General features: G+C 40.1%; 1 protein-coding gene and 1 pseudogene across 5 annotated transcripts; one reads left to right on the forward strand and one right to left on the reverse strand.

Annotated features, from left to right (window-relative positions):
- Nucleotides 1–179642: 179642 nt before the first annotated feature.
- SORCS1 (sortilin related VPS10 domain containing receptor 1) lies at nucleotides 179643–683177 on the reverse strand. Of its 5 annotated transcripts, XM_059398526.1 has the most exons (28): nucleotides 682523–683177; nucleotides 496161–496228; nucleotides 408818–408917; nucleotides 359452–359610; nucleotides 343479–343552; nucleotides 316443–316507; nucleotides 300638–300756; nucleotides 298036–298125; nucleotides 291767–291946; nucleotides 283358–283504; nucleotides 273657–273759; nucleotides 273316–273392; nucleotides 271364–271455; nucleotides 269959–270066; nucleotides 267933–268050; nucleotides 265714–265844; nucleotides 262183–262296; nucleotides 249380–249551; nucleotides 228456–228642; nucleotides 220532–220665; nucleotides 218256–218379; nucleotides 212917–213029; nucleotides 210165–210296; nucleotides 200910–201009; nucleotides 185012–185117; nucleotides 184729–184889; nucleotides 184149–184151; nucleotides 179643–179872 (listed from the first exon to the last, which is right to left on the reverse strand). In XM_059398526.1, exons 1-28 carry the CDS (start codon nucleotides 683078–683080, stop codon nucleotides 179796–179798), a joined length of 3612 nt encoding a protein of 1203 aa, XP_059254509.1. In that variant the 5' UTR covers nucleotides 683081–683177; the 3' UTR covers nucleotides 179643–179795. The 5 variants fall into 5 exon arrangements, with proteins under 5 accessions (XP_059254509.1, XP_059254510.1, XP_059254508.1 ...); XM_059398527.1 differs by lacking the exon at nucleotides 184149–184151 and having other exon boundaries at nucleotides 179643–182925; XM_059398523.1 differs by lacking the exons at nucleotides 179643–179872; nucleotides 184149–184151 and adding an exon at nucleotides 183116–183197.
- Nucleotides 536528–536660, forward strand: LOC132016977 (U4 spliceosomal RNA; annotated as a pseudogene).
- Nucleotides 683178–929701: the final 246524 nt, after the last annotated feature.

The raw sequence follows: 929701 nt of genomic DNA on the forward strand, positions 1-929701 counted from the left end.
CAAACTGGGTGGTATAAAAAACATAATTTACTGTCTCACAATTCTGGAGGCTAGGAGTCCAAAACTCAAGATGTCAACAGGACCACGCTCCGTTTGAGGCTGCTAGGGAGGGATCTGACCCAGCCTCTCTCCGAGCCTCTGGTAGCTCCTTGAGTTGTAGCAATATAAATCCAATTTTTATATGATGGCTCATTGTGTTTGGTCCTGTGTTCAAGTTTCCCCTCTTCATAGGGGCACCACATTTACTGCATTAGGGGCCCACCCTTCTCCAGCCTGGCTTCACCTAAACTAATCCCGGCCACAGTTACGCTATTTCCGAATAAGGCCAAATTCTGAGGTAGGAGAGGTCAGGACTTGAATATATAAATTTTGGGGGGGGGGCATAATACAGCCCACAAAATCCCTGTACGGAAAATGAACTTCCGTTTTGTTGTTGTTGCTCTTATTTTTTCATTTCTCCCTTTGAGAAAATGACCTTAGGAGATGCAGTTCAAGTGGTGTGGATACCATTCACTGGCTCCATGTGCAACAATGACCCAAATCTGATTACTCAGAACACTTCATCTGTTGGGCCATTGACCATTAGCACAGGGATGGCAACTGACCCAGGAGAGGCCAGAGAGAGTAACCCCCCTCATACTCTGAAGCCATCAGGAAAAAAGAAATGGTCCATGACAACTCTCGAAGTCCAAAGCTGACAGTTCCCCTCTTTATACATAAAGAAGCTGCCTACATAAGAAATAACCTTGAGGAAAACAGGTCCAAGAGCTCAAGAAAAGCACAGCTCTAATGATAACATCTGAACTCTAGTGCAGTGAGCTGTATCTCTGACTTGCCAGACAGGGGAGCCAATAAAGTCCTCTTGGTTGGAACAAATTTGAGTTCTTGACACTCGCAAACAGCATAGTTGGGACACATACACCCAGGATGACAAACATAGTTGTCAATTTTAAGGCATTTGTTCTCAAACTTCAGTGAACATCAGTATTACCTGGAAGACTTGATTTTAAAAAAATAAATAAATAATTCCTGAATCCTGTCCTCAAACTTTCTGATTTCGTAGATTTAAGGAACACCTTGAGAATTTCATTTGTGACAAGTTCTTAGGTGATGCTAAAGCACCTGATGCTGGTGATTCGGGAGCCACACTTTGAGAACCACTGTTTTAGAGAGATCATTTAAGCAGCAGTTTGGGGGAAGGAATAATTTTAGCCAGAAGAACAGAGAATTATATTACTTTTATTGTTCTTCTCAGTTTTAAAATTACAACTGGTCCAGTGAAAATGTGATTTGGTATCTGGCATCACATAAGTGTTTCTTTTCTTTTCAGTGACGTCCAAAACCAAAGCAGGTCCCAGGCTCCAGGGCTTCATCTAATTTCCATGCAAATGACTGGATCTCTGGGTTGTTTTCTTGGTATCAGAAATCATTTGCACACCTCTTTCAGGGTAGGACTTCACTGCTACTAAACTGATGAAATTTTCCATGGCAGAACTCAAGCTGCAATAAATCCCTCGAGGCTAAAGGTATTTATTATTACCTAGCATCAACACCAACCGAAAAATGGAATCACATGCTGCCTGTTCATGTATGATGGATCAGTTCTGACACCAGGCACTCACCTATGACCTCTCTAATGTGAAATCATCCCTCCAGGGATATTCATTTCGATGACAACCTCTCTCGAACCTTAATAAGGTCAAAATGTTTGATCAGTGAATACATGTCTGGATTGAAAGCATACAGGCTGTCAGAGAAGACAGGAAGGAGAATGAGAATGTAATGACTGTCTCCAAATTCCCATAGCCTCACCCCTCAGTGGCACAGTCCAAAGGATCTAAGATCTAGGAGCGTAATACTGGCATAGGAATCTAGAGACCTACCTTTCAGAATGGTTTTAGCAATACTGGAATAAACGACCTTGGAACGTTACCTAACTTCTCTGACATAGCTGGAAAAGACAATAAATTAAAATACTTGAGTGCTACATTTTCTTTTACCCCTTTGTGTTTTGCCTATGTATAGTTTTGACTCCCACAGGAGAGGTCACATTCTGACTAGGTATCCTATTAGTTAAGAGGAAAGCAGGCTGAGGGAGTTCAGAGAAACCAAACCAGGTCTGGATTCAAACACAACTGGCTCTGAATCCTGGCTCTGCCACACAACTGTATAAACCCAGATGCATTTTCCAAATCACTCGGAGTTAGAAATTCCTCATCAGTAAAACTGAAGTAAAAATACTTACTTTGAGGGTTCTTATGAGGATTAAAGATAATATATGCAAAGCACCATGCATCAGTTTTCAATCAAGCATCGTATAAATCACTTGGCATCTTAAAGAATTTCTGGAAGTACAAGCTTCTGAATGTGGAACAGGTTTAAAAACAGAAAGTGAAAATAAAATCCAGCAGCATCAGGTACCAGCCCAACAGAATTAGGTGTCTTTGCTCTGGAAGAAGCATCTGAGGTGTGCCGGGTTTGATCCACATTGGCTTTTTAGCTTCTGCTTTTGCATTGCCCTAAATTATTCCTACTCTTCAGCCCTAGCTTTGCTTTGGCTTCATTTCTATTTTCCTGTTATGGCTGGCACCTGTCTCGATTCTCTCCAGCTTTGGAATTCTTTAAATGAAAATTTTGATGCAAGATCTTGGCTTACACCATGGTTGCTACATCCCTGGATTCTGCCTCAGCCTTAATTCTAGTATGTTTAGGGGTGCCTGGGTGGCTCAGTTAGTTAAGCAACTGCCTCTGGCTCAGGTCATAATCCTGGAGTCCTGGGATCGAGTCCCACATCGGGCTTCCTGCTCAGCAGGGAGTCTGCTTCTCCCTCTGACCCTCTCCCCTCTCATGCTCTCTCTCACTGTTTCTAAGCAAATAAATAAAATCTTAAAAAAAAAATTCTAGTATGTTTATACTGATACTGGTTTATGTACTGGTATTCTTAGTAAAAATCAACTAAAATGAAACACTGTGTTTGCAGCTTACTGAGTCCTCAGTACCACTATGAATGTAAAAGAGCAAAATTGCTGCTGTGACAGCAGCTACAGATAATGGAAACAACCGGAAAAATCAAAGCAAGACTAGATGTGAGCGTTAGAGGCAAAGGCACTGGTGCCACCACAGGACAGCACTGTGGGCAGATCTCCGTTTCTAGATTTAATGGTGAAAGACAGAGACATACATCTCCAGGGAAAAGATTATCTCCTATAATAAAGAACAAGAGACGGGTATTCCCACACCCTGGTAACCAAGACAAGGACAGGTTCTGCAAAATAACTCTAAAGCTGGTAAGACTTTGAACATCTGAAAGTAGCAGTCACTCTGGAATCACCAAACCTAATGTTGCATTTCCGATCGCTATAAATAAACTAGAATTATTCAGCAGGGCAGTCCAAATGTCTGAGCCACTCCTAAATTGGCCTGGAGGTAGGAAGATGATCTTAATGATGTATGACAAGACTTGCATTACAAAATCACTTCAATTACTGGACACGTTAAAAAGCCACTTCGCAGCTGTTAGAAAAATTTACAAATAGACTTTAAATATATCTAATGCAGAACAGGCTTTAACCTTCCTGTTCCAATTCTAATTTCACTCTAACCTGTGGAAACACGCTGGAGAACAGACGCAGTGATGAAGACAGGTGCTCCCAGGGACACTGGGATGAAATAGAGGGAGAGAAAGTCTTCCTCCCACTGAGAAAATATTTCCTTATCAGAGTCACATCAAGGACCAGAGAAAGAGGTCTCATTACTTATGTTGTTTCAAACTGCACCAAAATCCTAAGTCAATTTAAAATCATCACCATATGGGCAGTCTCTAACTTCTTAGAGACCCTCCAGAGAATTCTCACTGGAGTACTGAACTCAGTGGACCAATTAGCCTACGCAACCTTCAAAAGTGCAAGCTATATATTAAGACATGAGGCACATTTTTCCTTATCACTGTACCCTGTCAACTAGGAACCAGGTAACTGAGACATGTTACAGAACTGCACAAAACCTAATTTTCTGGATTGTAAACTGGAAATAAAGTCTTCTAATGTAAGTTTGTTTGAGATTTGACAAAATCACATTCTTCAAATGACTGATTTGGCACATTATAATACGAATAGTTTCTATTATTAAGGGACATCCTCAGCTTCAATCACATTGGGTTACTCTTCCCCAAAAGCACCAAGGGCTTCTCATTTGCTCCTCACCAAAAAGAGTGTCTTGACCCTTCTCCAAGTACACACTGCCTACCTAAGCTTTAAGATCTAATTCAAGTCTCCCATCTTCCACAAATCCTCTGCATTCCTAAACCGTATTGATCTCTCACTTTCCTAAACCATCAAATTCAATGATCCTTCTCATTTTGACGAAGAGGTAAAGCAGTTTCCCCCATTCAACAGTTTCACGTAACCAATCCTATCTTCCCAACCAGAAATGAAATTTGGGGTGATGTTTTCTGTGTTATGTTGTTTTTGTTTGTTTTCTGAGTAGAGCAGACACATAGTATTACTTTAGTTTCAGGTGTACAACTTATTAATTTGACCTGGTTTTTAAACCTCTGTGTTATTCCTTTCAATTCCCAATGCCATGAATTCTCAATTATATATCTAAATTTAATAAGTATTTTCTCACCACAAAGACCACCATAAATACAATTTAAAGGCCAATACAATTTATATTGTAGCATAAAAATGAGCAGGATATGAAATTCGTTTTCCTTGCCCGCAGTTTACAGGTTCCCACAAAAGAATAGGCACAACGGAATAACACAGCCTGGTCTCTCTCTGTCCACTCAGTCTGTTCAGCTAAACTCTCGCTATCTTTATGTAGAGATCCAGGCACCAGTCTATCCTGATGAAGCTGGGAAAAACAGAAAAGTGTGCTTTTCTCCCAGCAATCCTAGTAATAGTCTTATTCATTTTATTGACTCTGATTATCTGCCTATCATTAAACCAATTACTTCAGCCAGGGGCATATGATATATTTTCATTGGCCACACTGACTAAGAAATACACCCACTCCCAGAGCTGGCAACTGACTACACTCCACAGAAAACCTACAACCTAAAAGTGGGAAAACAGGGCAGCTCCCCCCAGGAAAACTGAAGCACTATTAGAAGACTGAACAGCATCTGGGTTATATAAACAACACAGGGCTCTGCTACAGAGGCACATTTACCAGTTGGTTGTTATCTAAATCTGTAGATACTGAAACCCGCTGAGTCTTCTACCTTGTACATTTTATTTTTAATTCCTGAAGAAAACATCCAGGAACTCTTTGTATAAAATTAAGAATAATTCTTTGGAACACCACAGTTCACTAAGTTTTCCCCATTATGTGACCTGTTAATTTCCCCAGATCATTCAGTGGTATGACCAGAATACCTAAAGTCCATCTCGCTGGGCTACAATTAGAGACAGACATGAGATCAAAGGACAAAGTACTAGTACTAGATTTCAATCTGCCCACAAAGAATATACCACAAGGCTCTGGAAGATCATGACCAGTTAAAAAAGAAAAAGTAAAGATAATCTTCCAGTATGAAATTATTTTTCTTTCCACTGAGATGTAAAAACAGGATGCTAAGAACCACAATCATTATGAATTCTCATCCCCACCCCATCTTCTCAAAAGCAGATTTCCATTTTGGTTAATTACATGCTGCCTCTGAAAATATTCAATTTAGGGTTCAGTTTTCTCACTTTATTTTCAGTCACACTTTTGTATTCTCTTATTTACTCTAATTCAAATCAAATTAGAAGTTGTTCTTATTTCTTCACAAAAACAAAATAAATCCATGCCCTACAAGATGTCAGCAATGTTATGGGAAAAGAGCAACAACTAATATTTATTGAGAACATACCATAAAGCAGATACCATTTCAGTCTCAAAAGATAAGGGCTCTGCAGGGAATGAAAATAGGACAACATGGTAGAAAGGGAGGGCATGTTCAAAGAAATCTTTTTGTTTTATTTTGTTTTCAAAATGCAACAGTCATGTTGAAATCTCAATGTCAAGAAAGGTAGATAAGCCCAAGTAAAGGGAAGGAGCATACCAGAAAACTAGTGCAAAGACCCTGAATATATTTTATGTCCTCCCAGTATTCATATGTTGAAACCGTAATCACCACTGTAATGGTTTTGGGAGGTGACCCATTGTGTTGCTATATGGGAGGTAATTAGATTATGGGGTCAGGCTCTCATGAACAGGTTTAGTATCCTTATCAGAGGCCAGAAAGCAAGCTTTCTTTCTGTCATGTGAGAAAATGGCAAGAATTTCAGCTATCTACAAACCAGGAAGTGGGCCCTCACCAGACACCATATCTGCCGTCATCTTGATTTTTATTTTTCTAGCCTCCGGTTCTCTGAGAAATCAATATTATTTAAGCTATCCAATCTCTGGAATTTTGTTACAGCAGCTGGAGTTGACTAAGACCCTGAAATGTGACCAAGGTTGATGTGTTGAAAATAGAAGCCATTTGAGTATGTGTGTGGGTGATTGTGTTACACCAGGATAAGACTAGCATGAAATGAGTTCTGAGACTGGTCAGAGGCCTGGTCATGGAAAATTCTGTAAATAAAAGTATAGCGTTTGATTAAAATTTGAAATTCTACCAGAGGGCTTTATTTTCAGCAAGAAGAGTCAAAATATCTGTAAGTTTTTTAGAAGACTTATCATAGAAGGTATACAGACAAAAAGGTTACTGTGGAAGAATGAAAAGCCAACTATTTTATTCAAGACAAGTAATCAGGATAGGATGATGATTTGGTACAGAGCTATAGCAATAGAGAGAGAGAAAAATGGATGAATACTTGATTCAGAATCAGAGGAAAAAAAAAAAACAAAACAAAACTTGGTATTGGATGTCCTAAGGTAAAAAGAGGGAAATGCAAGCCTAAAGATTACTGACCTAAACAACTGGGTGGCTGATTTTAATGTTTACTTGAATGGGAAAGAATACAGCATGAGTAGAGTAAAGATAGGCAACAACCAAGAATTCCAGCTCATAACTTTTAAATTTGAGATGTCTATTAAGTATCTAAGCAGTATGGTAAGTAGGTAGTTACACATAGTGGTGTGGCGCTGTGGGAATAGGTCATGCTGTGACTAGTGAATTTGAAGGTGCAGGGTGTTATTTATAAACAGGAGGCTGAGTTCATCTAGGAAAAATGAGTAGTTAAAAAAAAAAGTGTCTATCATTGAGCCACAGGGCAATGCAACATTCAAGTGTTGTGATCAAGGGGCACCTGCATGGCTCAGTGGGTTAAAACCTCTGCCTTCGGCTCACGTCATGATCCCAGGGTCCTGGGATTGAGCCCCAAATCGAGCCCCGCATCGGGCTCTCTGCTCAGCAGGGAGCCTGCTTCCCTCTCTCTCTGCCTGCCTCTCTGCCTACTTGTGATCTCTGTCTGTCAAATAAATAAATAAAATCTTAAAAAAAAAAGTGGTGATCAAAAGTTGTGAAGAGGAGCAGTTAGTAAAGTGGGTCAAGAACAAAAGGCCACCAAGAAAGGAAGCCAGGACAATGTTCTGTCACAGAAGGCAAAGGGAGAGGAATCACCAGCCATAGTTAATGTTTATGTAAGTTTCAGATAAAGACAGAGAAGTAAATTATTGGAGCAGCAACATAGATGTGACTGATAGCTTTGGGAGGAATGGTCTCAGTGGAATGGCAGGGATAAGAGAACAGTCATAGCGGGTTGATAAAAGAATGCAAGGTGATAAAGGGGAAAAACCTACCATATAGCACACTTAAGAATCTCACAAAGGAGAACTTTAAAAATATGGTACTGGTAAGAGGAAGTCTGGGAGAGTTCACAGAATGCAAGTTAAAAAAGGAAATGTTTGGAAATGCTTTTGTAATGATATGGGTAACTAAATAATGGAAAGGGGACAGCTGGTGCTCAGAGGTATGTGTATAAAGCAGGAGTGAGGCCCTTGAGCAAAAAGGAATAGATTCAGGGATCTAAAGGGAAGGGTTGGCATTGTCTAGGATCAAGAACAATACCAGTCACTGTAAGAGAAGAATGAACAGAAATGTCAGTCATCCCTAACTCTGATGGTGGAAAGATGAGGAAATGTCTATTGGTTTATAAGCTTGAAAAATTATGAGGGAAGTTATCAGCTGACCATAAAGAATTATTTAAGTGGAGACCCTTGAGGAGAGTCAATAAGGCTATATATAGTTGTTTGGTGAGTGGGAAAATATACATAGTTGACAAGTATAGTAGGATTGTTGGAGAGTACTATGTCTGCATTTAAGATACAAAATAAACAGAGTAAACAAAATCACTATGTTTGATTATTCTCCATCAATCCTTGCCATCTGCCTACAAGAAGGGAAAAAAATAATCTTTGGAAGTAAGTCCATTATTTTTGTAACAGAGATATTAGCTGTGAACAACCAAGGAATATTTACTCAATAAAGGACAAAAAGGTGTAAATATTGACCATCCAGAGCCAGAAGTAAGGGAACAATGAACATTCAGAGCAAAGAGAAAGGTAGGAAGAGGCATTCACAGAGTGAAGCCTTTCCCCAGAAAGTAACTAGCAACATGCAGGACTGAAGATTAGTTCATTAAAGGGACACGAAGCTCCTTGCACATCTACTAAAAGATGACAAGTGTACTGGCAGTGTGCACTTTTTGGGGGACTGCTTAGCCCACAAATTTCCATCTGTGGTATTTTTCCCTACCCTACCTAAGGGATGGGACCCTGCAACCTGTTTGCCCTAAGGACCTTCTCTCCACTGTCCTTGCCAATTCATGCAGAGGCAGTTATCTCATCCAAACTGGACAATCCACTTTGTCCTGGTTATTTGAATCAGGATTAATTGCTGCTTACCAGTCTTGGTTCGTCATTTGGGCTAAATCTGTAAACTCAGAACCCAAAGAAAGAAGGAGAAATGTTGAAAAAAAAAACAAAAAAAAAACAGTGATGAAATTGCGTCCAGAAGGGGAATCCACTCTTTCAATATGCTTTGATTCTTGGGAGCTTTATAGTTCCAAGCTTCAGCGCCCCCCCCCACCCCCACTTGATTTCGCTCCCTGAACTAGGGTTCCGGGAGGAAGTCCCATATCCTTATAATCAAGTCTGTTCTATGGTTAAGCATTTTGAATGGGTTTTTGTAATTTGTAACAAAGAGATTTCCAGGGCTAAAAGTGAACTTTCAGTACATAAGCAATAATATCAGTCTCCCCAAAATCATAAGATGTGATGAGGAAATAAAAGCTCAATGTGGACTCCCCGGTGCTTAGTTATAGGATGTGGAGAAGAACTTGGAGAACTTAGTTATAGAACTTGGAGAAGAATTCAGGTTCTATCAAAACAAGGACCCTTTCCTCAGCCATGCTCAGCTGAGAGATTTCACCTGCTACTTAATTAAGAAAAATAAAAATGTAGCATTCCTCTCTAGAACATCAAAGTTGCCTTAATCATGCTAATATAAAATATGTAGCACAGTATACTTATTCAACACTGTAGATTCATGCAGTCTCATTCTTTCTGTTGTTTTCCTGAAATCTCTTTTAGAAAATGTCAAAGATTAGTAACAGTGGAATGGGGCTACCTTACCTGGCTTTTTTATAGATATGATTCTTGTGGTCAGAGTGGGTGAAATAAGATAAGCAATGTATCTGAAAAAAAGTTTCTTTAACCCCACATATCATTTTAGGTGCATTACAAGTTGCACAGCGATTAAATATTGCAATGTATCCTGGCATCTTGAAAGAAACACTGGAGAAACAGGACCAAAGAAACTGTCATTTCTGCCAAAATCTGCTATTAACTGAAATTTGCTCTTTGATATTAGCATGATGCCTTGAAGAATACACAGGGATCCACACTATTTTCACTACCAGGTCTCCCTATGCCTAGTGCACCACCTTTCCAATAAAGAACAAAAGATAAGACAGACTCATGAACAAACTCCAAAAACATGTAACAGGAAAGCAGAATTTTTCTATCCCACTGCCAGTACTCCATTATTTTGTCATTGAACCATGGAGTGTGTAAGAACTTTGGTAATTCTGTTAGTTTTTCTCAGTTGTGGTTTATTTATCTCTAAGTAGAGTTAGTTAATCTCCAGTATTCACTTGTGCTTTTACAGTTTATAATATTATAATCAATGCAGAATATCAATTTCCTCAACTCAAAGTTGGCAATAAAAATATTTACTCAATATCTTTCTTAAAGGTTTGCTACTCTGTAAACCACCAGAGTGAATCTTCCAAGCAAGGATCGACATTCAACTGAAAGCAGAGAACTAAACCTATATTTCTATTTCAACTATTTTAATTCTTCGTATGAACTTGCAAAGATGGACTATTTAATCTTTCAGTCAATTTAAAAATCTATACAAGCAAATGAGTAATAAATGTGAAGGGCACCGTATTGATTCGATTCAATCTGACAAACATTTATTGAGTAATTATTACATGCTGATCTGTGCAATAGGTACAGACGGTTACGTGTTTCCAGATCTTGAGGTGTTCATAATCTTGAATGCAAAGAGTTTTATAAGGAAATTATATTAAGGAAATACAGTATGTAATTTGTATAATGCATTAACATATAGATACGTGTATTTACACATATTTCAGATAAAGAATGGTTACAAGTAGATGGGTAATGGGAAGAGGAGGTGGATATTCTAGCTACTTCAGTCAGATGAGAATTCTGAAGAGGTAATGAGGTGAGGGGGCAAACCATATGACAAAGTAGTGGAACAGTGTTCCAGACAATAGAACAGCATGCTGCTGAGATACAAACAAGTCGGTGTGCTCAGGAAACCATGAAATGGCCAGTGTGGCTGAAGCAACATGAGTGCGGAAGAGGGCAGGAATAGCAGTCTAGGAAGTAACCCAGGACCAGTAAGAGAGTTTTCAGTCACGGTTAAGAATTTTATTCTGAGTGTGATGAGAAACCACTGAATGGCTCCGAGCAGATTAGTAACATGGTGTATTTTTTTTTTTTTTTAATGTCGCCCTAGTTATTGCTTGGATAATTGATGGGAAGAGGGTCAGGGAAAAAAACTGGGAGGCCAGATTAGAGACCAACGTAGCCAGCCAGGTCAGAGGGAGTACCTGCTTGAATGAAGGTGCTAACAAGAGAAGCAGTCAGAGTAGGCATAGGTCTTGAAAATAAAGCTTGTGAAACTTGCTGACTGGAGATGGGTGTGAAGAATCCAGGATGGCATGCTGGTTTTTTATCAGAACAACTCACTGAAAATTTGAGCTAGGAATTTTACAGAAAGGGACACTATGTAAGAAAATTAGTGAGGTTATGTTTTCGAAGATGTTTCAGAAGTTCTGCTTAGGACATGCTACTATCAAGATGCCTATTAGACCTTCAGTAGAAGATGTCAAATAAGCCACTGGATGTTTGTGTATGGAGTTCAAGGGAGAGGTCAGAACAAGAAATTAAACTGGAGAGTCATCAGCAAATATATGACATTGAAAGTCATCAGACAGAATGAATCACCTTCGGAGTGAGCACAGAATGAAAATAAAGAATAATGAGTAACTAAGATTAAATGGCATGTATATAAAACAGAGACGGAAGGAGCTCAGTCAAAAATGACTTTAGGAGTTTTGTCATAGACAAAGTTATGATCTAGGACGTTTAATATTATAAATGATAGAAGATAGGCACGTATACACACCAAAGATTCCCTATAACCTCAACAGTACAAAATAGTTACTACTTTTTATATTGTCCTTTTCTATGTTTTTTTCACATACCTTTTGTGTTTTTGTACAACTATAGTAATACTTTATAGAACCTTGTATTACTCCGATATGTATGATAAACACGTGACCCATACTGAATGAAGGGCACAAGAGTAAAATTTCCACATGTTGGAAGAAACTACAGCATAGAGCTCAATAAATATTAGCTGGAGTTGTGAATAAGTAGGTGTACTCCATTTCCAGTCTCCAAATCACAAGTTCTATTTATGGATCACTAAAGGAAAAAATGTCAGATTGTCCCTGTACTCATTCAAATTCTTTAAGAATATTATTAAAATACTGTTTTCTCTTTCTTCAGGCAAATGTGCCACAAAGTCACAAAGGCATTCTTGCTGTGCAGTTTCCTACCAGGTTCCACATGACTCACTTTGTTTAAATAAAAACACAGCATTTTAATAGAACTTCCTCAATATTTTATTGCTTAACACTGAGCAGTCAAAAATCAGCTCCAGTATAAATTAGCCATGAAGGGTAAGAACGTATATCCTATAAAAGGAACCAATAAACTAGAAGAATTTGGGAAATGATTGCACTGACTCATTCATGTTAATGCTAGATGTCCTACATGACAAAAGTCTATTTCACCCACCAGCTAATTCCATTTCTTTATCTTATTCCTGTGGAAGGAGAGAACTATGTTTCACAGTGTTTTCCGTACTATAACCAGGATAGCCCAACCTACATTCCCTTTACTAATAGTGAAACAATCGTAGCTCCCATTTAACAAGGATCTCCTATGCACTCAGTTTATAACAGGCTTAATACAGCATCTCATTTAATCCACATGGCAACCTTATAATGTAGATTTATATGTAGTGTGTGTGTGTGTGTGTGTGTGTGTGTGTGTGTGTGTGTGTTGCATGCATAAGGTACTCCAAAGGTCACAGAAGTTACAGGTTGCAGAGCTGGTACTTGAACTAAGATGTTTCTGATGCTGAAGCAGCAATGTTTAGCACTATGTTACACACAAGGTCCCAGAGTTTTCCTGTCGTGGCCACTGGCAAAGGCAGTGAGAAGGTATAAGATGAATGAATTTTGGAATAAAATAGTCCTTAATTGAAATACCAGATACCAAATGTCTCTCAGCCTTTCATTGCTCATGTGAAAAAAATCAAATAATAATTTGTTCCTTCAGGACTATTATGAGGATTAAATGAGAAAATTTATGCCAAGTCACATAGTATTTATCTGGTATTACTAGATTCCAATCTCCTTAAAAACCTGTATTTGCTTATATTCTGAGCCCCTCACCCTGTATGTGTTAAAACAAATTTAAAAATAACCAAATATATGTATGTTGAGTAGCACGTAGTAGGCAACCTACCTAGTAGCTGGCCTCATTTGCCTTGGGAGTCAGCAAAGCAGTCGACAAATGTCTGTTTGCCTTCAATAAAAGAGAGAATTAAGAAAGGTAAGAGATTTCACTGCTCTGGGAAACTACAGCCTCATAATTCAGGTATTTTGCATTGTACCCCATCATTGGGTGCTTCCTAAGAAGGTCCCAAGTATGTGGGAGTAGTAGACATCAGCCCATGCGAGTCTGCAGCATTTTCAGGGAAGTAGATTAGCATACTTGGCATGTGGCCTTACTAACATTGCTTACGGTAAGTTGTTTTTACTAGGGAAAATTAAATGGGACTCTCCTGGGAGCACTATTTTAGACGAAAATATCCCCTGTGCCATGAGGATACTTAGTAAAATCTATGGTGTTGTCATTAACTGATGTCATTCTGTATTGATAACAGATAATTTTCTCAGGGAACCCAAAGCAGAAAGACTGTGTGTGTGTGTGTGTGTGTGTGTGTGTGTGTGTGTGTAAGAGAGAGAGAGAGAGAGAGAGAGAGAGAAACAGCTGATATAAACCAGAAAAATGAAAATCAAGTATGGCAACGACAACACTAAACTGCCTTCCCAATTTGGTAAAACCTCAGATCTGACCACAAAGCTGGGGAGTCAGAAGGACACAGGGTATAGTCAAATAAGCCATGAGCCGGGACAATAACAAACATAACAAAAGGAACTCACCATACTGAACATATTTTGGGAGAGATTCTATCGACAGAGGAGATGACACCAAAAGCCCAACAAGGAGCAGACAAGATAGAGTCCACTGTTTTCAATGAAGTCTCAGTCTTTTAGATCATGGGACTCAGACAGACCTGGGCTTACATCTAGCTCTTACATTTACTAGTTGAATGACCCTGGGCAAGCAGTTTCCAAGTTTCAGTTTCCTCATTGCAAAGGAGAACAGTAACAATGTCCAGTTTATGGGACTATTAGGCGATTTGCAATGACAATGAAAGCACAATACTGGGCATTTATTAAAAACCCAACAAATGGTGGTGGAAGTGGTGGCAGCAGTCCATGCTCAATAAATGTTGCTGTTATGCTCTAGGAACTGGATTAAATGCATTTAATTCTCCTAATAACCTTTTGAAGTAAATGCAGTCATTTCCCTCCTGTAACAGGTGAAAAGACTGAGGCACTGTAGCCTAAGTAACTGAACTGTGGATCTATAGCTCACATAGTGAGAACTGAAAGCAAGACCAGATGGCCCCAGTGTCTGGGGTCCTAACAGCTAGAGCATGGCAATGGCAGCAGTAGATCTACAGGAGAAGAGTAGTTTATAAAAAGGCATTAACGTCATCCTTCTATAATAACATATTCCATAATTCATTCATTTATTCCTAAAATATAAAATAACATGTTCTTCCCGTCAGACACTCGGTGATATTTAGAAAGCAGCGACTAGCTTTAGAGGAGCTTGAGGAAATCCATATTGCACACACGTCAGAATTTGAATCCAAGCCCCGTGGGTGCTGTGCAACATGGGGAATGTTGCGGCACCTCTCAGCATGGCTGATGGGCATCTGCCAAGACTAGAGCATATAAAACACTGGATCATGCAAAAATATTTACCCCCAAAAGATGTAGTAAAAGTTCAGGTTCCTCCAGCTTCCATAGTCCCTGACATGTTAATCTGAAGGAAGAGTTCCATGAGTTTTCACAGGCCAGCAGTGTGTCTCCTACACTTGACCTAGACAGCCTTACATAATGAAGTGTCGGGCCTGGGTTGCTTGCTGGATGTCATCACCAGCAAGAGGAAGAAGTAGCTTAGCTGCTTCAGCTTCAGTTTCCTCTTCAGTGAAACCTCACAAAACTGCTCTGAAGATTAAGGAGGATAATCACAATATGCACCCAGCATAACACAGAGCATGTGATAAATGTTAATCCCGCTGTCAGCTCTCTTTCCTGGAAACTAGTTGGGTAGACTTGTATTTATATCTGAAAGTTAAACCAAGCAATGGAAGTTTAGGGACACCTTAACATAATGCACACAGTTTCAAGTTCCTTCCTTCTGTCTTTCCTTCTTCCCATATTCTGCTCTTCATCATGCTGTCTATCCACTCCATACACTGTATATCCCTGGAATACCATGCCTTGTGCACAGCACTAAGGGTATAACAGGAAATAAATATATGATGAAGTGCCACACTTAGTGTTCCAGAGGGAGAGCGCTGTGTGCTGAAGTGATCAGGGACAGTCTCACACATAAAGTTTGCCCTTGAGGATGAAGGATCTGAATAAGGAGTAATAATCTAGGATAGAGGGAAAGGACAGAAAAAATATATAAAAAGCCTGAAATGTGTGAGATATTTGCTTGTCAGAAAAGGGGCATCATTTGATTAAATAAACAGTTCATAGATAACAACCACTAGAATTAATTTCCCCAACAGCCCTGTAGAAACTAACTTGTTTTTAACAATAACCTTGCTGTGAAACCCAAAGCATATACCAGATAAAGCTGAGGTATTCTAACGGAAGCTGGGGGAACCGAAGCAGAAATCTTTCCAGGAGCATGTTTTTTGCTCCAGGGCGTCTGAGAAGATTCCTTAGCACTTTTTAGAATAAAATGTAAAGTAAAGAAAAACAAAATCTCCTTTAAGAGAGTAATGAAAGTTTAAAAATTCATCTGGGAACAGCCTAAGGAGAATTCTGAATACAAGTCTGAATAAGCCTGGACACAACAGAAATTGAATGACAGATTTGAACAGGAAAAAAGTACAATCAAAGTCATGTTGAGGAAAAAATAACCTGACTCGGATGAAGAGTCTGACTTGAGGGACTAAAATACTGCCTGCAAGGTGATTAAATGGATACTTCTACCGTCTAGCTGTAATGTACCCTAAGATTCACGTAGAGAAATCAAGATGGTCAGAGCTGCAGTAAGGACCCAACCACAAATTTACATAAAGCTTTAAATGTCTTCTTCAAAAGAGAAGTTCAAAAAGTTCCATTTTTGAAGTGTGAACGTTTTTGTGCTCGAAATCGAATACATAAAATGGTTCTCCCACAATGATTTCCTCAGATCCACGACAGTGTGAACCTCCATCAGCAGTTTATATGTTACCCATAAATCCAGAATCCAAAATACAGGCAAAATGGCACTCAATAAATTAGCATTTGATTTTACTCAAAACACATCTCACTGAACGATCTTAATATTCTGTTGCTTTAGTTGGATAGGGTAATTGGTTCAAGGAGATCCCACGCCAAAGATGGTGAGTTCCCTCTAGAAGTTAGAAAAGGAAATGCAATAGATTCTCTTGTGGTCTCCAGAAGAAACATGCCCTTGTCATGTTAGCCTACTGAAAAACTTATTTTGTTCTGATCTTCAAAACCCTAAAAACTGCATGTTGTTTTAAGCCACTAGGTATATGGTAGTTTGTTGTAGCAGCAATAAGAGACTAATACAGAACAATCCCAATATCTAAAAGATCTCCAACTAGAGAGAAAATCTTGAGGTCCAAGAGAATCATTGACTTGTTCCAAGGCTTAATTCTTAAAATACCTCTTGTGCTGGCCATTTTTCTTAAAATTTCCAATGACTAGCTATGTCCTCAAGTCTTCAAACTATCCTGAAAACAGTATTCCAAGACACTAATCAGTGGCATGTTTCTGGAAAAGAAATAATCAGTCCTCTCTAGATTCCAATTTTCATTCAACTCAATTCAAAGCACCTACCTGATGGCTTTTTCTAGGGGGAAGGGGGACTTCAAACAAGAACTGTATAGCTTAATACGTTCATTCTACAATGTACACAGGAAACATAACTACTCTGTATAACCATTTTGCTAAACTTAAATCAACAATACAGTCAGGGCCTCTACTTCAAGGATCTCACAATCTCACACATTGCAGGTACTCTGTAAATATTGGCCCTACATTGTTAGTATATAGTCAGTACTTATAACAATAACATTAAGCCAAGTTTTTAAGATGCTGGAGACAGTAAATGTCAGTAAATATTGACCAGCACTGTTGGTAAATAAATATTTACCTAAAAAAGACATGGTGGGTCACTCAGTAATTCTATACAGTACTAAGCATCTTATACACATGCAAGGATGGCATATAAGTATATGAATATTTTGCTCCATGATTACACATAACTCATCTAATTACTGAAAATTTACTACAATATGGTCTGTGTCATGGTGATAGTAAATCCTACCATAACTGTTACTCTCTGCTTAAAGTCCTTTGAAAAAATTTATTTGTAGTAGTGGTATACTATAAATTATCTTTTCTGGTTCATGATGTTATACAGAAGTATGAATGTATCATCAATGCACTAATGCTCAAATGAATGAGCTGTAACAACTTGTCCTGTAGGTCAAATTGACATGAGGCATTTAGCAAATTCAAGAAAACTATTAAGCAAAAGGGAGACTCCTTACTTTACTCACCTCTGAATTTTTCCAATGTTCAGGTCTCCCCAGCAACAGTAACATGCACTCCACAGAAGCTGCCAAATGAAAACAGGAATACAAATAGAGTGGTACCCTGTCACTTAAGTAAATCACACCAGCCTTGAAGCCTGGGGAAGGTGGCAGGGCAAGCTGGACTTTCTTGAAGACAAGATTAAAGTGCAGTTCAGGGAAAAGTCACTGAAATGAATACTTCATATTCGAAGGCAACATATATTTACAGAAAATGAAATCTTGCTTAAAACATTTTTGAATCATGTCTAAGTGTTCCCTATAAACTAGAAAGATTTTGCTTGATTTACTTGGTTCAATTTCTAGGCTTTTTCCCCCTCTGTGCTAATGGCAAGCTATCAATCATCAAAGCTGTAATCAGATTTTGCAGAAGGCCACCGGCATCATTTTCAATCATTTAAACTTTGCCAGCCTGTCTCCCTTCTTTATGAATCACAGAGATTAATGTGAAAGGATTTTTAAATGCATTTTAGAAAAATTAGCAAATTATGATTGTTCTTTAACTCACAGCTCACCATTTCACCAGGCATTATGCATCGTCTTTACTGTGGCTCCTAACAGCTTTATGGCTGGGAGGAAGAAAAATAGCAAAGGCATTCTATACTTAACACTGGGATGGCTCTTTGGGCAGATAATGCATATATTCAAAATAGAAAGCTTTAGATAAATGTGCTTTTCTGGTTATATTTTTTCCTCCCAGTTATGTTCCTGAATAAATACCTCCCAAAGTAGACTATGGTTTAAATAGCAACTCTTCGTTTTTAATCACATACTTTTTTTTTTCTTTAGGCTTGTTCACCTTTTGAAATTCATAAACACTTTAGGTGCAAGATTTTTGTTTCAATTTAAACAAGAACATTTTTAGACTCCAACCTAAATATTTTCTTTTAAAAGCTTTTTTCCAATACATTGGAATCAGATTTATTAAGCTTTCCTCTTTATGTAAACATTGCATGCTTATTTAAAAATAGGAGATGAAAGAGGGAAGTATAGCAATGCATTTAAAATGACCTAAAATCCCATCAGCCTGAGGTAGTACCCATTAATTTTAAGGCAATAATTACACATATGTAGATTTATTGTAACATCTTTATTCTTCATCATTTCTTCTTTCTCTTGGTCTTTCATTTTCTTATATATTTTCCCTTTAGTCCTCATACTTCAATACCCTTATTCTCTGTTCTTCACCCTTAAAACCAAAGTTAGCAACTTGATGAATTTCTTCATACTTTTCCCCATATTCATATAAAACATACAGATTATTATGTAAAATATACACATACATATCCACATATACAGCAGGCAAAAAGTCAGCTGGGACACAGTTGAACACAACAATAAGACAAATCAACCGGATATAATTGATATCTATAGACTAATTCATCTAGCAACAGAAGAATACACATTCTTCTCAGGCTAATATTAAATATCCACCAAGATAAACTACATTCTGGGCCATAGAACATATCAGAACATACTTAAAAGAATAGAAATCATGCAATGTCTTCAAATAACAATGGAATTGAACAGGGAAGCATTAACAGAAAGAAGATTGGGAAATGCAAAAATATGCAGAGATTAAAAACACAATTTTAAATAATATAGGAGTCAAAGAAGAAATCTCAAGAGAAATTAGACCTTTTTAATTAAATGAAAATGAAAATGGAACTTATCAAAATTAGTGGGATGCAGCAAAAGCAGTGCACAGAGGGAAATTTATAGCATTAGAGGTATATTTTAAAAAGTAAGAAAGATCTAAAATTAAGCGTATACATTTTCACATTGGAAAACTTAAAAAAGCAAATTTAAACAAATTTAATCAATAATTAATAACTTTCCAAAACAGAAAACATCAGACCTTGATGAGTTCACTGGTGAATTCTACAAAACATTTAAGGAAGAAATTATAACAATCTTCTTAAAATCTCTTAAGGAGAATGGAAGCAAAGAGAATACTTCCCAACCTTCTAAGGACAGCAGTACTTTACCAAAATCAGAAAAAGAGACTACAAGAAAGCTACTTATCAATATTTCTCATGAACATAGATGCAAAAACTCTCAACAAAATATTAATATATCAAGTCCAGCAATGAATAAAATTAGTTACATATTATGATTAAGGGGCTTTAGTCAAGGAATGCAGACATGTTTCAACATTTGAAAATCAATTAATATAATTCATCATATATAGAGACTAAAAGAAAAATCACATAATCCTACCCAAAAATGTGGTAAGAGCATTTAACAAAATCCAACACCAATACATGATTAAGACAAAACAAAACAAAATAACCTCTAGGTAAATTAAGAATAGAAGGGAAAATCCTCAATTTGATAAAGAATATTTAAAAATCCTATAGCTAACATCAAACTTGATTATAAGAAATTTGCACTTTCCTGCTAAGATCAAATACAAGGTAAGGATGTCCCATCTCACCACTCATTTTCAATACTGTACTGGAGTACAAATACCTAATGCAATAGAAAAGAAGGGGGGAAAGTATACAGATTGAGAAAAAAAGACATAAAACTGAATTTATTTTAAGATGACATGTCCACCTTTATAGAAAATTTGAAAGAAGCAACAAAACTCCTGGTACCAATAAGCTATTATAGCAAAGTTATAGACTATACTTAATACATAGAAGGCAACTTCTTTCCTGTATACCAGTAGTTAACAAGTAGAAATTAATTTGAAGTTGAAAACATAACATTTACATTAATACCTGTATAAGGGACACTATAAAACTCTGATGAATGAAATCAAAGAACTAAATAAATGCAGGGATGATCTATGTCCATGGATAAGACTCTATATTGTCAAGACGTCAATTTTCCCCTACTTGATTTATAAATTCAATGAAATTCCAGTTAAAAAGAAAAAAAAGTAAAATAACACCAGGTTATTTTGTGGGTATCAACAAATGATTCTATCTTTGTTTGGAGAGGCAAAGAACCCAGAGTAGGCAACACAATATTGAAGGATAAGAATAAAATTGGAGGACTGATGCCACCTGAATTTGAGATTTAATAATAATATAATAATGCTGTAATCAAGACAGTATGATATTAAAGAAACACTACTAGATCAATGGAACAAAATAGATAACCCAACTATGGACTCACATAGATACAGTCAACTAATCTTTGACAAAGGAGCAAGGGCAATATGATGGAACAAAGATACTCTCTTCATCAAATGGTGCTGAACAACTGGGCATCTACTGCCAAGAACATGAATCTAGACACAGATCCTACATCCTTCACAAAAATTAACTCGAAATGGGTCACAGACCTAAATGTAAAATGCAAAATCATAAATCTCCTAGGAGATAACATGGGAGAAAACCTGTATGACCTAAGTATGGCAAAGACTATTGTAGGTGTAGCATCAGTGGCAAGATCTAAGAAAAAAAAATTGAGAAGTTCAATTTCATGAAAAGGATAAACTTCTGCTTTATGAAAGAGGAGAATACAAACCACAGAACGGGAGAAAGTATTTGCAAAAGACACATCTGATAAGGGACTGCTACACAAAATAGACAAAATACAAAGCACAGCAATAAGAAAACAAACCAGATTAAATAGGCCAAAGATCTTAGCAGGCCCCTCATCAAAGATATACAGATGACGAGGATATGAAAAGATGCTCCACATTATATATTATAAAGGAAATGCAAATTAAAGTAACAATGAGATACTACTACATACCTACTATAATGGCCCAAATCTAAAACACTGCTGGTGAGGATTTGGAGCAAAAGAAACTCTCTTCATTTGCTGAAGAGAATGGAAATTCCTGCAGAATGGAAATCTGTGACAACCACACTGAAAGACTATTTGGCAGCTTCTTAGAAAACCAGACCTACTCTTACCATGATACAGCAAGTGTGCTTCTTGGCATTTACCCAAAAGAGCTGATTACTTATATCCACACAAAAATCTGCTCTTGATATTTATAACAGGTTTATCTTCAATGGTCAAAACTTGGAAGCAACCACGATGTCCTTCAATAGGTGAATGGATAAATAAACTATGGTACGTATAGACAATGGAATATTATTCAGTCCTAAAAAGAAATGAACTATCACACCATGAGAAGACATAGGGGAACCTGACATGCACATTATTAAGTGTAAGAAGTCATCTGAAATGGCCTTTATGATTCCAACTATATGACATTCTGGAAAAGGCGAAACTATGGGAAGACTATGAAAATGGGTAGTTGCCAATGTTTGCAGGAGGGAGCAAAGATTAGGAATAGCATGGAGGAATTTTAGGGCAGTGAAATATTCTCTATGATACTACGATGACAGACACATGGCATTATATATTTGTCCAAAGTCACAGAATGTAGAACACTAAGACCGAACCGTAATGTAGACTATGGACTTTGGAGGATCATGATGTGTCAGTGCAGGTTCAACAGTTGTAACAATTGTGTAACTCTGATGGACAAGGTTGTTAACAGGGAAGATTACTCATTTGTGAGGGCAAATGTATACGGGTAATCTGTCTACCTAAAAGTGCTCTTAAATCATCTTTTTAAAAAGGTCCAAAGGATAATTATGAGTCTATGCACGAAAGAATTTAATTTGCTTCTGGATATGTAGTGAGGCCAGAGGCCCATTGTCTTAATTCAGTGTTTGCAATAACTCAAAGCTTTGTTTTATCCTTTTGAGGGGGCTTTCAATTTCCAGTTTACTTTTATTTGCAGGAAGTAGCACATCCAAGTTCAAAGCTTAGGTTGCCTATTAGTGTCCTTCTTCCTTGGTATGTCATGAATTCTCCTAGATACTGTAAAATTATTTAAACCTCTGCTTTGTTTCTCTAAAATGAGTTTCACTTTCAGAAATAGCAGGGATCACCAACATTTACAAATTATCTCAAGGGGAGAAACAGCACCAAACAGATGTCAACTTTTTTTTTTTTTTAATTCCTTTGTCTTCTGAACTGGCCCAGCAAATTAACAGTATCTTTGATACCTCTCTCATTCCTTCAAAGGCATTCCTATTTAATAATATATTTAGTTTAATACTTGTTCTTAGTGGGGAAAGCTTGCCTGAAACAAAGTAATAGTCTGGAAGCAGCATCCTTTTACAAATTTACTATCCTTGTCCTTATCCATTTTTTTCTTTTGGATCAGTTGCCTGCTAAAATAAATTATTATTTATTAATGTTGCATAATTTTTCATATTATTTAAATATGTATCAGTAAGTATACCTTTCACAAATAAAGAAAACTTTCCTTTCCCTTTAATTTTTTAACCAAAAATATTTAATGATTTCGTATCTGTTAAATACTACCCCAGGTGCTAGGAATACAGTGAATAAGACAGTGACAGTGTAATACATATATACATAGTAATATATAATATCTCTATTAAATACATATGTTTACATGTGTGTGTGTGTGTGTGTGTGTGTGTGTGTGTATTAAGTGGAAAATGCATAACCCTTGTTCATATTTTAGCCACCTAATTCCTGGCCTGTATGTGCCTTTTTATGACATAGCATCCCCTAGATTTACAGAGCTCTCTTCTGAAATACTATTTCTTGAGCATTGAGACTTAACTTGTCAGCAGAATTTCTGCAGAGAGCTAGATAAACCTTATGTATTTGAGGGTCTCTGATTTATTGTTTTTTTCAGTTTCAAGGGGTTTCTCAAAGAGCATTTTAAATTTGGTATTAGAATGAATTGTGCTCTTGGAAAAGTAACTTTTATACACAGATGAACCATCTGTCCTTGTTCTGAAGCAATATCGTATAAGCATAAAATAATCTTCATTGAATCCTCTTGGACCATATAACATTCGGGACAACTGAAAAGACTCTTTCCTGGAATTAGATATGGAACACTGCAGAATATTCCTGGCTCTCTTTGGTTGCAGGGGTACATTATGTGCGAGGGCCAACATTTTTATGGCTCAAGAAAGTCATGATCTGAATCATCTGGAGTTCAGAAACTTGTTTAAACATTTCAGAGAAGAAATAAATTGTAGGCAAAATGTGATATGAAGGTTAGTATGCAGGAGCTTATCTAAGACACTGAGAGTCTCCCATCTCATTTGTTTTAAGGATAAATCTATTACAAATAGAAATCCAATGCTTTTAACAGAGTAGATGCTGACAATCTAAAACTAAGTGGAACAAACCACCTCCAATAAATTCATCAGTCAGTGATCATTATTCTTTCATTTCATCATATTCCCAGAAATAAACTTGAATTTAATTCATAGAAATTCAGGAATCTGCTATTAACAGAATAAGAGCCACAGGAACCTGATCTTACAGGGTACATTATTCACTGCTATGAGTTATTTGATATTCAAACTTTGAACTTCGTCTCAAACCAGGGACTTGATGAAATTAAAAAGAAAAAAAATAGTGAGTTTGTTTATATATTTACTATTTTAATAAGTAAAATAGAGAGTTTTGGCAAATAATTTTTAAAGGCTGTGTTGATAAGATTTTTAATTGGGGAGTCTATCTTGAAGGCCAGGATTCATTTGGTTAAAATTCCAACATCATGCAGAATTCTTACCCTCTTTTCAATCTGGAAACACTCCCCAGAAACAAGAGAATTTTATGTAGGCTTTAGAAGCCATATGTGGTAAAAACCAGAAGAATTTTTCTACCATGGCCACTTCAAAAAATTGCCACATTCTCTTATAATTGTTAAGGATAAGAAAGTAACCCCAAATAGGTTGAGTCCTTCCTAGGCCTCAACACCCTCCCCTCCTCAAACTAAAGTTAGTTAATCCAAACAACACTATTATTTTAAAATAAGTTAATGAGAGAGCAAATATGTCAGGAATTTAATCAATCTTGTGATAAGGTAGCACAAATGTACCCTCAATGTCATTCAACCAACCCCACTGTTTTGTTCATAAAGAGCCTGAAGCTCCCAGACATTTGAAAAGTCACACAGTTAGTGGTCTAAGTAGAGGAACATACTTGGTTCTGTTATTCTTAGACTAGGACCCTTTCTACCCCAGCACACAAGGTTGCTAGCTTGAGCTAGCCCCGTTAAAAATTCCATGCTGAACCTTCTATTACACTTTCCCCATCCACAGACTTGAAATGGTATTGAGAAACAATGCTATTACAAGAGATTTCATAAGCAAATAAGATAAAAACAGATTAAGTGATTTTGCCTTAGTTTTATCTGCCATTTCTCCTAAAACTTGTTTTTGTTTTTGTTTTTTGTTTTTAATGTCACCACTGGATTCAAATATAGTTGTAAATAATTTTCAGAAATTACTTGTTTGGAGATCCTCTGGGTTACGTCAATGAATTGGGATTCTAAGGACTTAGGAGGAATATTCTTTAAATAGCCACATTACTCATGACATCAGTTATTTACATGACTAATTGCACAAACACATTTTAAAAGGAGCCAATGAGAATTTCCCAACATACCAAAGAATAAACAGTCTGTGTGATTTGGGGGAGAAGGGGCTGTAGGATGGGTTCATGTTATACCATGACATTTAAATGTCCACAGGCCTATGTAGCTTTCTTGAGGAAAATGGATTTCACCATTCCTACTCATTTTCATGCAATGTTTTAATTGCTGTAGAGGCAAAAAATTGTACAATGTAAGAAGTAATCAGCCATGCACTACTCTTCCGAGAATGAAACCTTTGGAAGATTTTTAATTATCATGAGATGGCATGAACACAGAATTCTTTTCTCTTTGACCATGTTCACCTAAATCTTACCAAAAACATCTGTGGTTAAAGTAGAATTTATAGTTTGTCCCTTCCTTTTTCTTTAATAGTTGACTACTGTCTACAGCCACAGTTTGGAAAAACACAAATGTGGCCCTCAAGTTAACAGGAAGAAATTTAATTTAAAAACCAAGGCTTTCAAAATAACTGCAGGTCATTCTTCATTCAAAAACAGACATATACTCACTACTCTACTGTGATTCTATTTTCAGTGTCTGATTTTTAAAATCACCAAATGGGTATTGGGTCTCTGCCATGCCCTAGACATTGTGTTTCTCATATTCTAGTGAGAAGAGACCAAAAAAAAAAAAAAAAGACAAATGTACCATGTCAAGTGCTGGCACATAAGAAAGATAAAACAGGAAAAGGAACATGGAAAATGAGGCATCACATGGGTGCTATTTTCTATATGGACATGGAGAGCAAAGTCTCTACTAAGGTGATATTTGAGTAGAGTTTGGAAGCCAATAGGGGAGTGAATCATGTGTACATCTGGAAAAAGAGCATTGTAGAAAAGGAAAAGACAAGTGCGAGGGCCCTAAAATAGGGGTGTCTTCAGCATGTTAGAGGTAAAACAAGGGAGTGGGAGAGGAATGACTGAGAGGGCAAGTGACAGGGGATGAGATGGGAGAGATGGCAGGGGTTTGGTCATATGGGATTTTGACTTTTGCTCTGAGATGAAAAACCATCCCACTGGTTTTGGAGGGTGTTGAGCATAAGGTTAAGGAATAGTGACTGATTTGTGGAGAATAAGTTAACAGGATAACAGTGGAAACCAGGAACCAAGTTAGGAGTCTACTGTAATGATCTATATGAGAAATATGGCAGATTGGACCAAGTAATAACTGATGAACTACGGTCTATTCTTTTTCACCAGGTCTTCTCTAACCTGATAGACTCTACCTACTCAAGCAGCCTTCCCTTTGCCAGAACTATAATCAAGAACTTCTGGAGTATGCAACATTCTCTTTCTCCTCTCTAGCCTCAGCCATCGCCACTACTGTGATGTGCATGATAAGCTTCGAGGCAGACTCTCAACTCTATTAAATATTTGAAGACCTGGGGAGGCTCACAAGTACAAACCCTTAAAAATTCATTCTGTTCTCACTATGGACACCCCTCCCCTCTTAGCTCAGTTTGGGTCTCATGTTATTGGGTTTCTCACAGACTGTAGGAGAAAGGATCCATGCCACTGGTTTTCCCCTTGACCCATACACAGAGGTAGACAAGGGTACATGTGTGAATATCTCTTCTTCCCTCCTTCCTTGAAACATCTTCTGGCATGAAAGGGTTAACTTTTCTTAATGACCTTTGTGCCATATTATTGCAGTTTTTAAGCAGCAAGAGTTAGTCTAAGTATAATAGGGATGCTTTTTCTCTAAGAGAAGAGAAATAGAAAGATCTGAGTCTGAGCTTTGTTCTTTACCAACTTGCTAAAGACAACTGATGGCTTTGCTGAAGAAGTCAAGTCCCTACTTTCTCATTATTTGCGGTGAAACACCTGATAGTTTGAACCTGTTGGCTAGCTTGGTTCACCTCCTTCTAAGAGATCTTTTGACCAAATACTGAGGTATTTACAGCCCAAGAATGTTACAGTATTGTCACCAACTGAAAATCAAGAGCGTCCAATTATCATTCAAGAATTTAGTGAGAACTAATACACATTTATACATCTCTTGCTCTCTCTCAAAATTACCATCTCTAAATACACTACAATTACTTAATACAATTTGTGGAAAAGCCATAATAAGCTTGTGGAATCTTAGATAAAAAGATTCATACAAAGATGCAGATATTTGCAGTCAGCAAAAAGGGTGGAGTAAGGATCAAATTCAAATCAAAACAACTCCATAAAAGCAATAAGAACACCATCAAAAACAGAATCAAAACTTTTTTTTAGAACTCTGGAAATTAACCAAAGGTTTGCAGCAATCTGGGGAATGCTTAGTAAAAAAACAGCTGACTCTTAGTAAGAACTCCAAGGTTTGTGGCAATTTAACTTACAATATTCCCAGGTCTCCCTCCCCAGATCTGCAGTATCCTTGAAAACTGATAGTCCATAATCACAGTAAAAAAACAACCTGGAAAAAGCAGAACAGACTTAGAGCTATTTCAAAACCCAGTTCCCAGGGATTTCTCATTATATGATCTGACTTTTGGCTTCCTGGAATATCACATTTACAAAAGTGACCTTATTTGACTTGCCTCAGCATACACAATACAAAAAACCTTTCGCCCCAAGGCACTTATTGAAAACCACATGTAACTGTTAAACATTATGGCTGCCTAAAGTTCTTTAACACAGCAAACAAGTGGCTATCCAGAAAGCTTAAGAGGAAAAGCTGGGCAATGAGATGTCCGTAAGTGGATTTGAAAAGTTCAAAAATATTTCTGGGAAACTAGGTAATGCACATGTATAGGACAGTGCATATACTCAGGAAAGACCTAAAAAGACCCTCAACTCTCACTTCTGGCTGATCTTGAGGCTCTGTGCAAACAGAAATCACAGATTAATACAGGATTGGAAACTGTCTGATTGAATGAAAACACCAAACAAAAACATGGGTGTCTCAACAAAGACGAAGAGACTTACAGGCTCTAGGAGTCAAAGGAAATATCTGTCCAATCACTGACTATTGAGCTAACTGAGAAAAGGCTCTAATGGCCACAGATGATAATGAATACAGATTCACATAATTAATTTTTAAAGAATCACTAAGCAAACAATAACTTGTCACATAATACTACTTAAAATGGCTAAATTTCAACAACAACAATAACAATAACAAGAACTGCAAGTCTTGCAAAGAAACAAAAAAGTAAGCCCCATAGAGAGAAAAATAAAGCAGTCAATAAAAACAAGCTGAGGAAGCCCAGACATTGGGTTTATAAGACAAAGACTTTAAATCAGGTATATTAAGCATCTTTAAAGTCCTGAAGAAAACCATGTCTGAAGAAATGAAAGGAGCTATAAAAAGGTTATCTAACAAAATAAGAAAATATCATAAAATATATAGAAGTCATTTAAAAAACAAATATAAATTGTGGAGTCAAAAATGGTAATAAATGAAAAAAAATCACTAGAGAGGCATAACAACAGATTTTAACAAGCAGAAGAAAGAATCAACAAGATAAAGACAAGTCAGTTGAGATCATCCAGTCTGAAAACCAAAAAGAATGAGATAATTGAACAGAGGCTTAGAGACCTGTGAGGCACCACCAAGTACTTATATATGCATATACATTCTGGAGGAATCCCAGAACACAAGAGAAAGAAAGGATCTGAAATAGAACTTAAATAATAGCTAAGATGTACCAAAGTTGATGAATAAAATTAATCTATGTTTCCAAGAAGCTCAACAAATTCCAAGTAGGATAACTCAAAGATCCCTATACCTAGACACGTCAAAATCAAACTGGTAAAGACAAAGAGACTTGAAAGCTGCAAAGGAGGCTCATCTCCCCAAGTACAAAGGCATGTCAAGGAAATTAATATCTGATATAGTATCAGAAATCATGGAAAGCAGAAGACAGTGAGGTAACATTCAAATTGCTAAAAAGACAAAATCTGTCAATGAAGAATTCTATATCAAACCTAATTTCCCTTTAAATATGAAAAAGAAAACAGTCTCAAATAAACAAGCCCTAAGGGAATTTGTCCATAGCAGATCTGCCATAAAGAGATGTCTAAAAGAATTCTTAAAACTGGTGAGAAACACTAGACACTAAAATAGATCCACATGAACAATTAAATAACACTATTAAAAATGATGATATAGGTAAATATAAAGGACAAATAATAAATATGTTTTTGATTATAACAATTTTTCTATGATTTAAAAAGACAACTGCATAAGAGTCACTTATAGTTTGTCTCCCTCCCAATCCCATCTTGTTTCATTTATTCTTCTCCTACCCCCTTAACCCCCCCATGTTGCATCTCCACTTCCTCATTTCAGGGAGATCATATGATAGTTGTCTTTCTCCGATTGACTGAGGGTTGCTGGGGGGGAGGGGGATGGGGAGAGGGGGGTGGGGTTATGGATTTGGGGGAAGGTATGTGCTATGGTGAGTGCTGTGAAGTGTGTAAACCTGGTGATTCACAGACCTGTACCCCTGGGGATAAAAATACATTATATGTTTATAAAAAATTAAAAATTAAAAAAAAAGACAACTGCATAAAGTACTAAAATTATACCTGGGTTGATGTATATATGAAGTATAAACATTCAATGTATAAGACAATAACAACACAAAGAAAGGGGGAATGGACTTATGAAAGAGTAAAAATTTGCCGTATTATTAATTATGAATCATAATCCTCACAGCAGCCACTCTAAAATGATTTTTAAATAATATAGTAAAGGAAATGAAAAGGGATTTAAAATAGGTCACTAGAACATATACATTTAATACAAAATAAGGTAGTAATACATATGTAAAATAATAGAAAATAAATAATCAGTGGCAGATGTAATCATATTAAATTTAAATGAATTAACTCCTACAATTATAATCGACTGGTAGAAAGAGTTTCAAATGATCCAACTACACACTGATTCAAAAACACAAAGATGGTGAAGGTAAAAAGATGAAAACATGTATGTACCAGGAAACATCAACAGAAGAAAACTTGGAATCAGTGTGCCAGAATTAGACAAATAGGGACAAAGAAAGGCATTTTATGGTAAATCTAGCAACCTGTTAAGATAATATGTAAGCCTCTAACAAAAGAGTCCCAAAATACATGAAACGGAAATGGACAGAATTATGAATTGAAGGGAGAAATAAACAATTCAGTAATGATAATTGCAGACTTTAGTACTACAATTCAATAATGTATTGAGTGACAAGACAGATGTTCAGCAAGGAAATACAAGATTTTAATAATATAAACCAACTAGACCAGAATAGTTGTTTATAAAACTGTCCACTCAAGGGCAACAGAATACACATGGTTCTCAAGTGTACAAGGAGCATTTTCCAAGATAAACTATATGTTCATCTATAAAACAAGTCTCAATATATTTAAAATAATTGAAATCATAAAAAATATGTCCTCTGAGCACAATAAAATGAAAAATAAATAACAAAAGGAAATTTAAGATACTTACAAAATGTAAAAATTAATACATTCATGAATAACCAAGAGATCAAAGAAGAAATCACAATTGCAGTAGTAAATACTTTAGGTGAAAACAAAAACACAAAATGCCAAAATTTTCTGGATACAGCAAAAGCAATATTCAAGGGAAGATCGTAATTATAAATGCACATTAAAAAATACCTCAAATCAATAGCTATTCCTCTACCTTAGAAAATCTACAAAAGAAGAGAAGACTAATTCCAAACCAAGCAGAATTAAGAATAAAGAAATATTAGAAACCAAGTAAGAAAGAAAAAAAATCAAAACAAAATGATTATTAGAAAATAAGTAAGAAAACAAAAATCAATAAAAAGATAAGTTTTTTTTTTTTTTTTAAATATCAGCAAAATTAACACACCTTCAGATAGACTGGCAAGAAAACAAGACTTAAATTACTAAAATCAGGAATAAGAAAATAATCACTGACCTTAGGGGAAAAGGGAGATTTTATCAAATTACTATGAACAATTGCATGTCAATAGTTAAATTAGATGAAATAAATTTCTAGAAAGAAACAAAATAATAAAACTCACTAAAAAATAAAAATCCTGGGTAGACATATAACAAGGAATTGAGGCAACAATTAGAAAAGAAAAAAAATTCTCACAAGTCTGGTATCAGAGGGGTTCATCAGTGAATTCTACCATACGCATAAAGAAGAATGGATCCAGGCACCTGGGTGGCTCAGTTGCTAAATGTCTGCCTTCAACTCAGGTCATGATCCAGAGTCCTGGGATCGAGCCCCACATCAGTCTCCCTGCTCAACGGGGAAGCCTGCTTCTCCCTCTCCTACTCCCCCTGCTTGTGTTTTCCCCTCTGGCTGTGTGTGTGTCTCTCTCTCTGTCAAATAATCAAATCTTTAAAAAAAAAAAAAAAAGAAGAAGAAGAATGGATCCTTCACAAACTGTTAAACATTAGACAAAGAGAAACCAAGCCATGCTGAGTTCAGTGTTACCCTGAAAACACCACCAGAACCAAGATTTAAAAGGAAAGCAAAAACAAAAAACTAAATACCAACATTTATCACCACAAAAATTCTCAGTAAAGTAAAAAACCAACATACACCATGACCATATGTAATTTATCTCAAGAATTCCAGACTGATTCACATGTGAATAGCAATTAATTAATTGAGAAAAACCTACATGATTAATAAAGGAGAAAACCTAATTAAAAAAAAAAAGATACAGAAAAGTCATTTGATAAAGTCCAGTACACTTTAATCAGAAAAACTTTCCACAAGTAGGAATAGAACATCCTTAACATGATAAAATTATCCATGAAAACCCAGAGTAACTTCATACTAAATGCTGACAGACTTAAAACTTTCCCTCTTGGGTCAAGAACAAGGCACAGATGTCCATTCTCATCACTTTTATTCAATATTATCTGAAGGTTAAATAATCAGGCAAGGAAAAAAACCCCAGCTATTTTGGAAAGAAAAAAGGAAAAATACTGTTATTTGCAAATGACATGAACTTACACATAGGAAATTCTAAGAAACCCATAAAAAAGGAAAATCTGTTAGAATAATGAACAAGTACAGCAAGTTAGAGGAAAAAAGATGGATACACAAAATTCAATTGTTTTTCTAAATATTAGAAGGGAAGAATCCAAAAATGAAATTTAAAAAAATTCCCTCTAAAATAGCATCAGCAATAAAATACATATGAGTAAATTTATCAATTTGTTCCTGTAAAATAAGAGTAGGTTAAGACTTATACACTGAAAATGATGAAACACTGTTGAAATAAAAGAATGAAGGCCTAGATAAATGGAAATATTTAATGTCATTAAGATGACAATATATCTCAAATTCATTATCAAAATTTCAATTGTCTTTAACTTTTTCTTTTTTTTTTTTTCATTTTTAATTGCTTTTTTGGAGAAACAAAGGGATCCTAAAACTCATTTTGAAGCACAAAGGACCCAAAATAGCCAGAACTATTAGAGGACTCACTCTACCAAATTTCGAAAGTTACTACAAAGCTACAGTAATCAAGATAATAGTAGTACTGACATAAGGATAGATCTATAGATTAATAGAGTAAAATTGAGAGCTGACAGACCAGTAGACAAGCAGGTATGTAGACACACACTCAGGATCTCACACAACCATTTATATATATGTTATTAATGTGTAGTGCTGTCAATTTTTAATATACAGCTAGTTAACCCTTGAAGAACATAGTGGTTGAGGAGCTAGAAGTGCAGACAGTTTAAAACCCACATATAACTTTTAATTTCCCCCAAACTTAGCTAATAGTCTTATCAATAACTTAAACTCTTGATTAATACATACTTTATGTTATAATGTTTTATATTCTATATTCTTACAATTAGGCTAGGGAAAAAAAAATTAAGAAAATGATGAGAAATTAATTTACAGGACTGTACTTATCAAAAAATGTAGATGTATATGTGGACCTGGGCAGTTAAACCTGCATTGTTCAAGGGTCTACTGTATCAGGCTTGGGTTATGACTGAAGAACAATGGCCACCTAGTAAAAGTATATCTAAATTTCAATAGAGTTCTTTTATGTAAAAAGAAAGCAGTCCTGCCAAAGAATGTAAGTGTTCCTATGCAATCAGTAAAAATCAACACAGATGTTGATCCAACTAGATTTATGAAATTATGTTTTTTTCTTAATATCATCTGATAGCTTTAAATATCCTATATTAACTTTTCTGTAGTTACATCCCAAATAACTGTAGAGAGTAAAGTTAGCAGTATCCTAGTAAATATATGAAAAATATATAAAAAAAGAAAAAATTAAATTACCTTTTTAAGAGTGGCAAAATAAATATGATTGGACAGAGAAAGCAATGGAGTAATCTTTCTGACAACTGGAAAATCCTTATCTCTATGCAATAATGCAGACCTTCTTCTTTACCAGTATGCCTAATTGACTTCTACTTTATATGGGCTACAACCTTCCTTCTAGCCACTGATTGGAAATATATTATATCATTGTCCTACTTTAAAGATCAAGACACCTGCCTTGAGCTATAACAACTGAACAGTGAATAACAAGGCAAATAAATTATCAAGCCCCAGAAGCCTGGCTTCTGTAATGAAGTCTTTTGTTACTTTGCAAAAGTAATCCTTGGGATATGCAGAATGGGAAATAGTACTTTCATTGATGAGAAATGAAGATTATTCTCTTTCCTATGATGAAAATTTATGAGAACAAATAGCAAAAAGGAATTGCATAATGCCAATGTGTTAACAGAAAAGTTTTTTCCACAAAGTATGATGTGTGGTAGGAATAATTTAATATTCATTTCCATAAAGCCCACTACTAACCCAGAAAATTAAGATGATGTTGCAGACTTAAATTACTATTTCTTAATTACATGATTCAGGTAAACAAATGCCAGCTAGGATTACTTATTAGTTTAAAACCCCTGGAGGTCTTCTATCACTGCATAATAAACTACCACAAATTTAGTGGCTTAAGATGAAACAATTTTTCATAGCTTCTGTAGGTCAAAATTTAGCTATGGCTTAGCTTAGTCCTCTCCTCTGGGTCTTAAAATTCTAAAGTCAACAATTCACTTGGGCTACATTCTCATCTGAAGGCTTGATTGGGAAATAATTAGTTCCAAACTCATTCAGTTTGTTGGCAAATTCCTTTCCTTAAGGTTGTGTGACTGAGAAGTCCAAACTTTTTTCTTACTGACTCGAAAACTTTCTCAACCCCTAGAGACCATGCATTGTTCCTAATGTCCCCTATAGTTCCTTACCACATAGACTTCTTCTCCAACATGGCTATTACCTCTTAAAACCCAGACAGTCTCAATCTGTTAAGATGGAGTCTCATAATAAAATTTAACATTCCATCATCTTTGCCATAGAACATAACTACATAGGGGAGTGAGATCCCACACCTTTGTCATACTTGTTAGGAAAAAGCCACAAGTCCTGTCTACACTCAAGGGGATCACACAAGCTTATATACATCAGAAGATAGTGATGGTTGAGTATGACTCTAGTCTGCCTACCACAATGGCTCTTTGGCTACTTCCAGACTCGAAGACTTAGTCCGAAGACCTAGCAGTTTAAAAATCTATCCACAAAATGATGCAGACATTTCTGGGACTCGTTTTATGCTTCAGTAACTAACAGGCATCACTTCCTTCAGGAATATCACTGCAATAACAACCAGTTAATTGGTGTCGACATGCTGGAACTCTAATTTTCTCATCAACACCCCCATTGGTTATACCCATGAACCTTGCATCAAAACTCCAGTGATAGGAATACAAATACAACTCCTAAATAGAGGCCAGTTTAAAAGATAGCAACACAAGCTGCAGCGCAATCTCCCATAGGAGGACGATGTGTGCATCGTATGCCTTTGTATTCTGGGCATAACTTGCTTTTGCTCCTAAAACTAGTAGGCTCAGCTCTTGGTGCCTTGAGGACCCAATTAATTGAAGACCAAAATAGAACATTCCTTCTCACTCTATTTTTTTCCCCAGCTGCAATTAGCCGAAACTGAAAAGACATGCACCTGTTGTATCCTAGGGATGAGTGGAACCATACCTGTCACCAGTATGTATCTGTAAGGAGGTAAAAGTCCAGAAATCCACCCAGGTGCTTGGCTTGCTTTAAAAATATTTATATATACTTTGTTCTCTTTCATTTTGAGAGACCAAATTATGCATCAGACTCGGGTCTCAAATTGACGATATAGGTTGATTCAAAAGCAAGCATTAGTGCTTCTGTGACCTAGCACTGAATCATTTCTAAAGCAAATCTCAATTCTGGCAAAAGTAGTAAATTCTTACGGAAAAAGGCATGAAGGTCTCAGGTGGGAAAAAAACAGTTGTGGACTGAGGGGACAGGACAGCCTTGGTTTCCAGGAAACAGGCAAAAATCCATCTGTCTTCCTTTGTAATTCTTGAAACTAACCTTCCATGCTGACCTATTTGAGAAAAGGAATTAGTCTGCACTGCCGTTTAAGTACAGGCCATTATCTTGTTAATATAAGGCATTAAAATTTTTTTTTTTTTTAGTTCTCTTGCTCATTAAAAAGATAAAGAGGATGGTAAAAAACTTTGTATAAACACCCCTTCTGCCTGTAAGCAACCTTCAGAGGTGAACTCATGTATTCAACATTTTCACCAAACACAAATTCTTACAAGCTTGTAGGGGTGGGAGAGGTGGAATAACTCCAGAGAAGAAGAAAGCGCTCCTGGTTTGGGTGAGGGGTGGAGTGGAATGAGAGAGTGGAAAGAAAAATAGAGCTTCTCTATGACCCTGCAATTGCAATTCTGGGTATTTACCCCAAAGATACAGATGGAGTGAAAAGAAGGGCCATCTGTACCCCAATGTTTATAGCAGCAATGGCCACAGTCACCAAACTGTGGAAAGAATCAAGATGCCTTCAATGGGTGAATGGATAAAGATGATGTGGTCCACATACACTATGGAGTATTAGGCCTCTATTAGAAAGGATGAATACCCAACTTTTGTAGCAACATGGACGGGACTGGATAAGATTATGCTGAGAAAAATAAGTCAAGCAGAGAGAGTCGATTATCATATGGTTTTGCTTATTTGTGGAGCATAAGGAATAACAGGAAGGACATGGGGAGATGGAGAGGAGGAGGGAGTTGGGGGAAATTGGAGGGGGAGATGAACCATGAGAGACTATGGACTCTGAGGAACTAAGGGTTTTGGAGGGGAGGCGGGGGTGGGAGGTTGGGTGAGCCTGGCGGTGGGTGTTGTGGAGGGCATGTATTGCATGGACCACTGGGTGTGGTGCATACACAATGAACTCTGGAACATTGAAAAGAAATCTAAAAAATAAAAATAAAAATTTTTAAAAAAGAGGTGGCATATCTAGGGTTAAATAAATTGGTACAAGTTTGGGGGGAAAAAAAGAAAAAGCATGGTAAATGGCTTAGAGGCACAATGATCTATTTCCAGTGGTTTTAATGAATTGATTTTTAAAAGATGTTGGTTCTGTAGCTCTCAGTCCTGGCTGCACGTTAGAACTACCTGGGGAACTCAAAAATGCTAATACCAGGGCCTACTCTAGACCAATTATACCAGCATCTCTAAAGATTAGGCCCTGGCAAGAGCTTGATTTGAAAGCATTCTAGGTGATTATAATGTGCAGCCATGGAGGAAAACCTCTGCTTCCAGCTAGAAAAGATCTATTTCATATGAACACACATGACTTCCTCAGTGATAATTCTCTTGGGTTTCACTGGCAAATTCTGGGGCACATCCAAAAATCGTCACCAAATTCTCCGAGGTTGTGCTCTCAATATTTTTTCCGAGCTTTCAAAATTATGATGCAACCCTCTTGGCTGATCTACGCTTCACAGGCCTCTAGAAACCACTGTTCTAGGCTGATGATCTTGCTTCTTTTTTCTTATTAACCAATAACCATTTGGGGTTCAGGATACTACACTGTCTTGGAAAAACTGTTGTTTGCTAGACTCACAAATGTTTATGTACCATCAACTTTGGGCTTATGTAGACAAAGATACATAATACTTGGTTCTTGTCCACATATCCTGTCCAGCCATCTGGAAAGTCTCCCATTCAGTGGTATGAGTTACTGCTTCAGGGGTTCAGAAAAAGGAAGAAGTCATGGGAGGTGGTGAAGGCAAATAAATCCCTCATAAGGAATACACATATGGAGTAGCTAAGATTAGAGTTACTAATGAAAATATGCAGAGAGCTGTTTATAGAACATAAACAGGGTTAAAAGATTAAAACAACTTTGAGCAATAGTAAACTATTTTATGCTGAGCCAGAGGGTTAGACGATACTGCAAGAGAGCCCAAGAGAGGACTGAATGCCAACATTGAGGGTTTAATCCTAGAGGCGACAGATCATGGTGTAAATTTACCAAGACATTTTCACGTTTATTAAGGTGGACAGTAACAACTCTAACCACAAACAGGCACATTTTGTAATTATTGATGGAGATATTAGCCAAATGTGAATTAAGGGTCTATAGACTTTGTGAGTAAACTGGACATTTATTCAGTGTCCAGATTTTGTCCATTTACTAGCCTTTTCTATCTGCTTTTTTTTTCTTAAAGATTTTATTTATTTATTTGACAGAGAGAGATTACAAGTAGACAGAGAGGCAGACAGAGAGAGAAAGAGAGAAAAAGAATTAAAGTCCTTAATATTCCCAGAATTGTAATGGCATAAATGTTTTATGCTTTGGATACTCTTCAATGAATAAACCTTACCTTCTGCCAACAGTCAGATAATAAAATATCTATATTCAAGTGAGTTATTAGAATACATTTGGGATTAATTATCTGACATCGTGATTATTTGCAGTTTGCCAAAAATTCAACTTTTGCCCTCATTATGGCCACATGCTAACACTCTGCAAAACATACAGGAGCAAAAAAAAAGGAAAAAGAAATAAATACCAACTAGTCATAATTGATCATAGCACATCTGTACAGCAGTCTCACCCTGTTTCCAAATTAAAACCAAGCTATGTTCACTACATTTAAGGACTTCTATAGATTTACCATGAATTTAAAAGCAGCTGTTACTATCTTTCAAAAATTGCGTAAAGCAGAATTTTAAGTGATTGCTTACCACAGTGAATATTTTCAGGAAAAAAAAAAATGGGGCACCTGGCTGGCTCAGTTGGTTAGGATTTTGGCTCTTCATTTTGGTTCATGTCATGATCTCAGGGTTGTGTGCTGTGCTGGAGATGAAGCTTGGTCAAGAGTCTCTCTATCTCTCTACTACTGCCCTTCCCACCAACTATCTCCCTCTCAAAAAAAAAAAAAAAAAAAAAAAAATCAGGGAACTATTTTTTAATTGCATTATAATTAACCTACAGTGTTATGTAGTTTCAGGTGTATAATACAGTGATTAAACAATTGTATACTAATCAATGTTCATCGTCGTAAGTGTACTCTTAATCCGATCACCTAGTTCACCCCTACATCTTTCTCCTTTCTGGTAACCATCACTTTGGTCTCTATATTTAAAAGTCCCTTGGGGTGCCTGGGTGGCTCAGTTATTGAGCATCTGCTTTTGGCTCAGGTCATGGTCCCAGGGTCCAGGGATCCAGCCCCATACTGGGTTTCCTGCTCTGCCGGGAGCCTGCTTCTCCTTCTCCCACTCCCCCTGCTTGTGTTCCCTCTCTCACTGTGTCCTCTGTCAAGTGAATAAATAAAATCTTTAAAAATAAATTAATAAATAAAAGTCTCTGTTGTCTCGTTTTTTTTTTTTTTTCCATTTGTTTTGTTTCTTAAATTCCACATGAGTGAAATCATATGTTATTTGTCTTTCTCTGGCTGAGTTATCTTACTTAGCATTATGCCCTCCAGATCTATCCATGTTGTTGCAAATAGCAAGATGTCATTCTTTTTTGTGGCTAATATTTATTCCACATACAGACACATACCACTTCCTTATCCGTTCATTTATCTATGCACATGTGGGCTTCTTCCATAATTGGGCTATCATAAATAATGCTGCAATGTACAGAGGGATGCATATATCCTTTCAAATTAGTGTTTTTGTGTTCTTGGATTATGAGCCAGTAGTGGAATTACTGGATAATGCAGTAATTCTGATTTTTTGGAGGAACCTCCATAATCTTTTCTACAATGGCTGCACCATATTGCATTCCCACCAACAGTATACAAGGGTTCCTTTTCAGAGAGAAATTTTATTTCATGTACAGATATATAAAGATGTTTAAGGCTAAGAAACTTAAAAGAAACCAAAAAGAATTGATGTTTTAAGAAATTTTTTTAAGAAATACTGTTTTAAGAAATACCTTCAAGCTCACTGATAAAACAAAAGCTTGTACTGCATCCACTTTCATGAACTTATTCAATGGATTATAAATCAGTTGGTAGACCAGTGCTTCAGAGGATTTTGAGACAAAAATGCTTTTGAGGAAATGGCTCAAAACTAGTCAAATCTGAAAAAAGTATTTTCCAGAGACTAACCTTCCGTTTGCCTTTAGAAATCATCCTAAATGTGAGCACCACATTTCTTTCTAGACATCTAAAACCATTTAGAACATAAACTTTCTCCAAGTTGGATAGAATTAAGAATAAAACTCAGAATATACTTGCACCACACTCACCATGATCCTTGACAGTGACTTGCCAAGCTTCCTACTAATTCTTGTTTCACTTCCATGCACATACATGCTTCTCAAGCTTAAAAAAAACCTGATTCTAAAACATTTAAAGTATAGGAGCATAGTGCAATGAACTAATACCTATTACCAACTTTCAACAATTTACACTTGACCAATTTGTTGTATGCAAAATCCCTACATTCTCCATTTTCCTTCCTATCTGAGTTAGCATGTCATTTCCTCTGTGAATACGTCAGCATGCAACTCTAAAAAAAAAAAAAAAATGTTTTACTAAATCATTAAAATATCATCCTACCTAAAAAATCCAAAATAATTGTACTCAAATATCCAGTCATTATTCAAATGTCCTTGTTTGTTTGTTTTTTGTATAGTTGGGTTATTTAGATCACAATCCAGGAGGTACTACATACTTAGTATAAATATCTAACTCTCTTTAATAGTTTAAATTTCTAGTAAAATTCATTTTCAAAGTTTTAGAATGTATACAAAATTGAAAAAATAGTACAGAAGTTCCTATATATGTCACACTCAGTTTACCCTATTATTAAAAATCCTATATTACTATGGTACATTTGTTATAATTATTGAACCAAAACTGCTTTAATATTATCTAGAGTCCATACTTCAATTTCCTTAGATTTTTTTTTCCCTAAGATCTTTTCTTGTTCCAGGATCCCATTCAAAATACATTGCTTAGGGACACCTGGGTGGCTCAGTTGGTTAAGCGGCTGCCTTCGGGTCAGGTCATGATCCCAGCATCCTGGGATCAAGTCCCACATCGGGCTCCTTGCTCAGCAGGGAGCCTGCTTCTCCCTCTGCCTCTGCCTGCCATTCTGTCTGCCTGTGCTCGCTCTCTCCCCCTCTCTCTCTCTGATAAATAAATAAAATCTTAAAAAAAAAAAAATACATTGCTTAGATACCTTGTCTTCTGTGGCCCCTCCTGGTTATGACAACTTTTCACTTTCCTTTGTTATTGATAACCTTGACAGTTTTGAGGAATACTAGCCATGTATTTTGTAGAATATTCCTCTACTGGGATTAAACTGGGTTATGCATTTTATTTTATTTTATTTTTTTAAAGATTTTATTTATTTGAGAGAGAGACAGTGAGAGAGAGCATGAGCGAGGAGAAGGTCAGAGGGAGAAGCAGACACCCCATGGAGCTGGGAGCCCGATGCGGGACTCGATCCCGGGACTCTGGGATCATGACCTGAGCCGAAGGCAGTCGTCCAACCAACTGAGCCACCCAGGCGTCCCAGGTTATGCATTTTAGAAAGAAGAGAGATACAGTGCCATTTTCATCACATATCAGAAGTACACACTGTCTACCTGGCTTAAGTTACTATTAACGTTGACCCTGATCACCTTGCTGAGGTAGTGTTTGTCAGGTCTCCATGTAAAATTACTCTCCCTTTCACCAGCCCCCCTTCTTCCACACTGCACTTTTTACAATCAAGTCCCTCCATGCAGCACGCACTTAAGGCATGAGCAATTATGCTCCACCTTCTTGAGCACAGAGTATCTACAGAACTATTTGATTTTTTTTTTGCACTGTACATTTTTCACAAATTTCCATTTATGTATTCATTCAACTTTTCAATTGTATCAGTATGGACTCACAAATATTTTATACTTGGAGTTATATTTGGCTTCACACTTATATTTATTTTGTTGCTCAAAGTGCTCTAGGTATGGACCTTAAGCAGACTTCTTAGTCCCTTCGACATAGTGTCAGCACAATATTTTGTTTTGAAGCACTTCCATACTTTCAGGCACTCCAGTCTCATCCTGTATGTTTCCCCACAGCAGTCTTAGAATCAGCCATTTCTCTAAGGGTCTTAGTTTCTTTTACTGGAGAATGGTATTAGACACCAAATTCTGGATTCTAGGGGTGCTCATCCTTGTTACTGGGTATCATTTCTTTTAGGCTTTCTTAGCTGATGAAGCAAAGAATCATTTGTGTAGTTATTAGTTAGTTCACATGCATGAATCTACCTATACAGATGGGTTTCTATATATAACCATCTGTATAGTAAGCTAAAACTAAGTTCATACTGATGTCTCCATCTCTAACTCATTACTGCAAGAATCATTCCAGCCACATCTTCTCATTTTCTCACCCATAAATTCCCACTTCAACAGTGAGAAACCTTGTTCACATCATCTGTCATGCATTTATTTAACTGCTCAATTCCATTGTATATGTCTTGTTGTACCAGATTTGTTAACCTATATCCTTCTAAGAAACTTTCTCAAATGGCATATAGTACTTGTGTACAGTTTCTTGTGCTTGTTTTTACAAACTTCATCTGCAAAATTAGTTATGTTAGCATTTTTTCCTAACCACTCAGGGAGTTATTTCATATTTTTGTAATATATATTGTTTTGGTACCTTCTGTATTCCATCATGAAATCCCCCTACGTCCTATAAGATTTTTTAACTTTGTATACAGTAAGGTTTATTCTTTGTTATAAAGCTCAATTCTGACAAATGCATATTGTCATACACCCACACATGGTATTATACAGAATAGAAGTGCCCTAAAAAGCCCTCTGTCACAGTTAACTCCACTCTTTCCTTCCAAATTCCTGACAATCACAAAAATTTTTTTAACTCTCTCCTGTTTTATTTTTTCTAGGAAATTAGCCAATTAGAAACATATGGTACATAACATTTCACTTTGTCTTCTTTCATTTAGAAATATCCATCTAACATCCATCCCAGTCATTTCATGACTTGATAGCTCATTCATTTTTACCACTGACTACTCCATCATAAGGATGTACTAGTTTGTTTCTGCATTCCTGTACTGAAGGACGCTTGATTGTTTTCAGGTTTTGGTGATTATGAATAAAGCTATTACAAGCACAAATAAGCTTGCATGCAATGTTAAGATTTCAGATCAAGTGTTTAAATACCTAGGAGCACAACCACTGCATTATGAAAGACTTTATTTAGCTTTGAAAGAAACTGACAAAATGTCTTCCGAAATGGCTCTAACATTTTGAATTCCACCAGCAATGAATGAGAGTTCTTGTTGCTTCACTTTCTTGCAAGCAATTGATATTTTCCTTTTCAATTCTCTTGTATCATGTTCTTCTTCCTTCTTTTCATGAAATTAATATGTTAAAGAAACTGGATTTTTCTTCTCTGCTATTTTATGGATGATTTGTATCTCCATATTTTTCTGTCCCCTATATTGCTTGGAACTGATTAAGAAATCTTTTTTTTTTTTTCAGTGATCCAAAATTCATCATTTATGCACCACACCCAGTGCTCCATGTAACTTCCATAATACCCACCTGGTGGTTGCCTCACCCAACCTCCCATTCCTCCCCTCCCTCCAAAACCCTCAGTTTGTTTCTCAGAGTCCATAGTCTCTCATGGTTTGTGTCTCCCTCAAATTTCCTCCAATCTTAAAGTACAATCAGATTCATATTTGATTTTTGGTTGTTAAAAACACTTCATATGTTGTTTAATATGCTATCGATTGTGACCCAACTGGTGATCTATAATTCTTGGTTTACTTTTTTGGGGACCTTAAGTCTGATCAATAAGCTTAGGTGTAGTCATTCAGATGCATCATTTATAATCATCCTTATCCGTTTATTTTGTAATTGTTTTGATCCATTATTAAGGATTGTCTCCCATTTTCAACCTGTTCTCCAATGGAAATTATTCTGACTCCAGTATTTTTACACCTGTTCTTAGTATTTGTTCAACTTCTCTTACAATTGCAAAGCAATAGCTTTGCTGACAAGTATTAATTTTAAAATACCAAATATTAGTTTTCAAACTATAGGATACTCATTAGATTCAGATATGACTCCCTGATGAGATCTTTTTTTCATGCCCCACTGTACCATGACAATTCAACACCTTCTACCAATAGTACCTGCTCTGTACTCTTTAAATAATTGTGTCATTTTATGTCCTTACTTTATCTCTTTTGGACCACATTTATGTGTGACAGAACTCTCTATAAACTGTTTCACATCATAAATCACCACCTGAAGCTCTTTCATCATTCCTCTCTTTTCTAAACTTCCTCTGATTTATTCATTTGACATCTTTCGATCAATATATTACCCCAAACCCAAAGCCATGTTGCAAAGGGACAATTAAAATTGACATCTGTCTCAAGGGATTGTCTTTAAGATTAAAGGAAATAATAATATAAAGTTCCCATCACATTTTTAACATATAATACTTAAAAAGTGCTTGCTTTTAAGTTCTCCAATTCTATGACTTCTCTCAAGAAAACTTCACTGGTACATATAAAAAATTCTATTTTTCCAGGAGGTTAATGCTATATTGCTTTTCATTACAGAAAATTTGAAAAAGTCAGATGTAGAATCACTCTTAATCTTAACTTGCAATAAAAAAAATTGTTTCAATTTTAACTTACCTCCTTCAATTTATTTCTGCTTATTGCTTACATAGCTGAGCACATGCTATATTTATAATTTTGTTTTGTGATTTTTCATTTAACATGTCTCAGAATTCTATGTTTTAACATACTTGGCGGATATCATGTTTAATACTATACTATATTTCACACAATAATTTTGACATAATGCTGTCTCAATTATAATTCTTCAGGCCTATGGTCTTATTTCACTAAATCTCCTGACTTTCATCAATATAATTCATATCCTTTCAAACTTAAAAACCTCTTTTGTCTCCCTTGGATCAAATATTCCCAAGGTAACCTCTCTTAAGAACCAATATAACCAGAATGGCTGGTGGCTCAGTTGGTTAAGTGTCTGACTTCAGCTCAGGTCATGATCCCAGGGCCCCAGAGACCCTCTACCATGTTGGGCTCCTTACTTAGCAGGAAGCCTGTTTCTCCCTCTGCCTGTCACTCCTCCTATTTCTGCTCACTCTCTCTGACAAATAAATAAAATACTTTTAAAAGTTTTTAAAAAAGAATCAAAGATAAGCTAAAACTAGGAAATATCTTTTAAAGATATATTCTAAGAAATGAAAAAAATTGAACAGAGAGCCTCTTAAACCAAATATAGCTTTGGAGCCAAATTAAAGACCAGGTCTGAATTCTTTGTTTTACTTTTAGCTACCTGATCACTTTACTTCCAAATTCTACCACATTCCTACTTCTCTTAAAAAATAAATAAATAAATAAATAAATAAATAAATAAATAAATAAAAGGAGAGGAGGAAATGGCCACTCTGTATAGGTCTCATTGGCATGCACTAATGTGTTAAATTTTTCATTCTTCTACACTGGTAAGAGTTTCTAGCCACAAAATTGTCTCTCTGAGGCCTCAAATGAGGTATTAAAATTTGGCTTCTCTCAAAAGTGGGAGAAAAATTTAGTTTCACTTTAAACCCAAATGAATCAGAATAGCCTACTCTTTTCCAAACTAGATACTTTGCTGTTGATATTTTACTGTTAGAGACCTTAAGTAGTTTTCCACCCACAGGCTCTACTCATTTTCCAGAAAATTTGAATTGATATAAATTTCACTAGAGACTATCACATATAATACAATAAAAACATATTACAATCACTTCCTTTCCATAGTCTATTAATTTGGTAATCCTATCAAAAAGCTATTAAATTCCATCTGTCACAATTTTTTTATAAACCAATTCTATTTATTGTTCATGATTTTGTTACCTTTGAGAGGTTTTTACACGTTCTTCTTTTTAATAGTTGTCCCATAATATTGAAGGATTTAAGTTACATTCACTGAACCATAATTACTATGATGATAGTTCTTTCTACCCTGGAAAATTGATACAATGTTGGCATTCAATTCTGTCATTTCCCAGTTCTCAGTAAATTTTCATAAATAACCATCAGCAGAGGTTCAGTAAGTTTTTCAACAAAATCCATTAACACCTTAGATGGTAGATCATTCAGACCTTGCATGCTTATGTTGCCCAAGTGTACCTTTACCTGTTTTTAATCAACAGCTATTTCTGAAAGTATTATGTTACACTGAAATCTTAGAATAAGAATAATGATTTTGTGTAAAGTAATTTCTTTGTGTGAAATAGGGTTCTCATATTTGTACTGTACAATGAGAGCGGCTGTATTCTAAGGAGATACATAAGTAGGCTTATAACAAATAGTTTAACGTTTGTGTTTGGAGAGAATCTCTCCCTTGGCCATGAGTGCTCCATCTTATACCTATCCCTCTTGGTTGTATGGAAGACATTTTGTTATGCCACCAAAACATCTTTAGTTTCTGAATATGAAAATAAATTACATTTATCTGAATATATAAAGGGCATTTTAGTAGGTTGGATGGCAACCCACAGGAGAGAAGCTCATGACCTTACCTCCAAAATCTGTAAAGTGATCTTGTTAAGAAAATATATGTTTGCAGCTATTAGTAAGGTAAGGATCTCAGGATAAGATTCTTATTTAAGAGTCCTTATAAGAGAAAGGAGGAGCGGTGGGAGGAAACTTGAGATAGGAATACAGAGAGGGCAAGATCATGTAAAGATTTAAAAAGACATTAGAGTTATGTTGCTATAAGTCAAGGAATGTCAAGAATTGCTGGCCACCAAAAGCTGGCAGAGAGACATGGAATGATACTTCCTCTGAGCCTCCAGAAAGAACCAATCCTGTTGATACTTTTGATCCTGAATTTCTAGCCTCCAGAACTTGGAGAAAGAACACTTCTGTTCTTTTTAAGCTAAACCATTTTGAGGTAAATTCTTACAACAGCCATAGGAAACTAGTACATACTCTTTGGGAAGAAATGATAAAAAGTGGTCAATAATACTTAAATACACAAATCTATTTTTTTAGTCAATTTGTAATCAAGTACAAGTGTAGAGTTATCTTTTAACTAGGATCTTTATAAAGCTGATATTGTGATAATAGTTTTAATTTCTAATTTTGTTTCAGAGTCCTACTCTTTTATCTACAATCCAATAGATTCAACATGAGGATATATTGGAAAGGTGCAGCTTTCCCCAGAACTGACTATTGGTGCTCAGAGTTCATTACTTTAGCCATAGAAAAACAGGATTAGTGAGGGATTAGAGAGTTCAGATATTTGTTGTTCTCGTTAGCTATTATCACAATTCTGATTCCTACTACATAGACTTGAAGAGGGGTTGACTGCAAATGAATACTTGCAAAACTTTAAAAGTGATTTGATGGAGAAAAAAAAATGAAGGCCTCAGTTGACTATAATTGCTCTATAAAGAAACTAAAATAGTCACAGGTTGTAAGTTGCACATGTTTTATTGCAAAGTAATAAAGTAACTAACCTAAAACTATTTTTCTATGTCTTCGGAACATGGGAGATATAACCCATGATCTGTCACAGTTCATTTGGAGCACCACAACAGGAAAAGTCATCTAACTGGCTTCCAAGCCAAGGCACTTCCTTTGAGCAAAGGTTTTCTCTTCTCACTTATGGGTGAGAATCTAGAAAATCATGTTGACTCTAGTGCAGAACATGAAATAAGCAAAAAATATTAACATATAGGGATAACAAAGGCACAAAGGAACTTCCATATAGAGAATGGAGTGGAAAGGGGAGATGGAAGATCTCAATGAGAACACAAGGAATCAATTTATTTATTATTACTATTATTTTTTTTAGGGAAGTGGGGGAGAGGGAATGGGAGAGAGAATTTAAGCAGACTACATGTCCAGCATGGAGACCAACTTGGGGCTCGATCTCAGGACCCTGAGATTATGACCTGAGCCAAAATCAAAAGTCGCACACAACCAACTGAGCCTCCCGGGCACCCATAAGGAATCTATTTTAAAGTGATCTGTGATGAAAACCTAATTGTTGTGGACAAGACATAAGACCACCATTCATCAATAGGTTAAATGAAGGGACGCCTGGGTGGCTCAGTTGGTTGGACGACTTCCCTTCGGCTCAGGTCATGATCCTGGAGTTCCGGGATCAAGTTCTGCATAGGGCTCCCAGCTCCACAGGGAGTCTGCTTCTCCGTCTGACCTTCTCCTCGCTCATGCTCTCTCTCACTGTCTCTCTCTCAAATAAATAAAATCTTTAAAAAAAATAGGTTAAATGAAAAGAAAAGAAGAAAATATCTACAGATCCTCAATAAAAAACTCCAAACACAAGTCCATAAAGTAGTGATCTCTACCACCAGGACATATCAAATATATTAAAAATGAAGATATAGAAATACAAAATATCATAAGGATATATGTGAAATAAGATTTAGGTAGGTAACAGAAAACCTAAAACAATAGTACTTTAAGCAAAATAAAAATCTGTATTTCAGATATAGATATAGATATAGATATATAGATATAGATATTTAAATATGATTGATCAATCCAGGCCTAGTAAGTTACTTTGTTCCACAAAGTTTTGAGACCCACATTTCCTTTGGTATTCTACTCCACTATCATAGTGGAGTGACCCACATTCTTATGACCCACGATGGAATTTGGGTGATAAAATGATCAGCAATATTATTATATTCCATGGAAATTTTGAGGAAAAATAGGCAATAATGTCTGACATCTGTCTCTTCAGGAAGTTCCTCATAATTGATGGAGGATATGCCTATTGGCCAGAACTTCATCATATAGTTGCATGGAGGCTAACTTACTGACTTTATTCTAAGCAACAAGGGCCCATTAAAAAGTTATAGTGTAGGGGCACCTGGATGGCTAAATCAGTGAAGCATCTATTTTTGGCTCAGATCATGATTCTGGGTTCCTGGGATTTAGCCCCATGTTGGGCCCCCTGCTCAGCAAGGATACTGCTTCTTTCTCTCCCTCTGTCCCTCCCCACTTCACTCATGTTCTCTCTCTTGCATGTGCTCGCTCTCTTTCAAATAAACAAATAAAATATTTTTCTAAAAAGTTACAGAAGGGCTGAATGAGCAGATAGTAGAGCTTGACACATATATAAAACCTGAAGTAAGAAAATATTGTTTCAACTATCACACATATACTAAAATTTGCTACACATTTATCAAAAAACTAATATTCTCCAAAATAAAAATAGCATTCTAAAAATTATATTCAATATAATTAACAATTAATATCAAATGACAGAAAAATAACTTCTCCAATTTAAAAGTAAAGAAAAATTATAACTGTAATAATGCAAACCTATCTCTGAGTGGTTAAAGCAGAGATCTATGAAAAAAAAATATAGCCTTTATTATTTACATTGTAAACAGTAACTGAGGAGAAGAAATGAAATAGTAATACTTAAAGAGAGAGCTTGACTGGCTATATTAATAGAAGACAAAGTAGATTTTAAAACAAAGGGAATTAAACAGTATAAGGAGAAACATTGCATAATGGTTAAAGAAAAAGGAAGAAAGAAAGAAAGAAAGAAAGAAAGAGAACAATCTGTTCTCCAAAAATAGGTTATAATGTCAAATGTGTATCCACATAATAACAGAGTTTCAAAATACATGAAGCAGAAATTGAAAGAACTAAAGAGAGAAATGGGAAAATCTATAATTACACTTGGAGACTTCAACATTTCTCTTCCCATAATCAAGAGCACTAAATTGAAAATTAGCAAAAATATAAAACTGAGCAGCATCAACTAATAAGATTTAATTGACACTTACAGAATATCCAACTAATAGCAAAATACACATTTTTTTTCCAGTTGCACATGAAACATCTACCAAAATAAACTACATTTTGGGCTATAAACTTTAACAAGTATGAAAAACCTGATGTCCTACAAAGTATGTTTTCTGAGTATATGAAACTAACCTAGAAATCAGTTATAAAAAGATAACACAATTCTGAAAATATTTTGGAAATTAAGCAACATATATCAAAATAATCTATGGGTCAATGTGAAAAGTTTCATGAGCTATAAGAAAGTATTTTTAACTAAATAAATATGGAAGCAAAGTAGGTCAAAATTTGTAGCATAATAATAAAGCAGTAAATAGGAAGAGTTTGATAGCAACAAAGCTTCTATTAGAAAATAAGGTGTGGTTTTCTGAGGCAAGATGGCAGAGAAGTAGTGGACTGAAATGACATCAAATCACAGTTCAGCTAGTTACCAAACCATTCCAAACACCTACAAACTCAATAGAAGATCGAAGAGAAGAGCAGCAATTCTAGGAACAGAAAATTGACCACTTTCTGAGAGGTCAGACATGCAGAGAAGTGAATCCAAAGCAATGAGTAGATAGACCACAGGGGGAGGGGCCAGCTCCCGGCAAGCTGTAGAGAAGGAGGGCACAAAATCACAACTTTTAGAAGTCTGCTTCACTGAGGGACATCGCTCCAGAGGCTAAGCAGGATTGGAGTCCTTGAAGGGACAGTGTGGCCTCAGGACCTGCGGGGTCACAGAAGGATTGGGGGTATCTAAGTGTGGCAGAGTACCCAGGTATTGGAGCAGGGAAGCTGGCTACAGAGATGGACCTGAAGAGTGAGCTTTTAGATCGGGTTACCTTAAACTGTGAAGCATGGCACAGTCGGACCACTGCTTTTTGAGCAGGGACCCCACAAGTGGCAGTTCCAGAGACTCACCTTCCATCTCTAGAGGCAAGAATCAGCTGGGTTTGGAAAATCCAAACCCAGCAGTGTGCCAGAGACAGGAACATTCAGTCACAGGCCAGGTGAACTGAGAGCAAGGCCGGAAACCCAGGAGATGGGAGGGATTGAGTGCTTTTCTCAGAGGGTGCAATGAGGAGTTTGGCCCCGAACTACGGCTCCTCCAGGTTGGAGTTTGGGATGCTGCCATTGTCATTCCTGTCCTCTAGAGCTCTATGGAAAGCATTCATGGAACAAAAACTCCCAAGAGCAAACTTGGGCAGATTTCTTAGCCCTGGCAAGGTGGTGCAAATATGCCTCATGAAAAAACATTTGAGAATCACTAAAACAGACCCCTCCCCAGAATATCAGCAAGAACATCCAGCCAAGACCAAACTCATCAATCAAGAACAGCAGAATTCCAGAGCTAGGGAAAAGCAATGCATAGAATACATGGCTTTCTCCCCATGATCCTTTAGTCTTGCAAAGTTAAATTAAAGTTTTTTAATTTTATTTTTTTCTTATTCTATTTTTTTAACTTTTCCTCTTTCCTCTTTTAACATTTTTTTAACGAGTTTACTTAACAATACCTTTCTTTAAAAAATCTTTTTAAACCTTCATTATTATAGCCCTATTTTATCCTGCATTGTATTTAACCTTGTTTTTTGTATACATAAGGGTTGGTTTTTTTCTAAAAAGTTTTGGGATACTAATTCTTCTAATAGATGAAAGTCTACCTAAATCTACCATGGGGCTTTGTTTCAGTCTCCAGCCTGAGCACATTCTCTCTACTTTTTTTTTCTTCTTTCTTTCTCCAACCAATTTATCTTATCAATTCCAACTTTTTTTTCCTGTTTCTCCAACCAATTTATCTTATCAATTCCATTTTTAGAATTTTATCAATTCCATTTTTAGAATTTTTTTTAAATTTTCATCTTTACAGTCATATACCATCCCTTCAGTGTGTTTATTTACCCTTATTTGTCTGTATGTGTGTGTGTGCGTGCATATATATATATATATATATATATATTCATTCTATCTTTAAAATGTTGGGAGAAACTTTCTCCTACAAGACCAAAATACACCAAAAATCAAGTGGGTGGCTCTGTTCTATTCACCAGTCCAATATAAATACATACATATACATATTTTTCTTCTTTTTCTTTTTGCTCCCTTTCTTCTACCCCTGATTTGGAGAATCTTCTGATTTGGTCAGTGAACATTTTTCCTGGGGTCTTTGCCACTCTTTTATTTGCCAGCATTTTATTCTCTCATTCATATATTCTTATCTAGATATAATGACAAGGCAGAAAAACTCACCACAAAAAAAAAAGAAAAAGAATAAGAGGCAGTACCGAAGACTAGGGACCTAATCAATACAGACATTGGTAATATGTCAGTTCAAGAGTTCAGAATGACGATTCTCAAGGAGCTTGCTGGGCTCAAAAAAGGCATGGAAGATAATAGAGAAACCCATTCTGGAGAGATAAAATCCTTTCTGAAGAAATAAAAGAACTAAGATCTAACCAAGCTGAAAATTTTTAAAAAGATATTAATGAGGTGCGATAAAGTATGGAGGCTCTTACTGCTGGGATAAATGAGGCAGAAGAGAGAATTTGTGATACAGAAGACCAAATGATGGGGAATAAAGAAGGAAAGCAAAAGAGAGAAAAACAACTACTGGACCACAAGGGGAGAATTATAGAGATATGTGATACCATAACATGAAACAATATTAGAATAATTGGGATTCCAGAAGAAGAAGAAAGAGAAAGGGGAGCAGAAGGTATACTGGAGCAAATTATAATAGAGAATTTCTATAACAAGGCAAAGGGAACAAGCATTAAAATCTAGGAGACACAAATAATCCCCCTCAAAATCAACAAAAATAGGTCCACACCTCATCGAATAGCTGAAACTTACAGTCTTAGCAACAAAGACAAAATCCTGAGTGTAGCTCAGGACCCAAAGTCCATAACATACAATGGTAAAAATATGAGATGGGCAGCAGACTTATCCACAGAGAGCTGGCAGGCCAGAAAGAACTGGCATGATATATTCAGAGCACTAAATGAGAAAAATATGTAGCCAAGAATACTGTATCCAGCTAGGCTAACATTCAAAATAGAAAGAGAGATAAAAAGCTTTCAGGACAAACAAAAACTAAAAGAATTTGCAAACACCAAACCAGCCCTACAGGAAATATTGAAAGGGGTCTTCTAAGCAAAGAGAGAGCCTAAAAGTAGAACAGAAAGGAACAGAGATAACATACAGTAACAGTCCCCTTATAGGCAATACAATGGAACTAAATTCATATCTTTCAATAGCTACCCTGAATGTAAATGGGCAAAAATTCTCCAATCAAAAGACACAGGGCATCGGCATAAACAACAACAAAAATTGATATGCTCTCTGCAAGAAACTCATTTTAGACCCAAAGACACCTCCAGATGTAAAGTAAGGGGTGGAAAATAATTTACCATGCTAATGGACATCAAAAGAAAGCTGGGGTGGCAATCCTTATAAAAGATCAATTATATTTTAAGCCAAGGACTATAATAAGAGATGAGGAAGGACATTAAATCAAACTCAAATGGTCTGTCCAACAAGAAGATCTAACAATTTTAAATATCTATGCCCCTAACATAGGATCACCCAACTATATAGACCAATTAATAACAAAATCAAAGAAACACATTGACAATAATACAATAATAGTAGGGGATTTAACACCCCCCCTCACTGAATGGACAGATCACCCAAGCAAAAGATCAACAAGGAAATAAAGACCTTAAATGACACACTAGACCACATAGGCATCATAGATATATTCAGAACATTTCATCCCAAAGCAAGAAAATACACATTCTTCTCAAGTACATATGGAACATTCTCCAGAAGATATCACATCCTGGGTCACAAATTAGATCTCAACTGGTACCAAAAGACTGGGATCATTCTTTGCATTTTGTCAGACCACAATGATCTGAAGCCAGAACTCTATCACAAGAGGAAAGTTGGAAAAAACTCAAATACATGGAGGCTAAAGAGCATCCTACTAAAGAATGAATGGATCAACCAAGAAATTAAAGAAGAATTGAAAAAATTCATGGAAACAACACAACTGTTCAAAATCTGTGGACGACATGGCAAAGGCTATCCTGAGAGGAAATTACATAGCCATACAAGCCTTTCTCAAGAAACAAGAAAGGTCTCAAGTACACAACCTAACCCCTACACCTAAAGGAGCTGGAGAAAGAACAGCAAAGAAGGCCTAAACCCTGCAGGAGAAGAGAAATAATGAAGATAAGAGCAGAAATCAATGAAACAGAAACCAAAAGAACAGTAGAACAAATCAACGAAACTAGGAGTTGGTTCTTTGAAAGAATTAATAAGATTGATAAACCCCTGGCCTGACTTATCAAAAAGAAAAGAGAAAGGACCCAAAGGAATAAAATCATGAATGACAGAGGACAGATCACAACCAACACCAAAGAAATACAAATAATCATAAGAACAGATTATGAGCAACTATACACCAGCAAATTTGAAAATCTGGGAGAAATGGATGCATTCCTAGAAACATATAAACTACCAAAACTGAGCCATGAAAAAATAGGAAACCTGAACAGACCCATTACCAGTGAGGAGATTGAAGCAGTCATCAAAAATCTCCCAACAAATAAGAGCCAAGGGCCAGATGGCTTCTTGGGGGAATACTATAAAACATTTAAAGAAGAATTAAAACCTATTCTCCTGAAATGCTTCCAAAAAATAGAAATGGAAGGAAAGCTTCCAAACTCCTTTTATGAGGAATTACCTTGATCCCCAAACCAGACAAAGACCCCATCAAAAAAGAGAATTACAGACCAATATCCTTGATGACTACAGATGCAAAAATTCCGACCAAAATATTAGCCAATAGGATCTAACAGTACATTAAAAGGATTATTTACCATGACCAGTGGGATTTATTCCTGGGCTGCAAGGTAGGTTCAACATCTACAAATCAATCAATGTGATACAATACATTAATAAAAGAAAGAACAAGAACCATATGATATTCTCAATAGATGCTGAAAAAGCATTTGTCAAAGTACAGCATCCTTTCTTAATCAAAACTCTGCAAAGTGTAGGGATAGAGGGTACATATCTCAATATCATCAAAGCCATCTATGAAAAACTCACAGCAAATATCATTCTCAATGGGGAAGAACTGAGAGCTTTTCTGCTAATATCAGGAACACGGCAGGGATGTCCAGTATCATCACCGCTATTCGACATAGTACTAGAAGTCCTAGCCTCAGGAATCAGACAACAAAAAGAAATAAAGGTCATCTGAATCAGCAAAGAAGTTGTCAAACTCTCACTCTCATCAGATAATATGATACTTTATGTGGAAAACCCAAAAGACTCCACTCCAAAACTGCTCAAATTTGTACAGGAATTCAGTGACATGTCAGGAAATAATATCAATGCACAGAAATCAGTTGCATTTCTATACACCAACAACAAGACAGAAGAAAGAGAAATTGAGGAGTTGATCCCATTTACAATTGCACCCAGAACCATAAGATACCTAGGAATAAACCTAACCAAAGAGGCAAAGAATCTGTACTCAGAAAATAGAAGCCATGTTTTCTACTTATTTTGTATTTGGATTAGTTCTTTTTTGCATGTTTAGTTTTATATATATTTGGATAATAACCCTTTATCAGGCATGTTATTTGCATATACCTTCTTCCATTCCAAAGGTTGCCTTTCAGTTTTGTTGATTATTTCCTTCACTGTGCAGTAGCTTTCTATTTTATGAACTCCTAGTAGTTTATTTTTGCTTTTGTTTCCTTGCCTCAGGGACATATATATTAAGAAGTTGCCCCAGCCAATGTCGAAGAGGTACAATCTGTGTCTCTATCATTATAATGCCTTCCTGTCTCATACTTAGGACTTTTGCCCATTTTGAATTTGATTTTTGTGTATGGTGCAACAAAGTTGTCCAGTTTCATTGTTTTGCATCTTTCTTTCCAGTTTTCCCAGCACCATTTGTTGAAGGGACTGTCTTTTTTCCATTGGATATTCTTTCCTGCTTTGTTGAAGGTTAGTTGACCATATAACTGGAGGGTTCATTTCAATTTTTTTTTTTTCTATTCTGTCTCACTGATCTATGTGTCTGTTTTTGTGCCAGTACCATACTGTCTTGATCACTAAAGTTTTGGAATATAACTTGAATTCCAAACTTGTGATGCCTCTGGTTTTGCTTTTCTTTTTCAAGTTTACTTTGGCTATTCAGGGTCTTTTGTAGTTACAAACATTTTTTTTTTTTGATTGTTTGCTCTAGCTCTGTGAAAAACGTTGGTAGTATTTTGATACAGATCACATTGAATATGTAGATTGTTTCAGGTAGTATAGACTTTTTAACAATATTTTTTCCTCCAATCCAATGTAACATTTTCCCACTTTATGTCATCTTCATTTTTTTCACAAATGTTTTATAGTTTTCAGAATGCAAAGCTTTTACCTCTTTGGTTAGGTTTATTCCTGAGTATCTTACTAGTTTTGGTGCAATTGTAAATGGGATTGGCTCCTTGATTTCTCCTTTTGCTGCTTTATTACTGGTGTATAGAAATGCAATAGATTTCTGTACATTGATTTTGTATCCTGCAACTTTACTGAATTCCTGTATCAGTTCTAGCAATTTTTTTGGTGGAGTCTTTTGGGTTTTCTATATAGAGTATCATGTCATCAGTAAATAGCGAAAGTTTTACTTGTTCCTTGTTGATTTGGATGCCTTTTATTTCTTTTTGTTGTCTGATTTCTGAGGCTATGACCTCCAACACTATGTTAAATAACACTGGTGACAACGGACATCCCTGACTTGCTTCTATCATAAAGGAAAAGCTCTTGGTTCTTCTCCACTGAGGATGATATTAGTTGTGGGTTTTTCCACATATGGCCTTGATGATGTTGAGGTATGTTCCCTCTATCCCTACTTCGTTGAGGGTTTTTATCAAGAAAGGGCACTGTACATTGTCAAATGCTTTTTCTGTATCTATTGGGAGGATATTGTGGTTCTTATCCTTTCTCTTATGAATGTGGTGTGTCACACTGATTGATTTCCAAATATCGAATCACCCCTGCATCCCAGGAATAAATCCCACTTGATCATGATGAAGGATTCTTTTAATATACTGTTGGATTTGATTTACTAGTATCCTGTTGAGAATTTTTGCATCCATGCTCATGAGGAATACTGCCTCATCATTCTCTTTTTTAGTGGAGTCTTTGTCTGGTTTTAGAATCAGTATAATGCTGGTCTCATAGAACGAATTTGGAAGTTCTTCGGTTTCTATTTTTTGTAATAGTTTAAGCAGGATAGGTATTAACTCTTCTTTAAATGTTTGGTAAAATTCCCCTGTGGAGCCATCTAGCCCTGGACTTCTGTTTATTAGGGGATTTTTGATTACTGATTCAATTTCTTTGCTGCTACTGGTCTGTCCAAGTTTTCTATTAAGAAATAGAGGATGGTAGTTTATATGTTTCTAGGAATTTATCCATTTCTTCCAGATTGTCCAATTTGTTGGCATATAATTCTTCATAATATTCTCTTATAATTGTATTTCTGTTTTGCTGATTTTTATTTCTCCCCTCTCATTTGTGATTTTATTTATGCAGGTCCTTTTTTTTTTTTCTTTTCTTTTCTTTTTGATAAGTCTGACTAGGGGTTTATCCATTTGAGTAATTTTTTTCAAAGAACCAGCTCCTGATTATATTCATCTTTTCTGGTTTTCTTGTTTGTTTCTTTATCATTTATTTCTGCTCTGACATCTATTATTCTACTTCTCCTGCTGGCTTTAGGATTCATTTGTTGTTCTTTTTCTAGCTCCTTTAGATTACTCCTATGGGTTAGGTTGTTTGAGATTTTCCTTGCTTCTTGAGGTAGGTCTGTATTGCTGTACAGTTCTCTCCTGTGACCACTTCTGCTACATCCCAAAGGTTTTGGACAGTTGTGCTTTCATTTTCATTTGCTTCCATGTATTCTTTTTTATCTCTTCATTAATTTCCTAGTTGACCCATTCATTCTTTAGTAGGTTATTTTTTTTTAAGATTTTTTTTTATTTTATTTATTTGACAGACAGAGATCACAAGTAGGCAGAGAGGCAGGCAGAGAGAGAGAGGAGGAAGCAGGCTCCCTGCTGAGCAGAGCCCGATGTGGGACTCAATCCCAGGACCCTGAGATCATGACCTAAGCCGAAGGCAGCGGCTTAACCCACTGAGCCACCCAGGCACCCCATTTAGTAGGTTATTTTTTAAACTCCATGTACTTATGATCTTTCCAAATTTTTATGGAAACTTAAAGTTTCCATAGCATGATACGGCCTTAATTGTTCTCTACTTGTTGAGCCCTGATTTGTGGCTCACCAGGAATCTATTCTGGAAAATATTCCATGTGTACTCGAATAGAAAGTATATTTTGCTTCTTTAGGATGAAATGTTCTCAATATATTCTCTTATAATATATTGTTAGTCCTCCTTGTTTAATGTGTCATTCAAAGCTTTTGTTTCCTTACTGATTTTTCGCTTAAATGATTTGTCCATTGTTGTAAGTGGGAAGTTAACATCTCCTACTATTATTGTATTCTTATCAATGAGTTCCTTTATGTTATTGTTTTATATATTTTGGTGCTCCCATTTTGGGGTATAAATATTTACAACTGCTAGGTCTTCTTGTTAGATAGACCCCTATATTATAATATAGTGCCCTTCTTTACCTCTTGATACAGTTTTTGGTTTAAAATTTAATTTGTCTGAGTATTGCTACTTTAACTTTCTTTTCATGTCCATTTGCATGATAAATATTTCATTATCCCCTAACCTTCAATCTACAGGTGTCACTGAGTCTAAAGTGAGTCTCTTCTAGGCAGCATATAGATGGGACTTTTTATTCATTCTGACACCCTATATCTTTTGATTAGAGTGATTAGGCCATTTATATTCATAATAATCACTGATAGTTATGTATTTAGTACCTTTTTTTTTTTTTTTTTTACTTGTTTTGTCACTGTTTCTGGAGATTTTCTCTGTTCCTGTTTAGTCCTTGTCACTTTTGGTCTTTCCTTCCTACTCATATAGTCCCTTTAATATTTTTGGCAGGGCTGGCTTAATGGTCACAAACTCTTATAGTTTTTGTTTGTCAGGGAAACTCTCTCTCTCCTTCTATTCGGAATGATAGCTTTGTGGGTATTCCTGGCTACAAATCTTTCCCATTCAGCACATTGACTGTATCAGGCTACGTTCTTCTGGCCTGCCAAGTTCCAGTGGAGAGATTTGCTTTTAGGCTTATGGGTCTTCCCTTGTAAGTTAGGGACATCTTTTGTTTTGATACTTTTAGGATATTTTCTTTACCACTATTATTGCTAATTTAACTACATTATGTCTTGGTGTTTTGATTTTGTTGATTTTGATGGGAGTTCTCTGTGCCTCCTGGATTTGTATCTCTGTTTCTATCCCCAGATAAGGAAGTTTTCAGGTCTTATTTCCTCAAATAAGCCTTCTTCCCCCCTTTTCTCTCTTCTTCTACAATACAAATGTTATTACATTTTAAGAACTCACTGAGGTCCCTAAGTCTACTCTTGTGATCCATCATTCTTTCTCTTTTGTTTAGTTTCATTAATGTCCACAATTCTATCTTCTATGTCACTTATTCATTCTTCTGCTTCTTCCATCCTTGTAGTCATTACATCTAGTCAGTTTCTAATCTCAGTTATATTTTTCCTTTACTGCTTATATTTTTCAGCTCTTTTAACTCTGCAGTAAGGGTCTTCCATGCTTTGATGTCTTGATGTCTTCCATGCTTGATGTCTTCCATGCTTTTCTCAAGGCTATTGAGTACCCTTATGATTGTTGCTTTAAAATCTGCATCAGACATATCGCTTCCGCCTGTTTTGATTAGATCTCTCGCATGACCTTTTTTTGTTCTTTCTTTGGAATGAATTATTTGTCACAGCATTTTGTCTAGGTCTCTTTCTTCTTTGGTGTGTTAGAAAATCCTATTTTGTTTTCTGTTCCTGGGAGTAATAGTTTTATGAGAAAGATATTATATAATGTCTGGTCTGTGCCACATGCACTCTGCAGCTGTGTTTTGGTGGCTCTGTCCCTCAGGCCAATCCTCTGCAGAGGTTTTCCTTGCTTGCAGTGGTCGGTGTTTGGACCTTGGCCACTATGTGGTGAGTTGTAACCATATGTGTTCTGGCCTGCTTATTAAATGACACCTGATGCAATTTCCACTAGAACTAATGCTTTGTAGAACTCTATGACCAGTAGACGTAGTGTGTCCAGGTGTTTGTGCTTGTCTTCTGGGGAAAGGCCCCAGCACATTGTACTTGGGCATACTTGCTCAAGAAAAGCAGTACCAGTAGAGCATAGAGGGGAAGGACTTGGTGTAAGCAGGTGAGGCAGTGAGGGTTGGCACTGTGCTGTTTACTTAAGTTGGCTTTTGCTGAGAGGTGAGGGAGAAAAATGATACCAGCCATCTCCTTTGTTCCTGTAGAGGGGAGTCCATGTTTCCTGCTCTCAGAGAACCCTCTCAGAAGAGTAAATAATTTCCCCTTGTGCATCCTAGGCATTTTTCAGATCACTGTTTTCACACTGTCTCTAGGTTGTTTGCCTGACTAGAACAGCACAGAGTGCTTTTGGCTCTATCTTACCCAGGCTGGCTGAGTTTTAAAACTCCAACCGACCTGGTACAGCAAAGACCTGTGCTGATCTTCTCGGGGAAGGTATCACTATGCTGGGAATGATGCAGGTTTGACCCAGAAGCACAGCCATACCAGTGCACAGGGTGTGGAATTTGGAGCAAAGTAGGCTAAAAAGCCAGTGTCTGGGTTAGCTGCCCTCAGCAGGTGCCTTCATGCCTATCAAAGCAATAATCTCAGATTTTATCTTAAAAAATAAGAAAAAAGTAGAGCAAAATGAATTCAAAGCAAGGAGAATAAAACAATAAAGTGTAGAAACTAATGAAATTGATAAATGAAATAGATTCTTGAAAAGACCAATAAAATTGGTAAATCTCAAATAAGACTAACCAAAGAAAAAAATACAAATTATTCATATTAGGATTAAAAGCAAACTACTACTAGAGAGCCTTAAAATACTAAAACCATAATGAAAGAATACTAAAATAACTTTGTACACTTGATTATTTAGATGAAGTTGTCCAATGCCTTAAAAGCCATAAACTGGGCCAAAACACTTAAGATACCCTAGATAACCTGAACTGTTCTATAATTGTTAAATATATTTAAATTATGGTTAAAATCCTTCTAAAATAGGAATCTTCAGGCCCAGACAGTTTCACTGGTGAAGTCTGCCAATTGTTAAATAAGAAATATCAGTTCTACATGAAACTCCCAACCAGTCTTAAACAAGAGAATACTACCTAGTCATAAAATGAGGCCAAAAATAATGATAGTAAAACCATTCAAAAGGATACAACAAAATAATGCTCTGGGAGAATATATCTCATGAAAAGATGCCAAAGTCCTCAACCTAGTATAAGTGAATCAAATTTAGCAACATATAAATATAATACATGAGAATCTAGTAGAGTTTATGCCAGAAAGCAAGACTGATTCAACACTGAAAAATCAATGTAACCTTATGGAATATTACTTAGTCATCAGAAAGGATGACTACTTACCGTTTACATCAACATGGAAGGAACTGGAGGGTATTATATTTAGTGTAATTAATCAGTCAGAAAAAGATAATTATCATATGGTTTCACTCATATGTGAAATATAAGAACCAGCACAGAGGATCACAGGGGGAAGGGAGGGAAAATGTAATGGAAAGATATCAGAGAGAGAGATAAACCATGAGAGACTCTTAACTATAGGAAACAAACTAAGGGCTGCTAGAGAGGAGGTAGGTAGCCATATGGGATAACTGGGTGATGAGCATTAAGAAGGGCACGTGATATGATAAGCACTGGGTGCTATATGCTACTGATGAATTACTGGACTCTACATTTGAAACTAATGATGTTGGCTAGTTGAATTTAAATTTTAAAAAATCAATGAACAGGGCGCCTGGGTGGCTCGGTGGGTTAAGCCTCTGCCTTTGGCTCAGATTATGATCCCAGGGTCCTGGGATCAAGCCCCACATTGGGCTCTCTGCTCTGCAGGGAGCCTGCTTCCCTCTTCCCCTCTGCCTGTCTCTCTGCCTAATTGTGATCCCTCTCTCTCTCTCTCTGTGTCAAATAAATAAGTAAAATCTTATAAAAAAATAAATGCATAAAAATTAAAAATCAATGAAATCTACCACATTAATAGTCTAAAAGGAGAACAATTATATAATCCCATTAGCCTGTGATTTAAAAAAAAGAAAAAAACTTTTGGCAATTCAACATCTGATAAAAATTTTCAACAAACTATAATTCCTTAAAAAAAAAAAAAAAGATCAAGAACATCTATGCAAAAAACAAGTCCTACAGCTAACATCATCCTTGGTTGTAAAAGACAACGTTTTTCTCCTATTATCAGTATCAAGGCAAGGTTGTACATTCTAACTAATCAACTTTCTATGAGAAGTTCCAACCTAACAATAGGTCAAGAGAAAGAAATAAAAGGAATACAGATAGGAAAAAAAAAAATAGGTATCCCTATTCACAGATGACATTGTCTACCTAGAAAATTTCAACAAATCTACCAAAAAGAAACTTCTAGAACTAATCTGAGTTTAGCAAGGTCACGAGATACAAGTTCAACACAATCATATCTCTATATACTATTAATATATGATTATATACTGATATAATTTCATTTAAAATAATTTCAAAATATTTTGTTATAAATGTAATAAAACATACAGGAATTATGTGCTAGAAACTAAAAAATGCTGATAAAAGAAATAAAAAATGATCAAAATAAATTAAAGGATATACTATGTTGGTAGATTTGAAGATTCAGTGAAGTTCAGAATCTGGCAGAAATCTACAAATAAGTCTAGATAACTGAAACTCAGTTTTTCATATTCTCCTTTCTACCCTCGGTCCAAATTTAAGTCCTGATGATACAAAAAAGGCAAGAGAAAAGGAAGAGTCAGCCTCAGTAAAATGTTCTGTAACTGCTTGTGATCATTGACAAATGTAAAATGGTTGTCCTTGGTTGCATAAGGTCAAGTTAAGAACTTTGGAAGCATTTGTGAAACAAGAAAATCAATAGTTTTGTGTATTTAATGTCTCTTCTTGCAAGCAGAGTCACAGAAGAAAAACAATGCCACTTTGTATACAGTGTTCTACAGGAGATAAATCCTTTCAAATGATCTAGTTGGAAGTATACATTATCTGAGAATTGGCAATTTAGCACAAGCGGATAAATCATTTCATTTAACCTAAAAACATGCAGAGAAGATGTGATAAAATGGCACCCAATGCACACTCTCTTGACGTGCATATTTTACTTCAATGACTGATGGCTTTTTTCACTCCTTTTCTGTAACATAAATTTAATGTACTATTTCAGATATGGGAAGCAATTTTTTTTTACTCACAATTCAACCACATCGAAAATATTAAACACTAACAAGTTTTGTCGGTGGTGATTTTCATCTGGTATCGTAAATGCATTTCCCCGTGGTTGTCCCACATCCAAGTGGAATGTCCCCACACATTCCCTCTAGGATTTACTTCAACATGCAAGTATAGACCAAAATATATTTGCAAATAAGAATAATTCACAAACCCTTATATAGTCTCCCTTTACAATAAAACTTACATTTATTATGCCCTTTACATTCCAATTCTTGTTATTTTAACTTAGGTCCTACATGCTCCTGTCTTATCCTAATACTAGTCCTTTAAGAGATGGTCCCAGTCTATTCTTTCCCAATTCCAATGCAACTTATAGATAAATGCTAGATTTTTAAAAATACTGTTCTATTAATAGTTTTCTTTCTTCAAATTAGTGGTTCTTTACTATTCTTTTAATCAATCAACACCAATGCATATATTCAAAACCCCCTATAACCTGGCCCAAGTCTATCCTGTACACATACATACTCTAAACTCAGACATACTGAACTGTTTTTCATTTCCTGAACATATTGGGTTCATTTTAATAAGTTTCTGCAATACATAAAGTTCTCTCCCTTCTAATTTAATCTGTATCAACTTAAATGTTTTCACTCATTAAGGCAAATTTCAAATGCACCTTCCCCCACGAAGACTTCTCTCATCCTTTCACAGATACGGCTGATCGTCCAGGTCTTATCACTTATGTAATATTTTCCATTTAAGTTCCGTGGTAACCACTGGCCAAACACTGAATAAAATCAAATCCTTGCCCATTTTCTATCCCTTAGTGATTACAAAGGTCATAGTCTTCTCTCTAGAACTAGGGCTGCTTAGTCTATATCTGGTCTATAGAAGTATTCAATAAAAACATGTGGAGGAATGGAATATGAAATCAGCCATGGTCTACCCAGATCTGTAATACCTATGATTTCCTTCCTAACATATAAAATACTTAAATCTAAAATCTTTCTTTTAACAAATTTTCTCTCACAAAAAACCCATTTTCAAGTTTATAGATCTCTCTGGTAGAGACCAAAGATTAATTTCCTGATATTTTATATTTATTAGATTCCTATTTTTGATAAAAATTGAGTCTCTTCATAGGAGAGCTCTTGAGAGGTATACAAAGGGGATCTGAATGGATATGGAGTGAAGGGCAGTCCCTGAACACAATGGTCTCCTGGCTTCAACACTCATGAGAGGCATGGTGCACAATAACAAACAGACATTACATAAAATGAGTGAGGAGAGTTAGAGAGGGATAGAATGTTAACCCATGAAGGAAAATAACAGCAGAAGCCTTCAATTCTAAGAATGATCCATAAAGGGAGTAAGCTAAAAATGGCAGTTATGCATTTGAAACAAATGGTCTTCCCCAGATAGTAGGAAATGGGAATTTAAAGAGAGCTAATGTTTACCAAGTTCCAAACATATGCTATACACTTATATCCATTATTTTATTTGGTCTCCATGGAATATGGGTATCATTATTCTCCTTGTATATGGACAAGTAGTGATGTCGAAAAACTTTTTAAAGCACATGCTGTTACAAATGATATAACAAGGATTTGCAATCGGTTCTGGCTGGTATTAATTCTATGCTCATTTCAGTACATCATGTTGATCTAGCAGAGGTTATTTTTCCAGGATAGTTTAAGACATGACCAAATTGTGGCACATTAAGATTAGGAGGGGGTAAATATGTAGATATTAATAGCTGATGATAGTACTTTGAGTCCAGATTCTGCATCAGCATTCTTTACATAGTAATAGGACAGGCCACTAAAAGTAAGTGTTGTTGGGGTGCCTGGATGGCTCCGTCAGTTGAGCATTCGGCTCCTGGTTTCGGTTCTGGTTGTAATCTCATCAGTTTGGTATGAAGCCCCACCTAGGGCTCCAGGCTGAACACGCATCTACTTGAAGACTTTCTCCCTCTACCCCTCTTCCCACTCACACACGTACACACTCCTCACTTTCTCTCTCTCTCTCAAGTAAATAAATGAATCTTTAAAAAACAATGACAACAAATAGAGTTCTTTGTGTGAGTTAAAGTTCTGGAACACTCCTAATGCCAGCGATTTTTCTAGCAACAATGAAAGGAGCACTGTGATCACAGAGATCCTCTTGCCTAGAAATTATGTCAACATTAACAACAACCCAGCTAACCTCATGAAAATTCAAACTCTTTTTTCTTAAATAACATTTTTAAAACATGGACATCTGGAGAAATCCATTACGGAGGCAATTTTTTGCTCTTACATACCCATTTCGCAACTAGTTCACTACAAAACTCATTATGAGAATTTACAATAGTCACTATTACTCAGCACACTGCAAGGACTGAGTGCTGGAGCAGACTTCTAAAATATACCATCTTTAATTAAGTCTGGTTACAACATTTGCTGCTCTCTCATGTCCAGATCAGCAGGGTTCATTTAACAGATCACTGTGACCACCAAAGTATTCCCTTCCTCCCCAGTTTGTCTTTTCACACAGCTTCTCCAAAATCAGCACAAGAGGGCCTTTCCAAACAGAGAATACTCTGTGGTCAAAGCTACATGCCATCCACTGGAAATTCTCATATGGTTTCCTTGAGTCCATTTGTAAGAAAAAGCTACATGCCATCCACTGGAAATTCTCATATGGTTTCCTTGAGTCCATTTGTAAGAAAAAGCTACATGCCATCTACTGGAAATTCTCATATGGTTTCCTTGAGTCCATTTGTAAGAAATCAAAGTAGAAGCAGCCCTGTGGTCACCGGTACAGGTACCTGAATTAGTTAAGACACCCTCCCCATATGGTTATTTGGCAATTACAGAATATATGGTAATTAAAAACTAGGCCTATTAATTGATTAATCAGTTTCCCCTTTATCTTTCTCTTCTTTGGGGTATAAATGAAATTTATCAAATTTGTCAATTCACTTTGTTTAAAACATTTCTCTGTTTTGCCTGTTTTCTTAGGAGATCTAAAATACAAAGTGTCAGGGCACCGGGGTAGCTCAGTCGGTTAGGTGTCTGCCTTTGGCTTAGATCATGATCCTGGACCCTAGGATCAAGCCCCGTGCATCAGGTTCCCTGCTGCTTCTCCCTCTGCCTTTCCCCCTGCTTGTGCTTTCACTTCCTGTCAAATAAATAAATTAAATCTTTAAAAGAAATGAAATATAAAAATAAAATACAAAGTGTCTTCCAGATCTAGCTTTGCTCTACTTTTTCTTGCTTATCTTCGCCATTCTGCCCACTGCTCACACTGTCCTTATTTTGTTGTTCATTCTCTGCAGCTATCACTCTCACTGTGTATCTTCATTCTTAGTCTCTCCACCCAGCATATCCTTCCTCATTGCTTCTCAAGTCTTAGTCTCAAGTCTCAAGTCTTAGTCTTCCCTGGTAGGTCTCAAATCAAATGACACCAGTGTGCCTAATGACGGCTCAGCCTTACTACCCTGTTTACTGCCTTTCAGAGACTGTATTACAATGTCTGTTAGGTTTTTAACCCAGATTATTGCATTTCTCACCATACTAACATTGTCTGTCTCTCACAATAGAGTTCTCTTTGATTATATCATCAAATATTTATTGAGCACCTCTTATGTGTCAGGCACTGTTCTAAGCACTGGACATGTGGAAAGAGACGCAAAGTCCTTGCTTGTAAGTTTATATCATGGGGAAAGAGCTGGTGGACAGTGAAATAAACAAAATGCAATCAATTCTCATTATTAAGTAGTAGTTACATTCTGTAAAGTTACCACGAGCAATGAATTAATGAATATTGAACCATTATTTCCTAAGCGAAAAGAGGTTAGGTACCTGCATGCCTCTGATCACAACATTTTAACCAAGCAATCAATATACAACCTTGCTCTACGTGTGTTTCTGTTAAGAAACACCTTATTTAATATATACTATTCATTCATTAACATTGAACTCAGCAACACTAACTCATGCCTAAACAGAACTTACCTAATACAGGTATTTCCCTTTACAGCACACTAGAGACACTTAAGCTGTTTTAAACTGTGAACTCACCACCAAGAGACAAAAATGAGAAAAATCCGGCAATAACTGACTACAAGGACAGCTGTATGCAGTTTGAGAGCTGAAGTAAGAAAGCAGAGCATCCACTGTCTGACCTCAGCTAGGGTATGTTAGCATCAGGCCCTCCAATTTTTCACCACTTTGTCCATGTCTGTGAATGGCCATGAAAATGCTGCAAGTATTGATTTGAGGATTACAGATCCATTTTATCAAGCAGGAGAATTCACAAATATATAATCTGTGAATAACAGAACATCAACTATAATTACAGATGATTGCAAGTTTGAGAAATACTAAGAAAAACATAAAGGCAAAGTAAGGAGAATGACTGTGTTAGTCCAGATGGCTTAGTCAGGGAGGGTCACTCAGAGGAAGTAAAATTTGAACAGTTAAATAAAATGAAAGACAAACTGTGCAGCTATTTGTGGGGAAGAACATACCAAACAAAGAGAACATCAAGTGCAAAATCTGGGGTCCATGTGCTCGGAGTTGGAGGTCGAAAGAAAAATATCAGATGCTATAACACGTTGGGGCAGAGGGGTGAAAGCAAGCCACGTCTGAGGTCATTATTGGGTTTCCGTTACCTAGAGTAAGATGGAAAATCACAAGAGGGTTTTGACCACAATTATATCAAATTCTGAATGTTTTTTAATTGTCCTTACTGACTGCTCTCTGCAAAACAGACTCTAAGGGTCAAGGGCAACATTGGAAGGTGAGATCAACTAGGAGTAACTACAATATTCCAGATAGGAAAACTTGATGGCCTCATGTAGCCTAAGAGTAGAGACAATATTTAGAAGCTATGGAACTGGAAATATATTTCAGAATTACCATTACCAGAATATATTCTAGACTGGATTTCGGGAGGTACAGTGAGACAGAATGAGGGAAAGGAGGAGGGAGGACTACCGAGGACTGGAAGATTTTAGCCAGATCAACCAGCTTGAAGTCAGCATTCTGTGGATGGAGAAGGGAAGAGGGAAAGTAGACTGAAAGAGACATGGGTAGTAAGAGGGAAAAAAGTCCTGTTTTTAACAGTTAAAGTACCAAATCATCAGCACCATGAAGATGTCCTCAAGGAGATACACATCTGAAGTTTAAGAAACAGGTCCACACAAAAGATAATTTGTGAGTCAACAGTTTATACTCGACAGTAGTGCCTTAAGACTGAGGCAATTGACTAGGGAATATCCACGTGGGAGTTGTGGAGTGGTCAGAGGACAAAGGAAGGCAAGTTTCAAGAGGGCAGGGATCTTATTTGCCTTATGACAGTTAAATCTCTCTTCATCTTCAGGGCACCTGGGTGGCTCAGTTGGTTAAACACCTGACTCTTGATTTTAGCTCAAGTCATGATCTCAGGGTTGCAAGATCAAGCCCCAACCCAGCTCTACACTGGGTGTAAAGCCTGCTTAAGATTCTCTCTCAGGAACCCCTGCTCCAAAAACAAACAATCATTTTCAGTGCCCACGCGAAAATATCCCCAGTAAATGATGCTGAATTGCTTGAAAATACATTAATATTTTGTACCAAAAACATGATGCACAATACATTTTTATTTTGCTTTTTCAGATATCTTGTAAATATGTTTTCCATGTGTCTATGGAGCAAAAGAGAACAATTCTGAAGTAGCTAAGGACTTTGGATTTGTTTTTTTTTTTTACCCTTAATTTCACTTTATTTCAATAGAATTCATATATTCTTAGGCCTTGCGTATTGTTCAGAAGAAACAGTTTCTATGAACCTAGGTTGATGATTAGAGTAAAAAAGAATTGTCTTCCAAAATGTCAATCAAACAGAGGAAGTTTATTCTCCTGTTTGACTTTCCACGCCCACTCTGAAATGAACAACTTTCTGAAATAACGATCGTAATTACTGTTGTTGTTACCCATGTTGCGAGCTGGTACTGAAGCAATTTTAAAATGTTAATTCTTACGTTGGCTCATCAGCGTTTCATCTTTTTTCAAAGGTTATCGTATCCTCCTAATTGAGCCGCTTTCTCAGGAGAATGAGCTCATGTGACTCATCATTAAAATACAGCCTGAGAGGCATCAAAAAGAAAAATAAAAGAGATGAGGCAGCACAGGGTCCTGTTATAGCCTCTTCCCCATCGATTATATGTATCAGAGATTTGAAATTTAATAATAGTGCTATCTTAAAATAAAATAAATAAATAAAAGTGCTATCTTAAAGATTTTGAAATCAAATTGTAATGATAAATCTTCATGATCTTATCTCTAAATCTTCTTGGGCAGCTGCACACTTGTCAGCGTAATCAGAACTTGTGTTTAGTAACTGCATTTCCAATTCAGACCTTATGATTGAATTACTTGCACTGGCTTACTCACTTTGAAGAAAAGTCGCTCATTCAGGGCCGGGGACTTAGTTTAAAGTTCTACCTAAACACGTAGCAATAGAAACATAAGATTTTGTTCGTTTGTTTTGTTTTGTTTTCCTTTAAATCGAGCGTGATTACTGAATTTGGTCCACTTACAAGCTCTTAGTGAACAGTATTTTATTCTTCTGTCCCTGAATCTCACGGCAAAGCACTCTCAAGATGTTTGTTGAATGAATGTACATTTAAACTAGCTGTAACATAATTTCACATTCACAGTTCTAATTTCTCCAAGGGAAGAGCTCAGTTGCCATCACCCACTAATCCCTAGTTAATCAACCAGTCTTGTAATCTCATCAGTTAATCTCCAGTTAGATTACAAGAACTAAGCTCAGCACTTGAGACAGGAGGGCATGATGACTACTTATTTCAACGAGTTCTTGAAATAGTGCCTTGACAAAAATCACTTTTCTTGATGTCAGAGGAAGATGAGTAAGATATCGCATGTGTCTTCCGAGGTATCAGTATTACTACTGTATTACTGTAATTCTTCATTCTTGAACAAATGTCACTGAGCAGTATGGATACGCTTTGATGGTCTATGTGCAAATGCTTTGTTATGGACATTATCATTTCACGGTGAAGGCACCTCTAAGCTGTGGCACTATCCTTAGTAAAGATTCCACAAAGACCCTTTACTGCTTAGACTGAATAGAGCATCAGGAGATCGAAAATATTAATATATCCTCTCAAATCAGCTAAGGATGAGTGTATTCCTCTGAGAAGGAAAGCCAGGTGGGAATGAGAGACTCCAGTAGGGCGTAAATGTGAAAGTAGACGCTTACACTCAACTGAGTTACAGGTGAAACGAAGGTGATAAATTTTTAGGTGCAGGAAATAAGCTGTGAGCTGTCTCAGAGAGAAATTTGCTAGGAGGGGAAGAAATCCAAAAACGGCCTTGTAAAGCTGTTCTAAATCTGAGCCCTGGATTGTACTTACAGGAACAGCTGGACCTTGTGCTGCGTAAACCTCACTAATTATAAGACTTTTATGCCTTTCCTATTGTTACTTAGTATTCAAAATAATTCTTTTGAAAATGCTAATCTCTCATGCATGCGCTAGTAGAAGGCTAAAAAGGGGGCTGGGCATAGTGATGGTAACAAAAGTCAATGGGAGGAAAACTCTGTGCTTACCTGGGCGGCTTGTTACTAATGCCTATTACTGACCCTCCCTCCAGACTTACTAAGTCTGAATGCATGAAGAAGAAAACACACAAATAATTTTTTTAAAAACATCCCAATGAGTTGCTAGATCATTATACGTTGATCCTTGAATAGGAAGTTCCTACTCAAAAGTATCACCTTCATCACCCGCTCTTTCTATCCAACTCATTACATATTCTCCTCTGCCAAATATCCTAGGTCCAACATTTTCTTTACATAGATCTTTTTTCCGAGTTTTTCCAATGGATCTTGATTTTGCCACATTTCTAGGAATATTAAGAATTCCAAACCACAAAAAAAGTACATTTGAACAATGCTTTACCTAGCCAACATCCACCTATCTTTTGAGACCCAATATAGATGTTGATTTCCCCCGAGACTTCCCCTATCTCCCATCCTCATCACAGTCTAAATTAGCTACCCCTCCTCTCTATTCCTAGAATATTCTATATTTACTACTGAGACATTGTGGTAGAATCATCTATTTACTTGTCTGTTTCCTAAACCAAGGATCCTCCATATCAGATTTTGTGTTATTGGACGTTCATAGTTTTACATCCAGCTTCTCAACCAGCATCTGGAACATAGTAAGTACTCAAAACGTGTTGTTGAAAATAAACATGCATGCATGAATGAAAGCATAAAACTATGATTCTGAAAGAAGCATTGGACCAAGCAAGCCTGAAGCTGCAATTTTAGGAACTAGAGCTTCAATTTCTAGTTAACACTTAAAGGCATAGAATTATCCAGGAAACAGATCAGATTAACAGAGTTTTAGGACCTTGAGAAAATAAAACCTAATAGTTATTTTGCCATAACATCTATTTCCCAAAGCAACTGAAGGAAACAACCAAACCCATTACTCTTTTTTCTCATGCCATGATTACTAATGTCTTGGGTCTTTTACCAACAATAACTGACATCCTTTTACAGTAAATGGGTTTCCTATTTGCCATGAAATGTGCAGACTAGAAAATACAATTAACCAACTAACAACTATAGATTAATAAAAGAAGAACCAAAGGCACTAGGGAGAGAAACTTCAAACTATTACTCTTTCACAAGCCCCCTTATGCTCTTAGAGTACGCTGCCTGGCGACGATGAAGAGAGATTTTCCCATCAAGGTGAAATAGATGTCCTGGCCACATACATATATACTGAGGCAGTACACTTAACTATCCACAGCACAGACATTTAAGAAAAGGTATTTTCCAGATTTGTTTTTTTGGTTTTTGTTTGTTTGTTTGTTTTTAACATGGCATGAGGTTAGATTGTACTATGAGAGCAAGTTTTCAATGGAGGGCAACTTTCTCAGCTCATTTCCAGTGGACAGCCTCAAAATCACCAGCTCAGACACTAATGAGCTGCAGTCTAGTTGCTTTCCTACAAATCACCAATTAAAGGTAGCCTTTCGTTGGTCTAGGTACAGTCGAAGAAAATAAAACAAGGTTCCCCAGCATCAGTCTGCTGAAATTAAGTGGGATATAGATTGACTCATGGTGGCTTCTATAATAAATCCATAAATACAGAATGTCTACAGTAGATCAAGAGGAGAAGAATGGCCTAAGTTAGTCATCTAATGAAGGATTACACCTTCAAGACTCTAATTTTTCTGCTCTAATTTAACTCTAGAAAAACCTGTAACTTTATAACTTTATCCAGTGTATAATTTAAACATTTTCAAACTAGGTATAATGATTCTGGTTTTGCTTGATGGTTGTTTAATGGCCAAAAAAAAAAAAAAAAAAAAAAAAGAGGGGAATCAGACCTTTTTTACGTTCTAGTTTGGAGGATCAAAATTAACTTGTACACTCTTAGCCCTAAAGCACACATTTCTCTTCTGTGATATTCCCCCCTTCAACTGAAAATTTTTACTTAAGTGCTTAAAAGGATTATAGCTCCCCATAGCAAGGCATAGGGCCAGGAAATCTCATTTTGGTAGAGAATTTCAGGAGCACCTGGAGACCCATTCTCTAAACTCTTTCTAACCTGGTAACATGAAAGTGCACGCCCTCACAAAACTACAGGTCATTAGTAGATTAGAAAACCACGGAGAGAAACCAACATTAACCAAGCACATAAAGCACAATATACAAAGTGTGGTTTATCGTCCCCCCAAATGGAGCCAGTTAAGTACACAAATAGCATTATTCATAATTCTAACCCCCATCCTTCCATAGTCATTCATTTTTCATCCATTCCAAAACTCTTGTTGAAAGCCAAAGGAAACTTCCTTTATTATAGTATAATCAGAGGCAGTGTTTTAGAGGGCTTTCTTTTTTTTTTTTTTAAGATTTTTATTTATTTATGACAGAGATCACAATAGGCGGAGAGGCAGGCAGAGAGAGAGGGGGAAGCAGGCTCCCCGCTGAGCAGAGAGCCCGATGCGGGGCTCAATCCCAGGACCCTGAGACCATGGCCTGAGCCGAAGGCAGAGGCTTTAACCCACTGAGCCACCCAGGTACTCATTTAGAGGGCTTTTTAACTACGAAGCAAAATATTAACATATATGATCTCATTTAATCTTCTCAAGTTATGGGACAGGAGCTATTCTCACCCTCATGCTTTCCTCTCTTCATTTTATTTTTGTTTTTAATTGAAGACTACCTAAATGATAAAACTTTAAATGAGACAAAGAAAACATAGTAAAATGTGATTCTTTTTACTTATGATCTCTGGTGTACCAAACAACTTCCAGAGAGTAATGATTATAAACAATTTCTTATTATTCCAGAAATATGCAAGAAAATATATCAATTTTCATGAAAATGGGCATACATTGTATACTAAATTTTACAGATTTTTTTTTTATACTTAACTGTTGATATTGTGCATCCTACTTTTTGGGCACATGAAGCTCTATCAGACTCTTAGATTAGATGTACCATAGATTAGATGTACCATCATAGATGGTATCATAGATTAGATGTACCATAATTTGATCATCTCATCTTGATAGATGCCCAGCACCATAAAAATGCAAGAATAAAAAACCAAGTGTTTTTGCATATTAGCTAATTTAATCCTCATAATAACTCCATGAGATAGATGCTATTAATTTCAATACAGAGATGAAGAAACAATCTTAAAAGATGAATAATTTACCCCAAGTCACTGAGTTAGTATATAAAATCTAGGTACTTATTCATGATGCCTGCCTATCCTTTCTTTTTATTTTCTGTCTCTCCCCTCTCTTTCTTGCTTTTTCCATCACCCCTCCCTACTCCTCTATCACACACACATACTCGCAGTTACTGTCTCTTCCTTCTCTTATGATGGTTGATTCGATGTGTAGACAGATCCCAGTTATGTTAAGTCCAGAGTGAAAGGGCTCCCAAACCTTAAGAGCCCCTCAAGAATAAATTGCACTGAGACAGTTTCATACCCTCCTAGATACTTTACCAAGTACCCCATTCACAGTGGAAGATATCATCACCTATAACTGGTCTCCCCACACACTCCTCATTCTCCTCCTCCTCCCCTCACTCACCGTCTTGTTGGAATGATATTTAGTTGTGGCCAATCCTATATAAAAAGTAGATATTTTTGATTCAGAAAGAAATAAAGGTCCACAATCATGAAAGCAGACCTCTTTCTTATCAGTACATGCTCAATCTCTACTTGGTCCACTATCAAATCATTAAGTTGTTTTGATTTTTGTGTTTTCTTGTTTCATCTGCTAGTCTGGTTCCTGAAGATGTCAGGTCTAGTCTGTTCATCTCTGAAGTCCTTGCTTTTCTCTGTGGTCTGTCATGTCAGCATCCAACCCTACCTGGGACTGGAGAATAACTCGTTCTAGTAGTTCCAGAATGGCCCTGCCTCATACCCATATCTAGAAGGTATTTGTGCATCACACACTGCCTTGTAACTCTGGTTTTTGCCTTGTAACTCTAGTTTTTCTGCTCTTGGCTCCTAGAACAATTCCCATTCACCAAATGACCAATATGGGATAAGGTAGAGTGACTACAAAGCTGGGGCTGTAACGAAACAATATTAGCGATAAGAAAAACTAATCATTGTTGAGAACTGACTATAAGCCAGGCAGCTTGTGTGTATGTATTAGTTTGCTAGGGTTGCTGTGGCTAAATACCACAAACTAGATGGCGAAACACTAGAAATGTATGGTCTCAGAGTTCTGGAGGCAGGAAGTCTAAGATCAGGTGTCAGCGTGGTTGATTCCTTTCAGCACTCTGAGGGGCAATTCATTCCAGGCCTCTCTTTCTTAGCACCTGTCGGCTTGCTGGCAATCTTTGGTGTTTCTTAGCTTGAAAGTACATGACCCCAATCTCTGCCTTCATGCTCAGAAGCTGTCTCCCTATGTCCCTGTCTCTGTGTCCAAACCACCACCCCCTTTGTATTAGGACACTAATCATATCAGATAAGTGTCTGCCATAATGAATTCATTTAAACTTCATTATCTTTGTCCAGACTATTTCTCAATCAGGTCATAATCTGAAGTCATACCTTCTTAGGGATTAAGCCCTCCATATATTTTTTGGGGGTACAGGTCTACTCATAACAGTACATTATCTAATTTTTACTACTCTTGAGAAGTAATAGTATTAACATTCACACTAAAACATAACAAAAAAAAGTATAGTGAGACTTTGAAAGATTAAATAATTTGCTAAGGGTCACAAAGAACATGGCAGGGCTCAGACTTAACCCAGGGCACATGAGTCTATGTCCAGAATCCCAGTCACCATGCTCTATTGTCTCCGTGTATAATAGGTCCTCTAATGTGTAGACTGAGCTGTTCTAATGTATATTCTCTAATGTAACATCACCTGTGCATGCTAGGATATCTTTACCCCCAAAGCATAAAACAGCTCAAGTATCACCCATTAATCTTATCTGTTTATTTCAGAGATGAGACTCTGAGTGATTATTGCCAAAGGGGGTTCACTGTCATCCACAAGAGAAGGAAGAATTAAGCCTTGTTCCCTAAAGTGCAAACTGATTTGATGGGAAAAAATTTCCACCACTTGATACTATTACATGTTAACTGTGTACCACCACTGACCTGAGTCTATCTAAAACAAATCCTTTTGTCAACCTTCTCTTTGTTATCCATGGCTTCAGGATCAGATGTCTGTACCTGATAAGGGGTCACTACTAAGTAAATTTTATAAAAACTAGACTCAACTTAAATTCCTATTAACTACAGCAGCTCTGAAAATCTAAGCTTATTTTCAAAAATGCAAAAATTACCATGAGTAATGAAATTTCTCTATAATGAAAAACTATAAGACATTGATAAAAGAAGATAGATAAATGGAAAGGTAACTGGTATTCATGGATTGGAAAAATAGCTAAAATACCCTGTTACCCAATGCAGTCTACTGTTTCAGTGCAATGTCTGTCCAAATTCCAGTGTCATTTTTCACAGTAATAGAAGTAATAATCTTATAATTCAGGGGTGCCGGGGTGGCTCAGTGGGTTAAGGCCTCTGCCTTCAGCTTGGGTCATGGTCATGGGGTCCTGGGATCGAGCCCCGCATTGGCTCTCTGCTTGGCAGGGGGCCTGCTTCCCCCTCTTTCTCTGCCTACTTATGATCTCTCTCTCTCTCTCTCTGTCAAATAAATAAATAAATAATCTTTTAAAAAAAAATCCTATAATTCATAGGGAACCACAAAACACCTTCAATAGTCAAAGAAATCTTGAACCAGAAGAATGAAACTAGAGGCACTACAATTACTGATTTCAAGTTATACTGCAAAGCTATCATAATCAAAACAGTATGGTTTAGCATAAAAACAGACACATAGACCAGTGGTACAGAATAGATAGCCCAGGAATGGACTCGCACATGTGCTATCAACTAGTCTTTGAGCAAAGCTGCAAAACACACACACACAAAAAAAAACAAAAAACAAAACAAAACAGTGCGGAAAGGATAATTTCTTCAATAAATGGTGTTGGAAAAGCTGGATATCTAATACACTAAAGAATGGAAATGGACCCACATTTTATACCACTTACAAAAATTAATTTGAAATGAATTAAAGACTTAAATTTCAGGCCCAAAACTATAAAATTCCTAGAAGTAAACATATGGAGAAAACTTTTTGACATTGATCTTGGCAACAATTTTTTTGAATAGACCCCAAAATCATATTCAACAAAAAAATAAGACTACATCATATTAAAAACCTTCTATACGACAAAGATAACAATCAACAAAATAATATAAAACAAAATATAGAATGAGAGAAAACATTTGCAAGCCAAATATCTGACAAGGGGTTAATATCCAGAATATATAAGAAAGTCATACAACTTAACAGCAAATAAAAACAAAAATAAATCACCTGAATCAAAGTTAAACAAGGGACCAGAATATATCAAATACACACACACACACACACACACACACATATCAGAATATATCAAATATATACACATCTTTGTATATCAAAGATGATATACAAATGGCAAACTGGTGCAAAAAATGTGCTCAGTATCATGAATCATCAAGCAGATACAAATGAAAACCACAATGAAATATCAGTTCACACTTCTTAGGATGGCTTTTATTTAAAAAAAAAAAAAAGGGAACAGATAAAAAAGTATTGATGAGGATGAAGAGAAGAAAAGGGAACCCTTGTACACTGTTGAATGGAAATGTAAACTGGGATAGCCATTACGGAAAACGGTATGGAAGTTTCTAAAAAATTAAAACTAGAACTGCCAGATGATCCAGCAATCCTACTTTGGGATAAATATCCAAAAGAATTGAAGTCATGGTCTTAAAGAGACATGTGCACACCCATTTTCATTGCAGAATTATTTATAATAGCCAAGATATGGACACAACCTAAAGACTGGTAAATGGATGAATGGATAAAAATGTGAGACATCAGTGTAGATAACAGAATAACTACTCAGCCAAAAAAAAGAGTAAGATCTTTCCATTGACAAGAACATGGAAGGAACTAGAAAGTATTAAGCTAAGTGAAGCAAGTCAAAGAGAGACAATCACCACGTAATTTCAGTTAGATGCAGAAACTAAAAAAATAAACAAATGAACAACAACAACAAAACCGACTCATAAATACAGAGAAAAACTGGTGTCTGCTAGAGAGGAGGTGAGTGGGGGATGGGCAAATTAGGTGAAGGAGATTATGAGATACAAACATCCAGTTATAATACAGTTACAGAGATGGGGCACCTGGTTGACTCAATTGATTAAGCATTGCTCTCTTGATTTTGGCTCAGCTCATGATCTTAGGGTTGTGAGAATGAGCATGATTGGGCTTCATCCTGGGCATGGAGGCTGCTTAAGATTCTCTCCCTCTCCTTTTGCCTCTCCCCTCCCCCCTCCATTCACATGATCAATCAATCAATCAATCAATCAAAGTCACAGAGATGAAAAGTACAGCATAAGGAACATAGTCAATAATATTGCAATAACATATGATTATAGATGGTGACTATACTTATGGTAAGAATCAAATTTATACAACTGTTGAATCACTATGTTGGACATGTGAAGTACAACATTATACATCAACTGTTTCAATAATAAAAATTTTAAAAGTTTTTAAGAGATGTGGTACAGACACACACACACATAGAGGAATATTATTCAGCCAAGAGAAAGAAGGTAATTCTACCTTTTACAACAACACAAATAAACTTAGAAGACATTATGCTAAGTGACCAAAGCCAGACCGGAAAAGACAAATACTGAATAATCTCACTTCTATGTGGAATCTAAAAAAAGAAAAAGAAAAAAGAAGACACTCCCAGAAACACATTAGAACAGCATTTATCAGAATCTGAGGAGTGAAGGAACTGGAAAGATGCTGGTCGAGGGTAGAAGCCTTTAGTTAGAACATGAACAAATTCTGGGGATCTCCTACACAGCATGCTGATAACAGTTGCTAATACCGTATTGTATACCTTTAATCTTCTAAGAGTAGCTTAAGCATCCTCATCACACACACAAAAAGCTGAGTGTGGACCCTGCTTAAAATTCTCTTTCCTCTCCCTCTGCCCCTTCCCTCCTACACATGCATACACGCATGTTCTCTCCCACTTTAAAATAAAAAAGAAGAAGAAGAAGAAGAAAAAGAAAGAAAGAAAGAAAGGAAGGAAGGAAGGAAGGAAGAAAGAAAGAAAAAAAAGAAATTTAGCCAAGGCAAATTATGGAACAAGGAAAAATGGGGCAAATGAAGGGAAAATTGATGCCAGCTAATAATTCACTGTGCATATACTTCAGATTCCTCCTTTAGGAGTTCTTCGGTGGGACAAAGTCATTTGCCATTTTAATAGGCATCGGGAGTGACTATTATAAATGCTGAACTCAGAATAATTGCTGCAGGCCTTAAAGTAGAGTCAATAACAACAAAAAAAAGTAATACAACTACAGTCCCCCCCCCTTTTTTTAACTCCTTTCAAGGCATAATGTTATAATTTAAAACAAGAACAGGTTCATTAGTTATTCTAGCTACACGATTTTCTCCTTGTCACACATCTCCACTTTCCTTTGTGCAAAGCCTAGTTAAGTCATTTTTCCTACTTCTAATTCAACACAAAGCCCTTCCTGAAAAATCTGAGCTTCATTACTTAATTACATGTCATGGGGGCTCTGATTGAGAAATTCATCCAAAGACATTTTATTAAGTTGTCTTGAAATAAAGTAGAGTTGGAACTAAAGACATGAGTTTGTGAAAAATCAGGTAAGGAATGCAGGCTAATACTTCCCATTTCTAAACAGTAGTATAAAAGTATCTTTCTTGGGGCACCTGGGTGGCTCAGTGGGCTAAAGCCTCTGCCTTCAGCTCTGGTCAGGGTCTTAGGGTCCTGGGATGGAGCCCCGCATCAGGCTCTCTGCTCAGCGGGAACCTGCTTCCTCTCCTTCTCTCTCTGCCTGCCTCTCTGCCTACTTGTGATCTCTGTCAGATAAATAAATAAAATCTTAAAAAAAAAGGTATCTTTCTTAAAGATGATCATAGTCAGAATTTTTTAATGTAAACTTATCACTGGCCTCAATAGAAAAGAGCCACAAACAAAGATGTGAGAACATTTGTTCAAATAATTCCATCTCAACAACAACAACAAAATCTGACCTTGTGTGAGCAAACTGTCCAAGCTTCCACCTCTCAAACACCCTACAAATTGTCCATCTTTAAAGGGTGTTAAAATAATCAAATCCATTCCCAGGATGAAAGATGTTGCCATAAAGTACAAGTGTTATGAAAAATCACAAGCCCCAGAGGGCTCCCCTGTCTCCTGTGGTTTACTGGTTTTATCATGTTAACAAACGACTCAGTATTTACTCCAGGTCAGCAATATTATCCGAAAGGAATTTCATATCCAGAGATTTAAGAGAATTAGGAACTCTAACAACCTCTGGCTCAACGTCCAAAGTAAAATGAATCATCTTTCAGGAACTGAAAATGACTATAGGAATAAATATAGCCCCAATGGAAGATTAAAGCCTATCAAAAGAACATGTTGGCTCCATACCCAAACACTTCACAGCTACTTCAAGAACTTTCACCCATCTATGCCACAGCAAGCGGGCCCTTCTGACTTTCCAAGAGGTGTGTTTAATCTCTTGATCGAGAATGCTCTAGAGCTCTCCAGAGTGGATTTGTGGACTCCTACTCACTTAAGATTGAAATGTCATCAAATTCATAAGATTTATACCTTGATGATTTGAACAGCTCTAAAGAACTGAATGCTACCTATTTAAAAAAAAAGGGGGAGGGTGGATAGGAGTTAGCCGAATATACAAGCAAAGGAACTTCTTAGTAATAAACTAAATTAAAAGAGCCATTTAAAGATACTGAGTAGTGTGTGTTCAGGAATTGCTCTTCATATATATCAACTTTGTTAACCCTCCTGACAAATCTAGGGAGGGGCATTATTCCATCCGACTTTGCTCTTATGTACGGAGGGTTTGAGCAAGATGCCCGAGATCCTACTAACAGCAGTAGCAGAACAGAAATTCAAGCCAGGCAGCCTGGCTTTCAAACCCACATACTTAATTAACTACTGTGTATATTGCCTTTTCCTACCTTTGATGGGTACCCCCAGGTCTCCATCTCCTTCATGGTAAAAGAATGCAAAGAGATTTTATAGAAATTGCAAACTATCTCATTGACAAAGGACCCTGAATAGGCTTGAGTTAGGAATAGATTTAAGCCCTCCCGTGCCAAACTCAATGTGAGCTATTTTGAGATTTGAAATCATTTTCACTCTTGAAGTTTTCCCTCGCCTCCTATCTTCAGAGCTGTATTTGTAGTTCTGAGTTTTGACAGAAACCCAATGAGCCAAAATTCTGTTGGAGCAGCTGTTCCTGAAGCATTTCTAGATTGACTGGAACTATGAGACACTGAATACACCCTATTTATTTGTAAGTATTGAAAATGGAGGCTGTTTGTTGTTTAAAATCATTGGTGACAGTTGATCGAAATTTACTAGTATGATATATATGGATGACAGATTTCTAGGCTTTTAAATTGGTTTTCTACAATTATAATTCACCCAGAGACTATCCCAAACACTAATAGTAGCTAGTGAACTTTTTAATATATAATACAAAAAAACAGTGAATATTTGTCATCATCATGTGAGTCAGAAAGTTCAAATATCTCTATATCCCAGATGTTCATCAATGGGTTTATTAAATTCTAATGTTCTCCTTTGACAATCTGGCATGGAGATTGAATTATGGAGTGAAAAGCTTTCTTCTGGCCATTGTATTAGTGGGTAAATGAAATCCCAAACTTGCCAATACTCCATGAAGTTTTCAAATTATAATCTTCAGTTATCTTAAGTTCACGTTGAATGTGTAGTTCATAATTATTTGAATGAAGTTAATTAACTTTTCCCCTATATAATTTTGGTGAATTGTTTGTTCACAATATTAAAATGCTATTAAATTCACGTGTAGCCTATTATTTCTCCCAAACATGTCTTTCTTCATATCAGAATTTCTCAGACAGAAATAAAGCCTTTAGCACTACAGTTTGGTTCCATAGATGTTCTGAGGAAGATTCCAGATTGAAAGGCAACTAGGCTTTTCTCTACAATATATTCAGATAGAATAAATCAGAATTTTATAACCTAGAGAAACTTGAAAATTGTTCTAGTTCAGAAGATTTCACATCATGTGCCATGGAATTCTGGTTGTTTGGTATAGTAGCCTCATGTGCAAAGTCAACTTGCCAAGGAATGCAAAACCAAAATATTCAAAGAACCTGAACCTTGAATGATGTCATGGAACCTGCCCTATCTACCACTGTATTTCTTGTCCATTTTGAGTGTTTTTTTCTGTGACCCATCAAAAGCTTCGTAACTGATACTGCCTTAAACCTCTATTGTCCAATACAGTAACCACAACTCCTGGATGTGAGTAAGATGTATTGGCCAAAGCTGAACACCCACTTGAACCTAAACCATAAGAGCTCCACTTTTCCCTAACATTCCATAGGACACATGCACGCACACACACACACAATCACATATTCAACTTCTTTACTCTTTGTTTCCAAAAGACAATAACTCAACTTTTAAGGGAAATAGATTATTATCCAAGTTCCAACCTCAATATTAAAAAAGTCAAATTGAAAGAAAGTTAAATTGAAACAATATAAAATTTTCTCCAAGCACTCTTCAAGCTGCTCTAAAGATTGGTTATTAATGCTCCCAGCTTGCATCCTGATGGCAATGCTGGATTGAGTTTTGTTGGTGCTTTCTTTTCCCTAGAAAAGGGAGTATGTGTAGTTTTTTTGGTGAAGTTCCCAACATAAATCAAATATGGTTTTTCTACTAACTCTAGGTCCAAGATTATACACTCTCTTGACAACTTAGTCAAGTCTTGAAAGTTCTTGAGGAGTGTAGTTCCATTGCAACTATACTTTAACCAGTAATTATATCAAACCATCTGATTCAGTTTGCCTCAAAATGGCACACTTTTTTTTTTCACATCCAAATGGTATTTATTCCTTAGAATCAAAGATGTTTCAAGGTTTGCAAATTAACTGATGTGATACAACACATTAACAAATGAAAGAAAACAACATATAATAATCATCTTAAGACAAAAGACATTGGCCAATATTTTTCTCAGTAAGCTTTTTTCTCCTTTCTCTCCTTTCCTTTTGGGACTCCTACTATGCATATATTGATCTATTTCATGAAGTCTCCTTAAGTCTCTTAAGGTTTCTTCACTCTTTTTCATTGGTTTTGTTTTTGCTTCTCTGATGCCACCAACTTTGGTTTTCAAAATGCCATGAATTTTTTTATTCTCTTCCTTTTGGCTTTCCACAGCCTCCCTCACCATCTCAGAGCCTTTCAACAGGTTTGTGGATTTCTAACAAAAGGAATTGGTCCATGTTGTTGAATCAGCAGGTTTGTGAGAGCAAGGAGGGTCCAGGGTTTCCTTTTCTGTCTCTTGCTGATTCAAATATAGTAACTTTGAGAAAAATAGAACTTTCCAAAACTGACCTAACAACATATGGAAAATTGGAATAAGCATATGTTTGTTAAATAAATTAAAACCATAATTTTAAATTTCTCCATAAAATAAACCCTTAGGCCCACATTGTTTCATTAGTATACTCTATGAAAAAGTTAAAGCAAAATAGTATCAATCTCACAAAATGGCACACTTTTTGAGACAATTTCTAAATTCCACTACTTGTTAAGGTGAAAGCGATTTTCAGGAGGATTAATAATACGTGTGTGCTAAATATTTTACTCCAATTAAGCATATGAGAAGCTCATCCTAAGATCTTGGGTTTGTGGTCAAAACCCAGTTCAATGAGTTTGTTGAAACCACACAGGTCTAGAAAGTTTTATCTTTCATTACTGTGAATTTTGCCTAATTTTTTTCTGCTCTTGCCCTTTCCTGAGATCTGTGCCCAGAGCCTTCTCTTTGAAACAATGACAGCATTCAAGATCCTGCTTGATTCAGCCCAGATATGGATTTTGAATAACACCACTAAGGGGTCCTACTGGTCTTTCATTTTCAACAAGTTTCTCTCTACACTTCCTTATTTACAAATTGGACCTCAAAATCTACATATACCAAGGAGAAGTGACAGGGCTTTTTTCCCCCTGTGTTTAGTTCTCTAAAAAGGCAGACTGTTCCCTGGATCAGTACTGAAATGATCCCATGATCTAGACTTTCAGATTTTCCTCCTATTCTATCTTACTGACTGCTTACATTCTATCCTACTGACTGTTTAAGCACACTCTCTCGTCTTCTTGGAGAAACTGGGAAGGCAGATGATCAGTTAATACATCTTATATGACCACACAAAATCCAACTCAAAATACCCTCAATATTAATATTATTATTACATTAAGAGTCATCAAATGGTTTCATAATTCTAGATATAAATTTCAGACATAAAAAATGCCAATGGAAGAAGGACAAGGTCTTGTGTCTATCATTACCAATGAAGCAAACTTTCCCAGAAGACTTTTCCTTGCTTTCCATGGGTCAGAATTCTACCACGAACTTATTTCCAAACACAGGGAGGAAAGGAGAAAATTCCTGGGACTGGCTTAGTGAGATTCAGGACCATGCTTAGAAGAGCAAAGTACCAAGAAAAGGCACTGTTTTATTAGAATTTATTGGAGGCAACTGGCCATATCTATATGCCTGTTGAGGTAAGGAAGGGTAAAGCTGGTTACTGTGCTTTTACTCAATAGCCCAGAATTCATGTCTAACTACAATATCAGCAAAAAACACACCCAAAAAACACTGAAAAACCCATACGATTTCTTTAATCTTTCAGAGTCACTAGGAGAAGATCAGTCCAGTCTAAATAAGGTAGAGCAGGGGTGCCTGGGTGCTTGGGCCTCTGCTTTTGGCTCAGGTCATGATCTCAGGGTCCTGGGATCAAGCCCCACACCAGGCTTTCTGCTCAGCAGGGAGCCTGCTTCCCCCTCCTCCTCTGCCTGCCTCTCTGCCTACTTATGATCTCTTGCTCTCTCTGTTAAATAGATAAATAAAATCTTTAAAATAAATAAATAAGGTAGAGCAATAAATTCATTTTACATATGGCATGGCTGTAGTCAGTATATTCTTAATGCTTCTATAAGTCAAATCAGAAAAAATGATGCCAAACACCCAGAACTGCTCTAAGAAAGAGGCAGCATACAGCAGTTTACCTGTGATCCGAGGGGCACTGTAAGTCTTCGCCAAGGCAAACACAGTTCCCCAAATCCTGGCCATCACAGACTTCACATTCCTGAAAATAATGCAAAAATGGTATCTTCAAACCTAAGTTGTATCAGATTGAGAACTGAATCTCAACCTTTATCTCCATTTCCATTTTAATGTGCCTGCTCCTGAATTTAATAAATTTGCAATGTAATCCTTAATGTAACAGTAAAGGGCAAGGGAAAAAATGTGGTTTTCATAAATATGGAAACATCTAAGGAATGCTTGCTGTATTGGGGTTTATTAGTTCTTCAGCAGTGTACATTTTTTTATAATTATGAAAAATTAAAGTATAAATATGACTATCATCTCATATAGATATCGACCACTATCACACCTACATATTGTGTAGGTACCTAATACTCCTGGTTTTATGGTTATGCCTAAGACTGTCAACAGGTAAGGAGTTCTGGGAAAATGAAGCAGTACAAAAATCCACTTTTCCTCTTAATATAATTTTCCTTGCATAGAAGATATAGCAAAGAACCTCACGGTCTGTTACATAACAGGAGCCCTCTCTTAGCCTTCACTCCCCACCAATTCATCTTCTGACGTATTAGAAACAAAATTTCTTCAAAGAATGTGTGAGTTAAGGGGTCAAGTGTGGGAGGTCTAGTTTTTTGTTTTGGTTTGGTTTTTGTTTATTATTTTTGTTGTTCTGAAATTCAAGAGTAGTGTTTTTTATTATCTAGGTGTCTCAGTGGGTCATAAGCTAACTGGCTCAAGTTGACAAATCCCACTGGAGTTCAAGCTTAAGTCAGTTTACTCACAGGGTTCAGTTCAAACTTAAATCCATTTACTCATAGGGTTCAAAGTCCTTTCCAAGGGGAAGAGTTTGAGCCAAACCAAAAGAATCCTCAATTTCTACTATTAATCATTCTCTAGGCACACTTCAGACTAGTTCATAACAGTACATTTTTTAATTTCAAATATCATTAACATCCTAAGTATTATTGATTTTTTTTACTGTTTGCTAAATCAGATTTTTTTTTTTTTTCTTTCCCAACAGATTCTTAGGGCAGAAAGCAACTCTGGGACACTTAGTCCATTTCTCAAGTCAAATGAACTTCATTTTATTCCTAAATCCTCCCTAGAAGTGAAAGTTTCAGCTAAATCTCTATAGGATTGAGTCTCCTATTAAACTTTATCAATGAGATACAACCAGAGTCCCTTTTCATTTTAGAAATAGACCACCAAAATCCATTATCAAATTCCAGATAAACACTGCCCAACTGTTGTAATTAAATCAACCAAATTAATTAGTTGCTTGGGTGTTCTCTAGATCTTGCCACACTATGCAAAGGTGATCCGTTAGGTTATTACTGAGCATTGTTGATGTATAGAGTGACTTCACCCAGTTTAAGGTCCTGGAGGTATTCATTTTCCAACGAGAGGTCAGGAGCTTCGATATGGTCACTTACCTTACTTATCCCTTACTGCTTAGTCTGTATTTCTACCCGCAGCAGCAGCAGCTGGGCAAACTTGAGCCGATTTGCTCATCTATAAAATCAGAGATTTATATCACAATCTTCCTCCACCTTGAAAATGTGATGATTAATTAAATGAACAATAACCATATCTGCCAAACTAACCAAAAATTTGTTTTTCAAATGGTCATGGAAATGATTCAGAATCACAAGGATAAAGGACGTTATCAAAAATGGCTTAAGGACAGTTTCCTTAGTTGACCTTCTATGAGCCCCAGAGACTAGGGTCACTTGTATGCAGGTACTGCAGGCAGAAAGAGCAGTAACTTCTACAGAGTTCTTTAGTTTTACCAGGTACTTCCATGCTTGTTGCATTAATGGACTCACACAATAAGCCTGAAGTCTATGGTTCTATGCTTCCCATTTTACAGGTAAGTAAACTGGACTCGGCTAAAAGAAATCATTTACTCAAGCCTTACAGCTTGTACCTTGAGAGTAGGGTTGAGGATCCTGCCATAGCAGCATGTTTAGATCATCAAAGGTTCTTCCTGAGCCTCCTTGTGATGCCCGAGACTGTACATACCTTTCCCTGGTCTGGGGTCCGGCATCTCTGGCGACTTTGCTCTCTCTTGTTTGCTAAGTTATTATGCAATTGAGACATACGGCATTTTACAATATCACATCCTCATCCAGTAATGCAGACAAGGTCTCCAATTCTCAATTTTTTTGTCTCTCAGTAGTTTTTATTTTTAGTTTTTTCCATGTAATTACAATACAGTTTTTATTTGACCTTTTAAAAGAGTATTAGATTTTTTTCCTACTGTATTTTGTAACTTATTACATGTGAAAAATAAATGTGTTTACTTGCAGTTGGTTATTTTAATGAAATGCCTGCTTGTTCTTACGAGTTTTAATTTTTTACATCTTGTCTTTTATTATCTTCTTTAACAGAATAAAACCAACTTGCTATAAAATAAACTCGTGCTCATTATCAATGACAAATGCTGCAAGCCAATACAAGCAAACTGAAATCCCACCATTCAGAAAAAGATATACCTTAAAAGTATTTTGGTATATCAAGATATAAATTTTTCCTTCCACTTCTTTTTTATGTGTGTTCATGGGATTTTTTTTTAAATTTCTTTCTGCAAAATTGAAATTCTTTAGCATATACAATTTTATCTCCCTACATTTACTTGATATTTTTGAAGTCATTTCCTCATGCCATTTAAATGTGTCTTCAATGACTGTACATTTCAACAAATGGATGTATTAAAACTTAATAGCAATAGTGAGTTGAACAGTGGTTTTTTAAAAAGATATATTTCTATCAGAAACCCTGAAACCCAAGAATATCACCTTATCTGGAAAAAAGGTCTTTCTGTAGATGTTACTAAGTTTAGGATATCACTCTGGATTACCCAGGGAGGCCCTAAATCCAGTCACAAGTGTCCTTACAAGGGCACATACAGAAAAAGAAGGAGGTAACAGGACCACGGAGGCAAAGATTGCGATGATGCAGACACAATTCAAGGATTTCCATCAGCCACCAGAAGACAGAAGACACAAAAACCAAATTGGCCCCCACAGTGTGGACTGATTTCAGACTTCTAGCCTCCAGACTGAAAGATTTCTGTTCTTCTAAGCCACCAAACTTGTGATAATTCGTTATAGTATCCATACACAAGTACAACAGCCAGCCTAATATGTTAAATATTTATAGTAGTTTCAATTTGGAACATTCTAAAGAACACTGTAGTTGTGTTCATCTGATTTTGTAATAGATATGTAATTACTAGGTGAAAGTGTATGAATAGGTTAAGATCATTTCCAGAGAAACTGTACTCATGACAAATTGCACTCCCAAAAGTCATAGAGGATGGTTCTCCTTTCATTGTAATCTTGCCTATAATATATATTGTAATTTTGCATATTTAATGCCAAATACTTTAATATTTTAACCTGAAATACTTAAATTATTGGCATAGTTGGATATGTTTTCATAAGCTTATCAGCTATATTTCTTCTCTAATTTATTGTTATTTAAAATTATCATTTTCTTTTGGGATGTTTATATGAGAACTCTAGGCATTAGTGTTCTAATATTTTGCCTTTTAAATGTTAGCAAATTTGATTTTACTGATACTGTCTTTCAATTTTATCACAATTTAATCATAATTTATGCAAAATCCCTTTTTATGTTTTTGAAGAGGTATTATTTTATTTTCCCCATTTGATAGACATGAATGCAGATATACCTTTCACACTTTTATGATCATATCTTGCTATCCAAGATGGCCTGATCCAAAAAATGAAACTAAACATATCCCACAAATAGGTCAATGGGCTGAAAATGATGCATTTGTGTGGCAAGGTTTGGTATGGCCTGAGAAAGGGGGAGGTTCATAGGTACCTGGAGCTGTATGGCATACTGATAAGCAGTGTGGTGTAGAAGCTATTTTTAGTTGGAGGAACTGAAAGCAACTCTGAGGCACTTAGTCCATTTCTGAGTCTCTGAGCCCTGTGAAAACAACTGCAGGTACCAGCTTAAAGACCAGTTTGCATGCAAACATGAGCATGAGAAGAGCTCTTCTCCCCTTTCTGCTTGGACCCAGCAGCTCAGACCATCAGAAGGCAGCTCTGGAGGCAGAGCTGTTGGTGTCTCCCATGACAACATAGAAAGAACGGCACTGCTGTGTCATGTTCCTGTGGGTTCTTGGTCATGAGGCATCGCTTAAGGGAGAGGGTCACAGACATGGAAAAAGAACAAAATCAGACACTCCGTCGTATGTAGGACCTCAGTCCTACAACTGCAACTAACCAATCAGCTTGTGAACACACATCCACTCATGTTTGAGCAAGATACTCTAGGAGCTGAAGGTCCTATGGGGACAGCAAGGGACAAGAGCCAGCCAAGTCTGAGTCAGTTTCACCTAAATCGAACGCCATTTAGCAAGTCTTAGGGAACTTCAACCAGTATGAACATCATTCCTCCATGAAGCCCTCCCAAATCCTAGTAAAGTGGAAAGAACAGGAGTTTCTCCTGTATTGCAAGTGTCTCCAACACTGACTGGAGACATGCTTATTGCACTGGTAAGATGTCTAAATCTCCCTACCAAAAATAAGAGGATAAATGATCCAAGTATGGGAAGCTGAGGTCCTGCCATAAATATTTACACAGGTAAATACATCAATTCATAGACTCTCTTGGGGGCAAGGTGGAGACAGACAATGCAAGATATTTCATTTGACCAATTCTACAATAAAAAAATGTTTAAATTAGATGTAAATAAGAATCCAAGTATTGGGGCGCCTGGGTGGCTCCGTCAGTTAAGCGTCTGTCTCTGGTCAGGTCATGATCCCGAGGTCCTGGGATGGAGCCCCGTGTTGGGCTCCCTGCTCAACAGGAAGTCTGCTTCTCCCTCTCCCTCTGCCTCTCCTCCCCAACCTGTTCTCTCTCTCTGATAAATAAAATCTTAAAAAAAAAAAAAAAAGATTCAGATATTTCCCCCTCTATAATCAATAGCTGTGTCTCTGTTTTACTTTTATTCTGGAACATATCTGATTTGTGGTGGGTGGGTGGGTGCTACTTCAGAACTTCATACAATTTTGGAGAGGGTTTTGTGCTTTTTCTTTTCTCCAATCATTTTTACTCAACATCAGAATTAATTGCCAGGCACTAACCTGTGACATGCTGAAAACTGGACACTCCACTTTGAAAGTGTTCTTTCCAGGGAAAAGATCACTGTCTCCCTTTTTCTGGCAAATCAAAGAATGCTTTTTAGGGAAACCTCTTTCCCATAAAAGGTAATGAAAGGGAAACTAAATTTTCTTTCCTCACCATTTCCTGAATTATTTAGGTATTTTAAAGCCAAGAAATTTTTGTTTATTAGGGACTTTCAGTGGGTACTAGTTCAGAGTTTTTGTTTTTTTGGTTTTGTTTTTTTGTTTTGTTTTGTTTTTGTTTTTGTTTTGCAAATGAAAGACACAGTTAAAAACGCTGCTACAAGTGTTTGCCACAATGTTGAGATCATCATGTGCTTGAGATCTTTTTCCCCATCTGTCAGAGGAAACTGGTTTCTGGTCAACTTCTCATGCTTGCCAAAGACAGAAATAAACTGATTTTTCTGCAGTTTACATCACTGATCATTTCCTTTTTAAAAATTCTCTCCACATCTTTGGCACTGGATCTTCTTTCTCTCTCTTCTAGGATTTTGGCTGCTCTTTCTTGGTTTCCATCACTGGACTCTGCTCTTATTTCTACTCACAAGATGCAAACATTTTTCAAAGTTTTGTTCTCAGCCTCTCTTCGTGGTTCCTGCCCATCTCCTCCCCATCTCACTAGTCTCAGGTGATCCCGTTAGCACTCGTCTCATTGTGGATAGCTGCATGGTCTTTAGCCCCCGTTATATCCTCCCCCTACCCCTCACCTGTTGGGAAACTTCTCTGAAACCACACAAACAAATCTTAACCTTCTTCACACACATCTCTTTCCCTGTTCCAGTTAGAGCACTACTTTCTTCCCAACCACCCATGCCTGGAATCCCAGAATCCCAGCCATTCCTGACCTTACCCTCTTCCCTTAATTTCTAGCTTAACTACTCAGGAGCCAAAATCTTGTACATTTAACCCCAATGGGCCTTCATATCTGTCCCTCTCACTATATTTACTACTAAAAACAAGATTATATCTTATTAAAACAACCAAGACAATTACAATAACCCATCAACTGGGACTTGTATTTCCTGTGCCCTCTCCCAAACAAAATGGACTGATGCTCTGCAGAACTTTATACATTATACAAAGGCCTACTAGGCAACAGAACTGCCTGTTGTATAATGTGTACAATTCTATACAAACGTATAGAATTCTCTATACTTCTCTGCACAAGAAACTTCCATTGCTCTCTTTACCTTTGTTGGGCTGGCAGGAAGGGCTACCAAGATGGCGAAAATTCCCGCCACAAGACCTGAACTCGGACAGGAGAACAAAGGACCAAGATGGCGAAAGTTCCCGCCACACCACCTGAGCTCGGACAGGAGAACAAAGGCCCAAGCAGGAACCTGAGACCCCCGCCCTGGGCTCCTGTGGACCAATGGGATCCCGATGAGCAGGAGGGATATCCAAATAAGGGAAACTTGCCAAAAGACCCCTGAGCTTTCCCCAAGACCCCTTAAAAGCCCCCTCCTCCCTGCCTTGGGCGCGACTTCCCCCACTCTGCTTTCCAGAGTTGCAGAACCTCGCCCGAGGGTGCCCACCTCCTCCCGGTGCAACTTTCTCGGCTCCCCTTCACCTGGGCCCTGAAACTTCACCAGAGAGAACCTTTAATAAACCTTGCCTTACACTCACTTTGCCTGGTGTTGTGTTTATCTCGCCGGAAAAACCTTACAACCTTCATCCTAGCATATAAAGCTTTCCAACAAGCCACTCTATATTTGTCCATCTGTCTCTCTATATGGTTTCTCTATACTCCTTTACCTATTGCCTTAATTTTATTCAAATAGGGTTAATTTTCTTACGTATCCCCTGTGGCAGGTAGAAATCTAAGTCAGTCTCCTACCTCCCATCCCATATTTCTATCCTCTGCTTATCCAATCAAACACTTGGTACAGCAGAAATACTCTGCAGATGGAATTACTAATCAGTAATTACAAATCAGCTAATTTGAATAGAGGCGATTATCTTTCATTATCCAGTTGGGTACAGTGTAATCACAGGAGCCCTTCAAAGCAGAATAGGAAAGCAAAAGAGTCAGTTGGAGAGAAAGGAAGGATGAAGAGAAAAGCTACCCTCTAACCCAATCGCCAACAGCAGGACAGGAGGGAGGCAGCCACTAAGCAAAGCGCATTCCCTGGACAAACAGTCAGCAAGGAAACCGGATCGCAGTCCTACAACTGCAAGGAATTGAATCTGGCCACACGGAGGGAGCCCGGATGCGGATGCATGCCCACAGCCTCCAGAGAAGGCTATAGCTCTGCCTTCCCTAACCACAGCCTTGTGAGATTCCAAGAAGAAAGCCTAGCTACCTGAGGCTGCACCCAGACTTCGACCTACATAACCAGATGAGAGATGAGTGTCGTTTTAAGCCACTAAATTTGAAAAAAAAAAAAAAATCATTATAACAGAGATAAAAATCAAATACATCACGCCATGTATACACTGCTTCCTCTCCGCAGTGGATTCCACCTTCTAAACTGAGATACTACTTCGCGCCCTGGTCTCAGCCTTTCCAGGGTAGTATTACTTCTAGAAATGCCTGGGGTCGCTCACCTCAGCCCAGGAGCCACCGTACCTCATTTCCCCCCTCACAGTCACTGCTGTGGCTGGACCAGCCCTTGTGCTTCTTACTGTGACTTCAAGACACACCTCGGCCAAAATCATCAAATATATGAGGAAAAAAAGAAAAAACAAATCTTATGACTCCCAAGTCTTGGAGGGAACGCTGCACACCCAGCGCCCCACAGCGGGGGTTGTAGGTGGAGAGAGCAAAGCGCATGCGCATACAGACCCCGCCTGAGGCTTGGCGGGGCGAGGCGTGGGTGGGTGGAGCCTGGGTGTCCTCTGGCTTTCTCAGGTGCACTCTTTACTGGTGAATGTAAAACATGAATGGGAAGGGAAAATAAGCGAATGAACCATCAGTTAGTAAGTCAACCAGAGATCTTTAAGACAAAGAAACTTCAGCAGAGGAAGCCTGGCTGTTTTTCTACGCCTCTAGCTGGCAAAGTGTTTACTGGGGATAGCTGTGTTGGGAGTAGATGCTTTCCCTGAGCAATCAAAACCTTGATGTCAGGCACTTGTGTTACAAAAAAAAAAAAAAAAAAGAAAGAAAGAAAGAAAGAAAAGAAAAGAAAAAGAAAAAAAGCATCTCCCAGGTTGCTTTCTCCTTGCTTCCCTTGTCTCCCCACAATCTGATCAAATGTTCTCCTCCCCTTCAAGAATACTGCCCGGGACGCCTGGGTGGCTCAGTGGGTTAAGCCTCTGCCTTCAGCTCAGGTCATGATCCCAGGGTGCTGGGATCGAGCCGCGCATCGGGCTCTCTGCCTGCCTCTGCCTATTTGTGATTTCTCTGTCCAATAAATAAGTAAAAATCTTAAAAAAAAAAAAATACTGCCATTCCTTTCATAAAGGCCTTGTAACCATGAGGCCTCTCACCTTCTCTGTGACACCATTTCCCCAGCCTACTTTATACTATTTTCAAGATACTTATCCTATTTACTGAAGGGGGCAGTCTTTTAACAGTATACTTATTTAAACAAACCATTATTTCTCCTCTAGATTCACAATTTATATGAAGGCAACTTGAATTTCTGTTTCCTATCAGCTTTTGCTGTGTAGCAAAACCTCTAATATCTTAGTGACTTATAACAAACATTTATTTGCCTACTCCTGACCAGGTTAAAAATAAATTAGCCAGCCTCAAAGGAACTCTGCTGGGGAATTGTGCTTTTGCATAATGGAGCCCAGCTCTTCAAGGATAGTCTAGTGTTGGGTGTAGATTGGCTCCATGTATGTTTCTTCTCGGGTCTGGGCAGAGGGGGAAGGATTTTAGCAGCTTGCTTCATGCAGCAGATCTAAAGACACAAGACTGAGTTCAAGGATGCCATGCTTCTGCTCCCAGATCATCCATTAGCAACTCATTTGCCAAAGGAAGTCACACGGCCACCACCAAAAGGAAAGGACCTATATATACCCAACCGCATACCAGGTATGAGCGTAGATTTTTTACCTTTGGGAAGGTGAAAAATTTGGACCTTCCATTTAATTTACCTAGGTAAATTCCTCATGGTGATACCCTTATTCTTCCCCTGTCCCATATAGACGAAATGTTTAGCACATAGCCTTCCATATGTTAAATGGTCGGGAAGGAACTGATTTAACCTCTCCCTGTAAGCACGATTTTTCCTCCATAGGTGTTCCCTTCCTGATCACTCAAAACATGCATTCCCCTTATCATCCCCTTGCATAGCTTGCCTATGTTCAATAAAGCACTCAGTTCATTTATGATTTTAAAAATTATTTCACTTCCCAAGAGAAGTGATGAATTCCGAAAAGGCAGCTCTGCTTCATTTGCTTATTCTAAGTCTCCCACACGGTGTCTAGCCAAGGGCTGAATAAAGTGGATTCCCAATATGTTTCTGATGACTGCCATTTCACACTAAAAATGATGGTTCTTCTTCTCTGGAAATTTTCAGAATGTGTTCCCTGCCTTACTATACAGAAAACATCAATGCTGTTCATCTCATTACAAACCTGAGTGTCAGCTTTAGCTGTATTTTATTTAAAGGTGAATAATGATGCATAAAGTCTTTCACAGAGCCTTGAGAAGCTGATGTGTGACATTTCCTGCCGATCTGAGCTTGTTCTGTCAGTGAAACTGACACTGTTGTTGAAATCCCCTCTGATAGAGAGCACACCTATACCGTTAGGGAATTAAAGAAATTCTTTCTTGTAACAAGTTATTGGGGATCATCTCATGCTACTATTTGTTTGGTTGTTGGACACTGGCATCAAGTTGTTGAGGGGACATGAGGGAGCAAGGAAAGAAGCGTGGGGGTTGGGAAGAGTGTGGGTACGGTATTTGATTACATTCTACAGGATGGAAGTGAGGGCAGGAAAAGCTCTTCAACACTCCTTTAATGCAGCAAGGTAATATCATCTCCTGGCTTCATTATTATTCATAGATATGCCTCTGACAGGTTAATAAACCATTGCAAAAGACTTTGGCATTGTAATCCACGCTATTAGGAAGAACCATGACATTAGAAGTTAAGCTGAACACGTTTCTTAAAGACCTCCAGCTATTTTATCCCACAGCAGGTGACTGATGCATGCTCTGGCTTCATCACCAGATCACCTGACACCAGAGGTATTGGCACAGTAATCACTTGCGTGAATGCAAATAAAAATGAATGGCTCTCCATAAACCAGAAGAACAGAATCACATGGGGGCAATTCTCTCAGCCATATATCAAGGTTGCATGTTCAAACTGGCTTAAGTAGATAAGCCTATAGTAAATGCAGACCTATAGAATGACAATGTTGTCATTCTATAGGTCTGCATTTACTATGCAACATTCTATAGGTCTGCATTTACTATGAAATCAAAGGGGGGGGGATTTAATGAGAGACCGCCTGCCCACCAACTTCAAAGCTTCAACAAGTCAGAAACTATAAGCACCTTTATGTGGGGGGAGATTCTAGAAATAATGCTATAAAATATACAGGAATTTATGCCACATATATTGCATTTTAGTCACAGGGTTACAGTGACTTTAGGCAAGACAATAAATCTCCCTGAGCCTCCACTGTCTTGTCTATAAAATGGAAAACATTCTTCTTACCTGCCTCTTCTACCTCTTAGTACTGTGAAGGTTGCATGATGTCACATTTTGAAATGGCCCTGTCAACTAGAAATAACCACATATAGAGATCAATGGTTCAAAGTCTGCAGTTACAGGAGAGGTAATTCAGATTCAGAGAAATGGACTTTTCCAAAGTAAATATTATTATCTGTGCATTCTAATAGAATAACAATAATAAAAATTGCAAGCACTTCATGGAAATTCAGTATGTGACAGATGTTCTTAAGCATTTTATCCTATATTAACATAAATAATCTTCTTAGAAACAAACTATGAAGTAGCTAACGTTATCCCCATTTTCCAGGTCGAGAGTCTCAGAGATTTTTAGTAACTTTTCTAAGATTATACAATTAGCAAAAGATGGGGTCAGCGTTTGAATCAAGAAGTTTAGGTTCAAAGTCTCTACTTGCAGAAGAAATGACAGTAATATTGTTTCTGCTGATGTACAAGATCTGCTTTAATCCATTTGGAAGAGTTTACTGAGTCTACTATGAATGTCAGAGCGCTGCTTGCCACTTTCTGAAAGTCCCATAAGTAAATGTGACAGCTAATCGTTCTTTCTCCTCTAGGTGGTCCTACGGAAATGTGGTAGTGATGAATTTGTTTTTTGTTTTTGTTTTTTTTAAATTACATTTATTTATTTTCAGCATAACAGTATTCATTATTTTTGCACCAAACCCAGTGCTCCATGCAAACTGTGCCCTCTATAATACCCACCACCTGGTACCCCAACCTCCCACTCCCTCACCACTTCATTCCCCTCAGATTGTTTTTCAGAGTCCATAGTCTCTCATGGTTCACCACCCCTTCCAATTTCCCCCAACTCCCTTCTCCTCTCCAACTCCCCATGTCCTCCATGATATTGTTATGCTCCACAAGTAAGTGAAACCATATGATAATTGACTCTCTCTGCTTGACTTATTTCACTCAGCATAATCTTTTCCAGTCCCATCCATGTTGCTACAAAAGTTGGATATTCATCCTTTCTGATGGAGGCATAATATTCCATAGTGTATATGGACCACATCTTCCTTATCCATTCATCTGTTGAAGGGCAGAAAGATTCCCTTCTTTTTTTTTATATATAAACATATATTTTTATCCCCAGGGGTACAGGTCTGTGAATCACCAGGTTTACACACTTCACAGCACTCACCAAAGCACATACCCTCCCCAATGTCCATAATCCCACCCCCTTATCACAAATCCCCTCCCCCAGCAACCCTCAGTTTGTTTTGTGAGATTAAGAGTCACTTATGGTTTGTCTCCCTCCCATCCCATCTTGTTTCATTTATTCTTCTCCTACCCACTTAAGCCCCCATGTTGCATCACCACTTCCTCATATCAGGGAGATCATATGATAGTTGTCTTTCTCTGCTTGACTTATTTCGCTAAGCATGATGCGCTCTAGTTCCATCCATGTTGTCCCAAATGGCAAGATTTCATTTCTTTTGATGGCTGCATAGTATTCCATTGTGTATATATACCACTTCTTCTTGATCCATTCTTCTGTTGATGGACATCTAGGTTCTTTCCATAGTTTGGCTATTGTGGACATTGCTGCTATAAACATTCGGGTGCACGTGCCCCTTTGGATCACTACGTTTGTATCTTTAGGGTAAATACCCAATAGTGCAATTGCTGGGTCATAGGGCAGTTCTATTTTCAACATTTTGAGGAACCTCCATGCTGTTTTCCAGAGTGGCTGCACCAGCTTGCATTCCCACCAACAGTGTAGGAGGGTTCTCCTTTCTCTGCATCCTCGCCAGCATCTGTCATTTCCTGACTTGTTGATTTTAGCCATTCTGACTGGTGTGAGGTGATATCGCATTGTGGTTTTGATTTGTATTTCCCTGATGCCGAGTGATATGGAGCACTTTTTCATGTGTCTGTTGGCCATCTGGATGTCTTCGTTGCAGAAATGTCTGTTCATGTCCTCTGCCCATTTCTTAATTGGATTATTTGTTCTTTGGGTGTTGAGTTTGCTAAGTTCTTTATAGATTCTGGACACTAGTCCTTTATCTGATATGTCGTTTGCAAATATCTTCTCCCATTCTGTCAGTTGTCTTTTGATTTTGTTAACTGTTTCCTTTGCTGTGCAAAAGCTTTTGATCTTGATGATATCCCAGTAGTTCATTTTTGCCCTTGCTTCCCTTGCCTTTGGCGTTGTTCCTAGGAAGATGTTGCTGCGGCTGAGGCCGAAGAGGTTGCTGCCTGTGTTCTCCTCAAGGATTTTGATGGATTCCTTTCGCACATTGAGGTCCTTGATCCATTTTGAGTCTATTTTTGTGTGTGGTGTAAGGAAATGGTCCAATTTCATTTTTCTGCATGTGGCTGTCCAATTTTCCCAGCACCATTTATTGAAGAGGCTGTCTTTTTTCCATTGGACATTTTTTCCAGCTTTGTCGAAGATGAGTTGACCATAGAGTTGAGGGTCTATTTCTGGGCTCTCTATTCTGTTCCATTGATCTATGGGTCTGTTTTTGTGCCAGTACCATGATGTCTTGATGATGACAGCTTTGTAATAGAGCTTTAAGTCCGGAATTGTGATGCCACCAACGTTGGCTTTCTTTTTCAGTATCCCTTCGGCTATTCGAGGTCTTTTCTGGTTCCATATAAATTTTAGAATTATTTGTTCCATTTCTTTGAAAAAGATGGATGGTAGTTTGATAGGAATTGCATTAAATGTGTAGATTGCTTTAGGTAGCATAGACATTTTCACAATATTTATTCTTCCAATCCAGGAGCATGGAACATTTTTCCATTTCTTTGTGTCTTCCTCAATTTCTTTCATGAGTACTTTATAGTTTTCTGAGTATAGATTCTGTGCCTCTTTGGTTAGGTTTATTCCTAGGTATCTTATGGTTTTGGGTGCAATTGTAAATGGGATTGACTCCTTAATTTCTCTTTCTTCTGTCTTGCTGTTGGTGTAGAGAAATGCAACTGATTTCTGTGCATTGATTTTATATCCTGACACTTTACTGAATTCCTGTATAAGTTCTAGCAGTTTGGGAGTGGAGTCTTTTGGGTTTTCCACATATAGTATCATATCATCTGCGAAGAGTGATAATTTGACTTCTTCTTTGCCGATTTGGATGCCTTTAATTTCCTTTTGTTGTCTGATTGCTGAGGCTAGGACCTCTAGTACTATGTTGAATAGCAGTGGTGATAATGGACATCCCTGCCGTGTTCCTGACCTTAGCGGAAAAGCTTTCAGTTTTTCTCCATTGAGAATGATATTTGCGGTGGGTTTTTTTTCATAGATGGCTTTGATGATATTGAGGTATGTGCCCTCTGTCCCTACACTTTGAAGAGTTTTGATCAGGAAGGGATGCTGTACTTTGTCAAATGCTTTTTCAGCATCTATTGAGAATATCATATGGTTCTTGTTATTTCTTTTATTGATGTGTTGTATCACATTGACTGATTTGCGGATGTTGAACCAACCTTGCAGCCCTGGAATAAATCCCACTTGGTCGTGGTGAATAATCCTTTTAACGTACTGTTGAATCCTATTGGCTAGTATTTTGTTGAGTATTTTTGCATCTGTGTTCGTCAAGGATATTAGTCTATAGCTCTCTTTTTTGATGGGATCCTTGTTGGTTTTGGGATCAAGGTAATGCTGGCCTCATAAAATGAGTTTGGAAGTTTTCCTTCCATTTCTATTTTTTGGAACAGTTTCAGGAGAATAGAAATTAGTTCTTCTTTAAATGTTTGGTAGAATTCCCCGGGAAGCCATCTGGCCCTGGGCTTTTGTTTGTTTGGAGATTTTTAATGACTGTTTCAATCTCCTTACTGGTTATGGGTCTGTTCAGGCTTTCTATTTCTTCCTGGTTCAGTTGTGGTAGTTTATATGTTTCTTCCAGATTGTCAAATTTGTTGGTGTAGAGTTGCTCATACTATGTTCTTATAATAGTTTGTATTTCTTTGGTGTTAGTTGTGATCTCTCCTCTTTCATTCATGATTTTATTTATTTGGGTCTTTTCTCTTTTCTTTTTGATAAGTCTGGCCAGGGGTTTATCAATTTTATTAATTCTTTCAAAGAACCAGCTCCTAGTTTCGTTGATTTGTTCTATTGTTTTTTTGGTTTCTATTTCATTGATTTCTGCTCTGATCTTTACGATTTCTCTCTCCTGCTGGGCTTAGGGTTTCTTTCTTGTTCTTTCTCCAGCTCCTTTAGGTGTAGGGTTAGGTTGTGTACCTGAGACCTTTCTTGTTTCTTGAGAAAGGCTTGTACCGCTATATATTTTCCTCTCAGGACTGCCTTTGTTGTGTCCCATAGATTTTGAACCGTTGTATTTTCATTATCATTTGTTTCCATGATTTTTTTCAATTCTTCTTTAATTTCCCAGTTGACCCATTCATTCTTTAGAAGGATGCTGTTTAGTCTCCATGTATTTGGGTTCTTTCCAAACTTCCTTTTGTGGTTGAGTTCTAGCTTTAGAGCATTGTGGTCTGAAAATATGCAGGGAATGATCCCAATCTTTTGATACTGGTTGAGTCCTGATTTAGGACCGAGGATGTGATCTATTCTGGAGAATGTTCCATGTGCACTAGAGAAGAATGTATATTCTGGGGCTTTGGGATGAAATGTTCTGAATATATCTGTGATGTCCATCTGGTCCAGTGTGTAGTTTAAGGCCTTTATTTCCTTGCTGATCTTTTGCTTGGATGAGCTGTCCATTTCAGTGAGGGGAGTGTTAAAGTCCCCTACTATTATTGTATTATTGTTGATGTGTTTCTTTGATTTTGTTATTAATTGGTTTATATAGTTGGCTGCTCCCACGTTGGGGGCATAGAGATTTAAAATTGTTAGATCTTCTTGTTGGACAGACCCTTTGCGTATGATATAGTGTCCTTCCTCATCTCTTATTATAGTCTTTGGCTTAAAATCTAATTGATCTGATATAAGGATTGCCACTCCTGCTTTCTTCTGATGTCCATTAGCATGGTAAATTCTTTTCCACCCCCTCACTTTAAATCTGGAGGTGTCTTCGGGCTTAAAATGAGTTTCTTGGAGGCAACATATTGATGGGTTTTGGTTTTTTATTCATTCTGATACCCTGTGTCTTTTGACAGGGGCATTTAGCCCATTCACATTCAGGGTAACTATTGAGAGATATGAATTTAGTGCCATTGTATTGCCTGTAAGGTGACTGTTACTGTATATGGTCTCTGTTCCTTTCTGATCTACCACTTGTAGGCTCTCCCTTTGCTTAGAGGACCCCTTTCAAGATTTCCTGTAGATCTGGTTTGGTGTTTGTAAATTCTTTCAGTTTTTGTTTGTCCTGGAAGCTTTTAATCTCTCCTTCTATTTTCAATGATAGCCTAGCTGGATATAGTATTCTTGGCTGCATGTTTTTCTCGTTTAGTGCTCTGAAAATATCATGCCAGCTCTTTCTGGCCTGCCAGGTCTCTGTGGATAAGTCAGCTGCCAATCGAATATTTTTACCATTGTATGTTACAGACTTCTTTTCCCGGGCTGCTTTCAAGATTTTCTCTTTGTCACTGAGACTTGTAAATTTTACTATTAGGTGACGGGATGTGGGCCTATTCTTATTGATTTTGAGGGGTGTTCTCTGAACCTCCTGAATTTTGATGCTCGTTCCCTTTGCCATATTGGGGAAATTCTCCCCAATAACTCTCTCCAGTATACCTTCTGCTCCCCTCTCTCTTTCTTCTTCTTCTGGAATCCCAATTATTCTAATGTTGTTTCGTCTTATGGTGTCACTTATCTCTCGAATTCTCCCCTCGTGGTCCAGTAGCTGTTTGTCCCTCTTTTGCTCAGCTTCTTTATTCTCTGTCATTTGGTCTTATATATCACTAATTCTTTCTTCTGCCTCATTTATCCTAGCAGTGAGAGCCTCCATTTTTTATTGTACCTCATTAATAGATTTTTTGATTTCAACTTGGTTAGATTTTAGTTCTTTTATTTCTCCAGAAAGGGCTTTTATATCTCTCGAGAGGGTTTCTCTAATATCTTCCATGCCTTTTTCGAGCCCGGCTAGAACCTTGAGAATTGTCATTCTGAACTCTAGATCTGACATATTACCAATGTCTGTATTGATTAGGTCCCTAGCCTTTGGTACTGCCTCTTGTTCTTTTTTTTGTGTTGAATTTTTCCGTCTTGTCATTTTGTCCAGATAAGAGTATATGAAGAAGCAAGTAAAATAGTAAAAGGGTGGCAGCAACCCCAGGAAAATATGCTTTAACCAAATTAGTAGAGATCCCAAATCGTTAGGGGGGAGAAAGGGGATAAAAAGAGGTTCAAAAAGGAAGAAAGAAAAAAAAAAAAAGAAAACGAAAAAAAAAGAAAAGAAAAGAATTAAAAAAAGAAAACAAATAAGAAAAATATAAAAAAGAAAAAATATATATATTCGATAAACTAGTTAAAAAACATTAAAAAAGAAAAAGGTAAAAGTTAAAAAAAATTTACCAGAAGGCGAGAAAAAAAAAACAAAAAATGAAAAAGAAAAAAATTAAATTAACTGCAAAACTAAAAAAAAAAAAAATCACAGAGAAAAAGCCATGAGTTCTGTGCTTTGCTTTCTCCTCCTCTGGAATTCTACTGCTCTCCTTGGTATTGAAACCGCACTCCTTGGTAGATGAACTTGGTCTCGGCTGGATTTCTTGTTGATCTTCTGGGGGAGGGGCCTGTAGTAGTGATTCTCAAGTGTCTTTGCCCCAGGCAGAATTGCACCGCCCTTACCTGGGGCCGGGGTGAGTAATCCGCTCGGGTTTGCTTTCAGGAGCTTTTGTTCCCTGAGCGCTTTCCGTAGAGTTCTGGAGGACGGGAATACAAATGGCGGCCTCCTGGTCTCTGGACCGGAGGAGCCGAGAGTCCAGGACCCCACTCCCCAGTGCGCCCTCAGAGAACAGCGCTCAGTCACTCCTGTCTGCCCGACCTCTGGCCGCGCTCCAAGCTCACCGAGCCTGTGACCGGTTCAAGGTAACACCGAGCTGCGAGCTTACTGTCGGCTCTCTCTCTGTGCCGGCTTTCCCGTTCCAATACCCGCAAGCTCTGCGACACTCGGACACCCCCGATCCTTCTGTGACCCTGCGGGACCTGAGGCCACGCTGACCCCACATGGGCTTCGCCCTGGGTAGCCTCTGGAGCGATGACCCTCAGCAGAACAGACTTTTAAAAGTCCTGATTTTGTGCGCGGTTGCTCCGCCGCTTGCCGGGAGCCAGCCCCTCCCCCCGGGGTCTAGCTTCCAGTCGCTTTGGATTCACTTTTCCGTGGGTCCTACCTTTCAGAAAGTGATTGTTTTTCTGTTTCCAGAATTGCTGTTCTTCTTCTCTTCGATCTGCCGATGGATTTTCAGGTGTTTGCAATCTTTAGATAAGCTATCTAGCTGATCTCTGGCTAGCTGAAGTAGTCTCAGCCTGCTACTTCTCCGCCATCTTGACTCCTCTGAATTTGTTTTGTTTTGTTGTTTTATTTTGATTTGTTTTGTTTTCCTCATGGCTCTCTTAATTTCCTGAGTATTATATATGAACAATAAACTAGCTGATTCATGAATCAGCTGAATGTGAGCTGATTCATATGACCTGCAAATCAGCCACAACGAACACTGTCTTCTCAAGCCATGAGCACCTTAGAAATGAAGGACATTTTAGTCAACATGAAAATAACTATAAGGCTCGGGTAAGTTACAGCTCCAGTAGCTTCCCCAGATTAAAAATGTGTGTGATTTCTATGCAAGTTTTAATGATAACCTACCCTGATAAAACAGCATTTAATCCTTTTTAAATACCATCTCTCCTTCTCCCTATCTGTCTCTCTCTTTCTCTTCTGCTCTCTCTCTCTCTCTCTCACATGCATACACCCACACGGAGGAAATTTCTCGAAGCAACTTGCTTTTTGACTAAAAGAATTTGGCTCAATCCTATAGACCAAACTTTAGCTTTGTTATTAAATATCTGAAATATAACGTAACTTTTGGTGGGGGGAAACCCCCATAATTTAGCCCATGCCTGGACACTGCCAAAATAAATGAGACAGAAATAGTTCTGCAAAGTTGCTTATAAAGCTAAAGATTGTCAAGAAGTCTTAGAAGACATCATAGCTCTTTTATATAAACACACGTATCAGATTGGTTATAAAGAGTCAGCTGCACATTAATGACTTCCCCTGCTACTGCATTCCGGGTTAGGTTCCTGAGATATGTTATATAAGTATATAGAGAGAATTGTGTTATATAACTATAACTGTTAATATTTCTGCTTGACAACAAATGAAAAAATATATATCAAAGTGACACCAAGTGGCTACTTTGCAGACTAGCCACAAGAATTTTTGGCATAGACCTGCATTTATATGGATATCCATATCTGTAATTTTCTCATGTATTTTGTTTTTGTGTAATTCTAAATGTGTTAAGCTTTCTAGGTAAGTATCATACCGATATAAACCACTGTTGTCTCCACCTACCCAACATTTCACTCCTGTTTTGGACCAGGTTCAGAGCTTTTATCTGAGGAATCACCTTTTGGTAACTTGAGTCAGGCAACAAAACTCTCTGTCCCTGGAATTTATCTCTTGAGAGGAATAATGTAAGGGTAAGAAATGGGTAGAGCTGATCACTCCCAACTCTGGAGATCTAAACCTACTTTCCATTGAGTCTGCTTATTTCTCTGTAGAGTTTGTTCTTTCTAAGACCTATTTATTCAGTTAGGTACTTCATGTCCTTGAGCTGTTCCAAACTTATTTTGATTTTCTCTGCAAGCTTTTGTCAAATTAAAAAAAAATTAAAAACTAAAAATCTGGACTTAGTAAAGAGAGACTGTTCAAGAGGATTATTGCAAGGAATGGGAGATAGCAAAGGGACTGTTTCAGTAAGGAGAATACTCAGACCATAAGGTATGCAATTCTTCTCAAAGGTTGAGCAAAATAGTTTTCTTTTATAGAGAGGTGTAAAACAAGAATCAGTCATAGAAAACTATGGGAAAAGGCTGGTTTGATGGATAGTAGAGTGGAGAATGTTTTACCCCAAGAGCAGCCTGTCTCCCAGGGTGGCTAAGGAGAAGCTGGTTGAAGACTCAAGCTGAGGATGGGACAAATTTCAGGAACCTGAGGAAGGAAAGAAACTTAACCAAATTTGATAAGTGAGCATTTTGTTCCAGTTGATCGGTGGGGACAAGCATTTCAACTCAACATTTAGGAGACAGGAAAAAGAATAGGAAATTGGAATGTCTGTATCTGTTCTTGTCATTAAGTAAATAAGAGGAGTATCCTTGAGTCTACTTAAGTCCTATGGGGATGGATCATTTTTTAAACTGTTTCCTAGAACATAAAAGGGTTGGAGGTTTCCCTAAAATTCACTCTTCTCCAGGATCTCAGGGTTCCCATGAAGTTCAATATTCTTAGTTTCTATTGCCTGCAACAAAAGAATACAAAATAAGGGTACCTGGGTGGCTCAGTGGGTTAAAGCCTCTGCCTTCGGCTCAGGTCATGATCCCAGGGTCCTGGGATCGAGCCCCACATCGGGCTCTCTGCTCCACAGGGAGCCTGCTTCCTCCTCTCTCTCTGCCTGCCTCTCTGCCTCCTTGTGATCTCTGTCTGTCAAATAAATAAAATCTTAAAAAAAAAAAAAGAATACAAAACAATGCACTACCTTAATTCCCAGATTATTTGATCTCAAGTTGCTATTAGTTTCTTATGTCATCTGATGCCTGGTGAAGGAAGGAAGGAAGGAAGGAAGGAAAGAATGAAGGATGGAAGAAAGAAGGAAGGAAGGGAGTTTCGAAGGAGAAGGAAGACAGGAAAGAAAAAAGGAAAGCAAGCATGCTAACTACAAGCTGGCGAGAATGACTCCACCCTTGGCTCATAAAAGGGTATACTGTTCACAATCTAAAAAATATTCAAAAACTTCAAAGGCAATCAGAGACTCAGATTACTACTCTTCAAGTTTTATCTAGCCTGAGAAATCTCCGGGGACATTCTGACCATCACTTTGGTGCTTCTCAGAAAGAGCTGCCAGTCTTCCTTGTATGTTCTTTCTGGCGTAAAAACTGCGCATGCATGATGTAGTGAAATTCCTCAAATGCCTCATCCTCCGGAATTTGAAAAGAAAGGACATGAAGTGTGAGATACATGGATAATAATAACTTTCCTCTTGAGTTCATTTCCTAGTCTCTGTTGCCAAGCCTGCCACAGAGGCTACTGTAAATTTTTCCGTATCATTCCAAATAAGATTGCATACTAAAATAATCCCTTAGAAAACCCGATGGGCCCATTGCATGGTGATCCATAATCACTCTAGAAAGAAAATAAAGAACAATTTAATATATCCCTTTTCTTGCAATAAAGCATATCACAGTACAGTATCTTCTTGAAAAAGGTAAGAATATCAAAATCTCATCCCCATGATTTTGACCATCATTATAGATGTCCTTATTATGGAAATTGATCAGCAAAGAGAAAAGTTGGTAGGAATATTCAAAGACCCATGCAACATCAATGTTTTTTAAAGGAAAGGAAGATAATCACACTTGGCTTGAAATACCAGGAATTCCTCATTAATACCTCAAAAGTTCATTATTAACTGTCACTTGTCTTCTAGGACATGACTCAATTATTCCTGGCTTGTAAGTGTTCATCACCTCTTTATGCCTATTTTTACCTCTTTATGCCTATTTTATGAAGTCCCATCATGAAAAACAATCTGCTTCTCTTAATAACACCTCCTTTATAGAGCACATCATTTCCATTTATCTGTTCTTGGACTGTGTGTTAAATCCAACTAAATCAATTGTAACAAGCCCCTTCTTTAATTGTGAAGAAGCAATTAGCACCCAGTGATGTCACCCAAATTCCAGTAATTGTGAAGCAAATGTCTTCCATCTTTTCTCACAGGTTTTAAAATTCTGACAACTTGACATTACTGATCCATTTGTAAATGGGATTTAATTTGTCTTTTTTTAAAAAGTCCCATTTTCCCTAAGAAGTGTGACTTACATAACAAAAGAAAATATCCTGACACCCAGAGAAATATCTATGAAATATCTTGGCTCTTATGGCACTCTGACCTCAGAGGCATTCTCTGCATCAAAAATGGGGGCCAATTCTAAGAGAATATGGCATTCAATTGGGCTTTCATTCATTCCTACACTGATCTGTTGTTGCCCAAGTGAAAAATATTCACCACTCTCTTTCTGGTTTTCTGGTTTCTTAATTCAGGTCTCATTACATTATGCTAATCCTCATCTTGCTAAATTTGTTGCCTCTTAGACCACATGCTGGAATAATCAAAACCCTTCAGTGTTCCGGTGTCATGGTCTTTTTATCGTCCCCTTTACTGAATCCCTATAATACCATTTAAGGCAGCAGATCGGTCACATGACTGGAAATCTGCCTTCTCATCCCATCCTCTCCTATAACAAATATCATGGGGACGACAGTGAGCTCTTTGAAAATGTGATGTCGTTGGTTACTTAAGAGAGACCCAGTTCACAGTGTTCCCATTATGTGGAAGAGGAGATAAATTTGGTTTCAGTTTGGAAATGGATTTCAAATTGTCTAGACCCCCACCTTTAGGGACAGGGCCCTGGATATAAAAGCATGTCCCCATATTTGCATCTACTTTCACTGGAAGCTTCCATTCTCTAAATCATAGAGATATAACCATGATTTTCTACTTGGAGGAGGAAAAGGCAGGCTTTCTTTTCTTTGAAAGGCAATAGAAAAAGTATTCTTTTAACGTGCAGACCTTTAGAAGGGAAGTAGAAAACATGCCTTACACCTTTGAAGATGATCTGGAATCAAACACTTAATGTCAAATAAGACTGGAAGATGGAGGGAAGGATAAAGGAGCACAAAGACAACTTCACTTGGCGCCCCCTACGCTAGCGCTCATAGTCAGAAGGGAAAAACAGAGAGAGAGAGACAGAAGGAGAGAGAAAACTTTAGACGAAGATCCTCTTGAAAAACCCGAGTTCGGAGGGATTCTTTGGGTGAAGAAATGAAAAGCAAGGACAGTTCGCTTGTGAACTGTCTCCTGAGAGACTATGTGATTTTTGGGTCTCTGAGCCTTAAATCCTCCCTCCATTCTACCTATATTTGTGCATGTATCTTCAAACTCTCTGGAGTTCCATTCACTCAATGGACTTTGGATTAAATAGTTTTTGGACAGAAGTGCTTTGAGAAGTGTTGTCATTCTAGCAGTAACTCTGCATTTAGTGTATATTAGTTGTTTCCTTTTCCTTCACATATAGGTTAGACCAGAAATACAGAGGCGACAGAACATGAGAGGCATAATGCACTCCTAGAGCATAAAGCATGAAGTGGAAAGTAGGCGACATAAAAGTCTGGGGTGATAAGTAGAAGGAGAAAGAGCTATAGAGACACAGGATGCTTCCAGAACCATTCTTAGTTTGCCTGGGGTCAGCCATCTGCTCTGGAATTAGAGAGAAGTTATACTCCCTTCCCTTTATAATCTCTGCCTTTGTGTGCTTTCTGTTTATTTGCTTTCTACCTTCTTTCTCTTTCACTTTCAACTCATGCCCTCCTCTCATATTTTTCTTTCACTGTCTTGATTCTTTCACTTAAAGGTTCAAAAACCAAGCCAGTATCATGTGCATTCCACGGCATTATATGTTAAATCAGTTTGGGGCTCTGGCTTGACCCCCCTACCACCAAAAACAAAAAACAAAAAACAAAACCCCCACACATCAGTCTGAAGAAAAAGTATTAAGAATTTGTAATAACCAAATTACAACCACATTTTGAATCAAAAACAGTGTGCAAATTGAATCTTGAATTCTGTACTCCAAGGCACAATTACATATCTTCTTATTATATCGATCCTGATGGAATGATTTTCCCAAACATAGCTAACCCTGGGTGGCGCTTCAGTTCCCATGACAAACATGTTGAAATTTATTCAAATATAAGAGATAAAACATACTTTTTTCCTTCCCAAAATCACCACAGTTTTGACTGTTTCTGTTGACTATAATCATCAGATATAATCATATTAGGACAACTGTATCATAAATTCTTCTCTGTGTTTATTTTATTGAATTTGTTTGGAATCCAAACAAAATAATTTCTATTCTTGATCACTTCATTAAAACCACAAAAGAACATGTTCAGGACTTTCAGGCTCTGCCCTGAGATTTTATGCTTTTACATTATAACCCCATAGGCTGGCCAGAGATGAAGGAAATAGACATTACCCTTACAGAGAAACTAATTCAGTGGAACAGAGTTTTTCCTCTGAACATAACATTTCTACATGCTGTTGGTTACTTCATTCATGTGTCGGTATTCTTGTCTTTACCACATGGTATCGGTTAAATCATAACTGATGACTACCTTTTAGCTTTTCAAGGTTTAAATTCCTATCATGTAAGACACAGTGTCAGACACAGAAGTATAAAAATCCAAAAACTCTAGAGCTACAGCAATATTGGGCACATGAGTGGTTCGATAGAGAGTTATAGGTGTGGGGCCCTCCCACAGAGCTACCATCAGGATTACAACGCATTAGGCCAAATCCTGACATTAAGCAGCTTTTTCTCTTCTCCTCCTTATTCAGGCTTTCCCATTGCCATTGCATTTTTATCTACAACCACAGAGAAGGACATAAAAATCCATTATTTCATTTGGGTCATTTTATAATTGGCTCTTCTGACTCCCATAATAAACTGGCATTAAATAAAACAGGAGACAGAAGATAGTATTACTCAGGAAGAGGTATGAGAGCACGAGAGAATGATAAAGCAATGTCTGCAGTGTATGCAATACGGTAAATTTTAATTGTGAACTAACAAAAAAAATCAAAATAATTTTACCACCATTTAAGTACAAAGTCAGCCCTCAAACAGGCAGCGGATGATCCAGCTTGGATTTATTTACAGATCTTAGTATCACTTTGTTGCTTCTTCTAGGTACTTCCTGATGCCCTCTCACCTATTCATTTCGGCATACAAGACGCATCCACCCAAAAGATTCTTTTGGAAGTGCTGCTTTAGAGAGCAGCATGAATTTACACAAATAAAGGAGCCATCGGAATACAGAATTTGCTCTTAGCCTTTTCAACGGAGGTCTATTTATCTCTAATTTCTGGCAACCTGACTACTAGACTTCCCTGCAGACTGACCCATAAACAAAGTTCAATTCCTCAAATGCCAAAAGAGCCTTTCCCCTTTAGAGTTCTCCCTCCGGACTGGTCTTCACACTTCATTCCTATTTCTGCAGGTCAGTTTAAATGCTCCTTCCTGGACTTACTCAGATCCTCTGGTCTTACTCAGATCCTATGGTCTCTCGATAAACTCTCAAAGCATCTTCTGTGTTCTCTGGTAACAATCAGACACATTATCATAAATTTGGTTCATGGAACAGCACAAGCGATTTGAAGATAAGATATTCTCAGGCTGACATCTAGAATTAGACAACTGCTTCAGAAGTTCTCTGAGTTCTGTAAGGTGTGGCAGCCTGCCAACTGGTGCCATCTTTGAATATTCTGTGGCCACTGTGAAGTTCCCTGTTCTGTGATGGGTTCTTTCCCACCTCTGACCCTTGATGTCAATGGATATACATGAGAAACAATGTTGCTGAAAAGTGGAATTGGGTTCTGGAGTGGACTGGGCACACTAAAGGAGCCCAACCCTGAAGGAGAGAAACAAAGAGAACCCCCCATGTGTATAGACACTGATGCTACAGTTTGAATCACAGGACCAGAAGGGGATAGTGATTCCAAATATGGTGTAAGACTGTCTTACCACCTCCTTAACCCAGACTCCACATCTATCAGTTGTAGCCCACTGGACAAATGTCTCATGATGATGTGATGCCTTCCTTCTGAGGACTAACTTTCATTCACAACTTACACTGTCTTGGGAGAAGACAGTAAATATATTATCAGAATTTGTCACAAAAGTTTTTTTTTTTTTTTCCTGCTATCACATTCAATATCATCCCTTACATACCCATTCAATTATCTGCTTATGTTTTCATTTTTCAGGGAATTTCCTGGCCACAAAATAATTGAGCCAATCAGCCTATTCTTGACTTGTGGTTTCTGGAAACATGGTAGGAGGCAAGTCCTAAATTCCTTTGGTTGTAGTTTCCATTTTAGTCTCTGTCTACATGGCTTCCTCTTGACTATTAAGGACTCATTCTTGGTCCTGATTATTTTCTTATTCCTTTCTTCTTAATTAGTATTGCAGGAATTTAAAAAATTCCTAGCCAGGGCTCCTAACCCCACCTTTATTTGTGAATTAATCTTATGGTATCACACAATATATTATTAGGACTCTTTTCTCCCAAATAATAACATATATTGATCCTCTACTATGGAAACAGATATCATTTTAAGCACTTTCTATCTATTCACTGATTGGATCTTCGTAGCAACCATAGAGAAAGCAATCTTTCTATCAATGAGGATACTGAGGTACAAATACAGCTAGTAAATGGGAGAACAAGATTCAAACACAAACCATCTAGTTTCAGAGCCTACAAATCCTAGCTTCCTCATTTTAATAAAATTTAAGTATTATCGATAAGGTTAAATATATTCCAGCTCTATCATAAGATACAGTAGGATAACATTTCAAACAGTTAGTATTCAAATATAAAGTTTGTGTTGAAATCACTTAATTATCAATTTAAACTTCTGAAATATAATTGGATTATAATAGATCTTACCCCTGGGGATAAAAATATATGTTTATAAAAAATAAAAAATTAATTAAAAAAAAAGAAAAAAAAATAATAGATCTTAATGGGAGGTCTTGGTTTCATTCTTTAGGGACTATAATTATAGTCAACAACAGAATGGAGCCTAAAATATCAAGAACACAGGCAAAGTTTTCTATTGATGACTGGTGTTGTAGAATGACTACTGTACTTAGTGTCAGTGATCTGGATTTAATTTTATCTCCAACACTTAACTACTTGAATGATCTCTAAAAATTTACTTTTCTAATACTCCATTTCCTCATGGTGCTGGATACTAATGTTTTGCTGATTGTCTACTACATGCCAGACTCCCTTTTGTTGCTGTACATGCATTACTGCATTAAACTGTCAGATCTGTTAGGTCTTTAATATAATCTCCATTATCTAGGTTGAGAACCTGAAGGTTGAAGACATTAAGTAACTTGGCCAGAGACAGTAGTTATTCAATAGCCCAGCTAGATATTTAATCCAGCTCTTGTTGACTTCAGGATACGTAGCTGGTATCATACCAGCTTGGAGAGATAATATATAAGGGATGCCTTGCATAATTTTGAGGTTTGAATACAGAAATGTACAGGAAATATAAGTAATATTATAACTGATACCTGGTAAGCATCCAATGTTTGCTAAAGAGGGATATCAAGTTGACTTTAGAAAAAGATCTCTAAGTTTTATATATTGGTTCTTTAAAAAAGAGACTTTGTATAGTAGTTAACTTAAAGTCATATTAGTCACATAAGAAGATAGCTTTCAGGGGAGTCTCAATGTCAGAACTATTAAAAGCCTATTTTACTTAAGAGGTTCAATACCCACAATGCAGTTTGCCCCAATTAAGCCTTCCTGTCCAGCTCTAGAGCACACTCTTGAGATCCACACATATCACCTTACCCTTTTCTACTTCAGTACATATAGGCTACAGTTTCAACTGCCAGTACATGACTATTTTTACTATTCATCTTTGCCTATGGTTCTAGAACCTTCTGGCCATGTGCACTGCTGAAGTGTCAGAGAATCAATGCTCCTCATGAGCAGCTCCCAAATCATGACTGATGGAAACTTATGCATAAATGGTCCAAGTCCTTCACCTCTTGGTTAGGATAAATAACTCTAGTCTGTTTCCAAAGTTCCCCAGTCAGATAAATCTCAAGTTGGTCATCATGGAAACTAGCTTAATAACATGTCCTTTATCCACCTCCTTCCCTTTCCCTAGTAAATTATCTGCTCTCTAATCTTCACTCAGGGTCAGCCTCTTTGAGACTACAAAATAAGACATATCTTTTTAGCCCCTCCCATTGATGGAGTTTGAGGATACCAGATAAAAAGCTCCCCTGTTTCTGCCAGAGTTCTGAGCCAATTAAAGTTGTTAAAGAAGCTCATTAAAAAAAAAAAAAAAAGGTCATTATAAGAAAATAAATATAGGTACCATAAATATTTTTAGTACTAATGAATCTGATCAGTATCTTGCAAACAAGTAGACACTTCTATATCTGGGCAAATGGCCCTCCTAACAAGGACCTTCAGAGCGAACTAGCTACATCCTCAATCTCAGGTAGCCCTGGACAGGGCTTCTCCTTCCTCTCCCTGGTCAGTCTGACCTTGATAGGAAATATGGCATGGAAAGCAGAAGAGAAAGCAAGCATGATATTCTAGGTATATCATCATGATAGAGGGAAAGAGAAAGGGGCTGGGGAAAAAGCATGCCAAGTTTTCTTCAACCTCACTAACTGCTAACCATCCACATGGAGGGAAACAGCAAGACAGGGGGAAACCATGTTCCTAAAGCATGTGATCCAAAAGCTTAGAGCCCTCAAGACAATACTTTAAACTTTGATGCCAACATTCCTTTTTTTAAAAAATGCTAGATTAAAATGTTTACTCTAATAACAGTCAAAGAATAGTTATATTTGAAGTACAACTTTTACATTTCCTGTATATATTTAACTGCATTCCGAAAATTATCAAGAATAAAGAGAGATTGGTCATACTATTACTTGATCTCTTGTCAGCCTTAGATTCTACAGATAGCAATTAAGTCAAGTTTCATGGTCTCAGTACAAATACTAAGCTGGTAATGTGTCTCAAAGTCTACCTATTTTAAAACCTGGGCAAACATTACATTATAGACTGCATTATAATAAAAATACCCATCTGTATCGTAAACGCTCACCCCCAATATGTAAAATTGTATTTATACAAGGTAACTGTTACCATTTAAAATCATATATATCTGCTATAGCAATTAAAAGTTCAAAATAGCTTAATGATTACTTGTGATTTTGTAATTATAAGCTTAATAAGTTTCAGGATATCTTAAGATGTTGGATTCATTGATACATTATAATGGAACAGAAGACTTTAACATTTGCTGAATTAAAAATTAAAAAAAAAAACACATTTAGTAGATATTCTCCAAAATGAAAATGACCAATGCCAAATAATTTTTATTTTACTTTACTGTAGAGAACTAATCATGGTCAACATCTTGTTAACCGGCACAGCATAATTCAGAGTTCTCAACCCCAGATGTTCTACTGGAAACCATACAGGCTGCCCTTACCTGTCCTCCACCTGGCCTTTGTCCACCAGTAAACTCTTACAGGTCCCTTTGACTTGAGTCTAGAGTCAGTTATCCACTGAACCCCAACATAGTCTCTTGAAAACCACCATCATCACTACATAGTATGCTCTATTATAATATAATAGAGCACCCTATATAATATTATGTATACTATAGCCTCTGTATAATATGCACCCTTATAATATGCATGTATATTTCTCTATTATATATAATATAGTACCCCATAGCATATTTTCAGGTCTCTGATGACAGTTACTGTATATAATTCATCACCTGCCTCAACCATCCTCATCAGAGGTGGGCAACTCATAGACTATAGTTGCATAGAAGAATCTTGCAAATACATTCATACAGTTAAGGCATCTAGTTTGAAACACATACTATTGAAATTGTCATGTATCTTTCCTAAATCAAATACCACAAAACTCTGGGAGTCTCAACTAAATATTTATCCAGGAAAATTTAAATGGATCCTTTGATTCTCCCATTTCTTTATTTAGGCAATCAAGGGCATACATTTAATATGTGTAGAGTATAAACTTATTCTATCTAAACATGTGATATTCTAAAGTATGTGGATTTCTTTTTAATCAAAATTGAAGAATATAGGGCACTTAACATACTTCTCAGATATGTATATCACAAATTCACATTGTGATCCTTTCTTTGCAACATTTAATGCATAGTTTAGGGAATTACCATCCAATTTTTAGGTCTACTATTTCTCCACCAAGTCATGATCTAATGTTTTAAGGTAATTACTATATTATTTAAAAACTATTCTTTGACCTCTGGAAAGCTCCACGCAAAAAGATTGTTACCTATTGAATTTTGTATAGGAATTAATACAATAGGGTGTCATTATTAATTTGAATAATGAAAAAGTCATTATTAATTTGAAATACCACTAATTCAGAATTTGACATAGCCATGACCAGAAATTGATTTGTAGTTTGTCTTTACAAACTTTATGTAATAACACACATAGACATATATACATAATCACATATACACATTCAATAGGACAATTAATAAATATAAAATTAGAGTAAATATGAGTAATACAAAACCAAATTATCTCCTTTGAATTTTTCTAAAATCTGTTTTCTTTCTAACTACACAAGAAAACATATCTGTGCTAGAAAACTAGGAAACGAAGAAATGTCACCCCTATTCACCTTCAGACAGATTGGAAGATTGGTATTTTAGTTGGCATCACTAACATATATATTTAGCTGAGCTCTTTTCAGCCATCTCTAACTTCATGATATATTTTTCCCTTTTATTTCTTGTGTTTCACACTTTTCCATATGCCACATATTAACAACCAAGCATTCAAATAATTGCTCTCGGGAACTGCAGACGAATAGGAGGTAAGTCATGGCATTTTAATACAGTTGACTAGACAGGACATAAAAGCACAGAAAGTCTTGTTAAAATAGCAAGAACGGATGTTCTTAACACATTTAATAAACAGGTCATGATGTATAAAGACCAGGGTTCCTAAGAAAAGACTTCATGGAAGAGATGACATGAGGTTTCCCTCATTGATTTAACAAATCAATAAAATTTTAGACAAGAAGCAGTAAAAATAAGAACTATTCATACAGTCTTCTCAAAGAAAGAAAAACCAGGACTTGGTGTGGGGACGGTGGGAAGGCAAGGAAGTCTAATAGTTCGAACAGATCAGAACCACCTATGAAATCATTTGCACTGCATTTATTGAGACACAACTATGGCGGCAGTGTTGGAGGTTACACAAGACAAAAAAGAAGTACTCTGTCTCTGCTTTCATGAATCTCACATTTTTTGGAAGAGAAAGTTGTCTATGGAAATAGTAATGTTCACGATAATTATACGTCAATATAAAAAAGGCCATGGTTAAAACACATTTGAGTGCTATAAAAATGCCAGTTGAGAAAGATGTTCTGCCCAAGGACTGATAGAAAAGCCACTGGTTGAAGTATTTCAAAGGCTGGTATATTTTTTACCTTGTTTGTGTGTGTCTGACATTCATTCATCCATATACCAATAACTATACTCATATACTAATAACTGAAATAAGTTGTTGGGTTTTTTTCCCAATAGGAAGTCATCCTTCTTCTACCTCTACTCCAAGTTTTGACAAATGATCCATGCCTCATTAGTTAGATGCACTCCGTGACACATAGCTTGGTCTTATGACCATTTAGATGCACTCCATGACATGTAGCTTGGTCTTGTGACCCACGCAAATGAAAGGCAGATGAATTGCTGATTATGCTCAGCTGATGAGACAAAAGCCTGGAGCTGCAACACCATCACAAAGTGGGAACCTGCTTACCAATATAGCCCAAGAGAAGGACAAATGGATATATGGAGACAAAAAGACTAAGTTCTAATGACATTACTCAAGGTCCTGAATGTGAAGAGAGCAAACTCCAAACTGGGCTTCTCAGTGACATGATTTTGAGAAGAGAGGGTGTGCAAGAAATGCCCTTTTGTTTATCCCCCTTTGAGTTGGTTGCATTCAATAAAGAGTAGAAAATGTTGAGTGTTATATGGAATTAATCATGAGCAGTTTCTTCTCAATGAGGAGTCAAATGAAAACAAAAACAACAACAACAAACAACAACAACATTAGCCCATGTGAACAAAGAAAAAAATTTTCTCAGTGAACTTGTAGTTTTAAGGTGCTTTCACCAGCTACAACTGGTATGTGGTACTGTATTCTTCTTTAAGACACACCTACCAAGCACAAGAAGCTCTCTATTCCTAATTCTGTGAGTCCTCATCACTAAACTGATACTGTTTGTGCTGATAAAAATCCTCTTAGAGACCTTCTTTTGTTTGTTTTGTTTCAGACACAGGATTTTTTTTTCCTCTGTGCAATTTCTCTTATTTTCATTGACGCACCAGTGGTGTGAGAGACAGATTGGTGTGATTCCGTTCATTGGCACCTCCTGAAATGAAAGCTGCCACATAATAATTACTGGTGAGAAGGTGCCTGGTTGTGGAGTCGCCAGTTCCCACAAAATAGAAATGAGTTGTACTTAATCTCCCTCTTCAGGAGGCTATCTGTCTCATCATAGAATCTGGAAGCTACTCTTTCTTTAAGGGAATAGGATAAAGACACAGTAAGGATTTGCATGTCTTCACTGAGTGTAGAACCAGAAATTGTTCCTGAACTGGAGAACTACTCAGCGCTAATAATACCAGGAAAAAAAATGAGTGAAATAATAAAAGCTATTTGTCACTATCAAATGCAGTGCTTTTCTTCAACCTGATTGTAAATCCCCACTGAGAAGTCTAGAAGGGCTTTTAGCCACCAATACAATCTGGTTAGTTCAGTGAAACAACTGGTTATTTTAAAATAACTAGATCAATGGCTACTGCTAATGGGATACAGGAGCAAGCCATGGCTGTGGTAGATTATGGGGACAATCATGAGGACGTTATTCACTGATGATTTTTCAAAAGGGCTAGAGAATGAAACCAAATTGAGTAGAACTGCAGAAAAAATGATGACACCAGCATCAGTTTCATGAACACAATTCAGCAATGTCCTCATTGTGGACAAGAGCTACCAAAATGCCCAGTAACAATATTTATTGTTGTTATGAATTTATTCCAACAAATTCTCACTAATGAGTTGTGTAGAAGTGGGTGTAGAGGAATTCATGAGTTCAACTGCTCATTTGTATGTTTTGCTTTTATCTTTTTTGTTTTTGTTGTTGTTTTGGAATGGGGGGGTTATTTTGGAGGGGGGCTGTTGTACACTTGCAGCTACAGAACAAGGGAGGATTTAGTTTTGCCACCCTAAATAAAAGGACACCATGAGGGGGACCATCTTATAGAAAATTTTATCACAATCTCTTGTCAGCATCCATCACCACTTCTAGACTACTCGTGGGTATAGGACACAGCTTAGCAAATAAAAATAAAAATAAAAATAAAAATAAAAATAAAAATAAAAATAAATGAAGCTTTCCCCAAACAAAAGAACATATTTTTCAATAAAGCAAAAAGGTAAAATGCAAAGTGTTGACCTTTGTAGATCTTTTGAGAGGGGGGCAAAGCCTGCACATTTCTTGAACTATTACAGTGATAACAGCAGGTATTTGTTTGGAAAAACAGGCAGGCAGAGAGAGAGAGAGGAGGAAGCAGGCTCCCCAATGAGCAGAGAGCCCAACGCAGGGCTTGATCCCAGGACCCTGAGACCATGACCTGAGCCAAAGGCAGAGGCATTAAACCACTGAGCCACCCAGGCGCCCCAATAAAAGAATCTTAAAAAATTATTTGACTTCTTCAAATTTTGGGCATCCATTCTCCTTGAGTAAATAAGTGTATTAAATTTATCAACTATGAAATGAGAAAACAAAATTAACCAGCTTACTGTAACACACAGAACTGCTCTAAGTATTAAGTAAGACTCTCCCCTTAATGGAGACAGGTTGAGAAAAACTCCTTACCCTAGGCATACAGTTAGAATACACTAGTGATTTGCAGGAGTGAATTAGGCTTTTTTTTTTTTTTTTTTTTTTTACAATCAAGTACATCCTTTATCATTTCCATGCCCTGATCAAATCTTGAGCCAACAGGAAAGGAAGAGGTAGTAGGGTATCTCCGCAGGGAAACTTACTCATGAGATTCCAGTTTATGGAATTACAGGATTCCCATTTGGTTTTGATTAATTTTCACATTTCCATCTGCCCACAAGACAGCTCTCTCTGAATACCTCCAACAGAACATGGTCAAATTAAATCGACCACAAATTGACTACAACTTCACGGAGAATCACCTCCTTGAGACTTCCCTAGTTTTGTTAATGACTCCACCATTTAGATAATATTGATTTATACTTTGTATTTCTTACCATTTAATCATCTTCTTCTTCCTAATGATGTGGAACTTATCAAGACTCTTAAATCTACGTTCTCCTTTATCCTTCTGATACCATCACAGTAGTTAAGATTCTCATAGCTTCTTAGCTAATCCTTACCCTTTGCCAGACAATGCTCAAAGAGCTTTACCATATGAACTCATCTAATCACTACAACTCTATGAAATGAGTAGAATAAAGGAACAACATCATAGTTCCCTCCTTCCACTGTTGGATTAATCTTTATAAATCACAACACAAAAAGATAGCATCACCTCTAAAAACTTAAATATTTACCTGTTGATTTATGTAATAAGTTCAACTATCTAACATGGAAATCCAAGCCCTGGACATTCTGATTCTAAGCTGCCTTATCACCTTCTATTCCCCTAGCTCAATGTCACACTAAGGGTTCTTTCCATAAATACATCTCCTGCTTCCCACCTTCCACATCTTTTCCCAACGCCCTTCCACTACTCCCAGATCTGCAAAAGGAAATCACAGTCAGCCTTCCGCCACCAGTTGTTTTCCTGAAGATCTTAATTAACCCACTTCTATGTGATTCTCCTTCCTCAATACCTAATACAGTGTTGCACATCTTTTAGCATTGATCACTTTTTCAGGTTCTGTCCTGAAATGTGGCAATTTATGATATTTTTTTCTCTATCATGGTGGAAATTCATTAAAGACAAGTCTGTACCATTTTTTATCTCCCCGCCCCAGAGAAGAATGAAATAAGTTGATGAATGTGATTAGAACAACATCTACTGCATGGTAAATGCACAATAAGGCAAAGTCTTATTAGCTAAAGAAACTACTCGATTTTCATGAGAATTTAACCAGCATCACAGTCCCTTTGTTACCATGTAAGACCCAAGGCCTGACCTTTACTGCCCACTCCCCAGCTCTCACCAAACTTCTTCTTTCCAGCTTATCTTCTTTCCAGCTTATCTCTTAACTCAAGCAAATGGAAAGCCAAACTGCCCCCTCGAGAAGTTGCAGTAATTCTGACAAGGCTCCAGGTGGGCTGGCCACACCAGTTTTAGCTTATTCCCTGACTCACACCTGTGCAGATGGACCATGGAGGGACCTAGAATGAAGATCATTGAACCGCCATTCACCTCTCTTGGGGAGTCACAGTTTCGGAAGCCAGTCCCTATGATCTCCTTATTTGCTTCAAATCAAGTTTTCTCTGTGCAACAACTCCACCTGGTGCAGTCTCTGATTCACCAAGGAGGGAACTCACATTAGTTCTGTTACACCTGGACTTACGTGTGGCTATTCCCATTACCAAAGTGAAGCTATACTTCATACAGGCCAAATGACATTTTACACAGCACCTAGCAGCAGTGCAGCAAGGTTTTGAACCAAGATATCTTTAACTTTAAAGCTGTCACCAGCTAGACCCCAATGTGGTGCCTAAATGGGATGTTTCTCCATCAGATGGGCGCCCAAATGTAAGGATTCAGTGAAAGCTGGTGGTGGGGAGTTGAAAAAATTCACCTGGGACAGAACAAAGGAGAGAGAAGTTTACTGAAGACATTGCAAGGGAGCCTCAGACGGGACAGCAGGAGAGGCTATCTGTAATGAGGTAGTGAACTGCGATCAAGAATCAAAGGCTTGGGTGGCTCAGTGGGTTAAGCCTCTGCATTCAGCTCAGGTCATGATCTCAGGGTTCTGGGATCAAATTCTGCATCGGGCTCTCTGCTTGGCAGGGAGCCTATTTCCTCCTCCTCTCTCTTCTCTCTCTCTCTGCCTGCCTCTCTGCCTACTTGTGATTTCTCTCTGTCAAATAAATACGTTAAAAAAAAAAAAAAAAAGAATTGAAGGCTTACCCAACTGAGCCATCCAGGTGCCCCCCGGAGGCTGTTGTCAAAGGGGGAAAATGAGGATGTATGGCGACCTATGAAATTCTCCCTAGTTGTAAATAGCCCATTAGTTCATGAATATTTTGAGGTGGGTCACCTGAAGGAACTTCTCTACATTCTATTACTAAGCCTGTTTGCCTGGAAGGGGGGTCCACACCCAAGACCTGACCTTTACTGCTCACCTGCTTATACTCATGAACTCTTGTCCCACATTTCCCTTAAGCTCTTCTTTCCAGCTTGTCTCTTAACTCAGGCAAAGAACCCTATGGGCATAACACCCCATAATGAAAATTGAAACTATCCCTCAATCAACAAGGATTCAAGTTGGCAGGAAGAGCTCTGGTGGCCCCGGGCCACTCAGACTGTAACCCCAGACTCACGCCCGCACAGACAGACCATGGAGAGTCTTCTAGAATGACCAATAGCAGCCTTTACTTCATTATAATTCTAGAATGAATTATACTTCATTATAATTCTACAATCTGCCCAAGGAGAAGCACAAACCTCATTTACATGACATAATAATGTCTGTGTAGGCATGTTCGCTCGAAGTGCATATGCCTGTGCATACGGTGACAAGGTTCCCCCCTTCCAATGATTCCTCTTAACCCTAATTAAAAGGAACTCATTCACCCTTGCTCTGGGAGTTCCAGCTTTGGAAGTCATTCCTGTATTCTCCTTATTTTAAGCTGCAGATAAAGTTTCCTTTGGGTGACAACTCCACGTGGTGTATCCGAGATACACATTGGTCCAGTTACAAAACTATACTCTCTTTTCTATACGTTGCTCTCAGTCAACACATCTTAGTGAGTGCTCATTTATCATGTTAATTATGGATTCTAAGTGGAGGGTTGCTAATCCAAATCCTTTATATCAGACCAAATAGAGCTTGTTAATGTTAAAAAGAGAAGTACAGGCCCAAAATGAGGCATTGAAACCAAGTCACCAAACCGGGGTTTAACACCTAGCCTAATCAAAATTTCAGGCTCGCCCAGGAGGGCAGTCTTAACTGGTTGGGAATCTCCTCTTCCACACCAGCGAGATAATCTACAAGGTAGGACCCCTTGCTCTTTTTCTCCAAGGGAGGAGACCTAGTCTCAAACAACCCTTCCTTTTCTTTTGTTAATTATTTCCTTGCCCCACCTTCTTTCCTACAAAAACCTCCCATTTTGTACAACTCCTTGGAGGTCCCCTCTACTCCATAGATGGGACGCTGCCTGATTCTTTAATAAAGCCAATCAGGTTTTTATAATTTAGTCAGCTGAATTTTAACACTGCCTTTAAACCAATCACAATGTGTGTGTGCATGGCAGGAGTCCACACACCAGCAATCTTCTGACAACACCTCGATGTCCTCCAAGTCAACTCCATTCTGACATCATTTCTGTCTCACCCTAAGACAGCATCAGATTCTAAGGGTTTGGGGCTCCAGTCCCACAGGAGGGTCCCTTCCATTCCCACTTTAAATGACAGTCACATTACCAGGTTCTTACCTGTGCTCTTGACCAACCAGCTATAGAGTTTAAGTTTCCAATGACCCTCTCCTTGGGTTTGATTAATATGCTAGAGGCGCTTGGAACTCAGAGATCTAACATGTTATTTACTGGAAAATGGTTTCTTATAAAAGGAAATAACTCAGAAACAGCCAGGTGGGAGAGAAGCCTAGGACAAGATGTGGGGGAAGGGCAGAGTTTGCATGCCTCTTCTGAACAAGGCACTCCCCAGCTCTCATTTTCATTAACCCAGAAGTTCTCCAAACTCTGTGCTTTTGGGATTTTTCTGGAGGCTTCATCACATAGACACAATCAATTAAATCTTGGGCCATTGGGGATCCATTCAACCTCCAGTCCCCCTTGCCTCCCCCAAGGTCTGGCATCCTTGGATGCATTCCAAAGTCACCTCATTTGCATAAAAAGGACCCATACACTCTCATCATCTAGAAAATGCCACAAGTTTCAGGTCGTGCCAGAAATGAGGACAAAGACTAAATATCTATTTCTTATTATAAATCACGATTTCACGGCCATATATGAAGTTTTGCAGGGAGGCGGCCATACCCCTTGTTTACATATGGTTTATGGCTGCTTTCATGACAGTTGCTCAGTTATTACAGAGTTGTTTAGTTGTGACAGGCCTAAAATATTTCCCATCTGGGCCTTTACAGAAAAAAAAAAAAAATTGCTGACCCTTGGTCTCTTGTCAGTGATTCTCAACACCGGTGCATAATAGAATCACCTACCATCGGGTCCTCCTACTTCTAGAGACTCATTACACGAGTCTGGAATGGGACTGTGGGCATTTATGGCTTTTAAAAACCTCTCAGATGATTCTAATGTGCAGTCAGGCTTAAGAATCGCTGGTTAGGAAATGCTTTTACAAGCTGATTATGATAACAATCAAAACCACTGGAGACAGAATTAGAAAATATGACCAAGTCACAATTCAGAATTTTGTAATATGCCTGGTTGCTAAAGATCCTGGTATGATTTACTCAGTGATTGCATGAAGCTCGCAATGTATAAGCACTAATTTTCTGGCTTTGATGATAAAACTACTGGAAAGCAGAGAGAGGAGCCCCATAATAAAGTCTGGGATGAGTCTAACACCTACTTGATTTCAGTAAACAAAACTCCATTTTATTCCAGAGGTTCAGACAAAGGCAGTTAATTAGAAGATCATTTCTGCCTTGATCAGAAGCCTCACTCTGTGAACAGTACAGAATGCCACTTACCTTAAACACAATTGAAACAAGAGGAACTCGACTCGTGCCCTTGTGTTGTCCATCATCCACCTAATCAGCTGTTAATTGTAGCTAGTTGTCATATGTATCTCATATGAATAATGATTCCTTATAAAGAATAGCCCCCCTACACACACACACACACACACACACACACTCACAAACACACACAACCTCCGGTCCGCATTTATGTAAAAAGGTTTCTAAATTATGCAGTCACAATTTTTTGGCTGCAAGTATGTGGTGCGTGTGTGTGTGTGTGTGTGTGTGAGAGAGAGAGAGAGAGAGAGAGAACCATCTCAACATGACTAAGATTATATTCTATAGCTTGTGTCCTTCTAATTTAATAGAAATGTGGTAGTCTTTGGAAATTAACAAAAAGAGATCCAAAGAGGAATCCATCTGTGAGGAGGATTTCTCTAGTGTGTTCATACGCACCCATCTCATAAAAGATACTTCCAGATGCTATTGCCCATAGAGTTTGAGAAGTTCCTAGAGATGTCAACTACTAGGAAGGATAGTCAGGGTATGACACAACCAGGGCCTAAAATGGACTACCCACGACCATTAGAATGAGTTAGGGTATCCAGAGAAAAATCATGCCAAAAGCTCCCACCGCAGCTCCTCTACTCACTGTGAAAGTTGTTTGCAGCTCTGCCCATCATGAAGCCTGTGCCCATCCGATCCTCCCAGAGAGTAGAATCCTATGTCCCTGAAAGAAAGGGGAGGCCACAGTGATAATGGAGATGATCATATTGATAGAAATCATTTCCTTCCCCATAACTCCTGCCAACCTATGTGCAAGGAACTTCTATTGCTCAGAGGTAATGGGGAGAAAAAAATCTACCCTTCTTCCCTCTCTCTCTGGTGGAAGGGGGATCATTTATTTGATTGCTGGGGCCGTTGAAGTACAGCAGCCATTGGTCCTTGCTTCTCTCTCAGGCAGGACTGGTATGGTAAAGGCTGACTGTGCAGCGTGAATCTCTGAATCTTGCCCTGTTTGTGCTTGATAAGGAGTGGGGCTGACCACCACCCTCTGCATATCCAGCTGGGTGAATGTGAGCTCTACGGATGTAGTTCCCTACCCCACCTGAATTTCAGGTTTGGAGAGGAGAGGGTACTGTTAGGAAACTTAAATTCATGTTCCTGCTATGTTTTTACACCAAAATAGGCAGAAATAAAGCTGGCCTGCTGATTCGGAATTTGGAGGTGAAATGCATGTGATTAACCAGCAGCTTCGAACCTGCAACAATACCGTTTGAGGTATTTTCTATTCTTCCCATAATTTTGGAGCATGGGTTTTTCCCAATAACCCTGTGAAGTCACTGAAAGAGATAATTTGTTTCAAATCAACTTTTGAAAGTGTTTGGCTATCCCTTCTCAATGCACTCATGGGTCTGCTGAAGAATCTCCAGTAATTTATTTCTCCCTCCGTCTACCCTTCCACCACACCATCCGCAAATGTGTTTTTTGGACAACCCACATTACCCTAAACGTTGGTTTTCCTTCTCCAATAAGGTCCACCAAAGAGATTGGTTATTATTCCTGAAAAGTTTCCTGTCCCTTAACTAAGCATAAGGAGTTACAAACGCTTTTAAGAATACACCTAGATGTTAAGAGAGGAAGAGAGTGGAATTGCCACGTTCATTCTCTAAATGAAAATTACTGACTTCCTACCATGGGCCAGGAACTGGAGATACAGAAGCAAAACACCTGCTGTCTCTACATTCAGAGATAGCATAGTCTGATGGCTAAAGCTTAGTGATACATTACCTTGACCAACCATTGGATCTTATACAAGCCCCATCTTGAGCTTCTGTTTTCCCATTCTATGCTGCCCCATGATGGTACCTGTGGTCCCTGAAAAGGATATGCTGAGAATAATACAGCTACAGAGAAGAAAAGGCATGAACAAAAGCCATTTGGGGAACCATTGACAGGAGTTCTATTTCTCATTCCTCTTCTTCTTTGTTTTATTCTAGAGATATGAAGGGGATTTTGTGAAATCTGTTCCTCTTCTTCCCCAAGGCACAGAACCAGGAAAACTACCCATCAGATCGAACAAAGCAGCTCCTTCATCCTCATCCCAATTCATGATAAAAACAGGAAGAAAAAATATATAACTTCAAGTAAGAATAGAGTACTAGAATTTAATAAACTTTTAAAAAGCAAAAATTATTTATCTTCAAGTGTCTTAGAGAAAAATTACCTAAAAAAATGGAAAGTAAATAATGACTATGAATGAGACTGAATGTAGTAAATAGCCAGAATTGTTTCCAATTACAACTGAACATTTTTTTTAGAGCTGGCCCTGAAACATCAAAGACTCTTAATGATGCAGCAATCAAATAAACACAACTTGCACAACACTCTGCATTATTATTATTTCAGTAATGAGGAACACTTTTCGGAGATTGGTTCTACATTAACATACTGCAAGGCAGATGGTCATCATAATTTTAAGAACATCATGAGTTAATCTTGGCCTTGGCTTCCTTCAAACATTACAAATCACACAACTTTATAATCTGCCAGTTTGAGTGCAAATTGTATCTTTTATGTTCTTTTTTTTTAATAAGCTCTAAAATTTTCTTCTTGAAAGAATTTATCAATCTCTCACGGATTGTGGAGAGAGCAGGGAATCTGGAAGACATTTTCAGTTTGGATAATTGCAATGAACACTGTAATCTTTACTAACTTAGTCATAAACATTGATCTGATTTTTGAAATGAACTAGAAGACAACCATCAAATTATATAGGCCCACAGTACATTGGCATGTTAGCAATATATTAGTGCAATTTTGTTCTTGGTGGTTGTTTCCTTTATATATGTTTCCTTTTATTACTTTTCTCATGACATTCTACTTACAATTTTTAAAAATCAAGCCTGATATCACCGATGTTCCCTAAGAGCACAAAAAAAAAAAAAAAAAAAAAAAAAAGTAGAAGAATCCATCTTGAAATCCTAACACTGCTCTTTCTCAGCTGAATGTCTTTGGAAAAGTGACTTCACTTCTCTGAAGATTTCTCACCTCTTAAAGTAAGAATGATGGGACCTACCTTAAAGGTTCGCATAAAGAATAAAGAAATTTTACAATATTCTCACTTCTCCAAACAACCCACATCAAACCAAACTTTGCAAGAATTCATATATTCAGCATTCTCCCAATTATTCTTCTCTGATAAGTAGGATAATTTTGCTGAAATGTATTTTCATTGTTGAAAAATGCTAGAAACTAAATTATTCATGGTTCTCCCACTGAGTTTAGGTTTTAGGCTCAAGATGGGCATTTTGGCACTGGCATGGTAATGGTTAACGGCCGCCAAGAAATGCTGCTGGCCTCTAAATATATTATCCTTTGCTCATGTGAATTATCTCCTCATGTTTGTTGAGAGAACAGTGCTTACCTGATATGCTGCAGTATCATAAAATCATTCTTCAATAATACATTCTGGGTGAAGGGGGGATATATCAGTTAGACAAGATTCTCAGGCCTAAGATTTAAGTAATCAAGTCAAGTAATCAATGGGTTTTATAGCTTATAATGGATAAATTCATCTTTCACTTAAATAACCTGAGTAGCTAAAAGCTTTTGGTAATTTTCTCATTATAAAATTCAGTTGTTTAAAGACAAACTGTTTTTCTAAAATTGACCAAGCATATTCTGTAAATCACAGCTCTGACAACTTGCTCTTACAACCCCATATAAATACCTTCCTTTCTGAAGTAGATTGTAGATTCATAGAATATTCATTTGTGTGCCTGGACACTCCATCAAACAAAAAAAAATTCTGCATGATTAAACAGAATATATTATTCTGCCTCTGTATTTGCATAATAAATCAGACCTACACTGTGGGTCACTGAGTGCTAGTTATAGCATCTAACAAGTTGTACCTTCAACCTAGCTCTCAATTTTCAAATTAAAATAATTTTAAAGGGATACAAAGTTTCCACAATTATTGAATTGCAAATGGGTATTCAAGAACATGTGAACTATTTTAATATGAACATTGCAGCTATGTGATGCTAAAGCAAATAATTCTATCCATTATACAGTTCAGGGTTTGACCTACTGTGTAATGGTTCATACACCTATTTTTGAGATTGAATACTGTATTAGGGTATCATAGATATAAAATTGTGTCACAGCCCAGACTCAAGTATCAACAATAGGATGTTTCTGCTTATATCACTGTGTGCTCTCTCTATTGCCTGTTTAGATAAAAAGGTATTAACTATACTATCTTCATTGGAGGTATATACAAAGAAAACTGAATTCAAGTCATAAGGCATTCAACCATTAAATGTTTAAATTCCTAAGATATTGAAATTGAAAGTACCAATGATCCAAAACTTATCTTCATTCTGTTCATAATTAACTCTTAAATGCATAATATATGAAAAAATATTATTTGGGGCCTCTGTGCTAATATGGTGACTGAAATCTATTTTACATGTGGATACTTGTAAACAATGAAAACTATATTGAGTGAAAAACACAAGAACTAATAAAAGGGCACCTGTGTATTAAAATGGGTGTTTCCAAGCTGGAAGCTAAATTATACTCTTTCAGGGTTTCAGATTTATCTGATCACGTCTGAAGATGGGTGAGGCAGGTCTTTCAGAACCCTATTTATATAAGAGTTACAGTAGCCTTCTGAGAAATATCTCAAGAGAAAAGATAGTTGAGTAGCACTAAGCGGGTCCAGGAACAATGAAATAATGCCAAACAGGAAGAGTGGTCTTGAATAGAGAAGAGTATTGATTACTTACAGATTTATAATCCAATCTTCACGAGTTTAAGTCAGTTGAGTAGATGGGTTCAAGTTTTTTTTTTTAAATCACTAAAAATAAAAGAACTTCTTACTGAACTTTGTGAAAATATTGAGGAAATGAAATAGTTCTACTTCGTTCTTGGGAAACAGAATACATCATAAGTAGGGAAATAAACTATCATCTCTCTTGGTTTTAGGAAGGTGAATATGGAATATGGACACTCATGTGAGCAAAGATACAGACGAGAGAAAGAAGGAAATAACATAGAATATCAAGGTTTTGGTGGCCTTAACAGAAGAAAATGGAACAGAGAAGAAACAAACAAACAAATAAAATAAAAGGTATATAGGATGTCCCCCAGAGACTTTGATGACTACATGTTCATAACCTTTCCACCTCTGATTTTATAATATATAAACAGTGTAGGAAAATGAATTAAAAAGGACATATATTAGAGCAAATATAATTCACTTGTGACCTTACCAAAATCAGGAAGAATTAGAGGCAAACAAATTTCACAAGAACTTCAAGATGAACACAACAAAAAATAACCACAACAGAATTCCATTACTGATCTTGGGATCTCACATTTACTCATAACTGGGATAATTTTATATGCTCAGATTAGCATACTGTAGTTACCCTAAATACAATATTCATTGCACTCATTGACTTATTCCTTGAATAAACCATTTTTCCCTAATTTCTGAAAAGTCAGCTATTCCTGCTATGTCTATATCTGCGAACATAGGCAACAGCATCCCTAGAAACATGAGTCGTGAAGCCAATACAGTAACTAGACGGCTGCAGATGTATTTGTTCTTCCCTTAGATGAGTGCTGATGACTCTTGGGTTACTTTTCTTTTTTGCTTGAATCTCTTTAATACATACTATAGCAGTCTACATCCTCCAGAAAAAGTCAACACAGTGATTAATACTGACCCTTGGGGTATAATTTCATGTCATTAGCAGAGCGAAACCAACAGCAATAGCAAAATGATGCATTTTTAAGCTTCTCTGCTCAGCCCCATTTCTGCGATTTTTTTAATATGCTATTACCAGTCAAGTTTTGTCATTTTCTCAGAAAACTGAATGTCTGGGATGATAGTGCCTTCCTTTATTGTTGCTTCAACAAACGTTCACATCTGCAATGCCGTCAGACAGGACCCTAAAAATTGCATCACAACATTATAACACAACTGAGTTTGGTGTTGTGGTACAAAAGACATCAATGCCAAGGCATTGTAAAAGGAAGAGCCATTTGTTTGAAAATTGTATAGAATTGCATAGAATTGTATAAAATTAGTTTGGGATTTGGAATAAACGTTCTGAGACAGTGTTTCAGCTCCATATCTTTAATCAATTTCTGAACATTTGAATCCCCACAAATTGCATATTCCCTGACACATAAAACATTTTCAAGAAATAAGTATTGAATAAACAAATGAATAAATCCTTGATTTTGAGAGTGCAGTAGAGTTGCAAATATCAGCTTCCATTAGACTAAATAGCCTCTGTAAATGGACCATAGATGGTGGAGTCAGATGACTGGCGATCATTATGTCATTGCTTGATTGCTGGCACCAATTACATGGGATCTGTCTGGTTGGTTTCCCTGTTCATTCTGTACCTACCTGTCTACCCAACTCCCGTGCTTGGTCATTGTCTCCTCTGACCAAAGCTCTTTATTCTCTATTGCAATATAAATATAAATTTCAACTTCTTATCCTGACTTTAATGGATTTCCATGATTTGTGGCCGATTGAACCCCATTTCCCAGCCCTCTCTTTCCTATGACTTTATGCTTTCTTTTTCTTAGTGCTCAGGCCTTACTGATCCATGGCTGTTCAACAACCATTCCTATCTCAGTGATTTACATCATCAAGCTCTCCATTGCTACAAACACTCTGCTCCCTTCTGTCCTTTCAAATGCTAATCAGTGTTCAAAATGTAGATAGAGGGCTTCTGTGAAGTCCTTTCAAACTCATTGATATTTCATTGATCTTTCAGTCATTCATTGCTCATTTACTATGTGCTGAGATACAAAGTTACCAGCTGCCAGGGCTGCAAATACTAGTATAATGCAGGTCCAAGTTTTTAAATTCTTATATTCTAGTGGGAAAGATGAACATGTAAATAAATAATTACATGTAGAGAGATAAGCACAAATCTGAATGTATACAGATGGCCATAGGAGCACATTTACAATCCATAAATCTCTTTCACATATTTGAGAACACATTATATATTTATTGCCTTGTTGTCATTTGATGTTGTATATGCATTCAGTTTGGTTTTCAGGGCATGCTGCTTGAGGACAAAACAACGTGGGATTGCATCACATTTGTGTGTTCTTCCCACTGCTTAATTTAGGGATTCTTACTAGTTGATTTTCCCTTTCTCCCTGTGGTTGCCTAGATTTATAGAAATAAGTTAATAAATGAAAACAATTATTTTTTACAGCATTCTTCAATATGTTCTCTTTTAAAAATCCTTTGATTTATACGAAGGGAATAAGTTGATATTCATACAAGGAGGATAAAAGTAGAAACTACAAGTACAGAAAGATACTCACAAATTATTAAAGTTTTTAAGATAGATCCATGGGAGGGGCGCCTGGGTGGCTCAGTTGGTTAAGCATCTGCCTTCAGCTCAGGTTATGATCCCAGAGTCCTGGGATCAAATCCTGTAGGATGTTCCCTGCTCAGCAGATAGTCTACCTCTTCCTCTCCCTCTGCCAGCTGCTCCCCCTGCTTGTGTACTCTCTCACTCTCTCTTTGTCAAATAAAGAAATAATTTTTTTAAATATAAATCAAAGGGATAGCATTTGACATAAACTTTTAAAGCTTTATAATCTTCCTTGTATCCTTTTTTATCCTCCTTGTATGAATATCTACTATATATATATTTATATGTAATTTATATATTATATAAATTATACTCTATCTGTTGGTAAATAACAGAAACCTGGGTAAAAACCATTTCAATATTAAAAGTTTATAAGAAATCTAGAGGCATGTATAGCATCTCAACAATGTTGTCAAAGAGTCACTCATTCATTTATCCCACTAGGGATTCAGCAGTGATCACAGTAATAGTTATTTTCTTGAACTTTTATTCTAGCTATATTTGGGTTTGGAAGTAAGAGACAGTGGAAATAGGCAGATAGATACACAGGTAGATAGATGATGGATAGATAGAAGAGAGATGATAGATAAGAGATAAATAGATGGAGATCAGTGTGTGTATAAATATACACATACACATAAGCACACACAAACATGTTAGAGCAGGTAGCGATAACAATTAAGAAAAATAAAGCAAGGTAAGATAGGTGATTTGGCGTTTCTAACTTTCCACCCTTCCATATTAGTTAGGAATATCTCCATTCCTGTTCACAGGATGCCTAGAGCAGTATCATTTGCTCCTATGACAGAAGAATTGTAAGCAGAAGAATTGTAAGAATAAATGGAGAGAAATCTTCTTTTCCTGAAGCTTTCTGTTTTCATGGGATGTAAAATATTTCCCAGAATTCACTCAGCCAACACCCCCCTACTTCTGGTCAGGCAGCAATAAGTCACATGTCTTCCCCTCCCCCAGTGACTGAGAATGGTTGGCTTACCATGACTGAGCTAAAAATGATTGATCCTCTGGAGTCACACAAGAAGTTCACCTTCCCCTAAGCACCTTACCCAGTTTGACTCAGGAACCAAATCAGTCTTCTGTTACTAGGGAAAGAAGGAGGAAGATGGCTTTAGAGGGAGTCAACCAACATTGTCAGTCACAAGGTTAACTTAGAACCTGACACTGGCTGCCCAGAGTCACAGGGCTATTAATTTGCAGAGCTCTGGCTGGAACCTGAGTCTTTTGACTTGGGTCTCAGGGCTTTTCACTACTGAGCAGGCTGTAACTCCCTGCTGTTTTGTTGTACAACTATGCACACACAGCTAGCACAGTCACAGAGTAAATGTACGCAGAAGGGATGGGTGACAAAATAGAACACACCAAATAGAAACAAGAGCATGTGTCTCCAGAATGTGTTTGGGTTTTTTTTTTAAACATTCCCATTTTTCAACTCCCTTCCTAAAATGTGTACACAGATCTGAATACAATGCTGAATTTCAGGGGTTTTCGTTTTTTTTTTTTTTTAATTATAAAACAAAGGTTTTATAATTAAAACACAATTTCAGTGGTCTCTCTTCTTTATGTTCTAAAAGTGAAGATGTATTCTTACTTTCCCCTGTGAAAAAATACATGTTCCTAATCCATAGACCTCTAAGGACCTTCATATTTATTCAAAATGCATCATTTCAGTCTCATTAGAAACAAAGTATTAAATAACTTACTTTTTCAAAGGGATATAGCGTTATAAGAGCTTGCATCCTGGAACAAGAACAGGTACTGATGTCTAGAGAAAACACACATCTCCACCATGGACATTTTTCTCCAGCTAATCTCATTCCAAACCGATTTCCCCTTGGCTTTGGTTTTGACTTTCTCTATGTATAAGAGATTTTCTAGGAGACTGGCTAGACCTTGGACTTCCTGTTTTACCTCTACCACTAACTTAGCAATTGGGCTTAACAAGCCATGTGATCATTTATAATCTCTATTTCTTTCCTTTAGAAACAAGTTGCATCTTCCTTATTGAATTTTGATAAAGATCACATGTGATTGTTACATGTGATAAAAAATACACAGTGCCTGGCACACAGCTATCATTTATTAAGGTATAACTATTGTTTTTAATAATACATTGTACTTTTTACATCTATAATTTTGTTTTATTCCTTAGTAATTTAGTTTTGCCTGTTAATTATGTCTTACTGGACCATCTTGAAGAGCTTAGAGGGCAAGAAAAACAACAAAATACTTCCTTATTATTTTTACTCTACAGATTTCTTGATGCACACTAATTAATGGCAAATATATATTAAGCTAAACTATCTATGAATGAATATAGTACTTGCTGTGGACCTCCCAATAAAGAAATAGTGAATAAGTAACACCAAAACTCAAAAACCTTATGAGTTGATGGCCCTAAAATCATAGATTTTGAATAGCTATGAATCTTGCAAATGGTATAGAAAGCCCTAAAAAAAGAATACTTTTTTCTATTAAACTAAAACAGGAATATAGCTAAAATAATAAGTATTTTCTAAATCTGCAAAGACTGAGGGTTTTTTGATATAAGAGTCAAAGCAGTGAGATAGTATAATCTGTCTTGAAATACTGGACAGAAAACCATCAGATTTAGCCAACTTACTTGAAATTAAGTCTGGTGTAGAAATAAGAGGAAGTACATTAACCTGATTAGGTCTTCTATCATTTTATGTTAGAAGAGTAAAAATTATTTTTATCAAAAGTATTCTTTGATGTTGATATCAGTTCAATTGCCTACTCAAAACAGAAATTCAGTGCAGAGGCCCTGAAGTTTGTATTTCCCATTCAATTATCTCCAAGGAAGATACATGAAGCATATATTTGCCTGAGTCTGAAACACCAGCCTAAGGGAAAGAAACTGAAGCCTATCTGATTGTGAACAATGGGCTTCATTTCATGCTTTGTTCTAGCAGGCAATGGACTTTATTCAATCACTGAAGAACAGTAGCTAATTTCCCTTCTAGTCCTCAGGGCACACTTGGTATTAAATGAAAACAGTAAACTGGCATATGGAAAGCATTCAATAAATGTTGGGTAACTTTTTATCTAAACTTTGGATCAGTCCTATTGAAGAAGGCTTTATTATTCTCATTTCATAGATAATGAAATGGAAGCTCAGATATATGATATACATTTGGCATCCAACAAACCTGGATTTGAATCATGGCTTTGCGGCATTCTAGTCCTGTGTCCTTGGGCAAAGTTTGTCTTCTTTCTACTATTCTATAATAAGTCTATTTTCCCTTCCAACAGACAGCTGACTTCCATGGAACTCCTATTTGGAGGACCTTCCATGTCTATCTGATCTTTTACCTTGGACCATACCAAGCAGGTATGGACCTGCACTGAGCTTTCTGTGGATTTACTCCCATCACATCAGGATGCATACCCTTGCTCTCACGTCATTAGTGCCAAAGGAATTTAGAGCTTATTGTTCAGCTTATACAGAGCTTAAACTCATGGACTAGGGAATTGTTCCAACTTTTCATAAATGATCTGTCTTTTTGATAAAATTTCATCTGATAATTCATAAAAAATGAGGAAAAGCCATCACTACTAAGCACCTTTGGTAGATCAGAGCCTAATATCACAGAAACTTTCCCCCAATCTTTTTAGATCATCAAGCTAAATAATGGATCTGAAGTTTCCTGATGTCTTTTCTGCCATGAAGTTTAAATTAGATGTGGTCTCCCCTGGACACATTCAAAAGAGTTCTAATGACAGTGTAAAAATATTGAAAGAAGCTAAACGAGATTCTTTTATTTAAATATACATAACTATCTATGTGCTAACTTCACTTGATGGAAATGAAAAGGAAAGAACTAACTTCAGTGTTAATATCATTCTCTCATTGCTTGACTTTAAATATAAATGTCAATAATTCTGAGGTTTTGCAAGATGGATATTTATAATTACTGCAGATTTCATTAGCTAAAAAGCCAGCATTAGAAGGTAAAAATTAGATTTTAATGAACAATTCTTTGGAAGGATGTCATGAATTGGTATCTGGAGGATATAAGCACAATTTAAAAATCAAGCAGATTAAACGAGTCCAGAAAGGACTGGCTAGAATAAAGATTAAAACAACTTCAAAGACAGGCTCCTCTTGAACCACTTTTCCCACCCCCCTGGGGAAAATGACACAGCAAGAAAAGAAATAAGAAAGAATAAGAAATGTAGGTTTTAAAAATGTAATTTGTGTTTTAAGGCTTTATATTTGATGGGGAAAATTTCAGTTGACAATTTTTACAGTTGTGATTTAACACAGCAAATTAAAGGCTTTGGCAGCAAATAAATAGATTCACAATGATTGGTGCTGAAATTCGATGGCCTTCCACAAGATATTGTCCAAAGTCTGCCTTGTCAGACTTCGTGATCCAGCAGCACCTCGGGTGAAGTTAATGATCAAAATAAATTTAGGGTATGGTTTTTTCAATCTAGCCTGGGAAGAGATCTTCTGCTGGGGATGATAGAAATAATAGCAAGTAATATTGTTATCACAGCCAAATGCACAGAGCAGTTTTCTATGTCATGCACTGTGCTGAATATTTTATATACACAAAGCGTGTTTACTTGAAGACATGATTTAACAAGAAGACCGAAGAGCCAAAAAGTAAGGAGAACCTTGCCTTATAGTCCTAGTTTATTTCTGTTGAGTATTGTGTATTGGGTCATAATAGTTTCACATCAGTTAGACTTGAAACTGTATTTATATTTTTAAAATAATAAAGTTTTTTTTAAAATATAACAAAAGGGAATAGAACCACCTCTATCTATGTAGTGGTAATCATAAGCACTAACACTTTATTCTAGAAGCTAACACTTGGTTAAAAGAATTTATGGAATCACTATGACCACCTAACAATATTGTGCTTGGCAATAGATTATAGTGATTGTGTGTTACTCTGGCAGAGGACTGAGAATTATAATTCAGTCTAGGTAGAGGGCCAGTAATTCTCACTCATGCTCATGGCCATTCATAATCCCCTTCCCTTTTGCTAAAATATGTCTTCCTTTCTATGGTCTCATTCTGAAATATCTCTATCTCCTGCGATTCTCATTTTATAAATGAAGCGAGGAAAGGAGATTGTTTATGGCTCTGTCTTTGATTGTTTACAATTCTGTTGTGAGCACTAATAGCAAATCATTTCAAAATCTGACCCTCCTTACTTGCTTGGGATAATTTGGCCCTTCTGGAAATTTCATGTTTGCTGTTGCTTTTGTGAAAGTGTGTGTGTGTGCGCGCGCACGTGCACGTGACAATTAGGGAATGAACTTATAATTACAAGAGAGAGAAAACAGAACACATTAGCATCTCAACTTAGCCCTCAAATATCTTTCCACCGTTTTCTGTTCCTCTACAAATCTATTTAGTTAGAGATAACTGGGCTATTCCTGGCTTTTGCTACCATGCAGACTCTTCTGCCACAAAACCCCTTGCTTGCACAGATACCTAGTACTTTTAATATCTGTCCATTGAAATGTAGCCTGTTTCGGGAGGATGTGGGTAAAAATGACACCATGTCTGTCAAAATAACCATCAACTGCTAGTCAAATTTTCCATTCTAATACCAAAAACCTTTAGAAACATCTCATGGAACCCCTCTCTACATTATGATACTTTGCTGGACATGCATTTCATCTTACTAACTTAAAGCACTTTGAAAATGGCACCCATAATTTATATGTCTTTATCCTCACCACTGCTTTTTATTCAGAGTTCTGCATTTTGGACATATTCAATCAATGTTACCGAATGAGGTATACCTCAAATAAAATTGAAGTCCCATCGAATTTTATCCTTCAAGACCCCATTAAAAATGGTCCCTATAAATAAGAGGAATTCCCTGTTTAATTCTATAAACTTGAGCTCAAATGCAAAAACTTTGCTGTCTGATTACCTACATCGAATCCCAGTTCCGTTACTGTCTGGACAAGTTACTTCTCTTTTCCTTGGCTTCTGCATCTGTGAAATGAACTTGATAATAATAAAACTGATTATTCATACCAATCTATAAGGTCATTGGAAGGCTTAAATATATAGATATATATAAAGACTGTAGACATATGCTCACCCGGAACGTGGTATATGCTATGTAAGTACTACCTGCATTGCTATCTATTTTAGAGATGAGAGATTTGGAACTGGCATCCACAGGCTGGATCTGTCCCTCAATCATGCTGTGTTTTGCATAACACTTGTTATACACAATAATTTTTAGTTTGTCGTCAATATTTAAAAGGGATATTTTACATTAAATCCAGATTTCTGGATTTTCTTGGGAAAAAAATGAAAGGCTTGGTCAACACTGAAACCTTTGTTTACTGCATGGAAAAAAAATCAGCTGGGAGCAAGTAGTGCCTACCCTGTGTAGATAGTACAGGTGTTCTCCAGTGTTCTAGGCAACACAGCTGTGTGCTGCCTCCCTGACCAGGATCCTGGATACCACGTGCCATTCATCACATCACACCTCTTCTGAGACACTTTCAAACTATCTAACTGGAACATGCAGGCACTGGATTTAAAAGATTCTAAAATTTAAAAAAAAATTATGAATACATAACTAATGATCACTTATAGCAAAATGACAAGGCCTGGATGTTAATGTTACTGTCATTAGCTGTATTTATTAATTATTAATTAATAAATACAATTAATAACAAGTAATTATTAATACTGCAATTATTACTGCAGTAACATTAACTGTCATTAATGTTACTGCAATAATAATGACCTTGACTGCCTTTACCAATATTGGTCCATGTTTACTGAGTATACATTATTTACCAGGTACTGTGATAGATGCTTTACATAAATTATGTCTGCTACTTATGAGAACTTGCAAGGTAGGTACTATTAACTTATGTATTTTATAATTGAGGGAATGGAAGAAAGCTCAGTAAAATACAACCACCTGCCCAAGGTCAATGATGGTGTAGAAAGAAAACACGGGACTTTTAGGCTCCAAACCCAATGATTTTCCACCATCTTCACCTATCTTCCTCTTGTCAGTCTTTTTGGCTTCTCTCACACAATAGTTATCCACATACCCAGGAAGATTGAAAGAGGATGTACAGCTTTACTGTACACATGAGGAATTAAAGCACGGACTGACACCTAAGGAAGAAAGTGACAGAAATGAGTCAGCATTGTCCTGGGACAAATGAAGAACTGCTTTCTCTATTAGAAATATTATGAAAATTAACTCAGAAAAAAACCTTGCCCTCATCTACAGCCAAGCCTCTTCCAGTGGAATCCTCTGAAGTGAGACAAAAACCTTTAAAGATATAATTTTCCAATTGCTGACGCTCAGCTCTATTTTAGAAAGTATAGAACTTTTGAGAGTGTAACAACCTCTTTCTAATGAGACAAAGAAACAATGCATTTCGATTAACATTACAAACTGGGAAGGGTATTTCAAGTAAAGGAAAACTCACTTACTATGTGAGTATAAATACTGAATTAGGTATCCATTATTCATTCTCATTAGGATACATAACAAACATTTTCATAATTTTAATAAAAATAATTTTCAGTCGCTTGTTAATTTGTGTTTACAGTTTTATTGAGCTCCTTGGAGCTCAAACTATTATTGTTTTGCTGGATCATTTGTAATATTCCTAGAAATTATACTTTATGATGTCTGTTGGAGAGAGAGGGTCCATTTTTTTCAAATCCTGACTACCTTTTCTGATTCTCCAAGAAGCGAAGTATTCAGTGCAATGCTACAATGCTTTAGTTTCAGAATCAATTACTTATGGGGCCCTGAAATTCTGTTTTTTCTACTTCTTTCTCTGGAGGGGAAAAAAAAAAGAGAGAAAGGAAGCTATAACTTGCCACAATAATTGTGTGGTAGCTCTGATATCCAGTTCTCAAATCATATTTATGCTGAATTAATTAATAATATTTTTCCAGAGACAATATTAAATGTAGATGAACTGAATAATGTTTAGGAGAAAGGAAACAAACAAAACACTAAAATATTACAAGGAAATCACTTACAGACCTGCAAGCTCCAGAATAATTAAATCCGGAGTGTTCATGAGCTCTTGAATGTTCATAGGCCCTCCTCCATGGCAGTCCCTAAATAAATTCACCCAAATTATTTACAAGTAAATGAGCTTTTGCTTCCGAAAATGGGAAAACGATATAATTCAAAATTCTTTCTACTTGTTCAAATTTCCACACTTTGCTAAGCTCCAAGCAGGCATAAAAGGAAGGAAAATCCGAGCAAGTAACATAGAGGAAGAATCCCTTGATCTCCATTTAAATGACAATGAGAATTGATGGCCATGAGCAAAACAAACAAGTGACCAAGTTCTGGGTTCTATTGGAATTCACCTGACTCCTGCTCTGATTTTGCCAACTCATTCTATAGTAATTGAAAATGTCACAAAAATAATGCCTCCCTTACTACAGCGTGAAATTAAGTAATTACTGTAAATAAGGAATAATCAAGTTCAACTTTTTTAACAATAAATTGTCACAATGCTGTTTTTAATCTATATGTAGAAAATAATTTATCATTTATATAGCACCTTCTCCCTTGAATATGTCAACACATCAATCTGGCTTTCTGTCTCCTACAAGTTCTCAATCATCTTTACATAAGCAAACAGTCACATTCTAAGGGAAGCAAACATCCTAATATATTCATGCTATTATTGTTCCTTGGAAAAGATCCAGAGCCTCAATAAGGCAGTGATTGGAAATGCACAAAGTATTTTAATATCCTAATTATTTTGATTTAACTTCCTCTAATAGTTTAAATTGATACTGAATTTATTTAGAACCCATTAGGGTGTTTTTTTTTTTTTCAACAGATCATAAACACAGACTGAACTTAATCTCAAGACAAAATTAATTATTCATGCTTCAAATTGCCGATACACTTTCCAAAAACCTGCCACCCTCTTCTGCATTCAGGCTTTTATTTTAATTCCTTTTCCATTTTAGGAAAGTAATTACTGGCAATGTATATGTCATTCTGAAGAGAAGTGAAGCTTTCTACTCACTGATCTGAACACAAAACAGGCACTCAGAGCCACAAGGAGAGAAGTTAGTAGATGTCATCAGTTCCAGTTCATAATTACAGCCTCCTATCGTCCCCCCTGGAGCGGAGCTACCATGGTGAAAAGGACAGAAGTTACAAGAACCGTCTCTCCTGCATTGATAACAGGAGAATCAATTATTAAATTATCCACACAGGAGATACAGGAGACTCAATGCTGGGTTTTAAATGAACACAGTACACTTCTTTACAAGTTAAAACTCACCTTTTGTTTTGTTTTGTTTTCTGAGTTCAAATGGTTGTTTTCAAGAGGAATGAGTGTTTGATCCAATGGAAACATTACATATTTAAATTTGTTTATAGACAACTACGGCAATAGAAGTCTTTTTGACCCCTGTTTTCTCAAACATGAGTCATTAGATAATTATAGCCACCATTAGCCAAAAATCTACCATGGCTATAAATGGTAAGCATTTCACATGCATCAATCCATTTCAACTGTCAAAAAATCTTATGAAACTAAATTCTATTAGTACCTCTGTTTTAGAAATGAGGAAAAAAATCTAAAAATTGGAAAGGTGAAGCAACTTGCTCAAGATTCTACAAGTAACAAATAACGGAGCCAGGTCTGTTTCCCTTTTAACCCTAATGTAAGTAACCACATCCCGTGGTCTCCCTGCTTCAGAGGCACAAGTACATTTATTTATTCATTCAACACGTAAAGGAGGACATCCTTATGTAGGACCCTGGTGTATGCCAGACTGTGAGAAATACTAAGATATTTAAGATATGGCCCCAGGGCTCAAGAAAGTCCTAATGTAAGAAGACAAGAATACTTCACAAATACACATTTTGATTGCAACGAATGAACGTGGTCATTTTGAAGAAAATTTATTTTTTCCTTAAAATGAGAGAGAGCCAATCATGGGAACGGAAGAAAGCAAAGAGCAAGGGCATGGACCATCCCGTTGGATCAGGCAGAATCTAGACCCGTGGTCCTGCTGAGTTCTGTCACTCACTGCAACATTACCTTGCCAAAACCTTTGACACCCTTGGCCCAGATTCCCCAACTGAATTGGGGAAGAGGAATTACTAGATCAAATTAAAAAACAAAAACAAAAAAACAACTAAAGAAACCCAAAACATGTTAAAAACCACTTAGAAATAGAAGAAGACATGATCCAATTGTGAGATGATATTATGTCTAGAGTGAGGGACAGAGTTCATTTCCTCACCCCCTTCTATTGTACAGGACAAGAATTGCTTTCAAAAAGCTGCAATGCTGATGTGCTTTGTGTTGTTTTCTTGGTGAAGGAAAGTTTTGTTGTTGTTGTTTTGGGGTTTTTTGGGTCTATTTTTTCTCTCCAGACTGATGTTCCTTAGGTGGAGAGGGTCTGATCAGTGATCTCACAACCTAACACAGAGAAAATGATGACGTAATATAATAGGGTGATTCAACAGGTCTGTGTTATTCTTGTTCTAATGAAGGTACCCAATGGAGAGAAACTCCACGTGTCATCTCTCCTGATCCAGGATATAATCTATTTCTGTGCTTCCCATTCACGGTATTCCAAACGACCACCCTATTAGGCCCTGCCGCAATACATGACCAGTGCACAAGGATATGATCCCAAAAGATGGGACTTTGGCATGAATTATAAGCTTCCTAAAGCATTGAGTTCTCTGTTCCTTCTTCCCTTCGGTGATTCCATCCTCATCTACTCAGATCATAAACAACCTCTGACTCACTTCATGCCTTCTGTGCTGCCTTCCTGGGCCAGAGTTTGACTGTTAACTTAAAATCCTGAAGTTGACTTTTGGCTCTCATACTTAAGTTTGGGCCAGTTACTTAAAGATTTATTTATTCATCTGAGAGACACAGAGAGAGAGACAGAGAGAGAGACAAAGAGAGAGACAGAGAAGGCAGGGGGAGGGAGAGATGAAGAGGGAAAAGGAGAGAAGCAGACTCCCCACTGACTGGAGCCTGGAGCAGGGTGAGATCCCATGACCCCAAGCTCACCACCTGAGCCGAAATCAAGAGTCAGATGCTCAACCGACTGAGCCACCCAGGCACGCCTGAGCTAGTTACTTAAAACTTACCCAGGTTTAGTACCTTTACCCCTAAAAGGGAAAATATATATCCACTGTAAGAATGTAAATAAGCTAATACGTGTAAATATATTTAGCACTATGCCTGACACATTAACTTGTCCTATTTTTGATAGTACCTCTTCTTGAATTGTTTTCCAGTGTGGCTTCCTAATTCAATTTTAAGGATAAAAATATATGAACTATTTATTTCTGCATTCTCCATAGCATCTAGTAGAGGGTTATCATGTAATATTTTTTGTAGGAAAAAATATAATATTTTTTCAATATATTATTGAAAAAATATAAATATTTTTCAAAATATTATTTACAATAATATTTTTTTGTATGAATAAATGAATAAATAGGTGGCTCACTTGGCTCCTGGAGTATTGCCTGTGGCCAAGCTTCCTCTGAATATTTTGCTTGTTGGTTCTTCTGCCCCCACAAGATTCTGAAACTTGGATTATCTCCCAGCCTGTGAACGGCTCCTTCCCTTTTCATATTTCACTGCACAAACTACTCAGCCAGTGTTCAGCTCTCAGTCCACTGCAGTCCATCAAGAGAGGACAAAATTCACACCAGCAGTGCTCAGGCAGTTAGACTCCAGGACCCACAGCAGAACAGGAGTCTGGACATTTGGTGGATTGACAAGAAAATACATTAGCATTTTAAGAGGAACTTTGTAGCAAGTGTGCAAAATAATGAGGTCACCAAACATTCAAGATATTCTTTTTTTTTTTTAAGATTTTATTTATTTATGTGACAGAGATCACAAGTAGGCAGAGAGGCAGGCAGAGAGAGGGGAAGGGAAGCAGGCTCCCTACCGAGCAGAGAGCCCGATGCGGGGCTCAATGCGGGGCTCAATGTGGGGCTCAATGTAGGGCTTGATCCCAGGACCCTGGGATCGTGACCTGAGCTGAAGGCAGAGGCTTTAACCCACTGAGCCACCCAGGCACCCTCAAGATATTTTTTCTAGAGGGAACAAAGCAGTCTTCTCTTGCATACAGATCCCACCCCTCCAGAGGCAAGGCAGGGAAATCATCCTTGGCTGAGAGCAAAGGCAGGAAAGACCAGAATTCCTGAATGGCTTTCTGTGAGCATGGGGAATTGATTCCTCTCTGCTACACAGCTTCCCTTGTGCAAAGGAGGGTAACCAGATGCCCTCTCAGATTCTTTCAAAATGGACAGTTGTATGAATATAAAATGTATAGCATATAATGCATGACATAATAAACCAGTCCAGCATGAAGATGGGGGTGGTTAAAAATAGGACAAGTAGGAGCACCTGGCTGGGTCAGTCAGTGGAGTGTGCAACTCTTGATCTCGGGGTTGTGAGTTCAAGCCCCAAGTTGGGTGTAGAGATTACTTAAAAATAAAGTCTTTTAAAACATAGGAAAAGTATTTTGAAGTCCACTTTAGAAAAATAAAAGGCCCATTTCGATGGATCAAGTTCATACAATTCAGTCAAGATTAGACATTATCAAAGAGTCAGTTGATTTGGAGTCAGAATGTAGGGGACAGAGAAAAAGATGGTAGGTCCCAAGTGACACAAATCAGAGCCCATTTCAAAATAGTGCACAAGTTAACTTATTTTTTTGACTTTTCAGAAAAGGTTAAAAAGTTAAAATTTCTTTTTAACTTAGAGAAACACTGTATATTATTGTTCTTACAGGTTCTTGGATGGAGCAGGTAATACAAACAGGCTGATTTTTTTTTTTTTTCTTTTTAATCATTGCTGTCCCAAGGAATGTGAATTCAAGTGTGGGGATTTGAATTTAAGCAGTTCCTATTGTTTAAAATCTGGGAGCTGAAAATTCTTCATGTGAAATGCGAATAGAAACAATCTCACAATTTTCTACAGTCGCCCCAGGCCCCTTGGATGCCTGTCATCCTCCTACTGCTCCAACACCCACACAGACCCCGGCTCCCTGTGTCTCCCAGAGGAGATGCTATAGGGGAGAGGGGAAGAGAAGGCAGCGAAGGAAGCTATTTGCCATTTGTAACTATTTCTCAACAACCTGCAAATGTTCCAAGTTGCTTGGCAGAATGCTGTACATAAAATTAAATTTGAAGTGCTAATTTGGCACAATTTTTTATTCATAACACCAATTCTCAACATTAATTTTGACATGTCCTTTTTTTTTTTTTTTTTTTTTTTTTTTTTTTTTAAGATTCCCAACTGGAACCGAAAAATCACTTGGCGGAAGAAGTATTTGGTGAGAAATGTGATGAAGTCTCTGTTTCCGGCTATCGGTGAACAGTGTTCCTGCCCGAGTAGGTGGGAGCTATTTCCTTATCAGGCTTAGGAGCCAGCTCTCAACCCAGCTGTCTACCAGTGACTCCAGAAAGCTGATAAATGACACTTATTTCTTACTCATCACCTAGTCGGTAAGCTCATAAATCAGGACAAACACGCTGAAACTCATTTGCTAGAGCCTCCACTAGATAAACTGGAGTTAAGTACCTCATACAAGAGGTCAGGGGGGGTCTGCTCAGAGATCTGGTGGGGTCTGCTCAGAGATCTGGGCTCCACACCTAGAGCCCTCTGGGTTCGGAAGAAAGTCATTTCTGTCATTTAACACTGGCCAGCTGGAATGTTTATCATTAGAAGTGTGTGTGTGTGCACAGTCGTGGCCCGGGAGGGGAGCGGTGTGTACTCGCAGCGTGGAAGGAGGAAGCATGGAGGGAGGAAGAGTGAGGCAGATGGTGGGTATGTAATATATTCTTACAAGTCAGGGAATGTAATGAATCACCCTAGCTTGTCATTTGTCATAATGTCATTTGTCATGACATCATGAAATGTCATAACGTCATTTCATTTCCCCCACCCACAAAAATCCAAGTCTCTCCACATCACCTTTATGGTTTTTGCCAGCTTTGTGTCTCCTATTTAATAATTAAAATTTTTACTTACATTTCTATTTTTTAATCTATATCTCCCTCAAGCCTTGTCTTTAAAAATTAAGAAATTTATGTTCTGCCTGTATACTCTATAATGTATACAAAAACAAAGAACTATTAAGAATTTTTTAAAAAGTGATCTGTGTGGCATCTGAAATCAGGTATTTCTCATTTGTAAATTGTTTACCACACTCTGGGAACCTGCTCTAGATGATTCACCGTCAGTGACATTAAAGGTCAGTGAAATATTACAAGAAAGCAAAGTTCTTGCTGAGTGTTTTTGCCTTCTAAGACTGAGCAACCACATGGAACCCTGCTGGAAATGTGTTGCAGAATGGAGACTTGCAAGGGGCATCTAGGAGCTTAAAATCCAGCTGGGAAACAACTTTAAGACATAAGACTCCTAGAGTACATTAGTTAATCAAAAAGAAAATGGTTTATGATTGGAAAGGCAATATACCCACCCAGCAACGTAACCAGTGAAAGATTTTAGGCTATTGAGAGAAATGAGCTCAATGGAAGTCCTTTTACTTTTGGGGGAAAGAAGTATAAAGTTATCAACAGTATTGCAAATAAGTCTCAAACCAAATTAGTTATAAATGGCTTTCTAAACCACACTATACTGAATTCATTTAATTAATTCACTTAAATTTTTCATGGTGGAACAGGCATGGCTTAGGGATGCAGACCTTGCTTGGAATTAAAGGTATAACAGAAAGAATGAGGCCCTGACCTTACACTTGAGCATCGTGTATTGGGTACTGTGACTCTCTTGGTCTTTAGGAACTCCTGAACTCTAGCCATTTACCTTACTGATCGTGCTTACTGAGCTTGGAGCGAGACCAAAGTGCTGTGTAGCCAAATCGCCTGATCATGCTTTCTTCAGAAGAAGCCTTGTGTAAATGGGAGTGTTAAGTGAGAGCAGAGGTCATCTCCATGACCCATGTAGATGGGTCAGTCCTACTCAGCTCTAATCCTGGGGAAAGTGAGTGTTCTTGTTCTAGGGCCAGAGAGGAAATAAAAATATTCCTGACAGTGCTAGGGGCTACTAGGCCATATGACAAATTTCCCTACAAAGACTGGAATGGTGTTTGGCTACATGAAACCAGAAAATCTCTGATCATAACTATATTTTAAAATGGATTTCATTTTGATTTTTAAAAATCAAGTTTACTGTTTTACAATTCAATGAAATATTCTACCATCCATGTTATAATGTAACTTGTATAATGGAATATAAATTATATTCAATAAAATGCACCCATTTAAATGTATAAACAGAAGGGTTTGAGCTATGTGCTTGTGAAACTAACAGCACAATCAAGATGAAAAACATGAATCGCACTAACTTTATCTCCTTATCAACAGCTCTGCGTGGTTTTATATTTTAAATTGTTTTATTGTAGAGCGTTTACAGTTAGAACTCCTTTTTGTCCAGTCTGAGAAATCTCTGCCTTTCAACTAGAATGTCTATATCATTTAAATTCATGATTTCCAAATATGAATAAGATTAAGTCTATAATCTTTTGTCTCCTATTTATCATGAATCTGTCCAGGCTTTCTTCTTCTTCTTCTTTTTTTTTTTTCTTCTCTTTTCCCTTGTGTTTTATCGGGTTGATTTATTCTATTCCATCCCCTCTGCCAGTTTACTTGGTGCTTCAGAGTTTGCGACATGAATCCAAAATGCAAAAATGTATAAGCCTTATAGGAATATTCCTTAATTAGTCTCCTCTTGTTCTTTGAGATAGTCTCATCATGCATTTTTCTACGTATATTATAAACCCTGTAATGCATTGCTGTTGTTGTTTTTAATGGTTAATTTTCTTTTACAGACACTTAAAAATGAGAGAAAATGATCTTTATATTTACCATTTGTGGTATCTTCATTTATTTATGTAAATGCAGGGATCCCTCTGGTGTTACCTCCTTCAACCTAAAGAACTTTTAAAATGTCCTTCGTGGTATGAATCTGCTGGCATGAAATTCCTTCAGCATTTGTTGTCTGAAAAAATTTTATTTCACCTTGATTTTTGGAGGAATTTTTTTTTCTAGGCTAGATATAGAATTTTAGGTTATCAGATTTTCCTCACAGACACGTGACAGCTTTGCACCACTATCTTCTCACATGCATTCTCTTTAAGACACCTTCAGTAGTTCTTAACCCTTGTTCTGTTTTTGCTGTGTCCATTCTCTCTATGGCATCCTGATCTTTGTTCTTAGTATTTCAAATGTCTTTTAATATGCTGGTGTTTTTATGTTATTTTTTTTCTTTGTCATTGTTTTTTATCCATTTGATTAGGATGTCCCTTGGTGTGGTTTTGTATAATCTCTGTGTTTACAGTTTGCATCAAATATTGAACAATTTGATCATTACGTTTTCAAATATTTTTCTCCCTTCCTCCTTGTTTCCTGAGACTCAAGTTATATGTATGTTGTACCAGTTGGTATTGCTTCCCAGGTCACCGAGGCAATGTTCTTCTTGCAATCTTTCTGTTTATCTCTCTGTTTCAGTTTGGATAAATTCTACTGTTCTTTGTTGAAGTTAGATCATATTTTGTTTTATTCTAATCTCAAATTAATTCTAATTTAATCTAAAATAATTCTAATCTCAAATTAATTCCATGCTGTGAATTTTTCAATTCATATATTTTATTTTTTATTTTTAGATGTACCATTCGTTCTTTTATATATCATTTCTTTTTCTCATGCTAATCTTCAAAAACTTTCATATATCCATAAAAACTGTTTTTGCATCCCACTGATCTAGTTCTATGATCTCTGTCATTTCTGGATTTTTTTACAAAATTCAGACTGAAGTTTTTTATAATAGCTTTAGGTTCACAGCAAAATTGAGAGGAAGGCATAGATTTTCCATATACCTCCTGCCCTGACATATGCATGACTTCTCCATTATCAATATCCTGCACCAGAGTGAAACATTTGTTACAATTGGTGAACCTACACTGACACCTTATTATTACCTAAAGTCCATAGTTTACATTATAGTTCACTCTTGGTATTGTGCATTCTATGGGTTTAGACAAATATGTGATGGCTGGCATGTAACTATCATTATAGAAACATACAGAAGATCTTCATTATCCTAAAAATCCCCTGTGCTCAATCTGTTCATCCTTCCCAACTCCCAACCTTTGGCAACTATTGATCATTTTATTGGCTTCATTGTTCACCTTTTCCAGAATGTCATTTAGTTACAATCATATAGTGTGTAGGCTTTTCAGATTGACTTCTTTCATTTAGTAATGTGCATTTAAGATTCCTCCATGTCTTTTTCTGGCTTTGACAGCTCATTTCTTTTTAGCACTGAAGAATATTTCATTGCCTGGATGTACCACGGTTTATTTATCCATTCACCAATTGAAAAACATTTTGGTTGCTCCCGGTTTTGACAATGATGCATAAAGCTGTTGTAAACATCTTGTGCTGGATTTTTGTGCAGATACAGATTTATTTATTTATTTATTTATTTATTTATTTATTCAGATATAGGTTTCCAACTCCTTTAGATAAATACAAGGAGTGTGATTGTTGAATCACGTGGTAAGAGTGTGTTTAGCTTTCTGAGAAACAACCAAAATGTCTTCCAAAGTGGTTGCCATTCTAATAAATGTGTAGTGAAATGTCATTGTTATTTGTAATTTGCATTTCCCTGATGACATATGATATGGAGCATCTTTTCGTATGCTTATTTGTCATCTGTCTTTGGTGAAGCATCTGTTTAGGTCTCGGGTCCATTTTGTAATTGGGTTTTTGCTTTCTTGAGTTTTAGGCACTTCTTATATATTTTGAGTGTCAGTCCTTTATAAGATGTGTCTTTTGCAAATATTTTCTCCCATTCTGTGGCTTGTGCTTTCATTCTCTTGACATTGTCTTTCACAGAGCACAGGTTTTTGATATTGATGAATTCCGCCTTATCAATTCCTTAATGGATCATGTTTATGACATTGAATCTAAAAATGCATTGCTGTACCCAACTAGGTTTTCTCTAAAGGTATCTTCTAGGAGTTTTATAGTTTCACGTTTTACATTTAGGCTAATGTCTGCTGTGTATTAATTTTTTGTGAAGAGTGTATGGTTTGTGTCTAGATTCATATTTTTGCATGCTTGTCTAATTGTTTTAGTACCATTTATTGAAAAGTCTATCTTGCTCCATTTTCTTGTGCTTGTTCATTTATCAAAAATCAGTTGAGTATATTTATAGTATGACTAGATTTATGATTATATTAGTTTTCTATTTTATCCTCTTGATCTATCTTTTTTACCAATATCACACTGTCTTGATTACTGTCCTTTATGTTAAGTCTTGAAGCCAATCTTCCTACTTTGTTTTATTCATCAATATTGTATTAGCTATTCTGGGTTTTTTGCCTTTCCATATAAACTTTAGAGTAACATTGTCAATAGCTACAAGAGAACTTGTTGAGATTTTTATTGTGATTGCTTTGAATCTATAGATCAAGTTAAGAAGAAAGTACATCTTGATAATATTAAACATGGAATATCTTTCCATTTATTTAGTTCTTCCTTGATGAATCCGTTTTTAATGACTGATCTTTCTTCTGGTTATGGAATGCCTTTACTTGCTTTTTGACTTGTCTGGTAGCTCGACTTTATGAATATTACATTGCTGAGTGTCTAGAATTAAAGAGCACTGGGGTTTTTTTCTGTGAGACAGATTACTTGTCGATCCATATGATCCCATCATCGTGTGATTTAAGATGTTTTTTAAAGGTAGGTCCAGGGCTAGAGTAGCATTCACTCCAGGATAGTTCTGCTTTCCTCCTACAATATGAAATTTTTGGAATTAACTCATTGATCTGGGACATCACAAAGGACTCTCCATTCTGGACTATTGAAGCCTGAACACCTCCTGACCCTCTGTGAGATTTGAGTCTGGTTCACCTTAATGCTCTGTGATCCCTATTTGTTCTCTGTGGTTTCACCTCTTAGAAGGATAACTTATTACTTAGCAATTTCTTAAGAGGATCCTTATGTAGATTTCTAGAGGCTTTTTTTTTTTTTTTTTTGCATTGTTCTTTTTCAGAGTTCTACATACACTTCCATAGGACTCAGCCTCCTCGAATTTTGATCTCTGTGTCCTCCATTCAGCAAGTTCTTCAGGCCCTATTCATTCATTCTTCCCTGCAGCATGGCTCAAAATTGTCTGTAGGCATTTATCCAGGGAAATTGTAGTTCATATTTCACTTACTTCCCTTCTCTCGGGCATTATATTCCAGCATTTCCTAGTGCCCAAGGTATGAATGAATTCAGTTAATAAATTTTGCCCAGTATTATATTTGCTTGTGGTGGGTTTTGATACTCCATTTTAGCCAGGAATGAAAGGAATTCTTTTATACCCCATATGTATTTTAAATTTTGATGGTGTATACTTCGGTTGAGTATGTTCACAAGATAGTTTGAATTTTCAACTTTCTGGATCTCATATAAAACATTAAATTTTGTATTTATGTCATACCAAGTAGCTAATACTTCATAGTCTTTCTCTTCCAAAACCATAGATAAATTCCATTGTTAGAAGAGAATAAAGGGAATATTTAAGTTAATCCTTGTGTGATACCTGGATAACGTTCTTAGGAATTGTTCTGTCTTATTAGGAGCTTTTATTTCAACATCTGTAATGGCGTAGAATTCCATTCCCCCAGAAAAATCACATCTAATGGTAAAACAGCTCTGCTACAAAATGCCTTCTTAAGTGAGACTAACTTCTTTCCTTTTGTACCTTCCACTATCTGATCTTTCTGCCAGACACTGGAATAATCCAAAATATACTTTTTTAAAATCATTCATAACCTGTTTGCTTCCTAATTGTATCTGAAGCAGTCTATTCAGAAGACACGCATGGCACATATTTGATGCATAAGAATAGCTCTCAGGTCCCTTAGGCATGCTGTAGTCCAAATTAAGCATTCCTGGTCCCTCAATTATTTCTCACACAAATAGGCAATAGGGACCTTATAAGAGACACTGGAGAGTAGAATAGTGCTTGCCAAAGGCTAGGAGGAGAGGGAAAAGAAGAAACAGTTTTTGTTCAGCGGGCACAAAGTTTTGCAAGATAAAAAATTCATAGAGAGTTATTACTTAACCATACTGTGCACTTAAAAAGGGTTAAGATGGTGGGGCGCCTAGGTGGCGCCCCACCATCTTAAGTGGGTTCAAGCCTCTGCCTTCGGCTCAGGTCATGATCCCAGGGTCCTGGGATCGAGCTCTGCATTGGGCTCTCTCTCAGCAGGGAGCCTGCTTCCTCCTCTCTCTGCCGACTTGTGATCTCTGTCTGTCAAATAAATAAATAAAATCTTTAAAAAATGGTTAAGATGATAAATATGTCATGTGTTTTTTACTAAAATAAAAAAATGACAGTGAATCCATGTAATAAAGGCAATTGAAGAAATAAGCAAAAATGGAGATCTCTTCCAAACCCCATGGTGATATTTTCATTCTATAGGCATTGCTGGTAGATCTTCTTATCAATGGACATATTTAAATTTTATTTCAGAGTTCTGGCTTGTTAGAGACAGGAAAGAAAATGGAGTTAGGACCATGGAATATGCTGCACACTAGATTCAGACTAAAGAAAGCCTCTATGTCATCCACAAAGTGAGTTCACCTTTGAGGCTATTACTGTGACAAGCCTGAAAGTAACTGAGTTGGGCCATATGATACTATACATGATGGTTCTATGGTCATAGGAGAAGATTCTGTTGCTCTACTCATGCAGCATCCATTTCTCCATCATCTAGTTAAAGCATCTGATTTTCATTTTGAAAACTCCCAATCTTAGTATATGAATAATGCTGACCTACTTCAATACTCAGCTAGACAAACAACCTAGGCCTTGCCAATCAGTGAATTTCTTCTTACTGGCCATAGAGATAGATTCAGGGATTGCACATAATCTAAACAAACATGGTAAGACTCAAATTTTCTGAATTGCTGAAAAAAAATACATTTCTTCATCTGCAGTTACTAAACTAAAAGAAGATAAGGTTCTAGAAGCCATTCAAGAGACATACAGTGAAGTAGAACCAAGAGATTGGTAGATTCCAGGTGGTACTTTTGGACTTGGCACAGCCAGGTCCAGGGGTTCAATATGCTCTTTTGTTCCTATATCAGTTTGAGATGGTATTCTGTTATTTACAACAAAAAGTGATCCGAAAATAGTACTACACCAAATTACATTATTCCACAGATCTTTCTCCTCATCTCATATGTCTGTAAATCATCCAACAGACTGGTTTTTAAACTCCCAGGGCCATGTTTGTTTTCTCTGTTGATATCTTCAAAGAATGGTAAAAGTCATTATTGATGGAAATGATACATTTTTCTCATTGCTTTAGTAATAAAATGTTATTCACTAGAGGGTAGAGTAAGTCAGATTCTTTTCTCTTGAGTGCAATGGACTATGGGACAGGTAGGAAATAGGCAAACAATTTAGGCAGAAGAGTACCTTCATCAGTGCCAGCTCCATGGTGCCAACAGATGAGGTATGAGCCTGTGTGTTGGAATAGGTCATTGAGAGGATGTGCCTGATGGTTGACAAACAAGCCAACACTGTGCTACTCTGCAACTTCACTTTGTTCATTTATGGGCACTGACTGATAATTTGTAGAAGTGGGGCTTAGCTGCTGGAACTCATTCTCTAACTCAACACTAAGGAATCAATCTTTGCCCTTTCCCAAACTGAGCCCAACAGGAGTACTGCCGTTTTTTCATTTGCCCTTAAACCTACACTTTGCTACTCCAGTGCTTATTTACAAAGCTAGGACTTGCATTTCCTTTCTCTATTGTTTCCTTTTCTGTTTTATTAGGGGGAAACCATAACAAAAACAATGGAGAAAGAATTTAGAGTTTTTTTCTAGGAGAGAGCATGATGTAGAGTAGTCTTCAAATTGAAGTTTAAAATGGTCCACTTTCTTACAAGAGACATACAAAAAACATTTCTTCCAAGTCATTGAGATTTCAGCTCATATCCCAACAGAAGAATCATTGATAGGAAGTAGAAAAAAAGGGGCACAGGAGTTATCTACTTCAAAATCAATAGCTAGGATTCTCTTGAACTCCTACATGATTTTTTTAAAATTTACATACATTGTTTATTAAAGCTCAATGGTTTTGAAAGATGCATAACTTATGTATTCACAATTGCAGTATTGGGCAGAATAGTTTCGTCTTCTTATTCAACTGTCCCTCTTCTTCCCTAGAATCCTTGCACCCAGTTTTTATGATTATGATTATGAATCAAGCTGCTAGAAACATTTGCATGCAGGGCTTTCAACTCATTTGGGTAAGTACCTAGAAGCCTGATTGTGGGACATATGGTAAGGCTATGTTGAGCTTTGTAAAAAATGGACAAACTGTCTTCCAAATGGCTGTACTCTTTTGCATTCCCACCAGCAATGAATGGGAGTTCCTGTTGCTTTGCATCTTTGCCAGTGTTTGGCATGGTCAGATGTTTTGGAATTTAGGAATTCTAATAGATATGAAGCTGCACTTTCCTAACGACATCTGATGTTAAATATCTTTTCATATGCTTATTTCCCATTTGTATATAGTCTTTGATGAGAGGTCTCTTCAGGTCTAGGGTCCCTGTTTTTGTGTTCCTGTTGTCTTTAGGTTTTCCTAAGAAGTCTCCCTTAGACAGAGTCTGTATTTGCAGTTCTCTTAGCTGCAATCCCCTATTATTATGCTGTAGCCTTATTGGTATGGTGGGGTAGGCGTGGGGAATGGGAATTATTCTACAATCTTTTGTGCCAGACTTTTAGTGGATCTGTGTTCCTGGGCTGTGACCTCCACAGTGTTGCTTACCATTTTCCCTCTTAGGTGAACAGGAAAGCTAGAGATGTCTGGAGTGGGGGAAAGCCACTAAATCCAGGTTATTTAAGGTTCTGATAAAGTACTTTTCTCCTGAGAGCCAGCCTTTGTTATGAAGGCTCCCGGTGTTTTCACAAGGATTACTTACTTCTTACTCCTGGCAAAGCCATGAGACTATCTTTCCTGGTTCTTAGCCATGAGAACCTGGTATATGTCCTAGAGGTCAAACTCACAAAATTTGGGGGTCCCCAAAACTCAGCACCCCAGGTCTCTCATTTTTAAGGGAATTCACACTCATCCTCAAAGGTTCATCTAAATTACCATTGAAATGCTCCTATGACATTATGGCTTTTGCAGATGCTGCTCCAATTAAGCATGTTTCAGCTATGACTCTTAGGGTTCATCTGTCTTATCAGGTTTGGGAGTGGCAGTTTGCCTGTGACTTCAGTTCTCTGATGAGTCCAAAAATGCCATATTGTTCCCCAATTTGTTCAGTTTTCTCTTGTTATAAGGATGGTAGTGACAACTTCCAACCTCTTTACAGGTCAGTGCTAAAACAAAAATGTCTCAATTTCATTTACTTCATTCTTAGAAAAGCCCTTTGATGTGGCTTTCCCTGTTCCTATTTCCCTCTGAGGGAAAAGAGTTTTGACTAGGGAAGCTGGTAGGCTCCTAATTAATTAAGAGCAATTCCCATACTCAGGTTTCAGGGTTCTAGCCCAATATTCTTTGCAACACACATTCATCTACCTCAATACCTCTTGCAAAACAGCCTAATCATTCATTTGTTCCTCCCACAAATATGGCATACCTAGTGTCCACCACTGTTCTTGATACTGTTCACAGCAGTGAACAAAACAGAGAAGGATCAGGAGGAAGCAAGATGGCAGAGAAGCAGGAAACTAAAGTAGCATTAGATCCCCTGAGTTCAGCTAGATAGTTATCAAACCATTCTGAACACCTACAAACGCAACAGGCGATAGAAGAGAAGAAGAGTAGCAATTCTAGGGAAAGAAAATCGACCACTTTTGAGAAGGTAGGATGTGTGTAGAAGTGAATCCAAAGTGACAAGAAGATAAACCATGGGGGGGGGGGGGGGAGCTCCCAGCAAGTGGTGGAGAAGTGGAGTGCATAATCAGAACTTTTAGAAGTTCTGAGGGACATTGCTCCAGAGGCTAAGTGTGGGTGGTGCCCTCGGGGGGACAGTGTGGTCTCGGGTCCTGCGGGGTCACTGAAAGACCGGGGGTGTTTGAGTGTGGCAGAGCCCCCAGGTATCAGAGCAGGGAAGCCAGCAGCAGGGACAGAGCCAAGGAGTGAGCTCTCAGCTCGGGGTTACCTTAAACCATGATCCAAGGCAGGACTGGCCAGAGTCTTTGAGCAGGGACCCCACAAGCAGCAGAGGTGGGGAGACTCACCTTCCTCCTCCAGGAGGAGCATTGGAGGAGAATGCTGCAGGCATCTACTGGGTTTAGAGACTCCAAATGGGGCTGTGCACCTGAGATAAAATGCTCAGTCACAGTCGGGGGAACACAGAGCATGGCTGGAGGCCAGGGAGATGGGAGGGATTGACTGCTTTGCTCTGATGGTGCACTGAGGAGTGGGACCCCAAGCTCTCAGCGCCTATGGGGCCAAGATTGGGAGGCCATCATTTTCATTCTCCGCCTCCAAAGCTATATGGAAAGCAATCAGGGAAAAAAAGCTCCTGAGAGTGAACCCCAGCAGGTTAGTTAGGCTGGCCTCTGGCAAGGATAGTGCAATTCCACCTCAGGCAAAGACATTTGATAATCACTACAACAGGCCCCTCTCCTAGATGATTAGCAAGAACATCCAGCCAACACCAAGGTCATCTATTAATAGAAACTGCAGAACACCAGAGCTAGGGGAAAGCAATGCATAGAACTCATGGCTTTTCCCCATGATCCTTTAGTCTTGCTTAGTTAAATTTTTTTAATTTTATTTTTTTCTTATTCTATTTTTTTAACTTTTTCTCTTTCCTCTTTTAATGTTTTTAAACTATTTTATCTTATCAATACCTTTTAAAAATATTTTAAAGTTTTCATTGTAATAGACATATCTTTTCCTTTCATTGTATTTAACCTTATTTTTGTATACATATAGGTGTTTTTTCTTTAAAATGTTGGGTTATGATTTCTTCTAATAGATCAAATAGCTCCAGCTATCATCACATCAGCTCCAGCATTATTACATACTCTCCTCTTTTTTTATTTTCTTTTTCCAACCAACTTATCAATTCATTTTTTAGAATATTTTTAAATTTTCATCTTTACAGTCATATTCCATCCCTTCTATGTGTCTACCCTTATTTTGTATTCCTATATATATATGTTTTTATTTCTTTAAAATTTTGGGAGATAGTTTCTTCTAAGAGACCAGAAGACACCCAAAATCAAGTGCGTGGCTCTGTTCTATTCACCAGTAACACATATATATATGTGTGTGTGTGTATATATATATATATACATTTATATATATATTTATAAAAAAGATAAATGTATATGAATTTATTAAAAAGATAATAAATTAATAAATATATTTATTATCTTTTTTTATCTTCTGATTTTTCCCTTTTTTACCCCCCCAGTTTCAGGTCTTTTCTAATTTGGTTAGCATATATTTTTCTGGGGTTTTTCCACCCTTTTAGTATTTTACTCTCTCATTCATATATTCTTATCTGGATAAAATGACAAGACGGAAAAACTCACCACAAAGAAAAACAAGAGGCTGTACTCATGGCTAGGGACCTAATCAATACAGACATTGGTAATGTGTGAGAACTAGAGTTCAGAACGATGATTATCAAGGAGCTAGCTGCAGTCAAAAAAGATATGCAAGATATTAGAGAATCCCTTTCTGGAGAAATGAAAGAACTAAAATCTAACCAAGTTGAAATTGAAAAAGCTATTAATGAGGTACAATAAAAAATGGAGACTCTTACTGCTAGGATAAATGAGGCAGAAGAAAGAATTAGTGATATAGAAGAAAAATGATGGGGAATAAAAAAGCTGAGCAAAAGAGAGACAAACTACTGGACCACAGGGGGAGAATTTGAGAGATAAGTGATACCATAAGATGAATAATTATTAGAATAATTAGGATTCCAGAAGAAGAAGAAAGAAAGAGGGGAGCAGAAGGTATATAGGAATAAATTATAATAGAGAATTTCCCTAATATGGCAAAGGAAGAACCATCAAAATCCAGAAGGCACAGAGAACCCCCCTCAAAATTGTCCACAACCCATCATCTAATAGTAAAACTTACAAGTCTTAGTGACAAAGAGAAAATTGTGAAAGTAGCTCAGTACAAGAGGTCTGTAACATACAGTGGTAGAAATATTAGGCTGACAGCGGACTTATCCACAGAGACCCGGAAGGCTAGAAAGGACAGGCATGATATATTCAGAGCACTAAATGAGAAAAATATGCAGCCAAGAATACTACATCGAGCTAAGCTGTCATTGAAAATAGAAGGAGAGTTAAAAAGCTTTCAGGACAAACAAAAACTAAAAGAATTTGCAAACACCAAATCAGCCCTACAGGAAATATTGAAAGGGGTCTTCTAAGCAAAGAGAAGGCCTAAAAGTAACAGACCAGAAAGGAACAGAGACACTATACAGTAACAGTCACCTTAGACAGGCAATACAATGGAACTAAATTTATATCTTTCAATAGTTACCCTGAATGTAAACAAGCTAAATGCCCCAACTAAAAGACACAGGGTATCAGAATGGATTAAAAAAAAAATCAATATGCTATCTTCAAGAAACTCATTTTAGACCCAAAGACACCTCCTGATATAAAGTAAGGGGTGAAAAATAATTTACCATGCTAATGGACATCAAAAGAAAGCTGAGGTCACAATCCTTATATCAGATCAATTAGATTTTAAGCCAAAGACTATAAGAAGAGATGAGGAAGGACATGATATCACACTCAAAGGGTCTGTCCAACAAGAAGATCTAACAATTTTAAGTATCTATGCTCCTAACATTGGAACAGTCAACTATATAAACCAATTAACAACAAAATTAAAGAAGCACATTGACAATAATACAATAATAGTAGGGGATTAACACCCCCCCCCACTGAAATGGACAGATCATCCAAGCAAAAGATCAAGGAAATAAAGGCCTTAAATGACAAACTAGACCACACAGACATCACAGATATATTCACAACATTCCATCCCAAAGTAACAGAATACACATTCTTCTCAAGTGCACATGGAACATTCTCCAGAAGAGATCACATCTTGGGTCACAAATCAGATCTCAACTGGTACCAAAAGACTGGGATCATTCTCTGCATATTGTCAGACCACAATGCTCTGAAGCCAGAAATCAATCATAAGATGAAAGTTGGAAAGAATTCAAATACACGGAGACTAAAGCGCATCCTACTAAAGAATGAATAGATCAAACAAGAAATTAAAGAAGAATTGAAAAAAATCATGGAAACAAATGAAAATGAAAACAGAACTGTTCAAAATCTATGGGACACAGCAAAGGCTGTCCTGAGAGGAAAGTATATAGCCATAAAAGCCTTTCTCAAGAAACAAGAAAGGTCTCAAGTACACAACCTAACCCTTCACCTAAAGGAGCTAGAGAAAGAACAGCAAAGAAAGCCTAAACCCTGCAGGAGAAGAGAAACAATGAAGATCAGAGCAGAAATCAATGGAACAGAAACCAAAAGAACAGTAGAACAAATCAACGAAACTAGGAGCTAGTTCTTTGAAAGAATTAATAAGATTGATAAACCCCTGGCCAGACTTATCAAAAAGAAAAGAGAAAGGACCCAAATGAATAAAATCATGAATGACAGAGGACAGATCACAACCAACACCAAAGAAATACAAATAATCATAAGAACTGATTATGAGCAACTATACACCAACAAATTTGACAATCTGGGAGAAATGGATGCATTCCTAGAGACATATAAACTACCAAAACTGAACCAGAAAGAAGTAGAAAACCTGAACAGACCCATTACCAGTAAGGAGATTGAAGCAGTCATCAAAAATCTCCCAAAAAACAAGAACCCAGGGCCAGAGGGCTTCTTGGGGGAATACTATAAAACATTTAAAGAAGAATTAAAACCTATTCTCCGGAAATGCTTCCAAAAAATAGAAATGGAAGGAAAACTTCCAAACTCCTTTTATGAGGAATTACCTTGATCCCAAAACCAGACAACCCCATCAAAAAAGAGAATTACAGACCAATATCCTTGATGACTACAGATGCAAAAATTCTCACCAAAATATTAGCCAATAGGATCCAACAGTGCATTAAAAGCGTTATTCACTATGACCAAGTGGGATTTATTGCTGGGCTGCAAGGTTGGTTCAACATCCACAAACCAATCAATGTGATACAATACATTAATAAAAGAAAGAACAAGAACCACATGATACTCCCAATAGATGCTGAAAAAGCATTTGATAAAGTATAGCATCCTTTTGTGATCAAAACTCTTCAAAGTGTAGGGATAAAGGGTACATATCTCAATATCATCAAATCCATTTATGAAAAACTCACAGCAAATATCATTCTCAATGGGCAAAAGCTGAGAGCTTTCTCCCCTAAGGTCAGGAACAAAGCAGGGATGACCACTATCACCACTGCTATTCAACATAGTACTAGAAGTCCTAACCTCAGCAATCGTACAACAAAAAGAAATAAAAGCCATCTGAAACAGCAAAGAAGAAGTCCAACTCTTGGTCTTGTCCATTCTTGGCAGATGATATAATACTTTATGTGAAAAGCCCAAAGGACTCCACTCCAAAACTGCCAGAACTCATATAGAAACTCAGTAACGTGTCAGGATATAAAATAAATACACAGAAATCAGTTGTATTTCTATACACCAACAACAAGACAGAAGAAAGAGAAATTAAGGAGTCAATCCCATTTACAACTGCACCCAAAACCATAGGATACCGAGGAATAAACCTAACCAAAGAGGCAAAGAATCTGTACTCAGAAAACTATAAAGTATTCATGAAAGAAATTAAGACACAAAGAAATGGAAAAATGTTCCATGCTTATGGAATGGAAGAATGAATATTGTGAAAATGTCTATGCTATCTAAATCAATCTATATATTTAATGCAGTCCCTGTCAAAATAATATCATTTTTTTCAAAGAAATGGAACAAACAATCCTAAAATTTATATGGAACCAGAAAAGCCCCTGAGTAGCCAATGTTGAAAAATAAAGTGAAAGTTGGTGGCATCACAATTCCAGACTTCAAGCTCTATTACAAAGCTGTCATCAAGACAGTATAGTATTGGCACAAAAACAGACACATGGATAAATGGAACAGAATAGAGCACCCAGAAATAGACCCTCAACTCTATGGTCAACTAATCTTCGACAAAGCAAGAAAGAATATCCAATGGAAAAAAGACCATCTCTTTAGCAAATGGTGTTGGGAAAACTGGACAGCTACATGCAGAAGAATGAAATTGGACCATTTTCTTACACCACACAAAACGACAGACTCAAAATGGATGAAAGACCTCAAAGTGCAACAGGAATCCATCAAAATCCTTGAGGAGAACAGAGGCAGCAACATCTTCAACCTCAGCTGCAGCAACTTCTTCCTATAAACATTGCCAAAGGCAAGGGAAGCTATGACAAAAATGAACTATTGGGACTTCATCAAGAGCCAAGATTTGCACAGCAAAGGAAACAGTAAAAACCAAAAGACAACAGAATGGGAGAAGATATTCACAGATAAAGGGCTAGTATCCAAAACCTATAATGAACTTATCAAACTCAAAACCCAAAGAACAAATAATCCAATCAATAAATGGGGAGAGGACAGGAACAGACATTTCTGCAAAGAAGACATTCAGATGGCCAACAGACACCTGAGAAAGTTCTCAACATCGATTGGCATCAGGGAAATATAAATCAAAACCACAATGAGATACCACCTCACATGTCAGAATGGCTAAAATTAATAAGTTGGGAAATGACAGATGTTGGCGAAAATGTGGAAAAAGTGGAACCCTCCTACACTGTTGGTGGGAATACAAGCTGGTGCAGCCATTCTGAAAAGCAGCAAGGTGGTTCCTCAAAAAGTTGAAAACAGAGCTACCCTCCACTGAGCAAGTGCACTACTGGGTATTTACCCTAAAAATACAAATATAGTGATCTGAAGGGGCACATACATCCGAATGTTTATAGCAGCAATGTCCACAATAGCCAAAGTATGGAAAGAACCTAGATGCCCATCAACAGATGAATGGATAAAGAAGAGGTCATATATATATATATACAATGGAATACTAGGCAGGCATCAAAAGAAATGAAATCTTGCCATTTGCAATGATGAGGATGGAACTAGAGAGTATTGTGCTGAGCAAAATAAGTCAATCAGAGAAAGATAATTATGACATGATTTCTCTGATGTGAGAAATTTGAGAGGCAGGGCTGGGGGGTGTGAGCTGTAGGGAAGGAAGAAAATGAAGCAAGATGGTATTGAGAGGGAGACAAAACATAAGAGACTCAATCTCACAAAACAAAGTGAGGGTTGCTGGGGGTTGGGGGTAGGGAGAGGGTGGTTGGGTTATGGACATTGGGGAGAGTATGTGATATGGTGAGTGCTGTGAAGTGTATAAGACTGATGATTCACAGATCTGTACCCCTGGGGCAAATAATACATTATATGTTAAAAAATATATATATTTTTTTAAAAAAGACAAGGATCTCTGCAATGGGGCTCACATTTTTTTAAAGGCTTTATTTATTTATTTGACAGAGAGAGAGAGAGATTACAAGTGGGCAGAGAGGCAGGCTGAGAGAAAGGGGGAAGCAGGCTCCCTGCTGAGCAAAAAGCCTGATGTGGGGCTCAATCCCAGGACCCTGAGATCATAACCTAAGCTGAAGGCAGAGGCTTAACCCATTGAGCCACCCAGGTGCCCCTGGCCTCACATTCTAATGAAAGAAATAGATGATGGAATTTATTCATTTTTGTTTTTATTGGTGTTGCTTAGAAAGTATTTCAGGAATGTTTATACATTATTTGGTATCTTTCCAATGGAAAACTGGGTTTTAGGTAGTGGATCCACTGGATATTATACGATTCTAAAGGAGTCTGAGCCATTAACTGACCTTCATTTTATAAAGGACAGACTATAAAGTACACCCCAGTGATCTACCCTCTGGTATTTATGCTTTTAGGTAACCCCCTCCTCTTGAGTGTGACTGGGATCTGTAACAAGATGGCAGAGTGTCACTTCCATGATTACTTTATGTTATATAAACCTTTGTCTGGCTAGCAGAATTGCTCTGAAAACTCTGCCTGAAAAGTGGCCATATTGTTGAAATTTACATTGAAAGGAACTGTAGTCAGTCTCTAGGAACTATAGGTGGCCTCTAGGAACTGAGGAAGGACAGATTCTAGCTGAAAGCCAGCAAGAAACCAGGGTCTTCAGTTCCACAACCTCAGGAAAAGAATTCTGCCAACAATCTGAATAAGCTTGAAAATGGCTTCTTCCCCAGCTGATATTCCATTTGATAAATTTCCCCTGGCCATCTCCTTGATTGCAGCCTGGTGAGACACTAAACAGTGTCTTTTAGTTTAAGCCATACATAGGTTCCTGACTCATTTCTATGTAAGTGCAATTAATGTAAGAAGCTGTCTTCACATCTTACTGGTTCACTCATTAATTGATGAGTTAAATAAAATATTTGATATTTGTTAATTTGGTGTATTACTCCAGACTCTTCAAAGAAACAGAGCCAATAGGATACACAGACACACATGCATGCACACTCCCACCCCCACCCCCACCCCCCACAGAACAAGAGACAGAAAGAGAGAGAGAAATTGTAAAAAACTGACTCATAGTTACAGAAGCTGGTGTATCTAAAATCGACAGTGCGGACCAGCAGGTTAGAACCCAGGAGACCTGGTGTTACAGTTCTAGTCTGAAGGCCAGCAACCTGGAGATCTAGAACTGATGGTTCAGTTCCAGTCTAAAAGAAGGGAACTTCTTTTGATTCTATTCAAACCTTCAACTGATTGGATGAGGCCCACCCACACCATGCAAGCAATCTGCTGATGTGAAGTTCACCAATTGAAATGATAATCTCTGCAGAAACACCTTCCAAGTTAACAGATTAAAATTTACCATCACAGATGTTTATATGAGATTCAAAGATTTTAAAACAAATTATCTTTTAACAAAAAGGGTAAGAAGTGCCAGCAGTAGTGAAGTGTTGAAATTTTAAGTGAGATTTAAGTGAGGCACTGAGATTTACATGAGGCAAGTCCTGTAGAAAATTAGGGGAAGAATATTGTAAGAATAGCTACTAGTGAGAGCAGAGGGCTAGAGTAGGAGTTTATTTCTCAAGGGACAGGGAATAGGTCAGTGTGGCTGGAGCAATAAGAACACAGAAAAGGGAAGCAGAATCTGAGGTCAGAGTGACAATGCAGAGTCAGATCACGGACCACTGAAAGGACATGAGATTTTTGATCTAAGTGAAATAGCAAGCCATTCCCTGGTAGGAGTAGAGAAATAATTTAGTTAATTTCATACTATGCTTTTGTTGATATTATTGCAATAAAAATAGTCCTAAATGGCAGAAAGGTAGGCAATATTTCAGAGATGTCTCAAATGTCATTTGAACTGAAATTCAAGGCATTTAAGTGAGTTATTAAAGGTCACAAAGCTAGCAAGTGACAGCCAGATTTGATTCTCTTTTCTTTCTCATAATACACTGATGCCCAGGTCATTCTGCACCTAATGGCCTGCAGGGCTTCTAGGTCATTATTTGGTGATTTGGGGTAATGATTATTAGATCCATTATTTAGAATTCTCAGGAAGAAGAATCAAATTAGTCCAAATTTGAAATGATCCAAATCCTCTTTTCTTTTTTTGTGAACTCAGGACTAGGATTTGTACGCAGTTATGGAAACCATTCCTAACTTCTACTAATGTTCTTTGCTTTAAAATGTCAGCTTGTTCATTTTCCCAGATTTCAATCTACTTAGTGATATAAAGAAACATATTTTTCCCCTTTCCTCTAGTCAGGAGGGTAAGAAATATTTCCCTAGATGATGCTATTACAATATTCAACAGCAGCTCCCTGGAGAGAAAGGATAATTCAAAATCTTAAATAAGATATTCAATTTGAGATTAGTTAAGTGGTTATTTGGCTAAAAGGGATTTGACAAACAAGAAGTAGTTCCATATCTTCAGGTAAAGGAAATATTCAGTTGGACTTAATTAGCAGTGGGATTTTTCTGGCACCTCTCCATTATGAACCTTCAAGCATTGAAAGGATAATTAAAATTTCTGCAAGTTAATAATCACAATAAAGTTTCATTTAAAAACCGAGGATTCTAAGCTCAAGTGCAAGACACTGGTGTGTGATTCCCAAGGGTATTTCCTCTGAGATCATACAGACTGCAGTCATGCATTTTATTAACATTTGTGGTCTTGATCAATTTGCTTTAAACTCGCACAGCTTTCAAGTCCTATAATTTTAGGCTTGGGAGAACATGCACCATGAATAAATGTTGGCACCGAGTCTCTTCAAATTCTCCATTAAGCACATTATCCTCTGACACAGAAGGAACGCTTTGAGTTTAGAAGAGCATCCTTGTCTTTGTACCATTGTTGTTGGGATTCCTTTGTGGAGTGGTGATGGCTCAGGACCAAGAATTTCATTGACCAAAATCACAGTGATGGTGAGAAATATGAGTTTTCTAGCAGAAAGAGGTAGTGGGTAGCTCATCTTTCACTATGGAATCTCATGTATTCTGAGTGTGGGAGAATATGCTTCTGCTCTCTTCTTGGTCCCTTTATCCCTCACTGGTTCTTATCCCTGGTTGGGGAGAAGGCTATAAACATGACATATCAATAATCTACTGCAAGATGACAAATACTAGACAGTCCTTCTTCCTTCTTCCCCTCCTCTTCCCCCTCCTCCTTCTTCTCCTTTACTTCAACCAAGAAGAATGCGAGTGTTCAAGGCAAAGATTCATCATGGAGATATGTGGCTGTTGTGAGGTGAAGTTAGCCCTAGGGGACAAGTGACCGAAAGGAAGGAGGGAGAGACACTAAGGGAAAGTGAGCTGCACATGGATATGTGACACTGTCCGCTGTGTCCACTGTGACACTTTCCTCTGTCTTCCCTCTGGATATTGGGAAGAGTACTGGAGGCTTTCTAAGGGTATGCCACACCTTTCCACGGTGGAGTGCATAAGTGTAAGTTACCATATCTATTTCCAAAAAGTTCAAAAGAATACTTCTTCATACCCATTCATCTTTTTAGTCCCCTCCAGAGATATACTGCAACCAGCTCATACAGACTCGTGAGAACCATCTGTCAAATTTTCAGGGATTTTGTGAGTCAACTGTTAAACTATTGATAGCTTGTAATTGACGAGGATGGAAGTATTGACACCATGAAATCTGGCAAATGCTACAAATCAGGGCCTGCCCCCACCCACCCAGAGGGCCAGATGAAACCTTTTTCAGCACAGCACAGAAGTCTTGCACTCACTACTCAACACCATACCATGTGTTTTGCCTCCCTTTCCATCCCACTTCCAACCCTCCCTTAGATATCACAGAGGACATAACTTCCAAGTACAGTGTCCCACACAGTCCTCAACTTCCTGACTTCTCAGAATTTGAGAGTGTAAGCTGATTCCACTTACCTTTCCTTCCACAATACTCTTATCTCTTGGGTCCCACGTATTCTGAACTCTCCTTGGACAGTTTCAACAGCTTGCTTTCTTCCCTCCTTCCCTTAAATGTAACTGTTTCTCGTGAGTCTGAATTTAGCCTTCTTCACTCTTTCTTTCTTGGTCAATTCATTTATTTCCTGGTTTATGTTACTGCTCAACGGAGACAATTGACATAGTCACCCCTATTTCCCAGACTCACTGATCAGTTCCATGTTAGTATTTCAATAGCCTGCTGGTAATTTGCACATGGAAGGCCCACTGATAACACAGACTCAGCCTTTCCAAAAGCAAACACATTATCTCCCATCTTTCCTCTGCTCATTCTTAGACTTTTTTATTTATCCAATAACATCATCATTAAAATAGTGCAGTCTACTACATCTGATAATCACACGTCATTTATAAATTTTAAAAAATATTTGATTATTTTTCATTCTACCTTCCTGCTTATGAAATTTACTGCATGTCTTCCTGAAATCTTCCTCCAAAATGTATCTCACATGTGTTGCCTCTAACATTTCTCTTACATACCGTGTTTGTTAGGATCTGGTTGTTTGGTCCCTTTCACCACTATACTAGCTTTCTGATTTGTTTTTCTGTCTCAGATACCTGTTGGGATGGGAGGCACCAGGTGTAAGGTAGAAAATCTCTAGAAAGTTCTGATGCCAAATTATCTACATTAGTTTTAATTTGCATCCTTAAATTCTTTGCCATCTCTCTCTTCAAGAAATGGAGCCTAGTTACTTTCCCCTTGAGTGTAGGCCGGATACAGTGACCCATTTCTAATGAATGGACTAGAGCAGAAGTGCTAGCGTGTGCTTCAGAGACTAGGTCATTAGAAGTTCCAGGCTTCCTTCTCACTTGCTTTCTCCTAGATCATCCCCACTAAGGGAAGTCAGCCCCTCTGTCACATGGACAAGACATTTGGTAAGCCTTGTAGAGATGTCCCTGTGATGGAATCTAAGGATTCCTGTGAGAGCCATGAGACTGACCTCTCTTAAGTCCTCACATGATTGTAGTCTGGCCAACAGCTTGACTGCCACCTCACAAGGAACCCAGAGTCAGAACTCCCTGGCTACCTCACTCCTGGATTCTTTAGGCCCTTTAGAATATATCATCAACCCATCCCTTAAGCTTTATATCCTAGAAAACTCATGATGGAAGTCCATGTTTCCTATTTGGAAGATTACCCATTCTCTGTATAATAGGCTCTGTATATCCTATACCATTCCTATTCCTACAGAGGGATGTAATAGCTTTGTTATGGTGATCACAGAGACTTTTAGCTACTGCTTTTTGGATATTCTGTCTAAATACCCATTGCCTTGGCTCCTGCTTGGTCATGACACTTTTTCCAACCTCCCAAATATGAGATTTGCTCTATTCCCAGTTTGACAGTAGGAATGACTAGCTTTTGCTTTCTTCAACAGCCGATTTCTAATTCTATGGCTCTTCTACTTAGGCTTATAATTAAATTCAATTTAGAAGCTTAGTTTTGTAGAAAGCAAAATACCGAACACACACTCCGTCTTTCTCGGAGGGTCTCCCGGCCACCTTCGCCCTGCCTGGAGGTTCAAGAAACAATAGAAAGAGAAGTGGTGAGTGTCCACCCTTCTGTATGCTTCTCACTAGAAATGGAGTAATCAGTTCCTGGAGTTGATGATAAAGACTGCACGTACCATCTGTCTAGAAACATTTCTCTCTACTCCCTTTCTTTCTCCCCTCCTTTTTCCTTGTTCTTGCTTTCAGTTTTTTAAATCCTTATTCTCTGTCTTTTCCTTCTCTCCTGCTTAAGTGGTATTCTTCATGCTTTCACCCTGTGGAAAATACGCTTGTGAAAAAAAGTTAGTATTTTTAAATTTAGTGAAAATAATACAACAGTAGTTCAGCCTTTGTGGGTCAGCAGCTTCCTTTGCAAGGATTTTTCACTTCTCCTGCCTCCTACCTTTGGGTTCACAAGGGAGTCATCTCCAGTCCTGATGTCCACTGCCCCTTGAGCCATCTCAATTTAGTCCTATGAATGCGTTAAGGCCTATTTTTACTCAGCTCTCTCCTGAGAAGAGAATTGTCAGGTGAGCCAGCCATCTACCCATACTCTTAAGGTGAGCAGTGACTTACTTGTCAGTACCTCTCACCTTCTGAAGTACTAGACTTGGCTAATTTTGTATTTTGAAGAGAAAAAAAAATGCTATATTTGCTTCTTCCAGACTGTTACATATTTGTGTGATATTTCTTACACAATGACCAACTTTCCTATATGAAGACAAAGAGACATGAGCAATTGGAAGATCTTCTAGAGGACGAAACTGAGGCTCAGAGAAATAAATGGCTTGACCAAGGAGACCAAGAAGAGAGGAGAGTCGAAGAGACAAATAACAGTTCACCTAAATGCCATACCAGTTCAGAGTCCAGGGCAGATGATGAGTAATTTATCTTAAGTGTCATTTTGGCCCTGGTGACCAATTGTTTGGTCAAAACCAGTGCCACCTGCACTGTGAAAGTTATTTTTTAGACCTAATTAACACTGAAATCAGTAGACTTTGAGTAAAGCAGATATTTCTCCATAATGTGGATGGGCCTCATCCAATCAGATGAAAGCACTAAGAGGAAAGACTACACTTCCCAGACAAGAAATAAATTCTGCCTCCAGATTGCCTTATGAGTCAAGACTATACTGTCGACTCACCAGAATCTCCAGCCTGCTGATATGTCTTGCACATAGCAGACCTGCCAGCCCCAACAATCACATGAGCCAATTTCAAATCTCTCTCTCCATGTACCTATCTCATTGGTTATGTTTCTCTGGAGAACTCTGATCAATATATGACAACACTGCATTGAAGCCATGGTCTCATCCATGACCTGAAATAACCAGATACAGGAACATTTAGAGCATTGTGTTGCTGCCAGTGCCACTTACCATTACTCGAGTTCCCGGCCAGCATTAATTGAGTTCTTACAACACACCAGATTGTACACTAAATATTTTCCATAGATTGTGTTTTTAAATCATACATGACTAATTTGAAATTGCTATATACCTTATCTTGTACACTTGGACTTAAAGAGAAAATAAAGGAAAAGAAAAGAGAGTAGAAGAAGAGTTGAAGAAATGAATGAATATACAAATGCTCATGCCACACAGTCAGGAAGAGGAAGATCGAGGACAGAGTTCTAGATTAACTCCACATCCACCCTGATACCAGCAGACTGAATTTAGGGCCAGGAATATCCATTAGTAACTTATGAAGTGAGTCTCTGATATTAAGGACTCCAAGCACACAGATAGAAATCCAGCTTAGTAATCTTACTTACCAGCATTACTAGGCAATTCCTAAGTAGCTGGCCCTGGTGAAAATGGGTTACATCTGAACTGAAAAAATAAGGATGAACAGTCTTTACCAAAAGACAATACACAAACCTACAGATTTTCTGGTTTCTTTAGAATAATCGAAGTATAGAAGATTCACACCCCACTTAGTTTACCTATGTGGCAACTTTGGGGCATTGGGAGTTTTACCTAAGTGAGGTATTCTTATTTTCATTTTAAAATAACTGAACCATGTCACTGTAAATGCTAAAATTTACTTTTAATAATTGTCCCTGGATTTTTCTAAAATGTACTATACTTGGCACCTCCTCTGTCCATAGAGAGGCCCTGAAAAATACAAATGCATCTTTCTGATGTAGATTACCAATATGACTATATACCTTTGTTCATCGAGACCTCTTCCAGAACTAAGTAATGATGTATTTAGGATTTTTCCTCTGAGCTAAAGGGCTCTGGATGTCTAGGATTTTATATTTTTGTCTACTTCTTATGTTTCAATTTCCTTATATTATCTGCTGGAACTGCTCACCACTGCTGTCAGTGGGTCCTTACTGCCTCTTGTATGCAATGTATCTAAATCTGAAATCAGTATCTTTGCCAAGATTCTCTTTTGCAAATAGCATCATTATTCTCCAAGCTCCAAATCTGGCATTACTGTTTAACTCCTCTTTATCTCTTATTTCTCATGTTTGGCATATTGCCAAAACCTACTGGATCAACTTTCTCCTATTAATACATATCATTCTGAGGCAAGCATAAATGTTCCCTCCCTTCCCCTCCTCTACCTGTGTAAAAGGGACCATTTGGAAAGCAAAGTCATGTGCATGAAGCGAGATCTGGCCAGAGACAGGATTTAAGATACAATCGGAGCTGACTTCCACCATCAGCAGCCCTGGGTGATGGGTACAAGCCAGAAGGGAGACTACAGAAAAGAGTTACCAGGAGTTCGGTTTCTTGCTGTGAGAGACGCCAAAGCAATCAGGAGAAGGAGAAAATTGGGACATGTCAAAGTGCTTTTGAAAATCGTTGTTAGGGTTATGAATCATTTCCCCAATAATGGTCCTTGAAAGATGCAAGCAAAGGTTAAAATTGCTTTTTCAAAAATTGCTAGTTGATAACGAGGCTGTAGCTTTGGAAGTTTATACACCTCAGAGACTATCTTGTGGTTCAGTAGTCAGGTTGATGAAGAAATGAATGAATATACAAATGCTCTATTTTTCATAGATTGGGGGCCATGTCACACCCTCAAAGCCTGGGTGTGAGGGCAGTCCTTTTTCTCACCTCTCCTGAACACTTTTCTCTTCATTCCAAGCTTCTTGGTTGTGTTCTGCATAAATGAGGGTGGCAGAAGGTATCACTGAGAAAAGAACCAAAACTAACTATGTGGAATCAGAAAGGGGGCTTAATCTCGGTGCCCAAGTCTTTGCTCTGTGGATAGCTTACTATGTACCTGTGAGAAAAGAGCCGGATCTCGATCAGATGAGGTGACTGGTTGATATTCCAACATGATACACGGCCCTTAATCAGTGCTCAAGAAATACTTAGAGAATGATTTTTTTTTTTTTTTTTTTTAATTTCCCTTCCAGTTCTACAATTCTGAGTCTATGATTCTAGCAAAGCAGTTTCGGCAGACTTGACTCTTAACAGAGATACCCTCTGAGCGCTGAAAAGTTTTGAACTCAGGCTGAGTTTTCTGCCTCTGCTTCCCATGAGTGGATGGACGGCAGTCTCATTTGTAAGGCCTCTGAAATGCTGCAAAGTGGGTCACTGCAATATGCTTCATAAACCGTTCTGGCGTTGCTTTTGTTTTGTTCCTAAAAACAGCCTACCACACATTCTTCCGAGAAGAGTGCGTCTGCATATACAGAGTAAACAAATGTGCTTGTTGACTAAAGAGCTTACCCTGAAAAAGAGTTGAAGGTGAGTTGGTTACATATTCACTGGCTTTATTTGTTGTCCCCTGAAACCACACAGTGGTAGACCCCGGATCAGTGCCGAAGGCAAAGGGAGACAAAGGCCATGGAGAACATGTGGGGAAAGGAAGTGCAGACAAAATCGATGTGAGTGTGGTAACAAATGGGCTCATGGACTTGGCTCTTTCTTCATGTCACTTTTTGGGAGACTGTCATAGAAGCTTAGACATGGCTAGAGAATTGATTCCCAAAGGGTTTGGAAAAAGTGGAATCCATTTTGCCCTAGAACCAAGGCTACCAGGATTGAAGAATATAGTAGAAGTGAGAAGGATCTCACTTCTTCAGCCTGGGAGAAATTGTGATGCTTTAAGCTGTGGGGCCAGAGTGGTTGGGATTGGCTCTTCATGCCTGTTTTCCCTATATTCCCACTAGTCTCTTGTCACCACCACGTGGCTCAGGCTTAGGTATCAGGTCTTTGCCTCAGCTTTTTGCTTAGACTCCAGCCCCTGGCTCTGTCCTGCTAACCGCCCACTTGAAATGGAACCCAGATGCCCTGCTTTGTTCCTGCCACCCCATCCTTCAGGGTCAGACCTCGCCGACTTCCCAACCCCAGGTGCCTAAGTGGTGTCTCATTCATAGTGGACTGACCCGGTGGCCTCCTGGATCATGGCCACCACCCTGCCTTCTTGAAGAATCACTGCCTGGAATCTTCAGATGTATGTTTCACCAATGGAACTGTGCCCAACACAACCTGAAATTCATGCTTCTCTGGGTACGGCTTTCCAGAAACTGCCATTCCACTGGGTCACGCCTGTCCTTTCCACCTTGCTCTCTTTGTCCTTCCCACTTACCTCTCATGAAGACTAGCAGGACATCCCCAACTAACCAGTTTTGTCTTATTGACAGCAATACTGTAGGCTCCCGTCAGTTAAAAAACAAAAACAAAACCACGTTTGGTCAAGTGTGCTTGTATTAAATAACCGAGCCACGAGGCTTCACTGTGAGTTATTACAAGAGACGTCGTACTCCATGGGGGAAAGTCTTGCCCTGTTGGGAAGCTGCAGACACACGAAGATCACAGAACGGACGCTAGTCGCCAGTGAGCTAAGCCGTGCCTGTGTCTATAGTGTATTCTGGGTGACGTGTGAGCTCCTGGGTTTCAGATTTCTTAGTGTTGGTATTTGGAAAACACTCCCTTTATATCCACTTGTTTGCTGAGGTTAGTAGCAAATATCACTTCTTTCCTCCGGGAGAGCTTAGAAGGCCTATCTTCCCCGTGCACCACATCGAGTAAGGTCAAAAGGAGTAAGTCTTCATTTGTGTAACTCAGTGGCAAGGGCTGAGATGAGATTGGATGTGTGCTTTTGAAAGAATGATAACTCTTTCCTCGTGTAAACGCTTTTCCACAACCACATTTGGAGCAGGGAACTGAGGAAACGTAGAATTTCTCGTTTTAAGCTTTCTCCTCTTTATGGCTTACCTGTAGAAGGACTGGAGGGGAGGACGAGTAGAATGGAAGAAGTGGGCATGTCCTGTAGGAGTCCTGGGTTGAAATTCTGACTTTACTAGTTCATGGGCCATCACTGTGACCTTGGACATGCAACCCGAAACTTTCCAGACACAGGTTTCTGCATTATTAAATGAACGTACTACCTTAAAGCATCTGTATGTTTTAAATCCTTTATCTCTTATAACACAGCAAATGTACCACACGCCCCCACCTTTTTCTCGTCTCCTTTTACATCTCATTGTCCCCTCATTACATTTTTTTTTTTTTAAAACACCACATCCACCTGCTCCATAGCCCAACACACTTGTATGTATTGCATGAAATTAAGAGGCTAAAAAGAAGAAATGTGCATATAACACATTTGGAAATATACCTAGAATTTGGGAATAATATACTAGGCAGACCAAGAATTGATTTGCTTGTCTGCCATGTTAAAAACAAACAAACCAGTAATGTCTCCCCCCGCCACCCCTTCTAGATTTTCTGGGAACATTTTCAGATTATTTCTTTGGGGGAAAATCTCATGTTAATTATTTTCCTTTTTCTTGTTGGTCTAGCAATCCATTACCTCCCCCCCGCCCCCCGTCCCAAATAAAATGCACATGTGAGAGATCCAATTACCAATTTATGGTCACCCTCCCTCCCTAGATGCCCGGAGATTTAATTCCATAAATCCACCATCTATCCAATCCCAACCAGGGGAAAAGCTGTGCAAAGCTAGAAGGAAGAACTGAATGTTTTCTGGGCATCCTTCCAGACAGCAGCTTGGCTAGGCATGTCCCTGAGGATGACTGTGTCTGCCTTGTTTTGAGCCATCTGAAATGCAGCACACTGTAGGGTTCAGAAAACAGTCCTCATTGTATCGCGGAGCTTTCTTTTCTTTTATCCAGTGCACGAGAGGCTTTGATTTAGAGCAGATCCAGGAGCATTTCTAAGCTGCCCAAGCCCCAGGCCTGTCTGGTTTTTGAGTCTCGACTCACTCTTTGGGTCAGCCCCGACCACCAATTACCCAGCCCCCTACTAACCACAGCGATGAGTCTAAAACATTGTTCATCTCGTAGGAAGCACCGCACAGAAGGAAAAGCAAATGTTTTGATGTCATACGGACTGCTACCCTGTGATCACGAGTCATTTTACTTTTCTGAGCCCTCTTTTCACCAAATTTGAAAGAAGAAAATCATTCCTACTTTAGGAACTTGTGTGGATTAAATGAGACAATGACTATACAGTGTATTGCATAATAACATACACATAAAACGCTAGCTGCTTTGTGATTGTCATTAATATATTTTCCATTCACAACTTCCTTTTTCTATACTTTCACCTCATTCACATTTTTTGTTTTTATGTAACACTGAACTCTTGGGTTAGGAATTAAAATTGTGATCGTTTTTGCTCTTTGGACTTCATATATATTCACACCAGTGCTTGGACCTAGATGTTACACTATGAATTAGGTTTGCTTATACCTCTGGTTGTCAGTGTTGCCTCTATACCCTAACCTTGGTCAGTGAGAACATCCTGCCAAGTTATTTAGTGAACACTTGGCTAGGCCAGTCCCTGTCATTTGCTACCTCCCTTTGCCTCACGTGACCCAGGCCATACCATCTGCTCGGTGTTACAACTTTGTTGGGTTTCATGTAATTCTCCTTCTTCACAATAACTAATACCCACTTTCGTAAGCCAACATTGGGTTTTTTCCAAGGTGCTTTATCGAACAACACTATTACAGAAATTAAGTCAGGGTATCTTCCAGAAGCTTCCACATTTTTTTTTCCCCTCTAGAAGTAACTCTTCTGTTCACACACAACCTTCCCAGTGCAGTTTGGATGCTGAGCACAAGTACCTAAGAGTAGGAACCATTCTTCAGAGAGCACTGGCTTGCTCTACTCAACACGCAATCTAAGAATAGCACATTTTTGCATGTGTATGGCCTGTAACTCATTACTGTGAATTCATTATTGTGAATGTCTATGTGTGGGGGGTTATTTCCACACATATGTGCATGTATCCAAATAATATGTAAACATGTATGTATATTTACATTATATTTATACCGTAAATATTTATTAATCATGTAAATGCACATGTATGTGTGTATATATGTTATACCTACATACACACATGATTGGTAAGTTCAATAGCTTAAAAATTTTAAACATTTGAAATTTCATGAATTAAACTGCAGGTACCAGAGTAGCAAAAACAGTGTTTTAATCTCAATAGGAATTTAAATTGAAAAATGAAATGAAATTTGTCTTTTTCATGTATAGAAACTATTTTTAACTTTTTAAAGGAATTTAAATGAACAATTTTGAACTTTTCTATCAACTTTACCTAGTATGTTAAACTTATTATTACTCATAATAATTACATAATAAAATAAGCAATTCTAGTATTTTAGATTAACTTCTCAGTCTATTTTTTTGGTAATTTTTCTTAAAATCACATTTTTCTAACCATACAAGTAATGTATAATCATTTTAGAAAAATTGGGAAAATAAGCAAAAAGAAGTGAGTTTTCAAAACCTGGAATTTTATGAGTTAGAGATAAGCAGTGTTGGGGTGTCTGGGTGGTGTGGTTGGTTAAGTGTCTGGATCTTGGTTTCATCTCAGGTCACAATCTCAGGATCGTGAGACTAACCCCCACGTTGGGCTCTGCGCTCAGCATGGGGTCTGCTTAAGATTCTCTCTCCTTCTCCCCCTTATGGCCCTCCCACTTGTGTTTGTACTCTCTCTCTCGTGTGTTCTCTCTCCCTCTCTCTAAATAAATACATATTTAAAAAAGAGAAATAAGCAATGTTCCTATATTTCAATCTCTCAGTCTGTTCCTATATATTTTCTGTGCAAATTGTTTTCATACTTTGTAAAGCTAAATTCTACAATTCTACATCCTTCTAACATTAAGGAAAATATTCTCATGCCACTAAGTATTCAATTATTCTTTAGAAGAAGTTTCAGTGGAAGCATTCTATTTTATTGCATGGAGATACACACACACACACACACACACACACACACACTCACACACACATATTTAACTCTAATTAATTCATAAATACTGCTCATTGCATCCTTTTTCTGCACCTGCAAGCTCTATGCATGCTTCCTTTGGCAGGGAGGTTTCATGATGATATCTGTTCGTGCTTACATTGAAATATCTTACTCAGGATCATCCATAAAGGGATTTTTATGATCTAGATAGTTTAAGCTTATTTTTAAATATTTCAACACTTTCCCTGTTTCACTCTTCATGGAACAGTTTATGTACGTCTTTGTCATACTATCCTTCTCAACAAAGAGTTTTGACCACAACTTACAACTTAACCTTATTTGGGCCAAATATGTATTTCTAAACATGAGTTGTTGAGGTTGATCGAAACTGAGTGATGCTCTGAGTTCTGGGCAAGCAGACAGGCTGCTGGTCCCCCAGCCCCAATGCTCAGGCGCGTGGCGGTGCTAATGAGGATAGGCGCTCTGTTCTTACCTTTTCCCTCTGAGGTCAAGTTAGACTCTTCCTCCTATTAGTATATCCAGATTATTTTTAAACTAACATCTGGATTACTGTTCTGCGGTAAAACTTTTTTGAAGGTGTACATTTATTCCAAAGGGATTGATACATTAGAGAATTCAAAGAGAATGCAAATTTTGTGTGTATGTGTGATTCTGCCAATAAAAATATTAAGTGAAGAGACAAAACTATACTCTACTGGATTTTGCTATGTACCCTGCACAACACACACACACACACACACACACCCTCCACCATCTACCAGCTACCTCCCTTTGCCTCACGTGACCCAGGCCATACCATCCGCTCGGTGTTACAACTTTGTTGGGTTTCATGTAATTCTCCTTCTTCACAATAACTCACTTCACAGTGACTTGTGTCACAACTCACTTCGCGATGCTCACATGCTATGAGTACTCTAATACCCACTTTCGTAAGCCAACATTGGGTTTTTTCCAAGGTGCTTTATCTGTGTATTTCTTAACCTTTTAACACCACAGAAGTGTGTTACCATTTTTATTAGGTTTTGCTATGGTCTGAACGTTAGTGTCTCCTCCCAAACTCTTCTGTCCAAAACCTCATGCCCAAAGTAACGGTATTTAGGAGTGGGGCTCTTGGGAGGTGATGACAGCTTTTACTGAAAATACACCAGAGAGCTCCCTTGCTCTTTCTACCCTGTTAGGACGCAGTGAGGAGATGCCACATATGAGAGGAAAACAGGTCCTCTGAATCTGGTGGCATCTTGATCTCAGACTTTCAAGCCTCCAGAATCATAAGAAATAAATTCCCGCTATTTTTAAGCCACCCAGTCTCTCCTACTGTGTTATAAGAGCAGAATGGACTAGGACGGGTTTGTATCTCTTTTTAACATGCCGCTGACTCATTACCCATGAAGGTGGCACATGAGAAAGTTACTGTGTGTTGTGTCCTGGTCCCATTTCTTTTCCTAAGCCTCGCATTTTTATTGTGCTTTTCTGCATCGTGAGGTGATTTTTCAGGAGCACATATGCCACATAATATATATAATTCTCTGGGGAAATTTCCCCGACGTGACCATTGTGAAAATTAATTTTTCTTTAAACTCAGAAGCATTTCTAACGGCTGTGCTGAGGTCCAAAATTGTTTGTTTTCTGCTTGATGATCTGAGACTGATGCGGAACAAGTTCGTTGCTTTTCAGCTTTCAGATCTCAGAGAAGCTGGGGACCAACCCCTCCTCTCCCATCCCAATCCCCCGTCACTATGCTTTCTGCTGTGTTTTATTTTTACTTATCAAAATTGTCTTATGTGTATGATGGCATTAGATCTGTTACCCTACATTTTATTATTTGTTCGCTGTTCCTATTAGAATATACGCTCATAAAGGCAGATAGCTTATCTGCCTTGCTCTCGATTGTATCATCACCATCTAAAGAAGTCTGTAACACATAAGATTAACACAGATTTGTATTTGGTCAACCAAAGATTCCTTTTCTGATGTTTAACATGAAAACTATAACACCTACTTATAGCATATGTCCATCTAGAATTATTTTGGGATTTTTCCCTACTATGAAAGCATCAGCAAAATACTATTAACTTCTAAGAAATAGGTGAACCGATAATAATTCCAAAGCAAAACTTAGGCCTTGGTTTTTCACACTATTTTCTAACCATTTTTTCCCCCTAAACTACAACTATTTCTCTGAAGTTAATATCTAAGAATAGGCCCCTGAAAACAGTGGCTTGAGGTAAGAGAGAGGAAGGGCAAGGATGTGTTGGTGCCTGAAAAACATCAGTTGAACATAAAATCAGGGGTGCTGGCTGGGTAAGGAGAGTCAGACGAGGGCAACTCAGAGATCTTTGCTTACCACGCAAAGCTGAAAAGCCAGGGCTGAGTTTCAGCAAACATTTATCTAGTGCCCCCTAATGGTAATGTCCAGTGCTAGAGGCTGAAGGAGTGAAATGAAAAATTTAAAAAAAAGATCCTTTCCTACAGGAGTGTAGAATTCTGTGAGCAAGATGTAAAAAGTGGCACAGGTGAACAGATTTCTGATTTAAATAGGTGTTGTTGAATGAAAAAATGCTCAACATCATTAGTCATCAGGGAAATTCAAATCAAAACTACATTGAGATACCACTTTATACCAGTTAGAATGGCAAAAACTGAGAAGACAAGAAACAACAAACGTTGGAGAGGTTGTGGAGAAAGGAGAACCTTCTTACACTGTTGGTGGGAACACAAGCTGGTAGAGCCACTTTGGAAAATAGTATGGAGGTTCCTCAAATAGTTCAAAACAGAGCTATTCTATGACCTGGCAATTGCACTACTGGGTATTTACTCCAAAGATACAAAAGTAGTGAAAAGAAGAACCACATGTACCCCAATGTTCATAGCAGCAATGTCCACAATAGCCAAACTGTGGAAGGAGCCAAGATGCCCTTCAACAGCCGAATGGATGAAGAACATGTGGTCCATACATACAATGGAATATTACTCAGCCGTCAGAAAGGATGAACACCCAACGTTTTCATCAACATAGGTGGAACTGGTGGAGATTAAGCTGAGTGAAATAAGTCAAGCAGAGAAAAAAAAATGTCATGTGGTTTCATTTATTTGTGAAACATAGGGAATAGCATGGAGGACATTAGGAGAAGGAAGGGAAAAATGAACTGGGGGAAATCGGAGGGGGAGACGACACACGAGAGATTATGGACTCCAGGAAACAAACTGAGAGTTTTAGAGGGGAGGCATGTGGAGGGAGGGGTTAGTCCAGTGATGGGTATTAAGGAGGGCACAGACTGCACAGAGCACTGTAACACTACGTAAACGATGAATCATGGAACACTACATCAAAAACTAATGATGTACTGCATGGTGACTAACATAACATCCTAATAATAATAACTAGGTGTTGTTGGAAGTGAAACAAGTGAAAGAATGCCACAGGGAAAGGAGCACCTACTATTTAAATATTTCCTTTGGACTGGGGGAGAATGTGGATTTCATGTGCACTAAACCTGCAAGGGTAGCTGTGCCAGTCCCCTGCCTGTGTTCTCTCCAGTCTACTCCCCACTGGCTTGTGGGTGGGCTTGGTCAGTGGGAGCTTCCTCTGCAGGTGGGAGGGTCACAGCAAGGAAACAGCAAGCTCCCTCTCTCCCTCTCCTTTGCTTGGGCAGCATGGCTGGCTACGGCCATGGCTCCTCTGTGGTTCCAGAAAGTGCCAGCCATGTCCTCCATGATTTCAGTGTCCAGCTGGTGGTGCTGGTCCCGGGCTGCAGGAATCCCTGGGTCCTTCCAGCCCAGCCCGGGGAAGGCAGAGGCTTCCTACTGATGCTTATCCTGGCGTTGTGTCACCTCCACCTACTTGGCATCTTGGCTCTTCAGTTACTCAAGCAAAAAATTCCCTGTGTAAAATCTCTGTTTGAAGTCTCCACGGATGATTTTTGTTGGACTGCCTGCACCCTTGGTGAGAGAAGAGAGAAACTACCGAGGGGGGAAGCACAGCAGAGGTTCTGGCCGGGCAAAGAACAACAAAGGGTCAGGTAGAAGATTAAGCCTGTGGGAAAGGAGAGGTTCAAGGCCACCTAAAAACAGGGATTCTCAGACATGCGGCGACTATGCTGTTGAGGCAACGCCATTCTGCGCCTCTTGGGTCTCTGGAAAGCTGAGGAAAGTTCTCTTTCTATATAAATACAAGGGCAAAATGTTGTCCAAGGAGAGATGTCACCTATGTAGGCAAGCCACAAGGCTGGAGGATTTGGGATCCAGTGCATTGAATTTAAATCAGCTGGATGGGGCTCTCGGGAATGACTCACCGACTCAGAATACCAAAGCTGGAAGTTGTCTTCTTCCTTCAGATTATATGCATGAGGACACTAAAGCTCTTGTACGGGAAAGTGCTTCATTCAAGGTCACACAGCTGGCATAGCTGGAAGGAGAGATCCACTCTCCTAATTTCAGGGTCAAAGCCTTTATTATGCTATCCCTAGTGTTTTTCCCATGGCCCGAGGTTTCAGCTCATTACATCACAGGCTGCTTTGCTCCTTCCATAACTAATATTCTAAACAAAGTTGAATGGGTTGGTCACATAGTAGTAATTTCTAATTTTGAACTAAACATAATAAGCATGTGACTCATTCCAAAGTAACCAGTTTGGAGGGTTTTTAAGTAGAATAAGGTAATTTAATAAAGCAACAGACATTATAGAGTCAAATAGAATGCAGGTTGAATTCAGGTTAATAGAATAGATTTTCCTTTGTGAGTTTAAAAAAAAAAGCACACAAACAAAAATAATCCTTTGAGACTGTGGTATTTGCTATATTCTCACACAACTAGCCTTTATAAAATCCTACAGTTGTATCACTTCTGCATGAAGACAGAACGCCACGGTTTGGTTTGAGATCAAATAAACTCCTTGAGGCCAAGACTTTAGAGACATTATCTGTTTAATAAATATGATTGTAAAAGCAATAAACAAGAGCAAGTATACATTACACTACATAGTATTTAACAAAAAAATACATCAAAAAAGTCATTTTAAAATTAGAAGTAGTTCCGATACTATAAGAAAACTTTCTTTTTTTTTTTTTTTCTTTAAATTGGCTTCCTATAAAAATAAGTTGGCAAATGAGGGATTTCAATGCTCAGTTGGAATCCTGGAAAACACAGAACAGTTGCCAAACTGCCCATCGCTCTCAAAGTTGCTGTTTGGAACTTGTGGGAAAAAAAAGCAAAGCAAACCTCTGCATTTTGGACCGTGAATCCAATTAGGAATAAGGCAAAGGAGAAAATGTTGGTTGGGTAGTTCAGGGAAGAGCGTGCACAGTTTGCCTTCTGGGATTTTTGGAAAATGTTGTAATATCAGATTTCTAGCTTGCCCTGAATCTTCCCTTCCACATGCATCCCTCCCCACTCACTCCTCTGGCCTGAAGCCCACCAAACTCCTCATTGTGTTTGCACCTGCTGTTCACGAGTCGGTAGGCACTTGGGTCCCTCCCATTTGTAGGCTCTCATCACTGCCTTCTCTTTGGGATTGAGCTGGAGTGGCCGAGTGTGGTGGTTCCCAAAGTTCTGTGGACATCACTGTCACCTGAAAAAGCTGGTAAAGATAGACTGCTGGGCCCCACCCCCTATAGCTTCCGATTCAGTAGGTCTGCAGTCAGGGGACCCCAGATTTTCATTTCTAGGAAGTCTGAGGGGATGCTGATACTGCTCAGTCCAGACACCACGCTTTGAGAACCACAGCCCTAGATTGTAAGAACAATGAGGTCCCCTTGCCTCACTCTTCTCCTACAAGTGGAAGGGAGCTTTGAGGAGAGGCACCTGAGGGTCCCGGAGATGCTGAACAGGAGAGCTGGCCATCTGTGATCACTTTCCAAAATGCCAGGCATCTCACGTCTACCTCCATTTTTAATTAGGACTCACACATCCACTTTTCCTTCTGTCTTCTCATGTATTCTTCCATGTATCCCTTCAACAAAGTCATTTTTTTAATACCTACTCTAGGCAAGGCACTGTGCGAGACTAAGAGGGTTATTCCCTTTTTCATAATTTTCCAATTAAAATTAATTGAACGGCAACTCTGAGGACTCCCTGTGCTGTTTTGAGTGAGCTTCTTTTGGTTTCCAAACATTTTGTCTTCCAGATTAAACTGGGAAGGCTCCAACTGAAGCAGATCGATGAGGATGTTTCCTATGGGATAGGAAGCCTGGCAGGTGGGGGATCAATTGAGTTCTACAAACAGATGGCCGCCTCAGGCATAATCCATTTCCCAGATTCATCCTGGGCATCTTCAACCACAAAAACTTCCAAATGATTCACTTCTGATTGCAGCTTCGCTACTCTTGCCCTGCCTAAGCTACGTGAAGGCAGGGATCGCCAGGATCTTTGGGACCCCCAGGATCACCAGGACCCTGTTATCGACTGTGACTGGCCTGGGAACTTGGCCACAGAGGAGGCTGCTCTCTCTGGGTGGTTTTCAAAACTGCTTTCTCCCGTATTTTAGAGTAGGCTTTGCCTAATTCTTAATCCTTCAAGGCCGCCTGCTCGACACACATTTGTTTCTTTCTTACTCTGGGTCTTCTTTCATTATTGACCTGGGCAAATGGGGATTGATTGTTCATGCTCTGAGTCAATCTGCCTTAGTTAGACATCTACCTCCTCCCCTTTCGGCTTGCTAATTTTTCCTTTGCCAATAATAGGATACTCAGAGATCAGAGAGCATAACTGGGAAATGTCTGGAATCATTCTACATCATCAAAATCTTATCCTAATGTAAGACAAGACCCCCGTATATTCTCGGACCTTTTGACATTTTTAAATATTCAATCCATTAACCTGCTTCTTCTTCTGGTTAAAATCAGTTTTATTTTACAAATATTTTTACTGTACTGTGAGAGAACAAAAACTGGGTAACAGCAACCATTACAGAAGGAAATTGCCCTGCCACATAGGAACGCATTCAAAACATTTCTCACAAGAATGTTCTGGAATCCACACACGAGATTTTTGCTAAGGTGTGAGAATACCACTACGCATCTGTATGCTTTTTCCAGTGTATGTGGCCAGGTTTGAATTGCTTTGGATACATCAACTCTTTGACACACTTTGCGTGTTTCCAGGTGGGAAAAGGCAAGGCTATTTGGAAGAGGCAGGTTCTACAGGAAACTAAGGATACATGGAGCCGAACCCTGCAGGGCAGGATGTATTGGGTCAGTGTGCAGAGGTGTAGGGAAGCTGGCATGCTGACAGATCTGAAACGTGTGTGTGGCGGGGACAAGGCCGGCAGAGGCTAGGCCAGTATTTAGGAAACACGGAGGTTAATGTCCAGAATCCAATAACATGTTTAGGAAGAAAAAGTAAGGGGAGTTGAAAGACAACTTGGAGACCGGAAGGAAGAGGTACAAAGACACCAACTGAGGATGACCTTATGGGAATAGCAAACAAATGGGGAGGCCAGACGCTGGGGAGCTGGGATGCTCTTTTCTACATAAGTTGGGGGGCAGGAACACGAAAGCTACAAGGGAAAGCCTTTGTGATGGGAAGGGGTGGACAGGAAACAGAGATCCACTTCTGACATGCTTGCCCCCGCAGCCAGCCGGCTTTCCCTACTCTGCCTGCATACGTGGAACTTGACCTCGCTCCTTCATCCCTGTGGCCGCTCAGAATGCAAAACACAAGCAGCCTGGTGGCCACTGCTGGCCCCCCGGAGCTACCAGAGATAACTTAGAAAAGAAACTGGCAATGAGGCAAGTGGGACAGAGAAACAGCTCAGGGTTTCACACTCCTGTGCATGTCGTTGTGTCTTATGAAAGGGGCTGGGGCGGCTAATCCCCCCATCAGCCTCTAGGGCTAAAATTGGTGTTAAATCTAGGGCCAAGAATATTTCCAAAAACACATGCAGATTTCCTTGGCCTCTATATGTTATGAATTTTCTACAAACACGACCGATCAGAAAAAAGAGAGAGAAGAGGAAAGGGGAGGGGAGTGTTTTTCCATTAAAATAGAGCACCTGTACACTGCCCCTCCAAGCATGTTCTCAAGGTATTGTCCACATGCACAGGCTTAAAGCTAAAAACCCTTGTTGTCTGTGTCTGAAGAATTAAAAAGTCCCGATGCAGTGAGTGTTTGTTTGTCTGTCTGTTTGGATTTTGATTGTTTTTATTTTATTTGTTTGTTTTTGTTTTTACTGGCGTCCTCCATTCAAACATTTACATAGGTAGGGATTTCTTTTGTGCTTTGATTCTCAGCAACTATGGAAATACTTCCTGGCAAAATAGGAAACAGAACAACAAAGGAAAGAAAAAAAACATAGAGTTAGTGGTCATGAAGGATGGTGTACTTGACAAGAGCGAGAAATTCTTTCCTGATCAGCAGGTCGCCTGTAGCCTTGGGGGGTTTTCCTTAAATTGCAAATTGTGCCCCAGCAGATCCCCGCTTTGGCGTTGGAGGTGGAGTGGCGTGTCTTGCTCTTTGCAATCGGAGAGATGAGTCACCAGGTTGAGTAGAAGGGGAGGGAGGGGAGGGTAAAGCTACTCTCCTAAGAGAAAACGTGTAACACTTACTCATTTAATGACACTGACAATGGAAAGGTGTCAGAGACTGTGCAACGAGCTATGGGATTCTCCTGGTGAAGGAGGCTTTGCTACTTTAATACAGTCAATAGCGCAGTGCTTCATACCCCGTGGAAATGGGATTGAAAACCAAATGACCCACAAAAATGCACTTAGAAGCTTTAGAAGTAAATAGACAGGGTGAACGCTTCTCTGGACTTGAAGACAGAAAAGGCTTTTTCTTTTGAACCTAAAGCAATTACACATTTATCACCCTGTCTCCCCAAATAAAAGCCAGCACATTGTGAACGCCGGACCCCAGATAGGGTTCCAGCTGGTATTATTATGTCTGAGACAAGCCAGGCCCTGCACTGAAATCTCACCCAGCACCATCACAGAACTCTCCCACCTCTGCTTAAAGAGAGGGCTGTTTCTCCATTTAGGTGCTCCTTTCCTGTTCCAAGTCACTGATGAGAAATCTCAGGGAGCACCCTTCTAGAAGGTTTGGTATTCTGACATTAGAGTGAAGCACAGACAGTTATGTAGGAATGTATCCGCCTTGTTCCACAATGCAGGATTCGAGGGGGCAACAGGACAGCTTCAAGCCCTGACACCACCAGACAGGATGTAACAGGGCCAGCCATGGGTCACAGTGGCGGCCCCAGGGGTCTGTCTAACTCCCTGGAAATTTTCCTCTGCCATAGACAGTAGGGTTTAGCGATCACGCCTGGGACTCTGGACCTAGCTGTTGGATTCCCAGCTTACTTTGCAGGCATAGAGAGAGAGCGAGAGCTCTATTGATATATGATAAGGTCCACTGTAAGACTCCTGCCAGGGACAGGTGAACAGGAGGAAGAAATGTGCCCGTCGGCCCTGTAACAGGTTAACTCCCCAGGGGTCTCTCTCAGGAAACCTCACTCCTGGGGTGTTTTGCAAACTTTCTGCCTCTTGGCCTCAACATTCTTAGGTTCCATGTTTCGGGGCTCGGGGGCAGTTTTTAGACTCCTGCTAATAAAAAAAAAATCCCAGGGTAATCAGCTTGTCCCTCCTCTATTCTGTCTCCTGATGTCGCTTCTCTATAAGCATTCTGAAACAATTTGCCCTCCAAAGAGTTGTCTTGAGGCCAGGTGGGTCTGGCCTACCCTGTCATTCCCTACCCTGCCCGGCCCTCCACATCACCAGATCTAGCCTCTGAGGCTTCCTTCTTGCACATTGTTAGAGTCAACACTCTGCTCTTTGACCATGAACATTCTGAAGCCCCGTATTTTAGAGCAAGAGATTTTGCAAGAGGAAGCATAACGTCACGAGAGAGGGAAGAAAAAAAAACACTACATAGGAGCAAGAAGGCTTTTTTCCCCCCCTCACTCCAGTTGAAGGAAGCAGGGAAGGAGGCATCTTAGCTGTTTCTCTCAGGAATGTTAGAGCAGGAGAGAGTGGTTAGGTCAAGCCAGAAAGGGGTGAGACAGTGAGCGGTCGGACTGCCCAGCCGAGCAGCGGCGGCTCCTGGGAGTCATTTACCTATGAGCTGGCATTCCACCTTCTCATCTAGCAGTTGGCCAGGCCTCCTTAGTTCAGTCTGAGGGATATGGGCCCTGCTTTCAGGGTGACTGACCCGACTGACCATCTCTCGTGCTTTCTCATTCTGCATCTGGGCATAAACATTAATCCCCGGGATCTTCCTAAAACATTAACAGACAGCATCATTGCTATGCACGGGGGACGTACATCATGGCAACACGTGCTTGCGAGCCTGTCGGGGAGAGGGGAGGGGGAGGGGCGACAAGGACAGAGGGCCTCATACCTTTTAAACTTGTAGATGACAAACACCGCCAGCCCCACGAACACCACCGACAGCAGCATCAGCATGGCGGATCCACTGTGGGTCGGAGTGAGGTCCACCAGCGGGGCTAGGGGAGAACACAAGGCATGGTCATGGGCAGGGCACGCCTGACGCCGTCAGGTGCTGATGCTCTTCACGCAGAGCCAAGGTGAGTCCCAGGAAACCCCGTGGGGCCTACGCACAGGTGCGTGTCACGTGGCTGACATGGGGGTGGGAGGGGGCATCTGAGTCTTGGCGCAGCCCCTGGAGTGCTCCAGCTGGCCTGTGCAGGAAGGGTGGGCGGTGGGGGCCCTGGGCCCAGACTGCCCCGATTCCAGGCCTGCATTACCGCAGCCCACCCTGTGAGTCTAGGCAAGCGATTTCACCTTAATAGGCTTACGTGGCGGGAGAGTAACGGGGCGTATCTCGTGGGGTGTGTGTGAGGACCGTGTGAACACACTGACAACCGTGCTGGACGCGTATTAAGTCTCCCCTAGGGGTCAGCCTTTCTTACAACGGCTGCTGCTCTTCTTTTGAAGCAATATTTAAAACACTATGATTATGACATTTTCCTCTACTCTGAGTGCAAGCTTCTCTCACGCGGAGCAATGCACATCCCCCCGAAGGAGCAACGGGAATATCGTGATGAATGATCTGCTGTCTCTCACTCCGGTCCCTGCGACTGTCACGTGAGACAAAGGACCGGAGGTTGCGAGCACGCTTATCTTTCCGGCACACAGGAAACCGATGGCTAAGGGAAGATTTCACAAGAGTTGTCACCGTGGTGCAGGTGGAGGGGTGCGCGACCTCATGTCGTCTCGACGGCTTCCGGAAGCCCTGACAGCAATCTGCGCCAGGAGCACCAGCCTCTCAGAAGCACCGACATCTCCTCTTTGCAGCCATAAAAGATCCTCCTCCCTGGGGCGCCTGGGTGGCTCAGTGGGTTAAAGCCTCTGCCTTCGGCTCAGGTCATGATCCCAGAGTCCTGGGATCGAGCCCCACATCGGACTCTCTGCTTGGCAGGGAGCCTGCTTCCACCTCTCTGCCTACCTCTGCCTACTTGTGATCTCTCTCTCTCTCTCTGTCAAATAAATAAATAAAATATTAAAAAAAAAAAAAAGATCCCTCCCTGCTAGACCACAGCTCTCGGGAGCATCTCTCCACCCCCAAATCCTCCTCAATCTTAGGGTCAAATCTGCCTTGCTTTAAGGACTTTGTATGCCATTAATTTGCACCCTCTCAAAAAATGGACATGTTGGGGCATCTGGGTAGCTCAGTGGGTTAAAGCCTCTGCCTTCGGCTCAGGTCACGATCCCGGGGTCCTGGGATTGAGCCCCGCATCGAGCTCTTTGCTCGGCGGGGAGCCTGCTTCCCTTCCTCTCTCTCTCTCCGCCTGCTTCTCTGCCCACTTGTTTTCTCTGTCAAATAAAATAAAATCTTAAAAAAGAAAAATGGACATGTTGCAAAAACAGCATCGCTCAAGCATGAAAGACAAGCCACACGTACACCTTAGGAGGCCTGGGCACTGAACTTTACCTTCCCCCACTTAAGAAAGTCTGATACTCAGGAAGGTTGGTGACTTTCAAGCACCATTTTCTGTGGCTTTTCTCTGTCAGGAGCCAAGAAGGCAACGTTCTGGTCACCTGGGTGTGAGAGTTCGAGAAGAGTGGCCTGTATGCTGACAGACCCCAACAGGACTCGAGGCCGCTTCTGCTCTGTCTAGTCAGGCTACGTTCTATTACGTTCTATGGTGAGACTATGTTCCAGACACTCCAGGAAACTGGAGTGCACGTTCCAGACGTCAAATAGTTTTGCTGGGGAACTGGTCAAACCCTGTTGCTCAGAAAACAGGTTTAGTTGTTTTAGTAGCATCAGCTTTTAGGAAGCAGGAATGTTAGGCAACCCCTGTGATCTCTCTCTCCTACGTCAAGCAGCGCTTATGCCGAGCGGGGCGGTGGGTGAGTCTGGGAGAGAGGAGACCACAGGGACATACCCAAGGCACACGTGCTTCCAGGTCGAAATGAGAAAACCAAAGTGTCTTCCATTTACTAAGGCAAACACAGTGGCATCAGCAAAGGAGTCCAGAAATACTTCAGAACCCACACTGCAACTGACAGGATGTCACTGGGGAGGGGGGCACCTTCCATTTTTCACAGGGATTTTCGCAGCTGACTTCCACAAATGGAAGGCAGGGCTGTGGCCTCCGCCGGACGAATGAGAACTGTGAGGCTCTCACTGGTTCATGTCCTTCCAGAGGACTCGCAACGAGGAAGCGGAAGAAGGAAGACTCGAACCCGAGTCCTACCACGAACACTCATGGAGCTAATTTCAGTGGAAAATACCGGAAATTTAAAAACGTATTTCTGAGAGTGGGGATTAGGGCTAAAACTATAGTGCGAGAAGTAAATTAAGTGATCCAAGTTAAAAAATGATCAAGTCTTAAAAGGAATAGTTAGAATCATAAAGCATGCACGCTCACACTGGGGTGACACGTGGGTGTACACACCTACGCTGTATGGGTACACACACATGGTGCAGGTGCATAGAGAAACATACCCAGCACCTGGCTTCAACAAACATCAACCCACAGACAATACTGTATTCTTTTTATCCACATCCAGTCCTCACAACCACAACCCTCTGTATTCTGAAGCCAATCTTAGCCATCCCGTAATTCCATCTGTAACTCTAAAAGATAAGGTCCTTCTCTCTCTGGACATTAGCACAATACTCTTATCACACGCAAGGAAATAAAAATCGGAAGACATTCTAATGCAAACTGTTAGCTTGGCAGGGAACAGATACAGGTTCAGGGAGGGGCCTCTCTGTTTAGGAGGGCTAGAGGCGGGTTAGCTTTAGTAGCTAAACTTGTAATTCCTAGCGGCACACTCCTTGGGGATAAGCGGAGATCAGGGCTATGGAGTAACCAGGAGGGATACTAGCCTGCTTGAAAGGGTTGACATTTGAAATAAGTGGAAAAGTAAAGAGAGGAAATTGCTTTGTCCAGGCTCTTGCTAAAAGAGAAAGCAAACACACACACACACACACACACACTCTCACACTATTCCCCTTTTCTTCCCTTCCTCATCCTTTTTCCCCACATCACAAGTTTCTATCTTCAATTCTAAATCATTCCTACTGAAAGCATCATTCGTATACAAGCAGCGTCAGCACTGGTAAGTAATTAGCACAGTATTTTGGAAAAATGAGCTTCTGTGTTCTGAGATCTAAAGCGCGGCTGTCTGCTCCCCCTTCTCTGCATCGCTTTGTCTCTGAGGGCTCAGGCAGCCGGCAGCAGGCGGGGCAGGGTCAGACAGGACATCACTGCCCTGTGGGTTCCACGGGGCTGCTTGCTGACCTGCCCCTAAATGTAAATGGGCCTATTACTGCTGCACACACCACAGCTGCATTATCTTGGTGTGCCCGAGGATTAGGTGTGTTTGGGTGTATTCTGCTGAGGAATGGAAAGGGGTGATAAATGGGCTTTAGCTTCTGGTGTGGAATTAGCATAAATTAATCTCTCTCCAGTTGCGGCCTAAACAAGGTAGAAGCCTGAAAGAAAATGCTGAGTGGTTGATTTGCCATTATGCACACAGAGCAAAGCAGGGATACGTCAGTACTGTAGGGGACCCCGCATTTCTTTCTTCTTCTTTTTTTAAGAGAGGGAGCAGGGGAGGGGTGGAGACAGAGACTCTAACGCAGTCCCCGTGCCCAGCCCAGAGCAGGATGTGGGGATGGACCCTTACAAGTCTGAGATCATGACCTGGAGCTGAAATCAAGGGTCGGACACTTCACTGACGAAGACACCCAGGTATCGCTACCTTCACATTTCTAAGTCTGGGTGCTGGCACACACTGTTTCTGAAATCCTGGCAGGACTCAGACATGCGCTGAATTATTGTGTTCTATTCATGAGGACCTAGGCTGATTATAAAAACAGCACTGGGTGTGGAGCCTGCTGGAGATTCTCTCTCCCCCTTTTCCCCTGTTCTTCCCCCGTCTCTAAAATAAATAAATACATCTAAGAAAAAAAAAAAAAAGAAAAAAGAAAATAAGAAAAAAGCTTGTAACAGTCCTGCAGGACAGAAACTCATTTAACTCACTATAGCATTTCCCAAAATCAAATGGCCACAGCCCCTTTGCAGACCAAGGTCCTGCACAACATGCTTGAGGAAATGCTTTTACCCTGAGTACCACATTCCCCTTTGCTGCAGCCTTGCCCCTTGGTTTGGTTTATTTCCAAGCCATGAAGTCAACAATACGGGGGCATCGGCTGGGGACACCAGGCTCTTTGTGTTCATTCTTATTCGAGCAAAGGGACTTTCTTGGAGACCTTCTACCTGCCCTAGGACTCTGAAACCCCGAACTACATTTCTAATTCAGTTCTACATTTCTAATCCAGAAGTTACTGTGGTCAAGGAACTTACAGAAGCAAGTTTGCAAATGTGAATTTCTTTTCGACTCTCCTGCCTCCCAAGCAGAACTATACTGGGCTTTAAAGATTTTATTTATTTATTTTTTTAAATTTATTTAACAGACAGAGATCACAAGTAGGCAGAGAGGCAGGCAGAGAGAGAGGAGGAAGCAGGTTCCCCACTGAGCAGAGAGCCCAATGTGGGGCTCGATCCCAGAACCCTGGGATCTCAACCTGAGTCAAAGGCAGAGGCTTTAACCCACTGAGCCAGCCACCCAGGCGCCCCTACCTACACTGGGCTTTAGTTACATGCCTTGAATATCACAAAATCCATGTGGTCTGCAATGTCTCCAGAAATTAAAATGATATGGGAATGGCACAAAGTTTATTTAGGAAACAGAAAGAGTGGGGTGCCTGGATGACTAAGCATCTGCCTTTGGCTCAGGTCATGATCTCCAGGGCCTGGGATCTAGTTGGGCTCCCTGCTAAGTGGAGAGTCTGCTGCTCTCCCTCTGGCCCTTCCCCTGCTGTTCTCTTTCTGTCTCAAATAAATAAATAACACCTTAAAAATAAAAAATAAAGAAAGAAAGGAAGAAAGGAAGAAAGAAAGAAAACAGAAAAAAACAAAGGGTTTTCACTTACAAAGCTCTCTTTCCTGGCCAACAGGCCTTTCTGTTGGTTCAAATCCAAACAGAATCATGAGAGTCTTGAGGACTGCCACTCCTGGCTAGGATAAAGCCGTGATCCTGCAGGCCTAAGGGCCGGACAGTGTGAGAATTCCAGGGAGGCACTAATGACTAGTGAAGCATTGTGGCTCGTTTGAAAGGGAAGATGAGTCTTCAAGAACATTGAGTCATGCAGTTTAGGTCACTTGGCCAAGTCATGACAACTCTGGGTACCTCAAAGACCAAACATATTACAGTAATTGACAGACAGGAGGAGAAAGATGCATTTTGGTTTTCTAGGGTTGAAAGTAAACAAGAAATCCTGCTTACCAATTTGGCAAGTGTTTCTCAAAGTAGAAGTTTACAGACTACCTGAATCAGAAGCGTCCTGGAGAATGTGTGAAAATGCAGTCTCCCAAGCTTCACTTGAGGAAAAAAAAATTACATCTCTGAGAATCATTCCCAGAAATCTGCACGTGTCCCATGCTACAAATGTCATGGTGACGTGTGCCAGTTTGAGAGCACTGCATGTTAGGACCCACCTACCACCCTTCCTAAAACATCCAGTACTTATCTTAGAGTGTGTCTGACCTTTATATTCTCTGGGTCACTAAAAACAAAAGAAGAACATACCCTTCGATTACTACTTGTAGCTTAATCTGGGTATGACTTCAGGAGAGCCTGCTAGACTACGTAAAAGCATTTCAAGTCTCCCCTAAGAGCGTGGTGGAGATTGGCTGCATTGCTGGATCAATTTTCTACCTTACTCTGTGCCCAAGCCTTTCACATTCTAAGTCTGAAGCTTTTCGCACCAAGAGGTGAAACCTGCTTCCTCATCCCTTGAATCGGGGCTAGGGCGACAATAGCATGTGGCCATGGGATGACACGGGAATGAGAGTGTGCCAATCATGAGTTTCAAGGCCTCTGCACTTTTGCTTTCTCTCTTGGAATCCTGTCATTGTTACGTATGAACACGTGCAGAATAGCCTGATCAAGCATGACAGACCACATGGAGAAGAATTTAATTATCCTAATCAAGGCTGTTCTAGAAGACACCAAACATCTTGGACACCAGAAGACTAAGACCAGTAGAACCCCCTACCCAAGGACCCACAGCTGATGGCAGACACACAATGAGCACAGATAAAACCAGGACCATCCAACTGATCCACAGACTCAACAGCAACTCACTGTTAAGCCAGTAAATTTCGGGGTGGTCTTTATTACACAGCAATAGCTTATGATACCTTCTCTATTCAAAATTCTTCTCTTTCAATTGGTTAAACACCTGATTAGCAATTCTTATGTTTGGGCTCTACATTACTCAGTTCTTGCTATGGACCTCTGCCCTTACTGGCAGAGAGGCAGGATATAAGTAAGATAATCCTAACTATTCTGTCCTAAACCAGAACACTTTATTAATGAAAAGGAATGCTATTAAAGTTTATGCACACACTATAGATATAATCCAGAACAATCCCCATCACTCTAGATATAAGACAATTAGTGTCTAAAAGGTAGCTTGTCCTAGATTCTGGTGTCTTTGTCTTTTACGTGTGTTCTCCTGCCTTCTATTTCCTGCCAATTTCTATGGACTATGTGCCTTGCCTTCCCCTTGGGGAACTGTATCTGGTGCATCCTAACTACTTATTACTTCTACCTATTTCCAATGTGATGCATGTTTGTACCCTTTCTCTGAATGGTTCATCTGATAACTCCCCCTTAACCATTTTCCACCCAAGAGTTTCTAGTAACACCTCAGCTGGTGTTTCTTACCAACTCAGGCCAGTTATCAGGTAGATATTGAACACTTTTTTTAATGGGTCCAGAAAAACCTTAGAAAAAAACGATGAAGAAAGAATTAAAGCTAAAGAGCAACCTCGGTGCTGGACCCTGGTATATTTATGGAAGTATCACATTCAGGTAACTGCACTGGCGAAAGGGGTATATTTAAATATCTTGGCATCTGTTCTTACTTGCCATAACACCATAATGGCTTAGTAGTTGTCAGAAGCCAGTGGATCCACATGATGTGAAAAGCCTAAACATTTGCAGAGGGAAAATACACAAACACACACACACACACACACACATTTATATATAAATATATTTATAATTATCTATAAATATATATATTTTAATCTGGGGCAAAAAAGTCGAAGGAAAAATACTACCAGGGCGACTATATTCACAAAGACTTATAAATAATAACTGTGTAGATAACAAGGCAACCAGAGACTAAAGGGACATGATGAATTTATTGGCTGTGGAAGAATTTCACTAGTACTAATTTCATCCCTAAATGGAAAATGCTACTGCAACAATTTATTTCACTTTACAGTTCAGAGCCCCACAACTCCACAATGTGGCATCTGCATGCAGAATGATGTGGCTTAGATGATACTATATTTTCTAAAGCTTCTCGACTAATGCTAATTTTGCCTTCAAGTGGAAAGGATCTTTCTCAACGTGAAACTGTCAGGCAGAATTCATGATGTATCCCGACCTGGGCTGAAATTCTGGTTCTTCCTCCCCTCCCACATTTACTCATAACATATCCAAGGGTAGCCACTGAAGCCCTTTAACTGAAGTCTCTAATATACAGAGACTGAATAGAGACTGAAGTCTCTAATATATCCGTGATAATATCTTTTTATTAAACCAAAAAAAGAAAGAAAGAAATTGAACCAGTCAGCAGCAACCACAGAGGGCAAAGATCACACAAGATAACAATTTTATTAAAAACCCACGCATACCCTTGACAAAGGACAGCTTTCCTAAACCCAACAGCTTAAATCAGGGGACTGTTAGACAGACAGGAGAGGTTGGGAGGTTACCGTGTATTAATTTTTTTTTTTTAATTCAAACTGGAATTTGAATCTCTTCCTTTGAGAAATATTAACCTTTCACATTTTTTATCATACATATCCAAGTCTCCAAAAAGCAGAGACCCCAATGGAAAGCCAAAGGCTGTAGAGCACCCTTATTCTCACACACATGTAAAACCACAGGGAGATGCAGATGGATCATTTTCTGCTCACACTAGCACATTAATAGCATCTAGATAATATAATTTGTTCAACTTTCATAAAACTCATGGCTATTCAATTACATCTGCCACTAAGATTCTAGTTCACACTTTAATCATTTTTCAACTGCCTCACGGCCACAGCTCTTGGCTGGCCTTTGCCATTCATCTAGATTATGGATAGAGGAGATCTCAGATTTGGAGATATGTTCCATTTTTTTTTTTTTTCTCCTTCCTCCCACTCTCGGCTACCCGTTCTGCCAATTAGGTTGGCTCCAGATATGCGGAAAAATTAGATTTTAATGTTTATTACTAATTTCCTCCTGCACTTAATATCACAGACTCTTTTTTTGTTAAATGCATGCCTTTCCTTTAGTGGATGCCCTGAGCTGTAAATAGGATTTATTGCTGGTGATAGCCATGTGTGCGTGCACCTCCCCTTGTTGTGCAGATGGAGTTGTGTCTGTGCAGTGTTCTGCTGGAGAGTCTGGTGAGCATGGGGGACAGGCCTGGCTGTACCTGTCTCATTGGGGGAACTTGTGAAAAATGCAGATTTCCGGATATGACTCCTTGGGATTCAGATTCAGGGTATGTGCAGGGAGACCTGAAAAATCTCTATTTTTGTGAAGCTGCTGAAATCACTGCGATGTAGAGTCAGGTCAAGAACAGCTGCTTTGGGGCGCCTGGGTGGCTCAGTGGGGTAAGCCTCTGCCTTCAGCTCAGGTCATGATCTCAGGATCCTGGGATCAAGCCCCGCATTGGGCTCTCTGCTCAGCAGGGAGCCTGCTTCTCCCTCTCTCTCTCTATCAGCCTCTCTGCCTCCTTGTGATCTCTCTCTGTCAAATAAATAAATAAAACTAAAAAAAAAAAAAAAAAAAAGAACAGCTGCTTTATCGCTTTATCACTGGGATGGTCTACACTAGTTTGTATGGAGTCTTTCCAACCATACCTGTTTTGAGGGAAGGATCAGTTCCAGCCCTTCTAGCTCTTCTAGCTCCTCTGTGGAGCAGCCCCTACCTACCAGCTAAATTTCAGTATATTTGTCCAATAAATCACTCCAGTGAAATGCAAATCATCCCCATAGTCCTGTTGTTTGTAATTTAGTATGAATCAATCTGGTTAGATGTTGTGTTCTAAATAAGATGTCAGTGTTACCCCTTGCTTGCTGGCTGAGTAATTTTCATTCTCGTGCAGAGGCTCATCTCTTCTACCTTGAAAGAGCTGACACATTTTTAAGTTGCTTTCCTCTACTTTCACTCTCAAATATAAACACCGAATTTACTCAGGACCATGGGTCCTCACAGCACCAAAGATACAGGGTGTGAAGTAGCTTGGGAGATTTGTACCAGAATCAGGGCTTTGATCTATCCATTGTCAGCAGATCCCTTCTACCCAGGAACCTGCTAAAAGGTGGCAAATCAAAGCTCTGAGTTGAATGTCTAGTCTGCTCCTGGGCTCCCCTGAGTTTCAACCTCTTATTTCCAGCCTCCAGATGGGGTTTTCCACTCCTACGCTTGATGACGTCAAACCCAACACGAACCACTAATCTGTGGCAACCGAAAAAAGGGGCTCCTACTTCTAGTCTCCATCGCTATCAGATAAATTACCATCTCTTCTTCCCTCTTGGGTTGAAAAGGTCTGATACTTCGTTAAAGAGAGAAAGAATTATTGACTGTTGCCCAAACTTATTATTTAAAAATCCCTTCCATCTGCCCCTTCTTTCCTTTTCCATACTCAACATTCTTGGTAATTTCAAGAATGCAGTAATGAGGGTTGTCTCACTAGTCTGTGTGGACGATGAGTAACCATTTATAATATGAATGGAGTATCAAATAATGGCAGATTTGACTTCCTGAATTTATCCCTCTCTCTTTCTTCTGCTCATACTTTCACCTTCAGGAGATACACCAATTAGGAGTATTTAAGGATAGATCTCTAGACACCCCAAACCATGTCAAACTGTGTATCACTTTGTTCAGAAATCACATGTCACTTTGCTTTGCCTCTGCTCAACATAGCCCCTCAAGGCCTCAACGTGCCATGGTTATTTTCTCTTTCCTTGGCAAATTCAGATTCAACATAAAGGCTCATCTTTCTTGAGCTTTCTGCATGGAATATTCTCCTTCTTCTTTATTTAGAATTAGTAAAGTTTCGTGCAAATCATTTTTGTGCCTCAGGTCGAGCCAGTGTGGAGTGAGTGAAGGCGTAATTGCAAAGTGAGGCACAGAAGCCTGTGAAGAAGAGATGATAAACTGGAAACAGACCTCACCCTTGAGTAAATTCCAAGTTACTAGGGGCAATGAGAAAACTATTGGCATTTCGAGGTTTCTTAACAGCTTAAGTTTGTTTTTCCATAAGTACCTGCAGAGATCAAATGCTCTGCATTAGATGTGAAGACGTCCTGCGATTCTTACTGGAAAAACTCTCCCTAGGGTGACATCATAGCTCTTAAAGTGTGGAAGAGTATAGATAAACAAAAATATTACAAATTAAAATATTGAAGGCCAGGGTAAAGGCATAGATGAGAGAGAGCTCCAGGGAGATGTCACAAAAGATGTGAAAAAGGTCTGGTTTGATAAGGTCAGGAGAGTACAATTGAAAGTGTACTCTCGCCAGTGACCAAAGCAAGGAGATGAAGGCTGAAACACAGACTTGCCACAGGGTCCTTCAGGAATAGCTCTCCTTCTCACTGCATCTCTAGGTTCTCTTATTCCGAGATACAGAACTCTAATTTTTCTTCAACCTGCTCATTTCCCACAATGTGCATACAAACAAGTATCCCACTTCCTGAAGGGATTCCTGATGTAAGAGAAACATGAGATGCATTTTCCTCAGATGCTTGTTGGGTACATGAAGGCAAGTCTCCCCTCACCAGTTGTTTGGTAAGAAGCAGCATGTCAGGGAGCAGGTTCGCAATTGAGCAAACTGAACCTAAAGGTTAACGGAGGGAATGGGATTTTGAATATATCTGACGACACACCTAATTACTTACAAAAGTCACAGTTACTGAGCACCGGAGACATGTGTGTTCTCTATGAGGTACAATGGTTACCATCATCATCCTCAGACAAATATAGGTTTTAAAAATCCATGTGGGCTTCGAGAAGAGATAGATGGTAAGAAGAGTAAAAGTAGTAAAAGTGTTTTTTTTCTAGTAAAGTCTCTAGAAAGACACCACGTAAATGCTGGCCCTGAGCTGACCCTTAAAATACAAAGAGACAAGAGATGGAGAGAGGTGGTGGATGGGGGAAGAGTATTTCGCTTGGGAACAGCATGAGGAAAGGTAAACTTCAGTCAGAACACCAGCATTTCTAGTCAAGGGCTGGCTTGATCGATTTGTACTACTGTTCCCCTCTCTCTGGGCTGTGTAACGTCATGATCTTTGTCTGCTAAACACGGATGCTTTCAGGTCCCCAAAGCCGAAAAGAGCTTATGCAGGTCCCAGCCCTCCCTCAACTTCTCCTTAAGGGCTTCTCATCCTCACCCTATTCATACGTAATTTCAAATCCCTTTTTTCCACAAAGAGAATTTCAGAGAAACATCGTTGTTGAGTGGGCAAGCTCTCAGGAGGAACTGAAGAGAAAGGGAGAAGCATGGAATCACGAAGAACAAAACAAGGACTGGTTCCAAGTTGAGATCCGTGTAGACACCAAAGCTAACGAATTCCCAGGTAGCACGTGGGCGAACAGCCTACATCCAGTCTCTCATGACGTCCAGACCGAGAAGTGCTTACCTAGTGCTCCCATAAAAGCAAACAGGGAACTGAATTTGACAAACAAAATAAGGCCAGTAAATTCCTGAAAGAAGACAGCTCTTTCTCCTTGGAGACAAAACAAATTATGCACTGCCTCTCTCACTAGCAACACACTCTGGCTCAAACATTTTTAAAAGAAGGCTGCCGAACATCTGCTGGGCAATTAATGGGATGCAGCAGCGGCTGTAATGGTCCCTGGGAAGGTATTCGCAATCCTGCTTATGAGACATGAAATGTTGCAAACAGTGGTCCTTTTCCTTTTTTTTTTTTTTTTTTTTTAATTTTTATGTCCTCCTGCCTGTAGGAAATATGAAAAGAAGGGAAAAGGAGTGAGGTAGAAGTTCAGCATCAAATATTCTTCCTCACTGTTTCCTCTTTTCCCCACGTATCTTCATCCTTCTCTTCCCAGCCAAACAGGAGTGTGCTGATTTTAACTTAATCAGAGAAAGTGTGGCAAGTGTCTCAATCCATTATCTCCGACCCAGTGTGCCATTTTTTCTAAGTGTGAGAGAATTTCCCCCAGTGTCTTGGTAGACCCAATCTACTACTCTGTTCAAATAGTTTACAACAATCAGATGGCCAAGGCTGACTTAGGGCACTCTCCTGATGGCTAGGGCCAACTTAGGGGCACTCCCAGGGAACCAGATCCCTCACATGCTTCCCTCTTCACCAGAGGCACCGAAGAGAGCCCATTTTCACATAAGCCTTGTCTTTTGTAGTGACAGGCTGAGAGCGACGCTGCACCTGTGGGTATGACCAACTCTACTGTTCTTGTGAAGAACATGGCAACACTCAACACAGCCCAAGTTTCCTCTTCCATTATTCCCTCAGCCCTTGATGTCCTCTCCCTTTACTCGTCAAACTGGAGCGGATTATTCACATATAAGTCCATCTGTACTCTATGAGCCAGTCATGATACTGATCAATATCATTGATCAGTATCAATATCATTGATCAGTATCATCATCAATAATACCAGCTGATCAAGGTTTGGAATTATCCTGCCATAAAGTCCTACTATCCAATCTGACAGAGAAGAACCCTGAACAACGCACAATGGTTGGAAGTCAAAAGACTTCTCCCTTTCTCCCAACTGCATAGTCACTGGGGTTTTGCCTCAAACTATTTTTTAATTTTAGTCTCTCGATAATCTTTCATCATACGGATCTCCATTGTGGGAAGTCTTCAAATATCAGTGTGTTTACATGAGTTCCCAGTTAACATACCTTCTTCGGGCCACCCTCTTCTTCCCGGAGATCTGAGTCCTGTTCCCCAAGTTCCCAGGGATGGAATGAACCGTGAACATTAATTGGAGAAGTTTTCCAGATCTTCCCAACCTTGCCATCTGGAACTTACAGTGGTGAAATTAACCGTTCATGGTTACCAGGAATGGACTTTCCTTCCCACGGGGAACTATGAATCCCACATTGATGGCTTTACTGGTCTTTCCTGTATCTGTTTCCCTGGCCAAGCCCTGGCTAAACAAGTTTTAGCTCATTACCACTTTTTTGATCCCTATTTTTTTTTTTTTTTTTTTAAGTCTGATCCCAGCTCTACCAGGCGCCACTTACAGGAACGCTTCCTTCAGTAACATTGAAAATAAGGTTCCAAATTCAGCAAGATATTCTGAACCATTTCCGGCGTGTGATGTGAAAAACAGTTAAATAAAAATCCGGCACATGAAATAACAGAAGATGAATATGGGGGTATGGGAGGAAGCCTAGGTAGGAAATGCAGGTGGCCTTCAGGGCTGGATGGGCAGGGTTAGTTCTCTATCTCATTTAACCTACGAGGGGCCCCTTTCCTGGTAAACGGTAAGGGAGTCTTTTCTAATAAATCAAGCTAACCCATAGCAAATATGTTGCCTAAAGATAGCGTTCACATAGAAGCTGTCTAGCTGTAAAGCAAATTTTGACTACAAAGGATGGGATAGTTGGCCACATCCCTGCAAATCCAGAATTCAGTATGGAACATCAGGCTCAGATGTTTTTAACCTCTGGAATGAAAGGGAACAAGTAGCTCCAGCTATTGGAGGAGAGGCTGATAAGGTTCAGTCTGCCACCTCAACAGGCTGGGCTGTCTAATTAAATTAATCAGTGGATCTATTTAAAACAATTTCAAGTTGTTACTTGCCACTCATTTGAAAAATCTGTCAGTGGCTTGGCTATCAGGATGACTATAGCTGATGCTTTTGAACTTTGTTTTCCAATACAACCCACCCTGTGTAATTGCCATGTGTCACCAATGTCCACCAAAGACTGAAGGTCAACCTTTTGGTAGGAAACAGCTAACCTAGATCATCAAATGCCCTGAGATAACTTGGCAGCTTTCTTTCATGCCTTAGGCTTAAAGGTTGCTCTCACAGGTCTTGCATAATTCTCTATGTTCTCACACTTCCTCCTTCTCTTCATGGCATGTTCACCAGCAGTACAACTCAGAAAGTAGCGTTTATTACTTTGTTCCCCAAGTAGCCTTCCCCAGTGACGGAAGCTTCGTGAAGGCACAGACCCTATCCTATGCCGAGAACATCGCTTGGCTCAGAGTGGGGAGGCACTCCAAATGCCTGTTCAATAGAGGACTTAGGATGGCAGCCTGGAGAATACAAGACCAGCCCTCCTCAATCCTCTCAGCGCTTAAGAGTCACCTTCCTCAAGGGACACTCTAAGTCGGTCCCCCCGCCATTCAAACACCCTGATGACTTCCCAGAGCCCACCAAACTAAGTACAAAGTACAGCCTGGCATACTTCCATGCTCCTCTGCCATCCTGTGGTCACAACAGTGACTTTTAAACATTTATTTTTGGTTTTAAGGCAGTGGGATTTTCTCTAAACAAAGTATTTCATGAAACCGTAATAAATTAAAGAGAGAGAGAGAGAGAGAGAGAAATGATCCAAACAGAAAAGAAACAGAAAAGAGGCCAGCAGCCAACCTACTTGGTCTTCCTCTACACCTAGGCACACCCCCAGAATCTCCAGTTTTCAAATTTCCTATACAATTTTGATTGTTAATAATAAAATTAAAAAAAAAATAGAAGGAAAACAATAGTTTACTATGTGCCAGGCACTACTCTAAGTGCACTGACTGAATTAACTTCACCCTTGCACAACCTCATAGACATAGGTGTTGGTGCCATTTTGAAGCCTTTGAGAAGTTGTCTCTTCTCAAGGTCTAGAGGGCAAGTGAGGGAACTAAGACTAAAACCAATGATCTGGCTTGCAGAATTGCAAAAATCTAAGTGCTGAACTGTATTGCCTCTCTATATAAGCATTTATTTATTGTACTTATTGAGATACTCCACCATTGCCCATTTCCTGCCCCCCACCACACCACCACGACTGTGACCACCAGACGACACCACACTCCATTCAGATTATGTTTTTTGAGGATAAAGACCATGTCCTGTTAGCCTCTGTATACCATGCAGCACCAGAACTATACTCTGAATAAGTACTCAATAAATACTGTTAATTTAGTATTAATGTAACACAATAGTATCTATTTCTATACACTTGGAATTATCTGAATTATCACTGAGATTTCTACGTAGCCGCGAAAAGATAGAAGATCAATGATCCTAAGATCATACATGACCCACTCAGGGTTTATCTTGGTTATGGTCCTGTGCAGTGCTTAAGTTCCAGTTATTCCTACTCACTATCCTAAAACTCAAATAAAGAAAATTCTTTATAACGTAAATAACTGAAATTAAGGTTTTGCCAAAAGATCGGGGAAAAAAGTTATTGTAAGTTTACCTTTATTTTCAAGATTCCTGTTGATAAGGAGCAAGTATTTAGGTGATTGCCTGACAGTTTTGGCCAGTGACTAAGTAGGAAAGTCTCCTTATGCTGCTGTCTTCTGGGTCCCCATGAGGGCAAAAACCTGAAGCAAGGGAACCTCCAAAGACGGGCGTCCATATTTCTCATTAGCAGTGCCATCCTTTCATCTGTGCTGAGAAAGCAGACTGGGATCCCCCTTTGTGAGAGCCACAGGCGAGAAGCAGGGACCTGGATGGAAACTGACCTGCTGTTAAGTGGGCTGCATGGACAAGGATTTGGACCCCGGGCTTCAGCTCAAAGTGCACCGAGTTCTGGTTGAGCTTGTGGATCAGCAGTTCTGATATCTGAAAGAAGAGGGTTACAGTGAGCGCCTCCAAACGTGCTAGTCCTTCCAATGAACAAATAGGCTGCGAAATATTTACTGCACTTACCGAGGCAGCCTAACCTGATACCGGTGAATTCTAGAAATGAGTCTTGTGTGAGTTTGAGATTTTATTCTGGAATATGCGCACACAGTGATTTTTAAAGCATGACCCGAGTTTACATCCTAATTGCTACAAAACAGGACACACTCTTAGTAAATGCAAACATTTCTGCTCTCAAAAAAACTATCCTGTGTTATCCTAGAAAATTCACCCCCAGTTTTTTTTAAAAGAGCATTTATTATACACGAAGACTTAAAAGAAGTAATTATGTACAATTTATCCATTCTGGGGAGGTCTGTATGCATTTATTTTACTTCTTGATGGTGGAATCCATCATCTCCTTTCCCTTCCCCTGACTGTACTGTGTGTTTTTTCACAGAATAGACACTTTATGAATACTTGCTGAACTGCAAATATAGATCCACTAAAATAATCAATTATACAGTTGGAAGGAACTGTAGGCACAACCTAAATGATGCATTGGCTGATCCTTGTTCCCTGCTTATGGACATCAGCTAACCTACTCCCCAGGCAGACACCCGTATGTACTGGGCAGACGTATGGGATTCTGGGCCTTGAAACAGTGAACCTCAACAAAGGGCAAAGAACCATATTTTGGTAGTAACAGCATAAAGGTAGGTTTGACAGAAAAGGTAAAACTCTGTTCTGTTCACTTGTTTGAAGTAGAGAATCCAGCCCTATTTTCTTATCCTTCTGAACAATTTCTGAAAAGCAATTGAAATTGAAATTGAAAACAATTTCAGGGAAAACCACACTCCTATTATTTTTATCTTAATTTATTTTTAATATTCTAATCAATTTAATATTTTACTTAATATGCTATTTAAGTCTAATTAGATGCTTTTTAACAATCTTTTTTTTTTCCTTCTATAAAAATGTGTCAAGTTTCACTCAGCCTACTGAGTAGCCAAAATGACACCTTCGATTGATCCTTTTATCAATTAAGCAGGGCCTGATGGCTTTGTTTTGAAGCAGAGTCCTTGGCAGACCCCCGTTGGATAATGGAACTGAGCTGCCCTGCAGATGAACTTTGCTTAACCACAGGAACTTGGGACGACTTTCGGTGACCCGCGGTCCAGCACCTGGGATCCTGTGCAAACTCAGCATCTCAAATGCTTTCACTTGGCAAACCATGCAAAAAAACAAGGTTGTGATACACTTATGGTGAAAACAACTTTCTCCTCTATAGTAGGCTCTATATTTCTCTTTTTCCTGGGCTCTGGGAATCTTCTGGAATGCTCCAGGTTTACAGGAATAGATTTCTAACACAGACTGTGCAGAACACTTTCCCTGTGTGATCTCTAAAGTGTTGCAATGTATAGACTTGTATTCTACCTTATAATTTACTTGGTAAGTAAATTTATGGGAATCTGGCAGGATTTTTGGTAGAGGTCATTCAGCAAGGTTTTTGCTAATGAAACAGACACACACCCAGGAATATGTTTGTGTGTGTGTGCATGTATGTGTGTGTGAAATGTACACATTTACATACATATGCATATATATGTGTATATATCTATATTTATATTTGCAGAGGAATATTTTAACTCAAATGGGAAAGACTTCTCAGAAGTAATTTATGAACTTCACTGCTTTGCAGAGTCCATCATGTGGGCAAGAGGGAAATATGTATTCGCAAGAGAAAGACTTCTCTCTTTAAACCAGTTGATGTGATATTTACTTCTTATTCCTGAGGATGCTTTTTCCTCAAGTGAGAGGTACAAATAACTAAACCAGAAGAAAGCCTTCATCAGAACAACATATTTCTAATTTATAATCTCTGGGAGAATTCTTTGTGAAAATAATTAACTTCCAGGATTTGTTTTGGTTTATAACATTGCTTCATTGGATTTATCGGTATCATGTACAAAACTAAGCAGGCTATGCCAACATAATCTAGTATGTTTCATGTATTTAACTTGCATGAAAGGACACGCAGTAAAGAACACGTATCTATGGGGAAGAAATCACGCACAGAAACAAAATTAAATGAAACGTACATTGCATACAAGAATAATCTCAATTAGGACCGTGTAATTCTCTACTCAAATAAATGAGTACAAAATTGTTGACAGACTTTTACAATTTTAAATGTTTTTCAAGCTATTTGAAGAATTGTTTATTTTGTATTTTCCATCAGATCACGAGTTGTTATATATTATACATAAAATATACCCAGGTATATACACCATATACATAATATATCTGCACTGAACACTTTTTATTGGCAAAGCTGCCTATGTCTCAGTATTTTTCTAACAGAGAATGTCTTAGGTGTTAGTGCTGGTGTCTCCATGGGAAGGACCATGGAGCTTACAGGACCCATTTAAGTTTACCCAATATTTAAGTTAATATTTGAAGAGCTGACACCAGACTTCAGTTTTGTTTGATTCCTAATGCTGGGGCATTTTGTTAAAAACATTTTCCTTGAACCAGCTGACAAAAGGAGAGAGCAAGAGAGATGTGGGAAGAGGGCTGGCTAAGCAGGTTTCAGAAATTAAAGAGAAAAAAAAAAAAAAAAAACACCACCACTGCAGCATTTCATTAATTATGCTGCCATCTCTTATTCGTCTTTGAGGAGCACTCATCACCCCAGTCCCAGGACAGCTGCCCAGTACGAGCTGCGCCAACAGGCACTTGCCAGCCCTCTCCACTGGACTGCCGTATTCTGCTCAGGAATCAATATAGTCTATACTGTTGGGAGAGACTTTGGCTGTGAAAGGGTGGCATAAACTGGAATCTGGAGAACAGGTGACTGTAGCTTACATGGGGAGAACAGAACCTTACATGATAGAGACTAAGAGGGAGAACGTGTGACTCCGGGGACACCAAACTTGTTGAAGCCGGTTCAATATATTTATTTTTCTTTCTCCGGCCAGGGAAAGTGTGTTGTTTAGCAAACTGCACGTACCCTTTGTGCTGTTAGCCCTCTCCTGCTGCTCTCCTACGTAGTCCATTTTCTATTCTCTTTCTAAACAATCACAACCAAAGAAACAACATATTAGCCTTGGTATCTGCCCACTGGTGGACTCTGCTTGGGACTCCAGGGCAGCCCACACTTCCCTTGAAGCACCAGTTAAAAAGACAGTGGGGATGCAATAAAAGCACTTGGAAAGTTACCATCGGCACGGAGTAGTGGGAGGGAGCTGCTACAGGGAAAACACCTAATGCTGGGGCATTCACAAAATATAAAATGTAAGTACGGACATCAGAACAGGCTAGGTTAGGCTGGGGTAACAGGGTTAAAGGCTCAGAGGGTTCCAACAATGAAGGTCTATTTCTGCGTCACACTTCACACCCACCACAGGAGGATGGTGGTGCCGTGTTCATTAAGATCCCACAGGGATACAGGCTGGAGGAGCTGTGCCCTCCAATGTTTCTGTCCACAGCACCACAGGAGGGAAAAGGAGCCCTCCAGGGTCTATAACCAGCATTTGAATACTTCCCCTTGCAAGGAAACAAATCACTTCCGCTCCCAACTCATTGGCCACAATTAGTCACATGGTTCTTCCCACAGAAGAGGCACACGGGTAACCGCCTACCATGTATCCAGCAGGAAATGAACTGGAAATAGTCCACAGCAGTGATGGCTGCCAACAAGGAGCAAATTTAATGCTGAATCAATGTTTAATGTAACCAATAGGAGAAAACACTCTCAGGTTATAAGAATGAAACACGTTAAATATTGAAACATGAAAACCGGTAAGTTTAAGAACAGAGCAATAGGTAAATTTACAAAACATACAAGCCAAACAAGTGGTACAAGGTGATACCATAGATGCAAAATGGTCTTTGGCAGACTTTCCAATGATAAAGTTGCACAAAGCCAGAATGCTAACATTTATCTCTGAAGCTGGCGCGAGGTATGCAAACCCTACTGAACGTAAATAGCATTCTGGTGCCATGTTCAGAGATAGTTGCCTGTAATGACCTTGGAGCTAACCCACCTCGTCACTCCTGATCCTATTATATTATTAAGGTCCTTTGAAACAGCAACTGAAGAATCTTCCTTTCGGATTCAACAAAGGAGGAACTTTTCCAATTCATACAACGTAATTTTTGGATAAAATCACGAGGTTGGCAAGGGAACCAAACACTCATTCTTCCTAACACTAGCTTACCCAATTCCTTTCATTGTTAGCAGCAGAGAACCATCTCGATTAAAGTGCCTGAGAAGTTTCCTGGGTGATATATACTGAAGAAACACCTGGGTTGTACATATCTCCTTCCCGGTATTCCCCATCACCAGCTCTAAATTTGTTTCCCTTGGCCATATTCCTTCCAGTCCAACTTTTACCTGATTACCTTCCATTTATAGTTTCCTATTTTAATGGTCTTCCTTGGGAACTCCAGGGTATTTCTATAATCGAACTCCCCATGTTAAAAAATCTGCACAGGGTAGATTATGTGGGTAATAGTCCGAGATGATCGATTACAGTTCATAATGAATCTTTAAATGCTACCATTTAAACGAATTCCTTAAAATGCAGCTGAGGCACCTTTCCTTTCTCTGGATTTTGGATTTTCCACTGATCAAAGGTATATGGTAACAGAAACAGCCAAGGAGGAAATTCAGTGTTGGTGGTTGACATTTTTTCCACAATCTTCTTGTTTCTTTTTAAATGTTTCATGCCCTTTAAGGATCCTGCAAGACGACATGTAGGCTCCCTATCTCTCCAGCGCAGTGTCACAAACAATCTCGATAGAACATGATGGTCTTCCCTCCCTCCGGGACAGCCAGATACAAATCTGTTCCCCTCTGCGGATTCAGAGAGGAGCGAGGGAGTGCAGGCGGGGGCGGGGGGGGGGGCGTTGCTCCATACCTGAGCTGCTGGGGCAGCAGGATGTGCTCTCCCTGATGAGGCCAGCTAAGGGCAAGCGAGCCTTTTCTCGCTCCCCAGGGATCTGTAGTAAAGACTGGTGGAACCCTCCAAGACAGGGGTCACTTGATTAACCCTGCCCACGTTAGCCGGATAACAGGGTCAAGTACTTCTCACTGTGAGGAATTTTCAATTTATTTCACAGACAAGATAGCTTGATCTGAGCCAGCATGGCTGCTCCCCTAGGAAGGCTAAGGGAGGAGAGCCAAGAGCCCTTTGCCGGGACCTTCCTCTTGCAGGTTTCCCTGGGCCCATCTGGCCGGGGTCCCACTTCTTCCCCCACTGGGGGTTTTGTGTAGTATGCTTACAAGAAAGGAGCCAGAGCATCAAGACAGGGATAAGGTCAGCCCCTCCCAAATTCCAGCTGGGATTTGGAGTACAGACCTTGGGGAGGGCCTGGGATGGGGGGCACGTTGGCAGGAAGGATCTCTTCCTCTGTTTAGTTGTGCCCTGCATTCCTTTAAAGTTTCTGTGGAATTTACTACAAAGGGAATCAGCTGCTTTTGTCAGCCTGGTGTTAATTCTCTCTCCCTGTTTTTTCTGTGGGGAATCCTGTCCTTCTCCACTCTCTGTCCACTTGATTCTGGAGAAGATTCCTGAATCCATGATCCAGGAAGCCCATCAAACATCTGAGTGGTTGGAGCCAGCACTTTGTCCCCCTGACCACAGGGACGAGGTAAGAGATGCTCACTTCTCCCAGGCCGGGCCAGCGAGAACTGTCCACGGGAGTTCTTTTGTTGCTCTTGGGAGAGAGAGGCACTGATTTGCAGATGTGGCGACAGGCCAGCTAAACAGAAGCAGGGGCCACCTGTGGCCATCTTTGCCTTCCTGCCCACTGGCTTCATTCTCAAGCAGACTCCCCATGGAGAAACAAAGAGAAGAGATGGAGAAAGGGGGAGCGAGGGGAGTATTTGGTGGCATTTTTGAGTGGCTCTGAATTCAGTGAAGGAACCCATGCTTGAACTGTATCCTTGGACCTCTCCATAAAATAAGCTCCTAGCTTCACTGCTTTTGTTTAAACTGGTTTGAACCGGCTCCCTCTCAACTGCATCAGAAGTTAAAAGAAGAAAAGAAAAAAAAAGACACAAAAACTCAAAACAAAACATTTCTCATTCACTTCCTGGTGCAACAGCCTTGGTCGTTTGGGACCCATGGAAGCAAAGCAGCTTCCAATCCACGTCTGTGGTGGCGGGGCGGGGGTGGTGCACAGAGTCGGGGGCCACAGGCTTGAGCTCCTTGCAGAAACCCAAGTAGCATCTCGTTCTCTTGAAGAGCTGTGTCACCTCGGGCAAGTCACTTCTCCGTGCTGGGGCCTGAATGCCCTCTCTTGGAAGGGACTGCATCAGAGAGAAAGGTCAAAGAACCCTCGGAGGTTGAAAACCACAGGTTTCCGATGGCAGTCCACTTCTCAGCATCTCAACACCTGGCTCAGTTTTATATGTAGATTTTGTTACCTCACATTTTAAAGCGGTAAGAATATCCGCTCCGACAAAGACACTCATTCTTCTACGCCTGGTGTGGCACTTGTTTGGTTAGAGTCCCAGGTAAGGCTCGTGCTCCTGCAACTTCCTTCAACAGACATATGATGCTAGCTAGCCTGGTAGCTCACTCTCCATGCTGCAAATGCACACGAAAACTCAGACGGGGCTCCCCCACTCCTGTGTGGTCCATCGTGTGCATTCCTCCCATTTCTTCCTGTCCTTGTTGTCTTCTCCATTTTGTATAACCTCATGCGGTCATGATCCTCTTACTCTCGCCAGCCTCTTGCTTCCAATATGTGCCCTTCACCGTACCAAATAGTCTCTTTCACAAGCTTAAACTCCCATATTGCATTTCCATATATCCTCTTCCTATTTTGAGATGGTTACAAATGTATCCAGAATGTATTTATCACTTACAGACCATTTACTAGGAGTCAAGTATGTTGCATGTCATGTCTTGAATGTTCTCTCAAACACCTTGTGAAATGGGCATTATAGATTGTGTCACTTTGGCTCATTTACATGATCCTACTAGTCCTAAATTACTTTGTCTATAAATAATAGATACAATGGATATCAGAGCTAAAACTAAAAGCTTGTTTTTTGTTTTTTAATTTCTCCACTTCTCTGGATTTTTTTTTTTTAAGATTTTATTTATTTGCGGGGCGTGGGGAGGGCGGGGGGCTGAGCCAGGGGAGGGGCAAAGGGACAGGGAGAAGCAGGTGCCCTGCTCCAAGATCATGATCTGAGCTGAAACCAGACCCTTAACTGAGTGAGCCCCCAGGTGTCCCACTCCCCTGTGCTCTCTCTAATAAAAAGACTGGTCTCCCTAAGCACTTAGCACTTAGCCAAGTGCTAAGTCACACAGCCTTCAGACCTCTGACTCAGTGACACCAGGCAGCCTGAGAGGGTCAGTCCACCATTCTCAGCGTGTCTTTGGAGGCGGGTGGTCAGATGAGAGAGAGAATGAAGGGGAACAGGAGCTCCAGAGAAGAGTCCAAACAAGATACATTCCTACACAAGCAAAAGAAACTTTACAGAAGATACCCCTCTTCTTCCTAGATTTCTCAAGAAAACATCTTTTAGAAAACAAAACAAAACAAAAACCAAACCAAAACAAAAAAACCACAAAAAAAAACAAAAAAAAACAAAAAAAAACAAAAAAACAATTGTAAGTGTGAGAAACAGAGATGCCCAGAGGATGAGATGCCTCGGAAATCAGCTGGCTCTAAGTCTGGACTCTCTTCCATACCTGAAAGGGTTATAACCCGAGTTTCATGGAAGCTCGACACGATTTCCAGGAGGAGGAACGACTGCATGTGCTCATACCTCAGGCCCTTAGGTACCCATCTACCTCCCCCGCAGGTGCGCAGCGGGGCGGGGATAAGAAGCAATCCATTTCGTTCTCCCACAAAGTTGCAGGTGCAGATAATAATTTGTGGAAAATAGCGGGAAGCCGAGTGCCAGGGCTGAGTGGGGTCAGATGCAAATCCGACCGGACGACCTGCCGCGGGCTCTTCCACAGCAGTTCGCGAGGAGATGGAGTTCACTAGGGCTCTCCAGGACAGCTTTGTCCTACGTTACTTGCGCATGGAGAAAATTACCGAGGTGAGCCTTCTGCCAAGTGAGAAAGTGCCGTTGAAAGGAGGGTGTGTGCTAGGAGGTGAGCCAGGCTGTAATTTGGGGTTGTTGTTAATAAGCCTGTCATAGGAGGTTCTCAAGCCATCTTCAAAGACGAGAGATCGTGCGACTAGATTATGGGCTTATTCTAAACAAATTGAAAAACTCCACATACTGGAGCGGAGAAAGCCGATATTTATTCAGAGTCTGAGAAGAGAATCCTATTTTTTAATCTTCCTGCCAGAAAGCTCTGAGAAACCAAATTCATGTAGTTTCTAGCAGGGTAACCAGACCAAGACTGATGATTTTAACTGAACAGATGATGAAGAAGGGGAAGGGAAGGAGAATGAGAAGAGGGAGAAGAGAACGTAGAAGAACAAGGTAATAATCAACCTCACTACACAGATTAAAGACTCCTTTGAAGTTCAAAGGCAGGGGGAAGAGATTGAAGGGGGCAGGACACACACACACACACACACACACACAGTCAGCTTCTCCAAAAGGCAGTGGACCTGAAGAAAAGACAGACCCCACACAGCCAGCAGAGGTGGTCTGGAACCAAGATTACCTCATTTATTATAAACACAGAGCAGGTCCTCTTAGCCTGGTGGAGGTACAGAGGGGTCAGGGGATGTATAAAAGTCATACCTTTTAAAAACAGTATCATGCATCACATGTTGTTTGACTCTAATGACACTTTTGTGATCCAAGTCAGAAAAGGAATAAATGGGTTTGATTTCCAAGTATTATTCAGCCACTTGCTTTCTTCCCCACTGACTATCTTGGCCCGTTTTTCCACCGATGTGTCAAACTCCCTGTCAGTGCTCTAATCTACAGCATGGAGACACCTTCTGAGGAGGTGAGCCACCACCTCCAATAACCACGCTTGCACAGGCCTGACTGTGAGGCTGTAGTGCCAATCAGTGGATTCTGGGAGCGAACAGAGGACCACAAACGGTCAGTGCCCTCATTCTCAAGCCTGATCCCCCAGAGCGCCGTGCTGGGGGGTCAGGTACCAGCGGGGGTGTGGCTCAGGCTCCTATGGACGCTGAATGTCACCTGCGGGACTCACCTGCTCCAGGTCCTCAGCCGACTGCTTGTTTTCTCCAGTCAGATCCTGATAGGGCAAGACAAAGAGCTCTGCCGCGGTGGGCAAGCCGGGGAGCACCGCCACCAGGATGTGCTGGGCTGGGATGCCTGTGGCCTGAGAGGGAAAGAGACAGAAGCTCACATAAGTTCCACAGAAGAGGCGGGGAGGATGCACAGAGTGGTCCACGGGTAGCAGGGGAGCAGGGTGGGGAAGGCAAGCAGGCAGGCAGGACGTGAGCCTCCTGCAAAGGAACATGGGCGTGGGGCAAGGCGGCTGGAGCCTGTGATGGTGGCACTCCCAGGTGGTGCATTCTGGTACCCGGGGGCTGAGAGAGCGCTCTCTCCCTGAGGGAAGTGGGTCCTGCTTCACTTTCTGCCAAACAGATGGCAGAGGCAAGGAAGGTCAACAGTGGCTCAAGGTCATCTAGGTAGCGCGTGGGGACGCAGAGCTTGCAGCTTGGCTCTGACGGTGCAGCCCTCCCTCAGCAGTGCTCTGCTGCCTCCCGTCGCCTGATACTTAGCCCACAGCAGCCCCCGTCACAGCTAACGTGCTGTTCTACGGCCCTCCCTGATTTAAACTCAGAGATTATGTCTGAATCGTCCTCATCAGGTCCAAGAATGCTGTTCGAATGGCGTCTGATTAAAGATCTCACTGTGAAATGTGAACGGAAAAACCCCATTTGATGAGGTAAAGGTAACTGCTTTTATTCCCTACTCTGTTACCCAGGGAAAAGGAAGGAAACAGCAAATAAACTGGCCCCGGGTTGGACTTCTGGGAGGGTTTATTCGCGTCTGCTGGACAGTTTGGTACCTCAGGGCTTAAGGAAGTAGCCAAGGGCACTGCTCATCTCAAACACAGGGTGGGAGGCTAGGAACCGGGGCCGGGTCCGTGGCCTCCTGAGATGCGGTGAACAAGGAGCCTTTGCTAGTGGAAGGGATCAACCCCTCCGCCCCAGCACACCCTGACCTGAGAGATGCTGAGCCAAATGGTCTATTCTGTATCAAGCTGATGATGCTACGCAGCAGCCTGGAAATACTGATGCGCAGTAATTTCTAGGCTTCTGGACAGCTGGTGGAAAGGTAGAAGCCCAGGGGATGTGATCCCTTGACTACAAATGCGAAGAGAGAGCAGCCTGCAAGACTGGTCACTGCTGAGCTAATGCCTGGTTGGCAAGTCCCCCGAGGGCATTGGGCAGCTCCATGGACCTCTAGAACGCTACAGGTGGAAGGAAAGGGGCTGTGGGCTCACGGAGGGGTGGACGTCATCTCTCTTGGACAGCAGAGGAGAGAAACCAGTAGTTACACCAGGGACCAACAGCTCCGAGGGCAAAGGGAGCGATTCGGGCGGCACCTGCGGGTTAGTCGATGCGCCCCCTGGTGGCCATGATGTTTGGCCACACGGAGGTCACGCATGCTGAGTCACGAGGACAAAGGCCAGGTGGCATTTAGGCGCAGCCTTTCTCCACCCCACTGTTCCACGCATCCCTGCTTCTCCATGTGAGAAAGCAAAGGACGGCCGCAGAACGGAGAGGTTAGGAAACCAGGAGGGCAGACTGACTCCAGAGTTTGACTCTTAACTGTGGCCGCGACCGGAACTCCCTGAAGTCTCCATGTTCAGTTTCCTCATCTGTAAAATGGGAATGATTACAGCAGCTACATCGTAAGCTACTTCTTTGTGATTAAATGTGCTAAAAAATGCAAAGCACGGAGCAGAGTTTGGGGACTACCATCAGTGTGACATTACTGTCAACAGAGACCGTGGCAGGATATGGAGAAGGCCAGTCCTTTGCCGACAGGCTGGAGGTGAGATCTGTTTTCGGAGCAGGCTTTACCTGAATGCCTTTATCCCACCAGCACTTTGTGTCACAAGGCATCCAGTGCTGCGTCCAGGGAACAATGTATGAAACACCCTGCGCTGATTTTCCTGTTAGGCTAAGAAGATGCCCTGGAGAGAGAGCTCACTTCTGATTTTCTGGGCTTGCACCATAAATCTGAGCCGCTCCACGAGCATTTATTCCACTCCTGGCCTCACTCATGAAAGTGTCTGCTTGCAGGGGGCGACGTGCTTACTCAGACAGGGATAAAACTCACCGCCTCGCCGTTCTTCCAGAAACCACGGGGGGCCGGGTTTCATAGCATGAGCCCAGACCCTGGACTCAGAACCTTCACTTCACGTTGCTGCCTTCATCACTTACCAGCTGTGAGGCCTAAACAAGTTATTTAACCTCTCTGAACCTCAGCGGCTTTGCCCACAGGAGGAGGACAATAAAGCTGTCCTCTTGGGGCTGTGGCGGGGGAGACATGCCTTTGAAAGAACAGGGGCAGAGAGAGAGGACTGACCGCCACGGCTGACCCTCACTAACGGTATTCTCGCCGTGGCCCTTCAGTATGGGACCCCGGGGCTGACTGTGCACTTGCTAGTGAGCTGAGCATGAACCCTGCCATAGGAAGAGGATGGTCACAAATTCCCATGTGTTTCTGCTCTAAGCAGAAGTTTCACAAGGCACAAGGACCGTGTGTTTGTCCCCGCTTTCATCCCCCCGCCAGGAGCACCTCGGCTGTGTCTGCCCATGCCGGGATCAGCGACGCAGACGGCAGTGCCCCTGCCCGACCTCCCAGGGGCTCTGCTCTGGCTCTTTCCTGGCAGTTCTTGGCCCATGGGCGCCCCCACAGTGCAGCGCGGGGAGGACAGAGAGGGAATGGGCCCCGGAAGAGGAGGAACCCTCTGCACTCACTTCCACCAGGGATTTTTTGATGACTCGGCTGATGTCCCTCCTCCACTCGGGGATATCCGGGTTGTAGTCATCCAGGTTCGGAGAGAAGGACAGGCGAAGGGATCGGAATTCCTCTGGGGATGCAACAGTCGGGTGATGACTCAGAGGCCACTAGTTTTCTCAAAAGCATGTTAGATATTTTATGCAAAGCCTTAACAAAGGGCCCTTTTCTTCCACAGTCACCAAACAGAGCCTTCTAGAAGGCAAATCTCCTAGTCCATTTGGAATCTGCTGTCTCCCCCAGCCCTCATTTACTAAGCCAGAGCCCCAGGTCTGGCCCATGCCTCACTCTGTGGCCTCTGCCGGCTGGTCCCGGTGCTACACTGAGCACTTGAGGTCACTAGAGCCCCGGAGTGCCTGGGTGCACCTCAGCCGTGTGACCCTGGGCCTCTGCGCTCTGTCCCTCCCACAGGACACACACCCTTTCTCTCGGCCACGCACGCAATGTTCAAGCTGTTGTTCGAGCACTTACCGATGGCATACTTGCCTCCACCACGGTTCAGTGTACTTTTTCACGGCCCTACTGTGTCTGGCACATACTCCCATTATTATTAGGATTGTATGATTATTATAACCATGATTCTACAGCTAAAATTATTCCTATAGTCATTCCGTTGCTATGTTGTGTTTGTATGGAAGTTTTACTTCACGGAATTTTAAACTCCTTAACTCCAAGAATTTGTTCATTGTCTCTGTATCCCTGAGTTCATCTCAGTGCTTCCAAGAGTAGAACAAGATTGCAAAAGTAAGGGTGTTGGGAGGAGAAGATGGGGAGGCTGAGGAGGGAGCACACTGCAGCCCGCAGAAGCATCCGTGACACTTGTGGGAGAGAGGGAAGAAGGCTTGGTGGCTGCCTTGCAGTGTGAGGAAGGTCCAACAGGACTGTCAGGGAGTCCTTGAGCCACGTCAGCAAAGGAGGAGTCCCCTGCATGCCAGGAATGAGTCTGCTTTAATATGTCTGTCACACTTGGTCAGTAACTGCGGTCAGCACCTGGGAGGCATGGCGTTGGCCCAAGGTAGTGATGGGTTTTGGAGCCCAGCAATGGGGAACTCAGCCCAGGACAAGTCAGGTCATGTCACCACCCTAAAACCTGCTAGTGCCTTTTAGGAAAAAAAAAAAAAAAAATCAACTTCTTAACCACGGCCTTCATCATCCCACCTAAGCCAGGGCAGACTTTTTCTGCTGCCTATCTCCATGTTCCTCTGTGCTCCAGGACCTCTCCGTGCTGCCGTGCTCCTTCTCACACGAGCACACTTCCACTCCCCCAGATACAGCATGGTTGGCTCCTTCTCATCATCCGTCAGTCTCTCCCAGGAGAAACTCTGCCACTAGCAACCTGAGTTACCCTCCCTTCTGCTACCTCAGACACCTTTCATCATATGACCCTATCTGTCATCTTTGTACTTCTTGCCACTTAAATTATTGTATTTTTACTGCCTGTCTCCCACACAGAGACATAAGGTCAGCAAGGACAAAAAGACCATGTTCCTCGTCCTGTGGGATGGTACCAAGCACATGGTAGGTTTTTGATTATTAGCTAGTCTTTTAATCAATTTGTTAAATAAATAATTACATAACACTGGAGGCTGTCTTGTAATTTATGCATTGACTTATTCAACAAACATTTCTTTCTTGTTTAAAGCATGTCCTCATGTTTCAGTAGGGGCTCCGTGACACGGGTAATGCTGATTATACATTCAGAAAACATAAAAGCCCACTTGCACATTTCCTAACAATGCTAAAGACTTATCAGACACAGGCTTTGAAGACTCTTAAATTATAAGGAGTGTATTACGGCAGTTAGCCTATTTCAAAGACGTATTTTTCGCAGCGTGACTGTTTTATGAGACACTGGTCACCTGTATGAACATCACCACTTCAGTTCTGATGAAGAATAATGAAATGCATCTTAATTAGTAGCATGTAAATGGGAGTCTCAAGGAATCAGTCACTGAATCCTAACTTTTCACTTTAAAGATGTAAATTGATGTCATTTTCACTCTCCCCAAACCTCTTACCAAACTGGAAACATCATGTGTAAGGGAAGCTGTTTATCTTAATAAAAAGACATCAATAGAAAAATAACGTGACTCTCTCTGTAATAACTTAACAAGCTCAGTAGCAGGACACCGGAGTGTTAGACTTAAGTTTACTCAACAAGCAGGGGATGCATGTGGGAGTACTAAACAAGGTGAATACCAGTAATAAAGACACACACACACACACACACACACACGGTTGCGCCTTTGAACAATGTATGGTTTAGGACGCCATGCCTCACCCTGGTAGTTGAAAATCCACAATTATTCCTAAAAGCTTTACTATTAATAGCAAACTGTTGACCAGGAGATTTACTGACAACATAGTTAATTAACACATATTTTCTATGTCATGTTTCATACACAGTACGCTCAACAATAAAGTAAACCAGAGAAAGGAAAAATTAAGAAAATAATAAGGAAGGTAAAATACATTTTTAGTACTGGACTGTACCTCCTACCCAAAAATCCATATAGGAGAGAACCCTTGCAGTTGAAACCTGTATCAAGGGCCACCTGTGTGTGTGTAGTGTGTGTGTGTGTGTGTGTGTGTGTGTGTGTTTACAGCTGCTGAGGCAGATGAATTCTACACATTTACATTTTTTTTTTTTTTTATTTAAAAGCAAACCTGTGCCCTGAAGCAAATTAAGGGAAACAATGCAGACTAGATGAACCAGATTTTCTTTCCTGCAGTCCTTTTGGTGGCTTGGGGTGGACAGTTTTTCCCCTGTTAATTTCCCAAATATAATCCTTCGTTCAGTCTGTCTGTAAGGCCCTTAATGTTCCCCTCAGCTTAAGTAAGTTTTAGACAACTTTCTTTTTTTTTCTTTTAAAGATTTTATTTATTTATTTGACAGAGAGAAATCACAAGCAGGCAGAGAGGCAGGCAGAGAGAGAGAGAGGAGGAAGCAGACTCCCTGCTGAGCAGAGAGCCCGATGCGGGACTCGATCCCAGGACCCTGAGATCATGACCTGAGCCGAAGGCAGCGGCTTAACCCACTGAGCCACCCAGGCGCCCCTAGACAACTTTCTTCCTGACTGCAGGCCTCTGACATCCCTTTGCTTCCAGCATTTACTTTACAAAACCTGAAATTATAAAACTCTTCTCTGTTCTTCTGAGATACACATCTTTTCCAAACCAGGAATGCCTTTCTCAGGAACCTGGAGTCATCTCTTTGAAATGTAACCATCATGAAAGATAGAAAAAGACCATGGAGATTCCCCAAAAATTAAAAATGGAACTACCATATCATCCAGAAACTCCACTTCTGCATATTTGTAAGAAGGAAACAAAAATACTAACTTCGAGGGAGATCTGCATCTCCACGTTCACTGCTACATTATTTACAATAGCCAAGATATGGAAATGACCTAAGTGTCCACAGACAGAAGAATGGATAAAGAAAGTACAGTATAGACATACAATGGAATATTACTCAGCCATAAAAAGAAAGAAAGCCTGCCATTGGTGAGAGGGCAATGGGTCACCGGTCAGTGCCTGCCAGTGACACCCATGACCTCCAGGAAGAAGAGAGAGAACAGAGAGCCCATGTGGAACAGCCACGAGAGCTGGTTAGTGGGGTAACTTCAGAGCATGGACCCTGCAGTCTAGACGGGCTGGGTTAGAGGCCCAGCTCCGACACAGACGAGCTGGGGCAGGTTACCTGCCCTGCTGAAGGAATGAATGAGAGGAGTAACACACTCACCCCTACGCCAGGGTTGTTATGAAGATTTAGTGCATGCCCAGAGTATAGAAAGGAGATGCAGAAGGAAAGAGAAGCAAAAGTTCTCCATTGTGGCCACCAAGCTCCTCACCGACAGGACCTTGTTAGGAAAACCACAGCCCTGGTTTGCTTTCACTTACTCTTTGGGCTTCTCAAGCCTCCTGCAGGAGGTTGGGGAGGGTGATGGGCAGGAGAGGGGAGGAAGGAGGACACATTATGAAGCTAATTCCTGGGCAGGCACGGAAGAGTGTCCTCAGACTTGGTCAAAGTTCCTTGTAAATTATTTTTTAAATTTGAAGGTCACGTTGGTCAGATGAGAAATGAAAAACAAAACCCGCATCAGAACCAATTAATTCTGGGACTGGGGCAATTGATATTATTGGACCACTAGCTAGTTTCTCTCTGACTCTCCCTCTGTCTCAGTCTTGGTCTTCTCCGCTCTCTCTGCACAGCACTTACCTGTCCTGTCTTCTTTTAAATTCCTGTCTTTTTTAAACTTTAATTTTCCATGATGCAGAGGTACCACTTTAATATTAAGAGCACACTTCCCATTTTCATCATCCACTAATAACACTCTGCATACCTGACCATCTTTCCGTGCAGATAAAAATTACCAAAATGAGATCAGTTTGCGGAAACTGTTTGTAACCCCCCATTTGCGGTCAGGGATCCTACTTTTCCACTTCAGTAAATTTTCATTCCATGCAGTACTGACTACATTCAACTTCCCAACTGATTAGAAGATTGTATTGATGTTTGTTCAAATTAATATTCAGTCCAGGACAATATGTGACATCTGCTTATTGTCGCCCTTCAAGCAGACTTCTTGTGGTTGCTGTTGTTTGTTTGTTTGTTTTGATAATACATATTTGAGGAAGAGATTCTCGGAATATTTAGATATTGGTAGATTGTTCTTAATCATCAAGACTCTTCAAGTTGAACTTTTAAAAAAGCCTCAATATTGGGGCGCCTGGGTGGCTCAGTGGGTTAAAGCCTCGGCCTTCGGCTCAGGTCATGATCCCAGGGTCCTGGGATCGAGCCCCACATTGGGCTCTCTGCTCCCCAGGGAGACTGTTTCCTCCCCTCTCTCTCTCTCTGCCTGCCTCTCTGCCTACTTGTGATTTCTCTCTGTCAAATAAATAAAATTAAAAAAAAAAAAAGCCTCAATATTAACTATTTCCTTTTCTAATGGGTTTTCATTATTCAAACACCACCAAGATACCAGATGGGATGAATTAGCTGTACATGTTATGAAACTCATCCTACCACACTTCAGGTGAGTGAGGGTAGAAAAGCCACTTTCAAAACACAAACCAGTAAACGCTCCTGGGGTCTTGGGGCCATAACTATGCTGGGGAACCACATCTTCCCCAGAGGATGAGAGCAGAGCTGACTCAGTTCTTTCTCCACCACTGCCCTCTGCAGTCTGGGTAGAGGCCTGGGGGCCTCTGATAGCCTGTAAGCACACTACCTCACTTGAGCCTGGGGAAGCCAAGCAAGGTGAGCCAGGAAAGGGGCAGGCACACAGGCACTCACCGTACACCGCGATGGTCTTCGTGTCCTGCAGGATGGCATTCCCAGCTGAGACCTGCACTGTGATGGTGTTCATCCCTTCAGAAGTAAACTTGAATGATATGCTCCCCTCCAAGGTGATCAGAGGCTGAAACCGGAGAGGGCACAGAGTGAGGGGACAGCTGCTCAGTCACCGATGAGACCAGCCACGAGCTCTGAGCCACCAACAAGCCACTTAAGTCAGCAGAGGCTCTTCCCGGTGAGCCCCCATGCAAATGGCTCCAGCCGCTTCCCCATCATCTCAAGTCCGGGCTGGAAAGGAGCTATGAGAGCCATGACCCCAAGGAGCTCTGCCCATTCCCTGTGACGATGACCCTCTCTTTCGGCGTCATCCTGGTTCAGGGCTGGGGTCATCGACAGGCCTTGCTTCATGGTGGAACAGATCTCTATCTGCAGCCTACCCATAACTGGCAGGTCTCTTAAAACAAAGAAATACTCAAATCAGACCCAAATAGACAGCTCATGCTAATCCAGATGTAGGGGGCAGTCACTGAAAATCTCCAAGCTTGCTGTCGGTCATCTCTAGGGGGTACGATTCGTAGAACATTACAATGGAACACAGCAACATGGACACCCAAACTGTCCTCGTTAGACTACAAGTGGCCTTGTATGACTTGACTCCTCTGAGAGGGCCTATCAGCAGTTTCTGGAAGTAGCTATTATGGAAACAAGTACTAATTGGACAGTGGTTTGAGGACTGAAAAAAAATTACAAGTTGGAGTCGTGCCTGTGATATCATCGGACGCTGGGGTCCTAGAGGAAGAGATGATTAGCCTATTGACTTCCCTCCACTCATTCCCTACAAACATTTCTTTCCTGTCTTAATTAATTTAAAAATCTAAATTCATGTAACCAGCTCCCCATATAGCAGAGGGAAGGCTAACGCCCAGCATAAGAAACCCACTCAACATAATCCATTGAGAATTTGGTTTTCTGTTGTCAGGTTAAAAAAACATTAAAGAAAAAGAGACACAGAAGAAAGTTGTTTAGTACCTTCCCCTTCCAACACTACGTTTTATGCAAATAACTTGGATTTCTCCTCTGCCACTGTGGGTCCTGGGCCCGACTTAGGCCACGTTTACATGGATAGTTTCAGAAGAAATTTTTAAAAAGCTGCATTTCAGTGAAGTTAACTTAGCAGGAGACGTGAGAGTTTCCTTCCCCTGCCAGGCAAGTAGGAGGTCTAGGAGGGGGGGAGGTTTCCTCCCTGGGCCTGGGCAAAATTATGACTCCTGTTAAAGCCAACATTCAACTCTGGGGTAGAAAAAGATTTATATCGGGATAGGATGCACTCTCTTTGAAGAGCTAAGTCACCCAGCGCAAGAGAGCGGCCTTCCTGGAAGATGAGGCTTTCTTGTTCTGAGCAGATCATGCCACTGCCCTTTGGGGAGGCCTCTGCCTGGACCACCTTGACTGACATTTGGAGGCAAACTGTAATCTTTAAGAATGGATAAAGTTCAAAAGGGAGCTTTCAGCCTGGTATCAGGGGAAGGAGAATTCACGTGGGCGTGGGAAGGCCTTGGATCCGGCCTCCCCGTGAAGCAGATGAACGAGGAAGGAGGAAATCCCTTCGTGTGTGTCCTCCTGATTTTTCCATCTGAAAAACGAAGGCCTTAAAGTCAATGAAGTTTAAGGTCTCTGCTCGTTTTGAAGTTGCTGTTGACTTTTGATCACAGGGTGTGTTCTGGGAAAACAGAAAGGGTAAAGCTGAGAGAAAGGAGTGGCCATGTCTGAATCAAGCGAAGAGGCCATCTGGGGGCCAGGTTCTGGTAAGTATTTTTGCTTTTGACTGTCTGGTATCTATTTTTTTTCCCCCTTTTGGGGGACCATTTTCCCCCTTCTCTTGGTCCATGTGGTTCCAAGGAGGCTGACTTCAACACGTCTCCTTCTACCCTGAGCACTGGGAAGGCCTGGTCAATAGTACTCCATTCCGGGACTTCTGTTAGAACTTCTATGAAAGTCCGTTTGTTTTCTCTTCTAAGCTGTGAGAGTACAAAGCTCAGGCTGCTGCTAAGCCCTTTGCAAGGGGAAGGCCAGCTGGAGAAGGTTAACACAGAGGAAGGCAGAGGTGAAGGGCAGGGGTGATGTGGTGAGAGAGAGACAGAGCGACAGAGGGAACACGCTGATGACATTACTGGGGCACGATGAGCCTGCTGTCCCCGGAGCCAGGACTACTCCCAGACTCTTGGGTTACACAAGCCCTTTCCTTTTTTACCTTCAGCCAGTCTGAGGGGACCTACCTCCGTGTTGTTTCCGTACCACCACACGTAAGTGAGAGTGCCCACTTGGCTGGGCCACAGCACTGCCGTGGCGTTGACCTCTTTGTTCTTTGTGGTGACAAAAGGAAGAGACAGGTGTACGTGTTCCAGGGGACCTGAGGCACGAGAGAAAAGACGAGGATAGAGAAGGAAGAGCCTTCTGGGCTTCCCCTTCCCTGCTCTGAAGAGAATACATACTCATTCTAGAAGCCTCCAAAACATCACAGTCCTACTTCCTGAGGAGAAGGGGTTTTCCCTACTTAGGAGAAAAGATATTATGGGGACCCATTGTGTCTCAGTAGTTTCCATTTACTGATATTTCTGCCAGGCCTAAAACCTGAGTTATTTATGTGTAAAACCTTAAAAGCTTACAAGTAATTTATGAATTCTTTAAATAAAGAGGCATAGGGCGCCTGGGTGGCTCAGTGGGTTAAGCCGCTGCCTTCCGCTCAGGTCATGATGCCAGGGTCCTGGGATCGAGTCCCGCATCGGACTCTCTGCTCAGCAGGGAGCCTGCTTCCCTCTCTCTCTCTCTGCCTGCCTCTCTGTCTACTTGTAATCTCTGTCTGTCAAATAAACAAATAAAATCTTTAAATAAATAAATAAATAAATAAATAAATAAATAAATAAAGAGGCATAAACGAGGATTTCCAGAAAGATGCGAAGTCCTCCCAAGAAGTCGCATCTGCGGAGGGAAACCAGGAGGACGGAACTCTCACAGACTCCATGTGCGTGGCCATGGGGGCTGGGGGTGGGGTTTATGCACACACCCCCACACCATTCTAAATGTGACTGTTCTTGACTCTTTGCTGGGATTTTCAAGATCTGTATATGTGTAAATCTGTGTGCTTGTGTGTGAGAGCGTGTGGAAGTATCTCTCTTCACGAGTATACGTAACGCGCCCCCCACCCCCCAGTTCAAACTGCTCAGTGTTGAGTTCAGCGTGTCGACGCCCAAATGTGCATAGGCAAGGAGATAGCTCTGTGGGTCTCAGGATGTGCTCAGCTGAAAAAGGGGATGATTCTAGCTATGGAGGTCCATGAGGGAGAAGCCTTGGCCAGACGCATGAACCCACAAAGCTGTGAGTCCCTTCTTCAGAACGAATCGGTAGGGCCCCTCCTCCAACCCCTGGTCTTCCCTTTGAGCCACTTCTCCTAGGGAAAATACAGTTTTCTCTGAGGTGAATGTGGGAAAAGTCTGTCACCCCATCATTATTCCATGAGGTGGAGAAGAAACTGGCACCTTTCCACCTGGTTTAATCACCGCCTCTTCTGTCGGGTCTTTAAATGGCTTTCCTAGGATACGGACTTTGGCCTTTTTTCCCTCCAGATACTGTTCTGCTGAGAGTTCCCATCCACATGCTGACCTTCCACTATAAAGCACATGCTCAGAACTCAAAAACCACCTACCCGACTGGAAACTCAATTAGGAGCCCAGTGATCCTAAGAAATTCATTATCTTCTCCCCCATCCTCTATTCTTCATGTCTTGATGAATGGAAAACAATGTTTATCCAGGGGACCAGCCCAGAAGCAGAAAGTCAACCTGGATTCCTTATTCCTTGTCACCCATTCTATGTTGAAAACCACTGACTTGGTTTCATAAAATGTCTCTCGGCGAGAGCTCCCCGCCCCGCCCCCACTCCTTCCCTGGCTCTTACAGCTGGACTGTCACGAGCCGTACTTATCTTCCTGTACCTATCTTCCTGCCTCCAACCTGCCCCAAGCTAATCCGCCCTCCCCCTCTGTGTGTTTACTGCCTGTCCTCTGCAGTAATAACAAGTTGCACCAGGTACCAGGGTCCTCAGCACCCAGAATAAAACATATACTCCTGGGTCAGGGTAGAGCAAGTGCAAAGGTCTTGAGGGGGAGGTGGTTCTCTGTGTTTGCAGAATAGAAAGAAAGCCTGAGCAGCTTAGATCCCTGATCTAAGACGGATTCAGGACACATGGTATATTGTTTTGTAGGCTCTGAGGTATGCATATGTGTACTTACATGAGTTCATTCTTACATGTATACATATTATATATTCATACTACAGATGGCAATGACTATGCATCTTCTCATACTACAAGCTGTGATGAGAATGATGTTTCTAGAAAGCCAAGTTGATCATGCTACCTGTTTGAAATTAAAATTCCCATTACCTAATAATGATAGTTAACACATATTGATGTAAAATCAAACTTTTGGAGGGTAAGAGACTTTCATATGTATCTTTGAATTTAAAGACTAGCACAGTTCCTGAGATGTAGCTGGTAATCGAATGTTTGTTGGGTAGGTGAACAATTTCTTGTTTCTGATTTTGCCTATGCTTCTCTCTCTTTAAAGAATTAGAAGCTTAGTGACCTGCATACAGAATAGAATTGATTTTCTGGTTTATAAAGCATATGATAAGAAGTAGTTGTTCATAAGTCAGAATGGTTCAATGTGCTTTAAAAAAAAAAAAAAAAAGGCAGCATCTACTGAGCGATGACCATGTGTCACATATTCTGCTAATGACTCTTTTCATTCTCATTTCCTCCTCACAATAACCTCACGAAATAGGCATTACTGTCATTTCCAACTAAAGATAAACAAATAGAGGACAATGACTTTCCCAAGGTCACACCGTGAGGAAACATCGATTCCAGGATGTGAGCCAAAGCAGTTTGATTTTAAAGCCCATGCTCTGGCCGGGTGACAAATGTTCCAAAAGATCGCTCCCATCTTCACAAAATAGCTACTAAGAGTCAGTATCTACCCATCACTGAAATATAGCCCCGGCACTGGCAAGTGCACTTTACACAGGCTCTCATTTCTTACATGGCTCTGCTGTTCCCTATCACTAGGTTTGCTCCAGCAGGTGCTGCCCTGTGCTGCCCCAAGGCCTCAGGGTAGACACCTCTCTCAAGGCACCTGCTAACCTTCGAGTCTCAGTGGCAGTGATCAGGCTCCTGGAATGTTCTTCCTGACTCCCCTTATCGGTGATCTCCCTGATCAGGTAGAATACAAGGACTAAATAAGCTCTCTTAAGCATGTCGGTTCCATCCTAAGGGGCTCATTTTCTGTATCTCTCTCACATATGAATTTTGAATATATTTTTTTTTAAGTCAGAACATCAGAGGAAGGATGGCATCAGTGGGTCCTATTAACAGCAGAAATGGAACCTTCTCCCTGAAATGTGGTCGTTAATTCATTCAATAGTTTCAGAGGGCTGCCACACATCAGGCATTATTCTAGGTGCTGGGGACACCTGCTACTTGGCGGAGTTCATGTCTCACTGGGGAAGGGGGCACTAAACACATAAAGCTGGGGGAGCCGAGAGAGGACTGCTTTTGTCTCTCAGAAGAAATGACATGTGAGCAGTGACCTGCATAAAGGGAAGGAGTGCCCCCCACCCTCCTCGTGATGCTCCAGGGTGAGGGCGGGCAAGTGCAAAGACCCTGAGAGGGACGTTGGTTTGCCAAGTCTGAGGAACAGCAAGAACAGGGAGCCCGAGTGGCTGCAGGGGAGAGATGGAGGGAAAGAGGGGGAGCCGATGAGATCTAAGAAGGATTCAGAACGCACAGCGCATCGGCTTGTAGGCGCTGAAATACGCATGCGTGTGTTCGCACGCGTTCATTCTGGCAGGTGTACACATCACACGTTCATTCACTTGTGCGCAGTTTGCCTTTCATATTCCCACCTTGTCCTCTTGTATTCATTTACTTCTCATGCGTTTAGCACACCTGCTGCCCCAAAGCCTATCTTTTAAGCATTTCTTCTGTGTACAGAGCGTGCAGTCCGCACTAAGCCCGCTGAGCTGCGGAAGGTACACTCCAGCCCCTGGGGGCCCCCAGCTGGCTGGCTGCACTAAATCCAGAGCTGAACAAGCCTGCAGATGGGGCTCCCGCAGACAGGTGCTTGTGATGCACAAAAGGGACGGCAGGTGGCGCTGCATCACTCCATATGAATCTTCCAGGCCAGGTGGGTGAGGGAACTGGGAAATAACTTGTGTTAATTGGGTCTCCCTCTTTCCCAGTTTAGCCCTAATGTGCTACAGAAAGCAGCTGATGTTTGTGAAGCTGAACATTGTGTGTGTGTGTGTGTGTGTGTGTGTGTCCACCAAATTAAATATTGTTTGTGCATTACATGGCTGTTTGTCTGAAATGTTAAAAATCTGCTAGAAGAAGTAAAAGTAGTTCAAAGGATGAGATCCTGAAACAGAGTTCCTGAAACTTCAAAGTGCATAAAGATTATGCTAATCTGTTCAAGGCAGATGATGACCCACACCTCTAGAAATTCCAAGAGAGCAGGTCTGGGATGAGGTCTAGGACACTATATTTTTATCGTGTAATTCTGGGGCACGTGACTCATAAAGCCACACTTTACAAAACTTGGGTTTGACATTTGCTGGACCAAATGATAATCACGTGAAAAGTTGCAAAGCTGTGTAGGTTTTTAAGAAAACCATCATTTTACCCTAAGATAGGAACAGAAAGACATCTCTGCAAATGGCACCTATGTACAGAAGTAGTTGGGAAGATTCGGGAAGAACTAGAAAATCTGTCTCTCTCTTTTTTTCTTTTTTAAACCTCCCATTCTGCAAATTTGCACAGTTTTCAGTGACTTTTTTCTGCAAGACTGGCTGAGATGGAGTAGTTTTCTGAGCAGAAATCTGCATGCCCTCTAAATTCTATCCTCTGCTCCACCAGCTGAAGGGAACACCGGCTGCACCGCATGTCTCGTTAGTTTGCAAACTCGAAGAGCACAGTAAATCCTATCCCCAAGGACTTTCCAACTGTCAGGCTACAACAGATTACCCAGCCTCTCAGTGAGAACGGCTGGCCCACTCCTGGCAACGTTAGAGCAGACACATCATCTCCATTTGTTTCTGATGACCTTCCAAACCCGCATTAAAAAAACAAAAACAAAACTCTCTGATTTGAGATCAAATCTCCTTTCCGACCTGGAGAGCAGAGGGAGAGGGAATGCCATCAAGTCAGGCAACGGGGGAGAAATCCAGGCAAAGAGGAGGGGTACTGGAGAGAGAAGCAGAGCCCGGGCTTGGAAACTGAGCTAAGAGTTGCTGCTGCGAACCCCCTATGTAGAAACACATGCGCTACTTTGGGATGGTGGAGAAGCAAGCTTTACTAGCTGACAGATCACAGCATATTCTGCTTGAAGGAACCTGAGAAACAAGATGAGGGCTCCCCATATGACAGGAGAGAAAACCTAGGCTCAGAGAAATGGAGTGAGTTGGCCAGGAGTTCAGGCCAGTATCTGCATGTAACCACTCCTAACCCAGTCCAATGTGTTTGTTCTACAAAACATACACCCCTCCCCCACCAGCTCCGGACCCAGAACCTGGGACCGTAGCACCAAAAACTGCCATGATCCCCTTCAGGTTTGAGATGTGGGGGAATGTTAATCAAGCATGGTCTTGTTTGGACGTCCTCTGAGCGTAAAATAGAGTCAAAGAGAAAGTCCTTCCATCTTTGCTTTCTCTGTCCCAAAGACATTCCTGCTACAGGGGAGGCATCAGGCGAGGCAGAGTCTTGCTTCGATAGAATTAGTACAAAACAGTTAATTCTTATGCCTAAAGTCAGGCTTGCAGAGGGGTTCCATTATAGGAGGTATGCTTGTCCAAACACTGAACCCAGGATGAGCCTAACAAAATTAGAACCAGAACATAAAAAATTCCCCTTACAAAGCATGTGCCACTAAGGGGAAAGTCAAACTGCTGAGCCACTCAACGAGGCTAATGAGGAGGGGGAGAAAAAAAAAAAAAAAAAAGAAAGTAAAAAGTGAAGCTTATTTCTTTTAGAAGTCCTGGCTTCAGCAACCTTTGATCTCTCTGCTGTTTTCCTTTCCAGGGTTGAGTAAACCCAGCAGAGGGTCAGGGTAGGGAGCTAGCCCTCAAGGGATACGATCATGTCTTGGGGTGAGGATGAACCCAAAGGGGCAGCCGGGAGGCCAAGGTGTGGGTGATCTATGGGAGGACCCGAGAAACGGAGACCGGGAAGCTGCGGCATTTCAAATCCGCATTCACATGTGGTTAGAGTGCGGTCGACGTTTCATACATACACAAGATATGGACTAAAATTATTGTGATTCTTCAGGAGAGCCGCTCTCAAACAAAAATCCTCCCCTTACTGAATAAGACAGGGAAAATGAGAGGCTGCTGGGTCGGTGGCCATTCCCAGCCAAGGTCCCGGCATCTGTGTTCTAAGTTAGTTTTGCTACCAATGACCAACGTTTGTGATGTATTTCTGAGAGATTTCCTGACCATTCCTTAGTAAGGAAGATTACTCCTTAGTAAGAGAGAACTCCAGAAAGTCCATGCAGGACAGCCTGGAGAGGGGGGGGGGAGACTGCCACTGAGTCAGGAGAAAGGAAGCCTATGAAATGTGCCTTGAACCTATGTAGTTGCTCCTGCTCCTTTGGGACAATCTGCAAGGGAGTGGAGGGGACAAGGTGCATCACTGACAGCATGGACAGTGACCTCGGGGATCAAAGGCTGGTGCTCCAGAGACGGAAAGACCTGAGTCTGACGCCTGGCTTTGCCAGATAGCAGGTCTGAAATTTCAAATACATTATTCAAGCTCTCTGGCCCCTGCTGTTCTTTATAAAGTAGGGTTTCTAATAGTGCCGACTTCCTCAGGTTGTCCTGAGAAGTGAGATCAGACATGCAAAGGGCTTGCTTAGCACAAGGCTCGGTGCATAGTAATTGCTTAATAAACTTAAGCTGAAAAGAGGCAGGAAGCGTGCGTGTGCTGACTGGGAATCTTGTAAAACTTCACTTAAACCCAGAGAAGAGAGGGAGCGTTTCTTCAAAGCACCTCTGTCGTGAGTGTGTGGGAGAGAAAGATCGAGAATCACGGATACTACAGGAATCCTCAGGAATGAACAATCACCGGGGGAATCCCTACGTAGTCTTGTCCTCCCACTGGACCACAGCAGCTTAAGAAAAAAGGATTCTAGTTGGTATGTTCTGTGATCAGTTCAGTGGGCAAGAGGCAGGTAGGAGGCATGGAATCCTGCCCAGTCTTAACGCTCTTGGTCTAGAATTTAGAATTAATTCGGACAAGGCCATTCGTAAAAGGAACTACTTCCATTTTAGAAGTCCAGCTCCTTATCCATTACATCACTCGGGCTCTACGTAGCTACTTTCGTTTTAAAGCAAAGCACTTCTGTAGCAACCTAAACACGTCGCAAGCCTGTCTGGGGACACCCACACACCTGCCACCGGAGGCATTCGTGGTGCACATTTGCCTGACACAGAACTTAGGAGCTGTTGTGACCTCATCAGACTTAGCACACCTCCACATTCCTCCATGGGACAGATGCTTCAACACTTCCAGGAACTACTTCTCAGCGCAGCTCTTTCCCTCGCCTGACACCGCCTTCCCTCTAAGACTGAACAGCACAGATAAGAGCCCAGGAAACACCTTTAGAAAGAAGCAAAAGTCTAAAAGCAAAAGTTACAGCAGGACATATCATGGGAGGAGGAGAACAATCAGATGGGTAGAAATTCCATCACTCACGCTAATTCTCAATGTACTGGATTAAGCCATATGTGGGAATTGTTTTTAAATGTTTCTGACTTAAAAAAAAATTTAAAAAAGGTGAAAAACATATGCAATCCAAGAGCTCGGCCCAGCCACCAGCCGCCAGTCGCCAGCCACAGGGGGTATGGGCTCAGAGGCGCCTAGAAAAGGCACAGTAAGTCCAATGAGAACAAGTTGCAGCAACACAAATGCTAGGATTATTCAAGCTCTGCTCCCTGATTTTCCTTCTACTTTCTCCCACTCGGCTCTCTTATCTTCCCTCCCCATCTCCTTAAAGGTAACTGGTGAGCTGCTTCTAGACCTGAAACACTGAGTTATACTTTCAAAGGACACGATATTTGAAATATGTCATAAACCAACAACAGCAATAACATACAAGTTACATGTAAGTACAGGACGGCGCTGTCAGAGCCCAGACTGTTGTCCACCTGCACCGTCACTCGGAAGATGCCCACGTTGTGATAGACGTGTTTGATCCCGTCTTCCATGGAGCTGAGGTTGACGTAAGACACCGCAATGCCATCACCGAAGTCCACTTGGATGAGTGTCCTCTGGACGTCACCCTGAAAAACAGCCCAGTGTCAGAGGAGGGGAGTCGGTCAGCTGGCCGCCTCTGTGCCAGGGGCTGGGGCTCGTCCCGCTCCCTGGCTCGGGGCTCGTGGCGGACTCTGGCTCCCTCCTGCAGCTGGGAGCATCTGTCTGCATTAGACAGAATCCCTGTGACATTGCCTGGCAGACCGGAGCTTACCAAGATGGATGTTCTCCAAATCGGAAGGGCATCCACCACCAAAAGTTTCAAGATTTGGAAAACTAAGTGTTTGACAATCAGCTCTAATTTAAGAGGCAATTTCTCTGAGGGATCTGTTTATACTCTTATCCCCAGGAGTAAAAGGTGTACACACACAGCTTTAAAGATTCAGCCTACCCTCATGGTTTTGGACCTGTTCCCAGGTTTTCAGGACCCTTGAGTCCCCCGTCTCATTCATGGTTCCCTAGTCATGTTAGAGGAAGGTTAAAAGACACCTTGTCTCACCTGAGCTCAGTGCTATTATTATTTAAGATAATGATGGTTAATTCTTTTACACTTCGGTATTTTGTGCTAGAAAAATGGTTGTCATTTTATTCTTCATAGAATCTTAGCTGGGAGAGAAAAACAGGCCACATTTGTCCACTTTACAGGTAGGGATGCTGACGTTAAGGAAGATTTAATTACCTGTTCAAGGTTAACACAGCTAGTTAGGGGCAGACCTAGGATTTGAACCCATCTCGTGGACCTGCATTTCATTCATTAGAGGGGGAGAAAGCACAGCTCCCCTCTGGGCTTGAGTCCAGGGCATCAATAACAAGTCACACGACTTCATCCAAGTCATTCAGCCTCCTTGGGTCTCAGTTACCTCATCTATGAAATGGGCACAATAATACCTTACTCTCTTCACTCAAAGGGTTGTTACAAGACATGTGAGTTGATGAATCCTCCGTAAAATTTTGGACCAAATCAACGACTGTCAGAACCACACAGCTGTGAAGGATGTGCAATCCCCATTTTATAGCTGGATCAGAATCATATAGATCTAAATTTCCCAGTGGGAGGCAAGGAGAGAGAGGATAAAGATCTGCTTGCTAAAATCCCAGACCTGTAAGAAAACACTTTGGGAATAATAGTAGAGATTCTTAAGGAACAAAGTGTCTTAAACCCAACTGACAAAAACCAGCTTTCGTCCCATGCAGCCTGTCCTTTGTCAAGTTTTCTTGTTTGTTTTGTTAGCTTTTCCCATTTTTAGGGGAAAAAAACTTAAAAAAAAAAAACCCAAAACCCAAAAAACAAACAAAACAACCAAAAAACAAAACAAAACAAAAAACCAACTTTACAAAAACCACATACACACTAAAACCCTTTGAACTAAAAAAAAAAAAAAAAAAAAAATTTCGATTAACTAAGGTTCATATGGTATCATATTTTTTGAAAAGGCCAAGTTTAAAATGCTGACATTTAAAAGATTAATTCACAGGGAAAGGAAAAGCAGTTCAAATCCTATGAATCTCTGTGACCTACTCTTCTGATCTATGCCCAGCCAAGCATAGTGCGGGGGGCACGCGGCAGGGCAGCACACGGCAGGGCAGCTAACTCTCACGGAAGACATGAGCAAGAACTCTCCCCTCCTGTGGGAAAAAGAAACTCCACTCGGAACTACAAGACAAATGATCCACAAGCCTAGACACAGCGCAATTACTTCAATTCCCTTCGCTAATAAATATAAATGTCAACCATTCTTGCTGACTTGTCCTTCATTGGCACCAATCAGACTGGTCAATTTCTCGGTGCGGTTTCTGGTCAGTTCTCAGGTTTTCGGGATTTTCAGCGGAGGGGCTGCCAGCCAGTCTTAGGTATGGGCACAGAGAAAGGAACCACCTTAAAATCCACTCACATCATCTGGGACAAGTGTCTGAGGAAAACATCCGGAATAGTTAGGGTTAACTGGGTTAACCATGAAAGAAAACAGCAATATAAATTCTGAGAAAGACTGGGAGTGAGGAGTGAAGGGGAAGGAAAAAGAGGGAGAGAGGGGGGGAGGGGAGGGAGGGAGGAACTGAGGGAGGAAAAGAGGCAGGACGGAGGGAAAATAGGGAGGAAGAAAGAGAGTGAGGAGAGAGGGAGGGAAGAGCACTGAGGGAGAGAGAGACTGACAGAAAAAAGAGAGATTTAGGGTTCTTCGTGGCGACAGAGTGGGCCTCAGGTAAGGCTCTCCATTGGCAAGAGCACAGAGGAGAGACAACATCTCAGCTGATTCTACCTCAGTCCCCACAAGTGACAGCAGCTACCCACACACCTGAGAAAAGTCTGACTCGGGCCGTCCTTGCTGGAGTCTCCCGGCCTTGCCCTTTCTGTCGTATTCACCGTTCTGCTTTTGTGGGCCTTTGGACATGGACCTCTTCCAACGACTGAAAACTCCTCTCAAGGTCTGTCTGGATGTCCACTGTCCGTCATGCCAGTCTTTTGGCCTGAAAGTGTTCCTCAGTATCCACTCATGACAGTGTTCCCCATGTACGGAACAGGTGGAAGAAGGGAGCCACAGTGTTGGGACGCCCGGGTCAGTAGGGCTGCCTTCACAGAGGAGTGATGCTTTTAGGATACTCCGTCCAGTATGAGGAAGATCTCTCTAACTCTCACTCTCACTCTCCCTGATGTGAGTGCAGGCCCCTGAGCTTGGTCCTCCATACCAAGGGCACCAAGGGGCCAAGGCAGCAGATTTCATCCCTGCTGCTGTGAAGCTTTGCCCACTCAAGTGGAACATACTAGATGCCATGCTTTTGCCTTCAGAGGCTCTCAGGTGCTTCATAAACCTAACACGGCTGTCAATGCATCTCTTTGGGGCTCATCAGTCATAGTCCTCTGACTTCCTTGGGCTGAAATTGCCATCCGAGACTGGAATGCCAAAACTCCCTTCAGAAAGTAAGAAACAGAGCAAAGGCAAGACAGCCTAGTCCTAGCTCACCACAATTAGGCACACTTGCCCTGCTTTAACTGGCTTTCCCGTCATTCATCCATTCAACCAACCACCCAACCAGCAGATATTTATTGAGTGTCTACCTTGTGACACGCGTGGCATGGGAAAAGGATGGTAAGTAAATCATAACAAACAAAGCAAAACAGATGTGGTCTGAGCATAGACTATTAAATGAGACAGATGAAATAATCACAGATAAATAAAAAGTTTTTACAGGGGATGATATGAAAGAAAGTACACATTGTTGTAAGTTGTACTGTAGGGAGAGGTAGCGAGCTAAAAATCTGATCTGTTTGAGAACTTCAGGGAAATCTTCCGAGAAGTTGTATCTGAGCCAAGATGACCTTAAGGAAAGAAATAACTTAACCAAACAAAGGATAGGAGTGAGCAAGATGGAGGTAAGGAGTCCAGGCAATGGTGACAGAGGGAATCAACTGTGCAAGGACACTGTGGCAGTTAGTGAGTAGTACAGTCATAAGAAGCCAAAGCTAAAGACACAGTAGGAACATGTTATAAAACTAGACTGAAGGGGAGAAAAATGACATTTTAGGAATTGTGGCTGAGTTTCTGATTTTTATTTTTTTCCTAAGAGTAGTGAGAAGTGGGCGCCTGGGTGGCTCAGTGGGTTAAAGCCTCTGCCTTCGGCTCAGGTCATGATCTCAGGGTCCTGGGATCGAGTCCCGCACTGGGCTCTCTGCTCTGTAGGAAGCCTGCTTCCTCCTTTCTCTCTCTCTCTCTGCCTGCCTCTCTGCCTACTTGTGATCTGTCTGTCAAATAAATAGATAAAATCATAAAAAAAAAAAAAAAAGAATAGTGAGAAGCTCCTAAAGTGTTTTAAGCGGAGGTTTAGCAGAAGATGGAATTTTGATGTTTTTAATTCAAAAAGATCACTCTGGTTACAATATGGAGGGTGAATTGGAAGGAGGCCCAACTATTCTGGGAAGTTAATTAGAGGGTAGCTCAGGGTAGGTGATGGTAGATTGAAATATGAGCTGCAACAGGAAATTACATGTACCTTCCTGTCAAAATTAACTCCCATAGTTTATTGGTTTTGAAACCAATGAATCTCAGATTTTGATATCAGCACCTCTTGTAGAAATTAAAAGAAAAAAAAATGCACTGATGCCCAGCTACTGCCCAAGAGTCCCCTCTTGACTCAAGCCCTTTGGGGAAGATGCTCGGTTGGTTTGCTGCGGTCTGGGAAGGTTCCGAGCGGATGCTGGGCTGCACCAAAGGTTAAGGCCCTTGGGATTGGATTGTTGAATATGAGCTTGTCTCATCATTTAGTCCACCTGAAGATGAGAACAGCCCACTACAAGCTAATGCCATTCTCATTCCACTATGGAATGGGGGCGATCATTTCCCAGGATGTTTTAGGATTCTCAGTGTGAAAGGTGCATCAGTAAAAGCCAGCAATAAAAGAACTTTTTTTTAGAGCGACCAATACACAACTACAAACAATCATTCTATAATGCACATCGTCAAGATTCGGTAACTTCTGCAGGAAAACCAGTTGCTGGATAACACACAAGTAGTTTATATAAAGTCCTAAGTGCTGAGATGCGTCCTTCCCGGTTGCGCCCTCAGTACCTAACCCAGTGCCTGCAGGCCTCTCTTGTCCCTTCTGTACCTTTTGAATACTGTGCCTTGTTCCTTGAAGTGCTTTCTTCTGTATTATCTCAGTTGGCTGTGAGGACTCCAAGGGAGACAGCAAGGGCAGAAGTGCTCTGATCGGTTCCCCCAGGAGAACTGGGCGCTGGCAGGTTAAGTAAGATGCCTGCCGTCCCCCCACGCATGAGACCAAAGCAAGGGTTTAAGATGATCTGGGGTTTAACTTTATCCATGCAGCGCACTCCTCGGTGAGCTTCTTTAATTGAAAGTTACTTGTGATGCCTTTCAGGGTTACAGGAAGGTGATGACAAAGGTGAGGGATCGCTTTCTTTCCTTGTTAGACTCCATCCCCGGCTTTGACTCTTTCTCCCTCTGACAACAGCTTTGCTGAGAAGTAGAAAGATGGATTGGCGGGAATGGCGTACTGCATTCCCACGCCTTCCCTCTGGTGAAGCGGTATTGTGTTCAAGCCGTAAAGAAGACAGAGAGTACGGGGAACAATAGGTATTCATAATTCAGTAGTCAGGAAAATGCACCATATAATTGAGAGTTGCTTCCATTTAGTAAATCACAAGTCATCAGTCCTGAATGGCCCCTGGGCTGGCAACTATCTAGCCTACCATATAACATTTTTTAGATCTACTGCTCTTTTGTCACCTGCTCTGATACAAATACAGAACTGAGAATATTAGCTCCAAAGATGTGCCCAAGAAAAGCCCAAAAGCCCCCTGAAATCCAAGGGCATTGCTGACTTTGGTAATAGAAAAACAAATATATCAAATGGCCACTGAGGAGCCAAGATTAACCTGAGGAATGGAAGGTGTATGAACCTATCAGTTCCTGCAACATGGCTTGAGAGAAAAGTGGGAAGACAAACGCTATAGTAACTCAACGCTGACAGCCTCATCCAAAAGTGAGACTCTGAGACACGCCTGAAGGCATTATGGACTCAATGCAGACAGAAACCGGGCTCATATGTCAGAGCCTGGCCCCTGCTAAGCTCAGACTTGCCTCAGGCTTCACTGGAACTCAGTCTTGAAAGTGATCTTAAAGTTCATGTACCAAAAACGACATTGTAGAGAACTGACTTTAGTTCGACCCTTTTTTTTTTTTTTGTCAAAAACAAAAACAAAAACAAAGACGCAGTGGATAACAGTATATGTACTGTATGTGTGAGTCTGTATGAGCATAAAGGTGTTGGCAAATAGAACCCAGTCTGATAACACTGATTCCCCTGGGGCAGGGGTGAAGTGAAGTGAGGGGCAGAGAGAGACGAGCCTTGGGGATTAAAGGAGGGGAGGAGCAAGTGAAGGGAAGTAGCGAGTTCGCCAGATTTAAAAGGGGGAGGGGTGGAGTAGGGTATAACACAAGCGACAACGCAAAACACAAATTCTATTTCTACCATTACTGTAAATTAATATTTAAATATTGATTAAGTATATGAGAAGTAACCAGAAGGTAACACAGATTGACAACAGATTGATGATGGAAGACGACCAACTTTGGTCTTAGATTTCTGTTCTTTTTAATGCTCTTCTGACCACTCAGTAAGATAAAAAAATGATAAAGCAGCATTGGATGACAGGAAATTAGATATTTCAGCCTTTTGAAAAAAGATCTTATGGGGCGCCTGGGTGGCTCAGTGGGTTAAAGCCTCTGCCTTCGGCTCCGGTCATGAGCCCAGGGTCCTGGGATGGAGCCCCTCATCGAGCTCTCTGCTCAGCAGGGAGCCTTCTTCCTCCTCTCCCTCTCTCTGCCTGCCTCTTTGCCTACTTGTGATCTCTGTCTGTCAAATAAATAAATAAAATTTAAAAATATATATTTTATATATATATATATATATTTTTTTTTTTTTTTTTTTTGACAGAGAGAGACACAGTGAGAGAGGGAACAGAAGCAGCAGGAGTGGGAGAGCGATAAACAGACTTCCTGTTGAGCAGGAAGCCCAATGTGGGGCTCCATCCCAGGACCCTGGGATCATGACCTGAGTCAAAAGCAGACATTTAATGACTGAGCCACCCAGGCGCCCCAGCCTTTTCTTTTTGAGGCTAAGAATATTTAGTAGAGTGGGGAGCACAAAGTAACAGTAATCTACCTGTGCTTTGCCTATTCTGGGTAGGTCTAGTTAGACTCAGGTTAGTCGAATCTCGACAAGAAAGAGGAAAAGATATGACTGTGGTACAATGAGTTTTCAAAGAAGAGATTTCGTCACCTGGTAGAAGTTCATGGGGAGAAATGCTAACCCACCTTGTGTTAATTCAATAAGAGTGAACAATGGTATATGACTTCTAATATAAAGTATGCAAGTAAGATTGGTCTAGAACATCTCCTGGTGGTCACTAAGAGAAAAGAGAACATTTCTTGAGAATTTCCTGTGGTAGAAATAATAACTACCCTCTATATAGTAGATCTCATTTAATCTTCATCCCTAAAAGACTGCTAAAATTTGCTTAGAGTCACAAGACTAGTTTGAACCAAACCCTTCTTAACTCCAAGGTCAGCACTCCCACTATTTTACTGTGCTCCTTCCTGGTAGGTGCTTGTGAAGAATGGATTCACTCACACATGAAACCAGAAAGCTATTGTAAGCTTTAGCTAAAACCCTTTAGAGGAATGCCAACATGGATCAAATTCTCCATTAAGTGGCGATATAAGAGGAGCCTGGTGTAATATGCCAGGCTTTATAAAAACACTATGGAAGCTGCAAAGCCTGTCTGGGGAGACCCTGCCAATGTGAATATTCAACCAATAATGAAAGGACTCTAAACAAAAATCAGCTGCTGTAACTGGGTCGAGCCTTCCCTTTTATAAGGATAAACTGAGTCCTTCCAGCACAGACAACACCAGTCTATGGCAAAAGGTAGTTGCAAATGCTCTATGTCCTGTTCCCAAGCAAGTCTTGGTTCTCTCTGGCATCCTTTTCGAGAGGTGCTACCATTGCTGAAAGCTGAGGTTGCCTCACTACATCAGCTGGGAAAGTATTTCATGAGTATTTGGTTCAGGTCATGCTTCATGGGTTTCTCTTCAGCTTCATGAGCTCTGGACATAATCCCAGGACAGGAAAATATTGGCATAATTGCAGATTACAGAGTCCGCTTCTCCCCTATTCAGAGATGGTTATCTAGAGCATAAGTACCTCTCTGAAGATGCTGACCCCCGAGCCTCTTGCAAGAAATGGCAGCGGTGGGCGTGGAGGAAGGGCATTCACACCGGTGAGGGCAGTGTGAGCATGGGGTTTTCCATTTCACCAGAGAACTCCGGTCTGACAAGGTCAGTAATGCCAGAAGACCAGATTATGGACCCACTAAACTGTTTGCCTGGATACATATTTCACCTTCTCTTGGAAGACATGCAGATGGGTGACCCCTTCCTTGAAGACTCCGCGCCTTGGGACTTGCCTCGCGAAATATCCAAATACTTGAGGATCTAATACTCAGACCAAGAATTTCCAATTGTAACATCACAAAATGGTTTAATCCTTCACTTGCAAATGAGCCACAGCACCATGTGTTTGAATGAACATCAAATTTCCACATTCCCTTTTTATGTCTTCTGTACTGGATGTCTGGCTTAGAATGGAACAGAATACCATAAGGCTGAAGAGACATTTGGCTTGTGTAAGCAGATAAATAACCATAAGCCAAGCCCTCTTTACTCCATCTAGACATTGTGGTAGAAAGGGGTCAGAACCTTGACCCATTATGTTTTGAAAACACTTTTTAGGGAATAAAGGACATTACTGTACTGTTACCACTACATAGTGGCCTTAGGAATTAGCTCAGCAGCCTTGGGTAGGAAAACAATGGCGCACCAAATAATAAAAATCATAAAGATGTTTTTGACCAACTTTAAAAATCACTCTAAAAGTAAAACATTCAGGTATGTAATACGAACAAAATTTGATTTTTTTTTTTAAGTGGGAAGATGCCTTTAGGAATAAGCCTAGGCGATGGGTTTTTCCTAGTAGTAAAATATGTAATAGAAATATGTTAGCTCAATTAGAAGAAAGAAAAAAAGAGAGAGAGAGAGAAAGTCATGGAAAATATCCAAAGAGAATGTAGGAAATACATAAAATGAGGAAAAAGAAAATCCAAATTGCTCATAATCCTACCACTCAGGGAGATCAACCTTAGGTTGGTAAATGCCACGCTAACCAATGAGAAGCACATGGGGGCACACACACACACACACACACAACACCCCCACTGGAATCATTATTCTGTTTTATGTTATGCTTTCAAAATCTCTAGCTAGCTTTTAAAACTTCCATATCTAGCATCGCTTGCTAGACTTAACCAAGTCATAAGATCTTATCTATGAAATGGATATATGATTTCTTGCCCTGGATGTTACTTCATCACTTTTCCAAATTACTAGGCTCTGAGAGATCTCAGGGACATTGCAGACCTCTACAGGGGCACTAGAGTGCAGGTGTCCTACAGACGTCAGGCAGTAACCCGGGAGTTACACGCCCTTTGAAATGCAATTCATATTTCAAGCTCAATTTTATTACTTACAAAGAGAGGCGGAATGATCATGATCCCAATCATCAAACCCAAGGGAGGCGACCAGCTACTTTTATAATTCTATTACTCTTGCTTTGGGCAGTATTGAAGATCCACTCACATTCCAGGCTCCCTTCAGGCAGCTAAAATAATCTCAGCTCTCAGGGGAAGAGGTAGAGCTTATTTGAGTGCTGTCCGCCATGGGGTGGAGACTTTTCCATTGCACATGGATCTGGGTCATGCTAAGGAGAGCTGATAAGGCTTGAGTCATGGAACAGGCAAAGTGCAAAGCCAGAAACCTGAGAAGTCACACACTTGCCAAACCTGTATGGTCGTGTGAAGTTCTTACATGCAGGGGTGGTGACCACCCAAGGAGATGAAATGGGGCACCACTGTTGAGGGGCCTAAAGCAGATAGGCTGCGAGACTCAAAATCCATTTGAAGACTATTGCCCACGTGAAGACGATGACCCCAGTCGTTGGGACGTGCCCTGAACTGAAACTCTTGATAATGAGCCAGGGTCCTCTCCTTGCTTATCAAGGCAGAACAAGGTTCTTGGCAAATTCCGGTTCCCTGAAACTCTAAAGAAGAGCGACACCCCAACATTTGTGGGCCAGAACTGAAGAAAAGTGGAGCCTTAGGAAGAGTGGCTAACTAAGCCAACCTGAACTTCAGATGCGAGGCCTCTGGCTAAAGACGACCTATATTGCCCGCCTCATTTCCCTCTTTTCCTTTGTAACTCGAAGCAGCAAGGGAGAAGAAATGAAGTGGCTCAATTACCTTGCTCGAGTCAAAGAGAATAAAGCTGAGTGGGAGTACGGAATAATACATGAGAAAGCCTCTTAAGTCTCCATGGCTCATTGAAATCAGCTCCTGTTCCTTTGTGTGGAAGGAGAAAACAGCCCAGGCTTCGGAGTCAGATCTGGGCTGGCTTGGAAAACGGATACCTGCCTGGACTTAATAGCGCCTGCGAACTCTTTGTGCCGTTTCTAAAAGCCCCAATCTTTCCCCAGATGAAAAAGTAGGTCAAATTCTTTTATGAATTCAACAAATGAGGGTCTCACTGCAAATTGTATCGAGAGTCATCTTCTCCACCATCCGACGGCTGGCAGCATCCTGCAATATTTATGAAGTGTTATTACATTGTGGTTACATTTATGCTGCCATAAGTCTTTCAATGTATGTGAAATTACAGATCATTGAAATCCATTTAATGAGGACACAGCCTTCACATTTTGGAGTTGGATCTCACCGAAGAAGTTATAATCATGAATTTTCCTTATTAACTTCCAGTCTTTGTATGTAAATTGAAGTATTAAGACAATGAGATACAGATCAAAGTTTTAATTTTAGTCCCTTGCCTCAGATTTAATTTAAAAGTCTTAAATTATGCAGCGAATTGCATCTCTTTATTCTTACAGCTGTTTAAAACAGATTTAATTATCTTCTGTAACATGCAGACACTACTTCTGCCTAGCAGTCCTCTCAAATGAATGTCTTCCAAATCGGTTTTGTTGAGTTCTTAAGACTGATTAGGCCCTTTGCCATCCATCCCGTGCCTTCAGGTTCTCACACAGGATTTCGCCAGGAAGCCGAGTTATCACACTGAAAGTCTATAGGCTCATTAGGTGCTCATTAGTGGTCCAGAGAACATTCATCTTAAGCAAGTCTCCAGAGAGGTATCATCTCTCATTGGATACCTGGATCTCAGTGCAAAATACTTTTGATTGGCCTCCTAAAATTCAGATGTATTTGAAATGTTTGGCTAGTTAGATTTACCTTTATGGAGACTTCCTCTCCCCTCATGATTGGTTTCTGGATCAACTGTTCTTTGCCCTCAAGGAAACGGTGATGCCTAATTGTAATGTGTGTGTCTGTGTGTGTAGGTGTGTTCTTGGGTCAACCACAATGAGGGAGTCTGGGATGGAAGAAATATTGTTTGCTTTGCCTTGTTGCTTCTGATGAGGGTTCCCTCATTTAGTACATTAGGAGAGAACCCTGAAAACAGCAAGGATGCAGCTTCTGACAATGGGGCTTTTCATCAGCTTCTATAGAATTATGTGGTTCTGTAGAACAAGGGTGGGCCAAGCTGTGGGAATTTGAAGGAGTTGTGTTATAGAGCTATTTCTGTCCCAGAGATATGGAGGGTGGCCTCACATCCTATTTGCAGGAAGGGATTCCATTTCTTGCATATGTCAAATCGGCAAAATTTTGACTCAGTTACATACTATTGTGCATGGAGTTACAAGCTAGCCTCAGTGTATCTAGCCTTTGATTATTTTCTGTCAATAAGAAGTTCTCTCCTTTGCTCTGATTTTAGCAAGGTTTTCACTGATAGTCTTAGGTTAGAATTAGGACATGCATTAGTACAGAATAAAGAAAGGGATTTAGATTTCAGATGAAGACTTCAGAATGTTTTGGATGTTATTCAAATTTCAAGAGCCTTTTCCTTTTAAGTTCAGGCTTTATCTCTACACTCCTTGGGGAAGCCTATCCAAATCCACACACATTTATTGAGTTTCTATCAACGTGTTGGGCACAGTGAGAAGAGAGGCTAGGGCTAAGACCAGGCATGGCATAGTTTGTACCTTAACAATATTTACAATGTAATGGGGGCTGCTAAAAATATTGTTACAATAAAGGCTGAATTCAACAAATGAGGGTCTCACTCATTTGTTTTTTTATTTTTGTTTTTAATGAATATAAAATATTTACTGTTTTCTTTTTCATGCAGTTAGATTTTTATTTAAAACTTGTTACAGTGGAGGCCCTCATTAACCTAAAACACATATTGCCACAAAACGAATATGTCTTGGATGAAAGGTACATAATATAAAATTGGAACTTAGTTAAATATATGTTGAGGAAGAAATAAACACGTATGTCTGACTACTCTCTGGGACAGTGGATTCCTCAGGTCACTCATACTTTTCATTGGAACACACAAGAGATGGAGCCTACACAGAGTGGTCTGTATGCACATACTTGGAGACAAAGAAAGGGGCTTGCCTCAACCAATCCAACCCAACCCAACCCAACCTCACAGAGAGAAGCAAATCTATGGGAGACAGTAGAACTCTGAGACACAGAGCCATGAGACACAGAGGCATAATCCTAGGTCCCCAAATGACAAAATATTACACCAACCTGGAGAATCTTGTGCCTACTTCTGCATTAATCACACTGAAGTGTAATTATCAGAATGTAGTGGGGACCTCTTGGTCTCTCCTGCACCTTCAAGACTTGTTGCTCAAAGAGCATCAGAAGCTTGGCATTAATGTACCTACTCTTCTGAAAAACTGGCCTTAGGTATGGTAGCAAGAGCCAGATGTTATATTCAAAGTAAAATTAAGAGCATCAAATTCAAATGAGAAGTGGACTCAAATTTTGAGGGGGATATTACAGAGCCAGTGACATATATCAGGGTACTTTTTTTTTTCTGGATTTGAGAGCTTAATTCATACCCAAGACTCTAGAGAAGTTTGGTATACAGGGGTGACCGTCCTAGAGGGCTGCATTCATAGCCCGTGTTTTTCAATATTCTTAAGAATGGATATAACAATACTAGATACAGCAAAGCCATTCAATAAAGATGTACTCTTACAAAGAGAAGGAAACCCACAGAGGATATGGAATCTCTCTTTGCTGAGATGGTTTTTAATGAACTGATCACAAGCCATGAATATTCTCAGAAAATCTGGGAGGAAAATCATGTTTTATATATTGACTAGTGTTTAAGAAGAGAGCAGCTGCCATAGGCCAGACTGGCTAAGGCACAGATAATTCTGCCTATTCTTTCTACTCCTTCATCTTTGTTGCTACCTGTCCCCTGTGAAGTAGTATTAGGGACCCTTAGAAACTACATGAGATTCTTTCCCAGGAAATGGTTCTTTCCACCAGAGAGAAGTCATAAAAAGGCAAGATACCACAGAGCTTGGGTTTGACTTCTGACTTGATACTTCGGTAGCTGTATGATCTTAGGTAAGTGACTCTGCCTTTCTGTGCTTTGGCTGTGCCATCTGTAGAATGCAGTGAGTATGATAACACCTACCCACATAGGCTTGCTGTGGGATCTAAATGAGACAATCCAAAAAAGCAGTCACAGACCTGACAACAGTTAATGTTCAGTGTTAGATACCCAAACTGTTGTCACTGAGTCAAATTCCAAGGCTCCCCAGCTTCTCAAAAGCACTCTGCTTTCCTTTATCTTGTATTGGTCATCACATGCATCACTCATGTCTATGTATATAATCCAGAGATTAACAGAGAAACCCGTTGTTTCTGTAAGGAGAGCTTGTGAATCAGCACAGAATCCCTCAGTTGAATGTGAGGTCCCCAGGGCATCTTGACGTGGGGACAGTCTTTTCAGCTTATACGCTGCCCTGGGAAACAAGAGCACCAAGGGGCCAGGTCTGACAGCTGAAGGTAGCAGATTTCCTCCCTGCTGTTGCAGCATTGCCCACTCAAGTGGAATGAACTATTTTTTTCTCTTCTTGCGCCCAGAAGGCATGAATTTACTCATCTTTGGACCAGATTCCCCAATCTGTTCTCACATCACTCAGCCAAATCTGAGATGTCTGATGATCTTGGTTACAGAGAAAGCAAAGTTGAATGGAGAGGAGCCTGGCTTCTGTCCCTGAAGAGTGAACAAAGGTCAGAGCTGACCAGGCCTGAGTTCTTGTTTCAGATCTTGCTCTACTGTTTCTTAGAAATGGAATAAAAATCTGAAATCTGGGGGCGCCTGGGTGGCTCAGTGGGTTGGGCTGCTGCCTTCGGCTCGGATCATGGTCTCAGGGGTCCTGGGATCGAGTCCCGCGTCGGGCTCTCTGCTCGGCGGGGAGCCTGCTTCCTCCTCTCTCTCTCTGCCTGCCTCTCTGCCTGCTTGTGGTCTCTCTCTGTCAAGTGGATAGATAAAATCTTTAAAAAAAAAAAATCTGAAATCTGAAGCCTACTCCAATACAAACATGTCTGCTTCAAAAGATCATGCTCTTCTAAGTTATCGGAACTTACATCACTGGGAAAGGGGACTTCATGTTCATTATGCAGGGGTACAAAGGGTATAGGATTGGCTCAGAAAATAAATCTTTCCCTAAATGTTCCCAAAGTTTTAGGGAAAGATTTATTTTCTGAGCCAATCCTTTACCCTGTGTCTTTTTTTCCCTTAAGACCTAAAGGCAAAATGTACAAATCAATGCTATTTGAATTTCCCAGATGATTTTTAAGTAAGCTTTTTGTTGAGCATAATAGACATAAAGAAAAGTATGTAAATCAGATATACTGCTTGATTTTTTACAAAATGAATGCATTCATTAATCAACAAAAAATTCAGTTTCCAGTGTTCCCTTATCCACCCTGCCATTTCTCTTCCAAAGGTAACTATTAATCTCACTTCTATCACCATAAACTAGTTTTGCTTACTTTTGCAGTTTAATTAAATAGAATCATACAATACATATTTTTTTTCAGTCTGATTTCTTTAGCATGATCGTAGATAGGACATTCATTCAAGTTTTTGTAGGTAGCAATCATTTGTTCTTTTTCATTATTCTATGGCATTCCGTTCTGTGTGGGTACTCTAATTTACTTCTTGATAAATGTTTATTTCCAGCTATGACCTCTTATGAGTAAGTGTACTATGTATATTATTTTATATACATTCTAGTGCATAACCGTATGCATTCTGGTGACTCTATACTTAGGAGTAAAAAGTCTGGGTCATAGGCTGTGCATGTTTTCCCAGAAGAATATAGTGGTTAGTAGTTAATGTCAAACAGATCTCCAAGATGACAATCTACACTCCAAACACCACCGTATGAATGACTGGTTGCTCCAACAACACCACTTGATATTATTTGTCCTTTCAAATATAAATCTTCTGATGGGTAGACAGTACTATTTTATTTTTTTAAAGATTTTATTTATTTGAGAGAGAAAGAGCACCAGTTGGGGTAGAAGCAGAGGAAGAGGGGGAAGCAGGCTCCTCGCTAAGCAGGGAGTCCGAAATGGGGCTCGATCCCAGGACCCTGGGATCATGATCTGAGCTGAGGGCAGATGTTTAACACACTGAGCCACCCATGCTCCTCAGTAATATCTTATTTTACTGTTAAGTTGCATTCCTTTGAGGAGCAGTGATGCTGAGAATTTTTTCATACACTTATTGGCTGTTTGGTTACCCTCTTTGAAAAGTCCGTTTAAGTCATTTGTGCATTTTCTATTGGGTGGCCAGAATTTTTCTTACTGATTTATAGAATTCATTTATATTTTTCTGAGTATGAGTGCTTTATTAAAATTATGTGTTGCAAATAACTTCTCACCCTCCAGGGCTTTCTAAATTTTATTTTTATTTTCTAAATAGTATATTTTGAAGAAAAGAAATTCCTAATTTTAAGATTGTCTAATCAAACTGTATTCTTCTATATACTTAGTGGGTTTCATTTTCTGTTTTAAAACAATCTCTGCCTAAACCAAGGTCATGAAGATACTCTTCTGCATTTTTCTTTCAACACTTTAGTTTCTTCTTTCAAAATCAGATTGACAATCCAGTCAGAATTATTTTTTTTGTGTTAAGAGAGATCAAGGTTCATATGTTCCCACGTGGATTTTGATGCCATTGCACCATTTACAGAAAATATTGTAATTTATCTACTGTAGTACAGTGTCTCATTTGTCATAAAGAGTATGTGTGTGTATACATGTACACACACAGACACAGACACACACACATACACACACACACACACACATCTATACATATGTGGGGGGGTGTGGTTTTCTTGGCTCACTACTCCTTTTCTTAATCAGCTTGTGTACGCAGGCTATATATATACCACCACACACTCTTAATTACTATAACTTTATAATAAATACTGATACCTGGTAACATAAGCTATCCAGTTTTGGGAATCATCTTTAAGATAATCTTTGCTGTTCTTGACCCCCTACTTTTTCATATGCTTTATGATCATGTCAATTTTAACCCATAAAAATATGCTAAAGATTTTATTGAAATTGCCTTGAATATAAAATAAATGTGGGAAAAATTGGTCTTTTTTCATAATACTGCATCTTCCAATCCACAGTCATGGTGTAGCTCTTCATACATTTGTATTTAAAAAAAATTTTTTTTCCAAATGTGTTGTAGTTTTCTGGGTAGAGATACTGAAAATAAGTTCTTGGGTTTGCCTGTAGGTATGCATTGTTTTTATGCTATTATAAAGAATATCATATATAACGAATATAATGTATTTTATATATATATATACATGTATGTATATGTGTGTGTATATTTATATATACACACACACACACATATATATGACCTTCTATTGGTTCTGAGGATTTATATCCCCAAATATGTAGGCTAACTTTGAATCTAAAATAATAAAAATATATTCTAGGGGCACCTGGGTGACTCAGTTGGTTAAGTGTCCATCTCTTGATTTCAGTTCAGGTCAGGATTTCAGGGTCATGAGATCGAGCCCCATGCTGGGCTCTGTGCTGGAAGTGGAGCCTGCTTAAGATTCTCTTTCCCTCTCCTTCTGCCCCCTCTCCCCAACCCACCTCCTGTTCCCATGTTTTCTCTCTTAAAAAAAAAAAAAAGTGTTTTAAATTATCAACACAGGTTTGAAAATCAAAACCAATGGAACAAAATAAAGTATTTAGAAGTAGACCCACACAAATATGTTCAATTGATGTATGGCAAAGACTCAAGTCAGTAGGAGAATTATCCTTCCATGGTGCTGGGTCAATTGAATGTGTAAATGGAAAAACATACATAAACTGGTTTTATTCCATATTATAGATTTAAATGTGAAAACTAAAGAAAAAACCTGTGGTGTGATTTCTTTACAATCTCAGGTTTGACACAGACTTCTTAAGCAAGCCAGAAAAATCACTAATTATTTATTTTATGTAATTAATGATAATATTTGGGTTTATATATAAACCATTTCAGTATCCGTTCTATTAGTCCTGAACGTAAGTAGGATCCTTTTTCTCCCTTTCCTGCCTTTTTCTTGGTATTAAAGAGACACATTTAATATTATTCCAAGTCCCCTGCCAAGAGTCTGATAGTTAAATATTCTCTATTCTGGACATGCTGGTATCTAATACAAATTAGTACCTCTACCTCACCACAGACATTTCATGGAACTTAAAACACTTTAACTCCATTTACTACATACTGAATTATTATTGTCATGTGTTTTAATTCTATATATATTTAAGCCCACAGCAGATTATCATTACTGATCTGCAAAGTTATTATTAATTTTAATTTACCCACATACATGCCCTCTCTCTGGCTCTTCCTTCTTTCTACTATTGTGCTCTCCTCTGGGTTCATTCTCCTTATGCCTGAAGAGTTACCTGTAGTGTTTCTTTTTATAGAAATCATCTTATATGACTCATCTTGGTTTCTGTTTGAGCAAAGTCTCTATTTTACCTCCACATTTGTCTTTTCCCCCAGCACTTCAAAGATGTCATTCTAGTTTGTTCTGCGTTGCTTTTAAATTTTTCTCGTTGTTTTTTGATTTCAATAGTTTGAATATGATACCTTAGTGCCTTGTTTTCCTGGTCTAGCTCCTGCTTGGGGTTTTGGATTCTTTCCAATCTACACGGAGACACTGATGCCTCCTTGTCAGTTTGGGGAAATTCTTAGACACTATCTTTCAAAACAGATTCTGGCTCCTTATCTTCCTTCTCCCCTCCGGGACGCCAGTCACATCTGTGTTATTCCTTTCCCTCTCTCCCACGTGTCTCTTATTACTCTTTTCTTTATCTTCAATCCCTCCTCTCTTATCTTAGAAAGGTTATACTTTCAACTGTCCTTTCTTCCAATTAACTGATCCTCTATCCTTCTGGATTCAGTCAGCTGTCAACCCATCTAACTTCTTAATACCAGTTATTTTTTAAAAGTTTATTTGGAGGGGGGGGGGGTAGAGAGAGAATCCTCAAGCAGGCTCCCTGCTGAGCATGGCACTAACTTGGGGCTCCCATGGTCCCACCACCCAGGGGATCATGACCTGAGGAGAAACCAAGACTCTGATGCTGAACCAACTGAGCCAACCAGATGCACCTTAATATCGGTTATTATATCTTTATTTCTACAACTTCCAATTGTTCCTGCCTCCTGCTGATGACTGCTAGAGGGTTGCAGGTTTGGTCTTGATCTGCATTCATGAATGTATCAATCATATCTCATGAAACTGTTCCTTTTTCTGATGATTTTTTTTCAACTTCGTCATCTTGTTTCTTGATATATATGTGTAATATTTTAAATGAAACACCCAATATTTTATACGAAAAAATATAGGTAAGCTTTCTGATTTATATTATTTTCCTCTAAAGAAGGTTCATTTTAGCTTTGGCAGACATTTAGAGTGGGCGAAAATCACTCTAATCCTTTCAGAGACTGAAATAATTCCAGATTGGGTTTCAACATTTAGAGAACCTGGTCTAGTTCTGGGGTGTCCTCACTCCTAGGATCAAGCTTTCCAGAAGTCTCCAGAACCTAGTGTTGTATTATTATTTCCTTCTGAATAGTCCCTGGCTCTCATTTTTATTTCCTGAAGATGTAATACTTCTAAAAACTCTACTTCGCTTTTGTCCATAGCCCTTAGATGTCATCAAAGAGCTCAGAGAGAAAAATGCACAGGATTCTGTGCTCCTTCTCCAGGCTTCCCTTCCCTCTGGGATCCGATTTGAAGTCAATTTTTATGTTCTAGCTTGTGAGCCCTCTGCCCATTGTTTGGCCAAGACTTTCTATCTGGCCTTCTACCTGGGAATCTGAAACGTGACCTCTTCTACAGTGTGACATATGAATTGGCAAAGTCTTTGAGGGCAAATACAACACGAGTTGTTGGACAGCTAAAATGAAGTTCCCATCTCTGAAGAATAGGATTTTGTTTGCCCAAATCTTCGTGACGATACTCTCATGCTCCTCTTCCTCCTTATCTCTCACTTTCTCTCTCACATTGTCACTCCTGCTCTAAATATATACAATACATTTGATTTGCTATAAGCTAATATGTCATGGCCTCAGGGGGAAACCTAAAGATTGTATTTCTGTGAAATGCAAGCAACTCTGGTTGGCCTACATTTGTCTGTATCTTTCTAGTTCCCACTGAAAAAGTTTGGGGAACCTTGTATTTAGGAGAACGAGTATGGCTGAAAGGTACCTATTAAGTAAGTAACAAAAAGGAGTCCTGGGTTTCAGAAGGATGGTTCTCCAAGTGGTTCCTGAAGCATCAGCACCATCTGAGCCAGAATTTCATACTCTTAGTTCACAATTGTTTTTCCCACAGCAATTAAAATAGCAATAATGTTGACCAATGCTGACAAAGTAATCCTAAGTGCTTCATCTTCTCCCTTTCAAGTCACACTCCAGAGCCTCTAAGGCTACTCTATCCCCTTGACTTTACTCTTGTTTTGTTCCGTTTGTTCGTGACGCACAATGCATAACCCACAGTCTTGTATATAAATGCATATTCTCGGGCCCCGTCCAACCTAGTGAATCAGAATCTTTGGAGATGGGGCCCGGAAAACAGTTTTTTGTTTTGTTTTGTTTTGTTTTGTTTTTAAATATTTTATTTATCTGACTGACAGCAAGAGATGGAACACAAGCAGGGGGAGTGGAGAGGGAGAAGCAGGCTTCCCGCTGAGCAGGGAGCCCGAGGCGGGGCTCGATCCCAGGACACTGGGATCATGACCTGAGCCGAAGGCAGAGGTTTAACCACGGAGTCACCCAGCGCCTCCCCGGAAAACTGTTTTAACATGTTCACCACGTAACTTTTATTCATGTTAAAGACTGAAAACCACTGAGCTATCAGAAGAACCTGGACGTCAACAATGTAGATCTTAATCCTGGCATCATTATTAACTTTTTAAAATCCCTCTGTGCTCACAAGGCCTAGCATGGTGCTGCCCAGATTTTAGCACTCAGAAAACACAGCTAAAGGCAGCACTGTCAGGCTTGATAATTGAGATCATTAATGTAATTGTTTATCTTTTAGAGAACATCTTCTTCAGTTATAAGATGATAAAAATGCCTGTACACATGTAAAAATATAAATGTACAAATTTCATCTTATCCACTAACTTAATATTGAGAAATCTCAGATAACCATAATTTGTCAGTTACCGAGGCTCATAATGATATCGCGGAGATGCTACAAAATCATAAACTGTCCATTGCCAGAATCGCCAAAGAAAGTACCCTCAGGTATATTTAGATTAGCCTTAGTGTTGTGTGTATGACCAGCATGCTGCCTTTGGAAAAGAAAAGTCAAGACATCAGGTTGAGAGAGGAAGACAGCACCAGTATGTTAGGCTGAACACGTGTGTGCACTAACTTATTTTTAGAATACCATTAACGTGTTCATTCCGAGACAACTTTTGGCTGGAAATGCCAACGAGGCACAGTTAAATCCAGAAAGAACTTCCAAGAAATGACATATTAAGTAAGAGCGAAGAACACCTTGCAGTAAAACGAGATTAACTGCGGGTTAAGAGCAACAGCAACAAACCAAGGAACCAAAAATAGAAAAAAATTAAATATGTCCACAGCATTCAAAATGGAAAAAAAATTAAACAAAACAAAAACACACATAAAGCAAATATGATTGCCTAGAAAAAATCAGTGGCTCTAGAAGGTGAAGTGGCTGCAGGTCTGGTCCTACCTCTTCCAGCTGTACCATGAGAGTAACATTGTGCCCTTGCTCCGCTGTCAGCTTTCCGTCCGCGGTCACGATGCGCAGCCCCCGCGGGGCCTTCCCGGGACACTTCTGAGGTTTGGCGGTGTACTGCTCTCGCACTCCGTCCGTACAGTTATTGGAAACCACTTTCCTATACCTACACGGAGAAAAGCTCAAGTTGTATCCAGGTCATTCCAATTCGGATCACTCCCAATTTTTTGAGCTGGACCCGCTACTGCGTAGCCTGGCAGGCGAGGGAGAACCACACTTCATGGTGCTCTGAGAACTAGAGCTAATTCATATAAAACACCCATTGGAAAGGACCCATCATCATAGTAACATACTGTACCTACTGTTGGCACTTGAAGAGATTCTTTCATTCAGTCACTCAATCATTTCGCTTCAGAGCTATGGGAAATGCACAAGAGTAGAAGGCGTGGTTCTGGGCCTCACTAAATTTATAATCTTTATTTTTTTTTAAAGATTTTATTTATTTATTTGACAGACAGAGATCACAAGTAGGCAGAGAGGCAGGCAGAGAGAGAGAGGAGGAAGCAGGCTCCCTGCTGAGAGAGAGCCAGATGCAGGGTTCGATCCAGGTCCCTGGGATCAAGACCTGAGCTGAAGGCAGAGGCTTTAGCCCACTGAGCCACCCAGGCACCCCTATAATCTTGAAGAGTTACATGTGGATAATCCAGGAAACATTTTAAAGGCTATAGAACTGAGGGTTAAAATGAATACTATATATTGCAAGGACATTTGCAATTCAGATAAAGACTGTTATGGATTATGTGATTCAACATTAGACCCCACAGAGGATGCTGCGGTAATAGTTTTGTACAGAAAGTTGGCTAAATTTGAGAGTTCGTCCTCAATATTTTATGAGGGACTATACTGGCTAAATATTGAAAACTCCTATTAAGGAGTCCAGTCTAGAGATTGTGTAAATCTTCCCTCCTCTTTTGCTTATTTCTTTTTATTTTAGCTTTAATAGGAAAAAAAAAAAAAGATTATTCTACAAATGTGTCCTATGCAATTTATAGATTCATAATAAATTAGAATCTGTGGTTTTAGAACAATTAACCTTTAAGACTTTGAGCTTCGATGTTATCTGTTCATCATCCTTTTTGTGTGGGGTCCGCAGTAACCTCTCTGTGACTCGGATGTCAGACTTCCCACGCCTACTTACCTAGAGTGAGTGGTGAAGCTCAAAGTGGAAGCAAAGTCTAAGGTCTTTCCACTCTTCTAGACCAGAGAAACTTTTAATATAAAGGGATAGATAGGAAATGTTCTAGTTTTCCCAGCTATATGGCCTTCGTCATAAGTACTCAACTCTTTGATTGTAGCATATAAGAGAACACAGATAACACACAAAAGAATCAATACATCTGGGTTTCAGTAAGACTATATACAGATACCAGCATTTGACCTGCAGGCTATACTTTCCCAACCCCTTCAAATCTGGCCAATGTCCTTTCCTCTGTCCCTGCGTCTTGGGATCGACTGCCTAAGACCATGGTTGAGAAAGTCAAATTAAATACTGTCTGGGGAAGTACTATGAAAGCTGTGGATCACTACAAGGTCAATTATTAATATTTAATTCACCTCGTAGGGTAATTGTATAAATTAAATGGACTAATGTACACAGAGTATTTAAAACTGCCCCGATGATTAGCAAGTGCTTAGGAAATTGCTGCCAGTTATTTTTATTTAATATTCTTTCTCCTACCTGTTCATAACCTTTATGGCTTCCAAATGTCCTTGGGATAAGTCATAAATCCCATAATCTTGTTCAAAAATACTCCCACAAGCAAACTGCCCTACATCTCTGAATTCTTTCTCACCAAAAAGCTCATCTGCCCTAGTCAAACCTCTCTTTCCAGCCTCTGGAAAAGTACTTATTTTCTTCTGCTCTTTCTGCTTCTAGGTCTTCCTACATGCTCTCTGAGCTGCCTAAAATTTCCACTTTGGGTCATAGCTTCTGTCCTCTGTCTTTTCCTGACTGTGATGGTAAAATAATAATAAGTGAAATAGTAAGAAGTGGATATGTAGAGAGTATTTACTGTGTCTGCCATTGCGCTGTTCTAAACTTGACTTTTGTCATTTATCTTCAAAATATTCCAAACAGTTCTGCTTAAGGAAGGTATTATTATCCTCAACATATAGATGAAGAAATTAAGATTCGTAAAAGTTAACCAGTTTTCCCAAGATCACCCAGTCAGGATCCCAGACAATTTGTCTCTAGAATATTCTCTCTTTACCACTACTCTATTGCCTCTTTAAATGGAAGGAGATTGTCCCTTCTCTAAACTCTTAAAGGCTCCTTATGATTTACTGATAGGAACCTTCTTTGATGGTATTATACCTTCTTTGATGGTATTCCTATGGGTGACTAAAGTTCCCCCAAGGACACCTCATCCCTGGAGACAGCAAAACTGATAATCAGGAGGCCCACACTGGGATGACTGTGCCATTTTAAATGTTGAAATATCAGCACAGCAGGTGGTTATTACCACTGCCCCCAAACCCTTCAAGCACCTCAGCTCATGAACCAGCTGCCACTAACCCTGCTTCTCCGCACAATCCAGCAACTAAGGGGTTAACACCCAGCCCTGCAGGCAGCCAGGAACTCTGCTCTTGTACTAGGATCCCTACTGGTTCCAGGGGTCATTATCAAGTCTGAGCATTTTAAATATCCTTCCATCTACTAGTTAAGTAAATCCATTTTAGGTGCTTAGGGGTGCATGCTGCTTAACAGAGAAAATAATGGCAGGCAGGAGAGAGAAGAAAAAAAGGTGCCGGCACTGGAGAGTGCTGACATCTGACATTCTGGCACCAGCAATGGTGGCAAGAAAATGACCAGCAGTGTCACACAGTAATTATGGCATCCCAGTGAGTTTGTGCATCAGAAACAGCGTGTTTCAGAGGCAAGGTGCCATGCAAACTAAAGGCATGTTATGATTTTTAATCGCTTAGCATCCAAGCACACCTGTGACTCTGTCTTGGCGAGCGAGTGGCTACAGGGGCAAGGACTCACCATCACCACTGACAGCTAGAGAACATTCCTTTTATTTGTCGCTCTTCTGACCAATCATTTCCCCAGGCTTTCCTGAATCGTGCAGCAACGGTTCTGTTTAAATCCTAAGCACGAATCCAACCCCCCTGGGATTCTGCCATAGAGAAGACTGTTGGTAATTTTTTTAAAACCCTCATTAAAAAGCATTCTGAAGCCATTTTATTTCCTGGATGAAAATGGCATCACATTAGCCCTACCAGACCTGTCCCTGAAATTTAGAAGAAAATTGTGCAGAAATACAGAGTGCATTTACTCAAGTAAGCACACACCTGCTTTTTGCATTACAGAATGGTTCTATTCCCATCCCAGCAGCTGTCCCTAGGTCTGAGTTACATAAATGAATAATGCATTTAATATGTTATTAAATGGGGCTGCTACCTCCATAATAACAAGGCAACTTATGATTATGTTGGACCTAAGCTCTGAATATTACAGGGATGCATTTAGTTGGGAAAGCATTCTTCAATCCGCCAAGAAGAAAAGTGCTTTGTAATGGCAAGGGAGTCTTTGTACAATTACTGAAAAGGAAACATTCTGCAAATGTGCCTTTGATATTACCGACCGCTCATCAGTAGATAGCGTCTTATGACTTCAACAGCCCCAACTTCAGCCATTCTCTTCCTTCCCATCTTGAAACCCCTCTGTCACCTTTTCACCCCCAACTTCTTTGATTTTTCTTCTGTGCTTCCTGCCAGTCAACACAGATGAAGGCTGTAGTTTTTCTTTGTGAGTGTAAAACTGGAAAAAAGCCATGAAGGTCTTCAGAGTCTGTGATTTTACTATTTAGTAGGTTTTTGTTTGTTTGTTTCTTTTGTGCTTTTGGGGTGGTGGTGGAATCTGGTGGAATGTGACTGTTCACTGTGGGTTAAGGTGACAGGCGTAGTAGATTACAACCCTGTCTTTCAGAGTCACTTGCTGGCACTTTTAAAATAGATGGCTGCCAATATCCTGCTCCTAGGGGTCTTAATTGAGAATTAGTTAAATTATGATTTAGTTGAGAATTCTCGGCGTTAGTGTGTCTTTGTTTTTGTTCTAAGTTTCCCCCTGGTGATTCTTATGTGCATCCAGAATCAAAGACCACTGCCCTGGTGGTTAAAACTAGTGTTGTAGAACCAAACTGCCTGAGTTTTAAATTCAGGCACTAACTGTACGAACCTGGGCAGTTACCCAAACTTCCTCTAATGCTTAGGTTCTCTGCTTGTCAAATAGGGACAGTTGCAGAATCCTGTCAATAACCTTCTTGGGAGGATTAAGTGAGATACTACATTGAAAATGGCTTAGCCTAAAGTCTGGTGCATTGTTAGAAACTTCGTAAATATTAACATTTCAGTATTTAGTCAAAAAGTTAGCATTTAAAGTATTAAACATGAACTTGCTATTATATATCAAGTTCCTAGAAAAACGTAAGTGGCACTCTGATTGCCAAGATTATCTTAAGATCAAATCGAACCATGTCAATTTCTTTTTTAGACTCCTTCACAGCTTCCTGTGGGATTATTCAAAGAGCGTCAAGTTGAAGTTTTCAGTATAGTCCGCAGTCTCTCTTCAGTGCGTTTTTCCAGCTTCAGCTCTTTCCCAACATGTGTCCTGAGCCCCAGCCACAGTCAAGCCTACACGCCTTCTTTTTTCCTGTGCTGTTCATTCTTTTCTGAATGTTCTTTCCTCCTGTCAAGCTTTTATTCATTCTTTATAAAAATCAGCTTAGAATTCATGTTTCTCTGTGAAGTTGTCTCTTGCCTTTTTAGAGTAGTTCCCCCACGTCCTCACCGCACTGGAGCTGAGGCTCTTGGTCTTCTTGAAGGGAGGCAGGTCTTCCTGTTACTGAGCTATGGTGTCCCTCGTGGGTGCTCACAGTGTGAAGAATTTAAATGGTCTATTTTCTTGGATCGTCCTGTGTGCCTTTCAAGGGAAGAATGCCATGCAACCCTCAGCAAAACAAAAAATGGAACAAACCTTGGGGGTAGAGAAGGGGACTAGCAGTGGGTACAGTGTATGGCCAAGACTTAAAAGCTCCCTAGACCTAATGTCCCCATGTTTCAACAACAGCAACAACAACAACAACAACAACAACAACAAAACCTGTGCAGTAGTGTGAACACCAACATTCAGAAAGAATGTGGTTCCGTAGCTGACTGTGCAGGTTGTCTGAGTTTTTCTGTTCAAAGGGAACGGCTCTCAGGACTTTTCCTTTAAAGTGAATAAGCAACCTTGGGATTAGGAGACCAGGAGGAGACTTAGCAGAAGGGTAGAAGCACAAGTCATTTGTTTTGATTAGTAAAGGAATGTGACTTTATTTTGAATGCCAATTTGACGAAACAGGACATATGGCCATGCTAAACTAAATGACTTAAAATCAAGAATCATGAGAGTGACTCACGGAATCTACAGTCTGAGTCAATGAGTTGTACAACTAATTTATATAAAGAATCCCCCCCCCCCCTTTTTTTGAGCACCTGCAGTCCTAGGAATCCCAAATTGGCCACGGACACATCAGAGCTTGAAGGAAGAGCAGAGATCATCCAATACAACGCCTCCATTTTTCACATAGGTAAAAGCAAAGAGTCTTCAGAGTTTGCCAGGGTAACATAAAAGATGATCAGCAGCTCTGGGCCTCTGGACTGTGTCTGGTGTCTCTTGCCACTGTGCCGTATGACCTGGTTGAGAATCCCTAACGCCAGTACCACCGGTGTGGGCAACCGAGCTCCGTGAGGAACCAGGTCTCCGCATAGCGATGTTTACCTTCTTCTTCAACTCCCGACCTCAGTGTCATCCCATGAAAACATGGAAAACCGCATCCAAGCAAGGTGCTCTCAAGAGTCAGCTTCGCAGCCATGGATATTTACTGAGTGTCTGCGGTGACACTGCATGGCTCTTTGCTAGAGAACCGCGACACAGGCCCCTGCCATGGTGAGTTTGTAAATTATGCAAGTGGTTTCCTTTCTGTGGACTGTAAACACATGCAGCACTTTGAGGACCGATTATTCTCCATGATGCACGCTGACAAATCTTGCCGAGCAGATCAGACCTAACATCAAAATCGCCTCCAGGCCCAGGAGCGGGGTCATCTGGGAGAAGACCACAGCCAGCCAGCCCTCAAAGCCCTTGGAAATACCAACTCCAGGGCAGTGGCAGGTTAGCCGGGGTCTAAGCGTTCTCACAGCCGATACAGAAAGGAGTATGTTTCTAAAAAGCATTTTTAAAACATTCCAAATGTATGTTGATAGTATGGACATTATTGTTTAGCTAGAATTTATGCATATGTATGTATTTTTCCCCCAGACCCGCTAAATGTTCTTACATAGATACTGAATTAATGTTAAAAACTAATGCTAAAATTAAAATTAATGCTAAAAATCTTTTTTAAGCTTCCTGAGTATCTCCATAGTATATTAAGAAACAAACCCTGAGGAGCAGTAAGAGCTGTCACCGTACATTCTTTTAGGAGGGATTAATGGCTTCTCAAAAGAAACTCCACAGACAGAAATTTCTATACACTTACTTTTTTTTTTTTAACACATCTAGAAATATCCCTAGCTTAATAGCAAGAAGAAATCTGTCCCCTGAGAAGATTATCTTGGTTTCTTATAATAAACCAGCCCAATGCTCACTTTATTTTATATTTACAGAATCTTTTACGGCTAGCCTGAAACAAGCAATGTCCTAGTTAATTTAGCAACTTAAATTTGCAGCATGTTCCCTGGATCCAAAACCGTATAAACAAGATTTAACCATATATAAGTACAACTAGAGATTGTGCTTTGTGTGTGTGCAAACGGAGATATTTATAGACACAGATGGAGAAATAAAGAGAAACACATTTAGGGTAATTTCAGCACTAAAATGCAAGAAAATACACGAATGAATACTGATTTCATTCTGCTCACCAATCAGGTAAATGTGTTATCTGCCTTGAGTGGTGGAGAGGGACACACACATGTTTTGATGCCTAGTAGTTTTTAATCATGTGTCTTATGAGTGTATGCAGGTGATTATTTGTTTTACAGATCAATGAAACCAGGGGCTTAGATAAAATATGTCCTAGATCTCAGTGCTGCCGTGACTACTAAGGGTCAAATAAATGTCAGGACTATAGGTACACAACAAAACAGTGTCTCCCTTCATTTTTTTTTCACTTCAGAGAACCCCTTAGATGATGACTATTGGTGATGGTAACCGCGTTTTGCAAAGTGACTACTCTCCCCTAGGTACTGGGCTGCATGCTTTATATACAGTGTTGCATTTAAGTCAAACCCCAAAAGCAGAGAGTAACATTTTATAGATTAAGAAGCAATGGCTCAAAGAAAGGAAGCACTTGCTAAGATACCAGTAAATGGCAGAAGTCATTTAAAACCCTTACTTGTTTCATTCTAAAATACATCTCTTTTTCACCAGACAAAACATCCGCATTATATTTCATTTCCTGCCCATATAACAGGCTGTGGCATCGGTATCAGCCTCCTGGCTTTCCATGGACCGGCATGGGGAAGGCGTGAGGGCAAAGGCTGAAAAGAGGCAGGAAGCTTACTACGGAGAACACAGCAGAAGTTTGCTCACATGTGGTTCGCTGGTATGAACCTCAGAAGTCAGACATCACCAGACCAAGGACTAAGGACAGGAAGTGCGGGCCTCCTACAGGAATTTTGCATTCATTTCAGCTCTTATTCCAACTCTCTTTTCTAAGACCTAGTCAAGAACTAAAACAGAAGTTGCACAACTGTTCACGTCTATACAGCAAAGTTGATAAAAATTTTGGCATCTCCCCAAAATAGTATTTCTATTAGGCATAATAATAACCGATGCTAGACTTTTTCCATTCTGGGGAAGTAAGCAAACCCGTGAACGCTGCTATAATATACAGGGTAAAAAGGTGACTCTGAAGGCACCTTTATAAAGTGAAGCATTACAAAAAATAAAAGGAAAGGAAGGTTTACTTGCAGGCTTTGAACTAAACTCTCAGAGGGTGCTGCTGGGAGATTTGCTTGTTAAACTTCACTGACCAGGGCGGTCATTCCCTAGTCCCTTTCAAAAGTTCAAGTTCTGATGCATGTCTGCACCCTGGGCTCTGCTGGAAGGGGTGTGGTGAAGCCAGGGAGTACAACTGAGGATGCTCTCATTCACAGGCTGACCTTGGTCTTGAGGTTCCTCTGTACTTCATTCTAGCCTGATGCCAATACAGGATCCGTACTAACAAAGCACGGGATGCCCACGGGTGGCTAAAGCTGACAGGGGAGAGACTGAGGGTACATGGTAGTTCCTTAGTCTATGGACTTCCAGGCACTGGCATCGGGTGACCCTTTCAGCCTGATCATCTCCTATTCCTTTCCCCTGGAGCGACCTTCCTTACTTTGGGAAATCCCGCTCAGCCTTTCCTTAGAGAATCTGTTGACATTTGTATTATAAAGGCAGATGGCAGTTAATGCAAATGAATCTGTCCTGTGTGGGACTCCTGGCAGTCTGTGAGCCGGAATCCAGTGTTTTAATCGTTTGGGGGAAATATTTGGTTTGCTTCGATCCTCAGGTCTAAGAAGTAAGTGGTTGGTTCGGTGGGATTTGCTTTATAAGTCAGTAGAAACACTTCTAATTGCCAAAAGAGGATCCAATTACCTTTGTGTGTTTTTATAACAATTATTATGGTACTAGGATGTTCATGGCGACATTGTTTATGGTGGCAGAAAACAGAAAATAACCCAAATGCCCATGACAGGGAATGACAAAGCAATACTAGGGGCTTTAATGCTCTCAAATGAAAAGAAATTAGATGGCAGATAGCCATCTGTCCTCTGTTTAGAAAGCTGTTGAAGACATATTTCTGAATGAAAAGCAACATAGAAAAATAACATATCTGGTAGGAAATGACATGTAAGAACAACCTCCCAAATTAGTTTTGTATATTTTTTCTTGGCATAATTTTTTGCTGACACATGCAAAGTGTCTGGAAGCAGGCCTATCGAAAGATCACAGTTGTGCAGGAAAAGGGGGCAGGAGAGAGGGTAATGATCTAAATTGTTTTTTAAACAGAAAACATCTGTATATATTTCTTTTGCAATTACATATTTTTAAGTGAAAAGCTCAATGTTCGATGGCAGCTCTAAAGCGGCTACAATATTTCATACAAAATCTGTGCTTATGAAATGCCGCTAAGTCCACACACAGCCAAGGGGCCTTCCGGGCCGGGGGGGGGGGGGGCTGGAGGAACACTGCATTTTTTTTTTTTTTCTCAATTTCATCTATACTTTACCTCTTGCCAACTTTTGAGTTAGCTACAGACCCAGTAAATAGGAATATGATGGGCTGAGGCCTTTTTTGAAGATACTTTCAGGGACCAGTACCAGCTAAGGGTCTTCTTGTTCTTACTGCAGAATGTACAGGGAGGCGATATGCCCACCAGTGAGGTGAGGATTCACACGCTTCTCCTGCGCTTTAGCCCACAGAGCCCCGTGCGAGTGATCACTCTCCACCCAGGAGCACCTTGGTTTTGAGATCAAGGCAATCATCCTTCCTGCTGATGGCTGGAATTTATCCAACCTTCTCTTTACACAAGCTCCTCGCTGACACAGATGCTTTTCTAGAAAGAGTCTGAATAGAATAGATGAAACCAGTAGGTAACTTAACAAAAACTTTTGGGGTCAGACGCTGTCCTCTAACACTCACTTATACGAACAACACTCCAGGAGTGGAGGGGAGCCCTAGGGAATAATGCCTGTGATTCCGTGATTAATAAACATCACTGCAGGACGCCTGGGTGGCTCAGTTGGTTAAGCAACTGCCTTTGGCTCAGGTTATGATCCTGGAGTCCCGGAATTGAGTCCCGCATTGGGCTCCCAGCTCCACGGGGAGTCTGCTTCTCCCTCTGACCTTCTCCCCTCTCAAGCACTCTCTCACTCTCTCTTTCTCTCAAATAAGTAAAATCTTTAAAAAAAAAAAATAAACTGCCTTGACAAACATTTATCTACCTGGACACTTATTGCTGAATCACATTTTTAATTGAAATTTTAATAGGGCATAGATGAAAAAAAAATCCCACTGGACAGGTTATTATGATTTATTCATTTCTGATGTTTTATTTTATAGGAGCCAGAGTTTACTTGAATTTCACATACTAAGTTTATCAAAGGAATGGGGAACCTTATTTAAGGATGGCCTAAAATGTGTGTGTGTGTGTGTGTGCGTGTGTGCGAGTGTGTGTGTGTGTATTCTCAATACTCTACTTTGCTCCAGTGACTTGAGTAGCACATGGAATAATTTAGACCCCTCTGTACTGGGACCTCCCTTCATCAATACCGAAGAGAAATGATATAACTTCCTTGACTGAGTTAGTGAAAAAAAAAAAAAAATCAATTCAGAAACTGGTGTTAGGGGTTCCCAGTGCCCCCCACAATGTCTAAACATGCTGGTGTGTGCAAGTCATAACACTCGGCCCTTTGGCACTCCCTCACGGTTAAAGGTACTAGTTTCAGCAGCTCCATTTTCCCACGGTGCTGCATTCTGAAGGCCTCACCCACCCACCGCTGTAAAAATGCCATTTGTAGTGCTCTCAGGTTTTAAGTTATGCTGCAAATAAATCACAACTTATCCCTATATTCTAAAGTTCTGGGAATCCCTAACCTCAGAGATAAGAACACTTGAGGGTACAAGTCTGTGTTGTTTCCCCTCCAGTTTTCCTGCAGCTAGCACGAGAAACAAGAAGAGAAATTCTCAAGCAGGACAGGCCTCCTGGTGAGGCATCGTCCCCCTCTGTCCCACCTTCTGTCTTTAGTTCCTCTCTTTTTCATGGTTTAAGACCAGGATTTTCAAATGTGCACACGTGACAGCGAAGAGCATAATGAATACCCCTGCTCCCCACTAATTCACTTTCAAAGATTTTCAATAGCTGTTTTTTAACGTTTTAAAACAAATGCCACACATCATGTATCTTTAAAAGGTCTTGGGGTGGCTGGGTGGCTCAGTCAGTTAAGTGTCTGCCTTTGGATCATGTCATGATCCCAGGGTCCTGGGATGGAGCCCAGAGTCCGCCTTCTGCTCGGCCGGGAGCCTGCTTCTCCCTCTGCCTGTTCTGCCTGTTGCTCTGCCTGCTTGTGCGCGCATGCTCTCTTTCTCTCTCTCTTTCTCTGATAAATAAATAAATAAGCTTTCTTTTTAGTCAGACCAAAATACCATTATCACACACAAATATATAACTATATTTAGTTAATACAATAAATATAATATAAATATTTAGGCTTAGATATAACATGATCTATCACCTGTGATAGTTTTATGGGTCAGTGTGACTCCGCCACGGGTGCTCAGGTATTTGGTCAAACATGATTCAGGGTGGTTCTGTGAGGCTTGTTTTTGATGACCTTAGCATGCAAACTAGTAGACTGCGTAAAGCCGACTGCTCTCCCAATGTCCAATATGTTGGAAGGCCTCAAGAGGAGAAAAAGGCTTACCCTTTCTTGAGCAAGAGGGAATTCTTTGGCCTGATTGTCTTCAAACTAGAAATTCACCTTTTTTTCTGCCTTCACACTTCTGCTGCAATGCTGGCTCCTCCTAGATTTGAGCCTTCTGGCCATTAGAACTATACCATCAGCTTTCCTGGTTCTGACTCGGACTAGAAACAAACCTTCAGCTCTCCTTGGTGTCCAGTTTCCCAAGTCACTTTGTAGATCTTGACACTTGGATTTGCCACTTCCATAATCTATGATCCAATTCCTTATAATGAAGACACATATCTATATATCTATTATCTCTATATATCTACATGGTCTCCTATTGGTTCTCTTTCTCTGGGGATCCCTGATGAATACATCATCTAATCACCAGACCATATTCCATTTCTCCAAATGGCTCCAAGGTGTCTTTTTACATTCTGCCTGAATTAGAATCCAAGTAAGTCCACATAATATTTTTAAAGTCCATAAACATCAACTCCACTTGTGGAAAAGTCACAGAATGTTTTCTCTTTTATGGTATTTCTTCTCTCTCTCTTTTTTTTTTTTTTTTAAGAATATTTATTTATTTGACAGAGAGAGGCCACAAGTAGGCAGAGGAAGGGAAGCAGATTCCCTGCTGAGCAGAGAGCCAGATTTGGGACTTGATCCCAGGACTCTGAGATCATGACCTGAGTGAGCCGAAGGCAGAGGATTTACCCACTGAGCCACCCAGGCGCCCTATGGTATTTCTTAAATAATATTGGATAAGTCCTACAATGCAAAACATTAAAACAAACTTTTAGAATCTGATTCCATCTTTATAAAGATCAGAATGTATGCCTTAAACATGTCAAGACTGGACATAGGAAGAAAAAGAAACACGTCTCAACTAATAGCAATATACTCTTGAAAAGTCAATGAGTTTCTTTGTTCGCTCTAGCTTCTGCATCTATAAAATAGGAAATGCACCTATGAGATATTTGCTTGGCCTTTTTCACAGAGATGCAATGAGGGGGAAAGGTAGCTTCACAGAAATAGCTCTGAAATAATGTATCAAAAAGTAAAGAAATTTATAGATTACCATCCTCCTCATCCTCCAAGGAACCTGTTTTCTTTATTTGCAACTGAGGTCTTCTTTTCAGATGAAAATTGCACTATTAATACATATCTGTGCTGCATTACTAACATAAATGAACACACTGTGCTGTAGTGAAAAAGCCCAGGTCTTCCATCAGACATAATTCTGCAAGTTTAACACTGGCTGAAATCAGACCTCTCCAGGTTGCTACCACACTCACCCAGTACTGTTGAGATAACTCTGTCCTAAGCTGCAGTCCTTGGACAGAGAAGACGGGTTGAACCAAAATGCTGGAAGACACTGACCATTGCTGTGTCGCTCATACCCATAGTCACTGTGGGGGAAAGAGCCAGGAGAGACTGTCAGTAGGTTGCAAAATCTCTAGAACAGTTTCATGGTAGCACACAGCCAACTTCTACTCTAGTCAATTAGTCAAATGACAAGATTCACTGAATCAATACCAATACCAAAAATGGAACAGTTTTTTCCCCCTGTGGAATATCAGTTAATTACCTATGACAATACCCCACATTTCCAGAAAAGCTGACTTGAAAGCAACAGAGAACACTGTGTAGAGACAGAGGCTCAGTGACCAATAATTCCAAGTAACTGTCTTTAAGCTCGGAGAGCAGATGATGTTCTTGTGAGGAGAATACACAATACTGACGGTGGTTGGGCCCCAAGAAAGCTGCAGTTATTAAACAGGCACTGGGGGTGCCTGGGTGGCTCAGAGGCTTAAGCCTCTGTCTGCCTTTGGTCTGGGTCGTCATCTCAGGGTCCTGGAATTGAGCCCCAGATCGGGCTCTCTGCTCAGCAGGGACCCTGCTTCCCCCTCTCTCTCTGCCTGCCTCTCTGCCTACTTGGGATCTCTCTCTCTCTGTGTCAAATAAATAAATAAAATCTTTAAAAAAAAAAAAAAAAGGAAAGAAAGCAGGCCATGGTGGAGGCTTACGCCTCAGTGTACACATCACTGATGCAAACACAGCCACACGTGGCACAATTCTCATCACTGGTGATGTCTTTGGGGTGCTCTTCCAAGACATCTGGATCTACCAAGCAGAGCTGAGCCAGGTCTCTCTGTGCACTCTCCATATGCTTCAGAGTCACGGCAGAAAAGGAAATGTCCTTCAGGGCTGTCATGAACACTCCCCCGAGGAAAAGGTTTTTTTGTTTGTTTGTTTGTTTGTTTTTCCCAGTCAGTTAGCATCATCCCAGTTAGCTTTAAATCTCTCCATATAGCTTGGAAAGAGTCAAAGACTTTTCTCTCCCTCTCCTCTCTTTCTTGCCTCCAGGGGCCTCCACATGGCCTGATAGTCTTGGCTTCTGGAGGATGAACTTGGGCACAGAGGATGACAACAAATTGCACCTCCACAGGCACAGACAAATCAGTAACCATTCGCATTAGTACGAATTGGCCCATCTGCGTAATGGAGGTGAGATGCTGGCTCACGAGGGGCGGGAAGCGAGAAACAGGCTAAGCAGCCAAGGGGCCTGTCACCAGGCAGCTGGCACTTAGAATTCTGCACGTATCAGCTGGATTTGGTGCTGGTTCAACACAGCATGGATAGGAAGACTTCAGAAATGCTGCCTACAGGACACCCGGTGTTCGTTTCTGGGAATTATTTTACAAATGCTGAAGAATGGCAGGCAAGGTCGTCTGGGGGACTGTCCAGGGGAGAGCCAAGCTGAGAGGGAACATTTAGGGACAACCACCTTTTCTTACGCTGCAGTCAAGTGGAATCACGGAAGCTCTAGCTACGAGGAGAGACTCAACAAGGTCATGGTGGGTCTTCCGAAATATTTTTAGAAATCAGGCAGTAAACAAAAATCCCATTTGACCAGAAAAACTTACAATGGCCTCATTTATGATTCATTACCCACTTCTCAGAATACATTTCAGATAGTGGTACGAGCAGCAGATTCCAATAACAGATGAAGGCAAGAACTGGGCCAAGACTGTAGGGGAGTGAGGAAGAAAGAACGGGAGAAGCCTAATTGCCTTCCTTCCCCTCTGGTCCTTCCACTCTAGACTAAACCTTAACACTGAGAACTGAAAAAGAAAAACAAGACATGACAATGACAACAATAAAAGACCAGCTTATTTTGGAACCTCGTAGAAAAGATGCCTCCTGAACAGTATTTTCAGGAACAATCAGGGAATTGGGATGTCTCATCTCGCTTTTTCTCTTTGCTTTCCTACCAGCATAAATTTGCTCTTTACAGAAGGATGACTACGTGCGAAGGCTGAAGTTAAATGACTAAGATAAAATGCTAACTTCCTTTACAAGCCCTCCTTGAATAGAGGGGATAAAAGGAGAAGCAGTCAGAAAGAGGGATGGTCTTTAAAATTCCATGGACATTTTCTCAGTGACTATATTTCAAGATGTCAGTCCTGAAAAGTAGGGCGGGGGTAGGATACTTCTATCATTGTTAGTAACGGTGTACTGGCTAACACAGACGTTACAGCTGGAGAGGCCCCCGCAGATTTCCTTGTGAACCTCAATGTAACTGAATTTCTGTTGGCCTCTGGCTGAGCCCAAGATTACAGCACTGGCTCTTGGCTTGCCTTGTTTACCAACAAGAGGGCAACAGCCTGCCTTGGGTTATCAGACTGAGGGCTGGTGGCCAATCCTGGCAGGCCTGCACCGGACCATTTATTCAGAGAATGTCTCTAGAGATTTACCACGAGAGAAGACTTACTTTTTCTGAGTCATATGGTGTGTACACAGCTATGTGGCATGTACCCAGCCCAGTCACTGATATTTTGATGATCAGATAAGTGATCTGTGATTGCTGTACAGGCAGAGATCTGATATGAAAGGAATGACTTTGGTTTCTTATGTGGGTCAAGTTTCAGTCACTTAACACTGACATCTATATTCAACAATTGCTGAATATATATGTTTATATATATAAATCTAAAGAAAAATAAAGAGAAGAAAAAAAAATGAGATGGATATGATGAAGGGAGTTACCACCTACTTATCCTCGATCATTTCGAGTCTCACCTGAAGGCCAGACCAGAACAGAGCAAGGGCAGCACTGACCCCACAGGCTAGCTTTCCGCTTACCAAATGCTTCGGAAAGAATGCTATGGTGCTCAAATGTCTCAGTCCTTTCCAGTTTATACTAGCTGAATCTTGGAAGAGGGAGAAGTCTTCTGCACCACCAGATCCACAGAACCACAGATCGCCAATGCCACTGAATCAACCCTTGCACTGAATTCTTGCGCTGAAGTCTTCCACACCTTGCACAAGCAATCATCAGCTAACTAACCACTGACTGAAAACTTCCCAGGACAGCAAATCTACTGCCTTATAAGGTCATTGTTCCCCCACTAGGAACCTAAACTCTAGGAGGTCTTTACCTTGTGCCCAAATACATTTGCTGTCTGAGAAGTCAACTTACTGTTTTCAGTTCTGTTGTCTGACACAACTCAGGGTGGATGTGGTATCTTTTTTTGTCCTGAGATCTATGAACTATGTGAAGCTAGTTACCAACCATCTTATTAATCCTCTTTCAGTCCAAAGAAACTTCTAGTTTTTCCCTATACATATGCCCATAGCTAGTGAACCATGTTGTCTTCAAGAGGTAATTTCATAAGAATATGAGGCTTGTGATAGCATGCATATATATATATATATATATATATATATATATTCACTACTATTATTTTAAATCTTGGCTTTCATTAAGACGCAAATGGGTTTGATACATGGAATGACCCCATGGAGTGACAGCACAAGCTTACCAGTCAAAATCAGCCTCTGTGCAGACACAGGGTTCAGATTCCATAGCTCCTGCATACTTCCCTTGCATACACTTACGCTCTGATTTTCGTTTCTTGTATATCCTTTTTGCTCCCATGATGCATGCTTCCCCCTGTAAGGAGACAAAGGATCCCAGGCAGTTGGGGACAAAGCTCGGACCCTCCCCGCTACACATCAAGACACTCGGGGAGAGGTACCCAAGCCTTAGTGTAATCTGGACACAGGTCGCCTGCTTTGTGCTAACAGCATTTTACTTTTTTTTTTTTTTTTTAACAGCATTTTACTTTTGATGTCTAGAACCCCAGTGTAGAATGCAACTGTAAAGACAATTCTAAGAAACTTGGAGGGTGTGTCAAAAAACATCGTTAACTCATCATGTATTTGGCAAACCTTTGCTTGGCAAGGTATGAGACTCCATGCTACAAGGGACACACAGACAACTCAGACTCAGCTTTTAACAAATAAAGGTACTGCCGACAAATCTATGGTAATTAAGTTCAATTCTTCTATAATAAAAGATTTATGCACCTGGTCATTTACGAGCATATGAAAGAAGAGTATTGCTAAGAAATATAAAGATCCATTTTGCCTCAATTTATTGTGCCTCTGCCCACATGACTTTATAGCACGGATTTTATGTCCATCTACCAGGCAAGTGAGAGAACTAAACTCAGTGTTTCTCTACAAAATAAATAAAAGCTTTGAATACCACAGTGCCTGTGGATCCCAAAGGGGAAAATAACAGCAATGTAAATGAGCAGTGATTTTATTGTTGAGTCTCCAAAAAAGAGTATAGGATTTTGGCGGATGCAGCCCGAGCTGTCAAACACAGCTATGCGTCTGAAGGACAGCAAAGAGTTTTGTCCTTTGAGCAAATTCCTCTTAATTGGCTCCATCTCATAGACACATCTAGATGTAAATATATTCCAGCTGACCCTTGAGCAATGTGGGAGTTACAGGTTCTAACCCTCTCACACAGTCAAAAATCCACGTATAATTTTGAATCCCCCGAAACTTAACTACTAATAGCTTACCACAGACTAGAAGCCTTCCTGATAATGTAAATAGCCAATGAACCACAGATTTTGTATGTTACATGTATGACATGCTGTATTCTTACAATAAAGTAAGCCAGAGAAAAGAAAATGGTATTAAGAAAATCATAAGGAGGGGGGGCGCCTGGGTGGCTCAGCGGGTTAAAACCTCTGCCTCCAGCTCAGGTCATGATCCCAGGGTTCTGGGATCGAGCCCCACATCGGTCTCTCTGCTCCACAGGGAGCCTGCTTCATCTTCTCTCTCTCTCTCTCTCTGCCTGCCTCTCTGCCTACTTGTGATCTCTATCTGTCAAATAAATAAATAAAATCTTTTAAAAAAAAAAAAGAGAATCATTAGGAGGATAAAAATATTTAGAGCCCTGGACTACATTTATTGAAAAAAAATGTGCATGTAAGTGGACCTGTGCAGTTCAAACCCATGTGGTTCAAGGATCCAGTTGTACTTAGTCTAAGTTTGGGGATACGATGTGTTACTGCTTGACTATAGTGATGGCGATGCAGGGGGACCTGCTGTCCCTCCTTGGAGGAACCTGCAGAATGACTTCCACATTGGAAATCAAAGGAGAGATGCTTTCAGCTACAAGCTGATCAGTTGAGGACCCAGAATGAAGGAACGCTTCCTACTAATGATTCTGCGTCTTTGTACTTTGAGTGCCTTGGAAGGAGGCAAGAAGCACCACCTAATCCCAGGGAATCACAGGGTGACAGGGAAGGATTTGACTGGCACCGCCTACCAAGGGTAATTTTATTATTTTATGTCTCCGTTTGCATTGCTCGATAAAACTGAAGACCCTCTCCTCACCCCTGCCCCTACCCTGCGCCCACACGACATGCTCAGATAAATTCTGTTTGGATCCGCATGCTGAGTTGGTATTTCATTTTGAGTTGTAAATCTAAGCCAAGCACATTTGAATTTTATCTCATTATATCCTAGTACAATAAAAAAAGAAATTATTTCACAACAAGCCATAAGTGTTGAGTTTGTTCACTGTTGTGGAACACAAAACATGTAAGAAATCAGTCGATGTAGCTTTAGATGAAGCCGGAGAGGTAAGCTGTGGCTGTGAGGACCCTGATTCCTACACCTGCACGACAGACACCCCATGCCCTCCACCAGGACTGCCCCTCAGCTCGGCCCTCCCTACCTGGCTGTGCAGCTGCCAGGGTTTGTAGTCTTCCTCGGCACACCGTCGGTCGAAAATGGACTTGTAGTCCACCTTGACCAGCTGCCATTCGGAGCGGTGGCTGAAGTGTCCAAACACGCTACAGGGTTCGTAATGAGAAAAATAATCACAGTCAGAGCAATGCCAGTCGCTAGCCTGTGCTGGGGGTTTACCGCGAGCTTAGCCCAACACTCAACACTTTACACTGAGCAGATCACTTAATCCCCAAAACACAGTGATGGGGACGGTGACTGTTACTGGAATCTGAATCACCCATGGGTAATCTGAGGCTCAGAGCGTTTAGCTAACGTGCAAAAAAGAAAGTCAAATCACTAAGAACCCATCCAGTCAGAGCCCAGAACTCGGGTGGAGTCTGACGAAAAACTCACTTCTGCCTATTTACCACAAGAATGGCTGATAAGAAAAAAAAACAGTTAAGGAAACGATCACAAGTGCTGACTTCGATGTGGTCCACCAGGATTACACACCTAGGTTCTCCTGCTAAGGTCCGTGGTTTCCACAGTTTTTGTGCTATTTCACTGTCCTGCCTGTCCCTAGGGAGAGTGGCCAGGAGGGCCTGGTAGTGAGAACTGCGTCCGGCACTCTGCATTCTCTCCTTACTCAGACAAACTCAGGTATCTAGTCACCAGTCAGAGCCAACTGTGGAGAAAAGCCACAAAGTAGCCTTTCCAGTCAGCTCTTTTTCATCTGCATTCTGCAAATATAAAAACCGGATAAGGGGGGTGCCTGGGTGGCTCAGTTGGTGAATAGTCGGCCTTTGGCTTAGGTCATGACACCAGGGTCCTGGGATCAAGTTCTGCATCAGAGTCCCTGATTCTCCCCCTGTCTCTCATGAATAAATAAATAAAATACTGAAAAAAAAAAGATAACTGAATAAAGGGCAAATTATGGAACAAACAGCTTATCTGGCTCTGTGTTTGGTGAGCAAAAGCACAGCTAAGAGGCATACTAAATTTTTGTTGCTTTTTTCTATCATTAAAAGAAGGAACAAAAAATTAGAAAAAATTAGAAATAGTTCCAACTATTCATTGTTTTTTAAATTTTCATTGATGACAGGGTTGACTACTTTAAAACTTCTGTTTTCCATGTCCAATTTTTAGGGGATGAAAAAAAAAAACCAACAAAAAACCCTTCACAGTTTCATATTACAAATTCAACGTTCGTGTTTTGAAACCCTTAAGCAGGCAAGTCATTAATCAAGTCTTTCACAAATTAATGATCATCGCTTTCCAGACAAGAATGAGTGCAAATACAATTTCACAAGAACAGATTGTTCTCACGGTTTTTCTAATATATCCTCACAAGTGGGTTCGGTAAAGAGCCAGGAAAAAAGAAAATCCTTTGTGGGGTTTTGATCAAGCTGTATTCTGTCTTAAAGTGAAATCATTCTTAAATGCCTGTGATTTCCTGTATATTCAGTTTATTATTAAAGTTTTAAATTTATAGTTTTATTTTCTTTTGAAACAATCACGTCTCATTTCCCCAGCCAGGCCCATTCAGTATAGGAAAAAATAAGTTGTGTCCTCTTGCCGCCAGCGCTCAGTGTGGGTGTCCTAATTATTAAAGAGCCAAGAAAATGGGCACCCACATTTTTCTTTCCCTTTTGCTGAGAAACAATGAAGTGAGATGTACTGACCTTGCTGGCAATTTCAAGTCTAACAGCAGTGAAGTGAGTAGGCTTTGCTAAAAACAATAAGTTTCCGGGGGGCACCTGGGTGGCTCAGTCCATTTGATGTCTGAATCTCAGTGTTGACTTAGGGCGAGATCTCATGGTTGTGAGATCGAGCCCCACACGGGGCTCTGTGCATGGCATGAGATCTGCTTCGATTCTCTGCCTCTTCCCACCACCACCCTCAGCCCCCCGCCCGGCTCATGCTCTCTTGCTCTCTCAAATAAATGAATGAATCAAATCTTTAAAAAGAAAACAAAACACAACATGTTCCTGGATTTATATTATAATTAGAAGACATCATACTTTTCCACTTACGTCATAATTAGAGTCTCCTCCCCAGGCTCACCCAGAACCCCATCCACAAAAAGTGGAATAGATGTGAAACTGTACTTGCTCCAAGATCTCCCTTCATCAAAACTCAACCTAATGAAAGAAAAAAATAATAGGCATCAGATCTCAAAAGGGAAAAAAAAAAAAAAAAAAAAAAAGTCCTTTCAGGGGAAAGATACTATCAGCCAGGAGAGAATACATTTTAAAAGTACCCGGGGCACTGTCAAAGTGAGCCTTTTATATGAATAAGTATTCTTAATTACATCAGAAGGTAGAAATACCGTTAGCCAAGCAATCTGGGACCCAGATGTGTTATAACAGCTATAAGGGGAGAGCTGTACGAAATGGGAATAATAATAAGTCTTTGATAGAATTTTTTTTTAATTTGGATATTTTAATAGGTCTTAGATCTCAATGTGACCCTCTCCCAAACCTCACTGCAATCTAGCAGCAGGCTTTACTGGTGATTCTGAGGAGCAATGGCCTTATGAGACCTACTTAGATGGACTTGAACCAGCTGCCTCTAAGTGAGCAAATCCTGAGCGGCTTCCCTCCTACTCTGTTACGAATCCGAACTGACTCATGGAGGAGGGGTACAGAAGGACTGGCTCCTGAGAGCAAGAGAGGTCTGCAGCCCTGCTGTTTGCATGGGATGGTTCCTCGGCTCTGCCATTCTCTGTGGATGTCTTCCCCCCTCCAAGCTAAGCCTCTGTTTCTCTTATTTCGGCAGCTTTCCCGTAGGTCTCCAAAGTAACTAAGACCAGAGGGAAAATCATGCTTTTGGTTTTGAACAAGCTTGCCAGTGGAGAGAGCCCCTTTCAAAAACACAGATTAAGGAACCTTCTAGAAAGCATTCTGGAAGGGAGGGCTTGCACATCCCTCTGTGTGAGACCTCCAGGAAGAGCTGTGGTTTGTCACCCCATCCCACCACCCCTGCCAAAGGAAGCCAAGGAAGGAGGAGCAGGGGAAAGAGACAGGGAGAGATGTGCCCCGAATTGCTGATCTCTGTGCAGACACACAAAATGAATACACATTAAGCTACTCTTAACTTCTGCCCATTGTACCCAACAGGCCACTGTACCCGTGAGTGCCCTGAAGCAATAAGGTAGGTACTAAGAGGGAGGGCACTGACATATGTGAAAACCACCATGCAACTAACTCCTCTCTCAGGGGCAGAATCAGTCTCAATCTTCCTCTCTCTCTCTCCTTTCTCCCTTTCCTCCTTCTTCTAGGAAACTGCAGGCAATCATCTTATTTTAATAGAGTAAAGCTATAAATTATGTTCTAGTAGACACTGATGTTTTTCTGCCAACACAGTCCCCATCCGACATCCGACCCGTCAGCTGGGCTTAGCGGGATGGAGCCATCCAGTCATGACCCATGCCTTTACCAGAGATGTCGAATCGGGAGCGACGTGTGCTTCATAGCCACCAAGACTCCACCTTGGTCCAGATATAAAACACTGTGCTCCTCTTCAAAGATCTGCAAGAGGGAAACACAGCCACATGGACACACGCCACATCCACACATGCCCAGAGTTCAGAGAAGGAGTCTTCGTCTGAGGAGATAAATCCCTCCCATGAGAGAACAGGGTTTCCCAAAATCTTTGGAGAGACAGCTATAGTCAGTGCTTCCCAAGGGGGACCACACGTACCACTGGAGTTATACTAAATGCTTTTAGGTGCGCCACAAAAGAAATCTGAAGAATTAAGAGTTATGTGTTCATATTTATAATCCCATCTCTTTGCGGTAAATTCTGTTGATTCCCACAGATGACGATGTCAGAATACTGGGTAACTATCTTATTGTACAACATCTTTAGAAGGAAGAAAGCTTAGGGATACCTTACTCCAACATTCTCATTTTGACAGGTTTAGAGAGATGGGATTTGTCTAAGGCCAGGCGTAGAGTAACTCACGGGGCTGCGACCTGCGGCGTTACTGTACCCTTTCCAGAATGTAATTACTTCAAAGTGTCCAAGTACTACAAAAGAAAGCTGTTCTTGTTCAATTCATAGATTCACTACCAAGCCTAATGTAGTTCTCATCAAAATGGAATCAACCTGGGGTACATGTGTCCTTTAGGTTTTTCACCAAATGTGCAGAAATCAACTTGAAGTCAAGTGGAGACGGGCTGCAAACAATTTCTGTGTCCTCTCCGTACAAGACGTGTGCTGTTTTCTCATAATTGCGTTGTTGGTATTGCCTTGTCTGTGGCTACACTACAGACATAATTATTTTCCCTCTTGTTTATCTCTTCTACCTAAAAGATATCCCAGGACTACAGATGTAGAGAGCTCTCTGCTTGGTTTGGGTGCTGGAAGCAACAAAATGGGATCCTGGCTCTTGAACTGTTCGCCAGAGGCAGCTTCATAGTCCAAGTTCCTACATGCCCCAAGATCAACAGCCCTGGGGTTTAAGCAACTTAAGCAAATATCCTTCCTGCCTCACTCTTCTCAAACCACGTGAATCACATGGAGGATCTACGAAGGGTCTGAGGCGAGGAAATGGTAATTGGACCATGGCATGGATATCTCTGTCTAAAATTTAAAGCAGAGTATTCTCATTTCTGTGTGATTACCTGTGCATTAGGTTTCAATTTATGGTGCTAGTTATTGTATGATAATTAAACGTCAGCAGGTTATTAAAATATATTTATTGAAGTGTAACAACCATGCATTAGACACATATCTTGTTATGATTGCTAAACCTCATTAAATGCTTGTTTTATAAGCTATGGGTATCTAATTTTCATTTAGAATATAGAGAGGAAGCATTTAAGCTAAACACGTTGGTTTAAAGTGATTCCATTTCTACGTTTCCCAACTTATGCATCCTGATGGTTATTACTCTGTCTTCTGCACATGAAATTTAAACATTTCAGACCACCACCTGGGTAATGGCTGTTTCTGTATCACTGCATTCCTCTCTAGTCTGACTCCAAGGCAAGGGGGATTTATGGTGGCAACTGAGTGTTGGGGATAGAATCCACCCTCCAGGCTCCGTGTTCCTATATAATAACCCCTTGGGGATCCTGGTTTTCTTTTGTGGAAAAAAAATTCAGTCAGCTCCAATTTGGTCTCATTGTAACTTACAAACTTTCTTACATAGAGGCTCTGAAAAAAGGGTCATTTATTGAATGACAAAAAAAAAATCACATTGCATAATTATTTGCTAAACTCAAAGACTTATTTAAGATTCTCATAAAACAAAAAAGGAAATAAACACATTGACAAGCTTTAGGATCTACATAGAGCCAAAGGAGTTCCCAGAATTTAACCAAGTTGAACAATGTTTATATGTCATTTAAAATGCAGCAACTCAACCCAGGATGTCTTCTTACCTGCCTCCAGGTGTTCCCTGCGTCTGACGAGACAAACATGCTGATGTCGCTGTCTGATAATTCAGAACCTATATTACCTAGAGAAAGCATGTCACCATCAGTGAAAGGAGCTGCTTGCAAAAGCTAACAATAGGCTCTACTGCCCACCTATGCTGCCTGAGACAGACTGAGACTGTCAACACTGTACGTGAGCAAGGGTTTCTTAGCACAGTTTCTCCAGGGTCTGTTGTTTGGGTGACTTCCAAAATATTTTCGCTTGCTTATTAAGTTCCCAGCACAGATATCTAGCTTCTAAAATAAATACAATTTGCAACAGCAAGCCCACCAGGCAAGCTTCTTACCTGAAGCCACTATGATGCTGGGCGCTGTGTCTCGGCTGGCAATGATCCCTGATGTGTAGGGATTCTCAGAGACTTTAAGGTGAAGGTGTAGTGAACAATAGGGCTGAGAAGAGGAGAAATGAGGGTCATAAAGACATGTAATCTAAACCATCACTTAAAGTCCAGATTCAAAGGATCCATGCATTCATCCACCCATCTAGCCGTTCATTCATGTACCCGTCTCCTATTCCACAGGTATCTGGTGTCCACTAAGTATAAGACAGGTGCCAAACTGGGGAAGGAGGGAGCATCTTCATGTTAGGTCTGATCTACTGCCTTGATTGCCATTTGGCCATTCAACAAATATCTTAGTGCTCTATCTGTAAGGCACTGGGCGTAGCTTATGAAAGACTTACATTGACTAACATTTGGTCTCTGCCATTATATGGTACTTAATTTAAGATTTTTCTATTGACTACCATCAAGAGAGACTAGCATAACAGCCATAAGATCAGTAAGGAAGAAACATGAAGTTCTAGAGGCTGACATGACTGTGTGTCCAACTTTGGATAAGGGAAGGCTTCGAGGAGAAAATGGCGCCTGAGCAAAGATGCGTAAGGTAGGGATTGCAGGTGAGATGTTCAGGAAGATAAAGAACATTTCAGGCCCGAGCAATACCAATAACAAAGAAAAGAAGTAGAAGAGTTTAGCCAGGTAAGACAGAGGAGGAAAAATGGGGTAGAAAAATCAGGTAAAAAGATTTGCTCAGGGGTGCCTGGGTGGCTCAGTGTGTTAAAGCCTCTGCCTTCGGCTCAGGTCATGATCCTAGGGTCCTGGGATCGAGCCCCACATCGGGCTCTCTGCTCAGCAGGGAGCCTGCTTCCTCCTCTCTCTCTGCCTGCCTCTCTGCCTACTTGTGATCTCTGTCTGTCAAATAAATAAATAAAATCTTTAAAAAAAAAAAAAAAGATTTTCTCAAGCTGGGGGGGATCTGAAGAAGTCAGCTGGTATCTCTTGGCCACCGCCCATTGGAGACATCAGTCTCGGTTGTCCAGAAGGTGCAGAAAGACATCTGAAACTCATCTAACGTCTACCAGGAAATCAACACAATATCCACGTAAGGGTGTGATCAGAATCTGTATTAGTCAATATAAAAGTCATGCCTGTAGACAAAATGCACTAGTAATAACAATTCAAATGAAAATTTGAGGGACTTTTTAATCTGTGTGTAAAAATCTCGATCAAATTCTCTGATTAAGATACCAACAGTTTTCAAATACAGGATAATAAATCTTACATGAATTTCATTTAAAACAGTTCTAGGACTGAGTTGTCAAAAACTACAAGTTTGTATCTGAACCTGCATTTCTTTTTATCTCTCAAAAAGATTATTTTCTAATCTTATCGACTTGAGTTTTTGGAATTACCAATGTATCTCTGTTATTACTTTCATTCTGCTCTGTAAGTCTCAGCCAGCAGATATTCAAAGAGCTACAGAGATACAATGATTAAATTTATATGGGATAAAGTCAATGAAAAACTAAAAATGAAGCAGAGGGATGAAAGCGGCCAAAATACTGGTGAAGTCAAACAGTGGATCCCCAACAGGGCCTTTCCTCCCTGCCAACACAGAGTAAACTCTCCAGGGACAATGATCGTTATAAGTGATGGGTTTTGCCTAAAAATGACATGGAAGGGTTTCCGAAAAAAGGCATTCTTACTTTACAATGTTTCATAAGAGTAAGGAAGACTGCCCCTCTAAAAAGAATCTTTTGGACCCAGAAGTTTGGTTTCCTCTTGCCCGAGAAGACTATGAGAACAGGTAAATAAGTCAAGCAGAGAGAGTCGGTTATCATACGGTTTCACTTATTTGTGGAGCATAACAAATAGCATGGAGGACATGGGGAGTTAGAGAGGAGAAGGGAGTTGGGGGAAATTGGAAGGGGAGGTGAACCATGAGAGACTATGGACTCTGAAAAACAATCTGAGGGTTTTGAAGGGGTGGGGGGTGGGAGGCTGGGGTACCAGGTGGTGGGTATTAGAGAGGGCACGGATTGCATGGAGCACTGGGTGTGGTGCAAAAACAAGGAATACAGCTATGCTGAAAATAAAAAATAAATTAAAAAAAAAAAAAAAAAAAAGAACAGGTAGTGTTGTCTGCTGGGCACGTTCCCGGACAGGGCTGTGCCGTGCTGATGTTAAGACAGAGTAAAGCAGAGACGGTAAACTGCACCTCCATGAAAGTTTTCCTGACAGCTGTAGCCTATCAGGATCTCCCCTTCTCGGATTGACAACAGTTTATTTGACCATGTGCAATCTCCTATTAGCTATGCGAGGTATGTACAGTTTTATCTTCCTAAGAGAGAAACACTACGAATAAAGAGAAAACGTCAAATAACACCCTTGGGAGTCTTCTGTGGAACCTGGCCTAGCATCTAAAAGAGACAGCCAATAGATGCTCGAAGAATCGAACAATGCCTTATACGAGGGACCACCTGAAAGGCCTTTGTTGAACATCTCACTCAGAACAAGGCCAGAAAGGGACGCCTGGGTGGCTCAGTTGGTTAAGCAGCTGCCTTCGGCTCAGGTCATGATCCCAGGGTCGTGGGATCGAGTCCCACATCGGGCTCCTTACTCCGCAGGGAGCCTGCTTCTCCCTCTGACTCTGCCTTCCACTCTGTCTGCCTGTGCTTGCTCTCACTCTCTCTCTCTCTTACAAAAAAATAAATAAAATCTTTAAAAAAAAAAAAAAAAAAAAAAAAGAACAAGGCCAGAAGTACTTTGGGCCGAGTGGAAACCACATTGTCAAATTAATGTTGAGCATCTCCATGGCATTCCAAAAAGTCCAGAACTCCTAGGGGATTAGCTGGGTCTCATGGGCTTCCTGGAGGGTCCCTTGTGTCGCCCAACAGAGTAGAACACCCACAGCTAAGGGAGCACCCAGTCTGCCATGCTGAGCCAGATACTTGTCACGTACTTCATCACCCAGCAGTCCAGAAGATTCCGAAACTCAGACGCCATCTGACCTGATCAAGGATTATTTGACATAGGGCATCTGCTGTTACAAAGGAAAGAGGGCGATTTCATTCGGCCATCTCGTCCTTGCTCTGTTGTTAGGGCTCTCAGAGGCTCGAGATAAATTAATTTGAGAAGAAAAGACACCAGTTCAGGCCGTAGCAACAACATTAGAAGTGCTCTTTTTGGTGCACTTTTTCTCCACTCTCACATTTGCAGTACTGGATTGCCCCCAGCTGGTATGAGGAGAATATTCGTGGCTTTTTTCCCCGCCTCCTTCCATTTTTTCCATTTTTTTCAAGGAAGTTACATAGTCTACATCAATGCTCAAAGAAAAACAACATTTAGTGATTCATTTTTACTTTTTTTTAAGTTGAACTTTTGTACCTGACCAGTTTGGGAGATCCGTCAGAGTCAAGTCATCAACAATTAATGGAGAGGTTTATTATAATGGCTATCAAGCCCCTGCCAAATCCTGCAGGACACAGGACAAGGTCTCTGATTGTTAGGCACATTTTGCCCAGGCAGGGGACACTTCGCTTACCTCTCTTTTCCTGCCTTCTCTCCAACCTTCTCACCCTCTTTTCTCCCTCTACCAACCATGTCATAAATATCTGAGCATCTTTCCAGAGTTCTCTCTAATTCAGTAGAGTCAAAGTACAGTTAGCCCCAAAGGCATCTCTCTACTCCTCTTATCTTTCCACATTAAGAAAATACGGAACTGTACACTGAGACCACCAGGACTTCGTGGCGGATTCCAGAGAATGAAGGGAGCCGCGCAGTACATGTTTGGATATGACCCTTTGTGTCTTTCCTCACACACAGTCATGGGGCTATCACCAGCAACTGGATCCCTTGTCTTTCATCTTTTCAAGATCAGATTTAGAGTTTGAGGATCTGAGGCCAATTAAGAGCTCTATCCCAAGAAAAAACGCTCAAAGGCAAATGCACACAGGGTTCTGTATTCAATTCCAGGGAGTTCACAGACTACTGAAACCCATTGTGGATCTCTAGCTCCCAATGTTTTTTTTGTTTTTTGGTTTTTTATTATTTTATTTTATTTTATTTTATTTTTCAGTGTTTCAAAATTCATTGTTTATGCACCCCACCCAGTGCTCCATACAATACATGCCCTCCTTAATACCCACCACCAGGCTCACCCCAGCCCCCACCACTCTCCCCTCCAAAACCCTCAGTTTGTTTCTCAGTCCACAGTCTCTGATGGTTTGTCTCCCCCTCCAATTTCCCCCAACTCACTTCTCCTTTCCATCTCCCAATGTGCTCCATGTTATTCTTTATGCTCTGCAAGTAAGTAAAACCATATAACTGACTCTCTCTGCTTGACTTATCTCACTCAGCATAATTTCCTCCAGTCCTGTCCATATCGATACAAAAGTTGGATATTCATTCTTTCTGATGGAGGCTTAGCACTCCATTGTGTGTGTGTGTGTGTACCATATCTTCTTTATCCATTCAGCTCTTGAAGGGCATATACAATGGAATACTATGCAGCCATCAAAAGAAATGAAATCTTGTCATTTGCGATGACGTGGATGGAACTAGAGGGTATTAGGCTTAGCGAAATAAGTCAACCAGAGAAAGACAACTATCATATGATCTCCCTGATATGAGGAAGCAGAGATGCAATGTGGGGGGTTTGAAAGGTAGGAAAAGAATAAATGAAAGAAGATGGAATCGGGAGGGAGACAAACCATAAAAGACTCAATCTTACAAAATAGGCTGAGGGTTGCTGGGGGGATGGGGGTCGGGAGAGGGTGGTGGGTTATGGACATTGGGGAGGGTATGTGCTATGGTGAGTGCTGTGAAATGTGTAAGCCTGGCGATTCACAGACCTGTACCCCGGGGATAAAAATACATTATATGTTTATTAAAAAATTTAAAAAATAATAAAAAAATAAATTAAAAATAGAGCTTCCCTATGAACCTGCAATTATACTACTGGGTATTTATCCTAAAGATACAGTTGTAGTGAGAAGAAGGACCATCTGTACCCCAATGTTCATAGCGGCAATGGCCATAGTTGCCAAACTGTGGAAAGAACCAAAGTCCCAATGTTTTGCCATATTATTTTATTTTTCATTTTAACGTGAAATCCTTTGGCCATTGCTAGTGTCCAACATCTGTCTGTTGGATTTAAATGATGCATTAACTAGCTACTGTCTTCTTGCACTGTGGATGGCCAATGGAGAATTACTAACTGATAGGAGACATGCCCTCCGCCCCCAACTTGAATAAAATCAACTTTAAAAAACTGTTAGATTATTTGAAAATCAATCAGCTTCTCATTCCACTTTCTCTTTTCCCCAACCTCTGTACTAACAGCCTTTAGGTCTTGTCTTCATGGTACTCATATCCCTAGGGCTCCTAATCTGGGTATTACACTGACAAGCCAAATCACACCTTTTATAAATAATAAGGCAGCCGCTGAAGTCCTAAATAGTATCCTCCAAATCCACTCCCTGCACACACACTCCCGCTCTCTATGATCCTGAGTTGGAACTAGAAATCCTTAGATTTTTAGTAAAGAGTCAATGGCAAAGAAGAGAGAGAGCTGTGGGCCAAGAGGCTGAGTCTGGGTGCACTTTTTTCTCGTGGGGCTCAGGCACTCTCCTGGAGATTCAGTTCCACTCCATTCCAATACCCCATGCAGAGTCACAGCCTTTGTGCAGGAGTGGGATGTGTGGTCAAGGATTTCCTGGGGAAGCTGGCTGGCTAGCTCCAGCAGAGAACTGTCTGCTGAATGCATAAAGAAGTCACAGCCTCTCTCCACAGAACACTATGCTTTCCCTGGGGACCCGAAGGATTTGTCACAGGCTCGGTTCACATCTCGCCTCTTGGGAGCCCAATCCTGAGGCTTTGGAGGCAGGTGGACCATGACCTGTAATACCCCATCTAACAGTACAATGCATTCTTCAGAGAAAAGAAATCCTAGCTGAGCCCTCTGGGCAATCAGTCTGAAAGTCCTAAAAATACAGCCTCAAATTACTCTGGATGTCTTATTTCTATAGAATGCATTTTACCAGGGACATTCCGTTTGGGGCTGTAATTCTGAACTTGTTCCACATTTGTAACAGCCCTGCTGGAAAATCGCCTTTCTAATCACTAGGCTGTGCTTTCGGTGACACTGTCACTTTCCAAGTACTCACAACCTAAAAGCACTTTTTTTTATCTCCTCTCTGCCACCCGCTCCCAAGCCTAAAGGAGGTTTTTAACGGTCCGGGTCTCCTGTAGCTCAAAGATTTTCATTCCTATTTTGTGCCTTTAGCAGATTTTTATAAGTGATTCTGGTCCCTGCCCCACCCGCCCTTTGTCATTTCCTTTTCTCAGCCTGTTTTCTAAAACTCGATTCAAACTAACATCAAACAGGGTTAATGAGGGAGGCAGGCCAAAAGACTCCTAGGTGCCACACATCCAGAGCCCATTAATTCATCCTCACTGGATCTTAATGAGCTTACTGATTTTGCTAACTGTAGGGTCAACCTGAGCCTCTGGGCTTCAGAGAGGGGTATTATGACAGATCCCTCCATGTGGCTGTCAGTGGCAAGGGAAAGCTTCCACTCAAGCCCAGACGTGAAACTCCAACACCACCTGCCAATGAAGCATCACTTTAGACGAATCACGCCCATCACAACAACACGTGCTGAACATCCGCCATGGGGTTGATCTGTGAGCAGATGCTCTGGAGTGGCCAGGACAGCCATGGTTTCTATACTCGTGCAGCTCCTGGTTTGGCAGGGGGAGGCAGAACAGACAACCCGACCAGCACACGTGCTGATTTCAGAACATGAGAAGGCTCATAGGTAAGCAAGAGTTGGGCCAAGTCCCAGCTTAGGGAAAGCTGAAGAAAGCCTCTGAGATTCAGGTAATCAGGCACGAAGCTGAAAGCCAAGAGAAAGCCACACTACAGAAATGGCATTTTAGGAGAAATAATGGTGAACACAGGGGTCTAAGACATAAAGGAGTGCAGTGAGCTAAAAGTATGGAAAGAAGTGCTGCCCTCTCCCAGCTTATGTAAGCAAGCGGAAGAGAGAACCCAGACGGCAGGAAGGAGAGCAGACAGGAGTTGGGCCCTATGAGACGTCACAGGCCGTGGTAAAGTACTAGAATCTTTTTCTCCCTGGGTTAGAAAGTCATCAGAAACTTCACGTAAAGGAGGGGCATCTGAATTTTTAAAGCTCAAGTTGATCTTATTAAATGAAATGTGAGAAAAGATCAATCTAATCTATAGTAAAGAAAAGCAGATTTGTGATTGTCTAGGGCCAGGGGAGTGGAAACTGAGTGCAAAAGGGCACAAAAGAATTTCTGAAGGTGATGAAATGTTCTATCTTGACTGAGGTACTGGTCCCATCGGTGTATCTACACTTGTCAAGATTCATCAAATTATATTCTTAAAATGGGTACTTTTTATGTATGGTTCACCTCAGTAAAACTGGATTACAAAAGAAAAGATCTCATTGGCTGCCGTGTGGAGAAGAGATTGCCAGGTAGAGAAGGGAGGGCCAGTTGGGAGCCCGTCACTGCAGAGCATGACAGAAATGATGGTGGCTAGGATTAGGACCGTCCCAGTGGGGATGGGTAAGCAAGCTGACACCGTGTTTATATTTTGGAGGCACTGCGTTAAGACCTCCTCAGTGCCTGGGTGGCTCAGCTGGTTAAATGTCTGCCTTCAGTCCACGTTACGATCTCAGGGTCCTGGGTCCTAAGGTGGGCTCTGTGCTCAGCGGGGAGTCAACTTCTCTATCTCCCTTTTTCTCTCTTCCTGCTCATGCTCTCTCTCTATCTCAAATAAATAAATACAATCTTTAAAAAAAAAAAAAATGCTTCCTAACACTGGGCTGGAGGCGGAGCAGGAAGCGCTGCTCTAAGTGCTTTGTGTCAGAGGCATTTGTCAGGACCCGTTTGCGATGCCGGAGGGAGGGATGACAGACAAAGCCTCTGTAGGTGCTACAGTTAGTTCTCTCTCATGGGCACTGAATCTCCAAAGTGCATGGTAGGATGTAGGACTGCACTGAGGCACTGGGCATCCCAAGCTTCTCTGGCTAAATACCATGATACCCCAACTTGAAAGCACAAAACGAGGAAGGTAGCTCTGTGTGTGTGTGTGTGTTTTTTTTTTTTAAATGCTACAAAACAGTGCCTTATACAGAGGAGGCATTCAATAACTGCCACATTTCCTTACTTTGTCACCAGCTTTGTGCACTTAGAATAACAACGGGCTTTTCTCCCCCGTGTAAGTTGCCAGTAATAAGGGTGGAAGCTGAGTGGGAGGCTGAATTTTAGACTGCTTCCCTGATGCACACGGACAACTGTGATATTCTTTGCAACTAATAAGGTCAAGCCGTGGCTGCCGGCATCTTCTCGAGTTAGGAGGGTGACCTGCCTACAGCGGTGTGAGATGAGCCCGCAAAGGGACTGTTCAGACTTTATGGGACACAGCAAGTTGAGCGTGGGTAACATCAGAGTCAGAATTGTATGAAGACTGTGAACACTGATGTGTGTGTGTGTGTGTGTGTGTGTGTGTTTGCATGTGTCTGTGTGTGTATACACAACCAAACCCTTCATACTAAAATGAAGAAGTCTCCGCTCTAGGTTTACATACTGATCTCTCCTTTATTATAAACTGTTTCACAGAAATGAGCACTTAAGTACACTTTTTTGTAATTAATCTCTCCCCACTCCTGCCTTCATTATTTACTCCTGTGTCCAGCACGGGGCACCACCAGAGCTACTATGAGGAGTGAGATGTGGCCCTACAATCTCTTATTTATCATTCTAGTCTCTTCCAAGGTGACTGTAAACTCCTTGAAGTCAAGACTCAACCCCGATCCCCGTCTTGGACATCTTCATATAATCATATCTATACATATATATATCAACCATGCTGATCTGTCTACTCAGTGTCCAAATGCAGACAACTAAAAGAAATTCATACTTCAGAGGAGGGATCAGTAAACCTTTTTTTTTAAGAGCCAGATAATAAACGCTGTAGGCTTTATATACCATACAGTCCCTGCCGTAAGTACTTTATTCTGCCATAGAGAGCAAAAGCAAGTCAGTCTGTAACTAAACAAGACTGAGTTCTAGTAAAGGTTTATGTAGAAAAACAAGTGGTGGGCCATATTGGCCTGACAGGCCATATAGTTTACCAACCCCAGCTTTACGGAATGAGACTCAGATGAACCAAATATTTACAAAGGGTACCAGTGAGGGTTTAAATCCGTAGTTCTTACCCTAGTTTGAGGTACAAACTCCCCTCAAAATATGACTAAATACCTTTGCTGGAAAACACATCTACAAAAATCTTTAGTTCATCAATTCTACAGCTGAATTGATGCATCATTGGCTATATAACAAGCCATTCATGGGAAAGGAAGGGTGTCTATCCTCACCTACATGGAAACTATCACTCTCCCTAAAACTGTAATTTGAGGTCCTCCACAGACCTTTGGTCACAACTCAGAATCCTTGATGTCAGCAAGGAACCCACTCATGCCCTCTTATGTCATGGGCCCACACAAAAGTCAGCACAGGGACTCTTTTCCACACACCCTGCCTTCCCGCCCAGCCCTGTCCCTTTTTGTTCACCGACTGAACAACGAGCCCTGCAACCATCTTCATCTGCTTGTATATCACCCACTTCCAGCCCTCCCCTGTGCAGAACATTCTTCTCCAATGTGAAAACTTACCAGTAAGCAGTGCACAGGGTCCCCCCTTAGATCCGTGTCCGGCGCCTGCAGCAAACGCCAGTCTCGGCCTTTGTTGTACGTGATGAAAGTCTTCACTTGGTTGTCAATCTTCTTGTTAGCCAAGAACATTCCCTTTATCCCTGCTACCTGGGAAAAATTGACATGGCTGAAAAGTACATCAATTTGAGATAGGATGTATTTATTTACTTTTAAAAAAAGAAGTGACGGTCAAATTCAGCTAGAAGCACGTGGAGAAAAGAGAGGGTGAGGATGAGGGAAAGGGAAGTAATGCTTAACTATAATGATTCCCTGAACTGTGGCACAGAAGAGCAATACATCTTTGCCCCTAATGGTATGGCGGTGGTAGTCTTATTTTGATGGAAGCTTCTTACTTCCTCTAAGGTAGGTTGGTGGTAGCTCGCAGTCTCCTGGAGTTACAATCTGATGCTTTCAGTTCTGCTGCTCGGTCTATGATACGTAAATATGGTGACTTTAATGTGATGTTAGGCGTAGTACCATAGCTTAAAGACTGGATCTCATTTAATCTTTGTAGCAATCCTTTTGGCTAAGTATAACTTATTCGTTTTCACACATGAGGAAACCCAGTCTCATCCAGGTAAAGTGATTTGTCCAAGGTCATGCTGCCGAAGGTCACACAGAGAGTAAGCAGCAGACCTGAAATTTTAACTCAGAACTGATAGCTTCACAGACCGTGCTCTTAACAGCTCTCCAAGTCACTGAGCTGTGTACAGACTGGGGCAATCGGCAAAGTTCAGTTTAAAGCTCAGGATCCAATTGCTATTGTTCCCCCCCCTTTTTTGTTCTCTAAAAAGATGGCTCTATTAAGCCGCTGAAATATACTGAACAACAGAGAACAGCTTTTGATAAAATAAAAATAAACACACACACACACACACCCAGAGCTTTTAAACCTAAAGCAGCAGTGGTTTCCCGAAGTTGTGAAGTCATCCCCACCTCCATTGCTATCATGCCTGCTCTCACTATAAATGGTCCTTCTTCATTACTTGGCTCCGACGATATGAATGCCTTCTCTCTTATACACTTGAGGAAAAATACTCAAATTGCAAAGTTGGTAAAGCCACGTGATCACGAATCCTGAGTTGCGCACCATATTTTTCAAGCACCTTCAAGTGTATTCAATGCATTCATACCCACTTTACCCTATTTGGAATTGTGACAACCCAGGAAGACTGAGGGCTGGGGACAGCAGGGTCTGAATATGTGCAGCAGCACAGGTCATCCCATGTGATGCTCACGGGAACCGTGAGATAGAATTACCAGCAGCCGCATTTTGAAGATAAGGAAAACAGAAACTTGGACTGAGTGGCTTTGTGGAGCTCAGATAGGGAGTAAGTGGACAAGCTAATAAGCATATGTGAACCCACTTATCTCAGGCGCTTTACAGGAGAATATGAAAATCTTTAAGCAGAAGAGGGAAAAAATAGCATGAATCCGTGCCATTCACCCAGGACTCTGCACAACGCTTTATACACTGAACCACTTCTATTCACTACAAACCTGTCTCACAGCTATAGCCCAGATTCTATGGACGAAGAAACCGATGCGTAGACCAAACTTCATTGCTGACGATAACAGAGAGCTGGAGTTCACACTCAAATCCATCTGATTTACAGTGTGCTTTTACAAACACAGCTCTGAATTTCTCAACACGAAGAGGCTGGGTTTCGAGCAACAGAATATGTACATGTTACCTTGGCTTCTGACACAGTCAAGCCTCATTCGTTTGTACCTGCCAATGCGGCATATGGGATAATTTAGAGTTGGGCCAACTTCGTATTCCTTTGGAACGACAAGTTTGTTAAGCAGATAAATACTACTTAGGAAAACAAGCCTCATTTTGGGCAATCGACAGCAAGCAGACAGTTTCTTATGCATTGTTGATCCGTGACAAATGTGGGAGGCATAAATTCCAGGAGCAGGGCAACTTCCCGATGCTGGTGTGTTAATTACCGACAGTTGTCAATTACTCACTCTCCCAGCTCCATAAGGACTGCCCACCAGGGAACCCCATAGTGGTTTTGCATATGTTCCAGAGGCTGTTACATATTTAAATATGACTAAATTGCCAGTTCTTTAAAAATGAAATTTCGTGAATCAGAATTTTCACAAGTCACGCCCCTTTCCTCTCTGTAGCGTCCTCCTCCATGAGAAACAATGCTGTCTTAACCGCTCGACACTCGAGGGCACAGTAAGTACAGAGAGAATGAAATGATTACCTATTCCTGTAGTTTCATTGCCCATTTTCCTTCCTGCCCTCGCCCTCTTTTGGCGAGAGTGTCAGAGCAGGGTTCTACGTGTTTAGGAACAGGTTCATTTGATTTGCAGAAGCGGTGACTTTATTGGCCCCCTACTGCTTGGCATTATCAAATGCCACTTGAGTGGAGAGCTGTGCTTTGTAATTCATCTTTGGCAGCCTGGCCTTCTGGTTTATCTTGAGGAATAAAAACCTGCCAAAGCAGAGGTAATCCGGGACAACAGGGGATGGAGCTGGAGTGGCTCTGCTTATTCTCTTCTTGTGGCCAACGCGCTTAATCTGTGAAAATCCCATTTGTCGTGTCTTTTTACTTTTCTTGCCTTCATCGGCCCTGCCGAGATGGTCACCCTGACGTTTCGGTTTCTGGTACCATTCACTGCTCGTTTTGCTCTAAGCCCGAGTAGTCCATCTTTGTGGGTGTCTTGGTGCCCCTCTAGGCATAGGGCACTTTCCTAAAGTGCTCTTTTGTGAGGTTTCAGCTTCTATTTCTTGGAACCTCTAGCCTCTTACTTTGGATGTCACTTTGGAAATTAAGGAAGCAGTGTCAGTGCCCAGAATACGGATTGTGTGTGTACTTGTGTGTATATGTATGTGCATATGTGTGTATAAGGTCTGGGGTTCCATTCAGGATAGGGAGGACAGGTTTATGTTGCCAGACAACTTCAGTGTTCATAGCATGTGTTTATTTGTGTGGCATGGGTGGCGCTGAGGGTTGGCGCAGGACGGGGAAAAGTACTACCCTCAATGAAGACATGCCTTCCCGTGAACACAGTTTCTGACGAGGACATTCCTGTGGGAATGACACATCACACATCACGGATTCTGTCTTCCTTTGGGGGAAAGACCTGCTACCTTACTTACCTTTCTGAATTCTGCTCAAAAATGCTGAGTGAGTTGAGAAGCTACTTATGTTTCTTTGTGGCTCATAGGGGGAGTGTGATACCGGAAGTCTCAAAGGATTAGTTATTATTTCTTATTCTCTGATCTCCTAGGGGCCAAAACGCCATTTTGATTAGGCTTTAAATAAGAACTGCTACAGCTCAAACCTCAGGCCATCACAAAGCCCATCTGCACACTTACTGTGCCGCCGGGTGATAGTGTCAGGGCGCTGCCTTCCTTCTCCTATCTCACTCCGCTGGTTCATACAGGCTATCTCCCACCTCCTTGGATAACACACTGATATGTCTCTACCTGCCCACTTCCTTGGTTTTTTGGATGGCACCTCTAGATGGTTCTCTTCTAGCCCAATCTTCCATTCATGGGCTCCACACAGAGGCTAACCTGAGAAGACCCATGAACAACAGTTACTGCTGGTTTCTGACTCTACTGCCCATTGGGAGATGACCCCTTCCGCCCTCTTGGTCTCAGACTTCAACTACAAATGCAAGGTGTCAAAATCTGAAGAGAATAAAAATTATGAATCAACAAGCGTGGCAAGAAAGAGAACGTATCTGTGACCATCATTGCTTTGCGCTTTGGACATAAGCTGTTTTTCTGCTCAAAAGAGAGGGTTGCAGCCAGGAGAAACATATACTCAGAGGGAGAAAGTCCAGGGGTGACTTTGTAATCAAGGAGCCCGCTCCCCACCAAAATGCCCAAGTTTCTTTTCTTCCCTACTGACTTAACCAGGCAGCACTTCTCTCCTAAGGAGAGAGTAGCCTTAAGTATAATTAGCACATTCTGCGTCCTTTAAGAAATAAGCCCGGGAAGGGAGAGCATTTTTCTTCTCTACCTCCTACGCTGGATTGTACGAGGCACCTTTCCCCAAGAAATCAAGGTCTAAGCGCATCAGCACAACTGTTGAGCTTTCTCTTTCAAAGAGGCGGCACTCGTCCGTGCAGAAGACACAGCATGTGCCAATGAACAAGCACGGCTCGTCGGTATGTCTTCCTCATGCTGCCCACTGTGCTCAGTCATGCACACATTCAGTGCGTCCCAAATTTGCCAGCCAGGTGGCTTCACTCCCAACACGACCCTTTCCACTTGGCTGGGGTGAACTGTCATTGTCCATTAAGCCAAAGCGCTCTTCATCATCATTAATTAATATTCCCTTCCCAGAGGAGGGAGGATATTTTCCAAAGCTGTCAGACCCCCCTCTCATCATCCACACCAGACGAAAACACCAGGAATCACGCGTCTCAGACACATTCATCCTGTCTCCTTTGCTCTGGCGGCCATCAGGCATGCTGTCTTCTGTGTCCTATCCCACGTGATGCCACTGGGGCATTTGTGCTATTCAGGGATGACAGAATTTTAGGACGCTTGTTTCTAGGCGTCTCTTACGGAAACACATCCACCGGACAAAACTGGACAAAACTGGGAGGCACAACGACAGCACTGCCTGAAGTTAGCTATAACTGCGGACTCAGGACCTGGGTCAGAGGAGGTGAAAAGGTCCAGAGCTATCATTTGTGGAGTCTGCTTCTGTTGGCTTTTTCCCAAGACTGTTTTCTTTTGCTTGTCTGCTTTCCTCTACTTCTAGGTAAAGTCTAATACTGCTTATCCTACCCTTCAATGACTTTCAGTCTAAGGGTTATGGCTGGGCCACCATCAAATACAAGTGCAAATCCTTCCAGAGACACAAATAGTTTGTTAAAAGTTCTGCATACTCTAGGACTCACATCCTAATTCTCCCACTTAGCTAGCTTCGTAATCTTGCAAAAATGATAGCATTTTCTGCCTCCATTTACCTATGTTTAAAGTGGAAGTAATGATAGTCGCAGCATCATAAAATTAATATATGGAATGAATTAAATAATTATGGAAGGTTCTTTACACAGTGCCTGGCATATACTGGCACCTGAAATATTATCTGTTGTTATTATGACCTTTCATTGACAAAATCACTATTCAGCATTTTTGCTCTGTGTCCAACTTTCCCGCCATGACTCTTCTGAGTGTGGTTCATGGTGGTCAACTGACACTGAAGGAGAATTCTGGTATTTTAATGATTAAACTATGCAAGATGGTCACCCAACATTCTGTCCCCAATATTTCCCTATGTCATCACATGCATACATGTATCTCTAGGGCAGAGAGAGCCACATTTATTATAAGTTTCCAATGTGTGTATGTGAACAAAATTATTGAATTTAAGAGAAATGTGCTTCCTTCTGCATTTCCCACACAGACTCATCAACAGTACATATCCTTGACACGCAGACTCAAACTGTTACACATTATCAGTTTGCCTTTGCTAAAATACCTTAAAGAACACACAAGAATGGCAGGTCATTGACATGGAGAAACATACAAGCAAAAAACTCACACCATCCTCCTCAGTCACCCCCAAATGTGAGCAGCCGTGCACTCCATATAGTCTATCTTTGTCACCCCTACTTCATATGTCGCTCATCTCTGCTCCTTATTAATTCATTTATGGATTTTCTTACTTTTCATTTATCTCTAAGCACTCATCGTTCATCGCAATTCTACTGGGAAATTCATGCTGGATGGTTTTCAGCTTCCTGCTAGCCAGAACAATCAGATTTAAGGAACATTTGCGCCAGGTTCCATGTCAGCCAATATTCTTTCTATCTAGGTAATCAGCAGATACGGCACCACCGTTCTGATCACATCAATTTCAATTCAAGTTGCTGCGAACTGTCAGGCTAATAAAACCAAAGACTCTTCCTCCCGGGCCCCAGGATGCAGAACACCTTTACATAATACAGTCACACCACTGCTCACAGTGATGATAATAAGAGTCAGCAGTTTCCCTACGGACAGGCAACCATGAGAGAGACACAAAAGGGAAACACAAGGATTAACCAAGAAATGATCTGCCAGGTCCAGAAGTCACCGTTTCCTCTTCTCGTTGCATACCTTTTAGCAATATCTGGATTCAGAAAACACTTCATGAAAATGGGTGTAAATAACTGAACACTCCAAACTCGTTCCTGTCCAAATCTGTCATCTTTTCCGTCATCAAGGGACCAATTAGAATGGTCTCTGTTTTGGCAGAAAACACAATTGATCCCAGAAAAAAAAAAAAAAAAAAAAGTCTTCCACAATGCTCGAAAAGAGGGAGAAGTTAAACAGAAATGAAAAAATGCAACCCAAAAATGAGAAAATGTTTTTGGGAGAACAAGGACAAAGTCAAGGCCAGGGAAGCAAACTGGGTGACTGATCTGAGGCAGCTGCTTTGACTTCTTATCAGACTCTTGAAGCTAGATATTTCCATGGCAAGTGCTGGAATCAGCCATGAAAATGCATGGCATTTCAACAAAACACACTTACAATTTAAATGTTTGCATGACATTTACAAATAAGGAAAGAAATGTGGCAATTTATACTTGTTTATAGGAAGATGACGGGTTGGTGTTAAGCAACATCCTATGGCCGTGCTAAGAGCAATATGGGAAGAAACAGGATCCGAAAGTGTTGGATATTTAAACAACGTGGGCAGATTTTAAGAGTGGTAAGAACAGAACATCGTATTGGGGCTTAATCTCATTGGAATATAATATTAGTTATGCTATCTATAATTTGTTGAGCATTGATAGATTTTTTGCACTGTTCATAGTATATACAGTAAGAAGATTAATTTAGTAATCCCCAGAAATTCTATCAAGTAGGTACCATGTATATAGCTCCATATTTTAAATAAGAAAACTGAGGCTTGGAAGTTCTTGGCTTTTCCTCTAGAATTCATACATGTGGTGTAGCTAGGATTTAAATCCAGGCAGCCTGGCTCCAAAATGTATACTTTAAATCACAATTTTATCCAACATGAATTTGAAACTAAATCACCAGAATATGTAAATATTTTCCAGAATACATGTTCCGTTGGAGGCTGAGATATATGATACTACTATATTTATCTGGAACATAAGCAGGAAAAGAGTGGAAAAACCTTGTGAATGTGTAAATAAGTCTGCAGTGCGTTTTTCCAAATATATACACACTATGTCTCATGCTGGTTTGGGCTCTGAATGGGGTATGTAAGTTCATTAATATGGCTCTATACATACAGAGAAATTTAGATACTAGAAGAAAATCCCGAAGAGCTCTTAAAGGAGAAAGGGGGTAGACAATATTAAAAGGAATTACAATGATAGGTTTTAATTTGTTAAATGAAATTGGTTTTTTTTCTTTGATATACTGGATATCATTCTCTTGCTTCTCATTATACAAACAAATCTCTTGACTCCATGAACTTGTACTCTATCAAAAGACAGCATCATTATGACTATATATATATTTGAATTGGGTTCAGAATTTCTTTTTTGTTGTTGTTGTTTCAGATAGGATACAGGTAAATGAGTACTTCCCAAATTCTGAATACATTTCGCAACAGCTCATTATAACCCATTATAAATCCTCATGGTGCAAAAGTAGACTGACAAGTGGCTAAAATCCATCCCCAAATAGCAGCATGCTTTCTACCTAGCCATGCTTTCAACATCATTCAAGTGTTGTTATTTGTTATGAAAGCTAAATGACTGAACGTATAGGATTTTCTTTTGTGCCCTAATCATTTTGAGAAACAAGGGGCCAGAGTTGTTTTAGGGAAATGAGGTAAACGCTTTTTTTTTTTTTTTTTTTTTTTTTTTTTTTGTCTCTGCCTCCCCCCTTCCCATTTAGGAGAGAAAGACTTATCTATCACTTTGTCTCACTCACAGGTCCTTGAGGAGATGGCAAATCGTGGAAGTTACCAGGTCAGAAAGATATTCAGGTCCAATGGCAGTACCTTCTAGTTCAACGCAAAGATACCCCCTCGTTAGTTCATCAGAGAGAAGAGGAGGATGCCCACTGCCCCTCTGCTCAAACTCCGACATCCTGTTTGCCCTTCAAGATTATTTTCAAATTTCATATTAGGATCATTCTTGTTCAAACCTTTCAACTGTTTGACTGCTTCCCCAGACACTCTCTCCAGGGCCCCTGAGACTTCATGGACTGTGGACTTCACCAAGACAGGATTCCTAGAGAGGCGTTGGGTGGAATGCAGATTAACCAGTCAAAATGTTCTACAAATCCTCCCCTCTCCCAAACGAAATGAGGCCATGTAAGGAACTAGGAATTAAAATGATGGAGGCCACAGCCAACCGTGGGCCCTCACCCACCGGCCAGGCACTGCCGTGGCTCAGGACTACACATGCCTTGTGACATACCTCATAGAGGTCGATCATGATGTTGCCCTCTGGACCCCTGCTGCTCTGAACGTTCTCCAAGGCCAATGTAAAATAGACCCCCCGGGTGTCTGAGATATAGAGATTGTAGGTGTCATTCTGGTTCCATTCTTGAACCGCTGCAAACACTTGATTCTCATCCGTGCTGATGACATGCATGTCCTGAAGAAAGACACAGAGAAGTAAGAAGGATGAAGACGCTTCTAGTGAACATGGCATGTGTCCAAAGAGAGCGAAATCCCATGAAGGATACCAGAATAGGCTCTTAGGCGCTGTCATGGAAGATAAAAATTTTCCCTTTGTATATTTGTGAAGTAATCATTAATTAGGCAAATGTTAACCATTTCCTTTGTCATCTGTGGGGTTAGGCAGGAAGGTCATGAGAAAATAGGGCAGAGAGATGCTTGGTAGCTTGCTTATAATTTAATCACCTCATTAGATAATTGAAGAAGACTTTCTCAAATATGCATATCTTTGGAGAATCAATCATCCTGATATACTTGCCAGGCACAAACATGGTATATGTTCAGAAGGCATATGTGGGCCAAATATGAGGGAAGGTTCGAAAGACAGAGAGAAAATAGACAAGCCCTGCTTCTCTGAGCATGGTCCATGGGCCGCCAGTATTGGCATCACCTGTGAGCTTGTCAGATACACAGAATCTCAGGCTTCACTTACTGAATCAAAAATCTGTATTTAAATAAAATCTGAGCGGTTCATATGCACATTAAAGTTTGACAAACACTCCCTAAGGCTCAGCAACTCCCAGAAGTCGCCGTGGAAAACAGTCACCTGAGAACCCCAAAGCACTCATCTTCATGTCAATGACTGTTCAAGGACTCAGCAATTTATCTAAACCCTTAACTCTGAAAAATTCAGCAGGAAACCTTAAGCGTGAGAGGAAAGAAGTAGCCTGTTTGCAGACTCTGGTAGTCCTGGAAGAAAAAAAACAAAGGCAAAGGTAATGTGGAGGCAGGGAGCAGATGTCCCTGGGGTGGGAATTCCAAATCTTTCTTCCCCATTCAGAACTCCAGAGAAGTGGATGTTCAGGGGAGGTTGGCACAGACCAGGGCTTGCTGTCTTCTGTGCATAAGCTCTTGGCAGCTGTCTACTGCCTTGAGTAAAGGCAGTAGCTTTCAAAAGTGGTGTAACTTTCAAAAACTAAAAATGAAAACAAAACAAAAAAACAGAATTACAAATAAGCATAAAGACTGAAGAACAGTATGGAAAGATTCTTGGCCTTGTGTTGCTTACTACTGAGATCTTCCCAGATGGATCTTCCTCCATCCTTGAAAAACTTCCAGAGAACTTCCAGTCTTCTCTGGTAAGAATTTCAGTGCTAGAGAGTTCTACCTAACTCCTAATCTAAATTTCTCCTTGGAATATATGCCCATGTTCTTTCAACCAAATGATTAGCAATTCAGCTTGGACCCTCTCTAAACATATAGGGATGAGTCTCTCCTTCCTTTACCATGACCACAGTGAACTCTGATGATCCCAGAAGGAAGAAGACTTTACCCACAGAGTTTCATCTTTCTCACCCCTACTTGGGTCTCACATGTCATATTCTAGAGTTTGGTAATGTTTTTATATAAAAAATACAGAGTGGGAGGCCAAAAATGAATCCCATTACTTCAATGTGGATCAATTCAACGTGGATCAATAATGCAAACTTAAGTTGGTATGCAAGTTGGCCATTGCTTATACCAGCCAAATGTCTATTTCCATTTCTTCTGATAACTGGGGTTGATGTTCTTTGAAAAACACCCTTATCACTCTCAGACAAATTTCCTCCCTGTACTTAGTCTTTGTTACTTTCTCTTACCCTTAGCACCAGAAAAGACCTTGTTGGCCTACCATTCAGAATACTCAATGTCCCCGACCACAGTGGTTAGATCAGTGATGGGTAGACAACACAAAGTCAATAAGACACAATTCTAGAATGACACTGGGATTATCAGAAATTAAAAAAAAAAAAAAAAAAAAAGAGTCTCGATCTGATGGAGGCATATCTTGGAGGGAAGGTAAGGGATGAACCCAGTCCTGAAGAAAATAGGCTCAAAAGGGAAGAGAGAGAGAGACCACATTGTGTGAAAGTCTCTGAGTCTTTGACTGGGGATAACTAAGAAGCCTTCCCTATCTGTAAACCTTTCAGTTAGAGAGGATCTACTCTAGCAGAGAGTAGAACAAAATGGTTAAAAGAATGGGCTTTGAAATAAAACTACTTGAGTTCAGATCCTCCCTCTGTAACTTAGCTGTGTAAACCAAACTCTGTGCCTGAGAATTTCTACCTACGGAACAGAGATTTTAGTATGCCCTCCCTGGAGTTGTGAGGATTACATCAGCTATTAAGTGCTAAGCACTTAGAACAGTGCCTGGCACACAGCATCTGTCCCACGTATGCTAGCTATTTTCAGTGACGCAAGTGCTTAAATCCCCTTTGCTGATGAAGCGAGGTTGATTTGGCCTTTCTGTTTGTTGCAAATGTTTGGGGGCTAACTAGTATACTTAATAAAAAGTGGTTCGTGCAAGTATTTTGCTTCTTTCTAATGGAGGGGATTAGCTATGGAAATTAGCCCAAGGGCTATTCAGCCACCGAGGGCCAAACATTCTATGGCTCCCCACTTCCTAGTTCTTTGCCCTCCCAAACCCTTATTTAGCCATTTGGAAGCCTTACATAACTACTCCCAATTCACACTCCCTCATTACCAGGATGCAGCATCCTCCCTGAATTCAAGTTAAAACACTTAAGCACAGATCTGACCCTCACATAATTACTTACCCACCTCTGTGCCTTGGGAGTGAATTTGTGCACTGGGGAACCTCTGAAGTCTGGGCCATCACAGACATCTGGGTAATAAATGCGAGGGGCTAGATACATCAACTATGTCATCCCAACTCATGCACATCTTTATTTTGTAGATTCACAACTAAAACACAGCGCTTCAAGGTCACCAAGAGTAACCTGATGTCGAGTAACATCAGATTCAAAGGGCCATCTCTAGATAGGGGCCAAGATCGGATCATTCTCTCTCCATATAACCCAATTACATCGAAGAGACTTTAAAAAAAAAAAAAAAAGTTGGTCTCAGATATCTTAATTGAAAGGTCTGACATATTTAAATGTCATCTTTCTTTTCTTGTCTACATTCTCCTCTATCAGGAGAATATGCTCTTTCTACATAAAATGGCACTTCATGTTCAATACTTTTACGGAGACACAAAATTTCAGAACAAGAAGTGACCTTTGGGATCTTCTGCTAGAGTGTTTCCCAAAATCTGTTCCATTGGACACCAGCATTGATGGACTCTAACAAACTATTTTTTTAAATGGATGCCTTTGTAAAGTGTTTTGATTAATGCTGAATTACATGTTGTTGTTGTTGTTTTACAGGACATCCTAGAGCTTTCAACACCAGTGACCTACCGCTACTCTCGAGGCGAGGGGCATAGAATGGAGTTTATTTTTTTCTTAAGCTTCTTTGGTCATAGAACCAAATTTTTGAGAGGCACCTCCGAGGACATTTTATTCCGAGTTAACATTTATCTTATTTTAAAAAAGTAACAGCGAAAGAACAAACAAAACACAGGGAAATAGAAATTGATAAGTCAGTCCGAAGCAGGTTAGCGGCAGATCTGGGCCTCCTGCTGCCAACCCCCACCCCACCCACGCCTCATGCCATCCCTCCCCCACCACACAGACAGCAGATCCATACTGATAATAACATTACCTTGCTTTTATAGAGTATCTGTCCTCTAACATGCTCAAAGCACTTTCATATGTATTGCCTCATTCATCTCCCTTGAGTAGCTCAGAATGAGCTCCAAGTAAGTTAAGGGAAACCGTCACCATGTCTCCCAGTCTGGGGGGGCCTCATGCTTTTAATAGCAGCAGCCACATTAAAGTCTCTCCATTCCCTTCTCCGTCACCATTACCATTATATTATTATTATTATTATTATTTTTAAACACAGCTCAGGGGAACCATGGTCTTTCAAGAGCGGATACAATGGCAGTGGATGATTACAGAAAATTTTAACATGAAAGTGCTGGTTTGTCTTGATTCCTTTGGTGAGCACGAGGCTTTGTTCCTTTCCAGCCAAGGCAGCCCTGGCTTTGATAGAAGGCCAGGAAATACAGGCGCCTTTCTCGCAGATCAGTGCACCCAAGCTGGGGCTATTCTTTGAAGGTGTAATGGGACTGTAACGAGGCGACTCATTGTCTTAAAGAATAAACACCTGCTTGGACCACATAATACGTTCATTTGCTGTGCTGGCTCCTATTTTTCCAGGGACAAGAGAAATTAATCATTGTGTTCTACCCTCGCACCTTAGCGGAGGCTAGGAATAGAGCGGGCTCATCTCAGGTAGCAAGGGGAGGGGACAGCAGATTCAGGTTCAAAAGATAACTTTTCCTTCCAGACTGGCTGGGTGTCCCTGGGGGCAAGGGTCGACTTGAACAAGCAACGCAGAGGATGTGTTTCCTAACACTCCAGCAATAGATCCAAAGATGGGTTTTGATTTTAAATGACCATGGGTCTCCTTGGGTCCATAGGACTTATTCTTTTGATGGTCCTCCAGTATATCAAAATTTGTAAAGGATCTGCTATTTTATAATAGTAAGCTATTAATTTATTTCAAGAGAAGAAAAGTATAATACAAAGGATGCCAGCTGGGAACTCAGGAGACCTGAGTGCTTGCCTCACTTCGGCAAAGAGCATTTGGTTTGGCCCGGACTTATTCCGCACACAGAGTATTTTCCCAGGAGAGAACGCAAGAGGAGTGACTCACATCTGCTGCTTCCTGATTTGGTCCCGATTCCCACATGCCTCCTGAGTGAGAGCATCTTCCTGCATTGACTTTAAATCTTATTTTTAAAGGCTTAAGTCTTGCAAGCTAAACTACTGCATTTGCTGGCCAATCAAAGACATAGCCATTTATTTCAGCCCTCGAAGGGGAAAAAAGAAAATAAAGCAGCTCTGTTGGACTTACTGGGGAGACATGATCATACCCCTTATGGGCCTTCCTAAAAGATAATCCAGGGTAATTTTAACAACACTCAGATTTAATTTTACATATGGACTTTACCCAATTCTCATCTAAGGCACAACTCCAAATTGTTGTGCTTGTCTTTTTGGAAAACACTTAAAGCTGAATCAAGAGCAGGGAGCACTTCAATGTATACAGTCGCAGGCATATAGTTCTGGACAATTACCACTGTCATTAATCTCTTAGCAGCTGGAAATAATAACTACTAACATGGACATTGTTCTTTGGAGTCAACAGTGCAATTTAATGTGTGTTATTATCCCGAGTGGGCTAGTGTCTCTATACTACTATGCTTAGGGGCAGAGGGACGGCCAAGAATTCTGCCTGGAAAGGCCAGAGCAACTGGCTACCGCGACCTGTGATGTCCTTGTGCTCTATCTGTCACATGAATTCCCGGCAGCTAGCTCTAGTTGGTTCAGGACAGCATACTACAAAGTTGTGGATAAAAACACAATGTCAAGAGTCATCAACACTCAATCAAAAAAAGTTCCCTATGTTCTTGGTCCAAAGGTTTCAAAGCTGAGCTGCAACTACATTTAAACCTACACTGTCCCTCTCCAACAGCCACACATACCTCCCCTGCTATAAGATCAAGGCACAATACATTAACTATTTGAGACCACAAATCCACACAGCTTTATGCTCCCGAGTTACTCTGTCCTCCACTAGGTGGCGCTCCATATTAACGCAGTTCAGAGTTTCTGGAAAGAGAGCCCAGGGATGTCAGCGGTTAAGAGGGTCTTTTCTTAAACTTTTGTCTGTCCTTATTTTCGAAGGAGTATGTCTTTGAGGAAGTCCAAAAAATTAGCTATGCTTCAGAACTCTAAAGACAACCAATGTGGTAAGTCCTTCTGAGAGACAATGTAAAGGTTGAGATGCACCGCCTCTCAATAATTAACAACAATAAAATGTTGTACTGGTATGACACAGATCCAAAGCCTACTTTCTGTCTTGCTAGAATATCCACACATACGGCTCAAAAATTTTTATTACTGAAAATCAAATGCAAATCAGTTGACAATCTATTCAGATGCTCCTACAGCAAGAATCAGAGAGAGAGAGAGAGAGAGAGAGAGTGGTTGAAAAACAGTCATGGGGGATGAGAAGAGAGAAATGAATATGAGCATCCTTGGGAAAGGGGTGCAGGCAAGAACATGGGAATGGGAGAAAATACTGAAATGAAGAGATCCATTCAGGTCGTACCTTGGGCAGAGCATATTTGGGCAGCTTCATCTGGGCAAATGCATTCCTTCGGTAGGACACATAGTAATGTGGCCGTCCTCCTGATGTCAGCTGGATCACAAACACAGAAGTAAGAGGAGCTATTATTACAGTTACAGCCGTGAATGGCAGGGGCTAGCCGCCGACCCAACAGTGTGAATGACTATTGCGGACAAGGGTAAAGAACGAGAGTTCCATTCAAAAACAACTCACACCGAGTATGTGAGTTGGTCTGAGGCCCAAGCTGAACCCACTGCATGAAAATATAATTCTTCAACCTGCACTGTAGCTCGGGAGCCAGGAAACAAGCCATTTTCAGTTTCTTTCTTCTCCTTCTCCCCTTCTCCTCCTTCTTAATGACACAAGCCTCCATGTATATTAGCTTCATGTCCATCAGGAGTCCCCAGCTGCCTAGCCCAAGACCACCGGGGAGGAGACAGGTCCCCATGTTGTACCGGAAGTGAACGGCCCGGGTCTGACAGTGCTGGAGTGGGCGCCTCTCTCCTCTGAGCCCTGAACGCTATCTGATGCCGTCCCACTGAGGCCTCTGAGTATGTCTCAGAGACAACAGTGCTGCTGACCCATTAGACAAAAGCTTGCCAGGGTCGTGGTCCAAAATCACTCTAGAGCTCTCTCTCCTAGAAGAGAACAGTGAGCCACCTCCTCCAAGTCTGTCCAGCACACACAGCCCAGTGAACCCTGTGGATGCCAGGGAGGTCAGGAAGGGGTGCGGTCTCTACTCCAGCATGAGCGCTGCTCTGCCCAGCATCAAGGGCTCCATGCCAGTCTCTCTCCTCTGCAGCCACTCTTGTTTCCCAGGTTTACTGAGATACTATTCACATATAACATATGTGAGTTTAAGAGGTATGTGACGACTTGATGCATGTGTATATGGCAGAATGATCACCACCTCTAGCCCCTCATTTAATCATGACATTCTGTGAGTGGCAATATCTTTAAAAATCTACTGTCTTGACAACCGTCATGTCTATAATACAGTGTTGTTAATTATAGTCACTATGCTGTATGTTAGATCCCCAGAAGTTATCCATTTAGCAGCTGGAAATGTGTCTCCTTTGACTCACATGTCCCCACTTCCCAATCCCTGGCAACCACCATTGCTCACTGTTTCTGTGAGCTGGTCTACATGCTCTTAATCCATATAAATATCTGGACTTGGGCTATCAGCTGGGGTGTGCATACTCAGACTTGGTCAACACATACTCTGGGCGAATGTCCACCAGACACATAAAATAGCGGCCAGAAGTTACCGCTTCCCCATCATGGGGTCAGATCACCTCATAGTCCTCATGATGGGTTACAGGACCATGTTCACAGTGGCACGGGTACAAAATATATGACACTCTAAACGCAGAAGGGAGTCCCATTTGTCAGTTATATATGGATTATAAACCACTATTAGAAAGCAGAAAAGGTTCCTGGGAGAAATGGTGATAGGGAAATGAATTATAGATCGAACCAACACATGTAACCATTTTAATGTCACTTGATAATTTGATATTGAAGTTACCAGAGTAATCATTACTCACTTCCCTAAGGAAAACTGCTATGTTTGTGTGTGTGCGTGCGTGTGTGTATGTGTGTGTAGTCATTTGTGAAACATTTTAAGAGTACATACATAGGCTGATGTTGGGTATTTTGAACATTTCCTTCCTCAAAACATGGGATTGGATATTCTGATTTATGATTTCATCTCCAAATACAACAGTGTTTAGAATGGGTCTCAATCATAGGGAAATTGTGTGTGTCTATATATATATATATATAGTATGTGTGTATAAATAAACTTAATATAAAAACATATATTTGATATATAAACTATGCAGATATAAACTATTTAGCAATCGTACCTTTCCACTCTTAGGATGGGAAGCAATACATGAAGTCTGTCCAAACTTAACTAGGAACTGAAGATTTATCGAAGCAAGCCTAGAATTTTCCTTAAATGCTGCAAAGAAGCAAAGCGTCCTTGCTCCCTGTCTCTTCTAACCACTCAACCACAAAAGGTTTGCCACGCTCTTCAGGGGTGAAAATCCTGGCTGAGCACATCTCATCTCATCTAATTCTTATCCTAATCACAGGGAGAGCATGACAATAATGGCTGATTACTCTGCACCTCACCTCTGCCTCCCACCACTTCCCGCTACCCCCCAGCTTTCTGTTCCCATCTGTTTCTCTATTTTTAAGGTGACTACTGGGGAACAGGCTGATTGGCTGACTATTCGGATAGGAAGAGACTGACATATCCGCTCAGGCCCATGAAGGCAGAAGAGGGGGGTGAACAGAATGTGCATCATTCGGAGACAACTTTCGTAAACTACCCAGCGCCCCCATGACTCCATATTGATAAGGTCCTCCAGACGTTACCCAAAGGAGCTAATTAATATTCCGTTAGCATAGAAGCTTTGACCCTTGGTAATGTTCCTTTTGTCAAAAAGATAATGATTTTTTTTTTCCCCATTTTCACTCTTAAGGGAGTGTACACAGGCAAAGGAGGCTGCATTAGGACCGAAGCAGGAAAGAGAAATGTCTGAGGCAATCAGCCGGAGTGGATCTTTCATACCTGAACAAACACGTAATCATCCTGGACAATCAAAGAGTCTGGGTCAATGTAGCCTGGGAAAGGTTTATTTCTGTTGGCCTCTGTGCAGTTCTGCATTCGGCAAGTCAGGTATTGTGAATCTGAAAAAAAAAAAACAAAAAACGGGGTGGAGGACGTACACTCACAGAGTCCTGGACTTGGAGTGGACATTTTCCATTTCCTTTGCTATCTGCAACTCTTTAAACAAACCTCACATTCTTCAATTGCATTATCCCTCCCATTGTTATTGTTAAAAGTAGTATCGCTATTATTTTACTCACTTTCTAGCAGCACCATCGTCACCATGCCCCAATGTCGCTAACAAATCTTGCCATCCTGGAATACTGAATTCTCATTAATTAATTTTCCCCTCTCTAAATGAAAGCATTTTTAAAAACTGGCATTAGTATTTGTGATTCTATAGTTTTGTTCGTTTGTTTGTTTCTCTTTGGATTTGTGGGCTCTTCCTCTGCACTTTGACCTTTGACCAACAGGCAGGGAAATATGGACATACAAGCAATCACCAGTCATCTCGTGCAAGAAGTGCACTGTTACAAACAGGAAGATTCCATATCAAGATAAAGGCTTTTCTTCTAATAATACTTAGAAGTGAAACAGAATAGGGGCGCCTGGGTGGCTCAGTGGGTTAAAGTCTCTGCTCAGGTCCGGATCTCGGGATCCTGGGATCAAGCCCCTCATGGGGCTCTCTGCTCAGCAGGGAGCCTGCTTCCCTTCTGCTCTCTCTGCCTACCTCTCTGCCTACTTGTGATCTCTGTCAAATAAATAAATAAAATCTTTTTAAAACATTAAAAAAAAAAAAGTGAAACAGAACAGAGAGGAGCTTCCTACATCCAAAGATCTGCCCTCATTTAGAGATAAGTAAACTAATCCCACGTGAGACTCAACAGCAGATGGTAAACCTATCAGTTATAATAACTCCTACATAGATCTGATACCTATTGCTTGGGAGTACTTTGTATCAGGGAGGATGTCTTGGTTTTTCGACTCTAACTATTCTGCCCTACTAATCAGATGTCACTTCCTTACTTAAAACTCCTTTTGCCTCATTGCATTTAAAATAAATTCGAACCCTCTAGGACCCATCACTCCAATTTCCCCACATGTTAATCTCTTCTCTCTGTGACTCTTCTCATCTGGCCTCCTCTATGTTCGGGAATGTGGCCAAACCTTCTACCATGTAAGAAACTTTTTAACTATACTCCCTCTGCCTGAACTGCTTTTCTCCAGGTGATTCACAAAGAAAGTTCTAGATTTCAGCCCACTCTTACTTCAGAGGGTCTTCCATGACTACTGTTGATCAACACCATTTTGTTAATTACCTTCATGGAATTTACCACAATATAAAATCACCTCTTCCTTATGTATTTCTGCTCCTCTCCATTAGAATATACTCTCCTTGAGGACTGCTTTTTCTGCTTGTTCACGAATGTGCCCCCAGGTTCTAATACTGTTCCAGGCATATACTGGGCAGTAAGTAAATACTCACTGAAATGTGCCTCATTTTAAAAAATTTTATGTGTGTGTGTGTGTGTGTGTGTGTGTGTGTGTTCCAGAATTCATTGTTTATGCACTACACCCAGTGCTCCATGCAATACATGCCCTCCTTAACACCCACCACCAGGCTCACCCAACCTCCCACCCTCTCCCCTCCAAAACCCTCAGTTTGTTTCTCAGAGTACACAATCTCTCATGGTTTGTCTTCCCCTCTGATTTTCCCCAACTCACTTCTCTCCACCTCCCAATGTCCTCCATGTTATTCCTTAATGCTCCACAAGTAAGTGAAACCATATGATAACTGACTTTCTCTGCTTGACTTATTTCACTCAGCATAATCTCTTACAGTCCGATCCATGTTGATACAAAAGTTGGGTATTCATCCTTTCTGATGGAGGCATAATACTCCATTGTCTATATGGACCACATCTTCTTTATCCATTCATCTGTTGAAGGGCGTCTTGGTTCTTTCCACAGTTTGGCGACTGTGGCCATTGCTGCTATGAACATTGGGGTACAGATGGCTCTTTTTTTCACTACATCTGTATCTTTGGGGTAAATGTCCAATAGTGAAAATGTGCCTCTTGATTGAAATATGTATATTTTGAATGAAAAATAAAGTTGTTTTGTTTTATTTATTTATTTTTGATGCTGAACAGATGACTTTGCTTTTAGGACATCAAGGATATATACAGAAATCCACTCTTCCCAATTAAAAAGAAATCAGGAGATGAAGACTTACATGAAATGGGGGTATGCAATAGTATTGGGTTGGATCAAGGATTCACTAATAACTTCCTTAAGGAAATTTCCAGGATAATCTTCACTTAACAGAACTTGGGTAAACCTGTACTCTAGAAGGAGGACCACTAGGGGGCGGCATGCACACTTGCTCCATCTGACCAATGACTGATGTAAATACTGATAAACCCTCCCGAACACTTTGGAGGAGAGATTTATCTACAATATTCCTTCATCCCACTGCCATCTGTGGGAATGGGACTGATTCTGAAGCACTTTAAACCATCGAGTCCCGGTGAAACCATTTCCAGAGATAACGAAAGAAGAGCCACTATTCCCTCTCTATCTCCTTTTGTGAACACTCTTAGAGTTTTATTTTGGGGCATAACTCAAATCTTCTCAAAGACAATTTCTGTGACTCAGTCCTTCCCCACCACTACAGCACACAAAATCTTTACCTCACAACTTGCACACTCCACAGACCCTTCTACAACTTTTAAAAAACTTCTGTTTTTCTAAATGTAGCTCGGGGTCACAGAAACAATGAACATTGGCAGCTAGCAGACCTGGGCTTGAGTTCCGGTCTGGTCATTTCCTGGCCGCGTAGTTCAAAAGCAATCATTTCATCCCCCTGAGTCTTGCCACCCAAATGGGGATGCCGACGTCGACTCTCTTACGGTTTGGCTTCTAGAATTAACTGAAATAATGTATATGCTACAAGTTTTTAAACTCAAATGGGTACAGAGCTCAGTTGTTATCAATAATGGTAATATTCCTATTTCCTCTTTTGCTACCTTTCACAGTGATAAAATCAGTTTGAGAGCACATAGGAGGTCCTTTAAAAGGGTAAACTGAATTTGTTTATTCAGTTAAGTTCTCTATCAGTTATGTTTTGTTGGTGACCTTCCAATACCCACTCTTCCCAGCCTCTTTAACGGAAAAGCCAATACTCCATCTATACGCTTGTCCTCGCTCCTGTGTGACTGATAAGTGCTCACAGGCAAGGATTAATCCTTTTGGGTCTATGCCCATTCAAGGTCTTCCTTTACTTCCCTTGCCACTGGATGGTTCCGGAAAGGGCATTAAAACCCTGTCGCAGGAAACGAGAAGAGAGGGAGGTCTTTCAGGGGCTGCAGGGCAGAGACCAGGAGCTGCAGCAGAAGTCCCTCTTCCGTCTCTCTAGAACGCTGTGTCCAGTGTGATGCTTGGCACTGCGCTAGCCTTCTTTTTACACAGAGGGGACTGTCTTACACTTAAGCGTACATAATGAGTATGCAAAAAATCAGTAACACTGAGTTACTGATTGTACTGAGCCCAGAGCAACTCTTTCTCTGTGCTATTATGTGAGATAATGAATAAAAACAATGATTAACCAAACTGAACCAAAGGTTCTTGATTAAGAGGTCTTGGTCTTCAAATTACAAATACAACTTCCAATCAGAATTGCTTGGACTGCCACCTAATGAGGACTTCTTGATAAACACACAGGGTTTGTTTTATTTATAACGGAGTCTAAGAGTTTCTTTCTTAAGAATTTAACCTCCTTTTCAAAGGTTCCTGAACAAGCACAAGATAGAAAATATAAAGATACACTTTTCATATTTATAACTCAACTATTCGGAACTTCTGAATCGAAGGGATTCAGGAAGGAAATAAAAGAACAGGGAAACTAACATTTGTTGAGCATTTATGTACCAGGGACTCTGAAGCATGTTTCACCTTTATTGCATGCATTTAATCTTCACAGTACTACAAGGTATAATAAGATATCAACTGATTTTTTAGATAAAGAGAATGGAGCTCAAAGAGATCATGATTTACAGAAACGGCATTATGGGATTCAAACTTGGTTGGCCCCAAGGCTTTTATTTCTACGACTCTACATTGTGTGAAAAATGCCTGTGAACTGGGAGCCACTATTTGTTACACATATTTTGGCTTTGAGCTAAATATCAATGCATATACCTAGATACAAAAGAAAGACCAGTAAATCTGTATTTTTGTGGGATAATTCAACAATATGGTCAACATCCTTGAAAATGAGATCTTTCAACCTCATGTTCATTTCTGAGACTTCTACCCAAGGAAATAATTAATGATCTATGAGAAGAATGACCTATTTCAATATTCATCAGTGTTATTTATAATAAAGAAAGAGAGGAGAAGGGCCGAAAATGGGGGAATAATTTTTGAAAACTTCAGAACATACACAGTTTGTGATTAAAACCGGGCTTCCAAAGAGTATATGAGTATTTGTAGAAGTGCTTAATACATGTCATACAATAAAAAATGGGTTACCAATTAATAATATTGCATCAATGTTAATTTCTTAGTTTGGAAAACAGACCTTGGTTGTTCAAGATTTCAACATTGAGAGAAGCTAGGTAAAGCTACACTGTCTTGGTAACTTTTCTGTTTACCTAAAAGTATTCTAAAATAAAAGTTTTTTAAAAAGTAGGTTACCGGTATGTGTATCAACCAGATTCTGTACAAGTTGTATATATAGATATCTACATATGTATGTTTGCACTGGAAAAATGAATAAAAGAAAGATAGGAGATGTCAAGAGTGGTATACAGGCACTGATGTGAGAGAGGGAGACAGCGCTGTGTGCAAATCCCCGGTCTGCATCTCCCAGCCAGGGGGTGGAGGGGGCGTGGTCCACGGTGGGCTTGAGATCTGTCTCTGGAAAATTAAAGAACCATCTCTAATTCCTCTGCTTTTCCATCTTCCTCCACTCACCATGTCATGTACTGAGGTGGGGGGGGGCTACAAGCAATACATGCTGTGAGGCTGTTCTCCAACTAAGAAATACAGAGGGTTCCGCTGGGTGACCCAAGGAAAGCCCCAAGAAGGGGTCTTAAAAGCATTTCTTGCTTAGAGTGGCTCAAAGTGAAATCTGCAAGCTGAAGGGGAAATCAACAATTTTGAACCGCCAGCCCCTGGTAGAGTGCTCCTGGTTTGTTCTCTTTCTCCTTCTAATGGAAACAGAAAGAAATTGGCTGCACTTCATAATGAGGGACCAATCACTCTTACTCCCCTTGGGGCTTGCTGTAATAGCATTAAGTATGATGAACTCTTTCCATATTCAATTCTAGTGAGTGTATGATGTGATTCCATAGGAAGTATCCTGTAATTTGGCATTAATTAACGTCAATTAATGCATGCAACTGCTAGACTTTAGAATTAATTTCATTACTTTTCCCACACAGATGTTTTCCTTGCCATAGGTAATTAGGGCCCTGTGCTGCTCTTCCCAGGCATCCTTACTCTGAGCAACAGCTGCTGCTTGGTGTAACGCAGTTTCCACCCCCTGCAAAATCTGTGATGTAGAGAAAGGCCTCCTTTCAAGGGCTGGGCTTTGAGCAGAGGGACAGGGCTTTAAATGCAGGTTCAAGGCCTTTCTAGCTCCGTAAACCGAAGCAGTCACGGCACCTCTCTAAACGCTGATCTGCAAAATGGGAACGGGTGCGAGGCATCTTGCCAGCAGCGGTGATGAGAGAAGAGCTCAGGCGTGAAAGGCAGTGAGTCTGGTGCTGGGCTAGTCTGTGCTCCAGGAACAGGAGTAGTGGCTGCTCCTGAAGTGCTCTCTCTTTAGTCACCAGTGCTGCCCACCATGTCTCACAGGAACCGACTGTAAAGCACTCCATACACTTCTCCCTGACACAGTATCTTTCTTCATATTCAATGTGTAGTGTGGGTTAAAGACTTTTTTTTTAAGTAATTTTTTTAAGACACCAGGAAAAATATTCTCTGGCCATAATTAATAGATAATGGTGTGAGGCAGTGGCCAGTGGGGGAACTGGAAAATAACTCGGGCTATGAGGAGGACATGGGAGGTGTGTGGGAGCCCAGCACACAGGCCAGCCAGCCTGCGGCCATATTGCTTTGCAAGTGAGCCCTCCTGTTGAGGGTGACCTTCCAGAACCTAGGTCTATCTCCTCCAAGCTGGCTGAGTCAGAGAAGGTCACTTACCAAGCTATGCTTCAGACTGTTCCTCTAGGTAACGAGCAGTTATTAGAACATTAGAATTAAAAAAGGATGTTAAGAATCAGACTATCAGGGTGCCTGGGTGGCTCAGTGGGCTAAAGCCTCTGCCTTCAGCTCAGGTCTTATTCCCAGGGTCCTGGGATCAAGTCCCACATCAGGCTCTCTGTAGAGGGAGCCTGCTTGCTCCTCTTTCTCTCTCTGCCTGTCTCTCTGCCTACTTGTGATCTCTCTCTGTCAAATAAATAATAAAATCTTAAAAAAAAAGAATCAGACTATAATTTTAACATCCGGCAAGTCTTTACCCATTGAAACCTGTCTCCTTCCCACCCTGTGCCAAGAAACAAACCTCTGGTTCGAACTGCCCTTTCCTTGTCTGCGACCCTGGCCAAAGACTTTCTGGGCTTTCTTCCGTGGGGTTCTTCCTGAGGCCGGGACTGAGCTCTCCTTTCCCAGCATCTCTCCAGTGAGAGCAGCAACGGCATCAACCTCCAGAACAACCGAAGCGCGCCCGGCCCCTCGGCTAGGAACCATGCCAAGGGATCACATGCTTTTTCTCTTTCCAGATTTACCCAAAAAAAAAAAAAAAAAAAAAAAAAAATCCCAGAAAGTGGTACTTTTTACAGATGAAGAACTCCAAGCTTAGGGATGAGATTTGCATAAGCTCAAATGCTAGTAAATGAAATGCATCACAGGTCTCTAGGACTCTCCCCCTGATTCTGGCACTCAACAAATATTTACTTAGCAAGAAATCCTTTCATATATCTTAATATGATAAAAATTTCATTTTGAGCAAAACCATAACTCTCTAGGCAGTCAGGAACACTCCGAAACTCTCCATCCCCTACTAATTTTCAACATTAAAACAGGGCAGTTTTTAAAGCCCATATATCTGCATATATAGCTTCCTTTTGTTCTTTACGTTGTTCTATTATTTTAAAACCTTCACATTAAATGTCCCCAACCCACACACATGCACGCATGTGTCGACATGCTTGTGCTCATGCACATTTCATTACCCTCAGGGTTCCAGAACCCTCTGTGGCATGTACCAGTAAGAAACTGACACATGCAAAGTGGAGACTCCAGCCGTGGCCCCTTGAAAACACATTTCTGAGAAAATTATAAACTTAGATCAAATGTTCTCCCTCGACATAGAGATGGTGGTACTGCTTTCTTCTATGAAATCTCTCGATTTTGGTCCAGGATAACTTTCTAAATGTTGTCTTTTATGACTAGCCTTCTGACATTTAGGAGGCCATGCTTACTACAGGAAAAGTTCTGAGATCATAAATTTTTCACCAAGCACAAGACTAGAAATTAGGGACATGAAAGAGGCGAGAAGGACATAATAATTTAATACAAATACAGAAACACCACTTGCCAACTGCAATGAAGCATGGTGAGTGTATCTCAGAAAGGAGTGCTGTGAGCCCACAGGTGAGGGACACACTAATTCATACCTTTCCACAGATGGTCTACCCCATGCCACAGGTTCTCCTGTGATGGCCTCTATTTTACTTTGCTTCACACAGAACTGTGGACCTGTTATGCCTCCCTGGCCTACTGTACTTGGGAGATAGAGACCACTTTACTATTCACTCTAAGGCCCAGAGGTAACAATGACCTGTGTGGGGGTGAGGGCGGGGACACCTGTGGAAGGCTTCCTGGAGGAGCTGAGAAAAGTCTGGAAGGTGGCTTGGAACAGTGGTAGGGTGAGTTTGATAAGGAGGACTCCAGGAAGAAGGAACACAGAGGCATGAGGGGGAGGGTACAAGATGTGTTTGGGAAATGCTCCCTGTCCGTTCTGAGGAAGCCACACTGGAAATCCAGCTTAACTTGAGAAAAGACATGAAGTTATATAGAAGGTCACACCAAGGCATGAAAAACCGAGAAGCACATTTGTTTGAGAAACTTCCCAAACTGAGTCAAAAAAGACAGGGGGAGAGGCAGGGTGCAGGAGGGAGCCTTAGGTTGGGGAGTGGGGTTGGGGGTTGGGAAGAAATGGTAGGAAAGCCAGAAGGAACAAAAGCAGGAATAAAAATGGGAAGGAGAGAGAGAGAGGAAGAGGAGAGATGAAAGCAGTTTGGTGCATGGGGGAGAAAACACAGAATTTTTTACAGGGCTTTTTGGGGGAGGGGTGTGCAACCTACTTGGATGTGTTCACATCTATGTGATTAATTTCAGGACAAAGAGTCAGTTCAAGGGATTGCCTCTGAGGCACCTGGGTATGCTCAACCCAGTATTTCTTCATTTAATAACTTTCTTTTTTAATCACCCCCAATACTATATATCATACTTGGAACATGGTCAGTGTTCAACCAAGACCAATAAGGTACGTTTCTGCCTTTCCTGGTGAAATAAACAAAGATGACACGCTGGCCTGTGTCTCCATATTCCTGGCCTTCCTGATATGCCCTGACCCTTGCGGAGCATGGCCATAGTCTGTATCATTTGCATATACTGTTCCATCCTTCTGGAATGCTGTTCCAGCAGGCTGTCTCCCTTACTTCCATACTACTTGGCTCAAACATCAAATACCACCTGATCAGCGATTCCTTCCTTGACAGCCCCTCCCCCTCAATCCCTGCTCCCCTTGCTCTGCTTTCCTGTACTTCCTGAACTTAACACCACTTGGCATTAAACATGGGTTTATACCCAGTATAAGGTCTTCTCTATCTACTAGGGAAACTTGATGAGAGCAGGGCCTTTGCAACTTTCCCTCCTATCACTACATCCAGGCCCAACAGTCTCTGCTGAATGAATGCATAATAATAGGGCTTCAGATTCTAGCCCTGAGGCAGTGGCCAAAACATTTAATCACTATAAGCCTTGTTTTCCTCAAGGTTAAAATGAGAAAAATAACAATAGAGCCTACTTACAAGAATGGGGATGAGTAATGCAACTGAGAAGTATCTAGGGCAGTAGTGGCGGAGCCAAATGATAGGGATATGATGCATGGATGCATGGTATTAGCATCACTGTTGCCTGAGAACGTACTTGACCAAGGAAGGAAATGTATGAGTAAGTGCCAAGACCTTTATGACACTGTTTTGTTTTTTTTTTTTTTTAAAGCAGGGGTGAGAAGCATTAGGAATTTTCCAGACACTTTGCCATCCATGTTTGCCATCCATGCTGCTGTGTCCTGGAGGACTCTAAAAACCCAACAGAGATGCACTCCTCTGCTGTCGAGTGAAAAAGGCCAGGGGAGAACAGGCTTCTTCTGTGCACTCTGTCCTCTCTTCTAAGCAGCACAGACCTTCTCCCGGCCGGCTGGGCCCCCAGCATGCAGGGGAAGTAACACAGAAGCGTACAAAGAACGCACTCTGAAAGCCGCCCAGCGGGGCCCATGACTACATGTTCCTGCCAGATTTTCACTGCTGTGTGGGGAGGCCTGTGTTACCGTGTTTCATGCTTTTCTGGTTGGTTTTCAGGCTGTCTTTAAGGCTACTCTATCAGAGAGGCCACACTGAAATCACGAGAAGTCAAAATCAAGAGGTTTTTGCAACATGAACAATGGGGGTCAGAAGGACACAGCCAAGAGAACAAGCCAGTGCAGGGCGCCTCTGTGCTCTCGTCCTGATGCCTGCTGTGGGGGCAGGCGGAGAGGGGAAAGGCCCTTCCCCATGCTGGGGAGGAGTAGGGAGCCATCGGAATCTGCAGCAGCCCCAATTCTAGAAAATTTTAGCCTCTTCCCAGGTCCCACCTCAGAAACTGTTCCTAAATAAACGGACTGAAAAGAAGGTAAATCAAGGATACAAAACGTGGGGTCGAAAAATGCCAGTTGGTGAGCCAGGGTTGGGACCCTGGCTGGCGTGGGAGTGGCCAGTTTGACATTTTTTTTTTTTTTTTAAATATATATATTCATATACAAAAGCCAAAGTGTTCATCTTCTCTGGAACATTAAAGAGATTTGACATCTTTTAAAGGCGCACTAATGAGGAAATACAAATAACCAAGAAAAATCAGTAAAAATTCTTACCCTCATTCACGATTAAATAAATGCAAATAAAAGCAATAAGGATCTAGCTCGTGGCTCATCAGATGGGTTATGTTTAAGAAATCTTTGATAATGTCTCAGGCTATTGAGGGCTTGCAAATCCAGGCATCCCAGCACCAACACAGTGAGAGCGTGCAACAATGAAGCCATCTCAGAGGACAATGCAACAAGGTCTACTAAAATTTTCCAAGTATTCACTCTCAGACCTGGAACTGGCCATCTGTAGTTTCTCTTTCCAGCATTGCTTGCTGCCTGCACAAGTTGAATGCTGACTAACCAAATCAGTAATGTGTGTGTCTGTGTGTGTGTGTGTGTGTGTGTGTGTGTGTGTGTACAGATGTATTAGCACTGTGTGAAAGAGCCAAACCTCTACAGTTCTACTAATGAGAGAAAAGCTAACGAGAGCATAGCTGACTGCACAAAGTGTGGTTTTTTGTAGTCATTGGTCACAAAGTGGCTGCATTTACATGTGCTGATATGGGAAAATTTTAACTTGCTATTGTATGCCCCAGTAGTGCATGTGGCATGGTGGTTTTAGAACACAAACGTATGTGAGTGTGTATGTCTGTGTACTCACATGCATATTCACCTGTGTAAGCCCACACAATTTCTGGAAAAAATGTTGAAGAAACATTAAAAAAACAAAAACGTGCTGCACCTGGGGAATAGGAAGGAAGGTCAGGAAGAGGATTTTACTTTTCGCTTGATGCACCGGAGAACAACTTCTCCTTTTTATTGTCATTGCTGCTACTCTTGTTGTCATAAAGGTAATCTATCTCTATACAGAGAACTGAAAGCACCCCATAGGTCACAGACTGAGGCCTATTGGGAACCGAGGTCTCCATCACAGCCCCTCAGCATTGCAGCCACCGTCCCCCAACCAGATATTGCTGGCCAGCTGCTCATTATGGAAGTCGGCTGCAGCCCTGGAAAATGGGAATAGAATGGGATGTCCATTTCTGACCCAAGACCAGAATCCGTGGGATGGTGGTTCTATAAAGTTGTGAGTCTCCTTTGGTTTTTATTTCAGCTTGTAAAATGCTAGTCTGTGGTTCATTTCAGCAAGAGTTTTTGGACATTCATTTTCACAGTTGGTTTAAGGGCCAAGGTTGTTTCTCCCCAGTGAAAGAGATGAGTCCTTGTGCAAGTTGTTACAAGGTTACTTACTCATGCAAACAGACAATGAGCCCAGTAATTGTCCCCTGCCCCTTGTCCATGCTAGCACAGATCACCACCAGTACCAAAATAGTCATGCCGCTGACTATGGCTTTCATTTCAGAAGTGAAAGGGAGGAGTGATAAAGGTCAAACTCAGGACTGCAGTTTCTTGCATTTCTTGCAAGATGGTATGTACAGATGTGCACAGAGAACTCTGCATCCCTGTGTAATTTCCAGGTAAAGAATTCTGATCATAGTTACATTCTTTTCCTCCAAAATCCCGTATACCTAACACGCAGCGCACAATTCCAGGGAGTTAGTGAGGTTCTTAAACTTGTCTGTTAGCCCCTCAGGACTCTGGAGACCCTATGGCTAAAGCCCTTCTTTGAGAAGACTTGCTTATACAGGTAAGGTTATTTATTAAGTCAACAAATGGGTCAGTCTCTGACCTTTGTTTGTATAAAGAACCAAAGTAAAATGAGATAAGGTTTTTCACAAAGCTTTCAACCCAGCGGTTTGGTCAACATTTTCCAACTACGTTCATTACATATGTATACAGCAATGCACCTATATTAGGTGAATCAATAGAAGATAGGCGTCCTTTTTACAGCTTTAATGCACTGGGTGGCAGTTTTAATGTACTGACTCCATAGGATGCCTGAGAGCAGGTACATTCATACACACACACACCCGATATTTAAACAGTAAAATCTTTGTCTCTGGAGTGAGGACCTGTCAGGGTGTCCTCAGTTAAATGCAGGGACCAATAACAAATGCCACAGCCAGTAAACATGTTCAAAATTTTCCAATAATAATTCCCGTGATTGATTGTAATTGAGGCTGCTCTCCCCAGCCTTCCTCCCAAGGCAGAGAGGTAATGCAAGGAAGAATAACTTCCTTGTCACAGTGTAAACTACAAGACATCCAGATTCCAGAGCACAGTGGCAGAAATGTCTATGGCAGTCACAGACTGTCACGAAGCAAAAAAAAAAAAAAAAAAAAAAGCCCTCGGTACGGGGAGTTCAGGTGAAACAGAAATCGATTATAAAATGTAATCTAGGGAAATGTGAAATGAGGCTAAAACCGAACTTTGAATTAACAAGCCCAGATAAGCCTTTGTAAACTGCCCGATGGGGATAAGCCAAATAAGCTAGTGAGGGATTTTTCCTGTGTCAAAACAACTTCCTGGTTACCAAGTACTTTGAGAAAGAGGAAGAGGAAGGAAGAAAGAGGGAGAGGCTGGATATGATACTGAAAAAAAAAAATCTCTTTCTCTTTTTTATTTTTTTTTTTTTTTTAATACCTAGGCAGGTCAGGCATTATGCCTAGATCCTTTATTTCAATTGGTAGGTAATTTTTTTTTTCTGTTTTGTTTTGACAGGGATAACTTTTCAAATTAAATCCCTTTATTGAATTTTCACTCTTGGGTAGTTTCTGAAGATGCTGCCTTCGCAAAAAAAGTAAAATAAAATAAATAAAATTAGAACTGATCTATTTCATGCCATGTGAAAGCTGAGCCCGAGATGACAGTTTGGCATTATCAACCTTCATGGCTGCAGGGAGCAGAGGAATAACGTTGGGTGAAAGGGAACGTGCACATCAGGGAAAATGACAGCCTTATTGTTTTCAGGATGTGGGGTTGTGTGCACTCGATGCCACAAGCCAGAAGCGGTATTATCCCCAAAAGCTTGAAAATGAAAGCAATCTGGGATGTTACCAATTCCATCCAGGGCTTCCTGAACAAGACGGTGCAGTCATGGGAGACAAACCCTAAAGCTCTTTCATTAGTTTTTCGTTATGGGACTTTGTGACTCTAAACGTGTTCTGCTGACCAGCAGCACGGGCTTCACCTGGGAACTTATTAGGAATGCAGACTCTTGGGCCCCTATTGAATCAGAACCCACGTTTTAACGAGATCCTTTTTTGGGCCATGATATGTCCAGATTTGAGATGCAATGCCCTAAAATTTTCTGACAGCTTAGTAAGTGACTTGGTCACCCTGACAACTGGCCAGCTATGTATTCACTCACTCAGCAAATATTTACTAAGCTCCATCTACATGCTGACACTGTGGCATGTGCTGGAGACGTGATATTGACCACAGATACACACGGCCCCTCCTCTCCTAGAATTTAGAGGCCAGTTCATTGTAATTAATCACCATGGATGGTTCAGACGTAAGCATCCATTTCTATTTCTTAACTTCTTATTTTGAAATAATTTTAGACTCGCATAAAATTTGCAAAAGCTAGTATAGAGAGTTGCTCTGAAGCCTCTCTTGGCTTCCCCCAAAGATAACATCCAGTAAAAGCACAGAATGAAAGCAAACAATATATAAAATTGGCTTAGATTGGGAGTTCAAGAAAGACTCTCCTAAGGGAGGGATGCTTTCTCTGGTTCTGATATTATTGTATTTTCTTTCTTTCTTTTTTTTTTTTTTTTGAAGATTTTATGTGAGCTCAACATTATTTCAAAATAAAAACTTAAAAAAAAAATAGAAATGGCTGTTTATATCTGAACCATCCGTGGTGATTAATTACCATGAGCTGGTCAGGGAAGGTGGAAGAGATGATACTCCATGTGGAAGAACCAGTAAGTATCAGAGCCTCATGGTGACACACAGGGCTCCACATGTTCTAGGAACCGAGAGCAAACCCACAGGCCTGCAGGCAAGGAGTGAGAAGACAGAGTGAGATGAGCTAAGGGTCAAGGTGAGAACTCTGCCCAGATGGCAGGAATCATTCTGCCTAAGGAAAAGGCTGCTCTGGCTCTTCTGTAGCAAAAACTGGGCCTTGGAATCCAAGATAACATAATCAGGTCTGAGGCTGGAGCGGTGGCCACCAGAGAGAGCCCACTGAAGAGGTAAGGGGAAGAGTTCTGAACGGCTGCGTTCAATCTGTGCCAGGCACAGTGCTGGGCATATTACATATGGTAGTCCAGCCTGAGCTTCCAACGGAGGAAGGTGATGGTCAGCTTGGACCCTGATCAGTACCCCCCCGACGGATTTTGCTAAAGAATATATTCATTCCCCAGACGGGAAGGAGAACCTCTGGAAATGAAAAATCTCATGCCATGTGCACAGTAAGGAAGTGGTTTCTGGGGAGTCTGGAGAGCAGGGGTGACCTCCTTTGTCTGTCCCCAAGCAGGTAAGGTACAGGGATCTTCTGCTTTTGCATTCACCTGAGCTGAGGGCAAGTAGATAGGGACAAGGGAGAGCGAGGATGAAGTTTTCGAAGGCGAGGGATATTTGTCAAACGGGAAATGTCTCAAAAATTGGATGGTCACCCTTTGGCTCAGTGCTGGGCAACCTCATTGCTCTGGGGTACCTGCGGAGAGTCCGTTCTGTTCTCTCCTCTACACCTGAGACCTCTTTCTCCTCCCCATGCCCCCCGTCCTTCCTCATCTCACTCTTTTTCTTCTATGCTTTTCCCCCTGTCTCTTTCTTCGAACGCTTTCACCTGCAGTGCTCTCTCTTAGGCCTGGCAGTACTCCTCTGTTCCTTAGCCGTCCTAGAGGTCCTCTGGACCAAAGAAGGAGACTTACGGAGCTGCTGTGTAAATATATTACTTAAACTTTCTATGCCTTAGTGTCTTCTTCTGTAAAATCAGAAAAACAACCTACAAGTTGTGCTGGGGATTAATTGTGACAAAATATATAAAGTGATTAGCATCATTCCTGGTAGAGGGTAAGTGCTCAGCGAATGTTAGCTAGTCCAGGAAGCACTATGATTAACTTATGTCCTTTACAGTTGTAGAACAAGGCATGAAAAGTCTAAGTAGCTTTTTCAAATTACTAATTTCTCACAATTAGTGAGTGAACTTTTGAGTCCTTCAGATATAGGGTTGGTCCCGGGACTGCAATTTTTTCAGTATCGTGTCCCCAAATCCACCCTGTCCACACAAAGTGCAGTCCCTCCTGGCAGCCGGCCTCACTGGGCAGCTAAGAACCACGGAAGCACCAGCACACCCACTCAACCGACGTTTCCCTCTGCCTCTTTATGACAAGAGACGCCCAGGACAGTTCTCTCGTCCCTGTCCTTTCCAAAGGCTTTGTGACTTTCCAGACAAAGCAGTGAGATGTTACCTGGACCACATCTGACAAAATAAGGAAACCAGAAAAACAAATGAAAACAAAACAGCAGCAATAACATAATTATAACTAACAACCAAGAAAACACTTCAGAAATAAGAAATTGGGCCATTTCTCCATTGCCTGGAAAGGGAAACACCTTGGCTGGATGAGAGGTGCTGGGAATTGTTAAGGCAATTCTGCATCACCAAGGACGTGGATTATTATTGCTGTGTTTTCCCTAGACACAGATTCGGCTCACGGCAGACTGATAAAACTAGCTTTACTATGAACGTCATGGAGAAGATGAATTACTTACGACCATCTACAGTCCTGGCCTCGAGATGCACAAGATCTGGTTCCTTATTTGATCCCATCACAGACCTAAAAAAAAAAAAAAAAAAAAAAAAAAGGAGAAAAAAGAAAAGGAAGACCAACATTAATGACTTCACATGTACCTCAGAGAAACTCAGCGGAGCACAGGGACTACTAACGTTCATAGGATTTAACCACCAGAATCCTTGGAATACATCTGCTGTATTTATGTACATAACCTGACAGTAAAATTTCCACTTCAAATAAAAGCTATAATGAACTTTCATTTGATGAAGGCCAGGCTTAACTCTGACAAGGACACTGTGTGTTATTAGCTCCGACCTGCAAATAAGTCCTACACATGACACACGTGTCCTCCTGTGACAATCTCAGTGACAGTATATTAGACTTTCAAGACTTATCAGGCAAATTCCAGGCAGGCTGCTTTCGCTGGGCGACTTGAACAGTGACTTCCATAGCAAACTGACCTAATTAATTTTTTCATTTGAAATTAGCAGAACTATGTCCCACTATCCTACTATGTACTAAGAACAAATCATGTGACCCTCCCTCCTCCCCCAGTGCAGGGCACAGAGGGCCTGTCCTCTGTATGGCTGCACCCGTGGGAGAGGAAAATGCAGATGTGCCTCACTTCACGTATATGTTTGAAACCATATGTGTAAGTAAAATAAAATCAAAAGCAAAAGAAAAGTCTATTTAAAATGCCTTGGAGGTACCTATTATTTAGTGTAATCTTGAAGTGAGCCTTATTAAGTACAAAATAATTATTCTGTTACCTGAGCTATAATAGATAGTCAAATGTTGAATGAAAGAAGTAAGGAAATGAACGGAGGGAGGGAGTGTATAATGGTCTGTGAGCTCTTTGAAATAAGTAAATTAATCATTGTCCTAAGGGCATTCCCAAGAACTCTTCTTATTTGAACTCCTTTTCTCAGCTCAAAGAGTCTGAAGCATAGCTAGCTTAGTCTCTCTTCATCTTAAGAAGTCTCCTAAAGGCCCTATTATCACTGTCAGTAACTTTTCTCTGATTGATACATGGCCTGAAATTCAGAGTCTATGCTTGAAACACTAAACCCCACTTTCTTCTCTCAGGCAGGAGAAATGTCCTAACAAGGGTTTGGTAATTTTCCCCCAAAGAGACAGGGGACACACACTGGGACACTCCGCAACCTTGGACTCTGAATGAGGGCAGTCGGTGACATTCTTTTTTTTTTTTTAAGATTTATTTATTTATTTATTTGTTAGAGAGAGAGAGCGAGCGAGCACAGGGAGACAGAATGGCAGGCAGAGGCAGAGGGAGAAGCAGGCTCCCCGCTGAGCAAGGAGCCCGATGTGGGACTCGATCCCAGGGTGCTGGGATCATGACCTGAGCCTAAGGCAGCCGCCTAACCAACTGAGCCACCCATGCGTCCCAGTCGGTGACATTCTGAGCATGAGTTCAGTTGCTGGTCCAGGGAGGGTGGCTCTACATTTCCCACACTGAAGCCCTGACTGGATCCGTAGGTGACCTCTTCTGACGAGGCCACAGTCAGGAGATTAAGAAAGAAAACAAGCTCCCTAAAAGCCTTCAAACTAGAAATCTCAGCAGCTAACTGGTTCTTTATAAATTATAAATTATATTATTATTATAAATTATAAATTATTTCATAAATTATATGTAGTTACACACTGTTCACCTCCCACTGTGCCTGTTGCCCTGTTTCTTCCTTGAAATGACCAGCACTGAGATTCCCAGAAGGCTGGCATCCCAGAAACACAATGGTAAAACCTAGCATGCTGACCTATCTGCTTGGCTAATGGTGAGTGTCGATGGGAGACAAAATAATTACTCTGCATACAGTTGCCTCTTCCCATGTGCTCATGGCCCCAAATCAATAACAGAAGTTGTCTCTTAAGATCTTTTGTTATTTCTAAAGGCAGGAGCTGTTGTTTCAAGGGATGTTTCTGCTCTTACCAATTCACAAAAAGACACAGGAACAAAACACAGTCCCTTGCTTCTCTAGAGCCTACTGTGGCTAACCAAGTCCCCTTATATTGCCTAACCACCCCTCCCCGCCCCCGCCCCAGTCTGGAGTAAAACAACTGCAACAACAAAATAAAACTTTAAAGTCAAACTACAATTTTTTCCACAACTTTTATTTGCGGTTAGGCTCACCCCTTTTCCTAGCAGTCTGGGAGAACCTCTAGATCTGCCGTCACAGATCATAAAGAATTATTGCCGCTTTTATTTTGTGGCACTGGTGAATTCTCAAAAGCTGAAGCCAAACAAAGCTAAATGTCTGCGAAGGTGCTGGTTTTAATGGCCCTGTCGTTGACCAGCCACCTTGCAGAAGCACATCACTGAAGCTGACCACAAAGTATCGTTCTCTAGAGCATTTATACATTTTACTTGTAACTGTGGAGCTGGGTGGTTATATTAAGACCAATGACTCTGCTTTGCTTACTAATGAGGATAATAATGTTAACAGGTGGTTGCCCGTGTTTGGTGGGAGGAGAAAACAGGGAGAGGATTGTAAAGGATACAAACTTTCAGTTATAAGATGAATGAGGTCTGAGGATGTAACGTACGAGGAGAGGAGTATAGTTGATAATGCTGTATTGTAAACTGACATTTGTTAAGAGAGTAGAACTTAAGCATTCTCACAAAAAAGAGAAAGAAGGAAAGAAGATAAAAGGTAAACATGTGAGATGATGGATCTGTTAACTTGGTTGTAGAAATCTTTTCACACTGCATGTTTCTGAAACCATAACAGTGTATACTTTACATATAATTTTATTTGTCAATGATACCTCAATAAGCCTCAAAAACATTAACAAGCAAACCTAGCATAAACATAAAAGTTAATCCAAAAAAATTTCCCTCGATGATCTTCTTTCCAGAGTGAGATCTCAAGGAGGGCTTCAAGTGTCCTTATCCATTATGAGAGTAGCTGACTTCTGGTATTGAACACAAAAGGTTGGACACACTGGTTTTATGCTTCTAGATTACCCTGTATGTATGTATCCCCGTCATGATTCATAATGGTTTGCTCGATCTCTCTGCATAAACGTCTCTTTTACTTAACTGAGCTCCCACAAGGCAGGTGCTGTTTTTTATCACGGAATTCTCTGTGCTTACCAGAGCACGGAGAAGAATGCTTCTTCAGTAAACATAGAGACAACATTTTTACACCAGTCAGTATCTACTATAATATCTGATATATTGGGTTGTTCAATTCTGGGACTCAAAAGGAGCCTCTCTGTATTATGAGATGAAAAATTTTGATCCGGGATCCTTTAATTATATAAAAAGGCAATAGGTCGTGGGATCTAATATATCTTTATATTGCCTGTGTGTCTACTTGAGAAAACGAATTCTCTTCTTGTACTAAAATTGCACAGAAGGACAGGGAAGTCTTCATGCCTTAGCATGTACAGGGTATCTCTCTGGAATTCCCACTTACCCTTATCCTACCTCTGAAACTCTTTCATTTGAGTATTTTTTTTCCCATTTCATGTGTACAATAATGCAACGATCCCATACATTTTTCCGTATTCATCAGGATAAGAGTACTCTTCACCCTCTGTGTCTCTTTCACTCATCTGACCACCAACCTCCTCTCTGGCAAACAGCAGCGTGTTCTCTGCATTTAAGACTGTTTTTCATCTCTTTTTTAATTTGTTGATTTTTTGTTTGTTTGTTTCTTTCTTAAATTCTACATGAGTGAAATCGTATTTTCCTTTCTCTGACTGATCTATTTCATTTAGCATTATACACTCTGGATCCAACCACGCTGTTGCAAATGGCAAGATTTCATTTTTTTTTTTCCTTTTTATGGCTGAGTAAACTTCCACAGTAGATATGTACCTCAAATTTATCCATTCATCTACCAACGGTCACTTGGGCCGCTTCTATATCTTGGCTATTATAAATAATGCTGCAGTGAATTTTACAACTATTAGAATGGCTAAAATAAAAAACATAAGAAATGCCAAGTGTGGGCAAGGATGTGGAGATACAGGAACCTTGGGCACTGTTTGTGGGAAAGCAGGCTGGTGCAGCCACTATGGAAAACAGACTGAAGTTTTCTCAAAGATTAAAAAGTAGAGGGGTGCTCAGTGGGTTAAAGCCTCTGTCTTCACCTCTGGTCATGATCTCAGGGTCCTGGAATTGAGCACCGCATTGGGCTCTCTGCTCAGCGGGGAGCCTGCTCCCCCACCGCCCCTGCCTGCCTCTCTGCCTACTTGCGATCTCTCTCTGTCAAATAAATAAACAAACAAAAAAAAAAAAACTTAAAAAAAATTAAAAAGTAGAGTTACCATATGGTCCAGCATTCCATTGATGGGTATTTGCCCCAAGAAAGAGAAAACAGTAATTATAAAAGATATATGTACCCCGTGCCTTCTTAACTCTTAGTCTGAGTACCCTTATAAGCTCAGCAGCAGATACATGAAGAAAATAGACTTCCCAGTGAAGATGCCGCTAAGACTAAGTTGTTTACTCCTTCTGAGACTTCTAGAATCATGCGCATACTTATGCATAGCATAATGTAGGCCATGTTTCTATTGGTGACTCACCCCTCTTACTGACCAATATGTTCAAACCTTTCTGTATTTCCATGCCAGGCACCGTGCATGCCAAGTATAGCTACTGAATAAATGTTTACTGAGTGCTTTGGAAAAAGAAGTACACAATCAACATGCAAGATTTACCAGTGTATTGGTATATGTGAAATCTGGTGAGCTACTTAACATCCTTGTGCTTTTATTATTGTTTTAATTGGTAAAATGAGGCTAAAATAAGTTTTCCTAGAATATATATCTTAAAGCATTTAGCAGAGTCCTTGTACATGCAAGGGTTCAGAAATGCGGCTGATTTCTTTATTCTCTTTTTTTCCCCTTTCTTATTTGAAGAGGTGGGCAGGGAATGTAAATACCCATCTAAAAATTAAAGCTGATGTTGATAATAAAAGTATCTTGAGATTTCATGGATACCCCATTGGCTGAACTGATTTATCATTATAACTCAAAAGATTAAAAAAAAAGAATCAACAGCCCAGAGATCAACTGTAGGAATAAATAAAATCACATTTTTATTCAGTGAAACATTCCAAGCCCCAATACGTGGTAAGCATAGAGGCTATGGATTCCCTGTCCTTAAGCACTTTAGAGCTAAGGAGGAGTTCTGCAGTCCCCCATGTAACGAGAGTGCTCATAGTCAAGGTGCTCCTTGAAGACGTGGGAGGAATGACCTTTCACTGGCAGATAGAAACCTATGGGAGAAGGAAGGCTCAGAAATCCTTTAGAGTAAATAATCTCAATCTTCAGGGATATGAAATAATGTGATCAATGGACAGAAGAGGTGGAAGAATATTCTATTTAGAGATAAATAGCAAATCAAAGAAAGGATGACCCAGATGGGCGTCTACTAGCAAGTCAGTAGATCTCATGTTTTCAGAGTAGAGCAGTAGAAAATAAAATCAAAAGTTAGGCAGGGGTCCAATCGTGAAGCACTCTGTGCATCATGCTAAGGTTTTTTATTTGATCCTAAAAGCCATGAAATGCTACTGAAGTAAGTTAAGTGAACATAGCTATCAACAGCTAAAAAGAACTTCTGTCCCCACCTACGCGTGGGCCTCCCTGTGCACGGAAAGGAGAAGGTGAAGTCCCTCAGGCCAGGCTAGATCCAGCTCTGTAGTTGAAAACAAGACCAGGCCAGCCTCACCAACCTTGCTTCCAGCATCTTAAGTTGGTGTTCACATGTGGCAGCCAATTATGAATAAAATCTGAGGATTACTGGAGTCAAGAACACAAACAAAACACACCCTGGTATCAGGCACCATGATGTTCAAGGTGCAGCATCAGCCTTTTGAAATGCAATCACCAAATGCAGCCTTTGGAGACATTTTCTGCAGAGAAACTCAGAAATGTCACCAGTTTATCATTCCCCTGGCATTTTGTCCGAGTTTATACCAGTTTAATATAGTGCTCACTAAATGCTCCAGAGCCACAAAATGTCCTCATATAGAAAACCGCAGAGCAAGTATTAAAAAATAAATACCGTGACAGGTTAGTACCTATTTATTCAGATTTAGAACTGCAGTTAATGGCGTATGGAGGAAGGAACAGGGATCTGCAGAGTAACAGGCTGGTGAGTTGGAGACACTGGTCTTCTTTTGGTTTTAGAAGGAGCATCAGGTTCCCGCAGCCTCTCTCTATGAACAAAGCCCCAAGAAGCAAGTGGTTCTATGCGCTGGAGAGAGAAGCAGCAAAAGCTGGCCGGTATTAGCGGCTGGCTCCCTTGATTTCCTCTTCTGGAGCCAAGGGTTTCCCCTTTCCCTGGCCTCACAGTCAGACAGTCAAGACACAGGTCATCAGGAGAGTCCTGCCTAATGCAATGACTTTCATTCTAGAACAAAGCAGCTTATCCTGAGGTCTCATCTCCTGTCCACGTCGGGAGAATGGGCTAGAAAAAAATTAAAAAGCTGCTTCAAGGTGTCATTTTAGCCTCTCTCTTAGTCCTAAGAAACATGCTTGCTTGATTTCTTCTGTCTCCACACTGTCACACTGGTTTCCCAGAACCAATAAATACACAAAACAAGACAAAAAAACCACAAACAAACAAAAAGATGCTTTTTATGCTTAAATGCATAAATGGCTGCTGAGAATCACCATGGCCAACATCTTCAGGCCCATCAAATTCTACCTTTTGCCATCCTTACTCCCCCCAAAGCCAAAAGCCCAATTGTTGAATGAGGTGTTGTCTGCAACAAAGTGTACATGAGTACACACGGGTGTGCATGCGTGCGTGTGTGCATGTTTACAGGAGCAAAGTTAGGAATTGGGTATCTGACTCAGAATGAAGAAATGAACACGAGGCGCCTGGGTGGCTCAGTCGGTTAAACAGCTGCCTTCGGCTCAGGTCAGGATCCCAGGATCCTCTGCTCAGGGGGGAGCCTGCTTTTCCCTCTCCCTCCGCCCCTCCCCCAACTCATGCTCTCTCTCTCACTCGCTCACTCTCACTCTATCTCAAGTAAATAAATAAAATCTTTAAAAAAAAAATGAAGGAATACAGAAAGCTCAGGAAGGTAGTAAAGAGATGAGGATGTTTGTTGAACAAAGTCCATGGTAGAAAATAAAGCTGAAAGTTGCAAGAGCCAGACTGAGCAACAGGTAACATGTTTCCTCAGACATCACAAAGACCAGCTCCAAGGTGGTCAGACAAGCCCTTGGGCTACAAGGCTCCCCCTCCCCGCACTTTCCCCTTCTCTCATTTAATGGCTTTACTTCTTCTTCTTCTTCTTCTTTTTTTTTTTTTAAGATTTTATTTATTTATTTGACAGAGATCACAAGTAGTCAGAGAGGCAGGCAGAGAGAGAGGAGGAAGCAGGCTCCCTGCTGAGCAGAGAGCCCGATGTGGGGCTCGATCCCAGAACCCTCAGATCATGACCAGAGATGAAGGCAGAGGCTTAACCCACTGAGCCACCAAGGTGCCCCAACGGCTTTACTTCTAAAACCACCAATTCATTTCCCATTTTCTTCTTATTTCCCCACGGGCTGGGCCCCTTTCCTTGCCATCGGGATCTAGAGGACCCAGGGAAGATGACCAGATCGCCAGACAAAAATCACTGTGCCAATGAGATACAGAGAAATATATTTAAAATGATCAAACAGTTTGGGACTGAGGTAAAGGAGTAGCTCAAAATATATTTCTTAATACAGCTTCTTTTTCTCTCTTTAAACTGTAGTGCTATCGTACTCTATGCATTTTTAGCAATTTGTTATTTTACTCTAATTCATCTTGGAGGCTGTTCCATGCCAGAATATAAAACTAATGGGATAGATCTCTAACCACTATACTGCAATTTATTAAATGAAAATACCCAATTTATCTACCTATTATCCATTGATTGATCCAAAGCAAAAATGTATCAGAAATGAAAAAAAAATTCATAATTCAAATTCAAAATTCATAATTCATAATAAAAAAACAAAATTCATAATAGCAGCCATCTCTGAGAGGTTTTTGAATTGGGGGTGACAAAGAGACCACCGTCCTTATCAATAATTTAAAAATTTTTGCCATGTATTCACGCATTACCCTTATAATTAATATTAGTAAATTTGTACTATTATCAACAAGAAGAACGTTTCTTCAGTGTGGAAAACAGTCTATGAGTAGACATATAGTTAATGTGCACAAGTCACAAAGGGGTCGAGGGGAGGAATGAGCGAAGTTAGTATGGAGAGAAGACGTGGACTATTCTCAAACGTCAGACTACTTGCAACTCTGCCATCACCTCACCACAAGGGCTCGGAAAGCTCGTGCTGTGGAGGAGTTGCGGCAGGGGGAAACAATGCAAGGGACATCAGCAGGTGTGAGCTTGTGTCGGTCGTGAATTCAGAGCCAGAAGAGGAAGGTGTGGACCGACATTTGGCTTGGGGCTCAGGCACCGCGGTTAGAGAAGACAAGGAGAGGACAGAACCCCACCATTTGCCCCTTTCTTTCCCTTCCTGTTAAGCACAAAGAGCTTCAGACTAGAGGGTAGTATGTAGAAGGACTGAAATCTGAGAATTTTGCTGCTGGAGACAATCTGGCCTAGAGAAATAACATTCTATAAGAGAATTCCCAAAACAGCAATCTCCAAAGTTTTGGGCTGAACATATCAAGCACGGAAAACAAAAATGAGCACATGCCAATATAGGAAGACCGTTGGGTGTAGGCTGAGGAAAGGTACTAGGGTGCTTATGCTTTAATTTTAGGAAATATACACAAAATAGAAAGTAAAATAGTAAAAAACCCCAGGAATTATAGGATCTTCTCCCTACATCTCAAAGAATCATCTTGCACACTTCGGGGTGCTGCTGTGGGTCCCTCACCGTGGACTAGACTGTGGATTCCTGGGTTATCTTTAATCTTTAGCACCCAGAAGAGCAGACGGCTGATCCTCAGTTAAGGTTTTTTTTTTAATATTTTATTTATTTATTTGACAGAGAGAGATCACAAGTAGGCAGAGAGGCAGGCAGAGAGAGAGGGGGAAGCAGGCTCCCTGCTGAGCAGAGAGCCCCATGCTGGGCTTGATCCCAGGACCCTGAGATCATGACCTGAGCCGAAGGCAGAGGCTTAACCCACTGAGCCACCCAGGCACCCCTCAATTAAGTTTTTTTAATGAATGAGTGAATAAATTCAACAAATATTTATTAAACACCGACAATATGCCAGAGGCAATTCTAGGTGCTGAGGGGTTAGGAGTGATTTAAACAGGATAATCCCTGCACCTCATAGAACTTCCATTTCCAGACAGAAGACAGGGGAGGTATAAATAAAATGTAAATACGTATCAGGTGGTGATAACAACTTTTACTAAAACTCGTGTGAGAAAAAACACATATATACACAAACTATAAGAAGCTTTAACCATGTCAAAAACACTACTGTCATATGGCGTTAATCAAAGGCTGGTGTCCATCTGTTAAGTGTGGAATTGATATCATATCGGGCTCGCAAAGCTGTGACCTTGTTGGCATCCTGCTCATCAACTGTCAACAACTCGGATAAGAACACCTATTGTGTGCTCACAAAAGTCACACCCAACACAAACTGAGGAAACATAATGACAAGATAACAAAGGTGGTGGCAGCTCTGAAAGCAAGTCACTTGCCTCAGGACCTACAGCTCATTAATGATATGATCAGAAGAGAATTTAGGCTAATTTTTCTACAGCTCCGTGTATCCTCTGTGAAAAGGATATTAATAATAAGACTTAATCAAAACATGGTCGTGGAGAGCCAAAGAAAGAGTAGGTGTGGCATCACTGCTGTCAGCAGCATGAATTAAGGGGTCCTTCAGAGATGGAAAGTCTGTTAGAGATAACTAGTCTGAATACCACATGTCACAATTAAGGAAGTTAGAATTTGCTTCAAGAGAGGAAATACCTTATCCAAGGTCATGCCACTCAGAGAGCATCAAGGCTGGAACTACTAACCCAGGTTCTTGACTCACTCCACTGATCCTTCTCAAGAAAAAAATTCATTTTCTTTTTCTTCTTTAGTGTCTTATATCAAAAAGGTCAAGAGAAATGATGGCAAAACTTCAGACAGTTTGACATCCTAGAAGGGTCATGTGTTTCTCTGGCTTAAGTGTTTGTGTATCCCCAAAATTCATACGCTGAAGCCTAATTTCTAAGAAGATAGGATTAGGAGGTGAGGTCCCAGGGAGGTGATGAGTGCCCATGTAAAAGAAGCCAGAGAAGGCCCCCTTGCTCATGATAGCATGTGAGAACATAGCAAGAAAGGAACCAACCATCTGCAACCCAGAAGAGGGACTTCATCGTCCCCCACCACACTGGCACCTTGATCTCAGACTTCAGGCCCCCCAAACTGTGAGAAAGATACTTCTGTTGTTTATATAAGCCATCCAGTCTGTGGTATTTTGTTATAGCAAAACAGGGGCATGGGCGGACCCACAGAGACACGTGCGGTGGCACTAGGGTAGCATGGGCCTAGGCATATTTGAGACAGTGCCCTGTCTTGAGAGCCTGGAAATAGCCTGGAATCAAGTTTAGTTTAGATCCTCAAATATCAGCCCCTCTAAGTGTGAAGGTGATTTCTCTGAAGTGACTTGAAAAATGACTCATACAGGTTGACCCTTGTGAGAAACCCAGTGTTAGTCTCCACACTGGACTGCCAGGTCCCTGGTCCTCACCTAAAGCTGGCTTGACCGTTCTCGTATAGCTCTGCTCTGCTTTTTGAACCTGTTATGAAACAATGGCATTCTCTTGCTTTGTTGCTGGGTATCGATACTGTGGAAAAAAAACACCGCAAAAGGCCACAACTTACATGCCCCTCAATGGAGACGGGAAAGTGACCCAGTCAGTAAAGCTTGGAAAGGAGCAAGGACAGAATCTGGAGAGATAAGGAAGCAATCAGATTCACCCTCACAGCAGGGGCACAAAGTCCTGGGGTGTCAAACGGCAGTTACTCTCCTCAGTACTTCGCTCATTCCCTAAGAATCTCTGGAGTGCTGAGTACACGGGGTCAACGGAGTTTGTGAAAATACTCTGAAGGCCATGCCAGGGGGCCTTTGAACTGTACTAACCGCTGGGCTACGGAAACTCATGTAATGATAGAACATGTAAAACATACCTTCTATTTTTTTTTTTCCCCTAAATTAATACTCGGGTATAGATGCAAATTCTAAAGTTCTCGTCGAAAATGTCTTAGGGTGACAGAAGGAGAAGAGGGGGAGACAGGGAGGAGGCGTGAGAAGGAGGGGAAGGTGCGGGGAGACGGGAGAGGCCATGAAAGGAGATGAGGAACAGCAGACAAAGAAGAGAGAAAGAGGGGGTAGCGGAAAGAATGGGGATGGGAGGAGGAGGGCTGGGAGCGGGTGGAAGAGAGACGCCCTTCCAGGGGGCTGGGCTGCAGGTCCCGGTCCTGCTCATCTCCTACCACCACCCGCCATGAACTCCAGATTCTGCCAGCGGGGACGTAGGCTTGACTGCTCTGCTATTCTCATAACTGGCATAATTATTAAAAGAACCCTTCTTTTCGAAATCGAATGATAAAAATATTACGGGCTCAACTGAAACACAACGGGAAGTGGACCAAAGTACACAAAGGAAAACACAACATTCACACAGTCCTTCCATCTGGAAACAATCCCCTTTAACGTTTGGTCATTGATCCTTCAGAGTACTTTTTCGAGTTCTGTAGGCCTTCCTTTTTTTAAAAAAACAGCTTTCACATCACACCTTTAACACAGCATAGCATAGCCTGCTGTAGTGTTGGAATGCACTACTTTGCCGGCTGCACAACATTCTGTAACTTACTTGACTGCTAGGCTGGCCACAGACTATTGGTAGTGTCTACACACAATACTGCACTGATTATCTTTGTAGGTAAATATTTGCATGTTTCTCTTAATCTTTCAGTTTTTCAATAGGGAGGATTATTAAAAGAGGGAATTTCATTAACACAAAGAAAATGAGCATTTGTTTAAGACTCCTGATACCCTGTCCAACTGTCCTGCAGAAAGTTCATATAAATTATGCTAAGAGGAGCATTTGAGTGTCCATTTCCCAAGCCCTCACCAGGGCTAAGTATTATCTTCTCAAAAAAACTATCCTTTAGATAGATTAATAAATGGCATAGTCTTTTCAATTTTTATATCCTTTTCATTTTAATTTATTTCCTATTTATGAGATTCAACATTTTCTTTTCTTGTATCAACTGCCGGTTCATGTTCATGAGACTTCTATCGGCCAAGATGTTTTTATTCAAATTTTCATTTATAAGAAGGGTTAAACTGTTGAGGGCATTTACCCACTCCTTGTGTGGTCTTTTTCAGATATTTTTTAATTGGTTCATTTGGAACCTGAATTGTTTGTTTTGGTAATTACTGATTTTATTTTTTTTAAGTGATCTCTACACCCAACCTGCGGCTCAAACTCACAACCCTGAGATGAAGAGTCACATGCTCTACCAACTGAGCCAGCTAGGCACCTCTGTCTTGGGAATTAAACTCACTGTTGAACAAAAAAGCTAAGTACCCTTTCACAGAGGTTTGTTTTTTGGCGGGGAATAGCAAACCTTGCTTTTTTCTTAGGTGAGGACAAAGAAGATGGGGGAAAGGGAGGAATAAGGTGAGTGTGTGTGTGTGTGTGTGTGTGTGTGTGTGTGTAATGATGAGTACCTCCAAGTCACCCTTCTTATGGTAAAGGTGGTAGGAGATACCCAACAAAACAAACTGGGGGGAGCCTAGAAGTGTGGGGTCAGGGTGGGGGGGAATTCTCTTCTTTAGGACCAATAAAGAGAATGTGTCACTTAGAAAATCCATTTCCTTCTGAAATCTTCATCTCAGGTCAGACCCTAAAACATTCCTTTAACAATAATTTTCCTAGGCACACAGATCTTGCCCTTAAATAGCAGGTGGTACCTTCATGGTGTACTAGCATCTGATAGGGACTGTGTGCCCTCGAGGTTCGAGTGAGGGCACAGAGGTACCTGAGGTGAAGAAGAGTCAACAGATACAATCCAGAGTTGGACTTACCAACTTTTCTGGTCACCTTGCTGGCTGACCAACTAACCGATGGAATAAGTGAATAACTGGTAGAGATGGGGCAGTTATTCCTCATAAAATTCCAATTAATACACATACAAGAAATCACCAAAATAGAAAATTTCCATCAGGACACCACAGAAGTCACTGCTGCAGGGCAAGATCCACGGATGAATGCGGAAATTAGTGGACAAAATGCATAGCTTCAAAGTACCTCTCCCCAGATATTTATTAGATGTTCACATAATTTCTGATACTCTTCCTGACGGGAGGTGGAGCTCAATTCTCTTTCCCTTGAGTATGCACTGGACTTAGTAACTTGCTTTTAACCAAGAGAGAATGCAACAGGAAAAAACAGAAACTCTGCAGTGGAGAAACCTCCTAGACCCTACCTTCGTCAAGTGATCAAGGTTACCATCAGTGGTAGTAAGACATAATGATATCGTATACTGTTTGATATGCTGTCATGAGAAGGGCACATCATTTCTGTGACATTCTTCCCCACAATCTATATAACCATGTAATCATGAGAAAACATCAGTCTAAGCCAATTTGCAGGACATTCTAAAGAGATCTGACTAGTACACTTCAAACCTGTCCAGGTCATCAAAGACAAGGAACAATGGAGGACCAAAGAGACTAAAAGATGCGACAAATAAGTGTCATGTGGGATTCTGGATTGGATCCTAGATCAGAAAAAAAGGGGGCATTAGTAGAAAACCCGGGGGGATCCAAATAAAATCTCTAGTTTAGTTGACAGCTTTTTACCAATATTATTTTCTTAGTTATAAGTACTGCTCCACAGTTATAAAACATGTTAACTTAGGAGAAGCTGACTGAAGATCATATGGGAATTCTCTGTCCTTTCTTTACAATTCTTCTTTCATTGTAAATACTTTGAAATAAAATGTTAGAAAGGAAAATAAAAAAACTATACCCAAATCTCCTAAGGATATACTCAAGTATAGCAAAGCTACTATAAATAGGAAAGTGATCTGCTCTTTCTGTTTTTTCTTTTTTTTTTTTTTTAAGATTTTATTTATTTATTTGACAGACAGAGATCACAAGCAGGCAGAGAGGCAGGTAGAGAGAGAGAGGGACGCGGGCTTCCTGCTGAGCAGAGAGCCCGATGCGGGGCTGGATCCCGGGGCTCAATCCCAGGACCCTGGGATCATGACCTGAGCCAAAGGCAGAGGCTTTAACCCATGGAGCCACCCAGGCGCCCCCTTTCTGTTCTTTCTAAATTATTGTCACTCCATGGAGTGGATGGGTCGTGGCATTTTATCACATAAAGCAGGTAAACTACTGTAGCATTTCAGGTACTCTAAGTTTATGACTGACAGATTTTAATCATCACAAAAAAGAAAGTTATCCTATTTTTAAAATGGTAAGATTGGAAAAAAATGGTTCTTATTATTGAGATGTTCTTACTCTTTATTTGTTTACAAGTAGAAAGCAGTGTGGATAGCCAAGGTTTTTATTAATTCTAAGGCTGCCCTGGTTACCAGGAGAAGAGCCTGATTGCAGCTGACAACACAAATACGTTGGCCTAGGCATGGTGAAGTGTGAGGGTGAATGGGAAGCGGTGGCCAATGTGGCTATATAGGCTGTGTCTGCTTTGGGTTCCTCTCTTAGGCACCTTGCCTTCCTTGGTTACTGAATTACTCAGGAAGGCTAACTACTCATAGAAGGAATATTCTAGAAGAGCTAGTTTATTCCCTGGGTTAGTGACGCAGAAGCTATTCCAGGCACATAAATATTCTAACAAGTTTCTCCTTGTCACAGTAGAGTCACAAAATTGCTCTGTTCAGTACATGATGATGGCTTTGTAATTCAATTATTGGTAGAATTTGTCTTCTGGCATTTATCTGCCTTAAACTTCGGGTGTTCATGGAAAACCCTGTGCCATAAATTTCATAAATGCTGCAGCAGGTTCTGTCCTCCACCTCAGGGCACATCTTGCCATGCCTGTGAAAACCTTGACAGCTTTCTCTAAATTATGGAATTGCTTTGTTTAGAGATGTTGATGTTTTAAGTGCCAGAGCCAAACAATAAAAAACAGTGGGACAGGTCCATTTCCTCTGGTTATTCTCTTCGGAGGAAGAGAGATTCTGACAAAGTTCCTTTCTAACCCAAAGGACTGTTTTCAGCCATTTATCTTAAAATTATGTAGAAGGGATTCCTGCAACTCGGGATAGCATCAAAATTCTCTAACATCCTGATAAAATTCTTAACACATTCACAGACACATCGGGGCTGGCTGGGCGTCTACATGGATTCACTAGTCTAAGAGTTGGTTTTAGGATCTTCCTCTGCCTCCTCCGCCTCTCCTTCCTACTTAGGCAAATGAGCTGATTTCTGCATCTTTCTACCATTCTGTTTAGAACTTTCCATCCCATATCTTATCAGTTACCTACTAAGACAACCTCACCTAATTTTTGATCTGAAAAGAGGTATCTATTGTTACCTCATCCCCCTATTCGTTTTCCAATTTTCATGTATTCAATAAATATTTATTGAGCACCTATTTTGTCAATTCAAAAATGCTCACTTTTTTTTCCCATTTTAACATTTCTTAAATCAGTATCTTACAATCATCGAAATGATAAAGTTTATCAATTTTTTTTGACCATACAGAAAGCAAAGGTGTATCTTCATTTGATGGGACTTCAGAGCTGATGGTGTAGGGTGTGTGTCAGGCAGTGTTCCAAGTACTTCCCTGTACCAACTCGTCCATCAATTTCTTCTCATCTTTGTCCTATCCACAGACTAGTCCCTTTCCTTAGAAGCCATTTCCCCAGAAGATACCTCATCATAATTTAATATGAATATATATTTGTATGTCTATCTTCTTTTTCCTTCTCCTCCTCCTACTTCTCCATGTTTTAACATGAGATGTGCTAACAGTGGCTGACCTTACATCTCACTGTTTTGGATTACAGAATATAAAAAGAGGAAGCATGACTCAGCTAGGAAAGGAACATCACCCAACAACCATGTGACATATGCAAATCTTTCTCATCTTTTGGGGAGGCATTTATCGTGCTTGAAACTGTATGAGGGACAATCCCACCCTTGTAGGTTGAAGCATAACTGTGTTTTTGTTTTTCTTTGCAGATCATATATGGTTTTACAAGAGGTATTAGGTAGCAAGTTTTTAGACTGCAATGACTTGGTCCTGGATCGCCTTGGCCAACCTACAGCTATCTTTCCCAGGGTGTCCAGATAGTTTCAGACTAGAACTGACACATGAGATCTGGAAGACAGGAAGGCAGCAGCAGTCAGTTCATTCTGAAGGCTGTTTCGGTTCAAGGTGCAGGGATGCAGTGACAAAATCCAGGTCTGACCTCTCTTGCCTTCCTGCCAGCTACTCTTCCACGTTGCCAGCCCTGTGCCCTCGGGCCACAGGCCAGATGTATGGCTACAAACTCCCAGAGGGATATCTCAACTGCAGTCCCCCCTCAGCAGCTCCAAACCCCGCAAGGGCAGGGACTGTGTTTCTAGTAGGTTCACAGCCAGGAGTTACAGCTCAAAATTACTCACTCAATTGATATAAATTAAATGAACTAAGTAACAAGGGCTTTTAGGTAATTAAGAAACTATAAAACTAAATGCTAAGCTGATTTATCCTCTGTTCCTGATTCTGGGGCAGCAGAAAAGCAAAATACATGTTTGCATTAAAAACCTATTAAGGGGTGCCTGGGTGGCTCAATGAGCTAAGCGTCCAACTCTTGATTTCGGCTCAGGCTATGAGCTCAGGATCCCTGGATCAAGCTCTGTGTCGGGCTCCACACTAAGCATGAAGCCTGCTTGAGATTCTCTTTCCCTCTGCCCCTCCCCCTGCTTACATGCACTCTCTCTTAGAAAAAGAAAAAAAATCCTATTGAAAATATAAATTGTGGAACTGGATATCAAAATGAGATTGTCACATTCCTGAAACGAATGCCCTATTCTTCCTTCTTCCTCTTTTAAATGACAGTTAATATTCACTCATTGTATTATATGGGTCTGGAGTTTAACCTGAGTTCCCCTTTTAATCCTGACAAGTCGATAAGGAGGACTGTACAATGATGCCTGATACACAGATGAAGACTGTAAGACTTAAAGAAGCTAATTAAATAGCTCATTGTCACACCCCTTGAAAATAGGAGTCTAACAAAGTCCTTCTGACTCCAGAGTGCTCCCTCTTGAACACTAAACACCATCTCTTCTTGGGTCGAAGCAACACAGAAAGGTGATGCATGACTGAATGAGCAAGAGCAACCACACATCCAGACGCTGTAGAAACCCACAGGTTCTTGAACTTGAAGGCTAAGTGAGGTCTGATCACTAGGGCATAAGTCAATTTCTTTTAATATTATTCTAAATTAGAAGGCGTAATGACGAGGATTTTCCCTGTCTCTTTCGCGTTCCTTTGCCGCCATCCCCTGCACTCTGCTACCACAGTAGTCGTTAGCGGGGATCTAGAGAAGTGACGGAGTCCCAGCTGCTCGTAGACAGAGGGGCTGCAGCCCAGGGAGACAGGAAATCATCAAGATAAGGAGGACAGAGATCAATGGTGGCCACTTAGTGAATGAAGGCAATGAGAAAAGTGATGGGCTCACGCGCGGTAGCAGGGCGGAATGAACTTAATTTGTAGGGAAAACTTGCTAATCACAGGGAGAGATCACAACGTGGAGGAAAAGTACAAGACGATTAGAAAACCGCATTCACGTGGAGATCATTAATGGGGGAAAAAAGGATAAAGCATCAGGCCTCTCCAAGCTAATGAAAATTCTCTTATCGAGCACTCACAGCCCAGGTACCAGAAATGCCCCCATGCAGCTCTTGGGATGTGATCCTAGGAATGACTTCCTGCCACCTCTCCGCACTCCTTACCCAAACCGCAGACGTGGTTCAGCTCACAAGATAGGGGGTTAGGAACCAGAAAAGACTGGGAGGCTGAGGTAGCATTTTAAGAGAAGAAACAATCAAGGCAATACTCCAAAGAAGGGGGAGGGTCAGAGGCTCTTCTCCTGAACCCCATATTCTGAGTTGTGTAAGGGACCCGTCAGTTTAGGCAGTTTGGGTGGCAGTCACTTTGTCTCTCCTTACACAGATTTCACAGGACAGCCTGTGGGCTTCCCAAACAGCCTATAGAATAGCATAGTGTTTTTTACTGTTGTAGAATTCTTCCCCCTTGAACTGTACTTATGTGGCTTAGGAGTCTAGCCTTTTCATGCTGGAAAGAAAGACAGGTCATCTGTTAATGGCTCCCCGATTTAACAAATGAAGCCCATTCAAGATGTATGTCAATCTGGATGTTTCTGTGGGTTTATGTGTGTGCATACACATGTGCATTCGAAGGATTTCAGTACTCTGTGTGTGTGTATGTGTGCGCGTGCATACACCAAGTCTCTACTGCTCCACTTACTGTCATACGTACGATAGAAACATGTTAAAGACAGGTCCTTAAGGAACTCTCTATTAGCAGGAGAGGAAATGAGGAAATAAAAAGATGGATGTGCAGAACATACTAAGTGCTAAGTTACTTAATAATGATTATGATAATATGTCAATTTTTAATTCTCGCACTGAGCCTCGGAAGAAGGAAACTGAAGCTCAGGCAGGTGTAGCAGTTTCTCAGAATTGCTGGGTTAGTGACGAGCGAGGCTGGGGTCTGAAGCTGGACGGCGCCCATAAGCCTGTGCTACTAACACCCATCCCATACACAGACCCGCAGTCCAGCACATGTTAGGACACGCTGCATTTTATTTGTGACATAAGCACATTTCCATGCAAAGAAAGAGATTCTTCTTGCCTAGAAAAACAAGAAGCATGAATCGAAGAAGTCTCCAAGGGTAAAGGTGGGAATCCGTACAAGGCCATAAACACCCACTACTGTGGTCCTAATGGTGACAAGGATCCTCGTCCATTATCTTTGTAGTCAAAGACCAAAACTGCCCTAACACATAGTAAGTGCTAAAATGTAATCTCTGCTAAACCAAATCAAACCAAACCAACCAAACAAACAAACAAAAAGAACCACCACCATCACCACCAACAACAAAACACAAAAAACAAAAAAGCAAACAAACAAACAAAAAAATTAGAACAGCTTATTCCCAGGTAGGGGTATCTATAAAACCATAGAGATAAGAGGTATAGACTGGTCTATAGACTAATCATTGCTTAGAATTATTTACCTGGCCTTAAAAATATATATATTTACCTGCCTTTTGGGGGAATTTAGCCCAAAGATTTCAGAGTATGGAGTAGGGGAGGTTTAAAAAAAAAAAAAAAAGAAGGCATTCAAATACAGGTTGGCAAGAATTTAGTTATGCTCTTATTCTTTTTTGATTTATGTTGTAAGGAACGGAGAACAAGGCAAATGCTTGATCAGGGAAATGTTTGCAAGATTCCTTAGGGCGTAGTACGATATGAGGAGAAGAGGGCTTTTTCACTGTCCCTAATAAGCCGGGGTAATGCTAAGGAGAACAGAAGAGGAAGTGGGCAGGTATAACTTCATGGAGATAGAAATGATGGGGGTTGGAAACACAACCTTTAAGAGAACAGAGTTGAATACGGCTCAAGTGTTAAGGGTGAGACCCAGGATGTACAGAAATACAAAAGCCTATAAAGAAAAATCTGATTCTGATGAGTTGAGATGTTCCACTCCCAGCTCAGCATACATTGAAAAGCTAGTGATGGTGTTTGTTAAGAGGTTCCTTGCAAACAAAGACCTGCTTCAAAGCTTTGGGTGAAGGATGAAGCAAGTTATCTTACAAACACAGCCACACTCCCTTTCTACCACAGGACAGCTCATTTTCTAGTTATTTTGATAGCATAGAGTTTTACAGTTTTATTTGACTTCACTACATTTATTCTATTTATTTTTATATATCATTAGACTCCAGCCTTCTTCCACTTTGCAGGACACGGGGAAGGAAAAGTGCAGAGGATTCTGTGGTGGCCAATTCACACCACACCCACTATGTCCTTTGGGTGTGAATGGCTTAGAAATCTTGGAGATGCCATGCTCCATGGCCAGCATATCCAAAGGAGGAAGAAGGGTCATGGTGACCTGGTATATACAAAACAAACTATCAAACAACGAGGGGGAAAAAAAAAAAAACAGAACACCTTCAGACTGGCCCAGCAGCTATGTTCAAGAAGGACTCAAGGATGAGTGGTAGTGAAAGGAGTCAGAATCGGAGAGAGAAACTGTTCTAAGTCCTGAGGTGTTTTCTGACATAGCCAGATAACACCAGCAAAAGTTTCTGGATCTGCATCTTAGGCCTGAGGTTAGGGGAGAGAACGGTGGATAGGGACAACGGGCCAGGTAGGTAAACAAATGGGACTTGAATGACTGGGCAGAGGGTCCAATGGGAGGGAGGTGGAAAGAAACGCTTGCTAACAGAACAAGTTCTGAGTAAGAAGGGGGCTCTGTGGAGAAGGATCCTTAGAAATGCTTCAAGAAACGCTGGTGCTCAAGCCAACCTTCACTGGTCTCCAGCACAGGGGCTTGCTAAGGTACACAGGAGGGGACAGAGTGTGCTGAAACAACACAGACTGTTGGGGCACCTCGGTGGCTGAGTGGTAAAGCCTCTGCCTTCAGCTCAGGTCATGATCCCAGGGTCCTGGGATCGAGTCCCGCATCGGGCTCTCTCCCTGCTCGGGGTGGGGAGTCTGCTTCCCTTCCTCTTTCTCTGCCTGCCTCTCTGCCTACTTGTGATCTCTGTCTGTCAAATAAATAAATAAAGTCTTTAAAAAAAAAAAAAACACACAGACTGCTGAGCTGGTCATAGCTGGGTTGAAATTCCATCGACGTAACTAATGAATACATAACCTTAGTCAAGATTATTTAACCTCTCCGGTGTTTTATTTTCTTATTTATCTTCTAACTTATTTCTCATCTTAAAACGGGAATGAAAACACCAGCAATGGGGACCACTTGTTGATGTTTCCCCATTAATCTTCTCCCTTCCCTTGGGAAAAGTTCCCAAGTCTTTCCTAGGCCAGCGCCATTCCTTACTTTGTGTCCATGTGGTTTACGGGAATTGGTTCTACCCTCAGGTCTAGATGTGAGCATGTTACCTCATCAAGGTCTGTGAGGCTTCATCCCAGGGGTTCTGCAGGAGCACAAAGCAAGAAGGTATTTTCTTTTCCACTAGAGTAAATTTGGGAATATTTGCTGCTAGAAACTACCAGGAAGGAAGAGCCTGCCAGAGAGTAAAGCTACCATTGAGGAGGGTAGAGCTGACATATCAAGGTCTGATGAACTTGAGTCTCTGAATCGAGCAGAGTCTGGATAAAGTTGGACCTTTTGACTTTTTAGATCCATGAGGCAATCTCTCTTAAACAAACAAACAAAAAAACTTTATTTTTCTTAAAATACATTGCATTTTTCTGTCACATATCTTGAAAAAGTTTTGATGACTTAATTACTTTAGATCATTTTGAAGATTGATTGCAACAGTGTGTGCACAGCACTTAGCATAGGGCTTGGCACACCGTAAGTGCTCAGTTAATGGGACTTGTCAAAGATATGGCATGGGGAGTCATTCACATGGACTGGCACCGAATCACAGCAATGAATGACAATATGTACCCATGCTCAGAAGCACTGAGTATGGACTAGCAAGTACTCCCGTACCTCTCTGCTGCAAAACACAGCTGTCACGTGCCCTCGAGGGACCGAACTGAAACAGGGCTGGCATTCTAGAATACAAAGGCTCATTGTTGAGTCAACTCTTAATTTTCTGTGTGTGAATTAGTCACAGAAAATATGTAATCATCATTCAGCTGTCTCTGTTTCCAGGCAGCCCCCTATGTGTCAGAACAACATAATCAATAAGGTAAGTCTGAACCTATTTTTAATTAAGTGAAACATCTCTAAGATTGCCTTGTCTTTGGCATAGATAATAGATTGCTGAGTAGTGTATAATGAACACTGCCTCCCCTTGCCTTGTTAAAAGCTGAAACAGATCCCAACAAGGCCACATCCAGCAACGTCAAATGGTGAATTTGACTCTTGGCAGGACCCTCCCTTATTCAAGTATTTTGGATACCACCGATCATTCAACTCTATGCCCTCTTGTTCAAAGTCAAAGCAGCACCTTGGCTCTTCTCTATTGAACTGTTAAATTAACAGTTATTATTGGGGGGTGCACGTCAGAAAAAAAAAAATGTTAAATATAGGGCTGCTTTTTACTACTGCAAGCAAGGGCCATGGGCCCAGACAGACCGAGTTTCAAAACTTGGCTCTATTGCATACCATGTGTGTTACATTGGATAAAATACATCACTTTTCTATTTCATCAAAATGAGGATAAGAATCCCTACCTCACAATCTTGTTATAAGGATCAAATGACACAATTTATCATGTGCCCAGACCTTTCTAGTAACTTAAAAGAAATCCCCATTTTGGGACTTTATCTTGCGGACACTCAGTTCTCGCATATGTATTTTTTCCCTAATGAAAATCTATTCTCCCTTTTGGTGATCACAGAATCCTGTTTTTTCTCTTTTTTAGCAATCCTCTCTCCCCTAATCTTGAACCATGCAGTTGGACTGGGACCCAACCCCACCTCCTGTTTCAGGTCCCTGACCTACATGAGTAATGTACCGCCTTCTATAGCCTTGACCACTAAGACTCAGTCCCTGGAAATATAAGGAAAGATGCAGGCTGGTTCTATGGGGCTTCTAAACTGTTAGAAAGTAGACTGAAGGGGCGCCTGGGTGGCTCAGTGGGTTAAGCCGCTGCCTTCGGCTCAGGTCATGATCTCGGGGTCCTGGGATCGAACCCCACATCGGGCTCTTTGTTCAGCAGGGAGCCTGCCTCTCTCTCTCTGCCTGCCTCTCTGCCTACCTGTGATCTTTCTCTGTCAAATAAATAAATAAAATCTTTAGAAAAGAAAATAGACTGAAGCTGATAATGTCCATCATTGCCACAAATGAGAAAACCAACCTAAGAATGAAGCCAACGGGGCGGGGGGGGGGAGGGGACACAAAACTAATTGGTGTAGAAGGTCAGCCACTATGAAGAATATTATCACTATTAGTCAGTGGGCACTTAATACAATTCTTAGGTGAAAGGCATGTAACCAGTTCATGAGAAACATCTCATTTAATGAAGTAGGAACTAATTATCTCACAGGGGAAAAAAAAAAAAAAAAAACCAAGACACACAGGAATAAGTTCCCCATGACCCCTTCCTCAGTAAATGGCAAACTTGGGACCCACGCCTCAGCATCTCTGAGCCCCTTAATCTGCGGCTGTACCCCCAGTGTGATTGATTTCTGACATAATAAAGAACAAGACTGCTATCACAGTTAGTTAAATAAAAAGGACACCTACTCTATTAAGGGCAATATTGTACTAAGACATGTTTTATAAGCTGCTATATATCCATGTAAATCTGTTTTAAAAACAATAGGAGCTCCTTGGAGGAAAGTTCATATTTATGTTAGTTATGGGAGTATGCACAGCAACTACTGTGATTACCTGAGAGTAAGCTCTTGTGTTCCAGAATTATTTTCCAATTGCCATCAACTACTTTCAGAGGTGCCCCTGCTACTGCTACCCAAAATAGGGATTTCTCAAGTGGGCCAGGTGATAAGGAAAAGACGACATGAACTCATCTTCCTTTTTCTCTGTGGGAAATGCTATGTTATTACCCAGAGGCATTTACACTAGAAAATTTATCACTAGCAAAGTTGCCCTCAGTCCTTTTCATACCCCCACAGCCGGGCTCCAAGCAAAAATGATTAAAAGGGGGCCTCTTTTAATTAAGCTTGCTGAGTAATCCTAGATAGCCCCAGAGTTCCCGTGTAATTTGAAGCAATTGGTTTCGAGGAGTGAGTCTAATAAATACTGCTTTGACTGACACCTCAGCTGCCAGCCCCAGGAAGCTGCTCAGTCAGAAATACAGACCATGTGGCCAGAGATCAAGAGATTTTCATCAACAGTCATGTGCACTGTGCAATTTACAAGGTCTCATGCCTTCTCTGGAAAAACCAACAGAGCTTAAAGAACCCATGGGGGCCATCTGCCAGGCCCAGTTGGAGAAATACTCATGCAGACAGTATGGCCAAAAGAGCCTCAGGTTTTCTCTCCTCATCTGTCTGAATGGGCTGGAATTCCAGAGCTCACAGTCCCCAGCCCAGGGGGGAAAAAAAAAAAAGCCAAGAGGAAGAGGCAAGAAGTCCACTGACTTAGCAGAGCATGGACCTTGGAGCCAAACTGCCTGCAACTGAATCCTGGCTCTGCTTCTTTCTGGCTGTGTGACCTTGGCTAAATTAGTTAACTTCTCCATGCCATAAGTTTCCCATCTGTGAAAGATGATAATGCAAGGCTCACTTCACTAAACTGTTAGGGGAATTAAACAGCTTAAGTCTGAATGTGCTTATCACAATATTAGGGCTTGAATAAAGAAGATGTGTCGCTCTGTTCCCAAAGGTAGAAGGAGGGGCGTTATTTGTTTTACTTACCAGACAGATTAATCAGAACTCATCCACAATCATTTTTATAAAGATAATGATATTATGACATTTCATTATAAGGGCTTTGCTCATTAGGCTTTCAGATAAAAGACCCCCATTCAAAAAACAGATAAGAATGTATGTAATTAGGACCAGCCAAAGCAATGATAGGGTCTGTTCACCTCACGGTGCTGCATCTAGATAAGACCTTTAGTGCCCTGGAAAATACTGCGTACCGTGTAACCATCTACATGGAAAATATTCCCTTCTCAGTTCTTTCTCTTGCCTATCTTTTTGGTCAACATTTTTCTTCATTTCTGCTGGTAGGAACACATGTCCATCTAGTCCTTTTGTGAATTGCAACTTTGCTGGGTCCACTAGTAGGTAGCTACTTCAAGTCATTTCAGAATCAGGACTTGAAAGACTGGTCCCAGGTTAAATTAGGTGGAGGCCATTAGTTTATTAGTTTATTAGTTTATTAGTTTATTAGTTTATTTTCATCCTTCATTCATTTATTTTCTGAAGCCTTTCTTTGCTCATATGGCACCAGGTAAAGACAGAATGAAAAACAAAAACAGAAACAAAAAACATGGACCCTCTTGCCAAAACGTGACCTTATACATTTTATATATAAAATTTTATATACGTATTTTATTTTATTTCATTTTAAAGATTTTATTTATTTGACAGAGAGATCACAAGCAGGCAGAGAGGCAGACAGAGAGAGAGAGAGGGAAGCAGGCTCCCCGCTGAGCAGAGAACCCGATGCGGGGCTCGATCCCAGGACCCTGAGATCATGACCTGAGCCGAAGGCAGCGGCTTAACCCACTGAGCCACCCAGGCGCCCCTATATGTATTTTATACTTTAGAGGCAAAACATACAGAGGTGCAAGGTGTCGCGTGTATAAGCGACAGGGTGAGTAAGAGAGGAGGAGAGGAAAATGCTGACCGGAGAAGGGAGACTCCGTGACAGCTAGAGCGGAATTCCTGGAGAAGGCCGAAGCCAATGTGGACCCTGAGAGCAAGCCTCTGGCCACTGGTGAGCCAGAGCAGCAGTGGGAAAGAGGTGAACAGCTTCTGTGCACCAAAATCCTTCTTTAGTTATAAACATCTCTTTCTGGTAGCGGAAAATTAGGTATCGCTCCATACAGAATTCTCTAGGTGTTATCTTTCAGCTCGTTGTTTGCAAATGACTTGTCCTTCACTTTTTCAGGCAGTTTCATAAGCATTTTAAGAGATTCCTCTAATGCAGTTCCTCTGGCTTTCAGTTCCCACAGGGGTTTTTAGGGCAAGGTTTGAAAACGAGAAAGATGAAAATGCATTACCCTTAGAAGTGAGATAACTGGTGTTGGTGTGGGGAGCTAGCAGGTGCCTGTAAGTCCAAAGGCTGGTAGAGGCAGTGTGATTTCAGGAGGAGTAAAGTGGAGACAGCTTTCAGAGGTACAAGGAGCTGGTTGGCCCCTAAAAGGTCATGGTACCAATGATTCTGAATGATGTGGACATGAGATATTGAAACTCTTGTTTGAGCTAGTTCTTGTAGTACTGTTTATACCAGCAGACAGCTACAAATAACCTAAGCATCCTTTCCGTGGGCAGATTAGGTCAGGTAGGGTAGAGTCATGTCTTTTGGCAGAGGTTAGATTGTAAATTCAAAAGCAACTGATAGGTAAAGTCAAAATCACCTCTGGTTTAAAGGGGGTGTGGAGGAGGGTATGGGCACACGTGGTAAAGAAAAGAAGACTATTACTTTCTTTGCTTCCTTCTTTCTTTTGCTGCTTCTCTGTTGTTCTCCCCGCTTGTGACCACAGCAAGTAGGCAGCCCTCGGCAATATCCTGCACTATCCTCCGAAACATCTTGCAATATCCTCTCCAATATCCTGGTCTTCACCAGGAACTGAATCTGCTGGCACCTTGACCTTGGATTTCTTGGCTTCAAGAACCATGAGAAATAAATGTGTTGTTTAAGCTAACGACTCGATGGTGTTGTGTTACAGCAGGGAGGCCACGCTCAGGATATATACATGTTTGGGAACTCACAGAACATCTACGGTAGGAGAAATAAGAAATTAAAAATGCCGGTTGTGCCCATATGATGAGGAGACCCAGGAGATGTGAAATCGGGAATGGGAGGAAGATCCACCCTTAGACTAAAAGGATCTACTTATTTACACTGGAAACCCTTTTCTGAACATGTACCATACGTGTGTATAATGTTTTCAGTAATAAAAACCAGTATTAAAATGTTTTAAGTGCCTATTTCCCAAGTCCCATCAAAATATAACAAAACAGCTGTTACAAAGCCCTGTCCTTCACTCATCTCAATGCTCTATTTGGGGCTCCTTGAGTCATCTGAGGCACAGCTTTAACATTCCCTTGAAATACTGACTCTTCCAGTCTCACATCCTGCCCTACGGGGATGTAGGCGTATCTCCTGTGAGAGATCTGGGTGAGAAGAAGATTCTAGCGCTCATTTACTAGGTAATCCCTTAATGGGCTACAACATAAAATGAGACTTACCAGTAGAACCTGTTAGGTACGACCCCTTCCTGGATAAGCTGCCACCTTCTCCCAAATTCAGCAGAGCTGTATAACTGTAGAGAAGAGAAATTATTTCGCACCTTGACCCCAGTACATTAAATACATAATATTAGTTCGCTGGATCAATGCTAATAGCAACCACCACCATCACAGTCGTGCCTACTGTTTACTGAGCACCTGCCATGTGCCGGGCGAATGAACCACATCCGGTCTCTACTCCTCACATACATGCTACAAGGCGGGTGTTAATATCGTCACCTTAGAACTGAGAAAGCCGAAGTTCAGGAAGATTATGTCATTTGTTGGAGATCACACGCCCCCAAACATGAGAATGAGCGGGGATTCATGCTCGTTCTACCTGGTGACAGTCAGCCGTGCCACTTGACCTAGCCTATACAGATCATTGCACGGATTACAAAGAAGGGCAAAATCTGATACGTGGCTCTTGATGACCAGCCAGTATCGCCTCCACAAGACTCAGAAGTCAGTGAGGGGTGCTTCACGGATGTGTGCAGAGTCAGCTGAGGCCCAAATGAATGGCAGCATTCAAACGAACAGAAATGGGGCAGGTATGACACAAGGAGCAACATGGGTCAGGGTGGTGAGGTATATAAGGGAAAATACAAATAAGCCTGGCTTAGCTAGGTAAGAGTCGATGGGAATGTCGAGGGCAGCCGGGAACACGGCTTTGAGTGGCAAGTCGGGGAGACCGGGACTGACCCTGTGGCCCAGAGGAGCCAGGGCTGGTCTCTTCCACAACAGCCAGAGAACCTGCAGGCTATTCCGGCAGCCCAGGCGGACGACACTTTCACTGGGACCCAAGGGCTTCCCAGGCATTAATTCATTTAATCCATGTGCCATCCCTGTGATGGTATCGGAAGTTATTTTACAGATGGCTCCACAGCTGATAAGAGCTCAAGGCCACGTGCTACACTGCTTCAGCATCTCCAGGGCAAGGCAAAGCAGCAGTGCTCATGAGCCAGGATCTAACGCTCCACATGCTCCACCCCCACCAAACACAATTCTTCTCCTATTTCCTGCTCCGTAGGCTCACTCCACACCTCTGCTCTTCTCCAATAATCTCTACAGCTCCATGGAAGCATCCTTTGATGGCAACCTGGAGACACCTGTTGCTTCCGACATTCTGGTTCCCATGGACTACTGGCTACTGATTTGATAAATATCATTTGGAATTCCTCCTTTACACTATGTGCCTGGTCTGTAACCTACCGACACCCCAATCTTCCACCACTGCATTCGCCAAATCCCACAGTGGATGGATAATGAGTCATACAATCCTGAGTACCGTGACTGCCCAGCTTTGTCCCCTCCAGTGCCAGCACTCAGGGAAGGGTCAAATGACTCACCAAGTGACTCACCCAGGCTGCAGATGCACTGAGTGAGTCCAAGGGACACGTCAACTCGAGGGACTATATACCAATCCTTGGAAGAGCGTCATATATTATGTCCATTGGATCAAAACTCATTTTAAAGCCTCCCACTGCCCCCAAGGAAACTGAACTAGGTGATTACTAAGCAAGCAGCTCCATTGGCTCCGACTACACAGTATTCGGGCATCCAGGTATGGAGCATCTGTGGCTTCTTCTTTCAAGTCTTACTATTTTTTCTCTGCTCCATCATGACTGGGTACATTTTATGCTTGATTCCTTTTCAGGGTGATTAGAAGAGATGGGAAGGCAGCTCCCCTCACAGAGATAACAAGGGATAGGACAACACATTCCCTCTTAATTCTGAACCCAAGCGGTGGGAGCAGGCTTGTCCTGTTTCTGGTTCACCAGCATGTCCCAAACACTTGGCGTCCGAGCACACAGACTTGCAGAACAACAGCAAGCACCTGCGTCTGAGAGGATCTGCCTCTCCCTCTCCTCTTGCTCTTTTTTTTAAGCCCAGAGCTGCACTTCTTCCCATGAGTTTAAAGTGAAATGAATGGGAAGTCATCAGAGAAGCAGAAAAACCATGGGAAACTCCAGGAACTAGGGGTGCGGGGGTGGCTCCGTCGTTGGGCATCTGCCTTTGGCTCGGGTCATGATCCCAGCGTCCGGGGATCGAGCCCCACATCGGGCTCTCCGCTCAGCTGGAAGCCTGCATCTCCCTCTCCCATTCCCCCTACTTGTGTTCCCTCTCTTGCTGGGTCTCTCTCAGTCAAATGAGTAAATGAAATCTTAAAAAGAAAAAAAAAAAGAAAGAAACGATAGGAAGTATAGGAAACAAACTGAGAATTGCTAGAAGGGAGGTTAGGAGGAGGGACGGGGTAACTGGGTGATGGCCAGAAGGAGCACACGTGATGTGATGAGCACTGGGTGTTGCATGCAACTCACGAATTACTGAGCTTTACATCCGAAACTAACGATGTACTCTATGTTGGCTAATTGAATTCAAATGAAAAAAAGAAAGAGAAGAGAGTTCACACTGTTGTGTGTGCCCATGTCTATATATAAATGTATGTTAATATTTCTATTAATATACAAAGATCTATGCAAATGCAACAGAATCAGGATGGCTTGAAATCATGACAATTCTGTGCACGAGGCTGGACTCACATATTCCCTGAAAATCAAATATGAACTCTGAGGGCTCACACGGTGACACCGAGGGTTTGCTGTCCCGGCCTCCCACACAGAATTCGTCTTCGTGAGGAATTACCGGGTGCCGGCATCCGTGTGTGTTTTTTTCCTCTATGTCTTTTTTAATTGATCCCCCAGGCTTGGATTCAGAATCTGTGGACCAGTCAGGTATGTCCCATGATATTTGTTTTTATCCTCTTCCAGGAGACGCTTTGTTATTTGTGAGCACCCAGAGGCCCCTCCAGCAGGAGGTGTCCCAGATAATCCAATAAACCAAGCCTCTCTCCTTCAGCTCAGTGACATTTTCCCCCCGTTTTCTCTCTCTCGAGGAATCCTTTAGTGCTGTTGGACTCCCCTTCTCAGGTTCTCATTCCCACCCGAGCAGACTTCCTGTTCTGTTTCTCCACTGAGGCTCCCCACTCTGGCTGAGGTGATTTTAAGACCTGCCTAACCCCTATGCCCGTCTTCTTTTTAGGCCCAGACCAAAACAGGCCTTTTCTATGACCTTCTCCTACACACTAAAATTCCCTGTGACCTCATTTCCGTGGCTCCGCAGATGGTATCAAGCTACAGGCCACAACATAGTTATATTTAATTTTCTTAGTAACCTTCCAAGAGAGCCGTCTATGAATGCAAGGCAGAAATTCCTTCCTTTCTAGAAGGCATTCTAAAATATAGGAGACCCCTCTCTGCCCCTTCGATGAGACTATGAAGTTTATAGGTGTTGGGAATCCTTTCCTTCTAGAAAATATCTAACACATAGTAGTTGGGCAAGGGGGAGAAACATGTCCATTTGTACCACGCGAATGCCCTAGTGATGGATCTAACTTGTAAGTTATCCAGGCTTCCCAGTGGGTGGACAAAGGTAACTTATCGGGGGAATAGATCTTATTTCCATGGAACCCCAGTAAAAGCTTATACCTAAAAAAACAAACAAATGAACAAACCAGAACTATAAATATCAGGATACTGCAATTTACCCTTAGCCAAAGCTGCTCTGTATACTCTATCTACTACTTCAAATATTTCCCCCCATTGTCCAACCTGGTTTCATACCTAAAGGAGACAACAACAACTCACAGCCACTCAAATTAATGTGTTAATTAAACCTGCAGAGTCTGACAGCCAAGTTCTCTTCCAGAAAGAAGAGAAAAGGATCAAAGCCTTTTACCCAATGACACTGTCTCAGCTGCCAGTGGAAGGCTTTTCTTGCAAAATGAGTCAACGTCCTTTAATAAAATTCATAGTGTTGGCAGCACCTAAATAAGATTTATTTCCCTCTCTGTCTGTCTCTGGCTCTAAGGTTTCTTTTGACTGTCAGAACACAGAACTGAGAACTATCATTACGATCTGTCACATCAGAGAAAGCAAAGCAGCTTTCTCCAGCAATGCTGAAGAGAGAGAGAGAGAGAGAGAGAAAGTGGGTGAGAAAGAGAGAGATCAGAGAGAGGAAGACAGAATATACAAATTAGTTTTAGGAGGGCAAGAGCCATCAGCTAACCTCTATCATAAACCCCCAAACATCATTCTTGCAGGGTTTTTGGTTTTGTTTGAGTTGTGCTAACTCTGGTACAGAGAACCGGGGAAATGTTTTTGAAGGATTTGAAACTTTTAAGAAAGGGAACAGGAAAAGGATTCTGGTTGACTAAGAATGCAAGGCAGAGAGTCCTTCCTGTCTCAAATCATCCTAAACTATCCGAGACTGCTTCCCTGCCTCAGTAAATACAACTTAATGAGCACCAACCCAACGCTAGCCTAAGCTCAAGATCTACTGTCAGCCTCAGGGCCTGACCCTCCACGCTGTCACTGTGCTGGCGGGGGCTGTCAGTACTCCTCCCTCCTGCCACGCTCCTCTCCTGCATGGTGGCTCTCCTCTTCCTCCCTCCCTCCCTCTTCCTTTACTAATGTGTTTTGTTTTGTTTAGTCTTTTTTTTCTTTTAGACAACCCTCACATCGGCTGGTTTTCTTGCCATCTGGCTTTGTCTGCTGCAAGAAGAGTGCAGGTAAAAATAGAATTAATTGCAAAGGATGCGATGGCCAGGGTTAGTGTCGTGAGGAGCTTTTCACCAGTTGGTCAGCCATCGCTGGTGCCATCCACAGGAGGCTGCCAGCTGCAAGCCGGATTAGGGGCACAGGCTCGGAGGGAGGATAGAGGGACGCTGGGCGGGGGAGCAAGGTGGGAAACAGTGAGATTCACTGGCATAGGTCGGCACTCCTGATCTAGAGCAGACCGACTTGGGGTGAGAGAAGGGGGGAGTATGAGAGCAGCTGTTGCCCACGTTTTCCATCTTTTTCCATTTTCCATCTTCTTTTCATTCACGCGGAGGTGGGAGCCCTAGCAGAGTAGCATCTTTCTTCGAAGAGAAATGCAACTTTCTTGTCTGATGCAAAAGCGTGTACCCATCACGGCCCCCTTCTTCTCAATATTTCTTCTTCTCAATATTTCTAAGTCATGACCAACGTAGCCCCTCTTTTCAAGGCAGACACATTAGGGATTTTCTTCTGCGACTAGGAAATTGGTGCAAGAACACAATTTGGTAAAAGGGAAGAGTGAGAACATGTTTTAAATCTTTGGTTGGTGGAACTGAATGCTTTCCCCCACGAAGCTCCTCATGGAGACTTTCCCAGGCAGGGATTAGGTCCTTGGGTCTCCCACACACAGACTCCTTAAGAGGCTTCCATGTTGGCAGAACACTTCCTGCCGTGGGCTCTTCTCAAGGCTGCCTGCTCACTCCCTTTTGCTTCTCTGCCCTTAGCATCCTAGAGGCAGGAGGCCTGCAAATTGCACTTCCTGAGAAGGCTGACAGAAAACCCTGCCAGGTTTATTTTACTTGCCTCATCCTTATATTGCCCTGGGGATGGCCTGGGTACAAAGCACTCATCTACCACATGATTCTCCAGTTCTCACTTCTGTTACTGAATTCTTTTTAGGAAGAAAGAGATGGTACCTTGAGGACCTCAGATGAATTCCTAAAGCCAGGCCTAAGGCACAGCAAACATCAAGCTCTTTCCTCCATCAGCTTCAACAGGAAGAGCATCCATCCACAGAAATCTAGGGTCTTCAAAAATAATGTTCTAATGTCCTGGTTCTACCACACAGGAGAAGGCCTGAATTCACTCACTCTACAGGAAAAACACATCCTGTGGTACCCAAAATAGTTTGATAAAACTTCACTAAGTGCTAGCCTGAGTCTTCTTCCTGTCTGGTGGGTCCAGGGATAGAATGTGAGAGAACCGTGATGGCCATCACAGACCAGCTCTCCCATCCCCAACAGATGAAAATTCCTCAAAGAAAAGACTAGCTCATCAGGGAGTATCCAGACAACCTAGAATAATAATGTGTAACATGTTGTTCAGACTATGGTAGCCTATGTAGGAGAGAAAAAGGTGGGCGTCTGTCAGAGCCTTCAAGGTAGGCCTGGGGTACAGTTAACATAACTGTGGACAAAAAGTGTTCCAGAATGAACGGGTCATTCTGAGCAAATAAACAGAGCAGCAAAGCTGGGGTGGTGTTTTGTTCTTTTGGGAACTACAAGAGACCAAGCTTGACTGGTTGCCTGCAGAGAAGTAAAATGGGAGCAGGGACTGTAAACAGAGCCTGGCGGTAGGCTGGACACATGCAATCTGAGTGAAACTCATGGGGACCTCGACAAGGTCAAAGGACAAGAGCATCGAGGCTGGATATTCGGCCATTGCTGATGAAAAGTGAGTAGGAACGATGACGCATCGCTGGCTCCATCCATCTCTCCTGTGGCTGGATTTATCAAATCTGTCACTGGCCAGTCCCCAGCTGTCACTGAAGTCTGTCACATGCCCCACAGTTGAATTTGGCACTTTGAGGCAGGCTCAGGGGATTAGACATATGGAACTGAGGCTGTCTGGGAAGGAAGCGTCAATATGTGACCGAGGGCCACACACACCAAAAAAATGTAAGATGGAATCTGGTCCTTAGAGATATCTAATATAGCTGGAGAAATAAATACAAGATACATAAAATAATTGGAAGCTCACATCGAGTTTATGTTACAAATCCCTCAATATCAATGAGTAGTCCTCACTAGCCATAGGATCCCACCATTATTTAAGTGCACAGATGAGAGAGCTCAACAGTTGCGAAACACAACAGGAGTGTCACCAGAACTGTGCCTCCGAAAGACGGAAGCCTCAGGACGGTGAGGACAGAAGGAAGGAGAGACAGCCCAGCTGGAAGGTGCCACACCACAGCAGGGAGAGACACCGTTAAAAAATAAAAAGAAACAAAACAAAGTTTAAAAAGGAAAAGAAAAATAGCTGACCAGAAGTGGGTCACTTCTGAATGCCCCCATCGCTCCTCCTGGGCAGGGGGCAATTTCACACGCAGAATCCACTCTACCGCTACGAGGGGCGCAGGATGCCTAGGAGCCAGTCATGGGTGCCTTCCCGCCGGCTCGCGGCTTCCTCCGGCCCCTCCCTTCCTCTCCCTTGTGATCTTCAAACAACAGTCCTCCCCTCTGCTGTGAAATGAGCTCGGGAAATGGGGGCCGCAGCATCTGTCAGAGGGAACAGTTCTCATGGGAGGTGGGATAGGAAAGAGATCATTACAGAAAAATGGGACAAACAAGGGCAATTAAAGAAACTTTAAAAATCACACTGGTTTTTTCTAGGGAGGCAAAGGGTTTTTGGATCAACGGGGCAGGAAGGACGGAGTGGGAAGACATTCAGACACAGGCTATACTTGGCTCTAGCAATCGCCTGACAGGCCACGTTAAGAAATTTTCTTAATTCCGTAGAGCCTCAGGTTCCCCAAATGCTAAATGGGCACAATGACATCTCTAATATTTGCTCTAAGAATGAAGTTCAGCACTTGATGTGAAAGGCCTTGCAAAATGCCTGCTACAGAGCGAAAGGTCAATGCTGGTTCTCTCTCTCTCTCTCTCTCTCTCTCTTGCTCATTTCTGCTACAGATTATTGCCAGCAGCCTTCACTGACTGTCCTCAGACCCCAAGAAAGGGAGGAATGACAGGGAGAAGCAGATGAGACTGCCTTTTCTTCCAGACATCCTAAAAGCAAGGAAGGGTCCTAGACAAGGCTTCCAGTTCCCAGCCTTTGAGGCTGAAAATTTTTTATCGTGGTCTTTCCTAGAGCAACTGACCCTGTATGGCTTCGAATCTCATGTCCTGCTGTCCTGGGATATTTTCTCATCATGCCTGTAGTGGTGTCAGCCAGGCAGGCACCGGAGTTAAGCAAGACTGGAGAGCGAGGCCTTGAAGGTCTATATTGGTGCCTCTTCATTTAATAATATTTTATATTAAGAATATGCCTCAGTGGGGCATCTGGGTGGCTCAGTGGGTTAAGCCTCTGCCTTCAGCTCAGGTCATGATCTCAGGGTCCTGGGATTGAGCCCCACATCAGGCTCTCTGCTCCGCGGGGAGCCTGCTTCCCCCTACTCCCCCACTTGCCTCTCTGTCTACTTGTGATCTCTGTCTTTGTCAAATAAATATATATATATATATTTTTTAAAGTATACCTCAGTAAAGGAGCCTGGCAATTTTAGGAGGGTACATGACTTCTGGGTTTTCTTCTTCTTGCCAGCTATGTGATCTTGGCCTCTGGGTTCCTTGGGGCAATGACTGTGCCATTTGTATTTTGTACTACTGATAGGAGATTGGAAAAGATATATATATATATATATATATATATATATATATATATATATATATATATTTTTTTTTTTTTTTTTTGAATAGGAAAGCCATAGAGTCATAAACTCACAAAATGTGTCTACTTACAAGGCCAAGCCTTTCTCCTCCCCTAATCACTCCCTTTCTTGTCAACATCATTGCTTGCAACCACTCTCGTCCTGGAAGAACATGGGAAATCCTAGCATTACCAGATTTCAAAAGGGCCCCCATTCGAGGCAGGTCTTTCTGGGTACCCCATGAGCTTTTTAAGGAAAGAGATCCATCTTCTCTTATGAGATCCAATGCCCTTCAAACTTTTCCAGACTGCTGCTGTCATGAAAGACACATCATAATCCATTCAGACAGGAACTGGTGGACAGAACAGATCAAATGAACAGGCTAAGGAATTGTACAAGCAAAAATGAAACTATCTCTATTTCAAACCTTAAAGAGCTACCAAATATCATAATTGTGCCTGTCCCAACTTTAATCCTACTGACTCCTTCTAAATGTCCATTTTCCTTATTCTTCCAGCTTGTTTCACTCAAATGGTTAGGAACAGGTAAAGCAAAGTGTTCTCCAGGTTGCAAGTGAAAAATAATAATGCAACCTGGTTAGACAGGTATCTAAGAGGAACAGAGGTCTCCCTGTTTACCTATGATGGCATTTCAGCTTGAGAATTTGTTTTATAAACAAGCATTGGGATGACATTGGGATGACATTTAGCAAGCTCCCCGGTTTCCACTCTAATTGCTAGTTTTGTACTTGGATACTGAAGTTATTTCCATATTCATGAGATTAGAAATCAGCTCTGACATTGGAGAATTTCAAGCACATGGAATTCCTACCTAATCAGCATGGAATATAATGTTCAACATATTTCTTATAAATAACTGAGTGCCTTTTTACTTAATGCAGTGCCTTGGGGAAACATGATGGTATTGGGTAGATATCAGTTTCCTAAGTGTTTGTGCTTGTGCAGAAATTATTTGAATATCTGCAGGGGGCTGAATTTCAAGGATCTATTTCTCTTTTATTTCAATCTTGCCCTTTTGACGTTAGGGGGCTGCTGGGTCTATTAAAAAACAAATAGAGCTACTGTGAAGACAAATGCTTTAATATTTAATGGCTTACTGTTATTATAATCAATATTTTCTGAGTACCGTGTATTGGTTTTTCCTTGCTCCATTCATTCTGGTTTCACGGTACTTTTTAGTAACTGATCGCTAAGAGGGCACGTGACTTTGACTAAAGTGTCTATGACTTCAGGTACTGGGGAGACACTACTGATAAGGAAGACAGCCTTATGTCTAAACCCAGCTATGCCACACCAGGTCAGTTAACTCTCAGGCCTGTGAATAATACATCGGCTGGCATCTCCACAAAGCTGGCTCTGTATCAGGCTCTGTGTTAAGTGTTTCATGTACATCATGTCAGCATCCTCACACAGTCTTGTTGGAGAACCAGTAAAGGTCAATGAAATGTCGGAGGTCCCCCGGCCATTGGGATGGCCTGACAGAGTAGAGAGCTCATGCTCTTACCTGGTTTCTGGACTGTTTAGCACTTGTGAGAAACCAGTATGACTGAGTTTTGGAAAATGCTGACATTTATCCCTTTTTCAAGCAATCATAATTTTCCCAGGGAATTCTCAGCATCCAAAGTCATTGTGATCAGCAATGGCCTTCTGTGAGGGACCAGTCAGGAGAAGTACAGAAGATTAAAAAGGAATGGAAGGAAGCTGTTGTTGCTGTTACTGTTTTTCCTAAGAATGGATATGAAACGAAAAGTATTTTTAAATTTACTTTTATGCAAGTTACTAAAATTCTACAGTATGCTATCAAACACACTGGCAGTATAATTTTCCTTTCCTATCAGTATATCATTTTAACTTAAAGTCCATCTTCACTCATACAGAGAACGCTGGCTGGTAATATTTAGAATTTCAACTATTTTTTTTAAAGAATTTATTTATTTATGTGAGAGAGAGAGAGAGCATGAGTGGGAGAGAGAGGCAGAGGGAGAGGGACAAGCACATTCCCTGCTCAGCAGGGAGCTGATGTGAGGCTCGATCCCAGGATCCTGAGAACAAGACCTGACCCAAAAGCAGACACTTCATAGACTGAACCACTAAGGCACTCCAGAGTCTCAGCTATTTGTAGAAAAAGATGCCTTATCAATACATGTTCTCTGCTTTGGACGCCATGTTTTGGTTTTGTATGTGTCTTACACACATACATAAATACCAAAACACTAAAGGTGAGGCGAACATGCAAGCCTTAGGATTTCTTATTTCTCTCATAAACTGTGATGTGGAATACAGACGAATCAAGCAGATTCCCACGTGACAGGCCTCGTACTGCCGAATCACAGAGCTCCAAAATAAATGGAACAATATAAATTGCAGAGTATCCTACTACCGCCGCAAAGCGTGGGGTGGTCCACCAAACGGTCTTAAAGGTTTTGTCTCTCCCCCCACGGGACGGATCACCCCACTTAGATGCATTTTTTAAATTCACAAAACAATTTAACATCTCCTAAAATAAAACTGATAGGGAGATCCATGAACAGGAGAAACACAAAGACGATGGGAAAAACAGAAGGGACTGAAAAAATGATTGGGGACCCGTGTAAGACAGCAGATGAGGTTTCTTTGCCCTGCACAGTTTTCTCTTTTAAATTTCTGAGTTAGTTATAAATACTTAAAAATAAGAAAATATCACATTTCACATGAAGCAGGATTCCTGCTCTTGAAAAGCCGCGAAGGTCTGGTGACACTGGGCGAGCCACCTTCGGTTCAGCTGAGCTTCCTGACCCCTCCCCATCCCTGCCCTTCTGAGTGTCTTAGGAGCACCTGCTCTCCGCTTTCCCACAGCTCAGACCCCGCCGCTTCGTTCAGTTCGATTTCTTGCTTGGGGGAATGGGAATTGCATTCATGGCCTCGATGGACTTGGACAGCCACAGCCGTGATGAGAGGAGGTACTTGCACAGGACCAGAGAAAAGGGGTCGGGGTCAGCGGACCCCCACTGGCAGAACTTCGCCAGCCTGGGAAAGCAGAGCAAGGGTGCCTCTCCTCCTGAGCTGCTCAGGACTGTTCATGTCCCTTTCAAAACCCTGCAGACCCTCCCCTTTATAAATCGATCCAGTGGGGCGACCGCTAATGGAGAGGCCATGAGCCCAGGGCCCCCCACGGTGGCCTGCAAAATGGAGGTATATGCATATTCTTACACTTTTCTCCCATTTTTTTCTTTCAGTCACATCTGCGCTTTGTTTTCTCTCGTTTCAAATGTTTCCCAACACATCATGTTTAGTGAGGTGTTTAAGGCAGACTGAGAGATGCCGTTGGAGGCAATGTTTTATAGCACAGTTTGTATGCTAGTTTATTGCCAAATTAAAATAAAGATGTAATCTGGCAGGCTCAGCCTGCTGCTAAGCCTTCCTTGGGTGGTTTCCTGCACTGAGGCAAGAAAGTGAGAGGAAACTAGCAATGAAGTGAAGAACGCTCTCCCTCTCTCTCTCTCTCTCTCTCTCTCTCTGTTCTCCAGTACCTGCTCAATTGCCAAATGCAAAGAAACAAAAAGGTGGCACAGGATGTTTGCTTTGCCTACTGCTTAATTAAAGAAATAAATAAATAAATAAACAAAGGAAAACACAATTTGGGGTGTTTCTACACTAAATGCCATGGATTCTTTGTAGTGTCCACAGTGACTGACTGCTATTCTGTACGAATTCTAAGCAGTGCGACTTTATGGGATCAGTATCGCCCTGTCCATTTGATGTAAAATTTCCATAAGGTCTATAATGTTTATTTTTCTGGAAATTCCAAGGCTTTCCAAAGGCATGTCCTCACATAGACCTATTAGAAGCCCAGGAGGCTAGTGCTATGGCAATACCGCAGAAGGCTCCAGACAAAGGCTACCTAAGTAGTACTTCTTGACGACTACAGAAGGATTAGGGTTCCTAACCTCCCTTCCCCTTCAAGAAAGCTTTTACCTCTTGGCAACTGCCTAGGAATTTCATACCACTGACAGGTGTGGGCGGGGGGAGTCCCGATTTTATGAATTCTGAGGCCATTTGTCCATATGCATTTCTCCTTGATTAAAAGCTGCTGATGTTGTTGTTGTTTTTTAAATCTGATTTGCTATGGAATTGATGGCCAGTAAAACTCTATCTTGGACCAGAAAGGACAATCTGCTCAGCAATTTCTTTGAATCCTTTAAAATGCTCACATCCAAAAGCCTCCACTGGGTACCGAGGCCTTCACGATGAAGTGCAGGCCAAGCAGAGCAGAGCACCGCAGCCCATATGGGCTCCATCCAGCAAGCCAGAGACCCAGACTCAGTCCTCGGGGCCTTAAAAGTCTCCTGCAATGTGGGAGAGAAAAGGCCATGGCAGGGAAATAAGGGGAAAGTACAGTTGGCAAAAGTGGGAGAGTATGTGCAAAAGAGGGCCTGCATGCCTGAGAAGACAGGGTGGGTGGGACACGAGGAAAGAGGGAGCGGAGGAGGATTCTGTTCGCAGGTGAGGCTGAAGGAGCTGTCACCTCAAAAAGACTCTTTCTAAGAGCCAGCACCGTCTGCTTGGGGATTCTGTTCACCGTACATTGGCGTAGAAAAGCATCCCGCAGAGCAAGTCCTTGCGCTGAGGCGAGATCAGAGCTGGGAATTCTGCCACAGCAGCAAGAGCAGCTGTCACAGAAAAACTGATGAGCAATCCTTCCACGAAGGAATAAAAGTTCCCTTCTCCTGGGCAAATACAGTAGCGGGCCTTCTGGCACCAGCGCAGGGCCCTCCTCCGTGCTCACTGCGGCATCTCATCCGCGGGGAACGCTCCAGGATCCACGGCTGATTGCCGGCTATCATTTCCCTCTCACTGGCCCACCTGAGCGGCCCCAGACCCTCTCAACTTGACTTCCAGCCAAGTCATCCGATGGCGGCAGCCCATTCTCCTCCCAGCAAAAGCCCCGGTCCTCATTCTACGATACAAGCCCTGAGACAAGGTGTACTCTATCCCCTACTCATATTAGAAGGTTATCCACAATTTTTTTCCAGGATGATTCCCCCTTCATTCTTTCCTGGAAAAACAGAGAGTTCAACACAAAGGCAGGTTTCTGCCTCTCTACTAATCTCAAGATGTCACAATCAAGAATGAGAATCCCACCAAATTTCACATAAGCCTTCATTCCATTCACTGAATGTTGGCATTTGATGCTAATGAGTGGTATTTCCCTTTAGGAAAATTCACTAACATCTCAGATCTGGTGTTTGTTAGCTACATACCAGAAGGACTGTCAAGGCTTCTTCCACCTCTGCAATGACAGAATTCATTGGGTCATGGTCACAGAAGATACTTTTTGGTCCAGAACAGGACTACGGTGATATCACCCTAATTAGTCTTCTTGCTTTTGACCTCCTATAACCACAGTTCATCCTAAGATTACTACCAGGTTAAACTTTGTAATCTATACCTCTGAACACACTATTCCACTATCCAAAATTTTCACAAGGCTCTTAATTATGAAAACAAGATTTATTCTGCCTTGTAGTCCAATAGTCAAAACAGTACAAAACAATCAATATCAGATTCCACAAATATACCCAGAATTAACTTTTCAAAATTTCAGTTTCAGCCAAATGGAGACATTCCCAACTGTGTAGACATGGTTTTTCTAACTTTGTATTATTGTTTCTGACATTCCTCTTGTGTGAAGTATGACCCTTCAAACAGAAATATGACACATATTCCTCAAGGTCAAGGTGAAATCATTTCATAAGATCTCCATCTCCTGAACTTGGGGCTGACAATTTCATAGACCGCATCCAGCAACTTCAACTGGGTTTCTATTATGTGTGAATGAAGGCACTGACTCTTGGCCTCTGTTAGACTACTGGTGAACACATGTGCATTTATCTTCTCTCCCCACATGGACTGAATGCTCCTTGATAAAGATATTTGAGACCAACACTGAACCCTGATGAGCACCTAAACCAGACGTGGGGCCTAATGTGTTGTTGTTGTTTTTTTTCAATCTCATGTGGATGCACACCTGTAAGTATACTGATCCATGCAAACGTATTTTAAGCCAAAGAGCCAACACCAAGTACTGTGCACCAAGTTCCATGGCTGAGTTGGGGCCCCAACTCAGATGTCCTCACTCCCCCCTGGTTGTCCACTTGGCCACGGTGATTGTGGGGAGCACTGTTGGAAGTGCTAAGGCATAAAAGGTTCTGTTTCTGGGCATTTCCTCCAGCACAACTGTTTTAACTTAGGCAGGTAAATCTGGCCCTCACTGCACCTCTGGCATCAGACGGAAAATTAACTAACTGCCAAAGAAAATACAATAGCCCGGTGGATTAAATGACTACTACTCTCTCTGTTCTCAGCCGCTCAGCCTTGCCTCTGGTAACTGCACCATCTTGGACCAGATGCATGGTGGCCTGACTCCAGGAATGGAATTGTACATTCTGTAAAAGGGTAGGCAAGCTGCTTAGTGTTTTTTTTTTTTTTTAACTAATTGTAAATCTTTTCTATTTTTAGGCTCAATGTGCATTTTTTTTTTTTTTTTTTGCAGTAAAGGCAGCATGAATAAAATTCCAATCCTGAGAATTTTAATTTGCTTCCTCCAAAATGCCCATGCCAGTAGAGACCTTGGAAAGTTACTTCCACCATTCCCCTCCCCTCACATCTACATCTTCCCAACAGAAAAGAAAAAAACGAAAACAAAACAAAAAAAATAAAACAAAACAAAAACCCTTGAGCACCCTCCTCACTCACAGAAATCCAGTATTTCTTTAAATATATGTAATTTCTAGCACAAGATTCCTATAAAAATAATCTGCAAGATAGCGTCGCTGAATCACAGTTCACAAAGAGCATTCCACTTTTGCACCTATTTTCTGGTTGGCTTTTATAGCTAGAGTCTGTTATTTGCCTGTGAAACTTCTATTTAATTATATTTGCTGTTGTTAGCCTTATATTCTATCTGAAAATGTTAAGTTTTTCTAAAAACAGGAGCTAAAGGTGTTTTATAGTGCATCTGTATTATAGAGTATGTAATATATTTTATAGTATGTATCCCATAAAACACATAAACATATCTCATATACACACACACACACGCACGCACCCATGCACAACCTCATTCAGCGCTTTCTTACAAAGTAGACTTCTCCTTCAATGCAATCACCAAAAGCAGACAAATCCTGACATTACTTGACTCTGAATAATATTATGTATGGACATTATTATTGCTTCTCTGGCCATTTCTCTCACTGTTTTGGCAAATCCCTAGTTAGTGCTCTTTGCCTTTTCAGGGTTGTCCTTCCCTACAAGGCTTAGAGAAAAGCTATGGGCCCTTTACCTAGAAAAACAGTCATATCTCCACATGCACAAAACAGTCTCAGATTCCAAAGGGGTTGGGAGCTCCTCACTGCCCACCACATTTTTAAGCTACTGCCCGCCACAGCTAAGAACAGCTTCCCCATGTCTTCCTGAGTTTCAGGCTTTTGCCTTACATGCTGTTTCAGATGTAGACACAGCTCAAGTGAGCACCCTGAAATCCACCTTGCTGCCCCTGACCCCCTGGCTCAGAGTTCAGGTACTGCCCCAAACCAAAGCCACCACCGAGAAGAAATGCAGAGACAATTAGCTAGCGGCCTGTTCCCTGGAAAACCGTGTGCTGTTGTCTCCAACAAGGTAATCGCACTCACCTTCTGGTCTTGGCTGTATGCCAGAATCCAGTCTTCCTGCTTGGGGTGGAAAAGCAAGCTTTGGATGTAGAAGTTGAGCCGGTACTTTTGATAGGTGGCCCCCTCATCGGAGCTGATGAGTAAGCTGCTCTCGATCTCCGGGTCTGTGAGTAACATAATCTGCAGCCAGGCATTGCGGGGGAGAGAAGACAACAAAAAGTTAAGCTTACACATTTACAAAACTTAACAACAAGTTAAAATTTTGGAAAGAGAGTAAAAAAGAACCAAGAACATTTGGTCAAACAAGGACCTTGGCTCTGCGGGTTTGTTCTCCTGGGCCAATGCCATGATACGATAAAAAAAACAAAAACAAAAACAAAACAAAACAAAGCAACAACAACAAAACCTCCAAGAGGCAGACAAGGAGTAAGGAAGGAAGAAGACACAGAGGGGTGCATTGGTTTGTTCGACGGGGTTCCTTGTTGTTGCCCCCCCCCCACCACGGTTATTTCCTTGATCTAAAGTATGTCCCACTCTTCCTCTAACCTTGGCCCTCTTTCCTATTGTGCCGTGTCTACTTTCCATTTGGGGACATAAAAGAGCAAGACTTGTCATAGTCTGTTGTGATTAAGGTGGAAAGAAACATAGCGTGGGCTCCACTGTTTTTCTCTCTTACCATAAGCCCTCTTGTTCCCATCAACACTAGCCCTGTATGTCATCCTACCTTTTGTCTGATTTCCTGAGCCTTGACTCAAAGGCTGGGCGTTCTAAAGCCTTCTCTGGAAATTGTATGAGGTCAACTCTGTCACCTTTTAATCTATCTCATAATTTCCTTTTTTTTATTTTGCTTATCATCTACATAATCCCTACTAGTACGTTAACTCCATGAGAATAGGGGTATTGGATATTTCTCTTTTTCTGCCCCACAGGTATAGTCCCAAAAGCTAGAGTAATACCCGGCATATTTTATAGACTCCATAAATATTTTCCAAATGAGTAAGTAAATAAATGAAGAGTTTTCGGAGTCGTCGCATGGAAGTAGAAAGATGCAGAGCAGTCTGAGCAGGCATGGATGGAAGCACCGTGGAAAGAGAAGTTGGGCGTCCTGCTTGGTCTTCAGTCTACCGACCAAATAATTTGCTTCACATGTGGACACGTTCGTTCACAGCTTCAGATGCTTGGTACTTCCTTTTCTTTTTTCTTTTTTTTTAAGATTTTATTTACTTATTTGACAGAGAGAGAGATCAGAAGTAGGCAGAGAGGCAGGCAGAGAGAGAGAGGGAAGCAGGTTCCCTGCTGAGCAGAGAGCCCGATGCGGGACTCGATCCCAGGACCCTGAGATCATGACCTGAGCTGAAGGCAGAGGCTTAACCCACTGAGCCACCCCGGCGCCCCTGCTCTGTACTTTCTTGTTAGGACGGCTGACCACAGCCAGAGTGGTGGGGACCATCCACAACAGGACCACGATGGAGAAGCCGCCCTGAACACCGCTTTCTATTCTCTCATTTTATGCCTCCAGGAACGTGTGATAAAGTACCTCATTCCCGACTCTCACAGGTCTGCTTTCCGTCAGTCGGAGTGCGCACCCAATACCTCCAGACAGGAGGCCTTAATGCTACCCACGGACTTCTTCCCCGGCGACTTATTAATTGGCACTTTCTGAGCTTGGTTCGGAGAAGCATGAAAGATGTGCTTCATGTGTGGCCGCAGGAAGAGAAATCACTGCAGCCCGGGGTGTAAAGCTTCCCGGCTAAGGATGCGGCAGCTCCAGGAAAAGAGGAGAAGGGAAGGGAAGAAAAAAAATACTAGAGCCATGTCAGAAAAGATCCACATGCCAGACAAACACTCAGAGCTTCCTCCGGCCTTGGGAGGCCATCGTACTGAAACCTCAAGAGCAGATCGTGGCAGCGTGGAGAGTGGTGTCCCGTCAGCGCAAATGGCACAAAAGAGCGCACGGCAGACGCGCGGACTGAACTGTGTTTCTGTAACCCAGGATGGATTCGAGGCGCCTCGCCGTTCCTTCCACCTGCCCCTTCGTGAAGAGGAGAGAGGGACGTGGTGGAGCGAGTGCGATCCTGGCTGTCAGGCGCCCTCGGGATGAGACGAAAAGCACACACAGAACTGGAGACGAATTGCCTCACTCCATGTTCCAGCGAGGCCACTGTCTACCAACCAAAAATTGTGACAAAGTTATGTAGGTGTCTCCGTCTCTCCACTGAACAGACAGTGTCTGCTCATCAGACGGCTGAGACAGGACCACCGGAACATGTACGGAGAACACGCTCACGTCCCTTCATTAAAATCTAGCAGGTGCATTCAGCAACATTCGGATGGCTCCTAAATTCCCAAGAATACTTTCAGGTGATTTCACATTTATTGGCATATGAAAGCTGTCATTTTCTAAATAACAAATAAGTCATCAAGTGATCACATGGGTTTGTGTCTCCAGCCACCATTAGCAATAATATAGAACAACCTTGGGGCACTATGGCAAGAAAGTCATTTCCACAATAATATGAAGTGGTTCGATTTTATAGAGCATCCTTCTCAGGCAAGGCGGTTTTCTTCCCCCTCCCTGATTTTTCTAGTTCCCTGTTAACCAAAGTATGTTTTCCTTTCTACCCATGAGCACAGCTTTCACCACCTGCTTCTCCTGGCAGACTATTTCATCAAAATAAAAACAGTAGGCCCGCCGAATAGCCTCCAATCAGGCTGGTTTTCATGTGTCGTCTACAATATTTTTGATACTCTTCTGTGCTCTAAGTCAGCAGACTATATGAGATCTTCTGCTTCCAGATAATACTAGGTAAGGGAAGGCAGAATAACACAAATATTTTCACACATATGGATACGTAATATTGAATAAACAAAATCCAGAGCTCCCTTCATTTTTATTCTGAGTGCTGAAAATAGGCAGACCAAAATCTCACCTCTCTTCTCTCACCTGAAACCCTCTCTCTGAACATCTTGACATTCTGGAAATGATGGAAGCTGTCAGGAAAGTCCCCCTGTCAGATTTATAGATGGCTCTGAATTACACAAACCTTCCAGTGGTTCCTCTCTTCAATCTCGGCTCAAATCCGCACAAAACAAACAGGTCAATCTGGATCCATTTTTATTTAGCCATTTTTTATTGCACAAACTTTGTAAGACTGCCAGCAGAATTCAAAATAAAAGAAAAATAAATTGCCCATGACCCTCTTCCTTCAACAAGTCAAACCAAGTGTGTGCATCCCTCTACTTCTTTATTCACATCTCTATATAATATCATGGATGTATTTTTTTTTCCATTCAGTGTTATGACCCCCATTCATTTCCAACTGAACCATAAACACACAAATGCATATACACACATAAGTATGTACCATTGGGTACAATGCATTTCAATTACTTAATCGTAGCCTTCAACAAAATTGGGTTACAATCAGTGCAGTGGTTGAATGGCAAAAAGTACTTAAATTATTAAGTGAATAAATGGGATTTTATTATTTCAGTCTTTAAATCAAATTCTTTAGTAACGTATTCCTAAATAAATTAGGTTTTTGTGTCCTTCTGAAGACTATTAAAAGTAAATAAGTTAACAATCTTTTTCTAAAGATTGTATTTATTTAAGACAGGGAGAAATAGCGAGAGAGGGAACACAAGCAAGGGGAGCTGGAGAGGGAGAAACAGTCTCCCCACTGAGCAGGGAGCCCGATATGAGGCTTGATTTCAGGACCTTGGGATCATGACCTGAGCAGACACCTAATGAATGAGATTCCCAGGTACCTCCATAAGCAAGGTCTAAATAGAAAATGTTTAACCTCCGAAAAACAAATAATGTAAAAATAAATGTGATCCAATCTTTAGACATACATGATGTCTTTTATAAAGTCCTGTATTCTCAAGAAGGTATTCCTGGGAAATATTATCAAAATTGTACCTACAAATTAGTAAATACTCCTCAAAAAATAACAGATTACATTTCTTAGACATGTTCAATGATACAAGGTATCATTTTTCAATGATACCTTGGCTCTCTGTCCCCTTCTGCTTTTTTGTGTTTAGTCCTTTGCATTCTAGGATATGATCAGAAGGAGAGATTTTTTTTTTTTTAAGATTGTATTTATTTAATTGGCAGAGAGAGAGAACACAAGCAGGGCAAGTGGGAAAAGAAGAAGCGGCTTCCTGCCAAGCTGGAAGCCCAATGAGGGGTTCAATTCCAGGACCCTGGGCTCATGACCTGAACCCAAGGCAGATGCTTAACGACTGAGCCACCCAGGCACCCGAAAAGGAGAGAATTTTAGGGCGATGTTGTAAAAGGCACGAATCTAAACTCTGCACAATTCCTCAAGTGAGCTCTCTAAGAAGAAGGGTCTTTGCCTGGCATAAAGCTTGGTCCACAGTAGGTCCATCAACCTTTGTAAATAACAAATGAATGAACAAATCCGTGAATGAGTGAGTTGTCTTCATACCTCACTTTGGCTGAAAGCAGTCCATGAATCCCTGTGACATTGAGTCTGAGTCTTCTGGAACAAATCCCCGCTGTTGTACTTGGAGGCCAGGAGAGTTGAGACAAGGGGAGGAGTGTGTCTTTAACGGGAAAGTAATTATTCTCTGTTCAGATCAGCCCTTGAGTGATTAGAAGCAGTTTACTCACGCCTTGCAGGGTGTGCAGACATTGCACTGACTGCATCCGTAGATGAATTGTTTTCCATAGAAAGTCAATAATGGCGACACAGGCTCCCGCCACCCAACCCTAAGCAATCATTCATTATCCACTTTGGGAGAAGGAAGAAACTTTATTTGCTTTTCCTAGGGGTGACAAATGAACATGAAATGCAATTTATAGATTTAAAATGTCACTTCTCCCTTTTTTTGGTATTAGTCGTTCTGACAACCCAGTGTCATCAGAAATTAAATGCATCTTTACTCTTTGACTTGCTCCAGAGTCAACATATGGCTACATGATGTCATTCTACAAAAGGCTGCCCGGCAGCCTTCTTTCTGATCTTTCCAGGTGCCTACTGAGGACACCCCTCCCTAAGGAATAACACTACTATTTAGTTTTCCAGATTCTTTTCCTATATGTGTTGTTCTTGGAATTCTGCCATTTACCTCTTTGGACATGGTGGGAGTTAATAAGGGGCAGCTTCACTACCTCCAGGAACATACCTCTTCCTACCATTCCTTTGGTCTAAAATCACGGAGTATTTATGTGCTCATTACTTGTTTGCTCATTTGTCTATCCCTTGTCATTCATGGACTACAGGACTATAATCACAAAGAGGTAATATACTCGGGATATCACTTGCTTTGCTTAAGGCTTAACTCAGATCCAGATACCTGTATCCCAGGTGCATAACAAATACTTTCCATGATGATGACGACGATGGCAAAGAAAAATAGCAATAGTAGCAACTGTGCACTCCAGTTATCTAACCACTGGATTTAAACCAGAATCTATATATAAACACTCTAAGAGGCTATTTGCAAACCTCTGGCTTTGATATTAAAAACAAATGAAGTGAAACTGAATCAGAGCAAGTAAATAATTTGCTGATCAATGTAGGTGGTGGAAAAGCTGTTTATTCCCAATGTGAGCTGAGCATTTACCCTTTGCAGAGGGGCGGAGGGTAAGAGCAATAAGGGATCATCAGTTGGCTACTGTTTGGATGACGGTATTGGGGGAAGCTCTACAGGACCCTAGAATGACCTATGAAAACAAAATCTCTGGAGTACAAACAATAACAAGAAAAGAACAGGGACGTGATTAAATAGAAAAAAAAAAGTTCAGATAAGTATACACTGATGGAATCTGTAGAAAGGCGGACTCAGTGTGCAATCCTGTGTCCTAAATCCCACGCCCGTCCTCCCCCCACAAACTCAGTGAAGCTCATCTAATGCACAATCCATGTTCATTAACACAAAATTGGGTCATTCGATACCAAGAGACCACAAGAATGTTTGGGCAACAGACCATCTACTCTGAACCTGAAAGCTGATTCAATGGAATTGCAGGGAAACTCTGGCATTGTATTCTAAAGAGTTCATTGTGTGAGCTTACTTTTAAACTTTTCGTTTCTTGTTTTACTTTTATTTTTATTTTATTTTTTTAAATATTTTATTTATTTATTTGACAGATCAAAAGTAGGCAGAGAGGCAGGCAGAGAAAGAGGAGGATGCAGGCTCCCTGCTGAGCAGAGAACCCGATGTGGGCCTCGATCCCAGGACCCTGGGATCATGACCTGAGCAGAAGGCAGAGGCTTTAACCCACTGAGCCAACCAGGTGCCCCAATTTTTTTTTTTTAAATACAGACACAAAGGCTTTGACTTTTTAGGGGAGAAAAAGAATTTTCATTAAGTATATATTACAATTTCAGTTTCTCACATGTCTCTTACTAGCCCTGTCAGAAAACTCTACCTATTAATTATTACATAACAGCAAGCTATACTCCTTTTGCCCAACCCTTTCGAGTACAGAGAAAAAGAGTGAGGTTCACCAGGAATGAGAGTGTATGGGTCACATTCCTTGGAAGACAATTCAAGAAAGCAAGCTTTAAAAAGATTTCTTAGGATGCCTGTGTGGTTCAGTCAGTTAAGCGTCCAACTCTTGGTTTGGGCTCAGGTCATGTTCTCAGGGTTGTAGGACTGAGAATTTGAGCATGGAGCCTGTTTAAGTTCCTCTCTCCCTGCTCCCCAACCCACAAAAACAAAGTTTCTTATTTCTCCTGGAACTACTGAACATAACCCTCTCCTTTGAGTCAACTTAGAGAATCTCAAACTAAAAGCTATCATTTCACAGTAAGTCCTTGCTTCCATTACTGTGGATGAAACCGACCCCTCTCATAAAGGAAATGTAGAAAGGCAGATACGGGAGGGTTGGATATGGATATGGATACGGCTATGGATATGGATATGGATATGGATATGGATATGGATATGGATTGGATATGGATATGGGAGGGTTGATCTGTAGGCCTAAGCATGGGTATCTTAAACTACAGACCTACTTTCCCACAAGAAGAGCCATGACCAAATCCTAAACCTGACCATAGTGAACGTTGCTATGAATGTGTGTACTTTTTCAAAAAAGACAAAGATTATGTGTTTACTGAAGGTCATTCGTTTCAGGAGAAGAAGGAAAAACAAACTATAACTATATACTATAATCACAGGAAATAACACGGGGTCTGACTCCAAAGACAGATTTGAGTTTCACCTCCGCTATATATCAGTTATGCCACTTTGAAGAGCTAATAGTTCACTGAATCTTTTCATGAGCAGATTTTCTTGTTGACAGTAGTGATCCTATAAAAAAGTTTACTTTTAGGGGCACCTGGGTGACTCAGTGGGTTAAAGCCTCTGCCTTCGGCTCAGGTCATGATCTCAGCGTCCTGGGATCGAGCCCCGCATTGGGCTTTCTGCTCAGGGGGGAGCCTGCCTGCCCCTCTCTTTCTCTGCCTGCCTCTCTGCCGACTTGTGATGTCTGTCAAATAAATAAATAAAATCTTTAAAAAAAAAAAGTTCACATTTACTGAGCATGTGTTCTGTACCAAACACTCTACTAAACCATTAAAATATTACTTCATTAAACTGCTTAAACATACTTCATATTTGGCAGATGAGGAAATGAGGCTTAGAGAAATGAGGTGATTAGCTCAAGGTCACACAGCTAGTGGGTGCTAAAGCTATCATCTGTGGCATACGCTGTAAGGGTTTATGCATAGATTACAAAAGATCACCTGTGTGAAAGCAATGCTAAGTGTTATATTAATATTATTATTAATCACAAAGAAATAGCACATTTAGTACTACATGTTTTACAAAAATGTGATAGTTGAGTTCAAGACAGAGGAAGGGAAGGAAGGGATGGGGAGAGAAAGGGTAAGAGAGAGAAAGACTGTATTGCAAATACATCATAAAAATATAGATGGGGGGCACCTGGGTGGCTCAGTGGGTTGGGCCGCTGCCCTCGGCTCAGGTCATGATCTCAGGGTCCTGGGATCGAGTCCCACATCAGGCTCTCTGCTCAGCAGGGAGCCTGCTTCCTCCTCTCTCTGCCTGCTTGTGATCTCTCTCTGTCAAATAAATAAATAAAATCTTTAAAAAAAAAAAAAAAAAGAAAAATATAGATGGGAAAAACAGGCTGGCAGTAAGGAATTAAGAACTAGGTAATGGAGACTCTCCATAACAAAATGACTGGTAAGATACTCCTAAAGAAATAAAGATAATTTTTTGGCTTTAAAAAAATTTTGCCTTTAAATTTAAATCTTTGAAATCAAAATACCCAGATCTGCTTCAGACTCAGATTTTCCACAACGGCCCAGGCCTTCTCGTCCTCACCCTTCTAGCATCTGTCCTTCAGAATTTTTTGTTTGTTTGTTTTGTTTTGTTTAAGATTTTATTTTATTTTATTTTATTTTTTATTTGACAGAGAGAGGGAGTGGGAGAGGCAGAGGAGGAAGCAGGCTCCCCTCCGAGCAAGGAGACCAATGCGGGGCTTGATCCCAGAACACTGGGATCATGACCTGAGCCAAAAGCAGATGCTTAACTGACTGAGCCACCCAGGCACCACCAGAAGACTGTTTTTAAGCTTTATCCTAAGTATAGGTTACAAAAATATAACAGAAATGAGCAAAATCTCTGACTTAGTAATAGTACAGGTAGGGAAACAAACATTTCCTCACAAGAGACTTCTCCAAGAAATTTATGCTAAAACCAGTAAGAATAATTCCAGTGTAACTGGTTTTCTAGGAAACATCGTATGACTAAATGGCATCTAAAAAAAGTCACTTTTCCAGAGAAAAAACGATGGTCATACTAAGGGGATAGTAGGAAATATGGTATACTCATTAATGCTTAGCACTGTATCATCTGGTTTTTAAAAATGGCATTTTAGAGGAAGAGAATGGTGGACAAATTTGACAAACGTTTTTATTCTTGCAGCCACTATGGAGACTGATTAGACCTTGAGGATTATCTGAGCTCCCTTAAAAATCCCAGCATTATCCCACAGCCTCCGCTCAAACTCAATCAGAACACACTTCCATGGGCGGTACAGGTCCCAGAGTAACTTCTCTCTTAAATCCCCAAAGATCTATAAATGCCAAAAGGTTACATCATTCTAAAATGTTGCTGCTATCAGAAGGAGCAGCAACGCTGGGAGAGGCAGACATTCATCTTCTTTGCTCATGGGAAACTTTACAAGAAATGATGTTCATTTAATGATAAGAAATCTCTTTATTCCACCAGAAATGATAAAGGAGAAGGGATGGGGAGGAAGAGAGAGCAAGAAAGAGACGCTATCGGTATATTTTAACATTGATTTAGGTGAGGGACACACTGTTTTTGGTTAAATCTCTGAGTTGTGCGTTTGATTTTCGAGTTTGAATAAATGTCAAGTTGAAAGTCAAGAGAATGCAAAGAAGAGCCCCCAGGAATGAATCTATTCTAAAAATTAGTGAACAGAATGTGCCCACATTCTTCAGTCCTTGCTTTCCTTGTACAATCATCCTGACAAGTGTGTTTTAGTTTTACTTACTTATATTAAAGCTTCATGGTGAATGGGCAAATATACCAGGATAGATTGGGGGAGATTAATGAAGTCTCAGCCACACGAGACCTTGCTAATGCATTTGGCTATTAAAGCTTTCCTGAGAAGACTGTGGAGACCACCAGGGGTTTCTCTCCTATAGGCTTTGCAGATTAGTGAAGTGAGAATCGCCTCTGAGCTCCACTGCCAAGCTCCCAGGAAGACGGTGCTGAAGGGGAACATTCAGGAAGAAGACCCTCCTGTTAACGAGGAGATCTGTTTCATGTAAATTTTTTTTCTTAGTTCTTCAATTATTTAATGACAGTCACTGATCATTTCAAGTTGTTTTTGAGAGGCAGAAAAGGGTGAGTGTGCTTAATTGACATGCCCCTGAGTATAATGATATTACCTGCTTCTTTTTCTCTATACTTTCTTCCTTTCCTTCAGTCAGAGCAGGTGAGAGCATGTGATATAGTAGTGTGGTTATTTAAGAAGATGATTTTTTTTCATGATTGCATTTTTCATGATTGCATTTTCTCGCAGTTCTATATCTTGGACTAATTCCACCTCATAATACGTATCTCATGGAACAGCAGAACTGATACAATACATTAAAGAGAAAAGGACTTCTGTCCCACTTACTTACTGCTGTGTAACAAACTACCTCAGAACAGAGGTCTAAGACACCTATTTATTTTGTGGGTCAGGAATTCGGGAAGAGCTCAGCTGGGTAGTTAGTTTCAAATCCATATGATGTCAGCTATGGGGCTGGAACTGGAGGTTCTTCTTCCAAGATGGCTTCTTTACTGATGTATCTGGCCTTAGCCTCTCTCTCTCTTTCTACACTGAAGGGCATTCTCTCCATACGGCTTGAAACTCACAAAGCATTGCATTTTTGTGATTCTTGGATTTCGTAATTGGTGGCCGACTTCCTCAAAGTGTGAGCAAATAGTTCAAGAAACTCAAAGTGGTTCAAATAGTTCAAGAAACTCAAGTGGAAGCTGCAATGCTTCTTATGACCTGGCTTCAGAGGTCCCAGGACATTGATTTTGCCACATTCCATTGGATAAACAAGTCACCAGTTCTAAGCGAAGTGTAAAGGGAGGGGAAAAGTAGACTCTACCTCTTAAGGGAGGAAGAACAATATACACACATACAAAGGGTGGCGAGAATTGGTGGCAGCCATCTTGGAGATACACGATGACAGTGATTTTCTGTACAATTTGTTACTTATAATTAAAAGAAGGAGAATATGATAAAAAGTTTGTTGTTATTATTATATTCAGAATAAGTAGCAAGGTTTTCTGATCTAGCATATTTGACATACACATGACTTGAACTGTCAGATTTTTCATTGGGTTTCAGCTACCTTAAACTTTCTGAGGGCTGTGTATTTCTAAACTGATATCAATTCAAGGTGAATATTTATTGAAGACCAAATAATTTTTATTGTTAGTCAGTCGCAGAGACATCAAGAGACCCAAGGTCAAGAAATTCCAGGCTGTGGATTTTTAGGGGGCATAAAATACCTAGATTAAATTACACAAGGATAAATGTGTTTAATGTCCATTAAAGTGTGTATAACTAAGTCTTTATTAAGGGAGCCTATATCTAGGTATTATAATCCCATCATTTAATTAAGGATGTGATACTTTTTAAAAAATGAGATTCTTAAGAGCAAATAGTCCTTGTATCTTTATGTTCACAGCAAAAGCACTGGTATCAATTACAATATAACCTAGCAACTGAAAGCAGAATATTTACTGTTCTCTTAGGTCTTTAAAAAACAAAACAAACAACAACAACAACAACAAAAACCCAACTCACTGTTAGGTAACCTTGGACCAACAAAAATAACAAAAGGCAATTTGGGTTTGAGGGTGAATGGTTGTATGGTAAATGTATCCCAGAAACATATAGAAATATCAATTTTTATCATGGTGCAGGCCCATATAAAACCATATGAAATTTTTATTTTACGTTTTTTTTTTTTTTATTTTATATGCATCCTGCTGCATAACTCGATTCCTACTGATTCTATGCCGACCCTATAAAACACTCATCTGCTCCAAGTTACTACCAACAGGGAATCCATGCTTTAAGAAAATAACCACAAAATCAGCTCTCTTGACTTTGGTGGTATTTCATAGCACCCCAATTCAAAAGGAACAAAAGAGTTCTTCAAAAAAAAAAAAAGTGTTCAGGGGCTGCCTGGGTGGCTTACTTAAGCATCTGCCTTCAGCTCAGTTCAGGATCTCAGGGTCCTGGAATCGAGCCCAGTGTCAGGCTTCCTGCTCAGTGGGGAATCTCCTTCTCCCTCTCCCTCTGCCCCCCAATCCACCCAAGCACTTGCTCTCTCTCTCTCTCACAAATAAATAAAATCTTTTTTTTTTAAAGCTTTCAAAAAGAAAAAAAATTTGCACCTCTGCAAACAACATGATCTTTTATGTATCTGAGCTAATATCATTTTTGAGTCTTGTCGTCACAAGTGCTCAGAAGTTAGCACCCTTAACAATTAGACTGATTCTTAATCAAGGTGCTATCATACAATCCAATTATAAAACTGCCATTCTATTTTGTGACTGTACAAAAGCATTTTTAGACTGAGATTCATATATATGATGAGTCAAATCCACTGATAAAGATAGAATCATTTACAAAGCTGGTTGATGTTGATTTAGGAGCTGCTTTGACCATATGACAAGTCATAGTTTAGCTCTCTCTAAAATGAACCCTCGATAGGGTGAATATATGTCAGATTTTGTCTGAGATAGCCCTGTATTATCATAAATATTATTCCTGACACTCAAAAATATGTGGTTTTGGCAGTAAGTAAGAAGTCATTCTTTATCTGAAGTCATTTCTTTATCAGAAACCCTCAGAAAAAATATTACAAATGTAGGTAACTAGAAAAATTAAAAGCAAACAAAAAAAACAAGAAATAGTGATTACATTAAATGAAAGAAAAAAAAATCTTCAAACCACGAATAGACCCACAGTTTCCCTAACAGAATATACTAAGTAATATTGACCTTTCTCTGAACCCCAGGGTCATGAAAGTATATCTCAATTAATTCATGTTACTATGATATAGTAACATTTTCTGGAACTACTGATGTGTGCTAAGCTCTCCACTGAGCATGAAATAGTTCTCTGAGGTCAGATCATTCTTCTTATCCTGTCCCCAGCCTTTCTACTATCAGACAGGCTCCTGCTGGTTTAATGGAACCCTCTCTTCCACCTTCAATTTAAATAATTCTCCCGATGAAGGATTTTATTAAATTAGGAACACATGTCCAAAGTAAAACCTTTCTTAGAACCAATTTGGGGCGCCTGAGTGGTGCAGTCAGTTAAGTATTGGACTCTTGATTTTGGCTTAGGTCATGGTCTCAGGATCCTGGGTTAAAGCCCCACATCGGGCTCCATATTCAGTGGGGAGTCTGCTTGAGATTCTTCCTCTCTCTCTGCTCCACCCCCCTCCCAAATAAAAAGATCAATCTTAAGGAACAACAGTTATGGTTTTGTAGAAACCTTACTCAAATATGTGGACCATGAAGTGAGGCCTCACCGGTAAAACAGTAGTGACCCGCTACTTCGCAGTTCTTGGACATTCTCAGCTCGGGCTTGCATGGAGTAGCCTATGAGAATGGCCGGATCTTCTTTAGCATCCTCACCAATCCTGGTCTTTGCCTCCAAAGACCCCACTTGGGCTGTCGGGCTGCAGTTCAGTCTTGCTATGGGGGGGCCTCAACCCTTGTCCTTTCTCCATTGACAAACACCTGGTACTGGACCCAATTCCTTCAATTCAGAATAACAGAATGAAGACAAAGGGCACCCCTAGTGTCAGGAATCCAGGTGTTTAAGCTACTCTTCAGGTTTCTAGATTTTGCTAAATATGAATGTGCCAATGGTACAATAATTTTGCTTCTTAACTATTCATCTTGCTTTAAAGTTTAGTATTTCTCTTCAAATATGAGCAAGAATTAACATGTATTCATTCCAGTAAACTTTGGAATAGGCCCCCAAAACATGCTTAGGGAAAAAAAAATAAAGAAAATTTCTGAATCATCACTAGGCAGAGATAATTATCACTCATGTGTTAATGTTTGCTTTCCCAATCTTTGTTTCTGTGGAGGGGAGGAGAGGGGAGGAAAGGAAAGAGGGAGAGAGTGAAAAGAGATTTATTTTTTATATTAATTTATTTATTTTCAGCATAACAGTATTCATTATTTTTACACCACACCCAGTGCTCCAATGCAATCCATGCCCTCTATAATACACACCACCTGGTACCCCAACCTCCCACCCTGCCGCCGCTTCAAACCCCTCAGATAGTTTTTCAGAGTCCATAGTCTCTCATGGTTCACCTCCCCTTCCAATTTCCCCCCAACTCCCTTCTCCTCTCTAACACCCCTTGTCCTCCATGCTATTTGTAATGCTCCACAAATAAGTGAAACCATATGATAATTGATTCTCTCTGCTTGACTTATTTCACTCAGCATAATCTCTTCCAGTCCCGTCCATGTTGCTACAAAAGTTGGGTATTCATCCTTTCTGATGGAGGCATAATACTCCATAGTGTATATGGACCACATTTTCCTTATCCATTCGTCCGTTGAAGGGCATCTTGGTTCTTTCCATAGTTTGGCGACTGTGGCCATTGCTGCTATAAACATCGGGGTACAGATGGCCCTTCTTTTCACTACATCTGTATCTTTGGGGTAAATACCCAGGAGTGCAATTGCAGGGTCATAGAGAAGTTCTATTTTTAATTTCTTGAGGAATCTCCACACTGCTCTCCAAAGAGGCTGCATCAACTTGCATTCCCACCAACAGTGTAAGAGGGTTCCCCTTTCTCCACATCCCCTCCAACACATGTTGTTTCCTGTTTTGTTAATTTTGGCCATTCTAACTGATGTAAGGTGATATCTCAATGTGGTTTTAATTTGAATCTCTCTGATGGCTAGTGATGATGAACATTTTTTCATGTGTCTGACAGCCATTTGTATGTCTTGATTGGAGAAGTGTCTGTTCATATCTTCTGCCCATTTTTTGATATAATTGCCTGTTTTGTGTGTGTTGAGTTTGAGGAGTTCATTATAGATCCTGGATATCAACCTTTTGTCTGTACTGTCATTTGCAAATATCTTCTCCCATTCCGTGGGTTGCCTCTTTGTTTTTTTGACTGTTTCCTTTGTTTGCAGAAGCTTTTGATTTTTTTTTTTTTAAGATTTTATTTATCCATTTGACAGAGAGAGATCACAAGCAGACAGAGAGGCAGGCAGAGAGGGAGATAGAGGGAAGCAGACTCCCTGCTGAGCAGAGAGCCCAATGCAGGACTCGATCCCAGGACCCCGAGATCATGACCTGAGCCGAAGGCAGCGGCTTAACCCACTGAGCCACCCAGGCGCCCAGAAGCTTTTGATTTTGATGAAGTCCCAAATGAAAAGAGATATATACAGTGAGAGAGTACTGTGCAATACTTTCTGCTTTTTAACCTGCTTTCCTCACTTTAAAATTATGATGCAAACATTTTCCAGGCTATTCAATATTCCCGTGTTATCACATTTTATTGGCTGAGCAGAATTTGATTGCATGAATATGCCACTATGTAACTAATCCCTTATTAGAAGATGTTCAAATTTCACTAATACAATCTTATGAACCAATGTATATTAATATTTCCATACATCAATTAATCCTTCAAGTAATTTCCTCAAAGTAGAATTTATGGAAGAAAGAACGTGAATTCTGTAAACCCCTTTGATTCATATTACCAAATGCTTTAGGAAAAAAAAAAGAGTACTAATTCATAGTTCGTTGGCAGGGCTTGGGAAGTACCTATCACCAACACGAGATTTTTTTTCTCTCTTTTTATAATGTTTTCTAAACTGACTGGGGGAAAAGGCATATTTGCATCAATACACATTACTAATAATAGGGAATTTTCCCTATTCCCTTTTGTCATTTGTGTTTAGTCATTTGAATATCCTCATTTGGTAGACTGCCAGTTCATATTTTTTCTACATTTTAAATCATGATTGTGCCTTTTTCTTATTGATTTGTCTAAATTGCCATTCCGACCTCACTGTCTATTTATAACAGTGCCTAATGTGTTTTTATACACATTTATACATGTTTCTTGTCCTTGTCTAAGTTTCCGGAAAAAGCAATGTCGTATTATTCTGCATATATTATACACACATACACATGGGTCACCTCAAGTGAGTATTTCAAGTCTGAAGACAAGTTCCTAAGAGATTAGGAACTCTACACTGCACAATTTATAATTGTGTTCCCTGAATAAACAAGGCAGAAAAACATTATTTCTCCATTTTTTCACTATGCTATCAATTCCCAGGCAAACCTTTCTTGCCACCCATTTACTGCAAATTGTATATATTAAAAAATAGTTCACTCACAAAGAAATTCAAATTTGGTAAACTACTATTTAACAAGATTTTATACATCCATGAAGTTTTCATCTAAGCATGATAATAGCACTTTACAAATGTGAATTAAGGTATCCTGACTGGAAACTAAAGCAAACCTCAAGAGAGTGAACTTAGGCAGGGAGGGGTATGATGATGTCACTAAGATAATTCTAGAGCATTTTTGGCATATCTATGGCTCCCACCTAAGGACCTCGTTCTCGGGGCTGTATTCTAAACAATGGACCACAGAATAAGCAGACCTCCTAAGCAGTGAACATGAGCTTAGGTTAACCAATTTTGTCTCAAACATATGAGAAAATATAAATTAAACATTTTTTCCTCTTTGATACAATTTACATTTAAGTCATAAGTGAGGCACTAAATGGAACAGTATGATTTGTCTTCTTTACAGGCTATCTCAATAAAAATATTCTCAATAATTAAAATGCTGACAATCCCTTTTCAGGCATCTCAAAAATAGAAAAATACAACTTCTGGAATATAGACTTTTTTTTTTTGAAGGAAAATTGTCACTTCTTGTGGGGTGACCAGAGGTTTACCATTCAACCACTCATTTCTTCTTCCTCTTCTTTTTTTCTCCCTAACTTATTTAAGTAGTTTCAGGTACCAAGGGATAGAGACTGTGCTTACGACTAGGGAGTAAATGAGGAATGAGTAACTGAATGTCTCTCGACACTGAATTCTTCTACAACCAGCTCCGACACAGAAACGACAGTCAAAATTCTGTGGGAACCGTGCAGGTGCATAGGTATGTACAAAGTAATGTGAGATCGCAGAGGAGCACTTGTGTTCCTGTTCCTAAAATAAGGGAAGGAGCTACAGAACACTTAACATTAACGGGGGTTTTGAAGGCTGTGTCAGTAAGACACAGAAGGGGCAGGGAGGCTCTCATGGCAGAGAAGTCAGCACCCAAGGACAGAGAGATGTGAACAGGCACTACATGCTCAGGTAATAGCCAGGTTTCTCCGTAGGGCAGAGGTTACGGAAAGCAGTCTACAGCCAAGTTCAAAGAGCTGCACTAGCCATGGAAAGGGATTCTGACTTAAATGGCAAGAGAACCTATATATTCTGAGCCATCTGCTCAGGGTCAATACAGGAAATAGACTATGGATCATTTAGGATGTTTACCTTGGAGGCAATAAAGGGGCTGGATTAAAGAGAAGGCAATATTGTCAAGGAGCTCACTTAAGAGGTTGTTGCAATGCCTCATCGAAGGAAAAAGTTTGTCAGGAACACACCCAGACAATCTAAGACAGGATGAAAGGACCCACAGAGCTGGCCGTTTAAATGTTACCACAAGGATCCCAATCCACTAGGATTCCAATCATACTTTAAAGTTATTTCCAGCCCAATGTATAAGTTCTGGAGATTCTGCAAAGGACTTTTTAGAAGAATAGCACCTGGGAAATTACAGCTAAGTCTGACAACCAACACTCTTCAAGGATCTATCAGGAGGGGAGAATAAACATAGGTCTCCCCAGTTTAACACTTGCCAATGGAAATGAGCACATGTGACTTTTCAGTGTTCAGCAAATCCCTCAAGCCCACGGAATGGGGAACTGCCACAGAGGAAACCACCACGATAAAAAGAATCATTTCAGTGAGAGACTTCTTTTCTTGGCAAGTAGCACAGTGAAATGCAGAGGTTAAAACCCCCTGGTCCAAGGCCAACTCTGAACTGGCACTCAAGTTCTGTTTGATATAGAAAACATTAGCCGAAAGAATACCACCGATAGGCCAGTTTTCCAATAACATGCGGACCTACCGCGACCCTATTCCCAAATGGTCATCATCAACATGAGTTTTAGAGCTGCCATCCAAGACAGAGGTCATAGAATTTCCAGTTTACCACAGTCCACGTCATCCTTTGTCACCTTTTTTTTTTTTTAAAGGTTTTATTTATTTATTTGACAGAGATCACAAGTAGGCAGAGAGGCAGGCAGAGAGAGAGAGAGAGAGAGAGGGAAGCATGCTTCCCGCTGAGCAGAGAGCCCGATGCGGGGCTCAATCCCAAGATCCTGGGATCATGACATCTGCTGAAGGCAGAGGCTTTAACTCCCTGAGCTACCCAGGCGCCCCTGTTGTTGCCTTCTGTTGGTACTTGTCATTAATACAAGAAAACAAAACAAAACAAAACAAAACAAAAAAACAGCATAAACTCAGAGCTAAAATAAAAGAGAAGCACCACGTCCTTGTTGCTGTTGAAAATGGGACCAAAATGACAGACTGAGAGGACGGGGAGCACATTAGATGCCACCAATACTCCTCACTCCTCCCAACTCATATGCTCGTTTCTTTTTCTTTCTTGAAATAGAACGCCCGTGCTCAGAAAGTCCCTTGTCACTTAAGTCATCTACAATTAACTGTTGGAGCAGTAAGTATTCAAATGGAGACTCTTGTAGGTACAAGGAACACGGGCTTCACTTGGGGTCCCGGCTGGGCTTCTTATTAGTCATGTGACCCTGGGAAACCACTTCTTATGCTTGATCCTTTACTTCCATGGCTATGAAATAGGACTAAAAATGCCCTCTTCACAGAGTAGATGTTTATGATGATTTAAACAAGCCCAAAGGAATGAGCACAGCATTTTCTTAGCAAAATTGTTGTAATACTTAAAAAAAAATGTTATATAAATCTGAGGGATACTAGCATAAAGAAAAAAAAAAGGTTCCTTTGGTTTACTAAAGTCTCTAGAGACCACATTCTGAAGCAAAACAAGGGAAATCATGCGTAACATCTGCCAAATGTATTAGAAGACAGAATGCATTTTCGTTTGTGGAGCTTCTGAAGAAGCAGGGCTCTGTGAATACACCTTGGGAAGTACTGCTCCACCGTCCACACCGCTGGCTCAGAAAAGACACACGGCCGTGGTTAGCTCCCTCTTACAACTCTCTTTAGCTTCTGTGGCTTTAGATCCCCCTCACTACTTTCAAAGTTATCTGTGAGATCAAGAAACAAAATCATCAGAATGGGAACACCAAGGAACAGATCAGGTGATGTTGCTGCTGGCAAGAGATGTGTACAGAAGTCGTGGCCTTGATGATCCTTCTTGTCTGGAGAAATAAGTCTATCTGACTCTATTCTGAGTCCTTAGGATAATGGACTTTTCTGTTCTCTTTGCCATTTGTGAGGAACGAGATGTTTGCTACATGTACTCGAGTTAGCCAACAGGAGGAAGTTAAAACAAAAATTGCTACAGCTCTGGGACTAGGAAAGAGGTCCACTGCTCCCAATCAGGATGCTTTGTGAAGGTAGGGGAGCTGCAGGAGAGGTCATGGGGGAAAAGCAGCATATACTTGGATGGGAAACTGGGTTCCATTTCTGCTACTGTCTAGTTTTGGGGCACTGGGAAAGTCGCTTACCCTCTCTGGGCCAAACTGCTCTTAAACTGCTGGGTTGAAACAGATAGTTTCTAGTATCTCTTTTGGTTCAAACATTATGTAATTTTTCTAGGGTGAAAGGGACTAGTGAAACTATGGGCATATTAAATTCTAGTGAATCAAATCCTCTACACCTATAAACAGCATTACCTTTTCCAAAAATACCATTCTTCATCTTTAATTGATCTTTTTCTCGCACTAGACCCTGGCATTGGAGTCTTAAGTTTTGCCCTTAGTTAGTAAAATGTAAAAGGATTGCCTGTTATTTCAAAGAAGCCTGTGCTGTTTCTTTGTGTTAAGCAAATAATTGCTTAATTTGCATGTTGCCAGTTCAAGAGTTTCTGAAATCAAGGTAAACCTATGGTACCAAAAACAGCCGAAAGAAGCTTGTGCTAAATGGAAGCTTAAAACTGGAAAGTTCAGCAGGCTTCTAAATCGAAGATCACCAATTTTTAAGAAGATGTCTATCTTCTTGACATACAGCATTTCTCACCAGTCCCTTTATCAAGTTTGTTTTCTCTCTGAAGGTAAATTCTAGGGCGGCCTTCTGCCCATGGGTTCCATTCCACCCAGGCTCAGTTTCCAATGATACCTATAAGATTATATTTACTTCTTTGAGCTAAAATGTAAAGGTCACTCTGTTTATTAAAGCTCAGCCTTGAGGCTAAATCTTTTTCTTCGCTTTTCCTGGGGTAAAAGAGGACACAAGAGACAGAGACAAAGAAGCATGGGGAACAGAAACTTTTACTGATTCATTGATCTGAAACAGAGTTCCCTGGATCCTACCCAAATTTAATTTGGCTCCTCCACAGCTGAACTAGAATTTTCACTTTGGACCAAGAATAAATCTTACATGGAAGAGACAGCACCTTTTTTGATCTGATAACCACTTTCCTCACATATCACCTTCGCTCTAGGAGATTCAGTAAGATTAGCTACTGGGAAAAGCAGTGCCATGGTTGAGGCTGTTTTTGTCTGCTTCTAGTGCATCAAACCCTTCTGAGCATCCACAGGTGATAGGATCCAACCCAAATTTCCATTTTTTCAAATATAACATTTGGCTAAAGGATGCTTTGCTCTAACACCGACTGAAAAGTGAACCGAGCGGTGCTGCTAACTCTTGGGAATCTTGACCTGAAAAACACCCGATCTTTTCAGTTTGCAGCACTATGCTTAGGTGATTTTCCTGAAAACTGCACAGATTTTCTCCTAAGCTCTGAATACAACCCTTTTCCAATTTAGTCTCTTGCTGAGGAGGTTTTTTGGCTGTACCAGAATATCGGAAAAACAGAGGATAGGAACAAACAACCAGGTGCATCCATGAATTTTTAAACCAGGTCTGTTGAAAAACATGCAAAACAAAACCCCTCCAACCATCCTTGGGGGAAAACATCAATCTGAATGTTATCCAGTATTATCTCTGTTATGTGTCTACACCAGCCCCAGACAGATGGCCAATTTGCTTTTACCACCTTCGAACCCATGCAGCCAGCCATACCCAGCCAGCCAGCCTGGGGTTATCATTGAGCCGTGTGAACACCCAGGGAAAGGGTACATCCCCAGAGTGGTGCAAGGGTAGAGAAAGTAAAACTAATCACACAATCTTCCAATACACACACACACACAAACACACTTTTTTTTTTTTTTTTAAAGGAACAGTAGGCACAAATTGGCCAAAAAGTAAAGCTACTGGACACAAAAAAGTTTATTTGACCTTTCTTTGAAATATGAGATATCATTTCTTAAGGATCTTAAACGGAGAATTGCCTTTGGTCACTTTATGTTTCCATTTCCTTCATGGAAGCCTACAATTCCTAGATTCAGGCAAAGATCTCTATGACCCAAGGCCAAACCATTACATGTATTTCCTCAAATGTTGCATTGGCAAAAGGGATCAAGCAGGCCTCAATACAGAGCACGAGAATCACCTGCCAGCCTTATTTTGCTGCAACTTAACATAGACCAAGCTTCTGATGGTGATGCACTGTAACAACTAGATACAGTATCTCATTCCTATTCTACCTCCAGGGAGTGGTGCGTCCCCACACTTCAGCTCTAAGCTAAGGCTCCAACCTCTCAAGCAAGAAACAGTCCTATTTGCAAACAATTAAATGCACAGATAGGACTCATCTACCATAGAAAGTAATTTCTCACTTCCATGAATCAATCTGAAAATAAAAACATGTTCCCTAAGTAATACTTAAATAAAGCCAACCTATGAATGCAAGGCTTCCTAAAGGTTGGTATCTCTGTTTTCTAGAACGTTTCTAGGACTATAAACAAAATTATATACAAGAGATTACTGTGTCTGCATGTTCTAGTTCACCAATGAACCACTGACACCACAAAGTGAAGAGCCAAAAAGTAAACAGGTTGTTGGTCAATCTTGAGAAGAAGGAGAAGCCCCTATGCCCTCAGCAGGCTGGGCTGGGTGACTTTCTCTGTCCTTCAGAAGTGCGCTGGATATAACACCGTCCCCAGACTAATAGCTCAGTGTTCGTGCTGCTTTACTTGTGTGTCTGCTTTCCCAGACTGGGTATCCATAGCAGACTCAGAATCTTTCATCTTCCTCTAGTGCCTTCTGCACAATAAGTTGTTAATATATGGTGACAGAATGGACAGAAACAGAACTTTATTTCGTATTTTAGGATAACTTACTCATTACTTAACTCATTAAGTGTTTAAATGGGCACTTAATATTCACATATTCTTATACTGCCTAATATATGTGCCATTGTTCCTAATTTTAAAGATAGAAGTTGGGACAAAGGAAGAATGGGAAAAGACGAAAATGAGGAAGGAAAGAAAATAGAGAAAAGGGGGGGTAAGACCATCTCTAAGTAGAATTGTCTAGGGCATTAAACTAAATCTCCATATGTTATGTATTAACCATAAGTAGACCGTAATTTTGATTTTTTACTCATTCACAAATCACCATATTAATAAGTAAATATCAATAGCCCTTTGTATGTGCTAGGATTTGTTCTAACGGCTTTTCTACATGACTTCACTAAGGCATGTAAGCCACAATTCTGAGGCAGCTCCTCTTAGTATTATCATTTTACAGATTAATACATCGAAGCCCAGAGAAGTTAAGTGACCAGCCCCAAATCACACATTGTAAATGGCCAAGCCCAGATTTAATGTAAGCATCTGGCTCCAGAGTAAGGTTTCCAGCCGTTAGGCTATACAGTCTTACAGTGAATTTATAAGCATTTACTGAACTCACTCAGGCACATGAGGGATAGAGGGATAGATACGTCTAAGTCACTGCCTCATAACACCTTCTACCTTCAGTTCCTTTACTGAGTATATATGGTATTTTCTAAAATAGAAAGTAACAACTCAAGATTAAAGACAAAATCTCAAATGGGGTATAGATACTGCAGAAGCGAAGTGTTGAAAGATATTTTTAAAGATCAGCTAGTCACAGAAAGTATCATGAGGCAGGTAAGGTAAGCTTGGCCTCAGGAAGGTAAAGAAAAGTGTACAGATCTCAGCAAAACTTGACTGTACATATTTAAAAAAATGCAGATGCCACAGGAAGAAAGGAGCCCCCCTTTATTCGGGATTATCTTATCCCTTCCGATAAGGAGGCCTGGCCCACTTCTCTTTTCACCTGATCATGCCCATGGGCCTCACTGTCTGAAAAAGAAGTTGAAACCAACCTAGAGCAGAGATCTTGGGCCCAGAACTTTGTTCGCTAAAACAAAATCACCTAGCCGGCAAGACTTAAAAGGAGACACTTAACCAACATGCCAAGAGATACAAAACATGGCTTGAGAATGAAGGATAGCCTTTTTTTTTTTTTTTTTTAAGATTTTATTTATTTGACAGAGAGAGATCACAAGCAGGCAGAGAAGCAGAGACAGAGGGGGAAGCAGGCTCCCTGCTGAGCAGAGAGCCGGATGAGGGGCTCGATCCCAGGACCCGGAGATCATGACCTGAGCCAAAGGCTTAACCCACTGAGCCACCCAGATGCCCCAAAGCATAGCCTTCTTGATGAAACAGATTTAATGACATAATCATTCCTGTCAATGCCTTTACAAGGAAGTATATTTTATATGATACAAAGAGCACATACTTATGTAGAAAACATTGAGCAGTTGGGAAATATGCCAGGTTGAGACCCTGAACTTACTCATGTATGTACTACAGCAGGCTACATACTCATTTACCCACATATGCGCACGCCGAAACACATACAACCTTCAAGTCTGGCAGCGGTCTGCCCTCTCCTACGACTTAGTGTGTTTGAGTGGTTAGATTCTGTTCTTGATAGCGTGGCGGAAGGTTGTGCGTCAGAATCCAAACTGTTCTGGCTACTGGTAACACTCAGGATCTCCTCTCCAACATCTCTCAAGTCTTTAGGCCTTTTTATCTCAAAGACACATCTTGGCTTATCTCCAGTTAGTATATTGTTTATTGATTGATGTGAATAAGGTAGAGAGAGTAGAACATTCTGTGAAAGTTATGAACAACTGATAAAAGAAGTTCTGAATGCAGTATCTATAGAATCATACCAGCCAAGGGATACGATGAGACAAATTACTGGACATCTTCTCCCGGGCTCCTAATCTAGGCTTGCAGCAGAGAATGGCTAGAGAAGGTTTCCTACTACAGTTGATTTCTACAGGGACATTTTTCATATCAAAATCTCCAAACATCTACTCTATAGATGATCCGTGTGAGTGAAACTGACAAGCAACCCTTTAATAAACAGCCTATCTTACAGCTTAAATTTGAGGAGGATATGGGGCCAATGTGTGGAGACTGTCATAAAAGGAGAGTATTTAGAAACCTGGTATTTCATGAGAAAGAGGAAGTCTGTTGGGCAAGGCACAGATAAGTCAAACAAACTGGTGGGAGAGAAAGTACTTGTCATAATTACTGCATCAAAATAAATCTCTTTTTTCCAAAAAAAAAAAAAAAAAAAGGAGAACACTGTGCCCAGAGACTAATTCTGCTAGATGCCGTATCAGCAGTAGTTTGGAAACATAATTAACAACTGTGTGTATGGAAATAATTAATCCCATGCTCTTGGGGGAAAATGTGTCATGAAATGTTGTCTTTCAGAAGAGGATAAATGGTGTTTTGGAATCTGGACATCTGGAAGCAATGCTGGAGGAGGAGAAACTTCTAGATCGGTGATGTCATAGATACAGCCTGCATATTTCTTGGATGCCATCTGAGACAAGAGATGAAGGAAGGTATGTTAGCTATAGACTTACCCAAAAACCTGAAAAGAATTCTGTTTTAGGAAAGCCAAACATCCACAGATAGCCCTGAAATCCTATGGAAATGTAATGTCAGGAAATACTCTTCTCAATTTCAGAGGACTTTGTGTTTAAATCGCAAGTGCAAAATCCCTTCCAAGAAGTCTCTGAGTGGGGCGCCTGGGTAGCTCGGTGGGTTAAAGCCTCTGCCTTCAGCTCAGGTCATGATCCCAGGGTCCTGGGATCGAGTTCCACATCGGGCTCTCTGCTCAGCAGGGAGCCTGCTTTTTCCTCTCTCTGTTTCTCTGCCTGCCTCTCTGCCTACTTGTGATCTCTGTCTGTCAAATAAATAAATAAAATCTTAAAAAAAAAAAAGTCTCTGAGTAAACCTTAGGTATTTAAAAAGTTTTATCAGTGGGAAAAACATCTTAGAATCTCTGAAGGATGGTGTATGAATGTACGAATTCTTGAAATTCTTCAGGGTGCAGAGTCCAACCACCTCTTGGCCTTTTAAACCAGGACTTCACAAATATAATGGTAATTTTATCACTGGTGTCTGTGAATCTCAAGGTTCCATATCTCAGTATGCCTGGACTTTGACTCTACCTCGTTTTAGTCCTTATACATACTTCCTCCTGTCTAATGCAGAGTGCACACTGTAGACTGGTGTTTCCACTAGGTAGAAGGTTACATTAGCTAATTTCTCTCAGACTCAGTTGCCTGGAGAATAGACATGCATCCTCTTTTCAGAGGCTGCTGCCTTGGGCTCCTAAATTTGTGGCCCTTTCACTCCTGCCCTCTCTGACTCTCCAAAATAAACGTCTGATCATGTCTGTTTTCCGCCTAACATTTCCAATGTATTTCCATCCTTTTCACCATGATATTTAAACTCCTTAAAACCATTTATGATCTTACTTCCACCTCCCTTGAATGACTATTACTGAATAATAATCAGTTATTATTTATTGATATTTAAACTCCATGATATTTAAATTCCTCAAACCATCCATGATCTTACTCCTACCTCCCTTGAATAACTATTACTCCCTTGAATAACTATTTCCCCCATAAACTCAAAATTCTTGCCACAAACTGTCTTTGAAACTGTGAGGGCTCTTTCTCACTGATGTTTGAAATACACACCTTTAGCTCGAAATATTCCCTCATCTCCCCTAATTCTTTATTTTCCTAATCTCATTTGGACATCTCTAACCTTGAAATACCTTTCCTGACGCTCTGCCTACCTTAAATCTGGATCTCTCTGGAAGTACTCTCTATGGGCTTTTTTTTTTTTTTAAATATTTTATTTATTTATTTGACAGACAGAGATCACAAGTAGACAGAGAAGCAGGCAGAGAGAGAGAGAGAGAGGAGGAAGCAGGCTTCCTGCTGAGCAGAGAGCCAGATGTGGGGCTCGATCCCAGGACCCTGAGACCATGACCTGAGCTGAAGGCAGAGGCTTTAACCAACTGAGCCACCCAGGCATCCCTGGGCTTATTTTTAAGGAACCCTGACCTGTATGGGACAAAATTCTTAGAAATTAAGTATTTACTACATAGCATGCATTTTTCCACTAGAATGCAAACAATGGAGAGGATGTATCCTGCCCATCTTAACCCTTACATTAGACTATTGTCTCACATGTGGATGTTCAATAAGTGTGGCTGAATCATTTAAAGAGCCTGGCCTTTGTGACAGAGCTGGAAGCTTGGGACATGCCCATAAAACCTTGACAAATAGAGCTGAGTGACCTGAACGCAATTTGAAAACCTGTGGTAGAATTTGCTCCCCTTCTAAAGAAATATTTTCTATTACCCTTTCAAGTCCATCATGAACATCCCCACACCAGAGTAGGAACCACATCAAGTCATCTAGCCCAGCATCACCGGTAGAGGTATGAGGTATGATCTGGGGCTATGTTCCTTCCTCAATAGAAGGCTCTTACTCAGCCTAGGAATGCCACACTGATAGAAGCAAGGCCCAAGGCGGGGCTCCCACATTTTCATTTCAAGGTCAAAGGGAGGATGGAATTCATGCAGGAAGATTGCTCCTTGTTTCTTTCTTTTCCTCAGAACATACCCATTTCTTCTGTGCTTCAAGTACATGGTGTTGCTCTACTCTGAAGAGCCTTATGTAAACCTTCAAATATAGATCTCATTCTAGCAAGGCTGTGTCCTAGAGGTTTGGGTAAATGAAGCTAGGATTTCACCCATGATGTGTCAGTGAAAAGCAAATACCATTATCTGAAGGTGTTATGGGATAGGAATGGAAAGGCAGGCAGTGAACATTTACATCATTTAGAAAGAATGTGCCTTGGTAGAGTGCTACTACAAGTTAGGATGCAAAGCACTAGTTTTTTTCTTTCTTTTCTTTGTTTTATTTCCAGTTTTATTTAACTGCGAAATCACAGTTGATTTGAGTGAAATCACAGGGTATATGTCTTTCTCTGGCTGACTTATTTCACTTAACATAAGGCACTCTACCTCCATCCACATTGTTCCAAATGGCAATATTTCATTGTTTTTGATGGCTGAGTGATACTCCATTTTACAAACATACATACATATGTGTATGCGTGTATATAGACACACACATATATATGTATTATTTTTACATATTCTTTTTCCACTCTTCCGTACTAGTTAAGAAGGCCACAGAAATCTCTCAATTCCATATGAAGCTAATCAAAATATAAGTGTTTTCGTTTAAACCTTTATAAAATTTTCATTTCTTTTCCATTTCAGATTTAAAAATTCCTTATTAAAAAACAGCAAAATGAAAACCTTAACAGTGTAGCTACAGGAAATTATTTATCCAAGGACAAAATTTTCCATATGGTAAACAGAGGCAAGGTTAACCACAACAAAAACATAAAGAAAAAAAATTCAGTCAATAAAGGAAATTTATATACCACCACCACTGTAAAAGAATAAAACAAAGATTTAAAATTCATATAATGAAGAACTAATCTAGAGTGTTTTCTTTAATAAGGAAGGTGAGAATATAATTTTGAAATATTTTTAGGATAAAAGAAAGGCAAGACTGTCTTTGATTTAGAGATTTAGGGAGGGAGTGTGTGTAAGTGTGAGGCAGGGGAGCGCAGAGGGAGAATCTCAATCATCCAGCCCCTCCTGGGACTCATTCCCCCTGAGATCCTGACTGGAGCTGAAATTTAGACAGATGTTGACCCAGCTGAGCCACGTAGGTGGCCAAGGCACTACTGTCTTCTAAAAGAGAAACTACAGTTACCCAGAAAATCCTCTTCACTAGAGCACTGAAAGCCCTGGCCTGGTACATTCACAAACAACACTAAAAGACACGGATGTCTTCACGAACACACTACATTACAACAGACCCCCCGCACAAGGGTGGACTCAGAATTCAAGGAGGTGTTCTGGGAAAGAACATCACTGTTCTGAAGACAGATAACCCGTTCTATGGAATATGAATGCACTGAGAAAAGAATTCATTTATATTTACTTATGCAAACTAGCTCCAGTTGTTCAGTATTTTCAGAATGACCTTTCACTGAGGTCTGAAGATGATGTGCAAACTATAAATATAAGAAATTGAATTTAAAAACCATTTGTATCAACTTCAAGATCCAATTGTCATAACCTTTTCAGCCTTCCTGTGCTCTACAGATTTATCACTCCCCAGGCTTTCCAAAGGACTTGAAAAGGTATTTTATCTCAATATATAGCATTTAGGTTTATTCACTCTAATCACTTGCTAATGGCTATCATTGCTGCAAATTAGACTACAATGGTGTTTAGAGATAACAAATCAATTGGTTAGATTAAAGGATATTATCTAAAAAGTATCAGAAAGCCTGATAAGGATGATAAGGAACTAAGTGTGGAGATTTTAAAGGATTAACTTAACTCCTGGAAGAGGTAAGGCTTGGAATCTATTACGTTCGGGAACCCCATGCAGAGGCCAGAAGCTACAAATTACTACTTAGTCTTACAAAGTAAAGGTCAGGTAAAGAGGGCAGATCCAGATCGTAGTAGACATCAAAGGAACTAGAATATGTTAAGTACAAAGGACCCCATGGCATTTATATGAGATCTTAAGGTTACTATCCATTTAACTCATTAAAAAAAAAAAAAAAAAAATCTTATGATGCTGTTTTATTCCCACATGCCAGGAAGATAAAACAAGTTGCCCTAGGCCACTCAGCCTATTGACTGGCACGTGGTTTGGAGTTTTTGATAGTGAATTAATGCCCTCAGAAACTGATTTATATGCTCATGTGGCATATGGGTATAGCATTTATTAGCTCCCCCACCATGTGTATTAATATATACAATATTATATATATATAAACATACATACATATTATATATATATCACATATCACAGTAATCTAAAGGAAATAGAAAAAAGTGTGTTTCATGTAGCAACCTCTACACTTGGGTATTCAGACCAACACATCTAAAGCAAGCAAAGTCCTGCGGGACTAGAGCCCATCTGATGGAAGAAACCCTTTAAACAAAGAAGACAACTCCACCTTCCCCATCACCCACAACAAAGGCATAATTGCTTGGCTCTTTTCAACATCCTGTCCCACTCACTTACCATCATGCTGTAAGTGGAGCTGAGACACTGTATTTTAATTTTCATAGTCCTGAACAGAATATCAATAAAGCCATGGGAGAAGCACATATGTTTACGATCCTTCTTCTCTTGGAAAGCCAGCACAATGAGGTCAACTTAAGGGACCCCAACTTGCTTTCTCTTTCTTTCCCATCTTTCTCTTTCGATTACTCCTGTAGCTGCTTCGCTTCCGCTGTAATGTAGGTCACTGACGCTCTCAAAAGGCACTCTGTGATCTTGAGGGTCTACTTTGGAGAAAGAAGAAAGAGGAGGAGGCGAGGCTGGGAGGCATTCCAACTTTTCTCTTCCTAATGTTTGTGGTCAGGATAGAGACCAAAAAGCAACAGTGAATGAGAAAGTGCCACTCTTGGAAATGTGAACTCCTGGTGAAATGGCACTGAAGACACTTAGGTGATGAACTGTTTCCCTAACTTAGCACGGGGATGCCTCTCACAGCCTGCTCCTCACCTGGGAGCTCAGATGCTGGCTGGGTTTGCAGAGCTATGGAAGCACAACGATCTCTCTTGGCTGCTGATTTCTGGCTGCGTGGTTTTGCAGGCTCTTCGATGAGACGTGAAACAGAGGTCCTGACCGCTCAGAGCTAGGAAGGTTCCCTGGAAACGTTCTGCAAGGGCAAGTGATATTAACAGCAATTGCCCTGGCCAGATTCCATTCCAAGTAATTGCATTCCACCAGGCATTTTGTAAAGCAGTCTTCTTGGGTTCCTCTGCAAATAAAATACCAGCTGCTGGGCTCCAACTCATTTGGGGGCAAAGCTGTTTCTGGAGCTAAGTGATGCAGAGAACATGTACGGTGCGCCCCATCACCACGGCCCCCTTTGTCGTCTGCGATGATTCCCTCATGAGTTGACAATCTCAGAGCTTTCTTTAAATCGTCCCATTTGCCAACATCCAGGAGCTCAAAACTTTTTCTCTTCCCCAGTTCTTCAAAACCCTGCCTACGTAGGGATTAATCACACCCTCCCCCAAGTTTCTCCCCTGTGGTATTAATACAGTTTAAAAATATTGAATTGAGCTCAATAAATATGCATCCCTTTGTGTTTGTAATTTCCTGGTTCTTGCCCTTGTGCAGTGAGCTAGAAGGAAATGTGCTATTATCTCTACTCACAGGTAAAGAAACAGTAGCACCCAAAACTGTGTGGCTCTGCATGTACATCAGACAAGAGAATATTCAAGGCAAAGTGACAAGAGGATGTCTTTTGTTAGCTGGAGTGGTAATTAAAATCAGAAGAGTCTGCTGCCTCCATCCCAGTTAGAGATCTTTGTTCTCTTTCTAAAATTCTCTCTACTCTGTAGGTGGCACTTTCACAATTTTGCAAAAACCAAGGCACCCATGCCAGATGTGATCCCAAGGCAACCTGCTTCCTACTTCTTTTTTCTCACGTGCGTCTTCCTCCACATGTCAACTAACACCTTTCTCATATAAAGCCCAGTTTCCTTCCCCATCACTTCTCCAAAACACTGTCTTAGAAATAACTATAAAAACACTGATCTTGTAATCTGAACCTTAGTTTTGAAATATCAAACTATCTTTTCAGATATGACTGCACTTTCCTCTTTTAATAACCCTGAGGCAGAAGAATTAGTACTTTGTCCATTTTCCAGATAGAATAAGATGTTTTGGATTCTGTTACTGGTTCTTAAATGAAGAACTCAGAATGAATGATTATAGTCTCTCTGGGCTTCTCTTTCCCCAAGGCTGGGGCTCCTGGTCCACAGGTACCTAAAATAAGGCCATCACACTTTGTAGCAAAAGTGTCTTGCAATAGCAGGTATAGTCTATCTCACACACACACACACACACACACACACACACACAGGAAAAATAAATTCTCCTTTGCAACTGTATTTTGAGTTTTTTTTCCTATAAAAGGTGCATCAGAATTAAATGTCCACTGGCTCTGAGTTCACAAAAGGCAAATGCTGGTGCTCTGAAAGAAAAGGATTCAGACCTAGAACAGAGTACTCGCAAGTGTTCACCATGTACTTTGTCACCACACCCCACCATCCATGTCATCAATCTCTGCTGCACAGAGATGGACATCCTCAAGCACGCACACCAGTGTCACTGAAATTGGCATACGGGGTAGAGGCTGGTTGCTTCTAGGAGCCACACTTTCTTTTTTAAGATTTTATTTATTTATTTGAGAGAGAGAGAGAAAGAGAGAGTGCACCAGCAGAGGAAGAGGGAGAAGCAGACTCTCTGATGAGCTGGACCCCAGGATCATGACCTGAGCTGAAGGCAGACCCTAAACCGACTGAGCCACCCAGGTGCCCCACACTCTTAACTACCCTTCAGCATCTCCTAAATGTAGGTGGGACAAGGGTGCCGCTTCCCTGATTTATTCTGCCTGTTCTCACTGTCACATCCAGTAATCACACTGCTTCTTGCTTTCCTGCAGGACTTTAGAGCTAACCCAGAAGAGCAAAAGGAAATAAAAAGGATATTGAACTTGTTCAGAGAAAAGCTGAGATAGTTTTGAAGCAGTTGTCCATTTTACTGCCAGTTGTGAAGAAAACAAGATACGGGATTTGAGTCAAGTCATCAGACTCAGATTCAATCTTTGCATTTTTTTTTTTTCAAGCCAAGACAAATTTTCTCCCTTCCTTTCTTGCTTGCTTGCTAGCTTTCTTGTTTTGGGGGGTGGGAGTGGGGAGAGGGGGCTAGGGAGAGACTAGATAGGTATATAATCGAAAACAAACAAACAAATCCCTCCCAGACTAAAAGTCTCCTCCAAGTGCCTGGACATCAGAAATGAAGCCTGACTGGGGGTTTGGCACAGAGACAGCAGGTACCAGGGATGGAGAACTCACTCTTCCCTTGGCTGATCTGCTCTGCAGACAGGCTGCCCTTTGGAGAAGACAACGGGATCCGATCCGCACTGGTTTCTCAGGAAGGCCCTTTTGTGCCAGGATCCCCCTCACAGCCCTGTTCAGTTCCGCATGTCACTGCAGGAACTTGAAAAACAGGACAGCCGAACTGCAGAATGGAAATGAGTGACAGCTAAGCACGGGCAATGCTGGGGCAGAGGAAGGCTGAGCTGCCAAGCACAAAGGAAAGGACTGGAAAGGGGGCATCTGGTAGCATGTAAACCATTTATTCTCCCAGTCCTTCTACAGCCTTCGTGTAGACTCCCCTTCACTATGAACAAGATGTCCAGAATCTGTACGGTAGGCCGATAGGCGCACCTGGCTCTGGATTAGAGAGAACCTTCTCTGTGCATTTGTGTCTGTCTCTTTTTCCAGCTCACATTGGTCCTTTTCTTCCTTAGTTTTTTAATTTCACTTATCTTGTGTTTGTGGGTGTGGAAGGGGAGGCATCAGAGACATGAAATAAAAAGTACTCATGTTCACAATCATTTTTCTCCTGGGAGCTGGGGAGGGCTCAAAGTTCTTGACAAATGAAAGTTCACACTTCTGTGCTTCCTTAAAACAAAGCTTTCACTGGTCCAAATTCAAAGCAATGATACCCACGCCTGTCATTCATCTTGCAGACAATAACTAGAATTTATTTCCAAATCTGCTTTTCAATAAATACATGCCTTCTGTCTTTTTTTTTAATGTTCCTCTCTCCTGGGTTCTATGAACAGAAGTTTTTTATCGAGGCAGCCTGTGTGGGCTTCCTGTGTTTCATACCAACACAGAGCCACTTGCTGGGCAAAGAAATGAAGTCAGAACCCTAGAATAATGGAGCGGAACTCTCAGAAAGTCAAATTTCAAGAAGCCCCCTCCCTGAGCTACACAAATAACTCTGAAACACTGTCATAGTAGCCTCCCCACAACTCTGCAAAGTTCAACTGCCAGTAAGCAGCTCTATGCACTAAAGTGACTAAGAATTACTTATCCCAACCCTGACTTACTTCATTCTTCCGTGGAAGAGCAGAAGGGCGGCACACTGCCTGTACCGTGTGCTTTCATAATTAACCACTAAAGAGGCCTAAACCCATGTCCTTGAATCTCAAAACTGCCCTGGATGTGTCTATATGCTCTTGACCTTCATCCCTCCCAGCCACCAGATGCATTTACAGTTGTCTTTCTGCGAGGGGAATGATGAATCCAGGTTTAATGTCAAAGGCACACATGGTGAGAAACAGTCTAATTTCACATCAAATCTTCCATTGTCCAGCAGAGGGCAGTTGGTTCCAAACACATAACTTAATATACTTGTGTCCCCAACACCAAGAACTGTACCAACTTATTTTACTTTTATAGAGAAAAATGAAACCAAGAGATTCATTGAAAACCGAAACCTTACTGTCAGCGCAGCTCTTCCCTGAGATCTGTGTGCAGCACTATTACAGGGAGCTGGAGAGGCAGGGCCTGTCGGTTAACACGTGGATTCTCAGAGCTTCTGGCCCAGAATTTACATTTCGACAACCACCCTAGATGATCCTAACATCTAATATTTGTAGGGGTTTAGGAACCTTAGTAGTAATTTGGCCACTTCCTTCCACTAATTACTGAAAGGCAGGTGGAAGTATTTTTGGGGGGGATTTTTCATGTATATCAGGTAACAGATAGGAAAACATTAAAGCTACAGCATTCTTCTATCAATGGCTAAAAAACAGAATTACTATTACCGCTCACTTCCTTGAGCAGACACTATTGTCCTCCATGCTCCCTTACAGGAAATAACTGTGGCTCTAGGGAGACTATACCCTTTATGTAGTACATAGGGAGAGTAAATATTAATTAAAAAGCTCGGAAAAATCTGCACACACATGCCAGATCTATGCTCAGGTACTAGTTATATGACCAGCACAACTCACTTTTTTATTTTTATTTTTTTTATTTTTGAGAGAGAGAGAGAGAGAGCACATGTCAGGGAGGGGGAAAGGGGGCAGAGAGAGAGAGGGGGAGAGAGAATTGTAAGCAGGCTCCATGCCCAATGCAGAGCCTGATGCAGGGATCTATCACACAACCCTGAGATCATGCCTCAGCTGAAATCAACAGTTGGATGCTTAAGCAAGTGAGCCATCCAGGGGCCCTGGACAACCCACTTTTTGAGCCTTACTTTTTTTCTCAAAGTTAAAATGGAGTTTATGATGCTTTCCTGCTGATTTCAGAGTTTGCTTCTGTTTGATCTGTTTCTGCATCAGCTACCCTCATACATGGGAATGTTCTCAGTACATTTCATCTATGTGTATCTCAGCTTACAATTTATTGTATTCACAGATTTGAAAAGCAGGAAGCCTACTGTTCTGTTACTTCTCTGATAAGTGTGAGAGTCTGGGTTGTTTCAAACACTTCTTAGCTCAAGAGGCAAAGGAAGATTTTGGGTTCCAAGTCAGATCTCATTGAAACTTCCTTTCTAATACTTCTTTTTGTATCTCTCCCTTTTATAATGTTTATAGTTTCTTTTATACATTTGGTATAGAAAAAAGTGAAAAAACAAGTCGGGGGGAGTCAAGAAGTTTATATACTCGGGCCCATGTGCCCATGGGTCAAATCTTAACAGGGTAGGGTAATTTTTTTTTTTTTCTTCACTGCTGGTACAGAGGAAATTGCTTGGAAGAAGAGGATCTCTGAGGAATTGAGAGAGTAGTAGCCTCTGCAGAAAAAGCTGGTGTCTAGAGATTTAATGATAATCCTTTTTTTTTTTTAAAGATTTTATTTATTTACTTGACAAAGAAAAAGAGATCACAAGTAGGCAGAGAGGCAGTGGGGGGGGGGGGCCTAGCAGGCTCCCTGCTGAGCAGAGAGCCCTATTTGGGACTCGATCCCAGGACCCTGAGGATCATGACCTGAGCCGAAGGCAGAGGCTTAACCAACTGAGCCACCCAGGTGCCCTTAATGATGGTATATTTCAAAGTTCAGATGCAATGCTGGAGTCACAAGGTCTAATCAAAAGCCCATGATTACAGCTACACAAGGCAAAGAACAAGTCCATCTCAGTGTGTACAGGCAACAATGTGAGAACCATTTCTCAGGTGTGATTTCTCCAGGGAGCACCCTGTGGGACAATGGAGTTGACTTCTCAGTAGATCCTTGCACTAAACACTGGCTAGTCATTTTGCTCCTCAGGTCACTGGCCACAGGTGTGATGGCAGGCTGGGTACATTTCTGATATGCATTCTCTCTCATGGAAAATAACAATGCACAGTCCACAAATACACCTTGTGAGTCAAAAGAGGCAGCCTACTGAGCCCCCATGATTGCTGAGAGCCAGCACAAGGAAGAGTGCCAGTCCCAGGATGGCATGACAGAGCAGAAAGGCACCCCTCCTGCCAGAGCAAATCTAGCCTGATTCAATTGGGGTTAAAAGGAAGTTTCCCTGGGACTGTATATATGGAGTCCTTTTCAGATTTCTAAAAGTATCAGGTTTATCCTGTAAAGCTGTCAAGGCTATTATCATGAAATGATAAGCAGGAAGCTAAATGATTTTATACAAGCTGACTGCAAATGTGACATATGGATTGCCTTTACCACTTTCTCTGTGCTTTGCATTTTATCTGAGATTATATAATTCATATTTCAAACATGAAATTTATTAAAGGTCCACAGAGGAATCAGCACTTAGTCTCAAGGATACTATTACAAAGTAACCTTGCAGACAAGGCAAGTGGGGCAATATTTAGGAAATAGTGAACTATGATGGAAGGAACACGGGCCAGAAACTCGAAGACCTGAGTTCTAGTTAAAGACCACCCGTTATTAACGAGGTCCCAGGTATAAAATATAACCTCTCCTCCCCACCCACTGTTTTTATATGCATGACATGATTACATTTTTGTAATCATTCTGGAAACATATTCTGTGTGAAATACATAAGGTGGTCTTACTCCTCTCTCTCACTCTCTCTTTCATATAAATAAGCTTTGGAAAGAAAGACAGAAAAACAGAGTGAGACTGTGGAAGGAAGGGGGAAAAGTACGGTGGGAGGAGTGAGGAAAATGAAAGAAACAAACGAAGCAGTTGTAGATAGGTAATATCCAATTTCAACAGGCTCTCCCCCGCATATTTATTGCAGAGTTCTTTGTAATTCCCCCGAGTTGGGTTTGTATAGGAGGAACATAATGAACCATGGATGAAACTTTGTATTTGTAATAAATGGAGCCAAACGGTTTGGGTTTTGATAATCTTCTGGGCTCTGTCCTATGAGCTTAAACAGGTTCCATTGGTTTCTGGGTAATGGAATGCTGACATGGATCTCCAGGGAGCCGGAGGGCTTCCTGCTCTCCACTTTACCCTCCCAGGCTCTACCAAGGCCTGCCGGGTGGGAAAAGCGAAATGTTGGTGGCTCTTGGGAAATTTTAAGCCCTCATACAAGTATAATCTTCACAAGTCTATAAAATTTCAAATAGTAAAGAGAGGAGAAAGCATAATACAACTCCAGGAAGCGTTCTCTCTGCAGATCAAAGAATTTATTGCATACACTCAGTCTGGTTCACAGTAGCAGTGCTGGGACAAGGTGGGAGAGAGAGACTATTCCTACAAGAAGAGGACAGTGCTTTCCATCAAGCTTTAACTTGCTTAGCTCTGGAATTTTAAACTAAACAGGGAAAGGCAAATTTCAAGCTCCATTTACTTAAAGCAAATCAGGAGTCTTTGTCTCAATCTGAGTATAGAGACCTTGTTCTTAGGCCACTTGTCCCTATGTTTACACAATAGCCAATTTCTACTAAAATAACTAGGTCACTAGGCTTTGTCATCAAACACCATTAAAATATCCACATCATCATACCCCCCACCCCAGCACACAGAAGGTGGGGATATAGAGGAGTAGAACGAGTTGCAAAGGAGGTGACACACCTCTAAATACAGGTCATGTTTGTTTCCCCACACTAGCACATCCTAACTTGCTGGTCTGCCAGAAATGGCAATCTTTTTATGATGAGCATCTGTGATCTCATACAAACTACTTCCAGCGCTAACCACCCAAATACCAAAATCCATTACAGAAAGAACTTAAGTTTGCCTAAAAGGTTATCGTGCTCATGCTGTGCGGGTAACACAAACAATGTGACATGTAAAGAAAGGGCTTGGCTCCCGACTTCCCTGGGCTGGGACTTTGGTCTCTGTCAGCTTGCCGTGGAGCAGGCCCAGCCACGCTTCAGGCAGAATGACCCTGCAATTATCCAAAAATCACCACCACGGCCTAACTGCAGAGCTCTGCTGGTATGTGAATCTGGAATAAACCAGTAGGCAATGTCCCAAAGGTTGCCTAATTATACTATTGATTTAAGGTTTTCATTTGTGTTGATACAACAGGTGATTTAACTGAAAACTACTGTCCACTCGAATGGTCGAATGGTCGGTCGGCCTCGTTTTTTCTACCAGAAGCACTCATTTTCATTTGCAGGTCACTCTCTTCTTGTTTGGGGAAGAAAAATAAGATGACACTAAAAAGAAGGCATCCTACCAGTTAAACTGGGCAGTGAGCCAGAATTACAGGCAGCACTGCAGGGGTGAATAGCAATAGATTTTAATTGGTGCCTAGGGGTAAAGGTCAGCTCCCATGGAACAATGGGCATCTCTAGTGGTAACTGACCAAGTCCTCCTGGGAGTTTGTAAATGTCAGTAACATTCTTGCAAATGGAAGCACAAAGGGCTTGGGCCCAAGGAACAAAGACAGCATTAGCCAGGGGAGAAAATAAGTAAATCTGTTGGCTAAAAAAGGCATTAATAGACTGTAAGGGGCAGAAACCCACAAACACAGATTCCTTCCAATATAGACAAGTGCCTTCCTATGATCCAATATCTTTTTATTTAGCACAAGTTCATTTTTTGTTTTTGTTTTTCCTGGACAGCCTCTGGAATCCAAATACCACATCAAACAAGATGGGTTTGGCTCCCAAAGCTATATACATCCCAGGGAAGTTGGCGTCTGGTGAATGAGAGAACATCAGCGTTTGCTAAGAAGCTGTAGCTGTTGTAGCTCTCAAGAGTATGTGGCTCCCTTTGAGAAAGTAGCAATAGGAGAAATGATGAATTGCTAGTCACCGGAATACCAGAAGCCCCTCCTGACCCCCTGCAAATTCTACATTGTTTCTCTTGCCTCTGTTTTTACTCCATACTTCTCCTTCCCCTGTCAGACCTGATATTCATCTATTGCCCTAATCTGGGTGCTCTCTTATGCATTCCATACATTTAAAGAAACTATCTTTTCTGGGGCTCCTGGGTGGCTCAGTGGGTTAAGCCTCTGCCTTCGGCTCAGGTCATGATCTCAGGCTCCTGGGACTGAGCCCTCATCAGGCTCTCTGCTTGGCAGGGAGCCTGCTTCCCCTCCTTCTCTCTCTGCCTGCTTGTGATCTCTGAAAAATAAATAAATAAAAATCTTAAAAAAAAAAAAAAGAAACTATATTTTCAAAATCAACAATTAGGATAAGCAAAGCAGCACTTTCAGGAACACTTTTAGAGTGCAAAAGAGGAAGATGTGTAATATATATTATCAAATTATTTAGATTTCAGGAAATGAAAGGTGTAGTACCCATACCAAGGCAAATTTATGCTCATCTCTATGTACATACCTCACCCTTCAATTTCCATTTTTGCAGACTGTGCCGCTTCATGCGTCTTTGTAGCTCTACCACCTTGCACTAAATAAGGCTGGTTCAACTGAATCAGATTTTTCTGTTGTGAATGTCATGACCTGCGTCACACCAGTCTGCTTTACTGAGCAATTTAAGCTCCTCTCAAACTGTTTGCTAGATTATCCAGACCACATTCCTCTCTAAACTCTTAGAGCTCTTGTCAGGTGTACCATGCAATCCATCATCTCCTGTCTTGGACTGTTCTTTAATTGCAACCCTGCAGCAGGATGGTAAACTCTGCAAGGGCCATGTAAAGGTCACACTTTTTTTTTTTTTTTAAACATTTAAACATTTTTTAAACATGTGTTTGCAAAGAACAGGGCAGGGCCCAGGCCAAGGGTTCGATAAAATGGGTCAATTGATTTCTTAAAATTGCACCTCTAAATTTCATCCGTCGCTCTGAATGACTGGTAGTTAACTTAAGATAAATGCTGAATATATCAATATCAATCCACTGTAATAAGGTAACATTTACTTTTATTAATTCAATCTTCATAATGTCACCACTGCCTACTTATTGATTTCATAAGCAAGGTAGGAAAAAAGTTTATACCAATTGAAAAGACACTGTGTTATTATTTTAGAATTAGAATGCAAATGGGTCATGAAGGCATTTTTGGGGGGAGGGAGCCTGGTTAGTACAGCCAGCTATAAATGGAAATTAGCATGTTTTAAGAGTCAAAATAGGCACATGCTTATTCATTTAATATTTGCGACCAATCAAAGGTATGTATGCACTGTGGTCTATGAAAACTGGTTTCTCCATACACATACACTGAAAAGCAGTTTTCATCTTCTTTTTCCCTTCTCCGTTGACAAATATTTGCTTCTCTGTGAAGCCTTCAATGAATCCCCAAAGATAGAGCTCTATGTACACAGCTATTATGATACATAAGTTCTATACTGTAGTTGACTGTTTATACATTCATCTCCTCTACCAGACTGCACAATCCTCAAAAGAAAGGACAATGTCTTACATTTTTATTCTACTTCCTAGGTCTTAAAAAGATCTGGCACAAAACAGACATTTAATAATTTTGGTTGGGTTGACAAATGACAGCATAAGGCACTGCCATGTCATTTGAAAGAGATTAATAGTGGTAACAATGAGACTAGCATTTATCGAATGCTTGCTATGTGTCAGGCACTGTTTGTTTGTTTTGATTCTTCTCATAACTACCTTATGATATTGACACAATCCTTCTATTTTACTTTGGACAGGGAGGAAACTGTATCATGGAGAGGTTCATAACACACAAACCCGCAAATAAAATCCGTCTACAGGCATACAATGAGTATGTGGCTTGGCGGCAATTTAAAGCCAGGCAGGCTGGCTCCAGGGTCCATTATGTGAACCACTACACCACAACTAATACTTCTCCACCAGGCAAAAATTTACCATGACCACCTTCGGACGACAGAGTGTAGTTCCACACTGAACTGCACACAGGTGCAGAGTTGGTACACCTGACAACTGCAGAAATGACCAGGTGTACGCGTTAACAGGAGATGCCATTACACAGAGGGCTGGGGAGTAGAGAAGAGAGATGACATTCAAAGGACAGAAGTTCATTAAGCCACGGGCAGCAGCAGTGGTGTCTGAATCCGCCGCTGAGGACCCTTGATCGAGGCCTGCTACGCCCCCACGCTTGAGTCATAATTGTGTTTTCCTTTCTGGTAAAACCAATTTCAGCCACAGCCATCAACATCCTTTACCCCTCCAAAAGCACCGAGGAAGAACAGAGAGGTAAGGGCAAATTGTCCTCCCTCGGAAAGTCTTAATAAGTTCCCAGTAAATTAGCCCTCCTCTCGCTGAGAGAGCTCAAGAGATTCTTAATCTACGGTTGAAAATATTTATGATTTTATTATTTTTTCTTCTACCTTATGTGTTCACTATGGTCTTTGCATTAGCTTTCTCTCATATTTACTTTAAAAGCTACTTTATAACTTTATCTTATGTTACTTTAAATGCTTTGTAGTAATCTCTCCCATCTTCTCTCTCGGCTTAACATCTGGGTCTTTCCTCCCTTACCCCTTCAGTAAGGCAATTTACTGACACATAAGTAAATTCTTCTCTTATCTGTGAGAGTCCGTATATTCAAGTGTTTTTCTTTTTCCCATTCTTTATTTTTTTGGACTCACCCACATCACCCTGTTCTCCATTACAAGCATGCTCATTCCTGGGTAGCAAATGTTGCCTATCAAGGCAATACTTAGTATTCCAGTCCCCAAACACACACACACACACACACAGCCCCAAGCAGCCAGAAGAAGAGATCTCTCTTTCCCAGTCATCAAAATGTAAATATATTCCATAGCGTAGGCCTTATTACCCATGAAGATCTAAACCCATCTTATTACCTATAAATGACAGTATTTTGTTTTGGAAAAGTTATTTTAAGTAGCTGACTTGGAAGGTGATAGAATGAGAAGTATGTGAGCGTTTAGGGATCTAGTAAAATGGAAGGTGGGTGCCTTGAGGAAGAGAAGAACAAAACCTTCAAAAGAAGATTTGGTCAAGAGAAAGGTCAGGTCAGAAGAAGGAATGTTTAAATGGAAGCCATTTGGCCCCTGAGGCTGGTAGTGTTCTCTTAATTTCTCGCGGGGGGGGGGGGGGGGTGGTTTTATTAAAGATTCATTGACATTGACTTTGTTTTTCCTGACAGCACCAAGAGAAAGCTTGAGGCAGATCTGATATATTGGAGTGAAACATCCCCACCCTAGTAAATATGGCAATTTCCTGTAGCGGCCAGCATTCATCTCTATCCATCATGAGAGCAGCCCGGGCTATTCACTAGAAACAAATGTTCTAGATACAGTATGTCAAACACCGGATGATGGAAACCTCTGAGAAGCCACAGGGAGTATGCTGGAAGCAAACAGACCAGAATGTTGAAAAGACCTCTGACCATTTTCCACAGCAGAGCGTAACTTGGAACCAACCTGAAATAATGCATTTGACCTTCATAAAAGGGTAATGGATGGGCATTTAACACTAGGCCAGCCAGACTTCAGAGAATATGAGTTCTAATAAGGACAGATGATGAGGCAAAAATAAATTTAAAATAGGCAATTAAAACAAAACAAAACAAAACTGCTCCCCAAAGAAGTTTGAGCAGATAGTCTATTGTGCATATCTGAAGAACGATCAGCATCTGACACAGGCTTCATTTCCTTTTTGGAAACCTCTGCTCACCTGGCCACAGAGGTAAACTTTTCAGACCCAGTCAGCAGTATAAGAAACATTCAATTTCTGGACCAGTCTTACTTCCTAATATTTGGAAACCAACTTCAGGTTATATTTATCCTGTTTAGCTTCATTTGTTAAAAAAGAATAAAACCAAAAGGCAGCATTCTAATATTTGCTTCCATTTTGATAAAGAAATACCACTGGAAGCCAGCCAAAAAGCATGATCTAAACTCAGAAAAGGCTGATCTGGAGATCTATCACCTTTCCACCTACCCCTTTGTCTAGCTAGCTACCTGTGTATTTTTTAAACATAACTGTGACTAATAAACTCTGAATTTTAAGAGTAACACCCCATAAACTTGATCCTCATACAGAAACAACTTTTTAATCAGCAATTCATGGTTAATATTTAATGCATTAGATGCTGACATGTGACAGACGCAACATCTTACAAATGAGGAGTGGCAAATACATAATGTTAATCATGCAAAAAGCTTCTTTCCAACAAAAAAGTACTCAGCACTACTTCATACCCCATGAAATACGTCTGTAATCTACTCATTAACTGGATCAATTCTGAGAAACTTGGCATATTATAAACCTGTTACTTTTTATTTTCATTAGTGTAAGACACAGATGAGATTCAATAAGAATCAACTACATACCTACTATACTAACATCATGTGCTAAAATCGAAAAGATTGTGGTTTTATTCACACTTATTTATTCATGAATATTACCACAGGTGCTTTGATTTATATAAAATTGTACCAGGTACATGGCTGTTTCAGGTACAGTTTAGTATACAGAGGGAGGATGGCCTAGTTCAGTATTTTCTTTTTCCCCCAACGGTGTTGCATGGAGCCCAGGAGACCCGGAGGGCTCCCTAGGGCCATCTTGGAGTAGCAAAGGGGTGTGCTAGCAGGCCGTGCTCCTGGCATTCCACCTGTTTGAAACAGAGCACTTTGCACTTACTCTTCTGTAGCTTATTTGAAACCCAATGGCTTGTACAACTGTTGGAAAATTACCCAGAGGAAAAAAAATGGACATGCAACATGTCTTCTTGGGTTTGATTTTCTTTTTGAACTCTCAAAAGAACAGAATGGAGACTGATGGACTGAAACAGTGCCCACACTCAGTTGTACCCAGGAAGGATCAAAGGAGATGATCTCTCCCTTTAGCCGTCTTTAGCCATCATTGCCCTGGTTAAGTGTAGGGAAGTTTGGAAAATGGCCCTTCCATGATGTGTCTGAGTTCATGTGCTTCTTTATGAATGAAATATGTGTTATTTTTAAAAGGTTAGAGGCAAATGCATGATCTTGTGTACAAAGGGGTAGATGAAAGAGTTAGGAGCAATTGCGGAGCATCTGCCAAGGGAAATGTCATGTACCCCCTTTGATGTATTATACAATACGCTAGTTCCCCTTGGCCTCGCCAGATAATGTCGAGCGAGTGCTATGCAAAGTCCTGGCATTTTAAATATTAATCATGCTCTTCTTGGCTAGAAAAGAAAAAATTATGCCTTTTGGCCTAGAAATGAGTAAAATCTACAGGGATTGTTACTACCCTTATTTATTCACTTGAAAGAATTAATTTCATAATTAGAGAAATTAAATGAGTCGAAGCTGGTGTTATAATGTACTTTGCTTTTCAGGTGCCAGCCTAGGAGCTCCACACTCAACCAAGTTCAGGTTAAATCCTCAGCCGTGTGTTGGACACCTACCATGCCCCAGGACGCTGTGCTCAGCCTGTTACAAGCGCAGAAAGCTGATGAAGGTGCTTTAGTCCCTCTGGGCCCTTTCATTCTAAATGAGGTATTAGACACGGTCAACACCGACTCATCAGGAGTGAGAGAAAAGTGCTAGAAACGAGAAGCAGATGCCTGGGAAATCAGAGGGACTGAGAACATCTGACTAATGGAATTGATTAAATTTTGTGGAAGAGAGGGCATTTGAGGTTCACCTTAAAGGTTTAATGATCTCAACTTCTCTTTTACCAGTTGCCTGTTACCTCAGGCAAGTCACTAAACTCTAAGGACTCAGTTGCCTTATCTATTAAATAAAAAAGCAGAATCTGAACACCTCTGACATCTTTTAGGTTCTGATTCGATGATTTCATATTTTCCCTAAGGGAAGTTGGCAGATGCTACCCACCACACCTTTTTCCTATCCCCATAAGTCACCTGCAGGATATATGTCTCTATTTCCTCTCCTGAGTCAAAGACAAGAGGGATTAAGCATGCCCTGGATATCAAGAGGCAAAGAGTCAATAATCAAACACCAATTTAGAAAGTGCCACATACAGTAAGGTAATTAAAACCTAAACATCTGGAGAAAATGCAAACAGTGTTTAATGCTGGCATGTACCACAGGACCCGCAAAAATGATCAATGTGTCTGAGGAGCTGAGGTCCTATTTATAGGATGAAAGTCTTGGAAGGCTCTCTCAGCAGGAAGAGTATTAATTAAGTTGTGATAACACACAAAGGAGAAGAAACTGGGATAGGGAGGGGGGCACAGGAAAACATACAGAGCAAATACTCCCTGGGTTTCTCCTTTGCTGAGAACACAGTGCACGGAGAGTGCTAGGATATAACAACGAAATGAAGTGGATGCTCCAAGTTTAAAAACAAAACAAAACAAAACATTTTTTTTCTTCTTTTCTCCCCCATTGTATTCCATTTGGGGTTTTGTATTCTTTAATCCTTGAAGATGTCATACCACACCTCGTGAAGAGAGAACAGCTAAGGTTGGTTGGGGTGGGAAGAAAGGCACTGCTGACAGATACACCCAGAGTATCAAGATGTTTTCTCTTTTTAGGCAGGAGACAGACTCAGTGCCAATTTCAGATTAAGACTAAGATTTAAGCACTGATTTTGTTTTTCTGTGTAAGATTTGTATTAGTTCCTCCCATCACCCTCCACATCCCAGCTGCTCGTTCTAGGGGAATGTTAAATCATCCCTTCTCATGGGAGATTCAAAGTATGTAGCCAATAAACCACCACTGACACCCACAAGCCTTGAGATTTGTCAAGGGCTGGTTGAGGAGTGCTCTCTTTTGGAGACGTGGTGACAGACAGCTAGCCTGCCTCTCCTCTGGCTCTAGGAGTCACTTATCCTTGTTCTTTGGGACCTACCTCATCTATCAGAGGCCAGGGGCAGGCTCCGTTGAAGGAGGGTATGCCTGAGCTAGGATGATACCTGGGAGCAGCCTTTCTGTGTCTCTTAGTCAAGATTTCCTAGACCGACCTACGATGAGATTATGGATTTTACTGTAACAGACGTATCCAAGGAAAGCCGCTGTCATTTACAGCAGGCTTGTGGAGAAACAGGCAATGGATGATCATTCATTTAAGCTGTAAATAAGGGCCTGTTTTGTTCTGGACTCTGATCCCAGTAATGCCCCTAACAAGCTGTCTGCAAAGGCAGGGCATCATGCCCGCTGTTGGAGACACGTTGATTGAAGAACTGAGCTTGTCCTCACAAGCAGCTAAAAATAGCAAAAAGCATGTGAAGGCAGAACAGGTTTCCGGGAAGGCAAGGCAGTTTCCCTGATGTCGGTTTGATTCCAGTTGCTCCCACTGATGTGAAAAGCAGAGAGACATACCTGGTACAAAAGATGTGAACTGGCTGGATAGCACCCTAGGGACAAAGAAGAATTAATACAACCCCAGAAAGGAGGCTGCCTTCTCACTGGAGAACGCACAAGTCCTACGAGAATTGCTGCGAACTTGAGTGCCTTTGTCCTGCATAATTAATAGAGCCTGATATTTTTCTTTCTTCTTCTTCTTCTTTTTTTTTTTTTCTTTCTTTCCTTTTTTTTACCTAAACGCTCATTGATTGGGGGGAAATATATTCACCCTTTAAAATGTCGTACAGGTACTATCTCTTTGGTTCAAGTAGGTCCCTTTGGGGGGTGAAAGTACATATTTCATGGTGATAAATTCACCTCATAAGTAGAAAAACTGTACACAAATATACTGCTATGTCAACTTTATTGATTTTTGCATCATTGTAAAGACCTTCATCGTCCTCCAATATTTCTTAAATCTATCAGCATCTCAGAAAGTGACCCTGAAGGCCTCATTTATCTGTACAGGAAAAGATCGGTTCACTTAGATTCACCCATAAACACTGTGATTTAAACAGCTCAGGCCTGCCTCTTCTTCTGGAAGGAGAAAGGCCCAGAGAAAGCTGTTCTCTCATAGCCATGGACAAGGACTGCTCTTTCTCCGGAAATAGGGTCTGCCAAGTTTTAATTTTAGCTAAATGCCATGGCCAGTGACTTTTCAAAGTCTTTCAGAAGACTACAGACTACACATGTAGGCTGACTGATGCTAGCTCACTGGTGTGAATGGGTTAGAAGATGGGGCTCCTTGAGGTGCTCCCTCTGAGCTTTCCTTCCAGCTTCAGAGCTGCATTTGGACTTGAGAGCCTTGTGGTTCAAGCTCCGCTCCTGCAACCCATCTTGGAGTCACATATTCTGTGGCTATAGAAAATCCCAAGCTCACTGTTCCCTGTTCGGCATCTTATCTTTTTTTTTTCCTTTTTCATCATATTCCTCTCCAACAGCATCAACAAATCAAAACTATCACTAACTTAGAACAATTCTAAGAACAATTTTGAAGTCTCTTCCAGTTGCAAATTCCTTTGTTTTTGCCTCTATCACTTTACAAGTGGGAAAATGTAAATGTCTCACCCAAAGTCATCTGTTAGGGGGCAGCAGAGTCAAAGGACCCTTCAACGACAGAAAGTCCTATTGCATTTATTACTAGGATGCAAGACTTTTGAGGGTGGAATGTTGACTTATTTCTCTTTGTAGCCTATGATACTTACAGATTGATTGTTGGGTTTTGTGTGTTTTTTTTTTCTTTTTTTAAGATTTTTTACTTATTTATTTGAGAGAGAGCATGAGAGGGTTAGAAAGGTCAGAGGGAGAAGCAGACTCCCCACAGATCTGGGAGCCCGATGTGGGACTCGATCCCGGGACTCCAGGATCACGACCTGACCTGAGGCACCCAGGAGCCCTACAGATTGATTGTTAAATGAAATTTACTGAAAATGTGAAACTAGAAGAAAAATCAATATGGAATTTAAGAATTGATTCAAAGCTAACAAACATAACTAAATCACATTATAAAACTAAAGAGTATAAATTCAGGTCTTCAACTCAGAACGGTATGCAGCAGGTCAAATTATTTAAATGCAATTGCTGATGATGGACCAGTAATTAGCCAGTAAGGGGAAGACAGGAATGTTCAGCATGTATCTCTACACTTGTGAGGCTGACATTATCAAACTATCCTGTCTGATACTGGGGCCATCAGCCACAGGTGTCTATGTAAATTGAAGTTAATTAAAGTTAAATTAGATTTAAAATCCAGTGCTTCAGGGCGCCTGCGTGGCTCAATCATTAAGCATCTGCCTTCAGCTCAGGTCATGATCACAGAGTCCTGGATCAAACCCCACATCGGGCTCTCTGCTCAGTGGGAGGCCTGCTTCTCCGTCTCCCACCCCTACTGCCTGTGTTTCCTCTCTCACTGTGTCTCTCTGTCAAATAAATAAATACAATCTTTTAATAAATAAATAAATAAATAAATGAAATCGAGTTCCTCAGCTCTTTCAAATACTCAATAGCCACAAGTGGTTAATGTCTAAGGTACTGGACAGCTTAAAGGAACATTTCTGTCATTACAGAAAGTTCTACTAAACATTGCTATTTACGGAGGATAATCACTACTATTCCTTCTAATAATTACATGAAAGAGGAGGAGGCAGATGAGAAAAAAAATAAAGAGAAAACATCAATGAGCCTTAGCTATTCTGTGCCAAATACTTAAAAAGCCTTATTCCAGATAACAGTTACAACTTTTCACATGAGTAGGAATTATAATGATCCCTATTTTAAATTCGATGACGCTGCTTGGAGAGGTTAAGTCAATCACCCCAGTTATACATGTGTTAACTGGTTTAGCTGGGTTTTCACGCACGCCGTCTGACATCAGAGTCCATGCACAGCCGCCGAGTTACGCTGCTTCTACTGACGAACGTGAAATGTTTAGGGCCAGAGGGAGCATTGCACTTTGCGTAAGCAATTCTTAATCCTCGATACATATAAGAAACACCTGGGGAACTTGCTCAAGGTACAGTGACCTAAGCCCCTAATCCAGGGCAAATAGGTGTGAGAGGGCAGATGTGGGGATCCCCAGTGCTTTGGATGTGCTGCTGGAGTTAGGGAATGACCATTCAGAAATGTTCTCATCCACCTCCCAGAGTTCACGTTACAAAATGAAATACCGACCGAAGGTCACAGACGGTAACTGCTGACAGATTTGGATTGACAACCTGGACATCATTGCCACGGTCATAGAAGAACACGACTTAGGACATACTCATGAACAACGATTCTCTCTTTCCTGATGCATACTATTATTTCATGCAATTCACACAACAATTAGAAATTGTATGTCAGAATTCAGAATCTCAGGGCACCTGGGGCCTCTGCCTTGGGCTCAGGTCATGGTCCCAGGGTCCTGGGGTGGAGCCCCTGCATCCGGCTCTCTGCTCAGCAGGGAGCCTGCTTCCCTCCCCCACCACCGCCTGCCTCTCTGCCTACTTGTGATCTCTGTCTGTCAAATAAATAAATAAAATCTTAAAAAAAAAAAAGAATTCAGAATCTCTCAATGCAAGCTTATAAAAACTAAAGAACGGATGTAGTGCCATTCCCCTCTTGAGACAAGTAAGTCTTTTTCACTTAAAAGCAAATCTCGTCTTCTTTGAGAAAATAATACTTCCCTCTGAAGAAGAGATAAACCCTCTTACTAGGAGCAGTGTAATATAGCAGAGATAGTATGACTGCCAACCAAGTAACCTGAATCCTAGTTCTGGTTGCGCTCGTAACTCTGCAATGAGGCAAAGCCTTACCTTTCACTGAACCTTAATTTTCTCATCTATAAAATTAGGGTGCAGTGTATGATGATCTCCAAAGTTCTTTCCAGCAGTGTCTCCATCCTGTCACTTGTGTGCGGGCTGAATAAACTTTGGAAATGAGATAGCCAACATGCTCCAGGAGGACACGTTCACCCCAATTCTAGTTAATCTATTTATTCAGGTCAAGGGAAAACAGGGGCACTTCAGATGAAAACCCCACCCTCTCCTCCATCTTGTCAAGGCTCATTCTGATTCTTGTGACTGACTAGTCAGAGCCCTTACAAGACAGCATCCATTCAAGGAGACCCATTCCTTGGAGCTGCCTTCCAGAAACTGTAATGATATACCTACCTCTCACCCTCTTGCATTCACGACTGTTGCTCTCAAAATTATGATGTGTCATACATTTTATCACCTTAACATCCATCAGCTCATCTCTACACCTCTAATCCTGGCTTAACTATAATGGATTTTTACGTAGCTAGAGAGGTTAGCCAACCAAGACAGAAGTCACTTCATGAATAAGCGGCATGCTGAATATACATGTCTTACCTTACGCTTGTTGGTAGGACACACGTAGAGATAGCTTAGAATTGTTTTCAGCCCAACTTTATCATTCAGCTTCTCATAAGTTGTTCCATAATCAGTTGACCTATAATTCAAAAGGAGCATTAATGAGGACAGATGTCTACGTCATTTGGCTGCTTGTCAGTATAATGCATGTTTTACATAGTAGAATGGCTCTCGGGAGGTTTCTAGATGATTCATGTAGTATATAATGATGCTTAATTATGTACACAGCAGCATCATGTGAGCGGTTAACATTTGCATTTAAATTGAATTGGTAAAAATTAAAACTCCATCTCTACTGCTCCTTCATGTACGTACACTGCATAAAGGATGTGGTTAATTTTAAAAGATTAAGAGATGAGGGTGTCTCTTGAATTGACCACAAAAATAAAGAGTTTTTAATGTAGATTTGACATTTTCAAATCTTCTCTTTATCTGTGGCGCAGTGGAAAAGCAGGTTCTCCTGATTTATCCACAAATTACGTTTCCCTTCATGAGTCATAGAATCTATGGTGGGTCAGTACCTTCAAAGGTCATTCAGTCTTTTCCTATTACTTAAGAGTAAGAAAACATCTTAATAATAAAGAAATTTCACAGTCTTACTCAGTGGCCTTTTCTGGTGTTCAACCCGGAGTTGGGAAGATATTACCTCTTGGCACTAACCCTCTCTTTTTTGAAGATTCTCTCATCTTTATCTAGCCCTTGGTCAATAACTTATTAATTCTGCCTAAATCAATAGGCTTTAATCACCATCTCTATCAAAGCTTATTACATATTTCAGAATTGTAATCTCATTAGATCAGCATGACAACCATGTGAAGGAGGAAACATTATCTGTATTTGAAGAAAGTAGCTGACAGAACTTAAGTGACCTATTCAAAGAAAACAGCTGATAAATTGCCAGCGAGCATTTGAATACAGCTGTTCTGACCCTAAACCCTGTGTTACTTACACTATACCACAGTTTTCCTGTTGTTTTGTTTGTTTCAATTGAAAGGAAACATACAATTTCCTCTTAGCCTTCTTTTTACATATAGGAGATTCAAATTCATTTATTCATTTACATCTACAGAACTCCTAAAATGTGCCAGACCCTGTGCCGTGTGCCAGGATACAACACATCGCCCCCACTCTCAAAAATCTGTCAGCTTTATTTGAGAGGCAGAAATATAAGGCCATAATGTGTTAAGTTCAATGCTACAGATTAAAATTAACAAGGCTTAGAAAATACACTTGGCTTAAATAGAAACACAAAAATGTAACCATTTTAATTCATTCCTGGTAGTGGTCAAAATATAAATTCCTACAGGCCATAAAGATTGCATAGGGAAGTTTGTGTTAACAGCCTCATCACCATGCATTAAGAAGCTACCCTGGACCAAGAAAGCTACATAACATGCAATCCTGCAATTAAGGAATTAAGAATTTAATCTGGCTGGAGATCCAGGGCATTTTCCCCCTAAAGTGTGTGTGTGTGTGTGTATATAGATAGATAATATATAACCATATAATAAACTATATTATAAATTACATAATCAATTATATATAATTAGATAATAGTCAACACTTTATAGAATTCAGGGGATGCTGCAAATCAGTGAAGACTGGGGTATTATGTAAAACTTCAAGAACTATTGCCCTTTAAAATGGAAAATGGGTAGGGTTTTAGGAAAGAGAACTAGAGGGCAACTTGCGTCACCCAATATATAACTGGCTTTCTTCTGGACCAGACTGTGCTCTATCCCAATCCAACAAACCGTGGTTTGATAGCCAAGAATATTTGAAGAGCATTCAAAACTCACAGATCTTTTTTTTTTTTTTTTTTTTTTTTTATTTTTTTTTTTTTGACAGAGAGAAATCACAAGTAGACAGAGAGGCAGCCAGAGAGAGAGAGAGAGAGGGAAGCAGGCTCCCTGCTGAGCAGAGAGCTCGATGCGGGACCCGATCCCAGGACCCTGAGATCATGACCCGAGCCGAAGGCAGCGGCTTAATCCACTGAGCCACCCAGGCGCCCCCAAAACTCACAGATCTTATCCATGAAACACAACAAACCTCTTTAGATCCTCCTTCCATATTAAATCCTCTCCCTAAAATTCATGCTGATGTGAAATTTGCTCCAGCTTTCTAAGGAGTACCTGAGACTTCTTTCTTCACTCAGTGGAATCTTGGTGTTTGACATATTTTCCCCCCACTCCTACCCTGGCCTTACTAGGTCAACTTCCTCTGCTTCCTAAGACCTCCTTGTCTTTGAAATTTCACTAGCCTTTCTCTAGATCCTTTAATGGGATAACTTTTTCTAATCTTTGTTCTAAACAATATTCACAAGTTCAAAAACAAACAAATAGATGCAAAAATCTATTCCGGGGACAGGGGGCGGTAATGGGAGGAGAACAGAGTGTGTGAAGACTGCTCCCCTGGCAGATGCTGTCCAGCCATATGCGGACATCAGCAGGACCACGTCAGAGATGAGAGAATGGCTTAATTTTCCTAGTAGGATAATCAGAATGGAGGCTAGAGAAGTAGAAACTAACCTACAAGGGGGTAATAATTAGTTTCTTATCATGTCTATCAACTGGATCCTTGATCAATGAGTATGCTTACATTAAAAAATTAAACTCTACAAAGACAAAAGAGGATGCTCCATGAAGATTCCACACAGAATCACTCTCACTTGTGTGTGTATGTATGTGTGTGTGTTTAGCTGAAATTTCAGTATGACAGGATGATAATAGAGTGACCAGCTCAGACATACATTTGTAACATTTTTCTCAGAGAACTTACAATATGTTATTAGATACTTTCCCCTTATTACAACATCACCAGTCCAGATCCTTCAAGGTGTCTGCCACCATTGTTTAATGCCGTCTCTTGCCCCTTGATTTTTCAAAGCTCAGAAACTGAATCAAAATTTAATTCTCAATTCACCAGAGCTACATGTTTAAGCATTATGGCATTGTAATAATTGTTAGAGAGGGAAAAAATGATGCATTTCCACATGCCCAAAATGGCACAGACTAGCAGTTGTCCAAAGTTGTCTCACGAAATTAGAATTAGATAGAGTGTTACATGCATCATGGGTAATACTAAGAGTCAGCCAGAATACATGGATTCAAGAGGACAGAAGCGAAAATATTTAATTTCTGCAGGCCAGTTTGTAAGTAGTTACTGTGCTAAGTTCTCTGAATAGTACTTCTGCCACATGATCCTCTCCCTTGGAGACCTCCTAGATTTCATCACAGTCCAGCAACCTAAAGATTGAAAGTTGGCACAGCAGAGGTCTTCAAGAAATTCACTCAGGACCAAGAGGAACACCTGCTCTGATTGGTTGGTGCCTATGCCAATCAGCCTGGGCCCCAGTGGAGGAGACAGTGACCTTGGAGAAGGCACCACACCCTGGAAAACAATTCCTGGTGCCCATCCACAAACTCCCCTTCCCAGCTAACAGATGCTTCCAGTTATCCTTGTATGGTCAATGGTGGGAACTGTAGCCCCTTAGGGATCTGGCTTTGAAAGAGCAGATGAGAAACAGACAGTTGAGCAGCAGGCAGGCTGGTGAGCCAATGCACTGGCTGTTAAAATATTCTAAGTATCATCCCTAGGTATGGGGAAGAGGAGTGTTATCCGAGATCAAAAAATGTTAGGAAATGCTTGATAATGCAAAATTTAATATTCCTTTACTTGAGAACTTATAAATTTTATTCTTCTCATATACATACATAAATCTTTTTATTTTAATATACACTGTGAACCTTTTAAATGCATATTCCATGAAGCACTTTCCAAACATATTTGACTCTAAGATTCATTCTTGAGGGATATCTAATTAAATTACTGTTCTGAGCAACATACTTCAGAAAGGCATATTGAAGACCAAAAAAAAAAAAAAAAAAAAAAGGCAAAACAAAGATTATGAATCTTGGTTTTATAAGAAAAGGGGAACAATAAAAATATTTAAAACAAATCAAATTTGCAAAGAGAAATGCCAGCCTCTGCTAACCATAAAATGACTGCTGTTATCAAGGCAAAAAAAAAAAAAAAAGTAATCTTAAAAAGATGTGTAGCGCACAGAAATGTTTTTAAGATGCAATATAAACAGCCTTGAATTCTCAGCTTGTACCATTTTTTAAAACATTCCAAAACAAACTGTTTTTTTTTTCAGGTTTTATTTACAGGTTGACTTATATACAGATGGAAAACAGGGTTTTTGTCAACATCTATGCTGCGCAAGAAAAAGCTGAGAGCTTAAAAAAAAATTAGCATTCCAATAAAGTAAATATGCAAGTGATTAAATCAAGCTGCACAGGTTTTTGCTTTTGATCCTTAATCCTTATACTACCTTTTTGCAAACATATCTTAAATAGTGACTTTTAGAACAGAAAGTATGTATTTACTATAGTCATACAGCTGAAACGAGCTGGCCTGATGGACGGAGAAACCATGTTCACTATATGGTACCACCTACCTTCCAAGACCTCATACTATCTCTCAGATGGCGGTGTCCCATCACACGTAAAGGGGTCAAGTCAGAGTATGACTGGTCTCCACAGGGAGTAGCGGAAAGAAAATGTGATTGCACTTCCTCTGCTATAATCATATACCATCAAATGAGATAATAAACAAGCACAGAATAATCTGTAAACTAAATTAATCCATAAAAAGTAGTACACACCAGGGCTGGCGTGGAATAGCAATCCCTAATGACAGCTGGTGTTTATTTGTTTCGTCACTCATTTTTTCTTGATCACTTTTGGTATCCTTTAGCCATCACTTACTGAAACCCACACCATGAACCCTCAAAAAGAATATGAATCACAGAAAATACGTTCAATGTAGCTTTTTTAGAAGAGAAAATATTTGTGAAGTTACTACTACCGTTTTTAAATGGAACCAAATCTAGTCTACTGTATTTTACAGGATACGTGTGCCTGTAGCTTTGTGTGGGGCTCGACTTCGAGAGGTAAGGATGAGAACCGGAATTTGAGAGTGAATGATGCTCCACTCCGCTTCTGGAATAAGTGTGCCAGGATTTCCTGATGGAACGTCATGCTTAGGAAACCTAACAGATAATAAAAATGAACGCTTATAGGGGTGCTTACCATGTGAGCTAAGCCCTTCACATGCAGAAGCCCGTGAGATGGACACTGATATTAATCACAGGTTACAGAGGAGGAGGAATCAGGGGTATAATTGAGGCCACAGAATTTGGACGACACAGTCCTCATGTGGCTGCCCTTCGAGAGCCTTCATCCTTAAGCCTATGCTGCACTGCCTCTCTCAAAGCTACTAGAGGAAAAGGAAATCTATTTACAAAATCCAGCGTAGCATTTCTTTGTAAAAGGAATATGAACTCAAAGTGTTTGAAGTTGTATATGGTGTAGACCAAAACCTGACTTTTCTTCATACCAGGCAAAAGGACGGACGGCCTGCCAGGGAGAATCCACCTTAAGAAAACCATAAGCAGAAACTGTCACAATGGGCTAAGAAAAGAAGGCAGGTCGTCCATCTGGGGTACCCAAGCTCCTAGGAAGGCTAGAAATATGAAGAAAGTAAGTGGGTCAACCTGTGAATTATGTGGTGACGTCTCGTGAAGATTATCAAGACGTCACAGCTTTATAGAAAGAGGAAGTACTTGAGGTCAAACAGAAGCAGACACCGGCTTGAAACTAGCTGAGTAACTGGTCCATCCCCTGGGGTCCTCAACAAATCAACTTCAGACATGCTTTTTTATCTGCTAAGTTGGTGACATAATAGATGCCCAACTCTTAATTCCTCTGCCGTCTCTGCCTGCCCCCACCCCAGCGCGCTCCAGCCCTGCTATTCTCTGTGTCTAGAAAGCTCTTCCCCCAGATAATTTTCTGTCCTTCCCCTTCCAGAATGAAAGCTCCATGTGAGGAGAGCAGAAAGGATGTCTGTTTCCTGCCGCCGTCTTCCTCAGAAGAGTGCCCCATACACGGCAGCCCCTCACAGCCTGTTCTTCACGGACTGGCTGACTCCATGGAAGCTTGTTCTTCTTGCATTTGCCAGTTGACTTCTACTAAGCCAAAAGGAAGAAGCCTGCGTCGTCTGGGCAGGGTCTACTACAGTCCTTGCTCCTAGCACATTCAGTCAGCCCTGAGGGGAGATGTGGGGCCAGGATGGGGAACACGTTCTATACTCCTCTACTGTTTAATCCTGAAACTCTTGCCTGCCATCTTAGACTCCTCTAAGTGCCATAAGGACAGAGGACACACGTTTGGTTTGCTCCCCACCCCCCACTCCGACAAATCCCCAGGCCTCAGGATGATGGTGGTACATCATGATGGTGTCTTCTCCATACAGAAGGTGAGGAATGTGGAAGCCTAATGGACACTCTTTGAACCAAGAACAAGCCAGGCCACTTCTTCAAAAAGAAGTAACCTTCGGACCCCAGAGAGGTAACAGGTCCTAGCACATGCGCACCAAACCAGACTGCCAAGGTCCCAAAACAAAGATGGAAGCTTAGGGACAGGAAGCAAGGAAGCACCAGGGCATGACTCCAATCAGTACCGATGAGATGTCCCAAAAGCGGAATAGCATCCTCCTCTAAATCAAGCAGCTGTGGCTTCTGTGTTTTGTTTCTTTCCTAAAATCATTAAGAGCAGCCACTTTCACTGCTCCTAGTGCATTTGGCAGCATAAAAATAGCTTCCACAGCCAAAGGCGCATGGGCTGCAGGGCAGACACTGCTCCCTAATAACTTAGGATGCACGAGGTTAAAGCAGTGAGAATAATTTAGGGTTTGGAAAATGTTTGCGAGTGAGTCGACATTTAAATAACTTCATTATCATTCATTGACAGATTTTTTTTAACCTGTCAGTGCAATTGATATTTCTATTACCATGTTATAACAAACCTCTGCACATTTTAAATACAGTCACCAGATTCCATTAGTCTACCCACTGTCAAGAAAATATCTCCAAATCCATTTTTCTTAATACCTCAAGAATATAATAGGCAATCTACATCAAACGATGACGTTCAGCTGAAGGAAATTGTCTCTTGCTTCCTAAGGATTCTGCCGTGAAATACGTTTGCCTGTCAGCCTAAACATATAATTTAAACGTGCTGCTGAGACGTTATGGTGCATCCTGAGCGGAACAAGCTTCCCTCTGTTTCTTGGATACCCTGAGCTTTTCAGGTTAATTTGCAGAACTAGAGAGAAGGGGGGTTAAATATTGGGTTTAGGGAGAGGCATGTCAAGGTGATATAAAGATATTTCTGCTCTGCCATGGGTCACAGTATTTCCAATTTAATTTGATTTGTAAATTTTTTTAAAGTTTTTTTTTTTTTTTTTTTTTTTAAATGTAAGGGACGGGTACCTATGTGTCCACAAGTTGCACAAGTTGTAAACATTCCCACTCATCTTTCTGGTCCTGCTGAGCCACTGTCTTTGTCTCCTTGTTGGAGACAAGGAGACATGCAGAGTGTGACGAGTGTTCTCATCACGCAGGGTAGCTGAAGTAAGAACCCTCTTGAAAGCATCTGAATGCGACTATGCGGTCACATTGATGGCAGTGTGTCGTCCACACCATGTTGCCACACACGCCACATATTTCCACGAGAGGTAAAAATGTTTGTCCATGATACAGAGAACACCATAACAGTGGTTACTCTTACCTCTGAAAGATCTTTCAGTTCACTGAGTATAAAAATAACTAAAACCTGCATTGATATCTGGGTTTCTAACTATTTTCCCTAAGAAAGGGAGGGCAAATAATTTAAACTGAGGTCTCCTTTTTAAGCAAGGGTTTCTTTTTCAGGAGCAAGGCCAGGGAAGAACATTATCCTTACCTAGATGATGTCCACGACTTCCTTCTCACGCACCTGCCGGTCTGAAGCCTCTCTCTCTGTACCCTCCACTCCCACTCGACTTTCCAAGCTGGGGCAGGCGGTTACCATCCTGCTGTGGCTAGAACCCCTTGCAAGAACACACTAAAGTGACCGCTCGCTCTTTCTCACAGGTGCAGCTGCTCTCATGCCTCCAAGGCTTTGCATATGCGGTAAAACTCTGCTCAGCAGACAAGCTGGTAGTGGTGGCGAGGGCAGAGGGCACTTGCTCCTTCTTATCTTTCAAGATTGCATTCCACATCGCCTCTCCTGGCAATGCCCGATGACTAGGGGACTTCATTCTTCCTTCAGTGACATCCCAGATCCCTGTACATTGTATTGAAACAGTCAAGGCTCACAGTTTTCTCTGTTAATAGACTCCGTTCTCTGAACGCAGGACTCATTCATATTTACACTTTCACCCTTCTTTCTGCCTATGTCTCTGTTTCAAGGCTAGACTTAAGTACCCCTTCCTTCACTGAACTTTCTCACCTCCCTTTGCAGAATGAGTTCAGACTCATCCAAATGGCTCCTACGCTGGTTTTATATTCCGCGGTGGGTGACCTTATCGGGTGCTGCTCGCCCCAGCTGCCACCAGCTGCTAGGAAGCACAGTGCAGTGACCCTTACTCTTCTGTCCCTCCAACATTGTAGTTGCTGCTTGAAATCCAGAAGAGGCTCCAACCATGGTGCTGACTGAACTGAACACCACTTGTCTTCAATGTTCTCCTCTGTTATTGCAAAATATTATTGGAGGTATTTCACGATAGGTGATTGTATTTCTTTTTGCAGGGTGAGGGGGCAAGAAAATTTTAGGGCTCTCCCACCCTGAGTTTAGGTCAGGCAAGAGTCATTAGACATACATGTAAGAGAATTTAAGGCCTTACTTAGGAAGAACTCATACGAATATGTACACAAAATGTCTTAGGCATTGTTAAAGTACTCAATATAAATAGAACAATGGAAAACAAAGCATGCCTTTATCAGTTACACAAACATAAATTGGGGGGGGGGCATTCAACTTTGCCAAGGGCTCTCTCTTCTGATATGACCCTGATGGCCAGGCATTTCTGATCCATCACACATACCTGCTTGCCAAACTGTTTATAATAATAGTGAATGCTTACTGAGCACTTAAAACACACCACACACGGGCTGAGCACTTTACAGGGACTGGCTCGGTTAATTCTCATGGCATTCCCTGAGTTAACTACTGTGATTCACATCTTATGGATGAGGAGATCGAAACTTAGAGACAATGACTGGCTTGCCCAGTGCTACATGGCAACAGTGACCTGAGCTCAATTCAGACCTGGCTATTTAGTCTCTGAAGCCTAGATACTTAATACAGACACGGAGGAGTTCATGTTTTGAAACTGTGCTCTTTACAGAAGGATAGTTTGTCTAAAAAAAAGAAATAGGATGGAATTTTCTTTCCAGTGAAGCATACGGAACTTAGATCACCTGCCTCTCAAACAATGAGGCACCACTATGCACCGTATCTGCCAGTTATCATCCTAAAGTCAATTTTGTATTTGCAGGAGGACCCCCAGGCCAAGCATCAAACAAGCCAAGATTCAAAGGTATTGATAGTACTAGAGACCACTGCAGACTTTCCCCCTGGTTGAGAAGAGTTCCACACAGGAAATGGCATATAGAATACATATATGTACATATATATACAGAATAATATATATATATACATATATACACACACACACACATATATATAAAATATATAAAATCTCCTGCATTTTGCCACCCTTGTCAGAAAACAAATTTGAGCTATAATTGCTAATTGTCACATGTGACTTCTGTCCGAGCATTCCACTCTCTTACAGGACACCCTGTTTGACTACAGCAGCACCGTAATTGTCTTGCCTTGGGAACAGGCAAACAGTAGTGAAATGTTTATTGAATGAAGCCAATGTTACTTGCTCCTCCTTGCCCTTCAATCAGAACGTGCACATGAAAATTATGAAAAACATCAAAAACTAATGATGTACTATATGTTAGCTAATTGAACATAATAAAAATTGTGAAAAATATATTCTAGAAGCATAAGCAACTTCAATGTTTAATGGTGACAATGGGTTGTATTTGATTCCCTGATTATAAATGATCCAATTATCCAAAGGTGTGGAAGTTGTCCTCTGGGTGTCACGGTCTAGGGTCCAATCATTAGGGTCTGTTTCCCGTAGATGGACAGAACGTCATCTTCACTTGATGGTGCACATCTGCTACCTTGAGTTTTCGGAAAGTTAAGTGAATGAAAAATGAGTGAGATGCTTCGTCATATGTAATTGGAGAGGGCTGGACTAGCTGATCTCTAGCCTTATTTGTAATATTCAAGAATTCCTGTAGCTGGAGGAGTTTGGGGGAATTCTGCATCCATAGGGAAGCCTACAACACACTTCTGAGAAGTAAGGCTTAGAAAAAAATACCATTATAGCTCAAACTGTATGAGACAATCAGGGCTTGAAGTATGGAGATGGAGGTATGTATATCTTTTGCCTGTTACATCCTATCAATTTTCTTCTTAGTTTCTTTAGAAGTGAAATGATGGAGACTGGCCAAGAAAACATGCTTTGTTCCTTGTTGCATATCACTGCAAGATTTTATAATATCACCATTTCTGTGTTCCAATTACTTTCAGGAAAGCTAAGAACTCTAGACTATTAAAACTTCAATAAGATCTTAGAAAGGTTTTCATCTCTATTCAATGTTTTTTTTTTGTTATTTATTTATTTCTTTATTTATTTTTTAAGCAGTGGGGGAGTTTAAGCCCTACTCTTACTATACATTCACCAGATAGGGAGCTATCCTCACTGAAGCCATTGTCTGTCCTTCCAACCTGTGTCCCCCCACCCCACCCCTGCCAACCCCCCACACATCCTAGTCTTCCTCTTTTAGTAATTCTTTAACATTTTCACACAGCTTCCAGGGCTCAAAAAAGCAGTTTCCACACAATGGAACAGGCTCAACTATATGATTCTGCAGATGAAGAAACTGAGGGTCAGGGTAGAGTAAGTCAAGCATTCAGGGGAGCCTTGAGTCATGAAGAGAAGCCAGGTTTTCTGATTCTCATACCAAAACACTTCTCAGAATTACAGGTTATCAAATATGAAAAATACTTTCATCTCATCTGAGAATAAAATTCACTTTATAAAGCCTATCCATCTTAGAATTGATTAATACTGTAAGGAAGGAACATAATACTACATGGGAAAAAGCCAATTCTCCTCCAAAACCAACCAAACAAAAAAACCACAGAGGCTTAGATGTTTAAGAAACCTGCACAATTGCTCTTTGGAATCATACCAGGCTAAAAAACAATGGCAACATTTGAGAAAGGAACCAGGACTAGAGCTGATAGTCAAAGAGGATATTAAAAATATTTAAATTACGTATAATCCTTACAGAGAATGTACTCCAGTATCTGTCATGGAATAGATTAAACAAACAAGCAAAAAAGCCCAGAAACACTTGTATCACTGGTGTGTGCCCCCTCCATTCTGCATGCAGTGATATCGCACTGACCCACAGGTAAAATCCCTTCCACAAAACCTGGATCATGCAGCTAACCAGGGACAGAGCTCTAACCTGTACCTTCACTTGAGGCCACACTGACCTTCATCCACAAGTATCCAGCAGAATGGCCTGGCCCTACTGCCCTCAGATTTTCCAATTTTGTTTAAAAAGCAAAGTAATATCAGAAAAACTGGCAGTCCCATCCACAGTCTTAAAACAGCCCCTTCCCTTGGGAAGCCTGGGTGGCTCAGAGGGTGAAGCGTCTGCTCTGGGCCCAGGTCATGATCTCAGTGTTTTGGGATACAGCCTTGCGATAGGTTCCCTGCTCAGCAGAGAGCTTGCTTCTCCCTCTTTCTCTGTCTGCTCATGCACGTGTTCTCTCTTGCTCTCAAATAAAACAAAATCTTTAAAAAAAAAAAAAAAGTAGTCCCTTCCCTGAATTCTTACATGCTTCAAGACGAACACAGTATAAATGAAAAGACTCAGATCCTTTTCTGTAGCACTGGTGGCACCTGAAGGCACGGTAACAGGTGCTGCAAAATGTTTGCCAGAATCCAAGCCTGATTCTTTGCAACCAAGCATAATGCGCAGCTCCCGTGAAGTTAATCTAATTACTAGAAACAGTGTAGCACTAGAGTGCGGTGGCCAATTCATTCACGCATTCAACAATTATGTATGTTGTGTTGTGTCTCCCATGTTCCATGCTCCCTTGTTCTGGGCCTTGGCAATTAAAGAGAGAAAGGAAAACACACACACACACACACACAAAACAAGGACAACAAAAACAATTACAAACTTGCTCTTCTTGCAGAGCCTAAATTCCAGTGGGGAGAGACAGATTGTAAGCACAGACACGAACATATAATTTTTCAGGGGATGGTAAACACCACAAAGGAAAAGAAGAGTAAAGAAGACAGAGAGCGAGGACGGGGTGTGCAACTTTACACAGCACGGTCAGAGAAAGGCCGCTGTGATCCGGCCTTTGAGAATACACTGGAATGGTAGAAAGCGGGCAAGTATGTGCGGTGAGAAAAGCTATTACAGGCAATGGGAAGACCAAGTACCAGGACATTAACTGAGATCCCAGCTCAGAGCGTGTGACTCACGGAAAGGAGGTGAGCACACCCAGGGCAGAGGCTCTCAACAAGGAGAAGAAGGGAAACATAGTTGGCCACTGCATGAAGACAATAGCACCTCCACCACACCGAGCCTTCCAGGCCCTGCTAAGCCTTTGGAAGGTTCTGAGAAGGGGAAGCATGATCCTAGCAACATCTTAATAGCACAAAAGTGCTGGGAGCTTAGTTTCCATGCCTGTAAAAAGGGGATAAAATGGTATCCATTTTCATAGGATTGTTGGAAGGGTTAAAGGAGATGCTCCCTGAAAGTTCTCGATGTGTAGCAAGAATTTATCAATGTAAACAGTTATTATTGTAGGTGGTCATTGGTTTAAGAGAATTTGCTTCCAAGGAACAGATTTAGGAGAAATAATCTGAAGGTCCAAAGGGCGAAAATGATATAGAACATAATAGATCACTGACTTAGCACAACTTATTTGAAATCCCAGAGGAAGGGAGAAAAAAACAACAGAAAAAAAAATGTAAAGGGAAGTGAGATGCAGCGTGGTTTCTTAAAACACTTCTCCTTGATACAACATTCCTAGAAGGTAGTTAGCAGGACACATTGATAATGCTGGGGACTATGTAATCTGTATGTGGGAATTTAGGGGATGAAACACTATATCCTTAAGCAGATCTCACTCTCACAAAACAGAAAACACCGTTTGATGGAGGTGAGTTGGTGGCACATTATTTTAGAGAACTCATTTCTGAATAGAAATTACATCTGACACCATGACCCAGATTCTTCCTAAAATATTTTGGTCCTATAACTTACTATTTCTCAACCCCCAAAGCCACCCAAACTTATTTTCTACACATATCTCTGCTTTTTACATTCCTACTGTTTCAAACTATAATTCTCTCTTTCTCTCAAAAATAATGTCCTCTAATTCACCTCCATTAAGCACCATTTCCAATTTTCAATAGCTGGCTCCAGTTTCTAATTGCACCAGTAACTCCTTCAACTCAAGGCCTCTAGACTTTTCTCACTTCAGAACATTTAGTGTTTATGTGTCTACCTTACAAGAAAAGCGATGAGGGGTCACCCTTCCAAAAGGAGTCAGCGCCAGGTCTCGTCACAGTAATGGGCTCTGAAGTTGCCAGTGCAGGCTTTGCCAATGACCTGCTGAGTGACCTTGGGCAAGTTGCCCAACATCTCTGGGCTGTATTTTTTAATAATGCTGATTGACCTCACAAGGTTGCTGGGCGGAATCACTAATCAACCTGATTGTGAAACACTTAGTCAATAGAATCCTTTATAAATATTTACTAATATACAATGAGCTCATTGCATTTGAGAGCCAAAGAATTTGCATCATCAGAGAAAACACTATCTGGACCCTGAAATAATAGTCAAACGTTGTGCCTGCAATGGATCGTTTCTCTTAAATAAAAGTCTACTGGCATTTTGGGATGGTTTTCCTATCCTAAGTGATGGGAGTGAATCAGATCAGAAAAGTTTAGTTACCCACTAAATAAAGGAAAGAGTGATTCTAGTCCACTAAGGCAGTAAAATGAATGCAGCCAGCAAAAGAAATGAACCCCTGCCATTTGCAACGACGTGGATGGAACTAGAGGGTATTATGCTTAGCAAAATAAGTTAATCAGAGAAAGACAACTATCATATGATCTCCCTGATATGAGGAAGTGGAGATACAACGTAGGGGGTTGGGGGGGTAGGAAAAGAATAAATGAAACAAGATAGGGTCAGGAGGGAGACAAACCATAAGAGACTCTCAATCTCACAAAACAAACTGAGGGTTGCTGTGGGGGAGGGGGTTCAGGAGAGGGTGGTGGGGTTTTGGACATTGGGGAGGGTATGTGCTATGGTGAGTGCTGTGAAGTGTGTAAAGCTGGTGATTCACAGACCTGCATCCCTGGGGCTAATAATACATTATATGTTTACAAAAAATTAAAAAAATATATATATATAAAAAAAGCTGAACCTACCTCTAAAAATAATAATAAATAAAATAGTTTTGGAAAAATCAGTAAAATGATATGCAAGGGGGAAAAGTATTCAACACTCCTATAATAACATGTGTGTACAACTGAGCTTATCACTCAACAAGCCAGATGAACCGGGGACTGTGCTGGATACTGGGGATGAAATATCCAATAAAACAAGGACTCCCGTCTCAAGGAGCATGCATTTTAGCGTAAGAGACAATCTATCCCACCCATAAAATTATTTGATATTTTGCTGTTTATATAAGTTCTCAGATGAAGATAAAACAGACTAGGAGTTCCTGGGTGGTTAAGTCGAATAAGCATCCAACTCTTGATTTTGGCTCAGGTCATGATCTCGGGGTTGTGAGATGGAATCCCTGGTCCAGCTCTGTGGAGTCTGGTTAAGATACTCTTTTTCCCTTTGTCTATCCCTGTGTTCTCTCACTCTCCCCCTCCTTCCCCCTCTTAAAAATTAAAAAAAAGAAAAGAAAAGGAAAGAAAAGAAAGAAAGAAAGAAAAGAAAGAAAGACAAAATAAAACAGGATATTGCTATAAAAAGTGGCAGCATGGTGCTTACTTTTGTTTGGATGGCCTTGGAAGCCTTTTTCGGGCAGATGAACTAAGCTGGGGAGAGAAATGAGTGTACATGGAAAACAGAAGAAATTACAGTTTCAAAGGCCTTAAGGTATATTCAAGGAACCAAAGAAAGTGGCAGGCTGATAGCTCAGAGGGTAATGCGTGGAGAGAAACAGGCAGGGGCTGGGTCAGGCCAAAAGCTTTCCTTGGAGGACAGTATAGAAGGTTGGGTTTTCTCATTGGTGAGATGGGAAGGCACACAAGGGATGTGATCACAAATATGACAGAATCTGACATTTTGTAAATGGTCATTTTGTCTGCTGTGTGTAGAATATATTAGAGAACAGCAGGAGTAGGAAAAGCAGGGAGTCCAGTTAGGGGGTAAGGCTGGCTTGGCGACAGGACTTAGTCTAGCAGTCCTCCTTGGGCTTCGTTTTTCAGTGAGGAATACTTACAGGCCATCCTCAAATTATCAACTGCACCAGAATACAGCAGCTTATAATTATTTCTATCGACAATTTCTAATAATTTCTATTTTTTATTTACAACATTTTCCAGTTACCATAATTTGTTCAGTTTACTGAAATTTAGTTTCAGTTTACAAATGGGATTCGGTACAGGAAACTTCCTTTCCCTGTAGGACTAGGCAACTCCCGTGATTTCTGATTACAGATACCCTGGATGGGATGTGGCTTCTTTGACATTGAGGGTGAAGATTTTATAAGCAACATGAATAATTCAGCAGTGTATTAGTTGTGCTTTATTATTACCGTTTACTTCAACTTGAACTATACTTTGAGAGTTATGGACTTTTCTTTTTCTTTTCTTTTTTTTTTTTTTAATCAGCAGAAGCTCATCTATCACTTCGCATCCAAGTGAGCTACCAGGTTATATAGAGTTTGCTATTTATAGCAACAATTGCGATTCGAAATGAGAATCAGTAGTTTGCTCCCCTGCCATCTAACCTTAGGTCAGGCGCAGGATCTACAGATGGAATTTTACAGGAAGTGAAATGAACGCACATAGCTGGAGATTAATGCCAGAACAAGTGCTCAAGGGAATGCACTCTCTGGCTGCTTCCCAGAAGAAAAATGGTCAATATTGTCGACTGTGTATCAAAGCTACATGGAGGGGTGGCAGAGAAGTGATAGGCAGGATGCCCCAGCATTTCCACATCAGGGCATGAGCCTAATTCTCTGAAAATGAAGGACGATCTCCCAAAATTCTATTCAGAGACTGCCTCGTTAAAGAAGTCTCCAGGACTTGTTAAATCTTCAGCTCTTTATTGAGTACCATTTATGTGGTTAGCTGTGAGCTATACTTCCCTCCCACACTGCTGTGTAACTTCTTATGTCCCTTGCAAATTACCACCACCATCAGCACCCACTTAATCAGTCCCTCCATCCTGTACCCAAAGATGTGGTTCATTAAGAGGGTTTTCTAGAAGCTTCCCATGGACAGAAACCAGGCCTGTATGGTGTCCTCTGCACTCAGCATAAAGGCTTCAGTAATTAGGTATTTATCTAATTTTTTCTTATAGTAATCAGGCTAATGAGAATCTGTTGCTATTGTCAGACCTCTGAAGACATTTCAGCTCTTGTTTGCTTTAAAATGTGTTTGAAAATCCCGGGAGAGACCTTTTCTTTTTTGCCACAGCTGGGTTTTTATACAAATTATGATTAATAACCAATCTTCCCTAAAATTCAGGGAATAAAACTCAGGTTGCTTAATGGGCTTTAGGAGGAAATTCAAACATCAGTCTATTCTTGAAGAGGTTATACTCTAGTTTAAAAAAAAAAATGGATAGAGCACTCAGCAAAGAAAACATAGGTGAAGTTTGGTGAACTGTAGAAAATAAAATAAATATTTGATCTGCTCATCATGAGAGACTTCTAGGACCTGATGAACCAGAATTCTGGAGAAGAACCAGGCAAAATGCAGATTCTAGAAGAATCTGGTTCCTCTGGAAAGCCAATGGCACTTGCACATTAAAGAGGAATCATCTGCTCTATGCAGAACCTGAGCTGGTCCCATGGTACAGAGAAGAGAAGCAAAGGGACAGAACATGCCTAAAAGGAGCAGAGCTTCTTCCAAATCACCTGGCAAGGTTCTCTTACAGAAATACTTTCCTAGTTTCCAGATGATGAAAGCAAGGCTCCGAGAATTGGGGGAAACTGTCCATACTCACACAACTGATAATGGGTAGAACCTGGTTTCAAAAGTCAATCTGGGGGGTGCCTGGGTGGCTCAGAGGATTAAGCCTCTACTTTCAGCGCAGGTCATGATCTCAGGGTCATGATCTCAATCTCAGGATTGAGCCCCACATTGGGCTCTCTGCTCGGTGGGAGTCGGCTTCCTCCTCTCTCTCTCTCTCTGCCTGCCTCTCTGCCGACTTGTGATCTCTATCAAATAAATAAATAAAATCTTTAAAAAAAAAAAAAAGTCAATCTGGCTGACTCCACAGTCCATACTGTGGAGTGGTAACTTCTACCTCTCTCTCTGCCACAAACTACCCAAGAAAGAATTGAATATTGCAGGTCTCCCTGACCCTCACTCCTTACCTATGCATGTCTCCATGGTATAAATAGCCAAGTTGCATATGACCTAGGGAATTTGTTTTTGATGAGTTATTAAACCTATATGAGCAGGCCGAAAGCAGATAAGGGTTCTTTTAAAGGTCCAGAGAGAACCAACCACTATTTCCAAGTCAAAATACTTCCCTTGTCACTTTGCTGGTATTTCTTATATGGGGTGCCACCATCTCTTAGGGGACCCTTTGTAAATTTGTGGGATGTGTTAAAATTATTGTAACAAAAAAAGATTAAAAAAGTAAGATTGTTGGGGGTGCCTGGGTGGCTCAATGGGTTAAAGCGTCTGCCTTCAGCTCAGGTCATTATTCCAGGGTCCTGGGATTGAGCCCAGTATCAGGCTTTCGGCTCAGTGGGGAGCCTGCTTCCCCCTCTCTCTCTGCCTGCTTCTATGCCCACTTGTGATCTGTCAAAAAATAAATAAAATCTTTAAGAAAAAATTAGATTGTCATAATGATTGGAGGGGGGCTTGGGGCACGGGCCAGGAGATGCTAGACATCACCACATATAATGTTCAAATATTACACTAGGCTTTCCCATAGCTGGAAAAATATCTTTAGAGTCAAACTCCATTTTACATATCAACATATATATATAGTTTTTACATGTGTTTTTAAAAGCAGGGAAAAAAAAAACAAAGAAAAAGAAAGAAAAGCAGAAGAGTAAACAGAGAGTAAGCATGAGAAGGATGCTAGGTGTCATTGCTGGACTGAAGATGGAGAGGCCATGTGAGAACAGATGTGCGTAGTCTCTAGGAGCAAAAAGGACCAGAGGACAGCCAGCAAAGAAACAGTCACCTCTGACCTACAGCTTCAGGAACTGGATTTATCAATAACCGGAATGAACACAGATGAGAACGCTATCCCAGAGTCTCCAGGGGGGAGCCCAGCCAGCTGACACATTAACTTCAACCTTATGAAACCCTAAGTAGCAAATCAGCAGAGTTTGCCTGGTCTTCTGATCTACAAAACAGTGCCTTGTTAAGCAGCTAAATTTATGGTAATTTTTGAAACAGCAATAGGAATCTAACACATTTTCCTGTGAGATAGTCATTCTTTTTCTTTTTAAGGTGGGGGAAGGGGGACGAGGGGAAGGGGGGTGGGGAAGAGAGAGAATCCTCAAGCACATTCCCTCTGAACGTGGAGCCCAGTGCAAAACTGGATGTCACAACCCAGAGATCATGACCTGAGCCAAAATGAAGAGTCAGACACTTAACCAACTGAGCCACCTAAGCACTCCAGAGATACTAGTTCTAATAAGATCGATAATGGTGGAGTTGGTGGTTAAGATGGTTGGAATCCAAAGTGTAGTCTGTATCCTTTTTTGGACCCTAGGACAGATATTGATCAGGCTCTGATAACGGTCCCAAATAAAGTTTTTTGTGCGCAAGAGTTCCATTTTACTTGTTATATGAGCATGTTCTGTTCCTCCCGACAGAATCGTAAAAAGAGCCAGCCACATTCTAGTTAGAAATATTAACTAGACTAGCCTTGGAACTAAAGAACTACAAAATAATATTTTTATGTTAAAGAGAGAGAGAGAGAGAGAGAGAGAGAGAGAACGAGAAAGAAAGTGAAAGAAAAGAAAAATATAAAAGTTTATATTTATAAACTTAATTAGGAAGAGTTCTAAGTTGAAGAGTTCCTAAGTTTTATGTCAGTGAAGGGCATTGAAAGACTAACTCTCCAAAGGACAGTCTTTCTGACATTTATGATATAGGGCAGAGGAAGAAAGCCCGTTAAAAATTCAGATCCCTGGGTCTCTTCCCCAGAACTTCTAGTCCAACAGGTCCTAGAAGCACTCAGGAAAATAGAACTTCAAAGGTTTCCTAGATTTAGAACAATCTATTTTGAGAAAAGGTTCAGCGTGTTTGAAACGCTACAGGATAAGCAAAGAGGAGGCTAAAAAACAGGGAAGAAGAAAAAAAATGGAACAAAAATATCAAAATTCCACCTGGTGCAAGTACACAGAATCAGTGCTCCCCTAACAACCAAGCAGGAGCTCCACTTCCCAAAACAAAATAAATCTCTTCAAAAAGGACAGAAAGGACCTATTACTTTTGAACAGAAAGGCTGTCATGGTCCAGTGCAAAGACCATGGGTTGTGGGGATAGCCAGACCTTTATTCATGTCCTGGTTGATTCACTCACAAGGTGACTGTAAGTATTTTCTCTATCCTTCAAGTTTTGGTGTCTTTCTCTGCAAATGAGAACAGTATCTACCCCTCAAGGTAGTGATGAACATTAAAAGAACTCGTGATTTCTGGCACACTGTAGCTATTTAATAAATACCTATACTTCTGTCTGTTCCCTGTTAGAAACTTAAGTTCCACAGGTGATAAATATATTTTAAGTTGACTAATCCCCACCCCTGGTCTTTAACCTTTTCAGAGAGAAGAGCTTGCATCCCATTAATTTTTAAAGGCCAGAAAAAGAAATTCATTAACATCTCTTAGTCATTTGTTCCAGTAACATCATTTATACCAGGAATGCTTTCTTCAGATCCCACGTAATAAAACTCAAGCCTATTATCCATCCTCAATATGTACTTACAGAGAAGAGAAAAATTAAATTGAGACAACTAAAGGTAGTTAAAGACCATTGGGCTCAACAGCAAGAGCTGAGAAGATTAAAATTTGCTGCCAGCCTACGAACCTACCATTCTTAAATAGATTTCTTACCTGGTATCCTATCAATCCCCAGTGGATTGGCAATAGTGATGGTGCCAACTGCGCTTTGATATGTCTGTATTCATTCAACCACATGTCCTGAACATTTGATTATTTGCCACAGGCCCTGTAAGTACCTTGGACACAGAAAAGAATATGAATTGGTCCAGTTCCCTCTAGGATTGCGAGGGAAACTTCACATAAAGTAAAATCTAAGTTACCATTAGATGCTCAATGGAAGTAGTAAATGCCTGAATTCTCTGCTTATAGATTTGCTGTGGTTACTACTGGGTTGTCTGTGCGTCATCCTCATCTTTAACAAGATACCTGCGGAATGGCTTACAGTTCATCTGGTTCCACCAACCTGATGCTGACCACTCTGTCTAGATCAGGGCTTAGCAAACTTTCTTCTGTAAATGGTCAGATACCAAATATGCTCATCTTTGAGGACTACAGAGCCTCCCTTGTAATTCAACTCCATCACCGTAGCAGGAAAGCAGTCGTAGACCATACATAGATAGATAGGGTAGCTGTGGCCTAATAAAAATTTATTTATGAAAACGTGTGGTAGGCAAGAATTTGGCCATAGCTTGATGACTGTTCTAGAGTCTAGATTCTTTAGACTAGATTTCCTAGTTGCTGACTCAGCTTTTTAATCCTGAGATTTACACACACACACACACACACACACACTCACTCACTCAATCACTCACTCTCTCTCTCTCTCTCTCTTGGGATAGGAAGCGAATGATAAAACAAAGCCAAAAGCAGTGGTTCTCCTGATAGGAGGCTTTCCTAAAGAATTTTAGTAAAAATAGGATAAATAACAAATTACATTACCTGGAGATATATCCCAGAACTGGATTGGAAGCTCTGGACTAAATGACCCCTTGATGGCTGCTGAGGTTGAATGACTCAATTAAAAAACCAAATAACAACAATAACATCCAAAAAAAAAAAAAAAAAAGCAAAACCTTCATGGACTCAAGTTCCATTCTGATTATAGTGAACACTGTCACCACATACCATACCACTGTGCCCACAAAAGCCAAACGATATGCGGAAATCACTGCTGGAAGTCTCAGAAGAGGTTCAGTATAAGGTGTCCTGAGGATGCTTAGGAGGGCTGCTCCCTTTGCCACTGGTAGAGTCATTGACATTTCAGAGTCTGCAGATGTCTTTCAGTCTGATTTGATTTTAGAAGAGCCACTTGCCACCAATTTCAGATATGTGTCTGATCTACATAAGCATGTTATAAGCCCTAAGAGTACCTCTGAAGGAGGGGTGAGGTTCGTAAGTTTAGAATATATTATCAGCAATATTAATAACACCCTCATTTTTTTTTCCTTTTACCCTTTGAAAGAGTTTTCATTTCTCTTTCATCTAGCAAGTTCTATCATCCTCAAAGATCGAATGGGGCACATAGGAGCTAATATGCACAGTCATAAAAAAAATTAGCAAATCTACTAACCAATGATCTTGATTGCAACTCTGTTACCAGCTCTACTCATTTCCTTGACTTAAGCTTCCCTGCCTCAGAGGAAAGAAAATAATGATGGTTTTGACCTTGCACAGGTAAAGTGATCTTTCACACAGTGTCACAGCAGGAAGAATCTGGGGTGTTCCCTGTTTTTATATGTTGGCATCTCTAATCAAGGCACAAGTTCTTGCTCAAACTTCACAGTGCACCCATAGCTGGAGTTCTGAGCCAATGAATTATTATTTTCCTTGCTGAACACATCAGCCGTTTCTCAGGCCACATATCCTGAACACTGCTTCCTCTCCTGAATTCTGTGAGCTACTCAGCACCCAGGCAAGTTGTCAAGACGTACTCCTTCCTCCCTGACTCCTTCTCTTTCTTTCTCCTTCATTCTTGCTTTCTCTCTTTTGAAACATATTCATGGCACTGTTACGAGGTATGGATGCTGTGAGACATGGGGCTCTTGGATTCCAGTGGCGATGAAAACTTAACATTCAATCCCTTCATACAAGATTGCAAACAGCCCAGCTACATCTACTGTGGGATGCAGAACTTTTTTTTTCTTTTTTCTTTTTTCCCTTCAAACAGAGTTCCAAGATAATACAAGAGTATCCATATGGCAGAGGAGGCACCTTAGACTTCACATCCTTTTTTTTTTTCTTTTCCCCTCTCTCTTAAATTTATGGACACCATTTAGGGAGATTTCAATTTCCATTAATAATATGTGCAATTGATCTACATTTAAAAGAATTTAATCATGTCTTAGTGACAAATTTAGCTTAAAGCAGAGCTTCACTTAGGACTTTCAAGTAAATTTCTGTTGAAAAGGTCAATTTCTAACATTTGTCAGTTAAAGCCCATACCAGACAAATTAAATTTTCCTCCACTTGTCTGGAGCACAAACACTTTCAATACTGAGGATCACCAGTGGTTGTCAATTAGGAGAATCACCCAAAACAACGACAGAGACTGAGAACATTTTTTAAGACCTGGATATTTATTTATTTATTCAAGAGTTAGGTCTTCTTTTTTTAATATATACTAAAAAGCTATCTAAGGATAGTAATGGAAAAACAAAACAAAACATTATTTTACTGGATAATTAAAATAATTTCAATGACACAAGCACTTGAACATCTGTTATTGAGGAAAGAAGTAGGGGGAGGTTTTAAACCCTCTCTGAAGCTTATGAATTTCACTAGGGATACAAAAGCACATGAACAACTGGAAATTAACATGTAGCCATCATTTGGGACAGGTTTGATAAAATTGTGGTCCTCAGGTTATGCTGAAGACAGTGCTTGAGGCAGTAGAAAAATTTATGTTTTGGATTTCTGGGAGCGCTCTATGGAACAGGCAGGCTATCATCGACGGTCATACACATGCAGCACTAGAGTGATCACGTTATGGTTTTTTTCTTTTAATTCTCTGTTTTCCAATTTTTATATCATATATCCATTATTTTACCAAAAATATAAAAAAGAAAAAAATTAAGAGACAGAGCTTGGAGGAAAAAAAAGAAAGAAAGAAAAAAAGCACTCCTTCACTTTGCTCAGCTCAGTCTCCTATACAATAGGACTGCATGTCCTCGTTTCTCTGATTTTGGGCCCTTCATTATTAAATAGTTCATAATTTACTCCAAAGGAAAGGACTCACGGCCAAACATCTAAAGATGATTTTTGTTCACGAGGTCGGCAGCAAAAGAGTGAGATTTGGCAGGCCTTACAAAAAAGAAGGCATTTATTGCTGCAGCAAATGTGAGCCACTCAGAAGGCTATCTCTAAGCATCACTGGGGGAAAGGAGTAAAACACAGCCTCAGAGCAGGGGAAGCAGGCACGTTCACCGTGCTGTTGACGTGCTTATCTTCTGGTGAGGAAGACAAGGTCATCATAGCTGTGAATTTTTGTTGCTGTTTTGTTCTTAGAAATCCTTTGAATCAGCTGTCTCAGACACACACACACACACACACACACACACACACACACTCATCTGTGTTGAGTGGCAACTCTAACTAAGCTGTCCCAAGATTATAGAGGAGGCTGTCTTTTCCAAGCACCCTGTGATTACTATCGATCTGTTCAGCTCATTGCAACTCAACCTCAGCAGACTGGTCATGGAAGAAGGATGGATGTTATTAGAGATCCTGAGCAGCTGCTCTGCAGGTATCATTCATTAGAAGTAAACTAAATGTACTGACTTCCAGGCATACAGAAAGATTACGTAGCAGCTCCATTCCCTTCCCAGAACCTATCGTGTCCAAAAGCACGGAGAGCTGGAAGCACCTGCTCTCCAAGTGGGATGTGGAAGCTCAGCTCTTAGACAATCCAAATAAAGGAGCGAAGCCAGGACTAGAGTAGCTGGATTCAAAACCCACCAGTTACTGATAAAGCTAATATGTGTCCAGGGCGAGGCAGACACTATACAGAGAATGTTCAGAAACAGAAGCATCTGCAGAGAACCAAGAGTCAAAGGGTTCTGAAATAAAGTAGAAATATCACTTATGACAGGCCTAACAAATAGATCCATAAACACCGAGAAAGTACCAATATTAGCCACAGGGGAGAATATTAACCCTAGTTCATATTAATACCAATTAAAACTGACGAAAAGTCATGATTATATTTCAATAAATCCAACAAAATTAGACAGTTGAAACTGTCTTGTCAATAGTTGACAAGACAAGGTAAAATGAAGACAAGGTAAAATGAAGTCAGAAATGTGTTAATGTGTACTATTTGGGGATGACAACACTAATTCAGGAATTATTTACATAATCACTTTTTATGGTATTTTGGGTTAAAAAGAATAAAGAGATCAAGGTAGGAAAATCACACCTGACATACAGTAATCTTGGATGGATTAAAAGGTTATTGGAAAATGGAAAATGTTATTACTGTGGAACAGAGTTCATGAGACTAAATTTAAATAAAACCTCCCAATAAAGAAGCAGATTGAAATGCTCGCACATAGTAGGCTATCAGGAACTGCTAACCCTTCCTGGTGGGAGACAAGTAATTAGCTTACAAATACTTGCCCATGCAATGGTTACACAATCTAAGAAGAAAAATAGGATCCGGTGTCAAGCACTTTAGAGATTTGCTTTTTTTTAATAAAAATTTTTTAATGTGGTAAAAACACACATCTCCTAAAATTGACCATTTTAGTCATGTTTAAGCGTACAATTCAATAGTTAAGTGTATTCACTTATATACTGCTGCTGTGCAACAGATTTCCAGAACATTTTCATCTTGCGAAGCTGAAACTCCACATCCATTAAACAACCCTCCATCTCTCCCTCCCCGCCAGGCCCTGGAAGCCAGCGCTCTGCTTTCCGCTTCTGGGAGTTTGACTACTTCAGATGCACCATGTAAGGAGGACTCTGAAGTATTGATCTTTTTTATGACTGTTTTTTTTTTTATTTCTTTTTTTTTTGAAAATTTATTTATTTTTATTTGTGACAGAGAGAGCGAGGGTACACACACACACACACACACACACACACTTAGCAGGGACAGGCAGAGGGAGATGAGAGAGGCTGAAGCTGTCTCTGTGCAGAGCACGGAGCCCGACCTGGGGCTCAGTCTCAAGACTCTGAGTTCATGACCTAAATCAAAACCTGAGCATTTAATTGACTGCCACACAGGTGCCTCTATTTTCCTTAAAAGAATTTTTTTTTTTAGATTTTATTTATTTGAGAAAGAAAGAGCAGAAGTAAGAGGAGGGGCAGAGAGAGGGACAAGCAGACACCCTGCTGAGTGGGGAATCTGACATGGGGCTCCATCCCAGGACCCCAAGAGCAGGACCTGAGTTGAAGTCAGATGCTCAACTGACTGAGCCACCCAGGTGCCCCCTTTTATTAAAATTTTAATTCCAGGGGTTACCTGGGTGGCTCAGTGGATTAAAGCCTCTGTCTTCAGCGCAGGTCGTGATCCCAGGGTCCTGGCATCGAGCCCCACATTGGCCTCTCTGCTCAGCAGGGAGCCTGCTTCCCCCTCTTTCTGCCTGCCTCTCTGCCTACTTGTGATCTCTGTCTGTCAAATAAATAAAATCTTTAAAAAAAAAAATTAATTCCAGTGCAGCTAACATACAGCGTTGTATTCATTTCAGAGCCCAAGTTGGTGATTCAGTAATTCCATATATAACTCAACACCCATCAAGAGAAGTGTCCTCTTAATCCCTAACACATATTTCACCCACCCCTCACCCCACCCCACCCCCCATAACCATCTGTTTGTTCTCTATAGTTAAGAGTCTGTTCTTTGTTTTGTCTTTTGTTGCTGTTCGTTAGAGATTTACTTCCTTAAGTTACGTCCTATAATGTTTAAATGACTATAATTCTCATTACAAATTCATTGTTTCTTAATGTGTGGGCAATTTACTGCACAGCCTGTATTTCTGCGTTCTTTCTTCACACACAGACACACTACACCCGAAGATGGAACGGCTGTTCAGACAAAGCCACAAACTATGTGCTCACCGAGACAGCTTTCTGTTGTTCCCTCTAGCACAGACCAGCTGCTTGGGCCTTCGTTTTATCAACTATAAATGGGCCTGGTGTTGGCTCATCCCCGCCTTCCTTGGTGTCACAGAGTGAAAAAGAATCTGCGAATGTTCTTTGGATACTTAGAGGAAAAAACAGAAAACACAAACACTTTTCCATTCTTCAGAAGCTGGTCTGAGGTAGCACATACTTTATACAATGGAAGGGAAAAATAAAATATTAGTGGCCTAATAAAGAGTTAAAGTTTCTGGCCTTCTAAGAAAGTCAAGCTCATCATGGCCTAGTCAACAATGGAGGGTATCTGAGGATTGTGCCTGTTTAGTAAGGAGGTTAGACTTCTTCTCTCCTTTTTTTTTTTTTTCTCTCTCTCATGGTAGAAAGAGCACTGGAAGAAAATCAAAAGATGGAAGCCATGAGCAACAGAGAGGAAGTAATCAAGACTGACCTGTTTACCACAGACTTGCCTGTTCACTCTGGGGCATCAATTAGCCTTGGGTACATACATGACTTAAACGGAGGGGAGTAGTATTTTATATGGTTGGCCTCACAGGTTTTTATTCCATGCCCAATGCAAGTCTCACTTCACTGACAGCCTCAGATAGAGCTAATTTACTGTCCCCTGGACTGGAGGTCTTATTTGCATACAAAATAAAAATATAGCCCGTGATACACACAATGGAATGATGTCTGTTCAATTCGATTATAAGCCTACAGGTAGAAGAACTCAGGCCTAGACCTTGCTCCAAGCATTGTGTCAGGCACCAGAGAAACAGAACAGAACTCACATTCAATAAATTAATTAACCATAGATGTGAAAGCATCTGGAAAACTTGAAAAGATTTAAAATTACAAGGTGCTGTTTTTAGGGAGAGGCCTATGTGCCACAAGAGCAACAGGAGAATAATTACTTGCAAAACATCAAGGTCATTCCAATAAGCTGTTTTCCTGGGACGTAGATTTTTTTTTTAAAGAAAAAAAAAAAAAAACCCACACACGCAACCCTGCTTGTCTTGGTGTTATGTACTCAGAGATTAGATATAAACCTTCTACAGCTTCAGAGAATGTTGGCAAAAGTCAAGACGTTACTCTCTGGCACAGTGGGCTGAGGTATCCTGGGACTAAGCCCCATTCACTGGTTGCCCACACAACCCAGACATTGGTAGAAAGCCTGACCTCCTTACCTTAGGACTTTTAGGAGCTCAAATGGATAGAACACCTGGCCCCAGCCCTGCCCGCTCAACTTCTGCCCTGGGGAACCGAGAGAAACAGACTGAGGTTCAATGAACCACAAGAGCATTCCATCGCCCAGAAGCAAGGGCATCGCTTCCTGGAGCTTCTTAGAAGAGAACAGAGGCTCACACCTCACGTGTACCCAGTGAAAGAGCGCCCCAGCTGATGGGTGCCCACAGCAAAGCATCAGAAGCCCTGCCTTTGACCTAACTTGTTACTAGAACATTCTACTCTTCAGGATCTTCACACTAATATTTCTCAAAGTGCACTATGCAAAGGACCACCTTCTGGGGTGAATCATCTTGGCGGGGGCAGGGGGGGGCTTGTAAAAATACAGATTTCTGGGCTCTCCCAAATACCTACTTAACTGCTATGTGGGAAACAAAACAAAACAAAAATTTTATATATATATATATATATATATATATATATATATTCTTACAACTTCTTTCATTTTATTGTGATATAATTGACATGTAACATTGTATATGCTTAAGATGAACAATTAGTTCATCGGGTACATTTCTTTATCAGCAGAAATCTATTTTTTTTTTTTTTAAATAATCACTCCCATGATTCTGAAGCTCAACTCTGGGGACCACGGTTTTACTTTTCGATGGAGACTGGGTCGGAAGACGCTCTGCTATTTTCTGTCCTAACTTCCTCTCTCATTCAGAGATCTGACATTTCAGATTGTCTTTCTCTTTCCCTCTATTTCTACAGATTGAAGTTTTTTTTTTTTTTTTCTATGTCTAAATCATATGGGGATTGGTTTCCTCTAATAAAACGGCTACAGTCCTGATTAAGGAATGTGATAAACCTGCTGTCAATTACCTTAATTGATCTGACAACCTGATTAGACCCAGAAAGGGGAAGATCTCCTCAGTGGAGCCTTATTAAAAAGGAGAAAACAAAACAAAGGCCCATGTAATTAAAATGTGATCGCTCGTGATGAGTATGTAAAATCAGCCCTGAGAGGCATTCATGATGGGGAAAACTTTTCTAAATGGCATCTTGGGCAGACAAAGGAACACTAAATGGTCAAATAAATCAGCAGGCTACTAGGGGAAAATGCTGAATAGGAACATAAGGGAATTTTCTCAATTATTAACTCACCAGTAGTTTTGAAATTAACAAAATTTAAGTAAGTAAAGTAAGTAAGCTTTCCCCACTGTAGGCCAAAAGTAGATTTGGGGCCACATTTTGGGCCCTATGAACCTAAGGAGAATGACAGTTACTGGCACCTTTTGTGGTTATATATTTATAGATATATCTATAGACAGATCAAAAGATAGTTTTATTATATATATATTTATATCATATGTATATAAATATATTTTTTCTTTTTTTTTCCTAGACAACTATGCTGAAAGTAGAATCATGAGTCCCTATCTCAACAGGAACCCAATAAACTGTCCTACAGAACAGAGTTCAGGCCATCGATGCCAGGTCATAGTAACCACGACTGCTCCAGCAAAAAGCCAGCACTTAGCATGTGTACCAGATTCAAAGGTTATTCTTTTAGTATTATTTAGAATCCATTTTTTCCTCTCTCAGTGGAAAACAGTAAAACTTTTCCCACATTTTGGTAGACCCCCACCCTTTAAGAATAGAAAGGGAATATGGGAACGGTGTTATTTTACACAACAAAAATATCTAGGTCCCAAGAGTGCTGAGAAATAGAATATTATTAGCTAATTAGGATGAACTGTCACACTAGAGTGTTTGATTAAATTAATTAATCAAGCTGATGATTGGTCTGGAGGGGGTAAGAAGCTGTTTTTACACAGTGCACCTGGTAAATTGTGCTATTAACCAGTGGCCCCTTAGAAATTTAAAGAAAAAGTATTTTTGGATGAGAAATAAACAAGTTAGCACAAAGTTTCACAAAGAACGATAATGCCTGTTGTATGATAGGTGCCAAATACATGAGTGAGTAAATAGATGTGACTATACAGTTTCCTTTTGTCTTAATTTAAGGTTTCGGATAAACCAATCCAACTACCCATTTTTGAGGGACACGACAGAGAATTAAAAGACCTCTAGCTTTATTTGACAATCTCCCATGCCTAACTCACTTCAGAGATGCATTGTTCTTTCATTCTCTCTTGGGAAGCAGATAAATCGTTTCTTCCACCATAGCTCGCCCAATCCGGCAAGCATCAACCCTTAATTCTGACCAATTCCCTCCAAATTTAACACTCAATGCCAAACTACATATATATGTGACCTTGAATACGGTTGACACAAAGCCTTCTACATATCCATGGGCAAAGCCTCTTGGCATTTTGTACCCTATCTGGGTTTGCTATTTGGCTAACCTACAGATGTAAAATCGCATGAAATAAACCAAGATTTCCCCGGTAGTCAAGTTAACCAGGGTCAACTCTCCTTGGTGACCCTAGAATAAGCAGCAGTTCAAATAGAATTGCAACTGTGTGCTATTTCTCAGACTCAGAAACAATATGCTATTCTAAACTATTTTAAACAGATGTTGTTTATGCATTTCAGATAGTCCCTAGACAGTGTCCTCAATCACACTGTAGCTGGGAAAACTCAGGGTCGGTGTCATTTTTATGCTCTACAGGAAACCTAGCACAATTCACTATTCTATGCCAGCATTTACCGAAGTGCCCTCTCAGTTTGGAGCTCTTAAACTTGAATAACAAAGGGTGTAGGTACATATGTTGGGACTTTATCAAGGCCTACGGTTCACCCATCCATTTGCTCATTCATTGATAGAGCCACGCCAATTATGCCAGTCTTTCAAGGAGTTGCCTTCAGGTAAGATGAAACTATAAATAAGGGTAATTCCTATCATTCTGGGGTTCACAGTGTGTAGTACTGACATTCTAAAGGGTTTTAGATAAATGAAACCCCATATATATTGAACCCCAGACTTCAAATAAAAAAAATTATTTTCTTAGATACTTTGTAAAACTCCTTTAATAAAATCACAGGAAAAACAAAAACAAGACCCATTTGAAAATTTTATCAATTATCATTCTCCTACCTCACCCAAGGACAGAGTTTTTTGTCATCAGTTACCAAATATGGTCCCATTCAATGAACTCTACAAAATATACAATGCATAAAGTCAACAAAATGAGTGAGAAACACCTCTTTTGATCTAAAATATTAACTTTAGCTCAGATTTTATGATGACACATTCACTTAAAGCTACTTAGCTATTTTTATTTTTTTCCCACTAATTGCCTAAAGACTTCATGAGTCCAACGGCCATGTGTACTTGTGATCATTAATATGTGATCTGCACCTAATACAGTGCCTGACACATACTTTACTCACTAATAATTTATGGAAGGAATACAGTGAATTAGTGAATGAAATAAATTAATTCAATATAAACTTATACATGCAAAGCTATGAATATCCCCCAATAGCCTTCAAATTAAAAGATGCTGTTATCACATGCTGCAGCTAGTCTAGAAGAAAAATAAGTAGAAAATTAATGCACATCATTGTAAAGGGCCAGGAAGGGTCATTTTCTCCCCCCTCTAAAAGAGTCACAGAAAACAAAACAAAAACAAAAACAAAAAAACATGGGTGGGAAAGAAGAGCAGGAGGAAGAGTAAAGGGAGTGCTCCGCTCAAAAGACAGAGTAAACATTTCTATTCAACCCTTCACAGTCTTCCAAAACGGGTAATTATCTCCCAGCTCTTCAGGCCAGCAGCATGAGGGTGAATACATCGTCAGTACTGATATAAAACATGAGTTTGCAAGTAAACAGGAAGTTTATCTTATGAAATGGGGCTTTTTATTTGCATAGAAGTTCTTCATTATTGACAGAGTTGGACTTTCAGCTACTCCCCACAGCTGTGACTCTCCCCCTGACATATGGAGCTTCTTTTTTTTTTTTTTTTTTTTTTAAAGATTTTATTTATTTATTTGTCAGAGAGAGAGCGAGCGAGAGCGAGCAGAGGCAGACAGAGTGGAAGGCAGAGTCAGAGGGAGAAGCAGGCTCCCCGCGGAGCAAGGAGCCCGATGTGGGACTCGATCCCAGGATGCTGGGATCATGACCTGAGCCGAAGGCAGCTGCTTAACCAACTGAGCCACCCAGGCGTCCCGACATATGGAGCTTCTTAAAGGGAAAAAAAAAAATACAAGTCGGGGGATTTCTCAGCAAATTCAATTCCCTTTATTTTCCATAGGGGCGGGGGTGAAGCAGCAGGTGGCAAATTCATTTTTGTCTCATAACATTTGATCATGTGACATTTTATTTCAGTCAATATAACTTAATGAACTGCAAACTGGAAACACCTGTCAGCATACGGGGAGTTAGTGGGGCCTGTGTGTGTGTGTGTGTGTGTGTGTGTGTACATGCATGGTGTATGTGTGTGTGTGCACGGGGATACAGAGAGGGAACAGGAAGGCTTCTGTGGTGAAGGTGAGGGAAGGAGGAGGCTGCTTTGCCATGGTCTGTGTAAAAAGCCGTTTCTTTTAAAGCCACTAGTTCCAATCCATGTTGCAACAGGTCTAAAGCAATTACGCGGGCTAGACGGGCCGTCCTTATTAAGTGAGATGTGGTGATCTTGGGCTAGGTCCTTAACGGATTGGACTTACAAGAAAAACCCTGAAAATGACAACAGCAATGCCGGAGACCTCCGAGGTGGGATTACAAAGATGGTGTGAAATAAAACTGGAGGGGCGCCTGGGTGGCTCAGTGGGTTAAGCCGCTGCCTTCGGCTCAGGTCATGATCTCAGGGTCCTGGGATCGAGTCCCGCATCGGGCTCTCTGCTCCGCAGGGAGCCTGCTTCCCTCTCTCTCTCTCTGTCTGCCTCTCCATCTACTTGTAATTTCTCTGTCAAATAAATAAATAAAATCTTTAAAAAAAAAAATAAAAAAAAAATAAAACTGGAGCCTCAGAAACAAGGAAGGAAGCTGAGGGAGCTGTCGATCTGATCTTTTCCAAGAAAAGTAGCTGCTCATGAGTTTCAAACAAAGTTACACTCAGTTATAGACAATGTGTAAAATCAGCAAAATGAAGCTTTGTAGGGAGGTAAAACAAAAGTGACTTGCTATTTTATCACATTATTGCCATTATGAAGAACCTCCCAAATTGGCAGAAGAGCCAGGAGCTCTGGCTGAATGCTGAAACATGAAGTGTAATCTTGGGCAAACTGTTTCCACAAACCTCAGTTTCACAACCTGCCAAATGGGGATAATCTGAGAATGTGTTTCATACAACTGTTGAGAGATTACATGAGTCTTTTTTTTTTTTTTTTTACTATGTTCAGTTAGCCACTGTATAGCACATTAGTTTTTGATGTAGTGTTCAGTGATTCATTAGTTACATATAACACCCAGTGCTCATCACAACGTGTGTCCTTCTTAATACCTATCACCCTGCACCTCCCCCACACCTCTCCCCTCTGAAACCCTCGGGTTGTTTCATGACGTCCATAGTCTCTCATGGTTCGTCTCCATCTCTGAGTCTTTGTTTGTTTGTTTGTTTAAATACTCCAACATATGAGCTATTTTCATAACAGATATACTCCAGCTATCAGCTCAGAACCTTCCTGACAGAGATCCCCAAGTGAACTAGATGTACTCAAACCTTTAGAGTGAAATCACTTTTGTTCATTTGTCAGTTCAGTTAAGACCCCACTGTTAGATGTTTACTTGCTTACGCTCCCCAAGTCGCTCTTAGGCTTCCTCTTTCCTATCCCTTCACAGCATGTATTTTGAAAACACTGGGGGGGGGGTTCCCAAGAAATGATGAGAAACAGCCTTTTAGTGATCCCCACCTACTCTAGACACTAATTCTGCACATGGTCTGTCACTTTTAAATGAGTAGTTTTTGTTTAAAAGATAAAACGAAGCTCGTGAAGAAGCAGATAACTTGCAACCTGTATGCATTGTTGGTGAGAATATAAAATGGTACAACCACCAGGGAAGACAGTATGGAAGCTCCTTAGAAAATTAAAAATAGAATTATCAGGATGATGTAAAAAGAATTATATAGAATCATCATGATTAATGATGACAACGATCCCCCCAAGCCTACTTCTGGCATTTATCTAAAATAATTGAAGGCAGAGTTTCAAAGAGTTATTTATATACCCATTTTCACAGCAGCATTATTCACAATGACCAGGCATAAAATGCAACCCAAAAGTCCAACAATGGATGAGTGAATAACAAGTGTGATACACACACACACACACACACACACACAATGGAAAAGAAAAAAAATTCTGTCCTGTACTACAACATGGATAAACCTTGAGGACATTTTTCTTAGGCAAATGAGCTAGTCCCCAAAAGAAAACACTGTATGATTCCACTTACTTAACTAAGCATTCTAAAGAAGTCAAAGTTATAGGCACAAAAAAATAGAGTGATGGTTACCAGGGGCTATGGGGAGGGAAGAAAGGGGAGTTACTGTTCAATGAGTGTTGAGTTTCAGATACGCTTTTCAGATGAAAAGTTCTGGAGATCTGTTTTACAACAATGTGAATATATTTAACACTATGGAAGCGTATACTTAAAAATGGTTAAGATGGTAAACTTCATGTTGTTCTAACTGTAAATTATTTATATCTAAATTTTATATTTTAAGAAGATAAAAATAAACTTAGCAAACATATCAGAAGAACACTCTCTAGAAACTTTCTCCAAATCAAAGCATCCACCCATAGTATTAGGTATTAGAGCTGAACCTCAGCTTCTTAAAGTTTAGAGAAAAAGGTGAAATAACTCAAGGTCGCAGGCTCAGGTGTTCTGACATCCTACCCACTCCATTTCCATCATTCCTGCCCCCAATACTATTTTATTTTCCTGCTTGGGCCCAGAAATGGCAGAGAGGTTTGAGGATATTTGGTTACCCCATGATTGATCTGCTATTTGCTTTTCTTAAATCTTTTTCTATCTTTCAGTTTACCCTTACGCTATGGTCTATAGAAAAAGGAAAGCAACTTTTCTATGTATTTCTCCTTGGCCTGAAATCTTAATATCTGATAATCCCATAATAAAAAATCAACTTTTGTGGCTGGACTTTCCTACCACCTCCATAGCACTTCCACACCAGAAATGTGCCTTTATGGGGCACCTGGGTGGCTCAGTGGGTTAAAGCCTCTGCCTTCGGCTCAGGTCATGATCCCAGGGTCCTAGGATCAAGCCCCGCATCGGGCTCTCTGCTCAGCAGGGAGCTTGCTTCCTCTTCTCTCTCTCTCTCTCTTCCTGCCTCTCTGCCTGCTTGTGATTTCTATCAAATAAATAAATATATAAAACAAAGAAAAACAGTTCTATAACTCTGTGAAGTAGGAACTAATACCATCTTTATTACACATATGAGGAAACTGAGGTATACAGTTTAAGCATCCATTAGTTTAGAACATATAATTGAAAGACACTCTACCTTAAGTAGGACTTCATGGGTTTTCCCCCCACCAGCTCTGTGTTTTCACTAGTCCTTATAGCATCTTTAATTAAAAAGCTTGCATAATAATTGCTGATGGTGCCCTCCATCCAAAGAAAAAGAGAAAGTTTATAGCAGAGCATGTATAAATTTGCAAGCTAAACTCTCTATAAGAGAACATTAGGGCCAAACATAGGAATCACTCATCTTAGGAACTGTGCTGCCACCATGATGATCATCCAGAATACAGAGGATTCATCCACAATAACTAGAAAGCAGCCCAATGCAATGCACAGAATACACAAATGAAGTACCCAATGCAGTACACGAACCGAGTTCTTTTTTAAGATGAAAACCAGACAAGGTAGAAAAGTATGTAAGAGATACAAATTTATCTACAACATGAAGACATGGAAGGGAACACATTTAAATGTTCAACTTCCATCAAAGATACACAGAGTTTTAAAGATGAGATTTTATTATTCAACTACAAAATAAGCAGAGATTAATAGTGCACCAAGATAATGTGCAGTGCTTCAGTAAAATAGGCACTTGGTATAATGTCAGTGGAAGTACAAACTGGGAGAACATATCTGAAAATTAATTTGGCATTTTGTAATAGAAGCCTTAATACAGATCCTGAAATCTGACCAGTAATTTAAAAAATAGTCCCTAACCTTTAATTTAATATTTTTGCCTATAGATTTACCTTAAGGATAAAACTCACACCCATATATACAACAAAATATGCCCTGAAATCACATTATTATTTATAATAGCCAATTAAAAAATCACCTAAATGCTAATGAAGAGCAGAAAAATAACTGTTCAAATCTATGTTAGAATACTTAAACATTAAAATCTGAGGTTTTGAAAGGTACAGAATGGCATAAATATTATATATAAAGCTTAAAAACATGCAGAGTCTATATTTTTATATAAGTATGAGCTTACTTTTTAAATGTTAATAATCCTAGATTAAAAGATAGGAAGAAAACATCAAGTGATTCATAATTATTATAATTGGCAATGGGATTATGGGTGACTTATTATCAACACTTACAAAATTTCCAACTTTCTAGGCTACACATGCATAATATTTATATTTATGTGAAGTTATTTAAGACTATGGATCGGCTATGCCTGGAAAGTGAATCTATGGATGGTTATCCCTGCATAACAGGATAGTAGGCATTGAATCAAGAACAAGTACTAGCAGGTGAAATAAACAAATAATTTATGTAGTGTTCCCTTTGTCTAATTCATCTTCCAAGTTGGGGTGATGCATGCCTCCTTTCTCCCTCCATATTAACGTTTTCAGTCCTAACATCCACCACTGGAGAGTCTTGTAGTTAATGGGTATGTGCTAATTTTAAGGGCTCATGGACACCAATGAAGGCATATGCTTTTGTAATTTCAATTAGGGCAACAACTGACAAGCTTCATAAAGAGCTGCAAAGCCAAGGCCATGCATTTGATAACAAACTGTTTTCCTGAATTGAGAAAAAAAAGTTTCACTCAGAATGCCAGTTGCTTCTTGCCATTTCTTAAGAGTTGCAGCAGAATAACTTTTAGAAAATAAAAATTAAAAATATAGGGGGGAGGAGTCAAGATGGTGGAGAAATAGCAGGCGGAGACGACATCAGGTAGCAGGAGATCAGCTAGATAGCACATCTAGCCATTGTGAACACCTACAAATCCAATAGGAAATTGAAGAGAAGAAGAGCAACAATTCTAGAAACAGAAAATCGATCACTTTCTGAAAGGTAGGATCTACAGAGAAATGAATCCAAAGTGATGGGAAGATAGACTGCAGGGGGAGGGACCGGCTCCTGGCAAGCAGCGGAGCAACGGAGCACAAAATCAGGACTTTAAAAAGTCTGCTCCATGGAGGGAGGCTAAACTGGGGGTAAGCACACATGGGGTCAGCATAACCCCAGGTCCCGCAGAGTCAAAGAAGGACCAGGGGTGTCTGAGTGTCATAGAGCTTGCAGGTATTAGAGTGGGGAAGCCGGCTACAGCAACAAAGCCAAGGAGTGAGCTCTCAGCTCGGGGGTTACCTTGAACCAGTCGCGGGCTGGGTTAGCTCAGAGCGTGGCTGGAGGCCATGGAGACGGAAGTGACTGGGCGCTTTTCTCCAAGTGCGAGTGATTGAGCGCTTTCCTCCAAGCACAACCAGAGTCCAGGAAGATGGGGGCGGTTGGGCACTTTTCTCTGAGGGCGCACTGAGGAGTGGGACCCTGAGCTCCTGGCTCTTCCAGGCCAGAGATTAGGAGGCTGCCATCTTCATTCCCGTCCTCCAGAAATCTATGGAAAGCATTCAGGGAACAAAAGCTCCTGAAAGCAAACCCAAGCAGATTACTTAGCCCAGCCTCTGGTAAGGGCAGTGCAATTCCGCCTGGGGCAAAGACACTTGAGAATCACTACAACAGGCCCCTCCCCCAGAAGATCAACAAGAAACCCAGCAAGACCAACTTCACTCACCAAGGAGAACAGCGGAATTCCAGAGGAGGAGAAAGCAAATCTTATCTGGACAAAATGACAAGGCGGAAAAACTCACCACAAAAAAAAGAGCAAGAGGCAGTACCGAAGGTAGGGTACCTAATCAATACAGACATCGGTAATATGACAGATTTAGAGTTCAGAATGACGATTCTCAAGGTTCTAACTGGGCTCGAAAAAGGCCTAGAAGATATTAGAGGAGCCCTCTCAGGAGAGATAAAAGCCCTTTCTGGAGAAATAAAAGAACTAAAATCTAACCAAGTAGACATCAAAAAAGCTATTAATGAGGTGCAGTAAAAAATAGAAGCTCTTACTGCTAGGATAAATGAGGCAGAAGAAAGAATTAGTGACATAGAAGACCAAATGACAGAGAATAAAGAAGCTGAGCAAAAGAGGGACAAACAAATACTAGACCATGAGGAGAGAATTTGAGAGATAAGTGGCACCATAAGATGACAAAACATTAGAATAATTGGGATTCCAAAAGAAGAAGAAAGAGAGAGGGAAGCAGAAGCTGTATTGGAGGGAATTATTGTAGAGAATTTCCCTAATATGGCAAAGGGAACAAACATCAAAACCCAGGAGATGCTAAGAACACCTCTCAAAATCAATAAAAATAGGTCCACACCTCGTCACCTGATAGTAAAATTTACAAGTCTTAGTGACAAAGAGAAAATCCTGAAAGCAGCCCGGGAAAAGAAGTCTGTAACATACAAGGGTACAAACATTAGAATGGCAGCGGACCTATCCACAGAGACCTGGCAAGCCAGAAAGAACTAGCATGATATATTCAGAGCATTAAATGAAAAAAACATGCAGCCAAGAATACTATATCCAGCTAGGCTATCATTGCAAATAGAAGGAGAGATAAAAATCTTCCAGGACAAACAAAAACTGAAAGAATTTGCAAACACCAAACTGGTTCTACAGGAAATATTGAAAGGGGTGCTCTAAGCAAAGAGAGAGCCTAAAAGTAGTAGATCAGAAAGAAACAGGGACAATATACAGGAACAGTCACCTTACAGGCAATACAATGGCACTAAATTCATATCTCTCAATAGTTACCCTGAATGTTAATGGGCTAAATGGCCCAATCAAAAGACACGGGGTATCAGAATGGATAAAAAACCAAAACCCATCAATATGTATGCTGCCTGCAAGAAACTCATTTTAGACCTGAAGACACCTCCAGATTTAAAGTGAGGAGGTGGAAACAATGTACCAAGATAATGGACATCAGAGGAAAGCTGGGGTGGCAATCCTTATATCAGATCAATTAAAATGGAATGTTCAGAACATTCCATCCCAAAGTAACAGAACACATATTCTTCTCTAGTGCACATGGAACATTCTCCAGAATAGACCACATCCTGGGTCCTAAATCATGTCTCAACTGGTATCAAAAGATTGGGATCGTTCCCTGCATATTTTCAGACCAAAGTACTCTGAAGCTAGAACTCAATCACAAGAGGAAATTTTGAAAGAACCCAAATACATGGAGACTAAACAGCATCCTTCTAAAAAATGAATGGGTCAACCAGGAAATTAAAGAAGAATGAAAAAATTCATGGAAACAAATGATAATGAAAACACAATGGTTCAAAATCTGTGGGACACAACAAAGGCGGAAAGAGAGGAAAATATATAGTGGTTCAAGCCTTCTCAAGAAAAAAGAAAGGTCTCAAGTACACAACCTAACCCTACACCTAAATGTGCTGGAGAAAGAACGACAAAGAAAGCCTAAACCCAGCAGGAGAAGATCAGAGCAGAAATCAATGAAATGGAAAAACAAAAAAAAAAAACAACAACAATAGAACAAATCATTGAAACTAGGAGCTGATTCTATGAAAGAATTAATAAGATTGACAAACCCCTGGCCAGACTTATCAAAAAGAAAAGAGAAAGGATCATGAATGAAAGAGGAGAGATCACAACCAACACCAAAGAAATACAAACAATTATAAGAACATACTATGAGCAACTCTACGCCAAGAAATTCAACAATCTGGAAGAAATGGATACATTTCTAGAGACATATAAACTACCACAACTGAACCAGGAAGAAATAGAAAACCTGAACAGACCCATAACCAGTAAGGGGATAGAAACAGTCATCAAAAATCTCCAAACAAACAAAAGTCCAGGGCCAGATGGCTTCCCAGGGGAATTCATCAAAAGAAGAATTAATTCCTATTCTCCTGAAACTGTTCCAAAAAATAGAAATGGAAGGAAAACTTCCAAACTCGATTTTATGAGGCCAGCATCACCTTGATCCCAAAACCAGATAAGGCTCCTACCAAAAAAGAGAATTACAGACCAATATCCTTGATGAACACAGATGGGAAAATTCTGACCAAAATATTAGCCAATAGGATCCAAGAGTAAAAGGATTATTCACCATGACCAAGTGGGATTTATTCCTGGACTGCAAGGTTGGTTCAACATCTGCAAATCAATCAATGTGCTACAATACATTAACAAAAGAAAGAATAAGAATCATATGATACTCTCAGTAGATGCTGAAAAAGCATTTGACAAAGTGCAGCATCCCTTCCTGATTAAAACTCTTCAAAGTGTAGGGATAGAGGGCACATACCTCAATATCATCAAAGCCATCTATGAAAAACCCACTGCAAATATCATTCTCAATGGAGAAAAACTGAGAGCTTTTACACTAAGGTCAGGAACTCAGCAGGATGTCCATCATCACCACTGCTATTCAACACAGTACTAGAAGTCCTAGCCTCAGCAATCAGACAACAAAAAGAAATTAAAGGCATCCAAATCAGCAAAGAAGAAGTCAAACTATCACTCTTTGCAGATGATATGATACTATATGTGGAAAACCCCAAAGGCTCCACTCCCAAACTGCTAGAACTTGTACAGGAATTCAGTAAAGTGTCAGGATATAAAGTCAATGCACAGAAATCAGTTGCATTTCTTTACACCAACAACAAGACAGAAGAAAGAGAAATTAAGGAGTTAGTCCCATTTACAATAGCACCCAAAACCATAAGACACTAGGAATAAACCTAACCAAAGAGGCAAAGAATCTATACTCAGAAAGCTATAAAGTTCTCATGAAAGAAATTGAGGAAGACACAAAGAAATGAAAAAATGTTCCATGCTTATGGATTGGAAGAACAAATAATGTGAAAATGCCTATTCTACCTAAAGCAATCTACACATTTAATGCAATCCCTATCAAAATCCCATCCATTTTTTACAAAGAAATAGAACAAACAATCCTAAAATTTATATGGAACCAGAAAAGACCTCGAATAGCCACAGGAATATTGAAAAAGAAAGCCAAAGTTGGTGGCATCATAATTCCAGACTTCAAGCTCTATTACAAAGCTGTCATCATCAAGACAGTATGGTACTGGCACAAAAACAGACACATAGATCAATGGAACAGAATAGAGAACCCAGAAATAGACCCTCAACTCTATGGTCAACTAATCTTCAACAAAGCAGGAAGGAATGTCCAATGGAAAAGAGACAGCCTCTTCAACAAATAGTGCTGGGAAATTTGGACAGCCACAAGCAGAAAAATGAAATTAGACTATTTCCTTACACCACACACGAAAATAAACTCAAAATGGATGAAGGACCTCAATGTGAGAAAGAAATCCATCAAAATCCTTGAGGAGAACACAGGCAGCAACCTCTTTGACCTCAACCGCAGCAACTTCTTCCTAGGAACATCGCCAAAGACAACAGAAGCAAGGGCAAAAATGAACTATTGGGATTTCATCAAGCTCAAAAGCTTTTGCACAGCAATGGAAACAGTGAACAAAACCAAAAGACAACTGACAGAATGGGAGAAGATATTTGCAAACGACATATCAGATAAAGGGCTAGTATCCAAAATCTATAAAGAACTTAGCAAACTCAACACCCAAACAACAAATAATCCAATCAAGAAATGGGCAGAGGACATGAACAGACATTTCTGCAAAGAAGACATCCAGATGGCCAACAGACACATGAAAAAGTGCTCCACATCACTCGGCATCAGGGAAATACAAATCAAAACCACAATGAGGTATCACCTCACACCAGTCAGAATGGCTAAAATTAACAAGTCAAGAAATGACAAGATGCTAGCGAGTATGCGGGGAGAGGGGAATCCTCCTGCACTGTTGGTGGGAATGCAAGCTTGTGCAACCACTTTGGAAAACAGTGTGGAGGTTCATCAAGAAACTGAAAATAGAGCTACCCTATGACCCAGCGACTGAACTACTGGGTATATATCCCAAAGATACAAACATGGTGCTCTGAAGGGGCACGTGCACTTGAATGTTTATAGCAACAATGTCCACAATAGCCAAACTATTGAAAGAACCTAGATGTCCATCAACAGATGACTGGATAAAGAAGATGTGGTATCTATGCACAATGGAATACTATGCAGCCATCAAAATAAATGAAATCTTGCCATTTGCAATGACTTGGATGGAACTAGAGGGTATTATGCTTAGCAAAATAAATCAATTGGAGAAAGACAACCATCATATGATCTCCCTGACTTGAGGAAGTGGAGATGCAATGTGGGAGTGTTAGGGGGTAGGAAAACAAAAAATGAAAGAAGATGGGATTGGGAGGGAGACAAACCATAAAAGACTCAATCTCAAAAAACAGACTGCGGGTTGCTGGGGGGTGAGGAGAGGGTGGTGGGGATATGGACATTGGGGAGGGTATGTGATATGATGAGTGCTGTGAAATGTGTAAACCTGGCGATTCATAGACCTATACCCCTGGGGATAAAAATACGTTCTATGTTTATTTAAAAAAAAAATAAATGAATTTTAAAAAATAAAAATAAATAAAATAAAAAATAATTTTTCTTTAAAAAATTAAAAATATAAATATTTATATTATAATTTACATTATATATCATATCCAGGATCTCTAAAGAACTCCTCAAACTCAACACACACAAAACAGATAATCATATTGAAAAATGGGCAGAAGATATGAACAGACACTTCTCCAATGAAGACATACAAATGGCTAACAGACACATGAAAAAATGTTCATCATCACTAGCCATCAGGGAGATTCAAATTAAAACCACATTGAGATACCAGCTTACACCAGTTAGAATGGCAAAAATTAGCAAGACAGGAAACAACATGTGTTGGAGGGGATGTGGAGAAAGGGGAACCCTCTTACACTGTTGGTGGGAATGCAAGTTGGTGCAGCCTCTTTGGAGAACAGTGTAGAGATTCCTCAAGAAATTAAAAATAGATCTTCCCTATGACCCTTAAATTGCACTCCTGGGTATTTACCCCAAAGATACAGATGTAGTGAAAAGAAGGGCCATCTGTACCCCGATGTTTATAGCAGCAATGGCCATGGTCGCCAAACTGTGGAAAGAACCAAGATGCCCTTCAATGGATGAATGGATAAGTAAGATGTGGGCCATATACACTATGGAGTATTATGCCTCCATCAGAAAGGACAAATACCCAACTTTTGTAGCAACATGGATGGGACTGGAAGAGATTATGCTGAGTGAAATAAGTCAAGCAGAGAGAGTCAATTATCATATGGTTTCACTTATTTGTGGAGCATAACAAATAGCATGGAGGACAAAGGGGAGCTAGAGAGGAGAAGGGAGTTTAGCGAAATTGGAAGGGGAGATGCACCATGAGAGACTATGGACTCTGAAAAACAATCTGAGGGGTTTGAAGGGGCAGGGAGTGGGAGTTTGGGGGAACCAGGTGGTGGGTATTAGAGAGGGCATGGATTGCAGCACTGGGTGTGGTGCAAAAACAATGAATACTGTTATGCTGAAATTAAATTTTTTTAAAAAAAATTTTAAATAAATATTTATATCATATATAATATATAAATATATAATGTTATATATTAATATACATTAATATATTTATTTTATTATTATATAAAAATATAAAAAAATTTAAAAATACAATCCAAAACAATCTTGTTTTGACTTGGCTCTGTGGTGATTTCCCACACCATCATCTCTTGATGCTTTTGCTGAAAATTTCTGTAAATTAATGAACATTGTTTATTTTGGAAGATCAAACTGACCCAGCAGGACTTTCTCAGAGACAAGAAAGAATGAACATTTTGAAGAGAGAGCAAAAGCTAAACCAAATGTATTTTTAATTACCTTTAAATTACACTAATAACAGTGTAATTTTCAGTGGGATAAAGAAATCAAATCCTACTTACTGTGAGATTTCTCATTAGCTTGGGAAAAGGTTTCCTTTCTTTATTTGTTTGGTTTTGTCTTCGTGACTGGACAGACGATAGCTGTATGTAAATCTTATAATGTACATCCATGGTTTGCAAAAGACTAGATGGCTTTATCTGCCAACTGACTGTGGTTTCTCCAAGACACGTGATGGGATTTGCATTATTGCCATTGTTTGCCTTGTAATGACTTAGAAAAATTACCCTTCTTCCCATAGCCCTAATGTAGAGCCTAGGAATTAGGAGACTTAGCTCTAGGAAAACATAGCTTCTTTTTGCTTATGAAAGAAGCAGAGAGAAGTGAATCAGCATTGCCAAAGTTCACATATTTGTTACTGGAATTGTGGATATCATCCAGGTCTTTTTTTTTTTTTTTTTTCATCCAGGTCTTTTAAATCTCTCTTGGGAATATTTTCAAGAGTTGACACCGGGGAAATGTGCCATACAGTAAATGCATACATACAGCTCTGCCTGTCCCCACCGGTCTCAGAGGTGGCCATGAAATTTGCTGAAATTTGCCAAATCAAGTAGATTTACATCAATTTTAGAATTTAAACTTGGTCTGAAGATTTAAAGTTTAAAACAAAAAACTTTACTCAGAGCTTATTATGCACACGGGATATGCTAGGCCTATATTAAAACATATAAACGAAACCAGAACATGAAAGAATGACTTCTAAGAGCTTACTTTCTAAAGGAGAAGAGGAGAACCATATTCAGTGACTCGGCCCCAGAAAGAGGAAGAGCAAAACATGCCAGAGAGGAATGCATCTAAGGACCACAGGAATTTAGTGGTGAGACAAATTACAGCTTAGGGCTTCAGAAGAAGGAAGTCAAGCACCTTGAGTGCTTATACTGGGACTTGAAATCGATCATTAACTGTTTTTGATAGAACTGTTAGTGGCATCCGTATCTCTCTCCCCTCCTTTGGACAAACCCATAAAACCATGGAAAGATGCACAGAAGGGGAAAAACAAGATTGTAGCTAAACTATGCTGAATTTGGAAAAAGCCTACCCTAATTATCTCACAGATGGGTCCAACAGAGTGAACCCCTGTTGGCCAGCTTGGATGTAGACATCTGGTGTAAAATGAGGCAGAGAGATGGGACCTGTGACTTCTATACTGGGCTACATAACTTGCTAACTTCAAGAAGTAAAATTAGATTATTAGATAATTTTTAAAATAAGAGCAATGTTATACTAAGAAGCCAAAAGCACTCTCCAAAGAGAAGCATTGAGTGAAAGAGAAAATAAAAACTATAAAGACAGACTAATTAGAAAATAATGAAAATGCAAATACTACTATCAAAACGTGATATACCACAACTCTACTGTGCATTTAAAATAAATGCTTTACCTCAAATGCTTTAATAATTAATTAGTTAAAATGAAAGCAAAAAAAGGTAATTATTAAATTTAAGAAGGTAAAAAATAACTATAATTTTTACAAACAAAAGCAGGAAAAGGAAATCATAAAAATAAAGGCGGGAAAGGATGACTTAGAGAAGAGGGGAAAAAAAGAAAAATATTAAAATTGCTCAATAAATCCAGGAGTTGCTTCTTAGGGAAACATAATTAGTATATGAATATTAAGCATTAATATGTGAATCTGGTGAATTTATTAATAGAAAAGCAAACAGATAAAACTGGAGAAGGAAAAGATAAATGCAGCGTTTAAAGAATATATGAATTCCTCTACTCAATGTAATGTTGATACATAGAAAATCTAGGTCAAATAAATACATTTCTAAGAGAATGGATGCTACCAAATGTAATAAAGATTTGAAAAACGAGAACTTTGGGGCAGTATTTTTTTTTTTAATTGTAGCATAGTTGACATGCAATGTTATATTGGTTTCAGGTGTACAACATAGTAATTTGACAATTACATGCATTATGAAATGCTCACCATGGTAAGTGTAGCTACGATCTGGTACCACACAACATAATTATGATATTATTGACTATATTCGCTATGTGTACTTTTCATCCCTGCAACTTATATGGGGCAGGATTACTAAAAGGTAACATACTATTAGTCTTTCTTCCATATATCCTCCTCCTCAAAAAAAGGTTACAGAGTAAGGTTATTTTGTGAGTGATTTTTAAAATATATATATAATTTTCATTCCAAGTAATTTTATAATTAAAACGGTTAGTTATCATGGAAGAAGGAATGAATTTGCAAATAAGCCTAAGCATTTAGGACTCTGGTTTTCCAATAATTCACGTCTAACTTCCATCAAATTACTCTACTTCCCTGATTCTCACTTTCTCTGGCTGTAATACAAGCACTGGTTCACATGTGCCTGCGTGTGTGATGTGTTTATGTGTCAAAATGATGACTTATAATGCATGCCAGCCAAATCTACTGTCAAGGGTGGAAACACTGAATTTGAGAGTTAGGAAGCCCTGGAATGCTTTAAAACAATCTCACATTTTATTATCAGTAACCTCCCGTAATTTATTGTAAACTCTTGGTATGGTCTCTGAGGTTATAACTAAGTCAATTTCTATCCTCTTATAACCCAGTCTCATCCATCTCATATCAACATCTCACTCTCTCCTCTGGGGGAAACATTTAGGTTCAGCAACTACAAGTTGTAATAACAGGTGAATCTGCTTTAAATACAAACCTGAAAGGTCAGAGTACAGAAATCAACATTCTGCTTGGATCCCAAAGCCTCTCTAAATCGATAGGTGGACACGCGATTGAGGGATGTGCCAAGTGACCAACTTGCCATAATATGAAAAGAATCAGACTCTGGATGCTGTAAAGGTCATGCAGACTCCCCGCCTCCACCCCCCCCCAATAAAAGGCTATTTCACCAAGCCTTCTTTTCAAATGCATGGGGGAAACAATTCCTCAAATAGCTTGCAAGTAGGATATATTCAGTGCAACTATTCCAGAAAGTAGCTATTCACATCATTTTGTGTGAATCTTCATAATATTTCTTCATTATTTCCTAGCAGTGAAATTGCTAGGTCAAAGGAGTCTATCCCAAATTATTACAAATAATAGTAATACATCAGAAAGAACTTGATGTCCAATAATGGGGGCATTGACACATTGGTATATCCATTAAATACTGTGACATTAAGATAATGATGTGGAAATATGATTAGTACACACTAAAATGGGGGGGAAAAGGATATAGATGAAATGTACTATGATTAAACTAGCTCCCTATTTGTACCTACACATACAGAAATAAAGAAGCATACAATATACGAATATCAAGTTATTATCCTAGGGTAAGAGATACAGATATTATATGCTTCTATTTTTCTAATATTTAAGAAATAAATGTTATTCTAATAACCAGAAAAGTAATCAGAGTATTTCCATTTTGATAACAATAATAAAATAGGAATATCTATGAATAAGGTCAAAAAAGATTATGCCACACATATAGAAACTCGACTTATGCATACTCTAAGTTTAGTCCTGGTTCCAAATTTCCTAGAAAGCTTAATTAACAACCACTGACTACTGTCTTTCCACTGAAGTAAGGAGTGTATCCATAATATTTCTCTCAAAATATGCAGCCTTAAGTTTTTATTCAACCACTTTCTCTGGGCAGAGTTCTCCCTGGTGGTCAGTGATGGTCAGTGATCATGATTTACATGTCTCCATATGTATTTGTGTCTCTACCCCCAACCCTGGAACCTCACATGGCAGCCTCTTTACTGTTAGACCCAAGTGTCTGCATCCCCCTCATCATTTCTGGCAACAGTTTCAGAGGACCTCTGGGCATAGGCTCATATTCCTCGTCTTAACTCTCCAACCATCTTGGAAATGTCTAATGTTTGCAGTAGCTGTTTTTCCCACTGAGTTGTACTAAGAAGTTTTGAGAACACACAACTACACAGAATTCATTGTTCAACCTGAGGCTGATACAACTTGTCTATCGACGCTGAAGGCTTCTTGGAGCTCTCAGCCTCTTGAAAATCCACAGAACACAAGGTCTTTAAGGACTACATTCAATTTTATGCCTGATGCATGGCTGCCTTGCGTGCCCTCAATCCGCAGCTCTCATGCTGAGGACCCTCGCTGACTTCACCGGGGTGAAAAACTGTATTTCCGTTTGTCCTAAGTCGTCATCTTTTCCTTGCAAAGTAGCTATAGGTAGAGAGTAGGAGAATACAAAGTGCAGCAAGAGAGGGACAGAGAAAATATACGCAGGAATAGAAACTGAAATAGAGAAATGCAGACTCACACACGTGCACACCGTTACAGAAACGGGGATCCTTTGCTCCTAGTCCATGGCATCATACCAGCTCTGAAATCCACATGCCCATGTCCCTACCACCCCGCCGCCAAGAACACGCTGATATGCCTTGTCCAGGGACCACACGCTACTGTGTAAGTAGTGGGTGGTAAGGTGTGTTTGTCTATCCCAGTTAGCAGTTTAATCTCTTTACCCCACACCCTTCTCAAGATTGTTATGCATTCTCAAAATATTTCATTTAAAAATTACTTCCAACTCCCAACTGGTTGCTCCATCATCTCACCTATCACCTCTAGTGACCATTCCTTTGCCTCTCATCTGAGGACTCCAGTCCCTTTTGATTGATCTCTCTCTCTCTCTACACACACACACACACCCCAAATAATACGTATCCACACAATAGGTGTGCAGCTATTGCTACAATATGGCTGCTGCTCTGTGGGGAGTTAAGTTCTCCAGAGCTTGGCACAGTGGGGAGGAGACCATGTTGTATACCCTGGCAGAAAATAGGACTTCCAAAGTTCTTTAGTAATGTTCACTCATACCTACTTACTGGATATTTTTTTTTTTTTTTAGCCACACCATCCTGCTTTAACAAGGTAAAACAGCTTTGCTAAACACAAAATGCAGAGCAGTCCTGTTCTCTTTGGTCTCTGCCTGCAGATTTAGATTGGACTCGGATCCCCTTTCATATGCAAAGTCTATAATTGGTTGAGATGTAGGAAAGGGGTTGAGGACTGGGCTCCGGACGCCAGGAGCCTGGTTTTCTACAGTGTGAAACCAGGGTAGGCTACTGCTCAACTCACACCAGTCTTTTTACATATACACTGTGGCTAAGGAAATAAGATATAAGGATATATGTGATATCCAGCCATGGGGTTGCACGAGGTGTATGTGAGATGATGCAGGAAAGGAGCTCGTCAGGTGGCTAGTGTTCGCCCTAGACAGAGGTCACGCAGGAGTTTGCATCCTGACTCCTTCTGCGGGGAGCATGTAGTGTGCAGACACATCATCACGAATGATGTCAGTTACCACAACTGTCTCCCATGGAAGGCAAAGGAAGCTATCGGAAGTTGTTTTTAGACTACACAGTTTATCTCTATTTAACTTATCCGATGATTATTATCTGCTAAACACACACACACACACACACACACACACGCTATGACTGGTGCGGCACTGCCCAACCAAGGTCATCTGTGCGCCACCTGGGTTCTACCTAATCTCTGGACCGATGTGCTATTATTCACCCCACTTTTCTTTTTTCTTCTTTTAAATCAACTCACCTGTTTTTCTTAGGCCCCATCTAAGCTAACAACCATGACATCATAGGTCTGATGTGTTGTGGATCATTGATTCATGGTCATAAAATAAAGAGCAATAACTAACATTTTAAATATGTCTATCCATGTCCCAATTATTATAACTGAATTTGAAAGCAGAATCACAAGCCTTGATCCCTGCACCCCAATACTGTCTGATATATTCTCGTCCTGTGCCCTTGGATAAATCATTTAAATTCTCTGAACCCTACTTGCTTCCATTAGTCCAGTTCCCCGATGTCTTCTAAAGGTCAAGGAGAAAATGTGTGTGAAAGGGTTTTGTAAAGCACTGGACAAGTACATGGTGTTGATTTCCGGTCGATGGCCAAGAACTATTTGTTGTTACTAATGGTATCTGTAGATGAGTTTCAACAACCCGAAAGGTGGCTTTTCAAAGAAAAGAGAGTTTTCTCATCCCTAAGTTCCCTGCTTGATGTGCCACTCAGGATTCCATGGACGAGTGCACCCCCAGCCAGGGGCACACTGAGATTCCCTACTGCAACAGCAGATTATCGACATCACCTGTGGAGTCCCCTAATAAGAACAAAACCTACACGTCCCTTTTTTCTTACTTCTCTTGACTTTTTTCTGAAGATTTATTATTTATTTGAGAGAGAGAGAGAAGGAGAATGAGAAGGGGAGGGACCGAAGAGAGTGAGAGAGAGATTCCCCACGCAGACTCACCGCTGAGCATGAAGCCAGAAGCAGGGCCTGATGCCAAGCCTCTGAGATTATGACCCAAACCAAAATCAACAGCTAGATGCTCAAGGGACTGACTGAACCACCCAGGTGCCGTGCTCGCTTCGGCAGCACATATACTAAAATTGAACCACCCAGGTGCCTTTCGACTTTTTTTTTTTTTTTCTTTTTTTAAAGTCAAACAGTCTCAGCTCTGTTCTCTTTACAGATTAGCTTCATGACATCAGTATTAGGGAGTCTGGATCCTGACCTCAGTATCCAGTAGTGCAGTCCCCAAGGACAGAAGTCCTGACCCCATCAGCACTGTCAGTATCTACCATCACAGTAAAGCTCTTTGCATTTCTCGGCCAATCCAAGAGCTCCTGGGCTTTCTACATTTTTCGAGGAAGTGTTTCTCAATCTTGCTTGCATCTTAGAAATCACATGGTGAAATTATTTTTAAAGATTTTATTTATTTGACAGAAAGTGCACACAAGTGGGGGTAGTGGTAGAGACAGACACAGACTCCCCAAGGAGCGGGGAGCCCAACACAGAGCTCGATCCCAGAACCCTGGGATCATGACCTGAGCAGAAGGCAGATGCTTAACTGACTGAGCTACCCAGACAGCCCCGGAAATTATTTTTAAAATACTGGTCTGAGAACCATTCGAAACTGATTCAATTAGGATCTCTTGGTGAACGTAGGGGTTCAGGGCTCCATTTATATTAAAAGATCCTCAAGGGGCGCCTGGGTGGCTCAGTGGGTTAAGCATCTGCCTTCGCATCAGGTCATGATCTCAGGGTCCTGGGATCAAGTTCTGCATCGGGCTTTCTGCTCAGCAGGGTGTCTGCTTCTCCCTCTCCCACTAACCCTGCTTGTGCGCTCTCTCTCTCTCTCTGTCAAATAAATAAATAAAATATTTTAAAAAAAAGTTCCTCAAATATGAAGACTGCTTCAGTCTAACCTAAACCTACTGCTTTAGGTTAACCACAGCCAGACAGAAAGGCTGCATCACCTGAGCATGGAGAGAAGTAGGAATGAAATTCAATTTATATGTTTAAATTGGCCAAATCCTAGAAGTCAGAATAACCAAACAAGAATAAAACAAAAACAAGAGAGATATAAGAGCAAAGACACCTGCTTGCACCACTTTTTCTCATGAGATGATCCTTTTATTTCTCGTACAAGATCTTGTTACATGGTAGATGCCTGGTACTTACCCATGACCTACAGGAATCAGAGCCTCTTGGGGCCAGAGAATTTGCATTTCAGCAGGCTCTCCAGAGCATCTAAACCCACAAAGGTTTAGAACCACAGCTCTCTATGTGATTACATGAAGAGAGCTGTGTAATCCCTTCGGGATAGCATAATCCTTTTTGGGTTCTCCATTCTGGCTGCACAAGCAGAACTGAACTCATTGAGCTTTAAAGTGTAGGTATCCAGATTCTACTCCAGGCATCCAGATGTGGGATCTGTGCTGCTGAAGTTTTCAGAGTTCCATACGGGATTCTGAGAGGTAGTCAAACTACAAGCCTCTGCTATGGTGGCAAAGCCACTGGGCAGTGGAAAAGAAAAGAAAAAAAAAAAATGCATGGACTACATTATCAAAGTGTCTTTTTCTTGGGCAGGTGTCATTACCAAAATACACTCCTCTATGTCAGTTCTCTTTAGAATGAGAAAAACGAAAATCTCCTTCCTGTCAATTTGCCTTTTGCACAGAAGGGAACACACATTTAGAAAGTATTTAAAGCAGCGAGCCCTCGGAATGCCCATTATTCAATGCCGGAACCAGGGGCTCCCCAGGCATTATTAAACAAATTGATGAACACTGTGGCTGGATTTAAAGAGAAGAAAAATGCTGCTGGACTGAAATACACTGATTCTTCATCTCAATGTCTTCTAAGTAAAGACCCAGAAACTGACTTCATGGATTGTCATGCAGAGGCAATGGTATTTACATCTGAAAAGCCTACTTCCACAGCCTTCTCAGTTACTCCGGCCGTTGGGGAGTCAGAGAATGAGCACAGGGTGAAATGCAACTTAATTCTGTCTATTAAGGAGAGAAAGGGGTGTCACAGCTCACCCCGCTGGGGCTGTGCATGGCGAGGCAGTTATTACGGCCTGAACAAATGAAAATCCAAGCCAATTACCACTTCAATATCCTGGGTTACTTTTCAGTAGGACTTTGAGGCATGCAAGATGGAACGCTGGCTCTTGTCTGAATTCATGACTTAACATAGAGGAATAATTCTTTCTGCAAATCTTGAAGGCAGGGGGAAGCCCTGAGAGCCGGCCCCTCCGTACCTACTCAGTGGCTGGCTTCTGGAACTAGGCATTTGAGGGACAGAAGCCTAAGGAATGATTTGTGCCCAAATCATATCCCTTTAGGTGACAAAAGGGAAACAGAAGAGCCACTTGCACTCAGAGAGAAAAGCCAGTACAGGTGGGGTCTCTGACCTGTTTGCTGGGGGGAGGGGCGTCCTTTTCCAAACCTCACAAACCAACACACAGGCCAGTCAAGGGGGAAGACAGCAGTGAATTCCTCTCTCTCCCAAGTCTGTGATTGGCTTCAAAACGCTGTCATCAATCATCCTAATAAGCACTTAAAAAGTAAATCAAAGGCTATTAAAACACTTTTGACATTGAGCCTGCTTCCTCAAGCAAACCATAAACGCCCAGAATTTACAACATTTGCTGGGGGAGGGAGGAGGACGTTGGGTTTTAAAAACAAATTTATTAGCTTGTTTCTTATACTGTTTCCCCCCCCCCTTTCTCCCCTTGGGACAGCAATAAACTAAAATTGCTGGCTGCTCTAACGGACTGCTAAATGCATAGCTAAGGTTCTTATCATCATCTAAGCTATTCTGGATTTCAGTGGGGGAGGTGGGATTCATAAGATGTGCCAGCAAAAAGCAACAAAACACTTTCTCTTCAGCTAAAGGGGCCTAGGGCTATTTCATCAACTTCTATACTCTGAAGAACAAAAGGCAGCGAAATAACACTCCACGTTATTCCTTTCACAACCAGAATTCCAGAGGAGAGCCAAGTGGGACGTGAAATAAATTGGGAGAGGGGGTAGCCATTCCCCGTCATTAATATGCAGGATGAACTTGGGTAATCCATTTATCCTCCCTGGACCTAAATTTCTTCATCTGCGAAAGGCATGGACTGGTCTAGATAACTTTGAAGATCCTTTTCCAAAATACAGTCCTATCATCCAATTAGCTCATTAGCCAGCACAGCATTAATCAGCTACTTCAGAGCTTATATGAATGGCTAATGTGAGACCTCAATTTTTTCCAAATTAGGTGCGGTGGATATGCTCCCCCTTCACACCGGCACATCTGATTTCTTTCTTTCTTTTTTTTTTTTAAGATTTTATTTATGTATTTGACAGAGATCACAAGTAGGCAGAGAAGCAGGTAGAGAGAGAGGGGAAAGCAGGCTCCCTGCTGAGCAGAAAGCCCGATGCGGGGCTTGATCCCAGTACCCTGGGATCATGACCCGAGCCGAAGGCAGAGGCTTTAACCCACTGAGCCACCCAGGCGCCCCGGCACATCTGATTTCTAACCCTTTGCATTCTTTCTTCCCAGAGCACGAGTTCAGTTGAGCTTGGATTTAAACTCTCTTTGGCTCCTTGACTCACTTCAGAATAGCAGTGCTGTGTGTCTGGGTGGCTTAGTCGGTTAAGTCTCCGACTCTTGATTTTGGCTCAGGTCATGATCTCAGGGTTGTGAGATGGAATCTTGTGTCGGGCTCTGCATTGGGTGTGGAGCCTGCTTAAGATTCTCTCTCTACCTCTGCCCACCCCCTCCTCAAAGAAATAAAAGAGATGGAACTGTGATGGGGCAACGGACCAGCCTCTGTAGGGGAAAGAGTGTTGGCTTTTAAAATTGAGCAGGAGCAGGGTGGTTGCTTATCTGCAGCCTCTAGCCTCTTCTCTGAGTCCTGGACCTGCACGGGAGAACTCCTCTTGGATACCTCGAACACACCTCAAAAGCGACTTTTCTAAAGACTGAACATGTGATCTTCTTCCCCCAAATGGGTCTGGTTGCAGAGCTCCCCTCCCTCCGTGATTAGTACCACGATCTATGCTGTCACTCGCTTCAGGCACCTTCAGGATGAAGGCTACTTCACCCCCGACACTCCCATCTCCTTCAACTGCTTTATCCCCAAATCTGGTACTTTAGCCTCCAACCCCTGCTGAACACTTCCGGAATATGACCAAACCAATGCATCTTCCCACCATCAAGACCTTAACGGATGCATTATCCCTTTCCCGGTTTTCCACAATATTTTCCTACATGAGTTGGTAGCACTCTCTCCTGGATCTTCCAAAATGCATAGTTGACCATTTCTCCCCATCCCTGCCCAAATCCAGGCCCTCTTCCCTGCACTTTCCCTATCATGAGGTCTCATCCCACACCGTACATCCCAAGGCCCTTCCATTCCACTCACACTGGAGCCCCCTCGGTTTTTCTTCCGGGCCATGGCTCTTCCCGCCACGCGCCAGCACCGCGGCTGAGGTCCTTCCACTCTTCTCTTCCATCCCACAACACCTGGACAATCTGGACGTGCCTCTCGGCCACGACTTTTTCAGAAGAGTCTTCCCCGTCACTGCTGTCTAGCTAGAATCCTATAATTACAGGTTTTTAGGAGGACAAACAGCCATTCATGTCAGCCCTTAACTTTGTGAATACCTTATTATTTTTATTATTTTAGGGGAGTCTCTCCCACTGAATTGTAATCCCTGAGTGCTGAAAACCTTTTCTGATTTTGCTCACCAAATAGTCCAGGGCCTAGTGGGACAAAGGCACTCAAACACACTGAGTGAATGATGTGGGTAGCTGCTGACAGCGAGATGCTTTATTTTTTTTCCATCCTTCCCTCAACTCCATATGCCTCTTCTGACTGTGATTTTTCTCTGCTAGAGAGTTCCTCCACATAAAGTGACCTGGACCAAGCCCTTTACAAACAAGGGTCTACTGTCCCCAAATTTTCATTTTTTTTTTCTGTCACTCATATACAATGTCACCAACGAAAGGAACCCATTTAAAAAACACTCTGATGAAAGTCAAAGTTCCTATCTCTATTGTCCTGCTCTCACCCAGGAAGGCCAGATTCTTCTGTTTCCCTTTATAACCAGACATGCTTATCTCTCTCCCAAATCACTGCCTGTGGATCTTCCCCACACACACAGCCCGCCCACCACCGACTTCCTATTTTCTCCTCTAAATCTTCTCTGATGACTCTTAGCTGTATTTATTTCTCTTTTCCCTGAATTCTCACTGGGTTAATTGGCTTGACTGTATTCCATCTCTATGTTCTGGCTCACACAAACCGCCTGCATTACTCACGGCCACAAGATTTTCCCTGCGTCAGGGTCTGGGCCACATTGCTCCCGCTGCTTGCCTTTCTCACTTGCTCGTCTTCACTTCTCACCTGGCCAACTCTTCACCACGGAGACACCATGTTCCCAGGGAGGTTTTCCCTGATCACCCCACCTAACCTTCTCCTTATTCTAAGGACAACACTGATTTCCCTTCCAATGATGGCTTATCTCATGATATAGTGAATAAGCTGTATGTTTTCCTTTAGAACAGGTGTCCTCCTCATACATTCTGTGCTTTTTTAGTACAGATACGGTCATGACTACTGGTAATGCTAAAACCTTGCAGATTCCCCGGCAGAGAGTAAGTGCTCAGTAAATATTTCTGGATGTAGCAGTATTTTAGCTAATGGACATACTGTTCTGGTCTCTGCATTAGTTCTTTGGATCCATTGAGGACAGTTATCCTATTTCCTCCTTGTTTTGTATCTCCCATGGTGCTCAATTCACAGGAACGTTGGCCAGTGTCTGTCAACTCTGGCGCTGCTGAGATCATGGGCCCAGGAAGGCTCTGTCATGAGGAGCTGTCCCAGGTACTGCGGGGTTGAGGTTTGAACTGAGGCAGGCCTAATCCTGCCGAAGGCCAGATAGCCCCACAGGCTTCTGAGGGCCAGACAGCCCTGCAGATAAGCATGGTCTGATTGATGAGGGAACAGGAGGCTGGCTGAGGACAGAGCAAAAGCTGGCGCATTGCACCCCCTCTTCACCCGCTCCCCTCCATATGGGTAGCATTCCTCAGACACCCCTGACTGCCATAAAACGATAAATAGTTAACTTGCAGGGATCGCAATCCTGCAGAACAGGACTCTCCCTTGCTCTACAGATGTCCTAGAGACCTAAACAGGGAGGTTACCTTATCAATAGCACAAATTTCCAGAGGCAAATAACTATCGGTTCCTGAAGCCCTGATGTCTCCCTCCCACCATAAACTGGAGGAGACTGGGGTAGAAGGGACAGCAGGATCATAATACCCCACCAAGAATCTCCCAATTATCTTGATGTTAATGCCTGACCTAGAGACGACATTGATCAAGCCATAAGGGCAAGGCCTCCCCCCCGGCACCTTGTAGGCCCTCCCTAACACGTGAGAACTCTGTCGAAACCTCCCATCCCTTCACCACCTCCCCCCAACCGCGGGGTATATAACATGCCCACCCTCACAACCCCGGGGTATATAACATGCCCACCCTCACAACCCGGGGCAGCAGCTCTTCCTGCCCACGGGTCCTGTCCCCGTGCTTTAATAAACCACCATTTTGCACCAGCGACGTCTTAAGAATTCTCTCTTTCGTCGTCGGCTCCGAATCTCACCCCACCGAACCTGACTTAGGTTTTGGGACTTCATCATGATCCTCTCTAGCCTTTTCCTCTGATCCCCGTACCTCTCTCAAATAAGGAACCCCTGGCTACTCTGCTGCAAACATCTCTCAGGCTTGTGGGCCGGAAGGACTTCAAGGAGGTAAATTATTCTGTACTAGGACACTGGAGAACTTTAGATGTGTACCACAATAGACGGTTTCCTTCCTAGGTTGATGTTTGCCCAATGCTTTCACAGCCGAGCCACTGATAAACACCCTGCCTCCTGCAAAGGTAACGACTTCTCGTTCCTACTTCTCTTCTATATACTTAGTTCCTCCAGATAGCTTCTTGCTTTCCATTAACCCATATCCTGTTTTGCTGCCGTTCCTGACTATCTGGTTCATCCCTCAACCTTCTCGTTTTCCATTAACCTATATTTTGCTTTCCTGCAGACCCCAGGATAAGTTACCAAAAAGCACATATTTGTGCTACCTCCCATGGCTTTCTGAGGGACATGATTACTCAAGAAGCAAGACCCCGTCCCCCATCCTTGGCGCCAGTCTGTACCATTATAGCTTAACTAGAATAACATGTGCTGAACAAAGAGAATTGTCTGATGCATGCTTGATGTCCTTTGATATCCTTTGCATGAATATAGCCCCCTACCCCAAGTAAACTGCCTATATAAGAAGCTCAAAAATCAGAATAAAATGGAGATACCTGACTACTGACCAGAACTCGCGGTGGGATTCATTCCTTTCACATACACTGCCCCTCCTTCGGGGACACCCAGACCTGCCGAGGCTGGACCCCAGTAGGAAAAATTCACCCCTCAATAACCCTGCTGGGAAACACCAGGTTAAGTGTTTATTTCAATCAAGGTTGATTAATGAATTGCAAAGCAGCCTGGCAATCTCTGGGTTCTAAGAGTCCCTCAAAGTCTGGGAGGAATTGCTCCACTCTAGCCAAGTGTCCAAAAATACCTGACGGCTCCTGTGAGTGGTGCTCACTTCAAGGGCTAGAAACTGCAGCCAAACTGGCTGGAGGCCTATGCTAACTTCTTCCTTCATAATTGTTTTCTCAATAGATACAGCTCATTTTGAACATCCTTGGAACAGTAGGTGAATTTATATCTTGTTTACTATTCCCTGAACTCACCAATTAAGTTTTCATCATTGTAACTACCTTTTGTATTTTTTTTTTGTCTTCCTGTTCACTATATCCTCCTGAGAGGGAAGAATCTGCACCTGTTACAATATTTCAGTGCCTTCTGCCAGACGCCAAGAGCACCTGAGCAAACCAGCTTCTTAATAATGAAGATGTGCTTGAACTTTGCCATTTGCTGTGCATTCTCACCTAGATTATTTCATCAAACAGCTGAAAGAGAGACACACAGGGAGAGGGAGACTGAGAGAGACAGACAGAGAGACCAGGACAGAGAGAAATGAAGAGGGTTATTCAGTGGTTTAAAATCTACCACCAGGAGTGAAAAACGAGTGATTACTCCTTACCAGAAGTTTCAACATCGGAGCTCAGATGCGGAGAGAGGAAGGGGTGAGGCTGAAAAGTTTTGCACTTAATTTTAGTGGCAAATGAGAAGAAGGAACAGAAGTTTTCACAGTGACTACCTTGGAAGGGGTATGATAGAGTCCATATTTTAATGCCCTTTGGAACATCAACCACCGAAGCACCTCTTTATAAATAGGGGATGGACAGGGTGCAATGCTCTTTCCACGCGGAGATGTTAAACATTTGCTAAATCTCACGAAGTGTGAGGTACTTCTATCCAGGTCTTCTGATTTTAAATCTTATATACTTTTCAACCTCTTCCCTAATTATATACTCTTCCCTAATTCCACCTAATTGTACTGACTCCTCAATTGCTATCCTGACGGTTGTGGTCACTTGTTTTTCTCAATTACTTGGAACGTGGTCTGCCCGGAAAAAAGTATCTGTGGGGACCCCTCACCAGGGGCACGTATAGATTCCTGGAGAGATATACATTGCTTCATAATTTGATATCTAGGTTTAAGTGCCTTGGCTGGATTCTGATAGAGGGGTGTGTGTATGTGTGTGTATGTGTGTCTCCCATAATATCACTGAGCATGAAGTGAATAGCTATTTGGTTCAGGGGATGCTTAATGGTGTTACATAGTAAATGGCACAAAAGTGCATAAAAGCAGGGTAATAAGACTTTAGCTCTCACTTCTGGCCAAAAAAAAAAAAAAAAAAAAAAAAAAAAAAAGAAAAGAAAGAAAGAAAAAAGAACCCTTTCCTCCTGTAGATCAGGGGCAGCAGAAAGTGGGTAGAAAGACCACATATGTACTGTCTTACTCAGGACAATCCCAATTTATCCAATTTATTCCTGTTGTCTCAACATGATTATCCAGTGTCCCCTCTCAAAACATTGCAGTTTGAAAGCTAAATTACATAATCATGCTAAATATGCCTCCAGGTTTGCAATGTACCTGACTGGGTGAGTTTATATTTCATGCATAATCACATTTAAAATAGTTGTACGCTTCCTCCCATAGGTTGTCCATGATATTCGATAGGTTTAGGGACTAGGCGGCAAGTTCCTCCCTTCCCTTCAAAGGCTACAATTTCACTTCCCAGAAAAAGAGTTTTACACTCCCACCACTGCATGCCAGAGAAGAAAGGCCAGTGCAAAGAGAAAGGCGGTCACTCCACATGAAGTAAAGAGATCCAGCCACCTGCTAGGACAAGGGCAGACATCCACATTCACACCTACACCTGTAACCACAGGGTTAAACAAACATGACCAGGGTTTTAAAACATGGTTTTGTTTCTTCCTCCCCTTAAATTTTACTCTTTGGGCGATCTTGCCTGGATGAAACGCCGGCAGACCCCTAGGCTTTCTGTTTCTTTTAATATAACAGCCCAAAGTCACTTTAAATCCCATATGTTGTCTTAATTCAGTAAATAAATGTTCCAGGTGAAGTTAATCGAAAACCTGTATTTGACTGTATTAATTCCTCCCTCTTCTCCGGCTCCTTCCCCTACCTTCCTGCTCCCAGCCCCCATCCTTCCCACCTTGAACTGCCCCGCCCCTTTCAGGCTGACACCTGCTTTGTGGGAGGGAGGCCTTCTGCTCTCTGAGCAGTCTAACCAAGCTTGCCGAGCTCTCTACCTGCTCCCTTGTTCCAGGAGGGCAGTAGAGGAGGTGGGGGAAGAAAGTAGGGCCGTTCCTCCTGCTGGGTGGTTTCTAGCACTCTGGGCATAGCAGACAGTAAAAGTGACTCTTTCTTTGGTGAGGTCTTCAGAGCCCCCTCCATGGAGGCTCTTCCTCCATGCCCAGGGCCTGGACGGTTGCATCTCCAGCCTAGTAATAACTAGAGACCCTCTTCCCAGCTGGTTGTCACCTGGAACCCAGCTCGGCCCCTTTCCACTTCCCCTTCAGAAGCAGTCTCCTAGCCCCTTCCTTGTCGGCCAAACGAGACCCAAGAGGACACCAGAGACGCTCTCTCCTTCGTGGTCCTTGCTAAATGCTCCCACATCCCCAGACCCGGGGCACCGAAGCAGCGGCTCCCTCTCCGACCCAGGCCATCAGTTCTTGCTTCTGGCTTTAGACATCCCAGGCAGGAGTCACACCCCGATCCACAAATCATTTTGGTTCCAGTCGAAATCTGGGGAGACACAGAGGAAGCCTAGTCCTTCACCACCATGTGATGGCCACAAGAAACAACCCAGTGCTTGGACAAATCTTTTCGAGAAATCCTCTTCCTCCACCTCCTCACATGTGAATCGTACTGAATGCCTCCTCCGCCGGGTAGTCCTTCCCCGGCTCCACAGATGCAACAGGCTCCAACCCCACAAAATAGAGAAGGCAGGGTTCAGAGTATACCTCTCTCTGGATCTCTTCGGAAGGGTGCCCGCCTTACAAATTCTCTCACCCTCCTTGCCCATTTGCATATTGTCCATCCAGCGCCTCTGTTTGACTGAAGAGTGTGAATGTCCAGAAACAGGTTGTAATTAACATCTGCCTTTTAAGTCAGTACATGTTTGGGGGGGGGGGCGGGGGTTGAGAAGGGAGGGGAGTGTCCACCTCGCACATCACACATAACCTTGGAACCGTGACCTCTGTCACACTGGCCCCTCAGGAGAAACAATGCAGATTCAGAGGCAACTATAAACCCTCTGTGAGTATTAACATTAAGGGTCTAAGAACAAGAACACAAAATCAGGTTAGCAGGCTGACATCCCTTCTCTACCTATTACAAATCCAATCTGAACAATGCTTATTTCTTTCCGTGTTGCCTGGGTTTCCAGGAAAACTCTCTCTGGGGTCCTACCTCGTACAATCCAAGCACCTTACTCCCACAAGGGAAATCTAAGAAATTGCTTTCCTGTGTGCTCTATCTTATACCGAGTTGAGAAATCCCCTCTGATCTGCTGAACTTTTGAAGTCCCAGAAGTAGAAAACACTAAGAAATATATAATAAGGTCAAGAATCTGAAAATGCCACTTGTAAATGGACAGTTGTATTGAGTAGACAGGTCTCCTCAGGTGGCGAACATTAGGGCTTAAGGAAGAATGAAAGGGATAAGTCACTTTGGGCACTTTAATTTTGTGCCAAGGACAAAGTTTTTCTTTCCTTTCCATGTGTCATGTTCTCAAAATGCAACCGCCACTGAGCACTAATGCAGAACCTCAAAAGAATAAGAAATTACAGGATTGCCTCACAAGGAATATGGTGGATAAAACTACTTAGTTTCAACTCAACATGAAGACTCCGGCAAGGTTCTGGCCTCTGGGCGGGTCCCCCATTCCCTTGTGAAGGGCTGATAAAAGTAAACCCACACCACGGACAGACAAATCTGTTAACCAGAAAGTCAAAGTGCTGAAACCATAAAGTAATAGAGTAGATCAGAGACTTCTTAAAGTTCTCTTCTTTTGTAATAGACTTTATTTCATGTAAAGCAATTTCAGATTCATAGCAAAATTAAGTGGAAAGTACAAGACTTCCTATATCCTGGCCTCCAACATGTAGTCTTCCCTGCTACATCTTGGCTACATCTTGGCTACATCTGTAGCCAAGTGGTAAATTTGCTACAGTGGATAATCCTACATTGACACCATTCATCGCGCAAAGTCCATAGTTTACATTAAGGTTCAACTCCTGGTGTTAGATAGTCTATGGGTTTTGGTAAATGTATACAAGGAAAAATACCCACCATGGGTGCCTGGGTGGCTCAGTGGGTTAAGCCTCTGCCTTTGGCCCAGGTCATGATCTCAGGGTTCAAGCCCCGCATGGGGCTCTCTGCTCAGCAGGGAGCCTGCTTCCACCTCTCTCTCTGCCTGCCTCTCTCTCTGTCAAATAAATAAATAAAATCTTAAAAAAAAATACCCACCACTGTATATCTCCCAGAATAGTTTCTCTGCTCTAAATATCTCCTCTGTTTCATCTATTCATCCCTCTTCTCTCAAAATCCTGTTAATTATTGAGTCTTTTATTGTCTCAGGAGTTTTACCCTTCCCAGAATGGCATATAACGGGAACCAGGTAGACTTTCCGACTGGTTGCTTTCACTCTGAAATACGTACTTGCGGTGTGTTTCTCCATACCGTTTCATGGCTTGAGAGCTCCTGTCTTTTCAGTAGTGAATAATAATCCACTGTGTGACTATACCACAGTTCATTTATCCACTTAAGGACGTGTCGGTTGCATCCAAGTCTTGGCAATTATGAATGAAATCACTATAAACATCCATGTGCAGGTTTCCTGTGTGAATGTAATTTCTCAGCTTATTTGGGTAAATACCAAGGAGAAAGACTGCTGGATCATATGGTAAGATTATGTTTAGTTTTGTATAAACCTGCCAGACTGTCTTCCAAAGTGGCTATGCCATTTTGCATTTACAACACTAATGAATGAGAATTCCTGTTACTCCAAATCCTCCCGAGCATTGAGTTCTGCCAGTGGGTTGGATTTTAGCCATTCAAAAAAGTGTACAGTGGAATACTATTGTTTTAATTTGTAATCCTTTTATAATAGACGATGTTGAACATCTTCTCATATGGTTTCCATCGCATATGTTCTTTGGTGACGTGTCTATTCATATCTTTTGCCTATTTTTTAAGAAGATTCTTTTCTTACTAGTAAGTTTCAAGCATCCTTCAGAAATTCTGAATAACACACCTCTATCAAATATGTCTTTTTCAAACATCTTCTTTGGGTCTGTGTCTTGTTCTCTCATTCTTTTGAAAACAGCTTCTAAAATGATCATCTACTTCTTCACTAAAAATCATTTGTCCTAGTGAGAAATCCATGATCGGAGAGGTACGTGAAGCATTGCTCAATGATTAAAAGGGACCTTTCAAGCCTTTTGGATATGATAACATGGTCCAACACGGTAAAAAAAATAAATAAATAAAACAAGGCAAAACAACACCAAAACAAATAAAGGCTCTGATAGTTGTTAATATCATGAAAATCCCAGAAATTTCACTAGACAGATATAGGTAGATGTAACACGTATACTATATACATCTATGTCGAAGCTATTCCAAAAGGTATGCAAAAGGCAAAAGAGAAATTTGAAAAGAAAGTGTAAGAATAAGAGGAGAAGTGGCATGGAAGGACTCGGTTCAAACAGTTGCCCACCAAGCTCTCTGCTTCTGCAGATGTTCGTGCTGCTACTGGATAACCCCTGAACTGAACAGGTATATAGGAATCCTCTACTCTTTTTTTTTTTTTTTTTAAATTTTGACTACATTTTGTTTTGTTTTCATTTTAAGGTAACCTGACTGTAAAGTGAATTCACTTCTTCTGCAAAAAACAGACCAGGAAAATGTATTCCTTGTGTAACTTTCCTAACTCTGTAGGCTTTTTGCAATCTTTGTTCTGCTTTCAACAAACTTCAGATGCTCCCATCTGTGAAAAATGACAATTATTTTGTTCACTTATAGGATATATTTATACCAAAGAAATAGACACATACTTTCTAAAACATACCAACTTCAAAAATTATTTCAAAAATTATACTTTTGGGGGCGCCTGGGTGGCTCAGTAAGTTAAAGCCTCTGCCTTCGGCTCAGGTCATGATCCCAGGGTCCTGGGATAGAACCCTGCATTGGGCTCTCTGCTCAGCGGGGGACCTGTTTCCTCCTCTTTCTCTTTCTGCCTGCCTCTCTGCCTACTTGTGATCTCTGTCAAATAAATAAAAATAAAAAAATAGGCAAATTAAAAAAAATAAAAAAAATAAAAATTATACTTTGCAATCCTATAGTATGCATCATATCATATGCACAAAAAATATCATTTTGCAACCACTGAATCCTTGCAAATTAAAATATCAAAATTCAGGCAGAATGACTAACTTGGAGCAGGCAAAGCCTCATAATTCTGGGTAGCTGACTATCTTCAATAGGGTTTTCTGTTGTATACCACAAAGGTCCCTTCCCCAAGCCTGTCTTCCCCTGCAGCCAGAGCAGCCTCAGATTTCCCGCAGGGCCTATTGCTGGCCACTACTCATGCTACACACATGCTGCGTGATTCATCTTCCGCAAAGCACAGCAGTCACTCTCTGCTTTTGGACTCCTGGACGGGACCATCACTGCACTTTACTGGGCTGTCCCTGCAGCACAACTGAACACCCAAATTATACCGGCTCCCTGCTTAGCATGAAATTGACTTGAAATACAGACGCTAATAAGCAGCCCCTCTGGTTTGCCTCAAGCTTGCTTACCGATATGTAACTGGCTGAGACCCCAGAGCAAGAGCAGGGTCTTTCCAAGCCTGACTAGCAATTTCCCCCCTTCACTGTGCCCCCCACTTGAAAATTGCTTGAGAGAAGAATGTTTGAGCCCAGACAATTAGTGTTTCCTTTTATGTCTAGATAACCTGAAATTTGTTCATGTAGCATTTCACATATAATTGCTTCAAAGTCTATTTCTGTATTTTTACGATGAAATTGTTCCTTCCCAACAAAAACAGCACACTATAAAACAATTGCCCTCTATCTTTGGGGGTAATACTAGAGCCCAGAGACAGTGTGTTCTATGGAGTAGGAAAGCCAATGATTTTGTTAAGATTTTCTTGACAGCAGAAAGGAGATCCAATTACAGGTATATCAGGCTCTCTAAAATAGATGTGTCCCTGGAAATTTGTGCACAAACCTAATGTTTTATATAAACACATTACGAGGGTTCTGTTGTTAAAAAAAAAAAAATTCTGAAATAAAACACTTTGAAAGTAACAAATGACTTAAAAAAAAAAAAGAGGTAACTTCTCTGTTGGAATCTCAAGGCTCATACTGGATATTACTAATCTATGCAGAAGAGAGGATTAGATATAGAGACAGAAAATACATTTCACCCCAGCTATAGCATAGGGTTATATGTATACTAAGAGTTATTTTCATCACAGCATTCTTCATAGTAATGAAACAAGTAATAACAATGTAGATCTTAATCAGGGGATTTAAAAGGTAAAACTACTAAAGTGATCCACTTATTGGGCTGTTAACAGTGTCATTAGGAGTATGTATTTTTTAAATGACATGTGTGCCTTGAATAAAAAACTGGACTCAAAGAGAACTGAATTTTAATACCGATTTGCCTCCTTGTCTGACATCTAATACCAAACAGCTGCTTTACCTTTCTGAGCCTCAATTATTTCATCTGAAAAGTGGGGATAAAAACACAATCCTGAGTGGACTGTTTTGGGACTTAATGTGGATGATATGTGCTAAGTGTTCAATGAATGATAAAGTCACCTGTTACGGAGGACTTCCTATGCTTATAAGATCAATCCATGTGTAGCTCAAAATGGTCAGAAATTTATAAGCTCACATGGTTAAAAATAAAAAGAATACTAGAGAAGACAGGATACAAAAGTAGACTGTGAGATCTCACCCAGATATACAGCAGCACACACGGAAGTTATCTCTGAAGTCAAAGAATTACTAAAGAATGGTACTGGTATTCAACTGATATTACATCAAGGATCTTTGTTTTTTTAGGTTTTATTTATTTATTTGACAGAAAGCGATCACAAGTAGGCGGGGTGGGGTGGAGGGAGCAGACTCCCTGCTGAGCAGAGAGCCTGATATAGGGCTCGATCCCAGGACCCTGAGACCATGACCATGACCTGAGCCGAAGGCAGAGACTTAACCCACTGAGCCACCCAGGCGCCCTAGATCAAGGGTCTTAAACTACAATGATTCTTCCCACAAAGATATGTATTATATGAATAAAAAATGACTAATGCTTATGTCAGGCATAACAAGTGTTTGTCTATGCTAGTCCTAGGAATAGAACATAAAATAAAAATACTAGATGGTACCAGGGTGTAGCCAGGGTTCTTCTGAGCTAGGTAGGTAGACAGGAGAGACAGGACAGAGCACAGGGGAGGGCACAGTCCTATCTGGGTTGGGCCCTGGGCCCAGAGAAGCAGGAGCTGCTTCTGAGCTTGGAATCTGTCATTTCAAGTGACCACGGGCAGAAGTATTCCATCCTTCTGGGAGGAGGCAAAGAGGAGTAAGGGAACGAAGGCTGTCCTACACAGAGGAAGGGGCTGATAACTTGCATCTAACCACCCCTACCGCATGCCTACTTTTTCTCACTTCTGCCGTATGTGTTAGCAAATAAACTAGCTCTATTTCTTCAAATGCTTTTCGACAGTGATTGTGATTGTGTGTGTGTGTGTGTGTGTCATTTTATAGGAAAAAAAATAATATTTTATTTTACTTGCCACTGCATCCAATTAAAGACTACAACTAAAATATACTGATGACGAGAAGCATCGAAACATCCATGGGAAAGGCACGGACTCTCACAGGTGAGATATCGGTGGCTCCTCTGGGCTGCTTTGTCGGCATGAATATGCTCCAGTGGCTATGAACTGCTTCATCTTCAAGGGTGACTTAGCCTTAGTGGAGAGACTTAGAAGGGGATTACGATAATATCAAAGATCAGAGAATGAATTTTTCCAGAACAAAAGATGTCTAAAATTTTCTAAAATTGCTCAGCCTTTTTCCATCTTTTTTTCCACTATACATTATATGTGGGTCTCCTTGTAACAGTTAATAGAAAAATTCAAATCTTAAAAAAAAGAAAGAAAAAAGACCTGGAATATTAGAACAGAAAAAGACGTGAATTGGCCCATTAGAGAAAACTGAGATCCACAGAGATATGGACCCATTTACTTTCCACCCCTATAAAAAAAAATGGCCTTTTTATAAAAGAAAAGGCAATGTTTCTTTCTTCCTCTTTCCCTCTAATAATGAAGCCACACCAAGACAAATCAGAACCCTACTCAGCTTCTCGAAAAGAAGATCACCTAAGAAAGGTTCTCTTACTGTCTTTCTGGTTCATTTTCCCCTCCACTGTTTTAGGACCCTGGGTGTACGAAAAATCAAACTTTGCCATTTATGCTGCTGTTCTTGGCTGGATTTTGGAGCAATCAGCAAGGTTTCTAGAATAAACAAATAGCCACACACACTTGTGAACGTATACGCACATAAGCACGGGCATGCGCGCACGCACGCATGCACATACACACATTAATCAGAACACTCAGTTGCTAAGATTCCAGCCAGATGGATGAAAATAAATAGTGTATGGTCATTACAATTCCCAAACTAATAATTTCGAGTATGGTGTAAAATGAGTGATTGCTAAGAGAGAAGGGGAGGAAGGGCTCCCTCTGCTTAAGCAAATTAATTAATTAAAGGGTTAAGACTGATTGGTTAGAAAATCATCAGGAAAGGTCACTCTTAACAGAGTCATTATGCTTAGAGTAAACAGTTACCAGCTTACCCTGCAAAATAAGTGGCAGGGCTGCTGTATATTTGAATACAAATTATTTGCAGAACCCTCTGCAAGGATGCCTCATTTTGCACTGGGAATATGCAGAAGCTGACGCGTGGCAGGTTATGCATGTATGTGGACGTGTGCACATCTCATTGTAAATCACTGTCTTTGTATTAAAGAGACTGGCCAGCTCACAGGCATGGCATCTAGAGAAGAGGGCTCTACCTATGTGCCAAGTGCTTAGATCAGGCGTGTCTTGTTTTCTGTGTTTTGTTGTTGTTGTTTGTTTTTTAAGAATCTGGAAGGACATGGCTGTTCTCAGAGAAATTAGGACTCTCTTTTTGTTTTGTTTTGTTTTTTAATGGCACCATTAGTCGGGAAAGTTCCCAAAGTGAAATTTCTATCAAAAGTTTAGGAAGCCTAGTGTCCTAATACTGGCCATGACCTCCACAACTCATATCTGCTCAAAGCCTTAGCAACCAAAGACAGCCATGAAGGAATGTGTCTTTCAAAGACTGATAATCTCCGCAGATTTCAACAGAACTTTGCAATCTGAATTTCCTAGAGTTGAAGAATGGTAAAACTGGTCCTGTGGCTTATGAATGCAGATACCGTGTCCTTAGGATCTCCACAAATTATAGGGTATGATTCTGGAAAAGCCACATGTTGTGGGATAGGGTCCTGGGAACATTAATATTGACTGTCTGATTTCTTTCCTAATTCTAAGAAGGCCTTATCCTTATCCTGCCCTTTGTCTCCTGGCGGATTCTGAAGGCTCAATAGTATTTGGGAGGAGGTTTCACCTAGAAAATTCCAGAAATGTCCTTTTGGATCATTATTCATTCATTCAGTTGGTCATTTAATTTTAATGAGCCGACTTCATGTGGCAGGCACTCTGGTGGGCGAGGGACACACAAAGCCACGTTGTTCTACCATCAAAGGGTTTACAGTAGGAGCAAGACAGAACAAGTGACAAAATATATTCAATGGGATGAAGCTCAAAGCAGCGGCAAGTACAGGGTCTCAGAACTCATCAGGGAGAGCATGGAAGGAGGCAGGGGGAATGCTTGGTAATAAAGGCAGAAAACTCGGCTTCACCATGCTGGACTCCAGCGTGAAGTTCTTTCTCTGAAAGCTGGCATTCTCCCCAAGTGCACAAATACAGATGTTTGCTTGTTTCTAACTCCTGAACCGGAGAGCCACCAGCTCAGAGCCATCATCACGGGACAGCCTCCTGCAGTTCTCATGGATCATGCCTTATGAATAATGGAAACTTTCAAGAATGATTTTGGTTTAAGATCAGGGATAAGCCCTTTTTGTGGGGCTGTGCATGTCAGCACTCTGCCCTGGTAAATTACCTGCAGACAGCATAGTCTATCAAAATGAGCACACCACTGTTCATTTTTTCCTGCCTGCCATGCTGTTTATTAACTGCCATCCATTATTTTAAAAACATTTCTGCAATCAAAGGTAAGAGTAAAGAGAGAAACAAAAGGGTGATAAGAGATAAATGCACTGAAAATCAAAAATGCACGTGCCAGTGAGATAGGACAAAATTCGGGGGTGGGGGGTTGGAATGGAGATTTTCCAGAAGAACAGGAATAGTCACAGGTTTGCACCATTCCAGGAGGCTCAAGATATACAGGGTTTCGGGACACTGACAGAGTCTGGGGGTGTTCTCATGGGGAAATGATATGTCAACAGACCAGCTGACCATCTGATCTCCCATCTCTGGAGTAGTCCCATTATGAGAATTTTTGTCCACCCCCATGTTCACTTAAAAAGCATGCTATATTAATATACTTGACAAGTGTATTATTATTTTTGAGAAGTGTGTGACATTTTTGGAAATACTTGGAGATACCCTAAGGTTTTTAAAAACAGAGCACAAATCACTGCCCTGAGTAAAAATGACTTCCCATGTGGCTGCTGATAGCTCCCCTGATACCATTCATTTGGCATCTAATCACCCTTCTTTGAAGCACCTCACAGCACTCCCATCTTCCTGTGTTATTACTGGCAACCCGAGTTGCTATTTTATTTTGCAACTGAGTGACAAGGCAAAGGTCTATGTTGCTGCCTTAGAGCGATAGCAATCTTTTCCCCTAGTCCTCACCACATGTGGGTGCATACCTTCTCCTGCATGACTTACATTAGCTTTTTAAAGAAAATGACACATTGGTGGGACTCAGGATCTAAAGAGGAAGAAAATGTTAACCATCCAAGAAAAACAAAGCAACATAGTTTCGAAGAATCCAGACAAGCTTTGCTCTAAGAACATCCTCATCACACATCCAGGAAGAGCCTGTGTGCTCTGTAATCCACAGAATCCGAAGTACCTTCCAGGTGAGCGTTCCCCCCCCCTTGAGTAGCAATGGCAATATTTAGCTGGTCTTTGCCAAAGCAGCTGAGAAGCAAACACTTAAATAGGAATTAGCCTCCAATTCAAACCCCTTTCCCAGTGCTGCCTCCTCATTTCATAATGTTATGGAGCAATTACCAAGAGTTGTGATTCCGAAACCAGTCTGAGACCCAGGCCTTCGCAATTTACAACCTATCAGTGATCTTTGTCAACATTAATTTTCTCCATCCTGATTTACGTGTTTCCTTTCACACTACAAAAGGATCTAAGTTTATGATTTACATGGAGAGCACGGCTGTGTTTCAGGACTAGATGCAAAAAAGATTACGCTCTTAATGTGGATGATAAATTTGCATCCTTGTTAAAGTAGAATATTTTAGCCATGACAAATGGCTAGACGGGAGAACATGCTCACTGAAACTTGGATGCCCAGAAATAAGTAATTGACAACATTAGCAAGCAGCCCAGTCATGCAAACCCCAGGGAAACAATGGATCAAGAGTTCATTGATTCTGTGTGTCTCTCACACATTAAAATCACTTGGGTAGCTTTTAAACTACCTATGTCCCGGAGATTCTGATTCGATAAATTTTGGGTGGGACCACCCACATATTTTTGAAAAGCTCCCCAGGATTAAAAGCCACTATGAAATATACTTAGCATATTGCCAGGCATATGATCAATAAAATAGAAGCTAAAATAAAATCAGTGATGAATTCACTGATTCATTAGAGACATACTTATGGAGTACTCACTATGACAGGCATTGTTCTCTGCTCCAGGGCTATAAGGCAAAAATTAGAAAAAAAAAAAAAAAAGTTGCAAAGTAAACACTTATTCTCAAGGAGACCAGTATCTAGTGAATTACAATGACACTTAGTTGCATCTGGGGTGTCCCCTGCCATGTTGACAGAAGCGCAAAGGTCAAAGTTCTCCCTGTTCCAGCATCTAACTACGGATAACTACGTCATCCACAGTGCACTTTACAACGAAGAACATGGGAACCATCATGATATCTGGTTCCCAGACCTTTCTAGGAAACTTAACTAAGGAAATCATTTTAAAAATCCTCATTTCACAAATTTACAAAACTGAGGCCCACAGAAGCTTTTCAGTAAATGATAGCTCGCTTTGTCCTCTCTTTTCTTTTATAATCAGTAGATCTGAGTTTTAGTTGTTTTTACCTTTTAAAGCTTAAAATTCTGACTCACTGATCTATATTACCAGACAAGTTCTTAAAAATGTTTATTTACTCTTCATAGAACCTGATTGATGGAATTATTATTATACCCAATAGATTATGGAAATCAAAGGTCAAAGATATAAGGTGATTTAGGCAAGGTAATTCTTTGTTCTCTATCATTTTAACTTGGGATATATATATTGTTTTAATTTAGTAGACATAAAACCAGGTTACTACCTGCCAAAACCAGAGTGAGTTTGTCGGCCTCTGTCTACCTCCAATCAGCTAGTAAGGAGCTACGATGGAGACATTTAAGGGGGACAAAGAAATCCTAGAGAAAGGTTACTAATTTTCTCATGAGCAGTCCAAAATATATGAAGACCTGTGCTTTGAACAAGGCAGCTGTTTGCAGCAACAATTTTCAGAAATACAGAATGCCAAAGCTATACTGAAAAACAGTGTCTATTTGATGTGGGAAGCAAAGGCAGAAGAAAAATTATTAAATTTCCTTATTACCTACAGCCCATTGACAAGTCCTTGAAACAGGCCGAGTGACATTCCTCTAGGGACTCAGAAACCTGGATGTTGATACTTCGCTAAGGGCAACAGGCAATCTTAGTCCAACCCCCAGGATCCTGTAAATCTACTTGAACATATAAAAATTCCCTTGGAAACCTCCTTTATGTCTAACCTGCAAGATACCTGTTGGAAATCACCTCCCGCCTCAGCATATGACTCACTGATCTACATTTGAAGGATCTCACGACTCAGGTTTTACTAGACAGTAATAAATGACCTTCTTCCAACAATGGTCAGCCTCCTCAAGGTCCTGGTAACCTTGATTCCAAAATTCCTTGGAGACTTACACTATCCCTAACGGCCTCCCAACTTGAAAGTATATAATGACCCACTGCTCACGACCCTAGTGCCGCTCTTTCTGCCCAGGGATCCTGTCCCTGTGCTTTAGTAAAACTACAATTTTGCACCAAGGATGATTCAGGATTTCTTTCTTGGCCCTTGGCTTCAAACCCTAAAATCTTTCCTCCATCACATCTAGTACATATGTTCCTTTTCATAAATGTGGAGCCTGGAACTCTATGAAATAAAATGATTTGGCTAAGATCACATAATTAGTGGCAGTGCTAAGATGAGAACACAGGATGTATTCATACCAACTTTCAAATACACAAAAGACATGCTATTTATTTTTCATAAGGCTCACTAAACTACTGATCTAACAGATTAAATATTTTGATGTATCTGCAGAAGTTTGAGGAAAATCTAAGGAGATAACGCTTATTCAATTTTCTAAAAAATGCTCTGAAATTTAAGAATGAAATTCAAAGACCGGTTGCTTGTAAACTCAGCTCTTTTGTTTTTGGGGCTTTTTTCCTTTTCTTTCTTTCTTTATCCCCCCCCCCCCCCTGGATTTTTGGTTTGTTTTTAAGCTCTGTTCTTTTGAATACATACAATCACCATCTGATTGGACCACACTGGAAAGTTAACTTTCTTTTCTACCTCCTAAAAATCTGAAAAAGTGATCTTTGCAGTATGATGCAAGAAGGTAACGACTCTTAAATGCAGATTCACTGCTGAAAATCTCACCTCTCTTCTTTAACTTTCAACTTGACTCCAAATCATCAGCTGAGACAGGGCACTTTGCCAAGCCCTCTCCTTCCTATGTCCACTTGGGTCATGAGTGGTATCTTGTATCACAGTTGCATGATTTTTAGTCTGAGCAAAACAACAGACTGCTACTAACTCACAACCCCAGGATCCTATGCCCAGAAAAGAGCACAAAACTGGGATGAAATTCAGTGAGTCTGTGGCAGGAGCCCACATTTGGTGAGCCAGTCCGAGAACAGGCTTTCTCTTAGTCCCAGTGCAACTTTCAGTTGCTTGAAAACATCTTCAGCCATTCAGAGAAGAACAAAGTATGAAAACACTACTGAAAAAGGGAACTTCCATTTAATGAGTCCTACTACGCATCTGGAGCTTCAAAGACATTTTTCCTCACAGCAAACTAACATGAGACAAACTTAAAGGGAATGAGGTTTTCATGGACATTGGAAAGCCAGACGCAGAGCTATTGTTCAAGGATTTAGTTAACCCCGATTTCCACCATAGATCAGATGTGGCCTTGGCATCAGCTCTGGAGGAAAATGAAAACTTAAAAGGCAGTACCACGTGTAAAGACTATTCTTGAATACACTGTAAGCCTCAACTCCAAAAGCATCTTGGAAAATCAAAATACTGGACTTCACAGATATGGCAGCAGATGACCCTTCAGAGAGAAAATCACCAACAGTTCTTGGGGACCACCCTGTTACGGATAAATCTCTGTCCTTGGTTAAATGCAATTAAAAACTCAATCTAACCTGAAATTAGCATATGTGTATTCTCTGAGGGAAATGAGGACCCACGAGGGTTAACTATACATCTTGACTCTATCTTCTCCAGGAGGATAAAGAATCCATAAGAAAGGAAGGGTAGCATTACTTCCAGTGGGTACAGACTATCGGGTGACAGAAAGTGTCAAATCAATGAAGAAAGCTGGCCCAGCAACTAGAGGTGAGAGGAACCAAAATCCACACTCTAAATCTGCTCTAGTCTACGAGGCCTATTTCAGGGCTTATCACACCCCACATCCATCAGCTTGATGTTTGCCACAATAAACTAGACTGGTACCTGCACCTTGACCTTTGCCCAACTACAGTGGGTCCTTGGAGTAAGAGAAATTGCTCTAAGTTTCAATCTGGATATACCCTGCAGAGCCGTGTCTGGAAAAGATGAGGTGCGCAGATGAGTTAGTACCCAGGAGCAAAGGTGGCAAACTGATGTACCCCAGGCTGCCATGCAGGCTAGCCAAGCTATGCTAACCAGGACGGTCATGGAGGCAGCATTCTTAGCTGACCCGAGACCGGACAGCAGCCGACTTCAGTAGCTACTCCCATCCCTGCCCCAAATGTCTCGTGGTGATTGGAAAACCGACTGTATCATGTTGGTTTCAGACAAGCCAATGAGTAAGCAAGAAGGCCCTTCTGAGTAAGAGTCTTCCAGGTCTGTAGATACTCTAAAATGGACCCAAATTAAAAAAAAAAAATGTGATAGATACAGGTAGAGTCCACAGAATCATATATCATCTCAGCATGGAGAGCATCAGCCTCTGCAGAGCTGCCAAGAAAGGGAAATTAGAGGCCAGACCTCTATCAAGAATGCAGCAGTAACTAGAATCACTTGATGTCAGCAAAACTCTGATCGCTAAGGCTACTACAGGCTGCGACGCACTGTCGCCTGGTAAAAGTACAGTCTCCATCGTATAACATTCACTGCAGTTTTGAAGAGACAGGTTGCTGGGTGTTGGGATTGCTTTCTGCAACCCAACGAGAGGAAATGTCTCGTGCGGTGTAGAAGAAGAGGGTGGTTTAAATTCTGACGCTCCTTTGAGGTCAGAACTGATAGATTCCCAACTGAGAGAAGGCAAAAATGAATCAAGAAGGTGTGATCTAGGAAGTTGGGAAAGGACAAAATAAGTGAGAAAACAAATTTTGCAGTAAATACTAATCAAGTTCTAAGGTTCTCAGATGAAAAAAATCTCCTTGCCCCACCAAAAAGGAAAAATCTATGCATTGACTTATTATAGGCATGGTTAATCCAAGTCCCCAATTATTTCCAAGCATATGGAATAATGCATAATGCAGCAAGTATAAATTTCCCAATTCATGTGGTTTAGAGTTGGGGCTGGAAGAAGACAGACTTTCGTCGAGTCATCCTATTTCTTCCAAACTCCAAGGGTTAAAGCTAAGTTCACAGTGGCCTGATTCCATGTTCTTATTTGAAAGGGGTAAAGAAGCAGGACACTCAAAGATAAATTCTTTTCAAAAAGTTCTTTTAAGTCCTGGTCCCCAGAAATGCTGGCAGAAATAAATATACATTTTTTAAAAGAAAAAAAAAAAAGTCTTGTGCCTTTCATGAATTGATTGCATCTCCTGCTTCTGCAAGCTAAGAAGTCATAATCCTCTGCAATCACAGATTGTTTGAAGCCAATAAACCAAAGGTGATGACCTTGCTAATACATCCCGGCGGGAGGAAGAAATAAAGCCTTGCTGAGGAATAAGTCTTCAGCACACCATTTCCCTTTGGAAACAGAACGGAACCGAAAATGCCCCAGCTTGAGTTATGGAGGAGCAGTATTTCGGAAACCTCACCTGGAATGAGAGGAAGGCTTTTCTAAAGTTCTGCAGTGAAGGCTGCTTTCACCCTCCGGTGCAAAGACACATTGGGCAAGCCCCTGCCGCTGGATACCAGCTTCCTTGACATGCACAGTCCCCCTCCCCTGGCCTCTGCTCATGGGGAGCCTGCTCTGCCGTGACCGTCCTGTGTTCTTCCACCTAAAGTTGATTCTCTGATGACAGGAGAGCATGCAGAGCTCAGGATCAGGAATTCAAATGGGACCAATATATGTTTGTTTTTCAACAACGCTCCAATGCTAACAGAAGGAAATGCAACCAGGAGACAAAAATGGGAGTAAATTTATCGTCCCTTCACTATCACACCAGCTTCTGACCCTCACGGAAGCATCGCTACAGACCTGCAGCACGACAGTGTCAGTCTACGTGCTGAAATCAAATTAATATTTGTCCCCTCCTTCGTGTGCCGTGGCAATAAATTACAGCAAGAACTGACAGTTGGGTTCAATGACAGAGGGTAGTTAACCTTTGATTACCTGTGCTATACAGTATGGGGTCAAGCTTTACATCTATTAAGTGCACAGGTGACATACATAATTTAAAAAAATTTATATTTCCCCAATGTATTCGGCCCCGTGCTCCTTTTTACTGAACACATACCATAGGCCAAAAACTGTGCTTGGCCGTGGGGATACAAAAGAGAATAAGATAACAGGCAATCTTCAAAACATTCCCAGTAAGGAGACTAAATATACAGAAAGTACTTATAATTCAAAGTAACACATTCAAACAGGAACACATGTAGAATAGTAAGAGTTAACACATGAGCAGCAGTTTATTCTCTGTATGGAAGCGGGTGGTCAGGGAAGAGAGAATCCCTGTGGGGGTCAAAGCCTGGGCCCTACCTCCAGAATGTCTGGATTCAGATGTCTTCTCTACTGCTTAATACCCTTGTGACCCTGTGTACAAATGTCCTCATCTATAAAATGGGTATAATAACAGGGTTAACAATAAACTCATAGGGTTATTAGATGAATTAATTTAGTTCATATGTATAAAAGTCCCTTAGAGAAGTTCCTGGCACACAGTAAATAGCCACTATAAATGGCTGTCATTAGTCTTTATTAGATAAATCGAATACAGGAGAAAAAATATTTCAAGCAAAGACAACCACAGAAGTATAAAATCCAATGTTTTTGTTTGTTTTGCCTAATTTACTATTACACATTTTAACATACTTGTCACCCTAATTCTATGAGCTAAGTGCTATTATGACTCCTTTTTTTCTGATGAAGAAATGGAGCAGAGAGATTAAGAAAGCCGACCACCATCTCAGAGCTAGTAAGTGGACAGATCCTGGGTTCTTGTCTAGGCAGGTCAACATCTAAGCCCAAGTGCTGACCTGTTTACGGACTGGCCTTCCATGAGCACTTGTGGTCTGGCAGAACCTACAAGCACTTGACCATGGCTAGAGCATATAATGATCTTCCTTCACCAGAATCCTAGGAAGTGGAGTGATCAAACTCAAGGAATATAGTTATCCAAGAGGAGAGGGATAGGAGAAGCCGAAGGCAACATCAATTTAGAATCCAGAAAATTGAATTCTCAAAACTGGACTTTTAAATATGAAAGGAGCAAATCACTGGAACGGGCTCCCAAGCACACTGTGGGAAGAAAGCAAAAGGAGACCAAAAGAAACTTAACATCACTTCAATGTGACATCTGAGCTGGTCTCTGTCTCTGTCTTTTTTCTCTCTCTCAAGAAAGGTGTGCCAGTGACTACCAGATAAGGTTAATACACAAGCCTCAGTCTTGGAGGTAAGAGCTGCGTAGAGAAAACCTACCATAACCAGCTAAGAGGAGGCACTCAGCGTTCGCTCAGGATGTGGAGGTTAGTTGTCACTCACGAGTACCTAGGAACGTGGGGGACCTGACGAGCAGGTCCAGCCATTCTGCACACATGCAGAAAACCAGCAGCTCCTTCTCCTACAGAGTTGAGTGGTTTTCTTAACAATGGCTTTAATAAAGGCTTTTCTGATAAACTCCACCTGTTCCGACCAGTTCCTTTTCACAAAATCCCCTGGGGGGCTAGATATGTACTAAGTTTAATATTATTAAAAGTCATACTCCTCTGGATATTATTTCTTAAGTGCTCTGTAGGCTTTTAAACACACTTGGATTGAGGGTCCGCTGTTCGACCATTTGTCCTCTCCCAAATCCCAGCTTCACCTTCTTCTCTATATAGTATGGACCCCCTCATCTACCACCGCGACTTCCTGGGCTCCCTCACCCGCTGTCCTTGTTCCACACCTCTCAGGAACGGCATAACCAACCACCTTCTTGAGTCTGATGTAGGCTTCACTGCAGTGAAAGCTCAGCTGTGCTCACCCCAGTCTGCAGCAGCACCGGGGGGTCTAAGCATGCCCCACAACGCACCCGCTGACCCCTGGGCCCTCCTGCCTCCTCGGCAGCCCTTCCACATTGTTGACCCTCAAGTCTGTTTCTCATGACCCCCTAAATCCAAGTGTCAGGAACTTCCTCAACTCTTGGGCTCCCAAGAAAGCCGATCCGTGTGTGCGCCACTCCGGCTTCCTTGCTTGGTGGAAGAAACGCTCCCCCTGTGCTCACTCCTCAGCCCATCCTGATCTACCCTGGTGGATCATCCCCCAATCAAGCACCCAACGCTGATTATTTCTGCCACTCAACCTTCTGCCAACTGGATTCACTCTGAGGTTTGCTCACATTTTCAACATCTTCCCACTGATTTATCCCCCATAAAACATGGTCAGGGTTGCCCTCTCTTCAAGAAAGGAAGATACTCCTTTATGACCTCTTTATGGAAAATCGTGTGTCTTCCTTTCTTTCCCTTCACAGCTTCTTCCTTGGAAGAGCGGTTTCCCTAAGCTTTGCTCATTCACACGTTGTAGGTGCTCAGTAGACATCAGTAAAGCAGGTGTGTGCAGTCCAAGGTCTCACCTCCACCGGACTATCCAAGACACCGGCAGGAAAGTCACTCTAGAAATGTGTCTTCCCCTCACCTTCTCACGCATCCAACTAGTCCTGTTCATTTTTACTTTAAAAGATCTATTGGAATCACCATCTATGAAATCCCATACTCCCATTTTTTCCTGCCTGCCCACCAAAAGTCAGCTCCTTTTCATCCCTTACTTTACGGATTACTGTTCTCATGGTCACCAGTCTTGCTCTTTTCCAACTAAATCCTCAACACAATACCATGGTAATTTTTTTCCCCTAAAATTCACATTTCGTCAAGCCCTTCTCTTGCTCTAAACTTTCAATGATGCATTATGTCCTCTGGGATAAATGTCAGAATACCTAGCACAGATGAATTTGAACTGGTCCATTTCTATTTTTGCAAGATCATCTCCAAATACTCCATGAATGCACAGACTATACTGTGATCTTCTGTAATCTCCTTAATATGCTGTGTCATCAGTAGGTAAAAATGCCTGGAATTCAGTCAACACTCAGTAAATAATCAACCTCTTTTACTGGCCTGATTCCTACTTGTTTATCAAGAGTTAGGGGGGCACCTGGGTGGCTCAGTCAAGACTCTCTCCCTCTCCCTCTGCCTCTCCCCTCTGCTCTCTCTTTGTTTCTCAAACAAATAAAATCTTTAAAAGAAAAAGTCAGATCAGATAACCTTTTGTCCAGGAAGCTTTCCCTTTCCCCAACCGAGAGCACGTTATGATGCCTCTATTCTGATCCTTGACACGTGAATCTCATGTATTAATCTGTCTCTCCCACCAGACCGTGAGTTGTTTAAGGGTGAAAAATCAGATTTTTTTTAAAAAGCTTTATTTATTTAATTGACAGAGAGGGAGAGAGGGAATGCAAGCAGGGGAAGTGGGAGAGAGAGAAGCAGTCTCCCCACTGAGCAGGGAGCCCTGTGCGGGGCTCGATCCCAGGACCCTGGAATCATGACCCGAGCCGAAGGCAGATGTTTAATGACTAAACCACCCAGGTATCCCTGACCATCAGATCTTATTCATATCGGGATTCACACCTTTTAGCATGATTCCAGGTTGTGCCTATTTATACATTCAGTTAATCTGACACATCTGACTTAAATGGCCATGTGCCAGCCACTTTTCTGAGCATTTGCCACAGAACAGAAAGTAAAATAGACAAAGTCTCTGCCCTCAGGGGGCTTATATTCTAGCGGTGGGCATCAGACAACAGACGAGGAATAAAATCATTTCAGATCGCCGCATTACACTGAATGAAATGCACAAAGAACTGTGGTAGACAAAAACAAGGGCCTTCTTTTAAATATGGTGGATATAAACAGCTTTTTAGAAGTGAGGTAATCAGGCTGAGATCTGAAATATGAGTGAGTTGTGCTGACTGAATACTGAGACTGTATGTTGCTATACATGATAATTAAACTGTGCATCTTCTGAACTTCATTGTGCCCAGTATAGAGTTCTATACTCAAAGACCGTGTAATAAAATGGGAATTAACAGTCTAAGTACTTCCTGAATCTTTAACTAGGTTTGGTATTGCAACGGGAGTTGCTCTGTTTCCTCTAGGAAAATTTTGTTTCCTGGGCTCATGTTGATAAATTTACGAGAACATCAGGGCAATGGGTGCTTTCATGTGTTATCTCGTCCATTACTGCGCTAAAAAGAGAAACGGAGAACTCGGGAGAGAGCCAACCACTGAGGCCAATGCGGAGCACAGAGGGGCAGCGCGAGGCCCGACGCTCACAGAGATCACAGGAAGCGGGGCAGAGTCTGCAGGAAGATCCTTGTAGAAATGGCCTTCATGTGCGTATTCAAGAAGATTGTGTCAGAACTGAGGGAGCTAAGAAGCATTCATGGTCCTCTACGGACATAACTGGTCCCCAAACTTGAACTGAGGCTCTTCCCACTCGGCACTGACTGTGTTCCCACTCCTTGATCGACTGTGATGGCCTTTCACAAGATCATGCAGCATGGGGTTCCTAACAGTAGCTCCTACATGGAGGGAATGAGGTTAAAAATTTAGGACAGAAACAAGTATAAGGCACGGGCCCGGTTTTCAGAAACCCAAAACCCTTTCTTAGTATACTGCTTCTAAGCAAAAAAAACATGTAATGATATTTTATATGTGCTATGTTCTATTTTAGGTGCCAAACAAACAAAAATAACTAAGACACGGTCACAGTCTTTGAGTTTCCAGGCCAGTATGGAAATAGAGGAGCACGGACAATAGCTCAAGCGTAACTACGCGCTGCCTTTGCCACGCTTCTGCAATCACCCACCGGGTGTCTGCCCTTCACTAGATTTGCTAGTGTTTGGAGGGAAGAAACAATTTCTTACTTGGACCTTTTTCCCCCAGTGTCTGCCTAGCACAGTGCCTGGCACAGTACAGGGGACTGGTTGATGTTTGTTAAGCTGAACCAAATAAATATGCATCTGGTAACCATCCTAAGTCAAAGATACACAAAGTGCTACAGGATTAATGAGGAAGGAACAATTTACTTTGGCTTCAGGTGGCGGGGGCCTGGGCAGGGAGGCAGGTGGGAACAGAAGGTTTGCAGAGGCACAGAGCAATAAACATATGAAAAAATGTTCAGCATCCCCGGTGGTCAGAGAGAAACCCATTAAACCACACGGAGATCAACATACCATTGTCACTGAAAGGACTAGCAAAATTTTCAACTGAATTAAATTTAAATTAAAATTTTAAATTCAATTTTTAAGTTGAACATTCCCAGGGGTGGTGAAGTCATTGGGAAATATAAATTTATTATTGCTTGTGGGTGTGAATTGTTTCAATCTTTTTAAAAAGTCATCTCAGGGGCACCTGGGTGACTCAGTGGGTTAGGCCTCTGCCTTCGGCTCAGGTCATGATTTCAGGGTCCTGGGATCAGGTCCCACATCAGGCTCTCTGCTCAGTGAGGAGCCTGCTTCCTCCTCTCTCTCTCTCTCTCTCTCTGCCTCTCTGCCTACTTGTGATCTCTCTCTGTCAAATAAACAAATAAATTCTTTAAAAAAAATAAAAAGTCATCTCAGCTACCCATGTATATATATGTATATATTTCGGATACCACAGTAACGGCAAAAAAATTACCACAACGTAAGGACGTGATTATAAATAAATAAATATATGTAGTAGCAAATATTGTGGACATGAGCTCAAGATCCACTGGAAAGGTGATGGGGAGGCAGCAGGGCACAGAACTGAGGGGGCTAAGAAGCATTCATGATCCTCTGTGGACATAACTGGTCAGAAGCCACTTCCGGGCTGCAGGATGCTGGGCAAGGTACTCAGCTTTCCAAGCCTCGCTCCTCTCATGCAAACCCAGGATACTAGTCGTGCCTGTTCTGTAGGTTGATAGGAAGGTAAAAAGCACTGAGGACACTGCGTGGCACGCATGAAGCACGACTTACGTTAGGATGCCCCTGTTTAACTCCACATACGTATCCATATGACCTGATACCGATCAACCTGACTCCGTCTTTTTAACATATTTATCTGGACAGACACCCAAGACTCCTTGTTAAGTGAAACAAACATGTTATCAGAGCGCTGCAAATAGTTACTCCTATTTTCTTAAACAAACAAAAAAGTGATGCTGACATATATAGCTCTCTGTTGGTCTTTTTGAGTTAGGGCATAATGATATGGAGAGAATCACCAAAGACTCTTAGCGTCAGCGACCTCAGGAAAGCTAGATCTGTGTGGGAAGAGACTATTAACATTTTTACTTGTCTCTGCTCTGCATTGTTTGGCTCACTATAATGAGCATATATTACATTTTTCGATTAAAAACATAGCAATATGGTTTAATACGATAGTCTTTTAACTCCAGGAGCAAACAGGCAACTCCATGTGACACAAATATGAGAAAGAAAGTGAGACTTAGAGAAAGCTCCAAACAATCCAGAATCCAGAATCCAACACTCGTCCTGGTCCTGCTGGGGAGCTTGGCTCTCTCCTTGAGGCCCCTGGAAAGGCACTAAACATCTGCATGCACAGGGCTGAGTAACATCATCAGAGCTGTGTGACAGGAAGCGTCCTCCCGTTGGGAAATTACCATACTGTAGTTGGATTCTTTTTTCTTTTTTTTTTAAGGTGGGTGTCCCTATTTTTTATATTCTTATTTTTGCAGATGACTAAAAACTGGGTTTTGTAGCAAAGCACCCTTCAAAGCAGGGACTAAGGACCTGTCCCAAGTGGCCCTTGGCTCCTCCCCCGCATAAGGAGCAGGAAGGCAAGCCATGCCCAGCTCATGCGCAGCCACCACAGGGCTGGCACTCACAGACTTGGGTCAGCTTCTGTCAGCCTGAACCACAGGCGCTCTCCAGGGAGCACCGTCCGCAGCCGACCCCACACAGATGCTGCCTGTAGGCACTCTGCGCCATTCTCTCCACAAAGACTCCACTGGGAAGAAGCATCTCTTGTTAACTGCTGTGTGTAACACCCAAGAAGATAACAAAGTGGCTCCTGGGACGAGGAGCCAGGCTCAGCTCCCAAGCTGGAATCAGACAGAATGCCTGACCATGCTCCCTACCTTAACCACACGCTCCGTGTCCCCAGAAAGCAGGTATGACTCCTAAAGTACCTAATTGGAAGATGTATTGGGATGCTTGCTTGTGCTCCAGCTGAATCTGGAATGGTGCCCCAGATCTGAAGAGAAGTCCTCCACATCAGCCAGGCTCTGGGACACACGCACTGCAGGCTCCTGTCCCTTTAAGAGCATCCTTCCTGCTCCTTCCAGAATTGCCTAGAGCTTTCTCACCAGCTAAGCCTCTTCCAGCAAAGCGCTGATTACCCCCGGCACACAGGGAAAAAGATGAATATATTTCTTCTCAGAGATACTGTATCTAGATTTTGACATTTTATTTATCTCATCCTTTAAGCTTATCTTGCTCCAATATGGTAAAACCAGCAGCTCTGCAGAATCTCAAAGCTTAATCCACTGTAATGTGGAGAAGATTCTGAGGTGTAGTTAATTGTTCTGCGTCAGATCATCCCCCTTTCCTCTCAGTGGGACTCCCCGAGTGCACAACAACACAACACAAAACAAAATCAACAACTTGCTCCAAGATTAAGATGTAATCAATGACAAGCCCAAGTGGGAGCCGAAGCTCATCAATTTGGTGCAGCAGCATCTCACCCCGTCATCTGGGGCTGGCTGGTCCAGTGAGGTGCAAAGCTCTAGGACATCACTCCAAGGTCAGGTCCCTCTTGGCCTTGCTCCTGTTCTGAGACCCCATGGCACTTGCCACTTGACCCCGACTCACTGTTCAGTGGGAGGAATTTGGAAAGAATAAGCACTCCATTGAGAACTGCTTGTGTCTCTTTGTTGGACAAGAAGCCCTTTTCCTGTTGCCCACTATTTTTCTGGAATAGTAATAAGCTGCTCAGAATGTCACAGTCCTTTAAAAACTCATTTATTCATAGATTTATGATTAAAATTTTGTTTGCTTATTTGCTTAGGTACGGAAAGAGTCACCAGAAGTCAGAGGGGACTCCAGAAGACAGGTAAGCGGTAAAATGATTGAAGTTTATTAACTAACACCCCGAACGTATATGGCCTATTATTTACTAATTGTATGACCCCAAGCACACCATAAAAATGAAGTAGGAGGATGCAATACTCCATGCGTGGCACTTCATTCCATGCGTGGCACATAGTGACCGCCCAATAAAAGTTCCTTTTTATTATTGTTGTCGTTATCACCAGCATCACTGCCATTATCATTAAACCAGAAAGGTGCCGGGTTTAAGGATTTAAAATCTAGTTGAGGAGAGAATATATACACATGAGCAAAAAGAACCAACACTTCTCTCATGTCTTTATTACAACACTTAAGGTTATAGGACACTTTGTTTACGTCAGATTGATCTCCTTCTGGGATGTGGCAGCTCTGGGTGGCTGCCCAAGTACCCGATCCAATAGGATCACAGACGGCAGGTTCCGTACAAGTACATTTAACTCTCATTTGAACTGTCCACACAGACCTCTGACCCCCTCTAGACAATGAACACCTGAAGGGCAGACAGAGCTTACGTACTCTTGATCTATGTACACGTACCCACATTCCCCTCCCTGGACCAGAACAACCTAAGACCTATAGGAGTTAATCAATACATCTTTGTTGAATAAATGAATGAGAAAGAATAGGAAATTTAAGTATTCACGGGTCTGTCCAAAAACAGAGGCTTCCTGGGCATCGTCCATGGGCTAAGTCCAGTGCTCTGTGCTAGGGATGTAATGCGAAGACCTAAAATCCGGCTTGTTCCCAGGAGGCCCCCAATTTCAAGCACTAAGACTAGGGGAGTCTGTGTAGCGCAGTTGGTTGAGCGTCTGCCTGCCTTCTGCTTGGGTCATGATCCCAGGGTCCTGGGATCGAGCCCCACACTGGGCTCCTTGCTCCGCAGGGAACCTGCTTCTCCCTCTCCTTCACACTCACGCTCTCTCTCACTAGCTCTCTCTCTCGCTAGCTCTCTCTCTCTCTCAAATAAATAAAATCTTAAAAAAAAAAAAAAAACTGGCGTAGGAGAAAACGAGTCCACAGCTGGCACTAGTTTACTTCAAGCAGGCCTAACCCAGACCTCTTTCTCTCCTCTCCCATATTAACACCCCAAAGAGATTCCCTAAAGACCAAACATGGTCATTGTGAGCGACCCTAAAATGTAAGCCCTATCAAAGCATTTATTTATTTTTTTTAAAGAGTCTATTTATTTATTGGACAGACAGAGATCACAAGTAGGCAGAGAGCCAGGCAGAGAGGGGGGAAGCAGGCTCCCTGCTGAGCAGAGAGCCCGATGCAGGGCTCGATCCCAGAACCCTGAGATCATGACCTGAGCTGAAGGCAGAGGCTTTAACCCACTGAACCACCCAGGCACCCTATCGAAGCATTTATAAAGTATTCTAAATATTTTTTCTCCTTCCCTCTTTTCTTTCATAAATCATATATTCATTAAGGCATGGGGTCTTCTATCAAAGTATTAAACTGATCGTTCTAACGGTATAGAGCACCCATGGTAGTTGTTTGCCACAAATGAGACCTGGGACACGGGGCGGACATGGTAAATGACTACCGTGGACAGATCAAAAATGTAAACATACGTGGTTGTATGATATGTGTATAGGTGTGTATCTATAAGCAGGCATATTTATGTGTGCATATGTGTATGTATACATCCTCCATTGAAACTGACCCGAAGATGGGTTACATTACAGATGATTCCTGCCACAAAGCTCAAAGCTTAAAGCCCAAGGAGACTGCTCCTTCAGAAGAAAGGAGTGTGATGTCCTTTTCATTTTATTAACTCTCCCCCACCCCCCGCCTTGAAATAAGAGAAAGACATCCTCCCTGAGCTGGAGCATGGGTCACAGTACCCCGTAGAGGGAAAGGAGCACAGTGAACCTGACTTTCAGCAGACTAGGGCAAGCTGCTCCTCCTGTCCCTGGGGCCTGCCCTTCCCACTGACTTATGGCTGCTAATAGCCTCTGTCCCACTGAGACAGGATTGCATATCTTTTAATTTTCCAATATGCCAACTACGCTTTATACAGCAGATGCGCTGCAGAATAAAAGCTGGCTTTTACCTTCATGTATGTACATACATTAGAGATATCTATCAAGGAAACATAAGCTAGTCTGAGGAAGGGGTCCTGAATTTAAACAACAGAGCCAGTGTCAGGTCTTAATGCTTTAAAGAATTGCACTCTTGGAGGCTCCTCCCAAACCTCCCACACCTTAATTTAGTTCCATCTTTTCCTTGGAACCGAATCTCTGCATAATTGACCTTCTGGCATGGGGCAGAGTTCAATAATCTGGACACCTCAGACCGGATTCTATCTTTCTCTTCAGTCTGCTGGGGTTTTCCTAAAGCACACAACAATTTATTCGGGGTTTCCTGTACAGAGTGTGAAGCCTACTGGAAAACAGCCGTCAGGTTAAAAGAAAAGTTAGCAAACAATCCTTTTGTGGGGTAGATTCCTTTGGCCTGTAACTCATGACCCTCCTCTGTGTGACAACGGCATTGCCCTGCAGGGACAGGCCCTGAAATCCAACTGCTCTTATGAAAAGCAAGATCAATCCCTCCCATCCCGCATCACTGTTCAGTGTAGCAGGGATGGAGCCTTGGCACGAAGTGCAGATTGGACTCTGTCTCTGTAGACCTCAGCCCTGACCGCGAGAACCAGCAACCAGACTTTTCTGGTCATGTTAACTGATAGGGGATGAAGTCCCCCTCCTACCCCCGATCCTATGTGGAGGACAGCCACCAGCTTGGGTCTGCCCAGAGAGGACTCCCAGCTTCTGTGTTAGGAGTATAACCTCTCCCACTTCGTTTGCACACACAGTGTATGTGTTCAGGGATGGCTGATCCGAAGTGATAGCCAACATATTAAAAACATCATTGTAACTACGGCACCGACCAGTGAGACTCTGGGCTAGATGCCAATCCAGTGATGACTGGATATTATCCCTGGGGTCATCTCCATCGTCTTCCTGGCTCAGGGACTGTGACAAGATTCCAGGTTTAACCAACCGAGCACCTCCTGTGCTTAAGGTTGGTTTAGGTGTGGACACATGACACAGGCTGACAAAGACCCCACCCAGCAGGATGAGACCAATAAAGCAGACATTTACCAACAAACAGAAACGGAAGAACATAGAGTCCCTCAGAACAAAAGGAGAGAAGAGAGGGCTGGATTTCTGAGGACATTCCCGACCCCAGTTTCAGCCCAGCTGCACATGGGTGCTGGCGTTCGATGAGTTAGTCTGATCCTAGGGGATCAACAGCTTTCGTCTGAAGAATTCATTGTACACACTCTGTGTGTGAGACAATACAGTGTGAATCCCAGAGATGAAGACATGCACGCGAGTGTGTGCACACCTGTGTACTAGTGAGCTGAGGGCCAGGAAGGGACTCAGGGAAAAAGCTCTAGTGCCAGGGTGGCCAGGGACGGCTGACCCAGCGGTGCTGTAGATCCCTTCTGCAAAGACACCTCCATTCTTTGTTTCTGCTCCAACGAGCTCACCTGTCAGTGAGAACTGTGGGAACCAAAATGCATAAAGACAACCCAATGACCAGTTTAGCAAAAGACCTGTGACCAAAACAAGGGGCCTACAGAGAAGTAAAGGATCCGGCTTGCCTGGAGATCAACCCCAACCCACGTGTAAAGGAAACAGAAAGCAAAAGGGAAGCAGCGAGAACACAGAACCAAAAATCATCCCCCCCCCCCCAGGGTAAAAGGGTGGGGAACAGCAGTCACAGGTGTCATGTTTAAGTAACACAGTAACCATTAGCTCACTTTATCTACATACCTCCAAAGCGAGCTCTCAGTGATGCTCCCCAGGTTATAGTCATAGAGCTTTGTCAAAATGAGAATCACCTGAAGGCAAAAGAAGAAATCATGGTTAGTCTCAAACAATTACAATCTCATAGAACTGAAATGGCCCAAGGGAGGACTTAGGATTCCTTTAATGGGTGCTTAACATAATTGAATGAATTGTTACAGCATCACTTACGCCGACTGGGGTAGGGTTTTCCAGGGCCTTCCTTTAAACTGCTCAGGCCTGATTCCCTCCCCAACTTTCTCCCTCTGTCCTCCAGTGAGAGTTACCTGCCCATCCAGGCATTCCTTACCTGGTGGCCTGAAGGCTTTCAGGGAGGCTAGCAGACCTGTCAAACAGGCACCCTGCAAGAGAGCCCCTGGGCAGATGGTGGGGAGAACGTTAGGTCCCTGATACGGTCCCAGTCCTAGTAGCTGTACCACACTGGGAAGGTTGTTTCGCTTCTCTGAACCTCAGTGTTCCCATCTATTAAGAGGGTGAGCAGTAATGCCATCACCCAGAAAGGCTTGCTGTGAGGAGTTAAAATAGGTAATAAATGCTAATGATTCTTCAATCTGCATGGGGTTCTTCAATGTCAATTCCTTCCCTTTCTTCTCCTTTGTAGGACTAGCTTTAACCATTTCTTCTGATTGTCCAGTTCCTGGAAAGCCACCGGATGGAATCTAGCCTTCCACACGGGCTCAGCAAGAACATTTTAACAGGAGCATATTTATGTTTTATGGGGTTCTGAAGTGTACAGAATTTGGGGAACCCTCCGTAAAGAAAAAAATATAAAGATACAAACTCAAACTTAAAAAGGCGTTTCGGGACACCGACGCGTCAGCTCCATTAGCTTCATGGCAAACCCTCCTCTGACTTGAACCCACGGCTGCTCGCGGCGTCACTCAGAGACTCCAACTACTCAGCTCTTTCTTTCAGAATTCATCACTCACTGGACATTTGTTAGGAACCCAGGATTTCGCCCGATGCCCGAGGAGAGCACCAGTACAGATGAGGCCTGGTAGTCCGTGGTCCAGTTAGGACAGGAGGGGCTCACCAAACACAACTTGTTTAAGCAATTCAACCCAGGAACACCTTAAACACAACCTGTTTAAGCAATTCAACCTGGGTGGACAGAGAGAGAATCTACCTCTCCTCAGTCCCTCCGACCCTCACAGCCATCACGGCTGCTTCCTCCGGCATCCGCGGCGATGACCAGGGCCCCCCATTACCCAGAACGCATGAGCCCCAGGACACATGGGAGAACCCACAGAGCAGTGTGCTCCCTCCCAGTGAATCCTCACTCCCCATGCACTCTTCTTACATAAGGACGAGAACTGAATAGGTTTGCTGTTTTCTGTCAAGGTTTCTATTTCTCTCCCGATCCACACAATCGAGAACATTTGGCCCAGTCCTGCTGTTTTCCCACTCAGCAGAAACATGTTGACATCGATTTCCAGGATTTTCCCTGAAGGTCAAGGGATCGGTTCTAGTCACAGTGAGCACAGAACATTCTAACCTTGAAATCCAAGGCAGCAAGCTGCCAAGGAGTACTCAATCCTTCCAGGTTCCACTCTGCTCGCACAGGCCTTGATTTACCGAAGGCACGAGCATGCGTGAGCAGATTCCCAACACCTCCTTCCCAGCAAGCAAACCAGAACTCCACTACCTCAGGCCTGTTCCAAGTTCAAGGGAATGAAGAGCTGCGGTGACCCAGACAGGCAGAGCTCTGCGGAGCGCTGCTCTCGACCGCCCTTCTCCTGAACCACCACGTAGGCTTCCTGCAAGGACCTGCTCTGAACTTGCTTCTTTAGCAAAACGTGAGCATGTGGGAGGTACTGGGCACCCTATAGGTCTATCAGATGGTTCACCTGTGGTGGGGGCATATGCTTAACAGGTCTGCGTGCCAATTAAGTCACTCTGAGTGCTAAATTTCAATCACCGCCATCCCAGGAACGCTGATCGGCAGCAGCAGGGTGGCTGTTTGTTGGAAGACACAGAGTGGCGTCGCCCCTCCGCCTCCGTATGATTTTGCCAAATAGTCCTAGAGATCCCCACCAAGAAAATGGGGGTGTGGGCATAGAGCATTTCTCGGTAGTTGCTCTCTTGATACAATACGGCCGTAAACTAAATAATGAAGTTCAGCGGGGCCCAGCCTGCGCCTCACACCCATCTGATGGTGGAATTCAGACGAGCCCCGGAGAAGGAACGTTTTAACCCAGCAGGTAATGGTGTGGAGAACACAGACAGACAGACAGACAGACACACACACACACACACACACACACAAAACCTGTAATGGTGTGGAGAACACAGACACACACACACACACACACACACACACACAACCTGTTTAAGCAATTCTTAGGCAGGGCGGCAGGGAGGTAAAATCCACTCCCGGACTCCTCTTGAGGGGCTAGGAAAACGAAAATGCCACTGATACACTCAGGCAGTTTATCAATACTGCGCCAGAAGAGGCGTCCTTTCTGGCATTCCAAAGTATATCTGCTTGAATCAATCTGATCTTTCTGACTCGAGAACGTGAGCAAGAAAGAAGGGAGACCTGCTAACCTTCAGTTATGTCTCCAATCGATTCCTTGCAATCTCCTCGTTTTTCCTTTCTCTGTGGCCATGATTTACCTCCATACTCCTGCATCGCGATGCCTCATTGTATCAGATCTGGCTTGTTGTTCCTTTATTGTTCCGTCCTGGTTAATTAGCCATACTAGTTAATAGAATCGGTACCTGTTAAAGGGCCCACAACCCAAACTACAAGTATTAGATGAGGAAAAGGGGAGAAGGCAACTCTCCTTTTGGGAGTTGGTCCCCATGTCTACTAATTTTGCATATTTTTCAAACTTAAAAAAAAAATCAGTGAAACTTTTTCATCAAGTGAAATGTTATATGTACTTAAAAATATATGGACAGTAATTTATTTTTACTCATTCGGTAAACAGTTTTCATGTATAGATTTAATTCTATGAGCCCAACTGCATAGAATTTAATTATGAATCCAATCAATGAGAGCAAGGCTGTTTTGATGCATACACACGCAAAATGGAATACTCATCAGCATCTCATTTCTTTCTCTATCTTGTTTTCATTATATAGTACCAAAATATCCCTGATTCATAACCGCAAGTGATGACCATACGGCAATAGCTTTTTTAGGTTCCTTTTAAATTTCTTAGGATACTTTCTTTAAATAGCTATAATCCAACTATCGATGGCTTAACCACCTCTACCTGTACCGAGCCAGGATCTCAGCACCCAGTCATCTGTGGGACGATGTGCAGTGGTTCGGCCAGGGATTCCCCACCATGGCTAGGAGCCACAGCACCATGGGCCACTGTACCCTTGTTTCGTTGTGGCTCCTTCCTGCCATATCCACTGCTTACAAAGCTACTGGGGGAACATCACTTGGTCTGTATGTATAAAGAGCATGTTGAAGTCAACCTACCAAGCTGCTATTTTCTAACCATCCATCCCTTAGAAGGTGAGAGAGTGCCAGAAAACAGTGTTGGGATCTGTGCAGGGATGAGCGTGGTTCTTTAAGGACGTGATCATGGGCTTCTTCCCTAGGACTGAGCTAAACTGACACTATCTGGGCTCACACCAAACTACTGTGCCTTCTCCCAGAGTCTTCCAAAGCTCCTACCAAATAATTCCACCAATTCACCAACCCCAGCCTCTCACCCACCCTCCTATACGTAGACACGAAGAAACTATCACATTAAAAAAATACATGCAGTATATATACACGTGTACATATACACAATACATATGTGTCTATGTGGGATGTTGTTGGGCCATTAAAAAAAAAATCTGCCATTTGTATCAATATGGATGAAACTGGAGGGCATTCTGCCAGGTGAAATAAGCCAGAAAGAGAAAAATAAATACTGTATGGTATCACTTATATGCAGAATATAAAACAAACAAAAACTGATTTCATAGAGACAGAATATAATGGGGATCGTTAGGGGTTCGGAGGGGAGGAGAAATGGGGAGACACAGGTCAAAGATAACCTTTCAGTTATAAGAGGTTCTGGTGTCCATCAGGGTGATATAGTTCATAATACAATATTGTCCATTTGAGAGTTACTGAGAGTAGATCTTAAGCATTGATACCAAAAAGCGAATAAAACAAAATAACACAAAACAAACATCAAGAGAAAGAGAGAGTTAACTATGAAAGGTGATGGAAGCATTAATTATCTCTGCCTTAGCAATCATTACATGATGCATATGTATATCAAAGCACCACAATGAGTACTTTAAATCTATACAATTATATTTGTCAATTATTCCTCAATAAATTTGGAGGGGGCGGGAAGCAACCATCACAATGGACCCTGGGGGGGGGGGAATATCCGTCCACCTCCCCCTCATCTAACCCCAACTTCCGTCTTCACTGGGTTACAAAACAAAAGCATTCATGGAGATGAACAGAGACACTGCTATGCCAATGGCTATTCACAGCGTTCTCTTGTGTAACCGTAAAAGGCAGCCAGAAATATTCTGTTGTAGCAAAACATCAGGACAAGCCTTTTTGCCAACTGTGCATCCGACTGTCTTATGGCAGCAACCTAACTTTACAGGTGGACAGTCTCCATTATGCCCAGTATTGGGGTGTATGACCCTTTGAATGTGACGAGCATGTTTTCTTTAACCAACATAAAAATATAATTTAGAAATGAAACCCCAAACACTTAAGGAACCCCTATAACACCCTCGTGGTAACCTGGTTCAACACAATATCTTTTTGAAAACATCGGTATTAATAACTAGACCAACATTTATGCCACACTTCCCACGTAGAAGGGTAGGAATTCTCCATTTCTTTTCCTATGGAAGGAACATAGTGCACTGACACTTTTCCTTTGCTAACTTAGGACAATGAATCCCAGGGGAAGGGGGTTGGGAGACTGGTGGGCATCAGTGTATCTCCTAGTCCCCCAACTCCCTGAGGAGGATGCATGTATTTCCCCATAAGTGTTTTCTCCTAATTCTTCATCTTAGGAGTAGCAACCTGGCAGAGGGCTACTGAGAATCTTTCTTGAAGGAGCTTGCTTGGCAAGTTTACTATTCTTCTTAAATAATGAATTTAGGTTAGGATAGCTGTAGGAGAACTTATGGACATTTAGACGGATTTCAGTTCTACCAGAACCCTTGATCTGGCCACTGAACTTCACCTTACCTCATCTTTTCTGGGAAGTCTTAGAAAAGCAAGACATGTCCCTTTTCTGCCCTTAGGTCCAACTGCAAAAACAGATTCTAATCCCAAGGCAAACAAAAATGTGTCCTTGGGCTCCTTGACAGTGAGCAATCTGGACTAAAAGATCCTAAAGTTTCTTTTACTCTTGAAGATCTATAGTTCTAAATCCAGAACAATGTAGATGGTGACACGGTATGCTAGTCTATAAAACAAGGCATATTCTTTTGTATTTCTTTTAGTTATTAGTGATTCAGGGCTGGCCTGAGCAAGTGTTTTTGTCATTGTAACATGTGGGGAGACCTCACAGAACTCATCCATGCTAACAGTCATAACTCTACCTACCTGGGGTGTGGCACAGTCTGGCTTGGGTGAACAATGAATGGCAAAACCACACTGAAGATGCCAGTGGGTTGGTTCAGGGCTAAAGCTATCTACCTCCATCCTTTTCCTACAACTACCATCATGCCCTGCTATTTCCTCATTGCCCTGTCTCCAGTGGCCTTCTCTCTACTTGCCAGACACCAGTGGCTGGATATTTTTAAAACTGTGGACAGAAGTGATATGGGGTCAAAAAATTATAAGACTTGAAGAGATCTAGAACAATCTTTCAGAGGACTAAAGAACGAGATACAACATAAGAGGAGCGTTCAATAGCCAGGAATTTTTGTTGTTGTTTTGGGTTGTTTTCTTTGCACTCCAGTTTTAGGGAAAAGAAGCAAACTTACAACAGTGGTTTTCCTAAAAATATGCATACTCCAGATTGTGTCTTTGGCTCAGAAAGCATTTATTCAACTTTCTAACTTAAGAAGAAGTTCTCATTCCTTTGAGTAGCCATGAATTCTTTAAGAATCTGATCTAATAAAATCTATGAGCATAAAACAATGACTATAACTTTAATGATATCACTGATCTCCTGAATCCTAGGGGGGTCATGAATCCAAGAATAAGAACCTTCTCTAATTCCCAGAAAATGAGAACTTTCTTCAGAAGAAAGAACATTCAGCTCTAAAATTCTCTACACTGAATTCAATAAATATTTATTAAGCTTTCTTAAGAGGCAAGGATAAAAGTAATAATAATAATAATAATAATAATAATAATAAAGCACTATGTGCTGTGAGGACACAAAGGGAGAATTAGACTCGTACGAAGCCCTGGAAGCTCACAGTCAAGTAGAGGGGCAGAGCTGTACACAGACGGTTACACTAAGGAAGACAAAGGTTTGCAGCAAGAGGACAGTGTTTAAATCTCTTAGAAAGCATGCAAGAAAAGTATAATCAGGTATAGATCCTTACAAAAGAAGATAGTCAAGACAAATCCTAGAAGACGTGTGTGATTCTGATGGTCACGAGAAGCTACAGAGCTGGTAGCTCTGTAAGGGCTCCCTTCTCAGGGAAGGGGGCAGGAGGGTACGGGTCCAGAGGTGTGAAAGCTCACAGAGCAGTCAGAAGACAGCAAGTCCCTGGGAGACACAGAGTATCAGAAGACACAGATACGTTAGGCTCTATTGTGGATGCCTTAAATATAGGATGGCAGTGTGCTCCACCAAAACATACAAATAAACAAGCAAACAAACATGGGCTTTGGAATCAGGAGACCAGACTTTTGAGTCTTGGTTTAGCCACCTGTTAGAAAGAAACAGAACACTAAAAATCACTTAAATAATGAGACACAGTTCCTCTCCAAAAGCATTCCTGATTAGCACTGTGCATCTTCCTGTTTGCAAGGTGGTCCTAACACTTCCTGTACCACGTGCAGACACAGCTACACTCACAAAGATAAGAAGGATTTCTACTGTACATCTGTTTTTTTGTTGTTAAATTAGAAAAGAAACTCTCCCCAAAGCCCTTCCAGCAAAATCTCTATCGTCTCAACGACCAGTCTTGAGCCACATGCCCACATCACGGCTTAAATGAAAGTTGGGAAAACGCGGAGGACAGAGGTCTGGAGGAGGACTTGGTGTTTCCTATGGTAAGAGATGGGCTGTGCCAGTCAAGAAATAGAGGGTAGTGGCTGCTGAGTAGCGATGAGTAGTGTCTGCCACTGCGTGACCTTAAATAAATGACTTAAATACTGAAAAGACTTATTAAAAACAAATGTGAGAAAAGGAGACAAGGTTACCTCTCTCCTTAGTCTCTTAGAAATGGGAGACGCAAGCAAGAGGAAGTGGAAAAATTCTGTGAAAATGTTCAAGTACGCTGCAGATGTAAATAGTTGCTATTATTAATAACATCTAGCAATTATTGGAGGCCTAGTCTGTGTGTCAGACAAATTTCATCATTAAGGGTATTTCAAATAATTATCTCTCTTTTTCTGGTGAGGAAATTGAGGCACACAGAGGCTAAGAAATGTATTCAACTGTTGTGTGGTGAACAAGTTGAAATCACATTATATATATATAGACTCTTACTCACTGTGCTTCATTATCTCCAGGGTATGTTGTCCTGAGTATTTCAGTTACTAGAGGTTAGTGAAGGATCCTCACTTTCTGTCCAATTCAAAAGTATGGTAGACCTGTTACCCATCAGACATGGTATCAGCCAGACGACTCCTTTACTTGACTTCTCCTGGACATCCCTGAAATATGTTTTCCTTATATGATATAAACTGGAGTTTTAATTTTTTTTTTAATTTTAATTTATTTGACAGACAGAGATCACAAGTAGGCAGAGAGGCAGGCAGAGAGAGAGGAAGGAAAGCAGGCTTCCTGCTGAGCAGAGAGCCCGATGTGGGGCTCCATCCCAGGACCCTGGGATCATGACCTGAGCCGAAAGCAGAGGCTTCAACCCACTGAGCCACCCAGGCACCCCTGGAGTTTTAATTCTTTATTGACCTTAGGTCAATGGCATTTTTATTTGTCATTTTTAATTGGTTTAAAAAAAAAAAAAACCTTTGAACCTGAGTGAAATCCAGTGTTAGGGGGTGACCCTTCCACTTAAATCACAGAAGTTGGTGGCTTCCAGATCAGGGGTTCCAGACAATGAATGCACGCACATCGAACTGCGGATTCAACAGAACAGCTTCTAGTATCTTCATTTGCAGGAGATTTATGTGAATGTGTAATTACACTCCATTTGAGTCATCCGAGGGATGAGAATTCAATAATAGCTAAATCGGATTAAGAGACCTCAGAGGGGAACTGGAAGGTCGGTGCGATGGTGCGCACAACCACCGCACGTGGGCACCCTAAGTCATCAGACAGAGGTCATCCAGCACGCACACACGCAATTTGAAAAGAAAAACCAGGAGAAAGGTTGGGATGAATTTGGGGTGTGTAGCCAGCCAGAAAGCAACAGATTTTGGCCTCTGGGGAGTCCTGGATCCCAAATGGCCTTCACGTTTTCTAAGAATCTACATAATTTAATAAAATGTTTCTTTATGTAATATCCTCCAAATGGCATTGAAATGGTGTGAGAGTGAATTACATGGCTACTGGACCACCCCGAGGAACTTGAAAGACTGGACAGCCAACAGTGAGGCAGACAGACACAGGGGATATAGGTGACCGACTCAATAGGAGGCAAAGACCAAACCGTAGAATACGGGACAACCCTTTAGGAGAATAGAATGTTTTCAAGTAAAAATCTGCTATATCTTCCCCTGAATCTGTTCCCCTCTAGAGGTCATCTGCAGCTAGGATATGAGGTCACAGGACCTGTGGAGCACTGTCCCAGGAGTTTCCATGTGAGAAAGACTACAGCTCTCATTCAAGGCCAACTCACATCTCTCTCCCCTCTTCTGCTGAAAGTCGAAGTTCTTTCCTGATAGTGACTAGCAAAGAAATGCACGTAATAAAAGGCTATTATACTCTCTTCCTAGAACCAGGTCATTCTATTTAGCAAACAAACCCAATGGACCCAAGCTGTCCTTTGACCCAAGTCTTGAAAACAGAACTTGTTTTTCTATTTTTCAAGGTGAGGGACACTGTTAACTTAAAAAAAAAAAGTATTCTCTCCAAAATCTGGAGATGCTCAACACTTCAGTCCTCCATAGTCTTCTTTCTTCTCCTCCTCCTCTTTTTTGAACAAAAAAGGGAATGATTCCCAAAGCATATATCGATATCTAGCAGATAAAGTTAACTGTTTCATATTCCCCTTTCTCTATTTAAATTACTCTGCTCTAAATTATACTCTATTCTAACCATCTACATTACACTAGGAGAGATAGTCAGACGCTAAATTAAATGATCTTTTTTTTTTCCTAGAAAAAACCTGATAACCACTATCAATGTAATCTCCAAAAAGTACCAAGATAAAATGATTGTACAAAATATGAGGAAAATGATTGTACAAAATATGAGGAAAATGCATACTCAAGGTAAGACCTCTCTACAGGAGGGAGAGTAAAATAGAAAAATTAGACCTGGAGAGTGCTAAAGGCCAAGCTTCAAGCCATGAAAGCAAATAAGACTAGGGAGGAGAGGGAGAGAAGCAGGAAACTCCGTGAGTTGTTGGGAAGGACTCAATTCGAGGAAACCACACAGAATACCCAGTACAAGTACAAGTCACTGCTTCATAAACCAACCAACCATACACGATGCTCTCCTCATCCCTGCCCCGCCCAGAAGAAGGTAACGGACAGAACTTCTCCTTTGACTTAATCCCTATTTGAATTAGATCAACGGGTACTTATACAGAAACACAAATAAGGAATTACAAAACCGTAAGAAATTATTTCTTGCATTATCTCCTCTCTTGAAATCTAGAAAACAAAGAGAGGAAACACCTATGACGAAGTTAAAGGGGAAGAACGTAAGGTTGTAAGGAGAGAAAAAGAGATGTGAGGAGCAGGAATGTTCCCTTTTAACTTCCTCCATACACTGAGATGAGGAATACAGACCTCCAAACTCTCAAATCACTCTCTGTCGGAATTACAGACACTATCTAAATATTAAACTCTCCCGACGTGAGAGCCCACACACGAAATGAACACACCATTAAGCAGCAAACTGTGTGTTAATGATGAGGGGCTCTTCTGTTCTTCTGCTCCCTTATGTTAAGCTTCAATATAAAGAAATGAACCAAGTCATTCCTTTTCTACTTTTGCATCTCTTGGTTTTTATGCTGTTATTCACGGATCTGAAGAGGTTAACTCAATTTTTAAAAATACTGCTTTTTCAAGGTTAACACAACACACTAACAGGAAGCCAATAAATAAAGATATGCATTTTATGGTGATCCAAGTGTCACAAGATGAAGCTCAATAAAAATGGCATAAAGAATGAGAATGCAGCCTTTAATTTTTTTTTTTTTCATTTTCTCTTCTCACTTACCACACAATGAAACTAAAGCAATAAGGATAAAAAATCAGAGACAGCTAATATGGTAAGTTTAAATATTTTCCTTTACCTTGGGAAAGGTAAGTTTAAATATTTTCCTTTACCTTGGGAAAATCTCTGTGAACCACGGAGGAAGAGAAACATTTTACTCTCTTTTAAAAAATGAATAAATAAGCAATAACAACAGAGCTTTATTAACAGATCTTTTGTTCGCCCTGTCTGAGTGCTAAGGTGTGATGGGACACAATTTGCCCAAGAGGAAATTCAAAGCTTAAAATCCTGGCTTGAAAGTGAAATTTAAATAACATCTTGAAATCCCAAGTAAAATCTATTAATAAATAATAAAGGCTTCTGTTGGAGGAAAGAATCCTCTAGAAGTTAAATGATTCTTACATATTTCTTGTCATTTAATCACAGAACCAACATGAGTCTACATGACTCTAGTTCTAATCCTCTACAATGGCATCTAGGTGACTGGTGGGTGGTTATAAAAATATTTAGCACTTTGTCATTCTTTTTTTTAATTTTTCTAAGATTTTATTTATTTATTTGACAGAGAGAGATCACAAGTAGGCAGAGAGGCAGGCAGAGAGGGGGGGGGGGGAAAGTAGGCTCCCCACAGAGCATAGAGCCCGATGCGGGACTCGATCCCAGGACCCTGAGATCATGACCTGAGCCGAAGGCAGCAGCTTAATCCACTGAGCCACCCAGGCGCCCCATCACCTTGTCATTCTTTTAAAGGAAACTTAAGACAAAATTGGAAAGGACTGCAAAGATCATGTAATTCTAACCACCTTGTCTGACAAGTGGTAGAAGTTATATTTCTAGAAGAGTCTGCTCTTGAATAAGGAGCTTCTGAGAGTAAGGACTAATCTCAACATGCCATATGTGGACTCAGAGCATGGAGGAGGGAGGTGCTGTGTACAGAGGGAGGGACTGGAGGGGACCAGTTCTGACATGGGGGAGAGATCAAGGAGTCAGGTGAGGACCGCAACCGGGAACATCAGGCCTCGACACGGGTTTTGTGAGGGTAGGAGTCACACAATTTGAGTACCTCTCTTCAGGAAAGAGAATACAAAATTATGAATAAAACAAGGTTTAACGGTGAAGGTTTATGAGAATGACAAGTTAGCTCACAACAAATTACCAGTGCCTTAAAAATTCATGTACTTTTCTTCTGAGATACCTTTAGGCAGTTTGGCAAAAAATAAGAAAATAGAAACATTTTCTGATCGCAACCTAGCTTTCTCTCTGTATATGATGTGATCTACGATTCCCCCCAAATGCCCGGCATGCACAGGAGCCAATGCCTGTGAGGGCTCTGAATCTTGTTTCATTAGCTTCACTGTAAAACCCATTTTGAGTGGGATTCCATATCAGATGCTCATTAAGAATGGAGCTGTCCATTCCCACAGTCCTGGGCTGCGAATCCAGAGAGATGGACATATGCCTGGGCTCCGGGACACTGAGGAAGCCAATGGACTCTTGGGGCTTCGGTCTCCTCCCTGGTTACACTACACATTTGTAAGATCTCTTCCCATTATAATACCATCCAATGCCAAATACCCCAATCTCCTCTATCTTCAGTGTTCCCAGCCTTAGTAAATGCTACTGTCATTGCTCAAGCTAACTCGCTGAGTGAATCTTTCTTGGCTCTATTCCCATTTTCTCCCCAAAGCTAGCCAGTCACTAAGCCCTACAAACTTCTCTCATTAACTTCACCTCAACTGGGCTACTCCACTGCCTTTGACAATGCCCCCAGCCTTCAGTCTTGCTTCCCTCCAAGCACCTTCTGCACTGCTGCTTTTTAAAACAGCAATGTTGTGTGTGTGTGTGTGTGTGTGTGTGTGTGTGTGTGTGTTTCCCTCCCACTCTTCAAAGTATCTGCATGGCTTCTCATTGATCTTAAAATTTAAGTTTCATAATCTGATCTACAAGGCCAAGTGTGACATGGCCCCGGCATGCACATTCAAATCACCGTCTTCCCCAAACTTCTTTATTCTCACAAGTGCATGTGAATCCAGACGTAATGTTCTCTTGCTGACCTAAAGAACTTCAATATGTGTTAATGGTCTGACTAACTGACTATAAGTATATTGGTGATGGACTTTTCCAGGCATAAACAACACATTCCAGTTACATAAACAATTATCGTAGCAATCACCTAGAATAGAGTAGGATTAAAAAAAAAATTCAAGAAATTGTAACACAAGGGTATTATTATTTCATGAAAATACTAATCATAGGAATAATATTCCAAACACTTTGGATTTCCTCTTGGAAGTTTAGGCTGATGAAGTAATTAAATGCTAGACAATTCAATGCTGTGAATCTCTTTTGGGAGAGCTGGTAGTTGTAAAACGTGCCTATGAACCAACCCAAAGGTTTACTGACTTTTCTGTTCTTTCATTCAAAAGTGTTAGCTATGTAGTGGTAGGATAGAGACCTACAGTTAGAAGTTGAAACAGCTAGATTCTGGTTAGAGTCAATTTTAATTCTTCGTATGACCTTAGTCTGGTTAACTCTTTTCCTTCCTTTTCCTATTGAATAAGATTGATAATATTTGAATTCCATTTCTAACTAGATTATCATCACCAGTTTACATTATGGAATACTTTTTAAAAAATTTTTGTCACTCTGCTAAGCATTTTGAATAATATAATCTATGTACATTCTTTAAGATTTATTTATTTTAGAGAGAAAGAGAGTGAGTGTGCATGCATGCAAGTGGTGGGAAGGACAGAGGGGGAGAGAGAGAGAGAGAGAATCTTCAAGCAAACTCCCCACTGAGTGCAGGGGCTCGATCTGGGGGTTGATTTCAGGACACTCAAATCCACGACCTCAGCCAAAATCAAGAATCCTCTGCTTAACCAACTGAACCAGCCCCCAAGGCGCCCAGTCTATGTACGTTCTCTTAGCTATCTTATGAAGCCAATACTTTTTTTTTTTTTTTTTTGCCACTTTCAGGTGGCAGAGGAGTTTAAAGGAATTTGTCCAACATCAGCTAGCCCATAAGTGGGATGTTGGTATTTGAATCCAAAAAACTGAGACCAGAGCTCAGGTGCTTAATCACCACGCTACACGGTCTCTTAGGAGAGCGAAAGACAGAACTTTAAAGAGTTTCAAAGAGTATACCTCATGGCTTTCAACCAGCTTGATGCCAAGCTCTATCTATCTGTCTGTCAACCCATCTACCATGTATTTGGTTGTTTTTCTAGGCACTGACCGTAATCCGTATTTGTTTTTCTAAGTGCTACTGAGAAGGCAAAAAGAGAAAACAGATACCCGCCCTCATTGCACATTGTAGCCGAGTAGGGACTCACAGAGCTGAATACTTCAGGAAGGAAGTACTGTGGGAATAAAGAGAAAGGAGCAATCCCTAGCTGGATATAAACGGGATCCTTTCAAGTTCTTATAGCAAGCAGGTGCTTGACACACAGTATGTCATTTAATTCATTTCACGATGCTGGGTGATAGTATTTGCCGTCCTCACACGGGATGGCCCGGGGCGTGGGTCACAGCTATGTAAGCTTAGATCTTCTTGGCTTCTGATCTGGAGAGGGGGCTTGAAGGAGAGGCCAAGTTAGCGTTTCCACACTCCTAAAACACGGAAGGGTCATGTGCAGAAAAGAGGAGAGAAACTTCCCAAGAGTCTACAAGAAGACCATTTATCTACCCCTCAGCTAGTGAGAAAAACTGAAAGTCACTCAAATGTCCCCAAGTCAAACACAGGAAACAAGGCTTCAGTAAAGACAGATAAGAAAGCCTAGAAAAGAATGGTTTCTTGGTCCTACATGGGAAATCAGTTGCAGAAATGGATAAAGTATGTCACTGCTGTGTCTCTCTTTTTAATCTTTTAATTCTAAATCAAGACACTAGTGAAATTTAGAAACCCAATGCCCTGTCTGGCGTAGGAAATGCAAATCTCCCAGGACAAAACCCAGTTGCTGACCCACTGTGAATGGCCCTCTGCAGAGAGAAGGATGTGTGTGGTTCACAAGCTGACCGGGAGTGTGAGGGGGTCTCTGGGCCCAGTGGGAGGGGGGCTCTGGGAAGTGATTCAGAGACACTGGGGGAAGGGAAAGCACCAGAACACAGTGCCTGGCTGCTGTAGGAGGCTAGAAGAAGGAAAAAAGAAAAAAAAATCCATTTTCTTGAAAATAGAACCTCTTCCTTAGATTTCCTATTTTTTTTTCCTTTAAACTGTCCAAGATTAATGTGGCAAAAATAAAATGCCCCACAGGCTGCTTATTTTGACGCTTACTACAGCACATAAAAGTGAAGAATTAGCATGGAATGAATAATTTATTTAGTGCTTTACTGTTGTTTTAAACAAATCACTTCCATGAAAGCAATGTGTATTCAAGCAATAAATCACTGTTTAGCACTCTGTCTTGAGGAAAAGATACCACTTGGCAGAATTATTGAATGGCAGTGCCTGGAGGGGAGGCAGGCACAATAAAGATAAAGGTGATGTCCTTGCACTTTGGGATTTCAAAGGAGCCTGGGTCTGAGTGAGATGCTGTAATGAGACCCTTCCCTGTAATCACAAGGTTTAAATGAGCACCTACTTCTGCTGATACATCTGATATTAAGACTAGCAGGGCATAATTTATTATTACTTTGGAGCTACTGTTATTTTACTAAGGCAATGAACGTAGGCCAAGCACAGAACCCAAGTGCCTGGGATATGCTACGAAATAAAACAGTGAGTTCTATGCCTTTGAGTTGATTCCTACTTGGTGGTGGTGGGGGTGGGCTTCAGAACACCAAGGGAAACTGGTTCAGGGCAAAAGAATGATCCTGGTTCTCTCCTTAAAGTCAAATTAGACAGTGGGACTTTCTATTGTCCCAACTTTATGAAGTTCTCAGAATGAAATAATAATCCTGGTTTTCGTTGTGCAAAGAAACAAAGCAGTCCCCACAGGGCTGCACTAGCTCAGATTACACATTTTGATATATCTTTTTGTTTGTTTGTTTTTAAACCAATGCCACAAACATAACCTGAGGTCAGACACTTAAAGTTGAGATCCCCTCGGCCTTCCATTAGTTCTGGCAACTAGTGACAATTAGTACAGCTGGTAATTCCTGTCACCGTCAGTGCAGAAGACTGACGGCTTGATGTTTACACATCTGGAAGAAGAGCAACACCCATCCATTCTATGAACTTCATCAAAGGTTTCTGCTGCAAAAACCTGCATCTCATTTCCCTCTGGCTTCAAAGGTAATAATTAATAGCATGTCACCCTCAAGGAGTTTAGAACACCAGTATTCCCCAGCCCTACTTTAAGTGGTTTAAGAAAGAATAAACTCTCCGCCTCTTTTATAAGATAGTCTCAACTTTGCCAAAAATGTGCTGAAAGCTGAAAACAACACTTCTGGCCACTGGAGTGAAGGTGACAGGCACTGAGAAATGTCATGAATTTGATGCTTCTTGTCACCTTCATGATATTTTCTTTTCTTTTTTTTTTTTTTTTAAAGTATGTCAGTGTCAGCATTTTATCAAGCTCAGGCAAAACTCGAAATGTTGTTGGCTTCCAGCCAACCAGAAATGCTTCACCCTCAGGAAGAAACTAATCAATGAACAGCTCTCTACAGAATGTTAGCTATGTTCACGGCAGAACCATAGACCCTATGGGAGACAAAAGGATAGAAAATGTAATTTCTGCCACCCAGGAATTTACGATGTATGCAGAATGTGATTATCACTCTCTTGTTCAGAAACACTCAAGGTTCCTTGCCTCAGTAGGACTGAATTAATTCCCTCTTCCTCCATAGGACATCGAAGTTCCATTCCATACAGCACCTATTCACTTTCTATTTTTGTTATTGGTTGCTACTTCTCCTTACAATCTTGCCTTCATGACTGCCCTGTTATTCTTTGAACCACCATGAATTTTCAGGCTTCTGGTGCTTTCTCAATTTCCAATACTCAGCTCAAAAGTCACCTCCTCCAAGAAGCTATCCCAGCCTCTCTGGACAGAGGTCGTGATAGTATCTTGCCTCTTTAGCATAGAGTATTTTCAACTATGGCCCTTAGGCCACCACTTTCATTATTTGTTTAACTGTCTTTTCTATTAGGTTATCATCTAGTTATTGAATTTTATAATATAATTTCTTGTGCTTGGGGCCCCAGGGTGGTTCAGTCAGTTAAGCAACTCCCTTCAGCTCTGGTCATGATCTCAAGGTCCTGGGATCAAGCCCCATGTCTGGGTTTCTTGCTCAGTGCTTCTCCCTCTCCCTCCGCCTCTTCCTGCCTCCCCACCCCCACTCATGCTCTCTCTCAAAAAAATCTTAAAAAAATAATTTTAATAAAAAATGTAATTTCTTATGCTAAATGGAATACGACATTAAAGAAGCCCCAATATATGGTCAATGAATAATTACACGACGTAATGGCAGGTATGCTCAAAAATGTTAAGCAATTTGGGATGAATGAAATTATTTATATGTGTAAGCCCAGTGTCATCCTTGATACACAGTAGATGCTCAATAAAAATTAGCTTGGTTAGAATCAAACGCCCATTGAATATCATAGTTTGAAGGATGATGGGAGTATAAATTATACTGCTGTCAGCACATTCTCAGAAGTTCAGACTTAGGGCAAGCATTGTATATTTGTGGTTCATCATTTAAACCAGCCTGACCAGAGATAACAATGATGTTTGAAGGATATGGCTTGTAAAGATAAACTGAGGTAGGGGTTCCTGGGTGGCTCAGTGGGTTAGGACTCTGCCTTCAGCTCAGGTCATGGTCTCAGGGTCCTGGAATCAAGCCCCATATTGGGCTCTTTACTCAGTGGGGAGCCTGCTTCCTCCTCCTCTGCCTGACTCTCTGCCTACTTGTAATCTCTCTGTCAAAAAATAAATAAATAAATCTTTAAAAAAAAAAAGATAAATGGAGGTAAGTTTTGGATGGTGTCTCATGCCAGGTTGAGAAATCTCTAGAACTCGTGTGTTTCTATGTAACAAAATATGGAGAGGAAGATTTTTTTTTTTTTCGGAAGTTAAGATTCTTGAACACAGAGGGGGCCCACATAGTACTGAAGATACAAAGCTATGTATTTTAAATCTGACACCTATGTTAGAAATGAATTAGCAGGTACCATCAAACTTTTTCTTAAAGAATAAGATAGTAGGTATTTTGGGCTTGAGAACCACAAAATGTTTGTCACTACTACTTCATTCCACAGTAGTATCATGAAAGCAGCCATAGAAAATATGTCCAAAAATGTGTGTAGGTGTGTTCCAAAACCCTTTATTTACAAAACCAGGTGATGGACCAAATGTGCCAACCCCTGGATTAGAGCAATAAGCGGATGAAAGTTAAGGAGACATTTAAGAGTCTATTTAAATGCAATGGTGCAACATCTTGGAGGCTTGTGCCAGGGTGGCAGGAGTAGAAATGGACAGAAGAGAATAAAAGAAGGAGATATTACGGTGGGTTAACTAACTGATGATGTAGGGGAAAATAAGAAAGAATCTAAAGTAGTAACTCTTTAAGGTTTTGGGAAAAAGGAGGACTAGAAGACTAAAGGCGTCTTTGACAGGACACTGTCTTCTGTGTTAAGCATCTGGGAAAAATTCTCCTAAAAAGTTTGGAAGAAAGCCATTTGAAAAGATGCATATATGAGAACTAGAAACTGAAGATAATCAAAGAATTCGACAGGGCTACCTAGAGATTATTCAAATTATTAAATTAGTCCAAACTTGCCATTTTATAACGTAGCAGGGTCGGCAGTGTTTACCTTCTAGATCATTAAGCAGAGGACATTCAAACCACAGCAGCCCCAAATCAGGCTTTGTTTGTCCTACACAATTCTGGCCCTCAGCAAGTTTGCAAAATGGAGTGGATCAAGTTGTCAGCATTTGAAAATCAGGAATTTATATACTGAACTGGAATTTTTACTGATCTTGAAAAAAAAAAATCAGAAACATCTAGCAATACTAGGTTCCCATTCCCACACAGCATAATTGGCCAGCAGGACACCGCAGCTGCTCCTCCCTAACAGAACCCAAGTTCTCCTTTCCCTGGAGCAAACGCAATGCCATTACTTACAGACACCACTTGTGGCGCTAGTGAGTCCCGATTTCAATGTCTGGGCTTTGGAGGCAAACTGCCACCAGTGTTCCGGCTCTGCCACCTTCTAACTGGAGGTAATTTAACTTCCATAAGCTCCAATTTATCCACGAGGGAAGTGTGGAATAATTTCAGCTCCTTAGAGGCTCCCAGAGGCTTATTATGAGGATTAACCAAAATATTATATGTAAACCACTGGAACAGAGTAGTCCCTTAAATGTGAAATACCATGATTGTTATCAAGAGGGGAAACTGAAGCCTGAGAGGTCACATGGATTATCCAAGTCTCTACTCAGTCTGTGACAGAACCAGTAAGAAAACTCGTTTTTCCTGACATCAGGGCTATTTCCAGTACTCTGAGGGTACTCCACCACAAATGCAATTGGGATGTTTGGAAAACCTAACAAAGGTATTCCCTGAAACAAGAAGAAAAAGTAAAAGGAACATCAGATATGATGATGGGCCAGTATGATGAAGCATTTCCATGGGTATCCAACAAATGTAGTATACTGGAGGGGCGCCTGGGTGGCTCAGTGGGCTAAAGTCTCTGCCTTTGCCTCAGGTCATCATGATCCCAGGGTCCTGGGATTGAGCTCCGCATCGGGCTCTCTGCCTGCCTCTCTGCCTACTTGCTGTCTGTCAAATAAATAAACAAAATATTTTTTTAAAAATGTAGTATACTGGAACAAACAGACAATACGTGTGTGTCTCTGATTTTTTTTTTTTTTTCCCAAAGCCACATAAAAGAATTCTAAACATTTGTTCTACCTTTTGTGGCAGAGTAAAAACCAGCCCACATCTCAAATCAAAGTTTGGTGACTTTCAGCTGGATTCTATCTGAAGAACAACTGTGGGTAGAAAGACTGACAAAAATACCCTGGAGCTACTTTGTCCTGCTTATGAATTCTAAGTCCCTGTCTGTTTCAAAAGTGGAGGAGAAAAAGTGCTAAGTCAACCAACTTCCGCTAATTAGTTCTTTCTCTTTGGTGACTGTAAATCAATGACAAGCAAACTTCTAATACTTTCACCCTGGCTGAGAAGTTTGCTGCCACTCACCATCCATCACTTCTGCCTGTAAGTGGCCTTGCGGAGCTCTTTCTAAATAGCATCCAGTTCTCGGGGTCTGTGCATGCCCTCTTTTCTGCAGCCCACAGGAAAATATGCTGGTGGCAGCTGTTTGTAATAAGCCGGAGGCTTTGTGAGACCAATTGTAATGCAAAGGTCATATTTTCTAAGCTGTTTATAGATTGCAATTTGTAAGGTTATAATGTCACATGCTGTCAATAATTCAAGGTGGAGAATTACAACTGCTAATAGGTCATCAATTCTTCATTCTTCTCCTTCAATGTTCATTCTCTGGAGGGATTTAATTTGTTTCGTGGAAACATGATTCCTTGAGCTTTGAACCAAAGGTTTCATTTGTTTATGAGGAAAAAGAAAATAGGGAGGTAACATGGTAAAAGTTTCAAGGGATTTGAACCAATCAAAAGGCCACAATTCGGACAGGGGATTCATAAAGTCTATTTTCCAGGAATTCTGTGATCCAAAAGATGTCTTTATGTTGTCAGTATATGAGAGGCTTAACACCGTCCTTCCTCCCAAATAAAAAAATAAAATACAGGAAAATGTTGCCAAAATCCACCCAATAATAAAAACTAAAGGAGTTTCAACCTGTTTACAAGAATGCATTTGCTATAACTGTGGGTTGCCAGGAGTCTGTCCAAATGCTTCATCAGGGAGAGTAATTAATTCTGAATTCTAGGGGCCCCTGCGTGGCTCAGTCGATCAAGCATCTGCCTTCAGCTCAGGTCATGAGCCCAGAATCCTGGGATGGAGCCCCACGTTGGGCTCCCTGCTCAGCAGGGAGTCTGCTTCTCATCCTCCCACTGGCTCATTCTCTCTCTTTCTCTCTCTCTCTATCTAATAAATAAGCAAAATCTTTTAAAAGAATCTGAATTCTAACGAGACTGAGTTCTGAGCTTGTTGCACCTGTTTTTGGAGGGAGGATATACATTTTTTTTTTGAGTATCTGATAAAAACTTGGACACTACACACACCACTTCCAATGAACAGGGGCTACACACAAAATTCTGGGGCAACTTTCTGAAGCTCACATACTTAACTCTGGGTAAAGAATGTCATCAGTTACAGAGATGCAGATGATCTTTTTCTTACAACCCATGTGCTTTCAAAACACAGGAGAGAGGCAGACGATGTAATCACCTCTCCAGGGCACTTAGAACTTCAGAGGATTCAAAGGAATAATTGATTTTTCATCTTTGAGAATTCTCTCTCTGTCCTAACTTTAGACTGAGGCATACACAAAAATAAAAACAAAACAAAACAAAAAAACGGTGCTCAGAAAAATAACCAGTTTTCCAAAGAGAAGACAGAACAGGTCTCCTCATTACAGTGCAAAGGGGCGTTTAACAGCCTGTTTTGCTGTCTGTTGGTTTTTCCTGTCACCTCCTTCTCGGAAAATGCATTTCCAATTGCTCGATTTTTCTGTGTCCATTAGGGTTTGAAGCTCTCATGGATGTCCTGTGAGAAGCTCAGAAAATGCTATCAGTCCCAAACATTCCCTGAGGGTTACTGAGCTTCTGACCCCAAGATTCATCCAAGCCTATTGGCTTTCATCATGTTTGTAGACTTCCAAATCCTAAGTCAGCAAGAGTCAGACATCAATACATTAGCCAAAGCATGGTAATTATTTCTCTAAGGATTTTGGTACCTGTAGATGGTCAGGTATAATTAAAAGAGATAGAACATAGCCTTGGATTAGATTGTGTGTAAGAGGCTAAATTGGATTAATCAACCACAAGAAAGGCCATTATTGAAATCTGATCAAGGAAAATTCAATCTTAGATTCAACCACGACTTAATGCCTAAGATTCTCACTGTGCTGACTTATAAGAATAACATTAATATATATATAACACTAGGGGGAATATATATCTATATCTATATCTATATATCTATATATATGTATAAAACTAGAGCTAAATAAATATTGATACAGAGGAACTGCTAACAAAATTGTGCTTCTGTCTTCCAAGCTAAGGAGCGTGCTTTTTCAACATACTGTATATTCATTAGCCAAGACAGCTAGGCTTGAAATTTCACAGTATTTTAGTCCATGAAATGTGGAAATGTAAACAGAGAACTGTGCCCAGTTTAAAGGATGAGAAAACTAATTTAGATTTTAAGGGGGTTGGGGGGAACTTCTCTGTCATCAAACTATTACCATTTCAGAAATTTATCTGAACTCACAGCTAAGAAAAATATTTTCTCCAGGTACTCAGTTGTTCAAGACAGGCTTTCTATTGTCTTATGTTTCTTATGGGTGTAATTTTGCTCCTGGTCCCTTAAAGAGATCAGTATCATGGGTGAAAGATACAAACAAGAAAATCAAATATTCTAGAAAAAACAAAGTTCTGGCTTGCAGGTTGTAGCTTACCAGAACTGCATTTTAATATTATTGGAATATTATCAGAGTTTGCCTAAAATTTACCCATTAATATGTTGATCCTCCCAGTGTTAATTTTTTAATGATAAAAAATAACCAAATAAAGAACATCTGATTATTCCTGAAGGCTGTCTATAGAAAGTTCTTTGATATCAGAGACCTCATTATATTTATGTTACACATTGAGTTCTTAGCTTCCTGGCACAGGATTATAAGTATTGGTCAAATGAATTAAATACCTAAGGTGTTACTAAAAAAGAACATTCAAATGTATGTTAACTTTTAAATATTTATTTTAAAAACATACAGCTTATTGCCTAACTAGGAATGATTATATATATAATTGCATTCTGATATTATTTTCGTAGTTAATCTATCTTTATAGGCAATGGACAGAATTCTGAAAGTCAGAGACAGTGTTTTTTCTCTTTTCATAAGTCAGTGGGGGCCCTGCCAAAACAGCACTGCTTTTTTTTTTTTTTTTTTCTGTCGTGTAAGAAGTGAACGTGGTTAGCCATTCAAGTAAAAAGTGCTTCCTGCTCCCCAAGGACTCACTGCCTTTTTTTCACTACTAGAGTTCAATAAGCCACACTGCTTACATCTTTGAAACCAGACTGTGCCCATATTAGTAGCCATTCTTATGAATAGTAACCATCGGTAAACATTTAAGTTCATACAGTGCACTGCCATCTTCGTGACTTGACCACAAACTTCCTGAGTCAAGAACTCTATAAAAAACAGCAGCAATAGCAAAACAGAAGCCCAAGTCACCTAACTAGCAGCAGTGGTGAGGAATATTCCAGTAGGGGAAACAATGGAAAAATTCTTGTTACCTCTAAGTTGTCCAAGGCCCTAATGACTACTTGTAAAGGTCACATCTAACTTTATGTTCATACATAGGGTGATAATTATTAAGAAAGATGACAATTTGTTAAAGGCCAGTTGCTAAAAAAAATTTAAATGCAAGAACTAATGACTTTTGTCAATGTCTGGGTTAATAGGAATTACCAATGCATTTTATGTAACAGAGGAACCAGAGTGGAATAGAGACCACATATTTAAATGGGATGATACTTTAAAAAAAAAAAAAAGATTTTATTTATTTATTTGACAGAGAGAGACACAGCAAGACAGGGAACACAAGAAAGGTGAGTGGGAGAGAGAGAAGCAGGCTTCCCATCGAGCAGAGAGCCCAATGTGGGGCTCGATCCCAGGACCCTGGGATCAAGACCTGAGCCGAAGGCAGACACTTAACAACCGAGCCACTCAGGCACCCCCTGGCTGAAACATTTTTAAAAAGATTTATTTATTCATTTTAGGGACAGAGAGAGAGAGAGCGGGGAGAGAGAGAGAGACACCACACGGGGGGAAGGGCGGAGGAAGAGGGAGAGAGAAAAGAGAAGCGGACTCCCGGCAGAGTGCAGAGCCAGAGGACCGGTGAGATCACAACCTGAGCCTAAACCAAGAGCTGGAAATTTAACTGACGGAGCCATCCAGGCACATGAGAATGATACATTTTAATCAATTATACAAGAGAATCCTGAAACAAGTCCCACTGAAACATTATTTCAATAGTCAAAAGGTGAGATTTTAAGAGGATGGAATAATTTATAGCAGAGAGCGACATCTTTTTAATCCATTTAGAAATAGTTCCAATGGCACAAGCTTATTTACTGGCATGTAAACTGCCTAACCGATGTCTCAAGTATCAGATATCCTTGCAAAGCTTTAGGCATAGCTAGATCAATTTAATTTTACAGAAACGGCAGAGTGATCACCATCCTTAATCATAAGAATTACTGTTCCTGCCTTTGTTCATGTGGTAGTAAAAGACATGGAAATGAAGTTTATCTATATAGGCAATTCTTAAAAACTTACTTCAGAGATGCTTTCAATCCTGAAACCTCAGGGACACATGAAGGCAATAGAAACATTAGCAAATGTGAATTACCTTCTCATTAAATTGCTTAAAAACATGGATGAGCACATTTTCAGACTTCTGTTTTCCATACATGTCTCCCAAAGCCTTGTAAGTGGAGACATATCATGCAAATGGAAACATTATATGAAATATATAAAAAAATCAAGTTGAAATTACCAGAGGCCTCTGATTTTAGAATAAGAAAGTGGATTTTCCTCTCTCATAATATAAGCCCTTATGTATACTCTATAGAATATCCAGAATCATGTATACCCAAAGGTACTCTAAATGCCTGGAAAGAAGAAAGAAAAGAAATATTTACAGAGTACCTCTCATGGGGCCTTATGTTATGCATGTGTATCTCCTATTATCTCATTCAAGCTTCACACAGCCTTTTGGGGTTTCTATGGTTACTGACAATCTTCCAGATGAAATGTGACACAGGGTGCCCCTTTCTCCAAGGGTTTGGCCATTAAGCATCAGAGCCAAAATTCAAATTCTGATCTATTTGTTCACAGATCTAGCATATTCCTTCCGCATCCTTGTATTCTACCGGAAATCATAAGGCAACAACTACAAGTTTCCCAAGAATCAGCTCGATATTAGATAGCAGCCTTGTCTAAAATGAATTTCGAAACACAAATAATGTTTTTCAGCAGCTTGACTATGATGTGGCTAACTGGTTTCCTTTGTATCTCTCATACTTTGGGTTTGCTGAGCTTCTTAGACTTTTAAATGTTTTAATCAAATTTGAGGAATTTTTAGTGTGTGTATATATATATATATATGTTATTTTTTTCTCACAGGTCACTAAAGTTTTATTTTTAAAAGAAATTCAAAGGGGAGTTTTATTTTCTTTTGTTCTTCAGGTCTATTGACCTATCTTCAAGTTTATTAATCTTTCCTTATACTCTGTCCAATGTCCTCATCCAACAGGTGTTTTCATTTTATATAGTACTTTTTATCATCTGGCTTTTTTTTTTTTTTTTCTGGCTTCCATTTTTCTTCTGAGGCCTCGATCTATTCTCTCAGTATGACGACCTTTTCTCTTGAGTCCTTGAACATATTTATAAAAGCTACTTTAAAGTCTCTGTGGTTAATTCTAACAACTAGAACATCTTCAAGTGGGTTTCTCATGACAACTTTTTCCCTTGACTGTAAATGACATTTTCCACTTTTGTATGACTAGTAACTTTTTACTGTTCAAGGAATAAGATTATGTTACCTTCTTATGAAGACTTTTTCCCTCCAAATAGGCTATTAAAAAGTCACTAACCAACTACCTGGAGCTTGTGGAAGCTTAGCTTTGTACTCTATCAGCATGAGGCAGTTTAGATTTTCACTTAGGCTTCTAGAAAATTCCTTAGTTTTCATACATAGTCTTAATCCCTAAGGTGTGTTCCTTCTGTGTTTGAATGGAAGGCTTAAGGTATTTCTCTCTTGGTTGGACAGAGTTCAAACTATAAATTGTTTCCCTTTCAGTAAGCAGCAGCTGACACCCTGTTTTAGCCCTCTTCATCCTACAACTGTTTCTTCTGCTGGTTCCTTAGTATTCAGGAATCAGCAAGTGTTTGAGAGATGCTGAGGCTCCCACCACTGTGGCTTCTTCCAATCAGAGGCATCGACACAGTTATTAGCTTCTTTGGATGTCTCACACCCAAACCACAGACACCCTGACCTCAGGAAGAGGGGTCCACCCACACTGCACCACACAAATAGGGGTACGTTCTCAGGGGAAAACACAGCTCTTGCCCAGTTTGATTCCCTTTTTTCATGAGCTAAATCTCCTTCAGTCTGCCAGTTGTTGATTGCTCTCCCATATCTTCCGGTAGTTTCTGTATATTTGTTTTCCCTTCAGAGTTTATAATCATTATCTGCAGAAGAGCTAGTCCACTACGAGCTACTCTTCTAACACCCTAGGGCTCCTTCTCAAAAACAAACAAAACAACCCCCAAACTCTTGTCTTGTACAAGTGCTGTTTCCTTTTTTAACTCGATTTCAAGCCATGTTTGCACGATGACACAACAACGATGATTACACAATCAGTTGCTTGCTTATGTTCTAGAACGCTTTTCATTCTCTTCTGCATGTGTTTAAGGTGGCTTCCAGGGCCACCTATAACAAAAAATGATAGAAACAAAAGCAGACTAAATGGTTAGAGCAAGGTCGTTTTAGGAGCCTCATCCTCCCTGGCTCTCACTGGATTAGAGAGGAGTATGGGAAGCTCTCAATCTGCCATTTCTGTCCATGCTCGGCGAATTTTTTTTGTATTGTGTCAAATAAAGTCATCAGATGAAGCAATGGGAAAGGCAGAAGTGGACCTCTATCTCACATGTCAACTTGGAAAAGCACTGTTAGTCTATAAAATGTGGGTCACACCATGCCCACGATCACATGGGACAAAGATCTAAAGTAGGAGTGGGTTTTTTTTTTTTTTTAAAGATTTTATTTATTTATTTGACAGAGAGAGATCACAAGTAGGCAGAGAGGCAGGCAGAGAGAGAGAGAGGAGGAAACAGGCTCCCTGCTGAGCAGAGAGCCCGATGCGGGACTCAATCCCAGGACCCTGAGATCATGACCTGAGCCGAAGGCAGCGGCTTAACCCACTGAGCCACCCAGGCGCCCCTAGTAGGAGTGGGTTTAAAGTTACTGTTTGTTCAGAGAGATACCAGAGGAAGAGCAGTGTCCATTTCTCAGCTAACAAAAAAGGTGGTGAATGAAAGATATACTATCTCTGCTTACTGCTGACTAAGCCAATGCTACTTAGTCCTAACATAAGGCTAGAGAGTTGATAATTATGCCAACCTCTCGGCTCACCTTCTGTATATCTAAGAAAATCTGTCTACTTCTGGAGAGAAACTCATTTCTAGGGAGCCACTGGGTTAAAAAGTGGGTAATGATTTTAATTTTTTTAAAAGAATGCTTTGCAAGAGGGCATCCTTTTATGTATAAAGTAGGACAGCTCCTAAGAAGTTTTTGACTGCTTTTCCAGAATTATACATTCTCGTGCTGCCTAGGTACCAGTAGAGCAGGAAAAAATGCATTAATATTTAACACTGATATAGCAGTATAAATGCTTGCAATGCTCTACAATAAATAAAATCAGGTCTCAAAATGTGCCTTTTTAACACAATTGTAACATAGAAATATCTTCAGAGTGTGTAATAACCTCCCAGGGGAAACAGCTCTAAGTCCCATCACGTAAAACTATAGTATCCTGAGCGAAGTGGAGGAGACTATTCTATAAAACACAATCTTGCACTGATGAGACAAGGATCAAATGTCCCTAGGAGGGGCTTTTTTTCCCCCTCTAATTTAAATGATGTTAGAATACTGCAAGTGCATTCCCTAAAACTCCCCTTCAGGCTGTCTTTCTCCCTTGGCGGTACCCTCATTCTGTCAAGTTCACTAAGAGTAAGCAATAACCTTGATGTCTGGAGAGTTAGCTCTCCCTCACTTCTTTTCTCGACTACCCATCTTTAAGCCTCATCTACTCCTTGTCTCCATTCAGCAGGACGCTGCTGACACTTTAAAGCTCAACCACCATGCAGTCTCCCTCTCCATTATCCGCCATGGAGATCCATCCTATGGCAGAGGACTTTTCAAGTTCTGGGTATGCCTTCATTGAGACAATCCATTCTCAGAGCTTTTCTCCATGTGCGGATCCTTCCTGAGTTCAGCTTCACCGAAGTTGTTCTTAATACTAAGGGTCATGCATTGAATAGGTACAAAAAGGTTGCCTTGCAAAATATTCTCTTGTTAGGAAGACACTTCTGAAATAGCACATGATTTCCTTTATAAGATCAGCTCAGAAGCAAGTAGTTGGGAGGAGACAGTCTCCTTAGGTGCCTTAAACCTAACACATCTTATCCCGTCAAGGCCTGACTAAAGCACATGTTCATTCTACTCTGAAAATTGAAATCCTTCTCCCAGCTTGGGGAGTCCCCTACATGCTTCAAATTGCTCTTTCTTCAGAATGAAACACGGCAACCCATGTCACAGTGTATGGTCGCAAAAACCACAGGGGCAAATGGAGACCAAATGGTTGTAATTAAGAAAAACAGGCCTGAAGGAAATCGGAGAGAACCTAAGTCTTTATTTGCCACTTTCCGTTTCTACATAAATCCTATTCATTTTGTGTGCACACATACAGGTAATGTAATAGGACTACTTTTAAAAGTGTGAGTAAATGGATTCCTTAAAAAAAAAAACAAAAAAAAGACAAAACCACTAAAAACACAAAAATGATTATACTTCTATCAAGAGTTTATAATTTAAAGAGATTTATGGACACCTCTCTTAATTGAGGCAAATTACCACTCTGCAAAATGAATAACGACCTTTTAATTGGTGTTTCTCATTGTTGCAATTATTGACAAAATAAGTTTGCTTAAAGAGAGTCTCATCCATAGCCAGTGATTACTGGGCTCAGTTCTTGTACATCCTGCTGAAAAGAAAGCTGCCACTTTTTTTTATCTTTTTTTTTTTTTTTTTAGAAAGCTGCCACTTTTTTACCTGTTCAGTATTCCACGAGTCTAACTAATGTGACTTATGTTTAGCCATTTGTCAAATACCAGGTACAGCACAGAGCTTTATGTTCCATTGCCTTTGACTTAGGTTTTATATTTGACATGTACGGCCCTTGGGATACAAGAGAGCTTTCCACCCAAACCAATGCCTACTCAGCATGTGTTCTAGAAGCAAGAGTGTTATTGCAGCTTTCTCGTTTCCTGGTTACAGGACCCAAATGGCTCAATAATTCTCCCCACAGTGATGTGTTTGACAAGCTGGATAGGGAGATGGCACCCTCATTCTGTCCTTTCCATTTCTCAAGCATATGAAATCAAGACCTGAAACAGTGACAACACGTTCAGCTGGGTTGAACAGGTGAGCTAGGCCGAAATGTTTGGAAGTGCACAGATCTTAATTGTAGTAGGCAATTCTAACTTGAAAATTGATTTTCTCAGAACAGATCTCTGTGTGAGTCCTCAACGTATGCCTGCCAGCTTTACTGACAAAAGTACTTATGTCTTTGGAACAGAGTCAACAGAATCAAGGAAAGGTGAATCCATGATGTTCAGCCTTGAACATCACTAATAATTATCTGTCTTTGATTAAAAAATCATTACTCCAGGAGCAGAGCTGGATTTTAAATCCCAGGCAGGCTAAAGAATGTACTAGAAGCAGGGGAGGGGAAACGCACAGGGAGAAAGAGAATGGAAGAAGGAGCAAAAGAACAAGGCAGAGACGAGAAGGAAGAACGTGCCACTGAGGTTTCATGAAGTCATTTTTGCATTTTCCGTTTGTAACTTCATTTTTAAAGTATGCAAACGTCTCATTAATTTCTACATTTAGAATCTGATTCTGATGGTAAAAGTAAATTAGTCTTTTGGGTCTTTTTATCTCCACTTCTACGAGTGACAGATCTGAAAGAGATGAAATATTTTATGCAATTAAATATCGTGCGTTATAATGTGACTCAGTGTGAATACTGTCTCAAGAACTTAGTGTGAAGAAAGGCACAGGGAATAAAAAGGTAAAGACTGAGAAATCAACACGGGGTCACACTAGCGAGGCTGCTGGAAGCCTCCTTGTAATGTGCTTCTTGGTACGTCGCTCAAGAACGACAGTCTGCGCGGGCTTTAAATGCACAGGCATTGACAAAGGAGCCCTGCTTCTGTACAGGCTTCCCCAACATTCACGGCGCTTGTCATGATAATGAGGAGCTGGAGTAGCCTTCTGTACAGACTCAGACCAGGAAAAGAGAGGCTGATTTTGGACTCACTGGCAAATTTATAATAGAGTGAAAAGTATCATACATTTACCTCTGTTTTTCCAAGATGGGAACACTATAAAATGGTTTCTAATGATGTGTATCACAGACTCCTCACCTAGGTTTTCCTGTAAACTCTAAGACACCCCCCTTCTTTCTCACAGGGCTTTCACATCAGGCCAAGATGCTATTCCCTAGGCCAAGCTTCTAAGCATTTCTTCAGTTCCGCTGTCGGGCTGGCAACTCTTCCCATGCACGGGCGCTGGTCGCAGACGGCTCACGTGCTTTGGTTTGTGAAACCAAATTCATGTGAAGCTCCACTGGGATTTTTGGTAACTAAAACCCTCAAAGCATCTCTCTTACTCTTTATCATGTCCATTTCATAGATGAGAACAGTGAGGCTCAGAGAAATAAAAGATCGATCAATGATATAAGGGAAATGATGGAGGCTGAACTTTGAATTAGAATGCTTGACTTTTAGAGGAGTGTGCAAGGCTTCTCTTTTTATGTTTTAAAAGATTTTATTTATGTATTTGAGGGAGAAAGAGAGAACGCACGTGGGGGAAGAGAGAACGCAGAGAGGGGAAGAGAGCTCAGCAGGGAGCTGAACTTGGGGCTTCATCCCAGGACCCTGAGATCATGGCAGACACTTAACCAACTGGGCCAAAGGCAGATGCTTAATGGACTGAGCCACCTGGGCACAACAAGATTTCCTTTTTTAAACAAATAATTTTTGAAAGCTAAAAACTGGATCATATTTTTGTTCATTCTGTAGCAAACACGAGAGCCAGCCTGGCATGGCGTCCTGTCCCAGACTTCACAGTTGAAACTATCAGCACTTTATCTGAATGTGCTATCTATGAGGGGGGAAAATGCTCTTTTTGAAGTTAATCACCCAGGTAAATTTTATTCATCCAAGGATGTGCTATGAAGAAGGGGAAATAAGATATATAGAAGGGGACATCAGAAGCAACTATATACTCAATTTGTGATTCTGATGAGAAAAACCAAACCTATTTTGTTATGAATATGGGCTTTTAAAACTCTAATTAAATCTAATCCCAAGGAGTTTCAGGAAACCAGTATGATACTGAAATTCTTCTACCTACAGAATTGATTTTTTTTTTTTTTGAGGTCAGCTCTTTATGGAAAATGACCACAGCTTGACAACAACCCTTAGGAAATATGCTGAATGTCTTAAAAAATAGAACTCAGAAAAATAATATAATCAGGTATCCATTTCTCTACCAGTATGATACTATTCAGTATGTAATTCCATTCCAAGTAATCAGAGAATAAAAAAATAGGATTATACCATATAAATAGCAAATAAAGATCACAGAGATACACTTAGAGCAACTGACCCTACTTAAGCCAACAGATACTGTGGGAAAGGGTTCTGAAACCACTTTTTTAATGAAAATGGTATTGATTTAAATGGTGATTTTGATTTTAGTAGCTGATTAAAACTATTTTGGACAGAAATATATGCCACCGAGCTGCTTTTACCCTGAAGTAAAAGTAATAGTTCAGATTCAATTTGAATTTTGTTGGCGAACATGCTATTTAGCATTATTTGAATGTGAAAATACTAGTGAAGTCTGAACAACTCAGGATAAAGCATTCTGAAATGGTGCTGAATATTTCTGAGGAGAAGGATAAGACGAAGAGGTCATAACTCATTGATTGCAATCTGGCTAAGAGTTGACACACACCCTAGAGAGGCAGGTACCGAAATGTGTTTTGCCTCCTCTCCATCCTTAGAACACAGAAGGCAAAGTAAACCGAGTACTTCATTTCATAAAATTCAAATGGAAACCTTGTCAACAGAATGACTATTGGTAATACCTAAGAGGAGGGATAAAATACAAGTGGGACGGGTAGGTATTAGAGATTAAGCAGTGAGAGCAGAATCACAGAGACTAGAGAGCAGTTTTAGGAATGAATCAGGAATCTGAATTGGTACCTGAATCCTGGAGCTGCACATCTGTTGGTGGTGGTGGTTGGGATGGGGTCAGAAAAATGAATGGGATCCATTCAGCAAGGGTTTTTGCCACACTCTGGCAAGGATCGCCACAGATGAGGTTAACGTTAGGTGATCCTCTACGTTGGGAAGGTGTGTGTGTCGGGGGGGGGTTTGGGGAGGGTGTGCAGACGTGAAATGTAGCCTTTGCTTTGCCAGATGAAATATGTTAATAAAACTTACCCAAAGGGTTGCTTTTTCAGAGTATTACGTTCTTTTTTTCTTAAGTTAGGACTATATAGGAAGTTGGGTGTGGACACGATCCCAAAAACATTAGTCATGGTAGACGTAGTAGTACTTGTAGCCATATTGGTCACAGCAGCAGCAACAATGGTAACAGTGCTCAAAAATCATTTTCCAAAAATTGCAAAATCATGATTCTCATTTAGACAGAAAAAGAACACAGCTTAAAGATTTCTTTTACTCCTCATGAAGGAACCTGCTGGATGTTATAACCCGTCAAAGTGAAGTCCAAAAAAGCACCAATTTACATAGATTACAAGAATGTTGAAATGAATGTGCAAAACGCAGGCAAATCCCCTTTTGCAGGGCTGAGGTATCAATGGACCTCCCCAGGTCAGGACAGAATTGGCTTGTCTGTCAACAAAAATCATTTTTGCATGGCTAGCACTTACCTACAATTTTAAAGACTATAAAACAACTTTCATAAAATCAGAATTAGTTAACTACCAGAAGGGTGTGCTACAGACAATGTAAAGTTTTCCACTGAGGTACAGATTTTTCATACACACACACACACACACACACACACACACACACTCCTGAACTACCTGAACTCAAACTGGAAACACAGAATCCTCAAAAATCAGTGTGAATTCCATATTACACTCACATGCATAACTTCTCTCAGACATTTCCCCATCCACCACCTGCCTTTTTTTGTATCAAGAAATCAGAAACATATTGTTTTCAGAGCTGCAATTTTCCCATTTGCAAATGAGGCATTCCAAAGATATAATAGCAGCCAGGCAATGCGGCGATCATTCTGGATGATTTGACCGGAGCGTGTCACCTATGTGATCTGATTAGTGTTGATATTCTGGGGAAATGATAGAGCCCAATTTTTAAAGAATTTAAACTCAATTTCTCTAAAACTCAGAAAAACTTGCCCAGTGACTACAAGACAGTTATAAAGGAATATCTATGATATTTTCTAAAAATGAAAAACACATATAAATTTAAAATCACAAGAGAAGCATATGGGACTCCATTTCTATTGCTATTTTTTTCTTGGATTTTTTTTTTTTTTTCATTTAGGGAAAAGGAAAGAGTAGGAGGAATGCATAAAATCCCTTCTACATCCTTTTTTTTCTTTATAAAGCTGCACCAGAATAGCCTGGTGCCTTTAAGGTGTTGGATACAGTGTTGTGGCCACAAAAGCTGGTGCCACGTAAGTTAATCTTCTGATTCTCCTGTTTGCAGGAATTTTAAGTACGCCGAGGGCAAAAACTATGCATTGCTTACCTTGCTACTCAACACAGTGCCTGGCACACAATAGGTGGGTTATAAATGGTTGGTGAACTCAGCCTTCACCTTGTTCTGCCTTCATCCTGAGCTCCCACTGTGTGGATACCCTCACCTCTGCTCCGCAGTCCTGTCCTGACTGTCACTGCTTCTGAATTTCTGATTCATTTTCCCACGCTTGCAGCTTTGCCATGTTCTCAGAACTTCCCTGCTGGCACAAATTGTCTGAATCTGACCCAGTGCTTTGCTCTTGGACTATAGATAGACTACACTATCAGAGATAGGCTGACACAAAGCAATCCCCAGCCCCTGGTAAAATAACTATCCCCGTTCATCTCATGTCCAAGCACTTCACGCTCATGCAAACAGGGGCCTGTTCCACGTCCTCTGAAAAGAAATGATAACCAGCACAGAAAGATTTCCCTGATTCAGAAAACCTCCCAAAGGGCATCAAAAGTTGGAGAAATGTGTGCTACTCTGCTAAGGGTTTTTCCTAAAAGCTCAAGAATATGATTTGGTCATTTTTGCAATTAAAAAAAAAAAAAAAACAAAACCTTAAAGCAAATGTGAAAACGTGCTTCTACTTGGTGAACTATGGGTCTCCCCCACACTGAACAGCGCCCTTTCTCGCTACCTCTTAGCTGTCCACTTCCCTTGTTCGTAGCTGTGTGGGTGAGGCAAGAAGAGAGAAAAGATTCTGCACTGGAGATGATTTATTCTGGTCGCTTCTAAGAGATTCAGCAGCTACTTACACTGTCTGCTTTTAATTTAGAAGACTTCCCCTGAATGCAACCTATGAGCAGCCTTGCAAATGTAAGAACAGAAGCCCAATACACAAAACCTCCCTGTGGTGACCATGTCGAGCTCCACAACTTCACCAGCACATTCTCACACACGCATGCACGTGTATTCACAGCCATGGCCTTCACACGACTTGTCAGTCTTCTATTCAAATATTCCTGAGCCAAGGAGCCTAGAACTCTCTGGTGCCAAGTAATGGTTACAAGCAGCAGCTCAGGCTGTGAAGATCCCTGCCTCTGGAGTGTTAGCTTAACTGCAGGCTGGCCTGGTTACCTGAACGACCGGGCTCATTCACGCTGGCCTTTCTTATCATCAGGATTCCCAACCTCTGGCTTCTTTCATGTCTTTAATGTTCAATTAAGAAACACATTTTGTTTTTGCAAGACAGGAGTAGGGGTGACATAAAGAAGCGATTGAGCACAATTTCATCTCAGACTCCTTTTATTTTTAAAAGTGCACTTTAATATGACAGCCAGTCTTAAACTACTTTTAAAGGCTGATAACTTGACCTGGAATAAAAATAAGCTGTATTCGATACTTCCAGATACAATGTTAAAGTGAAACGGCCATTATCTTTTTTACATTAAGAGAAGGGCAGAATGCCATCCCCTCTCATTTCTCCAGTAAATCAAATTGAATTATTCATTAGCACTAAATGTTTCCAAATTCCCTCCCTCTACGCACATACCATTACCTCATTTTAAACAAGGAGTGGTTTCATCGCTTTTAAAAATAACCTCTCTGATACATTGAGTTCCTAAAGTTTCAGACTCGGCAAAAATTAATTTCTGTGGTTAGTAAAGCTAATGGTCTCCGGAGTAGAATCAGACTGTAAAGACAATAAACAAGTAATTAAAAGTAGCTCCTTGTACTGTTTCTCAGTTCTCCCATTTGTCACTAACTATACACCTTCAATGCAAATAATTCCTGGGATCTGAGGTTGGCAAAGAATGACTCGAAGTAAAATCTTAAGAAATAACCAGTAATAAAACTTCATTTGGTCAAATGAACGCAGGTCCTCAAATGCCTTCCCAAAAGTCTGAGTCAAACGACAACTTTAGATTTATACTCTGAAGGTTTAACAGAAACACATGAATAATGCCCAGCTCCTTCAGACCATTAAATATACACTTACACACACACACACACACACACACACCATCAAACAGACACACATACCCCATCATACACACACAGGCTTCCCCACACATATTCCGGCACACAAACACACCATCAAATACACACATACTGCCAAACATACACAGGCACACCACCATCACCACCAAAACCACACAGTGATACACACTCCCCCCCACAACACACATCCCATCACACACACTGATACACACACACACACACAGACAAAGAGATAGACTTCATTTTCCCTCTCTAACATCAGATCTCCAGGCACAAGGATCTGTATTTCGTATGGAATCCCATCTCTGGTCTTCTACTCTGATCATTTTGCATCTGCCGTGTCCTGTTTCATTAACAGGAGCTCATCACAGCCACATCAAAATGTGAAGATGCATCGTTTCTATTACCATTTATAGCACCATTTGTTTCATTTAAGAAAATGTGCTTAGTCCCTGGCCTTACATTACACAGCAGAAACGGGATTCTGGAGTTCAGGGTACATATCTATTCTCCCATCTCTTCACTTTGTCAGGAGCGAAGTCACTTTGACTTGACTTTAAGACAAACTGTTTCCATTTGCACCAGCAGAAGCCCAGCTCTTTCGAACAATAACTTAGCTTCAGGGACTTCTGAGCCATTCTTATTTCCAGATGAGGCAGTGGCCTCCAGAACACACCTCCCTAATTCAGGCCTTGCAAATTCAGCCAAGGGCTGAGCTTCAATTTTACTTATGCATGATGAAAATGGGATTTCTCAAGTGTAACAATGGGGAAAATTGTATTATCTTAACCGCTGACACCAGAATTCCTCTTGGAATTGGATCCTGGGGTTTTTTGTCTTTGTTTTGGAAGATGATCTCAGCAGATGATGGCTGGTGGGGACATTTGGAGTTACAGGGAGCAAACTAGAAAGGGGTAGGTGAGGAGGAAAGAGGTGTGCAGAAGGAAAGAAATCAAACCCAAGTCATGCTCCCGGGTCCTTCCTTTCCCTTCTCTCCCTGCCAAATCTTCAGATAAGTCCACAAAACTCACAAGGATTTGAAATTGCTGTTTTCTGTTGTTACTATAGAAGCCAGAGAAAGATTTTATTTTACTTTGGGTGGCATACACCCAGGAGGTAGATGCCAAAATGGTCCTGGGAACATCTACCTTTCTTCCTGAACTTGCAAAACCCTCAGGGAGATCATTAACTGGAGGAGTCCATTTTACCTCAAAACTTGAATCTCAGCAGGGCACCTGGGTGTCCCAGTTGGTTAAGGGCCTGATTCTTGCTTGGTTTTGGCTCAGGTTGAGATACAAGGGTTGTGAGATCGAGCCCCATGTTGGGCTCTACCCTGTGTCTGGATTCTGCTTAAGACTCTCTCTCTCTCCCTCTGTCACTTTCTCCCTCTTTAAATCAAGCAATCAATCTTTAGAAATTTGAATTTCAGTAAGCCTAAAGATAATATCTACCTTACCCAACATGAGTGTTTAAATTAGATTATACAGTTATTATTGTACAAATAGGTATAAATTAATAAACAATACTCATATTTTAAAACAGTATTCTTGGTACTTTGTTTGCTTCAGGGGACCCATGGAATGAATGACACAGTCCCAGTCCTCAAGGGGTTTACAACCTGGGGGCGTGGGGGGGCACAAGATATGGACATAAGTAATTATACAGATCTTCTTCAACTTATGATGGGATTATGTCCCAGTAAATCCATTGTAAATTGAAAATATCCTAAATCAATAATGCATTTAATAGACCTAGCTTACCCAACATCATAGCTTAGTCTCACCTACTTTAAATGTGCTCAGAATACTGACTGAGTCAGGCAGAATCACCCAACACAAACCTGTTTTATAGTAAGTACTGAATACCTCATTTAACTTACTGAATACTGCACTGCGAGCGAGGGACAGATGGCTGTACCGACAGAGAATGGTGGTAGGTGTCTGAGTGGTTCACCCTGGTGATCACACGGCTGACAGAGCTGTGGCTGCCTCACCCGGCATCACCAACAAGGAGCCTACCATGCATTGCTGGCTGTGGGAAAGAGCCAAATTCCAAATCCCAAGTATAGTTTCTTCTGAATGTGTATCACTTGCACATGTCACATTGAAAAATCATAACTTTGGGATAGAATTTAAGAGGCCGAATAAGAAGCCCAGTGGGAACAGGAATCCAGGAGAAGCATCAACGCCACTTTGGGGGAAGGCAGGAGAGGAAGATGTCAGTGAAGAAGAAAAGAGAATGTTGCTTGTATGGACAAAAATAGTGGGAAGTGGGGGAGAGGTTATTTGAGTAGAGTTTCTTCTGTAATCATCTCAACATCCTTCACATTACCTTTAAAGGTAGTAAAAATGTCTTATCTCTCTAAAGGTAAGTCATTCGGGAGTGACCGGCTCATTGTCTTGAACATAGCCGTTCCTTAAAATTAGTATTGGATGGAAGCCTGGGCTAAGGCTGATCACGGACATAAGCAGAGATGCAGGAAAGAGTAAGGTGTAGGTAAGAAATTTCACACGTCTTCATTTTCTGGGATTTCAGATGCGTGAGGGGGGAAAGTACAAGAAAACTGAGGTTGTGTAGACCGGGACCAAATGTGGAGGTGTCTAAGAGGGATGTCATTGTTTTGTTAGGAAATGGGGAGTGTGGTGGGGGCTTCTGGGAGAGGGAAGTACAGCACAGAGCACATCTCAGACCGCTGGAAGCCACTTCAGTAATCTACATAAAGGCAAAGCCTTGGAGGGTCAAGCTGGGGTTGGGGTAATGGGTTCGAGATGGAATTTGGCTGGTTAGAACCTAGTGCTGGCTTCAGGTCAGCTTAACGACTGTATGGCTTGAGACAGTTAAATTTTGATTGAAAAGATTTCATGTGCAACTGTTATTAGTGGTTATATTTGAGACTTGACTGGAAAGAGAAGGTCTTTATCAACCTTGTTCTTCATGCCATTTATTTTCCTTTGACTTCTTAGAGGGATAATGCATCACTTTTATGATTTTGAAGGAAAAAGTTCCAAGAATACAGAAATTTTTAAAAAGGAGTTATACAGCAAACGAACCCCACGAAGATTACTGGATTTGTATACCACATCAGGAAAAAGAATGGCCCTGAGCAAATTAAAAATCATCTTTATCTCATCATTAAAGCAGGCCCAGGAGCATCACCACAAAAGGTGTTAGGCTACTAGTTTGTGGTTTTGAATATAGCCTCAGGTAATAAAACCATGTTTCAATTTAAAATGTTACATTTTTCATGCTTCTCATTAAGCCAAACTAATATCTCCCTTGATAATACTGAATTAGTAAAGTCAGACTATATTGGAACTAAAAAATAATTATGGAGCAAGTGAACCTTCCCAATTTCCTTTAATTACTCTGTCAGACCTGGGCCCTGGGAAGCTCCTACCTGAGACTAATTTAGGAAGCCTTGAGAAACAGACACTCTTTGGGGCTACTGTATGTTCTGCCTTCTTCCCTGGTTGCAATTCCTTCCAGCCCATAGAACACAGGCTGAAGCAGATACTGTAGCTAATGAGTCCTCATTTCTATAGCTACAAAAACCTGGGAGAATTTAAGAAAACCCAGTATAACTTTCCTGAATACGCGAGATCACTTGAATTGTACGTATGCAGGAGGTCCTACACAGAACTAAGACAATTACGTCTAGCAAATCCAGGCTACATTCTGTACGAAGAAACTCATCTGTATCTATCAGGAGCTCAACAAGTAGCCTTCACTATATTCTCTTCATAACTTAATACAGCGGACTTTCAATCCTAGAAGACATAACATGGGTTATTTATTTTTTTTTAATTTTTTATTTTTTATAAACATGTATTTTTATCCCCAGCGGTACAGGTCTGTGAATCAGCACTCACCAAAGCATATACCCTCCCCAATGTCCATAAACCCACCCCCCCTTCTCCCAACCCCCCTCCCCCCAGCAGCCCTCAGTTTGTTTTGTAAGATTAAGAGTCACTTATGGTTTGTCTCCCAACATGGATTATTTTTAAACAAAAGTGTAAAGAAGGGTTCACATGGCTTCTGTCCTGTCCCACTATTTGCTGACATGCATTCTTCCATGTGGTGGCTGTCACGGAGACGCCGTTAGGGGGCTGGGACCCTGAAGGTAATCAGTGTAGGGTTATATAGCTCAGCCCACCCATTACTACAAGAAGTTGTTCTACAAGAGGTACCTATGTGCATAAATAAAATACGTAACCTTCGCATTCTTTCAATGGAGTAACAGTCTAAGAACACATGGCTATGTAAAGCTAAAGTAGAGATATCAATATTTTTTGATTACCTATCTATTAATAAATCTGTTTCCTTAATCTATTATTAATCATTTAAATAAATATCTAAGGGGGGATATTAGGTCCAATGCTCTCTTGGGGTCTTTTCTACGTATTAAATGCTAGCTAACAAAAACGTGCCATCGCACTGCGCTGCGGTCCTCAGGGTCAAAGACATGATCTGCAGCATCTGCATAATGGATGGAGCTTGTGGCCAGGCAGGAGGATGGCCGGCTGTGGGGGAGGCTGTGAAGGATGGAGGCCACGTCACAGAGAAGGTCCCACCTGCGGCTCAGGACCACTGTGCCTCTCATTATGTAATTAATATGGCCCTGAAGATTTGCGAAGGAGGCAGGTAAGGGAGAGGGCGGAGGGCTGAGCTTGAATGAAGAGGGAGGGAGGGAGGGAGAGAAATAGAACTACAGAAACTCACAGTTAAAAGGCCACCCATGTAACTGTAGCTAGTAATTCTGTATTGTGTAACTGGAAAGATGCTAAGAGTAGATCTCAAGCATTCTCACCACATACACACAAAGAATTAACTGTATGAGGTGACGGATATGTGAATTATTTTGATCTTGGCAATCATTCCACCATATTTATGTATATCAAATCATCACACTGTAAACTTTAATATATACACTATATACACTTAGATTTGTCAAAAAGGAAGGAATATGATTCAATTATATCTTCTATTCCTTAATCTATTTTAAATGTATGATTTACCAGTAAGTTTCCATTATAAATGTATACACAAACATTTCACCTTAATCTCCATAGTGTGTTTTACTGTATAAATAAACATTAATGTCTTTACCTACTTAAAAAAAAAAAAGTGTCACTAAATGATTTACCTTTCAATACCATTGTATTTTACAGGACACTGCAAGCTTTGCGCTGTGCCAATATCATAGCCAATGAGGTTTAACCAAAGCACGATTATTGCTAATTGAAAAAGTAAAAGTTAATGAAGAGAGTCCCAAAACCTCCCTCCAAGATAAATAAATTTTTTTTTTTAAAACCCAGGCCATATTCCTTTTAAAGCTAATAATCCTACTGTTCCTGTGTGTAATAAATTCCCATATAAAAGCTTGGATTTTTAAATAGGCCACAACAGTCATTCTCCAGTTTCCTTCTTTGGTTAATTCTTAATTATTATAATTCAGTTCAAGTGTCTGCTTTTCTGGGAAGTTCCCCTTACATTCCTCCTCTACAGGTCCCTACTTCAGGTTACAGGCAGGGTAGGTTAAAAACGTGGAATACATCTCCCCCATTGTAGTCAAGGCATTTGTAAGAGAGGGAATCAATAAACCCCCAAAAGTACGCTGGTGTGAGTGTATGTGTGTGTGATTGTGTGTAAGAGCAAGAGAGAGAAAAAGAGAGAGAGAAAGTGATACTTCCACACATGTGGAATGTAGACTGTTCTACACATACAAAAAAACTCTATAATGTTCATGGATGTCACTAAAAAAAAAAAAATCACAGATTCAGCGAATAATTCCAAGCAAATAGCTGAAACTTGGTCAAAGACAGGCATATAAAATTTTGCCACAGCACCATTTACAACAGGAAAAAAAAAAAAAGGTGAACACTACACTATCTTTGAAAATAGAGGATGATTACATTCTAGAAATTTCATATAATAATAACAATTTATGGCAGAAATTATAATTTTTGAAATTCATTTCATGAATAAAGGCTGAGTAGAGAATTTTAACTGAAATATATAGACATTTAAAAACTGCTTAAGTATAATGATCCCCCAATTGTACTTTCTCTCTTTTTTTTCTCTAGGACTACAAGTATATACCTACATATATATGACTATATATAATGTATACTGACATGGTGATTTCTTGCTGGAATGCTTGGTATTTTTTAATTTTTTTTCCTTTTTGTACTTTTCTGTCCCTTATGTATTTCCTACAATAGAAATAGTTTGCTGTGGTAAACAGAGAAAAAATGTTAATGAAGTAAGATCATACAATAAAGAAAATGGCAAAATAGGCATATGATCCTGAGGCGTCTTCTGACACTAAACCTAAAGGAAGCTACAGGTCCCCTTTCTCTCTCTCCATTAATACCTAATAATTGCCTGTGTGAAGACGTGAATTAGTCAGAATCAATAAATATTCCAGCTTACATACTATTGTGATCGAAAATTCTACCTGCTGTCCCTTCTTGATTTTGTGGTAATTAGTTTTTGGCTGGGGTGTGTGACCTCAGGCTGGATCTGGGGCCCCTTTCGTAAGTGCCTCACACACGGCAGCTATTAGAATTCATATCACGAAGACTCTGAATTACTTAACTTCTGTATCTGCTATTAGGTTTCCAGTTTGCGGAACACCGTGAACTTTCAGTCATGCACTCAACACTCATACTTACTGACGATTTTCCCCACAGACCCTGTTCTAGTTCCTGGTGATAGACCATGGGTGGGAGCGAGACAGGAAAGTCTACCTTACGTCCTTCTGTCTCTGCATCCCAACTCACCCTGTCCTTAACACCTAACATTCAATAGGCCTTTGTTAAATGAATGAATAAATGAATTAAAATACATTAAATCAGAGCAACAAAAGAATCCACAGCACCACATAAACGATGGAGAAACCGAGGAAGCCCAGGAGGGCAACAAGTAGAGCTCAGAAGAATATCTTTGCAGAAAGAGAAAGAAATCAACTTTGAAAGAAGAGTACAAGAAAATGTTTCAAATTATGTTTCACAGAATTCTAGATCCTTCTATTAGCCTCATTCTTTTTAGAACTACATTTTCAGTATTCTTACTGATTATAATTAAAAACCAAATGTGCATACCAAATGTGTTCTTTACCACATACCAACATTCCACAGGAAATCAAAGTTGTTCATTTTTCCTCCAGGTTAGGCCATTTACCTGTGATACCCTCAGTCTAAAACATCTCCTGTAATCCCTGTGTAATTATTTGGAATTTCTTGTAAATATTCATTGACTCTCAAGGTAGTAACTCTTTAGATATGCTTGACACTGCTCCCAAGAAGAAGGAGAATGCTTGGCTCATCCCTGAGAATCTGGGTAGGCCTCTGACAGCTTTGAAGAGAACAGAATGTAGCAGAAGGGACACTGTGCCATCTTCCAGAGTGGGCCTTAACAAACTGTCAGCTTCCATTCCTGTCTCCTGAAACACTCTCTGGAAACTCAGCATGCATGCTAAGAGGAAGCCCAAGAAACCCCACAGAGAGGTCCCAATGAAGGTCGGCCCCTGGCTGAGCTCCCAGACAACAGCCACCACCGTCGTGCGATGGGATGCATATGAGCCATCCCGAAGAGCGATTCTCCAGGCCCAGTTACATCTCACCAGTTGGGACTGCATGGCAATGCCACTGCTAGGCCATGCCCAAATCACAGATCCATAACCAAAACATGTATGTTGGGGTTTTAGGCCATAATGTTCTGGAGTAGTTAGTCACTCAGAAATGGCTAAGTGAAATATTCTACAAGACTCTTTAAAAAAAGATGTAAAGGGGCGCCTGGGTGGCTCAGTGGGTTGAAGCCTCTGCCTTCGGCTCAGGTCATGATCCCAGGGTCCTGAGACTGAGCCCCACATCGGGCTCTCTCCTTGGTGGGGAGCCTGTTCCTCCTCTCTCTCTGCCTGCCCTTCTGCCTGCTTGTGATCTCTGTCTGCCAAATGAATAAATAAAATCTTAAAAAAAAATTTTAAATATCAGACCTGTGCTGGTCCATTATACAGGAGTATACTAAAGCGAATGAACTATTCTCTGTGCTGAGAACCACTCAAGGCTCAGGCCCTTGTTAGGACTGTTTGATACGTGTGCGATCACAAGTGATGACACAATTGACTCTGGACCAGCACAGGGTTAGGGGCACTGATCCCCAAGCAGTCAAAAAAATCCATGTATAACTTATGACTCTCCAAAACTAAGCCACCAAGAGCCAACTAATGACCGGAAGCCTTACCAATAACAAAAACAGTTGATTAACACACATTTCATATGGTATATATATTAAATACTGGTTTTTTTTTAAGTTATTTATTTATTTATTTATTTATTTATTTATTTATCTATTTATTTGAGAGAGACAGCAGACACATAGGCACATGCATAAGCAGGGAGAGAGGCAAAGGGATAGAGAAAGGGAGAAGCAGACCTTCTGCCGAGCAGAGAACCCTGATGTGGGGCTCAATCTCACTGGGATCACGGCCTGAGCTGAAGGCAGACGCTTAACCGAATGAGCCACCCAGGCTCCCTTTAAAAAGTGTCTTCTTACAATAAAGTAAACTAGAGAAAAAAATGTCATGAAGAAAATCATAAGAAACAGAAAATACACGTACACTACTCTATGGCAAAAATTCCAAATATAAGTGGACCCATGCAGTTCGAACCCCTGTTACACAAGGGTCAGCGGTACAACATAACATATTCCTATAGGATTTCAGCGCTTATTTAAGTTTTAGGTCTTCTTATGATAACAACTCTAAAATTTTTGTATGTTGTATAAATTTCAAGAGCATTTTATTTAGTTACTGCAGGTTAAATAATTATATTAGAAATATATCGTGACATTTATGGATAATTTTTTTAATTAGAATAGACTGCGATGACATTGATCAGTTTCAGAATGTGACAGCAATTTATACTAACATCATATGATTCTTCAATGAGCCCCAATGACAACTTCAACAGTACATAAAATAGCGCTGTCCCCAATATTTCATAAAGTCACTCATAAAAAGATAGTACAATAAGGCTTTGTCATTGGTTTCACTTTTTAAGGTGATAGAATTCCCAACCCTCGATGTAATTTATGCAGTGCAATTTGGTGTTTCAGTGTTTCAGCCAAGTCACAAGGTCATTTTTACACAAAATACAAAAGTACATCCTCGAATCTCTCAGGCCCTATTAACCATGTATATGCTATAAAGAGATGAATGTAAAAAAAAAAAATCAGACATGTTGATGAAAATGCAGTTGTGGCACTGTCCAATATAAATTGCTTCATCGGGCGCCTGGGTGGCTCAGTGGGTTAAACCGCTGCCTTCAGCTCAGGTCGTGATCTCGGGGTCCTGGGATCGAGTCCCGCGTCAGGCTCTCTGCTCAGCGGGGAGCCTGCTTCCCTCTCTCTCTCTCTGCCTGCCTCTCCATCTACTTGTGATCTCTCTCTGTCAAATAAATAAATAAAATCTTAAAATAAATAAATAAATAAATAAACAAATTGCTTCGTCACATGGAAGGAGGTGTGTCCACAACAGACAACAAGTGTATTAATCCTTGACCATGACCACTGCAGTCTGCAGTCTAAGGAAACAGATCATGTTAAAAAACACAATCAGACAGTATTTGACAACAGAGTACAGAGAGGGAGCTGAGAAAGTGAATTCCACATAGGGGATAAATCTGCCCGAGGGCAGGTTATATGGGATCATGAGAATCCAACTGTAAATGAAACTGGTTATGGTACACCTGTCTCCATCTTGCATATTTAGGTAAGTTGTGAACAGGCAAGTAGGTATCTGGGAATATTTGTTATTTGATTATTCTGTTTATACAACAGAAACTTGAGCATCTGGATCAGTTTTAGTTTTTCATTTTCTTTTCTTTCTTTCTTTTTTTTTTTTTTTTTTTAGAGAAAGATAGAGAGAGCAAGCTTGATTGAGGGAGGCGAGCAGAGGAAGAAAGAGCATCTTAAGCAGACTCCACACCCAGCATGGAGCCCAGTGGGGCTCAAGCTCATGAACCTGAGATCATGACCTGATCTGAAATCAAGAGTCAGACACTTAGCCAAATGAACACCCAGGCGCCCTTGGATCAGATTTTTAAACATGCAATCCAGTATGGCAGAAATGTAATTACATCTGTAGAGATACTGAGAAAACAATAGGAAAATCTGTAGAACATCATGGCCCTTGCAAAAGCTATTCCCCTAGTATGTTCATGTAGCCTCTGTATCTCGCATGGGCTAACATCACTTTCTAATATGTCGTCTTCTAGCAAAACTCTGTTGGATAATGTACTGTATACTATTCACTAAATCACATACATTTAGGCAGTGAGTTCCAACTTTCATTTTTCAATGGAGTTCTTCAGCTCTTCTGAGGGAGGCAAGGTACAAGCATGAATATTTCAAGTGAGACAAGAAATCACTAATATTTTGTTTGTTTCTCTCAAACATAGAATATGGGTGCCATAAGATTCTCGTGAATCTTCTGAAGTTTTTAGTAAGTAGAACACGCGAAGTTTGACAATGCAGAGCATAACGTTTTTGAGCTTACAAACTATGGATGAGAGGCTAGAGGGAAATGGAAACGTAAAGTTTGTGGTCAGCATGCAGAGAAACATAAAATTTCCCGTTTTCACGTGTTGAGTCACTGAGAAAGTCACCAAAATACGCACAGTTTAAAAATGATTGAAAATATTACCACCTCAAAATACACAGTATGGTATTTTGCAAAACACAAAAAACTTTTAAGCTCACTGAGGAACCTATTTTTTTTTTTTTACTTCCTTTAAGTTGGATTTTATTTATTGGAGATGTAAATAACTATTAAATGACAGCAGTGATTCAAGGCATTCAGTGGATTCAACTAGGAAGAAGACAGGAGGAAAACTCACATTTCGAGATTGACTTTGCACTGTTGAAAAATTCGTACAATGTGTTAACTTCTTACCTGTGTAGGCTAGTGTATTCTCACTTCTGGAAAACTGCACTAGTGTCCACAACCACAGCATCAAGCATATTTCCAAAAGCAGTAATAACCATACATAACATCTGTTTTCAAATTTTTGCTCATCAAAATAACCTTGATGTTTGAAGTGGCAGATTTTATAAGCGCATGTAAATCTGAACTTCTAAATTAGTTCAATGAAATATTATTTCAATTTTTTGATAGGATGGTGCGAGATCTCCCCAAAAGTTTCATTTATAGGGGTGCCTGGGTGGCTCAGTGGGTTAAAGCCTCTGCCTTCGGCTCAGGTCATGATCTCAGGGTCCTGGGATAGAGCCCCACATCGGGCTCTCTGCTCAGCAGGGAGCCTGCTTCCTCCTCTCTCTCTGCTTGCCTCTCTGCCTACTTGTGCTCTCTGTCTGTCAAATAAATAAATAAAATCTTAAAAAAAAAAAAAAGTTTCGTTTATAAAATGGGTTCCCAGCTAAATAAGTTTGAAAATCCACCAAGCCAGAAACATTTCAAACAGCATCTCTGCAGGACAGAATATAAAAGAAAACTCCAGCCTTACTTGGTCATGCTCCACTGATCTGAGGCGTAGTTACCTGCTCACAAGGCAGACTGTCCCCACCCCCCGCCCCGTGCCCCGCCCCCCAGCTTTCTTTGAATGATGCTTGAAAAAGAAAATGCCATTCAGTTACACATGCTGCGTTGGTGAACATTCACCACTCGGCTCATCTTTCGGGCCGATATGTTTATCCACAGCTCTGGGATGTCAAGGATCGTGGCATCAGGTCCTATCTGGCTCCTGCCTTACCACCAAGCACAAAGCTTGGAAAAGCAGCCCAGCCTGGAGAGTTCAGTAGGAACAGATGGAATAATTAAGTTAACCTCAGGACTGCAGTCATTTAGGGAGGGCTCAGATCCCAGAGGAAGTCAGACATCCCTTCCCTTCTCTAAGGCAGAGCTCAAAGCTCTGGGGGACCCCAGTGGGCCACAGCAGCTTCTATTGGCAAAACCGTCTTGCATCTTTGTTTTCCTGCTGTTTGCAACGCATCTTGCGGATAATGTTTTAGCTTTTCTCATATCAGAGCTTTCAAATCAGATACTCCCACCAGAGAGAGACCAACAATGATTTTTCACACTCCCCACCCAAAAAATGAATAGGTTAACTGAACCCTATGGAAGCGAGCCTTGTTTTTCTGCGATACACACTCAGAGCTGCCCAGAATGACAAGGTTCCACCCCTGCACACTAGGCTGGGCGCAGGGAAGGGAGCAGGAGAGAAGACAATGGTTCTGCTCTGATCACCAAGTAGTCCAGTCGGGCCTCCACAAACAGCAGCTCCTGTACGCTCCACTCCACCTTCTTGGTCCAAGACAAAACGAAGCCCGCATTTCGGGGCTGATTTTAGTGCTATGCTCCCTGTCACAGATTTTTGTCCCCGGGGCGGGGGGGCAAACTTTCAATTCTTATTTCTCAAACTCTTTTTCACTCCTTATTCAAATGCCGTCTCCTCGAGAGGAGCGTGCTCGTTGGAAGTCTGAGAGGGAATAAGAGATCAAACTCCCCAAAAGCAGATAACAAAAAACAAGACTGACCCTCCAAAAGAGGGAGGCACGTTCTTGTGTTTTTGTTTTTGTTTTTCTTTTTTCCTGAAGGATGTATGTTTTATTGCTTTTGCACCACACCCAGTGCTCCATGCAATCCCTGCCCTAATACCCACCACCTGGTTCCCCCAACCTTCCCACCCCCCCACACCCCTTCAAAACCCTCAGATTGTTTTTCAGAGTCCATAGTCTCTCACGGTTCTTAGTAGAAATCCATGTAAGCCTCCGACAATTGCTCCCTTTCTCTCCTGCAAACCCCGTATCCTTGCTTCTGCCCTGCAAGCCACCTAATGATTGCTCCTTTAGATGCAATGTGAACTCCCATCTGATCTTTATGGATGCAAGGGTTATCTTGTGGCTAGCCATGACCTCCTAGAGATTTCCACTTTTATGCAGATCCTGACAAGTTTCCACCCCTTAGAAGCCTGGTTCATGGACGTGTTTAAAGATTTATCAGAGAGTCTAATGGAACACAGGAGAGAACACAACAGAATGTTCCCTCTTTTCCGCAAATAGCTCCCCCTAAGGCAAAAGTCACTGTCTGCACGAGGGGTTCTCTCTCCCCAGTCTCCTTCACTATATGACACAGAGAACCAGTTAATTTACTATACTTGGAGTATTGCAGGTCAGAAGACATGGATTGAAAAGGTGAACCTGTTCAAACACAGATTTCACTATTTTATCTTTATGATGAATAGTGGGATACGGAGAAGCTCATGTCTCAAAGGGAAACAAAAATCACAAAATATGTTTACTGCTTCAGCTGCTTTCTCAGCAATATTTAACATCAGAGATTGTCTGAGGGCCACACAAGCACCGCGTGGATCTGGGCAGGCAACAGAGAAGGCGGGTATCACTGCAGTGGGTTAGGACTTCATGGATTCCTACAGTAACTTGCCTCCAATTGAAATGGGGAGATTTGCTTGGCTTCAGTTGTGCACCTGCCTTCCATACTCCACGCCATTGTTTAGCTTTAGAGAATAACCTTCAGTATCGACTGGGTTTCATTTCTCACACTCGCTTGCCGACTTTTTGGCTAGACACTTGCAGCAGACCAGCGGCGGCTGGTGGAACAGCAGTGTAGTATTACGATTAGAAGCTAACATCTTGACGCTGGACAGGTTTGGGGGGGAAAGAAAATCCCAGCAGGGACACTGACAGCTCATAGGATTATTGGGAGAAATGATGGAGATGATGACGGTATCAAACATACTAAATATTTAATAACAATAAATACAATAATGGCTAGTATTTGTTTAGCTCTTACTGTCCTAAGCACTTTCCATATATTGACTTGTTTTCACAATAACTCTGTGAGAGAGTATCATTCTCCTCATTATACATGTGATGACTAAGACATGAAGAAGTTAAGCACTTTGCATGGAGAGATTAAGTGACTTGCCTACGGTCAACATTTAATGGTGGAAGAATCAAGATTTGAGCCTAGACAACCTAGTTCCAAAATCCACGTACTCTACCACTATTTTATACATGAAAACTGTTAACAGGAGGACTGTTAGCTCATCCATGACCCTTTCTCCTCCTTCCCTGTCTTAATAATTGTACTTCTCCAAAGATACTGTGACTCATCATGTTCATGTTTTTACTTAGAACATTTCATAACATCTACTCCTCATTCCTCTCCCTCTCTCTCTCTCCATTTCCCTAACCAACTCCTATAAAATAGTAAGGGCGCAGGTCAAGTTCCCACCCCCACTAAGGAGACTGCACCTGCCTGTTCCTACTGAGTTGTTTAGTCTTCTTCTAGAACCCCTTAATACTTGTTCATGTCTCTGTCATTATCTGTCGATGTGTCCAATGCTGTCTCTCTACTGGGCTCCCAAAGAGCAGGGAAAAAGCACTGATGTCCGCATCCCAAGGGCTTGCACAGTACCTGGTACAAAGGAGGTAGCTCATTAACGTTGAACTAATGAACAAAAAGGAAGTCTAGGTCCTGCCCCTGAGCACTTGGTAGGTAGGTTCCCTTCACAACATGAAACTGCATCTGCCTCAAGTAGGTTTGGAGGAGGGCAAGGAATTGAACGTGTAAGAAAAGTTGCATAACTAACATGGCGTTTAACCCAGAGCCCAGGCTTCGTTGAAATTCAGTAAGAAGGCTTAGAGAAGGCAAAGTCAATGGCATGAAACTAGCCAGGAGCTCCACAGAGCACTGAGATAGAACCTGCCACCAAGAGGAAGGTAATTCTTCCCGAGATAACTGTGAATCCCAAGTAGCCAGCAGGAGACTAACTCTAACGTTGAAGGGGCTAATAAGAGGCTCTTACCTATATTTCCTTTCATTGCTAGCCGCCCCCTCCTGCACCAGCACTGCGAGGCTAGCAGTGAAAGGAAGCCCATCAAAAATGGGCTGTCTGCGTATTAATACGTGGTAATTAAGCCTAGATGGAACCTCAAGAGCTCTTTAGGATTATTTATTAGAAGGCACAACCATCTCAGCTCGTAGGCTCCCTCTGGCTGGTGGCTAGAAGACAGAATTAAATAAAACAGGGAATCTGCAATGACACTGTCAATGGCCTCCAGGCCTCCCACTGCCAACCCACCTGACCTTTTGCTACAAGGATGTAGGTCCAGGATGCCGAAAATTTTGTTTCTGACCAGTTAATCAGGACGAAAAGGTCTAGAAAGCGTCTAACCCATGTAACTCTTGACTCCTGCTCCTGCCAATTCAGAACCTCTAGATTCCCACAAAGAAGGCCCACTTGGCTATTTCCCATAGTCCTTTGGGGGGGATTACTTACATGTTCTCATTAAAAGAAGGAAGGAAGGGAGGGAGGGGGAGGAGGGAGGAAAAGCATAAAGAAGAAACAGGAGATTGAGTGAAGGAAAAAGGAAACATTCCCATCAAGTGGCATCCACTCTTGTCTGCTCTTTCTCTGGCTTTTGCTTAGTGCTCCAGGACACTGGCCCTCGTTCATTTCAGAGGATACGTCACACCTGTTAAATGCTTCAAAGTGGCAAAGTTTGGAAAGCTTTTCTCTGGCAAACTGCCAGGCTAGGGAATGTCAAAATGCTTCTTTCTGTCTTAGGGTCACATTCAAAAGGGAGTTGAAGTCCACCACACTGCTTTCTGATACCTTACAGCACTGACGCTTCAAGTGGGAGGCCTGGACCAGCCACACCTGCACAATCTAGAAACTTGTTAGAAATACAAATGATCTAGCCCCAGGCCGATGCCAACAACAACAACAACACAACACTCGGGTTGGAGCCCTGCAGTCTGTGTCTTACAGAATTTCTGTAGGAAATCCTCCCTCTAGGACGCAGACATGAATTCCCAGGGGAAGAAATAACCAGTGTGGTCAGAATCATCCTTCCCCTACAAACACTGAAGCAATAAATTGTTGGATTAAAATGCCATGTGTAAGATTAGGATGGGTTCTTTCCAGGAAGCTCCTCAGATTCTCATACACACCAACTAATTTTCTAGGGCTGCCGTACCCTTTCATGACGAGACTATCCTAGATACGTCTGTATCACAGGTAGAGATGGATTAGGCTTAAGAAAAAATACTTTCATTCAATTCATTCTACAAATACTTACTGAGCATCTAATATGTGCAAGGTACTATCCCTTGGGATATATTAGTCAATAAAGCCAACACCTCTGCTGAGGTGGATGGACAGACAATATAAATGACCCTTAATCCGAAATACATTAGATGGTACGTCAAAAAGTGACCAGTGTTGCTGTCATCAGACACACGTATACACCCACACACACATACACACAAGGGGGTTAGAAGTTATAAGCGGCTTAGACATTATAAGTTTAACTACAATCAGGTTTCATTGAGAAAGTGGTGTTTAAGCAGGATTTGAAAAAAGGTGAGGGACTTAGGCATGCCAGTAATGGGGATAAAACATTGTCAGTCTAAGGTACAGCCAGTGCAAACCCTCAGAGGCAGAAGCACCTAGACATGAGCAAGGACAGTTTTCCTGGAATCATAATATGGAGAACTGGCATCTATATTTGAAAACGCTATATATACTTTGAAATAATTTTAAAATAAGAACTATAGTAATACAGTCTCTGGTCTCTGGCCTCGGAATGAACTATGGTCTTCAACAATGAGAACAGATATTTGGCATGGGATCTTCCCTATTATCGCCTTACAAACATGCGTGAGTTCAAGTTTCATTCCTATCAGTTCTGACTGTGGGTGACAAATTTATAAAGTTCTCAAAGACATAACTTTGGACTAGAAAACATCTAAGTCAAAATGGAACATTACCAGTTGATGACAAAATAGAGAAACACAATGGCTAAGAAGGTCCAAGAATGTGTTTTTTGTTTGTTTGTTTGTTTGTTTGTTTGAGAGGGACAGAGAAAGGGAGAGCAGGGGTATAGAGGGAAAGAGAGAGAGAGAATCTTGGTCAGGGCCCATGCCCAGAGCTGAGGTCGATTCAGGGCTTGATCTCCCAACCCTGAGCCAAAATCAGACAACAGACTGAGCCACCCAAAATTTAGAGGACTATACACTAGCAGATATTTGGATTTTCTATAAATCTGTAAAAAGTAAGCAGTGTGAAAGGCTAAACCAACAGGAAAGAACAGAATTCAGAAATAGGCTCATAGTGATAGAAATGTGTGATTTATACCAACAGTACACTGTAGAAAAGTGGGGAAAAGATGGTCTCTTCTGTAAATGATGCTGGGTCAACTGGATACATTCGTATGGAAGTAAATAAATAAATCCTGACCCTTAATGTGAATCATGCACAGAAATCAATTCTAGGTGGACTGTAGATCTAAATGTGAAAGGCAAAGCAATAAAATTTCCAGAAGATAATATAAGAGAATGGCTGTCTGACCTTGGGGTAGACAAGAGATTTCTCAAACAGGACACATAAAGGGGCGCCTGGGTGGCTCAGTGGGTTAAAGCCTCTACCTTCGGCTCAGGTCATGATCTCAGGGTCCTGGGATCGAGTCCCACATGGGGCCCCCTGCTCAGCGGGGAGCCTGCTTCCTCCTCTCTTTCTCTCTCTGCCTGCCTGCTTGTGATCTCTGTCAAATAAATACATTAAAAAAAAAAAAAAAAAAAAAAAAAAAAAAAAAAAAAAAACAGGACACATAAAGCACTCACCAGAAAGGCAAGGAATGGTAAACTATTTTAAAATGAGAAACTTCTACTTATCCAAAGAAACCATGAACAGTGTAAAAAGGGAAGGAAGGCGTCAAGTGCGAAAAGACAGCTGCAATATATGTAATTGATAAGGGACTTATATCTAGAATATATAAAGAATCCCTCAGTCAAAAGGAAAGATTGGCTAACAAAAAAAAAAAAAGAGGGTATGAACAAGAAGTTCACAAAAGAGGAGAAATAGGTAGCTAAGAATCATTTTAAAAATTCTTAACTTCATTATTCTTCAGGGAAATGCAAGTAAGAGCTGTCACGATACACCTGAACATACCCACAAGAACAGTGAAGATCAGAAAGACTTGAAAAATGTAGTGTTGGTGAAATGTAGTTCCAGTGACACCACCAGGAGGGGTATGATTATTGGTTTAACTACTTTGGAAAACTCTTTGGCAGTGTTTATTAAAAGTGAACAGTGCGGGGGCCTGGGCGGCTCAGTCGGTTAAGCGTCCAACTCTAAGTTTGGGCTCAAGCCATGATTTCATGGGTCAAGATATCAAGTCCCGGGCAGGTCTCTTCACTCAGCAGGGAGTCGGCTTCAAATTCTCTCCCTTTACCCCTCTCCCCATTCACACGCTCTCCCGCTCTCTTTCACACTCTCTCTTTAAAATATAAATTAATACATCTTTTAAAAAATAAAAATAAGGGGCGCCTGGGTGGCTCAGTGGGTTAAGCCTCTACCTTCGGCTCAGGTCATGATCCCAGGGGCCTGGGATCGAGTCCCGCATAGGGCTCTCTGCTCAGCAGGGAGCCTGCTTCTCCTCATCTCTCTCTCTGTCTGTCTCTCTGCCTATTTGTGATCTCTCTCTCTGTCAAATAAATAAATAAAATCTTTAAAAAAAATAAATAAAATAAAAATAAAAGTGAACAGTGCTTACTCCATAACCTAGAAATCCCATGGCTCAATATATCCAACAAAAATTCGTATAATGGGATGCTAAAAGACAGATGTGAGAATGTTCACTTCAGCATTATTTACAGTGCACAAAAACTAGAAACAATTCACACGTCCACAAGCAGCAAAACCGATAAACTGATGGTCAAATATTTATACAACAGAATACTGCAATCGGTAAAATGAGCAAATCAGCCCCACATGAAAGAAACAGCAATAAATCTTAGAGTCACAATTCTGTTCAAAAGAAACCAGACATGGCATAATATGGAGCGTCTAATTCAATTTACAGAAAGAAAAAGAACAGGCAAAATCTGAACAACCTTCGGAGTCGAAAGTCGGGAGAGGAGTTAGCTTTGACAATCGAGGTCAGAATAGACCTGGGCTTCTGGCAAGCTGGGAATGCTCTGTCTGTTCACAAGGGTGGTAGTTTTACAGGCACATTCTGTTTGTGAGAATTCACTGAGCAGTGAGTTTATGATTTGTACATTTTCATGTGTATGTGTCCTATTTTAATAAGAAAATAGATTGTCAAAACCAGAAGAAAAAATAAATATAGACTTAGGAAAAAGCAGTTTGGTGGAAAGAACACCAAACCAAACAAACAAACAAACAAAAAACCCCACAAAACTGGGATTTCTGAGTTTTAGCCCCAGCTCTGTTATTTAAGAGCTTCATAAATTTGGGTAACTCATTTCACCAATCCAAACTTTGGTTTCCTCAACTGTGAGGGCAATCCCCGCCCAACTCACACCGTAGCTGAAAATACTAAATGAGATAACTGTGAACTGTTTTGTAGACTCTTCAGCATCACATAAACATACAATGCAGACTAGTGGGTAAATTGTAGATTTAGAATATAGAGCTAGATTATAAACTGTAAATAAACTGTAAAAATCAGGATTGTCATTATAACTACTAGTTTCAGCTTATTATTGTTGTTGTTAACATTTGAATGTCTTGCAATCCTTGGCTCAATCCTTGACAGCAACAACAGAGTGAAGGTAAGAAGTAGCTGCTGTTCTTTCAATGGATCATATAGTCACAGGCTCACCACAGCCTCCACATTCATTTTTATGGCAAAACTGGTTATAATAGGAAGAGGAGTCCGTGAACCACAAAACACAGTATTATAAAAATTGCATTTTAACTTGTCTAAATCAGAAAAGGCAATTGGTTTGCAGAATTCCAGACTGACTTCGGGTTCAGTCAGGGTCTGCTGACTGGGAACTCGTTCTCTCTGCCAATCCCTTTTCCTGTGCTACATATTTCAGTCTCTGCAGGCTCCTTCTAGAAGTCATCCCTTTTAAAGCCCTAACAACCCAAGTGGGGAAAATGCCATTCAATCAAAATGTATCACTGGAATTTCCCAAATGCCAAATGTAAGTACAGAGGGGCTGTGCTTTCTGTCCCAACAGCAGGCATCTGTCAGCCGTGCACTGCATGCGGTATGCTGTGCCAAGCCCACTGGGGTGTGACTCTGCCCTTTTGAAGCTTATGATCTACTTAGGGAGGCAGCTTCAACACAGGAATCTGTTGGACCAACAAGGAAAGTAAATGCCAGAACAAGAGGTACAAAAAGGGTGAGTGCTCTAGGGTTCCAAGAAGGAGCAATCACTGGAAACTACAGAAAATCCGAGAAGGCTTTTCAGAAGTAATGCAGTCATTGAAGATACAGATCCAAAATCCAATAAGCCAAGGCCATACTGTTCCCTCGTCCTAGGGAGAGTCGCCCCATGTCCCCTATGGCGATGACCACTGAGCTCAAGTCAATTTGGGATGGGCTTTTATCTCAAATTATCCAAGTCACTCTGCCCAGAAAGAAGGATTAAAAGGAGCCACGAATAGGACAAATGCCTTTACCTTTTATGCTAATAAATGTGTAGCCTCTAATCTCTGGATTTCACTAATGGGCTTAAAAAAAAAAAAAAAAAAGCTCTTTTGGTTAGAATTTCATGTAGCAAATGGACAGCAGGATGGAATTAGAATAACCCCGAAGTGACTTGACCTATAAAATTTGTTCAAAACCCACTCCCTGATGCATTGCCAGGATTCGCTGTCCTCCGCAATGCTTGGGGGCGGGGTGGGGGGCGGGGGAGAATGTATTATGTCCGTATGTCTGAGACCTTTCACTTTCGTTCCTATAGATGCTGGCTTATTAAAGACCCCAAACCATTCTTCAGTGAGGAAGTCTGTTTAGGTTTTGCGTTCCTACATCTTTTTTGTGACTAACGCCATCAACGAACACTGATGCAATCAAGGGGTCTCAGAGGCACTGTAAGGGAAGTCTTTCCAGGGCTCATTTTTGTACCTAAGCCCTCAGATGGTGCAGAAAACAAATACACTAAATCTATGGGTCATAGGTCTCGTCCTTACACATTTAGAGACAAACCTCTCTAATGGATTTTGGAAGCGATGCAAAATTTCATACTTTTGATTGGATTTGGAGAAAGTAAATTTAAGAAATTTTGAACAACAGAGGGCAGTAATCTCTAAACTTCCCAGGCAAAAGACTTTGTTGTTGTTGTTGCTGTTGTTCCCAGAGGGAACTAAATTCTCAACAAAACCTACTTTATCCCTCCCCACTGCAGCCTCTCTGCATATGTACAATAGAACGTTCATTTGGGTAACTGAGATTTTTCTCTCTCCATTAGAATTTAAAAAGGGAAGAACACCCTGATATTTACTGAGTGTCTACTATGTGCCCATTGTCTTACATACAAAATCTCAATGAATGTTCATAATTAAAGAAAAGTAGATGGGTACAGACTCAGAGAAGCTACCAGAATACCAGTCTAGTTTAAGCTGAGGGCTGGTTTGTGCATGTTTGTGTACGTGAGTGTGTAATTCAACCTGTCAGAACAACAGAGCAGTGGGTCAGACGTCAGGGTGCCCAAACCCACCTGGTAAACATGCAGGTTCCTAAGCCCCACCCTCAACATTCTGATTCAGGGCGTGGTGAGAAAGGAGCACAACCACCCCAAGTAGTCCCCCTCAAGTTGAGCAGACCACACTTGAGACACTTTTCATAAAAGCAAGAGCCTAATAAGGAAGAGCCTGGCCTCCAAGATCGGAAGTCTGAGTTTGAACCCTGATATGGCGCAGACTCAGAGAGGTCAGGTGGTCCCTGTGTCCAAGTTCACGGTGAAGTGCTCAGGAAATGGAACACAGTAGTAACCACCTCTAGGGGTATTGTGAGGGTTTTGTCAGGTGATGTATGTAAATCCGGGAATCTGGAACATGGCATACCTGTAGCCACCATTTCCTGAGCTCCTGCACTAGCTATAGGCCAGGAAGCTCGTCATTCTGAGTCACAGCCACATCCAGGTCTCTAGGTGAGGACACCTTACCATACTCTTTCATCCACACACAAAGGTTTCCAAGAAATGCTGGCTTTCCTGCCACTGAGGGAGCTAATCCAAGGCCCTTCCTGTAAGACTAACAAGTTTCCCATCATTTTCTGTCATTCTCTGTCCCCAAACTACCTTCCTGGGGCTTCAATGGGCTGCATTCATTTTAGCATTTCAGAATACAGGCAGTGTCTACCTTTTCCTCCCCCACCCTGAGGCAAATCTAACTCTAGGAGACGTGTCAGGGGGAGTAGGGGCACAAAAGACACAAAACACAGCTGGGACATGAGAATTTTCACAGTCTCAGAAAATCAGGAACACAGAAATTTAAACTAACAAGTCAGGATACTGTACGATTATATATATCAAGGCAAACTGGAGACCAGAAGGTCTAGTGAAGCTTAAAACATGAAGAAACCAATCTGTTCTAAAACGAGGAGAAAGACCTCAAGGTAGCCATGGAACCTGAGTTAGGCCACAGTGGACAGAAGGGGTTTGTTGTTTGGAAACTTCCACGTTTTTACAAATGCGAAGAAAATATTATAATACTTCTCAAAGCTTTCAAAAGTGCAGTCAGAGGATGAGATATCAGTGTTATTTGGAGGTTTGCTAGGAATATAGAATTCCACATCAACCTCAGATTTCTCAAATGAGAATTTGCATTTTCACAAGATTGGCAAGGGATCTCTGTGCATTAAGTTTTGAGAGGCTGGGAATAATACGCACCCAGGCACCCATCACACAGATTCGACAGTTGCCCACAGCCTGCCCTGTTCTATGTGTACCTCAGCCTGTTTTCTCACTGTCCTCTTGGATTACTTTAAAGGAAACCCAGTATGCCCTATCACTTCATTGGTAATCGTTTCACAGGGTACATTTTTTAAAAGGCATGGTCTTTTAAAAAGAATAACTGTAAGACATTTATAACTGTAAGACATTTGCCACATCTAAAAATATAATAATTCCTGAATATCATTAAGTATTCTGGAAGCATCTGAATAGATTAGGAAGAGAAAGGATCTTCTATTTTGGAAGATTCTGCAGAGATTTACCTAGGGTGCTCGAAGCTGAGTTGTCTTCTTGGTACTGGAGAGCTGGGAAGCTGAAGAAAACCCACAAAATTACCTGACACAAAGCAGAGTATACCACCACTAACATGAGTTGTGGCAAATGACTTTTTCCAGGGGTTGTATAACGGGTCACAAAGCCAGAATCTAAAAAGTGAGGAGGGGTACATTGCTATAAATGGCTTGCCAAGGGAATAAAAGACTGAAAATGTTTAAAAGAAACAACCACAGCAAAAAACTAAACAAACAAACAAACAAAAACCAAAAACTAAAACTAAGCTTATAATAACCTGGCTGAAAATTCTCTGTCGAGTACAGAGCCTGATGTAGGGCTCGATCCCAGAACCCCAGGATCATGACCTAGAACGAAATCAAGAGTTAGCCCCTTAGCCAACAGAGCCACTCAGGTGCCTCCAAAATAATTAATTTCTGTGTGCTGAGGGATACTCCCAGGGGAATCTCAAAACTGTGGCACATTTCAGGAAGGTAAATTCAAGTCAGAGGAAGATTATTTCCTGGAGTACCCTAGATGTAGAGTAAGGAGCTAGAACTTAGTTCCACAGGCAGTAGGAAGCCAGGGGAGTCTTTGATGGGATAAAAAGAGCCCTTCAGAAAGGTGCGTCGGACAACAGCAGTAAGAGAGAAGGTGAGCCTAAAGCAGGAGGGATTGCTGAAATAATCCTGGCCTGAAGAGATAAGCCCTGGAAGGACTGAGGGTCAACTGAATGCCAGCCTTGAGAGTGACATCAGCTCTCTTCAGACAGCCCAACAGCCCCCCTCTCTCCCACCCAGGACCCTGCGGTTGGCAACCTAAAAATCCACCATCTGCGGCAGGAATGTGACCACCCACATTAAAAGGAAATCTCAAGCATCATGGTAAAGAATAAATGACTCCAAATCTCCAGAGACGTTCAAATGAGTTTGAGAGAAGCTTCATTTACACAATGAAATGTTTCTGAGACATTTAATGAGATGGAGAAGAATGTCATTCAATGAAATTTCTTTCACAGTATTTATTTCTTCAGATGACCCCAGCAATGGATTTCTCTGGAAGAGCAACGGATTTGTTTGAAGGGAGTGCCCTGATGAAAGCTTGAAGCAGAGGCCACCTCTAAAATATTTCTTTTGTTCCAGGTGGGAAGAGAGACATAGAGAAAGAGAAGGGAAGAGTCGGGCAGGGGAGAAAAGGGAAGCACAGGGAAAAGAGAGAAAAGAGAAGACCAAGCGCGATGGTAAGAGGGAGTGTCTAGCGTGATGTGATACCTTCCCAGAACCCTTCACATCCGCAGGAAAGTTCCCAAACACACAAGACAAATGATGTGGGTGAACTTGTACATTTCTGGGGAGAAACCAATTACAGGACTGAGTGTCAGCAAGCCGGAAATCTAGCTTACGTGTGCAATTAAAATTGTGTAAGTCATATGTGACAGCACGTCTTCAAGGAATCTCTAATGAGTCCTTTCACAATAGGAGTAACTCATGCCCCAGTTCGTCTGGTTGGCAATTAAGGTGTGTGACTATCGGGTTCTCTTCTACCGGGGTGGTCCTAGAACTCCTCTCTGAAGGCATGGCAAGCAAGAGAAAGCCTGGTTACATGATTTGTGAAATATTTACTATTTAAAATAGCGCTGGGGGGAGTGAAGGGGAGCAAACGTGGAAGCCATCCAGGACCTAGCTGAGTGATGTGCCTGCTCTCACCTGGATAACGATGTTGTCAGGGCCCAACCGAGAAACAAACAGGGTGATGGCATCTCTCTATTCCTCACTAATGTCCCCACCCGAGCATCCATTTTCTCATTTACGATCTCCTTGACACTGACTCTATTTACATGGCATCGGGATTAATCAGCCCCGAGTTTTTTAGCTGCGGGAATCAGGCAATCCGTGTAACTCAGCATGGCAGCGTGACATTATCACCAGCTAAGCAATATTCGTTCTGTATGATCACCGTCTCCAGGGAACCTGCTGTGTGATAGGACTTCAGGGGCTGAAGTCATAAACCATTACGCTCATCCCCGAGCAGCTGTATGACACCTTCCTCAAGGACAGCCACGAAAGCCACACAGTGGATCCTACCTGATTTATTAGCAGGATCGGCAAGGGCACTGCAGAAGTCTCAATCAGCCAATGCCGCAGGGAAATGTTCCCATCCTCCACTCGTCCGGCAGGTCCTTACACACAGATTTACCCGAGACCCAAACACAACCTATCAGCTCCATGGCAAATGGATTTCTGTCAAGGTACGGAAACCCCTGCATCACGATTATTTGTGGGCCTGTCCGTCACCCCTCCGTGAGAACATGAACACTCAACAGAACGAGAATGGAGATTTCTTCATCTGTCTCCTCAATTTTCCCCCCGGTGTCTCGTACTTCATAACTTCTTAAACTATGTTTGGTGAGGGAATAAAAGAATGAATAAATGAGTTTTGGTGAAGGAGATAAGTTTATTTTACCAAAGAAAAAGTAAAGTTGGGGTAGAATTTAAAAAAAAAAAAAAATTATTCCTCACAAACCGAACTGATGGGCCAGTTTTGATGGGGAGGAAGGTGTTTTTCTGGATCAGCTGACTCACGCCGGATGGATTATGGGCCTCTATATCTTTACCTGGAAAAAACTATTCAGTTCAAAAGGAATTTCAAGGTTTAGGCTAACACATATTAGGTGGTAGTATTAATAGTTTCTCATCTGACAATCCTTAATGTTGAATTTCCCATCTTTTCCTCATGTGGAACAGCGGGCAGGGAATAGAAAAAAAGGTCCATATTTCAGGCAGGCTCCTACCTACACTACTTCTGATCTCTGTGATTTTGGCAATGTGTCATTTACCTTGGAGTCTCAGTTTTCTTTTCTGTCTAGACCAAATGTGATGGTAGTGCCTTCTAGACTAAGTGAATGCTATACTGAGAGTAAGAGTTCTAACATATTGCCTGGGGTAGCAGGTGCTCGCTAAGTAGAAGAAAGCACTCTTAATCTGTGTTCTTGAGAGAGATTAGCAATACATGGTTTGTGTGAAACGTTGGCTATGTTGATTAAATCCTCAGGAAACCCTTTACAACTCAACTAACAACTGTTTTAGAAAACAATTGACCAACCAACCAACCAACTGTGGGAAATAGGACCGTGAACTCTCTTAACCACGGGCTACATCCACTGGTGTAGCCCCAAGGTTCTCTTCTCCATGCAATTCTTTTCCTGTCTCTTCCCACTTCACTGGAGGGACATAACAGATTACATATGCTTCCTTCTAAATCAAAGAAGCACATGTGTGACCTTTGCCAAGTCACTTAACCTCCCTTGGCTTCTCTTTACTCTTTGTTATAAAATGAATCAGCTGGGCCAGAGAATGGCTATAGTCATTCCGGCTCAATGGTCTGTGATTCTAGGAAATGAACACTCACAGTTGCTAGATAACAAATCAAGAAGTCAGCCCAGTTAAAGATTAAAGCCAAATGAAGCCCTATAATTTTCTTAACTTTGCTCTAATGGGAAGAAGATTAATATATATTAAGCCCATAGGATGTACAGACACTGTGCTAGATGTTCTCATAAGGGATTTCAATCAATTGTTATACTTCATTAAAGCAAATTCCCTAAGGTAAGCCTGAAATTTAATTTTGTTTTTATAGAGAATGTTTGGGTCATTCATTGGCAAATTGGCATCTTTGGGTAATACTGGGAGAGTACCATAAAGGCATGTGCATTCTGCTCAGTATTCCCTCCCAACAGCCAGGGGGATGGGTTTGTTGGTTTGGAAACATATTAGTCAGGAAAAGTCACACTAAATCTACCTACTCCCCTGGGTGCCCACCAAGCCTCTTTACCATACATCACTCATGCAAGCATTGGACTGCAAGAATCAGTCCGCATCTCCTTTTCCCTGTAACTTCCCCAAATAATAGTATGTGGTAAATGTGCACAGTGAATGTTAGCTCACTCACTTTCAATAAAATCCCACAACTAAAAGGAGACCCTCTTCATTTTAAGCCTCTTTCCTAAATACTCCACAGTTCATTCAGTTAATCTAATAAATATGTACTGAACTCATATTTTCTGTCAGACCAGAGCTAGGTATTCGGGATATGGGATGAGGTAAAGAAAGTATGTCCTTGATTGGGCAGACATTCCAATTAGTGGTGGGGAACATTAATCAAATATAAGCACACACAGTTGCACATACACATACACACACAAACTCATTCTGTCTGTCCCACTCTCACTCGAGTTCTAGGCTGGTAGGTAGGCTCTTTATTCTCATATCAGAGAATTACTAGTGTTGAAAACATAAACTATATTCCAGGCAGGATGAACAGCTTGTGTGACGTCTCTGAGGCAGGAAGGAACATCGTGGCAAAGGAAGAGTTGATAGAAGGGAGGTGTGTTCAGAGTGAAACTAACGGAAGATAGTAACGAGAGCTAAGCTTTGGAGAGGCACGCAGGTCCAGAGAGGATTACCGTGGCACACAAGAACATAAAGATTCTAAAATTATGTGAACCTTTTGACACTTAAAAAAATGAAGGACATGGAGAGTGGTCTACTCTATGTTGCTTTTTTCAGTCATAAGAACATCTTTTATGCTGGTCAAATGCCAGTCCCCACATTTATTACTTAGTATCAGATGAACTCAGACAAGTCTAGTAACAGCATTATTAATAATAACAGCAATCATTTATTAAGAATGCCCAAAACCTGGGCGAAGTGCTCTACCTACATCACATGGTACTTTATCCTCCTCATCACATGATGAGGTAGGTATTATTTTGATCCCAAAAGTCACAGGTAAGAAAACAGGATTAAATATCTTGTTTGAAGTCATACAACTATTGCTCAGTAGTTGAACCACATCTAAATCCAAAATTTGTACATTCCAAAGTCCACTGTGCTTTTATCTATGCCCTCTCTGTGTCTTGGTTCTCCATACCCACAGCACTGCCGTGCAAACAAAGAGACATTACAAATAAAAAGGTATTGACATATGTTAATAAAACACTGTTTTTTTTTTTTTTAAGATTTTATTTATTTAGTTGAGAGAGAGAGAGAGTGCGCAAGCAAGCAGGGGGAGGAGCAAAGGGAGAAAGATCCGCAGACTCTACACTGAACATGAAGCCCAATGGAGGGCTTGATCCCATAATCCCGAGACCATGACCTGAGCCAAAATCAAAAGTCAGAGGTCTTACTGACTGAGCCACCCAGGCAGCCCAATAAAACTCTTTTAAATCCACTTCAAGGAAGGGGAACAGCAACTTTAATTACTCAGTATTTTTCTCTGGAGGGATAGTGAAAGATTGCAGTAAAAGCATATTCATGGCCAAACTCAACTTGGAACAGAAAAAAAGAGTTTATTGATTAATACATTAATCATTTTAAGGGCAAAACTCATTTTTACATTACACTGAAAGGATATAAAAAATATGAAAAAGAGGAATGGGCATAGAGAAAGATAATACAAGGGAAAAAGAAAGAATGACTGATAAAGAGCTAAAGAAAATTCAGGAAATCACAAACACAAAAAGAGAGCAGGAGAAATGCTGGTAAAAGGAGAAGGACCACAACATGGAGATACACGAGGCACTTGAGTCTTCAGGTGTCATTTGTGCAGCTCACCTGAATCCCGGAATCTTGCCTCTCATTGCTGTCCTCAGATAAAAATTAGAGTTCTCAACCTATTCTTTTTTCAGAAACTGGCTTGTTTCCAAATGGGAGAACTAAGTTTCCTTGAGGGGAGTTATCACCCAGGCTGAGGCAGATATTTGTGCACATGAAGTCACAGAAGTGAGAAGTGTGCTACCTCTGGCTGAAAATAAGGATGGAATAAACTCTCCTTTCCCTCACCCTTGAGGTAAGAGATCATGAAAGATCAGGAGAACTAGTTAACATGTCAATAGTGTCTCCTTCTTTCATTGCTAGGCTACCTCATTTGGTTTCATTAAAAAGTAACTTTCCAGTGATCCTTTCCAACCCCTGCCAGTTTTTTTCTTTTCCATCTCTATCACTTTTTTTTTTTTTTCTCTAGCCATGGCCTATCATACTCATCAGATTAGCCATCTGAAAGCAATTGATCATGTCCAGAATCATTTCAGGAACCAATGCCTACGGCCTGGAGGCACAGAGTAATATAATTTGGCAAACTGCCTGGAATGACTTTATTTCCATTCTTATTGAAGATGATTGACTTTTTTGGAAGGTTTCTGTGCTATTGATAGGAAAGAAGAACTTTGCATTAACAGCCTCAAAATGTGAATGACACCCAATCTCCATTTAGCCCTGGCTCTCAGGTCCTGAGGTTTAACTGCTTAGAGACCTTCTCTGGGGTTCTCTGTGACACCTGAAAGTGTATCTGTGTTCCACACCAGCCTCAGCATCTCCTCACATTTCCTCTGGTTCCCTTGTCCAACTTTTCTGCACTACGACCCTGTGTAGTTCTATCTTCCTAAGCCAGAAATCTGGACTAACCTCTGATATGTCATTTTTTCTCATCTGTCACTTGATCACGTTTAGAATCTCAGACCTCGGCATGTCCAGTGGTGCCAACAGAGAGAAAGGAGAGCCCACTGGAATCAGCAGCATCATTTGCAATGTTTTGATAGACCCAAGGGCAGAGCCTCCCTGCTTCTCTGTGGGACTGAGACTCTGAAGGATTGCCATTTGAATTGGATCTGCTATCCAGAGCTGCATTCCAGACACATAAATACACATAAGACACACAGACATACATCTATTAGTAAGAACTCTTGTGGTTCCAACAATTAACAGACACCAGATGGAACTAGAGCAAACAAAAAAGAGAAAATAGAGGGAAAGCTATTACACGCATAAAGGGGCATAGCATGGGCTGAAAGCCTTGGGGCTGAAATCAGGCATGAAAACCATGAAGAACCAAAGAGTGCTCCTTGTCCATATCTTTTCTCGATTTCTCTCCTTATTTGAATGTTCCCCCCGACCTCTTGCTCCTCAGTCCACACAATGGGTGGAAAATGGCCTCCCCAGAACAACCACACATTCTGTCAGTTGTACAAATCAATTGTACAAATGGCTGCTCTCCCTCAGTCCCAATTCCAGTTTCCTGGGGTGGGAAACTACATTGATTTCAACCAGCTTTCATTTAGGAGAGGTAAGTCACTTACTATAAACGAGGCTCCTAGGAACCTCCTCTTGTTGTCTCCCAGATATGTGGAGATGTCTCCAGAAAACAGAGGTCCTATGAGTTGGGTAGTTCTCCACACTGCCCAATGCCAAAGGAAAAGACAACAGGGCTGTTGTTATTTGAAATTGTTCCGACAGGGGCAATCAAACTTAAGCCTCCTGCCTACCCTCCTCCTCACTTCAGACACTGCAGATCACAGCGCATCTTCAGACTCACTGCTGCAGCCATTAATCTAGAAACAAAAATTGACCACTGGAGGGATCTGTGTCACAATCACGACCAAACCTGTCTACCACAAAACCTGCCAACAGAACAAGCTCATCGTCTTCTTTTTAAAGGGAGGCATGAGTCCAAGAGTCAATATATGATATGCCCTTCTCGAATCCTGTTTCCCACCCAGCACCAGTCTCACTGCTACTAAATATGGCAACAGTGTGAATCCTGTCCAGGGCAGAGCATGGGCTGTGGAAAGTGGTTGCTACAGCCAGCAGGTGACGGTGAAGGCCTTGAACAAAAAGTGATTTATCTACAAGTAAACACTAATGTCTATGCATCAAGAACCATGTTAAGCTCTGACTTCAATTAATTAGTATGTGATCATGCAACTATTCAATACTGTAGGGGAGCCCCCGTTTTACAGAGAGAAGTACAGGTGAACAAGATTGAATACTCCTATTCCCAGTCTAAAGAATGCCTATAGGGGTACCTGGGTGGCTCAATTGGTTAAGCATCTGCCTTCGACTCAGGTCATGATCCCAGGATCTTGGGATCAAGTCCCGCATCGGGCTTCTTGCTCAGCAGGGAGCCTGCTTCTCCCTCTGCCTGCCATTTTCCCTGCTTGTGTGCTCACAAATAAATAAATAAAATCTTTTCTAAAAATTTTAAAAAATAAAGAAAGCTTCTAGAGTTTAGCAGTTGTTTCCTTCCTCCTTGACGTATATAAAGTTTTGGCTGCTTTTCTTAAATCCGTACTTCACTTCCTTATTTTCTGAGCTCTGCTGTCTACAGTACAAGTGGGGTTTCTGCTTCCAGGAGAACTTTTCAGCCATGTACAGCGAAGGAGCCCGAGGCTGGTAAGCCTCCCAGATAATGAAATACGGAGTTAGGAAAGCCAGCTACATGTGGCACATTAATCACTCCTGATGCTCTGGGAGAAGTGAGATACAATTATAAGTCAGTTAATCCCTAGCTTATTGGAAGTGGGTTGGGGAGACTGTTAATCGCCATCATAAACACATTTGGAAAGAGAGTTCCACGGGACAGCTTGGAGAGAACAGAGACAGGCAGATCAATTCAACAGGAAAATCTCTTATTTGTCACATCTGGAAGCACCCAGGCTAAGTCTTAATTAGACTGCATAGAAAAGAAGGTGTCATAACCAGAACCAGTGGGAAGGGGCAAGACAGGAGCTTGAGGTGGTTGAATCAATGCATCTGGCTGGCCTCGCTCCGAGGACCAGAGGAGAGTGGTGCATGAGGAGCAAGGCCGCCTGAGGAAGTGTGGCTGAGAGACATTTAGGAGCATGCTACCTTGCCTTCCTTCATACTTCAGGGTAGAGCAACGCTAATGATTCTAAGGGAGAAAATGGAACCTCTGGCCAGCTCCACTCCAAATGTGAAGAATGGAAAAAATAACTGTTTCTCTGAGGGGGGTTAGGTTACCAGGACATTGACTCCTATCAATTTTTTTTTTTCCTACAAGTACACTATTCACAATGTTCTCCCATAAACACCAAGGTTTACCTTTTTTTAAAATAAATATACTGTCAGTTGTCTATTTACCGATTTTTATTAAATATTTAAAATGTTGACCTGACTTTCGAATCGCTTTGATAAACTCAATGCGTAAATGACTTTCAAATTTGATAGTAAATAACTATCAAATAACTTTGATAAACTCAATACATAAATAAACTCCTCAGTGTATTAAAGGAATATTCGCCAAAAGCTGAATGATTTAGCTATTCTGTGTAATTAAGAACACAAACAGACACAGACTTTCAACTGTGCATCTATAATTTTTTTTAAAAAGTAGCTTAGGATATTTAGTATCACCTTTATAATCCCAACCAGTGTCCACAGTAAAGGGAAGACACTGCTGCACGTGACTGCTGGGCTCCCTGCATCTTTACAGATGTGGAGGCTGAGTCTGCTCCAGGGTTCCTAGAAGGCATCTTAGAGCATCGTGCTTCAACGAATCCCTCCAGAAAAAAATAATCCTGACGCATGACATTATGCAGGGTTACTCTTTGAGGGAAAAGCACAGGGAATCAGGCATTTTGTTTCCCACCAAGAATGTCTCTTCCCAGTGATAAAAAACACAAAATCACCCTTCAAAGTGAACTCAGTGACCCAAAGCCCCACCTTTTGGCCAACCCCATAGCAGAAGCACCATGCTTTGATAGAAGATTGGAGTAAAACATTGGGGTACAGATGGCCCTTCTTTTCACGACACCTGTATCTTTGGGGCAAATACCCAGGAGTGCAATTTCAGGGTCATAGGGAAGTTCTATTTTTAATTTCTTGAGGAATCTCCACACTGTTCTCCAAAGAGGCTGCACCAACTTGCATTCCCACCAACAGTGTAAGAGGGTTCCCCTTTCTCCACATCCTCTCCAACACATGTTGTTTCCTGTTTTGTTAATTTTGGCCATTCTAACTGGTGTAAGGTGATATCTCAATGTGGTTTTAATTTGAATCTCCCTGAGGGCTAGTGATGATGAACATTTTTTCATGTGTCTGATAGCCATTTGTATGTCTTGATTGGAGAAGGGTCATCTGTACCCCAATGTTTATAGCAGAAATGGCCACGGTCGCCAAACTATGGAAAGAACCAAGATGCCCTTCAATGGACGAATGGATAAGGAAGATGTGGTCCATATACACTATGGAGTATTATGCCTCCATCAGAAAGGACGAATACCCAACTTTTGTAGCAACATGGACGGGACTGGAAGAGATTATGCTGAGTGAAATAAGTCAAGCAGAGAGAGTCACTTATCATATGGTTTCACTTATTTGTGGAGCATAACAAATAGCATGGAGGACAAGGGGTGTTAGAGAGGAGAAGGGAGTTGGGGAAAATTGGAAGGGGAGGTGAATCATGAGAGACTATGGACTCTGAAAAACAATCTGAGGGGTTTGAAGTGGCGGGGGGTGGGAGGTTGGGGGAACCACGTGGTGGGTATTATAGAGGGCACGGATTGCATGGGTGTGGTGAAAAAATAATGAATACTGTCTTTCTGAAAATAAATGAATTAATTAAAAAAAAGAAGATTGGAGTAAAAACTTTCTATTTATTTTAATCAGGATACTATGTATGGTGTTCCATCACTGCTGATGAGGCTTTTTTTTTTTTTTAAGATTTTATTTATTTGTCAGAGAGAGAGACTGAGAGCACAAGCAAGGGGAGCAGCAGGCAGAGGGAGAAGCAGGTTCCCAGTTAAGCAGGGAGCCTGATGAGGGACTTGATCCCAGGACCCTGGGATCATGACCTGAGCCAAAGGCAGATGCTTAACCCACTGAGCCACCCAAGTATCCCGCCAATGATGATCTGTGTCGTCATTTCCATAGATGACATACAAGGGCTGGGTGAGTAATTGCAAACATCATTCATAATTTTGGTTTTCCCTCCTTTAACTTGCTTTTGCCTGTCAATGGTAAATCTCAAACCTCAATTCAAAGTTATTTCACATTTGAGAATCATTAAATCTGTGTTTCCAAACAGACTGATAAAAGTATAACACTTCTACAGTTCTCGCCCTCTTCGTGCCTTACATGGATGGTTTGATTTTACCTTCAGAAACTTACCATGAAACCGACATTATAATTACTATTCTCATTTTGTATATTATATCTCGGTCATATTTATTGTAAATGGCGACATCAGGATTTGAACCCAGACAGTGTGATTCCCAAGGGTACATGTTTATACTCTGACAAAAGACTGTACCTTCTAGGGATAGATGGACATATATATACATATAGATGCATATATATATATTTTGTTTGTTTGTTTGTTTAATTTAGCCAGCATAAAGGGCAAGTATTTAATGCTTTGGTAATAAGAAATGCTGGGTTTTAGGTTCCTCCATTTTAGATAAGATCAGGCGCATTCAGGGCACTTTGGCCATAGCCAGGATCTTCATTCTAGACATCACTTCGAGGGGGGAATTTGTGAAGTACAGATGCAGAACCTTGAACCAGCGCCCATACACTTCCTGCTCCCACATGTGCGCACACACTCAAGTCTGTTGATGACGGCGGTGATACTTAATATAAATGACTTAAATTCTCCAGCCCATCAAGGCTGCCGGTGACGTCATCAAGCTCTTTACGTCATCTGGCCTAGAGATCCATTGTTTCTCTCGGAGCTGGTTCCACACGACTGTTCATAACGGTCACTTCAACACAAGTGAGAACCATAGCTGTTAGGGTCCACCATAGCTTCAGATCCAAGATGTGAGACCCCCCTTAGGGAGTGCTTCCTCCTTTTCTGCATCTCCTGAATACCCCCTGCTGAAATATCTAGACTCAAACTTCCCAGCTCACAGTTGGGGGAAGAAAATCACTGTTAGGAAAATTTCGAGTTTCAAAATATTTAATTGGGTATTATAGTCACCCTCCCTTATTGCTCAGCATTCCATTTAAAAAGAAGGCTCCACTTTTGTCAGTTCTCTATCTGGTCATTTATGTTTTTTAAAATTAGGAACCACACAAATGAAGCCAGGCTTTTGATAGGTTCGATGATTTAAATACACTCCCAAGGTGACACAAGTTACGTAATTAACTTGAGTGCATGAGGACACACCAGTACACAAGCTCCCAGAAAGGAGCAAGGGGTCTGTGTGCTCATTTCAGGACCGTATACAGCCTAGGTGGTAGCTCAATAAGAATTAAATGACCACAATATGTTTGCTTTTTCTATCTGGCTTCCGGACCCAAAGAAGCTCGAATAAATATTGGCACATTTTATAAATGAGTTGCAGGAATAGGGAAATCTAGTGTCTTTCTCAGATTAAAATCATTTCCAGGCCAGACCGTAGGGAAACTTGGTGCCATTCTCAAAATATTGAATATTATATTGTTATTCCAGCAAATGACTCATCTAATTCTTATAACATCCCTTTGAGGTAAACACCAGAAAAGGATCATTAGTCCCAATTGCTTCAGCTGAGGAGGCTAATAGGCGAAGCTTGCTCATCAGGTCCCAGATACAACTGTAAAAGAAGGAACTTTCTCTGCACTTAGTTTTGAGGACACTTTATTCATGTGTTCATTCTTCCTCTTAGCTATTTACGGCCAGGTGTCACCAAACAACGTTATAGAGGAAAGAGGAGACTTGTTAAAAGAGTACCAAGCTTCTCTAAATGGGAAAACAAAACAAAAACCAAACAAATTTCTCCTAAAGCTGTAGAAGATGCCTCGGGGGTAGAAAAAGGGCAGGAAAAGGAATGTAAGCATTTAGCAAGGTAGTGTAATGAATCCTGGAATCAGACAGGTGTGAGCTGCACCTGAGTCAGAGGCTCCATAACTATGCCCCACAGGGTCTCCTGAAATTCTCTTTGCTTCTAACTGGTAAAATGGGCATGAGGGTGAAGGTATAACCTCCCTGAAAGGGGTGGGCAGGTGGTGCAGATTAAATGACATAACGCAATGTCTACCACTTCCAGGTGCATGACACACATTTTAAGGGCAATAAAGGTCATAAGTGTCAGTACTTCTGTTAGAAATGGGACCTAAACTTGCATGACAGATGAATATGCTCCAAATAAATATTCTCCATCTATGGGAGGAGAGTCAGCCTCCCAATGGCTGACTCGACTATTTATACTATCTGTTAAGATGCTCTACCTTCTACTCCCTGCCAAGAGGTCAACAGTGATTGGTTCTTCTTTTGAGGACTTTGAGGACAACCACAAAAAAGACCAATATTAAAACATGATACATCCAGAATATTTTTTTAAAGATTTTATTTATTTATTCTACAGACAGAGATCTCAAGTAGGCAGAGAGGCAGGCAGAGAGAGAGGAAGGGAAGCAGGCTCCCTGTTGAGCAGAGAGCCTGACCCGAGGCTGGATCCCAAGACCCTGGGATCATGACCTGAGTCGAAGGCAGATGCTTTAACCCACTGAGCCACCCAGGCACCCTAATACATCCAGAATATTAAAACAAAATAATGCTGAAGATAAGCCACAAGAGTTTATGTCAAAACAAGGAGGAATTATTTATAAGATCAAATCAGAGATAAGCTACCAAACATAATTAAGCTAAATAGTATAAAGATAATCCAAAAAGCATAAAATAAAAAGTATCCAAGACGTCTTTATAAATTGAAAATTCTGGTCCTACATATGCTTTCTCACTCATTCTATAGAAACTTCTAAAACTTTGATGTACCAAGAATATCTTAATATTCTCTAGTATGGGCCAAAGTATCTTAAATTTATCTGGTCTGATTATTTCCGGGTTCTTAGAATAACTGAGCTCAGCTCATTCTTGCTGGAATAGTTGGAAGCAGCCTTCCTTCCTCTCTGGATCTCCTCTGGGTTCAGCTGGGAGGCATGGGGTGCTTTTTTGACTCAGCAGCTACCAATTAACCACCTCCTAAGAGCTCAGCAGCTGATCTACTTTTTAAAGCTGGATCCCAAGACCAGACAATTTCCACCACTGCAATCTATGTTAAATAAGCTAAACATATGACCACAATAATGGAGGGTTAAATAAACACATTTCTTCACAAGATTAAGGAAAATCAGGCTACTTAATACCAACTGATTCCAGGAAGCCAGCAACAAAGTAACAACACTGACATCTTTCAAGAATTCCTAGGTCACTATTGTCACCACATTAGCAGCCAATGACTGCCCTGTTCTCGACATGCCCTACTCTATGGAATGTATGTGTTGCATTAACCAATGACCCATTTTTTTTTTTCCAGTTTTCTCCTTGCCATGTTAATTTTCTCTGGGTTGCTCTCAGATCAGTAGAACCTCAGTAGCAATTTTCTTTTATTGACTTTCTGTTTCACTCCATGTTTCATTATGCCAGATAATAAGTGCAGAAATACTGTACAGAATGCAGATCCCATGTAAGGAACACTGGGATAGAACATGTGGGAATGTGCTCCTTAGCAGGTCTGGCCCAAGACTAGGGGCCAAATTTCTTCCTTGTCTACCCGGGATGGCCTAAGTCATATACCCTCTACCTTTAGTACATAAAGATCATCTTTGGTTTATCAAGGTGATATAAACACCGGTCTAAATTTAGCCAAGTGACTAAATTTAGCCAAGTGACTAAAATTAGCCAAGAAATTTAGCCAATTTCTTGACTAAATTTAGCCAAATTTAGCCAAGAACTCTCTGAACCTCAACAGACTCTTCCGTAAAGCAATCATGCTAGAATTAGCATGTATCTCAGACACATGGGTAACCCTATCTGCCCATGATAAGGATTCAATGAGAACACTTGACGGAGTCACGGAGTCCCTGACAAAGAGTAAGTATTCGATGTGAATTTTCTGTGAGCAGCAGCAGCAACATTATTTTAACTTGAAAAGCTAACGAGACTGGTGAAAATTTTACAGGTCAAGAGGCACTCAACAAAGGTGGGAAGCCCATAGCTCTTAACCCAGCAGATCTACCTCCTGACATCCATTCTAGAGAAATAATCTCACATGTGGCTCAATGCTGTTAACATGATGTACTACTTGCTGAAACAAAAACAACTCACATAACTTAAATGTCAACTATTGGTAAATGTTTAAATAATCGATATTCTACTTGTACAATGTAATACCATGCAACACTTGAAAAGAATAAGGTAGATCTACATGGATTCACACACACACACACACACACACACACACACATCTATAAAGTGTATAGCTAAGTGGGAGGGAAAATGCAAGTTCAGAACAAATGTATGGTGTGACATAACTTGGATTTAGGGGGAAAAAGAACCCCACTAAAATGCAGCATATTTTACTACATATATCCCTGTCTGATGATTCACCCAGCATATGGCCCTGTCTAATGCAATGAAAGGCAGCTACAGACCTCTGGTTAATGCCATGGGGAGAGAGGGTCTCTCCCTCTGCTGTGGCTTAGGCATTTCTTGACTGCTGGCTATGTTGATGAAGATCCTGGCCAAAAATGAAACCTACTTAGAGAGATGACCAGAGGAAAGCAAGAAGGGAGATTTCTGGTGACTAAAGCATTTCTTTAGAATTTCTGAATTCTTTAGAATTTCTGATGACTAAAGCACTAGGGTTCAAGGGGGCCCTGAAGGTAGGGCTGTGGTTTGATGTCCCGGTTATAGGAGTGCTAACCCCCTCTGCTCTGGAGTCAGTGGAGTTCCGTTTGTGTTACTTGCAAAAGAAATACACTCGGATTTCAGCTCATTTCTCCTTCCTTTACACCAATGGTTCTTAAACACTTTAGCCCTACATTCAAATAGAATTTTACATAAAAGCCCAGTAAATCCAGCTATGCAGTGAAAAGTTAGGAGGAATGAGATCACAGACCTCAGAACCCTTAGCCAGCAGGGCTGGGGCACTGGGTTTCAAACAGTGCTTTCAGAGTACATATCTATGTTTCCCTAGACAAGCCAATTAACCTTCCAATGCCTTGATTTCTTTATCGCAAATAGGAATAATAATATGTTCCCTATGTACTTTTAGGTTTTGATAAAAAAAGAAAAGAACAGTTCTTAAGGTGTTTTGGAAAGCTGTAAAGCTTTTTAAAATTAAAATCCTTGTTCAGGTTTCAAATCTGAGTCCATAACAAAGATTCATTAACCTTAAAATGCACCATCTCCAGCAAAGAGATGATAGCTTCCAAAACTTCATAATACTGTCAACCCTTAAGTGCAGCGAACTCTTCAGCACATCCTCTGTAATTAGGCGTGGGACAATCACACTAAATAAAGGGTGCCGACAAACCAGATGGCCACAGATCTCCCGCTGTGGTTTAGAACTTGTACCTATAGATTTCATTGTCTTTGAGTCTGGTGTAATCATTTCAGGGATTGAACGGGTAAAAATTACCCACTAACTCAACAAAAACAAGAACCGTGAACCAGAATAATAATACTGAAGAGCTCTCACCTGGCAGAAAGGGGCCTATACTGAATTCTAAGACAAACACCTCAAGGAGACTCACATAATCTAGACTACAAAGAACCCTGGGAATCATCGAGAACCAGGCTGGCAAGTAAGTGTTCTCTTTGGTGCTAACTCAAATTTCTTGGTAGTGAGTATGCGTGAATCTGCTGCCACAGATCAGGAATATCTGCCTTTGGCCGAGAAGGGGGAGTGGAGCTCTCAATGCTGTGTGTGGGAAACCTCTGACTCAGCTCAGACTTTCACTCCACCAGTGGGGAGGTGACCATGGCTGGCAAGAGTTCCATGTTGCAGACGCTGCCACTATCCCCAAATAAATGCGTTAAAATATTTGAGCTAGATTTCCCAAGTAATTTCCCAAAGACCCCAGGCTTCTAATTCATTCCTCTTTGTCACTTGTCACCCACCAAATCAAGAATCAAATTAAGGGAAGAGAAAAAGAAAAAGAAAAACAAAAACTATCTGCAAGACGATCCAATTTGACAGGAAAATATTTTTCCAGGGTAATACTGGGACGTGGGGATTCTCAAGTATTAAAATCTGGTCCAGGGAAAGGTCTGGAAAGCATGTGAGAAGAAGGAAAAAAACCCTTTTTGCACATACCCAGGGAGGAAGACTTAATTTGGGTAGGGTCGTAGATCCTTTCTGTCACAAGTTTTGATTCAACCTGCAGGTTTCATATTGAAAAATGCCTTTCAACATTGACTTTGCATTTGAAAGATTCATCTTTTCCCTTGCCAGATGAAACTAAGATAGGGAAATGGAAGGGACCCCATGAAGGATGCTTGGTTTTTTTGCTCATTTTCCTGCTTCTGTTCTCATTAGGACCTCCACCTCCTCCTTACACAGGTCTTGTAGGACAGAGAATGCACGACTTCCTTGCAAATGGTAAAGAGTTAATGATTTCTTTAGAGTCTTCCAGCACAGGAGGTAACATCTAAGGAGAGACTGGGTAGACTGGTCATGAATGTTTTCTAAGACCACTGACTCACCAAGACTCCTGGCTCCAGGGTGTAAGTGACTTACGGAGGAACCTGAACACTCAAGTCTTGTTCCTGGCGATGAGAAGACATGCACTGGACAACAATCCTTACTAAAATCCATGGCCCTCAGAGCTAAGACAGAGACTCACTCTCCTCTTCTTTCTCAGTCTCCCAGACACTCCTGTTTCTATCTGTACTCTCTGTCTTCAATAAACTGTGCTCACTTCCTCTTAGCTTGTGTTTGATTTCTACCTCGCCTGAAACCCAAGAGCCTCCTGGCTAGTCCTCTAGGACCCCCTCTGGGTCCTCAGACTCAGCCAGTGCATATCAACTTGGTGTTCCTTCTATGAAGACATAAGGGAAATAGGAAATAGCTATATTGAGGCTTTATAGGAAAAAGAGCTCTCCAAACACACAAAGCAACCAAATCTTTCTTTCTTTAAAATCATTAACAAGGTAAGGAGTGTTTCTTAGCACTTCTTGTGGTGGTTTTCTTCCCTTACTTCCATGGCCCCCAAACTTCCTAAGTATATAGTTTCTCTATTTCCTTAAAATGCTCTAAGTTATCACTACTTTCAGGCCACACTCCCCCCTGCCAAGATCTGGCCCTATCTTATCCCTCCAGGCTGGTTTTCACACCGAGCCCCCTTCTGCCCCTGCCCTTCCACAACAAACTACCTGTGATGCTTACAAGATTCGAAAATTATATTTTTCATTGTAGGATTTGATGTTTAATGTCTTCCCACCCACTAGAGTAAAAAAAGCTCCATGATCTGTGTCTTTGGTTCAGTAAATATTCAATGAATTGAACTGAACTATCTTTCCAAAAGCCCTGCTAGTTTCTGTCCCTGGGCTTTGATAATGCCGTTCGCATTCAATTTTAAGTTCCACAAAAGGAGGGAGTGCATAGCTTGTCCCTTTTTATGTTCTCCCAATTAGGCACTCACATTTTGCCACATTAGATTCCCTACCTTTGCTCACTCCAACAACAGATCACATGGTGTTGGTTCCTTGCTAGTTTTTCCTCTTCTCCTTCTTGCTGGAGAAAAAGAACAAAACAAAACCAAAAACCTATGGGGGAGAACTGTTCATAATGGAGTCTTGTAGTGAAGTCAGATGATCCTTTATTTTTAACTGTTTGCTTTCAATATTTTTCTGGCGATTTTCACCTTGTTTCCTAATCTCAATCTTAGCTAACCCAATACATGCCTGACTATTTCCTTATTTAAAAAAAAAAAAAAAGAAGAAGAAGAAAGAAACCAAGATATCCTGTCCTGCCTACCTAACATTAGCTAGATTCTATGTTTAGTCTTGAGGATTTAAATAAATAAACAAATCACACACATACATACACATACCACAAATAAACATAAATAAGTAAGAAATGTACTCTACTTTTAAGAAATAGGAATTGCAATTTGTAGAACAATAAGAAAGAGGCCCTTCTCTGAAGAAACAAATGTTCTCCTTGTCTGGGTAAAGTCACAACCAAACAAATGCCATAATGTGTCACTGGTGCTACAGCAGGTATGTGGACAGGGCACAAAGAAAGGAAAAGCTTTTACACAAAAGGGTCAACACAAGCTTAGGAGAAAGGATGGCATGTGGTAGGAGCCTTTAGAATGGCACAGGGAACTCACAGGTCTCTGAAGGAAGGGGACGTTAGCTTAAAGAGAAGGCTGAGCATTTGAGGAACTTTGGGTACTTCAGCATGGCTGGAGAGCGAGATGCCAGGCGTAGAGAGCTGTCACACCAAAGTGTGAAGGACAGTCAGTACCAGGTTCAGGGTTAGGCCTTATCCTGTAATGGAGAACGACTGGAGGGAAGAAGCCCAAATAGATTTTTATTAGGACAGTGGCTACAAGCTCATCTGTAAATGAGATTTCTATGCCTCCCAACACTGCGACACATCCAAAACATCTGATTCCATTAAAAAGCGCCTAAGAAGCTGAAGGTTGATTTAAAAAGGGGCCTAGTTAACTGCCCCTGGTAGTTGTCATGTAAGTATTCCAGAGCTGGTCCTTCTCATCCAAGTGTTTTATTTTTCCCAAATTCACCGCAAATAAGAGATTATACCTGCCACTACTGACCAGAGTGAAAAGGTCAGCAAAATGCATCTGACCTTTCCCGATGCTCCTACAGGAGAACTGGAAGGTATTTTCAAAGTATGCGATATCTGACTTGAAGTCCATATTTGTAGTCTTATGGGGCATGAACAACCTTGGGCCCAGCCATGCATACTGGTTTTCAATTCAGCTTATCATCAATTCTCCACAGAAAGGAAGAAGTACCAACCCTAAAAGCACAGTATACAGAGTTTCCAAGGGTCGTATTAGTTTTAGATTGCCAGGACAAGGTTTTAAATTTATTTTGAAATCAGAAGAAAAAATAAACTTTAGCTCAAATGAAATGTTTAAATAACATATATTTGTCTTTTATCAATTCAGTCATAAAATATAATTTCAATATATTTTTAGAGAGAAACAGGTTCCACAGGCAAAGTAATACCCATAAAAGTCCATGTGCAGCCCAGCAAGAGAGGGGAGAAAATGCAACAGGATGAGAAAGTCTTTACATCAGGCACTGACAGGCATCTTCCATATGCCAGGCAGTGTGAAAGAAGACATAGCTATTATTCCAACAGGAAACAAAGAATCTGAAAAGTGGGAGGACTTTGATGCCAGGGAAGAAATCCTTTGCTTTTCTCAACTCCTGTATTAAAATCATTGGGATTTATAATCTTTCCAGAAAAAAATGCAATCTTTAATAAGGATCAGTCTCCCTTGAGACCTCACAACACTTTCGGACAACCATTTGGAGTAGAAAGTGTAAGAGAAAAAATTCAGTAAATGTGGTCTGGTACCTGTCAAACAGTCCAGAAACCAGGACGGTGGCTGCATATTTGAATTTCATAAGGTTTCTGGAAAAGGCCCATCTGGCATTCAATTTTATTTTGGATAGAACCCAGATGTCAGCAGAACAAGTAATTAAAAAACAAAAATCAAAACTATTGTAGGTGACATAAATAAACTTACATGAGATTTGGCAGCTCTTCTACTCCAAGCTTGTCTATATACTACTGAGAGGTCACTATTGTATTACCATAGCTCTGATCAAGTCACCTTTCTGTCTGAAACTTCATTATTAAGAACTGCCTGCATTTTATTTCATGAAAATGTGTTATTCTGACAATCAGAAAAAAGTGTTTCAAACATATATACTTTAAAGTTGCTCTTATATTCAGATGTCTCATTTCGGCACAGGAAGCCCTTCAAAATTCGGCCACAAGGAAACTCGACACTTCTCTTTCAACAGTCACAAGGTCTTTTCACTGCACATTAGCCAAAATGGGTCATTCACTACTTCAGTGTTTTGCCACCAGTTTCCCAATGTCATGTCCTCACTCATGTTGTTCCCTGGGAATGGAGCCTCATTTCCTATACCTCTGCCACTGTACTGAACCTCTATCATTGGCTTATTTTCAATATTTTTGTTTGTTTGTTTTTTTAAAGATTGTATTTATTTATTTGAAAGACAGAGATCACAAGCAGGCAGAGAAGCAGGCAGAGAGAGAGAGAGGAGGAAGCAGGCTCCCTGCTGAGCAGAGAGCCCGATGAGGGGCTCAATCCCAAGACCCCGGGATCATGACCTGAGTCAAAGGCAGAGGCCTTAACCCACTGAGCCACCCAGGTGCCCCATATTGTCTTAATATTTCATGAGACCTCTTCTCCATTATCACACTGAAAGGGCACTAGAAGGAATGGGCTATTAGTACAAAGCACTGAATCTAACTGGTGATCGGTCATGCCCAAGCTCTTCTATCACAACACAAAGAACCTTAGCCTTTCATCTCACTGTCTTCCCACTTTTTCTGCCTTACTTTTCTTCACAACACTTCACACCATTTAAAATATTACACCTTGCATTTACTTGTTATCTTTCAATGAAGTGTAAGCTGCATGAAAGCAGGAGCCTGTTGCTTTGTTCACTCTTCTGTCTCCAGGCTAGGACCTTGCCTGGGGTATAGTATTTGCAAAGCAAATGGTTTTTGAATGAACTGACAGCTGATAAGCACTCAAAAATAAGTATTGGATGAGGTATGAGAAGATGGAAAAATGTCTCATGACCTGCAGAATGGAGCTATAAGCTCTACATAAGTTCAGTTAAGTGCAACTTGCACACCCATTCAGAATGCTCACCCTAGGGAGAGGATATTTTGGATAGGGTAGAAAAGTCACCTGTGTTAGGTCTAAATGAAAAGCCATGGAAGGGACATAATGAACAAACAGAAGGACAGGATTTATGGAGGAGATGTCTGGACAAAGCCACACTAGGCCACATTAAATAGCAGTAAATAACAGACTCTGTGTTTGGAAAGAATTTAAGGACTCTTAAATTGGGCAAAAAAGCAACACAAATCACAAACACATTATAATCTTACCCAATTCAATGAACATCACACTTTGGGCATTTCAGAAGGCTATAGATATGGAACCTGTGGGTCAGAGAGCCACATTCATGCAGAGAACACCAGGCGGAATGATAAACTACACCACCTTCTCGTCTTTGATCAGAGGAGGGCCCTAATGGGGTTGGAACCTAGACACCACTAGTTGGCACAGCTGGGTGGGACTCCACTGGACACACATTCTCTGCCCAACAGAGAATGAAACAGAGAAAGTTCACACAGAATTCACAATCTAGTCTCCCAATGAACCATCCTCTTTTGAGTCCTTCTTGGCACATAGACAACAGGACACATTAGATGTGACACAGAGGCATTACAGGCAAGGCAGGGTGGCTGGAGAGGAATCGGGAATAAACACCCTAGGGCAGGTTGTAAGCTCAGCTGGTTGAAGCCACAACTAGTCATCTAAGAAGACACTCTGCCTATTTCATTCTTGGCTTGAAACCTGTGGGGAATAAATGGTAAACCATACTCATTTTTACATTTCTATTAATAGGAAACCCCATCGTCTAGAACATAAGAAAACTTTCCCCTTTGTTTTTTACTAAGCATTGAAGTTTATCTTTAATGTATTATTCAGGATGAGCAATGATTAATTAATCAGAACCCTTTTGTACTGGGAGAATAGAACTAGGCTCTTGGCTAAATAACACCAGATGCTCCAAGTTAGATTCTGTCAAGAGGATGACAGTGTGAGACATTATTGTTAATTATGCAGTAAAAATTACAAGAGTCTAGAAATGAATCTGGATTTTTAGGGAAAAGATTTTTCCAGTACTTCTGGCATCTACATAGGATATTACTGAGGCTCCAGTTCTGATTAATGGCTTATATGACGAGAGGATAATTAGTAAACAAACATAATCTGCCCCAGTTTAGGATTTTTGAAATCGGGTTTGTTGTTCCACCAAGTACACACGGATATCCCAAGAGTTTCAAGAAACCTGGCCCAGGGTGCCTGGGGGGCTCAGTGGGTTAAGCCTCTGCCTTTGGCTCAGATCATGATCTCAGGGTCCTGAGATCCAGCCCACATCAGGCTCTCTGCTCCATGGGGAGCCTTCTTCCCCACCCCCTGCCTGCATCTCTGTCTACTTGTGATCCCTCTCTGTCAAATAAATAAATAAAATCTTCAAAGAAAAGAAAAGAAAAGAAAAAAACCTGGCCCATTAACACATGCTCCTGTGGGAAGAGGTCTAAGCAATCAGAATCCTTAAGTTTTAAAAACTAGCCTAAGGGAGGGATCAAGTCAAAACAAATGTACTTGTTAATTAATCTCTCTGAATCTTAGATATTGGTAGATTTGGCTCAATAGTCGATGCTTACATATAAGGTCATATATTTTCTTTTATTCTACAACTTGCTATCCAGGGTTGACAGGCTTTCAGAGAATATGGTCACTTTTAAACACTTGACAGAACAAATTCAATGTGAAATATGAATCAATCAATATGGCTTGAGCCATAAGGAAAATTCCTTTTCCACAATCAGAAGAGGTTGATTCCTGTGAGGAGAAGGATCTAAGGCATTGCCTTCTGATTCTGAAGGATGTATTTTGATTGCAGAGTAGTTCAACAGAAACCCCAGTGATAAAAATGCCACTCCATTTAGGCTTTATTTCTGGAAACTTCTAGTCCTGCTGAATAAAAGGAGGCACAAAATACTTTTATTGGAACCTCTCCTCAAAACTGAATTCTGGGTAGAAGTTCAATATGCCAAGAGTTCATCTTGTTGGCAGCTGAACCAAAGTTCCCGCGTATATCCAAGAAATGGATCAATGGATAGCTCAGTCTATTCTTGCAATAGAGGACATGTCCTGGCAATCTTTTTCTTAGAATCAAAAGCACTACCCAGATCTACTTAAGGACTTGATAATATAAAAGGTTTTGAAGGCTGGAGAGCAAAAACTCTATTGTGCTGAAGAAGAGTGGTGTGAATTTTGCCATTGCTCAGATGTCATCTTTCCCTCCAAATGTTTACAATCTCAGTGAGTAGTACTTTTTTTTTTTTTTAAGATTTTATTTATTTGAGAGCGAGAGAGAGCCCGTGAGCAGGGGGAGGGACGATGGAGGGATCAAGCAGACCCCATGCTGAGCAGGGAGCCCAACACAGGGCTGGATTCCAGGACCCCTGGGCTCATGACGTGAGCTAAAGTCAGACACAACCAAGTGAGACACCCACATAGCCCTCAGTGAGGAATATTTATTCATTCATTGATTCTTTCAGTCTTGTAGTCATTAAATCATGTAACATATACTATGTGCCAGGTCCCAGTGAAATAAAGTAGGTCTGTTCATTTCTCCCTGCCACAAATAACCACCGAGCACCTATTCTGGATCAGTTTTAGGTCTCAGGCATATGGCAATGAGTGAGGAAATTCAACACTGTTTTCAAGGAGCTTGTAGTTTAATGGCTGGCAGCACACGAGTGAATGAAATCATAAACAGGAAGTTCTCACACTCGGGCTGGTCTTGTGTTATGATTAGGATAACAAAACAAGGCACAGTGATGGAGAGACCCTCAAAACAGGGTAGCACTTCAGCCCTCTCCAAGGAGCTGGCATGTTTTCAGCCATGAAAATATCTAGGGATGACAAGAGTTAAATAGCACTTGCCCAAGCCCAGAGCTGCAGGCCATTCTGGCACGTTGAAGATAGAGAACATGCCATGTGTGGCCAGGGTACTGGAAAGGAACTTAAAGAAGCTCACAGTCCAGTGCCAAGGCTCTAATGAGTTTCTAGATGTCAGCACCGTCGAATACAGGATGAAACCTATAGACGCTTTCCCCAGAAAAACACCTAGCCACACTCACAGGCCCATACCAAATATTTGGTATATTACCACAGAGGGTTTGTGCATCCTTTGAAGCCCATCTATATATTTACTGGATACTTGTGGACTTTTGATATAAAAGAAAACAATTTGGGGGGCTATGATGCTGCTCTTAAAATTTGATTCAACCAGTCCATAATGAGCTACATGCGTGTCCCAAATACTGTCGGATACATAATTATTTTAACATTTATAAAAGGAAATAAAAATCCCAGAGATGCAGAAAGTCGCTCAAAACTTGCTCATCTATGAAAGGGCTGGAACTTGAATCCAGTTATTTTGACATTAATCCTGTGTCTTGCCAGCATCCCCTCTCTTACAGACAAAGGGAATTGTGGCCACAGACTTTTCAATGATATAAGTCACCTCTGTGCTCTGCCTCATTTTGGTCTTATGGACAACTGATACTGCATAAAATTGCTTTACAAAGTCACCCTAAATGGACTTTTATGTTCTGGCCCCGGCCTGGCTTGGATCCTTTTTTATTAATGCTTCAATTGTTGCTTCCAACACTTACAAATTTAGTGTCATCTGCAGGTTTCATTAGCAAGCTGCTTATCACAGCTCTTCCAGGTCATTAATGGAGCTGTTCAATACCTCTGGTCCTGACCCATCCCTGCAGACACCTGCTGGTTACAGGACAGGTTCATTCATCATTTCTCAGCAGTTGGGAATCCATGGACTACCTCAGACATGAGGATGACATTTTAGTCCAAATCAAGCATCATTTTCAGACTTCAAGATCTGTCCAGTCAGTTGCATCTCAGTTAATCAAGTCCACGAGGCAGGACTTACAGTTTCTAAAGAAGTGAACGTATAAATAAGCAATTAACCAGGATGTTTTTGAGATGGGCACCGTGAATGAATATTACCCAGAAAAACATATGTAAACTGTAGCCCTCTAGGACAACTTAACTGGATGTATGCTCACCTCAGTTCTCTGTATCTTCAGATTCAAGTATCATTTGCTGAGCACCACTACTGGCAGGTATAAAACATACAGAGGTATAGACAGACAGATAGGTAGATATCATCTCCTTAAGGGATAATGCAAAGACAAACACTGAATTCCAGCCTTTGCAATCACAGAAGCACTTTTCAAAACAACAGTATTATAGAAATCCTTAATCTCCTCCTAGCCTCCATGGATTTATTTGTCTACACTTGTCCCCATGAATTATTTTTCAGCTACTTGTCAACTCCTATCCTACAACAGGAATCTTTTTTCATCAAATTTGGTGGGTCATATTCTAGTATAACAGGACCTTTTTAGAATATCAGTGATAGGAAAAGGCCTGAAATCCACATTTGCAGAAAATTATGTTCCCCCACTGAACTCTATAAGAAACTCACTGCAAACAAAGGAACTCGCCCCTCTCCCTTCTCAGGATTTTTACTGCAAGCCACATGGGACACTTTAATTTAAGGACATAATCAGTACAAAGCAGGAGTCAACTACTCTCTAGATATAGTAAAATCTTGAGGCAATGACACCTCTAACTTGGGAGTACATTTTCTACATGTGCATTAAAACCCTACAGGCAAACCCCATTGCTTTTTCTTACTGAAAGCCACTCAGTCATGCACTCAAATGCTTAAGAAACCCTGTCCCAAGCCAAATTCTCCTATTTAAACTCTTTAATTATAATTTCCATTGGCAGAGTACTGATGCATTAGTCTCTTCAAATATGCACCGCCCCCCCCCACACACACTTAAATTTTAAAATGCATACTTCCAGGGAAATCCACTTTACACATTTATGATTTATTATATTAAAATAAGAACAGCTTTAGCAGGCGTTTTGCCATTACTGAGAGCCTTTAAAAATCTTTACTTCTTAAAACAAAAAACAAAAAACCACCTGCGGATCACATTTTGGCACAGGTAAATGAAGTCGGACAGGCAAAGGTTAAGTCGGTAGTTGAATACGAAATGCAGAGTGAGCCGGGTATGAATATTTACACTTCCTATTTGTGTATTTTCTTTCTAAATCAGAAAAACACTTTTAGTCAAGTGACTCCAACTGGAAACGAAGGGTGACTTGCAACTTTGAAGAGCTATAATATTTGAAACACACACATGGATAGTCCTCCTAGAGAGTGCACTGAAAATGCTTGCAAAAAGCTGCCTGCGGCAAAAGGAGAGGCAAATCAAATGATTCAGAAGTTGAATCGGTTTCATTAAAAGTGACACTAAGCAGAAATCCTGGTGTCTCATAAAGATTTCGGTGTCTTACCATTACTTGTACGAGTCTTCGTAAGAGTCCCTTAAATCATGCACGCTCACCCCCTGCTGCATGGAACTTGTCTACATTTATGAAATGCACACACCTGTTTGGCAAAGAGCATTTCTATACAGAGCCCCTAGGGTGCACAATCACCATTCAAATCAGTAGTTCGATCCTTGTCGCACTTTAGAAGCCCTGAAGGGAATAAAAATGCCGATACCTGGGACCTATCCCAAACAGGTTCCAATTTAATTGGTCAGGAGTGGGACCCGGCTATCAAAATTTCTAAAAGGTCCCTTATAGGCGCTGACATCCATCAAGTGTCGAAGACCTCTCATTGAGGTGATATTTATTTTGAAATGTCTCAAAAATGGTTCCAGATGGATACGCAATATGGTGCAGAGAGAGGAAACACGAAGGGGAAACCTTCACAACAGGTGAGAGGCAAGCAGAAAAGTGAACGGCGACTTCAATACTTTTTTTTTTTTTTTTAACTTTAGTACCTTCACTGTGATCGGTGGTGATGCTACAGTGATGAGCAAATCCAGCCAAGGGACCTGAGACAACAGAGAACTATAGTAACTTTTGAAACAGCAAAGGTACCCGGTACTGTGAAAGCACGGAACGGGGGGATCTGGCTGGAGGATCTTCTGAGAAAGTTTCCACTGAGGTCTAAAGGAGGAGAAGAAAAGCGCCAGGTGAAGAGATTCCAGAGAGATCGGCATGGATATCCTACCTGTGTGACAGAACCAGCGGGGGCCCATCCTGTGAACAGAAAGAAGGAAAATCTGGCTAGAACTGAAGGCAAGAGAGCGATTTTAGCCGAAAGTCAAGGATAACCAGGAAAATGTCACATTCGCAGTCTTGCTAAAAGACTAACATGACAACTCAGGGCTGGGGGGTGAAATGGTTCGGCTAAATGCCAAGAATTCTACTTCCTCGATGGTTAGTCATCAGTGGCCAAGTGGCAACAGCAGGGCAGAAGCTACGCACTGACCAGAGTGGGTTTGGGGTTGTCAAACTCAATCCCAACACTTAGGAAACACCATCTGACGTGAGCAAATTATTTACCATCTCTTCACTTTATCTATAAAACAATAATGCCTAGGCGCTCCTCCTAATGCCTACCAGGAAAAGAGCAAGTGAGATCATGCTTGTTGAGCCCCTGTCGTTAGCGCAGGCCCAGTAAGTGTTAGCTACGCTCATTAAGACTCACAAGAGCCTACCATGTACTCAGAGACCAGACGTGAGCACAGCTACCTCAGACCCACCAGAGAAGGTCCGGAGGACCACGGAGGAGCTGAAATGAAATGCACAGTGGGAAAGCGCATTGATTCTGAATTGTAGGACCAGAGACGACTTCATGGGGAGAGAAGATGTCTGAGGGAAACCTTGAAGAACAAAGAGCATCATCCTCCTGTTCCCCTCTGGTTTACTTCGCCTGAACCACCAGCTCTTTCATTCCTGTTACCTCTGTGTTCTAAACAAGAGCAAAGCATAGCATCCTTTCATGTTCAGGCAGGATGCAGGAGAGAAGCAGAGGTCTGGCCCAGGGGAAAGAGAGATGCATAAAGGAATAGTCCCCAAGTTCAATTTACACAGGCAGGATTGAATAAAGAAGAGCGCCTGATATGTGGAAGATTTCCTACATTACCAACAATAAAGAGGACTTGAACTGATAACGCTTTTATAACTTATACAAAAAATAAGTCTAAAAAACACTTCTTTAAAAAGCAGGGTGCGGGGGTACCTGGGTGGCTCAGTGGGTTAAGCCTCTGCCTTTGGCTCAGGTCATGATCTCAGGGTCCTGGGATTGAGCCCCATGTCGGGCTCCCTGCTCGGCGGGAAGCCTGCTTCCCATGCTCTCTCTGCCTGACTCTCTGCCTACTTGTGATTTCTCTCTCTCTGTGTCAAATGAATAAATAAAATCTTTAAAAAAAAAAAAAAAAAGCAGGGTGTGCCTCACATGTTAGCACGTCACCAGCGGGCAGGGACCGTTGCTCTGAGCATATTAGGGCTGTTTTAAGTGCACTCTGAACCATCTGACTTGGGGATGAACTTGTTCGTTCTACACAAAGTTCTGTGCTTTTTCCCCTACTGGACAGCAGCAATGACAGCATGAGTCCAAGAGAAGAGAAGTCCATGGGGGTGACAGTAGACCAGGAAAATAATGCAGGTAGACATTTCTTTCTTTCTTTCTTTCTTTTTTTTTTTCAAAGATTTTATTTATTTCACAGACTGAGATCACTAGTAGGCAGAGAGGCAGAGGGGGGTGGGAAGCAGGCTCCCTGCTGAGCAGAGAGCCAGATGTGGGACTCGATCCCAGGACCCTGAGATCATGACCTGAGCTTAAGGCAGAGGCTTAACCCACTGAGCCACCCAGGCGCCCCCAGGTAGACATTTCTAATTAGCATCTGGAGCTGTCACGTGGTTGCTTCCGAAACTGAGAAGATATCAGGCCAGGCCTGACACCAGTCTGCTGACAGTGAAGCCGCTTCAGCATGAGCCACAACAGGGCAGAAACAAGGAGAAATACTCCCTTCTAAGCTGTCGCTATCAGACCCAACCCGTAACTCCCTTTCCTCTTCTGAAGGCTGAAGTCACCCGTGAGGGATTACATTTGAGAGTTTATTCTTCTCTACACACCCCCCTTTGACAATCTGAGCTCCAGCCATGGAGAAACAAAGCTATTTAATTCCAGAAACCAGTCGTTTCTTTATGACATTTGGCAGAAAAGAATGTTAGAAGTTGTGGAACTAGCTCCTTATAGACCTTGGTTGTTACAGAGTACAGACGTCTGGGGGGCTTTAATCACGACAAACAGCCCATCAACCATTATAAAAAATGTGCTCAGGAATGGGAAAGAACCTCATAAAGAGCCAGGATGAAGTGATGCGCTTGTATGGTTCAGTGAGCTGAACAATGGGCCAGGACTCGAGAGATTCCAAACCGCCACCATGGCCCGGAAAAACAAGTCACTTACCACACTCGAGCTAGCTTGCCTCATTGGGAAAGCACCGGGCACGACCACTGCCCCACCTTGCAGGGTGCACGGGAGGAGGGCTATGGGCCATCAGTCTGTGAGACACAGATAAATCGTCCTGCCTTTGCCACTGAGCTTTTCATTTTAATTGTTCTCTGCCAATTACTGGGAAGTAGAATGATGTGCTGTGTCCTCTAGCGGCATAGAAAGTTGAGTTTACAGAAGGAAATGGTTCGTGAGGGCAGGAGAAAATAATCTCCAGCCGCATACTGAGCACGTAGCCACTGGTAGCTAATTCAAAGATGTACAGAAAGTGGAACAGTATTGCTCTGTTTCATTCAACTCATTTATAACTCACAAAGGGCAAGAGGGCAAGAAAAAAAGGAAATAAATTGATCCCATTGGCTAATGCACTGGTGAAATTTATTTTCTCTTTACCCAAACTTTTTCCTGGAGCTGTATTTCTAATCTTACTATTGTCTTACAGTAACTGTCTATGGCCCAATCATATAGGAGAGGTTCACTAAGAAGCCATAGCTAATATAACCACAACTGAGACATTATATGTTCAGTTCATTGTCACTTGCTGTTCATGTCTTCTCTGCTTATTCCTCTCTCACCGCGTGCTGGGTGGCTTCCTTGTCATCTTATGCTCAAAAACTCTATCAGCTCCAACACCCAACATTCACTTCCCCAAACCTCACGTTCCACCACTGACCTCTCTCTGTTCTAAATGTCACAATTAAGACTCCCAAAAACACAACTGACTGTGGCACACAGAGAAGTGAAAAACAGACCACCGGAGCTCCAAGGACATGAAAAGGATGAAATCCCCATTGTTTATTCTCAAATAATCAGTGTAGAACCATTTTATGAAACAGATATATCCCCCCAGATTAAAAAATTACCCATAAAGTGAGTTTCTTGAACACAAATCTCAACTTAAGGTGATCATTGTTATGAATCCAGCCAGTGTATTCTTCCTTACATACACATCAACACAACTCACTAAGTTTATTAGAAAAAGGAATTCATTACGATAATGGCCTGTCCTTTATATAATAGACATTACAAAACATTATCTGCCTCTGCCTCTTGGGGTTAGAGTCTCCAGTCATAGGCCTTCCCAACCCACACCTCCTGCACCAAGAGCCCAACTGCTCTCAACTCCTAAATCCGAACAAAGTTATTCTGTTGTCATGTTTACCTAGAGTTAGGTGTAGAGTTTCTGTCCATGAGCTGCGGCTGTCTCTCCTTTTCTGCTCCCTCACCTCTTTCTCCCCCCCCCCCCCCCCCCCCCAAAATCCAGGTTCTTACAATGTCTGATAGAACTGAGCTTCAGTATCTAACCCGGTCCACAGACTCCAGCATTTAACAAGGGCAATAAGAGAAAAATATATTAAATTTTAGATGAGATTTGTTCTCATTTCAGAAATTCCAAATTCTGTATAGTCCAATTTAAAATTACACCCTTAATTGTTATATGAAAGTAAAAGTATACTACCATCAACACATTAATCCTAATTCTTCTGCCAGCTCCCTTGTTCATAGACAGCTGTGTCCTCACTTGGCAGAAGACAAGGGAACTCCATGAAGCCTCTCTAATAAGGGCACTAACCCCACCCACGAGGGCTCCACCCTCATGACCTAATCACCTCCCCCCAAAGCCTCACCTCCAAATGCCGTCACTTTGGGGACTGGGTTTCAACATAGGAGTTTTGAGGGGATAAAAATATTTAGGCTATAGCACCTCAAATGAAAGAAACCCATTGGATGCAGAACATTTCTGTTGCTTGTCAATGATAAAAAAGAGTATACAGAATCTGTTTCAAAACAGTCATCGCAGTCATCCGTTGGACCTAATTCAAAAGTGAGACATCTAAAGTCACTTTTTATTCAACATAACAGAGAAATAGGGATTTTTGGTTAATAAATATTCTGGCTAACAGAGGATTTATATTTAAATCTTCAACATGGATTGTCATTCAAAAATATAGAATGTGTTAGGTTTAGGTTAAGAAACAATAAAATCATCTTGACGGCAATTTGCTTCGATGATTCAGAAAGCACTTCAAGTTGTTCACTGTCCTTTCTCAGGGAGCAAGGACTCCCAGTTTGGGATGCTTGAGTTTGAATCCCAGTCTTTCTACTTGTCAGTGTGGTCGGAAGCCAGCGGCTCACCAGCTCTGTGCTTCAGCATCCTTATGGCTAAACAGGGAAAATAATACCTCATAGGGTAGTAAATCCGTACAGACAGACCCAGGCATGACACATGGGAACCGGAAAGCAACTGTTAGCAATCACACACATTAGGAATTACAAATATTAAATGTCCTTACATTAAAGTGGGGACTGACACAGAATTTTGGTTTATAATTCCAATTGCCTAAGATTTTATTTCCAAGTAATATAAGTTAAAGCACAAACAATCTGAATCTGTTTGACATCAAAATGGCATTAAAGTACAATTTTTCAGCTTTTCAGAGAAAACTAGGGAAATCACCATCTGGAAAGGCACAATGCTAACAGTGGTGCCCTGGGTTTTTCTTGTGTGCTGAAACTCTTCCTTGTCATGCATCTTGTGACAGAAAACCAATATGCCATTTTTATGTCTTCATTGATCTGAATTTGTTTCCTATGACTAACGTCTGCATAAAAATTCCTTAGCATAATCGAAATCATCTCTAACACAGAACATAAAACCTGTCTTTGTTGTTTTCTCTCTGGAGCCTAGGGTTACAGGCCGGCCAGCCAACAGGCTCAAAACAAGGGCCTTCCCTCTACGCAGCTAGCTCCTGCCACAAGGGCGAAAGCAAATCCCACGCACACATTATAAAGACACTCTTTCAGCAAAAGTGACAAATGCAAACAGTCTCGTTTTGCTGAAACTGTGACATGAAATGGCTATGGTTTCCCACACAATCTTATTGTTCAGCATTTTCTCCCCCAAGTTAAGGACCTTAAAACAAAAGCATTTACTTTGCTATGTTTTACACTGTTTTACAGGCATGATCTCTAGTGGAGACAGAGCCTTTACGCTGCCTGGCACCTGCTCTAATGGCGGAAGAGATGTTCAAAATCCCAGGGAAACAAGAAGCTCAGATTTCCCATGAGGTCACAAATGACAATGAAAGCAAAAGTCTCAAACACTGTGGACGTCAGATTCAAGGATTTGCAGTCCTGCTGTTTAAAGAATCCAAGGGATTCTGTATAAACGATGGGCCTGTTTACTGCTCTGATGGTGAGCCTTATTATGAAAGGACCTTTGGAGAAGTTGGAGACGAGACGATGAGTTCTGTAAAATGAAAGGGACCTCAAAAGTCCATCTGGCCGACCCTCATGCCATCGAGCAGGCTTATGTTCCACAAGGCACAAACAATGGAGAGAATACTTTGTTTCATGTTTCTGGATGTCAAAAAGAAAAGTAAATTAAAAAAGAAACCCTCAGTAATCTACTCAGACTCTAAAATAGATGTTCTACAGAATGAAATAAAATTCAATTATAAAGTATATCAGAATGCCAGAGATTTTTATTATCATGAGGGTCAAAGAATGCTCCTGACAAACACAGTGATCTTTAATTTATCATTTGTCCTCATATACAGACTCCTTATGAGTGACGGAACATGGCTCTATTATAACTACCAGACCTTGTCATACACACACACACACACACACACACACACACTCACACCTATACACATGGTCACTGCAGTATTAATATGTAGAGAGCAGGACAGAAATGGCAACAAGGATTTAAACAGTCTAAGTTCAAAAACAAACAAACAAACAAACAAAAAGTCTGAGTTCTACCCATCTTCCATGCTTTGATTTATCGGATTCTCAGTGATTTTTAACCCATCTAGCTTATTTTCTTTTTTCTCATTTGTAAAACTGGGATAATAGTACTGAGGAGGGCTCTTGTGAGGTTATAATTAATTGATGTATGTATAGGAAATCCCTTCAAAGATAACCAAGTGTACACTGAAGTAGGTTTCTTTGCTCTAATTTTTACTGTCGTGTACTAAGTGAGGTTTCAGATGTTCCGGACCTACAAACGCAGGCTGCGGACTTTCTGTCCTCTGTTCACACAGGGATGTTCCCGCCTTAGAGTCCCCAGCAGGCTCTCAGCCCTCGAGCACCCCCTTTTGATCAAAAGCGTCCTGCGTAATCATAAAAGGAGCTGCCCAATTCAGTATCTGGGCCAACAACCCTTTTCCCTTGCTTTATTACAATTGTGATCAAAAGCCCAAACTCACGATTCTCCCCTCTCTTTGACATTTCCAATTATGTTTACTCTTAGACAGTATGTTTTTAGATGAAAAAAAAATTACTGAATATAACTTATTTCATTTCTCTCTTTATTGCCTCATATTTATCTTCCTTTTCCACTAGAGTTTTAAGGGGCTTCAAGAAATTCTATTTTAGGGGTGCCTGGGTGGCTCAGTTGGTTAAGCATCTGCCTTTGACTCAGGTCATGATCCCGGGGTCCTCGGATCAAGTCCCACATAGGGCTCCCTGCCCAGTGGGGAGCCTGTTCCTCCCTCTCCTGTTCCCCCTGCTTATGTTCTGTCAAATAAATAAAATCTTTAAAAAATCATATGTTAGTTAATTTTATATAATCATTAGACCCAAACCAATGCCTTAAGAATGTTTTCTGAATCAAGTACTCACATTTTCAAATATACCTTCTTTCTCTTCCCAAGTTAACTCAAAATTTATCCTGTCTCTATTCCACCTAGACACATCTAAGAGTAAAAAATAACAGTTATCTTCCCTGACAAGTATAAGAGCTATGGTGGTGATGTATTCCATCAAGAAAAAGAAAACTATAAGGAAAACTAGATGTAAAAATGAACCAGTTCAGATTCTCTACCAAGTAATCTAATGATACTCAACACAACTTTTCACTACTTATTATATAATCTATTTCAGGGAATGATATACAACTTAATAATCAAAGAAAAAAGAAAATTTACTTGTTCAAGAACATCCATAATGGATGTTTACCATAGGTAAAATAAATTTAATAAGTAAATTCCCAAGCAAATATCACTATGGCATCATAACAAAAGACTACATACCTAATTAAAATGCTTACTTCCAGCTTACAAAAGGCAAAGAATATGACTTTAAGACTATTCATGATTTATTAGGAGTAAAACCGCTAATATACCATCCACTTGGTTTTTCAACATCCCTTACTTATATAAAGGCCAATCCAATAATTTTCATTTAGATTGCAGTTCTAGAGAAAAACTGTTTGGAAAACCAACAAGCTTTTCCTTATAAGATGGTAAAAACTCCATAACTCACTGTTTTCCTTTTTGCCTTTTTGTGGTTAGTTCAGGTCCAATATAATAGCTTTCTTAACCTAATTACTCTTTCATCCCTTTAGTGATGTGGCTGTTTTATTTCATTCGTAAAACTGATTATCTCATTGTATCTATCATATAATGTAAAATACCTTAAAATTAATTTGGAAATATAAGTAGCGCATAGAATCTACATGAATGAATCACTGCAAATTGCAAATATGCTGATCGCAATGCAACAGAGAAATACATGAACAGAATAAGGTTTGGTCAATAATAAATGTGAAAGAAATATGAAAAGCTAATCTGAGTGGACAGTAATATTAGTAGCTAACTTTTACTGAGCTCTTACTCTGTACCAGACACAGTTAAGCATACTTCACATTTTATTATATGAATAAACCCTCACAATGACCTTATTAAGTCAGTATAAGCAGCCTCCATTCCCTCATCTAGAGGAGGAAACTGAGGCACAGAGAAGTAAAGGAATCTGTCCAAAACCACATAGCCTGCAGGACACACATATGTCATTTTAAAGGACGGGTTATTTTCTTAACTTAGAAGAGTTTATATTCCCAACAGTAATATTCATCATGGGAATGGATGTTGAATTTACTTTCTTCTAAAGTTGTTGGAAAAATCAAGTCATCCTTTCAATCCTCACCATATTTTTATCAATATTAACATTTTAAAATGGATTAATACCTCCATGGTATCGTTTTCTATTACAGATGAGTGAGGTAGGTGAAATTAATTTGAAGAAGGGGGGGCATTCTGGGTTACAATTAGAGCTAACTAAAAACAGACTTCATTAAAATACTCATAAAAGCAGGGGATGTAATGTTAAAACACCACAGGAAGCTAAAACTATTTATCACCTAGCCGTGATGGCTCAGAATAATTAATAGAGCCAGCTGAGACATGAGGTCTGAATTTCAGGGTCCAGAAAAGAGAAGTTAGCTGTTCAAACAATCCAGAGAGACCACCACAAAAGGAATTGTGGCCACTTTTGAAATACATTGGGACTGATGTGCAAATCACTTGGATCTATGCCATGCCTCTATTACTTCCCTTTCCTTAGCTAGTACTTCTCTCTCCAGTTCCCAAAATACAACAAGGTCAGGAATAACGCACCCTGAAATGTAAAGTCAGGGGTAAGAACGCATAAAGACCTAAGAGTTTTACTGTGGTTCACGGTGGTGCTTTGTGCTTGATTTTTGCTTTTGTTATTTCACATAATTCTTTCTAACCAAGGGGAAAATTCCAAGGTATTCATTTCAAATTATAGAGGAATAAATATGTTTCCAGAAAATCAGACAATCAGGTGGTAGAAGTGGATGACCTTTCCTTAATGATGCTGGACACCAGAAAGTTGGTTAGAAGGGGTATATGCAATCATTCTCACATATGTTTGTGTATATATGTGTATGTACATATCGATGTGTGGATAAATATATTATTGCATATATTTATGTAAATGTGTGTGTGTGTGTATATAATGAAATGCACCAACATATTAGGGTTATTTCTTATTAGTGGAAAAAGGGGAGCTTTTGTGTTCTTCTTTATATGATTCTCTATTTTCATGTTTTCTAAAGTGAGTAGGCAGTAGTTTTATAATAAAACCATATTAAAAAAAAAACTTCTGGAGAAAATCACAATATTTAAATACTATTATTAGTTCTATGACAGGAGGACATTCTGATATTACCAGTAGCTGAGAAAGTTTTACAGAACCAATATTTAAGACCATTTAAACCCTGGGGCAGTTTTTCTAGGTGACTCAGTCTGTTCAGTGTCTGCCTTTGGGTCAGGTCATGATCCCAGGGTCCTGGGGTTGAGCCCCACATCAGGCTCTCTGCTCAGTGGGGAGTCTGCTTCTCCCTCTCATTCTCCCTTTACACTTTCTCTCTCAAATAAACAAATAAAATCTTTTTTTAAATTGTATTTTTTTTAATAAACAAAATCTTAAAAACAAACAAACAAACAAACAAAAATGCTAGGGGTACCTATATGGCACTGTTGGTTAAGCATGTGCCTTTAGCTCAGGTCATAATCTCAGGGCCCTGCAATGGAGCCCTGTGTTAGGCTCCCTGCTCTGTGGGGAATCTCTTCCTCCCTATGCCCCCTCCCCTGCCCCTGACTCCCGTGTGTGCCCGCACTGTACATGTGTTTTCTTTCTCTCCAAAAAAAAAAAAAATCACTTAAAAGCTAGTGGCTTTTTCAATTCTGTTTAATAAAAAGTAACCATGTGTACCATATGTAGAAAATCAATTCCCAAACACTAGGATGTGTGACACTCATTGATGTTTAACATGATTTACTATCCATTTGATAATTTGAAAGGCAATCAAAATCTCATGGCCATGACAATAAAAATAAATCCTCACTGACCATGAGTTTAAACAAAGCCTGGCTCTAAGTTTTCATTCTTGCATTTTTTTTTTTAAGATTTTCTCTATTTATTTAAGAGAGAGAGAGCAGGTGTGCACACACAAGCATAAGCTGAGGGGGTAGAGGGAGAAGCAAAGGGAGCAGAGCAAGCAGACTGTGCTGAGAGCAGAGTTGCTATGGGGCTCAATCTTCGGACCCTGAGATCATGACCTGAGCCCAAACCAAGAGTCACAACCTCAACAAACTGAGCCAACGTGGCACCCCTCATTTTTGCATTCTTAATGAAAGGAGCTTAGCTCTATATGTTTATTATCCTCCATATTATAAACATATGCATATAGATGTTCAGATTTTGGTGTCAATCCTGAGCTTTCTCATACCACAGTCAAGTACCTAAATGAACTTGCAACTTCTACCTCTGTTCTCCACATGCCCAGTGAAACATGGAAACTCACAGGGATCTTGTAAAAGTTCATGACAGTAACTCTTTAGTTGCAATGAAATCTGAGTGAATTTTTAAATACTTGAAGTAAAAGAAGAATGGGAAGAACAGTAGACACCAGGCTGAAACTGTTCGGTAGAGTTCAATACTTGCTAAACCTCATAGACATTTAACCAATAACCTTTATTAAATCCCCCCTTCACCCCCATTCTCTCCATTAACCAATACTGTTTGTTCACAAAAGTTCATAATTTTTTTGGGCAGCTACCTGTGGCTTTAAACCACCCCCCCCACCAAAGTAGTTTAACTCATGTACAACTTTTTTTTTTTTTAAAGATTTTATTTATTTATTTGACAGACAGAGATCACAAGTAGGCAGAGAGGCAGGCAGAGAGAGAGAGAGGAGGAAGCAGGCTCTCCGCGGAGCAGAGAGCCCAATGTGGGGCTCGATCCCAGGACCCTGGGATCATGACCTGAGCCGAAGGCAGAGGCTTTAACCCACTGAGCAACCCAGGTGCCCCTCACGTACAACATTTAAACAATTGTCTTGACTAATCAGGGGAAAGATTAAATAAGGTACCAGCAGCTGAGTCTACCATCTTAGAATCCTAAACTTGGAACTGGAAGGGACATTAAAAATTATTTAGGCTCATCTGTTCTACCCTTGTCTCTCCTGACCCTCACAATCAATTGATACATTTCTCTTGACTGATTTTAGGCCTTCAATAGCCTGTCGCTCAAAACTACACTTTTCCCACCTGAGGGAGACAAACAGTGAGGAGAAGCAGATCCATCCTGGCTCACGGTTAACAGCTGTTCCCAAGGAAACAGTGCTTAGGGCAAGAAGGAATAACCAGTAAAGTGACTCCTCTCTGAACCCTTCCCTCCAGCCCACCTCCCAAAGAGCTCCTGTTAATGTAAACAGTCGGCTGCACACGAGCCTGCACTTTATATGACGGAATTTTATTAATACTTAATCTCTGGGAAGGTGTGTTTATTGACAGTCTCTCCCGAAGTGAAATCTACCCTCCTGATCCAACCCATCCCTCTGCAGACATGAATTCCTGTTCTCTTGCTGACAGCAATCTCTTACTGTTGATGCGCTGTGTTGTATTTTTGTGTAATTATACTACTCTGTAAGCTCTGGTCACAAGACTTCCCCTACACTCCCAGTGGTCTAGATACAGATCAAAGGAAATAGTAATTCTATGGTGCTATTTTTGGAAATAGCTTCCACTCATCTTCAAGACAACCAACAAGTGTCATTTACTGTGATGATTCCCATTTAACAGAAGGTGAACGCGGGTCTCAGAGTTCCTGCCTAAGCACAACATCCGAATAGTGGCAAAACAGAGTAGTGAACCCAAATAAAGGCAGTTTTGAAATCCTAGAACTGCCTGTAATTTGAAGGAGTATTCTCTTCCCCTACCAATACCAGGAATCCTAAGAAGCTCTGCTTATGGTCAGCATTCCTAATTAGCATGTTCTGACTTCAAGCGGTAAGAATGCAGCAAAAGACAATAATAAAAGGATCACTGGTTAACATTTAGTGAGTGCTTCAAGCTTCTAACAACATAATCTCATTTAATCTTGTCAGAAACTCTAAGGATAAGTACTATTATTTCCCTCATTTTACAAAAAAAAAACAAAAAACAAAAAAACAAAAAAACACCTGAGGCTCCAACTCAAACCTAAAATGTTGCAGAGACAGGATTCAAATCCGATCTGTATAATTTTAGGACCCGAAACTTCACCACCACCACATCCTTGTTATAAAGAAAACAATTTTTCTCAACTTTCATAAAAGAAGTTCTCAATCCTATGGCGACTGTGCCTTTGAAGAAAAGTGGAAATGTTCACGGTCATTAAAAGTTTTATGACTTTCCCCCACCAAGTCCTAAGGTTACCTCAAATCAATCTAGATGGTTGATTTTCTCATTCTGTCTGAAACTGAGAAGGTGTCTGTAGCTCTGAGGTTACCCCTAGGGTTCCATGCATCAGGAGCACTTTCTACTGCTATTTAGGCATGAAAGAGCTCCTACATTTCACTCTAGAGTCGCCTCTGTACCCTGTGTTCCAAAAGCCTCAAATACCTTCAGGCAGAAAACTAGGAGTTGCCACCATGTTCATCATCCTTCAATCGCTTTACCAAATAAAAGTGTTTTTGAGTGAAATGAGAATGTGTTATGCAAACCACAAGGAAATCTGGAAATATTACTTAGTATCTTCAGTCTTCCTTTTCAAAGATAATAGCCATCTGAAAGTGAAGAGCCAGCCATCTGCTACAAGGCTCCACAAATGAATCTATTGCCCAGACACTGGAGACCCAAGACGACAGAGAAATGAAGTTCAGTGATCGAAATCATTCAGTTAATGCTGATTAGGCCTTGACTCTTACAAGATTCAAGAGGCCTACTTTGTTAAAATCATTGAGTCATTTCTCTCACTATGTTCTGAACACTAGGGGAATTTTTCTAAGGGAGAAACACAAAACAGGATTGGATCCTTTATTAGAGATCGAGAGAGAGAGTAGGAAGAAGAGTGTGGTCCCAAACATGTAAGTGGAGGGTAAGGAGAAATGGCAGATATCATATCCCAGATGTGAAACCCCATAGATTTCATATCCCAGAGAGGTCACTGGGATATGAAAAAAAAAAAAAAATCTGTTTTTGGCCATCGTGAGGTCCTCTGTAATATAATCTTGCTTATCGAATTATCCAACCCTAATACTAAAAATATGGGTTAATACAGGAACGTTCTAACATCTACTACGGTGGTAAAACTATAAAGGACTGATAGGGTAGTGTGGTTTCACCGAACTGGGCTGAAACTCAAAATCATTCTGGAGATGAGGCAGTCCCAGGGATTTCAGTCGTGGGATTTTGAAGTCATCCCTCCCTGGGTTCTGCCATTCGTAAACTCACCTGCTCTATAAATGTAACCTGCCCTCTCTCCTACCGCTGACTCACACAGTTTCCCGGGATCCAAGTCCACATCCTCAGAAGAAAAGCAGCTAGCTGGTTCAACACTTTTCCCCACACAGTAAGTTTTTGGCCAGTCTCTGGAGGCCCAATGGGATGACCATCTTCTGGTCCTTGCCCAGTGGTTTAAGCGAAGATCACACTGGCCTCCTAGACTTGTCCCTTCTGCCAGGTGACAGTTAAGAACATTTCTTTTGAAATGGGGTATCAATTAGTTTAGCACTGCAAAACATCTTAGTGTATTTTTTTTATTTATAGAACTATATCAATAAGATATATACAATGTGTGTGCTTTTCAGTCACAGGAGGTGTGAAATCCAGTCCATATATACACCTTTTTAGGAACTATTAGTTCCCTTATTTTATACAAGATTTAATTCATCATTATGAGAGGCATATAACATGGTGCCTAAAAGCCACCGGAATCAGACTGGGTTCAAATGCCTAGTCTTCCCATTATTAGCTGTTACCTGGGACAACTCACTCTAGCTTTGTGGTTCTCACTCAGTTCCTTCAGTAGTAAAAAGAAGATAATAAAGAGAACCTATTTTGTAGAGTTGTCGTAAGGATTAAATAAAGCAATATGTGCAGACTGCTTAGAAATGTCTGACACACTTAAGAGCACTACCCCCACTGTTAGCTATGATGACGAGGCTAAGGCCCTATCTCACGAAACTGTCAGGAGAAAAAAAGAAGAAAAGCCAGCTTTTTGCTGCCTCCGTGGTAAGCAAGATATAGAATAATTTTGTTAGCTTTCTTAAAAACCCATTTTTCATCTCCACTCCTGGGTCCTGCCTCCATCATACTGGTATTGCTGAGAAACAACACAAGGACTGCCTTGCTTTTTGGTGACTTTAATCTGCCTCCCCTTCCTAGCTAGCGTGGAGCAATTGCTTTCTAACCTGCTCTGGAAAAGCCTATTACCACAAATCCCGAGTCTACTCTGGGCTTGGGCTTTTGGAAAGAAAGGTCTGGAAGATCTGTAAAGCACATTTACAGTTTTTGCAACCAATTTCCTCACTAGGCAATTGAACAGCAAGGACGTGAACTGCTTGAATTTGGTGAAAAACAGTAAAAGGTAACAAGAAGAGCCAATAGTTTCATTCCTCAAAATACTATCAAGACACACATGCATTATACCTTTCAAATCTTATGATAAACCATGAAGAACTGGTTACTTAAGTGGTTCGTGTTTTTTTCTACAGGTCGGGTAACTAGTACGTATTTGAACCGTCATTACTTTAGGCACAAATCAGTCTGACTCTAAAGCTTGAGGTTTCGCAGTGTTGGTTCTGGGGGGTTGGTTGGTTTGTTTTCTCCCTAGTTCACTATGCTCTTGGGAGGTGGGGGAGAGTGAGTGGGCATTATCGAAGCACACTAATAACTGATTATATATGAGATTTCGCTGGTGAGAGAACATACCTCGGGCAGATTCCCAATAGCTCCTAAGGTACACACTTGCTCTTTTCTTGTTGCTGCTGTTTCTCGCATCTGTTTTTCTGATTACAAACTCAGCTCTCAATCTAAAGAGCGTCCTTGACTTCGGTTTGACACTGGAGGTGTAGCTAGTGAGGAAAAAGCTCCTCCAGAGGAGCTAAAGCTGTGCCATTGAGGAGATCTGCCAGTGTGAGCATGAACGGATCCTACCTGGGGAAGGGAATGAGTTCCCAACACCACAGGATACCCAGGCTGACCCCATCTGCATCTCTAACACTTTTGTATTTTCAGAATCCACTGAAGATTAAACTAAAAAAAAAAAAAAAAAAAAAAAAAAAAGATTGAATTTTAAAAATCATGGGCCTGTCCCTAAAAATCTCTTGAATCAGACAAATTAAGCAGCCTTTATTTGAAAGAGGAAGGAGTACCCACTTCAAACAATGTCTGATGAAGTGATTCATTCAATGCAAAAGATTAATTTTTATCAGTTCTTTTTAATTTGTTTAATGAGATATAATTCACAAACCCTGAAATTCACCTTTTTAAATCATGCAATTTAGTGGGTTTTAGCATATTCTCAGAGATGTGCAGTTATCACCACTACCTAATTCCAGAACACTTTCACCACTCCAAAAGAAACCCGATATGCCTTGTCACTCACTCCTTTCTCCCCTCCCCAAGCTGCTAATTTATTGTGTTTCTATTCTCTATGGGATAGTCTATTCTGGAGATTTCATATAAATAAAATTGTATAGTATATAACCTTTTGTGTCTGGGTTCTTTCACTTAGGATGGTTTAAGGTTCATCTCTACTGGAGCATGTTATCAGTACTTTATTCCTTTTTATGGCTGAGTAATATTCCAAAATATGGATTGACTACATTTTCTTTATCCATTCATCAGCTGATTGACCCTTGGATTATTTCCACATTTTGGCTACTAGGAATAGCACTGTTATAAACATTCATGTACATTTTCTTGCCTGTGACTATTCTCTTGAGTATATATCTAAGAGTAGAGTTGTTGGGTCATATGGTAAATCTATACTCTTTGAAGAATTGACAGACTGTTTTCTATAGCAGCTGCACCATTTTACACTTCCACTTAAATGCCTCTTTCTTCACTCTGAGAGAATAAGAATTAATGGAAAATAAGAGAACAGAATTGCAGAATTTAAAAGTCAGTTTTGAGTACTTATCCTTCATTAAAACTTCTTTTCCTAAGCTTCCTACTGTGCTCCGATATGGTGGATACAAAATCAGTCTCAAGAGGGGCGCCTGGGTGGCTCAGTGGGTTAAGCCACTGCCTTCGGCTCAGGTCATGATCTCAGGGTCCTGGGATCGAGTCCCGCATCGGGCTCTCTGCTCAGCAGAGAGCCTGCTTCCCTCTCTCTCTCTCTGGCTGCCTCTCCGTCTACTTGTGATTTCTCTCTGTCAAATTAATAAATAAAATCTTTAAAAAAAAAATTTAAGAAAATGTTAAAAAAATTGTTTTTACAAAATCAGTCTCAAGAAAGACAATGTACTCTCCCCTCAACATTTTTTTAAAATGTCTCCTTTTTTAATCCATTCTACCAACTCTCATAAGGCACGAGTAACAGGAAAATAATACACGGTTTTTAATGATTGCATGGATTATTGGAAAATTCTCAAAACAAGAAAAACCCCCCAAAATCATTATTACTTATTTAATGATGTCAGTGAATATTTTGGAGAATCTGATTCATATATATGTTTATATATGAATATGTTTACATACATACAAAAGCATATATTTTCAAATGCATACATTTATCTTGTGACTATATGTTATGTAAGGAGAGTAATCTAAAACTTCCAATGACCATTTCAAGAGAAGAGATAAAAAAATCTTATAAATGAGGCTTGCTATTGACCTGAGTCAAATCACCAGAAAGTTTTTTTTTTTTTCCCCCACTTGGCAACTACTAAATGTTAACAGTGAATAATGCAAAAGATGCAAAATGTAAACATTTGCTTTGGCTCTACCCAGCCTGAGGTCGGACATGCTGGAATGACCAGCTCGGAAACACAGCCCATCTGCCTCAGAACCATGCTGCCAAAAGAGGGAGCATGGACCTTGGCAGGGAAGAGGAGTTGCTCTTCCCAACATCAGCCTCAAGGGCAGGAAATATCCTGCTAGATTTTTTTTTATGTAGTTATTTTTATTTATGTTCATTCCCAAAATAATTCCAAAGGCTTTTAAAAAAGCCATCTATATTTTCCTTCCAAATAACCCCACTGCAACTGTGTTTAAGTTTTTATGGGTCAGGGCTCGGTGAAAAACCTACTGAAAATCCTCCCCATGGAAAAGTGTCCATGCGCTCAGGTCTGCACACCACTGCAAGAGATTATGTGAACCCCCAGCAGCCTATGAACCTTCACAGGGACACCCGCCTTAAGGTGAGTCATTGCACCTGTGGACAGAGAACGTCCTCTGCCATTAAGGTTCCCGTGGGAAAGTGAGACTTCTTCATTTGGTAGCACTGAGGCCACCACATCCCTGGAGGACCATCCCTCCAGACTGGTACACTTCCTTGGCTCTAAGAACTCTACAGCACTTAGGAAACCACCACCCAGCCGGCATCTGCCAACCCGCCTCACTCCAGCACTGCCCACCCAGGCACCCTGACCCACATGGCAGCTCCCGCACCAGGCAGAAACCACATCACTTATATGAACAGGCAGAAACTCAAGTGAAGATCTGAGAGCTAAGTATAAAACTGTGAACTAAGTGACTGATCGTGGCTAAAGGGAACCTAAAGGTATCACAAGGTGATTAACTGCAGAAAGCTGGGGGGGTGGGGGGCGATGGGAAAGAGGCTGGAATTGCCAAAACTGAGAGAAGCGGGTGCAGCTTGGCTCGTGGGGTGTCTCTGGGGGGTACCAGGAGGTTGGTTCTTCAAGTGCTGGCAAAACTGGAGCTGGGTTCGGCTGAGCCACAGGAAGGCAGGCGCTCCGCGGCTCAGGGGAGGGCAAGGCTATGGCGATGCTCCTGATAACCCGAAGACCAGGAACCGAAGGCAGGGAAGGCGTGATCTCCCTTCCCACCGTCGCTTTTGCTCTAGCGCCCTCTATGGGCGGAGGAGAACACAGAGACCCAGGAAAAGAAGAAGGGTCCTTAGCGGTGGCCCTGTTTCTCCTTTCCACAGCCCATGGAGTCCCTAGGGATGGTTTTGGAGCCAGTAATAATACCAGGCAAGCCACATTCTACCACTTGGAGCCTCCAGACTATTTCATTTTTCAAATCAGCCAATTAAATAAGTTTCTATCTACCTAACCCATACAGATGCCTTTGAGGGCCAATCGCACTACAGCATGCCCTGAGCGTCTGCAAATGCCAGAGTATGATTTAGTTAATGTGTACTATTTCATTTCATCCCTATAACATGAGCTTCTTTCTCTCTTTACATATGTATATTAATGGTATATATAATATAGACACACGTATGTACATATATATACAGATTTAATATATATATATAATATAGACACATGCATATACATACATAGATACATGTATAAGAAGAATGAGCACTTAATATTGCATAAAGAAAGAGAGAAAAGATGAGGGATGCCTGGGTGGCTCGGTCGCTTAGCCCTTGGACTCCCGATGTTGGCTCACGTCATGATCTCAGGGTTGTGAGATCAAGCCCTGTGTCAAGCTCCACACTCAGCATGGAGTGGGATCAGCCCTCTCCCTCTGCTCCTCCCCCTAGCACTCTCTCACTTTCCCTACCCGCCCCCCCCAACAAATGAATAAATAAAATCTTTAAAAAGAAAGGGAAAGAAAATGAGAGCACATGCATTATTTGGACCAATTTTAGAGACCTAATATAAATCTCAAAAAAATAAAAAATAAATAACAGCAACAACAAAAAGGAACTACCAAGACTAGGGAAGTTTGAGTAATTGCCCCAGAAGCCCCATGCGGACATGACCCTCAACCCTACAGTCTCAGCTACTCTATCTACACTACTACCCAAAACCCACAAGAGACACACCAGGCCTCTGTCTTTCAAAGGCCACTTCCCCAGAAGGGCACTCAGTGCTATTCGGTGGCACTGACACAAAGGCCCATTGTGCCCCAGGGCTGCAGGGTTACTAGAGTTCAGTGGGCTAGGAGAGCACCAGGACACTCTGTCTAGTGGATGCCTGCTGTGCTCCTTCTAAAGCCCATTCACTCTGTGGTCCCAATTACTTTTAATTACAATGAGCTACTGCTTCAATTACATGTAGCACAGATACCCTTATATAATTCTTCCCTAAGGAGACCGCTTTAAACAGAGGAAAAGATTTGGAGAGATGGGATCAGCCAAGGTGGAAAGGCCATGAATAACAGGGTAAAGAGGTGCAACTAATTTTCTAAGGAGCATTCACCTGACGTTTCAAGTTCTTCAGAAATACACGAAACCCACAGCAAAACCATTAAGAAAAAATCTCCATAGGCATTCACTCGGCACATTTATTCAGTAAAAAAAAAATTATTTATCCAGTGTGTACTGTTTGCAGACGGAGACGAATGACCATTCCAGGAGCTTACAATCCAATGGAGAGTGAGAACATGGATTCAACAGCAACCACCATTTGTTAAGTACCAACCCTTGCCAGCCACTGTTGAAAGTGCTGATCACACACTAATACACTCACACACCTCACAAGGCAGATATTCTTAGTATCTCCAATTTTAGAGATAAGGAAACTGAAGTGCAGGAGGTTTAAGCTGTTTTGTTACTTGGGTAACATTGCCCATTAATGGTGGAAGCAGCATTTATTTCTAGAAATACTGACTCCAGATCCTTTGTGCTCTCCTGGGCCCTACTTCCCCTCATGACGACAGCAAGGAAATGCAAAATGTCATATAGTATTTTGGACACATAGCGACTGCAAAAATATCTTCTAAGTTGGGGCACCAGGGAAGACGGCATGGAGCAGATGACATTTAATCGGGCTCAGGTGTCTCTTCAATAAGACACATTCTGGAACTGTTTTCATTGATAATGGTAGTCACATTTATTGAGTATTGACTGTTAGGCAGTAGATAGTCAAGGCATAAATATCCAAAAATGGGATAGTAAATATCTGTAAAAATCAGTCTTATTAAGTACATTCACCTGGAATGGATCTTCAAAATAATCATTCGGCATTTTATCAACTAGACAGTTCAGCTTCATAACTAACAGAATATGTTAAGTTTTATATGTTAAAGTAGAGGGCTTGAGGTTCTGATACCAAAATCCAGTAATGGTGACTCCTCAATTAATCCCAACCGAAGAAGCCACTTCTTATTAGAAGGCAGGATGGTACAGCATGGTTTGGAAGTAGGTAGGCTTAGTCTTAAACCTCCAGTCTTGTGTGATGAGGTGCCTTGATCTCTCTGGATCTTGGTTTACTCATCTGCAAAGTGGAATCAATATACCTTCTTTAGAGTAAATGTTCTTGGTACAGAGAACTGGGTAAACATTACCACCACACAGAAAAGAGATTAATATTCTCACATGATCAATCATGAAGATTGCTGGAAATCTCCAAGTTCATGAACACAAAACACTTCTTCAGACCCTGGAATTCCTCCATTCATGTCTCTAAAGTCACACCCTTCCTATGTACAACTTTACACACAAATAATTGAGCTTTTTACCTTTCAGTAAAAGTTCTTTTCATTATATACAGAGAAACTTCTGCCCCAGCTGGTGAACTTAGTAAAATCTGTTCTTGAATCATTCTTGCTCCCATAAGATTACATGTTGAATGTGTTCCTATCAAGAACGGCCACAGAGGAATTCAGGTTTTCACCCTTAACTGTCTTAGCAGTTTCTGTTTTCTGGCTATGATTTCTTAGCTTCACATTCATTTTTTCATTGTCCCCAGCCATATCATCTGACTTTCTTCTGATGAACCCCCACCTTTTTTTTTTTTTTTTCATAAAGAAACAAAGCTTTATTACTTCAAAAGGGAGATACCACCAGGAAGAAAAATTAAGGATCTAGAATACAGCTGGACTGCCTGATTAACTAAAATGACTTTCTAGACAGTGCCTGAGACTCAAATACTAACTGGGACAAAATTAAAATTCTCTCAGACGGTGGACTTCTGAGGACTGCCACAAGTTGGAGACATATAATTGATACATAATATCAATGTATGTTGTTAGGTTTTCCACCTGAGTTTAGTAGAACACCTGGACTGTGATATGCTCTGAAAAACTCAGGCTGTAGTGAAGTAAGAAGTCTTCTTCGTGATTCATAATACACACCAGGATATTAAAGTCTCTGAAGTCCTACAGTGAAGAAATCTACTTAATATTGCATAAGCCAGCGTATTTGACTAGGGAAGCCTTTTTAACACTTTTGTTAACACATATTAATATCCTCTAACATTGACATTCCTTGTAGCAATCTCTTCTTAAAAAACAAGCCCAGTACCCCAGTGAGTTTAAAACGAGTAGCGACCAGCATACCACCAATGTTTGAACAAGGTCTAATTCATTCATCCAACAAATATTTGCCAATAATTAATAATATATAAAGGCAAGTTGTTTATTCCCTTGGTTCAATCTGAGCATAATTCACTTTCTTTTTCTGAGCCAACACTTAATGAGGCCAGTGATGGAACTTTCGAGAAAGCACCATATAGCTACTTATTTGTAAGGAACCAAGGGTCAATATTTTATTTTGTTTCCCTCTGAATGAAGATCGTGGTAAGGGGGACTCCGCTCGGTGTTCCCTGCAGTTTATTTTTCTGATTGTTCTGACTGAGGTAGTTGTTATTCCACTCATAATCCCTGGAACCATTTCTCATAGTATGTAGGTATCTGGGACATTGGTCTGAAGGAAAGATTTGCATCATGAGAGAGGTTGGTGTGTTTATCCAATATATTTAGCTCCTCTGTGAAAAGCCTTGCACTGTAGGACTTGCATTGGACACACATCCTTTATCTGCTGTGGTTTTTCAAGATGAAAGCAGCTTGTTGATTACGTGCATCTATTCCTTCTAATAACTCTACCTTGGAGGATTTTGCCTTATTTTTTTTCTTTTCATTCCTAATCACACTTTTCTTCCCTCAGACTTTTAGTCTCCAGTGACCTAGAGTTTCATGTGTTCCTGTTTCATTTATCCCCCTCTGATGTTTTATTACTTTTCCCCTCCATGGTCGCTGTGCTCTTGCCTGTGGTTTAGCTGTGTTTACAGTTTTTAAAATACTTAAACACTTAATTAGGTAATCAAATTCTCAAAACTGAATACAATTTTTATAAAAAAAAAAAAATTAGCTCAAATTAGGTGACATAATGAATGTTACCTGTTGTATAAACTCTAAATTCAGTCTCAAATGTTTAAAAAGGATATAACTCTAAAATCTTACTGTTCTTATAAACTGTTACAACTTATCTACCACTAGTCATTGTCAAATAGCAGGCGTGATTTTACCGTGATAGCTTCTGGATACTTATATGAAAAGAAGTGTAGGATAAAACTTGGGAAAACATACAGAGAGATCTTCATTTTATGTAGTCATTTACTAGTAACTGAAGTTGATTGAATATTTGTTAAAATGTAAGCATTGGGGCACTTGGGTGGCTCAGTGGGTTAAGCCTCTGCCTTCGGCTCAGGTCATGATCTCAGGGTCCTGGGATCGAGCCCCACACTGGGCTCTCTGCTCAGCAAGGAGCCTATTTTCCCCTCTCTCTCTGCCTGCCTCTCTGCCTACTTGTGATCTCTGTTAAATAAATAAATAAAATCTTTAAAATAAAATAAAATGTAAGCATTGTATTAAGCATTTTAAGTGCCATATCTTAATTCTCACAATAATCTATTAGTTAGCTACCACTATCATATCCGTTTTACACTTGAGAGAACCAAAACACAAAAGAATAAGTGGGTCCAGGCCGCACTGCTGCGTAACACAGCGCTTGGTCTCAAACCTGGATCTCTGACCCCAGTTTTCCCTTTCACGCACAAGGCCTTGATGACTCTAGAAAATGACAATCTGCTCTCTACCTGCAATCTTTAACAAGGGGACAGGAAGAGGTTTAGATGAAAGTACGTCAATTAGGGGAGAAGGAAACATTTAGGAAGAGAAGTAGGCTGAGATCTGGGGACATCAGGAAACTCATTTTCACTGATTTTGCAATTCCAAACCGCCATCTAATGTCTGGGAAACTTATGGCTCCCATCTGTTCAATGTAACTGCTATTCCTAGATCACTTAAAATCAATATAGAGTTTTATGTGAGTAAAAGTGAATTAGAAAAACTTAGAGGAAGCCCAATATTACTTTTGAAATGTCTTTCCTAGTTGATATACATTAAATACTATTGTAAATGCTTTGCAACAGTGGTTCTGTTTCATTAATCCTACTGACAAAGTCTTCCAGTGTAACAATAATTTTCACCTTTCTTACAAGAAGCCCACACTGCTAGATAACTTACAGCCAGAAAAAAGGGATCCCGCCCTGGAGTAGTAGAAGTGTTTGGGATTAAAAACAAAACAAAACAAAACGAACAAAACAAAACAAAACAAACTTATTCAATTCAAATGAGCTCTAGCTCAGCCTGCAGAGAATTCAAAACTAGATTATCAGCAAGAAAGGGAGGGGAACCTGTGTCTGACACAGAATTGTGTGGTTAGGGACTTTGCCTGTGAACTCTTTCTACCTAGCAGTCATGCCCAAATCTCAGACTAAAGAGTTCTCTGGCAATGAAAACAATTCGAAACATAATGAATGCCTTTGGTCTGGACACACCTCTTCCATTCAACCCAGTCCCCAAAGATACCCCCAGCACCCAATCATGCACAAGCTGCAGTCTACATTTTTCTTCACAAACTATGTTTGGGAGACACTTCACAGTTGAATTACCTAAACCTTTGTACTTGGTCATTCTTCCAAGACCACCACTGAGAACGAAGTCCCATTTCTCTCTTCTGAGCTTCTAAAGCAATAACATCCCATATCTCATAATTAAGCACCAAACAATAATAAGATCATTCATTGATTCACGCTGGTGGTATTTATGTACAGTATTCTAAACAACAAACCTTAAATTCATTTTATTATACTGTATTTCCCTTGAAATACCTAAAAGCCTCTCAAGAAGTTAATTGGTAATACAGATGATGATGCAATCATAAGGAAATACTCTGAAGCAGATAATATCTCTCACGACATAAAGAATTTTCACCATTTGGAAGAGTTCCTTAGGTATGCCAACACAGAGTCGATCTGGAATTAGGTAACTGGTGTCAAGTCACTAAGAACAACACATCTTCTAAGTAGCCACATTCTATAACATTGACTAGAGTAGAAGGTTGGCTTTGATGCTTCAGAGGTTCTTAGAACTTAATCCTGAAGAAAATCCCAAAGAAGTGAACAATCATCAATTGTTCCAACAGCCACCATTACTAAAGGTTTTTGTTTCGTTTTCTCTTTGTTTTTCAATGTAAAGCAAAGAGTAAGGAAAGAAAAAGATTGCTAGATGCCAAAAAAGAAAAAGAATGTTAGATGCCAAGAAATTTTGCCCCCTGATTCTGGAAAAATGGATAATAAAAAACTGAGGCAAAAGATTCTCTACAAACAAACCAGGAAGGTCCTGTGTGAGAAACATATTCCGTCTGACTAGCATCCTTGGTGGAATGACAATTTGGTGGAAGTCAGCACAGATGCCACACAAACATTGCCAAGGGGAGAACTCCGAGTTGTCACAAAACTTGGATTTACTAGCCAATAACGAAGGTACCTTGGATGGACCCCAATGTCTACCATTGGCTGGCTAACAATTTTCCTCATGAGCTACTTACCAGCTAAAAGATTAATAAAATCAAATGTACAACAAAAACAGAGAGATTTAGTTTTCAAATTGTAACATAATTATGCTCACTCAATCCAAATAATTCTCACCAGCCTGAAATTCCTCAGAGACCCAAGTGAATATATTACAAACACTCTGGTCGTAAAGACCATGTTTCCCAGCAATAAAATTGCTGCAATAAACATATGGGTTCTTTTCCATTTTTAGAACCATTTTGAACAACCTGCTTCTAATGTATTTTATTAGCACCGTCAAAGTCTTCCAATGAATGACAAAACCCCCAGTGGTTTTTGTGTTTTGTTTTTTGAGTGGCTGACACTAAACAATAATGTTATTTTTCAGTGTGCCATCTTCCCTTTGCCAAGTAAGAGCTTTCTCTCGGGTTCCCCGGCACTAAATCTCTCTCTCCAAGGTACCTTCTGCAATCCACAGGCAAACTCATAAAACAAGATGATCTCCCTTAAACCCATGTCATTCCAGCATTAGCCAGAAGGGATTCTAAACACTCATAATGCCTCCAATTTACAGACAACTTGCATCCTTAGAACAAAAAACCCATGTACTCTTTGAGCATCTATCCACAACCCTTTCTTCAAGGCCCTGTGTCTTAGTAACAACATACTTCCTGATAAAAGATTGTCTTTAATCCAACAGTGCATCATTTTCGAAAGAGCTTTGCACATAAAGGACTTTTGGCAGTTCTAGAACCAGTGTTAAGAAATGACTACACTTCCATGAGAACTGCTTTGTATGCAAAGGCAAAACTCACTCCTCTACTATAATAAATAGAAAGGCAAATTCTAACAAGTTCTCTTTAGTCATCCTCAAAACTTGATTATTAAAACAGTAAAATACACAATCTATTAGATCAACTTTAACATGAAGGAACTGACTGATCTCAAAGGCTTAAAAAATGTCGCATTTAAAATAGAATCTTACAGAAATTTCAAAGGCATTGTTGGTCCCCAGAGTGCTAATATGCACCGAGAGGCTTCTCTTCATTCCCCCAGTCCAACTTTCATGATTACCGGTGATTTCTCCTTAGGAGACAGTGTGATAAGCACATTACATTTTTCATCTCATTTTAGTCTTACAATCTTATGAAGTAGTATCAATATTCCCATTCAATAAATGAATCCACAGGGGTTTGGAGAGGTCAGTCAACCTGATCACAAAGCTAGGAAGTACTCTAGACACAATTCAAAGTCTTTCTGATACTAGAACCTGTACCTCTAAGCCCGTTACTAAGCCATCTCATCAATCATTCCCTCTCTCTTCTACACAAGTCTAATCTTACTGTAACTTTACTACTCTGGAGATCATGCGAAAGTTAAGAAAACACTTTCAGGAATAAGTCCCAGGTCACTGAGTCATAGTCTGACCCCAAATAAAATCATCTAAGTTGAAAGCAGCTTATGCTTCTTCACAAGGAACCTTGTCTAAGTCATCGGAATAGAAAGTTGACTTGATTGCTTTGCATATATGATGGGAACAGAATGTGAATTTGGGGACATGCCTACCACTGTATCAAACCACTGTAGTATTGACCCACAAGGTTTGCCATTGTGAGAGCTGTTCTTGGCTACCCCACTGGCCCAGTCTGCCTCTGGTGGGTGAAAGACTCAAATGGCTATTTCCCTCAATGCTTTCTTCTCTCTTTGCCTTCTGTAACAATCGCATCCAACCATGGTCAGACAAAAGTTAATCACATGTTATGTATCACCTCCTCATGACTATCACTTAGTCCATTTTCAGATTAGCAGAGTTTTAGACCTAGTGAATATGTAAAGATACAAAGAGGAAGGGAGAGGGAAAAACATGATGGGAAGAACAATGGATTAACATGAGACAATAGGAAGAACATCAACAAACAAAAACCAAGACCTACCCAACCATCATTGGCCTCTTCTGTGGCCTCTCCATCTCACAGGTGACAAACATGACCCAGAAAACCACACTAAAGAGCTCACAAAGTAAAACACCGCCATAAACTACCTGGACCAAGAGGACAGCAATAGAAAAAATCCTCTCAGTCTTTCAACTCACAACAAATATACCTGGCTTTGTTCCCATGCTAGTGAAGAAAAAAACTCGGTTTAAAACGGATAAGAAGAGATCCTGCAAAGAGACAACAACACTTTCCCATTTTGGCGTGTTCGAAGCAACAGTGCAATTTCTAAATTGTCCAATTTGTTGTGAAATTGCCGTTTTCTTTCATTTTAATTTCAGGCTTTGTTTGTTTTTTAATCACACCTGCATTTCCAGAAACTCTCAGAGCAAAGATTTTCCTGTTGTCAAAGTCCGGTTTCCCAGCTGTTTGAACAGAGTCTCATTTGCCCTCAGGGGCTCTGAGGGAGAATTGAAATGGCCTCAAATGTTTGAAACTTCACTTTCACTATTCTTTAAAAAGGAGCTTATTTTAATTAACTTATTATTATTATTTTATAACCTTGTAAACATTTCTTACATGGACATTTTTCTTCTTTGTCATGTTAGGTACAGTTCTGTTCAAAGGTGCAGATGTTGTTTACTACATAAGGGAGTAGGTTTCTTAAATAAATAAGGTCCTTAAAAAAAATCCAAGAGCTGGATTTTCTGATGTGAGAAGGTATCTATGGGAGTGAGATACTTGAATATTTCAAAGGAAAATTTTAAAGGAAATGCTCATTCCCACTAAGGGGACTTGGAATTTTGGTGAGCATATTTGAAGAGGAGAATATTTAAATCTAAAGCAACGTTCTATGACTGTTAATCTTATAACATACATTTCAAAACAGACTGCTGGTTTTGTTTCATTTTTTTTTCCATTAGACTTTCAAATGATTTTATTTCAATTGTCAGTTTTGTTTTTTCTCATATTATTATTCCAATCTCATTTCACATGCTTTTTAATTAACACCCTTCTTGCCCGAGACCCAGGCATTTAAAATACAAGAGTATCATGGGTCATACTTTCTTAATGTTTTAATCCTTACTCTCAGAACGTTTAGGAGTGCTCATAACTGTTTGGTGAATCTGAGTATTCCTTCAAACCAATTACTGCCCCAATTCTAGGAAATGGGACACATTTCTAGAAGATTCCTAACCCATCCTTATGCTTCAAAATGAGTCACAACTGCTTTAAGGGAAAGCCTTTCTTCTCTGGACAAGGGATCTACATCTTCCTGTCAAAGAGGCTAAATGGGCCTCTATCTGGGAACAGTGGTAGGAATTAGGGCAAACCCCTGGCATTCCATTGAGATTCTGACTGCAAAAGGATCCTATTATAGGTTTGGATGTGACTCTAGCACTCCAGCATGTGGCTTTTGTTCTGCTATCTGAGGCCTTACTGTAAGGAAAGGTGTTGGATATTCACCCAGGACAACATGAATATGATAGAGTCTCCCATATTCTAGGTGCGGGCACTTTTAAAAGTGTACATATCTTAAACTGTTCGGTATTCCTAATGTTAATGTGAATTTCTACCGCCGTGGGGTGGGGGTGGAAGAAAGGTTGTAAATGAACAAAAACTATATTTTTATTACTTTTTTTGTTGTCAGAAGCCAAATCTTCACTTAAGCCATAGTTTGCATAATGAGCACAGATGTCAGTGTGTGTATGTACATATAGATACGGAGAGAGAAAAGCGAGGCGGGGTGCAGGGAGAATGAAAATATTACACTGAATTTTCTGGTGTAAAAAAAATTGGACTTGGAAAACTGAAATGTAATTTCATTTATTAATGTTCAGTAACAGTCCACAACAGAGCTACAAATGCAAGATAATCGAATGCACTCTTTGGCTTCTTAATCTAAAAAATAAATAGAAGTATAATAAAGCATTCTTTGATGTATTTCTCAACAAACTTCATGCCCCATAATGAGACCAAGTAAATGCTATGAAACCACAAAGACAAATTACTTAAAAGATATTGTGAATTGGTCTAAAAAGAATGCAGCTTCCAAAATTACGTGGGGGCTCTAATCTATTCCATTTCCTGAAAAATGTTGTGTCCATGACTCACAAGATCCTGATTACAAGTTTATTAAAGCATTGAGGATCCACCTCCTATAAACCCAAGGCCATACCGATTTTCAAAATCTCAGCTTCTGAATCTGTGTGCTCTTCTCTCAAAACCAGAATCAGGTTTTTATGGGAGGTTAGAGAAGCATGAAGCTCTCAAAGCTGCTCTTTTATTGGGGAGACCTCAGGTTCCAGATATTTAAAATCTTAGGGACCCAAGAGGCAATTCCTTTAGCTCATTCACATTTGAGCAAAGACAGAGATAGAGACATAAATGTTACTCAGGGTTGCCTTGACTCTGGGCTTTTCTTAATCATCATATCTTAGATAACTCTGAAAACCACATTGTCTGAATTTTAGGAAAGCCTCATTTGTCCTTAGGTAATCCCATTTAAACACAACAACAAACAAAAGCCAGCCAGAACGTACTATATCTGAGCTGACCTAACATGGCTCTCCTCAAATTAGAGGGACTTATTACGCGGAGTGTAATGGTTTGTCTTCCACAAATAAATGGGAAAATTTACTCCCAAAACACAGGAACACAATTAAAGCTCATTTTGCAGTTTGTCCTTTATGGACAATTCATGCCATGTTTTATTTTATTAAACTCTTAAATAATTTATTTACTATCAAATCACATTCTAATTAAAGGCTACAGTAAGGACAACATAATGTGACCGCGGGGAAATGCGGGTGAAAAAAAAAAAAAATGCCAGGGGCTCTTTTGAAGGGAAATAGGGCAAGTAAATCAAGTCCCAGAGTGCATCTGCTCCACTTCCCAACCCAGAGAATACAGAAGTTTGGAGACACCCAAATGCAGGTCACGTGCTGAAGATGGATCTAAAAGATCCCACTTGGCTGCACGTTGTAGAAGCAGGAGCACAATCCTTTCTAACAGCTGATACAATGTTTTTCTCAGAAGGAGTTGACAATGAGCATTTTGTATTTACGCCGAGGCAATTGCATTACAGACACTAGCTCTACATTTTACAATCACTCACAAAGCAATTGGAATTTGACAATAAAACAAACCGAGGCCTTTTCCCCATTACCAAACAAATTTCTAAGCTGCATTGTTCCAAAGAAGAATGTGACTGAATAAAGAAGTTCAAAGCCTGGAAGTGACTTGGGGTTTAAAGCACTTCCACAGATGCTGTCAAAATAAGAATTTTCAAAGCTTGTTTTCACAGTGAAGAGAATTCAGGCACTGGAGAAGCATCTGAGTAATCTCATAGAAGCACAATACCTAGAGGGCTCATTGCTTTCTAGAGACATATAATCACTTAATAACTTCACAATTCACACAGAAGTCCTAATCCATTGTGTATTGTAGCAAAACCCAGCCAATACCACAAAAAGTCCAAGATGTGAATATACAGAAGAAAAATTAATCCCCTCTCAAGACTCCAACGTGAGTAGATGATGTATTTAATAACACAGAAGATTATTTTTGGGGGGAGTGGCTGAGGGGGTTTCTAGACTACAGTTTTTGATAACTAAGAGAAGTTACTATGGAGTAGCTTAAAATGTTGAGGTATTCTGAATTTTTATCCTGGATTTTTTATCTCTTCAAATAAATTTATCAAATCAGAAATCGTACGTCAGAGGGGGAAGACCATGAATTAGGAATTGGATAGGTCTGGTTTCAATATTTTGACTTTGTCACCTGTAACTGTGTAAGTTTAGGCACTAACCAATTTCTTGGTTTTTTGTTTGTTTGTTTGTTTCTCACGGCAAAACAATAAAACTATTGAAATGACATGTATACCATTGTTCTTGGGTTGATTAAGTGAATTACCAACATGGAGGAAATAATAGAGCACTGCTAGCAGGTCATGCTATTTAAGTCCACCGAGAAAATAATACCAGTAAGCAGAAGAGCACAAACTGAGAGTCTCAAAATTAGATTTCATTTGTATTCCTCTATGGTTTCTTCTCTTGTACTTTCAATCTTGGTCTTGTCCTTGGTAATGACAAAGCATTGTCCTCTATAAAATATAAGAAGCCCAGTGCACTTAACCTGCCACTGTGGTTGGCTGGATCTCCAAATTTGGACCATTACCGATGGGTTTAGAATAGCCCCTACCCCCCCTTTTTCCCCTAAAGAACATGGGACTCCATAGCGGCACTAGCCAGTCTGGTTTTAATAAGCAGCAACATCCTCATTCCATATGCTCAGTTTTCCTGGAGAAAAATATTTTTATTGCAAAAATGAAAGGCAACACAGTATGAAAGGCAACACAGTATGATGGAAAGATCCTGAAAGATCTATGTAGATTGCTTCTATTACTTTCTAGCTATAGTATCAGGCAAATGATTCATGTATCTGAATAGCCATCAAATTTTCTCTAAATATTAATGATCTTTTAAATTGTTATAAAAAGGGAATAATATATACATATATATAAATTAATAAAACTATATAACTATAACTATACATATAACTATATAGCTGTGTATCAAGCCTAATTCCTGCAGCCTGGTGGGTGTTCAATACAGAGCAGTAGTGATGATGAAGATGATGGCAAGTAAAAAATATGAAGTGGAAGATTACTAGAACCTTATACAGGCCAGGCCACCGAGGAGCCAAATGTTTGAAAAATAAACTTTCATTTGTCAGGAAGACATGGCAAAAATAAAACAAGCAGAGGAGAAGAAAGATAATATTAGCGAGAGACTGCTGTCTGCAGAAATCTTCCTGATAGCCTCTACCTCCTTCTCTTTGGGTTCCTAGGGTTTCTCAGTTGCTACAGTTCAGGTAATTGACTCACCCACTGAATTTCTTTTTTTTTTTTTTCTTAAATGGTTGGATTTTTGTTTTGTTCCCCACTCTCTTCCCCAAATACTGTACACAGATTGCACTGGTAATAGTCAGATTCACCTTTTGGTCCATGAGTCTCGGAATTCTGAGACAAGATTGAGATAAACATTAGAGAGGCAAAAAACAAAACTAAACTAAAAACATTAGAGAGGCAAACACATCACCTAGGAAACTCAGTGATGGACAAGCTGCTTTACGGGGCTTCCTTGCACTCACGGCATTTGGAGGTGGCCTGTGCTTGAGACTTTGGCTTTTTCTTTGGGTATGGGATAACTGGCACCCTGGTTGCCCGTGTAATAGCTGGAGAGTGCTAAGCTGGGTTATCTTTGATCCACAGGGAAAACAGTATATATACATAAATGTGGCAGATCCAAAGATGTAAAGAAATAGGCATGTTGGTCACGTGTTGGACTCACCTTTATTCACAGTGTCAGCCCTCATAGACTGGACTCGGTGATCAGTAGCCTTCTGCCTCTCCTGCTCTGGGCACAGTCATGTGGAATACAGATGCAGAGTTTCCACCACACCAGTGGTAGGTCTTAGAATAAAGTTCCTGAACAACTTCTGCTGCAGCCCCTAGAGTTGTCATGGTTCCTGCTTTTCCTGGAATCTTCTGGTGCAGCTCTTCCTTGGCTTAATGGAGGGAGATCTGTGTCCCTTCTAACTAGTGCTCCCTTTATTCAAGCTAATTTGAGAAAATTACTATCAACGTTACCATGATTTATTTTTATTAACGAACTCTAATTGCTGCTACTGACCACATTCAATTTGCAATAGGAGGCTGATTCAGAATCTCATGACATGCCAAAGTCACTCGTGAAAGATGGTCTGTATCAATCAATGATTAATCTTTAAAGCATCGGTAGCTATAATCACCTAAGATCACATCCCTATGCTTTTCATGTAAGTATAGGACAAACCCTGTTATTTTTTGAGCATTTTACTTGTTACTTTTGTTGTGCTGGTATCTTTGTTAGAGTAAAATAAAATACAAGCTGAAGTTTTCACAACATCAACTAACAAAAAGACTGATGTTACTTGATGTGAACTAAGAATATCTATTGAGATGATCAAAAAAATGGCATAGATGTCCTAGTTTGTGTGTGGTTTCTGCCGAAATAATACTAATACTGTACATATTCTATTACTCTGAGATTCAGGAAAGAGGAGACTAAGTTAGTCCAGGCACAGGAAAATCTGTCCTGTCTTAACACATACTGCCTGTCTCTGAGAATTTAGTCTATGCCCTTCTCACTGCCTTGTTCCCATCACTAAGCACAGAGTCAAACCTTGAGCAAGGGTTCAAATTGGTTATTATATAATTAAGTTGAAGAAAGAATAAACACATGAAGTGAAGAGGTAAAATAATTTAACAAAATGACAACACGATTCAAGTCTGTGCTGTCGGGTAAAAGCAAACCAGTTCCCCCACATATAAAGTGGATGCGATGCTGTTACCTCTACGCCTTCCCAAATACTGTCTCTTACCCACCTAAGGCACAGAACTCCAAAAACTGGCACACAACTAAATTCAAGTCACTGTAAGTTCTTATTATTCAAGTTACGGTAAGTTCTTCTTCAAATACACCCACCAAAGTCTAGCCATACCTACTCCATGCATCTTTACAACTTTTAAAAAGGACTCTAAGATTGCTGAAGCTCTTTTCAGACTTAGAATCCTGAGCAGAAAACTAGGAAAATGAATCATCCATAGAACCACCCAAATCCCTGAAGTCTGTGTTTATTTCACTGCTTAACCCAGCCAACAAGAAGAGAGTGAAAGGAAGTGGCGAGCCCTGAGAAATTCTATGCAAAGGGTCCAGGACTTTGTCTGGGGTGAGTAAGCCTTGATCTCCATCCTCCTCACTCACAATTCCTTATTAAGGGAGGAGGAGGAGAAGAGAATAGGAGAGGAGGAGAGGGAGGGGAGCACCAAGAGCACTCTTCCCACCGGTGAACTGTCACACTCTATTCCCTCCTGGAGAGAAACCTGTGGAAGCATGAGCCTCCTCAGGTACTATGAGGGAGGAAGCAGAGAAGCAGTGACCATGTAAGCTGGGGAGAAATTATGGGTTTCCCTGGGGCAACAAATCTTTTGTTGTTGTTGTTTGGTTTAGTACTGTCCCTATAGGAAGAGTGAATAGAGTAGGTTTGTAATTTGGGCTGGGTCACTGCTTGGCTGACTTTCCCTTTCTCCTGTGTAAAATGATGGCGGCGGTAATGATGATGGTGGTGGTGGTGGTTAGGAGGACTGACGATGATATTAATATTTTCTCTCTTCCAATACTTTTGATGATGGTAAGAGAAAGTATGCAATTACTTTGCAAAATTTAAAGCTGTGGGTCGCTGTTAGTTATTCTCTTCCAACTGTGCGGAACCAACACGAGACCCTGATGCTTGGTGGGGTTGGGATAGTCTAGGCATGGGAGAGATGGTAAAATCACAAACAATAATAGCCTCACTGACTGCACACTTAATTTAGAGCAAAGCCTTTATTCTGATGAAGGAAGGTTCTGGAAAGGTTGGCCACTGAGATGCTGAACAGGGATACAGAACCCAAGTCTGTCAGGCACATAAGCCCAGCTTTTCATCGGATGCTCTCCTGCCCTGTGCCACACCAAGATTTCACAACTGAAATGATGTGGAGAAACACTGTCAGGAGAAACCCTAAGTATAGGATTAATGGGCCAAAACAACATGGCCAGATATCTATTCTAACATGCACACACAAGTGGGCATTTGTAGATGCAAGTACACCCCACACACACACACCCCACCCCATCCCCCACACCCCAATCTGGTGAGTGGAATGAAAGGTAAGATAGCCAACTCCTACAAGAGAGAAATCATATGGGGAAAAGTATTTCCTCCCTGGGGTTTCTAGAGGAAAAAGCAAGGAAGACGCAAGCCCTCCGGTCTGGTGTAGCTTGGGAAACCAAAACAAAAGCAGTTAATACGGTCATCCTTTACCACAGTCTGTCACAAATCTGGTCCTGCAGCTGCCTAACAAGACTCCTCTACTAATCCCTTCTCTGCCTGTGTAATGCACCTGGTGAGTAGCCTCCTCTGAGCCTTCTCTGATAAATCCCATAATCCTCACCACTTGTTTATGAGTCCCCCACATGAACGATGCCGATGTCTTAGAATTCCAAGTGAACACTGCCCCCACCCCCCCCCCCCCCTTTTTTTTTTTAAGAATCAACCTGGTAATGATGGCACTTCATTGTTTCATCACTTGGCGGGGTCTTAAAACAGGAGGGGGATTTCAGAAGTGAAGATGAGACATCAATTTCTCTTTCCAGCAGGAAAACTCTTCTGAAGTTTCTAAATCTGTGCCTCTGGTCTTTCTGACAAACCTGTAAATTCAGGAAGATGAATGGAGTGTCTCTTTCAAAGTCATCATTAACAGTTTAGGCATGGGCTTGAAATTCCAGAGACTGAGTTCATCTGCTGCTAAGGTGCCAGGTGGAGAATAAGTCATGGAGAGTCAAACACCTTTAGCAATAATGCTTACCTCAGAGCCTCTTGCCTAAAAGCTTTTGAATATTAAATATATAGTAACCACCGGAGCCCCCCACCTGCTTCTAACAGCTGGACTCTGCTTCCTCAGAGCATAAATGGTCCATATGGCAACATATTTTCTTCAACTCATTTTACTTTTTTGGATCGTGAAATGGAAAAATCTTAGGATCCCCCAATAGCAAAGTAGCTGCCATATGGTTTGATGACCCATTATTTACTTTCTTATTATCCTGAATTTGTGTATGAGTGAGCCCTTCAGTCATGCCATCAGAGTGCACAACCCTCTGAGCTTCACTGCCCATGGGAAACACCTCCAGGACCCAAAGATACCAATAATTCCAAGAGAATCAGGAGAAGAGCCGCAAAAATGGTTTAAGAGTATTGAAAGTTGATTTATGAAGGAAAATGAAAAGATATCCCACTTCAGCCAACTTTGGAAATGTAGTAAAGAGAGCACATGCACACATCTGAAGTTCAAATATGCTCCTAACATAGAAGCACTGAAGCCATGCTAAGCGCATCTAGAAATAAAAATGTGAGCTCAGAAAAAAGAGACTCACTGACTGTTAGATACACCTTCTGGTAGACTGTAAGATGCCAAGAACACTTCAAGAGTTGACGTTGCCCAAGATGGAGGTAAGCACCCTTTGCAGTAAAAAGCCAGGATGTTACATAAAAATTCTTCAGTTGGTGGCTGCTTATGCCCATGGAAATGAGTGGTGCGGAGCTTCACTTATCTAGAAAGTAGGAACGATCTCTATCGCAGGTGAGAGTTACGGACGTCACATGGTGCTTGGTACACACCAAGTGCTGAATGCAGGACAGCTATTAATGTTGACTCTTGATGGTATCATCCTCCCTGCCTTGGACAGGAGAAGATTGCAGTCCAATATGCCTGCCAGTCAAATGGCTCCTAAGATCTTCCATTCTTCCTACTGAGTCAGCATTTGGGAACCAAACTTGTACTACATACCAGCAACAAGTTGGCTTGAGAATGAAGTAAGGTGATGTGAGAGACCTATCACAATTTTCTTTTCACACTCTCTTTTCACAGTAACCATAAGATGCCAAATGCATGTTTTTGTGGCTTTCAACTTGAGAACTAAGTGTAGGACTTGAGAAAGAGAAGGCTCTATATTTTACTTCTAAGCACCTATACCAGACAAATCCTGAAAGCACTGAAAGCTTTTTGGAAAATATCCCCAGATGCATGGGCTGAAAACAAATCATGAAAAAGAAAGAAAGAAAGAAAAAAAAAAAACCTAAATGCTTCGTGATTCCGATTTTGCTTTTCTCAAGTTCAATGATAAAAGCAACCAAGACAATAATAATGTCAGGTGACAGTTTGAGTTTTTATGAGTGAGGCACTGTTTTTGTTGCTTTTCATGTCATTTCTCATGTAATCCTTTTGAAAGCCCCATGTGGCTTAGACTTTTGTGAAATTCTCCAAGATTCTGTAGTCAGTGTTTTGTTTGTTTTGAACCATAACGCAATACTGGCTCCCAAAATGCATGAGTGATTTCCACATATATAGCCATCGTATGAGAACCTTCCACAACTACATGCTTCATACCTGGTCTGAACCAGCTGCCGCCTGCTTCCCTTTTTGAAGTAAGATCCTGAATGGAATCTCTTCCTTCTACCCTTCACTCCAGTCTACTCTCAACTAGAGTAATTCTATTAAAAAGTGAGATTTTCCTATCACTCCTTGTTAAAGACCTTCCACTGGATCCCCACCATACTCAGAATCAAAACCACATTCCCTACAATGTATCTGTCTGCCCCTCTACCTGTCACTATCTCTTCCTCCATGACCTCTCCGACCTCACCCCATTCTACTCTCTTGTTCACTTGCTCTGTTCCAACCACTCAGTCTCCTTGCTCTATCTGGAACACACTAAGGTCCTTCTTGCTTCAGCAAGTTTCCACTTGCCATACCCTTGCCTGGATCACTCGGATGCACATGTAACTCATTCCTTAACTTCCTCAAGATGTGTCAACTTTCATCACTGCATTTAACACTGCAGAAAGCCCTGCTTCTCCCAGATGTCCTACCATTCTTCCGGCTTTACTTTCTCCATAATATTGATGACCATATGTCTTTCATATTTTGCCTAGGTACATACATTTTCTAGTTCTTTTCTAGAATATCAACTCTATTAGGGAAGGAGTTTTGTTTCTTTTATTTTCTGCTACATTCCTAGCTCCCAAACAACCGTGCAAGGCAAATATTTGTTGTAAAATGCATAATGCATTGTTTTACTATTCTAAGAAGTGTCTGTCAATCACATAGAACCAATCTTAACTCACTGCAAAATCTTTCCTATTAAGTATTCTTCCAAATTAATATTTGTTCCTATTACTAAAGTTGGCTAATATTTCTAAATATTACCTAATTATATTCCTGCTTAGTATTTTTTTTTTCACTTAAGCAGCCCTTCCTCCTTAAGAATAGATCAGGAAAAATGAACTATTGGGACTTCGTCAAGATCAAAAGCTTTTGCACAGCAAAGGAAACACTCAACAAAACCAAAAGACAACTGACAGAATGGGAGAATATATTCATAAATGACATATCAGATAAAAGGCTAGTATCCAAAATCTATAAAGAGCTTAGCAAATTCAACACCCAAAGAACAAATAATCCAATCAAGAAATGGGCAGAAGTCATGAACAGATATTTCTGCAATGAAGGCATCCCAGTGGCCAACAGACACATGAAAAAGTGCTCAATATCACTCGGCATCAGGGAAATACAAATCAAAACCACAGTGAGACACCAACTCATACCAGTTGGAATGGCTAAAATTAGTAAGCCAGGAAATGACAGATGTTGGAGAGGAAGAAGAGAAAGGGGAACCGTCCTACACTCTTGGTGGGAATGCAAGTCGGTGCAGCCACTCTGGAAGACAGTATGAAGGTTCCTCAAAAAGTTGAAAATAGAGCTACCCTATGACCCAGCAATTGCACTACTGGGTTTTTACCCTAAAGATACAAACGTAGTGATCTGAAAGGGCACATGTTGTTTATAGCAACAATGTTTATTGCAGCAATGTCCACAATAGCCAAACTATGGAAAGAACCCAGATGTCCATCAACAGATGAATGGATAAAGAAGATGTGGTATACATACATACATACATGTATATGTGTACACACACACACACACACACACACACACACACACAATGGAATACTATGCAGTCATCAAAAAATGAAATCTTGCCATCTGCAATGACATGTATGGAACTAGTGGGTTGCTTAGTAAATGCTAAGCGAAATAAGTCAAACAGAGAAAGAATTATCATATGATCTCTCTGATATGAGGCATTTGAGAGGCAGGGGACACGTGGAGGGTAGGGAGGGAAAAAAGAAACAAGATGGGATTGGGAGGGAGACAAACCATAAGAGACTCTTAATTTCACAAAACAAACTGAGAGTTTCTGGGGGTGGTGGGAGAGTAGGTAATAGGGTGGCTGGGTTATGGACATTGGGGAAGGAATGTGCTATAGTGAGTGCTATGAATTGTGTAAGCCTGATGATTCACAGACCTATAACCTGGGGGCAAATAATACATTATGTGTAAATAAATAAATAAGTAAATAAATAGTATTTTTAAAAAATGAAAAGAAGGAGAAGAATAAACTGGGAGGGTGAGACATAAAACTCAAGAAAGGGCAACAATAATAGACTAGAGAGACAATTTCATTATTCAACTGTAAATTCCCAAAATTTTTTCCCAAAGCCATAGCCTATACAAGTGATTTAGAGCCCAAGAATTTTGATTGGTAATATTTAGATACAAAAAAAAAAAAGATAAGTGGCTTTTGTTTTTAAATTTTTTGTGTGTAAGCCTCCACGTATCAATGGTTGGTAGAATGAGAGAGTAAGGTAAACACTGGGTATAAAAAGATACCGGAGCAGTCTGCCAACCTCCCTCCAGCCCCCGCCAAGAAAAAGCGAGAGAAGCATTTGACCGGAAGGGAGGAGCCTTGAGAATTAGAGAAGCAACATGGTTAGATTTAAGCATGGCCCCTGACATAGCCAGCCCTGCCCCCTATGGAGAGAAAATCTTCAGTGGGGAAAAGAGCAAGAATCTCATAGACCGGTTTGGTGATCTGTGGGGTAGTAAGGATTCCATTACTTTTTGGAAATGGGAGAAGGCAGCCTTTCAGAATGTCTCACATCAAGGCAGTGTGAAGGGATGTGGAAAGTCCCCCTGGCTTCAGGGAGGACACAGATGTTTCCTAAGGGCACCAGCTAGTCACCAGGCAGGAGGGTAAGGGAACTGGTAGAGGAATTAGGGGAGACAGTCCAAGCTAGGGGTTCAATGGCAGACACAGTCAGTCTAGAGGAAAAACATCACCTACGTGATCATGAAGATGGAGGCCTACTCCACCAGGGCAGTGATCTCAAAGCCTAATACACAAAAGAAAAGCAAACACAAATGATCTCACCTACAACTACATCAGGATCAACACTAAAGACCAAGGAGTGATGTTCTTTGGTGGAAATGTGTAACAACCAGAGTGTGACTGCTGCCTCTTCCCCACTTCAGGGGCTCCCTGTGGCTCTTGAACTTAGGGTCCCCCTGAACCCAGGTAGAAGAGCAAAAGAAAGGATGAGTTAAAAACTCTGGAAGAGCTTTTCTCTAAAGGGTTGGAGGGTTGGATTTAACTGAAAAGAGACAGACTGAAACTGGAAGTAAGGGAGATAAATTTAAGTGGCATATGAGTATTCCTTCCTTAGGCAGAAATGGGTACTGGTGAGCAAGCAATATTCAGTTATGGAGAAATAAAGTTATATTTCTACCCACCTGAGTCACAGTGTATAAATTTTAAATCCACTCTATATGTAAGGGCCAGTGATTTATCAGTGCTGAGTTTTACAGTAAAATAAAATTTTAGAAAGTTACCCAATAGCTAAGTATACAGTAGAAATCATGGGGAATAAAAAAGACCAAAAAAAAAAAAAAAAAAAACCTTACTTCTCATCCAAGGAAACATGATAAAAGTGATTCCGCTAAAATATTTTAAAGCCAAGAATAAAAAACTGTTATATGTCCTGTTTACAATAAACTATATAACCCCAACGTAGCTATTTCCAAATGGTGTGTGGGATTCAATATACATAAAAACCCAAGAATAAAAACACACTTCACAACTTGCCCTTAAACTTCCCTCCTGTACTTATGAAACCCTCACTGTGGATTCTGTTTCCATCCAACTAGAAACAACCATTACCATGATAAAATATAATAAATTGAAACAGTTACTTTTGTTTGTTAATAGATGAGTTACATCTCATCCAATGTTAGCCATCACCTTCCATGTGGATAATATATAGCTAAGTTATTGCTGTATGGCAGAAGCAGCATATAGACAAAGTTATGTCTCCCCCCCACTTAAGAAATGAGGAATAAGAACTGGAAGGCTTTGTGCATTGTTTTAATACACGGTAAAAGGTAGAAGGAAATGGCATCAGGTAAGCCAGATGACTAGATTCAATTCCTAGTTACCACATATTACTGGTATAACTTTCAGCTTCTGTAATGCCTCCATTTTCTCATGTATAAGTGCTCAAATAGAGCACAGAGCTTATGTCCGTAAAGCCTGAGTAACTGGGTGGATCAGTGGGTTAAAGCCTCTGCTTTAGGCTCAGGTCATTGTCTCAGGGTCTTGGGATGGAGCCCTGCATCATGCTCTCTGCTCAGCAGGGAGTCTGTTCCCCACCCCCACCCCTGCCTGCCTCTCTACCTACTTGTGCTCTGTCAAATAAATAAATAAAATCCTAAAAAAAAAAAAAAAGACCAAGTTTTACAACACAGCTTGCCATATCATATGCACTAACGATTTGCTAAAATTATCAATAAAGGCCAAATTCCTACCGTAACCAAATAGAAACTCACTCCTAAACCAAGATTTTCCCCAGACACATCTCCCCTACACACACAATTCCCAGTTAGATCTCCCATCTGATGTTCCCCCATTCACTTTTCTATCCTATCCCAACATTAATTTTCCCCAACTCTCACACTGTATTAAGTGACTCATGTACATTAAAAAGAACATTTCTTAGTTTTGAGATCTTTGCTTATCAGATCCACTTGTGATGAATGTAAATTTCTGGGAAATGAGGGGTCAGGGTTAGGAGGTAGTCTTCAGTCAAGCAACTGAATAAAACCTTCTGTGGTACATAAACAATGAATCTTGGAACACTGGAAAAATAAAACAAAATAAAATGAAACAAAACAAAATAAAATACTCTCTGTGCTCAGGTGTTAGAAGTCATGAACCTAGTCCAATAAAGTCTAACCTGGCACTTTATTTTAAACAAGTGAGCTGGAAATGGAGAACTTAAGTAAACAAAATTTCTGAAATCAGAAGGATTCGATCCCTCTGTTGCATGCTATTAAGCAAATCATCTATTCCCTCTGGGCCTCATTTTGCAAACCAAAGGCAAAATATTGGCTGGATAATTTCCACTTGCCCTTCCAGGTTCTTTCCTACCCTTTTTCTCCATGCTGTGTGCCAAAAGATGCTGGTATTTGGGGCTGTGTCAACTGGGCTCCCTTGGCTATGGCTTCTGGTTGGGCCAAGGGAAGAAAGCGGCTGGAGAGAGATCAACATGTCCATTCCTCTCTCCATTCCATCTGCCTCTCTCTCAGGCCACTGATAACCAGTGGCCATGTTCCTCTATCTGTGCTTTCCACTCTCCTGTTCTCTGCTTCGGCCCCTGCTATGGCTCCTTCTCCATCCTGGTCATCATATTCTCCCCTTGTCTCTTGAGGAGGTGAGAGCTGCAGACTCTTGTTAGTGTCTATGCACATTCTCATTATTTATTAGTTTCCTTGAACTCCTACAGTAAGTCTTGAATAGTCCCTTTGTTAAATGTTCCTCTATTCCTGCCTGAGTATGCTATCTTTTTGCTGTTAGGATTGATTCACATAAAAGTCTACACTGCGGGGTGCCTGCGTGGCTCAGTGGGTTAAAGCCTCTGCCTTCAGCTCGGGTCATGATCCCAGGGTCCTGGGATCGAGCCCCGCATCGGGCTCTCTGCTCCGTGGAAAGCCTGCTTCCTCCTCTCTCTCTCTGCCTGCCGCCTCTCCACCCACTTGTGATATCTCTCTCTGTCAAGTGAATAAATAAAATCTTAAAAAAAAAAAAAGTTTACACCGCTGAGACATTGTAAAAATGGTATGAAAGAAGTGAAAACATCCTGTTCTATGCCTGTTGCATAGATAGGTGATCAACGGACATCTGTTAAATCCTACTGTGAAGCAGCGTTTTCTGCAAAGCAGGATCATGATACAATTTTTGCCTGTGCAGATCAAGTCCTGGGTCATAGGCAGGTGATCATTAGATAAGCTGCAGAGCAAACAACTTTTGTAACAACTGCATTTTCTGGCTACTACCCAGGTTGTTCTCTACAACTTTTGTAACAACTGCATTTTCTGGCTACTACCCAGGTTGTTCTCTACATTAAGTTAGACAACTACTGGCAAGCAGTTATGATATTTCTCTTTGGGCCTTTCTTTGCCAGCTTGTCTTTCTTTCTTTCCATCTTCCCTCCCAGGTCAATCCGTGCCACCCCTCATCAATGTTATGGTTCTTTTCAGAACATCTAGAGAGCCACTCAGCAGATAATGTGGGTCCCAGGAACTATTCACCATTTTCCAGGAGCTGCGGCAACTAGTCATTTTTCTGAATGTAGAGTGGTAAGTTCCTCGCATGGTCTATATCAATCATTGTATGTATTGTTTTTTTTCCCACATGAGGTTTCTAGGCTACCTTCATCTGTCACAAAGATAAAGGAGCTGGCATAAGAATGGGTATTATATGGCATAGCGGTATGTCCCGTTAGAAAATGTATTGTTTTCTACTTGGGGTCACCCAACACCTTGTTCTTGCAGAAGACATCATTTTATAAGGAATGAGGGAATTTAACTCATGCCTTGTGGCCTAACTCCCAACACTTTTGAATGACTATTTCCTGGAACTGAAATCAGTTCTTTGGAGATATTGATCAGAAGCTCCAGAGTGACAAGAGTTAGATCTACTGACTCTTGATAGCCTTTATGCTAGTATACATTCTTCCATGCAATCCTCATGCATTACCCTTGGGGAGCACTTACTAATGTTCTTGTCTTCCAATTACGAAAACTGAAACTGAGAAGTATTAAGTGGTAGACAAGTTCCCTAGAAACATGGCAGAGACAAGACTAGAATTCAAATCTGCCGATACCACATTCCATTCTTTTTCACTAACTTTCATAAAAGACCAACCACGGGCAAGGTATTAAGTTAAGCTCAGTACATCTTTTTGTGAAAAAAATAAAAAATAAAAAGATCTGGTATCCATTACATTAAAGTGAAAGTTTTGATACAAGATGCTTTCTTCCTCCATTAACTACAGGCTATATAATGTATCCTCTGTATTTTTACTTAGACTCAAATTGCATCTCCTCTTGAGGGAGGAATTACTAGAAAATACAAGAGGTCTGGACATCCCCCTCATAAAATGTGACCCTTTCCATAAGCAGGTCCAAATACTGAGCTCCTAGTTAATAGTTAAACATTATTCCCTAAAGTTAAGAAATGGTCGGTGTGCCATACTGTATAGCAAACTCTTGTCACAAGTGGCTGTTTAAATTAAATAAAACTAAATTTAAACTAAGCTAAAAATCTAGTTTGTCAATCATACTAGCTACATTTTAAGTGCTAATAGCTGCATGGGGCTAATACCATAGTGAACAGAGGAGGTATAGGACATTGTTATCATTGTGGAAAATTCTATTGAACGGTGCTAGTGTATGTTTGAAATACATTTTCCTTGAAGTTGTTGAACCAAAGAAACATTAGATCACATAATAAAAAGCCATAAGAACACTATAGATGAAAATATTCTAAATTAACTCATTTATTTGTTCTACATGGATTTAGCAATTATGTATTCAGTGCCTACTATATGCCAGGCATTGTACTGGTGATAGGAGACATAATTAGCAAAATAGATACGATTCCTGACCTCATTCATCTAACAGACAAAAAAATATGTCATTTCAATAGAATGTGATTATTTACTGCTACCTGTAATTTTGTTGCAATCATAACAACAAATGGCAACTCTCTGACATTAACCAGTGAGAAGGGGAGCAAACACTTTTGTCTCCTGAGAGGTTACACTCTTTCTGAGTCACATACAACCCCCTCCTAACTAAAGGGAACTTTGCTTCTAGACATTTCCGTAGGTTACTGAGGCTTGGGCTTAAGAACAAGCATTTAGGTATATTTATCTCACACTGATTCAAATATGAGACTTTCCGACATGAGGATGTTTTGTAATCTGTAATAATAGGTAACTACAGAGTTTCTCAGGCAGGCTTTTATGATAGCATCAAAGTTCCATGTCTAGGGAGACAAACCGGCATTGAGAATATCAAAAAAGGAGACTGAAAATCAGCCTTCGGTTAGGTTAAATTATCCTAGTTGATAGAGGAATATTTGTTATCTGTATCTACTCAAACTGAGCATGACTCAGAGGAGTAAGCACTCGTTCTAACCCATGACTTTGGTGGTTAAAAAAAAAAAAAAACAAAAAAAAAAAAAACAAAAAAACAGATCTTGATCACTTCTTCCTGACATTGTTTTAAGATCTGACTCCCATAGATGATTCAAGAGAAAACTCAAGAAAATACCCATGTAAAAATTTATCTGCCAAGATTCTTCATGTTACTTCAAAGTTCTCCCTCCTTAAGAAAATACTAATTCTTTCTTCTGAGAAACAATGGGCATATATTGAAAGAAAGCAATAACCTCAAATTTTAGAGCTAAATAAAATATTTCTAGAAACAAGTCTTCCATGGACTAAATGTATGTGTGTGTGTGTGTTTATTCTATGTTTGGGGAAAGTTGACATGATTGTCTTTAAAATAAAAATAATTTGAATGTCTTTAAGCATGACTTTGTCCAGTTAACTATGGGTCCCACTGGACTATCAACTTTGTACATAGTCGTAACCTACACAGTCTCTTCAGTCTTTTGAGTATGCAATTTTAATTGACCATGATCTACTTGTTATGCTTTTTCTTTGTTATGCAACATTCAATGTTTCAACATGGATTGTACAAAACAGAAACAGAGCTTTCCTTTATAGATCATAAGAGACCACATACACTGTGTTCACCATTTTCCACTAATGGTTAGAAATAATGCTTCACAAAATAAGAATAAGATGTAAGAATAAGAATAAGATGTATTGTTACATCAGTAAGTACAGAATGAATGAATACATGAGGTTAACAGCAGCCATTGCATTTTAGACACTTGCCATTATTAACCCTTCATTATTTTATTATTCTTTTTTTCTTTTAAGATTTTTAAAAACTTCTTTATTTGACAGAGAGAACATAAGCAGGGAGAGCGGCAGACAGAGGGAGAGAGAGAAGCACGTTTCCTGCAAAACAGGGAGCCCAATGTGGGGCTCTGGACCCGTATCATGATCCTAGGATGCTGGTATCGTGACCTTAGTCAAATGCAGACACTTAACTGAGTGAGCCTCCCTATTTTATTCTTTCAAACATTGTGGATGTGAGAGAATTTAAAGTTCAGAAGGAAAAACATTTTGGCCTTTCTCATGGGAACCAATCTGTATATTTTACCTCCCTGGAGCTAGATACAAGGAGACCTCTGAGTTGTGGAAAGTCAGGAGAATGGATAAGGTGTTAGAGATGTGGGCCAGGACAAGTTGTACCAAGTGAAGCCTGGTTTCCAGCAGCAGCATGGTATCAAATTATAAGTTGTTCATAACTTTTAATGGCATCACCTCTTTTGAGTTACACTTAAAAAGGCAATCTAACTGGGATTGGTTGAACGTGTTTTATTTTGTTTTCTACATCTCACCGGGCATTTCATTAGGGTTTTAGTTCTGTTCTAAAAAGAAAAAAGAAAGAAAGAAAAAGCCTTGAAAAACTAGAGGAGTCTGAACATCTCCCTATTAGATGCAAAGCTATGGATTTTGGTTCTTTGGTCTAACTCAGCCTTTTCTGTTCTGACAACTGAATAGGTTAAAAAATGCACACACAATTTGAGGGTCTAGTAAAGAAAAAAAAATATATATATATAGTCACACACACACACACACACACACACACACATACTGCAAAGAATGATGTAAATCTTTACATTTTCTGAGCAGAAAGATGTCCTACGATCACAGTCATTATAATGCCTACCCTACTGAGGAGCCACAAAAATTGCCATAATATTGCTTCTAAATGTTTGCTATCAATCCTCCCTCTTTAGTAAAATAGCACCAATGAAACAGCACCAAAGGAAGTACCTTTTTTTTTTTTTTTTTTTTTTTTGCCTATTGTATTCTTTTTGTCCCTGTACCTCTCTCTTTCCATACTCCTGACTGGGTAGTTGTCCAAAGTCACAATGAGTTCAGGAGAATATGATCAGGAAGTGCTGTATAATTCTTATAATCCTTTAATCACTACACCTGGACACCATTTCATAATTTTAAACTTGGGCATTTTGACTTAACCTGATCGTAAGCAGAAAGAGAACTGGGTCTCCTCTGTAATTAATCATTTCTGCATTACATTTTCCATAAAACAATGTAAGAAACAAAGGAACAGGAACCATTCTACCCCAGACCTTGATGTGTAAATAATTGGCCTGGCTTGGCTTTTGTCATTGTAGAGGACAGTGGCCCTGACTAAGGTTTATGAATACATGCTCTCTAGACAGACACGGAACACTCTAAGTCCTGGCCATCCGGAAGCCCAGGGAAATTCACAGAGCATGCCTCACTTTTCTGCTCCTTCCTTTCCCCTACAGCTTCCTCTGCACAAACATTCTTTGTCCAAAAAATGCTGGTTTTGATCTTCCTACTTTTAAATACCATACAGTGCCTAAGGCTTGAAAACTACATGTTTCTTTGCTCTTGGTTCAATATGCTCAGTGGGAGAAATTTGTCATCGGAGTTGTTGCTGTTGGAGAAATATAGAAATCTCCTTTCCCCTCAGTCCCCGAAGCATCTGTTGCCTGGACTTCTGTTTGTATTAATGAAATATGCCATCTGCATTGTGTAGGCTTTTACATTTCAGTAGGAAGCAAAGAGGGGAATCCCGAAGAGGAATCCATTAGCCATATAATGCCCCCTTTGTGCTCCTTCATGCACGACTCAAAGACCAAATGCCCCTGACCACCTGTGACCACTGCCATGGGCACCATTTTAAAGCAGGGCAAATTCAAGTTCTAAACAAGCCAAAGTTTCACTGAGAATTGACTCACAGTCCACTCATCTATTTGGAAAAATAAATATTCCAGATATAGTTTTTCCTCTGCCTTAGTGAGTGGTGGCTTAGTCAGAACGCTTTTAGATACAAATGACAGAAACCCATCTCTATCACGCTTCAACAACAAAGAAGATGCACTGCCCATGCATTTGAGAAGCTTAAGGAGCAAATCCTCAGGTGGGACACCTCCAGGTGCTTAAATATTCTCAGGAAACAGCCTGGCTCCTCCTGTTAGCTCAGCTTTCCTTGCTGTCGGATTTTATTCAAGCAAATTCTCATCAGGTTGCCATCCTTTTATCCTGAGTTAATACCTGACCTGCTTAGGAGCCCTATTATTCATTAGTTGCAGCAAAAATCTGGAAATTGAGTTTCTTTAGCTTAAAAGGTTTGGACTTGAAAGGGTTTGGTTACCCTCCTTCTTTTGAGCCAGTGTTTCTGGCCAAGGGGTATGCTATACCCTCATTCACAGACCAGAGTCATGTTGTCCCTCAGGATCTGGAGTGTGGGATCTACTCTCCTAGAACCACGTGGACTGAGAGTTGAGAAATGGAAAGGAATATCAGTGTGACATTCTCAGTAGAAAGCATGTATAAACAGGCCAAAAGTATAGGCGTCTACACCAGAAAGGGAAGCCCAAAAGACATTCTAAGACTCGGCATTTTGGAAAATCATTTAACTGCTCACCATAGTACTGGCACGATCCTTTCCTTTGCTCGCCTCCCGCCCCACACCTTTACCAAACCCTCTGAAGAATGCAGAGAAATGCCTTTGGGATACGCTGGTATTAATAACCTTTTTAAGAGTCGTATCTGGGTCTAGGTTTCAGGAAAGAGCAAGTCTGAAGTTAGTAGTCAGACCTAAGAAACAGGGAGCCTGCCTGGCAAGTACGAAAACAACCTCAACCTTACGTGGGAGACGAAATCGGAAAGGGCCCAACTGGAAGAGCCAAGAATGACCTAAATGCCAGTGGTGGATCCAAAAGATCCAACCTGGGAAAGAAACGCTGGACAGCAAGCTCAACTTTATTTCTCAAGGAGCAACATGTATTTTAAAAAGAATACTACTGCTAATACTAGTGATCCAACTGTTAATGTATATTGAATGAAAACTAGGGACCAATCACTGGGCTTAGTACATCTGGCCCAAGGAGGAATCAAATCGTAGGGGTGAAGATAAGAGTGGCTCAAATTAACTATTGGGAGACAACAGGAAGTATGACAGAAGGTGATATGTCAGTTAAGATCGGAAGGATATTGTAAAAGGCAGAGGGAGATTGATCTAGAAAGTGAACACAAAATACACAAAGCACTTGTGATGGGTCAGAGATTGTAGAGATCAGGAAGGAAAGAGTACTTCTTCATGGCTAAAGCATGGCATGAAAAAGGGCAGAACGAGGGGAAGAAAAAGAGTAGAAGATGTCCAGAAGGTAGGAAGGGCAAAAAAAAAATGTTAAAAAGCTGCACTGGATTTGGACTTCTTTGGCCCCCAGAACTAGTCAAACCAAGAAATAGATATGCCTTTGCTATTGGATGCAGATAATGAGAAGTTAGGATTAGGATCCGCTCACCAAATACGCTCTCCTGTTACTATGTACATTCAGATGCAATAAAGCAGACTCAATCCTAGGACAGCATTATGCTGGACAAATTCCAACGTCTCTCCAGGTTTGACAAGAGCAAGAGGCTTTTCCCTGACAGTAATTATGCAATAGGTCGTTCCAGTTACACCATGAGCCCCTCATCTTGGTAATTCCCAAATCAAGCACAGTGCCCAACATATCACAAGCTCAGTAAGTATATGTCGAATGGGTATTATGGACAGATGAGTATAAAATGTCTTTTACTGGAATCAAGCCAGACCTGAGAACGACCTATTTGCTCTGTACATACTTAGCTAGCAAAGAAGTGGTGCACTTCCACCAGCCATTCTTCTAAATACTGAATGCATTATAAAGCTGTTACAGCTCTTGAAGGAAATGGCTCCTGCAGAATTTTGGAGAAAAAAATCACACTTAGCTTGCAGTATCAGGAATAAGAAAGACTCTGGGGCACCTGGGTGGGTCAGTTGGTTAAGTGTCCGACTCGATTTCAGCTCAGGTTGTGATCTCAGGATCCTGGGATCCAGCCCCATATTGGGCTCCACACTGAGCAAGGAGTCTGCTTGGGATTCTCTCCCTTCCTCTCCCACTGCCTGGTCCCCCCTACTCTCTAAAATAAATAAATAAATCTAAAAAAAGGAAAAAAAAAGATTTCACTCCTTAACCACAATTTTTTTTAAATCAAATGAACATTATTAATCTTATTAATACATGTGTGTATTTTTTTTGCTTTAGCTACTAAAATGTTTGTACTGAATGTGGGGAATAATCCTTCAGTTGAACAGAACTATATCATATACAAATGCCCATGACAGATTTATTCTAGGACTTAATCATTTTCCTCCACTGACTTACTTAACATCCAAGGTCTTGATTTTAAAATTATCCCTATCTTATTCCAGAATGTCATAAGAGACTTGATAAAAAAAATTATATAGTATAAAAGGATAAACAGATCAATGGGAGACTACACAGGTAAATTTATACCTAGGTATGTGACACCTGTTTAGTAAGGTTTTTATACCCTTGTCCACTTCCTTTTAGTTTTTCAGGATATCTGCAATACTAACATATTTCTCTTACAGTAATAACCATATACTGAGTACATCAGCATCTTGCTTGTTTCTAGGCACCTAAAGACATGTGACCAGATGTGAGCAATGGGTAGTGACAAGAAGTGACATATACCACTTCTAGATAAGAACACTTAGTTAAAATGGAAGATCCTTCATGGCTTTCTTCCCTAGCCTCAAAACTAGCAAAGTCACAGGTGGCGAACTCCTCAACATCTTGGTCTCTGAAAAATAGTTACGCAGAGCAGAGCCCCCAGATGACTTACACTTGTTACATAATGTAAGTAAGATACGAATGTTCCCTGTTTCAAGCTTCTGGTAATTCAGAGGGGCTTGTTACTGCAGCGTCGGCTAATCTGTCCTGCTACATACCCTACATTTACAGCCAGTAAATTGCAAGTAGTGGACAATCCTCCAAATCTGCTGGGGCCGGATCTGCTAGTACAAGAAGTGAAAGAAGAAAGTAAAAATAGCAAAACTGGATTGTGGATTTTGATATATACTTTCAAAATTGTACAGAAGAATTAGAAAGAGTTTAGAGATGCATGACCAAAGTTACCAGGATGGATACAAAGAAAACAACAAATACGAGAAGTGCTGTTACTGTTTCCCTGCAGATTCTCATTGCTTTGTACATTTCATTTCCTCAGCTGAGGTATACAGCTGGTTTTAGAGAAAGGATACAGTTTATATAAGGTTTGTATTGGAATCATCCCTAGCAGAAATCCAACTGAACCTGTTAAGAGTGTTGTAAAGCAGAAATATCTTACTATGTCTCAGGCCTTGAGAAAGTTATTTGCTTTGCTTGGCCTTGATTTTTGCTTTATTAATAAAATGGAGAGAGCATTGCACCTGCCTTACAGCATGTTGGGATTGTTGAGGCAATCAGATAGTCCAAATAAGTCATTGGCCAAAAAATTAAACAAACCAAAACCTTAAGAATTGTTAGAAGACTCTTCAAACTTTTCATTTTACAGATGAAACATCCTATGTCCTGAGAAGTTAACTTAGTTGTCCACGTCCAAGAATTGGTCAGTAGAGCTAAGAAAAAAGTCTTATGATTCCTCCTTGGTGCTGGGTACTTTTCATATTTCCTAAGGACCAAACAAGTCGATATGTTACGAATTAAGTCGGATTCATTTTCAGAGAGGTAACATAATACGTGTATTGATCAGTTGATCAAGATAGCGCAGTTGTGGAGAATGAAGAAATCTGGGGAGCATCTGTGTATGGAATAATCCATTGAGATCCAAGACTGATCACAGCTCCTCCAAAACCTGCCACTCAGCAGAGCTTCTTATGATCTCTTCCAATTCATTCTACCTACCTTTTCAGAGCACAAAGCACATGGCATCTAGGATAAATACCAGGCTTTTTAATCAGGGCCTGCTTTGTAACCTATCTCCTTGTTATCGTTATTAATTCCACTTCATATCAACATCACCTTTGCAAGTAAATATATTTTGTGTCAGAAATAGTCAAACCCTTTGAGGGTAGATATTAGATGCTGACTACCTTGCATTATCGCGTACCATAAAACACATCACATATTGGTAGGTCATAAGGTATTTCTTAGAGTGATATACACATAGAAGGCCCTTAATTTGTATTTTCAGAGTGAATAAATAAATGCACAAATAAAGAAACAAACTAATAAAAGAAATTCACCTGCCTATAGCCAAGTGCCTTGGGAGAGATGATTGTATAGTACTATATTATTCTATTCTCTGATGGTAAGAGTCTGATTTAGACTGCCAGATTCAAAATAAGTAAGAGGTCATTCAGACTAAGCAAATCACAATGGTGATACTTATTAGTTTATAGAAAAAGACCGAAGACTTATAATGTGGGTCACTTGAAATAGGGATAAAGCAAAGACCCAGCAAATTCACAGCGGTAAGCCATCTCATAATGCAAAGGATAACCTAATAGATCTTTCCCACCTGTTATTTCTCTAAGGGAGGATTCTTTCCATGAACCCAGAGATGACTAACTTGATAGGCAAAGCACGACTGCTTAAACCAGCCATGCATCACTGGCATCAAATTGCTACAAGTGAAAATGCGAAAAATCAGGCTAACCACATTCAAGAAAACCCATTTAATTTCCATAGAACATCCCTTCTAGTAACATGCTTCTGGCAGGGAAGACCCCGGTGAGAACATCCTTAGGTTCTGTATTTCATGGTTCCAGTGTAAAAAGCAGCAAGCATTGATCTACGTGGAGAAGCAGAGCGACGCTGGCTGATGAGAGCCTTGCCTAAGGGTTCGTATGAAGACAGGAAGAGGATGCAGAGCAAAACAACCATCACTTTGAACGATGAAGTTCCAATTAGAAGGTAACGCGGCACAGGGCAATTCACAAATGTCTTTGGAGCCAGAGTATTTAAATTTATAATGTGCTACTTATGGAGTGTGTGTGTCATCTCAGGCAGGTCACTTCATTTTCCTGAGCTTCTTTTTCCCTTAGAACCTGGAGGCAGTTTCTCAGAATTGCCATAGGATGACATGAGGTCATTTCTAAGTGTGTCTGGCATATAGGAGGAGCTCGTAAAACACAATTCCTTTCTGGCTCTCCTCAGAGACGTTCTTGATTCAACAAACATGTGGGGCATACTGAGATGATCCCCGAAATGTACAGATTAAAGTGGAGCAGGAGTTCAGAGCTGAGCTGACCACAAGAACGTGAGCATTCTCCCTGCTCTTCCTGAATTAGGCTTTCACAGGGCAAAATCCATACAATGATGGGGTTGGGCCAGTGCCATCTGGCTTTTCAGGTGCTTCAAGAAAAGCACAACAGAGAAGACTAGATGGTGGCTGCATCACCGTATTGTGAAACATATTAGTAGTAAAATGGGTGTGGTTTAACCACATTCTAAAACACCGTCTTATAGTAAAAATCACATGCTATTCTATAAGCAACATCATGGTAAATGCCCATGAAATATCGTTCAGAGAAAAAAACAAGACAAAACTGTAGAGCAGTATACACATGATGAAACCAGTTATTTATAAAACAACAAAAAATGCATTTTCTTTCCCTGTGTATCCATCTCCGTACACAACAAGTATGAACTATCTGAAAATAATACATAGCAGTTCCCTTTGTCAAAAGAACCATGATTGGGGCACAGACCAGAGAAAACCAATATTTTAATCATTTTTTTTTTTTATCTCTCACAGCAAAAATTTGCTCATGCATTATTATTATAACAAAAAAATAAAAGAGATAAGGGAATGAAGGCAAGCAAATCTACATGCAGATGTCGACTGGTATGTGATGGGGCACGTGCCAAGGGGAGGAAGGCAACAGCCGGACGCCTCCGTGAATGTAGATGGTGTCGGTCTGCACTCGGGGCCAGGCTTGACAAGTGCTGCGGAGCCTGGTTCTGGCCTCCTCTGCTCCATAGGGCACAAAGAGGTCACCTCCTAAGGGAAAACATCCTTTCCAATTACACCCCTTATTTCCATCTCTCTGCTGTCGCCCCTAAGCCTTTCTTGACCTTGGTCAATCTTGATGTTTCTTCCATGGTTTTTTTTTTTTTTTTTTTCCTTCAAGTAAAACCATCAGAAGACTGTTTTTCATTTTCTTCCCTCCCCCACCCCCATTCAGAATGAGAACTACCGAGCAGAACATAGCAGGAGTTCTGCTCTAATGTCAGGGTTCTGCTTCTCTGATCAGGAAAGGTGAGGAAGAAGCTACTGAAATTAATTATAGATAAAAATAGGACATTTGACTCTGTGTGTGTGTGTGTGTGAGAGAGAGAGAGAGAGAGCCTGAAGGAAAGAACACAAAACCTTAATCTTAAATAATTCATAAATGAACAGCTATAGATTCTGCTATTCTTTTATTGAACCAAAGTATTGATACTGACACGGACGGCGCAACAGCATGAAGCAGCTTCAAGAAAACCTTTGTGTCTAAATGTCTATCACCTTCTTACAGGCTAAAAACAAAGAGAAAAAAAAAATCCCGTCTCATGGTCCAAAGTGAGGCACCAATTTAGTTCTTGTCTTACAGGCTGAATTTGCAGCTGGAGATAAGCTATGAATTGGGTGTGAAGGGAAGCAGGAGAGAAAACTCAAGTTGGAATAATGTGAAGTAAATCCTCAGGACTGTTGATGTCATTCTAGACATTGTGAGAGATGCAGAGACAGTATCAGTCTTTTTGACAAGCCCCTTTCTGTTCACTGTTACTGCTTTCCCTCATATTCAAGATGAGAAAATATATTGCTTTACGTCCACAATTTCCCCTCTCTCATTTTCACTTTCTTCCAACTTCTAAAAATTATAGGGCAGAAACAAACTGACAAAAAAAAAAAAGTAAGAAAACAAGCAAACTGAATGTAGCCCAAAGTGTTCCATTAAAGAACCAAAGCATTTTCCAACTGAGAAGTGGGTACATGGTTAAAGATTATAAATGAAGTTGTATCTCCTCACTAAAATGTGAAATAATTGGTCTTTACATTCACAGTGTCCCCACAAATGATGCCGAGTGCTTAGAAGAGATGAAACAATGTGCTTATGGTCATGAACCAATATGGCAGACAAACGTACTGTTCAATAACCAGTAAAAAAGAAACGGAAATGGACCTAACCTATGTGAATGCTAATTCTTGAAAGTAGGTTCCACTAGAGAATCCTGAAATGAATGGATGAAAAGTCACTTTTCAAAAGTCTTTCTCAAAAGTCTCACACTTTGAGAGCAAGGAATATAAAACACGTTTTAAATATTTTTATACCCCAGCAATGAGCCAAGAACCTAGCACATGAGGCACACTCACTAAATAAAATGTGTCACAAATTAATGCCAAGATTACAAATAAGATTCAAGTTTGTCCAGAGTTAAAGATGGTATTATTGCTGGATAATTTTTAGAATGTTTAACTTGAAATGTGACAACCTTCATTTACATAGAAGATACATCTTAATGTTTAAACTCGTATGTCCCAGAGAAGGCAGATAAGAGTTAAAATCTGTGATTTACCATTTTCCGAGCTGGGTGAGTTGAGCACATTACCCTTTTAAAGATTTGGTTTCCTACTCTGAAAAATGGACACAGCCCTGAAACCCACGCAGTGAAGATTAAATAGTATAATGTATGAAAAGTCCTTTACACCATGCCTTTTAATGTCCATGTGCTTACAAAATATGAAATACGTGTTATCATTGTTCTTGTCAAGCACAGCAATCTTGGACAGAGAGGGGATGTGTGCAGTGGTCTCAACAAGCATGGCGCATTCCAACCTAGACTTGCCAGTTCTGACCACTGTCTGTGGTGGAGACAATCGCCTCTATTAAATGTACCTAAGTCCCACTCCCTCTGCAAGTCTGATTCTGATGTTAGGATCAGGCTTGAGATAGGTAACCTGCCAAACAGCTGACAGGAAACAGAATAAAAAATGGGCAGTTTTGAAATGTATATTTTTCTCCCAAACTGGTGACTACTTCTTCTTTTTTTTAATAATAAAGGGACAATTTATTAAAATCTCTAGGTCTCCACATGTGCATAACAAAAGACCAATGTGTCATTGCAAACTGGTGACTTCTTTTAATTATTTTTTGTTAATTATTTTTTAAAGATTTTATTTATTATTTGACAGAGATTACAAGTAGGCAGAGAGAGAGGAGGAAGCAGGTTCCCTGCTGAGCAGAGAGCTGGAGGCCGGCCTTGATCCCAGGACCCTGGGACCAGGGCCTGAACCAAAGGCAGAGGCCTTAGCCCACTGAGCCACCCAGGCACCCCATCAAACTGGTGACTGCTTAAGCTAGTGTTCACAACTGAGTACAGAAAACTGAAAAGAAAGGAAGCATATCATTAAGTGTCCACTCTTCCTTGTCTACATTTTCTTGGGAAGTGGTCACCATTCTGGTCTGAGTGCGGATGTAATTACCAGTGATGGGAAGTACGAAATAAACGAAAAGGTCATCCAATCTAAGAGTTGATGATCCATCAACTTGCAGTTATGTTAGAGCAAAACAAAACAAAACAAAACAAAAAAAAAAAAAGGAAAACATCCAAACCTGATAAATAAAAAAAAAAAGCAGAGTATATACAAAATGTGTAATTTTCTGTTTACCAAGCTCACAGAGCCGACAACAGTTCTCCAAAAGGATCATGGGAACTGTCAGGCTTTTGGTCAGCTCAATGCAACTGCCGAGAGCTGAGTTCTCTCTTGCTGCCCACTGTTCCCAGCTTCCTCAGAACAAAAATGCCCATCTTCTTCATTTCCAGAAAGACCTGGAAGCTTTGCTGATTTGTTCAGCCAGAAATTAGCAAGGATTATAGGGATAGTTAGCCATGTCAACATGAAAATTGCTTTGACTGTGCTCACTGGGAGTTGGGAACAACTTAACAGCATCCACCCTGGCTGGGTCTGCGCTCACGAGGACTTCTTTAGAAATGTCAGATCAGAAGAGCCTGCCTCTCTGGGTCTCCCTCTTACCAATGATACAGACATCCAATATTGAGCTCCATTCGAGCTCCCTAGATTAGCCTGATTTTTCTTTTTTTAACCAATGTAACATCAATCAATTATGAACTAATGACTAAGCAGAATAAATCATTTCACCCAAAGTCCTGAGTATCACAGTACAATTAAAATCAAGCTAGATTCTCTCCAAAATTAATAATTAAGGAACCTACAAACACAATGACAGAAAAATTCAATACAAAAATCATCATTATGGGAAAATCCACTGCTATCTAACATGTAGATTCTAAGATTTTTGTGTATTTCATTTGTTTGCTTCCTTGCTTTGGTCTTTCCTGGTATTTGTAGAATCATTGCACAAAATAGAGCTGCTAGAAGAATGTAGAAATTACAGAACAGGGGTGCCTTGGTGGCTCAGTCGTTAAGCATCTGCCTTGGGCTCAGGTCACGATCCCAGGATCTTGGAATAGAGCCCTGCATCGGGCTCCCTGGTCAGCAGGAAGCCTGCTTCCCCCTCTCCCTCTGCCCCGCTCCCCTTGCTTGTGTCCTTCTCTATCTCTCTGTCAAGTAAATAAATAAAATCTTAAAAAAAAAATCCCAGAGCACCCCCCTCTCTTTAATTTACAAAAGAAAAACAACAACAACACAGGTGTTCTCAAGTACTAAGCACTTCACCCACCACCGAACATTAATGAAGCCGGACCTGAAATTCAGCATTCTTTGGAGGTAATTTTCTCCCTTTCCCAACAAACAGCAATTTGTTTATTTCTTAGAAACTGCTAGTGAGCTATACACAAACGTGCCCGACACAAGAGTCAGGAAGTTTTGTTCAGTTCCTTAATCCCAAGAAGCAACATCTCAAACCCTGCCAATATCTTCCCATCTACATTCCAGAAACAAAGCAAGGGAGAGATGTAGATACTGTGTCTTAGTCACAGCTCACCTGTCTTTGAGTGGTGGCTCTAGTATCTCTTTATACAGAAGAAACGGCTGAAGGTGTTTGGATATGAGTTTATCTCTGCAAATCTGGAAATGGGGGCATGGGAAGACTGGGAAGCTATTAATAAAGGTGACTAAGGAGGAGGAAATAGGCTCCAAGCTACCCTGAAAATCAGTATTTCTTGGTCATAACAGGAAAACTAATTCAGTGCCACAGACATCTGGTTGCTTGTGTCTTAATTGAATCACTCGGTTGTATTTTTTTTTTCCTCCTCTGCACTAATAACTGAAGTTTAATGGGATTTTAACATTTCCAGCAAGGTGCCACATATCCCCAGCTCTCGCAGAAAGGTAATTGACCAAGATTGTATTAAACCATCATTATGGGAAATGCTTCAGGTCCCAGAAGAAAGGCGGCCAATGCTTCTAAATTGGAATGATCTTCCTTCCTTTGTCCCTAAGGTGATTTGCCAATAAAGTAACATGTCAGCAAACGTCTATAACACATGATTAAACATGATGCAATCTGATTAAATGCCTATTTAAGGTCACATTTATCTTGGCTTGACTTTATTATCTCCTCTTTGACCTACTTGTCCCTTTCCTTTCCTTCTTGCCTTTGTCATTGCTTTGGAAGAGTCTCTTGAACCACACCATATTCCTCTTCATTTTAAGTTCACTTTAAGCCCGACCTCCTCCAAGGAAACCAATGATCACCTCGCCCTGTCTAAAACAAAATAAACCAACCAAACAACAAACCCTCCAATGCCTGCTTCTAAATTTAAAAATTGCAATTAAATAAAACACTTAGGTCATCAGCCCAGAAGAAGCTGGCATCCTAGGACTTCGAGGACACATGGTCAGCACTTTGAAAATTTCCCTTGTAACACTCAGAATACTATGGTTCACAAACAAGAAAAATCTTAGACAGGTTTCTACTTTATTAAAATCCTTGGAATCTAGGTTATAATAAAATCTTAATTAGAAACAAAAATACTCTGACCTCCTATGACTTTTAAGGGGGAAGAACCCCTATGATCATCTGCATTCCACTAATTTGATCTAAACCATGTTCAGCCTCTGGGATGAAGTCAGAAATCTTCCTTAGGACTCTTGCCCTGCACGTGTGTGGAATGCCTGTGTCCATGTCTCTAGCCTCATTATGAAACACCAAAGAGAGGAGACACAACAGTTCTGCTCATCACTGGGGCACTTCTTTTGATGGATGGGTATTTAATCTCCTCTAATTGTGGGCATTTCCCTGTATCCCAGTTACGAAGGAGGATCTATGACCTCAAGATAATTGTATTAATGAATCAATTCCAAGCAGAAGGGACATACTCTGTCCATGACAGAAAAAGAAGTCTCAAAGATTTGTTAGGAACTAATGAGCAAATTGGGAGAATACTTATAAGCACTGGGCTTGCCATAAATAGCAGCACCAAGGGAACAGCCTACAACTTAGCGCCACGAGCAAGTAGCCTTTCCTTCCTCCACTCGCTCCTTGAGCCCAGCAGTGGTTAACGTGATTTACAGATCTTTGGTGGCTTTGGCAGCAAATGAGATGCCAACCTCAATCCTGTTCATGACAAGCTGATTATTCAGAGGAGATGTGTAATTGAAAAAAAAAAAAATGACCATGGTACATTGGCTCCTCAAGAAAGCTTGCTGATAACGAGCCAGATCTTGCCAGGTAATAGAAATAACTGGTCCAGGATTCTACACTGCCACTTAGGACATTTCTTTTCCTTATGTTTCTTGGACCAAAGAATGCACTTGCCTTGCATACAGTTTCTTCTGCTTTCAGGGTTATGCTTCAAATGCAAGTTCGTCTCTGCTTGACCCTGCATAGGTACAGACCCCTCAACTACTTTTATTTTCTTAAAGGACATGTTGTTTGTAGGCATTTCTACATAACAGGTATGTCTTTTAGTTCACTTTCTTAAATGTCTGTGTGTCCTTCCTGGGTACCTCTCCCACATGACGTAACTAGACCTACTGTGCGGTTAATTTTCAAGGTGGTAGGAAGATGGAATCATTGTCCCGAAGGCGGCAGAGGCACTTAAAGAAGAGAACGGTCTCTCTGATCATGTCTTCTGTATGGACCCCAGGCCCTTCGGAGTCTCTGTCACTTCACTTATGCTTCCTTCCTCTGCCCTCCTCTCTGCCCTCATGCTCGAATTCTTCCTTTCCATATGGCTTGGTTCAAAGTCAGGACACCTCGCTTGATTTCTTCCAACTGGTAGGCTGGACCCACGTCCTCCTCTGGATCTGATGGCACACGGTCTTATTTAACAGGGAGCTGGGCAAACATGGCATCAAGACTGGTTTTGGAGTCAGGTACACCTGGGTTTAAATTGTGCCTCTCTCATTTGATTACTGGTCGTGTAACCTTGGACCAAAAACTTAACCATCTTGGAACCTTTTCTCACTGGAAATTAGGGGCACAAAGAATGTCTTCAGCTGTTTCAAAGATTGAATGAAATTAGCTCTGCAAAACAGCTAGGAAAGTGACTACAATTCACGAGATTCTCAAAACATGTTACTTTACTTTCTATGTTTCTACTAGTTTGTAAGCTCTTCAGGGTAAGGGGAAAGAAAGTCTTACAAATCTTCATGGGCATCAGAAACATTCCACAACATCTGCATTTCTCCTCAGGGGTGTTAATTCCTTCTTCCAGATAAAGATAAACTTAGCTTAGGGGTGCATGGGTGGTGCAGTTAGTGAAGCATCTGACTCTTGGCTTCGTCTCAAGTCAAGATCTGAGAATCACGAGATCATCGAACCCCAGATCAGGCTCCATCCTCAGTGGGGAGCCTGCTTGAGGTTCTCTCTCCCTTTCACAATGCCCCTCCTGCTCATACTCTCTCTCTCTCCAATAAATAAATGTTAAAAAAAAAAAAGAGAGAGAGAGAGATAAACTTAGCTTAAGTCATGCCCTACATAAAGAAGAATTTACACAAAATGAAGAGGATCCTTGAGCATCCTCTAGGAGAACAGGATCCGGGGCTGAGACAAGGCTCCACTCCCCCTTCCCAGTTAGGAAATCTTGCCGAAAGCAGGAGTGAACTTTCCCTGGCACGGATGAAGCCAATGGGCAGTGTATAATTTTGGAATCATCAGGCCTGTAAGTGGTTGACTCTATCTCTGCCATCTACCAGGTTTTGGCTGTGGACAAGCATCTGAAGCTTGTTGAGCCTCCGTATTCTTTTCAGTAAAATGGAAGTAATGAGGGCGCTTCTGACGATTAAATCGAATGAAATAATCCATATACTATGCTTAGCAAAAACAAACAAGCAAAGAAACAAAAACCCTAACCACAACATAGGGGATTACCAAAAAATTGCCGATATTATTTTTCTAGGACACATTTTCCTAGCTGGGATTTCATAAATTCTAACATCCCTTTAATTTCATAAATTCTAACATCCCTTTAACTCAGAGACAGAGCATTTCCCCTAGCTTTCTCCTTGCTTCATAACGTAGATTCACATTAGTTCTCTGGCATTTCTCCTCACTGCCCTTTAGCTATCATCTCAGTATCTGATGAAGTTTCCAGAGTTTTATTCTCAGCTGGTGCCACTATCTACCACTTCTAGCAACCAGGCTCCAAGGAGGAACACGTTTCATTTCATTTGTACAAACTTGTTTCTAAGATGGTTGCCGAAAAGCCTATCGTACACATCTAAAGCCCCTTAAAAGCAATGAATCATTTGCAAATAAGGATGCTCTTTCCCATCACCTGTCTCTGAACAGGAACTTGCAAAACAGCAAGGCAGTATCGAAAGTTTCAGTCCTGATTCAAGATGCCAAAAGCACAAGTCTGGCTCCTTCAGCTGGTTGCTACTGACAGCAGACTGAGTAAAATTGCTCTGAAGTACCACATGCATGATAATAGCTGTCTAGATACAGCAAATAGATATAAGCAAATGAATGGTCTTGGAACTGTCTGCTGTCATTCATTTAAAAGAGAATCTCTTGGAGGCTGACTACCTTTGTTCAAAAATAAATTTAACTAGAATTTAGTTGCCGTGGGATGAAAGAACATGGAATAAATCAGTCAGGCTCAAGCAAGAGCTGCCATTTCCTTCAGCGGAAAAAGAAATACAATGATTGGGCTCCGCTGGACACTAGCATTAAAAGGAGGGAGGAAAAAGAATGGACAAATAACTCCTGTTATCAAAGGCTCCCCAGGAGCCCGAATGGTAACACAATTGCCTTTGTTCCTTAAGGAGAAACCAGGTAGAGATGGATTAATGTATTAATTGGCAAAACGTTTCACATAAACATGCTTTGGGTTTTTATATTTTATCCACTTTTCCCAACTTGCCATTTAATTTGAAAATGGGAGTGAAGATCTGCCATCATATATTCAAGAGGTTTCTCTGACAAGCCCTCCAAGGGAGATCTTTAAGACCCTCTCCAGCTGCTCTTCTTTTTTTTTTTTTTTTTAATAATTTTTTTTTAAAGATTTTATTTATTTATCAGAGAGAGAGAGAGAGAGAGAGAGAGAGAGCACAGGCAGACAGAGGCAGAGGGAGAAGCAGGCTCCCTGCCAAGCAAGGAGCCCGATGCGGGACTCGATCCCAGGACGCTGGGATCATGACCTGAGCCGAAGGCAGCTGCTTAACCAACTGAGCCACCCAGGCGTCCCTCCAGCTGCTCTTCTAACTCCCCTTTCTCACCGTCCCTAATAACGTCTTTGATGCCTTAGCTGAAATCTCTTTTCTTCATTGATTTTAGTTTCCCGGTGACTCGCACTAGTGCTATTGTTGGGTTCTATGTGAGACATCACTGATCATTTTCTGAAGTTCACAAACGCTCGCCCTGCTCAAGTGAGAGTTTCTGTGGGTGTCAATGTCAGTGTATTTATTGGAGATGGAATTATGTTGTTCTGCATTACAAAGATTCCATCCTCTGTAACTACCGCAGACTCAATCATGTCCTCAGGTATGTCCCAGATTTCTATATATTCCAGAGAAAAAAGACCAGACTATGAGGGAAGATGGGATGAGTTTCACATATAATAAAAGACTGACAAGAAGGAATCATTGTTTTATGACCCTGAAGCAGACTTCACTGTTAGTCAAGAGAATGCAAACACCCTCACTAGAACCACCAACAGTGAGAGAAAATCTGGAAAACCTAGCCATTTGATAGCCCTTAGGGGCAAAGTATTTTTTCAAAAAAGTAGGATGCTTTATCTTAAGGCTGCTTTTATTTGCAGAAAGAACAACCGACTGCTATAGAGTTACAGACAGCATAGCAACAAATAATCAGCATTTCCTGAAATCAAGCTGGATATTTCAAATATCTACAAAATGGAAAATGCAATAAGTTCTCCAAGCAATGACCAAGTTAAATAACTTGAAGAAGTCAATTTTATTTTATTGTATTTTATTTTAGAGAGGGGAGAGACAGAAAGCTGAGGATAGGGACAGAAGAGAGGGAGAAGGAGAATCTTAAGCAGGCTCCATGTCCAGCACTGAACCCAATGTGGGGCACGATCTCACGACCCTGAGATCATGACCGGAGCTGAATGAAGAGTCAGTCACTTCCCAACTGAGCCACCCAGGAGCCCCATTGTAAACGGTATTTTATTTTATATTTTAAAATATTTTATTTATTTGAGGAGTGCCTGGATGGCTCAGTTGGTTAAGCATCTGCCTTTGGCTTAGGTCATAATCTCAGGGTCTGCTTCTCCCTCTCCTTTTGCCCCTCACCTCACTCAACTTTTCTCTCTTAGTCACTCTCTCTCAAATAAATAAAATCCTTTTTAAAAATATTTTAAAATTATTTATTGATTTGAGAGAGAGAAAGATTCCAGGATCGTGAAGACAGCTAAAGGCAGAGGCTTAACTGACTAACCCACCCAGGCATCCAAGGTAAATTTCATATATATATACTTTTTAATTAAATTTTTAAAGTTATTTATTTATTTATCAATCAATCAATCAATCAAAAAGAGAGAGAGAGAGCCCAAGCAGGCAGAGTGGCAGGCAGAAGCAGAGAGAGAAGCAGCTTCCCCGTTGAGCAGGGATCCCGATGCTGGACTCAATCCCAGGACTCTGGGATCATGACCTGAGCCCAAGGCAGCAGCTTAACCGACTGAGCCACCCAGGTGTCCCTTTTTTATTTTTTTTTATTTTTAATTTTATTGTATTATGTTAATCACCACACAGTACATCATTAGTTTTTGATGTAGCGTTCCAAGATTCATAGTTTGCGTATAACACCCAGTGCTCCATGTAATATGTGCCTTCCTTAATACCCATCACCGGGCTCACCCATTCCCCCACCTCTCTCCCCTCTGAAACCCTCAGTTTGTTTCCCGTAGTCCATAGTTTGTCTCTCCCTCTAACCCCCCCCTTCATTTTTTCCTGTCTTCTCATAATGTCCTTTATTCCTTATGTTCAACATAGATTTCAAGCTATATGACAAAGCTGGGATCACCAAGACTGTATGGTACTGGCCCAAAAACAGACATATAGGTCAATGGAACAGAATAGAGAGCCCTGATAAGGTCCTTCAACTCTTTGGTCAACTAATCTTCAACAAAGTAGGAAAAAAGTATCCAATGGAAAAAAGACTGTCTCTTCAGTAAATAGTGCTAGGAAAATTAGACAGCTATATACAGAAAAATGAAACTTGACCATTCTCTTACACCACCCACAAAGATAAACTCTAAATGGATGAAAGACCTCAGTGTGAGACCTGAATCCATCAAAATCCTAGGAGAGAACATAGGCAGTCACAGCAACTTCTTTCAAGACACGTCTCCAAAGGCAACAGAAACAAAAATGAAAATGATATTTTGGGACTTCATCAAGATAAAAAGCTTTTGCATAGCAAAGGAAATAGTCAACAAAACAAAGAGGCAAGTGTTCGCAAATAACACTACAGACAAAAGGCTGGTATCTAAGATCTATAAGGAACTTCTCAAACTCAACACCCAAAAAACAAACAATCAAATGTGCAGAAGATATGAATAGACACTTCTCCAAAGAAGATATATGAATGGCTAACAGACACATGAAAAAATATTCAACGTCGTTAGCCATCAGGGAATTAAAATCAAAACTACATTGAGGTCGGGTACCAGGTGGTGGGTATTACAGAGGGCACAGATTGCATGGAGCACTGGATGTGGTGAAAAAATAATGATACTGTTATGCTGAAAATAAATAAATGAAAAAAAAAAAACCTACATTGAGATATCACCTTACACCAGATACGGCTGAAAGCTGAAACCTCTTTTCAAGGTCTCATTGTTGCAAAAATTGATAAGGCAGGAAACGACAGATGTTGGAGAGGATGTGAAGAAAGAGGAACCCTCTTACACTGTTGGTAGGAATGCAAGTCGGTACAGCCACTTTGGAAAACAGTATAGAGGTTCCACAAAAAGTGAAAAATAGAGCTACCCTATGACCCAGCAATTGCACTACTGGGTATTTGTCCCAAAGATACAGATGTAGTGAAAAGAAGGGCCATCTCTACTCCAATGTTCACAGCAGCAAGGGCCACGATAGCCAAACTGTGGAAGGAGCCAAGATACCCTTCAACAGATAAATGGATAAAGGAGATGTGGTCCATATACACAATGGAATATTACTCAGCCATCAGAAAGGTTGAATACCCACCATTTGCATCAACAGGGATGGAACTGGAGAGGATTATGTTAAGTGAAATGAGTCAAGCAGAGAAAGACAATTATCATATGGTTTCACTTATATGTGGAACACAAGGTAAATTATATTTTAAGTGATTAACCAAAAACCTTTCATAGTCTACCCAACGGAACAAAGGCTGGGAATAATTTATTTAGAGTTGCAAGAGTAAATCAACATCATATGGTGGCCTCATATGGCTGAGAATTCCTTCCATGCAACACAGAGACATGGCATTACTGTAAAAAAGACAAAGACTCGGGATCTGTCTAGTATCAACTTTTACTCCCAATTTGGCTCTTATACAATGTGAAGTTGAAAAGATTTCTTTACAGACTTTGAGCCCTAGAGGGTTTTTTAGTTTTTGTTTTTTGTTTATTTGTTTTGTTTTTCCAAGCAGGTAGTGTTTCTGTCAATTCTGAAAGGACTAGTTTTTTTTTTTTTAATAGTAATACACACATAATGTAAGATTTACCATCTTACACATTTTTAAGTGTGCAATTCCGTGGCATTAGATGCATTTTCAGTGTCCTATAACCATCCCCACATTCTACTTCCAGAAGGGTATAGTCATCCCAAACAGAAACTCTGGACCAATAAAGCAGTAACTCCCCATTTTTCCTTCTCCTTACCCCAGTGACCTCTGTTTCACTTCCTGTCTCTAAGAATTTGCCTATTCAAGTACCTCATCTAGGTGTAAAGGGCTAAAAGCAGAAACCTCTTTTCAAGGCCTCATTGTTCCAAACAGCGCACATAAGTTGCGAGGCCCTGAGTACTCTGTCCTGCTCCTTACCCTACCTATTCCAATTCTGAGCTGTCTTGCACCTGGACTTCTTATGCAGGTCTGTCCACTGATGTTGACCGAGACGTTATTCCTGGCATGCCCCCTTCCCTGGACCTGTTTCTGAGCCCATTCAGATCACATTTCTACCTTATTTCCTCTCCCAATTCCAGCTCCCCTGTCCCCCACCTCCCTCTCCGATAACTCATATAACAACTGCAAAGCTTCTTTCAAAAACTGTTGCTCCTCTAACCTCCCTGGTGGTCTAGTGGTTAGGATTCAGCGCTCTCAAAAACTGTTGCTCCTCATGGTCTGGCTTCAGCCCTTCTCTTGGATGTTATGGTACCTTCGAAAGGTCAACTCACTCTTCTAACATCTAGAGTATTTCTAGGCAGAGTCTACACTACATAAAGGACACCATCATGACAATACTTTGTGACTGACTTATCTCCCATCCATTCACAAACTGGGCAGGTGAGACACGATCCTAGATGAGAAAATCCCTCATCTTCCTTGTCTACTCTCTCCTGTCACTTGTTCCTAACCTCTTTCCAACCTCTTAGACCTTAGGTTCCTAACCTCTTTCCATGGCCTATGGCAGACGTTCCAACAAGTCTGCCATAGACCATCAGTGTTCCTTTAAGAAGAAGAAAGTAGTAAAATAAAACCTCAAAAATTAAACCTCTCAGACTCAACTCTCAGAATTTATAATTCTCTTCTTCCTCACATTCAAAGGCTTCCAAAGCTGACCAGCCTCCTTCTCCATCACCTCCCCCCTCTTTTTCTTCCCGCTTCTCTCCTTCATCACCTCCAACCCTCATCCATACCACTCTACCAGGGTCCAGTTTCTGCAAACTCCAGGAAATCACCTTACCTTTTCCTGTAGCCAAACCTTTCTCCGTTGATGGGAAACTTCACATTTGGGGGGGCCCAAACATACCTATCCTAAATCATCCAGTGAGAATCTGCTCTGTTCTACAAAGCACTATCCCAGTGTCTCTGTTCTCATTTCCCATGTTATATATTCATTTTACAAGGCAGCATTTAACTTTTAAATCAGTTACCGTAAGACCTTAGCTGTAGATTCAATCTTCTTCAAAACTGGAGTTATTACATATTATTTACGTTACAGATCCACCATGGTGCCTAGCAGTCCTTAGCAGACAGTAGACAACAAACACCTGTTGCTTGATTGATAATTCAGTCACAGCTGGGCTGAAGCTTATCTTCTTACTGTCAATGAAATAAAGGGCTTGCTAAGCAAATTAATACTGTAAACAGACAGAGTTTGGCCTACTTTAATGTAAAAATCAACACACTATTTTAAGCAGCACTTCCGAGGCAGCTTCCATTCAAAGAATCAATGTGCTGATTGTGATTATTGTCTGTTTGTTAAAGCATTAACAAGATTCACTAAGATTACGATCTTCAACAGCCCTGCTGTTACCCTAAGCGCGCAACCACGTTTGAGCTATTATTTTTTTCTCTATCATATATTTTAAGAATAAAATCTAGAGAAATGAGTCCTTGCACAGTTTACTTCGACAACCACATGCAGGATTTTTCTTGGCTTTGAAAAAAATAACAGTCACACTTTTGGAAGAGCCTTGAACAGTTTTGTTTTGTTTTTCCCTTGTCAAGAATGTGAGACATCTGGGCGCCTGGGTGGCTCAGTGGGCTAAGCCGCTGCCTTCGGCTCAGGTCATGATCTCAGGGTCCTGGGATCGAGTCCCGCATCGGACTCTCTGCTCAGCAGGGAGCCTGCTTCCTCCTCTCTCTCTCTGCCTGCCTCTCAGCCTACTTGTGTTCTCTGTCAAATAAATAAATAAAATCTTTAAAAAAAAAAAAAAAAAAGAATGTGAGACATCTTTAAAGGGGCTGGAAATCCAGACTGCGGGCCAGACTGTGGGAAGAGACCTTCGGGGCAGCCCCGCTGCTTCCATCACGCCCTTTTTTCTGCATCTCTTGGACGACACTCGGCCCCTGACCACGGCCACAACTTCTGAAAACCTCTAGTGTTATGACTCCAGAAATCTGAAAACCAGGATAGGGTTGAGGACGGAATGGAAATCCTCAAGGGATCTGCAGATTTCCAAGTTAAATCATTTTCTTCTTCCGTCGCTACCTCTGCAACAAACATGGGCAGCTGACTCGAGCCCTCTTTCATTTTATGTGGGAGAGCTGCTAGAAAGGACAACTACAGATTCTCACCACCTTTGCCACAAGTTGTTGGAATTTCTGTGTGAGTCATTGAGATGATTGTCTCTGTGTACTGCTGCTGCCGCTGCTGCTGCTGCTAAAAATAATAAAGGGGTCAGAGGCATGTGGCCTCTGGGCAAGGTCCTGGCGTACTTTCGCACTAATGTGAGGGAGGTGTGGGTGGGAAACAGATGTGAGGAAAGAAGAAAGGAAAGGATATGAGGACGATCTGTTCCATAAAGAAATAGCTATCATTTCACTACAGTGCTTTGAGCTTTTAGAATTTACCATGAATTCCCACCGACCAGTCTTCCCTCCCCCCCATCTCTGACTAGAGTGGATCGTTGAAGATTGACATCCTGTCACTCTACTGTAGTTTCACGTTGTCGGACAAGAATGTGATGGTGGGATGGAGAGGACCATGGAAGGTCCAGCAGGGATGGTCCTTCTTGTTCCCCGAATCATTCCCTATAAGGGGCCCTGCAGGATTTGAAGAGGAGTGACGAAATAAAATCCTTGAAAACCTAACTCTGGCTTATGGTGGAAAATCTGGAAAGGAGGAGAAGTTGCTTTGGGAAACAGACTCATACTACTCCACTGCGTAAATATGTACAATGTATCTTTGCATAAATATGTACAATGTACCTTTGATTGAGGGTCCTGTTTTATTTACCACTGTAAACCAATCCTGAACAGAGAGCTCGATACATTGTAGGTGCTCCCTGAATATTTGTGAATTGATTTTGAAGAGAGAAAAAGGGGGCCTTGAGAAAGAACTATGATACAATGACAGATAAGTCTTTGTTAAAGTAAATTTATTCTGAAGAGAGGTTTTCCACCTCCTTTAATCACTGCATGCCTCTCCTAGGACTTAACACAATTATAAGATTATTTGTATTATTCATGTATGTTACTCTCTTTCCTACTTGGATACAAATTCCAGAAGGCTGCAGACTATATCTACTCACCCAACTTGACACTGAGTCAGTGCTTTGCACATAGTAGGTACAAAACTGAATGCATTGAAATATAACTGTGGTTTATACTCTTTTCTAATTAGGCACTGAAGAAGTAATAGCGTCATACACAGAGATCAGGATTCCCTTTGACAAAAGAAAAACACATCCAGACAATTATGTGGTTAAACACAGCTTTAACTTTATAAAATGAACAGAAGTCACTGGACAAGTTATGCAAGGATACTGATCAAACTATCCTCCCCCACCCAACACCAGCCAATCCATAAGAATGATCCCTTAGAAGCTCAGACATGCATGAGGAGTTTCCTAATGGCCCCAGCTGTAAGTGTATCAGATTAATACTGTATTCTTTAGAAAGCAGTGCTCTAGAAGAGACAGAAAATTACCATGAAATGACAATATATGAACATACCCAGTAAAGTAGCTGGCAGGTAAGGGACACACAATGACTTGACAGTCATTGTTGCATTTGTGTTTCTTTTTCAAGTATTGTTAAAAATCACATGTCCTTTCGTAAAATGAACCCAGTTAAGTTTTAGAATCCGAAACCAAAAGATAGGTTAGATACGCTACTAAAGGCAAAAAAGAAAGAGAATACAGATATTATATATGGTTGTTATAGCAACTAAAAGTGTAACTGATCTCATTGGCCCCTACACTTTGCTATGATCCTGTTTTCAGATAAATAACCTCTCATTTTTCTTTTAAGTTGTTCATCAGGATGAAAGTAAGCTGTGGCCTCTGTTTAGTAGGAAGGACTCTGAAGTCCTGGGGGAAAATAGAAAAAGAGACAGAAGACAAGATCAAGAAAGCAGAAGCCAGAAATCTGTTTATGCAAAACAGACCGGGGCATTTTTCCTTAGACTTTTCAGAGGAGTGGCTGGTGAACCCGTATTTAAGGTGAGTACAAAGAATCCTGACTGGATAACATGCAAATGATCTATTAAAATCTTAAAACTCAAAAGGGAATGAGAGAATAGAATACGAACAATAAATCTTGACTTTTTCTGCTCCAATCTAGGGTTCCGCACAGCCTTCGGTGAGAACAGAATGTATCAAGTCCAGATTGAGTCAAGGCTTGAAAGCAGTGGGTTTCGCTGGACAAATCTGGGGCCGTGATTGCCAGCATCAGGAGCATGCAAAACATCCTTCCCTCCCTGGCTGTGTGACCATACCATTTTGGACTCACAAGTGTTACTGTCAGGGGGCAGAGTGGAGACCTCGGGGCTTGGGGGCCAGGTGAAAGAGCTGAAGCTCAGAGAGGGAACAGGACTCTTTCAAGGTCATACTGGTAAGTGAGGGGCCCGATTCATAACCACTAACACTTATGAGATGCTGAGATATAGCAGCATTCTACATGCCTTGTCTATAATCCTGTAGTCATTGTGCCTGCCTTTATTACAATGTCCGTGTTATATACAAGCAAACAGAGACATGGGAGGCTAAGTGTCATGTTCAAGACGACCCAGCTACTAAACAGGGATGTCAGGATTCAGGTCCGTGCCTTCTGACCTCAGGGTTCATTTCTCTTAGCCTCTTTGCAACACTGCCTCTCCTCGGGAACTGCTTTCTGCAGAGCAAGCCGCTCCGCAATTTGTCCTTGCCCTGCACCCAAATAGAAATAGATGCAAGGTCAAGTTTCTAATAAAACACTGATGTTCTCTTGCCCTTTCCATAGTTCCACTAAACCAGTGTACACTGGCTGCTTCCCTATATTCCACTAAGCCTCCCCCTTCTTACTTCCCATCTGCAGAACAAATGCAGGAGAACCGATCAGTTCCACCTAACCCTATCTGGGAACAAATTCCCTTCAAATCACTCCACTAGACAGGTCTAAAATCATGGTCTAACCACCTCTCTTAATGAAAAACCATGCCCAGTGTTCCATCCTGGAAAGTAAAGGTTCATCAACAGAACCTAGGGCTTTGTGGTCTAAGGGTTCCTGCTGTCTCCCACTACAGAACCCCTGTATTCTGTGGTTACCAGCCTGGCCCCTCAGTCATCATTCCTTGAGCCTGTGAGCCAGGTAGAGGAAGACAAGGCTGGGAGGTGGGACCAGCAGAGAGGACAGAGTACCTTGGCTGTTGCATGGGCAGTAGATGATGCAGGTTTTGAGGGAGTTGTAAGGCTCACTGAACTGATCCCTCTCAGTCCCTACCCATTCTTGCCCTGGAGGAGCTCTTGGAACTGTTTTCTGCCCTGAATGTCAGCATATATCATTCATTCTGTCTGGACTACATTGGCCCTAAGCCAAATTTCACTTCTTCATACTTTCTTCTACCCCACTAGTTTAGGTTAAACTTTCTCTATATGTGCTTTCATAGAATGTATCACAACTGTTGCAATGCTGCTCTTAATAAAAATGCTCATGGCAGAGGTATTTGGTCCCAAAGAGGAAACTACTCAGGCGCATATTATGGGGAGAATGGATAGATAAACAGGGGGTTATTCACACTGTGGAATATTATTCTACAACAAGAAGGAACTACTGTACGGAATAATGTGGATGAATGTCACAGAAGAAGCCAGTCACCAAGAGTGTGTATGGTATGGTTCCATTTATTTCAAGTTCAAAAACAGATGACACGATTTTTTTTGCCTTTGAGAATAATATAGTGATTACCCATGGCAGGTAATGACTAAGAGAGAGCACAGGGCATTTTGGGGTACTAATAATATTCTATTTCCTAATCTAAGTGCTGGCTACACAAGGAGGCTAACTCTGAAAATGAACCATTTATGATTTATGTGTGTTATACTTTAGTAATTTTTTACCAAGAAAAAAATCAATACTGTACTTGATATCTTTCTCTACCTGCTAAACTCTGACTTCCACGAGGGCAGGGGCCATGAGCGTCCAGTTCATTACAGGACCTCTGTCTCCTATTATTATGCTCTTGGAATGTAATGAGCTCTCTCATCTGCTTGTTGGGTGAGGTATGGAATGGATGGGTAAATAGTTTTCTTTCAATTCCCATTATCACCAAAATAGTCAAAACCATAATCATGTATGTCAGGTCTTGATATCTGAAAATTTTCAGGGCAAAATTCCTATTTGCTTTGTTACTGCTAAATCGCTTGTATCTGGTGTGGTCCCTAGTGCACAGTAGGTGGTCAATTAATATCCTTTAAAATAAAAGAATGAATGATGGACCTCTAGACCATTTCTCTACCTCCATAATTCTTTCTGAAGGGCAAGTCTGCTCACTCCTATTTTAATGCAACTATGTTTATGTCACTTTTTATTTAAAGTATTTACCTATCATTAGTGCCCATGAGAAAGAGATAATGCTTAGTGTCCAGGATCCGAACTATCTTTGCAAATCTATTGTTGATTATTCTTCACGAGGCTCCATCTTTCCACAAACAATGTCTTTTCTCCTTGCCAACCTCCCCTGCCTGCCTCAACCCTCAATGACCATATCTGCCTGTAAACTCCTTCCAAGCTTGATGGTCTACACTACTCACCAAGTTTTACCAGTCCCCTCTTAAGATGAGCGAACAGAAGCATCCATTTATATTTACATTTTACTTTGCAGTAGACCATTTTACTTTGCAGTAGATCAGAACTCTGAGAACAATGTACCTCTTTTTAAATCCTAGAAATTACTTTTAACAGTAAAGATCCCCAGGACAATCTGATTGATTATTCATGGACACGCTTCAACACGTGCAAAGCACACCCTGAAATTTTAGAAGACTCTCCACTGAAACCGAAGAACGTAATTTGAACAACAAACATGTGTCTGGCTCCTAAGAAGGGGAAACCTTAATGCCTCTATTTGCTGCATGCTCTGTGCTGTCTTTCAATACAGACTGACCCTCAGGAAGAGGCCAGACAAGTGTTTATTGCTACAAGATTTAGTCCTAGGGCCAAAAGTGTTCCTTCCCTCGACTTCCTACTCTTTTCCTTTCTCAAGCCACACAAGACATAGCTTTGTATGAGAGAGAAATTCCTCTGGTGCCAAACACATGAGGGTAAACAAAATCCATCTCCCCTGGCAAAGTTTCTCCAATCTAATTTGTGTAATTACCTATCTCCCTAATGATGTGCTTGTTTACAGATTAAAGCTATGCATCTAAGCACAGAAATAAGATTAAATCTTATGAATTAAATTCTCATTTGCTGAAATCATCTGGATATTCTTTCTTTATTTAAAAGAAATTGCAGGTAGAAAGGAAGACATTTAAGTTACTGGTTGGAGAAAGACACATAAAAACACAATTTTTAAAATTAGAAACCAAGCTGGTAACAGGCAGGGGTGTACACTTAATTTTAACCTTGCCGAAGGAAGAGGAGCTTATCTGGAAAGCCTGATGAGGGGGGAGCCAAAACAAAATATAATTCCCATTATTGTTTTATATGCTTCCAACATCTTTCCAAATAAAATAAGGACACCTAGACTCTGTGGTTTGCTCTTGAAATCAAGTGATGACTTAGCAGTCAACGCCTAGTAGGTCCTGGGAGACACAAATTTAGGGCCAGGAGGAGAGAGGGAGAGAAAGAGAAAAGGCACAAGAGAGAGGCACAAATGGAAAGTCGACCCTTAGAAGTATAGTCAGGTCCCCACACATACACACTAAGACTTAGGAATTCATGAAGCCTGTATACACAAGGTTGTCCCATCACCATCCAGAACAAAAAATGTAACCAATCCTGGGGACTAGTCTTTTGGCAGGATTTTTTTTTTTTTTAGCTATTTCTAGTGATTGCACAGTCCTTTATGAGAAACCTGGAGTCACCAAGAAAAGCCCAGACAGAAAACTGAAAATTATAACTGGCAGGTAGTCAGCACCTCCTGACACGTAACCAAGCACAAAATGCTTCAGGGCTTCTCCCATTCGTCCCTCATAACACTTCTGTGGGGTCACCATTATCAGCCCCATTTTGAATGCAAAGAAAATGAGGGGTAGAATGTTTAAGTGCTTTGTCCAAGGTCACCTGGCTGGTAAACAGTAGACCCAAGATGCAAACCTATGTTTGTGGGCCTCTAGAGATTCTCTCTCTCTCTCTCTCTCTCTTTTTAAAATCAGTTTCAGAGGCAGAATTTAGTGATTTATCAGTTGCATATAAGACCCAGTTCTCATTATGTCAAGTGCCTTCCTTACTGCCCATCACCCAATTACCCCTTCTCCCCACCCCTCCTCCCCTCCAACAACCCTCAGTTTGTTTCCCAGCGTTCAGTGTCTCTTAGGGTCTGCTTCCCTCTCAATTTTCATCCTTTTTTTAATTAGTGATTCTGTTACCCATTGCATTTCACTCTTGCATATCAACAAAGGTAATGCCAAAGCAGCATTCATATCAATGCAGTAATAAAACAATCTTGATCTTGATCTAATAGTCATTCACAATTTTCAGTTCCCTAACATTTGAGAAGAAAATTAGTGTATAGTTGTGTTTATCTGAACATACACTAAATATCTCCAGCTTAGGTAACCAAATGTTTCCCTCGTGAAATCTGCAAAGCTAGATTTACTGCCATCACAATTCTTTCATACATTCCAGAAACACAGGTTGGTTTGTTTTCTTTCTTTCTTTCTGCAACACAGGTTTTCAAAGAGGCCCTTAAAAGTGTGCTATGTTAAGAAGCTCACCACTCTTAATCTCACAAAACAAACTGAGGGTTGCTGGGGGGAGGGGGTTTGGGAGAAGGGGGTGGGATTATGGACATTGGGGAGGGTATGTGCTTTGGTGAGTGCTGTGAAGTGTGTAAACCTGGTGATTCACAGACCTGTACCCCTGGGGATAAAAATATATGTTTATAAAAAATAAAAAATTATTAAAAAAAAAAAAAGAAGCTCACCACCTATGTTTTCTTCTAGGAATTTTAAAGTTTCTGGTTTTACACTCAAATCTTTAATTCATTTTGAGTTAATTTTGTAGTCTACATAGCAGTACACTTTCATTCTTTTGCACACGGCTGTCTTGTTCTTTCTCCCAACACCGTTTAGTGAAGAGACTGACTGCCCTTTCCTCTTTGTATATTCTTACCTCTTTTGTCATAAATTAATTGACCATATATGTGTGGGTTTATTTCTGGGCTCTCTATTCTGTTCCATTGATCTATGTCCTTGTTTTTATGCAAGTACTATGATGGTTTGATTTTTATAGCTTTGTAATATATATCTTTTTTGGATCTGACTCCAAAGGCAATGGCAATGAAAGCAAAATAAACACATGGGGCCACATCATTCTAAAAAGCTTCTACACAAAGAAGGAAACAATCAACAAAATGAAAAAGGTAACTTGCTGAATGGGAGAAGATATTTGTAAATCATATTATCTGCAAAGGAGCAAATGTCCAAACGTATAAAAAACTTAGATAACTCAATAACAGTAACAACAAAACCCATGCCATCAAAAAGTGGTCAGAGGATCTGAATAGCTATTTTCCAAAAAAGACATAGAGATGGCCAAGAGACACATGAAAATTTGCACATCATTCATCATTAGGGAAATGCAAATCAAAACCCCAGTGAGATATCATCTATACCTGTCACAATAGCTTATCACTGATAAGACAAGAAATAATAAGTATTATTGGAGAGGTTATGGAGAAAAGGAATCCTTGTACACTGTTGGTAGGACTGTAAGTGGGTAGAACTACTCTGGAAAGCCGTATGGAGGTTCCTCAAAAGTTAAAAATAGAGCTATCATACGATCCAGTTACTCTGCTTTTGACTGTTTATCTGAAGAAAACAAAAATTCTAATTTGAAAAGCTATATACACACCTATGTTAACTGCAACATTATTTACAATAGTCAAAATATGGAAACAAATATGGAAACAAAACTAAGGGCCCATCACTGGATGAATGGATACAGAAGTTGTGGTATATATACAATGGAATATTGTTTAGCCATAAGAAGAATGAAATTTTGTCATTTATGGCAACATGGATGGACCTTGAATGTATCAAGTGAAGTCAGTCAGAGAGAGAAGATAAATATCTAAGATTTCACTTATTTGTGGAATCTAAAAAACAAAACGAACAAAATAAAACTGATCACCAGACTTATTGTGGTGACACTGTATGTGGTGTTACACAATGTCAAGTTATGTTGTACACCTGAAACTAGTATAGTATTATAATACCAATTTTTACCCTAATAAATAAATAATGAAAATAAAAAATGTGCTATGTTAAAAGTAGTTAAATTTCAAACTTCTAACTTCATGACATGCAGTTTTACCAACAGCAATCATTTCCCTACTGTCATTTTTGTGATTTGCTTCTCTGTGGTTGACTTTAAAGTGTTGAGTTTTCAAACAAGTGAACACATATTCATTTTTATTGGACCATGTTGCACAAACTGTGCTAAAAGCTCTGAATGTTCTCAGAGAATGCCTATAATGTTACTTTTTTAAGTGAAATGCATTCTATAACTGCTTTTAGTACAAGTCTGTTATAAAGGTCTGCGGCCTCATCAACCTCTGTGATAGGGAAAAAAGTTATATACATGCACATACATACATATTCCTGCAACTCATGATTTTCAAGACATGTCTAGCTACATCCTCTCAGAAGGTCTTTCAATGTCCCAACAGGTAACACCTATGGTACTTATTTTGGCCTGACACTGCTCAAAACACTTTGCATGTATTATCTCTGGTAGGACTCAAGTGAATCCTGTCAGTTGGATGCAATATTAGTTTCATTTTAGGGGTGATGAAACTGTCTTAGAGAAGAGTAAGTGACCTATCCAATGTTGCCCAACTAGGAAATGGCAGAACTAAGGAGCCAACTTCTGTCCAAATTACACCAACAGTGTTTGGAACCCTTTGTAAAAATCAAGAGCAACAACTGAAGCCCTTCACAGTATATTTAGTTCTGTTTCTGCAATTTTCAGATCTCTCCTCTGTAAAATGAGGGCATCAGAGGGAATGACCTCAGAGATCTTTCTGCTTCTTAAGGGACCCAAAAGTTAACTGCACTCAATTACCAAAATCAGACTGGTGGAAAAGCAAAGGATGGAAGTATCTAGCAAAATCCCCATGTGCACTCAAATTGAGCTCCTAAGCATCTGTACTGATCATCCTTTAGGCAAACTTTCATCTTGGTCAAATTTGCAGAGATGGACATCATTGAGCGGAGGGGCACAACTGTGTTATTTAACATTAGAACAAATTAATATTATTTCTGTCTCTTCTAGGTAAAAACATAAACCCTCTGAGCCAACAATAGGTAGCACCATTACAATTCTCCAAGCCAGAACAAGATGAAAAAGTATGCAGTGAGCCCAATGAGATTATTGGACTATTTTTCAAGAAGGTGGTTGTTATGTAATGCAGATTTGCTTTGGGGCAGAGCTCAGATCATTAACTCAAAATTGTTCCTGGCTCTTTATCATGTAATGCAAAGAAGTTACTATTATTACTGCTTCTTGTCCGTGCACATGCAGAAGTCCTAGGTAGTGTGGAGTGGTGATGGGCTTGGGGCAGAGGAATCCCTTGGGCTCTTCGTTAAGGGCTTAATTGGGTCTATTTTAGAGGCTGGCTGTAGCTGGGAGGAGCTGTTGCCTTTGATCACAACTCCCCAGATGCCTGGCTTCATGCTGAACACAGGAGCTTCCCCAGTGCAGTCCCAGTGGCAGGTCCCACACTCGGGGGAGCTATGCTGAGGCAGCAGTGTCACTTTCTGTCTTCAACACAACCCCGTTGACTTCACTGAACACAGCACTATAAAAAACACCAGTGTTCGCCTTCCTGAAAATTAGCCCCATTCTTCCCCTCTGACTTCAACAGAGTCCTTGACAACGTAACACCCTTAAATGAAGCTTAATTCTAAGGAGACAGAAAAGATGGTGAAGGAGGAAAAGAGATCGGACACCTCGTATTATCCTCCCCTGCTTTCATCTTCCTAAGCTTTCCCATTCAACTTGGGGAAAAGAGATCCTGGGGTAGCCCTCTCACTTCCTGCCTCCCCCAAGGCATTCTCCTTTGTCCTGTGGTGTTACAATGTAGCAGAGGTTTAGGAGGAGGAAAGATATTAAAATCTGACTCTGGGAGATAAGGATTCTGGGAGAGTTCCCACTGGGGATTGCTTTCATGACTACTCCTACTGGAGACTGTGTAGGAAGCTTGGATTTTGTAGCACAGGAAATCTGCAAAGCAAGAAGCAGCTGAAACCATTAGTGCTGTTCTTACAAAAATGTCCAACCACGCTTAGAAGAAGGCATTTTTAAATCATCTTCATTAACTGACATTTCTCAAGCATTAGTATGAGGAGGGCACTGCATTAAGCATGGAAACTAGGGGAAAATAGATAACATCTGTTTGATAAAGCTGCTTAAAATTAATTTGAATATTTATTAAATACCACTTGTATGCTCAGCAGACTTATTCATAGCCTGTATTTATATACTATCTCTGTAGTGACCTATATTAATATGTCTTAGCATGGTTCAAATCCATACTCCCTATCCCTTACAAGATATTCTCAATCATTAGTGTAAATATTAGTTTCACCTGTGGCTCCTCCCCACCTTTTCCTAAATACCATTTCAAATCTTTCTTATCACTAGATCATAGGTAGGATCACATTTATAAGTCTATAGAATGGACGGGACCTTTGTTATTGTCCAATCTGACATTTCCATTTTGGAAGGGAGAACATAAGCCCCAGGAACTAAAATGACTCACATTGGGTATTCAGAAATTTGGGGTGAACGAGGGCCACACCCGGGCATCCTGAATCCTACCACAGGCCTCCCTCTAGCTGGCTTCAGCATTTCCGAGGTAATATGTGCTATGTTTCCAAAGATGAAGGCTAAAATCATAACAGACAAAAGATATCACTATTGATCACACACATTTTGAGACATGCTGTGTGTGTTAGCCCTGCCTTCTATAGTGTTACCTTGAAAAGTATGTGTGAAAGTCACAAGGCATGACCAGATCCATAGGCAAGCACTCAGCGGTTCCCACAATGCATCACAAATGGGCTTCATGGAGCTTTCTAACTAGCCTCTCTTTCTCCAATGTTTCCTCCAACCAATTCATTGTCGCCATCTTTCTTCTTCCAAACTGAAATGCTGATCATGTCACTCCATGATATGTTCAGGGTGCATCCCAAGTTCTTCAGCTTGGTTTGCAAGCCCCTTCAGGAAACGATGCTAGTTTTCTCCTCTGACCTCATCTCCTTCCCCCACCTTCCACAGAGTGCTGGGGGCACTCCCTTCCCTTCATGGCTTGTTCCCTCTGGTGCCTCTGAGCTGTCACGTGACCCAATCCTTTCCCAAGGAACATATTCTCTTCACTGCTTCACCTGAAAATTCCCATTTATCCTTTTAATTTACCAGGGACATGATATGTTACCTCTTCTTGGAGGTCTTTGCTGATGGTATCACCTCACCCACCACCCTTCTGACTGGATTCTTCTCCTCTGTAAATACCTGCATATTGCACTTACCAAAATTATCTTAACTATTTATTTTCCCCCTTAGACTGTGAGTCACTTGAGAGGAGGACTACTTCTGTATTCTCAGCCCTACCAGAAAATTTAGCACATGAAGGGTTTATGTGATGCTACCAAAAAAAAAAAAAAAAAAAAAAAAAGTCAAAGAGTCAGGAGGCAATATAGTCCATATTCTCAGCTACTACTCTCTCCTTCTTAGTAAGCCTTTATTGAGCACACAAGGTATTCCTGAGAATCAGAACGGTCAGCTACAGATCTAAGCACACATTGGCAAAATCTCATCATAGAAAGGGATATACCCATGGGGATATGGCCTGAGTTTAATAGAGCATAATCCTGCAGCTAGTTCTAACTTGTCTCTGCCAAACAAATAAGCCCCTGGCTTTGCCCAGGTTGGGGTGCAGCAGTGAGTGGCGGAAGCCCAGGGCAAGAGCTAGGTTCAGCACTGTTTCAGAGGGAACAGCTCCTCCTGCTGAATTCCTCCAGGTTTCTCCCCCCACTCAGCAGTTTTCCTCTAACCTGTGGAGGTGTGGTCACAATTTTTGAGAAGCAATAGCTTTGCAGAGGGGACAAAAACCTTTTGCATTCAGTTGCTAGCCTGCATTTTGCACAGGATTATAAGGATATATGTGTGACAAATAACCACATCACCTCTTGAAAAAGAGGGGAAAAAAAAATAAATGGTTACGTCAATATGCCAAGACTTTCTATAGTGCCTCTTTTAAAGAATTAGACTATCAGGGTGCATGGTGCTATTTAAATGACCTCCCTCTTCAGCAAGGCGGTGATAATCTCTATCTCCCGTGGATAAAGTAGGAGGTATGAAAGCATTCTGATTTCTCTGCTCATATCCATCACCAAACAATGTGGTAAACACCGATGTGAGTGGGAGGTGGTGTTAAAACATGGGCAAGCAATGAATAAAGCAGATTGTTTGGTAAGAAAATCTTGGGCAAACACATTAGGCATTTCTGGCTGGTACAAGATATTTGAACTACCAGGAATAGTGAGGCAAAAATCTGCTGAATTAAATCACCTACAAGAAAATGAGAAGATGGGAGAAAGGCCAGAAACCAGCAACTTCTGGGAAGGAAACATTTTGTCAGTCGTCCCAGATGGGCACATTGCAGAAATGGTCTTGTCTAAAGTATGTGAAACTCATTCACTATCCTGGTTTTCTGTCTGCACTACAGTCTAAATATTGCATTTTAAGAAACTCTATCCAACAAAAAATCACTGTGCAGGAAAATGAAGTAGCACGCACCAAGTGCTTTAACAAAGAAAGAGAATAGGTCTTAATTAGAAACCCACAACTTTGCAAGCAATTTAGCATAAATAAAATGTAAGCAGGCCTAAAAATGAGGATGTCCATTAAAGACACAAAAATGTTAGCTATAGGGTAGTTTTAATAATAAATCAAGGTCAGACAATTTAAATGTGTTCTGATTGAATTAGGGCCACTTAGGGGTTAGGATGAAATACGGCAGTTGCATACAACACTATCTGGTTTAAACAATCCCTGATTTAGAGAAAGAAATCAAAGACCCCTTAAATAGAAAGGAGCATTCTTCAAGCAAGAGTCAGAACTGAATTACTGCAAGAATAAAGAATCCCAAATTCTTTGCCAAGTAACTTTCACTTTAGGTCTACTTTTTTTTTTTTAAGATTTTATTTATATATTTGAGAGAGAGAGTAGGAGAAAGAGTGCACATACACACACACAAGCAAGGGGGAGGGGCAAAGGGAGAGGAAGAAACAGACTCCCCACTGAATGGGGAGCTGGACAAGGGGCTCAATCCCAGGTCCCTGGGAGCATGAACTGAGCCAAAGGCAGATGCTAAACTGACTGAGCCACCCAGGTGCCCAGCTCTACTTTCATTTCATATTATAGTACTAATGCATTTGAAATACTTTTACCATTTTTCCCCATCTATAGAGAAAATGTTTGCTTAATCATATAACTGGGGCAAGCAGCTTTGTTTCCATAGAAAAGCAATCCTATAGTTTTATTATATACTTACATAATAGAATTTGCCTCAAACTTGCAAAACAAAGCAGAGACACTGAATGAGATGATCCAGCTATAAGTATGGCTGATGATTTAGATACGAAGGCAGAAGCAAAGACGTGTATTTATAAATGTCCTTCACAAACACACCCATGCACAATTATTAATTTGCCAAAGTCCATGACAAAGAGAACCCCTAAGTGTTTATCTATCTCTAGATGAAGGTTTCTGTGAATACATCATTTTAGCCATGACAACCAGAACTCTACCTGTTGCCTACCAATGTTCATCTCATTTAAAAAAATGTTCCTCCCACATTTTTTTTTTTCCAACGAATTCCTAAGGAATGAGCAAGCTCTTTGAGTTCTGAAAAGGCTACCTCTCAAAAGGAGTCCTGGATCATAATCTCTCAAAGCCTACAGACAGTCTGTGGATGGACCACCAGCCTCTAAGCTCATGGGGCATCAAGATGATTACTGGTTTAATCATGAACAAAAGCCCAGTGCCCGGCACATACCTGATATGTATTAGGCACATAATAAATAATGATTTACTACCTGAACAAGCTGAATCTATTTAAAGATGAAATGTCCTAGTGTTTCAAATGCAGTAGGCTATAATGACAAAGAGCTGAGCTTTTAAACCATAACTATCTGGATTGAAATCCCAATTCTACCTTCTGCTACCCTCGTCAACTTGAGTGGGTTATTTAACCTCCCATTTTTCAGTTTCTTATTTCTAAGATGGGGAAAATGACACTGCCTACTTCTTCTTGCTAATACATATCCTACCAAGAATTTGTGCCTGGCACATTGTAAACACCCAGTAAGTGCTGGCTATCATTTTATCAACCTTTGTTTAAGTCCGCAATACACAGCAGCCCTTGTGCACCTTTAACTGAATTCCCACTCTGTCCAGACTCACTTGGGAAATCCACCAACTCTCAACTTACCCTTTCGGGTAAATGTGCCTGAAAAAAAACATGTCTGTTTAATCCATAATTCTTTTCTCATTGTCACAGTGCTCTCAGTTCTGTCCATTATCACAAATGCAATTTTATCTCTCACAATGTACTATGTCTCCACCATTTCTCAAATGGTGAGACTTCTGTATCATGGGGACCAGTTCTCAACCCAGCTACTTAAATTAGGAGCGTGAAGTTATTTTCTCCCTCAGGCCTGAGGCAATGCTAGCCCCTACCAGCCATCAGCACATCCTGGCAGCTAGAACATCAGACTTCATTAAAACACAGCCCTACCCCTCCTGCAACAAGGATGCTGTGACTCCAACACAATTTGACTTATGTGCTTTGAATCTATGCTTTCTCTTTCAATCTCTCTCTCTCAGTCTGTCTGTCTGGCTGGCTGGCTAATTTTGTATCATTTTATTAGAATTGTCTGCATGAGACAATCCAGATAGTTTATATTTCATGAATTAGGAGAAAGAAAAAATATCCAGGCAGCCCACATGATTATGGTGTCTCAATGTTGACCAGTAATCTTCCCTATCAAAAAAGTCCAATAAAATGATCCTATACTGCTTTAATGTTCTGATATTTTAATTTCTAAAGGCTTATTTAAGAGAGAGAGTGGAGGGGGAGGCAGCAGGAGAGAGACAATCTCCAGCAGACTGCGCACCCACAGTGGCCAACACAGGCCTCAGTCTTCAAGACCCTGAGATCATGACCTGAGCTGAAATCAAGAGTCAGATGCTTAACCAAAGAAGCCACCCAGGTTCCCCTAGTGTTCATTTATCAAAGCACCTCCTGTGTGCCCAATACTGGTATATAAAAATGAATGGTATGGAGCTCTGTCCATTGATTAGAATACACGCCAGTGTTTGGAGAGAGGCATAAAGAGAGTAGCTTGGCACATAAGATCTCTTCTCATAAAATTCAGTTGTCTCTTCTTGTTGGGAAGCCTTGGAGAGACTCTGACCAATGAAGTGATATCCAAGCAAAGACCTAAAAAATAAAGTAGATTTAACTGGGCAGAACCGTGGCTGATTAAGTTTCTAAGCAAAGGAAATAGGGAGAGCAAAGGGACAGAAACAGAGAACAAAAGGTTCATACTGGACCGAGAATTTAGAGTGGCTAGGAGTATGTACGCTTCTTAGGCAAGAGATCCAGGGTCACCAACCACCCTCAAGTCTGCAAACAGATAACAACTTAAGTATCTTCATTCTCATGCCCCACTGCTCACATGCTCTCCAAGCTCCCAGATCAGGGGACAGCAAACCTTTATCAGAAAGCAGAAGAGGATAAATATTTTAGACTTTCTAGGCTATATGATCTCTGTCACCATTACTCAATTTTGTCATTTTATTTTCAACTTTGTCATTTTTGCACAAAAGCAGCCGTACACAATATGTAAATAAATGAGGGTTGGGTTCCAATAAAATACATCAAATCATTTTCAGGTGTCACAACTTCTTCTTTTAATTTTTCTCACCCATTTAAAAATATAAAAACTATTCTTATCTTGTGGGCCATGCACACCCAAGACTTGGGTCAGATATGGTTCATGGATCATAGTTTGCTAACCCTGACTTAAATAAATTACTTCAAATCCCACATGTAAAAGAAAGATAAATGAATCCTTCTCCCTCCAATGGTAATGTAAGTGCTGCTCCTTATGAATATTTCCAAGACCTACATTTATTTATTTGTTTATCTTCCAAGATTTTATTTAAATTCAAGTCAGTTAACATATAGTGTAGTATGGGTTTCAGGAGTAACATCTAGTGATTCCTCACTTACATGTAACACCCAATGCTACTTGCAAGTGCCACCTTCCCTCCAGCAACCCCCAGCTTGCTCTCTACACTTTTAAGAGCCTCTTATGGTTTTCCTCCCTCTCTGTATTTATTTTTTTTATTTTTATTTTATTTTATTCTCCCTTTCCTTCCCTTATGCTCATCTGTTTTGTGTCTTAAATTCCACATGTGAGTGAAATCACATGGTATCATTCTCTGGCTGACTTGCTTCACTTAGCATAACACCGTGTAGTTCCAGCCTCACCATTGTAAATAACAAGATTTCATTCTTTTGCTGAGTAATATCCCATTCTCTCTCTATATATACCTATATATATATATAGAGAGAGAGAGATTGATTGGTTGATTTAAGGATTTAGCAGCAAAGAGAGAGAAAGCAAATGTTCATCTTCCACACATTGGACATGCCATGAAAGGTATCTCCTAGAAGCAGGGTGGCTGTTCTTCCTCTCCAGTCCTTTTCTTCCTCAGGACAGTCCTTTCCTTCCCTAACAGTTCGCCAGTGTCTCAATCAGCATTCAGTAAGCAGTTAAGACTTGCTCAGAGCTACTGATTTAGAGTGTTTGAAAACAAAGTCCAGATCTGGGGGACATCTGAGATACTGCATTTTCTGAATTCTCATTTTGTTCTCAGGATGTGTTACTCTGATTTGGTACCTATGATACAGGGATGCACATCTTCATTGGGAAAGTTCTCTGGCAGTTTGTCAGGACTCCAATTTGCATAGCTACTTGCATAATATTAAATTTTCTATCTCTAAATATATATATGTATATGTATATGTGTACACACACACACACACACACACACACAAGCACACACACACACACACACACACACATCCCACATCCTTTTTAACCACTCATCAGTCAATGGACATTTGGGCTCTTTTCATAATTTGGCTAGCATTGATAGTGCTGCTATAAATATTGGGGTGCATGTGCCCCTTCAAATCACTCCTTTTGTATCCTTTGGGTAAGTACCTAGTAGTGCAATAAGGTCCTAAGGTAGTACTATTTTTAACTTTCTGAGGAAGCTCCTTCCTGTCTTCCGGAGTGGCTGCACCAGTTTGCATTCCCAACCAACAGCATAAGAGGGAGTTCTTTCTCTGCGTCTTCACTGATATCTGTTTTAATTTTAGCCATTCTGACAGGCATGAGGTGGTATCTTATTATGGTTTGATTCGTCGTTCCCTGATGATGAGTGATATCGAGCATTTTTTCATGTGTCTGTCTGTGAGCCATTTGTATGACTTCTTTAGAGAAATGCCTGTTTGTGACAAGATCTACATTTAGGCTGAACAAGAGGCACTTGGGTACTTCCACAGCTCATGAGTTTTAAAGGCAAATACAAATTTTTCCTTCTCCTTTCCCTAAGATTTTAATCTAACTGCAGTGAGTATCAAGGAGAGTCTCATAGGAAATGAGGCTTCAGTGACTGGTAGAAAACTGGTCCAGTCCATTCAAGCTGCTGTCACAAAATACCATGGACCGGGTGGCTTATGAACAGCAGACATTTCTTTCTTACAGTTCTGGAGTCCAGTGAGTTTAAGATCAAGACAATATAAAATCCAGTGTCTGGTAAAATCTACTTCTTGGTTCCATAGAGGACATCTTCTTATTCTGTCCTCACATGGTGGCAAGGGAGTTTCTTTTTCTTTCTTTTTTTTTTTTTTTAAAGATTTTATTTATTTGACAGAGAGAGAGATCACAAGTAGGCAGAGAGGCAGGCAGAGAGAGAAGGGGAAGCAGGCTCCCCGCTGAGCAGGGAGCTCGACACGGGTCTTGATCCCAGGACCCTGGGATCATGACCTGAACCAAAGGCAGAGGCTTTAACCCACTGAACCACCCAGGTGCCCCATCAAGGGAGTTTCTTAGGTCACTTTTATAAAGGCACTAATCCCATTCATGAGGGTTCCATCCTCATGACTGAATCACCTCCCAAAGGCGCTATCTGATAACACCACCATTTGGGGGGTTAGGCTTCTACACATGCATGGGGTCATCTTACTCTTCAGGGAGAGTCATTTGTACATCTCAAGTCATATTTATGATCAGCTGCAAAGCACATTCTCATTTCTGCCTGAAAATGGTGAAATCCCTGAGTCACTGTATTGACTACAGTAGCACAAAAAGTTGGGCAAAAATTCCTTAGTCATGATACCCCAAAGCCAGCTCTGAACCTTGTAACATCATCTTGAGCCACAGTCTGATTTAGAGTCCCGTGCATAGAAAAGGTAGAATTCAAAGACCACGGAAATGTCCCTTCGGTCACTCAATGGCTGGTGAGCCAGTGTTGAGAGCACATGCTCCCTCTTGCCCAGGCTATGGCCTTTCCTCATCTGTTACCCCCTTTCCCTTTTTCCTTCTTTGTGTATAAGAAGGAAGAAAAGGGGCCAACCAATTAAAGGTGAAATCTATTCTTTGAGATTTTCCTATATATTTATATATGTTCTGCTTCCTACTTACAAGACACACTAGTTCAGTATTCATAACACTGGCATACAATACTCTGTGACATACTCTCACTGCCTTGAACCATTCTGCAATCCTCAAAGGTGATCACCCGGCCCATCCCCATGCTGATTTGGAAGCACATCCAAGAAAACGGCAGAAACCCCCACCTTTAACTCTTTAAAAGCAGAAACATAACTGAGGGGAAAAACCCATCTTTGCTGAATCAAATTCTCCTGTGAATAGAGACGATAGCAATAAGATGTGTGTGTGTGCAACTGTGCACATGCTTGCACAAGCATAAATGAGAATGCAAAGATTCAGGGAAAACCTTTGCCCCTTTGGGAAAATCAGGTTCTTTTGGACAGTGTGAAGTCAAGAACTTAATAGGACTTTTTAAACTTAGGGAGTCCAATCTGATATTTAAACATACTGTAAGCCTCGGTTCCAAATATCTTGGGCAATGAGATGATAGAGAATACCACCCCTGGCCACAGCCTGTTGACTATGCTAGCAACCTAAAATGAATCCGAGGCCTATGATTGGGGGAGTTTAAAATAGCCAGGAGTGGCCTTTCCTCCTGTCCGGTCCTATTCTGTCTGTGAAACTCCTCGTCTTGTATAAAGACCAGCTTAAATGTCACCTCCCTTTAAAGCCTTGCCTCCCACTCTCAGGAAAAAATTAGTTGTTCCCGCTCATCTTTGCTCCCATAGCACTTTACACAAAACTCTATTACAGCTATTATGCACTTATCATACTAAATTGCAATTTATCTGTTTATGTGTCTGTCTGTTTCCACCAGAATACGCACCCTCAAGGGTAAAGGTCGGGTCGTGTTCATCTTTGTATTCTCAGCACTCAGCACAGTGCTGACACAACAGCCACTTAAAACATGTTTTAGTATTTTTATTATTAAAGAAATGCATGCCCATGTTAAAAATTCAAAACAGCACAGGCTGGTATAAAAGGAAAGGTTGAAAGTCGCCTTTCCACCATCCAGACCACCGGTTCCATTTCCCACAGGAAATCACGCTTAAGATGTGCTTAAAAATGTATCATCACTACATGCACCCCTTCTACCCCACACCCAGCTAACCAACAGGCATGGCTCTCAAAGCTGTCACACAGGTAAGATTGGCCGCCTCTACTGACAACACAGCAGGGCTGGGTGTGAGCCCCTCGCCCACAGGGCAACAGCCAGGGAAGTGCTTGCTGTTGCTACAGGACAAGGTGCCATCAGACTAGGACTCCTGTTCTACTTTGCCATCTTGGAGTTTAGAGCGAGTTCTCTCCACTCACTAACACATTTCCTCTCTATTTCATCTCTTGCTCTTTTTCTCTGATCTACTCTAGAGCTTCCATGCTTCTGTTGTAATTCTGTCTTTTTTGTCTCCCCATCAGCCTCTCTCTGTCTCTGGTCTATCTCTTGCCTCATCTTCTCTTTATCCTCCTCCCTCTTGGTCTACCTCTGCTGTCTCTGTCTTGCTCTCCGTCTCTCCTTGCCTCTGCCAGGATCTCATACTGTCTCTCTCTCCCCCCTCTTCTTTCTTGCTCACCAGCTCTCTGCTTCTACCGTCTCTCTGGCTCATTCCTATGTTTCTCTCTCTCTCTCTCTCTTTGTTCTGGAGATGTTCTTCCACTCAGCTCTCACAGTCAGGGACCACCCTTACAGCAATATCTAACATTCTACTTCTGAGAGTAGAGATGTAAGTGTTGGACATCAGTGCTTAAGCCGCTGTGAGCATATGGAGATGAAGAGGGACTGACACATCTGTCACGTACGCACTCATACGTACATATATGATTTAGAGATGGAGACAGACCTCAAGACAGAGACTAAGATGTAAAATGAAATACATGCTCTTTTATTGGAGACTGGAGGCTACTAGAATTTCTGGAAAGGGTTATCAATCAGGTCGGTGAAATTACCTCCAGATCTCTGTCTCTCTGGAATCAGCAACGGGAACGGTAAACAAAAGACCTGGTAGCCCTTGCTGCTGCTCACTGTCACCAGAAGAGAGAAACAGAGTGATCTTGCTGCTTTACAAAAACCCGGGGCTCTAGCTCTCTCCCAGAAACAGTGATTAGAAGCAAATCAGGCAACCTGAACATGGGCTCTTTGTTTAGTTCAGTTGCCTGGAATTCGGTTCTAATGAGGCCAAGTTCAAAATCTTGCCTGCTCTCTCTTGTTTTGTCTTCTTTCATTTTTCAAATAACTTTTAAAAATAACTCAAGCAATGCATGTTTATTGAGAAAAAACAACAGGGAAACTATGGACAAGTGGAAAACATCACATGCATTATAATCACAGGTGAACGTTTCAAATCCTACCCTTCCTTCTTCTTCTTCTTTTTTTAAATGAAAGGGGTATTTTATAGTATTTAATAAAATTTTTAAAAATATTGAGTCCCTTCCATGTCCAGGTATATTTCTAGGGGGTTGAGATATTGATGGAACACAGACCAAAACCCACTGACTGGGGCACCTGGGTGGCTCAGTGGGTTAAAGCCTCTGCCTTCGGCTCAGGTCATGATCTCAGGGTCCTGGTATCGAGCCCCACATCAGCCTCTCTGCTCAGCAGGCAGCCTGCTTCCTCCTCTCTCTCTGCCTGCCTCTCTGCCTACTTGTGATCTCTGTCTGTCAAATAAATAAATAAAACCTTAAAAAAAAAAAAAACCTGCTGACTTCATGTGGTTTATATTTGTACTATTTTTTAATCTATTTTTTCTCTTTCTAGTATTTTGTGTGGGGGGGTCCCAATTCAATGTATATTTTACATAAGCAATCTTTTAGTGATCATGGGATAAGATCATGGGTTGTTTGTTCTAAGTGAAAAGCCATTTTCCCCATGGAAAGAGCAAATAAAACACTGTAGTTGCTAAGGGTTGGTGGCCTCAAAATGTGCCACTTTGGAGTGTAGATTATTTCAAGCTGAAAATAATCAAAGCCCAAAAGATTTGGGAGGAATTTTTGACCTTCCCCCAACTGCTAAAAAGAACTTAGATGGAGGACCTGCTCAGGAAGGGTGCTATCGCCATAGACAACTACAATATAACATGAACTAGGTGTGGGAGACAGGGAGGAACGTAGTGAAGTCTTTATTAAAATTCCTCTCTGTGTCCCATTGTTGTTTCTGTAGGGTCCAGAAAACATTTTGCTTCCCAAACGTTTGTTCTTTTTCATCTTCCCCAAAATTGTCCTCTTCCCCTTTCAAGTCTCAGACCTATACCTTTTCTCCTTACTTGAGAATGACATACATACCCATTTTGCTTTACTATCTTTGGAATGTCATGCTTATGTGGATTCCCTACACACAAGAATTAAATTTTTTTCTGTTACTCTGTCTCCTGTCAATTTAATCTTTTAAGCAGCTAGATGAACTTTTTTGTTTTAAAGATTTTATTTATTTATTAGAGAGAAAGAGAGTGTGCACAAAAGCAGGGGGAGGTTCAGAGGGAGAGGGAGAAGTAGACTCCCTACTGAACCAAAGGACTGGACTCCATTCCAGGACCCCAGATCATGACCTGAGCCAAAGGCAGACACTTAACAAACTGAGCCACATAGGTGCTTTCCCAGCTAGAAGAACTTTGAAGGATAGAGAAAAATGTTCCCACCTTCAAAATAGCAAATATGTAATAAGCAAGTTGTGAGATGGTGATTTATAATAAGAAATGTATATTTTATTTTCATTTCATCTCTGGCACCAAGCTCCCAAGCCCTTGGAATTTCCTAAGTTATGAGAAACATAAAGTTGTGGTTTGCTATGTTAATGAGAAGACTATGGGACCATACCTAAAGATGGGGGCTGGTTGCAACCCTGATTGGAGGGTTGGAAAATTCCAGTCCAACTCCTTAATCTCTGGGGAGGGAAGAGGGGCTGAAGGTTGAACTGATGGCCAATTGCCAATGATTTAATCAATCATGCCTATGTAATAAAGTCTCCATAAAACCCAAAAGGACAGGGTTCCAAAAGATCCTAGGTTGGTAAACATGTGAAGATTCAAGGATAGCATGCTCTGAGAGAGTACCATGTCCTTTCCCCATACCTTGCTCAAGGTATCATCTTGCTCATCTCTCCTATCTGGCTATTCCTGAGTTATATCCTTTTGTAAGAAACTGGCAATTTAATAAGTAAAACATTTCTCTTAAGTTCTGTAAACTGCTCTAGCGAATTACTCAAAGCCAAGGAAAGAGTCATTGGAACTTCTAAGCTATAGCTGCTTGGTCAAAAGCACAGGAGATCCTCTGGCATCTGAATTTGGGAGATGAGGGATGGAAGTCCTGTGGGACTGAGTCCTCAGCTGGTGAAATCTGATGCCATCTCTGGGTAGATCGTGCCAAAACCGAGTTGAATTATAGACATGCAGAGGCTGTCAGAGAATTGCTTATTGGTATGGACCCCCCCCCCCCCCGCCCACATCCCAATACACACACACACACAGTGGAAATTAGGTCCAGAGCCCTATTACAACCATCATGTGCAAATGGCTGGAGACACTGAGGGGGATGACAGAAAGAGTAAGACAGAGTCCTGGCCTCATGATAAGAAAATGGAACTGGAATGGAAGAATGTAAATGCAGAAACAGAAGCAATATCAAAAGCAACATATTAAAAACACCATTTAGTAAGTCATACTTGAGCATTAAATATTCTAGTATTAACAGGAACAAAATAATGGTGATCGTGGTGATGATGATGATAACAGTTAACCTTTGGTGATTGCTGGCTACGTGCCACATACCACTTCCAACATTTTTATATCTACTGTCTCCTTTAACCATTAAGAAATCCTGTACAAAGTATACTGTCATTATTGCCATTTTGCAGCTGAGAAAACTAAGGCACAGAGCCACAAAGCTAATTGTGCAAGTTCACATATCTAGTAGATAGGGGAGCAAGAATTCAACCCCATCGCAAAAGACTGTGTGCTAGTTAAAATAGTGTAGGCTTTCAGTCACCGAAGACATGGTTTACTCATGGTCATATGGACATTCAGGAAAGAAACTGCCTAGAATATATCCAATGATAAAAGTATCACCAGGAAAGTGTCATCTTCTTCTGACTGGGGACCTGTGCTCTCCCCTGTAACTGCCTCTCATTCTCCTATACTATCTTCATCCCTGTGGTCATGGTTTCCATGGAGAAGCTGATAAAAGCTGTGGGCTTTAGTTTGCTATGGGGAAAAGTGAAGCCTACTGATACTTATACACTGTGATAATGCAAGGGGTTCATGGACCAAAATTCACAAATGAATTTTAGGGAAATGACTTTCAATCTTTATAGAGAGTTCCAAGGGAATTTGCAAAATAAAGTTTCCTAGTCCCCATCAACAGATTTAAAAGTAGGCCCCGTGAGGACAAACTTTGAGAAGTGCTGCCCGAGGTGCCCATGGCTACCCGATTTAGGATTCTCCCATTAACTCAGCAAAATGTAAGTCAGGTAAATAGGTTACAGATGGGTTTCCTTCTTTCTTTTTCTTTCTTTTTTGTTTTTGTTTTAAGATTTTATTTATTTATTTGATTGAGAAAGAGACAGTGAAAGAGGGAACACAAGCAGAGGGAGAAACAGGCCTCCCACTGAGCAGGGAGCACATGCATGGCTCCATCCCAAGACCCTGGGATCATGACCTGAGCCAAAGGCAGATGCTTAATGACGGAGCCATCCAGATGCCCCTATATAGAGGTTTCTAATCAGGAGACAACCATGCCTAAAAAGCCTTTTCTACCCCTTTAATGGTTCTTTATCAAGAGTATATTTTGGGGGGCACCTGGGAGGCTCAGTTGATTAAGTGTCTGCCTTCAGCTCAGGTATGATTTCAGGGTCCTAGAACTGAGCCCCCAGTCGGGTGCCCTGCTCAGTGGGGAGTCTGCTTTTCCTCTCTATCTGCTCCTCCCCTCCACTTGTGCACACGGGCTCTCTCTCTCTCTAATATGTTTTTAAGAGTGTATTTTGGGAAGTGTTAAGGGGAAGATCTTTTGCTTTTAACCCACCCAACTGTCCCCCAAAGAGGCTGAAGTAGAAGGATCTATGGCCCACAGTTTTGTGTCCCAATAGCCTCTGCTACTCTGGTTAGAGGAAGATGACTAGAAGCATCAATCCATTGGCTTCAGGGCACAACATGATTAGTTGGTGGTTGGATAACATCATTCTTGTTAGCAGTTTCTTTAGAAAGCATACAAGTTGCCCACACTGCCACTCTTGGTTCATTAGCCAGCAGGGAGAAACCAAATAGCACATCCCACACATCCTCCCAGAATAACAAGGAGACACATATTAATAACCCCAGGAGAGCCACTCATGGGGACGGATGGCCCTTAGGGCTTTGATCAAGTTCCACCACAAAGCAGCTTATTACCAAGTAAAATGTATCAGGCTAGTGCCCTGAGATTGGGATAGGACAGAGAAAACCCTGAGGGGAGGTACCCGTGCTAGGAGTTCCCCTAGGACCTCTCTGCACTGACTTGTGAGGGACTCACTAAAGAAACCCAGAGCTGACCCCTTACCAAAGGTCAATGTGATCAAAGAGAAAAAGCTTTGGAGCCAGAAAGGGCAAAAATCAAATTCCAGCTGTGCCACCCTCTGGCTGGGTGACCTTGGGTAAGTTCCTTGAGCCATGACTTCCACAACTTGGGAATGAGGATAATAATACCTCATTTGCATTATGACGGTGGTAGGATGGAGTGAAATAATGTGAGGCTCTAGAATATACTTCCAGGGAAGCTGCTCACTAAACTGGTGGTTATTTATATTATTGTGAAGAGGGGCTTCTATTATAATCAATATACCTTATCTGGCTGTAGAGAGCTCTCACGGTGTGTAGCAAATTCGCCTTTGCTCATATCCCCATCCCCACCTCCAAAGTCAGAAGGAGTAGAAAAGGCACTAGTTGGTAAGTCAATTACAATCTATGAGCGAATAAAATCCATGAGTTTCAAAAGGCACCCTTCAGTCTGACTACTGCTGCTCCCAAATGTTGACACGCTAGGTTCCCTTGACTAAGACCATACTTAATATTATTTTAAACGACATTTCCTCTGAGCCAGACAATTAGGAGGGAAAGAGGTGACAATTTCCCCCTGCTCCCAAGCCCCTGTTGCAACTAGCTCAGTCGTAAGTTACTTGACCTCTGAAGTCCATTAGCCATGGAAGATGGTCTTTTGCCAGAGACCTAGCTTGCAGAAAGTCCCATCATCTCTTTTAAAGGTTCCCTTTGAAAGGTTTAAACAATGCCAAGATCATGACTTTTGATAAGGCCACTTGCTCTGAAGGCCAGCATCAGTAACTTGAGTAGCTGAGCCTAGAACTCAGGAGTTCTGCGGCCAATTTCCACACTTCTTCCCACATCGGCAAGCATCATGGACACACGTGCACAGGCTTCAGGCAAACTGAGAGACTAGGATGCAGCTGTTCTAACTCTTGCCTGTGGAAAGCCAGCAGTGGGCCAAACCAATCAGTCATAGAGTGTGACTAAGCATTGTTGACCCTCTTCTTCCACTAAGTGACCTGCTTAGCAGCAATGCCTTGATTTCCCTACCTGAGAAATGTAGATGATATTTGCCTTTCTTACCTCATAGGTCTCTGTTGAAAAGAAAGAAAGAAAGAAAGAAAGAAAGAAAGAAAAAAAAAAAAAACCTGAGGTAGGGGAAATAATATTCCAATCTTGAAAGCTAAAGCATTTTGCAAAGGAAATGGCTATAACTGATCTAAAGTGCTGTAACAACATTCAGGAGGGCCGCAGAAACAGACACAGTATCTTTTATACACGTGGAAAGTTTCATGTGGGATTTCCTACAGAACGCGCATGTCCTTTTTCTCTCTACTTACCTTTCAGAAGAGGTTCTGTTCTTCCCTTATAAACCTTGCACAGTAAGATCCCACCTTCGTTTCTTGCCAACCACTTGACGATTCCATTCATCCCCCCTTGAGCAGAGCACACCCCCTTCCCAAGTAACCATTCCAATGCCATAGCACCAGGCCCCCGTCACGCTGACCACGCCTACTCCCTGCCATCCCCACTGGCCATGACAGCAACGCCATTTTGGCTAGTTTCCTTCCTACGACACACAGATGCATTCTCCACCCTTTTGAGCCAGACATATAGAATGGTAATTGAGACATACACAAAGACAGGACAAATATTTTACATACGTTTAGCGATTTAACACCAGCTGGCCAGGGGCCAAATTAATTTACCTTCTGGGCAGCCTAGCCCTTGATATTTCTGACCAAGGACTTAAAAGAAAGCCCTTTGGAGAAAACTGTGTGTGTCAAATGTCTAGGTTTAAAAAAAAAAAAAAAAAAAAAAAAAAAGAAAAAGAAACAATGATGTCTCCAGCTGAGACTTAATGTGCAAATAAAGGCAATAAACACAGTCACATCTCTAAGTGACCACACTGGTCTTATTTTCTTTCTGGGCTTAGAATATACCCCAAACTGCTAGAAGATGAATGTGTGTATTTTTGCTTAAGGAGTATTTTTTAAATGGCTTCTAAGATATAAACTTCAGTTAAACGTAATTTAAATTTAATGGAGGCTGATTTCTTGGAATACACAGTAATTTATACATCTCTACCCTTGATCTTCAGTCACACTACCCATTTCAGCTCAAAATATCCTTGTAATAATCTCCGTCTCTAGATCCAAATATTCTCTCCATTTCAAGGTTCACTTAAAGCACCTGCTGTGCAATGAAGTCTGAAGACCACCCCAGTTTGCAGAGGTCTGGTCCTCTTCTGAACCTCTACAGCACACTAGGCTCCCAGAGGACACTTAGTCTCTCTGCTGTCTCTTCCTCTTCAGAGGATTCTTGGAGCACAAGACAGAAAGCACTTTGAGGGCGCGTATTATTTCTTTTCACCTTTGTGCATCCTTCCACATATATCTCTATTATCAGTGTCTAACAAATATTAAGACTCAATACATATTTGTAGAATTAAAAGAAAATTATGATAATTTGTGTAAGCTTCTTAGCATGATGCTGCCACCTGACAATCTCTCCTGGAAGATGAGCAATTATTCTTCTAAATTACTAAATAATTATTCAACAAATCTGTCCATCAGCTTTTGTACCTTAGTCTATGAGTTTTGAGGGTCCTCCATAAAAGGATGTGGAGAGAGTTCCCAGAGTCAACATTCATGTCGTTTCCCTCTAGAAAACCCCATTAAATATCTTAAGAGCAGCTAACTTCCCAATTTCATAGGAAGCATTTTTTTTTATCCAAAGATACAAAATTCCTTTACATGAAGATGTGATACAATAAACTTAATAAATTAGGTTTTGCTGCAAACCCTTGTTGAAATGAATGCTTGCTTGGATCTCAAATGTTTTGATGTCCTATAAATAGAATATGCACATGAATCATGGGAAGAGGAGGGATCATGTGAGATGAAAGGCTTGTTCCTTGTAGGTCACGGGTATAGATCATTGCGTCATCTGTGCATTCCCAACACTCCCAGTGTACTTCACTTAAATGCAGTAGGTGCATAACACCTCCACACTGAACAAACTATCGAGCTCATTTTAACCCCTATTTCTGTGGTGTTCTAGTCTATTTGCATCATTTATGAAATAGAGGCCACATAATTTTAACAGGACACGTGATGACTGTATATTTAACTGTTGTACACAGTCCGAACTATAACCCGGGACTCTTATCTGCCAGTAGAGAATGATTTCTGCAACTAAAAGAACAAGTAGCATTTATTAAGCACTTATTGTATACCAACCACTCCACATACATGATGTCAAATCTTCAGGAAGAGCCTGTAAATGATACAGTATCCCCATATTTTAGTCCAGGAAGGTGGAACTCAAAGAATTTAAGTGTCTTGTTCAAGGCAGAGTGTGGTAAGCAGGAGAGTTAACATTCAACTCAAATTTGTCTGCTTCCGTGTCACACCACATTAACATTCGTGAATAGCAGAAAACACTGATCAGAGAAGGAACTATGTGGGCTTGTTAGAGAAAGCTAAAATCGTTCATCATTTCACTTTAATAAAAAGGTCAGGAATATGTTTAAATGTACAGTCAAAGCAAGTGTTTACGTGCAGCCTCTCTCTAAAATCCGGTTTGTCGGTCACTTAGAAAAGGAAGCAAAGGAATCTGTTCCTGAAGAACACCAGATCTGAGAGCTGAATGATGGCAGGTTACCTCGTGCTCAATGAATCACCAGGTGCAGATTCCACGTCTCACTAAAGATGAAGAAGTAGGCGGATAAGAGAACAACCAAATCACTACTTAAGGTAAAGAGTGCAACGTGACAGGCACATGTTAAAGCCCTTGCTTCTCTACAAGGAGATGGAGTTCCCAGTAAGACTGTGTCCTCCTCCAGCGTCATCAGATATGAACCCCAAGAGAGGACTACTTAAAATACTGACTACAAGAGGTCTGAATTCTTTTGTTCTACCTGAAAGTCTTTAAGATCAGTCATTCTGGGAGCTTGGGGTCTCCATGCCTATATGCCACTGACCTTTGGTACCATCTCAGTACGGCGGTTAGCTTCCAGAGCCTCAGGTTTCTTCTCTATGTAAAGAGGAGAAGGATATCTACGGATACATTTTTTGGAAAATTAAGTGAGATGCTGGTACATAAGGCATGTACGCAAAACCTGACCCAGGCTGGGACTCAGTTTATTCACGAAGACTGGATGGTAAATGTCAGGTCCCAGAACAGCGAAAGGCAAAGAGGCACATGGAAATCAACCAGATCATCGTGGTCCATGCAGATGTAGCATTAGAGTATCACAATGGCCACATAGTAAAAGCCTCTGTTAACAAACCTTCTGACACTATTTTCAGTGAGAAAGGGACAAGGCAGTGAACTGAAATACTCAAATGGACTCCAGCATAAAAATATGAAAAAATAGATACTAACATTTGCCACTCACCTGTTACCTAACAAGGGTTTTATAAGGGTTAATAAGTGTAGCACTTTGCAGTTTCTTGGAAATAAAGAATAAACACATGCCCCATCACACATGCATATATAGACAAATATGTATTTTAACAAACTAAGGATTACTGGATAAATTTAGATCAGGGCACAGCATGCCTAGCATGAGTAGGGTAGGAACAATATGTTCTTGCTTACGACACCAAGCTTATGACAAATGATTCATACCCAGCACCTTTCATGCCAAAAGATCTCCCCAGGTGTTCCACCAACTCTAGCAACACTTTCCATCAAGCTAGACTGCGGTACAGAGGAATCACATCACTCCCACAGATGAGGCATGTCTTTACACAACTGCACAAGTCCAACAGCGGAGGGGGCAGGAAGAAGAAGGGAAGGAGGCGAGAGAGAAACCTTCAGAATTCCTCACAAGTTTGACAGGCAGCCTATAATTACCACACGTTTACACCTTTAATGCAGGTGCTATTATAATCAGAAACCCTACCGCACAAGGCTTTACCTAAAGGTGAGACAGGTTCGAGAGGATGTGTATTGCCTGTGGCCCTGAGTGGGTCAGGGGGCAGATTTACAGGGGGACTGGCATCTACATGTGAAGAAAATGAGAGCCCCCTGCTCTCAGGCTTTAATTGGTGGATTTCTCGCTCTGGGGAGACGTGAAGTGCTGTAAGTTGAGAGTTCCAGACAGGTGTACTACACTTGGCAATCACAACATGCTTACGTGGAACCTGGCACGTCATGAACTGGCACGGCCCCTACTTTGGGGATGAGGAAATTCACACTCAATTTGCCAAGATCAAGCCACAGATAAAGAGAACTAGAACTCAAGTCTCCACACTGCTTTTCCCAACAGAGTTGCCCAGAAAAGTTTGTTCTGCCTTCTTTCCCTTAAAAACAATTGTTAAACTTTGTCTCTCCTATGAATCTGGGCCAGCTTTGTTTTGTGGAACCTGGATTAAAACCGTAGCTCTTCCTCTATGATCTGTATATATATGCTAAAAAACAAACAAGCCCACAATTTGTGTGTAAGTAGACAGGAATGCAGAGCAGGGGGGTTCCTTACAGAATTAAAAACTTCAAAGGATAGAAATCTCCCTAGCAATGTGATTTGAATGTTCAAACCTTTCACATGTACTACCTTGATTATCTGCTACTTTAGTTCAGACATCCCTGCGTGTTGCCCATCCAAGCCCTGACCCTAATAAGCCAGACTATGCTTATGAACATCATCTTAAAAAAAAAAAAAAAAAAAAAAAAAAAAAACCGGCTGGCAGTGCTTGGCGCCATTTCTTAAATGGAGTTTAATATTTGCCAAAGATGTACTCTCCTTTTCCAGCTCTTTCCAAGATCTTTCAAGAGATGAACTAAAGTAAAGGTCTCATGGGTGAGTGATATTTTACAGCTCAAATTACATTAAAAGCCAGAAATATTTTGAGTCCAATATCCTTTACTTCTTGATACAACAAGATATAATATGTTTGCTGTGTTTAAAATCTCCCCTTAAAGCCAGAAGCTTTGAGTTAATCACTTAAAGCAGTGTGAAAGTTATTCATTCGGTTTAAGAAGATTCAAGTTCAAATTGGGGGATTAATTTTAGTGGTTATGACACGAAAGGTATGATAGTTACGGTGAGAAATGAGGGCAAGGGTCTCCAGAACTTGAATGGAAAGAATATCAGCTTCAATTATTTGATTAAACCATTCCTGATAACCGTAGAAAACCACAAGCTCAGTCATGAGAGCCAAATTGTAGGGAAAACCTTACCGATGTCCTCAGGACAGAGACACCAATGCAAAATACTGTTTATCCTGGTTTGTCCTAATAGAATTTATGTCTATATAATCAAAGAACTCATAGTAACAGACTATTATTTTACAACATTCACGACTTTCATTAAAAAACTGACAATGAGCACAGCTCACTGAAGTGGCGCTTCCCTGGGAAGGTTTCTGGCAATGACATCACAACTGAAAACAATTTGAAAGATACCAGGCTGCATCGACTGTGCATATTAAAAATACTACGATCTCAATAACCCGATGGAAGCTAAAACTGATTTTTCCCCCTTTTACCCATCCTTGGTTTTCACGTTCTTCTTGTCTGCTTAATGACAGCTCAGAGAACTTTCCACACTTTTAAGTCATCTTCACTTATTACCGTCAAAGCTGGATCTTTACTATTTCAGCTCAATGAAGTTTTTCCAGGTGCACTTTAAGCTGGAAGAGCTACCCCAGATTCCAGACATGCAGGGTTTTCCAAAAATCTAAAATCGCCCCTGATGTGGCCAGAGCTCACAGTCTCTCACCCACTCTCCCCAGCATGACCCTCCTGGAATCCAGCAATCCTTCTGGTCCCTTCATAAAAGAAGGGCTAAGTCTTTATTCTCTTCTCTAGAGGAGGTCAGGCAATGGGGAAGAACAGGGGGTTGTTGTCACTGCGATATATCTGATCTTCCTGGGACTGATCATGCCGGAGAACAACCACGCATTCACAGGCTGGAAAGCCCCAGCTCTCAAAACACACTGACTGGTGCTGTTAGAAGATGCTAGAGAGTTCCCGTCCTGAAACTTGCATCCACTTGGTCCTCAGAAACAGAGAATGCATTAAGGGCACCTTAGTGTGCACTGCATATCTCTTCCCTTCTGAGGAAGAGGGGGTTAGAAGCTTTGCAGAAAAATTAAAAGCTTCCACATAAAGTCTTCTTGATCTTACTTGTGCTCACCCATAAGTCTAGCAAGTAAAAGGAAAGTCACTTAAAGGAATGTCATCCTGCCTGGAAATTTAACCCATTCACCTCAACATTCAGAATCCTTAACCCCCTCTGCCTGTCTTCAGCTCTGTTCCTACACCAATGAGACCAGGAAACAGGGATTTGCCTACCCAGTGTGAAGCTTTTGGGGGGTTCTGAGAGGACTCTGACGGTGTCACCGGTCTCCAGTCTCCCCATAGGTGACATTAACTCCTAGGGGAGGTGGGCAGGGAAGACTTTAGTTTGCAGCTTCTCTCAAGTCCAGAAACCTCATTTCCCTCAATCCTCCATCAGAACACACGGCCTGTTTTAACCCTTTCCACCTTTCACCCCTTGCCCTCAGTCCCCGTCTACTCACACTGCTGTTGTGGCCAGACCAGTGGACCATGGCTTGGTTGTGTGCGGAGTCGCCTGTCAGCGCGAACGTGGTGCTGGTCAGTCTCAGCTCCTCCATCCGGAAGCGAGTGGCTTTGTCCGGGTCCCGCTCCAAAGTCCCAGGCTCCGGCTGCCCTCCGTCCCTTAGCACCCCCCGGGGGCTTCGACTCGCGCCCTCTCCCCGTTCTGCCTTGCCGGGATCCGCTTCGCTCCGTCTCCGCCGGCCAGAGCGTGGGGCGACCGCCACGGACGCCCCGGTGCGGGGGGCCCGCTCCAGGGACAGCGCTCGGTCTCCGGGGGCCACTGCGAACAGGGGGCGCCCGAGGAGGGGCAGGGGCGTGGCAGCAGCTCTGCCTCGCGGCCCCTGGCGAAGGAAGCCCCCTGGGGTCGGAGCCCAGCGTCGGGCCGAGCCGGGGGGCAGCTGGGGGCAGCAGGAGCCGCCGCCGCAGGCGCCCGGGACGCAGAGGACCAAGAGCCCCGCGCCGGCGAGGAGCGTGCTCAGCCGGGCCGGGGAGCCGCCGGCGGCGCCAACTTTTCCCATCGCGGGATCGGAGAGCGGCGAGCGGAGAAGGGGCCGGAGCGGAGGCGGCGGCGCGGGGCTCTCCGCCGGCCGGCTGCGGGGGGCAGGCGCTCAGGACCCCAACTCCATCCAAGTTGGGCCGCGGCGGGGGCGGGCGGAGGCGGCGCGGGGCAGGTGGCGGCCGCTCGCCCAGGCTGGGCTGGTGCCGAGCGCGGCTTCGGACCGAGCGAGCCGCCGCCACGCGGGGGTGGAGCTGAACTGAAGTCACGGGCGGAGCGGGCGCTGGCGCGCTGGCGGGCGACGCGGGAGGGAGGGCGGGAGCTGCCGGGGCTCCGGGCGCCGCGTCCCGCTGCCGAGCTGCGCCGCGCGGGTGGCTGCGGGGACTGGATGCGTCGCCGACCGACCCTCCCCTTGGGCTCGCGGGCGCTGCCGCCGCCCGCTCTGCGCCCCCGCGGCCGCGGTCTCGGCTCTCCGCGCGGCGCCCGCACGCCCCTCCCGTGGGGGCGGCCAGCCGGAGCTCGCCGAGCGCTCGCTGTGTTGGGGACTTCCTATTCCTGTTTTATTGTTTCTGCCAGTCTCTGCCGCCGTTTCCTCCCCACCCCCCCGCCCGCCCCCTCCCAGTCTCTTCCAGTTTAGACGATAAGGTTGGGTGGGCGCCTGGTCTTTCCCTCCCGGGTCTCCGCGAGTTGGCGTCTTGACCTTAGCTTAATCGGAGCCTGCGTGCCCCAGCTTGGGGGAGATCCCAGGAAGGCAACAGCAGAGAATGATGTAATTAAATGTGTGTGTGTGTGTGTGTGAGAGAGAGAGAGAGAGAGAGAGAGAGAGAGAGAGAAGGAGAGAGAGAGAAGGAGAGAGAGAGAGAGAGATTTCGGGGATTTTTTTTTTCATCAATTAGAACGCTTAGATTCCTTTCCGGAGCTCCTAAAGCGCTCCCTGTATTTGAATTCAGTTTTTCTGCATTTTGCGGGCATGTATCTTGGCTTCCCTAAGAGACCACAAACTCACTGATGACAGGAATTGTGAGCAACTTGGAAGAAGTGGCCAGTTTATTTTGTTTTGCCATTTTTATCCTCTGCTTGACACAGGCGGTAAGAAATCCGTCAGTCCTTAATTGAATAAATACGTAGTGTGAGTCTGTTCTGTGTATGCAAATAGATGCAGGAAAAAAGGCATGGTGCTGTCTGTATCCTGCGTCCTTCGTGCCTAGCCCAGAGCTACTAGCGCAACCTGAAGATTCTAATCAGCAAACTTCAAGTGGGTGCGGAATGCTCTGCCACGAGTTTGCTGTGGGGCCCTGACAAAGTGGCAATCTCTGCTTCCCACACTTTAAAATTAAGCGGTTGCATTAGATGACCTTTAAAATTCCTTCTACTTCTAAAATTCTATAATTGTGTGATTATAATGTCTGTCCAGCCCAGCTCCCCTGCTACTGTTCAAAAGTTCAGATGAAGATTTATAGTAGGTGAACAGGCTTTGAAAATTACAAAGAATTTCTCAAAATCCAAGCCTTTTTCAAATAGAAGGTTTGCTTCTAAGGGTTGAAATACCTTCAGATTTTTTTTTTTTTTTGTAGTCTTCATGTGCCTAATAACACTTCCTTATCACATGGTAGCTATTAAATTATTCAATGCATATTTACTGATTAAACAAATGAATGCCACACAAAATAATACAATCTTCAGCTTTTAATTACATTTTTGTTCATTTTCACACTTGCAAAGGTAACCTCACTGAAAAATTTAAATTATGAGTTTGTGATAGGACCAACTTAAAAGTAGCAGTGCTAATTATTCTTTAGTTAATATACCCTTTTTGATACTGTTCAAGAGGAATTTCTCTTATATCAATCCAATCCAAAGCTGTGTTACACGAGCAATAATTTAAATTCTTGTTCTTATGAGCAGTCCCAGAAATAGGCAAAAGCAAAGAGGGCAGACTTCTTAGCCTTTAAATGTGAGTACTTAAAGAGTGACCTGTTTGTCTTTAAGGGAGACACAGTTCTTCTGAAAGCACCTCAACTACCCAAGCCTGGATCCTCCTAAAAAAGGAACATTGGCAGGCTTCTAGATGGAGAGGAGAGCCAGAGGTCCTCCCTCTTCCCGAAACTACAAGTGCTCTTCCTTAAAACTCAGGGTAGCTGTTTTCCTCTCCTGAGAAAGGTTTTCAGAGCTTTGGGAAGTTGTTTGGTTTCTATGCCCTGCTAACCTCCTTTCCAGTCTGGATGAGTGTGTGAGATTTCCTCCAATGGAAGAAAAACCGGATTAAAGAGTCAGAACCTAAATAAATTCCCATCTTAATATAGAACTGGGAAACGCAAAATGGAAAGAAAAGAAAAGGAAATTAGGGAATTCAATTTTTCTGGTCTTAGTCTATTACTGCTCTATCCAAATTTAGATGGTTTTGATTTCAAAATGAGGTTCTACCTGAAGAATTGGTAGAAAGAGAGCTGAGTTTTCCTTCCCAAATCTACAACTACCATCTTTTAAAACAGACCCAATATGAGAATCCCTTTTTTAAAAAAGATTTTATTTATTTATTAGACAGAGATCACAAGTAGGCAGAGAGGCAGGCAGAGAGAGAGGGAAGTGGGCTCCCCACTGAGCAGAGAGCCAGATGTGGGACTCAATCCCAGGACCCTGGGATCATGACCCCAGCCAAAGGCAGAGGCTTTAACCTACTGAGCCACCCAGGCACCCTCAATAGTCCCTTTGAAATGAATTCATTTGCAATCCATTTGCTGTGAGTTCATAGAGGGCAGGAGCTTTTTAAATGCCTGATTCTAATTATTCATTTGAGAAAAAAAGTTACACAGATATGGGTGAAATTGGCTCCAATAATTTTTTTAATATAAATTCATTTTATTTCTTGTGTCTCTGATCTTTTGTCAACAAGCAGAAAAGAAAAGTACCAGTAAGTCCTTAAACCATTTTCTTTTTCAGGAAGACTTCAAGAAATGAGCTAATTATGGGGGAAAAGGGGCTAGCCTATTTCAAGGTATTTCTAATCCAACAACTCACTAAGCAACCTAAAAGATTTTATTGATGTACTGCATCAAGAATGGGTTATTGGGAAAATCATTGCTATTATATGCCAGTAGAAAGCATAGATCTGTAATTCCAATGAGGAGTCTTTTCATTGTACGTAAGAAAGATATGCCACCAGCTAGTCTGTGCTCATCATTTTTCACCTGGACTGACACAACAGCCTTCTAATTGTTTTCCCCTTTCCACAGCTGCTCTGCTCCATCTTATCTCTGCAATAGTCATCTCTGAATTGGGGTGCAAGTACCCAGATAGTATCACAAGGTAATCCATTGTGGGCAGGAAGAAAACAGCCCTGTTAATATTTAATTACCTATGAACATATAGGTTAATTAACAATTAACATATAAATGTATGTTTATCCAACTAAACACAGACAGAAAAAGAATATGAACAATTTGGGGCACGTATTAATTGGTGTTCCTTGATCAAAAAAGTGCAGATGACTTGCTCTGCAAAGCAGCAAGTGGTCTTTGAAATGAGTAAAAAAAAAAAAAAATATTCCTTGCCGCTATTTGAAACTCTTCACTGCCTTAACCTTTGCAAACAGAATAAAATCCCGGTAGGATCCTTGCATGGCCAAAGAGCTGCAAGAGATGAGGGCTGCCTGTCTCTCAACCACATTTGGCAGCTCTCTCCCCCCTCACCCATATGCTCCAGCCATTCTGGGTATGCCTTCCTCCCTTGCGCCAAGTTTTTTTCAACTCATTCAGTTTTGCATATGCTGCCTGGAATTCCCATGACCACAGCTACTTCACATGGCCGACTCCTCTTCTTTGACGTCTTCACTCTAAATGTATTTCCTTGGAAAGAATTTCCCGGACTCCCTAACCAACAAGAAATTCCTTTCACATTTTCTGTGTCAGTCCCCTATTAGTTTCTTCTTAGCATATACAGTTGTTTTCAGTTATTTCATTTGAGTGTTTTCTGCAAAAACTCCCCAGAAGGCTACAAGTAGGTATGGAACACATCTCTCCCTTATTCATCTGTTCCTTCCCCAGTGCCTCCTTCAGTGCCTGACTCAAGGGAGACCTCAATGAATAATGTTTGGCTGGCTGAACCACAGAGGTATAGCGGCTTCGTCTGCCCAATGTCCAGTATTGACCTTGTCAATCAGATGTGTACCCGTGCCAGAAAACATGCTAAGGATTTTACATGTAACCACTCATTAATTAATTAGTTAATTAATTAATTATAACAAAACCCAGCTAAGTGCGATCATTGTCCCTACTTCATAGATCTCTTTAAACAACAATGCAGTCGTACAGCAATTTAGTAAAGAGGAAGGTTTCCAGGTAGGCATCTTATTCCTAATATGTTCTTGACTTGGTGCAGTACTCCTTTTTCTCCAAATCCAACTAATAACAGATGATGTTTATTGGTGATTTATTTTGTATCAGGAACTACAATCAGCACATTGAATGATTTCTAGTAATCTTGAACAAACAATTCTGAAAGCAAGTTGTTTAGGTTGAAGGTAAAATGTGTATTCTCCAATTTATATTGGCTTTTATTTGGTGGGGGTGGGGATTCATGTTAAGGATGCTGGTGCATTCACTACACACATGACCTTCCTGCACCAGTTATAGGAGCTGTCACATCGGTTCCGTGTCTTTCCCTTTCCCTAGGTATCTCCATAGCTAGTGGATAACTTGGCTTCAGCTGCACTAAATCACATTATATGCTTCATCATTAGAACAATGTCTTTTAATAGCTCTCAAAATACTTGGCTCTCCTTGGATACCATTGAGACAAGGTGTCTTGCATTTTGGATCAATTACATGAGGAACCATAGAAAGAAAGTGAGGGAAAATAATATGCAGGCTCTTCTCATCACCAGCTGAGGGGATGATGGGAGATTTGAACAACTGCCCTTTAAAATACTTTGGCTATCAACAAATACTGGCCTGAGTCTGAATCCAGTAGTTGTATCTCTTCTCATATACCCAATTTAAGTGGCTTTAATGCAAGGACTTAAACTCTCTTATCTCTAAAAATAGGTCTAAGATTATCTACTTGATGCATAGGGATGCTATAAAAGTTAATTCAACTTCATATACCTCTTGAAGATAACAATACAGCTTCATATTTACGTAACTCCTATCTCATCAGACGTCTAAAGAGCTTTTGGGTTTTTTCCCCCTAGTTTAATAAATCTTGCAGCAGCTTCAAAAGATAGGTAGGGGGCAGTTTTTGCCTGCATCATACAGAATAAAAAGAAATTTATCCAAGGTCATGGAGTTTGAGTAAAAACTTAGAGCTGAATTTTGTTATACCTCACCTCTCATTTAGTCCAAATCTGCAATCAATTTATATATACATGAATTAAAATTCTATATTATTTTTGTTTAGCTACTATGCACAGCCTACACCATCATTTCAGGTTTCAAAAGCTGGTTTGTATAATTAAACTGGAAAAGAGAAGCATAAAATCACTGGCATTGTGTGAACCTCATATATGCATATACATTTTCCCCATTTTAATAGTCCTACTTAATGTGAAATAGATAAAGTGTACGCTATGACTAAGTTTATTTAGAGCAGTATTATTAGACTTTTAAAAATATACCATTACCAGAAAGTCTTAGAATGTTTTTAAAAATTATTGTAGTCTTAAAATTATCTAGAAACTATAAAAAGTAACTTCTATCATCCCTCTTCTGTCCTCCAATTGTCTGTTAGTCCAAAATAAAAAGGTTTTATCATAGTAAATCACAAAACTAGCTTTATAACACTCTTTTGATTCCAGACTCCTTGAGAGTCCAAATAGTAAGAAATGAACTTGGTTGGAGCTATATTTTGCTTCTTTTACTTTGGGAGTACTGTGTAGGGGAGTGGAGAGAGAGAAACAGAAAACCACTCCCCAAATCTTTAAGGGCCACTGAGATGAAAACCAAAAGCTTTCATATCACAAGAAGTCTTTGGTTATTTTTGTCTTTTTTCCATAGAACTGATTCAAAGACGAATGAGGTTAACATTGAAGCCAAATTCAGTAGATTTCTAGGGCATAATATTCTAGCAGAATATAACTCCATAAAATGTACAGTAGCCATTGAAAAATAAGATCTTTGGGACTTCTCTCTCAGAGTACAAGAGTAGCTTGCAAAGAAAAGGAGCAAACAAATCCAAGAATAAGTAGCACATCAATGGGTAGACATTAACTACTTTGTACAGCTTCCCATTTCTCTACTTGATCTGGACAAAGAGAAGATGTAGTCCAGCCCCCAAGAGTCCACATATCCCTGGCAGTATGTTAATCTCTGGTAGAAGCACAGAAAGGAAGGGAAGGGAAATTATCAACGCCCAAAGCTCATCGTGTCTATCAGCCTCTACTGCTGGAGTAGTACAGTGTGGGGCTTACATTCCTAAATTCTGAAGTCAAAATCCCATTTTCCAACCCAGTATATGCCACTCACAAGCTGTAAAAAGATCATTTGACTTTGTGGGTCTTTGTTGCCTGGTCTGTAAAGTGGACATTCCATCACATTCTATATGTAAGGCTGCTCTGTATGGCCTGGAGCAAATACACAAACCACACAGACTAAAACATGTTAGATGTTGTTAAAGTTATTTCACAGTTCAGATATCACTGTCCACCTGACACTGTTCTCCAACATGCCTCTCCAGATGGAAGACAAGAAGTTAAAATCCAGTCAAAAATTAACTTACGTCCTCCTAGAAATAAACCAGAATTTAAGGTTGAGAACAGGGGTTGAAACTCAGATGTTTGTTTGTTTTATAATTAAATTAAAAGGGTGGAATGAACTACTTTTCCCTACATCTTGTCAAACCTGTCTTTTATGTGAATCACTGTACAAGGAGTCTGCCTTGAACTTCACAAGCTCCCAGGAGGTAAGCAGTAGATTGGGTGGTAGTCTGAAATTTTGACTATGTATTTGAATTATTCTTCACAATGTTGGAAATTAACTTAAGAAAGAGCAGAGGGAATCCCTTATTTAAGACATCATGGAATAAATACATACAGTTTATAATGTAAAGATAGTCTGGAGTCTGAAGATGTAAGCTTAGACCAACCCTTAGACATGGACCCATGATTGTTGGCCTTGAACAATGTTACTAAGGAGTGCTCAGCTAACTACATTTATCTTCGTTTCAGTTACTGTTACGAGGTAATACACACACACACATACACAGATGCAGAGTTACATTGTGGGCAGAGGCTGGTCCATTTTCTCAAGTCAGTTGTGGTCCTAGCTGTGATGCTCTGAAGAACTCCTATTTAAGAAGGTGATAGGATCACTGTTAATCTCTGCTATGTGGCTGCTGTCTAAATGCTGGATTTCTTGAGCAATCTCACTTCTTCATCTATTCTCTACTATTCCATTTCTCCATCTTCTGGCCTAACTCCCTAATATTTCCAGGTTTTGATTCCCTTACCTACTTAGATTCACATGGTTTACTTTTGTTTCCTTGTTATCTGCTGACCATGGATTCAACTCTGAATTGATAGCCTTCTGGTACCTACCAGTCACCTTCTTAATAATCTAACTCTTGGTCCCTGCCTACCACAGCCTATGCCATTACCTCGTAGACCTGAGCATTTCATTAAGGAATGTTTGGAATTTACTGGTTGACTTTTAAGGGTTCTTATTATGGAAATTATCTTGTAACATATATTTCAGTACTGTTGTTTTAGTACTAAATAGGTAACCTGTATCTATTTTCTACATATTTTTTGGTATCCTGTATCAATTTTTTAAAAAGATTTTATTTATTTATTTGTTAGAGAGATAGAGAGAGAGAGAGAGAAGGAGCACAAACTGGGGGAAGGGGAGCAGGCAGAGGGAGAAACAGGCTCCCCGCTAAGCAGGGAGCACGGTGTGGGACTCTCTCCCAGGACCCTGCAATCATGATCTGAGCTGAAGGCAGAGGCTTAACTGATTGAGATACCCAGCCCCACCTGCATCTACTCTGACATTATATTTTTATTATAATCATCTGTATTATCCATCCATCTTCTTCATCAGACTGCAAACTCCTATGGAGTCGGGGTCCTGTATGTCTTATATATTTAACTCCTAACCTTATATCCAACCCAATGCTGGTACACATTAGACATTCAGCAAGTGTTTGTTGAATGTCTAAATGAATGACAAGGCTGGCGTTTTCCCACCTTTGATAGGCTTCTTTCCCCACCCCCCACCCCGGTAAATTTTCTTAATATTTGTTAGATAATCATCACTAGGATGAATCACAGCCACCCACCACAAATGTCACATAAAGCTAAATTTACACCCAAGACAAAAGTTGAATCAATAACTAAGCTATTAAAAAATCATTAACTGAAATGTTAATGCCTTCCAATCTATTGCTATTAGCTACAACTTGTTTGGAGGGAATCCTGCCCCATAAAAATGACAGCACTTTTTAGCATTTGAAATTTATTTCATTATTTTTTAAGATTTTATTTATTTGTTTGACAGACAGAGATTACAAGTTAGCAGAGAGGCAGGCACAGAGAGACAGAGAAACAGGCTCCCTGCTAAGCAGAAAGCTCAACGCGGGACTCGATCCCAGGACCCCAGGATCATGACCTGAGCCGAAGGCAGAGGCTTTAACCCACTGAGCTACCCAGGCGCCCCTTGAAATATATTTTAATAAATTATTTTGAAGCTTAACCTACAACCACAAGAATGTCCAAATTTTTTTTTAATTTTTTTATTAACATATAATGTATTAATAGCCCCAGAGGTACAGGTCTGTGAATCGCCAGGCTTACACTTCACAGCACTCACCGAGAATGTCCAAATCTTAACTATATTTCTTAGTGATTTTGTTTTTACACATACACATGCATGTGCATGCACATACACACACACACACAGACTTCTTTTCCAGAATCACAAAGGCTTCCTGAACGTTACCAGTCCATAGCACCAATATACATCCACTCTGACAAAGATACGCCTATTCTGACTTTCTGTCACCAAAAATTAATTTTGCTCTTCTTGAACATATTTAATAGGACCAAACAATAAATATTCTTTATAGATATTCTGGGTGTTATAATTCAATATTACATTTATGATTCAATATTACATTTATGAGATTCATCGTGCATGTAGTGTGTACTAGTGACCAGTCCATTTTATTGCTGTGTAGTATTCCAAAAGTATGAATATACAACTTAAACTAAAAATGAAAAGCATTACCATAAAGAAAAGTTTTGAAGTAGTTGAATTGTGTTACATAAAGATTAAGAATCTCTATTCATCAGAAAATAGAATATAGAAAAAGCAAATGACATTATCACAATATTTTTTATTCTTAGTTCACTGTCTTTTTAAAAGTCATGAATAGGTTTTGAGTTTTACTACATACTTTTTCTTCATCTTTTGAAATAGTCCCATATTTTCCTCCTTTGTTCTATTGGTGTAAATTGATTATCAAATCTTAAAATAATCTTGCATTCCTGGAACAAACCACTTGAAAATAATCTATTATTCCATTATCTTGGTGAATCCGATTTGCTTATATTTTTGTCTAGAGGTTTTGCAATTATATTCAAAACTTATGTTTAATTTTCCTTTTGTGTAATGTCTTTGCTAGATTTTGGAATCAAGGTTGTGTTAGCTACATAAAACAAAATAATTGTTCACACTTTATGTTCTGGAAGAATTTGTGTAAGACTGGCATTTAATCTTCCTTATGTATTTAACCATTAAGGTGGTCAGGACTTAGGGCACCTGCATGGCTCAGTCCGTTAAGCATCTGACTTTGGCTCAGGTCATGATCCCCAAGGTCCTGGGATTGAGTCCCATGTTGGGGTCGCTGCTGAGCAGTGTTTTATTAGCTTGTCCCTTTGCCTACTGCTCTCTCTCTCTCTGACAAATAAATAAATAAAATTTTAAAAAAAAATAAAGTGGCCAGGACTTGGAGTTTACTGTATGGGAAATTTTTATATACATGCATAATTTGTCTTATATATGTACATATACATATTTTAGAAACTACAAGGACTAAACAACCCAAATAGTTATAAATTTTAAATCTAAAAAGTATGTTGGTGAAATGTCTGTTGCTTATATTCTGCTTTGATTATTTGATTTTCTTCTTCTATTGTTGAGATTTGAGAGGTTTTTAAATATATTTTAGATACTCATTCTTTTTCAGATGTATGGTTTGCATACATTATCTCCCACTATAGAGCTTGCATTTTTATCCTTTTCAAGGAATCTTTCACAGAATAAGAGTTTTTAATTTTGTGGCTGCCAAGTTCACCAAATTTTCCTTTTATGGATTATGCTTTTGGTGTCAGGTCTAAGAATTCTTTCTTATCCCTAGAGTCCTAAGGTTTCTTTTCTTTTCTTTCTTTCTTTCTTTTTTTTTTTTTTCTAAGTGTTATAATTTTGCACTTTATGTTTAAGACTATGATATATTTTGAGTTATTTTTTGCATAAGGTGTGAGTGTTTAGTTGAAAAGTATCTTCCCCCATAAGATTTTGCATCTTTGAGAAAAATGAGTTGGTCATACTGGGTTTTCATTTCTGAGCTCTGTTCTGTTCCATTGGTTTGTATGCTTACCCTCCATACATTCTTGGTACTATAGATGTATAATACATCTTGAAACTGGGTAGGTGAATTCTTCCTACTTTGTATTCTTTTTTAATACTTTATTCTTTTGGGAAGGCAGTTTTCAGTTTTCAGTTTACAACAAAATTGAGAGGGAGTTACAGAAACTTCTCATAAGCCCCAAATATACATAGCCTCTCTCATTATCAACACCACTCACCAGACCGGTACATTTTTTTTTTTTTTAACCAAGTATGAACTTAGGGTGACATTGTGTAACCATGTAAATCCATAGTTCACCTTAGGGTTCACTTTTGTACTGTGCATTCTATGGACAATATATAATGGCATATATATATCCATTATTATAATAGCAGAGTGTTTTTATTGCCCTAAAAGTTCTCTGTGCTCTATCTTTTCATTTCTCCATGATGCCCCAATCCTTGGCAACCACAGAACTTTTTACCATCCCATAGTTTTGCCTTTCCCAGCATGTTATAGAGTTGGAATCATATGATACGTCATCTTTCCCTACTGGCTTTGCTCACAGAGTAATATGCATTTAAGTTTCCTCCATGTGTTTTCATAGCTTAATAGAGCTGAATAATATTAAAGTGTCTGGGTATAGCAGTTTATGTTTCCATTCACCTACTGAAGAGCATTCTTGGTTGCATCCAGATTTTGGCAATTGTGAACACAGCTGTTATAAACATTCTTACGGAGGTTTTTGTGTGGGCATAAACTTAGACTCTTTTGAGTAAGTACAAACAAGCATAATTGTTGGATCATATTTTAAGAGTATGCTTTGTTTTATATGAAACTGCTAAACTGTATCCAAAGTGGCTGTACCATGTTGTATTTCCACCAGCAATGTATGAGCATTCCTGTTGCTCCATACCTTTGTCAGCATTTGGTGGTATTGGTGTTTTGTATTTTGGTTGTTTGACACTGTGTATCAATACCTCATGGTTGTTTTAATTTGCAGTTTTGTGATGACATATGATGTGGAGCTTCATAAACTTATTTGCTATCTGTATATCTTCTTAATTGAGGTCTCTGTAATGATTTTGGCTCACTTTGAATTGTGTTGTTTTCCTGTTGTTAAGAGTTTTTAAAGAGTTTTGAGAACATTTTGTATATTTTGTACAGCAATCTTGTATATTTTGTACAGCAATCCTTTATCAGAAGTCTTTTCTTCCAGTTGGTGACTTGTCTTTTAATTCCCTTGATTTTGTCTTTCATAAAGGAGAACTTTTAAATTTTAAAGAATTTCAGAATTTTAAAGGTATTTCATGGATTGTGTATTCAGTGTTGTATCTAAAAGATATCATCATACCCAAAGATATGTAGGTTTTCCCCTATGTTATTTCTAGCAATTTTAAAGTTTTATGTTTTACATTTACATTTATGATTTGTTTAAAATTAATTTTTGTGAAGGGTGTAAACTCTGTCTAGATTTATTTGTTTGTTTGTTTTTTGCATGTAGATGCTCACTTGATTTATCACCATTTGTTGAAGAGACTATTTTCTCCATTGTATTGTCTCTGGTCCTTTGTCAAAGATCAGTTGACTATATTTATGGTGGTCTATTTCTGGGATCTCCATTTCGTTTCATTGCTCTATCTGTTTATTCTTTTGCTGATATCACACTGTCTCTTTTTAAAGATTTTATTTTTCTATTTGTGAGAGAGAGGGAGAGAAAGAGAGAGCACGTGTGCGCACGCGCACCCATGAGCAGGGTGGGGGAGCATTAGCAGGAAAGGGAAGGGTGAAAGAGAAACAGACTCCTGGCTGAGCAGGGAGCCTGATGTGGAGCTCAATCCCAGGACCCTGAGATCATGACCTAAGCTGAAGGAAGACACTTAACTGACTGAGCCACCCATGTACCCCCATACTGTCTTGATTAATATAGTACTATAGTAAGTCTTGAAGGTGGGTAGTATTAGTCTCCCAGCCTTGTTCTTTTCCTTCAATTTTCTGTAGGCTATTCTGGGTGTTGGGCCTCTTTGTATAAACTTTAGAATCAGTTTGTTGATATTCACAAAATAGTGTACTGGAGATTTGATTGAGATTGCACTGAATCTACATATCAAATTGGGAAGAACTGACATCTTTACAGTAATAAATCTTTCTGTTCATGAACATGGAATATCTCTCCATTTATTTAGTTGTTTATTTCATTCATCAGAGTTTTCTGGTTTTCCTCATATAGATCTTACACATACTTCATTAGAATTATCCCTGAGTATTTCATTTTGACAGGATAAAAATGTAAATGGTATTGTTTTATACTTCAGATTCCACTTGCTCATCGTTAATATATAGGAAAATAATTGCCTTCTGTTTATTAACCTTGAATCTGCAACTTGTAACGATTGCTTATTACTTCCAGGTTGGTTTGTTTGTTTCAATTCTTTCAGATTTTCTACATAGATAATCATGACATCTGTGAATGAGGCAATTTTATATCCTCTTTCTCAATATGCATAACTTTTGTTTCCTTTTCTTGCCTTATTGCATTAGCACAGACTTCTTCTGTGATGTTGAAAAGGAGTAGTGAGAGTAGACATCCTTGCCTTGTACCTAATCTTAGTGGAAAAGCATTGGATTTTTCCATTAGGTATGATGTTAGTTGGAGATTTTTTGTAGACAGAGTTTATAAAGTTGAGAAAATTCCCCTCTATTCCCAGCTTACCTAGAATATTAGTCATGGATGAGGGCTGGATTTTGTCAAGTGTTCTTAATATGTCTATTAGTAGGATCATGTCATTTTCTTTTTTACTCTGTTGATATGATGGGTTACATTAATAGATTTTCAAATGGTGAGTGAGCTTTGAATAACTGGTATAAACCCCAACTGACTGTGGTGTGTGATTCTTTTTATACTTTTTGGGATTGATTTAGTAATATTTTATTGATAATTTCTACATTTATATTTTTCTTCTGTTTTCTCCATTCTTTTTCTGAGCTCGTCTACTGAGTTTTACATTTTAGTTATTGCGGTTCTTAGTTCTAAAATTTTCATTTGGTTTTTCTTTTTCTTCCATTGGCTGTGTCTTTCTATTTATTTCTTGAGATTTTCTATGTTTACATTTGTTTCAAGTGTGCTCATTGTTCCTTGTTTCTTGAGGTATTGTTCCTTGAGGTATTTTTTTGAGGGATACTTTAAAATTGTTTTCAGATAATTCTAATATTTCTATCATCTTGGTCTTTGCTTCTATTGCTTGTCTTTTTTTCACTTAGATTATGATCTTCCCAGTTCTAGATATGATGAGAGATTTTCAGTTGAAAACTGAACACTTATGGTATTCTGTTATTTATACTAAACCTCTAGTTTAGTTGCTTCTTCCCAACAGAGAAAATGAACTGCTGTTTCATTACTGCCAGGTGGGGAAAGAATTCCACATTGTCTTCTCAGTATCTTTGACAGTCACAAGGGTTTCTTCTTGTTACTACCAGGTGGGGTTAGTGTCCTGGCTCTCCACTAGGTTAGCACAAATACCTCACTGTCTGGGAGACTAAAAGTTCTTAGTACTGCTGTCATCATAACCTCAACAACACCCAAGTGAGGGTTGCCTTGTTACCACTGGACAGTTGTGAAAGGCATGTGTCTTCACTAGGCCTCCTATACACTACCTCCGAAGGAAGATAGAGGGGCTCTCCATTACTTTCAGTCCATGTGGAAGTCTAAGCTCCCTATATGGTCTTCATTTTGGGGAAGGGGTGCCTTATTATTGCCTGGCAGGGATGAAAATCTTTGCTTCCTCCTCTCTCTTCTCTGATACCACCTTGATGGGTGGAGGGTTGGCATACCTTGTCACAGCCTGGCAAGAATGGAAGGCTAAAATACTCATGTGGCCTTCATTGACATGGTTGAAAGTGAAGCCACAGGTAGGGTTTTGTGTGTGTGTGTGTGTGTGTGTGTGTGTGTGTGTGTGTTTTCTGTTGTGTTTGTCTTAAGTAGTGTAGTTATTGACCAAAAGTTTGTGTCTTGGTAGTCTGTACCTTTCTTTGTCCTTTGGCTAGAGAGAACAGTCTGTTAGGATTTTTTGGTCTGTGACTATTGGTATTTTTAGGTTGTCAGTTTTTCTAACTTGAAATCTATGATATATAAGGCAAAAAGAAAAGCCAGGGAACTTGCCACCATGTTGTTCTCTGGACCTTTAGGTACCCAGCTGATATGCCTTCTTGTTTCCACTTTACAAAATCATTTTGTTTGTATTATCTAATGCCCAATGTTCTTAAACATATCACTGAGAAGAAGAGAGAAAAGTATTTCTATCCCATCTTCCCAGTAACTTTCTCCTAATTTATAGAGAACTTAGTAAATTTATATCTTATATTTTTTGCTGTTGTCACCTAGTCCTGAAAAAAAATCCTTCAAACATTAACTTAAATCTAGAATTATAAACAAGAGTCTTTAATTCTTAGTCATGCATCTGCAGGTTGGGTGAGGTTGGATGAGCTTTGGTGGATTGGCTGGGTCTGCATAAAGGAGACATCTGTTTGCACAAGGGCTTTATGTGTTTGCCATCCCCTTTGGCTTAGCAGTTTGTCTGTATGAGGTAGATGCTTCTATGATGATGATAATAGAAGAATGAGAGAAGAAGCCCTAACGTGGACATATTTTCCAAATCTCTTCCTGTGTATTGTATGCTATCATCTAACTAGCCTCAGCAAGTCTCATGAATGAGTCTGAAGTCAAAAATCAAAGATGCTCGTGCTGTCCTCGTGCTATTAATGAGATTAATGCTACATTAATCTACATTTGATGTAGATTGATGCTACATTTCACTTTTTTTTTTTTTTTGCCAGTTTTGGAGAGTTTTATTGGCCAGTATTTCTTCAAATATTGCCTACAAATCTTCCTCTCTCTATGGAATGTAATTAGAAGTGTGTTGGGGCACCTGGGTGACTCAGTCAGTTAAGTGTCTGCTTTCAACTGGGTCATGATCTCAGGGTCCTGGGATCAAATCTTAAGTCTCACATAGGACTCCTTGCTGGGCGGGGAGCCCGCCTCTCCCTCTGCCTATTGCTCTCCCTGCTTGTGCTCTCTCTCTGAGAACTGAATTAAAAAAAAAAAAAAAAGTGTGTTAAAATAACCCTATCTTTTTTTCATCTAAAGCATCAATCTGATCACATTATTCTGACATCCTTCCCAATCAAACATACTCTGTTTTTCTGTTACACCCCTTTATTGGATTCTTAGATTCAAAATTAAAACTTTTTTCCCATTGTAGACCATTTTTTATAGCTTATAGGATTCTTTAGGCATTATGCCCCTTTTATCTATTTTTTTCAAAGCCTATTAATTATTATTTTTATATACCTGTTTATGTGGCTCATCTGTGGGTCTCTTCTATTCTCTTTCTGTCTCTCTCTCTTTCAGTATTTTAGTCCCGTTTTCTTGCATGCTTTGTACTTTTATTTGGATCCCAGACATAGTATAATTATTTAAATACTCTAGATGAATTATCTTTGTCATATTGTATAAACATTTCTTTCAGGTGATGGATAGAATATACAAACTTTATCTAGATGAGATTTGTTTTTAGGGTTTGTTAGAACTGCTCTATGTCAGTTTTGCCCTTGTTGCTATGATATGGTAGTTCTGGGTTCTCAAACAACAAACAAACAAACAAACAAAAACTAGGGAAAGGACCACTGCACCTTGATGGGTCTTGATCTTCAATTTTGTTTCCCCAGAACTGAATGGTGACTGAAATCACTGTGCAGCTCAGTTCTTTAATCTCCAAACAGCTGCTACCTTCTGCTGCTTTCCTTCAAGTTTCATCCTATAACATGCAATCATGAATTCCCAAGGGGAGATTACATGCATATTATTTTACTTACTTTAAGTGTTTTTTTTAATTGTAGTATCTTTCCTTTAAGTCCTAGATGCTTTGCCCATCCTAAATGTAAACTTCGGTCTCCTTGGCCCAATGTGACTGCTACTTTGTTAAGGAGAATATTCCCCCAAGCATGAATTAATAAATGAACTCAGGAGTAAAACCCTGGACAATGGAGCTCAACTCGTTGCATGAATTGTAGCCCCTTGAGTCCTCTGTGCATAGTTTATTTCCAAGGCCTTTAAAACAGTAATTTTATGTTATCACCTAATTTTATAGTTGTTTCCAACGGGGGGATTATTCTGATTCAAGTTCCTACACCTTGGCTATAATCAGAATTCTAAAATATTGTAGTGCTCTTTTGTTTTTCGTGTGTCCACTGGACCCTTTAAAATACATCACTGCATTTTAGTCATTGCCAACAAGAGTATGACATTTTTATGCTGGGAATTTATTTTGATTGACAGGATTATAAAAACTCCAGCTCATCGCTATCACCTACAAGCCCTTGATTTTGAAAGAGCTAATTGGAAGAAAGAGAATCATGAGAAAAAGGAGAAGAATGTAAATAAAATGAACTCTGAACTGTATTTGTAGTGTATCGTCATTAAAGATGGTATATTTTGTACTGCTAAAAATAAGCCTTTCTTCTTTAGTTGGCAAATAATTCTAAAATTATTTAAATGGAGACTTTATTTTTTTTAAAAAAAGATATTGTTTTTCTTTACTTTTAAAACAGGAAGAAGCAACCAGAAGTGCCTAATACTTCAAGACAGTTCAGAATTATCTACTCACTTGAGCAGTAACAACTGGGAAAATGTAAATTCTCATGCCCCACTCTGGACTTCCTAGATTAGAAACACGGGGGGTGGAGCCCAGCCATCAGCATTTAACAAGCCCTCCAGGTGATTCCGATTCATGCAAAAAAACCCCACAAAACCCACAGCTCATGCTGGTGGGCCAGAGGCCACACTTTGAGAAACAGTGCCCCAGAATACAATGCCGGGCACATATAGATAATTGACAGATACTTTTTGCATAGTTGAATAAATAGACAGATTGATAAACAAAATCAATCATACTGCTTCATAGAATCACTTGTAATTTGGAAACAAAGTGCTTAACTCTATGACACTAGGATCAGAGATGATGGGAGGAAGAATTACATTTGTTAAATTTCCTATGAAAAGTTCACATGTATGAATTTTCTATATCTCCCAAATGTTAACTTCGAGACAGTACAAGAGCAGGAATACATTTGCATTCTGTTGTCCTACAGTAGTCGTTCTCAAAGTGTGGTCTGTGGACCACAATAGCATAAGCATTACTTGAGAACTTGAATCAGAAACAGAAAGTTTATGGATTTTCAGAGGATCTCAATGCACAAAAAATTTAAAGAACCACAACTCTAGGATATGGATTTCAATAAGTTGGCAATGAATCACATGGAAGAGTTAATTACAGGTGATATTCCAACTAAGCACCAAGGTATAGGAGATGGAAAATTCCGAAGTAACTTTCCAAATTAATACATGCAAATGTTCAAAGAAAAGGCTTCAGACCAGTTCTACAACTTTGAGAACTTTCAGCTAGATAATATATACATGTATGTGTGTGTTCCTGAGAATATAGGAAACTTAATATATGACTTCTGTGATATATGACTTCTGTGATCAAAGATTATAGTCTAATTCCTTTTAATGAAATCTCAGTGATGCTAGAGGTGCTACTTTGTCATTATTATTTTTTTTTAAGATTTTATTTATTTATTTGAGAGAGCAAAAGTGAGATAGATCACAGAGGGATATGGAGAAGCAGACTCAACACTGAGCAGAGAGCCTGATGTGGTGCTCAATCCCAGGACCTGAGATCATGACTTGAGCCGAAGGCAAAGGCTTAACTGACTGAGCCACCCAGGTGCCCCAGCTTTGTGATTATTTTGCAATAAACTTGTACTCCTCCAAGAACTGGTCAGTACAACGGATATATAGATCTTTCTCTTGGGCCACAAGATCTTTCTCTTGGGTGGGAGAATACTGTCCAACCTAGAGTCACCTTGGGGAGTTCAGGGATGAATTTCAGGTCTCGGCGGCAAAAAGCTCAGGGATCGCCCTGGATACTAGGACTTGTTGAAGTTAGGGCAACCCATCAACTAAAGTAGGATGCTCAGAGTATGAGATCTAATGACAGAGAGGGCCAAAACAGAAACTCAAAAAAGTCTCTGACAGTATCCAAAGAGAAAGGGGTTCTAAACAGTGGCTCAGGGAGCAGAAAACTAGCTCATGAAACTACCGTCTAAGCAAAAGAGCACACTTCTTTCCCACTCCATTCTCACTCTGCTCTAACTGCATAGAAGTCAGAAACAATCCAGCAGTGTAGAGTGAGGGCAGTGAAAGCACAGGCAAGGAAATACAAAAGAAGTCAACCATGCTTCTCTTCCACTGTAGACCTCCAGGAGACGCAGGCTTCTGCAAGCTGGGAAGGTGAGAGCTTTTTAATGCTAAATCAGATCTAGGGTTTGCATTGATATCTTGAATTGGACATTCTACTTCCTGAATTAGGACCAGTTTGTTACTTAAAGTGACTCCAGGATATTTAACCAAAAAAAAGTGAGCAAAAATATCATTGACTTGAAGTTTTCATCCAGGGGCAGAGAAACATTATCACAACTGAATACATTTTGGAAAGATGGCGAGAGACAAAAATAAAGTTTTGTTTTGATTATGTCAGGAGTCGTGCTTGCTCAACACACTGGTTACACACAGACTGAGCCTTGAACAATTTGGTTCAAATCCAAAAATTCTAAAACATCAGAGCAGAGCCAACTCTGTGCACGTGAAACCTAGTCTATAGCAAGTCCACATGTGGGAAGTGCCCAGATGCCCACAGAAATGTTGACTGTGAATTTTATTTTTAAAATAGTTAATGAAGATATGGAGTGATTTTGTAGGGCCAGAGTGGTATAATAAATATAGATTTCCTGCTTCTGTGTTCAGTACTTTGTTGAAATATTAGATATGCCAATCCCTAGCATGTGGTACAGAATAAAGCACTAATTCTGTAGGTCTCAGTTTCTTCATCTGTGTTATAGAAGATGGGGCTAGATAATTTTAAATGTTGGCAGTTATGATTCCATGACATCATAAAAACAAATTAAGGTGTGAAATATACATTTAGTTCAAGCTTTTGCTATTAGTTTGAAATGAGATCCTTAGCAAGTCTTTTAATTTCTGCATGTTACAATTCCCCTGTAAATGTTACAATTCCCCTATAAAATGCCCACCTTGCATTCCTGCACGTGGCTCTGGAACTCAAAAAGATGTTGTCAGTTAGAGTAATGGCCTCCCAAGATGTCCCTGTCCTAATTCCTGGAGGGGTGACTATATCAATTTACACGGGAAGTGGGATTTTGGGTATGTGATTAAGGAAAAGATCTACAAGCAAGTACAATATTCAGGTCTGCCTCACCTAGTCACACGGTCTTTAAAATCAGATAACCATTCCCCATTGTGGTTAGAGGGAACAAGACCACAGAAGAATGGTCAAAGAGATGCAAAGTTGTTGGTTTTAAAGACAGAGAAAGGGAGCTGCAAGCCAGAGAGTGTGGGAGGTCTTTGGAGCTAAAGATGGCAAGGAAAGTGTTTTTTTTCCCCATAGCCTTCAGACAAGAACACAAGCCTGCCAACATTCTGATTTTAGTCTAGTAGGACCCATTTAGGCTTTTCACCTCCAGAGAATAAATTTGTGTCTGTAAGCCACTACATTTATGGTAATTTGTTATGGCAGCCACAGAAAACTAATACAAGTGTGAACATTTTTAAAAGTTCAAAACCCAATGCAAATGCAGGCTCTGGTGGTGATAAAGATAGATATTTTAAAAGGATGTGAAATGAACATTGATTAGAAAAAAAAAAAAGCATACCAAAATGCTACCAAGAGTGGGGAAGAAATTCTAAAGGTTATCCAGAGAACCTGCTTCTTCCTCCACAGCTCATTCTTCTTCTTATCCAGATGGCATATTCTTTTCTTAAAAATCTCATGCACAGAAATTCAGCAAATACTTAGTCACCAATTCCAGAATCTCACCATTTTTATTGCTGCAAAAAAATCTTTTCATTTTAATTAGGACAGATTTTTTTGAAGTACGTAATTATTTTATTCTTAGTTGTGCTACCATGAGGAGAAACAGTCTTCTCTAACACATTAATATGGGAAACTATTCCCACATTAAGTTTTGAACAAATGCCAAATCATCTTTTTACTCTCATTTTTAGCTAACACCTGCAATTTGTTTTGATTTGGGGATTATTCCAATCATTCGGTAGGTAGTGATTATCATGGGAGTGTCTCTTCCTTTAAAAGCCACCCTTTCATACTTTGGGGTTCTGTGCCTGGTCCTGTGCAAACTGCAGCTCTCCTCTGCCTGCTGGCTTCCTGTGAGGCTCCACCAGCAGGGGGAGCGACATGGAGCCTGTAAAGAGGAAAATGACAGAGGAACTTGTGACTAACATCACCACAGGATCTGTGTTCATCCTGATTCTAGAAGCTGGTTTCCTATGTGGTTAGTTCCGATTTGTCCACTAGTGCTCCCTCAGAAATCTCAGCACATCTTCCTTGGAGGTTTGAGTTCTGTCTTGATGGGAGTGCTTCTCCAAGATTCTGAAGCATGGGTTGCAGTCTGCTGGTGTCTTCTCTCCAGAGAGCCGAGAGTCTGCTTGGTTGGACGTCTTCCTTTTCATTCTCTTCCTCTTATTCTCCCTGGTCCTGGGGGTGGTGACTGTACATCAGTGATCTCTTTTGCCTTTTAGTTATCTAATATCTGGTTAAACATGAGACATTAAGTTGTCTGTTATAGTTTTGCAGGATGATCTCTATCCTCACGGGAACCTGAATGATGCAAAATTGGTCACTTTGGGGTCCCGGGAAACAAACCCTCAAGGATGACCCATTGGGATTGGTCGTTCTATGTTTTTGGGTTTGAACGCAGCTCTGTACTCCTTAAGATAGGAATGGAGTGCTGGTAATCTGTGCCATTTAGTAGTATGAGAAGCAATAAAATTATCACCAATGGTTTTGATAATGTGCCTTCTGATGTGAGGCATTTGTTTGGGAGATGCGATGCTTGCTGCTTTTGACTATGATGGCAGCAATGATGAACACATGAACTTTGGTGTGGGGTAACTACTTCTGAGTGTCTTGGAGTGCTTAAAGAAAGAAATGACAAGCTGGTTGGTACCAGACAGAGAACCAGTTCTGTACTCAGGGTTAGCTGCTCACCACTTGAAAATCAATACTTGAGAGAAGTGATGGTGGGAAAAGAAAGGTTGTCTTACTGAGGAAGCTGGCTGCTACCTGAGAAGATGATGGACTAACATCCCAAAGACCATCTTCCCCATCTAGGTGAAGCCAGAGGGTTTTAAAGGGGAAAGCATGGGAAAAGGGAGGGGGTGCTCTGTGCAGGAGAAGCAGGTGTCCATGCAGTTAATCATATGTGGACATGACCCTGAACAGACTTGCTGGCATCAGTGGCAGATGTTTTCAAATGTAGTCAAGCCTTATTTTATGGGAAAGTTTGATTCTTCACTCCTCAAAGCCAGTGGTCTGGAAATGCCAAGGAAAGTAGATTAGTCCTCCTATAGACCAAAGGACTTAGGTTAACTTAGGTCAGTGAGCAAAGATTACATAAGCTTGAAGAAGTTAAGCCTTAAGACAGGTTGAGTGCTATTACAAGGTCACAACTGAACAGCCAACAACTTCTCTGGGTGGTCCCAAAGACAGTGTCTTATTCTTACAGCCATAGCATTAAGCTCAATAAATCCAGACACAAATATTAATTGGGCAAGTCACAGAATTACAGTTTACACTGGATTCAGAGTTTTGCCAAGTACCTTGTGTGAAAGTTAGGACATTTATTAGAAAATATTGGGTCTTAACATTTAGAATGGGAATATATGGGTGAACTCAGATGAAGCTGAGAATCTCGATTCTCAAGTTATTTTGAGTCTCTTTTCGAATTGATACAACCCACCTTCTTGTGTCTGAGGAGTCTAGTTATCTTTCTCTTGAATACCCTGTAATTTCATCTGGGGTGTTGCCTTACAGGGGAATATCTATTATCTCCAAAGTCTCCCTATATACCCACCTACTATTACCACCAGAATCATAACTTAGAATCCCAAGATAATACCTTAGAATCTTCTTAAAAAAAAAAAAAAAGCTCAAAATTTGACCCAGCAGAAAATAGCTATACTCCTACATGTTATCAATATCTTGCTAATTTATACCAGCAGAAATCTATGCGAGTGAATTCTAAGAGCCTCTATGGTAACCACTTAAGGAGAAAGGAAGTTTTAATGTAACTCTTGATTCAGTTAAATATGTTTATATAGGTGTATTTACCAGAAATCCTGGATTTAATGCTCACCGATTTAGAAGAGCTTACCACAAATTTGATGATAGCCTAAAACTTGATCTTAACGGTTTCCTCATTTAATGTGGTTGAGATGCCAGAACTTTCATGGACAGAGAGAATCCAAAGGTTCAGAGATGTAGAAATGTGGAAGAGAATTAACATTCAAGGCTTGCATTTCCTCACATCCCCACTGTCTCTTCCAGGAGTGCCCAGAAGATAATAATTCCACTAACGCACCTTAATGGTGAGAACATTAGTAAGGGTATAAGAATAGGAAATTAACTCTCTGATTTCAAAGGGGATGATAGGATCAGAGGAACAAAAGACAATTGACAGTACATAACCACCATGGACAAGTTGGGGATATTTACCATAACCAACAGTAAGGATGTGGTAGAAATCAGACTCTTTTTACTTAATAGGAAACTTTTGAGGTCACTAACTAATTGTGATGCCTTTAGGAAAAAATAGATGAGTGGTCTGATAAATAGTGATAAATATTAGTGTTTATATATGATCTGCATAAAAAAATAAATAAAAAATCCACTCCATGTAGAGGGTATGTGCTATGGTGAGTGCTGTGAAGTGTGTAAACCTGGCTATTAACAGACCTTCACCCCTGGGGCTAATAATACATTATATCTTTATAAAAAATAAAAATTATTAAAAAAACCCACTCCAGTTCTGATGATGTTTAAATTACCATCATGGGTTGGGGGGAGGAGTGCCTGGGTGGCTCAGTCCGTTAAGCATCTGCCTATTACTTGGGTCATGATCCCAGGGGTCCTGGGATTGACCCCTGAGTTGGGCTCCCTGTTCCACAGGAGCCTGCTTCTCCCTCTCTCTTTCTGCTCCTTTTCCTGCTTATGAGCTCTTTCTCATGAATAAATAAAATCTTAAAAAAAAAAAATTACCACCATGGAGTATCATGGCCACTCACCCAGTTTTCAGATCATAACCAGCTTGCAAACCTAGAGATGTTTGACTAGTGGGAGAATCGCTTCTTAGGAACAAGGCCTGCCATGCTGCCACAAGTATATATGGAAATATTTCTCTAAACCTCTTCAAAGGGGCTTGAGGCCCTTTAACAAGGGGAAATGGGAATACTTAGCACTTATCAAGATCAGTAGACACTATCTTTGATCTGCCCGTAATTTCTGGGAATCCCAAATGTGACTGTGATCTACAAGTTAATTAGGAGACCATGGAGTCCAGGCAATAAATGGAGTTTTGAGCCAAATTTGAATTAAAAGAGGCCTGGTAGTTTTGTCGATACACTCTAATATATTTTCCTAGTGCTTGAATGAAGAATTGTAATGGGCAGACATAGCAAATGTCGAAATTCACATCTCTTTGACTGTTGACTGAAGGCCATTGTGAACGTGAAAACCAAGTGGGACCCTTGAGAATTTTCCTTCCCTTATCAGAGTAAGAAAGAAAAGAAAACATACTACCTTACCCCTGCATGAAACCAGCAACATTAGTGCTTCCATCAAAAATTTGACATAACTATGAGTCCTGACACATCCATACCTCATTTAGTTGTCCTATTCCATCCATGATGAAGGGAGAAGGATCTCCAAGAACAACTGGGATTATCTTAAACTTAATTAAGTGGCAAGTCCAAGCTGAGCTGCTGTTCCAGATAAGGTAAAGTAACTTTCAGGACAAAGGAACACATTTCCTGTACCTAGAATGCAACTAGCAAGTGTTTTTTTCCCTGTATACCAGTTTCTAAGATCCATCCCTTTGAAGCAGTTCTATTTTATCCCACAACTAATCTTCACAAAGTTGCCTCATGGCAACATCGAATCTCCTCCTACCTATCCCTTATATTATAGTCTGCCGAAATCTTGAACATCTTAACAATGTCCACTACACTGATGAAATTGTGCCAGTCAGACCAGAAGAACAAATAGTAGCAATTACTTCCATGGCTTTGGAAAAATGCATGCAATCCAAATGGTGAGATGAACTTCATGGAGGCTCACACGATCTTTGTGAAATATCTGAAGGCCCAGAGAAGTATGCTGAGCTATGCATTCTCAGGTGAAAGGCAACTCACTTCATCATGCGCTGATAACTATTACATGGAAGGCATCATGCTTAGCAGGAGTTTATGCAACTTAATGGTAATTTATGCATATTTTTGTACTCCACTCCACTCCATTTCACTGAGAAATCCATGAAACACGTCATCTGTCCAACACCTTTTCTTTAGTAGTGTGAGTTGCAGCACCATGGGGTTGACTTCCAAGCTTCTTAGTGATGACTAGTTCAGAGCTAGAAGCTAGAAGCTATGACTTCTCAGCTACTAGGTCTAGAAGAACCATGAATCAGTGGTCTTGGTCCCAGCTCTGCAAGAACGTGCTCTGAGCTTTTGAGGTATGTGTGGTAATCAAGCAGTAGTACATGCTCCCCAAAGCCCTGAATTCCAGCTCCTTCTAGCCACTTCCCCAAAACTATACCTTTAATAATCCCAACTTCCTCCCTTTCTCCTCCCCCTCTTCCCGTGTTAGCTCTTTCCTCAGTTACTGCCTCTGCCATAGGTCAAATTCCTTTTTTTGTTTTATTCAGTTCTCTAATAATCTGGTTAACAATTTATTACACCAATTCTTCCTGTTAAAATGGAAGTTCTTGCTTCTGCCTCCTTACTGGAACTTGACTGATATTTAAATGAAAATATGTTTGTGAATGGAACTTTGTAATTCAGAACCCATAGTAGGAAAATTATTTCTAAAGAATAAGAGATGACTCACTACTCACAGTGTTAAAAGAAAAAAATTAATAATGATATTACATGTACAAAATTCATCTAACATCTTTAATATTGTATATATATGTATGCATAGATATATAAAATTTCATAATCCCACAATGGCTCAGCTAGCTCATTTACATTTTTATTTGATCCCATATTTTGCTATAAAGTCCCTTTAAACCATTCCTAAATTTAAAAATCTTAGCATTTGTTCTCCAGAATTTTGACACAACTGGGTCTCCTTTCTCTCTTGCCTCTGTGACTTCAAATTCTTTCAGCCAATAAACAATAATATTTTGATCATCTGAATTGTCCCTTTATAGGTTTTAGGCCAGAAAAATAAAATGTAATCATGAATGCATTTGTTTTTATGTCTAAGAAACCTCTCAGAAGGTCTTAATTTTTATCCAATTCTTAATATGTTTCAGTTTTTGTGGGTTGATGATGGTGGTTGTTATTTAAAAAAATTTTTAAATCAATTCCAGGAGGGATTTTGGTGTATCTGTGTGGTGTAATATTGCTAGTGTTATTGTTTGTTTAGTGCTCTCAGTGCTATAATCCCTAAAATATGAAGATATACCTGGTTTCTTAGCTTTCAACTTTTCCTTTTTTCCTTCAAGATCCTCTTTCTTGGTTTTAATGTGAAGAAGATGATGCTATCTGAAAGCCAGCATTATTATATATTACTGAAAGCCACGAAAGCAGCAGAGGTAGACCATTTCCTGAGCTCTTTCTTGCAGACCTGAGCCTCCATGATGAAGAGGCAATGGTGTTCACTTCTCTTGTCTCTACTACTAAAGGTTCTGGCAGTAATTCTTAGAACTGCACCCAGAAAATTCGGGGAATGTAATTATGACAGCAGAGACCACCTGCTTCAGGAAGTTACCATTTTAAAAAGAAAAGTATGAAATCAGCCAAAGGAAAAAAGTCTCAGATACTCAGAAATGGCCCTTAGATTGGCACTTAGAGAAGTAAAGGAAATAAATGGTTTCATAAAGTGTAGAAATGTTACTTTCCAAAAAAAGAAACAACAAAACAGAAAACAAAATGAGGGAAGGGTTACAGAGGAATCCAAAGGGAGACAGATAACTAAGCAGCCTAGAAGAATCATATTATGCACTTTTCACACACACTTATTTTTTTCCATTCAATTTCCTGGAAGTGTGTCTATGACTGAGAAGCTTTGACTGATTTAGCACAATAAAGAAGAGCAAAGGGAGTTAAGTTCGAAGTTAAATTGGAATTACTTAAACTACAGAAATGTGTACCTTCTCTGATACAGGAGAAAATACACAGAGTGAGCAATGATAAGAAATGTTCTCCACAGCTTATTACTTAGGACAATTGAGCTTGGTGGTTAAATGTATGAGCTATAGAGTCACATAAAGGTCAGAAATTCTGTACAAATTCTCTAAAAATGATCTCTAGTCAATATTTTTTAAAGGTTATATTTTGTTAGGATAACTGTTAAGACATCGATAAAAAGATGTTAGAAGAAGCCCTACCCTGGCCCAATGCCAGCCAAGTCCCCTCATTGAAAAACTTGTTTTTATTGCACAGGTCAACCATTATAACATGTTTTGAACTAAAGAGATGGTTAACTCAGCTTTAAAGAAAAGGAAAAAAGAAAGAAAAGAATTTGAGATTCAAAAGAAAAAAATTCTATTTTTATAACTCTGGTTTACTTATTTGGAAAGTAGAGCTTATAATAGTGCCTGTATTATAAGTTGTATGTGAGAATTAATAGTGATCATTCCTTTAAGTCATGATGTGCTATGTGTGTCATGCTGGCGCATAGGATTCTCTCAATAAACGTTAACTGTCACTATTGTTATTTGTAGAGAAGGAGCCTAACCTAACACTTTTCTGACCTGGGCCACACAGAACACTGATGCAGGCATCAACAAGGGTTCTTCAACTAAAAGTGGATTAATAGTGGGCACAAAATATTTTCAGTGTATTAATCATATTCTTAATTTAATTTATCTTACAATGTTTTGACACTTTGGGGGACCCTTGCTGGCTGAAGAGAGATTGTCCCTCCCAGGGCTAACTACTTCTTTGAGATAGTAAACAGATTGTGGGTGATCTGCCTTTCAAACGCAAACCAACTGATCCTGAGTCTGTACCCTCAAGCATCTCTTTTATCTAACTTCCACACACTAAGTCGTTATTTCTCCAGGCCTAAATCAACTCAGGGACAGATACCAGACAATTAGGGACAGCTTCTATGCACCACAGCCCACACGAATTATTCAAATTATCGAACCCTGTTCTGCTGTGTCTTTCTTTTTTTTTTTTTTAATTTTTATTTGACAGACAGAGATCACAAGTAGGCAGAGAGAGAGAGAGAGAGGAGGAACAGAGCAGAAAGCCTGATGCGGGGCTCGATCTCAGAACCCTGGGATCATGACCTGAGCCGAAGGCAGAGGCTTTAACCCACTGACCCACCCAGGTGCCCCTGCCGTGTCTTTCTTACAGAAACCCCGATAAAGGCTGTGACCTATGTATTTCCTTTTCTTTTTCCTGCCTCTGATTGACACTGGTTTTTCCTTCTGTGACCTGGGTGATGGGCTTTCTCTCATTTCTAGCGAAAAAAGAAGTTATGTTACATTTGTCTTTCAACAACACTGGACTCCCCACATCATCACTTGGTCACTTCTTAATTCTTATTTTTAATATTTTTAAGAGAGAAAGAGAAAGAGAGCAGGAGTGGGAGTGGGGAGGCTGAAGGGCAGAGGGCAAGGGAGAGAGGGAATCTTTACCAGGCTCTACACCCAGTACAGAGCCAGACACAGGGCTCCATCTCACCACCCTGAGATCATGACTTGAACCAAAATAAAGAGTCAGACTCTTAACGGACTGAATCTCCTAGGCACCTAACTGGCCACTTCTTTAAACTAAAATCCCACAGGTACCCTTTGAGACACCCACATCTTTCATGAAGAGGTTCATTTACATCCCCTTCGACATTTACTCAAACTCAGCCATGTAGCTTGCCTTGGGCAAAGGACATCAGCAAAGTAAGCCTCGACAAGTACACATTAACACTTTCCTTGCTGTTAGGTTGTCTGTATATAGACACATGGGTGTTAGGTCTTCAATATAAAAATTTCATGAGGATACAAACATTTAGTTCTTAACAATGTTCCAACAGAAAAACAATCTCATGAAATAATACTGGACATGATTTTTCCAGAAAGTGTAAACTCAATCCTCAAAGATGTCACATTTACTAGGATGGCAAAAGCAAAGTCTTACAACACCAGATGCTGGCACCGACATGGTACAACTGGCATGCTTAGCCAGTGATGGTAGTACTGAAAATGGAGAAATATTTGAAAGGCTTCTTATAAAGATAGACATGAATATACTCCTAGGTACTTGGCTGAGATAAATGAAAAGAAATGTCTACACAAAGGTCTGTGCCAAAATATTTATAGTGGTCTTATTCATAAAATTAACAACTGGAAACTTGAGAACAACCCAGAAATACATAAACAGTAGACTATATAAACAAATTGTCATGCATTTAAATAATGGAATGGTACTCAGCAATAAAAAAGTGTATATTACTGTTATACACAACAACATGATAAATCTTACAGCATTATATTAAGAGAAAGAATCCAGACACAAGCAAACACATGTGGTATTATTTAATTCATATGGGATCCTAAAACTGGCAAACAATATTCAAAGAAATATTTTACTTGGGTGAAGGCATGACTGAGTGATAAGGGGCACAAATGAATTTTCTGTGGTGATAAACATGTATGCCTTTAAAAAATTCTTGAATTTCACACTTAATGTTTGTGAATTTCACTGTATATGCGTAAACATTTTGCCAAAAAAAGGGGGGAAAAAAAAAAACCACAAATGGATAACTCTAGTATGTTTATTTTTGTTGATGGTGTGTTTGCTGTTATGTTTACTACCATGTATTCTAGGGTTGAGCAATTGAGTAAATATGCAGAATGTAATGGGAGCAAGAATTCTCATTGTTGGAGAAGCTAGTTACAAATATGGAAGAGGGAACTCCTTCAATATACCATATTGTGTTATATTGGAATTTGAAATATAAGTATGATGAAAGATATATACATACACCTATACCTAGCTATATACACACTCACACACAGATATCTAGGAGAGTGTGCCCCGACGTGAGCCCAGAATGCCAGAATGTAGTCCTCCTGTGATACTGCAGCTTCAGCTTGTGACAATTGCTCTACAGCTCTCTAGAAGTGGAAGCCAAATTACCAAAGGAACTTCCTGCAAGCTGCCTGGCCTGTCTTGAGTGGTCTCACAGATCTGTAAGCCCCCATATGGCCTGAATGCTTTGAAGGCCTCCTATATCTGCCAGCTCTCTAGAGAATGGTTTATTGTTTACCCAGCAAGTCCAAACCAGCTCCAACCTGGCTAAACCAGGAAACTTCTTTGCTACCTTGTGGGGTGAACCAGACCTTCTCCAAAGAGGTCTGAATTTCTAACTATGTACTTTCATGGGTCCTCTCCCTCTACCCAAAATACCATATAGATTTTTTTTGAAGTTATAGTTTGTCTAATATGTACTCTTTTACTACAGCTAATAATTCTTTACGTTATACCTCTCCTGTTTAACAATCTAGTATTTCATGTTTCCTGACTGAATTCATATTTCCACATGATCAAAATTAACACCATGAATATTGGAACTAATTGATATTTTGTAACCCTTAATATGATGTACTGGTAGAGATGTAGAATCTTTTCTGCCAAAATTATATAATCTAAACCTAATCGTAAGAAAACACCAGACAATCCCAAATTATGGGGCAACCTAACAAATACTTGCTCTGCAAAAATGTCAAGGTCAAGAAAAAAAAGACTGAAAATCTTTTTCAGATTAAAAAGAACCAAAGAGATATGACATGTATACAATGCTTAATCCTTCATTAGATCCTGAACCTGATGAAAAAATATCTATGAAGGACATGACTTGTCCATTTGACATAATTTGATTATGGCCTGCAAATTAGTTAACAATATTGTATTAATGTAGATTTCCTGATTTAAAAAATTACACCGTGGTAATTAATGTAAGAGAATAAACTTGGAAATTATACATCACAGAATTTGAGATAAAGGAGCACAATGCTTCCAGTTTGCTCTTAAGTGGTTCAGGAGAAAGGTGTGTGTGTACACACATATGCACATACACAGAGCAAATGTGACAATACATCTGTAAGTTGGAGAATTTGGGTTAAAGGTATATTTTTTATGCAGTATTATTTTACCTTTTCTAAGTTTGAAATTATATAGAAATGAAAATATTTTTTTTTAATGAGAACATTAAAAAACAAGTAAGCTCACTTTTGGAGAATAAGGAATACACGGAGGACGCTGGGACATGGAGCGGAGAAGTGAGTTGGGGGAAATTGGAGGGGGAGACAAACCATGAGAGACTGTGGACAAATTGAGAGTTTTGGAGGGGAGAGGGGCGGGGGGCGGTGAGCCTGGTGGTGGGTATTATGGAGGGCACATATTGCATGGAGCAAAGGGTGTGGTGCATAAACAATGAATGCTGGAATACTGGAAAGAAATAAAATAAACTAAAATGGAAAAACAAAACAAAACAAGTAAGCTTAGGGTCTGGCCTGATTTAAGTCCTGAACCAACCTTCCTCCACTGCCTCCCCTGGAAACTGTCCTATACACTTTGTCTCCAGATGGAGAATTATGTTCACTAGACACTAAGCTTGGTCCTGTTCCTGCCTTTGTTAATTCTCCGTGTCTTTCTTTCCTTTTCTACCTGCAGTGGCTTCTTCCTTCCTTCTGAGGGGAGCTAAATCCTTCATTTTGCTTTGTTTTGTTTTCTTTTGTGTTCTTTTTCTATTTTTTGAAAGATTTTTTTTTTCCTTCAGCTAAGACAGCAGAAGACCTAATTTATTGTACACGTGTTACATTTAGCTGCAAATGTACCAAGTCCCACTTTTGGGACTTCAGTCTATAAAATGGGAGTTATGGCAATAATGACAGACTAGCCCCCAAAGTTAGAGGTCCAAGGCAAAGGACCCAAATAGTCTGTTTTAATATGAAAGCAAGGTAGGTCTCTCACAGATGGTCACTGTGATCAGATAGCAATGGATATTCTAGATCCATTGATTCAAGTTATAGAAGGTAGTCATGTAGTCCAGTAATTCATACCATCACCCCTGGCCTCTGACTTTCCTTATTTCTGCTCCTGTGGCTTCCATGGATGCACAAGCTAGCACGTTCCCTGGACCTCTGCTTCATCTTCCTTCTTTTTCATATCAGCTTGTGCATTCATTTCTTATTCCACTTGGTTCTCACGGCACAGAGGTTTCTGAGAAGATGGTGTTAAGGTTGAGGGCCTAAATTTTTTTTTTTTTTTATGTTCAAAGCCAAATTCAAGTCTATGTCATTGTCATCATTTAAAGGGTTTTCCCAACTCCCCAGCTTAAATCGCACTAATCTGTCTTCAACCCAATTTTATTACATTCTCTATTTTATGCCTTGGAACAATAGTTCTAATGTATCTGAAGTGCTTTTATCTCCTTTAGTTTGGAAATTCTTATGCTTTACCACATAACTGTAGAAGAATCCTTAGATCTATTCGATCTCATAGCTCAGCTCCACAATTAGCTGCGTGACTTATGGTAGACATCTACTGTAAAGTAGATGCCTAACCTCTCTGTAAGTCAGTTCAGTCTGTAACATGGGACTAATGACAATAATGACAGAACCATACTCATGATGTTGTTGGAAAATCAAAGAGAGTACTTAGAACATTGTTCTTCATATAGTAAATGCTATGGGAATATTCACTTTTTTTTAATGAGGCACAGGACCTGGTATAGGAAACAGATGTTCATTACTTCCTTCTTAATAGGTTATTTTTTCTCTACACTATGGACTTTTAAAATCCATATCATAACTTCTATTTATGCTCTTTAGAACTATTATACTAGAGTGTCGAAGATTTCCTTCTGCAGATCATGAAACAAACAGCCAATAACCAACTAACCAACAAAGCCAGCCTTGCTCCTCTCACAGTGTGGTTCTATGAGAAGAACACAAAACTAACTGCTAAAAAAAAAAAAGAAAGAGAAGAGAAGCCCCTTATATATAGTAATTGACATTCATTGTTATTTTTGGCTATTTTCACACCTTTTAACACTTAGGATTGAAATCGTTTCAAGCAGAAAAGCTTCTCTCAGTTAAGAATCCTGGATTTATGTTTATTATTAGCTTGGAAGCAAGGAGACCTGGCCCAGCTTTAACATAAGAAGCAAGTTCTTCTGTAGAGTCAAGGCAATGTGGAAAGAGACTGTCTCAAGTGAGGGGTCTCAGAGACTCTTCTTTAACTCTGTTAAAGCCAAACTCTATAATTAAACATCTACAACATGCTGCTCTAAGTACTTCTGAATGGGGAGGAATCTCTGCCTAACTTAGCATCTAAAGTGTCTTAAAGCAGGCATTGTATGACATGTTTCACTTAGGAGGCAGAACAATTTGAGGACTCAGGGGAGAAAGCTATTGGAACCACTAAAAAGCAGTATTCGGCAAAAACTCAATAGTTGTTGGTAGTATGACCCTGAAGTTTGGGAGGGATTTCAACTGGAGAAAAGGACAAGAAAAAAGCCAATGAGCTGTGTTTGGGTACACAGACATGGTAGAGCTAGTAAATAATTAGAGTCTGTGTCAAGAGATGGCATGTTAGTTGGGAGAATAGAAATTAGGAATAATAGACTCAAATACTTAATTAGAATGTCTTTGGCATATAAGGAGTACTCACAGTTAAATTATAATACCAACATCAATCTAATGGACCCAAAGGTGATTAAAATCAGGATTGGGTAATATCCTTATTTATTAAGCTATATAACATATTAGATAGGTCTGTAGCATGAACTAGAAGTTCAGAACTGTCCTGGGTATCATATCCTAGATGGTAAGCAAATATACTGTTCATTCTTTATAAGAACAATGTCATTGACCTATGCTCAATAAGTCATATGATCTGAGATTCTGCAGGGACAGTGGCACTCTGCCAACTGGTCCTCTATAACAAAGACCCACATTCACAAAATGGTCATCACAGTAAGGAGTCTGGAACTTAACAACAATGTGAAACTGGCTAGCCTACAAGGCCATGGGACTCTGCCCACCAGATTGCCTCTGAGCTCTAGTCTCCAGGTCATCCTGAATGAAACAACTAATGACCAGTGACATAAACACCATACTTTCATATAACTTTCACATAATCCTGACCTTCTCTACATTATTTTTTCTTTGTTATTTTCACTAAAACGATAATACTTATGCAGGACAAAAGGCCAGTAAGAGGTTAGGCTGCCAAGAATACACTTGGATTGATTTGAAATGGACTTTACTTTTAGGATCAGACATGACAGTTTAACAAAATGACTGGCAAATAGTTAAGAGGGGGAATAAATGAGGCTCTATGAATATTATTATGATCTTTTACTTAATATTTCCCTCTTCTGATTGTGACGTTTTACTGCTCCTTTACTTTGTATGATGGTCTTTAAAAATTTCCATATTAGTTTTAAATTCCCAAATACTGGTTTGGAAATCCCAACTGACCATGTTGCCCTTCTGCTTAGAATTTTTCCATAGCTTCTTATAGCTCTTAGAATAAAGGCCCTGTAGTACACTTTGGGGCTGCATCATCTGATGTCACCCTTCTGCTATGGACTTAGCCCTCATCCCGTTGACCCCACATTTCTTTGTTTCAATTTCACAACCCTTCCTCCAACAGCTGCTGTCTTCCCACAAGGGCATTTGCACATGTGGTTCTCCATGCTTGGAATGCTTAGATCCTCTCTTCTTTACTTGGTCACACCCATTTATTGTTCAGGTCTCAAGTTAAATATATTTTCTCAGGGGAGCTCTCCCTGAACTTCCTGATGAACTTTCATAAACCATCATATCATCACATCTCTTTTTATCACTCTCCATTTCTGTGATATTTTGACTAATATCTGTATTTCCTACTAGACTCCTCTAAGGTCCACGAGGGAAGGGAAATGTCATTTTTCTTTATCTTGTATCCCAGAACCTGGTACAACACTTAGTACATAATACTTGCTTTCATAAGTAATGTTCTATTTATTTTATAAAGATTGACCACATGGGGGCGCCTGGGTGGCTCAGTGGGTTGGGCCGCTGCCTTCAGCTCAGGTCATGATCTCAGGGTCCTGGGATCGAGTCCCGCATCGGGCTCTCTGCTCAGCAGGGAGTCTGCTTCCCTCTTTCTATCTCTCTGCCTGCCTCTCCATCTGCTTGTGATTTCTCCCTGTCAAATAAATAAATAAAATCTTTAAAAAAAAAAAAAAAAGATTGACCAAATGCCATGTAACTATATTTGTGACAACTGCTTAAAATGAAGAGTAAAGAAAGAATGTGGTTATAGGCTGTAAGGTAGAATCGTTATAATACAAAGTTAAATACATACAAGACAAAAGTTGGTAAAACAATTTCAATATTCTACAAAGGAAAGTTTCCTATATAACTGTGTGTGTGTGTGTGCCAACTGTCATAAACTTAGGGCTTTAAAGGGACTATACATGCATCTATGTAGCTAGAACTAAGAGTACCAAAACAGCAGTGAAGAGTTTTTTAGAGCTCTAGAAAAATCAGCTTAAGGAAAATAATTATGTCTCTCTATTTATAGATAGATAAAGCTATAAATATACACATTCAAAAGTACAGCTACATGGATCTATGTAAATTATGTGTCATGGCATGGCATAATCATACTATATCTGGTAAAGAATGGTTAGCTTTTCTTATCTGTATGGAAATAATAGAGCCAAAAGACTGAATGCTATCTGAAAAAGAATTTTACAAGTGGGACTTCTTTATATCATTTTAGAAGTATCTAGAAAATGGTTTATTTCAGAATGAAAAAAATTCCCAAATAAAAAAACAACTTTTAAAGAAAGGTTTGTTTTCACTAACATGCTTGAAAGCACAAATCTGAGTGTTTGTATCCATGATTTGCTCAACTGTGGAAGGAATATAGTATATGACATCTGCCTTAGGCATTGGGTTGTAAATATTTCCTGGCTTTATAAATGTACCACGATTAAATGTGTTTTAGTAGTCAACTGAATAATGTTTTACAGCTCAAAATAAAAAAAAAAATCTTTTTTGTCTTTATCTGAGAGCTTTGAAAATATATCTCAATGTTATTTTCACTTCTTACGTATTAGGACCAAACCCAATGTTCTCCTGGTGACACCAAGAATGGGTGTCCTGAGTTGTGATTTACAGTTCTTTCTATTCTAGGAGGAAATGCTATAAAAAAAATCTAATTACAAATCTTCAGCTAGGCTACACATTTATTTTGATACCTATGGTCAACAGAATAATGGAAAAGATATCCACATCTGAATCCCTAGAGCTGTGATTATGTTACCTTGCATGGTAAAGGAGATTTTGCAGATGTGATTACGAATCTTGAGGCGGATGGTTGAGGTGGATGTGGGGATCATGATTCGAGAGAGAAGTTAGAAGATGCTCTGCTGCTTGCTTGAAACTGGAGGAAGACGTGACAAGCTAATGAATGGAGGCAATCTCTAGAAGCTAGAAAAGGCAAGAGAAAGGATTCTTCAGAGCCACTCAAAGGAATACAGTCTTGCCAGAACCTTGATTTCCATTCATTGAGACCCTTTATAGACTTCTGACCACCAGAATTATACATATTTTTGTTTGTTTGTTTAACCATTAAGTCTGTGATAGAGATAACTAAAATAGTACACTAACTCAGACACTAAAACAGTAACAAATCAGTTTAATTAATTTAATCAGTATCAGTTTTAATTAATATATTAATAATTAAAAAATTATAATGTTACTCTGGCCTCAAAAATCAAGCAAGCAAGCAATTCTGTGGGCAATGGAGAATTTATTCCAAGTCATGTAACATAAATTCCTTTTTTTTAATCACTTGTACTGCTGTCAAAACAAGCACTTCTGATTTCCTTGAGGAAGCTGTAAAGGAGAGGAAACCTACCAGTTTCCCAGGGCTCTTCCCAACATCTCACTTCTGAATGAACCTCCTGAAGCAGAGCAGAATTATCAGTTCTGTCAGAGTGGGAATTTGCATCCAAGCTTGGGGCCGTGAAAAACATATTTCTCAGGAAATTCTTCAGTGTTTAGTGTCTCCCTCCATCTTGACAGGAGGTAAGAGCCCATAGTGAAGAAGAGTGTGAGTGTGACCCACACTTGGTCATTAGGTGTAGCCCTGGACTGAGTTTTAGTCATGGAGTGTAAGCAAAGTGATCAAACCATTTCCAGAAATGGCCCTTATAATGAACTCTCATGTCTACTCTGTTGTTTCCTCTCTGGTGGGAACCACCGTAATGACCTGGAAGGCAATGTGCTGAATGTGGCAGAACCTCCATGTAATCTGCATTTCAGAAGGAGATGTGAGCTTGTGTTTGGTAATCACTTGACACAGGGAATAAGGTAACAGTTACCATTTCTCACCAGAACTTCCTAGTATCTTCTGCTTGACAAGAGGGTTGGTGGCCCAGGGATCAAATCACTGAGGAGTGAGTGCTCTAATAAAATTATTTTCACACTTACCTACTAGTACATCCTTATTCACACAGTAGGGCTGGTATTATGCTCAACAGAACAAAACTGTGAAAACTAAATTCAGTATGAAGTATATAGCATAGTGCCTTATACATAGTACATATTTACTCCAATGCCCAGAAAGAATCCTTTGTGTTGAAGAACCCCTGATGGTCATACATCTATTTGTCATCTGCATATTATAACTAATTACTCTTTTTTATGACTAATTCAAAATTATATTTGAAATCTACTTCCCAGCTACTTTTAAGGTTGTCCTTTTATTAAAGAAAAATTAAGCCTCTTTTTTACTTAAAGAGCTCTCACCATTCTGATCTACCAGTCCAATCCTACCCATCATGTTCTAATCCCACCTCCTTGAAGACTTCAACCAAAGCTTTCTTTATACAAACTTCACTGATTCCTGATTACTCAAAGCATTTATTGCTTAAATTGTATATTTTACTTAGCAACATTTACTTTTTATATATACTATTTCTAGCTTTGGCTTCTCTTGTAAAAAGTAAAGTTTAATTAGTCATATTATGTATTTTGAAATATTTTTGGTGATTCTATAAATATACATAATATATATCCCCTTCGTCTACAATTTAATTATATCACTAGTTCCTTAGAAGCATTTGATGGTCTCTGTGACTGATTTTTTTTTTACCCTAATTATACATTCTCCACTGATTTTGGGGGTCATATCCTAATTATCCAATTTCCCCTTCTTAGATAAAATTAGAGTTTTAGTTCAGCATGAAGCCATTTCACTAAGGAGTTTATTTCCCTGCTTTCCTTGTGCTTGGATATCACCAAGAGACTAAATGAACTATTTCCCAGTTTTATCTGAGTGCTCAATTAAGACAGAATTTGTGTTTTGTTTTCTTTGTTGAATAGTGATGTGGGGGAGTACAAAAAAGCCACATGATTAGAAGCCATGAAGTCTAGAACTAGATTTATCAACTTGTAGCCAGGTGTGAGTCATTTTGCCAAGGATAGCTTCAGTTTACTCAGTTTGAAAACTGGGAGAAAAATATCTACTTTTAATTCTTCTCAGTTGTGAGTAGTCAAGTGGTATGGTCAAGTATTTCACAAATATTATGGATTGCAATTATAGGTCCACAAACATGTTAAGTCAGAAATGCCTTTTAGAAATTTATTCAGTGCTGTCATTTCACATATTGGGGGTGGGGTGGGGGAGAGGAACTGACCAAAATCCGACCAAAAAACTCTGAGGTCGAGTGGGTTGAATGAGTTGTTCAAGGTCACGTGACCCTTAGAAGATGGGTCAAAAAACCTCTCCAGGTTCCCGACTTTGCCTCTGGATAATTTCAAGTGCACCACCCTCAGCTTCAGTCCTGAGGCTCAATGAATCCTTTGTTCTTTCTCCTCTCACTGGGAAACAAACAAGAATGAAAACTGTACCCCTGAGTCATTTATTGAGCTAGTTAAGCTCCAATTTATCTCCAGTCTGGCCACTGTGTGACCTTTCCCGAATTCCATTCTCTGGGCGTAGGACGGAAGCCTTTCTTTCCCTACCCCCTCTTTGTATCCTTGGGAATTCTCTTATTCTGTCAATACCACTTTTAATGCACCAAGCCTCTGTTTAGGGTAATAGCCCCGCTGAAGTTTATGAAACAAAAGATTGATATGAGCTTCATAAAACTCATGCAAATGCAATATCTTTTCTACATCATGTTATGCCTTTAATTTTAGGAGCCTTTATACTTGGAACTATGGGAAAATGTTATAATTAGAAATAATAAGGGGGAAATGAAAAGAACAATTGGAAATGTCTTCCCAAAGCTACCATTTTTGTTAATGTTCTTTCTTTATTGATTTGCTGACAAGGAATGGTAGACTTACTACTTTCTCTAGGTTACAAGTATATTTTCTCTTTTTTAAAGAAACAAAGCTTCTGAGTATATGGCATAAATGTCAATGTGTTGTTTAAAAAACACCCACCTTACTTATGCATTGGAAACATGGAAAGTTAAGATGCATAGCCACAGCTAACCCATTCCTCAAACCAGGAATGATTTTGTGAGAAAGACATCATTTTTGTGAAAAGTAAATTTCCAGAAATTAAGTCAGTTATACAACTTTCTAGGAGTCTGCCCCACTTCATCTATGAGGTTATTAGTTTTATTCTTAAAGACAAATAGTAACAGTAAGGATTTGGCAGTTTAAGATAATCCCCTTTACTCCTCTGATTTGGTACCAATAAAACTTGATTTTTCTCTCACTGCTCTAATTAACAAACATGGTAAATAAATTAAGTGGAAAAAGTCATCATTTCATATACACTTTCAGTTTTCTTTTCTTTGGGGGTGGGTGTTTTAAAATAAAAAAAAATTAAATTAGTTTATTTTTCCCAGCTTTACTGAGCTATAACTGACATATCATTGTGTAAGTTTAAAGTATAGAATGTATTGATTTGATATACTTATATACTGTAAAATGATTACCGTCATAACATTAAAATGAGAACACTGGGAGGAGAATTCACTTTTCTTAAATAGAGGAATACTATGTGTTGAGCTCTATTTCAGGATTTGGAGTTGGGAAATGACACCGTTTGATTTATCTTTTGTCAACTAAAGCTCAGGTTAATAAAAATTTGTTGATAGCCTGTTGTGATCCAGGCCATGGGACTAGGTCCTAGGAATAAGACAATGAAGGAATTTATAATTCAGGGTCCTTGCCTTTGATGAGCTCAAAGTCTACTTGATAATTTGCCATGGTAAATATGATGGTGGAAAGAAGTGATGGGTTGAGCGTCAGATGAGCAAGAAATGTATTTCCTAGATGAGATAACCCTTAGCTCTTAAAGAATGAGAAGACTTGAAAACAAATGTAATGACATGGGGAGTTTCATGTTGCTGGGTGGAAGCAAAGCTTTGTTTATGAAGTTTCTCCTGTCTCACATTTCTTCCACTTTCAATCTTGAGTTCCCCATGAACATATTCTTTACTCTCCAGTCTTTATTAAAACATTTAATTCAAATACTACCTATTCAAGGAAACTTGTCTTATGCCCATAGGAAAAATGTATTGGGTTTCCATTGTGTGTCTAATTGTCTCTGAATAGACTGAAAAGACCACCAGTATCCATACCTTTTATACCTTTTATAAGTGTTCCACTGTGTTTTGTAGCTTGCACATGGCCAATAAAGCTTCCACTGCCATTTCAATTTTATCTGAATTCAAATACTACTTCATCAGGTTTGGTTCAATCTCACAAATATTTTACCAAACTTATTAGGTCACCATAACTGCTACTTGTTATATACCATAATCATTGACAACTTTCATGTTAACCAATGGTGTTATAGTCTTTTATTTACACTCTACTACCTATTACGTTGAACCTGGAATCTCAGACCTGAGAGAGCTTACATTCAACTCTAGCTTAATTCAAAACTCCAATTGCACAATAAAATACAACAGGTACCACTGAAATGCAGTGCACAGACAATGGTCTTTTATATAAATCAAGCTGATTTCAGTATATATCCATATAAGAAAAAAGCAACTTTGACTCTTGCTTCATAACATACACAAAAATTATAGATAAAGCCATGGGAAAGAAAAATTTAAAAATTTCAAAAAGAAAATGCAGGGAAAACCTTCATAATGTTGAAGGAAGCAAAAATTTCTTAAACATAACACAAAAAGCATTAAATGTGAAATGAGAATTGTATGATTCTGTCATTGGGGTAGAAATAAAGATGCGACACTTAGACCCCCTCCAAGGATGGACTTGTTCCAGCTGTAGGGAAGGATGTCTATGGACAGTGTTCAGCTAACAATCCACTTTAGGGATTGCCTCAGGGACAGAGGACTACCTTGCCCAAAGTCATGCTCTCCCAGGGTCAGATCAGTGACATGATCCAGACAGAGGTACAAAATTTCTGTCATTTTGGCCAATGCAGGACAACTTTAAGAAATTACATATGCTCCAGAGCTCCTGACTGTTAGACATACATCATGAACAGAGCCAAGACTGTTGGACATACATCATGAACAGACATCTCCTTTTCTCTCCTCTTTCTCATTGTCTCAGACCTTGCTCTCTGGAGAGCTCAAACTGTTAGAAGTCATTCAAACTAAGAACTTCTATTAATCAAAATACCCTGTTAAGATATTTGCAACACATTTATCTAAAACCTGTCATGCATCTAGAATAAATGAAGAACTTCTGCAAATCCACAAGAAGATGACTATTATATTAAAAATTGAGAAAACTCAAGAAGGTACTTCACAAATAGAATATTCATATGGCTTGTAAGTATAGACAAACATGCTCTCTTCTTGTCATGAGCAAGATTAAAATAAACAAACAGACTACAAAAATAGAAACAAACTGTGAAGCAATACCACACACTATACACTCACTAGAAGGCCTAAGATCATAATGACTGACAGTAGCAAATATTGATAAGGATGGGGAACAGCCAGCTGTTCAGTAACTCATATATTACTGGTGGGAGTTAAACTGGCTCAACTACTTTGAAAAATACATTGGATCTATATTGGGACAGTGTGTTTATTTTCCAAATGATTTGTATTCATACTTTCATAATAGTACCATTTATAATATGCAAGACTTTGGAAACAACTCAAGTATCCATCAACTATAACATGGACTAAAACTTGTGATGTATTCAGATAATGTGAAATACTGTGAAACAATAATAAATGAACGAGTTGCACAAAAAGTATGGAGAAATTGTACATGTTTAATACTAAGTGAAAGAAACAAAACTCAGAATAAGACATACTGCTTGATTACAGTTATATTTAGTTCAAAAACCAGCAAAACTGATCTATGGTGTTGGAAATCAGCATGGTAGTTACTTTTGGGGTGTGTGTTGGGCGTGGTATTGATTGGGAGGAAAACTGTAGGAGTCTTCTTTAGTGGTAGAATTGTTTTACTCTATTTTTGATGCAGGAGGTAATTACATAGGTGCATGAATGGTAAAAATACATTGAACTGTACACTTAAGATTAGTTCACTGTATTATATGTAAGTCATACCTCAAGAAAAACAAAAATCACCTGGAGATATGTATGTATCTCCAGACTCCGCCCACCAGAGACTGATTTAATTGGTCTGCCATACCTTAGGCCCAGGTGCCATTTTACTTTAGCAAGCTTCCCTGGTGATTCTAATCTGTAGCCAGTGTTAAGAACCACAGATTTGATGAAACTTTCCTATGCTTCCAATTGTAAGAGAGTCATCTCTGAGAGTCAGGTGACTTACCCAAGGGAATATACAACAAATCTGATTAAACCTCACACATCTAATGGTTAATGTTGTACTTTTGATCATGACCACCTTGTATTGTCTTTTTCCTCATGCTTCAAGCAAAGACATCCTCAGATAATGTTTTCTGAACCCTCTCCCAACTCCCCACTTTATAGGAGAGCAAGTACTCTCTTCTGAGCATCTTGCCTTAATTGCTCTAAGTCCATCCTGATGTGCTCAGCTTTGAGGACAGAATTTGTTTTCAAGCAGAATTAAACTACATTTCACAACAGAGATGTTTTCATTTGTCTGGATTCGATAATCAGCTGGCTGTAATCCCAGAGATGTCCACATTGGAAAACTTTTACAAGGACAAAGCTTCCCTGGATTCTCTCTCTCTCTCTGGGTTTTGTATGGATTGAAGGAAACAACATACATAAAGTTTTTAACAGAGCATGTATTCAACAAACGGTCATGATGACAAGAGTAATTATACTATGACCAATTATGACTACGGTTTTTAACATGACCACAATATAGTTATCAGCTTCAGTAAATTTCACATTATATCATATTTTCATCTAACACAATTTGTGTTCTAGTCCACCAGGTGACCCAATATACCCTTTAGAATGTTATTTGCCCCCCAAACAAGAATGCAGTCTATAGTCACATGTAGCTGTCACTTTAAAAAAAAAATGTATTTATTTATTTTGGGGATGGCATTAGGGGCAGAGGGAGGAAGAGTCTTTTTTTTTTTTTAAGATTTTATTTATTTATTTGACAGGCAGAGATCACAAGTAGGCAGAGAGGCAGGCAGAGAGAGAGAGGAGGAAGCAGGCTCCCTGCTGAGCAGAGAGGCCAATGTGGGGCTGGATCCCAGGACCTGATCATAACCTGAGCAGAAGGCAGAAGCTTTAACCCACTGAGCCACCCAGGCACCCCAAGGGAGACAGAGTCTTAAGTAGACTTTGCACTGAGCATGGAAGCTGAACTGAGTCCTGCTCTCATGACACTGAGATCATGACCTGAGCGGAAATCACGAGCTGGATCCTCAATGGAGTGTACCACCCAGGGGCCCCAGTTGTCATGTTTTTTTTGTTTTGTTTTGTTTTGTTTTTTAGTTTCTTTTGATCTGCAACATTTCCACAGACCATTTTTAAAACAACATTTTGAAATAATATAGTCATATCTCTCTTTATTAATAAACTTTTGCTCATTTCGTGTTTCCCTTATGTTCATTCAAAATTCAATTAGGATATGACTTCTGTGCCAGACGCTGGATAGGTGAAGCTGTATTTTCCTCCAGGTATCACAGCCTGAGGCACATGGTTGCCATATTTTCTTGCTGAGAGTATAAATTTTGATCACTCGGTCATAGTATTGTCCGATATTTGCACTGTATAATAATTTTTTAATGATATGAGAGCCATATGGAATCCTATTATATAATACCGCTTGTGCAGAAGATTCCAATAAAGTTAATGGCGTTGGCAGCATTATAATCGGAAGGACTTTTGGTTGTTCAAATTTTGAGAGAGAGAGAGAGAGAACAGAGGGGAAGGGAAGATCCAAGAGGAAGAAGTAGACTCCTTGCTAAGCAGGAAGCCCAAAACATGGCTCCATCCCAGGACCCTCAGATGATGACCTAAGCTGAAGGAAGATGCTCAAACAATTGAGCCACCCAGGCACGCCTGCACTGTGCAATTATTTTTTTATCCTTTGCAAGCAATAAACATTTGGTGTGGAATCACTTTAAGGTAATGCAAATATCCTGGTCCTCATAAAAATTTCATCTTAGGTTTAACATCCATAGATGATTCTTGCTTGGTCTAATTTATAGTTGAAAAAAGTAGATTAACATACCTGAATTATTTCAAACATATTTTAAAAGTTTCCAATAACTAAATCAAGCAAAAAAAAAAAATCATTCAGTGTTTGCATCCACATTAACAACACTAATTCATCTTCTGATTTGACTTTGAAGTGAAAGTTGATCAATTTAGCAACTACATTTGTCTGTGTTAAATTTACTATTTTTTGTGTCAGGGTATCATTATAACATAAAATTCAAGGAGATATGATATACAAATTGAAAAGCAACTCCAAACTTATCAACAAAGAATTTTCAGGGTTGTTTTTTTTTTTCAGTTTTTTGGAATTTTTGAAGTTAATTTATATAGTTAAAATCTGCACATTGGGACACCTGGGTGGCTCAGTGGGTTAAGCCTCTGCCTTTGGCTCAGGTCATGATATCAGGGTCCTGGGATAGAGCTCTGCATCAAGCTCTCTGCTCAGCAAGGGTCCTGCTTCCCTCCCCCAATTTCTGCCTGCTTCTCTACCTGTGATCTCTCTCTGTCAAATAAATAAATAAAATCTTTTTAAAAAATCTGACATTGGATTCAAGTTAGAAAAATGCATAAAATGCTTTTAGGTTAATATGAAAGTTTTAATTTCAACAAAAATGATCCTACTTGTCCAAGTAGTTCACAAATAAGCTTTTTTCCCCCTTGGATCTTCAAATTTAACTTCTTCATATGCAGTGTAATATCAGTGAGAAAAACATAAATCACATGGCCAGTTTTGTCTTTGATTGCAGAATATCTGTCAAATATTATAGCTATAGACTGGATGTTTATACATCCAAAATCAGACATTGAAACTCTAATCCACAATGTGATGGTATTTGGAGGTAGGACTTTGGTGAATTAATTAGGGTAAGGTCAGATCATAAGAGTGTGTGCCTCTCATGGAATTAACGTCCAATGAAAGAGGCAGCTCTCATTTTCTCCCCCACACCTCTTTCTCTCTTTCTGCCATATGAGGATAGAAATACAAGGAGTCAGCTGTCTACAAGCCAGGAAATAGGCTCCCCCCAGGCACCATCCTGCTGGTTTGACCTTGCACTTCCTAGCCTCCAGAATTTTAGGACATAAACGTTTTTGTTTATGTAATCCTGCCTGTAATGAGTTATAGCAGCCCAAACTAAGATAATAACTTTTATTTCAAGAAAATCTTGGCTTGGAGTTACTATTGTGCATCTTGGAAATATTACTTCATGACTCAACCAGTTACTAGTGACATACAGCATAAAATTACTAAATTCATTATCCTTTAATTCTTAGAAAGGTCCTAGAAAATGACGATGATTACATTAAGGTAGTGAGAAAATTTTAACAACTACATCTTTGATATGTTTTGTATAGTCTGCTTAACAAAACTGTGTACAAATTGTTTAAGTATCTGTCATTCAGTGGACTAACAGTCTCTTATTTTAGGGAAAGTAGTATCTTATTTTAAAATCTAATACATTCAGACTTTTGACCTAACAAAGCTGGAGCACAACTTATTGTGACAAAAACAAAATTTTTAATATCAATTTGAAATTCTCCTTGGGCAGATGTGAAAGACTGAAAAATATCTGTGTTCTGAGTTTATTTTCCTTGGTCTTAAATTAAAATTTCTTGGTAAATTTGGAAGCCCTTTGAGGCAAAATGTATCTAACATATTAATTGGGCCATCTGTCTTATATCAAATGAAACATCTAAAGCTAAAGTTAAAGAAAAGTATTTCCAATTTTTCAAATTTGAATCGATCTTTCATATTGGTAGAAAGATCTGGTAGCCACAATTACTTGGGGGTTTGATTGAGGAAACTTGTTTTTGTGAACTATCTTTTCTAGTCTGTTTCTCATGGATTTGCAGCAAAATTTTGTAACTGAAGCAATAACCTTTCCATCTAACGTGTGTGTGTGCGTGTGTATGTGCACACTCACAAGCATCCATACCATTTAATAATCAGTAGAACTTACAATTTCAGGTCCTTTTAAAAATCATTAAAAAATTTATTTCAGATGTGTAATTTTGACATCAGTTTACTAATTTTGATTGATTTTTTTAATGACTTGAGAAGAAACTTCTTACCAAATTCATCATGCATTTTCTGAGAATATCTCTTAACATTGTTCACTTTATTACCTTAATTTTTTTTAATAGAAGGAACAGATGGACTTTTTATTTTGCTCTATTTCAGAAAATTACAAATGCCATTCAATATGAAATTTATGACATACTTTCTTCCAGTTTCTGGGTTTTTTTGTTGTTTTGTTTTGTTTTTAGGAAAACTGCTGGTTGTTTTTCTGGCCCACTATATTCGGCATTAGTGCCATGTCTATGCTTTAAATATTAAATTTTGTTCATACGTATTTTTAAAACATGAAAAATAATTTAATTATATTGTAATAAATATAACATATACTTGAATTATCTATTATAAATCACATAAGCATCTCTTAATTTGTGTTGTCTGTATAATACATTCAAAAAGCGTATTATAATGTTATATCAATGTGAAAACTGAACAGTAAATGGGGTTACTTCAGTAAATATCTAAGTTATCGATAAATTATCTAGACAAACAGAAGTACAAGCCAAGGGTAAGTGGAATGTGAAATGGATCAGCTAATCTGGGATCCAGAGAGCACGAATATCAGTTATATCCTGGAGATTAACTGCAGCAAAAGAGGCTGCAGCTCATCTTGCTAAACCTCCTTTTGAAAGATAATTGAACATATCTCACTGACAGCATTAATTGAAGAGGTGTGAAAAATAGAAATAGTGCAAACAAACACATGAGAATCTACTCAACGTCATCAGTCATCAGGGAAATGCAAATCAAAACCATAGTGAGATACCACTTCATACCTGTCAGAATGACTAGTACCAAAATCACCTCCCCCCAAAGAACCCCAAAATAACAAATGTTGATGAGGATAGGATGAGGAGAAAAGGGAACCATTGTGCACTATTGGTAGGAAGGCAAAATGGTACAGGCACTATGGGAAACAGTACAGAGGTTCCTCAAAAATTAAAAATAGAAATACTATACTATCTAGCAATTCCACTTGTGGGTATTTATCCAAAGAAAACGAAAACACTAACTGAAATAGATACGTGCACCTCCACGTTCATTGCAGCATTATTTATAAAAGCCAAAATATGGAAAGAATCTGTCCATTGATGAAAAAATGGGTAAATGGTGATATAGATATATATCACTACATATATCTATATAGATATCTATAAATATATATAATAGAATATTATTCCATCAATAAAAAATATTATATCTTGTCATTTGCAACAATAGGGATGGACCTCTAGGGCATTATGTTAAATGAAATAAGTCAGAAAAAGACAAGTACCATATGATCTTACTTACATGTGGAATCAAAAAAGAAACAGAAATAGAAAACAAAACCAAGTTTTTATAGAAAAGAACTTTTTTTATAGAACAGAACTTTTTTATAGAAAAGTTTTTATAGCTATAGGAAAGAGATTGGTGGTTGCAAGAAAGGGAGTAGGGGTGAGGGGGAGGAGAAATGGGTAAACAGGGTTTTTTTGCTTGTTTTGTTTAAAAAATGAGTAAAATTTTAAAAAATACATAAAAGGGACCATGAATCATGCAAATATTTCTGTGCATAAAATTGTTAATCTTTTTACGTATCTCTACCTCTTCTGTAATACAGGATCTTGGAAATCTTGGAGCCTGTGTTTTACTGAAGTCCCTAGCTCAATCCCTTGTATAAAAGACCTTCAGTGATTTTTTGCTGTGATTGTATTATTATGTGCACCATCCCCAGGGGTATTGGAGAATTAGTTATATTTTAAGAAATTATTTTCAACAAATAAAACAAAACCAATCAAGTATATCCATGCTGTGCCAAGCCATGTTAGAGCCCAAGGCAAAAGAAAAAAAAAAACAGTAATACTGATCTTGTCTTCATTTAAAATGTTGATATCTTGTCTATATCTGTTTTTGCTTTGCTTTTTGTAATAAAATATTGAGGTAAAGTATTTATTTTGATTGTTGACTTTTGGTGCTGCCTTAAATTTTGTTGGGGAGGCCCTCATTGGCCTAGTCCCAGTGCTGAACATATCCTCATTATTTTATTGATATATTGATGTTTCTGTTCTTATATTGGATTTTGTGATGTGTCTATATTCTTTTTTTTTTAAGATTTTATTTATTTATTTGACAGAGAGAGAGAGACGCAGTGAGAGAGGGAGCACAAACAGAGGGAGTAGGAGAGGGAGAAGCTGGTTTCCTGCTGAGCAAGGAGCTGGATGCGGAGCTTGACAGGACTCTGGGTCATATCCTGAGCCAAAGGCAGACACCCAACAACTGAGCCACCCAGCCCCCATGTCTATATTCTTTTCATTAAGCTCTGGTGCAATCATTCCCTCAGAGGCTGAGAGTTACTGGCAGGTTATGGCTCAGTCCCTCCCAGAGATCACCCTTTAGGAATGGCAACTGTCTTGTCTGGATCACATGGCCCTTCATGGGGGACATTCAGGAATAACGACTGGTAGATGTGAGATATAAAGATCCTTGTCCCGATTGGAGAAAAATTTTAAAGGACCATCACAGTTTCCTGGTGGACTGGCTCAGGTCTTTTCCCTGTCTCAGAGCCTAACTTCCCCCTAGGAGTTGATTCCAAAAGCACTCCCTAAAGCACTTCCTCCACCCCAATCTCCATCTCAGAATCTGACTCCCAAGAACAAAACCTGTGACATCTGTGTCCAGGAATGGTCTGAGAAAGCGGGTCTTACAATCGGATTTTGGAGCTGAAGCACCAGTTGGAGACTGACAATGAGAATCTATTACTGGTGTTATGTAGAGCATGGATAGGTCCTGCTTGCAAGACTGCAGTTCAATTTCAAAACCTTGACCAGTGAAGAACTGAGATAATGCTGGGGAAGGAAATTTACTAGCAGGAGGAAGATATCTAGGATTTGAATAACACTGGGAAATAGAAACAAAGCAATGCTATTCCTGGATGGGATAGATGCTTTGAAGAAAGATAATAAAAGGCTGAAGACCAATTAGCCAGCAATTAAAAGCAAGGAATGAAAGCCAGAAGATCTTGTTGTTAGCATGTAAAGAGATTAATATCTCCTACAGCTGGATTGCTGAAAAGGATGAGCACAATTCTCAGGACTTAACTCATAAGACCTCCAGGCTGTGTTTCCCAGACCTGATAGGTTTGCCAAGCCATGATCAGGATCCTATTTGGGAAGGAATAGACTCCTGGAAAGTGGGATTGGGTTGCTGATCTGGGAAAAAAAAAAATGTTGATTCCTTAGATTCCCTCAAATTATCTATGCTGACAGAAGTGTACCATTTTACCCACTTTCTACAGAAGTGCTATCCTGAGCCCCATCCCCTTACTTGAAGATTATGAGAAGCCTTTGCCTTGTTGGACAGTTCTTGCCTACTAGATGGATAAATAGAGTTAATGCACAACATAACCAACCAGTGAAGGCTGTTATTATTAAAGGAAGGGATGAACAATATTTTTAAAGATCTGCAAGATGTATTAACCCTATATAAGCAGGAGTTGAGACAGTACAAATGGAACAAGATTCTGAAGGTGCTGGATCAAGTGTTGCAGAATGTGGAGTTGGATTTTGGAGAGTTTATTGATATGGGTATCATATCAATGGATATAGATATGGTGTTGATTTGGGTATACTCCCTCAGGAGTCTGAGAAAGCAATGGTCTCGACCTGATAGAAAAAAAATGTCAGCATTTTTGTGGGAGAAGGTTGATGAAGGATTCAAAAGGCTCAGAAAAGTGGATTTGCTGGAGTTTCATATCACATAAGTCTTGAAAATCCACCACGTGAGTATTTTTCCTTGTGAAGACTTGAAAGACCATCCATTTACCAAAGCAATAAAGAATGTACTGGTAAGCAGGGAACCCGCCCACTGAGAAACTCAAAGACTGTTACCTTCTCTTATCCTGTGTTATTATAAAGTCTGAAGAGACCTAGGCCATCTGGACACCCCACAGAGCATCACAGTGATGAAATTATTTGTGACATCATGCTAATCAGGCCAGATAAGAAAGAAGTGACAAGTTCACTGAGGACTTGGTAAAAGGCATGCACTTCAAAAAATGGGAGCCAAATCCCATGAATATTCAGGAATTAGCTAAATGAGTTAATTATTTAGGATCCAATGAGGCATGCCAGGACATTTCCTCCAAAGGACAAACTATTGCATGTCATAATACTTATCATGAAGAAGGATACACAATGCCTGGTTGACCTCTGACTTTTTGGAGGCAGCACAGTCCACCTTTGGGAGTACTGCACTGACCCAGATATCAGGTGACATAAAAGGCATCAGGAAAGGATCCTGCAGCAGGACCAAGCTCTGGTGCAAGGGCCCTGCTGCTTGGTATATAGGATCTGTCATCTCCTATATATTAGAGGTGACTGTGGCAGAAAAGATGCTCAGTAAATTCTGGCAAGCATTGAGTAGGGGATTCCACAATGCATTGCTCCAGGGTTCTGAGCCCGACCAAGTAATTCCCAGTAATGTATTAATCTTTTAAAAATTGCCCTTGGCTCATAGCCAGTCCCTTTGTGCATTCTGAGCTGAAAAACCAGCAGGAAAAGAGTCACTACCATGACAGTGGTCGTGATCCTATTTATTGAGAGGAAATAGAGATAATGTTCTTGGAGGTGGGGAGAAATATTATTTTCACCCGCTGATCCACAGAGGGGTCTCTTGATACTAATGTTAGCAATTATTAGACAGGTAAAGTAACCACAGCCTGACAAGTATAAGTTACCTAGACAAGCAAAAGGGAATCTAGAATGGACAATAGAAGGAGGTGGTGAGTGTGGGTCTAAGACCAGCTGCAGAGGTGGGAGTCCCTGGACTCATCCTTCCTCTTGCAAATTTACTCTAAGGAAAGAGGCCCCAAGAATCATGAAGAAATGGCTTCCAGAACTCACATGAAGGAAATGAATTGGAGTGACTCATGAATAAAGCTATTATGATGCTGCATTGCCTCCTTCAATTTCCCTCTTTTAAACCAAAACCTCAATCTTCCAACTGTGATTGGTTTGGGAGACAAAAATTTGCAGGTACTGTCTACAAGATCCAGCCATAGGCTGAATAGAAACAGGTTTCCTAACTTCACATTTTCTTCTTTTGGGACATAATGGAGGTATAAAGGGCCAGCATTCCCCTACCCCAAATTTTATCAACTCTGCGGGTCATCTCAGTGTCTGGGTTCCTCCCTAAGTCCAACTGAGTCCATTGTTATGGTTTTATCATAATCCAGTTTCTCCTGAAAATTCTTTTCCTTCACTTCTTCCACAGGTGTTGACTTGAGTGCTCCTTTCAACATTTCTTGAAGAGTCCTCTCCCTAAATGCCCGGATCTCCGGCAAGTCCTTTTCTCATACCATTCCTACCTTAAAACTCACTCTCCTAGCTATCCTTTCATTTATTGAGATATGGGTTAGATTGTCTGAAATTCTTATTTCAGTCCTTGCCTCCCCACTGTGTGGAGTCTTGTTTTCTATCTCTGGTACCAGTTCTGCTTTTTCAGTTGAGTAAACTTGCCCTCTGCAATTAATTCCAAGGTTACCATCCTTGTCTCTAAGGGAAAGTGAGAACAGAGTACGTATTTGCCTATTTCAACAATGTCAAACCTCTTGCACCTGATATGTTTGATGGATTCTAAATTGAGAAGCATCTGAATGGAGAGGACCTGAGCTTTGTAAATGTACTTGTCACCAATGAGATGTCATCCTCAAAGACTGCATGAGCTGGGAATGCACAAAGGGTACACTGCCTGAGCAAGATGAACATGAAGAGGCATTTGGGGATTTTGTTTTATGCATCCATAAATAAATAAGCCCAATTCACTCAATGTGGTAGAGTGAAATCAGGAAGTGAAGCAAAATATCATCTGAAGGAACCCAGAGGAGTTACTCCCAGGGTTTTCCATGTAAAATCATGAAAAGATTAAAAAAAATAATAATAACAATTAATTCTCTTCAACAGAGTCTGTTGCTGTCACCCAGGGCAGGCCCACCAGCCACTGTGGCTGACATCCTTTTTCTTCTAATATTTAGTAAAATTAAACTGTCAGTCTTCATTTTCCCTGATGGCTTCAGGACTGTACCCATTTCTGACTAAGAGGATTTTTTTTTTCACATTAATTTTAAAGAGAGTCTTGGTGCATTCAAAGCCTTTCTTTTCATATTGACATCTTTCGATGAGATCCAGGATACTGGAGACAAAGACATCAGGAGAAATGAAGGTTGGCAGCATAAAAGCAAAAGAAGGCCTTTTCCCCTTTGTTGTCTTGATGTTCTCCAATTTGGAAGCTTGGGAGAGATCCAGGCCCAGAAATCGCCTTGTTTTGGGGATAGGATGTGGGATAGGCCTGTCACTGTGCTCTGAGATGACATCAAAGAGACTAGAGATGAGGAGGGCCCTGCCCACCAGAGAAGCAGAGGAATGAGCAGAATGAGATCACTCGCCGAGGTGGTCACCCCCTCAACTACAAAACCATGGGCGTACTGCTCATCCTTTTTATTGTTTTAGTGGCCTGTGTTACATCATGGAGTGTGCCTCCTGGATTTTGGACCTGACCCTGCACTTTGATCAAATGGACCCTCCAAGTATGGCAACACAGACTAGGTGTACTTAAACTGACTTTGTACTCAGCCCCCTTCTCACCAAATCTCCTTGTTGAACATGACTTAGGTTAAATTGCCCAAGGGATAAGTCTGCTATTGAAGGATTTGATTTCTTGTTTTTGTTTTTGTTTTTCCTAACCTTTCATCTTCTCATTTACACAGACCCACAGGATGCTCCTGATGCTTTCTGCAAGCCCGGCCCAACCCATACTCAGTTCTTGTGAAATATGGTGATATTCCCTGACTCAAAACCCTATTCCTTCACTCTCTTAATATCCAATTGTACCTTCTCTAAGTATATCAGACAGTGCTACAGCTATTAATCAATTATACCTCCATTGAAGCCAGTGTATTTCACTGAGGGTTAGAAGAAAGGAAATGAATAAAAGAGTTTCAATTCATGGTAGGAATAAAGTTTTATCATTTATGGAGTGTTTATTTTTTAAAAGACAGCACATGCTAACCAAAACTGAGCTCCCTAAAGACATATCTGAGTTTTATTCATGTTTCTGTATCCCTCAGTATTTGCCACAATGCCTTAAGTGAGGAATTCAAATAAACAAGTTTATAGCAATCAAATGAATTAGAGTTACTACGTGGAACTCTATGAAATATACCCCTTTTGTATTTTAAATCACAAGCTTTAAAAAAAAAACAGCTTTATTTATTTGAGAGAGAGAGTGAGTGAAGGAGCACAAGCTGAAGGACAGGCAGAAGGAGAGGGAGAAGCAGACTCCCTGCTGAGCAATGGGCCCTAATCTGGGAGCCCCATGCAGTTTCGGTCCCAGGCCTGGTGACCATGACCTGAGCTGAAGGCAGACCCTTAACCAATAGCCACCAGACACCCCCAAATTATAAGCTTTTGGGTCTGAAAGGCAAAGACTAGTTTTTGGCTATCATGTACTTGGGGAAATACGTTTTATGGGCAAGTTATGAGGCACTGATGAGTTTCGAGTTCTTCAGCTAAAAAATGGACATAAGAACGTTACTTGTCTCATAGGTTGGTGTAGGGATTATAGATATTTGTAAGGTGCTCCTCATAGTGGCATTCACGTGACTAATGCATGTTGATAATAGTAACAGTAATAGTAAAGCTAATGCAAATAAGGGGATTTTCTCTCATGTCTTTAGACTTCGAGTTAATTTAGTGTGCAATTCTAAATGATTTCTTTGATCTATTTGAACTTCAAGAAAAGTAACTTTTTTTTTTTTAAGATTTTTTATTTATTAATTTGACAGAGAGAAATCACAAGTAGATGGAAAGGCAGCCAGAGAGAGAGAGATAGGGAAGCAGGTTCCCTGCTGAGCAGAGGGCCCAATGCAGGACTCGATCCCAGGACCCTGAAATCATGACCTGAGCCGAAGGCAGCAGCTTAACCCGCTGAGCCACCCAGGCGCCCCAAGAAAAGTAACATTTTTAACATGTAAATTCCCATTGTTTTATTTCTGTGAAAATAAAAGGGTGTGAGATGCTTATACTTGACGTTGTTTAGAATAGAGCAGGAATTAACAAACTTTTCCTGGCTAGGACTAGATAGTAAATATTTTAGGATTTGCAGGAAGCATATGGCCTCTGTTACAATAATCCAACTCTGCCATGGACCCATAAATGAATGGGCAATAAAATGTTATTTACAGAAACAGAGGAAGACCTGAGAAAAGTAAAACCAGAGAAACACACTGATGTAGTGAAATTCACCGTTGCGTGATACTTCATTTAAGTGTTTTCCATCCAGCAGCCATAGACACCACCGTATCCTTATAATAAATCCTATACATGTGCTTAAAAAGCAATCAGAAAAATAACATCCCCCCCATACACACACACACACACTGAAGAGGCGGTAGGGTTTTGTCGCCAGGCTATAGTTTGTAGAGAATATCTAAGGTTATAACAGAGTGGGTGAAAGAGTGAATTCACTATCGTTTTCATCAAGAACTGACAGGTGGAGCTCTAAAGAAGACCATTGTCTCCCCACACAGAGATAACCTAATTATATCAGGGAAAACATTCTTTGTACAGAGGCTAATAAGACATACATTGCAAGACCATCTTAGGACATGTAGCCAAGGTAAATCAATTCAATAACTAACTTCAGCATCTTGTCAATCTAGTGTTTTCAGTTTGTATTTCTTTGTTGGGAAAATAGCTGGTTAGGAAATCAGTTACTGTGGCAAGCTTCCAATTTTAGTCCAATTTTAGAGAGCAAAAGAGTTTTGCTGGTTTTTGCTAAAAAACAGGCAAATAATGAGAAAAAAGCCAGAGAAGGAGATGTTAAGTCTTTGTTGTTGTTTATGTGAGTGGTTCCAAAGCCAGATTTTCTTCTTTCATTGGATTATTTACAGAACATGCAAACAGCAGACTTAACTACAACATACAATCAGCCATTGGGAAAAACTCACCCCATTGCAATGGAAGAGAGGGAAATGGGAAACCTGAACTGCTACCACTGGTAGCACTGGGAAGTGATCTGGGAGACCTCCAGCTATGCCACCAAAGTCCCTCATCTTTTCCTCCTGCTTTTCAATCCCAATTAAAAAACAAAACAAAACAAAAACAAAGCAAAGGACCCTGCAAAACAAATCTGATAGCTCCCATTTCCAACCAGATTCTACCTAGTTCTTTTTTAAAATAGAAAATCAATGGCAAAAACCGCCACCAGCCAAGAATATGAACATGACTTGAGCAATGAGAGTGAGGTCGTCAACACTGGGCAAGATTCTATAATCTCTAATCCATCTCTGAGAATAAAAGAACCAAGGATGAGCAGTTTGCTTTTTCAGAGGTTGCTTACACATAAAAGTATACTAGCTCAATCTGAGCCTTGTGATGTAATAGATTGAACATGAATATAAATTACCCAATCCTTCTTACCCTAGCCCTAGTAGTTTATATATGACCAGATGATAGTACGTCAGTTGGCTTTCTGCTCTTTAAAAATTTGAAAATGTGGATGTGAATATAAATTGCCAAACAAGCCCAAACTGCAGAAACCAGTTTATCTGAACTTCCAGAAAATCATAAAGGACATTAAAATTGAATGAACGTTACAAGAACTGAAACTCAGCTTGAATTGATGGATTTTCATTTCAACTGCATTTGATTATTCTTGTTATGTTATTACTATGTTCATAACTGTTGCGATTTGTCAGTACAGAGCAATTTCTTCCCCCAAAGTAATATGGCTTGAAATCAAGAATGTCAATGACAGTTCTTTCTGAGCACCATTTTAGAGGTAATTGGTCAGGCAGTATTTTATTTACGAAGTTCAAAGTAGTACATTGGTCAGACTTTGAATATTTGTAATTGGGAAGAAAGATCACATAGAAAAAGCATGAACTTGAACCTAAGCTCTGTTTTTAAATATTTGCATGACTTTGGACTGATGCTACAAACTACATAATTAATGCCTTTAGCCTCTGCAAGGGTGTCAACCTCTCTTAAAAATGCCTCCTTTCTTTCTTAAAGTTTCACCTCTACTAGACATTCCCTCTGATTTTCCCCTGTACAGTTGATTACCAATAATCCTTGAATAACAATAACAATGACATAACCTTTATTATTTTCATGCTTGTACAATCATATGAAGTTATTAGGGTTCCTATACCATTTTGTATTTTAATTTTCTGTTTTTCTATTCATCTTCTGCAATAGACTACTCATTTCTCCAGGTAGGGAAAGGTGGTTTGTTCAACTTTTTATTTGCAGGATTCATGGCACCGATGACATAGAGCAGACATTTAATAAATATTAATTGCCTATGTTTTTATCTCTGTAAAATGAGGATAATGGTATTTGTGCTTTCCATCTTATAGAATTATTGTAAGAATTAAATAAAATGATGTGTATGAACATTCTGTGTCAAACAAAATGTACTCTACACATACCAGAAGTTATGATGATCTCCCAACTAGATGAATATGATCTGTATGGGAAATCACAAAGATGCTCAGTAAGACCACTGGCATCTGGGTATGGGAGAACTCAGGCTACTTCACCTACTCATCAAGGATATAAAAAAATCAGGTGCCTGAGTAGCTCAGTCATTAAGTGGTTGCTCAGGTCATGATCTCAGGGTCCTGAGATCCAGGCCCACATCGGGCTCCCTGCTCAGTAGGAAGCTTCTGTTCTCTCTCTCTCTGTATCTCTCCTCTGTCAAATAAATAAATAAAATCTTTAAGAAAGGAAAAAAAAATTAAAAAAAATCTAACTTACCAAACTTAAAAAAAAATCAGTAAAATTCCTTATAAAATTAAATTTTTTCTAATTTATGCTTATTTGAAATTATTGCACATCTCTGTTTTAAAATGAATATTGTATGTTTACAAATTTTTTTAAAAGATTTTACTTATTTATTTGTTAGAGAGAGAGCAAGCACGCGAACAAACACAGGCAGACAGAGTGGTAGGCAGAGGCAGAGGGAGAAGCCGGCTCCCTGCGAAGCAAGAAGCAGGACTTGATCCCAGGATGCTGGGATCATGACCTGAGCCAAAGGCAGCTGCTTAACCAACTGAGCCACCCAGGTGTCCCTGTTTACAAAGGTATTTAAAGGCACAGAGATCACCCTGGAAATCCCAGACAGAATAACCTTTCAATTCCAATGTCCTCTGTGTTAGCATCACATAGCCTGAAAGTTGGTGAGCTCAGAGTTAGATGATCTCTCAAAGGTCTTAAATTGAAGCAGACAATTCTTCCTGCTTCTGACCCTCCATTCCTCACCCCCACAAACAGACTGGCAATTAGTTCTCATTTTCCCCTGATATATTCTAGTCTGAAAATTGTATTTGATTAGTAACTTACGGGCCAGCAAACTCATATGCATTTCTTTAATAGATCTTAAAATCATGTTTCTTTACTGGTGGATGAAATTCATGACTTTCTCATTATTCAGCATCTCAAAAATATGTCATCAAGTTAGGTTGACATCAGTCATTGAGAAGTTTCTCCAGTTTAAAAAAAAATCATGCCAGGATCGTTTCTTGGCATTTATGACAGGCCATTTGCTTGCTGACAATAAGATGTTGAGAAGCTTTGTTTACACTTGTTATTCGTTATTTTCATTTCTCTTAGTAATTAGATGTGTAATGGCAAGGTTTGCTTCAATAGTGGTAAAAAACTGTGTTTTCGATTTAAGAATGCCTGAGTTTCTGAGGATTAAGAAATGATAAGTACGAAGATTATGGAGAAAATTAATATGTTCTACTTATACAGTTGCTGGAAATGCTTTGTCAACTCTCCTCCTTCTGCACTCTCACACACATTAAAGCCTACCAGGGGCCAAACAAAATTCTTCCTAAGTTGCAGCCCTTGGAAGAACATTTCCATAATGAGAACAAAGAAATTACAGAGGCCTTACATCAAAATGCTGTCTTAAATCAGAATTCTGTCTCCATCCCTTGGAACAGGAAGGGAGAAGTCCCCTTTCCAGGTGGATGGATTTACTTGATAATTATTAAAAGTAAGGCCACAGCCTTAGTTTGAAGGACCATCTCAAGGACACATCTCTTAGTCACCAGAGGTGACAACCACATGCCACAGAAAATAATTTTTCACCTCCAGAGCAATAAATCATCAGTATGTTGTCTTTTATAAAAAAAAAAAAAAAAAAAAAGATTTATTTATTCTTTATTTGAGAAGACAGAGACAGTAAGGGGGGAGGGGAAAAGGAAAAGGGAGAGAGAATCTGAAGCAGACTCCCTGCTGAGCACAGAGCTCAACACATAGCTCTACCTTAGGACCCTGAGATCATGACCTGAGCCAAAATCCTGTCGGATACTTAAACTATTGGGTCAGTCAGGCGCCCCATCAGTATGTTGTCTTTCGAAAGAAACAATGCCACATGAGAAATGGGAATTAATCTCAAGAGGAAAAATTATTGTTATCTTTGCATTTACATTTGAGAGTGCACACCATCATAACCCATATCGAACCAGGTCCCTACAGCCCACTTGTTTCTCATGTAATAGTGTCTTAGTCCATTCAAGCTGCCATAACAGAATAGCATAGACGGGGGGAGGCTTAACAAACAACAAAAATCTGTTTCTCACAATTCTCAAAGTTGGAAAATTCATGGTCAATGTGCTGGTGGATGTGGTGTCCGGTGAGGGTTTGATTTTTGACTCACAGACACCTGTCTTCTTGCTGTGTCTTCACAAGGCAGAAGTAGCAAGAGAGTTTTCTGGGGTCCCTTTCTGGGCCATGAATCCCATTCAGGAGGGCTCCACACTCATGACCCAATCACCTCCAGATGCCCCATGTCACATGCCATCACACTGGTGTTAGTTTTCAAAATACAAATATTGGGGGAATACAAACATTCGGTCTATAGTGAATAACAACCCATATTTATGAATCATTGTTAACCCAGTACTTCTAACTCCATGCATAGGTTCTCCCTCACTGAATAGAATGACTTCTTGGAATAGACCTATTTTACTTTGAGCTGACTAAAGTAAATAAAAAAATGAGATAGGCAGCAATTATCCCTGGCTTCAATAAATCTACAACGCGAGGTTTAAAATTAGACTGAGGGAGGGTGATAACTGCTTGGTTCTATTTGAAAATAGAAATCTTAATTTTATCAATAGATTTGATTCAGAAATTAATTCTCTTATGATAAAGAAATATGGAAGTGGTCATCCAAATGGGAGTTATTTGCTTCCAAGAGCAGGCTGGAAACCTATTTAAATATAAGTATAGCTATATATATATATATATATATTCACACACATACACAGTGTATGTAAATGTCTGTATATATACAGATTATACTTAATGACTTCTCAATTAAATGCTACCAGTGAACAAATAACCTACAGAAAGAGGCAGTGTTCAGTATTACTTGACAAAGATGATGATGGAGACCGAGCATAGAGGAGAGGAAGAGGAGCAAGAGAAGAAATAAATGAACAATTCACTTGTTTTTGAGGAAAACAACCTATCAGTGTACTGCATGTCTTTTTCCCCCCAAAACATTTGCCCACTTTTTTTTCAGCTTTATTGAGGTCTAGTTGAAAAATAAAAATTGTCGAGATCCTAGAATCATAATACTTCAAATACGTAAAAATGTTTAACTAGTTTATACTCCAACCAATAGTGGCTGAGAGCACTTCTTTTTCTGTATCTTGTCAACAGCAAGTATCAACAAATTTTTAAATCTTTATCAATTTGGTAGGTGAGAAATGGTATTTTAATCTGTTGCTTGTTTACTAGTTAGGTGGCAAATTTTGTTATATTTTTGTCCACTTGTATTTCTTCTTTTGTAAATTGCCTATTGTGACATTTTGTTGACTTTTTTCCTTATTGGTTTGTAAAAGGTTTTTACATTTATTAAGATCACCCACTCTTTGTCTACAATATATTACCCAAGGGATTTTTCACCCCAGTTTATTGTTTAATAATCTTTTTAACCTTTTTAGTAACTTTTAAAAAAGTTTTAAATTATGTGATATCTGATCTTATAAAATAACTTAATAACATGAAGTACAATAGATACACTGAAATTAAAAAAATAAAGTAGAGTCTCCATCATCTGCAAGTGGTTGTCTTCCAAAAGTCTCTGATATAGGGGGTGCCTGGGTGGCTCAGTGGGTTAAAGCCTCTGCCTTTGGCTCAGGTCATGATCTTAGGGTCCTGGGATTGAGCCCCGCATCTGGCTCTTTGCTCAGTGGGGAGCCTGCTTCCCCCTCTTTTTCTGCCTACTTGTCAAATAAATAAATAAAATCTTTAAAAAAATAAATGAATGATAGATTTGCTATGATACAGTATCATGGCATTGTACTTTTTATGATGTGTTACATATGTAGTTATTTGGGAAAACTTGCATATTACCAGAAGGATACAGGCAAGCTCTCCAGATCAAAATTCAGATCATTACCCCCACTCTAGAATCCCACCATACGACCTCTTCCATTTTTTACCACCCCCAAGGGAATGACAAACATTAGTTATGTTAACATAAACTAGTTTTGCCTTTAAAAAAAAATATATCAATGACATCTTAGAATATCTACTCTTGGGGCGCCTCTGTGGCTCAGTTGGTTAAGTGCCTGCCTTCAGCTCAGGTCATGATCCTAAGGTCTCAGGATTGTGCCCCATGTCCTTGCTCAGCAAGGAGCCTGCTTCTCCCTCTGACTGCCCCTCCCCCTGCTTGTGCTCATGCTCTCTCTCTGTGTATCAAAGAAATAAATAAAATCTTTATTTTACAAAGAATACCCTTTCACGTCTCTTATGTCTTTTTAATTTTTATTTTGTTCAACATTATGTTTGTAGGATCCATCCATACTTCTACGTGCTGTTGAAGTTATTCTTTTTGTATATATTATCCTATGTTATAAACACACAACAATGAAATTGTCTATTGTTGATGGACATTTGGGTAGTTTCCTTTGATTAATTTTAAATGGTGTTTGAATCAACTTCTTATAACACTGTAATTAAAATACATATTATATGGGATAGAGAACATAAGGACTTTCTTAAACTATACTTTGTGGGGAGAGCAGCAAATAAAGAGCTGTCAGAAATTGTATAGAATTAAACAGGCAAAGGAAGGCCTAAGTAAAACTGTCGCCACAGGTGAGAGAGACTGAACTCAACCTGGTTGAAACATAAGGAAAATGAAACAGAAAGCAGGAGAGTTTTTAACTCCTGGGGAGTAGAAAGTACTAGAGGATATTATGGAAGATAGACTCCTCCCCTATTTTCCCTAATGCTTTACATTTAAAAGGATGGCTGCAGATCTTTGAGAAAGACATTCCTGGATTATAAAACTAGCAAGGGACTGGAAGAAGATTTACATCTCAGAGGAGGATAGAAAGAATTTACAATTGCAAATTTTCTAAAATCAGTGCACTAGTAAACGGAGGGCAGGTATTTATAGTCAGGAGGAAACCTGTCTGAATGAACATTAGTGAAATGAGCCTTAGGGTCATGTTGGAAAAATATTAAAATATTACTTAGCACCATTGCTAGTTGATTTCATTTTCATTGTCTTCATTCTAATCTGCATGTTACAAATTGCCTACTCTATGTAATGAATATCTTAGTTTATTATTGACATTTATTAAGATTTCAAATCTTACCAAGGAAAGCCAATGGTACAGAGCAAAACCATGCTTCTCTGAGTAACATCAGTAAAAGGGAAGAAAGAACAGTAAGATCAAATAAACAAAAGATGTAAAATGGAACTTTACTGATCATCCGAGTTCAGATCAGAAAACAAAAACAAATCATTAGCCCTCAGATCTTCCAATCCTTTTGATTATAAAGAAGAAAATAATGCTGTTCTTGAAGACTGTGATCATCATAATGTAAAATGGGTGGGGAAGGGGATACACACAAACCTGACACTTTCTCAGAATTAAGATAATATTTCAATGCTGTTGTTATTACCATGGAGACCCTCCACTTCAAGGAATGGTATCAGTGATTTAGGTGGGTTAATTTCCCTCAACTCTCACTTTTCCTAAAAGTCCAACATACATCTCCTATAATTATATACACCCATCTGAGAGACAACATTTTCTTCTTCTTGAATTTTAATTTTAAAATTGTAATCTATTTTAAATTTTTTTTTTCAATTTTAGCTTACTTGTTAATTCCATTCTGAGGCCCTGTTTTGGAGTATATCTGAATATTAGAAATTTGGGACATAAACAACCTCTTATGAACTTTTCCTCTTATGAACCAACCTATAGGTATATTTCCATCTGTACCAGTGGGCAGCAACTGTATTACACTAACACCTTTTCTAAGCACTGTTAACAAAACTTCTTTGAGAAAAAACACTTGAAAAAACTGGTTTAAATTAATTTGAAAGACAGGTTTCTTATTGAAACATTTCTTGGAGACTTAAGTCAATTGAGATTCTGCAGGAAAGGAAGGTTACATTTTAAAGCATTTCCAATTCCAACCATTTTAGCTGAGCAATTCTTTGCGTGCGTATATAATTCTGTGTGTGTGTGTGTGTGAGAGAGAGAGAGAGAGAGTGTAAACCTATTTAACAGATTACGGAATTGATGATATTTTTGTATGTGTTCATTAGCTTTCCATAATTTAAATGCCTGCAAAGACCAGACAGATATTGTAAGTGAATAAGGAGACAAGGTAGGGAATTTGACAAATAGGAAATTTTATGTTCATTTAATGGACACTTACTGACCTGCTCTAGCTGATGGCTGCTGTGGAAGAATTTAGGCACAATATATTCAGAAATTTTGATTTTCCAAGAGAAGACAATAATCCTGGTGTTTACATGAAATAATCTTATTTTTAAATATTGGCAAATTAGAAAGTTTTAAAAATACTGTATAAATCAAATGAAACACCCTGCTGACCAGATTCAACCAACCAACAGCCTGTTGTAGCTTCTGAATAACATACATCTGCTATTTTGAATTCTATTTTGCATACTACAATATTATAATGATTATTATAATGATATATTATAATGGTGTATGTCTCAACTGTGCATTTTTGCATATATTTTTATGTGCATATGGAAAGCAGTTTTATTTTATTGAACATTACTTGTCAAGCCTTACATTGAGCACTCATGCTACAATATTTCACTTCATATTCAGTTTAGGAAGGTATACATGGTTTCAGTTTTAAGATCACAATATAAAATATTTAAAATAGGGTTAAGTAGCTTGTACAAGCCCAAAAATTAGTGGGTAGAAGTGGGATGATTGAGGCTTACTTAATGTACTTGACATTAAGTTTGCATGCCTGATTATTAAAGCTATATATTGCATAAATCTTCTTTTCTATAAGCTGGGAAATATTTTACTTATGTCCAATTAAAGTCTCCTTTGTTTCTAAGGTTGAATGTAACTAGTTGAGGACAGGAACCATGCTTCATATATTTTTTCCTATATCTTGCAAATTTTTTAACATAGATTTTTAGCAAATGTTGATTCAAAAACTTGGTGCTGGGACAGAGGTTCATCTATTTATTCTTTCTCTACTTCATTAAGGAACATACAGAGATGAGTGTATTGTTGGATCTCAGGAAATCAAATATGAAAGTAGTGTAGGATAGTGGACAATGCACTAGTGTTCTAGTAACCTTACATTTGAAATATAGCTTGAACTATAATAATCAGCCATTGTGCACCTTAGTTTTTTTATTTTTTTCATTTCTAAATTAAAAACATCAGATTAACACTCAGTTTCAATGACTCTATTGCTTTTTATTATTTAGAAATCAAACTTGAAAATTAAATTTGGCCCAACTTTCCATGCCATTGTATTACTTTGGACACATTCTGTTCCAAGTATTAGGAAATCTGACCCAAGGTATCCTAAGTCAAAAAAGAACGTGGTTGTTGGAAGGGGAGGTGAACCATGGGAGACTATGGACTCTGAAAAACAATCTGAAGGGTTTGAAGTGGTGGGGGGGTGGGAGGTTGGGGTGCCAGGTGGTAGGTATTATAGAGGGCACGGATTACATGGAGCACTGGGTGTGGTGCAAAAATAATGAATACTGATATGCTGAAAATAAATTAAAAAAAAAAAAAAAGAATGTGGTTAATTCCCAGACTTGTAAAGTCCAGAGATAGACCTGGTTTCAGATGTCACCTGTTTGACACTGAACAGTGTCACAATGATCCTTTCTCTCTCTCTCAATACAGTGTTATTTTCCTTTGTTTTGGCTTTATTTTCAAATGACACCCTCTTCATGGTTATAAGATAGTCACAGAAGCTTCATGGGTTATATAATTTTAGGCCTTGACAGTGTGTAGGGCCAAGATCTCATTGATTTTGTTAGGTTGGATTCCTATCTGTGAATCAATCACTCTGGCCAGTGAGATTATATTCATTAATAATCTTGTAGCAGAAGCACGAAGATCTGGAGGGACCCACATTATAATCTCTTAGGAGATTTAAATACTTAGGTAGGTTTACTACTCCAGAGAAATTAGGTCAGCATATCTAGGAGCGAGATCCAGGCATTAGTTTTTGGAAGCATCTTAGTAATTCCAGTTTATATCCTGGTTTGGCAAATCCCAGTTCACATGATTTAGGATCCAACCCTGGAGATCTGACTAATGTCAATTCATTTCAAAATACATGAGCTGAGCATTGGTAAAAGGTGATTCCCCAAGAAATTTTAAGCAACTCTTTTTTAGAAACTATATGACGGGTGCTGGACTTAAAAGGAAGTTGGCTTCCATTACTTTGAACCAAAAAAATTTGGACTCCTCCTTTTTTCCATTAGACCTTATTCTTTCCTATGTGGGCATGAACTAAGAGATAAGACTCTTATGTGCTCCCACGGCCATATGGTCTGGCATATTTAATAACTTGAAGGTTAAGAGTCAAAATCTGAGAACATCTGGATAGTCAGATCTCTCTTTCAAGAAGTTATATTGTTGACACTGGCAACTAGTGGATATAAAGTGCTTTTCTCTGAGAAGCCTCCTTAAAACATTGCCCTGTCTGACATATTTGTCTGTGACTTTCATCCACAGTATTCACATCATTCCCATGTTCTCATGAGGTTTATTTCTTCTTAAAAGTAACTGACATGTGCTCCTGTAGAAAATAATGCATCCCTAGTTCCTGAAATGTAAATTAGGATTTAATTCTCAGCTTCACAGGCTGGACATACTCTCGGACAGTATAGCTTGGCAGAGCAATATAAAACTAATAGAAAAAACAATATGAGGCTTGATAAAACACCCAGACACCTGAGTGCTTCTTTCAAAAAATAAGAACTTTAAATGAGCCCCATGCTTAAGGATCTTAGAGATTCCAAATGCCCCCAATTCTGAGGAACAATTTTGTCATTCTTTCAATGCTGTACCAGATTTCTCATATGCAAAATAAATTCCTTCACAGACTGAAAAGTTCAATGTTTTGTACTTGAAAGTCAAACCTGGGTCTGGTGTTCTAGGTACCTTTACATCCAGCTTCCCTAACATTCCTTGAGGAGGGGTCCATCTCCTTCACAATGTCCTTTCCACAGATCTTCAAAGATATAACAACTGATGATAGAAAGAGAAAATAAACTAAACCTCATGTTATGGAAGACACTGTACTGGGGCTTTATAGCTGGCAATTTCACTACAGCCAAAGGAGATATATAGCGTTCTAATCTGCTTCCAAAGATAAAGAAACTGAGATCCAGTAAAAGTAAATACTTGGTTTCAATTTTACACAGCTAGTAAGCTGAAAAGTTAAGTTTGGAACTCAAGGCTTTTTTTTTATATCAAGGCTTAAGTGGTTTACCTACCCAGAAACCCAATAGTACCACAAAAATAGTCAGTCTCTGAGTTTTTAAATTTTTTGAGTCATGTCTTGTTTGCTGTGCAGTTTTCTGAAGCTAAGCTAGTCTAGTACTTGACACAGGCTAGGAGGACATTCAAAAATGGTTGATGAGGGGCACCTGGGTGGCTCAGTGGGTTAAAGCCTCTGCTTTCAGCTCAGGTCATGATCCTAGGGTCCTGGGATGGAGCCCCACATCAGGCTCTCTGCTCAGCAGGGAGCCTGCTTCCTCCTCTCTCTCTGCCTGCCTCTCTGCCTACTTGTGATCTCTATCTGTCAAATAAATAAATAAAATCTTAAAAAAAAAAGACATAAAAAAACAATAGTCGAACGAAAGATAAGCAGGTGGATGGTCAGGATATTTTTGCTGTGAAAAGATGTTTCAGTTTTCTACTGTTTTAACTTCTACTCAAATCTGACAATTCACTGATCAACTCTCTGCTCTCTCCAAAGAGTTAGAAGTATCCATATTCTTCCTGGTAAGTTAGGGGTACCAGCTCATCTCTTTTTATTGCTCTCAGGCCAAGAGAGTAACAAAAAGCATATGTACTTCTTCCTTTCCTATTTTTGCCTGCTGACTCTGCTTTGGCCCCATTGCTAAATCAGTGCTTATAGGAAAATGGATAGCTTTAAATGTTTATATTAAAAAATATGAAAAATCTAAAAATTTATAATTCAAACTATCACCTATGAAAATTAAAAAGAATAAATTAAAGCTACAATGAATGTAAAAGGAAATAATGGAAATGTAGAAATCAGAGATATAGTAAAGATTTAAGAAATAGAGAAAATTCAATAAAATCAATATCTGGATTTTTGAAAAGAATAATATTAGTAATCCTTGTGCTAGACCACTGAAGCAAAAAGAAAGAACACAGAAATTACCAATATCAAAATGAAAAGTAGAAATAAAAAGAAAAATGAGGTATTTCAGATATAGTCATTTGTAGGAAAAGTGGAATTATTCCACTTCTGGAATGGTTGTGTGAAATCTGTAGATCCAATCCACAACAACTGTAACCTGTGAATGGGGATATACCCCAGCTCCCAGCTTTTTCATGGGGATGGAAGGAGTTTTATTTTGCTTACAATACCCCAATATTTCTTCAAGGTGGTTTAAAGACTGACTTCCATCTTTCCTATCTCAGAGCATTAACATGAGCAGTATACTGTTGCTTCCTAGTGGCCAGTGAGAACAAAGATGGTAATGTGATATAGCATGCAAACAGTTGTTATAGTTTCTTCCAGCTTTGTGAAAAGCAAACAGGCAAAAAATCTTAGAGCTCAACTTATCTCTGGGGAGAGAAAGAGTATGACATCTCAAATTAGATGAACACAAAGAAATCAACACTGAGACTTACTATTATCAAGTTTTCAAAAATAAGGGATAATTTTGAAGCAGCTTGAGATGAGAATTGTCATATTTGAGGGAATCCTCAGATTATTAATGACATTTTCAGCCAAAACCCTTGCAGTCTAGAAGAGAGTAGAGTGATATATTCAAAGTGGTGAAAGAAAAACAAAAACAAGCCAAGAATACTATACCCAGCAAAACTGTCATCAAAGATGAAGCAGAGATAAAGACCCTTCCAGACAAATAAAAGCAGGAGTTCATCATTAGACCTGACTTGGAAAAAAAGTTAAAGGGATTTTTTCAAATTGAAATGAAAGGATACAAAATATGATAGCATAGAAATATAATAGCATAGAAAATATAAAACTTGCTGGTAAAGTTAAATATATAAACAAATGAATACTGTATTATAATGTATATACTATAAGACTATAATGTATTATACTATAATACTCCACTTTCAATAATGAATTAAATAACAAGACAGAAAATCAATAAAGACACAGACGACTTCAGTACCAGTATAGAGCAAATAGACTATACAGACATATACAGAATAGTCAACCCAACCACAGTAAAATAATCCATTCTTCTCAAGTGCACATGGAACATTCTTCCCAGCAGACCACATGTTAGGTCACAAAACACGTATTAACAAATTTAAAAGGTTGGATCCATACTGAGTATATTTTTTGACTACAATGGAAGGAATCTAAATATCAATAGCAGAAGGAAAAAATACACAAATAGGTGGAAATTAACATACCTTTGTACAACTAATATGTCGAAGGAAAAATCAAAGAAGAAATAAGAAAATATCTTGAAACAAATGAAAACATACATACTAAAATATATAGGATGAACAAAAGCTATATTAAGAGAAAAGCTTAAATGATAAGTACTTAAAGAAAGATCTAAAAAAAAAAAGTAATTTTATACCTCAGGGAATGAGAAAAAGAACTAAGCCCAAAGTTTGTGGAATAAATGGAATAATAAGGATTATATCAGAAATAGAGAATAGAAAAACTCAATGAAACTGGGTTTTTTGAAGACAAGATTAACAAATCATTAGAACAACAAGAAAATGTGAGAATCCAAACTTAAAAAAAAAAATTGAAAGAGGATATATTATAATGATACCATGGAGATAAAAAGGATCATAAGATACTATGAACAATTATACAGCAATGAACGGGATAAGTAAAAGAGTTGGATAAATTCCTAGAAATAAACAGACATATAACTGGTAAGGAGATTGAATCAGTATCAAAATCTCCCAGCAAAGAGAAGCCTAGGACCAGATGGCTTCACTGGCAAATTTTACTGCACAATTAAAGGAGATTAAAGGCAATCCTTCTGACAGTCTTCCAAAAAATTTAAAAGGAGGGAACACTTTTATGAAGTAAGCATTACCACAAAACCAAAGCCAAAGACAGTACAAGAAAAGAAAATTATGGGCCAACATCCTGGATGAATATAGATGAAAAAAAATACTCAATAAAAGATTAGCAAACCAAATTCAATAGCATATTAAAAGGATCATACAGCATGACAAATTGGGATTTATCCTTGGGATGCAAGGAGGATTAGCAAATGAAAAATCAATCAATGTGATATGCCACATTAAAAGAATAAGGATAAAAAATATGATTATCTTGGTAAATGCAAAAAAAGCATTTGACAAAACTCAACATCCTTTAATCATAAACACTCTCAACAAATTGGGAGTAGTGGGAAATTACCCCAACCAAATAGAAACTGAGTAGAAAAAAACCACAGCTAACATCATTTTCAACAATGAAAAACTAAAAGTTTTTCCATTAAGATCAGGAACAAGACAAAAATGTCCATTCTTGCCACTTCTTTTCAACATAATATCATAAGTCCTAACTAGAGCAAATTAGCCAAGAAAGAGAAGTTTAAAAAAAAATCTGAAAGATGTAAAATTGTCTTTGTTTGCAGATGACTTAATCTCTTATAGAAAACCCTACAGATTCCACCAAAATACTGTTAGGACTAATCAATTAATATAATAAAGCTGTGGGATATAAAGTCAAAATACCAAAACTGTTTGTGTTTCTATACACTGATAACTGAGTATTTGAAAAGGGGATTAGGAAAACAATTTATAACACCATCAAAAAGGATCAAATACTTAGGTGCAAATCTATGGATATAAAATACTTGTATACTTAAAACTCGAAACATCAATGAAAGAAATAAAGTAAGATTAAAGAAAGAGAAATCCCATGTTCATGTATTAGAAGACTCCAAATTGTTAAAATGTCTGTACTACTCAAAACAATCTACTGATTCAATACAATCCCAGTGGAATTTTTATAGAAATAGAAAAAAATTTTTAAATTCATATTTAACCAAATAATACCTCTAAAAGTCAAAACAATCTTGAAAAAGAACAAAGATGGAGATATAACACATCTTGACTTCAAAATCTATTGCAAAGCTGTAGTAATTAAAATGCAGTATGGTACTGGAATAAAGATAGACATACAGACCAAAGGAACAAAATAGAGAACCCAGAAATAACTCTATACATATGCGGTCAGCAGATCTTTCACAAAAATGTCAAGAATATGTGATGGGGATAGGAGAGTATCTTCAAAAAATGATGTTGGGAAAACTGGGTATCTACATGCCAAAAATATGCTTATCTTATAGCATAAACAAAAACCAATTCAAAATTCATTGATGATTCAAACATAATACTGAAGACCATAAAACTCCTGGAAGAAAATGTAGGGGAAAAGCTTCATGACATTGATCTTGCCAATGATTTCATGAATATTTCCTGATTTCACCAAAATCACAGGGAACCAAAACAGAAATGACAAATGAGATTGTACCAAACTAAAAATCTTCTGCTCAGGAAAGGAAACAATCAATGAAGTAAAAAGAACATCTATAGAATGGGCAAAGATATTTGCAAACCATTTATCTGATAAAGGCTTAATTTTCAAAGCAAATAAGTAACACAATTTAATAACCAGAAGAAAAAAGTAATAATATAATTAAAAGTGGCCTAAGGACTTGAGTTGACATTTCTCTAAAGAAGACAGTGATATCCAGCATGTATTAAAAGATGCTTGATGTCATGAATCATCAGGATAATAAATACAAACTAAAGCCACAGTAAGATATCTCTTCACACTTCTTTAGATGACTGTCATCACCAAAACAAAAGATATCAAGTGTTGGTGATGATGTAAACAAATTGGAGCCCTTGTACATTGTTGATGGGAATGCAAAATGGTACAACCACTATGGAAAACAGCGCGGAGGTTTCTCCAAAAACTAAAAGTAGAACTGTCATATGAATAAGCAATCCCACTTCTATGTATTTATCCAAAAAAATTGAAATCAGAATCTTTTTTTTATTATGTTATGTTAGTCATGATACAGTACATCTTTAGTTTTTGATGTAGTGTTCCATGATTCATTGTTTGTGTATAATACCCAGTTCTTCATGCAATATGTGCCCTCCTTAATATCCATCACTGGGTTAACACATCCTCCCACCTTCCTCCCCTCTAAAACCCTCAGTTTTTCTCCCATAGTCCATAGTCTCTTAAGGTTGGTCTCCCCCTTTGATTCTCCCCCCTCATTTTTCCCTTCCCTCTCCTAATGCTCTCCATTCTATTCCTTATATTCTACATATAAGTGAAACCATATGATGATTGTCTTTCTCTGCGTGACTTATTTCATTTAGCATAATCCCCTCCAGTGCCATTCATGTTGCTGAAAATGGTGGGTGTTCATCTCTTCTGATAATTGAATAATATTCCATTTTTAATATATGGACTGCATCTTCTTTATCCATTCCTCTGTTGAAGGACATCTTGGCCCCTTCCATAGTTTGGTTATTGTGGACATTCCTTCTATGAACATTGGGGTGCATGTGCCCCTTCTTTTCACTATATCTGTATGTTTAGGGTAAATATCTAATAGTGCAATTGCTGGGTCATAGGGTAGCTCTATTCTTAACATCTTGAGGAACCTCCATATTGTTTTCCCAGAGTGGCTTTACCAACTTGCATTCCCACCAACAGGGTAAGAGGGTTTCCCTTTCTCCACATCCTTGTCAACATTTGGTGTTTCCTGTTTGTTAATTTTTGACATTCTAAGGGTATAAGCTGGTATCTCATTGTGGTTTTTGACTTGTAGTTCCCTGATGACTAGTGAGGTTGCACATTTTTTCATGTGTCTATTAGCCATTTTTATGTCTTTTTTGGAGAAGTGTCTGTTCATGTCTTCTGCCCATTTTTTGACTGAGTTATTAATTTTTTCAGTGTTGAGTTTGAGAAGTTCTTTATAGATATTGAATATCAACTCTTTATCTGTAATGTCATTTGCAAATATCTTCTTCCATTCTGTGGGCTGCCTCTTAGATTTGTTGACTATTTCTTTTGTTGGGCAGAAGCTTTTACAAAGAGAGCAAAACACATCCAGGAAGAACTGAAACACCCTACCTTGCCCACATTAATGTATTATAGCCACCTTCTTCTCAACCCCCACTTTTTTTTTTAACTTCATATATCTTATTCTTGGGTTTCATTTTTACTGTTTTGTTTGTTTGTTTGTCTGTTTGTTTTTTTGTGATACCTTCTGATTTCTCTGAACTTTCCCAGGGTGCACCTTGTCTGGATGTGGTTGATATTTTCAACTCTGTACATTCCCTCAACCACCCCTCAACAGAATGACTAGAAGGAGTAACTCCCAACTAAAAACAATGGCCTGGAACAAGGAGCTTAAAATCCATGAAAACAAAGAAATCAATGATGCATGAAACAGTCCAATGTCAGAATGATTGGGATCCCTGAGGGGGTAGAGAGAAAGAGAAAGAGAGAGAGGACTAGATGATATATTTGAGTAAATTATAGCTGTCAACTTCCCTAATCTGGGGAATGAAACAAGCACTTGTGTCCTAGAGGCAGAGAGGACCCCTCCCAAGATCAAGGAGAGCAAACCAATGCTCAGGCATGTAATAGTAAAACTCATAAATCTTAGAACCTAGGAAGCTATCCCAAGGGCAATTAGAGGCAAAAGAAATCAGAATCTTGAGAAGATACCTGCATTCATATGTTGACCACCATATTCACAGTAAAATCAAGATATTGAAACAACCTAATTGTTTATGGGAAGAAGAATGGATTTAAAAAGGGTGGTATATCTTCTTTATCCATTCATCTGTTGAAGGACATCTTGGTTCTTACCACAGTTTGGTGACTGTGGCCATTGCTACTATGAACATTGGTTTACAGATGGCCCATCTTTTCATTACATTTGTATCTTTGGGGTAAATACCCAGTAGTGCAATTGCAGGGCCATACAGCAGCTCTATTTTTTAATTTCTTAAGGAATCTCCACACTGTTTTCCAAAGTGGCTGCACCTATTTGCATTCCCACCAACAGTGTAAGAGGGTTCACCTTTATCCACATCCTCTCCAACACTTATTATTTACTGTCTTGTTGATTTTGGCCATTCTAACTGGTGTAAGGTGGTATCTCAATGTTGTTTTGATCTGAATCTCCCGGATGGTTAATGACAATGATAATTTTTTCATGTGTCTATTAACCATTTGTATGTCTTCTTTGGAGAAGTGTCTGTTCATGTTCTCTGCCCACTTTTTTGACATGATTATCTGTTTTGTGTGTGTTGAGTTTGATGTCTTTATAGATCTTGGATATAAGTCCTTTGTCTGTAGTGTCATTTACAAATATCTTCTCCCATTCCATGATATGGTCCATATATACAATGGGGGATTATGGCTCCATCAGAAAGGATGAATACCCAACCTTTGTATCAACATGGATGGGACTGGAGAAGATTATGCTGAGTAAAATAGATCAAGTAGAGAGAGTCAATTATCATATGGTTTCAATTACTTGTGGACCATAAAGAATAACACGGAGGACATTGGGAAATGGAGAGTAGTGAGTTGGGGGAAATTGGAGGGGGAGACAAACCATGAGAGACTGTGGACTCTGAGAAACAAACTGAGGGTTTGGGAGGGGAGGAGAATGGGGGGTTGGGTGATCCGGGTGGTGGGTATTAAGGAGGGCATGTATTGCATGGAGCACTGGGTGTGGTGCATAAACAATGAACTTTGGAACACACACACACACACAAATTAAATTAAATTAATTTTTTTTAAGAAGGGCGGTATATACAAACAATGGCATATTATTCAGTCTTAAAAAAGAAAAAACCTGCAACATACAACAACTTGTATAAATATTGATGATATTATACAAAATGTAATAATCCAGTCATAGAAGGACAAATACTTCATGACTACCCTATATGAGGCACCCAAAACAATCAAACTCATAGAAGCAAAGAACAAAATAGTTGTTGCCATGGACTGGGTGGAAGGGGACAGAAGACAGTGTGAATCAAGGGGTATAAAATTTCAGTATTTAAGATGAACTAATTCTAGAGATCTACTATATAACACTGTGTCTATACCTAAAAATATTGTTCACTTAAAACATTTAAGATGATAAAATTCATGAGTGTTTTTACCACAATTAAAAAAAATAAATGAATACATCAAGAAGATACAGCAATATAAATATACACACACCTAACAAGAGAAAACTAAAATTGAGAAAGTAAAAGGAGAAAGTATAAACAAAGAGTAAGAGTAAAAATGACAAAAAGACAATTTGATAATAGTAGTTAGAGGCTTCTGAACCCACTTTCCAAAAGTGGGTAGAAAAACTAATTAGAAGATCATCAAAGAAATGAGAGCTTTGAAAATAGTATAACACAACTAGGGCTATTAGAACTTTCTAAATAAGTACAGCAAAATAAAAATTTTTCTTGAATGTACATGGAACATTTTCTTGATACCATTTTCTAGCCAATATAAGATGCCTCAATATATTTAAAATAATTACCATCAAGTAGAGTATGTTTTTTAAACAGCATGGAGTGAAATTAGAAACAATAAAGAAATTTACAAAATTTGTAAATATGTGGATATTAAACACCATACTAAATAGCGAATTCTTCAGAAGAAAAGTTAAAAGGAAATTAGAAAATACTGAGACAGACAGACTTAAAAAAAAAAAAAAACAACCATACCAAAACTTAGGGAATGCAACAAAAGCAAGGCTTTTATAGAAAACCATAGCTATAAACACCCTTATTTAAAAAAAAAAAGCATAAATAACTGAAATTTACACATTTATATACATAAGAAAGAAGAATAAAGCAGGTAAAACTCAGGAAATAGCAGACTATCAACTGGAAATTCATGAAGAAAAAGAAAAAAAGTTTTAAGAAGTTGTGTCTTTGAAATGTTGAATAAATTTATAGATGCTCATCTAGACTGATAGAAAATAAAATAAAATAGGTTATAGGTTGATGGAATACAGTGGGTAGTTTAGAAATAAACTTAGGCATCACAAGTGCGCCACACACTTCAAGGGGAGAAAGAATAGTCTTTACAGTAGTAGTTGGAGACTTTGGTACCTGGTGCTAGGACAGCTGTGTATCTTCATGAGGAAAATGAGTTTGTATCCTTTCTCCAACATTAATTGAAAGTGGATCAAGTAAGGGCACCTGGGTGGCTCAAGTGTGTTAAAGCCTTTACCTTTAGCTCCGGTCATGTTGCCAGGGTCCTGGGATTGAGCCCCACATCAGGCTCTCTGCTCAGCAGGGAGCCTGCTTCCTCCTCTCTCTCTCTGCCTGCCTCTCTGCCTACTTGTGATCTCCGTTTGTCAAATAAATAAATTAATTAATTAATTAAATTAAATTAAATTAAAAAAAGAAAATGGTTCGAATACCTAAATATATCTAATACCATAAACCCTCAGAAGAAAACACATGCATAAATCTTCATGATTTGACTTAGGTAATTGTTCCGTAGTTATGACAGCAAAGCACATGCAACAGAAGAAAAATACATATATATTTGCCTTACACAAAATTGGAATCTTCTGTGCTTCATAAGCTATCATCAAGAAAGTGAGCAAACAACACATAGGGTTGGATAACTATTTGAAATCACATATATGCTAAGAGACATGAATCTAACATATATAAGGATCCATTACAATTCAATAAAAAGGCAATTAACCCAATTAAAAATGGGCCAAATATTTGAATACACATGTCTAAAGAGAAGTTATAATATTATCCAATAAGCAAATGAAAAGTTGTTCAATATCATTAGCTACAATGAGATAACACATCACATCCAGCAGGATGCTTAAAATAAAAAAGACAGATGAAAACAAATGTCAGTATAGATGCTAAGAAACTGGAACTCTCATTCATTACTGGTAGGAATGTAAAATGTTATGGCCATTCTGTAAAACTTTTTGGCTGTTACTACAAAGGTTAAATGTAAAGTTGCTGCATGATAAAACAATTCCTTTTCTAGGTATAGACTCAAGAGAATTGAAAACATATGTTCACACAAAAACTTGTATATTAATGTTGACTGAGCCATTATTTATAATAGGCAAAAAATTATTTAACAACCCAAATATTCATCAACTGAGTAATGGATAAAAGAAGTGATATATTTATACAATAGAATATTGTTAGGCAATAAAAAATGAAGTTTTAATACAAGCTACCACATGGATAATCCTTATAAATATTAGGTTCAGTGAAAGAAATTAGTCACAAAATATCATATATTACATAATTCCATTTATATAACACATCCAAAATGGGCAAATACACAGAACTTATGTTAGTGGTTGCCTAGAGGTAGGGCTGGTGGAAAGAAAAGCTTAGTGACTGCTAATAGGTGGTGGGTTTCTTTCTAAGCTGAGGAAATATTCTAAAACTCACTACCATCCTTATTCATGAACTCTACAGATACAGTTAAAAAAATAAAATAAAATACAACCCCCAAACTCACGCTGAATTATACATTATATAGGGGTGAATTTTATGGTCCATAAAGTATACCTCATTAAAGCAGTTGTCTAAATGGAAGAGTATGTGAATATTACAAAGAAAGATATACTGATAAATTTGATAACTTAAAGATAAAAATTTCAGAAAAGACACAGTTGACTGAAATTAGGAGATGAAGGAGACACAATCCAAATAGTAAATACAATAGATAATAAGTGAATTGAATCAATAATACCTCAACTTTCAAAAAAAACAAACATTAGATGAAGAGAGCCTCACAGGTGAATTCTATCAAACATATGAGGGAGAAATATTCTGAATTCCACATTAACAGAACAAAGAGGGTATAGCTCAGTGGCAGAGCATTTGCACATTAACAGAACAGGGAGTACAAAGGAAATTTCCCCAACACATTCTGTGAGAGTAAGTCAAACCTGATAGCAAAACCAGATAAAGACATCACAAAAATAAATATTACCAATCATTTTTCTTGTGAATTTAGACAAGAAATCTTTAAGATAATATTAGACAAACAACTCTAAATACTTAATTGATGATATATAACATTGGAAGAAGAATTATACCAAGAAGCAAGGTTGTTTTAACAACTGAACAACAATTAGTTCTATTGACCATATTAAATAAAATGAAGGGGACAAATGATAGGATTATATCAATATACCCTGAAAGAACATTTGACACAGGGAGGAGTCAAGATGGCAGAGAAGTAGCAGGCTGAGATTATATCAGGCAGCAGGAGTTCAGCTAGATAGCTTATCAAACCATTGCAAACACCTACAAATCCAACAGGAAATCGAAGAGAGGAAGAACAGCAATTCTAGAAAGAGAAAATCGACCACTTTCTGAAAGGTAGGACTGGCAGAGAAGTGAGTCTGATGCGATGGGAAGATAGACCATGGGGGGAGGGGCCGGCTCCCAGCAAGCGGCGGAGCGACGGAGCACAAAATCGGGACTTTTAAAAGTCTGTTCTGCTGAGGGACATCGCTCCAGAGGCTAAACCGGGGGGAAGCCCATGTGGGGTCAGCATGGCCCCAGGTTCTGCAGGGTCACAAAAGGATTGGGGATGACTGAGTGTTGCAGAGCTCACAGGTATTAGAGCGGGGAAGCCAGCTACAGAGACAGAGCCAAGAAGTGAGCTCTCAGCTCGGGTTTACCTTGAACCAGTTGCAGTCTGGGTGAGCTCGGAGCACAGCCGGAGGCCTGGAAGATGAGAGTGATTGAGCGCTTTTCTCCAAGCGCAGCCGGAGGCCAGAGAGACGGGAGTGATTGAGCGCTTTTCTCTGAGAGAGCACGGAGCAGTGGGGCCCCGAGCTGTTGCTCCTCTGGGCTGGAGACTGGGAGGCTGCCATTTTCATTCCTATCCTCTGGAACTCTACGGAAAGCGCTCAGGGAACAAAAGCTCCCGAAAGCGAACACGAGCAGATTACTTAGCCCGGCCCCTGGTAAGGATAGTGCAATTCTGCCTCAGGCAAAGGCACTTGATAATCACTACAACAGACCCCTCCCCCAGAAGATCAACAAGAAATCCAGCCAAGACCAAGTTCACTTACCAAGGAGAATAGCAAAATTCCAGAGGAGGAGAAACCAAAGCATGGAACTCATGGCTTTCTCCCCATGATTCTTTAGTCTTGCATTAATTTATTTTTTTTTTCCTTTTTCTTCTGCTATTTTTTTTTAACTTTTACCCTTTCCTTTTTTTAACGTTTTTAAACTAGCTTATCTTAACAATACCTTTCATTTAAATCTTTCTTGAACCTTCATTATTATAGTCCTATTTTATACTTCACTGTATATAACTTTATTTTTTGTATACACATAGGGTTTTTTTTCTAAAAAATTTGGGGTACAACTTCTTCTAAAAGATCAAAATATACCCTAAATCTAGCTCTGGGCTTGTTCTAGTCTCCAGCCCAAGCAAATTCTCTCCACTTTCTTTTTCTTTATTCTCCCAACCAACTTACTTTATCAACTCCTTGTTTAGAAATTTAAAAAAAATTTTTTTAACATCTTTATAGGGAAAGAGGAGCAGAAGGTATATTGGAGAGAATTATTGGAGAGAATTTCCCTAATATGGCAAAGGGAATAAGCGTCAAAATCCAGGAGGTGCAGAGAACCTCCCCCTCCTCAAAATCAACAAGAATAGGTCCACACCCCATCACCTAATAGTAAAATTTACACGCCTTAGCGACAAAGAGAAAATCCTGAAAGCAGCCTGGGAAAAGAAGTCTGTAACATACAATGGTAAAAATATTAGATTGGCAGCAGACTTATCCACAGAGACCTGGCAGGCCAGAAAGAGCTGGCATGATATATTCAGAGCATTAAATGAGAAAAACATGCAGGCAAGAATACTATATCCAGCTAGGCTATCATTGAAAATAGAAGGATAGATAAAAAGCTTCCAGTACAAACAAAACCTGAAAGAATTTGCAAACACCAAACCAGCTCTACAGGAAATATTGAAAGTAGTCCTCTAAGCAAAGAGAGAGCCTGAAAGTAGTAGATCAGAAAGGAACAGAGACAATATACAGTAACAGTCACCTTACAGGCAATACAATGGCGCTAAATTCATATCTCTCAATAGTTACCCTGAATGTTAATGGGCTAAATGCCCCAATCAAAAGACACAGGGTATCAGAATTGATAAAAAAAGCAAAACCCATCAATATGCTGCCTACAAGAAACTCATTTTAGACTCAAAGACACTGCCAGATTTAAAGTGAGGGGGTGGAAAACAATGTACCATGCTAATGGACATCAGAAGAAATCTGGGGTGGCAATCCTTATATCAGATCAATTAGATTTTAAGCCAAAGACTATAATAAAAGATGAGGAAGGACACTATATCATACTCAAAGGGCCTGTACAACAAGAAGATCTAACAATTTTAAATATCTATGCCTCTAACATGGGAGCCGCCAACTATGTAAACCAATTAATAACAAAATCAAAGAAACACATCGACAATAATACAATAATAGTAGGGGACTTTAACACTCCCCTCACTGAAATGGACAGATCATCCAAGCAAAAGATCAACAAGGAAATAAAGGCATTAAATGACACACTGGACTAGATGGACATCACAGATATATTCAGAACATTTCATCCCAAAGCAACAGAATACACATTCTTCTCTAGTGCACATGAAACATTCTCCAGAATAGATCACATCCTGGGTCACAAATCAGGTCTCAACTGGTATCAAAAGATTGGGATCATTCCCTGAATATTTTCAGACCACAATGTTCTGAAGCTAGAACTCAATGACAAGAGGAACCTAAATACATGGAGACTAAACAGCATTCTTCTTCTTTTTTTTTAATATTTTATTTATTTATCAGAGAGAGAGAGGGGGAGAGAGCGAGCATAGGCAGACAGAATGGCAGGCAGAGGCAGAGGGAGAAGCAGGCTCCCCGCCAAACAAGGAGCCCGATGTGGGATTCGATCCCAGGACGTTGGGATCATGACCTGAGCCGAAGGCAGCTGCCTAACCAACTAAGCCACCCAGGCGTCCCTAAACAGCATTCTTCTAACGAATGAATGGGTCAACGAGGAAATTAAAGAAGATTGAAAAAATTCATGGAAAAAATGATAATGAAAACACAATGGTTCAAAATCTGTGGGACACAGCAAAGGCAGTCCTGAGAGGAAAATATATATGGTTCAAGCCTTTCTCAAGAAACAAGAAAGGTCTCAAATACACAACCTAACCCTACACCTAAAGGAGGTGGGAATGTGGTGCCTGAGTGGCTCAGTGGGTTAAAGCCTTTGGCTTCGGCTTGGGTCCTGATTTCAGGGTCCTGGGATCAAGCCCCACATCGGGCTGTCTGTTCAGCAGGGAGCCGGCTTCCTTCTCTCTCTGTCTCTTTGCCTGCCTCTCTGCCTACTTGTGATCTCTGTCAAATAAATAAATAAAACATTAAAAAAAAAATAAAGGAGCTGGAGAAAGAACAACAAAGAAAGCCTAAACCCAGCAGGAGAAGAGAAATAATAAAGATCAGAGCAGAAATCATTGAAATAGAAACCAAAAAACAATAGAACAAGTCAACGAAACTAGGAGCTGTTTCTTTGAAAGAATTAATAAAGACAGACCCAAATAAATAAAATCATGAATTAAAGAGGAGAGATCACAACCAACACCAAAGAAATACAAACAATTATAAGAACATACTATGAGCAACTCTATGCCAACAAATTTGACAATCAGGAAGAAATGGGTGCATTCCTAGAGACATATAAACTACCACAACTGAACCAGGAAGAAATAGAAAACTTGACCCATAACCAGTAAGGAGATTGAAACAGTCATCAAAAATCTCCAAACAAACAAAACCCCAGGGCCAGACGGCTTCCCAGGGGAATTCTATCAAACATTTAAAGAAGAATTAATTCCTATTCTCCTGAAACTGTTCTAAAAAAATAGAAATGGAAGGAAAACCTCCAAACTCATTTTATGAGGCCAGCATCACCTTGATCCCCAAACCAGACAAGGATCCCATCAAAAAAAGGAATTACAGACTGATATCCTTGATGAACACAGATGCGAAATTCTTACCAAAATACTAGCCAACAGGATCCAACAGTACATTAAAAGGATTATTCACCAGGACCAAGTGGGATCTATTCCAGGGCTGCAAGGTTGGTTCAACACCTGCAAATCAATCAATGTGATACAATACATTAATAAAAGAAAGAACAAGAACCATATGACACTCTCAATAGACGCTGAAAAAGCATTAGACAAAGTACAGCATCCCTTCCTGATCAAAACTCTTCAAAGTGTAGGGATAGAGGGCACTAACCTCAATATTATCAAAGCTATCTATGAAAAACCCACTGCAAATATCATTCTCAATGGAGAAAAACTGAAAGCTTTTCTGCTAAGGTCAGGAACGTGGCAGGGATGTCCATTACCGCCGCTCCTATTCAACATAGTACTAGAAGTCCTAGTCTCAGCAATAACACGACAAAAAGAAATTAAAGGCATCCAAATTGGCAAAGAAGAAGTCAAACTATCACTCTTTGCAGATGATATGATACTATATGTGGAAAACCCAAAAGACTCCGCTCCAAAACTGCTAGAACTTGTACAGGAATTCCATAAAGTGTCAGGATATAAAATCAATACACAGAAATCAGTTGCGTTTCTCTATACCAACAAGACAGAAGAAAGAGAAATTAAGGAGTCCATCCCATTTACAATTACACCCAAAACCATAAGATACTAGGAATAAACCTAACCAAAGAGGCAAAGAATCTATACTCAGAAAACTATAAAGTACTGATGAAAGAAATTGAGGAAGACACAAAGAAATGGAAGAATATTCCATGCTCCTGGATTGGAAGAACAAATATTGTGAAAATGTCTATGCTACCTAAAGCAATCTACACATTTAATGCAATCCCTATCAAAATCCCATCCAACTTTTTCAAAGAAATGGAACAAATAATTCTAAAATTTATATGGAACCAGAAAAGACTTCAAATAGCCAAAGGGATATTGAAAAAGAAAGCCAAAGTTGGTGGCATCACAATTCCAGACTTCAAGCTCTATTACAAAGCTGTCATCATCACGACAGTATGGTACTGGCACAAAAACAGACCCATAGATCAATGGAACAGAATAGAGAGCCCAGAAATAGACCCTCAACTCTATGGTCAACTAATCTTTGACAAAGCAAGAAAGAATGTCCAATGGAAAAAAGACAGCCTCTTCAATAAATGGTGTTGGGAAAATTGGACAGCCACATACAGAAAAATGAATTTGGACCATTTCCTTACACCACACATGAAAATAGACTCAAAATGGATGAAGGACCTCAATGTGAGAAAGGAATCCATCAAAATCCTTGAGGAAAACACAGGCACCAACCTCTTTGACCTCAGCTGCAGCAACATCTTCCTAGGAACATCACCAAAGGCAAGGGAAGCAAGGGAAAAAATGAACTATTGGGATTTCATCAAGATCAAAAGCTTTTGCATGGCAAAGGAAACAGTTAACAAAACCAAAAAACAGCTGACAGAATAGAGAAGATATTTGCAAGCGACATATCAGATAAAGGGCTAGTGTCCAAAATCTATAAAGAACTTAGCAAACTCAACACCCAAAGAACAAATAATCCAATCAAGAAATGGGCAGAAGACATGAACAGACATTTCTGCAAAGAAGACATCCAGATGGCCAAGACACATGAAAAGATGCTCCACATCACTCGGCATCAGGGAAATATAAATCAAAACCGTGATGAGATACCACCTCAAACCAGTCAGAATGGTTAAAATTAGCAAGTCAGGAAATGACAGATGCTGGCGAGGATGCAGAGAAAGGGGAACCCTCCTACACTTTTGGTGGGAATGCAAGCTGGTGCAACCACTCTGGAAAACAGCATGGAGGTTCCTCAAAAAGTTGAAAATAGAGCTATCCTATGACCCAGAGATTGCACTACTGGGTATTTACCCTAAAGATACAAACGTAGTGGTCTGAAGGGGCACATGCACCCAATTGTTTATAGCAGCAATGTCCATAGTAGCCAAACTATGGAAAGAACCTAGATGTCCCTCAACAGATGAATGGATAAAGAAGATGTGATATATATGAATATATATATAGTGATATATATATATATACAGTGATATATATGAATAGTATGCAGCCATCAAAAGAAATGAAATCTTGCCACTTGCGATGACATGGATTGAACTAGAGGGTATTATGCTTAGCAAAATAAGTCAATTGGGGAAAGACAACTATCATATGATCTCCCTGATATGAGGAAATGGAGATGTAATGTGGGGGGCTTGGGGGGTAGGAAAAGAATAAATGAAACAAGATGGGATCAGGAGGGAGACAAATCACAAGTGAATCGTAATCTCACAAAACAAACTGAGGGTTGCTCAGGGGAGGGGGGTCGGGAAAGGGGGGTGGGGTTATGGACACTGGGGAGGGTATGTGCTATGGTGAGTGCTATGAAGTGTGTAAACCTGGTGATTCACAGACCTGTACCCCTGGGGATAAAAATACATCATATGTTTATTAAAAAATTTTAAAACTTAAAAAAAATGGACATAATCAACACATGTTTATTATACAAAGAATAAAAAAGAACTTCCTATAATTGATAAAAAGCATTTATTAAAAGTCTACATATAAAATCATACTCTAAAGATCAAAGAATGAATACCACCTGCTTAATATTATTAATAATACAATATTGTTAATAATAATAATACAAAGTTATACTATCATTGCTTCTTCTCAGTATTGTATTGGAGGGCCCAATCATCAATAATTCAGAAGAATAAACTAAAAGCATTTTATTAGAGAGGAAGAATCTATCTAACTCTCAGTTGCCTTAATTCATAGATTATATGCTAAGGAATTTACCAAAAGAAACTCCAAAAAAACAAAACAAAACCCACCAAACACCCCTACTAGATGAAGACATAAAATAGAGTCACCTGATATAAGTTTTATAATAACTAACGAATTTTGTTTATATGTATTAGTAATAACTATTTGAAAATAAAATTTAAAAACAACATAAAAACATGAAATACTTAAGATATAAATATAGCAAAACATGTGCTTGAACCATAGACTACAAAAAAGAAAATATTGCTTTGGTAAATTTAAAAAGACCTAAGTAAATGAAGAAATGTGCCATAGTCGTTGATTGGAAGATTTAGTACTGCAAAATGTCAGTTCTGTCAAAATTAATCTATAGATTCAACACAAGCCCTGTCAAAATATGAGTGGTACTAAAGGGAAAAAATACAATCTGATACTAATTTTTTTATGAAAGTACAAAAGATTTAAAATATACCAAATAATCTTGGGGAAAAAGAAAACATTGGAGGAATCACAGTAGCTGAATTTCAACAGTTAAGACAGTGTCACATTTACATTAAAAATTGACATATAGATCAATTGAATAGAACAGTGAGTCCAGAAGTAGTTTTTCTTTGTTGTTGTTGTTGTTGTTTATTCAATTGATTTTCAGTAAAGATGTCAGATGTCACAGTAAAAGAATAATCTTTTCATGAAATGAATCTGGTACAGCTGGATATCTATTTGTAAAAAACAAAAACAAAAACAAAAAAAAACAACAAGAAAAAAATCTTTGACCCTTATCTCATACTAAATGCAAAAATTTACTCACAATAAGTCATATAACTAAAACCACACAATATGAAATAGTTACAGAAGCAAATATTTTTCTTTTCTTTTTTTTTTTTTAAAGATTTTCTTTATTTATTTGAGGGAGAGAGAATGAGAGTGCATAAGCAAGGGGAGTTGCAGAAGGAGAAGGAGAAGCAGGCCCTATGCTGAGCAGGGAGTTGATGTGGGGCTCTACCCCAGGACCCTGAGATCATGACATAAATTGAAGGCAGACACTTAACTAACTGAACTACCCAGGCACCCCTGCAGGAGCAAACCGTTATGGCTGTGGGGAAGTCATAATTTTTTTTAGATAGAACCTTACGATAAGGAAGAATTGTAAAAGAAAATTAATTAAATAGATGTCATGAAACCTAAGAACTTTAATATTTTATAATATCTTTAAAGATTAGTATCATCTATCCTCTTAGAAGTGAGGTAATAGCTACCTAGAAGGGTGTTGTGACCATAAGGAAGCACAAGGTAGAGGCTTCTGCAATGCTATTAATGGTTTCTGTGACTATATAATATATATTTCCATAAGAATGAACACATTTTGGATTCCATTTTCCCATCTTTCACTTTGCTTATATGGTACCATATGTGTAGGAGACCTGGAGGTTTAGAAATCAGTATTTTCATGGCCTATTTATTAGTCAAAGGGGGAAGAGAAACATTCTTTCTAATCTTTGTCAACATGGATCTTACTGGTTATTTACATGATTACTGACTCTGAAATCATGGTTATGTTCAAAATCTAAGGAAAGCAGCAAGGTATGTTAAAACAGTTAAGATTCTTAAGCACTATGCTATGTGATTTATATATATTAAATTATGTCATCCTCTGGAAACCTCATGAGATGGGTAATGTCCCTAATCCATAGACAAGGAAGCTGAGATTTAACGAGGGCCAATTCACTTGTTGCATGACTCTATATTTGTTTCTATGTCATCTTCAGGAGATAGATTTTTACTATACCATGTTCATGAAATCAGCTGGCTAACTCAACTCAATTCCATTCATGAATAATTAGCTCAGGTCTGGTCAGATAATGCCATGTGGGGTGAGAGATCCTCAGTCCTGGTTGAATTACCAGGAATTTCTCTGGAAGAGCTTTACATGTTTATTCATTTACCATCAACACCAAGAGATTCCCATGTGGATCATTTAGATGCCAAACATTTTTCCCTACCCCCATTTTATAACAGTAGTCTTAGCTTCTCCCAATGATTAGAGCCTATGATGTGCCATGATGGTGACTCCCTTCCTTGTCTGATGGTTTGAGGAACACAAAACCTTTGGGGGACAGTTAACTATGTGCAAGTTAGTAGCATTACTGCTGTCTGGAAGTCAAGACCTTTAAACGTACAGAGTTCAGGATTGGTTTCTCTCGCAGGTGCTGGGCAGTGTGGGGCTGAGATCATGGCAGGAATTTGAGCATTCATGACTATCCAAAATCACCTTCTATCTGCCACATGATAATGGAAGTACCTATTCTAACTTTCTCCCAGGAAGGAGATAACCAAGCTTTCTCATTCTTCTAGTTTAAAGGGGAATGATTTTATTTTATTTTTTTATCTTTTTAAATATTGTATTTATTTATTTGACAGAGAGATACAGTAAGAGAGGGAATACAAGAAGGGGGAGTGGGAGCGGGAGAAGCAGGCTTCCCACCGAGCAGGGAGCCCAATGCGGGGTTCGATCCCAAGACCCTGGGATCATGACCTGAGCCAAAGGCAGAGGCTTTGGCTTAACAGTGAATGTTAAAAAGAACTATAGAACTACAGGCAGGAAGCTTTGGTACTTTGCAGTACTAGGAAGAATGCCAGAATAAGTTCCCTTCTCTGACCTAAAGAGTGACACATAGGGGACTTGTGGACGTGACATGTTTGCCACAACAGTCAGCCTCCCATTCCAGGCTTTATTTCTCCCCAGCGTTGCCAGGTTCCAGCTTGACTCCCATGACATGATCTGCTATTTACTGATGTGCATCGTGACTAAAGTGAAAAGAAAATCAATAAGCTGTCCATCCAACATCTGATGCTAATGATATTTGCTTTCTGGTCCACCCACCTCCTCCATCCTGCAGGCTCCTGCCACCTTGCTGCCAATGCCTATTATATGCTCACTGTCCTTCTTGGTGTGTGGTAAGGAAAGTCAGGAGCACCACCAGGGTTCCTTGTTTTCTTCTGATTCACTGCACATTCTCATCCCCCTGCCTAGATTTTGCATCTAGACTATTTCTGGAAACAGCTGGAATAACAGCAAGAGGGCAGAATTTGAAATTTGGTAACCTAAGGCTATAATCTTCCAACATAATTTTAGGGAAAACCTAACAGTTTTTCCTTAACAGTCTCTTTTTCCCCACCAGGATGAACTGGAAACCTCAAGAGGCAATTTATATGTTTATATAATTTAAATATAACTTATTATATAATTTATAGATTAATATTTTTATTTACATGATACTTGAAACTCTGTCTTTAACTGTTCTCATACCGTTTTCATAATACATTAAAATCAGATGTACTTTTGTCTGTTTCTCTCCCTAGACTGTGAGGTTTTTTTGATTGAGAGTGATTCTGTTTTGTACATTTCTCTATCTCTGGCATCCGGTGCTAGTAAAAGTGGCTGACACAGCATGTGCTAGGGCACTTTTTAGTGGGTTTACTCATGACTATTTTTACCTCTGTCGCTATAGACATACCTAAAGAGGTAAGTTTTTGAACCCTACTATTCACAAAGAGAAAGGTGTGTGAGATGAAAAAATCTCTTGGTCACTACCAGTCCAGGAGTCCTCCCAATAAGAAGTAGGCACTTATCCCAGGTCTTCATGTTGTTTGAAGTACTTGGACACACTCATTCTGGCTAGATTACTGGGTCGAACAACGAGTTACCTTTGTAATGCCCACTTCCTACCCATCACACCTGTACATTTTTATCAAAATGTACCTGGAACAACACCATTTAGTCTCCTATATTATCCTTTCCTCCATACTTCGGCAAATACAACATATTCTCCAAGCGCCAGACTGCGCTACTTCATTCCATGAAAAAACTCTCTGGATGCCCTCACGCCTCTTCATTTGCTCCTCTAATATGTAATCATCAGGTCCTCTCAGATTCGCACTCACTTTGTTTTTGCCAATTTTCCTCTGGGTTTTAACATCTCTTCGTGATACACTATGTTTCTTGAGAACAGACAGTAGGTGTTTTGTCTTCCCTCTGTTTTGTCGAACACTAAAGTAACAAGCACACTGGTGAGCTTACCAGGTAATCACAACAAATATTGTTCAATAAACTGTGTAGTCATCTCTCTTTCCTGATTGTGAAGGCTATGATTATATTGATTAATAAAGAATATTTTTTTAAAAAGTAAATAATATCCTCCTAAGAGCTTACTGGCTTCTGCCTTACTATGCTTCTTGCCATAACTTTCTCACCCCTTTTATTTGCTTTGTGATATTCTCTTAAACTGGCTTTAAATTCTTTTATCTGTCCATCTATCAGTCACCTATCAAATCTCCTTAGCCTCATACCAAACATGAAAGTGTGAGGTAAACGCATTACTGAAGCTTTACTTTTTCCTGATAGCAATGAAAGTAACTTTTCCAAGTCTGTCTCTGTACCACCAGATCTTCCCACAAGTCACTCAAGTTAGATTGTCCATATGGAGGCTAGGCCAGTCTCATTTTATTTTTTTAATTATATTTTTTGAAATATTTAATTAATTTTTTGAGAAAAAGAGAGAGTGAGAGAGCGAGCGAGCGAGCGAGAGAGAGCGCATGAGAGCATGGATGGGGGGAGGGACAGAAGGAGAAGCAGCAGCCGACGCCCCACTGAGCCAAAGGCAGATGCTTAACTGACTGAGCCACCTAGATGCCTCTTTCTTAAATTACATTTTATGTATTTTCACCCATCTTCTTAAACTCTAGAGACATGTTTTCACTATAATTAGATACCATCTTGGTTCCAGTCAGCTTGGGGAGTTAATCCAGGCTTTACCACTTCCTTGTTGCCCTAGCCTTGGCTCTTACATCATTAGGATAATTCCTATAGCATACTTTTTTTTTTCTTCCAAGTTTTTATTAAAATTCAAGTTAGTTAATATATAGTTATATTAGTTTTAGTAGTAGAATGCAATGACTCGCCCTTTACATATAATACCCAGTGCTCATCACATGTGCTTCCTTAATACACCATTAGTTTTGATTCCAGATTCTTTCTTCTTTTTAAAACTTTTAGTCCCATCACTCAGTGCAGCAGTCTGCCTGGCCTTTTTAATGGGCACCTTCCCACTTTGACCATAGATCTTCATCCACTTTCCTGGAGCCCAGTCTTTGTTCATTGGGCAGAGATTATGAGATGGACAGAATCAGACACCTATGGCCCAAAGAAGTCACCAGTAAGAAAACAAGTTATGCACTCTACCCTGCCTAGCTGCAGTAGAAAGACTATTTGGTTATGAATCAAACCCAGGTCTGCACATGTGACTTTGAGAAATACTTAATTTCTTTAAGCTCAATCTTTTAGTCTGAAAAGATAAAATGAATATTAATACATACCTCTACGGGTTTTGGTGATGATCAAATGAGAATATGAGTTAATATTCTTACTATTCCTAGCATAGGAAAAAACTCAACACAAGTTTATATCATTATTACTTTAATGCTATTATTATGCTTGTTACTATACCTCTACCACTATTTACAATGGACCTGAGTAGCTGGACCAATTCCAAACACTCCATTTCATGGTAATTTCTAGAGAATCCAAAGAGTGTTGCCTGCTGATCTCACCCTGCCTTTGCATCCGGGCTCTCAGCTCTGGTGGCTCTCTGTGTAGGCAGCTGTTTTCTTACAAAGGCAGGTCTTTTCTGAGGGAACCATGAAAGCCCACAAGACAAAAATCAAGAGAAGGGACTTTTATTATTATTTTTCTGAGGTGAATCTTTGCTAAAAATCGAAAGCAGAACCCAGGAATATAGGTATTGTTAAGTGGAAAAAAGAGATATATGGTAAGTTAGAGACACTTGGTCAATAGGTCCTCTCGACAGGTGACAACGATATAACCTCCTATTAGGGAGACCTGAAGAGTGAATGTAGTGCAGTTCATCCGGGAAGGACAACTGAGTAGAGATCTGACTGACTGCTTCCCTGAGGCCCATGTCCTCCTGAGCAATATTCCCAATATTCCAACTACTCAAAGTAGCCAGCCGGCCACTTCCGCACTTGTCACCCGTTAGGCCAGGGCTTTGAGGGTTTGGTTGGTTACCCTTGCCTGGCCAAAGGAACCAGTCAGCCACCAGAGACACAGCACTCCTGCTTGTAACAGTGGGGTTGTAAACATGGCCCTTCTGCTAACTCTAGTGTCTAGGAAACTGTTGCTACTGTGCAAAGGAAATGCTTGTAAGTTCTGTGGCCTGGTGGTCATGGAGGTTGACTTAAAGGAGCCAGGGAGCAGAGAGGCTTGCAAAGTGATCACAGAGAGAAGGTGCAAGGTTAATTTCTTCATCCTAGTGATAGAAAATCCAAGGCAATTTTCATGAGAGTTTTCCCAATTGCAAGTGGGGAAGCAGGAGTTGCTTTCCGGATCCTGATTTAAACATTGCATTTATGGGTGTGGTAACTTGGCCAGGCGTATATACAAGACTGGGTTAAGAGGCAATATTTAGCAATGAAACTCATCTGAGTTTTTCTGGAGGCTGCGGTCCCAGAAAACCATTGAGAGGGATAGGGGATATCATAGAAAGGTGACATGGCTTGGGTTCATATATATCTGCATTTGAGTTCCAGCTCTGCTTCTTACTGTCTATGCAACACTGAGCAAATTATTCCCCTATCTGAGCTTTAGGTAGAATGGACAACCTAAAGCTTAGAGATGGGAAGTAACTTCAAATACAGTCAAGAACAGTAACAATACCTACTTTATGAAGTGCTTTTGAGGATTAAGTGAAAGAATACTTGTGGAAGAGCCTTTGCTTCTGTAAAAAAATTACCATGATACTTGGGATGGGTTAAAAAAAAACAAAAAAACAAAACATTTATTAGGCTCCTGCGTGGCTCAATGGGTTAAAGCCTCTGCCTTCAGCTCAGGTCATGATCCCAGGGTCCTGGGATCGAGTCCCATGTCAGGCTCCTCGCTCAGCGGGGAGCCTGCTTCTTTCTCTCTCTGCCTCTGCTGCCACTCTGTGCTCTCTCTCTCTGACAAATAAATAAATAAAATCTTAAAAAAATATATAGGAAAGAAAAGGGGGTGGGTATCAAACAAGGCCCCTGATAGGAGGTCCTGGCAGACGTGTCTTCGGATGCAGCCATGTTAAGTCAGTGTCCTCGACTGCACTTCTTCCAGAAAACAGCAGCGCCCGGCAATGGCAACACTTGTAAGTGACCAGGGGCACCCCTGAAAGATCACATAGGATTGAGGCCTGGAACCAAACTTGCCAGCTGTTATAGGTTTTAAAAACCAAACAAACAAACAACCCCCCAACATAGAGAAATATATAAACAGACCTCAGAGCAGTTGCTATAATAACTTGCTGTGAGGAACTACGTGCTTTTTTTGGTGCCAAGAAAGCATTACTCATTTGTGATTAAGAATGACACTTAGGAATTACAGGAAGTGATGTATAAGGAGTCACATTTGCTGAAATGTTACATAGTGACCTTTCCCCATATAATTTCCATAGAATTGTTATTGAATCTGAAACAAACCTGAAATTCAAACTTGGGCCTAAACTTTTTACTTGTGAGTTTAGGAGTTTATGCTACTCCTTGGTAAACAAAGGAGGAAGCACTGTTCTCTCTCTTGTTAAAGGAATGTGAAACAGAGAAACAGGGAATCTTTTTGTGTGCAGATGCTGCTGATCTTAGCAACAGCTACAAAATTCGCCTTTGAGAAAAATTGGGCTGAGGATGGAGATACATCTTTTATGTTCATTTTCTTCACTCCCATTTGGCGAAGGCTGTGGCATTCCTGGTAGCACATATCCTATGGACTTTGTCCAGTTGAGTTTTAAATAACTCAGATGATTGCCTTCTTACTATTCCTCCTGGGATCTAATTCCGCCACAAAAGGGAGCTGACTGTTAGAGAGTTCTTGATACGATATTCTTGTGTTGAATACTGGAGGAATTTTCCTTTACTCAATTTTACCTCCATAAAGAAAATCAATAAGAATACAAATAGAAAAACAAGAGAAGAAAGTGGTAGTGAGATGAACTGGAGCAAGGGAGTGTTTGTTTTGTTCTGTTTTGTTTTGTTTTGACAGGGTGTGGGGGATGCAGGAGGAGGCAGGCTGTACCAGGACACACTAAAAGAAAAGATGAGTTGAGCAGAGGCAAAAATAAAACATGCCCCTCCAAATGGATCTGAGGAGACAGCCCAGCCCAGAATCGATAGCAAATCCCCTGTCTGACTCCTCTCACTCTGTGTGAAATGAACCTCAAGGTGCTGATTTCTGTAATTTCGGGGAATTTGCTGGAGTCTCAGCTTGTTAACTTCAAATTGATATTTAACCATTTAAAAAAGCTGCACAACAATAGTTTGAACATTTGTGCTGGAGGGCTTGGGAAATCCTGGTGAAGAGATGAACTCTCTTCCAAATTCGAATATTGTAATCTATCTGTTGGTTTTTGCATGGACAACCACTACTCCTCTTTTCCATCCCAGAAGACATCCTCCTGTCCATCAGTCTCAGAACTCGGTTGTCCAAGTATGCAATTTCTATAACAAGCATCGAGAAACTGGTGGGTCTCTATTGTCTCCAGAGACAAAAAGCACCGGATTTCTCCCACCCACCTGTCAGAATAGTCCTTCTGTGTGGAGAGCCATGAAATAGATGCAAGGAGTCACGTATGCGGAGGTGCCCGGGGATTGAGGAAGCGAGACTGATTGGCTGGCTGCAAGCATGGGTGAGCCCGTGCTCGCAGCGTGATCAGGGAGAGGGGCGTGGACTAGATCGGTGATTGGCCGAGGTAAAGGATATAAAGCGGAGAGACTGTCGGGACAGAGAGAGAACTAATAAAGAAGCTTGCCACCCATCACGTTTGCGGGTCGTTCTTGCCGGCGAGAGCGACAAGTGGTGCCGAAACCCGGGAGTTCGCCCGCGTCGCAAAGAGGTGATCGAGGTAGAGCAACGATAAGGTAAGGAGTGCACCAATAACTGTCTATTGACAGGGAGGTTCCCTGAAGACGATCGGAGGTAAGGTTGCTTATAAGGCTCTTCAGGGACGATAGAGAGAAAGTTTTCCCAGGATGGGAAACGAGATTGCTAGGTGCAGAATGGAGGGCCCTCTAAAGGATATCCTCAAGGCAAATGGCACCCCCTTAAAGACGAAAACAGCCCGCTCTTTCTTGAGAGAAGTAGGAGAAGTTGCCCCCTGGTTTATAGAGGAGGGGCTCCGAATGTGCCACAGTGGGAGCACCTGGGGGAGGACTTGAAACGATGCCCATTTGTAACCTCGGGAACCCTTGCCGTGTGGTCCTTGGTGAGAGTGTGTTTACAATCTACTCGAGAGCCCTTGAAGCAAGCAGTGCAACAGGGAGGGGAGGTTCTGCAGCAGGTAAAGGAGGAGTCTCATAAAGGGTCTTCCCAAGACTCCGACTCTGAAAGTGAAAGTTCGGAAGGACTCTCAGATAGCGAGTTGCAGGAAATAGGGGAGAGAGAGGCAGATAAGAAGGAGAAATCTCCCAGTCTCCAGGCATTACAGGATTTGGAAGCCATAAGACAGCAATTCGAGAGTAAGGAGGTGGAGTCGCAGAAGGCATTAGAGGAATTAAGAATGCAAGGAGAAGTAATGGCGCAGCTGAAAGCAGAAGCGGAAGCTGCAGCTGTGGCGCAGTCAAAATTAAAAGCAGAAGCTATGCCGCTTCCGCATTCTAGCCCTACGGCGCCACCCTATGAGTGGCCCCCGCCTTACAGGCCAAGCTGCGCCAAAACGTGCCATTGTTCAGACTGCACGGCACAAAATTGGAGAGAGGTTCTTGGCCCAGGAAAAGGCTTTTTTCCCGTATTGGAAGATCAGAACCAGCAGAGGTATCATCAGCCGTTAGATTTTAAGTTGGTAAAGCAACTTAAAGAGGCAGTTAGCGCCTATGGACCCCAGGCAGCCTTTACTGTCTCCCTTGTGGAGTCACTGGGAGCGCTCTTCCTCACTCCTGAGGATTGGGCCAACCTGGCCAGAGCGGTTTTAAGATCACGTAGGCTCTCGATTTGAAACAAATGTTACTTGCAATTGCACCTCAGCTAAGCACATAAGTTACTCACCAATGCCCGTCTGTGTTAGAGCTCCCTTTCTCTTCATAGTTTTTAATGCTTCTACTATTAACAAGTCATCTAGTCTCTCTTGTGAGTCCCAGAATTGTCTGCTATCAGAATGTTGGAACGCCACGGTGGGAGACTCGGCAGTAATAGCCAAGATACCGACGTATATCCCGACGCCAGTACAGGGGTGAACCCCGACAACCTGCTGGTGCTGCTTTGACATAAACGAGACTTTGGAATAACAGCAGCCATTATTGCAGCTATTGCAGCATCCGCCGCCGCTGCTACTGCTGCTGCAGTGGCGTTGACAACCTCGATACAGACTGCAGCAACACTCAACAATGTCAACGGGAGGGTAGCTGAAGCCCTTGCAACACAAAATCAGATTAATGGACAGCTACACGCAGGGATTCTTATACTGAACCAAAGGGTGGATCTAGTACAAGAGCAGGTCGATACCTTAACATCTTTGATGACTGTTGGGTGTATACAAAACCTGCCTGGACTCTGTGTCACCCCAGTAGCTTAAAATAATTTGTCTCACGCCGCAAATTTATCCAAACAACTGAGTCGCATGCTCAATGGTTCCTGGAGCGTTGAATTCCAGAACCTGACCAAACAGTTGCGAGCCCAAATTGTTATCATAAACGCCACTAAGGTACCCATTGGCACTGTCCATGATTGGGTTGTCATGCTACAACAATCACTCTCGCTCCTCAAAAACTGGGCAGGCATAGGAGCCCTCATTATATTAATGATTCTGGCTCAAGTGCTCCTACTAAGATGCATCTGTAGAGTTGCGCGATGGCAGCAACGGCAGCAACAAGTTTTGGTTCAAGCTATGATGGCTCTAGAGGCTGGTACCTCCCCCCAGATATGGCTTAATATGCTGGATCGGTAGTCAAAGACGGGTAAGACCGACCCCACCCTATAGCAACCTAAGACAGGGACCCCTCGGCCAGGAGGGACACCCGATGACGGGTAAGCGTAGGGAGTGAGGGCGGCAACCTAAGACAGGCACGATCCCCGCCATCATATATAAATAAAAAGGGGGAGCTGTGGAGAGCCATGAAATAGATGCAAGGAGTCACGTATGCGGAGGTGCCCGGGGATTGAGGAAGCGAGACTGATTGGCTGGCTGCAAGCATGGGTGAGCCCGTGCTCGCAGTGTGATCAGGGAGAGGGGCGTGGACTAGATCGGTGATTGGCCGAGGTAAAGGATATAAAGTGGAGAGACTGTCGGGACAGAGAGAGAACTAATAAAGAAGCTTGCCACCCATCACGTTTGCGGGTCGTTCTTGCCGGCGAGAGCGACACTTCCGGATGAGTGCCACAAAGATAAAGGCATCTGATGACATTCTTAAGCTTATCTTGTAAAAAGATATGCAGAAATAGGAGTGCTACTAAAAGAAGTATTTCTTTATGTTGCCCCGAAGCAGAAATGCTTTAAATGGAATCAAAACCTTCTCTATATTATATACATTTAATGTCATAGTTTTGAGCTCAAGGGATGCTTCTAATCATATCACTTTCCTGTTGATCTCTCCACCTCCCAGACCAATGAGTAACCTAGTTCTTAGAATTAAATTTAGAATCCTGAACGCCATCCACATCCCGCCTGATCTGGATTTTGTCTCTCCAACCTCATCTCTGGCCATCTACCCTGCATCCTGTCCACACTGATCAACTTTCTAAAACGAATCACACCCCTTCATGCATCAGAGATCTTAACATGCTGTAGGCTCCCTTAGCTTGTACTACACCCTCCAATAACCTTCCTTGTTCCCTCATCAATCTCCATTCGCTTTTTGTATGATTATTTAATTGTTGTATAACAACTAACTTCAGAAAAAATTTCTCTGAGGACCATACACCCATACTAAGTCATTTACCTGTCTGAGCTCTCAGAATGCCCTGCACAGATCTTTCATAGCAGGTAAAATCCCACCGTTGAATAGGTGAATATGCGGATGGGTATTTTCCCCTGTCATCTCCCATTGGACAGCACACTGCATGAGGGACCTGTCTATTTCAGTGCCTGACAGAGAGTGTACATTATGTAGCCTTTTGTTGGATAAATACCTTTGTATGTTACAACCCTAACTAAGAATGGCCAAGGGTAACTACAGTAACTGCCCAATTTCAGCAACTTTTGGGTGGCTGTTCAAAATAGTTGAACAGAGTCAACAAAGCAATTTCCATGTGGAAACACATTTGCTGCCTTTTTACTTCATCAAGTCAATCTCTAAGTATGTAGAACCATTTTGTAATAGATGCCTCCTGTTTTACACAATGTAACACAGGCACTACTTCACCATACACTTGAAACATCCTCACTAATAGTAATACCTTTCCATTAAGGATTCTGAAAAATCCCCCTGGTGATTTGTACATGTAAATAGACATGTTTATGTGCTTGTGTATTTTTTTCTGATTCAAACTGTAAATCTACTAAAATGTGGTGACATCTTTATTTTGTTACAGCACAAAGTGCATTGTTAAATAGTAACTTATTCAGTGGTGTGCTGGAGCCAGTGCCTATTGGCTTGCAAGAGCTGATTGTGAGCTTTTCTTCCAATTCTGTGTTCAGTCATGTCAAATATGTAGCTTAAAGTCAGACGTGGTAGGAATATTTACAGCACGAAAATCAGCTAACACTAGAAATCGGAGCTGTCTTCTATGGAAGACTGGTTGTTAAATATTTACCAGAAAAGAAAATTGTTATAATACTAAGTAAGGATAACAATTATATGTATCTTGAGAAAATTAAGAGGCTCTCAGAGCAGGCTACAGTTAGTGGATCACTAGCAGTGTATAGTTAACTGTGATACTCAAATTCCTGTAGACGTAAGGACTGGCTTAGAAGGCTGAGCCCTAGTATAGTTATGAACAATTCCTCCATCATTTGGAAGCTGAGTCATTCAAGATATGAATAAAGGGAAACTGGTAAATTTAAAATTCAACATTAGCAGGTGTTAATGTTAAAGAGAGAGAGAGAGAGAGAGAGAGAGCGCAATGATGGTTATTATGTTGGAAGAAGAAATATATTCCAGAGTTATTGCTGGGGTGAAAAGACAGGTATATTTTTAGGAAAAAGAATGAATAAACAGCATTTGATCGCCTTTGCTAGGAAGACACAGAAGCTTAGAAATTATGTAAGAAGAAATATAAAAACCAATCGGTGAACTAAATATGGGTTGGAGAGAGCTTTCCACAGAAATTGGTACTGACTGTTGAAAACATCACGAGACCATCTCAGAAGTAGGGTCTTGTGGTCCTATTTAGAAGACCTCTAAATTGGTTTTGAACATTTCACCAAGGGAATACCCCAGCAAACTGATACCACACCTAAATTGAGCCGCCAAGGTCAGGGCCCAAACACCCAATAAAGGATGACCAGGAAAGGAGAACAGAGCTCAGTCTTGATCTGCAGGGCTGAGGTGAGCCGAGCCCAGACTCACTTCCTAGGCGTGGTCTTCCTTCACCACTCAACCCTAGTGGTCTCTTTTCACTGGGGCTCTACTGCACTCATTGCCTGATTTGCTTAAGAGGCACTGAGATTTTGATGCTCTGGTTTTCATTGTCTTCCAGTGTAGCACCTTTCGTCGTTCTTTTTGCTGCCTCTGTGCCTGGCACAGAACATGATGCTTACAGATGCCTCAAGTTTGCAAAATGCCATTTTCTCTAAGTCACAGGCATCATTCCACCTACGATGCCAGCAATCACCAGGCATATCCTACCAACTCTCTTGATGTATTTTAGTCCTAAAGCTGAACTCCCAACCACACAGCTGTGAACGTTCAGACCTGGCTACTCCACACAGACACCCTCTCACATGGCATCATGGCAACCAGAACATAGCTCTCTAGGAACTAAATAAAGCTTTGGAATTTTCTTTCTTCTCTTCTTTTTTCTCTTTTATTCTATCTGTTTTGAACAAATTCCAGGTCTCAGCAATGCAGGTTGTCCAATTTTGTACACCGCTGTGTGCTTTAATTAAGCTTGCTCCTGGATCATATCATTGGCTCCCTGCTGAGTGTTTCCAGATCCAAAGCTTGGTGGGAGTTCTGGGAAGGCCCTTCTATTCTCTTATTGGGTCCTGTAGTAACCTATAAAACCTTATTGGTTTTTAGAGATATCTGGGCTCTACATCTTATTTAGTTCACACTGATTTTGGAAATCCACCCAGAGTTATGTCTGTTTATGCCTCCTGCTTGTGAAACTTCAAATTCAATATATAAGCATGTTATCTAAGTTGGGAAAATCCACCTTTTCCCATTTCGTATTTTCTATCCCTTTTTTTAATTTTTGTTGGGGGTTTAGCTAAGAAACTCACCAGGAAACTAACCAGAGAACGTGTATGTTACTTTATTTTCTTTTATTAGTTTGGGTGTTGAAATGAAAGGCAACCTAGAATACAGTGTACTTTCAGCCTTGTTACTTCCTCAGTGAATGACCTCGAGCAAGTCACCTCATCTTTTCAGTTGTCTGTTTCTCCACCGTCACAGCGAATAACTCCAAACCTCTCTCTGGTTCTAATATACTATGGAGAGATAATACAGAAGCCAGAAAGTCATGGAGAGGGACGGAACTGCTTTAGTCCACTGAATACGTGGTTAAAGACTAAAGTCAAGGGGTGCCTGGGTGGCTCAGTGGGTTAAGCCGCTGCCTTCGGCTCAGGTCATGATCTCAGGGTCCTGGGATCGAGCTCCACGTCGCGCTCTCTGCTCAGCAGGGAGCCTGCTTCCCTTCCTCTCTCTCTGCCTGCCTCTCTGCCTACTTGTGATCTCTCGCTGTCAAATACATAAATAAAATCTTTAAAAAAAAAAAAAGACTAAAGTCAAGATCAGTAGATATTTAAAAAAATCAAGAGGCAATTCTTTATTTTCTTCTACAAAAGGCCTATCATCCATAGTGTGTCCATGTATAACCTTATTGCAATAAGGCAAGGTAGGAGAAAATACAAGGTGATAAAAAAACAGATCTTGCTATTTGCCACCGACCATGGTAATCAATTTCCATGTATCATCTTCTTATAAAACAACTCTATAGATAGGCTCTATAGGCAGGCATGGAGGTGGAGACTTTTTGACACACAAGCCTTAAGGAGGTTAACTCATTTGCTTAGTGTCATATCACTAACAAATTGTGTATCTCATATTCCAATCCAAATCTTCCTGAAGTAAATACCACCGCCAACCCAGGAAAGCTGGAGGTCAGTGCCACACCATATTCTTCAGCAAATTTCTGAGTTTACTACTTGGATGCACACTGAAGAACTCTAGAGTCCTTACCAGTGGAAGGGAAGATGATAGGAGCTTTTGTTCCAGGGCATAAAAACAAACCTGGAATTTACATGTTTCTGTCAATAGTGCACTGGGACTAATGAAGAAGCTCCATTCATGTCAGACAGATGCAAGATGGAGCGAGTGTTCTGCTTGTCCTTTCTCAGGAGGCAGCCTCTCTGCTGTGCTCACCAACCGTATTCCCAAGGACATGGCTCTCCAACTGGCAAATTAGTTTTCTGAGAAAGTGGAAAGTAGATTAAATGGATTGGATAAATGGTCTTGTGCCCTGAAAAAAATAAATAAATAAAAAATTAAACAACAAACAAACAAACCAAAAAACCCCAAACTATTCTATCCTTAAACAGTGTTGTATGTGCACATCACTGCTCTCTGTGAAGGTTACCATCTACAGAGTAAACTCGTGTCACTTCCTCTTCATTCTTTGGCTTTGGCTTACCACTTTTTTTTTTTTTTTCATACTTTCATTACTAAAGACAATAGTCCTGAAGTTAATGTGCTTATTCTATACCCTGAAAGAAGGTACACAATGGATGTTTAGATAATTGTTATGTTCTCATGGGAGAGTATATAGCAGAGGTAGTGGCAGGTAGAGAAAGAAGCAGGCTCCCTGCTGAGCAAGGAGCCTGACATGGGACTCGATCCCAGGCCACTGAGATCATGACCTGAGCAGAAGGCAGCTGCTTAACCCACTGAGCCACACAGGTGCCCTCCTCCACCATTTCTAGGCTAGAAGTGACCTGAGAGACTATCTATTCTAGTTTCCTACTCACTAGGGCTGGGGTGTTGCATGCAGGAAGGGAACCTAATACAGGACTTTGTCCTCATTAACACCCTAATGTAATTTCTGGTAATGTCTAGTTTCAAATCATAAGCAAACCTTTCGCTTGAGTTTAAGAACAACATTGAAATGTATTTTAAGAATAAGGTCAGGGTCTCAAAGAAGCAGAAGAAAGCCTCTGAGGCTCAAGAAGGAACTAGAAGCAGGACTGGGAAAGATGTCAGGAATCAACAGAGCCCTCTGTGCCTCTCACATTTCTGCCTTATGAAGTTATTCTGCTTCTTTCTTCTTTTTCTCTGTACACTGGCTTTCTCCTTACCCCCACATTCAATTACGTGGTACAGAGGACCGTTCTTTGGCTCTTTTGATTAAAAAAAAAAATAACTGTTTTAATCTTTTGATTAAAAAAAATAACTGTTCAATGTCAATGAAAGCTTTCTGACTTTCATGCTGTGGTAGATTAAATCATTGGTCCTGTAAAAGAAGAATAACTCCTACCCTCGTGATGTATATAGTGGGCAGAGATAACTCTTTGGGCTTTAGTGTGTGATGTGCTTTGGTTGATGGGATTTAAATTGATAATAATGGAAGCAGAAGCTTTAACTGTACTCCAGAGGTTGTCTTTTGACACTCTAGTGACCAGCCATTAGAAGAACACGCTCTGCATAGCTGTTGTTCCTTCATCAAAGACCTCAGAATATATGTGACGTAGATCCGTCATGCAGCCTAGAACTGAACCAGTCTAGGTAAGCCTAACTGTGGCTGATACACAGACTCCTAAAACAAGATCAGCACTAGTTGTTGCATGCTGTTGATATTTGGCATGGCATATTTTGCAAAATTATTGTGTAGTTGCTGACTGATAGAGAAATTGGCATTGGAAATGATATGTTACCATAACAGACATCTACAATGCTGGCTTTGGTACTGGGAATGAGTAGTGAGAAAACATTGAGAGGTTGCTTGGAAACGTGGTAACCCATGTTATGGAGTGGCAAAATATTTGGTAAATCCATCACCTGTGGCAGCTTGGGATACCCAAGATAGGATTGATACATGAGCCCTTGACTATGTGGTTTTGAGTCATATTATTGAAAGTGTAAGCTGGTGGTTACCAGGTGAATTTAAGAAGCTCTTATTACAAAACAAATGAGTACCCAATAAATAAATAAATAAATAAATAAATAAATAAAAGATTGGTCAATATAATTGAGAGAAAATATATACAGCCTACACATTCCAAGATTTACAAAGTTAAAACAGACAACTTTTTAATTATTTCAAAGTTTTGGCTATTCAAACTTTAGGATATGGTCCCCAACTGGACCCTGCCCTTAAGAGGCAATCTAAAGGCAAGGGAAGTCTAAGACCCAGTTCCTTCTTTGTTAAGAATTTCTGGAAGGATTAAGGTAATCTAACTCAATCCTTGCAGCAGAACAAAAGGATTCTCAGCAGTATTAAGGTCGTGATCTGATAGAAGTGTGATAAACCTTGTTTCCTTAATCCACTCTGGATTCTAGAGACAGTGAGACATATCAGAAAAGAATCGTGAATGTGGCTTTTTGGCATTTGGCATTTGACATAGTTTCCTGGAACTAAAAAAACTACACATTTAGGGTAATTGCAGACTTAAATTCTTAATATGCGGAAAGAAAGAAGAGCATATTACAATTGCAGTTGAACAAAGGATTTCAAGAGGGGTCTGTCAGCTCTTTATCTACCAATTTCCCCCACACCTGTATCTGTCTCACGTTTGTGTTGGGTTCCCCTGACCCCGGAAGCTAACAGAAACAGCTGGATTTCTTTTGCTAGGCCACACTACTCAGTCAGAAGCCTCACCTTGCCTGACGTGTCTTTCTTATGCTTGAATAGATAACACAGTGAGGTAGAGAGCAGCTGGGGGAAGTTCCCTACAATCTGTCAAGGAAATGGCTCTAGGACAGAGGAGATAAAATCTCAGCATTTTATTGTGTTCATGAAAACTATCAGAATATTTAGAGAGACCTTTAAAATAATGAGTTCTTGCTCGCAAAATACAAAACAAAGGAAATGTGACTTTTTAAAACCACCCCCTTCTTATGTAATCATTAAATTTAAACTTATGGCATCATTAAGAAGGGTCTTACCAATGCTCATGTTTCCAGGTAGATTCCCACTTAAAAGCCTGCCTTGGGGACTACAGGGAAATTCAAGGATAAAGAACAGACGAGAGGTACTCTCAAGTCTTCACACCAAGGCTCCACTGATGTGATGTGCAGTCTTTGAGAATGTGATGCTCTGGGGTTTCTGCTGGCTCTGTTTACAGATACGGAGCAGATGTCAATGCTCAGATCTTAGTGGAGGGTAAAGACATCCCTTTTATCTCCAAGAGGAAAGAAAAGGGATTAGATAAGCCAATCAAAGTAAGTGCGGTAAGACAGCTGGGCTTGGAGTCCAAGGATGCTCTGGGATGAATAGAATCTACCCTGTACAAAGCATATGTCCTCTTAGGGCTTCTGCTTTGTTTCTCCAGCTGTAATGGAGAATGATGAGAGGTAGAACAAAAATGCTTCTGCATTAAGTTAACGCACAAAAAGGATTTCTCCCCTTTTATTGCTTCATTTCCATCATAACTACAACATTTATTCTGGTTGTAAAGTATTAAATACAGCTCTGCTTGGCTTGTGTCTACTGATGTTGACTTTCTGAATGCAAAATGTGGTACTTTCTCTATTTCCTCTCTAGTGTACTAGTGAGCAAAAAAGCTTATACTGAAGATCTCATGGGGATAGAAGGCTAGGCTGAGAGTAGTGACGATTTTTTATATTGTATCTTTCCAGCAAGAGGATCTAAAACCCACCTATTGGAAATGTCATTCTCCTAAAGATATTTTTTTGACCCCTGTACTACCAGTAGATATACTGGAATATTCTAGCATGCCTCCTCACTTTGTATTTTTTTACTTACCTTCTTTTACCATCTCAGTCAGTAACAATATGAGTTCTTCCTTGACATAACAAAACACTCCTGTGACTATAGTCATGAACGTGAGCTTGTACTTCAGGTTTTCCCTTCTAGCCAGACATCATGCCTCTAAGAACATTTTTAGTGAATAACATATTTCCATCCCTTAGTGTCTTCTTCCTTGGACTTGTGACTATAAGAGATGCAGGATTGAAGACCTTCCTAAACCCACATTAAGACAAAGCTCCCTGGTTTCTTATTTGAAAAAAGAGTGATTTTTGTATCTGATTATTATGGATGCTTTTATTTTCTTAAAAGAGTTCATAATGCTTTCTTGGCAGGTTTACTGGAACCTAAATTCAACCTTGTGCTCCTCCTATATATAATCTTTCCTGGAATGACTGCCAGGGATCTGGAAATTCAGTGAGGATACCCCTCTGGTTTCCTTTCTCTACTGCCAGGCTGCTCAGATTTTCCCTGAGGTTAAGTGGGCTATTGTGGAAAAAGGAAACTGCTGTGGATGGCCATAGCCAGGGTCCCAGGGTCTCACAGGTGAATTACTGTTCTGCCCATTGGATATGAAAGATGGTTAGAGGCACAGAAGATAGAGTTCTGGGGAAAGGGGATTATTTTGGAACTAAAAGGAAATAAAATAGGGCCATCAGACCCTAAACATGTGGTGGGAGTTAGCAGTAAAAGTAAAATCCATGGAAGAGAAAACTGACAATTTACTGCTGAAGGGGCACTGAAGGCATTTCAGATGGACCATAGAGCGGAACACACTCTCTAAATGACTTGACTTGTCTCTGCGAACAGTTGTCATGAACTAAAATAGACATTTTTTTTTTTTAAAGAAAAATGTGTTTCATAGAGAACAGCTAACCATGTCTAAAACCACTGAGTACTCCAAGAGAGAAATCTGAAGGCAGAAACTATCAATTTTAACTGAAAGGATGAAGTCAGAGAGCAACGGCTTTCCGATGACAATGAGATGCTGTGATCATTAATGACAGGAGTGGAAACTTTTAAAAAGGCTCCACTAGGCCAGATATTGTGGCCATTTTATGACAAATGCAAAGCAAACATCAGTAGCTTTTTGGATGTCACTGCCTGTCACCTAACCTCAACCACATCCTTCTCCTCTATTAACCATAGGCAGTGTGCTTGCTTCCCAAAGAATGAGTTAAACTACCGCAAAATACCTTTAAAAAGAGCTGTCCACACCCCCTATCCTTCTTACCTTACGCATTTTGTATTCCCATGTATTTGTAGGTTTCTTTCTAAAAGTTCTAAAATGTTTTCGTGCTCATTTTTGCTACTTTCCCATAAATTTGCAAGGCCCATTAAAAAAAAAGGAAATATAAATTGCATTTCTTATATCATCTCCAACAGTGGAATTTAGGTAAACAAATATTTGTTATCATTTCTGAATTATGGTGTTTTCATTGTACCTTTATAACATTATTAAAGTTTTTCAGGTATCTTTGCTTTGTCTTCCCAACATAAGAATTACTTTAACAAAAATAAGTTTCAGGCACTTTGAGAGATGTGGAATTGATTAGGTCTCAGTCAATGCTCTCACAGAAGTTTTAGGTAAAGGAAACTAACACAAGAGAAAACTCTGTAAGTTACGTCATTATTTGTTCCATCTAAAGAGGTTTATAATGCCCACATTTGAGCATACAGATTTATCTTCTCACTAAGGGCAAGTATAGCATCTTTATCAGATCCATAATGTCCAATATCAAGAACAGTCCTTGGCACAGAGTAGATTTCCAGTTACGTTTGTGTTTTTTGGGGGAATTATCTTACAATTCTATATCCAGACGGTTGGGCACGTAAAGATACACAAGACATAATCAATCATTCAACTCATTGGAGGTGGTGAGATGACTCATAATTCAGAACAATGTAAGAATTTTTAAAAATAGGTCCTTAAAAATATTGCTTTCTACCTCCTTGAGGGTAATAAGGTCCCCTGATCTACATCACATTATTCAGTGGTTTTTACATAAACACCTCCCACATATCCCAACGTAGAAGAAGCCAGAGTTTAAACAGAAATGTAAGACTTTTATTAACACTAAGGGGATAGTGGAATATAATAATGAAATGTGAAACTGTGGCTTTAATTTATATATTATTTTAATTTCTATTTTAGTAACGCTGCATATTAAGTCATATAAACAGAGGTACAAGCATTTCAACATCCTTAGTCATTTGAATGCGTATAAAAATAATACCTGAGTCACCAGCATTTTCCTCTACACTGCTTTCCTTGATGCATTTGTTTTGTTGAGTAAGAATGGACAAAGTATAGAATGTTACTGTGTACTAAGAGACATCACAAAAGCAACACACATAGTCTCAGGGGTAGGAATAAAACCAAGCTGATATGCAGAGTAAGGAAGTCCAGTCATTATTGTCACAACATTTTTACATGTATGTATCATGGACCTTGCAGGGGTCTGAATATTATAATATGGTTAGGGTAATATGCCTCTTTTTTTCTTTTTAATGTGTTTTCCTATTTCAAACTAAAGCTGTCATTCTTTTCAGTTTCTGATTATACAATGCATCTTCATGGTCTCCATGACAACTGACAGCAGTGATTACCGTGATGGTGAAGTCATAGTTCCTATGATCTCCTGGGTAAGGACTGGCCTTACCTACTGCAACTCTCCATTTCACTTCCTGTGGCTTCTTCCCACATTAGATACCACTTTATTTTTTTTTTTTAAGATTTTATTTATTTATTGAGAGAGAGAGTGTGAGTGTGTGTAGGGGGGGCTGGTGGTCAGGGCAAAGGGAAAGGGAGAAACAGACTCTCCTGCTGAGCAGGGAGTCCAATGTGAGGCTCAATGTAGGCTTGATCCCAGGACCCTGGGATCATGACCTGAGCCAAAGGTAGACACTTAACTGACAGAGCCACCCAGGTACCCTGGCATGTTTGGTTAATATCCCACCAAACCATGAATGCTCTATACATGTCCCATCCTCCTCTACTCTTGGATCTATAGTTTATGAATGATTCAAAGTCCAAGATACCTAAAGCTTAATTTATCCCTCTGTACATGCATGCTATTTTGCACCCATGTTAAAAATACTTGGACTTCCATAAAATCCAGTCTTGGCTCTGTTTTACAGTGTTCTAAATCATATACCCCTTATTTTTGTCAGTTCATGATTTTTTCCTAGCCCACAAGGCTTTGGCCACACTACCTTTTCAATTTCCCAAACCTGAGCACCAGGGCTTGTGACAATTCCATCCTCTCCACATGCCCCAGGGTCCTCCCTGTCACTCACTTGTGCACTTCTGACTTATCCTTCTACTGTCTCCTTCAACTACACTTAGAAGCAGCCTATGAGGGTGATCATTGGTACTCTGCACAAGAATGACAAATTCATACCTCAACGCTTTCTCTTACTAGAGGCTTGATCTTGGAAAATTTGATTAATATCTAAAGCTTTGTCTCCTCCATGAAATGACAATAATAACATTACATAGCTTCAGGGATTGTAAAAAAAAAAAAAAAAGTAACAAATAAGATAATCTAAGGAAATGCTTGAAAATGGAAATAATAGCACAATTTAAAATACTTTCAATGCCCTCTGAAATAGACAATAGCTATGGAGCAACAAAGATCCAAACCAACAACATAACCAAATTGGAAAATGTCTATGTGAACACGAGTTAAAATGTTTTTTTCAACATGAACCCCATAGGATGTGGAGATAAACCCTCATCAGTCATAGTCACTATATTACTATAAACTTTGCAGGGCAAGGCAAAGGGAAATAACTAGGCATCTAGCAGACTTGCAAGTCTCCAAAACACAAACTAAAAAGTACATGAATCAATGCACACTCCCTGGAAACTTTGGACCGCCAACTTGAAAACAGCTGCTCAAACTGGAGAGACTTTGCCAACTCCAGAAGGGAGTGAATTCAGGGTGTTGATAGGAGCGCTAAAGAGTCTGGGGTTTGAATCCCATGAACTCTTAAATCATTCAGGAGAAGCTTTCTTTCAGGAAAGTTCCTACGCTGAAGGGACATACTACATAGACAAAAGAAAGTCCATGTCAAAATGGAGGAGAGAACAGGGGAAGGAGCTTTCAACGAGAAAATATATTTTGAACATCACACCAAAACAACAGAAGAGAGTACTTGAGAGCCATGAAGTGAGGGGAAGAAACCCTAATTTCTTATGTTACAAGGAACAAGATTAAAATGAAATTTTATACAGTCTTACAAGAAAAAGAGAGTAAGGAGGGGAATGAAAGTCCCACATCAAGAAAAGCATGCCGGAAAACATGATCACAGAGGAGATGACAATTGTAATGTATTTCAAAGCAAGATAACTACATAAAGATAATGGCACATACATAAAGATAAATATTAAGATACATAAAGATACATATTAAGATATTAATACATATTAATATCTTTAATATATAATATCTTTAATACATTAAGATATTAATATGTATTAGATTCATATATAGATATTAAGATACATAAAGATAATATTAAGATAGGAAATAAAACATAAACCATAATTAGAAACAGCTGTGTATGTATTAGATCTTGATAAATATTTGTAGATAGAATTTAAAAATAATTATTTCAAAAATGAAAATGAACTATCAATGGACAGAAGATTGAATTTAAAAAAAAATTATTTAAGAGGAAGTGGTAAGCTTAAACATATGTAAGAAGATACTGCATGATATAAAAGGTGTCTCCAGAGAAGAATAACAAAGTCTGGAAACAGTGAATACAAAAAAAATCATAATTTTAAGTAATTTCTCTGAAAACAAAAGAATAAAAAACAAAAGGACTTAAAATTACATCTTAAAAAGGCCTATTACATCCTTAAGAAAAATTTATCAAGAATCACCAAATCTGAGGTATATTTAGCAAAACTTCTCAACTTAAAAACAGCAACAACAACAACTCTGGGTACCCCAGCAAAATTATTACATGTATGAGTGCAAGAAAATCAGTTTATCATCAGTATTGTCTACGGCAACACTTTATTTTACAAGAAAATGTGGTGATATTTTCAATATTTCCAAAGAACGAAAATAGAATCCAAGGATGTTTTATCCAGCCAAATAAACTTCCAAGTATAAAGATGGAAGATAAATTGTCACTAAAAACTGTTAACTCAGAGAGTATTGTTCCCATGAGTTCTCGAGAATTCTACTAAAAAACAAGCGTTGGACCATCAAAAACAAATATCTCACGAGGCATTAACATAAAGGCACGGGAACAGAAAAGGAAAAAATATTGGTCATTGTTATCAACTAACACTATGTTATTTTTATGTAGAACTGTGCTTTTACCATCTTTATTGAGATAAACAGGCACAGACTTTGCTTATTTAAGGTGCATGCATTTTTGTAATAAATGTGTACATTATGAAATAATTACCAAAATCAAATTAGTTAACATTATCTATCAACTTCTATATGCATAAACTTTTTTCTTTTGTGATGAGAAGATGTGAGACCTACTCTTTTAGCAAATTTCAAGTATACAATATATGTGTTTCACTATGTCACCCTGGTGTACAGTAAGTCTTCAGCACACATTCATTTTATGACCGAAAGTTTGTACCCTATGAACAACATCTCCCCATTTTTCCCCACCCTCCAGCCTCGGGCAACACTACTCTATACTCTGCTTTTATGTGTTTGGCATTTCTTCGGTTTCATGTAAAAGTAAGAACATGCAGAATTTGTTATTCAGTGTCTGGCTTATTTCACTCAATGTGATGTGTTCCAGTTTCATCCATGTTGTTACACATGGTAGGATTTACTTTTTTTAATGATTAAATAATATTTCATCGTTTCATCAAAATATTTCAAAATACTTCAGCATTTCATCAAAATATCCAAATTAAATAAAGCAGACAGGTATGATAACTAGAGTAGACATAGTGGCACATATTCCCAAGTGTTGGGAGAAGATGGGGTAGAGAAGCAGAAGAAGAGAAGGCTTCCTGTGTTGATTTTGAAAGGCAGCCATTTTCCCCCAGCTGGACTACCCTGCTGGCTAGGAGTTGAAGTCTAAGGGGTTAAGTGCAGTGGGAAGCCAAATGTATGGTGGAACCAAGAATCTGGAGCTTAGAGTTCAGACACTAAGCAAGACAGCAGTAAATAGGAAGTATTCTGTAAAGATTTTCATAGACATTTTTGGACTCTTCTCAACTACCCTTAACTTGTAGATGTGTGCAAAGCCCATAGGAATATCAAGTTGTTTTACCTCTTCAGACTTAGCTTAAAAGATCTAGATTAAATTGTGCCTAAGAGAGAGGGAGGGAGTTTGTATTCACCAGATTTTGTTTTCCAGAGAAACAAAACTGATAAAGATGTGTGTGTGTGTGTGTGTGTGTGTGTGTGTTTATGTGTATGGAGAATTCTTTTAAGGAATTGACTCACTGGGAGGAGGTTGGCAAGTCCCAAATATGGTAGTTTTGAGACCCACAAAAGAGTCACAATTTGAGTCCAAACACAGTTGGTTTTGTCATATTTCTTTCTTGCTCAGGGGTGGTCAGGTTTTTTTCTTTTTTTCTGTTTTGTTTTGTTTTAGTTCTCAACAGATTGAATGAATCCTCTCAAATTATAGAGGGTGATCTGCTTTACTAAGAATAAACTGATTTAAGCTTTAATCTTATTTAAAAATTTCCTTCACAGAAACATCTAGAATAATATAACATTATATAATAATATAACATTGGTACCATGGAAAATGAACCATAACACTATCCTATACCATGTCAACACCACTGACTTAGTCAAGGTTTAAGATCGGGAATACACAGGACAGTGCTTCTGGAAAGAAGGTCTGATTCCTGAATTATACTCTTAGACTTTCTGTTCTTTCAGATCACTAACCTGCCACCTCCATTTTATTGATTCTATAACTCACTGCCATCTTTAATCTTTTGATGTTATTTTTTAAATTATCCTTATGGTTTCATGTCCTTCTCACCAGTTTTACCCTGCTAGGTTCTATGATCCACTTTATTTTGTCCGACAAACACAGTGGATTATTCAATCCCTCCTCCCCCTCCATTGTACTCACATGGAAAAACTCAAATCTGGTTAAACCTTCTTGTCAATTACTGGAAAAATCTTCATTTTTAGTTCTGGCCTTCTCTAACAACTTCACCTGCCTCCTTGACATTTCCATTTAGGTGAAGGGCACTACAAGGGTAAGATGACCAGATTATAACAATTGATTCCTTCCATAAACTGCTCTTCTTCCACTGCATTAATATCAATAAGCAAAGCCAACATTTTTCATGCAATTGATCAAGCTAAAATCTTGATTCTTTAATTTCTCTTCTTCCTTCAATGACCACCACAGACACATTACCAATTTCATTAAATGTGAATTTAATTTCACTAATGTGCTGACTTTATCAACTCCCTTTCTACTTCTACAACTATAATTCCCTACATAACATAACTATCTTTCACCTGGAGTATTACAATAGTCTCCTAACTATTCCTCCTGATCCTACTATTATCCTTAATTCTTCCTTATCCATTTTTCACTTGGCAGCTAAAGTGATCCTTTTAAAAGTGTAAATGAGTTTATGTCATTCTCATACTTAACCTCTCTAATGCAATTTCTCATGCATTGTTAGTGAACGTAAAATGGCATAGCCACTTTGGAATATGGTTTGGCAGCTTCTTATGTAGTTAGACATGCTTACCACAGGACTGAACAATCACCTCCCTGCATACTTATTATAGAGAAATTAAAACATATATCGATATAAATACCTGTATATAAATGTTCAGAGAAGCTGTATTTGTAATAGCTAGAAGCTAGAAACAATTCATGAACCCTTTAATGGGTGAATGGAAAAATACACTGGGATACAACCATGTAATAAAAACTAGCCAGCAATAAAAACAAATTATTGATACATGTAACAAATAGATGGATCTCAACGCATGTCAAAATGTTTGGCACCACTTTCGAGGTTTGACTTCTGCCTCTTTGAAGCCCACACTTCTTTTTCCCCCTTTGTCTCATCGGTGGGCAAGCAGATAAGAAAGCTTAGGTTCTCTTTCCTTTGGTGCTGGTGGAAAGTCTAAGCCACACAAGCCTGGGCTCCATTTGGGAACATTAACCACAATTCCACTTCCTGACCACAATAAAAGCCAAGGTACTTTCCCCTCCTTGCTTTCTCAAACATACTTTTGGACCTGCTTGTGTGCATACTCTCATTTCTCCACAAAGTCTTGTTATCATAGAAATAAACGTTTTTGAGGCACCTGGGTGGTGCAGTCAGTTAAAGCATCTGGCTCTTGTTTTGACTTAGGTTGTGATCCGAGGATTGTGAGATCAAGCCCTGCATTGGGCTCTGCACTTAGTGTGGGGTCTGCTTAAGTTTCTCTCTCCCTCTCTCTCTGTCCCTCATGTTTGTGCTCTCTCAAATAAAGAAAGAAATAATTAAAAAAAAAAAAAGAAATAGATGTTTTCATACCCTCTTTGTGAGTGTGTAGTATCCAAACTAAATTATAACATTCAGAACAAATTTTGGATCAGGCGTCATTTTCATCTCTACAAGATGACCACAAGGAAGGGCATTATGCTGAGTGAAAATAGCCAACTTCAGAAGTTACAAAGTACACGACCCCATTTACAGGACACTCTAGAAATGACAAATTTATAATGATAGTTAATAGATCAATTGTAGTGACCATGAGGTCCTTTCTTTGTGGGGATGGAATCATTCTATATCCTGATTGTGGAGCTGGTTATCCGAATCTATACAAGTGATGGGATTTCACAGTCATGTACATACAGTGCATGTACAACTGTTGAAATCCAGCCTGCAGTTAGTGGCACTGTATTATTGTCAATTTTTTTTTCATTTTCATAATGCACTTGTCAAGGTGTTTTCATTATGGAAACCTCCTTGAAAGGTATACAGGAAATCTGCACTGTTTTTGCAAACTGAACTGTAAAACAAATATCCGTGTAACTGTTCCTTTCTAATGGTCTGTCTTCTCACAGACTAAACCTTGAGGTTCCTACAGGTTCTGTCCACATTTTCTTCCTTGATCTCATCTTCTTCTCCTCCTCCCTGTGCCCTGCTCATCCGTATTGAAATGAACCACCTCTGTTAGCCGGAATATGTCAAGCTTATTTTCACCTCAGGGCCTTTAGGATAGCATTCTTTCAGTCTGGAATTTAATCCTTCTAGATTTTCATTTACTACTGGGAAAACATTTTAAAAACATGTGAGGCCCCTGGGTGTCTCGGTTGACTGAATGATGATTTTGGTTCAGGTTATGATCTCAGGGTGGTGAGATTGAACCTGTGTTGGGGTCCACACTCCGCATGGAATCTGCTTGTCCTGTTTTCTCCCCAACTTGCTCTCTCTCAAAAAATAGATAAAATCTTTTAAAAAATATTTAAAAATTAGAAAAAATAAAAAGCTTGTAAGCTTCCAAACTCGTATCATTTACAATGCGGGGGAAGACCGGGACAATGAAGAAATGACACCAACAAGAAACAAACCATAAGTGCTATAGGGAAGTGGTGCATGGTGCTGTAAACCCCAGCAGCTGGGAGGCCTGACCCAGGGTGAGGAGGCAGGGAAGACTTCCTTGAAAGAGTGACATTTGAGCTGAGGTATAAAGGCCACGCTGGGTTTAACTATATGAAGTGCAGAAGAGAGTTCCAGATGAAAGAAAAGCATGTACAAAGGCCCTGTAGCAGGTGAAATGACGTTTGGGGAGAAGAGGAGTATCACAGGTAGAAGAGACTAAGTCAGAGACCTGGGAAGAGGCCAGATCTGTTAGGATCTTAGAGGTCTGGCCTCCTCGGTGGTTTCAGTGGGCTCCGCTGATTACAAAATGCTTGTAAGTCTAGGAAGTAACCAAATTCTGCTCTAAGTAATTGATTCTTTTGGACTGAGAGTGTACACACACATAGAAGAAAGATCCATGACATCTTGGTATAAATGAAGTCTCTGAGAACAGACTGTATGAGGAGAGATGGGGATGAATTCTATGACAGCCTGGAGTGAAGGACACAGAAACACTCAGGGGCTCCTTCATCATTTGGTCTGTGATGGCCTTTACAGAAATTCTCTGATAAAAGCAGGAGAGGAAAAATCTCCCCCTCGGCCAAATCCTTTCTTTTCTTTGGAGGGCAAGGAGCTCACGGATAGTTCCTGTGGGTCAGGGAATAGCAATCCAAAGCTCCTGCTGTGTGGTCAAGAGAAGCAATGGGGCCACGTCAGCGTGACATGAAATGTCCACCAAACTGCCTTCCTGGCATTTGTTTTTTTATTTCCTCAAATCACAGGGATTCAAAATAGGTATCTCTCTGAGCTCCTGAGCATTGTTTGAAAATAAGAGTGACATTCGATTTGGGCCCAGTGTTCCAGGTCACTGCGCAAGTGCAGACATACTGTGACTCCACATTCCAACTTCCTTTGTCTCTTTGGGTTCTTCAGAGTGCCAGAGATCTTTCTTTGGTTTCTGCTGTCATCCAGTCTTCCTCCTGCCCTAGTCCTCTATTCTGAAAAGGAGAGGCTTAGGTGTTTGATAATTTGATGTTCATGGTACATCTCACAATCCCCTGGTTTGGCCATCAGCCTCAGAACTGTAAATCTGAAAGATGATCACTGTCCATAGGCATGGGGTCATTTAGATTTCAGGGAGGGTTAGACAACTTTTCAGTTAGCCCCAAGAAATGTAAATCTTGTTTTCCTTCCTATCTCATCCCACAGAACTTTGTTACAAATCCTTGCTCTTTTATAGGTTTTGGAGTATCTGATGGCAATGACCAAGTTCATAACTGTCCCCTGAATACCAATGGCAGTGGCTGTCCATGTGCACTTGACCCAGACCCTCCAGTTCAGTGAGATCAGCTGGCAGGAGGCCAACAGCTCACTTTAATGAGCAGGATGTATTTTCTAGTGATTGATCACTTCCCCTATAAATTAAGGAAAAACACCTTTGCTGAGGCCAATGACTTATTAAGAAGTCTTCCAAGCAGTAAATCCCGTGTCTTTCTTTCTCCATTCTCTAGGCAGTAATGGCATCGCTCAAGTCACAGAGAAATACAGGACTACCCTTTGCTGAGGTGATACCTTAAAATGTAAATTTTTACTTGCTGAAGCCACAGCAGGGAGGACTTTAGGTAGGGTCAGCAACCTCAATCAGCATCCATATTTCCCTTTGTTCTCATTAGCAAAGAATCCTTTTTACGATTATTATTAAAGTATAATGGACATACAATGCCCGATTAGTTCAGTTGTGCCTTCCAGTGACTTTGTACTTTTATACATTGATACATGATCCCCACAATGAATCTATTCCCATCTGTCACCATACAAAATTTTTACAGCAGTATTGACTATATTCCTTAAGCTACGCATTATATCCCCATGACTTACTTACTTTGTAACTGGAATTTGTACCTCTTAACCCCCTTCAACTATTTTGTGCACCTTCTAAACACTCTTTGCTCTGGTAACTAATGGTTTCTTTCCTGTATCTATTAATATGTTTCTGTTTTATATTGTTTGTTTACTTTGCTTTTGTAGATTTTGCAAGTAAGAGAAGTCATGCAGTATTTGTCTTTCTCTAATCTGTTACACTTAGCATAATACCCTCTAGGTCCATCTATGTTGTCCCAAGTGGCAAGATTTCATTTTTTTTTTAATGGCTGAGTAATATTCCTCTGTGTGTGTGTGTGTGTGTGTGTGTGTGTCTATCACATCTTACCATCCATTCACCTATCAATGGATACTTAGGTTGTTTCTATATCTTGGCTATTATAAATAATACCTCACTTAGAAAGGAATATGGGGTGATCTGGACTGAGATCCAGAGTTGGGTTCTTTGAGTAACCAAACTACAGTGAAATGACTCCTTAGAGTACCCAGATACATAAATTAAAATATATAGGTGTTTTGTTTTGTTAAGTTTTGATTTGGGCAGGAGTGTATTTGATTGTGTATTGATACGAGAGGGATAGGCAGAGAGAGGAGCGAACAGAGAGAAATAAATGGTGTATATTTTTTCCTAGTCACTTATTTCTGTTATAGTCCCTGGCCAGAGAGAGCTTAGGAAGACAATAAAGGAGCTATTTTAATGGAGGCTCTGAATCTGTGACCCAGTGTCCGTTTGGGGCTGAAACGACAACATGCTTTTTGGAGCTGGAAAAAGGCCATTTTCCCCAGTGCTTTATGGTATTCCCTTGTCTGCTTTAGGACCAACAGATTTTGGAGGATTGGGGCTGGCCCCGCAGACAGAGGCATTGGTATTCTCCCAAGAATGAGCTGGGAAAGGAGGGAAAGATTAGAACAGACATACTGGCAAATATGTGCAGCATCCTTGGAGACTCTTAGAGATTCTTGGGAGGGCTCTGATGGGACACTTGGTTTACTTTATTTTCTTGTAATTAAGCAACATTGAGGACTCGGGTGATATGAAGTAGAGTTTAGGGCACTAGTATAGAAAGAACACAGGCCAAGAACCCATCCTCCATGTAAGCTTTTGAATAAATGCTTTGTTGTGAGCCGCAATTTTATCTTAAAATGAGGAATTTAAGGTTAAAGCTTATTAGCTCCTTCCAGTTCAAGATGTCTGTATTTTCCCCATTTCTCAGACAAAGGCATCCTTGAAATTATTATCAGCATTCAGAAGAGGCTGTTTTCATGCTTAAAACTTTTCAGCCTCTCCCCACTGCATGCAGAATAAAATCCAAGTGTGACTCATCATCTCAAGATTCTCCTGATCTGCCTCTTGCCTCTCTTTCTACTACTCTCCCGTAAGGTCACTGTGCTACAGTAACACTGGTCTTCTTTCTGGACTTCACATAGTCTAATCTTGTTCTTACTCTGGGCCTTTGAACTAACTCTCCTCTCTGCCTGGAAGGCTCTTCCCAGAGATTGTCTCACAGCTGGACTCCCTCATCATTTAGAAATAGTGAGTTGAAATATTTATCAAAGAAACTCATCAATAAAATTGTATCTCCTACCCAGACGTCATCTCTCAGAGTTTCCTGTCTTAGTTTATAGCACTCTTGGATTTCTGTAATGTTCTTGCTTGTTTGTTTATTCATTCTGACTCTCCATATTTAGGATCTTAGTCCCTTGAGAGCTGGAAAATCGACTGTCTTACAGAATACTTTGAACAGTCCTTCATCCATAGCAGGTGTCAAAAATCCTTTATTTAAGGCATCAAATAAATGAATAATAACTCATTATCCAGATTATTGACTGGGTATAAGAGTTTCTTGTGAGCAGTAGAATCTGTGAAGACTTGAGAAGGGAGCCTTCTGAACTTCAGCTCAGATTTCGGGCAATCATTTGCTTATTCTATGTTTAATACTGGTATATGAAAGAAGTAACTTCTTCCCCAAGATTCCAGTCTAAGGGAAATCTGAAAACAAGGGAAGGCTTTGAAATCAGGTAGGTAAAGTAATGTTTATTCACTGCTTACTTGATCTAGCCCCCATGCAAGGCATATTTGCAATGTTACCTTCTGTACTCTTCAGAGCAAACCTGCTCTGCAGATATTTTCATTGTCATTTCTCAAATGAGGAAACTGAGACTCTAAATTAAGTCACTTGTCCAAGTGTCCCAGCTAGTAATTAGCAGTCTGGAGATTAGAAGTCAGGGAAACCCAGACTTCGAGTCTCTGTCACCTAGGCTCTCACATACTTTATATGTTGCTGCTACCCCTGAAAAAACGTTGTTTTATGACATTTTAGGTCCAAGTAATCTCTGTCAAGAAATACAATTTGCTTTCTTCTACTTCTGGCACTTCTGGAAGACAACTGAGAGAAGGGAGGTGTTGTCATTTAGAGGACACATAAAATCAAGGTCTTTGCCACTTATAGTCAATAAAATCTTCACGATGCATTTTCCATGGCTGTTCTGGATAAAATCCAGTTGGAACAATTAGTTTTAAAGCCTTTAAATGTCCCCAGCACTTCAGGTTGCTTAGAATATTCCAAGTGTCCAGCTAATTTTCAGTACATTACTGACTGTGGACCGTGAATGTCAACTTCCCTCAAACCCCAGAAGAGAACATATTCCAAGGAGAAAGAAATGAATGTAGTCAATGTATTGTAAGAAGCATGAAGGATAGAAACTCATGAGGGGAGAAAAGAGGAAGGCAGTTAGGAGGAAGATACCAGAGAAAGTTCTGAAAATGAAAAACAGGGTAAAATATAATCATTAAAAGTATTATAGTAAACATAGGAATCATAATGACTGTGCTTATTATATTCTAGGTATTATTCTATAATTTTTTATTCCATGAATTTATAAGCATTAATTCATTCACTTCTCAAAACAATCCTATGAGCTTGGTAACATTACCCCAATTATACAGATGTGCAAACTGAGTCATAGAAAATTTAAGTAACTTGCTCTGTATCACTTACCTATTAGAAAGATGAGAAATACTCAGGAGACAAATTCACTGAATCCAGAGTTTATGAGCAAAACGATACAAAAGATGATGACATGATCAATCTTCAGTATGTTTCTTTGGAATAGAGAGATGGGGGGCATGATAATTTTCCCATGTTTATGGTGCACTGGAAGAAGTCCCCTAGCCTCAAATATCTTTCTCATTGGTCTATCAATGATAAATAAAACTCCTTCTAAGTTGTTTTCATTGTGATAGCTAAAATATAACTTCTTGTTTCCCTGCAAAAACTCCATAGATTGCTTTGCATATTGGAATTTCTGAGTTATCTCTCCTCTCCTCTGGGTTCTCAAATTCAGTGAGGAAGAGAGAGAGACATCATTTAAAGAAAACTTGGAATGGAGAACTTAGCTTTTGAGGAGAGGACCGGCATAGCTTTCTATTCTTTTCCCTATTGAAATGGACTGAATGCCCACCCAGTGACACAATAAGAACCTGGGAGAATGGTGGATTTACTCAATCAGGTCTAGACTGATCTGCTCATCAAATGGGCAGCAGAGCCAACGAAGATCCCCAGGGCTTCTTACTCCATAGATCATATAGGATAGGCAGGAAATTAAAGGATAGAATATTAGACTTATCGGGTAGATAAATCACTCCTGTGTTGAAGGATGGAGCTATGGAGGATGGGAGATGTGTTTTCACTAGCTTTCCTCATACCTGAAAAAAAAAAAAAAAGGCAGGATAAACAGTACTTCCAATGAAATTCACCCAGTCCTTTTCAGTTGTTACCCATCTAAAAGAAGAAAGCCATGAAGAGACACAGAACTAAAAGATATAATGTGTTAGTGTGGAAGAACAGGTAATGTTCTATACTAGGATATCAATTGGAGAGGGCTAGACTGTGCAGAGATCCTCTCTGGGTGTCCAGAATACAACACAAAGGCACTGTTGGACTGTGATGTGTATGCACGCGATACAATGTGGAAGAGAAGTTTTAAAAGGAGAACTGGGAAAATGCTTAAGATAGCCTTAGCTCCTAAAAAGTAAACTGAAAGGATCATGTTAGATTATTAAAAATAACAGTGAGATTTTTCATTTTTCTAAAAAGCAACCAACATATAGTTACTTTTGTATGTGGCTACTGAATACATCTGTCATACCAATCAAATGAGCAGTTAATCTAATCATTAATAATTAAGGTATTCATCATGGTGTTGACACATTTGCTACTTTTGGTGGCAGGATATCCAGAGTACATGTCACTCTGTAACATTCCATTGGCAGTCTGTGATAATTAATTGCAACTGAGTACAAAACTTGAAATATTCCAAGGTTGTTTATGATAGTGTGAATGAAAACAAGCTAAAGTCAGTATTGTTGATGTCATTAAACATTACTCAGATAGGAAAAGAAAACTATTATGAAGGTAGGAGAGCCAATTTGCCTCACTGAAAACATATTGAGCTCTTCTTTTCAGAGAAGATTTTATAATTTCCAGTGGTGAGTCATTTCACTAAATATTTTTGACTATCAAGCATTGCTCAGAGATTTTTCTTTCAGAAATGGATATGCATTATTTTGAGATTATGCATGCAATGAAGGACAATTAGCAGGGTTTTTATTTTTTTTTTTCTAGATTAACATTGTCACACAAAAACATTAGTACTACAATCTTGATGAACTCTTTTGGCAAGGCTGGTAATTTCAGATGACAATGTATGGACGGGTTAATGTAGCCACTCCATGAAATTATAATTGTGTATTGTGATGTTCATAAGCTAACAAACATTAAGACATGAACTTTTCTTTCTATTTTCTTTGATTTACGCGGACAACATGAATTAATTTCACACTTGGTATCCCAGTTAATGGGACTGTGTGCTCTAGCTGCACAATTTCATAGAGAATGTGGGATGGGAACTTTTTTTGTTTGTGTGTTTTCTCAACACATGACTACTAGAAGTTCATGTAATAAAAAGGCACTAGGTAAAGCTATTTTATTTTTATAAGACTCTGTTTATTAGTAAACTTTGACTCTTTTTCCCCCCCTGATTTTCTTCTTTTATTCATCCATGAACTCTGACACAGACTAAGAAGATTATCAAACATAGAGGCACAGTATGTCTGATGTTGAGGATTCTGGGAGAGCAGAAGATTTCCCAGGTTGCAAACCCTCAGTGAGTAAAGGTCACAGTTTAAGTTGGTGGGCAGAACGGAAATTAGGACACAGTTCTCTGTGCTATAAGGTATTTCTATCATGCAGTTATTTTTGGAGTATTAACCAAACAACAAAGTAGGAAAACATGAATCCTTTTATGTTACTAAACCTACTAGGTGCCAAGAACTGTGCTTTAGCCCTTGCTCACAGATAGACACAATCCCTGTCCATAAAATAAGAGGAAAGACATCAAGATACCAAACACTATTATACATATAATCAGAATCTGCTGAAGGGTTGAAAGCAAAAGTTTGACACGGTCAGAACTGCCTATCAGTAGGCTCTCTCAGGGTGGAGAACTGTAGAGATGCACAAGTGTGCTGTCATGGGGCATCACAAAATATGAAGAGGAGTTACCAAGCTGGAGATAGAAAATATTTGGGAAAGGCAAAGCCCTAATTTGCTAACTTGGAAATAGGGATCAATAAAGGGAAGAATCAAAGGTAACGTCTCATTTTCTGAATTGAGCAGCTTTGTTGATGGTGTTGCTTTTCACTGTGTGGGGGAAAAGCAACATACTCAGTTACCTGATACACCCAAAAAGGAATATTCACTCAGCAGTGGGAAATTAAAGTTTTGGCATAAGCTCTGGAATCACTGGAGTCTGGATAGTAAATGAAGCCATGATAGTGGAAGCAATAACCAATCTATTAACTCTGCAACGAAAAAGAAAATGGCTGAGAGAATGACACTCAGGTCACTGAAGGGTAGGGAATGGACAAAAGGAAAAAAAGAGAGGGAATCCAATAGACGAGGGTAAGGAACGGTCAAAGATTTAAGGGTTAAAAAAAAACAAAACCCTAAAAGATCATTTTATGAAAGAACAATCAATCGCATTAAAGATCGCCAGAGTATAAGTAGGAAAAGTACTGAAAAGAGTTGAGTTTTAGCAAAAAAATGTTATTTTTGTCCCAAGTGTGAAAAGTTTGGGTGACATTATAGGGGAAATGAGCTGAATTATGATGGATTGAAGAATATATGGCTGAAACACGTACAGACATGGTTTTCTAGAACCTCCTTTGTGAAGAGTGGTTGAGAAACTTGGTGATGGAGGACGATAGGAGATCCTTTGGAGGGTGGGTAAGATAACAGGAGTGGAGACATGACCAGGGAATGAGGTCCTTGGAAGGAGGCAGATGAGAAAGATTTTAAACACATAGTTGCAATGATTTGCCTTGGAAGAAGACTGGACACATTTCCCACTGGAACAGCAAAGGGGAAAAGAAAGGTTGATAGAGGCATGGTCTTGGGGTCATGCCAGTGTGCTGACAATTTTTAAAGGCTTCTGTTCTCTTCTGGATTTGGGGGCTAGAAAGTACGTTGGTGATGGGTCGTAATTTGCAAGGGGATTTCTTGCATAAGGCACAGCTCCACCTCTATTACCCCTCCATATGTAGTTTCATAGGGCCAACTGTCATCAGTTCTGTGAAAACTCATCTGGAAGACATAAGTCACAGCCAGCAGTCGGTGCCACACCTACCATTAAGAAATCTTTCTGGGGCACCTGGGTGGCTCAGTGGGTTAAGCCGCTGCTTTCGGCTCAGGTCATGATCTCAGGGTCCTGGGATCGAGTCCCGCATCGGGCTCTCTGCTCAGCAGGGAGCCTGCTTCCCCCTCTCTCTCTGCCTGCCTCTCTGCATACTTGTGATCTCTCTGTCAAATAAATAAATAAAATCTTTAAAAAAAAAAAAAGAAATCTTTCTGATTTGTCTCATAATGAAGTCATTGAAATCTTTACAAATACAATCCTAATACATGCACCTATTATTCCCCTCTTCTGCAGCTTGTGTATTGTGCTTGAGATCATGCTGAAGTCTGGGAAGAAGGGTGCCTGGGTGGCTCAGTTGGTTAAGCATCTGCCTTTAGCTCAAGTCATGATCCCGGGGTCCTGGGAAAAAGCCTTGTGTGACTGACTCCCTCCTCAGTAAAGAGCCTGTTTCTCCTACTCTCTCAGCCTGCTGTTACCCCTATTTGTGCCCCTCTCTGTCAAATAAATAAACAAAATATTTTTAAAATAAAAATTAAAAAAAGATCGTGCTGAAAGGGAATCATCTATTGAGGAGCTATGTGACTGTATGCTGTTCACTTCAACTTTCCGATTCAGAGTTACTGTCAATAAAATGGGAGAGATTATATACATTTTACATAGGTATTGTGAAGATCCAACTAGAAATATGTGGAGAATTCTAGAAAGGATGCTTTTGATTATAAGGAAATGAAATCCAACAGCTACTACTTAAATTAATAAAAAGGAAAATGCTATTAAGAGATTAGACTGTGTGGAGGCACCTGGGTGGCACAGTCGTTTAAGCATCTGCCTCTCTGTTTCCACTAAGGTCTTGATCTTAGGTTCATGAGATCAAGCCCAGCATCAGGCTCTGGGCTCAACATGTAGTTGGCTCCGGATTCTCTTTTTCCCTCTGCTTTCTCACGCTCTCAAACAAATCAGTAAATCTTAAAAAAAGAGAGAGGAAAAAAAAAAAAAAAAGACTAGACCATCTCATGGATAGGGACTCTACCAGCCTGAAGAAACACGTGGAACCTGAAGCTTTAATGCCATCAGGATCCTTTCCTTCTTGCTTGACTTTGACCTCTCCACAGCTACTTCATTTTCCCCCTCCTTTTTTTTTTTTTTTAAAGATTTTATTCATTCATTTGACAGAGAGAGAGAGATCACAAGTAGGCAGAGAGGCAGGCAGAAAGAGGGGGGAAGCAGGCTCACCAATGAGCAGAGAGCCCTATGCAGGGCTTGATCCCAGGACCCTGAGATCATGACCTGAGCCGAAGGCAGAGGCTTAACCCACTGAGCCACCCAGGTGCCCCTCCCCCTCCTTTTTTAAAGTAGAATGTCCCCGATCCACAGAAAATCTGATAGCCATCTTCATTATTTCTCCACCAGACATTAGGATCACCAGAAAACTATTATTTGGGGGTTACATGGGTGGCTCAGTGGGTTAAGCCCACTGCCTACAGCTCAGGTCATGGTCTCCGGGTCCTGGGATCGAGTCCCACATCAGGCTCCCTGCTCACTGGGGAGCCTGCTTCCCCCTCTCTCTCTGCCTGCCTCTCCTTACTTGTGATCTCTGTCAAATAAATAAATAAAATCTTTAAAAAAGATAGAGAGAAAACTATTTTTTTCTTAGTGTAAAAAATGAGAGGTATAAATTAATGTGGTTTCATTTTGATGTCCATCCTGAGTCAGTGGACTGAATCAGACCAGTATATCACAAAATTGTGCTCAGTCCATGGTAACCATGAGGCTGATTGTGGGGTAAGTGTAGAGTGGGGGTTGCACCCCACAAAGAGTACACTGTGAACAGATGAGATAAAATATCAATAGATTAACATGCCAATGTGTGGTGTTGGTACAACTGAATTAAATGATTGACTATTAAAATATTATAATTTATCATGCTTTGCTTCCTGTATTCTGGATATCCCCCCCCCCCCCAACAGGATAAAATTTAATGGATTTCTCCCTTGAGATGCCTGTGTGGCTCAGTTGCTTAAGTGTCTGACTCTTGATTTTTGGCTTAGGTGATGACCTCAAGGTTGTGAGATTGAGTACACATTCGGGCTCTCTGCCAGGCGTGGAGTCTGCTTAAGGGTCTCCCTTAAGGGTCTCTCTCCCTCCCTCTGCCCTCCCCACTCACTCACACACATAATCTCTCTAAAAAACAAAATAAAAAAGACAAGTAAAAGTAGGGTTTGTTTTTGTTTTTTTTTTTTTTAATGGACCTGTTCTAGACTTTTTCTATCTTTGTCACAGGGCAGGCACTAAAAGTCCTTTCATGTCATCCCATTGACTACTCCCTTTATCTCTCCCTTTCTCCATTCTCTCTCTCTCTCTCTGTCACACACACACACACCACACACACACACACCAGTCACAGATCACACATGTAGGAACACTTCCATCCAGTTACAGAACTGGATTTACCCTCACAGCCCCTTTTTCTCACCTCTCTACCCTAACTCGGGGTGTTCTCCCAACTCCTTGGTAAGCAGTGTTTTTCTGAAGGAATCAAAGTCTCCAAAAGAGTAAAAAGATCATTCTGACTCCCTAACCTATAGGAGATGCCCCAAAACTTTGCCCCCAGCTTCTTCACTTGAAACTATGAATGAATAATAAAGATTAAGTATAATTTAGAAGAAATAACACATTATGAAAATTTGTACACCCATGATTTTAAGTAAACATATTGTTTCTTAGGTATATTAACCTCATTCTTCTCTCAAATTGTGTAAATTTGTGTCGACTTGAACTAGCATCAGCTCCATGCCTCACGAACACCTCACCAGAAAGACAGTTATTCTTCAATTAAAGAGTTCTCCTTGGCTTTGCCTGTTCCATTAATTCTTTATTGGATGGCCCCACTGGAGTGTAGTTTCCCTGAGGGCAATGTTCTCATCTCTTTATTTGCCATTGTCTCTCCAGCACTTAGAACAATTCCTGACACTGAAGAGCTTTAACATATTTAATGGAATGTAAGCATAGATGAATAAATAAATCTGGACCTTTCAGAAACAATGCTAACAAGAAAAGAGGGATTGCATCCTGATTTTAGAGTAGAATGACCTAAATGCAAAGGGGTCTGTGACAGGCTCATATCATACCACTGATGCAGACCAGAAGAAAAGACAAGCACCAGCAAATAGACAGTACTTTTTCTTGTACATGGCATGTCCTGCAAATACTAGCTAACAAACGCCAGTGGAACTCTATGTAGCAAGCAGGTAGGGAAAACTGGATTAGCATATGGGTCTATAAGTCACAGAAGCCTGGGTTCCAATTCCAAACCCCTACCACCTACCCTTGTTGGAAGCATGACCATGCATTTGTGACTTAATTTCTCTGTAGGTCCTCCCTTCAATGGAGACCAATAATACCTACTTTACAGACTATTTACAGGACTTAAATGATGGATAGAAAGTGTTTAAGCCAGAAAGTGGTCTACTGAAGGACTTCAAAAATATTAACTATTATTATTTTCCTAGCATATAGATAAGAGAATTGAGTTACTTCTTTCTCGGTAGAGTTCAACGATGGACTGCTAGGCTTCAGAAGAAAATATGCTAAGTCCTATGTGTGCTTCCTTGGCAAGAAAATACCACAGGAAGGGAGAGAGAGGATAGGAAAGGTTACTTCTGATCTGGCCATGACCAGCAAAATAAGAGGATAGAGCACCTGTCATGCATCTCAAAGACCAGATTCGTATCTGACCAAGTCTCAGTCAGAGATGGCTCCTGATTGGGATGGTTTACACCTTACCTGAATGGAGACTCTGGTGCAAATTAGAAAAGGTCATATTTTTAAGAGAGCCTTTAGAAGCCTCTGTCCTTTTAGTGTGATGAAACCTTCAAGGCTGTCCACCTTGGGAAGCAGGGGACAATGACTCAGGGTTTGGCAAGAAGAGTAAGCAGAATCTAAATTGTATTCCTGTTCTCTGCAGCCACGGAAGCTTTGTGCAGTGTCCTAATTCTGCCCAGAGCAGGGGCCACCTAGTGGGCCCAGCCTACAAGACACAGCACCAGGTTTCAGAAAACCATCGCCCCCAGTGTTTCTGTAAGATGAATATAAGCCAGGGCAAGAAGGAAACAAAGAGTGTAAGGTTACTCTGCTACACACTCTAACTTTAACAGCTTCTTCTTAAGGAGGCTCTGGGAACGTGTCTCGGAGAGAAGTCAGAGGCACTTTGTTTCAACAGACAATTCTGTTCCAAACACCTGCAGGAAACAAAGCCATTCTTCCCTTCGCAGATTACATGGACTCGTATTTCTCTACTTTTATTAGCGCTTTTCTACAAAAAAATGGAGCCTCCTGTTGGGATATGGTATTTGCTTTCTGGATGATTTTTCATTTTCCTGTAAACATGCCTGCCTCTTTAATTTTGTACCTGAAGGTCAAAGGAAAGATTTGAGAGCGTAGAAAACAGAGTTCTATTCTACCTGTTCTGCCAGAAAGTCAGGAGCAAATTGGGACAAGAAGAGCTATGGCTTCTAAATATATACGACTGTTTTCTGATATCTTTGGGAATTTGGCAAAGATCTCATCTAATTTTCTGCACTGAAACTCAAGTTGGCTCGACGTGTAATGTTTCCATCCCTGCTCAAGAAACTTGTAGCTCTTGTTGCCAATTCTATCCAGTTTAGGATCCTCCGCCTGGATGCCTGGCTTCTCCGTTGTTTTCTTTCCTTTTTTCTTTCTTGTTTGTGTGTTTGTTTCGTCTGTCCAATCCATCATTATTTTTCCACTCTTTTTCAGAAAACCCTCTCCTCTGGGTAGCCTTGTTTCTTCATTGCCAGATTTCTTCGTCAATTTTTTTTTCATTTCCCCTTTATCTTAAAAACTAAATTTAGTTATAAAAATAATACATGAAGATTTGCTGCAGAAAAATATGAAAACTTAAGCAAACCTATGTGGAAGAGACTGGCTGGCTGCTCGCCAAGTTTATTTCATCTTTAAGGCTGACTTCCTGGCATGGAATTCATATCATGTAAGGTTTTCGAGGCTGTCGCAGTGAGGAGTGTGTGTTCTTCTCCATCTTCTGTTCCCTCATTGACCAGTTAGATGAGGACACTGTAATTTCCAAAGCATGTGTTGAACATGGTAGGGCCATAACCCAGAGAGCTATGACCTCTGAACCACTCTGGGGGAGTTACACCATCAGGGACATCTGTGTTGGACTTTTCACGTAGGATGTCAGAGAAAGAACTCCTTATTGTACTTGGACTTGGAGACTGGGGACTGTTTATTACAGAGATGGTCTATTTTGCTATTTCAAGGTTGATCCTGTCTCAGACTCTTACCATTAATTAACTGAGCAATATTTAACCTCATCTCCTAAAAAGTAATTTTTAATAATGATCAAACAAAGATAAAGGAAGAGTATAATGCAGTGGCTCTCAAACTTATCTGCCTATTAAAATGCCACGATAATAAGGATGCCACAATCCCACTCCAGACTTATTAAAGCAGACTTTCTGAGAGATAGAGCTAGGTGTTTGCAATTTAAAAATTCCCAAATGAGTCTAACATGCATCTAGAATTTAGACCTGTAATCAATTGGCTTCAACAGGTACACAGGAAAGAACAAGAGATTCTGGAGGGAAACAGGGAGCTACAGTGACACTTTGATTCTTAATCGGATCCCTACAACCCTAAGCAGTCTTAGTTGCAACAAAATTCTGAGAATTCTTTCTGGTATGCCTAACTGGGAAAGAAGCACTATGAATATTTGTGGTTTTCACCTCTTTTTTTTTTTTTTTAAAGATTTTATTTATTTGACAGAGAGAGAGAGATCACAAGTAGGCAGAGAGACAGGCAGAGAGAGAGGAAGGGAAGCAGGCTCCCTGCTGAGCAGAGAGCCCGATGTGGGACTCGATCCCAGGACCCTGAGATCATGACCTGAGCTGAAGGCAGCGGCTTAACCCACTGAGCCACCCACGCGCCCCTTCACCTCTTTTGACTTAAGAGAATCGCAAGCTGGTAGAAAGGGAATAAAGAGATTGCCTCTGACAAACTTTGAGGTTTCAAGGGGACCCAATGACCTGCAGACATGATATGATGTCCAAGGATTCCCTCATCAAAGTAAACTAAGGAAAAGAAGGAAGGAAAGACATCACAGGAAATGAAAATAGCCAGATCCAAATGATGAATATATTTCAAGGAAAATAAGGAAATTATTTATAATTTCTTCATTTTATATCACTACATAAAAATAATTTTAATTCAAAGAAGTAAGGACTGTAGGGCTAGAGGATAGGAAGACAGAAGGAGTTGGGACAGAAGCCTACAGATCTGGATAGAAATTCAGAATGACAATAGCCAAAGTAAAAAATGAATGGGAACAAAAAATGTTAAAAAATAGAAAAATATTGACAGAAAAGCAAGTTTAAACTAATTTCAGTGGACGTATACATGAAAAAGAGTAACAAGCATGCCTGGGTGGCTCAGTCAGTCAAGCATCTACCTTTGGCTCAGGTCATGATCCCAGGGTTGTTCTCAGGGGAGAGCCTGCTTCTTCCTCTGCCCCGCTCCCATTTGTGCGTGCACGCACTCTCTCTCTCCCTCACATAAATCAATAAAATCTTAAAAAAAGAAATAAAGAAAAAAATTGATAAATGCATTCCAGTGGAGCAATATCTGGAGTATTCGAGAAAATGCAAAAGAGAAATTCATTCAGTTATATAATAAAATATATCCTGGATTTTTTTAAAAAAAAGGAGCACTATATCTAAATATTGAAAGATTATAAAATATTTCATGAAAATTTGATACAAAACATACAAGGTGCTATTTAAGCTCCTGAGCATCAGGCAGGACCCTAAAGACACTTCAGATATCAAAAAAGAAAGGGGGGGGGGAAAGCACTTATAAGGTTAAAAAAAAAAAATCAGGTGGGCTTCAGAATTCTCTACAGCAGTAATGATCTGAAGACTGAAAAAGAGTGATCCAAGAATATCCAAATACAAAGGCAACAGGCAGGCAGTCTCAAAAATGAAATATCTCAGAGAACAAAGTACCCATGAATCCTTCTTGAATTCAAACATTCTAATGTTCAAATCCTGCGATTTAAGATATTGTAAAAACGCTCTCAGGAATGGGTAAACTGTGAAAAGGACCGATGGTGGGCAGTTAATAAGCTTCTGTATAAAACTATATCAAATGATGCTTGTAGAACAGGCTGCTAAAAAAGTTGGCCGTGGAAAATAATGGTGTAACTTAAAATATGGGAAGGGAAAAGGTAAAGCAGGATGAGTCGTCCCCCGCCCTCCTCCTCCACTGTGGGAGGGAATGGATATCGCACTAAAGTAAAACACAATATTAAAGAGACACAGTATGTTTTAATCCTCATGTTCCCCCCTCAGTCTTTTAACTTAATCTTCCCTTAAGTTATAATTTTGGAACTAATATCTGTGGTAATACATCATATGCTTTAAATTCAAGAACGATTGTAGTTTACTATCCTTTGTAGATTTAAATAAAATTTAAATTAATACTTTTTATTTTTATCTTATTTTAGTATATTGTTAGTTTCAGATATAGAGTTCAGTTATGCATCAGTTGCATGTAACACCCAGTACTTGTTACATCATGTGCCTTCCTTAATGCCCACCACCCAGTGATCCCCCCACTCCGTCACCTCCCCTCCAGGAACTCTTGGTTTGTGTCCTAGAGTTAAGAGTCTCTAATGATTTGTCCCCCTCTCGGATTACATCTTAGTTTATTTTCCCCTCCCTTCCCCTAGGAGCCTCTATTTTGTTTCTTGAATTCCACATAGGAGCAAAACCATGTGGTAATTGTCTTTCTCCGATCGTCTTATTTTACTTAACATAATACCCTCCAGTTTCATCTCCTTCATTGCAAATGGGAAGATTTCATCCTCTTCGATGGCTGAGTACTATTGCATTGTGTATATATATCACATCTTCTTTATCCATTCATCAGTTGATGGAAAATTAATATTTTTATAATATCTATCTAAACACTGTGAAATCATACTTAGAAAATATCTATATGTATCTAACTATCCCTCTGTGTATACTCTTAAGAAGTATACACAGTTCTTTGGAATAATGCCCAGTGAATATAAAAAAATAGCTATTTTCTGTGTGGCATGATATGAGGCATCGTTTTTATTTTTGTGTAGTTTTCCACACTTTTCAAATATTTATAATAAACAACCATTATTTTTACAAATGATAAAATGGGAGCAAAAAGTAATAGTTGAGAGGGGTCAATTATTAGTGATAGCAAAATAGATGTTTACTATTTTTCTTTTTCCTGTATTTTAAATTCTCTCTTAAAAACAAAACAAAAAAAGAAGTAGTTAAAGTCTCCTTTGATGACATTTGAAATCTTGTTCACTTCCTAAAGAAATTCACTGTTAGCAGTTTGGTGTGTTTCCTTCCAGATTCTTTTTTAATGCATGCACTAATTATTTGTGTTTTGTAATATTTTTTGTGCATATTTTGTTCTACGATTTCTCTTTTAAATTGTTAAGTTACAGAGGTCTTACAAAGCAGGTTTGGATCTGCCTTATTCTTTAAACTGTTTAATATTTCATAATACAGACATACCACAATTTAACTCTTCCTCCATTCCTTGTCACGTAGTTTGTTTTCAGATTTTTGCAATTTGAATAAATATTAAAATGAGCATCACCGTGCATGCCTGTAGAGCCCCCAGTGTGTTTAAGGTAGATGTTAAGAAATGAAAACGATGGATCATTAGGTACATAGACTTGTTTTTTCTTCAAACTGCTATCCAAAGTCTCTTTACAAATTTGTATTCTCATCCTCAGGATCATACCTATCCAAGTGAGCTGTTTCCATTCTTATGCTTACTCCATGTAACTTTTCTACTTCAGATCACATTTTACGAATCTTATATTTAGAGTGAATTGATGATCCAGTAAATGTCTACGACTCAGTCCCTGTGTGTGTGTGTGTGTGTGTGTGTGTGTGTGTGTATGCACACGCATGATGGTCTTGCAGGGAATTAAAAAGTACTAATAAATAATTGAGCCATTAAAAAAAACAGAAATGAAATGATCGACTCAAGTTTTAGAGTATGTCCAAGCATGTTTGAATTGTGCTAAAAAATAGGAATGTTTTTTCTGTGTATCACTGGATGGGCCATCCATTAATATATATATATATATATATTTGAAGGACATGGTGTATAATCTCAAAAACTGCTAGGGCCCAAGGTAGAAACATCAATAGGTGAAACTGGTCAAGGGTAAGACCAATAGCCTGAGAGAGAAGATGATGTCTTGGCCTTGTCGTTGGGAGAGAACAAGGAGAGGTAGGAACAGGACAAACTACAGGGCTCAACAGCTGTGCAGAATTTCTGAATTTTTATAGGTGGGATATGGATTTGAAAGTGTTTTTTAAAATACTATATAAAATACTTACAGATAATCCCTGACTCTGGACAACCTTATCTTCTGGTTATTAAGTGTGCCGCTATGTTGGATTCTTTCTTGTGTGTCTCTTCTTCCCCTGCTGGAGAAGGTATCAGCATGTGTTCAGTTCTCCAGCCCCACCAGCCTTTGGATCTCCTGCTTCTACACTCCTCACAAGAGGCAATACGAACCATAAGTATTATTTTTGATGAGGACAAAATTTAGCGCTTCTATCTGAGGATTTGAGTTACATTGATCACCATAGTAACTAGACAAAAATATAATTTGTGTCATATATTTGAAAATACTATGGTACAGAGGTCATGCCTGGGAAGCCCAGAGGAAAGAGGATGGGAAAGAAAAATGCAAGATTTAAGTCTTTTGTAGAACAATGCATAGTGTTGAATTACATAATACCAGGTTTGCATCAGTAAGAGTTCATTTTATAGTGGTAGAAAACAAGGTCCGGAAGGGTTATGTGAGTTCTCCAAGGTTACTCAGTAACTAAAGTTGGGGTGTTAGTCCCTATCTCCTAAACTCAGTGCTTTGCGTTTTCTTTTTTCGGTTTCAAATAAATTGTTTCCCGCAAATGCAAGGGAAACTTATTTAATGGCATTTAATCATGTTTTCATAACTCTACTGGGCAATATTGCGTATAGTGCTCTGTTTGGTGGTCTTCCAGAAGTCACTATTGGCATAAAACTTATTTGGAAGGTGATTCTAGGACACATTGGTAGCTATGTGAGGAGAGGATGTGGGGAAGAGGAGGCAGTACTAGGATGCTTTGTCAAGCAAGGTACCACGTAGTGTACCAGGCTTGAATCATCTGGCAAACTCTTGAAGCCAGTGTATTACACATTTCTCAGATTACTTCGCCCAAAGAAGGAGAAATCATTTGTAATTACTACTATCACTCATTCTTGAATTTTACACCTGGTTGGTACAGACTGAAATGTTCAGCATATGAGACATGTAGGCATCACTGGCAGAAGTATCCAAAGAATACTTTGGAGCAAAGAGACACATGGGATGGTAGGAGAGCATGGTTCAGAGAGCTGAGGCTTGGCAGCGTGGGCTCTACCACAACCCAGATTCTGCACCACCTTTTCACTCAGCAGCTGCTTAAGTGTACTTCATCCTGTCATGAACACTTCAAGGTACAGCTATCATAAGAGTTTCTGTTGCTGCTGTTGCTGCTAAGGTACTCACTGCTCTTCAATGTCTCTCTCTTCTGCCAGGCATTATAAAAATCCCCTTCAAACTTGTCCAGCCCTTGGCTACTCTAGATTGATTAGACTGTGTCATAAAACAGACTGGCATCCCTCTGGGGTCTGATCTATTTATCATGCCCTTAGGAAACTCTGGTTCTAACTTCCCATTCATGGTTATAATTGGGGAGAGAAGAACCAAAATATATCCCAGTGAATACCCTGAATTATAGACATCTCTTCTGTCCCATTATGTAGCAGCAACCAGATCTCATGCTAATTGGGAAGATTATCACTACCAGAATAGCAACTCTTTTCTTTGCCTGCTCATATAACAACAATAAGAGACCAAATGACCAACAGCAGCTATAGTCTCAAGTTTAATAGAGCTTTTATTTTATCCCTCAGCAGAAGCATTCTCATCCAGGAAAACTGAAAGTCTAATTCAGCAAATCCCCAAATCCCCAAATGGATTATGAGAGTGACAGCATGTAGATCCACTCCCCAGTCCGCCTTCTGGCTTTCCCACCCTGGTGTTTTACCTATTGGGGAAATTAACCCATGTAATGGCTGTTGTTTCAAAGTGTAAGACAAATTTTAAAGGATAGCACCGCAAACCCTCAGAGGATCATTCTCCCCTGGTGTCTCAGCTAAGCTTTTAGGAGGTCCTTTCAATATTGCATTGACTGGGAGTGTCTGAGAGATGTGTATATGATAGAATGCATGGATTCCATGGTCATTTGCATTTTTTTGTATCTCCTTCAGAGTGAAATGGACACTACAAAAGTCAACACATAATGGACAACTCCAGTCATGTGTGCACTTGACAGGCTGTGGTCAGGTGCTTAATATATATAAGATGGGGGAACATGGTCTGTGCTGCTTTATTCATTCATTTGTTCAGTCCTTCATTAATATATTTCTACTTATTTTATAAATTCATTTAATTAACTGAACATGCCTGGTAATACAATCTCAGCTGCAAAGTTCAATGCATTTTTCATATGAAGCCACCTGGGGAAACATGACAACACCAAGGTATAGACTACTTCCAGAGCCCCACAGTGTCCCCTGATAACCATTTCAAGTTAATACTCCCAAGGAAGTAATCTTCTTAGGGTAAAACTTAGACAAATTTAGATAATTTTAACCTGTTTTTAAGCATCATATAAACAGAATCTTATGGTTTATGCTATTTTGTTTCTGGCTTCTTTAGCAGAACATAAAGTTTGTGAGCCCTGTATATGTTGTTAAGTATAGCAATTTCTTCTTTTTATGAATATACAGTAATTTACCCATTCCAGTGTTAATGAGCATTTGTAATATTTCCAGTTTGGTGTCATTATAAAGTTAAACTCATATTTTGGTGGATTTATTTACTTATTTACCTTGGGTAGGTTTCAAGGAATGGAAATCTTGGACTGTAGTATAGGTATGTTTAACTTTAATAAATTCTACAAAGTAACTTTCCTAAATGGCAGAATTAATTTGCACTCCCAGCAATATTCAAAGGTTCCAGTTGCTCCCATTCCTGCGAGCATTAGTATTTTAAGTCTTTTTATTTTATTCATCTGGTGGGATTGCAGTGGTATCACATTATGTTAATATTTGCATTGCCATGATACGTGGTGATGTTGAACAATTTTTGATTTACTTATTAGCCATTTGGTTATGCTCTTTTATAAAGAGACTGTTTAAAAAATTGCCCCCACTTTTTAACTGGGTGGTTTGATTTTGTTATTACTGACATTTGAAATTTTTTTATATATTCTGGATAGTGAGTTTTTTCCCAGATCTATTGGGTTATCAAAAATATTCCCTAAGTCATCATTTATCTATATCTACCTCTTTCTCTATTTCCTATCATCGTAATTCATCCGTATCTATTAAAATGAGTGCATTTGTTGCTTGCTTAAAAAATCCTTAGGTTCTGAAGATACCATTTTATATCTTCTAGAAAGATTTACAACTGTAATTTTCATATTTATGTCTATGATTCATCTCTAGTTGCTACATTAGGACTTAATATGGTCCTTAAAGAGGTGCCTGGGTACTTTAGTTGGTTAAGCATCTGCCTTTCAACCTCCAGATGTAGTTCAGTTGGTTAAACATCTGCCTTTCAGCTCAGGTCAATCCTGGGGTCCTGGGATGGAGCCCACATCGGTCTCCCTGCTCAGTGGGTGGGAAGCCTGCTTCTCCCTTTCCCTCTGCCCGTGTTTCACCTGCCCTGCTATGCTCTCTCTCAAGTAAATAAAATCTTTAAAAAAAATTCATTCTTATAAATATACAGTTGTTCCCCATGATTCAATGCCAAGCCCATCCTTTCCACTACTTTAATAAATTAGAAGTTAAGTCACAAATTAAGTGCCCATTATATGTTGGTCTCTTTTGGGAGTCTATTATAGTCTATCAGTCCATTTGTCCATATTTCTGCCAATATAGGATTGAAATGATATCATGTTTTATAATAACCTTGACATCTGGTAGCATAATTACTCTTTCTTTGCCTTCAAGATTGTCTTGGGTCTTAAAAGTCTGTGTTTCCCTATAACTTTCAGATCCAACATGCTAATTTTCACATATAAGTCAGTATCATAATTCTGAGAGAAATGTTTTGAATCTATAGATAACTTGAAGAAAACAAACATCCTAACATTTTGGAGATTTTTCATTCATAAAAGGTACTAATTATTTCTCAAATTACTTGGTCTTTTAATTTCTCACAACAATATATTGTAAATTTTAGTGTAAAAGTATTTTCTTAGATTTACTCATAAATATTTCTTTTTATACTGTGGTAAGTGTAATTTTTTAAGACCTTATGTTCCATTATTTTGACTGCTAGTATGTAGACATATATTTAACTTAATTTAAAATTGAATATTGTTGAATATGTCTCAGAAACTTTGTTAAAATTGTTATTTTTATAGTTTGTTAGAAGATTAAAAAACTTCAACACAGTCTTAAGATTAATGAATTATCAGTGTTTTTTTTTTAATTTTCTGATATTCACAGATTTTGTGTCTGCCTTTCTTATATGTCTATCATCTGTCCACATTTTTGCCTTTCTGCACTCACTAAGACATCACATACACTATTGAGAAGAGGTTCTTTTCTAGTCTGCCTCCCCCTGTCCACCACCACTATCTGTTGTCTGAGGGGCTAGTGGTTCTTTTTTCATGAAACTGGCCTGAGTTGTTTGTTTGTTTGTTTTTCTAGTCTCTCATGTACCTCATACTTCTTAGCTCTGCAAATTTTGAAAGAAATTGCTTCCTCTTTAGGTTCTGTCGCTTTTGTTCTTTCCCATATGTCACTCCCCTGTTCTCTATTCTGTCCTCTACATGGGGAAACACAATTTTGCACTTAGCAAATATCCAGACGTAGCCCCAAATGAAGCAATGAGGTTTGTAAGGAACCCCAGAGCTATAAGAATCATCCTAGAGACAGAAAACTAATTTGTGTGTCACAAGATCTTTGTGACCACGACTCTCTTCAAGGAGCAGGAGGGAAGTGGAGACTGGATATACTCCCAACCCACAGGCTGGCAGATTCATTCTTCTGTCTTCAAAGTAAACTTGAATCTGAGGGTGGTAGTGGTTTCTGATCCCTATCTCTACAGATCTCCTGCTACTTTTCTAATACCTCTCTTCCAGGACCTACCCAGTGTTCACATGCTGATAGAACAACAGCTCACTCTCCCCAGGAAGACATTCACCCTATGAAATACATTTGTCACTTGTATTGCCACTCCTAGTACAATTTTTCTTATCCAAACTATTTATTAATACAATGTGTAATTCCCAAATGACTTGGATAAAACTGCTCTGACTAAATGTTATTTAAAAGCATGCTTTAGGAAAAAATAAAGCCACAAATTATGCCTCCACGGTTATTTTAATTTTCTTTTATCATATCTCGGCAATGCATAATAAGCATGCATTGAAATAATGAGACGTTATATGGCTTGCATTAATTACCACAATATTAACAGGTTCTGTGGCTGTGATTTAGAGCTAACAATAGCCACCTGGGGCAAAATTTGAAAAAAAAATTAAAATTACCTGCCTTTTTCTCCTCCAAAACAGAACATGTATTATAAATGTTTTGTAAAGATTGGCTTTATTTTTCTTTTCTATGCATTTTTTTTTTTTAGTTCTTTTAGAAAGAGCAACTCTTGTCTTAGACAAGAGAAAAGAAGGGAACTTAGAACACAGAAGCTGTTCAAGGGACTACTAAACGTGTCACCTACACATGTGATTTATTTCTTGGCTGCTACTCTTTTTTTTTTGTTCTTGTTTTAGGGTTAGTTAGTTTGTTTGTTTGTTTGTTTTTGGCAGGATTAGAGAAGCACAGTTAACCCTTGATCCTTTTTTAATTTGCATAGTCTTTCTCCAAAATGTCATCTCTGCTTGTCATGCATTCCATCTAGCCAGATGTAGTAACACATTGAGATGCACCAGAAAAGTGGTGAGTTAGTTGTGCTCTGGGATCAAACCTCATTATTTTAAGTCCCATTTCTGCTTTTTACTAGCTCACTGCAGGCAAATTACTTTGTCCTTTTGAATGTTGATTTCCTAATATATACCCATACACAGACAAATCCATAGTATCTATTCCAAATTATCATTATGGGTATGTATATATATATATATATATATATATATATAATATATATATATATATTTTATCTATAATATGTGAATATTATATATATACATAAACCATTAGCTATTAGTATATAATTGCCAATAATGACAGTACAAAGTTGGCCTCCCTCAGTTTATAGTTTCTCCTCATCCCATGTTTTCACATATACATTCCTAAGAGCATTACACTTGCTGGATTATAGTGTGATACCATCTTGAGTCCACTTTTTAAAAATATTTACTTATTTGGGGGGGGCACAAAGGGAGAGGGAGAGAGAGAATCTAAAGCAGACTCCATGTCCAGCGAAGAGCCTGACCTAGGGCTCCATCCCGTGACTTAGGAGATCATGACCTGAGCCATAATCATGAGTCAGATGCTTAACCAACTGAGCCACCCAGTCACCCCCTATGTTTTAGTTAGTGTGCCAAAGTGGTTCTATAGGATGTTACTTATTTTTTTTTCCTATTTCTTGTTGCAATTCAGATGGCCATTGAGGGCTTCACTACTCTCAGTGTCCAGGTAAAAAAATGTAAACAAATTTAACAACTAATTTACACCTCCAGTTCAATGTATGTGTCCTCCAAGAGTTCGACAAAATACCATGAGACTTTTGATTCTGCATTACTTCTGATTCTGTATTAAGAATCACAAATTTTCTGCATTTTTGTGATACAGTCGCTTTCCCTAAGAACTCTCAACTTGAAACAATACATTTTTGTGGTGCTAGTAGAACTGTCAGATGTTTTTTTGGGTTTCAGAGGAGTCCATAAAGAGACAGGATTCAGCTGAGTTGCACAGCTTTCACCAACTTTTTGCTTCTTCTCTCTTCTATCAATTCTATCTTTCTTTCCACTTTATTCTGGATTATTCCCAATAATTCAAAATTCTTCTCTGCCTATAATTCAGCTTCTCCTCTTTGGCATCTTGATGTTTTGCACCCATTCAGAGTAATGGAGACCTCACAAGGATTTGGGGGATGGATGGAAGAAATAAGGAAATGAGTGACATTATATAAAAAAGGATACACTTACACAGAGGGATGCCATAAATCTCTCTTTCAATTTATGGAAACATGTTGATATTCTAAGAAAAGAAAATACAAACACAAAAACCTGCTAAATCTGTAAAGGAAAGAGAGTTAAAACAAATCATACCAGGACAAATGGACCTAACTCAGTCTCAAAAAGATAACAGCTATATTCAAGGACAAATGAAAAAAAAACAAAACAAAACAATGTAAATCTAAGTAACTTCTTATACACAGATTTATACTAATTTGATTATATATGCTCATTTGGGATGGGAGTGTAAGGGCCTAATTAGCCAGAGTGATCCTATCTTGTATTAAACATTTTGTTGTTTATGCAGTGAAACTTAAACTAACCTTGCCCCACCCCCACTCCCGAACTTACTTAAAACCAAGTCTGGGAAACTAGTCCCAGGTAACAGAGCCCAAATACTAGGGTAGGTCAGACCAGGTGGAGACATCCAATCAGTGGGGCATGCATACTGTCTCCCTAGCTACCAAGAAGTGTGGGCCCCACCTTTTGGGTACCATTTCTGACCAAGGTGATAGGCTGGTTCAAATATCTACTATAGGGTAAATTGTAATTCAGTTGGCCACCTGTGTGTGACCTAGCATGACTGTGCAGCTTTCTCTGTGTGTTACAATCTCATTGGCCACCTGTGTGTGGCCAGGCCCAACCACATGGCCTTTGCCCTTTAAAAGTTAGTCTGTAAGGCAGGGAGGGGTCGCCCTCTCTGTAAGAGATGGCCCGGACCCGTCAGACCCGTCAGTTTGATTCTCGATGCTTGGCGCGAAATAAAGTTTTGCTTGACCTTCCCTTTCTATCAGTCTCACTCCTTTGATTACAGACCTAACAGGAGGAACTAAACTGAACTCTGCTTTGAGTTTAAGTGGTATGGCTGACATAGTCATGAAACTATTTCCCTGTACTACCCATTTGCACAAATGAGCAAAAGTATGGATAATATTGGGACCCTAGTTTCTCACTATGGATGAACTTGGATACAAATAGGGAGTGGAGGAATGCAATGAGGAGTTCTGTGGGAATGAACCAAACTGTAAGTTTTAACAATTCCAGCCGGCAAAATGTTCCTAAAGTAAGAAATGACAACAGAGTAAAGATAAAATCTTAATTAATGCATGTAGGACTCAGTCTTAGGGTAATATATATCCAGTGTATGGTTGTAACATTCTTGGTTAAATTTATAGTGCTCCTGTGTGCACATTCTCAAGTAGAAAACTAGAGCGTTTCCAAGAATATGAGGCATGGCATCCCACAGCACCCATATTGACAACCCAAATTCTAAAGAGCAACACAAAGGGGAAGGGTCCTCTGAATTCTCAATCTTCTGTAAGGAGGAATAAGGCTATTCAGTTGCAAGCACAGGCCAGGCCTCATGGTAAAGGAAGGATGCCTTAGAGGGCAGAGAAGTGTTCAGAGTCCAGAAAAGAGAGCCACAGGGAACAATTGTGTGTGTGTGTGTGTGTGTGTGTGTGTTGTTTTGGGAGATGGGGGAAAACTTTCCTTTATTTTCCTGTTGACATTTGATTTCTGTTTGTTCTGCCTTCTCCCCTGCATGGTCAGGTTCTTCCCAAATGTCAAAGCAAAGGAAAGGAACAGCCACTTGCCACCATGTCACCAGGTCTCCATACTGTTTGGTCCTTCAATCTTAAATGTTTTCCAAGAGTTATCCCTAAACAGATTCCATACAAATATACTGCCTTCCTACATAGTTAGAAAACCAAACCATGAAATTGTCCTTTTAAAAATTAATCTGGACATAGTGTTGAGTTTTGTGATTATTTGAATTAGAATCCTGGGAATGAATTTTCTCTTAAATTGAAAAATGGAAAGAAAAGTGAACTAAAAATAATTAGGATAAGGCATTCTCTTTTTTTCCCTCCTTTTTTAGATATTCTTTCCTAAACACTCATAATATGACCAGACACTGTGTATTTCACATGTATAATCTTAATTATTTTACACATCTTATTTAGTATATAAAACTCTAGTATTAGGTATGATTAAATCATTTAAGAAATAGGACTTAATACTTCTCACAGGATTTTATAAGCCACTAATTTCACCTATCCAACCTTTATACCATTGTTCTAAGAAAACCTTATCAAGTAGGGTAGAAGTGGGAATTGTGATGCTGTTTCCTGATTCATGACTAAAGAAGCTCTAAGAAAAGCATGAACTCCCAAGAAAGCCATTACACTTAGAAAGCTATGGTATGTATGTGTGTGTGTATACACACACACACACACACACACACACATACATACATTATATAATAATGGGGCTTTGGGATGGCTTCTGCAAATTTTGCTCAGTGAGATAACATAGTGATATTTATAATCATAGTTACTTTAAAGATTTTATAGGAATTACATTTATGTAGTATTCTGAACAGCTAGAAATATCTTCAGACTTTCATGTTATCTTTCAATTTATGAAGTATTGTTGTAGATTGCTATGGAGAGGTTTCAAGGATAAGAGGCTGAGCTATATTTTCTGAGGATAATTTGAGTTTCGTAGCATCTAATTTCCAATTCTGTGTTTCTATAATATGATTCACAGCATATCTGTGAGAGAATTATCAAGTTAAAAATTCTTGCATCTATGATCAATTAGACTTCCTTTCCAGGAACACTCAGTAGGGCCTCTCAGTACCAAGGATTACTGCTGCATTAGACCTGGGTCCATTACCATCTCATAAAATAACATGTTCTACACACACATTGTACCTAAAACATTTGGGTGATTTTAGACTGTAGGGAACATCAGTACAACCATACTAACAAAGAGGGTAACAAAGAATAATGGCCTAATCTATAATGGCATTTAACGTGAAACATGAAATTCAAAGTTAGACCCTTATAGGCATGATACAGGGTGTTACAACAATGCCATAAAGGACTTAGTTTTCCTGTTCTTCCAAGCTCAGTATGTTGATGAAGTTATTTCTTATATTTGCAACATGATTCCCTCCTCCAAGCATCAGTTTCTCATGCAATAGAGTCTGGGACTGGAAAATGAGAGCAGGGAGAAAATGTGGGTTTTCCTTTGTAAATCTCTTTTTATTATGGAGTAAAGTATATTTCATGTCAAATGATCTTTATATTTTACTGATCAGAATTATATCTCATAACCTCCTTGAGGCTCAGGGAAGGCTGATAACATATCTTCCCCCTCCCTTCTATAAACATCCAAAATCAAGAAGGTAAAATTTGTAAAGTATGATATTCAATAAAAAATTATCAGGCAAGAAAAGAGGTAGTAAAAAAGACCCATAATCAGGAGAAAAATTAATTAACAGAAACACACCCAGAAATGACCAAAATGACAAACTTGATAGTCATTGCAACTGTTATTGCAACTGTTATTATAAATATTATTATTACAAAAATATTGCATATATTTAAGATGCTAGAGTAAAGGGTAAACCTGTTAAGTAGAGGCATAGGAGATAAAAAAAATATCCAAATCAAATTTTTAGAGATGAAAATGATAATGTCTGAGGTGAAAGTTATAATGGAAGAGATTAATGGTAAATTATAATTGGTAAACTTAAAGACATAGTATCTTTTTTTTTTAGAAACTATCTAACATAGAAAAACACAGAGAAAAAACTGACAAGTTCTAACATACATCATCAAAATACAAGATCAACCATACAAAAAATTCAATTTTGTTTTCAGTAGAATGAAAAATGAAATTTCAAGCTGAAAAACACCACTTTAATAAAATACAAAATATTTAGAAGTAAATCTAACAAAAGATGCATAAAACCTGTATACAGACTACCTGAAAATATTGCTCATGGAAGTTATAGTAGACCTAAATAAATGGAAATTTATGTCATATTCATGGATTGGAAGATTCAACATTGTTAAGATGTTAATTCTCCCCACAATTATCTATATGTTTAACACAATCCTGATGTCTGCAGGCAGTAGCTGGTAGAAATGAACAAGCTTTGTTTTAAATTCATAAGGAAATGCAACGTATCTAGAATTGCCTATACAATCTCAAAAGAGAAATTGGTAACATAAACTACCTGGTATCAAGACTTTAAAAATATATCTAAACAACCAAAACAGTCTAGTATTATAAAATTGATAAATAAAGTAGGAGCAAAGTAGAAAGTTCAAAAATTGGTTCACATACATAAAGTCAATTGATTTTGATAAATGAGCAAAGGCAATTATAAACGAATAATAATTTGAATAAATAGTCCTGGAACTATTGGATATTTATGTGGAAAAAAACAAAAGTAAGGAATTATGGTTCATAATTCATCATACAAACAGACTGATGTGTAAAACCTAAGAGTATAAAAATTATAGATGAAAACATAGGACCACATTTTTGTTTCAGGAAAAGTTTTTCTGGGTATAGTACCAATAGCAAGATCCTTAAGAGGAAATATTGGTAAATGGAACTTTAAAAGACACTCTTAGGAAAATGAAAATATAAATCACAGACTGGTTTATATGGGATGAAATATTTGCTGATCTGATAAATGACTTATTTCAGAATATATAAAGAACTCTTGGAATCCAATAATAAGAAAATAGCTCAATTAAAAATTAGTTACAAGTTTTTAAGACCAAAGAAGATATATGGGAGTTAAATAAGCATATGAAAAGACTTTCAGTATAACTACCTATTAGAAATGAAAACCATAATGGAATATCACAGCATAAGAAGTATATTAAATTAACGAGACTCATTATGCCAAGTGTTGGTGAGAATGTGGAGCAATTGAAACTCTCATACATTGAAAATGGGAACGACAAATAGAAAAAACCATGTTAGAAATGTTGGGAAATTTTTAAGACGTTTTATATAAATAGATATATACAACATTCACAGTATGAATCTTATTCAGCCTTAAAAAGAAGAAATTCCTAAATCAAACTTGAGGCCATCATGCTAAAAGAAATGAGCCAGACAGAGAAAAATAATTTCTGTACACTGTCACTGATATGCGGAATCTTCATTATTTTATTTATTTATTTACTTAACTGATGGATCATTGAACATTATATCAAAAACTAATGATGTACTAAACTTGGTTAATTGAATTTAAACATGTGGAATCTTTAAAAAAAAAAGTCAAAATTATTACACAGAGCAGAAAGGTGGTTATCAGAGAGACTGGGATTAGTTAAATGGAAAGAACCTGATAAAAGAGTACAAACTTTCAGTTATAAGAGGGTCTAATGTTTAATTTAAATTTAAGTACTTGCCAATTTAAGTACTTGCAAAAAAAGAAAAAAGAAGGAAATGTGTGAAGGGATGTGATGAATGTTTTTCAACTTGATTATAGAAACTCTTTCATGGAGTGTATCAAATCGTCAAGTTGGAAACTTTAAATATATTATCATTTTATTTGTCAATTATATGTCAATAAAGCTGAAAAAAAGGAGCTACATATATACCCATGAAGTGATCCAGACATTCTACCTAGTTATTGTCTTAAGCAGGATGAAAATGTATATCCATGCAGAGACTCCCGCAAAAATGCAAAAATGTTTATAATAACTTGATACCTAATAGACAAATTTGAAAGCAACATAAATGTTCATCAGCATGTGAATGGATAAATAAGTTGTTATATATCCATACAAGAGCCTGCCAGCCATTAATAAAAAATAAATGACTGATATAGTCAGGATCATTACTGAAATTTAAAAAGAATACTAAGAAGCCAGATAAAAAATAAAAATATATGATTTTATCAATACAAATTTTTAGGAAAGGCAAAGTTATAATGAAAGAAATCATAGTGGTGGTAATCAAAGACTGAAAAGGGAGATGAATGATGCACAAGAAATATTTTGGGGCTGATGGAAATGTTATATGTAATGATTAAGGTGGTGGTTAAAAAAACTATATATTCATCAAAACCCCTTGAATTATGCACTTTAAATTATTGAATTTTAATGCATGTAAATCAAACCTCAGTTGAAGAGAGGAAGGAAAGGAAAAATTATTCAGTTAATGGATTTATCAGCTAACTGGACAAGGGATTCATGAACTCAAAATCTAACCAATTTCAACAATTTCCAAAATAGAACTTTATAAACAATAATTAAAATGTATAAGACAGAAAGAAACCAGAATATAAGAGCTATTTGAGACATACCAAGAAGTTTTAAGAATAAGAAGAGGCACAGATAGAGAAGAGAGAACAGATAATATTTGAAGAGAAAATGCTTGAAAAAAATATTAACATTAATGAAAGCTATAAACCTAAAAATTCAAGGAGCTCAGCAAACAGTAGACATAATACACACACACACACACACACACACAAAAATACACACTTTGGCATATTATGCAAACAATGTTGAAAACCACAAAGAAAGAAATAATATTACATGCAACACAAAATGGATAAAGGTCATTATTTTCAATACAATAATACAATATTGTATTACAGTTGTATTGTATTGTAATACAATACAATATTGTAATTTCAATACAAAACTAATTTCTCAACACCTCAGGCTGAGAAAGTAGTCAATTAAAGTAGTAAAAGAAAATAATTTCTAAGTTAGAAAGAGATAGCCAGTGAAAAAATAGTTGAAAAATGTATATTCTGTTTAAAAATGTTGGTGTTCTAATAGAGCAAATGATAAAGTAGTGATTTTCATTAGGTTGTAATCAGTCAAAGGTTACCTATATAAAGCAATTTGCTTTATATTGCATTCTGTTGTTTCCAACATATCCAATAAAATTTATTTAAAAATTATTAGAAAAAAGTAAAATAAATTAATTCAAATGAGGGAAAGGAAAAGTGAAAAAAGTCCACAAACATAAGCCAAATAGAAAATAAATGTGGGAGTTACAAACTCACTATATCATTAATTACATTAATTGTAACTGAGTGAATTCTTCAAAGTGAAAGTTTAAGATTTTTAGACTATTTAAAAGCAAAGATCAACTATATACTACTTATGATGGACAAACTTTATTATATAAATTCTACACCCATAGTCTAGGGAAGAAAAAGAAAAACATCCAATTTTTCCCACATATACCAGCAGATATATCTTATAAGAAAGCAAAACAAAACAAAGCAAACAGAATAAAAGCCAAAGATGTTCTGCTTATCAGAAACAAAAGCTTACATAATAAGCTTCAACTAAGTTTTCTTTCAATGTTCAATCCTTTCCCTTTTTGGGGTATTTGTTTAGATATTCATTTACTTGTTTCTCGTTGACATTTAAAATTCCCTCATCATGAAAACCCAGATGATGTGTTATGTAGGCCTAATGTCTCCAATGCTTACTTTTCCAGTGTATTTCCTTCTATTTTTATCCTATTAGCCAGAATAATTTCACATGTGGCCCGAGGAATAGTTTAAATTCCATTTAGAATTTAGAATGGTAGCTCAAATTCCATGTGGAACTTAGAAATGGAATTGATATATCCAGATGACCCATCTTAAAGCAAATTTCAGAAAAGGAACTTGGCACCTTTTCCTCTTTCACTGTGTCCTGACCAGGCAAAGTTTTTCAATTAGAAGACTTAACAAGGGACTATGGCTTGCCATACACATAGCAGAAGACTAATGCTTGTCAATTGTATTCATGCAACTCATTACAAATGAAAAAAAAATTCTGATATCCCAATTTTAGCAATATGGAAAGAGTTAGATGTGTTTTCAAATACATTTTTCCGACAAATACTCCAACATGTTCTAAAATTATACTGACAGAAAAACAATTGCAGCAGTTTTAAACTAATGATACAATCCCATGGATAATTTCCTCTAAATAGCTCATAGATGGGAATGAATGAATCATGTATCATTGCAGGAAGCAATTTCCTTCAATGAGATTTACCTGCTGGAATCTCAATTCATTACAGATTGAATAAAAGCTTTTATTCAAAATAAGACTCTGAAACTGACTCTGGAGCCAAACCTAAACCCTGAAGGGAAACAGCTGTGAATCTGTTTGGAACTTCTCACTCTCAGGCAGGGCTTGTGTTCCAAACATCTCTCTTTTATGCATGGGAACTTGGTGAAGTGTTCCAGTGGTGTTAAGTGATTTCCAACAATTATGCACAGATGTTAGTCTTCTTAATGTGGTGTCACTTTTTCCTGATGAGTTGTCATCGTCCAAGTGTTGTAATAATATGCCCCTCTCATTTTATCTCTGTCTTCCCTTCAGTATGGCACAGGTATAGGAACGTTTGTCAGTTAAGGAAAGAATCTTAAAAACCAAATGCCCATGAGTTCCTGGAAATATGCAAAGAGAAGTTAAGTGCAGTCCCACTCCAGAGAGAATTTTGGATCTTTGGACTGCTTTTGCAATATGTTTGAAGAAATATGAAGCAACTTGTGCTTGTTTGTACAGCAGAATTAAAAAGTAATAATGTACATCTCTCCCCTCAAGTTAAAACAGAAGTTAGGCGGGAAGTGCTGTCCACTTTCCTTAGCTTGACTTGGCCATATGTCTGTGGGAGTCAAGAGGACAGCTTAGCTGAACAATTTAAGATTCAAGGAGAGCAAATGACTTACGCGAAGTTCAAACCTACACTTCATGGACTCAAGATTCTACAGTAAGTCTTTTAATGTTCCCTCTGTACGTTCATCATCTGCTGGGTCTTGGCATGAGTGTTATTCTCTCCCTGGTTTCCCAGGGTTGCCACAGCAAAGTGCCACCAAGTTGGAAGGCTTAGAACAATAGGCATCATTGTCTCAGAGTTCTGGAGGCTAGAAGGCTGAATTAAGTTGACAGTAGGGCCACGTTCCCTCAGAAAGCTGGGCGCATCCTTCCCTGTCTCTTCCTAGCTTCTAGTGGGGGACATCAGTCCTGTTGTTCCTTGGCTTACAGTTCCCTTATGTCCCTCCCTGCAGTCATCACATGGGATTCCCCCAGCACAGCCCTTCACAGTTGTCTTATAAAGATACCAGTCACATTGGATGAAGGCCCACCGTAATGACCTCATCTTAACCTGATTAAGTCTGCAAAGATCCTATTTCCAAGAAGGGCCACATCCACAGGTACTGGGATTTAAAACTTCAGCATATCATTTTAGGGGAACAATTCAACCAGTAAGACCATAAGCTCTTTACAGACACAAAAAAATTTCCTCTTGCCCTCTTCTGTGTCACCTGTGTCTCCTAGGATAACGTTGATCACACTAATGTTCGATATTTGGTGTGTTAAAGAACACAAGTTTTGTTGAAAACTAATTTATGAAAGATAAAAGGACTTTTAGATGAGAAAGCTGCTTTGGACCAATGAGTAATATGTTTGGGGATGTTCAAGTATATACTATTGTGCACCAATTAATGGGAGGACCGGAGAGGTAGACAGAGTTAGATGATTGGGGTTTTGGCCCTTCTGTGATTCTTAACTAAATTACTTGTAACTGCATTACATCAGTCAAGAGAGATAGTATCTCTTCTTCCCCTCCAACTTGGATATTATGAATACAGAAGACATATGGATGTAAAACATATGTAATGCCATGCAAATTCTCAGGCATCAGTATTAACCCAAGCCCATGGTGCCATAGTGCTCTCTGGGTGCCAGAAAAACTTCAAAGTAGGACAGATGCTGTTTCTGCTCTTCCCAGGTCTGTTTCGATCCCCTTCACTACTCCTCTGCAATCATGCATCTACTAGCATTCCTGCAAAGGGCTTTCACCCACAACTTTCTCTAGCATATATGCTTGGGCTACAACTGACGTTGATGGAGATCTATAAATTCTAGGGAGTTGTATCACTCTGCTTGGTCTCCAGCAGCTCATAACCAGTAAATACTTGATGGTGTATATCGGGGGGCGGGGTTAAAACTCAATTTTCTTTTGTCAACCTAGGACAAATCTGAATTTTTCAGAATCTAGTACTTCTCATGAGTTCAGATTAAGGATGGGGTTTCAACTGAATGAGTCATAGCTTGGTTTCTTCTCTTTATTAACGTACCTTCCCCACTCACTAGCTTCTCCCCGGGAGCATTTCCTTACTAAACCTTTTGAAGAGGCACTCTAATGTTGCAGGCTTCTTTTAGAAAATCTGACCTAAGACAGCTGGTACTTCTAAGGATTCTGGAGTTACAGCCCCCATTGGCCAGCTGGCAATGGGGAACCCATTATGGAGGAAAGGGAATGTTGGCAACCCACGGCACACAGTAGCACTGCAACCACTGGGGCTTTTCACTCTGCTCAGCGGGGACAGGGTACTGATGGGATGGGTTGTGAGGTATTGCTAGAATTTGAGATGTAAAAGAAAAGTAGAAATTATAAAGGGCAGCGGAACTGGGAGATGGTTGCTGAGGATCACTGAAGCACTAAAGAGAGAACATGACAAATGTGACCAATTAGCCCTTTAAGGTAATATAGGAAATCCTTGTGGTTTACAAGGCAGCATTAAAGTGTCTTTCATCAGTGACCAGAGAACAAACTGTAGTGACCACCAAGAACTAGACTTAATTATAGAAGAGCCTGGGTGGCTCAGTGGGTTAAAGCCTCTGCCTTCGGCTCAGGTCATGATCCTGGGATCCTGGGATCAAGCCCCGCATCTGGGTCTCTGCTCAGCAGGGAGCCTGCTTCCCCTCCTCTCTCTCTGCCTGCTTCTCTGCCTACTTGTGATCTCTGTCTGTCAAATAAATAAATTTAAAAAAAATCTTTAAAAAAAAAAAAAAGGAGAAGTTGAACCTGAGAGAAGGCTGAATTTGCAGGCTTGGTAAGTCTCTAATGTCCAAATCAGTACCTTGATGGGGAATAAGTAGAAAACTTAGACTTGGGTGGAGACATTTGGTTATACTTGTCTGTACACATTGAAACTCCAGGTTGCCCTGGAGCTCTGGGCCTGGACAAGCAGCCTGCTTCCCCTTGTTACAGGCCCATGGTCCACCTTTTGGCCAAAGACCATGTGAAGACTTTAAGTGAGACAGACACCGATGGGGTCTTCCCTCTGGATATCAGAATAATAACTAAGGACAAATCTCAACATGGCCTTACTGGGGCATCCTGTGCCAGCTAAGGAGAGAGAGGGATTATCCTCAGTGATCATACACTGAAGAAGACCTGAATTATATATCCAGACAAGAGCTGAGAGATTATATCCAACAGTAGATTTAATTTCATGAGAATAGGGGCTCTTTCCTGAATCTCAAGTCTTGACACCCAGGCCAGCACCCCGGGAACTGGTTGCAATACATTTCTGTAATGACTCTTAGAAGGTTGGAAAAAAAATAACAGCCCATGGTAAGTGTAGTAGAGATGCCAACACTGCTTTGGCATAGTGTCTGGGTAGAGATTAAAAGATTCATAAATTGAAATGCTAGAGAAGAACAATTAGATAGAACTTGAAAAATCATCGTCTAGCTATGCTTCTCAAGAGGGCCCCAGAGATATTCTCCTTTCAAAGATGATAAAGAATGTGCTGGTGAAGAAGTCATTGACGTTGGTGAGAAGTTCAGCATAGGTATTTGTTGCAGGCCAGAGAGGACAGTAGGAGATACTGTTAGAAATTGGGCTCCCTAGAATCAATGGAGTTGATAGGGCTCTGGAATAGCAGAAACCAGTGATAGCACAGAGACCTGAAAAGTAAGGTGCATGTCATTACATTAAAGAACGCCCAGTGGATGCTGATCTGCAAAGATTTGTGGAGAGGACTTAAAAGTGATGTATTCTTGGGTTTAAGCTAGATGGGCAGCTGAGGATTTGGGATTATATGTCTTTAAAAGAGATTAAAAATGGATTAACAAAAGCTTAACATCAGCCACGCCAATAAAAAGGCAAGATGCCTTGCCTGATGTCCAAATCAGAGTCAGTTGTCAGACAAAATATACAACATTTGAGAGACAGGCAAAGCCAACAAGAAACCAAACCAAACCAAACCTGCAATAGCACAGCCAGTGGGACTAGAGTGATTCTTTCTAAAATGGGAATTTCCTTGAATTACCCATCGACTGTATGTAAGAACAAGATGTCCAGATCTCTCAAGAGCTGTTAGATACAGATGATGTAGGAAACAATGAAAAAAGAAAAATTAAATTTCCTTAATAGTTCATCAACAAGTCCTTGAAACAGGCAGAGTGACATTCCTCTAAGGACTCAATTGCCTCCATGTTGAAAATTTGCTAAGGGCAAGAGGCAGCCTTAGCCCGACACTCCCAGGGTCTCCTAAGTCTACTTTAACATATAAATACTCCTTTGGAAACTTCCTTTATCTCTGCCCCACAAGATCATGCTGGCAATCATTCCCCAAGCCTATGGCCCATCAATATAAATGTGAAGGGTCTTAAGACTGAGCTTTTGCTAAACAGCAATAGGTGAACTTTCCTAAGGATAGATAGTCCCTCAGCATTCTAGAAACCTGTTTTTTTCCAAATTTGTTTCCAAAATACCACAGAGGACGCTGTTATTCCTAACCTTGTCCCAAATTGAAAGTATATCATCAGTCACCCACCACAATCCCATGCAGCACTTTCTGCCCACAGGTCCAATTCCGATGTTTTTGTTTGTTTGTTTCTAAAGATTTTTATTATTTATTTGACAGAGAGAGATCACAAGTAGGCAGAGAGGCAGGCAGAGAGAGAGAGGAAGGGAAGCAGGCTCCCTCCTGAGCAGAGAGCCTGATGCGGGGCTCAATCCCAGGACCCTAAGATCATGACCTGAGCCGAAGGCAGAGGCTTTAACCCACTGAGCCACCCGATGTTTTAATAAAACCACCATTTTGCACTGAAGACATCTCAAGAATTCTTTCTGGGCAATTGGCTTTGAACCCCCAAATTTCCTACATCCCAAGGGTTGTCTTTACAGATGTAAAGGGGAACAAAATGCCAAAAGACTCTGTGATAGTTAATTTTCATGTGTTAAGTTAGCAGGGTGAAGAGCTCGAATATATGGTCAAACATTATTCTGGGTATTTCATAAATTTTGAATGAAATTACCATTTAAATTGGTGAACTTTGAGAAAAACAGATTGTCCCTCCCCCCCATAATATAGGTGGACTTCATCCAATCCTTTTAAGGCCTGACTGAATAGAGCAAAACCCGGACTTCCCCTGAGCAAGAGGAAATTTTGCCATCAGAGTGCCTTCATACTTGGACTATCACAAAGGCTCTTTCCTGGGTCCTCATCCTGGATCTTCAGTTTGCTGGTACATTCTGCAAATTTTGGACATCCTATTGGTTCTGTTTCCCTCAAGAACCCTAACTAATACATGCTCCCTCCAATAATTTAGAGCCATAAATCGTGGCCTCGCCTAGGTCGTTTGTCATAGGTAGTCATTTCACTTGTTGACAAATCTCTACTTCTAGTTCAGGGAAAACTGAAATCACTTAAGAGAGTCTGTAACCTCAGATATTAGGAGAAACAAAGTAGCATTAGACTTCTGATAAAGCAAGAACAGCTGAGGGTCAAGTAATCAATGGATTCCTGGCTCAGACTGGAGCACAGTAGTCCTTTCTGTTTCCCAAATGCATAACTGTTCCAGACAGGATTTTTTTTCCTGCAACCTATCAGCCTGACCTTGGGTACATAAAATTTGGCTATTGATCTGCTTAATGCATTATATTCAATATTCATCATGACATAACCTAGCTACATTCCCTGAGAAGGTTCAGAAGACCTGCCCTTCAGTAAAAAAAATAAATAAATAAAAATAAATATATTTGTAAGGAGAGCACCATCAACCTTGAAGTTATCAGTGTTTTCTCTTCTTTGTAGGACAGGCATGACCATGGGAAGGTCCTCCAGTTAGAGATGGGCTTATTTTACTGGTCTTATTGGGATCCTTGAGTAACAGAGACAAGGTGGTGGAATTTAGGAGCTATAGATACCTGGGCTCATTTACTATTAAAGGAAGTAAGAAAGTGTTATCATCAGGATCATTCTGGAGTTCAGTGGGAAGGCACCTGCAGCCAGTTATTGTGCAGTTAATAGAGTCAATGTGGTTCTTCCTCTAACATTAAGAGCCTTCTTGGTGATGCTAGGCTTCCCCGAAGACAAATGTTTAAGTGGCTGAGGAGCACTACTCTTAGATCTGCCTTTCCCCTAGAGTCAAAAATCAAAAGAACAGCATGCACCTCAATATTTCCCTTCACTCTATATTCTGAAAAGCTGAATCTGCCATCTGCCGTTCTTTTGTTCTGAGCTAGATCATCTGCATATTTCTTTTGATTACTGTTCTTATTTATGCTTTGCAGCACTGATGACATTTATAGATAAGAAAGAAAAGCTATTATTCCCCCTCAGAAAGGGGGTAAGCAAGATCTATGTGGATATATTTCTTCAGCAGGGATTTGTGTCTGATGAATCTTGCAGACAGTAAGAAAGGATGCTCTACCTCTCACCTAGCCCAGAGAACAAAGGCCACAGTCCTTACTTTCTGGCTTCCCTGGACAGAGACCCTAGCTTCTGGGGATGGACAAGTCACCTTATTTTTACAATCACTATCTTTCATGAAAAACCTAATGGAAACCAAATTCAGAATTCAGCATGTCACCCTATGAACCACCTCTAGAAGTCTTGGCGTTGTTATACACACTCGTACATGATTGGCAGCACTTTTCTTGAGAACTATAGAGACCCAGGGTCTCAGCCCAGTGCTGCCACAAATTAGTCATTTGGCCTTGCTGTTTACCCAAACTGGGTCTCAGTTTCCATTTCCGAAAAACGACTTAAGTTTAGAGTAAGAGATCCCTCAGGTCCCATTCTCCTTTGACATCTATGAACGTAATTGAACAGCAATATGCATATTATTAAGTAATGCACATGCAAGAGGATAATCACATTAACAATGTTAAGCTACTCCTATGAGTTCCAGATGTCTAATAGGCATTTAACAAAAGAATAGTATTATTGTTGCCATAATCTGCTTCAGGGTTTCTGTCTGCTGTTTAATGATGATGGACATCTTTAAAAATGTGAAAAAAAAAAGTCATATGTATTGCATTTTACTCTCTATTTGGTTTTATGGATGGGTACATTTTCTCATTAGCATCACACATGCTGTAAAAAATGGCTGCCTGTTTTTCAGATGTATTTGGGTGAAAGCTCTTCAGTGAGCACTCTCCCTCCTCTTTGCCTGCTCTCTGGTATCATTCACTAATCAGCTGAGTGACCTTGGATAAATCACTCCATTTCTCCATGCTTTAGTTTCCTGTTTTACATATTAATAGGATTATCTCAGAATAGGGTTTGCCAAAATGTGTTTGGCAAGACAAAGCAATACTCACAAGAGTTCCGTGATCAAAATAGCCTGAGAAAATGTATTCTAACATCCCCTGTGTCTATGCTTAGAGAATAACCATTAATATTCTAAAGGCTCTGAAAATTCCTGCAGCACAGAAACACACTTCACATTTTTTCACTGTACTTCTCCGAGGCTCATTTCTTCACAGAATCCTTTATCATTGATTGACAACCATTAATAAAGGCCTTCAGATGAAATGATCTAATAGAATTTCTTTAGGATATCCTAAACTTGATAATCTCCGATATTTCTCTTTGTACATATATTTCTCCAGATTTATTGAGCTATGAGAGACAAATACCTTTGTACTTCTCTTGTTTCTCTCCTACCATTTAGGAGGTTTATTTCAAAGGTTGAGCTCAGTTAAAAAAAAAAAAAAAAGTATGTACTGAATGAATGGATGAATGGATAAATATGAGAAATCATATTTTATCTTTTCAGATTAAGTTTTTAAGATTTTCCAATTAAATATATCCAATGAATAAACATTTGTAGAGTAGTAGGAGTCATTAAACACGCCATCCTGACACCTTGTAGTGAACATCCAAATGTGCTCAGAAGTAACTTTTGTGCTCAGAAGTAACTATTATATGGAATATTCTTTATGGCGGTCAAACGATATACATTATTGCTTTTTCATGTTTTTAAGTGTTATAGTTATTACATTGCATTTTTTCATATTCTTTTATTTTTTTTAATATTTTTTTATTTATTTGGCAGACAGAAATCACAAGTAGGCAGAGAGAGAGGGGGAGGCAGGCTGCCCGCCGAGCAGAGCACCCCATGCAGGGCTCCATCCCAGGACCCTGGGATGATGACCTGAGTTGAAAGCAGAGGCTTTAACCCACTGAGCCACCCATCTGCCCCAGCATTTTTTCATATTCTTAAGTAACTTTTTGCATCAACATTATGTTAGGAAATAAATCATGTTATTACATGCCAGGTCTGGATGCTCTGCTATGCTGCTCAGATTTTCCTTTAGAACTTCCAGAAATGAGCCAGCCACTCCTTCCCTCAGCAATTGATTGCTTTGGGCTGAGACCCTCTGCAGGGGGTACCCTCTCCAGGGGGTGCCCTCAGCCAAAGGGGTCTGCCTTGTACCTGGTGACTCTTCCCCAGGAGCAAATATCCACTGAATCGCTGATTAAGATACAAAGGTATGCCCCACCCCCCCCCCATCTGAATTTGGGGTAGCTTTGAAAAGCTGTCCCCATGTCAGAGCTTCCCATGGGATTAACTGAGGGCTTTGCCATGACTGCTTCAGGGCAGAACATCTTCTTCCCAAGAGCAATCCTTAATAAACTTCCTGTGGGAAATGCATGACTCAGTCTGTTTGCTGAGGAAACCCCAACCTTGGATCTCCTCTTCTACTGAAGTTGTGTTCTCTGCTGAAGAGTGTCCCATTGTGCGGCCATACTCCAATTTATTTACCTACCTATCATTAATAAAAATCTAGATGGCTTCAATGTTTCAATAAGTATTAATAAATATCGAACACTCTTACAGCTGTCTTTGCGAGCAGATGAGGACAGGTTCTCCAGGGATACCCCCAAAATATAATTGTCAGGTAACAGGTTTTATTATTCTTAACTTTTTAAGAAACTATGGGGCAACACTCAAAAATTGTTGTATAATTTGCTTTCCTGTGAATTCTCATATTACAAACCAGTTTTCTAACACCCTGTTTTGGTATTTTGGACACTGACTTCTATCAGTGGATATTCCTTGCTGCCAAGCTTGCCCAAGTTTTGTACCTCGATGCTCTTCACAAACCATTGCTGTTTGATGATAGAGACTCTGCCCTAACTTGGTCTAAAAGCACGACTGTGCCTCCACTACCACTACATGATCTGAGGCAACCATAACTGCTCAGTATCTGGAGGGTAAAAATTCGTCAACTTAACCATCACTCTTCAGAGATTTTTCATTCCTTTTTAAAAAGATTTTATTAATTTATTTGAGAGAGAGAGAGAGCATAAGCATGGTTGAGGGGAGGGGCAGAGGGAAAGAAAGAGGGAGAAGCAGGCTTCCCACTGAGCAGGGTGCCTAGTGTGGGGCTCAATCCCAGGACCCTGAGATGGTAATCTGAGGTGAAGGCAGAGACTTAACTGCCTGAGCCACCCAGGTAGCTCTGAGATGATCCATTTCATACACAGTTTCTAATAAAATTGATATTTTGCTTTTAAGACCAAAAAAAAAAAAAAACATGTGTTTATCTAAGTGTTGTCTGTTTTAATAGGACTGTGTGGGCTCCAGTTCATGGGCTCCTGGTCTTCTTGTTGTCTGACACTCTTAATATCCTGTTCTATTATGTTGTGGGATTACAGCACCCCAAGCAATAATAGTGCTGTGAAGATTCTGTGGTCATTGTAACTAACTAGGTTTCAACTTAGTATCTCTTATCTTCAATTTATTAATATTCTAGTGTTCAAGGTAAAGTTTATTAAAACAATTTGAACTCTGTAGTAGTCAGGCTATATTTCACAGAGAAACCTATATTAACTAGTCATTTAAAAATTTACTGCCTGGAATAGCTCATCCTATTTCAGAGCTGAGGGTACGACTGATATTCCTTCCCTTGCTAAAAGTTAATTTTGTTTCCACAGTTCCTGTAGGAGCTGATAATTCCTATAAATAAAGAATTCTCAGAGGATTTGGATTTTTATTTATTTTTATATGTATTTATACTTAGTCTTTTTCTTTTCTTATTTTTAAAAGATTTTATTTAGTTGAGAGAGAGAGAATAAGCTAGAGAGAGCGAGCGCGTGCGCAGTGCCGTTGTGCAGGGGAGGGGCAGAGGAGAAGGAGCACGGCCCCACACACGGCTCCATCTCAGGACCCCAGTATCATGACCTGAGCTAAAGGAGGCACTTAACCAACTGAGCCACCCAGGCGCCCCATGCTTAGTCTTTTTCAAATACGGATTTAATTTTACCAGAAATTTTGTCTGAAATTTAAATAGATATAAATGTAGATTAAGCTATTCTTCCTTCATGTGATTCTGGGAGACCCAAAGAGAAGAAACCTCTCTTGCCTCTGGGAGGTAGGGGAAAATTTAGGGCTAGATCACTGGTCTCCTGAAGCCATGGTCATTTCCATTTTGTTGCATCTTGTAGCCACTCTCCAGATCTCCTCTTCCACTGAAATGTAAGAAGGAATGCTCTGATCTTTGGAATGACACCATTTTATCTCTATACATATACATATGTGTGTATATATATACATATAATCTTGGCCTCTATAGTGGCGCCAAGATTATCTAGTTTCTAGTCACTTGGGTTCCTTTGCAAATCTGTCACCTCTTTGAGAAGTAAACTATCCTTCTGAGGATAGACACACCTTTTAGTACTCCATGGTTAAAGAGTAAAATATGAAAGAAAAAACCTGGCTATAATTTTCTTAACTCATATGATAGAAATACTATATAATGTTTTTCTCTATGTGACTTTTTCTATGAATAATCAGGCATGACAATTATGGGAAAAAAAAATACCCCACAACACTGTATGATCTGGAAACAGGACACACAGAATACATCCAATTTTTCCTGATTTCAAACAAAGCCTCACTGTGAATCAACCTCTGAATTTTTGTTGATTGAAATTTCAGTGTGCAGTGGTGCAGTAGGAAGTATTAAAATTTCAGACATATAAACTGGTGTTGGAATCCCAATTTTACCATGTATGAACTTAGGTATCTTAGACAAATCAACTCAGTTCTCTAATTCTCAGTTTCTTTTACTGAAAAACAGGAAAACCTAACATTTACATATAAGTGTGTGGTAAGGATTAACGATAATAAGTAAAGATAATTTAGCCTAGTGCCTGGATCATAAAAATGTATTGGTAAATGAGAAATACATCTAGAACTAATAATGTGAATATAATTATTTCCACTGCTTTTATGAATATCCCAAATCTATCCTTGAAACTCAAATAGAAGCTAATATTCGCCATTCTTAGCACCCATCTAAAACAGTGGCAAGGGCCATTTCTCATCTCCAGCAGAGAGATTTAGCTGACAGAGTGATATATTCCATGTAAACAAGAAACTATGAGTATGCAGTGCCTCTAGGAATACTGAAAGAATCATCATGGAATTGTCAACAGAAGTTACGCTTGATTAGAAACTATCCAGACAAAGAGGACATCTGGAGATATCCTCTGAGTGGTTCTTACCTTCTTTGAATCAAAATGGCAGCCTAAAAAAAAAAATACTAATTTAAAAAATAAATATGTACCTTTATGTTTGCTGCAGCATTATCAACAATAGCCAAAATATGGAAACAACCTATGTGTCTATCAATAGAAGAATGGATAAGAAAGATGCGATACACACACACACACACACACACACGGACAAGAATATCACACAGCTGTAAAAAGGACTGGATCATGCTATTTGCGACAACATGGATGGACCTCTAGAGAGTATTATATGCAAAGTGAAAGAAATCAGACTGGAAAGACAAATACCATGGTTTCTTTCATATGTGGAGTCTAAAAAAATGAACAAGCAAAGAAAAAGTAGAATCAGATTTGTAAGTACCGAAAACAAAATGATGGTTGCCAGAGGGGAGGGGGTTGGCAGATGGGCACAATGGATGAAAGAGAGGGAGATACAGGCTTCCAGCTACAGAATGACGAAGTTGTGGGAATAAAAGGCACAGCATAAAGAATGTAGTCAATAGTATTGTAATAGCATTGTATGGTGACAGATGGTGACTATACGTGTGATAAGCATAGCATACTGTAAAAGCTTGTTGAATCACTATGTTGTACACTTGAAACTAATGTAACATTGTGTATCAACGATACTCGAATTTTTAAAAAATGGCAGCCTGACCTGATGAGGCCCCCAACATTGTTCTCTAATCATCACTACTGTGGGGCCTGCACAGAGTCCCACAGAAATGTCTGACCACTAGTGGTGTATCTATACTGTGTGTCTGTATAAACACATGAATCAGGTCACTGAACAGTGGACAGCCACCTTATTTCCTTCCTCCTTTTTCTCTTTGTTTTTCTACCTCACCCTTCCCCGAGGTCAAAATTATACTCTGGGACCACATGTTGGTTAGAAACCATGCAGGAAATCAAGACGCCTCACATGGGTATAAACTCACACAAGAGAATCATTAGGGACTGACTGAAGTGACAAGACAGCATAGGCTCACATTCAGGGAAAAAACATTCATTTCCCACCTCGCCTGTCCTGCTGTGATTTCTCAGAGACACAATTCACAGTCCAGAGAAGGGAGACACTCTATGAGTTTACAAAGAATCACAGGCTGCTTTTTACTCAGTTAATTCATAGTGAACTGGGAACCTGAACATTTTCGAGCATTTGCTATATGCAGTCTTAACCTGAGAGTTTCACACCTATCCACCCCACCCCTCACATCAATTCCTCCCACCTGTTAGAAAAGAGAGGGCCACCTTAAGACCAGTAACTTTTTTTTCCTGAAAGTTGTGCCTCTTCACTCATTACTGACTGATTAATCTTTCTTTAAAGGGCAGTGGCCTTGGAGTGAGGAACTGTAGGATGGATCTCAGGTCTGTCTTTCACTTGCTCCCTGACCTTGGGAAAATTACATAGCTTTTCTGAACTTTAGTTCCCTTATGTTTGAAACACAGCTAAGTTCCCACCCACAAGGTAGTTGGCAGGTATAAATTAGGTCTATGAAAATGTCTGGTATGTAGGAGGTACTTCATAAGAATTAGCCAAAGTTGATATCATGTCATTCTTCTGCACTGGCAGGTATGGGCCCAAAGTCCTTGGCCTTCAGTCTTCTGGCACAGGCATCTGCAACCAGTTTGTACTTGTCTGCTCTTGGATCTCACATTTTCCCAGTACACATATTACTCCCCACTAGCTGATCACCAATTTCTGTTTTACAGGCACATTGTCTTTTCTTCCTCCTCATTACCTTGAATGATCTCCCTGGAGGCCTGACCAACCCATGAGTTTATTGACTAAGAATATCATAAAGCCAAAGAGTTTAGTCACTTCCCTAGGTGGATGATATCCTCCCAATTTAGTCACTAACTTGGCATTTGTTCATCTACTTGTTCAATAATTTGTTCCTAGAATTATGTGCCAGACATACTGTTGGGAAAACAGGAGTGGGTAAGGCAGACCCGATCCTGGCTCTCAGGTAGCATTCAGTCTAGGAAAGGAAGTAGGAGAGTGGGATGAAGCATACTGAATTGCTTACCTTGACAACAAGCATCAGCTTCTCTCTTGTTAGGAGACTAATTGGATCATTTTTGTTAGGATCACATATTGTTATGTGTAGAAAGTGAGACTGAGTGCCTGATATCAGGTGAGAGTAATTCTCAGCTTATAAAGGAAAAACATTTAGAATGCCCAGGATGGTTCTGGAAGGAGGGGATGAGGAACAGACATAGAAGTACAGAGCTTTCAAAGACAGCTGACTGACTATGCACTCAGAACTCTTTTCCAATTTCCCCCCAAATATTTGGTAGAGTATATTTCACTTCTGAATGTGTGTGGTGAATGTTGTTCCATGGTGATGTTTATGCTGATGGTCTGGAGACCATACTGTGAGAAGCACGGTCCTCTGAAGAACACACATTTGTTTCTAAAAAGGTGAGCTTTGATAAACCTTTGAAACACTCAAGATATCAGGCAGGGCTTGCCCCAGCAATTTTGAGAAATTAACTAAGTTTGCTTTTGGTTACGTTTTGGTAACCTTTGGTTCTCACAATCATTATTCACTAACAAGTGTCCAGTACCCTATACCTGTCCACTGTAGTTCCTGGAAGAACCATGGACCCAAAATTTATGATTTTGATATGTCATCCCTCAAAGCTCCCATGGCTCCTATGATTTATTCCCCACAATTGACAAAAACAGAAGATCTGATTGCTATGATCTCATCAAACATCTAAGAGCTGATCCAAATTTCCTGCAAGTCCTCTCTAAGGAGGATTTCCTTAACATAAAGGCATTTCAACTATTGAGCTAGAGACCAAAGAGGGATATTATGGGGGTATGGGGGTCATACCATGAAAGAATTCATACCACAAAGACAAAGACTCATTATATCTCCTGGCCACTGAGACTCCCATGGGTAATTACTCAATCTTAGGCTACCTGTTGGTGAAACATTTCTTTTATGACAAGCCACATTTTCTATGAACACACTCTTTATCTCTCATATATGCCACATGCACAAATTAAAGACCTACATAGATGTTCACATATATTAATACTCCACAGGAAACAAGGAACTTAATCAATGCTGCCTTACTTCTTGTTGACACATTAGTTCTATCTGACTTGTATCAGAGGAGATGTCATCTAAAACTAAAGACCAGAGCTTTTTGGCTCACATAAATTTCTCTCCTACACCTTAAATAATTCAGAGGAAATTATTATATTTATTAAAACAAATATATTACTTGTATAGATCTTAGATTTTGGACATGTTAAAGTTAGTGATATTTAATGAGATCATTGTGGATTTGAAAAATATGATCCATAGTAAATAATTGTTTTACCTGGACTATTTAAAAGAGGATGACTTTTCAAGTAGAGAAATGCAAAGAAGTTATTAAGAATTTTATAGAATCAACTAGACATTGAGTTTTCCTAAAGAAGAATAATGAGAACCTAAATATATTTCATTTAAAATCAGCAGCAGCAGATAATGAATTTGTGGAAAATTATGATCTGGTTGAACTCTCACTACTGCCTTTTTCACAGCATTAACTTGGTTTCAGTGAACACAGAGTCGGTGTCTGTTGTCCTTCACCAGCTGCTCATCCTACATCACCTTTGGCTTCAGCTTAGGACAGAGATCTTTGTTTCTGTCTTCATTGCTACAGCTCCAGGTGAAGCCACCATCCTCCCTTACCAAAGCTAGTCTGACAGCCTCCTCCAGCTGGTGTCCTCATGTCCCCTCTAATCTGTTCTCGTCACTGGGACTAGAGTTTCCTTCTCAAAATGCAGATGTGATTATCAGAAGAAGAATAAAGTTCAGCTTGTAAAGGAAAAGGATTTGGAACTCCCAGAACAATTTTCAGGGGTGAGCTAAGGAGCAGTAATACTAGTACAGAACTTCCAAAAATGGTGGACTGGCTGCATCCAAGCCCCTTTATCTGAAAACCTCCTAGAAACCCCTCAATGACTTCCCATAATGACTTCCTGGAGTTGTTTGGATAAAAGTACGGATCCTTAATAAGCTCTCTAAATTTCAGTATTGTTTTATCTCTGTATCTATTTGCACTCTGAAATTGCACAAAATCTTTTCTAGTATCCCATAACTGCTCCTTTTCAGTATTTCAGAGGGACCTTGCTCCAGGCTCATTACGACCTTTGCAAGTATTTTCCCTCTGCTGTGAGGAATACTTTTTTACTTGCCATCCTTATCTCCTTTCTTATCAAGTTATTTTCTCTTTATCCTTCAGATCCTCATTCAGCCATTCCCTCTCAGATAAGCTTTCTCTGAATACTTAGCCTGGGTCGTATACTGTTGCACATTCTCGTACTTACGAGATACGAGATACGTACACATTTACATTTTTTAAATTAACATGCTTCTCCTGTAATAGACTATAAACTCCATCAATCCAAGCACATGTCTGTTTGTCCTCACCATTGAATCCCATCACATAACACAATGCCTGACACAGAGAGGTTATTCGACAAAGACTCATGGAAAGTTTGCAACAGGTCACTCTCCTCATTGGTAACTTACAAAGTATGTGGACGGTATAATCCTACTCTTCATCCTTGAGGGAAACCTGAGGGAAATCCACATTAATCAGTAAGTATAACCACCCTTAGCAACTATTCTCAGCTCTATTATTCATTAATTTGACACCAAGCATTTGTTCTCCTTATCTACTATTTACGAGGAACTTGCAGATTCTAAATATTAACAGAAGGCAAATTTCGCTTTGCAGTATAGGAAGGAGATGATTACTCCTTCAACTTCTCTTATAGTGAGGTTACGGGATGTGACTGAGATTCTGTTCATCAGCGGCACCCACACTCAACTTTGGTTCTAAATCTAGAGAGGCAAAAATCAGGAAGAAAAGAGAAGTTTACAGTCCATTTTAGGGAGGGCAGCTGCAACAGAAAGAGCCACTTTCAGGGTCCAGAGTAGTAGCAGTTGTAGCAATGACAGTTCAGCTCACTGTTAAGTACCTGAGCACAAAGACATTGTTGTGGGACATGAGGCATGACTTTGGCCTTTTTTTTCCTCTTTTTTCTGGAAGAGGAGCAATCATTTCTAATCCCCCTTCACCCTCACCTGCAGAGGCTCAAGTTCCAGTAAGTGTGGCCAAAAGTATGTTTCTCCCTCCTCCCACAAATAGAGCAGAGGCTCCACTTTGGGGCAGAGCCGGCTAAGAATAGGGACCCAATTGTTTTTGTGCAGCTCACTCATAGGGCACAGCTTCCATACAGAAGAGACAAGCCTGGAAGACCCAAAGCGACTGTCCCTACCCAGCTCCCTTCTCATAAAGTAGGGATTTATCTACTGGAAGAGCAGAACCCTGATTCTGAGTCCCCAGCTCTGCACCAGTGGCTGTTAGAATTTCCCCAGGGATGGAGGTAGTCCTTAAGAGCAGAGAGCCCAGAAACAAAGAAGCAGAGACTGCCCCCAGGTCAGAACAAACCCAGGAGATTAGTCTCAAAAACTGCTGAGGTGAAGGACTCAAATGTAACTGTCCTAGATGAAGTAGCAATTTATGCCCTAGGGCATTGTCAATAACAATAGGGCAATCAGCTGGCAAATAGTGGAGATTAACAGGCGGTGTGATACTAAAAGAAACAGAGGTGGAGAGGTTGGAAAAGAGACAGAGAGACACCTGCTAAAATCAAGGTCATTCCAGGTGACTTTGCATATACCCAGAGCAGTGCCCTTTGATGACCAGTTTTAGATATGGAGTTGTTTTTGCTTTAAGCAACTTAATTTGGGATGGTTTGTTTTGTAGCCACATATAAAAGAGAGAGTTTTTATGAGATTACATGAGTTTATAATGTATTTAACATGGTGCCTAGCACAGAGCAAAATCAATTCTGCCAGCTGCTGCCCTGAGTCACTGAAATAAAGTTTATAGATTTGATGCTAGATTTTAAAACTGCTACTCATGCATATATGCCAAGTACTGTGTTGGATCTCAGAAAAGAAAAAGAAGAAAATGTGGTTCCAACCTTTCTAGGAGCCTACATTCCATCCAAACTAACAGAAAAATCCACCCTCGACACAATTCTCTTCAGGAGTCAGCCTCAGCAGGTCAAACACTCTAAACCCACACAGAATTATTTCCAATTTCTATTACCCTTATTTTTCACCACTGTTCATCTTCTGATGATTAGAAGAGTAAATGCAGAGGGAAAAATGAGACTGTCAAACATAGCCCTTATATTTGCTAATAGACATGGAGAAAATTGTCCTTGTGCTGCTGTGGGTCTCACTCAGGTCTGAGATGCTCAACCTCTGATTGCATAAGGCTCTCTCCAGGGTTATCATTCTTCCTCCAGGAGAAGAAATGGTGGTGGGGAGTGATAAAGTATTATGAATCATTCATCACACCTTATGATGAGTATAATGAACAGAATCTAATTGCCAAGAACTGTGCCAGGTCCATCAGATATATTTTTTCTAATTTAAACTTTAAATAAATAATATTACTGAATAATTAGGAATGACTAGGTACTTGTGTTAGTTTGGTTCCCTTAGAAGCAGACCCTGAGACAAGGACTCCAGGGAAGGAGTTATTTGGGAAGGGATCGCAGGGGAGTGAAAGGCAGCTATATAGGGAAATGTGCCAAGGAAGTTAGCCTATCTCTGCTATATCTTATTATACATAAGGACTCAATCACATATAATCGTGCATGACGTATGATCATCTGTATTTATATCCCCATCTCTCTATATACCATATTGATCTATATTATATCACATATAATCCTATATGATATTAAATCACATATAATATTAAAAACCCTGTTTTTAGGATATGTATTTTTCTAATTAATGTGTTAGAAAAATAGAAGAGGTAAAGTGGATGTGTATAAGATCAGGTGTAGAAATAGTCACAGAAGGAAAATAATCTGAACTTGGAAAATTGTACGGTTTTCAGTTCATAAATTGTCCAGTTATAAATTTATAACTCAAAACCATTACGATCACTACTACAACCAAAGAATAGAACATATTAAGTATCAGTGAACATGTGGAGAATTTGGAACCCAGGTGCACTGTTGGTGGAAATACAAAATGGGGCTACCACTATAGAAACTGTATGGCAGTTCCTCAAAACTTAAGACTAAAATTACTATATGCTCCTGAAATCTCACTTCTGTGTATATGTCCCAAAGATTTGAAAGCAGGATATGAATGAGATATTTCCTACCAATATTCATAGAAGCATTATTCATAATAGGCAAGATATAGAAACCATTGAAGTGTCCATCAGTGGGTATATGGATAAACAGAACACACACACACACACACACACACACGTGCACACACAGGAATATTATTCAGTCTCAACAAGGAAGGAGATCCTGTCATCCTGTCATATGCTCCAACATGGGTTTATCCCTAGGACATTACCTTAAGTGAAATAAGCCAGATACTTACATGCAGGATTTAAAGTAGTCAAATTCATAGAAACAGAAAATAGAATGGTGGGGGAAAATGGAGGGTTGTTAATGGGTACAGGGTTCCAGTTTTGCAAGATGAAAAAGTTCTAGAGATCTGTTGCACAATAGTATCACATACTTAACACTTCTGAACTGTATGCTTAATGGCAAAATAAATTTATCAAATGATATATTTTAAATATGTGCAGCTTCTTATATGTCAGTTATATTTCAATAAAGCTATTTTAAAAAACTTTAAGCTACTTTCCTAGCTAGTTTCTTGGTACTGGATGAGGCCTTGCTTTGTACTTCATCATTTCACCCACAGGATTCAGGAATCTTCTCAATTCACTGCCTTCAAGATAATTGGAGCTTTCCAAAAGGAGCTCCTTTATCTGAAAAAAAGTCACCCTTATATTGAGCTGAAATTTGCACATAGCTGATAATTCCTGATGAAGTTTTAGAATATAAGTGAGATTTAGTGGGGTGGAGTCCAGAGCCGATGACCAAGAAAGAATTCTTGAGATGTCTTGGTGCAAAATGGTGGTTTATCAAAGCACGGGGACAGGACCCTTGGGCAGAAAGAGCTGCCTGGGGACTGTGAGGGGTGGCTGATTATATATTACGGGGCTGGGGGAGGTAAAGAAAGGGGAGGATTTGGAAGAACTTTCATCTGCTAAAGAGGACCGACAAGATACCAGAGGCCTTGCCATTGTCAAGCTAAGGTTGATTTTCCTTTTAGTGAGGCATTAACAGTGAAATAGTTGGGAACTTCATGGAGCAATGTCACATTCCTGCTGTCACATATGCTTATCAATGAGCTTTAGGTTTAGAAGAAATTTAACTTTATTTACATTTCCCTCTGCCTCAGTCTCTCTCAATTTTATGGAGGGGAGGATTATGTTAGGGCTTCAGGAACAGAGTTATGGGTCTTTGGAAGTTAAGCTATTGGTGAGAAAGCCTCTTCCTTGTCAATCACTAGGACATTTGTAAACTGAGGGAGACTCAGGTATTGCAGGATTGTGATCTCTACAAGTTAACTATTTGTTTTTCCTTTAGGGCAGCCAGGAATGCCTGAGGAATGTCACATATATCCCATGGGGGGAGGTAGTTTCAGGGTGTCAGCTTCTGCTTTGTCCTCAGCTTGCCTTCTGTTCCCTCATCAGTTCCCACCAGTATGAAGACCTAAGAACAATGCCATAATCCTGCCCCATATCAAGACTGGTCCTGTCCTTGTTCTACCTCTGAACAAATCTTCCATTTTGTGGCATAGTTTCTATAATGCCCCAAAAGTATCTAGGGCTCATAATGATAGCTGTCCAAATATCTAACTAGGAATCATTTGAGAGTTGACCAGAATGTTTAAGGTTGTTAGGAAAAGGATGTTCACACATTCCACGCTACTCCACAATTACATCCTGTAATGAATCCAGAAAGGAAGGTAGGAAAGAGTATTCAGGATATGTTTCTTTTATGGAAACTTATTCAGGAAATCAATAATCCAAGGACTACTATGGTGTGAAAGAATACATTTTTGCTGAAATGTCAGACCAGAGTTTTTTCTGGGTGTTGTTTCTGATTCTAACATTTAGTAAATCTGTTTCTACCCTGAAACACTACTACCAGCAAGGCATGACTTCAACCCTAAGATCTCAAATTTTCCTCCTATTCTATCCCTTAATAAAATCGGTATACTATTTATGTCCTTAGTACAGTAAGTGTTAATTAAAATAAATTAAGTACTTCAAGCCCTTTTTCTTACAGAGGTGAGCTGAGTATTGTACTATTACTAAAAATACAATTGAAAAATAAAATCATACCTTCCCTTTACTCATCTCTGCTGGAGGTTATTGCTTCCCAGTCTACAGTGTGTATGATAAGGTGATACCATATGCAATCTAGCATCAAATTTTATTTTTATCTTTATTCTAGAATAAAGATTTAACCTCTTGAGGAACAACCTGAAGTTAAAATGAATCTAAGAATGTTTTCTACATGTCAACTTCATGTAGTTTGATTCAAGATGAATTTTTTCATCCCTTCCATTCCTCCACAGGCAAAAATAAATCAATATAGAGACTAGGTCTCTTTTGTACTAAATACATTTTATTATCTAATCTTAAAGGCTGGGAGATGATTTGTACCAAGGCCCAAGAAGGTATTCCAACTGCAAAAGGCTCTGTGCATGTTGATGTGAACTGAAAATTCAATGTCACAGGAGGAAACAAACAAACAAACAAAAAATTGAAATTGAAACCCAGAATCTCATCAAAACTAAATACTCTTAAAAGGTACTGAGACTCTGTTTTCACAATTTGGTTGAAAATTAGGTGTTATTATCATGGTGATTTGGTGCCTGTTACATCATCTCCCTAAGCCTCATTTTCCTTAACCCACCCTTATTTGTGTGAAAATGAAGTGAGGAAATGCTTTCCATGGCCCAAGGGCAAATGCTTAGCTTTGGTCACTATTACTGGGAAGCAGTCTGTGATGGTGATTTTATTTTATTTTATTTATTTATTTTTTTAAGATTTTATTTATTTATTTGACAGAGAGAGATCACAAATAGGCAAAGAGGCAGGCAGAGAGAGAGAGGAGGAAGCAGGCTCCCTGCTGAGCAGAGAGCCCCATGCGGGACTCGATCCCAGGACCCTGAGATTATAACCTGAGCAGAAGGCAGCGGCTTAACCCACTGAGCCACCCAGGCACCCCTGTGATGGTGATTTTAATGGTAGGTCTGAAGTCAGGCTGCCCAGATGCTAATACAGACTGTGACATTTACAAATGGTATAGTCCTGGGAAGGTGACTATGTCATATAGCCTTTCCTCCTTTTCCTTCAATAAAGTGGAATAGTGATATTGCCTATTTCCTAGGATGGCAAAATTTAATGAGGTAGTGTGTGGACAGATCTACAGCAATGCCCGATCCACAATAAGCATCTACATGCCACATGTCACTATTATCATTGCCAGGGTAACATTACATATGCATTTTCTCAGGATTAACAAGCTACTATTCAATACAATGGAATAGTAGCCATCAAATAGTAAACTATGACACATACCATAGAAGAATCTCAAGTGAGTTATTCTAAGTGAAAGAATCCAGATGCAAAAGGTTGCACACTGCATAATTCCACTTATACAACAGCAGAAAGCAAAGCTGTAAGAACAGAAAATAGATCAGTGGTTGTCAGGGACTTGGGAAGGAGAGAGTGGTTGATTATATAAAGAGATAAAACAAAGGAATTTGGGGTGTGACACAATGGCTCTATTTTAATTGTGGTGGTGGACAACAGATTGAATGTGTTGGTAGAAATTCACATTGGTTTGCATCAGAAAGAGCAAGTTTTACTTTCTGTAAATACATTTAAAAAGTCAACTAAAATGATTAGGAGTTTCCTATTGTCAGAATACTTGAGCTCAATCAGAAAAGTCTGTAAAAACAAGGCTTAGGCTTAAGTTTAAAAAATAATCATAATAACATAAGTCTGTTGTTAGGGTGTAAAACTCTTTTAAAAGTATTTGCAATACTTTCCTAAATTCTTTGCCATTGAATTGTTTGACTCTCTGGGTTCCAAATACCAAAGAATAGTGTGGAGGCCGAGAAAAAATAAGGCCATCCCACCCCAGGTTTAGCCTTAGCATAAGTACAGCCATCTTAGCTTTGGCAGCCATCTCAGACGCCAGTGCCCAAGGGCTGAACTTTCCCCCACCCTGCTTTAGTTCCAGAGACGCCCCCAACCCTGCTTTAGTAACAGGAACCCAAAAATACCCCTGCCTTAACTAAGCTCGGGGTCCAAGTCCCTACTCCACTGTGTTGGGCCCAAGCTTAAGCTTGTCGAATAAACCCTTGTGTGATTGCATCTGTGTTGGGTCCTTGGTGATCTCTCAGATGCAAAAACTCGGGTACAACAAGTAGATCCTCAATGCAGCCCCCTCCCCCCGCCCGGCTCTCTCTCATGTCCTAAATTGGGAGCAGACTATTAAAACAGAGCTTTCAGGATAGGGGGATTCTCAGGTTATGGCATCTCATGCATTTACGGAATTAGCCATTTTTAATATAGAAGTTCCTAAATTATTAACAGTTCCCAAAGTGATATTTGATGGCAAAAGTAATATCTTTGTGAAGTATTAAGTGATTTTTATGAAAAAGTAGAATAAGCTGACAGAGAGTAATAATTACACTGTCAAAGAATACAAGATTCCATTTTCTCAAAGCCGGCTATATTGCCTAGTCGGTGGCATGGGCTGTCATCAAAATGGGAAGATTTATTTTTCTTCTAATTGAACCAGGGCAGCTGGTTCCATGCAAAAGACATCTATAGTGCCCACTTTTCCAGAAGGGTGCAAAGTCCATGGCATTGCTTATTTAAGAGATTATGTACACAATTAAGACCATGGCTTGTGTGCCAATGGAACTAGGGAATAAAGCCTTTCCAGAGCTCTGAGATACTGTTCAGATGTTCTAAAATACAAAACAACTGGTGATTTACTTATTAGCTGGAAGATGGAAAGTATTCTCTTTCCTCAATAGTTTGTTCCGGACTCTAAACTCAAAGAAACTGCCCCCAGAGATGCGAGTTAGACCTCTTTTGTGTAATTCTCGTGGCCTGCTTTTTCATGCATTTAGAATGGAAGACGTATTATTAACCCATTATGGTTGTATTAAGGTCGGTGTGTGGCTATTCTCATCACCTTGGAAATTTCACACATAAATCATTAGAGAAGTATAATGATCTGTGCTTAGAAGCAAGGAGCATAGTCAATAGTTACGTTGCTCTTTCGATCTGTTATTTGTGTCATTGGAGGACAGTCTGGCTGGTCTGCCTTTATAATAACACCTTAAATGCTCATTTTTCTTCAGTATTATTTATTGATAGGACACATATGGGTATATACCTGGTTTGGGTCTGAAAACTCAGGGAACACATAGAAGTATATGGTATGTCTCAGTCCTAAGGATGCCTCAGAATAACAATGGAGAATTATTATTTGTGTTTATGAGGCATTGGAGGACAAACCCCCCCACATAATCCTGAACTGGCAAGTGCTGAATTGAAAATAATTAGATGTGTCAGTGGGTGGCACAGTGGAGCTTAATTACTCAGAGAGCAGTTTTCAGCATCAACTTTCCTAGGTGTGAATCTGACTTGTTGTGTGGCTCTGAGTCAGTTAGTTAAGCTACTGTTTTGTCATCTGTAAAATTAGGATTATATTACCTGCCTCATCAGCTGTGTATAAATTAAGCACAATTCTCCATGTAAAGCAATCAGCTCAGTCCCCGGCATTGCTCTAATTATGGCTATGGATGACTTCCTTATTGCAAATCCCATCAGTTATGGGAGTTTTGTCACTTGAGTGTTGAATTACCCCTCCTTCCTGAACAATACTTCAGTGGACTCTTCTAAATCATTCTCACCTATTACCTTTGGCACTACCCTGACCATGACTTCCAAATGTGCTTCCTTCTCCTGCTCTTCTCTTTCCAGCTTAAATGCTATTGTTCTCTAAAAGCTATTGTGGATTCTCTTTACTTCTCGTCTACTTAGATTCCTTGAGTGATTTACAATGATTATATAAAGGAAGGGCTAGAGATAGGATCTTTAGAATCAATGTTTACTCATATACTCTTCACGTGGAAGTCCCACCTTTAGCCCAGAGTTCTCTCCCTAGAGACTGGTGTACTCACTCAACTGCCTACTAGCCCCTTCACCTAGAAGGCTTCCAGTTACCTTCAACTCCGTGTGTTCTAACAGCCCATCCCTATCCTACAACAGGTTGCATTGTCTTCTAGCTTACTTCCCCATATATGCTAGTTCTACCCACTTAGTGATGCTGGCCATTAAACTGAGAATCATACTCCATCTTAGCTCTTCTTCACATCAAATCAGTCACAGAGGACAGCTGATTCTACCTTCAAACTGTTTTTATTTTAAATATTTATTTATTTATTTTAGTGGGGGAGAGGGAGAGAGAATCTCAAGCAGCCTTCCCGCTGAGCACAGGGACCAATGTGGACCTCGATCTCATGATCCTTTGATTGTGACCTCAGTCAAAACCAAGAATTAGAGGTCAACAGACTCTGCCACCCAGGTGCAACCCTTCAGACTGATTTTAATCCATCTTCTTCCTCCTGAATCTCCTCTCACAGCTGCCACCATGTCACTTCCTCCTAATCTCAGCCACCCGTCCAGCCTCTCCTCAGTCTCCACACAACTAATGGAGTGGAAGCACTCATCATTTCTGCCTGGACAATTGCAACACACACCTGAATTTCTGCCCCTTAAGGTCGCATCTCTTTATTTCCTTTTGAAAACAAAAACAAAAACAAAAACAAAACACCCAAAAAACTGATTCAAAGATTTATGGTTCCTACTTAAAATACCTCAGATAGATCTTGTAGTTTTTATGATGAGGAGAAAAAAAAAATTCTTCATATTATGAACCCTGCAATCCCATAACCTCCCTGGTGAGCCAATAGGTCTTCTCTTTGTAGTTACAGTATGTAACATAGACTAGGTTTAAAGTAAACCTTTTGTTGATTGTATTAGGGAGAGAATTAAAATTCAATCTCTGCCCCCCCCCAATTCTACAACAGGAATTCTTTACTACAGTTATAGAAAAACCACTTGCAACCCTCTTACATTACTTACTGCGTTTTCTGTGTATTTGCACAGGATGCATCCACATTTATTAAATAAAATTTTATTGAGCAACATACTATGTCCTAGGGACTAAGTGAACGAGACAGACACAGCTTTTGTCCTTAGAAAGATTATAGTTTCCTGGGAGAAAATTAAACAGGTACTTAAAATATAAGTGTAAGTAGAGTTATAAGTTTCCTATAGATTTGATTTAAAAAGATAGAAAAGTGGTCATACCTTGAATATTCATAAAGAAATTATTAGTGTACATTTACTTCAAAATGAATATGAACTCAGGCACCTGGGTGGCTCGGTCGGTTAAGCCTCTGCCTTTGGCTCAGATCATGATCTCAAGGTCCTGGGATGGAGCCCTACATCGGGCTCTCTACTTAGCAGGGAGCCTGCTTCCCCCTCTCTCTCAGCCTGCCTCTCTGCCTACTTGTGATCTCTCTGTCAAATAAATAAATAAAATCTTTTAAAAAAAGAAATGAATATGAACTAAATAAAAATGATCTATGCCTTTAGTAACAGACATATAAAGATGTTTGGGAAATATTATTGGTAATAAGGTTGAGTTACTTAATATGGACTTCCCTACACCCATTTTACCTTATTTACCACTATTCACCTTTTTTTTTTTTTTAAACTTTCAGTGTAACCACCATCTTTGCATGAAATACTTCTGACTACATACTGAGTGATGAACATTGTTGTACAAAATATTGGACTTTGAATTATTTGTGCAGCAGAGAACCTCTTCCGCATCTCAGCTAATGTGAAGTCTGTCTCAGATCTGTCACTTGTTGAGAAATTCAAGTGCTCCCTCAACACTTGGATCAAGTTACTTTTTTTTTTTTTTTTTTTTTTTTTTACTTCAGTTAAATATGTTTCTATAACAAGTAGTTGTTGTGATTGCTAGTTTCCAGGTCTATGCCTCTTGTCCTACATTCTATAAAGAGGAAGAGCCAAGCTCTGCTCAGTAAGTGAACTTTATCTTAAGAGGTAATCACAAAGGAACATCTCCTAGTCATTTTTGCCCCCATCAAGGGCCTGGGCCTTTACTTCTTTTGTCCAACTCTCTAAGTACAGTATTAATTATCAGCCCTTTTCAGAGTTTTCTTAAAGGTAACAAAAGCAAGTAAATTAGTCAATGGAGGATATTTGAAGGATTGGTGGATACACAAGATCTTGTGACTTGAATCAAATCTTTTGTGCAGTTTATATAGTATGAATATTTAGTTTTTTGTTTTATTTGCATATAAATGTCTGAGTCAAGTTTTAATTCTTTAATTCTTATTTTTGAAATTAATATGGAGGTTATTTTTGACTTAGACCTTGACTTAGACCTAAATAGGCTTCTGAACCAATGTTTTCCTATGGCTTCTATAAATCAATTACATAAGGATTTAACAATATTGACTAAGAACGTGCTGTGTGAGCAGCCATGCACAGGTGCTGGGAGAAGTCATCTTAAGAAAAGTCACTGGCCCTTGAGCACAGAGCAAAATGCTGGCAATCACCAGACTCTTAAGAGATTTGGTATCTTAGTCTCTTTACTGGGAATTTAAAAATCCTCTTTTTACTTCCCAGTGTGAGATATATATATATATATATATATATATATATATATATATATATATATGCCAGAGAGAGAACACAAGTAGGCAGAGAGGCAGGCAGAAAGAGAGAGGGAAGCAGGCTCCCTGCTGAGCAGAAAGCCTGATGTGGGGCTCAATCCCAGGACCCTGAGATCATGACCTGAGCCAAAGGCAGATGACTAACCCACTGAGCCACCCAGGTGCCCCTCTACTCCCCGGTATATTGATATAATCATTAAATGCACTAACAAATATTGATAACATTAATACTAATAACAGCTAACATTTATATAGGATGTCTTACATGCCAGGATTTCTTTCAAGTATGTTCTGTAACATTAATTAATCAGAAAATATCTGAACTGTCAAATATTATAAAATTCAAAGTATGGTTGTTACCGCTGACTATATGAATACACAGCAGAAGGTAACTCCTAGAGAAAATGGAAGCTGACTAAGCTTGGAGAGACTAATCAGGACTCAGGTGCTAGATCTGGAATACAGAGCTGGGAGATCCTGGCTCTGCATCATAACCAAAGTCCCCTGTGATGTCATCATCATCCCATTGTCATTGTTGTCATTAACACCATAGGCATCATGGCTGTCACCATCACACTTCCCACTGCATACCACCTCCCTCATATCAAGAGTTTTGTAAGCATTATTTCACTTCATTAGCACAAAATCCCGTTAAGTAGGTCTTATCCTCATTTTATGGATGATGTAGAACAAATATGTTACTTACAAAAAATTATAAAATTACTAAGTGGTAGGATGAAAATTTCCATGCATGGATGGAATCAAGGTTCTTTCCAGTACTTTATATGGCCTTTTGTTCTTGAGAAAGGGGAGATTCTCACCACCTAATTGTAGCTCCAATAATAAGAGCATCATCCATTCTAACTTCCCTCAAGATAGCTAAAGGATGCCTAAAATAGCAACACCTAATGGACATAAGGTAATCTGTTTTTCTAAAAAAGAATAAAATTCATCTTAATAAGGAGTACTTGACTCCCCATGGGAGATTTCATAGCATCTCCATTTACACTACCACCATTATAGCCTTGCAATTATAAAATGACTCTTCTTTCTTTCTCTCATTTGCTTTTCCCAAACAAGTAGAGATGCAGAATAATGTCTAGTCTTAATTTTTCTGTCAGCTACTCCATATTCTCTGTCACATTCATGTGGACTCAAAGAAGGCAAGGGTAAGATCTTCTTTTGTATCCTTATTCTAACAATATCTGGCACAGGACCAGGAGTATATCAAATCCTTCCACCAATCTATTGACTTTAATGAACATTGGGTGTAGCATGGGTTTCTCAAACACATGCAGGTATTTGAGTCAGAGGACATAAGGTTAATCCTGCCTTTGCCATGTACTATGTGTCCTTATATAAAAATATAACTTAGCAGTTTATTTCTCCTCATTTAAGGATTCTGTTCCACAAACAATGATTAGAAGAGTAAAATTATAGACAAATTGGTCTTAACATAGTGCCTTACATATAACAGGTGCTCAGATAAATATGATCCAATAATATTCAATAATATTTAGATAAATGTGATGCCTTCTAGTGCAAGGAATACAAACATGTGTCAGTTGGTATCTTCTCTGGAGCAGACAATAATATCAATCATGTCATTTTTTCCTTAGTTCAACCAGCCTTCAGAAATCTTGTCAACGCAGAGCTTCATACATCTACTAACTAATTGGATTTGATATGTAGGTCATGGTCTTTATATCTTCCTTTGTCTAACTAGAGACACCAGCAAGCAAATAGATAAATTCAACACTGAATAAAAGGAAAGATGGTTAGACAAGAATACTGAATACATAACAAAAGGAAAGAGGTTGAGAATGGCCTGCAAAGATCAAGATCAAGATCAAGGTAAGTTCGATGAAAAGAAAATGATCCTATATGGACACAGGGGTAAAGGGCCCAAGGGGAACACAGAAAGAAAGCTGCAGAGTCAATCACAGCCAGAGGACAAAGTATTTATAAAAACTAAGCTAATGTGTGTTTTTTTAGGCAGAAAAGTAGATTGTAATTATGCTGTGGTAAAATTTCTGTCCACAAGTGGACGATGAGTTGATTTACGGCATGACAAGTACCCGAATGGTTTTTTCACAGCTTGTAGTAGAAGCACAGACAAGAGGAATTTAGGTTCTTGACTGAGAGGATAGCTGTTGTGAAAACGAGAAGTTAAAGAGACTTTAAAAATCCTACACGGCAAGAAAAGAGGAGGTGTCCTGACTCATTGGCTTGAGAGATAAGCGAGAGAGTGAATGCCCAGGCTTAATGGTTTTAATTCCAAGAGAGATGATAGAAGCTGATGGAAAACAGGGGGAAAGATAAATCATCTGTTGTGGTAATGTTGGGATGGGGAGTCCTGTAAAGCCAGCTGGGGAGGCTCAAAAATCATGTGGTATGGTTTGTGTGAAATCAAGAAAGAGGTTGGAACCAAATCTGCACCGTAGGATCTATCATAACATAAACTATAATTCAAGCAAAGAGTGTAGATAAAATTGCTCAGGATGAGGATATGGGGAAAGAATGAAAAGGGCTGAATATTAAACCTTGCATATACAATAGTTAATAAGTTAAGGAGAGGTAGTAGGAGAGTCTCACTTGAAGTATTCTTAGAAGAAAAACTATGGAATCATGGAGGGCAGCTATACAAACAGCTTAACAGGGGAAGAAGAAAAACAAAACATTTTAAAAAAGAAATCAATAGGAGAATATTTAAAAGTTTATAGATCACATGGAGAGATAAAAGAAGCAAACTAGACAACCCAATATTAAAGGAGAAGAAAATGTTGAAGGGCTGACACGACCTGATGTCAAGACTTAACTATGAAGTTACAATGTCCTGTTTGTGACACACAAATGAAATAATTCAACAGAATTGGGAGTCCAGAATAGACCCAAATATACTCAACTGATCTTTGACAAAGGAACAAAGACAAAATGACAGAGCAAACAAAGTCTTTTTTTTTTTTTTTTTTTTAAGATTTTATTTATTTACTTGACAGAGAGAGAGAGAGAGAGAGAGATCACAAGTAGGCAGAGAGACAGGCGGTGGTGGAGGCGGGTGGGAGCAGGCTCCCTGCTGAGCAGAGAACCTGATGTGATGCAGAACCCAATCCCAGAACCCTGAGATCATGACCTGAGCCGAAGACAAAGGCTTAACCCACTGAGCCACCCAGTGCCCTGCAAACAAAGTCTTTTCAACAAAATGGTTCTGAAAAGAAATGGATGTCTGACATGCAAAAAAACGCAAGAACCTGGACACAGACCTCACATTCCTCATAAAAATTAAATCAAAATGAGACACAGACAAAAATATAAAATGCAAAATTATTAAAGTCCTATAATATAATGCATAGAAGAAAATATGGATGATATTGGGTAGAGTGATAACTTTCTAGGTATGACACTAAAGGCATGATCCATGAAAAAAAAAAAAAAAATCTGTTCCCCAGAAGAGAATAAAGAGAATAAGAAAATAAACCACAGACTAGGAGAAATTATTTTCAAAAGACTTATCTGACAAAGACTGTTAGACAAAATAAGTAAAGAAATTTTAAAACTCAACAATAAGGAAACAAACAACCAGATTAAAAAATGAGCCAAAGATCTTAACAGACTCTTCCTCAAAGAAGATATACACAAAAATGGCCCAGAAAAACCAAACCAAACCAAAACAAAACAAAGCCTATCAGGTTGCTTCTCCTCAAGGCATAGGTCATGGGGGAAATAAAAGTAAGTAACACAAGGAGGTTTCATGGCATACATATTAGAATGCCCCAAATCCAGAATAGCAACAACATCAAATACTGGGCAAGGATATAGATCAATAGGAACTCTCACTCATGGTTGGGGGGAATTCCAAATGGTTCAGACAGTTTGGGAAAGAGTTTGGGCATTTCTTACAAAACTGAATGTAGTATTCTATGATTCAGTAATCACACTCATTGGTATTTTACCCAAAGTAGTGGAAAACTTGTGTCAGTACAAAAACCTGCACATGGATATTTATAGCAGCTCTATTCATAATTGCCCAAGCTTGGAAGCAACTGAGATGCCCTTCAGTAGGTGAATGGATAAATAATACTGGGACACATTCAGACAATAGAATATTTTTCAGCGCTACAAAGAAATGAGCTCCCAAGCAAAACTATAGAGATAGTAGAAAGATCAGTAGATGCCAGGGGGTTAGAGTGAAGGGGGGAGATGACTAGGTAGAGTACAGAGGATATTTTAGGGCAGTGAAAATACTCTGTATGATGCTGTAATGATGGTTATATGTCATTGTACATTTATCTAAACCCACAGGATATACAATACCAAGAGTCAACTATAAACTATGGACTTTGGGTTATGGGTTATGATCACATGTCAACATATATTCATCAGTCTCTGGGAGATTTCTATCTTTTTGCCATGAGCCTAAAACTGCTCTAAAAAAAATAAAGTCTTCAAAAATGTTATCTAGGTAGGTGGGAAGTGAAAATTCAGTAACACTCTGGTGGCTGGAAATAGGATAAGATAGGAAGGATAAAGGTAATTTAAACGGGTTGAGCGAAAGTGAAAAGAAAGTAGACAATCTTTCTTCACAGCTTCTTAATCAACAAACAGCTAGTCCCATTAAATGAATGATTCATTGGCAAATTAACTGATTGTAAACTAAAACTGGAATCTTCCCACTGTAAATACTATGTTCAGTCCACCAGCATGTGCAAGAATATCTCAAACTACAAATTTGGCCCAATTATCTACCATTAAAAAGTTCCAAAATCATATGCTACTGAAAGATGATAACCCACAATCAACATTTTCCAAAACTTTTCAGAGTTCCCCTAGTGAACAGCAGTTGTTCTGTACAAAGAACTGCTAATACCATTCATGGGTCTGGAACTTGCTATTACTATATTGAGGTTTCTATTTTGGATAGAAATGTCAATTATATTCAAGTGGTTTTAAAAGGTAATTTAGAGGATTTTCTTTCCAAGTGAGCCTCTATTCCTCAAAACCTTTCAACATCAACTTTTTCCTAAATTGTTTCAGTAATAAAGAGCACTTACTTCTTAATAGGACTTTCTAAAATCATGATTATGTGGTCAAAGACTTCCATTAATAACTGGGCTTTTCTTCATGGCTGCAGGGGGTACGTTCTCCTTCCGTTGCAAAGTAATTTTCCAAGAGTATGAGTATATGCATGAAAATTTGGCTTACAGAAACAGTAGCGGTTGCCGGAAAGCAACTTTGACATCTCCTAGACCAGCTCTGTCCCACGGATGGCTATTGTTTGTGCCATCCAGTGTTAGCCAGCGCAATATTTAATGTTCTTTTCCGTAAGTTGTGAGCATTACATTGAGAACACCAAACTCTGGATTTCTGTTGTCTCGCGAAGCATTGGAGGATCTAGTGGTGCTGAGCTCACATGCCTCCCTTGTAATCATCGGCAAACAAATCAATTCTCCACTTCTGTATGTCCTCCCTGTTTTGTCACTGTCCCCATCACTCCCTATTTCTCCTCAATACTGCGTTCCAGCGAGAGTTGCCTTTTTTTTGTTGTAATGGTCCTCAATTTTTTCCAATAACATTAATGGAAAAGTGAAATATTCATTGGACACACACGTTTAGCAGACACGTGTAAATTAAACCAGTGCAAGAGCATTACATGCTTCAATAAAAAGAAAAAGGAAGAGAGGAAAGAGAACACATAAATCTGTAGAAGTGGAGACTATTATATGTTTACTATGCAAATCGAGAGTAAATGTGTAAGAAAAACAATTATCCCAAGTCCGCTTCGTTTCTGCTTCTGTATTAGTCAGGAGCCAGTGAGGCGAGGGAACCCACGCAGCTAGCTGCAGGAAGCCATTGCTGCTGCCTCAGGGGTTCGGAGAAAAACAGGCAAGTGATTGTACCTATTAAAATGCACAGGTCTTGGGAGAGCCCCTCAAGAGCAAAATAAGCCCCCGAGAAGGAACCCTGAGGGGCACCCTGGGCTTTTGCAGAAAAGGACACTGGTTGCCGTGTAGGTCTTGGAAAAGGCACAATAAAGCTTAATCTGTGAAGGCTGGACAGTTGGCACACGAGGATGAACTGCTTGTTCTGGAAAGGACTGCTTTTATGGGGGTGGTAAAATGTGATGCCCACAGTGATAGACAAAGAAATGCAAAGTAGAAACAGAACAAACGCAGGCACTGAAATCCTAGCAGGACTGCAAGGAGCAAGTTCTTCGTCCCTCCTCTAGCCCCTAGGCTCTCTCCAGCGCCCTCTGGAGGCAGCTTCTAGTAGTTTGCTAAGCCAGGAGGTTTGCAGAAGCTGACGTACAAAATAATATAAAGAGGCCTGTGTTAACGGAAATTGGAAAGGGAGGTGAACCATGAGAGACTATGGACTCTGAAATACAATCTGAGGGTTTTGAAGGGGCCGGGGGTGGGAGGTTGGGGGAACCAGGTGGTGGGTATTAGAGAGGGCGCGGATTGCATGGAGTACTGGGTGTGGTGCAAAAAACAATGAATATTGTTATGCTGAAAAGAAATTAAAAAATATATTTTTTTAGGGGGAAAAAAAAAAGAAATAGCTTTCTTAACTCCACCGTAATAAAGAATTAAGAAACAGAAAAAAAAAAAGGAAAAAAAAAAGAGGCCTGTGTTAGAAGTGGAGAGCCAATAGCTTCATAGCTGATAGAACTACTTAACTGGTCCTTTAAAGACTACAGCTCGTGACCTTTGCCTTAAGGAGAAAATGGAAATTTTAGAATCCTTTATATTTTATATATTACATTATGGTTTATAACGTCTTTTCTTTCTTTTTTTTTTTTTTTAATCAATTGAGTGTAGTTCCGCTCCACAGTTTCAAAAGGCGAGAATGGCAGACATGATCACCTCAATTTCCCATACGAGGAAATGGGAGTAGACAGCCATTCATATGCCAAAATCACGGGTGTCACAAAAGCCAAATTGGAAGGAAGACACTCTGGCTGCCAGCTCATTGGCTAATCACTGTTGCAGGGGACTCCTACAAATCCACAGGTAACCAGAATCCCTTTAACTAATGAAGTCTACTAATGCTACTGCCTTGGGGCAAAGAACTCTGTGGTTTCATGTGGCACATTGTCCCAGGTCAGAGAGGAAACCCATTTGTTTGCTGACTAGTTTTATTAGGTTCTGAAGAAGGCAAAAAGAAAAAAAAAAAAAAAAGTCTCCAGTTGAAGGTATTGGATATTTGAGGTAAATTGAATTTAATGTTTCCTGGAACACCAATTTTATGTTATTTAAAAACCCTGAAGGAGTACAACTCAGCTTACTACCTTAAAGGAACCATGTCTTGGATCACACAATTTCTTTCAGTGCCAGTGAAAAGCATAGCTCTGAGATGCATAAGGATATCCTTCTAGCTTCAGTAAAGGGTGAATTCAGGTGAATTGGAAAATGAAGAAAAAAAAAAAAGGAAGAAAGAAAGAAAAGAAAAGACATCCCTTCCTTAAGAAACTTTATTGCCATCTGCCGGGAAATTGAAATAATAACTACACAAAGCTAGGAGAACAATAAGGTAAAAGTGATCCTCAGGATTTGTGCAGTGTACAACTTGAACGATGGTTAAGTGGTGACCTCTGTTTTCTCAGATACTAGTTCTACGGACTAATAAAAAATGTTATATGGACTCTGAAAAACAATCTGTGGGGTTTGAAGTGGCGGGGGTTGGGAGGTTGGGGTACCAGGTGGTGGGTATTATAGAGGGAACAGATTGCATGGAGCACTGGGTTTGGTGAAAAAATAATACTGTTTTTCTGAAAATAAATTAAATAATTTAATTAAAAAAATTAAAAAATTAAAAAAAATGTTATATGGGGGAAATGAGGGATTGATAGTTATATTTAATGGCTCTTTGCTTTGTTTTGACTGTTGTACTTTCCATACCCTTTAATAGACTAATGGGTTTTATAGATTTCCAGACAGGAGGATAACTGCATTCCCCAGAGTTCTAGGCCCAAAGGAGGGGAGGAGGAAAATAAACCCTTTTCTTAAGGAACAAACTACAGGGAAAACATTCTGTGAAACAGATCTGAAAGATAATTTATCTAAGTAACACCCCTCATTTCCCCTATAGTCACCACCATTTACTTCAGCTTTGTTAAGAAAGAGGAACCGTGCTCCTTTCTACTGGATGATGCAGGAGTACTGTTGGGTGGGGGAGGGGCACTTCTCACTTCCCCAGGATTCCCTGAGGAGATTTTTAGTTCAGTTGCCTTGATCCACAAACATGTGCGCATACACACATATGCATTCCAAATTTGGCATTTCTGAGTGAGTACTTGTGTTTCAGTTTGCCAATTCCTTCCCTCCCTGTCCCTTCTGTAAGAGGAATTTCCTAATCTGATCATAGATACTCAGGGAGAATCTGACAGCAGTTGGATTCTCTCCCATGGGAAGGCATGGATCCTGACCTAACATACTGGCCTGGGGGCTCATCTGAATATTTCTTTTTCTCTTAAATGTTGAGTATTTGCCTCCCATTACGGAGCTTGACAGGCCCCGAACCTTTGCTCTTTTTCCCTCCTCCCAATGAAATAAATCTCCCATTCCAGTCTCCCCATTTCTGATCTAGCATTTCAATTTAAAACGAGGTCTGAGGTAGGAAGCCATAAACAATTCCCATCCAGCTTTGCCAACGATAAAATGAGAGCCCGGTCAACCTAATCTCTACCAGGTTCCCTTGTTTGATTGCTACCAATTTACAGGCAGTGAGATGGTAGATTATAATATTAGCATACCTAAGAATTCAGGATAATCTGTTGGGTTTCAACTTCGTTATGATCATGAAATACATTTTGTACCTTAGAAAGTCATAGGCTTTCTAATAAAGCCATTAGCTACCTTATTACTGGAGGGATTACAAAAATAACCAGGTGGGTGCTTGCCAAGTGTTTCAAACTTTGGATTTTGAACCAGATGACATTTAAAGTTATGTACAATCCGAAGAATCTATTCATGTTGGTAAATTCTACTAAATGTTTAACTCTAAAAATTCTAAACAAATATATCCACGAGAGCCAGAATGATATGTTGCTCAAGATGATGAGCTTGGAATCAGATAGTCTTGTGTCTGAGGCCTACCACATTTTCTTCGATACCTTGGAATGTTGCTTCATTCTCTGACGGTAAGGATCCTAGCTTCTGAAATGGAAATAAAAATATTACTACATAAAAATATTTTGAGAATGAAATGTAATAATTAAAGATGTGTATCATAGTGCCTGACACATTCTAAGCACTCAACAAATATTAGCTGTTATTATCATTAGCCTTATTACTGAACGTAATTGAAAGCAGAAGGGACAATAAACAATTCATCTGGCAGAAAACTAACAAGAAAACCAAACAGAAGCAGAGGTTCTGAAAGAACAGCAACATCAAAAATTACAGATTTTTCCTTGACTTGGAACATGGGACTATAGGAAGAGGCTGTCATGGCAGCACGATCCGTAATATCCACCCATTTTGGTAAACTGTATCCCTACTCTGGATTTGTCCTGCAAATCTGCAGCGCTCATGTTCTAGGGCCATTCTCTACACATCAAGAGGAAGTTATAAAACATGGACCTAAAAAACTATCAACCATTAGTCATTAATTCCTTTAACACAATATTTATTAACATCTAGGTTACTGAGGACTTGGTTCTAGAGACGGATGGGAAGGCAGTAGGCTTTTCCCCTGTCATGATGTCATTTGACTCAGAGTTGGAGAGGTGGGAGATGGGGAGAGGACATATGGACAAATTTCTCACTCTCTCACTCTCTTTTTCTCTCCCTCCCTCTCTGTATTTAGCATAGCAGGGACATCCTTTTGTAATGACCATGACGTTGCAGCTCCTCTCAACAAGAAGGTGAGTCTCTTGCTCTACTCTTAACCTAGGCTTGCCCGTGTTACCTAATTTGTCCAATGGGATATTAAAAGAAAATAAATTTTCTCACAGGGACGTATGCAAACTGCTTGTCAGCGGGCTTACTACCTCCTGCTGCTACTGGGAGCCCTGCAATGTCTGTTTACAGAAGTCAGAACAGCTCTGAATTCTTGGAGCGGGAGTGTGTTGCCTGGGAGGTAGCGGGAGGCGACCTGCTGAAAATATGTTATATCCCTATCAGGATGGTAGTTACACATGTGTGTGTGTATGTAAAAATTCATTGAGTTCAAGTTTTATTCACTCTTGTGCATATTGTCCCTACTCTCTATACACAAGTGTGCTCACACGCGTGCACACACACACACACACGTATAGCTAGAGGATTTTCCATGAGTTGTAGAGAAAAATTGGGTCAGTACAGTATCACAGAAGCTGGAGGGAATAACGGTGAACTCTGTCGATGTGGTCAGAAACCTGAGGGAGATGAAAACGGCAGGATCAAGCGACGGGGAGGTTGTTGATATACTTGATGAGAGCAGCATTCATGGACACACTTGGGGAGAAATCTCATTTTATAGTAGGTTTGTAGTGAATAGAAAGTGAAAAATTTGAGATGATATCATGTTTATTTTGATGGGATACTAATATATGATTGTATATGGATGTAGTTTAGGAGACAGAAGGAATCTGAGCTACTAGAGAGAAGATAAATGAGAGAGGGGTGTTTTTCTTTAAACTTGAGACTTTTTAAGAGAACCTGCCATCATCATTATTATTATTATTAGTAGTAGTAGTAGTATTGATCTGCTCTATTAAAAGGGGTTTAATACATGTCAGGTGTTAATCCTTTTATTAGTCCCAATCTATACCTTAATGGAGCACTTACAACCACTCAAACCCTCTGTAGACCCTCAATATAAACGAAGAAGTTTGCCATCAAGATCTCTCAATTCTATGGCAGAGTTACAAACTTGAGTCTCTCATTTTGTCTTGGTTATAGCAGGTAACATGCATGCACAGTTTTCTCATGAAGCCCGTGAAAGATTTCAGATAGAAAATATGCTAAAGAACACCCCCACCCCCTGTTGGGGATCTAGATTTATCAGTAGAGTTGTCTTAGGGTAGACTTGTCTTTAAAATTCCCCAAGGTGCCCTTCTGGCTCTTCAAGTTTTAATTTCTTTCTTTCATTCTCACACACTATGTACATTTCCTTCTTCTCCTATGCCATTGTCTTGTCACTTGCGACATTAATGTAGAGAGGAAATCTGTTAAAGGCAGTCTTTGCATCTCTTGATCTTACCATATGTCTCAGCTCAGGCATCCCTCTGGATTTCAAAGAAGGTGAAGAGAGGGAGTAAGGAAGGGCATTGGGCAAGATGCTTGTATCTTTCCATTTCAACTGCTTTCTCTCATCTATACCAGAGAACTATTAGAGCTGATGGGGCTTTGGGGAATCCTTTAAATCCACCCCCATTCATTTACAGATGAGGAAAGAGTGGTGAGTGAATTTACCTAAAACTTCAGTTATTTATTGAAAGAGGGTGTCTCCATTGTCCCCTTCCATGCCTGACTGTGTGTTTACTGGAAAAGTAGCTTCCTATTGTTGAACTACAAGTGATGGTTCTCAAACCTGGGTGATCATCAGACTTAGCTATAAATCTTTTAAAAACCGACAGCTAAGTCTCACTCCATAGCTTGTGATATCTGAATCTATGCTAGTGTTCCTGTCCTGAAATCTATAATTAGGCAGGAAAGAATTAATACAGCATGCCTAATCTTTGGAAAGGTCTGTGTGCATGTTAGCCCTTGCCTGGTGTCTGGATACTTGGATCATGTCAAGTTCTCTATGTGATAAAAACACTTTGCCTGCCTGTCACATCAAGCATGGGGTCTGGAGCTTGATAGTTATGGCCAGCCATCATGCCAACATAACCAGTTCCTAATGAAAATCCTGGCCTCTGAGTTTCCACTGGGGGTATCTGAGCAGAAGAACAGTGTATGCATTTCCTACTGCTTTTCAAGAGTGGAGAGAGAATGTGTTCTTTGTGAACTTTTTAGGGAGAGCCAAAGCCTGCATGTGAATCTAGACACATATTAGATACCGCTTGAGATATCTTTTTTCCTTACTGACACAGTTGTGTATTCTTACTGCATTGTTGTAATAGATCTTGGTCATGAAAACTGTATGCCAAGTCTCTGGAATCCTACTAGAGAAGCACCATGCTTGTTGTGGTCATGGGGCTGCTGAAACAAATTTTGTCAAAAGTGATTCCATAAGTAGAGACATACTGTTGACAAAGAAATAGAAACCTATCTTCTGTGTCTTGTGAGCAGCCAGGTTTGGAAACTCCTAGAGAAGACTGATTGGAACGTCTTGAGGACGTAACACTTTCTCCACGCTTGTCTTTACATAACCTTATTCAGCAGTAAGAGGAACCAAGGGGTTGTTCTCCCTTTGATATAGGCATTTCAAACTTAATAGTTCCAAAAACAAAATTTTGATATTTAATCCAAAATCATTTCTGCTGATAATCTTCTTTCAGTAAATGGCAATTTCAGCTTTTTATTCTTAATTTTCTCAGACCCAAAACTCCAAAGTCCTCTTACTTCTCTCCTTTTTCTCACCCCACATGAAAACTGTGATTAATGCAGAGACTAACCTCCCAATGTATCACAAAATGCAGTCCGTTCATAATAGCTCCACCTCTACCACTCTGGATTCCATTGCCTCTCTCACCTGACATATCACACGACTGTCACACAGATGGTGCATCTAGCATGGTCACTCCATGAGGACCCATGCATGGTCAGCCTGTTTGCCCCATGGTGTCTCTCTCCTTAAACCAAAGGTCACATCATATCACATCTCCCCTCAAAAAATCATCACTGGCTTCCCATCTCCGTTAGAATAAAATCCCAAACCCATATCACAGCCCGCAGACCTCTTTATAATCTAGCCCCAACTACTGCTCTGACCGATCAGTCACATACATCCCTCCACCAAGTCCTCCCCTCCAGCCACATTCTCTTTCTTGCCGTTCTCACCTCCTCTTACCCAAGTGTCTTTGTGATTGCTGTTACCTTTGCCTAGAATGCTTTTCTCTCAAATACTGGCCTGTCTCAGCCTCACATTCTGCAGATCTCAGCTCCTTTGTCACCACACTCAAGAAACCTTTCCTGAACAGCCGAAGCAACACAGCAACCTCCTGTCTGGTTCTTGTTTGTGGCCTTATCATGCTTCGTTTTTCTTTACAGCACTCATGAACCCTGGAAATCCTATGTATGTGCTTGCTTATTTGCATACTGGCTTTTTTCCCCCTTGTTTCTGCTCCCGGTTCTATCCACTGTGTCTAGGATAGTAAATGACTCAGAGGAGGTGGTGAAAAATAGCATAAAGCAGTGAGTGAGCTGAAATATGGAGGGTGAGGAGTGACTATTCAGTGAGAGGGGATGGTCAAGGGAAGGTTTACTTAAGAAAACATCAGTGTGAATTGGACCAAGGGGAAGGACACAGGAGACTGCTGCAGCGGCCAGGGGACAAAGCAGTTAAGGCAGTAACATACTACAGGGACTGTACAGAAGTCTAAATCCCTTTGGTCCCTCGGTCTCGCTCATTCGGTTGTTCTTTAGAGTCAAAGATTTTCTCGGTCCTCAGTTTCAAGACTGAGCCGACACAGCGGATTGACACGGAGAACATGGGAACAGTTCTTCCTAGTTTGCTCCCGCTCCAGAGCTTTCATTAAGTCAGCAAACCTTTCCTTTCCACGGTTGTATGCCCTGACAGAGCTGGGTTTCATGGCTGCTCCTCTGGGTTCCTGCAGAGCTACATGAATTGATGAGAGGAATGGCCTTTGACCTTCCAGAAAAAATCAGGGTAAGAAAGCCCATTTCTCTTTCTTTTCCTTTATTTTTTAAAAATAGGACTCTGAATTCCAAATAAGCCAAGAATATAGAGAAACTTGAAAGTGATTTAAAAAAAAAAAAAAAAAAAAAAAAAAAAAAACTTGGGCGCAGGACCCAAAACTCCTCAAAGATTGAAACATTTGTTTGAAAGGGACAAAGTGCCATGCATTTTAAAAGCAGAATCACAAAATAGATCTCTCACTCTCACTCTCCCCCTCCTGCTGCTTAAGGGGATACTAGGACAAGTGACATTTCTATTACAGTTAAAAATATATATTTTTTTCTCTATGTTTTGGAGATATTTGCCAGCTGGCCTATTATGGCTAGAAGGGAACGGCCATGGAAAATGAAACTCCACTAAGGTTATTTGGGCATTTGCATGTTTTGCAAGAAAGACTTATGTATAATTATGGAAGGGATATTTCGGACTGAGCTGGTGGGAGCAGGTATAAAAGTAGATGCACTCAACATCACTTTTTCTTTCACTGGATGTTTGACAGGATCTAAACCAGATTGAAAATCTATTGAGATACAATCACATTCCAGGAATCGGAGGTGACAGTAGCTTCCCTTCTTGGAGTCTTGTGAGCCAACACTATGACCAATAACAAAACTACTTTATGTAAAGAAATACTAGGTGGCTCAGCCAACTACTGAAAACCAATATAAAACAGTGGTTAAAAATGGGAGCTGATGTCAAACCGCCTGATATGAAAGTTCAATTCTACCCTCTTACCAGATGTGCACCTAGCAAACTAGGAAGAATCTCTCTTCCTTTGTTTTGTCATACTTTGTGTTACTGCAATTATAGGATCAGATAATCCCCTTGGAATGTGTAGAAGAGAATTTTGTCAAATACTGAGGCCCAATAAATGGAAACTATCATTATTATTTATATGGGGGCACTAATTTTATGTAAGTTAATCACAATTCCAAGAAACCTTCTTTTAAACTTATGACTCAACAAATATTTATCAAATTCTTACTGTGTGCTAGGTACCAGTCTATATAACGTAGCTGACAAAAAAAATAAAAATTACCGTTCCTTCTCTTAAGGAGAAGTCAAGAAGGTAGTACAGTAAGGTATGAGTATATGTCAGTGGCATCACAGGCTACACTATGATAATTTTCCAAATAGGTTGTATGAATAATATATGCTTCAAATTGAAGGGAAAGAGAGATGGTTATGAAATATGGGGGGACCACTGACGGAAAACAACTTAAGTTAGACCTTCCAGGAGAAATACATCTGGTCTGGATGAGAGGAAAAGAAAGTTCATTGCGCACATAGGGGAGAACAGAGCAGGACTTGGAAAGGCAGGCTCTGGTCTCTATCAGTGAGGGGAAGCTCTTGGTTGGAGCAGATGCCTCTTGTTTAGATGAATGGAGGAGAGAAGAGTCTTATAGGTTAGTGGTAGACTCTGGGTCTGGAGGCATGCTTGAACACAAAAAAAATTTCAGAAAACAAAGAAGTGCCTAAGTTTGTGGGGAGATCTCCAAGAACACAATCAACACAAGGAAGTCCTGCCTTTGGTGGAAGGTGGGTGGATGACTTCCAGTGTTTTCCTCAAGCTCAGATTCTGGGTTGGCTGTGGGTGTCCTGCCTATATGGCTAACAATCTTAGCCAATTTGGGGCTAAAAACATGATTTCTTGGCCCTCTGCTATCATTGATTCCATGTGTATGTTCCTCTGTCTAGCAGGGCACACATCATACAACATGGGTAACATGGAGGAGTTTCCCCCTCCAGTACCTCTCCCACTGGATGGTTGTGAAGATTTAAGAAATTTCTAGAATGTGCTACATTATCATGGACAGTATTAATGTAAGACTGAAGGAAATGGAATGAATTTGATATTTTAAACTCACAATTGGTACTAGGAACAGGGTAGGAGACAGAGTTAGACTTCAACCCTGCTGTATACTTTCTTTCCACCCCAGCCCCCAAACATCATCACCTCCATTTGTACATGAATCTTGACTTCATTCTCTCTCTTCAGCGGTGCATGCTGTGTAAGTCAATGCCATGTGTATTTATCTACTCCCTCCTCTAGTCTGTCCATGAAGTGGGCATGACTGTTTCTTTATTTCCCAGATAGAGAAAGCGGTACTGAGATAGGCAGGTAAATAACCCAAGGTCAGAGTCTTTAGTTAGCAGAATCAGGGCTTGACTCTGGTACAGCTCTGTTAGATGCCAAGGCTGACAAGGTTTTGCTGTAGGACTTTATGGCTACACCACAGAAGCCTTGCTCTCAGCGAGCTGCTGCCCACATGCTGCTCCTTGAGACATGGACTTCAGATACCCAGGGCATCCCATTTTGGCCTCTTCCTTGGGCTTTATTCCTGCACCCCTAAATATGCTTTTCCTTCTCAGTCAACTATGGGCGCCTTTGAAAATGTATACAACTCTGTTTTCATGCTATTGACAGAAAAGATAGTTATAAAATGGACCTTTCTATAATGAAGGGCCACATGGCCTGCACTGACAGGAGCAATGGTGGGACGTAGCCTGAGAGCAGCTTTAGGATCGGACGCAGCCACTCACGGGCTAAGTTCCCTCATCTCAAATATCTTCTTTGATGGTTTGGGCCTCAGTGTCTTCATCTGTGAAAGAGGGAACACGGCCTGCTGCTAGGAGGTTGAAACCAGATCATTCAGATGGAAAACATTTAAAATTATTAAGCATTAAACAAATGGAGAGCATTATTATTTGGCAGGCAAATTTGCTATACAGAAGCAATCAGATTAACGGGAGAGGAGTTCACAATGAAGGGAAGGAGAATGGGCACTCCCAAACATGCCACGTTGGCGTATGAATTACCTTGAATTAGAGTTACTTAAGGAAAAACAACTGTAAGAAGGACATAGACTTCCTTTGTCTCCCTGAAAGCAGAAAATAAATCTCTCATGCAAAGATACCCTCCTTGTGGCAAGAGGTAGAGAAACACCCTTATCACCAGAGACTGGGAATTGGGGACCAAGAAGGCCGTATAAGCCAAATTTGTAATATCTTCACTAATTAATTCCCCCAAGCCAAACCCCCTTTGTTCTGGCAATACCTCACATATGTATTCTTTGTCTACTATGTATAAGGCTGGTTGCTTTGCCCCTTTAAGCCTCATACTTTATTTTTCTCTTGTTAATCTAATCTGTCTTTGTCAACTTAACTATTAGGCCAACCAAAGAACCTAGAAGGGAGGAAGAGAAAAATTTTTCTCCCCTTTAACATCCTGGTGAGGCCAGTCGTGGTTGGAGTGAGCTTGGGCATGTCACTTAACAGCCCTAAGGTTCAGTTTCCTAATCAGAAAAATGGGGACTTGGGATTACTCACAGGGTTCCTGGGAAGATTGATCAGGGTGTTTGGTTAAAACATCATTGTTTATAAATCACTGTAATCTTTGCCATAATTGATTATTGGTAGGAAAAAAGGTATTTATAAAATGTAAGTAAATATGCACGGAGATAAGTCTGATTTGTTGGAAGAACTTCAGGCCCCTGAGGGCCTTATGGAGGCTCCTGTATAAAGGAGAAAGCTGTACTGGACGGTTATGCTCTATAGTCTGAGTTGGCTGGAAAAGGGTCAGCTGCCTGAGATTAAAACTCCTCTTCAGTGATGGGAGCTTAAGAAGACTTGTAGATAAATTTATTACTACTACTCATCTTATCTTGATAAGAGCTTGAGCTAGGCAAGTCTGTGCTCTTCCTCTTTCAAGAGAAGGGAGTAGAGTGGATCTGTCGTTATCAGCCTCAGTCCCTTCGTCCTTGTCCTTGGGAGAGCAGATGCAGAGTATCTTGTGTATGGGAGGAACTGGGCAGAACAGGCCTAGGGAACAAGGCCAACAACTTCCCTAATAACTGTGGCACCCGCTTCCTTAACTTTTGGCTGCACCCCAGGCTTACTCAGTGGCTGTGGCCTAGAAACTCGCTGGCAGGCAAAGGGATGGTCTTGTTGCTGAAATTGAGATTCCAGAAATAATGATAATAAAAGCTATGTCTTTTTAAGAGAAAGCAGCAGCATAAGAAAGGTCAACAGAGTACACTTATGATGACCAAGGGCTTAGGAATCGGGGATATGAGGGTATAAGCCCCAGCTCTGCTATTCACAATCCTTATAGTTCTCTACACATTCTATATGCTGAGTCTGTGTCCTCGTCTCTTCAGTGGGAATAATGATGCCAGCCTTCTGATCTGTTGTGGTTTAATGTGATTAAATAAGATAATATATGTAATCAGATGAGCATTGTGATAGACACCCAGTAAATGTTCAAATATGAAAGCTATTTGATGTTTTCCTCTTTGAGGAACATAGACACTCACACAAACTCTATGTTAAGTTTCTGCCTGCTTCTGTCAAAATGAAGACCTTAATTAGTGCTGACCTTGGATAAGGCAGTTTGCTAGAAGCAGTGGGTTATAAAAAGTTGTTTACTTAGTAGTCTTGTGTTTAAATAGCTTCTCAGCTAGTAAAACATAAGTAGGGGGTGGGGGGAAGAGTTGGAAAAGGTCACATATACATCAAAATAGCAAGTACTATAAGAATTCAGCTGAGTAAATGGGAAACATTTCACACACACACACAATCTTTTTTTGTTTTGTTTTATTTAGTCTTTCATTTTTCCAGTTTTTCGGTCAATTGGTAATATTAGTGATACCAATATTGTCCCAAGAACTGTGCTAGAAATCATGTTAGGTTGGGTCTTAGACGACAAATAGGAAATACAGAGAGGAGACAACTGGGATTATTTCTCTATGAATTTAACTGACTGAGGAGGAGGAAGAGGAGGAGGGGGAGGAGAAGGAAAAAAGAATGTCATTCAATTTTCCTTTGCTTTTGCTTTAACCACATATTGATAATCCTTTTATGTATCTTCATCCCAAACTCCTCTCACTAGTTCTTGGAAGGCAGCTCCCTAGATATCGTAACAATATCTCTGATTCAGGACATTCTTATGTCTATTAGGGCTATTCTCTTTTCTTTAAAAATGGGCACTCCATATAGTTCCTATCTTGACTGAGGTCATCACTGCCTCCATTAGGAGAGTCTGTCTGTCTTTCCGCATTCTAACTGGGTGTGCCACACTTCAAGACCTAACTATCCCCTGACAGGGAGCTATTTCTATGGCTAGTGATGTGAGCAGTTAAGTAGGACAAGACAGCTGCAGCATGACTGTAGTACAACTATCCCCCACCCCCTGGAGCCTAGGGACTCTTTTATGTACTGCTTGCTATAAAATCTACTGGGCCATTGGCCATAGGTTCTTCAGCTACAGTGCGACCCATAGAGTGTGTAACAGCCATCTGGGCTCATCGCATCACTTTGTGGGCCTTGGGGAGACGCACTGGTACTTCCAACCTCATGCTCCTGCTGTGATCTGTGTGGTGACTAATATCTTAATCTGATCCAGTGAGTCTCAGTGTTTACTTTTTGCACCTATGGAGTTATGCAAACCAACCTGCTTGCTGCCTTAGCCATGTTCTGTAGGGTTTTGTTACTCCTTGCTCTAGAAGACTGGGTTCCTCTGACAGCATCTGTTCTATAGTTCAAGTTTAAATTCAACCTTATTTCCAGTTCTTTCCACTCCCTGGAGCATATAACAACATTATTGTATGATCAGAACATCAAAACCTTGCCACTCCAAAGTTCTATCTTTTACCTTGCTTTTTCGCATTTCTCCTAAGGTTATTCTCCTTAGCTGAGAATTCTTATTCATCTCAGGGAGGTCTTTCTTATAATTTAGTGATTACTTGAGGGATTTGAAAAAAAGTCTAGATTTAAATCCCAGCAACATTACTTGTAATCTTTAAGTCCTTTAATAGTTTCTTACTATATTAGTGCCTCGTTTTCTTCCCCAATCAAAAGGGGTTAGTAAGAGTAACTAACTTACTTGGTTTTATGAGGATTATATGAATTAAAACATGGAAAGCACCTGTAACAGTGCCCAGAAAATAGCAGGAGTTCTGTAAATGTTAGACCTATTTTTTTTTTTTTTTTTTTTTTTTCATCATGGACTCGAGCCTGGTGGTATCCTAGCTACAACACAGTTTTCAGAACCTTATCACTCACATATCTGAAAGCATATTTATGGTCATGTCAGCAGAAAGGAAGGCACACTCCCAAATCTTTGACCTCTTGTGATCTGAACCCATTCTTCCTCTTTCCTTTGAGTACTCTTTAACCTCATGCAATATTTAGGTCCTCATAAAGACATCCTCCTTCTTCACACGTAGTACGTCCTTTTATTTCAATGAACATCTTCCTGGTTTTCTTAGTTTTTTTCATTTTGTTTTGTTTTGTTTCACACCTCAAATGCCTAAGACTAATCTATGTCTCAACACAGTGAACCTTAAAAAGATTCAGTCAATATTTCCTTAATGAATGGCTGAATGAAAAAAATAAGGGAAGGAAATAAATAAGCATTAGATCCGCTAGGTAAGAATTTGTGCATTGAGCAAGAATTATTTTCTAGAAGATCACAATGACTGTAGAATTTCTTATGGCCCTCATAAAAATTCAATGTTTTATATATATATTCACTTTTTTTTATCTTAGGAGGAAAAAAATCTCACAGGATAATTCTTATTTATGGTTTCTTTCTTGTTTTTTATTAAACATACTCATACTTCTCTTTATTATTCTTTATATTCTAGAGGGAAGAAATCAGAATTGGGTATCATTCCTGAGATTTGAATAAATAGGTTTATATAGGAGCTTGCATCAAAAATCTTTATTTACACGTAGAGAAAATATATGCCCAGGTTTTCCACAGCAAAATCTCAGTTTATGCATGTTTTTTGGTGTAATTATTAAGAACTCCTTTTACTCTCAGAAGAGTCTCAGTTTTGAGGAAAAATCATATTTTTATAAGGAAGTCATAAGGAAGTTTTATGGTTAAGATTTCATAAGAAATCAAAGAAGAGCCAGATATTTACATGCTACGGAATATTTAGCTGATCCATCAACAATTTTTATTGAGTGTTCTCTGTGTACTAAGCTCAGTATTCATTGTTCCTTTTGAAACATTGTTCTTCTTTTTCTGTTTTTACCTTTATTGGGGGCTGCTTTACCTAACCTGCAGATGCAGGGTAATAGAAGATCAGGTAGAAGGGTTCAAAACAACTATTTTAGTTCTGTTTCTCAGAAATCCCACTTGGACTTTCATATAGGAAAAGTGAATCTATTGTCTATGTAAATAAAAAGTTCAAAACTACTTCATTTCAGGAATAGTTGGCTATGGATATTCAAACAGTGTTATCAAGAAACTACATCTACCTCTCCTTTTTGCTTTGTACTAGGCTGGCTTCATTCTTAAGAGAGTTTTTCCTTCATGGACAACCCCAGAAGATCCAGACTGACATTCCTGATTCTTGTTACAACATATCCATTAGCAAGTTTTCTTTCCAGTTATCCCTAGCATGTTTCAAGATTCATTCTCATTGGACCATTTTTGTTTATGAGTCCATATATAACCAAGAGTCTAAGAGTTTGAGTATGTTGATTATCCAGACCTGAGTCATATGCCACCTCTGAATATGGAGAACATTGGGACCAACCCAACCACATAAATGGAGATTAGTAATTATTTTCCAAGAATGAGGGCCTTTAAAAAATTAGGAATGGCAAAGCAGGAATTTCATAACCAACTTAGGTTCATTCTAATCAATCTTGTTGCCAATGGTTCTATGATCCTATGTTTGTCATGGTAGACTAATTTCTGTCCATCATTTATTTTCTTCATGAAATGAACACTGGGGCTCCTCTGTAGTACAGTTGGTTAAGCATCTGACTCTTAGTTTCAGCTCAGGTCCTGATCTCAGTGTTGTGAGAATGAGCCCCACATCAGGCTCTGTGTTCAGTGCAGTGTCTGCTTAAGTTTCTTTCTCTCTCAACTCTCCTGCCCTCCCACACCCCCATGCATTCTCTCTCTCTCTCTCAAATAAGCAAATAAATATTACAAAAAATAAAACACTTATTTCATATTCTACAGCCTGACCAAAGTTTTATTGGCACTTGTAATTGGGCATGTGTATGCATATATTGCTCCCCCCCCCCCCCCCGAAAATGACTCTCCTTCACAGGAGAGTCACAGGCTTTCAGGCATCTTCTGCCTTGAGACTTGTCATCTGAAAGTTTTTTTCAGCCAGTCACAGCTAAGGGAAGATGTGCAGATGGGCAGTATGCATGGGATAGTCATATAGGGCAGGCCTGGAGCTACGCAGAAAACTTAAACCTGCATTTTGTCACAACTTCGGAACTTAGCTAAACCTTACTGTTTAGGGGTATTGATAATCAAGGAATCGCTGAGCATAGAAAGAACTTGGACCCCATTCACTGAAGCTAACAAATGACTCCTTGTTCCTAGGAAAAAAGCCATCCATGTTCCGGTCCAGAAGAAGAACTTTTCTTATTCTCTATGTCTGAGCCCCAGCCATTACTATGTTTTTAGTACTTTGAGACAGGAGACTCTGATATATTTATAAAGACCCATTAACCTCTGTTTGTCCAAAGGCCAGCTCTCAGACGTTGCAAACTATCAGCCTGGATTCCCAAGGAATTTTTGTCTTATCCTGCAGGTGAGATCTCCAGGCCAGGTGAGAGTCTGTTCTGACAAGTCTAACCTTATAGCACAACTCTATCTGCAGACTGACTACAGTAATGCTCTTTGTCTTGGTTGCTATTTGCCATCTAGTTTTTAGTGCAGGAGTCATTAACTCTGAACTCTCCTACATTCAGCAATTCTTTTGACGGTATTTCCAGGCTTGCGTCAGTTAACGGGCCACCAACCCCTTGATAGCAATTCCCATTTATCACTCAGCTGTAAGTATTGTCTCCAGGCAAAGCTTGGCCTACATGGTCTGAGCCCTCAAGCAATTTTATTTTGACTCATTCTAAATAAAATCGAATTACTCAGAGTGTGTGGGTAGGTGAACAGGAAAAAGGAGGTTGGCAAGAGAAGTAGAAAAAGGAGAAGGAGAAAGAGAAGGGGAGAGGAGGAGGGGGACAGAAGAGGAGGAGAGCAGAAGAGAAAGAGGTAGAAAGACACACAGAGAGAGAGAGAGAAATTGCATGTTCTCTGCACAGTGGTCTTAGAAATCTTTCAAAGAATGAATAGGAGAAAAAGTATGTGACCACCTGTCAAAGAATGAGAGGAAATAAGAGAATAAAACAGGCAGGAAAATAAAACAGGCTAAGAAAGGATGAGGGGAACTCAAAACTGAAAAACTGTACAGAGAAAAGATTAAAGAAAAGTAAAAGAAGGGTCACTAAAAAGCCTGTTTAAATATGTCTCTATTTTCCCATTTTCTCTTTCTCACTAGCAGGGAGTTGATCAGTGAGCAATGAATGAACATCTATTATTTTCTGGATATATATATATCTCATCAAGTGCATCTTTTGAGGAGTATCTACCATTTGTGCAATGCTGGGTAAGTGGCAAATGACAGAGTCTCAGAGGTACAGGCTTTCAGAAGAGGGAGAGGTCTGTGTTAGCTGAAGAACTGAGGGAAGGATTCCCAGCAGAAATGGGGGTTCAGTGGATCATGCAGTCTGGGTAGGACCAAAGCAAGGACTGAGGGCACTCTCAGCAAGGGGAAAGGCAGAGAGATACAGAGATGCTGGACTCGATTGGGAAATCTGCAGCACATGAACTTGTAATGATAAAAGCATTTGATGCAGGCAGGGGTAGTTAGAAAAAACAGAGAATCCAATGAGAGATTGTAAGGAAAAATGGGAATGAATAAAAGAAAATATAGGGAGATTGAAGGGAAAATAAATAAAAGAAAAAGGCATAGAGTGAGAAAATAACAAATGAACTTTCAGATGCTTTCACATTTTCTGGGCCAGAACCATCATGTTGGTCTCACATGGCACTCCAAGAAGAGTTAGCCTTGCCTCTGGCTCAGCATCTACATCTGTTCCATTGATGGGATGTCCTGAGTGGCAGTCCTATGGGCAAGGGGCCATGTTATACACCTGAACATACCCAGCTGAAGTGCTGGTGTTACAACAGAGACAAGGATAGGCAAGGAAGTCCACAGCCAGATTGTATTTCTCCTGGAAAATTTTTCTAGATAACTTTTTTTTAAAAAATGTGGTTCACTTGACATTTAAATCCTAAAACTTAAAATGCATTTTCCTCAATATAAACAGGATTAAAATAAATTTGGGAGTGAGTTATGGCCTGATGGTTTCTAGCCCAAAAGTTAAAGTGATTCTTAGTTATAGTAAGTGTCAGTCAGTCATCAGCTTTCGCATGGGACAAATGTAATATTCATCAAATTCTCCATCAAAAGCCCAAGTACCCTAATACCATCTATAATCTTAGCTTTTCATAATTGGACAAAAGCCTAACTATTCTTGCCTTATCCTTCACTACTCAATGATTCATACTCAGAATCCATGCTAGTTGAACCGCTTTTGGTAACATGAATCATTTCCTACATATCCTTGGTATGTATCCAGGCTAGTTGGTCTTCTAGGAACATTTGCCCCCTCCCCTTCATCCCCCTCCCCTCAAACTCTTTTGCAAGGTTATCTTTATTCAAACATTCTACTGGCAGGTGATTAAGTTAAAACCAGGTTATGAGGGTGGGTTCTAATAAGGTTCCACTGCTGTCCTTATAAGAGGAAATGTGGACAAAATAGTCTTATTCTCTCCCATTTCTATATAACTCCACTCTCTACTCAAGAAAAGTAATTGATACATGGGCTTCTAACACTATAGATTATTGCTGTCTGTGTTCCAACCTGATAGAAATTCTCTCATGTTTATATTATGTACTTGTCTGTGTCTGGCTTCTCTTCCTCAGTGTTAGACTGTGATATTCATCTACACTGTAGCACGCAGCTCATAGTTCCCTCAATCTCACTGATGCCTAGTTTTCCAGATAATAACATATCACAGTTTATTTAGTGATTGTTGGAAATTCTTGTGGAATCCTTTTGGAGATTTGGAATTTCTTTTGAGTAGATACCTGGGAGTAGGATCATTGCACCATAAGGTATGCATAAATTCATTCAGCTTTACCTGATGCGAAGTTTTTAATTTTTTTAAAGATTTTATTTATTTGGGGGAGAGAGAGAGAGCGAGCAAGCGAGCACACAGAAGAAGAGCAAGAGAGGGAGAAGCAGTCTCCTTGCTGAGTAGAGAGCCCAATGCAGGGCTTGATCCCAGGATGCAGGGATCCTGACCTGAGCCGAAGGCAGATGCTTAACTGAGTGAGCTACCCAGATATGTCTGATGCAAAGAGTTTTAAACGTGTTTTATGCACATTTACAGTCACAACTGCAGTGAGTGTTCTAGTTCTTCATTATCTACACTTAATATCATCTGTCTTTATCATTTTAGTAATTTGGGGGCATTTGTAGAGGTTTTTCTCAGTTTTTCTTTTTTTTCTTTTTTAAGATTTTTATGTATTTGACAGATCAAGAGAGAGTGAGGGCATGAATTGGGGTAGGGTCAGAGGGAGAAATAGACCCTCTGCTGAGCACAGAGCCTAACACAGGGCTCTATCTCAGGACCCTAGGATCATGACAGGAGCTGAAGACAAATGCTTAACCAACTGAGCCACCCAGGTGTCCATACAGTAGTTTTAATCTCCAGGTCATGATGACATGCATTTGACCATCTTTTCATGTAGTTATTTGACATATCTTATTCTGTGGAGATGGTTCAATTACTTTATCCATTTTCTATTGGGTTTTGGTTTCTCAATCATTAATCTGGAGGGATTATTTGTATATTCTGGTGATGAGTCATTTATTATATAAATTATTACAAATATTTTCTCCTTGTCTGGTGGTTTTCTTTTTCATTCTCTTAGTGTTGTTGAATGGAAAGTTTTTGATTTAATGTCTCCATTATTAGTATTCTAATACTAATAGAACTTTTCACATTATTGATTTTTCTAGTTCATGTGGTTTGCCCTTCTTTTTTTCATTTAGGTAATCCTTGCCTTCTGCATTATCCTATTTCTCTATTTTTTAGAATACTTTTTAAAATAATTTATGAATCATTTCAAATTAATATTTTTAATGCATGGTGTAAAAAGGGATTTTTCCTATCTATGTTTATATTTATATGTTTACTGATACAGATAGATACATAGATATGGGAAATTGACTCTCCTTCATTTTCTACATGCCTCTTTTGATTTAAAAAAAATATTATGAATGTAGTCTAGGTTAACAACAGTTACTTTTTGAAAAAAGTATTTGTCTACCTTAAGATCACAAATCTGCCTGCAATTTTTTAAAAAAATATTCTGGGTGGTAGAGTTATATATGTATTTTTCAATATGGAGATCCCATCGATTAGCATAATTTATTGAAATATCCATCTTCTTCCATGTGTACTACATCATTTTTGTATAGAAAGAAGACCATATAACTGTGATTCTGTTGAGGACTTTTTTATTGTGTTCCCATGGTCTATTTGTCAATCCTTGTGCCAATACCACACTACCTCTGTTAGAGTAGCTTAGTAACAAGTACTGTTATTTGATAGTATAAATTCTGACTTTTTTCCTTCAAAAAAATTGTCTTGGCTGTTATTTTCTCTTAGAATTCCCAAATATACTTTAGAATTTGTAATTTCAAAATATCCTTATGGAACTTACAGTGTGATTGTGTTCAATTTATACAACAGTTTCAGGAAAATAGAACTTTTCACATTATTGATTTTTCTAGTTCATGTAGCAAATATGTACACTTTTAACCTTAAACATTTTATATCAATAACATTTGTGGATTTCTTTATAGAGTTTTGGACATTTTTAAAAAGATTTATTCCCAAGTATTTGCTTTTACATGGCAACAAATAACAAACAGGTTTTAGATTTTTCAATTAGCAATATATAGAACTAAAATTGAATTTTGCATATGAATCTCACTGCTTATATTTATTAATTTAATTTTCTGTACTTTAATATTGTAACCTTAGTATTTAGATATACTAAGAGCATAGTCATCATTCAAGAAAACTGACAGGTATTAAAAAAAAAAAAAAGAACTTTTCCAAAGTGATGTCTTTTATTTGCTTAGCTTATTGAAGTAATTAAGATAACCAGTACAATGTTAAATAAAGTTATTAAAAAGGGCATATTTTCCTTTTTCCATCTTTCTGTGGGAAATTCAATATTTCACCACTGATAATGACATTTGTTCATATTATGTACCATTATTTTACCAATGTCTGTATTGATTAGGTCCCTAGCCTTTGGTACTGCCTCTTGCTCTTTTTGTTGTGGTGAATTTTTCCGTCTTGTCATTTTGTCCAGATAAGAGTATATTATGTACCATTATTTTAATATCTGTATAAATCTGAAATGATCTACCGTCATATAATCTTCACATTGATCTTTTTTCTGTTTTTCTTTGGTTCGTTTTCATAAATCTTGATAAGGAGTGTTGCATTACTACTGTTATCAAAGAACTAAATCTTTTTAAAATCTTATTCAGTGAAAATATTTTTATGCCAGGAGAGTTTCATGATTTAACATTCTGTGAGCGTGGTTTTTGCTGTTCTTTTAACTCCTTAAAATGAACGCTTTACTGAAGGGGGGGAGGGGGAAGGGGCTGGCTCCCAAACAGATTTCCACTATGCAAAATGCCTGAGGCCATTCGCTCTGAAGAGCTCTAGTTTTAGATTCCTCATTGCTGTCCAAATATCCCGAGTACACATTTTGCCTGGACCGCAGCCTTCTAGTGTTTTTGAGATGTAAAGACATGCTTCCTGGAGCGCCTGGGTGGCTCAGTCATTAAGTGTCTGCCTTTGGCTCCGGTCTTGATCCCAGGGTCCTGGGATCTAGCCCCCCATCAGGTTCCCTGCTCAGTGGGTAGCCTGCTTCTCCCTCTCCCATTCCCCCTGCTCCGGTTCCCTCTTTGGCTGTTTCTCTGCCAAATAAATAAAGTCTTAAAAAAAAAAAAAAAAAAAGACTGGCTTCCCAACCCCTTTAATCTGGGTGTGTACTCAGAACCCAGAGTATGGATCTATGGTTAGAGCAGTTTAGCCCTTCTTGCTGGAAACTGAATTTCTCACTATGCTCTCTGTGCAGAGTCAGTATTATCATCTTCATAGTAGGAAAGCAGAATATGAGCTCTCTTTTCCCTTGAGTATCAGCATAACACCTACTTCTGCCCTCTTTAAACAATGGACTCTTCTTAGAGTCTGTGTTCACATGTACACTTACATACACACACACACACACACAGTTGACTTTAAGCATGGATGTGCTGAGTGTTTGGGACATGCAATGAATAATTTAATATCTGGCCCAGAGAAAGTACCCCCAAACAACAAGAATGAGGGAGTAAATAAGTAAAGCACCTGGAAAAATGCGTTGGTGTCTTTTTATGCTAAGATTTATTCATTTATTCAACAAACACATGATGAGTGGGAGACACGAATTCTTCGATTTCAGACATAGAAATGGAACCAGGTAATGTGCATATAAATATGCACAAAATGTAGTTCTTTCTTCAATTGATTTCCTGTTCAATAAAAAGAAAATGGCTAACAAAGAATACATGGCAACATGAGAATATAATCATATGACGAGTGTAAAACATGCATGATGGCAATAAGTTGTTCATTAGTGTATAAAATCTTGCATTTAATCAATTTATATTGAATTTCTAATCTATGTGAAGAACGATGCCAGTCAGTGTTAGAGAAAAAGAGGGAAAGTACAGAGTTATCATTGACACAATGCCTGGACTAAAATGGCTTAGCATCAAATAAAGAAGAAAGTTATGTCTAAGTAAACTCAAGATCTAAAAGAATGTACTATAGACATAGATAGATAATAGATACAGTAAATCTTATGTTTTATATGTTAGAATCTATCCATTGATTCTTTAATGCAGCCAGCATCCGCGAGGTCTGACTTTACATTGGACATATGTCACATGCACTCAGTCATTCTACTTATCTGAAAACAAAGGAGACTGTATATTGGAGGCAATATAATTAAGTTTCTGGGAGGCAATATTTGATAGGATAGGATATACATAAGCGGTATGGAAGGGGAGGGGAACAGCAAGTATGGTAAGTGGCTTAGTAAAAAAATATAGGGACAGGGGAAATAGATTCCCAAACAGACATACTGTCTAATCTGTATGTGGGAGAATTATAAAACAGAGACTAAGTCAGGGAGATTGGGAATAAGGTGAAAGAGTGTCTTAAGGTCTCAGGGTTTTTGTCCTTACACAAAAATTCACTTTAAGGTTGATCTACTCATTTACTTATGGCATTGAGCATGGTCAGGTCAGTTCAGTTCAATGCAATCCAATACAAATGATTCAGTACAAATTGAGTGCAATATTACGTATTTTAATGAATTAACTTACAGCCATGATACATGTTTTCTAACAGTTTAGCATTAAGTTGGTAGGAGTCTTCAATCCGTTAACATAAGCTGGGGTCTGACTCTTAGTCAGGTCTTTAGAGTGAAAAGAGTTAAACATAGGCCCTGAGACCGCAGTGTCCATTTGGGCAAGGAGATGTTTCTCTTGGAGATAAGATGCTCAGAGTCCTATTTCTTCCATATGACCAGGTCATATTTAAAAGAAGAACAGACTTAAAGGAAAATACTTCCCAAAGTCAGAACATCACAGAAGGATCCCCAACCCAAATGTTTGCTCAGTGTCAGGAAGGAGGCAGGCATGGGTGCAGAATGACTCATGATGAGAATGAATGCAACATCCCTACTCTGGGGCCTGTCCAAGAAAACACATTGTCTACTTTCTCTCCAATTTTGGTCAGTCTCTCCAATTGGTCAGTGCCAATTTTTGGCACTAGGACCCCAGCAGGGAAGCATGAAAAACCAATTTATGAATTATTCAGGTGATCGCATTTTAATCCTTAAACCTGGATGTTATCTTGACTAATTGGCACTCAGTTGGAAAAAAAGCAAAACTACAAAATTCTAGGTTTCATATTTATTAGCCAATTGGAAGAACTAGTTCCAGCAAACCTGAACTAAGAAAAATATTTTAAATGCTCATAATCTTCCCTAATTTTATTTTTCTCAATTATTTCATTGCACAAAATTATATAGAGAGAAAATAAAAATTCAAGATAAACATGAATAAAAAGTATTCATCAACCCACCATCTAAAAATAATCTTCTAACTCTAATTTCTTCCTCTTGAAAATGAACTTCTAAATCTTTAAGAAAAAAGAAAATGGACTTATGCTATACCTTGTACCTTTTAAAGACCCCTAAATTTGAACCCATTTCTACCTCAGTGTACTTACATCATTTTATTAGCTTTATCATATTCTATTGTATAGAAGTCATAATTTAAGCAGTTATTGTTGGACATGTGTACTGTTGCAGATTTTTCAATACTATCAACAATGCTGTGATATACTTTTACTTTTTCATTTTAATTCCAGTATAGTTAATGTACAGTATTATATTACTTTCAGGTGTACAGTAACAGTTCAGCAATTCTATGCATACTAAGTATTTAATGGACATTCTTATATTTAAATCTTTGCATACTTCTCTAATTACATCATAGAGTTAATTTGAGGGTGAAATTATTGGATCTAAATGTATAAAACATGTATTTAAATTAAAATTTCAACCTAATTGATATTTTTAATTTTCTTTACCATATGCTATATGTCTGTAGCTTCAACTTATTCCATGAGTTGATATACACGAGTAAAGATACCTAAGTTATACAAGTTCATTGTAGCATTATTTACAAAAGGCAAGTTGTAGAAACAACCTAAGTGTCTAACCAATGAATAAATGAATAAAGGAAGTATTAATATGTATTACTTAGACATACCAAAGAATGAAATCTTGCCATTTGCAGCATTATGGATAGACTTTGAAGGCCTTATTCTAAGTGAACTAAGACAAAGAAAGACAAATACCATAGGATCTCATTTATCTGTGGGCTTTAACACAAATAAAACAACCACCACAACAAAACAAAACTAAGCTTAAAGATCTAGAGAACACATGGGACTTCACCAGTGGTGGGAGAGAGAGAATGGGGAAATGGGTGAAGGGAATCCAAAGGTACAAAGGTCCAGTTACAAAAGAAGTCACGGTTATGTAATGTACAGCATGGTGACTATACTTCTGTATTCCATATTTATTAATTGCAGGGAGGGGCGCCTGGGTGGCTCAGGTCATGATCCTAGGGTCCTGGGATCGAGCTCTGCATGGGGCTCCCTGCTCAGTGGGGAGTCTGTTTCTCCTACTCTCTCTGCCTTTCCCCTCCACTTGTGTGTGCATGCTTGGTCTCTCAAATAAACAAATAAATAAGATCTTTAGAAAATAAGTTGCAGAGACAACAGATCTTAAAAGTTCTCATCACAAGAAGGGGAATTCTGTAACTAATGTGTAATGGTCGATGTTCACCAGACTTCTTGTGGGGATCATTTCATAATGTCTACAACTATTGAAACATTATGTTGTATACCTGAAACTGGTATAATGTTGTAGGTCAGTTATACCTCAATTAAAAAAATATATATGTAAAAACATTGACCATGAACCAATAAATATATAACTAGACTATTTCATTTTTTGTCAGATTATGCCTAGTCTTTGTTAATTTATTTCCGACAGTCATCTCTCTGTTAAATTGATGAGATGTTCCCTATCCCAATAGCTGCTGAAATAACCAGTGATTGTGGTAGTATTTGCACTTAAAGATCTTTTGGGAGGAAAAAAAAAAAAGCTGAAATTATTCCTACCTATGTGGAACACATAAGACATGCTACAAATTTTCATGAGTTCTGTGAATTTGAAATTTCTATTTGAGACATTAACAGAACTCACAAGATGAAGGAGTTCCTGGATTCCTGGCAGAAAAGAAAAAGGTTTAAACTTCAACAGAAATACATGTATGCATGGACCAGCTATGCACAATTTTTTTTATATTGTGGTAAAATACATCAATTTTACCATCATAACTTTTTTACTGTATAGTCAGTGATATGAAATGCATTCATAATGTACTACCATAACTTCCATTTATCTGCAGAACTCTTCATCTTTTGGAACAGGAACTCTACATCCATGAAACACTAACTCTGCATTTCCTTTATACTTAGCCCCCAGCAACCACCATTCTGTTTCCTCTCTACTATAGGATTTCGACTTCTTTAAGTACCTCATATAAATAGAATCCTATGGTTTGTCTTTCTGCAACAGGCTTATTTCACTTAGCATAGTATCTTGAAGATCTATCCATATCGTAGCATGTGTTAGAAATTCCTTCCTTTTCAAGGCTGAGTAATATTCCATTGAGTGTATATGTGACATTTTGTTTATTCATTCACCGAGGGACACTTGGGTCACTTCCACAACCCCTTAGTCATTTTTGATGAGATTAAAATGAGAAAATAAAAACTGCTAGGGCTATTATTGATTAAATAAAAATATAAATATCAAATAAGATTTATAGGAGATAACCCATCACATCTTAATAAATCAAAAGCAAAAAATTATGAAAGATACAAAATTATAAAATTTTCAAATAAAAAATGGCAAACATCTATAGAGTTACAAAATATCTGTAGATGAATATATTTGAGAAATTATAGAAAAAATGTAACACAGCTTAGTACAGAAACAAAGAATGTAAAAGATAACCGATTATAGGAAGAAGAGAAGGGGAAAAGTGAGAATGATAAAACAAAAGAATAAAGCAAAAATATAAGTACGATAGTAAATGTAAATTAATTATACTTATATATTTATAAAGTGTCTCAGATTTTTTTTAAAGATTTATTTATTTGACACAGAGAGAGAGATCACAAGTAGGTAGAGAGGCTGCAGAGAGAGAGGGGGAAGCAGACTCTCTGCTGAGCAGAGAGCCCGATGCGGGGCTCGATCCCAGGACTCTGGGATCGTGACCTGAGCCGAAGGCAGAGGCTTAACCCACTGAGCCACTCAGGTGCTCCATAAAAAAATGTCTCAGATTTTTAAATAAGTCTTTTATATATTAACAAGAGATATACCTAACAAAAATAGAGGGAGAATTAACAAAATAAGCATTAAGCAAACATCTGGTATATTGGTATCATAAAAATTGATCTGAATATAAAGTTTTACAATATATAAGATATGTGTTATGAAGTTGCATGTTTTATACTCCCACTTTTTAGTCCCAGAGATCCTGATAATAAAATAAGTATAGACAAGAATTCATTTGTATTTGTGAGTAATCACATAATAGTAATACCCATATTCACTCTCTCATGGAAAGTATACTATGCCCTCTAAGGACACTATGTATTTGGGAATCAAAACAGAAAAAAAAAAAAAAAATCATCAAGAATGCCAAAGAGGTTTTGTGGGGTTTTTTTGTTTGTTTGTTTTGTTTTTTGTTTGTTTTATGACATGAAAGCATTCTACCCAATCTAAGATTTTTTTAAAGTTTTTTTATTATGTTAGTCACCATACAGTACATCATTAGTTTTTGATGTAGTGTTCTATGATCCGTTGTTTGCATATAACACCCAGTGCTCCACACAATTTGTGCCCTCCTTAATAGCCAACCTAAGAATTCTTACATAAGAAAACATCCTCCCCCAGGGACACGAGACAGTACTCATATCACTCCATCGCCATGGACATAGGCCTTTGATCATTTATTCACCCATTTAAACCTCCACTTATGCATCCTGGGCTTCATTTGTGAAGGACTCTAGCTTTTGTTTTCCTTAGTGGCATTAGTAGGGATTTAAGAGGCAGCCTCTCTATAGAAGTTTCTAGCAATATAAAGGGTAAATGGTTAATTCTGAATAAGATCAGGTCATTTTGTCTAATCCAATCTCCTTATTCATGTGGGACAGCTTATATGTAAACTTCTCACTCACTTAACTTCCACCTTACCAAGTCACATAGTTGATTTCCAGCCATAAGTAGAAGGACCCTCCTTACTTGTTCAGTGATGGACATGATGGTTAGAAGAGTTTAAACAATGAACCGAAACTTAAAATCTATCTCCCTGACTTGCACTTGCTTTGGACTTCAGCCATTATTTTTATTTCAATTTTTCCAGATTTATATATAGAGTTTCAAGTTAAGACCTTCACAGAATTCACAAGGTTTGTAAGGCCCATGGTAGAGTGCAGGACACTGTAGGGTATGGCACATGATCAGTGAGGGCTATTATCAGTATCCTGATTATTGTTTTATTAATATTCCTCCTATGACATCCACTGCCCCTCTTTAGTTGGTTTAACGTCTTCCAAAAATCGGATCTGTATTTCCTCTTTGTTCCTTCTCACATCCACACTGGAGATGGCTTCCCCAGCCTCATTTCCATTTCTGACTCACATTCACTGCTTTGCAGAGTCAACCCCATTTGTGCCCTCAGCATCAGTTCCTGAGCTACTGTGCGTCTCGGGGGCTCAGGACTTTTGCTTGTTAGATACTAAATTACTGCCATCGGGAAGTGACAAGTTTCATTTTGCAACCTTTTTGCCACAATAAAATTCACTTGATAAAAAACAAAAGGAGCCATAGAAATGCAGGGTTTGGGGGATCATAAAGCTTGTGTCTCTGTTGCCAGCCCTTGGTGTTTACCCAAGTGGCAGCATTCGGGGAGTTAATGCTTAAAAAGTAGACTGCTCTTGTTAATGAGACAGATTATTTAGGAAAACAGAACTGTCACTATTGCTTGCCATGGAAAGCGGTGGATTTGTAACTTTTGAACGTTGGCTGCATTAGTAAAAACATCATTTATTCAAATTGAGATGTTCCCCAGAGCTGCACTTTGGTTAATAAAGATAAAACCCTTATGCCGGTTGTCAGATGTTATCTTCCTATCCTGGGGACCCTTCCAACAGCAACCTGGGAACTTCTGAGATGATCTGCTTAGTGAGGGATCTTCATGTGTGTTTTTCAGAACCCCAGGTGTGCTTTATTTATTTTTTTTCATTTATTTATTTTCAGCATAACAGTATCATTTTTTCACCACACCCAGTGCTCCATGCAATCCGTGCCCTCTATAATACCCACAACCTGGTACCCCGACCTCCCACCACCCCCCGCCACTTCAAACCCCTCCGATTGTTTTTCAGAGTCCATAGTCTCTCATGATTCACCTCCCCTTCCAATTTACCCCAACACTCTTCTCTCCAACTCCCCATGTCCTCCATAATCTCTTGATTATGTCAGCATAATGTCTTCCAGTCCCGTCCATGTTGCTACAAAAGTTGGGTATTCATCCTTTCTGATGGAGGCATAATACTCCATACTGTATATGGCCCACATCTTCCTTATCCATTCATCCGTTGAAGGGCATCTTGGTTCTTTCCACAGTTTGGCAACCGTAGCCATTGCTGCTATAAACATTGGGGTACAGATGGCCCTTCTTTTTACTACATCTGTATCTTTGGGGTAAATACCCAGGTGTGCAATGGCAGGGTCATAGGGAAGTTCTATTTTTAATTTCTTGAGGAATCTCCACACTGTTCTCCAAAGAGGCTGCACCAGCTTGCATTCCCACCAACAGTGTAAGAGGGTTCCCCTTTCTCCACATCCTCTCCAACACATGTTGTTTCCTGCCTTGCTAATTTTGGCCATTCTAACTGGTGTAAGGTGATATCTCAATGTAGTTTTAATTTAAATCTCCCTGATGGCTAGTGATGATGAACATTTTTTCATGTGTCTGATAGCCATTTGTATGTCCTTTTCTTAACTGATCCTAGGGGCATCTCCTATGAGAACCTAAAGATCCAGACCTACACCTTTTGATAAAGTGTAGAACTAAAGGGAATAAAAAACAAACAATCTCAGACCCAGAGCAAGCTTGCATGTTTTCATTGAAAATACCACACAGCTCCCAATCTCCTTTAAAAAACAAAAAACAAACAAACAAAAAAAAAAACAAAAAAAACCTCCTCACAGCCAAACTTCCTCCTTCTCCAGGATCTCACCTCTCCATCACTCATCAGTTTTCACTGAAATCGAGAAGAGGTTCCTTGTCATAAGCCAAATAGTTTTACTCTTTTTATACTTTATTAGAAGAATTTGACATTATCAGTACATCCCTGCTTCTTTAAAAACCAGAATCAATTAGTTTCCATGATTCTGTACCATTCTAGTTTTCCTCCTACTGCTCTTGCTAAATTTGTTCCCTTACACCCACAGTCATTCAATGCTGGTATCCCTCAAGGTTCAGTCCAAGCCCTGCTCTTTCTTCCTCCTGTTCACTCCCCCTAGAAGACCTCACCTACACCAGCACATGGAATGTCATCTCTTTGTAGGCAAAACTCTGACTCAGACAGCTCCCTGAGTTCTGAACTCCCCTGACCAAATGAACTCTGACAGCCTCCAAAAGATGTCTCAAAGTCTTCACAGATTTCAAGATGTCCAGCCCCAATGTTTGAATTTCCTCCCCAAATATAGGTCTCCTTCAAAATCACTGCGTGTTTTGTTTTCCAAAAGCCAGAAGTCATCCTTAAATTGGTCATCCTTAATTGTAGTCATCCTTAAATTGGTCTCTCTTGTACTTCATATCCAAAGTACCAACATGGATTGCCTATTTTAACTCTTAGATATTGTTCCTTCTATTTATCTCTTTCTACTTCCAGACCCTAATTCAGGGCTTGACATGAGCTACTAATTCAGAAGTATTAGAAGAGTCTCTATCATCAACATTGCACTAAATCCTGGCCCATTGCTAAGCTTCTCAATTGATCGCTTTAATCCAAATTTGCCCCACTGTATGAACTCTCCATTTTACCACTAAGTTGGATGCTTTCCAAAACAAAATAAGATCATGTCATCTCCCTTTCCTCAGCTCAAATAATTTAAATTTTTGATCTTCAAGAATCATGTCCATTAACCAATCCCTCTTTATAGACCCATTGTACCCCCCGCCTCCTTTTCCTCATTGTGACAACCACTGGTCTGATTTCTGCTCTTGACACCTGTTATACCACCTGAACACAGTGTCTTTTTTCTGGTCCTAGGTACTCTCAGTCACCTAATTCACATGCACCCATCCTTAAGGCAAGCTTATTTCTTACTCCTTTAGGAATATTCACAGTGACCTCCCTGACAAGATCAATCAATTCCATTATTTGCTCTAACAATACAGAAATTAAGTTATAACTAACTATCATGTAATTTTTCTATATTTGATTAATATTTGTAACCTCCCCTTAAAATACATTTCCCAGAGTGCAAGTTCATTATGGGTAGGATACTTGGTTATCTCCCCTTTGTATTTCCAGAAAGAACTAACTTGCTATCATTTATATGATATTGAGATATTTAAATATCTATATATCTGGCTTAGTTTATATAACATAATGTGAGTGAGTGTGTGTGTGTGTGTGTGTGTGTTTTGACTTGACAATTCTATTTCTCTGGAGCCTAATTCCCTTACCCATTTAATGGGGCTAACATCATAATATCTAAAGTCTTTCCATGTCTAGATATTTAATCTTCCTCATAATGGAAATACAGAAAACAAAATTATACCAGGTTACCATTTCTCATATATCAAACTGGTAAAAAAAAAAAAAATGCACTGTTGGTAAGGAGGTAGAGAAACGGTTACTCTGACACTCATGTGATGATCTTTAGAATGTACTTGGCATTAAACTTCTAGAGATTTTGTCAATATTCAACAGAACTACATGTATGTTCACATTAGGTCCAGGAAATCAGGAAATCATAGTTCTAGGAATTTTTGAAGATGTATCTCCAAAAATAGAAAAGTTCATTTGTAGGAATATTCACTGCAAAATTGATTATAAATTTGAAATATTACAAACCTATATACTCCTACACTGAAAAGGGGTTCAATAAATTATCATAAATCTACATAATGGAATACAATGCAGCCAGAATAAAAGAATGGGGATGAGAAAGATTTATGATATGGGATGATTTTCAGGATATATAATTCAGTAAAAATTTTAAAACATAAAAAAGCAGTTATACAGAGTAGGCTATTCTTCGTATAAGGGAGAGGAGATGAGAAGATATACTTCTATCTTTTAACTGTACCTGTAGAAACACAGGAAGCATAAACTAGAGCTTAATGAAAGTGATAACTCACAGTACATGGGTAAGAAAGATGGAAAGTATGGAAGTAGAGGGTGGGGAATACTGTTTCTCTGATGGAACAATTTTTAACAGTTTAACTTTTACAACTATGTTCATGTTTCAAACCCTCAAAAACAGAAAATATAAATATGTACGAGGGGAACACTAAAACATGGTAGAAATAGAAGCACATTTTATAAACCCTATTTGAAGAAATAATGTAACCATGCTGGAGGAAAAGAGAAAAAGAACTAGATCAGGTAACTTTTCAACTTTTCAGTAGATTATATGGTTTAGGCTAAAGACAAAATTTTAAGATATGTTGAGCTCTGTTTGGTAGGTTTCTTTTTCACAAAATAATGGGTTAACAATTGTGAAAACTACTTTGTGTACTCTTGATCAAAACAATTAAGTAATTATATTATAGAAAATGGGAGCCAGGTTTCTTAGTGTCATAAAAGGGAGTTACAAATACTGAGAAGGAGTAGGACATTATGAACCCTTTAATATTCAGCTGAAATGGGAGGCATTGGTGTGAACTAATGATTTTAATATAAAGAAAGTTATAGAAGTTTGGGGTTGTATATGCATGTATGTATATGTGTATATGGTTGAATGTATAGGCATGTATCAATATGGACATGTTGAGAAATACATATAAATATATGAGTGTATATGTATTATGGTATACTTATTTGTGTACACATTTGGCTCCTAATTCTGTGCACTGACAGAGACTAGAACCTAACTAGCAATGAGCACACCTAGTGGTCATATTTTGGTTTTTCATACCATCTTCCACTTAAAGAATCTAGAATACTTGAGAGAAATGGCTGGTTTCAGGGATAGGATGGAAGAGAATCTGATGTGCCTAGAATATTATTGTGTCATAAAATAAAGAGGTACTTGAATGCCAGCTTCATGGGGCACCACATGCAAAGTCTTGTACACATTTGAGCACATCTAAATGAATACTAGTAGTAGAGTTTTTCATCCATACAATAAAATAATAATCCATGACTCCATTTGGATATAAATAAAGTTCTTTACAATAAAAATTTCAATAGTAAAAATGGAAGGAATGATGGAATTAGGAAATCATCTTTTGGCAATCATTATACTCATTTTTTCAGGCAAAAATCCTTAATGGATGCTGAAACTGGTGGATGAAAAATTGATGCACAAGGGCATGCTTGCATTGTTTCTTTCTTAGTCTGCTGAGGCTACCACTGCAAAATAGCAGTGACTGAGTTGTTTAAACAGACGCTGCTCACAGTTTTACATACTAGGAATTCTAAGATCAAGGTTCCAACATATTTGACTCCTGTTCACAGTCATTTTTCTGGCTTTCACATGACCATCTTCTTGCTGTCTTCATATGACCAGGGATCTATGGGTTGGGAGAAAGAGATAATGGGAAAGAGGATTGGTGTTTGTCTCTATTCTTTTAAGGACACTTGTCTCACCATGTGGAGCCGTACCCTCATTTAAACCTAATACATCCAAAAGGCCCTACCTCCCCATGTCATCACATTGGGGTTTAGTTCAACTAATAAAATTTTGGGAAAGGACACTGCCAGTCCATAAAAGCTTCCAAATAGATCTTACCAAGATATTTATAAAAGGTGCAACATAGTAGCTATACTTTGGAGACACCAGGGGATCATCGTTAATATTCATCTGAAATGTAATAGTTCAGTATCACCTGCCTGGGGACAAGATACACAGAGAAGGACAGAACATCACGGATATGGAATTCCATATTCTGAATTCTGAATTTAGTCATTCAGAAACCTCAGGCAAGCCCAAATTTAGGGAAATTCTATAAAACAATTTGACAAATTCTTGTTTTGGACTATTCAAAGATATCAATGTCATGAAACAATATGAAGAGGACTTCCAGATTAAAGGCAGGGAAAGAAATTGGACAACTGACTGGAACAAATGATCTAAAGATCTCCTTTGGGCATGATTGGAACAGTGGTAAAATGAAATATTGTATCCATACTAAATTCCTGATATTGGTAACTTCACTGTGGTTACATAAAAGAATGTTCTTGTTCTTAGACAGTATGCTCTGAAGGGAAAAAGGGGGGAAAAAAAACCAAAACCAAAACAAAAATATAAGCTCCATGAGCACAAGGACCATACATATTTTGGAGGGCAAACTTTGTGAACTTGTCAGTCATAACTGGGACTTTTAAGGCAGATTTGAAGAAAGCAAAGAATCAAGTCAGACAGGAAAACCTGGGAGCCAGAGAGAGGGTGACATCAGACCAGAGCAGAGTCCCACGTCCTCAATAAGGAAGGCTCACCAGCCCCAGAGGCGGCGGCCCGTCAGACCCAGCATCAGGCAAGGAACCCCTTCTGTGGTTGCAGGAAGCAATTATCTCCACCCTGAACATCCAGCTGCCTAGTGCCCAAGAACAGTGCAGGTTTTGCATGATGGCAATGCTACTTAAAGCCCGGTCCAGTTTAAATGCCAAGTGGAAGGCTAAGCTAAGAATAAAAGGACTGGTAGACTGATTTGGGTCTGGAAATCTTTTCAGTAATAAGATCTTCTATCCAGTCAGCCAAATGTGTCCACATGGATGGGAAACAGCCTGTAGAAGCCGTGCAGTGGTTGGTACAGATGGTTCTGTTCTCGGGGGCTCCCAGTCAGAGAAGCGTACGTGTGATCAACATAACATCTTTTATCAGAATCCTTTTTTAATTAAAGGATGTTGAAGGGATAGGCAATATAGGAGATATAGTACAATCTCTTTATAACTCTTTTGATGAAAATTCATCAGAATGTATTTGTTCTTTAAGGAGCAGGTTTTCCACTATTATAAAATGAAATCATCACATGAGGTCTGAAAGAGGGAAAAAAATATCATGGGGGAGAGGAGAAGAGAGAACAAAGGGGCTCCTCCTCTGGGCCATGATACTAATGAGCATGGAGAGTAGCTTTTAGCCATGATCTGCCTCTTCCAAGAGTCTGCCTGATGAGCACTCTTTCTTAATGACAAGTGATTCAGATTCCAGAAAAAAAAAATTCTGTTTAGAATGGTGGTATTCATTTTCTTCCTAGTACAAACCATAATAAACGAACGTGTCCTATAGAAGTATCTATGTGCATAATACAACAAAAGCCAAATTTTCATGTAACTGAACATTTAATATCACTAAAGTGTTTAGAAATTATATTCTTATTACTTTTTCTTTGAATTCCTGTAGAAAACTCCAAAGATAACTTAAACATTGAAAGATTTTATTGGGAAGTAAAATTTCAAAATGTAGTGGATTGAAACAAGTATTTGCTGTTACTGAGGAGAACCTAGGTAAGAGGAATTTTCACAGGACTCAGTTATGCTGGAGCTCATGTTTCCGCTGGTGGCTTGTTGTTCTGGATTGGCCTTGGCTGGAACAACTGGGACTTTTCTCCATGTCATCTCTCATGTCCCAGCAGATTAGCTAGGATGTCTTATCATGAAAGTGGTGAGGTTCCAAGAGAGAGAGGGAGCACACAAAACCTCTTGAGACCCGGCCTCAACGTATGGCTCACAACTTAACGATGAATTCCATTGCCCAAAGCAAGTCAAAGTCTAGCCCAGATTTAAGGGTTGGGAAGAGATACACCAACTATTTATGATGATGGAGAGAGCTGTAAAGGCATTCACACACTTCAAAGGATGTGAATTCGGGGAAGAGTGGAGCACTGGAGTTGTTTAAACCTTCTCATCTTAAAACAGAGTTGGTATGTCAGGCCCACCCAGGTGATCCAGGGCTCTCTGTGTAAGGCCCCAAGTTCAATCACATATTCATCAATCCCTTTCACCATGAAATAGAACATTTTCACCAGTTCTGAGGATTGGATCATGTACATATTTGGGTGGCTATTATTCTTACCACAAAAGGATGAAAAAAAAGATTGAAATAAAAATGCTAGAAACACCGTTTACACACAGATACATATATCGTGTTTTCAAAGAACTTCTTCAATGATCTGATACATTTTCAGTAATGTAGTCACAACACAGGTATCAGCAAATTTGAAAATGGGTCAAGATAAATCGTCTAAAGTAAAGCAAAACAGGAAAAAAAGGATAGAACCCTATGCACATCTAAGAACATGGGACAGTATCTTATATTTAATATATATGTAATTGATGTCCCAAAAAGAGGAGAGGGAAAAACTTTTGCTCAAGAAATATTTGAAGTGTTGGGGAGTGTATGTGCTATGGTGAGTGCTGTGAAGTGTGCAAACCTGGCGATTCACAGACCTGTACCCCTGGGGATAAAAATACATTATATGCTTATTAAAAAATTTAAAAAATAAAAAAAATATTAAAATGAGTGTAAAATTTAAAAAAAAAGAAATATTTGAAGTGTTAATGGCCAAGAATTTTCCAAAGTTAATTAACAACAACAAACCAAGATAGAAGAAGCTCAGAAATCCCTATTCAGAATTTGAAAGATAAAAACTAACAAAAAAACCCCAAACAAGATTAAACCAAAGCAAACAGATATACACACAGGCATATCATAGACAAGCTCCTGAAACAAAGAGAAAAGAATAACTTTATGTGTAGCCAGAGGAAAAAGAAACATAAAATAAAGAAAAAATACGGATTGCTACAGATCCCTTTTCAGAACTTAGGGAACTAGAAAACAAAGAAGCAACATCTTTACAGTTTTAAAGGGGGAGGTAAACAAAGAGCATAAGAGCTATCTGGTCAGAGTTCTCTAATCATGAAATAGATCTTTGAAAAATCAATCAAGGAAAGACTTTTTTAGATAATCAAATAGACCTAAGAATTAATTGCCAGAATAACTTAAATATTGCAAAAATGTGTTCAACCTTATGACTGCTTTATTTATTTAACTGTATGACTGCTACCCTATTTTCAGCAGTAAATTTGAAAAGTTTAACTTTTATCCATCATAAAAACTCTCAAAGTGAAATTTGAAAAGGATTTCCTCAATGCAATAAAGAGCATCTGTGAAAAACCTACAGGGGGTGCCTGGGTGGCTCAGTGGGTTAAAGCCTCTGCCTTCAACCTGGGTCATGATCCCAGAGTCCTGGGATCAAGCCCCACATCAGCCTCTCTGCTCAGCAGGGGGCCTGCTTCCTCCTCTCTCTCTTTCTCTATCTCTGCCTGCCTCTTTGCCTACTTGTGATCTCTGTCAAATAAGTAAGTAAAATCTTAAAAAAAAATAAAAGAAAGAAAGAAAAAGAAAAACCTACAGTTAATATCATCTACTGAATGGTGAAATACTGAATGCTTTCTTCTCAAGGTTGGGAACAAAATGTATTGGATCCCTGCCTCCTCTTCCATTCATTATGACACTGGAGGTCTCAATCTTCAAAAGAAAAAAATGTTTTCAGGAACAATTTTATAAAACCTAAGAAACAACTACTAGAACAAGAAAATGCATTTAGTAAGATTGTGGAATGATATTACTATCTAAAAATCAATAGAATTTTACAAGCATACTTGTAAACAATAAAAGAAATGAAATCTTTCCACAGGTTTGAGTAAAAACTCAGTGAATGTTAACATTTATAAATGTTAAGTTATAAATCTTACCTAAATGGGGAGTGAGCAAAAACTAAACATTGAACTTTAGTGATTAAATATGAACTTTAGTGATTAAATATTTAGGATCTAATATAATGACATATGTAATTTAAATCCATTAACAGTAAGATGGAAAAAGTTCTGGATTATGGCTGGATACAGAGTGTAGTAAAATGTTTGTGGCACAATGTAGGTGAATATTCAGAGGTTTGTTGTAAGCTTGAATGTAATGATGTACTTACTAAGCCAGAAATTTGGAGGACATAGGAGACATATTTTATTACAGTGGTTGTAAGCTTTAAAAAAACTGGGAAAGCAAGGTGACTATTTGTGACTGTACTGGAGAAGTCACAAAAAGAAAATTATAACCTCTGAATTTTAAATTCCTACTTAAATTATTATCAAGGAATTAGAATGCATCTTTAATATTCCCCAAATATTCTCTAATTTCTTTTATCTGCAAGGATGACTTTACTGATAATTGCACAAAATCTATTACTTAGTATTGCAGAATTACAACATAAGTTGAATTCACAGATTTGCTGCATTTGTCTTATCGTAAACAAGGCATTGATAGAGACATAGTGAAGTTCCGAAAGGTTGGTGGGACTAGCTGGGTGGACTTGGAGGAGGTTAAAACTCTTGAAACAGAGTCTTTCTGACTCGGTTCAGAAATAACCTGACTTACAATATCAAAGAAGCCTAGCCTGCTCCTTCTCCACCTAAAAATCCTATAATAAATTCACTGCTGGAATAGCTAGTGGGGTTTTAATTTCCTACCACACTAATACACAATTCTGATCTCCTTTTTATTCTTCGTAAATAGTTTCAAGATGTGGGGCAAAATAGTGATAATAATTACCCATTTTCTCCTAAAAATCTTGCTGTTGTTTATTCCTTACTTCTGAGCATATCTCAGGGTCAGACTTTGCTTAGGAGTTTATTATGTTAAAAAAAAATCCTAAACTTTGGTATTTCTTAAATGTAGAGAAAATCTTTTGTTATAGTACTGACACCACAGGATCTATATTTTTACACCTTTTTTTGAGTATTTTTCTTACAGTGACATCAGCTGTTTGCAAAGCCAATTCCTCAATTCAACTCATTACCTTCTGTCCAATTTCAGACCTCTTTTATTTCCTACCATCACCATTACAAATATGTAGAACAAGTGCTGGTAAACATTTTATGAAGACTCATTAAATATTTTATACTTGTAGGTTTAAAGGCTTTGTGGTCTCTGGTAGGACTATTCAAACTCTACCACCAAAGCACAAAAGCATCTATGGACAATATGTAAACAAAGGGGCATGGTTGTGTTCCAATAAAACTTTACAAAAACAGGCAGCTGGCCCCAAGGAAGTACTAGGCTTAGTCCTGATGTAAACATTATGCCTAATAATTTTTAGCTTCTATGCCTAATCAAATCCCTAATTCAAATCAGTTCAGTAACATTTACTGAATGCATGCTATTTACCTGATGTGGTACAAATCTTATTTCCACAGCAAATTTCATGTCTACCACAAGAAAGCCATTGGACTGAGGGAGATTTCATGCTGATCAAGTCAACCCAAACCTGTGCCTTAAAGTTAAAAATGGAAACCTAAGGAAACCAGTCACAAACCACCAAGTAATGTTCTTAAATAATATAGCCACTTCAGCAAGAGGCCATCGAATGATTTCCTTGATTTGCTTCTTTATTAAATCTTTCCCCTAGTTCCTCTCAGTTGGACAATGCTAACCACTTCCAGTTTGGCTATGCCCAATGCAGATGAATTTTTGCTCAAATAAACTCTCAAAATTTATAATATGTTTAGGTTTTTCTTTCAACAACACTCTTACGGTGTCATTTTCTTTTTTTTTTTTTCCAAGTTTTTTTTTTTTTTTTTTAATTCCATTTAGTTAACAAACATTGGTATTAATTTCAGGTTTACGGTCTCATTTTAAAGAGGCTCCTACTTAGTCTTCTCATTTCTTTCAACCCTGTCCAGATTGTATTTGAAAAGATTTGTTATCTCAGATATTTTGTGCACCACTGACCATGTCAACACAGCCCAATTCATGGGTAAAGAGGGTTAAAAAGAAAACCACAGGCCCCCACATGGAGTCATTTACATGAAAGCCTCATGTCAGTAAGCCAAAACTTAATGCCTAATCTAACTGCAGTTTCAATGGCCTCAGGAATATAATATTTCACCAGCCAAACTGGACATTCTGGGTCAACACCAGAGGTAATTCATTGATAAGCCCCTTCCATTCCCAGAGGAGGGTGACCTTGCCTAAAATAATGCATCGTTTGCTAATAACTTCCTTTCTCCTTGCTCTGTCTTTGTAAACCTTCCATCCCTTTCTGCAGTTGGATAGAGCTCCTTTCTGTTTGCTGGACAGGATGCCACCAGTTCATAGATCATTTCATGAAGCCAGGTTTATCTTTAAATTTACTGTTGAATTACTTTTAATTTTGCTTTTTAACAAGAGAGAACTCATACCATGTCTCCGAGGCCATCTGGCTTCCATTGTTATGGTCTTATTATAGAAGAACACAAAACACCTGAGTAAGCATTATTATACAATTACCCCCACTGTTGTTTTCAGAAAAGTCATTATCTCTAATGTAAATGGTATTATTCAAAAGAGATCATTTAAATGCTCTTACATGAATACGTAGTTCATGCACACATGTAATAATTGGCCCTTGCCTCAGCTGTTCATGATTCTGGCAATGTAATGCATTTCTCCCTGGGTCCTACTGATGGCAGCTGCCAGTATCTTCATTTGATTTAAAAAAAAAAAAAATTGCTAGAAGCAACAACACTGGATGCTGATTTTTTTGTTGATGAAGAAAGAGCCCTAAGATCTGACTTATCCAGAATCATTTTTATTTGGCAAAATTTGGTCTGCTTTGGGTTGAGGAAAAAAATCGGACTTTCTTACTTCTCTTTTCCTATCCTGAAGGGAAAAATAAATCAAAGAGGTGAATAGAGCTATCTGATCATCACACAATGCCTGTGCTGCCGTTCTGCCGCTGAGGAGGATCAGAAATGGCCAATGTAATAGTACAGGCTCTGCCCCTCTTCTGAAACTGGCCAACCTGATTGCATTTGTATTGAGTTTGCTTTACATAGTCACCTCATTCCTGCTCAGTCAGCTCCGTTGGAGAAAATTCTGTTTGTCTCTAAGAGCTGATATGCATGAAATGTGGCCAGGAAGCTGAGGTATTAATCAGATAAATACATTGCATTTGGAAAAAGTTTTTCCAGATTCTTCTCTTACAATTCCCTTCCCCATTATCCCGGTCACTTGGATTAATTTCACTCATATGCTACAGAAGGCACTTAGGACTCAGGTGTGGGTTGGAAGACTAGTAACTGCAATTGCTTCGTGTGCAGTAAAAGGCTTTACAAAGAGTCATTGCTCACAAGACATGGGCAGACATTACTACCCTCCTGGAGGCACCTTCTCTCTGTTATCCTGGATCCTCTGATTCCAGAGGGAACTCTTTTTAGGCACAAAGAGATAGGCACTGGGCAGCATGTGTTAGTAGTTTTCTACTTCATTGCCGGAGAACCTTGAAGAGTATCACTTTCCTCATTTATAAAAGAGCCAGCCCCACGCGATAGGACAAGCACTAGAAAAGACCATGAGTGGAATGTAAATATCATAGCCCACATCACAGGTGTGCTCAGCATGAGGTAGATATTATAAAAGCTATTTTAAAAGAATCCTAAACCTGGAAGGGGACTTTTGGGGAATGTAGTCCATTGTTTTCAATGATGGGTGGCAATGACAGAGCAACTGGGCATTGCTTGCCTCAAACACAAGTTTGCAGGCTTTTGTTACCCATAGTGAATCAGATTATAATAGGTTTGCATGTTGAAAATCTTCCAAAGAGGATTCTGATGAGCAGTTGGCTTTGTGAAGCACTACCACCTTAACCCCAACTTTTCAAGCTCAAATCCCTTTCAGAGCATCTCTACTCATCTTCTAGCTTTTCTTTAGCTGTTTTAAGAATAAGGAACTTGCCCACTCTTGGGTGGGTTTGACAGGTGTGAAAAGTGCTCCTCTTTTGAAAAACAAAAGCTGCCTCCAGCTGCTCATTCTAATCCTTGGAGTCATGAGGGAAAATATAACCCATCTTCTCATTAGAAAACCCTGAAGTTACTTGAAAAGACTCATCTTCCCCGAGTCTTCTCTGTCATATATGGCCATATATGGCTGTCTGACACAGCCCATGTCCCAGAATCGCAGCATCTGGTTTACTAAGTGTTGCCAAGTGTACTCCCACTGCTACAGTTCCAGTTGCCTTATCCTTACTCTTCTCTGATAACTGCCCCCCCCTTAGAAGTTTTTTAAATGTCTCATTCTTTCTCAAATGCATAGGGAATATGTTCTTTGTTTAAACTTTTGCAAAATGTCTCAGATCTTTTTTATTTATGCAGTCTTCATGTCCTCAGTCATGTAATTTGCTCAAGATCAAGAATATTATTTATTCAGAGAATCCAAAGATTTAGAATGGGATAGAGTTGCAGATGTTTAAAATACAAATAGTATAAATTTCTACCCTTGGACCCATTTTAGAGGAAAAAACATCAAAGATCCTAGTAAGCTAAGTGATTTCCTCCCATCTTCCAGTACAAAGGCCACTTTCATAAGTGAGGCTACCTCTGTGGATGGCAGAGAACTCAGGCTGGCATTCTGGAGACATGTTTTTCTATTCATCATAGCCTTCTTTTCTTTTTTTTAAAGATTTGTTTCTGAGAGAGCGAGAGAGACAGCAATAGTGAGGAGGGGAAAAGAGAGGGAGAAGCAGACTTTCCTTTGAGCAGGGAGCCCCATGAGGGGCCAGATCCCGTGCCCTTGAACTCATGATCCAAGACAAAGGCAGACACCTAACGAACTGAGCCACCCAGTCACCCCACCAAAGCCTTTTCTTTCTTTTCTTTTCTTTGCTTTTTACAAACCCTTGTGTCCAGGACTGACTTTCAATAGATCGCAGCGAGGGAGCTGCTCTGCTACGTACAAGACCCCGACCCTGAACAGGTCGTCTACGAATGGTTTAGCACCAGGTTCCCCACGAACTTGCGTTGCGTGGACGGGCGAGGGGGCGGCCCCCTTTCCGGCCGCGCCCTGTTACCAAAGCCTTTTCTTAGCTAAATTTCTAAAGCCAGATATTTCACCTACTACTCCTGAAGAAACATAAAGAGACCTTACAATTTTAGCTTGGCATTCCCGCATAGTAACAAAGGGTGGGAGATGGTAAAAGATTTCAAGGGACAGAGCTAGAGAACAAGCAAGCCGACCTAAGAGAGTCTTTTTAAAATAGGGGGGCGAGACCAGAGGGGAGGAGCAATTTATGCGTGTCCTCATTGGAGGAACCCCTGAAACTTTTGCCAGCTGCAGGCCCTCGGCCTGGACTTCAGTCCCTCCTCACGGGGCACCTGAATCTTTTGGCATTCTTTAAAAGGAGCCAAGACCATTTGACAAGTCTCAATTGCTCATTTGCATATTAACCCAACCAATCCCCGCTATCCTTTCAATCCCTCTTTTGCATACAGAAACTACATGACTTTTTGCCTTAAAATTCTGCCCTCTGTCTTCCTGGAAATATACTTCAGATTTCTAACCTGAATTTATGTCTCCTAGATGGCAATTCTAATTACCCCAATAACTGCCTCTTTAAATATTCAGCGACTTCTTTCTTGGTTGACAAGGTAAATGCTGCTTACTCATTTGAGCAGGCATTACAGGTTCCACACTGCCTCTCTGTACAACGTAGACATTTGATTTTACCTTACGTTCTCTTCTACGCACTATTTTTTTTTTTAAACTGAACTGTAGGTTAACCTTATGCAATACCCAGAATTGGCATGTGCATACACATATGTTACAGATATTTATAGACTGAGTTAGCTCACGTCCCTAACAAGAGAAGTAGTGACATAGCTTTAGTTTGGAGTCATTTCCAGAATCAGTCTGCTGGCTTTAAATCTCCATTTTAGCTCTGACAAGCTCTGCAATATTGGGCAAATCACTTAATCTTCCTTAATGGTTATTTCAGCTGCAAAATGGACAATGTAACATTAACTGAGAAGCTCAAATGAGAAAATGAATGAAAAATTTTAGCTAAGGGTTTAATAAACTTACTATCCTTATTTTATATAGCTGGGTAACAGAACCCATGTCTCCTGGAACCAAAATAGGTTTTGGTTCTATTTGGTTCTATTTGTACTGTGCCATCCTGCTCTACCTCTTTTCTCATGGGTTTTCTTAGTCCACGTTTTCTGGAGCTTCATGGAGGAAAACCTCACCAGGGCTGTTAATGGACCCTGATGAAACCCTGCAACTACTCACCAACTGCCCCACCCAAGAGCTCCTTATAAGGTAAATGTGCAGAAGGCTCTATCTGTGAGATAACCCACCCATCAATTAAAAAGTCTGGACTGTAAGTAGGATTGCATTCTTTGATGACCATCTTGTCACAACTGGTAAGGAATCAAAAATGCAGAAATCAAATCACACGATTTGTTAGGTAAATGATGACCTGGGATTCCAGCTGATGACTTTCACAAATCCTAGAGTGTTCCACAATGTAATGACTACCCAGAATATGGCTTTGTTCTGTGATATCATGTGAGAAAAATTCACTTATAAAAGACCTGCGCTACTCAGCATCTCCAGGCCCCAAGAGCAGTGAGGCGTCTTTAGACTTCACATTCTCAACAGCAATCCTTTCTACTTCCAATCTTTTCTCCTCTTTCCTCTTCTCCCCCTCCCCCCCCTCCTCCTCCTTCTTCATCTTTAATGATGAGGATTTTGCAGGCTATGTGGCTGTGGGATGAGCAGAGATGTCATTTATTTTAAGGCAGCATTTACAAATGATTCAGGAACACTCTGGAAAGAATCAGCTAAAAGTTCCTCCTAGACATTTTTTCAGCTTAATCTTTCCTCATCTGCTTCAGAATATTTGGGTTAATATTCTGAAAATGAAAGCAAAATTTCTGAGTTTATCCAAGCTCTTCTAAATTGAAACCTTAGGAGCAAATCCCAGGAAGATGGGTTTACATGTATATTTTCAAACCTCCTAGGTAACATTGAAATACACCAAATTTGAGAATTAATATATCAGGAGTTAGAGAAATATGCTAACATATGAGGAAAGAACTGGGCTCACCACAGCAGCTAGTGTTACTAGAAACTTAGGTGTAAGGAACACAAAGTTGTGGGCCAAGCTCTTCAAGGTGTGCAAGCTGCTTTGGCTCTGAAAATGTAAACAAAACAAGACTGAGAAGTATGTAAGAACAAAGGAACTCCCATGAAGAATATTAAAATGAATTATGCTCATTTAAGTGATACATGATGTAGGGTTTCAGTGATTGACAAGTGAACATAGATGGTGATGGTTTGGGAAAGAAGTGGGAAGATAAGAGGTCTTAACATGTGGTCAGGACTCCGATGGGAGGGATGAACAAGTACAAAGATTTTGTGGAAGGAGAAGAAACTCTGTGAGTAAATGGGCAGTGGTGATAAATACAGGGTTTAGACTAGTGAAGAGCTGAGAGAATGTGTTGAGGATAAAGGTGCACAATTTTGTGCCTGTCTAAAAGTAGGGATGGTGAAGTCTGAGATCTAGTAATAGACCCCGTAATTTTGAAGTGCATTGTTATGTTTTAGAGAAAAGGTCATCTCTTGATCCAACATGGAGAGCATACTGTTTTCCTGCAACAGTTAAATGTGACTAGGCATTTGACCGACAGAATCCCTTGTCCCCACCAAAGACATGGTTTGGAAATCTACAGACCAATTTTACTTTGGGCAAAAGGGGATGGTAAACATATCCACGGCAGAATGAATCATTTGTGACAGCAATGCAATCCTATTCAAAGAACAAGGGGAAAGTGAAAAGAAAATAAGTTGAAAGTCAGAGATTTATCTGTCTCTGTTTGTCTCTTTAGTTTTGTCTCAGAGGACCACTCCTCTGTTGTGGAAACCCAAGCAGCACCTCTCTGGTACAAAGCAGTTTTATAAAATATTGTTGCTGAAATGGGAACTGGCAGGCTCATTCATTTTAAATAAGACTAAAACATAGAATCACATTCTTTCTCAAGGCTTTAGATTCCATTTAATATTTCTTATGCTAAATCCCAGATCGGTAGGAAAAAATCACAGAAGGTTAAACTCATGTTCTTGTGTGTATACACACACACACACACACACACATCTAGTAATGTTAGAGAAATAAAGTTTTTGCCATTCCTTTTTTTTTTTTCTTTTTTCCCCTTCCAGCCTTGAACCAGGTCAAAGGTTCACACTGCCCTGGAACTGTGCCAGGTGGCTGGACAGCATCTAAGACATTTGTGGACAAGATTTGGCTGCTAAGGAGTTTCTGAGATCCTACTCAAAGAGTTCAGTGGCAAGGAAGATGCTTCATGAGAGAGATCTCCAATGGGCATAAAAGACTTACATATTATAACAAAACTAAAAGTCTCCATAATTTTGGAGAGGTATTAGCAGCCTTATTTCATGAGTTATTTCCCACCTTAGTTTAAAATAGGATATCCATGCATACACTGAGTAGAGTGTATGTTATCATTTTAGGTATGGAACCTGGAATCTCCCCTCTTTGATTAAAAAAAAAAAAAAAGCCCTCATTTCTCTCTGAGCAACTGCAACTCCTTTAATCTCAAGTTGTGTACTTTGGTGGAGCTGACCCCACTTGCAGGGAGAGACATGTGATGGTGATGTAGGCTAGAACATCTCCCTTGGTTACAAAATTGTATGCACAGGCAGTTACGGAACCAACCTGGAACCAATGAAACTAATCTTAAGATGTGATCAGAATACCCAAGAGGACATGCTTTTGTTTTTCCTTTTTCTCCTGGAATTTCTGTTGCCTTTTTTTCATCATTAAGTGAGAACCTGTCCAAGAATGCGGCCAATACAGAGAAAGTGTTGCCCACATATACATAGAGAAAATGATGTTGTACTACTGGATTCATGCTACACATGAAGATAAATTTTATCTTTGATTTCTTTTTATGTATGTTCTTGAAAAATTAGGTTTTATTTTAAGCCACTGAGGTGGGATCCAGTGTATCCTGGTATGCGTCAGTTGTAATCTAGCAAATGTTTGTTCCTGGCTGCCCAGGCAGGGATAGGAAGTGGAATGAAAGTGGAAGTCAAGGTCCAGTTTGTACTGTTTGGAGAACTCTCTCATGTAAATGCTGTTATGCCAATTTCATGCTATTGGCATGATGTCACTGAACGTGAACCTGGAAAGATATGTGTATAATTGGCTCTTGCAAGTTCATAGGAGCTGCCTTTAAAAACATCATTGCACTGGGCACCTGGGTGGCTCAGTGGGTTAAAGCCTCTTCCTTCGGCTCAGGTCATAATCCTGGGATCCTAGATCAAGCCCCACATCGGGCTCTCTGCTTGGTGGGGAGCCTGCTTTCCCCCATCTCTCGGTCTGCCTCTCTGTCCACTTGTGATCTCTGTCTGTCAAATAAATAAATAAAATCTTTAAAAAAATAATTAAAAAAAAAAAAGAAACATCATTGCACTTTTTTTTTCCCCCCTCCATCTGCAAAGTGTTGTTGTGACATGGTAATACTTGGAATACTTCCTCTTTGGTTTGTCAGCAGAGGATAAAGAATAACATTCCCATGAAAACTTTAGAAGGAACAGATTTAGAACACTCAAACTATTATATAAAACTCTTATTAATGAAAGGTGAGATGTGTTAAGAACACAAGCATAAAGGCCCGACAGACTGAAGAGATCTGTGGCATTTAGGTTTCTTTTCTGACCCTGTGGGAACTTGAGTTAAGTTTTCCGAGTCTCATTTTATACATCTATGAAAAGGGGAATATACTAATATCTAATACAGGAGGTTGATTAAGAGAATTAAATGGGATACTTTCTATGAAAGGGCTTAGCATAATGCTTAGAACATAGTAAATGCTTAATAAATATTGATAATTATCATAAAGGTAAATAAACCATCCACTATTTTTTTCTTTTCTTCCTATTCCAGGGGTTCAAATACCCATACGGTAATTCACTGAATATTCTCTCATGGGTTACTGATATTTTGCTCATCTATCTTCTACTGTTTTTCTTCAGTTTGAGTGTTTTTTATTGATCTGTTTTCATTATCACTGGCCTTATCTTCTTTTGCTGCTCAATTGGCTTCGAACACCATCAGTATGTTTTCAATTCATGTTTTTTACTTCGAGATCCTAGAACTTCCATTCACTTCTCTTACAAACAATGAATCTGTTGATTTTAACTTGAGATCTTTCATTTTCTGCTAACTTAATCTTAGTGTAATACTGACACTTATTTTTTGTTGTTCTTGACTGCTATTTCTCTCACTTCAGTAAGATTGCTCTGTTTCTTCACATTCCTAGAATATTTGGTATACTGGAGAAAACTGTGTACTGGATAAGTTAAATTGTACATTCTGGCTTCAGCTATTTTCCTCTGAGGAGACTTCACTTTTATTCTAATAAACAATTATTAGTTAATCACACTTAAATTATGCATTCTTTGGTTTATACTCTGTAAAGGTTTTTGTTTTCCTACAGATTTTCCCTTAGTCTTATGGAAACTAAGAATTCTTAGTTTGGGGAATCTTGTCTTTATTCCTAAGGCTTAGTCCTTCTGGAGTTTCAATGGGAATCCATGTTTTTAGCCCATATGTGGTTTAGTAGGACTCAAACCCCAGACTCGCCCTCTACCTGCTGCGGTATGAGCAGCTCAAATTTCTGCTCAGCTCTTTCAGTTTTGTAGTTAACTACTTTCTGCCGGGTTCTTTGAAAATTTTTCCCCATGCAAATGAAATGCAAAGGTCATCCGCTGTGGGTTTGAGATATGTAAATTTGGGGGCTGCCCCAACTGTGGCTATTTCCTTTTTAGGATTGTTCTCTCCATTTCCAGCCATTATTTCAGTTGCAGCCTCTGTCTTCTATCACATCAAACTAGTAACCCTGCCGTTTACAACATGAGTTGTGTTCCACAGGAATGCAGAGTGCCCCAAGGATAAAATCCATAAAACACAGATCTCACACAATGCCATTTCCTCCTTTCAGAGTTCAAATGGCCTCGGGTTTTTGCTTGCTTTTTGTCATTCTCTACTACTGCAAGCAGTACTTTTTTATAATTTTTCCAGAGTTCTAAATTTTTATTTAAGAGGGGTTAATATAAGGTACTTTATTTTAGCATTGTTGGTACTGGAATGCACTCATTCCCTTTTGATTTCTATCATTTTTAGTATGTCTCTATGTTTCTCCTCTGCTACAATCCCTCCTTCTTGTATTCAAGAAACATGGTGTTTGAAAAATATTTTTCTCTGGGGATACCCAGGTGCTTTAGTTAGTTAAGCATCAGCCTCTAGGTTTCAGCTCAGGTTATGATCTTAAGGTCATGAGATGGGACCACTGCATAGGCTCCATGTTTAGTGCAGATTCTGCTCATGATTTTTCTCTCCCTATTCCTCCCTCTCTGTCTACAGCCTCTCTCAAATAGATAGATAGATAAAAATCTTTAAAAAATTAAAATAAAGGGCACCTGGGTGGCTCAGTGGGTTAAAGCCTTTGCCTTCAGCTCAGGTCATGATGCCAGGGTCCTAGGATAGAGCCCCACATCGGGCTCTCTGCTCAGCAGGGAGCCTGCTCCCCCCTCTCTCTGACTGCCTCTCTGCCTACTTGTGATCTCTGTCTGTCAAATAAATAAATAAAATCTCTAAAAAAATTTAAAATAAAAATATTACCTCTGGGGTACCTGGCTGGCTCAATCAGCAGAGCTTTCGAGTCTTAATCTCAGGCTCCTGAGTTCAAGACCCACACCAGGCAGAAAGCTTTCTTAAAATCAAACAAACAAGCAAGCAAAAATACTATCTCTGGCATTTCTAGTGACTTAGTGGGTAAGGGTATAGCTTATACTTAATTCTTCAGGTGAATAAAATTTTCCAAAAGTAGTTATGAAATGGCTCTCTTTGATAAACATTTGCCTCTAATTGCACTTAAGTAATTTTTGGTAATCAGTTTGGTTTATGTATGTACCAGTTTTTCTTACCACTAGAAAGAAGAATTCTGTCTTTTTATTATGATCTAGCATCCTTTTAACTAGCTCCTAAAGAATGGGTTCCTAAGGGGTTTGGGTGGAGCAATAACTTCACTTGTGGTATATCTGGGGTGTAGAAGTGCCTGATAATCATCATGTTCAGGACTTATTCCTTGAAATCAGGGACATCTGATCCTGCTAATAGACAATAATCTGGAAACCAAGAAAGAAGCAGGTTTAGGCTTTCTGAAAACTGGTGGCATTTTTGGTAGTGTCAAGCCAGGTTTCCTTTTATGCAAATTCTAGTTTGGCTTGTGCTTTTCCAGCAGTCTATGCTTCCCCAGTCACCCTCAGTAAACCTGGGCTTTGTCCCAGCTGTCTCCAGCCTGCCAAATGTAAATCAGCTCAGGCTGCTAAAAAAAAAAAAAAAAAAGAATAGCAGACACTAAGAAAAAGAGCAGAAGAAACTCTTCAAGACTCTCTACCCCACTGATTTATGAGAAGCTATAGTTTCTATCACATTCCTTGTTATGTAAAAGAATGCATCAAACCTGCACCGTATAAAACCTACACAAAATAAAAGTTCAATTATTCAGACCAGAAGGGAAGCTCTTATCTCAGCTGTGATCTTAATTAGGATTGATTTGAAATCTAGCTAAGAGTTCTCCTTGACACAAGCAGAGAGGGAGAAAGGTCTGAAGGTGGAAAAAGGACTTGATGGAGTTCAGAATGCTTTTCCACTTGGGATTAGCAGGGGAAAATTATCATAATTTTACCTCCTTCTGTTTTGTTTAGGATATATATGCACCCTGGTACCAACATTTGGACTATACTATGCTATCTGGTTCCTCTCAAATAATTATTTGATAATAATTATTATCTCTCTGAATAATTATTCTTCAGAATTCTGTGTGTTACCAGTGATTTGAGCTCTCACCCTGTTTTCAGAGAATCTCTAAAGTCAGGTGTCACTGTACATGTTTTATGTTTTCTAAGTAAAGGAATTTAAGAGCTATTTTGGAGACAATAGGAAATGAATTTATGATCTCAAACACGCAGTCTGCGGTATCATTGGACATCCTGGTTTCATCTTTTGCTTCACTTTTTGTTTGTGATGATCCAGCTATAGGTGACCTGAAGTATATGAATGTGGGCATATGATTTTCAAATTCATCAGTTACATGTGTGTACACCACACATCAAGCTCCCCAGCCACTAATTCATTAATATCTAGTAAACAATAAATGCAGGGCACAAGGGGTAACTTGGACAAAGCTAGATTTGGATAGAAGGCATAGCTCTTTATGATGGTGGGAAATGCAAATGGATCTATATAGCTTTCCAAATCAAATATCTTCCCCTTGATGATTTCACACTGGAGCCAGATTTTATCAATAAAGATTATTTCTCTTAGTTAAGTCATGGTTTCTTTGAACAAGCATTCTTTAAACTGGTTGGGATGGCAGTGGGGAATTTGGAATAAGAAAGTGACCACTTTAATTTTTGACATGTTTGAGTTACCTGTAGGCACTCAGATGTGTACATCAGGTGGATCTATCATCTGGACTAGGGGGACAGATTAGAGATACAGAATTTTGTTCAGATGGTCTGCCTATACAAGGCAGCAGAAATCACAGATACTGATATAATTGGTTAAGGAGAGATTTAAAAGGAAGATCAATGGATTGAAGCAAGCCTATGAAGCAGATAGCATTATTGTATTTTCAAGAGAAAAAAATAATCCCATGGTATTTACTCAATTTTTATATGATTAGTAAGTCATGAAGCCAAAATTAGAAACAAGTTACTCTTACTCCAAAAATATTTTTTAAATATTTATTTATCTTTAAATAAAGATGCGCCGGGGCGGCTCAGTGGGTTAAAGCCTCTGCCTTTGGCTCAGGCCATGATCTCAGGGTCTTGGGATGGAGCACCGCATCAGGCTCTCTGCTCAGCAGGGAGCCTGCTTCACCCTCTCTCTCTGTCTGCCTCTCTGCCTGCTTGTGATCTCTCTCTCTCTGTCAAATAAATAAAACCATAAAAAAAGATTTATTTGTTTTTAGACAGAGAGAAAGAGCATGGACATGAATGCAGGGCAGGGGCAGAGAGAGAGAGAGAGAGAGAGAGAGAATTCCAAGCGGACTCCACACCTAGTGTCTTGATCTAATGACCCTGAGATCAAGACTTGAGCTGAAATCCGAAGTTGGACATTCAATTAAGTCCACAACCCAGGTGCCCCAATCCAAAAATACTTTTATTTTTTTAAGACCTTATTTATGATGCACAGAGAGAAAGTGAGAGAGGGAATACAAGCAGGTGGAGTGGGAGAGGGAGAAGCAGGCTTCCTGCCGAGCATGGAGCCTGATGTGGGGCTTGATCCCAGGACCCGTGGATCATGACCTGAGTCGAAGGCCGTTGGTTAATGACTGAGCCACCCAGGCGCAACCCCTCCCCCAAATACTTTTATTAAGCCATACTTTCTTTCTTGCCCATGACTATGTGTCATGTGTCAAGGGCCAACCATGTGCTCATTATGTGGAAGGTACATAGGGACAAGAAAACAAGAATAAGGGAAGAGCATTTGATCTGCCAGAAGTCAAACTGAGACTATATTTTTCATAAATTTGGAATAGGTCTCATGATCTCCATTTCCACCATTCCCCTTGCTTAGGACTTTCATTGTGCTATCTGTGGATCCTGAGAGCTTTCCAGTAATTTCCTTACCCAGACTTGGTCACCTCTTTCCAACTCATGGTCTGTACACCCTTGCCGGATTGTCTCCTGAAGATGCCAAATGTTTTACTTTTGTCAAAGAGAAAACATTGAAACTTTCAGCCCGGTATTCAAGTTTCTACTTGGTTTAGCTTAACCATGCCCTCCAGTTATATTTCAGTCTTATCCCTAAGATAATATATATATATATTTTTCCTTCCAGACTAATCATATCTATTCTTCTATTTTTGTTATCTATTCCTTATAATCATATACCCCAAATTTAGAAGCATGAGCAACAACAATCATGTACTGTTATTGTCTCTCATGGCTCTTGGGGCTGTCTGAACTAAGCTAGGCATTCATTGATTGGTCTTCTCATGGTGCTGAAGAGAGGTGGTAGCTTGAGGTCTTCTTTATTCACACAAAAGGTATGTGAGCTGGGAAGATTTGAAGACCTGGGGGATGAATCAGCAAATCTCCTACGGCATTTCCATTTTCCTCCATGTCATTTCTTCACGTGTTCTCCCTAGCATGGCAGCTTCAGTTCAGCCAGAGTTCTAGATGGCAGTTTAGAGTTTGTAAGTCATGCATACCATAAAAGAGGGAGCCAGACAGAAACTGGAACACCATTTATGATTTAACCTTGAAGGTCATGTAGCATCATTTTGCCACATATTATTTGTTATAAGCAAGTCACTTAGGCCAGGATATACTCAAGGGTATGGAATTAGACTCCACCTCTTGACTGGAGATGTGTAAAAGTGTTACACCCACCAATATATATAATATGTATTATATATTATAATCTGTACTTTCTAGATTCTGTATTAATAGAGATATCATTTACCAAGACTACCTCATTTTTCTACTCATCTATATCCTATTTCTTTAACATCACAGTTGATTGTCACTTCTTCTAAGGAAGCTTTACTTATCACAGAAGCCACTGGTGATGTCAGAACTACTTTCTTCAAAATTTTTTGTTGGTTTGTTTGTTTTCTTCGACACTTTTTACAGCATGCCATACTATGTATCATTTTCATGTGCATGTCCTAACCCCCCCACACCACGAGAAAAACATAGTGCAATCTTAAGAAGAACATCTCTGAATGGCAAACTCATTGATTAATTCAGGTACTAAGTGCCATTTATTATATCAATAATAAAAATAGAAATTACTACATAATTGATAAAAACTTAATTATCTGGCAGAGTGGGGCTCTAGGTTGAGGCTCATGTTTGGGGATTAGGAAAACTTAGCTCTAACTTAGAAACTTTTGACAGGGCAAATCCCATGATAGACTCAGGATACTGAGTCCCAACTCTTGTACAATCGTAAAATTCAAATACAATCTCTCAGGTGACTCACAGAAGGAAAACCAATCACCCTCCAACTGCACTGTTATTTTTGATATGATATTCCTTTTGAATGCAGCAAATCTGGGAGCCTGTAACAGACTTCAGACTCCTCAGACTTTTTTCATGGTAACAGGGTGGCAGTAGCTTAGAGAAACCTCTAATCTTGGCAAATACTTATTAAAATAAAAGGCCTCTCAGAACCCCTGGAGGAAAACTTTATCAGGAAACCAATTAGTTGAGGTCCAACCCTTGACTCTCTTCTGTTCAGAACTTGAAAACTACTACCTTATTTCCCATTTTATTTTCTTAACCTGTAATTAATTACTGTCCATTATGAATTCCCAGACCACAGGAAACATTTATCTGTAACATTAGGTCACTTGGAAGAAAGATTATATCTGTGAAGTGAGGATGCTAAGTGATTAAAGGATCTCAAGACAAAACATCCTAACTTCAGAAATAGTTCCCTGATTTGGGAAACAAACAATCAAAGACATACTGTCATCCATCCATAGAGAATGCTTTTATTATGATCCTGCGGGTCCATTGAGAAGAGCAGGTTCTCCTGAAATAAGTGGATTCTGTGTGGTGGGGAGGTTGCCAGGTTTTGGCCTTGATTCTGAAATGTATCTGACCCTTTTCCACCAAAAAAGAACTAGATAAAGACGGATACACTTAAAAATCTAGGATGATAACAAATCAGAGTAATCCTTGTTAAATAGAGAATTTTATTCAAAGTTGATTGTTGAATCTTGGCATCTTAGAATCTTTAGGCTTTAGAGTCTTTATTACTTATTACCTACCTTACATGAAGACCAGGCTGTTGATATGCATTAATGCATTTAATGCCAACCATGAGGTTAATATTGTTACCCTGTATTTAAGAAGAGAAAATAAGGTGCAAAGAAATTAAGTATTTTTAAAAATCACAGATTATGGTAGAGATTTGATTTGAACCTATGATCTGATACTTCTAAAATATATATTCATTCTACCATACCTTATGTTTACAAATACATACTAATAAACACATAAATCACATGTGTTAATGAAACATTTATCCTACAGAAGAAAGGGCAGGCTGGAACATGGTGAGGGGGGCAGTTCTTTCCCGGACATCAGTGAATCCTGCCCGCATTAGGTGGAGAAAACTAATGCTCAGAAAAATGAACTGGGAAAAGTTCATGTCACTTCAAACCAATCCTTTACTTCCAGTTTGGTCCTCCCTTTCTCCAGTGTATTCAGTAGCTATTTAGATGTGTTTCACTGCTTCAAGTCTCTGAAGCTTCATAGGATGACCAAAAGAGCATAATACCTGCAGGCCAGTGTCCCAGGAAAGCACAATGGGGATCAGTTGGTGAAACAAACAAAGCTGAAGTTGAAGTCACATTGTCTTTCTGGCTATAAATCATAATGTTACTTGGTAATTACTTGTTTATTTATTTATTTTCTTGAGAGAGAGCACGCATGTGTCTGAGCAGGAGATGGGGTTGGAGAGACAGGGGGAGTAGTAGAAGGAGAAAATCCTAAGCAGGCTCCATGTTCAGTGCAGAGACTGACCGTGGGCTTGATCCCATGGCTTTAAGACCATGATCTGGGCCCAAATCAGGAGTTAAATGTTTTAACTGACTGAAATACACAGATGCCCCTGATACCTGATACTTAAATTGCACTTGCTCCTATAAGTATTTGTTAAATGAGCGAATGATTTAATGAATAAATATTTTTGCCTCCTGCCCCTCACCTCCCAAGTACATTAACTGAACACCTACTCTTGCTGTGACTATAATAACTATAATAAGGTTCTATCCTGTCTTCAGTGAGTGTATAGTCTAATAAGAATTGGCAATGTGAAGGATTTTGTCTCAGATTCAACTTATATGAAAAAGAATGATTCAGAGGGAAGTTAAGAACAGGGAATGATCAGGACAGTATACTCACAGGATCCTAAATAAACTCTTAGCTCAGTATTCCAGGAGTATTATCCCCATTTTCGAGGTGAGGTGATGGAGGCAAAGAATCTAAGAAACTAAATGTCTTTTCCCAGTCAAAATCCTCCTAGCTGATAAAGAAAAACTGAAAATCCATCATCCGCCTTCTATGACATTGCTACCTACATATTCTTTCTCAAAGATTAGAAAATATAAAAACAAAAGTATAAGCAAAAAGATCTTCTTAAAATATCTCATGGAGCAATGAACACATAATACTAGCTCATGTCTGGTTAAACTATTCAAAGACGATCAAGTTTGGATTACGAATTATGACTCAAACAAATCCATTAATGCTGAGATAATTTAGAACTTCCACATCAAAGATTCTTTTCACTGAAAGCAAAACTCTTTCCCTGTTTGCAGATTCTACATCTTCCCCCACTACAGTCAGAAGGGACAATTGACAATCTTATGGAGGTATCAATATTTGCTCACACTATAGTAATAAGACTGAATCCTTGGTGTTCTTGGTGTCCTCGGTGTCCCCTTACTCCTGGCAGTAATCCCCACCTCAGGAGTTCAGTCCTAAGAATTCCCTAGCTTTGCAGTAGAAACAGACTGAGTGCTCAGCTTTGAGAAAATCAGGGTTGGAACCTTCTAAGACTTTCAGTTCCTTTTCATCATAAGCCTGACATCATGAGCCTGACACCACCTCCTGGATATCCTTACCTCTCTTGCAATGAAAATTACTTATTTCCCTTTTCATAAGGCATGAAATGGACAGAGTATGTTAATAGGTATTTATTCATGTTCTAGATATTTCATCTTGTGGCTCTCACACACAAAGAAAGAGGATAGGAGAAATAATTCCTGTACTTAGGAAACTTTCCTCTGGAAAGCAATCATGTGTAAACTCCTTTAGGGTAAGGAATGAATCTTTCATTTCCATATCTCCAGTGCCTAATAGACTGGGTTCAATAATTGCTTTCTGAATAAATGAACAAATTATTCAATGCACATTCATTTGACATTGACATTATATCATTATTCATTTATTTGACAAATATTTATTGAATTCTGTTTAGTAAAGATAATGGCAGTCATAATAGTGGAAGACAAGGAGTAAGCTGTGGCCTGGGTTTATATAGGAAGAATTTACCAGTGTTTTCTTGAAGAAGTAGAAAAGCAGAAGGAAGGAATAGATGTGGCATGGAAGGAAGGAATATTTTACATTATACACAAAAAGCCAGTTTGTACTGTTTTGTAAATGAAAGAAAATGTTCCTCTCTGTTTCTAGTAGGCATTTTGAACCATCCTGTTGGTAGTAAATACTCTCATTTGTTTCCCCATTAATATTTTGTTCTATCTTATTTCCTTGAACTGCTTTATTATCCAGATTATTTAGCTTTTCTTCCTCAGAAACATATAGTCTTGATTATTTACAGTGACTATTGGGAGTGTTTCCACCATTCATGTTTATAGTTAAGGGGTGATGAGCTACAAAGAAAAATAGGAGGGGCACCTCTGTGGCTCAGTATGTTAAGCATCTGACTCCTGATTTTAGCTTGGGTCGTGATCTCAGGGTCAAGAGATTGAACCCCAGGTTAGGCTCTGTGTTGGATGTGGAACCTGCTTAAGATCCTGTCTCTCTTCCTTTCTCCCCCAACTCTAAAGAAACAAAACAAAACAAAAAAAGTATCAATAACAAAGTGCCTCCCCACATACCTGTCCCATCAAACCGTATCTCCAATTTTTAATTTCTTCCTATTGTCAAAACCTCTGCCACTGTACTTCCTTTTCAAGGCTCACATTATCTACAGTCTTACCTGACTGACCATGACTGAACACTTCTCTCTGAGAAGACATCTCTGGCTTTCAACCCAGTCTGAATTAGGTGTTCCTCATCCTTTGGCACTTGTACTCACGTCAAAAGTTCACACTTTAGACATAGGTGGATTGAAGGTCTCAAATCATGCCAAAAAAAATCCTATTTTTTTTTTCCCCTCTCTGTCACAATGTTAAACTCACTGTGGAGAAAAATTCTTCATATTTTGGGTTCTGGTCCACCATCTCTGAGAGAAAAAAAAAATGGCCTTCATTGAATTTGCTTTAATAAAAGTAACCCTGAATGCTTACACTGGCCAGGGCCTGAGTTGCATGCTTACCCTTAGTACTAGGATATACAGTTCACCCAACCTGAAATTAATGGACAGAAAATGGAGAAAGTGATGACTTCGTGAGAACATATTGAAGGGGTGTGCAGGATACAATCACCCAGAAGAAAGGACAAGTTAAACAATCAGAGTTCTAGATGGATGAAAGGAGAATAATCTTGAAAGCGATAGACAACCCTACTTGAGGCACAACACATACACACACACACACACACACACACACACACACACAGAGAGATATCAGCCCTGATAACCTTAGTGGTCAATAAAAAAGTGCTTCCTCCTGTAGAGCTGTTCAGTTGGCAATTCACAAGAGGTCTTTGTTGAAATATGGTGGGCTTGGGATTAAATTAAGTTTTAGTTTCTGTTGGGAGGGGCTAGACAGTACTACTCATAGAACTGATCTTTCCTGAACAACTACCTTGATGTAAACATTTAGCCAGAGTGTTGTGGACCTTCTATTATCTCATTTAACTGGCACAACCATCTGGAACTGTCATAATCTCTCTGTTTCACAGAGGAAGACATAGTCTGTGATATTAGGTAGACTGCTCAGAAGTCTCACAGATGGCAAATGGTCAAAGGGGGATTGGATCCCGGGTCTGTATTTGTGACAGCCCTCGCTTATGCCATTGTGTCACAGAGACTGCATTCCCCGTCTTCTGTTTGGTTTGTAGGTACAGTTCTAATTTTCCATCTGGCATATAGACATACCCTCCTTGTCAGTTCTTGTGTATAAACCTTTCTGACTCTAAAAACCTGGTACAGAAAATGAACCCCTTTTCTGCCAATGGGGGCTTCTTCCTCTGATGTTCACAGTATCTGGTGAAGTAGCCATGCTACTAATAGGCTGAAATCACATAGCACTGAAAGCCTAGTTGTCACTTTTCTCTAGGGGACTGACATGGAGGTGTACACATGCAATCAGCTCTTGGGCAGAATTTTGACTTTATTACCGAGATGTGTTGGTAATAATTTGAAGGCTTGTTTACATGGTCTGTTGCCTTCTTATGTGAACTATTGACCCTCTATGTGTGTTGCCTAGGCAATGGACTGGGAATGAGGAATCCAAGATTTATTTGTACTGGTCATAAGCAGAAAAGGGACTTTTCCCAGCAAAGGTTTGATAAAAATAAATCAGCCTCAAACTGATTCTCTAGACACAAATTACTTAAGGGAGAGAGAAGTGGCTGGTGGAAGGTTTAGCTAATACTGTAATTTTTATGAATTTGTTGTCCTTTAAAATAATGCATAAACAATTGACAGACAAGAAATGAGATACACAATGAGTTATAAACACAAATGAGTTCATAAAATATTTACCTGCAGTGAAGTGGATTTGGTACTATTTGACAATAAATATATACGAATAGAGCACTCCACTGCAACCAGAATTCTTGTTTAATTTGTCCCCTAAAAAAAAAAAATCTTTTTTGAAATAAACCATTGTTGAGTCTTCCTAGGGACTTGCAAATGTGTTTGCCTTTGTGTTTCTATCGCAGCCTTCTCCAGATGCCAGTATCTTAACTATAGGGGGAGATACACTTGAATCTCTCCTTGTTATTTAAGGTTATAATGGTCACAATTTTTACTATTTGCAAGCAGTTCTAATGGTGCATATTTAAGAGTAATTACAGCTATTCCATAGGATTGTTGTGGAGGTAAAAGAGACAAATGAGAGATCTGAATCAAGTTAGCAGTGAGGCTGGTGTGAGAGAGCACATAATGGAGCTAATAAATGTCTCTAGCTGACTGTCCAGCATCTGGGTCTCAGTTAGTGTTAATTCCCTACACTCTGAAGCCTCTAACCACAGGGTTTAAGAGCACTAGACTCAGATTGTCTGGCCTAGATTCCCAGCTGTTCTGTTTCTTACTGATGTGATCATGGGGACGTTACTTCTCACTGCCTTGGATTCCTGGTCTGTAGGATAACAGTACCTACGCTGTAAGGCAATTAGTGGAGGGAGAAAGAGGGGAGGGGAAGGAGACTGTGTTAGCCTAGTCATATATGTTGTGTGTCAGTCATAATCCAAATGACTTAAAGCCAGTATGGGAGCAACTACAATCTCCAGGCTCCTTTTGATAGAAGCAGCAATATGTATAGAAATGTACATACATGTTGGTAATCTCTTCTACTCTAGGAGAGTCCATAATGTCAATCCTTGCCTTCTTTCTAAACGAGTCTAGACAAACCCCTCAGAATTCTTCCCAACACATATTCTAGACAGCACTACTGATTCAGTCCAGTGCCTGAGATGGAGCCAATTTGCCAACCCTATGCTGACATAATGCTGAATTGCAGCTCAGACACAGGGTTAAGCCAGAGGGAAGACAGGAGGTGAACTAGAGTGGTCAGAAAGAGGACCAAGATTGGTCACTATTGCCTGCAACTTGAGCTAAACTCATTTCCGGTTACTTTCCACTAACCCAGCATTGTGATTTACAAGACCTTAAATTAGCTAATTCTGGAAATTTATCAATGCAAAAGCTAACATAATAAGAGTTTCGGGTTCATATAGATGCTTCCATAAAAATGACAGTAGAATTTATCTATGCAAGTTGGGGTATGGAGGAGGGAAAATGCAGAGAATGTCATCTGGCAGTTATTCTTCACAAGAGGAGAAAGATGATGAAATTTATTGTTTCACTTACAGGAAGGTTGATTAACCCTCAGTGCAGTTACTTACTGGATTAATGCCTGGTTTCTTTTTAAGTGAAGGGGGTTTGGTGTGGTCCCTATAGCTATGGTCCTTGATTTGAACAGGATGTGATAGGGAAAGTCATCACACTGACTCCCCAAGAAAATTCTTAGCCTAATGTAAAAAGCAAATGTTTTCTGATGGGAAATTAAAACATGGAAAGATTGATGACAAAATCTCTAATACTCTCTTCTGACTGGCTAAGGAAAGCAACAATCCGCCATATTTCTTCCTTCGGAGTCTTTCCAGTTGAGCACTTTTCCTCTAGCATGTCCACTTCCTGTTGCTTCACTTGAGGCAAAACAGTAAGTGAGAAAAACTGTCACTAAGTGCTCTGCATAAAGTGGAAAACTGTGGGACAATGTCTTTGGGCAACTCTTGCTTATTTACATTTTATAGTGTCTACTACTTCATACTGTTTTCTCAACCACAGTATGACCCCAACTTTCTGATTTTAATTGGTTGAACCATTCTTTGGCACTCGATATAATTTAGATAAATATTGCCTTCTCTCTTGTAGGTGTCTTGAATAGAGGCTTGGAGCTGATGTGGCCAGAGTGAGTCTGTGTTCATGTGTAGAATTAAAATGCATGCATTTTAGAGCTGAGGGAAGCTATCTTCTACCACTGTATGACCTCTAGGAGCAGAGGAAAAGGTTCTGTGAAGAGGAGAGGGTGAGAAAGAGAATAGAGAGAGGGAAGGAGGGGGAGAGCGAGAGAGATAGGGAGGGAGGGAGAGAGAGGGGGGGGGGGGGGGAAGGAGGGGGGGGAGGAAAGGGGGAAAAAAAGGGAGAGAGTGAGAGGGGGAGGGAGAGAGAAAGAGAAAGAGAGGGAGGAAGGGAAAGGGAGGGAAACCATGAGAAGTAGAAATGAGGAATAAAAAGCAGCTAAGAAGCTAAGTAGCCATATCCTGAATTTTAATATTCTGGGATCTGGAAACTTCTGAAGATCTGGCTGCATGGTTTAGTCATGAAGACAGGTCAGAGTCAATCTGACAGAGGCAAACAGTGCTTGCTAAGGTGATTATATGATGGGTTTATTTTTTCCCTCTTGCCTTGCCATTTTTCACAGGACACTCGGGTTAGTAGCTGTTGGCTCTGAACCTGCAACAATTCACTCTGTTGTTTTTATCCCCACCATCTCCAGCCTCTGGACATTAATTCTACTGCTGATGAGAGATGTTCCTCAAGCCTCAATTAATACATCAAAGCAATTTCTTCACCTTCTGATCAGGGATGGATCGTCTTTACCTGGACGATCCATTATCATCCCAGACTTTGTAGTCGAAGTCAAGAGGTAGCATAGGAAGGACACGCAGTCTTTCCATAGTCTCTTCCTATAAATCATTCCTCTTCACAATTAAGCTGCTCTTCTAAGCACCATGAATAATCCTTGCAAGAGCCATAGGGTAGATTTATTATTTCCATTTGCAGATGGGCAAGCTGAAGCTAAGAACATTAGAATGGCATATCCAATACAAAGAATTGGTACATCAAAGGGCTGGGATTTTTTAACCGAGGGCTGCCCGTCTCCTAACCCAAAGCTCTTTTTAGAACCCTGTACTGCCTCTTGTTCTTCCTCAGTATCGAGAACTTCATCTTGGATTCTTCATCTACCATACTTCTATGGGATTTTATATTATTTGATACCAAGAATGATGTCAAGCACTTTTGCATTTCATTCTTCCTGCAATCCTAAGACAAATGCATTTATTTACATTTTAAATAAAGGAAACTGAGTCTTAGAGAGATTAATAAACTTGGTAAGGCCACAACATTTACCCAGTGTGATGTAGAACCTCACACCCAGATCTGTCTGCTGTTCTCATCCACATCACTTGTGCTGGATCTTTACTTTTCTCAGGCATACGCAGCATATGTCAAACTGGAACACTTGGCCCAGCCTCATGATGCACTAATTTATTGAAATAGAAAGGAGAATGGGGAGAGAAAGAGAGAGAGAAAGCCAGAGAGAGAGAGAGAGAGAGAGAGACTCTCAACTTCCTTACAAAAGGAAACAAACTAAAGCAACAAAACAAAAAACAGATGACAAAAGGAGCAAAGAACTCATACAATTAACAAGAAACCTCTCAGGTCTAGGCTATCCTCTGACACTAAGAGGATAGTGGCTGACTTTGCATCATATCCCTCTCCTAGCTGCCACGTACTCTAGCTCCCATGCTGGAAGATGCTACCTTACAGCTCAGTTTTTTATTTTTATTCCTTCCATACTGCGGATGATCTTTTCCTCCTGAAGACACCTGTCCTGCAGGTCACTGAATAATGGCTGCATGCATTAGGATCTTTCTTCTTGTCTTTCCTGTCCTTTCAGTTACTACTGTTTGGTCTCCATTCTAAAGCCCATCCTTCTTCTGGGTTCAGAAGTTTACTTCAGCCTCACCCAACTTCTTATAGCTACATGGCCAGTTCATTTCCCCTTGCTTAAACCAATATTTTTTAAAGTTAGTGACTGAACAATGTATCCAACCCAAGAACTGCTCATGATGAATCTGAAGCTTTTCTCAGAGAAGCACTCACCCTTCTTTAATAGTTGTGATAGCTCCCACTAGACTTCTCTACATTTCTGAGGATAATTCACAGCTGGTTATCAACTGGGCCCTCAACACACGTCACCCCGTCCCCTCCCTACCTGATTCCTGAAACAGCTCCTTATCAAGAAAGGCTACATCGTTATTCTAAGCTCAGTCCTAGCCTGGCTTCAGTCAAGATCTGTTCTAGGAAACTTCTGTATGTTTTCATGAGTCCTAAGATGCTTATTTAATCACTGCCTACACAGAGCTGTTGGGATCTGTTGGGAATCATGTTGGATCATTCTGTTGGGAATAATGAAGGATCATTCTTATTACAAACTCGAATTTACCTCTATCCCACCAATGGCATCAACTTTTAGCAGGGCGGTTCTGATGATGAGAAGCCCAAGGTAGTGAACAAAATTTACTTCCCTTTAAGATGTCAAGGCAGGCATATTCATATGTGTAGGGCGAGGGATAGAAAATGTCAGTCATGGACATATAAAAATGATTCCATCGCCTTAAGAAGATAATTTTCTTGGCTGCCTATCACTTGTCCGCGTTCAGGGTTAGAAAACTCTCTTTCTGAGATGGAAAATGCTGAGGAAGTGAAGGTAAAAAGAGCAACCCTCATGCAACCCTCACGCAGACTGGCTGAGTGACTGAAGGAACGAAGACGAGGGAGGGGTGAGGGAAGGGGGCGGCAGCTCTCTCAGAAGCAGCAGGATGTGAAATTACTCCTGTAAAAGAAATAATAAACCAACAGTGCAAGTTAAATAGGTGACATTTGGTTATTGAAAAATGCACCCCTTCCCAGCTCCTAACACACTTTAATATTTCTAATAGGACACAGTGGAACAACTCTCATTTTAGATGTTTTGTAATAAATATTTGTGTTCTCCTGATTTATCTTTTGTTTAGAGATCCCACAGTCTTTTGCTCAACTGTAGTTAAAGTTTCCAAATTTTCCTTCTTGCAAGAAAAACAACAACAATGGAAATTGTAGTGGTATTTGTGGGAAGGACTGTATCCAGTGGTTCAAAGCCACCCTCAGAATTCTGTCTCATTTTTCGCTCTGTGGCCTCTGCTTAGATTTTCTGAAGATTTTGTCCTGTGGTGGGAACACCTTGACTTCCAGCAGCTGCATTCCTAAGTACTTCTCAACACTCAGGAGAATGGAGGTGGTCCATCCATCCACCTCAGTCTTCAAAAGAGCTGCTAATGGCTGGCCTGGGGCAAACCTTCTTTCCCAGGAAGAAATGTGGAATACCCCTCGATTAACAGCCATAGCAGAATCATGGGGAGGGGAAGAAAAGTTGCCAAAGTGGAACAGTCCAGGACACATCATTTTCTAGAGAATTCTTTCCCAATAAACCCCCCTTCTCTTGAGTCTAGTGCCTCCTTCCTAATACTGATCTATGCCACATAACACACATCACTAAACTCATGAGGTTGTTACTGTGTTTCTCCACCTGAATGTCTTTGCTTGTACTGTTGTCCATGCAGGGAAAGCTCTTGCCTTGTCCTGTTTTCATGAGACCTGCCTTAAGAAAACGTCCCTACTTAACAGCCTGGAACACCCAAGTTTGTGCTTAAAATAGCATATTTGTGTTTATGGACCCTTCGTGTCATGCTGAGTTTCCCAACGGTATTATATACATTTTGTCTACACCACCCACCACACCCAACACACTGCAGGCTATATACACTGAGTAGACAAAGACCACACATTTTGAATCCATTATTTAGTGATCCATCAAAGGAGGGTAATAATACTAACCCAGTATGCCTTGTGTGAGATAATGTCTCTAAAGCACTTACCATTTAGTAGATGTACAACTAAAAATCTTACACACACACACACACAACCAATTTTGTATGACAAATTACTCAAGAACAAGGCTTTCAAGCCCTGATGTGGCATATGTTGGGCACTCAATATATGCATTTACTGCCTGATTCTAATACATAGGTTCTGCTGCTTTTACCATGTTTTTCGTGCTGATAACATATAGAATGACTGCCACCATAAATATATCATTTCCAAATTCCATTCCTCAAAAAGAGTGAAAGTCTTCACATTTTATTTGATTTTTGAATATATGCATTAAGGTTTTAGGAAATATTTGGAAGTACATTAAATAAACATAGGCAAGCAATAAATGCAAATTCTTCCCGCAGTCCTCCTTCTGGTTCCAGTTTTTGGAGACTAATTTAGATTCCTATGCAGTTGTCTGTGGAACTGTTTGTTCTCCTCATCCTTCTGTGGTGCCCATAAGGAAATGACCAGCTGCAACATTTTGTAAAGAAATGCATCTTAAAAGTTAGTATAACTAATTTCCATTTTCAAAGGCTTGCTGCAGGGGAAGAAGGTTCATGGGCCTTGTTCCACTGTTTGTTTGAAAGTTGAGACCATCAGCGTGTTGGCCCCTGTGAGTTTTGGCTTTTAATTTATGGATCACTCTGTCCATAAATTATATTTATGGATTACTAAGCTTATTCTTATATGAAAAATTAAGAATCCTGTAAAATCCATAGGGTTTAACCTAGCAAAAATTATACAGATTATATATACATGAACACATTAAACATGTATATTTATATGTGTGTGTGTATATATATATATATATATATATACACAATATAAGATATATAAAATTTCTAGTGCAGAAATCAATATTATAGCCAGTACCTTCTTAAGGAGAAAGGTCCCTACAAGATTCACTGTTCTTTTTGTTTGTTTTATTTGAAGGTCAGTTCTAAAATTAGGATAATTGTACATCTCTTCCTGAATTTTCTGAGGAGAATAAATGAAATAATGTATATCTGATACATCAAAAGCACTCAGTAAAACATTGCAATAATGGCGATAATGATTCCAGATGTTATACCTACAATATGACACACCACAAATTTTTTTAGGAACATTATAAAGTCTTCCGATATCCGTCAAAAAATGTTTCATGACAGATTGCCTAAAGGTACTAAATCCAAGGAACAACCAGTGTTAAAACTAGAAAAAGCACAGTCTAACATCTTTATTTATAGGAGTCGAATTTGAGTATCAATAACATAGTTACTGGTGTGCATGGCTGTAGAGTCTCAGTTCTGTGAATTATATCACCTTGAAAAATTTCCATGAGCCTCTACCTTTCCCCAAACCCTCTAAGAGATTCTTCCAATAAGGTTGAACCTGTGACAACACAGATGGAGTCAGTACAGACAAAACCACAGGGAAAAGGCAGAAGTGCAGAGGCAATAAGCCAGTTAGCGTGCTCTCTGCACTGTGCAGTGTTGAATACTTGGCTGCACATACTTACTTGCTGTGAGCTCAGGGAATACATTCATTTTTTGAAATTTAAGCCAACTTAATATGTGACTGATGAAATGTATTTCATGGATTACTAAGTGTTTTCTACACCATTGGTTATGGGAAAATTTCAGAATGTGCCTTTTAAAAAATCCATCTTCCCCAATTATAGAGAAGTAAGTCTTGGTTTTCAGAGGAGTTTGAAAAATAATATATATATATATATATATATATATATACACACACACATATATATACTATATATATACTATATATATATAACATATATATATATTGTATATATATATTGTATATATATATATAGTATATATATAGTATATATATGTGTGTATATATATATTATACAATTTCAGACCTGCAAAGAGGGTCACTGTGATTGACTGAGAACCAAAATGACCCAATGTTCCAACCTACAACATTTTGCAAAATGACTTGCATATTCCCATACATTTCCCATACATTTCTAGTCCTACCATTAATAGTGGGATCTATTGCCACACTTTTCAGTCCCATTAAAAATCCTGTCACTTGATCAGGAGGAGGCAACAGAGGTGATAGTAGGCCAGTTTTGAACTTGGGGCTCAAGAGAAATTTTCTTATACTATTCTGACTCTGTGACTGAATCTGACATGAGATAAGCCTGAGCTGGCTTGCTAGAGAAAAGGCTCACTTGAAGCAAAGCAAAATTGTCTCACCCAGGATAATCCTAAACTAGTAAGAAATACTACTACTACTAATAATAATAATACATTGAAAAGATATTCCTTTTCTTGAGAGGCACAGAGGAGGGAAAAGCTATCATCTGCTCAAGGGTTTAGAAAGATTTCTGAGAAAGCTAACCTAGGATATAGGATATCACCAGTCACAGATGGCCACTTCAGAGAGAATTAAAAACATGTATAATGGTACTAATGAACATAGTATATTCAGGAAATGGCCAGATTGTGATTATATGGTTGTACTGTCCAGTTGGGACAAAATTCTGAAATCTTTAACATGACATGCCAAAAATTCAGATATAACCTATAGGCAATGCAAAGTCAAGAGAAATGTTCGGTCATGGTAGGGACACAGTGGGTGTTATTTAAATCTGATGTCAGTGGATACAAAATCTAGTTTGGGAAGAATAAATGTCCCTAGATATACAGAAATTGGAACTCTGAAAAATGGCGGCATAATCCTTCTGATAGAGCCCTTTATTGAGGGCCCTACCTCGAGCTAGAGAGGAAACAAAGATGAACTCTTTTAAGACTTCAGGAGTACATCTTTCTGTGGCTATAAAAAGGGATGGGGGTTCTGACAAGTACACCAGAACACCTTGTCCACCTGCCCATGCATGAATCATGCTCTAATTGCTAGGCGTTCTTTACTTTGAAAATGACATTCTTGAACTTATCATGAATAAATCATACATGTTGATTTCCCTTAAAAGTAGTGTAGGTCCATATGCACTGACCTAAATATGCCTTCCCCCTTCTTTCACATTGTGACAAAGAAATGCCTCTTTATGAAATGCCTAAATAAGAATTTAGTTGCAGCCAGGAACAGGGACCAAATTTAACTAGGACACCTAGGAACTGAATCCTTCACTGTAAACTGTGCTGGGCATTGACCATGGACAACTTTAATAGTACCATTGAGGCAATATCCTCCAATCTTTTTGACATGAGTTACTAGATAAGTACCTGATCCAATTAGGGATAGTTGAGTTTTTCCCACTGCACAGCTGACAAGTAGCAGAGAATAGAGTGCACCTTTCCTTGGAATTCAAGATAGAATTGTTGCATTAGCAAATGGATCGATTTTCAAGCCGGAACCTTGTGCAGTAAACATGAAGAAGAAGAAGAAGAAGAAGAAGAAGAAGAAGAAGAAGAAGAAGAAGAAG

This window comes from Mustela nigripes, chromosome 4 (assembly GCF_022355385.1).
Source record: "Mustela nigripes isolate SB6536 chromosome 4, MUSNIG.SB6536, whole genome shotgun sequence".
NCBI lineage: Eukaryota > Metazoa > Chordata > Mammalia > Carnivora > Mustelidae > Mustela > Mustela nigripes.

Coding starts and splice junctions, on each gene's coding strand:
- SORCS1 (XM_059398526.1), bottom strand. CDS start 683,080: ATGGGAAAAGTTGGCGCCGCCGGCGGCTCCCCGGCCCGGCTGAGCACG. Junction 298,126..300,637: donor ATGATTACGTGTTTGTTCAG/GTATGAAAGATC, acceptor TTTGTGATCCAG/CTGACATCAGGAGGACGGCC. Junction 268,051..269,958: donor GAGGAGACTCTAATTATGAC/GTAAGTGGAAAA, acceptor CGAACCCTGTAG/CGTGTTTGGACACTTCAGCC.